This window comes from Mastigoproctus giganteus, chromosome 12, assembly GCF_048544385.1.
Source record: "Mastigoproctus giganteus isolate SK-2022 chromosome 12, ASM4854438v1, whole genome shotgun sequence".
NCBI classification, from domain to species: domain Eukaryota; kingdom Metazoa; phylum Arthropoda; class Arachnida; order Uropygi; family Thelyphonidae; genus Mastigoproctus; species Mastigoproctus giganteus.
In genome coordinates, this window is record NC_143586.1 from 106,795,169 (window position 1) to 107,810,414 (window position 1,015,246).

At 37.8% G+C, this 1,015,246-nt stretch overlaps 1 protein-coding gene across 3 annotated transcripts; it reads right to left on the bottom strand.

The window, feature by feature from the left end:
- Positions 1 to 151,516: 151,516 nt before the first annotated feature.
- Positions 151,517 to 972,898, bottom strand: Cpsf6 (cleavage and polyadenylation specificity factor subunit 6). Of its 3 annotated transcripts, XR_016547729.1 has the most exons (19): positions 972,792 to 972,898; positions 972,422 to 972,559; positions 823,695 to 823,781; positions 798,688 to 798,822; positions 786,666 to 786,769; positions 763,861 to 763,926; positions 729,185 to 729,276; positions 694,073 to 694,231; positions 661,739 to 661,816; positions 591,033 to 591,205; positions 565,285 to 565,390; positions 551,787 to 551,867; positions 545,791 to 545,992; positions 509,632 to 509,744; positions 489,880 to 490,027; positions 463,406 to 463,618; positions 207,378 to 207,455; positions 191,501 to 191,613; positions 151,517 to 152,027 (listed from the first exon to the last, which is right to left on the bottom strand). XR_016547729.1 is itself a non-coding variant. In XM_090386823.1 (17 exons), exons 2-16 carry the CDS (start codon positions 972,476 to 972,478, stop codon positions 463,408 to 463,410), a joined length of 1,812 nt encoding a protein of 603 aa, XP_090242949.1. In that variant the 5' UTR covers positions 972,479 to 972,559; positions 972,792 to 972,898; the 3' UTR covers positions 367,941 to 368,363; positions 463,406 to 463,407. The 3 variants fall into 3 exon arrangements, 2 of the variants coding, with proteins under 2 accessions (XP_090242949.1, XP_090242950.1); XM_090386823.1 differs by lacking the exons at positions 151,517 to 152,027; positions 191,501 to 191,613; positions 207,378 to 207,455 and adding an exon at positions 367,941 to 368,363; XM_090386824.1 differs by lacking the exons at positions 151,517 to 152,027; positions 191,501 to 191,613; positions 207,378 to 207,455; positions 661,739 to 661,816 and adding an exon at positions 367,942 to 368,363.
- Positions 972,899 to 1,015,246: the final 42,348 nt, after the last annotated feature.

Sequence of the window (1,015,246 nt, forward strand, 5' to 3'; positions counted from 1 at the left end):
GCTAGGAGTTTAGTAAATAAATTTGATGAATTTGAGGTATTGCTCAAAACATCAAAGGCAGATATTGTGGGGATTTCAGAGACGTGGTGTCACACAGATATAAGAAATGCAGAACTGGAATTTGGGGAGTACAATGTCTACAGAAAGGATAGACAGGATAGGAAGGGAGGAGGGGTTATGCTATTAGTTAAAAAACACATAAAATCCAAGGAAGTGAAGCCAGTCGACATCGCTGGACAGTGCAGTGTCGAGTCAGTTTGGTGTGACATAAGCATTGGGAGATCAAAATTGAGAGTAGGAGTGTGCTATAGGCCTAATGACTCTGATGAGTATAATAAGAAACTGTTCGGAGAAATAGAGTGGGCCAGTAAATCGGAGAGTCTTATAATGGGGGATTTTAATTTCCCAGATATTGACTGGAATTTGGGGGCTGGTCACTTACACAGTAGCAAGGCTTTTGTGGATTTATTGGATGATTGTTTTCTACATCAGCATGTTCGGGAGGCAACTAGAGGGAGTAATACTCTTGATTTGATTATCAGTAGTGATTCTTCATGCATTAAGAATCTGCAGATAAATGAACCACTTGGTGGCAGTGATCACAGTGTGCTGAAGTGGGAGTTACTCAAAGAGGTAACTACCATTAGGGGTAAAGGGAAGGGGTATTGCTTTCGTAAAGGCGACTACAATGGACTGAGACAGTATTTAAATTCTATACAGTGGGATCAACTGATGATATTGCCAACAGCAAATTCAAAATGGGAAGCATTCAAAGAACTTATCGTGGAAGCTACTAGGCTTTACATACCAACTAAGAAATATTGTTCAAGGTTTAGGCCTAAATGGTTGTCAGATGAACTAATGAGGCATATGGCAGAGAAGAAAAATGCATGGGATACATACAAATTAACACGTGACACGGACGCCTATGATAGATACAAGTTGATCTGTAACCAAGTTACAAAGGAGGTTAGGCAGGCGAAGGCAGATTACGAGAGATCCTTGGCAAGGGATGCGAAGAAAAACAGCAAAGAGTTCTTTACTTATGTAAACTCTAGAAGGAAGGGGATGAATCAGATTGGTCCACTTGAGATCGATGGGTCAACTGTTGATGACCCTGCTCGGGTAGCTAACAAACTAAATGAATATTTTGCATCGACATTCACACATGAGGAGTTATTCAGCGAGGGGAATGCCAGAGGTGTATTCAACTCTAGCAGTAAGCTAGAGAATCTTGTAATAACTGAGAGCAAAGTGGAGGAGAAATTGTTGAAGATAAACACAAGAAAGGCACCTGGGGTGGATGGGATCTATCCAGTTATATTAAAGGAGGCAGCAAAGGAGGTAAGCAAACCCTTAGCCATAATTATGAGAGCTTCCTTGGACTCAGGGGAGGTACCCATTGACTGGAGATGTGCAAATGTGACCCCAATTCACAAAGGGGGATCAAAGGCTGACACAAGTAATTATAGACCTGTGAGTTTAACTTCTGTTCCCGGAAAATTAATGGAGGCACTGGTGAAAGAAGCACTGCAGGATCATCTAGACAAGACTTCAGTTATAGCTAGGACACAGCATGGTTTTGTTAAGGGGAAGTCTTGCCTGACCAATTTGATTGGATACTATGATGCAGTCACAAAAGAACTGGATGCAGGGAATAACTTTGATATTATATACTTGGATCTTAGAAAGGCTTTTGATACTGTTGCACATGGAAGACTGCTGCACAAATTGGAGCAGTGTGGCATTGGAGGCAAGTTGCTGCTATGGATAAAGGGGTGGTTGAGGGGGAGAAGACAGAGAGTGGTAATCAATGGACACTGCTCATCGTGGACTAATGTTATTAGTGGAGTCCCTCAGGGTTCAGTATTGGGGCCTTTATTGTTTTCTGTATTTATAAATGATATTGATGATGGTATATCAGGCTTAATGTCCAAGTTTGCAGACGATACGAAGGTTGGCAGGGTTGTCAAGGACACTACTGACACTATGCTGCTGCAACAGGATTTGGAAAGGTTGAGCAGATGGGCTTCGAGGTGGCAAATGAAGTTTAACATTGACAAATGTAAAGTACTACATATGGGAAACAGCAACCCCAGAGCAACGTATCAACTCTGTGGTACTACACTGACAGTGGTAGAGAATGAAAGGGACCTGGGGGTGGTGGTGCAGGCAGATATGAAGTTCTCTGAGCAGTGCAGACGAGCTGCAAGAGTAGCTCATGGTGTATTGTCAATGATATATAGGAATTTTTCTAGCAGGGATAAGGAGGTGATTATTCCCTTGTATAAGGCAATGGTCAGGCCACACCTAGAGTACTGTATACAGGCCTGGAGGCCTCATTTCAGGAAGGATGTAGAGCTGCTGGAACGAGTACAGAGAAGGGCAACTAGATTGGTGAATGGGACAAAGGGGTTCTCTTACGAAGAAAGGCTTAAGTTTTGCAAATTACAGTGTCTGGAAACTAGGCACCAGCGGGGTGATCTGATAGAGGTGTACAAAGCCTTGAATGGTTTGAGCATGCTCAATGCTGATGGGATTCTTCCTCTAGCTCAGAAAAATCACCTGAGAGGGCATAAATTCAAATTGAGGAAAGACAGATGTAGGATAGATGTGCGGAAATTTGCCTTTAGCCAGCGGGTGGTTGGTGGGTGGAACAGACTTCCATCCCTTGTCGTGGAAGTTGATAGCCTAAATAAGTTTAAGGCTCAGCTGGACAGGTATTTCGAACGAACAGAGGGGTGAAGTGGAAGTGGTTATTTTTATTTATTTATGTTACTTTTTTTTTTTTTTTGGCTGATGCTGCATAAGCTTGCTTTCTTGCATCAAATGCCTCTACTAATGCTAATGCTAATGCTAATGCTAACACAAGCAGCTAGTAGAGCAGTTCATCCGAATGATAAAGCAACAAGTTTCTTACTCAAGGAATCACATTACTCAAGGCAAAGGATCAAGAAACCAGGAGAAATACAGGCTGATCACCTGCCTCCCAGGGGTACCTTAACCAGCTACATGATCTACAAGATATCAGACCACTTGGAGAGCCAGAACATCATGGCCGACCATATCATGTTCAATGCGCAATGTTAAACATACCACCAGGTCAATAAGCCCATATGTACTAAAATCTCTAACAATTTAAATAGAAATTTTATATTTATTCAATATATAAATAAATATGACCTTTATTGTAAGGTGAAAATATATTCAACAATATAACAATAACAATATATAAACTTTAATTTTAAAACATTTAAACTTTAAAATCAATTTGTGGTCTTATCATGAATATGGCTTCATAAAACCTAGTACAATCAATAACTATAAAATTTTAAAATTTGACAGGCATTTAGTGCTGTACCTTCGATTAACATCCGTAGCTGCTCGGAGCATGTTTCCACATCTAGCCTTTCGCAAATTATGTTTCTCCTGCATTTAAAAACTTTATCTACATAAATGGAAAATAAAATAAAATTCTCATTGAATGAAACAAGAAAGGTAGGTTATCTACATTGAACAAAAGCGTTCCTCTCTCTGGCTTAGCTCTCAAATCAACATAGTTGACACAGTTATGCGTGACGTGGGCACTCATCTCTATCTTCGCGTAAGAGCAAACACCAGAGGGACCCAAACCCGACTGACTCAGCCTGGACATTAAGCTGTTGTATCCTGTTAGCAAGAAACACGCATTAAGATTGAATTGCAGCCACAGACAGAAATAGAGGGCAGGAATCTATACTTCTCTCTGCCTTTCTCAGAGCTATGCCAATTTGTTTGCCATATGTATCAGCTCATCATCGATTCTTCTTCTCTATACTGCCAACTGCTGGCCCAGAATCCCCCCCCCCTCTCCGCCCACCGGGTATGACGGAACACTCAAAACATCGGTAACAATATCTCTCCTCATAAAATATATTAGCCCAATGTGGGAAACCACTAAATCTGCTAGCCTTTTTTCTGATAAAACCTGAAATGCAACAGTAGATGTAGTGTGACAAGCCATGGTTACACCCAGAGGAGTGAACCTCTGGGCTGACAAAAGATGTTTCTTCACAACCACATTCAACAGCCTCTTACACTTAATCCAAGCAGCATAAGTGATTATGGGAACAAAAGCGAATTCGTATAGTATGTTCAAGGAACGAACTTTTATCCCCATTTCACTCTAAGCACACACCGGAGCTGGCACAGAGTAACTTAATCTTTTGTTTTAAGTATTTTACGCATTCAGTAAAAAAACATTCGCTCGTCTAGGTAGACCAGGGGTACTCGTTGCACATGGAATATCTAAGTGAGACATCCCCCCCCCCACCTGACAAACGGTAGACTCGTCAAGCTGAGCTTCCCTTTCAACAACATGATTCCCGTCTTATCCTTGGACTTTGCAGTTAATTATTTGACCTTCAAGGCAACAGTTTCTCAAGTACACAAATAGTCCTTTTTTCCAAATGCTTTCAGGAATCTTCTGGAACTATCAATACCAAGTCATCAGCATAGGCTCATGTCATGCTCTAAAAATTCATCTAATACAACACTCCACATGAAACGTCCAGGTTGAGTCCAGGGGAAAACCATGTCCCACTTTTCTATTCATCACCTCCCATCTAACCTAATAATTACCTTGTGATCCAATAATTAATCCCCTAGGACAATATATATATATTTGCAGAACAGAGGGCAGTTCTATCCCTGCAGAGGATACTACCCCGCCACAGGGCATCTAACGTCTCTAAAGTCAATGAACATTCCGAGTACGTATCGCCGAAGTTCTTCCTAAACTATGTCCACGAAGTTTTAAACGTCATCCTTAGTGGAGAAGCCCTTTTTAAAACTGCATTGCTTATTAGAATCAAGTCCAGCAGAACCATATCTAAGACAAAATCTTCCTATAATAAGCCACTCATAGATTTTTTGCAAAATGGAGGGCAAAGCAATCGTACGATACGAATTCGGTTCGTCGAAAGACTTATCCCGGCCTTTGAGAAACATTCCCTAAACTGCAGTCTTCCAGAAAATATACCTTCTCATAAACAACAATTGTAAATATCCAGAAGATAGTCATAATACATTGAGTGGAAACGTTTAATAATTTTAGCTTCCATGAAGTAAATACCTGGAACCTTCCCGTTCTTTGCAAGCATAATAACAGAGCACAATTCCACCAGAGAGAGAAAAGGGCGCTTCACTCTTAACAGATGTATACTCACTATTTAGTTTTAAAACCTCATTTTGCCGAACAGAGTCCTCCTCGTGAGAATCAGTTACAAATAAATCAGCCAAGACCTGCTGGATAGATAGGAGTCCACGTTCTATACATAAATCTTATGTATAGAACCTCAAGGATCCCTATTCCCAGCAGTCTCCACAAAGGATTGCCAGGCCATACATTTATGTTCCTTTGTCGTGCTAGAATACTCTTTTTTTTAAATTAATATACCTCTGCTTCAATTTATCAATTAATACACCATCAGTAGACCTTCGGAACGCTGGAAGGCTTTCTTTGAGGCCCTTGTCCTTCTCCTTAGATCAGACAGAACTGGGCTCCACCAGAGAATATTATGAATGGGTCCCCATTTGTTTTTCACACACCAATTACTAGCCTCTTAGTACTAGCAAACTGTAACCGGCTAGTACTAACTGACAGATTCCTGCCAAAGCAAATGCTGCCCTCACTGCAAGCCATCGACGGGGACCTCCAAGAAGTGGTCAATAATAAAAAATACAGGAAGGGTATCCTCGTCGAACTGAAAATGTAAAACTGTGCTTTGTTAATAATCTGATTTATCTTTTTTTCTCATGTGTATCTCTTTTGTAAATATGTTTTGTTAACCCCTGCCACCACCATGTGCCGTGACGGGACTAATTGTATGTCTATCATTGCTGCAATTAAAGATTCTATTCTATTCTATTCTATACTCTTCTACCATTCGTGTAGTGGAAAAAGATCCCCAACTACTAATGGAATCTCTTACATATCTTTCAAACACTGTCCAGTTTATAGATTTAACTGCATACCTGTCTGTTTCAATCTTAGCGCAGGATTGACCAGCAGCACGGTAATCGTATGAGCTGCCCATGATCAGAAAAAACCAAAAGCTCTGTGTACCTTGAAATTAGTCAGCTTATGAATGGCAGCATCTGAGTAGAAAGTAACATTGATGTAAGATTCACTGTAGACAGAGAAGAATGTCAGCAGCTGTGGATCATTGCCCTTGCCTGTGAAAGAAAGGAACGTCTCAACATCATGGCCTCTATCATTGGAGAACCTAGGCCCCCAGAGCATAGAGACAGCATTTGTACTTTTTTTTTTTTTTATGTGAACCCCAAACACGAGAGGTATTGGAACCTATAGTACTTAGTACCGTGCTTGGGTTGGAGGTTGAGAAGACGAAAGAAGATATTTGTTGACATTGGACGTGAACTTCTGTAGATTGTAATTTTCAGGAAATACGTATGAAGGAAGGTTGTTCCAGAAAACGGCAGTTGAATGAATAAATGAGGAAGATGAAAAGTTGGTTCTGTGAGTTTGAAGTTGGACAGTAAATGGATGTTGGCGGCACGTGTTCAGACTGTTTTGAAAGAGAGAGCGGGAATTATAGAAGCCAATTCAGAGGAACAGTGCCCATATCAGTATCTGTAGAAGAGGCATGCAGCAGAAACAGTACGTCTATGAGAAAGCGAGTGGAGAGACTCTGTTAGAGATGAATCATAAATTAACCTAACTGCCCTCTTCGGAATGGAATCAGGAATCTTGAGAGAGGTTTTGGGGGCACCACCTCAGATGTGGGAACAATATTCCATGGCAGGGGGGATTTGTTATTTATACAGAGTGAGCAGCTGTTTGGAAGAAAAGTAACGCCGAGAGCGAAAGAGAAAACCAAGTTTTTTAGATGCAGAGTGAGCAATATTTGTAATGTGCTTGACCCAAGAGAGATTAGAAGTCAGGGTAATCCCCAAAAGAGATATATCATTTTTCCTAGAAATCGGAGTGTCACTAAAGATAAGCATAGGAGAAGAAGAATCCTTTTTGCGAGATATAAGACAAGATTGAGTTTTAGAAGGGTTGAAATCAACTAAGTTGTCTTTGCCCCACTGGAGAATTACCTGAAGATCGGCATTTAAGGAATTGGCAGCAGATTTTCGAGAACTTGAAGCTGATTGAGCTGGACAAGGTTTCTCAAAATGGAAAGTTGAATGCCATGTGCTATCATCGGCAAAACTATGGATAGAATTTCCAGTCAATGGAAGAAGGTCATTGATATACAAGAGGAAAAGAGTGGGGAAAAGAACTGAACCTTGGGGGACACCGGAATTAGGGGAGAAGTTAGAAGACAGAGAGCCATCTACCATCACCCTCAGTGAGCGATCAGAGAGAAAACTGGATAACCAATTACTAAAAACAGTTGGCAAACCATAAGATGTAAGCTTGTTTAGAAGACCTTTATACCAAACATGATCAAAAGCCTTTGAGATGTCAAGCGCAACTAGTTGTGTTTCACCGAACCTTTCCATTGAATTAGTCCATAAATGGGTAAGATAAGCCAGAATATCACCACTGGATCGACACTGACGGAATCCATATTGGTGATCGTTGATCAGACGGAAGGTTTCTAGGTAGTTTAAGAGTTGACGGTTAATTGATTTCTCCATTACTTTAGAAAGAGTAGAAGTAATTGCAATGGGACGATAATTGGATGGGAGGGATTTGTCACCCTTTTTAGGAACTGGCTGGATATGAGCAAATTTCCAAGCAGAAGGAAAAACACCTTTGGAATAAGAAAGTGAAAAAAGGCGGCAAGAATAGGAGTAAGTTCAGGAGCACAGGTTTTGAGAACAAGTGGAGAAATACCATAAGGACTTGGAGCTTTCTTAGCATCAAGATTCATCAAAATCCTTCTGATATCCTTTTGACGGAAGACCACAGGAGGCATTGAATGGAGCATGTTGGGAATGGTGGGAGGTGTTTTATCAAGATCATTAATACATGAGCTGGAAGAAAAATGGGATGCTAGCAGGTCAGCTTTATCCTTGGCTGTAGTGACAACAGAACCATCTGGTTTGGACAGAGGTGGGAGCAGAGATGGGCAAAAGTTGCAGCCAATAGCTTTGGTAAGAGACCCGAATGCTCGGCTACCATTAGGGCAAGAAGCAAGTTTTCTACTCTTAGCCTGTTCAAACTCTAGTTTGGACTGATTAATAACTGCTTTACAATTGTTGCGAGCTTTGGTGTAGGCAGAAAATGAAACTGAAGAATTAGAAACAAGCCAATTACGATATGCAACATTCTTCTCTTGGACAGCCTTAGCACTTTATTGGAAAACCAAGGTTTAGATAAAGGACGAGATTTTAAAGTGGAGTGTGGGATAAAGGATTCCATTCCTGCAAGAATAATTTCACTGACACGATCTGAGCAAACGTTGACATCAGACGTTTTGAAACAGTAATCCGACCAAGGAAAAGAAGAAAAGAAATCTCGCGGGTCATCCCATTTTGCATTCTTGTAATGCCAAACAACACGAGGTTGGGAATAGCTATGAGATAAAGGTTCCACTGGAGAAGAGACAATCACCAAGTTGTGATCTGAAGTGCCTAAAGGACCTCTCATTTCGACATTGTGTACTTAAAAGGGTTGTTTGTGAGAAAAAGATCAAGCATATTGGCTGTACGATTAGGATTGTCCGGTATTCTTGTAGGTAAATGAACAATCTGTGCTAGGTCATTAGTAATTGCAAAAGCCTCAGCATCTCAAGCCTCAGATAAATGAACCACTTGGTGGCAGTGATCACAGTGTGCTGAAGTGGGAGTTACTCAAAGAGGTAACTACCATTAGGGGTAAAGGGAAGGGGTATTGCTTTCGTAAAGGCGACTACAATGGACTGAGACAGTATTTAAATTCTATACAGTGGGATCAACTGATGATATTGCCAACAGCAAATTCAAAATGGGAAGCATTCAAAGAACTTATTGTGGAAGCTACTAGGCTTTACATACCAACTAAGAAATATTGTTCAAGGTTTAGGCCTAAATGGTTGTCAGATGAACTAATAAGGCATATGGCAGAGAAGAAAAATGCATGGGATACATACAAATTAACACGTGACACGGACGCCTATGATAGATACAAGTTGATCTGTAACCAAGTTACAAAGGAGGTTAGGCAGGCGAAGGCAGATTACGAGAGATCCTTGGCAAGGGATGCGAAGAAAAACAGCAAAGAGTTCTTTACTTATGTAAACTCTAGAAGGAAGGGGATGAATCAGATTGGTCCACTTGAGATCGATGGGTCAACTGTTGATGACCCTGCTCGGGTAGCTAACAAACTAAATGAATATTTTGCATCGACATTCACACATGAGGAGTTATTCAGCGAGGGGAATGCCAGAGGTGTATTCAACTCTAGCAGTAAGCTTGAGAATCTTGTAATAACTGAGAGCAAAGTGGAGGAGAAATTGTTGAAGATAAACACAAGAAAGGCACCTGGGGTGGATGGGATCTATCCAGTTATATTAAAGGAGGCAGCAAAGGAGGTAAGCAAACCCTTAGCCATAATTATGAGAGCTTCCTTGGACTCAGGGGAGGTACCCATTGACTGGAGATGTGCAAATGTGACCCCAATTCACAAAGGGGGATCAAAGGCTGACACAAGTAATTATAGACCTGTGAGTTTAACTTCTGTTCCCGGAAAATTAATGGAGGCACTGGTGAAAGAAGCACTGCAGGATCATCTAGACAAGACTTCAGTTATAGCTAGGACACAGCATGGTTTTGTTAAGGGGAAGTCTTGCCTGACCAATTTGATTGGATACTATGATGCAGTCACAAAAGAACTGGATGCAGGGAATAACTTTGATATTATATACTTGGATCTTAGAAAGGCTTTTGATACTGTTGCACATGGAAGACTGCTGCACAAATTGGAGCAGTGTGGCATTGGAGGCAAGTTGCTGCTATGGATAAAGGGGTGGTTGAGGGGGAGAAGACAGAGAGTGGTAATCAATGGACACTGCTCATCGTGGACTAATGTTATTAGTGGAGTCCCTCAGGGTTCAGTATTGGGGCCTTTATTGTTTTCTGTATTTATAAATGATATTGATGATGGTATATCAGGCTTAATGTCCAAGTTTGCAGACGATACGAAGGTTGGCAGGGTTGTCAAGGACACTACTGACACTATGCTGCTGCAACAGGATTTGGAAAGGTTGAGCAGATGGGCTTCGAGGTGGCAAATGAAGTTTAACATTGACAAATGTAAAGTACTACATATGGGAAACAGCAACCCCAGAGCAACGTATCAACTCTGTGGTACTACACTGACAGTGGTAGAGAATGAAAGGGACCTGGGGGTGGTGGTGCAGGCAGATATGAAGTTCTCTGAGCAGTGCAGACGAGCTGCAAGAGTAGCTCATGGTGTATTGTCAATGATATATAGGAATTTTTCTAGCAGGGATAAGGAGGTGATTATTCCCTTGTATAAGGCAATGGTCAGGCCACACCTAGAGTACTGTATACAGGCCTGGAGGCCTCATTTCAGGAAGGATGTAGAGCTGCTGGAACGAGTACAGAGAAGGGCAACTAGATTGGTGAATGGGACAAAGGGGTTCTCTTACGAAGAAAGGCTTAAGTTTTGCAAATTACAGTGTCTGGAAACTAGGTACCAGCGGGGTGATCTGATAGAGGTGTACAAAGCCTTGAATGGTTTGAGCATGCTCAATGCTGATGGGATTCTTCCTCTAGCTCAGAAAAATAACCTGAGAGGGCATAAATTCAAATTGAGGAAAGACAGATGTAGGATAGATGTGCGGAAATTTGCCTTTAGCCAGCGGGTGGTTGGTGGGTGGAACAGACTTCCATCCCTTGTCGTGGAAGTTGATAGCCTAAATAAGTTTAAGGCTCAGCTGGACAGGTATTTCGAACGAACAGAGGGGTGAAGTGGAAGTGGTTATTTTTATTTATTTATGTTACTTTTTTTTTTTTTTTTTTTTTTTTGGCTGATGCTGCATAAGCTTGCTTTCTTGCATCAAATGCCTCTACTAATGCTAATGCTAATGCTAATGCTAATCTCGACCTGCTGGGTCGGTGTGACTAGAAAACGGAAGCCAGCTGGGGTTGTGAACATTAAAATCACGAAGGAAAATTACCTCACTGTTAGGAAAGTTGGACTGGAGAAGTCAAGTTGCAAAGAGAGGACGTCAAAGAGCTGCAAGTGATTAGTGGAGTTCGGAGAAAGGTAGTGGAGTTCGGAGACAACAGATGAATTTGACACAATGCGATAGAGAGATTTTAAGCCAGAGAAGATCAACGAGAGGAGATTCCAAATTGCCAAGGCTCTGACAGGGAATATCAGAACGGACATATGTACAAGTACCACCTTTGAGGCGAAAGGAATCATACAGTGAATAATTTGGGCATCTGAGATGAGCAGTAGTTGAATCAACCGATAACTGAGATTCTGTCAGAAAACGTACATGGGGTTTGGCAGACTGCAAGTGGAAATGGAAATCATTGAGATTAGAATTGAGACCACGTATATTTGTGAAATGAATTAGAAAGTACTTGGGAGATTTAGATCTTTTCGCAGATAAGCTTGCTCTATTAGTTTGACAATTCATGATGTATTCAATAGTAAGAAAAAAGTGGGTGGGACATGCTGTATGAAGTAATGAAATTTTTGGATATGGTGTACATGTGGTAAGAATATACCCAGACCCTTGACATAACCTGGCCTCGACAATGCACCCCGCATACACACTACTCGAACTCCCTCCAGTCGCTATCTGGCAGAGTAGAGGTAGCAAGATTATAAACTAGCTGATCCGGAAGCCTCCTAGAGAGTTACCAGTAGGTTCGGTCCGGTGTACTAACTAGCGGCCGGCCTGCGAACACCGTTTTAGAGCTGTACCCTCGAAATGTAAGGAATATTGGATTTCGCCACGACGTTCATGATAACCTGTGTACAATGTGTACAGAAAGGATAGACAGGACAGAAAGGGAGGGGGTGTTATGCTGTTAATTAAGAAAAAAATAAAATCAAAGGAAGTGCACCCAGTTAATATAGATGAACAGTGCTCTGTTGAGTCAGTTTGGTGTGAGATAAGCACTGCGAAAGGAAAAATAAGAGTAGGAGTGTGTTATAGGCCTAATGACTTGAATGAGTACAATGAACAATTGTACAGAGAAATAGAGTGGGCCAGTAAATCACAATGTCTTATAATGGGGGATTTTAACTTCCCAGATATTGACTGGAACTTGTGGGTTGGTCACTCACACACCAGTCAGACTTTTGTGGATTTATTGGATGATTGTTTTCTGCAGCAGCATGTTCGAGAGGCAACCAGAGAAAGTAACACTCTTGATCTGGTTATCAGCAGTGATCATTCGTGTATTAAGAATTTGCAGATAAAGGAACTACTAGGTGGCAGTGATCACAGTGTGCTGAAGTGGGATTTACTCAAAGAGGTAACTACCGTCAGGGGTAAAGGAAAGGGTTTTTGCTTCCGTAAAGGGGAGTACAGTGGTCTCAGACAGTTTTTAAATTCTGTACAGTGGGATCAACTGACGATGTTACAAACAGTAAATTCTAAGTGGGAAGCATTCAAAGAATTAATCGTGGAAGCTACTAGACTTTATATACCGATTAAGAAAATATCGTTCAAGGTTTAGGCCTAAATGGTTATCAAATGAACTAATGAGACTCGTGACAGAGAAGAAAAATGCATGGGATACATATAAATTATCAGGTGACGCAGAAGCCTGTGGCAGATATAAGCTAGTCTGTAATCAGGTCACAAAGGAGGTTCGGCAGGCGAAGGCGGATTACGAGAAATCTTTGGCAAAAGATGCTAAGAAAAACAGCAAGGATTTCTTTACTTATATAAACTCTAAAAGGAAGGGGATAAATATGATTGGTCCACTTGACATCGATGGTTCGACTGTTGATGATCCTGCTCAGATAGCAAACAAACTGAATGAGTATTTTGCATCTACATTCACACATGAGGAATTATTACAATTTGAAAATGGAAGAAGGTTATCAAATTGTAGCAGTGTGCTTAATGATTTTGTAATACCTGAGAGCAATGTGGAGGAGAAATTGTTGAAGTTAAACATAAGAAAGGCACCTGGGGTGGATGGGATCTATCCAGGTCTATTAAAGGAGGCGGCAAAGCAACTAAGCAAACCCTTAGCCATGATTATGAGAGCATCCTTGGACTCAGGGGAGGTTCCCACGGACAGGAGATGTGCAAATGTGTCCCCAATTCACAAAGGTGGATCGAAGGGTGACACGAGTAATTACAGACCAGTTAGTTTAACTTCTGTTCCGGGTAAAATAATGGAGTCGCTGGTTAAAGATGCATTGCAGGATCATCTAGACAAGACTGCAGCAATAATTCAAACACAGCATGGGTTTGTTAAGGGAAAATCTTGTCTGACAAATTTGATTGGTTATTATGATGTGGTCACAAAGGAACTGGATGCAAAAAATAATTTTGATATCATATATTTGGATTTCAGGAAAGCTTTTGACACTGTTGCGCATGGAAGACTACTGTACAAATTGGAGCAGAATGGTATTAAGGGTAAGTTGCTACAATGGATAAAAGGATGGTTAAGTGGGAGAAGACAGAGGGTGGTAATCAATGGGTGCTGCTCTTCGTAGACTAATGTTATTAGTGGAGTCCCACAGGGTTCGGTGTTGGGTCCAGTGTTGTTTTGTGTATTTATCAATGATATTGATGAAGGCATATCAGGCTTAATGTCGAAGTTTGCAGATGACACAAAGGTTGGCAGGGTTGTTAATGACAGTAATGGCAGTGTGCTACTGCAACAGGATCTAGATAATTTGGGCAGATGGGCTAAGAAGTGGCAACTGAAGTTCAACCTTGACAAATGCAAAGTACTGCATATGGGTAGAAGTAACCCCAGAGAAACGTACCAACTGTGTGGTACTACACTTAAGGTGGTAGAAAATGAAAAAGACCTGGGAGTAATTGTGCAGTCAGATATGAAGTTTTCTGAGCAGTGCAGACAGGCTGCCAGGGCAGGTCATGGGGTTTTGTCAATGATATATAGGAATTTTGCTAGCAGGGAAAAGGAGGTGATTGTCCCTCTGTATAAGGCAATGGTCAGGCCACGCCTTGAGTACTGCGTACAGGTCTGGAGGCCTCATTTTAGGAAGGATGTAGATTTGCTTGAGCGTGTACAGAGAAGAGCAACACGATTGGTGAGGGGAATGAAGGGATTCTCTTACCAAGAGAGGCTTAAGTTCTGCAAATTGCAGTGGCTGGAGACTAGGCACCTGCGCGGTGATCTGATTGAGGTCTATAAGGCCTTGAATGGGTTGAGCACGCTGAATTCTGATGGGATCCTTCCACTTGTTCAGATTACCAACCTACGGGGACATAAGTTCAAATTAAGAAAGGACAGATGTAGAATAGATGTGCGGAAATTTGCCTTTAGCCAGCGGGTGTTTAATTGCTGGAACAAACTTCCATCTGTCGTTATGGAAGTTGATAGGTTAAATAAATTTAAGGAGGAACTGGACAGGCATTTGGAGGGAATGGTGTGATTTTTTTTTTTTTTTTTTTTGGCTGATGCTGCATAAGCTCCTACACTTGCTTTCTTGCATCATGTGCCACTACTACTACTACTACTACTACCTCAAAAGTCATCAATCATACTGCGTGATGTAAGAGATAGGGAAGGGTTGACTGGAAGTTAGCTCTAGAGACTAAACATGGGTTCCACCACTTCAAGCCTCCAATAAGCAAAGTGGTGGTATTTCACTGGTTGATGAGAGTCATCTACCAACTAGTACTGCCTGGTAACACAAAGGGGGGGCATTCCTCCATGTGGTGTGGGCACCACATCTGAACCCCTGCTTATGTTGGTTCACACCTGGGTGGTCACCCACTATGTGCTTGTGCATGGAGGTTATACCCAGGATTACTAACAGTCCCACCAACGTGAAGGTGCAAGCAGAGGATTTGGCTGTCACAGACCGTCCGGACTTCGCCGAAATTGGGTCCACTTGACTTGAGTGTCACGCGAATATCAGTTCCATCAGCGTTTTAGACTCCCAGGTAGCAAGTACAGCTTGTCTGGCATATCTGAGAGAATGTCTGTGACAACCTTAAGGACCAACTATTATCGGTATCCCTTTTAGAAGAATCTCCATTTTTTTCAAGTATTCAATATAAAGGTGAACAATATCGTTATATATAAAATATAGGGATACCAGGTACAACGATCGAGTGCGAGTCATCTCCTTGCAACCCTGTTTTATCCAAACGAGGAGGTGATCATTGTTATCATTGTTTCTATTCACTACAACTATGGGTGCCATGGAATTCTCTCCACAGTAGACAACGCAGTATGTACCCTGGTACTCGGCACCTTCCCCAAGAATGAATACAGTTCCTGAATGAGCATCACATCATAGTGCTTCCAGTCTGCCACTTTACTAAATTGAAACGAGATCTTTAGCCCACTGTACATCTTTAGCCACCTAAACCCCTGGTGCCGTCAGACAACTAACGCAGCACTTCAACTGTATGACATTTTGGCCTGCAGCCAAAATACTGTAGAAATGGCACCTCCTGTGGGCACTGTTTTGTGAGAGGCCATTCCTACTTTGAGGATGGAGGCGAGCAGATGCATCAACTGCTGGAGGAAGAATATCACTGCTGTCAATTACTCCTGCCCTGAATATATCAATGGGTTTTAGAGAACAGCGGCAAGTGGGGTATAAACACCCTAACTTAAATTTATCCCTCACTTTCCTCTGTTTTAAAGAGCGGCAAGTGGGGGCTAAACACCCAAGTCAATCGAATTCATGCGTAAAACTCTTTTCGTAATCTATTGATTCAAGCGTTTTTCGCTTGAATCCATCCCATTAGCGACGTAAACTAACATAACCTTCTTTAAGTAGTTCGAAATGAAAATCTATTTAAAAAAAACTATATTTCTTTTGCTTGAATAATCCAGTGCCAAGAGGGAAAAAAGTGTGTTTTCTAAATCTATGTTCATCGATGAGCCAAAACATTATGACCAGCGAGTCGTTAAGAAAAATCAAAGCAACTACAGGTGAACTACGGTGCGTCGGTCGGGACACGGTATGAAAAACACCTGATAGTTAGCTCCATTAATCAGTATTGCTCTTGTTCTTCAGATAGGGAAGGCAGCGAACTTAAGCAAGTTTGACAAAGGCCAAATTGTAGCAGACAGACAACTGGGTCAGAGCATATCCAAAAAAACCAAACTATTATATTTAGGCCACCCGAATAATTAAATTCAACTGCTGTGCTGTGTGTCTTATGTCTGTAAATTGCACGTGTTCTCTGGTCGATTTGCCTGTTTTGTGGGATGAAAAAAACCTCAGTTTCTGGGGGGAAGGTACCTTGCTATCTACGCCTGAGACCGACTAACTCAGCCATGGAGTGAAAAAAGCCCATTAAAGTTCCTCGCGTCGTCAACGGGATTCGAACTTGGGTCTTTTCCACAAAGTGTGTGGGGTGGGGGGACGGTAACGATACCACTGTGCTAAGCGCACAGACGGTCAGAGAATATCTGAAATGACATTGCTGGTGGGATGCTCACGATCAGCCATGGTCAGTTCCTACCAAAAGTGGTCCGAGGAGGGAAAACCCACAAACCGCCGGCGAGGTGTTGGACGATCACGACCACGGCTCATCGATACTCGAGGTGAGCCAAGGCTCTCCTGGATGGTATGTGGCAACAGAAGGGCGACTGAGGTGCAACTTACTGGTAATTGGAATGCTGGTGATGGGAGTAATGTGTCACGACACAGTACATCGAATCCTGCTGAAAATGGGGCTGCGTAGCTGCAGGCCGCTCCGACTGCCCATGCTAACCACGGTTAACTGGGGCCAGCGCCTAAACTCGAAGGTGGCCAAATGTGGAATCCTTTATGAACTGTCCAAAGGGAAAACTTGTACCTTCATGGGATTCAATGTGGACCCTACCACTGGTCGTCTGAACGAAAAGAAGAGACTTACCACCCATCTCACACAAATCTGGCAATTCAAATGGGACAGCTCCCCCCAAAGGTGAAATTACAAAAAAATTCCTGTCAAACATGTACAAGACATACCCGAAAATGCCACCATTGTTCTCATCGGGACTACATAAACCTTCTTGGTCACCGGGCATGGAGCCTTCCAAGCCAAACTCACTGCCCTCGACATCATAGATGACCCTACCCACTGTTGTGGAGATTTGGAGAGCTGGCACCACCTTATGCATGAATGCTGGCTCTATGATGACCTCCACTGTCAGCTTATTACCAGGATCATCTTTCTGCCTAGAGACTGAGAAAATCATCTCCTTGACAGCCAGCAAGGATACATAACCTTCTCAGAAAAAACCTCTACAAGTGAGGTGCATCCTGGTGACACAACAACTCAATCAACCACAACTGCCATAAGAAACAAACAGAAGCCACTGGAAGACAGACAAAATCTTACCCAAGATGATAGTTGAAGAACTTAGTTCCGGCACTGGAACTATTACTGAGGCTTTAGCCTCCCACCTATTGGCGATCTAAGCTTAGCACCCTAGTTGGCTCACTTTCTTTTTCATCCCCTAGTGGGAGGAGGGGACGACTCGTCGCCCCCGCCCGCCAACAACTTACTCTCCTGGTGGGGCCACCCATTGCTCACCCTGAGGATGCCTCCCTCTTGTTTCCATACTTCTACCTATTACTCCCCACTCTTCAGTCTCCCTACCCACTCTTTCTTGGCACCATGTACGTCTTGCCCACAGTCTGAACTTAATTGAGTTCAAAATGTAATCAATTTTAAACCTCTCGGTCTAGTTCTCCTCAAGCTAAAATCACCCAATTTTTTTTTTTTTTTTTTTTTTTTTTTAGGTCCTAGCCACTGATATCCCCGGTAATTAGGTGGCAAGCCTTGCCAGAGTGCTGGTATAAATCTACTGGGTACCTCGCCTGCCTCCATGGGAAGAGTGCGGAAAATGGAGGATCCCACTAGGGTCCAAACGGGTCTGCGCGGTAGCACAGTGGTATCGTCACCGTCCTCCACACACCGGGTGGAAAAGTCCCGGGTTCAAATAACACAGCACAGCAGATGAATTTAATTATTCGGTGGCTTAAATATAATAGTTAGGTTTAGTTTGGTTTTAGGAGCCCAACGGCTAAATGGTCAGAGATACATTGACTTGGCGCATTGTGGCCTTAGCTGCCAATGTACCATTAAAAACCAAATCAATCAATCAGTCAGAGATACAACATACCAAGACATTACACAACAGGACACTGCCCATATACTTTTTGTAAATCTCTGGCTTTCAGAGACTTCTGTGTTACACCTACAATGCATACATGGAGATGGGGGAACCCCCTGGTGCCATTAGACATCAAATACTTTACACTTTACCTAAACATCACTGCTGACCAGGTACACCCTTTCATGGCAACAGTCTTTTCCTCTGGCGGTGCCATCTTTCACTAGGATAATGCGCCAGGCGACACCACCCGGATTGTTCGAGACTGGTTCGCGGAACATGAGGAAGACTTACAGGTATTGCCCTGGCCTCCAAATTCCCCAGACATCAATCCCATCGAGCATCTGTGGTTTGTGTTGGAACAGCAACTCAGATCTGCGGCACCTCAACGACGGACCTTACAGAAGTTAAAGGATCTGCTGGTTACGTGTTGGTACCAGATACCACAAGACCAGATACCAGAAGTAGGCCTCCGTAACTGAGTGGGCAGGAGCGGGAGTGCAGTAGCACACGCTCTTTGAGTAGACCGGGGTTCAAGCCCCTGACTGCTGAATACGGTCGATCTGCCAACCCGCACTGGACCAGCGTGGCAGATTATGGTCCATTTCCCTCAGCATGAATTGTTGAGGAGGCTTCCATCCTGCAGTGGGTTGATAATGGCTGCACTTTACTTTTACTTTTACCACAAGATACATTTAGAAATCTTGTAGCGTCCTTGCCTCGCCGGGTACGAGCTGTTTTGGATGCACGTGGAGGACCAACATCATATTAGGTAGGTGGTCATAATGTTTTGGCTCATCAGTGTATAAGTGACACGATATGCTAAACCTAGATTTGCAAGAATGACGTCAGGCGCACTGATATACTCCGTACAATAAAAGTATGCCAAAATGTTTACAAATTACTAAGCTATTTGTACAAATATACAATATTCATTAATACACAAAAAACGTTAGAATGGAACATCAAATGTTAGATAGCGAAGCACATGCACGAGGTTGGTGAACGTTATGTTCACAGTTGTCAATAATTAATTGCATTTGTAGTGATGAAATGCCTCGCTCTCTTCTCCCATTGGCTGGAATAAATATACTAGAAGGAAAACTTTTTTAATGTATAAAGAGATATATAGAGAAAAGAGCCTTAAAAGATGTACAGGAGGAGAGTAATGAATAGAACACGGTAATGTTTAGAAACGTAAAACTACAGAGTTTATTAAATATTCTATAAAGTTATAATCTTAATAATTAATTGATAAGGAGATAGTTATACAATGTATTTGCTTTTCACGTTTAGGAATCATATAAAAAGAAGAAAAAAAATTATTTAAATTAAAAAAAAAAAAAACCAAACGCACCTAAAATGTAACGCACTGCGTACATTAACTTTTTTTTTTTTTCATAAACAGGCGAGGGTTGCATGGTTTTATATCCGGTAAACTCGTTTTGTTGTTCATCGAACAGGTAACCAGGCAGAAAAATATACTGATGCTTCGTAGCCTTAGCTGCTTTGGCGCCCAATGTATACATCAATATTATTACAGAACGTAACATTATTTACATATTTTTAATGACAAAATCTGTTGCAAAAACATTCGTGAAACCGGCTTCACCACTTCCCCAAACACCCTCTGTAGCAGAGTAGCAGCCCTAACATAGCCGAGTGATTAGTGCGGGAGTAGTAATACACACACATTAGTTGACCGTGGTTCGAGCCCACATGCTAAATTATGGTAATATTCTCATGTTCTCTATTTTGCGAACTCCTCTCCCATATGTGGCCGTCCAGGGGTTATAACCAGAAAATCATTTTTCTTATTTGATCAGTTTCTTTCAATCACCCCTCCTTCTTGTTTTACGTGATTTGTGAATAACTTATACCATGCTATTACTAGTATTGAAGAATAAATATAATTAAAAATGAAAAAAAAAAAAAAAAACTCTACTCCGTGTTTATCAATAAAAAGTCTGTATAATAATTTGTATTTCATCAAACAAGTTCAGAATAAAGACATAATATCAGTACTTGCTTATTCTATGAGTACTAAATGTGAAATGTATTTTAAAATTCATATTGTTTTAATTTTATTTATTTTTATATGGAAACGATCCTTAAATGAGTAGAACTATTCCAGTTATCACTAGGCCGGGTGGGTAAAGTGCTTGCCTAACAACCCGAAGGTCGCGGGTTCGATTCCCGCCTCGGGCTTGGATCAAAGTACTGCAAAAAACTTTGGGAGGTGCATTATGGCCACAGAAGCCTATGTGCCAACAACTACCATGTTGTTGTTGGCGCATGTTGTTTTACTAAATGAGACCAAAAAATAAGTTATCGCTACAGTAGATTTTCGATACTATAACTAAATATAGTTTAGGTAAATTCAGCAAACATTTATTTAAAGAGGCGAACAATTTAAATAAAATAGAAACGGATAATTAATTGTTTAAGAAGGTGCGTAAAAGCGAGGAAAGAGACTTTGACCCAGAGAAGGTCAAGTCAGATTTCCTCGAAAAGGCCGAACCAGGGGAATTATACGGCGAAACGGACAGAAAGAGTTTTAGATCGTGAAGGGCGAAAGGATTAATCAAGGATAAGACAAAAATAGGGGGAGGAGAAATGAGAGCATAATTTGGTATATGAGGTATTGAGTGGAGGGAAAATTAGTTGGTCTTTTCGGTAAAGCTTTGGTGGTGTCTAGAGGTTGTGTACCGGGAAATATACCGAAAAGGGTTTTGGATCAGTGAAAATTAGCTGAGTATGAGCAGAGTAGGCTAAAAGGGTTTTGAGTGATTTTCGACTAGCCGTAGTGCGAAATGCCAAAGGTTATAAAAACCAGATGGTTCACTAGCACCTGAGTTCGATCTGATAGTCCTAAAAGGGAGGAAGAAGAATAAGAAAGGGATCCACCGAATTGCAAGCTCCAGAATGGAAAAATCGTCCCTTGATAACGGAACTGGCCAAATCTGTAGATGGGAAAAAGTACTGTAAGTACACTTTATTCGTACTATGTCTAGTTTTTGTCCTGAAAAGAGGAACCTTAATGTAAGAACTAAAGGAAAAGGCACTCTGTGTTCCTGCTAAGAAAACACTTAATTAACTAGTGTAATAAAAAAGGGGAAAATTTATCTGATTTCTAGATAACTGACTGAGAACTGGTATTATTCCTTGCTGAGAACTGAAATTATTATAAAGCTTAGAATTTGTGCATACGAAAAGGGTGTATTTGTCATAGACAACTTGTTCGTGAAATTAATCTTTATTATCTATAGCAATAATGTATAAGCCCATGTCTGAAACCTTTATATTAAAAATGTTGAAATTATATTTGTGTCTATGTCAGTTATTTCACTTTAATCTAGTTTAACTTATGATCCTTGGACACCTATACGCAGTCAGTGGACCAAGGTAACATAATGTTAACCTAAATAAATAACAGTAGGTGAACAAAATGTATATATAGAAATAAATAATAATATATATATAATATAGTACAAGGGAATGCCTACAATTTGTATGAATTGGAATTTCTTTAATTTTTGTCAACTTATGTAGGCATTGCAAGTAAGAATGTAGTTCTCTAAAGTTAAATTCAAAGCAGTTCGAAGGAGGTATCTATGTCATTATGATATGTGCGTTCATTTCTTGGATGTCGTTTTTAAAATATCATAATGACGACTAACACATTGAAGAAACAGACAGTGTTTACCGTTCTACTTCACGAAACTTATGTAGGAGGTTGCACTGCCTCAGGAGTATTTCTAGGGCAACGACACCCTCGAGTGCCCTTTAACCTTTTCTTTTACACAGATGACGCTGTTTATCAGACTGTTGTCCATCCCGTTGTCTTCGGGTTCCCTGTTTTAAACCTGTTGTGTGAAGATGCAAGTCTAGAATAAGAGGATGCTTTAAAGGAAAACGGCAGTATTGAGAATAGGGCTCTCGAGCAAGCTACTGTAGGTAAGTACAACGCTAACTAAAACACGCTGATTGCCAAATTATTATTATTTATAATGATTAAACAGTTAGTAAATAAATAGATACGAAAATATTATAAATTTCGGTAGCTTTTTAATTTGTTCGCTTACGTAAAAGGAAAATTAAAATAATAAATTGACATAATGCTAATCGAGTGAATGAAAAAAACGTCGCTAGATTAATTTATAGAACTACAGGATTAAAATGAAAGAGAAGCAGAAAGTAGTAGTATTGCTGCCCGTTTCTATGAAAGAGATTAATTTAATCATTAATCGTAAATTGTCCACAGAATGCAATTATAGGGAGGTCTAGGGAAGAGAAAGCGGACAGTTGCCTAGGGATCAGGTGTTGGGGGTGGAGTATTTAGTATGAAGAAATACTAAATTACTACTCGATATTTATTTCACTTAAAATGGCAATTATGCGCTTTTTTTTTTTTTAACAAAAACAAATGAATAAAATAAAAGTAAATATAGTACAGTATATCATAGCATGATGGTATGGTAAAATATAATATACATATATCTCTATGTATATTTTAATAGAGCAAAAATCAGCCGCTATTACACTTGTGAACAGAATGCAAAATAATGATTATCTTTTGCACAGTTTATTTACTCTAATTTGTAGGAGATCTGCTTATATACGTACACACTTTTAAAGAATAAATAATTTTTAATTAATAAATGGTTTATTGTACTGTATAAGGCAGAGTGAGTTAAGTAAAAATTAATGAAATAATATCAGATTAAATGAATTACAACTAATGGTATAAAAAAACACAGAAAGAATATATCAAATAATTAAATAATCATAAATCAGGGTACTTATCTTATCAATAAGTCACCCCAAGAAGCCAAGATAACATGTACCCTGGTTTATGATTATTTATTTTTATATTCTTTCTACCTTTTCTGTGCCATTACTTGTAATTCATTTAAACCTCATATTATTACATTAATTTTTACTTAACTTAATGCATCTTATAGAAAAACAACAACAAGAAAAAAAAATTATTAATTAAAAACCATTTATTCTCTAGAAGTGTATTTTTTTTTTTTTTTTTTTTACGACGCTCTTTAGGCTATAGCTGCTTAATGCTGGTCGAGCGCGCTCCCATACGTTTTTACGTATTCGTCATATTTTCCAAATCGTTCCGCTTGTTATCTGCTCCTTTGTTTTCGTAGAAAGCCCTCCTAGGCCTCTGTCCACCTCACCCCACGGTTTATTATTATTATTATTATTATTATTAGCTATATGGTGCAAGGAAGCCTGAGGCTTATGCTGTACCGGCCAAAAAAAAATTCCCGAGTTACCCTGAGAGAGAGAGTCAAAAGTAGAAGGGAATCACAGAGAAAGAGAAGAATGATGATATCCAGCTCAGGACCCTGGGTGTGCCAAGCCCAAACTCCCCAGATGTGAGCCCCTGGGGTTGTACACAGTGTTTGGGGAGGGGGGACGCCCGATAGTTCCCTCGAATGTGTCATACTTACTCTTGTAAAGTATAAATTATTCTGTAAAACCCAGAAAAAAGTATTGTGTGTGGTATGTGAGTAGTATTATGTTGGATTATGAGTAGTATTATGTTGGATTCTGTTATTGCGTGTGGTATGTGAGTAGTATTATGTTGGATTCTGTTATTGTGTTCTAGCTTTTGGCTGCAGGGCCCCGGATGCCCATACTCAGGCAACGAGGTAAGCCAGGGTCGCCTCAGCCCATTGTTCTCTGGCTGGTCTCCGCCAGGGTCGCCTCAGCTTCCTGGACAAAGACCAAGTTAAAAAAAAAAAAGAAGAGAGAGAAGAGGACGGAGGAGAAAGTGTAAGAGTGAGGGGTTGTAGATGAAGGCATCCTCCTAATCGATGGAGCATTGGCTCCACCAGGCGAAAGGGGGGGGGGTATACCCAGGGAGAGAGAAGAAAAGCCACACAGCCAGGGTGCTCGCCTGTTGGCATTGGAGTAGTGGGTTAGCAGTATCCTACCCAGGATATACCCGGGTTAGTGAGTCAGGTGAAATCCTATCTAGCCATGTGGCTGGGTTAGCCAGGGAATCCTACCCTGGATTCCCTGGCTCTCACTCAAAGAATGTCACCAAATTTTGGCTCAGATAAGTACTGTTTTCACTTTGATTTCTTTCGCTGCACGTATTAATGTAAATGATTGATTGAAATATAATTATTAATACATTAAAATTTTACGGCATTTATTTCTTTAAATGCTTTATAATCGGCGAAATAAGTTTAACCAATGAAACTGAAACTCTTGATAGTGTTTCGATTTCGTTGGTTAAACTTGATTTTAGTACTGCAGATCCTCTCTCTCTCTCAATGGTTTTTATAAGTTGTAGAAACAAGAGGTTGCGTACCTTTGCATTTATTTCCAACTTAAAGATAAGGATCAAGAAGAGTGGAGAGTCAAATTATTTTTTGGCATGTATAGTGCCGAAAATAATTCGACAACTACACCCTAATAATTTTATTGCATCTGCGTGAAAAAAGTCTGAAGAGCACTGATATACACACTTGTAGCAGCATCGTCATCTGAACGCTTCATTCTATCGTCGAAGAAATATTAAATCGATTCAGGGGCACATCCAGGTGGGAGACTGCCAGGTTTCAGCCCTGACTCGATTAAAGCGAAAAAAAAAAAAAAAAAATAATTGAATAATTTTCTCTAGGTGAAAGCAGCGGCTCTGATCCTCACCTTTTCCCAAGAAAAATCTGGATGAGCTAGTGAATCGATTAAGGGAAAAATTCAGTTTAGTGGCAGTGCAACTGTACTTCGTCGCATTAAGTGATCAGCTGAGTCTGATTAGTTAAAATTAGACAATATTGAATATCGACAACTCAAGAGATCGCATGTTATTATCGTTGTGGCTCAACGACAATAACAAATAAAATATAGTGTAGAGGTACACGAAATTTTGTGTACCTCTTTGGGAGTCATTTTAATTGGAATCTTCAATGGAATTATTAATTAATGGAAAAAAGGAGGGATGTAAGAAAGCCATCTCAAGAGGCCTAAATTATTGGTGGCAATGTCAATGAGAAATATGTAATTGATGCTTTGAGTGCATCACTTTGGAAATGTTTGGTTTCCAGTCTTAAAAATGCCACCCTTAGCATATCTCGCAGATAAGGGTTCACTTATTATGTTTCTCGGCCAATATTTGTTCAGTTTCGTTACGGAGGAGACCTGTTTCACAAAGCAAACGAACTAGTCAAATTTTGCACTTGGCGAAGACGCAGAAATGACCCCTGTCAAAGCCGTAGAGACAGATCACTGAATTTTTTCTTCAGTTGATCATATTTCAACTCGAAGACTGACATTTACATTTTTCGAGGTGCTTTGCTCGCATCACCATTGAAAAGAGATCTGGATAACTAATTTCTTCTTCATGTTCGGAAAACACCCGAAATTGCTCTTGGACTTCAGCACAAAAATCGTGGATAATTCTAGAAAATATCTCGACGTTGAAATTTTCCTTCTACATTGTTATTAACATGGAAAGTGGGTGAAGTCGCTTTTCTTCAGCTATTCTCAAAGCAACAGTTTGATTTTCAAAGTTTATCAGAATAATAGATAAGCAAATAATAAATAGACAATAAAATGATAAATAGATAATCAAAACAGTATCTAATTCAGATTGGTATGAAGTAAAAATCAACACAATAGACTGATGCGTTTCGGTTGTTAAAAAAAAGTATTCACAAAATAAATCCCTAATTTCCCTATTCCTACCATTAGATCTTCCATCATAAGGAACTGGTTTAGTGTTTCGTGCGCGTTTTCAGTGAGTTGCAGCTCTATATTACAGTAGCCGAGTGGTCAGGAACGAGAGTGCAGTAGCACGCGCTCTTTGAGTAGAGTGGGGTTCAAGCCCCTGACTGCTAAATACGGTCGATCTACCAACCCACACTGGACGAGCGTGGCAGATTATGGTCCATTTTCCTCAGCATGAATTGTTGAGGAGGCTTCCATCCTGCAGTGGGTTGATAATGGCTGCAGTTTACCTTTTTTTTTTTTTTTTTTTTTTTAATTTCAGTAATCCAAATCGCTGTTTCCATCCTTATTTCTTATAACAGTGTGTTCTCAAGCAGTGTTGATTCCGGGGGGGGGGGGTGACCTGGGGTGATTTCACCGGGGGGGGGGGTGGAATAAATCCCCCGGTGAAAAATAGTAATTTTTATTTTATGAAACACGAATTCAATAAATTTATGTCAAATAAACCACTAAAATTCAAAAGACACGAAATGGGCAATATTTTTGGCTACACAAACAAATTGTAACTATAAGGCCACTATTTCAGCTGTCCGCATTTTCGTTTTATGGCTTTCAGGTTCCCTTTATTTTCACACGAACCATCTCTTGATAGTGTTTCACACAAACAGTTTACTTGCGACTGATTCTTTGTTTGTACTGTATATCGGAAACAAGATTTCAGGCTGCGAATAGGTTCGCCTGAATTGGTTCCTGACAGATACTGTTGTAATTATAGTGTATCGCGGCTGTTAGAGGAGTCTACTGTAGCCACTATCGTCAGCAGTTTCGCTTCATGGTTTTCACATTCCCTTTATTTTTATTATTATTTTTTTTTTCACAACAAGGGTCTACTTGTGGCTAATTCTTCCTTTGTATACCGCAAACAAGGCGGTTTGGTCACAGCCTATAAACAATACATTTTATATCATTTTATTATACTGTATATGCATTCGTACTGTAATATTGAAAGATTGCATGAAGATAAGCTTAGAGGGGACCCAAAATGAGTTATCGGAAAAATTAATAAATGAAGTGATTGATACACATGCAAAGAAGAATAAGATTATTACAATACAGTACTTGCATGTTTGATTATAATTTGTATGTATATATATATATATATATATATATATATATTTTTTTTTTTTGCAAATTTTAATCGGCGATTTTCATATTAAACTCTGATTATTGTTAGTAATGTGGTTTTTGAGAACTGACTTATCAGTATTTAGATGTTAAATACACTGTATACAGTTTATGCATAAATATAAATATACAATTTATGCAATTTATGAATGTTATAATAAGAGAATATGAGAAAACTAAAGGAAATATTTATTACTGTATTATGAAATTATTTTTACTTATTATTTTTAGGGTGCTTCGTTAGACTACGAACCCTAAAAATAATAAGTGAAAATAAATGTCACTCGGTTGTCCGTCTGTCACATCATTGTATCTCCCGAACCACTCAATCTATTGACTTGAAATTTTGTATGGGTTTGTACATCATGTGAGCCAACATACGCCATATTGATCGTTGTTGACAAAAATTTGTTTAAGAAATGGGGGGGGGGGTAAATTTATTTTGACAACCTATAGCTTATTATACACCGTTGGAAAGAGCTCAACGAGTAGGTTTAAAATATTTTTAAAATTAAAAATGGCGGCGCCAGACAGTAAAATGTAATTTTCCCCCCCCTCTATTTCCGTCGCTAATGGAGCTAAAAATTTAAAAATCACATTAGCTATGCGTTATTCGATGCTTATCAAGGGAAAACTATTGCGATTGAAATCTATCATTTACTTTTTGTGTTAAAATTAAAAAAAACAATTTTTTTATTGCACTTCAATAGTGCACTTCTTTGTACTAAGTAACTTTCCTTTTGGTGACGAAAAGATTGCTAAATACTTATTTAATATTTCTATAAAGGTCATTTATAAATTTTGCGACGAGAACTATTTTTTAACGATTTCCAAAGTTTGAGTTGTCCCGACAAGGAGGTACTCAGAGAGCCAGTGTTCAGGCGGCGATAGTGGGGAGGAACCTGCGTGTAGTCTTGCATTGCCCTCACCTGCTAGTTGCCTCCCCCCCAAGACTTTAATCGCTTCTCCAGGAAGAAGTCGGAGTCGCTTCTCCCATGACGAAATTCTCCATAAACCGCTATGGCTTGGTTTACTGGGTGGACTCTACGTTTTGTAGAGTCCACCTCTGATTTTCCGTCCAACATTTGTAACGAAAATACGAATAATCCCAGAAAAACTGCATAACTCTAGTGGGTTTGACAACACCATATCTAAAACTGAATGTTGATAAATCGTGCTCTCACTCGCTTAGCAATGTGAAATACTTATCGTTTGAAAATGCTTGATCGCTTGCCAATTTGGCGATACCTTTAGTAGTTTTTGTAATTAAATTCACACCTAACTGGGGTGTCTTTTTTTTTTTTAAGTTAAAAGTCGGCAAAAACATTTTAATGTTAGATGTTATTACTTCTTTTGAAATGTACTTTTGAAAATATATTTATTTGACTAATTAATTTTAATTACTTATAATGTTTTTTTTTTTTTTTTTTTTTCCAGATAAGAAAAACATGTGGTCAATGCTACCCATCATTACAATTCTAGTTTCGGTAAGGTTTTAATATCACTAACATACTACAGCCTCACGAAATGGCCAGTTTATTAGGTATATCTCCATCATCAAATCGACGTCTTTGTCAAAATACAGTGGAATGTATCCATTCCAAGGTATGTAAAGCAAGCAGACGAGTATCGAGGGGTTGTGGAATTGTGTGTGTGTGAGAATGTGCCAACGAATGTGAACGAGAGAATGTACCAGCTGCACGACCTAAGTGACTGAACATGGTATTATAGTAGGAGCTACACTGCTTGTCCAAAAATGACTCTAAGAGTATATCTATAGTAATCCGACAAAGAGAGCATATCCAACCATGTGGCAGGAGACAGCTTGCTGATGTGAGAAGGTGAAAAGATTCGTGCGGTCTAATAAGCGGACCATAATCGGTCAAATATATATTTTCTGTTTATACTCCGACATGACGACCGGACCTGACCACTGGGCTACGTCCGCTCCTGACCACTGGGCTACGTCAGGCCTTAAATGACAGCCCATTATGACGATGGTGTGCAAAGGGATATTAGAATGCACAGTTGCCGACCTCTCAGCAGCAGCAGACGAATTCACTGGGTTCTAGCTTTCAATCAGAAACAAGCAGCCACACTGTAGCGCAGTGGTTTTCAACCGAGGTGCCGCAACAACATTTCAGGGGTGCCACGTAATTTGGATTTAAGTTACTTGAACCTAATTTTAAGTATTTATTTCATTATAAAGAGGTACATCCTTATCATTATTATGTTATTTATAATAACTATCATATATATATATATATATATATATAATTTTATTTTATTATTTAAGATGTTAGTTTTAGTGGTAGAGTCTAATGGTGTATTTATAATCAAAATTTAGCAGGTTATAGTGTATACCGAGAAAGTTGGTTTATTTATTTATTAAATTAAATTTGGTATATTTATTATATTTAGTTTATTGACTATGCATTTTACATACTTTGGATATATATATATATATATATATGATTATAATTATATTATTACAATTATATTATTATAATAACTATCATATATATATATATATATATATATATATATATATATATATATATATATATATACAGTGGTTTTTTTGTGAAAGAATAGGTGCCGGTACTCATTCTTTGCTATCAGGAAAAATTGAAAATTAAAAGGATATGAAAAGTACTCTGAAAATAATTTTTACCCTGACATTGCTACTTTAGTAGTAATGTTTTTAGAATAAGAACAACAAATTAAGTGTATTAACGCACAGTTTATTAAGCATAAATTTTTTATTCAAGTATATAAAAAATAAGTAAAATGTGAGTAAAACTAGTAAAAAATAATAACATAAAAAACGGAACAAACATCCAATTAGGTACAAATTAATGTGACTTTTGCTGATGAACTTCTTGAGCAAGTGTCTCTCAACATCATGCGAGTATGTCTTAATTAAACATGCTCTCATTGTTCAGACGACGGTTTCTTGATTTATTTTTAATATAGTTCATGTTCAAAAATATTTGCTCGCAGAAATACGTCGAACCAAAAACTGAGAGAAGTCCAAACGCAAATATTTTCAAATTTATATATGGGTCCAGTAAGCTACACCACGCATCGAACACAATTTGGTCTGCATTTTAAACTCATCTATCGCCGTCCATTTGTGTAGATTTGCAAGGGGAGCCTTTTGCCTCTCCAAATCCACAATTTCAGTTTTAAGGCATTTTAGTCTTGCAACTCCACATGTCCGTGATTTTTAAGTCCTCTAACTCCATTTCAAATTGTGCTTCATGTGAGCTGTAAAGTTAAAGAGCCGCAGTTACATGTTAAAAGAGCTGCATGCTGCTCGCGAGCCGCAGGTTGCCGACCCCTGTCCTATGCCGACTTCTTTTCTTCCACTTTGTGTGTCGGTTGCTGAATGACGTCTGCAAAGCAGCCACGAATCGACATATTTTACTGGATTGAAGCGATCGTGGGCCTACAATATTAAGAAACAGTAGTGAAGAAACTGTTCTTGTCATCAACGAAGCGCTGATTGGGCTGGCGATCAGATTCATTTGTGAAAATCCTCATTAACATTCACTTGATGAAATTGGTAACGTACTCAGAGCGTTCATCAAATGTTTCAATTCTTCTCAAACCTTCTTATCAATTAGGTATCCCTGAAATCCACGAATTGCATCTCTTTCATTTAACCGTAACCTAATTGTCAAATTTCTAACTTCACTTTCACCAAATGCCAACAATTCATTTTTAGAAGGATTAATACCATCGTTGTCCTCGTTTTCCTTCTCTCGTCATCGGTATTGTCACTAGTTCTTAAATTTGAATTTTTTCTTTTCTTTTTTTTTTTTAAACTGTCCAAAATGCCGGTGTCATTCGGATATTCAGGTACTGTGACCATGTAAACAGAGATAGGGAAAATTTACGGAAAAATATGGATAAAATGCACTTCCGCGAAACAACAGATGATTATTTGTTGGAGTAAAAGAAAATCACTTTTCTAATTCTCGAAAGGGGCGCTTACGGTTGATTCACCTTTGTGAATCAACCGTAAATTTTTTTGTAAATTCACAAAGGTGAATTTACAAAAAAATCAACCATAAAATCAACCATAAAACTTTTCCTCGCGGACCATAGGTCCACGAGGAAAGTGAACTAAAACAGCATTTTAAATTTTGTTAATTATCAAAAAAATTTTTTCATTAAATGTTTTGTTCGGTAAATTTAATTGTGTGTTTTTTTTTTTTTTTTTTTTATGAGAACCACAAACACGAGCGGTATTAGAACCTATAGTACTTAGTACCGTGCTTGGGTGGGAGGTTGAGAAGACGAAAGAAGATATTTGTTGACATTGGACTTGAACTTCTGTAGATTGTAATTTTCAGGAAATACGTATGAAGGAAGGTTGTTCCAGAAAACGGCAGTTGAATGAATAAATGAGGAAGATGAAAAGTTGGTTCTGTGAGTTTGAAGTTGGACAGTAAATGGATGTTGGCGGCACGTGTTCAGACTGTTTTGAAAGAGAGAGCGGGAATTATAGAAGCCAATTCAGAAGAACAGTGCCCATATCAGTATCTGTAGAAGAGGCATGCAGCAGAAACAGTACGTCTATGAGAAAGCGAGTGGATAGACTCTGTTAGAGATGAATCATTAATTAACGTAACTGCCCTCTTCTGAATGGAATCAAGAAGCCTGAGAGAGGTTATGGGGGCACCGCCCCAGTTGTGGGAACAATATTCCATGGCAGAGCAGATTTGCAATTTATACAGAGTGAGCAGCTGTTTGGAAGAAAAGTAACGACGAGAGCGAAAGAGAAAACCAAGTTTTTTAGATGCAGAGGAAGCAATATTTGTAATGTGCTTGTGCCAAGAGAGTTTAGAAGTAAGGGTAATCCAGAAAAGTGATATATCATTTTGCCTAGAAATCGGAGTGTCACTACAGATAAGCACAGGAGAAGAAGAATCCTTTTTGCGAGATATAAGACAAGACTGAGTTTTAGAAGGGTTGAAATCAACTAAGTTGTCTTTGCCCCACTGGAGAATTACCTGAAGATCGGCATTTAAGGAATTGGTAGCAGATTTTCGAGAAGTTGAAGCTGATTGAGCAGGAAGATGTTTCTCAAAATGGAAAGTGGAATGCAATGTGCTATCATCGGCAAAACTATGGATAGAATTTCCAGTCAATGGAAGAAGGTCATTAATATACAAGAGGAAAAGAATGGGGGAAAGAACTGAACCTTGGGGCACACCGGAATTAGTGGAGAAGTTAGAAGACAGAGAGCCAAATACCATCACCCTCAGTGAGCGATCAGAGAGAAAACTGGATAACCAATTACTAAAAACAGTTGGCAAACCATAAGATGGAAGCTTGTTTAGAAGACCTTTATGCCAAACACGATCAAAAGCCTTTGAGATGTCAAGAGCAACTACTTGTGTTTCACCGAACCTTTCCATTGAATTAGTCCATAAATGGGTAACATAAGCCAGAATATCACCAGTGGATCGACACTGACGGAATCCATACTGGCGATCGTTGATCAGACGGAAGGCTTCTAGGTAGTTTAAGAGTTGGCGGTTAATTGATTTCTCCATTACTTTAGAAAGAGTAGAAGTAATCGCAATGGGACGATAATTGGATGGGAGGGATTTGTCACCCTTTTTAGGAACTGGCTGGATATGAGCAAATTTCCAAGCAGAAGGAAAAACACCTTTGGAATAAGAAAGTGAAAAAAGATGGCAAAGAATAGGAGTAAGTTCAGGAGCACAGGTTTTGAGAACAAGTGGAGAAATACCATAAGGACTTGGAGCTTTCTTAGCATCAAGATTCATCAAAATCCTTCTGATATCCTTATGACGGAAGACCACAGGAGGCATTGAATGGAGCGTGTTGGGAATAGTGGGAGGTGTTTTACCAAGATCATTAATACATGAGCTGGAAGAAAAATGGGATGCTAGCAGGTCAACTTTATCCTTGGCTGAAGTGACAACAGAACCATCTGGTTTGGACAGAGGTGAGAGCAGAGATGGGCAAAAGTTGCGGCCAATAGCTTTGGTAAGAGACCAGAATGCTCGGCTACGATTAGGACAAGAAGCAAGTTTTCTACTCTTAGCCTGATCAAACTCTAGTTTGGACTGATTAATAACTGCTTTACAATTGTTGCGAGCTTTGGTGTAGGCAGAAAATGAAACTGAAGAATTAGAAACAAGCCAATTACGATATGCAACATTCTTCTCTTGAACAGCCTTAGCACATTTATTGGAAAACCAAGGTTTAGATAAAGGACGAGATTTTAAAGTGGAGTGTGGGATAAAGGATTCCATTCCTGCAAATATAATTTCACTGACACGATCTGAGCAAACGTTGACATCAGACGTTTTGAAACAGTAATCCGACCAAGGAAAAGAAGAAAAGAAGTCTCGCAGGTCATCCCATTTTGCATTCTTGTAATGCCAAACAACAGGAGGTTGGGAATAGCCATGGGATAAAGTTCCAGTGTAGAAGAGACAATCACCAAGTTGTGATCTGAAGTGCCTAAAAGACCTCTCACTTCGACGGTGTACTTAAAAGGGTTGTTTGTGAGAAAAAGATCAAGCGTATTGGCTGTATGATTAGGATTGTCCGGTATTCTTGTAGGTAAATGAACAATCTGTGCTAGGTCATTAGCATTAGCATTAGCATTAGTAGAGGCATATGATGCAAGAAAGCAAGCTTATTCAGCATCAGCCAAAAAAAAAAAAAAAAAAAACCCTCTCCCATTTTACCCCTCCGTTCGTTCGAAATACCTGACCAGTTGAGCTTTAAATTTGTTTAGGCTATCAACTTCAACAACAAGTGATGGAAGTCGGTTCCACCAACCAACCACCCGCTGGCCAAAGGCAAATTTCCGCACATCTATCCGACATCCGTCCTTCCTCAATTTGAATTTATGCCCTCTGAGGTGATTATTCTGAGAAAGATGAAGAATCCCATTGGCATTGAGCATGCTCAAACCATTCAAAGCCTTATACACCTCTATCAGATCACCTCGCCGGTGCCTAGTCTCCAGACTCTGTAATTTGCAAAACTTAAGCCTTTCTTCGTAAGAGCAACCCTTTGTTCCATTTACTAATCTTGTTGCCCTTCTCTGTACCCGTTCCAGCAGCTCTACATCCTTCTTGAAATGAGGCCTCCAGACCTGTATACAGTACTCAAGATGTGGCCTAACCATTGCCTTATACAAGGGAATAATCACCTCCTTATCCCTGCTAGAAAAATTCCTGTATATCATTGACAAGACACCATGAGCTACTCTTGCAGCTCGTCTGCACTGCTCAGAGAACTTCATATATGCCTGCACAATTACCCCCAGGTCCTTTTCATTCTCCACCACTGTCAGTGTAGTACCGCAGAGTTGATACATTGCTCTGGGGTTACTGTTACCCATATGTAGTACTTTACATTTGTCAATGTTAAACTTCATTTGCCACCTCTCAGCCCATCTGTTCAACCTTTCCAGATCCTGTTGCAGCAGCATAGCGTCAGTAGTGTCCTTAACGACCCTGCCAACCATTGTATCATCTGAAAACTTAGACATTAAACTTGATATCCCATCATCAATATCATTCATAAACACCGAAAACAACAATGGACCCAACACTGAACCTTGAGGAACTCCACTAATAACATTAGTCCACGTTGAGCAGCGTCCATTGATTACCACTCTCTGTCTTCTGCCACTCAACCATCCCCTTATCCATAGCAGCAATTTGCCTCCAATGCCACACTGCTCCAATTTGTGCAGCAGTCTTCCATGTGCAACAGTATCAAAAGCCTTTCTAAGATCCAAATATATAATATCAAAGTTATTCCCTGCATCCAGTTCTTTTGTGACTACATCATAGTATCCAATCAAATTGGTCAGGCAAGACCTGCCCTTAACAAAACCATGCTGCGTCTGAGCTATAACTGAATTCTTGTCTAGATGATCCTGCAGTGCTTCTTTAACCAGTGCCTCCATTAATTTACCTGGAACAGAAGTTAAGCTCACAGGTCTATAATTACTTGTGTCAGCCTTTGATCCTCCTTTGTGAATTGGGGTTACATTTGCACATCTCCAGTCTATGGGTACCTCCCCTGAGTCCAAAGAAGCTCTCATAATTATGGCTAGGGGTTTGCATACTTCCTTTGCTGCCTCCTTTAATATAACTGGATAGATCCCATCCACCCCAGTGCCTTTTTTATGTTTATCCTCAACAATCTCTCCTCCACTTTCCTCTCAGTTATTACAAAATCATCCAGCTCACTGCCAATGTTTACTTTACCTACATCATTCTCCTTCCTGAATAACTCCTCATGCGTGAATGTAGATGCAAAATACTCGTTTAGATTGTTAGCCACCTGAGCAGGATCCTCAACTGTTGAACCATCAATATCCAGTGGACCAATCTGATTCATCCCTTTCCTTCTCGAGTTCAAGTATGTAAAGAACTCCTTTCTGTTTTTCTTTGCATCCTTTGCCAAGGATTTTTCGTAGTCTGCCTTTGCCTGCCTAATCTCCTTTGTGACTTGGTTACAGACCAACTTATATCTATCATAGGCTTAAACCTCAGCATCTCGACCTGCTGGGTCGGTGTGACTAGAAAACGGAAGCCAGCTGGAGTTGTGAACATTAAAATCACCAAGGAAAATTACCTCACTGTTAGGAAAGTTGGACTGGAGAAAGTCAAGTTGCAAAGAGAGGAAGTCAAAGAGCTCCAAGTGATTAGTGGAGTTGGGGGAACGTTAGAGACAACAGATGAATTTGACACAATATGGTAGAGAGATTTTAAGCCAGAGAAGATCAAAGAGAGGAGATTCCAAATTGCCAAGTCTCTGACAGAGAATATCAGAACGGACATATGCACAAGTATCACCTTTGAGGCGAAAGGAATCATACAGCGAATAATTTGGGCATCTGAGATGAGCAGTAGTTGAATCCACCGATAGCTGAGATTCTGTCAGAAAAAATACATGGGGTTTGGCAGACTGCAAGTGGAAATGGACATTGCTGAGATTAGAATTGAGACCACGTATATTTGTGAAATGAATTAGGAAGGTGCTTAGGAGGTTTAGATCTTTTCGCAGATAAGCTTGTTCTATTAGTTTGACAATTCATAGTATATTCAGTAGTAAGAAAAAGTGGGCGGGACATGCTGTATGAAGTAATGAGATTTTTGGATATGCCGTACACGTGGTAAGAATATACCCAGATCCTTGACATAACGTGGCCTCGACAATGCTCCCCGCATACACACTACTCGGACTCCCTCCAGTTACTATCTGGCAGAGTAGAGGTAGCAAGATTATACACTAGCTGATCCGGAACCCTCCTAAAGAGTTACCAATAGGTTCGGTCCGGTGTACTAACTAGTGGCCGTCCTGCGAACACCGTTTTAGAGCTGTACCCTCGAAATGTAACGAACATTGGATCTCGCCACGATGTTCATCATAACCTCAAAATTGATCAATCATACTGCATGATGGAAGAGATGGGGGAGGGTTGACCGGAACTTAGCTCTAGAGACTAAACATGGGCTCCACCACTTAGTCTCCAATAAGCAAAGTGGTGGTATTTCACCGGTTGATGAGAGTCATCTACCACCTAGTAAGTACTTGTATTGTAGTTAATAAAATTTTCGAATATTGTCAATTTTACTTTTACATGCTACAAGATATGGAAAATGTAACACACTAAAGAAATCTAACTTTGAATTTTTTTTTTTTTTTTAATGTGGCCCCTGTACGGGAAAAGGTTGGACACCTCTGCAGTAGAAGGTGGGCCAGAGTCCATTGGGAATACACACACCTTGATCTGGCCACCCTTGACTAGCGCGACTCCTCCGTATGTGGGACAGGTAGTGGGATAGCTTTTACCAGGTACCACTAAGTTGTAGAATGCTTTAGCTCTCTTAATTCGGGAACAGGACTAATTGCCTAAATTGCTTGAAGGCCAGAAATGCGAACAGTGCGTACCGAGTTAATTCTCTCCTAATCCGTTCACTGTATGAAAATTTTCTTTGCTCAACGGAAACTATTTTAATTGTAACTTCCAAGGGGAATTCAAAATAATTTTTGCTATAAAAGAACTTCGTTAAACAGAGGTCCGACTGAGTAATTTAGAATTATAAAAATGGTTATACAATTGGTTATACCATTAAATGGTTATAATGGTTATACAGAAAATATCTTAAAAATAAACAGTAAAAAATGCAAATTTGGTCAAATAATTTTAAGCTTATTTGAATAGTAGGCAAACATGTGAAAAAAATTTACGGAATATTATACATTTCGAAGTGCGCTGCATCCAATTGTCACAGGTCACTGTTAATAAAGATGCTGGTACGCCGTACCGTTGTGTACCGTCCCAAAAAAAGCACTATATATATATCATCATCATCATCATCAGCCATTTTCAATCCACTGCAGGATGAAGGCCTCTCCAGCAACTTTCCAGTTCCTTCTGTTTTGAGCACTGAACAACCATTTACTACCCAAAAACTCACGAACTTCATCTATCCATCTCCGCCTTTGTCTTCCAGGTTTTCTTCTAGCTCCTCTTGGATACCATTCTGTTATTTTCTTAGTCCATCTGTCATCATGTCTTCGAGCTATGTGTCCTGCCCAAGACCATTTTAGTTCTTTAGTTTTGATAAGAATGTCCTTTACTTGAGTTTGCTGCCTAATCCATGCAGTAGCGGATTAAGGTCGATTGAGGCCCCAGGCGCAGAAGAAAATATTGGGCCCCTTAAAAAAAAGAGAGAGACAGGGAAAATAAATATACATGTTAACCATTTTTTAAAATAAATAAAAAATATTGTGTACTATTAATGTTTTATTTCCAATAAAATTTGAATATAATATATGTATAATATAATTAATAATAGCATAATAATAATCACAAAGTTTTGAACTAATAGTTGAACATATTAATTCAACAATTTTTTGTGTGGGGTTTTGCGTGGGCCCTTCAGAAGTCGGGGCCCAGGGCGCTCGCCATGTGCGCCCGCCGTTAAATCCGCCTCTGAATCCACGTGTTTCTCTTCTTATATAGCAGTCTGATTCCCAATATAATTCGTTCCATTCTTCGCTGTGCAGTTCTCAGCTTCTCTTCCATTATTTTGGTGAGTGCCCAAGTTTCACTTCCATAAGTCATGGTGGGGAGTATACATTGGTTTATTATTTTACGTTTCAGACAAACTGGGATATTGATCTTCAGTATGTGACTATATTTCCTGAATGCTATCCATCCAAAATTTATTCTTCTCTTGACTTCCAGCCATTTATCATTATTACAGCTAATAACTTGTCAAAAATAAGTATATGACTCCACCTTTTCAATTACTGCTCCTTCAATCATTATTTCCCTTTCTGTGGCATACTTGTTAATCGTTACTTTTGTTTTAGCCATATTCATCTTTAGCCCAAAATCCTTATTAACTGTGCATAACTGATTAAGATTTTCCTCTAATTCTTTGGGATCGTAGCTTATGACCACAATGTCATCGGCAAATCGTAACTGGTTTAGGTATTCTCCGTTCACATTGACTCCTTTCTGCGACCAGTCTAATCTTCTGAAAGCTTCCTCAAGGGGCAGTAAACAGCTTCGGAGATATTGTGTCTATTTGTCGAACTTCTTTCTCGATTTTAAATTTCCTACTGTCTTTGTCTAGTCTAATAAAGGAGGTAGCACTCTCATATATTTTCTTCAAAATCATAATATATGGGGTATCTATGCCTTGTCTTTCCAGTGCCCGAAACATTGCCTTATGCTGTATGAAGTCAAATGCCTTTTCACAATCCACAAATGCCAGGCATAATATATTTTTATATTCATTTGCTTTCTCCATTAGCTGTGATATTACGTGAAGGTGATCCATAATTAGAATCCTATCCTAAAGCTAGCTTGCTCTTTCAGTTGATTCTTATCAAGTATTATTTCTAATCTGTTAGTAATGACCCTTTTGAACAACTAGTAGATGTGGGATAACAAGCTAATTGGTCTATATTTGCCAATTTCTGATTTATCTCCTTTCTTATGCAGCAAAACTATGATTGCATTATTCCACTGCTTAGGCGTCACACCTTTTCTAATGCACTTTGTGAAGAGCCTTGCCAGTTTTTGTGTTATGTCTCTTCCTCCCAATTTTAACAACTCTACAGTAACTTCATCTTCCCCCGGGGCTTTCCGATTCTTCATTTTCTTCAATGCATGTTCTACCTCATCAGGAAGAATATCGGGTATGCCGTATGTGTTGCTACTTTGCAATCCATCTTCCCCACTACTGGCATCATTCCCTCGCTCCTTGTATAACTCTCTATAGTAGTCTTCTGCTATTTGAATTATGCCTTCTCTGCTGTTTATAAGTACACCATCGCTATTCTTCAGTTTCAGTATCATTTGTCTTTCTGTATTACTGCTCATGGCTGCTGATTTAAATCCTCTGTTTTCCCTTAATGTTTTTTCTACTTTTCTTGTGTTAAATCTTCTTATGTCCTCTCTGAGTCTCTTTCTAATGGCTTTGCATAACTCAGTATACTCAATTTTCTCCCTGTCAGTGTTTTTCCTTGCTCTTCATTTGTCGTCTTCGGTTCATCATGACAAGTGTTTCTTGACTATTTTTTCTTCTTTGGATTTCTTTTTCCCTATAGGTTTCTTGGGCTTTATCACTTTCAGAAAGTTGTAATATTCCTCGTCGATATCTTGGTCTTGAGCAGTCTGCAGAAGCTCAATCTTGTTCTTAAGTTCCAGTACATACCGCTTTTTCTCCTCCTCTGTTATCTCAAAGACCTTTGTATTATTTACTCGAGTCAGTTTTTTCCTTTCCTTTCCTACTTTATATCAAGTGTACATCTTACCATTCTGTGATCACTTCCAACATTTACTTTATTCAGGACGGTAACATCATTCAGAATATATCTTCTGTTAGTGAGGATGAAGTCGATTTCATTAGTTGTTAATCCATTTGGACTTTTCCATGTCCACTTGCTGTTCACCCTTTTCTTGAAAAAAGTTTTCATTACTGACAGTCTTTGAGATTCTGCAAATTCCACAAGTCTTTCACCTCTTTTATTTCTTTCACCAATCCCAAAATTTCCTATAGTTCCTCTTTCTGCACTGTTTTGCCTTTTTCCAACCTTAGCATTGAAGTCCCCGCATAATAATAGTGTAGTGGGTTTTCTGCTCATCTAGAAGACTCTCAATTTCGGTGTACATTTCTTCAACCTCTTCATCATCATGGCTCGATGTTGGCGCATAAATCATTATAATCTGTAGCTTGTACCTCTTAGGAATCTTGAGTACCTCTTAGAAGTCTTGACACCCTTGGTGATGTACTTTCGAATTCCAAAATGTTGTTTTTAAAATCTTTATGGACCAGAAACCCAACTCCACCTTCACTCCTTTCACTGTTTCCATTGGTGTACAGCAGATTTCCACTTGATAAACTTATAAGTGATTCATTTCTGTTAGTGAGGATGCAGTCGATTTCATTAATTGTTAATCCATTTGGACTCTTCCATATCCACTTTCTGTTCACCCTTTTCTTGAAAAATTATTATCATATATATATATGATAGTTATATTACAATAATATAATTATAATCATATATGATAGTTATTATAATAGTATAATTATAATCATATATATATATGATAGTTATATTACAATAATATAATTATAATCATATATGATAGTTTTTATAATAGTATAATTATAATCATATATATATATGATAGTTATATTACAATAATATAATTATAATCATATATGATAGTTATTATAATAGTATAATTATAATCATATATATATATGATAGTTATTATAATAGTATAATTATAATCATATATATATATGATTTAATATATATGATATATGATATATCATATATATGATATATATAAAGAGAGAGAGAGAGAGAGAGAGAGAGAGAGAGAGAGAGAGAGAGAGAGAGAGAGAGAGAGAATCGGATCTAACAGGCAATAAATTGAGTAGGGGTAGCGCAAAATAAAATAAATTACTTAAGGGTGCCATTATGAAAAAAATGTCGAAAACCACTGAGCTACAGGTACAGTGGATACAGGAACCGAAACTGGACGTATCAGGAATGGAAAATAGTCCCTTAGTCCGACGAATCTCGGGTACAGTTGTTTCGTGCTGAGAGTACGACCAACGTATGGCGATAATAGAATGAATCGAATGAACCCATTATGCCAAGTGTGAATGTTGTAGGCTGGTGGGTTGTGAGGGGAACGTTTTCGCGGTAAACTTTACATTCCCTGATTACGATGGGCCGACGTTTATATGCCACAGCCTAGTTGAGCATTATGCCGATCAGGTGCATTCCTTCATGCTTACAGTTTGTCCGTCTGGTAATGGTTATTTCCAGCAAGATAATGCATAATATCACAAGGTACAGGTCGTTATGGAATGGTTCTTCAAGCATGAGGGTGGCTTTACCATACTTCATTGCGCTGCTCAGTCTGAACCGGACTGAACATTTGTGGAATGAGGTAGAAAGAACTGTTCACCCGTTGCCGTTCAATCTGAGACAGCTGGGGTTACGATCCAGTCATGGGTTATCTCTGTCGGACACTTTCTGTACTTCGTGGAGACCATCCCCCGGAGACGAGCGGCCGCTTTGAAGGCTAAAGGAGAACTGCTAGGTATTGGGTTGGTGTACCTAAAAAACTGGCCACTCATACATATAATTCTCAAATGTCCGTCTGTCTGTTTTTCTGTCTACTAAACGGTTTATTGGAGAAAAAGTACTGGATACATTAGAATTTATTGGAGAAAAAGTAAAGGGAACGTGCTTTTTCTCCAATAAAAGACTAGAAAGTCTTTTCCCACTTTTAAAAATTAATAACCCGAACTATAAATCGCATTGAAAAACAAATGTTTTTGCATTGTAAACAGCAGTACTTTTTTTATATATAAAAAAATTATAATAAAGTGAATAAATTAAATTATAATAAAGTGAACAAATAAATAAATAATTAGGCATTCATTAGAGGCAGCGACATGCAATTCCTCCATATGGAGCTGAAATACATCCAATATTATAAATTAAATAAAATAAAACATAAGCCAGCAGTATGGCAAAAACTGTAGAGCGAAAATTAACATAAAAATAACCCAAATAAACAAACGAACGAAAAAAAGAATAGACATAATAGTAGCCCGATAACCCTTGTATAATTTCGAGTTTTAAATCCGATTAATAAAAACTATACAAATTTTAGGATAATGCCAATTATATAATAATTTAGCGGTACTCCCCCCCCCCCCCCCCCAGAGAGGTACCAGTTCCGAAAGACGTGAAATATCACCAAAAGAGGGTTAAAGGAACTACCAAACGATAACAAAATCAAAATAAATTATTATTTTTTTTTTGATTTTGTTATCAAAATAAATTATTATTATTTTTTTATTTTGTTATCAAAATAAATTATTATTTTTTTCATTTTGTTATCGTTTGGTAGTTCCTTTAACCTTCTTTTGGTGATATTTCACGTCTTTCGGAACTGGTACCTCTCGGGGGTACTACCGCTAAATTATTATATAATTGGCATTATCCTAAAATTTGTATAGTTTTTATTAATCGGATTTAAAACTCTAAATTATACAAGGGTTATCGGGCTACTATTATGTCTATTCTTTTTTTCGTTCGTTTGTTTATTTGGGTTATTTTTATGTTAATTTTCGCTCTACAGTTTTTGCCATTCTACTGGCTTATGTTTTATTTTATTTAATTTATAATATTGGATATATATATATATATATATATATATATATATATATAGGTGCCGGTGTTCATTCTTTGCTATCAGGAAAAATTGAAAATTAAACAGATATGAAAAGTACTCAAAAATTTTTTTCTGATATTGTTACTTTAGTAGTAATGTTTTTAGAATAAGAACAACAAATTAAGTATATTAACACAGTTTATTAAGCATAAATTTATTATTCAAGTATATAAAAAAAGTAAAATAAGTAAAAAATAATAACATAATTAAAAATAATTTCATAATAAAGTTTTTGTAGAATATTCCAAATTTTTATTAAATTCTCATCCGACACCCTATGTCAGGGGTCGGCAACCTTTTTTGAGTGAAGAGCCATTTTGATCTAATTTAAAAAAAACAAAAGAGAGAATCCGAAGAGCCGCACCTCAGCTCAAGCTGGGAGGAGGGGGGGGTGGAGGCGAGAGTTTTTTAAGAAATGGAATAGAGTGAGAAGTTGTTTCTTAAAAAAAAATATATATTTTGAAATATTATTTATTAATACTGAAAAAACGTAACAAACATCCAATTAGGTACAAATTAATGTTAATTTTGCTGATAAACTTCTTCAGCGAGTCTCTCAACATCGTGGCGCCTCAGTAGCTAGGTGGGAAGGAGCAGCAGTGCGTAGCACACGCTTCTTGATTAGACCGGGGTTCGAGCCCGTCACCACCGAATGCGGAAAGGTCAGGGAATGACCACCGCATATCCCGGAGCAATATGGCCTTAGTTGCTAATGCTCCTAAAAAAAAAAAACCAAACCAAAATCTCAACATCATGTGAGTATGTCGTAATTAAGCTTGGCCATGCTAGATAAATCTCGTGCACGCGCTGTTTATCTAACATGACCACTATGGAACTGGATGCAAAGAATAATTTTGATATCATCTACTTGGATCTTAGGAAAGCTTTTGATACCGTTGCATATCATATACTTGAATCTTAGGAAGGCTTTTGATACCGTTGCATATCATATCATTGGATCTTAGGAAAGGCTTTTGATACTGTTGCACACGTTACTGGCTGCTGTACAAATTAAAGCAATGTAGCATTGGGGGAAAATTGCTGCTATGGATAAAGGGATGGTTGAGTGGGAGAAGACAGAGAGTGATAATCAATGGACACTGCTCTCCGTGGACTAATGTTATTAGTGAGTCCCCCACAGTTCATATTGTTATGGGGGTTTCATGGCACATAAGCTACTTGGCTATAATGCGCCTATTCGTTTATTATAAAAAGGAAATCGGAAAGTCTCGTACAGTCAGGAAGGTCCTTAATCAGAAAAGATTAAAAATTCTAGTTTGCTTGAGGAAGCAGAAAATTTCAGAAATATTGGCTTTGTCAGCAATCAAATTCTCTAGTTATTGATTGATGAAGGTTAACCAGTGACTGCAGAGTTGAAATTCTGTCTTGTTTATAATAAGGGCAGTCAAGGAGAATGTGTTTAACAGTCATATTTATATAACAATGTGGACACTGTGGTGGATCATCTCCTGTGAGTAAATGAAGGTGGGTTAGGTGAGTATGACCTATTCTTGCTCTTGAAAGGATTACTTTTTCTCATCTTGATGCACGGACCCTAGAGTGCCAGATTTTCGGATCCTGTTTAACCTGAAAAAGTTTATTATTAGTTTCAGAATGCCATAGTGCTGCAGCATGAATCATTAGTGCATAGTCTGATTCTGGAACAGGAATATTGATTAAATCTAAGGTAGTTTGGGTTTTTTGCAGCATCATCGGCTAGTTTATTGCTCAAAATACCCAGAATGTGCCGTTTTCCAACAGAAGGTAACTAGTTGGTGGCGTTCTTCAATCTGCAGTAATAATCTTCTAATTTCATTATAATAGGGCGAGCTTTATCTGAGGAATTATTCAATGCCTGCCTTGATTGAGCTGAGGGAATCAGTGTAAATTACAGATTTTAAAGACTGGTCAGAAGAGAGATTTTGTAAAGCTAGTTTAATTGCGAATAATTCAGATGAAAAGATACTGAATTTAGATGGAATGGATGCTGATACAATTGTATTCGGAAACACTGCAGCTGTTCCAACATTTGAATTGGATTTAGAGCCATCTGTTTATATTGGTAAAAAACAATATATCTTTGAGTATGAACTGCATGAAGTTGTCTGATATTTGATGCTTGCAAAATATTCTTTCCCGCATTAAGAGAGGTAAGTGTTATAGGTCGGTATAAGAGATGGAACCCATGGTGGTTGAGTACAAATTGCTACTTGTTGTATGGAATGGATGGAAACATTCCAGACCTGCATTAGTTCAAGAAGGCGAAGACCAGCTGGTTTTACTATGCTAGGTTTATTTCTGTACAGATTTTCTAATGGTGGATTGAAAAGGTATGACTGAATGGGATGTGAGGCACAACTTTTTATCTTGACAGAGTACTTCAGCAATAGCGATTTCCTACATAAAGATAGTGGGGGCTCATGAGCATCAATGTAAAGGCAGTGTGCTGGCGATGTTCTGAAAGCACCAAGTGCAATCCTCAGTGAACTGTGTTGAACTGGATCAAGCCAGCGTAATACACTCTTTCTGGCAGAATCATAAATGGGAGCACCATAATCAAGACGGGATCTGATTAATGCCCTGTATAATCGAAGTAGGGAGGTATGATCTGCATCCCAGGTCAGGGCAGATAGTGCTCTAAGTATGTTTATCTTTTTTTAGACATGCTGTACGTAATTTTTTAATGTGCTTTAAGAAATTTAGCTTGTTGACCATGATTAATCCTAGAAATCTGATGTTATTAGCTACTGGGATGGAGATATTAGAGATGTGAAGTTCAGGATCCGGATGAAACTTGCGTTGTCTACAAAAATAGATAGCAACTGTATTCTGCTGTGAAAGTCTATAGCCGTTGATGCTGGCCCATTGCTGTATTTTATTAGTGATATCTGAAGCTATCGTTCAATAGATCTCTTGTTTTGGGAATGACAGGAGATGGAAAGGTCCTCTGCATAAAGATAAGTCTCTACGGTATTTGGAAGTTGTTCAGTGATAGAATCTATTCTAAAAGCGAAAAGAGTGACACTCAGTACTGATCCCTGTGGAACGCCTTCTTCCTGAATGAACGTTGCAAAAAGGGCATGCTGGTATCGAACTTGAAACGATCTAGTAAGTAGAAAATTCTTCATAAATATAGGAAGGTTGTCCCGCAGACCAAGAGAGTAAAGATCTTTTAGTATTCCATGCCGCCAGGTGGTGTCAAAGGCCTTCTCTATATCTATGCAAACCATTACTAGATGTTTATGTTTAACAAAGACATTACGAATGGCAAATTCAATCTTAACCATAAGGTCCAAGCATGACCTGTTTTGACAAAGGCCATATTGACTATTGCTCATTAACCGTTCTGACTCAATGATCCAGACAAGTCTACTGCGGACAATTTTTTCTAGAGATTTGTTGGAGCGGATTGAGAGGGACATTGGTCTATAGCTATGGGGACTGGTTGGTTCTTTTTCAGGCTTTAGGAACGCCAAAACAGTAGAATGATGCCAAGAAGCTAGATAAAAAATTTCTAGAAAAATACGGTTGTAAAAAACCAGGAGCAGGCGCAAAGCTTTGTCATCAAGATTAGCATTAACATTAGTAGAGGCATATGATGCAAGAAAGCAAGCTTATGCAGCATCAGCCAAAAAAAAAAAAAAAAAACCCACTTCCACTTCACCCCTCCGTTCGTTCGAAATACCTGTCCAGCTGAGCCTTAAATTTATTTGGTCTATCAACTTCCACGACAAGGGATGGAAGTCTGTTCTACCAACCAACCACCCGCTGGCTAAAGGCAAACTTCCGCACGTCCATCCTACATGTCTTTTCTCAATTTGAATTTATGCCCTCTCAGGTGATTATTCTGAGCAAGAGGCAGAATCCCATCAGCATTGAGCATGCTGAAACCATTCAAGGCTTTATATACCTCTACCAAATCACCTCGCTGGTGCCTAGTCTCCAGACACTGTAATTTGCAAGACTTCAGCCTTTCTTCGTAAGAGTACCCCTTTGTTCCATTCACTAATCTTGTTGCCCTTCTCTGTACTCTTTCCAGCAGCTCTACATCCTTCTTGAAATGAGGCCTCCAGACCTGTATACAGTACTCAAGGTGTGGCCTGACCATTTCCTTATACAAGGGAATAATCACCTCCTTATCCCTGCTAGAAAAATTTCTGTATATCAATATTCCCCTCTATTTCCCTGTACAGTTTCTTATTATACTCATCAGAGTCATTAGGCCTATAGCACGCGCCTACTCTCAATTTTGATCTCCCAATGTTTATGTCACACCAAACTGACTCGACACTGCACTCTCCAGCGATGTCGACTGGCTTCACTTCCTTGGATGTTATGTGTTTCTTAACTAATAGCATAACTCATCCTCCCTTCCTATCCTGTCTATCCTTTCTGTAGACGTTGTACTCCCGAAATTCCAGTTCTGCATTCCTTATATCTGTATGACACCACGTCTCTGATATCCCAACAATATCCGCCATTGATGCTTTGAGCAATAACTCAAATTTATTTGCCAAACTCCTAGCATTGGTGTACACGCAAGTATACATGCACCTGTTTCTACCCTAACACAACCCATGTGTTTCCTTGTACCGCAATGACTCCCAGCAATCTCTGAAATATCCTGCATCTTGTTTTTCAGGCTTCTGCTCATTCCAATAGAAGCAGTGCAAGAATCACTTTCATCTCTGCCAGTGGCTACTGTTAATCTATTAGTCTTTGTATCCCCCCAAGCTAGCAGTTTTCCGACCTACCTAACACTGCCTCGATAGCATCAGCAAATATTCTTGCACCCTTTCTATTTAAGTGTATCCCATCCCTGGAGAAGCAGTCTCTTCTGTTAACATGCCATATTGATGTTGTAACATGTCATAATACATCCCATCTGGTCCAACAGCACCATTGTGGGCTGTTCCGATGGCATGCAAGAGTTCGAAATATTATAGAGGTTTGTCATATGGCAGAAGGAGGAGGACAGTTTGGAAGTTAATAGAATGCTGTTCTGCAGTATTTTAAATTCTTTGAAATATTGGAGTATAAGCTGATGTCGCTGAGATTTCAGCAAATGTGTTGCCCAAAGCATTTGCGATATCCAAAGGACTAGATAGATCTCGCCCATTACATGACAGGATTGGAAAGGTACGGTAGGAAACTTACCAGTAAGCTGTCTAATTTTTTTTCCAAATTATTTTGGTGTCAGTGTTTGTTGTTTGTTGATGCAAAACGGGTCTAGGATTCTTTCTTGGCTTGCCTTTGTATGAAACGTGCTGTTGCCTTTAATATCTTATAATTAATGATATTGGGTTTGGTCGGATATTGCCGGAATAAATTCCAGGTTTTATTTTAGACTTCCTTTGCTTTGGTGCAATCCTCATTCCACCAGTAGTTATAATGCTTTCGGCCCGGCGGATTAGATAGTGGTATTGTGTATTTAGCCACATTTAGAAGGTGCGACGTGATATAATTTGTCACATTATCAATAGGCTGGAAGGGGATTTTTTCTTCATCAAGAGCAATTAATGACTGAAATTTTGCCCAATTTGCATGAACAAATTTCAATTTTATGCACGGTTGAGTTGAAGGAGTCTGTGCTATCAAAAAGTTGCATACTATTGGAAAGTGGTTACTGCCAATAGGATTATTTAATACGTACCACTCTATGGTCGGGACCAGTATTGGAAAACAAATTGAGACTCTATTGCTGAGGTGTGTCCAGTTGGGAGCTGTACATGCGTGGGTGCACCGCTATTAAGTATGGTGAGATTTAGTGCCTCTGGAACGCTTTTAATTAATCGACCCCGTCTATCTAATTTATTAGCGCCCCGTAAGGGGTGATGACCATTAAAGTCCCCTAATATACAGAGAGGTGGAGGTGTCTGTATGAAGAGGTCTTCAAGCTCTTTTAAAGAGTATGTATGATTTTGCGGCAGGTAGATTGAGAGAAGTGTTATTGCAATGTGGAGAGTTATACGAACAGCAACAGCTTCTATTTCCGTTTGAAGTGGTACATGTTTAGTTGGAATCTTTGAATTAACTAGGATTGCCACACCACTATGGGCAGCATTAGCTGTATTTCGATCTCTTCGATAAAGGCAATAGTTCTTTATCGAAGGAGAAATTTGCAAGGTCAGGTTCGTTTCCTGAAGACAAAGGGCAACTGGCGAATAACGATTAATTAGATCTTGGATATCGTCTATATTGCAACAAAAGCCTCTGCAGTTCCATCGTAAACTACAAGGCATTATTTGCGTTTAGTTGATGGAGCTGATTCTGACTGCTTTTTGAAGGTGACTGGTTTATGATGTTCCAATTTTCGTTTGTCTTTTTTTTAGGAAAACTGGCCGACCAGTGTCCATTTCTTCTTCAGCGTGGATTTCTAAAATAGGATCTTCCTGTATAGATGTGCCATCTGTGTCCATGGTTGTGTCCTGCATATTTTTCACAGGATCTGAGTTTATAATATGAGATGTGGTAACACTGGTATTGTCAGAGGAGTATTATTTGCTTGGTCTGTGGTCTTGGACTGTTGCTTGCGTACAGTTCGTTGGAGCTCAGAGAGGATATTTCTAGCCCAATCAGAAATTGATTTATTAGTAGGACCTGTGACATCAGTTTGAACGGAGACTGCTTGATATATTTCAGCATTTGCACAGGTAATATTTTGGTTTATAGTTGGTGCAACTAGTTTTCTCCCTTCTTGGTAACTAACTTTGTTCTCAACCTTGTATTTTACTATTTTTTCTCGGTTTTCCACTTTTCACATGTCTTGGAATATGCAGGATGCACCTTTGCAATTCGGACAAGTCATTTTTGTAACTATGCAGTCATTTTGTATGTGGTCTGAGGATCCACAGTTGGGGCAGACAGAACTTCCTCTACATACAGTTTGAGAATGGCCATACTTCTGGCGTTTATGGCATCTTAAAGGGTTGGGAATGCAGGGGAGGATGCGACAAAATAAATAACCTGCTTTTACAGCGGAGGGTAAGTTGGGCATATTGAATGTAAGAATAATATTTCTGGTAGGTGCCAGTTGATTATCTTTTTTAATCATCATTCTTTTTGCTTCAATTACATTCTGTCCCTGCAGTTCTTGGGTTATTTCCTCCTTGGTGACATTTAATAAATCCCAACTAGATATAACACCCTTACATTAATTTAGGGTTACATGAGGAGATATTTTAACAGGAATGCCAGCAAAGCTTGTTAGTTGTAAAAGCTTTTCAGAATGTCTTTGATTCGTGGTTTCTATAAGTAAGTTTCCTGATTGCAGTCTCTTCACCGTCTTGGGAGATCCTGCAATACCCTCCAAATGTTTCTGTATAACAAAGGGAGACAATTAACTCATAGGCTGGTTATTAAGAGAGTGGAAGATTAAGAAAGAGGTTGGGCAGGGTTGCTCCATCCGATCGGTCTTCTGTCTCTTTGGGTTGTCATTTTCCATGTGGTCTGTATTTGCCCATGTTTGCTCATTTTCGTCCTTCGCAAGAGGACTTTTTTTGCAAGGTTTCCGGCCCCACCACGGGGAGGCAGGAGCAGTGTCGCAAGGAGGCCAAGCGGTTAGAAGGGTTAGTTCGTTACTAGAGTATGTAATATAAAAAACAAAAAAGAAAGGTGAGTTTCCTTTCTCTGTTCTTACTTGAGATTGATTTTCCAAGTGTAGAAGAACTGATATATAAATGAAAATGTTGATAGAAAACGATATAACTTAAGAGGAACTTTCATCTCTGAGAAAGATGGCTATTTAAGTCGCAATAGTAACGCTTGACCTCGAATTCGCTTGGCACCCCCCCCAAGGGTTCAGCGTTGACCCATTGTTGTTGTTGTTTTCTGTATTTTTTAATGATACTGATGAAGGTATATCAGGCTTAATGTCTAAGTTTCCAGACGATACTAAGGTTAGCAGGGTTGTTAATGGGAGTACGCTACTCCAACAGGATCTAGAAAAGTTGGGCGGATGGGCTGAGAGGTAGCAACTGAAGTTTAACATTGACAAATGTCAAGTACGTATTACATATGGGTGGCAGTAACTCCAGAGTAAAGTATCAACTGTGTGGTACTACACTCATGGTGGTACAGAATGAAAAAGATCTAGGGGTAATTGTGCAGTCAGATATGAGGTTTTGTGAGCAGTGCAGATGGTCTGCAAGAGTAGCTCATAGTGTTTTGTCAATGATATACAAGACTTTTTCTAGCAGGGATAAGAAGGTGATTATCCCCTTGCATAAGGAAATGGTCAGACCACACCTTGAGTACTGTATACAGGTCTGGAGGCCTCATTTTAGGAAGAATGTAGAGCTGCTGCAACGAGTACAGAGAAGGGCAGCAAGAATAGTGAATGGAACGAAGGATTGCTCTTTGAAGAAAGGCTTAAGTTATGCAAATTACAGTGTGGGGAGACTAGGCACCTGCGAGGCGATTGAGGTGTATAAGGCCTTGAATGGTTTGAGCAAACTCAATACTGATGGGATTCTTCCTCTTGCACAGATAATCACCTGCAGGACATAAATTCAAAAATTTAGGAAAGACAGTTGTAGAACAGATGTGCGGAAATTTGCCTTTAGCCAGCAGGTGGTTGATTTCTGGAACAAACTTCCATCTGTTGTAGAAGGGGACCAAAAAAATATATTAGGATCCCCTGTAAATGATCACCTATCTACCCATATTTATTGTGTCTGTAAATTGCGTGTTCTCTGGTCGATTTTCCTGTTTTGCTGGACGAAAAAACCTTGCTATCTACGCCTGAGACTGACTAACTCAGCCACGGAGTGAAAAAAGCCCATTAAAGTTCCTCGCGTCATCGACGGGATTCGAACCCAGGCCTTTTCAACCCGGTGACGAAATGAAAGTTTTTTCCTTAAATAATCTTGCGAAATTTCAATATCATTAATTACATATTTTTTCAACTTCGCTGACATAATTTCCGATTGCCACAAAAGGTTATTTTGCATCGATATTCTGTAAATATTGATGAAAAATAACTGTTGAGTTCATCTGCAACGGCAGCTGGTATATTTAATACTGTCGCCTTTCCCTTACGTAAAGTTCCGATCTGGTTTGTCCTGCTCTTCTTAGCATTTATATATGCGAAGAATTCCTTATCCCCTCCCCCTCCCCCCGCCTCTTTGCTAGCGATTTCTCATAAACTGCCTTTGCCTGTCGAACCTTTTCTGTGGCTCTATTACAGATCATCTTGTAGCTGTTATAGGCTTCAATACTTATTGCTCTGTAACTTTTCGATGTAACTTTTTTCTGCTTAAAGACAACGCGGCAACTTCACTATTCATCCAACTTGGAACCCTCCTTGTGGAGTATTCTTCATGCATTCAAGGCGTCTGTGATTAATGTTTTAAAAGCATACCACAGTTCAATTGTATTCGTTCTCTGTGCGATATCTACCCAGTTAATAGAGACCATGTAGCACCTTAAGGCATCGTAATTTCCTTTTCTGAAATTATAACCCATTCCTCTGCCTTTTACTACTGCTACCTCTCTCTTCATCATCCACAGTAGAACTCCGTGATCACTTCCTGCTACTGGTTCCTCTACTGTCAGCCCTGTTATGTCATCTGATTCATGGGTGATGATGAGGTCTAGGATATTCTTTTCTCTAGTACTTTCCATGACATTTTGATACAAATAACAGTCATCTAGTTGATTTAAAAATTTTGTTCTCCATGTCGAGTTTCCTTCCCATTTTCTCCAATCAATAAGAGGCAAATTGAAATCACCCATAATAAGACATTGACGCTTACTTGCCCATTCCATTTACCTGTAGAGGCTTTCGTCATAATCTTCACAATTACCTGGTCTGTAGATTACTTCTAATCGCATTATACCTTTGTTTCCAACTATCTCACACCATACAGATTCTATACTAGCACGTGAAACGTCTGAATCCGGGAAAGCTATCGTCGCACACAGGCTGCTTCTGATCAGAAACATTACTCCACCACCCCTTCTATCTACCCTATCCTTCCTAAATAGATTATACAAGCCGTACTGAAACTCATCATTCTCTGTTTCCTGGCGGCACCACGTTTCCGTAAGCCCTATTATGTCCGCGTTACTTGTTTTAACCAGCAGTTCGAATTCGCTCATTTTATTGACGACACTTCTAACATTACTATATAGATAATTAAGACTTACTGTTCTTGTATATTTAACAACCTTAACACAACCCTTGAAGTTTTTTAGGCTCTCTTCCCTAGCATTAGCTACCCGCTCACTTGAAAAGTTTCTGCCCACAGAACATCTAGATAATATGTCCAGTTGGGGACATTACTATATAGATAATCCAACATTACTATATAGATAATTAAGACTTACTGTTCTTGTATATTTAACAACCTTAACACAACCCTTGAAGTTTTTTAGGCTCTCTTTCCTAGCATTAGCTACCCGCTCACTTGAAAAGTTTCTGCCCACAGAACGTCTAGATAATATGTCCAGTTGGGGAAACAGATAAGAACTCTTGAGGTATGTGCAAGAGTTACTTTGATCAATATTATCAGATAAACGCGTGTCAGTATTACCCACATCCCCCCCCTAACTAGCAGTTTCCCGGAACCTTTAAGGTATCCTCAATAATACTGGCAAAAAACTTTTGCATCAGGTGTTTAAGTGTATCCCGTCTCTACAAAACAAATTCCTTCTATCTAGAAGTGTGGGCCAAGCTGATAGAAATTTCCCCCCAAAAGCCTTGCACAGTCCTTGAGTTAATCCACAAGGCTTTTAACATATAATCCCTCCTATCGTGTCTGGGCAGAATTCTAGACACATTGTGTCCTAGCTCGCGGCATTTCCTCAGCATGGTCCTGTATTTTTCCAACAAATCGTCAGATCGTGTACGGTTAATGTCATTAGTCCCCACATGAATAATAATATTCTCTTTACCCCCCCCCCCCTTAAAATTGACATTCTATTGGTGACATCGTTAATAGTTGCTCCCGGCAGACATACCCTGGTTCTACTCCACATATCCTTATTACAAAAAATATTCCCCGTTTCCCTGACAATAGAGTCTCCTAATAAAACAAAATCCTTTTGAACCAGAGTAGTTTGCACATGGTTTTTCTGTTTCGAGGCCATCAGGAGTGCATCACTTGGTAGATTGCTGGAGTCTTCAGTCCCTGACGAGCTCCCAGATGCATTATTCTCGAGGGCAAACACCCGTTTTTTCAGTAACTCAAATTGTTCCATTAGTGCACCAAATTGTAATTTAAGATCGGTGCACTCGTTACATCGATCACAAAGAAACGAATCCCCAGGTGAGCTATGATTAGTCACCAGATTGAGCTTGGAAAACATTCCACAGGTTCCGCAAATGATTAAATCATGACTCACACGTAAATCGCCATCGGCTATTTACGTGTGGGTCACGATACCCTGTGACGTGTTTAAGGTAGATCTCGTAATTACCATTATAAAATTAGCTAAATATCAATGAAAATTAACTTTAAAAAAATCATATCTATAATATTATAAAAATCAAACTGTTACAGGAAAACCTATAACAAAATAATCCAACAATATACTAAATAAATCAAAAATATTTAAAAGCAATAATCAACAGTAATCCAATCCACTAAACTGAAGAGCCCTGACGAAGCGTGTCCGCTCACCTCGAATGAACTAGGAAGTATATACTAGAAACACTTCCTAGTTCATTTCACAAATATATGTTGTCTCAGTTCTAATCTCAACGATGTCCATTTCCACTTGCAGTCTGCCAAACCCCACGTACTTTTTCTGATAGAATCTCAGTTATTGGTTGATTCAACCACTGCTCATTTCAGTTGCCGAAATTATTCGCTGTCTGTTCTGATATTCTCTATCAGAGACTTAGTAATTTGGAATCTCCTCTTTTTGACCTTCTCGGGCTTAAAATCTCTCTACCTCATTCTGTCAAATTCATCTGTTGTCTCTACCGTTCTCCCAACTCCAATAATCACTTGGAGCTCTTCGATTTCCTCTCTTTGCTGTAATTTTGGAGGCTACTAGGCTTTCCATTCCAACTAAGAAATATTGTTCAAGGTTTAGGCCTAAGTGGATGTCAGATGAATTAATGAGGCTCGTGACAGAGAAGTAGAATGTATGGGATGCATATAAATTATCAGGTGACACAGAGCCTATGGCAGGTATAAACTAGTCTGTAATCAAGTCACAAAAGGAAGTAAGGCAGGCGAAGACAGATTACGAGAAATCTTTGACAAAGGATACAAAGAAAAACAGCAAAGGGTTCTTTACTTATGTAAACTCTAGAAAGGGATGAAACATATTGGACCACTTTACATAGATGGGTTGACTGTTGACGATCATGCTCAGGTAGCTGATAAACTGAATGAGTATTATGCATCTATATTCACACATGAGGAGATATTCAATGAGGGGAGTGCCAGAAGTTTATCAAACGCTAACATGGAACTAAGCGATTTTGTAATAACAGAGAAAAGTAGAGGAAAAATTGTTGAAGTTAAACATAAGGAAGGCACTAGGGGTGGGCCAGATCTTTCCAGTTATACTAAAGGAGACAGCAAAGGAAGTAAGCAAACTCTTAGCCATAATTATGAGAGCTTCATTGGACTCAGGGGAGGTCCCCATGGACAGGAGGTGTGCAAATGTATCACCAATTCACAAAGGGGGTTCAAAAGGTGACCCAAGTAACCACAGACCTGTTAGTTTAACTTGTGTTCAGGGGAAAATAATGGAATCACTGGTTAAAGAAGCATTGCAAGATCATCGGGACTGCAGTAATAGTTAAGACACATCATGGGGTTGTTAAAGGGAGGTCTTGTCTGACCAATTTGATTGGATACTATGATGTGGTCACAAAGGAACTGAATGGCAAAAATAATTTTGATATCATATCTCCGTAGCCGAGTGGTCAGGAGCGGGAGTGCAGTAGCGCACGCTCTTTGAGTAGACCGGGGTTCAAGCCCCTAACTGCTGAATACAGTCGATCTGCCAACCCGCACTGGACCAGCGTGGCAGATTATGGTCCATTTCCCTCAGCATGAATTTTTGAGGAGGCTTCCATCCTGCAGTGGATTGATAATGGCTGTACTTTACCTTTTTTACTTGGATTTCAGGAAAGCATTTGATACTGTTGCACATGAAAGACTGCTGTACAAATTGGAGAGATATGGCATTAACGATAAGTTGCTACAAGGGATAAAGGGATGGTTGAGTGGGAGACGACAGTCTCCCACTCAACCCTTTATCCATTGTAGCAACTTACCAGAGAGTGGTAATCAATGGACACTGCTCTTCTTGAACAAATGTTATTATTGGAGTTCCCCAGGGTTTGGTGTTAGGCCCATTATATTGATGAAGGTATATCAGGTTTAATATCTAAGTTTGCAGAGTTGTTAACGACAGTAAAGACAGTATGCAACTCCAACTAGATCTAAATAAGTTGGGAAAATGAGCTGAGAAGTGCCAACTGAAGTTTAACATTGACAAATGCAAAGCGATGCATATGGGTAGAAATAACAGAAGAGAAACGTACCCACTGTGGGGTACTACACTCAAGGAAGTGGAAAGTGAAAAAGACCTGGGGGTAACTGTGCAGTCAAATTTGAAGTTCGCTGAGAAGTGTAGACGGGCTGCCAGGGCAGGTCATGGAGTCTTGTAAATGATATATAGGAATTTTGCTAGCAGTGAAAGGGAGGTGATTATCCCGTTAAACAAGGGAATGGTCAGACCACACACAGAGTACTGTGTACAGGTCTGTAGGCCTCATTTTAGGAAGGATGTAGAGTTGCTAGAACGAGTACAAAGAAGGGCAACAAATTTGGTGAGGGGAACAAAGGGGCGCTCTTACCAAGAAAGGCTTATGTTCTGGAAATTGCAGCGCCTGAAGAGTAGGCACCTGCGAGGTGATCTGATTGAGATGTATAAGGTTGAATAGGTTCAGCAAGCTTAACGCTGATGGGATTCTTTCTCTTGCTCAGACTAAGAACATGAAGGGGCACAGTTTCAAATTAAGGAAAGATAGCTGTAGAATACATGTGCGGAAATTTGCCTTTAGCCAGCGGGCAATTGATTGGTGGAACAGGATTCCATCCTTTATTGTGGAAGCTAATAGCCTAAATAAATTTAAAGCTGAGCTGGATAGGCATTTGGAACGAATGGAAGGATGTAATGGTAAGGTTTTTTTTTCGCTGATGCTGCCTAAGCTCGCATCGTATGCTTCGCATGGATAGTAATGAGCATGGATACTAATGAGCGTGTATATCCTTATAACGCCATATTTATAGAAACGGCTGATGCAATACTTTGCAATTACTGTCCGATGCAATAGAAAACGACGCAATACCTTTGCTTTGCGACAAACAAAATAACTGTAATCAAACTATATCTTATACGTTTCACTACAAATATTACTTTAGGTAATGCAGTTTTTTGTCCTCCACTGTATATCTCATAGATGATTGCTGTAGAATGATATCACCACTAAACAAGAATGGTGAAGACTGAATAATCTTGATTAAACTATTTACATAATCAGAAAGATTGCGTATGTTACGGCGGGTACATCTAGTTTAATATATTACATATATAGTAAGCTATGAACATATTTTCAGTACATTTTTTCATTTATTTTTTATTTTTTAAAGGTTTTGTGAATTGTTCATACAAAAACTTAATAAAACAAATTACTACGATAGTATGTTCCAAGTTACTGTGAGTGCTGTCTAAAATAATACACCTCAGGACTCTCGCTTGGGTTGTCAGTTGGTTTACCCACAAAATAACTGGCAGTCACAAGAACCTTGAGAAGGCTAAAACCCTTAATAGCCATAAACTCTTTACTGTCCTACTTAGATTGCGTATAACTAACGAAAAAAAAAAAAAAAAAAATTCTGACTGCGTATCAGAAGAAACTTTCAAGTGTAAGTTTTGTAAGAATTGAAGAAACCTTTAATTGCTCCTAACTAAATAACAGCCATGGGATAATAAACAATACACCTCAAGTAAAAGCAACATCTCAAGCTTGAATATTATTATAATTTAATATTACACATGAAGGATATTGACTGCTTGAAATTTCTATGTACAATGGGCTAATTACACATGAGTGCTCTATTAGCTAAATAACAGTTCTCCATTCATAAACAATTTACCGGTACTCAAATTTCACTCACACTTAACATCAAAACAACTTAACACACTCTCTAGCCCACACAGCCTACTTATTAACAATAAATGTTAATTCCTATAATTGAGTTAGTTGTAAGGCTACTTGCAAGTTTTGCTTATCTCGTCACCTCCATTATTTATTTATTTTTTTTATGAAAACCCCAAACACAAGAGGTATTAGAACCTATAGTATTTAGTACCATAGTGTGTGCATAGTATTAGGGTCAGGCGCCACCTGTGGTTTCCCACATCTGCGCCATATGTTCGCTGTGAAGGAATACAGTACTACTGTAAATGCCAAAAAAGTGTTGTGTGCTGTATATGACATATTGCGTTAGGTTCTGTTGTGTGTCCTGGCATTTGGCCGCAGGACCCCTGGTGGGACTCCACGTTGCCCGCACACACCACTAGGAGGTAGCCAGTCTGCCCATTATTCTCTGGCTTGTCTCCCCCAGGGTCGCCAGAGCTTCCTGGATAGAGACAAAAAAAAAAAAAAAAAAGGTAGAGTCGGGGAAGTACAGAGTGTACGCAAGAAAGGAGGGTATAGCTAGAAATATGGAGGATGTAGGCGAAGGCATCCACCATGTTATCAATGGAGCAATAAACGCATCAGTTGAAAGGGGAACCCAGGAAGGACGATAAATAAGACAGCAAGAGAGCCTTGTGCAAGTTGCCACTGAGGAATGAGGTGGTCCATACGCCAGTTGATCCTATCCAGGTTAAGATCGGTTGGCCAGTTAGGTTAGGATCAGATGTTGGGGTTGTTCCTATTTTGTGTTGGCAATAGGGTGCTGCGTCTTGTGCAAACTTGGTAAACTCATAGTAGTAGTTTTCTTCTGTGATGAATAAGTGTTCATTTCCTTGAGGGTTATCTTGTATACGAGTAAACAGGATGCTGCGGAGGTCCTCATAGTGTTGACAGGTATATACTAGATGGTTCCAGTCTTCTATTTCACCACATGCACAGTAGGGGTTGTCAATGATTCCCATGGATGTTAATTTATGGTTTATTGATCCGTGTCCAGTAATGAGGTAGGTGGTATAAAGACCAGGAGAAAACCAATTTGGAGATTTAGGAAATATGGCATTCACCTAAGGTATAAATTTCTTGGTGATTGGGCCCTTGTCGGTAGCAGTCCATCTGTCCTGCCAGGTCTGAAGTAGTAGGATGGCAATTTTTTTCTTTTCCTGCCTGATTTCATTTAGGTTATTGATGGAGTGTCCAAGGATAATTGCTGTTATACCCCTGGACAGACAGTAGTGGAAGCCCCTTCGAATAACCTCCAGATCAAGCGGAAGGACGCCCGCAAGAACCTGAAGGGCTGGGTTGCTAACTGTGCAGCATGCCATTGTAATAGTAAGAAGGATGGTGCGCTGGATGGTTCCCAGTTTACGTTTGTTGTTGTAAAGAGTTGCCCTGCGAAACCAGACCCCTGATCCATACGTTATGAAGGGAAGGAAGATTGATTTGTACAGAATCTTATGGGTGCGTCGGTTCAATCCCCAATCACGACGACTCACCCGTGCAATGAGAGCAGTGTAGTTTCTCACTTTTGCGTGGAGGATGCAAGATGCGGAGAGAAAGTGAGCTTAGGGTCAAGTACTATTCCCAGTAGTTTAACGTAGAAACTAGCTTGACGGTTTGGCCTTGAAGTTTGATAGTGGGGTTTCTAGTAGGCTGCAGTGATCCCTTCAGGAGAATGGATTGTGTCTTTTGGGGTGAGAGTCTTAGTTTGTGTAGAGCTGCCCAGTTCTGAAGGATTTGAAGTGCCTGGTTTCCTCTGGCTTCCAGAGAAGCTCTGCTGTCAGCCTCAATCGAGATGGTCACATCATCAGCAAAGGCTTGTATAGCTACAGGACTTAGGTCCAGTCCAAGGAGCTCATCCAGGACAATGTATTAGTATTAGTATTAGTAACGGCCGCATGGTGCAAGAAAGCCTATGGCTTATGCTGCACCAGCCAAAAAAAAAAAAAAAAAAAAATCCGAACAAAACAATGATAAAAACAAAAAATAAATAAATAAATAGATAAATAACTAATTAATAATAATTAATAAATAAAAAAAATAAAATAAAAAATAAATAAAAAGGAAATTAGACCTATCATCCTATGCGCTTCCCTTACCCGAAAGTACCGTCCAGATGACCTTTGAATTTCCCCAAACTGTCGGCCTCTACCACCCATGAAGGCAACTTATTCCAGTAATTTATAACTCGCTGGCTAAAATAAAACTTCCTGCAGTCCAATCTAAACATTTCCCCCCGTAACTTGAATTTATGTCCCCTAGTTCTAGCATCATTTATAAACTTGAAAATTTTGTCCTCATTCATTTTACTGATGCCTCTCAGAGCCTTAAACACCTCAATCAAATCTCCTCTAAGGTGTCTAGTTTCCAAACTCTGCAACCCACATATTCGAAGTCTTTCATCATAAGGACGCCCTTTTGCCGATCTCACCAGGCGAGTTACCCTTCTTTGCACCCTTTCAAGAAGCTCGATGTCTTTCTTTAGGTGCGGTCTCCATACTTGAACACAGTATTCCAAGTGTGGTCTAACATAAGCCTTATATAACGGGATTATCACGTCCCTATCTCTACTTGCAAAAGTTCGATAGATCATCGTTAGGACACCATGAGCCTTCCTTGCAACCTGTTTACAATGATCAGAAAATTTCATGTCTGACCGTATCTTAACCCCCAAGTCCCTTTCCTCCAGTACTGGGTTTAGTTGGACTCCACCAAGTGAATAAGTTTTTTTGGGATTACTGTTTCCCAGGTGTAATACCTTACACTTTGTTGGATTAAAGCACAGCTGCCATTTTTCTGACCATTCTTGAAGTCTATCTAGGTCTCTCTGAAGAAGCTCAGCTCGACAGTGATCATTAACTACTTTACCAATTTTAACATCATCTGCAAATTTAGACATCACGCCCTCTATCCCTTCATCAATGTCGTTTATGAAAATTAAAAACAACAGTGGTCCTAATACTGATCCTTGGGGAACCCCACCTTCTTACATCAACCCAATCTGAGGAATAGCCATTTATCACAACCCTCTACCTCCTGCTCTGAAGCCATCCTTCTATCCATCTAAGGATTTTCCCAGTGATTCCAACCTGTTCCAGCTTATAAAGCAACCGCTCATGTGGGACTGAGTCAAAAGCTTTGCTGAAATCTAAATAAACAATGTCGAAATTATTCCCTAAATTCAGCTCGTGAGTGACCCTTTCAAAATAGCGAACCAAATTTGTTAAATATGATTTTCCCTTTACAAAACCATGCTGAGTATCCTTGAGAATTTCAATTCGATCCAAATGATCCTGAATTCCACTCTTGATCATTGCCTCCATGATTTTCCCTACTACTGAAGTCAGACTGACAGGTCAATAATTTCCAACTTCACTTTTAGAGCCACCCTTATGTATGGGAGATACATTTGCACTTTTCCAATCCAAGGGAATCTCGCCAGAGTCTAGTGATGCTCGCATAAATAGCCTCAATGGTTCAATGCACTCACTTGCCGCCTCTCTTAAGATTATAGGGTATATTCCATCAACTCCAGGAGCCTTACTGGTATGTAGGCTCGAAAGTTTTTTCATTAAATAATCTTGCGAAATTTCAATATCATTAATTACATATTTTTTAACTTCGCTCCCACAATTTCCCATTGCAACAAAAGGCTTTTCATTTGTAAATATCGATGCAAAATAACTGTTGAGTTCATCTGCAACGGCAGCTGGTGTATTTATTACTATTCCATTTCCCTTACGTAAAGGTCCGATCTGGTTTGTCCTGCTCTTCTTGGCATTTATATATGTGAAGAATTCTTTATCCCCCTTCTATGCTCTGTTTGCTAGTGATTTCTCATAAACTGCCTTTGCTTGTCGAACCTTTTCTGTGGCTCTATTACACATCACCTTGTAGCTGTTATAGGCTTCAGTACTTTTTATTGCTCTGTAACCTTTCCATGCCACCTTTTTCTGCTCAAGTAATGCGGCAACTTCACTATTCATCCAACTTGGAACCCTTCTCGTGGAGTATTTTTTTAATGGTATATACGCATTCAAGGCATCTGTGATTAATGTTTTAAAAGCGTACCACAGTTCAATTGTATTCATTCTCTGCGCGATATCTACCCAGTTAATAGAGGCCATGTAGTACCTTAAGGCATCGTAATTTCCTTTTCTGAAATTAAAACCCATTCCTTTGCCTTTAACTACTGCTACCTCTCTCGTCATCATCCACCGTAGAACTCCGTGATCACTTCCTGCTACTGGTTCCTCTACTGTCAGCCCTGTTATGTTATCCGATTCATGTGTGATGATGAGGTCTAGGATAGGATATTCTTTTCTCTAGTACTTTCCCTGACATGTTGATACAAATAACAGTCATCTAGTTGATTTAAAAATCTTGTTCCCCATGTCGAGTTTCCTTCCCATTTACTCCAATCAATTAGAGGCAAATTGAAATCACCCATAATAAGACATTGACGCTTACTTTCCCATTCCATTTGCATGTAGAGGCTTTTAGTCATAATCTTCACAATCACCTGGTCTGTAGATTACTCCTACTCGCATTATACCTTTGTTTCCAACTATCTCACACCATACAGACTCTATACTAGCATGTGAAATGTCTGAATCCGGGAAAGCTATCGTCGCACTCAGGCTGCTTCTGATAAGAAGCATTACTCCACCACCCCTTCCATCTACCCTATTCTTCGTAAATACATTATACAAGCCGTACTTAAACTCATCATCCCCAATTTCCGGGTGGCACCACGTCTCTGTAAGCCCTATTATGTCCGCGTTACTTGTTTTAACCAGCAGTTCGAATTCGCTCATTTTATTGACGACACTTCTAACGTTACTGTATAAACAATTAAGATTTACTGCTCTTGTATATTTAACAACCCTAACACAACCCTTGAAGTTTTTTAGGCTCTCTTCCCTGATGTTAGCTACCCGCTCACGTGAAACGTCTTTGCCCCCAGAACATCTAGATAATACGTCCAGTTGGGGTAACAGATAAGAACTCTTAAGGTATGTGCAAGAGTTACATTAACCAATATAATCAGATAAACGCGTGTCAGTATTACCCACATCCTCCCCTAACTAGCAGTTTCCCTGAACCTTTAAGGTATCTTCAATAATACTGGCAAAAACTTTTGCACCACCTTTGTTTAAGTGTATCCCGTCTCTACAAAACAAATTCCTTCTACCTACAAGTGTGGGCCATGCTGATAGAAATTTACCTCCTAAAGCCTTGCAGATTCCTTCAAGTCTTGAGTTAATCCACAAGGCTCTTATCATATAATCCCTCCAACATATAACCCCTCTTAACATATGTTCCACAAAAAAGGACCAAGGACTGAACCCTGGGGGGCAACCTCTGTAGATTGACCTGGTAATTCTTAGGTACGTTGAGGAGATTGTAATTTTCCTATTTGATACGTAGTTTTCGATGCATTTGTATAAATTTAATGGAATATTTGCTTGCCTAAGTCTGCGAAGGACACTTGCCCACCAGAGCCTGTCAAATGCTCCTGCGAAATCTATTGCTATTAGTAGGTAGTATTTGGAGGTAGAAGTTGAGACTGCAGAGATGATCCTTTGCAGTGCGTCTTCTGTGCAACGCCCAGGTCGAAATCCAAACTGGAAGTGGGACTGGAGCCCAGCTTTGTTGTAATGGTCTTGGAGCCGTACTAGGAGTAGTCGTTCAAACAGTTACTGACCATGGATAAAAGGGCAATTGGTCGATATGACTCTGGTTGTTGGAGCGGTTTAGACGGATTTTTTATGATCAGTTTTACATTGGCGTTTTTCCATTCTTCTGGGAAATCCATGGGACAAGCACTTATTGAAGAGGTCGACTAGAAACTGGATGTTGATTTGGGCGGTCTTTTTAAGGACTTCGGGTTCAATGAGGTCTGGTCCGGGACATTTCCTCTCCTTCATTTTGGTAAGAGCCTGCTGCAGTTCATCGGTGGTAAATTGATCTTCTACTGCATTGTTGAAGTAGGTGTTGTTTGCCTGGCATATTTCTTGCTGTTGTACTGTCAGAGGATAAGTATCTGTGCCAAAAAGTGTGTCCAGAATATTGGCCATAGACTGCTCCCACGATGTAGTCATAGTGCCCTTTGGGTGAGAGTGGATTGGATAACTTCGCCCGTCGGGAGCTTGTTGGTGGTGATGGGGTACACCACCCCACAGGGTTCAGTATTGCCAGTCGTTTTCACGAGTCGTTCCCAAGATGATTTTTTATGCTGCCTTATAAGAGAGGTGTAGTCGTTTCTGACTCTTCGATATTCTTCACGGAGGGTGTTGACCTCATTTGAGGGCCAAGAGGTAAGAGCTCTCTGAAAGACTTTTCTTTTGGAGTGTACAATTTGGCGAAGGTGCTCCAGCTCCGGGGACCACCATGGGATGGCATTAGGCATTGGTCTTTTCTTTCTAATTGATTGATTGCAGGCCTGGATGATGATTTCTGTTGTGAGCTTTTGATGTTGGTCGGGGTCCAGTGCTGGAAGATCAGAAGAGTTGTGGTTTTGGATCATGGTCTGCAGTGTGGAGCAAAAGATTTCCCAATTGGCTTTGTTAATGGCATAGCGATTAATATTGTAGTGAGGCGGTGGAGTTGGATCAATGGATCTTGTGAGTTGAAATGTAATAGCTCTGTGATCTGAGGTGGTCCAGGCCTCATTGACCTGACACCCAGAAATTTTGCTGGAAATGGATCGTGTAGCTATGGAGATATCTATTGTGGATTCCCACAGGGTGCTGGAATAGGTAGGCAGGTTATTGGGCTTGTTCAGAACCAGGAAGGGAGAAGTGGCCAGGAAATCTTCAAGAAGCTGCCCATTGTGGCACCCAGAGCGATTAGTGGTCAGGCTGTACCAGGTAGGAGAGCGGCAATTTACATCTACCCCAAGGATAATCTTGCTGTTGGGAAGTGTAGCAAGGACTGTACGTAGATAATTTATTGTTGGAGTGATATCTTGGCCAGGTCTGCAGTAGAGGGAGATGAGGTAAAAGGCTCCCAACGGGCAAATTACATGGGTACACGCCACCAATGCAGTGCATAGGGAGGAAATCCTTGTAACCATGATGTTAGGGTTACGGACAGCTATGGCAGTCCAGGGCGTGTTTTCATCGGTATGTATGATTTTGAAAGTCAGGGGGTATCCCCTGACTAGCTTTGAATGGGTATATGGCTCCTGTAGAATTAATATGTCAGCATTTTCCTCTTCGGCCCTGATTCTAATCTGGGCACTTACTGCACGGGCTCGCTGGGCATTTAGTTGGATAAACTTTATTATATTGCTGTTGAATGATTTAGGGCGTGCTGCCATAATCGGCCTTTATTTGTTGGTTCCTCTTAGCTTTTAGATAAACAGGGCACTTACTGTCCCTGAGAGAATGTGCTGCATCGAGCTTTGCTGCTTTGCAGTTTGCACAAACTGCATCTGTGGATCTGTTTGGGCAAGAATTATAGTCATGCTCTTTTTGGGCAGAGTGCCCACAGGTAGACATGGTCTGCATGCATGTGTGGGTGGTGTGCCCAAAACGGCAGCATCGGAAGCACTTTGGAACAGGCATGTGCTCCTTGAAGCGGTGACTGCTCCAACCCTTAAAGACTCTGTCCTGTAGTTTGAGGATGTTCCATGCCTGTGGAGAATGCTCCACCATCCAATTGTATAACTGGCGAGACTTGGAGCTAGTGTGATATTTTGGTTTGACGTGTTCCTTGGCATTACTTATGTCAGTTAATTCTTGGAAGTTTCTGTTGAAGAGTTCATCTGTGATGTTCTCTGAAGTGATATCCTTGCCCACATCAAATATACGTATGGATGGGACTCTTTTTTTAGGGATTTCTGCTGTAAGACCTAGGGTACTGACTGTTGGATTGGTGATGATAGAGTGAGCCTCTTGCTTGGTTGTTGTTTCAATGATTACTCCAACATTTGTTTTCCGGATGGACTTTATTCTTGTGGTTTTAAAGACCTTGGCCAGTTTTTGGACAACGGTAGTTTTTACTGCTTCGCTACTGTCTATAGTCGAGTTTTCCACTGGCTTTATTATGACCAGATGTGGTGTGCTGAGTAGTGTTTTCTTCTTTGTTGATGGTGGTTTGATGCTTGTAGTTGTATCTGGAGTTGCCCTCAGCGCTTGGGCGTAGGATAGGGGGCGCTGTGGCATTTCTTTCCCCCTTCCTTCAAGGTAAGCTTCTAGCTTAGCCTTCGTTCTCTCATGTTCTACATTAAGATTTACCAGAACATGCTCCATTCGTGACCATACTTCTATGATTTCTCCTCTGACAATGGTAGTGATTTGATTGCTCTGTTCTGCCATTATTGCCTCCATGTTTAGGCGCAGTGAATGAATTTGTTCTGTTATAGATCCATCTAGTGACTGTACGGTGTTAGCATCTGTATTCAGTGATGTAGTCTTTGGGGTCGTCATTCTGCTCTGGCAGCATGTTAGCTTCTGTGGCTGCCCTTGGGGCAGGTTTGCATTGGCATCGGGCACAAACATAACGCTCTTTAGTTACCTTTGTCATTTTAGAAATTAGTGACCGTCCTGAGCAATTTCCGCATAGGGATCGGCTGCAGTCGCCATTGCAGATTATTACGTGTTTTACCTTCTTCAGACAGGCCTGACAGGTGTGTAAAAAACTTCTGACGACATATTGCTCATAGAGTGGTCCGACCAATGAGAGGTGCTGCTGATGATCACGTGACCGAAACAATGCCCTTTGATTTGACTGGGGAAGAAGTTATGGCCGCCGCCGATGTACGTAATTATTTCACGAAATCTTCATGAGTATCTATTTCATTAATGACAAATACAATCTTTCTAAAAATTAAATATAACTAAACCGTAATGAAGCAGCTTCAATCCTGCATAATGTCAAACATCTATATAGACAATAAAGTTACAAACGCCTTAAAAAAAAAAAAAAAAAAACCCTATGTTGAATAACGGCCGGACCTATATAGCGTCGCCAAGCTGTGTGCAGTTGTACATAGTAATCACACGCTACAAGTCAAAATGTTGAAATAGTCATAACTTCTCATTACCTTTGCCGATCTTGACTCTGAGACCATCTACCGATAGATCTTGACGAATAGTATTTTCTGAACACAAAATAAGTCCACTTTAATCACTTTGAATAACTAATTCAGTATTTAGTACCGTGCTTGGGTTGGAAGTTGAAAAGATATTTGTTGACATCAGTGTTGCCAATTTAGAGGTTTCACGCTAGTTTTAGCGGAATTGCTCCAGATTTGGCGGATTAAAATATGTAATAGCGGATAGCGGATTTTTTTAGCGGAAAGAGTATAAAATATGTTTAGCATTTTATATATTTTTACAATGTAACATTTAAATTAAGAAATATTTATTTAACAATATAAATATTTCATAATTGAAATGTTTTATTGATATACATATAAAGCGACATGACCGTTCAGGGATTCCCCTGAGGGGAACCCAACAATTTCAATAGGTAGTTACACTCGCGGACAAACGACATGACCGTTGGGTCATAGCTTTAAATTGTTGAATCAAATCGAAAAATGGGGGCTCAAAAGAGTTGAAAAGTGTTGTAAAAATTGTTTTACCTAAAGAACTTGCTTCGCAAAATAGGCACACAAGACGCATATGATGAGGAGGTATTGAATTTCGACTCTAATTTAGATTTTTAGATATTTATTTTATATTAAAAACAGAAAATAAATAACTATATATATATAATATATATTTTTTAAATCCCTACAAAAAATGAAGGCTAAACCCTATTAATGGGTGCCATAAAAAATATATGCTTAAAAAAGTTAGAAAAAATTTTTAACAAATAAAAAATTATCAAAAATTCAATTGAAACTTTCAAAATACAAAAAAATTTTACCTTTCTAATTTATTTATTTCTAAAATAAGGTAATTAAAGAATTTTTCTTTAGAAAATTTTCTAAATAGAAACTCATATAGATAACCTTCTAGTAGACTGTCTTGTGTTCCAAATTGGTATTTTAATTTTCTTTTGGCATGTAACCAAGTGTTTTTCAATATTTTGAGTAAGTGTTTTTCAATATTTTCAATATTTTGATCTTGAATCATCTGGAGAAACAAAATTATAGCGATAAATAACCTCATCATGGGTATAATTAATGTCTCAGTAGAGATCTTTATATGCAGGCCATCCATCACTGATGATTCTTGTACCTGGCAATATTCTCTCTGTCTTATAATTGATAACAGTTGTTTTATCTCTATTTATTACCGGAACTAAAAAAACATCCTTTGGTAATTCTTTCGAATGCACAAAAACCCATTGTGTTCCTATTAATCGTCCTCTGTTATATTCTCTTTTGAAAAATGCTGATTCATCAATTTCAACTTCGATAGATATTCCATTTTCTGATACCCCCCCTAGTTAACTAACTGAATCAATTATTGATATCATTCAGATCTCCCTCAGATCTTTGCATTTTTCAATAACAGTATTTTTATTGTGAGATTAATTATGAAAGCATCTTTCGATTGGAGAATTGCCAATGTATCGCCAATACATAAAAGCGTTTCTAAGAGTGAAGTTGGTAAATATAGACCGGTTATTCAGACTTCAGTAGTAGAAAAAATATAGAAGCAATGGTTAAGATTAAAAGTGCAATCCAGGGACATTTAGATAGGAATGGAATTCTAAAGGGCACACAATGCGGTTTAGTTAAGGGAAAATCATGTTTAACAAACTTAGTATGCTATTTAGTATAGCAAACTTAGTATGTTATGAGCTGGTTATAGGGAACAATTTTGACATAGTTTATTTTGATTTAGCAAACTGTTTGACTCAATCCCTAATGAGATGTTGCTGATAAGCTTAAACAAGTTGAGATTACTGGTAGGATTCTAAGATTGATTTCTGGGTGGCTGTAGGGCAGAGGATTTGAATTAATGGATATTCTTCAGAATGGTCTAACGTCAGGAGTCGGGTCCCTCGAGGATCGGTTCTTGGACCACTAGCGTTTCTCATTTTCATAAATGACATCGATGGAGGGATAGAAGGCGTGATGTTAAATTCGCAGATGACGTAAAGATTGGCAGAGTTCTTAATGATCAGTGGCAAGCAGCACTCCTTCAGGATGACATGAACAGACTTCAAAAGATGGTCAGAGAAGTGGCATCTATGTTTTAATTCAGCTAAATGAAGGTTTTATACTTGGGGAATAGCAAACCACAAATAAATTATACACTTGGTGTCGTAGAATTAAAAACAGGAGGAAAGGGATTTGGGAGTTAGAATACAGGCAGATATGAAGTTTTCTGAACAGTGTAAACATGCAGCCAGGAAAGCCCATGGTGTCCTATCAATGATTTATCGGACATTATATACTGTAGAGATAGGGAGGTGATAATTTTATTGTATAAGGCAATTGTAAGACCACATTTGGAACACTGTGTTCAAGTATGGAGACCTCATCTGAAAAAAAAAAAAAAAAGACATCGAGATTCTTGAAAGGGTCCAAAATCGGGTAACTCGAATGGCGAGATCGGCAGGATGACCGTATGAGGAACGACTCAGATTATGTGGGTTACAGAGCTTGGCAACCATGTACCACAGAGGTGACCTGATTGAGGTTTATAAAGTTCTGAGTGGGATTAGTAAAGTGAATGAAGGTGGAATTTTCACTGTTGTAAACAATTCTGGAACTAGGGGGTCATAAATTCGAATTATAGGGCTTAAGATATGAAGGTTTAGAATTTTGAAAATATTAAGGTTTAGATTAGATTGTAGGAAGTTTTCTTTTAGCGAGTGAGCCTTTGATAGTTGGAACAATTTTCCCTCCCAGTGAGGCTGACAGTTTGAATAAATTCAGAGGTCTACTGGATACTTAACTGTGTGAGGAGGGAAGTAAATAATTAGTGTTTTCTTATTTACTTTTTTTTTTTTTTTGTTTTTTTTTTTTGCCAGTGCAGCAAAAAAGCCTGTGGCTTACTTGCACTATATAGCGAATACTATTAATATTGCTTAAATACAGTTTATTAAGCTGGAAAAAAAAGGGGTGAAAAGCCAATAGTACATGATATGTTACGATTGGCACTATGATACTTATACATTGCCGAGTGGTCATGTAAGGGGTAATTAAGTACACGTACATTAAATGACCGTTGTTCATGACTGCATGACTACTAAACACGGTGCTGTTTCTTGCGTTCTCTGTATCTTGGGAACTCTTTTGATGGTTTGTGTGCATGTGGTTGTCCTGAAGTATAAACAGATTATTTATTTATATCATGGCAGGGGTACAACCGTCGGGCGGCTGCCAGATTTCATCCCCCCCACTTCCTCTACCGAAAGAAACCCAATCAAAACGAAACAACAAAAAACAATAATTTTTTTCACGTTTAAAGTAGCGACTTTGATCCCCCTCCAAGAATACGAATGACCCCTTTTTAGTGCACGTTCGGGTGTAGAACATGCCCAATATAAAAGTATAAAAGCGAACACATACTTATTTTATTTATTTATTATTATTTTTTTTGTAAAATATAGGTTAAGTAGAAAAAATATGTAACTTAAAAAACTTATATAATATAACCTTTATTGCATAATATTCATATCCATAAAATTGTTCGCTACTTATATTCTAAATTACCCCTTGTTGTGGTTCTGTAAGATCCGATCGTTGATCACGGGGCGGAGTGCAAAATGAATACAATGTTGTGCTGGTGATTAGTGTTCAAAAGATGTTTTTATATATTTATAAAATATTAAAATAAAAATAATAACGAAATTTAAATGATTACAGAAATAATTGAAGTGCGGAAATTTGCCTTTAGCCAGCGGGTGGTTATTTGCAGGAACAAATTTTCATCTGTCGTTGTGGAAATTGATAGCTTAAATAAATTCAAGGAGAAACTGGACAAACTTTTAGAGGGGAACGGATGGATGTGTGAAATTGTTTTTTTTTTTTTTTTTTTTTTTGGCTGATGCTACATAAGCTCATACGCTTGCTTTGTTGTATCGCATGCCTCCATTACTATTACTATACATGTGCTATTGGGTACAAACACGATATTTTCTTAACAGTTTAAAATACAGTTTTCAGAGCCGTGCATTAATCTAGAAATAGGATTGGTGCAATTATAACCAATGAAAGTATATTATTATTATTATTAATAGCCATATGATGCAAGGAAGCCTGAGGCTTATGCTGCACTAGCCAAAAAAAAAAAAAAAAAATCCCGAGTTATCCTGAGAGAGAAGAGAGTCAGAAGTAGAAAGGAATAACCAAGAAAGAGAAGAATGATGATATACAGCTCAGGGTCTTGGGTTTGCCAAGCCCATACTCACCAGAAGTGAGTCCATTGGGTTAAATTTTCATGGGTTGGCTCTCTTGTATTTTAAAATTCTAGATTTTTTTGGCGGGGGGGGGGAAGGAAAGCCGCCTACACTTCTCTGAAATCCGCAAACTCTCCTACCCTGTCGTCGCACCTTTTTTTTTTTTTAAACGTGCATCATTTCTTTAAAATCGTCTCACCTCTGATTTGGTTCCTGGAGAAAATATTTCTTCTGGTTTTCATGCTTTCACTTTGCTTTCTACATAGTGAAGAAATGCATCATAAAACTCATCTTGCTACTCAGGAAACCTTGTTTCTCGAAGACATTTAAGGGGAAATTGCCCTCATTTATCTTTTGACGTACTGTGCACAAGACTTTCTTATTAATTAATATGGCAATGACCGAAGTAGGAGAGATTCTGACCTTCAGGTCGATAGTTACGTGCTATATTTTCCCGACCTGAATTTACAGCCACTTTTCTAATTGTTCTAATTTTGACATGTGCGATTAATTCAGACTAACACAATTCTTTGGGGTGGACAGCTTTCGGTGAAATCAGTTCAGTTAGCAAGAATTTTTACACAGAATGTATGATTTCAATGAAAGCATTTTTTAAAATTTTCTTTTGTGAACTACTTTTGATAAATACCTGACGGCAACAAGGAAGAGGGAAAATTGACCAGTAGTTCCATAAATAAGTTAAGGAAGTATAGTTCAAATGCCGAAAACAACTGATACCAATTTCTAAGGTATATAATTTCTTTCAAACCTCTGGTCAATGATCTGTTAAAATGGTGCGTTTAAAGAAGAAAAAATAACTATTAACAGAAGAATTGTTGGAATCCATGCAAAATCGGCAACGTTCTATTTAGTTCTCGGCGAGGTAGTGCATCCGATTACATTACGTAATAGATTTTCGAAAAAAAGAAAAAAAAAAAAAAGGTCTGTCTTTCTTCATTTATTAATGTTCCTTATGAATGTACACTGATTTCAATGGGTTTCAAAAATTGATTTCAAATAGCATCAATGGTTTTTCCAAAAATGAAAGCAAAGTAAATATGCCAAATATACTATATTGGATTAAAAATATGCACTTTAGTCAAGGCTTAAATAAAACCGGCACTCACCTCATGATCCGTTTAGTTGCATGAATTATATTAAAAAAGGGAGTATGGGAAGAACTCAGATAAAAGACTAAAATCATAAGTTAAAAATCTTGGGTTAAAATTAAAGTTGAGTTCAGAGGAGGAAGAGGTGCACCGCGTCATCCTCTAGTTGTCAGTTTAAAAATGTAAAACTGTAAAGTTGTGATTAAATGAGAATAAGGCCAATAGTCGTGAACGATGGACTTTCGTTAAATATATCTTCAGTTGGCACTAAGGAAATGAAGAGATTTCCTTAGTTTTTTTTTTTTTTTTCTATGTGAACCCCAAACACGACAGGTATTAGAACCTATAGTACTTAGTACCGTGCTTGGGTTGGAGGTTGAGAAGACGAAAGAAGATATTTGTTGACATTGGACTTAAACTTCTGTAGATTGTAATTTTCAGGAAATACGTATGAAGGAAGGTTGTTCCAGAAAACGGCAGTTGAATGAATAAATGAGGAAGATGAAAAGTTGGTTCTGTGAGTTTGAAGTTGGACAGTAAATGGATGTTGGCGGCACGTGTTCAGACTGTTTTGAAAGAGAGAGAGCGGGAATTATAGAAGCCAATTCAGAAGAACACTGCTCATGGAAGTAGCTGTAGAAGAGGCATGCAGCAGAAACAGTACGTCTATGAGAAAGCGAGTGGATAGACTCTGTTAGAGATGCATCATAAATTAACCTAACTGCCCTCTTCTGAATGGAATCAAGAATCCTGAAAGAGGTTTTGGGGGGCACCACCTCAGATGTGGGAACAATATTCCATGGCAGGGGGGATTTGTGATTTATACAGAGTGAGCAGCTGTTTGGAAGAAAAGTAACGCCGAGAGCGAAAGAGAAAACCAAGTTTTTTAGATGCAGAGTAAGCAATATTTGTAATGTGCTTGACCCAAGAGAGATTAGAAGTCAGGGTAAATCCCCAAAAGAGATATATCATTTTGCCTAGAAATCGGAGTGTCACTAATGATAAGCATAGGAGCAGAAGAATCCTTTTTGCGAGTTATAAGACAAGACTGAGTTTTTGAAGGGTTGAAATCAACTAAGTTGTCTTTGCCCACTGGAGAATTACCTGAAGATCGGAATTTAAGGAATTGGTAGCAGATTTTCGAGAAGTTGAAGCTGATTGAGCAGGACAAGGTTTCTCAAAATGGAAAGTGGAATGCAATGTGCTATCATCGGCAAAACTATGGATAGGATTCCTGGAAGAAGGTCATTAATATACAAGACGAAAAGAGTGGGGGAAAGAACTGAACCTTGGGGGCCACCGGCATTAATGGAGAAGTTAGAAGACAGAGAGCCATTTACCATCACCCTCAGTGAGCGATCAGAGAGAAAACTGGATAACCAATTACTAAAAACAGTTGGAAGTTTGTTTAGAAGACCTTTATGCCAAACACGATCAAAAGCCTTTAAGATGTCAAGAGCAACTACTTGTGTTTCACCGAACCTTTCCATTGAATTAGTCCATAAATGGGTAACATAAGCCAGAATATCACCAGTGGATCGACATTGACGGAATCCATACTGGTGACCGTTGATCAGATGGAAGGTGTCTAGGTAGTTTAAGAGATGGCGGTTAAGTGATTTCTCCATCACTTGAGAAAGAGTAGAAGTAATTGCAATGGGACGATACTTGGATGGGAGGGATTTGTCACTCTTTTTAGGAACTGGCTGGATATGAGCAAATTTCCAAGCAGAAGGAAAAACACCTTTGGAATAAGAAAGTGAGAAAAGTCGGCAAAGAATAGGAGTAAGTTCAGGAGCACAGGTTTTGAGAACAAGTGGAGAAATACCATCAGGACCTGGAGCTTTCTTAGCATCAAGATTCGTCAAAATCCTTCTGACATCCTTTTGACGGAAGACCTCAGGAGGCATTGAATGGAGCGTGTTGGGAATAGTGGGAGGTGTTTTACGAAGATCATTAATACACGAGCTGGAAGAAAAATGGGATGCTAGCAGGTCAGCTTTTTTCTTGGCTGAAGTGACAACAGAACCATCTGGTTTGGACAGAGGTGAGAGCAGAGATCGGCAAAAGTTGCAGCCAATAGCTTTGGCAAGAGACCAGAATGCTCGGCTACCATTAGGGCAAGAAACAAGTTTTCTACTCTTAGGCTGTTCAAACTCCAGTTTGGACTGATTAATAACTGCTTTACAATTGTCGTGAGCTTTGGTGTAGGCAGAAAATGAAACTGAAGAATTAGAAACAAGCCAATTACGATATGCAACATTCTTCTCTTGAACAGCCTTAGCACATTTATTGGAAAACCAAGGTTTAGATAAAGGACGAGATTTTAAAGTGGAGTGTGGGATAAAGGAATCCATTCCTACAAGAATAATTTCATTGACACGATCTGAGCAAACGTTGACATCAGAAGTTTTGAAACAGTAATCCGACCAAGGAAAAGAAGAAAAGAAGTCTTGCAGGTCATCCCATTTTGCATTCTTGTAATGCCAAACAACACAAGGTTGGGAATAGCCATGAGATAAAGGTTCCATTGGAGAAGAGACAATCACCAAGTTGTGATCTGAAGTGCCTAAAGGACCTTTCATTTAGACCGTGTACTTAAAAGGGTTGTTTGTGAGAAAAAGATCAAGCGTATTGGCTGTATGATTAGGATTGTCCCGGTATTCTTGTAGATAAATGAACAATCTGTGCTAGGTCATTAGTAATTGCAAAAGCCTCAGCAACTCGACCTGCTGGGTCGGTGTGACTAGAAAATGGAAGCCAGCTGGAGTTGTGGACATTAAAATCACCAAGGAAAATTACCTCACTGTTAGGAAAGTTGGACTGGAGAAAGTCAAGTTGCAAAGAGAGGAAGTCAAAGAGCTCCAAGTGATAAGTGGAGTTGGGAGAAGGGTGGAGACAACAGATGAATTTGACACAATGAGGTAGAAGATCTTAAGCCAGAGAAGATAAAAGAGCGGAGATTCCAAATTGCCAAGTCACTGACAGGGAATATCAGAACGGACAAAGGCACAAGTACCACCTTTGAGGCGAAAGGAATCATACAGCAAATAATTTGGGCATCTGAGATGAGCAGTAGTTGAATGAACCGATAACTGAGATTCTATCAGAAAAAGTAGATGGGGTTTGGCAGACTGCAAGTGGAAATGGACATCGTTGAGATTAGAATTGAGACCACGTATATTTCTGAATTGAATTAGGAAGTGCTTGGGAGGTTTAGATCTTTTCGCAGATAAGCTTGCTCTATTAGTTTGACAATTCATGGTGTATTCAATAGTAAGAAAAAGTGGGTGGGTGGGACATGCTGTATGAAGTAATGAAATTTTTGGATATGGCGTACACATGGTAAGAATATACCCAGATCCTTGACATAACCTGGCCTGGACAATGATCCCCGCATACACACTACTCGGACTCCCTCCAGTTACTACCTGGTAGAGTAGAATAAGCAAGATTATACACTAGCTGATCTGGAAGCCTTCTAAAGAGTTAACAACAGGTTCGGTCCGGTGTACTAACTAGCGGCCGGCCTGCGAACACCGTTTTAGAGCTGTACCCTTGAAATGTAAGGAATATTGGATCTCACCACGATGTTCATCATAACCTCAAAAGTCATCAATCAATGTTGAGTGCGGGTATCTCTCCTACTTCTGCTGCCGCAGTGATTTCTTTGTCTTAGTTTTATTTTTCTGTGTTTATTCCCAGTTCAACCCCAATGGAGCGAATCAGTGCTAGAATGTTGGGTCATTTGGAAAATGAATTGATAGCGTGTGAGTATAAATGTTTCCTGTGTGGAGCTGGGCCAAGCACAAGGATCGTTCAGATGGTTTCGAGTGGGTGTATAGAATGAGAAGGGCCAATGCTCATTATATTAAAAGGTCAGTGCGCAAGGGGTCGTGGTTCTCCGAGAGCACGCTCAGTATCATCGAGGTGCTCCTAACTTATTGGGTTCTGAAGGTGACAGATGATCTTATCATGAATGAGTTTGGTGTCGAATCCGCGACCGTGAGAGAATGGAGTTTTTGCTGAGAGGTATGCGTGAAAGTCAGAGAGAAAGAGGTATGATTTGTGGAGGGAATGTTACTTTGAGACTAATGAAATAAGTTTCAGAAGCAAAAGTACAATTGTGGTAACAGAGTGAATGGGAAATGGGTGTTTGGTGGGTTGAACAGAAAGGTGATTTTTCCTGGTCGTTGAAAATAGTTTCCTAAACATCATTAAGACTTCCATTTTACCCGGCACAACCATAGCATTAGACTGTTGGAAGACTGCATAGGAGACGAAGGTTTTAAGCATCTGGCTGTAAACCACTCAATTCATTTCAGCAATCTGGAAAGTGGCACAAACATGAACAGCATCGAGGGGAATGGAGCACTATTAAACGGCAGCTGTCATTGAGCAAAGTCAACGATCAATTCGACTCCTACTTTGCAGAGTATATGTGGCAAAGGAACCATCACGGCAATAGCAACCTAAAGATGGAATTCATGAAAGCTATTTCCGAAGTATACAAGCCTACCACTCAGGACTGAATGAGGACTTTCTACTGTCGGTCAATTGTATATCCTTTCTACTTGTCGATAAGTTTGGCCATGGAAAGACTGTGCAAGGCTCAATGGGTAGAATTTTTTTCAGCCAGGTCTGTACTTGTTAACAAAAGAGACTGCTTCTACAGGGATGGGATACACTTAAATAGAAAGGGTGCAAGAATATTTGCTGATGCTATTGAGGCAGTGTTAGGTGGGTCGGAAAACTGCTAGCTTGGGAGAAATCAAGGACTAATAGATTAGCAGTAGCCACTAGCAGAGGTGAAAGTGATTCTTGCACTGCTTCTATTGGAATGAGCAGTAGCCTGGAAAGCAAGATGCAGGGTATTTCAGAGACTGCTGGAGTCATTACCGTACATTGCGGTAAGAATAGGAACAGGTGCATGTATACTTGCGTGTACATCAATGCTAGGAGTTTGGTAAATAAATTTGATGAATTTGATGTATTGCTCAAAACATCAAAGGCAGATATTGTTGGGATATCAGAGACGTTGTGTCACACAGATATAAGGAATGCAGAAGTGAAACTTGGGGAGTAGAATATGTACAGAAAGGATAGGAAGGGAGGAGGGGTTATGCTATTAGTGAAGAAACACACAAAATCCAAGGAAGTGAAGCCAGTCGACATCGCTGGACAGTCCAGTGTCGAGTCAGTTTGGTATGACCCAAGCATTGGGAGATCAAAATTGAGAGTAGGAGTGTGCTATAGGCCTAATGACTCTGATGAGTATAATAAGAAACTGTACAGGGAAACAGAGTGGGCCAGTAAATCAGAGTCTTATAATGGGGGATTTTATTTTCCCAGATATTGACTGTAATTTTTGGGTTGGTCACTCACACACTAGCAAGGCTTTTGTGCATTTATTGGATGATTGTTTTCTCCATCAGCACGTTCGGGAGGCAACTAGAGGGAGTAATACACTTGATATGATTATCAGTAGTGATTCTTCATGCATTAAAGAATCTGCGGATAAAGGAACCACTAGGTGGCAGTCATCACAGTGTGCTGAAGTGGGATTTACTCAAAGAAGTAACTACCATTAGGGGTTAAGGGAAGGGTTTTTGCTTTTATAAAGGCGACTACGATGGTCTGAGACAGTATTTAAATTCTATACAGTGGGACCAACTGATGATGTTACCAACAGGAAATTCAAAATGGGAAGCATTCAAAGAATTTATCTTGGAAGTTACTAGTCTTTACATACCAACTAAGAAATATTGTTCAAGGTTCAGGCCTAAATGGATGTCAGATGAACTATTGAGACATATGACAGAGAAGAAAAATACATGGGATATATATAATTTATCACATGACACAGAAACCTATGGCAGATATAAGCTAGTCTGTAATCAAGTCACAAAGGAGATCAGGTAGCTTACGAGAAATCTTTAGCAAAGGATGCTAAGAAAAACAGCAAGGATTACTTTACTTATATAAACTATAAAAGGAAGGGAATGAATCAGATTGGTCCACTGGATATTGATGATTCAACTGTTCATGATCCTGCTCAGGTGGCTAACAAACTAAACGAGTATTTTGCATCTACATTCACACATGAGGAGTTATTCAGGAAGGGGAATGCCAGAGGTGAATCAGTGAGCAGTCTGGCAGTGAGCTAGATGATTTTGTAATAACTGAGAGGAAAGTGGATGAGAAATTGTTGAGGATAAACATAAAAAAGGCACCCAGGTGGATGGGATCTATCCAATTAAATTAAAGGAGGCTGCAAAGGAAGTAAGCAAACCCTTAGCCATAATTATGAGAGCTTCTTTGGATTCAGGGGAGGTACCCATAGACTGGAGATGTGCAAATGTAAAACCAATTCACAAAGGAGGATCAAAGGCCGACACAAGTAATTATATACCTCTTAGTTTAATTTCTGTTCCAGGAAAATTAATGGAGGCACTTGAGTACCATCTAGACAAGACTTCAGTTATAGCTCGGACACAGCATGGTTTTGTAAGGGAAAGTCTTGCCTGACCAATTTGATTGGATACTATGATTCAGTCACAAAAGAACTGATGCAAGGAACAACTGTGATATTATATATTTGGATCTTAGAAAGGCTTTTGATACTGTTGCACATGGAAGACTGCTGCACAAATTGGAGTAGTGTGGCATTGGAGGCAAATTGCTGCTATGGATAAAGGGATGGTTGAGTGGCAGAAGACAGAGAGTGGTAATCAATGGACCCTGCTCATCGTGGACTAATGTTATTAGTGGAGTCTCTCAGGGTTCAGTGTTGGGTCCACTGTTGTTTACTGTATTTATAAATAATATTGATGATGGTATATCAAGTTTAATTTCCAAGTTGGTAAACGATACAAAGGTTGGCAGGGTTGTTAAGGACACTACTGGCACTATGCTGCTGCTGCAACAGGATTTGGAAAGGTTATGCAGATGGGCTGAGAGGTGGCAAATGAAGTTTAACATTGACAAATGTAAAGTACTACATATGGGAAACAGTAACCCCAGAGTAACGTATCAACTCTGTGGTACTACACTGACAGTGGTAGAGAATGAAAAGGACCAGGGGGTAATTGTGCAGGCAGATATGAAGTTTTCTGAGCAGTGCAGACGGGCTGCAAGAGTAGCTCATGGTGTCTTGTGAATGATATACAGAATTTTTTTCTAGCAGGGATAAGGAGGTGATTATTCCCTTGTATAAGGCAATATTCAGGCCACACCTTGAGTACTGTATACAGGTCTGGAGGCTTCATTTCAAGAAGGATGTACAGCTACTGGAACGAGTACAGAGAAGGGCAACAAGATTATTGAATGGAACAAAAGGTACTAAGAAAGGCTTAAGTTTTGCAGTGTCTGGATACAGAGCACCGGCGAGGTGATCTGATAGAGGTGTATAAAGCCTTGAATGGTTTGAGCATGCTCAATGCTGATGGGATTCTTCCACTTGCTCAGAATAATCACCTGAAAGGGCATAAATTCAAATTGAGGAAAGACAGATGTAGGATAGATGAGTGGAAATCTGCCTTTAGCCAGCGGGTAGTCGGGGAGAAGTATTTCGAACGAACGGAGTTGTGAAATGGGAGTTTTTTTTTTTTTTTCTTGGGCTGATGCTGCATAAGTTTGCATCGTATGCCTCTACTAATGCTACTGTTCAGATGAGCGGTTTTCACTGTCTTTTTAGTATTTCTGATGACGTGCATCGCCAAATTTTCGCCGTCATGGTCGTGAAATCTTCTAGCTATCAGCTGTTGTACATTTTTATTTTTGTTACTTGTATTTGTTCTGTCTTGTTTTTGTGTTTAGCTCATGAAATAGTCTAGTAATGTATGGCCGAGAAGCAGCACTGGTTGCACATGTGAATTTTTTTTTTTAATAAATATCCGTTTTTGCCCTTTCTTCAGATCCGATTTTGTGAAAAAAAAAAAAAAAAAAAACCAGCAGGGGTTAGGTGATGGCAGCCCCCACTAAAAAGAAGTACATGTATTTGTGTTGTTCACGTGCACCAGTGATTCTTGTTGTTAGTGCTGGCGAGATCGTCTAACGTAAGGGCGAGAAAAAAACAGTGGTTGCACGTTGTGTGAATTTTTGTTTTTTACTGCTGTGTTGCCACCTTTTTCTCCATTGCAGCTCTGATTTTGTTATGTCACGTGACATTTTGAGATCCCCAAATAACTAATTTTTTTAGTCCTATATTTTAAAAAATTCGATTTTCCCGTTAGTTTTTCTTTATTTTCAGCTCCGCTGTATTATGTCACGTGACATCTGCCCTCTTCTAGGCACAGTGGACTCACGATGATTACACGTGTGCAAAAGCAGAGACATTTATAACATTTGGGGACAGATATGTGCTCTCTAAATCTGTGGCTGGCCCATACTATAAAGATATAGTTTTGTGGCTCTACGATTTGCCATCCTCTTGTTGAGAGTTGTATCATCCAATTAATATTTGAGTATTACATCTTCTTCCTCAGAAGTCTATTGCAAGTAAACACTTAGGTTTTTATGATAAATTTCTGCCTTAAGTTCATCAGGTGTGACACTCTGGTCAACATCAAATATTACAACTGGCCCTTTTTTCTTTGGGGCCTCGTCCCTCAATCTAAACTTGTGTTAGTCTCATTTAGGACATTTTGTACCTCCTCCCAGGTATCATTTTCAATAACCACCCCTAGGTGTTTAGGTTTCCCGTACGATTTTTATCTTGACTGTTTTCATTTGATCTTTTTACTTTGTTTTCAGAGTTTCTTTTTCATCTCCACTGGTTTCTAGTTGCACATCCATTGGTTTGACAAAGATAATGTGTGATTCTGGCTGGCATGTAGTCTGCTTGGTTTGTTTCTCCTGTTTGGTTAGGCACTTGGTTTATTCCATTCTTCAGCTCATCTGCAAAGGAAGGGGTGTGCTGTTGCATTTGATTGCCCCTCTCATCTAGATAGGCTTTGAGTTTCATGGCAGCCTTTTCTTTTTTGCAGGTTGGCTTTCACAAAGAGGTGCCCCGTTTTCGCGCAAATGGTAACTATCTCACTTCCCTGAGTGCTGCTGTAATTGTACTGCTGGATTTTGCCATCAGAGTTTCTAGGCTGGTCCTAAGCATCAATATCTGGTTCAATAGTGGTCCCTCAGGGAGGGTAGGATGCAGGAGGGCCATCCTGTAGTTTTGCATTGTCTTCAGTTGTTCACTTTGCATACTAGTTGAGTTTTGTGGTTCCTTGGGCTTGCAGTTGCTGCGAGTTTCCTGGTACATCTTAGGGGCTGCTTTTTGACTTTCTTTTTACATGTAGAGCCAGAACTTGGGTTATCCACCTCTTCTTTTTCCATTTGAGTTATGTCAACATCAGTTTTAAGAAGACTGAATGTAGGATTTTCAGCTCTAATAAATTCATTGTCCGACATTTTGAGAAATTTTCAGATGAACAGAATAATCGAGAAGGCAGGTGCTGGAATGCGTGGAGGAGCACAGATGCTTGTTTGACACCAATGCTTTTGAATCAACTTGGAACTGAACACTGAAGAGGGGAACACAATGATGCGCACAGATCAGCACATTCTAATTGCGGAAAAACTGTCCATACTATTGACAGCAAAGCCAAACCGGCAGTCCACGTGACCTGTCGGTCCGAGCAAAGGCCTTAGTTCTTCAGATGAAGAGGAAGCAATAGCTGCCGAACACCAACATGATTAATCGTTTTAAACATGGAGAATAAAAAGTTTGTGTACTGCACACTCAAGGTTACAGTGGGGGAAAGTCCTCAACCCAGTTAAATTTACAATGCACGTGGCAGTCTGCAGGCCACTCTCTGCAATGCCGTCAATGGAAGCTTGGTGATCTAGCCATCGACAATAGCACCGAATAAAATAATGCAGCAGTTCTTGCAAGAGCCCAAGATAAACAAAAACAATATTACCTAGAGAATCCTCTTCTACTTGACACCAAACTTTAGCAATGGACTGCACTTAAACCAAATAAAATTTTCGATATTTTAAGCGCATAAACGAACATGGTCAACACAAATAATAGCAGTCCCCCATCCTTTTTGTACAATATATTTCACATTTCCCTGACAATTGAGTCAACGAAAATAACTAGCTCCTGTGAGACCAGCACATTCTGCCCTGAAGATTGCCGCTGTGGCCTGATGCACAAGAGTAAACTCTGGCATTGCATTTGGCAGCTGAGGGCTTGATGAGTCTCCCATTTTAATTCCTTCGAGGTCACCTACCCTACTCAAACTCTTATACATGCCCATCAGTTTACAGGTCTGGAGGCATCATTTTAGGAAGGATCTAGAGTTGCTAGAATGAGTACAGAGAAGGGCAACAAGATTGATGAGAGGAACAACGGGGGTGCGCTTACGAAGAGAGACTTAAGTTCTGCACATTGCAGCATCTGGAGACTAGACACCTGCGAGGTGATCTGATCGAGGTGTATAAGGCCTTGAATGATTTGAGCAAGCTCAATGCTGACGGGATACTTCCACTTGCTCAGATTAAGAACCCGAGGAGCCATTGATTCAAATTGAGGAGACAGTTGTAGAATAGATGTGCAGAAGTTTGCCTTTAGCCAGCGGGTAGTTGATTGCTAGAACAGATGTCCACCTGTTGTTGTGGAAGTTGATAGCCTAAATAAATTTAAGGCTGAGCTGGACAGGCATTTGGAATGAATGGAGGAGTGAAGTGGGAGGTTTTTTTTTTTTTTTTTTGGCTGATGCTGCATAAGCTTGCTTTCTTGCATCATATGCCACTGCTAATGCTATTTTTGAAACCTAATCCCAACTTGTTAAACCTAACTCTGACAAAAAATTATTATTATCCATGTTTTGAAGATGATGAACAACCTCTTTATACAGATTCACTATCTGACCTATTTGCTAGCAGGGACAGGGAGGTGATTATTCTGTTGTACAAGGCAATGGTCAGGCTGCACCTGGAGTACTGTGTAAGAGTCTGGAGGCCTCAATTTAGGAAGGATGTAGTGTTGCTAGAATAAGCACAAAGAGGTGCTCTTACCAAGAAAGGCTTAAGTTCTGCAAATTGCAGCACCTGAAGAGTAGGCACCTGCAAGGTGATCTGATTGAGGTGTATAAGGCATTGAATGGGTTTAGCAAGCTGAATGTTGATGGGATTCTTCCTTTTGCTCAGATTAAGAACCTGAGGGGACCAAGAAAGGCTTAAGTTCTGCAAATTGCAGCACCTGAAGAGTAGGCACCTGCAAGGTGATCTGATTGAGGTGTATAAGGCATTGAATGGGTTTAGCAAGCTGAATGTTGATGGGATTCTTCCTTTTGCTCAGATTAAGAACCTGAGGGGACATAGATTCAAACTGAGGAAAGACAGTTGTAGAATAGATGTGCGGAAATTTGCCTTTAGCCAGAGGGTGGTTGATTGATGGTAGACTTCCATCTTTTGTTGTGGAAGTTGATAGCCTAAATAAATTTAAGGCTGAGCTGGACAGGCATTTGGAATGAATGGAGGGGTGAAATGGGAGGGGTTTTTTTGGTTGATGCTGTAAAAGCTTGCTTTCTTGCATCATACGCCTCTACTAATGCTAATGCTCACTTTTGAGATATGTGTTCGGTAACTTGTTTTCTTCTTTTTGACTGTAGAATATGATCTGATATGTGTTCCTTGCGATTTTGAAACATCTTGTATATCACAATATTGGTAATCACTTATGTAATATGTATGAATGTAGAAACAAAAAACATAAAGCTCAACTGCTGCCAAAATATGGGAAAGGGCAAGTTACCACTATGGATAAAGAGATGGTTGAGTAGAAGCCGGAGAGGTGATTATTAATTGATGCTGCCAGTGGCAGACTGGTTCTAAAAATATTGGTTGCCAGGAGACAAAGGGGGCCCACCCACAACTATTATATTTTCAAGCTACTAAAGGTCATTAATATTTTTAACATATTGCAGGGGGGCACACTTGCCATCGGGCAAGCTGACACCCTGACCAGTCCGCCATTGGATGCTGCTGTTTATTGACTAATGTTATCTTGACTCTTGATTTTTAAGGAGTCCTTATGTGCTGTAATGTAATAACTAGATCGTATGTATAGCTTAGCTTAATTTTCAGCACTCACCTCATAGTAATCCGCTTAGCTGGTGGAGAGTTTTACCACATACATAGTGGTTATAGGATTCTAATAACTTACAGGGATTATGGGTTTAAAATCTAAGTTATGGGCTATAAAAATTTTTCTAAGAAAGGAAAGTGCATCTTCCATTCTATGGTTGCCTAATTAAATTAAATAAAGAAAAATAGAAGCTAATAGCTGTGCATGAGTGACTTTCGAAATCATTTCGAAAGTCGCTCGTGCACGGCTATTAGCTTCTATTTTTCTTTATTTAATTTAATTTAATTTAATTTAATTAGGCAACCATAGAATGGAAGGTGCACTTTCCTTTCTTAGAAAAATTTTTATAGCCCATAACTTAGTTTTTAAACCCATAATCCCTGTAAGTTATTAGAATCCTATAACGATTATGTATGTGGTAAAACTCTCCACCAGCTAAGCAGATTACTATGAGGTGAGTGCTGAAAATTAAGCTAAGCTATACATACAATCTAGTGACTAATGTTATTAGTGGGATACTCCAAGGTTCAGTGTTGACCTTTTGTTGTTTTCTATATTTATTAATATTGATGGAGGTATATCAGGCTGAATGTTAGGTTTGTAGATGACAGAAAGGTTGGCAGGGTGGTTAAAGATAGTCATGATGTATACAGTAATATGCTACTGCAAAAATATAGAAAAATTAGGCAGATGGGCTATGAAATGGCAGTAAAGGTCAGAATTGACAAATGCAAGTTGCTCATATGGGTAGTACTAATCCCAAATTTTTGTACCAACTGTATGGTATTAAACTCAAGGTAGTGGAAAATGAAAAAGATCTCGGGGGTAATTCTGCAGTCAGATATGAAGTTCTCTGAGCAGTGAAGAAGACTGCCAGGCCAGCTCATGTAGGGGTTTTGTCAATCATATACAGGAACTCTGCTAGTAAGAAGGTGATTATCTCATTGTAAAGTCAATGGTTTGTCTGCCCCATCTGGAAGCATCATTTTAGGAAGGATGTAAATCTGCTGGGTGCAGAGAAGGGCGACAGGAATGAAAGGGTAGTCTTACCAAGAAATGCTCCATTTCTGCAAACTGCAGCATCCGAAGATAAGGCACCTGTGAGGTGATCTGATTGAAGTGTTCAAGGCTTTAAATGGATTGAGTAAACTGAATGTTAATGGCATTCTTCCTCTTACTCACACTATACACATGATTGGGCATAAATTCAAATGCAGACAGAATGGTTACAGGATAGATGTGTGGTTACAGCCAGTGGATAGTTGATTGTTGGAAGAAACTTCCATCTGTTATTGTTGAAGTGGGTAGTAGCAGTAGTAGAGGCATGTGACGCAAGAAAGCAAGCTTATGTAGCATCAGCCAAAAAAAAAAAAAAAACATTTTACACATCCATTCTCTCTAAAAGTTTGTCCAGTTCCTCCTTGAATTTATTTAAGTTATCAACTTCCACAATGACAGTGAAGTTTGTTCCTGCAATCAAACACCTGCTGGCTAAAGGCAAATTTCCACACATCAATTCTACAACTGTCTTTCCTTAATTTGAATTTATGTCCCCTAGCCAATTAATCTGAGCAAGAGGAAGAATCCCATCAGCATTGAGCCTGCTCAAATCATTAAAGCCCTTATACATCTCAATCAGATCATCTCACAGGTGCCTAGTTTCCAGGGTAGTTTGAATAAATCAAGTAAATCAAGAAAGAACTAAACAAATGAGCTGATGGGCAGGTTATGAGGAAAGTTGTTTTTTTTTTTTGGTTGGCACTTTATTAGCTTGCTTTCTTGCATCATACATTACTACAAATACTGTTACAAATGACACTACTAATATTAATGCCATTGACACTACAAAAAACAAAACAAAACAATGAAACTGTTGGATTCAGCACACAAAATACATATAAAAAAGTAGTTAAGTATAAACAGATAGATTTTTTGTAACATAATGCATGTTGCTTAATTTTATAAGCTTATCATCGTGTATAAAAAAAGTTAGCTTTCTTATGTAACCGAAACATAGTATCGAGTTTAGCAGGTCTGTTCAATGTGAGTGGATAGCTTAAACTAATATAAATGAACAAATAAATAATTAATCTTTATCACTAGAATTATGGTTACAATACAGGCCTAGTTTGTACATTACAGTGAATTGGGCCTGGAGCATTACGATATTGATTAAGAAACTGAAATAGCATTATGTACAAATTTTGCAGAACATCACAGTAAAGAATTACAATACTGATGATTAATTAGGTATTTACAGCTAAACTCATATTATGTAAATTTCTGGAAATTCATCACAAAATAAAATTTTGTTGTAAGTAGCTAGTCCTTAGAAAACAGCAGTTGTTAGAAAATAGCTGTTGCAAGTTTATTGCATTTCATTGGGCGAAATCTTAGTTCAGATGATTTCATTGGAGCAGTTTATCTTCATATATGATTCTTAACGGACACTGGTGATTCACATACGCTTCACAGCATGCTTTATTGCTCCGAAGATAACATGCGAAGTGCAAATTAGACTACAGATTAGAGAGTTACAGATATTCAACTTCCACATGGACTGAGTTGTCAGTCTCAGGGGTGGATAGAAAGGTCTCCTCTCCTCCGAAATCGTGGATTTTCTTCCAGAAAAACAGGAAAATAGACAAGAGAACACGCATTTCCCGGACGATTTCTTTACATGTTCTAATATCTGCATGCTTCCTATCATAGGCAGAAAGACGGTGGGTAGAGCACTGAAAACATTAGTAGAGGCATATGATGCAAGAAAGGAAGCTTATGCAGCATCAGCCAAAAAGAAAAAAAAAACTTCCACTTCACCTCCGTTTGTTCGAAATACCTGTCCATCTGAGCCCTAAATTTTTTAGGCTATCAACTTTCACAACAAGGGATGGAAGTCTGTTCCACCAACCAACCACCCGCTGGCTAAAGGCAAATTTCCGCACATCTATCCTACATCTGTCTTTTCTCAATTCGAATTTATGCCCTCTCAGGTGATTATTCTGAGCAAGAGGCAGAATCCCGTCAGCACTGAGCATGCTCAAACCATTCAAGGCTTTATACACCTCTATCAGATCACCTCTTACAGTGTCTGTAGGCTTTATACACCTCTATCAGATCACCTCTTACAGTGTCTGTAGGCTTTATACACCTCTTACAGTGTCTGGAGACTAGGCACCGGCAAGGTGCCTAGTCTCCAGACACTGTAATTTGCAAAACTTAAGCCTTTCTTCGTAAGAGCAACCCTTTGTTCCATTCACTAATCTTGTCGCCCTTCTCTGTACTCCTTCCAGCAGCTCTACATCTTTCTTGAAATGAGGCCTCCAGACCTGTATACAGTACTCAAGGTGTGGCCTGACCATTGCCTTATACAAGGGAATAATCACCTCCTTATCCCTGCTAGAAAACTTCCTGTATATCATTGACAAGACACCATGAGCTACTCTTGCAGCCCATCTGCACTGCTCAGAGAACTTCATATCTGCCTGCACAATTACCCCCAGGTCCTTTTCATTCTCTACCACTGTCAGAGAGTACCACAGAGTAGATATGTTGCTCTGGGGTTGCTGTTTCCCATTTGTCAATGTTTAACATTTGTTAATGTTAAACTTCATTTGCCACCTCTCAGCCCATTTGCTCAACCTTTCCAGATTCTGTTGCAGCAGCATAGCGTCAGTAGTGTCCTTAACAACCCTGCCAACCTTTGTATCATCTGCAAACTTGGATATTAAGCTTGATATACCATCATCAATATTATTTATAAATACAGAAAACAATAATGGACCCAACACTGAAACCTGGGGGACTCCACTAATAACATTAGTCCACGATGAGCAGTATCCATTGATTACCACTCTGTCTTCTCCCTCTCAACCACCCCTTTATCCATAGCAGCAAGTTGCCTCCATTCCACACTGATCCAATTTGTGAAGCAGTCTTCCATGTAAAACAGTATCAAAAGCCTTTCTAAGATCCAAGTATATAATACCAAAGTTATTCCCTGCATCCAGCTCTTTTGTGACTGCATCATAGTATCCAATCAAATTGGTCAGGCAAGACTTCACCTTAACAAAACCATGCTGTGTCCGAGCTATAACTGAAGTCTTGTCTAGATGATCCTGCAGTGCTTCTTTAACCAGTGCTTCCATTAATTTTCCAGGAAGAGAAGTTAAACTCACAGGTCTATAATTACTTGTGTCAGCCTCTGATCCTCCTTTGTGAATTGGGGTCAAATTTGCACATCTCCAGTCTATGGGTACCTCCCCTGAGTCCAAGGAAGCTCTCATAATTATGGCTAAGGGTTTGCTTACTTCCTTTGCTGCCTCCTTTAATATACCTGGATAGATCCCATCCACCTCAGCTGCCTTTCTTGTGTTTATCTTCAACAATTTCTCCTCCACTTTACCCTCAGTTATTACAAGATTATCTAGCTTACTGCCAGAATTGAATACACCTCTGGCATTCCCCTCACTGAATAACTCATGTGTGAATGTCGATGCAAAATATTCATTAATTTTGTTAGCTACCTGAGCAGGATCATCAACAGTTGAACTATCGATATCAAGTGGACCAATCTGATTCATCCCCCTTCCTTCTAGCGTTTACATAAGTAAAGAACTCTTTGCATCCCTTGCCCAAGTTTTCTCGTAATCTGCCTTCGCCTGCTTAACTCATTTGCAACCTCATCTTCTGTTCCAGGAAAATTAATGGAGGCACTGGTTAAAGAAGCACTGCAGGATCATTTAGACAAGACTTCAGTTATAGCTCAGACACAGCATGGTTTTGTTAAGGGGAAGTCTTGCCTGACCAACTTGATTGGATACTATGATGCAGTCACAAAAGAACTGGATGCAGGGAATAACTTTGATATTATATACTTGGATCTTAGAAAGGCTTTTGATACTGTTGCACATGGAAGACTGCTACACAAATTGGAGCAGTGTGACATTGGAGGCAAATTGCTGCTATGGATAAAGGGGTGGTTGAGGGGGAGAAGACAGAGAGTGGTAATCAATGTACACTGCTCATCGTGGACTAATGTTATTAGTGGAGTCCCTCAGGGCTCAGTGTTGGGTCCATTATTGTTTTCTGTATTTATAAATTGACAGTAGCCACTGGCAGAGGTGAAAGAGATTCTTGCACTGCTTCTATTAGAATGAGCAGAAGCCTGAAAAACAAGATTCATGGTATTTCAGAGACTGCTGGGAGCCATTGTGGTACAAGTAAACACATGGGTTGTGTTAGGGTAGCTAAGAATAGAAACAGGTGCAGGTATACTTGCGTGTACACCAATGCTAGGAGTTTAGTAAATAAATTTGATGAATTTGAGGTATTGCTCAAAACATCGAAGGCAGATATTGTTGGGATATCAGAGACGTGGTGTCACACAGATATAAGGGATGCGGAACTGCAATTTGGGGAGTACAACGTCTACAGAAAGGATAGACAGGATAGGAAGGGGGGAGGTGTTATGCTATTAGTTAAGAAACACATAAAAACCAAGGAAGTGAAGCCAGTCGACATTGCTGGACAGTGCAGTGTGGAGTCAGTTTGGTGTGACATAAACATTGGGAGATCAAAATTGAGAGTAGGAGTGTGCTATAGGCCTAATGACTCTGATGAGTATAATAAGGAACTGTACAGGGAAATAGAGTGGGCCAGTAAATCAGAGTGTCTTATAATGGGAGATTTTAATTTCCCAGATATTGACTGGAATTTGGGGGCTGGATACTCACACACTAGCAGGGCTTTTGTGGATTTATTGGATGATTGTTTTCTACATCAGCATGTTCGGGAGGCAACTAGAGGGAGTAATACTCTTGATTTGATTATCAGCAGTGATTCTTCATGCATTAAGAATCTGCAGATAAATGAACCACTAGGTGGCAGTGATCACAGTGTGCTGAAGTGGGATTTACTCAAAGAGGTAACTACCATTAGGGGTAAAGGGAAGGGTTATTGCTTCCGTAAAGGCGACTACGATGGACTGAGACAGTATTTAAATTCTATACAGTGGGACCAACTGATGATGTTACCAACAGCAAATTCAAAATGGGAAGCATTCAAAGAACTTATCTTGGAAGCTACTAGGCTTTACATACCAACTAAGAAATATTGTTCAAGGTTTAGGCCAAAATGGATGTCAGATGAACTAATGAGGCATATGGCAGAGAAGAAAAATGCATGGGATACTTACAAATTAACACATGACACAGAAGCCTATGATAGATACAAGTTGATATGCAACCAAGTTACAAAGGAGGTTAGGCAGGCGAAGGCAGATTACGAGAAATCCTTGGCAAGGGATGCAAAGAAAAACAGCAAAGAGTTCTTTACTTATGTAAACTCTAGAAGGAAAGGGATGAATCAGATTGGTCCACTTGATATTGATGGGTCAAGTGTTGATGATCCTGCTCAGGTGGCTAACAAACTAAATGAATATTTTGCATCGACATTCACACATGAGGAGTTATTCAGCGAGGGGAATGCCAGAGGTGTATTCAACTCTAGCAGTAAGTTACAGAATCTTGAAATAACTGGGAGTAAAGTGGAGGAGAAACTGTTGAAGATAAACACAAGAAAGGCACCCGGGGTGGATGGGATCTATCCAGTTATATTAAAGGAGGCAGCAAAGGAAGTAAGCAAACCCTTAGCCATAATTATGAGAGCTTCCTTGGACTCAGGGGAGGTACCCATAGACTGGAAATGTGCAAATGTGACCCCAATTCACAAAGGAGGATCAAAGGCTGACACAAGTAATTATAGACCTGTGAGCTTAACTTCTGTTCCAGGAAAATTAATGGAGGCACTGGTTAAAGACGCACTGCAGGATCATTTAGACAAGACTTCAGTTATAGCTCAGACACAGCATGGTTTTGTTAAGGGGAAGTCTTGCCTGACCAACTTGATTGGATACTATGATGCAGTCACAAAAGAACTGGATGCAGGGAATAACTTTGATATTATATACTTGGATCTTAGAAAGGCTTTTGATACTGTTGCACATGGAAGACTGCTACACAAATTGGAGCAGTGTGACATTGGAGGCAAATTGCTGCTATGGATAAAGGGGTGGTTGAGGGGGAGAAGACAGAGAGTGGTAATCAATGGACACTGCTCATCGTGGACTGATGTTATGAGTGGAGTCCCTCAGGGCTCAGTGTTGGGTCCATTATTGTTTTCTGTATTTATAAATGATATTGATGATGGTATATCGGGATTAATGTCCAAGTTTGCAGACGATACAAAGGTTGGCAGGGTTGTCAAGGACACTACTGACACTATGCTGCTGCAACAGGATCTGGAAAGGTTGAGCAGATGGGCTGAGAGGTGGCAAATGAAGTTTAACATTGACAAATGTAAAGTACTACACATGGGAAACAGCAACCCCAGAGCAATGTATCAACTCTGTGGTACAACACTGACAGTGGTAGAGAATGAAAGGGACTTGGGGGTGGTTGTGCAGGCAGATATGAAGTTCTCTGAGCAGTGCAGACGGGCTGCAAGAGTAGCTCAAGGAGTATTGTCAATGATATACAGGAATTTTTCCAGCAGGGATAAGGAGGTGATTATTCCATTGTATAAGGCGATGGTCAGGCCACACCTAGAGTACTGTATACAGGTCTGGAGGCCTCATTTCAAGAAGGATGTAGAGCTGCTGGAACGAGTACAGAGAAGGGCAACAAGATCAGTGAATGGAACAAAGGGGTGCTCTTACGAAGAAAGGCTTAAGTTTTGCAAATTACAGTGTCTGGAGACTAGGCACCAGCGAGGTGATCTGATAGAGGTGTATAAAGCCTTGAATGGTTTAAGCATGCTCAATGCTGATGGGATTCTTTCTCTAGCTCAGAATAATCACCTGAGAGGGCATAAATTCAAATTGAGGAAAGACAGATGTAGGATAGACGTGCGGAAATTTGTCTTTAGCCAGCGGGTGGTTGGTTGGTGGAACAGACTTCCATCCCTTGTGGTGGAAGTTGATAGCCTAAATAAGTTTAAGGCTCAGCTGGACAGGTATTTTGAACGAACAGAGGGGTGAAGTGGAAGTGGGTGTTTTTTTTTTTTTTTTTTTTGGCTGATGCTGCATAAGCTTGCTTTCTTGCATCAAATGCCTCTACTAATGCTAATGCTAACTTTGTTACAGATCAACGTATATCAACGTATATCTATCATAGGCTTCTGTGTCACGTGTTAATTTATATGCATCCCATGCATTTTTCTTCTCTGCCATAAGTCTCATTAGTTCATCTGACATCCATTTAGGCCTAAACCTTGGACAACATTTCTTAGTTGGTATGTAAAGCCTAGTAGCTTCCAAGATAAGTTCTTTGAATGCTTCCCATTTTGAATTTGCTGTTTTTAACATCATTTGTTGGTCCCACTGCATTGAGTTTAAATACTGTCTCGGACCATCGTAGTCACCTTTATGAAAGCAATAACCCTTCCCTTTACTCCTGATGGTAGTTACCTCTTTGAGTAAATCCCACTTCAGCACACTGTGATCACTGCCACCTAGTGGTTCATTTATCTGCAGATTCTTAATGCATGAAGAATTACTACTGATAATCAAATCAAGAGTATTACTACCTCTAGTTGCCTCCCGAACATGCTGATGTAGAAAACAATCATCCAATAAATCCACAAAAGCCTTGCTAGTGTGTGAGTGACCAATCCACAAATTCCAGTCAATATCTGAGAAATTAAAATCCCCCATTATAAGACTCTCAGATTTACTGGCCCACTCTATTTCCCTGTACAGTTTCTTATTACACTCATTGGAGTCATTAAGCCTATAGCACACTTTTACTCTCAATTTTGATCTTCTAATGCTTATGTCACACCAAACTGACTTGACACTGCATTGTCCAGCGATGTCGACTGGCTTCACTTCCTTGGATTTTATGTGTATCTTCACTAATAGCATAACCCCTCCTCCCTGTCTATCCTTTCTGTAGACGTTGTACTCCCTAAATTCCAGTTCTGCATTCCTTATATCTGTGTGACACCACGCTGCTGATATCCCAACAATATCCACCTTTGATGCTTTGGGCAATACCCCAAATTCATCAAATTTATTTACCAAACTCCTAGAATTGATGTACACGCAAGTATACATGCACCTGTTCTTTTTCTTAGCTACCCTAACACAACCCATGTGTTTACTTGTACTGCAATGACTCCCAGCAGTCTCTGAAATATCCAGTATCTTGTTTTCTAGGCTTCTGCTCATTCCAATAGAAGCAGTGCAAGAATCACTTTCACCTCTACCAGTGGCCACTGTTAATCTATTAGTCCTTATATCCCCCCAAGCTAGCAGTCTTCCGACCCACCTAACACTGCCTCGATAGCATCAGCAAATATTCTTGCACACTTTCTATTTAAGTGTATCCCATCCCTGTAGAAGCAATCTCTCCTGCTAAAAAGTACAGACCAGGCTAAAAAAAATTCTACCCCTTGAGCCTTGCACAGTCTTTCCAGGGCCGAATTGATCGACAAGGCTCTCATCATATACTCCCTCCTATCACGTCTGGGCAGAATTGCTGACACTTTCAAATTAAACCCTAATTCACAGCTTTTTTTCAACAGTGACCTGTACTTGTTAAGTAATTCTGCTGGTCTCCTACTCTTAAAATGAATAGTGCCAACGTGTACAACTATATCACCTTTTGTGCCCTTAAAAGATGATATCCGCTCTACGTCATCAACCTTTGCCCCTGGCAGACATACCCTGGTCCTGTTCCACCTATCCTTTTTACAAAGCATGTTTCCCTGACAAAGAGTCACTAACAAATACTAGTTTCTGTGGGACCAGCACATTCTGCCTTGGGGATTGCTGATGTGTTGCGTGATGAAAAAGTGCAAGCTCTGGCGTTGATGTGGGCAGCTGAGAGCTTGATGGGCTCTCACTTTAGATCCTTCGAGGGCATCCACCCTGTTCTTCAAGCCCTCATATAGGCCCATAACGAAGCTGAGTTGTCGCCTGATTTTGTTACACTCCTTGCATCTTTTTTTTTTTTTTTTTTTTTTGATTTGGTAGTTGTTGGCGCATCGGCTTCTGTGGCCATATTGCACCTCCCAAGGTTTTTGCAGTACTTTGATCCAAGCCCGAGGCGGGAATCGAACCCGCGACCTTTGGGTTGCCAGGCAGGTACTTTACCCACTCGGCTAGCCCGGTCGGCCTCCTTGCATCGCGCACACACAAAGACATCCCCCATGGCAATATCATGTCCCGTACCCGATTGATCCCCAAACATCATGCAATCAGTGCATTTAAAAGGCTGTGGTTCAGAGGGAAACTGCCCCCCCCCCCCAGTTCTCCTCTGAGCCACAGCACTCCCATTAGCTTGAGCCTTTTGCTTTGCTGCTTTGGTCAGTCATGACTTCGATTTAATTTCAATAAAATTTTAATTTCAGTACAAAATTATAACTCGAAACTTGTATCCCAACACAGTTATAACGGTATATATATTTTTTAGTATCAAGTATTAATTATCTACAAGTTCCCTTTATATAACTTCCGTATCAAGTTATGTATTAATTAATTATGTTACATTTGTAATCTAAGTCGTTATATATATTTAGTTAAAAGTACAATTTAATTGCAACGAAGTTTAACAAGTTTAATATATTTTACTGATTAATTGACAATATTATGCTATAATAACGCTTTCTAGTTCGGAATATAATGTATCGTATAACAAAGATGGCAAGTTACCAACGGTAAATCTACGGACACCAAAGTATAAATTAACTTCCAAATCTTGCTGTCTCAATTCAGAATAAACTAACGATCCTAACTAGGTTTATAAGCTACTTATAGAAAATAATTTGATGTAAAAAATGGTCAATAAAGCGGCTTAATATGGCTAAAAAACTTCTTGTTCAGCAGAGCTGCAACTTGTAACACATGGATTTGATACCCTTACCAATATTTTCATGCAATTACAAGGCTGAATAAAGAATAAATATGCCAGATTAATCAGAAAATCACAAAATAATGCTATACTACTAAATTTAAATCAAAAGTTTTAGAAAAACAATAATTTCAAATCAATAAATAAGAAAAATCCACTTAGCGGCTTTGAACACATCTGGCTCCCACTAGCCTCATCAGCATGTGCAATTTAGAAACCTTCCATCTGATCAATACTTGACAGTATGGATTTTATCAGTCTTGATCCACTTTCCATATACTGTCTCTAAGTCAGTACCACACCAAACTATGAGGCAGAAACATGGCTTATGAACAAAACAAGACTGGTTCGACTGGTGGGAGAACAAAAGTTTAAGAAAATAATAGAAAATAACACAGAGAAAACACAATAATAATAAGAAGAAATAAGACAGAGTACAAAGCTACTGTATTACTATTATTAATAACAGTAGTTGCATATGATACAAGAAAGCAAGCGTCAAAGGACCAATTCAGTGGAAAAGTTTCTGAAACTTAAGCAGTTGCTCGTGACATTTCAAATGGTTTTTATCATGTTTGGCAGAAAGGTCTTCTAAATAAACTTCCATCCCCATTTTTTGTAATTGGTTTTCCAGTTTTCTCTCTGACCGCCTATTTATTGTAATGGTAGATGGCTATCTTTGTTCTAACTTCTCCACTAATGAAAGAACTGAACCCCAAGGTTCAGTTCTTTCTCCCACTCTTTTCCTGTTATATATTAATGAACCTCTTCCACTGACTGGAAATCCTATTTTTAGTTTTGCTGATGATAGCACATTGCATTCCACTTTGCAGTTTGAGAAAACTTGCCATGCACAAACAGCTTTAAATTCTCAAATATCCACTACCAATTCCTTAAATGCTGATCTGCAGATAATTCTCCAATAGGGCAAAGAGAACTTATTTAATTTCAATCCTTCTTTTGAAAATCGGTCATGTCTTATATCTAGCAAAAAGGATCCTTCTACTCCTATGCTTCTCTTCAATGACACTTAGATTTCCAGATGAAGTTGAAGAATTTTGAACTCATGGGAACAATGCATTTTTTAGATAATTTTGGCTTTCTTTTTAACTTAATTAACATATTAAATTGTCATCAATAAATGGTTTAATAGTCTTAGTCACATTCTTTAGCTTATTTTTAAGTTTATGTAGAGATTTTGTGAGTTATAAATTAATATATGTAGAACGTTTATATCGGCGATTTGGCACGAATATCCTACCTCTAAATTTTACCATACTGATGGTAGGTCAATTCTAGTGTTTTAACTGTGGCAAAGCAGTACCTTGATAGTTGAAGTCACATAAGTTGGCATTAGTTAGATAATTTTATCATCTGTTATAATAAACTGATAATTTTACAAACTTAACAGTAAAGCATAGTACATACGGTGTAAACTCGATAGGTTATTGCTGCATGACTGATGGATTGGAGTAGTTTTATTATTACATTTAAGTATATTAGTTTAGTGTTGTATACTCAATTATATTGAATTTAAATGAAAATCATGCCCCAGACTAGAGCAACAAAGCAGTGGGCTCAAATCAGCAGGAGTGCTGTGGCTTGGGTTGTACTTGAAGGGGGTGGTTTTCCTATGAATCATTCCTATGTTTGATCCCCAAACATCATGCAATCAGTGCATTTAAAAGGCTGTGATTCAGAGGGCAACTGCCCCCCCCCCAGTTCTCCTCTGAGCCACAGCACTCCCATTAGCTTGAGCCTTTTGCTTTGCTGCTTTGGTCAGTCATGACTTCGATTTAATTTCAATAAAATTTTAATTTCAATTTTAATTTGTCTGAAATGTGCTGTTTGTGCAACTTTGCAGACCTTTCTGGAACAAGGCTGATATAGGCAGGGGAGCAGTGTCTTTGTGTGTGCTCGGTGCAGAGAGAGAGAGAGAGAGAGAGAGAGAGAGAGAGAGAGAGAGAGAGAGAGAGAGAGAGTGTGACAAAATGAGGCACCAACTCAAGTTCTGATGGACTTTTATGAGAGCTTGAAGAGTAGGATGAATGCCCTCAAAGGTATCAAAATGGGAGCCCATCAAGCTCTCAGCTACCCAACTCAATGCCAGAGTTCACACTTCAGCATCAGGTAGCATATCCACAACCCTAGAACAGAATGTGCTGGTCCCACATTAGGTAGCTGTTGTTGGTAATTCTCTTGTCAGGGAATTGTAAAATATATTATGCAATAAGAATAGTTGGAATAGGACCGGGGTGTGTCTACCAGGGATAGAAAGCTGAAGATGTTGTAGAGCAGATGTCATCTTTTAAGGCCACAAAGGGTAATATTTTTGTACACGTTGGCACTGATGACATTAAGAGTAGGAGATCTGCTGACCTACTTAACAATTAGGGCCATGTTGAGGAAAAGTTGAAAGTGTCTGCAATTCTCCCCAGCCATGATTGGAGGGTGTATATGATGAGAGCCTTTTCAATAAATTAACCGCCAAAGAGATTGCGCAAGGTTCATAGGTTAGAATTTTTCTCTGCATGGTCTATGCTTGTTAACAGGAGAGACTACTACAGGGATGGGATACAGTTGGGTTGGGTCAGAAACTGCTAAGGGGGGGGGTGCACATGGAATAATAGAATAAATTCTGTAAACTGCAGAAATAGTGTAAGTTTTAATGTTCGTCTGTTGTTCCCCTGGCATTTAGTCAAAAGCTAGTGGGACCCTACATTGCCCATCCACCATCCTGAAGAGGCAGCCATAGGAGTTAGATATAGTCTCTGGAAGGGGTGAATCCTGGTCTGCACCAGAGTTTGCCAGGGAAGACCCAGAACAAAAAAAGAAAAACAAAAAAAAAAAACCTGGAAGTTAGGAGAGAACAGATGAAGATAAAGAAGGTGGATGATAGGAAGACTCTTGACCTGGAACAGTTCTTATCATTACCTAGTATAGTTAGAGGGGTAGGGCATTGTCCCTGTAGGAGTCCATCCTCCATGCAAAGGTGCCTCCGTAGCCAGGTGGGCAGGAGCAGAAGTGCGTAGCACATGCTTCTTGATTAGACCGGGGTTCGAGCCCGTGACCACCAAATACGGACGATGCAGAAAGGTCAGGGAATGACCACTGCATATCCCCGGAGTAACATAGCCTTAGTTGCTAATGCTCCTGAAAACCCAAACAACAATGAAACCTCCATGCAGGAGGGAACTTTCAAGAACAGTAAAAGTTTTGTGGCAGTTGAGTCCACCAAGTTCAATGTTTGGGTGGGGAGGTGGGAGAAGGGATTGGTTTGGAGTAAAGTCATAGGGCCAGGGTTCCTATATTGGGTGGAAAACGCATTTTGGATGCACAGTGGCTCTCTGTATGAGATCCCACACTGGCCAAACCAACACTGGAACTGCTGATACTGGCTAGAACCGGTATCAGCAGTTCCAGTGCCATGTCTCAAGGAGGGAAGAGGCATGATGTCAGCTTGTTGGGATCTCCTAATAGGTTGTCCCCCACTGCAGTCTGATTTGGGGGCCTGTCAACACACACATCCCACATATATTCAGCCCATCTATACAACTGTCACATATACATGTATACAAGTACACACTTTTGTGTTTTTTATATATTAACTTATTTAGGGGCAGACTGAATAGTAGGACATAGGACAACCCTCTCACATGCATTTGGTATTCTTCATTCAGCCAGACAAGATACAGGTACCACCTATACACGGCAACTGTCAGAAATCTCTTTTTTTATTCTTATCAATATGGAATAATAACAATTATTTAGTCTTACATATATATATGCATAATCACACATACCAGCAAACATTGTCTTCCAAATGTATACTTTTGCACATACATATATAATCACATATAGACAATCACCTGTGCATAAAATACATGTATACTTAGACTATCACAGATATTACTTTGTTTACACAGTTCATTTTCACATATAATCCACAATGTTCGCTTTTACAATATGCATTTGTTTCTAAACAGTGGGGAGGGAGGAATATATTTTGGCAAGTGCAACAACGCAGACTTTACTGAGAGTTGCAAGCAAGCACACACTGCCTTACACATTTTCACCTGCTACTCATACATACTCCAGATACTATTAGAAGATGAAATGCACAAGGCATAATTTCTTATGGGTTTAGGTAATTAACTATATAATATCGGTGTAGATACACCTTAGTTTACCCATAAATTGACCTACGCATGTGGTGTAAAAGACATCATTTTAATTGTATCTCATATTGCGGGTGCCTTCACAGCGAGATAGCTGGTCTGGTATTGCACTAATTCAAATAAATAATGCTTCTCTAGTAGAGAAGACTACTGTTATTTATTTTCAGTGGATACCACCACCCAGACGATTGTTTCAAAGCTAGTTGTGAATTTAATGTGAAAAAAACCATTGGACCAGATCAATCAAACCAAAAATGAATTATAAAATTCAAACCTATATCATGGAAAATCTTAATTCAGACTTTGAACAGAACAGTTTTGATGAGAATGTGAGAGCCTACGAAATCAGATTTTTATCAAGAAAACTGAATTTTGTAATAAATGAAAAAAAACCAGGTGAAAAGAGCTTTTGCTTAGTCTGAAGTTATGCCTGCCATCATAGAATTTGCATATGATGACAAGCATAGAATTTCCATATGAGTTGGAAGCAAAGGAACAACAAAAGTGGGAGAAGTATACAGACCAGAAGATTGTGAAGAATATGACGAGACTTTACTACAGATAGAATGTGCAAGTAAGTGTGGATGTCTTATTATGGGTGACATTAACCTGCCCCAGATTGATTGGAATAAGTGGGAGGAAACTCACCATGGGGAAAAACATTTTTAAATAAAATAGATGATTATTATTTGTACCAGTACGTTAGAGAAAGTACTAGAGGTGAGAATATTCTTGAGCTTATCATTACTAAAGAATCATATGATGTCACAGGGATTAAAGTACAGAAACCATTGTCAGAAAGTGACAATGAATCATCATTAGCATTAGCATTAGTAGAGGCATTTGATGCAAGAAAGCAAGCTTATGCAGCATCAGCCAAAAAAAAAAAAAAAAAAAACACCCACTTCCACTTCACCCCTCTGTTCGTTCAAAATACCTGTCCAGCTGAGCCTTAAACTTATTTAGGCTATCAACCTCCACCACAAGGGATGGAAGTCTGTTCCACCAACCTACCACCCGCTGGCTAAAGGCAAATTTCCGCACGTCTATCCTACATCTGTCTTTCCTCAATTTGAATTTATGCCCTCTCAGGTGATTTTTCTGAGCTAGAGGAAGAATCCGATCAGCATGGAGCATGCTTAAACCATTCAAGGCTTTATACACCTCTATCAGATCACCTCGCTGGTGCCTAGTCTCCAGACACTGTAATTTGCAGAACTTAAGCCTTTCTTCGTAAGAGAACCCCTTTGTTCCATTCACTAATCTTGTTGCCCTTCTCTGTACTCGTTCCAGCAGCTCTACATCCTTCTTGAAATGAGGCCTCCAGACCTGTATACAGTACTCTAGGTGTGGCCTGACCATTGCCTTATACAATGGAATAATCACCTCCTTATCCCTGCTGGAAAAATTCCTGTATATCATTGACAATACTCCATGAGCTACACTTGCAGTCCGTCTGCACTGCTCAGAGAACTTCATATCTGCCTGCACAACCACCTCCAAGTCCCTTTCATTCTCTACCACTGTCAGTGTAGTACCACAGAGTTGATACGTTGCTCTGGGGTGCCTAGTCTCCAGACACTGTAATTTGCAGAACTTAAGCCTTTCTTCGTAAGAGCACCCCTTTGTTCCATTCACTAATCTTGTTGCCCTTCTCTGTACTCGTTCCAGCAGCTCTACATCCTTCTTGAAATGAGGCCTCCAGACCTGTATACAGTACTCTAGGTGTGGCCTGACCATTGCCTTATACAATGGAATAATCACCTCCTTATCCCTGCTGGAAAAATTCCTGTATATCATTGACAATACTCCATGAGCTACTCTTGCAGTCCGTCTGCACTGCTCAGAGAACTTCATATCTGCCTGCACAACCACCTCCAAGTCCCTTTCATTCTCTACCACTGTCAGTGTAGTACCACAGAGTTGATACGTTGCTCTGGGGTTGCTGTTTCCCATGTGTAGTACTTTACATTTGTCAATGTTAAACTTCATTTGCCACCTCTCAGCCCATCTGCTCAACCTTTCCAGATCCTGTTGCAGCAGCATAGTGTCAGTAGTGTCCTTGACAACCCTGCCAACCTTTGTATCGTCTGCAAACTTGGACATTAAGCCCGATATACCATCATCAATATCATTTATAAATACAGAAAACAATAATGGACCCAACACTGAGCCCTGAGGGACTCCACTAATAACATCAGTCCACAATGAGCAGTGTCCATTGATTACCACTCTCTGTCTTCTCCCCCTCAACCACCCCTTTATCCATAGCAGCAATTTGCCTCCAATGTCACACTGCTCCAATTTGTGTAGCAGTCTTCCATGTGCAACAGTATCAAAAGCCTTTCTAAGATCCCAGTATATAATATCAAAGTTATTCCCTGCATCCAGTTCTTTTGTGACTGCACCATAGTATCCAATCAAGTTGGTCAGGCAAGACTTCTCCTTAACAAAACCATGCTGTGTCTGAGCTATAACTGAAGTCTTGTCTAAATGATCCTGCAGTGCTTCTTTAACCAGTGCCTCCATTAATTTTCCTGGAACAGAAGTTAAGCTCACAGGTCTATAATTACTTGTGTCAGCCTTTGATCCTCCTTTGTGAATTGGGGTCACATTTGCACATTTCCAGTCTATGGGTACCTCCCCTGAGTCCAAGGAAGCTCTCATAATTATGGCTAAGGGTTTGCTTACTTCCTTTAATATAACTGGATAGATCCCATCCACCCCGGGTGCCTTTCTTGTGTTTATCTTCAACAGTTTCTCCTCCACTTTACTCCCAGTTATTTCAAGATTCTGTAGCTTACTGCTAGAGTTGAATACACCTCTGGCATTCCCCTCGCTGAATAACTCCTCATGTGTGAATGTTGATGCAAAATATTCATTTAGTTTGTTAGTTACCTGAGCAGGATCATCAACACTGGACCCATCAATATCAAGTGGACCAATCTGATTCATCCCCTTCCTTCTAGAGTTTACATAAGTAAAGAACTCTTTGCTGTTTTTCTTTGCATCCCTTGCCAAGGATTTCTCGTAATCTACCTTCGCCTGCCTAACCTCCTTTTAACTTGGTTGCATATCAACTTGTATCTATCATAGGCTTCTGTGTCATGTGTTAATTTGTATGTATCCCATGCATTTTTCTTCTCTGCCATATGCCTCATTAGTTCATCCGACATCCATTTTGGCCTAAACCTTGAACAATATTTCTTAGTTGGTATGTAAAGCCTAGTAGCTTCCAAGATAAGTTCTTTGAATGCTTCCCATTTTGAATTTGCTGTTGGTAACATCATCAGTTGGTCCCACTGTATAGAATTTAAATACTGTCTCAGTCCATCGTAGTCGCCTTTACGGAAGCAATAACCCTTCCCTTTACCCCTAATGGTAGTTACCTCTTTGAGTAAATCCCACTTCAGCACACTGTGATCACTGCCACCTAGTGGTTCATTTATCTGCAGATTCTTAATGCATGAAGAATCACTGCTGATAATCAAATCAAGAGTATTACTCCCTCTAGTTGCCTCCCGAACATGCTGATGTAGAAAACAATCATCCAATAAATCCACAAAAGCCCTGCTAGTGTGTGAGTAACCAGCCCCCAAATTCCAGTCAATATCTGGGAAATTAAAATCTCCCATTATAAGACACTCTGATTTACTGGCCCACTCTATTTCCCTGTACAGTTCCTTATTATACCCATCAGAGTCATTAGGCCTATAGCACACTCCTACTCTCAATTTTGATCTCCCAATGTTTATGTCACACCAAACTGACTCCACACTGCACTGTCCAGCGATGTCGACTGGCTCACTTCCTTGGTTTTTATGTGTTTCTTAACTAATAGCATAACCCCTCCCCCCCTTCCTATCCTGTCTATCCTTTCTGTAGACGTTGTACTCCCCAAATTGCAGTTCTGCATCCCTTATATCTGTGTGACACCACGTCTCTGATATCCCAACAATATCTGCCTTCGATGTTTTGAGCAATACCTCAAATTCATCAAATTTATTTACTAAACTCCTAGCATTGGTGTACACGCAAGTATACCTGCACCTGTTTCTATTCTTAGCTACCCTAACACAACCCATGTGTTTACTTGTAGTGCAATGGCTCCCAGCAGTCTCTGAAATACCATGCATCTTGTTTTTCAGGCTTCTGCTCATTCTAATAGAAGCAGTGCAAGAATCTCTTTCACCTTTCACCTCTGCCAGTGGCTACTGTCAATCTATTGGTCTTTGTCTCCCCCCAAGCTAGCAGTTTTCCGACCCACCTAACACTGCCTCGATAGCATCAGCAAATATTCTTGCACCCTTTCTATTTAAGTGTATCCCATCCCTGTAGAAGCAATCTCTCCTGTTAACAAGTACAGTCCAGGCTGAAAAAAATTCTACCCCTTGAGCCTTGCACAATCTTTCCAGGGCCGAATTGATCGTCAAGGCTCTCATCATATACTCCCTCCTATCGTGTCTGGTCAGAATTGCAGACACTTTAAAATTCAACCCTAAAAATTTGGAAGATGATGAAAGATACCGCAGTAGTTAAAGGTAAAAGCACAGATTTTATCATCAGAAGAGGAGACGAGACTTTGACATTTTAATGGGCTATATGGCATCTCTGAATTCAGAAGATTGTGGAGGGATGTCGAATACATTCGAATTATGGAATACTTTTTAAAGCAAAAATCACAAAAGCTATGACTGTATACATTCCTTTAACAAAATATTGCAGGAGGAGGATGCCTAAATGGATGACTGCAGAACTGGCTGGTCAAACACAGAAAATGATAGCATGGGACAGTTACAGACCAGTGAAAAGTACTGAAGCCTACAACAGGTACAAATTGATCTGTAATAGTAATGCAAATAAGTCTAGGAAGGCCAAGGTTGCGTATGAGAAAGGATTGGCTAAGAGAGCAAAAAATGGGGACAAGGAAATTTTCATGTATGTCATGACAACAAAGAAGAAAGCTAATCAGATTGAGCACTTGTGCATTGTATGCAGGAAAGTCTTAGATAACCCAGCTGATGTTGCGGATGAATTGAATAGGTACTTTGCATCGGTCTTTACTGACAAAAGACCCATCCTGCTGAGAATAGGCTGTGTGTGTGTGTGTGGTTTAGCTCTATGAAATTAGTGATGTCGTAAGTACAGGTGATTGTTTATTAGATGAACTTGAGCATAAAGGCAAGTAAGGCTCCCAGAGTACCATGTACCCTGTAGTTTTGAGGGAGAACACAAGGGAGAGTATTACCAATACATAAAAATGGTTCTGAGAGTGAAGTTGCTAACTACAGAACAGTTAGTCTGATTTCAGTGGTAAGTAAAATATTAGAGAAGATTTAGAGTGCAATCCAAGGACATTTAGATAGATCTAGTATTCTGAAGGACACAGTATGGCTTTGTTAAAGGAAAACCATTCTTATTTAACTTAGTAGACTATTTTGACACAATTACTGATAAGCTTGATTTAAACAACAATTTCAGCATAGTTTATTTGTATTTTAGCAAAGCATTTGTCTCAGTCCCTCATGAGAAGTTACTGTATAGGCTTTGAACAGGTTGGATTACTGTAATGATTCTAAGATTATGCTGGTTAGTGGCAGGGTAGAAGGCGGAGAGTTGTGATTAACTGATCCTTCATGGATCAGTTCTTGGACCAGACTGGCTACCTCCTAGTGGTGTGTGCGGGTAACGTGGAGTCCCACTAGGGGCCCTGCGGCCAAATGCCAGGACACACAACAGAACCTAACACAATATGTCATATACAACACACAACACTTTTCTGGCATTTACAGTAGTACTGTATTCCTTCACAGCGAACATATGGCGCAGATGTGGGAAACCACAGGTGGCGCCTGACACTAAAACTATGCACACTATGCTGTTTTATATTTTCATAAATGACATCAATGAAGGGATAGAAGGCATGATGCCAATTTGCAGACAACATAACGATTGGCAGAGTCGTTAATGATCAGAGCCAATCAGCACTCCTTCAGGATGACTTGAGCAGACTTCAAAGATGGTTGGAGAAGTGGCAGCTATGTTTTTAATGTAGCTAAATACAAGGTTTTATACTTGGGAATAGCAACCCACAAATAAATTATACACTTGTTTATGAAGTTTTCTTGACAGTGTAAACAGGCAGCCAGGAAAGCCCATGGTGTCCTATCTATGATTTATTGAGCATTTTCCTGTAGGGATAGGGAGGTCATAATCGTACTGTAAAAGGCAATTGTAAGACCACATTTGGAATACTGTGTTCAAGTATGGACACCTCATCTGAAAAAAAAACATAGAGCTTCGTGAAAGGGGCCAAAGACAGGCAGCTCAAGATAGGCAAAGGTTGACCTTATAAGGAAAGGCTCCGATCATGTGGACTAAAAAGCTTGGCAACCAGGCATCTCACAGGTGACATCATTGGGTTTATAAGGCTCTGAGAGGGATTATTAAAATGAATGAAGTAAGATTTTTCACTGTTATAAATAATTCCACAAGTAGGGATCATAAATTCAAATTAGCATTAGCAAAGGCACCTGATGCAAGAAAGCAAGCTTATATAGCATCAGCCAAAAAAAAACCACCCTTATTTCGCCCATCCACTCGCTCCCGATGTTTGTCAAGTTCTTCCTTGAATCTATTTAAGCTATCAACTTCTACAACGACAGATGGAAGTTTGTTCCAGCAATCAACCACCCGCTGGCTAAAGGCAAACTTCTGCACATCTATCCTACAACCGTCTTTCTTGACAGTGTAAACAGGCAGCCAGGAAAGCCCATGGTGTCCTATCTATGATTTATTGAGCATTTTCCTGTAGGGATAGGGAGGTCATAATCGTACTGTAAAAGGCAATTGTAAGACCACATTTGGAATACTGTGTTCAAGTATGGACACCTCATCTAAAAAAAAAACATAGAGCTTCGTGAAAGGGGCCAAAGACAGGCAGCTCAAGATAGGCAAAGGTTGACCTTATAAGGAAAGGCTCCGATCATGTGGACTAAAAAGCTTGGCAACCAGGCATCTCACAGGTGACATCATTGGGTTTATAAGGCTCTGAGAGGGATTATTAAAATGAATGAAGTAAGATTTTTCACTGTTATAAATAATTCCACAAGTAGGGATCATAAATTCAAATTAGCATTAGCAAAGGCACCTGATGCAAGAAAGCAAGCTTATATAGCATCAGCCAAAAAAAAACCACCCTTATTTCGCCCATCCACTCGCTCCAGATGTTTGTCAAGTTCTTCCTTGAATCTATTTAAGCTATCAACTTCTACAACGACAGATGGAAGTTTGTTCCAGCAATCAACCACCCGCTGGCTAAAGGCAAACTTCTGCACATCTATCCTACAACCGTCTTTCCTCAATTTGAATTTATGCCCTATCAGGCGATTATTCTGAGCAAGAGGAAGAATCCCATCTGCATTGAGCATGCTCAAACCATACAAGACTTTGCAGGTGCCTAGTCTCCAGACATTGTAATTTGCAAAACTTAAGCCTTTCTTCGTAAGACCAACCCTTTCTTCCATTCACTAATCTTGTTGCCCTTCTCTGTACTTGCTCTACATCCTCTTAAAATGAGACCTCCAGACCTGTATACAGTATTCAAGGTGTGGCCTGACCACTGCCTTATACAAGGGGATAATCACCTCATTATCCCTGTCCTGCTAGAAAAATTCCTGTATAACATTGAAAAGACACCATGAACTACTCTTGCAGACTGTCTGCACTGCTCATAAAACTTCATATCTGCCTGCACAATTACCCCCAGGTCCTTCTCATTCTCTACCACTGTTCATGTGGTACCACAGAGTTGATACCTTATTCTGGGATTACTGCTTTCCATATCTAGTACTTTACATTTGTCAATGTTAAACTTCATTTGCCACCTCTCAGCCCATCTGCTCAACCTTTCTAGATCCTATTGCAGCAGTGTAATGTCAATAACAACCATGCCAACCTTCGTACTGTCTGCAAACTTGGACATTAAGCCTGATGTACCATCATCAATATCATTTATAAATACAGAAAACAACAATGGGCCGAATATTGAACCCGGAGGGACTCCACTAATAACATTAATCCATGAAGAGCAGTGTCCATTGATTACCACTCTCTGTCTTCTCCCACTCAACCATCCCTTTATCCATAGCGCCAATTTGCCTCCAATGGCACAGTGCTCCAATGTGTATAGCAGTCTTGCATGTGCAACAGTATCAAAAGTCTTTGTAAGCTCCAAATATATGATATCAAAATTATTCTTTGCATCCAGCTCCTTTGTGGTCACATCATAGTATCCAATCAAATTGGTCAGACAAGACTTCCCCTTAACAAACCCATCCTCTGTCCGAGCGAGCTATAACTGAAATCTTGTCTAGATGATCCTGCAATGCTTCTTTAACCAGTGCCTCCATTAATTTCCCTGGAACAAAGTTAAACTAACAGGTCTGTAATTACCCATGTCTCCCTTTGATCCTCCCTTGTGGATTGGGGTCACATTTGCACATCTCCAGTCCATGGGTATCTCCCCTGTGTCCAGGGAAGCTCTCATAATTATGGACAAGGGTTTGCTTACTTCCTTTGCTGCCTCCTTTAATATAACTGGATAGATCCCATCCACCCCAGGTGCTTTCTTGTACATTCGGTCCTCGTATAACACGTGTTTGCATTACACGAATTCGATCATACACGATTTATAAATAGGGGAACGTTATCTTATATAACACGAACCGAATTCGCTTATACATGATTCGCCTTTGTGTTTACAAGAAATGGCAGTCGAACGCGGAATCACCCCAACTGAACGCAACACGATAGGAATGAAGGAGATTCTGAAAATGTATTTATGTGTTTTATATCAGTGAAGGGGAAACACATTTCACCATAATAACGTAAAAACCAACACAATTCCAGCTATCGATATAATCGCAAATGCAATTAGATCGAGTTTACTACCAGTTTATAACAGATTCCACTAGTAGAAACGCAACTGGAAATTGTTTTTATTGTTTTATGGTAGTAACCCTCAGAAATGTGCTTTAGTAAAATGTGAGGTGTTAATAGTGTATCTCGGCCTTTACAGTGTTGTTTATTCAGTTGCTACACGCGCGCAGCTTTGTTTATGTGTATCAAGCGTGCCTCCTCGTTTTGTAATTGTGCTTTATTCCCTAAAAATTAGTAAAATACTTAAAAGGTGTGAAAAGGAAGCGTCCTGGCGAAGACACTGCAGATTCAGAGAGAGAAAAAAAAGCAATACAGTATGGATAAAGAGGCGGACTGGCTCAAAAATTCTTACCCGGGAAAATTTATGGTGGCCTCATACTATGGTTTATGGCCAAAATCACACCGGCCTCCGGCTCACTGTGGTTTACCCCGTAAGGCTTATGGCCATTCCACTTCTGTCGATAGAGAAAAAATATGAAATTGTGAAATGCTTTGATTGAAATGAAAGACCATGTGATATTGCACGTGCTACAGACCTAAATGAGGCAATGCCGAGAATTACAAAGAATGCAGAGAAAATAAAAACAACTTTCATAGCGGGAACAACTCAAACTGTAATTAAAATCCATTAGATTACGACACAAGAATTGGAAGAGATGGAACGGCTGTCATCTGTTTGGATAGAAAATCAAACAAAAAGCAAGTTTGCTTACGATAGAAGCAAAAGCATTAGCAATATTTTATTACGTATTACGTATTATAAAATACGTAAGTATTTTATTACGACTATTTTATTTAATATAATAAATTTTTTACGAATAAAATACGTATTTTATTTGTATAAAATACTTTTTTAGTATTAAAAATACTAAAAATACTTTATTATAATATAATATTATTTTTATTACGTATTTTAATCGTTATAAAATACGTAAGTATTTTATAACGATTAAAATTACCCGATTATTTATTGTGTTTGGTAATGTTTTGGTTCCAAATGTGTGTTCAATCTTGGGTGGTCGGCACCTAACCCTACTTTTCCCATAGGGCCTGTTGTTTATATTGCACGATTTTGCATTGCACGAGGGTTTCTAGGAACGCAACTATCGTGCTATACGAGGACAGTCTGTATTTATCTTCAACAATTTCTCCTCCACTTTACTCTCAGTTATTACAAGATTATCTAGCTTACTGCCAGAGTTGAATACACCTCTGGCATTCCCCTCCCTGGATAACTCCTCATGTGTGAATGTCGATGCAAAATATCTATCTGCAGATTCTTAATGCATGAAGAATTACTACTGATAATCAAATCAAGAGTTTAACTCCCCCTAGTTGCCTCCCGAACATGCTGATGTAGAAAACAATCATCCAATAAATCCACAAAAGCCTTACTAGTGTGTGAGTGGCCACACTAGCAAGGCCATATTCCAGTAAATATCTGGGAAACTAAAACCCCCATTATAAGACTCTCTGATTTACTGGCCAACTCTATTTCCCTGCCACTGTCAGTGTAGAACCACAGAGTTGATATGTTGCTCTGGGGTTGCTGTTTCCCATATGTAGTACTTTACATTTGTCAATGTTAAGCTTCATTTGCCACCTCTCAGCCCATCTGCTCAACCTTTCCAGATCCTCCTGCAGCAGCATAGTGTCAGTAGTATCCTTGGCAACCCTGCCAACCTTCGTATCATCTGCAAACTTGGACATTAATCTTGACATACCATCATCAATATCATTTATAAATACAGAAAACAATAATGGACCCAACACTGAACACTGAACCCTGAGAGACTCCACTAATAACATTAGTCCACGATGAGCAGTGTCCATTGATTACCACTCTCTGTCTTCTCCCTCTCAACCAACCCTTTATCCATAGCAGCAATTTCCCTCCAATGCCACACTGCTTCAATTTGTGCAGCAGTCTTCCTTGTGCAACAGTATCAAAAGCCTTTCGAAGATCCAAGTATATAATATCAAAGTTATTCCCTGCATCCAGTTCTTTTGTGACTGCATCATAGTATCCAATCAAATTGGTCAGGCAAGAATTCCCCTTAACAAAACCATGCTGTGTGCGGGCTATAACTGAAGTCATGTCTAGATGATCCGGCAGTGTTTCTTTAACCAGTGCCTCCATTAATTTTCCTGGAACAGAAGTTAAACTCACAGGTCTATAATTGCTTGTGTCAGCCTTTGATCCTCCTTTGTGAATTGGGGTCACATTTGCACATCTCCAGTCTGTGGGTACCTCCCCTGAGTCCAAGGAAGCTTTCATAATTATGGCTAAGGGTTTGCTTACTTCTTCTGCTGCCTCCTTTAATAAAACTGGATAGATCTCATCCACCCCAGGTGCCTTTCTTGTGTTTATCTTCAACAATTTCTCTTCCACTTTACTCTCAGTTATTACAATATTCTCTAGCTTACTGCCAGAGTTGAATACGCCTCTGGCATTCCCCTCGCTGAATAACTCCTCATGTGTGAATGTCGATGCAAAATATTCATTTAGTTTGTTAGCTACCTGAGCAGGATCATCAACAGTTGACCCATCAATATCAAGTGGACCAATCTGATTCATCCCCTTCCTTCTAGAGTTTACATTAGTAAAGAACTCTTTGCTGTTTATCTTTGCATCCCTTGCCAAAGATTTCTCGTAATCTGCCTTCGCCTGCTTAACCTCATTTGTAACTTTGTTACAGATCAACTTATATCTATCACAGGCTTCTGTGTCACGTGTTAATTTATATGCATCCCATGCATTTTTCTTCTCTGCCATAAGTCTTATTAGTTCATCTGACATCCATTTAGGCCTAAACCTTGAACAATATTTCTTAGTTGGTATGTTAATCCTTGTAGCTTCCAAGATAAGTTCTTTGAATGCTTGCCATTTTGAATTTGCTGTTGGTAACATCATCAGTTGGTCCCACTGTATAGAATTTAAATACTGTCTCAGTCCATTGTAGTCGCCTTTACGAAAGCAATAACCCTTCCCTTTACCCCCAGTGGTAGTTACCTCTTTGAGTAAATCCCACTTCAGCACACTGTGATCACTGCCACATAGTGGTTCATTAATCTGCAGATTATTAATGCATGAAGAATCACTACTGATAATGAAATCAAGAGTATTACTATCTCTAGTTGCCTCCCGAACATGCTGATGTAGAAAACAATCATCCAATAAATCCACAAAAGCCATGATAGTGTGTGAGTGGCCAGGCCCCAAATTCCAGTGAATATCTGGGAAAATAAAATCCCCCATTATAAGACGCTCTGATTTACTGGCCCGCTCTATTTCCCTGTACAGCTTCTTATTATACTCATCAGAGTCATTAGGCCTATAGCACACTCCTACTCTCAATTTTGATCTCCCAATGCTTATGTCACACCAAACTGACTGGACACTGCACTGTCCAGCGAGTCGACTGGCTTCCCTTCCTTGGATTTTATTTGTTTCTTAAGGAGGTGATTATTCCATTGTATAAGGCGATGGTCAGGCCACACCTAGAGTACTGTATACAGGTCTGGAGGCCTCATTTCAAGAAGGATGTAGAGCTGCTGGAACGAGTACAGAGAAGGGCAACAAGATTAGTGAATGGAACAAAGGGGTGCTCTTACGAAGAAAGGCTTAAGTTTTGCAAATTACAGTGTCTGGAGACTAGGCACCAGCGAGGTGATATGATAGAGGTGTATAAAGCCTTGAATGGTTTAAGCATGCTCAATGCTGATGGGATTCTTCCTCTAGCTCAGAAAAATCACCTGAGAGGGCATAAATTCAAATTGAGGAAAGACAGATGTAGGATAGACGTGCGGAAATTTGCCTTTAGCCAGCGGGTGGTTGGTTGGTGGAACAGACTTCCATCCCTTGTGGTGGAGGTTGATAGCCTAAATAAGTTTAAGGCTCAGCTGGACAGGTATTTTGAACGAACAGAGGGGTGAAGTGGAAGTGGTTTTTTTTTTTTTTTTTGGCTGATGCTGCATAAGCTTGCTTTCTTGCATCAAATGCCTTTACTAATGCTAATGCTAATGCTAATTAACTAATAGCATAATCCATCCTCCCTGCCTATCCTTTCTGTAGACGTTGTACTCCCCAAATTCCAATTTTGCATTCCTTATATGTGTGTGACACCATGTCTCTGATATCCCAACAATATCCGCCTTTGATGCTTTTAGCAATACCTCAAATTCATCAAATTTATTTACCAAACTCCTAGCATTGGTGTACACGCAAGTATACATGCACCTGTTCTTTTTCTTAGCTACCCTAACACAACCCATGTGTTTACTTGTACTGCAATGACTCCCAGCAGTCTCTGAAATATCCTGCATCTTGTTTTCTAGGCTTCTGCTCATTCCAATAGAAGCAGTGCAAGAATCACTTTCACCTCTACCAGTGGCTACTGTGAATCTAATAGTCCTTGTATCCCCCCAAGCTAGAAGTTTTCCGACCCACCTAACACTGCCTCAATAGCATCAGCAAATATTCTTGCACCCTTTCTATTTAAGTGTATCCCATCCCTGTAGAAGCAGTCTCTTTTGTTAACAAGTACAGACCAGGCTGAAAAAAATTCTATCCCTTGAGCCTTGCACAATCTTTCCAGGGCCGAATTGATCGACAAGGCTCTCATCATATACCCCCTCCTATCATGTCTGGGCAGAATTGCAGACACTTTCAAATCCAACCCTAATTCACGGCTTTTTTTTCAACAGTGACTTGTACATGTTAAGTAATTCTGCTGGTCTCCTACTCTTAATATCATTAGTGCCAGCGTGTACAACAATATCACCTTTTGTGCTCTTAAAAGATGATATCCGCTCTACAACGTCATCAACCTTTGCCCCTGGCAGACATACCCTGGTCTTGTTCCACCTATCCTTTTTACAAAGCATGTTCCCCGTTTCCCTGACAATAGAGTCACCAACAACTACTAGTTTCTGTGGGACCAGCACATTCTGCCTTGGGGATTGCTGCTGTGTTGCGTGATGACCAAGTTGTTGTTGTTGTTGTTGTGGTTTTTTGGTGCAAGGGCTACTTAGGCCATATTGCACCTATCACCGTTATGAATGTTACATATGCATGGTGATTTTGATGGTATTACTCAAAAATGATCATATAATTTGATCTTTTTTATAAAGTGAAAGAACTCCAGCAGATTAGCGTCGTTACCTATGATGTGGCAGAGTGTCAAAGGTTCTTTAAGGTTTGGCAGAAAGCTAAAAGAGACTTGGCGGGCAGTGGTGTATAAAGTACACTCAATAAGAATATGCTTCATTGTGAGTGGACAGTTGCACTGTGTGCATTGTGGAGGATCATTACCTGTGAGGAGATAAAGGTGAGTAAGATGACTGTGGCCAATTCGCGCTCTGGTTAAGATTACTTCCTCTCTCCTGTTTATACGGAAACTGGAGGTCCACGGTTGCGGTTCAGGTTTTATTTGGCGGAGTTTATTGTGCGTTTGGGCTTGCCATTGAATTCTCCATTGTTCTTTACACATTCTTCGAATATTACTTTTGTAGTCAAGATATGGGACGTAATGCTGTGATAATTCTCTGTCGGATGGATGTTTGGCGGCATAGTCTGCACATTCGTTTCCTGGTATCCCAGCATGGCCTGGGATCCAGCAGAAAATGGCCACTCGTTGGAGTTCTTGAAGATGCATCAGTTTGGATTTTATGAGCTTTATTATAGGATGTGTTTGAGAAGAATTGTTCTGTAAAGCTATAATCGCACTCTGGGAGTCCGTATATATCATGCTTTTATGGATGGCCAGATGGAGGATATTTTCTACTGCAAGTTTGATGGCATATAATTCAGCTGTATAACTGCTGCATCCATTGGGAAGTGATACGGAGAAGGTTTTATGAGGGAAAACGGCTGATGCACCCACTCCACTCTCAGATTTTGATCCGTCAGTATATATTTTTGAAAAATGCAGATAATTTTGTGTGTGGGCAATATGGAGTTGTTGTAAATTAACATTTGCAAGAGAGTGTTTTCCCCAGTTTAGAAAATAACTGTCACAGAGTGGTTTAATAGACGTCCATGGGGGATCCGTACTATTTAAATCTTGAAGAACTTTATCAGGATATATATTCCAAGTTTGCGATAATGCTTGAGCTCTGAGAGCAAAAGGCTGAATTGCTCTAGGTTTATTTCTATAGAATGTTGTGAACTGTGGGTCATTAAGTATCGGCCTAATGGGATGGGTAGGTAGACTTTGGATTTTAGTTGTATAGTTAAGAAGTAACATCTTTCTCCTGAGGCTTAGAGGGAGTTCATGAGCATCAATATAAAGACTTTGAACTGGTGAAGTTCTATAAGCGCCTATAGAAATCCTCAGGGCAGAGTGTTGAATTGGTGCAAGTCGCGCTAGCACGCTCTCCCTAGCAGAACCATACACCGGGGCACCGTAATCAAGGCGAGATCTGATTAGGGCTCTATACAAATGAAGTAACGTGTACCGATCTGCACCCCATGATGTAGAAGAAATGACTCTCAGTATGTTCATTTTTTTCTGGCAAGACGTCTTTAGATGTTTAACGTGCTCTATGAAGTTCAACTTACTATCAAAAGTCAGACCGAGCAGACGAATTCTGCTCACAACTGAGATAGGCTGATTTGTTAAGTGTACCTCTGGATCTGGATGCATCTTCCGTTTGTTACAAAAGTGAACTACTTTAGATTTTGAACAAGAGAGTCGATACCCATTCTGTGCCATCCATAACTGAATATTATTAATTGACATTTGGAGCTGTCGCTCAATGAAGGTCATGTTTTGAGAACTGCAAGAAAAAGTGAGATCATCGGCATAGAGGTATGAATTCACAGTGCTGGGCATACATTTAGTCATATGGTTTATTCTTATTGCGAATAAGGTGGCACTGAGCACAGAGCCTTGTGGGACCCCTTCTTCTTGTATATATGTTTGAGAGAGTACTTGTCGGTATCGAACTTGAAAGGATCTGTGCTGAAGGAAATTCAATATGAAGTACGGTAAGTGGCCTCTCAGGTCAAGGGAATGCAGATCTCTCAGGATACCAAAACGCCATGTGGTGTCAAAGGCTTTTTCTACATCAAGGCATACCATGACGAGATGCTCATTTCGAATGAATGCATTCCTGATGTTTGTTTCCGCTTTGACCATGAGATCCAGGGTTGATCGATTTTTCCTGAAACCAAATTGATTGTCAGAAATTAGATTTTTAGAGTCGAGAAACCAGGTGAGTCGACGGTGAATTATTTTTTCCAGGGTTTTACTTAAGCAGCTGGTGAGAGAAATAGGTCTATAGTTTTCAGGAATGGAATGATCTTTTCCTGGTTTGGGAATTGCTATTATATAGGAGTGATGCCAGGAACTCGGGAAACAATGTTCAAGAAAGATGCGATTGAAAAACGTGAGCAGTGAAGAGACCGATTCTTTATCTAAGTGTTGGAGCATAATGTAGTATATTCCGTCGGGGCCTGCAGCACTATGTTTTGAGGTAGATATGGCTTCTTGAAGTTCGAGCATTGTAAGCGGTTGATTATAGGGTAAAGCACATTTACTCGTAGGTCTGAAGTTTAGTTTGGACTTTTCAGCTAATACTTTGATCTTCTGGAATGTTAGATCATATGCTGTTGAGGCAGATAACTGTGAAAAAACAGTCCCTAGGGCATTCGCTATATCTATAGGAGAAGAAAGATCCTGCCCATTCCAGTTGAGAATTGGGGAGGATAATAGGGGAACTTTGGCACTTAGTTGTTTTATTTTCCGCCATATTATTCTTGAATCAGTATTTTTATTAATCGAGTTCGCAAATCGAATCCAAGATTCTCTTTTAGCTTTCTTCCTAATGTAACGGGCCTTGCCTCTGAGTCTCTTGTAGTTTATAAGATTGGCAGTGGTGGGGTGTTTTCGAAATAGATTCCATGCTCGGTTTTTTTCTTTTTTTGCACCTTTGCACTCTTCATTCCACCAATAGTTTATGGTTCTATGGGTTGTTGACTGTGATTGTGGAATCGCAGTGCATGCAGCAGCCAGTATTTGTCTCGTGATGTGATCAGTAGCTGTGTCAATAGGACAGGTTTTGATGATATGTTCATCAAAGGACATTCGGGAAGTGAATTTTGCCCAATCTGCTCTGTGAAATTTCCATTTTACGTAGTTTTGGGAAATTATGGAATGTCCTGTTTGTATCTTACATATTAGCGGAAAGTGGTCACTATTTAGCGGGTTGTCGAGGGCTGTCCACTCAATACTAGGGAAGAGGATCGGAGAGCATATGGAAAGGTCTATTGCAGAAGTTCTACCGGTAGAAAGATGGATGTAAGTTGGCAAGCCAGTATTTAGTATTGTCAGATTTTGTCTGTCAGCAACTGCTGAATAAGATCTTCCAGTTCATGGATGGTATAGGAGTGATTGGGCGAAAGGTAGATGGAAACAATTGTCAAAGTAATACCAATCACAATACGTGTTGCAACAGCTTCGATGGAGGTTTGTAAAGGAATTAATCTGCAAGGTACTCGTGAGTCTATGAGTATGGCTACCCCTCCGTGAGCATTATTTGTAGCAGTTCTATCTTTTCTGAAGAGTGCATAATTCTTAACTGAGAGTGATACATGACGTGTTAAATTTGTCTCTTGTAGGCAGATGCCTACGGGATGGTAACGATCAATTAACTCGTGGATATCATCAATGTTACTGCGAATTCCTCTACAGTTCCACTGTATGATTTGGTGCATTATTTGGTTTTGTTACTTGAGGTAGATTCTGAGTCTTTTTTATTCCCAAGCTGTTTGTGGCGATCGAGTTTCATTTTCTCTTTTCTTGGAAAGGTTGGGCGTCCGGTATCCAAGACATCTTCTGCATGAAGATCTAGGATAGGTTCATTTGGGTCAGTATTGTTATCAGTGTCCATATTTTCTGAAGTAATATTGTTTGTCTTCCTATTTGTAACTGAGTCGGTTTTTGACTTTGAATTATCTGATGGTCTATGTGGGGTTGCTGGTGGGACTGTGACAGGGGTGTTGTTGGCTCTGTCTACTACCTTTTGCTCTTTTTTGCTCATCATTGTTGGTGACAGTATAGATCGGGCCCAATCTGCAATCGACATGGTTGGGGGAACTGATACTTCAGTTTGTGTTGCTGTTGTTTGGTATTTTTGCATTGCTGCTGCATATGTGTTCTTAGGTGCGTTAAGCATAATTTGCTTTCTTGCCTCTTGGTATGTGACTTTTCGTTCTACCCTGTACTTTTGGATTTTTTTTTCAGTTTTCCATAGATCGCATGACTTGGAGTAGGCTGGATGCACACCTTTGCAATTCAGACAGTGTGGTGTTTTGGCGTCACAGTCTGCTTGCGAATGTTCTTTCGACCCACAGTTTGGGCAGACTGGATCTCCTCGACAAGCCATTTGTGCGTGACCAAATTTTTGGCACTTGTAGCATCTTATAGGATTCGGGATAAAGGGTCGTACTCGGCAGTTGAGATAGCCGGCTTTGACACTGGATGGCAAGATAGGTGTTCCGAATGTCAGGATGATGTTGCGGGTGGGAACAAGTTCTCCATCTTTCCTGATCATGATGCGTTTGGCTTGTATCACTTTCTGATGTTTGAGTTCTTGGGCCAGTTCATCTTCTGTTACATTTATCAGATCCCACTCTGCAATTACTCCCTTGGAAGTATTTAGTGTTGCATGAGGGGTAACTTGAATGGGTAGTCCACCAAATACTGTTAGTTTCAACAGTCTCTCAGAATGTGCGCGACTCACTGTTTCTACCAAGAGGTCTCCAGATCTTAGTCTTCTCACCATTTTGGGAGAGCCCGCCACATTTTCCAAACATTTTTGTATAAGAAATGGTGAGAGAGTGCTCATAGATTTGTCCGACAGACTATGTAAGATAAGGAATGATGGGCATTCCTGTTGGTCTGTGTCTGTACGCAGTCGTTTAGACTTTGTTACATCGTGAGAAATTTCATGATCAGCATTGTTGATGGTACTGGATGAGCGCCTAGGCTGCTCAAGCTCTGGGTAGTTGTCGTAGTCCATGTTAGGCTCCTTTTTGCCCTGGGAGGTTGACTTTCCCTCCCAAGTTTCCGGCCCCGCCACGGGGAGGCAGGAGCAGTGCCGCAAGGAGGCCAAGCGGTTAGATAAGTTAGTTGGTTAGTAAAATAGAGTAAATATATGTATTGAAAAAGAAAGGTGAGTTTCCTTCCTGGTTCTTACTTGTGATTTTTCAAGTATAGAACTAAATTATAAATGAACTTCCAGTAAAGAACGATATAACTTAAAATGAATTTTTATCACTGGGAAAGATCGCTATATATTCGCACTTTGAACGCTTGACCTCGAATTCGCTTGGCACCCGGGGCCGATGACCAAGTGCAAGCTCTGGTGTTGATGTGGGCAGCTGAGAGCTTGATGGGCCCCTCACTTTAGATCCTTCGAGGGCATCCACCTTGTTCTTCAAGCTCCATATAGGCCTATAACAATGCTGAGTTGTCACCTGATTTCGTTACACTCCTTGCTTCGCGCACACACAAAGACATCCCCCATGGCAATATCATGTCCTGTACCCGATTGATCCACAAACATCATGCAATCAGTGCATTTTAAAAGGCCGTGATTCAGAGGGCAACTGCCCCCTCTCAGTTCTCCTCTGAGCCACAGCACTCCCATTAGCTTGAGCCTTTTGCTTTGCTTCTTTGGTCTGAGTCATGATTTCGATTTAATTTCAATAAAATTTCAATTTCAGTACAAAATTATAACCCTAAAGTTGTATCCCAACACAGTTATAATGCTATATATATTTTTCAGTATGAAATATTATGTACAAGTTCTGAGTTCCGTTTATATAACTTCCGTATCAAGTTATGTATTAATTAATTATGTTACATTTGTAATCTAAGTCGTTATATGTATTTAGTTAAAAGTACAATTTAAGTGACAACGAAGTTTAACAAAATTAATAGATTTTGCTGATTAATTGACAATATTATATTATATACTATTCTATACTAACGCTATCTAGTTCGGGATATAACGTTGTATCGTATAACAACGGCGCAAGTTACGAATGGTAAATCTACGGATACTTAAGTATTAATTAACTTCCAAATCTCGCTGTCTCAATTCAGAATAAACTAACGATCCTGACTAGGTCTATAAGCTACTTATAGAAAATAATTTGATGTATCAATTGGTCAATAAAGCGGCTAAATATGGCTAAAAAACTTCTTGTTCAGTAGTGCTGCAACTTGTAACACGTGGATATGATACCCTTACCGATACTTTTGTGCAATTACAAGGCTGAGTAAAGAATAAATACACCAGATTAATCAGAAAATCACAAAATAATGCTATACTACTAAATTTAAATCAAAACTTTTAGAAAAACAATAATTTCAAAACAATAAATAAGAAAATCCACTTAGCAGCTTTGAACATGTCTGGCTTCCACTTTAAATGTGCTTAAATATACTTTATTACAAATTTACTAGAGAACCCGGAATTCTGATAATTTCTAGAGAATTATTAAAACAACAGAATTTCTTTGAACAAATAATGTCTAAAAAATTTAACGTACTTATTTTACAATGCAACATATACAATAAAATCTTGTTAAAACAAACTTCTTGGGGTTGCATGAATTATTTCGTTATACCGAAATTGCATTGTAACGTAAATACGTTAAATTTTTTAAGGGCATTATTTGTTCAAAGAAATTCTGTTGTTTTAATAATTCTCTAGAAATTATCAGAATTGCAGGTTCTCTAGTAAATTTGTAATAGATTTATGCCCATTTAAAAATGGTTTGCACAAATGATTTTAACATATCCTTGTTGTACACTGTGATATTAATGCAACTTGGGAACATTTTTTCTCTATTACATTACATATTATTATTTACATTAAAACTGACATGATGAAAGAGGACCAACCATTGTCTATCAGCAGAATGAGAATCCAAAAATAAAATGATGGATAGGAGCTAGTGAACCATAACAACAAGATAAGTCAAAGGTCGATGAATGGGTTAAAACTATTCATATCATCTTCATCAACATTCTGTCATCTCACCCGATGTGGTTAGCACTTAAGGGATTGTTTATGAGTATATTCAAAATTTTTTTTTTTGCTCTCTCTTTCACAAATGAATGAATGGAGCCTCAGAAATATAACACTGCATTGTGTAACAACTGCCATGTAAATAGTTATGTACATTTACATATCAGTTTTTAAGTCACAGAAAAGTTTCCTTACCTGCTTGTTATTAAAGCACCCAGTAAACTGTCAAGTCCAAATATAGCGAACAGTGAAGTTTTTATTTTGTTTAGATGTTTTACACTGAGTGGCCATTTTATTCGGTAAACCTACCCCTAAATGGAACGGAGCATTGCTTCAGTAGTAGCATTCATATAATTGTATCATGCAATATAAAAGAGATGAGCAAATACGGAGATACTGTATGTGTATAACTCAGGGCAAGACAAATGATTAAAGTGACTTTGAACATCTTATGGTAGTTGGCAACCCTGATGACATTTTCAATGTGTCTTGGTTGTACAGAAATTCATCTAATATCTAAATAGCATCAGTCAGCAGCAATAATGTGTTCTGAAACAGTCCACTGATGCCAGACAGACTAAGGGAGACTGAGCAGGCTTTTGCAGGATAACAGAAAGTCTACAATCAGTCAAATATTAATCCAGTAGAAGTGTGATAACCAAAGAGGCATTTCAGAACACACAACTTGTACCTTTTCAGAGATGGGGTGTTGCAGCTGACAACCGAACTGATTTACCCTCATGTCATCAAAAGCAAGAAGATATGGGTACAGCGGGTTTCAGGAACATCAACAATGGACAGTGGAGGATTGGAAAAACATTGCCTGATCTGATGAATTCTGATCCCTGTTGTTTCAAGTTGATGGGAAAAACAGAATATGGGGAAAATAACATGGCCCCTGGACCATCTTGCTAGGTGTCAACAGTTGTGGCAGCAGTATAATAGTGTGGGTGGTGTTTTTGTGGCACACTATAGGCTTCTTTATACCAGTGTTACAGCATTTGCCACAGTATTTCCTGATAATGCAACAGCTAATCTGGATTTTTTTTCCCAACCAGGTGCATCCTTTCTTGGCTTCATTGTATCTACCTGTGAATGAGTGCTTCCAAAAAGCTAATGCACCATGTCACGTCCAAAATTACACAGAGTTGGTTATAAGAGAATGAACACGAATTCAAGGTAATGTTGTCACCTCTTTAATCACCAGATCTCAATCTAATCGAGTGCTTGTGGGATGAGATGGAACATGCTCTTCACAGCAGAGATCTGCAACCTTCTAATTTGCAACTGTGGAAAGCAATTGAGATGGACCAGCATCCCTGTGACATGATTTCGACACTACATTGAATGCAACCACGAATGCAGGCTGTTCTGAGGGCTTAAGGGGACCTACTTGCTATTAAGTAGGTGTACCTAATAAAGTGACCACTGTGGATATTATGCCAAAAAGTATTTATTTCATGTTTTTCTTTATGTTATTTTCAGGTTTTCTGTAACCTTGTTGAAGTGCAGAGCGGCATGCATGAATCAAATATCCAAACTATGAATGTACATTGTGATAAAAGTGGGATGAACGTTTATGTGAATTTTGCTAGTCCTTTTACTGGAGTGATATTTTCAAAGGGCTACTACAGTAACGAAATTTGTAGGTTAGTATATATTATACATTTGTAAGTTAGTATATATTAATTATATATTATAATTATTATTGAAGAAAAAAATCAGAAGGAAAAAAGGACAATGACTGTTTTTCAATATTCCTGACTAGCAAACATTAAGCTGCCATTATAAAAGCACAACAGTTTGCCAAGTAACTGACAGAAGTTTGTAGTGAAATACTGTATTTAAGTATATTATGGTCGTGGGGGCGGGGGGAGAGAGAGAGAGCCCTCGAAACCAACCCAGTTGCATTGCGTCATGGCTGCAGTGAATCTATCTACAAGTCAATGGATACAGTGCAGCCAAGAAGGAGTGGTCAGATGGTAAAGTACACTCCCACCTGAAAGTTTTGAATCACATTGTATGACAGTTTTTGCTAATTTTTTAAAAACTATCTATATGATAACATATTAAGAGTAGGAGACCGGCGGAGTTACTTAACAAGTACAGGTCACTGTTGAAAAAAAGCCGTGAATTAGGGTTGAATTTGAAAGTGTCTGCAATTCTGCCCAGACACGATAGGAGGGAGCATATGATGAGAGCCCTGTCGATCAATTTGGCCCTGGAAGGATTGTGCAAGGCTCAAGGGGTAGAATTTTTTTCAGCCTGGTCTGTACTTGTTAACAGGAGAGACTGCTTCTACAGGGATGGGATACACTTAAATAGAAAGGGTGCAAGAACGTTTGCTGATGCTATCGAGGCAGTGTTAGGTGGGTCGGAAAACTGCTAGATTGAGGGGATACATGGACTAATAGATTAACAGTGGCCACTGGCAGAGGTGAAAGTGATTCTTGCACTGCTTCTATTGGAATGAGCAGCAGCCTGGAAAATAAGATGTAGGATATTTTAGAGACTGCTGCGAATCATTGTGGTACAAGTAAACACATGGGTTGTGTTAGGGTAGCTAAGAAAAAGAACAGGTGCATGTATACTTGCGTGTACACCAATGCTAGTAGTTTAGTAAATAAATTTGATGAATTTGAGGTATTGCTCAAAACATCAAAGGCAGATATCGTTGGGATTTCAGAGATGTGGTGTCACACAGATATAAGGAATGCAGAACTGGAATTTGGGGGGGGGATGTCTACAGAAAGGATAGACAGGATAGGAAGGGAGGACCGGTTATGCTATTAGTTAAGAAACACATAAAATCCAAGGAAGTGAAGCCAGTCGACATGGCTGGACAGTGCAGTGTCGAGTCAGTTTGGTGTGACATAAGCATTGGGAGATCAAAATTGAGAGTAGGAGTGTGCTATGGGCCTAATGACTCTGATGAGTATAATAAGAAACTGTACAGGGAAATAGAGTGGGCCAGTAAATCAGAGAGTCTTATAATGGGGGATTTTAATTTCCCAGATACTGACTGGAATTTGGGGGATGGTCACTCACACACTAGAAAGGCTTTTGCGGATTTTTTGGATGATTGTTTTCTACATCAGCATGTTCGGGAGGCAACTAGAGGGAGTAATACTCTTGATTTGTTTATGAGTAGTGATTCTTCATGCATCAAGAATCTGCAGATAAATGAAACACTAGGTGGAAGTGATCACAGTGTGCTGAAGTGGGATTAATTCAAAGAGGTAACTACCACTAGGGGTAAAGGGAAGGGTTATTGCTTACGTAAAGGTGACTACAATGGACTGAGACAGTATTTAAATTCTATACAGTGGTACCAACTGATGATGTTACCAACAGCAAATTCAAAATGGGAAGCATTCAAAGAACTTATCTTGGAAGCTACTAGGCTTTACATACCAACTAAGAAATACTGTTCAAGGTTTAGGCCTAAATGTTTGTTATTTGTTATTTGGTTTTTAGGAGCATTAGCAACTAAGGCCATATTGCTCCAGGGATATGCGGTGGTCATTTCCTGACCTTTCCGCATCCTCCGTATTTGGTGGTCACGGGCTCAAACCCCGGTCTAATCAAGAAGCGTGTGCTACGCACTGCTGCTCCTGCTCACCTGGCTACGGAGACGCCGCCTAAATGGATGTCAGATGAACTAATGATGACATATGGCAGAGAAGAAAAATGCATGGGATACATGTAAATTAATGGGTGACATGGAAGCCTATGATACTTATAAGCTGGTCTGTAACCAAGTCACAAAGGAGATTAGGCAGGCTAAGGCAGATTACGAGAAATCTTTGGAAAGGGATGCAAAGAAAAATAGCAAAGATTTCTTTACTTATGTAAACTCTAGAAGGAAGGGGATGAATCAGATTGGTCCACTTGATATCGATGGGTCAACTGTTGATGATCCTGCTCAGGTAGCTAACAAACTAAATGAATATTTTGCATCGACATTCACACATGAAGAGTTATTCAGCAAGGGGAATGCCAGAGGTGTATTCAACTCTGGCAGTAAGCTAGAGAATCTTGTAATAACTGAGAGCAAAGTGGAGGAGAAATTGTTGAAGATAAACACAAGAAAGGCACCTGGGGTGGATGGGATCTATCCAGTTATATTAAAGGAGGCAGCAAAGGAAGTAAGCAAACCCTTAGCCATAATTATGAGAGCTTCCTTGGACTCAGGGGAGGTACCCACAGACTGGAGATGTGCAAATGTGACCTCAATTCACAAAAGAGGATCAAAGGCTGACACAAGTAATTATAGACCTGTGGAAAATTAATGGAGGCACTGCAGAATCATCGAGACAAGACTTCAGTTATAGCTTGGACACAGCATGGTTTTGTTAAGGGGAAGTCTTGCCTTACCAATTTGATTGGATACTATGATGCAGTCACAAAAGAACTGGATGCAGGTTATAACTTTGATATTATATACTTGGATCTTAGAAAGGCTTTTGATACTATTGCACAAAGAAGACTGCTGCACAAATTGGAGCAGTGTGGCATTGGAGGGAAATTGATGCTATGGATAAAGGGGTGGTTGAGGGGGTGAAGACAGAGAGTGGTAATCAATGGACACTGCCATTGTGGACTAATGTTATCAGTGGAGTCCCTCAGGGTTCAGTGTTGGGTCCATTATTGTTTTCTGTATTTATATATGATATTGATGATGGTATATCAAGCCTAATGTCCAAGTTTGCAGACGATACGAAGATTGGCAGGGTTGTCAAGGGCACTACTGACACTATGCTGCTGCAAGAGGATCTGGAAAGATTGAGCAGATGGGCTGAGAGGTAGCAAATGAAGTTTAACATTGACAAATGTAAAGTACTATATATGGGAAATAGCAACCCCAGAGCAATGTATCAACTCTGTGGTACTACACTGACAGTGGTAGAGAATGAACGGGACCTGGGGGTGGTTGTGCAGGCAGATATGATGTTCTCTGAGCAGTGCAGACGGGCTGCAAGAGTAGCTCATGGAGTATTGTCAATGATATACAGGAATTTTTCCAGCAGGGATAAGGAGGTGATTATTCCATTGTATAAGGCAATGGTCAGGCCACACCTAGAGTACTGTATACAGGTCTGGAGGCCTCATTTCAAGAAGGATGCAGTGTTGCTGGAACGAGTACAGAGAAGGGCAACAAGATTAGTGAATGGAAGAAAGGGGTGCTCTTACGAAGAAAGGCTTAAGTTTTGCAAATTAAAGTGTCTGGAGACTAGGCACCGGTGAGGCGATCTGATAGAGGTGTATAAAGCCTTGAATGATTTGAGCATTCTCAGTGCTGATGGAATTCTTCCTCTTGCTCAGAATAATCACCTGAGAGGACATAAATCCAAATTGAGGAAAGACAGATGTAGGACAGATGTGTGGAAATTTGCCTTTAGCCAGCAGGTGGTTGGTTGGTGGAACAGACTTCCATCTCTTGTTGTGGAATATCCTGAAAAAGGCCTCTGAGGTTGGGAAAATTCATATTTTAGTATTAAATCAGCTCACACCAACCATAAGAATAAGCATTTACTGTAACTAGAAAAATTATTTACATATTAAAATAAAATAAATATTTACAAAAAACTGCTATTATATTAAATATACATGTAAAAACATTAAAACTGTGATAAAATCCTTGAGATAAAATACACTAAAATAAACCGGATTAAAAGCGATAAAAACGATAAAAATCTCTGGAGCTTTCGGAAGCTTGCGCTCCCTTCCTCAGCAGTAACAAAACTTCCTGCAGCACGTCCATATATAACAGGCTCACGGTACCTATACACGTGGTGCAGTCGGCGCATGGTCTGAACTGGAAGCGGAAATAGCTCGGGAACGTGTTAAGCAAAACCGTTCATCCGTACTTAGGATAATAGTTTCAAACAGAGGATGCATACGCATACCTCTGTCCCTATTCATAATATTGTGGTCGGATGAACAGATTCGTAGGCTCTCGAGCCATTTACGGTTCCAGAACCCATGCGCTCGATCCATGATAACCGCATCCTCTGGGGAAATTTGATGCTGCTTCTCCCAAAAATGTTCGGCCACAGCAGATTTATTGTAATCAGCGGTTTTTATAGCATTTGCATGCTCCCCCAGACGATCCTTGAGCCGTCGTTTTGTCTCGCCCACATAACATTCCCCACAATCCGGGCATTCTATCCTGTATACTACTCCACTACTCAGGTCCTTTGCTATTGGGTCTTTTACCTGAGACAACACTGTGTGCAACCTCCGCCCGGGAAGCTGCACACAGCGTGTTTTATAGCCCCGCAAAATTCTAGCGAGATGCTCAGTAACGCCCGGATAGTAAGGAATGTATGCGGTAGCGACAGGAACAAACGGTTCCTGACGGTTAGACTCTATTCCTCTACTAAATCTGTCTATGATCCTCTGGGGGTATCCGCATTTTCTAAGGTCTGCTGTGACCCGTCTAATTTCACATTCTTTGTCCTCAGAGGTGGTGCAGTGTGACCCTGCTCTATCTAGTAGAGCTTTCACTACACTATTCTTATGCTGCCCAGCTTGTGCTGAACTATAATGGGTGTACTGGCCTCTGCACATAGGTTTTTTAAACACAGAAGTTTTTAGCCTAGGGCCTACCCTAGAGACCAGTACATCCAAGAAAGGAAGGGTACCTCCTGTTTCCACCTCTGAGGTAAATTGTATAAATTGGGAGAAGCTATTAAGCCAATGGAGTGCATCATCCTCTCTCCCCTTCTGGACCACGGTAAAGGTATCATCAACATACCTTTTCCATTTCTTTATGGGAAACTGACATCCACTAAAAACCCTCTCCTCTAACTCCTCCATGGCCAGATTGGCCACGATGGCGCTAATAGGAGATCCCATGGCTGTACCGTGAACCTGTTTGTACATAACACCTTGGTACACCATAGTGGTGCTGGCCAGACAAAGTTCCACACCCGAACAAATATCCTCTACGTTTAAAAGCGATCTACTACCCAAAGAGACATCATTACTCAAAGATCTTCTAACACAATATATTCCATGTTTAATTGGAATGCATGTGAATAGTGACACCACATCAAAAGAAATCATGCTCTCGTTTTCATTTACAGTCAAATCTTTCACAAAATTCACAAATTCTTTACTGTCTTTTATGACATAGTTGGACTGGCCCACTATAGGCGAAATCAATTTAGCCAAATACCCTGACAAAGCATATGTGGGGCTTCCTATAAATGATACAATAGGTCTGAGTGGGACTTCTGTCTTATGAGTTTTTGGAAGTCCATAAAACCTCGGGAGTTGACATCCAGTAGCATGTAAGAACCAAAGGGTCTCCCTGGAAATCTTCTCTGCCTTTAACCAATCCTGTACCAGTTTATTAACTCGCCGCTCTAGGCCAACCAACGGGTTTCTCTGAGTAACTTTATACGTATTATTGTTCTGTAAAAGGTCCATTGCTTTTTTGTGATAGTCTTCTTTGTTTAGGACAACCGTCGATCTGCCCTTGTCCGCAGGTAAAACCACAATTCCATCGTCTCTTCTCAGTTCATTCAAACGACGGCTCAAGGATCGTCTGGGGGAGCATGCAAATGCTATAAAAACCGCTGATTACAATAAATCTGCTGTGGCCGAACATTTTTGGGAGAAGCAGCATCAAATTTCCCCAGAGGATGCGGTTATCATGGATCGAGCGCATGGGTTCTGGAACCGTAAATGGCTCGAGAGCCTACGAATCTGTTCATCCGACCACAATATTATGAATAGGGACAGAGGTATGCGTATGCATCCTCTGTTTGAAACTATTATCCTAAGTACGGATGAACGGTTTTGCTTAACACGTTCCCGAGCTATTTCCGCTTCCAGTTCAGACCATGCGCCGACTGCACCACGTGTATAGGTACCGTGAGCCTGTTATATATGGACGTGCTGCAGGAAGTTTTGTTACTGCTGAGGAAGGGAGCGCAAGCTTCCGAAAGCTCCAGAGATTTTTATCGTTTTTATCGCTTTTAATCCGGTTTATTTTAGTGTATTTTATCTCAAGGATTTTATCACAGTTTTAATGTTTTTACATGTATATTTAATATAATAGCAGTTTTTTGTAAATATTTATTTTATTTTAATATGTAAATAAATATTCTAGTTACAGTAAATGCTTATTCTTATGGTTGGTGTGAGCTGATTTAATACTAAAATATGAATTTTCCCAACCTCAGAGGCCTTTTTCAGGATATTGTTAGCAGCTATGGCCAATTTGTAGTGCAACACGTCCGACAATATCAAAAGTATTGTATAAAAGAGGCCAGACAGAAGCAGCATCTAAGGTTTGCGCATCGATGCAAAACGCATGGACTTATACCATATGGCTTTAGAGTCAAAACACCATTTCAGGATGACCGACTAAAGTGGGTTACTTTGTGTTATCAAAAGAAGATCATGAATATTTGGATCCGTAAGTTACATGAGGAGTTAAGAGATACTAGGAGGCAAATAGGTATGTACTTGGATGTTATTAGTAGTAGTGTATCTTCTAGACATTTGGCTCTCGTTAGAAGATTAGTTTTGGATAAAGTTATTAGGATAGCAGACACCTATAGACAGAGGCAGATTATGAAGTTTAATAGGTTGTTGGGAGAAGGTACAGTACAACGTACAGATAGAAGTACTAATTTTGTTTACAACTTGAGTAATAGGCAACTTACGGAAGAGCAAGAGGGAGTTTTAAATTTAGGTCCTAAGTTTACGCTTGTACCTCCCAAACCTCCCATTGCGGAGATAGCAATGGGTATTGAACGGGCCATCAGCAAGCTACCGGAGGCCCTAGCTAATGAGATCCGGGTTAAATCTGCCGTTATTTTGAGCCAGGTAAAGAAAGTATCTCCGAATCTTAACTTTAGTCAAAGAAAGGCCTTGAATGAACTGAGAAGAGACGATGGAATTGTGGTTTTACCTGCGGACAAGGGCAGATCGACGGTTGTCCTAAACAAAGAAGACTATCACAAAAAAGCAATGGACCTTTTACACAACAATAATACGTATAAAGTTACTCAGAGAAACCCGTTGGTTGGCCTAGAGCGGCGAGTTAATAAACTGGTACAGGATTGGTTAAAGGCAGAGAAGATTTCCAGGGAGACCTTTTGGTTCTTACATGCTACTGGATGTCAACTCCCGAGGTTTTATGGACTTCCAAAAACTCATAAGACAGAAGTCCCACTCAGACCTATTGTATCATTTATAGGAAGCCCCACATATGCTTTGTCAGGGTATTTGGCTAAATTGATTTCGCCTATAGTGGGCCAGTCCAACTATGTCATAAAAGACAGTAAAGAATTTGTGAATTTTGTGAAAGATTTGACTGTAAATGAAAACGAGAGCATGATTTCTTTTGATGTGGTGTCACTATTCACATGCATTCCAATTAAACATGGAATATATTGTGTTAGAAGATCTTTGAGTAATGATGTCTCTTTGGGTAGTAGATCGCTTTTAAACGTAGAGGATATTTGTTCGGGTGTGGAACTTTGTCTGGCCAGCACCACTATGGTGTACCAAGGTGTTATGTACAAACAGGTTCACGGTACAGCCATGGGATCTCCTATTAGCGCCATCGTGGCCAATCTGGCCATGGAGGAGTTAGAGGAGAGGGTTTTTAGTGGATGTCAGTTTCCCATAAAGAAATGGAAAAGGTATGTTGATGATACCTTTACCGTGGTCCAGAAGGGGAGAGAGGATGATGCACTCCATTGGCTTAATAGCTTCTCCCAATTTATACAATTTACCTCAGAGGTGGAAACAGGAGGTACCCTTCCTTTCTTGGATGTACTGGTCTCTAGGGTAGGCCCTAGGCTAAAAACTTCTGTGTTTAAAAAACCTATGTGCAGAGGCCAGTACACCCATTATAGTTCAGCACAAGCTGGGCAGCATAAGAATAGTGTAGTGAAAGCTCTACTAGATAGAGCAGGGTCACACTGCACCACCTCTGAGGACAAAGAATGTGAAATTAGACGGGTCACAGCAGACCTTAGAAAATGCGGATACCCCCAGAGGATCATAGACAGATTTAGTAGAGGAATAGAGTCTAACCGTCAGGAACCGTTTGTTCCTGTCGCTACCGCATACATTCCTTACTATCCGGGCGTTACTGAGCATCTCGCTAGAATTTTGCGGGGCTATAAAACACGCTGTGTGCAGCTTCCCGGGCGGAGGTTGCACACAGTGTTGTCTCAGGTAAAAGACCCAATAGCAAAGGACCTGAGTAGTGGAGTAGTATACAGGATAGAATGCCCGGATTGTGGGGAATGTTATGTGGGCGAGACAAAACGACGGCTCAAGGATCGTCTGGGGGAGCATGCAAATGCTATAAAAACCGCTGATTACAATAAATCTGCTGTGGCCGAACATTTTTGGGAGAAGCAGCATCAAATTTCCCCAGAGGATGCGGTTATCATGGATCGAGCGCATGGGTTCTGGAACCGTAAATGGCTCGAGAGCCTACGAATCTGTTCATCCGACCACAATATTATGAATAGGGACAGAGGTATGCGTATGCATCCTCTGTTTGAAACTATTATCCTAAGTACGGATGAACGGTTTTGCTTAACACGTTCCCGAGCTATTTCCGCTTCCAGTTCAGACCATGCGCCGACTGCACCACGTGTATAGGTACCGTGAGCCTGTTATATATGGACGTGCTGCAGGAAGTTTTGTTACTGCTGAGGAAGGGAGCGCAAGCTTCCGAAAGCTCCAGAGATTTTTATCGTTTTTATCGCTTTTAATCCGGTTTATTTTAGTGTATTTTATCTCAAGGATTTTATCACAGTTTTAATGTTTTTACATGTATATTTAATATAATAGCAGTTTTTTGTAAATATTTATTTTATTTTAATATGTAAATAAATATTCTAGTTACAGTAAATGCTTATTCTTATGGTTGGTGTGAGCTGATTTAATACTAAAATATGAATTTTCCCAACCTCAGAGGCCTTTTTCAGGATATTGTTAGCAGCTATGGCCAATTTGTAGTGCAACACGTCCGACAATATCAAAAGTATTGTATAAAAGAGGCCAGACAGAAGCAGCATCTAAGGTTTGCGCATCGATGCAAAACGCATGGACTTATACCATATGGCTTTAGAGTCAAAACACCATTTCAGGATGACCGACTAAAGTGGGTTACTTTGTGTTATCAAAAGAAGATCATGAATATTTGGATCCGTAAGTTACATGAGGAGTTAAGAGATACTAGGAGGCAAATAGGTATGTACTTGGATGTTATTAGTAGTAGTGTATCTTCTAGACATTTGGCTCTCGTTAGAAGATTAGTTTTGGATAAAGTTATTAGGATAGCAGACACCTATAGACAGAGGCAGATTATGAAGTTTAATAGGTTGTTGGGAGAAGGTACAGTACAACGTACAGATAGAAGTACTAATTTTGTTTACAACTTGAGTAATAGGCAACTTACGGAAGAGCAAGAGGGAGTTTTAAATTTAGGTCCTAAGTTTACGCTTGTACCTCCCAAACCTCCCATTGCGGAGATAGCAATGGGTATTGAACGGGCCATCAGCAAGCTACCGGAGGCCCTAGCTAATGAGATCCGGGTTAAATCTGCCGTTATTTTGAGCCAGGTAAAGAAAGTATCTCCGAATCTTAACTTTAGTCAAAGAAAGGCCTTGAATGAACTGAGAAGAGACGATGGAATTGTGGTTTTACCTGCGGACAAGGGCAGATCGACGGTTGTCCTAAACAAAGAAGACTATCACAAAAAAGCAATGGACCTTTTACACAACAATAATACGTATAAAGTTACTCAGAGAAACCCGTTGGTTGGCCTAGAGCGGCGAGTTAATAAACTGGTACAGGATTGGTTAAAGGCAGAGAAGATTTCCAGGGAGACCTTTTGGTTCTTACATGCTACTGGATGTCAACTCCCGAGGTTTTATGGACTTCCAAAAACTCATAAGACAGAAGTCCCACTCAGACCTATTGTATCATTTATAGGAAGCCCCACATATGCTTTGTCAGGGTATTTGGCTAAATTGATTTCGCCTATAGTGGGCCAGTCCAACTATGTCATAAAAGACAGTAAAGAATTTGTGAATTTTGTGAAAGATTTGACTGTAAATGAAAACGAGAGCATGATTTCTTTTGATGTGGTGTCACTATTCACATGCATTCCAATTAAACATGGAATATATTGTGTTAGAAGATCTTTGAGTAATGATGTCTCTTTGGGTAGTAGATCGCTTTTAAACGTAGAGGATATTTGTTCGGGTGTGGAACTTTGTCTGGCCAGCACCACTATGGTGTACCAAGGTGTTATGTACAAACAGGTTCACGGTACAGCCATGGGATCTCCTATTAGCGCCATCGTGGCCAATCTGGCCATGGAGGAGTTAGAGGAGAGGGTTTTTAGTGGATGTCAGTTTCCCATAAAGAAATGGAAAAGGTATGTTGATGATACCTTTACCGTGGTCCAGAAGGGGAGAGAGGATGATGCACTCCATTGGCTTAATAGCTTCTCCCAATTTATACAATTTACCTCAGAGGTGGAAACAGGAGGTACCCTTCCTTTCTTGGATGTACTGGTCTCTAGGGTAGGCCCTAGGCTAAAAACTTCTGTGTTTAAAAAACCTATGTGCAGAGGCCAGTACACCCATTATAGTTCAGCACAAGCTGGGCAGCATAAGAATAGTGTAGTGAAAGCTCTACTAGATAGAGCAGGGTCACACTGCACCACCTCTGAGGACAAAGAATGTGAAATTAGACGGGTCACAGCAGACCTTAGAAAATGCGGATACCCCCAGAGGATCATAGACAGATTTAGTAGAGGAATAGAGTCTAACCGTCAGGAACCGTTTGTTCCTGTCGCTACCGCATACATTCCTTACTATCCGGGCGTTACTGAGCATCTCGCTAGAATTTTGCGGGGCTATAAAACACGCTGTGTGCAGCTTCCCGGGCGGAGGTTGCACACAGTGTTGTCTCAGGTAAAAGACCCAATAGCAAAGGACCTGAGTAGTGGAGTAGTATACAGGATAGAATGCCCGGATTGTGGGGAATGTTATGTGGGCGAGACAAAACGACGGCTCAAGGATCGTCTGGGGGAGCATGCAAATGCTATAAAAACCGCTGATTACAATAAATCTGCTGTGGCCGAACATTTTTGGGAGAAGCAGCATCAAATTTCCCCAGAGGATGCGGTTATCATGGATCGAGCGCATGGGTTCTGGAACCGTAAATGGCTCGAGAGCCTACGAATCTGTTCATCCGACCACAATATTATGAATAGGGACAGAGGTATGCGTATGCATCCTCTGTTTGAAACTATTATCCTAAGTACGGATGAACGGTTTTGCTTAACACGTTCCCGAGCTATTTCCGCTTCCAGTTCAGACCATGCGCCGACTGCACCACGTGTATAGGTACCGTGAGCCTGTTATATATGGACGTGCTGCAGGAAGTTTTGTTACTGCTGAGGAAGGGAGCGCAAGCTTCCGAAAGCTCCAGAGATTTTTATCGTTTTTATCGCTTTTAATCCGGTTTATTTTAGTGTATTTTATCTCAAGGATTTTATCACAGTTTTAATGTTTTTACATGTATATTTAATATAATAGCAGTTTTTTGTAAATATTTATTTTATTTTAATATGTAAATAAATATTCTAGTTACAGTAAATGCTTATTCTTATGGTTGGTGTGAGCTGATTTAATACTAAAATCTTGTTGTGGAAGTTGATAGCCTAAATAAGTTTAAGGCTCAGTTGGACAGGTATTTCGAACAAACAGAGGGGTGAAGCGGCAGTGGTTTTTTTTTTTTTTTTTTTTGGCTGATGCCGCATAAGCTTGCTTTCTTGCATCAAATGCCTCTACTAATGCTAATGCCCCAGTCAGCAATGGCGATCCTAGCTATCATTCCAGCATGGTTTCTGACGTTTTTGCTAAGTGAACCAGATGTGGGTGGAAAGTTAGCATGTTATCAAAAATTATGCTAAGATTTTCATTTCATTTACAAAGGCTATTGTTTTTCCTTCAATTTTAATTTGTGGCAGCCTGTTGATATTTAAGTCATCTTTTAACAGAATTGGTTTTGTTTTATTACTGGATAAGGTTAATTTTGGGGTTAAAGAGGAACAGGCATTCTGTATGTTATCTGCCACTGAGTCTAAAACACAGATGGATCCAATGTCTTTCTATTTCAGAAGATTTAGGAATAGCCTGGTTTGCCTGCCTCCCTAAAATCCATTCATGCACACCTTCTCGATGGTAAGCCCTGTTACATCACTTTGATGGCAACGAATGTGTAGAGTGGTTCTCTTCAAGATGCCTGGTCACTATGAAGATGAAAAGACCAAACCCTCCAGCACATGATGACACGACAAAAGAAATGGCCCTCAGTCCCCAGCGGCACTCCCCCTCTTATGGCAGCAAGAGGATCAGAGTGGAAGCAGAGTTTGCTAAGAATCTCAGGGTACAACCAGGCTGCCAGGCACGGAAACTGAACTTGGCCTGTTACAACATAAGATCTCTCATCAGTGAAGATAGGATATCAGAGCTTGAAAATGAATTAGAAAATGTGAATCACTTATAAGTTTATAAAGTGGAAATTTGCTGTGCACCAAGGGAAACAGTGAAAAGAACAAAGATGGATTTGGCTTTCTGGTCCATAAAGACATAAAAAACAACATTTTGGAATTTAAAAGCACATCACCAAGGGTGTCAAGACTGCTTCTCAGGATTTCTAAGAGGTACAAACTAAAGGTTATAATGATATATGCACCAACATCGAGCCATGATGATGAAGAGGTTGAAGAAATGTACACCGAAATTGAGAGATTTCTAGATGAACAGAAAACTCACTACTTCATTATTATGGGGGACTTCAATAATAAGGTCGGAAACAGACAAAACAGTGCAGAAAGGGAAACTATAGAAAACTTGTGAAAGAAATGAGAGAAGTGGACTTGTGGAATTTGCAGAATCTCCAGTAATGTCAATAATGAACACTTTTATTCAAGAAAAGGGTGGATAGAAAGTGGATATGGAAGAGCCCAAATAGATTCACAACTAATGAAACTGACTTCATCCTCACTAACAGAAGATACAACAAGGTAAATGTTGGAAGCGATCACAGAATGGTAAGATGTGCACTTGATATAGATGTAAGAAAAGAAAGGAAAAAACTGACTTGAGTAAATAATACGAAAGTCTTTGAGATAATAGAAGTGGAGAAAAAGCAGTATGAACTCGAACTTAGAACAAGTTTGAGTTTCTGCATACCTTTCAGGACCAAGATATTGACGAGAATACAACTTTCTGAAATTGATAAAGCCCAAGAAACCTAAAGGTAAAAAGAATTCCAAAGAAGAAAAATGAAGAGCAAGATAAACACTGACAAGGACAAAATTGAGTATACTGAGTTATGCAAAGCCATTAGAAAGAGACTCAGTGTGGAAATAAGAAAATTTAACACAAGAGAAGTAGAACAAGCATTAAAGGAAAACAAAGGGCTTAAATCAATGGCCATGAGCAGTAATACAGAAAGACAAATGATACTGAAACTAAAAAATAGCGATGGCGTACTTATAAATAGCAGAGAAGGCTTAATTCATACAGCAGAAGACTAGTATAAAGAATTATATAAGGAGCGAGGGAATGATGCCAGCAGTGGGGAAAATGGATCAAAAATTAGCGACACAACGACATACCCAATATCCTTAATGATGAGGTAGAACATGCATTGAAGAAAATGAAGAAGCAGAAAGCCCCGGATGAAGATGAAGTTACTGCAGAGTTGTTAAAATTGGGAGGAAGAGACATGACACAGAAACTAATAAGACTCTTCACAAAATATGATAGGAAAGGCACAATGCCTAAGGAGTGGAATAATGCAATCATAATTTTGCTGTATAAGAAAGGAGTTAAATTAGATATTGGAAATAATAGACCAAATAGCTTGTTGTCCCACATCTACAAATTGTTCCCTAGTGTCATTACTAACAGATTAGAAAGAATACTTAATGAGAATCAACCAAACGAGCAAGCTGGCTTTAGGACAGGATTCTTAACTATGGATCACCTTCACGGAATATCGCAGCTAATAGAGAAAGCAAATGAATATAAAGCACCATTATGTCTGGCATTTGACTCCATGTAGCATAAGACAATGTTTCGGGCAATGGAAAGACAAGGCATAGATATCCCATATATTATGATTCTGAAGAAAATATAAGAGAAAGCTACCTCTTTTATTAGACTAGACATAAACAGTAGCATATTTAAAATTGAGAAAGGAGTTTGATAAGGAGAAACAGTATCTGTCATTCCTTATATCTGTCACACAGATATAAGGAATGCCGAACTGGAATTTGGGGAGTACAATGTGTATAGAAAGGATAGACAGGATAGGAAGGGAGGAGGTGTTATGTTGTTAATAAAGAAAAACATAAAATCAAAAGAAGTGCATCCAGTTGATATAGATGAACAGTGCACTGTTGAGTCAGTTTGGTGTGACATAAGTACTGCGAAAGCAAAAATAAGAGTAGGAGTGTGTTATAGGCCTAATGACTTGAATGAGTACAATGAACAATTGTACAGAGAAATAGAGGGGACTAGTAAATCGGAATGTCTTATAATGGGGGATTTTAACTTCCCAGATATTGACTGGAACTTGTGGGTTGGGCACTCACACACTAGTCAGACTTTTGTGGATTTATTGGATGACTGTTTTCTGCAGCAGCATTATCGAGAGGCAACCAGAGAAAGTAATACTCTTGATCTGGTTATCAGTAGTGATCATTCATGTATTAGGAATTTGCAGATAAAAGAACCACTAGGTGGCAGTGATCACAGTGTACTGACGTGGGATTTACTTAAAGATTTAATTACCATCAGGGGTAAAGGAAAGGGTTTTTGCTTCCGTAAAGGCGAGTACAGTGGTCTCCGACAGTTTTTAAATTTTGTACAGCGGGATCAACTGACGATGTTACCAACAGTAAATTCTAAGTGGGAAGCATTCAAGGAATTAATCGTGGAAGCTACTAAAAGGTTCATACCTATTAAGAAATATTGTTCAAGGTTTAGGCCTAAATGGTTGTCAAATGAACTAATGAGACTCGTAACAGAGAAGAAAAATGCATGGGATGCATATAAATTATCAAGCGACTCAGAAGTCTATGGCAGATATAAGTTAATCTGTAATCAGGTCACAAAGGAGGTTCGGCAGGCGAAGGCAGATTACGAGAAATCCTTGGCAAAAGATGCTAAGAAAAACAGCAAGGATTTCTTTACTTATATAAACTCTAAAAGGAAGGGGATGAATCTGATTGGTCCACTTGACATCGATGATTCGACTGTTGATGATCCTGCTGAGATAGCAAACAAACTGAATGAGTATTTTGCATCTACATTCACACGTGAGGAATTATTAAGGTTTGAAAATGGCAGAAGGTTATCAAATTGTAGCAAGATACTTAATGATTTTGTAATAACTGAGAGCAAAGTGGAAGTGAAATTGTTGAAGTTAAACGTAAGAAAAGCACCTGGGGTGGATGGGATCTATCCAGTTATATTAAAGGAGGCGGCAAAGCAACTAAGCAAACCCTTAGACATAATTATGAGAGCATCCTTGGACTCAGGGGAGGTTCCCACGGACTGGAGATGTGCAAATGTATCCCCAATTCACAAAGGGGGATCGAAGGGTGACACGAGTAATTACAGACCAGTTAGTTTAACTTCTGTTCCGGGTAAAATAATGGAGTCACTGGTTAAAGATGCATTGCAGGATCATATAGACAAGACTGCAGCAATAATTCAGACACAGCATGGGTTTGTTAAGGGAAAGTCTTGTCTGACAAATTTGATAGGATATTATGATGTGGTTACAAAGGAACTGGATGCGAAAAATAATTTTGATATCATATATTTGGATTTCAGGAAAGCTTTTGACCCTGTTGCGCATGGAAGACTATTGTACAAATTGGAGCAGAATGGTATTAAGGGTAAGTTGCTACAATGGATAAAAGGATGGTTAAGTGCTGGAAGACAGAGGGTGGTAATCAATGGGTGCTGCTCTTCTTGGACTAATGTTATTAGTGGAGTCCCACAGGGTTCGGTGTTGGGTCCACTGTTGTTTTGAATATTTATCAATGATATTGATGAAGGTATATCAGGCTTAATGTCGAAGTTTGCAGATGATACAAAGGTTGGCAGGGTTGTTAATGACAGTAATGGCAGTGTGCTACTGCAACAGGATCTAGATAATTTGGGCAGATGGGCTAAGAAGTGGCAACTGAAGTTTAACCTTGACAAATGCAAAGTACTACATATGGGTAGAAGTAACCCCAGAGAAACGTACCAACTGTGTGGTACTACACTTAAGGTGGTAGAAAATGAAAAAGACCTGGGAGTAATTGTGCAGGCAGATACGAAGTTTTCTGAGCAATGCAGACAAGCTGCCAGGGCAGGTCATGGGGTTTTGTCAATGATATATAGGAATTTTGCTAGCAGGGAAAAAGAGGTGATTATCCCTCTGTATAAGGCAATGGTCTGGCTACGGCTTGAGTACTGCGTACAGGTCTGGAGGCCTCATTTTAGGAAGGATGTAGATTTACGTGTACAGAGAAGTAGAGCTTGTACAGAGAAGGGCAACAAGATTGGTGAGGGGAATGAAGGGATTCTCTTACCAAGAGAGGCTTAAGTTCTGCAAATTGCAGTGGCTGGAGACTAGGCACTTGCGCGGTGATCTGATTGAGGTATATAAGGCCTTGAATAGGTTGAGTATGCTGAATTCTGATGGGATCGTTCCACTTGTTCAGATTACAAATCTAAGGGGGCATAAATTCAAATTAAGAAAAGACAGATGTAGAATAGATGTGTGGAAATTTTGCTTTAGCCAGCGGGTGGTTAATTGCTGGAACAAACTTCCATCTGTTGTTGTGGAAGTTGATAGGTTGAATAAATTTAAGGAGGAACTGGAGAGGTATTTGGAGGGAATGGTGTGATTTTTTTTTTTTTTTTTTTTGGCTGATGCTGCATAAGCTCATACATTTGCTTTCTTGCATCACATGCCACTACTACTACTACTATCTCTGAAGTTGTTTACTGCTGCCCTTGGGAAAGATTTCAGAAGATTAGATTGGTCACAGAAAGGAGTCAATGTGAATGGAAAGTATCTAAATCATTTACGATTTGCAGATGACATTATGATCATAAGCCATAATCCCAAAGAATTAGAGGAAAATCTTAATCAGTTATGCAGAGTTAGTAAGCATTTTGAACTAAAGATGATTATGACTTAAACAAAAGTAATGATGAATAAGTATGCCACAGAAAGGGATATATAAGCATTGAAGGAGCAGTAATTGAAAGGGTAGATTTATATGCTTCTCTGAGAAAAGTCACTAGCTATAATAACGGCTGGAAGTCAAGAGAAGGATAAATTTTGGATGGATAGCATTCACAAAATATAGTCACATGCTGAGGAGCAATATCCCAATTTGTCTGAAACGTAAAATAAGGAACCAATGTATATTCCCCTCCATGACTTATGGAAGTGAAACTTGGGCACTCACAAAAAGAATGGAAGAGAAGATAAAACTACACAGCGAAGAACGGAATGAATTATATAATAGGAACCAGACTGTTAGATAAAAAGAGAAACACAAGGATTAGGCAGCAAACACAAATAAAGGACATTTTTATCAAAACTAAGGAATTGAAATGGGCTTGGGCAGGACACGTATCTTAAAGACATGATGGCAGATGGACTAAGAAAATAACAGAATGGTACCCAAGAGAAGCTAAAAGAAAACCTGGAAGACAACAATGGAGAGGGACAGATGAAATTCACGAGTTCTTTGTAGTAAATGGACGGCAATTGCACAGAACAGAAGAAACTGGAAAATTGCTGGAGAGGCCTTCATCCTGCATTGGATTGAAAATGGCTGATGATGATGATGAAGGTTAATTTGTGAGTGTTTGCCCATACTGGAGGGTATTTATAGCTAGGTTGGCTGTTTGAAAACAGCCCAGATGTTGGCCTTGAATATCAGGACAAGGTCATCAGCAAAGATGACCCTGTCAGTCGGGCCAATATCCATCCCCAGAAATTCATCCAGTACCAGGTTCCAAAAACAGGAACCCAGCACTGAATCCTGGAGACATTCTTTTGTCACACTTCCATGTAGTTGCCTACTATTTGGTTTTGACTCAGACCTGTCTATTCCTGAGGTAACCTTGTATTATTAATTTATACAGGTTCTTTGCAGACTGTAATTTATACAGTCTGCAAAGAATGTTGGGTCATCACAATGCATCAAATGCTCCAATCTATAGATAATATGGCATGTCATCAGGCCCGCACTATGCACAGGTGGTGTGAGGAACAGTGAATATATCACCCATATGGATTGCCTTCCAGTTTGACTGACCTCAATCCAATTGAATACCCTTGGGATGTTTTGGAATGGGAAGTAAGGTGCATAGACAGGGGAACTGTCATCTATTCCAGCACTGTGGAAAGCCTTGTAGACAGTATGGCTGCAGATTGCAATGTCTTCAGACATCTATGGTAGAGTCAATGTCTAGGCGAATAGCGGCTGTTAACTGTGCAAACAATAACCCAACATAATATTAGGTAAGTGTGGTCATAATTCAGTAATCACTTAATGTATCTGTATAGGTAATAATTGTGTTCCCTTAAAGAAAATACAGGTCAGTGCAACCAAGATTTATGAAGGCAGTTGCTCTAGGGTCCCAAGTGGGGGAGAGCTCCAGAACAATGGAATTATTGTTAGTCCAGAACCCCGACTTTATATTTAGGATCTCTCAATAGGCATCAAACACGCACACAGTCACTAGTTAATTTTTTGCTGCCCTTTCTCCAATTTTATTCGAATTACACACACTGGCCAAGAAAATATGAACCTTTATATTAAGACAGTCACAGATAGAAGAAATGCAAATAGATGTAAAGAAAACTGTGATGTGGGTTGAGGATATGTTGCCTCATTGAGTATAAAGACTGCAGAGGTTGTTCGACTGCAGTAATCTGATGCCAGAATTGGGAAAAGGTCTTGTCATGTTAACCCTACCAATGTGAAGGGAATTGACTGTCTATCCGAAAGCCACTTGTTTCAGTGAAAAACAAAAAAATTCACTTGCAGTGGTGCCAAGAATGTCACAATTGGACAATGGGAAAAAGTCATGTGGTCAGACAAATCGTGACACATTTTGTTTTGCACTGATGACAGGCAGAGAGTGTGACGAGCATCTGGGAGTAGTATCATGATATGGGGACTATTTTGTTGGCACGGACTGGGTCTGTCAGTACCAGGAGAAGATCGAATGTTATCCAGGAGTACCTGAATTTTGTATAAGATGGCCACTTTATGGATGACAATGCAACAGCGCATCCTGCCAGAATTGTGCAAAAATGGTTCAGAGAACATGACAGATTTTCACCATCTTCCCTTGACCCCACATTCATCTGATCTCAATCCCACTGAAAATATGTGGGATATGCTGGAGAGAGTTATTCATCAACAAAGTCCTTTTCCTTCAACTTCATTGCAGCTATGTGAATTTTGCTGGAAAACATCACACTAAAAAACCTTAGAGAATCCATGCCACACTGTTATTCAAAATAAAGGTGGTTTGATTCCATACTGAATAAAGGTTTGTAATTTTTCTGTCCAGTGCATGGATAAATTTATGACCCACTTCAGTAAACCAAGAATCTCTACAGTTAAATACAGGAATCATCAATAGATTTTTTTTTTTTTTTTTTGGTTTGGTTTTTTTTAGGAGCATTAGCAACTAAGGCCATATTGCTCCGGGATATGTGATGGTCATTCCCTGACCTTTCCGCATCCTCTGTATTTGGTGATGGGCTCGAACCCCGGTCTAATCAAGAAGTGTGTGCTATGCACTGCTGCTCCTTCTCACCTGGCTACGGAGGTGCCCATCAAAAGATAATATGATGTGTGTGTGTGTGTGACTTTCAACACCGGTGGCTAACACAATTTACTTCATTTTTCTGTTTGAAAAACAATCAAATGCTGCAAATACAACAATTATTCACACTTAAATAGAAGGGGTGTAAGAATATTTGCTGATGCTATTGAGACAGTGTTAGGACATTCAGAAAACTGCAAGTTTTCTGACCCTCCAATATAGACTAATATATTAACAGCAGCCGAAGGCAGAGGTGTAAATGATTCTTGCATTGCTTCTATTGGAAGGTGCAACAGCCTGGACAAATTTGTTGGAGTTGAAGTACTGGCAAAGTCATCAGATGCAGACATTTTAATGATAGTGGAGACATGGTGCCACTCAGAAAGGACAAAATAAAATAAAAAAATAATAAAAAAAGTCATATTAGGATTACCGAAGAACAAACTCATACATCCATAAATTGCATGAGTTCTCGTGTCAATTGCTTGGTGAAAAACCCAAATTTCCAGGAGAAAAAAAATTGCTTTCCTCAGCTGAGACTGTTTTATTCTGGCATGAAGTGAAAATAAAAAACGAAAAAGGCCATAAAAGGTGTTGTGTCAGTGACAGAATTAGAACTCAGGCTGGTTCCACCCAGTGTGTGGAGAATGATGATTACAGGCACTATGCTATCCCCAAGGACTACAGAATGGATGAAAAAAAAAAAAAAACTAAACTAACAAACAAAAAAAAGGCTCATATTAGAGTTATTTGATAACAACTTCATCCAGCCATGTGTATTATGTCCAGAAATTGGTGCTTTTGTCTGGTTCATTTGCTTGTTTGGCTGGATGAAAGCCAGAGTTTCCATGAAAAATAAAGGTTGCCTGAGACTGAATATCTGTCACAAAATGATAAAAGTTCTTTGCATCATTGAGGTAGGTGGATGGGGGGGGAAATTAAACTCTTGGTTAAGAACTTAGAATCTAAGGCAGTGCACCCAATGATGTGGGTTGCCAGGGCAGTGTAGAATCAATTTAGTATGATATAAAAACTATTTATTAGGGTCACCAGGAAAGTTATTTCATCTACCCATGTGTATTGTGTCTGTAAATGGCGTGTGTTCTCTGATCAATTTGCTTGCTTTCTGGATGAAAAATCCCAGGTTCTGGGGAATTAGTGTGATATAAGCACTAGTAAAACAAATGACTATGGCGAGTACAACAAACAGCTAAAATAGGGTGTGCCAGTAAATCAGAATGTCTTATAACAGGGAATTTTAACTTTCCAGATACTGACTAGAACTTGTAAGTGGATTACACTGTAGCAAACTTCTTTTGCTATAGTGTAATCAAGAATATTCCAGATATTCTGGATTACACTGTATATTCCAGTGTAATCCAGAATATTCCGAAATAATAAGAAACGAATGTGCAGATCAGGAAGCAAAACATCCTGTAACTTCAAATGTGATTGAAATAGTCTGCGTTCAAGATTTCAGTACCATCATACGAAAGCTTTCTATTCCCTATGGCAAAATATATGACAAGAACATCCAAACAAAAAACTTATGAAAATTAAATGTTGCCATCCTTCTGGACATCCTAAAAGAAGAAGAAGAAGAAAAAATAAATCTATCATTTGAGGGGTTACCTTGAGAACAACTAATAATAGAATAGCAATTGCTTAAAAAACGGTACTCACCTTGAATAAATCTGCAGTGGTATATTGAGAAGAGGTGGTTAGTATTTAGGTTGAATTGTTAGCTAAGAAACTGAGGGGGGAAAATGAAGAAAAACGGAATTTAAAATAAGCACAAGGAGGTAGAAGTGTACACATTCGATCCTTGGTTGTCATTGAAGAGGGAAGAAGTATTTTGAAAGCTTGAATAAAATAACATTATACACCGCACATCCATTATGATCATACGAGAAGAACTTAAGAAGAGATTCAACAAAAAATATAATCTTCTAAACAGCAGACACGGACAGATGGGCCGGGGTTCGAGCCCATCACCAATTAAGATTCCACCTTAAAAAAGATCCAATTAAGATTCCAATTCCATCACCAATTAAGATTCCACCTTAAAAAATAAATTAATTACAATAATACATGTATCAATGCTACCACCAAAAGCATAGAACAGAGACACATCAAAAAATGGAACACCCTCACATCAAGAACTGCCTCAAAAATATCTACCGTCAACCTTTCTTCCAAATCCTTTACACCCATTAAAGATCAACGTTATCCAATTAAAGACTATATAGTAGAACTCCAATCCAAACTCGATCAACATCCTGATAAATGGCGCCTTATACACTAAACTAATAGCATCTTAAACTCCAAACTTACATCCCACTCTAATATAAAAAAACAGCAACTTTTGGACATACACAAACTCAGTAAGACTTCTAACGTCATCATTCAAAAGGCTGACAAAGGAGATACAGTCGTCATTCTGGACAAAGACACCTGCACAGAAAAAATGGAATCAATTTTAGCCGATCAGGACACACATATATAAATGACAGTAACTACAATATCACAAAACTCAAAAACAAACTGGACACAATCCTAAGGAAACTCAGACAAAACAAGGAAATTAATCTTTTTACATTACAACAAATAGGAATTCGCAATAACATCCTTCCCCACATGTTCGGGATTACCAAGTTACATAAACCCGGCTACCCATTAAGACCTATTATTTCTTTCAGCAGATCAGCCTTTGCCAATTTATCCACCTTTCTTGTCAAAATTATATCACATCTCACCAGATTCTCTACATTCAAAATTAATAACACCAATCAAGCTTTCCAAAAAATAGACAATACAGTAATATCTGACGGAGACATATTAACATCCTTTCACGTCATATCCCTTTATACTAATGTACACATCCCTTTTACTCTCGGCGTCTCCGTAGCCAGGTGGGATGGAGCAGCAGTGTGTAGCACACGCTTCTTGATTAGACCGGGGTTTGAGCCCGTCACCACCAAATACGGAGGATGCGAAAAGGTCAGGGAATGACCACCGTATATCCTGGAGCAATATGGCCTTAGTTGCTAATGCTCCTAAAAACCAAATAACAATAACAACAACCTTTTACTCTGCAAGCTTTACGGGAATTCTTAACTGCAGATGATACTTTAGCCAAATGCACTTCCCTTTCTGTCGACCATATTCTTGAACTCACCACACTTTTATTAGATGCCAGGTATTTTAGATTTAACAATAAAATTTTCCAGCAAACATTCAGGTTACCAATGGGCCTGGGCATTTCTGCCCCCCTGTCCGAAATTTACCTAGCCACTATCGAGAAACAAATTTTACAACCCTTTCCCTCTGAAATAAAATTATACTTATGCTATGCCGATGACATCCTAATTATAGGCAATAGACCCATCATTAACAATCTCTTTTCAAAATTTAATTCGGTACATGACAGGCTAAAACTCACCCTTGAATTCAGAATGAACAACCAGATCAATTTTCTCTATCTCACCCTCTATATAACAGGTATGAAACTATGCACAAAGATCTTCAGAAAAAGCATGCACACTGGCAAGTACTTACATTTCTCTTCACACCACCTCCTCAGCACTAAAAAAGCCGTCTTACACAACCAAATTCACAACGCCTTAAAATTTAGCTCCTCACAAGATGACCTACATAATGAACTTCAATACCTTACCGAAAAATTTCTAGCCAGAGGTTACCCCCCAACTCATCCTAAATACAATTTCCACAGCCAAAAATAAAATTATTAATCCAACAGGACACAATAACAAAACCAACACTCGTATAGTCCTCCCCTACCATAGTGAACTTGCAGGACAATTCCGCCGTATTTTTAATTACACAGACATTTCTCTCGTCTTTTCTGCTTACAATAAACTAGGATCTTTTTTTAATTCCTATAAAGATACACACACTTATTCCACCAGCGATCTTAATAATATAATATACCTCATAAAATGTCAGCCAAATTGTGATGCCTGTTACATTGGCAGTACTACCACCAAATTCGGTTCTTCCAAATCTTCCAACACCTGCGCATATTACCATTTCAGCAGTTTTAGAACAAGTCAAGCCAGTACAGAACTCACAATTCATGCCCAAACTCACAATCACACCCCTCTCGCCGACTCTGCTATTTCCATTATTAAACTCAAATCTAATTATAGAATTCTTCAATATGAAGCACTCGTAATTGAATGGTGTCAACATCATTCTAATCTTAAAATTATTAATGCCAAACTCCCCTTCAACCTTTCACCAGCTTGGAACCTTTAGCAGTTAAATTTCCCATGTGTCAAAAAGTACATCACGAGAGTATAAACTTAAACCTATAAAACAATACGCGTTCTCTGCCCATTCAATTGCCAACTGAAGACGTTATTATTTAATGAAAGTCCTTCATAATGACTATTGGCTTCATTGTATTATTTTATTCAAGCTTTCAAAATACTTCTTCCCTCTTCAATGACAACCAAGGATCGGATGTGTACACTTCTACCTCCTTGCGCTTATTTTAAATTCAGTTTTTCTTCATTTCCCCCCCTCAGTTTCTTAGCTAACAATTCAACCTAAATACTAACCACCTCTTCTCAATATACCACTGCAGATTTATTCAAGGTGAGTACCGTTTCTTAAGCAATTGCTATTCTATTATTAGTCCACCATTACAGTATTATAAGATTTCTAAACTTTTATATTCTCGAGAACAACTTAATTCACTTGTGTATTATGTCCGGCCGACCAGGCTAGCCGGGTGGGAAACATGCCTGCCTGGCAACCCAAAGGTCGCGAGTTCGATTCCCGCCTCGGGCTTGGATCAAAGTACTGCAAAAACCTTGGGAGGTGCATTATTGCCACAGAAGCCTATGCGCCAACAACTGGCAAAAAAAAAAAAAAAAAGAAAGAAAGAAAAAAAAAAAAGTATTATGTCCATAAATTGCATGTATTCTCTGGTTGGTTTACCTGTTTTGCTGAATGAAAAACCCTTAGTTTCTCAGGTGGGGAGGATGGTGATTATAACCACTGTGTTACCCACAAGGACAGACTTCTGGCACAGGATAGTTGCACCCTGGTCTTTGGTAGAGTGTACATTGAACACACTCGTATATAACTCATCTTTATTCATCCTGTGCAGTGCCTTCAAAGGAAGACACTCCATAGCCTGCTGTAGCTGAATGGTCAGGAGTGAGGGTGCAACTAACTTTGAGTGACCTAGGCTTAAGCCCATAACTGCTAAATACAGTTCTGTTTCTTGAATTCTCTGTTTTGTGAACTCCTCTGACTGTGTGGTCATCCTGGAGTAGAAACTGGAAATTTATTTTTTTATTCAATCAACTCACTGCCATTCTGTTCTCATAGTAAAATATTTTACAGGAGTTCTGTAATCATCATCAGAAGACAAGAATTATATTTCTTATAAAATCTATAGAAACTTGCAATGTATTTGGGAAAAGAACTCTTCACTTTTCTAAAGAATATTTAAAAATTCAGCTATAAACAATAAATGATAGGTACAATATAGCCATTGTAGCTCTTGTGACGACAAATTAGATAGAACAGATTCCTTACTAATCTGTGCTTTCTGCCTAAGCTTTCAACGACTTTTAATTTCACTCACTGCCTAGGTTGTTTCGAATTTTTTTTTTAATTTCATTTACTGTTTTCTGTTATGCATTTGTCTGTACAATGTAGCACTACTTACTGACCATTTTCTAAACGTATGGTTTTACTGGTGTTTGGATATTATGCTGTTACAATGTAACATCAACTTAAAAGAAATCGGCACTTGATTACTCCACACATGGCATTGCATCATGGCCCAAAAATAAGTCATTCTATCTTGCTGTACTGAGAAAAATAATTCTGAGACACCTCAAAATATGTCATTATAGTCGACATTTGTGACATATATTGTAAGCTATGTTATACTGATGCCATGTCACTTTCACATGATGGTGTCAGTTATACTGATACCATCGTAGGAAAGTGACCTACTGTCAATATAAACAATGTAAATAGCAGATTACATGTAATTCTAAATATTTTAAAATTCAATTTGTAAATATCAATCTTTTAGAATATTCTTGCTTACTGAAATGTTGCTTTATTTTTCCTAACAGATTTGTGAGTGGCAATGGTAGATCTACCACTTATACTTTTGTTATTCCTCTAACTGGTTGTGGTACAAGAATTCATGAGGGCGAAGATGGAAGCATTGCATTCAAGAATACTGTTGTCATTCAGAACAATGAAGTAGTACAGGAAATTTCAGACATAGCAAAAACTGTGACATGTACTTGGACAGTTCGTTTTGATAAGTTTATCACATTTCGTCCTCTGGAAGTGGAAATGTTGGATGTGCAGGAGATTTCTTTCTCGGGAAATAATGTTGAATGTTGGATGGAAATACAAACTGGTAAAGGACCATTTGCATTGCCAGTTGCCAATATAGTGAAACTCGGAGAAATACTTACTATTGTAATTTATGTAAGAGATAAAGAAACTGCATTTGATATGCGTGTGAAAGACTGTTATGCTTTTGATGGCCCAAATTTTGATTCTCCAGACACACGTAATCTTCAGCTGACAGATGAATATGGATGTTCACTTAAAGAAAAACTCTTACCGCGTTTCTATAGTACACGTGATACTGGAACAACAGGAGCAACAGCTCTTGCATATGCTCATGTAAATGCATTTAAATTTCCAGACAGGGTAGAAGTATATCTAGCCTGTAATGTAGAAATATGTAGGGGAAGATGCCCCAAACAGTGTCAGCCAGATGTAACGGAGGAAAGTCAAGAGATTACTGATGCTATTCTTCCTTCAATCAGGCAGTCATTACCTAAGTTTACAGGAGCCCAGAAATCAGGTGATAAAAGTTTAGCTTTAAATTTGGAAAAAGGATCATTTATCCCACTTGTGTCTACTCCCAGTTCACTTCATCGGCAATCCACCCTAAGCAATTCAACATCTACAGTCAGAGAAAAATCTTCAGCTTCTGGACTCTCTAAAGTCAATATTCTCCCAACAAACTTTCCCATAATTCGTTCCCCTGATACTTCCTACCTCCACCTGTTTACTAGAGAACAATCAGCCTTACGTCATCCACTGGTATCACCACCTCACCAATTTAATTTGCAAAATGTTACCAATGAGGCAATTTACCAAAAAAAAGCTCCTATATATGGTGCTTCCCACCGAAGGGAACAAAGAGCAGCTAATACCCATTCCCATCTTAGGGAACACTGGCATAACAATAAGACAGTTCAGATGTATCGTAGGCTCTCCGTTATTGACCCTGATGATTTGCATAACTTTGAACATCATTCCACTGATATGTACACAAACTGTGTGCAGTTGCCTACTGTAATTATGATAGGTGCTGTTGCTTTTGGTATTATTTGCATGATAGCTTTATTATCAGTGCTGGTGTTGCAAAGCAAAAACAATTTACTCAAAACAAAAACCCACAGATTATCCACCAGCTAGAGATCGCAAAAGTCTATGAAACAAGTAGCTGTTGGACTGAATGATTTTAGATGGGTGAATAATCACTAACTGAATGACTGTCAAACATATGTTCATTAATTTTTGAAGTCATCACAACAATACTGTTTCTTTTTTTTAATTTTTTTATTTTGTTAAATAAAGTGCTGAACAATAGATGGAGTGTCAAATACACTGATATACTATCATTACAATGTACAGTATGGAAAATAAACTAGAATTATCAAGTTTCTTGGCTGATTAATCTAAGATGAATGTTTTCACACAAAAACCTAAACAAATACAACTGCACAATCTTATCCATTCTTATAATGTGCAAATATTATTGCACTGACCTTCCATACTTGTTTAGCATGGAGAAAAAGCTTTCCATGCACATTAAAAAATTCTTTGCATCCTGGATGGTTCAAAAAAAGAAAAGAGCAGAAAGCTTTCTAGATTACATATATAGTAGCTGCCCAGGATAGCCCTTTACAACTTGTTTTATATAATAAAACATTTCAGCAATTTCAATTTGTAACCACTGAGAAACAGGACCACATTTATAAATTTGCATGTCCTAGACAAAATATCCATAATGGGCGTCCCCACAGGAGAAAATTTTATATAATGAAGCCTAAAATACTAATTTGGAGCTATTTTTTATTTTTAAATAATGGTTTATGTAGAATTAAGCATGTTCTAGACAGCTGTTAGAAAAGGTAAGTTTATTGCAAGTATATTTTTAAAAATAAATAAAAAGTCTATAAAATAGCAACTAGAATGAATAAACTTAAATTCCAAGTAAATCTATATAATTCATAAAATATTTTTTAAAAATTACTTCTTTCTTGTATCAAAATCTCCAATTAACTCATTACAATTAGGAGATTCCATAATACCTAAATTTCTGGCATAGGTAGGAAATATATAATTTGCTTTAATCTGTAGCGCTCTGCAGTTATTTTTTATGCGATTTTCTGGGGAATGATATTTTTAAACAAAAAAAAAGATTGTTCTTCAGAAGCATTATTAATGAGAATAGTAAGGTACTGAAAAGAATTTCTACATAGGGAAATGCAGAAATAATACATTGTTTATTATAAAATTTAACATTTTATACAGTGAATTCAAATAATTTCTTCCTGATATTGTTTTAAAGATTTGTATTTTTATTAAATCCTCAATATCAGCTCCCAGTTCATTCATATTGGAGAGTTCTTCTGATTCTACTTCTAAAAAGGAAATCTTAAATATTTTATTCGGCAAAGAATATATTGTTTTTTTGTTAGAGTTTCTTGTATTAATGTATTACATATTATCTATATATCATATTACACTATAGTGTAATATGTGATACAAATTTATGTAAAAAATATTATAAAAACATATAAGATATAAATATATTTATATAAAAAATTTTTGCCACTGCATTCCAATCAAAGCAATCGCTATACCTAAACAAAATCTGATATCCTAGGTTACTGCAGTATACTTGCTTAGACTAAGAAGTTGTGTGAACCTGCCCTTGGGCATCTCATCTTCTCTCACAACCAGTGCCTCCATCTTACTGAACAATCATTGGTGCTTGGGTTCTAGCCTCTGTCCAATATCATACTTACACTGGATTTCTACACTTCCAAACATGACTTCTTCACTCAATTGGCTATGCCAAGAAAGTTTCTGACACAGGGGTGTCTTTGTCTTCCCTTTGGGTGGAATCATTTGCTGATGCTGTAGAATTGTTTGCATGGACTGGGATGGTGACTCTTTGTTGGAATTAGGGGGGGCCTCTTTTTCTCAAGGATTCCCTATATGACTTTGTTTACAAATGCAAAAGTGAATAAATCCTTTATGAGGAACACTGGACTGGCTGTAGCCCTAGGTTAACCTATATGCTGCCTGAAAAAAATTTACACAGTGTGAGATTGAGCCAATACACTGCCACAAAGAGTGCATGTTACACTGTTAACTAATGCACTGATAAATTTGCTACAATAAACAAAAACAATTACAATGAAGTTGTAATCTCTTCAGGACTTAGCCATTCCAAGGATAAAAGGAAATTCAGTAAGGCTAGCCATGTCTAGCAGTCAGCACGCATGGCCATAAGTGAGAATGTTGTGAGTTTGAGCCAGTACACTGACATGAAAATTGCACAGCTGGACCATAGTATACAGTAATAACGTAAACAGCTCACTGTTAATTGTTGCACTGGTAAATTGACTGCAATAAGAGTTACAATAAACTAAATTCTTCTGTCCTTGCTATACACACACAAACTAATAAATTAAACAGAGCTTCAGGCAGAGGTGAAGGTCATTCGCACACTACTACTGGAAAATGCAGCAGCCAGGAAAGCAAAGTGTCAAAGATTTCAAGCCTTGCTGTGAGTCATCATGGAAGCGAATACATGGGCTGTTTAAGGGTAACTAAGGAAGTAAGAACACGTCACATATACATTAATTCCAGAAGCATTGTTAATAAACTTGATGAATTTGAAGTACTGATTAAGTCATCAAATGCAGACACTGTAGGGATAGCAGAGACATGGTATTGTATTCAGATATAACCCCAGGGGTTCACATCTGGTGAGCATGGGCTTGGCATACCCAGGGTCCCAAGCTAGATATCATCATTATTCTTTTTTTTTGTGATTCCCTCCTACCTCTCTTTTTTGGTGATTTCCTCCTACTTCTACCTCTTGGTGCAGCATAAGCCTCAGGCTTCCTTGCACCATATGGCTAATAATAATAATAATAAGTGATGCTAAATATACATATTTGGAGTACACTGTATACAGGAAGGACAGGATGTGTGGAGGGCTTATGCTCTTAGCTAAGAAACATATTAAACCTAAGGCAGTACATTCAGTTGACTTGGGTGACCAGTTGAGTCAGTTTGGTGTGATATAAGAACTGGGAAAACAAAACTGAGAGTAGGGGATGTGTTATAGGCCTAATGACTGTGGTGAGTATACCAAACAGCTACAGAGAAATGGAGTGAGCCACTAAATCAAAATGTCTCATAATGGGGTTATTAACTTTCCAGGTGTTGACTGGAATTTATGGGTTGGTCATACACACTAGCAAGGCTTTTATAGATTTTTCAGATGACTGTTTTCTATAGTAGCATGTTAGATCTGGTTATCAGCAGTGATTCTACATGCATTAAGTGACTGTAAGGTAAAAGAAACCACTGGGTGGCAGTGATCACAGTGTAATAATTGGAATTAAATTCTATGCAGTGGGACCAACAGCAAAATCTAAATGGGAAGCATTCAGGGAAGTAAGCTTAGAAGCTACTAGGCTTAATAAAACAGGCCTACGTGCTCTGGATTCATAATGCGAAAATTTATTTTTATTTTGTTACACAGAGCATTAATAAAACTACAATAAATAAATTAGCTTTCGGCTGGGTGGCAGCCTTCATCGGATTAAAATACTTGAATGGCAGTTGGAATAGAGATGCACTGCCAGGATGTTGCGTGAGGCACGTGGTTAATTGTTTGTTGATGTTTGTGGCTGTGACGTATGGTGGTGACGTGGCCAGCGTTTGTCTATGGATAGAATTACTGACTCCGTGATGGGGTTAACTTGACAACCACTGTTCCTGTTCAAAGCGGTGTCCGAGCATTTTATATTTAGCGATTCCAACCAGGTACGCCTCAGGTAATGGTGGGACCCACACCGCGATGTCGTGGTTGTGGACAGGTCGTGGTCAACAAACAATTAACCACGTGCCTCACGCAACATCCTGGCAGTGCATCTCTATTCCAACTGCCATTCAAGTATTTTAATCCGATGAAGGCTGCCACCCAGCCGAAAGCTAATTTATTTATTGTAGTTTTATTAATGCTCTGTGTAACAAAATAAAAATAAATTTTCGCATTAAGCTACTAGGCTTTTAATACCAATGAAGAAATAGTGTTCAAGGCTTAGACTTAGACATAAATGGATGTCAGATGAACTATTGAGACAAGTGGCAAAGTGCATGGGATGCATATAAATTATCAGGTGATTTGGAAGATATAAATCGGGCTATAATCAAGTCACAAAGGATATTAGGCAAGCAGCAAAACTTCTATGCTTATATTAACAGTAGAGGGAAGGGATTGAATCAAATTGGTTCACTTGATGTCAATGGGTTAACTGTTGGTGATTCTGCTCAGGTTGCTGACAAATTGAATAAGTATTTTTAATCTACATTCACACATGACGAATTCTTTAGGGGAGGGAATGCCGGAAGTTTATCAAGCTCCAATGGGGAGCTAAATGACTTAGTGATAACCAAAAAAAAAAAGTGCAACAGAGATTGTTGAAATTAAACATAAAAGAGGTATCTGAAAAGAGGTATCTGGGGTGCATGGGATCTAGCATTAGCATTAGATGAGGCATATGATGCAAAAAAGCAAACTTATACAGCATCAGCCAGAAAAAAAAAAAAAAAAAAAAAAAAACCCTTCCCATTTCATCCATCCGGTCACTCTAAATGTTTGACTAGTTCAGCCTTAAATTTATTTAAGCTATCAACTTCCACAACAACAGATTGAAATCTGTTCCAGCAATCAAATACCTGCTGGCTAAAGGCAAATTCTGCACATATATTCTACAACTGTCTTATCCTCAGTTTCAATCTATTCCCCCTCAGGTTCTTAATCTGAGCATGCAGAAGTATCCTGTCAGCATTATGCCTGCTCAAACCATTCGAGGCCTTAAACACCTCAAATCAGATCACCTCACAGGTGCCTGGTCTCCAGATGCTGCAACTTTCAGAATTTAAGCCTTTCTTAGTAAGTGCACTCCTTTATTCCTCTAAACAAACTTGCTGCCCTTCTCTGTACTCATTCTAGCAACTCTACATCCATCCTAAAATGAGGCCTCCAGACCAGTATGCAGTACTCAAGGTATGGCCTGACCACTGCCTTATACAAAGTGATAATCACCTCCTTGTCTCTGCTAGCAAAATTCCTAAATATCATTGACAAAACTCCATGACCTGCTCTGGCAGCCCATCTGCACTGCTCAGAGAACTTCATATCTGACTACACAATTATCCCCAGGTCTTTTTCATTCTCCACTTCCCTGAGTGTAATACCACACAGTTGGTACATTTCTCTTGGGTTACTCCTACCCATATCTAGTATTTTGCATTTGTCAATGTTAAACTTCAGTTGCCACTTCTTAGAACATCTGCTAACTTTTCTAGATCCTGTTGCAGTAGTATGTCTTTAGTGTCATTAACAACCCTGTAATTAGTGTAATTAGTCCACATAAGTGGACTAATTACATAAGTGGAGTAAATGGATGGCCAGTGCTCAAAACAGAAGGAACTGGAAAGTTGCTGGAGAGGCCTTCATCCTGCAGTGGATTGAAAATGGCTGATGATGATGATGAGTCCACATACAGAAGTGTCCATTTATTATCACTCTCTGCCATCTCCCACTCAACCATCCCTTCATCCATTGCAGCAACTTTCTCTTAATGTCATAACACTCCAATTTGTACAGCAGTCTTCCATGTGCAACAATATCAAAAGCTTTCCTGAAATCCAAGTACTGTACATGATATCAAAATTATTTTTTGCATCCAGTTCCTTTGTGATCAACATTGTAGTATCATATCAAATTGGTCAGACAAGACTTCTCCTTAACAAACCCATGCTGTGTCTGAACTATTACTGCAGTCTTCTCTAGGTGATTCTATGTCACCTCTTTAATCAGTGACTCCACTATTTTACTCGGAACAGAAGTTAAACTAACAAGTCTATAATTATGTGTGTCACCCCTTTGCACATCTCCAGTCAATGAGGATCTCCCCTAACTGTAAGGATGCTCCCATAATTATGGTCAAGGGTTTGCTTACTTCCTTTGCTGCCTTCTTCAGTATAATTGGATAGATTCCATCTGCCCCAGGTGTCTTTTTTATGTTTAACTTCAACAATTTCTCCTCCACTTTGCTCTCAGTTATTACAAAATAATCACTTAGCTCCCTTTTAGAGTTTGATAAACTTCTGGTATTCCCCTCCTTGAATAACTCCTCATGTGCGAATGTAGATGCAAAATGCTCACTCAGTTTATCAGCTACTTGAGCAGGATCATCAATAGTCAAACCATATATGTTAAGTGGACTAATCTGGTTCATCCCCTTCTAGAGTTTACATAAGTAAAGAACTCTTTGCTGTTTTTCTTTGTATCCTTTGCCAAACATTTCTCGTAATCTGCCATTGCTTACCTATCCTACTTTGTTACTTGATTACAGACTATCTTACATCTACCATAGGCATCTGTATCTCCTGATAATTTTTATGCATCCCATGCATTTTTCTTCTCTGCCACAAGTCTCATTAGTTCACCTGACATCCATTTAGGCCTAAAAGTTGAACAATATTTCTTAGTTGGTATGAAGAGCCTAGTAGCTTACAATATTAATTCCATGAATGCTTCCCATTTAGAATTTGCTCTTGGTAACATCATCAGTTGGTCCCACTGTATAGAATTTAAAAAAAACTGTCTGAGACCACCGTAGTCACCTTTACGAAAGGAAACCCTTCCCTTTACCTCCGATGGTAGTTACATTTTTGAATAAATTCCACATTAGTACACTGTGATCACTGCCAATCAGTGCTGTACCCAGACTTCTGTCGGCCCGGGCAAAATATTCATCTCGGGGCCTCCCCCAAAAATTAAAAGCTAAATTTGTAAAATTGAAAAATAATCATAATTATTTATTTAATACTTAACAACTAGTAAATTATTTATATAAATTTGTGTATAGCTTGTGATATTTTTATATCTTTTAGTACATCAACTTGTTCTAATGACATAATAGCCAATCCATTAATTCTTTCTTGGCCAGTTGCTGCCTGTGAATATGTTTTAATCGTTTTGAGCCTTGAAAACCTGCCCTCTCCAAATGCAAGCATAATTGGCAATGTTAATAATGTCCAAAAAAAAATGATGTTGGGGTTTAATTCAACTAAGTTTTTTTTGAATAAATGTCAATAATCTTTTTCCTTTTAAAACATGTTGCAAAGATTGGATTTCTTGACGTTAAATCGTTGCCACTGATGTCCCTGCTTCCATCTTCATTAGTGAGAATTGCTTCAAGGTGTTGCAGTTTCAAATAAATTCATGAAGTTTTCTGATTTTACAATAGAATGAAAAGCCGAGGATTCATTTCAATTCTGCAACTTATCCTTTGGCCTGTTCTTTGATTTAATTTAATGCAAATATAATATCAGTTAAGGGATATCGTAGTGCTTCAATAGCTTTTATCTTTCTTTCCCATGTTGTTTCTGGTAGAGATTTCAGTAATTTTTACGTGCTTTTTTAAAATCTTGGAGAAGAAGCAGAAATTGAGTATAATATTTGAATCGTAGAATCTTTTATTATCTCTGGTCAGTCACTTGGATAATTTAAATTGTAAATTATATCTTCATTTTTGATCTTCGACTTTGCAACCACTGATTCAATTATTATTATTATTATTATTATTAGCCATATGGTGCAAGGAAGCCTGAGGCTTATGTTGCACCAGAGAAAAAAAATAAAATTCCTGAGTTACCCTGAGAGAGAGAGAGAGAAGTAGAAAGGAATCAACAAGAAAGAGAAGAATGATAATATCCAGCTCAGGGTGTGCTGGATGTGCAAAAAACTGAAGTTAACTTCTGTGGCACATTCTTGTGCTTCCAGAACAGATACCCTATTTTTGTTCGTCATTACATCACTAGATTGTTTTCCTTTCCATCATGGCTTGTTGTAAGCACAGGTACACCACTGTTATTCACTTGTGATAAAAATTTATTGATAGAAAGAAAGTTTTTTAGCATTTTCTTTGTGAGCTTTCTTTAATTTTCTTTTTTTTACACTGGACAGTTCTTTTTTGTTTGTTCATTATTATTTACTATAGCCTACACCCTCATGAGTAGCACAGTTGGTAGGAGCACCATCCTCCCCACACTGGGCAGAAAAGAGCTGGGTTTGAGCTCAGTCGATGATGAGAAGAATTCTTATGAGCATTTTTTCACAATGTCACTGAATTAGTCAGTCTCAGGCAAGGGTAGCATGGCTTTTTCTCATGAAAAGTTGGGTTTTTCATCCAGCAAACCGATCACAGAACACACAATAAATAGACAATATACACGGAACAATATGGCCTTAGTCGCCGATGCTCCTAAAACCCTACTACAAACAAACAAACTATAAGCCCACAATCTATTATTCCTTATTTTCTGATAAAAACAAAAAATTTTGAAATTAAATAATAATATAAACTTTATTTAATATAACTGTAATCTGTGACTTACATTACAGGTAAACACTCAAACTGATTTGATTTGTATGAGAAAAATTTATACAGTAATCTGCTTTACTGTCTGTTTGCGACTGGAATATACTTGACGAAGTGGCTACTTAAGCACATTCTCTGGAATAGTGGTTAAAAAGTAAAGAGAGCATGCATCTGGTCAAATGAATAACACGTTTTAGTAGTTATTTATTTTTATAGCTATACTGTAATACTCAGAAATAATTAATATTTAATAAATATTAATAATGCAATTAAAACCTTACATTCTCTTGATCTGTTTTTGTTGCTGTTTCAATTTTGCTATCACTTTCTTTTGTACTAAACACTAAAGAAACAACAATTTTTTTTATATTTAGAAAAATTAAAATATCATCGGATTTTGGGCCCCCCTACATTTTTGGGCTGCGGGCGGCCACCCTGACCGCCTGTACCTAAGCACGGCACTGCTGCTGATAATCAGATTAAGAGTATCCCTCCCTCTGGTTGCCTCTCAAACATGCTGCTGTAGAAAACAATCATCCAATAAATCCACAAAAGTCTGCTAGTGTGTGAGTGACCAACTAACAAGTTCAATTTATATCTGGGAAGTTAAAATCCCCCATTATAAAACAATCTGATTTACTGGCCCACTCTATTTCTCTGTAGAATTGTTTGTTGTACTCATCATTCATTAGGCCTATAACACACTCCTACTCTCAACTTTGCTTTTCCAGTGCTTAAGTCACACCAAACTGACTCAACACTGCACTGTCCACCCATGTCAACCGGATGCACTTCCTTAGATTTTATGTGTTTCTAAATAACAGCATAACCCCTCCTCCCTTCCTATCCTGTTTATCCTTTCTGTACACATTGTACTCCCTAAATTCTAATTCTGCATTCCTTATCTCTGTGTGACACCACGTCTCCGATATCTCAACAATATCCACCTTTGATGTCTTCACCAGCACCTCAAATTCATAAAATTCATTTACTATACTCCTAGCATTGGTGTACATGCAAGTATACATGCACCTATTCTTACTCTTAGTTACCCTAACACAACCCATGTATAAGCTTGCTTTCTTGCATCATTTGCCACTACTACTACTACTATTAACCAGAATATAAAAGGAAATTTAATATGCTTGGCCATGGCCCATTGGTTAGTGTGCATATCCAGAAAATTGCCTGCAATAAAACAGTTACAATGAAGTTGTAAACACTTCTAGCATTTGTTGTCCAGAGTTCAAAAGGAAATTTATCAGGGTTTTGGCCAGCAGTGTTGAATCCAGGGGGGTGACTGAGGTAATCCCCCCCTAGTGAAAAATAGTAATTTTTATTTTATAAAACATGAATTCAATAAATTTATGTAAAATAAACATAAATTTCTCATCACATCACATCAACTAATGTGGTACTTGTTAGGTGGTACATGGCAAAAATAAATCACTAAAATTCAAAATACACGAAATTTTCAAAATAATTAAATGGGCAATATTTCTGGCTGCACAAATTGTAACTAAAAGCCACTATTTCAAGTGTCCACATTTTCATTTTATGGTTTTCAGGTTTCCTTTATTTTCACACGCACCATCTCTTAATAGTGCATAATAATGAGCAGCAGCCTGGAAAACAAGATGCAGGGGATTTCAGAGACTGCTGGGAGTCATTGTGGTACAAGAAAACACGTGGGTTGTGTTAAGGTAGCTAAGAATAGGAACAGGTGCATGTATACTTGCGTGTACACCAATGCTAGGAGGTTGGTAAATAAATTTGATGAATTTGAGGTATTGGTCAAAACATCAAAGTACTGTATATGAGTAATGGTAACACTAGAGTAACATACTTACTGTGTGGTACTACACTCAGGGTAGTGGAGAAAAAAAAGAACTGGGGGTAATTGGGCAGTCAGACAGGCTGCCAGAGCTACAATGAGTACAGAGAAGAGCAACAAGACTGGTGAGGGGAACAAAGGGGTGCACTTATGAAGAAAGGCTTAAGTTCTGCAAATTGCAGCATCTGGAGACTAGGCACCTGTGAGGTGTATAAGGTCTTGAATGGTATGGGCAGGCTCAATAGTGATCAGATTCTTCCTCTTACTCAGATTACAAACCTGAGGGGGTATAAAGGGAAGTGGAGGCCAGAAGATTATCAAATTCTAACAGGGAGCTAACTAATTTTGTAATAACTGAGAGCAAAGTGGAGAAGAAATCGCTGAATTTAAACATAGGAAAGACACCTGGGGTGGATGGGATCTATCCAGTAATATTATATCCTTGGATTCAGGGGAGGTCCCCCCAAGGACTGGAAATGTGCAAATGTATCTCCAATTCACAAAGGGGGAATCAAAGGTGGTATGAATAATTACACACCTGTGCATTTTACTGCTCTTCTGAGGAAAATAATGAAGTGACTGGTTAAAGAAGCACTGCAGGATCATCTAGACAAAACTGCAGTTCTAGTTCAGACACAGTATGGGTTTGTTAAGGGGAAATCTTGTCTGACGAATTTGATTGGATACTACAATGTGGTCACAAAGGAACTGAATGCAAAAAATAATTTTGACATCATATACTTGGATTTCAGGAATGCTTTTGATACTGTTGCACATGGAAGATTTCCGTACAATTTGGAGCAGTATGGTATTAAGGGAAGTTGCTGCAATGCATAAAGGGATGGTTGAGTGGGAGAAGACAGAGAATGTTAATCAAAGAACATTGCTCTTTGTAGATTAATATTATTAGTGGAATCCTCCAGGGTTTGGTGTTATGCCCATTTTTTTTTTTCTATATTTATCCACAATATTGATGAAGGTATATCAGACTTAATGTCCAAGTTTGCAGATGATGCTAAATTTCGCAGGCTGTAAATGACAGTAATGACAGTACATTACTGCAACAGGTTATATAAAAGTTGGGCAGATGGGTGCAAGTGAAGTTTAATACTGGCAAATACAAAGTACTGCATACAGGTAGCAGTAATCCTAGAGTAACATACCAACTGTGTGATACTACACTCAGTGTAGTGGAGAATGATAAATATCTGGGGTAATTATACAGTCAGATATGAAGTTCTCTGAGACAGGCTGCAAGGCCAGCTCATGGGGTTTTGTCAATGATATACAGGAAGTTTGCTAGCAAGGATAAGTAGACAACTATGTCTCTGCATAAGGCAATGGTCAGGTAACACCTTGAGTACTGCATACAGATTTAGAGGCCTAATCTTAGGACGGGCTAGAGCTGCTGGAATGAGTGCAGAGAAGATTAGTGCTTTTACCCAGAAAGGCTTTAGTTCTGTAATTGCAGCATCTGGAGACTAGGTGCCTCCAAGGTGATCTGATTAAAGGCTTTGAATGGTTTGAGCAAGTGCAATGCTGATGAGATTCTTTCTCTTGCTTCAATTACACACTTGAGGGGGACGCAAATTCAAATTGAGGAAAGACAGTTGCAGAATAGATGTGCAGAAATTTGCCTTTAGCCAGCAGGTGGTTTATTGCTGGAACAAACTTCCACCATTTGTTGTTGTGGAAGTTGATAGCTCAAATAAATTCAAGGAAGAACTGGACAAATTTCTGTAGGGAATGGATAGATGAAATGGGAAGTGTTTTTTTTTTTTTTTTTGGTTGATGCTGTATAAGCTTGCTTTCTTGCATAATATGCCACTACTAATTAGATTACTTTACATTGGTAGCCTGCTCGTTTCCTGGGATTCCAACAAAATATTATGAGCTGTCCATGAAGTTCTAATAACTGGGTCCAAATTTTCTGTAGCAGAGGATGACTAGGGGAAGATTTACACTATAGAGCATTATGTAAATTCTAGAAGGAAGGGGAATCAGATTGGTCCACTTGATATCGACGGTTCAACTGTTGATGATCCTGCTCAGGTAGCTAACAAACTAAATGAATATTTTGCATTGATATTCACACATGAGGAGTTATTCAGCGAGGGGAATGCCAGAGGTGTATTCAACTCTGGCAGTAAGCTAGATAATCTTGTAATAACTGAGAGTAAAGTGGAGGAGAAATTGTTGAAGATAAACACAAGAAAGGCACCTGGGGTGGATGGGATCTATCCAGTTATATTAAAGGATGCAGCAAAGGAAGTAAGCAAACCCTTAGCCATAATTATGAGAGCTTCCTTGGACTCAGGGGAGGTACCCACAGACTGGAGATGTGCAAATGTGACCCCAATTCACACAGGAGGATCAAAGGCTGACACAAGTAATTATAGAACTGTGAGTTTAACTTCTGTTCCAGGAAAATTAATGGAGGCACTGGTTAAAGAAGCACTGCAGGATCATCGAGACAAGACTTCAGTTATAGCTTGGACACAGCATGGTTTTGTTAAGGGGAAGTCTTGCCTGACCAATTTGATTGGATACTATGATGCAGTCACAAAAGAACTGGATGCAGGGAATAACTTTGATATTATATACTTGGATCTTAGAAAGGCTTTTGATACTGTCGCACATGGAAGACTGCTGCAAAAACTGGAGCAGTGTGGCATTTGAGGCAAATTGCTGCTACGGATAAAGGGGTGGTTGAGGGGGAGAAGACAGAGAGTGGTAATCAATGGAAACTGCTCATCGTGGACTAATGTTATTAGTGGAGTCCCTCAGGGTTCAGTGTTGGATCCATTACTGTTTTCTGCATTTATAAATAATATTGATGATGGTATATGAAGCTTAATGTCCAAGTTTGCAGACGATACAATGGTTGACAGGGTTGTTAAGGACACTACTGATGCTATGCTGCTGCAACAGGATCTGGAAAGGCTGAGCAGATGGGCTGAGAGGTGGCAAATAAAGTTTAACATTGACAAATGTAAAGTACTACATATGGGAAAGAGCAACCCCAGAGCAACGTATCAACTCTGTGGTACTACACTGACAGTGGTAGAGAATGAAAAGGAACTGGGGATAATTGTGCAGACAGATATGAAGTTCTCTGAGCAGTGCAGACGGGCTGCAAGAGTAGCTCATGGTGTCTTGTCAATGATATACAGGAATTTTTCCAGCAGGGATAAGGAGGTGATTATTCCCTTGTATAAGGCAATGGTCAAGCCACACCTTGAGTACTGTATACAGGTCTGGAGGCCTCATTTCAAGAAGGATGTAGAGCTGCTGTAACGAGTACAGAGAAGGGCAACAAGATTAGTGAATGGAAAAAAGGGTTACTCTTAGGAAGAAAGGCTTAAGTTTTTCAAATTACAGTGTCTGGAGACTAGGCACTGGCGAGGTGATCTGATAGAGGTGTATAAAGCCTCAAATGGTTTGAGCATGCTCAATGCTGATGGGATTTTTCCTCTTGCTCAGAATAATCATCTGAGAGGGCATAAATTCAAATTGAGGAAAGACAGATGTAGGATAGATTTGCGGAAATTTGCCTTTAGCCAGCGGGTAGTTGGTTGGTGGAACAGACTTCCATCCCTTGTTGTGGAAGTTGATAGCCTAAATAAATTTAAGGCTCAGCTGGACAGGTATTTCGAATGAACGGAGGGATGAAGTGGAAGTTTTTTTTTGGCTGATGCTGCATAAGCTTGCTTTCTTCCATCATATGCCTCTACTAATGCTAATGCTAATTAACAGCACATAACGAGTCTATATATATGAGGCTTCTTTTATATTCCCTAGGGCTAGTAGAATACCATATAACTCTAAGGTATAATACTGCATTCTGAGGGGAGCTGTTTGGAGATGATAGCATTTGGAAGTACTATAGCTAGGGATTGCAATACTGGTCAAAATCTTAATACTGGATTTCGGTATTCCAAAAACAAACGTTTTTCTCAATACATTTTGATGACAGTTAATAAAGTAAGGAAAAAACAAGTACTGTAATAACTTGAATTCAAGTTTTAAATAAACATTTATTGCAATAATAAATATTCTGAAAAAAATCATTAAAAATACAGTTATTCTAAAAACAAAAAATACAAATTGTTACTGCAAAGTTTAGTTATGTTTAAGCATCCACACTACCTGTCCAAATTAAGTGAGCTCTTAAGTAACATAAGCAATCAATAGTATGATAGTTTGAAATGGATCTAATTTTGCTATATATTTGATTAACGGCAGAAAACGCCCTTTCGGATTGTATTCTGTACTATTGTACTGAGATAACTGTAGATAACTGAGATAACGATCTCAGTCCATATTTTCTAGGCTTTGAACTTTTTTAGCAAAAATAGTTAAAAGTATTTAATTAATTTCTGACTCAAGTTCATCTTCTAAAATCTCATTGGAGTCAGGCAATTTCTTATTTTGGAAAGAATTTGCGGAACACTGATGTTCTGTTCCATGTTGGTCTTCCAAAGTTGAATTATGTCCATCATTTTCTGAAGGAGAAAGATGTTTTATTCAGCAAAGTATAATTTTCAATATAGTATCTTTACTGAGTCTTTACTGTGTATTGGGAGAGAGCAAAGAGCGGGGATAAGGAATAAAGGGTGCAGTTAAGGAACTTCACGTATATAAATGCAAAGAAGAGAAGGACAAATCAGATCGAATGCATATGTAATTGCACGAGACAGTATTAGATACCCCAACTGATGTTGCAGATGAACTCGACGGTTACTTTGCATCGATATTTATAGAAGAAAAACCCTTCACGTCAATGAGAAATTATGGCAGTGAAGTTAAAAAAATGTAATTAATGATGTTGAAATTTCACATGTTGATATAATGAGAACTTTTGCACAAGAGTAACCACAAGAGTAAGGCTCTTGTGGTTGATGGCATATACCCTATAATCTTAAAGGAGGCGGTAAGTGAGTGCATTGAACCATTAAGGCTAGTTATGAGAGCATCACTGGACTCAGGAGAGATTCCGTTGGATTGGAACATAAAGGCGGTTCTAGGAGTGTAACGGGAAATTACCGACCAGCCAGTCTAACTTCAGTAATAGGGAAATTATCATGGAGGCAATGATCAAGGGTGGAAATCAGGATCATTTAGATGGAAATGGAATTCTGTAGGATACACAGCATGGTTTTGTAAAGGGAAAATAATGTTTAACAAATCTGGTTAGCTGATAGTGAAATTATAGTAGTCTTATAATACCGTAACAAACTGACTAAAAAAATTGAATGGCAAATGCCTAAAAAACGGTACTCACCTTGTATAAATCTGCAATAAATTTATTGATAAATGGTGGCCGAATTTAGTTTGGAAGAAGCATTAAAAAGAATGGGGTAAAAATATTTTTAAACAAATTTGAAAATGAGCGCAAGGAAGTAGAAGTGCAGATCTCCAATCCTTGGTTGTCATTAAAGGTTGAAGGACGCGAATGAAAGAATGAAATAAAAGAGAAGACCGGTGGTGCCAATAGTCGTTGCGAGAGACTTTCGTTAAATGAACCGTCATCAGTTGGCAAATGGAAGAGAAGTGAGCGCGTGTTGTATTTAAAGTTGGTCTATACTCTCGTGATGCTCTTTTTGACACGTGGGAACTTTAGCTGCGAAAGGTTCCAAGCCGGTGAGAGGTTGAAGGGAAGTTTTGCGTTAATAATATTGAGATCGGAATGGTGTCGGTACCATTCGATGGTGAGGGCTTCATATTGAAGAATTCTGTAGCTCGATCTAAGTTTAATAATAGTGATGGCAGAGTCAATAAGCGGGGGTGTGGTTGTGGTTTTGGGCATGGGTTGTTAACTCAGTGCAGGATTGGCCTGTCCTGAAACTGTTGAAGTGGTAGTATGCGCGGGTATTGGAAGTTGTGGAGGAACCGAATTTGGTGGTAGTGCTGCCGATGTAACAGGTGTCGCAGTTTGGTTGGCATTTTATGAGATATATTATATTATTGAGATCATTGATGGGATACTTGTAAGTTTCTTTATAAGAATTAAATAGGGAACCTAATTTATTATAAGTAGAGAAAGTGAGGGAGATGTTGGTATTTTTGAATGTACGTCGGAATTGTGCTGCGAGTTCACTATGGTAAGGGAGAACTATGCGAGTATTTGTCTTGTTACTGTGTCTGATGGGGTTATTAATGTTGTTTTTAACGGTGGATATTGTGTGTTGAATGAGTTGAGGGGGATAGCTCCTGCCTATGAATTTATCAGTAAGATATTGAAGTTCATTGTGTAGATCGTTATGTGAAGAGCTGAATACAATGCTATCAAATTCAGCTCTTCACATAACGATCTACACAATGAACTTCAATATCTTACTGATAAATTCATAGCCAGGAGCTATCCCCCTCAACTCATTCAACACACACACAATATCCACCGTTAAAAACAACATTAATAACCCCATCAGACACAGTAACAAGACAAATACTCGCATAGTTCTCCCTTACCATAGTGAACTCGCAGCACAATTCCGACGTACATTCAAAAATACCGACATCTCCCTCACTTTCTCTACTTATAATAAACTAGGTTTCCTATTTAATTCTTATAAAGAAACTTACAAGTATCCCATCAATGATCTCAATAATATAATATATCTCATAAAATGCCAACCAAACTGCGACACCTGTTACATCGGCAGCACTACCACCAAATTCGGTTCCTCCACAACTTCCAATACCCGCGCATACTACCACTTCAACAGTTTCAGGACAGGCCAATCCTGCACTGAGTTAACAACCCATGCCCAAAACCACAACCACACCCCCCTTATTGACTCTGCCATCACTATTATTAAACTTAGATCGAGCTACAGAATTCTTCAATATGAAGCCCTCACCATCGAATGGTACTGACACCATTCCGATCTCAATATTATTAACGCAAAACTTCCCTTCAACCTCTCACCGGCTTGGAACCTTTCGCAGCTAAAGTTCCCACGTGTCAAAAAGAGCATCATGAGAGTATAGACCAACTTTAAATACAACACGCGCTCACTTCTCTTCCATTTGCCAACTGATGACGGTTCATTTAACGAAAGTCTCTCGCAACGACTATTGGCACCACTGGTCTTCTCTTTTATTTTCATTCTTTCATTCGCGTCCTTCAACCTTTAATGACAACCAAGGATTGGAGATCTGCACTTCTACTTCCTTGCGCTCATTTTAAAATTTGTTTAAAAATATTTTTACCCCATTCTTTTTAATGCTTCTTCCAAACTAAATTCAGCCACCATTTATAAATAAATTTATTGCAGATTTATACAAGGTGAGTACCGTTTTTTAGGCATTTGCCATTCAATTTTTTTTTTAGTCAAATCTGGTTAGCCATTTTGACAGGTCACTCTTGAGCTGGATTTAGAGAATAATTTCGACATTGTTTATTTAGATATCAGCAAAGCATTTGACTCAGTCCCACACGAGCGGTTACTTTATAAGTTGGAGCAGGCTGGAATCATAGGGAAAATCCTTAGATGGATAGCACAATGGCCTGAGAGCACCATGCAGGGGGTTGTGATAAATGGTTATTCCTGAGTTGGGTTAATGTAAGAAGTGGGGTTCCCAAAGGATCAGTATTGGGACCACTGCTGTTTTTGATTTTTTTTTTTATTATTATTATTTTTTAAATTATTATTTTAGGGTTGCCCGTAATTGAATACATTAACCCGTATTTTGTGTCTGTAAATAGCGTGTGTGTGTGTTCTATGGTCGATTTGCCTGTTTTGCTGGACTAAAAACTCCAGTTTCTGTGGAGAAAACCTTGCTATTTATGCCTGTGACTGACTAACTTAGCCAAAAAAGCACATTAAAGTTCCTTGCGTCATCGACGGGATTTGTTTTTGATTATCTTAAATGACATCTATGAAGGAATGGAGGGCGTGAGGTCTAAACTTGCAGATGATGTAAAGATCAGTAGAGTAGTTAATGATCGCCGCTAAGCAGAGCTTCTTCAGAGTGACCTAGATAAACTTCTGGGATGGTCAGAAAAGTGGCAGCTATGCTTTAATTCAGCAAAATACAAGGGCTTACACCTGGGAACAGCAACCCCAAAATAACTTATACACTTGGTGGAGTTGAACTAAAGTCAGTAGTGGAGGAATGGGACTTGGGAGTTACGATACGGTCAGACACGAAGTTGTCCGAGAATTGTGGACAGGTTGCAATGTTGCATGGTGTCCTATCAATGATTTATCGAACATTTGCTAGTAGAGATAAGGACATCATAATCACATAAAGGTGATTTTATAACCTTTATGTGATTAAATTATAAACTATATATATATTTTTTAAATTGGTACCAAAAAACTGGTATTTGAATACCGGAAAAAAATGACTGGTATCCCGGTATTGTAAGCCCTAACTACAGCTGTGCCAACTGTACTACCAGTCTTGGATCCATCTGTATATATAGAAACTTCTAAACTCAGTGTAGTGGGCCATATGTACTTGCCTAATTTTGAATTTTGGAAAATTATTCTTTCTCCATTGTTGAAAATGTATGTCAATATGTATTGGAGGCATTTGCCTTGGCTGGGTTTCCATACTAATATCCTGAAGTGTGCTAGTGAAGTTCATGCCCCAGCTCGTGATTAGAACTTGAAGCCTAATAATAGATGGTTTATTGAGCAGTGATTCAGTTTGATAGAGGTCTCTCCAGATACTGCATAAGGGATGATGTGGGAGGCTTCTGATTTCAGCTGCATATTTTAATAGCAGAACTTGTAACTGAAGGTGTAGTAGCAGTTTGTAGGCTTCCATGTAGAGACTTAAAATTGATGTGTGAAAAGTCCCACTGCCAATTGTAGTGCCACTAGTGAGCGGTATAGATACAGCAACATGTAATAATCTGCACCCCATGACAGAAGAAATTACTCTGAGAAGATTTAGCTTTCTAAGACAACTTAGAAAGCTAAATAGAACTTGACAAACATTTTGAGCGAGTGGATGGGTGAAACAAGGGTTTTTTTTTTTTTTTTTTTTTGGCTGATGCTATATAAGCTTGCTTTCTTGCATCACGTGCCTTTGCTAATGCTAACATGTACAAATATGCTCTAGGAAGTTTAATTTTTTATCAAGTATTAAACTAAGAAATTTAATACTATGCTGGAAAGTAATACAATGAGAATCTAACTGAAGGTCTGGAGCAGGATGTAAAGTATGTTTGTGACAGAAGTGTATGGCAGCATTTTTGGTTTAGAAAGTTGAAATCCATTGTTTTTGGCCCAAGAGACTATTTTGTTAATGGTGCCTTGTAATTTTCTTTCAATTAGTTGCATATTTTGAGAATGATATGAGATGGCAAGCTTTTCATTGTAACAAGTATACATTGTACAAGTATGCATTGATTATAACCAGGTATACATGTGGTTATAGTAAATCCTAATGGCAAAGAGTGTGGCACTTGACACTGTGCATTGAAAAGAGTGTACAAGAAGAGGGAGTTCCCTGCGGAACTCCCTCTTTTTGTACATATGCTAGATACAATGAGGAATGGAATCACACCTGAAAGGATCTATTGCCTAGAAATAGATCCTTTCAGGTCTGTCTGAATAAATTTCGGGAGATGACCTCAAAGTCCAGATTTATGTAGGTCACGAAGAATCTCATATCGCCAAGTTGCATCAAAGACATTTTCAATGTCAACATATATCACGACTGAGTGCTCATTTATTAGGAAAGCATTCCAGATATTTTCTTCGGCTTTGATAATGAGATCAAGCATAGATCTACTTTTCTGAAAACCATAGTGACTTGGACTCAGAATGTTTTGAGTCTCTAAAACCATATCAGTTCCGTTTTCACCACACAACTGGTTAGAGAAATAGGATGGAAATTTGTTGGATTTGTGTAGTCTTTCCCTGGTTTCGGGAACAGGCGAAGTTTTTACAAGCTCCAGCAAATAGAGAAGCTTTGCTTTTTTATTGACTTAAACTGGCATATTAATTTATTTTTTAGAGTTGCTTTATATTCCTAGTAATAATACTTTAGTTTAATTTGAATTTAGATAGAGATTTTGTAGGTTATTACTTAGTATCAGTAAGGGTATCAAATTCACGTGTTGAACAGGTTTTGCAGCTCCCGCGAACGCAAAGTTTTTAATTATGCTTAGCCACTTTATTGACTTAATTGTTAGATTAAATTTTTTCTATAAGTAGCTTATAGACCTAGTCAAGCTCCGTGGTTTATTTTGAATTTAGATAGTGCGATTTGGAAAGAAAATAATACCTCATGTCTGTAGATTAACCATTCGTAACTTGCCACCATTGTTATACGATACAACATGTGCACCTAACTAGATAGTGTAAGGTCTAACAGAAAACTAGAGAGTGTAAGGTTTAATGGAAAACTAGATAGCAAGTATAGTATTAGCATTAGCATTAGTAGAGGCATATGATGCAAGAAAGCAAGCTTATTCAGCATCAGCCAAAAAAAAAAAAAAAAAACCACTACTCCCATTTCACCCCTCAATTCGTTCGAAATACCTGTCCAGCTGAGCCTTAAATTTGTTTAGGCTATCAACTTCAACAACAAGCGATGGAAGTCTATTCCACAAACCAACTGCCCGCTGGCTAAAGGCGAATTTCCGCACATCTATCCGACATCCGTCCTTCTTCAATTTGAATTTATGCCCTCTCAGGTGATTATTCTGAGCAAGAGGAAGAATCCCATCGGCATTGAGCATGCTCAAGCCATTCAAAGCCTTGTACACCTCTATCAGATCACCTCGGCGATGCCTAGTCTCCAGGCTCTGTAATTTGCAAAACTTAAGCCTTTCTTCGTAAGAGCAACCCTTTGTTCCATTCACTAATCTTGTTGCCCTTCTCTGTACTCGTTCCAGCAGCTCTACATCCTTCTTGAAATGAGGCCTCCAGACCTGTATACAGTACTCAAGGTGTGGCCTGACCAATGCCTTATACAAGGGAATAATCACATCCCTGTCCCTGCTAGAAAAATTCCTGTATATCATTGACAAGACACCATGAGCTACTCTTGCAGCTCGTCTGCACTGCTCAGAGAACTTCATATCTGCCTGCACAATTACCCCCAGGTCCTTTTCATTCTCTACCACTGTCAGCGTAGTACCACAGAGTTGATACGTTGATCTGGGGTTACTGTTTCCCATATGTAGTACTTTACATTTGTCAATGTTAAACTTCATTTGCCGCCTCTCAGCCCATCTGCTCAACCTTTCCAGATCCTGTTGCAGCAGCATAGTATCAGTAGTGTCCTTAACAACCCTGCCAACCTTTGTATCGTCTGCAAACTTGGACATTAAGCCTGATACACCATCATCAATATCATTTATAAATACAGAAAACAACAATGGACCCAACACTGAACCCTGAGGAACTCCACTAATAACATTAGTCCACGTTGAGCAGTGTCCATTGATTACCACTCTCTGTCTTCTGCCACTCAACTATCCCTTTATCCATAGCAGCAATTTGCCTCGAATGCCACACTTCTCCAATTTGTGCAGCAGTCTTCCATGCGCAACAGTATCAATCAATAGTAGTATCAATCAATCAGTAAAATGTATAATCTTATTAAATTTCATTGTCAATTGAATTGTACTTTAACTAAATAAATATAGCAACCCAGTTTTTACAAACGTAACATCGTAAATTAATACATATAAGTTGACAGGGGATAAAAAAGATTCGGTATCGAATGTTAACTCCGAGTTACAATATATATATATGTACAAAGGGTACTAGGAAAGTTTTGCAATATGACGCAACAATGAATCACAGGGAGCTGCTTGTTGCTGCATGTTGAGACATGTTCATACGTGCATACCGCCGCGCCAAGTCGATGGGCTCAGTTATTCATTAGTAGTGAGAGTGTAAAGTGCTTGCGATGGCATCGTGGTCACGAAATGAGATAAGGACAGTTTTGCGGTATAATTTCGTGCGTGGTTTAACCATAGACCAGTGCTTAGAAGAAATGACTCTTGCACTAGATGATGATTGTCCACATCGTACAACGATATTCAGGTGGTATAGAGAATTCCAAAGGGGAAATTTCACTCTGGAGGATTCTGAGAGGCCGGGAAGGCCACGAACGTCAGTTACGGAGGAAAACGTTACTGCTGTGAGGAAAATGCTTGACGAAAACAGGCGAGTGACCTAACAGATAGAGGATACTTTGGGCCTAAATGCACCAGCAATTCGTTCGATTCTGCAAGATCATTTGCACGTGAAGAAACTTTGTTCTCTCTGGGTGCCGCATCAACTGACTGAAGAGCAGATGACACGACATGTGACTTGGTGCCGGGAGATGTTAAAAAAGTTTGATAAGGGACAATCTCGGTATGTGAACAACATCGTGACAGGTGACGAGACTTGGCTGTACTATTACGATCTGCCGACCAAGGCTCAAAACAAAGTTTGGGTCTTTGATGATGACGACACACCCGTAATTGTCAGAAAATCCCGATCTGTAAAGAAGAAAATGATAGCTGTATTTTTCGAATCGAGTGGAATTGTGGAACGTGTCGTTTTGGACACGCAGAAGACAGTCACAGCTAAGTGGTATACTGAACAATGCCTGCCTAAAGTCATTGGATCTATGAAGAACCTGCGGCCAAAGTCAAGAATGGACACCTGGTACCTCCATCACGATAATGCTAAAGCTCACCGCGCCAAAGCCTGCACCGAATATTTGACCACGACAGGACTGAAACTTCTCGAACACTCTGCCTACAGTCCAGACCTTGCTCCCTGCGACTTTGCACTGTTCCCGGATGTGAAAATGAAGCTAAAAGGGAGGCGGTTTTCCAGTGATGAGGACCTTCTATGGGCTTGGGACAACGAGTGTGCTTTACTCCCTAGTGAAACTTGGCAGAACTGGTTTAAAGATTGGTTTCGGAGGATGGAGAGGTGTATTGAATGTAGAGGAAATTACTTTGAAAAAATTAAATAAACAAAGCTGTATTGCAAAACTTTCCTAGTACCCTTTGTATATAGTGTACAAAGTATATATGTATTTCGATACCGAAATACATATATATATAGTGTTATAACTGAATTGCGATATAAATTTAGGGTTATATTTTGTATTGGAATTTTATTGAACTTGAATAGAAATCATGATTTAGACCAGAGCAGCAAAGCAAAAGGCTCAAACTAATAGAAGTGCTGTGGCTCAGGGGAGAACTGAGGGGGGGGGGGAATTGTCCTCTGAATCACAGTCTATTGAAATGCACTGTTTCTTTGATATTTGTGGAACAATCAGTAACAGGACATGATATTGCCAAGGGGAATGACTTTGTGTGTGTGCAATGTAAGGAGTGCGAGGAAATCAGGTGCCAACTCAGCATTGTTATGGGCTTATATGAAAGCTTGAAGGACAGGGTGGATGCCCTCGAAGGATTTAAATTGAGGGCCCATCAAGCTCTCAGCTCTGCCCACATCAATGCCAGAGCTTGCTACGCACTTTATATTGTACTTTAATTGTTTGTTGTTCTTTAGAACATTAGCAACTAAGGCCATATTGCTCCGGGGATATGCGGTGGTCCGGGGATATTAAACCTAACCTTTCCGCATCCTCCGTATTTGGTGGGCACGGGCTCGAACCCCTGTCTAATCAAGAAGCGTGTGCTATGCACTGCTGCTTCTGCCCACCTGGCTACGGAGGCGGCGTGCCAGAGCTTGCACTTGAACATCAAGCAACACAGCGGCAAACCCCAAGGCAGAATGCGCTGGTCCCAAAGGAACTAGTTGTTGTAGGTGACTCTATTGTCAGGGAAATTGGGAACATATTGTGCAAAAAGGATAGATGGAACAGGATCAGGGTATGTCTGCCAGGGGCAAAGGTTGATGACTTTGTAAAGCAGATATCATCTTTTAAGGGCACAAAGGGTGGTATTGTTGTACACGTTGGCACTAATGATATTAAGAGTAGGAGACCGGCAGAATCACTTAACAAGTACAAGTCAATGCTGAAAAAAAAATGTGAGTTAGAGTTGAATTTGAATGTGTCTACAATTCTGCCCAGACACGATAGGAGGGAGTATATGATGAGAACCTTGTCGACCAATTCGGCCCTGGAGAGATTGTGCAAGGCTCAAAGGGGTAGAATTTTTCTCAGCCTAATTGTGCTTGTTAACAGGAGAGACTGCTTCTACAGGGATGGGATACACTTAAATAGAAAGGGTGCAAGAATATTTCCTCATGCTATTAAGGCAGAGTTAGGTGGGTCAGAAAACTGCTAGCTTGGGGGGAATACACAGACTAATAGATTAACAGTAGCCACTGGCAGAGGTTAAAGTGATTCTTGCTACTTCTATTGAAATGCAATTGAGCAGTGGCCTGGAAAGCAAGACAATGTGTATTTCCAGGACTGCTGGGAGTCACAGTGGAATGGGCTGTGTTAAGGTAACTAAGAGTAGAAACAGGTGCACGTATACTTGCATGTACACCAATGGTAGGAGTATAGTTAATAAATTCAATGAGCTTGAAGTGCTAGTCAAGAAATCAAAGGCAGATATTGTTGGGATATCAGAGCCATTGAATTTGGGGAGTACAATGTGTACAGAAAGGATAGACAGGACAGAATGGGAGGAGGGGTTATGCTGTTAGTTAAGAAACACATAAAATCTAAGGAAGTGCATCCAATTGATGTTGGCGGACAATGCAATGTTGAGTCTGTTTTGTGTGACATAAGCACGGAGAAAGGAAAAATAAGAGTAGGTGTGTATGTGTTATAGGCCAAATGAATCTGATGAGTATAATGAGCAACTGTGCAGAGAAATAGAGTGAGCCAGTAAATCAGAGTGTCTTATAATGGGGAATTTTAATTTCCCAGAGATTGACTGGAATTTCTGGGTTGGTCACTCGCACACTAGCAAGGCTTTTGTGGATTTATTGGATGATTGTTTTCTACAGCAGCATGTTCGGGAGGCTAGAGGGAATAATACTCTTGATCTGATTATCAGTAGTGATTCTTCATGCATCTTCTGCAAATAAAGGAACCACTAGGTGACAGTGATCACAGTGTGGTGAAGTGGGATTTACTCAAAGAGGTAACTACCATCAAGGGTAAAGGGAAGAGTTTTTGCTTTCATAAAGATGACTATGGTGGTTTGAGACAGTATTTAAATTTTATACCATGGGACCAACTGATGATGTTACCAACAGCAAATTCAAAATGGGAAGCATCCAAAGAATTAATCTTAGAAGCTACTAGGATTCTCATACCAACAAAGAAATATTGTTCATGATTTAGGCCTAAATGGATGTCAGATGAACTAATTAGACATGTGACAGAGAAGAAAAATGCATGGAATACATAAAAATTAACATGTGACACAAAAATTAACATGTGACTATGATAGATATAAGCTGGTCTGTAACCAAGTTACAGAGGAGGTTAGGCAGGCGAAGGCAGATGATGAGAAATCTTTGGCAAAGGATGCAAAGAAAAACAGCAAAGAGTTCTTTACTTATGTAAACTCTAGAAGGAAGGGGTTGAATCAGATTGGTCCACTTGATATTGATGGTTCAACTGTTGATGATCCTGCACAGGTAGCTAACAAACTAAATGAATATTCTGCATCTACATCTACACGTGAGGAGTTATTCAGGGAGGGGAATGCCCGAGGTGTATTCTACTCTGGCAGTAAACTAGATAATCTTGTAATAACTGAGAGTAAAGTGGAGGAGAAATTGTTGAAGATAAACATAAGGCACCTGGGGTGGATGGAATCTATCCAGTTATATTAAAGGAGGTGGTAAAGGAAGTGAGCAAACCCTTAGCCATAATTATGAGAGCTTCCCTGGACTCAAGGGAGGTACCCATGGACTGGAGATATGCAAATGTGACTCCAATACGCAAATGAGGATCAAAGGGAGACACAATTAATTACAGACCTGTTAGTTTAACTTCTGTTCCAGGGAAATTAATGAAGGCACTGGTTAAAGAAGCATTGCAGGATCATCTAGACAAGACTTCAGTTACAGCTCGGACACAGCATGGATTTGTTAAGGGGAAGTCTTGTCTAACTAATTTGATTGGATACTGTGATGTAGTCACAAAGGAACTGGATGCAAAGAATAACTTTGATATCATATATTTGGATCTTAGAAAGGCTTTTGATACTGTTGCACATGGAAGACTGCTGCACAAATTGGAGCACTGTGGCATTGGAAGCAAATTGCTGCTATGGATAAAGGGATGGTTGAGTGGGAGAAGACAGAGAGTGGTAATAAATGGACACTGCTCTTCATGGACTAATGTTATTAGTGGAGTCCCGCAGGGTTCAGTGTTGGGTCCATTGTTGTTTTCTGTATTCATCAATGATATTGATGATGATGATATATCAGGCTTAACGTCCAAGTTTGCAGACGATATGAAGGTCGGCAGGGTTGGTAATGACACTAATGACAGTATGCTGCTGCAACAAGATCTAGAAAAGTTGAGCAGATGGGCTGAGAGGTGGCAACTGAAGTTTAACATTGAGAAATGTGAAGTACTGCATATGGGAAGAAGTAACCCCAGAATAACGTATCAACTGTGTGGTACTACACTGACAGTGGTAGAGAGTGAAAAGGACCTGGGGGTAATTGTGCAGGCAGATATGAAGTTTTCTGAACAGCGCAGACAGTCTGCAAGAGTAGCTCATGGTGTCTTGTCAATGACATACAGGAATTTTTCTAGCAGGGATAAGGAGGTGATTATCCCCCTTGTATAAGGCAATGGTCAAGCCACACCTTGAGTACTGTATACAGGTCTGGAAGCCTCATTTTAAGAAGGATGTAGAGCTGTTGGAACAAGTACAGAGATGGGCAACAAGATTATTGGACAGAACAAAGGGTTGTTCTTACGAAGAAAGGATTAAGTTTTGCAAATTACAGTGTCTGGAGACTAGGCATCTGCGAGGTGATCTGATTGAGGTGTATAAAGCCTTGAATGGTTTGAGCATGCTCAATGCTGATGGGATTCTTCCTCTTGCTCAGAATATTCACCTAAGAGGGCATAAATTCAAATTGAGGAAAGACGGTTGTAGGATAGATGTTCAGAAGTTTGCCTTTAGCCAGCGGGTGGTTGATTGCTGGAACAAACTTCCATCTGTCATTGTAGAAGTTGATAGCTTAAATAGATTCAAGGCAGAACTTGACAAATATTTGGAACGAGTGGATTTGTGAAATAAGGGTGTTTTTTTGTTTTTTTTTTGGCTGATGCTATATAAGCTTACTTTCTTGCATCATGTGCCCTTGCTAATGCTAAGGCCAACACAAAGAATGGCACCAGCTATTAGGGAAATATTCCTATGGAAATTCTGTTGTACAGTTGTAAGAGAGTAATTAATGATTATTCACTTAAATGATATATCATGGTGTAATAAATTCCATCTGGGTCAGGAGCACTGTTCTTCACTCATGCAAGCACATTGCACAGTTTAACCATGGTCAGTGGTAGATTGTATGAATGTAGGAGGGCAGTATTAAAATTCAGTTTGTATTTTCCTGTCTGGAATTTTAATAACTGAAATTCTGGTTCATATGTGGCAACAGCTGAAAGTTTTTCAAATGAAGTGCTTAAGGCACTGGTAATTTCTACAGGTTCAGAAATTTCCTTCCCTTTCACAAGTAGAATCGGAGAAATTGTCTGCAAGTGTTTACTATTAATTCATTTAATTTTTTTCCAGACTATAGCAGTATCTGCAGATCTGTTTATGGTGGCAGCATAATGTGCCCATGCTTCTTTTTTACTTGCTCATCTTATATGATAAGTTTTAGTTCTGGCTCTCTTAAAAATGTAGGAGGTTGGCTGTGGTTGGATGTTTAAGAAACAGATTCCATATTCATTCCTTTCTTTTTTAGCATGGTTGCATGCTTCATTCCACCACATTTTTGGATGAAGCCGGATTTTGGATGATGATTTCAGGATAGCAGACTTGACTGCTTTCATTATTTCTTGTGTAATTAGCTCACTGCAGAATCAACTGTGTGGGTTTCAATGACGGAAGTATCTAATTGAGCTATTTTTTGGTATTTAGTATGTTTAGCCTTGTCAGCTTTCCAAGTTGTCCTAATGTTACTCTGGGTATGAGAACTTGTGCAATTGCTTCCACAAGGATTGTCAATAACAGTCCAGTCTATGAGAGGAAATATCATTGGAGAACATATGAAAGATCGATTGCATAGCCTGAGCCAGATGGTAAATGCATGTATGATCACCAATGTTTAAAATAGTTAGGTTATGCTTATCTAAAAATTTTTCAATTATCTGCCCTCTGCAGTCAATATGTTGAGAACCCCATAAGGGGTGATGGCCATTCCAGTCATAATACAAAGGGGAGCAGGTATTTGCCTTACTATATCATCTAAATTGGCAAGGGCGTATGTATGATTTGGTGATAGATAAAACGAAACTAATGTTATTGTTATACCAAGGGTGAGATGGAATGCAGGTGTCTAAAGATGTTTGCAGGAGGATATGAGTGATACTCCTCCATGAGCTAAATTAGAGAAGTTTCAATCTTTTATATATACATATGTATAGTGTAATGTTTAATTGTCATAGATACTGTATTTGTCAGATTTGTTTCTTGTATGCATACTGCAACAGGCTTATATTCACTTAGGAGATTGTATAAGTTATCTAAGTAAGCACACAATCCACAACAATTCCATGAATAACTGCATCCATTGTTTGGTTTTAATTGGTGCCTGCTAACTTCTGTGATTTAGTTTTTTTATGCCAGTCTATTTTTGCCTTTTCCATGTTTGGGAAAACTGGCCTTTCTGAGTCAATATCATATTCTGGACAAATCTCAAGAACTGTATCATCTTCTTTGTCTGCTTTTTCATTGATGTCCATGGTATCAGTACTAAATCTATATGTGTTACTTCTTTCAGATCACTCAGTTTTCTCAGCTGCTCATTACGATTCTTATCTAGAGGTATTGTTACTAGTGTACTTACTTCTTGAGTTGCATACTTAATGTTCCTTTGACGAAGAAAGTACTGATTTACCGTAAGAGTACAGGTCTCAGACAGTTTTTAAATTGTATACAGTGGGACTAACTGATGATGTTACCAACACCAATTTCTAAATGAAATTCTAAAAAAAATCAAAGAAGCTACTAGGCTTTTCATGCCAACAAAGAAATACTGTTCAAGGATTAGACTTAAATGGATGTCAGATGAACTACTGAGAGAAGTAGCAGAGAAGAAAAGTGCTTGGGATGCATATAAATTATTGGGCAACACAGAAGCCTATGTTAGATATAAATTAGTCTATAATCAAGTCACAAAGACTTGATTACAGACTAATTTTGATTATGAGAAGTCTCTGGCAAAGAAAAAGAGCAAAGACTTCTATGCTCATATTAACAGTAGAAGGGATTGAATCCCATTGGATCACTTTATGTCAATGGTTCAACTGTTGATCCAGCTCAGGTAGCTGACAAATGGAATAGGTATTTTGCATTTACATTAACACATGAGGAATTCTTTAGGGAAAGGGATGCCAGAAGTTTATCAAACTCTGACAAGCAGTTAAATGACTTTGTGATAACTGAAAGCAAAGTGGAGGAGAAATTGTTGAAGATGGACATAAAAAAGGCACATGTGGTGGATGGAATCTATCCAATTATATTAAGGGAGGCAAAGGTGGTGAGCAAACCCTTAGCATAATTATGAGAGAATTCTTGGATTCATGGGAGGTGCCTATGGACTGGAGATGTGAGAATGTATCTCTAACCACAGGGGCTCACATCTGGTGAGTATGGGCTTGGCACACCCAGGGTCCTGAGCTGGATATCACCATTCTTCTCTTTCTTGGTGATTCCCTTCTACTTTTGACTCCCCCCCCTCTCTCTCTCTCTCTCAGGGTAACTCGGGAATGTTTTTTTGGCTCCTGCAGCATAAGCTTCAGGCTTCCTTGCGCCATATAGCTAATAATAATAATAACAAAAGGAGGGTCAAAAAGACATGAGTAATTACCTGCCAGAGTAAATAACTATAATAGTGGTGTACTTGGTCTGCCTCCACGAGGCAGAGTGTGGACAACGTTGGGTCCGATTAGGGACCCAGCGGCTAAATGACCAGAGGACCAACGGTACACGACACTATACATGTACAAAATCCATACACTTTTAAACCTCTGGTATTGACAGTGTTCTGTTTCACACCCACAATGTATAGCACGCGGAGATGGGGGGGGGAACCCCTGGTGCCGTCTGACACCGTCTAAACACACTCTACATATCTGTTACCTTAACATCTGTTCTAGGGAAAATGATGGAATCACTGGTTAAAGTGGTAATGCAGGATCATTTGGACAGGCAAAAGGCATTTGGACAGGTAATCACAGCATGGATTTATCAAGGGCAGTCTGTCTTGTCTAACTATTCTGATAGGTTACTATGATGCAGTGACCAAGGAACTGGATGCAGAAAATAATTTTGACATCATATACTTGAATTTCAGGATGGCTTTTGATACTGTTGCACCTAAAAGACAGCTGTACAAACTTGAGATTTGGCATTGAGGGAAAGTTACTGCTATGGATAAAGGAATTGTTAAGTGGAAGAAGACAGTGGTTATCTATTTAGTCAATGAAGGGCAATGCTCTTCATTGACTAATGTCATTAGTGGAATTCCCCAAAGTTCGGTGTTGGATCCATTGTTGTTTTCAATATTTATAAATGATATTGATGAAGGTATATCAGGCTTAATCTAAGTTTGCTGTTGATGCAAAGGTTGGAAGGGTGGTTAACGACCGTCATCAGGGTGAGCTACTGCAACAAGATTTAGGAAAATTGGGTCGATGGGCTGAGAAACGTGAGTTTGAAATTCAATATTGACAAACGCGAGGTACTGCACATGAGTAGCAGTAACCCAGAGTAATTTATAAACTGTGTGGGACTACACTCAGGGTAGTGGAAAATGAAAAAGATGTGGGGGTAACTGTGCAGTCAGACATGAAGTTCTCAGAGCAGTGCAGACATGCTGCCAGGCCTGCTCATGGTGTTTTGTCAATGATATACAGAAACTTTGCTAGTAGGAATAAAGAGATGATTATCTCTTTGTTGTACTCAAGATGTAGCCATGGTTAGGTCACATCTTAATACTGTATACAGGGCTGGAGGCCCACTTTAGGAATGATGTAGATCTACTGGAATGGATGCAGAGAAGGGCAACCAGATTGGTGATGCCTTGAGACAAGGCACCTGAGGGGAGATCTGATTGAAGTGTTTAAAGCCTTGAATGGATTAAGTAAGTTGAATGTTAATGGTATTCTTCCACTTGCTGAGACTACACTCATGAGGGGACATAAATTCAAGTTCGGGAAGGATGGTTGCAGGATAAATATGTGGAAGTTTGCCATCAGCCAGTGGATGGTTGATTGTTGGAACAAGCTTCGATCTGTTGTTTTGGAAGTGGATGGGATGAATAAATTCAAGGGAGAACTGGACAAATTTAAGGAGGGTATCAATGGGCGAACTGTTTTTTTTTTTTTTAGGCTGATGTTATATAAGCTTGGTTTCTTGTATTATTTGCCATTACTACTACTACTATTTTACCTAACCAGATATTGAAAAATTTGGAGGGCTGAGCAGTCGGTCTGAGTTGATACTGAGCATAGCTGTTGAGTATCTGACACGTACATAAATGATTTAGTAGGAATTGCAAAGTGTTTCTTTGCCTCTTGATATGATACTTTGTGCTCTACCTGATATTTCTGAATGTTGTTCTCTTGTTTTCATGAAACCAAAACATTTCCAAAATTCTTTAGAGAAGACAGAATGATTACCATGACAGTTAGGACAGTTCTCGGTTTCACTGTTAAAGGTTCTTTGTTATGTTCTTTTGATTTACAAGAAGCAAAAGTGACTACGCTTCTGCACACAGTTTGCAAATCACTTTAGGACTTAAAGCACCAGACTGGATTCGGAATATATGGTTGAACATGGTATCTGGGGTATCCAGCTTTTATAGGTGTGGGGAGATTTGGTGTTTTGGCGGCTAGAAGGATGTACAAAACTGCGAGAATTACAATTATTTACAATATTTACACAAGTGCGTATATTTACAATATTTACACAAGTGCATATATTTACAATACTGTTTACAAAATACAATTATTGACAAAAGGTTATAGATGAAGTAAGCTGTGCACTTCACAGAGGCTCTTCACTCTGTACTGCTTGCTTTTGGAGTATTTCACAGGGTATGCCAATGAATGGTATGCCATTGCCAATGAATTGAAAAAGATTGACCGCAATGTTTGGGAAGAAATTCTTCTGACAGCACAGGTTGGACAGCATAGAATGTAATGGTAGGTAGGGGTTGTCATTATACCGTGTCCAGCATGTGGAGTAGAGATAAGTCCTCGAAGACTGGGGGCATCAATCACACCGGTAAGCATCTGAGAAAGAAGAATAATATTCCTGGATGCTATGTGAACTCTCCAGAAGTGATATTTAAGTTGGTATATAAATCAGCCCTGGAGATGGTGAATGCATTGCCCATGATCCTGTTCATCCATCACATTACCCAGTACTCGACTGAAGACCAGATTGGTGATGCATATAGTGCGATAGGTGTAGGCACTGCTGGACATATTCTCCAACTACATCGACTTTGAGTAACCCCGTCAGCTCTTGTTGAATTGCTCACGTCGCTGAGAAAGTCTTCGTTTTCATTGTCGAAAAATGGTTCTGAAAAGTGAGGCCCTCATTCCAAGTCATGCCGAGGTCGTTGTGAGACTTCACTTTCCTTATCTGCAATCCGTTGTGATAGGCTGTGATGTAATTTTTGATTATCTTTTTTGTAAAGGTAATTTGAGCTGATTTTGATATGTTTAGTTCCAGACCTATTTGTAGTAGATAGGCCATAAGGCTGTTGATCAGGACGGAGACTCACTGATTTATCAGGTGAGTTTGTTCAGTACCTTTAGATGTTATCTATAATTTAATGTCATCTGCATATGATGAGAAATCAGTGTACCTTGCGAGGAAAGGTTCAAGGGCAGCGGCGAACAGTAGACCAGACAGGACACCTCCCTGCAGTACTCCTCTTGTTATAATGCACTCCTGTTGGAAGGATTTATAGCTGGTGATGAGTTATCTTGGTGTAAGGATGAGGCTGATGGTTTTTAGCAGGCTTCCTGTAACACCAATGTACTTTTCTAGAATGTAGATGAGAGTGGGAATTGGGAGTTTATCATAAGCAGTATGATATCAATGTTAGTATGACTGTCTGAGTAGGGGCAGGCTCTCCATCTTTTTAAATTCTTTTGGCATGGAATACATTTGGTTGCTTAATTTGCAGACAAGTTCATCCTCTGATACAGTTAGATTCCATTATGATATTACCCCTTTAGAGGAGTTCAAGGTAGCATGTGGGGATAAACTTTGTGGGAATTCCAACAAAGGTAGATATTTTCAAGAGTCATTCGACATGTCTGTGTTCATTCATCTCCACTAATAAATCTCGAGATCTTAGTTGCTGAACCATTTTTGGTGGGTCAGCTGTTTTTGAGAAATTTCTGAATCAAAAATTGGGAGAAGAATTTACTCAGTGGTTGGTCTGTGGAGGAATGCAATATCAAAAAAGAGAGGAGCAGAATTATTGGTCCCTTCTTTTTTTGTCTCTTGGCATGGTATGTATTTAAGTCATCATGATCTGGGTCATATCTGTCTAGATCTGGATCAAAAGATCCATAGGGGGACTGTTTTGTGTTGTTCATTGTTGCTCCTTTTAGCCCTCAGAGAGTGGCATTCTTCTTCCTGGTTCCCATGCCCACCACACGGAGGCAAGAGTGGTGCCACCAGTGAAGTGATATGGGAAGGTTAGTTTAGTGCATTAGTAAGTTAGTCCTATATATAAGAAGAAAAGTTTTCTTTACTTCAGAAGAGCAAAATTAGAAAAACAATATTATACTATAATCAGCCATTCTTTTAAGAAAATCACTTTGATATTGCTGAGGAATCGCTATAGTTACTTGGTACTTGGGGCCAGGAAAAAAGAGGATGAGGGGGAGGAAGGAGGAGTAAGAGAAATAGAAGATGTTAATCAGCAGACTCCATATTACTGTGGTAATGTCTAGCAGCTCTATTGTTAACTTTCCATCTCCCATCGTGGTGTTGGTATAAAACAGTGGCCTCCATAATAGAATGAATGCCCAGCATTACAATTAACTTTTGGACCCACTGTTGCTATATGGAAGGATTCTACCATGGGAGATGGCATGTATCATGTGCATAATCCAGAATTTCAATGTTAGACTGGGGAGGGGGTTATAGTGGAAGTGCTGCTCACTCCAGTAGTGCTCAGCAACAGCTGAGATAAATCAGCTTGTCATATAGCCCTCCCTCATGCTCAGAAATCTAATCAACTAACAAACGTTTAGATTCCCCAATATAACAGACCCCAAAATCCAGACAAGTAATATCACTCTTGAATGATGTAGCATGGGTACAATCAATTTCACACTGGGTAACATCGATTGTAACTTCCTGCCAGGGGGCTATACACAACCAATACGGTAATGTCGCAGCACCCTGGCAAGATGTGCAGATATGCCAGGATAGTTGGGAATATAAGCCATAGCAATTGGAAAATCAACCCGATCTCGACAAGGACTATTATCTTGCAATTAGAACCTATCCAAAAGATGAGGCAGATAATCAAAATTAGATACTCTGATCTGATTCTGGCAAACTCAGTCTCCCTATCAATAATAGAAACACAATGTGAGCGTACAGGGCTAAACAATGCTCTAGCTGTGCTGTGTAGATGTCCAGGGCATATGCAGAATTATAATTTGTAATTTGGCTATGGCACATGGGTATTTTTATAAACCAAAGTTACTAAATGACAACCATCATATTGAACTAAAACATTCAAAAATGGCAGAGCATTGTCCACCTCCCTCTCCATAGTAAAATCAATATACAGAGATGAGGGAATGCTATGAAATTGGAATTTCAAATTAGAACCATCCCAGAGGCCACAGAATATACAAGGAAAATCTGGTAGCAATCCACTTTTTTCTTGTCAATTAATGTGAAAACATTCTTTCATTTATTCAAATTTGTGGGGGGGGGGCGGACGAGGGCCGTGAAATCATAACTGAACTTGAAATGGTTAGTCTTCAGTATAAAATTCTTATCCATGGATCTTTGTGATAATCAGTGACAGGCAGGTCCAGCTCTTCCCACTTCTTCACAGTGACTGGCTGTTAATCGCCATGATTTTCGGTTACGGTGAATGCCATTTTGCTATCTATTCCTTTGCAAAATTTTCCTGATAATCCCCTTTTGGTTCTGGTTTAAAATTAGGAAACAATTTTCTTCCCAGGACTAGATCTTCCAATCACTGCAAAGAAATGGGCAGGGCTAGACCTGCCTATCACTCATTATTGCAAAGATCCATGAGTAAGAACCTTGTACTGAAAACTAGCCACTGAAATTTTCCCAAGGACCAACAAAACATAGGTTGAAAATTTAGTCTCCATCTAACTTTTGCTTCTGGAGTAATATGTGAAATATACTTTCATTTATATGAATACATTTCTGGGGCCCACTGAGGCTGTGGGAGGCTACACAGTGATCATAAAAAAGCTTTCCAGGGACTAAAAAAACATGCTGAAAATGTGATATCAATTGAACTTTTTCTTATTAAGTAATATCTAATGTCTAAATGTTCGATAACATACTTCCATTACAAGTTAGGTAATCGTAGTGCATTACATTTCAAGTGCATTCTATTTTTTAAAATTAATTGAATTTTTTTTCTGTAATTAATGGGAGTGAATAGTAGGCCTGATGTAGCTGAATGGTCAGGAGTGAGAGTGCAGTAGTACACACTCTTGGAGTGGACCATGGTTCAAGCCCATGACCACTAAAAATGATTAATGATTGTATTCAAGATTTATTCTAAACTCCTCTGAAACTTGTGGTCATGCCGGAGTATAAACAAGACCATTTAAATATAGTTATCTTCTTATCAATTAATTACTATGATTATAATTTTATAGAGAATTTAATAAAACTGAACAGTTTTAAGTTCTTGAAACTTAGCTGTTCGGTTTAATTACAACTGTATATTTATTACTCTTGTCTAGTTATACTTTTTTAAGTTTATTTTCTCTTTCTATATATGTATCTCTTCATAAGTGACACCATCTTCATGGGTTTTTACATGACAGTACATGCAAAGTGCACACAGGCTGTCTAAAGCTAAAAATACTGCATTAAAGCTACATTTAATCTATGAATTTCTTTCTTCCATACAACTTGTATGGAAAAAAAGAAATAATAATTGCAAGATTTCTATTTGTCCGATTATATTTGTCAAATCAAATATAAAATTTCATGAAAATTCGTCCACTGGGAGTAGAGTTGTTATATGCGGATGAAACAGACAGGTGGGTGGATGGATGGACATGGTGAAGACAATAGCTGCTTATATATATAATGCACCTAAAAATGTTTTTAAAACTTGGTAGAAATGGAGTAAACAGAAAGATGGCATGTCAAATTACATATTAGCAATACTGGTTTAGTGTTGGTAAATTACACAGTAATTTTTAGGCATGTCCATTAGGGATGATGCACAAACACAGGATAAATGCTAGAAATAACTGCATTAAATTAAATGTTATTTCTGGCATTTATCATATCTCTGCGCATCATCTCCTTAAAGTACTGTGACATCAGTACTTTGTATGCAGCAGCAGCATGCATACAAATATGCACATTGTTTCAATAGTATTGTGTAATTCATAAGCAACTGGCTGGGCTTTTCTTCATCTTTCAACTGGTTTTATGCTTTAATGCCTTTAATGAACACATAAGACAGAGTAAACAGAATGGCAACAGTGATTTATACGATAAAATGTGTGTTTTAAAAATTATTCTTTGTTGAAAAAGTCATTTTAAAAAATAATGATGGTGCAGACATTACTTACTTGAACCAAATACACAATATGGCTACATTTTATCCATAAAAATAATACATTTTTAGAAATAAAGATTATAAGAAAATATAACAGCATTTTTTTCACACTTTTTTTTAAGTATTTGAAAGTAGAAGAATTCTGAAAGTTCAAAAAAGTTTTTCAGATTTCTAAGTTCCACCTTTGAGGAGTTTAAATTTAGTATGCCTAACAAGCATGAAAATGAAGTAAAGCCATAGATTAAACAAAAAAAGAGGTGATAGGTAATGACTTATCCTCTTAAAGTGTAGAGCTAATAAAATGAAAAAGATCTTAATAATTTTTTTCATTTTATTAGTTTTTATTGCTGGGGTATATCATAGAAAATCATAAACTCATCAAGATATTGGATGCAGAAGTGACATACTATGAGCATTAGCATTAGTAGAGGCATATGATGCAAGAAAGCAAGCTAATGCAGCATCAGCCAAAAAAAAACAAAAAAAACTTCCACTTCACCCCTCCGTTCGTTCGAAATACCTGTCCAGCCGAGCCTTAAATTTATTTAGGCTATCAACTTCCACAACAAGGGATGGAAGTCTGTTCCACCAACCAACTACCCGCTGGCTAAAGGCAAATTTCCGCACGTCTATCCTACATCTGTCTTTCCTCAATTTGAAGTTATGCCCTCTCAGGTGATTTTTCTGAGCTAGAGAAAGAATCCCATCAGCATTAAGCATGCTTAAACCATTCAAGGCTTTATACACCTCTATCAGATCACCTCGCTGGTGCCTAGTCTCCAGACACTGTAATTTGCAAAACTTAATCCTTACTTCGTAAGAGCAATCCTTTATTCCATTCACTAATCTTGTTGCCCTTCTCTGTACTCGTTCCAGCAGCTCTACATCCTTCTTGAAATGAGGCCTCCAGACCTGTATACAGTACTCAAGGTGTGGCCTAACCATTGCCTTATACAAGGGAATAATCACCTCCTTATCCCTGCTAGAAAAATTCCTGTATATCATTGACAAGACACCATGAGCTACTCTTGCAGCCCGTCTGCACTGCTCAGAGAACTTCATATCTGCCTGCACAATTACCCCCAGGTCCTTTTCATTCTTTACCACTGTCAGTGTAGTACCACACAGTAGATATGTTGCTCTGGGGTTGCTGTTTCCCATTTGTCAATGTTTAACATTTGTTAATGTTAAACTTCATTTGCCACCTCTCAGCCCATTTGCTCAACCTTTCCAGATTCTGTTGCAGCAGCATAGCGTCAGTAGTGTCCTTAACAACCCTGCCAACCTTTGTATCGTTTACCAACTTGGACATTAAACTTGATATACCATCATCAATATTATTTATAAATACAGTAAACAATAATGGACCCAACACTGAACCCTGAGGGACTCCACTAATAACATTAGTCCACGATGAGCAGTGTCCATTGATTACCACTCTCTGTCTTCTCCCCCTCAACCACCCCTTTATCCATAGCAGCAATTTGCCTCCAATGCTGCTCCATTGGTGGAGCAGTCTTCCATGTGAAACAGTATCCAAAGCCTTTCTAAGATCCAAGTATATAATATCAAAGTTATTCCCTGCATCCAGCTCTTTTGTGACTGCATCAAGTATCCAATCAAATTGGTCAGCCAAGACTTCCCCTTAACAAAACTATGCTATGTCCGAGCTATAACTGAAGTCTTGTCTACATGATCCTGCAGTGCTTCTTTAACCAGTGCCTCCATTAATTTTCCTGGAACAGAAGTTAAACTCACAGGTCTATAATTACTTGTGTCAGCCTTTGATCCTCCTTTGTGAATTGGGGTCACATTTGCACACCTCCAGTCTATGAGTACCTCCCCTGAGTCCAAGGAAGCTCTCATAATTATGGCTAAGGGTTTGCTTACTTCCTTTGCTGCCTCCTTTAATATAACTGGATAGATCCCATCCACCCCAGGTGCCTTTCTTGTGTTTATCTTCAACAATTTCTCCTCCACTTTACTCTCAGTTATTACAAGATTATCTAGCTTACTGCCAGAGTTGAATACACCTCTGGCATTCCACCCGCTGAATAACTCCTCATGTATGAATGTCGATGCAAAATATTCATTTAGTTTGTTAGCTACCTGAGTAGGATCATCAACAGTTGAACCATCGATATCAAGTGGACCAATATGATTCATCCCCTTCCTTCTAGAGTTTACATAAGTAAAGAACTCTTTGTTGTTTTTCTTTGCATCCCTTGCCAAAGATTTCTCATAATCTGTCTTTGCCTGCCTAACCTCCTTTGTGACTTGGTTACAGACCACCTTATATCTATCATAGACGTCTGTGTCACGTGTTAATTTATACGTATCCCATGCATTTTTCTTCTCTGCCATATGTCTAATTAGTTCATCTGACATTCATTTAGGCCAAAACCTTGAACAATATTTCTTAGTTGGTATGTAAAGCCTAGTAGCTTCCAAGATAAGTTCTTTGAATGCTTCCCATTTTGAATTTGCTGTTGGTAACATCATCAGTTGGTCCTACTGTATAGAATTTAAATACTGTCTCAAACCATCATAGTCGCCTTTACGAAAGCAATAACTCTTCCCTTTACCCCTGATGGTAGTTACCTCTTTGAGTAAATCCCAATTCAGCACACTGTGATCACTGCCACCTAGTGATTCCTTTATCTGCAGATTCTTAATGCACGAAGAATCACTACTGATAATCGGATCAAGAGTATTACTCCCTCTAGTTGCCTCCCGAACATGCTGATGTAGAAAACAATCATCCAATAAATCCACAAAAGCCTTGCTTGTGTGAGTGACCAACCCACAAATTCCAGTCAATACCTGGGATATTAAAATCCCCAATTATAAGACTCTCTGATTTACTGGCCCACTCTATTTTCCTGTACAGTTTCTTATTATACTCGTCAGAGACATTAGACCCATAGCACACTCCTATTCTCAATTTTGATCTCCCAATGCTTATATCACACCAAACTGACTCGACACTGCACTGTCCAGCGATGTCGACTGGCTTCACTTCCTTGGATTTTATGTGTTTCTTAACTAATAGCATAATCCCCTCCTCCCTTCCTATCCTGTCTATCCTTTCTGAAGACGTTGTACTCCCCAAATTCCAGTTCTGCATTCCTGATATCTGTGTGACACCACATCTCTGATATCCCAACAATATCTGCTTTTGATGTTTTGAGCAATACCTCAAATTCATCAAATTTATTTATTAACTCCTAGCATTGGTGTACACGCAAGTATACATGCACCTGTTCTTTTTCTTAGCTACCCTAACACAACCCATGTGTTTACTTGTACCCCCAATAACTCCCAGCAGTCTCTGAAATATCCTGCATCTTGTTTTCCAGGCTTCTGCTCATTCCAATAGAAGCAGTGCAAGAATCACTTTCACTTCTGCCAGTGGCTACTGTTAATCTATTAGTCCTTCTTTCCTCTCAAGCTAGCAGTTTTCCGACCCACCTAACACTGCCTCGACAGCATCAGCAAATATTCTTGCACCCTTTCTGTTTAAGTGTATCCCATCCCTGTAGAAGCAGTCTCTCCTCTTAACAAGTACAAAACAGGCTGAAAAAAATTCTATGCCTTGAGCCTTGCACAATGTTTCCAGGGCCAAATTGATCGACAATGCTCTCATCATATACTCCCTCCTATCGTGTCTGGGCAGAATTGCAGACACTTTCAAATTCAAAAAGCAGTACCATTTCCTTATAGTACGTCTGATGTATTGTGAACAAATGGTAGTGCTCACAGTACATCACTTCTGAGGATTACATTCACCAAGTCTAACAGCTTTTCTCTCATTAAATCTTCTTAATTTGGTTATTAACTAAGTAAATTTACTTTTCTGTTTATAGGTGTGCTTCTCACTACATCAGTTGACCATTCATTGTGGTCCAGTTGCATTAAAAAGCTGGGGTTAGTGATTGGGTATCTCTATCCATCTCAATTTTTATGGGAACTGGGATGTGAGAAAGCAGAGAAGAGTATTTTTTTTTAGAAGATAATGCTTAATAATTTAGTTGCTACTCTAAGGTGGCTAAATGCAATAGATAGCAGTCAGTATTTTTCAAAAATAGTACTAAGTCATTATAATGAAGAAGTTCTCTTGTAAGTAGAATCACTTTTAATTCTTGGAAATTTAGTGCATGTAAAGCCATTTAATTTGTATAACTGACATACTATTCAATATGTCAGTAGTTTACGTGACATACTGAATGGTACGTCAATAGTTCTGATGTAGTGATATTTGTCAATTATGGAAATTTGTCACTTTAGAGGCTTAAAAAAATTAATTCCTACCTTTTTTGTAAGTGTTCAGCTAACACATGCAGCAGGGCCATGGCACGACTTTTAACTGCTGCTAGGATGTAAACAAGTAAATGCCGCTCTCCACCACATGAAGTGGTCCAGGTCTAATTTGTGAATTAAAAATTAAATATTAAATGAAAGTGCATCAAATTTTAGCTCTGCAATCTTAACTGATTATATACAAGTTAAAAAGGTAAGACAAAAATTAAACATAATAATTACATAAAAAATATTATTACTAACTAAAAAGAGCATAGGGCATGTGAATGGTCATACATATGCTGTTTCTAGCACAGTGGGTCCACTGCAAATTGTACTGCAGATTGGCAGATCCTACACTATGCTTAGAGCTTAGACAGTTAGACAGGTAGAGCACTTAGTAATAAAAGTTTTGCAGACTGCTTTTTTTCAGTAAAACGTTTTCACTGGTTTTATTCAGGCCTTCTGAAAGTGTAATATGGGATGGAATTCCAAAATAACTATTTATAATTTCACTATTTTTCTGATAACATGCAACCACATTTTGTATGTTAGCAGAATAAATGGTGGTTCAATAATTAAAAAAAATAAAATAAAAAATTGAACCACCAAATAACACAAGAACCCAATTAAAACAAGACGATTTGGAGTTTGTATGTTCTATTTGATATTCCAACCGTTTGACGGTGCTTTTATCTGTATAACTCCTAAAGGACTCAGAAGTTACACAGAATAAGAATTCTTCACAAGAATTTTCCACCCTACTGTTAACTTTACTCAGCTCTGAGATACTATTCGAAAAAATATTCTTATATTTATGTAAATATTTTGTATTTTATATTTAAATTATTTAAAAATAAAAATTTAAGAAATATTAAAGAATTAATATGAAGTAGAATGACACCAAGGCATATGAGTGGTGACTAATAATTTAGTTAATAAATTGACTAAATAACGTGAGTTGTTATAAAGTGAATGTTATTTTGTGGTGAAATGGTTAAATTTTTACCAACTGAAAGCTAAAACTACCACACAATACAAAGAAAATGATTAGTCTTCTAATTATTTCCTTTGTATAAAGAAAAGAAGGGAAAATAAAGTTGGTAAAAAAAATAAAAAATACATAAAAAATTCTCATTCAAATATGAATGAGAATTTTTTATAAAATTTAATTGGTGACAAGTAAAAAATACAAGCATTGCTGCTTCTCAAGATAGTCTCCTTCTTCTAAGCACTTCTTGCCATCTTTCTGCTAACTTTATAAGTCTTTTTTGAAGAATCTTTGTGTTGTGAGAACCAAACAGAATTGCATGGCTTTGATAACTTCCTTATTATTTTAAAATATTTTTCTGCCCTAGAACTTTTGATTGTTAAAACAAATCATAATCAGAAGAAAAGTCTCAATTATAAGGGGAATACAGGACTTCCCAGATCAGAATTGCATTGCACAATATTTATTCGTTAGCAAAATTACAAATTCGGAGTTCCCACGAGATTTGCCAATGCCCCCCCCCCACCGTGCACTTTACCAGCCCAAACCAACCATCTGGACTCTCCCAACCCTTTGTGTCCATATGGTTGGAAGACTTGGCAGTATGGTAGTTTTCCCACTATATTCATTGTTACTATGACTGTGTGAGGTTTGGCATTATCTTAGTGGAAACAGTGGCCTTTGGGCTGTTGGCTGCTCTGTTTCGAAGATTACTACTACTGGATTTACCTTATCCTTCAATAACTTACAATATTAATCCATATTAAGATACTTCTACTCCACAAGAAAAAATCAATGAAGATGAAACCTTCTGCATTTTGGACACTAAACATGACTTTCATCATTTGGCACATTTTCAAAACTTTTACTGAAGCTTTGCACAACTTATAGATTGTGATAAACATTCATTGCTATATTCAGCTTTAAGTCTGGTAAAAATTTCATGCTGTTCATGTTTTAGTTGAAAAAACCTTATAAAAGCACCATGTAATGGAACACCCATTTCAGACATGACATTGAATACTAATTAAACTAGGATTGCTGTGTTTACTATACATGATGGTTATCACTCCACCAGATAAGGTCATCATAGTTCTTTTGCATCCTTATGTTTTTTTTAATAATCCAGTAATAATAAAACTAATTTCAGATTCAAACTGCATTCATATAGACATTCACAGAAAAAAGTATAGTGTTGCAAATATGAGTACCAGCAATAGCTGTTAATCAATAAAATAAAAACTATAAATTACATGATATATTGATATGACATATTAATATACAGAGGTGTAACTTTATCTAAATTAGTTGTTATAAAAGTTTCATCTCACAAATAATAATTAATTAATAATTAATAACTAATTAATTTTTATAATTTAATAATAAATTATAATGTAATTATTTTATGAAAACAAAAGTACAATTCTGACATCTGGTTACAGGTGTCAAAATTCCTAGCATTAGCACAGGCATATGATGCAAGAAAGCAAGCTTATAGAGCATCAGACAAAAAAAAAAAAAAAAAAAAATCCCATTTTACCCATCCATTCCCTCCAAAAGTTTGTCTAGTTCTGCCTTGAATTTATTTAAGCTGTCGACTTCTAAAACGATAAATGGAAGTTTGTTCCAGCAATCAACCACCTGTTGGCTATAAGCATTTCTGCACATCTATTCTACAATTGTCTTTCCTCAATTTGAATTTTTATGTCCCCTCAGGTAATTAATCTGGACAAGAGGAAGTTTTCCATCAGCATTGAGCTTGCTCAAACCATTCAAGGCCTTAAACACCTCAATCAGATCACCTCAGAAGTGCCTAGTCTCCAGACACTGTAATTTGCAAATATTAAGACTTTCTTCGTAAGAGTAACCCTTTGTTCCATTCACTAATCTTGTTGCCCTTCTCTGTACTTGTTCCAGCAGCTCTACGTCCTTTCTAAATGAGGCCTCCAGACCCGTGTACAGTACTCAAGGTGCAGCCTAAACATTGTCTTATACAGGAGGATAATTACCTCTTTAACTCTGCTAGAAAAATTCTTGTATATCATTGACAAGACACCATGAGTGACTCTTGCAGATTGTCTGCACCACTCAGAAAACTTCATATCTGACAGCACAATTATCCCCAGGTCCTTTTCATTCTTTACCACCCTGAGTATAGTACCACACAGTTGATATGTTATGTTACTCTGCAGTTACTGCTACCAATATGTAGTACTATGTTACAACACCTTGCACAATAATTGTTAAACAATAATTGATTAAACAATTATTGTTTAATCTAATTTTATTTACTGACAATTTGACAAAAGACTGGAAAAGTGGAATAATAGTACCTATACACAAAAAAGGAGATAAAGAAAATTGATTATTTTCCTTTTAGAGAATTATAGACCTTTTACCCTTTTAAACCACATATATAAAATATTTATAAGGATCTTACAAAATAGGATACTTAAAACATATGAAGAAACAATAGAAGAAGAACAAGCAGGATTTAGAAAAGACAGATCAACAAAAGACCAAATATTCACACTAATCATCATTGCAGAAAAATATTGGAATAAGAAGAAACCTCTTTATCTGTGCCTCATTGATTTCAAGCAGGCATTTGACTCTGTAATCAGATAAAATTTAATGAAGCAACTACAAAAAATTCCACTTGATAATGAAATAATCATGTTTATAAACAATTTCTACAAAAATACAGGGGCAATAGTAAAATTCAACAAACTTAAAACAGAGAAATTTGAAATAGATGAACTAATGAAATCAACTGAAACAAAAAGAGGCACAATAATAAATGGAAAAAATATAAACCACATAAAATATGCTGATGATATTGTGATTTTAACAGAAACCAAAGGACAACTAAAATAAAAATATAAAAAAAACATCGATAAAGCAAGCAACAATTATGGAATTAATATTAATACAAATAAAACCAAAGTAATGCAAATCAGAAAAAACATAGAAGACATAAACATCCAAAATCAACAAATAGAACAAGTACAAAAATTTGTATACTTGGGCTCTCTAATAACTGGAAACCTAAGTAATATTCACCAAATTAATCACAGACTGAACATTGGATGGACAAACCTGAACAAACTCAAAAACATACGGAAGAGCAATAAAATCTCAAATAGTCTAAAAATTAAACTATATGAAACTGTCATCATAACCACAGCAACTTTGGGATCAGAGAATTGGGGAATAAATAAGAAAGAAAGGCAAAAAATAATTTCATTTGAAATGAGATGTCTAAGGAAAATCAATAAAACAAATTAGACAGAACATAAAACTAATGAACAAGTAAGGAGAAGTCTAAATTTTGAATGCAGAATAATAGAGCAGATCTACAAAAAACAACTTCAGTGGTTTGGACATGTGAGCTGGATGAAACAACACAGGCTGCCTAACATAGTACTGGCAGGAGGAATTGGAGATAAGAGACCAGCAGGAAGACCCAAAAGAGAATGGCTTCAATGCCTAAAGAAAAACACAGGCTTTCAGAGTTATCAACAAATGATGCAAGATTCAAGAGATCGACAACAATGAAGGACGATATCTAAATAGGGACTCAACCCATGCCAAATGGAAGAGTAGAATGATGATATGTAGTACTTTACATTTGTCAATGTTAAACTTCAGTAGCCACCTCTCAGCCCTTCTGCTCAACTTTTATAGATCGTGTTGCAGTAGCGTACTGTCATTAGTGTCATTAACAACCCTGCCAACCTTCGTATCATCTGCAAACTTAGACATATGTACCTTCATCAATATCATTAATAAATACAGAAAACAACAATGCACCAACACTGAACCCTGGGGGTTTCCAATAATAATATTAGTCCACAAAGAGCAGTGTCCATTGATTACCGTAAAACCTATGCAGTCACATACCGAGAAGTCGTGGAGGTCAATATGCTTTCCATAGCCAGTCAGAGGATTAAGACGCAGATTATAGCCTCTGGTCAACCTGTGTTGTGGTTTACTCCGACAAACGGGCATATGTTTTTCGGAGAAGTGAGTGATCCACGCCTTCCAGTTAATTTTTCTTGTCTATGTTTACATGGTCAGAGTAGCTGAATATCTGTGTGATTCCAACATTTCACACTGTATTCAAAGAACTAGTGAGAGCAGCAACATAGAGGGGGGGGGGGAGATTAAGGGAACTAAGATATTATATAAACTTTACGAAGATGAAATGTTGGCAGATTTTGAAACTTTGTCGAGCCTTTCACTGTGTAGAAAATGTTCTAAAATATAACTGCATACAGGCAATAATAATAATAATAATAAAAAAAAACCTGTATGCATTATATCACCAATCTCCAAAAAGCTAGCGCAAATTAAGGATGAATGCTAAAGAACTTGATGTGGAAACTATAAAGATTGGTCATGTGTTCAGGCCACGATAAGCAGCTTGTAGCCTGCGAACGGGAACTGTGGGTTGGAGAGAGATTAACCCGCTTTGTGCAAACATTTTGAATCAGAAGTTAAATATTTGGGATTATTAAATCGACTTTTAAATCTGGAATTTCTTAACGATTTAGCACTGATGATCAACATTCTGCAGGAGCTCTCTTACCTTTCAGAAGCTTTACAGATTCACTATGGTAAAAGCAGTTAACTTAATTATTCGAACTATCAGTGCTATTGCTAATTTGAAAAATTCTGAAGGAAATTATGAAGGTAAAATTGAGAGCATGTTGAAGTGGAAAGAATTTTAAGGAATCAAAATCGAAAGTAAAAAAATTACTCACGACAAGTTATTAAATGCATTGTTTTATCCTTAAAGGATAAGTTATTAGTGAAACGGGGTGATTTTAAATTAAATAAAGAAAATAACAATATCATTGAAAAAAATTTTAAACATATGCTACCCGAAATCGTGGAATGTGAAAGAACTTTTGTCTCGATGGCAAGATGGTGAAAACTGAATAAGAAATTTAAGTTTTCTGATAAAATATGAAAACATTTAATGATTTTAGAGATTTTGTTGAAGACAGTTTATCTTTAAAATTGAATGAAATTACCTTTTCAATTAAGAAAGCCAGAAAATATCTTTGAAACCACTGCGATTAGCAGTGCTGAAGCTAAGTTCAGTTTCAGCGTAATGAATAATATTGTGACAATTAAGCACATTGCAGATTATGATGACCATATATCTACATGGAAAACCATTGCTTCAATTTTATCCAGATCGTTACGTCAAATCATTCCTCTGTAATCATCGCTCAGTTATTGAGCAAAGCTGAAGATCCCAACAAATATTAATAAAGAAGTAAATTCTATATGGCAATTTTTAGAATAAATTTTTCTTGAATATTTGTGTAATAATTTTTTTTCATCTAATCTGTGATTTTTTGCGTACTTTTTCTAGAAAGCTTGTTTTTTATGTAATATTTGTTTTTATATTGTGGAATGCTTTTTGATAGTTTTTATGTTATTTATGATATGGGAAATATTTCATGTTATTTTTTATTCGCAATATTAAAATTTTACCATGAAAAAAATGTATCCATTATATTTCCCTAGTTGTCAAAAAAAAAAAAGATGAATAAAAAAGTTGCACATGTGCCGAGCATGTGCGGTAGATGGTTTATGCGAAACATCCTTCGTGTTCTTTTAGGTATTTTGATTTGTATATATCGATTACGAAATAAAAGTTTTTTATTGTAAATATTTTATTGATTATTCACAGATTTTCATAATTTCTGGAAGACAAGATACAATGGATTTATGATAACTAAAGTAAGAGATGTATACTTGTGATTGCAACGTATCTAAATGTCTCTGTAAAACCGATTGATGTACCGATTTTGTAGTTGAAGCGACATACGCAGCTGTTAGGGGCACCTAACAATGGAATGTAACAAAAATGCAGGAGGACGAAAAAAGAAATTGTTGACAAATATTTGTACTGTTGCAATCATATTTACTGCAGTGGAAGTAAGGTGGAAGACATACTATTCAATAATTCTAAAAAGTTAGAACTCCAGACACCGTCGTATCCAGTTATCATCGTAAGGCAAGGCATGACGACCAGGTTATTAAGTTTTTTTTTTTTTAGATAGACCTAGAAACGTTTTACACATTCACTTATATGCATGGTTAAGGGGGGTAATAAGCATCTGTCCACCCCCCTAAATCCGCCCCTGACCCGAGATATCATACTGGTCACGAAAAATGTGTCACGCTCTCTAATTACACTACTAGTAGTTTGTTTGTTATTTGGTTTTTAGGAGCATTAGCAACTAAAGCCATATTGCTCTGGGGATACGCGGTGGTCATTCCCTGACCTTTCCACATCTTCCGTATTTGGTGGCCACGTGCTCGAACCCCAGTCTAATCAAGAAGTGTGTGCTACACACTACTGCTCCTGCCCGCCTGACTACGGAGGTGCCTACACCACTAGTAGTGTGAGCGTGGGAAGCCCCTCTGGTGGAAGCCGTGGATGCGTCACTTCCGTGACCGATCAAATTTACTCGGTACAAAGTCAGATAAAACTGCAAGCCCATTGTTAAAATATTCACAGCTCACCGCTGGGTATAAGTGGTTCAAAGATGGATGTAAGGATGTTCACAATGACCCCAGAAGTGTGCGTCCGCCAAACTCGCAATGTGGATAGAGTTGCAAATGTTTGGAAATTGTGGAAACAGACTGTTGTTTGTTGCTCAGAATGATGGCTGATGAGTTGGACATGAATAAAGAGGCAGATTCGTCAAATTCTTCATGAAGATTTAGGAAAAAGGAAGGTCTGTTTAAAATTTGAGCCACACGGCCTCACAGATAAGCAAGTGCAATGAAGAGTGTTATCATGTAAAGACTTCATCCAGACTTGTCAAGACAATCCTAATTTCCTTGACTGTATTGTCAGTGAAGATGAGTGTTGGGTGTTTCAATATGGCATAGAGGTGAAGTGTCAGAGCATGCAGTGGACTTCAAAATCACCACCAAGGCCCAAAAGGTTTTGGTTACAAGAAGTCTAGAATCAATACAATGCTCATCATGCTTTTTGACAAACAGAGTGTGATTTACAAGGAATTTGTACGCAAAGGGGGAGAGTCAATGCTCTGTCTACTTTCAGGTGCTTCAAAGAGTACTGAAGTGCATTTCTCCACATGAGGCTGCAAATTAGAGAGAAAGGTAACTGGTTCTTGTTACACAAAAATGCACCTACCCATTCCACATTTGCTGTCAAAGCATCTCTGATGAAACATGACCTTGTGCAAATCAACCATCTATCCTGCTCTTTCGATCTAGCACCAACGGCCACCTCTATCTTTGCAAAGGAGGAAACTGCCCTCAAAGGAAAGAGATTCAGAATGTTGAGGGCATAAAGAAAAATGTAACTGCTGAACTGGACATCTATGGATGACTTTACTGATTCATTTTGGAAACTTTTAGGATGGTGTAATAGGACATTATTGCATCGGTCCAGGAACTTTATTGCCACACCATATCAATAGAAAAGGTATGTAACAGAAACAGAATGTCTATGAGACAGATAATGGAGAGATTTCGTAGGAGAGATGCCATTAATTAACCTAACCTAACCACCCTCTTTTGAATGGCATCTAGAAGCCTGAGGGCGGGTATAAGGGCACCACCTCCGATGTGGGAACAATATTTGTGGTACGGTGGATTTGATATTTGTACAGAGTGAGTAACTGTTTAGAAGAACAGTAAAACTGAGAGCAAAAGAGAAAAACAAGTTTTTTAGATGCAGAGGAATCAATATTTGGGATGTGCTGATGCTAAGAGAGATTAGAAGTCAGGGTAATCTGTAACAGAGATATGTGATCATGTCTGGATATCTAAGGGTCACTGAAGATAAGCATAGGAGCAAAAGGATCCTTTTTGCAAGACATAAGACACTATATTTGCTGATGCTAAGGCAGTGTTAGGTGGGTCAGAAGATTGAAATACAGAAAATACAGGGGCATAATACGTTGGCATTCGAGGTGAGCGGACGCGCTTAGACAGGGCTCCTCAGTTAAGTGGTTTACTTTTGGATATTGCTTTTAAATATTTGATTTATTTAGATATTGTTGGATTATTTTGTTATAGGTTTTCCTGTAACTGTTTGATTTTAATAATATTATAGATATAATTTTTTAAAATTACTTTCACTGATATTTATTTAATTTTATAATGGTAGTTACGAGATCTGCCTTAAACACGTCACAGGGTATCGTGACTCACACGGAAATAGCAGATGGCGATTTACAGGTGAGTCATGATTTAATCCGTTGTGGAACCTGTGGTATGTTTTCCAAGGTCGACCTGGTGACTAATCCTACCTCACCTGGGGATTCTTTTCTTTGTGATTGATGTAAGGAGTGCACCGATCTTAAATTACAATTTGGTGCACTGATGGAACAATTTGAGTCCCTGAAAAAATGAGTGCTTGCCCTCGAAAATAATGCATCTGGGAGCTCGTCAGGGACTCAAAACTCCAGCAATCTACCAAGTGATGCACACCCGATTCGAGTCTCAAAACAGAAAAACTAAGTGCAAACTACTCTGGTTAAAAAGGACATTGTTTTATTAGGAGACTCCATTGTCAGGGAAACGGGTAATATTTTTTGTAATAAAGATAGGTGGAGCAGAACCAGAGTATGTCTGCCGGGAGCAACTATTGATGATGTCACCAACAGATTGTCAGATTTTAAAGGGGGTAAAGAAAATATTATTATTCATGTGGGGACAAATGATATTAAACGTACACGATCTGACGATTTGTTGGAAAAATACAGGACCATGCTGAGGAAATGTCGCGAGCTAGGCCATAATGTCTATGTGTCTGCAATTCTACCCAGACACGATAGGAGGGATTATATGTTAAGAGCCTTGTGGATTAACTCAAGACATGAAGGAATCTGCAAGGCTTTAGGGGGTAAATTTCTATCAGCATGGCCCACACTTGTAGGTAGAAGGAATTTGTTTTGTAGAGACGGGATACACTTAAACAAATGTGGTGCAAACGTTTTTGCCAGTATTATTTAGGATACCTTAAAGGTTCAGGGAAACTGCTAGTTAGGGGGGATGTGGGTAATACTGACACGCGTTTATCTGATAATATTGGTCAATGTAACTCTTGCACATACCTTAAGAGTTCTTATCTGTTACCCCAACTGGACGTATTATCTAGATGTTCTGGGGGCAAAGACGTTTCACATGAGCGGGTAGCTAATATCAGGGAAGAGAGCCTAAAAAACTTCAAGGGTTGTGTTCGGGTTGTTAAATATACAAGAGCAGTAAATCTTAATTGTTTATACAGTAACGTTAGAAGTGTCGTCAATAAAATGAGTGAATTCGAACTGCTGGTTAAAACAAGTAACATGGACATAATAAGGCTTAGAGACGTGGTGCCACCCGGAAATTGGGGATGATGAGTTTCAGTACGGCTTGTATAATGTATTTAGGAAGGATAGGTTAGATAGAAGGGGTGGTGGGGTAATGCTTCTTATCAGAAGCAGCCTGAGTGCGACGATAGCTTTCCCGGATTCAGACATTTCACATGCTAGTATAGAGTCTGTATGGTGTGAGATAGTTGGAAACAAAGGTATAATGTGAGTAGGAGTAATCTACAGACCGGGTGATTGTGAAGATTATGACTAAAAGCCTCTACATGCAAATGGAATGGGCAAGTAAGCGTCAATGCCTTATTATGGGTGATTTCAATTTGCCTCTAATTGATTGGAGTAAATGGGAAGGAAACTCGACATGGGGAACAAAATTTTTAAATCAACTAGATGACTGTTATTTGTATCAACATGTCAGGGAAAGTACTAGAGAAAAGAATATCCTAGACCTCATCATCACACATGAATCAGATGACATAACAGGGCTGACAGTAGAGGAACCAGTAGCAGGAAGTGATCACGGAGTTCTACGGTGGAATGATGACGAGAGAGGTAGCAGAAGTAAAAGGCAAAGGAATGGGTTTTAATTTCAGAAAAGGAAATTACGATGCCTTAAGGTACTACATGGCCTCTATTAACTGGGTAGATATCGCGCAGAGAATGAATACAATTGAACTGTGGTACGCTTTTAAAACATTAATCACAGATGCCTTGAATGCGTATATACCATTAAAAAAATACTCCATGAGAAGGGTTCCAAGTTGGATGAATAGTGAAGTTGCTGCATTACTTGAGCGAAAAAGGTGGTGTGGAAAGGTTACAGAGCAATAAAAAGTACTGAAGCCTATAACAGCTACAAAGTGATGTGTAATAGAGCCACAGAAAAGGTTCGACAGGCAAAGGCAGTTTATGAGAAATCACTAGCAAACAGAGCAAAGAGGGGGGATAAAGAATTCTTCACATATATAAATGCCAAGAAGAGCAGGAAAAACCAGATCGGACCTTTATGTAAGGGAAAGGGGATAGTGATAAATACACCAGCTGCCTTTGCAGATGAACTCAACAGTTATTTTGCATCGATATTTACAAATGAAAAATGTTTTGTGGCAATGGGAAATTGTGGGAGCGAAGTTAAAAAATATGTAATTAATGATATTGAAATTTCGCAAGATTATTTAATGAAAACCTTTTTATTTTTGTTGCTCAGAGCAAAACTGTAAATACAACTAATGAGCTTTCGGCTGGGAGGCAGCCTTCTTCAGATTGAATACATGAATGGCAGTTGGAATAGAGATGTGCACTGCCAGGATGGTGCGTGAGGCGCGTGGTTAATTATTTGATGCTTGTGGCTGTGACATATCGTGGTGACGTGGCCAGCGTTTGTCTATGGATAGAATTACTGCCTCTGTGATGGGGTTAACTTGGCAACCACTGTTCCTGTTTAAGGAGGCATCCGAGCATTTTATATTTAACGATTCCAACCAGGTGCGCTTTAGGTCCCACCATTACCTAAAGCGCACCTGGTTGGAATCGTTAAATATAAAATGCTCGGATGCCTCCTTAAACAGGAACAGTGGTTGCCAAGTTAACCCCATCACAGAGGCAGTAATTCTATCCATAGACAAACGCTGGCCACGTCACCACGATATGTCACAGCCACAAGCATCAAATAATTAACCACGCGCCTCACGCACCATCCTGGCAGTGCACATCTCTATTCCAACTGCCATTCATGTATTCAATCTGAAGAAGGCTGCCTCCCAGCCGAAAGCTCAAAAATAAAAAAGTTTTCGTAATGAATCCAGAGCACGTAGGCCTTTTTTACTACTTATTTAATGAAAAAACTTTCGAGCCTACAGACCACTAAGGCTCCTGGAGTTGATGGAATATACCCTATAATCTTAAGAGAGGCGGCAAGCGAGTGCATTGAACTATTGAGGCTAATTATGTGAGCATCACTAGACTCTGGGGAGATTCCCTTGGATTGGAAAAGTGCAAATGTATCTCCCATAGATAAGGGTGGCTCTAAAAGTGAAGTTGGAAATTATCGACGTGTCAGTCTGACTTCAGTAGTAGGGAAAATCATGGAGGCAATGATCAAGGGTGGAATTCAGGATCATTTGGATCGAATTGAAATTCTCAAGGATACTCAGCATGGTTTTGTAAAGGGAAAATCATGTTTAACAAATCTGGTTCGCTATTTCGAAAGGGTCACTCACGAGCTGGATTTAGGGAATAATTTCGACATTGTTTATTTAGATTTCAGCAAAGCTTTTGACTCAGTCCCACATGAGCGGTTGCTTTATAAGCTGGAACAGGTTGGAATCACTGGGAAAATCCTTAGATGGATAGAAGGATGGCTTCAGGGCAGGAGGCAGAGGGTTGTGATAAATGACTATTCCTCAGATTGGGTTGATGTAATTGGTAGAGTAGTTAATGATCACTGTTAAGCTGAGCTTCTTCAGAGAGACCTAGATAGACTTCAGGAATGGTCAGAAAAATTGCAGCTTTAATCCAACAAAGTGTAAGGTATTACACCTGGGAAACAGTAATCCCAAAATAACTTATTCACTTGGTGGAGTTCAACTAAACCCAGTGCTGGATTAAAGGGACTTGGGTGTTATGATACGGTCAGACATGAAATTCTCTGAGCATTGTAAACAGGTTGCAAGGTAGGCCCATGGTGTCCTATCGATGATCTATCGAACTTTTGCAAGTAGAGATAGGGACGTGATAATCCCATTATATAAGGCTTATGTTAGACCACACTTGGAATACTGTGTTCAAGTATGGAGACCGCACCTAAAGAAAGACATCGAGCTCCTTGAAAGGGTGCAAAGAAGAATAACTCACCTGGTGAGATCGGCAAAAGGGTGTCCTTATGAAGAAAGAATTCGAATATGTGGGTTGCAGAGTTTGGAAACTAGACACCTTAGAGGAGATTTGATTGAGGTGTTTAAGTCTCTGAGAGGCATCAGTAAAATGAATGAGGACAAAATTTTCAAGATTATAAATGATGCTAGAACTAGGGGACATAAATTCAAGTTACGGGGGGAAATGTTTAGATTGGACTGCAGGAAGTTTTATTTTAGTCCAACGAGTTATAAATTACTGGAATAAGTTGCCTTCATGGGTGGTAGAGGCCGACAGTCTGGGGAAATTCAAAGGTCATCTGGATAGTACTTTCGGGTAAGGGAAGCGCCTAGGATGATAGGTTTAATATCCTTTTTTTTTTTTTTTTTTTTATTAATTATTATTATTTATTTATTTATTTTATTTTTTGTTTTTATCATTGTTTTGTTCGGATTTTTTTTTTTTTTGGCTGGTGCAGCATAAGCCATAGGCTTTTTTGCACCATGTGGCCGTTACTAATACTAACTTACAAGTTGCCACATTAGTGACACATTGTTGCCTAACAACAACGTGTCCCTAATATGCCAATATATTAGACAGTATCTCACACCCATCCCTCTTTATGCTTCAGGATCATTTCCACCAAACTAGAAACAAAACACATGCATCATTTTTGGCAATCCTGCAATAACTAACAAGTTGCCAAAATGTGTCCCTAATATGCCAATATATTACAAGATATCTCACACCCATCTTTCTTGATGCTTCAGAGATCTGGTCCTCTGCACTGGCATGCCAAAAAGATATTCAGCATTGAATATTGGATTTTAAGATGTTTAAACTGTATATGAGAGATGCTGTTCAGTATATCCTGGATGATATTACATGCTAACCTCAACATGATGTCTTGGAAGTTCCTTATCCTAGAAAAAATATATTGTCACTCTATCGAAGTTATTAGTTATCGAACGTTTATTGACCAGAAGAGTTGACATTCCCAACATATATGAAATTTAAAAATATATTCTTGGCTAAATGCTAAGAGTATGAAGGAGATGGTTAATTCACAATATGAGATATAATTAAATGATGCATTCATACTATCTGGGCAGTAGAAATGATGTATGTGCAGTACCCATGCATAAACCGTCTCCTTCACACGCGAAATTGTTACAGGTCCCAGATCCCATGACAGAAGCAGACTGAATTCCCAGTTTCTCTTAAGAATAAAACTCCACAACCTTTCTTGTCTGAACAATATGTTTCTAGCAAATGCCTCAAAATATTTTAATGAACGTGAAATTGACCAGTTCAAAGTAATTGAAAATAAGACATACAAAAAAGCAATCTTGGAGAACTTTTATTGCTAACTTGAGTGAGACATGCCTAAACTCCATGGGGATGTCTAGTAAGAAAGAACCAATAACCAATTGTATATTTTCAATTGATCTGAGGAACTAGTGAATTCTCCTAACTAAAGTCTACCCCAGGAGCTCACATCTCGTGAGCCCCTGGGGTAGACTTTAGTCAGGAGAATCCTGAGCTGGATATCATCATTCTTTAGTTAGGAGATATCCTGAGCTGGATATCATCATTCTTCTCTTTCTTGGTGATTTCCTTCTACTTCTCTCTCTCTCTCTCTCTCTCTCTCTCTCTCTCTCTCTCTCTCTCTCTCTCTCTCTCAGGGTAACTCAAATTTTTTTGGGCTGGTGCTGCATAAGCCTCAGGCTTCCTTGCACCATATGGTTAATAATAATAATAACAACAATAATAAGTCCAGTTTACACAATTCCTTATATTTATGTAAATACCAAATAGCAACTGTAAATATTTCTATAGATCAGTACCATCATTGTATATATTATTATAATTATTTTTTTGTAAGTGTGCAAAAAAGTACTCTTTTTGCACCCTTTTAGCTTGCATGCTGTTCAGGGGTGATTGCAAAAACCAATAAACTTAAAAAAAATAATTAAAAAAATAAAAAAATATATATTATTTCATGTTTTTTTTTTTTAAATTCCTTTCTTTATAAATGTAATATTTGCAAGTTTCCTTGTTAAGCATTTTTAATTTGGCATACAAAAGCTTTCACTAGTAGGGGATAGGGTGAAATTGTGATTTCAGTGAAACACTTTTATTCTCTTGTTTTTCTTTTCTCTTTCTGTGTTTTTTAATTTTTACTTTCTTATTCTTGCTATTTCTGCTTCCTGAGCTAATTTACTATTTGAGGGCAAGGAGGCATTCTCACTATTCTTGCTTTTTTCTTCACCTTTAACACAATTTTACTTTTATTAATTCTTCCCCTTTTCAATTTTAATTTCTGTTGGTTTTGCCCAGCACAATATAACATGAATGCTAATTAGGAATATTTCAAACAAATGCCTGGCTTCTCAATAATATGAAAACTTAAAGTTTCTTTTGGATGTTAGTGGGTCTTGAATAATTATGTATTTGAGATAACATAATTAAGATACACACAACTAATAAATTCTTAACAATAAATTAAGAATTTATAAAAATTAATAATAAGCAGAATAAATTCTTAATAATCATCAAGTCTTCATTGTGAAGATACTGAATACTTTAAAACAGCTATTAAAAAAATATATTATTCAGTAAATTCTCAAATGTTTTGAATTTCAAAGGTTATGAAGAAAGTGGTACTAACCTGTGGCATGCCTGGGTTTTAAATTTTGCTTTTCCAACAAGGATTAATATAAACTTGGTCTCAAACTAGTATTTAATACTAAAATAAAAGAAAAACACTGCATATTTCAGTCTAATTTCAGGTAAAGCTATATATTTGTGAAAAAAAGTAGCAAAAAAAGAAATTTCATCATATTTCCATAAGAACAATTATGTATTTTAGCATAAAACATGAAATGTTAATTCTGTAATACATACAATGGATAAAACAAAACAAAAGAGAAATGCCATATTTTGTAGATGGTTTAAAAATATACTTAATAAAATCCACTATTCATAAGCCATCTAAAAAGTAAAACTAACACAATAACTAGTATAACCAATTATATGATGCTAAAACCTCTTCCCACATAAATAATCCAAAGAACACAAGGTTATTTGTCTATAATCATCGTTAAAGTTCTACAGTGTGAAGGTTGATCACCATGTGTTCACCACCAAATTATGTTCTGACCTTTTCACTCAATATTGTGATTATTTTTTCCCTTTCCACTGCACTTTAATATCATCAATCTATTTCACTCTAGGCTTCTCTTGTTACTGTCTGATTACTAGGTTTTCTAGGGTTAACAAAGTTGCAACTCCTGTATGCTCCATTTATTTTTGTGAAGGCTTTTAATTAATTATAAATCCCCTCTTCTTCTTCCCAAATCATATTTCTCACTTTTTTATTGCACAAATTTGCTAAAATCAAAGATTGGGAACTGCTCATTTCTTTTATAAAGTTAGATTATACATGTACAGCCTGCCACACAAGGATCATGCTAGAAGGCATGAGGAGAAATGAGATTTATCCAGTTATATTAAACGGAGTTGCAAAACAAGTCAACATTTGTCAACATCTGTTATAATGAGGAATCCTAAGATCAATATAGACTAAGGAGAGATCTATACAGATCAGAGATGTGCAAATGCTTCAATTTACAAATGTGGTTCTATGGTAAAATGAGTAATTACAAGCCTATTATGGGCTTGTAATGAGGACATATGAGGGATCATCTGGAAGGAATGGTATGTGGGAAACTACAGCATGGTTCATTAAAGGGGAAAGTGTGTTATAATTTAATAAGCTACTAAGAGAATATCTCACTACAGAAATGTATGCAGAGAATAAATTTGATATAGTACATTTAGATTTTAACAAGGTTTTTCATACAGTGCTATGCAAATGATGGCTTTATAACATTTGGAGTACTAGGCTAATACTGGTTATTATAAATACAAGGGACATGTGAAAAGTTCATGTCCTGTATATGAAAGGTTTATCTGAGGGTCTGGTAACATGTTACTTTTCAGCACAGTTCCCTTTGAAATTAATACACTTTTGTCACTGATGCTGCTATATGTTGATTCCAGCTGTGAAGAGAGTTTTCTTTTGGGCCTCCAGGAATGCATCCAACTGCAGTAATGACATCACTGTCAGTTGGCAAATGGATGTCATGCCAGGTATTTTTTCATATCAGGAAATAGGTGAAGGTCCAATGTTGGTATATCTGATGAATATGGACTCTTTTTCTGTTTTCCTCAGATTTTCTTTGATTTTCATGCAGATGTGAGGTCTGCGTAATATGCCATTGTGACTGTCTGGCCTTTCTGAAGGTAATCCACTAGCAATATTCTATCTGCACCCCCAAAAAATCCGATGCTATCACCTTTTCAGCAGAAGGAATTGACTTTCTTTCTTTGGAGGGATGGATGCAAGTGAATATCAGCTGGAACTCTTCAAAACGATGCAGATATTCACTTGGCTTATCAAGTCTTATGTGTTTTTTATCTGTTGTCAACAATTTTGGGACTTATCATGCTGATACCTTTTTCATAGTGAGAACCTCTATTATTATGTGGTATACACATTCAGACAAGATGTTGACAATATACCAAACTGACACTTTTCGATAACTCATCACCAGATCATGCACACCGAACAATTTCCAAAGTGATGGGCAATGCAGGTCTTCCACAGCTTGGGTCATTTTCCTCAATGTTGTAATCATATCCTTATTAACAGCCTTTGGCATGAGTCCCTTTTTTCTCCAAATTTTGGATGACTTCATGGCGACTGATTTTGTCCATCTTTCCTTATTCACACAACTTTGTTGACTTCAGGACCTGTAATTAAAAAAACAAAAAAAAGATGTTATTGAAACTGCATGAAACTTGGTGAGTTACTATTTAAAATGTTATACATTAAGTATAGAAATTTTTAACACAGTACCATTACCCTTTCATATTCAGGCCACAAATTTTTCAAATGCTCCTTGTAGCTGTTACTCTGAATGTACCAAAGTCATGGGTGGGTCTCATAATGTTCAGTACTCAGTCCTTCATTGTTTTTGATATTCATTAACATTGATGAATGTGTAATAAGTTTGATTTCAAAGTTTTTTGCAGAAAAGATAGGAGGGATTAACAATTGTAACCAGGGTATGATGCTCTAAAACAATCCTGATAAATTCACTAAAATGGTTTTAAAAGTGGCAGTTAAAATACCATGCTGGTAAATGTATGGTATTTTAACTCAGTAGTGCAGAAAGGTCAAAAAAGCCTTGGAAAACCCCATTTCATGAAGACTTTCTTACCAATGTATTGAATAAATATTCTGCCTGTGCTATGACAATCAGTAGGATGCAGAAGATTCTGGCATGATGGAGGATTATATTTTGGAAAAATGTTGAGTTTCAGGTTACTGGAGTCTACTGAAATTCAACACCAGATTAGTTGTGTGAATTGCCATTAGACCCTCAGGCAATTTCAAGACTGTTGGATCAATAAGTATTGGATGGTTAGTAAAGATGTGTGATATATTAAATGTGTTGTGTTATCATATTGTAGTTTTCAGAATGCCATTATGAAAGAACACACAAACATCTTTTATTTAAAAGTGAGCAGGAGAAAAAGAATAGATTCTGAATCAAATAAACAACAAAAGTATGCAACCCAAAACATTTATTATATTTTTGCCCTGTAAAAATGATTTGGTTTTTTTTTTTTTTTTTATGTAAACCCTAAACATAGGAGGTATTAGAACCTATAGTACTTAGTACCATGCTTGGGTTGGAGGTTGAGAAGGCGAAAGAAGATATTTGTTGACAATGGACTTGAACTTCTGTAGACTGTAATTTTCAGGAAATACGTAAGAAGGAAGGTTGTTCCAGAAAATGGCAGTTGAATGAATAAACGAGGAACATGAAAAGTTGGTCCAGTGAGTTTGAAGTTGGACAGTAAATGGATGTTGGCGGCACGTGTTCGGACTGTTTTGAAAGAGAGAGTGGGAATTATAGAAGCCAATTCAGAAGTACAGTGCCCATGGAAGTATCTGTAGAAGAGGCCTGCAGCAAAAACAGTACGTCTATGAGACAGAGAGTGGAGAGACTCTGTTAGAGATGAATCATTAATTAACCTAACTGCCCTCTACTGAATGGAATCAAGAAGCCTGAGAGAGGTTTTGGGGCACCACCCCAGATGTGGGAACAATATTCCATGGCAGGGCGGATTTGTGATTTATACAGAGTGAGCAGCTGTTTGGAAGAAAGGTAATGCCAAGAGCGAAAGAGAAAACCAAGTTTTTTAGATGCAGAGGAAGCAATATTCATAATGTGCTTGTGCCAAGAGAGATTAGAAGTCAGGGTAATCCTCAAAAGAGATATATCATTTTGCCTAGAAATCAGAGTGTCACTAATGATAAGCATAGGAGCAGAAGAATCCTTTTTGCCAGATATAAGACAAGACTGAGTTTTAGAAGGGTTGAAATCAACTAAGTTGTCTTTGCCCCACTGGAGAATTACCTGAAGATCGGCATTTAAGGAATTGGTAGTAGATTTTCGAGAAATTGAAGCTGATTGAACAGGGCAAGGGTTCTCAAAATGGAAAGTGGAATGCAATGTGCTATCATCGGCAAAACTATGGATAGGATTTCCAGTCAATGGAAAGAGGTCATTAATATACAAGAGGAAAAGAGTGGGGGAAAGAACTGAACCTTGGGGGACACTAGCATTAGTGGAGAAGTTAGAAGACAGAGAGCCATTTACCCTTACCCTCAGTGAGCAATCAGAGAGAAAACTGGATAACCAATTACTAAAAACAGTTGGCAAACCATAAGATGGAAGCTTGTTTAGAAAACCTTTATGCCAAACACGATCGAAAGCCTTTGAGATGTAAAGAGCAACTACTTGTATTTCACTGAACTTTTCCATTGAATTAGTCCATAAATGGATAATATAAGCCAGAACATCACCAGTGGATCGACACTGACGGAATCCATACTGGCGATCGTTGATCAGACAGAAGATTTCTAGGTAGTTTGAGGGTTGGCGGTTAATTGATTTCTCCATTACCTTAGAAAGAGTAGAAGTAATTGCAATGGGACGATAATTGGATGGGAGGGATTTGTCACCCTTTTTAGGAACTGGCTGGATATGAGCAAATTAACAAGCAGAACGAAAAACACCTTTGGAATAAGAAGTGAAAAAAGGCGGCAAAGAATAGGAGTAAGTTCAGGAGCACAGGTTTTGAGAACAAGTGGAGAAATACCATTGGGACCTGGAGCTTTCTTAGCATCAAGGTTGGTCAAAATCCTACTGACAGCCTTTTGATGGAAGACCACAGGAGGCATTGAATGGAGCGTGTTGGGAATGGTGGGAGGTGTTTTACCAAGATCATTAATAGATGAGGTGGAAGAAAAATGGGATGCTAGCAGGTCAGCTTTATCCTTGGCTGAAGTGACAACAGAACCATCTGGTTTGGAGAGAGGTGGGAGCAGAAATGGGCAAAAGTTGCGGCCAATAGCTTTCGCAAGGGACCAGAATGCTCGGCTACCATTAGGGCAAGAAGCAAGTTTTCTACTCTTAGCCTGTTCAAACTCTAGTTTGGACTGATTAATAACTGCTTTACAATTGTTGCGAGCTTTGGTTTAGGCAGAAAATGAAACTGAAGAATTAGAAACAAGCCAATTACAATATGCAACATTCTTCTCTTGAACAGCCTTAGCACATTTATTGGAAAACCAAGGTTTAAATAAAGGACGAGATTTTAAAGTGGAGTGTGGGATAAAGGATTCCATTCCTGCAAGAATAATTTCATTGACACGATATGAGCAAATGTTGACATCAGAAGTTTTGAAACAGTAATCCGACCAAGGAAAAGAAGAAAAGAAATCTTGCAGGTCATCCCATTTTGCATTCTTGTAATGCCAAACAACACGAGGTTGGGAATAGCCATGAGAAAAAGGCTCCATTTGAGAAGAGACAATCACCAAGTTGTGAACTGAAGTGCCTAAAGGACCTCTCACTTCGACCGTGTACTTAGAATGGTTGTTTGTAAAAAAAAGATCAAGCGTGTTGGCTGTATGATTAAGATTGTCCAGTATTCTTGTAGGTAAATGAACAATCTATGCAAGGTCATTAGTAATTGCAAAAGCCTCAGCATCTCGACCAGCTGGGTCGGTGTGACTAGAAAACGGAAGCCAGCTGGAGTTGTGAACATTAAAATCACCAAGGAAAATTACCTCACTGTTAGGAAAGTTGGACTGAAGAAAGTCAAGTTGGAAAGAGAGGAAGTCAAAAATCTCCAAGTAATTAGTGGAGTTGGGAGAACGGTAGAGACAACAGAGGGACAACGGTAGGGAGAACAGTAGAGACAACAATTTTACACAATGAGGTAGTGAGATTTTAAGCCAGAGAAGATCAAAGAGAGTAGATTCCAAATTGCCAAGTCTCTGACAGAGAATATCAGAACGGACATATGCACAAGTACAACCTTTGAGGCGAAAGGAATCATACAGTGAATAATTTGGGCATCTAAGATGAGCAGTAGTTGAATCAACCGATAACTGAGATTCTGTCAGAAAAAGTACATGGAATTTTGGCAGACTGCAAGTGGAAATGGACATCGTTAAGATTTGAATTGAGACCATGTATATTTGTGAAATGAATTAGGAAGTGCTTGGGAGGTTTAGATCTTTTTGCAGATAAGCTTGCTCTATTAGTTTGACAATTCATAATTCATGGTGTATTCAATAGTAAGAAAGTGGGTGGGACATGCTGTATGAAGTAATGAAATTTTTGGATATGGCGTACACATGGTAAGAATATACCCAGATTCTTGACATAACGTGGCCTTGACAATGCTCCCTGCCCACCCACTACTCGGACTCCCTCCACTCACTATCTGGCAGAGTAGAGGTAGCAAGATTATACACTAGTTGATCTGGAATCCTCCTAGAGAGTTACCAATAGGTTCGGTCTGGTGTACTAACTAGCGGCCGTCCTGTGAACACCGTTTCAGAGCTGTACCCTCGAAATGTAAGGAATATTGGATCTCGCCACGATGTTCATCATAACCTCAAAAGTCATCAATCATACTGCATGATGGAAGAGATAGGGAAGGGTTGACCGGAACTTAGCTCTAGAGACTGAACATGGGTTCCACCACTTCAAGCCCCCAATAAGCAAAGTGGTGGTATTGCACCGGTTGATGAGAGTCATCTACCACCTAGTACTGCCAGGTAACATAGAGGGGCGGCATTCCTCCATTAAGCAGGGGCCGAGCCACACCTCGACCCCTGCTTACGTTGGTTCACACCTGGGTGGTCACCCACCATGTACTTGTGCATGGAGGTTATACCCAGGATTACTAACAGTCCCACCATCGTGAAGGTGCAAGCAGAAGATTTGGCTGTCACAGACCATCCGGACTTCGCCGAAATTGGGTCCACTTGACTTGAGTGTCACCCGAATATCAGTTCCATTAGTGTTTTAGTCTCCCAGGTAGCAAGTGCAGCTTGTCTGGCATAACTGAGAGAATGTCTGTGGCAACCTCTCAAGGACCTAAGGACCAAGGTTGCTCTACGCTTTGAAATTTCTAAAAGTACACTTTGCTTTGTAAACCATTTAGTGGTGGATATTATTAGAAAAGTCTTACTCAACTGTGCACTACATTTATTCAAACGTTTTTGATAATAGGCACAATACTGAAATGCAGTTAAGAATTAAGTATAAGTTGAAGTACCATGAAAGAGAAAATACTAAAAATAAGTGACAGCATAAGGTCAGTTAAAAAACTATATTTGTTCTCTGGAGTGTTTTTTTTTTTTGAATGTCTGATGAAAGTACAGGTGTTAAATTATCAGTTTGTATAGGGATTACTGCTGGTTGTAAAGTGGTGAATTTTTTTGCAATTATTCACACTAATTTCCTTATCTACAAATATTAGAAGGGAAAATAGTCACAACTGTCTTGCAGTTGTAAGTGAATTTAATACTGAACAATTAGATATTATGAAAGTGACATCCATTATTGCAGAGGGAGTTAAAGAAAACCCATGTTTTATTTATTTTTTTTTTTATAAATTCTTTGTCCATCTGCTCTGACTGATTTCCACTAAAATGCAAATCAGGAGTGTGTGTGAAATCAGGTTTAATGGCTATTGAAGAAATACTTAATGTAGTAACAAAAAGCAGCCATAGACACAGTTAAGTCTACGGCAAAAGCCTGGGGCTTCCTTACACTTCCTTACCTTGGCTAATACTAATCTATATAATGTCATTGTGCACATCGGGCACTGCTCCTTTCAGTATACTGTTGTGAGCAAACTGTGTTTGCTGCTTAGTGTATCAAAATCATATTGTGGATGCATCAAAATCATATTGTGGTTGCCCACATCAACGCCAGAGTTTGCACTTGGGCATCGCGTGACACAGAGACAACCCCCAAGGCAGAATGCGCTGGTCCCGAAGGAACTAGTAGTTGTTGGTGACTCTATTGTCAGGGAAACGGGGAACATGCTTTGTAAAAAAGATAGGTGGAACAGGACCAGGGTATGTCTGCCGGGGGCAAAGGTTGATGACGTTGTAGAGCGAATATCATCTTTTAAGGGCACAAAAGGTGATATAGTTGTACACGTTGGCACTAATAATATTAAGAGTAGGAGACTGGCAGAATTACTTAACAAGTACAGGTCACTGTTGAACAAAAGCCGAGAATTAGGGTTGAATTTGAAAGTGTCTGCAATTCTGCCCAGACACGATAGGAGGGAGTATATGATGAGAGCCTTGTCGATCAATTCGGCCCTGGAAAGATTGTGCAAGGCTCAAGGGGTAGAATTTTTTTCAGCTTGGACTGTACTTGTTAACAGGAGAGATTGCTTCTACAGGGATGGGATACACTTAAATAGAAAGGGTGCAAGAATATTTGCTGATGCTATCGAGGCAGTGTTAGGTGGGTCGGAAAACTGCTAGCTTGGGGGGGATACAAAGACGAATAGATTAACAGTAGCCACTGGCAGAGGTGAAAGAGAATCTTGCACTGCTTCTATTGGAATGAGCAGAAGCCTGAAAAACAAGATTCAGGATATTTCAGAGACTGCTGGGAGTCATTGCGGTACAAATAAACACATGGGTTGTGTTAGGGTAGCCAAGAATAGAAACAGGTGCAGGTATACTTGCGTGTACACCAATGCTAGGAGTTTAGTAAATAAATTTGATGAATTTGAGGTATTGCTCAAAACATCAAAGGCAGATATTGTTGGGATATCAGAGACGTGGTGTCACACAGATATAAGGGATGCAGAACTGCAATTTGCGGAGTACAACGTCTACAGAAAGGATAGACAGGATAGGAAGGGGGGGAGGAGTTATGCTATTAGTTAAGAAACACATAAAAACCAAGGAAGTGAAGCCAGTCGACATCGCTGGACAGTGCAGTGTTGAGTCAGTTTGGTGTGACATAAGCATTGGGAGATCAAAATTGAGAGTAGGAGTGTGCTATAGGCCTAATGACTCTGATGAGTATAATAAGGAACTGTACAGGGAAATAGAGTGGGCCAGTAAATCAGAGAGTCTTATAATGGGAGATTTTAATTTCCCAGATATTGACTGGAATTTGGGGGCTGGTTACTCACACACTAGCAGGGCTTTTGTGGATTTATTGGATGATTGTTTTCTACATCAGCATGTTCGGGAGGCAACTAGAGGGAGTAATACTCTTGATTTGATTATCAGCAGTGATTCTTCATGCATTAAGAATCTGCAGATAAATGAACCACTAGGTGGCAGTGATCACAGTGTGCTGAAGTGGGGGTTACTGAAAGAGGTAACTACCATTAGGGGTAAAGGGAAGGGTTATTGCTTCCGTAAAGGCGACTACGATGGACTGAGACAGTATTTAAATTCTATACAGTGGGACCAACTGATGATGTTACCAACAGCAAACTCAAAATGGGAAGCATTCAAAGAACTTATCTTGGAAGCTACTAGGCTTTACATACCGACTAAGAAATATTGTTCAAGGTTTAGGCCAAAATGGATGTCAGATGAACTAATGAGGCATATGGCAGAGAAGAAAAATGCATGGGATACTTACAAATTAACACATGACACAGAAGCCTATGATAGATACAAGTTGATATGCAACCAAGTTACAAAGGAGGTTAGGCAGGCGAAGGCAGATTACGAGAAATCCTTGGCAAGGGATGCAAAGAAAAACTGCAAAGAGTTCTTTACTTATGTAAACTCTAGAAGGAAGGGGATGAATCAGATTGGTCCACTTGATATTGATGGGTCAACTGTTGATGATCCTGCTCAGGTAGCTAACAAACTAAATGAATATTTTGCATCGACATTCACACATGAGGAGTTATTCAGCAAGGGGAATGCCAGAGGTGTATTCAACTCTAGCAGTCAGCTACAGAATCTTGAAATAACTGGGAGTAAAGTGGAGGAGAAACTGTTGAAGATAAACACAAGAAAGGCAACCGGGGTGGATGGGATCTATCCAGTTATATTAAAGGAGGCAGCAAAGGAGGTAAGCAAACCCTTAGCCATAATTATGAGAGCTTCCTTGGACTCAGGGGAGGTACCCATAGACTGGAAATGTGCAAATGTGACCCCAATTCACAAAGGAGGATCAAAGGCTGACACAAGTAATTATAGACCTGTGAGCTTAACTTCTGTTCCAGGAAAATTAATGGAGGCACTGGTTAAAGAAGCACTGCAGGATCATTTAGACAAGACTTCAGTTATAGCTCAGACACAGCATGGTTTTGTTAAGGGGAAGTCTTGCCTGACCAACTTGATTGGATACTATGATGCAGTCACAAAAGAACTGGATGCAGGGAATAACTTTGATATTATATACTTGGATCTTAGAAAGGCTTTTGATACTGTTGCACATGCAAGACTGCTACACAAATTGGAGCAGTGTGACATTGGAGGCAAATTGCTGCTATGGATAAAGGGGTGGTTGAGGGGGAGAAGACAGAGAGTGGTAATCAATGGACACTGCTCATCGTGGACTAATGTTATTAGTGGAGTCCCTCAGGGCTCAGTGTTGGGTCCATTATTGTTTTCTGTATTTATAAATGATATTGATGATGGTATATCAAGCTTAATGTCCAAGTTTGCAGATGATACATACAAAGGTTGGCAGGGTTGTCAAGGACACTACTGACACTATGCTGCTGCAACAGGATCTGGAAAGGTTGAGCAGATGGGCTGAGAGGTGGCAAATGAAGTTTAACATTGACAAATGTAAAGTACTACACATGGGAAACAGCAACCCCAGAGCAACGTATCAACTCTGTGGTGCTGCACTGACAGTGGTGGAGAATGAAAGGGACTTGGGGGTGATTGTGCAGGCAGATATGAAGTTCTCTGAGCAGTGCAGACGGGCTGCAAGAGTAGCTCATGGAGTATTGTCAATGATATACAGGAATTTTTCCAGCAGGGATAAGGAGGTGATTATTCCATTGTACAAGGCAATGGTCAGGCCACACCTAGAGTACTGTATACTGGTCTGGAGGCCTCATTTCAAGAAGGATGTAGAGCTGCTGGAACGAGTACAGAGAAGGGCAACAAGATTAGTGAATGGAACAAAGGGGTGCTCTTACGAAGAAAGGCTTAAGTTTTGCAAATTACAGTGTCTGGAGACTAGGCACCAGCGAGGTGATCTGATAGAGGTGTATAAAGCCTTGAATGGTTTAAGCATGCTCAATGCTGATGGGATTCTTCCTCTAGCTCAGAAAAATCACCTGAGAGGGCATAAATTCAAATTGAGGAAAGACAGAAGTAGGAGAGACGTGCGGAAATTTGCCTTTAGCCAGCGGGTCGTTGGTTGGTGGAACAGACTGCCATCCCTTGTGGTGGAGGTTGATAGCCTAAATAAGTTTAAGGCTCAGCTGGACAGGGTATTTTGAACGAACAGAGGGGTGAAGTGGAAGTGGGGTTTTTTTTTTTTTTTTTTGGCTGATGCTGCATAAGCTTGCTTTCTTGCATCAAATGCCTCTACTAATGCTAATGCTAAAAATGCTAATATTATACTGAACAACAAATTTTGGGGCATATCTGGTTACGGGCAGAAAGAAAGTTTACTTTATAGATTTTGGGGTTGTAAACACAGAAATAGTGAAAAAAAGTAGTTTTTTATATTTATAGAAGTATTTTTTTATTTATATGGCAGTAAGATGCAGCTACAAACATACCTGTATCAAACATGAGACCTTTTCATCTTTCACTTCAGCTTCAGGAGCATCCCTTTTCACCCTCCAACAATGATTGGCTAACATACCTGCACTCCATTTGCTTTTATATCTTTGTTCCACCGTTGCAATGTCTTGATGGAAGTGACTGCCATGTTCGTTGCTTCTCACCACAGTTTGGTGGGAAGAAATCCAGGTGTGAGTGCAAGAAATGCATCTTCAATGACATTGTTTTTGCACCCCATTAAGTAATGAGAACTTCCACAAGCTGCCTGTAGTTGCCGACTTTAACATTTCCTAGGAAACCAATTGAAACATTTCGAAAGGCTTTCCATGCTAATTTTTCACTATCACTAAGGTCACATTTGAACTGTTCGTCTTTGAAAAGTTGCCTTATTTGTGGACCAATGAAAATGCCTGCTTTAATCTTCTCTGTACTAAGTCTTGGGAATTTCTCTTGCAAGTATGAGAATGCAGGACCGTTTGCTTCCAAAGCCTTCACGAAATTTTTCATGAGCCCCAGTTTGATGTGGAGTGGTGGATGCAAAACTTTATCTTGATCTACCAGTGGTTCGAATGCTACGTTCTTCATTCTGGGTGTTAAATGATTTTTGTCGAGGCCAACTCCTCTTCTCGTAGTGCATATCCTTGGCACGATTATTCCGCTCACAGAGAAAGCAACAATACTTAGTGTAACCCTTTTGTAGTCCTAATAAAATGGTGATTATATTTAAATCACCACATATCTGCCACTAATACCTCTGATAGTGTACACCTAAGAGGATGTTCTCCATGGTTGCGTATGTTTCTTTTTTGTGGATGGTATAGGCAAGAAGTATCAAAGGCAGTATACTTCCATTGTGTAATCACACAGTCTTAAGGCTAACCTTATAAGTATCTATAAATAGTCGCCATTCTTCGGGAATGTGCCTCATGTTCATTGCTGCCATTTGACCATCAACGTCCTTACAGACAGTGAGTTCACCTTCTGTTTAATAGATTTTATCATAGTCTTTATTTCGAGTATGAAATGTTGTCACTTTCACAGAATAATCTAGGAGATCCCACTGTTGTAGCCTCATGCTTTATTCTTCGGCATTTCAAGGTCCCTGATGAGGTCATTAAGCTCATTTTCTGTGATCTTATGTGGTTCAGAAGGATAAAGGTTTGGACAAAATGGTGAATTTCTTGACTTAGACGGGTGCTGTACTTCTTCGTGTATCTCATGCTGATGTTCATCAGTGTCTTCATCTTCATCAGAGTGTGTGTGGAGAAAACAGTCGGGTGGTTCAGGAATAGGTAGTACTTCACCATGAGGCATGGGATGAATTGCAGATGGTATATTTGGGTACATCACTGCCCACTTTTTCTTCATTAACATCCCTTTTCTAATAAGAGGCACCATACAGAAGTAACAGTCTTTGATGTTTATATCATGGGCACTGTGAAAGGCATAAAACATCCCTTTCGATTCACCCATGCATTGAGTTTTGATGAACAGGGGGTGCAGAATATGTATGGAGCCCAGTTCTTGTCCTGGCCACCTACTTTACATCCAAAGTACAAGAAGTAGGCACCTCCGTAGCCAGGTGGGAAGGGGCAGCAGTGCGTAGCACACGCTTCTTGATTAGACCAGGGTTCGAGCCCGTCACCACCAAATACGGAGGATGCGGAAAGGTCAAGGAATGACCACCGCACATCCCGGAGCAACATGGCCTTAGTTCCTAATGCTCCTAAAAACCAAATAATAACATAACATAACATAACAAGAAGTAGGCCTTTTTTATGGCTCGAATTAAGGGATGATTTCTTGAAGCTAATGTGACTTCTCCATATACGTAACAGAAGTCATCTGGACTATTCACACAATTATGGGGCATATTAATCTTACACGACACAAATACTGCACAAAAAGCAGGAATCTAACGGAGAACAACTGTTAACTGAGTACAAATCACCCATACCTAGTCTTATTCGAAGATTATTGCAACAGAGTTGAAGTTGAATTTGAGGCAACAACTTATCTTGTCATGCAGAGCGAGGCTTTGTTAGTTTGTTTGTTATTTGGTTTTTAGGAGCATTAGCAACTAATACCATATTGCTCCGGGGATATGTGGTAGTCATTCCCTGACCTCTCCACATCCTCCGTATTTGGTGGTGCAGAGCGAGGCAACAGTTGCTGACCACGTGATAAGAGAGTGGTGGTACTGAAACTGCAGTTTTGGCATTCTTTTTCCAAGAGCCATAGATGATAATGTAGGGTAACTTGCTAATATCAGACCCCAACTGTAATTCGAAAACACGAGTGAATCGACACATTTTAACGTGATTTTCGTTTTCATAAAATTTTACATGTTGACGAGTGTTATTATTATATATTGCACTACTCTAAATAAAAGGTACTGCTTCAATGGAGAAGTTATTCTTTTTTATTTAATATTAGTACTAATATTAATAGTGGCAAATGATGCAGTAAAGCAAGTTTATACAGCACCAGCCAAAAAAAAAAAAAACCTCTCCTTTCTCTAGTTCTGCTGTTTTCTACAGCAGCAGGTTGGAGAAGCAAACAAGAGAGAGAGAAAGAGAGAGAGAGAACAATATTCTTGATCTGATTGTCAAGAGTGATTCTTCTTCCCACTTAGTAGATTCTTCTTTAAGAATCTACAGATAAAAGAACTACTAAGTGGCATGAAGATACAGATAAAAGAACCATTAAGTGGCATGAAGATACAGAAAAAAGAACCATTAAGTGGCATGAAGAATCAATCTTGACAATCAGATCAAGAATATTGCACTCTCTCTCTCTCTTGTTTGCCTCTCTAACCTGCTGCTGTAGAAAACACATCCAATAAATCAACAAAAGGCTTCCTAGTGTGTGTGAGTAACCACCCACAATTTCCAGTCAATATCTGGAAAGTTTAAAATATCCCATTATAAGACATTCTGATTTACTGGCTCACTCTATTTCTCTGTACAGCTATTCATTGTACTAATTACAGTCATTCATTTGGCATATAACACACTCCTGCTCTCATTTATGTTTTCCCAGTGTTTATGTCACACCAAACTGACTTTGGTGTGACATAAACACTGCACTGGCCATCTATGTCAACTTGATGCTTGGTCTTAGATTTTTGTACTTCTTAACCGACAGCATAACCCCTCCCTGCTGTCCAGTCACCATGTCCCCTGTATTTGATAACTTGATCAGAACTTCAAATTAGCATCACCCTTTATTTACTATTATTTACTATGTTCCTAGCATTGGTGTACATGCAAGTATACATGCACCTGTTGTTACTCTTAGTTATTCAACACTGCCCATGTACTGCTTTGTTCCATGATGACCCACACCACATCCCTGGTACCTTGCTTTCTGGGCTGCCTCATTCCAATAGAAGTAGTGCAAATATCAGTTACACTTCTGTGTGCAGCTATTGTTAATCTATTAGTCTGTGTATCCCCCCGCCAAACTAGCAGTTTTCCAAACCACTTAGCACTGCCTCAATAGCAGCAGCAAATATTCTTTCTCCCTTTGTATTTAAGTGTATCCAATCCCTGTAGAAGCTGTCTCTCGTGTTAACAAGCACAGATTACACTGAGAAAAATTTTAACCCATGAGCCTTGCACAACTCCAGGGCTGAATTGATTGAGAATGCTCTCATTACTGCCTCCTACTGTTTGTGCAGAATTGCAGACACTTTCAAATTTAAACCTAACTTGCAACTTTTTCTCAACATTAAGAGTAGGAATCCTCACATCTCCTATTCTTAATGTTATTAGTGTCAAAGTGTACAACTATATTATCACTTGTGCCATTAAAAGATATCTGCTCTACAATGTCATCAACTTTTGTTCCTGGCATATACGCCCTGGTCCTATTTCATCTATCCTTTTTGCACAGTATATTTTCCTGTCTCTCTGATAATAGTCACCAACAATAGCTACCTCACTACCCAGACCTGGATTTCGACTCTTCCTGGAGTCTCATTGGTGCTGCCCACTGATAAGACTCGATTGTGAACACTTGAACAATACAGTGATATGATACAACCAAATGTGCAAAATGCAAGCTGGTACAGTAAGTGGAGTAGACATTGTTTAGTCTAGGGTAGGGGTGTCCAACCCATGATCCACTCCTCCACACTGTGCGTCCCATGGCCATGTAGGCAGTTCAATGTGGTATGCATATCTGAGTTTAAACAAGCACCATAAAATATAGTTAATATGAACAATATACATAAGAAATATTCATTTCATTTTCATGAATGTTACATGAAATCATAGGTGTGCTGTACCCAGTTTGCAAAAAAATCAGAAAATTCTGAAATATGGGTCCCTGAGCGATAAGTGGTGTGACATAAGCACTGGGAAAGCAAAATGAGGGTAGAAGTTTGTTATAGGTCTAGCGGCTCTGATGAGTACAATGAACAATTATACAGAGAAAGAGTGGGCCAGTAAATCAGAATGGCTTATAATGGGGGATTTTAACTTCCTAGATATAGACTGGAACTTGTGGGTTGGTCACTTGCACACTAGCAAGGCTTTGTGGATTTATTGGATGATTGTTTTCTACAGCAGCATGTTAGAGAGGCAACAAGAGTGAGTAACACTCTTGATCTGATTATTAACCCCAGGGGCTCACGTCTGGTGACAATGGGCTTGGCACACCCAGGGTCCTGAGCCGGATATCATCATTCTTCTCTTTCTTGGTGATTCCCTTCTACTTTTCTCTCTCTCTCTCTCTCTCTCTCTCTCTCTCTCTCTCAGGGTAACTCGGGAATTTTTTTTTTTTTTTTTTTTGGCTGGTGCAGTATAAGCCTCAGGCTTCCTTGCACCATATAGCTAATAATAATAATAATAATAATAATAATAATCAGCAGTGATTATTCATGCATTAAGAATTTACAGATAGAGGAACCACTAGGTGGCAATGATCACAGTATACCGATGTAACTACCATCAGAGGTAACGGGAAGAGTTTTTGCTTTTGTAAAGGCGACTAGAGTGGTCTCAGAGATTTTTTAGGTTCTATACAGTGGGATCAACTGATGATGTTACCAACAGCAAATTCTAAATGGGAAGCATACAAGGAAGTAATTTTGGAAGCTACTAGGCTATTTGTTCCTACTAAGAAATACTGCTTTAGGTTTAGGCCCAAATGGATGTCAGATGAACTAATGAGACTCACAGCAGAGAAGAAAAATGCATGGGATGCACATAAATTGTCAGGCCACACAGAAGCCTATGGTAGACACCACCTGCCCAGCTCAGAGCTACTCCAACAATCTGCCCTCTTCACTCTTGCCACCACTTATCACATTGCTTTCTACCGTACCATGACATCGATGCCAACCTTAAGAAATTTGCTGTCAACTGGTGTTACAGATGTGAGATTCTGGGTTACTCACATTCTATGGCCCCAATCACTCATCACATATTGTGGGCTTCATCGCAACCATAATATTTAATGTCTTATAGACACCTCTGTATGATGTCTAAATCCCTGGCTTTTTGGCAGTGAAGGGACATTGCAACACTATCCGACCCTGTAAATGCTTACAATTGAACTCTCCCCCTCCCCCTCCCCCTCCTCCCTAAACAATTTTCCCTGCCATGAAGGAAAGCAGTCAACCAAACTGGGCCATTATATTTTTCTGTATCGTTGTTCATTATAGTCATCAGGCCTATAATATACAACTACTCTTATTTTTTATTTCCAAGTGCTTATGTCACACCAAACTAACTCACCATTACACTTGCCTCACTTCAATTGGCAAATGTCTCAGATTCTATATGCTTCTTAAACAATGGCATAATTCCTCTCTACCTTTTCTGTATTTATTGCACTCATATTCAAATTCTACATCTCCTATATCTGAGTGGCATCATGTTTCTGATATCTCTACAGTGTCTGTTTTTGATGACTTAAACAATACTAAACATTCAAATTTATTAACTGTATTCCTATCTTTTGTGTATAAGTATGTACATATTCACCTGCTTTTGCTCTTAGTAAACATAGCATGACCGATGTAAACATAAAAAAGGCACCTTGGGTGGAAGGAATCTATCCAGTTATATTGAAGGAGTCAGTGAGGAAAGTAAGCAAACCCTTAGCCATAATTATGAGAGCATCTTTAGATTCAGGAGAGGTCCCCATGGACTGGAGATGTGCAAAGTATCCCCAATTCACAAAGGGGGTTCAAAGGATGACACAAATAATTATAGACCTGTTAGTTTAACTTCTGTTCCGGGGAAAATAAAGGAGTCACTGGTTAAAGAAGCACTGCACGATCATCTAGACAAGACAGCAGTAATAGTTCAGACACAGCATTGTTTTGTGAAGGAGGAGGTCTTGTCTGGCCAATTTGATAGGATGCTACGATGTGGTCACAAAGGAACTGGATGCAAAAAATATTTTTGATATCATATAATTGGATTTCAGGAAAGCTTTTAATGCCGTTCCACATGGAAGACTGCTGTACAAATTGGAGTGTTATGGATTAAGGGCAGGTTTCTGCAATTGATAAAGGGATGGTTGAGTGGGAGACGGCAGAGATTGATAATAAATGGACACTGCTCTACGTGAAATAATGTTACTAGTGGAGTAACCGGCCCCCCAGGGCTCAGTGTTGGGTCTACTGTTGTTTTGTGTATTTATCAATGATATCGATGAAGGTATATCAGACTTAATTTCCAAGTTTGCAGATGATACAAAGGCTGGCAGAGTTGTTAATCACAGTAAAGACAGTATGCTACTGCAACAGGATCTAGAAAAGTTAGGCAGATGGGCTGAGAAGTGGCAACTGAAGTTTAACATTGACAAATGCAAAGTACTGCGTATGGGTAGCAGTAACCCAAGAGAAACATACTGTGTGATACTACACTGAGGGAAGTGGAGAATGAAAAAGACCTAGAGGTAATTGTGCAGTCAGATATGGAGTTCTCATAGTAGAGCAGATGGGCTGCCAGAGCAGGCCATGGAGTTTTGTCAATGATATACAGGAATTTTGCTAGCAGAGACAAGGAGGTGATTATCCCCTTGTATAAGGCAATGGTCAGGCCACACCTTGAGTACTGCATACAGGTCTGGAGGTCTCATTTTAGGAAGTATAGAATTCAAACATAGAATTGCTAGAATGAGTTCAAAGAAGGGTAACAAAAATGGTGAAAGGAACAAAGGAGTGCTCTTACCAAGAAAGGCTTAAGTTCTGAAAGTTGCAGCATCTGGAGACTTAGGCACCTGTGAGGTGATCTGATTGAGGAGTATAAGGCCTTGAATGGTTTGAACAGGCTCAATGCTGATGGGATTCTTCCGTTTGTTCAGATTACAAACCTGAGGGGGTATAGATTCAAACTGAGGAAAGACAGTTACAGAATAGATGTGCAGAAGTTTGTCAGGTCCTGTCAACCTAGTCTAACCTCACAATTTGATCTAACTGATACTGAAAATGACATTCAAAACAAAAAAAAAAGAGACATGCCAGGCAGCTAGCTGAGTCCTGGACCAAACTATTTCAATAAGGCAACAACTGAAAAAACTAATGGCAGAGCACGCAGGATGAATCACTGCCCCGGTGGGAAGAAAGATAAAAACATGAATAAAACTGGAGAGGACAATCACAAACTTACATATTGAAAAAGAGGTCTTAAAAGTTAAACTAGAGAAAAAAGGAAAAAAGAATATGATGCCCAAAAACCAAGTATCATGTCGTATGTATAGGTACTAAAAGGAATCCAACATTAACAGAGTATCAAGCAAATAAAACCCCAACTGGTGCCAACCCAACAGAAAAGGAAGACAGTGTTGTAATTATCAGACCTGCAGAGAACAGCCCACTAGATTTCGGTGAGGCTGTTAAATAACGTATTACAAAGAATACAGAAGACCAATTAAAGCCTGTCAAAATCAGAGGCCCCAGAAAAACACAGAAACTGCCATACAGGAAGATGCATAGTCAATCAGAAATAACCCCACATTGACAAACACAGGGCTAAAAACAGAGAGAGATAAAAAACAAGAGGCCCAAGTGTTCTGGTCTTTGACATACACAAAAGCAGGACAAGAGATGAAATTAAGTCAGACATATGAAAAGAATTTCTCTGAGCTGGTATCCAGAGATCAATTTAATACAGAATTCAATCTCAAATATTCCATCAAGTCCATATCCATGCGATCGTGCAATTGGATCATGGAACTATCACCAAAAATGTGGAAACTAGAAAACAAGCAAGGAAGAATATATATTGAATGGGACAGCCACAGGTATAGGGAACATTTCCCTACACCAAAATGCTACCATTGCCTAAAATTCAGGCACTCAAAAGGCGATCACCTGTGGTCACTGTGCAACTCAGAGGCCATGACTATAACCAATGAAAAAGAATGAGGAAACCAAATGAACAAATGGCAAAACAACAGGATTGGCCTATAATCATTCTATCAGGGTAACAAGTGTCCCTTATATGTTAAGACAAGGAATCAATTCAAACAAAAAATAGAATATGCTAACAAATCATAATTCTGACACTTACCAAACTTTATAAAGTTCCTGCAACTTAATGTCCAGATAGCCAGTGCACTTGCTGTTCAACTAATAATGGAAAAAAAAACAGACTGATAATGCCTGTGTCCAGGAGCCCTACAGGATAATAGAATCCTCCACAGATAAAACATGAGCAGCTATCATAGTAAGAAATATTAAAATAACATTAACCAAATTAAATAACCTCTCATTCCCTCCACATAGCATGTCCATACATTGCCTCCTCTCTGGGTTTTTCATGCCATTTGTTGTTGTTGTTGTTGTTGTTGTTTTGGTTTTTAGAAGTATTAGCAACTAAAGCCATATTGCTCCAGGATATGCAGTGGTCATTCCCTGACCTTTCCACATCTTCCGTATTTGGTGGTGATGGGCTCGAACCCCGGTCTAATCAAGAAGCATGTGATACCCACTACTGCTCCTTCCCACCTGGCTACGGAGGCGCCCTTTTCATGCCAAATCACTGTTCTGTAGACCAACAGAAGCATTGGTCTCAGTATACAGTATTTGCAAAATGGCTTCAGCTTCTTACCTAGCAATAAAATAATAGTATCAATGGAATCAAAATGCAGGTCACCATTATGGCATAGCCATACAATAGATAGATAGAGCAGGCTCTAACAATGGGAAAGAGATGGAGCACTTCATAGCAACATCACCATTTACAGTTATCAACCAGCCACACAATCTTGCAACGTTGAGTAACATGTTGCTTGAAAGCGGGATTGATATTACTATGGCTACTCAAGCCATAGCTGCCAAATTTACCAATTTGAAAGTGCAGGAGGCCTCACTCACTACCATGCCATCACCTTTCAGCAGATCCACTAACTGGATCCAATCCTACCCAAGCCCATGATATTATCAGATTTAACATAAAAAAAAAAGGCAAACTGGAGAAAATTCATGGCAATCTTAAATTCCATACTTCATGGAACCCTTCCCACAGGATAATAATCATCATAATATTGATATACAGGTCAGTCAACTAACTGAAAGTATCAGGAGACCCACAGATGTCGCTACGAAAAAGAAGCAACCAAGAACAAATGCTGTCCTCTGGTGGTGCTCTGAACTGGAAAATCTCTGGCAAAGGGTCAACTGGGGCAGAAAAGACTTTCAGAGATCTTGAGCCAGTTGGTCACCAAGTAAATGCCTGGAGGGAGTCATACCACTTTCTGAGAAATAGCTACAAAAGCTTAATACTGCAAAAGACTTCCAGAGATCTTGAGCCAGTTGGTCACCAGCTGAGGTAAATGCCAGGAGGAAGTCATACCACTTTCTGAGAAATAGCTACACAAGCTTAATACGGCAAAAGAAAAAGGAATACAGGCAGACCCTTGTTGGTACTTCTGGTAATACTGACCCCTGGAGTGTGGTCCACTGTATAGTTACAAATAAACTGCCAAATGGAAATGAAGTAAACACCTCCGACATTTTAAATGGCACTCTAATTCTAACCAACCCATACCTGGGAAGAGACAGTGAATAACATCTTAAATGTTCTGTTTTCTAAGGATACTCATTCTCTTATTGCTTATCTTATTCCCTGTCTTTGGACCCAAGAACAGACTGAAATATGCACTGAAAATGACACACAATTACAACCACAGAACCACCATTTACCTCTGAGGAATTATCTGCTGCTGCAATTAACAGAACTAAAGTTAATAAAAGGTAATGATTTAATAAAAATTTAAATGATAAAGAAATTTACGATTAGCTTCCCAGACCATCGATTACAGCTTTAAAAAAACTGCTTACATAATGGCATATTCCCAACAGTATGGAAACAGGAAATTTTTGCCCTATATTAAAGAACCCAGAAAAACAACCATATAATCTAGTAATACAGCTTGTTGCTCTGTTACTAGTACTATGCAAGGTACTGGAAAGACATACTCTGCGGACTAGATACTCATTACTCCAGTGAAACCTTGAATAAGATAAGCAATTTGGCTTTAAACACAGATGCTCAAGGGAAGATTTCAATGAACTACCTCATTAAGCTTCACAAAATGTTCAAAAAAATACCTGTTGGCAATATCGATTCACTTTTCTGGAGAATTTGACACATTTTGGTTGCTCAGCAAACTCAGGAGAATATGCCAAACCAGAAACCCTCGAAATCTATAATAAAGGTATTTAATAACAGGCAGATTAAGTTAAAACCCAACCCACTACCAGAGTATTACCTGTATACCCAAAGGATGCTCTCCAGGGTTTAGTTTTGGAGCCCACATTTTAGTAATAGTACTTGGCATATAGTGCAAGGAAGCCACAGCCTTTTGCTGCGCCAGAAAAAAAAAAAAAAAAACCCACAAATTGACTTACTGGCTAAAAGAAAACTTCTACAATCTAATTGAAATTTCAACTCATGTAATTTAACATGTGAAACAGAAGTCTATGATAGATATAAGCTGGTCTGTAACCAAATTACAAAGGAGGTTAGGCAGGCGAAGGCAGATTACGAGAAATCTTTTGCAAAGGATGCAAAGAAAAACAGCAAAGAGTTCTCTTATGTAAACTCTAGCAGGAAGGGGATGAATCAGATTGGTCCACTTGATATCGATGGTTCAACTGTTGATGATCCTGCTCAGGTAGCTAACAAACTAAATGAATATTTTGCATCGACATTCACACATGAGGAGTTATCCAGGGAGAGGAATGCCAGAGGTGTATTCAACTCTGGCAGTAAGCTAGATAATCTTGTAATAACTGAGAGTAAAGTGGAGGAGAAATTGTTGAAGATAAACACAAGAAAGGCACCTGGGGTGGATGGAATCTATCCAGTTATATTAAAGGAAGCAGCAAAGGACGTAAGCAAACCCTTAGCCATAATTATGAGAGCTTCCCTGGACACAGGGGAGGTACCCATGGACTGGAGATGTGCAAATGTGACCCCAATCCACAAGGGAGGATCAAAGGGAGACACGGGTAAATACAGACCTGTTAGTTTAACTTCTGTTCCAGGGAAATTAATGGAGGCACTGGTTAAAGAAGCATTGTAGGATCATCTAGAGAAGACTTCAGTTATAGCTCGCTCGGAGAGAGGATGGGTTTGTTAAGGGGAAGTCTTGTCTGACCAATTTGATTGGATACTATGATGTGACCACAAAGGAGCTGGATGCAAAGAATAATTCTGATATCATATATTTGGAGCTTAGAAAGACTTTTGATACTGTTACACATGGAAGACTGCTACACACATTGGAGTAGTGTGCCATTGGAGGCAAATTGCTGCTATGGATAAAGGGATGGTTGAGTGGGAGAAGACAGAGAGTGGTAATCAATGGACACTGCTCTTCGTGGATTAATGTTATTAGTGGAGTCCCTCAGGGTTCAGTGTTGGGTCCATTGTTGTTTTCTGTATTTATAAATGATATTGATGATGGTACATCAGGCTTAATGTCCAAGTTTGCAGACGATACGAAGGTTGGCATGGTTGTTAATGACAGTACACTACTGCAATAGGATCTAGAAAGGTTGAGCAGATGGGCTGAGAGGTGGCAAATGAAGTTTAACATTGACAAATGTAAAGTACTACATATGGGAAGCAGTAATCCCAGAATAAGGTATCAACTCTGTGGTACCACACGAACAGTGGTAGAGAATGAGAAGGACCTGGGGGTAATTGTGTAGGCAGATGTGTAGTTTTCTGAGCAGTGCAGGCAGTCTGCAAGAGTAGCTCATGGTGTCTTGTCAATGTTATACAGGAATTTTTCTAGCAGGGCAAGGATAAGGAGGTGATTATTCCCATGTATAAGGCAATGGTCAGGCCACACCTTGAGTACTGTATACAGGTCTGGAGGCCTCATTTTAAGGGGATGTAGAGCTGTTGGAACAAGTACAGAAAAGGGCAACAAGATTAGTGAATGGAAGAAAGGGTTGCTCTCACGAAGAAAGGCTTAAGTTTTGCAAATTACAATGTCTGGAGACTAGGCACCTGCGAGGTGATCTGATTGAGTTGTACAAAGTCTTGAATGGTTTGAGCATGCTCAATGCAGATAGGATTCTTCCTCTTGCTCAGAATAATTGCCTGACAGGGCATAAATTCAAATTGAGGAAAGACGGTTGTAGGATAGATGTGCAGAAGTTTGACTTTAGCCAGCGGGTGGTTGATTGCTGGAACAAACTTCCATCTGTTGTTGTAGAAGATGATAGCTTAAACAGATTCAAGCTGATGCTATATAAGCTTGCTTTCTTGCATCATGTGCCTTTGCTAATGCTAATTTGAATTTATGACACCCTGGTTGTAGAATTATTTATAACAGTGAAAAATCTTCCTTCATTCATTTTAATAATCCCTCGCAGAGCCTTATAAACCCAATGATATCACCTCTGAGATGCCTGATTGCCAAGCTTTTTAACCCACATAATCGGAGCCTTTCCTTATAAAGTCAACCTTTGCCTATCTTGAGCTGCCTGTCTTTGGACCCTTTCAAGAAGCTCTATGTTTTTTTTCAGATGAGGTCTCCATACTTGAACACAGTATTCCAAATGTGGTCTTACAATTGCCTTTTACAGTGGGATTATGACCTCCCTATCCCGACAGGAAAACACTCGAGATATCATAGATAGGACACCATGGGCTTTCCTAGCTGCCTGTTTACACTGTCAAGAAAACTTCATAAACAAGTGTATAATTTATTTGTGGGTTGCTATTCCCAAGTATAAAACCTTGTATTTAGCTACATTAAAAACATAGCTGCCACTTCTCCAACCATCTTTGAAATCTGCTCAAGTCATCCTGAAGGAGTGCTGACTGGCTCCGATCATTAACGACTCTGCCAATCGTTATGTTGTCTTCAAATTGGCATCATGCCTTCTATCCCTTCATTGATGTCATTTATGAAAATATAAAACAGCAGTGGTCCAAGAACTGATCCTTGAAGGACCCACTCCTGAAGAATCCATTAATCACAACCCTCCACCTTCTACCCTGCCACTAACCAGCATAATCTTAGAATCATTACAGTAATCCAACCTGTTCAAAGCCTATACAGTAACTTCTCATGAGGGACCGAGTCAAATGCTTTGCTCAAATACAAATAAACTATGCTGAAATTGTTCTCTAAATCAAGCTTATGAGTAATTGTGTCAAAATAGTCTAGTAAGTAAGTTAAGAATGGTTTTCCTTTAACAAAGCCATATTGTGTCCTTCAGAATGCTAGATCTATCTAAATGTCCTTGGATTGCATTCTAAATCTTCTCTAATATTTTACCTACCACTGAAGTCAGACTAACTGTTCTTTAGTTAGCAACTTCACTCTCAGAACCATTTTTATGTATTGGTAATACTCTCCCTTGTGTTCTCCCTCAAAACTACAGGGTACATGGTACACTGGGAGCCTTACTTGCCTTTATGCTCAAGTTCATCTAATAAAGAATCATCTGTATTTACGACATCACTAATTTCATAGAGCTAAACCACACACACACACACACACACACACACACACACACACACACACACACACACACACACACACACACACACACACACACACAGCCTATTCTCAGCAGGATGGCTCTTTTGTCAGTAAAGACCGATGCAAAGTACCTATTCAATTCATTCGCAAAATCAGCTGGGTTATCTAAGACTTTTCCACATGCAGTGCACAAGTGCTCAATCTGATTAACTTTCTTCTTTGTTGTTATGACATACATGAAAATTTCCTTGTCCCCATTTTTTGCTCTCTTAGCCAATCCTTTCTCATACGCAACCTTGGCCTTCCTAGACTTATTTGCGTTACTATTTCAGATCAATTTGTACTTGTTGTAGGCTTCAGTACTTTTCACTGGTCTGTAACTGTCCCATGCTATCTTTTTCTGTGTTTGACCAGCCAATTCTGCAGTCATCCATTTAAGCATCCTCCTCCTGCAATATTTTCTTAAAGGAATGTATACAGTCATAGCTTCTGTGATTTTTGCTTTAAAAGTATTCCATAATTCGAATGTATTCGACATCCCTCCACAATCTTCTCAATTCAGAGATGCCATATAGCTCATTAAAGTGTCAAAGTCTCGTCTCCTCTTCTGATGATAAAATCTGTGCTTTTAACTGATGATAAAACCTTTATCACCTTCTTCTGATGACAAAACCTTTAACTACTGCAGTATCTTTCATCATCTTCCAAATGATGATTCATGGTCACTTTCTGACAATGGTTTCTGTACTTTAATCCCTGTGACATCATATGATTCGCTAGTAATGATGAGCTCAAGAATATTCTCACCTCTAGTACTTTCTCTAATGTACTGGTACAAATAATAATCATCTATTTTATTTAAAAATGTTTTTCCCCATGGTGAGTTTCCTCCCACTTATTCCAATCAATCTAGGGCAGGTTAATGTCACCCATAATACGACATCCACTCTTACTTGCACATTCTATCTGTAGTAAAGTCTCGTCATATTCTTCACAATCTTCTGGTCTGTATACTTCTCCCACTTTTGTTGTTCCTTTGATTCCAACTCATATGGAAATTCTATGCTTGCCATCATATGCAAATTCTATGATGGCAGGCATAACTTCAGACTAAGCAAAAGCTCTTTTCACCTGTTTTTTTTTCGTTTATTACAAAATTCAGTTTTCTTGATAAAAATCTGATCGCGTAGGCTCTCACATTCTCATCAAAACAGTTCTGTTCAAAGTCTGAATTAAGATTTTCCATGATATAGGTTTGAATTTTATAATTCATTTGTTTGGTTTGATTGATCTGGTCCAATGGTTTTTTTCACATTAAATTCACAACTAGCTTCGAAAAGATCATCTGGGTGGTGGTATCCACTGAAAATAAATAACAGTAGTCTTCTCTACTAGAGAAGCGTTATTTATTTGAATTAGTGCAATACCATCTATCTCTCTGTGAAGGCACCCGCAATATGAGATACAATTAAAATGATGTCTTTTACACCACATGCGTAGTTCAAATTTATGGGTAAACTATGGTGTATCTACATCGATATTATATAATTAATTACCTAAACCCATAAGAAATTATGCCTTGTGCATTTCGTCTTCTAATAGTATCTGGAGTATATATGAGTAGCAGGTGAAAATGTGTAAGGCAGTGTGTGCTTGCTTGCAACTCTCAGTAAAGTCTGCGTTGTTGCACTTGCCAAAATATATTCCTCCCTCCCCAATGTTTAGAAACAAATGCATATTGTAAAAGCGAACATTGTGGATTATATGTGAAAATGAACTGTGTAAACAAAGTAATATCTGTGATAGTCTAAGTATACATGTATTTTATGCACAGGTGATTGTCTATATGTGATTATATATGTATGTGCAAAAGTATATATTTGGGAGACAATGTTTGCTGGTATGTGTGATTGTGCATATATGTATGTAAGACTAAGTAATTGTTATTATTGCATATTGAACAGAATAAAAAAAAGAGATTGTTTGACAGTTGCCATGTATAGGTGGCACCTGTATCTTGTCTGGCTGAATGCAGAATACCAAATGCATGTGAGAGGGTTGTCGTATGTCCTACTATTCAGTCTGTCTCTAAATAAGTTAATATATAAAAAACACAAAAGTGTGTACTTGTGTACATGTATATGTGACAGTTGTATAGATGGGCTGAATATATGTGGAATGTAGTAGTAGTAGTAGTAGTAGTGGCATGCGATGCAAGAAAGCAACTGTATGAGCTTATGCGGCATCAGCCAAAAAAAAAAAAAATTATAATAATAAAATAAAAAAATAAATAAATAAATACATAAATAAATAAATAAATAAATAAAATTAAAAAATAAATAAATAAATAAAATAAAAAATAAATAAAATAAAATAAAATAAAAAAATCACACCATTCCCTCCAAACGCCTGTCCAGTTCCTCCTTAAATTTATTTTAACCTGTCAACTTCCACAACGACAGATGGAAGTTTGTTCCAGCAATTAACCACATGCTGGCTAAAGGCAAATTTCCGCACATCTATTCTACATCTGTCTTTTCTTAATTTGAATTTATGCCCCCTTAGGTTGATAATCTGAACAAGGGGAAGGATCCCATCAGAATTCAGCGTGCTCAACCCATTCAAGGCCTTATATACCTCAATCAGATCACCGCGCAGGTGCCTATTCTCCAGCCACTGCAATTTGCAGAACTTAAGCCTCTCTTGGTAAGAGGATCCCTTCATTCCCCTCACCAATCTTGTTGCCCATCTCTGTACACGCTCAAGTAAATCTACATCCTTCCTAAAATGAGACCTCCAGACCTGTATGCCGTATGACTTTACTCCAAACCAATCCCTTCTCCCACCTCCCCACCCAAACATTGAACTTGGTGGTGGACTCAACTGCCACAAAACTTTTACTGTTCTTGAAAGTTCCCTCCTGCATGGAGGTTTCATTGTTGTTTGGGTTTTCAGGAGCATTAGCAACTAAGGCCATGTTACTCCGGGGATATGCGGTTGTCATTCCCTGACCTTTACGCATCCTCCGTATTTGGTGGTCATGGGCTCGAACCCCGGTCTAATCAAGAAGCGTATGCTACGCACTGCCGCTCCTGCCTACGGAGGCACCTTTGCATGGAGGATGGACTCCTACAGGGACAATGCCCTACCCCTCTAACTATACTAGGGAATGATAAGAACTGTTCCAGGTCAAGAGTCTTCCTATCATCCACCTTCTTTATCTTCATCTGTTCTCTCCTAACTTCCAGGTTTTTTTTTTTTGTTTTTCTTTTTTTGTTCTGGGTCTTCCCTGGCAAACTCTGGTGCAGACCAGGATTCACCCCTTCCAGAGACTATATCTAACTCCTATGGCTGCCTCTTCAGGATGGTGGATGGGCAATGTAGGGTCCCACTAGCTTTTGACTAAATGCCAGGGGAACAACAGATGAACATTAAAACTTACACTATTTCTGCAGTTTACAGAATTTATTCTATTATTCCATGTGCACCCCCTCTTTAGCAGTTTCTGACCCAACCCAACTGTATCCCATCCCTGTAGTAGTCTCTCCTGTTAACAAGCACAGACCATGCAGAGAAAAATTCTAACCTATGAACCTTGCGCAATCTCTTTGGCGGTTAATTTATTGAAAAGGCTCTCATCATATACGCCCTCCAATCATGGCTGGGGAGAATTGCAGACACTTTCAACTTTTCCTCAACATGGCCCTAATTGTTAAGTAGGTCAGCAGATCTCCTAACCTTAATGTCATCAGTGCCAACGTGTACAACAATATCACACTTTGTGCCCTTAAAAGATGACATCTGCTCTACAACATCTTCAGCTTTCTATCCCTGGAAGACACACCCCGGTCCCATTCCAACTATTCTTATTGCATAATATATTTTACAATTCCCTGACAACAGAATTACAAACAACAGCTACCTAATGTGGGACCAGCACATTCTGTTCTGGGGTTGTGGATATGCTACCTGATGCTGAAGTGTGAACTCTGGCATTGAGATGGGTGGCTGAGAGCTTGATGGGCTCCCATTTTGATATCTTTGAGGGCATTCATCCTACTCTTCAAGCTCTCATAAAAGTCCATCAGAACTTGAGTTGGTGCCTCATTTTGTCACACACACTCTCTCTCTCTCTCTCTCTGCACCGAGCACACACAAAGACACTGCTCCCCTGCCTATATCAGCCTTGTTCCAGAAAGGTCTGCAAAGTTGCACAAACAGCACATTTCAGACAATGATTCATAGGAAAACCACGCCCTTCAAGTACAACCCAAGCCACAGCACTCCTGCTGATTTGAGCCCACTGCTTTGTTGCTCTAGTCTGAGGCATGATTTTCATTTAAATTCAATATAATTGAGTATACAACACTAAAGTAATATACTTAAATGTAATAATAAAACTACTCTACTTCATCAGTCATGCAGCAATAACCTATCAAGTTTACACCGTATGTACTATGCTTCTCCACTAATGAAAGAACTGAGCCTTGGGGTTCAGTTCTTTCATTAGTGGAGAAGTTAGAATAAAGAGAGCTGTCTACCATTACATGGAGTAGGCGGTCGGAGAGAAAACTGGAAAACCAATTACAAAAAATGAGGATGGAAGTTTATTTAGAAGACCTTTCTGCCAAACATGATAAAAACCATTTGAAATGTCACGAGCAACTGATTGAGTTTCAGAAACTTTTCCACTGAATCGGTCCTTAGAAGCTTGCTTTCTTGTATCATATGCAATTACTGTTATTAATTATAATAATACAGTAGCTTTGTACTCTGTCTTATTTCTTCTTATTATTATTGTGTTTTCTCTGTATTATTTTCTATTATTTTCTTAAACTTTTGTTCTCCCACCAGTCGAACCAGTCTTGTTTTGTTCATAAGCCATGTTTCTGCCTCATAGGTAGGCGTGGCACTGACTTAGAGACAGTATATGACCAGTGGATCAAGACTGATAAAATCCATACTGTCACGTATTGATCAGATGGAAGGTTTCTAAATTCACATGCTGACGAGGCTAGTGAGAGCCAGACGTGTTTAAAGCCGCTAAGTGGATTTTTCTTATTTATTGAATTGAAATTATTGTTTTTCTAAAACTTTTGATTTAAATTTAGTAGTATAGCATTATTTTATGATTTTCTGATTAATTTGGCGTATTTATTCTTTATTCAGCCTTGTAATTGCATAAAAGTATCGGTAAGGATATCAAATCTATGTGTTACAAGTTGCAGCTCCGCAGAACGAGAAGTTTTTTAGCCATATTAAGCCGCTTTACTGACCATTTTTTACATCAAATTATTTTCTATAAGTAGCTTAGAGACCTAGTCAGGATCGTTAGTTTATTCTGAATTGAGACAGCGAGATTTGGAAGTTAATTAATACTTAAGTGTCCGAAGATTTACCGTTCGTAACTTGCCATCTTTGTTATACGATGCGTTATATTCCGAACTAGATAGCATTACTATAGCAGAATATTGTCAATTAATCAGTAAAATCTATTAAACTTGTTAAACTTCGTTGCAATTAAATTGTACTTTTAACTAAATATATATAACGAGTTAGATTACAAACGTAACATAATTAATTAATACATAACTTGATACGGAAGTTATATAAAGGGAACTTGTAGATAATTAATACTTGATACTGAAAAATATATATACCGTTATAACTGTGTTGGGATACAAGTTTAGGGTTATAATTTTGTACTGAAATTGAAATTTTATTGAAATTAAATCAAAATCATGACTCCGACCAGAGCAGCAAAGTAAAAGGCTCAAGCTAATGGGAATGCTGTGGCTCAGAGGAGAACTGAGGGGGGGGGGGGCGTTGCCCTCTGAATCACAGCCTTTTAAAGTGCACTGATTGCATGATGTTTGTGGATCAATCGGTTACAGGACAAGATATTGTCATGGGGGATGTCTTTGTGTGTGCACGATGCAAGGAGTGTAACGAAATCAGGCGACAACTCAGCGTTGTTATGGGCCTATATGAGAGCTTGAAGAACAGGGTGGATGCCCTCGAAGGATCTAAAGTGAGGGGTCCATCAAGCTCTCAGCTGCCCACATCAATGCCAGAACTTACACTTGTTCATCACGCAACACAGCGGCGAACCCAAGGCCGAATGCGCAGGTCTCACAGGAACTAGTAGTAGTTGGTGACTCTATTGTCAGGGAAACGGGGAACATGCTTTGTAAAAAGGATAGATGGAACAGGACCAGGGTATGTCTGCAAGGGGCAAAGGTTGATGACGTTGTAAAGCAGATACATCTTTCAAGGGCACAAAAGGTGATATAGTTGTACATGTTGACACTAATGATATCAAGAGTAGGAGACCAGCAGAATTACTTAACAAGTACAGGTCACTGTTGAAAAAAAGCTATGAATTCGGGTTGAATTTGAAAGCGTCTGCGATTCTGCCCAGACATGATAGGAGGGAGTATATGCTGAGAGCCTTGTCGATCAATTCGGCCCTGGAAAGATTGTGCAAGGCTCAAGGGGTAGAATTTTTTCAGCCTGGACTGTACTTGTTAACAGGAGAAAGTGCTTCTACAGGGATGGGATATACTGAAATACAAAGGGTGCAAGAATATTTGCTGATCTTATCGAGGCAGTGTTAGGTGGGTATCAAAACTGCTAGCTTGGGGGGGGATACAAAGACTAATAGATTAACAGTGGCAGAGGTGAAAGTGATTCTTGCACTGCTTCTAATGGAATAAGCAGAAGCCTGAAAAACAAGATGCAGCATATTTCAGAGACTGCTGGGAGTCATTGCAGTACAAGTAAACATATGGGTTGTGTTAGGGTAGCTAGGAATAGAAACAGGTGCATGTATACTTGCTGTTGTTGTTATTCTGGAGGCTTAATGGCACATAAGCTGCTAAGGCTATAATGTGCCTATTCACTTATTATATTAAAACATGAGTTTTCCCTAAATCAAAAGAAATTCTGAAATCAGAAATAATTGAAAAGCCCAGTGTATGTATGTATACTTGCGTGTACAAAAATGCTAGGATTTTGGTAAATAAATTTGATGAATTATGGTATTGCTCAAAGCATCAAAGGCGGATATTGTTGGGATATCAGAGAAGTGGTGTCACACAGATATAAGGAATGCAGAACTGGAATTTGGGGAGTACAACGTCTACAGAAAGGATAGATTCGATAGGAAGGAAGGATGGGTTATGCTATAAGTTAAGAAACACATAAGATCCAAGGAAGTGAAGCCAGTAAACATAGATGGACGGTGTAGTGTCGAGTGAGTTTGGTGTGACATAAGTATTGGGAGATCAAAATTGAGAGTAGGAGTGTGCTTTAGGCCTAATGACTCTGAGGAGTATAATAAGAACCTGTACAGGGAAATAGAGTGGGCCAGTACATCGGAGAGTCTTATAATTCGGGATTTTAATTTCCCAGATATTGACTGGAATTTGTGGGTTGGTTACTCACACACTAACAAGGCTTTTGTGGATTTATTGGATGATTGTTTGCTACATCAGCATGTTTGGGAGGCAACTAGAGGGAGTAATACTCTTGATTTGATTATCAGTAGTGATTCTTCATGCATTAAGAATCTGCAGATAAAGGAACCACTATGTGGCAGTGATCACAGAGTGCTGAAGTGGGATTTACTCAAAGAGGTAACTACCATCAGGGTAAAGGGAAGGTGTTATTGCTTTCGTAAAGGCGACTACGAGGGTCTGAGAAAGTATTTACATTCTATACAGAGGGCCAACTGAAGATGTTACCAACAGCAAATTCAAAATGGGAAGCATTCAAAGAACTTATCTTGGAAGCTACTAGGCTTTACATACCAACTAAGAAATACTGTTCAAGGTTTAGGCCTAAATGGATGTCAGATGAACTAATGAGACATATGACAGAGAAGAAAAATACATGGGATGCATATAAATTATGAGAGCTTGATATACAGGAATTTTTCTAGCAGGGATAAGGAGGTGATTATTCCCTTGTATAAGGCAATGGTCAGACCACACCTAGAGTACTATATACAGGTCTGGAGCCCTCATTTCAAGAAGGATGTAGAGCTGCTGGAACGAGTACAGAGAAAGGCAACAAGATTAGTGAATGGAACAAAGGGGTGCTCTTACGAAGAAAGGCTGAAGTCTTGCAAATTACAGTGTCTCGAGACTAGGCACCAGCGAGGTGATTTGGTAGAGGTATATAAAGCCTTGAATGGTTTGAGCATGCTCAATGCTGATGGGATACTTCCTCTTGCTCAGAATAATCACCTGAGAGGGCATAAATTAAAATTGAGGAAAGACAGATGTAGGATGGACATGTGTACGTTTGCATTTAGCTAGTGGGTGGTTGGTTGGTGGAACAGACATCGATCCCTTGTCCTGGAAGTTGATAGCCTAAATAAATTTAAGGCTCAGCTGGACAGGTATTTCGAAAGAACAGGGGGTGAAGTGAAAGTGGGTTTTTTTTTTTTTTTGGCTGTTGCTGCATAAGCTTGCTTTCTTGCATCAAATGCCTCTATTAATGCTAATGGTAAAATGTTGCGAGATAGGCCACAATGTCTGTGTCTGCAATTCTGCCCAGACATAATAGGAGGGATTATATGTTAAAAGCCTTGTGGATTAACTCAAGATTTGAAGGAATTTGTTTTGTAGAGACGGGATACACTTAAACAAAGGTGGTGCAAACGTTTTTGCCAATATTACTGAGGTTACCTCAAAGGTTCAGAGGGGGGATATGGGTTCAGTATTTCAGCAAAGCTTTTGACTCAGTCCCACATGAGTAGTTGCTTTATAAGCTTGGAATCACTGGGAAAATCCTTAGATTTTCATCAGGATGGCTTCAAGGCATCCTGATAAGAACAGATAAGAACTCTTGAGGTACGTGCAAGAGTTACTTTGACCAATATTATCAGATAATAATAATGGTCAAAGTTCTTATTATCAGATAAGAAATTCCAGTTCTAACAGATAAGAACTCTTGCACGTACCTCAAGAGTTCTCATCTGTTACCCCAACTGGACATATTATCTAGATGTTCTGGGGGCAGAAATGTTTCAAGTGAGTGGGTAGCTAATGCAAGGGAAGAGAACCTAAAAAACTTCAAGGGTTGTTAAATATAAGAGAACAGTAAGTCTTAATTGTTTATATAGTAATGTTAGAAGTGTCGTCAATAAAATGAGCAAATTCGAAATGCTGGTTAAAACAAGTAACACGGACATAATAGGGCTTATGGAAACATGGTGCCACCTGGAAATAGGGGATCACGAGTTTCAGTACGGCTTGTATAATGTATTTAGGAAGGATAGGGTAGATAGATGGGGTGGTGGGATAATGCTTCTTTTCAGAAGCAGCCCGCGTGCGACGATAGCTTTCCCGGATTCAGACGTTTCACGTGCTAGTACAGAATCTGTATGGTGAAATAGTGGGAAACAAAGGTATAATGCAAGTAGGAGTAATCTACAGGTGACTGTGAAGATTATGACGAAAGCCTCTACATGCAAAGGGAATGGGCAAGTAACCATCAATGTCTTATTATGAGTGATTTCAATTTGCCTCTAATTGATTGGAGAAAATGGGAAGGAAACTCGACATGGGGAACAAAATTTTTAAATCAAATAGATGACTGTCATTTGTATCAACATGTGAGGAAAAGTACCAGAGAAAAGAATATCCTAGACCTCATCATCACCCTTGAATCAGATGACATAACAGGGCTGACAATAGAGGAACCGGTAGCAGGAAGTGATCGCAGAGTTCTACGGTGGATGATGAAGAGAGAGAGGTAGCAGTAGTAAAAGGCAATGGAATGGGTTATAATTTCAGAAAAGGAAATTACGATGCCTTAGGTGCTACATATCCTCTATTAACTGGGTAGATATTGCAGAGAGAACGAATACAATTGAACTGTGGTATGCCAAAATCCAAGGAAGTGAAGCCAGTCGACATCGCTGGACAGTGCAGTGTCGAGTCAGTTTGGTGTGACATAAGCATTGGGAGATCAAAATTGAGAGTAGGAGTGTGCTATAGGCCTAATGACTCTGATGAGTATAATAAGAAACTGTTCGGAGAAATAGAGTGGGCCAGTAAATCAGAGAGTCTTATAATGGGGGATTTTAATTTCCCAGATATTGACTGGAATTTGGGGGCTGGTCACTCACACAGTAGCAAGGCTTTTGTGGATTTATTGGATGATTGTTTTCTACATCAGCATGTTCGGGAGGCAAATAGAGGGAGTAATACTCTTGATTTGATTATCAGTAGTGATTCTTCATGCATTAAGAATCTGCAGATAAATGAACCACTAGGTGGCAGTTTCACAGTGTGCTGAAGTGGGAGTTACTCAAAAGAGGTAACTACAATTAGGGGTAAAGGGAAGGGGTATTGCTTTCGTAAAGGCGACTACAATGGACTGAGACAGTATTTAAATTCTATACAGTGGGATCAACTGATGATATTGCCAACAGCAAATTCAAAATGGGAAGCATTCAAAGAACTTATCTTGGAAGCTACTAGGCTTTACATACCAACTAAGAAATATTGTTCAAGGTTTAGGCCTAAATGGATGTCAGATGAATTAATGAGGCATATGGCAGAGAAGGCATATGGCAGAAAAGTTATTAGCTGTAATAATGATAAATGGCTGGAAGTCAAGAGAAGAATAAATTTTGGATGGACAGCATTCAGGAAATATAGTCACATACTGAAGAGCAATATCCCAGTTTGTCTGAAACGTAAAATAATGAATCAATGTATACTCCCCACCATGACTTATGGAAGTGAAACTTGGGCACTCACCAAAAGAATGGAAGAGAAGCTAAGAACTACACAGCGAAGAATGGAACGAATAAGAAACTGTTCGGAGAAATAGAGTGGGCCAGTAAATCAGAGAGTCTTATAATGGGGGATTTTAATTTCCCAGATATTGACTGGAATTTGGGGGCTGGTCACTCACACAGTAGCAAGGCTTTTGTGGATTTATTGGATGATTGTTTTCTACATCAGCATGTAGAAAACAATCATATTGGGAATCAGACTGTTAGATAAGAAGAAAAACACATGGATTAGGCAGCAAACTCAAGTAAAGGACATTCTTATCAAAACTAAAGAACTAAAATGGTCTTGGGCAGGACACATAGCTCGAAGACATGATGACAGATGGACTAAGAAAATAACAGAATGGTATCCAAGAGGAGCTAGAAGAAAACCTGGAAGACAAAGGCGGAGATGGATAGATGAAATTCATGAGTTTTTGAGTAGTAAATGGATGGCCAGTGCTCAAAACAGAAGGAACTGGAAAGTTGCTGGAGAGGCCTTCATCCTGCAGTGGATTGAAAATGGCTGATGATGATGATGATGGCAGAGAAGAAAAATGCATGGGATACATACAAATTAACACGTGACACAGACGCCTATGATAGATACAAGTTGATCTGTAACCAAGTTACAAAGGAGGTTAGGCAGGCGAAGGCAGATTACGAGAGATCCTTGGCAAGGGATGCGAAGAAAAACAGCAAAGAGTTCTTTACTTATGTAAACTCTAGAAGGAAGGGGATGAATCAGATTGGTCCACTTGAGATCGATGTGTCAACTATTGATGACCCTGCTCAGGTAGCTAACAAACTAAATGAATATTTTGCATCGACATTCACACATGAGGAGTTATTCAGCGCGGGGAATGCCAGGGGTGTATTCAACTCTAGCAGTAAGCTAGAGAATCTTGTAATAACTGAGAGCAAAGTGGAGGAGAAATTGTTGAAGATAAACACAAGAAAGGCACCTGGGGTGGATGGGATCTATCCAGTTCTATTAAAGGAGGCAGCAAAGGAAGTAAGCAAACCCTTAGCCATAATTATGAGAGCTTCCTTGGACTCAGGGGAGGTACCCATGGACTGGAGATGTGCAAATGTGACCCCAATTCACAAAGGGGGATCAAAGGCTGACACAAGTAATCATAGACCTGTGAGTTTAAGTTCTGTTCCCGGAAAATGAATGGAGGCACTGGTTAAAGAAGCACTACAGGATCATCTAGACAAGACTTCAGTTATAGCTAGGACACAGCATGGTTTTGTTAAGGGGAAGTCTTGCCTGACCAATTTGATTGGATACTATGATGCAGTCACAAAAGAACTGGATGCAGGGAATAACTTTGATATTATATACTTGGATCTTAGAAAGGCTTTTGATACTGTTTGCACATGGAAGACTGCTGCACAAATTGGAGCGGTGTGGCATTGGAGGCAAATTGCTGCTATGGATAAAGGGGTGGTGAGGGGGAGAAGACAGAGAGTGGTAATCAATGGACACTGCTCATCGTGGACTAATGTTATTGGCGGAGTCCCTCAGGGTTCAGTATTGGGTCCTTTATTGTTTTCTGTATTTATAAATGATATTGATGATGGTATATCAAGCTTAATGTCCAAGTTTGCAGACGATACGAAGGTTGGCCGGGTTGTCAAGGACACTACTGACACTATGCTGCTGCAACAGGATTTGGAAAGGTTGAGCAGATGGGCTTCGAGGTGGCAAATGAAGTTTAACATTGACAAATGTAAAGTACTACATATGGGAAACAGCAACACCAGAGCAATGTATCAACTCTCTGGTACTACACTGACAGTGGTAGAGAATGAAAGGGACCTGGGGGTGCTTGTGCAGGCAGATATGAAGTTCTCTGAGCAGTGCAGATGGGCTGCAAGAGTAGCTCATGGTGTATTGTCAATGATATATAGGAATTTTTCTAGCAGGGATAAGGAGGTGATTATTCCCTTGTATAAGGCAATGGTCAGGCCACACCTAGAGTACTGTATACAGGCCTGGAGGCCTAATTTCAAGAAGGATGTAAAGCTGCTGGAACGAGTACAGAGAAGGGCAACAAGATTGGTGAATGGGACAAAGGGGTACTCTTACGAAGAAAGGCTTAAGTTTTGCGAATTACAGTGTCTGGAAACTAGGCACCAGCGAGGTGATCTGATAGAGGTGTACAAAGCCTTGAATGGTTTGAGCATGCTCAATGCTGATGGGATTCTTCCTCTTGCTCTGAATAATCGCCTGAGAGGGCATAAATTCAAATTGAGGAAAGACAGATGTAGGATAGATGTGCGGAAATTTGCCTTTAGCCAGCGGGTGGTTGGTAGGTGGAACAGACTTCCATCCCTTGTCGGGGAAGTTGATAGTCTAAATAAGTTTAAGGCTCAGCTGGACAGGTATTTCGAAAGAACAGAGGGGTGAAGTATAAGTGGTTATTTTTATTTATTTATGTTACTTTTTTTTTTTTTTTTTTTTTTTTTTGGCTGATGCTGCATAAGCTTGCTTTCTTGCATCAAATGCCTCTACTAATGCTAATGCCTTTAAAACATTAATCATAGACTCCTTGAATGCGTATTTACCATTAAAAAAATACTCCACGAGGAGGGTTCCAAGTTTGATGAATAGTGAAGTTGCCACATTACTTGAGCAGAAAAAGGTGGCATGGAAAAGTTACAGAGCAATAAAAAGTACTGAAGCCTATAACAACTACAAGATGATCTGTAATAGAGCCACAGAAAAGGTTCGACAGGCAAAGGGGGGGGGAGTAGGAATTCTTCACATATATAAATGCTAAGAAGAGCAGGACAAACCAGATCGGCCCTTTACGTAAGGGAAAGGGGATAGTATTAAATGCACCAGCTGCCGTTGCCGATGAACTCAACAGTTATTTTGCATCGATATTTACAGAAGAAAAACCTTTTGTGGCAATGCAAAATTGTGGGAGCGAAGTTAAAAAATATGTAATTAATGATATTGAAATTTCACAAGATTATTTATTTAATGAAAAACCTTCGAGCCTACAGGGCAGTAAGGCTCCTGGAGTTGATGGAATATACCCTATAATCTTAAGGGAGCTGGCAAGTGAGTGCATTGAACAAATTGAGGCAAATTATGCGAGCATCGGGGCTTAGAGGGGAACAGGTATCCTGTGTGTTATCAGACACTCAGCCTAAAACACTGATGGATCCAATATCTCTCTATTACAGAAGATTTAGGAGAAGTCCGGTTGGCCTGCCTCCCTAAAATCCACTCATGCACACCTTCTCGATGGTAAGCCCTGTTACGTCACCTAGGTGGCAACGAACGTGTAGAGTGGTTCTCTTCAAGATGCCTGGTCAGCGTGAAGAGGAAAAGACCAAACCCTCCAGCAATGAGAGCACAACAATACAAATGGCCCTCAGTCCCCAGCAGCTTTCACTCTCCCTCTCACGGCAGCGAGAGGATCAGAGTGGAAGCAGAGGGTGCTAAGAATCTCTGGGTACGACCAGGCTGCCATGCACGGAAATTGAACTTGGCCTGTTATAACGTACGATCACTCATCGGTGAAGACAGGATATTAGAGCTGGAAAAGGAATTAGAAAATGTGAATTGGAATATCATCGGTTTGGCTGAAACAACAAGAAGAAATGAATCACTTATAAGTTTATCAAGTGGAAATCTGCTGTACACCAATGGAAACAGTGAAAGGAGTGAAGGTGGAGTTGGGTTTCTGGTCCATAAAGATTTTAAAAACAACATTTTGGAATTCAAAAGTACATCACCAAGGGTGTCAAGACTAATACTCAAGATTTCTAAGAGGTACAAGCTAAAGATTATAATGATTTATGCACCAACATCGAGCCATGATGATGAAGAGGTTGAAGAAATGTACACTGAAATTGAGAGTCTTCTAGATGAGCAGAAAACCCACTACACTATTATTATGGGGGACTTCAATGCTAAGGTTGGAAAAAGGCAAAACAACGCAGAAAGAGAAACTATAGGAAATTTTGGAATTGGTGAAAGAAATAAAAGAGGTGAAAGACTTGTGGAATTTGCAGAATCTCAAGGAATGTCAGTAATGAACACTTTTTTCAAGAAAAGGGTGAACAGAAAGTGGACATGGAAGAGTCCAAATGGATTAACAACTAATGAAATCGATTTCATCCTCACTAACAGAAGATATATTGTGAATGATATTACCGTCCTGAATAAGGTAAATGTTGGAAGTGATCACAGAATGGTAAGATGTACACTTGATATAGATGTAGGAAAGGAAAGGAAAAAACTGACTCGAGTAAATAATACAAAGGTCTTTGAAATAACAGAGGAGGAGAAAAAGCAGTATGTACTGGAACTTAAGAACAAGTTTGAGCTTCTGCAGACTGCTCAGGACCAAGATATCGACGAGGAATATTACAACTTTCTGAAAGTAATAAAGCCCAAGAAACTTATAGGGAAACAGAAATACAAAGAAGAAAAAATTAGTCAAGAAACACTTGTCATGATGAACCAAAGACGACAAATGAAGAGCAAGAAAAACACTGACAGGGAGAAAATTGAGTATACTGAGTTATGCAAAGCCATTAGAAAGAGACTCAGAGAGGACATAAGAAGATTTAACACAAGAAAAGTAGAACAAGCATTAAGGGAAAACAAAGGATTTAAATCAGCAGCCATGAACAGTAATACAGAAAGACAAATGATACTGAAACTGAAGAATAGCGATGGTGTACTTATAAACAGCAGAGAAGGCATAATTCAAATAGCAGAAGACTACTATAGAGAATTATACAAGGAGCGAGGGAATGATACCAGCAGTGGGTTAGATGGATTGCAAAGTAGCAACACATACAACATACCCGATATTCTTCCTGATGAGGTAGAACATGCATTGAAGAAAATGAAGAATCGGAAAGCCCCGGGGGAAGATGAAGTTACTGTAGAGTTGTTAAAATTGGGAGGAAGAGACATAACACAAAAACTGGCAAGGCTCTTCACAAAGTGCATTAGAAAAGGTGTGATGCCTAAGCAGTGGAATAATGCAATCATAGTTTTGCTGCATAAGAAAGGAGATAAATCAGAAATTGGAAATTATAGACCAATTAGCTTGTTATCCCATATCTACAAGTTGTTCACAAGGGTCATTACTAACAGATTAGAAAGAATACTTGATGAGAATCAACCGAAAGAGCAAGCTGGCTTTAGGACAGGATTCTCAACTATGGATCACCTTCACGTAATATCACAGCTAATGGAGAAAGCAAATGAATATAAAACCCCATTATGCCTGGCATTTGTGGATTATGAAAAGGCATTTGACTCCATACAGCATAAGGCAATGTTTCGGGCACTGGAAAGACAAGGCATAGATACTCCATATATTATGATTTTGAAGAAAGTATATGAGAGTGCTACATCCTTTATTAGACTAGACAAAGACAGTAGCAAATTTAAAATCGAGAAAGGAGTTCGACAAGGAGACACAATATCTCCGAAGCTGTTTACTGCTGCCCTTGAGGAAGCTTTCAGAAGATTAGACTGGTCGCAGAAAGGAGTCAATGTGAACGGAGAGTACCTAAACCATTTACGATTCGCAGATGACATTGTGGTCATAAGCCATGATCCCAAAGAATTAGAGGAAAATCTTAATCAGTTATGCACAGTTAGTAAGGATTTTGGATTTTGGGTTTTTGAGTAGTAAACGGATGGCCAGTGCTCAAAACAGAAGGAACTGGAAAGTTGCTGGAGAGGCCTTCATCCTGCAGTGGATTGAAAATGGCTGATGATGATGATGCGAGCATCACTAGACTGGGGAGATTCTGTTGGATTGGAAAAGTGCCAATGTATCCCCCATACACAAGGGTGGTTCTATGAGTGAAGGGGGAAATTATCGACCTGTCAGTCTGACTTCAGTGGTAGGGAAAATCATGGAGGCAATGATCAAGATGGAATTCAGGATCATTTGGATAGAACTGAAATTCTCAAGGATACACACCATGGTGTGTATCCTTGTAAAGAAAAAATCATGTTTAACAAATCTGGTTCGCTTTTTTGAAAGGTTCACTCATGAGATGGATTTAGGGAATAATTTTGACATTGTTTATTTAGATTTCAGCAAAGCTTTTGACTCAGTCCCACATGAGTGGTTGCTTTATAAGCTTGGAATCACTGGGAAAATCCTTAGATTTTCATCAGGATGGCTTCAAGGCAGGAGGCAGAGGGTTTTGATAAATGGCTATTCCTCAGATTGGGTTGATGTAAGAAGTGGAGTTCACCAAGGATCAGTATTAGGACCACTGTTGTTTTTAATTTTCATAAACAACATCGATGAAGGGATAGAGGGCGTGATGTCTAAATTTGCAGTTGATGTTATAGTTGGTAGAGTAGTTAATGATCACTGTCAAGCTGAGCTTCTTCAGAGAGACCTAGATAGACTTCAGGAATGGTCAGAAAAATGGCAGCTATGCTTTAATCCAACAAAGTGTAAGGTATTACACCTGGGAAACAGTAATCCCAAAATAACTTATTCAATTGGTGGAATTCAACTAAACCCAGTACTGGAGGAAAGGGACTTTGGTGTTACGATACAATCAGACATGAAATTCTCTGAGCATTGTAAACAGGTAGCAAGGAAGGCCCATGGTGTCCTATCGATGATCTATCTAACTTTTGCAAGTAGAGATAGGGAAGGGATAATCCCATTATATAAGGCTTGTGTTAGACCACACTTGGAATACTGTGTTCAAGTATGGAGACTGCACTTAAAGAAAGACATTGAGCTTCTTGCTAGGGTGCAAAGAGGGGTAACTTACCTGGTGAGATCGGCAAAAGGGCGTCCTTATGAAGAAAGACTTCGAATATGTGGGTTGCAGAGTTTAGAAACTAGACACCTTAGAGGAGAGTTGATTGATGTGTTTAAGGCTCTAAAAGAGGTTGTTTGTTATTAGGAGCATTAGCAACTTAGGCTATATTGCTCCGGGGATATGCGGTGGTCATTCCCTGACTTTTCCGCATCCTCCGTATTTGGTGGTCACGGGCTCGAACCCCGTCTAATCAAGGAGCGTGTGCTACGCACTGCTGCTCTGCCCACCTGGCTACGGAGGCGCCTATCTCTAAAAGAGGCATCAGTAAAATGAATGAGGATGAAATTTTCAAGATTATAAATGATGCTAGAACTAAGGGTCATAAATTCAAGTTATGGGAGATGTTTAGATTGGACAGCAGGAAGTTTTATTTTAGGCAGTGAGTTATAAATTACTGGAATAAGTTGCCTACATGGACAGTTTCGGAAAATTCAAAGGTCATCTGGATAGTAACTTTGGGTAAAGGAAACACATAGGATGATAGGTTTAATTTCCTTTTCTTTTATTAATTATTAGTTAGTTTTTTTTATCATTGTTTTATTTGTTTTTTTTTTTTTTTTTCTGGCTGGTGCAGCATAAGCTATAGGCTTTCTTGCACCATGCGGCCATTACTAATACTTACAGAGTCTGCTCCAATTTTCCAATTCAGTTAGAATTTTTCGGATCTTTTCTCTAATACAGAACAAGAATTAACAAATACTAAAATTGCTAAATCAGCATATGCAATCTTTCTTTCTTCTGAAGTAAGAACTCATCAAGGACTATGTTCCATGCAAAGGGATCGATAACTGAGCCCTGAGGACAACCTCTTTTTACCACTTTCTCAACTTTAGTATAATACATAGTTTGTACATTCACTTTCCTATCATTAAAATAGTGTCTAAATACTTTATATAACATAACAGAGCACTCTGTTGCAATTATACGAGCAAGGATGCCATCCAAAAACAACCTGTGGAAGGCACCCTTGAAATCGATAAAAATTCCTAGCACATACCAATCCCCATAGCCCTCCTCTGCCTGAATCAAGCTATTTACGGCATCCTCTGTCCCATAACCTTTTTTGAAACCAACTGGTTTTCAGAGGACATAGCCTTTGTATTATAACTAATCATTAAGCGATTGATACATGTTCATAATTCTTTCCCAGTACAGATAGCAAAGCAGTGGGGTGATATGAACCAGTTTCATTTAAAAGTTTGTCAACTCCTTTCAGAATCAACTTCACCTGTGCCTCCTTCCAAGTCTGGGGGAAGACACCCTCCTCCAAACACTTGTTATACATATCTAAATATATTCTTGGCATAAGTTTATAAGAATTCTTAAGGCCATTAACTTCAATTTTATCAGGGCCCGGTGACCGGCCTGTCTTTGCACAGTCTACAGCCCCCGGTAACTTCTTCCAAAGTAAATATTTCTTCTCTGTTTATCATATTATATATAGCATTTTCTTACTTCATAACAAGTTGTTTCAGTGTGTCCATAGTATTTATATTCTGGAAAGAGATCATTTAAGATCATACTCAGGGAATCAGCCCAATTTAAGATAGCATTATTTTCATTACCTATATAGTACAAGAAAGATTGGCTAACTACTTCCTGTTAGTCAAAATTTTAAACGCGGAACTCCATGGATCTTGAGATCCTTGCTCCTCAACAAAATTTTCCAACTACTTATCTTAGCATTACTAATGGCACTAACATATAACTTCCTGTGCTACATGTTCTAAATCACCTAACCTCCTGCTTATAGTCTCTTTACGCATTCAAGTTAATTCTTCATTCCACTAGGAAACAAGTCTTGTTACAAAACACTTTTTCTTCATGGACACTTTACATGATTTTATCTATATATCAGTTAAAATCTTTACATATTCACATGAGTACAATTTAAGCCAGTCAGCACAAGATATCAAGTCTAAGTATTTTACTCCACATAGCATTTTTAACAAGAAATCTACTTATATCATGCATGTCTCGAATTCCATCTTGTGCACGTATTTTGAAGGAGATGCTGTGATGGTTGCTGGTTGTACATCCCTCTAGCACTTTCCAATTCCTAATATTATTCTTAACTGCACCAATACCTACAGTGAAGTCTATATATGACTGCCCATGCACAGTCGAAAAAGTGGGTGGATGTCTTTCTTCATTAATCACTTCCATTGTGAAAGCAGCAAGAAAATCCTCCAGTAACATTCCTCTGTCATCAGATACCTCGCTGCCCCAAAATGGAGATTTAGCATTAGAGTCTAAAGCAACCACCCACACACAAGAACCAAATGCCTGCTGCAGCCTCTCCAAGATATTCCACATAAGGATCCATTTCTTCAGAATATTGATAATACATTGTCATGAGATATACTCTGCCAAAGCTAAAAATAATTTCACAACATATAATGTTCTTGCTACAAAAAGGTCATCACCTTTGTAACAACTAAATCTTGAGAGCGTACAATAATGGCAGCCATTGGCTTATCTCCTGATCTTTTCTTATATCCTCGTGGATGTCCTCTCCATTAAGTAATTTAGTTGAGATGCAACATTTTTCAGGCGCCTCCATAGCCAGGTGGGAAGGAGCAGCAGTGCGTATCAGATGCTTCTTGATTAGACCGGGGTTCGAGCCCGTAACCACCAAATACGGAGGATGCGGAAAGGTCAGGGAACGACCACCGCATATCCCCGGACCAATATGGCCTTAGTTGCTAATGCTCCTAAAAAAAAAACCCAATAACAATAACAATAGCAACATTTTTCACATATTGAGCACTCAACTGCAAAACTCTAAGCTCACTAGCCATAATTAATTTTTTTCTTATAGATCACCAATGCTTTCTATATTTAGGACATATCTTATCAACTGGTGCATGAGCAGCCTCAACTTTATTCCTCTTACAATCACAGTATACTGGTTGATGATTACGATTTGGGCATTCTTTATAGGAATGCCCTTCTTTGACACAGTAGCCACACAGCCTCTCCCTCTTATGAAATTTTACTAAGTGTCCAAATGATAAACATTGTAACATTGAGTTACAGAATATACATGCTGATCAGCCTATAAACAATCTTGAGATGTTCTTTATCTTCAACCACAATACTGGAGCCAACTGTACGACCCAATTTTCTGTCTGTGAGTTCTTGGTCTTATAAAGGGGCTCACATCAGGTGGGTATGGGCTTGACACACCCAGGGTCCTGAGCTGGATATCATCATTCTTCTCATCCTTGGTGATTCCCTTCTATTTCTGACTTTTGTTCTCTCTCTCTCTCTCTCTCTCTCTCTCTCGGTAACTCAGAAATATTTTTTTGGCTGATGCAGCAAAAGCCTCTGGCTTCCTTGCACCGTATGGCTAATGATAATAATAATAGCCATCGAATATGTTCCGCAGCTCTTCTTAAACCTGTTCAACCACTGTCTACAAGAAAGCTGCTTCCCGCTCGACTGGCAAACAGTGAGTGTCTGGCTAATCCTAAAAAATCCGTCTAAAAGACAAGACTTACCAGAATCTTACCGTCTAATTGCCTTACTATCAGTCACATTCAAATACATGTTGAAACAAAGAATTGAGAAGTATTACTCTGCAGCAAACCTATTCTCTGACAATCAATATGGCTTAAGGAAAAGCAGATCTACTATTGATGCCTTGGAACAAATTATAAATGCGGCCAACGCCTGTGAACAAAAATATTTCCTTGTCATCTCTGTTGACTTTGCCGGGGCGTTTGACACCCTTTGGTGGCCGAGTGTACTGGCAGGGCTCAGAAGGGCAAATCTCCTTACAAATATCTTTAATTGCATTGCACAGTATCTCTTGCACAGAAAAATCACTGTGAAAGCCCCATACGCTCAAGTCACATGGCAGGTGCACAGAGGCTGTCCACAGGGCTCAATTCTCGGTCCTACGTTATGGAACATGGTACTCGATGAGCTTCTGCAAAAAGACCTAGGAAACGTTACATTTTGGCTTATGCCGATGACATAAGCCAGTTGTGTCCTGTTGCCTACAGCAAGCATCAAAGCCGATGGCTTTGATGCTTGCTGTAGGCAACAGGACACAACTGGAAGCTTCAGGAAATAGAGCCCTCGAAATCCTACAGGAATGGGCAACTGAACACAATCTATAAATCTCTGTGGCTAAAACCTGCTCAGTCTTACTAAAGGGACATCTGCACCCAAACAGACGACCACAGATAAAGATTCAAAATAAAAGTTTGAATGGATACCCAGCTTAAATACCCGGGTCTCCTGCTGGATAATAACCTTACTTTTAAACTGCACCTCAAGTACCTGCAGAGGAAAATTAAAAACTATGCTTCACTGTTTGCCAGGATTACCAGGAAAGACTAGGGGCTCCAAAGGAGAACCCTCAGTCTATTCTACAAGATGGTCTTTCTGCCCGCTATTACATATGCTGCTCCAATAATCTGGTACAACAAAACCACAATGGTCTCCGATCAACAGAAGCTAGAAACTATCCAGAGGACAATATTACTGACAACTTCTTGAGCCTGCTGCACGGTCAGCACCCAATGCCCTGCAGGCCCTAGGGGGGGCTCTCCCCCTGGACCTGGAGGTAGTGTGGTCTGGCATCCTAACCAACCTGACCAGAAGAAAGGCTACCATCTTCCGAGACTTCACCTCAAACAACCACAAAATGGAAAACCAATGTTTGACTGAATACTTACATGGCCTCTGGCAGCAACGGTGGAATGACAGCCCAAAGTGCACCATTACCAAAAAATTCATTCCAGACCTCAGAAAAACTCATCCAGAAATGCGGGTCTGGCTTTCCCCAGGCCTACTGTCCTCATACCTACTCACTGGGCATGGGACCATCAGAGGAAAGTTAATAACAATGGGATTAACAGACAACCCCCCAATGCTTCTGCAGGCTCCCAGAGACCTGGGAACACCTAACGTATACTTGCCCAATCTATGAAGACCTAAGATGTGTATTAATTACCAAACTACACTTTAATCCAAAGGACCAAGAGCATTACCTCTTGGAATCCAGCGAGACCTATAATACCTTTACCAACTTCGCACAGGAACTCTTTTACAGACGAAGGACCCTCCCACGGCCATAATCTTGGCTTATATTACCACTGTACATCAGAACTGAGGACAGAGCACAATCCTAACAGCGAATACTAACAAAAAGGACTCTCCGTATATGAGAACCCTAACATGGGACCCCTGATCCCATGAACGTCACATCGGAACAGACAAACATCTACTGATGTCTGATGTCAAGCATGTAGGGATGGGCTCCCTCTGGTCCCTCCCCAAAGGACTAAAAAGTAAACCACTTTAAAAATCACAACATGAAACCAAAGATGGGACTTTGTTCCAAAGGAAGGCACAGACAGGACGTCTCCACTCCTGAAGGAACAAATGGCCCACTCCACCAATGGACCCAAGTACAGAATCTTGTTTTTCCCATGGAATACTGGACTATCTCTGAAACTAACCTCACTACTATTGACTCACAGACAGAACTCCCCAGTCCCTCCCAAATGGACAAGACCTGGACATGGATCACTATGGGGGCCCTGATATAGAGATGGCCTATTGGCGACTCTTAATCCGCTCTCCCTTGAGCTGACCTCTCCTTCCAATGTGGGAGGAGAGGGTTCCCACTTCTCGCCTCCCCAAATTTTCACTCTGTTGGGGCATGGGCATGCCCTACTGGGAAAAAAAAAAAAAAAATGGAAGTCACGTTCACTATCGACCCCCTCCCTACTTCACCCCCCAAGTCTTCAGTCTCCCCTCCCAATATGTTCTCTTAAACAGCGTTGGTCCCACATGTCCAAACTTAAATTACAACAAAATTTTGCCTGACCTTTTAGGCTCCTAGAACTTGTACTTTCAGCATACAACCCCACACAGTGCTCTTTAACGAAATCTTACCTAAATCAACCATGCTCACTTCAACCCTTTTTTTTTTTTTTTCTCTTAGGTCCTTGCCACTGAAATCCCAGGAAAGTAGGTGGCAGGACCTGCCAGAGTATCACTTACTGGTAACACCTGGCTAGCCTCCACGTGGCGAGGTATGGGCAATGTCGGTTCCCAGTAGCCAATAAGCCAAAGGATCAATGGGCACGACATGTTACACAACCCATGACCCACATACTTTTAAATCTCTGGATTGACAGTGTTCTGTTTCCGATACAAAGTGTATACGCGGAGATGGGAGAAACCCCAGGTGCCGTTTGACATGAATATACCCTATACCTTATACTTCTTCTCAATCACATTAACGTCCTTAAAATTCTTCGACCACAGTTGTTTTAAAAAGTCATCTTTTGTTATCCCCTTCTCTACATCAAATATCACCACTTTAGGCATAATAGGCTTAGGCACAGTATATCTTAATCCATACTCTGTATTTTCGAACATCCATTTAGTTTTGCATTGTTGTCGTCAGTCTCAGCCTCCACAATCATACCACAGTCTCTTATAGGCTGAATATTTCTTACACGCCTGATGACAACGTAGGCCTCACTTCCTTAAGCATATCAGCCTTGATCTCCTCACTAGATTTTATATTGATCAGTCGTTGCCTTTATTATCATCACCTTTGGAACCATTACACCAGATTCAAGTTCTTTTCGAGCTACTGCCGCATAAGTTTCTTGACACATTTTTTCTGACCTTTTCTTCACCTTTTCTTTTAACATTAGGTTCTCCACTTGTACATCTTGCACTTTGGTTTCCAACTTGTTCCAAAAATCAAGAAATTCGTATAGCTGCAGTTGGACATTATTGTATGGGACATTAACTTTATTGTTAATGACCCATATAAAAACTTCTTAAACAACTTTTTGCTTCTCTTATATATTCAAAATCTTCAATTTTATCTGTAACACTATCATCTTTTCAGATTCTTTTCTTTCTTGCCTTGAACATTTGAATCAGAATTCACTTCTTTGGCTGATATCTTAGCTTCTTTCTTTTTGGAGCCTTTCTCCTGTGTGCCTTGAGGAGGATCTGAAAGTGTCGACGACCTGCCCTTAACAGGAGTTCTTGGTATACCTTTACCAGAAAATACTTCTAATTCAGTCAGTTCTTGGACCTGACTTAAAATTTCCATATGTTCATCCTCAGTTACTTCACTGGTAGCCACCATCAATTCTTCATCACACAGAAAGTCAACCTCACTAGAGGAAGACATATTTGTATAAATAAAATTAGTATACAGTAAACCCCCGCTATTCGCAGGGGTTACGTTCCTGAGAAATTCGCGAATACAGAAAACGCGAATACTGAGTTATGGCTCCAATAGTAATAAAGGGGTTCCGTTCCAAAGTATGAAATATATAAGAAAAACTAGTCTAAAATTTTGTCTATGTATGTATTATATGTACCTTCATAATATGACATGTACATAGACAGTACATAGTGAAATGCAAGCATATAGCATCGAAATGAAAATAAGAAACAATTTAATATTAAATGTAATATTTATTAGAAATTTAAAACCAGCGCCTTTGCTAGCAAAAAAAAACATCCCGCCAGTGCTATCAGCAGTTTCGCTAAAGTGTTGATAGAGGAGTTTTGCCTTTTCGCGAATGATGAGTGAACTTAACGGAATTTTATTTCGAGTTCGGTCTTCTACCCACAGATTTAAAGCCTTTTCCATTTTTTCTAATTTAACATCACGAGTTACAGAGCAAATTTTTGAAGCAATTAGCGCGTTTTCACGGACACTACGGCGGATTTTTTCTTCCGATTTCTTGATTGATCGTACCGTTGACTCATTGATTTTATAATGTTTTGCCACTGAGGAGACACTTTCACCATTAGAAATTTTGTCTAATAACTCAATTTTATTCGCTAATGTTATCACCTTCTTTGATATTTTCACATTTCTCTTTTTATTCGTAGCCATATTTTTGTAGGGGTTAGAAAGAACTTGTCCACAATAAAGTCACTTTCTTCCGTTAACGCACTCGAAAAAGTCTGTTTTACACTGCAAAACGGTAGATTTATCATTTTTGTAAGCATATCAATTTATAAATTGATAAATTTATTCAGTTTATAAGCATATAAATTAAAAGCAAACGACGAAACCTTCCATGACTAACACATACTGAACAAGGATTACCGAGAAACATCCATGCTCGCGATTTTTTCACCCCTCCCCCCACCTACTGAGCGCTGTTTTGACCGGGAAAGATAATTTTAGCCACGCCCATGTTTTTTATGGCGGAAAATATTCACGGCGCTTTAAAATTCACATTTTTTCAGGTTTCATTTTATATTAAATCGGCGATCGCGAATACGCGAAACCGCGAATACAGATACCGCGAATAGAGGGGGTTTGCTGTATATACAATTAAAAACCCAAGGATCAATAACGTTGATAACTGGTTAAATGTATACAAAATGTTAAGGAGCAAGGAGCTCTCAATCTCAAGTTCATTCTTAAATAGAATAATTAAAATAACCACAATCGAGAGTATTGGCTATGTGGTTAGCACTGTCTGCTACTGTGTGTGAGTAGTTAAATGAACAATCTGAACAAGTTCATTAGCAGGAATCTCCCGCCCATTCACCCCAGACTACGTGGAAGTAGGGCCAGCTACTTTCAGGCGATATAACTCTGTACAATAAGAGAAAAAATATAAATCTGGCTAAGCAACTTGTCTCACGCTTATTGCATAAACTATCAGCCCTAGATAGCCCCTAGGGCTACTTTAAAGGGTAGTTAACAAGAAAAATATCGAGAGTATTGGCTAGTGGTTATCATTGTCTGGTATTCTGTGTGAGTAGTTAGATGAACAATTTGAGCAAGTTCATTAGTAATTGTCTCAGCATGTTGATGTCCGTCCTGGTTCCGTGTGATTAGAAAAAAAAGCAAGGATAGTCACTTTTTGGAAAGTTAGACTAGAGAAAGTTAATTTTCAAAGGAAGTAAGTCAAAGAGTTCCATGTGATTAGTGGAGTTGGGAGAAAAACAGAGGAAACAGATGAATTTGACAGAATGGGATATAGAGATTTTAAGCAAGGGATGATCAAAAGAAGGAGATTCCAAATTACTAAGACCCTGACAGGGAATATCAGAGCAGACATAAACATAACCACAAATAACACCTTTGCAAAAAAAGGAATTGTAATTAGGAAAACTGAGATGAACAGTGGTTGAATCAACCTAAACAGATGTCACATGAACTGATGATACTTGTGTCAGAAAAAAAAAATGCATAGGATGCACAAAAATTATGAGGTGACACAGAAGTTAATGCTAGATATACAGTGGAACTTCTCTATTACGAACTTCTATTTAACGAATTTCTCTATATTAGGAATTTTTTCGCAAAACATTGCATCTTGAAACAAAATTACATGTAAAATTAACCCCATATAACAAAGTGTTAGTCTCTCTATAATGAATTTTTAAAAAAATTGGTAAAAACATTTTTGAAGATTTTCAAGCATTTACTGCTAAACAGCCGCTCAAATATACTGCCTCCTTCCCTCAGAAATTTTGCATTAGCATCTGGAATTAAATAATCTTCATTTTAGTGATCATCCTTTAGATAATCATCCTTGTGGCCGTTGACGCCTGTAGGAGGGTCTTTATTTCATTTTTGTTACAGTTATTAAAACAAATGGGTTTTCTTAAAAGTGGTCGTAAACTTTACAATGAATAGGATAGATTTGTAAATTGATGTTGGCTCAGGGGAAAACAAAATTCGGTGCGGTAAGCTTGAGCATGATGCGGCGGCAATACATAGAATGCTACCAAGTCGGTTTTTAGTAATGCCTACTGAGTGACATTCGCTTCTCACTTCAACTGTACCACGTGATCTTCCTGTCAATCATTATATGACATGTCCGTTCTCCTCTAACTGGACACCCAGTAGATGATTTCATGAATTATTTTTTATTTTTTTTTATTTCATTCGTCATCAATCACATAGGTTATATGCTCTTGTATTTTTTTTTTCCTCAAAAGTAACATACAGCATATGTTAATCATAAATTTTCTTTCGTGTAATATGAATGAAAGCAGAATAAAAGAAATTCACAAAGTCATATATTTCTTCAAAGTGAGTGATACTGTTGAATTGGCAAGCGAATGTCATTGAGTAGGCAGTACTAACAATTCACTATATGGCCAGAGCAGCGAAGTTTCCGGTGTATGTATCGTCAAGAGCTGCAGTCCAGTAATTTTTACAATTGTGAAAACAATGTCGAAGAGAAAGTGTTTAGGTATTAATGATAAAGCAAAGATTGTTATGATATTGACCAGGGTTTTAAGAAAAAAGATGTTGCGGAGAAATATGGCATACCTGCAAGCAGTTTATCTACGATTTTAAAAAAATCGAGAATCAATTTTAAATGCAATTGAGGGAGGAGCAAGAAGCGAATTAAGTTGTGTATATACGATGTTGATAAAGCTGTTCTAAAATGGGTGCAAATGATAGGTGAAAAGAATATCCCAATATCGGGCCTAATAATTAAGCAACAAGCTCTGCAATCTGCAGGTCCTTTGGACATACAGAATTTAATGCGAGCACTGGGTGGCTAGATAAATTTAAGAAGCGCCACAGAATTGTGGAAAAGGTTATTTGTGGAGAAAGTGTTAATGTAAGCAAAGAAGATTGCAACAGTTGGAGGAACGATACCTTAAAGAAGATTTTGGAAGAATATGAGCGTAAGGATGTTTCTAATGCTGACGAAATAGGTTTATTCTTTAAATGTTTACCGAATAGAACACTTGCTTTTAAAGATGATAAATGTTTTGGCAGAAAACAAAGCAAAGAAAGAATCACTGTGCTAGTTGGAGCAAATATGACAGGAAGTTAAAAATTAAGACTTTTAGTCATCGGAATATCAAAAAACCCAAGATGTTTTAGAGGCACAAAATCTTTGGAAGTTGACTACACCTTTTAATAAAAAAGCATGGATGACAAGTGATATTTTTGCAGAATGGATATTAAAACTAGACAAGTGTATAACAAAAGAAAAAAGGAAAATCGTGTTGGTAACTGACAACTATCCGGCACATCCTGCCAAACTTAAAAGTGCAAAGTTGTTTTTACCACCAAACGCAATGTCAAAACTCCAGCCAATGGACCAAGGCATTATTAAAAATTTTAAATTTCATTATCGAAAGAGAATAATAATGAAGATTGTCAATGCATTATCAGAAAATAGAAACTTACGAGGTTACAATTAACCTTAGAGATTGCATCTCTGAACTGGCAAAAGTTTGGACAAACGATGTCACTAAATACACTATTCAAAATTGTTTTTCGAAAGCGGAATTTGCATTGAATACAGAAGTCGAACAACGACTGGACGAACAAGATGAACTGCCCCTTTCACAACCGAAAAACTTTTGGACATTATTAGTATCGTCTGGAAACATCGAAAATGAAATAACAATGGATAGTTATGTTTATGTAGATCACAGCAGAACATCCAAATGAAGATGAAATACTGCTGAACAGTGTTAGATGCGACGATGATCACGAAGAAATTAACGATGACGCTGAAGACGCATCAGAACAACCCATAGAAAAGCCAACTCGCAAAGAAATGATTAACGCTATTAAAACGGTTTGTATGGGTCTACAGTTTTGTGAAAATGTTCCTGATAATGTTTTTAATGCTCTGAACAAATGTTGAGGTTTTCTTTGATAATCAGACATTTTTTAATTGTACTGTGCAAACGAAAATTACAGATTTTTTTAATTTGTGATATTTACTGGCGAAAATTGTGTAAACGTAATTTAAATAAATATATTTTTGAAATAAAATACATTAAAAATAAATGTAGATTCGTTTTCATTTTCTAATTAGATAACAATTTCTAATAAAAAAGATATTCTCTGTATAACGAAATTTCTCTATAACGATTTTTTCCGCCGGATTTATCGAATTCGTTATAGGGAAGTTCAACTGTATATATATAAAAAAGGTAAACTGCAGCCATCATCAACCCACTGCAGGATGGAAGCCTCCTCAACAAATCATGTCGAGGGAATGGACCATAATCTACCATGCTGGTCCAGTGGGTTGGAAGAACTGTATTTAATAGCCAGGGGTTTGAACCCCAGTCTACTCAAAGAGCATGCACTACTGCACTCCAGCTCCTGACCTGTTGTGAAGGTAGCCACAATATGAGATAAAATTAAACGATGCCATTACACTACTTATGTAGTTAAATTTATGGGTAAACTATGGTGTATTTACACTGATATTATATAGTTAATTTCACCCATAATATATTATGCCTTGTGCATTTAGTCTTCAAAATATTGTCATTATCTTCACCCTCTGGCATCTCTCATATTGTGGAATTAACTTTGCAACCATGATGGCATGTCTGCAGGTACCCATGAGTGTCTGCTCACTCGTGGGTACCTGCACGACCACCTATGAATGAGCCAACAAGCTATAAAATGCATCGGGGTGGTGCCCATTGAGAATAAATAACAGTAGTCTCCTCTACTAGAGAAGATTTATTTATTCGAAGTAGTGCAATACCTGTATTTTGTTGTGAAGGTAGCCACAATATGAGATAAAATCATACGATGTAGTTACACTACTAATATAGTGAAATTTATGGGTAAACTATGGAGTATTTACACCAATATTATATATAAAACTATTAATAGTCTTCTTCTACATGCTCCTCATTAGTATTAGCTATATAGTGCAAGGAAACCACAGGCATTTGCTGCATTGTCCCCACAAATAAATTTAAAAAATATATATATATACATATATTTAAATTAAATAAAAAATAAATAAAATAAAATACGAAAACATAAAAATAACAGAGAGGTAACTGTCCAGTTAATCTGAATTTTTTTCAAACACTTAGCCTCAATTACCCATGGAGGTAACTTGTTTCACTAATAATAAGCAACAGACTAAATCTCTACCCCCATAATTTGAATTTATGGTTCCTACTTCTGGAATCGTTTATAATAGTGAAAATTTCACCTTTGTTTTACTATTCCCTCTCAGAGCCTTGTACACCTTAATTAGGTCTCCTCTAGGATGCCTAACACTCGCCCACACAATCAAAACCTTCCTTGTACCATAGTACTTTTGCAGATCTCACCATATGGGCTGCCCATCCTTGGAGACTTTCAGGAAGCTCAATGTCTTTTTTTAGATGATGTCTCCATACTTGTACACAGTATTCAAAGTGTGGTCTTACAATTACTTTATACAATGGGATTGTGACTTCAGGTTGTTGTGTGATAAATCATCAATAGGCCTGTGCTTTTCTTGCTGCCTGTTTACACTGCTCAGAGAAATTCATATACTCCCATATCATAACTTCTAGATCTCTTTCTTCCTTTTTTCTTTTTAATTCACCACCACTAAGTATATAAGTTATTTCAGGGTTGCTATTCCCCAAATGTAAGACCTTACATTTTGAATTTAAACATATCTGCCACTTTTGAGATCATCCTTGAAGTCTATAAAAGTCATTTAAACATAGCTGCCACTTTTGAGACCATCCTTGAAGTCTATAAAAGTGCTCCTTCAGGAGCACTGCTTGGCATTAATTAGCATTAGCATTAGCATTAGCAGAGGCATATGATGCAAGAAAGCAAGCTTATTCAGCATCAGCCAAAAAAAAAAAAAAAAAACCACTCCCATTTCACCCCTCCGTTCGTTCGAAATACCTGTCCAGTTGAGCTTTAAATTTGTTTAGGCTATCAACTTCAACAACAACTGATGGAAGTCGGTTCCACCAACCAACCACCCGCTGGCCAAAGGCAAATTTCCGCACATCTATCCGACATCCGTCCTTCCTCAATTTGAATTTATGCCCTCTGAGGTGATTATTCTGAGAAAGATGAAGAATCCCATTGGCATTGAGCATGCTCAAACCATTCAAAGCCTTATACACCTCTATCAGATCACCTCGCCGGTGCCTAGTCTCCAAACTCTGTAATTTGCAAAACTTAAGCCTTTCTTCGTAAGAGCAACCCTTTGTTCCATTTACTAATCTTGTTGCCCTTCTCTGTACCCGTTCCAGCAGCTCTACATCCTTCTTGAAATGAGGCCTCCAGACCTGTATACAGTACTCAAGATGTGGCCTTACCATTGCATTATACAAGGGAATAATCACCTCCTTATCCCTGCTAGAAAAATTCCTGTATATCATTGACAAGACACCATGAGCTACTCTTGCAGCTCGTCTGCACTGCTCAGAGAACTTCATATCTGCCTGCACAATTACCCCCAGGTCCTTTTCATTCTCCACCACTGTCAGTGTAGTACCGCAGAGTTGATACGTTGCTCTGGGGTTACTGTTTCCCATATGCAGCACTTTACATTTGTCGATGTTAAACCTCATTTGCCACCTCTCAGCCCATCTGTTCAACCTTTCCAGATCCTGTTGCAGCAGCATAGCGTCAGTATTGTCCTTAACGACCCTGCCAACCTTTGTATCATCTGCAAACGTGGACATTAAACTTGATATCCCATCATCAATATCATTCATAAACACCGAAAACAACAACGGACCCAACACTGAACCTTGAGGAACTCCACTAATAACATTAGTCCACGTTGAGCAGTGTCCATTGATTACCACTCTCTGTCTTCTGCCACTCAACCATCCCCTTATCCATAGCAGCAATTTGCCTCCAATGCCACACTGCTCCAATTTGTGCAGCAGTCTTCCATGTGCAACAGTATCAAAAGCCTTTCTAAGATCCAAATATATAATATCAAAGTTATTCCCTGCATCCAGTTCTTTTGTGACTACATCATAGTATCCAATCAAATTGGTCAGGCAAGACCTGCCCTTAACAAAACCATGCTGCGTCTGAGCTATAACTGAATTCTTGTCTAGATGATCCTGCAGTGCTTCTTTAACCAGTGCTCCATTAATTTACCTGGAACAGAAGTTAAACTAACAGGTCTATAATTACTTGTGTCAGCCTTTGATCCTCCTTTGTGAATTGGGGTTACATTTGCACATCTCCAGTCTATGGGCACCTCCCCTGAGTCCAAAGAAGCTCTCATAATTATGGCTAGGGGTTTGCATACTTCCTTTGCTGCCTCCTTTAATATAACTGGATAGATCCCATCCACCCCAGGTGCCTTTTTTATGTTTATCCTCAACAATCTCTCCTCCACTTTCCTCTCAGTTATTACAAAATCATCCAGCTCACTGCCAATGTTTACTTTACCTACATCATTCTCCTTCCTGAATAACTCCTCATGCGTGAATGTAGATGAAAAATACTCGTTTAGATTGTTAGCCACCTGAGCAGGATCCTCAACTGTTGAACCATCAATATCCAGTGGACCAATCTGATTCATCCCTTTCCTTTTCGAGTTCAAGTATGTAAAGAACTCTTTTCTGTTTTTCTTTGCATCCTTTGCCAAGGATTTTTCATAGTCTGCCTTTGCCTGCCTAATCTCCTTTGTGACTTGGTTACAGACCAACTTATATCTATCATAGGCTTCCATGTCACCCATTAATTTGTATGTATCCCATGCATTTTTCTTCTCTGCCACATGTCTCATTAGTTCATCTGACAACCATTTAGGCCTAAACCTTGAACAATATTTCTTAGTTGGTATGTAAAGCCTGGTAGCCTCCAAGATTAGTTCCTTGAATGCTTCCCATTTTGAGTTTGCTGTTGGTAACATCATCAGTTGGTCCCACTGTATAGAATTTAAATACTGTCTCAGACCATCATAGTCGCCTTTACGAAAACAAAAACCCTTCCCTTTACCTCTGATGGTAGTTACCTCCTTGAGTAAATCCCACTTCAACACACTGTGATCACTGCCACCTAGTGGTTCATTTATCTGCAGGTTCTTAATGCATGAAGAATCACTACTGATAAACAGATCAAGAGTATTGCTCCCTCTTGTTGCCTCACGAACATGCTGATATAGAAAACAATCATCCAATAAATCCACAAAAGCCTTGCTAGTGTGCGAGTGACCAACCCACAAATTCCAGTCAATATCTGGGAAATTAAAGTCCCCCATTATAAGACTCTCTGATTTACTGGCCCACTCTATTTCCCTGTACAATATCTTATTATACTCATCAGAGTCATTAGGCCTATAGCACACTCCTACTCTCAATTTTGATTTCCCTATGCTTATGTCACACCAAACTGACTCGACACTGCCCTGTCCATCGATGTAGACTGGCTTCACTTCCTTGGACTTTATGTGTTTCTTAATTAATAGCATAACCCCTCCTCCCCTCCTGTCCTGTCTATCCTTTCTATACACATTGTATTCCCCAAATTCCAGTTCCGCATTACTTATATCTGTGTGACACCATGTCTCTGATATCCCAACAATATCTGCCTTTGATGTTTTGAGCAATACCTCAAATTCATCAAATTTATTTACCAAACTCCTAGCATTGGTGTACACGCAGGTATACATGCACCTGTTTCTATTCTTAGCTACCCTAACACAACCCATGTGTTTACTTGTACCGCAATGACTACCAGCAGTCTCTGAAATATCCTGCATCTTGTTTTTCAGACAACTATTATTAACAATTCTCACAATCTTTACATTGCCTGCAAATTTTGACATCATGCCCTCCATCAGCTTGTCAATGCCATTTATGAAAATCAGAAACAAGAGTGGTCCAAGAACTGATCCTTGGGAGGAATAGCACTTCTGATGTTGTACCAATATGAAGAATATCCGTTAATCATAGCCCTCTGCCTCATGCCTTGCAACCACACTGAGATCCATCTCAGACACTTTCCCATAATTATAATGCGTTCGAACTTATACAGTAACCTCTCATGAGGGGCTGCTACATCCAGCTCATGAGTGTGTCAAAACCTAAACAGTTAGTTAAAAATGATTTTCTCTTAAAAAAACCACGTTGTTTATCCTTTCAAATGCTATTTCTATCTAAATGTCCCTGGATTGCACTCTTAATCATTCTTCAGAGAAAATCTTAATCAGATTTTCTCTACCACTGAAGCCAGAATAACCAGTCTATAGTTATTGACTTTGCTCTTAGAATCGCCTTTATGTATTGGCACTTCTCCAATCCAAAGAAATTGCTCCCAAGTACAACAATGCCATTATGATTAACCCCAATGGTTCAATTCATCCTCTGCCCATCTCCCTCAAAATTAGCATTAGCATTATTAGAGGCATATGATGCAAGAAAGCAAGCTTATGCAGCATCAGCCAGAAAAAAAAAAAAAAAACCTTCTACTTCACCCCTCCATTCATTCGAAATACCTGTCCAGCTGAGCCTTAAATTTATTTAGGCTATCAACTTCCACAACAAGGGATGGAAGTCTGTTCCACCAACCAACCACCTGCTGGCTAAACGCAAATTTCTGGACCTCTATCCTACATCTGTCTTTCCTTAATTTGAATTTATGCCCTCTCAGGTGATTATTCTGAGCAAGAGGCAGAATCCCATCAACATTGAGCATGCTCAAACCATTCAAGGCTTTATACACCTCGATCAGATCACCTCGCCGGTGCCTAGCCTCCAGACACTGTAATTTGCAAGGCTTAAGCCTTTCTTCATAAGAGCAACCCTCTGTTCCATTCACCAACCTTGTTGCCCTTCTCTGTACTCGTTCCAGCAGCTCTACATCCTTCTTGAAATGAGGCCCCCAGACCTGTATACAGTACTCAAGGTGTGGCCTAACCATTACCTTATACAAGGGAATAATCACCTCCTTATCCCTGCTAGAAAAATTCCTGTATATCATTGATAAGACACCATGAGCTACTCTGGCATCCTGTTTGCACTGCTCAGAGAACTTCATATCTGCCTGCACAATTACCCCCAGGAAAATTACTGGGTACATGCCATTAACTTCAGGAGCCTTACTTGCCTTTAGGCTAAAAATTTTTCTAACAAACATGAAATTAGTCAACTCTAATTTCATGTTACAGCTGTTCTAATACAGCCTTTCCTCAGCAACACCAGGTGGATTTTCTAAGACTTTCCTACATCCGCTACACAAGGATCCGATCAGATTCATTTTCTTCTTTGTATTCACCCATAAACGGATCCTTGTCCCCATTTCTCTCTTAGCCAGTGTTTTCTCATACTCATCCTTTGCTGCCCTAACATTTTCAGTGGTACTAATTCAGTGATCAAATTGCAACTGTTCTAGGCTTCATTGTTCTGTAACTTTCCTATGCCACCTTTTTCTGCTCTACTTGAATGGCCAGCTCCATATTCATCCATCTTGGCATGTTCCTCATGCTATATTTTCATGGTATTTCTGTGATTATTGTTTTAAAGGTATTTCCCCCCCCCCCATACAATCTGCTCATTTGATGTATGTCATGTAGTGTTCTCTTAAAATTGGCAAAGAAATTTCCTGAAATTAAAATATATGCCATTACCTTTAACAACTGCAACATCTTTCGTCATCTTCCAACTAACAACTAGGTCTAGAATATTTCTACCCTAGTATTTTCCTTAACATGCTATTGCCAATAATAATCATCTAGTTTATTTAAATGTTTTGTCTTCCATGACGAGTTTCTCTACTACTTACTCCAATCAGTTATGGGGAAGACTGAAATCTCCCATAATAAGACACTCACAGTTGCTTGCCTATTCCATCTGCATGTAGAAACTTATGTCATACTTTTCAACATATTCCAGAAAGTAGATTACTCTCTCTCATTATTTCTTTTCTTCTAGCTAACTCACACCACACAGATTCTATGTGGTAGGTGTAACTTCTAAATCTGTGAAAGTTTTTTTCTCACTCAGACTGCTTTTGATAAGAAACAAGAACCCCACAACCCCTTCTATTTTCCATCATCATCATCATCAGCCATTTTTAATCAACTGCAGAATGACGGCCTCTCCAGCAACTTTCCAGTTCGTTCTGTTTTGTGCAATAGCCACCCATTTACTACCCACAAACTCTTGAATTTCATCTCTCTATCTCTGTTGTTGTCTCCCAGGTTTTCTTTTAGCTCCTCTTGGGTACCATTCTGTTATTTTCTTAGTCTATCAGTCATCAAGTCTTCAAGCTGTGTCCTGCCAAAGTACATTTCAGTTCTTTATATAAGAATGTCCTTTATTTGTGTTTGCTGCCTAATCCATGTTTCTCTTCTTATCTAGCAGTCTGATTCCTAATATAATCCGTGCCATTCTTCACTGTGTAGTTTTCAGCTTCTCATCAATTCTTTCGGTAAGTGCCCAAGTTTCACTTCCATAAGTTATGGTGGGGAGTACACATTTCAGAAAATTGGGATATTGCTCCTCAGCATGTGACTATATTTTGCAAATGATATCCATCCGAAATTTATTCTTCTCTTGACTTCCAGCCATTTATCATTATCAAGCTAATGACTTGTCCCAGGTAAGTATATGAATCCATCTTTTCAATCACTGTACCTTCAATGATTATATCCCTTTCTGTAGCATATTTGTTCATCATTACTTTTGTTTTAGCCATATTCATCTTTAGTTCATCTTTAGTTCAAAATCTTTACTAAATCTGCATAACTGATTAAGATTTCTTCTAATTCTTTGCAATCAGAGCTTATGATCACAATGTAGTAGTAGTGGCATGTGATGCAAGAAAGCAAATGTATGAGCTTATGCAGCATCAGCCAAAAAAAAAAAAAAAAAAAAATCACACCATTCCCTCCAAATGCCTGTCCAGTTCCTCCTTAAATTTATTTAACCTATCAACTTCCACAACGACAGATGTCATCTGCAAGTCGTAAATGGTTTAGGTGCTCTCCATTCACATTGACCAGTCTTCATCCAATCTTCTGAAAGCTTCCTCAAAGGCAGCAGTAAATAAATTCAGAGATATTGTGTCTCCATGTCGAACTCCTTTTTCAATTTTAAATTTGCTACTGTCTTTGCCTTGTCTAATAAAGGAGGTAGCATTCTCATATATTTTTTTCAAAATCATAATATATGGAGTACCTACGCTTTGTCTTTCCAGTGCCCGAAACGTTGCCTTATGCTGTATGGTGTCAAATGCCTTTTCATAATCCACAAATAAATACAAAACACCATTATGGTGTTTTATATTCATTTGTTTTCTCCAATGTTTGAGATATTACGTGAAAGTGATCCATACTTGAGAATCCTGTCCTAGAGCCAGCTTGCCCTTTTGGTTGATTCTTGGCAAGTATTCCTTCTAATCTGTTAGTAATGACCCATGTGAACAACTAGTAGATATGGGAACGACAAGCTAATTGGTCTATAATATCCAATTTCTGATTTATCTCCTTTCTTATGCATCAAAATTATGATTACATCATTCCACTGCTTAGGCATCACACATTTCCAAAGGCATTTTGTGAAGAGCCTTGCCAGTGTTCATGTCATGTCTCTTCCTCCCAATTTTAACAACTCTTACAGTAATTTCATCTTCACCCGGGGCTTTCTGATTCTTCATTTTCTTCAATGTATGTTCTACCTCATCAGGGAGGATATCGGGTACGTTGTATGTATTGCTAATTTGTGATCCATCTTCCCCACTGCTGGCATCATTCCTGTCCTCCTTATAATTCTTTATAGTAGTCCAACTATTTGAATTATGCCTTCTCTGCTATTTATAAGTACATCATCACTATTCTTCAGTTTCAGTATCATTTGTCTTTCTGCATTACTGCTGATTTAAATCCTTTGTTTTCCCTTAAGGCTTATTCTACTTTTCTTGCGTTAAATCTTCTTATGTCCTCTCTGAATCACTTTCTAATAGCTTTGCATAGCGCAGTATACTCAATTTTGTCCTTTTCAGTGTTTATCTTGCTCAACATTTGTCATCTTCGGTTCATCATGACAAATGTTTCTTCACTAATTTTTTTTTCTTCGGAATTCTTTTTACCTTTAGGTTACTTGAGCTTTATCACTTTCAGAAAGTTATATTCCTGATCAATATCTTGGTCCTGAAAGGTCTGCAGAAGCTCAGACTTGTTCGTAAGTTCCAGTTCATACTACTTTTTCTCCTCTTCTGTTATCTCGAAGACTTTCGTATTATTTACTCAAGTCAGTTTTTTCCTTTCTTTTCTTACATCTATATAAAGTGTGCATCTTACCATTCTGCGATCACGTCCAACGTTTTCCTTGTTCAAGACAGTAACAGCATTCATAATATCTTCTCTTAGTAAGGATGAAGTCAATTTCATTAGTTGTTAATCCATTTGGGCTCTTCCACGTCCACTTTCTATTCATCCTTTTTTGAAAAAAGTGTTCATTACCGACATTCCTCAAGATTCTGCAAATTCCACAAGTCTTTCACCAATTCCAAAATTTCCTATAATTCCTCTTTCTGCGCTGTTTTGCCTTTTTCCAACCTTAGCATTGAAGTCCCCCATAATAATAGTGTAGTGGGTTTTCTGTTCATCTATAAGACTCTCAATTTTGGTATACATTTCTTCAACCTCTTCATCATCATGGCTCGATGTTGGTTGTACCTCTTAGAAATCCCGAGTAGTAGCCTTGACACCCTTGATGTATTTTTGAATTCCAAAATGTTGTTTCTTATATATTTATGGACCAGAAAGGCAACTCCATCTTTGCTCTTTTCACTGTTTCCCTTAGTGCACAGCAGATTTCCACTTGATAAACTTATAAGTGATTCAATTTCTTCTTCTTGTTTCAGCCAAGCCGATGATATTCCAATTCACATTTTCTAATTCCTTTTCTAGCTCTAATATCCTACCTTGACTGATGAGTGATCTTACTTTGTAACAGGCCAAGTTCAGTTTCCGTGCATTGCAGCCTGGTTGTATCCAGAGATTCTTAGCACCGTTTGCTTCCGCTCTGATCCCCTCGCTACCATAAAACCGCTGGGGAGTGAGGGCCATTTGTTTTGTCATGTTGTCATGTGCTGGAGGGTTTGGTCTTTTCATCTTCACGCTGGGCAGTCATCTTGAAGAGAACTACTCCACACGTTCATTGCCACCAAAGTGGCATAACAGGGCTTACCACTGAGGTGTGCACGAGTGTATTTTAAGGTGGCAGGCCAATGGACTTCTCCTAAATCTTCTAAAATAGAAAGATATTGGAGCCATCAGTGTTTTAGACTGAGTGTCTGATAACACAGAGAATGTCTGTTACCCTCTAAGCCCTATTTTCTATATCCTTCCTAAATCATCTTGAATTTCTGGGTGGCACCAAGTTTCTGTTAGCCCTATTATGTCAGTGTTTGTTGTCCCAACCAGGAATTCCAATTCACTCACTTTTAACAACATTGCCGACATTGCTATAGACACAATCAAGATTAAGTGTTCTTCTGCAGTTTACTATCTTGACATATCCCTTGAAGATATTTAAGCTGCTTGATTCTCTAGCCTCAGCTTCACTCATTTGAATGGTTGTTACCCTCAGAAAATCTTCAAGTATTGGCTGTTGCAGCCACAAGCAAGACTCCTGAGATGTGTGCAAGCATTACTCGTACCCATATCATCATATAAACATGTATCTATTATCCTTGTACTCCTAACTAGCAGTATCCCTGAACCTTTGTTATCTCTGGATGATAGTGGTAAAAACCTTGCACCACCTTTATTCGATTCCATCTCTGCAAAATATATCCCTTATGTCTACAGGAGCAGGCCATGCTGATAAAAAATTTTCCAGCCTTGCAGAAACTCTTAAGTCTTGAATCACTCCACAAAGCTTTCAGCATATAATCCCTCCTGTTACGTCTGGACAGAATTGCAGACACATACACATTCTAACCTAAACTGTGGCTCTTTTTCAGCATGGTCCTATATTCCATAGTCCCCACATGAATAATAAAGCTCTTTTTACTCCCTTAAAATCTGACAAACCGTTAGTAACATTTTCAAGTGTTGCTCGTGGCAAAGGCACCCTAGTTCTAGTCCACTTATTTTTATTAAACAAATGTTACCAGTATCTCCAACAATAGTCTCCCAATAAAACTGAATTTTATTTTTATTAGCCATATGGTACAAGGAAGCTCGAGGCTCATGCTGTACCAGACAAAAAAAAAACTTTCTGAGTTATCCAGAGAGAGAGAGAGAGAAGGGAATCATCAAAAAAGAGAAGAATGATGATATCCAGCTCGGGACCCTGGGTGTGCCAAGCCTATACTCACCAGATATGAGCCTCTGGGGATCTTGAACCAGAACAGTCTCCAACTGCCTATTCTGTTCTGGTTCCCGAATAAGGGGTACAACACTTGACAGATCAGAAGATAATTAAGTTGCTCATGAATTCTCAGTTTTATTTTTGCTAGGGCAACACTCGTTTATTCAGTGACTCACGTTCTTCATCCAGTAATGCATCAAAATTTAATTTGAGATTGGTATGCTCCTTACATCTGGAACAAAGAAAACAATTGTCAGTTAAGCTTAGACTGACCTTAGACTACTTGTATAGGTTATACAAGTAGTAAATTTGCTTCCAGCCAGTAGGTGGTCAAATTCCCACCTGGTGTTTTTTCTTGTTAGTTGTTGGTGCATCGGCTTCTGTGGCCATAATGAACCTCCCAAAGGTTTTTGCATTTACTCTGATCCAAGCCCAAGGCGGGATTCGAACCCGCGATCTTTGGATTGCCAGGCAGGCACTTTACTCACCCGGTCGGCGCCACCTGGTGTTGTAGGTTGTAGGCTAGCCCGGTCGGCCCCACCTGGTGATGTAGAGGACTGCAGTTTCAATAAATTCAATCAAGAGCAATACAAATTGTTAGAAGGAAAACATGCAATATCAGAATTGTTGGCTTTCTTTTGGCTGATTAGTATTAGTAGTGGAAAATCATGCAAGACAGCAAGCTTATAAAACCTCAGTCAAATAATAATAAAATCACATCCTTTCCACATCACCTATTCATCCCCTTCAAAACTATCCACTTCCACAACAACAACAACAGATGGAAGTTTGTTCCAACAGTTGACATCCGCCGGCTGAAGGTGAACTTCCACATGTCTATCAGGCGACCATCTTCCCTCAATTTGAATTTATGCCCCCACATGTGTGCAGTCTGAGAAAGAGGAAGAATGTCATTAGCACTGAATGCATTTGATCCATTAAAAGTCTTAAACACTTCAGTCAAATCACCCCACAGGTGCCTAGTACCCATATGCTGCAATTTTCAGAATGAAGCCTTTCTTGGTAAGATCACCTGTTTGCTGCCTTCACTAATCTTGTTACCCTTCTCTGCACATTTTCTTCCTAAAATGAGGCCTCCAGATCTGTATGCAGTACCCAACATGCAGCCTAACAATTGCCTTGACAATGGGATAATCACCTCCTTATCCCTGCTAGCAAAGTTCCTATATATCACTGACAAAACCCCATGAGCTTGCCTAGCAGTGTGTCTGCACTGCTCAGAGAACTTCATATATGACTTCACTATTACCACCAGGTCCATTTCATTTTCTATTACCCTGAGTGAGTATCACACAGCTGGTTCATTAACCTGGGATTACTGCTAGCCATATGCAGTACCTTGCTTTTGTCAAGGTTAGACTTCAACTGGAATTTCTCAGTCCGTCTGCCTATTTTTTATAGATCTTGTTGCAGTAACTTACCCTGATTACTGTCATCAATCATCATGCCAACCTTTGTATCATCTGCAAACTTAGACATTAATCTGGATATACCTTTATCAATATCATTAAGAAATACAGAAGACAATAATGGGCCAAGAACCGAACCCTGGAGTACTACACTAATAACATTAATCTATGAAGAGCAGTGCCCACGGTAAGCATTCTTTGTCTTCTCCCAGTCAACTATTCCTTTATCAAGAGTAATAACTTGCCCTTAATAGCATACTGCACAAACTTGTATATATGCAACGGTATCAAAAATATTTTTTTCATCCAGTTCTTTTTTTTTATTAGCATTAGCAGAGGCATATGATGCAAGAAAGCAAGCTTATACAGCATCAGCCAAAAAAAAAAAAAAAAAAAAAAAAAAACTTCCCGTTTAACCCATCACATTCACTCCAAATGTTTGTCTAGTTCTGCCTTGAATTTATTTAAGCTGTCCACTTCAACAATGACAGATGGAAGTTTGTTCCAGTAATCAATCACCCACTGGCTAAAGGGCAAATTTTTGCACATCTATTTTACAAATGTCTTTTGTTAATTTGAATTTATGTTCCCTCAGGCAATTAATCTGAGCAAGGGGAAGAATCCTATCAGCATTGAGCCTGCTCAAACCATTCAAGGCTTTATACACCTCAATCAGATTATTTTGCAGGTGCAGGTCTCCAGATGCTGCGATCTGTAGAACTTAAAGAATTTCTTCATAAGAACAACCCTTTGTTCCCCTGACCAATCTCGTCACCCTTCTCTGTACTCGTTCTAGCAGGTCTTTTTCATTCTCCACTATACTGAGTGTAGTTCCCCACAGTTGATATGTTACTCTAGAGCAGTGGTTTTCAACCTTTTTTTAATAACGGCACTCCTAAGTAATTTATTTTATTTTACAGCACCCCTACCATACTGTACACCATTTAATAATGAAATAAACATATAAATTTTAAAAAATAATAAGTTTAAGTAACTTAAACCCAAATTACGTGACACCCCTGGAAAGTTGTTGCGGCACCCAGGTTGAAAACCACTGCTCAAGGGTTACTGCTGCCCACATTCAGAACTTTACATTTGTCAATGTTAAGCTTCAATTACCACCTCTCAGCCCATCTGCTCAATTTCTCTAGATCCTGTTGCAGTAGCATACTGTCATTCATGTCATTAACAACCCTCCCAACCTTTGTACTATCTGCAAACTTGGACATTAAGCCTGATATACCTTCATCAATATCATTAATAAATACAGAAAAACAACAATGGACCCAACACTGAACCCTTGGGGACTCCACTAATAACATTAGTCCACAAAGAGCAGTGTCCATTTATTTCCACTCCTACTCAACGATTCCTTTATTCATAGCAGCAACTTGCCCTTAATGCCATACTGCTCCAACTTGTACAGTAGTTTTCCATGCACAACAGATCCAAAGGCTTTCCTGAAATCCAAGTATATGATATCAAAATTATTTTTTGCATCCAGTTCCTTTGTGACCACATCGTAGTATCCAATCAAAAAAGGTCAGACAAGACTTCCTATCAACAAACCCATGCTGTGTCTGAATTATTACTGCAGCCTTGTCTAGATGATCCTGCAATGCTTCGTTAACCAGTGACTCCTTTATTTTCCATGGAACAGAAGTCAAACTAACAGGTCTGTAATTACTCGTATCATCCTTTGTGAATTGGAAATACATTTGCACATGTCCAGTCCATGGGCACCTCCCCTGAGTTCAAGTAAGCTCTCATAATTATGGTTTAGAGTTTGCTTACTTCCTTTATTATTATTATTATCATTAGCCATATGGTGCAAGGAAGCCTGAGGGTTATGCTGCACTGGCCAAAAAAAAAAATTCTAAATTATCCAGAGAGAGAGAGAGAGAAGTAGAAAGGAATCACCAAGAAAGAGAAGAATGATGATATCCAGCTCAGGACCCTGGGTGTGTGCTTAGCACACATAATGGGTATTCCTCCTGAATTTAGAGAAATGAAAGAATTATTTTAATTTAAATAGTAGAAATAAAAAATTATTTGAAGAAGTTACTGATTACTTCATCAACTGATAATTAAGAAATACTGTATACAAAAACTATGCTTACTTGTAAATAAATATGACAATATAACATGATAGATCCTATCTACCCCCAGGTGCTTTTCTTATGTTTAACTTCAACAATTTCTCCTTCATTTAACTCTCAGTTATTACAAAGTCATTTAGCTCCCTACCAGAGTACGATAAACTTCTGGTATTCTCCCTCTCTGAATATATCCTCATGTGTGAATGTAGATGCAAAATACTCATTCAGTCTGTCAACTACCTGAGCAGGATCATCAATGGTCGAACCATCAATGTCACCTGGACCAATCTGATTCCCCTTCCTTCTAGAGTTTACATAAGTAAAGAATTCTTTGCTGTTTTTCTTTGCATGTTTTTCCACGGATTTCTCGAAATGCAATCAACCAGTTTATATGATAGATCAGATTACAGAACAGCTCATTACATCATAGTATCTAATCAGATTAGTCAGGCAAGATCATCCCTTAACAAATATATGTCATGTCATGATGGCAATATAAATGCAATCATGTCTAGATGGTCCTTCATTACTTTAACCAAGACTCCATTAACAACTCATGTCACCTTTTGATCCCCCTGGGGATAAACTTCAATATCTCCAGTCTATGGGGACCTTCCCTGAATCACCAAAGGGGATCAAAGGTGACATGAATTACAGGGAGCTAAATTTTTGATGAGCTTCTAGCATCTCCCTCTCTAAAGAACTCCTCACACATGAATGAGATGCAAAATTCCTATTCAGTTTATCAGCAACATAAGCAGAATCATCAACAATTAAACATTGACATTAAGTGCAACAATATGATTCTACCCCTCTTCTACTATTAAATAAAGGAGTTCAACAAGTAAGGAAGTCTTTGCTGCCTTCCTTTGCCCGAGACTTCTTGCCTACACATTAGTTTATACTTCCCACAGCGTTCTGTATCACCTGATAATTTATATGCATCACATGCACTTTTCTTCTTTGCCACAAGTCTCATCAGTTTATCTGACGACCTAAATGGATGTCTTGAATGGTATTTCTTATTTGGTAATTTCATCAGATGATCCCACTGTATAGAATTTCAAAACTTAGCTTGCCTAATCTCCTTTGTGACTTGATTACACATTAATTTTTATCTCCCACAGCCTTCTGTACCACCTTATAATTTTTATGCATCCCATGTATTTTTTTCTTCTCTGCCCCGAGTCTTATCAGTTTATCTGACATCCATTTAGGTCTAAGCCTTAAAAGGTATTTCTTAATTGGTATGAAAAGCCTAGTAGCTTCTACAATTACTTCACTGAATGCTTCTCATTTAGAATTTTCTGCTGCTAACATCATCAGTCGGTACCACTGTATAAAAAACTGCTTGAGTGCACTGTAGTTACCCTTATGAAAGCAAAATTCCTTCCCTCTGCCCTTGACAGTAGTTACATCTTAAAAGTAATCCCACATCAGAACACTGCCACCCAGTGGGTCTTTTACCTGCAGATTCTTAATGTATGAAGAATCACTGCTAATAGTAAGATCATTGCCTCTCTGACATATTGCTGTAGAAAAGTCATCTTATAAATCCCCAAAAGTCTTGTATGTGCATGACCAACCCACAGTTTACAGTCAATATCTGGAAAGTTAAAATCCCCATTATAACACATTCTGACTTACTGGCCCACTTTATTCCTCTGTATTGTTTGTTTTACTGATCACAGTCATTAGGCCTATAACACATTTCTACTCTTATTTTTGTTTTCCCTGTGGTTTTGTCACAACAAATTGAATCAACATTGCACTGGCCACCCATATCTTGCGGACGCACTGATGCTGTATAGGCTTGCTTTCTTGCATAATTTGCCACCACGAATACTAACTCATGAATAACATTGGAATCGCTTGCAGCCATTCCCATCTGACTTGTGATATCCTCAGATGAAGTATTGAAAGTGGATCTTCTGAGAATCATTATTTTAAGTAAGATTTGAATGTAAGAAAGATTACAGAATTTAAATTACTGGGCAGTGGTCGTTCAAACCTTATAACACAACACTTTGACTTTTTTTTCTTTTTTTTAATTTCTATAAAAAACCTTTGGGCATTTTTGAATTGACCATGGATTATAGAAATATTTCAGCTTTTTTTAAAAAAGATTGCAATATTTATTGTATGGATCTTTAAATTTTTAATTAAAAAATTATTTTGTTTAAAAATGTGGTATTTTTTTATATTTTTATCACTTGCTATTTTCAAAAAACCAGAAAAAAATGTTAATTCATCTTAAAATTAAAAAAAACATATAAGTAAAAAATATGGACTCAATTCTATTATTCTGATCCATTTTTCAGTTAATAGATGACTAACTGTATGAAATTTTAAATGTGCTCATATATGTATGAAAACTTATAAAAATTTAAAAAAAATCTGTATATTGAATTAGTTATATTTCTATTATTTAATTTTCATGTTTTTTCAAAATTCCATTTCAAATTCAGCATGCTCCCCATATGTAAATGAGATACCAGCTTTTGTTGCTTTCAGTAGAGTAGCATCCATCTTGAATGAATATTGTACATTCCTTTATTTTTACTATGTGAAAACAATAACAAAATCTTTCAAAAACAACTCTTGCATGACCATATATATTTACTTAACTTGTGTGAACGGACAGGCAATTAATCTTGAATGCTAAACTAACACATTTTGAAACTTCATAGCAATGTTATTTCCCATAGTACTTTTCGAACAAATAAAAAAATGTATCACAAGCAGTGGTCTGGCAGTTAGATGCTTACATTTAATTAGTCTGCAAAAAATGTAAGAAAAAATTCGGGCATGAATGCAGTTATATATAGGATGCTATAAATAATTTCAGGTTTTTAATAATTAATAAAAGTGTAATGTGGGAGTGCTATTTTTGAAGGGCACCTGTCAGGTGCCACACCACCACTGCCAGGTTAACAAAATATTACAATTAAACTTTTGCTAAAATTTTATCACTACTGAAGTCACTGGAAAGTAAGTAACTTAGCAGAAATATCTTTAGAAAAGTTAAGAATTAATTAATCACAAAATTCCCATCAGTTAATACACTAGAGCCAAATTAAAACACATCAGTTTTCCGAGACTGCCTACTAGTATATATAATTTCTCATTATTTCAGTTTTATTTGTATTTGTCTGAAGACCCACTTTCTATACATTTTCTTTTATTTGACTAACTTCTATTTGCAAGTCTTCTGTCAACGCTGCTTCATGGGTATAATGTTGGCATATTCTACATCTCCTAATTTTTTATTTTCTGTGCAAATGAATCCTATAGTTTTGCATTTGCTTTTCTTATAACCTAATCTAATATTACATTAAACCTGACAGGAGAGAGTGCTTATGATTATGATTTTTATGCAGCAAAAACATCGAAGGTTATAATTTGCCAGGAAGAGGAGAGAGTGCATAGCCTTTTTTGACCCTTGTTGAGAATGTAAACCATTCTAGATTTCTATCTTCCAATCTAACTGCTGCTAATGTGAGGTCTTGATATTAGAGTATAGTTATTATTATTTTTTCGGGTATATCACATTGTTTTAAATTATTCCACATTACATCTCTATTTATGCTGTCGAAAGCATTTTGGAATCAATAAATATTAGCTGAACAGGTGATTGCCATTCTTTGCATTGTTCCATTGCAGGCCCATCTAGACAGGAGTGCAATTATAATGCTCTCACAGCATGGATTTATTAAGGGATAATTTTGTTTGAACAATTTTAATGGATATCATGATACAGTAACAAAAAATAATTTTGATATCACATACTTAGATTTCAGGAAAGCTTTTCCTGAATTTTCACATAACAGACTGCAGCATTAAGGGCAATTAGCACTATAGATAAAGAGGAAGTTGAGTGAGAGAAGACAGTGTAGTTATCAATGGACATTGCTCTTTGTGGACTACTGTTGTTAGTGAAGTTCCCCAGGGTTCAGTGCTAGGACTCATCATTGTTTTTTGTATTTATTAATGATATTGATGAAGGTATATCAGGCTTAACATTCAAGTTTGCAGATGATACAAAGGTTGGCTGAGTGGTTAATGATAGTATACTACTGCAACAGGTTCTAAAAATATTAGGCGGATAGGCTGAGAAATCGCAATCAAAGTTTAACATTAAGAAATGAAAAATACTGCATATAGGTAGCAGAATCCCAGATTAATGTACCAACTGTGTGGTACTAAACTGTGGGTAGTTATTCGCTCGTTATTTGTTTTTTTTTAGGAGCATTAGCAACTAAGGCCATATTGCTCCAGGATATGCGGTGGTCATTCGCTGACCTTTCCGCATCTTCCGTATTTGGTGGTCACAGGCTCGAGCCCCAGTCTAATTAAGGAGCTTGTGCTATGCACTGCTGCTTCCTGCCCACCTGGCTACGGAGGCGCCACTCTGGGTAGTGGAAAACGAATAAGACCTGGGGGTAATCATGCAGTCAGATGTGAAATTCTCGGAGCAGTGCAGACAGGCTGTCAGAACAACTCTTTTTTTTTTTTTGTCAATGATACACAGGAATTTTACTAGCAGGGATAAGGTGATTATCCCATTATACAGGGTGTCTCAAAAATATTGGTACAAACGTTTATGGGAGGTAGGTAACATCTAAAGGAAAGTGAATCGCATAGGAACCTATAACCGGAAACGTCACCGTAAGTCGGTAGATGGCGTGGTCGCTGCACGAAGAGCATGCATCTATATACGAACTGTGAACTGGCAGACATGCACCTAGCGTATGGATTAGCAGAGGGCAATGGATGAGCCGCTCAACGAATTTATGGAGAAAGCTTCCCAGACAGACATGTACTGGACCACAGTTTGTTTGCGCACGTGCATCAAAATTTGTAAGATTATGGATCATTTAGAGGTAACAGGAGTAGTGCGGGCAGACCACATTCGACGCAAACTCCCACCATGGAAGAAAGTGTGTTGAATGGCGTTCAGAATAATTCTACTACCAGCACACGTGCCGTTGCCTCTGCCTTAGGAGTGTCTCGTTGCAGTGTACAGCCTGTCTGGCACGACAATTCCTTACACCCCTTTCATCTCCAAAGGGTTCAGTTACTGCTTCCCCAAGATCATCCTGCACGTGTGGCTTCTGCGCAGTGGTTTCTCCAAGAAAGTGTTAAAGACTTGAATTTTCCAGCCTATGTTTTGTTCACAGATGAGGCTTATTCAATCGGCACAATGCTCATGTGTGGGCTCATGACAACCCCATGTGGTACAACATCGCTTCGCAATAAATGTGTGGGAAGGTATGGTCGGTGACTGCTTAGTCGGCCCATATCTGTTACCATCCTGCATGAACTCTGCTAAATATCGGATCTTTCTTGAACAAGTTCTAACAGGGTTACTAGACGATGTTCCAGCAAATGTGAGACGCAATATTTGGTTTTAACAAGACGGGGCGCCTGCCCATTATGGAAGGTGTGTTCGTGACCATTTGAACAGGCATTTTGGGCGTCGATGGATTGGCCGTGGTGGACCCGTTGGCTGGCCCCATGCTCACCTGATTTATCGAGCCTTGATTTCTCTCTGTGGGGGCCCTCAAATCTATTGTGTATGAATCGCCTGTGGAGACAGAAATGGATCTCGTGGCGAGACTCGTCTGCGCTGCTGCTACTGTCAAAGAAACTCCAGGTGTGTTCGACTGTGTCCGCCAATCCATGCTGTGTCGGTGTCACGCATGCATAGCATCTCATGGTGGAACCTTTGAGCATCTGTTGTAACATCATGAAATGCATCCATATCGTACTCCATTGTTAATATTATGTCAAATAAATGTTTGCCACTAATTACTGTCTTGTGCCTCTGCTACTACTTTCCCGTGACGTTTCTGGTTATGGGTTCCTATGCGATTCACATTCCTTTAGATGTTACCTACCTCCCCTAAACGTTTGTACCAATATTTTTGAGACACCCTGTATAAGGCAATTGTTAGGCCACATCTTAAGTTCAGGTCTGGAGGCCTCATTTTAGGAAGGAGGTGATCTTTTGAAACAAGTGCAGCAGAGAAGGGCAATTATATTGGTGAGGGAAACAAAAGAGTGCTCTTATCAAGAAAAGCTGCAGGTTTGCAAACTAGGCATGGGTGTTAATCTGACTGAAGTGTTTAAGGCTTTGAATGGACTGATCAAGCTCAATGCTGATGGCATTCTTCCTCTTGCTCAGATTACACATTAGGTGGCATAAATTCAAATTGAGGAAAGATGGTTGCAGGACAGATGTGAAACTTTACCTTTAGTTAGCAAGTAGTTAGTTTTCAGATTAATTTCCATGTTGTTGTGAAAGTGGGTAGTTTGATTAAATTCAAGGAAGAACTTGACAAATTATTGGAGGAAATGGACAAGTGATGTGGGAAGTTTGAAAGTTTTTTTTTTTTTGGCTGATGCTATATAAGCTTGCTTTTTTGCACTATTTACCTATTTGGCACTACTAACTAATTTCTTAAAATATAAGTTTGTGCATGAAATTCCTTTTTTGAAAACCTGTTTGTTGTTTACACTGTACATTTTTATTCTTTATTTGAATTCTGTTTAATATTAATATAGGTAATACTTTCTGTGCTACTGATAGGATCATCAGTCCTCTTAATTTATTGCTCTGAGTGTGATCTCCCTTGTTATACAATTTTGCATTTCATCTGTTATGTTATCAAATCTGAGGCTTTCTACTTTTTAATTTCTTAATTGCTTTAACAATTTATCTTTGCCTAAAGATCCCTGTTTGTATTTTTATTTCCTATTCTAATTGACTGTGAACTGCATTTCTAGCCAGTTCAACATTCAGTAGGCTTTTCATGCTGGATATTCTATTTTGCATACAACAATTACTGTTAAACTACTGACACGATAGGAGGGAGTATATGATGAGAGCCTTGTCGATCAATTCGGCCCTGGAAAGATTGTGCAAGGCTCAAGGGGTAGAATTTTTTTCAGCCTGGACTGTACTTGTTAACAGGAGAGATTGCTTCTACAGGGATGGGATACACTTAAATAGAAAGGGTGCAAGAATATTTGCTGATGCTATCGAGGCAATGTTAGGTGGGTCGGAAAACTGCTAGCTTGGGGGGGAGACAAAGACCAATAGATTGACAGTAGCCACTGGCAGAGGTGAAAGAGATTCTTGCACTGCTTCTATTAGAATGAGCAGAAGCCTGAAAAACAAGATGCATGGTATTTCAGAGATTGCTGGGAGCCATTGCAGTACAAGTAAACACATGGGTTGTGTTAGGGTAGCTAAGAATAGAAACAGGTGCAGGTATACTTGCGTGTACACCAATGCTAGGAGTTTAGTAAATAAATTTGATGAATTTGAGGTATTGCTCAAAACATCAAAGGCAGATATTGTTGGGATATCAGAGACGTGGTGTCACACAGATATAAGGGATGCAGAACTGCAATTTGGGGAGTACAACGTCTACAGAAAGGATAGACAGGATAGGAAGGGGGGAGGGGTTATGCTATTAGTTAAGAAACACATAAAAACCAAGGAAGTGAAGCCAGTCGACATCGCTGGACAGTGCAGTGTTGAGTCAGTTTGGTGTGACATAAGCATTGGGAGATCAAAATTGAGAGTAGGAGTGTGCTATAGGCCTAATGACTCTGATGAGTATAATAAGGAACTGTACAGGGAAATAGAGTGGGCCAGTAAATCAGAGAGTCTTATAATGGGAGATTTTAATTTCCCAGATATTGACTGGAATTTGGGGGCTGGTTACTCACACACTAGCAGGGCTTTTGTGGATTTATTGGATGATTGTTTTCTACATCAGCATGTTCGGGAGGCAACTAGAGGGAGTAATACTCTTGATTTCATTATCAGCAGTGATTCTTCATGCATTAAGAATCTGCAGATAAATGAACCACTAGGTGGCAGTGATCACAGTGTGCTGAAGTGGGATTTACTCAGAGGTAACTACCATTAGGGGTAAAGGGAAGGGTTATTGCTTCCGTAAAGGCGACTACGATGGACTGAGACAGTATTTAAATTCTATACAGTGGGACCAACTGATGATGTTACCAACAGCAAATGCAAAATGGGAAGCATTCAAAGAACTTCTCTTGGAAGCTACTAGGCTTTACATACCAACTAAGAAATATTGTTCAAGGTTTAGGCCAAAATGGATGTCAGATGAACTAATGAGGCATATGGCAGAGAAGAAAAATGCATGGGATACTTACAAATTAACACATGACACAGAAGCCTATGATAGATACAAGTTGATATGCAACCAAGTTACAAAGGAGGTTAGGCAGGCGAAGGCAGATTACGAGAAATCCTTGGCAAGGGATGCAAAGAAAAACAGCAAAGAGTTCTTTACTTATGTAAACTCTAGAAGGAAGGGGATGAATCAGATTGGTCCACTTGATATTGATGGGTCAACTGTTGATGATCCTGCTCAGGTAGCTAACAAACTAAATGAATATTTTGCATCGACATTCACACATGAGGAGTTATTCAGCAAGGGGAATGCCAGAGGTGTATTGAACTCTAGCAGTCAGCTACAGAATCTTGAAATAACTGGAAGTAAAGTGGAGGAGAAACTGTTGAAGATAAACACAAGAAAGGCACCCGGGGTGGATGGGATCTATCCAGTTATATTAAAGGAGGCAGCAAAGGAAGTAAGCAAACCCTTAGCCATAATTATGAGAGCTTCCTTGGACTCAGGGGAGGTACCCATAGACTGGAAATGTGCAAATGTGACCCCAATTCACAAAGGAGGATCAAAGGCTGACACAAGTAATTACAGACCTGTGAGCTTAACTTCTGTTCCAGGAAAATTAATGGAGGCACTGGTTAAAGAAGCACTGCAGGATCATTTAGACAAGACTTCAGTTATAGCTCAGACACAGCATGGTTTTGTTAAGGGGAAGTCTTGCCTGACCAACTTGATTGGATACTATGATGCAGTCACAAAAGAACTGGATGCAGGGAATAACTTTGATATTATATACTTGGATCTTAGAAAGACTTTTGATACTGTTGCACATGGAAGACTGCTACACAAATTGGAGCAGTGTGACATTGGAGGCAAATTGCTGCTATGGATAAAGGGGTGGTTGAGGGGGAGAAGACAGAGAGTGGTAATCAATGGACACTGCTCATCGTGGACTAATGTTATTAGTGGAGTCCCTCAGGGCTCAGTGTTGGGTCCATTATTGTTTTCTGTATTTATAAATGATATTGATGATGGTATATCAAGCTTAATGTCCAAGTTTGCAGATGATACAAAGGTTGGCAGGGTTGTCAAGGACACTACTGACACTATGCTGCTGCAACAGGATCTGGAAAAAGTTGAGCAGATGGGCTGAGAGGTGGCAAATGAAGTTTAACATTGACAAATGTAAAGTACTACACATGGGAAACAGCAACCCCAGAGCAACATATCAACTCTGTGCTACTACACTGACAGTGGTAGAGAATGAAAGGGACTTGGGGGTGATTGTGCAGGCAGATATGAAGTTCTCTGAGCAGTGCAGACGGGCTGCAAGAGTAGCTCATGGTGTATTGTCAATGATATACAGGAATTTTTCCAGCAGGGATAAGGAGGTGATTATTCCATTGTATAAGGCAATGGTCAGGCCACACCTAGAGTACTGTATACAGGTCTGGAGGCCTCATTTCAAGAAGGATGTAGAGCTGCTGGAACGAGTACAGAGAAGGGCAACAAGATTAGTGAATGGAACAAAGGGGTGCTCTTACGAAGAAAGGCTTAAGTTTTGGAAATTACAGTGTCTGGAGACTAGGCACCAGCGAGGTGATCTGATAGAGGTGTATAAAGCCTTGAATGGTTTAAGCATGCTCAATGCTGATGGGATTCTTCCTCTAGCTCAGAAAAATCACCTGAGAGGGCATAAATTCAAATTGAGGAAAGACAGATGTAGGATAGACGTGCGGAAATTTGCCTTTAGCCAGCGGGTGGTTGGTTGGTGGAACAGACTGCCATCCCTTGTGGTGGAGGTTGATAGCCTAAATAAGTTTAAGGCTCAGCTGGACAGGTATTTTGAACGAACAGAGGGGTGAAGTGGGTTTTTTTTTTTTTTTTTTTGGCTGATGCTGCATAAGCTTGCTTTCTTGCATCAAATGCCTCTACTAATGCTAATGCTAATGCTAAAATATTCCTACCATTTTTTTTCCCCTTTTCTGTAATTAACCTGAAGGGATCACCTGACGTGTCCCTTTTCCCACATTAACTGCTAATCAATGATTAAAAATGTAATGTTTTCTACATCATTTCTAAATATAGTTAAACGTTTACTGCATTAGTTTCTGAAGTGGCATTTTATGTCTTTCTGCATACAAAAATTGTGCATGAGTAACTGTCAGGTGACCTGCCACCATCTTTGTAATTATTTCAGTTTTTGCTTAAAGAGTAGCACAGTGCTGGACAAGTGATGGCACTGTTTGTTTATAGTTTGTAGTTACTTGTTTTTCTTTTCCCACTAGTTCAATATATATCTAGTCTTACCCCAGTTGATTATTTTATTTATTTATTATTCTTTTTCACATAGTAAAGACAAGAACACAAAGCTCAATGTGTAGCATCCATCTTTCAAGATGGATGCTACTCTGTGGAAGCACATATTTAGTTTCAGATTTCTTATACTTTGAAGTGTGCAAAATATGAAATAAACCTGTAAATAAAATTAACTAACAGTATAAAATATACATAATGTGCTGAATATTTCAAAGAGGCACGTATGTACCTATTTGAAATTTTTTATACTTTTCGGTCCTTTAAACTGGAAAACATTATGAGACTGATGTTTCTATTTTATGTCTAAAATGTTTTTTTTTTTAAACGATTCTCTGCAGAATTAATATTTGCTGTTTTTTTGAAAATAAAAGGTGCAAAATACATTAAAATACATGTTTTAAAATTTTATATTAAAACTGAAAAGTTACACAAAATGAGCACTGCAATCCATTAAGAAAAGATGAAATATGACATTTTTAAAGCAGAATTACATTATAAAAAATCCAAAACATTTTCCAGAAATTAACCTGTCAGGTGACCCCCCCCCCCTTTTTGTTACACTTTTTTATTTCTATTCCTTCATTCTTCATTTCTATAAGTCCTGTTTCAGTATTAGTAGTGCAAATGATACAAGAAAACATGAACTTATACGGCATTAGCCAAAAAAAAAAAAAAAAAAAACCCAACACACACATCATCTGCACATCCCCTCTAATAATTTATCTAATTCTTCTTCCTTAAGTTTATTCGAATTGCTCACTTCCATGTCACAAGGTGGTTTGTTCCAACAATCACTTTTTGGCTCTAAGCAAATTTTCGCAAATCTATCCTGCAACCATCCTTTTTAATTTAAATTTATATATCTTTATATGTCTTTCCAGGAGGACTAATGATGCCATCGGCATTTAGTTTCAATTTAAAGGCTTATACACTTCAATCATGTCTTGCACGATCTTTTTCCAGACACTGCAATTTTCAAAACTGAAATCTTTCTTGATAAGAGTACTTTTTTGTGTCCCTGACTACTCTTGTTGTGTTTCTCTGCAAGTATTCCAACAGATTAGCAGCTTTTCTAATTTGAGGTTTCCAGACCGGTATATAGTAATCAAGATGCAGTTGAACTAGTGCCTCATACAATGGAATGATCCCCTCCTAGTCCCTGCTGGATGGAAAAATTCTTCTGTATCATTGACATAACCCCATGAGCTGTCCTAGCAGCCTGTCTGCATTGCTCAAACAATTTCATGATGGACTGTATAATTAGTACTTGAGATTGTCACAGACATTCTCTCAGATATGTCAAGCTGAGCTTGCTACCTCTGAGTCTAAAACACTGATGTAACTAATATTCAGGTGACACTCAAATCAAGTGGACCGAATTTCAGTGGAGTCCAGTTGTTCTGTGATAGCCAAATCCCCTGTTTGCACCTTCACAATGGTGGGACTGTTAGTAAACCTGGGTATAACTATCCAGGTGCAAACAAATATAAGCAGGGGTCGAGATATTGCACCCAGATCACATGGAGGAATGCTGCTCCTGTGTTACCAGAATATACTAGATGACGCTCATCAACTGATGCAATTTTGCTTATTGGAGGCTTGAAATGGTGTAACCTGCGTTTAGTCTACAGAGCGAAGCTGTTCTATCACGCAGTATGAATGTTGTCTTTTGAGGTTATGATGGACATCATGGCAAGATCCAGTCTTCCTTACATTTTGAGGGTACAGCTCTAAAACAGTGTTCACTGGCTGCTAGATAGTCCACTGGACATAACTTGTTGGGGACTCTCAGGAGGCTTCTGGATCAGTTAGTGTATAATCATGCCACCTCTATTCTGCCATAGAGTGACTTGGAATAGTGTGTATGTGGGGATCATTGTCAGGGCCACACTGCATCAAAGATCTGGGTATATTTTTTCCGTGTATATGCCATATTCAAAAATTTAATTATGTTATATATGTGTCCCCCAATCTTTTCATACTACTGAGAAAACCATGAATAGTCAAAACTAATTGAACAAATTTATCTGCAAAAAGATCTAAAACTCCCAAACACTTCCTAGTTCTTTTCACAGATATTTGTGGTCTCAGCTTCAATCTTGATATCCATTTCCACTTAGTCTGCCAAACCACACATGCCTTTTCTGACAGAATCATCCCAATTATCAGCTGATTCAACCACTGCTCATCTCAGTTGTACAATTTATTTGCTGTATAATTCCTTTTGCCTCAAAGGCAGTATATTTGTGCATATGTCCATTCTGATATTCCTTGTCAGACTTAGTAATTTGAAATCTCCACTTTTTGAACTTCTCTGGCTTAAAATCTGTCTGCGACATTCAGTTAGATTCATCTGTACCTTCTAACATTCTCATAACTCCACTAATCACTTGGAAATCTTAGACTTCCTCTAGTCTAAATTTCCTAACAGTGAGCTAATTTTCCTTGGTGATTTTAATGTTCACAGGGGCAAAGGTTGATGACGTTGTACAGCGGATATCATCTTTTAAGGGCACAAAAGGTGATATAGTTGTACACGTTGGCACTAATGATATTAAGAGTAGGAGACCGGCGGAATTAATTAGCAAGTACAGGTCAATGTTGAAAAAAAGCCGTGAATTAGGGTTGAATTTGAAAGTGTCTGCAATTCTGCCCAGACACGATAGGAGGGAGTATATGATGAGAGCCTTGTCAATCAATTCGGCCCTGGAGGGATTGTGCAAGGCTCAAGGGGTAGAATTTTTTTCAGCCTAGACTGTACTTGTTAACAGGAGAGATTGCTTCTACAGGGATGGGATACACTTAAATAGAAAGGGTGCAAGAATTTTTGCTGATGCTGTCGAGGCAGTGTTAGGTGGGTCGGAAAACTGCTAGTTGGGGGGGATACAAGGACTAATAGATTAACAGTAGCCACTGGCAGAGGTGGAAGTGATTCTTGCACTGCTTCTATTGAAATGAGCAGAAGCCTGAAAAACAAGATGCAGGATATTTCAGAGACTGCTGGGAGTCATTGCGGTACAAGTAAACACATGGGTTGTGTTAGGGTAGCTAAGAATAGAAACAGGTGCATGTATACCTGCGTGTACACCAATGCTAGGAGTTTGGTAAATAAACTTGATGAATTTGAGGTATTGCTCAAAACATCAAAGGCAGATATTGTTGGGATATCAGAGACGTGGTGTCACACAGATATAAGTAATGCGGAACTGGAATTTGGGGAATACAATGTGTATAGAAAGGATAGACAGGACAGGAGGGGAGGAGGGGTTATGCTATTAATTAAGAAACACATAAGGTCCAAGGAAGTGAAGCCAGTTGACATCGATGGACATGGCAGTGTCGAGTCAGTTTGGTGTGACATAAGCATAGGGAAATCAAAATTGAGAGTAGGAGTGTGCTATAGGCCTAATGACTCTGATGAGTATAATAAGAAACTGTACAGGGAAATAGAGTGGGCCAGTAAATCAGAGAGTCTTATAATGGGGGATTTTAATTTCCCAGATATTGACTGGAATTTGTGGGTTGGTCACTTGCACACTAGCAAGGCTTTTGTGGATTTATTGGATGATTGTTTTCTACATCAGCATGTTCGTGAGGCAACAAGAGGGAGCAATACTCTTGATCTGATTATCAGTAGTGATTCTTCATGCATTAAGAATCTGCAGATAAAGGAACCACTATGTGGCAGTGATCACAGAGTGCTGAAGTGGGATTTACTCAAGGAGGTAACTACCATCAGAGGTAAAGGGAAGGGTTTTTGTTTTCGTAAAGGCGACTATGATGGTCTGAGACAGTATTTAAATTCTTATACAGTGGGACCAACTGATGATGTTACCAACAGCGAACTCAAAATGGGAAGCATTCAAGGAACTAATCTTGGAGGCTACCAGGCTTTACATACCAACTAAGAAATATTGTTCAAGGTTTAGGCCTAAATGGTTGTCAGATGAACTAATGAGGCATGTGGCAGAGAAGAAAAATGCATGGGATACATACAAATTAATGGGTGACATGGAAGCCTATGATAGATATAAGTTGGTCTGTAACCAAGTCACAAAGGAGATTAGGCAGGCAAAGGCAGACTACGAAAAATCCTTGGCAAAGGATGCAAAGAAAAACAGAAAAGAGTTCTTTACATATTTAAACTCGAGAAGGAAAGGGATGAATCAGATTGGTCCACTGGATATTGATGGTTCAACAGTTGAGGATCCTCCCCAGGTGGCTAACAATCTAAACGAGTATTTTGCATCTACATTCACGCATGAGGAGTTATCCAGGAAGGAGAATGATGTAGGTAAAGTAAACATTGGCAGTGAGCTGGATGATTTTGTAATAACTGAGAGGAAAGTGGAGGAGAGATTGTTGAGGATAAACATAAAAAAGGCACCTGGGGTGGATGGGATCTATCCAGTTATATTAAAGGAGGCAGCAAAGGAAGTAAGCAAACCCCTAGCCATAATTATGAGAGCTTCTTTGGACTCAGGGGAGGTACCCATAGACTGGAGATGTGCAAATGTAACCCCAATTCACAAAGGAGGATCAAAGTCTGACACAAGTAATTATAGACCTGTTAGTTTAACTTCTGTTCCATGTAAATTAATGGAGGCACTGGTTAAAGAAGCACTGTAGGATCATCTAGACAAGAATTCAGTTATAGCTCAGATGCAGCATGGTTTTGTTAAGGGCAGGTCTTGCCTGACCAATTTGATTGGATACTATGATGTAGTCACAAAAGAACTGGATGCAGGGAATAACTTTGATATTATATATTTGGATCTTAGAAAGGCTTTTGATACTGTTGCACATGGAAGACTGCTGCACAAATTGGAGCAGTGTGGCATTGGAGGCAAATTGCTGCTATGGATAAGGGGATGGTTGAGTGGCAGAAGACAGAGAGTGGTAATCAATGGACACTGCTCAACGTGGACTAATGTTATTAGTGGAGTTCCTCAGGGTTCTGTGTTGGGTCCGTTGTTTTTTTCGGTGTTTATGAATGATATTGATGATGGGATATGAAGTTTAATGTCCAAGTTTGCAGATGATACAAAGGTTGGCAGGGTTGTTAAGGACACTACTGATGCTATGCTGCTGCAACAGGATCTGGAAAGGTTGAACAGATCGGCTGAGAGGGGGCAAATGAAGTTTAACATTGACAAATGTAAAGTACTACATATGGGAAACAGTAACCCCAGAGCAACGTATCAACTCTGCGGTACTACACTGACAGTGGTGGAGAATGAAAAGGACCTGGGGGTAATTGTGCAGGCAGATATGAAGTTCTCTGAGCAGTGCAGACGAGCTGCAAGAGTAGCTCATGGTGTCTTGTCAATGATATACAGGAATTTTTCTAGCAGGGATAAGGAGGTGATTATTCCCTTGTATAAGGCAATGGTTAGGCCACATCTTGAGTACTGTATACAGGTCTGGAGGCCTCATTTCAAGAAGGATGTAGAGCTGCTGGAACGGGTACAGAGAAGGGCAACAAGATTAGTGAATGGAACAAAGGGTTGCTCTTACGAAGAAAGGCTTAAGTTTTGCAAATTACAGAGTCTGGAGACTAGGCACCGGCGAGGTGATCTGAAAGAGGTGTATAAGGCTTTGAATGGTTTGAGCATGCTCAATGCCAATGGGATTCTTCATCTTGCTCAGAATAATCACCTCAGAGGGCATAAATTCAAATTGAGGAAGGACGGATGTCGGATAGATGTGCGGAAATTTGCCTTTGGCCAGCGGGTGGTTGGTTGGTGGAACCGACTTCCATCACTTGTTGTTGAAGTTGATAGCCTAAACAAATTTAAGGCTCAACTGGACAGGTATTTCGAACGAACGGAAGAGTGAAATGGGAGTGGGGGTTTTTTTTTTTTTTTTTTGGCTGATGCTGAATAAGCTTGCTTTCTTGCATCATATGTCTCTATTAATGCTAATGCTAATGCTAACTCCAGCTGACTTCAGTTTCGTAGTCATGTGGCACCAGCTGATAGAGATACTGAGGGTTTTAAAATTACTAATGACCTTGCACAGACTGTTCATTTACCTAGCAGAATACCAGACAATCCTAACCACACAGCTAATATGATCAATATTTAATTCACAAACAACCATTCTAAGTACAAGTCTAGGTGGAATAGGCCAAGGGTATGTCTTCCAGGGGCAAAAGATGATGTTCTAGAGCAGATAGTATCTTTTAAGGACACAAAGGTGATAATGTTGTACATTATCACCCTTTGCATTTTATTAAGATCTGCAGATTTACTTAGCAAGTACATGTCAATGTTGAAAAAAGTCGAGAGTTAGGGTTAAATTTGAAATCGTCTGCAATTCGGCCTAGACATGATAGGAGGGACTATATGATGAGAGCTTTATCAATCAATTTGGACCTTGAGAGTTGTGCAAGTCTCATGGGATAGAATTTTTTTCAGCATGGTCTGTGCTTGTTAATGGGAAAGGCTGCTTCTACAGGGATGGGATACACTTAAACAGAAAGGGTGCAAGGATATTTGCTGATGCTATTGTGGCAGTGTTAGGTAGGTCAGAAAACTGCTAGCTTGGGGGGGGGGGGATTCACAGACTAACAGTAGCAGAGGTGAAAGTGATTGATTCTTGCATTGCTTCTACTGGATTGAGCAGCAGCCTGGAAAGTAAGGTGCTGGGGTTATTTAAAGGACTGCTGGTGTCATCATGTAACAAATAAATACATGGGTTGTATTAGGCATCTGGTGAGTATGGGCTTGGCACACCCAGGGTCCTGAGCTGGATATCATTATCATTCTCTTTCTTTGTGATTCCCTTCGACTTTTAACTCTATCTCTCTCTCTCTCTCTCTCTCTCTCTCTCTCTCTCTCAAGGTAACTTGGGATTTTTTTTTTTTTTTTTTTTGTTGGTGCAGAATAAGCCTCAGGCTTCCTTGCACCATGTAGCTAATAATAATAACAACAATAATAATAATGTACACCAATGCTAGGAGTATAGTAAATAAAATATTAGCAAACAGGTCTTTGGATCCTGTTAAACGTGTGTTCCATAAATATACAGGATGATTCAGGAGGAATAGTAAATATTTTGGGAGGTTATAGTATCAATTATTCTGAGTAAAAAAATTCATATAAACGTGTCCAATTCTCAATGGATACGGAGATACAGCTGTTTGAAACTGGTGCACACAGCTCATTGAATCAGATGTGACCAAGCAGCAGTTATAACCTGATACTGTGTTAGAAGTGTTGTTAAGAACATCTTCACACATGCTCAATATGTCGATATGGTGTTTGTCTACAGTTTTTGTGGTGGAAGTGCTACTACCGCTTGTAGAGAATACTGTCGATGGTTTCCTAACCGCAGAATACCGGATTCAAGAGCTTTTACCCCAAACTGTGCAAGACTGGTACAGTTCCCAGCACTCATATTTCTTCTGAACGTGCAAATGAACATAGTCCTACTATTAGCACATGAAGAATTTCTATGCGTATCAGTGTTCCACAGACAAGAGTATGGCGAACATTACGTGAGCACGGCTTGTATCCATTTCACATACAGTGGGTTGCAACACCTTCAACCAGGAGACGGTGCCCAATGATTGGAATTTTGTTGGTGGGTAAATGCTAATTGCCGATTAATTCCATTAATACTATTCAGTGTTGTCTGCGCAGATAGCACAGTGATACTGTCACTGTTCTCCCCACACCGGGTAGAAAAGGCCCGGGTTCGAATCCTGTTGATGACATGAGGAACTTTAATGGGCTTTTTTTCACTCTGTGGCTGAGTTAGTCAGTCTCAGGCATAGATAACAAGGTTTTTCCCACAGAAACTGGGGTTTTTTCGTCTAGCAAAACATGCAAATCAACCAGAGAACACATGCAATTTAAAGACATAATACATATATGAGTATATGTATTAGGGGTAGCCATAATATAATAATTTGAATTTGAATACTGTTCAGCGATGAAGCTACTTTCACCAGTGACAGTATCAACAACACCCCTAACTCTCAGAGGTTGTTAGTCAAAAATCCACATGCCACCGCAGAAACAAATTTTCAACATCACTTCTCTGTAAACATGTGGTGCAGTATTATGGACATCAGTTGATCGGACCCATTGTGTTACAAAATATTCTTACAGGGCCCATTTACCTAGAATTCCTGCAAAACAAACTTCCACTATTATTGGAGGGTGTTCCCTTGGCTACAAGGATTGGTATGTACTTTTGGCATGACAGAGCTCCTGCACATTATAACCGTCTAGTGATACAATATATAAATCGAACTTTCCCTGAACGATGGATTGGCTGTGGTGGTCCCGTTTATTGGCCACCAAGGTCTCCAAGACCTCACTCCGTTAGATTTTTGTTTGTGGGGGATGGATGAAAAATGCAGTATACAAAAAATAAAGAAAAAGAAAAAAAGGCGAATACAAGAGACGAATCGTTTGCTTGCATTTTGGATACTGCTGCCCTCATAAAGAAACGCCAAGATGACCCCAGAAAAACAACATGTCATATTACCACAAGAGTTGCAAAGTGCACTGAGGTTGGTGGTGGGATTTTCGAACATTTATTGTGAACTGTAAAAAATTTGTGTTAATTATTTGTGTTTTGTATCATTCAAAAATCAATAAATACAAACAATAAGCCATTTATGTTCTTTAATACCTTCATAATGCATAATGGCTTTGTGTGTGCCAGTTTCAAATAGCTGTATCACTGTATCCATTGAGAATTGGACACATGTTTATACGAACTTCTTTACTCAGAATAATCGATACTATAACCTCCCAAAATATTTACCATTCCTCCCGAATCATCCTGTATAAGTGTTACGCATATATATTGTGAGATCAAAAGTGTTCCGTGACTAAAAAAGTTCGGGAAACGCTGATCTAGACAAGATCTCAGTTATAGTTCAGACAGAGCATGGGTTTGTTACGGGGAAGTCCTGTCTGACCAATCTGATTGGATACTATGATGTAGTCATAAAGGAACTGGATGCAAAAAATAATTTTGATATCATATACTTGGATTTTAGGAAAACCTTTGATACTGTTGTGCACGGAAGACTATTGTACAAATTGGAGCAGTATGGAATTAATTGCAAGTTGCTGCTATGGATAAAGAGATGGTTGAGGAGATGACAGTAATCAATGGACACTGAAATTCGTGGACTAATGTTATTAGTGGAGTGCTCGTTGGGCTCGTTGTTGTTTTCTGTATTCTGTATGTTTTCTTCACAAAGGTTGGCAGGGTTGTTAATAACAGTATGCTCCTGCAACAGGATCTGGAAAAGTTAGGCAGATGGGCAGAGAAGTGGCAACTGAAATTTATCACTGATAAATGCAAAGTGCTGCATATGGGTAGCAGTAACCCCAGAGAAATCTACAAACCGGGTGATGTTACACTCAGGGTAGTGGAGAATGAAAGAGACCTGGGGGTAATTGTGCAGTCAGATATGAAGTTCTCTGAACAGTGCAGACAGGGTGCCAGAATAGGTCATGGGGTCTTGTCAGTGATATATAGGAATTTTTCTAGCAGGGTGATTATCCCCTTGCACAAGGCTATGTACAAGGTGTTGTCAGGCAACACCTTGAGTACTGTGTACAGATCTGGAAGCCTCATTTTAGGAATGATGCAGAGTTGCTAGAACGAGTACAGAGAAGGGCAACAAGACAGGTGAGGGGAACAAAGGGGGTGCTCTTACAAAGAAAGGCTTAAGTTCTGCAAATAGCAGCATCTGGAGACTAGGCATCCGCAAGGTGATTTGATTCAAACTAGATTTTGAATAGGCTAAGAGTCGAAAACTTGCTTCCTATTCAAATGGTAGTCCAGCATTCTGGTCTTTTGCCAAAGGTAATGCCACAACATTTTTCCAATCTCTATTCAGAACTCTGCTACTTCAGCCAAAGATAAAGCTGACATGCTAGAATCTACTTTTATCTAACTCTTATATTGAGGATCATGGTACAGGAGTTAGAAGTACATAATTTTTCTAAGTACATTTCCATTCAATGCTTCCTGTGGTCTTCTATCAAAAGAATTTTGAACAATCAGTAGCACATATTTTCAGAACGATTGTCCTGAAAACATGTGCTACTGAGCTTACTCCCATTCCGTCATCTTTTTTTCACTTCTTATTCCATGTGTTTTCCCTTCTGCTTGCAAATTTGCTCAAATCCATCCAGTTCCTAAAAAGAATGACAAATCCCTCACATCCAAAAACCGTCTTGCAGCACTTCTATTCTTACTAAAGTAATGGAGAAATTTATTAACCAGTAATGATTAAACTATCCATAAACTTTCCATCTGATCAATGAACACCAGCATGGTTTCGGTCAGTGTTGATCCACTGGTGATATACTGGTTTATATTACCCATCTGCAGACAAGTTCAATGGAAAGGTCTGTTGAAAATCAAGCAGCTGCTCTTGACATTTCAAAGGCTTTTGATTATGTTTGATATAAAGGTCTTCTAAATAAGCTTCTATTTTATGGTTTGCCAACTGTTTTTTGTAATTTGGTATCCAGTTTTCTCTCTGATTGCTCACTGCATGTGATGGTAGATGGCTCTCTGTTTTCTGTCTTCTGCAGTAATTCAAGTGTTCCCATCATTTAACACCAAGGTTCAGTTCTTTCTTCCACTTTGTTTCTCTTGTATATTAGTGACCTTCTTCCATTGACTGGAAATCCTATCTATCGTTTTCCTGATGACAGCATATTGCATTCCACCTTTCAGTTTAAGAAACCTTGCTTTGAACCAATAACTGCAGCTTTTCGAATATCCACTACCAATTCCTTAAATGCTGATCTCCAGGTAATTCTTCAATGGGGAAAAGGTAAATTACAGGCAGTTCCTGCTTTGCAAGTTCCCGGGTTTACGAGTTTTCTCCCCCCCCACAAGTATGAAGTATCAACAAAATTGAAAATATGAACATTAATTGCAAAAAAAAAAAAAAAAGTTTTTTTTTGCAATTTTGGATAAATACCGCATTTCAAACCATGCACGTAGCTATACAATACAGTGAACCCCACTTTACGTTATTAAACCATTCCAGAGACACCATCATACTGTGAAAATACCATAATGTGAACCCAATAACGCATTGTTTTTTTCTTTTCTTTTTTTTTTTTTTTTGGTAATTCTTTCCAAGACCTTGGAAGTTGAACTTTTGCTATATAACTAAGACATTCATCTCTCTAAAAGGTCATCTTTATAATGTAAATTTTATTAGTTACCAATTCAAATCATTAAAACGCACTACATTTTCATCGTTATCATAATATGTTCCGTTATAAGAATCAATTTTGAGTGCCATTGTGATATTTTTCTAAAACACATTTCTGGAGGTCACTACCATAAAAAAATAAAAACAATTTTCACTTTCCAGTTTATTGGGCTTTTCTGTTAGTGGAATCTATTATAAATGGGTAGTAAACTCGATCTTACTGCATTTGCGAAAATACCGATAGCTGGAATTGTGTGGGTTTTCATGTTATTATAATGAAATGTGTTTCCTCTTTGCTGCAATCTTCAATCTTTATAAAAAACATAAATAAATTTTCAGAATCTTCTCTTCCTTCCTTTTTTTTTTTTAAAGCTTTGTAAACTTGTTACTCCGTGCGAATCATGTTAGTTGCAATCTCACTTGCACATATCATGTTAGTTAGTTGCAATTTGAGCATGCCATTAAAAAATGCTTATGCATGCTATCATGAAATTTATAAAGAAAAGAGAAGCGATTATCTTGAAAACAAACCCCCTCTTGAAGCATTTCGATAGAAGGCAACACCTTGTGCAACAAACCAACAACGAGTGTGCGTTTAGTCGATGATAGTAGTAGTAGTGGCATGTGATGCAAGAAAGCACGTGTATGAGATTATGCAGCATCAGCCAAAAAAAAAAAAAAAATCACACCATTCCCTCCAAATGCTTGTCCAGTTCCTCCTTAAATTTATTCAACCTATCAACTTCCACAACGACAGATGGAAGTTTGTTCCAGCAATTAACCACCCGCTGGCTAAAGGCAAATTTCCGCACATCTAATCTACATCTGTCTTTTCTTAATTTGAATTTATGCCCCCTTATGTTTGTAATCTGAACAAGTGGAAGGATCCCATCAGAATTCAGCGTGCTGAACCCATTCAAGGCCTTACACACCTCAATCAGATCACCGCGCAGGTGCCTAGTCTCCAGCCACTGCAATTTGCAGAACTTAAGCCTCTCTTGATAAGAGGATCCCTTCATTCCCCTCACCAATCTTGTTGCCCTTCTCTGTACACGCTCAAGTAAATCTACATCCTTCCTAAAATGAGGCCTCCAGACCTGTACGCAGTACTCAAGGCGTGGCCTGAGCATTGCCTTATACAGAGGGATAATCACCTTCTTTTCCCTGCTAGCAAAATTACTATATATCATTGATAAAACCCCATGACCTGCCCTGGCAGCCTGTCTGCATTGCTCAGAAAACTTCATATCTGCCTGCACAATTACTCCCAGGTCTTTTTAATTTTCTACCACCCTAACTGTAGTACCACATAGTTGGTGAGTTCCTCTGGGGCTACCCATATGCAGTACAATAAACCCCCGCTATTCGCGGGGGTTACGTTCCTGAGAAATTTCGCGAATACTGAGTTATGGCTCCCATAGTAATAAAGGGGTTCCGTTCCAAAGTATGAAATATATAAGAAAAACTAGTCTAAAATTTTGTCTATGTATGTATTATCTGTACCTTCATAATATGACTATGTACATAGACAATACATAGTGAAATGCAAGCATATGGCATCGAAATGAAAATAAGAAACAATTTAATATTAAATGTAATATTTATTAGAAATTTCAAACAAATCTTTCAAACCAGCGCCTTTGCTTGCTAGCAAAAAAAAACATCACGCCAGTGCTATCACCAGTTTCGCTAAAGTGTTGATAAAGGAGTTTTGCCTTTTCGCGAATGATGAGTGAACTTAACGGAATTTTATTTTGAGTTCAGTCTTCTATCCACAGATTTAAAGCTTTTTCCATTTTTTATAATTTAACATCACGAGTTACAGAGCAAATTTTTTTAAGCAATTAGCGCGTTTTCACGGACACTACGGCGGATTTTTTCTTCCGATTTCTTGATTGATCGTACCGTTGACTCATTGATTTTTAATGTTTTGCCACTGAGGAGACAATTTCACCATTAGAAATTTTATCTAATAACTCAATTTTATTCGCTAATGTCATCACCTTTGATATTTTCACATTTCTCTTTTTATTCATAGCCATATTTTTGTACGGGTTAGAAAGAACTTGTCCACAATAAAGTCACTTTCTTTCGTTAATACACTCGAAAAAGTCTGTTTTACACTGCAAAACGGTACATTTATCACTTTTGTAAGCATATCAATTTATAAATTGATAAATTTATTCAGTTTATAAACATATAAATTAAAAGCAAACGACGAAACCTTCCATGACAAACGCATAACACATACTGAACAAGGATTAGGGAGAAACATCCACGCTCGCGTTTTTGTTACCCCTCTCCCCCCACCCACTGAGCGCTGTTTTGACCGGGAAAGATAATTTTAGCCACTCCCATGTTTTTTAAGGCGGAAAATATTCACGGCGCTTTAAAATTCATATTTTTTTAGGTTTCATTTTATATTAAATCGGCGATCGCGAATACAGATACCGCGAATAGCGGGGGTTTACTGTACTTTACATTTGTCAATCTTCAGTCACCACTTCTTAGCCCATCTGCCCAAATTTCTAGATCCTGTTGCAGTAGCACACTGCCATTACTGTCATTAACAACCCTGCCAACCTTTGTATCATCTGCAAACTTCGACATTAAGCCTGATATACCTTCATCAATATCATTGATAAATATACAAAACAACAGTGGACCCAACGCCGAACCCTGTGGGACTCCACTAATAACATTAGTCCACGAAGAGCAGTACCCATTGATTACCACCCTCTGTCTTCTCCCACTTAACCATCCTTTTACCCATTGTAGCAACTTACCCTTAATACCATTCTGCTCCAATCTGTACAATAGTCTTTCATGCGCAACAGTGTCAAAAGCTTTCCTGAAATCCAAATATATGATATCAAAATTATTTTTTGCATCCAGTTCCTTTGTAACCACATCATAATATCCTATCAAATTTGTCAGACAAGACTTTCCCTTAACAAACCCATGTTGTGTCTGAATTATTGCTGCAGTCTTGTCTAGATGATCCTGCAATGCATCTTTAACCAGTGACTCCATTATTTTTTCCCGGAACAGAAGTTAAACTAACTGATCTGTAATTACTCGTGTCACCCTTCGATCCCCCCTTTGTGAATTGGGGATACATTTGCACATCTCCAATCCGTGGGAATCCCCCCCCTGAGTCCAAGGATGCTCTCAAAATTATGGCTAAGGGTTTGCTTAGTTGCTTTGCCGTCTCCTTTAATATAACTGGATAGATCCCATCCACCCCAGGTGCTTTTCTTATGTTTGACTTCCACAATTTCTCCTCCATTTTGCTCTCAGTTATTACAAAATCATTAAGTATCCTGCTACAATTTGATAACCTTCTGCCATTTTCTAACCTTAATAATTCCTCATGTGTGAATGTAGATGCAAAATACTCATTCAGTTTGTTTGCTATCTGAGCAGGATCATCAACAGTTGAACCAACGATGTCAAGTGGGCCAATCAGATTCATCCCCTTCCTTTTAGAGTTTATATAAGTAAAGAAATCTTTACTTTACTTGTTTCCTTGCTGTTTTTCTTAGCATCTTTTGCCAAGGATTTCTCATAATCTGCCTTCGCCTGCCTAACCTCCTTTGTGACCTGATTACAGACTAGCTTATATCTGCCATAGGCTTTTGAGTCGCTTGATAATTTATATGCATCCCATGCATTTTTCTTCCCTGTTACGAGTCTCATTAGTTCATTAGATAACCATTTAGGCCTAAACCTTGAACAATATTTCTTAATAGGTATGAAGCTTTTAGTAGCTTCCACGATTAATCCCTTGAATGCTTCCCACTTAGAATTTACTGTTGGTAACATCGTCAGTTTATCCCACTGTACAGAATTTAAAAACTTTCTGATACCACTTTGATGATGATGAATTAACATTTGTAAGTCATAAATAATTTCTTTAAATTATAATTTGCTTGATTTTACAGGCTATGTCTTCATTTATTTGGCTAAATCAATCATTGTTTAAAACATAAAGCACCAGGAGCTCACACTTGGTGAGTGTGGGTTGGGCACACCCAGGGTCCTGAGCTGGATGTTGCCATTGTTCTCTTTCTTGGTGATTCCTTTCTACTGCTCTCTCTTTCTCTCTCTCTGGGTAACAAAAAAAAAATTTTTTTTGCAGGTGCAGCATAAGCGTCGGGCTTCCTTGCACCATATGGCTAATAATAAATAATAATAAAAATAATAAACTAATTAGGTAACTAATTTCATTGTTGAGAACGTAACCCTTGTTTTTAACATTATGTCTATGGGAAATAAAATGCCGCTTTACGAGCATGCGCTAGGAACGAATTAACTTGTGAAGTCACAACTACCTGTACTTAATTTTGATCCTTCTAAAACTCAGTCCTGTCTTATATCTTGCAAAAACGATTCTGCTCCTGTGCTTATTCTTTGACGGCATTCTGATTTTTAGACAAGATCACATATCTCTATTGGGGATTACTCTGATTTCTAACCTCTCTCTCTCTCTCTCTTGGCATAAGAACATTACAAATACTACTTTCTCTTTCACTCTTGGTGCTTACTTCCAAACTGCTGTTCACTTGTAAAAACTGCAAATTCATCCTACCATGGAATACTATTCCCACAAAACCTCTCTCAGACTTCTAGATTCCATTCAAAAGAGGGCAGTTAGGTTAATTAATGATTCATCTCTAACAAAGTCTCTTCACGCTCTGTCTCATAGATGTTCTGTTTTTGCTGCATGCCTTTTCTATAGATATTTCCATGGGCCCCGTTCTTCTGAATTGGTTTCTATAATTCTGCTATCTTTTCCAAACCAATCTTGACTTGTGCCACAACCAGTCAGCATCCTTATACTTTCTAACTTCAAACTTTTCTTCTTCCTCATTTATTCCTTTAACTTCAACTTCTGCTTTCTGGAACAAAACCTCCCTTTATACATATTTCCCGACAATTACAATCTACAGAAATTTAAGTCTAATGTTCACAAGTATCTTGTTTTATTTTATCAACCTTCAACTCATGCATGTCACTAAGTACTATAGGTTCTAGTACATCTCCTGCTTGGAGTTCTAATAAAAAAAAAAATAATAAATAAATAAAAATCCACCTTTTTTGTTCTCCACATCATTGAAGTAAGTATCACAACCAGTATGTTATTTTGGGATTACTGCTACTCAAATGCAGTATATTGCACTTAAAAGTGTTAAACCTGAATTTCAGCTTATCTGCCTGATTTGTTGTGGTAGCATAATCTGATTTTTGTGTTTAACCTCTCTACCAGTCAACTTAGACATTGAACATGATATGCCTTTATTAGTATTGTTAATAAATATTGGAAATGGCAAGAGTCCACCACTGAACTCTTGTCACTCCAGGTATTTTGATTGTTTGGCAAATAGGGCTTTCATTTAATGCTTTACCCTTCTGCTTTTTTGCAATTGATTCTGATTCAGTCAGTTTTGCTTGCACTGACTGCTGGTAATGGTAGATACTCTCTGTATTATAAATTCTCCACTAATATTTGTGTTGTCCAAGGTTCAATTCTTTCTTGTACTCTTTTCTTTCTGTATGTTAATGACTTTCTTCCACCGACTGGAAGTCCTATCCATATTTCTTATATTTTCTTACCATGCGATGCAGAGCGGAAAATAAAAATAAAATAAGTTGCAGTTTTACTATTATTATTAGGCATAAGGTGCAAAAAAAAAAAACTGTTACCCAGAGAGAGAGAGAGAGAGAGAGAGAGAGAGAGAGAGAGAGAGAGAGAGAGAGAGAGAGAGAGAGAGAGAGAGAGAGAGAGAAGGGAATAACCAAGAAAGCAAGAAAGAAGAATGATGATATCCAGCTCAGGACCCTGGGGTAAAATTAAAACAGGTTTAGTGTTAAAATATGTAAAGTAAACTAATACAAAAAGAGCTTTCAACCAGTATGTTGCCCTTCATCACTTTTTTAACCATTAATGTAAAAGTCTAGGAATACAAAACCTATGTGCGTGCGATGGCAGTCATGTATGATGAACTGCGTGATGCAACAATTAGCTGCTTGAAGGTAAAGCTTGTGGCTGTGACGTATGGGAACATTGTGAATGCCAACATTTGACAGCTTTCAGCCATAGGATGTGTCCATCCTTACTGAAGCAACCATCCTTATGGCTGACAAACATTGGCATTCATGTTCCCATATGGCACAGCCACAAGCAGCTAATTGTTGCATCACACAGTTCACATACATGACTGCCATCACACGCACATAGGTTCTGTATTCCTAGCCTTTTACATTAATGGTTAAAAAACTGATAAAGGGCAATGAAAGCTCTTTTTGTATTACTGTTTACTGTACGTATTTTAACATTAAACCTGTTTTAACTGCAACTTATTTTATTTTCAGTTCCGCTCTGCATTGCATAGTAAGAAAATAGAAGAATAATGAATCCAGAGTGCTTTTCAAATATATCCTATCCATAGTTTTTCCAATAATAGCACACTACATTCCGCTTTGAGAAACCTCGCGTTACACAAAAAGCTTCAAATTCTCGAATCTGTATTGCCAATTTCTTAAATGATGATTTCCAGTTAATTTTTCAGTGGTGCAAAGAAACTGCAGTTGGTGTATGAAAACAGTTAGCTTTCTAGAAAAGATCACAAATCTTTAATGGGGATTACCTTGACTTCTAATTTTCACTGGCTAGGACACATCACATATATTGCTTCCTTTGCATCAAAAAAAGATAGGTTTCTTTTTTTATACTCAGTGTTATTTTTCTTCTAAACACAGTTACCGAATGTCTGCAAATCTAGAATGTGCCCTACCATAGAATATTCCCACATGTGGGATGGTGTCCCCAAGAATTCTGTCAAGCTCTTAGACTCTACCCAGAAGGTGGCAGTTACAACAATTAATGACCTGTTTAATACAAATTCTCTCCACTCATTCACAGAGAAATTCAGTTTTCAGTGCATGCCTTTTCTACAAATATTCACCAGGAATGTTCTTTTGAATTGGCATCTGTAATTCAATTGATCTCTTCCAAACATGCCCGAACTAGTTGACATCCATTCACTATCCAATTCCAAAGTCACAGTACTATTTTTCTTTCTCATTTATCCGTTCTAATTCTGTTCTTTAGCAGACTTGGTGCATCATAGCCTTAGTCATTCATGCGAAATAAAAACCAAAAATCAATCAATCAACCAACTGATCAGTTTTTTAGGACCATCTTCCCCTTTAAAAAAATGACGAAAAAATTTCTTAAAAATGACAATTTAAAGAAATTTAAGTTTAATGTCAATACATATCTTCTGCCTTCTCAGCTTTTAACCCAGACATGATGTTAAAGTACTATAGGCTTTTATGCCTATCATGTTTGGAGTTATCATAAAAAAAAAAAAAAAAAACCCACTCCACTCCACTACAAGCAACAAATGCAAGTGGGTGATGCTGAAACTTGACTGGCAATTGCTCTCAACTTCTTGACACAAATTGATGTAGACAGCAATGGCCAAGGAACATCCCTCAAGGAATACCAGGCTCATTTACACTTAAATGAAACTGTAAACACCCAGAACTGCTGCATTTGGGCCATAGACCCACCCCATAGGTCCCATTACATGCACCTAAGGTAAATGTATGGTTTGCTTGGAAATTACCTTCAATTATCAGTTTATACTTTTTTTTAAAAAAATTAAAAATCAATGTTTCAAAAACTCATTGCTATTTTTTACTAGTATTTTTAAGTGATTTTTATCGGAAACTGAACTTTCTACCTGCCAAGGTCAATGAACTTTACTTGAAGATTAATTTGAAAATTAAGTTTTTTTCAAAATTGGTTTTACCGATTTGGATGAAATTTTATATTCGCTTCTTCCTTAAATAGTTGAGTTAATTGTAAAAATTGACTGGCTTGTATGTAACCGACACCGTTGGCACCCTTATGCTTAAGGCAGTACAGTAGCAGGGAGAAGGTAGCCACGATCTTGTCAACCAATCCTGAGTGAATGTCCATGAATGAACATGGTGAGCTAAAATTCAGCTCTCTGTGTTCTTCTGTCACTCAATATTTAATGTTGATTGGGCCCCCAAATTCCATTTTGCCTTGCGCCCCAAGAAGGTATAATGAACCACTGATGTTAGCAACTGTTGTAAACTTGTAAACTCACAACTGCGATGGTTTTTATCCAAAATGGAGCACCTCCACATATGAGATGATCTGTTATATTATTATCAACATTATTTTTTCTAGAAGTAGTGATAATCAGCCACTCATTTCCACTTATCTATATAAGACATTTTTATTGTACAGCAATAGCACCACCCTTCATGACCAGTACTTATCCCAGTAGGCCTAAGAGAATACAAAGTGCAGTAATATCCTAAACCTAAGGGTTGTTTGGGCCCTTAGTGAGAATAGATGGGGGCTCACATCTGGGAAGTATCCAGCTCAGGACCCTTGGCACACAAAGGGTCCTGAGCTGGATATCATCACTATTCTCTTTCTTGACGATTTCCTTCTACTTCTGACTCTTGTTGTTCTCTCTCTCTCTCTCGGGATAACTCAGAAATTTTTTTTTGGCTGGTGCAGCAAAAGTCTCAGGCTTCCTTGCACCATATGGCTAATAATAATAATAAAAAAGGGGCACGATGACCCAGTGCTTACGACACTGGACTACCAGCCTAATGGACCTGGCTCCAAGTCCTGCTTTGGTGGAAGTGAACGTGTCTCCATCATGCTGGGAAACTGGTATAATAATAATAGTAATAAATTAGAATAATAATAATAATAAAATAAACATCACGAAAGTTCCTCCAGCGGACCTACTTTCTCCAAGGTTGGAGTGACAGCTAAGGAGACAGTGGCACCATCTGGTGTCACTCCCAAGAACCACCCCCTACCACTGGATGTAAGCCAAAGCTAAACAGGTCCACCTCCATAGATGGATGATGTCAAAGAAAAATAATAATGATACTGCATCGAGTGTGGTGCAGGATAAAGTCACTTGTGTTCAGGCCTTAGGCAGAGGGATCGGTTTGAGAAGTTGGAATCTCCAGAGGAAAGCAGTGGAGTAAGTGGTGCTGCCCCTCGTATGGCTACCACACGAGAAGGGTAAGACCATCCAGCACCTCTAACTGGAAGTGTTTCCTGTACAACTGCACCAGTGACCACCCAGGAAGGAAGAAAATGTCAATATGTTTTCTCTCCAAGTGGAACATCAAAATGAATACATTCATCATACGAACATACTATGATGAATAGTATGTTCATCATAATATCATAGTTCATCATCTGACAAGCTAGAGACTGATATGACAATGTACAGGTCGAGACCTCATATCAAGTAGTCAGAACATTCTGGTCACCGAACAGCAAATAGTGGACCAGAGAAGGTCCACCGTCACAAAGAACCTGATAGTTCCTGCAATGCAATCTTGGAAAAAATCAAGTATGTGAGTGATAAAGAACAAAGAATATGGACAAACAGAACCAGAGGAGCAAGAGCAAAAAGAAATACAATCCACAGCAGATGAAGTGGAAAGAGACGAAGTCGTGATATCCAGAATAGAAGACAAATGGAAAAGGCCTTAACAGAATTCGAAGGAATGGACCCCACAAAGACCCATGCAATACTGAAGCAGAGACAGGATAGAATCCTGTGGAGACTCGCAGACCACCTCAATTGGCAAATAATACCACATTACCTAGCCAACTATGGTGCAGCACTGGAGGCCATCCACAGCCGTATACTGTACTGCCATTGCAGCCACTAGGATTAATCGAAGAGAAAGGAGAGACCAGCAGCAGAAGAGCCAAAAAAAGAAGGAACCACCAGCATCGGAAAGAAGACATCAGCAGAAGAATTAAGAGTCAGATAGGCCAATTGACCCAGTACAGACGGGGTAATAGGAGTAAGAAATTGATTGGAAAAGTGAAGAGCATCCTCAAGAGAGAGTGTCCACAGTAAAGGCGTGACCAAAAATTAGAGAATAGGAGAATATTTGGACACACTGACGCAGAACCTCCTTGCACTCAGCAAGAGACTATGCCAATACAAAGAGAACTCTCAGAGGGGAAAAAAAAAAAAAAAAAACTAAACCTTTGATGAGGGCCAAAGAACCTTCTACGGAAGTCTTGGAGAAGATGGGAAAGATGGAAATGGAACAGCCGAGTAGAAGATGATTGAGGGGTTCGGAGGCCATATGGAACAGTGAGGCAAGACCTCTGGATAGAACTAGAATGGAAGAAAACCAAGGACGTACAAGAGATGAGAAAGTGGGAGATTCACCAGTTGTGGGAGTTCCTGAATTCGATTAGGAACTCCCACAACTGCCGAACTCCAGGAATAGATAACATCCACAACTACCAGTACAAGAAGCTCACTTGCACACACACACACACACACAAGCACCAAGCAGAGCAGTTCACCCGAAGGAACCCAGAGACAAACCCAAAGTTTCTCACTCAAGGAATCACATATCTGAAGCCTAAAGGTCAAGATACAAGTAACCCGGTGAAACACAGGCCAATCACCTGTTTCCCAGCTATGTATAAGATACTGACTAGCTGCATAACCAAGAAGAGAACAAGATCATAAGAAGAGAATAAGATACTGACTAGCTGCACAACCAAGAAGAGAACAAGATCATTCAGAGAACCAGAACACAATGGCTGAACACTAGAAAGGATACAAGCGAATGAAGAAAGGATGCAAGGAGCAATTAACCATACATGCCTCAGTTATAGAGCAAGCCTACGAGAAGCACCATAACTTGTGATTACCACAAGGCCGTTGACTCTGTTCCTCATAGCTGGCTAATAGAGATGCTGAAGATCTACAAAGTCAATCCGACAGTGACAAACTTCCTAGAAGCAACAATGGCAAAATAGAGTACCACCATTAAGGTTGAGAACATCACAACCAGACATATCATGATCAGGAGAGGAATCTTTCAGGAAGATGCCCTGAGTCCACTGTGGTTCTATTTAGAACTCAACCTACTATCCATCATGCTCAACAGTAGCAAGTATGGATATAACCTCAAAGGAAGGAAAAACCTGTACACCCTCATTCATCTGATGTACATGGATGACATCAAGTTCTACATGACAAATGACAGGCAACTCCAGCAACTACTCTAGATCACTGAAGAATTCAGCAAAGATATCAGAATGGAATTTGGTCTAGACAAATGCCACAGATTGCATCAGGGTAAATTAGTCGGCTGAAACTACCAGCTGCAGACCGGTAGAAGTCATGACAAAGGGAAAGACCTACAAATACCTAGGGATGATGCAGGCTCAGCAGTTATAGCAAAAGGAAATCAAGGCCTGCCTTACCAAAAATTACCATCAGAGATCCAGAAGACTGTTGAAAGGAAGAATGGACGGAACATTGTTAAAGCTATAAATACTTATGCAGTCCAAGTGCTAATATACTCCTTTGGGATCAGAGATTGGACTAACACTGAGTTGGAGGATATCACGAGAAAGACAAGGACAATGTTCATCATCCAAAGTCAGTCATGGGGGAGATTGACAATAGCTTGGAAAGAGGGAGGAAGGGGCCTGATAGACCTCATCAAACAAGGGAAAACAGCAATAGCTAACTTGAAGGGTTCTTTCAGAAAAAATGAAGCCGCAATCTACCAGGCTATAAGGAAGACAGACAAGCGACATACCCCACTCAACCTAAGCAAGGAGTCCCCTCCTGCCCAGATAGCACAAACAAAGCTAGAAAGATGGGCAAAGACGACACTCCATGGTAGACCTCCATCAAGATCACATAGATAAAATGGTTTGCAATGCATGGCTTATGAGCGAGACACTCATCCCAGAGACTGAGGGATTCATGCTTGCCATCCAAGACCAGGTAATCAACAGCAGAAACTATAAAAATTACATTGCCAAGGGGCCCGGAGTGTCCGATGACACATGTTGACGATGCCACCCGGCCTCAGAAACAATCCAACACATCATTGCAGGATGCAATGTGATCACCCAGACTGAGTACACACGTAGACATGACCAGGTAGCCAGGATAATACATCAGAAGTTATGAAGAAAATACCAGCTAATCAATGAAAGTGTACTGTACTACAGGTACAAATCTGTCATTACTAGAGACCCCTACCCACAAGCTGTACTGGGGCTGCACCATAAAAATGGACAAGACAATACTGCACAAACAGGCTGGACATAATCCTTGTCAACAAGAAGGAAAATATTACGCAGTGGCCAACAGTGGCAACCTCCAGAATACCCGTGAGGAAAAAATCAGGAAGTACATGAACCTAAGACAAAGATGATCAAAGAGATGTGGCATATGCAACAAGTAATGACCATCCCGATCATCATGTCAACCACTGGTATGGTGCCAAAGACCCTACATAATAGCCTAGCAGCAATAGGTCTCCTAGAGAACACCTACAAGGAACTCCAAAAAGTCACAATCATCAATATCTGTAGGGTAGTCAGAGGGTGCCTCGACCAATGGTAACACAAGAGATAACAACCTCGTGTACTTGGTAGCAATACCCATCACAGTGTGGAATCTCCCAAGCAGTGCTCCATGACAAGCCATCTGCAATTGTTTGGGGTTTGGGATGTATGGCCTGACACTGAAATTTATGTACAGAGCTTTTATCCAGTTCAGAGATGCTGGAGAATTAAATATAAGGATGATGTTTCCAGTTGGTAGTACTAACTTCCCATCCCTACATGCAGAAATTCTTTTAATAGCTATCACTCCCTGTGGCTTTAGCTCAGAGCAGCTTTCCTCCTAAGTGAACTCAAGGAGGTCCCAATCTGAGATGACACCTCTTGATGAATTTAATGATCTGTGCGGTGTCACAGTAATTTTTTTATTATTTATTGTACTACGTGGTCCCAGCCAGCTTTCCTGGCATCCCCGCCACTATTTGCAATACCATACAGATAATTACAGACTTACAGCACTAATTCCCACCCCATTACAAGACACTGAAGTCTTACAGTTCATGTAATATGAATTTGGAGTCCCTGCCACGAAAAGTAGCTAATGAGAAATTGCTGTCAGTGCACAGAATCTCAATGTAATGCCCAGTCTTGGAAAAAGTCTTTTTAATAAATAAAATATAATCCAGAAAACTGAATTCCACACTGTGAAAGTATTCTCACCAGTAAACTGCAGACAGACCTGGAAGTATTCGTTATTATTTTATTATTATTATTATCATTAGCCATGTGATGCAAGGAAGCCTGCACTGGACAAAAAAAAAAAAAAAAAAAAAAAAAAATTCTGAATTACCCTGAAAGAGAGAAGTAGAAGAGAATCACCAAGAAAGAGAAGAACGATGATATCCAGTTCAGGACACCCAGGGTCCTGAGCTGGATATCATCGTTCTTTGCAGACAGATGCAGAATTATTTTCATCAGTAAATTGCAGTCAGAAGATGAACACAGATCTGTTGCAAGTGCATCATAATCATTGAAATATATCTTCATAATCGTTAAAATATGCTTAGTTAGATGGTGATATTTCCAATGGTCTTGTAGAGAACACCGACTTAAAAGACCAATCAGTGATAAAATGCACACCCCATAGCACCTATCCTTGTTGAGTACATGGACTTGAAAGCCCAATCAGTGAAGCACCTCTCCTTCTTGAATATTCTGACTTGAAATGGCCTAGCCCGCTTGAATCATTAGTGATTGTCTACCAGCCGTTGTGCCTACGGTACCAGGAACCACATTGCACAGCTGTCATCTGCAGTACAAAGAAACACTTTGCAGATATCTAAAGATCACGAAATGAAGCAGATCAACTTAGGATATCATGTTGTAGGAACTGGCCACTCCTTGTAATTTTAATATCAATATGATGTAGCCAGAAGATCAACTCATTCAGTAAGGATCATTCAAGAATCTGTTGTAGGAGATTTTCAATGCATGGTGGAAATTGTTTTCAATATCATGTTGCATGGTTCATGTTTTTAAGAATAAATAGTCACCTCCTACTCAAAAGGATGTTAGCTTTCACCTTCACAAGGATATAGCAAAGTAGTTGCTTCCTACTGAAAAAGATGTGAGTTTTACAGGGGTGTCACTTGTGGTTAAATCACTTCTTCCGTTTTGCTTGCTACAGCTGAAAGAAACATTCTACATGTATCCACCTCAGTCACAAAAAACTGGAATGTGCTAAGAAAATATCTAGTGCAGCACACAGAAATGTTATTTTTGGTTTCAATTAAGAGATCCCCAGAACAAAGCCTCTTAAGTGATTTCAGGGAACCTGCTAACTACTCTAAAACCTTCTGCATGGAATAGGGCGACATTTTCCCAATAAGTTTCTCAGTTACAGTGCATGATTAAGAATCTTGGTAAGAGATCTGATGGTGCTTCATTTTGGGGTCTCTTTGCTGCATTGACATTGTCTAGATCTTCGTTTCTATTTTCAGATAAGAGCCATGTTGGGCTCCTGAAGAAATAACTTCATCAGGATTCATTGAGCTTTTGATGTGAAAACATCCTTAGCGGCACCTAACAATGGAATGTAATGGAAATAATGTAACGGAGCATAAGGAAATATTTGACCACAACAATACACACTGCAATCATACTTCCTGCAGTTACTACTGCAGGAATCACAAAACAACCATAATAATGATACTTTAGCAGCACATTATACTATTCTACAAATGGAATTTTGCTAACCTTTTCCAAGCAAAGGATGTTTTCACATGAAACATCTTTTGTGCATACAGGGACACATGCAATTTTGTTTAGCTATGGTTCAGTACCCAGGCTCTTAACCCACCATGGAGCCCATTTGGGATGCCCACTACTCAGCAAGCAATAAATGCGATTGGGAGTGGGATGCCAGGGCTATCCAGTCACATACTCGCACTGCCACCAGCCTGAATCCTGTCCCTCAGACACAAGGGTAGGGGCATGGTTGACCCTTGCAGGCAAACCCACTAGCCGATTGATTCTGGCCAAGACATGCAGGACCACCTGTTTTGTTTAAACTGGACCCCTCAACTAGCAGGATTCCACCAGGAGCCACATACAGGTGCCCACAGTGAGAGGATGAGTTTTTGTAAACACCCATTTCACTGGTACTACTTACACAAAGATCCAGAACATTCATCTGCATCTCGACTGGCATGGTTATAGATGAATGCTCCAGGTTTGTCTATTTGGTTTTCAGGAGCATTAGCAACTAAGGCCACATTGCTCCGAGATATGCGGTGGTCATTCCCTGACCTTTCTGCATCCTCCGTATTTGGAATGTTCCAGGAAGATAATGCCAATCCTCACAGGTATGCCTGTATTGTCAAGCAATGGTTCAGAGATCATGGGAATGAAGTCATCCATATATAATGGCCTTCCTAATCATATGATACAAATCTACTGTAACTCTGTACGAGTTTCTGGAGTGGTGTCTGTGACAGAGGTTTCCACTACCATTCTATCTGGGTGAATTAGTAACATTCCTTGTTGATAAATGATGCCAGATGCTTGTGGCATTGTTCCAGAGACATGGATTCAGTGTTGCACCACATCAGTCCTGCCCCTGGGTGCAGGACTGATGGGCCAACTGATGGGATACAGTGGGCCAACACTGTGAAATAACACCAATCAAAATTACGCAACCAACATAAAGATGTGCTAACTGATAATGACAAATTTGGGGCATTGGCATTAACTGCAACAAAAAGTTTTTAACAAAACAAATATCTCAAATTGACTTAATGGAAGTCAGATGAAGCACAGGTGGAATGCTAGGAATTTTCTGGAAATAGCAAATGGAAATGCAATTCTAAATTCAAAATTAATACTATGAATGAAGTTACAATTTTCAAACACGAAAAGCCAGAAGTGTGATTATAAAATCCTGAGCTAAACATATTTTTAAACATAGTGACATTTCTTTTAAAATCAGAAGCCATTGGACTACATAAATATTTATAAATTATTTTTTAGTGCCTTAAAAATGACACAAAGGTGTAATGATACATTTTTAGATATGGAGGATATATTATTAAAGTAAGATGATAACACTTAGCTAATTTATAGAGCTTCTTAGTGTATCGTTATGTAATCAACTTAATAATAAAAATAGCAATAAGAGCTTAATTGACGGTACTCACCTCAACTGATCTGCTTAGTTACATGGTATTGAAGTGGAATGAAGTTTAAAATAAGTTAAAATAAATAAAGATGGAATTGTTAAAAACCTGTAATTAAAATTTGCTTAAGGAAGAAGAACAAGTGCACTACCTCGCACCTGGTTGTCATTTACAAAATATTAATATTTTATAAATGACCCTGTTCTCACATTACAAAATATTAATATTTTATAAATGACCTTGTTCTTATATTAATATTTTATAAATGACAACCATGGATGAGGTAGTGCCCTTCTTCTTCCTTGAGCAAATTTTAATTACAGGTTTTTAACAATTTCGTCTTTATTTATTTTAACCTATTTTAAACTTCATTCCACTTCAATACCATGTAACTAAGCAGATCAAAGTAACACCAGGGGCTCACATCTGGTGAGTATGGGCTTGGCACACCCAGGGTCCTGAACTGGATATCATCTTTCTTCTCTTTCTTGGTGATTCCCTTCTACATTTGACTCTCTCTCTCTCTCTCTCAGGGAATTTTATTTTTTTGGCTGGTGCAGAATAAGCCTCAGGCTTCCTTGCACTATGATTGAGGTGAGTACCGTCAATCAAGCTCTTATTGCTATTTTTATTATTAAGTAAGATGATAAATAACAGAATTGAAAAGAATAAAAATATTCTAAAACACAGGTCATCACAAAAATAAACAATGTTTTTTAGGTGTGTTCTCTCTCTCTCTCTCTCTCTCCCCCACACACACACACACACACACACACACACACACACCCCCCTGCCTATTGTCTTCCCCATCCATCCAGAGAAGCTCCCAAATAGATGGATTTTCATTAAATTTTGTATTTGTTCTTGATAAAAATATTTGTTGAGCAAACAAATTTCATTAAAATGAGCATTTCATTAAAGAAACATTATTTATAAACTTTAACTCTACATTTTTGTATCCTCAAAAAAGGGATATGTTACCAGAGTGAAATTATGCTACAAGCAAATTCAACATGGCGTAAGCCCAAAAACCAAAACAGCTAATAAGTAATTAGTTCGTAATCAAGAATTTATGTTCTACAGATACATTACTGGCAGAAAGACAAGGTAAGCTATTGTTTAACAAATAAGGTGAAAAGTCTAAGCAAGTATCTTAACAACATTAATATAGAGTTTGGCTAATGTTATTCTGTTATGTCATGGCACCATTAGAAACTATTTTATTTAATGTCACAAGGCTTTTTATTACAACAGACTAACAGGCCACAGAACAGTTTATGGGTCATGAAAGGCTAGGGGTTGAAGACCCCTAGCCTTTCATGACCCATGAAATGACTCATAAATGGTAGCAGTTTATGTGAAAATATTTCAATTTGGACTGTATTTTACAAATTAAAAATATTCATTGTCTGTGGTTATAAATACATTTGTCAGTTATTTTGAATTATTCATGATATATTATATACAGTTTCACAGTTATTAATAAATAAAATCACAGCTTTCTAAAGGGAAAATCTCAGATTATTACAAAAAACCAAAGCCATCCCAAATAAAAGAAACTTACATATGCTAATATAAAATTTCTGTTCAAAAGCTTTTTTTTCCCTATTAAATTAATTTGCTAAAATCAGTCCAGATGCTGATATTCTGTACAAAACAGCTGCACAAAATTAAATGAATAAAAATAACAATAACAGCAGACATTACTTTTTTAAATTAGGTTGACATTTACAGATTGTTAATTTTAACAAAACATCCCCTTAACATTGATTATATATATATAAAACCCTAAAATGGGAACCAGATGATAATTTGTAAACGGTGATGTTCATTTCTGCAGACTGCTTACTTAAAAAAAGCATGCCTGTGATATTGAAAATAGGAGGGAAAAAATCTACATAAGTTATAACTAAATTAAATTTGTCAATGTGCTTTTTATACCATTAAATTGGAAATGTGACTCATCCACTATTAGCATTAGTAGAGGCATATGACACAAGAAACCAAGCTTATAGGGCATCAGGCAAAAAAAAATCTTCCGATTTCACATTTCCAGCTGCTCCAAAAGTTTTCCACTTCTTCCTTGAATTTATTTAAACTATCAGCTTCCACAACTGGCAAATTTCCTCACATCCTATTCTACAACTGTCTTTCCTCAATTTGAATTTATGCCCCCCCCCAGGTGCGTAATCCGAGTAAGGGAAGAACCCCCATCAGCATTAAGGTTGCTTGCACCATTCAAAAGCTTTATACACCTCAAGCAGATCACTTCGCAGGTGCTTCCCAGATGCAGCAATTTACAGAACTTAAAAAAAAAAAAAAAAACATATCTTGGTAAAAGCACTCCTTTGTCCTTCTCTGTACTTGTTCCACCAGCACTACATCCTTCCTAAAAACCTCCCTGTTCCACAACAATGAATCTGTTTGCGATTCTATCCCAATTCTTTATTTCAAATTCATACAATAACAGTCATTAAAAAGGTAAGTTAACACATCCTACATCATTCTTCACTTTGTTGGTAATTCCCTTCTACTTCTGACCGTTATTTTCTCTCTCTCTCTCTTCACCCACAGGGTAATTCAGAATTTTTTTTTTTTTTTTTTTTGGCTGTTGCAGCATAAGCATAATGTTACTGAAACCTACATGTTACAGTTCACCGCTTCTTGATGCATGCAGAGCCTCACTGTTAGTCCTCGTTATAGTCTATCTTTCCAGATGTTGTAGTTTCACTATGAGTTGCATTCACTGAAGTGGATAAAACCCATGTTATTATCATGCTACTATACTCATAGGTACTGATGTTGATTATAAGTGTTCAGTTGTTATCATGCTACTATACTCATAGGTACTGATGTTGATTATAAGTGGGGAGGGGGAGGTAGTCTGAAAAATATATTTAGATCCCACATGGGCCTGAAGTGATCTTTATTATTAACACATTCACAGACATTCTCTCAGATACGCCAGACAAGCTGTACTTGCTAACTTGGGAGTCTAAAACGCTGATGGAACTGATATCTGGGTGATACTCAAGTCAAGTGAATCCAATTTCGGCGAAGTCCGGACGGTCTGTGACAGCAAAATCCTCTACTTGCACCTTCATGATGGTGGGACTGTTAGTAATCCTGGGCATAACCTCCATGCACAAGTACATGGTGGGTGACCACCCAGGTGTGAACCAACATAAGCAGGGTCAAGTTGTGGTGCCCACACCCCATGGAGGAATGCCGTCCCTCTATGTTACCAGGCAGTACTAGGTGGTAGATGACTCTCATCAAGCGGTGCAATACCACCAATTTGCTTATTGGAGGCTTGAAGGGGTGGAACCCATGTTTAGTCTCTAGAGCTAAGTTCCGGTCAACCCTTTCCCATCTCTTCCATCATGCAGTATGATTGATGACTTTTGATGTAATGATGAACATCGTGGCAAGATCCAATATTTCTTACATTTCGAGAGTACAGCTCAAAAACTGTGTTCGCAGGCTGGCCGCTAGTTAGTACACCGGACCGAACCTATTGGTAACTCTTCCAGATCAGCTAGTGTATAATCTTGCTACCTCTACTCTGCCAGATAGGGACTGGAGGGAGTCTAAGTAGAGTGTATGTGGGGGACATTGTCAAGGCCACTTTATGTCAAGAATCTGGGTATATTCTTACCATGTGTACGCCATATCCAAAAATTTCATTACTTCATACAGCATGTCCCACCCACTTTTTCTTACTATTCAATACACCATGAATAGTCAGACTAATAGAGCACGCTTATCTGCAAAAAGATCTAAACCTCCCAAATACTTCCTAATTAATTTTACAAATATATGTGGTCTCAATTTTAATCTCAACGATGTCCATTTCCACTTGCACTCTGCCAAACCCCATGTACTTTTTCTGATAGAATCTCAGTTATCGATGCCCAAATTATTTGCTGTATGATTCCTTTCGCCTCAAAGGTGGTACTTGTGCATATGTCCATTCTGATATTCCCTTTGAGACTTGGTAATTTGGAATCTCCTCTCTTCGATGTTCTCTGGCTTAAAATCTCTCTACCCCATTGGGTCAAATTCATCTGTTGCCTCTACCGTTCTCCCAACTCCACTAATCACTTGGAGCTCTTTGACTTCCTCTCTTTGCAACTTGACTTTTTCCAGTCCAACTTTCCTAACAGTGAGGTAATTTTCTTTGGTGATTTTAAGGTTCACAACTCCAGCTGGCTTCCGTTTTCCAGTCACACCGACCCAGCTGGTCGAGATGCTGAGGCTTTTGCAATTACTAATGACCTTGCACAGATTGTTCATTTATCTACAAGAATACCGCCAACACGCTTGATCTTTTTCTCACAAACAACCCTTCTAAGTACACAGTTGAAGTGAGAGGTCCTTTAGGCACTTCAGATCACAACTTGGTGATTGTCTCTTCTCCAATAAAGCCTTTATCTCATGGTTATTCCCAACCTCGTGTTTTTTGACATTACAAGAATGCAAAATGGGATGACCTGTGAGATTTCTTTTCTTCTTTTCCTTGGTCGGATTACTGTCAAAACTTCTGATGTCAATGTTTGCTCAGATCGTGTCAGTGAAATTATTCTTGCAGGAATGGAATCCTTTATCCCACACTCCATTTTAAAATCTCGTCCTTTATCTAAGCCTTGGTTTTCCAATAAATGTGCTAAGGCTGTCCAAGAGAAGAACGTTGCATATCGTAATTGGCTTGTTTCTAATTCTTCAGTTTCATTTTCTGCCTACACCAAAGCTCGCAACAATTGTAAAGCAGTTATTAATCAGTCCAAAGTAGAGTTTGAACAGGCTAAGAGTAGAAAACTTGCTTCTTGCCCTGATGGTAGCCGAGCATTCTGGTCTCTTGCCAAAGGTATTGGCCACAACCTTTTCCCATCTCTGCTCCCACCTCTGTCCAAACCAGATGGTTCTGTTGTCATTTCAGCCAAGGATAAAGCTGACCTGCTAGCATCTTATTTTTCTTCCAGCTCATGTGTTAATGATCTTGGTAAAACACCTCCCACCATTCCCAGTACGCTCCATTCAATGCCTCCTGTGGTCTTCCGTCAAAAGGATGTCAGAAGGATTTTGACGAATCTTGATGCTAAGAAAGCTCCAGGTCCCGATGGTATTTCCGCACCTGTTCTCAAAACCCGTGCTCCTGAACTTACTCCTATTCTTTGCCGCCTTTTTGTACTTTCTTATTCCAAAGGTGTTTTTCCTTCTGCTTGGAAATTTGCTCATATCTAGCCAGTTCCTAAAAAGGGTGACAAATCCCTCCCATCCAATTATTGTCCCATTGCAATTACTTCTACCCTTTCTATAGTAATACTGAAATAAATTAATTGCCAACTCTCAAACTACCCAGAAACCTTCCGTCCGATCAACGATCACCAGTATGGATTCCGTCAGTGTTGATCCACTGGTGATATTCTAGCTTATGTTACCCATTTATGGACTAATTCAATGGAAAGGTTCGGTGAAACACAAGCAGTTGCTCTTTACATCTCAAAGGCTTTCGATCGTGTTTGGCATAAAGGTCTTCTAAACAAACCTCCATCTTATGGTTTGCCAACTGTTTTTTGTAATTGGTTATCCAGTTTTCTCTCTGATTGCTCACTGAGGGTGGTGGTAGATGGCTGTCTGTCTTCTAACTTCTCCACTAATGCCGGTGTCCCCCAAGGTTCAGTTCTTTCCCCCACTCTTTTCCTCTAGTATAATAATGACCTTCTTCCATTGACTGGAAATTCTAGCCATAGTTTTGCCGATGATAGCACATTGCATTCCACTTTCCATTTTGAGAAACCTTGCCCTGCTCAATCAGGTTCAACTTCTCGAAAATCTGCTACCAATTCCTTAAACAATGATCTTCAGGTAATTCTCCAGTGGAGCAAAGACAATTTAGTTGATTTCAATCCTTCTAAAACTCAGTCTTGTCTTATATCTCGCAACAAGGATTCTTCTGCTCCTATGCTTATCTTTGTTGACACTCCGATTTCTAGGCAAAATGATATATCTCTTTTGGGGATTACCCTGACTTCTAATCTCTCTTGGCACAAGCACATTACAAATATTGCTTCCTTTGCATCTAAAAAACTTGGTTTTCTCTTTCGCTCTTGGCGTTACTTTTCTTCCAAACAGCTGCTCATGCTGTATAAAACGCAATTACATCCTACCATGGAATATTGTTCTCATATTTGGGGTCGTGTCCCCAAAACCTCTCTCAGGCTTCTTGATTCCATTCAGAAGAGGGCAGTTAGGTTAATTAATGATTCATCTCTAACAGTCTCTCCAATCGCTGTCTCACAGACGTACTGTTTCTGTTGCATGCCTCTTCTACAGATATTTCCCTGGGCACTGCTCTTCTGAATTGGCTTCTATAATTCCCGCTCTCTCCTTCAAAACAGTCCGAACACGTGCAGCCACCAGCCAACATCCATTTAATGTCCAACTTCAAACTCACAGAACCAACTTTTCATCTTCCTCGTTTATTCCTTCAACTGCCGTTTTCGGGAACAACCTTCCTTCATACATATTTCCTGAAAATTACAGTCTACAGAAGTTCAAGTCCAATATCTTCTTTTGTCTTGTCAACCTCCAACCCAAGCACGGTACCAAGTACTACAGGTTCTAATACCTCTCGTGTGTGGGGTTTACATAAAAAAAAAAATAAATAAATAAATAAAAATAATTATTCTTGCTACAGGACTAAACAGAACAAACCTACATGTTACAGTACACCACTTCTTGATGCATGCCAAGCCTCACTGTTATTCTTTGTTATGGCCTATCTTTCCACTAGATGCTGTAGTTTCATCATTTTACTTATCTGTCTGAATTCAACCAATGAAATACCAAACAAAAAAACTGATTACATGATTCATTGCTACATCAATATTATCACCTGATCTTGGCTCTTTTATAGATCTGGATGGAAAACTTACTAATTGTTCAACTCTGCAATCAGCATGTCCACTTGTCACTAATGCTTATTACTTACATGCTTGCATTTGCATGTTCACACCTCTCCCAAATAGAACCGTTTGTGAGAGATGTGAATATTAGTACAATATCAAAACTATGCAGAATAACAGAATGGTAGTAATTGTTTTTATATGTGACTTACTTTTTGAATGACTTCTATAGCCAGAAAATTTTCTCTGACACTATATCAAATGGTAATATCAACCCAACTGCAAAGTGCTAATTGGAGAGTAGTATATTTTTAATTTTTCTGACATTTCAGAATTGTAAATATTCTACTCATCAGCAGAAAATAAAAAAGATATAAACATCTGATATCTGTCTGTTCATCTTAACCAAAACACTTTGACATCTAAAAAGTCAAATTATGATTCTTGTGGTTGAGATTATACATATTCTTCTAAGTAAATAATTGCAGTTACATTTTGTTAAAATACAAGGGGTGAACATTTAATTTGTGGACTGGTGCAAGATTTTATGTTTACCACACAAACTTTCTGACTGCCGCTAGAGGCGCTCTCCTTGATTTCTATTGAGCAGATTGTGTGTGTGCATGCCAGTAATTGTCGAGCTAGTGTTGCAGGAAGAGGGTTTTTTTTTTTTTTTTATCTGTGTTACTGAGAATTGTTTTGAAGCAAGTACCATGTCAGACTTACTGATTGAACAGCGATATGTGATTCGTTACTGTGTCAGACAGAGCGTAAATGCATTGGAAACAATGAAAGAGATGAATGAAGTGTATGGCAGTGGTCTTGGTAGGATGGTCATATTTCGGTGTGACAACTTTCCGGTGTGAAGTGGTTTCTCCATTAAGACAATGCCATGCCCCATATGGCTAATATTGTGCAGGCAGTGATCACTGCCATAGATTCTGAGGTTCTACTACATCCCCCTTATTCAACGAACTTAGCCCTGTGTGATTTCATCCTGTTTCCACATCCGAAGAAAGCTCTGAAAGGCATGTATTTTGCATTTGACACAATGATGCTCACAAAGCTGCAATGGAAGCACTTCATGCATGAGTATGATAGTAGCGAGAATGTGTAAAGTTCAAGGGAGAGTATTTCGAGAAGGAGAAATCCACAGAAGATTCATATGATGACAATTAAGATAAGATCTTGCATCAGTCCACAAATTAAATGATCACCCCTCATAGTATCCACATACGAATAACCTCATATATGCTCATTTATCCAAAGTTGATATATTCTTCTACATACAGGGTGCTTCACTACCAATGCAACAAACTTCCAGGTGAGGGGGCACAAAGACGAATCGGAATCACATAGCATTGCAGGGTAGTAGTAGTGGCATGTGATGCAAGAAAGCAAATGTATGAGCTTATGCAGCATCAGCCAAAAAAAAAAAAAAAAAAAAATCACACCATTCCCTCCAAATGCCTGTCCAGTTCCTCCTTAAATTTATTCAACCTATCAACTTCCACAAGGACAAATGGAAGTTTGTTCCAGCAATTAACCACCCGCTGGCTAAAGGAAAATTTCCGCACATCTATTCTACATCTGTCCTTTCGTAATTTGAATTTATGCCCCCTTAGGTTTGTAATCTGAACAAGTGGAAGGATCCCATCAGAATTCAGCGTGCTGAACCCATTCAAGGCCCTATACACCTCAATCAGATCACCGCGCAGGTGCCTAGTCTCCAGCCACTGCAATTTGCAGAACATAAGCCTCTCTTGATAAGAGGATCCCTTCATTCCCCTCACCAATCTTGTTGCCCTTCTCTGTACACACTCAAGTAAATCTACATCCTTCCTAAAATGAGGCCTCCAGACCTGTACGCAGTACTCAAGGCGTGGCCTGAGCATTGCCTTATACAGAGGGATAATCACCTCCTTTTCCCTGCTAGCAAAATTCCTATATGTCACTGACAAAACCCCATGACCTGCCCTGGCAGCCTGTCTGCATTGCTCAGAAAACTTCATATCTGCCTGCACAATTACTCCCAGGTCTTTTTAATTTTCTACCACCCTAACTGTAGTACCACATAGTTGGTGTGTTCCTCTGGGGTTACTTCTACCCATATGCAGTACTTTACATTTGTCAATCTTCAGTCGCCACTTCTTAGCCCATCTGCCCAAATTTCTAGATCCTGTTGCAGTAGCACACTGCCATTACTGTCATTAACAACCCTGCCAACCTTTGTATCATCTGCAAACTTCGACATTAAGCCTGATATACCTTCATCAATATCATTGATAAATATACAAACCAACAGTGGACCCAACGCCGAACCCTGTGGGACTCCACTAATAACATTAGTCCATGAAGAGTAGCACCCATTGATTACCACCCTCTGTCTTCTCCCACTTCTTCTTCTTCTTCTTTGGTCCTTAGCTGGCAGCTGGGGGAGGCGGTTGGCCACGCAACCAGTATGCTGCTGTAGGTGCCGCAGGGTTTCGGACTTGCTCTGTGATGTTCTTCCATACCTTACGATCCATGGCTTCAGTCCTGGCCTGGTTAAGGTCGAGACGTCGGCTCTTCAAGTCATCTTCCACTTGCTTGGCCCACGTTTTCCTAGGCGCAGTCCGTTGGATGCTCCATTGGGTGGGTCGTTGTCTCCAAAGGAGTGTGGATGGTATTCTGTTCGTGCCCATTCTACATACGTGGCCAAACCATCTGAGCCTTCGCTTCTGGATTTGGTCAGCAATGGTTGGTTGCTGTTGGCATCTGGCACGGATGGTATCATTAGTGATGCGGTCGCGAAGAGAGATGCCCAAGATCTGCCGCAGGCATCGCATTTGGAATACCTCAAGTTTGTTCAAATCTAATTTGAGACAAATCCATGTTTCCGATCCGTAAAGAAGAATGGGCAGAATCAAAGTCCGGAAGAGTCGGATTTTAGTCTTTGTGGAAATGTTGGTCCTCTTCCACAGACACCATTTGAGCGAGGCGAACGCAGTGGCCGCCTGTCCAATTCTGCTGTGGATTTCCATGGTGGATGCAACTTTCTTCTCCTGGACCAGCGACCCAAGGTATTTAAAGTCCTGCACTTGCTCGATCTGGACGCCTTCGAGATAGATGGTGGCTTGCGACCCATCTGTTGTCAGGGCCTTTGTCTTACCAGCATTGATCTTCAAACCGTATGGCCAGGCAATGCGGGCAATGTCGTAGAGGATGTCCGTGGCTTCAGCGTCGTTACCGGCAAGGATAGCACTATCATCAGCAAACATCAGGTCAGTCACATAGTGATCCTTGTCATATTGTATGCCCTGTCTGTTTCTGAATGCTTGCCTCATAATGGCGTCGACCACGATGTTGAAAAGCAACGGGGAGGCTACATCCCCTTGGCGGACTCCAGTTTGGATGGTAAATTCCTCAGATAAATCGTTCTGGATGCGCACCTGGCTGGTTAAACCGTTGTATGCAGTTTGGAGGAGTGTGATGACTTTTCGAGGTACATGTTCAACCTCTAGTAGTTTCCATAAGGCAGGCCGGTGGACACAGTCGAAAGCAGACTTAAAGTCAATGAAAACAATGACGGTTCGCTGTCCACACCGGATCCTCTCCTCCATCAGCTGACGAATGGCAAAGATTTGATCACAGCATCCTCGCCCAGGTCTAAATCCTGCCTGTTCTTCTCGACTGGTTTGCTCGCGATGTTTTTGCAGTCATGACTGGATGATCTTCATAAAGACCTTTCCGATGATGGAAAGGAGGCTGATGCCACGGTAGTTCTTGCAGTCCCGGTTATCACCTTTCTTGTGGATCGGTACGATAATGGCACTCAACTCCCACTTAACCATCCTTTTATCCATTGTAGCAACTTACCCATAATACCATTCTGCTCCAATTTGTACAATAGTCTTCCATGCGCAACAGTGTCAAAAGCTTTCCTGAAATCCAAATATATGATATCAAAATTATTTTTTGCATCCAGTTCCTTTGTAACCACATCATAATATCCCATCAAATTTGTCAGACAAGACTTTCCTTTAACAAACCCATGCTGTGTCTGAATTATTGCTGCAGTCATGTCTAGATGATCCTGCAATGCATCTTTAACCAGCGACTCCATTATTTTACCCGGAACGAAGTTAAACTAACTGGTTTGTAATTACTCGTGTCACCCTTCGATCCCCCTTTGTGAATTGGGGATACATTTGCACATCTCCAGTCCGTGGGAACCTCCCCTGAGTCCAAGGATGCTCTCATAATTATGGCTAAGGGTTTGCTTAGTTGCTTTGCCGCCTACTTTAATATAACTGGATAGATCCCATCCACCCCAGGTGCTTTTCTTACGTTTAACTTCAACAATTTCTCTTCCACTTTGCTCTCAGTTATTACAAATTCATTAAGTATCCTGCTACAATTTGATAACCTTCTGCCATTTTCAAACCTTAATAATTCCTCATGTGTGAATGTAGATGCAAAATACTCATTCAGTTTGTTTGCTATCTGAGCAGGATTATCAACAGTCGAACCATCGATGTCAAGTGGACCAATCAGATTCATCCCCTTCCTTTTAGAGTTTATATAAGTAAAGAAATCCTTGCTGTTTTTCTTAGCATCTTTTGCTAAGAAAAACAGCAAGGATTTCTTTACTTATATGAACTCCGAAATGCCTTCGTCACGCGGTAGAGGACGTTGAACGGGAGGTCGTGAACAGCGATCCCGATGGAAGTCAGCATTTGCAAACTGTTTCTGTTGAAGAAACGAAGTAGCAAAAGTCTTCCGGAGTGGATAATCCGCAGGCTCCAATGATTGGACGCATTGCAGATGGTAAGAACTCATTTGGTTTGTTGACAGTATCCTCTATACAGTGGATTGGGAAATACCCAATCGTTGGCCTATTGCTCGAGTACTGGTACTCGGATTGCCTTCTGCAAGGCGTAGGACATTCTCCTCATTGTCTGGCGTTCTCGTCGTTCGCTCTCGATTCATGGTACCTCTCGTGAAACAACTAATCTCACGTAACCTTCTGTGCACACGTGTAAAAATCGTATGATGAGGAGCATGCCTGTGCAGGAAACGTTCCTGGTACAAGCGCAGAGCGCCGCGCCCATTACAGTCCGCAGCTCCATATGCAAGGTGCATGTTGGCCAGTTCAACATTTGAATACTCGTCCATCGCACTGCCTCGGGAACCGGTTCGCAAATGCTGACTTCCAGCGGGATTGCTGTTCACGCGACCTCCCGTTCAACGTCCTCTACGGCATGACGAAGGCATTTCGGACCCTGCAATGCTATGTGATTCCGATTCGTCTTTGTGCCCCCTACACCTCCTGCAAGTTTGTCGCACTGGTAGTGAATCAACCTGTATAGTAAACTTCATGTGGATAAATTAGTAATTTTCTTTTAAATAACAAAATAATGTCTAGTACTTGTTTAAACCATATACAAAATCCACGTGAATATAATTTTCCATGCCATACTTACAACTCTTACCCAAACAATTATGAACTTAAGCTTTTAGACATTTTTGTCTTTTGTAAATCTATGAAGATTGTATTATACAGTATGAATCAGAGCTGTAATACTCAATACGTTCTACGTTGATAATAATATTTGTAAAATAATAAGAGGAGTTTACCTCAATATAGTACGTAGAACACTTCCGTATGATACCCTCCAGAAATTAAAACGGAAAAATCGACAACTTACCAGTACATTTGAGTAAAATGTAAATAATTAAAAAACCAATTTAACACAATTCAAATCAATTTAAAACAATTAAAAATCGAATTAACGCAATTAAAAGAATCTAACGAAAATATTCAAAACCTTATAAGGAAGGAAAATCGAAGGAAAAAAGAATCTAACGAAAATATTCAAAACCTTATAAGGAAGGAAAATCGCTTTGAATATTTTCGTTAGATTCTTTTAATTGCATTAATTTGATTTTTAATTGTTTTAAATTGATTTGAATCGTGTTAAATTGTTTTTTTAATTATTTAATTATTTACATTTTACTCTAATGTACTGGTAAGTTGTCGATTTTTTCGTTTTAATTTCTGGAGGGTATCATACGGAAGTGTTCTACGTACTATATTGAGATAAACTCCTCTTATTATTTTACGAAGATTGTATTATGTACATGATGGACAATTTATTGGGGACCTCACCCAAGTATTGTGAGAGATTCCATTCACTGTGGTATATTCATCAGCCATGCCTGATGTTCCCTCAGATCTCATTCCACAAATGTTCTATTAGTCTGAAGTTTGGAAACTAAGTAGTCTACAGAAGTAAGGAGAAGACATCATGATGCTCTTAGAACCATTCTTATATAATGCAGGCTTGTAAGGAATGTTGTAAACAAAATGAGTGAACTTTGGCTTTTTTTGTCAGAACAACTCAACTTTAAGTGTCAAACAATGTTAACTACAAAATTGCATTTTTGTTTTTAGACTACTTTAGTTTTACTTTATACAAATAATAATGCATATCATGTCATAGAACTGTACCTCTCTAGTACTTTACAAGTTAGCTTGGGCTATAAGCACATTTCCAGTAAACCAAGAAAGTGTCAAATGGCTTTTTCTTGGTTAATTACAAAAACATTTTACCACAAAATGATTTTGTAGTTAACGTCGTTTGATACTAAACCCTCGAACTAATGCTGAATATCACTACGGCTTGTACAATGTGTTCAGAAGAGATAGGGAAAGTGAAGGAGTAGGAGAATTTACCCTGCTTATTAAAAGTTGCTGAAAGCAAAAAGACAGAGTCTGATCAAGTCCAGCCAGATGATAGGTGTCAAAAGAAGTAGTTAATCTAGATCAAAGACATGTCCCTCATGGGCTTCTGTACTGAGGAATTAATTTTTGCATAATTTAATTTACAAATATTGCCTGTGTAAATATGAGTGAGATCTTATTTGTTAATTTATTGGATTATTTTATTCTAATGTAATATTGATATACAGTAAACTCACTCACTCACTCTGCAGTTTCCTAAAGGTTAACAAAAACTGATCTAGATGACTGCTATATATTTCAACACAGAGAAATCACAAGCAAGTCATATATCTATGACCCACTTGTTACCAAGGATCCAACCACTATTAAAAACCTGACAGTTCAGAACAGATAGGCAGTGATCGTAATGCCATTAAAGGCCAGTATCCAAAGAAATTTCAGTGGTCAAAAGAAGAGGTCAAGGCTTTAGTTATAGGAGTATGGTGGATTTATGTAATTATTGAACTCTATTAACTGGAGCAATTACTATATATTTAATACTAATGCATTGTAGGAAGTGCTGAAGGAAGGTCAGAAGCATTCAAGCAAATTATGAAGTACTATAAAACAAAGATGCTGAAGTGGATGAAAAGTGAGCTGAAAGATTTAATTGAGCAAAATAAAAGGCATGGGATAGTTACAAGTTGTCAACTGACATTGCTTCATATAATAACTACAAGCAAATATGTAATAAAATCACCAATAGAGTAAGACTTTCAAAAAGAGAAGTAAGAACAGGGAGAATTCAATTGATAAATGAATGCAAGAAAGAGAGAGTAAATTCAACAGACCCCTTGCAAGATTACAAAGGTGGTATAATTAACACTTCAGTCCAATGATCTTTCCTAGTGAAACTACATTGGTACCATAGGCTAACAGAGCTGTTCAGGTGACCTGGTGGAAAATAAGTGACAATGATATTGGAGGAGCACCTATTTGAAAAGCTACTAAGTCTGAGCAAAAAGGCTCTGAGGCAGATGGTATACATCCAGCTTTACTGAGAAAAGCTGTGAATGCATCCAACCATTAGTAAGGGAGTAGAAATTAAATTGCTGCGTCATAATGCTGTCAACCAAAAATACTGAATTAGTACAAATACCAATATATGGAAATACCAAATAAGGTAAAAATCGTACACCTGAAAACACCACAACATTTGAAATACTGATACCATTGTTTTTTTAGGAGCATTAGCAACTAACGCCATATCGCTCCAGGGATATGCGGTGGTCATTCCCTGACCTTTCCGCATCCTCTGTATTTGGTGGTCACGGGCTCGAACCCCGGTCTAATCAAAAAGTGCGTGCTACGTACTGCTGCTCCTGCCCACCTGGCTATGGAGGTGCCATACTGATACCAAATCTATCATATATTCAAAACACTGATACCTAAAATGTAAAAATATTGAAATGCTTAAACTTCAAAATGCAAACATAGTCAAAACACCAACTGGGTAGAAATACACAGGAAGTGGCAATCTATAACACATTTAGAATCAGGAGAAAGGGTGAAGGAGTAAAAAAAAAAATAATAATAATAATAAGAAAGTTACAGAACTCTTTCTTTAATGAATAAAGAAAAAACTCTAAGTATTTTAAATTCAAGTATGAAGCATACTTGAATTATTTAAAAGTAGCAGGAATTGGCTCGGGGGAGAACTTCTGAAGGCAGTTCTGTTCAGAATCTGTTTATAATGACCCTCTTTTTAACATCTCAACACATAAACATCTGTGAGGTTGGTCCTGGCAATTTATCATTAACTTAATGCTATTTCACATTCAGAATAACATTGAAAATAAAAAGATTTCTCTATAACCAACCATAAATTTTTCCTTTTTTTATTACAATATTCTCATTTAAAAATGACAGAAAGCTTCAAATATATTAGGGTAATTGACAAGATTTCAGCCTGACCGTGAGAAATCATTTGTTCAGATTTCCCACACTTTTTCCTCGCAGTGTGGTAAATGAACATTGGTTAGAAGTTAATTTAATTACATAGTGTATGTTTGAAACAGTTGGCAATCACCTTTTCTTCAACTTCATCCCATGCTGAAACACACTGCCTACAGGATGTTGATTTTGCATTGAATTTTGCTTTCAAGAAAGCAGATAGCTTTGAAAATCGCAAATAAATGTGTGCATTCTAAGACTGATATCGCCACCCTAGGGGGGGGGGGGCTCACATCTGGTGAGTATGGGCTTGGCACACCCAGAGTCCTGAGCTGGATATCGTCATTCTTCTCTTTCTTGGTGATTCCTTTCTACTTCTGACTCTTACTCTCTCTCTCTTTGGGTAACTTGGGAATTTTTTTTGGCTGGTGCAGCATAAGCCTCATGCTTCCTTGCACCATATGGCTAATAATAATAATAATAATAACAGTTTCGCATTCCTAAAAGTACTCTGTTCACTATTCTGAAAGATGATGCATGAAAAAACTATTCCTGTAGATGGTAATCTTTTAAAAGTTCAGATAGATGGTTCCAGAAATTTAAGACTCGTCATGGCTTTCAAAAAAAATGTGGCGAAAGTGCAGAGTCGATGGTGATGCTAAAAAGGAATGGAAGGAAAATTGTTTAGAAAATGTTTTGCTGACATGCGACCACAATGACATCTTTAATGCTGATGAAACTGGGTTCTTTTTTAAATTGATACCGGATAAAATGCTTACATTTAAAAGTGAGAAATGTAGTGGTGGCAAAAGGCAAAATAACAGATTACTGTTCTCCTAGCAGCAAACATGCCTGTCACAGAGAAGCTTCCTCTTTTAATCACTGGGAAAGCTCAGAAGTCTCAATGCTTTAAATGTTTGAAGACATTCTGACTGTACATCGAGCAAACCAAAAAACATGGATGACACTACAAATATACAAAGAAAGGATCAGAGACAGACTGCAGAACGAGTGAGAAGAATAGAAAAATTTTGCTGTTTGTGGATAACTGTACACCTCTTTGACAAGTGAATGACCTATGTGCAATCACTGTTGAGTATTTACCACCAAATATGACATCAGTTCTTCAGCCACTTGATCAAGGCATAATCCAGTGTTTTAGGGAAAACTACCAAAGAATGCTATTAAACAAAATTGTGCTGTGTCTTGAAAGCAAAATTCAATGCAAAATCAACATCCTGCAGGCAGTGTGTTTCAGCATGGGATGAAGTTGATGAAAAGGTGATTGCCAACTGTTTCAAACATGCTGGATTTACTGCCTTGAATGGTGCAATGTGTAGAGTTTCGCATGCCTCTTCCTCTATTAATTGTGAAGAACAGTATAATAATAGGGAAGAAATATTTGAGCATGTGCATCATCACCTTAACTTACAGGAAAATTAAAGCTTCAAAGATTATGCAGAGGTAGATGAGGAAATTGTTTCACGATATGCATGAATGAAGAGGAACTCATTGCAAATGTAATGGAATCTTCTGAAATTTGAAGTGATGAAGGTGAGGAACCTACAGTGGTTGAACAAGAAGTGTCAGTGAAAGATGTCCATCAAGGATTAACTTGTATATCAAATTTTTTCAAGCGAAGCCTACGAAAGTGAAATAACTGTTATCATGCATCTTCATAATTCTCTTTTAAAACATGTTCTACCATTGAAACAGTGCGTTTTGATAGATTATTTTAAAGTATGAAACAATTCTCTTGTTAGGTCTTGATAGGTACATAGCCTATGTAGTGAAATTTAGAATTTAATTGTAACTTTACTGCACTCAACGATCAATTCAAAATTTACAATCATAATCTTCTTGTTTAATACTATGGTACATGTTATAAATAAGATTATACTATACTGTATTAGTAGAATTCCAGTAAATGTTCAAGCTTTTACTTGTTTTGTTTCTGATTTTATGAAAGATTGATACAGTCTTTCCAATATAACAACCGTTTTTCTCATTCACCTGAGGGATCTTTAATAGAGCTTCGCCTGTATATGCATTACTTGTTCCCTGTTTGCGACAATGCCTTTAGCAGGACATGATACACAAATTGGGGGTATGCCTTTGTGTGTGTACGTTGCAAAGAGCACAAATCAGCATTCTGATGGGGTTATGTGAGGGCTAGAAAATTAGGATTGATGCCCTTGAAAGATTAAAAGAATGGGACCTATCAAGCACTCTGCTAGAGCCCATGATTCAACATCAAACAGCACAATTGCATCCTCCACAGCCGAGATACTTGGTATCATAGGAAGTAGCTATAGTTGGTGACGCCTTAGAGCAGCATTTCCTAAACTTTTTTAGTCACGAAACACTTATGAAACACAAGTTTAGCGGGAGCCAAAGAACTGTTGCTAATATTTTATTACATGCACTGTGCATCAGGAGCATTGTTATTTCCAACACAGGTAAAACCGAAATTCAAATAACTGTCATGATACTTTCGTTTTGGTCATTTATTAGTTGGTTCCTGTTTTTTTACTTCATACTTTTGGGGAACAAAAGACTGCAATTGTTCATCCTCACTTTGAAGTGTGACAATATTGCATTCGTTTTCAATGACCACAGTTGCACTACTAGAAGTACTTTGCTTCTCATTTAAAGTTACTTTTTTCAACCACAAATCTATGGTCACATATTTTAATAATAATATATTGAAATACTAATAATTATCAAAAAAAAATTTATACAAGGAAGTGAGTTTAGTTATGTTATCGGTTCGCTTCCACCTCAACTTCAACCCGTGTACTCCAGGCAAAATCACATACGAATGGCATACCAGATCACCACATTGCTACTTTTTCGTAGGTGTTATTACCTCTACACATAATTCTCTATGCAAAGCCCGCAAAATAAAGTGTTCAGCGGTCTACTTGATTATTATTCTATGCCAGTATATTAATAATAATAAAAAAAAAATTATGTTAAATATTATAATGATACAAAAGTACAGGTGCCGCTGTAGCCAGGTGGCCAGGAGCAGCAGTGCGTAGCACATGCTTCCTGATTAGACCGGGGTTCGAGCCTGTGACAACCAAGTATGGAGGATGCAGAAGGTCAGGGAATGACCACCGCATATCCCCAGCTCGGATAAAGGGTGAGGGTTGGTGTCAGGAAGCGCATCCGGCCGTAAAAATTTCATGCCAAAACAGTAAAAATGCTGACCTCATATATATATAATGGGGAAAAAGGCAGGAGAAAAAAAAAATTATAATGATACAAAAGTGATGTATGCTACAAATATGAAAAATTTATTTATTTTATTTTTTTAATTATTAATTATGATTTTTTGGGAACACTTGTTCATATATCATGGAACACAGTTCAAGAAACACTGCTTTAGAGAAATGGGAAATATACTCTACAAAAATATCAGGTGAAAAAGACCAGAATGTGTCTAACAGAAGCTATTGCTGATGATGTTGTAGAGCAACTGACATCTTTTAAGGACAGAAAAGGTCATATTGTTGAACATGTTGGTACTAATGACATTAAGAGTAAGAAATTAGAAGATTTAATTAACAAATACAGGGCAACATTGAGAAAAAAAGGCACGAGTTAGAACTGAAATTGAATATGTTTATAATCGAGCCCAGACATGATCAGGGGATATATGATGAGAACCTGCTCATGTGGCTCTGCATTCAGCACTGAAGAAACTGTGCAAGGCTCATGCAGCCAGAAGTTTTCACAGCATGGTCTGCACTTCATAACAGAAGAGAGCATTTTTATAGGGAAGGATACATTTAAATAGAAAGGGTGCAAGAATATTTGCAGATTCTCTCAAGGCAGTGTTAAGTGGATGAGCAGTCTGCTAGATAGGGGATAGACTAACAGATTAGAGGGAGAAGTGTAAGTCATTCTTGCACTGCTTCTACTGGTGCATACAGAAGTCCATCAAGTTCCTTATTCATTTCACAAATATGAAGTCCCAGTTCCAAACTCGATGATACCCACTTCCACTTACAGTCTGCCAAAGCTGATGTGCTATCTGACAGAATCCCAATTATCGGTTGATTAAACTACTGGTCATCTCTGTTATACTAATTATTTGCTGTATGATTCCTTTCGCTTGAAAGATGGAACTTGTGCATTTGTCTCTGGTCTGATATTCCATGTCAGAGACTTAGTAATTTGGAATCTCCTGTTTTGATTTTCTCTGTCTTAAAATCTCTCTATCATATTCTGCCAAATTCATCTGTTGCCTCTATTGTTCTCCCAACTCCACTAATTACTTGGAACTCTTTGACTTCCTCTTTTTTGAAAATTGACTTTCTCCAGTTCAACTTTCCTAACAGTGAGCTAATTTTCCTTGGTAACTTTAATGTTCACAACTCCAGCTGAATTTCGTTCTCTATTCACATGGACCCAGCTGGTCGAGACACTGAGGTTTTTGCAATTACTAATGACTTCACACAGATTGTTCATTTATCTACCAGAATACCAGACAAACTGAACACGCACAGTCAATACTCTTGATCTTTTTCTCACAAACTACACTTCCAAGAACATGGTGGAGGTGAGTTGTCCTCTAGGCACCTCAGATCACAACTTAGCAATGGTCTCTTCTCCAATGGAGCCTTTCTCTTGTAGTCATTCTCAACCTTTTGTTATTTGTCATTACAAGAATGCAAAATGGGATGACCTGCGAGAACTCTTTTCTATGGTCACATTACTGATTCAAACCTTCCAATGTCATTGTTTGCTCAGATCGTGTCACTGAAATTATTTTTGTAGACATGAAATCTTTTATTCCACACTCCACCTTAAAATCTTGTCATTTATCTAAACCATGGCTTTCACAGCGGAGGCGCCAGGCTCCGTAGCCTGTTCAAGGGAAGAATGTTGCATACTGCAATTGGCTTGTATCCAAATCTCCAGGTTCATTTTGTACCTACAAAGATATTTCGCAATTGTAAAGCAGTTATTAATCAGTCAAAACTAAATTTTGAAGAGGATTAAAAAAAATTGCTGCTTGTCCAAATGTTAGTTGAACATTCTACTCTCTTGCCAAAGCTACTGGGTGCAACTTTTGTCCATCTCTGTCAAAACCAGACAGTTCTATTGCCAATTCAGCCAAAGATAAAGCTGACCTACTAGTATCCTATTTTTATTCAGCTTGTAAATTGTGGTAAACCACCTCCTATATTTTCCCGCTACACTTCATTCAATGCCTTTCGTGGTCATCCATCAAAAGGATGTCAGAAGAATTTTGAATAGTCTTATTGCCAAGAAAGCACTAGATCCTGATGGTATTTCTCCACTTTTTTTGGAAAGCTGTGTTCATGAAATTGTTCCTGTTGTGTGTCGCTTTTTTTTCCCTACTTTATTTCATAGATATTTTCCCTTTCTGCTTGGAAATTTGCTCACATCCAGCCAGTTCCTAAAAAGGGTGACATATCACTTCCAAACAATTATCATCCCATTGCACTTACTTCTACTCTTTTTCAAATAATGGAGAAATCCATTACTTTAGATATATTGCATACATGATCAAAGGCCTTTGAATCTCAAGCCTCTTTATGCCATACATGATCAAAAGCAACTGCTTTTGATCATGTATGGCATAAAGGTCTTCTAAATAAATAAGATTCCACCTAATGGTTTGCCAACTGTTTTTTGTCATTGGGTATCCAGTTTTCTCTCTGACTGCTCACCGTGGGTGACAGCAAATGGCTCTCTGTCTTCTACTAAGTTGTCCACTAATGCAGGTTTCCCACAAGGTTCAGTTCTTTCTCATTTCCTCTCACTCCCACTCTTTTCCTCTTGTATATTAATTGACTGGAAATCCTATTCGTAGTTTTGCTGATGACAGCATATTGCATTCCACCTTCATTTGAGAAACCTTGCTCTGCACAAGCAATTCAACTTCTCAAATATCCACTACCAATTCCTAAATGCTGATCTGCAGGTAATTCTACAGTGGGGCAAAGATAACTTAGTTGATTTCAATCCTTATAAAACTTAGTCCTGTCTTATTTCTCGCAAAAAGGATTCTTCTGATCCTATACTTTGATGACGCATTGATTTCTAGGCAAGATCACACATCCCTACTCTGACTTCTAATCTCTCTTGGCACATCACAAATATTGTTTCCTTTGCATCTAAAAAAAGGGGTTTTTTCTCCCCCAAAAACCTCTGTCAGGCTTCTAGATTCCATTCAAAAGAGGGCAGTTAGGTTAATTAATAACTCATCTCTAACAAAGTCTCTCCACCTCACAGACATTTTGTTTCTGCTCCATGCCTTTTCTATAGATACTTTCATGGGTACTGTTGTTGTTGTTTGTTTGATTTATTGGTGCAAGGGCTACTAGGGCCATAATGCAACTATTAGTCTTAGTTGGTACATGTTTGGGGAAAGTAAAAAGATCATTAATATCTTGTCAGTTTCTCAAGTATACAGTAAACCCCCGCTATTCGCGGGGGTTACGTTCCTGAGAAATTTCGTGAATACCAAAAACGCGAATACTGAGTTTTGGCTTCCATAGTAATAAATGGGTTCCATTCCAAAGTATGAAATAAATAAGAAAAACTAGTCTAAAATTTTGTCTATGTATGTATTATATGTACCTTCATAATATGACTATGTACATAGACAGTACATAGTGAAATGCAAGCATATGGCATCGAAATGAAAATAAGAAGCAATTTAATATTAAATGTAATATTTATTAGAAATTTCAAACCAGTCCCTTTGCTAGCAAAAAAAAACTTATCCCGCCAGTGCTATCACCAGTTTCGCTAAAGTGTTGATAAAGGAGTTTTGCCTTTTCACGAATGATGAGTGAACTTAACGGAATTTTATTTTGAGTTCGGTCTTCTATCTACAGATTTAAAGCCTTTTCCATTTTTTCTAATTTAACATCACGAGTTACAGAGCAAATTTTTGAAGCAATTAGCGCGTTTTCACGGACACTACGGCGGATTTTTTCTTCCGATTTCTTGATTGATCGTACCGTTGACTCATTGATTTTATAATGTTTTGCCACTGAGGAGACACTTTCACCATTAGAAATTTTGTCTAATAACTCAATTTTATTCGCTAATGTCATCACCTTCTTTCACATTTCTCTTGTTATTCGTAGCCATATTTTTGTACGGGTTAGAAAGAACTTATTGTCCACAATAAAATCACTCTCTTCCGTTAACACACTCGAAAAAGTCTGTTTACACTAACACACTGCAAAACGGTAGATTTATCACTTTTGTAAGCATATCAATTTAAAAATTGATAAATTTATTCAATTTATAAGCGTATATAAATTAAAAGCAAACGACGAAACCTTCCATGACAAGCGCATAACACATACTGAATAAGGATTAGCGAGAAACATCCACGCTGGCGATTTTGTCACCCCTCTCCCCCCCCTCACTGAACACTGTTTTGACCGAGAAAGATAATTTTAGCCATGCCCATGTTTTTTTTATGGCGGAAAATGTTCACGGCACTTTAAAATTCACATTTTTTTAGGTTTCATTTTATATTAAATCGGCGACCGCGAATAGCGGGGGTTTACTGTAATGGGCATTCAGTGATCATGATTATTCTTTGAGAGTTTGACAGTTGCTATATAGTGGAGGATCTAGTGTGATAGGTAACTATGGATTAGGTGGGTATGTCCAATCTGCAATCATACTTTCTTCCTTCCTTCCTATTCTCTCTTAGCCTTGATAGCCACTACTTGTGATCAATTTTAATCTGGAACAGTTTATTGCCTTTGTTCTCCTGCCAAATGGATAGCCATTTTTTTTCTATCAATATATTGTATGATGTGTTTGTAATCAGTTAAGGTATCTGGATGTCTGATGGTATAAGACTGGCATTCTTGGCAGCAAAATCTGCTTGTTCATTTCCTGTGATTCCAGAATGTTCAGGTATCCAACAGAAGATTATTTTTTGCTTGTTTGCAAAAAGTTACTGCAAATGTTAGCATACAGTTCTGCACTCCAAAGGGAGCTGCTGAGATATTGTAATGTTTAATAGAACTACAGTTGCACCAACTGAACTCTCTGTCTTGGAACCATCGGTATAAATTTGAGTGAAACTAGAGAATTGAAAAGAGTGAGGCACATGGATTTGCTTAATACTGAAATGTATAGGGGCATTCTTATCAACGTGTGCCAATGGTATTTGCCATGGTAATGAGGCTGTGCTAACATCTGGAATTATACTACTCATATTTAGTTCAGAGCATGTGTTTATGGTTTATTCTGCAAAGGTTTATTTTGATACAAAATTATGCCATTTTGGTGTGAACAGATATTGTCATATAGGATGATGTGGGAAATTTCTGATTTTAGTTGAATAGCTTAATAGCAGAGCATGCTGACAAAGGAACAGAGGAGTTTGATATACTGGTGCAATGGCTACTAAGGCCATAATGAGTAATATAATGTGACTCCGAATAGAGATTCAAAACTGGCATTATACAAAATGCACCTGGTGCAATTCAGAGAGCATTGTGATGTATGGCCATCAAGCCATTTTAACATATTTTCTCTGGCTGAGGCTAGATCTAATTAACTACTGGTTTAGGTGTACCAGCATGTACTGATCTACACCAAGATCTATATGGCAGAAATTACCTTAAGTAGATTCAGCTTCTTTACACAGGTTGTACAAATATGCTTAATATGCCCCAAAAAACTCAGTTATTTAATCCAGAATTAGTCCAAGAAATCTAATACTCTGTTGAAAATAACTGAATGAGAGTAAAGTTGGACGTCTGTATCAGGATGTAAATTCCATTTATGGCAAAAATGGATTGCTGCTGTTTTTTTTGCTTTGAAAGTCTATATCCATTATTTTTTGCTCACTGAACAAGCTTGTTAATAGTGCCTTGAAGCTGTCTTTCAATTAGACATATTTTGAGAGTGGCATGAGATTGCCAGATCGTCAGAGTACAGATATGTTTCAACTGTGCCAGGAATGCATTTGGTAATTGAATTTATCCTGATGGAGAAGAGTATGGCACTAAGCAAGGACCCTGGGAACTCCTTCTTTTTCAAATGTTTGGGAAAGAGCAGAGTGAAAATGGACCTGAACGGATCTATTGCTTAAAAAGTTCAGGAAAAATTTTGGAAGATGACCTCGAAGACTGGATTCATAGAAATTGTGAAGAATCCCATATCGCCAGGTTGTGTTGAAAGCTTTTTCCATGTCAGTACATATCATCACTAAGTGTTTGTTCCTAAGAAGTGCATTTCGAATGTTTTCTTCGGCTTTGACCGAAGGAAATGACATTGATTTAGTTCTTCGAAATCCATATTGATTTCGACTTAGAATGTTTTCAGTCTCCAGGAACCATATCAACCTGGCATTAATTATTTTTTCTAATGTTTTTTCTAAGCAGCTAGTTAAAGCAATATGTCAGTAATTTGTTGGATCAGAATGATCTTTTTTGGTTTTGGGAAAGCTAACATAATGGAATGACATTGACTAGTAGGATAGTAATCCTCATCAGAGATTCTATTACAGTGGAATCTCATTAATACAAAGTTTAAGGGACCTACATTTCACGTTTTTTTTTTTTTTTTTTTGGTACATACTGTATATCTAAGAATAAAATAAAAAAATAATAATATCAAAAATAAATTAATAAAATTAAATAATGAAAATAAAATAAAATAAAAACAAAAGCCTTGTCTAACAATACAGTAATAGGAATAACATATTTTTTAAAGATTTTATTTTATTTGTAAGATAAACTAAGAGAAAAGCAATATTAATGGAAATGAAAATACTGTACAGTATACATTTTGATATATACGATATTTTAGTATCACAGGTAAAAAGAATTACAATCTTAATATAAAAGGAGACATACAAACCATTAACTTTTTAATAAATTAATCTAATTTAAAGAAAGAATCCAATGTTGTTTGCACAGTTTCTGTCCTATACGCATTTTTAACTACAGCACAGACATTATCAAATGCAATGGTTGTTTCTTTATCAACGTTACTGCAGGGCAACACATTCTCTAATGTTCAATGCATTTTGGGCATCTTTTTTAGATGGCAGTGTGCACACTTCTTCACTGTCGCTGGTAACAAAAACATAGTTTTGTTTGGTGCCCAGCAGCTTTTCTGGTGTTGGCATTGCAGTGGTAGCATCTTCATCATCCACCTTCACAAAGGTTCGTCAACTCTTCAAATTTGCCAACAAAATCCATATGCTCATTTAAATTCCACCATTCCTCACTGCTTCTATCACATTTGTCTGCTGGACCATGTTTTTCGATGATGTTCTCTCCAAAGCCACTCTTTCTGAAGCAGTTGATTATTACACTTGATGTAATACTTTCCCAAGCAATAACATGATTACGGATAGCATCCAAGACATTCCAATTTGGCTGCAAATTGCTGCCTCCTTCTATGTTGCGAATCAAGTACCTTATCAAGCAGGCTCTATATGCTCTCTTGAGGTTATAAATAATGCATTGATCCAGTAGTTGCATAAAACTAGTGGTATTCAGAGGTAAAAACAACAGCCGTATATTTGTCAACTTAAGTGTCTCGGCAGAATGTGTTGTACAACGGTCTAGGTTCATCAAAATGTTCCTTTTTTCTTAAGCCATTCTTCTGTCCAATTTTGGTAACCAAGACTGAAAAATTTTGACTGTAAGCCAAGCACTTCTATTGGCCTCATAATCACAGGGAAGTTGGTTAACTGCTTTAAAACATCTTGGCTTGGAAAACTTACCAATCACAAGTGGGCGTAGTTTTGTACTGCCATATGAATTGCAGCATAACAGAACAGCAAGTCTTTGTTTACTTAATTTTCCACCATGACAAGACTCTCCTCGAACAGCAAATTATAAAATAAACTTGTCTTGTCAAGATTAAAAATATCCTTTGCCTCATATTTTTCAAGGACGGACTGTATAGAACACAACCAGTCTGTAGCCTTTTCTTTGTTGACTAATCCAGACTCACCGCAAACATTCCACAAAACCTAGTTATTCCTGTCTTTAAATCTTTGGAGCTAGCCACGGTAGTGTTTGAAGTTGCTAATCCCATGTTGCTGAGCTAGATAATTTGCCTTTTCTTGAAAAATCGGACGTGATTATTGGCAAATTAGATGCACGCATTTGTTGGTACAATTCGAAAAGTTTTGTTTCAAGCTCCTCATGTTTTGCACCACGAATTCATTTCCTATTTTTCATCACTGCTCCAGTGTCAACAACATACTTCTTCAAGTCTTTTTCGGTTTTTCAGTATTGTAGATAAAATAGGTAAAGGGACGTTGTATGCCTTTGCAATGTCCATTTTGCTTCTTTCCATCCTATCAGCCTCTTGCATAATTTTTAGTTTAATTCTGTCCGTCTACATTTTGTTGTCATAACACTGCTTGATAAGATTTAATATAAACTAATTTTTAATTAATCTAAAGACAAATTCCAAAAAAAGACATCAGCTCAGATAAAATGGCAGAAGAAATAGATTGCTCTATACGATAGCAAAATTCTCTTTGAACTGGGGTAACAATTGCAACTGATCTTATTCCTGTGGAGAGTGAGGGAGTGCATATAAACAACTTAGAAAAACTTTTTATTCTTTTAATTTAACAACTCATCCTTCAGAAAGATGTTTTTCAGAGTGCACTTGACGTTGTAGCTACCATAAACTGCTTTTGTTTACACAAAACTAATTTCTAACAAGTCAGTGAAATCCTTTGAGAAGTAGAGAGCCAAGTGGCCAGGGGCAATAATTGGATTGCTCTGACAAGATTTGTATTAAACATACAAAATGACAATATTTATTTCTCAGAGGGTGAAAAAGAACTTTGTAATACATATTAACCAAATTTTGTAATAAACAAATATATTTACATAGAAAAGCCTATCCTTTCGCAGGGGAATGGTACATGCTTCATATAAATGAGTATTTTGTATAAACCGAGTCTGTATTAACGAGATTTTAGTGTACAGTTTTAGAAGAGCAGATGGGACCCTTCACTCAAATGATATATCATGGAATAATATTATTCTACCTAGCCAACAGCATTATTCTTTGATTGTGCAAGTGCACTCCGTAACTCTCTCATGGTAAGGGGAACATTATATGGAAGCCAGCGTGTAGTGTTGAAATTCAGATTATAGTTTTCTGCATGTACTTTATGTGACTGAAAGGTGGGCTTATATGCAGTTACAGCTGAGTGTTTCAAACGTTTTCACCTAATGAATTGGCAATTTCAAGAAGATTAAAGATTTCTTTCTCTTTTAGAAGTAGTAACAGAGTGGTTATTCTAATTAATTCTTCTGACTTCATTCCAAACTATTGTAATGTCAGTGGTTCTATTTACAGTGGAGGCATATCGGGATCATGCCTCTTTTTTTTAATCATCTCTTGTACATGATGAGCTTTAGCCCCTGCTTTCTTAACCTGTATCAGATTCGTTGCACATGACAAGATTAGCCCTTGCTTTCTTAAACTGTCACAGATTCGCAGTGGTTGGGTGTTTGTGAAATAAATTCCGGTATTCATACTTCTCTTTTTTTTTTGGTATTGCTACAGGCTTTCTCCCACCATATTTTCGGGTGGGAAAGCATTTTCATAGATGATTTGGGTATGAAAATGCTAACTGGATGAAATATCATTCAGACCATTGAGTCTCTCTTCATTATTTGCTGAGTGATGTAGTTTACTGCAGAATCAATGATGAGAGACTCAATGGTCTGAATATCTAAATGAGCCAGTTTTTGATATTTCATCCAGTTAGCTTTGTCCAACTTCCAAAATAATTTTACAGGAACTCCCTGACTTATGTAATACTTGACTTTACGTGAGTTTTTGCCGGCCAATGCAAACTTAAAAATATCATGGAAATGTATTTTGCATCCTGTAGGGATAAATGCAGGTATTATGAAAATATCATAATGTGAACCCAATAACACATTGTTTTTTTTTGTAATTTGTTCCCAGTCTTTGGAAGTTGAAATTTTCGCTATATAACTAAGCTATTTATCTCTCTAAAAGGCCACATTTATAATGGAAATTGCATTATCCTTTCATTGTTATCATATGTTCCCGTTATAAGAATCAATTTTGAACGCTTTGTGATATTTTTCTAAAGCATGTTTCTGGAGGTCACGACCAAAAAACAATAAAAACAATTTGCACTTTCTGATTTATTGGGCCTTTCTCTTAGTGGATCTAATTATAAACGGGTAGTAAAGTCAATCTTATTGCATTTGTGATATTACCACTAACTCCAATTGTGTGGGTTTTTTATGCGAAAAGCAAAATTTCAGAAACTTCTCTTCATTCCTATTTACATATTACAATGATGAAGAGAAAGCAACCAATGAAAAGTGTAAGTGGTGGTAGTGTAAGATGAAAAATAAGATTCAACAGTGATCACAAAACAGCATTCAGGTGCTATATCGAATATGGACTAGCTGTTAATAATATGGATGGAAAATCAGATTCAGAAGCGAGTGCCCCTGAATCTAATGAACATTCAAGCAAAAGCAACGAATATTTATAAAGATATTAAGGATAAGTATGGCAAACCCGAACCGAAGTTCGTGGCAAGCAACGGGTGGTTTAATAGGTTCAAGCATCGCACTACTTCCCAAAACGTTAAAGTATGCGGAAAGTCACCAGTGTTGATTCTGCAGCTGCAGAGAATTGTTGTGATGTGTTGGAAAAAAATTATTGATGAAGGCAGCTATTCGATGCAGCAAATTTTTAATGTTGACGAGACTGCTCTGTATTGGAAAAAAATGCCGGATTGAATATGCATTGCCAAAGAGGAAAATACAATGCCAGGTTTCAAGGCATCAAAAGATAGGGCCATGCACTTGCTTGGGGATAATGCAGTGGGAGATTATGGATTAAAACCACTTCTTGTGTACCATTCTGGAAATCCTCGTGCATCAACAAAGCCACCATACCTGTGCATTTCCAATCGAAACAGAGAGCGTGGATAACAATATCTCTCTTTGAGGATTGGTTTAAATGCTTCTTCATTCCGGAGGTTGAAAATATTGTAAAGACAACAACGTTCCTTTCAAGATTTTGCTTCTATTAGATAATGCTCCTGAATATCCTATGCATCTAGATGATTTCAATTTGAACGTGAGAGTCATATTTCTACCGCCAAACACAACTTCAGTCATCCAACCTGTGGATCAGGGTGCTATTTCGAATTAAGAAGCAAACTATTTATGCACAACATCTGCTCAGGCTTTGTCTGCAGTAGATGAGGAGAAACATTTTACGTTAAGAGACTCTTGGAAATCTTACAATATTTACCACACCATCTTTTAGTAATTTCCTGGGCAGAAATTACTAAAGGTTGTTTAAATGGCGCATGGAAGAAAATATGCCCACTGCATGTAAAAGGCTTAGAAAAAGACGAATCATATGAAGAGGTTGCAGATAAGATTGTAAAGGCTGCAGAGCTACTTCAGTTGGAGGTTGATGCTAAAGATGTGGAGGAGTTAATAGAGGAAGAGAAGGAATAATCTAATGAAGAACTTAATTGACTTGCTGGCAGCAATAGTGAAAGAAGAAAAGGCTGACTAAACTCAAGATGAACCAAACGAGGAGCCAAGATGCTTCATCACCAGAGAGAGAGAGAGAGATGGCAATGGTATTTCGGGAAATTGTATAGGCAATGGCAAGATTTGAGAAGATGGATCCTGACAGTGAGCGATTCTTAAAAGTTAACAGAAGGGTGAATGATATGCTTGCTTGCTACAAATAAATCTATGATGAAAAGAAAAAAAGCCACCACCCAGTCATCCATTAATATGTTCTTTCATAAGGTTGAGCCGCAGACCCCTTCTAAATCTCCACAGTGGCATACTTATCAGCTGAAGATGTCGATTCTGGCAACAATGCTTGAGAGGTAAAACTTAGTGACATTATGCCCATCTCCTTTTTTTCTTTGTAATTTTATAATTTTGAATTTTTTTTAAATTGCACACTTTAGTAATTTTTCCTGCACGAGATAAAAAATAAAATATATAATTTTAGTTAGATGTTCATCAAACATTTATTTTTTGAATCAATCAATTCAGTAATTCAGTGAGAGTGCTGCACAAGCATGGGGACTTATGTAGCGTTTCGTGGAACGCAACCCTTACGTAAGTCGGGGAGTTCCCGTATTTCAGTTTGAGGAGGAGAGTTAGTCAAAAGTGTGAATACTACTGAAAAGCGGTCACTGTTACAAGGGTTGTTAGTAATAGTCCAATTGATAAATGGAAACAAGTTGGGAGAGCATACAGAAAAGTCAAAAGTCACACATACATGCATTTCTCCTTGAGGAGAGATGCATGTATATGTGACTACCATTGTTTAACAATGTTAAATTGTCCTTTCAAGAAATTTTTCAATTAATTGACCTCTCTTATCAAGATGAAAGGAACCCCACAGGGGTTGGTGCCCATTCCAATCACCCAAAATACAAAAAGGGATCAGCAGCTGAGTGACTAAGTCATCCAAATCGGTAGTAGTGTATAAATGATTAGGCAAAAGATATAAAGAAACAACTGTTATTGCTATCTCTATCATAAATCAAGCAGCAACTGCTTCTAAAGGTGTTTGCAGAGGTATTGGTCTAAAGGGTGTCCTGGAGCGAGTGCTTTTCTACTCTTCCATGAGCTACATTACAGTCGTTCCTTTACATTATATGATGATTTACACTCATAAATATTTGAAATGCCAAGTTTGTTTCCCATAGACAAAGAACGGCAGGCTCATATTGGTTACTGAGATCTCTCTTATCAAGACGTTTAGGGGAGGTAGGTAACATCTAAAGGAATGTGAATCGCATAGGAACCCATAACCGGAAACGTCACGGCAAAGTAGTAGCAGAGGCACAAGACAGTAGTTAGTGGCAAACATTTATTTGACATAATATTAACAATGGAGTACGAGATGGATGCATTTCATGATGTTACAACAGATGCTTGAAGGTTCCACCATGAGACGCGATGCATGTGTGACCGACGCAGCATGGATTGGCGGACACGGTCAAACACACCTGGAGTTTCTTTGACAGTAGCAGCAGCACAGACAAGTCTCGCCACAAGATCCATTTCTGTCTCCACAGGTGATTCATACACGATAGATTAGAGGGCCTCCCACAGAAAGGAATCAAGGCTCGATAAATCAGGTGAATGTGGTGGCCAGGCAACGGGTCCACTTGTTGGACCCGTTGCCTGGTCCAACATTTTTTTTTTGCTCACTGAACACATGGGTCAATCCACGGACGCCAAAAACGCCTGTTCAAATGGTCACGAACACACCTTCCATAATGGGCAGGCGCCCCCATCATGTTGAAACCAAATGTTGCATCTCACATTTGCTGGAACATCGTCAAGTAACCCTGGTAGAACTTGTTCAAGAAAGATACAGTATTTAGCGGAGTTCATTCGGGATGGTAACAGGCATGGGCCGACTAAGCAGTCACCGACCATACCTGCCCACACATTTATTGCAAAGCGATGTTGTGCCGCATGGGGGCACACATTGTGTGTGTGTGTGTTGTCGTGAGCCCACACATGAGCATTGTGCTGATTGAATAAGCCTTCCCGAGTGAAATAAGCCTCATCCGTGACCAAAACATAGGCTGGAAAATTAAAGTCTTGAACACTTTCTTGGAGAAACCACTGCGCAAAAGCCACACGTGCAGGATGATCTTGGGGGTGCAGTAACCGAACCCTTTGGAGATGAAAGGGATGTAAGGAATCGTCGTGCCAGACATGCTGTACACTGCAACGAGACACTCCTAAAGCAGAGGCAACAGCACGTGTGCTGTTAGTAGGATTATTCTGGACGGCATTCAACACACCTTCTTCCATGGCGGGAGTTCGCATCGAACGTGATCTGCCCATATTACTCCTGTTACCTCTAAATGACCCATAATCGCACAAATTTTGATGCACACCTGCAAACAAACTGTGGTCTGGTATATGTCTGTCTGGAAAGCATTCTCCATAAATTCTTTGAGCGGCTCATCCATTGCCCTCTGCTAATCCATATACTAGGTGCATGTCTGCCAGCTCACAGTTCGTATATCGATGCATGCTCTTCATGCAGCGACTACTGCTTGAATGAGTAAACCAGAAATTTTCCCTCTTGCGAACTGATGAACAGCGCCGTGTACCGACTTATGGTGACATTTCCGGTTATGGGTTCCTATGCGATTCACATTCCTTTAGATGTTACCTACCTCCCCTAAATGTTTGTACCAATATTTTTGAGATACCCTGTATATCGTCTAAGTTATCTCAGAGTCCACAAGAATTCCACTGAATTAGTGTGCACATTATTGGGGATTATCAGGTGTGCATAATTGCTTAAGAGATGTTGGTTGTTTGCACATTCTATTCTTGTCTTTTCCCTTTTTGGAAAAATTAATTTGCTGATGTCCACGACCTCCTCTTCTGCATAAATTTCAAAAAGTGGTTCATCTTTTTGTGATTTTCCATTTATGTCCATGGTATCAGTACTGGATTTTTGATTATCTCTTTTATAGCTTAATTGCTTTATTGGCTGCTGTACAGTGTTTTTATCTAGTGGTATTGTCAGTGGTGTATTTACTGAATAAGTTGAATGCTGTTTGTTAGATTGTTCTTATAGTGTAGAGAGGACTGATTTTGCCCAATCAGATATTGAGATGCTTTGTGGAACTGAACAGTCAGTTTGTACTGTTATGGGGCATTGCTTTTGTACAACTGAAGCATAAGAGAGCGATTTATTAGAAATGTCTTTTTCTTCTTAGTATAGCACCTTGCGTTCGACTTTATACGTCTTAATATTCTTTTCTCTCTGCCACTGAATGCACTCCTTTGAATATGCTGAATGATTTCCTTTACAGTTTGGGCAGCATTGCATTTCAGTGGTGCAGTTGGTGTGAATATGTTCTTTTGAACCATAGGAAAAACAGGCGGTTACACCCCTGCAGACTGCTTGTGATTGTCCAAAATTTTGGCATTTAAAACAGTGGACTGGGTTTGGAATGCAAGGTTGAATTTAGCACTGTAAGCTTTAACAGTTGATGGTAGAATCGGTGTTTTAAATGTAAGAATGACTGTCTGAGTAAGAATTCCGTCTTTCTTAATGACCTTTTAGAATTTATTAAGTTTTGATCACTTATTTCCAAAATTGATCTCTTCCTCAGACACATTAAGGATATCCCACTCTGCTATTAACCCTTTATAAGAGTTCAGGGTGGCACATGACGAAACATAATGGTAGAATATATACAAGGAAAGAAAGGTCAATTCCCTTTCTGGATTCCTACCAGGAACCGTTTAAGTAAAGAATCACTTGAGAAAAAGACGAAGAAAAGACACTGGAAAATAAATATAACTAATCTGCTGAAAGAGAGTACTTAAAAATCACAAAAAAGGTCGCTTGGGCACTATTTCTAGGCACTTGGGGCATCCATGGGCACTGTTCTGAATTGGCTTCTATAATTTCTGCTCTCTATTCCAAATTGAAAGAGGGCGCTGACTCTCTTTAAAAATTACAGCTGTGAGTTACAGGCTCCAAAAAACTGATGTGTTTGCCTTTTTATTTACATAATTGTTATTTTATATTGTACTTAATATGTAGTCTTATAGTTATAGTTACGCTGGTTATTTTTATTTTAATTTACATAAAGAGTTTTTGTGGATTACTACTTAATTTACATAAAACCGTTATTTTCGTTCGAATCTTGCAGCCACTGTTTTCGTATATAGTGATAGGGAATTCAAATTTTTCATTGAGATAGCCAGGTAGCTCTAACGCATAATTATATAGATTAATACGCTTCACTGTTTCTATTAGATAGCGTAGTATTGACATTTAATTAATTTAATTTTTTAATCTTATTAATTTAAAATAGCATGCCCCAAACTAGAGCAGCAAAGAAACGGGAACAAAGTGGTAGGAGTGCTGTGACACGGGGAAGAACTGAGGGGGGCGATTCTCCAACGCATCACAGCCTAAAAAAATGTGCAACTTGTAAAATGTTTGCCGAACTCTCTGGAACGGAACATGATATTGCCATGGGGGATGTCTTTGTGTGTGCGCGATGTAAGGAAATCAGGCGACAACTCAGCGTTGTTATGGGCCTATATGAGAGTTTGAAGGACAGGGTAGATGCCTTCGAAAGATCTAAATTGAGGGGCCCATCAAGCTCTCAGCTGCACAAATCAACGCCACAGCTTGCACTTGGTCATCACGCAACACAGCGGCAACCCCCAAGGCAGAATGCGCTGGTCCCACAGGAACTAGTAGTAGTTGGTGACTATTGTCAGGGAAATGGGTAACATGCTTTGTAAAAAGGATAGGTGGAACAGGACCAGGGAATGTCTGCCAGGGGCAAAGGTTGATGACGTTGTAGAGCGGATTTCATCTTTTAAGGGCACAAAAGGTGATACAGTTGACCACGTTGGCACTAATGATATTAAGAGTAGGAGACTGGAAGAATTACTTAACAAGTACAGGTCACTTTGAACAAAAGCCGAGAATTAGGGTTGAATTTGAAAGTGTCTGCAATTCTGCCCAGACACGATAGGAGGGAGTATATGATGAGAGCCTTGTCGATCAATTCAGCCCTGGAAAAATTGTGCAAGGCTCAAGGGATAGAATTTTTTTCAGCCTGGACTGTACTTGTTAACAGGAGAGACTGCTTCTACAGGGATGGGATACATTTAATTAGAAAGGGTGCAAGAATATTTGCTGATACTATCGAGGCAGTGTTAGGTGGGTTGGAAAACTGATAGCTTGGGGGGGAAGGGAGGGGGAATACAAGGACTAATAGTTTAACAGTAGCCATAGGCAGAGGTGAAGGTGATTCTTGCACAACTTCTATTAGAATAAGTAGAGACCTGGAGTGAGGGGTGTTGGGGGTTTCAGGAACGGATGACGGTCATCCTGAAATAGGTGGGTAAATGGGATGTGTTACGGTAACTAGGAATACGAGCATGTATACCAATGCTAGAAGTATAGTAAATAAATCTGATGAATTTGAAGTGTTGGTCAAGACATCAAAGGCGGATATTGTTGGGATAGCAGAGACGTGGTGTCACACAGATATAAGAAATGCAGAACTGGAATTTGGGGAGTACAATGTGTACAGAAAGGATAGACAGGATAGAAAGGGAGGAGGTGCTATGCTGTTAATTAAGAAAAACATAAAATCAAAAGATGTGCACCCAGTTCATACAGATGAACAGTGCACTGTTGAGTCAGTGTGGTGTGACATAAGCACTGCGAAAGCAAAAATAAGAGTAGGAGTGTGTTATAGGCCTAATGACTCGAATGAATACAATGAACAATTATACAGAGAACTAGAGTGGGCCAGTAAATCAATGTAGAACAAATGTAGAACTAGAGTGGGCCAGTAAATCACAATGTCTTATAATGGGGGATTTTAACTTCTCAGATATTGACTGGAACTTGTAGGTTGGTCACTCACACACTAGTCAGACTTTTGTGGATTTATTGGATGATTGTTTTCTGCAGCAGCATGTTCGAGAGGCAACCAGAGAAGGTAATACTCTTGATCTGGTTATCAGCAGTGATCATTCGTGTATTAAGAATTTGAACCACTAGGTGTCAGTGATCACAGTGTACTGATGTGGGATTTACTTAAAGATATAATTACCATCAGGGGTAAAGGAAAGGATTTTTGCTTCCGTAAAGGTGAGTACAGTGGTCTCAGAAAGTTTTTAAATTCTGTACAGTGGAATAAACTGACAATGTTACCAACAGTAAATTCTAAGTGGGAAGCATTCAAGGAATTAATCGTGGAAGCTACTAAAAGTTTCATACCTATTAAGAAATATTGTTCAAGGTTTAGGCCAAAACGGTTATCAAATGAACTAATGAGACTCGTGACAGAGAAAAAAAATGCATGGGATGCATATAAATTATCAAGCGACTCAGAAGCCTATGGCAGATATAAGCTAGTCTGTAATCAGGTCACAAAGGAGGTTAGGTAGGCGAAGGCAGATTACAAGAAATCCTTGGCAAAAGATGCTAAGAAAAACAGCAAGGATTTCTTTACTTATGTAAACTCTAAAAGGAAGGGGATGAATTTGATTGGCCCATTTGACATCGTTGGTTCAACTGTTCATGATTTTGCTCAGATAGCAAACAAACTGAATGAGTATTTTGCATCTACATTCACACATGAGGAATTATTAAGGTTAGAACATGGCAGAAGGTTATCAAATTGTAGCAGGATACTTCATGATTTTGTAATAACTGAGAGCAAAGTGGAGGAGAAATTGTTGAAGTTAAACATAAGAAAAGCACCTGGGTTGGATGGGATATATCCAGTTATATTAAAGGAGGCGGCAAAGCAACTAAGCAAACCCTTGGCCATAATTATGAGAGCATCCTTAGACTCAGGGGAGGTTCCCACGGACTGGTTATGTGCAAATGTATCCCCAATTCACAAAGGGGGATGAAAGGGTGACACGAGTAATTGCAGACCAGTTAGTTTAACGTCTAAATAATGGCGTCACTGGTTAAAGATGCATTGCAGGATCATCTAGACAAGACTGCAGCAATAATTCAGACACAGCATGGGTCTGTTAAGGGAAAGTCTTGTCTGACAAATATGATAGGATATTATGATGTGGTTACAAAGGAACTGGATGCAAAAAATAATTTTGATATCATCTATTTGGATTTCAGGAAAGCTTTTGACACTGTTGCGCATGAAAGACTATTGTACAAATTGGAGCAGAATGGATAAGTGGGAGATTTTGTTATTTTGTTATTTGGTTTTTTAGGAGCATTAGCAACTAAGGCCATATTGCTCCGGGAATATGCGGTGGTCATTCCCTGACCTTTCCGTGTCCTCCGTATTTGGTGGTGACGGGCTGGAACCCCCGGTCTATTCAAGAAGTGTGTGCTACGCAATGCTGCTTCTTCCCACCAGGCTACGGAGGCGCCCGGTTAAGTGGGAGAAGACAGAGGGTGGTAATCAATGGGTGCTGCTCCTCGTGGACTAATGTTATTAGTGGAGTCCCACAGGGTTTCAGGAAAGCTTTTGACACTGTTGCGCATGGAAGACTATTGTACAAATTGGAGCAGAATGGTATTAAGGGTAAGTTGCTACAATGGATAAAAGGATGGTTAAGTGCTAGAAGACAGAGGGTGGTAATCAATGGGTGCTGCTCTTCTTGGACTAATGTTATTAGTGGAGTCCCACAGGGTTCGGTGTTGGGTCCACTGTTGTTTTGTATATTTATCAATGATATTGATGAAGGTATATCAGGCTTAATGTCGAAGTTTGCAGATGATACAAAGGTTGGCAGGGTTGTTAATGACAGTAATGGCAGTGTGCTACTGCAACAGGATCTAGATAATTTGGGCAGATGGGCTAAGAAGTGGCAACTGAAGTTTAACCTTGACAAATGCAAAGTACTACATATGGGTAGAAGTAACCCCAGAGAAACGTACCAACTGTGTGGTACTACACTTAAGGTGGTAGAAAACGAAAAAGACCTGGGAGTAATTGTGCAGGCAGATACGAAGTTTTCTGAGCAATGCAGACACGCTGCCAGGGCAGGTCATGGGGTTTTGTCAATGATATATAGGAATTTTGCTAGCAGGGAAAAAGAGGTAATTATCCCTCTGTATAAGGCAATGGTCAGGCTACGGCTTGAGTACTGCGTACAGGTCTGGAGGCCTCATTTTAGGAAGGATGTAGATTTACTTGAGCGTGTACAGAGAAGGGCAACAAGATTGGTGAGGGGGAATGAAGGGATCCTCTTACCAAGAGAGGCTTAAGTTCTGCAAATTGCAGTGGCTGGAGTCTAGGCACCTGCACGGTGATCTGATTGAGGTATATAAGGCCTTGAATGGATTGAGCACGCTGAATTCTAATGGGATCCTTCCACCTTGTTCAGATTACGAACCTAAGGGGGAAAAGAAAAGACAAATGTAGAATAGATATGCGGAAATTTGCCTTTAGCCAGCGGTTGGTTAATTGCGGGAACAAACTTCCATCTGTCGTGGAAGTTGATAGGTTGAATAAATTTAAGGAGGAACTGGACAGGCATTTGTAGGGAATGGTGTGATTTTTTTTTTTGGCTGATGCTGCATAAGCTCATACATTTGCTTTCTTGCATCACATGCCACTACTACTACTACTACAATCTTGACACATGCTGCAACTGGTCAGCATTCTTTTACTGCCCAACTTCAAAAGTTTCCAGATTATTCGAGCAGAAAAAGGCAGCATGGATGGAAAAGTTATAGGGCAATAAAAAATACTGAAGCCCATAACAGCTTCAAATCGATCTGTAAAAATAGTGCCACAGAAAAGGTTAGATTGGCAAAGGGAGTAGTGTGGGGATAAGGAATTCTTCAGATGTATAAATGCAAAGATGAAAAAGACAAATGAGATCAGACCCTTATGTAATGGACATGGGATAGTATTAGATACCCCAGCTGATGTTGCAGATAAACTCAACAGTTACTTTGCATCAATATTTACAGAATAAAAACCTTTTATGTCATTGGAAATTATGGGAGTGAAGCTGAAAAATATGTAATTGATATTGAAATTTCACATAATTGTTTAATGAAAAAACCTTTGAGCCTACAGGCATGTATGACTCCTGGGGTTGAAGCCATATACTCTAATTTTAAGGGAGGTGGCAAGTGAGTGCACTGAACCATTAAGGCTAATTATGAGAGCATCACTGGACTTGGGAGAGATTCTGTTGAACTGGAAAGTGCCAATGTATTACTAATACATAAAGGTGATTCTAAGAGTGTAGTGGGAAATTACCGACTGGTCAGTCTAACTTCAGTAGTAGGCAAAATCATGGAGGCAATGATCAAGGGTGGAAGTGGAATTCAGGATCATTTAGATAGAAATCCAATTCTGAAGGATACACAGCATGGTTTTGTAAAGGAAAAATCAGGTTTAACAAATCTGGTTAGCTATTTTGACAGGGTCACTCAAGAGCTCGACTTAGGGAATAATTTCGACATTGTTTATTTGGTTTTCAGCAAAGCATTTAACGCAGTTCCACATGACTGGCTACTTTATAAGTTGGAACAGGTTGGAATCACAGGGAATATCCTTAGATGGATAGCATCAGGGCAGGAGGCAGAGGGTTGTGATAAATGATTATTCTTCAGATTGGGTTAATGTAAGAAGTGGGGTTCCCCAAGGATCAGTATTGGGACCACTGTTGCTTTTGATTTTTTTAAATGACATTGACAAAGGGATAGAAGGTGTGATGTGTAAATTTGCAGTGATGTACAGATCAATAGAGTAGTTAATGATCACCATCAAGCAGAGCTTCTGTAATCCATGACTTCCTAAACTTTTTCTTTTCTTTAATGCATTTATTTGCTGAATCCTAAACAATGCCTTTTGCATTTTCTCACATTTCCTCAGGCAGCATTTCTTCATCCAGTTCTAACAGAGCTTGAAAATGATTGCTTGTTTCATTTATATAATCATTGGCAATATTTTCTACATCCAGTCATCTAGAGAAAATGGTATTCATGATCTTTTTCAGCTTGAGATTGATGTGAAGTAGTTGATGATCACTGCCACAATCAACTGAACCAGGAAATGTCTTTGCTATGATTACATTGGAACATCATCTTTGCTGAATAAGGATGTAATCAATTTGATTCCTTGTTATGATTGAGAGATTTCCATGTGGAGAGTCTTCTTGGGTGTTGCTGAAAGCAGATGTTACATATGACAAGACTGTTTAGACAACAAAATTCAATTACTATTTCTCCCTGTTCATTTCTAGTGCCAAGACCAAATCTTCCACATTCCGGACTTGAAGAAACTGCCTTGCCTACTTTTGCATTGAAATCACGAGTATCAAAACATTTTTTTTTGGGACCAGGTCAAGAGTTGCTTGGAGGTTTTCATAACAACACATCCATATTGTCATCTGTTGCTGTTGGTGCATAGGCAAATAAAATTGTGAGATTTACTGGTTAGCTCTAAAGTCTATCCATCGCCATTCTACTATTAATAGGATTGTATGCAAGAAGAGACCTTGAACATTCCTTATTCAATATAACAGCAAAACTAGGATCTTTTACTTGGTCACTTTCAGAAAAAAACAACCAAAGACCCATTTCTAGCGTTGAAATGACCCTGTCCTGTCCACATGACTTCAGCTGCTCCTAAAATGTAAATTTTTTACGTGCCCATTTCATTGATGACTATTTCCATCTTGCTTTCTTTTAAACTTTACATTCTATGTGGCCATGTTTACCACCTTCTTTCTTAAATTTTATTTTGCAGGGCACATTCGGGATCTGGTTTACAGCAGTCTTGGGAGTTGTTTTTGTTGTGGTCACTGCAGAAAGAGATAATGTGGTGGTATGTCATTGGCTTCCATATGGCCAATTTTAAAAAGGGGCTAGCTGTAATCATGGGAAGAGCAACATATAATCACAGGAAGAGTTTTGCATTAATATTCATATATGAATACTAATGCAAAAAAAATTATTTAGCTCATCAGTTAACTGTTGAATTATCAGTGATGTTATCAAAGCTATCCTGCAGTGGGAAAAATATGGCAAAGTCTCTTTTCTAGTGTTCACATATGCATAAACTTTTTTAATATTACCCTTGGCTCTCGTCGACAATGTCTTATAATTTGTCTCATTCCATGAGCATTCTTATTACATGTAATTTATACCTGTGAGAGTGTTCAATGTCTTATATTCGTTTCACGCAACGTTCTTTCTACAATTGGCTTCATCCATTCTGGTTTAGGTCTTGAACAGTAATTCTTTAAAAGTACAAAAAAGATGACTAGCTTCTAAAAATTATTTATTTAAACATTTCCCATTTAACAGTGGTAATTGTTAGATTCATCAACTGATTCCACTGAACACAACTCAAATAATGCCTAAGTCCATCAAAATTTCCTCTGCAAAAATTAAAACCCTTCCCTTTACTTTGGTGACAGATATCTTTTTTAAATATGTCCTGCATTAATACATAATAACCACTACCTACTAATGGTTCATTTGTGTTGAAATTTTCAATTTTCATTGATTCTCAGTAAATATAAATCGAACTTCATTCCAGTCCGGCCGAACTTTACTAATGTCTATGCAGTCAAGGTACTTCAACACATCTTGACATGACATCCAGAAAAGTCGTTTTCACCTAATGAAACAGAGTGGTTATAGGAGGATATTCTCCATTAATTCTTCTGACTTCATTCCAAACTGTTGTGATGTCTGTGGTTCTGTTTATAGTAGAGGCATATCGGGATCATGCCCCTTTTTTAATCATCTGTTGCACATTATTATTACTCTTATACTATTTCTCCCTCATTGGGGGTTCCACCTTGTGATGGGTATTGCTACCAAGTACACACACAGGGTGGTTGTTGCTATGTCTGGTGTTACTGTTGGTCGAGGAACTCTCTGACTATCCTACAGGTGTTCAGGATTGCAACTTTCTGGAGTTTTCTGGGAGACCTATTGCTGCTAGGCTGTTATATAGGATCTTTGGCACCATACCTGTGGTTGACACGATGATTGGGATGGTCGTTACTTGTTGCATACGCCACATATCTTTGATCTCCTGTCTTAGGTTCGTGTACTTCCTAATTTTTCCCCACGAGTTTTCTGCAGGTTGCCAGTGTTGGGTACCGCTATGTCAATCAGATAAGAAGCCTTTTCCTTCTTTTCCACAAGGGTCATGTCCGGTCTGTTGTGCAGGATTGTCCTATCCGTTATTATGGCGCGGTCCCAGTACAGCTTGTCGGTTGGGGTCTCTAGTACTGCCTGGGTTCATACTTGTAGTATGGTACACTTTTTTGATCAACTGGTATTTCCTTGCTAGCTTCTGATGTATTATCCTGGCTGCCTGGTTGTGTCTATGAGTGTATTCAGTCTGGGTGATCACCTTGCACCCCGCGGTGATGTGTTGGATCATTTCTGAGGCCAGGCGCCATCGTCGACATGTGTCATCGGACACTCCGGGCTCCTTGACGATGTATCTTCTATAGTTTCTGGTGGTGATTACCTGATCTTGGATGGCAAGCATGAATCTTTCAGTCTCGGGGAAGAGCATCCCGCTCGTGAGCCATGCATTGGAAGCAATTTATCTATGTGATCTTGATGGAGATCATTGTAGTGTCTTGGTGATTATCTTCCCTTGATGGAGTGTCTTCTCTGCCCATCTTTCTAGCTTCGTTTGTACCTCCTGGTTGTGGGGGGATACTTTGCTTAGGTTCAGTGGAGTATACCGCTTGTCTATCTTCCTTATGGCCTGGTGGAGTGCTGCTGTGTGTTTCTGGAAGTAATCCTTCAGGTTTACTATTGCTGTCTTCTGTTGCTCAATGAGGTCTATCAGGCCCTTTCCTCCTCCTTCCTGGGCAATTGTCAGTCTCTCCATGGCAGATTTTGGGTGGTGTTTGCAGCCCTTGTTCATCATTGTCCTTCTCATGATATCCTCCAGCTCAGTGTTAGTCCAATCTATGACCCTGAAGGAGTATGGGACTGCATAGGCATTTATGGCTTTAACTATGTTCCCTCTGATCAGCTTTGCTTTCAGCAGACTTTTGAGTCTCTGATGGTATTTTTCGGTGAGGCAGGCCTTAATTTCCTTGTGCTGTAACTGTTGAGCCTGCAACATCCCCAAGTATTTGTAGGCCTTCCCCTCTGCCATGGCTTCGATCTCTTTACCAGTCTGCAGCTGGTAGTTTCTGTTGACTAATTTCCCCTGGTGCAAGATTGCACCAGGGAAAGTCTTGCATTATTATTTATTATTATCCATAATAATAATAATGCAAGCAAGGAAGCCTGAGACTTATGCTGCACCAGCCAAGAAAAAAAAAAATTCTGAATTACCCTGAGAGAGAGAGAGTCATAAGTAGAAGGGAAGGTAATCACCAAGAAAGAAAAGAATGATGATATCCAGCTCAGGACCCCGGGTGTGCCAAGCCCATACTCGCCAGATGTGAGCCCCTTGGTTTTGATGAGCTTTAGCCCCTGCTTTCTTAACATGTATCAGATTCGTTGCACATGACAAGCTTTAGCCCTTGCTTTCTTAACCTGTCACAGATCAGCAGTGGTTGGGTGTTTGTGAAATAAATTCCAGTATTTATACTTCTCTTTTTTGATATTGCTACAGGATTTGTCCCACCATATTTTCAGGTTGGAGTGCATTTTCATAGATGATTTGGGTATGCCAGATTCTGCTGCTGCCATTATTTGCTAAGTGATGTAGTTTACTGCCGAATCAATGATGAGAGACTCAGTGGTCTGAATATCTAAATGAGACAGTTTTTGATATTTCATCCAGTTAGCTTTGTCCAACTTCCAAAATAATTTTACAGGAACTCCCCAATTTAGAACGCAAACGAGTTCTTCCAGCACATGACGAGTCTCTATGGACATCATAGCTGGTGCCATATGGAGCTGATGAGGGAGTTTTCTGGATGTCATCTCAACATGAGTTGAAGTATTTTGACCACATGAACATTTGTAAAGTTGAGCCAGACTGGAATGAAGTTAGATAAAACAAGTTCTTGAAGCGCATGCAGATAAAGGTTGTCTTGCAGTAACTGTCCTGACAGTATTTGATATAACAGAAGTTGAATTCAGTTTATTTCAAGAGAGTCAGAGATTAATATGACTTAGGAATCCATGAGGTCATTTTCTTGGCATGGAGATTGGTCAGAAGAGTCTCCACTATGGACACTACACTTTCGAGAACAGCTGATGAGGGACTGTTTGTTTGTTATTTGGTTTTTAGGAACATTAGCAACTAAGGCCATATTGCTCCAGGATATGCGGTGGTCATTCCCTGACCTTTCCGCATCCTCCGTATTTGGTGGTGATGAGCTCGAACCTGGTCTAATCAAGAAGCGTGTGCTACGCACTGCTGCTCCTTCCCACCTGGCTACGGAGGCACCTACGAGGGACTGTTCTGAATGTCATTTCAAGATGTGTTGAAGTACTTTGACTGTATAGACATTTGTGGAGTTCGGCCAGACTGAAATTAAAGTTAGATTGTAAGGATTTCTTTCAGCATATGCAGACAAAGATTGTCTTGACAGTATATGTAAATCCTTTAACTTGCCAATTTGCATATTCCCCTGCTTCTTCTATGCTCTTCTAAATGATGCAAATGTGCAAAAAAGTTATCTGATTTGGAGCATTAAAAATTTAAAACATTGTTATGTTTTATGTTAAATTTTCCAATTCCCGAAAAGTATTTAAATCATACATTACTTAATGCATTAGAACCGTGATTTTAGCACCGTGATTTGATTTTTCTTGGGAAATATTTAATCTGAAACTTCACTGTATTTCCCCTCCTATCGAATTATAGTTGGGGGAATACACTGGAATACAGTTTATGGCTGAGTAATGGAAAGTAAGTTACTGCTACTATATGTAATTTGCACTCTTAACAATGCAGAGCCATGGATAACTGAGAGCTTTTGTATTAGTTGCCATCATAATTGAATTTGTAAAAATCCCCTTTAACTGGGGTCTGTTGGAAAGTATAAAAAGAAAATACAGTAGACTTGCGATATTGGGGGGGTGACTGGAATATACATTTCCCCCAGAAAATGAAAATCTGCAAAAAAAAAAAAAAAAAGCAAGCAGCAAATGTCACAAAGCAAATTTATTTACATATTTATGTTTATATTACTATCATGTAGCATGGGAAGTTCAAGTGTACTATAGCATGGAAAAATTTGTTATAAAATTTAATACATATATATTATTTTTTAAAAAAGGAAAACACCGAAGTTTGCTGCTTTTCCTTTCAGTTGGCATTCTTGTTTTATGTTTATAGATAAGTTCAAGTTTTTGCTCAACAAAATAGATAACCTACTGTATTTTTTTTATAACTAATTTTCTAAGGCGAACAGTAATGTTCTGACAATGAAGCATGACCAAAAAACAATGTTGTTTTCAAAACGATACTAAAATTGAGTATACAAAATATACAGAATGAGAATCAAATTTAATTACAGAAAAAGCTATGATATTTTAGAAGTAACAGAAGTGTTGGTTGATTGGTTCTAGTTCTCAATAAAGTCAGCATAAAAGCTGATTAAAAGACTTGTACAAAGGGAAAATGAGGTGAGCTATTTACTATTTCATAATGTGCTTTTTCTTCTAATAGTTGACCCAAGACTTCTTGTCATTATACACTACACTAGTCAAACAAGGAAAAAATTCCAGTAACATATATGACACTGGAAAATTTCAGTGGTCCAAACCAACTGTGAATAGATGGTGCAATGATATGAACAATATCCTTGAAAGTGAAGAGACCTGTATTAATTTGAATTAAATATCTTGTATGCAATTAAACAATTTTGCAGTGTTGCAATATTTTAAAATAAAATGCTAAGGTAATTTAATACAGAGATAGCATTTCCTAACACACCCATATTCATTTTATAAAATCCATAAAATGAATATCAACAAACTTCGGCATTAAATATTAATAATAATTCTGTGAAAAATCACTGTTATGATATTTCATTTGAATTTTTTCAGAATGACATTCTTATTTTAATTTCTAATTTTAATATAATATTCAGTTAACTACACTAATTTGTATTTATTTTTTATAAATTAGTCCACTCTTTAGTCTAAGAAAAAACATAAAACAGTTGAAGGCTGAAACCAGTACACAGTTCTTATTCTGGAATACAGAATTTAGTGAAGGAGAAAGGAATACGATTTTAAAAAACAATTAACAATTGAAAACCTTGGACTGTATTACACTGGTTTAACAATAAAAATTCACATTCTAACTAGTTACTGATTAAAAATCATGATGAATATAAGCACCTAATAACTGCTTTCTTTTTAGTTTGGTAATGAATGTTAAAAGGTATAATCACTTTTTATATTTTCAACTAGTAAAAAGGCAACTCAAAGTTTTCACAGAGCATTTTAAAATGATAAAGCATACTTCAATATAAATTCTACGTTTTCATATTTTTGATCAGGATAAACAGTTATTTAATAGCACTAAGACATTCTTTGTTTATATTATGCAAGTTTATGATTCACTTTAATGGTTTATGTATTGGTTTCAATTCTGGACTTGAAATTTTAAAAATGCATTTCATTGTACATTGGCAGTTATTAAAATAAGAAGTACTGAATCCTAAGTAGACTACTTTTAAAGCAATTTGATGTAAGTTATGCTCAAAAGTTATCACTGCAATACCAAAAACAAACATGTTAAATATATACAAGATGGCATGTAAAGTCCATACCTAGAGGAAAATCTCAGGACCCTGTTTTGATACATATGTAGGAGTGGCGAGTGTATATAGGAAAAAGTATGGTGAGTTGTTCATTAAACTATACTGCAGTGTTCCCTGGTAGCATCTCATAGTGCATAGCAGCGTCAACTTGGTAACTATATTATACAGTACTGAAAACACCATGGCAAAATGCTCAATTGGAGAGCATTAATGGTTTAGTAGAAATATATAATTGTTATGGCTGCAAGAGGAGTTTCACAGTTTTTATCCTGCATGAAATTTACTGATACAATATACTGATGCCTCACAGCTTTAACTTCCTTGGCAAAAAAAATAAATAAAATAAATACACTAAAAAACCCAAAATGCAGCTGTGAATGGAAATAAGACCACTCATAACTACTGGTATATAAGCAAACCCAAATCTAGAAGAGTTGTGATGGCTGCTTTGATCATCACTGAAATTGGTGCCTTTGCCCCTGCCATCACAGCAGTCGTTACATGAAATCCAGGGTGCACATTATACCCTAGTGTAGCCACCATGCTGTCTGCTATATGTTGTATGGCCCAAGCCTGCACGTGATTTGATTTGGTAGTTGTTGGCGCATCGGCTTCTGTGGCCATATTGCACCTCCCAAGGTTTTTGCAGTACTTTGATCCAAGCCCGAGGCGGGAATCGAACCCGCGACCTTTGGGTTGCCGGGCAGGTACTTTACCCACTCGGCTAGCCCGGTCGGCCCCAAGCCTGCACTATGACACAACAGTGGCCATTTTGAGTTCTGTCCTATCAGTTATGTATACCTTTTATTTGGCTATTTGGAATAAATGGTATTCTGAGCACAGCTGACAGAAGCAAGCACAACTCCCCAGTGTCTGTTTGTGGGCATCTTTTAAGTGATGACAGGTAAGATTTTGGAAGTCTAAAATGCTGAAGGAGTTTATATTCAGCAACACGTATGAGTCAACTGTGGCAAATTTTGGCAAAGTCTGAGTGATGTGCAGCAGTAAAATCCTCTGCTTCCACTTTTGAACTGGTGGGACTATTAACAATCCCAGATATAAGATCCAAAAAATGATTACAAATGCTGCTACTTGACATAAACAAATATAAGCAGAGTTTTGAGGTGTGGCAACTATACCCAAGCCTCTGTATTGGCTTGGGTATGGTACATAATATCACTACTTTATTTAACAGCAGTTCAAAGTGACCATATTCATGTTTCACATGCAGATCAAAGCTCCTGCTGCTTGCCATCTTATTAAGCTGATAGTAGGCATCATGTCTTTTGTGGCTGTGAGGGGTTTATTATGAGTTAAAGGAGACAGGGATGGTAATAAATCGGTATTTTTCCGGGTGGACTAGTGTAACAACAGACTCCAAAGACTCACTGTTGGGGGGTGGGGTCCATCTTATTTCTGACCTTCCCTAATTATATTGATAAAGGTGTACTGAGAAAGCTGTCAGACTTTTACTGATAACTCAAAGATAAATAGGATGGTAAAGAAACTGCACTATGCTGCATCAGAATGACTCAGATCAGTTATAGGCTGAAAGATGGCAATACTAACTGTACTTAAAGTCTGCACTTGGGAAAAAGAAATCAACAAGTGACTTATAGAGTAGGGAGAAAGGAATTAAAGATGGTTCAGCATGAGAAAGTTTTATGTATATGGTTAGCGGTTATTACAGAAACAGACATGAAGTTTTCCTTGCACCAGCTCAGTGTACTATCAGTGATTTATAGGACCTTTGGCAGCAGTGAGGAAGATGTTATTGTTCCTCTTTATAAAATAATGGTAAGCCCGCATTTGGAACATTCTATTCAGGTCTGTAAGCCTCACGTAAAAAAAAACAGAGAGAGAACTTAACTGAGAGTTGGTCACACAGGATCTGTGAGTTCCTGAACAATTTCAGTTTTGTGCTTTTTTTGCCCATTCAGTCCACACAGCTGAAATTCCCAGTACCACTTAACAAAAGTGTTTTCCTTGATTCTTAATTTAAACTTTCAAAAATCTCTGTTAGTTATCAAAAAAAAAAAAAAAAAAAAAAAGAACAAGATTAAAGAATCGAAGTAAGCCTATACTTGACAATTATATGCACATGCTGAAAAACAAGAATTTAAAACTAGTGGCATCTCTTGAATACAGTGATTGAAACATATGCTCTTTATGTTTTATGGCAGCACATCAAATTGTTATGCTCTCTAACTTCACATCATGAAAGATGTCTGGCAGATGTACAAATGTTGAAGCATATCAGTTTTTTGGTTGGTATTTTGCTACTTGTTAGTCAACACAATAACAGAGATAATAATTAAAACTCCCAAATAAGAAAGGTGATGAAAAATGCCTTTAATAAAAAAAATGGATTTTTCATGGTTGTGTTCATTGAAAATACAGGTCATATCAAAAAGTGAACAATTTTGAATTTGCTACTGTTAGTTAGGAGGAGTAACTGTCCTTTTTAATATACGATTTTTAAAATGCACTGGTTATGTGAGCTTTCCAGATGGATGTCAGACAGCTGTGCCTTTATTGTACTGCATATTCTGGCATATAGGTTATTTTTTGGAAATTCATACTTAATCATATATTCATGGTAATACACATTTTTTACAGTTGTCTTTCACATCTTGCATAGTGCACGTACTGCAGTAAAACAGTGGTCCCCTATGTGGCACCATGGTGCCCACCAAGGCTTTTTTGTATGCCTGCAGGAAGAAGTCAATGAATAACAAAGGCGATAAGTTCAAAAGACACATCAATGCTATTCATGCTAAATCTTCACTTGTAGAACAGTGGATATAATAACCATCCCCCCATACCAGGTGGGAAAGGACTGTGTTTGAATCTCATCAACGATACAAGGGACGTTTTAAGGCTTTTTTCATTCCATGGCTGAACCAGTCTCAGGTGAGGATAGCAAAGTTAACCTCCTGGAAACTTAAGTTTTTCTTACAGCAAAAGACAAATTGATGACAGAACACCACATGCAAATTAAATACATATAGGTAGATGAGGAAATTCTTGGGTGGCCCTAATATAACAGTCTGCTGTTATTCGTGGAAATAGCAGCATCACTAGTCACGATGCTGATATTTTCTCTCACACTTTGTGGTTTATTAGACTTGATGTTCTCTGCACTAATTGGGCTATTTATGCCCAAAATGAGTGGTTGATTCCCATCACTCTTTCTAAAACTTTCAAATGTGTGTATAGGCACAAAAGATATTGGAGATCACTGCAGTAAAATATGAATTAAGACCCACTGTCTACTTTTTCTTTCACTTATTGTTCCATCTTTTCAAAGTTTACATGATCACATTTTATTACACTGTGCAGTACACAGTAAAGAAAACAGTAAGCGTGCGCACACGCACATAGAGCAATATGGCCTTAGTTGCTAATGCTCCTAAAAACCAAATAACACACACAGACAGACAGACGGAGAGCAATATGGCCTTAGTTGCTAATGCTCCTAAAAACAAAATAACAAACAAACAACACACACACACACACACACACATATATATATATATATATAATAATATAATATATAAAAATATACATATATATATATAGTACACCCTTACATTGATCATGGAACCAAAATTGAAGGTATAGGTGATGATGATGCACATCACTGTTATTGATGCTCTGTGTGTATTTTATTACTTGTTGCTTGTTAGTACTGAAATTCAAATGGTTTCTCTAATGCCTCAATATAAAGGTGTTGCTATAATAAATGGACAATCTTGAAAACATCAGAAAAGTAAACCCGAAAAAAAAAAAAAAAATCCTGGTGAATTCCATAAATTATTTTCTTCTGATGGAGAAGAACAAATTCTTGGATTTTAGATGGTGAACAAAGATGTATATTTGTATTATTAATTGTTATTAATAATAATTAATAACAAAATAATGCTCAACATTAGTTGAGCTTTGACCATGTTTTAGTGCAAGGTCAACTTATATGCTGGAATATATGGTAGTTCCTTATATTTCAAAGGTAGAGTTTTAAAACAGTTTTTGAAGGTGAGCAGCTAAAAAAGTCCACCAGTTGAACCTATTGTGATGCTCTAAACCAGTACTTCTCAAACTATATGTGGTGAAGGACCAATTTCTTTTATTTCCAATCCACTGCAGACTAATACTTCTGTAGCATACTGTGATGGTCCTCCTGAGCATGACCAGTATGCAGCTTGTGCACATGAGACTCACCATGCAAGTTTGACAACACCTGAACTGGTCTATACCCTGTATAACATGATTAGTCCTCTGATCACGTGTGTGGATGTGGCGGCAATGTCAATTTACTGCAAAAGTTTCTAAACACTTACTTTCAATTTCTGTACTTATCTTGTCCTGGTAACAAACAGTTTGCTCCAGAATGCATCTATGTCTGCTAGTGAAAAATCCTGCTGCCTCTATTCTGCCAGCTGTGTGGGAATCTGAGAAGTGTAGTGAAGGCCATGCATGAGGACATGTTAAGGAGCTGAGTATACTTCAGTGTGTGTACTGTATATTTAAACACTTCATTTCATACTACACCCTTCACCCTTCAACTTTTATCTTGTCTGCACTGTACAATGTTCTTCTATTTTGTATGCTAACGTGCCACAACTGCTTTCCACATCTCTGATCTTTCAGCAATATATTTCCTGAATTTTTTGGTTTATGTGCATAGTTGATAGTCATATTGAAATTGTTTAGATGTTGTATCGAGGCATTAGTATATCAAAATAGGCATGTGGAATGAAAAACCAGTTTCTGGGATGAGAAATCCCTTCCCCCAAACCACATTTCTACCTAAACCAATGATGCTCTTGAACTTAAGAAGTGACTTGTTCAATCAATAGCATGCATAATTCTATACACGCACTTGACTTCTCAGCCATGGTTGTACCTTTCCATTATATTTATGGAGCTAGTGCTTTTAACTTCCAATAGAAAATCACCAGGGGCTGCAATCTACCTTATTGAACAATTTATGGGCCTTTTTCTCTTAACATCATGGGCAGGAACTTTAGTTACCATTCTTTATATGCACATTATAATGTTTCTTAGTAATATAACTATGTCTTGGTTTTGCACAATGCAAATCTACAAATTTAGAAACAGCTATGATAAAATTCCTAGGCCTAATTTTGACATGGCAGTTCAAATTTGTGAAATTGAATAGTAATAACTGCAGGACTGGGTAGGTCCTTTGGAGTGTAATTTTTTTTTCCTGATAACTTATTATATATATATAAAATACTTGAATAATGTTAATATAGTTTTAAGTATTAATTAATAATAGTTTTATGCTACAAAAGTTTTTTTTCAGCACAGTTCAACAATAAACAATAGTTATGGAATTTCAGTCTGTCACGTAATTTTCTTCTCCAGATTTTGTGAGAGCAAAATCTAAACTTAACAGTAATATATTAAATGTGTACTTAGTATCTGATGTCTGTTTTTACAAAATCATTTTACACATTGATATGGAGAGTGAATTGGTTATATCACATTAGAATGCTAAATTTCACGTAAAAAAAAAAAAAAAAAAGAAAGAAGAAAAGAAGAAAGAGAGAACAATCCAGTACAACAAAAAATTTGTAGATTATTAATTAACACCTGAGCTATTTTCATTACTTTTTTAAAAAAAATTTTATATTATGACAATTCTAGGGTATTTTTAGTTACAATCGCTATATAATGTTCTTAATTTAATTAAACGATCTAGACAAATGATGACTAACTTTTTATGAGACAATGAACAGGATGACTGCAACAGAAAAATAATTTATATGGCTGATACATAAACACAGTTCACTCTAATTTTAATTAAAGTCAACATTGAGAGAGAGAGAGAGAGAGAGAGAGAGAGAGATTAAAAAATATATAAAAAAATTCCAATAAAATTTATTTTACCAATACATAAATTATTTTTTATGCATGTTTAGTTCTTTTTAATTATAAAGTCAGACATGGAGTATATTTTCAAGCAATTTTATGTCATTCATATATTGGAAGGTATATCTTAAGATAAATATATACAATTTTTACAGTATAAGAAGAGCAGTCATTACTTTGTTTTTGAAAATGTTCATAAAAAAATATACAACAACATTTCTGACTGTAACTATTTTAATGATGCTAAGCAACCATCACATTACATTCTAGGATATAGGAACATAAAAGTAAATAACCAGAAGTCACACTAAATATCATTTAAAAAAAGTGTAAGAGAAAAAAAAAAATTGCAGCTGTCCTTAATGCTTCACTTGAGTTCCTACTTCTAAGCTATATTTTGTATTCTTCTGTTTTGTGTAGAACAAATCCTGCATTCTTGCAATGAATCCATGGATAACTTGAGATGATACTTGAAATAACGGTGTCTTCTTTAAATTTCTTTTCCAAAATTTTACTTTGATCCTTCTTAACAGTAAGTTGTTCTGAGGATGACTAACTTCTCAATTTTAATAAACACTATGGTGACACCTAATAGTTATGATGCACTAATGCAGAACAAAATATGCTGGAGATCCAGGTATGTGCAGACACAAGTGACTTACAATACACGATGCCCTTGACAACAGTAAAGGGTGAATAGGGAGTGTTGCAATGGATAACCATGGTCACTCTTTTTTTATATAATGGCAGCTTCACTCCTATGAACATAAAGAAATGCTCAAAGAAAGGGAAATAACAAGAGCAGACATATAAAATTACATTATTGAAGAATGTAAAATATCAATGAGCTTACTATAGTCATGCTTATTATAAGCACACACAATTTGATACGCATTATTCTTTATTGCCTCTTATGTAACATGCAGAAAAGGCAGATTCAAATATGCAACTTTCTAGATGTCTGATTAAATCCCATCTTCCAATACCAGTGCCAAGTATTATAATCTTTTAAGGTAAGGTTAATAATTACCACTGCCTTAATTACAATTACTATATATTATCAATATCATAATTCATTCTTCAAGACAATATAAAGTGAAATGAATGACAAAGGATTAAGAATGTCACTCACAAGCATCTGTACTGTAAACAAGACATTACATTAGTGCACATGTATATGTGTATATATATATATATATATATATTTCAATTGTTTATTATGTTTTTATTTTAAAAATAAAATCTAATCCAAACAAATGTTCTCCAGAGATGATGCACGTCAATTGTGTAACAATCATGGAACTTGGTTGTTAAATATAGTTTCCACCTTATCATATATGTAAATAAGCCTATTATCTTTATTTAAATGTGGTGTATGTTTCATGGTGCACTCCTCCAATATTATTCCAATTAATATGAACTGTCCACAAATATAAATGCATTATCATGATGTATATGATAAAACTAATTAATTATTATTAATATCTTACAGTAAGATGAGGAAAAATATGTATACAAGTACAAAGATCATTCAGGTGCAATTATAAATCTGAATTTCTTCACTGTTCTTCTCCCAAATGTGTTCATAATATGGAAAATATGGAAGAAAAATATGTAAGTACAAAGACCATTCGGGTACAACTGAAAAAAAAAAAAAAAAAAACCCCTTCCCTTTTCACCCATCCATTCATTCCAAAAGTTTGTCGAGTTCTTCTTTGAATTTATTTGAGCTATCACCTTCCACAATGACAGACGGAAGTTCGCTCCAGCAATCAATCCCACCCTTGTTTTCCATACTGGTTTTGAACAAAAGAAAATTATTTTTCGGAAAATTATGAATGGAACTCAGTATGAAGTCCAAATTGTAAATATGATTGTGGGTGTTGGAAGTTTTAAAAATCAAGACAAAAGAATTCAATATTACACTTCCCACATTTTTGAATGAATCACATGCTCCCTGAGCCCACAGCATGCAGACATTTCAGAACAAAAAAATAATAATAAAAAAATAAAAATAAAATGGTACATGTAACTATTCCCCCACAACACCCTCTTTATTTTAGCATTAGCAGAGGCATTTGATGCAAGAAAGCAAGCTTATGCAGCATCAGGCAAAAAAAAAAATAAAATAAAAAAAAAATAAAAATAACCACTTCCACTTCACTCCTCTGTTCGTTCGAAATACCTGTCCAGCTGAGCCTTAAACTTATTGAGGCTATCAACCTCCATGACAAGGGATGGAAGTCTGTTCCACCAACCAACAACCCGCTGGCTAAAGGCAAATTTCCTCAGGTCTATCCTACATTTGTCTTTCCTCAATTTGAATCTATGCCCTCTCAGGTGATTATTCTGAGCAAGAGGAAGAATCCCATCAGCATTGAGCATGCTCAAACCATTCAAGGCTTTATACACCTCTATCAAATCACCTCTCTGGTGCCTGGTCTCCAGACACTGTAATTTGCAAAACTTAAGCCTTTCTTCATAAGAGCACTCCTTTGTTCCATTCACCAATCTTGTTGCCTTTCTCTGTACTCGTTCCAGCATCTCTACATCCTTCTTGAAATGAGGCCTCCAGACCTGTATACAGTACTCTAGGTGTGGCCTGACCATTGCCTTATACAAGGCAATAATCACCTCCTTATCCCTGCAAGAAAAATTCCTATATATCATCGACAATACACCATGAGCTACTCTGGCAGCCCGTCTGCACAGCTCAGAAAACTTCATATCTGCCTGCACAACCACCCCCAGGTCCCTTTCATTCTTTCCACTGTACATTTACATTTTACATTTGTCAATGTTAAACTTCATTTGCCACCTCTCAGCCCATCTGCTCAACCTTTCCAGATCCTGTTGCAGTAGCATAGTGTCAGTAGTGTCCTTGACAACCTTGCCAACCTTCGCATCGTCTGCAAACTTTGACATTAAGCTTGATATACCATCATCAATATCATTTATAAATACAGAAAACAATAATGGACCCAATACTGAACCCCGAGGGACTCCACTAATAACATTAGTCCACAATGAGCAGTGTCCATTGATTACCACTCTCTTTCTTTTCCCCCTCAACCACCCCTTTATCCATAGCAGCAATTTGCCTCCAATGCCACACTGCTCCAATTTGTGCAGCAGTCTTCCATGTGCAACAGTATCAAAAGCCTTTCTGAGATCCAAGTATATAATATCAAAGTTATTCCCTGCATCCAGTTCTTTTGTGACTGCATCATAGTATCCAATCAAATTGGTCAGGCAAGACTTCCCCTTAACAAAACCATGCTGTGTCTGAGCTATAACTGAAGTCTTGTCTAGATGATCCTGCAGTGCTTCTTTAACTAGTGCCTCCATTATTTTTACGGAAACAGAAGTTAAACTAACAGGTCTATAATTACTTGTGTCACCCTTTGATCCTCCTTTGTGAATTGGGATCACATTTGCACATCTCTAGTCAATGGGTACTTCCCCTGAGTCCAAGGAAGCTTTCATTATTATGGCTAAGGGTTTGCTTACTTCCTTTGCTGCCTCCTTTAATATAACTGGATAGATCCCATCCACCCCAGGTGCCTTTCTTGTCTTTCTTGTATTTATCTTCAACGATTTCTCCTCCACTTTACTCTCAGTTATTACAAGATTCTCTAGCTTACTGCCAGAGTTGAATACACCTCTGGCATTCCCCTCGCTGAATAACTCCTCATGTGTGAATGTCGATGCAAAATATTCATTTAGTTTGTTAGCTACCTGAGCAGGATCATCAACAGTTGACCCATCGATATCAAGTGGACCAATCTGATTCATCCCCTTCCTTTTAGAGTTTACATAAGTAAAGAACTCTTTGCTGTTTTTCTTTGCATCCCTTGCCAAAGATTTCTCGTAATCTGACTTCGCCTGCCTAACCTCCTTTGTAACTTGGTTACAGATCAACTTGTATCTATCATAGGCTTCTGTGTCACGTGTTAATTTGTATGTATCCCATGCATTTTTCTTCTCTGCCATATGTCTCATTAGTTCATCTGACATCCACTTAGGCCTAAACCTTGAACAATATTTCTTAGTTGGTATGTAAAGCCTAGTAGCTTCCAAGAGTTCTTTGAATGCTTCCCATTTTGAATTTGCTGTTGGTAACATCATCAGTTGGTCCCACTGTATAGAATTTATATACTGTCTCAGTCCATCGTAGTCGCCTTTACGAAAGCAATAACCCTTCCCTTTACCCCTAATGGTAGTTACCTCTTTGAGTAAATCCCACTTCAGCACACTGTGGTCACTGCCACCTAGTCGTTCATTTACCTGCAGAATCACTACTGATAATCAAATCAAGAGTATTACTCCCTCTAGTTGCCTCCCGAACATGCTGATGTAGAAAACAATCATCCAATAAATCCACAAAAGCCTTGCTAGTGTGTGAGTGACCAGCCCCCAAATTCCAGTCAATATCTGGGGAATTAAAATCCCCCATTATAAGACTCTCTGATTTACTGGTCCACTCTATTTCCCTGTACAATTTTGTAGAGTAAATTTTTAAAAAGGCTCAAATCAGAATTCAATATTACATTTCCCACATTTTTGAATGAATCACATGCTTCCCTGAGCCCATAGCATGCAGCCATTTCGCAACAAAAAAAAAAAAAAATAATAAAATGGTATATGTAATTATTCTCCCCCTTTATTTTGTAGAGTAAATTTTTTAAAAAGGCTCAAATCAAAGAAAACATACATACATACAAAAAGCAAAACTGAGGCAGTAGAGTGAAACAAGCCTCACGTTTTCATGATTTAACCTCTTCCTCTTACATTCATGTAATCAATTCACTAGATCAGCAGAAAGAGTATCACAGTTGATGCAAGATGAATCCACATATTTTCAGTTGCAGTAAAGTAGAATTCCTATATTAATGTAGTGCAATAAGTTGTATCTCTCATGTGCTGCATTTCTGAATGTGTATTATATCTTATTAATAAAATAAGCTTTCAATGATACAATTCGATACACTTTGAACAAAATATTTTTTACCGTTACCTTGGTAGTACATGTGTTTAGTCATTTTATTTTATTTATTATTGATTTTAAAATTAATAGTTAAGTAAAATAAAGCAGAAACAACTACTTCTATATATTATTAAAGTGCAGCAGAATTTATTTAAACAAATAACAGTTCTTTTTAAAATAATTTTCAGCAATATTCATTAGAACAAAATGATTTATGCAGCCCTATGCAGTTTGTTGTAACAGGATTTTATTGTATTTCAATTCTGCCTTTTAAATAATAATAGGATCTTATTCAATGATGTTGCTTGCATTTTTGCAATGCCCTAAAATCATTACAAAAAACTTTTTTTTCTTATTCTACAAATTAAGCCAGAAAGCTAACTTACGTTGGTATAGTTAAGTTTTTCAGTTTAAAATATTATAGAATATAAAAATAATGTTAAATCTAAATATGTGATTTTTTCCCTATACTAGTTAATATAATTCAACAAACTATTTTTTAATAGGTTCTCCAGTCAAACATTTGAATATGTAATCTTTTTTAGGCGTCATCTGTGATAGTAATTTAAATTTTAAGTTGCACTCAATATCATCTTAAAAAAGTATAACTTGTTATTCTAGTTTATTAAATTAAGTTAGTGCATCATCAAGTAATAATTAAATATTTTAATTCCTAATGTTTTTTTCTCTAATTAATACATAAGGTAATACAATTTTACATTCATTCTATATTTCCTCCTGGATGTTAAATGTCCAGCTGGCTCATGGTATATTTGACATATCAAACACAGTAAAACTTACAACTGAAATATCTATTAGAATCACACAAGTGTGGATTTAATAATCCAGACCCAGTTCCCTGATATAGAATACAATCCTTTAATGTTATTAGAATGCTTATTTGCATTCCAATAACATTACATAACATTATCTGGGAATTTTTCAACTGCTGCTCAGCATAATGAAATTCTCAGTTATGTAGATCAGTGGTTTTCAACCGGGGTGCCACGGCACTTTACGGTACCGCAACAACATTCCAGGGGAGCCACGTAATTTGGGTTTAAGTTACTTAAACTTTTTTTTTTTTTTTAAATTTATGTTTTTTTTTCATTATAAAAAAGGTGTATGGTATCCATTGTACAGTATATTTTTAATTTTGTGGTGATCTATAATTGATTTTATTTAGCACCTCTATATAAAGAATAAAATTATTATATAAGTATATATAATTTGTATTATGAATTGTAATTATATTATTATAATAACTGTCATATAACATATTTTTTTAAATATTATAAATATTTATTTGTTTAATAGCTTACTTCCCCATCACATGGTTACGGTTCACTTTGAAAACTTCACACTCTTTCTTCCCCATCTGGTGTTGCTTCAACTGACATAAATACACCATACAGTGAACTTTCTATTTTCTTATTTTCCCTTCTTTTGAATTTCATTAATTTTTTTTTTTTTTTTTTTACAGGATTCTATCGGCATTATTTTAGCTTTACTTTTTTTATTTTTATTATTTTTTATATTAAGAATGTCAGTCACAAGGATTCAAAGCTCTCGGGTATGTATTTCCTATCACAGTTTGCTGTAATATACGTAAACCACCGTTTATTTAAAATTAAGTACTTATATAAAAATAAGTACATTTACTCTATAAGAATACTCTTATAATTCCAAATTATCCACCAAGTAATTAACCCAGCAAAACTGGTATAGAGATTACAGAAACGGGTATGTATAATACACTCCTCTAGTATGGCTATATGTCTGCTCAAAGCCCTGAGGAGTAGCAGAGTTATGGCTATGAGGAAGAAAGTTAATTTTCATTTATTTTCACTAACTTTTGCCAATTTCTCCAGCTTTCTTTAAAATTTCATTAATTTTGTTGTTTTTATGTATCTTATATTTTCTATGTAAAGCTATCCATACCAGGGCTACGTTTAAATATAACTAGCGGTTGGTTGGGTCACTACAAACCTGATGCTCCCAAGTAGTACAACAAATTAAAAACATAAATGTATAAATAAGTTAAGTACGTATACAAACCATGCACGTGTAATGTCTAATTGTCCACAGACAATAGCATTAATGCTGAAGCCAATATTTACAATATTTACACCATTTAATATTTAAACCTAAATGTGTTTTAACACAATTCCAATATATAATATAAAAGAACTATGTTTTTTATTTTTAACAATATAGTCTAAGATATGTGTGTATCTTAGCACAAGGCCCCTAATAGTCATTTATAGTGGTGACTAGTATGTATATATATTTAATATAGTCTAAGTTAAGTTGTTAGTAATGGAGGCTAAAGTTGTAGAATAGAGAATTTACTTTGAGGTATAGTTATTGCAGGATATGGTGCAGACCATGAACGACCTATGCGACGCAACAATCTGGGAAACATAAACAATTCCAATATATATATATATATATATATAGAGAGAGAGAGAGAGAGAGAGAGAGAAAATTGGACCTAACAGGCAAGAAATTGAGTAGGGGTGACACAAAATAAAATAAATTATTTAAGTGTACCATTATTAAAAAAACAGAAAAAGAAAAAAAAAAAAAAAAAAAAATTGGAAACCACTGATGTAGACGGTATTTAGAGCTGTATGTTAATTTATTTGTTAAAACTAATACTATTTGTTATATTATTATATATATGGAGTAACAGTTATTTATAACTAATGTCACTCCATATAACAAGAGCAAAGAAATTTCAAGACCTCTTGCTCTTGAAATCAATTTAAATATAATCAAGATTGCATACAGTGCTTGTGTCAGTTCTCAAAGACATTTCGTTTTAATATTCCCTGTATGAACTGAAATTCTGAAAATTTGTGAAAATGCTGCCATTTTGATTTAAAATTGCAGGTTTACAGAATGGATAACAACATCCTTATGGGAATTGAACGTTAGGTTGGTTGGTTGTTGGGTTTTATTGCCGCATTAGCAACTAAGGCTATAATGCACCAAAACCAGGTGATATATAAAAATTTAAACTTTCACTGACCTAATTACTTAGGTCACCATGTCAAGATATAAAATAACAAAGGTATAAAATGTAGAAAAAATAAATCAATAAAGAAATAACAATAACATGTCAATTTTAAATACAAGTAAAAACCTTTACTGATTTAAAATAGCTAAAAACAGCAGACACATTGTTTGTCGGATAAAATCTGACTGAGTGTATACGGCTCAGTCAGATGATTAAAAGTGATAAAATGGTTATTGTCAATTAAAATGTGTCTGATTGATAAAATTGTGTCGCAGGACTCACACATAGGAGGATCATCAGGCCTCAGCAAAAACGAATGTGTCAAATGACTATATCCTATGTGGGTCCGGGCAAGAACAACTTCCTCCTTATGATTCCTGCGCAGACTAGACTGCCACGGTTCAATTACAGGCTTTATACGATATAATTTATTCGTAGTCTGTCTATCCGTGAGGCAACAAGAGGGAGCAATACTCTTGATCTGATTATCAGTAGTGATTCTTCATGCATTAAGAATCTGCAGATAAATGAACCACTAGGTGGCAGTGATCACAGTGTGTTGAAGTGGGATTTACTCAAGGAGGTAACTACCATCAGAGGTAAAGGGAAGGGTTTTTGTTTTCGTAAAGGCGACTATGATGGTCTGAGACAGTATTTAAATTCTATACAGTGGGACCAACTGATGATGTTACCAACAGCAAACTCAAAATGGGAAGCATTCAAGGAACTAATCTTGGAGGCTACCAGGCTTTACATACCAACTAAGAAATATTGTTCAAGGTTTAGGCCTAAATGGTTGTCAGATGAACTAATGAGACATGTGGCAGAGAAGAAAAATGCATGCGATACATACAAATTAATGGGTGACATGGAAGCCTATGATAGATATAAGTTGGTCTGTAACCAAGTCACAAAGGAGATTAGGCAGGCAAAGGCAGACTACGAAAAATCCTTGGCAAAGGATGCAAAGAAAAACAGAAAAGAGTTCTTTACATATTTAAACTCAAGAAGGAAAGGGATGAATCAGATTGGTCCACTGGATATTGATGGTTCAACAGTTGAGGATCCTGCTCAGGTGGCTAACAATCTAAACGAGTATTTTGCATCTACATTCACGCATGAGGAGTTATTCAGGAAGGAGAATGATGTAGGTAAAGTAAACATTGGCAGTGAGCTGGATGATTTTGTAACAACTGAGAGGAAAGTGGAGGAGAGATTGTTGAGGATAAACATAAAAAAGGCACCTGGGGTGGATGGGATCTATCCAGTTATATTAAAGGAGGCAACAAAGGAAGTAAGCAAACCCCTAGCCATAATTATGAGAGCTTCTTTGGACTCAGGGGAGGTACCCATAGACTGGAGAAGTGCAAATGTAACCCCAATTCACAAAGGAGGAGGATCAAAGGCTGACACAAGTAATTATAGACCTGTTAGTTTAACTTCTGTTCCAGGTAAATTAATGGAGGCACTGGTTAAAGATGCACTGCAGGATCATCTAGACATTCAGTTATAGCTCAGACGCAGCATGGGTTTGTTAAGGGCAGGTCTTGCCTGACCAATTTGATTGGATACTATGATGTAGTCACAAAAGAACTGGATGCAGGGAATAACTTTGATATTATATATTTGGATCTTAGAAAGGCTTTTGATACTGTTACACATGGAAGACTGCTGCACAAATTGGAGACAAATTGTTGGAGACATTGGAGACAAATTGTTGCTATGGATAAGGGGATGGTTGAGTAATCAATGGACACTGCTCAACATGGACTAATGTTATTAGTGGAGTTCCTTTGGGTTCAGTGTTGGGTCGTTGCTGTTTTCGGTGTTTATGAATGATATTGATGATGGGATATCAAGTTTAATGTCCAAGTTTGCAGATGATACAAAGGTTGGCAGGGTTGTTAAGGACACTACTGACGCTATGCTGCTGCAACAGGATCTGGAAAGGTTGAACAGATGGGCTGAGAGATGGCAAATGAAGTTTAACATTGACAAATGTAAAGTACTACATATGGGAAACAGTAACCCCAGAGCAACGTATCAACTCTGTGGTACTACACTGACAGTGGTGGAGAATGAAAAGGACCTGGGGGTAATTGTGCAGGCAGATATGAAGTTCTCTGAGCAGTGCAGACGAGCTGCAAGAGTAGCTCATGGTGTCTTGTCAATGATATACAGGAATTTTTCTAGCGGGGATAAGGAGGTGATTATTCCCTTGTATAAGGCAATGGTTAGGCCACATCTTGAGTACTGTATACAGGTCTGGAGGCCTCATTTCAAGAAGGATGTAGAGCTGCTGGAAAGGGTACAGAGAAGGGCAACAAGATTAGTGAATGGAACAAAGGGTTGCTCTTACAAAGAAAGGCTTAAGTTTTGCAAATTACAGTCTGGAGACTAGGCACCGGCAAGGTGATCTGATAGATTGTATAAGGCTTTGAATGGTTTGAGCATGCTCAATGCCAATGGGATTCTTCATCTTGCTCAGAATAATCACCTCAGAGGGCATAAATTCAAATTGAGGAAGGACGGATGTCGGATAGATGTGCGGAAATTTGCCTTTGGCCAGCGGGTGGTTGGTTGGTGGAACCGACTTCCATCACTTGTTGTTGAAGTTGATAGCCTAAACAAATTTAAAGCTCAACTGGACAGGTATTTCGAACGAACGGAGGGGTGAAATGGGAGTGTTGTGTGTGTGTGTTTTTTTTTTTTTTTTTTGGCTGATGCTGAATAAGCTTGCTTTCTTGCATCATATGCCTCTACTAATGATAATGCTAATGCTAATGCTATTCCACGAATCCTGCCATTCGGAGTGTATCTTCTGGTGTATTATTTGCCTGTAGTCTGTATAGGGGACTGACAGGCAGCGATTATTAGATTATTATTGGAATTTGCTGATTTGGCTGCGGTTTCAGCCAAATCATTTCCCTAATCCCAATGTGGCTGGGAATCCAGCAGAAGCGGATATCATATTCAAGTTCATGGAGAAAGTGAAACTTCTGCTGAATGCAAGACACAACTGGATGAGAATTATATATCTCACAGTTATTAAAGCCTGTAACACGCTGAGAGAATCAGAATATAAAATGAACCGTTGGTATTGGCATTTACTAATGTGATCCAAGGCTAACTCTATAGAATGCAGCTCTGCAGTAAATATGCTGCATTCAGAGAGAATCTGCTCCGAGGTAGTGGTGTCTGTAAAGACAGCAGCAGATCCCACATATGATTCCGACTGCGAGCCGTCTGTGTAAACTGGTGCGAAGTCAGAATGTTCAGATCGGTGTGCTGAATAAAGCTGCAGGTAGACAGATGATGGAGTGCCCAACTTTCCCCAATTTCTAAGGGACAAGTCACATGCTGGAACATGGGCATACCAGGGTGGAAGGGGTTGCTTTGGTGTTTGGGCAATCTTGTCTACCTTGATCTTAAGTTCTTTGAGTAGCTCTTGGAGACGAATACCAAAAGGACGATTGGCAGTCTTACGGGTGTTGTACAAATTTTCCCATCGTGGCTCAAAAACAAATGGCCACGTAGGATGGTCTGGCAGGGATTTCAGTTTTAAAGCGTACTTTAGAGACAACTGCTTACGTCGAAGCGATAACGGTGGTTTGTTTGCTTCGACGTATAAGCTCTGGACAGGAGATGTTCGATATGCTATAATAGTGATACGCAGAGCCTGATGATGGACAGGATCCAGCCATCGAAGTACACTGTCTCTGGCCGAATTGTATACCAGAGATCCGTAATCTAGTCTCAATCGTACAAATGCACAGTAGATGCATAGTAGGGTGCATCGATCCACACCCCAAGATGTAGAGGAAAGAGAGCGCAGAATATTCAGGCCTCTTGTGCACTTTGTGCGGAGTTGACGGATGTGATCCAGAAAGGCCAGCTTTTTATCAAATACAAGTCCCAAGAATTTTGTGTCCGTTGCTACTGGAATAGCATTTTGTCCGAGCCTTAATTCAGGTTCAGGATGGAGATTATGCTTATAACAAAAGTGTAGGCAAACGGTCTTCTGCAGCGAGAACCTGAATCCATTAGACAGTGCCCATGAATTTAGGCGAACAATGGCTTTTTGCAGTTGTATTTCAATAACAGTCATGTTGCACAACTGACAAAATATGCTAAAGTCATCAACATAGAGGGCACTGTTTACAGTTGGAGGAAGTTGTTCTGTGATGGAATTTACTTTGATTTTGATGGCAAAAAGCGTGACACTTAAAACTGATCCTTGTGGTACTCCCTCCTCTTGACTAAAGGAACGAGAGAGTGAGGATCCCATACGAACTTGGAAAGATCGATTGGCTAAAAAGTTTTTAATAAAAATGGGGAGATGCCCTCTAAGACCAAGGCTATGCAAATCTTTTAAGATGCCAAATCTCCAAGTTGTGTCATATGCTTTCTCCATGTCAAAGAACACAGGCACCAAATGTTCACGTTTTAGGAAAGCATCCTGGATGGATGTTTCCAGTCTAATAAGATGGTCCAGAGTGGACCGGTTCCTTCAGAAGCCACACTGGAGGTTGGAGAGAAGGTCATTTGATTCTAAATACCATATTAAACGAAAATTAACCATTCTCTCTCTCTCCAGGATTTTGCACAGACAGCTAGTCAGAGCAATAGGGCGATAATTAGTAGTGACTTCTGGATTTTTCCTGGCTTAGCAAAGGCAAGAATGATTGCTTTGCGGCAGGAATCCGGAAACTGCCCTTCAATAAAGATTCTGTTATATAGAAGGAGCAGATGATCCATAGATTTTGGTGAAAGATGCTTACATAATGGATGCATCTGGTCCAACAGCACTTTCTTTGGAAAGAATGAGAGCTCTTTTCAGTTCCTGTATAGTGAATGACCCGTTGTAGGGATAAACGCTCTTAGACTTAAAATTAAGTGCCTGTTTTTTGATTTTATGTTTCAGGACCAGGAACTCTGGGGAATACGAAGATGTTGCAGAGATGTTAGAAAATGTTTCCCCAAGAGAATTGTCTATTGCAGTTGGATCTGCAATAGTGCATCCATTATAATCTAGGACTGAAGAAGTGTGGGATGTATATTTTCCCTTCATTTTCCAGATTTTATCCCAGACCAACTTAGTACTACTGGACTGAGTAATTAATGAAGTAAAACGGAGCCACGATTCCTTTTGACTCTGACGGGGGATGTAGCGTGCTTTGGCTCGTGCGTGTTTAAAGGCTATAAGGTTGGTCGTGGTAGGATATCGGCGGAATATTCCCCACGCTTTGTTTTGAGCCCTTTTTGCTGTTGTGCATTGTGAATTCCACCATGGTTTGGGAAATGGTGGAAACCAGGCAGATGTTTTTTGGATGGCATTCACAGCTGCTTGGACGACATTTTCTGTGATGTACATTACTGCATCATTGATAGGCTCCTGACTGACGGTACTGAGGTTGAAACCTGATCAGTCTTCCACCATGGTAAGCTGAAAGGAAGACACGGTTTCCCACTGTGTAATGAGGTTATCACAGGGAAGTGATCACTTCCGTATGAGTTCTCTTCCACTTCCCAAGTGAGTGAAGGGAGTAGAGAAGGGGAGCAGATAGAGAGATCAATGGCAGAAAACATACAGGTAGACATGTGGAAGATGCCTACCTGTACCAAGCAGCTGTGGATGGCATTCACAGCTGCTTGGACGATATTTTCTGTGATGTACATTACTGCATCATTGATAGGCTCCTGACTGACGGTACTGAGGTTGAAACCTGATCAGTCTTCCACCGTGGTAACCTGAAAGGAAGACACGGTCTCCCACTGTGTAATGAGGTTATCACAGGGAAGTGATCACTTCCGTATGAGTTCTCTTCCACTTCCCAAGTGAGTGAAGGGAGTAGAGAAGGGGAGCAGATAGAGGGATCAATGGCAGAAAACGTACAGGTAGGCATGTGGAAGAAGGTTTGTTCCAATATTTAGAAGGGAAAGGTCATTGTCATTTAGCATGTGCTCTATGACTCGTCCCCTTCTATTGATGTTATGTCTGTTAAAATCCCCGAGAAGTAAGAAAGGGGGAGGCAACTGCATTACAAGATCATCAAGGTCTTCCTGGGAGATGTCAGTCCCAGGCGGCAAATAAATAGAGCAGACGGTTAATAAAAATTCCACTGTAAGGCGAATTGCAACAGCCTCTATGCTGGTTGTAAGTAGCAAGTACTGAACTGGGGTCTGGTTGCCCACAAGGATAGCCACTCCTCCATGAGCAGGACCATCCACAATTCTATCCTTACAAAAAATTTTGATGTTATGCATGGTGGGATCATCATTTGCCTTTAGATATGTCTCCTGCAAGCAAAAGCAAACCTGCTCTTGCTTTTGCAGGAGGGCCTTGATGTCATCAGTATTTCCCGGAATCCACGACAATTCCACTGTAGGAATTTAGCCATTATTTTAGCTTGGTGGGTCCGTCAGGCGGCTTCCGAGGTGCTGAGGGCTTACTTTTGTCAGTCTTGGATTTATCTTTTTTTGGGGAAGAATGGATGCTGTCCAGTGTACATTTCTTCCTCCACAAAGAGTTCCAAGACTGATTCATACGGTACCTCCTTGTCCTCAACATCCATTGTTTCTGTTATTACTGGTGGCTCTTTCCCACTTAGTTTTGGTAGTGGTGGAGCACTAGGAGGTACGGATATAGGAGTGGCAATAGTGGAGGAAGTTATGTGACTGCGTTTTTTTGGTGGGCTTTTGTGAACTCAATAAATAGCGAGAAATCAGAGTGAATGACTCTCGGTGGTACAGTGTCATCTCAGTTTGCGTACCGATAGTGCACTTCGCAGAAACCTTCTGGGCATATGAAGGCTTCCCGCTATTTATTGGTTCTATGTGTTTTCTAGCCTCTGGGTAGGAGATATTCAGCTGTTTTCAATTTTTGGATCTCTTTTTCATCCTTCCACCGCTGGCATGCTCTGGAGTAGGCAGGATGCTCTCCTTAGCAATTTATACAGATCGGTTTGGAAGCTAACATTCCATGCTCTCGTGATCTTTCGCACCACATCGAGCACAGGCAGGGTTACCACTACAAGCCGTTTGTGAGTGGCCGTATTTTTGGCATTTAAAACACCTCAGTGGGTTTGGAATATAAATCCTCACTGGGCAATTTAAATACCCTGCCTTGATGGAACTTGGAAGCCGTGGGGTGTTAAATGTTAGGATGAGAACTTGGGTAGGGACGAGATTCCCATCCTTCCACACTGATATTGTCTTGACAGCCGTCACTCCTTGGTCTTTTACTTCAGAGCAGATTTCTTCTTCAGAGACATGAAGAAGATCTCATTCTGAAATGACACCTCGTGAAGAGTTCAAAGTTTTGTGGGTGTTACGCTGATCAGTATTCCTCCTATGGATGTCGCGTTCAGGATTCTTTTTGCTTGTTTTGTGCTTGAAGCTTCGACTAAAAGATCGCCAGAACGCAGCTGTTTTACAGATTTTGGTGATCCTGCCAATCATTCTAATCCTTTCTGGATGAAGAAGGGTGACATTTTCCCAATTGACTGCTCTCCAGTAGAATGTAGAATGAGGAAAAGCGGTGTTATAGATGGTGTTTTATCCTCAGTTCTGGCTCTTTTGGCAGAATTCGTGTCATTCTCATCCGATCGATTAATTAGATAGGGGCCCAGAAGAAATTGGATTTAAATTACTCATATGAGTAAAATAAAAATTTCAGATGCCCTAAGTACCTCACCCACCACGGAGCCCTATGAGGGGACGCCCACTCGTGAACTAGCAGGTACTGCGTACATGAGTGAGACGCCAAGTTAGCTTAGTAGCACCATACCCACGTTTCCAATAAGCCTTGATCCCGTCCCAGGACCAAAGGGAGGGAGATTTATTGGAACGCAGTTGACCCTAGCAGTAAGAACCACCCGCCGATTGATCCCAGTTGGGCCGGTCCAGGACCACCTGTCTTGTCGAAGCAGGGGTCAAAGTGGTGTATTAATGCTGGGCCCCTCAACCACCAGGATCCCTCTTTCTGAATTCCACGAGTCGCGGCGCACGGCTGCACACGCCAGATTCCAAAGATGTAACCCTGGAACCAAGGTATGGGCGTTAGATCCCAGTGATGCTAATTGGGAAGCCCAGCAGCATCACTGGGAGGTCCCCTCACCACGTACAGGTGCCCACGTCGAGGGGTTGAGCTTTAGCATTAGTTGAGGCATATGATGCAAGAAAGCAAGCTTATACAGTATCAGAAAAAAAAAAAAAAAAAAAAAAAAACACCCCTTCCCATTTCACCCATCAGAAAAAAAAAAAAAAAAAAAAAAAAACACCCCTTCCCATTTCACCCATCTGGCCACTTAAAATGTTTGCCCAGTTCAGCCTTAAATTTATTTAAGCTATCAACTTCCACAACAACAGATGGAAGTCTGTTCCAGCAATCAACTACACGCTGGCTAAAGACAAACTTCTACACATCTATTCTACAACTGTCTTTCCCCAGTTTGAATCTGCCCCCTCAGGTTCTTAGTCTGAGCAAGCGGAAGTATTGGCACCACCAGCACTGAGCCTGCTCAAACCATTCAAGGCATTATACAGCTAAATCAGATCACCTTGCAGGTGTCTAGTCTCCAGATGCTGCAACTAGCAGAACTCAAGCCTTTCTTCATAACTGTACCCCTCTGTTCCTCTCACCAATCTTGTTGCCCTTCTCCATACTCATTCTAGCAAATCTACATCCTTCCTAAAATGAGGCTTCCAGGCTTGTATACAGTAGTCAAGGTTTGGCCTGACAAGTGCCTTATACAAAGGGATAATCACCTCCTTGTCTCTTCTAACAAAATACCTATATATCATTGACAAACCTCCATGACCTGCTCTGGCAGCCCATCTGAACTGCTCAGAGAACTTCACATCTGACTGCACAATTACCCCCAGGCCCTTATCATTCTCCGCATCCTTGAGTGTAGCACCACATGCTTGTACATTTCTCTACCCATACGCAGTACATCTGCCTAACTATTCTAGATCCTGTTGCAGTAGCATACTGTCTTTAGTGTCATCAACAATACTGCCAACATTTGTATCATCTGAAAACTGAAAACTTGGACATTAAGCCTGATATACCTTCATCACAATTCATTGTTAAATGCACAAAAGAACAACAGGCCCAGCACCGAACCCTGGGGGACTCCGATAATAACATTAGGCCACGCAGAGCATTGTCCATTTATTACCACTCACTGCTATCTCCCACTCATCCATCCCCTTATCCATTGCAGTAACTTGCCCTTAATGCTACACCACTCCAGTCATTCATGTGCAACTTATATATTGCATTTGATACTTCGATAACAGTATCAAAAGCTTTCCTGAAATTCAAGTATATGATAATAAAATTATTTTTTGCCTCCAGTTCCTTTATGACCATATCGTAGTATCCAATAAAATTGGTCAGACAAGACTTCAACTTAAAAAACCCATGCTCTGTCTCAACTACATCTGCTGTCTTGTCTAGGTGATCCTGTATCACCCCTTTAACCAGTGACTCCATTATTTTCAGGTCTATAATTATTTGTACCACCCTTTGAACCCCTTTTATTAATTTGGGACACATTTGCACATCTCCAGTCCATGGGAACCTCACCTGACAATTTCTCCCCAACTTTGCTCTCAGTTATCACAGAATCATTTACCTCCCTGTTACAGTTTGATAAACGTCTTGACACTCCCCTCATTGAACAACTCCTCATGTGAATGTAGATGAAAAATACTCCTTCAATTTCTCCGCTATGTGAGCAGGATCATCAGTAGTCGAACTACTATGTTAAATGGACCAACTGATTCATCCCCTTTCTTTTAGAGTTTACATAAGTAAGGAACACCTTGCTGTTTTTCTTTGTGTCCTTTGCCAAAGATTTCTAGCAGTCTGCCTTTGCCTGCCTAACCCCCTTTGTGACTTGATTACAGACTAGCTTATATCTGTCATAGGCTTCTGTGTTGCCTGATAATTTATATGCATCCAATGCATTTTTCTTCTCTGCCACGAGCGTCATTAATTAATTCGACATCCATTTTGGCCTGAACCTTGAACAGTATTTCTTAGTTGGTATGAAATGCCTAGTAACTTCCAAGATGAAGTCCCTGAAGGCTTCCCATTTAGAACTCAACTGTGGTAACATATTCAGTTGATCCCACTCTATAGAATTTAAAAACTGTCTGAGACCTCTGTAGTCACCTTTACAAAAACTCTTCCCTTTACCCATGATTGTAGTTACATTTTGAAGTAAATCCCATATCAGTACACTGTGTTCGCTGTCACGTAGTGATTCCTTTATTTGCAAATTCTTAATGCATGTATAATCACTGCTGATAATCAGATCAAGGGTATTACTCCCTCTGGTTGCCCCTTGAACATGTTGCTGTAGAAAACAATCCACCAATAAATCCACAAAAGTCTTGCTAACGTGTGAGTGACTAACCCACAAGTTCAAGTCAATATCTGGAAAGTTAAAATCCCATATTACAAGACATTCTGATTTACTGGCCAATTCTTAATTCTCTGCACAACTGTTCATTATACTCATCAGCCTCATTAGGCCTATAACATACTCCTACTCTCATTTTCCCTTTCCCAGTGTTTATGTCACACCAAACAGACTCAACATTGTATTGTCCACCAGTGTCAACTGGATAGACTTCTTTAGATTTTATGTGTTTCTTAACTAACAGCATAACCCCTCCTTTCTTCCTACCCTATCTGTCCTTTGTGTACACATTGTAATCCCCAAATTCCAATTCTGCACTGCTTATATCTGTGTGACACCATATTTCTGATCCCAACAATATCTGCCTTTCATGTCTTGATCAGCACTTCAAATTCATCAATTTAGCATTAGAATCTTAGTCTTAGTTACCCTAACACAGCCCATGTATTTAATTGTTCCATGATGACTTCTAGCAGCTCTTGAAATCGCAAGCAACTTGCTCTCTAGGCTGCTACTCATTACAATAGAAGCAGTGCAAGAATCACTTTCGCTTCTGCCTGGGGTTACAGATAATCTTTTATTATTATCATTAGCCATATGGTGCAAGGAAGCATGAGGCTTTTGCTGCACCAGCCAAAAAAAAACTTGAGTTGTCCCTGAGAGAGAAAGAACAAGTCAGAAATACAAGGGAATCACCAAGGAAGAGAAGAATGATATCCAGCTCAGGACTCTGGGTGTGCCAAGCCCATACTCACCAGATGTGAGGATGAATCCCTCCAAACTAGCAGTTTTCTAACTCACCTACCACTACTTCGATAGCATCATCAAATATTCTTGCACCCTTTCTATTTAAGTGTATCCCATCCCTCTAGAAGCATTCTCTCCTGTTAGCAAGCACAGACCAAGCTAAAAAAAATTCTACCCCGTGAGTCTTGCACAATCTGTCCATGGCTAAATTGATTGATAAGGCTCTCATCATATACTTCCTCCTATCATGTCTGGGCAGAATTGCAGACACTTTCAAATTTAACCCTAACTCAAGACTTTTTTCAGCATTGACCTGTACTTGTTAAATAAATCTGCAGATTTCTTACTCCTAAGACAACAATATCACCTTTTGTGCCCTTAAAAGATGATATCTGCTCTAGAACGTCATCAACTTTTGCCCCTGGCAGACATACCCTGGTTCTGTTCCACCTATCCTTTTTGCATAATATATTCCCCATTTCCCTGACAACAGAGTCACCATGAATAACTTGCTCCTGTGGGACCAGCGCATTCTACCTTGGATATTGCCATTGCGTTGCTTGATGCACATGAGTTCTGGTATTGAGTTGGGCAGATGAGAGCTTGATGGACCCCTAATATTAATTTCTTCGAGAGCATTTACCCTGTACCTGAAACTCTCATAGATGCCCATCATAACGCTCACTTGGTGCCTAATTTTTTCACAGTCTCTGCACCTAGCACACAAAAAGACATCCTCCTAGGTAGATCTTCTGTTCTTGACAGGTCAGCAAACATTTCACACATTGTTTTAGACTGTGAATCTAAAATCAAACCATTTGGCTCTCTCGCTATGCTGTGAACGCTGCTTTGCTGCTCTAGTCTGGGTAATTATGCTAGGAGTTTAGGAGGAAGGTAACCAATGGTAGGAGATTAGTAAATAAATTTGATGAATTTCAAGTAATGCTCAAAACATCAAAGGCAGATATTTTTGGGATTTCAGAGACATGGTGTCACACAGATATAAGGAATGCAGAACTGGAATTTGGGGAGTACAATGTCTACAGAAAGGCAGGAGGGGTTATGCTATTAGTTAAGAAATACATAAAATCCAAGGACGTGAAGCCAGTCGACATTACTGGACAGTGCAGTGTCGAGTCAGTTTGGTGTGACATAAGCATTGGGAGATCAAAATTGAGAGTAGGAGGGTGCTATAGGCCTAATGACTCTGATGAGTATAATAAGAAACTGTACAGGGAACTAGAGTGGGCCAGTAAATCAGAGAGTCTTATAATGGGGGATTTTAATTTCCCAGATATTGACTGGAATTTGGGGGCTGGTCACTCACACACTAGCAAGGCTTTTGTGGATTTATTGGATGATTGTTTTCTACATCAGCATGTTCGGGAGGCAACTAGAGGGAGTAATACTCTTGATTTGATTATCAGTAGTGATTCTTCATGCATTAAGAATCTGCAGATAAATGAACCACTAGGTGGAAGTGATCACAGTGTGCTGAAGTGGGATTTACTCAAAGAGGTAACTACCATTAGGGGTAAAGGGAAGGGTTATTGCTTTCGTAAAGGCGACTACTTATCTTGGAAGCTACTAGGCTTTACATACCAACTAAGAAATATTGTTCAAGGTTTAGGCCTAAATGGATGTCAGATGAACTAATGAGACATATGGCAGAGAAGAAAAATGCATGGGATACATACAAATTAACACGTGACACAGAAGCCTATGACAGATATAAGTTGATCTGTAACCAAGTAACAAAGGAGGTTAGGCAGGCAAAGATAGATTACGAGAAATCTTTGCAAGGGATGCAAAGAAAAACAACAGAGTTCTTTACTTATGTAAACTCTAGAAGGAAGGGGATGAATCAGATTGGTATACTTGATATCGATGGGTCAACTGTTGATGATCCTGCTCAGGTAGCTAACAAGCTAAATGAATATTTTGCATCAATGTTCACACATGGAGAGTTATTCAGCAAGGGGAATGCCAGAGGTGTATTCAACTCTGGCAGTAAGCTAGAGAATCTTGTAATAACTGAGAGGAAATTGTTGAAGATAAACACAAGAAAGGCACCTGGGGTGGATGGGATCTATCCAGTTATATTAAAGGAGACAGCAAAGGAAGTAAGCAAACCCTTAGCCATAATTATGAGAGCTTCCTTGGACTCAGGGGAAGTACCCATGGACTGGATATATGCAAATGTGACCCTAATTCACAAAGGAGGATCAAAGGCTGACACAAGTAATTATAGACCTATGAGTTTAACTTCTGTTCCCGGAAAATTAATGGAGGCACTGGTTAAAGAAGCACTGCAGGATCATCTAGACAAGACTTCAGTTATAGCTCAGAGACAGCATGGTTTTGTTAAGGGGAAGTCTTGCCTGACCAATTTGATTGGATACTATGATGCAGTCACAAAAGAACTGAATGCAGGGAACAACTTTGATATTATATACTTGGATCACTGCTGCACAAATTGGAGCAGTGTGGCATTGGAGGCAAATTGCTGCTATGGATAAAGGGGTGGTTGAGGGGGAGAAGGCACAGAGTTGTAATCAATGGACACTGCTCATTGTGGACTAATGTTATTAGTGGAGTCCCTCAGGGTTCAGTATTGGGTCCATTATTGTTTTCTGTATTTATAAATGATATTGATGATGGTATATCAAGCTTAATGTCCAAGTTTGCAGATGATATGAAGGTTGGCAGGGTTGTCAAGGACACTACTGACATTATGCTACTGCAACAGGATCTGGAAAGGTTGAGCAGATGGGCTGAGAGGTGGCAAATGAAATTTAACCTTGACAAATGTAAAGTACTACATATAGGAAACAGCAACCCCAGAGCAACATATCAACTCTGTGGTACTACACTGACAGTGGTAGAGAATGAAAGGGAACTGGAGGTGGTTGTGCAGGCAGATATGAAGTTCTCTGAGGAGTGCAGACCGGCTGCAAGAGTAGATTATGGTGTATTGTCAATGATATATAGGAATTTTTCTTGCAGGGATAAGGAGGTGATTATTCCCTTGTATAAGGAAATGGTCAGGCCACACCTAGAGTACTGTATACAGGTCTGGAGGCCTCATTTCAAGAAGGATGTAGAGCTGCTGGAATGAGTACAGAGAAGGGCAACAAGATTAGTGAATGGAACAAAGGGGTGCTCTTATGAAGAAAGGCTTAAGTTTTGCAAATTACAGTGTCTGGAGACTAGGCACCAGAGAGGTGATCTGATAGAGGCGTATAAAGCCTTGAATGGTTTGAGCATGCTCAATGCTGATGGGATTCTTCCTCTTGCTCAGAATAATTACCTGAGAGGGCATAAATTCAAATTGAGGAAAGACAGATGTAGGATAGACGTGAGGAAATTTGCCTTTAGCCAGCGGGTGGTTGGTTGGTGGAACAGACTCCCATCCCTTGTCGTGGAGGTTGATAGCCTAAATTAGTTTAAGGCTCAGCTGGACAGGCATTTCGAACGAACAGAGGGGTGAAGTGGAAGTGGTTATTTTTTATTTATTTATTTTTTTTTTTTCGCTGATGCTGCATAAGCTTGCTTTCTTGCATCAAATGCCTCTACTAATGCTAATTATTTTGTTTAAGTATAATTTAATTAACAATGAAATTTAATAAGTTTAATAAATTTTATTGATAATAATATACTAATCTAACAGATTTCTGATACAGTGCTACATATCTTGATATCTAGTTTTATGCTAAACCTCACAGTGTTCCGTATCGTATAACAATGGCGGCCAGTTACAAATGTAAAATCTACAGACACTCACTAAGTATTAACTTTCAAAATTGCTATCTAAATTCAAAACAAACCATTGAGCTTGGCTAGAACTATAAAGCTACCTATAGAAAATAATTTAGTATAACAATCAAGTCAATAAAACAACCAGATATAAATGAAAACTTGGCATTTGCTGGAGCTCCAAAAATCTTGACCACTGTGGTAGTAACCAGTACCCAAAAGCCCTGTTTAAATTTAAATTCATTTAAATATAATCAAGATTGCATAGTGTACTTGTGTGTGTCAGTTCTCAAAGATATTTCATTTTAGTATTTGCTGTATGAACTGAAAATTTGTGAAATTGCTGCCATTTTGATTTAAAATTGCAGCTTACAGTATGGACATCCTTATGGAAAGCGAACTTTATACAGATGTAGTTCTATAATTCTCAATAAATTAAAGTGTGCGTGCGTGTGGGATGCAAATGTTTTCAGTATTAAACCATGAGAGGCTTAAGTTCTACAAGTTGCAGCATCTGGAGACTAGGCACCTGCGAGGTGATCTGATTGAGGTGTACAACGCCTTGAATAGTTTGAGCAGGCTCAATGCTGATGAGATTCTTCCGTTTGCTCAGATTAAGTGAGGGGGAATAGATTCAAATTGAGGAAAGATAGTTGTAGAATAGATGTGTGGAACTTTGCCTTTATCCTGTGGGTAGTTGATTGCTGGAACAGATTTCCAGCTGTTGTGGAAGTTGATAGCTTAAATAAATTTAAGGTTGAATTAGACAAACATTTGAAGTGATATTTTACCAGATGGGAAAATTTTTTTTTTTTTTTTTTTTTTTGGCTGATGCTGTATAAGCTTGCTTCCTTGCATCATATGCCTCAACTAATGCTAATTACAGCATATAGTTGAATACCAGTTTTGTGTTCCCACCTATATTATCTCTTAACCTGGTCATAAAAAAGAAAGTGCAGCAATGCTGCTGATGTTTCTTTCAGTAATAAAAATACAAAAAAAGCCTCTTGCTCTTGAAATTAAATTAAATATAATCAAGATTGCATACAATGGTGGTATCAGTTCTCACAGATAAGGCTAGAATTTTGGAGAGGGTTAAAGGCTCATCCTAATTAAGCAAGCAAAAATAATTAGAATCTGAGATAGATTCACTGCAGCAGTTGAAAACTTCTCGTAATTTGAATAGCGGATGAAACCTGGCATTGTGTTCTTGTTAGTCTAGTTGTAATCCAGGTAAAAGTAATAAGGCTTTGTGAGGGCACCTTTGAGCTCATTGATGTACAACAGCTACCGAAAATGGAGAGGTTTGTGGGAATTAAAAAAAAAAAAAAAAAGTGTGAATGCCTAAAATAATCCACAAGTATATTATTGGCCCCAAATCTGCACCATTAATTTTTTTTTTAATTGGAGAAGCACAAGCATAAAAATGTATTTACGGCGCTGCGTTGGAATAAAAAGGACATCAGCAATTTTTTTTGAAAAACAAGGCCCTGACCTTCAGGTTCCATAATCACTATGTATTTCTGTCACAACCGATGAATTGATTAAATAACTTTTATACGTTACATGGAATAAAATAAAATAAAATAAAGAAGAGTCACTGGGCAAGATCATATGTCTCGTGCCGGTAATGGAAAACCACGAACACGAGATGAATGCCAGCATTCATAGCACTGTAAAATGGCAGATTCCATAATCGGGTGTACATGTACTCCCTTATTACAGTTCAATTGTAAGCCTCTTGAACTGTAATAAGGAAGTGCACATACACCCAATTATGGAATCTGCCATTTTACAGTGCGATGAGCGCTGGTGTTTATGGTTTTGTATTACTGGCACCAGACATCTGTTCTTGCCCAGTGACTCTTCTTTCATTTTATTTTATTCCATGTAATGTATATACTACCACTCACTATTCAGCCGAAGAAGGGCCACATCGCCACGAAAGCTACTGTTTTGCTTTTATTCACATCAGTTTTATGTACCTTTTATTTTATTTGTTTTTAATAAAGTTATTTAATCAGTTTATTGGTCGTAACAGAAATACATAGTGGTTTCCTGATCTTATTAGGTCAAATAGGTACAGAATTAAGAAAAAAATTTTTAAATTACCCATTTAAATTATTTCTTGCTACTTAACTTAAAAAACTTGATCAGTGAATTGGGTACACCAATATAGCAAGAGTTCTAACACTCCTAGCTCTGGCTATGTATATATTAAGTGCAATAGCATCATTAATACACAGCCATTTCTGAATAAACAGAATATTTATAAGGCGGCATCGTTTTAAGTTATATCTCATATTGTGAATTACCTTCACAACGAGTTGCCATGATATTGCACTACTTCGAATAAGTACCGCTTCACCTAAGGAGAAGACTAATGTTACTTATTCTCCTTTTTTCGAATTGCACAGTAAACTTAAACCAGCAGTGTGGCAGAAGGAAGAGGCAAATAAAATTCCAAAAAAATTCTTTCATTAGGAATTGTCACATTTGGATATGCTGAAGCTATCAGCAAAAGCTGCATTGATCTTTCTGTGGTAAGATATATAGCTATCTATAATGTACTATTACCCAACTTGCTAAAATCAAATAAATTGCACATTTTCCATTCACATTAACTTAAATGCAGTTTTATTATACAGATCCTGATTGTTGTTTAATTCATTCTTTTACCACAGAAATTGTTTACCACTTATGTTTAGCAGTTTGTGGCACCAAATGGCTTGTTTTCAAATAAGTTTTCCCCCCTCGCATAGATTATATTTATGTTAATGGAGTTCATGTTAATATTTTATTATATTATTTGGTTTAATAAAGATATAATAACTACATGTGCACTAGATACAAAATTTTATTAATATAATTATTAAATCGCACTGGTAAAGAAAACATGGGATAACACACATGAGCTTAACCAGTTATCACAAAAGCTGCACTAATTTTTTTCTGTGATAAAATATATAACTATATAATGTAAATGCAAAAACCAAATGGTATCATCAATAAATATAGATTTTTTTTTAAAGAAAAGCAGCTATTTACAAAAATAACAGAAGAATATATATTCTTATACATAAATTGAAAACACTGTATAATATTAAGTATAAAGCTATAGAAATCTCTACACAATTTAATTTTGTCCATATTAATTAAAAAAAAAAACAAACAAAAAACAGTGTTATCAAACAAAACTGTTTAATTGCAGTTATTTAAACCATGGTAATTTAGAAAACAGTTACATATCTTCTCCGTAAAAATTCTATCTAAACAATAAGAAAAGAGGAGAATTCCGATATCAGGATTTTAATAATTTGCGATCTTATTTTACAATATCTAATTATACAGATCAATGTAAAAAACAATGCACTTTGTTTAAACTACATGAGCACATATAAGTATGTTTATGATACCTATGTGTGTGTGTGTGTGTGTGTGGTAATTCATTAGAGACCTCCATCATTAGAGATAATGAATGGAGGTCTCTAATTCATTTATTGTAGTATTTCATTAGAGACCTTCATCCTTTGGAGAGGAAGAGCATATAATTGTTTGAGGAAGAGCATATAAGTGAGCTACAATTGTCACAGAATTTAGGTAGAGAAATTACGGGATAAAGCAGTGATAAAAAAGTAAAAGGATCTTTCCCATTCTTAAACAAACTTCCCAAACCATTGTTTTTTAAATATTAAAAAATATTTAATATTAAAAAAAATTTAAATATTAAAAAATAACATTAGCTATAGCTGACTTCATGGCTGTAATTTATTACTAAAATTTGTTACAGAATATATGAGGTACTACCCAAAACTTCCCGAAATATATTTATAAAATTACCCACCCTGGGTATTATTCGCCACCACCATCACCTTCAAAGTAGTCCCCTTGAGAACGTAAACACTGATTCCAGCACTTCTCCCATGATTTGAATGCATCCTGAAAGTCCTTCGTCCTATTGTTCAGCACTGCCTGCGATTCGGTTTGGATATCCTCTATGCTTCAAATCTTCGACCTTCACCTTTATTTTCATTCTTGGGAAGAGAAAGAAGTTGCAGGGGGCTGTCTGGAAAATAAGGGGATGGGGACATTGTCGTGTTGTTGGATGCCAAAAACTGCACCACAATGAGATGTGTTGGCTGGCACGTTGTCATGATGAAGGACCCAGTTCTTTGTGAGCCACTTCTTCGGATGTTTTCTCCTGATGGCTTCTCTTAACCCGCCTCAGGATGTCACAGTAGAACTTTGCATTGATGATCTGGTCAGGAGGGACGAATTCCTTATGGATAATCCTTTCATGTCCAAAAAACAGATAAGCATGGACTTCACATTGCTCCTCACTTGTCGGGGTTTCTTCGGCTGGGGCTAAGATAGGGTCTTCTGCTGAGATGATTCTTGCTTGGTTTTTGGGTCATACCCATATACTCAACTCTTGTCACCAGTAATGCCTCCCATTTTTTTTACCTCAGAACATTTAATTCCTATAACTACGCCTTTTACATCAATTAATTCTCAATCATTAATGAACACAGTTATTTTTCCATAAAGTTACCATCATTTTCTATGCACTTCTGCCACACCTGAGTCAGATGCTGTATTCCAATCATGTAAAAGTCCTTACTCTTGCTGTGGAGGGTTTCACAAACACTGTGCTTGAGCTGGTTGTCATCTGCAAAATGTGTTCCATGGAGTGTATTCGTCAGCGGGCTGAAGAGGTGATAGTTGGAAGGTGCAAGATCCAGCTATAAGAGGGGTGAGGAAGTACAATGCACTGTCACAGAGAAGAAGAACTGCATTAAGATTTTTGTCCAGTGGAACTCTACGGATGCGGGCTTTCAACTTTTTCAACATTTCCACTTATCGATCTGAGCTGATTGTGGTTCAATTGAAAGCACAAATCTTTTGTGTTTATCCATCATTTTCGCGATTTCTAAACAAAAAAATATATATATATATATTTACTAAAAAAAAATTTTTGACATCCCTGACATAAACAACGAAACAGAACGACGCAATGCACTAAAACAAACTAAACATTTCTTTTTTTTGAGCAGCAGGTGTGAAAAGACAGCGGGGGTTGCAAGATAATAGGTACATTAATCTCCCAATGATTACTTATAATGATGCTTATTTACGACTTGGAAAACTTCTGTTTATACTGATTCTACTTAATACCTAAATTTTATGATTTCTAGTTGATTTTTTTTTTTTTTTTTTTAATTTTGAAGTCTTGAAGTATCCTGTTTCCCGCTTCCCAGTTAATCCAATTCTGGTAAATCGAGTCTGCTGTACATAAATAAAAATGAGAATAAAAGTTTTTCTTCAAGGATTTAAGGGGGGGGGGGGTATTTTTATAATTGCTTGTGAACAGTTGACACTTGAAATTTCTGTTGTCGATTCCAGTTTTTAGTTTCTCATCTTCATAGTGCCAACTGTAAAGTTCACAAGCCATTTTCAAAATACTCCCTCTTTTAATCCTAAAATTTTTTTTTATTTTGCTCAGAAAATTTTATTCTCATTTTTATATATGTTTATGCTTTTTACCCTTTGGCTTGTGGTTTAGATCAGAAATGAAGACACATATGTTGCTATTTTGCTTGCAATCCTGGCCATTGCACCTGCCGAGTTTTGTAAGTTGTGTGGCAACATCCATATTTTGCAAATTTTGTAATTACTTCATCATTTTTGCAATTGCTTATCTATTATACTTTCTATCCCTCTCTAGCTCCCTCACTCTTTTTTTTCACTTTATATATATATATATATATATTTATATATATCTTGACACCTCCCTGTTGATAGTAAGTCACATCCTACCCATCAACCACAGGTCACAAATATAAATATGCTCATAGGACGTCTTGACGTCCTATGAGCATATTTATAAAGTAGTACAATTGTGAATGCAAGATGCCACAATCGATGGAGTTAAGACTTTTCAGTGTGGCAATAGCACTAAATATCTCTAGTTCGATAACTGGTGATGTGATCTGCAAACAGAAGTGGACTGGTGCTAAAACTGGCACAAATTAATTATGAAAATCTCCAAAGATGATAGAATGTGATAGGAGAGCGCTGCAAAGAATCGTCCACTTGGAATGTAGTTGACGTTGTTGTTGTAGCACACATACATTCCCTCAATGACAAGATTAGGACATGTATCAGCACCAGCACAGCATGCAAGATGCTACACAATTTGGATTATCATGGTCATGTAGTTGTCCGTAAGCCATTATTAATCATTCCAACTAATTCCACACTGTCATCTTGCTTGGTGTAAGGTCTGCCATTTTTTGAACTTTAAACCAATGGAAAGCTGTGTTTTGGAGTGACAAGTCATGGCACACGGTATACCAGCCCGACAGTTATGCCTGAGTGTGGCAGATGCCTGGAAGTTACCAGCTGGCTGGCAAGGTGATGATTTGGGGCTGTTTTTCGTGTTTTAGCCCTGGCACTATTATTTGTTTTGGACAAAGCCATGAATGCTGACAACATCTATACAGATGCCCTGAACAATTACCTATGTAGTGGCAGCACATTGGGGAAACCTATCTGTATCAGTATGTATGGGCTTCCCTGGAAGCTCCATATCATACTGCTCGCGTTGTGATGGACTGGTTTGGGGATATGGGCATCGAAAAGTTGGACCAGCCAGCCTGCTAGGATAAACTGAATTGTCAGCTGTGTGTGAGGAGAAACTGCTGTAAAACAGAGCCAGAATGATCATCACTTTGAAGGCCAAATGGTGGAAAATATCAGAGGATATCTACAAGAAACTGGTAAAGAGTATTCCACAGAGACTAGAGGCTATCGCAAAGACTAAAGGTTTCAGTATATGCTATTAGTTTTCCTGTAAATAAAGGTTATTTGCAGATATCTGGATATTAATGACAATGTATATATGTTTTATAAATATTAAAGCCATCTAGCTAGCTATTGCCAATGTATTTTAGTTTTAACATGCACCATTCCTTGGCCTTTTTCATTATGCAATTATTTCAAGGATCAAAGCATAAAAGGAGGGCAAGCTGAGCCATATTTTCAAATTCAGCATTTAGATATTTTATCTATCTTTAATTCACTTGGTGTTATTTCCATTTTTTATTTTATTTGTTAGACTCCTTTAACTTTTTAATTACCAGATATGATTTTTCCTTTTACTACTATAATTATTTCTAAGTTTAAATACTAATGCCCTCTATATGGAATGCTACTGAAATTTTACAGATCTAACAATGTCCTTCTACTATGATTTTCTTGCTATTCAGTGATCATATAGCACTTCAACATGGTATATCAAACATATTTACAAGGGCTCATTTAGCTTTAACAAAAGATAAGCTTTTAAAAAGATTTCTTGCTGCTTTATAAAACTGTGTTTTGTGAACCTAATTAGCATTGACCATTCTGAACAATGAACACAAAGATTAACAAAAAAGAAATAGCAAAAAATATACACAATAAAACTCAACAATTCTCTTCTATTTTTTTATAGTTTTTCTTGTTATAGATGGCTTCTAATTATCAGCAGCCAGTTCATATATACAAATTAACCCAAAGTATTCATTTTGTTATGTTTATTATTAATAATCAAAAGTTGATTACTATCTCAACTTAGAATAGCATATCAACCAGGGCTGGCACTAGCATTTGTAGCACCAGAGGCAAAAATCTTGTAAATGCGCCTAATTCATATCATATCTTAACATGCATATATAAATGGTAGCACGTCTAGCAGTGCCTCACTAGCACACTCCTAGAGCCGGCCCTGATATCAACAGCGATTATATAATTTAATATATCAATATACATTATGCAAATGAATATGCATATTTTAACAGATATAAATATGCTTATATAATTTAAATAACACAAAACCTTTAGCATTTCAGTGTTAAAAAATTACTTTTTCAAAAATCATATCATATTTATTTAAAAGAAGAATTTAAAAACTATGAAATTAATAAAATACATTTATTGGTATAAGTTATTATATATTTTCAGATCTTATAATATAAAACTCCTTACCTCTTGACAATCATATTACCTTATAATATATACTGTTTCAACACGCACGCATGCACGTCTTCCTTGCACCATATGGCTAATAATAATATATCCACAGCAACTCATTCAATAACTAAAATTATATTTCTTATACATATATAAGAAATATATACATTATGTATAAGAAATATAATTATATAAGAAATAATCTATTCTTATACATAATGTATGTATGTATGTATCTATATGAAGACACACACACACACACACACACACACACACTAGTCCTCTACATGCAGTTATTTAGTGAAAATGTGTTATTACCACATGATTTGTAATTTTTTGAAATGAGCAATTTAAAATAATAACAGTTTGCAATATTTCATTTGATGCTTGGTAAAACAGCTTTGGAAACATAAGTTAAAACACTCATTGAAAAGTTGAGGCTTGTCAAAAATATAAATGTTTCAGTAGTTCCATGATTTCAAGTTTCTTTGCGGTTTCTGAAAAAAAAAAAAAAAAAAGTCTCCCTCCCCAACTATTACTCTGTGACTCAGCCTGCTGTAACTCCTTGTTTCCAAAGATAAAAATATGAATCATGCTTATTTTACCCTGCACCAAAGTCTCCTCTCTGAAACTGGTGTTTTTGAAGGCCACAAGATCTGTGAAATAAAAAATAATAATAATAAAAAAAAAAAAAAACAAAAAAAAGGTAAAAAAAAAAAAAAAATTAATGAAAAATTATATGAAGAAGGATTTTGTCCACCAAAGCTCCACTTCACCAGGAATCATAAGCATATATGAAAAAACTAAGGTCAGAGCATATAAAAATCCATCTTTATATAAGTTGTATTCTAATTTTTATTCTTTTGTATTATATCTTATTTCACAAATCCCTTACTTTCAGGAGCACTAGAAGCAGAGGAGACTAAACTGCCTAAAGTTTTGTAGTAATTTTTTTCAGCGCTTTCTAAAATTTATTTCAAATCTCAATGCAGTGCAGTACAGTGCAGCGTAAAATAAACGCATTTGTAATTCCTATATATTTTATCCTCCATATAGATATTTTATATGAAAGTGAAGTTCAAAGGAAATTTCATGTTTTTGAGATTCAGCAAAAAATCAATTGCTCGCGATGACAGACAGCAGAATCACCGAACTTGGTTTATTAATTTCAAAAGAGGCAGCATAATATGAAGGCCATAATAGAAATTTATTTATATTAATTTTTTTAAAAATATATGCATATATTACGAAACAGGTTGGTTGGTACACATACATTTTAGATGCATTCAAGATTTTTTTCATAAATTAAATTAAATGAATATTGTTTTTTATTTTTCTGTGATTAATAGCAGAGAAAAAGTAAATACAGTATAGTTATCTCCTTATCAATTAATTACTAAAATTATAACACTTTATACAACACTTAATAAAACTATAGTTTTATGTTCTTTAAACTTAGTCATTTATTAGAATTAGCAATGGTAGAAGCATATGATGCAAGAAAGCAAGCAAAGCAGCATCAGCCAAAAAACCCTTCCCATTTCATCCTCCAAAAGTTTGTCTAGTTCTACCCTGAATTTATTTAAGCTATCAACTTCCACAACAAAGGTGGCTATTCAACTGCAGAGCATTTATTGCTCTTCTCCCATATACTCCTCCCTCTTTTTTCTCTCCATATATAGCATTTAAACTAAATTTAATTTATGAATACCCCCCCCCCCCTTTTTAACCCATACAATTCGTATGGAAAAAAGAAATATTAATTGTTGGATTTCAATGAAATTTGAATGGCTGGACGAATATTTTTAGAAGGCCCAAACATAAATTTCACGAAAACCTGTATACTGGGAGTCCTCTCCCCCCCCCTCACATACAGACGGATGGATGGAAGTTGTGAAGGCAATAGGTGCATATACATGTATCTTCACACACACACACACACACACACACACACACACACACACACACACACACACACACACACACACACACACACACACACACACACACACCATTGAATTGTGACCACCCCCAACCTTAATGGACTATGCCACATAGTCTACAGCATAAAACCGAACAGCTTTGTATGCTAGACCAGCGGTTATTTGCATCTGGTCATGCAAGTCAAAGTAGCAGTAATGGGATGTAGTAAAGATATCATAGAATTTCAAAAGGACATGATTTTGTGCTTGAGCTTGAGGTGCTTCCATATTGGAAATGGCATGTCTTGTCCCAATGCTCATAGCCCACTGTACTTAAGGTGTACAAAGAATGATGTTCAATGAGTCAAACCACCTCCTGCAGACAGAACTGTAAAGGATTATTCAAGGTGGATGTTTGTGGAGACAAAGGGTGCAGCATGGTGTATTGGCTCAACAACAGATCACTGTGCGACAGTTGATATTGCAATACAATTTGGGGAATGCAAAAATAATATCCCAAATGACGATATGCCGCACACTCAGACATATGGGAGTTCCACAGCAGGCGACCAGAGACACCCCCTCTTCTCACCACTGATCATTGTTGATGGCAAATGCTGTGGTGTTAACAACATGCTGGTTGGCCATTGGAGGATTAGAAACGAGTGTGTTGGTTGGATGAGTACAAATACCTGGTGCAACGTGCCCACTATCCAAGTAGGTGATGCTGATTGCTTAATTTAGGGCATGTTTTGCTGGCAAGAACTAAGGCCCTGGTGCATATGGACCATTGTTTCGCTAATGAGGTCTACTGGCAGCTCCTAGGAGACTGTGTGTCCCCTGCTATGTTTTTCCCAAGACAGAAATGGGATCTTCCAAGACAATAATGCACTGTATCATCACACCGGCACTTCACAAGTAGTTTGAGGAACACAATGAAGATATCATCCATCTTTATTGGCATCCGGTTTTGCCTGACTTCAACACTGATCATTGTTGATGACAAATGCTGTCTCGACACAACTGATCACTCGTGGCATGTTCTGGAACAGAAAGTGAAGGGCATGGACATGCAACCATTATCTGTTCCGACACTGTAGAAAGCCTTGCAGGCAGCATGGCTGCAGATTATTATTATTATTATTATTAAAAAAACCATTAATCCTTTATGGGGTTTTTCCTGGCTTTTATGGTGGATACTGGTACCAAGTGCATGGGGTGTTTGGTTGTCCGGTTACTATTATTATTGTTGGTCGAGAAACTCTTAATATCCTAAAGATAGTAAGAGAGAGTTCAGGATCACAGTTTTCTGGAGTTCCATGTAAGTGTTCTCTGGGAGGTTTATGGTTGGTAGATTCTATGGAGGCTCTTTGGCACTGAATCGGTGGTTGAAGAAAGCAATTAAGATATCATCCACAAGTAATAACCATTCTGATCACGTGGTGATCAGGATGGATGTTACTAGTTCCACATAACTGTCACTTCCTGTCTTAGATCTAAATACTTTCTGATCTTTTCCTCTTATGTTTTCTGGAGGTTCCTGGTGGTGGGCACTGCTATGTCAATCGGGTAGGTAGCCATGGACTTCTTGTCGATGAGGGTTATATCTGGTCTGTTACGCAGGATTGTTCTGTCCATTATTACAGCTCAGTTCCAGTATAGTCAGTGAGTAGAAGTCTCTAGTATGGCCTGAGGCTCACACTTGTAACATGGTTACCTTTCTTTGATCAGCTGGCATTTTTGCACTAGCTTCTGATGTATTTCCTGGAGGCGATTACCTGATTTTGGATAGCGAGCATGAATCATTTCAGTCTTGGGGGAAGCCTTTCTTTCATGACATCTTATCTATGTAGTCTTGATGGAGGTCACTGCAGTGTCTGCCATGGAATGTCTTCTTTGCCCATCTTTCTGTCTTTGTTTCTTCTATCTGTGCGAGTGTGATCTCTTTGTTGAGGTTGAGTGTTGTGTGCCATTTATCTATCTTTCTTATGGCTTCACCGATTGGTGCTGTGTTTTCCTGGAAGTACAATCAGTCCTCGTATAACACGTGTTTACACTACATGAATTTGATCATACATGATCTATAAATAGGGGAACGATGACATGTATAACACAAACCAAATTTGCTTATGCCCCACTCGGCTTTACATTTAAAAGAAATGGCAGTCAAGCGCTGCAGAATCACAACAGCTGAATGCAACACTTACTGCATTGTTTATTCAGTTGCTACAGGTGCACTGCTTTGTTTGTGTGTATCAAACATGCCTCTTCATTTCTGTACTTTTTATACTGCAATTGTGCTTTATTCCTTAAAAATGAGTAAAATACTTGAAAACGGTGTGAAAAGGAAGCATGCTGGTGAAGATACTGCAGGTTCAGAGAGAAAAAGAAAAGTGGCTAAAGTAAAGAAAGCCAACACGAGTACCATGGCAAACTGGTTTGCTGCTACCACATTTCTGCCGGCATTCTTGGCAAACAGACAGTGTGTGTGTGTGTGTGTGTGTGTGTGTGTGTGTGTGTGTGTGTGTGTGTGTGTGTGTGTGTGTGTGTGTGTTACTGTTGTTGTTTGTTATTTTGGTTTTTAGGAGCATTAGCAACTAAGGCCATATTGCTCCGGGATATGTGGTGGTCATTCCCTGACCTTTCCGCATCCTCCGTATTTGGTGGTGACGGGCTCGAACCCCAATCTAATCAAGAAGCGTGTGCTGCGGACTGCTGCTCCTTCCCACCTGGCTATGGAGATGCCGCGTGTGTTACTGGTTATGGGAGTAAAAGCAGAGAACGATATACTGACTGACATGTCAGCATAACAGATGAAGTTAGGAAGCCTTATTTCCTAACTTAATCTTTAAAGTTAGGTTTGAAAACAGCATAACCTAACTGTTGAGAACAATTAGAAAGAATGCAGAGAAAATAAAAGCAACTTTTATAGCAAGAACAACTCAAAGTGCAACAAAAGGCATTAGATCAAGATATAAAGAACTGGAAGAGATGGAACGTCTGTTATTTGTTTGGACAGAAGATTACTTAACAAGTACAGGTCACTGATGAAAAAAAGCCGTGAATTAGGGTTGAATTTGAAAGTGTCTGCAATTCTGCCCAGACACGATAGGGGGGAGTATATGATGAGAGCCCTGTCGATCAATTCGGCCCTGGAAAGATTGTGCAGGGCTCAAGGGGTAGAATTTTTTTCAGCCTGGTCTGTACTTGTTAACAGGAGAGACTGCTTCTACAGGGATGGGATACACTTAAATAGAAAGCGTGCAAGAATGTTTGCTGATGCTATCGAGGCAGTGTTAGGTGGGTTGGAAAACTGCTAGATTGGGGGGATACAAGGACTAATAGATTAACAGTAGCAACTGGCAGAGGAGAAAGTGATTCTTGCACTGCTTCTACTGGAATGAGCAGCAGCCTGGAAAATAAGATGCAGGATATTTCAGAGACTGCTGGGAATCATTGGGGTACAAGTAAACACATGGGTTATGTTAGGGTGGCTAAAAGGAAGAGCAGGTGCATGTATACTTGCGTGTACACCAATGCTAGGAGTTTAGTAAATAAATTTGATGAATTTGAGGTATTGCTCAAAACATCAAAGACAGATATTGCTGGGATTTCAGAGACGTGGTGTCACACAGATATAAGGAATGCAGAACTGGAATTTGGGGAGTACAATGTCTACAGAAAGGATAGACAGGATAGGAAGGGAGGAGGGGTTATGCTATTAGTTAAGAAACACATAAAATCCAAGGAAGTGAAGCCAGTCGACATCGCTGGACAGTGCAGTGTCGAGTCAGTTTGGTGTGACATTGGGAGATCAAAATTGAGAGTAGGAGTGTGCTATAAGACCTAATGACTCTGATGAGTATAATAAGAAACTGTACAGAGAAATAGAGTGGGCCAGTAAATCAGAGAGTCTTATAATGGGGGATTTTAATTTCCCAGATATTGACTGGAATTTGGGGGCTGGTCACTCACACACTAGCAAGGCTTTTGTGGATTTATTGGATGATTGTTTTCTACATCAGCATGTTTGGGAGGCAACTAGAGGGAATAATACTCTTGATTTGATTATCAGTAGTGATTCTTCATGCATTAAGAATCTGCAGATAAATGAACCACTACGAGGCAGTGTTCTAAAGTGGGATTTACTCAAAGAGGTAACTACCATTAGGGGTAAAGGGAAGGGGTATTGCTTTCGTAAAGGCGACTACGATGAACTGAGACAGTATTTAAATTCTATACAGTGGGATCAACTGATGATGTTAACAACAGCAAATTCAAAATGTGAAGCATTCAAAGAACTTATCTTGGAAGCTACTAGGCTTTACATACCAAATAAGAAATATTGTTCAAGGTTTAGGCCTAAATGGAAGTCAGATGAACTAATGAGGCATATGGCAGAGAAGAAAAATGCATGGGATACATACAAATTAACACGTGACACAGAAGCCTATGATAGATACAAGTTGATCTGTAACCAAGTTACAAAGGAGGTTGGGCAGGCGAAGGCAGATAATGAGAAATCCTTGGAAAGGGATGCGAAGAAAAACAGCAAAGCGTTCTTTACTTATGAAAACTCTAGAAGGAAGGGGATGAATCAGATTGGTCCACTTGATATCGATGGGTCAACTGTTGATGATCCTGCTCAGGTAGCTAACAAACTAAATGAATATTTTGCATCGACATTCACACATGAGGAGTTATTCAGCGAGGGGAATGCCAGAGGTGTATTCAACTCTGGCAGTAAGCTAGAGAATCTTGTAATAACTGAGAGTAAAGTGGAGGAGAAATTGTTGAAAATAAACACAAGAAAGGCACCTGGGGTGAATGGGATCTATCCAGTTATATTAAAGGAGGCAGCAAAGGAAGTAAGCAAACCCTTGGCCATAATTATGAGAGCTTCCTTGGACTCAGGGGAGGTACCCATGGACTGGAGATGTGCAAATGTGACCCCAATTCACAAAGGAGGATCAAAGGCTGACACAAGTAATTATAGACCTGTGAGTTTAACTTCTGTTTCCGGAAAATTAATGGAGGCACTGGTTAAAGAAGCACTGCAGGATCATCTAGACAAGACTTCAGTTATAGCTTGGACACCGCATGGTTTTGTTAAGGGGAAGTCTTGCCTTACCAATTTGATTGGATACTTTTATGATGCAGTCACAAAAGAGCTGGATGCAGGGAATAACTTTGATATTTTATACTTGGATCTTAGAAAGGCTTTTGATACTGTTGCACATGGAAGACTGCTGCTATGGATACAGGTGGTTGAGGGGGAGAAGACAGAGAGTGTGGTAATCAATGGACACTGCTCATCGTGGACTAATGTTATTAGTGGAGTCCCTCAGGGTTCAGTATTGGGTCCTTTATTGTTTTCTGTATTTATAAATGATATTGATGATGGTACATCAAGCTTAATGTCCAAGTTTGCAGACGATATGAAGGTTGGCAGGGTTGTCAAGGACACTACTGACACTATGCTGCTGCATAGTGTCAGTAGTGTCCTTTCCAACCTTTCTCAGCCCATCTGCTCAACCTTTCCAGATCCTGCAACAGGATCTGGAAAGGTTGAGCAGATGGGCTGAGAGGTGGCAAAATGAAGTTTAACATTGACAAATGTAAAGTACTACATATGGGGAAACAGCAACCCCAGAGCAACGTATCAACTCTGTGGTACTACACTGACAGTGGTAGAGAATGAAAGGGACCCGGGGGTGGTTGTTCAGGCAGATATGAAGTTCTCTAAGCAGTGCAGACGGGCTGCAAGAGTAGCTCATGGTGTATTGTCGATGATATATAGGAATTTTTCTAGCAGGGATAAGGAGGTGATAATTCCCTTGTATAAGGCAATGGTCAGGCCACACCTAGAGTACTGTATACAGGTCTGGAGGCCTCATTTCAAGAAGGATGTAGAGCTGCTGGAACGAGTACAGAGAAGGGCAACAAGATTAGTGAATGGAACAAAGGGGTGCTCTTACGAAGAAAGGCTTAAGTTTTGCGAATTACAGTGTCTGGAGACTAGGCACCAGCGAGGTGATCTGATAGACGTGTACAAAGCCTTGAATGGTTTGAGCATGCTCAATGCTGATGGGATTCTTCCTCTTGCTCAGAATAATCACCTGAGAGGGCATAAATTCAAATTGAGGAAAGACAGATGTAGGATAGATGTGCAGAAATTTGCCTTTAGCCAGCGGGTGGTTGGTAGGTGGAACAGACTTCCATCCCTTGTCGTGGAAGTTGATAGCCTAAATAAGTTTAAGGCTCAGCTGGACAGGTATTTCGAATGAACAGAGGGGTGAAGTGGAAGTGGTTATTTTTTATTTATTTTTTTTACTTTTTTTACTTTTTTTTTTTTTTTGGCTGATGCTGCATAAGCTTGCTTTCTTGCATCAAATGCCTCTACTAATGCTAATGCTAATTCTAGCATATGTGTTCTTGCATATATACATGCACCTGTTCTTAGTATTAGTTACCTTAACACAACCCATGTATTTACCTGTTCCATGATGACTTCCAGCAGTCTTTGAAATTCCCAGCACTTTGCCTTTCAGTGCTGCTCATTGTAATGAAAACAGTGCAAGAATCATTTTCACCTCTGCCTGCAGCTACTGTTAATCTATTTGTCTGTGAATTCACCTCCCCCCAAGCTAGCAGTTCTCTAGGCCAAACTGCACCCTGATATCAGTGTTGAACTCTTTCATACTCTGGACTAGCTGTTGGTGTTGACTCTCAGTTGCAGCACAGAGTTTAATTTCATCCATGTACATCAGGTGACAGAGTGTGCAGTTTCTTCATCCCATCTTTTAGGGTCTATCCGTAATTGTTGTTATTGAACGTGGCGGATAGTGATTGAGTGCTTGATGGAACCACAGTGTGCTCAGTGCATCTTCCTGGAAGATTACTCTTCTGATGGGTATTGGTCTGGTCATAATGTTCTCGACCTAGTTGGTGGCCCTCCATTTTGCCATGGTTGCTTCTAGGCAGTGTGTCACTGTCGAGTTGATTTTGTAGATTTTCGGTGTCTCTATCAGCAAGCTATGGGGTACAGAGTCGAAGGACTTGTGGTAACCAATAAAAATGTTGTACAGGTTGCAGTGCTTCTTGTAGGCTTGCTCCATATCTGCAATGTCAACGGTTAATTGCCCTTTGCGTTGTTCGCTTGTCTGCTTACATCCCTTTTGCCATAGCCACAATGTTCTGGCTCTCGAAATGGTTTCATATCTTCTTAGCAATGCAGATGGTAAGAATGTTGTACATTGTTGGGAGACAGATGATTGGTCTGTACTTTGCTGGGTTTGTAGTGTCTTTGGCCTTCAGGTAGGTGATTTCATCATTCAGAGACTCTGGGATTGTGCCAGGATGCCTTATTATCTGGGTGAACTGCTCTGCTATATGCCTGTGTGTGCAACTGAACTGATTGTGCCAGTAGTCATGGATGTTATCTATTTTTAGGGTACGCCAGTTTGCCTTCCTGATTGACTGTTGCACTTCCTCCTGAATCTCCCGTCCCTTGTATGTTCTTGGTTTTCTTCTTTTCTAAATCTATTCAGGGGACATGGCTGTTATGGCTAACTTCGCTGCTACACAGGTTACCCCAGAACTTCTCGGGTGCCTTCTGGTTTATATTCATTGCCTTCCTTCTCCTCTTGTCCAATTTTCCTGTAAAAGACTCTAGTTTTCATCAAATATCCTGTTGTCTGATTTACTCTGGGCAGTGAGGAAAGGCAGTCTTTCTGAGTTCCAGGAGTTTCTGCTTGAGGGTGTCAAGGTATTCTTTCATTAGAGGTATGATGTTTGCTGTCTTTCTTTAGGACAGCTGTCAATTTCCTAATCCCCTTCTTACTTCTGTTACTCCATTGGTACTGGGTCAGTTGGCGTACCTTCACTCTTATCTCTTCTGCTGTAGGCTTCTTTCCTAGGCTGGGGGTTCCTTGTCTTTGAGTTTTGTGTTATATTGTTTTCTGGTTTCCCCTTCCATTCACCCTGGTGGCTGTTACAGCGGCACTGTAAATGGATGTGCAGATGGTGTCTAGTGTTACTTTGTTTTTGTTGTGATAATCCGGTATTATTCACCTATTGAGTTGGTCTTTGTGGGGTCCATTCCCTTGAATTCTACTAGAGATTTCTTCCCCTCTTCTATTCTAGGCCTTGCTGTTCCTCCTCCAGTTCTGGTTCCATTGTGTCCATATATGTTATTGTTTGTAGTTGGTTGCTCACATCTTTCTTGATATCTTCCAAGATTGCAGGAGATATCAGGTTCTTCTTGACAATGGTCCATCTCTGGTCTGCCCGAACCGCTCCAATCACTTGGTGTGTAGTTTCATCCTGTACATTGTCATGCCATTCTCTAGCTTCATTACTTCGTAGCATGCTTACACGATGAATGTATTCATTTCGATGCTCCACTTCATGTGTTGGCTTCTTCGTTTCTTGGTGGTCAATAGTGCAGGAAGTACTTCCAAATAGTTGGGATGGGTAGTCTTGGTCTTCAGTTATGGTAACCACAGTGGAGACAGCACCACTTGTCCACTGTTGTCTGCACGTCTGCCTCTGATGTTTCGAACTGATCCCTCTGCCCAAGGCCTGAAAGTGAGTGACTTTATCCCACACCACACTTCATGCAGTAGGTTCAGTATTTCTATTTTTCATCTTCATTCAGCTATGGAGGTGGAGCCATTTTAGTTTTTGGCTTTTACATCCAGTGGTGGATGGAGGTTACGGGAGCAACATCAGATTACACCATTCTCTGCCTCAGCCAACACTTGGACCTTAGGGACGGTAGGTCTGATGAAGCAACTTCTGTGATTTTTCGGCCTGCAACCCCCCCTCCCTCCGGAGATGAGTAATGGACCCAAGTCCATGATACTGGCAGTCCAGCGTTATAACCACTGGGCTAATTGCATCTTTATTATTATTATTAGTGCCATATGATGCAAGGAAACAAACAAGCAAACAAAAAAAAAACTTCACTTGTATAGTTCTCTAACAATTTGTCTGGTTCTGTCCTGAAATTCGTTGTTCTCCAATTTGAATTTATGTCCCCTCATGTGTGTGTAGTCTGAGCAACACAAAAGATGGTATCAGCATTGAGCTTGCTCAGTCTATTTAAAAACCTCAGTCAGATCACCTCACATGTGCCTAGTCTCAAGGTGCTGCAATTTGCAGAACCAAAGCCTCTTGGCAAGACCACCATTTGTTCCCTTCACCAATCTTGTTGCCCTTCACTACATCCATTCTGGTAGATCCACATCCTTCCTAAAATGAGGCTCCAGATCTGTATTTAGTAGCATGTAGGTCTGGAGGTGGGGAACAAGCCTTGCAGGTAGCATGGCTATAGATCCCTAAGAAATTCTTTAGACATCTAGTGGAGTCACTGCCTAGGTGAATAGTGATAGTTATCCATTTGAATGTTGGTTCAACACGGTATTAATAGTGGTAGTAGTGATGACACTCCGATTTCTAGGCAAGATCATATATCTCTATTGGGGATTACCCTGACTTCTAATCTCTCTTGGCATAAGCACATTACAAATATTGCTTCATCTGCATCTAAAAACTGGGCTTTACTTTCAAAACAACAGCTTGCAAATCTGCCCTACCATGGAATATTGTTCCTACATCTGGGGAAGTGCCCACAAAACCTCTCTCAGGCTTCTAGATTCCATTCAAAAGAGGGCAATTAGTTTCGTTAATGACTCATCTCTAACAGAGTCTGTGTCTCACGGATGTTCTGTTTCTGTTGTATTTTGTTTGTTCTGTATTCTGTTTGTGCCTTTTCTATAGATACTGTTCTTCTGGATTGTTTTTTGTATATCCTGCTCTTCTTCCAAAGCAATCTGATTTGGAAGAAGAGCAGGACTAGTCAACGTGCCGCAACTAGTCAACATCCTTTTACTGTCCAACTTCTCTTCATTCTCATTCATTTATTCAACTTCTATTCTCTGGAACAACCTTTCTTCATACCTTTCCTGCAAATTACAATCTACAGAAGTTCAAGTCTAATATTAACAGATATCTTCTTTCATCTTCTCAGCCTTCAACCCATACATGGTACTATGTGCTATAGGTTCCAATTCATCCGTTTGGGGTTTACTTTAAAAATAAATAAATAAACTACCCATCTCTACAATTTTGAGCATCATGTTGTACAACCTATTTTTTTATAAGAACACAAATTTTAGTTTTTGGTAGTATCTGTTGAGAGCAGCATAGATGTTACTACTATTTTGATAAAGAGTTTATCAAAATATAGATAAACTCTTTTATCAAAATAAAGATAGGTTCTTCAACACAAGTTCCAAGTGATTTTTGTCAATTCTATTTGCAATCTCATTTTAATAATTCTTCCATATGACTGCAGCATAACTTGTATACGTTTTCTATATAGTACCATTTCCCCTGCTGCTATTTCACAATGATTTTTTTGTATGATTCCTTTCTGAATTTCGACATGTACTAGGTCTCTTTCAGCTCTGTGTAGTTAGAGATTTCTGGCTTTGAGCCTTCAAAATGATGCAACTTAATTATAACTGTTCTTTATACATACACATGTGTATATGAATTTAAAATAAATATATCATATAGAAGAGTGCAATCACGTGAAATTTGCACGGTACCAGCTAAAGGTTTACAATCACAGTTTACCTCATAAAAACATAACAACGGTCTAAGTGAGAGGTCCCTTAGACTCTTCAGATCACAACTTGGTGATTGTCTCTTCTCCAATGGAACCTTTATCTCATGGCTATTCCCAACCTCGTGTTGTTGGGCATAACAAGAATGCAAAATGGGATGACCTGAGAGACTTCATTTCTTCTTTTCCTTGGTCGGATTACTGTTTCAAAACTTCTGATGTCAATGTTTGCTCAGGTCGTGTCAGTGAAATTATTCTTGCAGGAATGGAATCCTTTATCCCACACTCCACTTTAAAATCTCGTCCTTTATCTAAACCTTGGTTTTCCAATAAATGTGCTAAGGCTGTCCAAGAGAAGAATGTTGCATATCGTAATTGGCTTGTTTCTAATTCTTCAGTTTCATTTTCTGCCTACACCAAAGCTCGCAACAATTGTAAAGCAGTTATTAATCAGTCCAAACTAGAGTTTGAACAGGCTAAGAGTAGAAAACTTGCTTCTTACCCTAATGGCAGCCGAGCATTCTAGTCTCTTGCCAAAGCTATTGGCCACAACTTTTGCCCATCTCTGCTCCCACCTCTGTCCAAACCAGATGGTTCTGTTGTCACTTCAGCCAAGGATAAAGCTGACCTGCTAGTATCCCATTTTTCTTCCAGCTCATGTATTAACGATCTTGGTAAGACACCTCCCACCATTCCCAACACGCTCCATTCAATGCCTCCTGTAGTCTTCCGTCAAAAGGATATCAGAAGGATTTTGATGAATCTTGATGCTAAGAAAGCTCCAGGTCCTCATGGTATTTCTCCACTTGTTCTCAAAACCTGTGCTCCTGAACTTACTACTATTCTTTGCCGCCTTTTTTCACTTTCTTATTCCAAAGGTGTTTTTCCTTGTGCTTGGAAATTTGCTCATATCCAGCCAGTTCCTAAAAAGGGTGACAAATCCCTCCCATCCAATTATCATCCCATTGCAATTACTTCTACTCTTTCTAAAGTAATGGAGAAATCAATTAACCGCCAACTCTTAAACTACCTAGAAACCTTCCGTCTGATCAACGATCACCAGTATGGATTCCGTCAGTGTCGATCCGCTGGTGATATTCTGGCTTATGTTACCCATTTATGGACTAATTCAATGGAAAGGTTCGGTGAAACACAAGTAGTTGCTCTTGACATCTCAAAGGCTTTTGATCGTGTTTGGCATAAAGGTCTTCTAAACAAGCTTCGATCTTATGGTTTGCCAACTGTTTTTAGTAATTGGTTATCCAGGTTTCTCTCTGATCGCTCACTGAGGGTGATGGTTGATGGCTCTCTCTTCTAACTTCTCCACTAATGCCGGTGTCCCCCAAGGTTCAGTTCTTTCCCCCAGTCTTTTCCTCTTATATATCAATGACTTTCTTCCATTGACTGGAAATCCTATCCGTAGTTTTGCCAATGATAGCACATTGCATTCAACTTTCCATTTTGAGAAATCTTATCCTGCTCAATCAGCTTCAACTTCTCGAAAATCTGCTACCAATTCCTTAAATGCCTATCTTCAGGTAATTCTCAAGTGGGTCAAAGACAACTTGGTTGATTTCAACCCTTCTAAAACTCAGTCTTGTCTTATATATCGCAAAAAGGATTCTTCTGCTCCTATGCTTATATTTAGTGACACTCCGATTTCTAGGCAAAATGATATATCTCTTTTGGATATTACCTTGACTTCTAATCTCTCTTGGCACAAGCACATTACAAATATTGCTTCCTCTGCATCTAAAAAACTTGGTTTTCTCTTTCGCTCTCGGCGTTACTTTTCTTCCAAACAGCTGCTCACTCTGTATAAATCGCAAATCCGCCCTGCCATGGAATGTTGTTCCCACATCTGGGGTGGTGCCCCAAAACCTCTCTCAGGCTTCTTGATTCCATTCAGAAGAGGGCAGTTAGGTTAATTAATGATTCATCTCTAACAGAGTCTATCCACTCGCTTTCTCATAGACGTACTGTTTCTGCTGCATGCCTCTTCTACAGATACTGACATGGGCACTGTTCTTCTGAATTGGCTTCTATAATTCCCGCTATCTCTTTCAAAACAGTCCGAACACGTGCCGTCACCAGCCAGCATCCATTTACTGTCCAACGTCAAACCCACAGAACCAACTTTTCATCTTCCTCATTTATTCATTCAACTGCCGTTTTCTGGAACAACCTTCCTTCATACGTATTTCCTGAAAATTACAATCTACAGAAGTTCAAGTCCAATGTCAACAAATATCTTCTTTCGTCTTCTCAACTTCCAACCCAAGCACGGTGCTAAGTACTATAGGTTCTAATACCTCTCTTGTTTGGGGTTCACATAAAAAAAAAAAAAAAATACTGGCAAACAATAATATAAATTCTAAGTGTTTCTAAAACTGTAAAATTCTGGGGCATTGGCTTACATTAAAGTATGTGCTCAAGTGGGTAGTTAGGAACGTGTGGGACAAACATGTTTATTTATTTTTGGCTTGGTATGTAAATACAAGTAGCTGTCATTTTGCACCTATTTGCAATAGTGCCTGTCACTAACCACAAGGCCATTTTTATTCATTTATTTTTGCAATTTTTTTGCAATATTTTTAAAATGAAAGTTTAAAATTGTCAGACAAACTTTATTGGCACTGTATTGTAATATGCACTGTTCACGTGATCAAGAACAATCTGAGCTAAACAGCGATTAGTGAGCTTGTATTATAGTCAATCAGAGACTAGAAAGTTTCCCGCCTTCAACATGGACCTTTGCCACTTGTAAAGGTCCTTGCAGTGAAGCATTCAGTTGGTTGTTGTGTATGCCATTCACACGTGTTGGAAATTTATTACGATAACATTTTTCAATAAATTGTGCTATTAATAAATTAAATAATAATTAATAATAGTGATAGCTGTGTGCAGTTTATGACAATCGTGTTACAAAATTTTTAATTTAATACAATAAAGAGATGCCATGTCCGGTAAAAGAAGTTCAATGAATCCTAGTGCAAATGAAAGCATGAAAAAGGCATGTCAATCTATCACATTGAAAAATAAGATGGAGGTTATTCAGAGGATAGAAGCTGGGGAAAGCTTTCTAATGTGTGCAGGGCAATGAATAGCATTAGCATTAGTTTAGGCATATGATGCAAGAAAGCAAGCTTATACAGAATCAGCCAAAATAAAAACTCTTCCCATTTCACCCATCTGGTCACTTCAAATGTTTGTCTAGTTCAGCCTTAAATTTATTTAAGCTATCAACTTCCACAACAACAACAGATGGAAGTCTGTTCCAGCAATCAACCACCTGCCAGCTCAAGGTAAACTTCCGCACATCTTTTCTACAACTGTCTTTCCTCAATGTGAATCTATACCCGCCTCAGGTTCTTAATCTGAGCAAGTGGAAGTATCCTATCAGCATATCGCCTGCTAAAACCTTTCAAGGCCTAGTACACCACAATCAGATCACTTCGCAGGTGCCTAGACTCCAGATGCAGCAACTTACAGAATTTAAGCCTCTCCTGGTAAGAGACGCTTAAATTCTGTAAGAACAAAGAGGAACCCCTTTGTTCCTTTCACCAATCTTGTTGCCCTTCTCTGTACTCGTTCTAGCAACTCTACATCCTTCCTAAAATGAGGCCTCCAGACCTGTACGCAGTACTATGGTGTGGCCTGACCATTGCTTTTATACAAAGGTATAATCACCTCCTTGTCTCTGCTAGCAAAATTCCTATATATCATTGACAAAACTCCATGACCTGCTCTGCAGCCTGTCTGCTCTGCTCAGAGAACTTCATATCTGACTGCACAATTACCCCCAGGTCTTTTTCATTCTCCACATCCCTGAGTGTAGTACCACACAGTTGGTACATTTCTCGTGGGTTACTGCAACCATATGTAGTACTCTGAACTTGTCAATATTAAATTTCAGTTGCCACTTCTCAGCCCATCTACTTAACTTTTCTGGATCCTGTTGCAGGAGCATACTGTCTTTAACAACACTGCCAACTTTTGTATTATCTGAAAACTTGGGCATTAAGCCTGATATACCTTTATCGATATCATTAATAAAGCCACAAAACAACAATGGGTACATCACCGAGCCCTGTGGGACTCCACTAATAATTAGTCCACGTAGAGCAGTGTCCATTTATTACCACTCTCTGCCATCTCCCATTCAACCATCCCTTTATCCATTGTAGCAACTTGCCCTTAATGCCATACCACTCCAATTTGTACAGAAGTCTTCCATGTGCAACAGTATGAAAAGCTTTCCTGAAATCCAAGTACAGCAGGCCCCCGTTATAACGCGGTTCGCTTTACGCTGATTTGCTATAACGCTGTTCTTTTATTATAACCCGTATCTGACTATAATGCTGTTATAGATCACTATAACGCTCTTTTACAGATTGCATTTTTGGCATATTTAACGAAATCGTTTCATTTGATAGAGTCGATAGCTTGAAAATGAATATAAAAATACGGTTAAAACATTTACCATGCCGACCTGAGAAATATTCCCACGCTCAGTGAAATTCTCTCGCACGCTAATTTAATTGCAGTACAGTGACTTGTTATATAGTTTGGAGATCAACATTTTAATAAATGATCACGTATATTGCTTGTAATATTTGCTTTATATGCATTTATCCGAAGTCTAGTGATCACTCAGTACAACGGACAGTTTACTTGCACATTGTATCATAATTAATGCAACCAACGCAGTTACATTTTCGAAAAGTTAATAATGGCCGATAAGAATGAAAAAGCAACATCTGAGTGCAATACGAAGACTATAAATGTAAGGAAAAAGACTGAATTTGAAAATCAAATTAGACGTTTTGAAGTGGAATCGATCCGGTCAAAGACAAGCGCATGTGTGCCAAAATTTAGGACTTGCAAGTTTAACTGTAAGAACAATTATAAAAAAAAAATAATAATAAAGAATTACTTTTAGCAGCGGGAAAGATAGCTGTTTCAATGCAAGCAACTCGGGCTAGGGCCGGCTATTAGGATTGAAATGGAAAGACTAACTAATTTTATTGAAGATAATATCCAATGCAGAATTCAGTGAAGTTAAATATTATAAATAATAAAAAAGAGAGAGAGAGATTAACCTATATGATGATCTAAAGAAAACTCACCTAAAAAAAAAAAAAAATTGGAACCATTTAAAACTAGTAAGGGCTGGTTGAATAGATTTAAAATCCAGGGAGAAGCCGCAAGTGCAGATCAAAGAGCCGAAACTTTCAAAAAAGAACTTGTTAAAATTATTGAAGAGGGGTATTGTGTGTTATACTTCTCAACAAGTTTATAACATAGATGAAGCAGAACTTTTGTGGAAATGCCTAAAAGAAGTTTCATATTGAAAGAAGAAAAAAAAACATGCCAGGTTTCAAAGCGGCGAAGGATCGGTTGACTTTATTGTTGAGTGGTAATTAAACTGCGGGGGATTTAAAATTAATACCCCTTTTAGTTTATTTGGAAGAGGGCCAAAGTTCAACCCAAAATCGACACATTTTTCATAATTAAATTCATCAATTAAATTAAATCAATTTAGATCAATTCAATTCATGATTTTAATTGGAATTTTAGGTTTAATTTTGATACGTAAGTAGTTACCACATAATTATATACGTATGTAATGCGGAATATTTTATATGTACAAATATTTGAATATTAAATATTTTGACTGACATTTGTGCATCTTTTCACTACCACTTATTATTGATTAGGAAATATCGTATGGCACCGACCGCAACTCACAAATACATATGTTACTTTATGGGAATGCGGCGCTTGCTTAGCGCTCTGTTTTTCCGGAACGCATTATCAGCGTTAACCGAGGGTCACCTGTAAAGTAGACTCTCGATTTTCCAGGATAGATGGTAAAACAGAAATCCCTGTTAATCCAAAAATACAAAAGTCCCCAACATACGTTCCAGACTTCTTACTTCGTCGAGTTTTACATAACTCGGGAATGACTAATAACATATTTATTGCTACTATATTATTATTGACAAATCTGAATTCCGCACGATACTTGTTAAAGTTTGGCCATTTTCATACACCCTTATTATTTTAATTTTCTGATCCAAATCGATGGCTTTCTTTTTGTTGGTAGATTTACTAGTAGCGCTGTCACTTATTCTCTTAGTTGGCACCATGATAACGGGCAAAATGAAATTTTCTGAAAAGGACTTTACAGGGTTAAGGGGAAAAGACACTATTATCATCTCACGCGAACTCACATTTTAATAATGCACATTTTCTGGAGGTCACTGCCATTAAACAATTTGCACCATCTGGGTTACTGGGCTTCTCTGTTTATGCAATTCATTATAAACGGGTAGTAAACTCGATCTTATTATATTTGCTATAATACCGATAGCTGGAAACGTGCGGATTTTACGTTATTATGGTGAAGCGGTGTCTCCTTCACTGAAATCTTCAATCATATATAAAAAAAAAAACCATAAATAAATTCGTTACTCCGTATCTTACTTGTGCAATTTGTGTGTGTCGTGATCGTTGTTATTCATTACTTATTTTATTTATTTATTATTTTTGTTTGTTTTAAATTTACAATCCTAAAAAAAAAAAAAAAAAATTGAGTGAAAAAAAATTTACGTAAATCCGTAGTTGCGTAAGTCAAGGACTTACTGTATTGAAAAATGTTCAGCAACCTACGTACAAAATATGGCAATAGATAAAAAAACTTATCACGTACTACTCGTGTCCAATACGATGCTTCCCTTTATTTTTTGCGATGTCGATTTTAAGTCTATTAGCAACCCTTTATTTTTACGATGTTGCATATGGTTTGGTGACCAACATTACATTATAATGATTCCTTACAGATTTAGCAGATGCACCGTTTTCAAACTTTTGAATAATTCAAGTTTTTGCTTTGTTTAACTGAAAACGCAACTCTTTTGTGTTTACCCACCATTTTTGCGATTTATAAACAAAAAAAAATTGACATCTATGACATAAATAACGAAACAAAATTTGTCCTTTTGCACTGCAACGGAACACAACAATCGATGCGATGCACTAAAACAAACTAAACATTTGGTTTCTTTCTTTTCTTTTCTTTTTTTTTTTTTTTGAGTGGCTGGTGTGAAGACAGCGGGGATTGCAAGATAATAGGTACACTAGTCTCCCAATGACGACTTATAATGCCGCTTGTTGCTTATTTATGACTTGCAAAACAGCGTTTATAGCTCTTATTACTTGAATTTTTGATTTCTGGTTGATTTATTTTTGTTTATTGGAGTTTTGAAGTGTCCCGTCCCGGTTAATCGAGAGTCTGCTGTATATATTAAAATAATTTTTTTTGCATCCAGTTCCTCTGTGAACACTTCATAGTATCCAATCAAATTGGTCAGACGAGATTTTCCCTTAACAAACCCACGTTGTGTCTGAACTATTACTGCAGTCTTGTCTACGTGATTCTGCATCACTTCTTTAACGAGGGACTCCATTATTTTCCCCGGAACAGAAGTTAAACTAACAGGTCTATAATTATTTGCGCCACCCTTTGAACTTCCTTTGTGAATTGGGGATACATTTGGACATCTCCAGTCCATGGTGACCACCCCTGACTCTAAGGATGCTCTCATAATTATGGCTAAGGGTTTGTTTACTTCCCCTGCTGCCTCCTTCATTATAACTGGATAGATTTCATCTGCCCCTGATGCCCTTTTCATGTTTAACTTCAACAATTTCTCCTCCACTTTTCTCTCCGCTATTACAAAATCATTTAGCTCCCTGTTAGAGTTTAGTAAACTTCTATCCTCCCCTTCCTTACAGAATTCCTAATTTGTGAGGAATGCCTCCATTGACTATTACCACTATTCAGTAGTGAGCTGTGAATATTTTAACAATGGGCTCGCAGTTTTTCTGACTTTCTACCGAGTAAATTTGATCGGTCACGGAAGTGACGTCATCCGCGACTTCCACTAGAGGCGCTTCCCATGCTCGCACTACTAGTACTGTGATTATAGCGTGTGACGCATTTTTTTGTGACCGGTATGGTATCTCAAGTCAGGGGCGAATTTGGGGGGGGGGGGCAGATATGGCTTATTACCCTCCTTAACCATGTGTATAACTGAATGTGTAAAATGTTCCTTGGTCTATCTAAAAAAAAAAAAAAAAAAAAAAAAAACACAATAACCTGGTCGTCATTCCTCACCTTACGATAAAAACTGGATACAACAGTGTCTGGAGTTTTAACTTTTTATAATTTTTGAATAGTATGACGTCACAATCATGCTTCCTGAAGTTACTACTGCAGTAAGCATGATTTCAACAATACAAATATTTGTCAACAATTTCTTTTTTCATCTCGCCTTTTTGATACATTCCATTGTTAGGTGCCCCCAACAGCGGCGTATATCGCTTCAACTGAAAGATCGGTACGTCAATCGGTGCTATTTTACAGAGATATTTAGATACGTTACAGTAGCAAGTATACATCTCTTACTTTAATTACTTTAATGAGAGCACAACAGTACAAATGGCCCTCAGTCCCCAGCAGCTTTCACTCTCCCTCTTACGGCAGCGAGAGGATCAGAGTGGAAGCAGAGGGTGCTAAGAATCTCTGAGTACGACCAGGCTGCCATGCACGGAAATTGAACTTGGCCTGTTATAACGTACGATCACTCATCGGTGAAGACAGGATATTAGAGCTGGAAAAGGAATTAGAAAATGTGAATTGGAATATCATCGGTTTGGCTGAAACAAGAAGAAGAAATGAATCACTTATAAGTTTATCAAGTGGAAATCTGCTGTACACCAATTGAAACAGTGAAAGGAGTGAAGGTGGAGTTGGGTTTCTGGTCCATAAAGATTTTAAAAACAACATTTTGGAATTCAAAAGTACCTCACCAAGGGTGTCAAGACTAATATTCAAGATTTCTAAGAGGTACAAGCTAAAGATTATAATGATTTATGCACCAACATCGAGCCATGATGATGAAGAGGTTGAAGTAATGTACACTGAAATTGAGAGTCTTCTAGATGGGCAGAAACCCCACTACACTATTATTATGGGGGACTTCAATGCTAAGGTTGGAAAAAGGCAAAACAGCGCAGAAAGAGGAACTATAGGAAATTTTGGAATTGGTGAAAGAAATAAAAGAGGTGAAAGACTTGTGGAATTTGCAGAATCTCAAGGACTGTCAGTAATGAACACTTTTTTCAAGAAAAGGGTGAACAGAAAGTGGACATGGAAGAGTCCAAATGGATTAACAACTAATGAAATCGACTTCATCCTCACTAACAGAAGATATATTGTGAATGATGTTACCGTCCTGAATAAGGTAAATGTTGGAAGTGATCACAGAATGGTAAGATGTACACTTGATATAGATGTAGGAAAGGAAAGGAAAAAACTGACTCGAGTAAATAATAAAAAGGTCTTTGAAATAACAGAGGAGGAGAAAAAGCAGTATGTACTGGAACTTAAGAACAAGTTTGAGCTTCTGCAGACTGCTCAGGACCAAGATATCGAAGAGGAATATTACAACTTGCTGAAAGTGATAAAGCCCAAGAAACCTATAGGGAAACAGAAATCCAAAGAAGAAAAAAATTAGTCAAGAAACACTTGTCATGATGAACCAAAGACGACAAATGAAGAGCAAGAAAAACACTGACAGGGAGAAAATTGAGTATACTGAGTTATGTAAAGCCATTAGAAAGAGACTCAGAGAGGATATAAGAAGATTTAACACACGAAAAGTAGAACAAGCATTAAGGGAAAACAAAGGATTTAAATCAGCAGCCGTGAGCAGTAATACAGAAAGACAAATGATACTGAAACTGAAGAATAGTGATGGTGTACTTATAAACAGCAGAGAAGGCATAATTCAAATAGCAGAAGACTACTATAGAGAATTATACAAGGAGCGAGGGAATGATACCAGCAGTGGGTAAGATGGATTGCAAAGCAGCAACGCATACGACATACCCGATATTATTCCTGATGAGGTAGAATGTGCATTGAAGAAAATGAAGAATCGGAAAGCCCCGGGGGAAGATGAAGTTACTGTAGAGTTGTCAAAATTGGGAGGAAGAGACATAACACAAAAACTGGCAAGGCTCTTCACAAAGTGCATTAGAAAAGGTGTGATGCCTAAGCAGTGGAATAATGCAATCATAGTTTTCCTGCATAAGAAACGAGATAAATCAGAAATTGGAAATTATAGACCAATTAGCTTGTTATCCCATATCTACAAGTTGTTCACAAGGGTCATTACTAACAGATTAGAAAGAATACTTGATGAGAATCAACCGAAAGAGCAAGCTGGCTTTAGGACAGGATTCTCAACTATGGACAACCTTCACGTAATATCACAGCTAATGGAGAAAGCAAATGAATATAAAACACCATTATGCCTGGCATTTGTGGATTATGAAAAGGCATTTGACTCCATACAGCATAAGGCAATGTTTCGGGCACTGGAAAGACAAGGCATAGATACTCCATATATTATGATTTTGAAGAAAATATATGAGAGTGCTACATCCTTTATTAGACTAGACAAAGACAGTAGCAAATTTAAAACCGAGAAAGGAGTTCGACAAGGAGACACAATATCTCCGAAGCTGTTTACTGCTGCCCTTGAGGAAGCTTTCAGAAGATTAGACTGGTCGCAGAAAGGAGTCAATGTGAACGGAGAGTACCTAAACCATTTACGATTTGCAGATGACATTGTGGTCATAAGCCACGATCCCAAAGAATTAGAGGAAAATCTTAATCAGTTATGAACAGTTAGTACGGATTTTGGACTACAGATGAATATGGCTAAAACAAAAGTAATGATGAACAAGTATGCCACGGAAAGGGAAATAATGATTGAAGGAGCAGTAATTGAAAAGGTGGAGTCATATACTTATCTAGGACAAGTTATTAGCTGTAATAATGATAAATGGCTGCAAGTCAAGAGAATAATAAATTTTGGATGGATAGCATTCAGGAAATATAGTCACATACTGAAGAGCAATATCCCAGTTTGTCTGAAACGTAAAATAATGAACCAATGTATACTCCCCACCATGACTTATGGAAGTGAAACTTGGGCACTCACCAAAAGAACTACACAGCGAAGAATGGAACGAATTATATTGGGAATCAGACTGTTAGATAAGAAGAGAAACACATGGATTAGGCAGCAAACTTAAGTAAAGGACATTCTTATCAAAACTAAAGAACTAAAATGGGCTTGGGCAGGACACATAGCTCGAAGACATGATGACAGATGGACTAAGAAAATAACGTAATGGTACCCAAGAGGAGCTAGAAGAAAACCTGGAAGACAAAGGCGAGATGGATAGATGAAATTCATGAGTTTTTGAGTAGTAAATGGATGGCCAGTGCTCAAAACAGAAGGAACTGGAAAGTTGCTGGAGAGGCCTTCATCCTGCAGTGGATTGAAAATGGCTGATGATGATGATGACTTTAATTATCATAAATCCACTGTATCTTGTCTTCCAGAAATTATGAAAATGTGCGAATGATCAATAAAATATTTACAATAAAAAAGTTTTTTTTATTTCGTAATCGATATATACAAATCAAAATGCCTAAAAGAAACGCGAAGGACGTTTTGCATAAACCATCTACCGCACATGCTCGGCATACATGCAACTTTTTTATTCGACTTTTTTTTAATAACTAGGGAAATATAATGGATACATTTTTTTCATGATAAAATTTTAATATTACGAATAAAAAATAACACGAAATATTTCCTATATCACAAATAACATAAAAACTATCACAAAGCATTCCACAATATTAAAACAAATATTACATAAAAAAACAAACTTCCTAGAAAAAGTACACAAAAAATCACAGATTACATGAAAAAAAATTATTTCATAACTATTCAAGAAAAATTTATTCTAAAAATTGCCATATACAATTTACTTCTTTATTAATATTTGTTGTCGATCTGCTTTGCTCAATAGCTGAGCAATGATTACAGAGGAATGATTTGACGTAACGATCTGGATCAAATTGAAGCAATGGTTTTCCATTTAGATGTATGCTCATCATGATCTGCAATGTGTTTAATTGTCAACATTATTCATTCATTCACTCAATAGTATTCATTATGCTGTAAGCTCGTTCAGCTTCAGCACTGCTAATGGCAAGGGTTTCAAAGATATTTTATGGCTTTACACTGTTTCACTAATAACTTATCCTTTAAGGATAAAACAATGCATTTAATAACTTGTCGTCAGTATTTTTTTTACTTTCAATTTTGATTCCTTCAAATTCTTTCCACTTCAACATGCTCTCAATTTTACCTTCATAATTTCCTTCAGAATTTTTCAAATTAGCAATAGCATTGATAGTTCGAATAATTAATTTATATGCTTTTTACTATTGTGATTCTGTAAAGCTTCTGAAAGGTAAGAGAGCTCTTGCAGGATATCGACCATTAGCGCTAAATGGTTAAGAAATTCCAAATTTAAAAGTCCATTTAATAATCCGGAATATTTAACTTCTGATTCAAAATATTTGCACAGTGCAGGATAATTCCCTTAACACACAATTACCATCTGCAAGCTACAAGCTGCTAATCGTGGCCTGAACACACGACGGACCTTTATAGTTTCCACATCAAGTTCTTTAGCATTCATCCTTAATTCACGCTAGTTTTTTGGAGATTGGTGATACAGTTTTTTTTTTTATTATTATTATTGCCTGTATGTCATTATATTTTTAAACATTTTCTACACAGTGAAAGGCTCAACAAAATTTCAAAATCTGCCAACATTTCATCTTCGTAAAGTTTATATATCTTAGTTGCTTCAACCCCCCCCCCCTCTATGTTGCTACTTTCACTAGTTCTTTGAATACTGTGCAAAATGTCTAAATCACACGGATATTCTACTACTGCGACCATGTAAACACAGACAGGAGAAATTTACTGGAAAGAGTGGATCACTCACTTCTCCGAAAAACATATGTTCCTTTGTCATAGTAAAGGGGAAACCACAACACTAATTGACCAGAGACTATAATCTGTGTCGAGTCTTCTTAATCCTCTGACTGGCTATGGAAAGCGTATTGACTAGCGCGACTTCTCGGTATGTGACTGCATAAGTTTGACGGACACCACTACCATTGTGAAACGGTAATCCATTTCACCCTTAATTCGCACTTTCTAATTACCTAAATTGCTTAAAGGCCAGAGGTGGGAACAATGCATACACAGTTGTCTCTCCTAATCCGTTCGTTACATGGAAATTTTCTTTGCTCAACGGAAACTATTTTAAATGTAATTACCAAGGGGACTTAAAAAAATTCCCTATAAAGAAGTTCGTTAAACAGAGGTCTAACTGTAAATGAATCAAAAATTAAGCAAATTTAAAATACATAACCGATTGATTGCGCCATTAAAATACTGGGAACGGGGCCCCGCTCGCCCCACCATAGTTTCGGTTCTGGATACTCAATAATTGCTTTCAGGATTTAATTTGTAAAATAAATCTCAACAATGGGCTCGCAAATTTAAAAAAAAAAATAAATAACAATGGGCTCTCGCGAGCCCACTATAGCTCACCGAAAAATGAAATCTTACGAAAAATTCTGATAAAATAAAACAATCATTTTAAAGTACTGCCAAAGTAAGTGCTACTCAAGTTAGTTACAGCAGAAGTAAACTTTTAGAAAAAATGGAGCAATTGCTGACACTTTGGATAGATGATTTGAACAAAAAAAAAAAAAAAAAAAAAAACCACATTCTCTTGACCCAAACTGTTATAATAAAAAGGCAAGGCTAAGTCAATTTTTGAAGACTTTAAAGAAGAAAGAAGGGGGTCACAAGTACAATGAAATATTTTTGGCGGGCAAGGGCTGGCTGGTTCATGGGATTTAAAGCAAGAACCAAATGCAGAAGTGCGAAAATTTTATTGGCGAGGCAGCAAGTGCAGATGCTAAGGTTGATTTGATTTGATTTGGATTTTATTGGCGCATTAGCAGCAGATGCTAAGGTGGCTGCCGCATTCCATGCAGAGTTTCAGGCCATAGTAAAAGAGGGTGAACATCCTTCAGATCTCATCTTCTATGTTGATGAAACGGGCCTTTATTAGAAAAAGGTGCCCCCCCCCAAGCAGTGACATGTCCAGGTGTCATTGTGGGGGGGGGGGGGCACGGCGATCAGGGTTTTGAGTTTTTTTTAAGACCGCCTCCCGCTTTCTTTTTTCTTTAATTTCAAATTTTTGGTTAAGGGGGGCATATGCCCCTTCTGTCACCCCTGAATATGCTCCTGCCGTCAAGAAACTTCATTACCAATGAAGAAAAGCTGGCTCCTGGGTTTAAAGCATCAAAAGACAGGCTGGCACTTTTGTTGGGAGCAAATGTGTCAGGCAATTTTGAAGCCAATATTGGTGCACCAATCAGAAATACCACGTGTTCTGAAAGGCTTATGATATTAAGAGTAGGAGACCGGAAGAATTACTTAACAAGTACAAGACAATGCTGAAAAAAAAGCCATGAGTTAGGTTGAATTTGAAAGTGTCTGCAATTCTGCCCAGACAAGATAGAAGGGAGTATATGACAAGAGCCTTGTTGATCAATTTGGCCCTGGAGAGATTGTGCAAGGCTCAAGGGGTAGAATTTTTCTCAGCCTGGTCTGTGCTTGTTAACAGGAGAGACTGCTTCTACAGGGATGGGATACACCTAAATAAAAAGGGTGCAAGAATATTTGCTGATGCTATCGAGGTGGGTCGGAAAACTGCTAGCTTGGGGGGGGGGGATACACGGACTGATAGATTAACAGTAGCCGCTGGCAGAGGTAAAAGTGATTCTTGTACTACTTCTATTGAAATGCAATTGAGCAGCAGCCTGGAAAGCAAGGCAATGGGAATTTCCAGTACTGCTGGGAGACATAGTGGAACAAGTAAATACATGGGCTGTGTTAGGGTAACTAAGAGTAAAAACAGGTGCATGTATACTTACATATACACCAATGCTAGGAGTATAGTTAATAAATTCGATGAGCTTGAAGTGCTAGTCAAGGCATCAAAGGCACATATTGTTGGGATATCAGAGACATGGTGTCACACAGACATAAGCAGTCCATAACTGAAATTTGGGGAGTACAATATGTACAGAAAGGATAGACAGGACTGGGAGGAGGGGGGGGGGTTATGCTGTTAGTTAAGAAACAAAATCTAAGGAAGTGCATCCAATTGATGTTGGTGGACGATGCAACGTTGAGTCTGTTTGGTGTGATAATAGCACTGGGAAAGGAAAAATGAGAGTAGGTGTGTGTTATAGGCCTAATGAATCTGATGTGTATAATGAACAATTTTGCAGAGAAATAGAGAGAGCCAGTAAATTAGAATGTCTTATAATGGGGGCTTTTAATTTCCCTTATAATGACTAGAATTTGTGGGTTGGTCACTCACACACTAGCAAGGCTTTTGTGGATTTATTGGATGATTGTTTTCTACAGCAGCATGTTTGGGGGGGGGGGCAACTAGAGGGAGTAATACTCTTGATCTGATTATCGTAATGATTCTTCATGCATGAAAAATCTGCAGATAAAGGAACCATTAGGTGGCAGTGATCACAGTGTGCTGAACTGGGATTTACTGAAAGAGGTAACTACCATCAAGGATAAAGGAAAGGTTTTTGCTTTCGTAAAGGTGACTACGGTGGTCTGAGACAGTATTTAAATTCTATACAGTGGAACCAACTGATGACGTTACCAAAAGCAAATTCAAAGAATTAATCTTGGAAGATACTAGGCTTTTTATACCAAAAAATAAATATTGTTCAAGATTTCGGCCTAAATGGATGTCAGATGAACTAATTAGACATTTGATAGAGAAGAAAAATGCATGGGATACATAAAAATTAACATGTGACACAGAAGCCTATGATAGATATAAGCTGGTCTGTAAGAAAGTTACAAAGGAGATTAGGCAGGCAAAGGCAGACTACGAGAAATATTTGGCAAAGGATGTAAAGAAAAACAGCAAAGAGTTCTTTATTTATGTAAACTCTAGAAGGAAAGGGATGAATCAGATTGGTCCACTTGATATCGATGGTTCAACCGTTGATGATCCTGCTCAGGTAGCTAACAAACTAAATGAATATTTTGCATCTACATTTACAAATGAGGAGTTATTCAGGGAGGGGAATGCCAGAGGTGTATTCAATCTGGCAGTAAGCTAGAGAATCTTGTAATAACTGAGAGTAAAGTGGAGGAGAAATTGTTGAAGATAAACCCAAGAAAGGCACCTGGGGTGGATGGACCAGTTATGTTAAAGGAGGCGGCAAAGGAAGTAAGCAAACCCTTAGCCATATTTATGATAGCTTCCCTGGACTCAGAGGAGGTACCAATGGACTGGAGATGTGTAAATGTGAACCCAATCCACAAAAGAGGACCAAAGGGAGATACAGGTAATTACAGACCTGTTAGTTTAACTTCTGTTTCAGGGAAATTAATGGAGGCACTGCATGATCATCTAGACAAGGCTTCAGTTATAGCTTGGACACAGCAGGGGTTTGTTAAGGGGAAGTCTTGTCTGACTAATTTGATTGGATACTGTGATGTAGTCAAAAAGGAACTGGATGCAAAGAATAAGTTTGATATCATATACTTGGATCTTAGAAAAGCCTTTGACACTGTTGCACATGGAAGACTGCTGCACAAACTGAAGCAGTGTGGCATTGGAGGCTGTTGTTGTTGTTGTTTGGTTTTTAGGAGTATTAGCAACTAAGGCCATATTGCTCCAGGATATGCGGTGGTCATTCCTTAACCTTTCCGCATCCTCCGTATTTGGTGGTGACGGGCTCGAACCCCGGTCTAATCAACAAGCGTGTGCTACGCACTGCTGCTCCTTCCCACCTGGCTACGGAGGCAAATTGCTCCTATGCATAAAGGGATGGTTGAGTGGGAGAAGACAGAGTGGTAATCAAAAAACTGCTCTTCATGGACTAATGTTATCAGTGGATTCCCTCAGGGTTCATTGTTGTTTTCTGTATTTATAAGTGATATTGATGATGGTATATCAGGCTTAATGTCGAAGTTTGTAGACGATACGTAGGTTGGCAGAGTTGTTAATGACACTAATGACAGTACACTGCTGCAACAGGATCTAGAAAAGTTGAGCAGATGGGCTGAGAGGTGGCAAATGAAGTTTAACATTGAGAAATGTAACGTACTACATATGGGAAGCAGTTATCCCAGAGTAACGTATCAACTCTGTGGTACCACACTGACAGTGGTAGAGAATGAAAAGGACCTGGGGGTAATTGTACAAGCAGATATGAAGTTTTCTGAGCAGTGCAGATGGTCTGCAAGAGTAGCTCATGGTGTCTTGTCAATGGTATACAGGAATTTTTCTAGCAGGGATAAGGAGGGTATTGTCCCTTTGTATAAGGCAATGGTCAGACCACGCCTTGAGTACTGTATACAGGTCTGGAGGCCTCATTTCAAGAAAGATGTAGAGCTGCTGGAACGAGTACAGAGAAGGGCAACAAGATTAGTGAGTAGAACAAAGGGTTGCTCTTACGAAGAAAGGCTTAAGTTTTGAAAATTATTGTGTCTGGAGACTAGGCACCTGTGAGGTGATCTGATTGAGGTGTACAAAGCCTTGAATGGTTTGAGCATGCTCAATGCTGATGGGATTCTTCCTCTTGCTCAGAATAATCGCCTGAGAGAGCATAAATTCAAATTGAGGAAAGATGGTTGTAGGCTAGATGTGCGGAAGTTTGCCTTTAGCCAGCGGGTAGTTGATTGCTGGAACAAACTTCCATCTGGCATTGCAGAAGTTGATAGCTTAAATAGATTCAAAGCAGAACTTGACAGACATTTGGGGTGGGTGGATGGGCAAAATAAGGTGGGGTTTTTTTTTTTTTTTTTTTTTTTTTGGCTGATGCTATATAAGCTTGCTTTCTAGCATCATGTGCCTTTGCTAATGCCATATTGCCTGTGTAGTGGAAGTCAAAAAAGCAGGCTTGGATGACACAGGATGTCTTCTTGGATTGGGACAACAACTATTTTTGCCCTACTGTTCTCAAATTCTGAAATGACAAAAATTTACCAACCAATTTTGCAAGTGTAGGCTTCCTATTCTTTTGGGCAATACCCCTGGATATCCTAGAAATCTGTGTGAAGTCAGAACACCTTTTAAAGTTAATGTTGTCTGTTTGTTTGTTATTTGCTTTTTAGGAGCATTAGCAACTAAGGCCATATTGCTCCGGGATATACGGTGGTCATTCCCTGACCTTTCCGCATCCTCCGTATTTGGTGGTGACGGGCTCGAACCCCGGTCTAATCAAGAAGCGTGTGCTACGAACTGCTGCTCCTTCCCACCTGGCTACGGAGGCGCCGTTAATGTTGTCTACATGCCCCCTAATACAATACCAGTTTTGCAATGCATGGACCATGGGATAATAGCCACCTTTAAAGCTTATTATGTATGGCAAACAAACTTTGAACATGTCCAACATTACCATCGGAGAATATTGGGGGTCGTTTGATATTTCACATTAATAACACAGCCTGGCAAGAGAGAAGTGGCTGTGAATTGTCTAAATGGAGTGTGGCATAAATTTCTCCCAGATTTCATGAATGACTTCAGAGGATTCAAGCCAAAACAGAATGTTGTAGAAGACATCAGAAGGCTGGCACAAGAGGTAGGGTTAAAAGAAGTTACAGCTGAAGATGTAACTTAGCACTTGAAAAGTAATGTAGAGAGTTTTTCAAATGAAGACCGTGAAGAGTTAGTTGCAGAACTTAGCCAAAAGCAGGATAAAGAGAAATAAGACTCTCCGCTAAAAATTATGAAAATAGTGATATACAACGTATTTTTGCAAGTGTAGGGTTCCTCACTAATGAGCACTGTGACATTGAGCATGACTGGGAGAGGAGTGCCACAGTTAAAAGGGATGTCATACCAACCCTGAGCACTTATTTTGAAATTCTTAAAGAAAGGAAGAAGAAATCCAGGCATCAACACTTCATCCTTTTCTCAAAAAAAGCAATCTTCTCAACCAGAGCCTTCAGCAGAAGATCCTCAACCAGGACCTTCAAAAGCCAACTAAAACTTTGCCATTATGCCACTGTCAAAATGATTTATGTATGTATTAATTTATTTTTTTATTTACATGTACATACAATTATATATTTACATTAAAAATAAAACACTTTTTTTAAATTCAAAAAGTTTATTTCTGAGTTTGAAAAGGCTGAAACATCAAAGAAAGTTTTGGGAAGGCCATGGCAAGGGGCAGGAATGTAAAACAGAGCTTAATGTAGCAAAACATACAGTCGATTCTGGTTATTTGGGACACACCGGGACTAGTGCATTTGGCCCGATTAAGTGGCTGCTCCAATTATTTGAAGTTTCACGTAAACAGTTAAAAATAGAATGGACCCTGCTTTACAATTGGTTCACTGTACAATCAAATCACGTTCCAATGGACTCACCATAGTAAAGTACCATTCACTATATGATGTGTAGTAAGTGCCAGTCATTGTGATCACATTTGTGAATTGAATTTTAATTCTATTAAACAGCGATTCTAATTAGCGAAAATAGGAGGAATATTATCCACGGGCTATAAAAGTAAAGATATATTAAGCACAAATTTATCTTTTATTACCTTACCAATTAAAAAATTAAATGATATGTGAAAATCGGAATAGTTAATACATACTGTAATATGTACATAATAACTAATTGACATTTCTGTTCACTGACATTTGTGGGTGGGGGTTAAAACAGTAAAAAGATAAGCAATCAATAACAAAGAACACGGCAGACACAAATTGCAGGTAACACGATACGTGCAAGTGAGAACGGAGTAACAAGTTACGAAGCTTTAAAAATAGGAATGAAGAGAAGATTCTGAAAATTAATTTTTTATAAGACTGAAGATTTCATGGAAGTGTAAGCACATTTCACCATAATAACCCACAGAATTCCAGCTGTCGGTATTATTGCAAATTCAATAAGATCGAGTTTACTATCCGTTTATGATAGATTGCACTAACAGAAAAGCCCAATAAACAGGTGACTACTAATTGTTTTATGGTTGTGACCTCCAGAACTCCGACTGAACCACGTGGTATGGAAGGAGACAATCATAGGGTAATCTCCAGTGCTGCAGTCTCCTGCCCCGATTAAATGGCATATTGTCCTAATTAAGCGAAGTAAACCCTGTATATTTTCTCAATTGGGTTCTGTTTTTTAAGATTTGCCCCAAAAAAAACGGCTGCCCCGATTAACCGGTGGCCCAAATAACCGGAATCCACTGTATTAAGAAGAGATAGAGCGAATCTGGAGAGTGATTAAAGCATCTTGAAGTGTGGCATGTAGTGTGCATCGTCAACAGCAGAGCAAGTGTTGCAATAAGGTAAGAGCCAGAAATGGCGAGCTATTATTTTCAATGACAAATGGAAGGAAAGAGAAAGAATAAACAAGAATACTAATGTATGATTTGGACAAATGTTTCATATGTAATTGGACAAACTTTTGGAGAAAAGAAAGGATGGGTGAAATTGAAGGTTCTTCTTTTTTTTTTTTTTTTTCTAAAAAAAAAAAAAAAAAACATAACCCCATGCTAAATTGTTTTCTTGTATCATATGCCTCTACTAATGTGCTACTGTAGAAAGATTTGCAAATTTGTCATGAGGTAAATAAGACCACCAGGAGATGTTTCCTGCCGTAGGCCACATTATTTTGAAATGAATCATGTGCTCATCACACGGCAACATGGCACCTCCGTAGCCAGGTGAGCAAGAGCAGCAGTGCATAGCACATGCTTCTTGATTAGACCGGGGTTCGAGCCTGTGACCACCAAACACGGAGGATGCAGAAAGGTCAGGGAATGACCACCGCATATCCCCGGAGCAATATGGCCTTAGTTGCTAATGCTCCTAAAAACCAAATAAACAAACAAACAAACATGGCAACATAAGTTTTTCATTACAGGTAAAACTTATGCTGGTATATGATGAGCACAGAATTAAGATGCTTACTAGAAAAGACTCTTGATTTATGATAGTTCACATTGGAAGTGAAGGTTTTATCAACAATGCACCTTTAATGTTTAAATCAAATACATCGATTGGGGATTATCTTAATTTTAAAGATTTCAGCAGATGGGAAGAGCGGTAATCTATGTTGAATTTACCATATAATTCTGTCACAGTAATGGGCAACACATGTTATTATAGTGTAGAAAATATAATAGAAAATAAAATTTGGTGCTAACATGAACCAAACTGTCAATATAAGTAAAGCTTTTGGATTACACACAATTACAGGTCATGGGTATTACATTTTATGGATTTCACCATATCATGCTGACTTAATTCCTACCGAATTAGTGTGGGGTTATGTTTGCACAGCAGTAGTGGCAGAAAACCTGACAGGTGACTAAATTTCTTTAAAATTTTTGGAAAACATTTTGCCATTGATACAGGCAAAGTATCTGTATTTTGATACTTTGTCAGTATAAATATTTCATCCTATCCTGATGTACTGCAATACTTATTGTATATTACTTTTTATTTTTAATAAAAAAATTATTTAAAAAATGTTGAGAAAAAATACCTTTTATTTTCAAAAAAAAAAAAAAACCAAGAACTTCCATTTCTTGCAGGGTTTGGATAATGGTGGTTGTGCAGTGAGCAAATCACAAATAATCGGAAAATAGTCACTGCCCATGGGATCGCCCATAACAGACCATTCCATGATGGGAAACAGAATCGGGAAGCATATAGAAAGATCGATTGCAGAAGTTTGTCCAGTTGGTAATTGTATGTGAGTAGGTGCACCGGTATAAAGAATGGTAAGGTTTTGCTTAACTGCAAAGGTTTCAATCAGTCGGCCATGCCCATCCAATTTAGTAGCTCCCTCCATAAGGGGTGGTGGTCACTGAAATCTCCCAAGAGAAAGACAGGGGAAGGTATTAGCAGGTTTTCAAGATCTTGGTAAGAGAAGGTATGACTTGGTGGGAGATAAATTGATACTAATGTTAACTCAATCTAGGTTATCAAACATACAGCAGCCTCTGATTGAGGTGTATAAGGCATTGAATGGGTTGTGCAAGCTGAATGCTGATGGGATTCTTCCTCTTGCTCAGACTAAGAACCTGAGGGGGCACAGTTTCAAAATGAGGAAAGATAATTGTAGAATAGATGTGCGGAAATTTGCCTTTAGCCAGCAGGTAGTTGATTGGTGGAACAGGCTTCCATCTTTTGTTGTGGAAGCTAAAGCCTAAACAAATTTAAGGCTGAGCTGGACAGGCATTTGGAATGAATGGGGGGGGGGTGAAATGGGAGGTTTTTTTTTTTTTTTTTTTTGGCTGATGCTGCATAAGCTTGCTTTCTTGCATCGTATGCCTCTACTAATGCTAATGCTAAAAACTTCAATTTCAGTTTTCAAAACAATTTGCTTGGTTGGGATCTTTGAGCTGACCAACAAGATGGCCACACCCCCACGGACGGAAGTTGAAGTATTATGATCATGTCAATAGATAGAACAGTTCTTTATGCTGGCAGAAAATTGAGAAGTTCGATAGGTTTCCTGTATACAGAAACCAACTGGAGAGTAGTGGTTATATACTATAATTAAGTTTTGAATATTATTCAAGTTGCTATGAAATCCTCTACAATTCCACTGTAGAATATAAGGCATTACTGGTGTTTAGTAAAAGATGCTGTATCTGACTGTTTTTTTGATGTGACTAGTTTATGGCATTAAGGCTTCGGTTTGTCTTTTTTTGGAGAAGAATGGCCAACCGATGTCCATATCTTCTTCCACATATATTTCTAAGACTAGGTCTTCCTGTCTGGATGAGTCAATTATATCCATGGATGTCCAGATTTTTATTTTTTATGTTTATTATTATTATTATTATATTATTATTATTATTATTATTATTAATATCCATATGATGCAAGGAAGCCTGAGGCTTATGCTGCACCAGGAAAAAAAAAAAAAAAAAAACAGTTCCCGAGTAACCCTGAGAGAGAGAGAGAGAGAGAGAGAGAGAGAGAGAGAGAGAGAGAGAGAGAGAGAGAGAGAGAGAGAGAGAGAGAGTGTGTGTGAGTGTCAAAATTAGAAGGGAATCACCAAGAAAGAGAAGAATGATGATATCCAGCGCTCAGGACCCTGGGTGTGCCAAGCCCATACTCACCAGATGTGAGCCCCCGGGGTTAAAAAACCTAGATTATTTGATGCAGCAGCAATCATTGGAGGAGGAGGAGATTTCACTGGTACTGTAAGAGCAGTATTGCTTGCCTGGTTCAACTGTTTAGGGATATTGGACTGTTGTTGGGAGAGAACAGTTCGTGCCCAGTCAGAGATTGAGGTGTTTGAAGGGACTGTAACATCAGTTTGGGTGGCCACTGATTGATATTTTTGGGCAACACTGGCATATGTACGTTTTGTAATACTGGGAGCAAGTAATTTCCTCGCTTCTTGAAAGGTTACTTTATTTTCAATTTTATACTTCATCATTTTCTTTTCAGTTTTTTACCGGTCACATGTCCTAGAATAAGCAGGATGGTTGCCTTTACAGTTAGGGCAGATCATTTCTGTTGCTGAACAATCGTTTTGAGTGTGATCGGAGGACCCACATTTGGGACAAACTAGTTTCCTCTACATGCCGTTTGAGAGTGGCCATACTTTTGGTACTGATAACATCTCAAGGGATTAGGAATGTATGGTCGAATGCGGCAAAGAAGATAACCTGCTTTTATGGACAAAGGTAGGTTTGAGGTATTAAAAGTGAGTATAATATTCCTTGTAGGTGTGAGTGTATTGTCCTTTTTAATCATGATTCTTTTCACTACAATTACATTTTGCTCCTGAAGCTCTTGACTTATCTCCTCCTCTGGGACATTCAATAGATCCCAGCTGGATATAATTCCCTTAGATGTGTTTAGGGTTCAATGGGGAGAAATGTTTAGTGGAATTCCAGCAAAATTTGAAATTTTCAGTAGATGCTCTGAATGTTTCCAGCTATCTGTTTCTACTAGTAGGAGAATCTGAAAGAGAGTGCATTATGAGAAATGCAGGAAAATCTGTCGCTGAAAAAAAGAGTTGGTTTTAAACCCCTTGGGTTGCAACATGTCATGTTTGGTTTCTAAGTCTGGCCGAGAGCTTGTCAGCTCTAGAAATTAAGTCAGCATCACTTAATTTCTATGTGGAGAAAACACATATGTTCCATAATTGCTCCTTTTGGCCCTATGCAGATTAACTGTTCTGCCAAGCTTTCCGGCCGCGCCACGGGGAGGCAGGAGTGGTGCCCGGTGTGAACAAGCGTAAAGTATTAAGTGTTAGTAATAAAAATATGAAAAATAAAGAAAGGTAGCTTTCCTTTCTTGCTCTGTTCAAGTACTTTTGTAACAGTAGCTGATATTAAATAAATACATTTCTTAAGGACAAGAACTTAAAAGAATTATAAGTCACTTTTATACAATCGCTTGGTACCCGGGGCCTATTTTGAAAGCATGAATAAGTTTTGTATCTTTTAGTCACAGTACACTTATATTAAAAAAATTGGGTCACTCTCAATGTGTACTTGTACTCCCAGTCACTGTGCATTCATATTAAAAAATAAATTATGGAAATTTTAGCAACTTATAATGCAAGTTAATGTTTACTCTCCCACCCACTTTATACCAAGGTTTGTATTACATCCTTTTATAAAATTTCATCATGGAAAGTTATTTTATGCTCACCCATGTAATTTGTAAAGTGCTGAACAGATAATCAGCACCCCCATTTATTTCTTTGAGCTTTATATAAGTTATAAATTTCCATTTATATTCTGTGGCCAGGCCCCTAGAGACTGGTATTGATCAAAAGGTTATATTATGAGTGCTAAGATTTTAAGGTGAGAGATAACCTTGACAATTTTATTTAGCGAACTGTGTACCTAAATAAGTGAAAGGGACATCAGATAATAATATCATCTGCCAGTGATGTAAGTGATATACAATAATAATAGGAGGGGGTATAAAAAAGTTCATACCCTGACCCAGATAAAACATCATTAGGAAGATGGCATTTTTAATATAAGTTGTCTACATATTAAATAACTTACATGTGGTGAAATTTCATTCGTATAGGTGATCGTACACCAGAGGTGGAGCCCGGAATCTGAGGAAGGACGCTTTAGTTGGCATAGTGGAGCATCGAGCAGTGATCAAGTTTCTGCATTTGCATAGCAAGAATGCTCAAGAAATTGATGAAGAAATGAAAGCTGTGTATGGGCAGAATTGTCCTATGACACTGTAAAGAAGTGGAAAGGGGAGTTTCAGTTTGGTCATGCAAGTGTCTCTGATGAGCCAAGAGAAGGAAGGCAATCGTCCACAGACAGTGAGACGGTTGCAAAGGCTGAGCAGCTGGTGCTGAGTGACAGATGCGTGACAATTCATTTCATTGCAAATGTAGTGGGAATTAGTTATGTGTCTGCCCACAGCATTTTACATGACTATCTGCACATGTCTAAAGTCTCCGCACGATGGGTTCCAAGATTGCTAATGCCTTTGCAGAAGCAATGTCGAATACAATGTTCTTGCCAACTGTTGAATTTGTGCTACTACAGCACCTATCCTATTCTTCTGACCTAGCACTGTCAGAAGACTTCTTGTTTTGAGAAATGAAGAAACCAATGCATGGATGCAGCTTTGATTTGTCTCAGGAAATCATAAATGAAGCGGAATTGCAGTTTCAGGCAAAAACGTGCGGACTTCTATGATCAAGGCATTAAACAACTGATCCATAGATGGAAGAAATGTGTTACTATACATGGAGAGAAGATAGAAAAGGATTTTCTAAAGTTCCTGTACAGTTTCACCTTTCTACAGCTATTATTTGTAGGTAAGGGTGTGAACTTTTTGATACCCCCCCCATAGCTGGTATAAGGGCCCATTAGCCCCACAGACTGCTGTCAACCAACAAATCAAAATTAACTAACCAAACAGTAAGCTTTTAGAAAAATTAATATTAACTAAACTTAATAAAAACTATTGAAGTAACATATACAAAATGAATGGCTTAACCCATCAGTAACAAAAAGAGAGGAACACAGTACGCCACTATAAATTTGGCACCACTCAGGAGGGGGGGAAAAAAAAAAAAAAACCTTTTATGTGCAAAGTGAGAATATTTTATTTCTGTGAATATGCCACATTTCCCATTTATTCCTCAAATCAGTGCATGGAAACATAATATCTAGTACTTCAGCTTTAATATAAGGTATATGGATAGGCTATGTGATATGTATGAAAAAAATAATAATTACAGGATATATATATATATATTGGTCCATTTTTAATGAAATTTGGGATAGCTCAACAAGTTTTTTTAAAAGGACATAATGAAAATCCATCCACTAGGAGCTCAGTTATTACATGCATATGGACAAATGGACATGGTGATTACAAGAGGCGTATTATGCTTATATGCTAATGTACCTAAAAATAATCATGCCAATGGCTATAAGTGTATGGTGCTTTGCTTCACTATTACATACTTACAAACTAACAATTTACAGATAACCCTAAAAGACTTAAATCTAAATCTGATTAAATCAGTACTCTCCTCCCCAACAAAGTGAATCCAAACTCAACATACTCATTTATATAAGTCGAATATTCCTTTAATATTCCTAAAAGCCAGATGGCCGTTTTAGTAAACATTGTGGATGGGCGTATGGGATCTAAAATGGTATATCTAGTGATATACCTTGATATATCTAGTAGAAAATTCTTTCTGTTCTAATTTGTTTTTTTAAGAAATTTTTTAAATTTACTTACCACATCTGGCTCAAAGCTGCATTGTGTTTTTATTATGTTGCCATGGATCCTTTTGGAAATGTCTGAGCATCATTTAGTTAAACGTATAGATTTTAGTTGAAGGCATTCTGCTTATCATATAACAGTTACGCAGTCACCATAAATACTAACCATTCAGTTGCGGCATAAGAAAGTATTCAGCATTGCACAAAGTATTTAACTGGTCATGGTCTTTGCTTACATTTTCTATGTTCATTTACTTTATGACCTTTCTTTCTCCTTTCATTACTTTGCATTCTTCTTGCCAATTTAACTCTACATATAGTGCCTGTATCTATCCTTGTACTATTATGTATGCACTAACTTAAGGTATCTCTTGGTTACAAATTCTTGGCTGGTACAAATCAATTTCACATGCTCTGAGGTTTCTATATAATAAATTCACAAATTAATAAGGTATAATTATAATATAATGATTTAGAGGTGTTTGCTCTGTTTTACTTTTCTTTATTCTACTTCTTACTATGTGGGCATACATGCACACATACAGAATGAATTTGCCCAATTACAGTATTTAAATTACCCTGAAAACTTTAAAATTGAATCCCTTTTATCAGTTACCTGGCTTCAATCAGCAACAATGCTTCAAAAATAACAATGTGCAAAATTCGCAAAAACTGATTTAACTAAGCACCAGTATAGATATTTCTATGAAAAAATATCTGTATCTGGTTTGCAATATTGCAAATGAATTTTCATTTGTAAAATATGAATGGATCCATAAACTTCACAAGACAATTGTTACATAAAATTTACACTAACTATAACTTAGTTACAAAATTATCACCTAGCAATTTAGAAATTTCCCTTGATCTCTTGAAAATAAAGTGGAAATCACAACCATTATAACTGCAATGCATAACAATCTCGATTTGTTAAGTCACCACATAGCAAAAATAAGAGACAATATCTGAAAGGATCACAGCCAATTTACAATGTTCTACTTTCTATATGAATAATATAGCAATTAGTTTAGAATGCTACAAACAGGTTGGTAGATCAGATAATATACAGCTTCAAAGCTCTCGACAACCATGTTACTCAAATATGTTTTTATATCATACTAAAAAATACTGTCAAAAAGTTTCCACTTCTCAATTTTGTATAAAAATTTTGCCTATTACATTCACAGATGTACTGAAACGTATAATGGACAGGACTGCAATCCCAAAATAACCAGTTATTAATTTGCATTGCATATAAAATTTTTTTCAACACCTTTTTCAATTAACAGAACCCTACAAATTGTGAATATATCTAGTAAAATTAAACAGTGGAGAGAGGGTTAAATTTTTAATGGAAACAGTTAGTCACAACTAATCATCCCTCATAATACGACAATTTTTTGTTTCATTTTAATTCTTATTATGAGATGTTTTTATTTTCTCCTATAACAAAATAATAAAGTTGTTCTGTTTTGCTTTCTCTTCTTGCAATGGATAAGAATTCAGATCATGAAGGAATTTGAGTTCATAAGCTTTACAAGCAAGCATGTCATTGAAAACAGTTTTTCATAAGTAAATTTCAAAGCATTACAGTGATAAATTTAATGCAAAATTTAACATTTTTTTTTCAAAAATGAATGTCAATAGCAACCTACACAACTTTATAAATTCAACTTATACAATTATAAAAAGTCAATACAGTGATTTATCTAACAGCATTATCATCAGTATCATTCAATACTTTAAAGAGCATGTGCATTTGAATTTAGCAAAATTGTATTCTCAAAATATACACTACTTTCCATCTCTCAAAAGAAAAGATAAATTCCCATTGCTAAACATCATCAATTAGAACATAACACCTTTAAGAATAACATGAATATTACTCTGTAAAGATGCAAATTAAGCAGCAAACTGCCCTTTTTGGAAAGCCCCCCTCCCATCACCCGACCTACTTTGCAAGAAAGCCAAACCATATGTGCACTTTAAAAAAAAATAATAATAAAATAAATAAATAATGTTTTTCACTATAACACTGCCAATATTATCAATCCACTCAACCTGAACCAATATCCACTTTGCATTGATCATACAACTATCAGAATTATGTTACTGCCCAACTTTAATTATTATGTCTTCCTTCTACAATGATTTGGTATTATTTGAGAGCCAATAATTTAAATGCTTATAATTTAAATTGTGTGGAGAAAACAAAATATTGATTTAGAGAATTGTATAGGTGTTCCTTGTCCTAGCACACAGCCGGAAGAACTGAAGTTGGCATCTATGGATAGGCTTGTCTTCCAATTCATTCTACAGTGGCTCTTTTGGATGCTGTGTATGTGTGTATGTGAATGGGGGGGGGGGGGGGGTGACAGGCTTTTACACACACACACACGCATTTTTTTTTTTTTTTTTTGAGCCATAATGGTCAGTTATTATGCTTGAGATGGGGCACAATGGTCAGTCTATTTTATTTTTATTCTGTTGGTGATGTGAGGTAGTTTGTTTTCGTTACTGCTCTTAGTGATATTTCACATAATTTGGACTTGGTCCTATCTTCCGGTGCCACTAAATTTGAAGCAATTGCCATTTTATAAATTTATGTTATTTCTAATTTTATTAATTGCCTTTTTCTACATTATCATAGGGGCATTCCATCTGCAATACCCTTTACCTTGACCCCCATCCTTTTATTATATTATGTAGTAGTTTATTTTTTGCTGTACTGGTTTGCCATGCTACTGGCACCTGTTACATTTACAGTACTTTTATTTTTATTTAAAATATGGTAAGCAACATATGGTGGATAATGTATTGCATCTACCGATGTTTGCTATACTAATTGATATTCTAATTTTTTCTATTTTATAATACATAATCTATTCTATGTTACATGGTTGATATGCTAATGCAGCTGAGTCGATATGCTAATGCAATACTCATACTGCCATCTGAGCCTAACACTTGCTGGTTATCCTTTTTTATCCTTTACCTGTGACTTTGTCAGTGGTTTGGTGCTGCCATGTGAGTGCTTGGATCTGTTCTATTATAATTTTTCACTGCATAAGGGCAACCATTATTATTGCAGCGATTTCCTGACAATTATTGGCATTGTGGTCAATAATGATCAGAAATATGGTCCTTCAACAAGGTGGGGCATAATGGCCATTCTGTTTTTATTTATTGATTTATTTATTTTGTTAGTCATGTGTTGTAGTTGGTTTGATCTCATTCATAGTGATATTACATGTAATTTGAAGTAATTGGCATTTTATAAATTTATGTTATTTGCCATTTTACTACTAATAAGCTTTTTCGAAATAATCTAGGAGCATTCCTTCTGCAATACTCTTTGTCTTGATTGCTCCCCCCACATATTTTATGATGTATTGGTTTATTTTTCACTCTACTGATTTGCTATGCTACTGGCACCCATTTCATTTACTTTTATTTTAAATATGATAAGCAACATGTAGTGGATAAAGAACTGCAGCCCCTGATGTTTCCTACACAAATTTCTATTCTATTTTTTTTTTTTTTCTTGCATATTTAGTTAAAGTTTATTTTGTGTTACATAGTCTATTATATATATATATATATATATATATATATATATAATGCATCACAGTTGGCAGAATGGTGTCATTAACAATATTAATATTGCTCCTAGTGCAAAGTATCATCTACAGAAACCAGCAAGCCCAAATAGCCACACTACCATAACCATGATTCACAGATAGGAGGGTAAAGTACTTTAAAATGTTCTTGAGGTTGGCTCCAAATGATGAAAACATCACATATCAAGATTCACTGCTTCAGTCTGTCACTATGCATTAATTTTTGCAATGAGAAGTTTGCGAGCTAATATGTGTACTGATAACACCGGTATGTTTGGATATCTCTTGCTGAAATGTGTGCCCTCTCCTCAACCAATATCCAACCTTAACAACATGACAGACTTCCACTTGCACTATTTCATATAAAGGTCATTGAAATGTCAAGAAGCTCCAAAATCTGTTGTGTATCAGGTCCTGCTCAATAGAATCCTACCACTTGCCTATTATATTATATGCCAACTCATTTCCATGTAATACAATGATCATTATTATTATAGCTGCATCATTTATACCTCTCTGCTACTGCATCCTCCTCAAAAATGTATTTAACACTGAATAACTTGCATAAAATGTGAATATTCACCAGTGTCTCAATACTTTTGTGACCAATAGCCTATATAGTCCTTGAAATGGTTAGTTGTGTAGGTATGATTCATCTTTTTTCTTTTCTTTTTTTTTCTATATTAATGTGCTGGTTCTTAACAAGAACAAGGAATTCTCTTTTGACTTTCCTTCCCTTATGTAGTTATAATGTTATTAATTGTGAACCATGTTCACATATTTTATTTTAAAAAATGCATTTTTAACAAAGAATATGATTTTTCCCTTCTTTTGTATGGTAATAACATGCACGAAAGGTACCAGAACTATCTAATACAGTACACAAGGCAAAGTTAGTCCTGAGAGTTTGGAATCGAAAAATGATGTTGACCAGTTGAGACATGTATCTAGACTTTTGGAGAGAGAGAAATATGCAAAATCAGAAAACCAGAGCCCAGGTAAATTTCAACAGAAACCGAACATCTGCATATTAGGTTGAAGAGAGAGAGAGAGAGAGAGAGAGAGAGGAGCGAACTCATAACTCAACTGCCCCCTTTTTTTTTTTGGAAATAAAGTTTGAAAGTTTGAATTTTTTTTAGGTGCTATTTCAGACATGGAACAATATTCCATGGAAAGATGGATTTGAGTTTATATACCAGTCAGTTGTTTAGAAGAAATGAAATGTTAAAAGGAAAAAAATATATAATAAATATACATACAGTCAGACCTCTATATAACAAAATTGATTGCTCACTTGAAAAAATTTGTTAAACAGAAATTTCGTTATAATATGATCTTTTCAACAATGAGAATTACTGTAATTCAACATTCAGAAATAGAGTAAAGGAAGGGAAATAAATCAGAAATAAGTGGGAATGAATAAATTTTCTACCATTTTAAAACAATTGGTTTATTAACACATACATATTAAGAAATTACTACTTTACTTAAATGACTAATATTTAATAATTATTTTGCAAAATATTTGGTTATTTTTTGTTGTACACTGAATTTTACTGTACATCATTCATAAAAATGTTGCATTTAAGTAAACACCTAAATATATTTTCTCGCACATTTTCTTCACACTGAAGGCCTTGACGCAAAGTTTCAACTGCTGTCAACATTTCATGTTTGGAAGGTTTAATATTGCTCTCGTTTTCAACCAACTCATTGTCGATATTGTCACTAGTTCTTTGAATACTCTTCAAAATGTTGGAGTCACTCAGCTACAATGACATCATTATCAACTCCTAAAAATTGGCCGAGAAAAATTTCTCAACTCATCAAACCTCACCCTTGAATTCTTCTCAAGATTGCTCAATATCTTGTACTAGTTCATCTCTCTCTCATCGCTGTTAATTAGCATTTTAGCAATTCTTAATCGTTTCTGTATAATTTTTTTTCAGTATGTACCCTCTGTAGTGCATTTTTAAATTCTTGCGAATGCCGTTGTCAATTGACTATAGTTTAGACAAGGCATTTGGAAGGAAGAAAACAAGTTTCACACTTATAAGTTTCAAAATTACCGAGTGAAGGTGAGCAAGGCAATTGTCGACAATCAATGCAACGTGATTTTTCTGTTTTCTTTTGTCATCTTTCTATCGAAATTTAAAATCTTCTGTTCAAAAATTTCACTTGTCATCCAAGATTTTTTTTGTTGTAGTCAAATCTAACCGACTTTATTCCTTTGAAACATCAGGGTTGTTTACTTTTGTCTAACACCAAAAGCTTCAGTTTTTCATTACCAGCCATATTTGCACCAACAAAAACTAATTCCATCCTTACTATTTTTACCACCTAAACATTTATCACCTTTAAAAATCAGTGTCCTGTTCTAAAAACATTTTAGAAATAAAACCGTTTCATCAACATTGTATATCTTTGGGCTCATAGTCCTCCATATATATTTTTTAAAACTGTTTCTTTCCAATGGGCACAGCCTTCTTTGATTACAATTCCACTTTCATCAGAAATAACTTTTTGAGTAAGCCATGGCACTTTTTAAATTTGCCCTGCCAACAAGAATTGACTTGGAATGTTTTATGCCCAAGAAAGGGTGCATATTCCATAGCCTTTTCTTTTATTAATGGCTCCGATATTGGCATGTTTTGGTCTTGAATCAATTTCACCCACTTCAAAACAGCTTCATCTAATTTCATACAGGCATAATTTCGCACGCTTCTGACTGGATCCCACTTCCTCAAACAGTTTGAGGATCAAAACATGGTTTTTCAGAATGGTTGACACACTACTGGCATGGATACCAAACTTTAAAACGATTACTTTTTTTTTTTTTTTTTTAATGCACCAATCAACACTATTAAGCACTTCCACCACACTCAAAGGTTTCCTCTTAGACACTGTAACGTTATTTGCACAGCAGCTAAAACAAAACTGATTTAGGGACCACTTGTGAACCAAGTGAACAGAGACAGGTGAAATTCAGTGAGTGTGGATGAATCATTTCTGCAAAACAATTTCAGGGATAAAGGAAAATCAGTCTCTCCTAATTCTCTAATAGGGTGCTTACAGCAGAAAACAGGTTGACCAGAGCCAATGTCCACATCAGGAATATGCCTTAAACTTTGTCAATGGCTGTGGATACATAGATAGCAGTTGACAAGCACGATGACTTCTCTGTACAGTAGAGGCGGTTGTATACGCTTTACGGGGAATTAAATTGTGGAATGTTTTAGCTCTTAATTCGTGCTTTTTACATTAGCTCTATTGCCTAAAGGCCAGAGGTGCAAACAATGTGTACCCAGGTCTCTCAAAATTAGTTCATTATATGAAAATTTTATTTGTTATACGGAAACTATTTTCAATGTAATGCAACAAGGGGAAATAAAAAAATTGCTAAATAGAAACATTCGCTATATGGAAGTTCGTTTAAGAGAGGTCCAACATATTTTTTTAAGATACAGAGGAAGCAATATTCATGATATGCTTATGCCAAAAGAACCATGGTTGTTCCAATAAAGATATGTGGTCTTAATCAGAATTCTGAGCAAAGTATGTGTATGGGAGTAGCACACTGTTTTCATGAGAAATAAGACATAAATCTGAAGTTTCTTTCACTCCATTGCAGAATAATCTAGATCACTGCATTTAAGTAATTGGTAGTGCTTATTTGAGATGTTCAAGTTATATGTGCAGACCAGAATATCTCAAATTGGAAGTTTGAGATATTCTGGGATCACCGGCAAAACTACAAATAGCCTTGGAGAACACAATCATTATAGAAGTTAGAAAGACTTCAATTCTGCAAATTGCAGTGTTTGGAAATGAGGCACCAGCAAGGAGACTTGAGTGAAGTGTTTAAGGCCTTTTGAAATGGATGAGTGAACCCAATGATGACTGCATCCTTACTCTTTCTTGGACAACACACAAAAGTAGACATAAATTTAAATTAAGAAAAAAAAAAAAAAAGATGGTGCAACAGGATAGATGTGAGAAAATTTGCTTTCAACCAGAGAGCAACTGATTGTTAGAATATACTACCATCAGGTGTTGAAGAAATTTAGGGAAGAATTAAACAAATTATCAGATGAAATGATCAGATGAGGCTTTGAGGTACAGGAGTTGGCAGCTAATGGATTTTTCCACTGCTTTGGAAAGAGTTAACTTAAGTATGACACAATAATAATTGAAAGGGTGGATTGTCACACCATTTTAGGAACTGGCTGAATATCTTCAGTGGACTGCAGAGTGTAAAATGGTGACACCAAATAGGAGCACAGATTTTAGTAGTAGTACTAGTAGCAAATAATGCAAGAAACCAAGCTTATATAGCATCAGCCAAATAAGAAAAAAAAAAAAAAAAAAAACACTAATACCTCACCATCCATATCCCCCAAAAAACTCATCTCGTTTTTCCTTGAATTTATTCAAACCATTTTGAGAACCTGCCAAAATGCCATCAGGTCTAGAATGTTCAGGATTCTTCTGTCTTTCTGCCGTAAAACCAGAGGAAGGCAATGAGTAGAATGTGCGTGGTATGGCAGGACGTGATTTATGAAGATCATCAATTTAAGGGTAGAAGAAAAGTAGGGCACCAATAAGTCAGTTTTATATTTAAATGACAATGCAGTAGAACCATCAGAATGCAACAGGTGTGGAAGCATGGATGGACAGAAGTTGCAAATAATAGCTTTGATCAGAGAACTGAAGGCTCAACTGTTTAGTCAAGAAGAAAATTTCCTATTTATAATCTATTCAAAATTGAGCTGATGACTTTTATACAATTCTGTTGTGAAATTTAACAGAAAAATTTCACAGGCACAATCATAGCAAACATTTAGATCAAAAGATTTAAAACAGTAGTTCAACCAAGGAAAAGAGAAAGATAAACTATTATGTAATGCCAAATGACAGGGGCTGAGAATAGCTGAGAGAGAGAGAGCCCATTGGAGAAGAGACCATCATTAATTTCTGATCTGCGATACTTACAAGACCACTAACATTACCAGTGTACTTTAAAGTCTTTATCTCTGAAGAAGAGACAGTGTTAGGTGTGTGTGAGTGAGATTATCTGATATTCTAGTAGGTAAACAAACAAGTGGTATAAGACCCTTAGTAACAGCAAAAGCATCAGTATTTCTACTAACATGCTTGTGCAACTAGAAAACTGAAGCAGGTGAAATTACCATGGAAATTACTTGTTTGATTATATTAAGGATGAGATACAAATTAACAGAAAAATAATAAAATTGCATTGTGGGTTACTCCACCACAGTGAAACTTAACCGTTGTCTGAAAGTGGGTAGGTTTAACCATTGTCTGAAAGTGGGTAGGTGTAGGTTAACTATACAAGTAATCTACTAATCATGCAACAGTCGCCTGATGCCACAATTTGTGCAACTAGAAAACTGAAGCAGATGAAATTACCATGGAAATTACTTGTCCGATTATATTAAGGATGAGATACAAATTAATAGAAAAATAATGAAATTGCATTGTGGGTTATTCCACAATGGAACTGGCTGTTGTCTGACTGTTGTCTGAAAGTGGGTAGGTGTAGGTTAACTATACGAGTACTCTACTGATCATGCAACAGTCACCTGATGCCACAGTTTTGGTTCTAGTCCCAGTCTTGATTTCCAAAGAATTCCTTCAGTCGTGGCTATAGTTAGTTGATCTCAATAGAGAATGTAGAGTTTTTAAAATCACACACAAATATATACTTTTACAGCAGTAACATAGTGATGCAACTGGTGTGAATTTGCTGATGTGCTTAAAATCCAACGACAGCAGTTTTTTTTTTTTTTTTTTTTATGTTCTAGAAATATTGCACATATCCAATGCACTTTCATATAGCTTGTTTTCCATTCAGAAAATTAATTAAAGTTCTAGTGGTGGCTTAACAATGCAATTCGTACATATGCAAATTGCATCGCTTGAACTTGCATAACTTGGGGGAAACCTGATATGATTTTTGAATGGTTGAAAAGCCAGGAAGGGCAGATTAAAAAGAGAAAGAATTTCAAAGAAAGTCAAAAAGTTCTATATGATTTGCAGAATTAGAAGAAGAATGATGCAAAAGAAGAATTTGATAGAATGAAGTAAAGAGATTTTAAGCAAGAGGAGATTCCAGAATAGGAAGTCTCTGGCAAGGAATAACAGGCATATGCACAATTACCACCTTTGAAGTGTGGTACTTGTGCATAAGAGGAGTGGGAGTGGTTGAAGCCCTGACATGGGTATCTGAGGAGATAACTATGTAATTAATGTTACCATACTAGGATTGAGAGCCACAAAAAAAGACTGAGACCAAAGCCCTTAAAAAAATCTTAACATCATTGTGGTTGTCACTTCGAGGATAATGTCAGTTGTTTATGATGAATGATATCTGTTAAAGTATTCTCGACACGTGGAAAAGGCACTGTTCTACAGGAAGAGATTTATTTCTATTTATTTGAAAAGTATGTTATTAATCAGTGGGAAATAGCATCTTGTACATAATAGGCATGGGCAAACTAAGTTTGCTAAGAAATGCTTTTATTGCAGACACATCATCACAAATTGCCTTAGTATTGCACTTCAGATAACACTGTTAACAGTAATATACCTCTTTCTCTATGGAGTGGTGCTTTTTATTTGAAGTGCTGAAATAATTTTTAATAATAGCAATTATATGTTTGCCAATAGTAAAATTAGATACATTATCCTTGTCTGGCCCTTCATATAATGAACGTATCATGTCCAGACATAGTGTTGTATATCATATGGTATCTTTGGATTGTGGAATCAATGGTGAACAAAGTGTATCCTAACTGACAGAATCACGAATCATAAAATTTTCATAAAAATACAGGCAACTCTGGCACTTTAGAGCTCACCTATGCCATTGGTCTCTGCCATTCCTTTCTGTTTGACATAAATTTCATTATTAGATTATCAACCCAATTATTGCAATTTGTTAATTTCACAAATGTCATTATGAGAATACATAAAAGCTCTATTAATGTCCACTGCCCATTCATCACATCAAATTCATGGAACTACATGTGCATGTGCGAAAATAACATTCCAATTATATCTTAACAAATAAAAGGTGTCGCCACGAATGGATAAATGTGCACCGTTTAAAAATTACAATTATCAGTTTTACATCCTTCCCCTTGACAACGATGTGTTTGAAAAGTTTCAGTCGTTAAACAAATGTGTTTTAGATAGCAGGAATTTGCTATAGTGAGTTTAACTTATTTTTATGATTTGTTATCTGCAATACTGCAGTGCATTTCTCAAAGAATTGTAATTAGTAACTGGAAAATAACTGCTTATTTTGGCTGTTAAGAAGTCACAAAGAATATGTATAGTAATAAAGGGAGTGGGGTCTTTTTAAGTAAATGGTTAATTCTGAGTTGGAGAAAGTAACATACAATAATCCTTAATTGTAAAGTAACTAATAATACTATGGTAAACAAAATTAATTGTTAATTGTTAGCCTCCGTAGCCGAGTGGTCAGGAGCGGGAGTGCAGTAGCACAAGCTCTTTGAATAGACCGGGGTTCAAGCCCCTGACTGCTAAATACGGTCAATCTGCCAACCCGCACTGGACCAGTGTGGCAGATCCAGTGCGGGTTGGCAGATCATGGTCCATTTTGCTCAGCATGAATTGTTGAGGAGGCTTCCATCGTGCAGTGGGTTGATAATGGCTGCAGTTTAACTTTTTTTTTTTTTTTTGTTAACTAACATGCATTACTTGAAGTGTATAGTACAATAATGAGATAACCCATGAAAGATTCCAATACAATATGACTCCAATGCATTCCACAGTAAATCCGGTTTGCTCAGTTATATATCTATTGCACAAGTGGCAAAATAAAATAAAATAAAATAAAAATAATAAATAAATAAATATAATAAAAATAAAAATTTGAAAAAAAAAAAAAAAAAAACATAATATGACATTCATTGTATGATGAAAGTCCTTTACCATTCTTAGTAGCATTAATTCCATCTGAAATTGGAGCAGAGTTTGCTTACATCTATGTAAACACTAATGCATTTAGCTTAACTTGTTCAGTTTTAGCTTAACCTGTCTCCATCTGACAATGACTATATTTATATATATAAAAAAAGAACACATTTAAGTGGTCTTTTTTCTTTTTTAAAAATGTTTATCCAAAAGGTATGGAACAAAAAAATTAGAAAAGTAAGCTAGAGAAATAAGTGTAAAGAAAAAAAGAAAAATATGTTCATTCTGTTGCTTTTATAAAAGAGATATCTCAATTATGTAAATTATAAAAATTTATTGAATTTCAATAACAGATACATTTCAAATTTTCATCAGTTAATTTTTCTTGTTTGTCTTAAAATAATGCCACTGCAGCACTACACATTCTACATGGGCTCACAAATGCAGCCCTATATTGTACCCCAAAATAAAGATTTCATAATTGGAGGATGTTCTTTGGCAAGCAGTGCCAGAGACAGGCAATTTGGAGTGGCCCACATATTCTTAGAATCACTTTTCTGATATTCACTACATGCACAAACTCATAGAGTATTTTAATACAGACAAGAGTATATAAAACACATTACAATAAAAAAAGGAGCGACAATTACATTAATTATTTTTTCGTGTCTTTTTTGAAAAAGGCCCCTGCTGCACTAAAAACAGATTACATGAATTGCATTTAAAAGGTATAAAATCCACATAATTTCTTAAATAGTTAGTGAGCTCCATATTTTCAATGTCAAGACCTGTTTCAAAATTAAAAAAAAAAAAAAAAAAATCATCTTCATCTTTGATTTTCTGGAAAAAAAGTTTTTTAGATTTCCTGCCAAATGACATTATATAGTTCAAAATAGTTTTAGTTAATGAAATATATTTTTTAAAACATAAGGCATTTCAATTTTAAAATTTTCCTGTAATTGTCACTTCCAAGTAGCACTTTGATCAAATTTTTCTTATGTGACCAACAATCACTTATTTTCATAAAATAAAATATAGGAAAATCCAATAATTTCAAACAGAAATGCTGCCCCTAACTGTCTTAACTCCACTGCAAATGCAAATAATCACTGATTATTGCTGCTGAAAATTTCAGGAATTGATACCACAACTCTTCGGAAAATCTGAGTTAATTCTGTGATAAGGTGGTTTTTGTTTTATTTTGTATTTGGAATTCTTTTTAAGAAAAAAAATTAAAAACATTAGTTCTCAACTAAATTAACCAACTCATTATATTACTAAGTTACTCAGAAGAAAAAAAATAATAACTTAGTATTAGCAGAGGCATATGATGAAAGAAAGCAAGCTTATATATCATCAGCTAAAAAAAAAAAAAAAAAAAAAACCCTTCTCATATCACCCATTCATTCACTCCAAATGTTTGTCTAGTTCTGCCTTGATTTTATTTAAGCTGTCAACATTTACAACGACAATTGGAAGTTTGTTCCAGCAATCAACCACCTGCTGGCAAATGGCAAACTTCCGCACATCTATTCTACAAATCTATCCCCTCAGGCAATTAATATCGGCAAGAGGAAGAATCCCATTAGCATTGATCATGCTCAAATCATTTAAGGCCTTATACACTTAAATCAAGTGCCTAGTCTCCAGACACTGTAATTTGCCCTTTGTTCCATTCACTAATCTTGTGCCCTCCTCTGTACTTGTTGCAGCAGCTCTACATCCTTCCTAAAATGAAGCCTCCAGACCTGTATACAGTTCTCATGGTGTGGCCTGACTATTGCCTTATACAAAGGTATAATCACCTCCTTGTCTCTGCTCTGGTAGCCCATCTGCACTGCTCAGAGAACTTCATATCTGACTGCACAATTAGCCCCAGGTCCTTTCCATTCTCTAACACCCTCAGTATAGTACCATAAAGTTGATACATTACACAGGGGTTACTGCTACCCATATGCAGTACTTTACATTTGTCAATGTTAAACTTAAGTTGCCACCTCTCAGCCCATCTGCTCAACTTTTCTATAACCTGTTGCAGTAGTGTACTGTTGCAGTAGTGTACTGTTATTAGTGTCACTGACAACCCTGCTAGCCTTTGTATCACATTTGTCAATGTTAAACTTAAGTTGCCACCTCTCAGCCCATCTGCTCAACTTTTCTATAACCTGTTGCAGTAGTGTACTGTTATCAGTGTCACTGACAACCCTGCTAACCTTTGTATCATCTGCAAAGCTAGACATTAAGACTGAAATACCATCATCAATACCATTAATAAATACAGAAAACAACAATGTACCCAACACTGAACCCTGGGAGACTCTATCAATAACATTACTCCACGAACAGCAGTGTCTACTGATTACCACTCACTGTCTTCTCCCACTCAACCATCCCTTTATCCATAGCAGCAATTTGTCTCCAATGCCACACTGCTCCAATTTGTGCAGCAGTTCTCCATGTGCAACAGTATCAAAAGCCTTTCTAAGATCCAAGTATATGATATCAATATTATTCTTTGCGTTCAGTTCCTTTGTAACCACATTATAGAATACAATCAAATTGGTCAGACAAGACTTCCCCTTAAAAAACCCATGCTGTGTCAAAACTAACTGAGGTTATGTCTAGATGATCCTGCAGGGGCACGCCTCCATAGTCAGGTGGGCAGGAGCAGCAGTGCATAGTACAAGCTTCTTGATTAGACCGGGGTTCGAGCCCGTGACCACCAAATACGGAGGATGCGAAAAGGTCAGGGAATGACCACTGCATATCCCCGGAACAATATGGCCTTAGTTGCTAATGCTCCTAAAAACCAAATAACAAACGATCCTGCAGTGCTTCTTTAACCAGTGCCTCCATTACTTTCCCCGGAACAGAAGTTAAAATAACAGGTCTCTAATTACTTGTGTCACCCTTTGATCCTCCTTTATGAATTGGGGTCACATTTGCACATCTCCATTTCTTGGGTACCTCCCCCTGAGTCCAAGGAAGCTCTCATAATAATGGCTAAGGGTTTACTTACTTCCTTTGCTGACTCCTCTAATATAACTGGATAGATCCCATCCACCCCAGGTGTCTTCCTAATGTTTATCATCAACAATTTCTCCTCTGCTTTGCTCTGAGTTATTACAAAATCATTTAGCTGACTGCCAGAGTTTATTACACCTCTGGCATTCCCCCTCCCTGAATAATTCTTAATATGTAAATATAGATGCAAATTACTCATTCAGTTTGTTAGCTACTTGAGCAGGATCATCAACAATTGAACCATCGATATCAAGTGGACCAATCTGCTTCATCCCCTTCCTCTAGAGTTTACATAAGTAAAGAACTCTTTGCATCCTTTGCTAAAGATTTCTCGTAATCTCGAATAACTCCTCATGTGTGAATGTAGATGCAAAATATTCCTTCAGTTTATCATCTAAGTGAGCAGGATCATCAATAGTCGAAATGTCTATGTTAAGTGGACCAATCTGATTCATCCCCTTTCTTCTAGAGTTTACATAAGTAAAGAACACTTTGCTGTTTTTCTTTGTGCCCTTTGCAAAGATTTCTCGTAATCTGCCTTTGCCTGCCTAACCTCCTTTGTGACTTGATTACAGACCAGCTTATATCCCATGGACTTCTGGGTCACCTATTAATTTATATGTATCTCATGCATTTTTCTTCTCTGCCACATGTCTCATTAGTTCATCTGACATTGATTTAGGCCTAAATCCTGAACTATATTTCTTGGTATGAAAAGCCTAGTAGCTGGAAGATTAATTCTTTGAATGCTTCCCATTTAGAATTTGCTGTTGGTAACGTAATCTCTCTCAGACCACCGTAGTCACCTTTACAAAAGCAAAAACCCTTCCTCTGATGGCAGTTACCTCTTTGAGTAAATCCCACATCAGTGCACCATGATCACTGCCACCTAGTGGTTCCTTAATCTGCAGATTCTTAATGTATGAAGAATTGCTACTGATAACCAGATCAAGAGTATTACTCTCTTTAGTTGTCTCCTGAATATGCTGCTAAAAAAAACAATCATTCAATAAATCCACAAAGAGCTTTGCTAGTGTGTGAGTGATCAACCCACAAGTCCGAGTCAATATCTGGGAAATTAAAATCCTCCATTATACGACAATCTGATTTACTAACATACTCTATTTCTCTGTACAGTTGCTCATTATACTCATCAGAGTCATTAGGCCTATAACACACTACTACTCTCAATTTTGCTTTCCCAATGCTTATGTCACACCGAACTGACTCGACACTGTACTGTCCTACCAAGTCAACTGGCTGCACTTCCTGAGATTTTATGTGTTTCTTAACTAATAGCACAACCCCCCCTTCCTATCCTGTCTATCTTTCCTGTACACCCTGTACTTACCAAACTCCAATTCTGTATTCCTTATAACTGTGTGACACCACCTCTCTGATATTCAAACAATATCTGCCTTTGATGTTTTGACCAACACCTCAAATTCATCAAATTTATTTACCAAACTCCTAGCATTGGTGTATGCACAAGTATAAATGCACCTGTTCCTATTCTTAGCTACCCTAACACAACCCACATATTTATTTGTTCCGCGATGACACCCAGCAGTCTCTTTCCTGTACATCCCAAACTCCAACTCTGCATTCTTTATAACTGTGTGACACCACCTCTCTGATATTCAAACAATATCTGCTTTTGATATTTTGACCAACACCTCTAATTCACCAAATTTATTTACCAAACTCCTAGCATTGGTGTATGCACCAGTATAAATGCACCTGTTCTTATTCTTAGCTACCCTAACACAACTCATGTATTTATTTGTTCCGCGATGATAACCACCAGTCTTTGAAATCCCCCACACCTTGTTTCCCAGTAGAAGCAGTGCAAGAATTACTTTCACCTCTGCCAGCGGCTAATGTTAACCTATTAGTCCGTGTATCCTCCCCAAGCTAACAGTTTTCAGACCCACCTAACCTGCCTTGATAGCATCAGCAAATATTCTCGTACCTTTTCTATTTTCTATGGGATACTTTTCTATAAATGTATCCCATCCATGTAGGAGCAGTCTGTCTCTCCTGTTAACCAGCACGAGACTTCTATGAGAGAACAGTAGTCTTGAAACAGCTGACACTATAATGATAGTTGTTTCAAGACTACTGTTCTATTTTTTTAAAACAAATGGTGAATAATCTTTTTACCAAGTTTCCTCTTTGATTAAAGGACGTTAGCAGTATAAGTTGAATAGTGGATAATGGTCTCCCCCCCCCCACTCTCTCTAAGGATAATATAAGGTCAGGTTTTGAAGAGTGACAATTACAAAACCAAGGCACCCCTAAAGAACAGAAACTGAATGCTGATATGTGCACAATTTTCAAGTTTCAATGCATGAATTAAAACGACATCCCACAAATTTTATTACTGAGCGTGTCTCTATTTTGCAAGGAAAAACTCAGATTTTATAGTGGAAATCTCTAGTCAGTGATGGAATTCAACCTCTAGACCTTTCTACTCAGTAGGAGATCAAGTTTAAAACCAGACATGTAAAAAAAGTTGAGGTATTGATGACAAAAGTTTGCTAATAGCAACTAAGGCCATATTGCTCCAGGGATATGTGGTGATCATTCCCTGACCTTTCCGCATCCTCCATATTTGGTGGTCACGGGCTCGAACCCCGGTCTAATCAAGAAGCGTGTGCTATGCACTGCTACTGCTCCTGCCCACCTGGCTACTGAGGTGCTTTTGGATGAGTTCTATGTGGCTTCCCTGTATTGTCGCCCAGGAGTTACCTGCACAATCTCAGCATGGAGCTCTGTGGAGCAAAGGTTTTGATAGAATCTCACGTATAAATTGTCGCTCCCCCATCTGGCTCAGCGAAACATTCAAATGTAGAGGAGCCTGAAATGGACACAGACTCGAGGAGTTCCTAGCCAACAGCAACCTCACAGTCCTTAACAGACCTATTAATCTTCCCACCTTTTCGAGTACACTCTGAGAGACAACGATTGCCTTTAGCCAGCGGGTGGTTAATCGCTGGAACAAACTTTCATCTGTCATTATGGAAGTTGATAGGTTAAATAAATTTAAGGAGGAACTGGACAAGCATTTAGAGGGAATTGTTTTGTAATTTTTTTTTTTTTTTGGCTGATGCTGCATAAGCTCATATACTTGCCACTACTACTATTGACGTTATCCTCGCCATCAGATCCTTCTGCCACAAACTGAACTGTTTGTAATGGATGGACAACTTCTGACCACTGCGCCATCAAGTTTGACATGGACAGAACCTTACATCGTATCTCTTCCAGGCAGATACTTCACTGTTACTCAGTGCAAAAGGTGGATTGGCCGCTATTCAAGGACACACTATGTGATTATTCCAGAGCCCTCCAAACTGTCACTGATAAATTCTGAGTTGGACCCCCACTAGCATAAAAATCCGGTACACGGTACTCTGCCGTGGTGTCGGGAACTGCAGATCCTTAGAAAAGAGGGCAACCAAAAGAGGCGTATCTTCCAGAGAGCCAGGAGGTCCTGGCCTGCAGCAGAAGTAGAATACCTGAGGAACCAATACAGGGAGATAAGGAATTCCTATACTGCAATGATCAGGCAGAGGAAAAAACTGTGCTGGGAGCATCTTGTCTCCACTGTGGGCACTCGGACTCATGTTGGATTGTCTATAGGATAACAGCTAAAAAACTCCATAGGGGAGAGGTCATTTTCTCCACAAAGACACCTCAATGACAGATGACAATGACGTGGCAGGATTCCATCCATAATATCTTGGATGTCACCATTATTCAACTATACCCGGATTGCACCCTGGAACAACCTCAACTGGAGAGGGAAAATGTCCAAGATCACACCACAGTGGTAGAACCTATCACTATTCAGAAGCTCACTGCTGCAGCCCACAAAATCAGGAATAAGAAATCTCCCAGAAAAGACCGAATAGAGCTAGAACTTGCCAAAAAAGTCAATGAGTATGAACCCGATCCAAGAAAATCAATCGTTGATGGACTGAGAAATATTATAGCCACAGCCACAAACTGCAACGATAAATATTTCTTGGCAATTTCTGTGGACTTCACTAGGGCATTCGACGCCTTGTGGTGGCTGAGTGTCCTGGGTTGACTCAGACAAGCCAAGGTTCCGGAGAACCTATATATAACTGCATCAATAGCTATCTTTCAGATAGAAACATCATGGTCACGACCCCCCCCACTACAGTCACGTTTCAAGACATATATATATATATACCGAGGCTGCCCGCAGGGTTCCATTCTAGGGCCCTGCTCTGGAACTATGTCCTGGAAGACTTCTTGAACATCGACCTTGGAGAAGTCCAATCACAAGTGTATGCGGATGACCTGATCTTGATGCTGGGGGTTCCAGCGCTCTCTTGGAGACCTATGCAAACCATGCACTGACAGTGCTGCAAGAATGGGCTACTCACAACCAACTGAACATTTCACCTGCTAAGACCTGCTCTGTCTTACTGAGGGGCACGCTAGCACCAACTACACTGCCCCAGATAAAGATCCATGGCACTACCATAAAACTGCAGCCCAAATGAAATACCCTGGAGTAGTCATCGACAAAAATCTATCTTTCCTACTGCATCTTGTCAACCTACACTGCTCTAGTGGCCAGGGTAACCTGGGGCCTCAAAAAGCGCACCCTGATGCTGTTATATAAGGCAGTTTCATCCCTGCCATCACTTATGCCTCCAGGGTGTGGTTCGCAAAGACACAGACTATCATCAATCGCCGAAAGCTAGAAACCATCCAGTGCTCCATTCTCCTAACAATAAGAGCTTGCCGCACAGTCAAAACCCATGCCCTGCAAGTACTAGCAAATGTGCTTCCTTTAGACGTAGAAATTGTCTGCGCTGGTCTACTCTATCAACTCTCTAAAGGAAAATTGGACACAATTATATAATTATGTACCAGGTACACAATGAGTTGCTGTTGCTCTACTCTGAGACTGATAGTGTCACTGATAAAGTCACAGCGGCAGCTGTTAAAAACGTCTTCATTGCAGGAACTCATGATGAAACTAAAATTATGTGTAAAGTTACCATTTCGCATATATGTTCATGAAGACATGTTGTATTATGATTCCGATACCGAATTGTTTTTGGAAATTGTCTTTTCACCCATCCCCATTTCTTTTCCGATAATGAGCAGTAAATTGTGCAAGAGATATATCTTTTATGTTTTGCTCCATTTTTCATATTTAACAAAAACACTACCTTTCCATATATCTAAAGACTCACTATCAACTTGTTGTTACTCCAATTCAGCTTTGGATTTACGTAATTTCTGATGCTCATGTGGCCATACTATTGGCATGTATTCAATCGCTCTTGAAGATACAGACACACTGGGTATCGTAATAAATACCAAGCTGCCTCTTGAGAACTCATCTCCACAGAATTCAATACATCTACACTTAATGCTCGTGTTAGATCAGCTATATCCATATCAGGATATTCTTCTGGTAGCTCTACAGTTTTCCTTTGCCAGTTGCTTATTCCTCTGTTAGTTTTATTCACATATTCAACTACATATGCTGCACACGAATATTCTTCTATGATAAATTGTAAATCTGAATTAGACTTGAGCACTCCTAAATTCCAAGGATTGTAATTATTCATAAATTTCTCTTCTACCTTGCATTTAAGAAATACACGTGGTCGTTTGATACCAGCCCTCAAAATATTTAGATATTCTTCTTCTGATTGGCATTGATTTGATTTAAGGAATTCTTCAAAATTAACATGATTTTCCAATTATAATGAGTCGTGCATTTTACGATAAGCTAATTTTCGATTGTCATCTGTGGCCATCGGTATATAATATATGAATTTGCGAAATTGACCGAAAAGGTGCTTCAAATCAACATTCACGTTGGTTTGCATGATTATTTTTATAACAGGTAAAAATATGTTTGTGTTGCTGTAAATTTGAATAATCTGAAGTTTTCTCTATAGAACACAATGCATCTATCATTTTGATTGCTTCTTCTATCCCACCTTCTTTTTCTTCTAATGGTGCAGAGGGTGCATTTTTCATTCATAATAATATATGTGCACGTGGACTTCCTTATGTTGAAATTCAATGCATTTAAAGAAAATCACAAAATAATAATTCCCAAAAGGACTATAGATTTTTGATTTTAAAATTTTGAGTATACTCTCAACAATTTTATTAAAGTATATGGCACACATTACGGGGTCTTCATTTATTAATGTCGCTCTTTCCACGTAAGGTAGATTCATATGTTTGTTAGTTGTAATTTCTTGTTTATATCTGAATCTGCATAGTAATACATAGTAATAGTAACATAGTAATACGGGCCATGTTGGTTCACATGCACTCAACATCAAGAACATTGTAGGTTTTCCTAATTGACGAATCATGGCAAACACATCTCATTTACGTTGTCTCCAATAATATGCTGAATTGGGAATTGATTTTAGAAATGCCAAGTTAGACTCTAATGACTTGTTTATAAATTCTTTTGATTCCAATATACAACGAGTAATGTTAGCTGTTATTCTTACTGATTTAAATGCAATTCGCAAATTTTCTGCGGTACACATTCGCATACTTTTCATTGTCATATATAGCAAATGTTGGGGAGTTACTGCACGACAATTAGATCTACGAATTTCACTCAATGCCATCATAAAGGGAGTAATTTTCAATCCATGTCTCAAATATATAGCTGGAAAAGAAAGTTCTTCTGCATGTATATCAAATATGAAACTTGTTGGAGAAGATTTCTGACCTGGTGCTACAGATAAATATTTATTTTCAGACCATAATAATGTTTGTTATTGAATTATCAATAGTTCATCATCATTGTTGACAGGTACTACAATTTCATCTGAATGTTCCTGTTCACTATCATTTGTCCCCAAGAAATCGTCACTCACTTTTATGCTGTAGAATTTATACAAAGGTGAATTTATCAAATACCGTAACCATATTTTCACTATTTTCTTCTGCACACATCCTTGTAGATATGATGATTTATTATTATTATTATTATTATTATTAGCCATATGGTGCAAGGAAGCCTGAGGCTTATGCTGCACCAGCCAAAAAAAAAAACAAAAAAAACCAACAATAGAGAGAGAGAGAGAGAGAGAGAGAGAGAGAGAGAGAGAGAGAGAGAGAGAGAGAGAGAGATTTGATTTGATTTGATTTTGTTTTTTTGTGGCGCAAAAAAAGCAGGGTTATAGTGCGCCAGGAAAAAGTTAAAATATAAAAAGGTAAGACTGGTAATTTGTAAAAAAGTTATTTCGTCTAAAGGTGCATACAGTCATAAAATCAGTTCAATGACAAAAGCAAATTGTATATTTCATATGAGTGTATACAAATTGATCGACTTTAAAAATTTAAAAACTGCTGACACATTGTCGTTGTCATTTAAAATCTGACTGAGTGTATACGGCTCAGTCAGATGGGTAAAAGCAGTAAAACGAGCATTTATAAAACTGGAACAATCACATAAAATGTGTTCGACGGTTAAAACGGTGTCGCATTGCTCACACATAGGAGGGTCATCAGCCCTCAGAGAGAGAGAGAGAGAGAGAGAGAGAGAGAAGTAGAGAATGATATCCAGCTCAGGACCCTGGGTGTGCCAAGCCCATACTCACCAGATGTGAACCCCCCGGGGATAATTATGTATGAATCTTCATTTTATATGTTCATTAATGGCATAATTGTCATCTAATTCTCTAGGTAATTGATGAACCATCGTATTTCAAATCTAATTAAAACCATAACGATCCCAGACATTACAACTAAATCCAAATAGGTTTTTGTACACTAGGTTTTCAAACTCTCTGTCAGCTCGTGTGGACAACATATTGTTCTTGTTGTTGTTATTTGGTTTTTAGGAGCATTAGCAACTATGGCCATAATGCTCCGGGAATATGCGGTGGTCATTCCCTGACAACATATAGGATATAAACAGGAATCTCATTGTTAGCCATTTCTAATTTCGCTTTTTTTCGTGCAGGATATTTCTTGATTCATTCTGCTGGAGTTTCAGATTCCTGATAAGTATCAGGCATAGTAGAACTCTGTGGTTAAATTTCATTATGATTCGGAATAGTTTGAATTTCTAATTTCCTTTTCTTCCATTCACAATACTGAATTCTGATGGGATCCTTCCACTTGTTCAGATTACAAACCTAAGGGGGCATAAATTGAAATTAAGAAAAGACAGATGTAGAATAGATGTGCGGAAATTTGCCTTTAGCCAGCGGGTGGTTAATTGCTAGAACAAACCTCCATCTGTCGTTGTGGAAGTTGATAGGTTAAATAAATTTAAGGAGGACCTGGACAGGCATTTGGAGGGAATAGTGTGATTTTTCTTTTCTTTTTTTTTTTTTTTTTTTTGGCTGATGCTGCAAATAAGCTCATACACTTGCTTTCTTGCATCACCTGCCACTACTACTACTCCATTATTTCAGCTTGAGTTTTTTTTTTTTTTTTCGGTGCAGTTTGAGAACTCCCAGGCATAACAAAACACTCGTGTTGAATTTCATCTGGATTCAGATTTCTGTTCAACTATGCTTTGTTTCTTTCATGATATTTCTTCGAATGTTGGGCTGTAGATTTTGGCACAGTCACTCGTGTATTAATCATTATGGTGATATAATGTAGCGCGTTACTGCTCAATTGTACTTGTTGTGTTACTGCACTTGTTGCGTCACTGCATGCGCTTCATGTTGCGTGACGATTTCTAGGTAATGTAATGTTTTTTTTTTTCAAATAACGCTTCAAACGTTTTTAATGTCAATATTAGATTTCACCTCTGATTCACTCAACAACAGGACTGATGTCAAAGAAAGAAAGTAAGAGACTTATCACGCATTTAACACAGGTCTGGCAGACTAGGTGGATGGAGTCTACAACCTAAAAATTTCTTCCAGAAGTCCAAACAGTTTATCCCAAATGCCCGATTTATCGTTCTTCCCAGGCCCATAGACCACCTTCCTTCCTTCTCACAGGGCATGGTTCAATTCATGCAAAACTGACTTCCTTCTGTATAACAGACAATCCTCTGTGTAACTGTGAATCCCAGGAAACTTGGGACCACCTTATGTACCACTGCCACTGGTGAACTTTGAAAAGGCGCAGTAGTGTTGCTCCCAACATATTCTCATTACTTTTCACAGGATCAATAAAATCATCTTCAGGAACACGAGCAACACTACTGCACCTTTTCAAAGTTCACCAGCCCAAGACCTTTTTGCCAGGCAACAAACTTTACCTCAACCGTAAACCTCCGCGGAAATAGTGCCATACAATTCTTTCATTGATTCATCCCAGGAGTGACACAACCACCAGCACAGCTCAGTTGCCATTAGGCCTTCCTAGTCATGCTCCCTTGTGTTGTCCTTTGCCTCCAGTTCCTGGACGGGAGGGAGAAGTGACCCCTGGTCTCCTCCCCCGCTCACTGCTCCTCTTTTCTTTCTGGTGGGGCTTGGGCCTGCTCCACTGATTTGCGGGTCATCTCTATGGACCCCATATCTCTGTCTTTTCCACCCAGCCTTCAGTCTCCCCACCCCTCTCTAACTTACAACTACTAGTGTCGTTGAAATCGTAAATAATCTTATAAATTGCTTGAGCCCTACACCCAAAAACTTAATAACATCAAATCGCATAACTAGTACTCCTTTTAGCTGACTCCTCTCTATAGCATGTGCATGTGTGTGTGAGTGTTTTTTTTAGGTTCTAGCCACTAAAATCTCAGGAAATTAGGTGGCAGGACCTACCCGAGTAAATAACTATAATACTGGCGTACCTGGTCTGCGGTGTGTGGGCAACACCGGGTCCTAGCGGCTAATTAGCCAGAGGAACAACGGTACACAACATTACATATATACAAAATCCATACAGCTTCAAACCTCTGATATTGACAGTGTTTTATTTCTCGCCCACAATGTATACTACCTGGAGATGGGAGGAACCCCTGGTGCCGTTTGACACACTACACTCTGTCTTATTTATGGATCAGTCATTAATTAACATACATAAAGAATGGCATATATTTCGAATATCAAATTTTTTAAAGTTTAAAATGTGTCAATTTTAAAACATGAAGAATTAATAGATTATCCTTCTGATATATTCTTTTTTAAATAATGTGTCCCAACAATATAACTGTAGAATATTTCTCTATTGAAACGAGTCACTGACAAAACAAAGTAATGAACAAAGGTATAACTGATAGCATAAACCTTTACATAGTTAAATTGACGTGCTAATTAAAAAAAAAAAAAAAAATTTAAATTAGCTAAGTCATTATCATGAACAAGGATAATTGTGAAATCATTATACAGTAATGCCAATTCATTTTGATAGCTTCCTTGGTGGTGTTAACAATTCAACTTTGATCTTAAGGTCTTTCCTCATTTTGTACATCAAACTTCTTGAAATGCCAATAAAATCAGCTGTTAATTCAACAATTTCACAAACTCACTTCTCAGGATAATGATATACTAATTTTCCATAAACATTCATTACAATTTTTATCATTGATTACTTAGCTAACTCAATCGTATGATTTTCTTTCAGTAAGAGGACACCAATGCACTGTAACTTCTTTTCTGAACTAAAAATAACACTATTGATCAAAGCATTAGACACTAGGTTTTACAATTATGTCAAGAATATGATGTTCCCCTCAATGGTGCTGCAACCAAAGAACACAAGCTATTTCTGAGTGTATTTGTTCAGGGAAGGGAAGGGAAGGAGCACAATTCTACTTTGTTTAAAAATAGTAGAGCTGTGCTAGGGCAAATTTTTATGTATAAAAATCTATAAAAGTCTATAATATCTATAAAAGACAACAACAACAACAAGAGAGAGTAATAACTATAAAAAAAATAGGAACTCAGTCAACCTTACCCTTAATGGCGACTACTACGGTGATCTCTGTCTCTGTCTCTATCCCTGTCTTTATCCCGATAACGATCTTCGTGATAACGATCCCGCTCTCGGCTACGTTCACGATAATCCCTATCCCTACTTCTTGAGCGATCACGGCGACTGGACTTTTCTCTTCGAGATGATCTTTCACGAGAACGTTCCCTTTCACGTGACCTCGGGCGATCCTTGCTTCTAAAACACATAGACAGCTTTTAGCTTGTGGATTACTTTATTTAAAAAATAAATAATTTTATACATAAAAACGTTTGTCTTTCTTTCATGCATTTTGATTCCCTCAGCTGCCAATACATCCAAGCTTTGATTGGCCCCCTTCCGAGAGAATTTAAAATGGCAAGTATCCTGAGTATCTCCTATTCTAAATCACAATAGTTTGAAGAGGTCATCAAAACAATCAGAATGATTTACAAATCAATCTGCCTCTGGGTTATCAAGATATTACCAGTATGCCTCCAAGCTACAAAGGTATTTTCAATGGTAATTTACAAATTCTATTGCTGGACCACATGCCAACAGGTTGAGATGTTTTAGAATAAAAGATAAGTAGGCAATGGTCATGAGATGGGTAAACTGCCTATACTCTATAGCTTATTGCCCTGTTTGCAGAATGAAAACCTAGTTTCTTCCTATGGGCAGCAAATGTAGCTACTTGCCACCCAACAAATGCACACTACGGTAGGCAATAAGTAATATCTTTACATTAAGTTCGCATCAAAAGCAAGTTTCCAAAAAAATCATAAAAATATTTTACCAAGGATCAGGTGAGAAATGAAAATACCTTACCCATACTTTATGAGTAATATTATGAATTTAAAAAGCATAAATATCTAGTAGAATAATACATTCTTTGCACACAGATTGAGCAGAAAAATAACAAGCAGGTTAAATATTTAAATGCAAGAATAAAAATAAAAATAGAACAACAGAAATGTTTCATTATGTGCAATTAATATATATTTATAAAATTTGGAATACTAAACAATATCAAACAGAGACTTTTGATATAACCATACAATTTCTTCTTCAAGATCTCTGAGTGCTGAGAAGACAGAAAAGCGGTAAGCTATCTCAGCAGCTTATCAGTTTTCTGTACTGAACAGCTGGGGGGAAAAAGATGGGGGGTGTCAGGAAAAGAGTGAAAAGGCAATGTTAATATTGCACAGATACCAAAACAGGATATATATGGCTCAAGCCAAGAACAAATATAATAATTTCAAGAAACAACTAGATAACCCCGTATAACACGTAGTTAGGTTCCTATAAAATGCTGTGTTGTGCAAAACTGTGTTATGTGGGACTAAGAAAAAGTACAATGGGGGGGTACGTTCCAAAAGCTAACAAAAATATACACTATTTCGTTAACAAAATTAACAAAAATGCACCATTCTAGTTTTCGTGTATCTTCTGCTCTCTTTAAAAAATTAGTAATCTGGGTTTGTTTGCTTTTTCTTGATAAATCTTTGTGATCTCCTTTTATTCAAAGAGCTGAATTAAAAAATAAGATTCTAATTGCTCAGCTAACTTTATGCCTTCCTGTATGCTTTTTATTGTAAAATTTGGAAGTTTAGAATTTTCATCTTCCCTATCATCCTCTGAATTGATTTGGTTTTACCTCTGATGCCATTTCCACCAAATACACTTTGCCAGCTTCTTTTTCTACCAGCAATTGTTGAACGTCTTAATCATATATTTTTTTAAGAATCATAGGCAACTAAGGTCATGTTACCATCTGTATATTGTCTATAAATTGCGCGTGTCCTGAGGTCAATGTTCTGTTTTGCTGGAAGAAAAACCATGCTAACTTCGCTTGACTCACCCAGCCACATTTTGAAAAATCCCCATAAAAATTCTCTGCCGCTTTGACCATATTTCCTGAATGATCTGACTCTGTCCATACATTTTTCCACACACATTTAACGTTGACCGCTTTACCTCTTTCAGCGATAAAGCTATGATTTTGATACAGTCCACAACTGAGAAATGTTTCCATGCCTCCATTACTTCAATAGATTGGAATCATTTTTATCCAAAATCCATTGCAACGATTTTCTGATGTAATGCGTTTTAAAGGTGGATATAATGCCTTGATCTAATGGCTGAATGAAAGAAGTTGTATCCAACAGTAATAAAGCTATCCAATAGTAATAAAACCTTGAAATCTATATTTTTCCACAAGTTCAATAGCACAGAATGTAACACACGGATTTCTAAACAAAATAAAATAAACATAGGGATTTCTCGATATTTTTTTTTGACTAGCGAGTCAACAGCAGGGATTCAAAAAGAGTGGAAATGTTAAAAAATTCATACAACACAATAGCAGCATTTTCCCCGCACAAAAGCTTAAAAATACCGTTATGCGGGGTTTACCAAAATTCTCTAACCGTCTTAGAGCAAAACTATGTCATATATAAGTACCATGTTGTGTGAGGATTTCCACAATTTATCAATCATGTTAAAGAAACTGTGTTGTAGAAGTACCGTGTTGTACGGGAGGTTGCCTGTATTTCAATCTTGCAAAGATTAAGTAAATCATGTTGCTTATATCAGCAGGGATCAGTAAGTGCAATATGAATAGCTATCTCCAGCATGAAGCTACCTCCTAAAATAACCATTCCCTTCATACAGGGAGTAATTATTTTAGGAGATACTACTATCTGGGAAACAGAATATTTTATGCAATAAAGATAGGTGGAACAGAATCAGTGTATGTCTGCTGAGGCAAAAATTGGTGACACTGTAGAACAATTAACATCTTTTAACCCTAAGTAGGCACACTACATTGATAAGACCCTAGACCCTATTTCAGAAATTCGTGCTCTTCCCAAAAATAGCTATTAGTTGAAATTACTAATAGCTATTTTTGAAAATGCATTCTTTCATTTCTCTATAGAAAATTCCATAAATTAAATTAAACCTAATTATATGCACATGTTGAATGGCACCTGTCACATACATTTATTTATAGTTAGTTAGTTTTACTGATGGGTAATTTCCTCCAAATGGTAATACTTTCTGCCTTCATAAAATTGAACATTGTATGGAGTCAAACTGTTGATGTACATGCTTTACATTTTATGCAGCATCACTCTTATTAACAGGCTGGTATCCAACTTCATGCATTTGTTGAGGTGTGTGTGCCTTCGATTTGCATTGCACTTGTCCAAGTCTAAAGGGTATTTTAATTTCAAAAATTAATTAAAAATCTTTTTAATATAAAGGTGGATTTTTCATGGTTTTGGTCAAAAATGATCAAAAATAAAAGTTGCATAAAAAACAACAATTTTGAACTTATTCCCCTCAATTTTTCAAATGTACATAGGTAGTCAAAGTGGACCCCCAGCACACAGACAATCAATCCTTTGTGTGATTAGTGATGGATCAAGGGCTTAGGACGTTATACATGTTAGTACATACTAATGAGGATAAGTATAGGCAATCTACTTACTCAACAAGTATAAGGTGATGTTGAGAAAAAGTCAGGAGTTTGGGCTATATTTGAAAGTATCTAGAATTTTGAAAGACATAATATGAGGGAATTTAAGATGAGAGCCTTGTCACTCAATTTAGTCCTAGAGAGACTGTGCAATGCATATGGGAGTAGACATATAATTTAATGACATCCAGACATGGAATTCATTCTTCAGTTACCTCTATTCTGACATGGAATCAAAAAAACTAAATGTGTACCCTATATGCACAAAAGATGTTTTTTGTAAAAACATCTTTTGACAAAAATCAGAACCGTTTTAAAACCGAACAGCTAGAGCCAAAGTTAGCGTCACACTTCAGTCCGAAATATTTAGTATGAATGAGGTAGTGTTTTATGCACATACCCGCTACTTAGTCTAAGGAATTAATGTCTGGAAGAGATTAGCAAAATCGAAGCCAGTATCCTAATTACCCATTTGATTGTAGCTATTTGTTGAATAGTATGATTGCAACAATACAAGTACTTGTATTGTTGCAATCCACATTTTCATTATTTCCACTGTTAGGTGCCGCTATAGATGTTTTAAAAACCAATAACTTTCTGAGCAGTGAAAGGGACTGAATACCACACTGCTATAGCCTTTGTGTTCAATGATGCCAAAGTCAAATGCAGAGCACCGTCGAGAGTATTGAGCAAGCCAACCTACCAAAATAAAGATGGTGGTAGCAATAAGCAAGCAAAAACGACAAAGTCTATCGAGACTGCATAAAAGACAAACAGAAAATCAAGTGTTGAATTTAGCAGTGCCTTCAACTAGCAATGCTGCTGCCCCAGCTAACAATAATGTACTGAAGTGAGTATTAATTATGTACAACGGAACACTCCTTCAATTGCGAAGCAGATGATTTTAAATGATCAAGCTCCTTTTCCTTAAACAGACTACTATTTACATAAGAACGCGCATCAAGGGTTTGAAAGAATGTTTATGAATGATTTCTGTTCTGCATACTACATTTGTGATCGTCTATGGTTCAAAAACGACACAAAGAAACCAGCCACTAAAGATGCACCTACACACTGCATTTCCCAATGTTGACAACGATGGGATCCTTGTGTGTAATAGCTGCAGAGGATCACTTAAGAACAGCACCATTCCGGCACTATCTAAGTTGAACAGCTTTGTCTACCCAGAAATTCCATTGCATTTACTGAAATTGGATATAGTGACAGAGAGGCTTATTTCTCCTCGCTTACCATTCATGCAAATAAAACGCTTGAGACACGCATAAGAACAATACGGCATTCTGAGTCAAGTGATTAATGTTCCTGTTTCGGTGAACACGACGGTCCATCACTTGCCAAGGGAGATTTACTGAAACAGGCACATTGATCACTTGGCCCAGAATGCCTTATTGTCCATATGCATGTCTCAGGTGCCTTGTTTATGCATATAAAATGCAAGAAAATACAAAAGTCCAGCTATTTGATCTGGTTAGTAAGAAAGCGAGTGGTTAAAGCATAGCTTCAATATTTGGTCGACATGCCTCTCTATAGATTTTATCAAATCACGATAGATCAGTAATTCTTTGATGATAGTCACATGCTGTTTGACAAGCATGCAAAGGAACTTTCCTTTTCCAGCAATTATATCGGACAATTCAGAATGTTCACAGAGAATTTACATGTGACTCCATTCATGATGGCAAAGAGTGATCTCAGACGATCTGCCTCCATATCATCTCCTTTACATAGCAATGGAGGTAATGAGAGTGAAAAAATCGTGACAAATTGGTTTTACTTCAGTTCAAGATTTCTCTGTGGTACATTATTTTTTCATGGGGCAATTCTATGATATTTATCATCACTTCACAATGTTTGCTGTTGGGTGATGAGACCTTTCCTCGATCGGAACCATTTTGCTTATGTAGTCTTTAGCCAAATTAGTAGGTACCAAAGATGTTTTCACATCAAAGCAGGAATGGGCATTACAAGGCCTGATGGAGGGTCATATTAGACTAGAAATTATATGGGTTGATTGAGAGTTACTAGAAACAGGGACATATTTATTTGCTTATACACCAATGCTAGGAGTATAGTAACTAAATTTGATAAGCAAAGTGTTGGTTCTTGTCACATGATAACATTGTAGGTATAACAGACACATGTTGTAACTCTGAAATTGGGGATGCAGAATTTGAATATGGCAATTATAATGTTGGTTGGCTTGGGTTTTAGCATCAGCAACACAGGCTATAATGTCAAAACTTGGTGCTATGTAAGAGAGATTACAAATTTAGGTCACTAGGTTAAAAGGTAAAGGATATAGGTAAAAATGAGTGACTACAGGTAAAAATGATCTTAAAGGTATATTTAATGAGACACAGCAAGTTTACCGATTGTCAATAACTAAAAGTGGCTGACCATGGTCGTTGTCAGATAAAATCTTACCGAGTGCATAATGTTCAGTCAGATGACTAAAACCGGAAAAATATAAAAATAAAATGTAATAAAAAGGCATGAGACAAAGTATGACAGACAGACGGATGGATCGACAGACAGATAGATATATATATTTTTTTTTATTAAAACGTGAACAGTAGATACATTTTCAACAACAACTATTTACATTCTATGTACAAAGCAAAAAAGGAAAGATAAAGAAAACTTTTTAGAATGAAATACAAACGTTTCAACATTTGAATTTCAGGAATTAAGAAAACAGTTTCTTGGCGTTGGATCATTCTCATATTAAGTGTCACACGAAGGTGATGGACTGTTCAGTGATGGTGAAGAGGTGACCGCCACTGTTCCATTCGCTGTTAAGATGATCCACAGTTTCTGGTCTTTTGCTGTGGAATTCAAGTAGAAGTCTGCTCTGCAACTTCCTCTGTAGGCTCCACTTCAGATGTTGAGCCGATGTGTCGGCAGGAGGCACGTCGTCACTGCTTCTTGTGTGCTTCAAGTAGAAGTTGTAAATGACGGCCTTGGCCGCAATGAATAGGAAGTTGCAGGTGGTGTGTGCTGTCTGCTCAGAGTGAAGTAGGTACCAGTAGTCCTCCGGAGTGTGGGCGTGGTTGCAGGCAAGCTTTGCTGCATCCAAAGCGTATTTGACGAGTTCCTTGTTCACAGGGCATGCCAGGTATATGTGTTCCAGGGTACCTGGGGTGGCGCAGAAGAGGCAGTAGTTTGAGGAGCGTAACCCGAAGATTTGTAGCTTGACTGGGGTGGGAAGGATGTTGTGCCACAGTCTCCACTGGATGTCTGCATTCGATTTGGAACATTTCGTCCTGTACGGAAGGTTCCACTGAAAGTTTGATGGTGGCTTGTGGCGAGAGGAGTGTAGGGACAGCTTGGCAGGTAGATGACGGGAAAATCGTGGTTGTATGGCGAGACATGATTAGCTGATAGACTTTTTTGGAGGGTGCAGGAGACAGAGGTACCGTGTCTTCTGGTAATGTGATGACGAAGGTTGGTGTAGGCGAGGATCCAGTGACATTTCCAATCCCTTTAGTTGTAGTGATGTCTGGAAGAGCTTGTGTGATCGCTGATTTTAGATGTCTGTGTTGTTGCTTTGCATTTATGGTTTTAATGGGCAAATCTTCTGATCCTTTCCATTCAAGGCTTGGCGTCAGGAGGTCGCCTATGGTTCTTATTCCTGCCCAGTTCCATGTAGGAAAGAAGAGAATATCATCATTTGCAGGGTCTATTATTCTTTTATTGTAGCAGAGCGGTTCTGAAAGTATTCCGGGAAGGGATGTTCTCTCAAGATTATGGTGAAGGTTTAGCTTTTTCCAGCGGTATAGTGCGTCTTTATAAAACGGCGGTAGTCTGAGTGGTGCTGGTGCCATATCCATTCTCAATATTGTTGAAAGAGATAGTCCTCTAGTGGCTGTTGCTAGTAGTTTATCCGTAGTGTTGGAATGTGGGTATTTTGTTTGCAGCTTCTTAAGAAGAAAGGTGATCCAGAATGCTGTGATTTTGTCATCAAGAGAGACCAACCCTTGATCCCCATGAGTAAGTGGCTGGCTAAGTTTGGAGCAGGACATCCAGTTGGTTTTGTTTCAAAGGAAGCTTCAGACAGATGCCTGGATTTGGTGGAGGAAGTCAACAGGTGGAGTGAGAATTTTGAAGGTGTGCCAGAGAACGCTTGCCGCCATATGACTGACCACAAGCACTCTCCCCTCTCAGCGAAGATGTGGCGCACACGCTTCTCCATTTCCTGAGTACTTTGTTGAAACGACTCAGCAATTCGGGCCAATTCTTCTGGGAGAAAAGGAGGGTATTGCTGAGGTACACACCTAGGTATTTCTGTCCCTCGCTGGACCATGTGCATTGGATGGGGGAGTCGGTTCTAGTTTTCCAGCTGCCAGCCCACAGGCCGCTGGTCTTACAATGGTTGAGTTTTGTGCCTGATGCTTGAGAATGGAGATCACGAGCCTTTTGAATGACTTCAAATCCACTCTCGTGGCGTATTGCAATTGTGATGTCATCTGCGTATGCTGAGTAGGTTATATTTAGGTGGGGTTCTGGTAGCAGCGTTCGTCGGGATTGTATACTGGTGGCAATTTTATTAAGGAATGGTTCTTTGGCAATTGCGTAGAGTTGTCCGGAAGAGTGGGCAGCCTTGTTTTATCCCTCTGGAATACGGAATGTGGCAGGTGAGCTGGTTGTTGAGTTTCAGGCAGAATTTGGCTTCCTTGTATAGCAGATGGATTGTTCCGAAGATGTAAGGTCCATATCCAAAGGCTTTCAAGGTTTGAAATAGGTAGCTGTGTTCAACGCTGTCAAATGCCTTTTTTCTGGTCAAGGCTAATTAGTGCTAGGAATTCTCTTTGGCTGTTTGCAGTGGAGAGGAGGTCTCGGATCAGATGTAGATTGTCGTGAATCGATCTTCCAGGTACAGTTGTTTGTTTGTTGGTGATCGATGATATCAGGGAGAGTGGCTTTTAATCTATTGGCGATGGCTTTGGAAATAATTTTACAGTCCGTATTCATTAAGGAAATGAGGCGCCAGTTTTGTAAATTGGTGCGATCCCCTTTCTTGGGAATCAGTCGAGCGACAGAGGTGGTGACCGAAGCTGGTAGTCCATGGGACTGAGCTTCTTCAAGCATTCGAAAGAGTAGCACTCCGAGTTGATCTCAAAAACGTTTGGAAGAATTCAGAAGTCAGTCCGTCCAGACCTGGTGATTTATTTTTGGAAAGGGTTTTGCATGCTGCTGCTGTTAGTTCTTGTAGAGTGATTTGTTTCTCCTTACTGCATTGGGCTGTATGGGAGATTTTTTTAAGTCCTGAAAGGATTTCCTCCATTGCCTTTGTAGAGGTTTCTTGAGAACTGTAAATTTCTCTATAAAATCTTGTTACTTCAGAGAAGATTTCCTCTGGGTCTTCAGTGATGTTTCCATTTTGCAGCTGAATGGCAGTGATGGTGGTTGATTTCTGATGTCTGCTTTCTAATGAGAAAAAGTATTTGGTCGGGGCATCACATAGATTTATGTGGGTGTATCTCGATCTGAGTAGGGTGCCTTTTGCAGAGTGTTCTAAGTGGGTTTGTATGGCTTGTAGTGTTGACTGATGGGCCTGACTATCAGATGGGAGATTTTTCAGTCTTTGCTCAAGTTGATAGAGGTTATTACACTTTTGCTGACTTTTCTGATGGCTGTAGGTTTGCGAGAATGATTTCAGTTGACTTTTAAATCTAGGCCACCATGTGTTCACGGGCTCCAATCTGTCTTTGGATTGGGCAAGATTGGACATCAGATCTTGTAGCTTAGAGATGTATTCCCTGTTCTGAAGAAGGCTATTGTTGAACATCCAATAAGCAGCTCCACTTTTGAAGTGATTGGGTGAGAAGTAGAGCTGTAATTTGATAAAGGAGTGATCTGAGATATAACATGGCAAATGTGCGATGCTTATGACCAGGGATGTAGTATCTGTCCAGTCGGGCTTAGTAAGGTAGTCTTCCAGATGCTGTATTTGCTGATATCCAGGTGTAGGACTTTTCTTCTGGGGGTGCTGGTGCCTAAATACGTTGACCAGTTCATTGTTGTTTATCAAGGCCTGCAGATTGTTGATTAGCATTTTGCGGTGCTCAGTGCATCAGGGTCTGTCCATTTCTGGGTCAAGGGTGCAGTTGAAGTCACCAGCAAGAATGATGTGTTCCTGATCTATAGTAGAGAGATGGCTTTGTATGAAGTTGGTTATTTGAATAGCAAGTGTCCTGTGACATGTACATGTTAAAAAGGTGCAGGGTTTCCTTCTGGGGTGTATCCAGGAGGGTGTAAATTGGGTAGCCAGCCATCTCTGCTATCACATTGAGCTTACAGGCAGACTTGTGATGAAGGGCCGATACTCACTCCTGCACCATGATGTCGTTGTGTTGGAGAATGATGGAATACATATGGCCAATCTGCCCATTTCAAGGATGGCCTCGTGTCTGCTTTAATGTTTGTTTCTTGTAGGAAGAGTAGGTCGGCATGATGTCATTGGACCTGGTGAAGGGGCAGCTTATTGTGCAATGCAGAGGCGAATCCTCTTGCATTAAGTGATAGCATGCTAAGTGTCAGCATTATCTGCAGAAATAAAGGTAAGGGTTTTGCATGTATTGGGGTGGTTAGCATCCTGACCAATGGTATTGCTGTTCGAGCCAATTAATCCAGTAGTACAGGCGCTTGGATCTATTCACACCTGCCCTGTCCTTTTTTCCCTCTTAGTTTAAAACGCAAGTCCTTAAGTTTTGTGAGACAAACTCTGGTATGTTAGTGGTGAACTTCAGAGCTGTATCCAGCTTCTGTCGGGAGGCACATATTTCCCGTAGAAAGGAGTGTAATTTTTCCACACTTAGAGGTGCCTTTAGTGTAGGGAAAATTGCCTTCCCACTCCTCGTCCGCTGAAGCAACTGAAGCATGGGAATCACGGTTGCTCTCTTCTCCGGCCCCCAGAGATTCAAGTTCTTCTTCATTTTAGTCGTTGGTGGTTTCTACATGCTTATTTATTTCCATACTTGATGGTATGAATGGCTTATTTGGGATCTGATTGTTTGACTTCTGTGGTAGTCTGTATTTATTTTCATCCTTCTTGTTGTTTTGGTTAGCGATTGACTGTTTTCCTACCAGGGTATCTGTTGTCTTCTTCTGTTTTGTGACTTTGGATATGGACTGCCTTGGGAGTTGATTCCAAGAAAACCCTCTTGTTTCGGTTGGTGGGTCTTCTGAAAGGAGTATTTACTGGTTCTCTGTGATCTTTGAATTTTCTTTTTCTGACGTGCATGGTGTGGGAAGCATCTCAGACTGTTTGATGGTTTCTTCTGTATCCCCCATTCTTTCCAACCATCAGCTCGCTTTGTGGATCTGGTCTGACCCTGGTTGGTGCCACCTGAATTTCGGTTTAACTTTCAGAGGAGGTAGATATATGCAGGCAGTTTTTCCTGGTGTGGACCTCTTCATTGCAGAAGAAACATTGAGAGGAAATGGAGGTATAAATGGTGTAAATGATTCTTAAATCAGCATTGAGTTTTGGGATGTTTGTTGCATCATTGTTGGTGAAGTGCATAACTTCTTGCCTGAGGAAGCTTTATATACACGAAAATTACGGTTTCATGGTTGCTGCTGAGTGTGCATATTTTTCCAGTAACAGATCTGTATTTGGATAAAATTACTCTCAGAAATTGATGAGGAATTTCAGGTGGGATTTTTGATATCATAACTTTTGTTGCTGCTAAGGCAATTGGTGCTGCTTCCAGGTGATGAAGACCGATGTCTATTCCGTTTTGCAGATAGTTTGTGCCCACGAGGGATGGCTGAAATACACCTGCACAGTTAATGCCACACGGGACATGTGAGTAATATTTTTCGGTGGTACTTTCTCCGGGACTGCTGTAAGGTACTGCTCTAAAGAAGTGTTTTCCTTCGTAGCAAAGATTACTATTCCATTTTCCCAGGTAGTAAGAGCAGTTGCTTCATTTGTTGGAGCGTTGTTTGACAGCACATATACTATTGTTGGTCGCGAGAGAGAGAGGTTTTCATTGGTGGCAAGAATAATCCATTAGATACTGCATTAGCATAAGTATTAACAGTTACTGACCTTTCGGACCTTGGGGTATTCCTCTCGTGTTGCAGGGTGTGGCTTCCAGTGTAAGGGTCACTGCTGGCAGTAGCTGTGGTTGTATGACCTTCACTGTCCATAGCCAGAGGTAATTGATGGGGGTGGGTGGAATAAGCGTTACTGGAATATCCAGCCTTCCGTGACTAAAGTTGAAAAATTAAAATCTAACCTACTCAAACTCTGCTAAATCTACACAAACAAAATTATTACTACTCGAAAGCTCTTCCAAAGAGGAATCGAACAATATATGTCTTGACTGGGGTTCTCGTAGACAAACACCGAAAAGGGGCAAAAAGGCAGGAGCTCAAAAGCACGTGTCCGATGCATAGATAGATAGAATGGTAGTGCAGTCCTCATTAGCCTTCACCATAAAAAGGAAAGCGTGAGAGGGACACATCCTATGTGGAGGCAAGCAAGAACAAATTCCTCCTTATAGTTCCTGTGCAGACTAGACTGATAAAGCACGATCAGAGGCATTATCAGACAGACCTTGTTTGTGACCTGTCACTACCATAATTGTTGCCATGGGATTCCAAACTGATATACAGTTAGTCCCCGACTTACATAATATCAGACTTACGTAAATGTTTTTGATCAAATCGTAAAGATACTTTCTGTATAATTTTTAAGAGTGAAGTCGAATGAAGGAACAATAAGTAAAAGTTTTTATTTTTGTTCCCATAGAAACTAGGTTGGATAATAACCTGTATCGTAACTAGAATCTAGGTAAAATAACTAGAGTTAACATTTCATTTTCAGCTTTAAAAATTCTGAAGAAATATTAAACGTGTTTGAGATAGTTGAACTAGGTCGAAGCACTTCAGAGAAACCCCCACAGCATCTAAGCCATGTGGGCTATGTCCCATCGGCTATTTCTTTGAAGAATTGCCCTATCCCTTCGTCTCTACATCCTTTCCTTCCTTCCTTTCATCCTGGATTGTAGAGTCAGTTCAGTTTTGTTTCAGAGGGAAGTGGGAGCTTTTGTTATCCAGGTATTCAAAGCTTATTACATATGGACAACATTTTCTGAGGCTGTAAATGCAACATTTCAAGAGCCTGGAATGATGTGACAACAAATTGTATGAGCAAAGCTTGGAAAAAACTTCTAAAACATTCCGAGCTTAACAACGATGGCTACAACAAAGACGAGCTGATGTCTTTTGTTACCAAAGAAATAGTAAATTAAGCCCAGGAGTTGCAGCTGGTCCTGGAGGATGAAGATGTAGACAAGACTGTGGATAAACAAGGTGAAGATTTAACAACAGAAGACCTAGCCCGGTTGAATGTGCAAAGAGTTGAAGAGCAAGGGAGAGCCGAATCCGCTGAGAAATTGGAGCAACTCAAGTAGTTCAAATTAAAGGAAAGGGCAGAAATGTTTCATAAAATTCAGGAAGGTCTCTATATTTAATGCAATGGATGAAAACACGGAATGTTTCTTGAAAATAGAAAGTGAAGCTCAATATTGATTTTTTTTAATGAAAACCCCAAACACGAGAGGTAATAGAACCTATAGTACTTAGTACCGTGCTTGGGTTGGAGGTTGAGAAGATGAAATAAGATATTTGTTGACATTAGACTTGAACTTCTGTAGACTGTAATTTTCAGGAAATACGTATTAGGGAAGGTCGTTCCAGAAAACGGCAGTTGAATGAATAATGAGGAAGATGAAAAGTTGGTTCTGTGAGTTTGAAGTTCGACAGTAAATGGATTTTGCCGGCACACGTTCAGACTGTTTTGAAGGAGAGAGTGGGAATTATAGAAGCCAATTCAGAAGAACAGTGCCAATGGAAGTATCTGCAGAAAAGGCATGCAGCAGAAACAGTACATCTATGAGAAAGCGAGTAGAGAGACTCTGTTACAGAGGAGTCATTAATTAATTAACCTAACTGCCCTCTTCTGAATGGAATCTAGAAGCCTGAGAGAGGTTTCGGGAGCACCACTCCCGATGTGAGAACAATATTCCATGGTAGGGCGTATTTGCGATTTATACAGAGTAGGGATTACCCAATCTGAAGAAAAGTAATGCCGAGAGCGAAAGAGAAAACCAAGTTTTTTAGATGCAGAGGAAGCAATATCAGTAATGTACTTGTGCCAAGAGAGATTAGAAGTCAGGGTAATCCCCAAAGATAAGCATCGGAGCAGAAGAATCCTTTTTGTGAGATATAAGACAAGACTAAGTTTTAGAAGGATTGAAATAAACTAAGTTGTCTTTGCCCACTGGAGAATTATCTGGAGATCGGCATTTAAGGAATTGGTAGTGGATATTCAGGAAGTTAAAGCTGATTGAGCAGGGCAAGGTTTCTCAAAATGGAAAGGCAAAACTATGGATAGCATTTACAGTCAAAGGAAGAAGGTCATTAATATACAAGAGGAAAAGAGTGGGGGAAAGAACTGAACCTTGGGGGGCACCGGCATTAGTGAAGAAGTTAGAAGACAGAAAGCCATCTACCAACACCCTCAGTGAGCGATCAGAGAGAAAACTGGATAACTAATTACAAAAAACAGTTGGCAAACCATTAGATGGAAGCTTGTTTAGAAGACCTTTATGCCAAACATGATCGAAAACCTTTGAGATGTCAAGAGCAACTGCTTGTGTTTCACCGAACTGTTCCATTGAATTTGTCCAGAAATGAGTAACAGAAGCCAGAATATCACCAGTGGATCGACACTGATGGAATCCATACTGGCGATCGTTGATCAGACTGAAGGTTTCTAGGTAGTTTAAGAGTTGGCAGTTAATTGATTTCTCCATTACTTTAGAAAGAGTAGAATTAATTGCAATGGGACGATAATTGGATGGAAGGGATTTTGTCACCTTTTCAGAAACTGGCTGGATATGAGCAAATTTTCAAGCAGAAGGAAAAACACCTTTGGAATAAGAAAGTGAAAGAAGGCGGCAAAGAACAGGAGTAAGTTCAGGAGCACAGATTTTGAGAACAAGTGGAGAAATACCATGAGGACCCGGAGCTTTCTTAGCATCAAGATTTGTCAAAATCCTTCTGACATCCTTTTGACGGAAGACCACAGGAGGCATTGAATGGTGGTAGCTGTTTTACCAAAATCATTAATACATGAGTTGGAAGAAAAATGGGATGCTAGGTCAGCTTTATCCTTGGCTGAAATGACAACAGAACCATCTGGTTTTGACAGATGTGGGAGCAGAGATGTGCAAAACTTGCGGCCAATAGCTTTGCCAAGTGACCAGAATGCTCGTCTACCACTAGGACAAGAAGCAAGTTTTCTACTCTTAGCCTGTTCAAACTCTAGTTTGGACTGATTAATAACTGCTTTACAATTGTTGCGAGCTTTGGTGTAGGCAGAAAATGAAACTGAAGAATTGAAAACAAGCCAATTACGATATGCAACATTCTTCTCTTGAACAGTCTTAGCACATTTATTGGAAAACCAAGGTTTAGATAAAGGATGATATTTTAAAGTGGGGTGTGGGATAAAGGATTCCATTTTTACAAGAATAATTTCACTGACACGATCTGAGCAAACGTTGACATCAGAAGTTTTGAAACAGTAATCCGATCAAGGAAAAGAAGAAAAGAGTTCTCGCAGGTCATCCCATTTTGCATTCTTGTAACGCCAAACCAGAAATAGATTTTTGGAGACACTCAGCAGGAACTTCTAGAAGAGACCGAAAACGGAATGAAGACATAAGGGAAAAAATGGAAGTGAAAAAGACTATTATTGACACCATCAAAGAAAAGTGTCTAACATGGTATGGACATGTAAAATGGATGCAAAAAAACAGATATCCAAAAGCTATCCTGGAATGGATACCTCCTGGAAGAAGGAGAAGAGGAAGACCTAGGAGGATATGAATGGAGTAAGGGAACGCATGACAGCCCGAGGCTTAACCGATCAAGACACCCAGAACCGCACTTTATGGCGGGAAAAAATTCCTAACAAGAAATAACTTGAAGGCTGAGGAAACCCATTGTAAGTGGAAACACTCCTCTAGAAGAAGTAATGCCAAACAACATGAGGTTGGGAATAGCCATGAGATAAAGGCCACATTGGAGAAGAGAAAATCACCAAGTTGTGATCTGAGGTGCCTAAAGGACCCCTCACTTTGACCATGTACTTAGACCGTGTACAAACAGCCCATTTGTGAGAAAAAGATCAAGCGTGTTGGTTGTATGGTTAAGGTTGTCTGGTATTCTTGTAGGTAAATGAACAATCTGTGCAAGGTCATTAGTAATTGCAAAAGCCTCAGCATCTCAACTAGCTGGACCAGTATGACTAGAAAACGGAAGCCAGCTGGAATTGTGAACATTAAAATCACCAAGGAAAATTACCTCTCTCTTAGGAAACTTGGACTGGAGAAAGGTAAGTTGCAAAGAGAGGAAGTCAAAGAGCTCCAAGTGATTAGCAGAGTTGGGAAAACGGTAGAGACAACAGATGAATTTGACAGAATGAGGTCGAGAGATTTTAAGCCAGAGAAGATCGAAAAGAGGAGATTCCAAATTACCAAGTCTCTGACAGAGAATATTGGAATGGACATATGTACAAGTACCACCCTCGAGGCGAAAGGAATCATACAGCGAATAGTTTGGGCAACTGAGATGAGCAGCAGTAGTTGAATCAACCAATAACTGAGATTCTGTCAGAAAAAGTACATGGGGTTTGGCAGACTGCAAGTGGAAATGGACATCGTTGAGATCAGAATTGAGACCACGTATATTTGTGAAATGAACTAGGAAGTGTTTAGGAGGTTCAGATCTTTTTGCAGATAAGCTTACTCTATTAGTTTGACAATTCATGGTGTATTCAATAGTAAGAAAAAGTGGGGGGGGGGGAGACATGCTGTATAAAGTAATGAAATTTCTGGATATGGCATACACATGGTAAGAATATACCCAGATCCTTGACATAACGTGGCCTTGACAATGCCCCCTGCATACAAACTACTTGGACTCCCTCCAGTCACTATCTGGCAGAGTAGAGATAGCAAGATTATACACTAGCTGATCCAGAAGCCTCCTAAAGAGTTACCAATAGGTTCGGTCCGGTGTACTAACTAGCGGCCGGGCTACAAATACAGTTTTAGAGCTGTACTCTCGAAATGTAAGGAAGACTGGTTCTTGCCATGATGTTCATCATAACTTCAAAAGTCATCAGTCATACTGCATGATGGAAGAGATGGGGAAAGGTTGACTGAAATTTCGCTCTGGAGACTAAACATAGGTTCCACCACTTCATGCCTCCAATAAGCAAAGTGGTGGTATTGCATCAGTTGATGAGTCACCTACCACCTAGTGGCTTATCGTGAAATTTATGTAGAGAGAGAAAAAAAAACAAAAAAAAAAAAAAAAAAAACAGCATACGAAACAGATGGAGATCGAAGAGTTCATATCACGTACTACCTCCCTGACTTCTACTCAGCCCACAACGTCCTGTGATTAATGTGTCTTATTAATGCTTCAGGTTCGTTTTAAGTTACCTTCAGACCATCACCTAAACTGTATACACTTTGCTTCATTGTTTGGCTTAGACCAATTTTCTCAAGTATGTACACCTTCTTTCGATTCCTTTAGTAGTCCTTATAAAGCCTACATGGCGTACAAAATAAAAAAACAGTTTTTACAGTACAATAACATGCACTTTTTCTTCTTTTTATATATTCTTTCCTTATCTGCTATTTCACCACTGTCCCAAGATAAAGTTTTTAAGTGTTATGATATATAATTATTTTTCTTCATCTTTCTTAGGATAAGATATTAAGTATTTTTGTAATCTTGGCATATCAGGGATATAGTAACAAGCTTCTAGACTTACGTAAGAGAATATATCTCTTACATATGTCGGGGATCAACTGTATATTACTTGCCTGTTGTCTGTATAGGGGTATAGTACACAGTGGTTATTCTTGGATTGTGCTAATCTAGTGGCAGAATCTTCCAGATAATTATCAGTGATCCCAAATGTGGCCTTGGATCCAGCAGAAGTGGATATCAAATAAACACGCGAATAAAACCTTCATTTCATTTAAGTGTTTAGTTACTGATAAGGACTGTAATGCACTTAAGGAATCTGTATAAAGAATACACTTTTTATAACTGTGAATTTCAATGTCCAGGGCTGACTCAATAGCATATAACTTTGCAGTCATGGGGAACCTTGGATATATTTCCACTATGGAAATGACCATAGTGGAAACCAGGAAAGATTCTGGCTTTGAGCCATTAGTGAAGAAAGGGAAGACTTCCAAGTGTCATCTCGATGTGCCAAACAGTTGCAAGTAGACAAATGGTGGTGTGTTAGCCGTTCCCCAATTACTAATGGAGAAACCTCAAGAAGGAAGATGAGCATGCCAGGGTAGAAGGGGATGTCATTGTGACTGGGCAACACTGTCTGTTATTATGTTAAGTTCTCAAAGTACCTTGTGAGAAATACCAAAGAGCCATTTGGCAGTGTCAGGTGTTATAAAAATTCTTCCAGTGAGGCTTCAAAATGAGTTTCATGTGAGATAGTCTAGCAGAGATTTCAGTATAAAGATATACTAAAAATATACTAGATATGTAGCAAAAATTGCTTTTGCTGAAGTGAAAGGTGGTTCAGTAGATTTGTGTATAAACTCTAGATACAAGGCCTGGCTTGTTCACAGGCGTGACCAGCTAAAGCTTTCCACCTGGAATCTAAAATGCTGATGACACAGATATTCAGGTGATACCAGCAATCAAGTGATCTGTATCTTGGCAAAGTTCAGTCTTTCTGTGAGAACCAAATATTTCATTTGCACCTTTATGATGGTGGTGGGTTGACAGTAACCCTGGTATAACTGGGAAATTCCTGAAATACTGCATGTGATATACTGGAGGTAACTACCAACGTAAGCAGGAGGAATGATAATCCCCCCCCCCCTTCTGTGCTACAGGCAATAACAAGTGGTACATGGCCCTCATCAACAGTAAACTAAATACCACATTTAGTCTCCAGAGCAAAGCTCTGGCAAACCATGTCTTTTCCATCATGCAGTATGACTGACGTCATCTGAAGTTATGATGGGCATCATAGTGAGATCCAATCTCCCTTATATTTTGAGTGTACAGCTCAAACAATTTACGCAGACTGGCCACTAGATAGTCTGTTCTAAGAGGTATCTGGACCAACTAGAGTAATTATTATTTTTTTTTTTTTTTGTTAGTTGTTGGCGCATCGGCTTCTGTGGCCATAATGCACCTCCCAAAGTTTTTGCATTATACTGTGATCCAAGCCTGAGGCTAGATTCGAACCTGCGACCTTTGGGTTATCAGGCAGGCACTTTACCCACCTGGCTAGCCCAGTTGGCAGCTAGAGTAATCTTGCTGCTGCTGCTGCTAATCTGCAAGACAGTGACTAGGAATCAGAGTAGTGTATATGCAGGAACATTGTCAAGACCACACTACACCAAGAATTTGGACATATTCTTGCTGTGTGTATACCACATTCAAAAATTTCATTAATTCTTACATGTCTCATCATACATGTTAATCCGGTGAAGATTAACCAATGGAACAAATTTATTTGCAAAAAATATCTAAAATTTCCAAACATTTCCTTGATAATTTTATAAATATATGTGATCTCCATTACAATCTGAATGATGTCCATTTCCAATAGCAGTCTTTCAAGCCCCACTTACCTTTTCTGCCAGAATCCCCATTATTGGATCTCCCAATTCTGCCAATCACTTGGAACTCTTTGTCTTCCTTTCTTTGAAAGGACGACAAAATTCCCAATTACTTCCTAGCAGTGAGGTAATTTTCCTTGGTGATTTTAATGTTCACAACTCCAGCTGGCTTTAGTTCTCTAGTCACATGGACCCAGCTGGTCGAGAGGCTGAGGAGGTTTCCCAATTACTAATGGCCTCGAACAGATTTCATTTAATATCAAATTATCAGGCAATCCTACAACACACCCAACATTCATGATTTATTTCTTAAGAACAACTTTTCAACGTACACAGTTAAGGTGAGTGGTCCTCTAGGCACTTCAGATCAGAACTGGCAGTGGTTCCTTCTCTTCTCCAACAGAACCTTTTTCTCACAACCATTCTCAGCCTCATGTTATCTGGAATTAGAAAATCCAAAATGGGATTGTCTGTGTGCTTTCTATTCTTCTTTTCCTTGGTTGCATTACTGTTTTAAATCTTCTGATGTCAATGTTTCCCAAGATCATGTCAGCAAAATTATTCTTCTAGGGATGAAATCCTTTATTCCACAGCCATAAAATCTCATGCTTTATCTAATCCTTGGTTTTCCAATAAATATGTTAAAGTTTATCGAGAGAAGCATGCTGCATATCTTATTTGCTCTCCTGCTCTTTGGCACCATATCAAGTACGGGAAGGAGAGCCACGAAAGGCTGCTTGCATTCAAATGAAAAGCTTCATTTTTTGCCTACACTAAAGATGTCAATAACTGTAAAGCAGTTATTAATCAGTCCAAACTACTCTTAGCCTAGTCAAAATTGATGATTCTGAATAAGCTAGGAATAGAAAACTTGCTTATTGTCCAAATGGTAGTTGAACATTCTGGTCTCTTTGGCTACATCTTTTGTTCATGTATACTTCCCAGTGGGTCTTTTACATGCAGATTTTTAATGAAAGACGAATTACTGCTAATAACCAGATCAAGAGTATTGCTTTCTCTTGTTGCTTTTCTAACATGCTGCTGTAGAAAACAATCATCCTCGTCCACGAAAGTTTTGCTAGTGTGTAAGTGAAAAAAATCCACAAATTCCAGTCAACATCTGGAAAGTTAAAATCCCCCATTATGAGACATTCAAATTTTCTGGACCACTCTTACTCTCATTGTTTTCCCACTGTTTTTATCACATCAAACTGACTCAACATTGCACTTGACACCAATGTCAACTGCATGCACTCCTTAGATTTAATATGCTTCATAACCAAGGGTATAACCCCTTCATCTCTCCTGTCGTGTCTGTCCTTCTTGTATACATTGTACTCCCCATATTCAAATTCAGCCTCACTTCATTTCTGAGTGACACCATGTTTCCACTATTCCTACAATGTTTGCATTTGAGGACTTGATCAGTACTTCAAATTCATCAACAATGCTTCCAGCTTTAGTGTACATGCAAGTATACATGCACCTGTTTTTATTCTTAGTTACCGTAACACAGCTGATGTATTTATTTGTTCCATGATGACCCACAGTGGGGGTCTAAAGTCCCAGACATCTTGCTTTCCAGGCTACTGCATGTACCAATAGTAGCAGTGAAAGAATCACTTTCGCCTCTGCCTACAGCTCTAGTTAAGCTATTTGTCCATGTGGCCCCCAAACTAGCAGTTTCTCAACCCAAGTATCACTTTCTCAATGGCATCAGGAAATATTCTTGCACCCTTTCTATTCAAGTGTATCTTATTTCTGAGAAAACAGTCTCCTGTTAACAAGCACAGACTACGCTCTGAAAAATTCTCCACGAGCCTTGCACAATCTCTCCAGGGCTGACTTGATTGACAACGATCTCAACATATATTCCCGTCTATCACATCTGGGCAGAATTGCAGACACTTCCAAATTGAATCCTAACTTGTGACTCTTTCTCAACATTGGCATGTATACTGAGTGGACAGAAATCATGGAATACCTACCTAGTAACGGGTAGGCCCACCTTTCGCCTGGATAAGGGCAGTCATACACCGAAAGACATTGAGTCCACTAGTTCACGAAAGCGTTCCACAAGTATTTCAATCCATGATTGCTGCACTGCTGTCCATAATTCTGTCTCATTCCTGGGTGGAGGATCCAAATCTCGAATGGACCTTTCCACAGCATCCCAAAGATGCTCACAGGGTTCAAGTCTGACAAACAGGGAGGCCATTCCATGGTGGTAAAATCTGCTGAATACTCTTCAAACCATGTTCTAGTCACTAAGGCTCTGTATTGGATTGTAGAGTCCCCGTGGGTGCACAATGACCATGAAGGGAATCAGATAGTCTGCAAGGATGGACACGTAACCTGGACCATTCACAGATGCATTTAGACGCCCCAGACAATTACTTCTAAAAGGTGCATAGCTTCGTGCAGTTTCCACCAGATATGCACCCTTCTGTCTGTTCAAAATAACTGCAACTTAACTCACCAGACCAAGAGACCCATCTCCAATCATCCAAAGTACAGTGCTGATGTTCTTTTGCCCAGTTGAGGCGTAGATTCCTGTGTCCTGGTGTTAGCAATGGGACTCTGGTGGGTTGGCGGCTCTCATAACCTACTGCAGCTAATGATCGCCTGACGGTCTTAGTGGAGACATTTCTGGCAACTTCCTTGTTGAAGTCGGTAATGATTTGTGGCACTGTCGCTCTCCAGTTGGCTGAAACAACGTGAGACAGACTTCAACAGCCGTGTTCATCCACCACCTTTCTCTGCCCACAGCGCTGTCCACGATGAGATGTTATTCCAGAAATGGCGTATTCCAGTAATTTCTGTGCCACCTCCATGATAGAGTGACTCATGTGCCGGACACCCCAATATCATTCCTCTTTCAAAGTCAGTTAACTCACGATGTTTAGCTATACTGACATCGAATTACCATCTACAGGCCAGGTGATTGTGAAGATTATGATGAGAGCCTCTACATGCAAATGGATGGTCAAGTAAGTGTGAATGTCTTATTATGGGCGATTTTTTAATTTGCCTCTAATTACTTGGAGCAAATGGGAAGGAAACTCGACATGGGGAACAGAATTTTTAAATCAAACAGATGACAGTTATTTGTATCAACATGCCAGAGAAAGTACTATGGAAAAGAATACTCTAGACCTGATCTCAACCCATGATCCAGATGACATAATAGGGTTGCCAGTATAGGAAGCAGTAGCAGGAAGTGATCACGGAGTTCTATGATGCAGAAGAAGCCAAAATGCATAAAAATAATGAATTCTCTGTTATAAATTGGGAGAACTGGCAGCTATATCTATAAAATACAATACCTGGGGCAATGAAGATAGAGGCAGCAGTAGTTAAAGGAATGGGTTATAATTTCAGGAAAGGAAATTAAAACAGCTTAAGATGCTACATGGCCTCTACTAACTGGGTAGATATCTCACAGATACAATACAATTGAATTATGGTATACCTTTAAAACATTAATCACAGAGCCCAGAATGCATATATACCATTACAAAAATACTCCATGAGGCGGATTCCAAGTTGGATGGGTATGAAGTTGCCAGATAAATTGAGCAGAAAAATACAGCATGGAAAAGTTACAGAGAAATAAAAAGTACTGAAGCCTATAACAGCTACAAATTGACCTGTAATAGCGCCACAAAAAAAGGTTAGGCTGGCAAAGGTAGATTATGAGAAATCGCTGGCAAAGAGTGGGGATAAGGAATCCTTAACATATATAAATGCAAAGAGAAGGACAAACCAGATTGGACATGGGATACCCTAGCCGATGAACTCAACAGTTACTTTGCAACGATATTTACAGAAGAAAAACCCTTTATACCAATGAAAAATTATGTAAGTGAAACTGAAAAATATGTAATTAATGATATTGTAATTCACATGATTATTTAATGAAAAAACTTTCGAGATTACAGGTGAATAAGGCTCCTAGGTTGATGCCATATACCCTATAATTTTAATGGAAGCTGCAAGTGAACCATTGAACCACTGAGGCTAATTATGAGAGCATCGCTGGACTCAGGAGAGATTCCGTTGGGTTGAAAAAGTGCCAAGGTATCTCTAATACATAAGGGTTGTTCTAAGAGTGTATTGGGAAATTACTAACCAGTCAGTCTAACCTCAGTAATAAGGAAAACCATGGAGGTAATGATTAAGGGTGGGATTCAGGATCATTTAGACAGAAATGGAATTATGAAAGGTACACGGCATGGTTTTGTAAAGGGAACATCATGTTTTGCTATTCTGATAGGATCACTCATGAGCTGGATGTAGGGAAAATTTTCGACATTATTGATTTAAATTTCAGCAAAGAATTTGACTCAGACTCACATGATCAGTTACTTTATAATAGAATCACAGGGAAAATACTTAGATGGATAGCAGGATGGCTTTAGGGCAGGAGGCAGAGGTTTGTGATAAATGGTTGTTCCTCAGATTGGGTTAATGTAAGAAGTGGGGTTCCCTGGGAATTAATATTGGGACCACTGTTAAACTCCTTTGACCTGGTGTCCATGGACACCAGGTCAGAGGAGTTTACAATAAATCATAAATACAATTGTTAAGTATATATAGCAGTCGGAGGCTTGAACCAGAATCCACTTAAAGAGCACGTGCTACTGCACTCTCGCTCCCAACTACACGGCTACATCGTGCTGTTTTTGATTTTCTTAAATGACATCGATGAAGGGATGGAGGACGATGTCTAAATTTGCAGATGATGAAAAGATTGGTAGAATAGTTAATGATCACCACCAAACACAGGTTCTTCAGAGTGACCTAGAGAGACTTTGGGGATGGTCGGAAAAGTGGCAGCTTTGCTTTAATCCAGCAAAGTGCAAGGGGTTACACCTGGGGAACAGTAAATCCAAAATTACTTATACACTTGGTGAAGTTGAACTAAAGTCAGTACTGGAAGAAATGGAGTTGCGAGTTATGATACTATCAGACATGAAGTTCTCCGAGCATGATTTATTGAACTTTTGCTAGTAGAGATAAGGATGTCATGATCCCATTATACACTATAAGTCTATTGTTAGACCAAACTTGGAATTCTGTGTTCAATTATGGAGACTGCACCTAAAAAACGACATCGAGCTTCTTAAAAGGGTCCAAAGGTGGGTAATTTGCCTGGTGAGATCAACAAAAGGGTGTCCATATGAGGAAAGAATTCAAATGTGGGTTTCACAGCTTGGAACCTAGGCACCCTAGAGGAGATTTGACTGAGGTGTTTAAGGCTCTGAGAAGCAACAGGAAACGAATGAGGAAAACATTTTCACATTTATAAATGATTCTAGAACTAGGAGCCATAAATTCAAATTATGGGGGGGGGGGGTCTTAATGAAGTTTTATTTTAGCCAGCAAGTTATAAATTGCTGGAATAAGTTACTGTAGAATCCCATGTCCCTTGCTAATTTATAATCATCCTATGCATTTTTATTCTCTGGTACTAGTTTTATCAGTTCATCTAACAGCCATTTAGATCTGAACCTTGAATACATGTTCTTGTTTATACTCTGGCATGGCACCAGGTCAGAGGAGTTTACAATAAATCATAAATACAATTGTTAAGTGTATATAGCAGGCAAAGGCTTGAACCAGGGTCCACTCAAAGAGCACATGCTACTGCACTCTTACTCCCAACTACCCGGCTACATCATGCTTTAACAGATTATATGGAGTTAAGAGGAGTCCTATAAACTCAAAAAGAATACATTAATTTAAGATCATTGCATTATCTGTGCATGTAAATCATGCTGGCTGCAAAAATAGATTAAAGGACAAGATATTCATGCAAAAATATTGTAAATAAATAAAGAAATATCACTCTATCTTGTGGAGATTCTTTAATACAAATATGATCATTGATATGAGTGCTCAATTACTTTCTTAATATTTCAGGACTGTAAAATGTTGATTTTTTTTTTTTTTTAACTTTTGATTATTTCAATTTAAGTGAGGGCTTTGATACAAATCAAATGTACAATTGTGTATAATCTGGAGCAAAGTGGCACTAGAGGTAAGTTACTACTATGGATAAAAGTAATAGGAGACAAAAGAGTGGTTATAAATAGCTATAAATAAATATCTTAATGGATTAATGTGATGGCTAGGTACCATAATGGTCAATGATGAGATCCCTTTCTCTATTAATATTAATTAATGATACTAATTTAGGTATTTAAAATTTGATGTCTAAGTTTTCTGATGATACAAAGGTGGGCAAAGTGGTTAATGAGAGTAATCAAGGTATGCAATTTCAAGGTCTAGATAAACTAAAATAACATGGGCAAATAAGTAGGAACTGATGTTTAACATTATTGATAATTGCAAGTCTTAATGATTAATTACTCTCTTTCTTAGAGAAAATTTTCACATCTATCCTGCACAATCCTTTTTCAATTAAATGTATGTTCTTATGTGCATCATCCAAGAATGAGTAAGTTATCACCAGTATTCAGTGTACTCAGGTCTCTTGAAGATGCACAGTTTTTAAGTGTTGGAAAGTGTTCACCTTGCATGTGCACAGTTTTAAAGTGTTCCCCTTGTATAAGGCAATGGTCAGGCCACACCTTGAGTACCACATACAGGTCTGGAAACCTTATTTTAGAAACGGCAACACGATTGGTGAAAGGAACAAAGCAGTGCTCCTACTAAGAGAGGCTCAAATTCTGCAAGTTGCAGCATCTGGAGACTAGGTATTTGCGAGGTGATCTGATCGAGGTATACACCTCGATCAGATTTACACCAGTAAACTTAAGTAAGTTCAAGGCAGAACTAGAGAAACATTTAGAGTGAATGTGTGGGCGAAAATTTTTTTTTTTTTTTTTGGCTGATGCTATATAAACTTGCTTTCTTACCTCATATGCCTCTACTAATGCTAATGTTAAGGTGGTCATATGACCACCATAACAAATTAAAACTTCTATTAAATGGTATTAAATGATATTCTGCCTATTCCAGTAAATATTAGCAAATGGTGTTTCAGGAAATTCCAGTAAAATGTTTATAAAAATTGGAGATTTTTTTTTTGTAAATGTCCACATTCTACTTATTAAAAAAGGAAAAAAAAAAAAAAAAAAATCGTTAGAGTGCACATGTCATTTATATAAATCCTACAGAGAATGCAGTAACCAAAACTGGGGGTGGGATAATCAATTGCATTGGTATAGAAGCTATGAAAATGCAAAAATTATTATTACTATAATTTTGAAACTGGTCTAATTAGGAAGGAAAAGAAGAAGAAAAATTCTTACCGTGATCCATAGGATTTTGATTCAATACCATGTAGTGTATCTTGCAAAGAACTAATAAGAATCTTGCAACGTTCATCATTAGCAACTTTGGACTGTTTAATTAAGGAAATTGCTGTGACTAGGGTTTCTATTGCACTTGCATAATCTCCTAATTAAAATATAATTTTGTTAAAAAATACTTCAATATTTCTTCCATAAAAATAAAAACATCATTTATACAGGATGTTCCTAATGGGTGGTCTTTTTATCACAACCTCTAATATGAACAAAATGCAAAATGATTCACTACCTAGAAAACCACACATGCGGACCAACATGCTTTCCATTCAATTAGTATAATCAAATGGAAAGTATATTAAAGTTGAATGCAATTATAGTCACTATCCATTTGGTGTTTGTGTACTGGCATTTTCTTTTCATTTTGCTTAACTTATTTTAAAAATGATACTGAAAAGGTCTCATACAAGCTTTGCACTTTCTGAATACACTGATGCACATTTTGCTCACTGATGCTCATAAAGCCAAGATATCAGAGCTTTCATGTAATTCACTTCAAAAACCATATCACAAAGAGACAAACAAATTTTGAGAATCATATCCTTGTATTATCTGGGAAGGAAAAAAATGAGGATAACCGCGATTATACTTTCAAAGTCATCTTTAAAGTACATAAGGTAAGCAAAACAAATTTAGAAAAAGTAGAGGCACATGACAAGCTACTACATGTAAAGTACTGCACCTCGGAAGACAAACACAACACCACATATGTATACATATATTTTGAGCATTCGGTTCATCAGTTAATTTGGGACAATAACACAGAGCTGCGTTTCCCAAACTTTTTTTTTAGTCACAGAACACTTTTCATCTCATAATATATTTACGGAACACAAGTTTAGCAGGATCCAAAGAACCGTTTGCTAATATATTATTACACATGATGCACTGTGCATCAGGAGCATCTTTATTTACAAAACATGTAAAGCCGTAATTCAAATAGCTGTCATCATACTTTTGTTTTGGTCTTTTATAAGTTGGTTGGTGCCTCCGTAGCTAGGTGGGAAGGAGCAGCAGTGCATAGCACACGCTTCTTGATTAGACCGGGGTTTGAGCCCGTCACCACCAAATACGGAGGATGCGGAAAGGTCAGGGAATGACCACTGCATATCTCGCAGCAATATGGCCTTAGTTGCTAATGCTCCAAAAAAATAACAAAAGGCTGCGATTGTTCATCCTCACTTTGAAGTGTGACAATATTGGGTTTGTTTTCATCAACCACAGTTGCAATACTAGAAGTACTTGATTCTCGTTTTAAATTACCTTTTTTCAACCACAAAACCATGCTCATTTATTTTAATAATAATATTTCAAAATACTGATAATTATAAAAAAAAAAAATTTATAAAACAAAGAGTTTAGTTATGATATCGGTTAACTCCCCCCCCCCTCGCCTTCAACCTGTGTACTAAAGGCTACATCCCATACAAAAGGCATATTAGATCAGTACATTGCTACTTTTTCGTAGATGTCATTTTTTTATGCATACTTCTCTGTGCAAAAGCCTATCAAAATAAAGTATTCCACGGTCTATTTCATTATTAGTCTATGCCAGTATGCCGAAAAAAAAAATAATGTTAAATATTAGTGATACAAAAGTGGTGTACACTACAAATATGTAAAATTTATTTATTTTTTTTTAATGATTAATTATGATTTTTCATGGAACACTTGTTGACATCTCATGGAATACTAGTGTTCCACGGAACACAGTTTGAGAAACGCTTAAAGAGAGCAAAAGGAGCTTACAACTACAATGATTTAATTTTTTTTTTGACTTGGCACATATATTAAAACATGAGTGTCTGACCAATACAGTCTCACCAATCAGGCCTAGGAAGCACATATTGCCTTAATCATAGCTGAATGATTAATTTCCTATTAAAGAAAGTCTGAAAAACCCTTCAGATTTTTAAAAAGTCAGTTACTCATGGCTTAAGTGTTTGTGCAAAGAAACAACTCTAAATATGATGGCAAAGATATATTTTCTCAACTTTATAATGATTTCACACATATTTGCAATGGTGGACACTGGACATAACACTGGGCTGAATCATGGGAGAGCCTCCCTGCATATCCTTATTTTACAGACCAACCCCACTGGTAGATCTTAGTGTTTTCATTATTTACTTATTTAATTCCATGTATTTGCTTTAAAACTATTTTGTTCAAGAATAAACAAACATTTTCCCAACAACAAAATTAGAGCAGCGATAGATGAATTGGGAAGTGCTTATTTTTGGCTGATGCTGTATAAACTTGCTCCCTTGTATTATTTGCCACTACTAATACTATTTTACCATGACCACTTCCATATCACAAGGCAAACTCTCAGCTCCTGACTGTACTGAATTATGCAGGGATGCCTTTTATGAAGCTTTATTTGGTAGATCTAATTTGAGATTGAAATGCAATTTTTACAAATAGAGGTGATTAAAACTGCTGGCTAAACCATTACATTTAAAATTTCAGCAAACTGGAACATTTATGCATTCTAAAAAATTTTTTGGAACACCAGGACAAAAAATTGAAAACTGGCTGTCTGGTCAGGCTATTTAGTATCATTTGACAATGCCATTTCTTCGACTTTTTTCTTTTTAATTTGTGGAGCTTGATAGTACTAAAGACTGCTTAGTGTTACTTTCACAGTAACAGTGAATTGTCTAATATTCCTGGACAGGAAGTTAACCAAGAACAGTTAATCTAGGTTAAACAAGAATATTTAACCTAGGCCCTCATAAAACTGGAAATTATTATTAAGGGTAATCAGTATAAATAAACACAAAGCTTACTGTAAATCACATTTGCTGTGGGTGCAGTGGTATTGCTTCTTTCAAAGTTCAGTTTAATTTCACAGCAAAAACTTCAAGAAACCCAGGCATGCCTTGATTTCAAACTGCTAAAATTTATGCAAGCAGTAGTTCAGCAGAGTCTGTACACTGTGGGCCACCAGTGGATGATAAACAAGAAAAAAAAAAGAAATTTTTGATAGTACTAAAGTACTGATGAAGTGACACATTCAATTAGTTGAGCACTGGACAAAGCAAGCAACCAATCTTCAAATCACACTGCAACAAACTCTAGTGTTTATTTCTCATTATGTTTGCAGACAGCTGAATTCCAAATGAAGAATGATAAGTTAGCATATTCTATCACTTATAGGATTGGTCTTTTCTTTCAAGATCAGTCGCATAAACAATTGAAGAACTGTAATTTTCTGTTTCATTTCCGTTTCTATGCTTGGGGTTATCCGTCGTTTTGTATCATTGATCCCATAGATATAAAAAATATTTTTTCTATATTTTCTAAAAAAAGAAAAGATTGATCCTATAGATAGAAAAGTAACATATTTTCTTAAAAAACAAAAGTAAGTCATATTTTTATAATTTTAATAAAATATAAAAAAATTAATTCACTGACATAGATTTGTTGCACATAAAAGTGTTGGGAATTTACATTTTTTATATATAACCTGAAAATAAAAAATGGTAGCACAAAAACAGAAACTTCTTTTTACTTGTAACAAGATAAGGAAAATGTAACACAGTTTTTTTTATTGAATCACTCAGTGCAGCCCACAAAACAAATCTAACTTTGAATATGGTCCCTATATGGAAAAAGGTTGGACATCACTGATGTAGGCGGTAATTCGATGTCGGTAAAGATAAACGTCATAAGTTAACCAACTTCGAAAGAGGGATGATAGTGGGTGCCCGACGAATGGGTCACTCTATCATGGAGGTAGTACATAAATTGCACTATCCCCGTTCGACAGAATCAAGAGTGCATCGGGAATGTGCCATTTCCGAAATAACATCTCATCATGGAGAGTGATTTGGGTGGATGAACATGGCCACCGGAGTCTGTCTCGCATTGTTTCCACTAACTGAAGAGCAACAGTGGCACAAATCACTGCCGACTTCAACGAGGGAGGTGCCAGAAATGTCTCCACCAAGACCATCAGGCGATCATTAGCTGCAATAGGCTATGGGGGCTGTCAACCCACCAGAGTCCTATTTCTCGGCACTGGACCCTGGATGATTAGAGATGGGTCTCCCAGTCTGACAAGTCCTGTTTCCAGTTATTTCAATTGGATGGGAGGGTGCATACCTGGCGGAAACCACATGAAGCTGTGCACCCCATCATGTCAATGAGGAACTGTCCAGGCAAATGGATGGTCGGTAATGGTCAGGGGCATGTTCAACTGGCACACATGTTCTAGTCACAAAGGCTCTGTGGGGAGGTGCATTGTCCTGTTCGAAAAGTTCATTGCCCCGTGGGTGCACGATGGCCATGAAGGGATGCAAATGGTCTGCTAGGATGGACACATAACCTGGACCATTCAGAGATGCATTTAGACGTACCAGAGGTTCCAATCCAAGGATTGGAGGGGGGGACTCTTTTTTTTTTTTTTTTTTTTGTCTATTTTTACAAAATACAATAATGGACAAATCTTCCCTTTGAAATGTTAAATTTATTTTTCCACTTCTTTCATTTTCTGCACATTGTTCTTATGTTTATTTGTTTATGTAGATAACAATAAATATCAGCGAGAAGGATTATAACCATTTTACATATATATGAAAGAATGAAATGCAACTGAAAAATATCACATCTACAAATAACAAACAAAGTTAACACATTACCTTTTCCAGATTTTATAATATTTTTTAAAAGTAATGCCTTCTTAAACACTATACCATATTTCTTTGACAACGCACAGAAGGACAATGTTAGATAATCATATTTAACTATGCACCACACACACACACACACACACACACACACAAAAAAAAAAAAAAAAAAAATTAACACTATTACATCTAACACAGTGTAACACTTTGTTTCAAATGGTCATCTCACTTTATGCAGCAGACTGGTACATCAGATAGGCAATTCATTAATTAGAGGTGAATAATAAAATTCCCGTAGTTTTATTGCCTTTTCTGAAACATATAAAGAAAGTGGTGGAACAGCGAGCAGGAGAATGGATTAAAAAAAAAAAAAAAACGGTCTGTCATATTTCTGAGTTGGCAGCAAGGTGTCACAGAATCAGAATTCTTGTAGTATATCACACTTAACAGATTGATCAGACAAAGGCAATATGTTCATTAACTGAAGATGAAACAGCTGGACAAGAGCTTTGAAATAGTCTCCTTTAGTGTCACTCTGTGCAACAGGGCATCCCTTCTGGTGATATTTTAAATATAGTTTTGAGTCCATAAAAAATCCATAACCCATACGTAGAAGATTACTGTATAAAGCTTATTCCCTGTGTTCAATAGGTTCCTGTAATTTTTTTTCATTTGGCATTCCAGTACATTTTGGAGGATAGTGTGTTGTATAAATATATACACTGTTGATGTGTATAAATATATACAGTGAACCCTCACTTTACAATATTAATCTGTTGAAGAGACACAACTGTATCATGAAAATATTGTAATGGGAACCTAATAATACACTGTTTTTTGCTAATTCATTCAAGGACCTTGGAAGTTGCAATTTTCGAAAAATAAGTTATCTCTATATGTAGAATTTCCATTATAAAATGATTTTTATAATGGAAATTGTACATATTGATTAAAATGGAAGGAAGGATGTAGAGTTGCTAGAATGAATACAGAGAAGGGCAACAAGATTGGTGAGAGGAACAAAGGGGTGCACTTAAGAAGAAAGGCTTAAGATCTGCAAGTTGCAGCATTTGGAGACTAGGCACCTGCGAGGAGATCTGATTGAAGTGTATAAGACCTTGAATGGTTTGAACAGGCTCAATGCTGATGGGATACTTCCACTTGCTCAGACTAAGAACCTGAGGAGGCATAGATTCAAATTGAGGAAAGACAGTTGTAGGATAGATATGCAGAAGTTTGCCTTTAGCCAACAGGTAGTTAATTGCTGGAACAGACTTCCATCTGTTATTGTGGAAGTTGATAGCTTAAATAAATTTAAGGCTGAACTAGACAAACATTGGAGTGACTGGATAGGAGAAATGGGAAGGTTTTTTTTTTTTTTTTTTTCCGAGCTGATGCTGTATAAGCTTGCTTCATATGCCTCAACTAATGCTAATGCTAAAAAAAAATATTAAAGCTAATATATTGACTAAAGCACAACACAAAAAATCACAACTGGAAACAATCGTAAGCCCATTCCATCGTAAAGTGAAATAAGTAGTCACTGGTTAGTGGAATCAGCCGCTATAATTTCAAAATACCAATTCAAATCATTAAAATGCACTACACTTTCATCGTTATCATATGTTCGGTTATAACAGGGATCGGCAACCTGCGGCTCTTTGAGCATGTAATTGCAGCTCTTTAACTTTTAGTTCACATGAAACACAATTTGAAATGGAGTTAGAGGACTTAAAAATCAAGGACACGTGGAGTACAAGATATTTTAAAATGCCTTAAAACTGAAATTGAGGATTTGGAGAGGCAAATGGCTGCCCTTGCAATTCTACACAAATAGATGAGTTGATAAAGCAAGACCAAATTGTGTTCGATGCATGGAGTAGCTTGCCAGACACGTATATAAATTTGAAACTACAGTGGCACATCTCTATTACGAACTTCTATTTAACAAATTTCTCTATATTACGAATTTTTTCGCAAAACATTGCACCTTGAAACAAAATTACATGCAAAATTAACCAAATATAACAAAGTGTTAGTCTCTCTATAACGAATTTTTAAAAAAAATTAGTAAAAGAAGTTTTGAAGATTTTCAAGCATTTATTGCTAAACAGCTGCTCAAATATACTGCCTCCTTCCTTCCGAAATTACGCATTAGCATCTGGAATTAAATAATCATCCTTTTAGTGAACACTTGTGGCCATTGACACCCGTAGGAGGGTCTTTGTTTCATTTTTGTTACAGTTATTAAACCAAATGGGTTTTCTTAAAAGTGGTCTTAAACTTTACAATAAATAGGGTAGATTTGTAAATTGATGTTGGCTCAGGGGAAAACGAAATTCGCTGCGGAAAACCTTTAGTATGCTGCGGTGGCAATACATAGAATGCTACCATAGTCGGTTTTTAGTAACGCCTACTGAGTGATAGTCGCTTCACACCTCAACTGTACCACGTGACCTTCCTGTCAATCATTATATGGTATGTCCGTTCTCGTCTAATGGGACTCCCAGTAGATGGTTTTCATGAATTTTTTTTTTTTTTTATTTCGTTCGTCATCAATCACATAGACTATATGCTCTTGTATTTTTTTTTCTGAAAAGTAACATACAGCATACGTTAATCATAAATTTTCTTTCATGTATATATGAATGAAAGCAGAATAAAAGAAATTCACAAAGTCGTATATTTCTTCAAAGTGAGTGATACTGTTGAATTGGCAAGCGAATTGAGTAGGCGGTACTAACAATTCACTACATGGCCAGCGCAGCGAAGTTTGCGGTGTATGTATTGGCAAGAACTTCAGTAGAGTAATTTTTATTATTGCAGAAATAATGTCGAAGAGAAAGTGTTTAGGTATTAATGATAAAGCAAAGATTGTTATGATATTGATCAGGGTTTTAAGAAAATAGATGTTGCGGAGAAATATGGCATACCTGCAAGCAGCTGATCTATGATTTAAAAAAAATCGAGGATCAATTTTAAATGAAATTGAAGGAGGAGCAGACAAGAAGCGAATTAAGTTGTGTATATACAAAGATGTTGATAAAGCTGTTCTAAAATGGGTGCAAAATGATACATGAAAAGAATATCCCAATATCGGGCCTAATAATTAAGCAATAAGCTCTGAAATTTGCACAGTCCCTTGGACATACTGAATTTAATGCGAGCGCTGGGTAGCTAGATAACTTTAAGAAGCGCCACAGAATTGTGGAAAAGGTTATTTGTGGAGAAAGTGTTAATGTAAGCAAAGAAGAGCGTAACAGTTGGAGGAACAATACCTTAAAGAAGATTTTGGAAGAATATGAGCGTAAGGATGTTTTTAATGCTCACGAAATGGGTTTATTCTTTAAATGTTTACCGAATAGAACACTTGCTTTTAAGGATGATAAATGTTTTGGCGGAAAACAAAGCAAAGAAAGAATCACTGTGCTAGTTGGAGCAAATATGACAGGAAGTGAAAAATTAAGACTTTTAGTCATCGGAATATCAAAAAACTCAAGATGTTTTAGAGGCACAAAATCTTTGGAAGTTGACTACACCTATTAATAAAAAAGCATGGATGACAAGTGATATTTTTGAAGAATGGATATTAAAACTAGACAAGTGTATAACAAAAGAAAAAAGGAAAATCGTGTTGGTAACTTACAACTGTCCTGCACATCCTGCCAAACTTAAAAGTGGGAAGTTGTTTTTATCACCGAACGTAATGTCAAAACTCCAGCCAATGGACCAAGGCATTATTAAAAATTTAAAATTTCATTATCAAAAGAGAACAATAATGAAGATTGTCAATGCGTTATTAGAAAATAGAAACTTGGAGGTTACAATTAACCTTAGAGATTGCATCTCTGAACTGGCAAAAGTTTGGACAAACGATGTCACTGAATACACTATTCAAAATTGTTTTTCAAAAGCGGCATTAACATTGAATACAGAAGTTGAACAACGACTGGACGAACAAGATGAACTGCCCCTTTCACAACTGAAAAACTTTTGGACATTATTAGAATCGTCTGGAAACATCGAAAATGAAATAACACTGGATAGTTATGTTTATGTAGATCACAGCAGAACATCCAAGTGAAGATGAAATACTGCTGAACAGTGTTAGACGCGACCATGATCACGAGGAAATTAACGATGATGCTGAAGACGCATCAGAACAACCCATAGAAAAGCCAACTTGTGAAGAAATGATTAACGCTTTTAAAACGGTGCATATGGGTCTACAGTTTTGTGAAAATGTTCCTGATAATGTTTTCAATGCTCTGAACAAATGTGAGGTTTTCTTTGAAAATCAGACAATTTTTTAATTGTACTGTGCAAACGAAAATTACAGATTTTTTTAATTTGTGATATTTACCGGCGAAAATTGATTGTGTAAACGTAATTTAAATAAGTGTTTTTGAAATAAAATACATTAAAAATAAATGTAGATTCGTTTTCATTTTCTAATTAGATAACAATTTCTAATAAAAAAGATATTCTCTGTATAACGAATTTTTTCGCCGGATTTATCAAATTCGTTATAGGGAAGTTCGACTGTATTTTCATTTGGACTTCTCTCAGTTTTTGGTTTCTGCTGGCAAATATTTTCGAACATGAACTATACTAAAAATAAGCCAAGAAATCACCTGAACAATGCTAGTCTCTCAGCATGTTTAAAGATTATAATTACGGCATATTTGCCTGATGTCGAGAGACTCTCTCAAGAAGTGCAGCAGCAAATGTCACATTAATTCCTACCTAATTGGATATTTGCTACGTTTTTTCAGTATTAATAAATAATATTTCAAAATATATATTTTTTAAAAAACACCTTCCCACTCTAAACTATTTCTTAAAAAACTATACCCCCCCCCACTCCCAGATCAAGCTGAGGTGCAGCTCTTCAGATTGTCTTTTTTTTTTTTTTTTTTTTTTTTATTAGATAAAAAATGGCTCTTCACTCAAAAAATGTTGCCGACCCCTGGGTTATAAGAATCCGTTTTGAATGCCTTTGTGATATTTTTCTAAAGCACATTTCTGGAGGTCACTACCTGAAAACAATAAAAATAATTTGCAGTTTCTGTTTTATTGGTCTTTTCTGTTAGTGCAAGTTATTATAAATGGGTAGTAAACTCAATCTAACTGCATTTGTGATAATATCGATAGCTGTAATTCTGTGCGTTTTTACATAATTATGGTGAAATGTGTTTCACCTTCTATGAAATCTTCAATCATAAAAAACAAATTTTCAGAACCTTCTCTTCATTTTTTTTTTTTTTTTTTTTTTTGTTAGTTGTTGGTGCATCGGCTTCTGTGGCCATATATTGCACTTCCCAAGGTTTTCTCATTTCTATTCTGATCCAAGCCCGAGGCGGGATTCGAACCCACAACCTTTGGGTTTCCAGGCAGGAACTTTACCCACCCGGCTAGCCTGGTCGGTCTTCTCTTCATTCTAAATTTTTAAGCTTCATAAACTTGTTACTCCGAATTTCACTTGCGCATATCGTGTTAGTTGCAATTTGTGCATGCCATGTTCTTTGTTATTGATTGCTTATCTTTTTCATTGTTTTAAATTTTACAACCCCCTATCCCAAATGTAAGTGAAGAGAAATATCAACTACTTAGTATGGAAAATATTCTTCTGATTTTTATGTATCATTTAATTTTGTTAATTGGTAATGTAATGAAGTGTAAATTTGTGATCATTATTTTTATAGCCTGTGGATAATCCTCCTATTTTCGCTTATTAGAATTGCTGTTTAATAGAATTAAAATTCAATTCACAAACGTAATCACAATGATCGGCGCTTACCACATATCGTATAGTGAACGGTTAGTTAGTTATTTGGTTTTTAGGAGCATTAGCAACTAAGGCCATATTGCTCCGGGATATGCGGTGGTCATTCCCTCACCTTTCCGCATCCTCCATATTTGGTGGTGACAGGCTCGAACCAAGTCTAATCAAGAAGCGTGTGCTACGCACTGCTGCTCCTTCCCACCTGGCTACGGAGGCGCATAGTGAACGGTATTTTATTAAGGAGAGTCCATCGTAAAGTGATTTGATCGTATAGTGAATGAATCCTAAACAGCAAGGGGGTCCCCCATGTACATGGAGGGCGATCAGCACATACAACTACCCTCCATGTTTTAGCGATTAGCTGTTCCCTCCTGCGTGGTGGCACATGTTTCCTCGTGAAAACTGGTAAATGTGATACTGCCGGTTTGTGTCCATTCAAAGTACTTGATAGATATGGATAGGGTATATAATCTGAGAGACTTTGAAAAAGGGATGACTGTCTGGTACTCATTGAACGATGGCAGTATTAGGGAAAATGTGAACCATCTGGGCTGTACACGGACTGCTGTAGTTAAGGTTTTCCAAGAGTGGATAGAGCAACAGTTGCCGGGCCAATGGTGGATGCTCACACCTCAATAATGGCCATGTGCAAGCCAATAGATGGTAGATGGTGGAACAGCTGACCGTGGACTTTAATCAGGGTATGACTACTAGTGTTTCCAAGACTATGATCCTATGAGCTCTCCTCTGTATGGGCTGTTAGCATAGGCACCCAGTCAAGGTCATTGACCACCCACTGCCAATGAAGTCTAAAGTTTGCATTTGAATGGTGTCAATGGACCATCGATGACTGGATAAAAGTTGTCTTTTCCCTGAATCATGTTTCCTGCTATGCTATGTGAATGGTAGATAGAGGGTACAGTGAAAAACTGTGGAACCACTCAGATTTCCTAATACAACAGGTAGGTGGTGGCAGTGTTCTAGTTTGGTTGGATATTTTCTTGGGAATCTCTTGGGCCCTCAAATCTCTACACTGTGCTCTGAATGCTAAATACTACCTATCTATTATGGCCAATCAGGCACACCCCTTCATTGTAACTATCTATCAGCATAGGTGTATTGCAGCATGAAAATGTGTCCAGCCACATTGCTGGTACTGTTTGAGAGTAGTTCACTGAACACCAAAATGACTTTCAATGCTACTTTGACCACCAAATTCACCAGATATAAACCTCATGAAGATCTCTAGGATTATGTAGATCGACAGTCTGGCATTTGGATCTTCCAAAGTGGACTATCACAGATATATGATATGGGATGCAATCTAGGCAACATGACATAGTAGACTTCTTGCAATGTCCAGAGGCCATATAGAGGCCAGTGCCACTGCTACACAGAGGCCATGCCTCACTGTGTAGCAGTGGCACTGGCAGTAAGAGGAAGACATACCTATTAATAGGTAGGTGGTCATAATGTTCTGCCTGGAGACAGTGTGCGTATATATATATATATATATGTGTGTGTTTGAAAGAATGAAACAGGAACTTCCAACTTATGTAAAGGATGCGTTCTGCGGAACGCTCAGCAATTCGGATTTTACGTAAGTTGGAATTTCCCCCATGCTTGTACAGCACTTGCAATTGTGCTCACTGAAATGATTGAATCAAAAAAGAAATGTTTGATGAACATGTAAATAGAATTATTTATTATTTTATTTATTCAATGTTTTATCTCATGAGCAGGAAAAATTAGAAGAGTGCAATTTAAAAAAATTTCAAAATAATGAAATTACAAAAAAAGAGGAGATAGGCATAACGTCAGTAAGTTTTACCTCTCGAGCATCATTGTCAGAATCTACGTCTTCAGCTGATAAGTACCCTGCTGCAGTAGTTAAAGTACTGTGGAGATTTAAAAGGGGTCGGCCGCTCAACTTTACGAAGGAACATATTAATGAATGACTGGACGGTTGCTTTTCCTTTTCATCGAAGATTTCTTCGTAGCAAGCAAGCATATTATTCACCTCTCTGTTAACTTTTAAGAACCATGCATCATTCGCTGTCAAAGCTTGCCATTACCACCTCTCTGGTGATGAAGCATCTCAGCTTCTCATTCGGTTAATCTTGAGCTTTGTCAGCATTTTCTTCTTTCACTATCGCTGCCTGAAAGTCAATAAGTTCTTCATTAGATAATTCCTTCTCTTCTTCCTCTATTAACTCCTCCACGTCTTTGGCATCAACCTCCAACTAATTGTAAAGGTCGCTCTGCAACCTTTACAATCTTATCTGTAACCTCCTCTTCATATGATTATCTTTTTCATATCCTTCGAAGGCTTTTACACGTCATGGGCATATTTACTTCCATGCACCATTTAAACAACTTTTAGTAATTTCCATCCAGACTTTTTTAATGCTTAAGATGGTGTGGTAAATGTTGTACAATTTCGAAAAGTCTCTTAACGTAAAATTTTTCTCATCGACTACTGCAGACAGTGCCTGAGGAAATGTCATGCGTAAATAGTATGCTTTTAAATTCGAAATAACACCCTGATCCATAAGTTGGATGAATGAAGTCGTGTTTGGCAGTAAAAATATGGCTCTTACGTTCGAATCGAAATCATCTAGTGCATAGGATGTCCAGAAGCATTATCTAATTTTTTAAATTTTTTAATGTTTTACCGCAAACACGAGATGTATTAGAACCTATAGTACTTAGGAGAGATTGAGAAGACAAAAGGAGATATTCGTTGACATTAGACTTGAATTTCTGTAGACTGTCATTTTCAGGAAATACATACGAAGGAAGGTTACTTCAGAAAACAAGTTGAATGAATAAATGAGATAGAAGAAAAGTTGATTCCTCTGCGAGTTTGAAGTTGGACAGTAAATGGATGTTGGCTGGTAGCGGCACGTGTTCAGACTGTTTTGAAAGAGAGAGTGGTATAATTATAGAAGCCAATTCAGAAGAACAGTGCCAATGGAAGTATCCGCAGTAAAGGCATGCAGCAGGAACAGTACGTCTATGAGACAGTGAGTGGAGAGACTCTGTTAGAGAGGAGTCATTAATTAACCTAACTACTTTCTTCTAAATGGAATCTAGAAGCCTGAGAGAGAGATTTTGGGGGCACCACACCAGATATGGAAACAATATACCATGGTAGGGTGTATTTGTTATTTGTACAGAGTGAACAGCTGTTTGGAAGAAAAGTAACACCGAGAGCAAAAGAGAAAACCAAGTTTTTTAGATTCAGAGGAAGCAATATTTCTAATGTGCATGTGCCAAGAGAGATTAGAAGTCAGGGTAATCCCCAAAAGAGATATATCATTTTGCCTAGAAATCAAAGTGTCACAAAAAGCAAGCATAGGAGCAGAAGAAGATATATGCTAGATATAAGACAAGACTGAGTTTTAGGATTGAAATCAACTAAGTTGTCTTTGTCCCACTGGAGAACTATCTGGAGATCAGCATTTAAGGAATTGGTAGCGGATTTTAGAGAAGTTGAAGCTGATTGAGCAGAGCAAGGTTTCTCAAAATGGAAAGTGGAATGCAATGTGCTATCATTGGCAAAACTATGGATAGCATTTACAGTCAATGGAAGAAAGTCATTAATATACAAGAGGAAAAGAGTAGGGGAAAGAACTAAACCTTGGGGGGGCACCAGCATTAGTGGAGAAGCTAGAAGAGAGAGAGAGAGCCATCTACCATCACCCTCAGTGAGCGATGAGAGGAAAACTGGATAACCAATTACAAAAAAAACAGTACGCGCCTCCGTAGCCAAGTGGACAGGAGCAGCAGTGCGTAGCACACGCTTCTTGATTACATCGAGGTTCGAGCCCATGACCACCGCATATCTCCGGAGCAATATGGCCTTAGTTGCTAATGCTCCTAAAAACCAAATAATAATAATAACATAACAAAAAACAGTTGGTTGGCAAACCATAAGATGCAAGCTTGTTTAGAAGACCTTTATTCCAAACACGATCGAAAGAGAAGTCAACAGCAACTGCTTGTGTTTCACCGAATTTTTCCATTGAATTTGTCCATAAATGCATAATATAAGCCAGAATATCACTAGTGCATCAACATTGATGGAATCCATACTGGCAATCATGGATTAGATGGAAGGTTTCTAGATAGTTTAAGAGTTGACGGTTAATTGATTTCTCCATTACTTTAGAAAGAATAGAAGTACGGCAATACCCCGCATAGCACTGATAATTGGTACCAAAACTATTTCGTGTTATGTGAAACTGTGCTGTTTGAGGTACAATTAATTGAATGCGTACCAGAGAAAGTCTATAAACAATTTGCACTTGATAGCCAATTAAATGGATTTGAAAAAAAAAAAAAAAAATACTGAGAAATTTTAATTAATGAAAAGGTAACAGCATGAGAGATGAGAAAAAAGCGTTATTGTTTATTTAGGTATTTCAATAAAGTATGGTGGAGTCGTCTCTTCTTTTTCTCGGCATACAAGTCTTTGGAGCATCGAATCCCACCTTGTAAAATTTGGCATATCTTTATACTATGTTCAACGTTCAGTTCTCCATTCATAATCGCCTCGCAGGCCATGTAAATCTTCCGAAAATCTTTCTCCAATTCTTCTGTTGAAAATTCTTTGGCAGTTGTTTAAACTTGCGATTGAAAACCAGTGGGATCATTTGCCAAATGGGCCAAAACATGTTGCCAAATTGTTGTTGACATGTTGTTGACAGTGATTTCTATCCAAGATGCAGATATATTTTCGTTTGTATTTAAAGGAGTAAAAAATAAATTGTGAAATGAAAAGTTTGAAAAGCAATCACGTCTCATCATAATGGATTAAGTATACCGAACACTGTTGCATGGTGCCGCCGACTGCCTGAGGGGAGCAAGTTGGCACTGCAGCATATATGTACGTTTAACTAGGCTGAGACTGTTATTGCTGTTATTTGGTTTTTAGGAGCATTAGCAACTAAGGCCATATTGCTCCGGTGCGGTGGTCATTCCCTGACCTTCCCGCATGCTCCGTATTTGGTGGTGACGGGCTCGAACCCCGGTCTAATCAAGAAGCTTGTGCTACGCACTGGTGCTCGTTCCCACCTGGCTACGGAGGCGCCAACTAGGCTGAGACAACACAGCATATATGTAGAGTACGTGTCTAAGCAATTGAACGAGTTTTAATGTGTATAGTAAATTTTCAACTTAAACTTAATTGAAAACCGTGCTGTTTGAAGCAGTGCTAAGTGAGGTATTGCTGTAATTGCAATGGGACGATAATTGGATGGGAGGGATTTGTCACCCTTTTTAGGAATGGGCTGGATATGAGCAAATTTCTAAGCGGAAGGAAAAACACCTTTGGAATAGGAAAGTGAAAAAAGGCGGCAAAGAACAGGAGTAAGTTCAGGAACACAGGTTTTGAGAACAAGTGGAGAAATATCATCAGGACCTGGAGCCTTGTTAGCATCAAGATCCGTCAAAATCCTTCTGATGTCCTTTTGACAGAAGACCACAGGAGGCATTGAATGGAGCGTATTGGGAATGATTGGAGATGTTTTACCAAGATCATTAATACATGAATTGGAAGAAAAATGGGATGCTAGCAGGTCAGCTTTATCTTTGGCTGAAGTGACAACAGAACCATCTGGTTTTGACAGAGATAAGAGCAGAGACGGGCAAAAGTTGCAGTCAACAGCTTTAGCAAGAGACCAGAATGCTCGGCTACTATTAGTGCAAGAAGCAAGTTTTCTACTCTTAGCCTATTCAAAATCTAGTTTGGACTGATTAATAACTGCTTTACAATTGTTGCGAGCTTTGGTGTAGGCAGAAAATGAAACCGAAGATTTGGAAACAATCCAATTACAATATGCAACGTTCTTCTCTTGAACAGCCTTAGCACATTTATTGGAAAACCAAGGTTTAGATAAAGGATGAGATTTTAAAGGGGAGTGTGGAATAAACAATTCAATTCCTACAAGAATAATTTCGCTGACAGGATCTTAGCAAACATTTACATCAGAAGTTTTGAAACAGTAATTCGACCAAGGAAAAGAAATCTCACAGGTCATCCCATTTTGCATTCTTGTAATGCCAAATAATACGAGGTTGGGAATAGCCATGAGATAAGAGCTCCATTGGAGAAGAGACAATCACGAAGTTGTGATCTGAGGTGCCTAAAGGACCACTCACTTCGACAGTGTACTTAGAAGGGCTGTTTGTGAGAAAAAGATCAAGTGTGTTGGCTGTATGATTAGGATTGTCCGGTATTCTTGTCAGTAAATGAACAACCTGTGCAAGGTCATTAGTAAGTCATTAATAGAAGCAAAATCTTGAAAGGAACGTCTTTGTGTTTACAATATTTTTCAACCTTGGGAATGAAGCAGCATTTAAACCAATCCTCAAAGAGTGATATTGTTATCCATGCTCTCTGGTTCGATCAGAAATGCACGGATACACTGCCTTTACTGATGTCCTTAAATGCACGAGGATTTCCAGAATGGTACACAAGCAATGGTTTTAATCTCTAATCTCCTGCTGCATTAGCCCCAGGAAAGAGCGTGGCCCTATCTTTTGAAGCCTTGAAACCTGGCATTGTATTGTCCTCTTTGGCAATGTATGTTCGATCTGGCATTTTTTTCCAATACAGAGCAGTCTCGTCAAAGTTAAAAATTTGCTGTGTTGAATAGCCACCTTCATCAATAATTTTTTCCAACACATCAAAAAATTTCTCTGCAGCTGCAGAATCAGCACTGGCAACTTCACTGCATATTTTTAACGTTGTGGAAACCAGCACAATGCTTGAACCTACTAAACCATCCATTCTTGCCACGAACTTGGGTTGGGGTTTGCGGTTCTTATCCTTAATATCTTTAGAAATACTTGTTTCTTTTGCTTGAATGACTCAGGGGCAGTTGGTTCTGAATCTGATTTTCCATTTGCATTATTATCAGCTGTTTCATCTTCGATATAGCACCTGAATGCTGTTTCGTGATCACTGCTGAACTTAAGTGCATTGATCCTTTGACATGTTCTTTTATATGTGCACTGCCCTTTAAAACAGTATTCACTGTTCAAGTGGCGAGATCTAATTCCCTTGCAATAGAGGGCACACTTTGTCTTGCTTCGTATCTCTTAATCATTTTCATTTGTCAATCAATTTTGTTTCGTTTCCTGGCAATACCACCACTTGTACTTTTTGTTGGTCACTTTCCCTTCATCATTGTAATATGTAAATAGGAATGAAAGGAAGTTTCTGAAAATTTATTTTTTATATGATTGAAGATTTCAGTGAAGGGGAACACATTTCACCATAATAGCATAAAAACTCACATAATTGCAATTATCGGTATTATTGCAAATGCAATAAGATCGTGTTTACTATCCTTTTTTATAATTAGATGCACTAACAGAAAAGTCCAATAAACTGGAAAGTGCAAATTGTTTTTATTTTTTTATGGTTGTGACCTGCAGAAACATGCTTTAGAAAATTACAACAAAGGTGTTCAAAATTGATTCCTATAACGGCAACGTATGATAACGGTAAAAGGGTAGTGCAATTTCCATTATAAATATGACCTTTTAGAGAGATAAATAGCTTAGTAATACAGCGAAATTTTCAGCTGACAAGGACTTGGAACGAATTAAAAATATATATATAAAAAAAAAAACAATGTTTTATTTGGTTCACATTACGATATTTTCAAGATACCTTTATTTATTCCTACGGGATGCAATATATGTTTCCATATTTATTTTAAGTCTGCACCGGCTGGCAAAAGTCGAATTTCTGCAAGTCAAGTATTACATAAGTTTGTGAGTTCCTCTAAGTACAGTCGGTCCTCGTATAACACGTGTTTACATTACACGAATTCTATCATACATGATTTATAAATAGGGGAACGTTATCTTATATAACACGAACCGAATTCGCTTATGCACGATTCGCCTTTGTGTTTACAAGAAATGGCAGTCGAATGCGGAATCACCCCAACCGAACGCAACACGATAGGAATGAAGAAGATTCTGAAAATGTATTTATGTGTTTTATATCAGTGAAGGGGAAACACATTTCACCATAATAACGTAAAAACCAACACAATTCCAGCTATCGGTATAATCGCAAATGCAATTAGATGGAGTTTACTACCAGTTTATAACAGATTCCACTAGCAGAAACGAAACTGGAAATTGTTTTTATTGTTTTACGGTAGTAACCCCCAGAAATGTGCTTTAGTAAAATGTGGGGTGTTAATAGTGTATCTCGGCCTTTACAGTGTTGTTTATTCAGTTGCTATACGCCCGCAGTTTTGTTTATGTGTATTAAGCATGCCTCCTTGTTTTGTAATTGTGCTTTATTCCCTAAAAATGAGTAAAATATTTAAAAAGTGTGAAAAGGAAGCGTCCTGGCGAAGACACTGCAGATTAAGAGAGAGAGAAAAAAAAAAGCAATATCGATAAACAGAGGCGGACTGAGTAAAAAATTCTTACCCGGGAAAATTTATAGTGGCCTCATACTACAGTTTATGGCCAAAATCACACTGGCCTCCGGCCCACCGGGATTTCCCGGGTAAGGCTTATGGCCAGTCCGCCTCTGTCGATAGAGAAAAATTTTGAAATTGGGAAACGCTTTGAGCGAAATGAAAGACCATGTGATATTCCACGTGCTACAGACCTAAATGAGGCAACGCCGAGAATTGCAAAGAATACGGAGAAAATAAAAACAACTTTCATAGCGGGAACACCTCAAAGTGTAATTAAAATCCATTAGATTAAGAAACAAAAATTGGAAGAGATGGAACGGCTGTCATCTGTTTGGATAGAAAATCAAACAAAAAACAAGTTTGCTTACGATAGAAGCAAAAGCATTAGCAATATTTTATTACGTAATAGTCGTAATAAAATACGTAAGCATTTTATTACGACTTACGTATTATAATTTATACTTTTTTAGTATTAAAAAACACTAAAAATACTTTATTATAATATAATAAATAATAAAAAATATTTATTTTTATTATTTATTATATTATAATAAAAAAATATATTTTTTATTACGTATTTTAATCGCTATAAAATACTTACGTATTTTATAACGATTAAAATTACCCGACTATTTATTGTGTTTTGGTTACAAATGTGTGTTCAATCTTGGGTGGTTGGCACCTAACCCCACTTTTCCCACAGGGCCTGTTGTTTATATTGCACGATTTTGCATTGCACGAGGGTTTCTAGGAACACAACTATCGTGCTATACGAGGACAGACTGTACAAAAAAAAGCAGTAAAATAATATGCAAATTACCTGCACTAGCATCTGCAACAGCTCTAGCAATAGCACTACTTGAAACAGTACGATTTCGTCCCATAATTTCTTCAAATTCTGCATCATTGATTGAAGGATTTGGAGGTTCTGCCCTATAAAATAAAAATATTTTTTCTTCAAATAATAATTTTAATGCTGTTTCCTAACATATTAATATGTGCATAGTTATGAAAATAACTGTTTTAAATTCTTAGATTTTGATATGTTAGATGATGAGCTGCAAACAAATTATATGGTTTGGTTCAAAAAGTTCCTGGACTTGCACATTAAACAAAACTAAACCTGGATGCAGACTATCAAATAACAGCCACTCCCCTAATTATGTAAGGGTTGGATTCCGTGAAACTCTACGTAAGTCGGAATTTCCCGAAAGGCTTATGCAGCACTCACAACTATGCTTGCTGAATTTGAATAGAATATATAGAATTTGAATAGAATATCTGAATAAATAAATAGAATTATTCATTAAATTTTTTTATCTCATGCACAGGAAAAATGACAAAAGTGTAAAAAATTACAAAAAGAGAGAGAAAACAGGCATAGCGCCAGCAAGTTTTACCTTTCGAGCATCATTGTCAGAATGAACTCTCCAGCTGATAAGCATGCAGCTGCAGGAAGTTGAGGTCTGTGGAGATTTCAAATGGGATTTTTCCAACACATCACAAAATTTCACCACATACTTTAATGTTTTGGAAAACAGTGCAATGCTTTAATCTAGTAAACCACCGTTTCTTGGTACGAACTTGGCTTGTGGTTTGCCATAATTATCCTAAATAACTTCATAAATACTTCTTGCTTTGCTTGAATTTGGACTCAGGGGCACTTGCTTCTGAACCTGATTCTCCATCAATATTATTAATAGGTTTTCCATGTTCGATATAACACCTGAACACTGCTTTGTGATCCCTGTTGATCTTAAGTGTGTTGATCCTTAAAGATGTGTTTTATACGCGCACTATCCTTTAAAATAGTATTCACTGTTGAAGCAGCGAGACCTAATTCCCTTGCAATAGATGACAAACTTTTTCCTGCTTCATACTTCTTAATCATTTTATTATTATTATTAGCTATATGGTGCAAGGAAGCTTGAGGCTTATGCTGCACCAGCCAAAAAAAATAAATAAATAAATTCCCAAGTTACTCAGAGAGAGAGAGAGAGAGAGAGAGAGAGAGAGAGAGGAGAGAAAGAGAAGTAGAAGGAAATCACCTAGAAAGAGAAGAATGATGATATCCAGCTCAGGACCTTGGGTGTGCCAAACCCACACTCACAAGATGTGAGCCCCTGGGGTTGCATCTTCATTTCTAAATCAATTTTGTTTCATTCCCTGGCACTACCACCACTTGTACATTTTGTTGGTCACTTTCCCATCATTATAATACCTTAATAGGAATGAAGAGAAGATTCCGAAAATTTATTTACGTTGTTATATGACTGAAGAGTTGAGTGAAGGGGAATTCATTTCACCATAATACATGCAATTCCTGTGTTGTGGGTTTTTTTTTTTTTCAAGCAACATGTATCAACAAAATCAAAAATATGAACATTAATTGCAAAAAAATGAATGTTAAACATTCATAAATACCGCATTTAAAACCACACGTGTAGCTATACAATACAGTGTTCCCCACTTTACGATATTAATCCGTTCCAGAGACACCATTGTATGGTGAAAATATCATAATGCGAACTGAATAACACATTGTTTTTTGGTAATTCGTTCCACGACCTCAGAAGTTGAAATTTCCGCTCTCTAAAAGGTCGCTTTTATAGTGTAAATTGTATTAGTTACCAACTCAAAATATTAAAATGCACTACACTTTCAACCTTATCATATGTTCCGTTATAAGAAACAATTTTGAACGGCTTTGTGATATTTTTCTAAACCACATTTCTGGAGGTCCCTACCATAAAACAATAAAAATAATTTGCACTTTCCTGTTTATTGGGCTTTTCTGTTAGTGCAAGCAATTATAAACGGGGAGTAAACTCCATGTTATTGCATTTGCAAAAATATCGATAGCTGGAATTGTGTGGTTTTTTATGTTATTTTAGTAAAATGACATTTCCCCTTTACTGAAATCTTCAATCGTATAAAAAACATAAATAAATTTTCAGAATCTTCTGTTCATTCTTTTTTTTAAATCTCTGTAAACTTGTTACTTCACGCAAATCATATTAGTTGCAATTTGTGCGTTCCATTAAAAAATGCTTATGCATGCTACTGGAATTTATAAATAAAAGAGATTATCTTGGAAATAAATGCCTTTTGAAGCATTTCTGAAGACTCCTCCTCCTTGTGCAACAAACCAACGAGTGCCGAGTCAATAAATAATGAGTGATAACGAGTGTGCATTTAGTCGATAATGACGAAGAATAAACATTCTTTAACATTCGTAAGTAGTAAATAATTTCTTTATTATTAAAATTTGCTTAATTTTACAGGCTATGAATAAATCAATCATTGTTTAAACATAGACTAATTTAGCTAACTAATTTCATTGTTGAGAACATAACCCCTATTTTTAACATTATGTCTAGGGGAAATGAATTCCTGCTTTATGAGTTTTCGCTTTACGAGCACGCAATAAGAACGAATTAACTCGTAAAGTCGGGAACTACCTGCAGTGTAATGTAAAAACCCCCAGAATTCCAGTTATCAGTATTATTGCAAATGCAATAAGATCGAGTTTACTACCCATTTATAATACATTGCGCTAAAAGAAAAGCCCAATAACAAAGAAAGTGCAAATTGTTTTTATTGTTTTATGGTAATGACCTCCAGAAATGCACTTTAGAAAAATATCACAAAGTTGATTCTTATAACCGACATATGATAACAACGAAAGTGTAGTGCAATTTCCATTATGAAAATTACCTTTTAAAGAGATAAATAGTGAAAATTTCAACTTCTGAGGTCATTTACGTAAGCCAGGGAGGGCCTGTACTTCCTTTGGGAGTAAATGCACTTTTGTATCACTGTTACAATTGCCAATAGCAGTTCTGGAACTGTTCTGGCTGGATAGCATGGAGAGTATTTCAAGTTGCATCATTAACCTCTTATTTGCTCTGGAAGGAAAAGCCTCATAAAATTGTTTAATTTTTGGAAAAATGAAAAAGACTGCAAAGCGAGAAGTCAGGCGAGTTAAGTGGACATCGTAAAACATATTTTATTTAGCATGCTTTTGAAATGAGAAATGAGCAGTGTGCAAGTTACTGGGATACAACTTCACTTTTTCACTGTCAAGTGTTCTGTACACCTCTGTTGAATAGCCTTTCACAGTGGCACCTTGAGGAATGTATTAACAGTGCATACCACGATGGTCAAAAAATAACCCTTCTAACATCACTTTTCCTTTCAACCTATGTTTTGCAAAACTTTTCTGATTATAGCAAATTAGATGATTTCCAAGTTGACGATTTATGTCTTGTTACTGGATTATAGGAAAAATTCCAAGTTTCATACTCAGTGATAACAGAACCTAGGAGCAACTGATCATCATAAATTGCTATTCTCATATGGCCATAAATTGCGACTCACTTGTTACACAGATTATCAGTAACCTTCCGAGCCAACGCATGAGGAACAAACTGATACATGTTCAAATCATTGCTTAAAATTCATAACAGGTTCATGTGAAATCTTTAAAGCTTCTTCAAGTTTATCAACAGTCACACAGCTGTTCTTAAGCACAAGTTGTCCGACTGTTTTAATTTTTTTGTATTTGAGCATTTAAATGTTCATCCAGCAAAGTCATCTTCTGCTAGACTTTTGTTCCTCTGCTAGTATCTATAATACCATTGAAACATAGTACAACATGAAAAATACTCTCTGTAAACCCAACATTTCATTTCCAACATTCGGGAGCATGATTTTTCTTAAGTTGGTAGATGGTGGAACAGACGACCATGGACATTAATCAGGGTATGACTACTAGTGTTTCAAAGACTGATGTTCAAAATTTGACATTTTTTAAACTCAGAATAAAATAAAATAAACCCATACAGCAATGAAGCATACTATATGTTGATGTAAATGCAGGTTGAAACTTGAAATTTGACAACAGCAAATCAAGCTAAATTTGTAGACTGCAGGGCTGAGTGGTCAGTCTGGGAACTTGTTGATTGTAATATGTAAATGTAAGTTTGTTTATCTAAACAGCCCTACATTTAAATACATTCATAAAAAAATTTAAATGAGCAGTAAGATATTTGCACTACAAAAAATCAAGAAAATCATTGTCCAATTATCCAATCTATGGCAAGCAAAACAAACTTAGGTTGCTATAGAAAGAACAGAAGGGAGTTCGCTACATAGATGTTGAATGCAGAAAATAGCCATGGTAGGATTAACATTCTTACCTTACAGCCCAGATATAAAAAGAAGAAGAAGGAGGAGGAGACATTTTTATTATTTGAAAGGCTTCATACAATATTACCCATTATGGAAAGTAGATGCTAGGGTTTCACAGTAAAGAAAATACAGCAGACTCTCGATTTACTGGGACAGTTCAAAACTCCAAATTATTTTTAAAAAAAAAAATCAACAAGACGTAAAATTCAAGTAATAACAAGAAGCGGCGTTATAAGTCGTCATTGGGAGATTAGTGTACCTATTTTCTTGCAACCCCCACGGTCTTCACAAACACCATTCAAAAAAAAAAAAGAGAGACAATCGTTTAGTTTGTTTTAGTGTTGATTGTTGTGTTCAGTCAGCACAAAATAAGGCAAATTTTGTTACGTTATTTATGTCAGGGCTATCAGTATTTTTATTATTATTATTTATTTTGTTGAGAAATCGCAAAAATGATGGGCAACTGCAAGAGTTGTTCTTTCAATTAAACAAAAACTTGAAATTATTCAAAAGTTTGAAAACAGTACATCCGTTAAATCTCTAAAGAACCATTATAACGTTGGTGACCAAACCGTACACAACACTGAAAAAAATAAAGGGAAGCATCGTATTGGACACGCAAGTAGTGCGTGGTATGTTTTTTCGCTTCTTTATCTATTGCCATACTTTTTACGTAGGTTGCTGAACATTTTTCTATACAGTAAGTCCCAGACTTACGTAGCTTCAGACTTACGTTACATTATTTATATATTTTTTATATGACTGAAGATGTCAGTGAAGTGGACACATTTCACTATAATACTGTAAATTAAAAACACACAGTATTCCAGCTATCCGTATTATCGCAAATGCAATACGATTGAGTTTACTACCAATGAATTGCAGTAACAGAAAAGCCGAGTAATCTGTAAAGTGAAAATTGTTTTATGGCAGTGATGACGTCCAGAAATGTGCTTTAGTAAAATGTGAGCTCGCATGGGGTGATAATAGTGAGCTTTCGTCTCAACCCTGTGTAGTTCTTTTCAGAAAATGTAATTTTGACTGTTATCATGGTGCCGACTAAGAGAATGAGTGACAGCGGTACTAGTAAATCTATCAAGAAAAGGAAAGCAATCGAGTTGGATCAGAAAATCAAAATAATAAGGATGTATGAAAATGAAAAAACATTAATTAATAAGTATCACGTCGAATTCAGATGTCAGTGGCAACGGTGAACATGATAATAAAGGAGAAAGACAGAATATGAAAAGCGGTGAAGGGATCGCCATCAATGAAGTCAACTACAATAACCAAGGCTACGAAACACATATCAGTTTTTATAGTACTAACGTGTTTTTTCTTCCTTTTATGTTTCGTTTTCTTACGTGCCACTCCGGCTACTTCACCGCTGTCCCCAGTTAAAGTTTTTAATTGAACTAATTAAAAATATATAACTATTTTGCTTCATTCTTCTGAGGATATTATGTGGGTTTTTTTTAATTTTGACATTACAGGGATATAGTAGCAATATTTTATTAGTCATTCACGAGTTATGTAAAACTCGTCTTACGCAAGTAGTCCTGGAACGCATCACTTACATATGTTGGGGACTTGCTGTATTTTTGGATTAACCGGGAAATTGATTACCTGGGAATTTTTTTTTTTTTTTTTTTTTTTTTTTTTTACTATCTTTCCTGGAAAATTGAGTCTACTGTAACATTAGCCTGCATATGGAAAAAACAACATGAGGCACACTTCACTTATATTGGCTTCTGGGTTCACGAATTACTGGTAGGAAAGAGGTTGGCAAAGTGGATTTGGTGGAAATGGCATCAGAGGTACACCAAATCAATATACACAGATAGCACAGACGAAAATTCTGAAGTTCCAAATTTTATGCTGAAACGCATACAGGAAGGCATAAACTTAGCCGAGCAATTAGAATCTTATTTTTTTAATGCAAATCCTTTGACTAAAAGGGGCACAAAATTCAAAATGGAGCTTCAAAAATGCTTAGTTCGATCCCATGAGATTTACAAAGATCTATAACAAAAAGCAAACAAACCCAGATTACTGATTTTCTAAAGAGAGCAGAAGATACACGAAATCCAGATACTGCAGAAGAAAGTTCAGAAGCGGTGAATATATTCTGCAACCGAGAAAATATTCTCGTTTGATTGTGCTTAGCAGCATTGAAGAGGAAGAAATTTAAATATACGTACATTAACTGACATATTATGTATCACAGTTTGTATGATGTTTGTTCAGTTATTACTATTTTTAATAAAAATTGAGTTTCCAATAGTTAAAAATAAATTATGCATTTTTGTTAACTTTTGGAATGCAACCCCCTTGTTATATTGGTTCTTAGTCCTGTATAACACAGTTTCACACTACACGAGATTTTATAGGAACCCAACTACCGTGTTATACGAGGTTTTTTTTTTTTTTTTTTATGAAAACCCCAAACATGAAAGGTATCGAAACCTATAGTACTTAGTACCGTGCATGGGTTGAAGGAGAAGTATGGGGAGAGGGAGATGCCGGAAACTTTGCTCTAGAGACTAAACATGGGTTTCACCACTTCAAGCCTCCAATAAGCAAAGTGGTGGTATTTCACCGGTTGATGAAAGTAATCTACCACCTTGTAGTTGGCTGATTCTCACTGCTGATATTCAGCTTTTATTGTAAATGGTATTTTAAGTTTTTATATTATATATTGTGATGGAAGAAAACTCTGATAGTAAAAAACCTCCGGAAACAATCAGTGAGAAGGAACTAGAAGAGGTGACATCGGCAGTCACCAACGTTGAAAGAGAAGAAATTAGTCAGAAGACCTTATCAAAGGTGAAAGATCTGGCTGAGATTGAAGCTTTTTTTTGGGAGAGCTATTCCAAGAACTCTGCCTCAAAGTCCCGCGTCAGAAACTCTCTTGGGCCTGCCACGGGGCTCCCATCAAAAAGTCAAACTAAGACGAGGAACAGAAAATCAAGAGCAGGAAATAGTGCGAAAAAGGACAAAACTGATAAAGAAAGAGGAGGGACATGTAAAAGAAGAGAAAATGATCATAGTAATGAAAGGCCTAAATTTATTTTGAGAATTTGGGGGTTGTTCTTTTGTTAATTGGCAAATCGGCTTCTGTAGTCATAATGCCTCCCAAGGTTTTGCACTACTCTGATCCAAGCCCAAGGTGGGATTTGAACCTACGACCATTGGGTTACCAGGCAGGCTTTACCCACCTGGTTAGCCTGGTCAGCTTTGAGTATGTGAAGAATATAAGAATATCCTGAAGGATATGTTGTTGTTGTTATTTGGTTTTTAGGAGCATTAGCAACTAAGGCCATATTGCTCTGGGGATATGCGATGGTCATTTCCTGACCTTTCCGCGTCCTCCGTATTTGTTGGTCATGGGCTCGAACACCCCAGTTTTCTCAAGAAGTGTGTGTGTTATGCACTGCTGCTCCTGCCCACCTGGCTACAGAGGCGCCCTGAAGGATATAGGAGAGTGGGTGCAAGAGTACACGTGGACAGGCAAAGTTTTTACAGCTCCAGCTAATAGAGACGTTTTGCTTTTTTATTGAATTAAATTGGAATATTAATTTATTTTTTAGAGTTGCTTTGTATTCCTAGTAACAATACTAATTTGAATTTAGATAGAGATTTTGTAGGTTATTACTTAGTATCGTTAAGGGTATCAAATCCACGTGTTGGACAAGTTTTGCAGCTCCTGTGAACGAAGAGGTTTTTAACTGTATTTAGCTGTTTTATTGAATTAATTGTTAGATTAAATTATTTTCTATAAGCACCTTATAGACCTAGTCAAGCTCCGTGGTTTATTTTGAATTTAGATAGCGCAATATGGAAAGTAAATAATACCTCGTGTCCATAGATTAACGATTCCTAACTTTCCGCCATTGTTATACAGTACAATGTGTGCACCGAACTAGATAGCGTAAGGTTTAACAGAAAACTAGACAGCGAGTATAGTGGTATCAATTAATCAGTAAAATTTATAAATCTTATTAAATTTCATTGTCAATTGAATTGTACTTTTTTAACTAAATATATATAGTGACCTAGTTTTTACAAACGTAACATCATAAATTAATACATATAAGTTGACATGGGATAAGAAAGTCATAACATAACTCAGAGATAATATTAGAAACTGAAATTCATATATATAGTGTTATAACGGCATTGAGATATAAGTTTAGGGTTATATTTTGTATTGTAATTTTTTAAACTTGAATGGAAATCATGAGACCGGCAAAGCAAAAGTCTCAAAGTAATGGAAGTGCTGTGGCTCAGGGAGAACTGTGGGGGGGGGGGGGGGGGGGGTTTCCTCTGAATCACAGTCTATTGAAATGCACTGCTTGTCTGATGTTTGTGGATCAATCAGGAAATTGTTGACATGATGTTGCCAAGGAGAATGACTGTGTGTGCGCGTGCGATGTAAGTTGTGAGGAAATCAGGCACCAAATCATCATTGTTATGGGCTTATATGAGAGCTTGAAAGACAGGGTGGTATGCCCTTGAAAGATTTATATCGAGGGGCCCATCAAGCTCTCAGCTGCCCACATCAATGCCACAGCTTGCACTTCAACATCACACAACAAAGCAGCAATCCCCAAGGCAGAATGCGCTGGTCCCAAAGGAAGTAGTTGTTGTTGTAGGTGACTCTATTGTCAGGGAAATGGGGAACATATTGTGCAAAAAGGCTAGATGGAACAGGACTAGGGTATGTCTGCCAGGTGCAAAGGTTGATGACATTGTAGAGAAGATATCATCCTTTAAGGGCACAAAGGGTGATATTGCTGAATACAATGGCACAAATGATATTAAGAGTAGGAGACCGGCGGAATTACTTAACAAGTATAAGTTAATGCTGAAAACAGGTCATGAGTTAGGGTTAAATTTGAAAGTGTCTGCAATTCTACTCAGACACAATAGGAAGCAATATATGATGAGAGCCTTGTCAATCAATTCGGCCCTGGAGAGATTGGGCAAGGCTCAAGGGGAAGAATTTTTCTCAGCCTGGTCTGTGATTGTTAACAGGAGAGACTGTATTTACAGGGATGGCATACACTTAAATAGAAAAGGTGCAAGAATATTTGCTGATGTTATCGAGGCAGTGATAGGTGGGTCGGAAAACTACTAGCTTGGGGGATACACAGACTAATAGATTAACAGTAGCCGCAGGCAGAATTGAAAGTGATTCTTGCACTGCTTCTATTGAAATGCAATTGAGCAGCAGCCTGGAAAGCAAGGCAATGGGGATTTCCAGGACTGCTGGTAGTCGTATTGGAACAAGTAAATAAATGGGCTGTGTTAGGGTAACTAAGAGTAGAAACAGGTGCATTTATACTTGCATGTACACCAATGCTAGGAGTATAATTAATAAATTCAATGAGCTTGAAGTGCTAGTCAAGACATCAAAGGCAGATATTGTTGGGATATCAGATACATGGTGGCACACAGACATAAGCAGTGCAGAATTGGAATTTGGGGAGTACAATGTGTACAGAAAGGATGGATAGGTCAGGAAGGGAGGAAGGGTTATGTTGTTAGTTAAGAAACACAAAATCTAAGGAAGAGCATCCAACTGATGTTGGTGGACAATGCAATGTTGAGTCTGTTTAGTGTGACATAAGCACTGGGAAAGGAAAAATGACAGTAGCTGTGTGTTTTAGGCCTAATGAATCTGATAAGTATAATGAGCAATTGTGCAGAGAAATAGAGTGGGACAGTAAATCAGAGTGTCTTATGATGGAGATTTTAATTTCCGAGAGATAGACTAGAATTTGTGGGTTGGTCACTCACACACTAGCAAGGCTTTTGTGGATTTATTGGATGATCGTTTTCTACAGCAGGCATGTTCAGGAGGCAACTAGAGGAAGTAATAATCTTGATCTGATTATCAGTAGTGATTCTTCATGCATTAAGAATCTGCAGATAACGAAACCACTAGGTGGCAGTGATCACAGTGTGCTGAAGTGGGATTTACTCAGAGGTAACTACCATTAATGGTAAAGAGAAAGGTTTTTGCTTTCGTAAAGGAGACTATGGAGGTCTGAGACAGTATTTAATTTCTATATGGTGGTCTCCGCAGCCAAGTGGTCAGGAGCGGGAGTGTAGTAGCACACGCTCTTTGAGTAGACCGGGGTTCAAGCCCCTGACTGCTGAATACAGTCGATCTGCCAACCCGCACTGGACCAGCGTGGAAGATTATGGTCCATTTCCCTCAGCAGGAATTGTTGGGGAGGCTTCCATCCTGCAGTGAGTTGATAATGGCTGCACTTTACCTTTATGGTGGTACCAACTGATGATGATACCAACAGCAAATTCAAAATGGGAAGCATTCAAAGAAATAATCTTGGAAGCTACTACGCTTTTCATACCAACTAAGAAATATTGTTCAAGATTTAGGCCCTAACTGGATGTCAGATGAACTAATGAGACATGTGACAGAGAAGAAAAATGCATGGGATACATATAAAATAACAGGTGACACAGAAGCCTATGATATATAAGCTTGTCTGTAACCAAGTCACAAAGGAGGTTTGGCAGGCGAAGGCAGATTACGAGAAATCTTTGGAAAAGGATGCAAAGAAAAACAGCAACGAGTTCTTTACTTATTTAAACTCTAGAAGGAAGGGGATGAATCAGACTGGTCCACTTCATATCGATGGTTCAACTGTTGATGATACTGCTCAGGTAGCTAACAAACTAAATGAATATTTTGCATCGACATTCACACATGAGGAGTTATTCAGGGAGGGGAATGCCAGAGGTGTATTAAACTCTGGCAGTAAGCTAGATAATCTTGTAATAACTGAGAGTAAAGTGGAGGAGGAATTGTTGAAGATAATATAAGAAATGCACCTTGGGTGGATGGAATTTATCCAGTTATATTAAAGGAGGTGGCAAAGGAAGTAAGCAAATCCTTAACCATAATTATGAGAGATTCGTTTGACTCAGGGGAGGTACCCATGTACTGAAAATGTGCAAATGTAACACCAATCCACAAAGGAGGATCAAAGAGAGGCACAGGTAATTACAAACCTGTTAGATTAACTTCTGTTTCGAGGAAATTAATGGAGGCACTGGTTAAAGAAGCACTGCAGGATCAGACAAGACTTCAGTTATAGCTTGGACACAGCATGGGTTTGTTAAGGGAAAGTCTTGCCTGACTAACTATGGCCAACCATATTTGCTCTTCCACTCATTCCTATTCACTCTCTCTCTCTCTCTCTTTCCCTCATGCCAATCCACTCTTTCTTTCACCAAAACTGCCATTTATTCCGTTTTACCATAATTCCCAATTCACTCAGTGCCCAACCTATTCATTCTGGCTTTCATTCTACATTGCATCTCTTTCTTTTTCTTTTTTTTTTTTTTGTTAGTTGTTGCCGCATCGGCTTCTGTGGCTATAATGCACCTCCCAAGGTTTTTGCACTACTCTGACTCTGATCGAAGCCCGAGGCGAGATTCGAACCCACGACCTTTGGCTTGCCAGGCAGGCAGGCACTCTACCCACCCGGCTAGCCCGGTCGGCCTATATTGCATTCCCTTGCTACCAGCTTATTGATATTTTTCAGCTAATCTGCTTCCCTGGCTGCATGTACATCTCCCTCCCCTACATGGTTCCTACACATGGCAGGGTAGTCCTGGGGAGTTTTGTCATATCAGGTTTCTGTTAGGGTGCAGAATACTGCTATCCTGACAGTTTTTATGTCATTGTCTGGACATGGTGAGAAACTTGGACAATTTTAACTATTGATTATTGTTTAATTGCTGGAGGGCTGAATTGCCACTCTTTGGATTGTTCTGTGCATTTCGATACTTTTTGTGTGAAAGATGTAAAGGCTTTATAATTTTCCTCTTCTACGATGAACAGATGTTCTCCCCTGGGAAGGGGGCCATTCTGTGCTATTTGTTCTGATCCGAGGATGTCGTATATTATACATTCATATAGAATGTGTGCACAGTTTTACTGTCGCCACAGGTGCAGTTTGGGTCATCAGTCAGCCCAAAGGAGGTTAGTTTCGCCTTCAGGAGCCAAGACCTGTCAATATAAATGTTGTAAAAAGTCCAGTGGCATACCACTTAGGTGGCTTTGGGCTAACCATTGACACCCGTGGCAGAAACCATTTGGTAACCAGACCTCTGGTTTCCTGCTCCCACTTTGTTTGCCTTAGCTCATGGAGCTTTGTAGCTATTCTTTTTCTTTCAGCATTGAAGATGTTGGTTATATAAAGGACTATTACTAGAAATTCTGTGGGTATGCCCTTTTTAAATCTATAATATAAGCCTCTTTTGGCTACTTCTAGGAAAGTGGGAGAGCTCCGGCCAGCAACTGTAGCGCAGGTGTGCTTACTGTGTGACATGCTCTGGTAACAATGGGGAGTGTTGTTCTTTGTATCCATTCTAATTTGTTCCTATTTCTTACTATGCCCGAGTGGGTGAACTACGTACTGGTGCCATAGGTGATAACAGGTAGGAACATTGCATGGTATATGATTGCCAGGGTCTTTCTTTTGAGTCCCCAGTCTCCTCGGCTGATCCTGGCAATCATACCTGCATAATTTCTCACTTTCTTTGCCAAGTAGATCAAATGGGAGTAAAAAGTTAATTTTGAATCAAAGCCCACTCCAAGATATTTTAGTTCTGTTACCATTTTTATAGTGGTTGTGTTGATTTTGATTTGTGGACGTCTTCTTATGTCCAAATTGCCTTTTAGAAGTATTTGTTTGGTTTTTTCAGGCAATATTTTGAGCATGTGCATTTGTGCTCACTCCTGCAGTTGCGAGAGGGCAGCATTTGATCTTTGCTCTACAACTACTAGCATGTTACCAAGGAAAATCATGTCATCCGCAAAGGCCAGGCTTTCCACGGGGGCCCGGATCCAAGGCCAGAAATTCATCCAGAACAATGTTCCAGAAGAAAGGGCCAAGGATTGAACTCTGCAGGCAGCCTTTATTCACAGGGAGTGTCAATTCCTGGAACCTTGTGCGTACTGAGACACTTCTGTCTGTAAGGTAGCTGTTTATTACCTTATAGAGGTTTTGTGGGGCATTTGCCTGGCGGAGTCTCCTAAGGATGCTAGGGCACCAGAGTGAGTCAATGGAGATTGCTAGCATATATTTCTCCTCTGTGTTTTTAACTGTTGTCAGTAGGTGGTGCATGGCATCCTCCGTAGAATTGCCCTGCTTAAAACCATACTGATTGTTGGAATGTAAATCTGCTTCTGTGTAATATTGAGCTGTAATAATCTGGGTTATAATCTGCTATATATTAGTCTTTCATATATTTTCCCCAGTACAGGAGTAGGGCTACTGGTCTATATGATTTGGGATCAGTAGGGAGTTTTTCAGGGTTTTTGAGAATTAATCTTACTGCTTTTTTTCAATTTTTTGGGAATATACCTTCTGTCATACAGTTATTATATAGTGCTATTAATTTGTTTGGTGCTATTTCCGCTAATTTTTTTGATAATCTCAACCTCTAAGAGATCAAAACCTGTACCCTACTTCTGCGAAGTCAGTTCGGGTGCACCACCAGGGAACTGCCTGCTTCCTCGGTTTTTTCCGTGGGATAGACAGGGTGTTGTTGTTTTTGTTAAAATGTTTGTCATAGTCAGTGCTTGCTCGTCCGGGCTACAGTTGCCTGATCTAGACCACTCATTTTCCTGTTTTTGAACTTAGATGCTATATGTTCTGAAAAAATCTGCCAGTTTGCCTTTTTTAGGGTTCAGAGACACCCAAGAGGCTATAAAATGATAGAATACACCTCAGGTGTCCCTTCTACAGCAATAGTAGTTAAAAATACTTCAAGCAGTTTGAAGTATAATATATTAAAAATTTTTGGACTTTTAAGATGTACTCAAATCAGTAGCTATGCCAGTGGGTTCACTACCGCTGGTGTTGTAGCGATTGCGCTGCACAAAAACACCCTCAAAAGAGCAAAAATAGGCAAATACAATCAAAAACTATTCTTACTAGATTTAATTTACTTACCTTCATCTGTGATACTCTTCAAACCTGAAAAATCCATGTTGTAATACTTGAATAAAGCAAAGATCGCGTAATATAGTCTTTTATCGCCACCGCCGTTTACATCAAGTGGAGCTTCTTGCAGATGCATCTGTACACTTCCGCAACCACAGCGCCGTCCCATACTACACTGACAGTGGTAGAGAGTGAAAAGGCCCTGGGGGTAATTGTACAGGCAGATACGAAGTTTCCTGCACAGTGCAGATGGTCTGCAAGAGTAGCTCATGGTGTCTTGTCAATGTTATACAGGAATTTTTCTAGCAGGGATAAGGAGGTGATTATCCCCTTGTATAAGGCAATGGTCAGGTCACACCTTGAGTACTGTATACAGGTCTGGAGGCCTCATTTTAAGATGGATGTAGAGCTGTTGAAACAAGTACAGAGAAGGGCAACAAGATTAGTGAATGGAACAAAGGGTTGCTCTTACGAAGAAAGGCTTAAGTTTTGCAGATTACAGTGTCTAGAGACTAGGCACCTACGAGGTGATCTGATTGAGGTGTATAAAGCCTTGAATGGGCGAGCATGCTCAATGCTGATGAGATTCTTCCTCTTGCTCAGAATAATCACCTGAGAGGGCATAAATTCAAATTGAGGAAAGACAGATGTAGGATTGATATGTGGAAGTTTGCCGTTAGCCAGCGGGTGGTTGATTGCTGAAAGTTGATAGCTTAAAGAGATTCAAGGCAGAACTAGACAAACATTTAGAGCGAGTGAATGGGTGAAATGACAAAGGGGTGTTTTTTTTTTTTTTTTTTTTTTTTTTTGGCTGATGCTATATAAGCTTGCTTTCTTGCATCATGTGCCCTTGCTAATGTTCGCAGGGAGAAAGTCACTTGTCATTATTGCTTGGCACTCGGGACCAGAAAAAAGAGAGGGAAGAAAGAAATTTGGGAAAAAGAATAATTTGGAAAGAATATGTACATAAAAATTTTGAATATTTTAAATAAAAGACGAATGTACAACCAAACATTTAAAAGCGAATTAAGAACAAATTTAGACAGGTACTCTCATGATAATGCCAAGGCTAAATACTGGGGAACATCCCAATAACGATACTGTAAACTATCCAGAACAAAACAAATAAATGGGGAAAACAAAAATAGAGAACCTTATCGTATATTAGCAGTGCCAAATGCTGCAATAAAGCAAGCTTATACAGCATCAGGGGGCAAAAAAAAAAAAATCCATTTAAAGCCATTTCTCCTAATCATTCCTTCCAATAGTTTGTCTAGTTATTTTTTGAATTCATTTAAGCTATCAACTTCTACAACAGCAGGTGGAAAACTGTCCAACAATTATCCACCCATTGCTTAAAGGAAAACTTGTGAACATCTATTTTGCAATCATTCTTCCTCAATTTGAATTTGGGCCCTCTCATGTGTGTGTGTGTGGTCTGAGCAAGAGGAGGAATCTCATCAGCATTGAGCTTGCTCAATCCATTAAAAACCTTAAACACCTCAATCAGTTCATCTAACAGGTGACTAGTCTCCAGATCTGCTGTTTGCTGAACCAAACCCTTTCTTCCTAAGAGCATCTTTCCCCCCGCCCACTCACCAATTTCGTTGCCTTTCTTTGTACTCATCCCAGCAACTCTACATCTTTACTAAAATGAAGCCTCGAGATATCTATGTGGTACTTAAGATGTGGCCTGACCACTGTCTTATACAATGAGATAATTATCTCCTATCCCTGCTAGGAAAGTCCCTGCATATCACTGACAAAAGCCCATGAGCTTCCCCGGCAGCCTGTCTACAATGTTCAGAGAACTTCATATCTGACTCTACAATTACCTCAGGTCTTTTTAATTTTCCACTATACTTAGTGTAGTAACATACAGTTGGTACATTACACTGGCGTTACTTCTAGCCATAAGCAGCACTTTGCATTTATCAAGGTTAAACTTCATTTGCTATTTCTCAGTCCACCCATAACTTTTCTAGATCCTGTTGCATACAACAGGTTGTAGAAACGTACTGTCATAGTGTCATTTACTACCCTGCCAACCTTTGTATCACCTGCAAACTTGGACATTAAGCCTGATATTGAATCTGTATGGTCTAGGCAAAATTTTGTTGGATAGGCTAACACTGCCTCTTATTGTTTGCCATTCTCTCTTTATTTTACTTTAATGTAATTTAAATTATGATTGAGGCAACAATTTGTTGGAAATGCTAATACTGCTTCTTATATTTGCCATCGGCAAACATAAGAAGCAGGAAATGCAAATACCTAGGTCACATCGCTAGGAACCAACAAAAATATCACCTACTACCACTCATCCTGGAGGGAAAGATCGAAGGCAAGAAACGCCCAGGCAGACCGAAAATGGCATGGCTAGATAACATCAACACCTGGCTTCACATGACAACAGCACAAATTCTACACGCAGCGCTAGACAGAGAACAATATCAAAACGAAGTCGCAAACGCCATTCGGCAGCATTAAAGAAGAAGAAGATGTTTGCCATTCTCTCTTTATTTTATCTTTCTTTATTTACTTTGCCCCTTTTTTATTTTTCTTCATAATTTATTAATATTTATTTAACATGGCTGTTAAATAAACATTATAAACATAAATAAGCATTAGTTTCCTATTTAGACTTTATTTCAATCTCTTTTTGGTGATTTGGACTGGCTTTGTGCAAGTGCTTAAATTTTTGCATATTAAATTCATTAATAGTAATAGCCATATAGTGCAAGAAAGCCACAGACTTTTGCTGCACTGGTGAAGGTTAAAAAAAAAAAAAAAAAAAAAACACTGACTAGATAAGAAAATAAAAATTATTTTCTTCCCCCTCACATCGATAAGTATCCAGTTGACCTTTGAATTTATTCAAACTGGGCAATGAAGGCAACCTGTTGTAGCAATCAACAACTTGCTAGATAAAAAAACAAGAGAGAAAAACTGCCTACAATCTAGTCTAAACTTCTCCCCATGTAATTTGAATTTATACATCTCAATCAGGTTGTTGACTGCCAAGCTCTGCAGCACACATATACAGTCTTTTCTTATATGGTCGTCCTTTTGCCGATCTCACCATGCAAGTTGCCCGTCTTTGGATCCTTTCAAGAAGCTAAATGCCTCTTTTCAGATGATGTCTCCATATTCGAACATAATATTCCAAATGTGGTCTTACAATTGCCTTATACAGTGGGACTATGGCCTCCTTCTCTCCACAGGATAAATCATTGACAGGACACAACGGGCTTTCCTGGCTGCCTATTTACACTGTTCAGAAAACTTCATATCTGCCCACATTATAACTCCCAGATCCCTTTCTTCCTCCACTGTGTTTAATTCTAATGGACCAAGTGTATAATTTATTTTGGGGTTGCTGTTTCTGAAGCGTAAGAGTTTGCATTAAAACACAACTGCCACTATCTTGGCCATTCCTCACACCATTAACTACTCTACCAATCTTTAAGTTGTCTGCAAATTTTGCCATTAAGCCCTCCATCCCATTGTCAATGTCATTCATTAAAATCAGAAACAGCACGGATCCAAGAACCAATTCATAGGGAACCTCAATTTTGACTTTACACCAATCTGAAGAATATCAATTACTCACAATCCTCTGCCTTCTGCCCTGAAGCCACACAGCATTCCATGTTTAGAATTTTTCCAGTAATTCCAATATGTTCCAGCTTACACATGAGATACTCAGTCCGATGCCTTGTCATCGCACTGAGTTCTCAGAGAGTTCAGTTTTCTACATCCAGCTCATGAGTAATCAAAATAGCTTACTATTTTGTAATAGTTTAAGTTAGTTAAACATGATTTTCCATTAACAAAATGATGCCGTGTGTTATTTAGAATGTCATATCTATCTAATCGTCCCTGGATTGCACATTTAAGCATTGTTCCTACCACTGATGTCAGGCTAACCGGTCCGTAGTTACAAACTTCTCTCTTAGAACTGCCTTTATGTATTGGTGATGTGCTGGCACTTTTCCAATCCAAAAGGAATCTCCCCAGAGTCTAAAGATGGCCTCATAATTAATTTCAGTGGTTCTATACACACTCTCTGGTGGCCTCCCTCAAAATTATTGGATTAACAAAATATATATATTGCGTACATACCCAAAAGTTTTTCTAATAAACAGATGTCTGTAATTTTTAAATCACTAATTTCATATGAATCTGCTTCACTTGCACAGCCTCTTCTCAGCATGAAGGGATTTTCTTCAGCAAAGACAGATGCAATATACCTGTTCAATTCATCTGCAACATCAGCTGGATTGGCTAAGGCTTTCTCACAACCAGTGCACAGGTGTCCAATCTGATTTACTTTTTTTCTTCCCAGTATTCACATACATATATAAAAAATTCCTTCTTCCCATTATTTGCGCTCTCTTAGCCAGTGCGTTCTCATATGCAGCCTTGGCTTCTCTTACATTATCTTTGGTATTATTTCAATCAAATTGTTGTAGTTTTAAATGAAACGTACTAAAGCCTGTTGTAGGCTTTGATACTTTTCATTGCTCTGTAACTATTCCATGCTATCTTTTTCTGCTCTATTTGACCAGCCAACTCCACATTCGTCCATTTTAGCAACCTCCTCCTGCGATGCTATGTATGCATTCACGCTTCTGTGATTTTCGCTTTTGAGGTATTCCACAATTCAAGTAATTTCGCCCTCACTCTGCGGTCTGCCCAATTAATAGATGACATATAGTGCCTTAAATCAAGATCTTAAATCCTCTTCAAGACGCCTGGTCAGCGTGAAGAGGAAAAGACCAAACCCTCCAGCACATGACAGCACAACAACACAAATGGCCCTCAGTCCCCAATGGCTTTCATTCCCCCTCTTACGGCAGCGAGAGGATCAGAGTGGAAGCAGAGGGTGCTAAGAATCTCTGGGTACGACCAGGCTGCCATGCATGGAAACTGAACTTGGCCTGTTACAACGTAAGATCGCTCATTGGTGAAGAACAGGATATTAGAGCTGGAAAAGGAATTAGAAAATGTGAATTGGAATATCATCGGTTTGGCTGAAACATGAAGAAGAAATTAATCATTATAAGTTTATCAAGTGGAAATCTGCTGTACACCAATGGAAACAGTGAAAGAAAGGAAGGTGGAGATGGCTTTCTGGTTCATAAAGATATATGAACAACATTTTAGAATTCAAAAGTACATCGCCTAGGGTGTCAAGACTACTACTCAGCATTTAATGATTATCAGGATTTAAAGGTTATATGATTTAGGCACCAACATCGAGCCATGATGATTAAGGGTTGAAGAAATGTACACAGAAATTGAGAGTCTTCTAGATGAGCAGAAAACCCACTACACTATCATTATGGGGGACTTAAATGCTAAGGTTGGAAAGAGACAAAACAGCACAGAAAGAGGAACTATAGGAAATTTTGGAATTGTTGAAAGAAATGAAAGAGGTGGAAGACTTGTGGAATTTGCAGAATCTTGAGGATTGTCAGTAATGAACACTTTTTCAAGAAAAGGGTGAACAGAAAGTGGACACACACGGAAGAGCCGAAATGGATTAACAACTAATGAAATCGACTTCATCTCACTAACAGAAGATATATCGTGAATGATGTTAATGTCCACAACAAGGTAAATGTTGGAAGTGATCACAGAATGGTAAGATGCACACTTGATATAGATGTAAGAATAGAAAGGAAAAAACTGACTCGAGTAAATAATATCAAGGTCTTTGAGATAACAGAATAGGAGAAAAAGCAGTATGTACTGGAACTTAAGAACAAGTTTCTGCAGACAGCTCAGGACCAAGATATCAAAGAGGAATATTACAACTTTCTGAAAGTGATAAGGCCCAAGAAACCTATACTTAAAAAAGAAATAATAAATAAATAAATAAATAGGCAAGAAACACTTGTTGTGATGGACCGAAGACGACAAATGAAGTGCAAGATAAACACTGACAAGGAGAAAATTGAGTAAACTGAGTTATGCAAAGCCATTAGAAAGAGACTCAGAAAGGACATGAGAAGATTTAACACAAGAAAAGTAGAACAAGCATTAAGGGAAAACAAAAGACTTAAATTAGCAGCCATGAGCAGTAATACAGTAAGACAAATGATACTGAAACTGAAGAATAGCAATAGTGTATTTATAAATAGCAGAGAAAGCATAATTCAAATAGCAGAAGACTACTAGAGAATTATACAAGGAGCGAGGGAATGATGCCAGCAGTGGGGAATGACACAAAAACTGGCAAGATTCTTCACAAAATGCATTAGAAAAGGTGTGATGCCTAAGGATGAAATAATGCAACCATAGTTTTCCTGCATAAGAAAGGAGATAAATCAGAAACTGGAAATTATAGACCAATTAACTTGTTATCACATATCTACAAGTTGTTCACAAGGGTCATTACTAACAGATTAGAAAGAATACTTGATGAGAATCAACCAAAAGAGCAAGCTGGCTTCAGGACAGGATTTTCAACTATGGATCACCTTCACATAATATCACAGGTAATGGAGAAAGCAAATGAATATAAAACACCATTATGCCTGGCATTTATGGATTATGAAAAGGCATTTGACTCCATACAGCATAAGGCAATGTTTCGGGCACTGAAAAGACAAGGCATAGATACCCCATATATTATGATTCTGAAGAAAATATAGGAGAACGCTACCCCATTTATTAGACTAGACAAAGACAGTAGCAAATTTAAAATTGAGAAAGGAGTTCGACAAGGAGACACAATATCTCCGAAGCTGTTTACTGCTGCCCTTCAGGGAGCTTTCAGAAGATTAGACTGATCGCAGAAAGGGGTCAATGTGAATGGAGAGTACCTACCTAAACCATTTATGATTTGCAAATGACACTGTGGTCATAAGCACGATCCCAAAGAATTAGAGGAAAATCTTAATCAGTTATGAAGAGTTCGTAAGGATTTTGGCCTAAAGATGAATATGGCTAAAACAAAAGTAATGATGAACAAGTATGCTATAGAAAGGGATATAATGAATGAAGGAGCAGTAATTGAAAAGGTTGAGTCATATACACTTATCTCGGACAAGTCATCAGCTGTAACAATGATAAATGGCTGGAAGTCAAGAGATGAATAAATTTTGGATGGATAGCACTCAGGAAATATAGTCACATATTCAGGAGCAATATCCCAATTTTTCTGAAACGTAAAATTATGAACCAATATATACTACCCACCATGACTTATGGAAGTGAAACCTGGGCTCTCACCAAAAGAATGGAAGAGAAGCTGAGAACTACACAGTGAAGAATAGAATGAATTATATTGAGAATCAGACCATTAGATAAGATGAGAAACACGCAGCAAACTCAAGTAAATGACATTCTTATCAAAACTAAAGAACTAAAATGGTCTTGGGCAGGACACATAGCTCGAAGATATGATGACAGATGGACTAAGAGAATAACAGAATGGTACCCAAGAGGAGACAGAAGTAAACCTGGAAGACAACGACGGAGATGGGCAGATGAAATTCATGAGTTTGTGGGTATTAAATGGATGGTCATTGCAAAAAACAGAAGCAACTGGAACGTTGCTGGAGAGGCCTTCATCCTGTAGTGGATTGATAACACTAGTTTACAGTGTATCTGGTGTGAGTAAAAGTATGTGGCAGTTATTTGTGCATGTATACTGATTACTAAACCGAAGTCCGTTTGTTTCTATCGCGTAAAGATTTTTCACAATTCATTAACAAAATATTACCTACGTTTTGTACCCCTATACTCGTAATCAGTATCAAATATTTGCATCAAATACAACAGATTGTGCATGTTTAACTCATAACTACACACACTGCAAGGCAGCCGACCTTGACCCAGGAAGGTAGGTGGCCCACCACCGCGCTCTTCCAGCCCATCTGTGATTCCCAGAATTTTATTTGCTGAGTGGAGTCTGGGTGACTCCTGTGTGCAGTTACAGGTTAAACTTGTCTGAGCATGCACTCACTGGTTTGCACAGTCCATTCAACCACAGGGTCTATATATGTGGCACATCCCTTATGCAGTACTCTTGTAAAAACTGTTGTGAGCTCTCATTGTGTGTTAGTTTTCTTTTAATATGGCAACCAGAAAGTGTATAAACAGTCCCGACAAACGTGGTTGTTTTGTTCCCGTAAAACAGAGGCAAAATATTACCGATTTTGTAAAAAAATCGTATTATGCATTCTTTGACATAAAACTAGGCAATCAGGATAAATCGTGGGCACTGCATAAAGTATGCCATACATGTGTCGAACATCTTAGAAAATGGAGTCAAGGAAAAAAGGTGTGCTTGCCATTTGCTATTCCTATGGTGTGGCATGAGCCATTAAGTCATGCTGAATGTTACTTTTGTGTATGTTACATTAAAGGGTACAATTAAAAAAATGAAAAGGACATCAAATATCCAGATCTACCGTCAGCCATAAGACTGGTTCTGCATGGACCTGATCTGCCTGTAAAACCTCCACCAGAAACTTTGGAATCCACATCTTCTTCCACCAAAGCAGAAGCTAAAGAGGTTAGTGAAGAGGAATGTTATCAATCAGAAAATATTTTAACGCCACAGCAATTGACACAAGTCGAACTGAACGATTTAGTAAGGGACTTAGGTCTTCCAAATTATGCTGCTGAAATTCTGGGATCCAGACTTCAAGCGAAGAACTTACTTGCTCCAGGTACATCATTTTCCTGGTACAGAAATCGTGAAAGGGAGTTTATACAGTATTTTTCACAAGAAGGCCCTCTCGTATATTGCAGTGATATCACTGGTTTAATAAATGCCTTAGGAGCTCCATCATATGTTCCTAGTGAATGGAGACTATGGAGACTCTTCTAAGACTAGTTTTAAAGGTGTTCTCTTGTATAATGGAGATAATTACACATCTGTGCCAGTTGGTCATTCAGTCTACTTAAAAGAAACTTATGACAATCTAAAGTTGCTTCTAGTGAAATTAAATATCAAGATCACGAATGGCAACTATGTGGAGACTTAAAAGTGTTATGTATTTTGTTGGGGCAACAGGGTGGGTACACTAAAATGCCATGCTTTATTTGTGAATGGGATAGCAAAGCTAATGTGCTGCATTGGACAAAGAAGTACTGGCCTCAGAGGCACAATCTTATACTGGGGTCAAAAAATATTGTGCACGAAAGTTTGGCTAAGCCAGATTTTACCTCGACTGCATATCAAGTTAGGCATAATGAAGCTATTTGTGAAAGCATTAAATAAGGATGGCAACTGGTTTAAGTACCTTTGCAGTAAATTTCCTGGTTTATCTGATGCAAAACTTAAGGAGGATATCTTCATTGGTCCCAAATTAGAAAATTGGTTTTAGACGGTTAGTTTGAAACTACTATGACTGACGTTGAAAGGGATGCCTGGATCGGTTTTAAAAGTGTAATGGAAAACTTTCTAGGAAATCATAAATCACAGGATTATGAGAAAATTGTTCAAAACATGCTCGAAAAGCTTCGCAATTTAGGTTGCAATATGAGCATCAAAATTCGCCTTTTGCATGCCCATCTTGATTTCCCCCCCCCAAAAATCTTGCACAGAAGAGCAAAGAACAAGGGTGCAATTCCATTAGGACATAAAGGAAATGGAGCAGGGGTACCAGGGAAGGTGTAATACAAGCATGATGGCCGACTACTGCTGGTGTTTAAAAAGAGAGAAACCTGGCACTGTACATAAAAGAAAAATGATTAAACGTTCTTTTCAAACAAAGAGACGAAGGTCTGATTAATGAAAGTTGAAGAATTTTGATTAATACTTGTTAGTATTTACGTATTTTTGGATATATGAAAATGTAATCCTATCAATTTGTCAATACTAAATACAATAAAGTTATATACTTTCGTAAAAAACAATACTTTTTTTATTTCTTAAATTGTGATGTATCTGGATGTGATAGAAAAAAATCTAAGTCATATTTGAAATCACAGCAACATATTTCGGCGGTAGGACCTATTGAAATTCAAACCCCAGTGAGCAAACTTAAATTTAAACTATTGTAATGGCTGACGACGACGACGATGATGATGATGAGTGCCTTATATTGTAAAACTCCCCTCTTCTGAAATAAAAACATGTGCCTTTACCTACCACTGTAAAATCTTTCTTCATCTTCCAACTGTGTTGTGTTGGCAGAATATCAAAACAACAGAACTTCAGAACAGTGGCCCTATTTACCCCCACTGTCTCACATCTCGTGAGTATGGATTTAGCACACCCAGGGTCCTGAGCTGGATATCATCATTCTTCTCTTTCTTGGTGATTCCCTTCTACTTCTCTCTCTCTCTCTCTCTCTCTCTCTCTCTCTCTCTGGGTAATTCAGAAATTTATTTTTTTGCCTGGTGCAGCATAAGCCTCAGGCTTCTTTGCACCATATGGCTAATAATAATAATAATAAATTAGTCGGTCAAAACTACCAGCTGCTGACTGGTAAAGAGATTGAAGCTATGACAGAAGGAGAGACATACAAATACCTAGGGATGATGCAGGCTCAGTAGTTAGAGCACAAGGAATTCAAGAAGTGCCTGACCGAAAAATATTATCAGAGACTCAGAAGCCTGCTGAAAGCAAAACTGAACGGAGGGAACACAGTTAAAGCAATAAACACCTATGCAGCTCCAGTACTAATATACACCTTCGGGGTCATAGATTGGACTAACACCGATCTAGAGGATATCATGCGAAAGACAAGGAAAATGATGACCAAGAGGCGTCAACACCACCTGAAGTCAGCAGTGGAGAGACTAACAATAGCTCAGAAAGAGGGAGGAAGGGACCTGATAGAGCAACAGAAAACAGCAATAGTTCAACTCGAAGGATTACTTCAAGAACAACACAGCATCACTCCAACAGGCCATAAGGAAGATAGATTAGTATACCCCACTCAACCTACGCGAGGAACACCCTCCCACCCAGACAGCACAAGAAACGAAGCTAGAAAGATGGGCAAAGATGACACTCCATGGCAGACACTACAATGACCTCCATCAAGATCACATCGATAACATATCTTCCAATGTTATCAATGTGATCGATAGCATTGGCTCACAAGCGGGACGCTCTTCCTCGAGACTGAAGGATTCATGCTGGCCATCCAAGACCAGGTAATCAACACCAGACACTAGAGAAAATATATCGCAAAGCAGCCAGGAATGTCAAATGACACATGTCGACGATGCCGCCTGGCCTCAGAAATGATCCACCACATCACCACGGGGTGCAAGGTGATCACCCAGACTGAGTACACTCACAGACATGACCAGGTAGCCAGGATAATACATCAGAAGCTACTGAGGAAATAACAGTTGACCAAAGAAAGTGTACAATACTACAAGTACGAATCCCAGGCAGTACTAGAGACCCGAACCCACAAGCTGTACTGAGACCGTGCCATAATAACGGATAAGACCATCCCACACAACAGATCGGACATAACCCTTGTGGACAAGATGGAAAAGGCTACCAACCTGATTGACATAGCAGTGCCCAACACTCACGGTGCCCATGAGGAAAAAATCAGAAAGTACACAAACCTAAGACAGGAGGTCAAATAGATGTGGCACATGCAAGAAGTAATGACCATTCCGATCATCGTATCAACCACAGGTACGGTGCCAAAACCCTACATAGCAGCCTAACAGCAATAGGTCTCCCAGAGAACACCTACAAGGAACTCCTGAAAGTCGCAATCCTGAACACTTGTAGGATAGTGAGAGTTCCTTGACCAACAGTAACACCAGACTTTACAACCACCCTCTGTGCTTGGTAGTAGTAGTACCCATCACAGAGTGGAATCCCCCAATCAGGGAGAAATAATATAAGAGCAACAACAATAATAAGAATAATAATATTGCAGGAGTTTGTCGGTTGCTCTTCACTACATGGTTGTGTATAACTTTTGAAATGCAATAATTTCCACAACCATTGTTGCCTTGTGGCATTCTTACGATAAGGGACTCAATGGTTGAATGTTCTGTATTTTTAGTTTTTCATTTATTTAATTTTTGCTGTGAATAATTTATGGTTTCTTATCACGATATTTCACATTATTTGTGTGTTGCTTTATCACAAGGGCACAAGTCTAAATCTGTTCTTTGTTGGCCTTTAAATTTACGGTATATTTACCTTTTATTTTAAATATTCAAAATATTTAGATATGCATTCTTTCCATTATTCTTTTTCTCAATTTTTTTTCTCTCCTCTCACTCACGTCTGTTTTTTCTAATATGTTTTAGGTGTAGTCGCTTTTTGCAGTGCTTTTCCTTCTTACCATCCTACTTTAATTTAACTTACGTTATGTTCTAGGCAACATTCTGTTGGATATGCTAACACTACCTCTTATGTTTGCCATTCTTTCTTTATTTCACTTTTTTGTGTTTATTTTATTTTTTATATTTTTGTGTACACATTGTGTTTTGTGGTAACAGGCAATTGTATAGCGATTTAGCTAACAGGAGATGAAACTAGTAAGTAATTAGGATTTAAATTGACACTCATGCCCTCGTATTACACTAATAGCCCAAAGCGTGGAAAAATTTAGTTGTAGGAAAGTGAACAGTATATGACTGTAGAACAAAGAACACAAATACAGAAAACATATACTGAAACTCCATTCCATAAATAACACACACACACACACATATATATTTTAATAATGACAAAAGTGAAAATAAAATAAATAAATAAATATTGAGCTTTCATTAGAGGCAGCGACATGCAAATCCTCCATATGAAGCCAAGATATATCCAATATTTTAAAATTAAATAAAAAAATAAAACATAAGCCAGTAGTATGGCAAAAACTGTAGAGCGAAAATTAACATAAAAATAACCAAAAATAAAACAAACAAGCGAAAAATGGAGAGTAAAGGTAAGACATAAACAGTAGCCGAGAAACCCTTATATAATTTCGCACTTTAAATCCAATTAATAAGACCGATATAAATTTAAAACAATGCCAATTACATAATAATTTAGTGGTGCCCCCCCCCCAGAGGTACCAGTTCCGAAAGACGTGAAATACCACCAGAAAGGGTTAAAGGAACTACTAAAAGATAATAAAATCAAAATAAAATAGACTGACCATTATGCCCCATATTGACAGAGGACCACGAGGCCAATAATGGTCATGGAATTGCTGCATTTCAATCGCTATACAAATGGTCGCAAAGGCGAAAAGATCGAAGTGGCTTATGTTTTATTTTTTTATTTAATTTTAAAATATTGGATATATCTTGGCTTCATATGGAGGATTTGGTGGGGTCACTGCCTCTAATGAAAGCTCAATATTTATATATTTATTTTATTTTAACTTTTGTCATTATTCAAATATAATTCAATGGTAGTAATGGGTTGATATACTAATTAAGCAGCGCCTGTGCTGCCATCTATTTTCCTTTCTCTTCTACATAAGCTGGTTCAGCTTACATTATGCCAGTGGTGTGGCTCTGGTTTAGAGTGCTGTCTGTTCTATAATTTATTTTTCGCTGCATAAGGACCACTGCCGTGCAAATCCTCTGCATTGGTGGATCGATCGGAGGGGAAAGGGTGGATTGGTACTTCGATCTTTTCGCCTTTGTGACGATTTGTATAGCGATTGAAATGCAGCGATTCCATGACCATTACTGGCCTCGTGGTTCTCTGTCGATATGGGGCATTTAGTTCCTTTAACCCTTTCTCGTGATATTTCACGTCTTTCGGAACTGGGACCTCTCGGGGAGGTACTGCTAAATTATTATGTAACTGGCATTATTTTAAATTTATATCGGTCTTATTAATTGGATTTAAAGTGCGAAATTATATAAGGGTTTCTCGGCTACTGTTTATGTCTTACCATTACTCTCCTTTTTGTGTTTGTTTGTTTTATTTTGGGTTATTTTTATGTTAATTTTCGCTCTACAGTTTTTGCCATACTACTGGCTTATGTTTTATTTTTTTATTTAATTTTAAAATATTGGATATATATATATATATATATATATAACTTTGTATTAATATATTGGATAAAGTATGCATAAATGGATGTGACAATTACACAGAGATCCAGAAACTAGAAGGGTGAGGATAGTAGAAAAGCAAGTGCAGTAGATATGTGAAATGTGAAAGAATGTTAATATCCTGGGCTGAATTGCATAACCAATAGAAGGTGTTTGAACTGTAAAGTAAAATTAGTATAGTAAAATACAAATAAAATAAAAAGTGGTACAGCTGTCATCAGTTGTGGAGGAAAACATATTTGGATAATGGTCAAATATAGGTAAGGCAAATGTGCAGAATCTGATGTCAGCTGAAGCAAATATTGTTACCTGATCAGGTAATTTCATCAGGGTACTAAACCTGACCATGTATCAGGAACTGCATTTCTATACTTGTCGATAGTAGTAGTAGAAGAAAGATGAAAGGCCAAAAAGCAACAAAAATGTAATTAGCACTTTCTAATATAGTATTAACAAGGTAGTCCCAACGCAGTGTCATTTATTAATGTAAAAACAAGGATCAAGTTAGAATAAGATATGGTTAATATAAATATGTAGTGTTTTGTGTAGGATTTAAAATTTGTAATTTTGTGGAGTTTGGAATTCAATAATATGATAATTCAATAATTTGGAACAAGCACATGGTATAGGGTAAGGTGTTAAATTGAGTATCGACAGGATAGAAAAAAGGAGTATTTAAATAAATAAAGACAAAAAATAGCAATAGAAGTAGGATAGCAGGAACATTCGTGATCCTCGTATACACTGATAGTTTTACGAATGGGAAGAATGGTAGAAATAGAAAGCAGAAATATAAAAAGCAAAGGAAAAGTTATTAAATAACACTAAGTTAGCTGGGGTTGTGAAGCCCTACCTTATAGTAAGGGCTCACGCTTTGTAAGTGTTAGTATAAAAGGGAGCTTATACCAAATTCTTGTATTGGAAAGAAAAGACAGGTGTAAAAATTTGTAAACTGAAACATGTCAAGAAATGAACTGAAAAAGAAATCAAAAGTATAATACGAAAGTGAATGATACCTGCAGTTTTCAAGTAATGTGTAGCACAAATAAGCTGGCAGGAAAGATATATGTAGCTGAAGGAAAAAGGCGGGAAAATTAAGCCCACATATCTAGTAGAGTAGATAAATGGACGTAAACCTTAATCACATTAGTAATGTATCTACATGATGAAGCAATTTACAGCAGTGTAATGGACTTAATAGTGAGCTGTGAAGAAATGTAATATCCTGGTGGATGTTACATTTCTAATGGACCACAAGGGAAAGTAATAGAAAAGTAGTGACCTCTATTGTTGGAAAAAGAAATGCGGATGGAATAGTAGGACTTTACCGTAATAAAGTCATACAGATTACAAAAATATTTTTGTAATTTTGTAATACAGATTTTTGTAATAACAGTCAGAAGACGCCGCTTCAAAAATGGACTTGTAGTCCATCATACTAAGAAGCCCCCTCCTCACACAAAAAATATAAAAGGCCCGATTAATTTGGTGTAAGGAGCATGTCAAATGGACCCCAGAGCAGTGGAAGTCAGTTCTTTCTCGAATGAGAAGAAATTCATCCTGCATGGCTCTGATGGGAGACAAATGATTCATCGCAGACGTGACGAAGAACACCATCCAGACTGTATGGTGTCTACAGTGAAATTCCCTACCAGCAAAATGATATGGGGGTGCATTTCATATCACGGAGTAGGTCACATGCAGTTTATAAAAAAAGGTGAAAAAATGGTTGGAAGAGCAGTCCATTACAACTCTTAGCTGGCCAGGAAACAGCCCGGACCTGAATCCTATAGAGAACTGTTGGCATCATGTGGAATCTGCAGTTGCCAGAAAGAAGCCAAAGACCCTTCGTGAACTTCAGGAAGCCATAATTCATGTTTGGAACCATCCCTTTATCCATTGTACCCTTAATGGCATACCTCTCCAATTTGTACAGTAGTCTTCCATGTGCAACATTATCAAAAGCTTTCCTGAAATCCAAGTACATGATATCAAAATTATTTTTGGCATTCAGTTCCTTTGTGACCACATCATAGTATCCAATCAAATTGGTCAGACAAGACCTCCCTTTAACAAACCCATGCTGTGTCTTAACTATTACTGCAGTCTTATCTAGATGATCCTGCAATGCTTCTTTAACACTTCTATAAATTACAGATCGGTTAGTTTAACACAAGTTAAACTAACAGAATCTGTAGTTTCTTGTGTCACCTTTTGAACCCCTTTGTGAATGGGTGATACATTTGCACACTTCCAGTCCATGGGGACCTCCCCTGAATCCAAGGAAGCTCTCATAATTATGGCTAAGGGTTTGCTTACTTAATTTGCTGCCTCCTTTAATATAACTGGATGGATCCCGTCCACCCAAGGTTCCTTATGTTCAACTTCAACAATTTTTCCTCCACTTTGCTCTCAATTATTACAAAATCACTTAGCTCCCTATTAGCATTTGACAAACTTCTTGCACTCCCCTCACTGAATAACTCCTCGTGTGTGAATATAGAGGCAAAATACTCTTTCAGTTTATCAGCTAACTGAGCATGATCATCAATCCAATCTGATTCATCCCTTTCCTTCTAGAGTTTACATAAGTAAAGAACTCTTTGCTGTTTTTCTTTGAATCGTTTGCCAAAGATTTCTCGCAATCTGCCTTCGCCTGCCTAACCTCCTTTGTGACTTGATTACAGACTAGTTTATACCTGCCATAGGCAGGTATAAACTAGTGCAAATGCTCATTTTGGAATATTTTGAGAGCATCTGTCAAATATTATTTAGCTTTGCCTTAACTATTAATAAATATCTTTTGTTTATATTTCTATTTGTGATGCTAGTCATTAATGTAACATACCTTTGCAAAAAAAGGATTACAAATGTGAAATTCCTAGGTGATGCACTTTCTTTGAACACCACTTATGAGCCAAAACATTATGATCGCCTACCTAATATTTTGGTCCTCCACGTGCAGCCAAAACAGCTTGGACATGGACGAGTAAGGCATGGACACTTCAAGATTTCTAAATGTATCTGGTACCAACATGTAACCAGCATATCCTTTAACTCCTGTAAGATCCGTGGTTGAGACACTGGAGATTGGAGTTGGTGTGCCAACACAAACCACAAAAACTCAACGGAATTGATGTCTGGGGAATTTGGAGGCCAGGGTAATAACTGGAAGTCTTCCTCATGTTCCGTGAACCAGTCTCGCACAATCTGGGCAGTGTGGCATGGTGTATTATCCTGCTGAAAGACAGCACCACCAGAGGGGAAGGCCGTTGCCATGAAAGGGTGTACCTGGTCGGCAATGATGTTTAGGTAGGTGGTAGACGTCAGAGTGCCCCGCACATGAATATCCAAAGATATCCTAGCAGAACATCACCCAAAGCATGACACCACCACCACCACCACCACCACCACCACCACCAGCTTGTTTTTGTCCCACAGTGCATCCAGGTGCCATCACTTCCCCAGGTAAATGTCGCACACGTACCCAGCCATCCACATGTTGCAAAAGGAAACATTATTCACTGGACCAGACGACCTTCTTACAATTACTCAAGGTACAGTTTTGATGCTGCATGCCCATTGTAGGTGCTGTTGCCAGTGAACAGTGGTTAGCATGGGCACTTGGAGCAGCCTGCGGCTACGCAGCCCCATTTTCAGAAGGGTTCGATGTATTGTGTGTTGTGACATTTACTGTCATCACAATCATTCCAATTACTGGTGAGTTGCACCACAGTTGCCCTTCTCTTGCCACGTACCACCTGGGAGAGCTTTTGCTCACCTCAAGCAACGATGGGCCGTGGTTCTCCAATATATCGCTCGCAGTTCATGGGCTTCCCCTCCTTGGACCACTTTCAGTAGGTATTAACCACGGCTGACTGTGAACACCCCCACCAGCTGTGCTGTTTCGGATACACTCTGACCTAGTCGCCTAGCCATTACAATTTGGCCTTTGTCAAAATCGCTTAAGTCCGCTGCCTCTCCCATCTGAAGAACAAGAGTAATACTGATTAACGAAGCTTAGTATCAGGTGTTTTTTATACTGTGTCCCGACCTGAGCACGCACCGTAGTTCACCTGCAGTTGCTTTGATTTGCATAACGACTTGCTGGTCACAATATATATATATATATATATATATGTGCAAATAGATGATAAGTGTATGTATAGGAGTGCTGACCTGAGAGTGTAGTTACAATGGAAAAAAACTAAAAGTACCCGAAAAATAAAAGCAAATTACTTGAAAATTATATAAATAAAATTAAATAAAAATATATAAATGGTACTTAATGTTGTAGGTCCTAAGATTTTAGCTTCATAATCAAGGGCCGGCTGCCAAAACCAAAGGAATCACAGCAATAAGCAAGGCCTCTGTTTCTGTTATGATGTATACATGGTGGGCAGAAAAAACAAGCAAATGTATACATCATAGCCGACCCGACAGAGACCAAAAAGAAACAGAAAGCAAAACCAAATTAAAACTAAAGCAAATAACAAGTAGAAAGTAAAATTAAGCTAAAGTTAAAACCAATTGATTCCAGTTAAAGAAAAAATAATAATAATGAATAGCAAAGTGCAGTACCTGAATTTTAACAAAGAAAACCCAATGATGGAGGAAAATAGTCAGGATATGACAACTTCCTGTCGAACCAAGTGAAGAGAACATAGCAGGGCTGTAACAGAGACCAAAGAAGTAGGCTGATAGTTCCCAGCGAATTTATAACAGATAAAGTGACTCCAAGTATAGGGGGGGGAAACAGGTGTGAATTAGTCCAAGTGAACTGTACCCGTGTGACTGGAGAGTAAGTAATTAAACAGATGAGGCAACTAAACAGCAAAGGGGAGAAAATTAGACTAATAAAGTAGCGTTTAAAATCTCTAAACTTTGTCTTAGAAGAATAAAGAAGTGATAGCAGAAAAATAGTATCCCAAAATTGCTTTTGGCCAGCCTAATTGACACAAGATATAAGATGTAGGGTATAAGAACAGCAAAATGCAATTGGAAGAAGGGGAGTGTAATGGTGCTCGGGCAGTCTGGAATTGCACAACCCGTACCTAAAGTAGATCCCTGGACATGGGACACATGAGGCCATGTGCCTCATGTGTTTAAGTCAGTAACGGTATTGTTTTTACAAATATGAGACTAGCAATGTCTAAAAAGAACAATAAGAATAAAAATAATGACAAAGTAGTTAGCAAAATAAAACAGAACATAATACCTCTGTATTTAGCCAATCCCTGGGCACAGAGTTTATATCTATACTATATGTACAAGCCTGAATGTAAAAGGCAAATATATCCAACAGCAATTACGTTATTAATATCAATAATGTTATCAATAAGTTTTTTTAAAATTTCATGATATTCGTTGCTTTCCTAAAATGATGGTAAAGGAAGGTGAAGGGAAACTATTACTGAGCAGTTTATTATGGTGTAATTTTAAATTTTATATTGCCTAAAAAGAGAATGTTGTTGTTACAAATAGTGGCAATTCTGATGCATTGGGAGAGTATTATATTTGCATGCACTTTTTTTGAAATGTAGGAGTGCCAATGTGTGAAACTGACAACTGAAGCTAAAAGCATCTCTTATTATATATGTTAATTGCCGTATGAGGGTTAGGTCTAAGAAATAGCTCAATAGCCATTGTTATTAGTTTTCTCCAGAGTAAGTTCCGGAGGATAAATACCAGCAAAGTCCTGTATAAATGTAGAGTAGTTGATCCCTAACAAGTCATCTATATATCTGTAAATCTGTATGTCTGAGGGCAGGGAAGTCTCAGACCAGTATAGGTTAGCTAAGACACAGCTAGTAGGGCACCTACGTAGCCAGGAGCAGCAGTGCATAGCACATGCTTCTTGATTAGACTGGGGTTCGAGCCCATGCCCACTAAATACGGAGGATGCAGAAAGGTCAGGGAATGATCACCACATATCCCAGGAGCAATATGGCCTTAGTTGCTAATGCTCCTAAAAACCAAATAACAAACAAACAACAAACAGGTAGTAGGGCTACCCATGGGGGGTACCTTTGATTTGCAGGTTTTGCCATAAAATATATAATTATCAGAAATGCATGGGTTTATGAGTTTGTTCCAATATACAGAATTACAACCAATAATGTGTTTGTAGTGATTGTAAATTTCATTCATGACTGATTTTATGATGGTTTGGTTTATGCTGATGATTAGGCTGTTGAAGTCAAATGTTTGAACACGAGTGATGTTGTCATTACTTAGAGCATCAATAACAGGTATATTATTACTAATTATTCTGCTATCAGGAAGGATGTCCATTATAGGTTTAAGTAACAGTTCTAAAGTTTTGCCAGGTTTATGAGTGTAACTATACTTACAAGAAGTGATGAACCTGAAACATACCAGGTTTTTGTGGAACTCAGGTATGAAGTAAATAAAAGGAAATTTGTAATTATTAATGCTAATTTTTAATTTCTTGCTGAAAACAATTAATTTCTTTGTGATTATACTGCTGTTATTTGAAATAGCCTTGTAGGTGGCACTGGAATTTAGTTCTGCACTTAATAAATATTTGGAAATAAAGGGCCTTACAGGTAATGGCATAGTTGCAGGAGGCTTTATCCACAGGAGTGATGACAAAATGTTTGTGCAAATCTGCCAATTGTTGTTGTAGTTTAGAAAATTGGAATTTTAAACTAGTAGATAGATGCCCATGTGGCATTGTCTTATATTGATGTAGCATCTCAGCTAGTGCAGAATTAATCTATAATTGAAAAGTTTCAATGGGGATGTTATGATGGTAAGAAAGCTTAAAACAGAAGTTGAGCAAATCATGACATAACTGTTTTTTGAACAGTGTGAAGCTGGTTTTAGAATATAATCTGTATTTGAAGCCATAAGACATGATGGTTCTTAGTTCCTGGTTTGGAATAATATATTTAGGTTGCCTGTTATATGACCAAAATGTGCATCTACGAAAGGCTGTAAGTTTGGCTGATTGCAAATACATCCATGGGAAATAGGCTCAAGAGAAAATTTATCCACAATTGGTGGCTAGATGTTTATAATTACAGGCTGAGTCTGAATGGTTTTGAATATCTGAATCTGGATATATAATGTTCAAATTCTGGCAGCCACCAGGAAGTAGGTCAGTCAAATTATGAAGGCAGCTGTTAATGTTGAAGTTGTCCAGGCATGTATTGTATTTAAACATGATGGTAGTATTATCTTGACTATTCAGCTTGATGCTGGATTTTAATTTAAATTGAAAAATTAATGGTGACTGTTACCTGTCACACTTCACCTTCAAGAGCTTCAATGCAGATAACGGGATGAAATCTAATATGAACAAATGTGGTCTTTCTGTGCATGTCTCAAATTTAAGACACACACACATTCATCTTTGGAGACATTATGACACATTGACACTTGCTTCCTCCTCATTACATTTTCATTACACGCAGAAACAATTTCATAGTGAATTACTGAGACACTGCATTTGCATTGCAAACATACAAATGATGCATCTCACAAGAATGTTTGTTTTTATCTTTGCTATCATATCTCTAATAATGTGAAATGCATATGAAGATATGTGAGGCACTTTGCTGGCTCTTACTGCACATACCATTATTATTATCCTGTCATATCACAAAATAAAACATTACGTTTTGTGCATTTGTTTCCCTGAGATGTCCATTTGCATTCTATTTTCTACACATCAGCTATACATAAATATGATAACTAGATTTATTTTTAAAGATGTCGCTTTATCGAATGAACAAACTTCTTCAATAACTCACCTCTCTGGTGGCAATCCCCTATAATCTGTGAACTGAATAGGTGGCGGTCTGCTATACATATCTCCAGGTTGAGATGTTGGTGGAGGACCAGGTGGTGCACCTTGTGAATGTGGAGGGAAAAATGCTGGATTGATATGTGGAGCAGGAGGATGTGCAGTTGGAGGAGGTATGTTAGGAGGCATTCCAGGGCCTGGACCTGGTACTAAAATTACAAAAATTTATTAGAATAATGAGAGTAACATAATAAATGAGGAAAAGCTACATTAATTCCACAAATCAAATAATCAAGACAATATTTTGATAATTACATTGCAATTTCCAAAATTTAAGAAAATCAGACTTGCCATTTTGATTTCTTCTCTCTAATAAGTTCAGTTAATGAGGGGAAATTATATGTGGCATTTAAGTGTAGATATCATTAAAGGTCATATTCTCAGCCATGGTAAACCAAAAAATCTAACATTAACAATATTTAAAAACCAATTAACTGTATTTAGATAAAAGGTGCACAGCAAGTAGCCATGATATTAGGTACACATACCTATTACCAAGTAGGTTTCCTTTTAGTCCTCAGTACAGCCTGAATTCATTGTGACATGGACCCAATAAGATGTTGAAAGTGTGCCACAACGATGCTGACTCGATTACTTAGGACAGCGGTTGAAAATTTTATAGTTGTGGGTACTACACCAATGAGGCGGATCCACTTTATACCACAGGTGTTCATCTGGATTGCATTCTAGTGACTGGAGAGGCCATTTCCATAGACTGAATTCACTCTCATGTTCCCAGAATATTCTGCATAATGATGAGTTCTTACATCATGTCATGCAGGATCATCTAGAAAAGGCAGCAACGTGGATTTCTTATTTAACCAATTTGATTGGATACTATTAGCACTAGTAGAGGCATATGACACAAGAAAGCAAGCTTATATAACATCAACAAAAAAAAAAAAAAAAAACGCTTCCTATTTCACTCATCCATTCACTCCAAATATTTGTCTACTTCTGCCTTGAACTTATTTCAGTTGCTGACCTCCACTACAACAGATGTAAGTCTGATCCAATTCTATCAACCACCCACTGACTAAAGGAAAATTTCTGCACATCTATTCTACAATTGTCTTTCCCCAATTTGAATTTATGTCCCCTCAGGGGAGTAATCTGAGCAAGAGGAAGAATCCCATTAGAACTGAGTTTGCTCAAACCATTCAAGCCCTTATACACCTCAATTAGATGACCTCGAAGGTGCCTAGTCTCCATAAGCTGCAATTTGCAGTACTAAACACTTTCTTGGCAACACCAACCTTTGTTCCACTCACCAATCTTGCTGCCCTTCTCTGTACTCGTTCCAGCAGCTCTACATCTTTTCTAAAATGATGCCTCCAGCATGCAGTACTTAAAGTGTGGCCAGACCACTGCGTTATACAAGGGGTCAACACCTCCTTTATTAATTTTTCAAATAAACTCATTTAAAAACTTTCCACTCAGTTAAAGTAATGATTATATAATTTCGATTAATAATGTTTCATTTATTGAGAAAAAATTAAGTTAACAAGATACTGACATATCTCATTAACTTCATGAGATTTCAATCCAAATACCACCACTTTGCTTATTAGAGGCTTGAAGTGGTGAAACCCATGTTTAGTCTCTAGAGCAAAGTCTTCTGCATCTCCCCCCCACTTCTCCTTTAACCCGGTACTAAGTACTATAGGTTTTGATACCTTTCATGTTTGTGGGTTTTATTAAAAAAAAAAATAAATAAATAAAAAAAAAAAAAAAAATATATATATATATATATATATATATATATTATGTGGTTATTATGTTTGGATTTATATATTCTTTAAGATTTGTGTGTTCTTCTGTGCAGCGTTAATGCCATTGTTATTTTGCCTTTAGGCCAATTGTACATTATACGCGCCAGTATAAATTCGTTTAATTGTAGATTTTTATCTATTAATGGTATTTTACATATAAGTATTATTGTTCATACAATTTTGTAATCAAGTTAGCCTATATTAGGTTATCTTCCTTTCATGTGGCCTATACATTTTAAGTATAATGCTAAACGATAATGATTTTTCATAGCATTTTGCTAATGAAAACATTTTTATCTGTAGCGAGATAAATCCTAAATTCTATATAAATTTAAATGATAATACTACATCTTAAAGACTGTACCAATATATAAAATGATATAACGTATTGTGATTACATCTCGTGGTCGTCAATCCCCTACTTCATCGGGAGCTTTGAGTGGATTGAGAGCCCTTTTCGATGTAATGCGTCATACTTACTCGTTTCTGTCTGTACCTATACCAGTTTTGCTATTTTAGTTTATATATTCAGGTTCATTTTCTTAATATTATTTTATATTAATTTTTTTTTAAATTAATACTTGATTTTTATTTATTTAAATATTACTAGTTTATTTTTTTATCGATCTCTTCAGCAAACTGTGATAGCAAACTGTACACAAAGCCCAACGAGTAAGTATTCTATATTGTAATGCTACTACTACTTACTTAGTGTTGTACTTCGGTGGAGGCCGTTGAGTAAAAAGGGGGTTTCCCGCCTTCTATTTTGCTTTTATGGGTGAATACTTACTCGTTGGGTATTCAGCAAACTATCACAGTTTGCTGAAGAGATCGATAAAAAAATAAACTAGTAATATTTAAATAAATAAAAATCAAGTATTAATTAAAAAAAAAAATTAATATAAAATAATATTAAGAAAATGAACCTGAATATATAAACTAAAATAGCAAAAGTGGTATAGGTACAGACAGAAACGAGTAAGTATGACGCATTACATCGAAAAGGGCTGTCAATCCACTAAAATCCGCTGATGAAGTAGGGGATTGACGGCCACGTGATGTAATCGCAATACGTTATATCATTTTATATATTGGTATAGTCTTTAAGATGTAGTATTATCATTTAAATTTATATAGAATTTAGGATTTATCTCGCTACAGATAAAAATGTTTTCATTAGCAAAATGCTATGAAAAATCATTATCATTTAGCGTTATACTTAAAATGTATAGGCCACGTGAAATGAAGATAACCTAATATAGGCTAACTTGATTACAAAATTGTATGAACAATAATACTTATATGTAAAATACCATTAATCGATAACAATCTACAATTAAACGTATATATATATATATATATGTTTAATTGTAGTAATTTAATTTATATATAACCATATAAATTAGAATAAGGATTAAAATAAAAATAAAATAAAGCAATGCCAGCAGTACGGCAAGACAAGAGTGAAAAGGCGAAGTTAAAACTAAATTCAAATCAAGCAGGGAGGGAAGAGACGGGTAACAAGAGTAAAAATATTGCAGCAGAAACTCTAAATTAATTTAGAAAATCTAAATATACGAATAATAATTCTTTGAAATTTAAAAGTCAATTAAATAGAAATTTAACGGTGCCCCCTCTGACAGGCACCAGGTCCAAATTATGTGAAATATCACCAAACAGAGATTTAAACCACTACAATAAAACAAAACAAAAATTGACTGACCATTATGCCCAATCTCGACAGAGGACCACAAGGTCAATAATGGTCAGGGAATCGCTGCATTTTGAACGCTAAACAAATCGCTGCAAAGGAGAATCGATCGTAAGATCATTCCGCCACACCGATCCCCGGATCGAATTGCCCATGCAGGGAATTGAACAGCAGTGGTCCTTATGCAGTGAAAATCAAAAATAGAACAGACATGAGCACTCTAGTGCAAAGCCACACTACTGACAAAGTAAACTTAACCCGTTTATATAAATGAATAATGAACTATAGATGGTAGTACAGGCGTAACGTTAGCAATTCACCCAATACTATCATGTGACATAATTATACATTAACTTAAATAATGTTGAAATAGTTGGAAAACGGAATATTTCATAATAAAAAATAAAAAGGAGGGTTAGTGGTTTAAATCTCTGTTTGGTGATATTTCACATAATTTGGACCTGGTGCCCGTCATAGGGGGCACCGTTAAATTTCTATTTAATTGGCTTTCAAATTTCAAAGAATTATTATGCGTATATTTAGATTTTCTAAATTAATTTAGAGTTTCTGCTGCAATATTTTTACTCTTGTTACCAGTCTCTTCCCTCCCTGCTTGATTTGAATTTAGTTTTAATTTTGCCTTTTCGCTCTTGTCTTGCCATACTGCTGTAGAGGAATATGCTTTTTGCTGCCTCTGATGTATGCTGTACCCTCCTTTTTATTTTTTATTATGAAATATTCCGTTTTCCAACTGTTTCAACATTATTTAAATAATATATATATATATAACAGTGGTCGTAAAAACAATTTTTTTTTTTTTTTTTTTTGCTCCTTGTTAAAATTCATGTATATTTGATGTTGTTGAATTCAAATATGGCAACCATATTGCTGTGACACCCAACAATTTTAAAGGAGAAGGGGTTAAAGTCAAAAAGTGTCTAGTAAAAACGTCTTTTAAGAAAATGTTACATACAGTACTAAACATTGAACAATGGGTCTATTTAGCTTATTTACAAAAATGTTTATCTGATAACAAAACACTTATTTTGTCATGTTTTGTCTTTTATAATCATCCATTGGTGTCTCCCATATGAGATTCTAACAGTAGTCTGCCAACATATTCGGACTCCATTTTTCCTGGTATTTTTTTTCCCATTTGAGAAATATCTTGGTGAAACCTTTAACCATGTTCATCGGAGACTGCTCTCAAGTTTCCAGGAAAAAATTCTAAATGGGAATGGAGAAAATGAAGCTTTGATAACAGGTTTTGGTATTCAGTCATTAACCAATGGCATTTAAAAACAGAGGGTGATGAGAACTTTTTAAGCACATATCTGAGTTTCTGAACATATTTTCTACAACAATCTGACAAAATTATTTGAGGGAGGAAACTGATGCCAACAAGTGTAATTAGAAATTTTAATAACTCCAGAAAGAATCAAAAATTAATTGAAATAAAAAAAAAAATGGTTTCCTTAACATGCATGCAAAGATAGACAGACACATAAGTTCTTTTATTATTATTATTATTACAAGTGATATATCACTTGTAATAATAATATATCACTTGTAATAATGCTTATAAGAATAACATTAGTTGCACTAGTAAGGTTAAAAATGTTTGAAAATTATGATATAAAATAAAACACTGAAATATATATATATATATAAGTTAAGTTCATATATGGCACATATTCCAGCCTGCATTCATATATCATCGGAGACTGCTCTCAAGTTTCCAGGAAAAAATTCTAAATGGGAATGGAGAAAATGAAGCTTTGATAACAGATTTTGGTTTTCAGTCATTAACCAATGGCATTTAAAAACAGAGGGTGATGAGAACTTTTTAAGCACATATCTGAGTTTCTGAACATATTTTCTACAACAATCTGACAAAATTATTTGAGGGAGGAAACTGATGCCAACAAGTGTAATTAGAAATTTTAATAACTCCAGAAAGAATCAAAAATTAATTGAAATAAAAAAAAAAAATGGTTTCCTTAACATGCATGCAAATATAGACAGACACATAAGTTCTTTTATTATTATTATTATTACAAGTGATATATCACTTTTAATAATAATATATCACTTGTAATAATGCTTATAAGAATAACATTAGTTGCACTAGTACAGTTAAAAATGTTTGAAAATTATGATATAGAATAAAACACTGAAATATATATATATATATAAGTTAAGTTTATATATGGCACATATTCCAGCCTGCATTCATATATCACTGCAACTAACATAAGCCAAAAACAGATATTTCTTTCAGAATAAAAGAAAAGGGAGAAGATTCAATCTAGTAATATGGATTACTATGTACATTCCTTAATTAAAAGCATTGGATTCTATTATTATTTTTTTTTTTTAATAGCCACTGCTTCCATGATTTGGGTGTGCATGTTTAAAGAGAACACTTTAAAATATTACAATATGGTTTAGATAACTCACCTGGTGGTGGTGGTGGTCTATTGGGTGGTGCACCAGGCTGTCCAGGGGGAGGTCCTACTGGTTGGGGTGGTGGATGGGAAACTATACAAAATGAGAAGTAAATCTTTTATTATACAAACACATTCCTCTACCAAAAATAAAAACTAGCCCACATTAAATCATTAAAAGAAAAGGGAAAACAAAAAAAAAAAAAAAATATATATATATATATTTTTTATATATATATATATATATATATATATAAAAAAAATATATTTATCACTTTCAACCTAAGATGCATACAAAAAAAAAAATACCGTATTTCCCCATGTATAAGACGCACCTTAATTTTGGGGCTCGAAATTTGAAAAAAAATGTATTACATAAAGTTATTGAACTCAAGTTTTATTCACCATAAAATTCATACAACTCATTACTGTCAAAACTCCTATCCATTAGCTTGTCCTCATCTGTGTCTGATGACGAATCACTGTCTTTATATATTGCCTCGTCCTCAGTTCCATCTATGGCATCTGAAATGGCACACTTCTTAAATGACTGACAACGATCTCACTCTTAATATTATCCCAGGATCTTTTCACCCAGGTACAAACTTCTCCTATAGTTGGCTTCTTCACTCTTCCTGCTGGTGTCCAATTGTCCCCAGAAGACTTCATCCATTGGTTCCATTCATCTCTCATGTCAGCTTTGAAGGGTTCGTTAATGCTGACATCAAGTGGTTGGAGCTGGGATGTCAAGGTATGACTGCAAGTTTTGTTTTCTGCTCTGCAGCAATCTTCTTTGTATTTTCTGTTATGTGTGCCCTGAACTGATCAAGCACCAATTGAACCCACCTGGTCTCCTGCTCCAAAATTTCTCAAACCAGATCTTCATCCCATCCTGATCCATCCAACCCTTGTCATGAACGTGGACAATCATTCCTCGAGGAATGTCTTCTTTTGGCATTGATTTGTGTTTGAAAATCAGCATAGAAGGCAGCTTGGTTCCGTCGGCACAACAAGCTAGAACAACTGTATAATGGCTTTTTTCATGTCCACTTGTCTTCACAGTTACAGTTTTCACCCCCTTCTTATCAACAGTTCTGATGGTGGTGGTGTAACTTGGGACATCAAATTGAAGGGGGACTTTGTCCATATTTGCAATCTGTCCCAACTCAAACTGACGTGTCTTTCGACATTGCATGACAAAACAATGAAATTCAAGGACCTTCTGCTCATAGGTTTCAGGCATCTCTTGGGCAAGTCTGGTGCGTATACGCATGCTTAGTCCATTCCATTTCATGAACCTGAAGCACCAATTGTGTCCTCCTTTGAAATCAGTAATTTCTTTTTCATCAGCAATTCTTCTTGCCTCATGCTGAACCATCTTTGTGGACCCAGGAATTCCAATTGGCCTTTGCTCCTCAATCTATATCTTTAATTCCCTCTCTAAATTAGGCCATTTTGCTGACTTGCCTCTCATGGCCTTCTTCTGCCGTGGCGTTTTCAGTAGGGTTTCTTCTTCCCGTAGCCAGTCTCGGATTGTTTTCTCAGTTGGAGGAGGACCAAACTTACGTTCAGCAGCACGATTTCCATTCACTTTTGCAAACTGGATCACGTTTAACTTGAATTCAGCACTGTACGAAAATCTTTTCTGAGCCATTTCTGGGCAGAACGTGGCAGAACGTAACTTAATATACTGGTAACAAGTACGAAACAATGAGTGCAAAGACAACAAGCGCGAAAAAAGCAGGAAATGTAAGTAAAAAAAATCTACAACCACTGTATAAGATGCACCCAGTTTTTAGACCTCAAATTTTTCGAAAAAAGATGCATCTTATACATGGGGAAATACGGTAACTTTCATTGAGCAAATTTTAAAGAAATTATTTGAATGTGGACAATGAATAGTTATTCACAGCAAATTACATTAATAAAAACACTAATAGAACACATACAAATGTTACATAAGTTTATTGAAACAGTTATAAGGAAATAAAATAATCATTAAATAACCATCAAAACTAGTACTTAACATCAAGGCAATGTTTTAAAATGCAACTGAGTAAAGTCATCACACCTACTTAGGCATTTAGCATTAGCAGTGGCATATGATGCAAGAAAGCAAACTTATAGAGCAGCAGCCACAAAAAAAAAAAACTTCCCATAAACCTACTCATTTGCTCCAAAGGTTTTTCCTTAATTTGAATTTATGCCCCACCACCCAAGTGATAATCTGATCAAGCAGAAGAATCCCATCAGCACTGAGCTTGCTCAAACCATTCAAGGCCTTATACACCTCAATCAGATCACCTCGCAGGTGTCTAGTCTCCAGATGCTGCAATCTGCAGAACATAAGCCTTTCTTAGTAAGAGCGAACCTTTGTTCCTGTCACCAATCTCACTGCCCTTATCTGTACTCACTTCACCAGCTCTACATCCATACTAAAACGAGGCCTCCAGACCTGTAGGCAGTATCCAAGGTGTGGTCTGAGTGCTTAACAGCACTGGACTGTTGCTGAGAGAGGACAGCCTGAGCCCAGTCAGAGATGGAGGTGTTTGAAGGAACGGTAACATCGGTTTGTGTGGCAATGGTTTGATATTTTTTTGCAATATTGGCATAGGTACGGTTAGGTATAATGGGTGCAATTAATTTTCTTGCCTCTTGGTAACTAACTCTGTTTTCAACTTTATATTTCACAATTTTTTTCTCTGTTTTCCACCTCTCACATGTCTTAGAGTAGGCAGGATGGTTACCTTTGCAGTTGGGACATATCATTTCTTTCGCCAAACAATCACTTTGAATGTGATTGGATGATCCACAGTTGGGACAAACTGGGTTCCCTCTGCATGTCGTTTGAGAGTGGCCACATTTTTGGAATTTATAACATCTCAACGGATTTTGTATGAAAGGACAAGTGCGGCAAAGTAGATATCCAGCTTTTACTGATGAGGGTAGGCTTGGACTATTAAAGGTAAGAATGATATTTCTGGTAGGTGTGAGAATATTGTCTTTTTTTATCATAATTCTTTTTACAGCAATTACGTTTTGTTCCTGAAGCTCTTTAATTTCTTCCTCTGTCACATTCATCAGGTCCCAACTAGATATTACACCCTTTGATGTATTTAGGTTGCATGTGGAGTTACTTTCAATGGAATACTAGCAAAAGTTGTCTTTTTTAGTAACTTCTCAGAGTGCCTGCTATTTAGAGTTTCAATAAGTAAGTCCTCTGATTGCAGTCTCTTAACCGTCTTGGGAGACCCTGCAATACCTTCCAGGTGTTTTTGAATTAAAAAGGGGGATATCTTACTGAGAGGCTGTTCAGAGAGTGAGTGCATTATCAAGAATGCAGGTAAGTCTGTCGCCGAGGGATTGGTTTTCAACCTCTTTGCTTGCGGCGAATCATGGTCATTTTCTGTGTTTGGCCGACAGCTTGACGGCTCTAAAGTTGGAAACATATTTTGTTCCATGTTGGCTCCTCTCAGACCCTGACAGATGAACTTCTTTGCCAAGGTTACCGGCCCCGCCATGGGGAGGCAGGAGCAGTGTCTGGTGTGACCAAGCGAAATTAACAGGAGTTAGTCTATTAAATATGAAAAAAAGAAAGGTGCCTTTCCTTTCTTGCTCTGTACAAGTGTTTTTGTAACAAGAGCTGTTTTTAAATGAATAAATTTATTAATGTCAAGAACGTAAAATAACTAGAAATCACTTTTGAGAAATCGCAGTAATAGCACAGAGTACAGGTATCTCTGACAATGTTAATTTGTACATGATTTTTTATTCTTCCATTCACTACTAACATGTTACTGCTGAAGCTGCACTTAATAGTTTGAAATGTATAGGAATTACTACTGACAGGACTGATGCAATGTGAGGCAGATACAATGGACTGACTGCACGTGTTAAATCTTGTATATCCTCATTGTGGGCGATGGGGATGCACCCCATGATGAGTCAGCCGAATAGCATAAGCTCACCAGGATGAATGAAAAAAATCTAGACTAATACAATGATTAAAGAAGAAGGTAATGAAATCCAAAAGTTAATCACAAAGTTAGGAATTAAATTAAAGCTCACTGTGGTAGTCAAATATAATTTATTTATCAAATTCTTAATTTCATCCCTTAAGAAGGGAGATGTTGAATACAGGTGCCTGAAATTATAGGTTTTTAGGCTGTGTACTGAACAGCAATTCCAGAGTAAAGGTCCTCGAGGTTGTCACAGACATTCTCTCAGATATGCCACACAAGCTGTACTTGCTACCTGGGAGTCTAAAACACTGATGGAACTGATATTCGGATGATATTCCAGTCAAGTGGACCCAATTTCGGCAAACTCTGGACGGTCTGTGACAGCCAAATCCTCTGCTTTGCACCTTCACGATGGTGGGACTGTCAGTAATCCTGGGTATAACCTCCATGCACAAGTACATGGTGGGTGACCGCCTAGGTGTGAACCAACGTGAGCAGGGGTCGAGGTATGGTGCCCACACCACATGAATGAATGCCGCCCCTCTATGTTACCAGGAAGTCCTAGATGGTAGATGACTCTCATCAAGCAGTGCAATACAACCACTTTGCTTATTGGAGGCTTGAAGTGGTGGAACCCATGTTTAGTCTCCAGAGCTAAGTTCCGGTCAACCCTTCCCCATCTCTTCCATCATTCAGTATAACTGATGTCATTTGAGGTTATGATGAACACCATTGCGAGATCCAAATTTCCTTACATTTTGACGGTACAGCTCTAAAACGGTTTTTGCAGGGCGGCCGCTAGTTAGTACACTGGACCGAACCTATTGGTAACTCTCTAGAAGGTTCCTGGATCAGTTAGTATATAATCTTGTTACCTCTACTCTGCCAGATAGTGACTAGAGGGAGTCCGAGTAGTATGTGCGTGCGGGGGGGCATTGTCGAGGCCACGTTATGTCAAGGATCTGGGTATAGTCGTACCATATGTACGCCATATCCAAAAATTTCATTACTTCATACAGCATGTCCCACGCACTTTTTCTTACTATTGAATACACCATGAATTGTCAAACTAATAGAGCAAGTTTATCTGCGAAAAGATCTAAATCTCCCAAACACTTCCTGATACATTTCACAAATATACGTGGTCTCAATTCTAATCTCAATGATGTAGAATTCTACTTGCAGTCTACAAAAACCCATGTACTTTTTCTGACAGAATCTCAGTTATCGGTTGATTCAATTACTGCTCATTTCAGTTCTCTGGCTTAAAATCTCTCTACTTCATTGAGTCAAATTCATCTGTTGTCTCTACCATTCTCTCAACTCCACTAATCACTTGGAGCTCTTCACTTGACTTCCTCTCTTTGCAACTTGACTCTGTCGAGTCCAAATTTCCTAACAGTGAGGTAATTTTCTTTGGTGATTTTAATGTTCACAATTCCAGCTGGCTTCCGTTTTCTAGTCACACCGACCCAGCTGGTCGAGATTCTGAGGCTTTTGCAATTACTAATGACCTTGCACAGATTGTTCATTTACCTACAAGAACACGGGACAATCGTAATCATACAGCCAACAAATCTTGATCCTTTTCTCACAAACAACCCTTCTAAGTACATGGTCAAAGTGAGAGGTCCTTTAGGCACTTCATATCACAACATGTTGATTGTCTCTTCTCCAATGGAGCCATTATCTCATGGCTGTTCACCAAACCTCATGTTGTTTAGCATTACAAGAAAGCAAAATGGGATGACTTGCGACATTTCATTTCTTCTTTTCCTTGGTCAGATTCTTCTTTCATCCTCTCAATATGCTGCCCATGCATGCTATAGTACTACACTTACCAACTGTATGATACTAGACTTAGGGGGAGTTTTCTGAGCAATGCAGATAAGCTGCCAGAGCAGGTCATGGGGTATTGCCAATGATATACGGGAATTATGTTAGTAGAGAAAAGAAGGTGATTAGCCCTTTGTATAAGGCAATGGTCAGGCCACAACTTCAGTACTGCGTACTGGTCTGGAGGCCCCATTTTAGGAAGGATGTAGAGTTGCATGAGCGTGTAGAGAGAAAGACAAGATTGAGGAGGGAAACGAAGGGGTCCTCTTACTAAGAAAGGCTTAAGTTTTGCAAATTGCAATGACTGAACACTAGGAACCTGCGAGGTGATCTGATTGAGATGTATAAGGCCTTTAATTTGTTGAGCATGCTGAATTCTGATGGCATTCTTATGCTTGGTCAGATTACAAATCTGATGGGGCATAAACTGAAATTGAGGAAAGATAGTTGTAGAATAAATGTGCAGAAATCTGCCTTTAGCAAGAGTAGATGATTGCTAGAACAAATTTAGCATTAGCATTAGTAGAGGCATATGATGCAAGAAAGCAAGCTTATTCAGCATCAGCCAAAAAAAAAAAAAAAAAACCCTCTCCCATTTCACCCCTCCGTTCGTTCGAAATACCTGTCCAGTTGAGCTTTAAATTTGTTTAGGCTATCAACTTCAACAACAAGTGATGGAAGTCGGTTCCACCAACCAACCACCCGCTGGCCAAAGGCAAATTTCCGCACATCTATCCGACATCCGTCCTTCCTCAATTTGAATTTATGCCCTCTGAGGTGATTATTCTGAGAAAGATGAAGAATCCCATTGGCATTGAGCATGCTCAAACCATTCAAAGCCTTATACACCTCTATCAGATCACCTCGCCGGTGCCTAGTCTCCAGACTCTGTAATTTGCAAAACTTTAGCCTTTCTTCGTAAGAGCAACCCTTTGTTCCATTTACTAATCTTGTTGCCCTTCTCTGTACCCGTTCCAGCAGCTCTACATCCTTCTAGAAATGAGGCCTCCAGACCTGTATACAGTACTCAAGATGTGGCCTAACCATTGCCTTATACAAGGGAATAATCACCTCCTTATCCCTGCTAGAAAAATTCCTGTATATCATTGACAAGACACCATGAGCTACTCTTGCAGCTCGTCTGCACTGCTCAGAGAACTTCATATCTGCCTGCACAATTACCCCCAGGTCCTTTTCATTCTCCACCACTGTCAGTGTAGTACCGCAGAGTTGATACATTGCTCTGGGGTTACTGTTACCCATATGTAGTACTTTACATTTGTCAATGTTAAACTTCATTTGCCACCTCTCAGCCCATCTGTTCAACCTTTCCAGATCCTGTTGCAGCAGCATAGCGTCAGTAGTGTCCTTAACGACCCTGCCAACCTTTGTATCATCTGCAAACTTAGACATTAAACTTGATATCCCATCATCAATATCATTCATAAACACCGAAAACAACAATGGACCCAACACTGAACCTTGAGGAACTCCACTAATAACATTAGTCCACGTTGAGCAGTGTCCATTGATTACCACTCTCTGTCTTCTGCCACTCAACCATCCCCTTATCCATAGCAGCAATTTGCCTCCAATACCACACTGCTCCAATTTGTGCAGCAGTCTTCCATGTGCAACAGTATCAAAAGCCTTTCTAAGATCCAAATATATAATATCAAAGTTATTCCCTGCATCCAGTTCTTTTGTGACTACATCATAGTATCCAATCAAATTGGTCAGGCAAGACCTGCCCTTAACAAAACCATGCTGCGTCTGAGCTATAACTGAATTCTTGTCTAGATGATCCTGCAGTGCTTCTTTAACCAGTGCCTCCATTAATTTACCTGGAACAGAAGTTAAACTAACAGGTCTATAATTACTTGTGTCAGCCTTTGATCCTCCTTTGTGAATTGGGGTTACATTTGCACATCTCCAGTCTATGGGTACCTCCCCTGAGTCCAAAGAAGCTCTCATAATTATGGCTAGGGGTTTGCATACTTCCTTTGCTGCCTCCTTTAATATAACTGGATAGATCCCATCCACCCCAGGTGCCTTTTTTATGTTTATCCTCAACAATCTCTCCTCCACTTTCCTCTCAGTTATTACAAAATCATCCAGCTCACTGCCAATGTTTACTTTACCTACATCATTCTCCTTCCTGAATAACTCCTCATGCGTGAATGTAGATGCAAAATACTCGTTTAGATTGTTAGCCACCTGAGCAGGATCCTCAACTGTTGAACCATCAATATCCAGTGGACCAATCTGATTCATCCCTTTCCTTCTCGAGTTCAAGTATGTAAAGAACTCCTTTCTGTTTTTCTTTGCATCCTTTGCCAAGGATTTTTCGTAGTCTGCCTTTGCCTGCCTAATCTCCTTTGTGACTTGGTTACAGACCAACTTATATCTATCATAGGCTTCCATGTCACCCATTAATTTGTATGTATCCCATGCATTTTTCTTCTCTGCCACATGTCTCATTAGTCCATCTGACAACCATTTAGGCCTAAACCTTGAACAATATTTCTTAGTTGGTATGTAAAGCCTGGTAGCCACCAAGATTAGTTCCTTGAATGCTTCCCATTTTGAGTTTGCTGTTGGTAACATCATCAGTTGGTCCCACTGTATAGAATTTAAATACTGTCTCAGACCATCATAGTCGCCTTTACGAAAACAAAAACCCTTCCCTTTACCTCTGATGGTAGTTACCTCCTTGAGTAAATCCCACTTCAACACACTGTGATCACTGCCACCTAGTGGTTCATTTATCTGTAGGTTCTTAATGCATGAAGAATCACTACTGATAATCAGATCAAGAGGATTGCTCCCTCTTGTTGCCTCACGAACATGCTGATGTAGAAAACAATCATCCAATAAATCCACAAAAGCCTTGCTAGTGTGCGAGTGACCAACCCACAAATTCCAGTCAATATCTGGGAAATTAAAGTCCCCCATTATAAGACTCTCTGATTTACTGGCCCACTCTATTTCCCTGTACAATATATTATTATACTCATCAGAGTCATTAGGCCTATAGCACACTCCTACTCTCAATTTTGATTTCCCTATGCTTATGTCACACCAAACTGACTCGACACTGCCCTGTCCATCGATGTCAACTGGCTTCACTTCCTTTGACTTTATGTGTTTCTTAATTAATAGCATAACCCCTCCTCCCCTCCTGTCCTGTCTATCCTTTCTATATACATTGTATTCCCCAAATTCCAGTTCCGCATTACTTATATCTGTGTGACACCACGTCTCTGATATCCCAACAATATCTGCCTTTGATGTTTTGAGCAATACCTCAAATTCAAGAGTAAATCCCACTTCAGCACACTGTGATCACTGCCACCTAGTGGTTCATTTATCTGCAGATTCTTAATGCATGACCGAATTGATCGACAATGCTCTCATCATATACTCCCTCCTATCGTGTCTGGGCAGAATTGCAGACACTTTCAAGTTCAACCCTAATTCACGGCTTTTTTTCAACAGTGACCTGTACTTGCTAAGTAATTCCGCCGGTCTCCTACTCTTAATATCATTAGTGCCAACGTGTACAACTATATCACCCTTTGTGCCCTTAAAAGATGATATCCGCTCTACAACGTCATCAACCTTTGCCCCTGGCAGACATACCCTGGTCCTATTCCACCTATCCTTTTTACAAAGTATGTTCCCCGTTTCCCTGACAATAGAGTCACCAACAACTACTAGTTCCTGTGGGACCAGCGCATTCTGCCTAGGGGGCTGCCCCTGTGTTGCCTGATGACCAAGTGCAAGCTCTGGCGTTGATGTGGGCAGCTGAGAGCTTGATGGGCCCCTCAATTTATTTCCTTTGAGGGCATCCACCCTGTCCTTCAAGGTCTCATAAAGGCCCATAACAACGCTGAGTTGTCGCCTGATTTCCTTGCACTCCTTACATCGTGCACACACAAAGACATCGCCCTTGGCAGTATCATGTCCCGTACCCGACTGCTCCGCAAACATCAAGCGAACAGTGCATTTTAATAGACTGTGATTCAGAGGGCAACTGCCCCCCTCAGTTCTCCCCTGAACCACAGCACTCCCATTAGCTCGAGCCTTTTGCTTTGCTGCTCTGGTCAGAGTCATGATTCCAATTTAATTCAATAAAATTTAAAACAAAAATTAAATCCTTAAGTTATATCCCAAAACAGTTATGTTATATATATATATATATATATATATTTTTTTTTTTTCGGTATCTAGTGTTCCCTTTATACAACTTCCGTATCACGTGTACCACTATAGTTATGTATTAATTATTTGTTACGATTAAGTCGTTATATATATTTATAGAGTTAAAAATACAATTTAATTGACAATAAAGTTTATCAAGATTAATAGATTTACTGATTAATTGACAATATTATATTATGCAGTATACTACACTAAGCTTATGCTATTGTGTAAAAATGGCGGGAATTCACGAACGGTATTTCTACGGACTCGTAAGTATTGATTAGCTTCGAAATCTCGCTATCTCAATTTAGACTAAACTAAGGATTCCTGCCTAGGTCTATAATCTACTTATAGAAGATAAGACATTGTGGAATTTGACAGCTGAAATAAATTCAAGCTGAACTAGACAAACTTTTGGAATGAATGGATGTGTGAATTTTTTTTTTTTTTGGCTGATACTACATAAGCTCATATATTTGCTTTCTTGCATCACATGCCTCTACTATTATTATTACTACCACCAAGTACCAAAGGTCACATGTTAAAATTTCAAACATTATTTGTGGATCCCCTCGAATATCACTATGATCCTGCAGGTGACAAGACATTTCGAGAAATGCTGTTCTAGAGTTTCCTTGACTGCAAATTATTATTTTATGTATATATATTTTTCTTTTTCTGGTTTACAAGGTGGTACATAAGCTAGCATAGCATTAGCAGAGGCATACGATGCTAGAGAGCAAGCATACGCATCAGCCAAAAAAAAATTAAAAAAATGCTCCGATTTCACCCCTCCGTTCATTCCAAATCCAGCACAGCCTTACAATTATTTAGGCTATCAACTTCCACAAGAAAAAGTGGAAGTCTGTTCCACCAATCAACTACCTGCTGGCTAAAGGTAAACTTCCACACATCAATCCTACAACTGTCTTTCCTCAATTTGAATTTATGCCCTCTCAGGTGATTATTCTGAGCAAGAGGAAGAATCCCATCAGCATTGGGCATGCTCAAACCATTCAAGACTTTATACATCTCAATCAGATCACCTCGCAAGTGCCTAGTCCCGAAACACTGTAATCTGCAAAACTTAAGCCTTTCTTCGTAACAGCAACCCTTTGTTCCATTCACTAATCTTGTTGCCCTTCTCGGTACTTGTTCCAACAGCTCTACATCCATCTTAAAATGAGGCCTCCATACCTGTATACAGTACTCAAAGTGTGACCTGACCCTTATACAAGGGGATAATCACCTCCTTATCCTTGCTAGAAAAATTCCTGTATATCATTGACAAAACACCATGAGCTAATCTTGCAGACCGTTTGCATTGTTCAGAAAACTTCATATCTGCCTGCACAACTATCCCCAGTCCTTTTCATTCTCTACCACTGTCAGTGTAGTATCACAGAGTTGATACGTTACTCTGCAGTTACTGCTTCCCATCTGTAGTACTTTACATTTGTTAATGTTAAACTTCATTTGCACCTCTCAGCCCATCTGCTCAACTTTTCTAAATGACAGAAATGCATACTGTCATTACACTAATGACAGTATGCAGCAGCATACTGTCATCAGTGTCATTAACAAATCTTTCTTACTGTCCAACATTTAAGCCTGATATACCATCATCAATATCATTTATAAATACAGAAAACAACAATGGACCCAACACTGAACCCTGAGGGACTCCCCTAATAACATTAGTCCCGAAGAGCAGTGTCATTGATTACCACTCTGTCTTCTCCCACTCAACCTACCCTTTATCCATAGCAACAATTTGCCTCCAATGCCACACTGCTCCAATTTGTGCAGCAGTCTTCCATGTACAACTGTATCAAAAGCCTTTCTAAGATCCAAATATATGATATCAAAGTTATTCCCTGCATCCAGTTGCTTTGTGACCACATCATAATATCCAATTAAATTGGTCAGACCAGACTTCCCCTTATCATTCCTATGCTGTGTCCAAGCTATAACTGAAGTCTTGTGTAGATGACCCTGCAGTGCTTCTTTAGCCAGTGCCGCCATTAATTTTTATGGAACTGAAGTTAAACTTACAAGTCTATAATTACTTGTGTCGCCCTTTGATTCTCCTTTGTGAATTGGGATCACATTTGCACTTCTACAGTCCTGGGTACCTCCTCTGAGCCCAAAGAAGCTCTCGTGATTATGGGTAAGGGTTTGCTTACCTCCTTTGCTGTCACCTTTAATATAACTGGATAGTCCCATCCACACCAGGCGCCTTTCTTATGTTTATCTTCAACAATTTCTCCTCCACTTTCCTCTCAGTTATTACAAAACCATCTAGCTCACTGCCAGAGTTTAGTTCATCTTTGGCATTCTAATCCCTGAATAATCCCTCATGTGTGAATGTAGATGCAAAATACTCATTTAGTTTGCTAGCCACCTGAGCAGGATCATCAACAGTTGAACCATCGATACCTAGTGGACCAATCTGATTCAACCCCTTCCTTCTAGAGTTTACACAGGTAACGAACTCTTTGCTGTTTTTCTTTGCATCCTTTTCCCAAGGTTTCTCATAATGGTCCCACTGTATAGAATTTAATCAGCCTTAAACTAACCTCCTTTGTGACTTGGTTACAGACTAGCTTATATCTATCATAGGCTTCTGTGTCACGTGTTAATTTATATGTATCCCATGCATTTTTCTTTTCTGCCATGTGTCTCAGTAGTTCATCTGACATCCATTTAGGCCTAAATCTTGAACAACATTTCTTAGTTGGTATGTAAAGCCTAGTAGCTTCCAAGATAAGTTCTTTGAATGCTTCCCATTTTGAATTTGCTGTTGGTAACATCATCAGTTGTTCCCACTGTATAGAATTTAAATACTGTCTCAGATCATCGTAGTCACCTTTACGAAAGCAATAACCCTTCCCTTTTCCCCTGATGGCAGTTACCTCTGTGAGTAAATCCCACTTCAGCACACTGTGATCACTGCCACCCAGTGGTTCCTTTATCTGCAGATTCTTAATGCATGAAGAATCACTACTGATAATCAGATCAAGAGTATTACTCCCTGTAGTTGCCTCCCGAACATGCTGATGTAGAAAACAATCATACAATAAATCCACAAAAGCCTTGCTAGTGTGCAAGTGACCAACCCACAAATTCCAGTCAATATCCAGGAAATTAAAATCCTCCATTATAAGACTCTCTGATTTACTGGCCCTCTCTATTTCCCTGTACAGTTTTTTAGCTGTAACACTAATAACCATTATTGGCCTATAAAATTATTGTGTCAAATAAATGCTAATCTCCTCCCTCTTATAACTTCTCTCTCACTATTCTTCAGTAATATCTTTCTTTTTTTTTTCATCTTAAAATTAAATGCAACTGCTGGTTGTGGTTAATTTTTTTGAATATGATGATTGGATGCAATGGCAGAACCTTCCAAATCATCAGTATGTGTATAAAAGATAGATTCATATGTACATTTCAAACAGTATTTCAAATTTATTAAAATCAAAATGTCTAAAAGTATCAAGTTACCTGGTGGTCGGTCCCATTCATGATGCGGTGGTGGAGGAGGACCCCGTGGATCCGGTGGAAGAGGACCTCTTGGACCCATTGGAGGTAGCGGCCCTCGTGGTGGAGGCTAAAGTAAAATATCATTACAATCTAAGGCATTTCTCATGTATAATCTACATATGCAATCACTGTATAATGTAATCTACATTACATCATACAGTGATTTTTATAATCTCACATATAATCATCAGTACAGAACAATTGCCGACCGGGCTAACCAGGTGGGTAAAGTGCCTGCGTGGCAACCCAAAGGTTGCGGGTTCAAATGCCGCCTCGGGCTTGGATCAAAGTACTACAAAAAAAAAAAAAAAAAAAAAAACTTTGGGAGGTGCATTATGGCCACAGAAGCCGATGCGCCAACAACTATTAAAAAAAAAAAAAAAAACAGAAGAAACATTTTTTTGAACGTTCTGTTTGGACAATCAAAAAATTGAACAAAAATTCAAAATGGTTAAAACTTGTTTAGAAAAATTCTTTCCTTTCATTATGAATTTCACCATAAATCTCAAATTACTTTTACAAATTAACACTTTATGTGTAAACCACAGGAGGTTATTGTTTAATGACAGAAAGCAGGCTGTGGTCATAAACAGGTATTCTCCACATGAAACCAATGCAAGGTTTCTCAAACTGTGTGTGTGTGTGTGTTATTAGGAGCATTGGCAACTAACGCCATATTGCTCCGGATATGCAGTGGTCATTCCCTGACCTTTCCGCATCCTCCGTATTTGGTGGTGACGGGCTCGAACCCCGGTGTAATCAAGAAACATGTGCTACACACTGCTGCTCCTTCCCACCTGGCTACGGAGGCGCTCTGTGTGTGTGTGTGTGTGTGTGTGTGTGTGTGTGTGTGTGTGTGTAATCATCCCAAAATTGGAAAAGGCACCAAAAACTTAGATCGTCCTCACAAAATTTTTAAAAGTTTTGTTGTCTCAGGTATTAAATTTTTGTTTATTTCCAATGAAACTGAAAAGTTATATGGTTCTATCATTGTTTTATTTGATATATAGATTAATAATTTTGCGATGCAAACTTTGCAAAGGTTGAGAATGCCTGGATTGATGTACTAGTAGTACTAGTGGCATGTGATGCAACAAAAGCAAATGTATGAGCTTATGCGGTATCAGCCAAAAAAAAAAAAAAAAATCACACCATTCCCTCCAAATGCCTGTTCATTTCCTCCTTAAATTTATTTAACCTATCAACTTCCACAACGACAGATGGAAGTTTGTTCCAGCAATTAACCACCTGCTGGCTAAAGGCAAATTTCCGCACATCTATTCTACATCTGTCTTTTCTTAATTTGAATTTATGCCACCTTAGGTTCGTAATCTGAACAAGTGGAAGGATCCCATCAGAATTCAGCGTGCACAATCCATTCAAGGCCTTATACACCTCAATCAAATCACAGCGCAGGTGCCTAGTCTCCAGCCACTGCAATTTGCAGAACTTAAGCCTCTCTTCATTCCCCTCACCAATCTTGTTGCCTTTCTCTGTACACGCTCAAGCAAATCTACATCCTTCCTAAAATGAGGCCTCCAGACCTGTACACAGTACTCAAGGTGTGGCCTCACCATTGCCTTATACAGAGGGACAATCACCTCCTTTTCCCTGCTAGCAAAATTCCTATATATCATTGACAAAACCCCATGACCTGCCCTGGCAGCCTGTCTACATTGCTCAGAAAACTTCATATATGACTGCACAATTACTCCCAGGTCTTTATCGTTTTCTACCACCTTAAGTGTAGTACCACACAGTTGGTACGCTGGGGGTTACTTCTACCCACATGCACTATTTTGTATTTTTCAAGGTTAAACTTCAGTTGCCACTTCTTAGCCCATCTACCCAAATTATCTAGATCCTGTTGCAGTAGCACCCTGCCATTACTGTCATTAACAACCCTGCCAACCTTTTGTATCATCTACAAACTTCGACACTACGCCTGATATACCTTCATCAATATCATTGATAAATATACACAACACCGAACCCTGTGGGACTCCACTAATAACACTAGTCCATGAAGAGCAGCACCCATTAATTACCACCCTCTGTATTCTCCCACTCAACCATCCTTTTATCCACTCTGCTCCAATTTGTACAATAGTCTTCCATGCGCAAGATTGTCAAAAGCTTTCCTGAAATCCAAATATATGATATCAAAATTATTTTTAACATCCAGTTCCTTTGTAACCACATCATAATAACCAATCAAATTTGTCAGACAAGACTTTCCCTTAACAAACCCATTCTGTGTCTGAATTATTGCTGCAGTCTTGTCTAGATATATCAAGCAGAATCCCCCATGGATCAGTTCTGAGAACCGTCAAGTTTCTAAGTCTAATTAACAAAACTGATGAGAGAGTACAGAGGAAGCTGCTAATGTTTTCCGAAAAGTTGAACAATACAATCAAACATGAACTGTACCATACAATGATTTGTCATAATAGCTGCTTCCAATAATTCTATTGATTTTCAAGTGGCTAGAAGTGGTTATCTCCACCTTCAGCCAGTTGAAATCTACTTTTGTTGTTTGTTGCTGTAGAGCAGCGTGTCACAACCTGAGTGCTGCGGCATACTGGTGTGCTACAAGTATGCTTCAAGTGTGCCATGGAAAATGCAACTAAAAAAATTAATATTAGTAAAATAATAAGAGGAGTTTACCTCAATATAGTGCGTAGAACACTTCCGTATGATACCCTCCAGAAATTAAAACAGAAAAAACGAAAAAATCGACAACTTACCGGTACATTAGAGTAAAATATAAATAATTAAATAATCAATTTAACACAATTCAAATCAATTTAAAACAATTCTATTAATAAATTAATAGAATCATGACTCAGACCAGAGCAGCAAAGCAAAAGGCTCAAGCTAATGGAAGTGCTGTGGCTCAGAGCAGAACTGAGGGGGGCAGTTGTCCTCTGACTGACAGCCTTATAAAATGCACTGTTTGCTTGATGTTTGCAGAGCAATCGGGTACGGGACAAGATACTGCCAAGGGGATGTCTTTGTGTGTGCGCGATGCAAGGAGTGTATCGATATCAGGCAACAACTCGGCGTTCTTGTGGGCCTATATGAGAGCTTGAAGGACAGGGTGGATGCCCTCGAAGAAACTAAATTGAGGGGCCCATCAAGCTCTCAGCTGCCCACATCAACGCCAGAGCTTGCACTTGGGCATCGCGTGACACAGAGACAACCCCTAAGGCAGAATGCGCTGGTCCCGAAGGAACTAGTAGTTGTTGGTGACTCTATTGTCAGGAAAACGGGGAACATGCTTTGTAAAAAAGATAGGTGGAACAGGACCAGGGTATGTCTGCCAGGGGCAAAGGTTGATGATGTTGTAGAGCGAATATCATCTTTTAAGGGCACAAAAGGTGATATAGTTGTACACGTTGGCACTAATAATATTAAGAGTAGGAGACCGGCAGAATTACTTAACAAGTACAGGTCACTGTTGAACAAAAGCCGAGAATTAGGGTTGAATTTGAAAGTGTCTGCAATTCTGCCCAGACACGATAGGAGGGAGTATATGATGAGAGCATTGTCGATCAATTCGGTCATGCATTAAGAATCTGCAGATAAATGAACCACTAGGTGGCAGTGATCACAGTGTGCTGAAGTGGGATTTACTCAAAGAGGTAACAACCATTAGGGGTAAAGGGAAGGGTTATTGCTTCCGTAAAGGCGACTACGATGGACTGAGACAGTATTTAAATTCTATACAGTGGGACCAACTGATGATGTTACCAACAGCAAATTCAAAATGGGAAGCATTCAAAGAACTTATCTTGGAAGCTACTAGGCTTTACATACCAACTAAGAAATATTGTTCAAGGTTTAGGCCAAAATGGATGTCACATGAACTAATGAGGCATATGGCAGAGAAGAAAAATGCATGGGATACATACAAATTAACACATGACACAGAAGCCTATGATAGATACAAGTTGATTTGCAACCAAGTTACAAAGGAGGTTAGGCAGGCGAAGGCAGATTACGAGAAATCCTTGGCAAGGGATGCAAAGAAAAACAGCAAAGAGTTCTTTACTTATGTAAACTCTAGAAGGAAGGGGATGAATCAGATTGGTCCACTTGATATTGATGGGTCAAGTGTTGATGATCCTGCTCAGGTAGCTAACAAACTAAATGAATATTTTGCATCGACATTCACACATGAGGAGTTATTCAGCGAGGGGAATGCCAGAGGTGTATTCAACTCTAGCAGTAAGCTACAGAATCTTGAAATAACTGGGAGTAAAGTGGAGGAGAAACTGTTGAAGATAAACACAAGAAAGGCACCCGGGGTGGATGGGATCTATCCAGTTATATTAAAGGAGGCAGCAAAGGAAGTAAGCAAACCCTTAGCCATAATTATGAGAGCTTCCTTGGACTCAGGGGAGGTACCCATAGACTGGAAATGTGCAAATGTGACCCCAATTCACAAAGGAGGATCAAAGGCTGACACAAGTAATTATAGACCTGTGAGCTTAACTTCTGTTCCAGGAAAATTAATGGAGGCACTGGTTAAAGAAGCACTGCAGGATCATTTAGACAAGACTTCAGTTATAGCTCAGACACAGCATGGTTTTGTTAAGGGGAAGTCTTGCCTGACCAACTTGATTGGATACTATGATGCAGTCACAAAAGAACTGGATGCAGGGAATAACTTTGATATTATATACTTGGATCTTAGAAAGGCTTTTGATACTGTTGCACATGGAAGACTGCTACACAAATTGGAGCAGTGTGACATTGGAGGCAAATTGCTGCTATGGATAAAGGGGTGGTTGAGGGGCAGAAGACAGAGAGTGGTAATCAATGGACACTGCTCATCGTGGACTGATGTTATTAGTGGAGTCCCTCAGGGCTCAGTGTTGGGTCCATTATTGTTTTCTGTATTTATAAATGATATTGATGATGGTATATCGGGCTTAATGTCCAAGTTTGCAGACGATACAAAGGTTGGCAGGGTTGTCAAGGACACTACTGACACTATGCTGCTGCAACAGGATCTGGAAAGGTTGAGCAGATGGGCTGAGAGGTGGCAAATGAAGTTTAACATTGACAAATGTAAAGTACTACACATGGGAAACAGCAACCCCAGAGCAACGTATCAACTCTGTGGTACTACACTGACAGTGGTAGAGAATGAAAGGGACCTGGGGGTGGTTGTGCAGGCAGATATGAAGTTCTCTGAGCAGTGCAGACGGGCTGCAAGAGTAGCTCATGGAGTATTGTCAATGATATACAGGAATTTTTCCAGCAGGGATAAGGAGGTGATTATTCCATTGTATAAGGCGATGGTCAGGCCACACCTAGAGTACTGTATACAGGTCTGGAGGCCTCATTTCAAGAAGGATGTTGAGCTGCTGGAACGAGTACAGAGAAGGGCAACAAGATTAGTGAATGGAACAAAGGGGTGCTCTTACGAAGAAAGGCTTAAGTTTTGCAGATTACAGTGTTTCGGGACTAGGCACTTGCGAGGTGATCTGATTGAGATGTATAAAGTCTTGAATGGTTTGAGCATGCCCAATGCTGATGGGATTCTTCCTCTAGCTCAGAATAATCACCTGAGAGGGCATAAATTCAAATTGAGGAAAGACAGATGTAGGATAGACGTGCGGAAATTTGCCTTTAGCCAGTGGGTGGTTGGTTGGTGGAACAGACTTCCATCCCTTGCGGTGGAGGTTGATAGCCTAAATAAGTTTAAGGCTCAGCTGGACAGGTATTTTGAACGAACAGAGGGGTGAATGGAAGTGGTTTTTTTTTTTTTTTTTTGGCTGATGCTGTATAAGCTTGCTTTCTTGCATCAAATGCCTCTACTAATGCTATACTAATGCTAATTAAAAATCAAATTAACGCAATTAAAAGAATCTAACGAAAATATTCAAAACGATTTTCCTTCTGAAGCTGACAACGCTTTTCGCTTTTCGACCGTATGTTGTGATCACAGGAATGAAAATTACCGAATCGGGTTAAACCTGATACTTACATAGAGATTATTTGTCTTCGCGCATGCACGTAAAGGTCCACGCATCGGAGATCAAATATGGCTGCCGAACATTAACCGAATTCTCGTGTAATTTAATTTCAACGGTTTCTGCAATTAATAGTCGCGTATAATTACGTTGAACGTTAAGTATTTTGGCTTTGTTATATAAAACAGTATGTTTTTCGTTAAGGGCATGAAATGCTAATTCTGACGCTGCTGAACGAGAAGCACGAACTGAGGCTTCATGTTGATTTACACGAATATTAAGATAAAATCGGGTTCAACCCTGATAAGACGAGTTGCAATCACCGCAAGAAATGTTGTATACCAGATCATTAATTTGTGTTGCGAACGCTGAAAGAACCAAGCGATTGTTCAGTATAGTGTGTAACTTCCGTATTGGCCTAGCTACAATTTTAAATTCAGTATCTTTAAAGAATCTGTTAAGCTGTTTGTGCCACTGTTCAACATATGGGACAGAAATAAAGTATTTTTTGATATTACTATTGTTGATTGGTGTAGTATTTTGTATTCTATCCTTAGCTTGTACCCTAATTCGGTTTATTGTGGTAATGGAATAACCCCTGTTTAAGAATCTGCTAGTTAATATTTGTATTTCTGAGTCTAAAGCAGATTCCGTCGTTGAATATTTATAGGCATTAAGAAATTGATTACAGATAATCGATCTTTTGTAGGTGAACGGGTGATAGCTATTATAATGTAGAAGCATACCGGTGTTTGTAGGTTTTTGATAGATGCTAAATTGTATTTTGTTCGAGTCCCTGGTGAGTGTGAAATTTAGAAAGTTTAATGACTTAGTATCCCTATCCTCCCTTTCAAATGTAAATTTGAGTCTAGAATGAATATTATTAAACGAATGTAAAATGTCGTGGATAGTATTACTATCAGTAATAACTAGAACATCATCTAAATACCTCCCATAGTATGTGATATGTGTTCGAAAAGGTGTCAAATGTATCTGCTCAATCGTTGAGAGATAGATCTCTGACATTAAGCCACTCAGGCTCAAACCCATTGGTAATCCAAAAATTTGTTTGTATACCTTGTCTCGAAAGGTGATGTAGTTAGCCTCAACTAACAGTTTAATTAAGTGAAAAATTTCCTTAATAGGTAGCTTCGTATAATTAATCGGTGTCAAGTTTTTATTTAATATATCCCAAATAATATCTAATGTGTACTCAACGTTTACATTCGTATATAATGAGGTAACATCTAGTGAGAATAAATTGTCATTGTCGCTGAGTCTACAGTCTTTAAGCTTATTAAATAATGTATCGTAGTTCTTAATCCCAAATTGTATTACCTGTCTAAAGGGTTTTATAATGTTATATACATGTGTGGCTAAGGATGAAAATGCCAAGTTCCTGTAGGAAACAATAGGTCGAATAGGAAACCCAGTCTTGTGTAATTTTACCTGACCGAAAAGTGCAGGAATATTGTATGTTCTGGACTTCAATTCCTTTAACTGAACCATAGTAATGTAGTCGTTTTTTCGATACGTGGTTAACGTTTTATTGTATTGATTGACCAAACTGGTAAACAGTGCCGGGTCTACTTCACGATAAGTGGAGGTATCTGAAACAACTGAATCTAACTTATTAATATAATCATGTTTATCTAGTATTACCACTGTATCTCCTTTATCTCTGTATAATAATGTCCTTATTTTCCCGAAGTTCTCGTAAAGCTGAACTGTCATGTGTATTCAATTTAGGAAGTCACATTTCTTTTATGTTATTCACTACTTGGTTAATTGTTGAATAAATACATCTTTTTGTGGAACATTACGAAGTCCAAATTCAATATCAATTACGCATTGTTTTTTAGGCAGTTTTCGAGGTGGTAAATTATAATTTAGTCCTTTGGATAAAAGCAAAATCTGGTCCTGTGATAGTGTACACGAGGAAAGATTTGTAACCTGTTGATATGTCGGTTCGTTGGATAATTGGTGAGGGGGTGTTCGTGAACTAGCTGTCATATTCTGTGGTAACACGTTGTGTCTGTGGGGGGGGATGTCACCCAACTCGTATGAACTTGGTCGCAAGCCCGCGACAGTGTGTTAGAATTCGCATGAACGTGTCTTGACCTATCCGATAATGTTTGCAACTTATTAACGTGTCTGTTTTTTATTTCTGAGGCCTGTGCTTCCCGTCGCAAATCTATGGAGGTATTCAATACAGACCAATCGTTCGGATGTAGATAATTTTTTAATTTATCGCGAAGCTTCCTAACCCGAGAAAGGTATTTTTGTTTATTCGAATATTGAGATTTTAAGGCAAGCTTAACAATATTACGCGATGTCGTTAGTGTTAGTTGTTTTATGCCTGAAATTTTTTGATTTAAATTCACCCTGACAAACTTCGGAACGATGTTGTTTTGAAGGCAATATTTTAGAAAAGAAATATGGTAACTTTGGGCCGAGTACCTTAGTGTAGATTTAATGTAATTTTGTACCAAGCCATTCAAAAAATTTTCGTTAGATTCTTTTAATTGCGTTAATTTGATTTTTAATTGTTTTAAATTGATTTGAATTGTGTTAAATTGATTATTTAATTATTTATATTTTACTCTAATGTACCGGTAAGTTGTTGATTTTTTCGTTTTTTCCGTTTTAATTTCTGGAGGGTATTATACGGAAGTGTTCTACGCACTATATTGAGGTAAACTCCTCTTATTATTTTACTAATATTATTAGCAACGTAGAACATATTGAGCAGTACAGGTCTGATTCATACTATCTAAAAAAATTAATAAATCCAAGTTTTATAATAAAAATTAATTTAAATAAAAAATTTGTCTATTTCTGCTGTGCCGATCAGAGTTCCTTCCAGCAGTCAATGTTATGTCACGTTTAATTCCTAGTACATACTGCAATTGTTCACCTTTATTTGGCTATTCTTATCACTTGAATCTCTCCCAGGCACCCCACAGTCTATTTTGCAGCTGTATATGTGTGTAAAAATAGGACTACGGATTAAGTGTAACTTGTAAGCAGTATAGTAAGGAATTTCTGTTGTTTTAAAAGTACTTTTGGTGTCTTTATCTCTAAAACGCCATTCAGTTAATTCATATAGAACAGGTATTTTCAATTTAACTGTATTAGTTTCTAGAAGTAACTGCAATTTTTTTTAGAAATTAATGGAGATGGATAAATATTTAGTGAAAGAAAATCAGAAGAGGCAAGTTGATAACAACGAGTTTGTAGAAAATGACAAAAACAAAAACGGGCAACCAAAGAAAAGTAGGTACAGAATTTTATACTTTGGCTAAAAATATAATAATGCGTAAGAAGCCAACTATTCATTAGCCAAACTGATGGCAAAAAAGAAATCTCATCTGATTGTAGAAGGTCTGATTTTACCAGCATGTTGGGTAATTGTGAAAAGTATTTTGGGGGATTAAGTTGGGAGGGAAGAAAAAAATAATAATAATGACTGTACCACCTTAAACAGCAAAATGAGCAGGCATATAAAAGAAATGTCTGATGATATTGAAGAACAAGTTGTTTAACATATTAATAATTTTGGGTGACTGTTTTAATTGCAAATAGATAATTCTACAGATATTAGCGGGAAAGCCCCAATTAATAGCATTTGTCAGGTTTGTCGAAAACGACACAATTATTATTATTATTATTATTATTTTATTTATTTATTTTTTTGTTGTTGTTGTTGTAAAGAACTCAGTGAGAGAACAACCGAGCAAGATATTTTCAAATATCTAATTTTAATTAGAAATTTTCAATAATTTACAAAAGTGTATATTATGGAAGTCGTGTGTGGGCATTTGTACTGACAGTGCTCCCGCGATAACAGGAGCACTAAAAAGATTTTGTAAACTTATTAAAACGACACAATTCAAATATTATTATAACACACTTAAAACTTGTACTTGATCAAGTGTTCAAAATGGTCAGTTAAATCAAAACGAGACCACAGAAAATATGTATTTTTGGAAAATTATGTGAGGAACTGGAGTCTGATCTTTTCTTTAAAAATGCATACTGAGGTTTGGTGGCTATAGAAAGAAAATGTACTTATGAGTATGTACGAGTTGCATGAGGAAATGCTCATATTTTTTTTTACTGGAGCAATCAGAATTTTGTGATTAAGTGATGAAATTTGGTGTTGTAAATTAGCTTTTCTAGCAAATTTATTTGCGCAGCTTAATAAAATTAATATCAGTATGCACGGTCCATAGGAAAATTTACTCACTTCTACTGACAGACTGTTCGCCTTTAAAGAAAAGTTGAGTATATGGAAAAAATATGTAAATGAAAAAATTTAGAAAAGTTTCCCTTGATGGCCAAAATGAATTATACTAAAATAATTAATATAATAAGTGAAACATTGGAGCTGTTAAAGACAAAAATTGAGCATTACTTCCCATTTGTTGATACCAAAAATATATTTGTGGGTAAGAGACCCATTTTCAACAAGAAACCTTCCTGACTTTAGAACTTTGAAATCTGCAAGAGGAAGAAGAATTGGCTGAGATCCGTAGTGACCAGTCACTGGATATTCACTTTAATAACACTAATATTAGCAAATTTTGAATCAAAATTAATATCCACGAATTTCCAAAAAAAGGGAATTAGAATTTTATTGCCATTTGCCACTTCTTCCTTGTGTGAAACAGGATTTTCCACTTCATGTATATTCTTTTAAATAACTTTTTAAAATTATTTTAAATTTCAGGCAATTCATGTATGTTCAAAAAAGAGACATTAAAAGCATGGAAAGGAAATATTATTAAATATACCCAACAGAAATAACTTCCAGTTTGCGAATATATATATATATAATCAAGAATAATGATATAGAGAATTACAATAACATAACTTATGGATCATATATATATATATATATATATATATATATGATCCCTATCACCCAATCTCTATATATACATACACATAAATATTATAATATACAATATATATTATTTATAATTGCTTTATTTATAATATATACTAGGGAGCTTCACCTCCTTCGCAGCACTCGCTTCTTTTGATTAAATAAAATACTTACAGAAGCTTTCAACACTGTGTGCCTCTTCCTCAGCTATGAATACATAAATACGTTACAATATCTATATAATATTGGTGTAGATACACCATAGAACAGTGGCACACAAACTTATTTCGCTTACGACCCCCCTTTATTAAATCTTGTCATTCTTTCGAATAACAAGATGTTTAGAGATGAAAAGTGGCATTTTATAAATCATGTATTAGAAAATTTTGAGTCCCGAGAAATGAATAAAAAAACTGTTTCCTTTTTTAATTTACACATTAAAATAATTGTTTAATGTTTTAATTGAACACAGCAAAAATAACAAATCAAAATCAAATTCTTATTCTTCAATTAAGATTACAAAACAATAACAAATGAACATTTAAAAAAAAAAAAAAAAAAAAAGGATGAGCTTGGATAACCGATAATATTTGGCCGCAATGTCATCTTTTGGATCAGGTCTGGATGCTGTTTTGTTTTGACTACTGCTAATTTTATGACATAAATATGTGGATCCGAAAGGCAGCTATCTTTTACGGCATTTTCAATAATTCTGGATACTCAACTCGACGAGAAAACCAACATTTTTCACAAGAAGTGTTGAAACAAGCACGTAATGCTTCGTCAGATGACAGGTCAATAAGATCTTCCTTTTGCTCAATGGTAATTTCGGGACATGAAGAAATTTTAAAAGCAACAGGATCACAAATCCAATACAACTTTTTATTTGGAGATACATTAAGTTGTTTGGAAAAATTTCTAATTAACATTGTTAAGTGGGAAGCAATAATATCCCTAAATTGTAAAATGTCAATATTATTGCTATTAACAAAATCAGAAAACACATAAGCTTTACACATTATTATGTTCAAATTCAGTTTTCCAAAGGTTAAGTTTGTTTTTGAAAGCTTCTGGGTATTAATATATTTGTTCCCTATCTTTGAAGACTTAAATTTAAATCATTAAGTTTTTCAAATAAATCAACAAGGCAGCTAGGTTTTCCAAGCCATTTTTTAATTGTAAACAATTCGGCAAGGTTCTGATCTATATCTGATAAAAACAATAAAACTTCATGTTTGAGGTCAAAAAGATATCCCAACATTTTACCACTGGACAACCACCTCACTTTCATAGATGAAGGAAGTGTTTCATAAGCAGATCCCATTTAATTAAATAGTGAAAAGTCTGTTATTTAAGCTTCTACTTTCAATGAAGTTGATCACACTTAATGCATCTTTCAAAACTTCTTGCAAATCGGTTTGCATTTCCTTCGCTACTAATGCTTCCCTATGTATAATGCAAAGATAAAAACTGTATTTGGAGCAATTTCCTTTACTTTGCCCTTTATATCTTTATTTATTCAGCCATCAGTACAAATCGCAACACAAGTTGTTCCACGTTAGATTATTTGTTTGTAATAATATATTTATAACATCAAAAATCTTCTCGCCTATCTTTGTACTTTTAATAAAGCTTTGAAAAACAGAAAATCCTCCAAAATATACCCCTCATAGCACTATCCGACATATACAATAAGTTTAGCAAGGTTTGAAATATCTGTGGATTCATCTAATCGTATTTAAAAAATTGGACTTTCAATCAATTTAATTAATTAAATTTTATGTTGTTTGCGATAACTGTAATATGATTAAAGACTGCCTCTGGACAGAGGAATGGTTTTTAAATCTTTGCTGTACTTTTCTCCAAGCGTAATTGAAATAATTTTTATTGCAGCAAGGAGAATGCACTGAATTATGAAGCAGAATTAAGCTTGAGTGCTATATATACACATCTGCTATGTATATTTACTGCTACTGCACATTCGAACCTCTGGCCTTTAGTCAATAATAAGTACAGGCAAGTTGAGAATTTGTGCTGTAGGAAGCATGAATTAAGAGCTAAAGGGACTACTCAATTAATCCCATAAGGGATTAATTGAATAGTACTTCTCAGCACGAGCAGTACTGAGAATTTGCACTAGTCAGCTGCTTTTTGTGTGTCCATAGCCAGTGAGTAAATTAAGGCGTATTCCCGACATGGTAGGCAGTAGGGTTCATTCTTATCTCAGACTTAGTAATACAAAAGTTTTTCCTAGATGTCATTACCTCTACGCATACTTTTATATGCAAAGGCTTTCAAAATAAAGCGTTCCTCAGGCTATTTGATTATTAGTCTATGCCAGTATATTAATAACCGAAAAAAATTATGTTAAAAATTATAATAATACAAAATGGTGTACGCTACAAATATCCAAAATTTATTTATTTTATTTTTCTTTTTTTAATTATTGATTATGATTTTTAACAGAATACAAGTTCACATCGCACAGAACACAGTTTTGGAAACGCTGCACTGGGCTATTCTAGTTCTTGTGTGTAAACGTAACCCATTTCTTTTCATGAATTGATAACACCAAGGTTCAGTTCCATTAAAGTGTCATCCATCCCAATATCAGCTGTTCATTTCTGTGCTTCTATTATCATTTTAGTACTCACACCTTCAAGCTCCATTATCTAACTACACAAGTTTTCTTCCAAATTTGGCCATTTAGGTAGAATTTTTTGAAGGCTGTGCTTTGTTTTATCAGCTTCTTGTAATAAAACTTCCTGCTTCCTCCACTGATGAATAATCTCAGCACAGGATGGTCCGAAATTTCATTCTGCTACTCTGTTCCCTTGCTCTGTTTGTAGTAGTAGTGGTGGCATGTGATGCAAGAAAGAAAGTGTATGAGCTTATGCAGCATCAGACAAAAAAAAAAAAAAAAAAAATCACACCATTCCCTCCAAATGCCTGTCCAGTTCCTTCTTAAATTTATTCAACCTACCAACTTCCACAGCAGCAGATGGAAGTTTGTTCCAGCAATTAACCACCCGCAGGCTAAAGGCAAATTTCCACACATCTATTCTACATCTGTCCTTTCTTAATTTGAATTTATGCCCCCTTAGGTTCGTAATCTGAACAAGTGGAAGGATCCCATCAGAATTCAGCGGGCTCAAACCCATTCAAGGCCTTATACACCTCAATCAGATCACCGTACAGGTGCTTAGTCTCCAGCCACTGCAATTTGCAGAACTTAAGTCTCTCTTGGTATGAGGATCCTTTCATTTCCCTCACCAATCTTGTTGCCCTTCTCTGTACACGCTCAAGTAAATCTACATCCTTTTTAAAATGAGGCCTCCAGACCTGAACGCAGTAATCAAGGCGTGGCCTGACCATTGCCTTATACAGAGGGATAATCACCTCCTTTTCCCTACTAGCAAAATTCCTATATATCATTGACAAAATCCCATGACCTGCCCTGGCAGCCTGTCTGTATTGCTCAGAAAACTTCATATATGACTGCACAATTACTCCCAGGTCTTTTTCATTTTCTACCACCTTAAGTGTAGTACCACACAGTTGGTACGTTTCTCTGGGGATACTTCTACCCATATGCAGTACTTTGCATTTGTCAAGGTTAAACTTCAGTTGCCACTTCTTAGCCCATCTGCCCAAATTATCTAGATCCTGTTGCAGTAGCACACTGCCATTACTGTCATTAACAATCCAGCCAACCTTTGTATCATCTGCAACTTTGTATCATCTGTAACCTCCTTTGTGACCTGATTACAGACTAGCTTATATCTACCATTGGCTTCTGAGTCGCTTTATAATTTATATGCATCCCATGCATTTTACTTCCCTGTTACGAGTCTCATTAGTTCATTATTTAACCATTTAGGCCTAAACCTTGAACAATATTTCTTAATAGGTATGAAACCTTTAGTAGCATCCACGATTAATTCCTCGAATGCTTCCCACTTTAGAATTTACAGTTGGTAACGTCGTCAGTTGATCCCACTGTACAGAATTTAAAAACTTTCTGAGACCACTGTACTCACCTTTACAGAAGCAAAAACCCTTTCCTTTACCCCTAATGGTAATTAAATCTTTAAGTAAATCCCACACAAGTACAATGTGATCACTGCCACCTAGTGGTTCCTTTATCTGCAAATTCTTAATACACGAATGATCACTGCTGATAACCAGTTCAAGAGTATTATTCTCTCTGGTTGCCTCTCGAACATGCTGCTGCAGAAAACAATCATCCAATAAATCCAAAAAATCTGACTAGTGTGTGAGTGACCAGCCCACAAGTTCCAGTCAATATCTGGGAAGTTAAAATCTCCCATTATAAGACATTCTAATTTACTAGCCAACTCTATTTCTCTGTACAATTGTTCATTGTACTCATCCGAGTCATTAGGCCTATAACACACTCCTACTCTTATTTTTGCTTTCTTAGTGCTTATGTTACACCAAACTGACTCAATAGTGCACTGTTCATCTATATCAACTGGGTGCACTTCTTTTGATTTGTTTTTCTCAATTAACAGCATAACATCTTTTTATGTTTTTCTCAATTAACAGCATAACATATCCTGTCTATCCTTTCTGTACACATTTAATTACCCAAATTCCAGTTCTGCATTCCTTATATCTGTGTGACACCACGTCTCTGCTATCCCAACAATATCCGCCTTTGATGTCTTGACCAACACTCCAAATTCATCAAATTTATTTACTATACTTCTAGCATTGCTATACATGCAAGCATACATGCTCCTATTCCTATTCACTCTAACACATCCCATATACCCATGTATTTCAGGATGACTGCCATCCGTCCCTGAAACCCCCAACACCCATCGCTCCAGGTCGCTACTTATTCTAATAGAAGTTGTTGTAGTAGTAGTGGCATGTGATGCAAGAAAGCAAGTGTATCAGCTTATGCAGCATCAGCCAAAAAAAAAAAATAAAAATCAAACCATTCCCTCCAAATGCCTATTCAGTTCCTCCTTAAATTTATTCAACCTATCAACTTCCACAACGACAGATGGAAGTTTGTTCCAGCAATTAACCACCACGTTGGCTAAAGGCAAATTTCAGCACATCTATTCTACATCTGTCCTTTCTTAATTTGAATTTGTGCCCCCTTAGATTCGTAATCTGAACAAGTGGAAGGTTCCCATCAGAATTCAGCGTGCTCAACCCATTCAAGGCCTTATACACCTCTAGAATCACCTTCACCTCTGCCTACGGCTACTGTTAAAGTATTAGTCCTTGTATACCCCCAAAGCTTTCAGTTTTCCGAACCACCTAACACTGCCTCGATAGCATCAGCAAATATTCTTGCACCGTTTCTATTTATGTGTATCCCATCCCTGTAGAAGCAGTCTCTCCTGTTAACAAGTACAGACCAGGCTGAAAAAAATTCTATCCCTTGAGCCTTGCACAATCTTTCCAGGGCCGAATTGATCGACAAGGCTCTCATCATATACTCCCTCCTATCGTGTGTGGGCAGAATTGCAGAAACTTTCAAATTCAACCCTAATTCTCTGCTTTTGTTCAACAGTGACCTGTACTTGTTATGTAATTCTGCCGGTCTCCTACTCTTAATATCATTAGTGCCAACGTGTACAACTATATCACCTTTTGTGCCCTTAAAAGATGAGATCCACTCTACAACGTCATCAACCTTTGCCCCTGGCAGACATACCCTGGTACTGTTCCACCTTTCTTTTTTACAAAGCATGTTCCCTGTTTCCCTGACAATAGAGTCACCAACAACTACTAGTTCCTGTGGGACAAGTGCATTCTGTCTTGGGGATTACCACTGTTTGTGTTTGTTTGTTTGTTTATGGCCTTACTGAGCAAGAGCAGCAAGACCATAATGCGTTACCCTTGTTCTTTGGCATATTGTACTACTTTTAGATTAAATCCAATTGTATAAATTTGCCTTCTTGATGCATCTGCCATTGATTAGGGCTTATACGTATAAGTGGAATTCACTTTTTACTCCAACAACAGCCTGTTAATTGCTAAAAAGTCTACTAGTGAATAGTAGTTAACTATCCGTTGACTACTATACACTACGGACTAAGTGTCCGTAGATTTACCGTTCGTAATTTGCCACCTCTGTTATACGACACGTTATATCCTGAACTAGATAGCGTTAGTATAGTATAGAATATAATATAATATAATATTGTCAATTAATCAGCAAAATCTATTAATTTTGTTAAACTTCGTTGTCAATTAAATTGTACTTTTAACTAAATACATATAACGACTTAGATTACAAACGGAACATAATTAATTACTACATAACTTGAGAGAAAGTTATATAAAGGAAATCGTAGATAATACTTGATACTGAAAAATATATATAGTATTATAACGGTGTTGGGATACAAGTTTATGGTTATAATTTTGTACTGAAATTGAAATTTTATTGAAATTAAATCGAAATCATGATTTAGGCCAGAGCAGCAAAGCAAATGGCTCAAGCTAATGGGAGTGCTGTGGCCCAGAGGAGAACTGAGGGGGGGGGGGGGGCAGTTGCCCTCGGAATCACAGCCTTTTAAAATGCACTGCTTGCGTGATGTTTGTGGAGCAATTGGATACAGGACATGATATTGCCATAGGGGATGTCTTTGTGTATGCACGATGCAAGGAGTATAATGAAATCAGGCGACAACTCAACGTTGTTATGGGCCTATATGAGAGCTTGAAGGACAGGGTGGATGCCCTCGAAGGATCAAAATTGTGGGGCCCCTCAAACTCTCAGCTGCCAACATCAACGCCAGAGCTTGCACTTCATCATCACGCAACACAGTGGCAACCCCCAAGGCAGAATGCGCTGGCCCACAGGAACTAGTAGTTGTTGGTGACTCTGTTGTCAGGGAAATGGGGAACATGCTTTGTAAAAATAGTTGGAATAGGACCAGCGTATGTCTGCCAGGGGCAAAGGTTGATGATCTTGTAGAGCGGATATCATTTGATATTATGATATTAAGAGTAGGACACCGGCAGAATTAATTAACAAGTACAGGTCGCTGTTGAAAAAAAACCGTGAATTAGGGTTGAATTTGAAAGTGTCTGCAATTCTTCCCAGACACAATAGGAGGGAGTATATGATAAGAGCATTTTCGATCAATTCAGCCCTGAAAAGATTGTGCAAGGCTCAAGGGGTAGAATTTTTTTTCAGCTTGGTCCGTACTTGTTAACAGGAGAGATTGCTTCTACGGGGATGGGATACACTTAAATAGAAAGGGTGCAAGAATATTTGCTGATGCTATCGAGGCAGTGTTAGGTGGGTCGGAAAACTGCTAGCTTGGGGGGAAACAAGGACTAATAGATTAACAGTAGCACTGGCAGAGGTGAAAGTGGTCCTTGCAGTGCTTCCATTGGAATGAGCAGCAGCCGGGAAAACAAGATGCAGAATATTTCAGAGACTGCTGGGGGTCATTGCGGTACAAGTAAACACATGGGTTGTGTTAGGGTAGCTAAGAATAGGAACAGGTGCATGTATACTTGCATGTACACCAATTCAAGGAGTTTGGTAAATAAATTTGATGAATTTGGGGTATTGCTCAAAGCATCAAAGGCGGATATTGTTGGGATATCAGAGACGTGGTGTCATACAGATATAAGGAATGCAAAATTGGAATTTAAGGAGTACAACGTCTACAGAAAGGATAGACAGGATAGGAAAAGAGGAGGGGTTATGCTATTAGTTAAGAAACACATAAAATCCAAGGAAGTGAAGCCAGTCGACATCGCTGGACAGTGCAGTGTCAAGTCAGTTTGTTGTGACATAAGCATTGGGAGATCAAAATTGAGAGTAGGAGTGTGCTATAGGCCTAATGACTCTGATGAGTATAATAAGATATTGTACAGGGAAATAGAGTGGGCCAGTAAATCAGAGAGTCTTATAATGGGAGATTTTAATTTCCCAGATATTGACTGGAATTTGGAGCCTGGTCACTCACACACTAGCAAGGCTTTTGTGGATTTATTGGATGATTGTTTTCTACATCAGCCTGTTCGGGAGACAACTAGAGGGAGTAATACTCTTGATTTGATTATCAGTAGTGATTTTTCATACATTAAGAATCTGCAGATAAAGGAACCACTAGGTGGCAATGATAACAGTGTGCTGAAGTGGGATTTACTCACAGAGGTAACTACCATCAGGGGAAAAGGGAAGAGTTATTGCTTTCGTAAAGGCGACTACGATGATCTGAGAGAGTATTTAAATTCTATACAGTGGGACCAACTGATGATGTTACCAACAGCAAATTCAAAATGGGAAGCATTCAAAGAACTTATCTTGGAAGCTACTAGGCTTTACATACCAATTAAGAAATGTTGTTCAAGATTTAGGCCTAAATGGATGTCAGATGAACTACTGAGACACATGGCAGAAAAGAAAAATGCATGGGATACATATAAATTAACATGTGACACAGAAGCCTATGACAGATATAAGCTGGTCTGTAACCGAGTCACAAAGGAGGTTAGTCTAAGGCAGATTATGAGAAACCTTTGGAAAAGGATGCAAAGAAAAACAGCAAAGAGTTCTTTACTTATGTAAACTCTAGAAGGAAGGGGATGAATCAGATTGGCCCACTTGATATCGAGGGTTCAACTGTTGATGATCCTGCTCAGGTAGCTAACAAACTAAATGAATATTTTGCATCGACATTCACACATGAGGAGTTATTCAGCGAGAGGAATGCCAGGTGTATTCAACTCTGGCAGTAAGCTAGATATTCTTATAATAACGGAGTAAAACGTAGGAGAAATTGCTGAAGATAAACACAAGAAAGGCACCTGGGGTGGATGGTATCTATTCAGTTATATTAAAGGAGGCAGCAAAAGAAGTACGCAAACCCTTAGCCATAATTATGAGAGCTTCCTTGGAATCAGGGGAGGTACCCATAGAAATGTGACCCCAATTCACAAAGGAGGATCAAAGGCTGACACAAGAAATTACAGAACTGTGAGTTTAACTTCTGTTCCAGAAAAATTAATGGAGGCACTGGTTAAAGAAGCACTGCAGGACCATCGAGACAAGACTTCAGTTATAGCTCAGACACAGCGTGGTTTTGTTAAGGGGAAGTCTTGCCTGACCAATTTGACTGGATACTATGATGCAGTCACAAAAGAGCTGGATGCAGGGAATAACTTTGAAATTATACACTTGGATCTGAGAAAGGCTTTTGATATTGTTGCACATGGAAGACTGCTGCACAAATTGGAGCAGTGTGGTATTCGAGGCAAATTGCTGCTATGGATAAAGAGGTGGTTGAGGGGGGTTGTTGTTGCTGTTTTGGTTTTTAGGAGCATTAGCAGCTAAGGCCATATTGCTCTGGGATATGCGGTGGTTATTCCCTGACCTTTCCGCATCTTCCGTATTTGGTAGTGACAGGCTCAAACCCCAGTCTAATCAAGAAGCATGTGATACGCACTACTGCTCCTTCCCAACTGGCTACGGAGGCGCGGTACGGTTGAGGGGGGGAAAAGAGAAAGAGTGGTAATCAATGGACAGTGCTCATTGTGGACTAATGTTATTAGTGGAGTCCCTCAGGGTTGAGTGTTGTGTCCATTGTTATTTTCTGTATTTATAAATAATATTGATGATGGTATATCAAGCTTAATGTCCAAATTTGCAGACGATACAAAGGTTGGCAGTGTTGTTAAGGACACTACTGATGCTATGCTGCTGCAACAGGATCTGGAAAGGTTGAGCAGATGGGCTGAGAGGTGGCAAATGAAGTACTTTACATTGACAAATGTAAAGTACTACATATGGGAAACAGCCACCCCAGATCAACGTATCAACTCTGTGGTACTACACTGACAGTGGTAGAGAATGAATAGGACCTGAGGATAATTGTGCCGGCAGATATGAAGTTCCCTGAGCAGTGCAAATGGGCTGCAGGAGTAGCTCATGGTGTCTTGTCAATGATATACAGGAATTTTTCTAGCAGGCATAAGGAGGTGATTATTCCCTTGTATAAGGCAATGGTCAGGCCACACTTTGAGTACTGTATACAGGTCTGGAGGCCTCATTTCAAGAAGGATGTAGAGCTGCTGGAACGAGTACAGAGAAGGGCAACAAGATTAGTGAATGGAACAAAGGGTTGCTCTTACGAAGAAAAGCTTAAGTTTTGCAAATTACAGTGTCTGGAGTCTAGGCACCGGTGAGGTGATCTGATAGAGGTGTATAAAGACCTGAATGGTTTGAGTATACTCAATGCTGATGGGATTCTTCCTCTTACTCAGAATAATCACCTGAGAGGGCATAAATTCAAATTGAGGAAAGATAGATGTAGGATAGATGTGTGGAAATTTGCCTTTAGCCAGCGGGTAGTTGGTGGGTGGAAAGACTTCCATCCCTTGTTGTGGAAGTTGATAGCCTAAATAAATTTAAGGCTCTGCTGGACAGGTATTTAGAACGAAAGGAGGGGTGAAGTGGAAGTGGGTTTTTTTTTTTTTTTTTTTGGCTGATGCTGTATAAGCTTGCTTTCTTGCATCATATGCCTCTATTAATGCTAATGCTAAATAGACAGCAATAGTCATGGACTGGGACACATCATCGGCCCTCATGAGTGAGCGAGGAAAAATTTACAACCGAGAACATTTACTGCTTTTGCAGCATAATCAACTTGTGCAGTGCGTAATCTATTTCACACAAAATATTCACTAGAAGACATGGTTGAAACCAGATGGGATCATAAATAATGAAATCAGCTACATCTGCATCAATAAATGCTGGCATTCAGCATTACAAGACGTGAGAACATATAGAGAAGCTGATGCACAAGTTGATTATTGTGCCACTAAGGCTCTGGTTAAAAAAAAAAAAAAAAAAAAAATGGCAATCAACTTGCCCATACGTGGTTGAGAAACTGAGTGACCATTTCACTGCCAGGAAGTATCAACCTACTTTCTCTGTGCAGTGTAGTGCAGACATGCTGCGAGAACTGCTCATGGAGTTTTTTTCAATGATATATAGAAACTTTGATAGCAGGGATAAAGAGGTGAATATCCCTTTGTATAAGTCCAGGGTTAAGTCACATGTTGAGTACTGTATACATATCTGGAAGCCTCACTTTAGAAGAAAGGATGAAAGATCTGCTATAACGGGGTGAAGGGCAACCAGCTTGGTGAAGGGGTGCTCTTACCTAGAAAGGCTTCAGTTCTGCAAATTGTAGTGTCTTAAGACCAGGCACTGGCAGGGAGATCTGATTGAGGTGTTTAAAACCTTGGCTGGATTGAGTAAGTTGAATGTTAAAGTGGTATTCTTCCACTTGCTGAGAAGCGGGGCACAAATTCAAGTTGAGGAAGGATGGCTGCAAGATGGATGTGCGGAAGTTTGCCTTCAGTCAGTGGATGGTTGATTATTGGAGGAGGCTTTCATCCGTTGCTATGGAAGCGGATGGGTTGAATAAATTCAAGGGAGAACTAGAGGGTACAGATTGGTGAACCTGTTTTTTTTTTTTTTTTCGTGCCCTTTGGCTGATGCTATACAAGCTTGCTTTCTTGCATCACTTGCCATTACTACTGCTGCTACCTAGACTACCGGTTTCAAATGCAGTCGAAGAACAGTGGATGCAGAAGAGAACTCAAAGTGAGCACTGTAGACAGGACAGAACCTGGTAACTGACTGATGAACAGAAAGTGGAAAACCATCAGCGAGATCAGGCAAAACCATCAGAAGAAGAACAAGCATAAGCTTCAGTCAGGTACCAAGGGCTAGACCACAGAGTAAAGAGAAGTTGTTCAAGCTGACAAGAAAGATTGGCTGGAATGGTGAAATGAGAAAAACAAGGAGTGAAAAACAGCAATGACACAAATATGCTATATTGAGTCCAGGAATTAAAGGGAACAAGAAGCAACACCGCATCAAAAATAAAGCCAGAAAGATCCTGCTCACCAAAGAAGAACAAGATGCATGCTGGATAGAGCACTTTAAGGAGACGTTATACCAGCTGCAACCTTTGATTTCAGTACTTCTGCCCTTCCAGATGCACTAGATGTGAACTTGGGTAAGATCACGGCTGCAGAGACCAGCAAAGTTATAAAGATATTGAAGAATGATAAGGCTGCCGGATTAGATCAAATCTCGGCAGAACTATTGAAAATATGGCAAACTCACTGAAATACAAATGCTAACAAGCCTGTTGAATGAGTGCTCGAAAACAGAGTGTGTTCCATATGATTGGAGAGGGGCCATCATCAAACTACCAAGGAAGGCCGATATCGGCAATTGTACCAGCTGGAGAGGCAACACACTCCTTTCAGTTTGTGGAATGGTCTAGTGGAATTTAAACGGCTACAAACCGGGAGTAATGAAACCCTACGAGAAGAGCAAGCCGGTTTTCACCACAGGCAATCATGCAGTGAACAAATCTTCACTGTGCAATATCGTTGAACAGAGTATGGAATTCCAACGGCCGCCATGAATTCACTTTATAGATTACATAAAAGCATTAGACAGCGTTCACAGAATCATTGTAGAGCATCATTGGAATATATGGCATCCTTCAGCACTACATCAGTATTTTCCAGAACCTCTACCTGAACTCCAGTTGCTGTGCGAAGACCAACATCAGCACCACCAACTTCTTCAATAAACGCTGGCGATGACTGCATTCGTTCATTCTTTTTGTTCCTTCTGACAGTGGACTTTGTTGTGTGGAAAGCACTAACTGGGCCAAATCTGGGTATCTTACGAAATTTCCAGTCTCACCTCATGAGTCTGGACTTTGCAGACAACATTGCATGGTTAGCAGAAACAAGGAAATGGCTACAAGACATGATCACTAAACTGGAGACTGGCTGGTAAAACTGGACTGAGGATAAGTGATGATAAACAAAGACCATGCAGGTTGGTAATGCTAAAATGATCACAAATTTTTGTTGGACCAACCTGCTGAGGAAGTACACCAGTTTCCTACCTTGGCAGCATATTTTCCAGCAACACAAGGTGCCAATTGCAAAATTGGTAAAGCGTAAGCAATGTTCCAACAACTGTGCTCAATCTGGTTGACTACAGAGATTAATATCTGACTCTACAGCACTGTTGTTTTGCCAACTGTGATCTTATCGCAGCAAAACATAGAAGATCATGGCACAAGTAGTGCAGAAATTCAATGTGTTCCATCAGTGATGCTTACAAAGAATACTTAGCATTACTTACCACGACTGCATTACCATTAATGTGATCCTAGGAAGAAGAGGCTTGCACACAGTCTGCAAGACATTGTAAGAGAATGCAAGATGCACCTTGATAACACATTCTGTGCCTACCAGACCAGTGGCACACAAAGACGGCAATGTGATGGATACCACCAGAGAGATGGACGGAGAGGGGGGGGGGGGAAGCAGGCTGCCCAAGACTCGGCACATGACATTCCAAGAAAACTTGCACAAGCATTGGAAGAAACAAGAGCCACCGCAGCCGATCAAGCCTGGTGGCGCACACCGGCCCAATGTCCCCAACTGCACACAGTCTGCAAGACATTGTAAGAGAATGCAAGATGCACCTTGATAACACATTCTGTGCCTACCAGACCAGTGGCACACAAAGACGGCAATGTGATGGATACCACCAGAGAGATGGACGGAGAGGGGGGGGGGGGGAAGCAGGCTGCCCAAGACTCGGCACATGACATTCCAAGAAAACTTGCACAAGCATTGGAAGAAACAAGAGCCACCGCAGCCGATCAAGCCTGGTGGCGCACACCGGCCCAATGTCCCCAACTGCACAGCAGGACGTAAGTCCAAGTAAGTAAAAGTCAAATGTTCATTATTAATGCAAGGGGAGGAGTTAAGCATGAAAAACAAAATTTACATATTAATACGTGAAAAGTGACAATAAATTGTATCTACTGTACTCTGTTTCTGAATGAAATTTCTGAAATATCATAAAATGTGCTTATTACACTTTCTGATAATATTTTTACTTTGGTAGAAATACATTTTTCACTTTATTTATTCATTTTTGATTTTAAAATTGATATTTATATAACATTAAACAGAAATTACAAATTATATATATTAGAAAAGCAGAGCAAATTTATTTCTGCAAATAATGATTTTTTTTTTGATATAATTTTCAGTGATATTCATTAAAACAAAATTTCAGTGAATGGAAATGATTCAAGAACCTGAGAGAAGATGTTATATTGGGATTTTACTATATTAAATTTGAAGGTAGAGGAAATCAGATATTGCGATTTCATATGTATGAAATGTTTTCAATCCTAAATTCAGTGCAACGATTCCCCTTGAAAGGAAACCTAGTGTATCAATAGCCATAATCAAACACAAGGTACAACAAACATGCTTACCTACAGAGGTTTAATCTTGATCTAAAGTAAGAAGTTTTGTAACAATTTCTGTGTCATAGCCACCCTGTAGAAACTGCTGGGTGTCAATTTAAAAATTAGGAACTTCAACCATGTGAACTATTTAATCACATGGAGTGATGAACAAATTATACTGATTTCATGGGTAACAAAAAATTATACAATAAATAACCTTATTTAGCAAAATTAAATAATAAAATAATCAATACTATTGAAATACACTTTAATCTTATATTCAAGCAGCAACCTTTCTGACTGATTTTTCCTCCTATCCACAATACCCATGAATCATATTTATTATCTGTAGTACTGAAACCTCCTTCCCAAAGTCACTATTGCCATATATAGATAAAATAACTACTTAATTAACTATTAAAATAAAATAACAAATTTTTCTTTAACAAAAACAAAAGCAATTTTAAAAATTTTCTGCATAATGAACAAAACCCAATTCAAGGTTGAAAAGTCTACCATTCGCATTCCAGATGGTGGTGGTGGTGCACCTGGACGTGGAGGGGGTGGGCCCTGCATTCCTGGTGGAGGTGGTGGTGCTCCTGGACCAAGTGGTGGGGGTCCTGGGCGGGATGGAGGTGGTGGGGGTCCCTGATGCATGGGAGGGGGACCTGATGTCCATGGGGGAGGTCCTAATTGAAATAATTCGACATAGCTATGAAAAATATTTTTAATAAAGTAAGATAATAGAAAAGAAATATATACACAAAACTCACATTATAACATTTCCACTTCTAATGTTATCCCATTTTTAGTGCTCTTTTCGTTTCTCTTGGTTCCACAATCAATCTTATGAAATGGCATTCAGTTTTTAACATCTATAATGCCCCCATATGAAAGGAATTTCTGCTTTTATATATATATATATATATTTCTTTTTATTTTTTTTAAAGGATTCAAGAAGGAATAAATCTAGATATAACCCTCCTTCCTCTTTAGTTTTGGTTTTGGGAAATGAATCATAGTGGTCTCAGAAAGTTTTTAAATTCTGTACAGTGGGAAAAACTGACGATGTTACCAACAGTAAATTCTAAGTGGGAAGCATTCAAGGAATTAATCGTGCATGCTACTAAAAGTTTCATACCTATTAAGAAATATTGTTCAAGGTTTAGGCCTAAATGGTTATCTAATGAACTAATGAGACTCGTAACAGAGAAGAAAAATGCATGGGATGCATATAAATTATCAAGCGACTCAGAAGCCTATGGCAGATATAAGCTAGTCTGTAATCAGGTCACAAAGGAGGTTAGGCAGGCGAATGCAGATTACAAGAAATCCTTGGCAAAAGATGCTAAGAAAAACAGCAAGGAGTTCTTTACTTATATAAACTCTAGAAGGAAGGGGATGAATCTGATTGGTCCACTTGACATCGATGGTTCGACTGTTGATGGTCCTGCTCAGATAGCAAACAAACTGAATGAGTATTTTGCATCTACATTCTCACATGAGGAATTATTAAGGTTTGAAAATGGCAGAAGGTTATCAAATTGTAGCAGGATACTTAATGATTTTGTAATAACTGAGAGAAAAGTGAAGGAGAAATCGTTGAAGTTAAACATAAGAAAAGCACCTGGGGTGGATGGGATCTATCCAGTTATATTAAAGGAGATGGCAAAGCAGGTAAGCAAACCCTTAGCCATAATTATGAGAGCATCCTTGGACTCAGAGGAGTTCCCACGGACTGGAGAAGTGCAAATATATCCCCAATTCACAAAGAGGGATCGAAGGGTGACAGGAGTAATTACAGACCAGTTAGTTTAACTTCTCTTCCGGGTAAAATACAGGCATACCCCGAATAACAAATAGGATGCGTTCCACGAAATTACTTCATTAAGCGAAACTTCGTTTTCAGAGGTAAAAATACTATGGCCAGAATAGGGATACGTTCCTACGTAAAGAAAATGAAAAGCTTTTTTTTTCGAACAAAGAAAAGTTTTATTAAATAAACAGTCAACTTACATACAAAGTGAAATCACATTTTAAAATATGAGTCTAAAGTTGATTGTTTATGCTCTTTTTCTCTTTCATTTAACAATTGCCTATATGGAGTTATTGCATTTAACACTGATCACTTAACAATAACACTTCTTCCTAAATCAAGATCATTTTCACTAAAAAAATTTAAAACGTTTTCAATGCCATTTAAGCACCTTTTTTAAATCTTTGGTTGTTAACACTTTTTCGGCAGGAACTTCTTTAACTCCGTCTTTATTATCTTTGTCTTCGTTGCTAACAAGGTTTTCTAAATCTTCCACTGAAAAACCATCATCTTCTGCATTCAATAAATTTCTAACCTCCTCTTCATCGACATTTTCGAAACATATTGATTGAGCCATCTGGATAACTTCATTTCTAATTTCTTGGATGTTATTTTCTTCTTCTAGTACAACTTCTGGCCATATTTTGCACCAAACTCCATTTAAGCTTTTCTTAGTGACTTCTTTCCAAGAACTATCAATGTTTTCAATTGCGTTTTTAATGGTGTAGTTTTTCCAAAAAGTTTTATCTGTCATTTCCTCTTTATCCTCTAGTTCAGTTAAACTGCTTAATGTTCGACGCAGATAATAAACTTTAAATGATGCTATTACTCCCTGATCCAATGGTTGAATCAGGAAGTTGTGTTTGCTGGAAGAAACACAACTTTGACAGGAATGCATGTGTCCAAAGATCAGTGGATGTCCCAGATCAGTAGTGTTAAGATCAGTAGGATGTCCCAGAGCATTGTCTAACAACAAAAGAGCTTTTTCTTCAAAGTTGTTTTTTTTGACAATACCGTTTTACTTCAGGACAAAAGAGGTTAACAAACCAATCAATAAATAACTCCTTGGTAACCCACGCTTTTCTATTTGCTTTCCATATTACAGGTAAATTCATTTTTATGTTACCTTTTAACGCCCTCGGATTTTCTGAATGGTAAACTAATAACAATTTTAATTTATAATCGCCAGAGGCATTTGATCCAAAGAGTAACGTTAAACGGTCTTTGGCTGCTTTGAACCCAGCAGCTGATTTTTCTTCAATAGAAATGAAGCTTTTTGTTGGTAGCCGTTTCCAGAACAAACCGCTTTCGTCAAAATTGAACACCAAATTTGGAAAATTTTCACGTTCAATTCTTTCCTTTAGTTTTTCTGGAAATTTATTTGCAGCTTCTTCTGTTAAGTTTACACTATGAATCCTGGCCCGTTTTTTAAATTTCTCGAACCAACCATGAGAAGCCCCAAAGGTTTCCGTAATTTCTTCAGTTTGTTTAGATTTCAGGTGATTAAACTGGAATATATTTTTTTTTATGTTAAATGAGGCTTGAAATTGCTGACTTCGTTATATCGAAGCTTCGTTGTCAGAGGTAACGTTAACCGAGGTATGCCTGTAATGGAGTCACTGGTTAAAGATGCATTGCGGGATCATCTAGACAAGACTGCAGCAATAATTCAGACACAGCATGGGTTTGTTAAGGGAAAGTCTTGTCTGACAAATTTGATAGGATATTATGATGTGGTTACAAAGGAACTGGATGCAAAAAATAATTTTGATATCATATATTTGGATTTCAGGAAAGCATTTGACACTGTTGCACATGAAAGACTATTGTAAAAATTGGAGCAGAATGGTATTAAGGGTAAGTTGCTGCAATGGATAAAAGGATGGTTAAGTGGGAGAAGACAGAGGATTGTAATCAATGGGTGCTGCTCTGCGTGGACTAATGTTATTAGTGGAGTCGCACAGAGTTCGGTGTTGGGTCCACTGTTGTTTTGTTTATTTATCAATGATATTGATGAAGGTATATCAGGCTTAATGTCGAGGTTTGCAGATGATACAAAGGTTAGCAGGGTTGTTAATGACAGTAATGGCAGTGTGCTACTGCAACAGGATCTAGATAATTTGGGCAGATGGGCTAAGAAGTGGCAACTGAAGTTTAACCTTGACAAATGCAAAGTACTGCATATAGGTAGAAGTAACCCCAGAGAAACGTACCAACTGTGTGGTACTACACTTAAGGTGTTAGAAAATGAAAAAGACCTGGGAGTAATTGTGCAGGCAGATAAGAAGTTTTCTGAGCAATGCAGACAGGCTGCCAGGGCAGGTCATGGGGTTTTGTCAATGATATATAGGAATTTTGCTAGCAGGGAAAAAGAGGTGATTATCCCTCTGTATAAGGCAATGGTCAGCCCACGCCTTGAGTATGCGTACAGGTCTGGAGGCCTCATTTTAGGAAGGATGTAGATTTACTTAGATAGATGTACAGAGAAGGGAAACAAGATTGGTGAGGGGAATGAAGGGATCCTCTTACCAAGAGAGGCTTAAGTTCTGCAAATTGCAGTGGCTGGAGAATAGGCACCTGCGCGGTGATCTGATTGAGGTGTATAAGGCCTTGAATGGGTTCAGCACGCTGAATTCTGATGGGAACCTTCCACTTGTTCAGATTACGAACCTAAGGGGGCATAAATCCAAATTAAGAAAAGACAGATGTAGAATAGATGTGCGGAAATTTGCCTTTAGCCAGCAGGTGGTTAATTGCTGGAACAAACTTTCATCTGTCGTTGTGGAAGTCGATAGGTTGAATAAATTTAAGGAGGAACTGGAGAGGCATTTGGAGGGAATGGTGTGATTTTTTTTTTTTTTTTTTTTTTGGCTGATGCTGCATAAGCTCATACGCCACTACTACTACTAAAGTCTAGGAGTCATTTATGGGGCACAGTTGTTTACTTCATGGAAACCGTTTACAGTGCTGGTGACATCTGTTTCATATTTAACTCAAAGCTTTGAAGGTAAGATGGCAACTGTTTACAATTCAGGTCTTTCCATTTATCAACTACAGTAATAAGTATCATGTGTGTGCAACATTGTATCAGTAAATTTCATTAATGACAGAATGATTACAGTTTACATTTGTACAGTAGTTCAAGGAATGTTTAGTTTAATTGAACAAAATCTTTTTAAATTTTTTTATTGTTTTTACAGTATGCAAAGCACGATTAAAGTGTTCAAAAAAAAAAAATTCATTACCAGTAAAAATATATGTCACCATGTGAAAGGTTCAAATTCATGGGTTTAGTGAAACAGTGATACTACTAAATCATTTTGTAGCTAACATTTTTGTTGTTAACCAATAAAAAGTCATTTTACATTTTCTTGGTTCACTGGAAATGTACTTACTGCCCAAATTAACTTGTAAAGTACTAGAGAAATACAATAATGACATGATATGCATTTTTATTTGTAAAAAGTAAAACTAAGGTTATCTAAAAAAAAAAAAAAAAAAAAAAAAAAAAAATGCAATTTCGTAGTTAACATTGTTCGACACTAAACCCTCAAATTTTCAGCAAAATAAATTCATTTAAGTAAATCAAGGGCAAAGCCTCATGCTAGGACAGCTATAGAACATTATTGTAAAGGAAGGAATAGCCAGCTTTATTTGTTTCTAGCACATGGGGCACTAAGAGAAGAGGGGCAAACAAGTCAACTGTGTCAGCCCCAGAAATCATATGAGGTTCGCAATGATGCTGTATTGCTCAGAGGGCTTTATTGACTCTCGACTATTTTATTAATTAATTCACGATCTCAGATTTTGGCAGCAATTCATAAGAAAAGAAATACATAAAATCACATAAAGTTGAGAAACACAAAATCTAAGGAAGTGCATCCAGTTGACATGGGTGAATAATGACTCTGATGAGTACAATGATCAACTGTACTGGGAAGTAGATGCGCCAGTAGATCATTTTGTCTAATAATGGGGGATTTTAACTTCCCAGATATTGACTGGAAACTGTGGGTTTAGTCACTCGCAAACCAGCAAATCTTTTGTGGATTTATTCGATGATTGTTTTCTGCACCAGTATGTTCAAGAGAAATCGAGAGGTAGTAATACTCTTGATCTGATTATCAGCAGTGATTTTTCATGCATTAAGAATCTGCAGATAAAGGAACCACTAGGTGGCAGTGATCACAGTGTACTGATGTGGGATTTACTTAAAGATGTAATTACCATGAGGAGTAAGGGGAAGCGGTTTTGCTTTCGTAAAGGTGACTACAGTGGTCTCAGGGAGTTTTTAAATTCTATACAGTGGGACCAACTGATTATTATTATTATTATTAGCTATATGGTGCAAGGCTTGTGCTGCACCAGCCAAAAAAAAAAAAATTCCAAGTTACCCTGAGAGAGAGAGAGAGAGAGAGAGAGAAGTAGAAGGGAATCACCAAGAAAGAGAAGAATGATGATATCCAGCTCAGGACCCTGGGTGTGCCAAAGCCCATACTCACCAGATGTGAGCCCCTGGGGTTGATGATGTTAATAACAACAAATTCTAAATGGGAAGCATTCAAGGAATTAATCTTGGAAGCTACTAGGCGTTTCATACCAACTTAAGAAATATTGTTCAAGGTTTAGGCCTAAATCTATGTCTGATGACCTAATGAGACTAGTGGCAGGGAAGAAATATGCATGGGAAGCATATAAATTATCAGGAGATACAGATGCCTATGGTAGATACACCAATGAGGCAAAACATTATGACCAGCGAGTCATTATGCAAATCGAAGCAACTACTGCGTGTGCATGGGTCGGGACATGGTATAAAAAACACCTGATACTGAGCTCCGTTAATCAGTGTTACGCTTATTCTTCAGATGGGAAAGGCAGTGGACTTAAGCGAGTTTGACAATGGCCAAATTGTAATGGCCAGACGACTGGGTCAGAGCATATCCGAAATGGCACGGCTGGTGGGGTGCTCATGGGCAGCCATGGTTAGTACCTACAGAAAGTGGTCCGAGGACATGGAACCGACGAATCGCCGGCGAGGTGTTGGGCAACCACGGCTCATCGATGCTCGAAGTGAGTGAAGGCTTTCCCGGATGGTGTGGGGCAACAGAAGGGCAACTGTGGTGCAACTCACCGGTAATTGGAATGCTGGTGATGGGAATAATGTGTCAACACACAGTACATCGAACCATGGTGAAAATGGGGCTGCATAGCCGCAGGCCACTCTGAGTGCCCATGCTAACCATGGTTCACTAGTGACAGCACGTACAATGGGCATGCAAGCATCAAAACTGGACCCTGAGTGATTGGAAAAAGGTTGTCTGGTCCGATGAATCACATTTCCTGTTGCACCATGTGGACAGCCGGGTAAGTGTGCATCATTTACGTGGGGAAGTGATGGCACCTGGATGCACTGTAGTGGTGGTGTCATGCATTGGGCAATGTTCTGCTGGGATTCCCTGGGTCCAGTCATCCATGTGCCAGGCACTCTGACATCTACCACCTACCTTAAACATCATTGCTGACAGGTACACCCTTTCATGGCAACAGTCTTCCCCTCTGGCAGTGCCATCTTTCAGCAGGATAAAGTGCCATGCCACACTTCCCGGATCGTTCGAGACTATTTTGCAGACATGAGGAAGACTTTGGCCTCCAAATTCCCCAAACATAAATCCCATCGAGAATCTGTGGTTTATGTCGGAACAGCAACTCCAATCTGTGGCGTCTCAACCATGGACTTTACAGGAGTTAATGAATCTGCTGGTTATGTGTTGGTACCAGATAACACAAGACACATTTAGAAATCTTGTAGCATCTATGCCTCGCCGGGTACGAGTTGTTTTGGCTGCACATAGAGGACCAACATCATATTAGGTAGGTGGTTATAATGTTTTATCTCGTCGGTGTATAAGATAGTATGTAATAGTCACAAAGGACAATAGGCAAGCAGAGACATATTAAAAGAAATCTGGCAAACAATGCAAAGAAAAACAGTAAAGACTTCTTTACTTATGTAAACTCTAGAAGGGGATGAATCAGATTGGTTCACTTCACATCAACGGTTCAACTGAAGATGAACCTGCTCAAATAGCTGACAAACTGAATGAGTATTTTACATTGAGGCCAGAAGCTTATCAAACTGTGGCAAGGAGCTAAATGATTTTGTAATAACTGAGAGCAAAGTGGAGGAAGAAGATGTTGAAAGTGAATATAAGAAAGGCACCTCGGGTGCATGGGATCTATCCAGTTATATTAAAGGAAGATTTTTTTTTTTTTTTGGTTTTTTTTTTTTTTTTAAGGAGCATTAGCAACTAAGGCCATATTGCTCCGGGTTATGCGGTGGTCATTCCCTGACCTTTCCGCATCCTCCGTATTTGGTGGTGACGGGCTCGAACCCCGGTTTTAATCAAGAAGCGTGTGCTACGCACTGCAGCTCCTTCCCACCTGGCTACGGAGGCGCCTATTAAAGGAAGAAGCAAAGGAAGTAAGCAAACACTTAGCCATAATTATGAAAGCTTCCTTGGACTCAGGGGAGATCCTCATGAACTGGAAATATGCAAATGTGTTCCCAATTCACAAGGGGGGGGATCAAAGGGTGACACGAGTAATTACAGACCTGTTAGTCTAACTTCTGTTCCGGGAAAACTAATTGAGTCACTGGTTAAAGAAGCGATGCAGGATCATCTAGACAAGACTGCAGTTATAGTTTAGACACAGCATGGGTTTGTTTGGATACTATAATACACATCATAGTATCCAATCAAATTTGTCTTTTCTGACAAATTTGATTGGCTACTACGATGTGGTCACAAAGGAACTGGATGCAAAAAATAATTTGATATCATATACTTGGATTTTAGGAAAGCTTTTGATACTGTTGCACATGGAAGACTGCTGTACAAATTGGAGCAGTATGGCATTAAGGGCAAGTTGCAACATTGGATAAAAGGATGGTTAAGCGGGAGAAGACAGAGAGTGGTTATCAGTATCTCTATGTTATTAGTGGGGTCCCCCAAGGTTCGGTGTTGATCCCATTGTTGTTTTTGGTATTTATAAATGATATTGATGAAGGTGTATCAGGGTTAATGTCTAAGTTTGCAGATGATAAGTTGGTTGGTAGGGTTGTTAATGACAGTAACGATTGTATGCTACTGCTACAATATCTGGAAAAGTTGAGCAGATGAGCTGAGAGGTGGCAACTGAAGTTTAACATTGACAAATGTAAAGTACTGCTTATGAGTAGCAGTAACCCTAGAGTAATGACCAACTGTGTAGTGTTACACTCAGGGTAGTGGAGAATGAAAAGGGCCTGGGGATAATGTGTAGTCAGATATGAAGTTTTCTGAACAGTGCAGACAGGCTGCAAGAGTAGCTCAATGTGTCTTGTCAATGATATATAGGAATTGTGCTTAAAAGGATAAGGGAGTGATTTCCCCCTTTATAAAGTGCTCGAACGAGTACAGAGAAGGGCAACAAGATTGGTAGGGGAACAAACGGTTGGTATGAGGATAAATGGGCCTGTTGTGATATGAAATAATGAAAACGTATATATCCAGTAAAAACATCTTTAATTATAAATTGTGTCCGTTAAAATAAGTTTCCGTTCTATTTGTTGATAAAGAGGCACATTCAGTCTTGAAAGCTCCAAAGTATTTATTTGTAATTAAAGATATTGTTACTGGATATATACATTATCATTATTTCATATAAAAGGGTTGGTGTTACAAGAAAGGCTTCAATTATGCAAATTGCACCTTCTGGAAACTACTCACCTGCAAGGTGACCTAACTGACGTGTATAACGCCTTGAATAGATTGAGCAAGCACAATGCTAATGGGATTCTTACTCTTGCTCACCTGAGAGAACATAAATTCAAATTGAGGAAGGTCAGTTGTACAATTGATGTGCAGAAATTTGCCTTTAGCCAGCGGGTGGTTGATAGTTGGAACAAACTTTGGTCTATTGTAGTGGAGGGCAGCAACTTAAATAAGTTCAAGGCAGAACGAGACAAACACTTGGAAATAGATGACTGAAATGGGAAGGGTTTTTTTTTTTTTGGCTGATTCTATATAAGCTTGCTTTCTTGCTGTACTAATGCTAATTCACCAAATATTGCTTTTGATATCATAATGCTCTATATAAAAAGCAATGGTACAAGGGAAAAGTATACAGTGGACCCCCGGTTTATGTCATTAATCCGTTCCAGAAGACACTATCGTATCGTTAAAATATCATAATGTGAACACAATAACATATTATTTTTTGGTAATTCGTTCCAAGACCTCAGAATTTCAAGTTTTCACTATATAACTAAGTTATTTATTTCTCTAAAAGGTGATTTTTGTAATAAAAATTGTACATATTGATAAAAAAAATTTAATAAAACTAATATATTGATTTAAGCACAACAAAAAAAAATCACTTCAACTCAAGGATACAAAATCATAACATGCGACCAACACATTTACAATTGGCTGAGAGGAAGAACCACATGGTCTGGTCAGAGGCAATTGTATGCCCATCCCATCCCATCCCATCCCATTGTAAAGTGAAATAAGTAGGCGCCGGTTAACATAATCACTCGATAGTGGAATCAGCTGCTTTAATTTCAAAAAACCAATTCAAATCATTAAAATGCACTACACTTTCATCATTATCATATGTTTGATTATATGAATCAATTTCGAACCCCTTTGTGATATTTTTCTAAAGCACATTTCTGGGTCACAACCATAAAGCAATAAAAACAATTTGCACTTTACAGGTTATTTGGGCTTTTCTGTTAGTGCAATCTATTATAAACAGGTGGTAAACTCAATCTTTTTGCATTTGTGAGAATACCAATCGCTGGAATTCTGCGGGTTTTAAAGTTATTACGTTTAAGTGTTTCCCCTTACTGAAATCTTCAATCATACAAAAAACATAAATAAATTTTCAGAATCTTCTCTTCATTCCTATTTTTTAAGCTTCATAAACTTGTTACTCTGTATCTCACTTACATGTATCATGTTAATTGCAATTTGAGTGTGCTGGGTTCTTTGTTATTGATTGCTTATCTTTTTTTAATGTTTTAAATTTTACAATTCCCCCAAAAAAATGTCAGTGAACAAAAATATCAACTAGTTAGTAGGTACATATTACAGTATGTATTAATTAATTATGTATTAATTCAATACGTATTAATTAAAAAATTAAGGTGGAGTGGGGAATAAAGTATTTCATACCTACAAGTATAATTTCACCGATACAATCCGAGCAAAGTTTGCCATCAGCAGATTTAAAACAGAAATCCAACTAAGGAAAACAAGTATAGAAATCTTGCAGAGATCATCCCATTTTACATTTTTGTAATGACACACAACCTGAGGTTGAGATTGGCCAAAAGAGAAAGACTCCAATGTAGAAGAGACCATCACCAAATTGTGATCTGAGAAGCCTAGAGGACCACTCACCTCAACTATGACCTTGGAAGGGTTGGTTTTGAGAAAAAAGATCAAGAGTTTTTGGCTGTGTGGTTAGGATTATCTGATATTCTAGTAGTTAAATGAACAATCTGTGCAACTTCATTAGTAATTGCAAAAGTCTTCTCAGCAACTCGACCAACTGGGTCTGTATGATTAGAAAACAGAAACCACCTAGAGTTGTGAACAGTAAAATCACCAAGGAAAATTAATTCACTGTTAGGAAATCTGAGTTTCAAAGCAAGGTAGTCAGAGAGTTGCAAGTGATTTGAGGAGATGGGAGAATGAGAGATGCAACAGATGAATTTGACAGAATGATTTTAATCTGGAAAAGATCAAAAAGTTAAGATTCTAAATTACTAAGTCTCTGGCAGGGATAATCAGATCAGACATATGCACAAGCGAAAGGAATCTGACAGGAAACAATTAGGGCAACTGAAATGAGCTGTGGTTGAATAAACTAATAATTTGGATTCAGTCAGAAAAGAGCTTGTTTGTTTGTTTGTTATTTGGATTTTAGGAGCATTAGCAACTAAGGCCATATTGCTCTGGGAATATGCAGTGGTCATTCCCTGACCTTTCGCATCCTCCGTATTTGGTGGTGACGGGCTCGAATCCCGGTCTAATCAAGAAGCGTGTGCTATGCACTGCTGCTCCTTCCCACCTGGCTACGGAGGTGCCGGTCAGAAAAGAGTGGGGTTTGGCAGACTGTTAGTGGTAATGTATATCATTGGGATTGGAACAGAGAATGTATATTTGTGAAATTAATGAGGAAGTGTTTGGATGATTTAGATCTTTTTGCAGGTAAGTTTGTTCTATTAGGTGACTGTTCATGATGTCTTCAGTAGTAAGAAAAGGTGGGGAAGACATGTATAAAATAATGATATTTTTGGATGTGGCATACATACAGCAAGAAAATACCAGCTTCTTGACATAACACAGCCTCAATAATGCTTCCTGCATGCACACTAAATTGGACTCTATCCATTCACTATCCAGCAGAGTAGAGGCAGATATATTATACACTAGCTGATTAAGATGCCTCCTAGAGAGCTACCAACAGATTCAGTCCAGTGAACTATCTAACAGCTGGCCCGTGAACACTGTATAGACCTGTAACCTCAAAATGTAAGGAAGATTGGATCTTGCTATGATATCCATCATAATTTGAAGAGATCCATCATAATATAATATATTAAAAGAAGAGATGGGGTAGCTGGAGCTATGCTCTGGAGACAAAACAGGTTTCGCCACATTAGTCCAGCAATAAGCAAAGTGGTGGTATTACACCGGTTGATGAGAGTCATCTACCACCTAGTATTACTTCTCACACAAGGGATGGGGGGCAGCATTCCTCTGTGAGGTGTAGACACCACCCTCTCAATCCCTGCTTACGTTGGCTCACACCTCCAATATACTAGATGCTATTTCAGGACTTGCACACGTGAAGTTACACCCAAGGTTACTAACAGTCCCACCACCATCAAGGTGCTAGCACAGGATTTGACTGTCACAGAACAACCAGACTTCACCAAATTTCAGTCCACTTAACTATCACCCGAATATCAGTTCCATTAGCATTTTAGACTCCCAGGTAAGAAGCCCAGCCTGTCATACCTAAGAGAATGTCTGTGACAGTTTCAAGGAACCAAGAAGTCAGATGTCAACAGAATATCAAAAACTGGATTCATTCAACTTCCTTCATCAAGAAAGGAATTCTAACTTGAATACTTTTCATTGCTGCCCAACATTCATTTAGGCCATATAATTTTAAACCCTTGCTGTATAACCTGCCAGTCTCCACCACCATGACATTGAGGGATGCAGCATCAACTGGAGACACTTGTCACCAGGACAATGGAAGATGCTTCTATGTCTGATTTTAATGTAATGTTTCCCAAAAACTCCTTTACACTTCTTTACACAGAATAACGAGTCCTGAAGAACACACTGAAATAAACAATGCTCTAACAAAAAACAGTTATTCTTACTTATCCTATTTACAATCCCAATTTTAATAAACTGAAATCACAACAAAAAGACTGGAAACCCAAAATATTGGAACTTACCTTATTTTATGTTTCCAATATTTTTATAGTCAGAGGTTACTTCCAACATTACAGGTTTCTGATCTTTTTTTACTGTCAGAGGTAACTTCCGACATTATAGGTTTCTGACCTTTTCATTGTCATTTCACCTCGGAACGAAAGGATTATCCATAACAGTAATATAGTCTAAACTGAAATCATTATATTTGAAATATTGTAATAATATAGAGGCATTAAAGTTTAAAATTTATACATCTCTATATGCAAACTGATAACTGCAATTATTATTATTCAATCTGTGATACCAACCGATGGCTAGCATTTCTGTATACAACCTCTGATGCATCCAAGGCATAATAAATCCAATATTACCAATACCAACCCCCAGAAAATAAGTAGGAACAAAAAAAAAAAAAAAAATCAATCAATATCAAGTCAAAATAATCAATACCAAATCAACATATCATCACTAACCATTCATCTTACCATTAATTAATTCTAGACTTTCAGTAATCCCATTCAAGATATTATAGGCATAATGTCTAGGAATGTATACCACTGAACCAGATTAATAAAAGAATGCTTATAATTTTATATAACTGACTCTTAGCAAACAAAATGAGTTGAGATCTTGTCAACAAATTGGAGAAGTCTAACAAGGTCAGTAGTCTAACATTTTTGACCCTTAGAGTATGCACTTTGTTATAATAAAAATTTATTATCACCAGACATTGAAGTTGATCTTCTCTGAGTCCCTTTGGTTACTTTGATTCTTTCTTTCTTTCTAAACAGTGAACAATATCTTGTTTTTCAGCCCCAAAAACTGCCTTTTAATAGGCATATACCAATATGATTAGTTTCTTAAAATAACACCTCCGTGACACTAACTTTTGTCCAAACAAAAATGCAACAGAACAATTTACAATTAAGAAAAACAGCAAACTTAAGAGTATTTTACAGTTTCATAAACTTTTAAAAGAAAGGAAAGGAAAAAAAAAAAAAAAAATATATATATATATATATATATATATATATATATATATATATATATATATATATATTGCTAATTAAGAGATTTCAACATTAATATATATGTTGAAATCTCTCAATTAGCATTAACAACAATATAACATTATTATAGAGAGTAACTGTCAGTGTAACAAAAATATGAATATTTTGTAAATATGTATCAAGACTACATATACAGTAAGTGCCGGTTATAGTGATCACTGGTTATTAGAATCAGCCGTTTTATAGAATCAAATATCGAAGAATCAATTCAAATCAAAATGCACTACACTTTCATCATTTATTAGAATCATATTTTTGGTTATAACAATCAATTTTGAATGCCTCTGTGATATTTTTCTAAAGTACATTTCTGGAGGTCACAACCATAAAACAATAAAACCAATTTGCAGTTTCGGGCTTATTGGGTTTTCTGTTAATGCAATTCTGTTAGGGCATTAAACAGGTAGTAAACTCAATCTTATTGCATTTTCAATAATACGATTGCTGGAATTCGGTGTTTTCACGTTATTATGGTGAAATGTGTTTCCTATTCACTGAAATCTGCTTGTCATTCTATATCTAAACTTCGTCTCAGTTGCATGTGTTGGGTTAGTTCCAATTTGTGTGTGTGTGTATGATGTGCTTTGTTATTAATTGATGCTTATCTTTTTTTTTTACTGTGTTTTAAACTTTACTAACAAAAAAAAAAAAGTCAGTGAACAGAAAGAGAGTGAATTTGAGTGTAAAGATAAGATACAAATTATAGATATGTACAATAAATTAACCTTCGACAATGTCTCAAAGGGAAGCGGCAGTAAAATTAGGAGCACCTCAGTCATATTTATCAAAATTATTAAAATCACATCACACGAAAAACACTAATGTGATTATTGAAACCAGAAAAAGGAAGTGTGAAGGGAAATGCCAAACAGTAGATGAAGCTCTGTTCATTTGGCTCAAACAGGCCAGCTTATTTAATGCACCAATCAATTGTAGCATTCTTCTTCAAAAAACTAATGATTTTGCTGAAAAACTACAAGAATTTAAGGCGACAGATGGATGGTTGATTCAAAAAACTTCAGGGAGAAAAACAGGATTCCGATTGTTCTGCAGCTGACACCTGGTTGAAAACCTCTTGGAAAACTGTGTTAAGCACTTATAATCCCGAAGACATTTTTAATACAGATGAAACAGGGTTGTTGTTGTTATTTGGTTTTTAGGAGCATTAGCAACTAAGGCCATATTGCTCCAGGGATATGCGGTCATCATTCCCTGACCTTTCCGCATCCTCCGTATTTGGTGGTCACGGGCTCGAACCCCGGTCTAATCAAGAAGCGTGTGCTACGCACTGCTGCTCCTGCCCACCTGGCTACAGAGGCGCCGAAACAGGGTTGTACTACCGGGCTACCATATGACAATGAGTGCCTGGAATGAAGTTTCCGAAACCTGTATTAGCAACCGTTTCAAAAAATGTGGATTAATTATTCATGACGGACAACTTAGTCGGGATACTGATGTGGGTGAACAGAATTTTAATGATTGGGTGGACATAGATGGTGATCTACAAGTTACTACAGCTATAACATAACAGATGAAGAAATTGCCCAGTCTGTTACTGATAATTTTGCCAAAGAGGAAGAGGAAAGTGAAAATGAACCAGAACCAATTACAAAACAACAAACTCCTGAGGAGAGTGTTGGAAGAAACTGGCGCAAGTGATCATGAATATAGACTGTTATACAATATTGAAAAATCTATAGACTTCGTAGTGATAATTTAAAACAATCTAAAATAAGTGACTATTTTAAATTATAATCATATTACAAAGTGTTATGTTTAATTAATATGTATATTAATTAAGCTTTGTACCCAAGTATAAATTTATTTTTATTTTGCTAATCTGTGGATAATATTTTTCCGATTTTCACGTATCATTTAATTTGTAATAAATCTTTAGTAATAAAGTGTAAATTTGTGCTTTATATCTTTATTTTTATAGTCTCTGGATAATATCTGTCAATTTTTGCTTATTAGAATCACCGTTTATTAGAATCAAAATTCAATTTGCAAATGTGATCACTATAACTGGCACTTACTGTACTTTTAAAAAACATATCATAACATAATCTTCATTAGATACATTTTTCATATCAATTGCAATTATTATTGCTATATAGAACTCAGAAAACATTTAAACTACTCAAATACATGTGAAATCCCATTACAATGAATGACATTAGAAGGGCATGTCTGAAATCCTCACTCCCTGCTCACATTTTGCATTTTGAATTTTCATAAGCTTTTCCCAAACAGATTCCTAAACTTTCAGAGTGCAAGTATTAAGGGAATGGGGTGTGGGGGGATGTCTGATATGATGAATTACTTTTATAGGCTAAAGACAACTGATGAACATACATTATCACAATATCAAATCAAAAAGAGCTTTTTCTGCCCCATTTGTCTATATACATATAAAGACAGATGGACCATATCTGTATATAAATAAAGTAGCAGTAGTAAGACTAAGATGCATTTATGCTATTGCACTTAATATATACATAGTAGTAGTAGTAATTCAAGGTATTCTTGAATGTAAAGGCTGTAATCAGGGTTTCCCCTATACATGTCGAGTCATCTAACTGAAAAGTGCCAAGTCTGGCTTAAAAAAAAAAAAAAAAAAAAAAATCTAATGAAATGTTTGTATCTTTATGTGTATATTAATGTGTTTTGTTGTATGTTGCAAGCCAGCACCTGGCATTTAGCAGTCGGGGGGCAGGAGAACAAAGGCTCCTCCACCCTCCAACTATCCTAAGCCTTGAGGAAGCAGCCAGGTTCTACTATCATGAGACACGTACTGATGTTGTCACAAGGAAAACCTCAGTAGTAGTAGTGGTGGTAATGGCAAATGATGCAATAAAGCAAGCTTATATAGCATTCTTTCAGATGGTAGATGACTTTCATCAACCGGTGAAATACCACCACTTTGCTTATTGGAGGCTTGAAGTGGTGAAACCCATGTTTAGTCTCTAGAGCAAAGTTTCCGGCATCCCCTCTCTCTCCATACTTCTCCTTCAACCCATGCACGGTACTAAGTACTATAGGTTTTGATGCCTTTCGTGTCTGGGGTTTTCATAAAAAAAAAATAATAATAATAATAACCAATAAAAAAAAAAAAAAAAACCCTACGGATTTAATCCATACATAGAATCTGCCAAGTTTTTCTTTTGCATTTATTCAACCCATCCACTTCCACAACAATAGATGAAAGCCTGTTCCGAAAATCAACCACCTGCACATCTATTCTGCAACCATCCTTCCTCAACCTGAATTTATGCCACTTCATTTAGGTAGTCTCAGTAAGTGGAAGAACACCATTAACATTCAGCTCAGTGAATCAATTCAATGCTTTAAACACCCCAATCAGATCTCTCTGGAGATGGCTAGTCTCAGAACAGAAGCCTTTCTAGGTAGAACACCCTTTTGTACCCTTCACCAGCCTAGTTGCCCTTCTTTGCACCCATTCCAGCAGATCGACATTCTTCCTAAAGCGAGGCCTCCAGACCTGTAAACAGTAATCAAGATCCAGCCTATCATGGCCTTATACAAAAGGATAATCACCTCTTTATCCCTGAAAGCAGAGTTTCTGTATATGATTGAAAAAACCCAATGGGCTCTCTTAGAAAAAAGGTCTGCACTGTTCAGAGAATTTCATGTCTGACTGCACAATTACCCCAGGTCATTTTCATTCTTCACTACCCTGAGTGTAATATCACACAGTTGATAAGTTGCTGGGCAGTTACTACAGCCAAATTTTCCTAGATCTGGTTGCAGTAACTCACACTGAAGACTGTCATATTAATCACCGTGCCAACATTTGCATAATCTGCAAACTTAGACATTAAGCCAGATATACCATCATCATCAATATCATTCATAAATATTGAAAACGACAATGGGCACAGCACTGAACCCTGGGGAACTCCAATAATAGCATCAGTCCATGAAGTGTGCTGCTACTGATAACCACTCTCTGTCTCTTTTTCCACTTAATCATCCTTTTATTATTCGTAGCAGCAACCTCATCATGATGTCACATTGCTTCAGTTTGTACAGCAGTCTTTTATGTGCAACAGTATCAAAGTCTTCCTGAAATCCAAGTGTGTGATGTCAAAATTATTTTTTTACATCCAGTTCCATGGTCACTGCATCATTGTAACCTATCAGATAGGTTAGGCAAGACCACCACTTAACAAACCCATGCTGTGATTGCAGTATAATCAGTGGTGAGGTATAGTGGGCTCGCGAGAGCCCACTGTTATTTTTTTTTTTTTTGAAAATTTGCGAGCCCATTGTTGAAACGATCATTTATTTTACAAATGAAATCCTGAATGCAATTATTGAGTACCCAGAGCCGAAACTATGGTCGGGCAAGTGGAACCCCATCCCCAGCATTTTAATGGTGCAATCAATCAGTTATGTATTTTAAAATTGCTTCATTTTTGATTTAATTACAGTCGGACCTCTGTTTAACCAACTTCTTTAGAGCGAATTTTTTTAAAATTCCTTTGGTAATTACATTTAAAATGGTTTCTGTTGAACGAAGAAAATTTCCGTGTAACGAACGGATTAAGAGAGACAACGTTGTAAGCATTGTTCTCACCTTTAGGCAATTTATGTAAATAGAAAGTGTGATGCAGTCACGTACCGAGAAGTTGCGCTAGTCAATATGCTTTCTATAGCCAGTCAGTAGATTAAGAAGATTCCGACACAGATAATAGCCCCTGGTCAACCTGTTGTGGTTCCCCTTTACTCTGACAAACGAGCATACGTTTTTCGGAGAAGCGAGTAATCCACGCCTTCCAGTAAATTTCTCCATCTATGTTTACATGGTCACAAAAGCTGAATATCCGAGTGATTCCGACATTTTGCACAGTATTCAAAGAACTAGTGAAAGTAGCAACGTAGGTGGGTAGGTGGAGGGAGGGATTGCGGCAACTAAGATTTTATATAAACTTTACGAAGATGAAATGTTGGCAGATTTTGAAACTTCGTCAAGGCTTTCACTGTAGAAAATGTTCCAAACTTTAATGGCATACAGGCAATAATTAAAAAAAAAAAAAAAAACCTGTATGCATATCATCAATCTCCAAAAAAAACAGTGCAAATTAAGGACGACTGCTAAAGAACTCGATGTGGAAACTATAAAGATCGGTCGTGTGTTCGGGCCACGATTTAGCTTGCGGATGGCAATTGTGGGTTGGAGGAATTATCACGCTTTGTGCAAACATTTTGAATCAGAAGTTAAATATTCAGGATTATTAAATTGACTTTTAATCTGAAATTTAGTAACCATTTAGTACTAATGATCGACATCCTGCAGGAGGTCTCTTACCTTTCAGAAGCTTTACAGATTCACTATGGTAAAAGTAGATAAATTAATTATTCGAACTATCAATGCCATTGCTAATTTGAAAAATTATGAAGCTAAAATTGAGAGTATGTTGAAGTGGAAAGAATTTGAAGGGATCAAGCTCGAAAGTAAAAAAAAAAAAAAAAAAATCCTCGTGACAAGTTATTAAATGCATTGTTTTATCCTTAAAGGTTAAGTAATTAATGCAACAGAGCGATTTTAAATTAAATAATGAAAATAATGATTCCATTGACGACAAGGAATTGAAAGAAATTTTAAACATATGCTATTCGGAATCATGGAATATGAAAGAACTTTCGTCTCGGTGGCCAGATGGTGAAAACCGAATAAGAAATTTTTCAGTTTTCAAAGAAATTTTAATGTTTTCTGATGAAATATGGTTTTAGAGGTTTTGTCAAAGATAGTTTATCTTTAAAATCGAGTGAAATTCCCTTTTCAATTAAGAAAACCAGAAATATCTTTGAAACCACTGCAATTAGCAGTGATGAAGCTGAGCGAGCTTTCAGCGTAATGAATAATATTGGGTGAATGAATGAATAATGTCGCCAATTAAACACATTGCGGATTATTATGATCTAAATGGAAAACCACTGCTTCAATTTGATCCAGATCGTTACTTCAAATCATCGCTCAGCTATTGAGCAAAGCAGGTCGACAACAAATATTAATAAAGAAGTAAATTGTATGTGGCAATTTTTAGAATAAATTTTTCTTGAATATTTTTGTAATCATTTCTTTTTGTGTAATATTTGTTTTTATAATGTGGAATGCTTTGTGATAGTTTTTGTTATTTGTGATATGGAAAATATTTCGTGTTGTTTTTTATTCACAATATTAGCATTTTATCATAAAGAAAATGTATCCATTATATTTTCCTAGTTGTTAAAAAAAAGACAGATAAAAAAGTTGCGTATGTGACGAGCACGCACGGTAGATGGTTTATGTGAAACAACCTTCGCATTTCTTTTGGGTATTTTGATTTGTTTATTGATTACGAAATAAAAGAGCTTTTGTATTGTAAATATTTTATTGAACATTCGCAAATTTTCATAATTTCTGGAAGACAAGATAGAATGGATTTATGATAACTAAAGTAAGAGATGTATACTTGCGAGTGCAAGCATACATCTGAATGTCTCTAGAAAACAGCATCAATTGAAGTATCAATCTTGTAGTTGAAACGACATATGCAGCTGTTAGGGTTATTGTTATTATGGAGGCTTAATGGCACATAAGCTGCTAAGGCTATAATGTGCCTATTCACTTATTATATTAAAACATGAGTTTTCCATAAATCAGAAGAAAATCTGAAATCAGAAATAATTAAAAAGCCCAGTTTGCCTGAGAAAGTCAAAAAATTCAGAAATATTTGCCTTATCACCAATCAGATTTTCAAGAGTTATTGGTTTATGAAGATTAACCAGTGAGATCAAGGATGAAGTTCTTTATGAAGATTAACCAGTGAGATCAAGGATGAAGTTCTTTATGAAGATTAACCAGTGAGATCAAGGATGAAGTTCTGTCTTGTTTATAATAAGGGCAGCCAATAAGAATATGTTTGACAGTCAAATTGTTAGAACAATGTGTACATTGTGGTGGATCATCTCGAGTGAGTAAATGAAGGTGGGTCAGATGGGTATGACCTATTCTTGCCCTTTAAAGGACTACTTTTTCTCGTCTTGATGTACGGACACTGGAGCGCCAAATTTTCGGGTCTTGTTTAAACTGAAAGAGTTTATTATTAGTCTGAGAGTGCCAGAGTGCTGTCCATTGTGAGAGGCAAGCAGCATGAACGGTTAGTGCATAATGTGATGCTGGAACAAGGATGTTGGTTAAATCTAAAGTAGTTGGATTTTTTGCAGCTTTATCAGCCAGTTCATTGCCTAAAATACCGGAATGTGCTGGAATCCAGCAAAAAGTGACCTGTTGATTGCGTTCTTTAATTTGCAGTAATAAGCTTCTGATTTCATCTAGAACAGGGTGAACTTTATCTGAGGAATTACATAACGACATGACTGAGCTGAGGGAATCAGTGTAAATAAGATTTTAAGGAACAGTCAGAATAGAGATTTTCTGAAGCTAGTTTGATTGCGTATAATTCAGCAGAAAATATACTAAATTCTGATGGAAGGGAAGCTGATACAATTGTATTCGGAAACACTGCAGCTGCTCCAACATTTGAATTAGATTTAGAGCCATCTGTATAAATTGGGGAGAAATCAGTATACCTTTGAGTGTGAACTGCATGAATTTGGTTGACATTTGATGTTTGCAAAGAATTCTTTCTCCATTGACAGAGGTAAGTGTCACAGATTGGAAGAGGAGGAGGAGTCCATGGTGGTTGAGTATAAGTTGCTACCTGTTTTACGGAATGGATGGAAATATTCCAAACTTGCACCAGTTCAAGAAGGCGAAGACCAGCTGGTTTTACTATACTAGGCTTGTTTCTGTATAGGATTTCTAACGGTGGGTTAAAAAGGTATGACTGAACGGGATGAGAGGCACAACTTTGTATCTTGACAGCATATTTCAGTAACAGTGTTTTCCTGCATAAAGTTAGTGGGGGTTCATGAGCATCAATGTAGAGACTATGTACTGGTGACGTTATGAACGCACCAATTGCAATTCTCAAAGCACTGTGTTGAATAGGATCAAGCCAGCGTAATGCACTCTTTCTGGCAGAATCATAGATTGGAGCACCATAATCAAGACGGGATCTCATTAATGCCCTGTATAACCGAAGAAGGGAGGTACGATCTGCACCCCATGTTTGGGCAGATAAAGGTCTGAGCATGTTTAACTTTTTTAGACATGAAGTCCGTACATTTTTAATATGATATAGGAAATTTAACTTATTGTCAAGGGTTAATCCTAGAAATCGGATGTTGCTAGTGACCGGGACAAAGACGTTAGAAATTTGAAGTTCAGGATCTGGATGAAGTTTGCGTTGTCTACAGAAATGGATAGCAACTGTTTTATGCTGCGAGAGCCGACAGCCGTTGAGGCTCGCCCATTGTTGAATTTTATTAAGTGATATCTGAAGTTGTCTTTCAATAGACCTCATGTTTTGAGAATGACAGGAGATGGAAAGGTCATCTGCATAAAGGTAAGTCTCAACTGTATTTGGAAGCTGCTTAGTGATAGAATCCATTCTCAGAGCAAAAAGAGTGGCACTCAGTACTGATCCCTGTGGAACACCTTCTTCCTGGATGAAAGTTGCGGAAAGGGCATGTTGGTATCGAACTTGAAATGATCTAGTATATAGAAAGTTCTGAACAAATATAGGAAGGTTTCCTCGTAGTCCGAGAAGGTAAAGATCACTAAATATACCATACCGCCAGGTGGTATCAAAAGCCTTCTCTATGTATATTGAAACCATTAACCCCAGGGGCTCACATCTGGTGAGTATGGGCTTGGCACATCGAGGGTCCTCAGCTGGACATCATCATTCTTCTCTTTCTTGGTGATTCCCTTCTACCTCTCTCTCTCTCTCAGGGTAACTCGGGAATTTTTTTTTTTTTTTTTTTTTTTTTTTTGGCTGGTGCAGCATAAGCCTCAGGCTTCCTTGCAACCATGTAGCTAATACTAATAATAATTACTAGATGTTCATGTTTGACAAAAGCATTATGGATGGCAAATTCGGCCTTGACTATAAGATCTAAGCATGACCTGTTTTGACAAAAGCCATATTGACTATGGCTCATTAGCTGTTCCGACTCAATGATCCAGACGAGTCTTCTGTGGATAATTTTCTCAAGGATTTTACTGAGGAAACTTGAGAGAGATATGGGTCTATAGCTATTCGGATTGGATGGATCTCTTCCAGGCTTCAGGAATGCCAAAATTGTAGAGTGATGCCAAGACGCTGGAAAAACATTTTCTAAAAATATGCGATTGTAAAAGACCAGGAGGCGATGCAAAGCTTTGTCATCAAGATGTTGTACCATGACATAATAAATCCCATCTGGCCCAGCAGCACCACTGCAAGCTGTTCTAATGACATGTAAAAGTTCAGAATATTGCAGAGGTTTGTTATATGGGAGAAGACGTGCAGTTTGAAAATGAATAGCATGTGCTTTTCTTTAGTGTTTTTAATTCTTTGGAATGAGGTAGTATAGGCTGATGTTGCTGAGTTTTCTGCAAAAGTATTGCCTAAGGCATTAGCTATATCAACAAGATTAGAGAGATCTTTCCCATTCCAGGAGAGGATTGGAGAGGGTATGGTAGGAAACTTACCAGACAGCTGTCTAATTTTTTTCCATATTATTTTGGGATCAGTATTTCTGTGAAAACTGGATGCAAAATGGGTCCAGGATTCTTTCTTTGCTTACTTTTGTATGAAGCGTGCTTTTGCCCTTAATTTCTTATAATTAATGACTGTGCTCGGACATTGCCGAAACAAATTCCAGGCTTTATTTTTTGCTCTCTTTGCTGTGGTGCATTTGTCATTCCACCAGTAATTATAATGTTTTCGGTCCGGGGGATTTGATAGTGGTATTGTGTCTTTAGCCACATTTAGAAGATGCGACGTGATGTAATCTGTCACATCATCAATATGCTGGAGGCGGATTTTTTCCTCATCAAGATCGATTGATGATTGAAATTTTGCCCAGTCTGCTCAGACAAATTTCCACTTTCTGCAGGGTTGAATTGAAGGAGTCTTTGCTTTCAGAAAGTTGCATACTATTGGAAAGTGGTCACTGCCCATGGGATCGTTTATTACATACCACTCTATGGCTGGGACTAGTACTGGTGAACAAATTGAGAGATCTATTGCTGAGGTGTGTCCTGTTGGGAGCTGTACGTGTGTCGGTGCAACTGTGTTGAGTTTAGTGAGATTTAGTGCCTCCAAAAAACTTTCAATTAGTCGGCCTCGTCTATCCAATTTAGGAGAGCCCCATAATGGGTGGTGCCCGTTAAAGTCCCCGAATATACAGAGAGGTGGAGGTATCTGTATAAAGAGGTCTTCAAGATCTTTTAAAGAGGTACTACAGTTTGGTGGTAGGTACAATGAGACCAGTGTTATTGCACTATGGAGAATTATACGAACAGCAACAGCTTCTATTTTAGTTTGGAGTGGGATATGTTTAGTTGGGATCTTTGAATTTACTAGGATTGCCACGCCACCATGGGCAGCATTAGTGGTATTTCGATCTCTTCGATAAATGCAATAGTTCTTTATCGAAGGAGAAATTTGTGTGGTTAGGTAAGTTTCCTGTAAACAAAAGGCAACCGGAGAATATTGGTTAATTAGGTATTGAATATCGTCTGTGTTGGAATGAAAGCCTCTGCAATTCCATTGTAAGATGCTGTGGTTCATTTTGGTTCAGTTGAGGATGATTCATCTGACTGTTTTTTGTTTGAGGAGGATTTTTTTCGGTCTTTTTTCGGGAAGGTAGGGCGTCCAGTATCCATAGTATCGTTTGTGTGAAGTTCTAGTAATGGTTCTCCATGATCTGGGTTTACATCTACTTCCATACTACTGGTGGATGATTCAGGTTTATTGTTGTTTTTATTAGTTTTTAGTTTTTCTTTCTCATGTGGGACTGTCCGAGTCTCAATTGGGATACTAATTGGAGTGTTGGTCGACTCATTGATTTTAATTTGATGTGTGTCTTTTGCAGAGTTTGATTTTAACCCAGTTAGCTAGAGATATGCTGGGAGGTATTGATACATCTGTTTGAGCTGCTGTTGAATTAAAGCTTCGAGTGTGAGATATCATCTGTGCATGGGCATGGTCAACATAACCTGTCTGCGTGCCTCGGGGTACGTAACTTTGTGCTCTATTTTATATTTTTGGATTTTCTTTCCTCTTTTCCACATTTCACAAGATTTGGAAAAAGCTGGGTGACTTTCTTTGCAGTTGGGGCAAATGGGATTTGAGGCTGAACAGTCTGTTTGTGTATGCTCCTTGGAACCACAAATTGGACAAATGGCATCACCTCTACATGCTTGTTGCGAGTGTCCATATTTTTGGCATTTAAAGCAACATAGGGGATTAGGTATATAAGGCCATATTCGGCAGTTTAAATAGCCAGCTTTTACTGAGGATGGTAAATCTGGGGTGCTGAATGTTAAAATTATGGATTGGGTTGGAACAAGATTTCCATCTTTTTTGGTCTTTATACGTTTTGCACTAATTACTTTTTGATTGCCCAGTTCCTGCACTAATTCCTCTTCAGATACTGTAATCAGGTCCCACTCTGTGATGACACCTTTTGACGAGTTTAACGTATTGTGGGGAGTGATAGATACCGGTAGCCCAGCAAAAGTTGTTGTTTTAAGCAGCCATTCTGAATGTTTTGAGGAGGCTGTTTCGATTAGGAGGTCTCCGGATTGCAGTCGTTTAACCATTTTCGGTGTTCCAGCAATGAATTCCAAAAATCTTTGGATGACAAATGGTAATAATTTGCCGACAGGCTGGTTGGAGAGCGAATGTATTACAAGGAAGTTTGGCATCTCATTGCACTGCACTTCTCTTCGGAGCCTTTTTGGTTGGTTCAGGTCATCATCATTTGATTTGTCTGGCCTTGAATTTGAAGGCTCTAGTGGTGGATAGTCATTTGTATCCATCGTTACTCCTTTTCGCCCTGGAGGATAACTTTTCCCCCAGGTTACCGGCCCCGCCACGGGGAGGCAGGAGCAATGCCGCTCGGAGGCCAAGCGGTTGAAGTGTTAGTTAATTAGTAAAAATGTAAAGAAAGGTGTATTTCCTTTCTGTGTTCTACTTGTTACTTTTCAAGTATAGAACTGTTTTTAAAGTAAGACTGTTGAAAGAAATGTGAATGTAAAATATAATTTCAGTCGCTTATCAAGAGCACTTAATGAATCGCAAGAATATAGCTTGGCCTCGAAATATGCTTGGCACCCGGGGCCAGCTGTTAGGGGCACCTAACAATGGAATGTAACGAAAATGTGAGATGAAAAAAAGAAATTCATGACAAATATTTGTATTGTTAGTCATATGATAAACACTTGTATTCTTGCAGTCATATGACAAATACTTGTATTGTTGTAATCATACTTTTTTTTTTTTTTTTTTTTATGAAAACCCCAAACACGAAAGGTATCAAAATCTACAGTACTTAGTACTGTGCATGGGTTGAAGGAGAAGTGGGGGGGAAACTTTTGCTCTAGAGACTAAACATGGGTTTCACCACTTCAAGCCTCCAATAAGCAAAGTGGTGGTATTTCACCGGTTGATGAAAGTCATATACCACCTTACTGCAGTAGTAACTTCAGAAAGTATGATTGTCATGTCATACTATTCAAAAATTCTAAAAAGAACTCCAGATTCTATTGTATCTAGGTATCATCAAAAGGGCAGGCATGACGACCAGCCTTTTATGTTTTTTTTTTTTTTTTTTTTTTTTCCCTGATAGATCTTATACACATACACTTATACACATGGTTAAGGGAGTAACGAGCCTAATTCACAAAGGGGAATCTAAGGATGACACCAGTAATTACAGACCAGTTAGTTTAACTTCCGTTTCAGATAAAATAATGGAGTCACTGGTTAAAGATGCAATGCAAGGTCATCGAGACAAGACTGCAGTAATAATTCAAACACAGCATGGGTTTGTTAAGGGAAAATATTGTCGACAAATTTGATTGGATACTATGAAGTGGTTATAAAAGGAACTAGATGCAAAATATAATTTTGATATATACTTCGATTTCACGAACGCTTTTGACACTGTTGTGCATGGAAGACTACTGTCGAAATTGGAGTAGTATGGTATTAAGGGTAAGTTGCTACAATGGATAAAAGGGTGGTTGAGTGGGAGGAGATGGAGAGTTGTAATCAATGGATGCTGCTCTTAGATGCAGGGCTTTCATCTAAGTTACTGCACACACGATAGCAGTGTTTGTGCAGTAATTCGGAAAAAAGTTTGGGTGATTTTGGTTGATTCAGCTTCCAAAATGTGTAAAAACACAGGAATAAATAAAGATATTTGTATGGGAAATGCAATACTTAAATTATTGGGAAAACTGAAAAATGAAGTAAATCTGGAGAGAGAGGAAGAAAATGAAATATAATGATATAAAATATCCATTAAGTCAAATAATAAAATAAATTGATTGATTAATTAATTAAAGAATTAAGTCAATATGGCAAAATTTATTAAATAATAAATGATAAAATAAAAACCTTAAAACAAATTAATGATACTAAAAGTAACACGAATAAATATGAAAAAGGAATAGGTATGTTTTCATTTTTTTTAAGGAAGGAATTATATTTAGTGCAAAATTTAAAACCTATCCTTGGCATATCCCTGATTTTTAGAATGCTTCTCTGGAGAGGTGCTGGAAGAGCTGAAATCCTCATATATTTGAGACTAAGAGAGTGGAGTGGTGTGATGCTGTGCGATTGTGTGTAATTGTGCTCCCGGAATATAAGCATTTAATCAGCGATTACAAAGTTGATAATAATGACAATGTCATATAAGAAGATTCCTTAAGATGAGTACTATCGATTGATACTAAATGCATGCTTATCTGTCATCAGATAAAATATATATATATATATATAATGATAAAGATGAATGAAATTACTGTATGTCTTAGTAAACAGGAAAGAGAAATTAAAATTTTAAAAATGTAAAAAATATATATAAAATATATATGAGACTGTGTTATGGATCTGGGGTACTACGGTAAACGTAGAAAAAACTGGCAACCATAATGAAAAATAGACAAAAAGGTAATTATTTTTGTATTTGGTAAATGTTGATAGCAGTATGAGGGCTGTCGATATTTATGTCTAGGTCTAGGTATTTGGCTGATGGGTCATTACTATTTATTTTACCCAGGGTCAGTCAGTTCTGCGGAGTAAAAACTAGCAAAGTACTGTGTAAAAGTTGAGTAGTTGAAAATTACCAAGTCATCAATCTATCTATAAAGCTGTATGTCTGAGGGTAGAGCTGTCTCGGACCACTATAGGTAGTGTATAAGTTAGGTATAAGTTAGCGAAGATGCAGCTAGCAGGGCTACCCATGGGGATACCTATGGTTTGTAATTAGATAGATTTACCATCAGAAATGTAATTGTCGGAAACAAAGATTAACAAGATTGTTCCAAAAAACGGACTTACAACCAATAATATCTATGTAGTTGTAAATTCTATTTAGCACGGATTTTAAGTTAGCTTGGTTTATGTTGGTGAATAAACTATTGAAATCAAAGGATTGCACATGAGAGATGTTATGTTTTTAGAATATTTATAACTGGAAGATTGTTATTAATAATTCTGAATTATTAATAATAATAATATGTATATGTTATTAATAAATAACATATACAACAAAAGAGATGCTTTTAGCTTCAATGTAGTCAGTCTTACCCATTGGCACTCTTAACATTTCTAAAAAAGTTCATGCAAACATAATTCTTTCCCAATGTTTAAGAATTGCAACAATATGCAACAGCATCAGTCTATTTTCAGACAATATTAAAATACTCTACAATAAATTACTTCAAAATAAATTCCTAGCTGCTTTCCTCTACCATCAATTCAAAAAAATCATTTAACATATTAAATTTAAAAACATTACAACCAACGACTTAGTTCTAAACATCATGTAAGTCGACTAACTTCCTTTACAATTTGTATAGTTTTGCACCTCCATGATCCTGTCTTGTCTCACAGTATGGAAAGCTCGTGCCCACGGATTGTCTATATATGGGGGTATAATATCATTTGTCTTGTCCTGCATTCGTTATTGTTTGTTTATTTTTAATCTTAAAAATATTATTTAGATTTCTTTAACATTGCCATTATTGACTTAAACACATGAGGCAATTGTCCAGTCATCCGTCCATGGACCAACACAATACTTTGTTAGCTTTTGTTTCTCCCTCTGCTGGCCTTCTGCCTCATCTGTTTAATTGCTCACTTCCCCTCACACAGCTGCAGTTCCTGTTTACGAATTCATACCTTTCACCACCCCTCGGGGCTACTCCAACTGACATATATACACCGCACGTGAACACTGTGCTCTCTCCTTCAGTCACCATTGACTTTCAACGTCTTCCAGTCCATACAGACAGTAAGTCTTCTTGTTTTGCCCCATCTCTTAGATTTCTTTGATTTTATATTTCGTTCTTCTTTTTTTCCACAGGATTCTATTGGCATGAACTTATATATTTTATTATTTTATTTTTTTTTAAAGTTTATTTATTCTTTTATTCTTCTTTCTGGTCTCTGTCGGGTCTGAGACCAGAAGATGATGTATACATATACCATTTACGTGTGCATCATAACAGAAACAGAGACCTGGCTTATTGCAGGGGCTCCTATGATTTTTGCTGCCGAACCCCCAGACAAAGTAAGTCCTAGGACCCACAGCTTTAGGTACTTACAATAATTACATTAACTGCATTTCATTTCATGTAATTTGTTTTTTAGCATACAGGTTCTCTCAATTCTTCCATGGTTATTACACCTGATATATTAACTCCCCTACCAAACACATAAATACACTGATAATTACCTTACTGTCTATATATATATATATATATATATATATATATATTTGTAAAATAATAAGAAGTTTACCTCAATATAGTACATAGAACACTTCTGCATGATACTCTCAAGAAATTTTTCCTTTCATCAGAAAGGAAAGGGCCTGGTAGACTTCATAGAGCAATAGAAAACAGAGCTAACCTGAAGGATTACTTCAAGAAAAACATAGCAGCACTCTACCAGGCCATAAAGAAAACAGGCAAATGGCATATCCTACTCGACCTAAGAGAGGAGTCCCCTCCCGCCCAGATGGCAAAAGCGCAGATACAGAAATGGGAAAGGAGGCTCTGCATAGTACACACGACAATGACCTCCATCAGGATCACATAGATAAAACTGCTTCCAATGCATGGCTCATGATTGGGTCATTCTTCCCAGAGACTGAAGGATTCATGCTTGCTATTCAAGACCAGGTAATCAACACCAGAAACTATAGAAAATATATCATCAAGGAGTGTGCGTGCTATGGGGGTTTAAGGGTACATAAGCTGCCAGGGCTATAGTGTGCCTGGTCACCAAGGAGTGTCAGTTCACACAGGTCAATGATGCCACTTGGCCTCAGAAATGATCAAACACATCACCACAGGTTGCACGGTGATCACATAGACAGAGTACATGCATAGACACAACCAGGTAGCCAGGATAATACCAGTTGATCAAAGAAAATGTACTGCAATCCCAGGTTGCAGTACATTTACAAATATGAACCCCAGGCAGTACTAGAGATCCCCAACCCACAAGTTGTACTGGAACCACACCATAATAATGGACAAGACAATCCTGCACAACAGATCGGACATAATCCTTTTCGACAAGAAGGAAAAGGCTACCCATCTGACTGACATAACAGAGCGCAACACTGGCCACCTCCAGAAAACCTATGAGGAAAAGGTAAGGAAGCACAGGAACCTAAGACTGGAGATCAAAGAGATGTGGCTTATGGTTGCATAAGCCACATCTCTTTTATCAGAGATTAATGATCATTCTGATCAATGGTATGTTCCAAAGACACTACATAACAGCTTAGCAGCAGTAGGTCTCCCAGAGAACACATACAAGGAACTCCAGAAAGACCCAATCTTGAACACCTGTAGGATAGTCAGAGTTCCTCAACCAACAGTAACACCAGACATAGCAGCCACCATCTGTACTTGTATGCAGTACCCATCACAGGAAGGAACCCCAATCAGATAGAAATAATATAAGATCAACAAAATAATAATAATAATGATGGTGATCAAGACAAAAAATAAATTCCGTACAATAAATACACATAAAGTATCTAATTTCTGCAGAGGTGCATCAGCCAAGTCAGCCAACATGCTGGTTTTGGCAACATATAGTTTAAACCCCACTGAATTCAAAACTAACACTGATCTGTTAATAGATAGCTATATGAAATGTAACCGATTCCTTGCACATATAATTCCAAGTAATGGTTCAACTGAAAAAAACTGACCATGTTTGACTATGTTTAGGACGGCACTAAAAGTTTTGGCCATTAGGACTGAACTAACAATTAATGCACAACAGTTATTTTGGTTGGAGCTGCTTGTCAGATGCCATGCAGGTCATCTCATCATTGTAGTAATCACACATGTGTTTCTAATATAAATTGGCAATCTCTGATAAATTGATACTTATGGTTATGATACAAACCATGAAGTATGCATACCATATATTTGTAAATATTATTAGTCTGTATTCACAGCAACTAAAGGGAACAAAAATAAAGTGATGATTAAAAAATAAATAAATAAATAAGAAATTATAAAAATAGAAACAAATAATAATAAAGGCTTACCTAAGTTATAATAAACAAACACTATAATATCACAATTTGAAACTATAATACTTTTAGCTGTTTTATAACTGACAACATCTGATAATGATAATTATTGCCAACTGCAATTTTGGACTAGGTTTGAGTAAGTGCATTTGGTATGAAACATAGCAAATACATTTACTTTAACCATAACTTGATAACTTTGAATTTAATTATTAATCAGTTTATCTCAAGTCGAAGTACATAACTATGAATTATAATATGATAAAGGAATTGTGGTTCGAGTGTATAAAATTTAATGAGTAACATGCACACAGATGCTGCAGGCAATAAGCAATTTCAGAATTATTCTCACATATTGCCAATTGTCTTCCCACAAATTTTGCCATCCAAAATGCAATAAAACTACTTCAATTCTGGGCTGCACATAACCAGTAATGGATTCTCTGATAAATTCACACTTCTGATATAAATCAATGTCTGATAATATGGTTAGGGATGGACATTACATGGTTTCTATCTATTTAAATTATAATACAGTAAACCCTCATTAAGCCGGACTAATAGGGGCTGAGTGGAGTTTTAATATATTTTTATTTAGGTGTTACCTAAACTAATATACAATGATGACGTTTCAGGTATCTTGCCGATACCCATTATCAGACCTTGCTGCTGAACGATACTTCCTGCCGGACGCTCAGACCTAACAAACCTTAAATTATAATATATCTAAATTACCACTCTTATACCATGTGGAGTTTTAATATATTTTATTTAGATGCTACCTAAACTAATATACAATGAGAACATTTCAGGTATCTTGCCAATACCAATCATCAGACCTTGTTTCTGACCAATACCTCCTGCTGTATGCTCAGACCTAAATGGGCCCCATTTAGGTCTGATGATGGGTATCAGCAAGATATCTGAAATGTTACTAACACCTAAATAAATTATATTAAAACTCCACGTGGTATAAGAGTGGTAATTTAAATGTCTCATAAATTCACACTTCTGATAAAAATCTATGTCTGATAAATTGATACTTATGGTTGTGATACAAACCAAGAAGTATGCATGAAACATATTTATGAATATTTATTATTAGTCTGTTTTCACAGCAACTAAAGGGGAAAAAATAAAGTGATGATGCAAAAATAAATAAATAAGAAATCATAAAAAACAAATAATAATAAAAGCTTGTCTAAGTTATAATAAACAAACACTATCATATTACAATTTGATACTATAATAATTTTAGCTGTTTTATAACTGACAACAACATCTGAAATGATAATTACTGCAAACTACAATTTTGGGCTAGACATGAGTGATTAAAAATAAATAGCAAATGAATTTACTTTAACAATACTTGATAACTTTGAATTTAATTATTAGTCAGTTTATCTCAAGTTGAAGTACATAACTATGAATAATAAATGATAAACAAATTGTGGTTCGAGAGTATAAAATTTAGTGAGCAACGTGCACACAGCTAAACTGATAGTTGCTGCAGACAATAAGCAAATTCAGAATTATTCTCACAATGTTTGCCAATTGTTTTCCCACAATTTTTTTCCATCCAAAATGTAATCAAACTATCTAAATCCTGGGTTGCACATAGCCTGTAATGGATGTCAAAGTAACACAACTTGTTTAATTCCTGATAGTCAGGTTAAAATAATCTAAATATCCACAATTAATTTGTTTTAGTTTTCCCACCTGCAAAAACTAACACCTCCTCAGAATAACTATTACCACAAAGAGGGGGGAAGTCTGGTGGGATGGAGGGGAAATGAGGTTGGGAGAGACCTTATCTTATTATCTGTAATTCATATCAAAATCGCCATACTGTAAAAAAATTTGTTTTTATCACAGAAATATCAGAAAAAGTATGTGAGAATGTGCTATTAGAAAGAGAGGAATGTTCAGTCTGTCAATTCTACATAGGGTAAATCAGTGTACATGACAATTTGATGTGTGTGAGTTTCACTGAAATCTAATTATATGAAGAATTATATTTAGAAAACAGTTCCTTAATTACTGCAAAACTATTACCATAACAGCTAATCACATTGGTCAGATAAGATCTCCCCTTTCCGTGATAAAGAAATAAACATCCCCGAAATAAAGCCCAACCAGTTCCTTAGTTACTGCATGACAACAACTAATTATATTGGCCAGACACATACACTTAACATTCCTTGGAATAAAAGCATAGGTTTGTAATTAATCCTTAACCTCTTGAGTCCCCCTCTACAAAAAGGAAAAGTTCTCACATCTCCAATCTGTAGGGTCCTCACCTTAATCAAAAGATGTTCTCAAAATTATTGTCAAATGTTTCCTTGCCTCTTCTGCTGCTTCTTTACTTTTAAAGCAGCAGCAAAAAAAAGGCAAGAAAACATCCCCCCCCCCCAGTTTCCTCTAGCAGTGTTCTCAACCTTTTTTTGGCCCATGCACCCCTTCCACCATATGTCAGAATGTCACCCCCCCCCTTTCCAAGACTGATTTCATTCCACCCTCTCCAGAGATTGTCTAATTCAAAAGGTGCATTCCAAAAAAGATCAGGTGAAATATGTAACTTTATTTTTAATTTAATATGTGACAACCAATAAAGTCTGATGTCCTGTAGATTATGTACGTGTATAATTGTAGTTTGTGGCAAGATCAATATTCCAACAGTTTGAGTCTGTCAATCTCTGGTCCCAATTCCCCCCCCCCCCCAAATCCTAAAATTCCTCCCCGGTTGAGAACCCCTGCTCTAACTCATCTAATCTTTGTGAAAGGACTAATTATACCACTCAAATGCCTATTAAACCAACCTACATAAATATAATCATTATTTATTTATTATTATTGTTGTTTATACATTCATTTACTAGGAGGCATATATTTACTAGGTGGTATATGACTCTCATGAACCAGTGCAACACCACCAGTTTCCACAACTTTGCTTATTGGAGACTTGAAGTGGTGGACCCCATGTTTACTCTCCAGAGCTACGTTCCGGTCAACCCTTACCATTCCTTTCATCAAGTAGTATGACTGATGTCTTTTGAGGTTATGATGAACAACATGGCGAGATCATGTTGTTCATTTTGAGGGTACAGCTCCAAAACAGTGTTCCCAGGCCGGCCACTAGTTAGTACACCAGACCAAACCTATTGGTAACTCTCTAGAAGGCTTCCGGATCGCTAGTGTATAATCTTGCTACCTCTACTCTGCCAGATAGTAACTGGATGCAGTCCAAGTAGTGTGTATGTGGGGGGTGGGGCATTGTCGAGGCCACGTTATGTCAAGGATCTGGGTGTATTCTTACCATGTGTATGCCATATCCAAAAATTTCATTACTTCATACAGAATGCCCCCCCCCACCTTTTCTTACTATTGAATACACCATGAATTGTCAAACTAATAGAGCAAACCTAGCTGCGAAAAGATCTAAACCTCCCAAACACTTCCTAGTTTATTTCACAAATATACTTGGTCTCAGTTCTAATCTCAATGATGTCCATTTTCACTTAAAGTCTGCCAAACCCCATATACTTTTTCTGACAGAATCTCAGTTATCAGTTGATTCAACCACTGCTCATCTCAGTTGCCCAAATTATTCATTGACTTAAACACCATTTCTGGCTTAAAATCTCTCTACCTCATTCTGCCAAATTCATCTGTTACCTCTATTATTCTCCCAACGCCACTACTCACTTGGAGCTCTTTGACTTCCTCTCTTTGCAACTTGACTTTCTCCAGTCCAACTTTAGTAACAGTGAGGTAATTTTCCGATCTCAAAAAGGTCTGCCCATCTTTTCTTCGGTCTTCCTCTATCTCTTTTTCCTTTTGCTCTATATGTGTAAGCTAATTTAGAGACTCTATTATCTTCCACACATGTTCATTCCATCTTTGTCTATATTCTATAATTTTGTACATCTTTTAACATATCTTAAAAATTTCATTTCTGCAGCTTGTATTCTATTAATATCTCTTTGTTTCGGTATCCATGTTTCAGAACCGTAAATAAGTGTTGATATTGCCATTGCTTTGCCATTGCCAACACAAGAAAAGTAGAACAAGCATTAAGGGAAAACAAAGGATTTAAATCAGCAGCCATGAGCAGTAATACAGAAAGACAAATGATACTGAAACTGAAGAATAGCGATGGTGTACTTATAAACAGAAGAGAAGCACATATAAAGAACCACTGCAGGATCATCTAGACAAGACTTCAGTTATAGCTAGGACACAGCATGGTTTTGTTAAGGGGAAGTCTTGCCTGACCAATTTGATTGGATACTATGATGCAGTCACAAAAGAACTGGATGCAGGGAATAACTTTGATATTATATACTTGGATCTTAGAAAGGCTTTTGATACTGTTGCACATGGAAGACTGCTGTACAAATTGGAGCAGTGTGGCATTGGAGGCAAATTGCTGCTATGGATAAAGGGGTGGTTGAGGGGGAGAAGACAGAGAGTGGTAATCAATGGACACTGCTCATCGTGGACTAATGTTATTAGTGGAGTCCCTCAAAGTTCAGTATTGGGTCCTTCATTGTTTTCTGTATTTATAAATGATATTGATGATGGTATATCAAGCTTAATGTCCAAGTTTGCAGACGATACGAAGGTTGGCCGGGTTGTCAAGGACACTACTGACACTATGCTGCTGCAACAGGATTTGGAAAGGTTGAGCAGATGGGCTTCGAGGTGGCAAATGAAGTTTAACATTGACAAATGTAAAGTACTACATATGGGAAACAGCAACACCAGAGCAACGTATCAACTCTGTGGTACTACACTGACAGTGGTAGAGAATTAAAGGGACCTGGGGGTGGTTGTGCAGGCAGATATGAAGTTCTCTGAGCAGTGTAGACAGGCGGCAAGAGTAGCTCATGGTGTATTGTCAATGATATATAGGAATTTTTCTAGCAGGGATAAGGAGGTGATTATTCCCTTGTATAAAGCAATGGTCAGGCCACACCTAGAGTACTGTATACAGGCCTGGAGGCCTCATTTCAAGAAGGATGTAGAGCTGCTGGAACGAGTAGAGAGAAGGGCAACTAGATTGGTGAATGGGACAAAGGGGTGCTCTTACGAAGAAAGGCTTAAGTTTTGCGAATTACAGTGTCTGGAAACTAGGCACCAGCGAGGTGATCTGATAGAGGTGTACAAAGCCTTGAATGGTTTGAGCATGTTCAATGCTGATGGGATTTTTCCTCTTGCTCAGAATAATCATCTGAGAGGGCATAAATTCAAATTGAGGAAAGACAGATGTAGGATAGATGTGCGGAAATTTGCCTTTAGCCAGCTGGTGGTTGGTAGGTGGAACAGACTTCCATCCCTTGTCGTGGAAGTTGATAGCCTAAATAAGTTTAAGGCTCAGCTGGACAGGTATTTCGAACGAACAGAGGGGTGAAGTGGAAGTGGTTATTTTTATTTATTTATGTTACTTTTTTTTTTTTTTTTTTTTGGCTGATGCTGCATAAGCTTGCTTTCTTGCATCAAATGCCTCTACTAATGCTAATGCTAATGCTAACAGCAGAGAAGGCATAATTCAAATAGCAGAAGACTACTATAGAGAATTATACAAGGAGCGAGGGAATGCTACCAGCAGTGGGGAACATGGATTGCAAAGTAGCAACACATACGACATACCCGATATTCTTCCTGATGAGGTAGAACATGCATTGAAGAAAATGAAGAATCGGAAAGCCCCGGGGGAAGATGAAGTTACTGTAGAGTTGTTAAAATTGGGAGGAAGAGACATAACACAAAAACTGGCAAGGCTCTTCACAAAGTGCATTAGAAAAGGTGTGATGCCTAAGCAGTGGAATAATGCAATCATAGTTTTGCTGCATAAGAAACGAGATAAATCAGAAATTGGAAATTATAGACCAATTAGCTTGTTATCCCATATCTACAAGTTGTTCACAAGGGTCATTACTAACAGATTAGAAAGAATACTTGATGAGAATCAACCAAAAGAGCAAGCTGGCTTTAGGACAGGATTCTCAACTATGGATCACCTTCACGTAATATCACAGCTAATGGAGAAAGCGAATGAATATAAAACACCATTATGCCTGGCATTTGTGGATTATGAAAAGGCATTTGACTCCATACAGCATAAGGCAATGTTTCGGGCACTGGAAAGACAAGGCATAGATAATCTTATTATGATATTATGATTTTGAAGAAAATATATGAGAGTGCTACATCCTTTATTAGACTAGACAAAGACAGTAGCAAATTTAAAATCGAGAAAGGAGTTCGACAAGGAGACACAATATCTCCGAAGCTGTTTACTGCTGCCCTTGAGGAAGCTTTCAGAAGATTAGACTGGTCGCAGAAAGGAGTCAATGTGAACGGAGAGTACCTAAACCATTTACGATTTGCAGATGACATTGTGGTCATAAGCCACGATCCCAAAGAATTAGAGGAAAATCTTAATCAGTTATGCATAGTTAGTAAGGATTTTGGACTAAAGATGAATATGGCTAAAACAAAAGTTATGATGAACAAGTATGCCACGGAAAGGGAAATAATGATTGAAGGAGCAGTAATTGAAAAGGTGGAGTCATATACTTATCTGGGACAAGTTATTAGCTGTAATAATGATAAATGGCTGGAAGTCAAGAGAAGCATAAATTTTGGATGGATAGCATTCAGGAAATATAGTCACATACTGAAGAGCAATATCCCAGTTTGTCTGAAACGTAAAATAATGAAACAATGTATACTCCCCACCATGACTTATGGAAGTGAAACTTGGGCACTCACCAAAAGAATGCAAGAGAAGCTAAGAACTACACAGCGAAGAATGGAACGAATTATATTGGGAATCAGACTGTTAGATAAGAAGAGAAACACATGGATTAGGCAGCAAACTCAAGTAAAGGACATTCTTATCAAAACTAAAGAACTAAAATGGTCTTGGGCAGGACACATAGCTCGAAGACATGATGACAGATGGACTAAGAAAATAACAGAATGGTACCCAAGAGGAGCTAGAAGAAAACCTGGAAGACAAAGGCGGAGGTGGATAGATGAAATTCATGAGTTTTTGAGTAGTAAATGGATGGCCAGTGCTCAAAACAGAAGGAACTGGAAAGTTGCTGTAGAGGCTTTCATCCTGCAGTGGATTGAAAATGATGATGATGATTGCCATTACTTTGTAAAATTTCAATTGTGTTTCTTTCCTTGTTTTCTTAGCCAGAGTTCTTTTTATAGTTCCACATATAATTTGAAATTTCACCAATTTCTGGTTCATATCTTCTTTGACATCATATGTTATATCACATCCTAGATATTTAAAATGTTTTACTTGTTCTAATATTTTATTGTCTATAACTATTTTTGTATTTTGGTTCTCACCGTATTTTTCCCGTTAAAAGCCATTATTCTAGTTTTCATTGTTGATATTTTAACTTTATATTCTTCTATTACTTGGTTTAATTTAAATACTGCTCTTTGTAAATTATCTTCACTATCTTGAATAATTATTTGGTCATCTACAAATAACAGTGTATTAATTCTATTCTTTGTAATTAAATAAATCCCTGTATTAATTTCCTCGTTCCATTTACATATCATATCTTCGATATATAATAACATTGGTGACAAGCTACATCCCTGTCTATCTCCCTGATTTACTATCTTTCTTCCTTGATATACTTTCTTCTGTTAATTTATTACCTGTATCTATTACTATTTTTGTTCCTGAATATAAACTCTGTATTATTTTTGTAAGATGCTTTGGGTATCCTTTATTACTCAATATGTCCCATAGTTTTCGTCTGTTTACTCGATCAAATGCTTTTTCATAATCTATAAATGCTAAATGTGTTTCTAAATTAAATTCTTCATTTTTCTATTATTTGGTTTAATACAAATATATTATCTGTACATGATCTTCCTTTTCTGAATCTGCCTGTTCTTCTATTAATATTTCATCAGAGATAATTTTAATTCTATTATTTTGCTATACATTTTATATACAGTACTGTATTTAATATGCTAATCCCTCTATAATTCTTTTTATCATTCCTATTTCCTTTTTAAAATATTGAAATAAATTAAAATTCAATTTTTGAAATAAATTGAAATAATATAAAATCCTTTGGTATTTTATATTGTTCCCATTTATTAAATAAATTTAGTATCCTATCTTTTAAAATAACTTCCTCCATGCTTGATCAGTTCTGCATTTATACCACCCATTCCCTCTGCTTTCCTATTTTTTGTAGCTTTCAATGCCTTTTCCAATGCCTTTGTTATTGGAACTATGTCACTAACTGGGTCTAACTGTATCTCTTCTATTTGATATGTTGGGTCGTTCCGCAATTCTTCATAATGTTTTTTCCATTGTTCTTCCTCTATTATATTTATTCTTGAAGTGTCTTTCTCTGTGCTATTCAAGTGTTTCATCATTTTATATGGCAAATTTTGTATTCCATGAACATCATGTTCTATTGTACTTATAAATCTATCCCATGACTCTGCTTTAGCCTTTCTTATTATATCTTTAGTTTTATTACGTTCTTATTATTATTATTATTAATATTAATAGCCATATGGTACAAGGAAGCCTGAGGCTTATGCTGCACCAACCAACCAACCAAAAAAAAAAAAAAAAAATTCCCCGAGTTACCCTGAGAGAGAAAGAGAGAGAAGTAGAAAGGAATCACCAAGAAAGAGAAGAATGGTGATATCCAGCTCAGGACCCTGGGTTTGCCAAGCCCATACTCTTCTTGTTTATATATTTCTTCATTCTCCCTTGTCCTGTTTTGTATATATTTAAGATATTTATCTTGTACTGCTTTAGCTATTTCTTCATTCCATAACCTTTATCCCCCTCTTCTTATAGTTTTTCCTGAATTGTCCTAATGTCTCTTTTGAATTATATTTCGTATATTATTCCATTCTTCTTCTATTTGTTATCTCTCCGATGTTTTACTTATTTTTAAGTAAAACTTATCTTTTCTTTAAGATAAGTTTTACTTAAAACTTATACAAAGGGTACTAGGAAAGTTTTGCAATACAGCTTTGTTTATTTAATTTTTTCAAAGTAATTTCCTCTACATTCAATACACCTCTCCATCCTCCGAAACCAATCTTTAAACCAGTTCTGCCAAGTTTCACTAGGGAGTAAAGCACACTCGTTGTCCCAAGCCCGTAGAAGGTCCTCATCACTGGAAAACCGCCTCCCTTTTAGCTTCATTTTCACATGCGGGAACAGTGCAAAGTCGCAGGGAGCAAGGTCTGATCTGTAGGGAGGGTGCTCGAGAAGTTTCAGTCCTGTCGTGGTCAGATATTCGGTGCAGGCTTTGGCGCGGTGAGCTGTAGCATTATCGTGATGGAGGTACCAGGTGTCCATTCTTGACTTTGGCCGCAGGTTCTTCATAGATCCAATGACTTTAGGCAGGCATTGTTCAGTATACCACTTAGCTGTGACTGTCTTCTGCGTGTCCAAAACGACACGTTCCACAATTCCACTCGATTTGAAAAATACAGCTATCATTTTCTTCTTTACAGATCGGGATTTTCTGACAATTACGGGTGTGTCGTCATCATCAAAGACCCAAACTTTGTTTTGAGCCTTGGTCGGCAGATCGTAATAGTACAGCCAAGTCTCGTCACCTGTCACGATGTTGTTCACATACCGAGATTGTCCCTTATCAAACTTTTTTAACATCTCCCGGTACCAAGTCACACGTCGTATCATCTGCTCTTCAGTCAGTTTATGCGGCACCCAGAGAGAACAAAGTTTCTTCACGTGCAAATGATCTTGCAGAATCGAACGAATTGCTGGTGCATTTAGGCCCAAAGTATCCTCTATCTGTTGGTAGGTCACTCGCCTGTTTTCGTCAAGCATTTTCCTCACAGCAGTAACGTTTTCCTCCGTAACTGACGTTCGTGGCCTTCCCGGCCTCTCAGAATCCTCCAGAGTGAAATTTCCCCTTTGGAATTCTCTATACCACCTGAATATCGTTGTACGATGTGGACAATCATCATCTAGTGCAAGAGTCATTTCTTCTAAGCACTGGTCTATGGTTAAACCACGCACGAAATTATACCGCAAAACTGTCCTTATCTCATTTCGTGACCACGATGCCATCGCAAGCACTTTACACTCTCACTACTAATGAATAACTGAGCCCATCGACTTGGCGCGGCGGCTACTATGCACGTATGAACATGTCTCAACATGCAGCAACAAGCAGCTTACTGTGATTCATTGTTGCGTCATATTGCAAAACTTTCCTAGTACCCTTTGTATTTTACTTATCTTTAAGTCTTTTTTTTTCATATAAATTTTGTATACTTTCTTCTTGAAGTAGATATACTTTGTAACCTAACTCCTCCTTCCTCTGTTTAATATCTTTTCTCTTCTTCCATTTAGCCCATAACTCAATTTTTGAAGCCACTAAAAAATGATCTGAATAAATATCATATCCTCTAAGCACCTTAGTATCTCGACATTGTTTTGCTAATTTTTGATTTACTATTACACAGTCTATTATTGATTGTATACCTCTTGCCGATGATGTATATTTATGTATATCAAGTTTTCTAAAAAAATGTATTTGTTATTTTTAAATTAGACTATGTGTATTTTAGTGCAATTGCATCATTTATAGACAGCTAAATATAATTAGCAAATTTGCAATAGCGGCATCGTATAAGTTACATCTCATATTGTGAATACCTTCACGACGAGTTGCCTTGACATTGCACTACTTCGAATAAGTAACGCTTCACCTGAAGGAGAAGACTTGTTACTTATTCTCAGTGGATACCACCACCCAGATGGCACCGTTTCAGGGCTATTTGGCCCTTCTTCGGTGGGTGGGTGGGTAGGTACCCAAGTGATGTAATGATGGCAAAACAGTTGAAGTATATCTTTACAATATGAGAGATGATTGATGGTGTATGTTATAAGTTAAGGCTCTAATGTATTAGGGCTTAAAGCCTCAAGCTGCAAAAGAGATTAGACTATGTGTATTTTAGTGCCATTGCATCATTTATACACAGCTAAATATAGATTAGCAAATTTGCAATAGCGGCATCGTTTAAGTTACATCTCATATTGTGAATACTTTCACAAGTTGCAATCACATTGCACTACTTCGAATAAGTAACACTTCACACGAAGGAGAAGACTGTTGTTACTTATTCTCAGTGGATACTACCACCCAGATGGCACCGTTTCAGTGTTATTTAGCCCTTCTTCGGTGGGTACATTCACAATATGAGATGTAACTTGAATGATGCCGCTATTGCAAATTTGCTAATCGATATTTAGCTGTGTATAGATGATGCAATTGCACTAAAATACACAGTCTAATCTCTTTCGCAGCTTGAGGCTTTAAGCCCTAATGCATTAGAGTCTTAACTTTGAGCAATCACATTGCACTACTTCGAATAAGTAACGCTTCACCCAAAGGAGAAGACTGTTGTTACTTATTCTCAGTGGATGCTACCACCCAGACGGCACCGTTTCAGTGCTATTTAGCCCTTCTTCGGTGGGTACATTCACAATATGAGATGTTTTTCACAATATGTAACTTGAACGATGCCACTATTGCACTAAAATACACATAGTCTAATCTCTTTCGAAGCTTGAGGCTTTCAGCCCTAATGCATTAGTCTTAACTTATATCATACACCATCAGGCATCTCTCATATTGTGAAGATATACTTCACAACTGTCTTGCCATCATTACATCACTTGGGTACCTAGCCACCCACCGAAGAAGGGCCAAATAGCCCTGAAACAGCATCAGAGGGTGCCTGATGTCCGGAGTTTCCAACAATAACAACAACAACCTTCCCCACTGGGAAAATGTTGCCTATTCGAGAAGTTTGAGTTTTTGAGTGGTGTGAGTTGAAGGAGTTACTGTCCCTTTCATTCTTCTACACCGTTTCTTTTCCTCTTCCACTCCTACCATTACTTTCCTCTCTCTTTTTGCTTTTCTAAGTCAAATAGAGACGTTTGGACAGTTGAGTTATTATCCCACACAAATACAAAATAGCCCTGAAACGGTGCATTTGGGTGGCGGTATCCACTGAGAATAAGTAACAGCAGTTGTCTCCTTCAGGTGAAGCGTTACTTATTCGAAGTAGTGCAATGTCATGGCAATACTCGTCGTGAAGGTATTCACAATATGAGATGTAACTTAAACGATGCTGCTATTGCAAATTTGTTAATCTATATTTAGCTGTGTATAAATGATGCAATTGCACTAAAATACACATAGTCTAATCTCTTTCGCAGCTTGAGGCTTTAAGCCCAAATGCATTAGAGCATCTTTAAATTATTAAATGTTGCAAAATCTCTTAATTTATATCCATTTCCATTTACTTTATTTTCTCCATAACATTCCCATAATATTTATTGGCTTATTCCCTACTTGAGCATTATAATCTCCCAAAATAATGACATAGTCCTTTTTTACAGTCTTATCTAGTTCTTTTTGTAACTCGAAATAAAATTCATCTGTTTCTTCCTCTTTTCCATCTTGTGGAGCATAAATTCCAATTATACATAAATAACATCTGTCTAATTTAAATTTTACTGTTATTGTTCTATTATTTATAAATGTGTAGCTCTGTATTTTGGTTTTCCATTTCCGATCTATTAATATTGCTATCCCTCCACTGGCTCTTTCCTTTTGATCTAGTCCACTGTATATCATTGGATAAGAATCAATCTTTCGTACCTTTTAATTTTATCTTTGTTTCTGTTTCGACTGATATTTTTATTTTCTTCTGTTTTAAGTGTTTAAGTAGTTCAACTTCTTTATATCCTAATCCTCCTCTTATGTTCCATGTTACAATATTTAAAATGTCTGTTATTCCTTTTCATTTCCTTTTCCTAGTCCAAGGTGATTTTAATGTTCACAACTCAAGCTGGCTTCCGTTTTCGAGTCACACCAACCCAGCTGGTCAAGATGCTGAGGCTTTTGCAATTACTAATGATCTTGCACAGATGGTTCATTTACCTACAAGAATACGGTACAATCCTAACCATACAGCCAACATACTTGATCTTTTTCTCACAAACACCCCTTCTAGGTACACAGTCGAAGTGAGCGGTCCTTTAGGCACCTCATATCACAACTTGGTGGTTGTCTCTTCTCCAATGGAGCCTTTATCTCATGGCTATTCCCAACCTCGTGTTGTTTGGCATTATAAGAATGTAAAAATCGGATGACCTGCATAATTTGTTTTCTTCTTTTCTTTTTACGGATTACTGTTTCAAAACTTCTGATGTCAATGTTTGCTCAGATCGTGTTAGTGAAATTCTTCTCGTAGGAATCCTTTATTCCTTTATTCCACCTTCAAATCTCATCCTTTATATAAACCTTTGTTTTCCAATAAATGTGCTAAGACTGTTCAAGAGAAGAATATTCAATATCATAATTGGCTTGTTAACAGCTCTTCAGTTTCATTTTCTGCCTACACCAAAGTTCACAATAATTGTAAAGCAGTTATTAATCAATCCAAACTAGATTTTGAACAGGCTAAGAATAGAAAACTTGCTTCTTTCCCTAATGGTAGCTGAGCATTTTGGCCTCTTGCCAAAGCTATTAGCAGCAACTTTTGTCTACCTCTGCTTCCAATTCTGCCAAAACCAGTTGGTTCTATTGTCATTTCAGCCAAGGATCAAGCTGACCTGCTAGCCTCCCAATTTTCTTCCAACTCATGTATTAATGATCTTCGTAAAACACATCCCACCATTCCCAACACACTCCAATCACTACCTCCTGTGGTCTTCCATCAAAACAAGGTCAAAGGATTTAGACGAATCTTGATGCTAAGAAAGCTCCAGGTCCTGATGGTATTTCTCCACTTGTTCTCAAAACCTGTGCTCCTGAACTTACTCCTATTGTTTGCCTCCTTTTTTTCACTTTCTTATTCCAAAGGTGTTTTTACTTCTGCTTGGAAATTTTCTCATATCCAGCCAGTTCCTAAAAAGGGTGACAAATCCCCCCCCCCATCCAATTATCGTCCCATTGCAATTACTTCTACTCTTTCTAGAGTAATGGAGAAATCAATCACTCAATGATTGCCAGTATGTATTTCGTCAGTATTGATCGACTGGTGATATTCTGGCTTATGTTACCCATTTATGGGCAAATTCAATGGAATAGTTTGGTGAAACATAAGCAGCTGCTGTTGACATCTCAAAGGCTTTTGATCATGTTTGGCTTAAAGGTCTTTTAAACAAGCTTTCATCTTATGGTTTGCCAACTGTTTTTTGAAACAGTTGGCAAAATGGTTATCCAGTTTTCTCTCTGATCGCTCACTGAAGGTGATGGTAGATGGCTCTTTGTCTTCTAACTTCTCCATTAATGCTGGTGTCCCCCAAGGTTCAGTTCTTAACCCCACTCTTTTCCCCTTGTATATTAATGACCTTCTTCCATTGACTGGAAATTTTATCAATAGTTTTGCTGATGACAGCATATTGCATTCCACTTTTCGAATATCCACTACCAATTCCTTAAATGCTGATCTCCAGTGGGGTAAAGACAACTTAGTTGATTTCAATCCTTCTAAAACTCAGTCTTGTCTTATATCTCACAAAAAGGATTCTTCTGCTCCTATGCATATCTTTGGTGACACCGACTTCTAAGCAAGATGATATAACTCTTTTGAGGATTACCCTGACTTCTAATCTCTCTATTGGCACACGCACATTACAAATATTGCTTCTTCTGCATCTAAAAAACTTGGTTTTCTCTTTCACTTTCGGCGTTATTTTACTTCCAAACAGCTGTTCACTCTGTACAAATCACAAATCCGCCTACCTCAGAATATTGTTCCCACATCTCAGGTGGTGCTCCCAAAACCTCTTTCAGGCTTCTAGACTCCATTCAGAAGAGGGCAGTTAGATTAATTAATGACTCATCTCTAACAGAGTCTCTTGTTGTTGTTTGGTTTTTAGCAGCATTAACAACTAAGGCCATATTGCTCCGGGATATGCAGTGGTCATTCCCTGACCTTTCCGCATCCTCCGTATTTGGTGGTTGTTGGCTTGAACCGTGGTCTAATCAAGAAGCATGTGCTGCGCACCGCTGTTCCTTCCCACCTGGCTACGGAGGCGCTTCCACAGAGTCGCTCCACTCTCTGTCTCATTCATGTATTATTTTTGCTGCATGCCTTTTCTACAGATACTTCCATGGGCACTGTTCTTCTGAACTGGCTTCTATAATTCCTGCTCTCTCTTTCAAAACAGCCCGAACACGTGCAGCCACCAGCCAAGATCCATTTATTGTCCATCATCAAACTTACAGAACCGACTTTCCAACTTCTTTGTTTTCATTTATTCATTCAACAGCCGTTTTCTGGAACAACGTGCCTTCACACATATTTTCTGAAAATTACAGTCTACAGAAGTTCAAGTCTAATGTCCTCAAATATCTTCTTTGATCTTCTCAACCTCCAACCCGTGCATGATACTAAGTACTATAGGTTCTAATACCTCGTGTTTGAGGGTTTCATTAAAAAAAAAAAAAAAAAAAAAAAACCACCACCCAAGCTTAAGCTTATATGTGGTTTATGACAATTAAATTTTGAACCTAGCCATGTAATTTAAAACTCACAAAATTAAATTTTAATAATTGAGTTAATACAACTCAAAAGAATGCTTAACTTCTAAAAATAGAGAGCACTTATTACCACTTAGCCCTAGCCAAGGACTAAGTGGTGTTCATTAAAAAAAAAAAAAAAAAAAAAAAAAATTCATATTTATTTTACTGTTAATTACATGTATACTTTTTTTTTTCACAATTTAATTGTTTGTTTCTATATTGTTTCAGTTAAGATCTAGTGAATTCTTGAAACATTCAGTATCATGTCTCTAAAGTATAAAATCATCCCAACAAATTCTGCTATTTGTACAGCTTTTTACTAACTAAATCCCAATAGCATATAATCCCAATGCAGGTTTTGAAAATTTGCCAGTTACACCTTGTTAGGTTAATGTTTCTCAACTTGTGATTCATGGACCACTTTTGGTAGACATAATGTACAAAAGTGGTCCACAAGACTTGAGAGAGAAAAAAAAAAAAAAAAAAAAGATTTTTTTTTTTTTGGTAAACAATAATCCCATTAAAACTGATGGGAGATACAGGTATGCTTATATCAAACTAGCATATACCACATACATTAAGTGCGAGTACATATTTTCTGTATATAGTTATTAATATAATTGCACGCAGAGTTTAACATTTTTTTGTGGTCCTTGGCCTTTTTACAAAATATAAAAGTGTTCCAGGTTTCCACCTCGATTATAGAAGGGGTCCATATCTGAAAGAAGGTTGGGAAACACTGCTCTAAGTGATCAGAATAAGGCATCATGTTATTTGCAAAAAAAAAAAAAAAAAAAAAACCTGTGTGTGTTATTATTCTGGGCACTGTATTAGTAGTGGTAATGTTATTGACAAATGATGCAAGAAAGCTTATACAGCATTAGACAAAAAAAAAAAAAACAACACACAGACATCGCCCATCCTTATTCCCTAAGGTTTTGTCTAGTTCTCCCTTGAATTTGTTCAAACCATCTATTTCCACAACAACAGATGGAAGAGCCTATTCTAACAATCAACCACTTGCGGCCCACCAAGTTAGCATCCTATCTCGAAAATTGACATCAGTTTTACCATCTGTGCTGCTATCTGAAAGCAGTAACACCTCTATCCTTCACCGACAAAAATCCACACGAACTTATTCAAAAAAATCCAGACAGCCATCACTTACCTGTCACGAATAAACCATCTTGGGCTGAAACAATCTTGGGCAACCTGCTCAAATTACAAGTCACCCTGCCAATATCAAGGAAAAGTGTTAGATTAGGATTGGTACCTCCACGTTCTCTATTCTGAGACCAATGAACAAACCCCCCACCACAGAAGCCTTTTTATTTCCCGACTGGGGCCACTTACAATTGCTGAGCATATTGAGGCGGCAATGAGTAAAGAACTGCATATCAAAGTTTCAGCATATTTACTCAAGAAAACACCAAATTACTCGTCCTTTAAAGTAGTTTGCAGAAGTTGGGCCTTCAGATCTACTGCATCCACATCAGTGTGACCAGATTTTCATAAAAAGGCCTGACTGGAACCCTAATCAGGCCTTTTTATGAAAGATCCAAAGCCAACCACTTCAACTTCACCTTGTGAGCAAAACCAAAGGATAACACTGCTCCCCCCCCCATCATGACTAACAAATTGTGAAACTGCACTAATTGTCACCACATGCCCAGCTCCAATCACTTTCTTGCCCCAGCTACTGTTTATAATCGTGCTTTTCAATCACTATCAATTCACAGTATAATTTCCACTAGGCCTAATCGGTTGAGGTATCCAAAAGCATCAACAAATAGATCAGCACTTCTTAAAATTCCCTTTCAACACACCCTTACAGTTTTCTACCACAATGTCCAGCACCTCCGAAATAAGCTTGGAACCTTCAAATAACTCTTGTTGTCCAACAACGTGGATGTAATTTGTCTACCAGAAACATGGCTTGAATCCTGACCAGGAGTTGACAGCCTGTGCTCCGGCCATTGGATATTCATCATTCTTCACTTCAAGATCTCAATCCAGAGGCGGTGGTGTTGCCATCTTCATCAAAGATTCCAATGTGAAATTTTTGCACATCTCATCTAGCAACACCTTATTTTATGAAGCAATAGTCGTGACTGTTTAAATTTATTGCCTGTTTAATCGATTTAGCGGCAATCTACACCCCCCAGTTCCAGATATTGCAACAATTGACGATGCTACGGGCTGGATAATGAGTAAGTTACACCCCTCTGCTACTCACATTCTCTGTGGCGATTTTAACCTTCCATTGCATCCGAGCTCTCTCCTTCAACAGCTATTGAACAATCTGTCCATTAAAGTTTACAATTATCAATGAGGAGCCAACGAGAGGCACAAATCATCTCGACCTAATTCTATGTTCTGGCATTTACAGAGTCGAAATTCCACCAGAAATGTCCTTCGAATCAGATCACGACCCAATTGCATTACTTTTTGTACTGCCTATGCCCAGCTTCAATTGCCATGATACCGTGGAAAAGAAAATCATATTTTCTCTGACTTTTCTTGATCCCAAATCTGTGCCTCGAGGTAGCAAAAGTGTATTCCATGGGCAGATGCTTAATGGATGTAACCCAATCCTCGCAGTTGACCTAATCACAAGATGGATAGCCAACCGGGCTAGTTGGGTGGGTAAAGTGCCTGCCTGGCAACCCAAAGGTCGCGGGTTTGAATCCCGCCTCGGGCTTGGATCAAAGTACTGCAAAAACCTTGGGAGGTGCATTATGGCCACAGAAGCTGATGCACCAACAACTACCAAAAAAAAAACCAAGATGGATAAATACAGTAACCCTCTATTGTCAGCCAAAACAGTACCAATTTCTCTAAGGACTAGAACTTGGTGGATCAAAGATTGAGTGCGCAGTTTCCACAATCTTTTGGAAATTTTAGATTTCCAAAAGATTGTGGAAATCTAAAATTAGGAAATCTAAAATCAGGCAAGGGAAAATTTCTGGCAAAACGCAGAAAATTTTCTCCTACTTGACCTCTCCATCAAGACAGCAACTGATAAATGCTATAAACTCCCTGTGTTCATCCAGTACAGCAGGCCGAGATAAAACACCTCATTTCATAATTGTGCCTTAGCCCCTACATCCTAGATGCATTGCTCTCAATCTACAACCTGGTTCTTTCTACACAAGTTTTCCCTGTTCAATGGAATGAATTCTCAGAGAGTCCACTGCCTAAGGTTCAAGCGCCAAGAAGCCTAAAAGATTTCAGACCAATCTCAACTTCTTCCACCCTCCTCAAACTCCATGGAAAGGTACTCCTCCCAGCATTGAACATACAGCTGATGCCACAGGATCCGAAACAGTTCCACTTCACACTCCCAAATAGATCCACCACAACAAACCTCATGGCGGCACAGACATCAATTCTTCAGGCCTTCGAAAGTAAATCCGAAGTAGCTATTGTGTACGCCAATACTGAAGCTGCTTTTGACAGCTTAGACGTCACAGCCCTTCTCAGCCTTCTGCAATTCTTCTTCAGAATAAAGGGAGATCTAGTTTTCTTCACCGCTTTATTGAGGAATAGAAGTGTCCACCTCACAATGAATAAGACCCACTTTACAAAGAAAATCAATGTAGGAGTCCCAGAAGACAGCCTGCCTGGCCTCCTTTTCTCAGTCATTCTAATTCCATTCATATGTCCCCGTGATGATGCTCTAATATACACTGATGATATAAAGTTCCTTACCTTAATCCCACTGTCTGCAAACCCAAAAGTAATAATGACTTCAATCACTGAGAAGTTGACCACTGTTTCAACTTATTTGAAGATGTTTGGGTTAAAGCTTAACCCTTCAAAATCTGCAATAATGATTTACTCATTGAAAAAGCAACCAAAAGTAATTCAACCATCAGTTTCTCTCATCACTCTTATCCCAGTGGTTGCATGCTACAAGGACCTCGGTGTCAATTTTGATCTGAAGCTGATATTCGATGCACACACAGAATACCTCTGGAAGCAATTTAACACCCTAAGCTGGAGAGCGAAGCAACACTTACTTCATTCCATCAATGCCGCACCCACTACCAGATACCTTCAAACCACTGTTTATCCAATTATTTTATATGCTGCTGAAATTTTGGCATCTTTGTCACCCTTACTTCAAAAACTGGTGTCCGCATGTGAATACTGGATCCTGAATTGGGCCACAAATGAGCATTGCCAACCCCCCCGTCAATTGAGAACAACTGACATGGTTGAGCAGCTAAATGTAAGGGGGCTCCCTCAGTTGATTGACAGCAGGCATTTAATGACTAAAGTAAAAATGTACACAGGAGTCATAAACGCCCCAAACATCTGGGATTTCTGTCAGTGGCACAATCCTCTGCCATCCTTGAGGTCAGAGCCTACACTAATCGTGAAATACAACCGGCTGAAACTGTGTAATTGATTCCTATGTGCCCAAGCACTCCCCAAAATTCAGGCACTGTTCTATCTTGGAATTAGCCTGCAGAAAATGGTTACCCACTGCAAATACCATCGCATTCTCCTCAAGTGGATCGAATCTGTTGAACTGCGATAAATTCTTCCAAATTGTGTTACAATGTTCAGTTCTGTTTCTGTTATATTTTCACATTTATTATAATTTCAATTTACATGTTTTTATTTTGTGTAACTTATAATATCCCATGTAACTATTAATTTTACCAATTTAATCACATGTATCATTCCTTAATGTAAAACTACTGGCCATGCATGTCGCTGTGATGAGAACTATTGTTTCTAGTACTTGTACCATACTTAGCAGCAATAAAGAAGTTTATTATTGCTGGCTTAAGAAAACTTCTGCAAACCTATCCTGCAACCTTCCTTCTGTAACTTAAATTTATACCTCTTCATGTGTTTAGTCTCAACAAAGAGGAAAAATGCCATTCACTCAATTCGTTGAAGGGTTTAAACACCTTAGTCAGATTATCCCTCAGATGCCTAGTCTCCAAACACTGCAATCTGCAGAACTGAAAAACCATTTTCTTTGCTTCACCAATCTGATTACTCTTCTCTGCAATAGTTCCAGCAGATCTACATCCTTCCTAAAGTGAGTCTTCCAAAATTGCATATAATACTCCAGATGCAGCCTAACCATGGCTTTGTACAAAGGGATAATCACCTCCTTCTACTTACTAGCAAAGTTTCTTTATATCAATGATAAAATAACTATCCCGAGGCCTTTTTTCACTATATACTACCCTGAGTGTAGCTCCACACACTTGATAAGTTACTATGAGATTACTGATACTCATATGCAATACTTCTCAGCCGATTGGACTAATTTTTCGAAATTTTGTTACAGTAGCATAACGTCATTGCTGTTTAACCACCCCACCAACATCTGTATCGTCTGCAAACTTTGACATTAAGCCTGATATACCTTTATCAATGTCATTAAGAAATATTGAAAACGAGCCAAGCACTGAACCCTGGGAAACTCCACTGATAACATTAGTCCACAAAGGGAAGTGCCCATTCATAACCACAGTTTTCTTCCACTTAATCATCCCTTTATCCATAGCAGTAACTTGCCCTTGATGCCCCATTGCTCCAGTTTATACAGCAGCCTTTATGTGTACCAGTATTACAAGCCTTCCTGAAATCCAAGCATACAATATCAAAATTATTTTTTTGCATCTAATTCCTTAGTCACTGCATCATAGTAAACTATCAGATTGGTTAGTCAAGAGTGCCCCTTAACAAATCCATATGTGACTGCAGTATAATTGCATTTCTCTCCAGATGGTCCTGCATTACTTCTTTAACCAGTGATTCCATTATTTTCCCTGGAAGATATGTTAAGCTGACAGATCTGGTCACCTTTTGATCCTCCCTTTATGAATTAGAGATACATTCTCACATCTCCAGCCCATAGACACCTCCCATGAATCCAAGAATTCTCTCATAATTATGCTAAGGGCTTGCTCACTTCATTTGCTGCCTCCCTTAATATGGTTGGATAAGTCTCATCCACCCCAGATACTTTTTAATGTCCATCTTCAATAATTTCTCCTCCACTTTTCTTTCAGCTATCACAAAGTCATTTACATCCTTGTTAGAGTTTGATAAACTTCTGTCATTCCCTTTCCTAAAGAATTCCTTATGAGTGAATGTAGATGCAGAATACCTATTCAATTTGTCTGCAACCTGGGCAGAGTAATCAGAGTTAACCCACTGATATCAAATGGCCCAATGTGATTCAACCCATTCTTTCTACTGTTAATACTGTTCCAGCATATAAGTAGTTGCTGTTTTTCTGTGTATTCTTTGCCAGAGACTTCTCATAATCTGCCTTAGTTTGCCTGACCTCCACTGTGACTTGATAATAGACTAATTTATATTTACAATGGCTTCTAAATCACCTGAAAATTTATATGCATTACATGCACTTTTCTTCTTTGCCAATTATCTCAACAGTTCACCTGACATCCATTTAGGTATATGCCTTGAACAGTATTGCTTCATTGGTATGAAGCTCCAAACCACGTAAATCCGTATGCAGTATATTCTTCCTTGAATTGTCTTTATTTATTATTTCCACTTTATTTCAGTTATCACAAAGTCATTTAGCTTCTCATTGGAGTTTGATAAACTTTCGTCCCCTTCCCTAAAGAATTCCTCATGCGTGAATGTAGATGCAAAATACCTACTCAATTAGTCAACTACCTGAGCAGGTTCATCACTGATTCACCAATGGGATTCAACCCTTTTCTTCTACTGTTAGTATAAGCATAGATGTGTTTCCAGTTTTCCTTTGCAATCTATGGAAGAGACTTCTCATAATCTACCTTAGCTTTCTTAGGCTCCATTGACTTGATTACAGACTAATTTATCTATCACGGGCTTCTGTATCACCTGATAATTTATATGCATTTGCTGCTCTTTTCTTCTCTGCCACGTGTTTCAATAGTTCATCTCTGATATCCATTTAAGTCTAAGCCTTGAACAGTATTTCTTTGTTGGTATAAAAAGCCTAGTAGCTTCCTCGATTACTTCCCTGAATGCTTCCCATTTAGAATTTTGTGTTGGTAACATCATCAGTGGGCAACTGCATAGAATTTAAAAACTGCCTGAGACCACTGTAGTCGCACTTATGAAAGCAAATGCCTTTCCCTTAACAGTAATTGTCTTTAATTAAATTCCACACTAGTACACTATGATTGCTGCCATCCAATGGATCTTTTACCTGCAGATTCTTAATGCATGAAGAATCATCAAGCGAGGGTTATGACAGTGAAAAAGCTGAATGTTATTCAAAAAAAAAATCCACATAATGATGTATTTAGGAGATGGGGGAACTCTCTCTCACTTATAGTTATATATTTTTGGTGGCACACGAGTTTTGTCTGAATACATCACGATGTATGAAAGATGGCAAATGAGTGAGTGATTAGTGTATTTTGTTATCTTTCAGTGTATCTAAGCACATGTATTAAAAAAAAGGAAGAAAAAAGTGTGTACTGTGTAATAACGACAGGTGTACAAATGAATGGTGTACATGCCCATTCTTCTTCCCTGTGGCATGAAGTGGGAATGCCGACTTCGGTTTCAGTTAGTCTGGTCAGTGTGGGAAAAAAAGGAGGAGAGAAAGAAGAAAAAGGGGAGAAAAGAGAAAAAAGGGGAGAAAAGAGAAAAAAGAACGAAGAAGGAAAAGAATAGTAACAGAACAAAGAAGGAAAAGATAGAAAAAGAGAAAAGGAGAGGGAAAAGAAAGAAAACAGGGAGCCACTGGCCACAGTGTGACTCCCCCCCCATATGACATCGTCCTCCATACTGTCACTCTCCTTGCCTCCCATTCCAAATTTTTTTTTGTCTGGAAGACCCTACTTCAGAATGCCGTCGGAATCCTTGAGTGTAGTGGAAAAAGTGGAAGTGCTTAATAGTGTAGATCGGGGCATTTAAAAAAAAGAAATCGCTTTAAAATTCGGTATCCTTGCCAGTAGTGTGCCGACCATTCTGAAAAACCGTGTTGCAATTCTCGAACTGTTTGAGGAAATGGCACCTAGTTGGAAATGTGCGAAATTATGCCTGTATGAAGATGTGGATGAAGCAATTTTTAAGTGGGCGAAGTTGATTCGACCCCAAAACATGCTGATATCAGGGCCATTAATAAAAGAAAAGGCTATGGAGTACGCATCTTTTCTGGGGCATAAAACTTTCCAAGCCAGTTCTGGTTGGCCGGACAAATTTAAAAAGCGCCATGGCTTACTCAAAAATGTTACTTCTGGTGAAAGTGGGGTTGTAAATGAAATACTGCACCCACTGGAAAGAAACAGATTTGAAAAAAATTGTGGAGGACTATGAGCCCAAAGACATATTCAATATTGATGAAACAGGTCTATATTTTAAATGTTTGCCGAAGAGGACAAGGACACTGATTTTTAAAGGTGACAAATGTGTAGGTGGTAAAAATAGTAAGGAAAGAATTACAGTCTTAGTTGGTGCAAATATGGCTGGTAATGAAAAATTGAAACTTTTGGAAATAGGCAAAAGTAAACAACCCTGATATTTCAAAAGTGTAAAGTCGTTAAACTACAAAAAAAAAAAGCTTGGATGACAAGTGAAATTTTTGAACAGTGGATTTTAAATTTCGATAGAAAGATGATGAAAGAAAACAGAAAAATCGCTTTGGATGTCGACAACTGCCCTGCCCACCTTCACTTGGTAATTTTGAAATTACAAGTATGAAGCTTGTTTTCTTCCCTCCGAATACCTCATCTAAACTGCAGCCAATGAATGGACCAAGGCATTATAAAGAATTTGAAAATGAACTACCAAAGACACAAATTGAAAAAAATTATACCAAGAATAAAAGCCAACCAACCTATAGATTCTGTTATAGATTTCAGTTATGCATATCAGAGTTGGCAAAAGTGTGAAGTCAAGATGTGACGGAAACAACGATTAAGAATTGTTTTGCAAAAGAAGGTTTTGCCAAAACGCCAATTAACAGTGATGAGAGGGATGAAATGCTACAAGACATTGAGCAATCTTGGAACAAACTCCAAGCAAGAGGTTTGATCAGTGCAGAAATTGTTCATGAAGAATTTTTAGGAGTTGATAACGATGTAATAGTAGTTGAATATCGGAGTGACTCCAACATTTTGGAGTGTATTCAAAGAACTAGTGAGAATATCAATGATGAGATGAGTGAAATTGAGGGCAACCAAGGCAACATTAAACCTTCCAAACATGAAATGTTGGCAGAATTTTAAACTTTGTGTTGAGACCTTCAGTGTGAAGAAAATGTGCCAGAAAATATATTTGAGAAAACATATTTAAGAACGATGTACAGTAAAATCCAGTGTACAACAAAAGATAACCAAATATTTTATGACATAACTCTTAAAAGTGTACTAATATACTGTGCGCATCATGTAAGTAGTCATTTCTTAATATGTGTGTATTAATAAATTAAATGTTTTAAAATGTTAGAAAATTTATTTATTCCCATTATTTCTGATTTATTTCCCATATTTTACTGTATTTCTGAGTTGAATTACAGTATTTTTCATTGTTGAAAAGGTCGTATTTCTTTATAACTAAATTTCTGTATAACGAATTTTTTCAAGCAAATGATTGATTTCATTATATGGAGCTCCAACTGTATATATATATATATATTTTTTTTTTTTTTAATTTAATCCAACAAGTGGATCATATTAAAAAAAAAAAAAAAAAAAAAACAAGTTAGGTAATGTATGAAGTGATTACATTTCAGGTGCATTTTGATTTATTCAATTAATTAAATTTTTATTTTTCTGTTATTAATAGAAGTGAAAAAGTAAATTACTAATTGTTTTCTTATTAATTAATTACTAATAAGATGTATGTATTTATGTGCAAATATACCTAAAAAAGTGGAATCTTTCTGGAATTCCAAGAGCCAATGTTTATTGTGGACTCGAAATAGCTCAGATTTATTCTGTTGAGAACTGTTAGTACAACATATAAAAAAAAAAAAAAAAAACCCCTTCAATAACAGTTAAATTGCGAGTAGCACCATGTGTCTCGTATTGTCAGCCGAGAACTGATTACATGAAGAAACAGATCCTCACCATTCCAGAAAGCTGTAGGGCAATAATCAAGGAATGATTATGTCCCTACAGTCCTGATTACCCATAAATTATCATTTTTTTTTAATCAATACCTAGATCTGTGTTTCTCAAACTTTATCTATACTTTTTGTGCATGGGGTTTTCATAAAAAAAAAAATAATAATAAAATAAAATAAATAAAAAATAAAATAATAATAAAAAATGAATAGCTGCAGACCAGTATTTCATTACCTTTTTTGTAGTTTAAAAATATAAATGGATATAAAAAGCAACAAAAAAAAAAAGAATGAATTTTCACTGTTTATTTAATCTTATCATAATATGCCATTTATGATTATGTAAATAATTTATAGCTGTAAATAATTCAGAAGATAATCAATGTGAATGATGATATTATTTGATATCACACAGCAACTTTATTATATCAGGAGAAAAAGAAGATCAATTTTATCATTAAATCTGGTTCAAACAGTTTATTTTTATATTCACTTTTGAAGACAACAAAAGAGAGAAACTAGTTTCATACTTATGTCATGACTTGTAATGTTCAGGAATTATAATGGTTTATTTTTTTATATTTTCAAAAACAAAAATTTTTGCACCTATTAAATAAAGGAGTCTGTGCACAAATTTTGCATTAACTTTGTATTTATGAATGCCTGATGATTGTAACTATCATATTTTTACCTTACATCTTAATTTAGAATGGTTATTTAAAAATTATATCCCTGGAGTAAGTTTCTGATGAGGTGTACTCTGAGAAGAGTTTCTTCACAAAATTTTGCAAAATGAAAATTTTGTATATAAATGGAAGAAGTTATATAACATGGAACACTGTTATACTATGTGGGGTTTTTTGTCAAAGTTGATTTAGACAAGTTTTGGCAGTATATATTGTCTATATATATATATAAGGTTGCCGAAGCTTAGTGGACAGGTGCACGGGTGCATAAGTACACATGCCTTGAGTGACCGGGGTTCAAGCCCGTGACTGCTGAATACGGTGGTGTTCTCCTTTTTTGTGTATCTTGTAAAACTCTTCTGACTGTTTGGTCTTCCCACAGTATAAACAGAAAATTTATTCATTTATTTAAATTGGATTATTAATAAATACTAAAATTGAACACTAAAGTTTCAAAATTCTTTTTGAATTCTATCCTCGGACCAAAACTGGGCTGTAATCAGCATTAGCAAGGGCACATGATGCAAGAAAGCAAGTTTATATAGCATCAGCCAAAAAAAAAAAAAAAAAAAACACCCCCCCCCCCATCTCCGGGGGCTCACATCTGGTGAGTATGGGCTTGGCACACCCAGGGTCCTGAGCTGGATATCATCATTCTTCTCTTTCTGGTGATTCCCTTCTAATTTTGACACACACACACACACACACACCCTCTCTCTCTCTCTCTCTCTCTCTCTCTCTCTCTCTCTCTCTCTCTCTCTCTCTCTCTCTCTCTCTCTCTCTCTCTCTCTCTCTCAGGGTTACTCGGGAACTGTTTTTTTTTTTTTTTTTTTTTCCTGGTGCAGCATAAGCCTCAGGCTTCCTTGCATCATATGGATATTAATAATAATAATAATAATAATAATAATCTTCTCATTTCACCCATCCACTCGCTCCAAATGTCTGTCTAGTTCTGCCTTGAATCTGTTTAAGCTATAAACTTTTACAATGACATATGGAAGTTTCTTCCAGCAATCAACCACCTGCTGGCAATAGACAAACTTCTGCACATCTATCCTACAACTGTCGTTCCTCAATTCGAATTTGTGCCCTCTCAGGTGATTATTATGAGCAAGAGGAATAATCCCATCAGTGTTGAGCACGCTCAAACCATTCAAGAATTTATACACCTCAAACAGATCACCTCACAGGTGACTAGCCTCCAGATACTGTAATTTGCAAAATTTGTCTTTCCTCATAACAGCAACCTTTTGTTCCAATCACTAATCTTGTTGTCCTTCCCTGTACTCAATCCAACAGCTCTACATCCTTCTTAAAATAAGCCCTGAAGACATGTATACAGTACTCAAGGTGTGACCTGACCACTGCCTCATACAAGGGAATAATGAACTCCTTATCCCTGCAAAAAAATTGCAGTATATCATTAACAAGAATCCATGAGCTACTCTTGCAGCCCATCTGCACTGCTCAGAAAACTTCATATCTGCCTGCACAATAACCACCAAGTCCTTTTCAGTCTCTACCACTGTCAGTGTAGTACCACACAGTTAATACGTTACAATTAGAATAATTCTATTGGAATGAGCAGAAGCCTGGAAAGCAAGATGCAGGGGATTTCAGAGACTGCTGGGAGTCATTGCATGGGTTGTGTTAGGGACGCTAAGAATAGGAACAGGTGCATGTATAAATGCGTCTACACCAATGTTAGGAGTTTGGTAAATAAATTTGATGAATTTTAAGGTGTTGGTCAAAACATCAAAGGCAAATATAGTTGGGATATCAGAGATGTGATGTCACAGAGATATAAGGAATACAAAACTGGAAATTAGGAAGTACAATGTAGACAGGATAGGAAGGGAGGAGGGGTTATGGTATTAGTTAAGAAACACATAAAATCCAAGGAAGTGCAGCCAGTCGACATGACAGTCAGTTTGGTGTGACATCAGCACTGGGAAACCAAAATTGGGAGTAAGAGTGTGTTATAAGCCTAATGACTGATGAGTATAATAAAAAACTGTACAGGGAAATAGAGTGTGCGAATAAATCAGAGTCTTATAATGGGTGATGTTAATTTCCCGGATATTGACTGGAATTTGTGCGTTGGTCACGCACACACTTAAGGCTTTTGTGGATTTATTGGATGATTGCTTTCTACATCAGCATGTTTGAAAGGCAACTAGAGGGAGTAATACTCTTGATATGATTATCAGTAGTGATTCTTCATGCATTAAGAATCTGAAGATAAAGGAACCACTACGTGGCAGTGATCACAGTGTGCCGAAGTGGGATTTATTAAAAGAGGCAACTACAATCAAGGGAAAAGGGAGGGGTTTTTGCTTTCGTAAAGGCGACTATGGAGGTCTGAGACAGTATTTAATTTCTATACGGTGGGACCAACTAATGATGTTACCACACAAATTCAAAATGGGAAGAATTCAAAGAATTAATCTTGGAAGCTACTAGGCTTTACATACCAACTAAGAAATATTGTTCAAGGTTTAGGCCTAAACGCATGTCAGATGAACTAATGAGCCCTGTGGCAGAGAAGAAAAATGCATGGGATACATAGCAAAGGATGCAAAGAGTTTAGTTCACCTCTGGCAATGACCTAGATGATTTTGTAAAAACTGAGAGGAAAGTGGAGGAGAAAAAAATTTTGAGGAAAAACATAAGAAAGGCACGTGGGGTGGATTGGATCTATCCAGTTATATTAAAGGAGGCAGCAAAGGAAGTAGGCAAACCCTTAGCCATAATCATGAGAGTTTCCTTGGACTTAGGGGAAGTACCCATGGACTGAAGATGTGCAAATGTGACTTCAATTCACAAAGGGTGACACAAGTAATTATAGACCTGTTAGTTTAACTTCTGTTCCAGGGAAATTAATGGAGGCACTGGTTAAAGAAGCACTGCAGGATCATCTAGACAAGACTTTAGTTATAGCTTGGACACAGCATGGGTTTGTTAAGGGGAAGTCTTGTCTGACCAATTTTATTGGATACCATAATGTAGTCACAAAACAACTGGATGCAGGGAATAACTTTGATATTATATATTTGGATCTTAGAAAGGCTTTTGATACTGTTGCACATGGAAGAATGCTGCACAAATTGGAGCAGTGCGGCATTGGAGGCAAATTGTTGCTATGGATAAAAGGATGGTTGAGTGGGAGAAGACAGAGAGTGGCAATCAATGGACACTGCTCTTCATAAAGTCCCTCACAGTTCAGTGTTCGGTCCATTGTTGTTTTCTGTGTTTATAAATGATATTTATGATGGTATATCAGGCTTGATGTCCAAGTTTGCAGATGACACGAAGGTTGGCAGGATTGTTAATGACACTAATAACAGTATGCTGCTGCAACAGGATCTAGAAAATTTGAGCAGATGGGCTGAGAGGTGGCAAATGAAGGTGGCATATTGACAAATATAAAGTACTATATATGGGAGGCAGTTACCCCAGAGTAACGTATCAACTCTGTGGTACTACACTGACAGTGGTAAAGAATGAAAAGGACTTGGGGGTAATTGTGCAAGATATGAAGTTTTCTGAGCAGTGCAGGCGGTCTACAAGAGTAGCTCATGGTGTCTTGTCAATGATGTACAGGAATTTTTCTAGCAGGGATGAGGAGGTGATTATCCTCTTGTATAAGGTGATGGTCAGGCCACACCTTGACATTGTATATAGGTCTGGAGGCCTCATTTTAAGAAGGATGTAGAACTGTTGGAATGAGTACAGAGAAGGGCAACAAGATTAGTGAATGGAACAAAGGGTTGCAAAGAAAGGCTTAAGTTTTGCTTATTACAGTGTTTGGAGACTGGGCACCTGCGAGGTGATCTGATTGAGGTGTATAAAGCCTTGAATGGTTTGCTGCCATTCAATGCCCAATGCTGATGGGACTCTTCCTCTTGCTCACAATAATCATCAGAGAGGGCATAAATTCAAATTGTGGAAAGACAGTTGTAGGATAGATGTGCGGAAGTTTGCCTTTAGCCATCGGATAGTTTATTGGTGGAACAGACTTCCATCTTTTGTTGTGGAAGTTGATAGCCTAAATAAATTTAAGGCTGAGCTTGACAAGTATTAGTAATGAACGAAGGGGGGGGGGGGGGGAAATCGGAGCGATTTTTTTTTTTTTGGCTGATGTGGCATAAGCTTGCTTTCTTGCATCATATGCCTCTACTAATGCTAATGCTACTGTAGGGCAATGATATACAGTAGCTAAATGCTACTGTATATCATTGCTTCCCATATGCAGTACTTTACATTTGTCAATGTTAAACTTCAGTTGCCACCTCTCAGCCCATCTGCTCAATTTTATTAGCATTAGCATTAGTAGAGGCATATGATGCAAGAAAGCAAGCTTATTCAGCATCAGCCAAAAAAAAAAAAAAACACACACCACTCCCATTTCACCCCTCCGTTCGTTCGAAATACCTGTCCAGTTGAGCTTTAAATTTGTTTAGGCTATCAACTTCAACAACAAGTGATGGAAGTCGGTTCCACCAACCAATCACCCGCTGGCCAAAGGCAAATTTCCGCACATCTATCCGACATCCGTCCTTCCTCAATTTGAATTTATGCCCTCTGAGGTGATTTTTCTGAGCAAGATGAAGAATCCCATTGGCAGTGAGCATGCTCAAACCGTTCAAAGCCTTATACACCTCTATCAGATCACCTCGCCGGTGCCTAGTCTCCAGACTCTGTAATTTGCAAAACTTAAGCCTTTCTTCGTAAGAGCAACCCTTTGTTCCATTCACTAATCTTGTTGCCCTTCTCTGTACCCGTTCCAGCAGCTCTACATCCTTCTTGAAATGAGGCCTCCAGACCTGTATACAGTACTCAAGATGTGGCCTAACCATTGCCTTATACAAAGGAATAATCACCTCCTTATCCCTGCTAGAAAAATTCCTGTATATCATTGACAAGACACCATGAGCTACTCTTGCAGCTCGTCTGCACTGCTCAGAGAACTTCATATCTGCCTGCACAATTACCCCCAGGTCCTTTTCATTCTCCACCACTGTCAGTGTAGTACCGCAGAGTTGATACGTTGCTCTGGGGTTACTGTTTCCCATATGTAGTACTTTACATTTGACAATGTTAAACTTCATTTGCCACCTCTCAGCCCATCTGTTCAACCTTTCCAGATCCGTTCCAGATCCTCATAAACACCGAAAACAACAACGGACCCAACACTGAACCCTGAGGAACTCCACTAATAACATTAGTCCACGTTGAGCAGTGTCCATTGATTACCACTCTCTGTCTTCTGCCACTCAACCATCCCCTTATCCATAGCAGCAATTTGCCTCCAATGCCACACTGCTCCAATTTGTGCAGCAGTCTTTTGTGCAACAGTATCAAAAGCCTTTCTAAGATCCAAATATATAATATCAAAGTTATTCCCTGCATCCAGTTCTTTTGTGACTACATCATAGTATCCAATCAAATTGGTCAGGCAAGACCTGCCCTTAACAAAACCATGCTGCGTCTGAGCTATAACTGAATTCTTATCTAGATGATCCTGCAGTGCTTCTTTAACCAGTGCCTCCATTAATTTACCTCGAACAGAAGTTAAACTATCAGGTCTAAAATTACTTGTGTCAGCCTTTGATCCTCCTTTGTGAATTGGGTTACATTTGCACATCTCCAGTCTATGGGTACCTCCCCTGAGTCCAAAGAAGCTCTCATAATTATGGCTAGGGGTTTGCTTACTTCCTTTGCTGCCTCCTTTAATATAACTGGATAGATCCCATCCACCCCAGGTGCCTTTTTTATGTTTATCCTCAACAATCTCTCCTCCAGCTGACTGCCAATGTTTACTTTACCTACATCATTCTCCTTCCTGAATAACTCCTCATGCGTGAATGTAGATGCAAAATACACGTTTAGATTGTTAGCCACCTGAGCAGGATCCTCAACCATTGAACCATCAATATCCAGTGGACCAATCTGATTCATCCCTTTATTTCTTGAGTTTAAATATGTAAAGAACTCTTTTCTGTTTTTCTTTGCATCCTTTGCCAAGGATTTTTCGTAGTCTGCCTTTGCCTGCCTAATCTCCTTTGTGACTTGGTTACAGACCAACTTATATCTATCATAGGCTTCCATGTCACCCATTAATTTGTATGTATCCCATGCATTTTTCTTCTCTGCCACATGTCTCATTAGTTCATCTGACAACCATTTAGGCCTAAACCTTGAACAATATTTCTTAGTTGGTATGTAAAGCCTGGTAGCCTCCTCCAAGATTAGTTCCTTGAATGCTTCCCATTTTCAGTTTGCTGTTGGTAACATCATCAGTTGGTCCCACTGTATAGAATTTAAATACTGTCTCAGACCATCATAGTCACCTTTACGAAAACAAAATCCCTTCCCTTTACCTCTGATGGTAGTTACCTCCTTGAGTAAATCCCACGTCAACACACTGTGATCACTGCCACCTAGTGGTTCATTTATCTGCAGGTTCTTAATGCATGAAGAATCACTACTGATAATCAGATCAAGAGTATTGCTCCCTCTTGTTGCCTCACGAACATGCTGATGTAGAAAACAATCATCCAATAAATCCACAAAAGCCTTGCTAGTGTGCGAGTGACCAACCCACAAATTCCAGTCAATATCTGGGAAATTAAAGTCCCCCATTATAAGACTCTCTGATTTACTGGCCCACTCTATTTCCCTGTACAATATCTTATTGTACTCATCAGAGTCATTAGGCCTATAGCACACTCCTACTCTCAATTTTGATTTCCCTATGCTTATGTCACACCAAACTGACTCGACGCTGCCCTGTCCATCGATGTCGACTGGCTTCACTTCCTTGGACTTTATGTGTTTCTTAATTAATAGCATAACCCCTCCTCCCCTCCTGTCCTGTCTATCCTTTCTATACACATTGTATTCCCCAAATTCCAGTTCCGCATTACTTATATCTGTGTGACACCACGTCTCTGATATCCCAACAATATCTGCCTTTGATGTTTTGAGCAATACCTCAAATTCATCAAATTTATTTACCAAACTCCTAGCATTGGTGTACACGCAGATATACATGCACCTGTTTCTATTCTTAGCTACCCTAACACAACCCATGTGTTTATTTGTACCGCAATGACTCCCAGCAGTCTCTGAAATATCCTGCATCTTGTTTTTCAGGCTTCTGCTCATTTCAATAGAAGCAGTGCAAGAATCACTTCCACCTCTGCCAGTGGCTACTGTTAATCTATTAGTCCTTGTATCCCCCGCAACTAGCAGTTTTCCGACCCACCTAACACGGCCTCGACAGCATCAGCAAAAATTCTTGCACCCTTTCTATTTAAGTGTATCCCATCCCTGTAGAAGCAATCTCTCCTGTTAACAAGTACAGTCCAGGCTGAAAAAAATTCTACCCCTTGAGCCTTGCACAATCCCTCCAGGGCCGAATTGATCGACAAGGCTCTCATCATTTACTCCCTCCTATCGTGTCTGGGCAGAATTGCAGACACTTTCAAATTCAACCCTAATTCACGGCTTTTTTTCAACAGTGACCTGTACTTGCTAAGTAATTATAGATTATAAATTATAGACCTGTTGCAGCAGCGTACCATCATTTGTGTCATTAACAACCTTGCCTTCTGCAACTTGTATCTTCTGTAAACTTGTACATTAAGCTGATATACCATCATCCATATCATTAATGAGTACAGAAAACAACAATGGACCCAAACCTGAACCCTGGCTGACTCCACTAATAACATTAGTCCACGAAGAGCAGTGTCCATTGATTACCACTCTCTGTCTTCTCCAACTTAACCATCCATTTATTCATAGCAGCAATTTGCCTCCAGTTCCACACTGCTCCAATTTTTGCAGCAGTCTTCCATGTGCAACAGCATCAAAAGCCTTAAGATCCAAATATATGATATCAAAATTATTCTTCGCATCCAGTTCCTTTGTGACCACATGATAGTATCCAATCAAATTGATCAGACAAGACTTCCCCTTAACAAACCCATTCTGTGTCCAAGCTATAACTGAAGTCTTGTCTAGATGATCCTGCAATGCTACTTTAACCAGTGCCTCCATTAATTTCCCTGGAATAAAAGTTAAACTAACAGGTCTGTAATTACCTGTCTCCCCCTTTGATCCTCCTTTGTGGATTGGGGTCACATTTGCACATTTCCAGTCCATGGGTACCTCCCCGAGTCCAGTGAAGCTCTCATAATTATGGCTAAGGGTTTGCTTACTTCCTTTGCTGCCTCCTTTAATATAACTGGATAGATCTCATCCACCCCAGGTGCCTTTCTTATGTTTATCCTCAACAATTTCTCCTCCATTTTACTCTCAGTTATTACAAGATTATCTAGCTTCCTGCCAGAGTTTAATACTCCTCTACTATTCTCTTCCCTGAATAACTCCTTATTTTACCAGTCCAAGAAATTTACTGCCACGCCTTGTATGTAGGTGAATCTTATGGGTTACCAAAAACAAGCTGGCCGGTTCAGCAGAGCAGAAAAATTGGATCCCATCCTACAACATCCTTCCAATGTGGGAATTCTAAATTTAAAGAAACCTCAGCACTATTCACAAACAATATGGAAGGAGAGCCTTTAAGAAATGCCTTCACACGATTTGATGGATTATATGGCATTATCACAAAATGCAAAATATTCATTTAGTTTGTTACCTGAGCAGGATCATCAACAGTTGAACCATCGACATCAAGTGGACCAATCTGATTCATCCCCTTCCTCCTAGAGTTTACATAAGTAAAGAACTCTTTGGTGTTTTTCTTTGTATCCTTTGCCAAAGATGACTCAAACTGCCTTTGCTCGCCTAACCTGCTTTGTGACTTGGTTACAGACCAGTTTATATCTATCATGGGCGTCTGTGTCAACTGTTAATTTATGTGTATCCCATGCATTTTTCTTCTCTGTCACAAGTCTAATTAGCTTATCTGACATCCATTTAGGAACTAAATGGATGTCAAATAAACTAATTAATAAAGTAAACTAATGGGAATCACAATATAGCCAGCCATATTTACCTTTGTTACCGAAAATCCTTGCTACTGAAGACATGATGAATCTCATAAATCTTAATAGTGGGGGGGGTACCTTAATGAAAAATTTTAGACAACTGGAATCAGTATGGGAAATTTTCTCTCACCTTTCCTTGTAGAAATTTTTGTGTCATCAATGATAATTACTTCTAAACCCAAATGACAATGACTCTCCCGTTCTACACTTGTTAAGATTTCTGATGGAACATGGCATTAGATCAATCATCTACTCTACTTTGCTGATCTAGCACAAGTGGACTTCATCCTCTTGCCCAAGGTGAAAACTACCCTCAAAAGAAAGAGATTTCAGGATGTTAAGGATACAGAAAAAAATATAGCTACCGAATTGAACATCATCTCTTTGGATACCCACCACTGATTCCTTTTGAAACTTTTAGGACGGTGCAATAAATGGATTCAATCAGGTGATTACTTATTACAAAAAAAAAAAAAAAAAAAAAAATTGAGCTTCTTCAATTTGTGTTCTTTTTACCAGTCCAGGAACTTTACTGCCATACCTCGTATGTAGGTGAATCTTATGGGTTACCAAAAACAGCAAGATGACCAGTTCAGTAGAGCAGAAAAATTGGATCCCACCCAACAACATCCTTCCAATGTGGGAATTCTCAATTTAAAGAAACCTCAGTACTAATCACATGACACACCAACCTATCTGGATTAGGACTTCATTAGGCTTTCAATTTACAGAACTGAAGTCCTTCTTAGTAAAACTGCACTTATTTTCACCATTTTCAATATGTACTATCCTTCCTAAAACAAAGTTTCTAAATCTGAATGCCTTATTCAAGATGTAATTTATACACTAAGTTAATGACTCTGCCCCTCCTGGCAAAGATTGCGTTATCACTGAATTTCTAGCAACCTGTTTGCACTACTCAGAAGTTATGTTATGACAGACCTGGGTCTGTTGACCACTTTTGAGTTTGACTACCCTAATGGTATGTTACCTTGGGATTATTGCTACCCAAATTTATTGCAAATTGGCTTCTCTAACACAACAATGTTCCTGGTCACTTTGTTTTTACTGTACAGGAATGGAATTTCTGGCCAACACTACATTACTGTTATTCTAGCCTTCCATACGCTTGGGATCAAGAATTGTGCAACACCCCCCCCCCCCCAACTTCAAAACTGAAGTATCACCACAATTCAAGAACAATTATAGACTACATCTGCAGAATTCACATACACAGATAATATTGCTTTAATAATGGCAGAATCAGTAAACCACTCAGGGTATCAAGTCACAAGGGAACTAATATGATAAGTACAAAGTGAGGTTTGGTGTAGGAACATTTTGCTCACACAGCACAGAGCACCAAATGATATTTCCTCTTTAAAGGACATTAGACTAAAGCCCTACTTTAATCAAGAGAAATTTCTTCTCTTTGGTACCCAATAGGTAAGAACACTAGCAAAATTTTAAAGGGTGTGGGAACTCCGGCAAGATTTCATGCATTATTTTATTTTATTTTATTTTTTATATAAAAACCCCAAACACGAGAGGTATTAGAACTTATAGTACTTAGTACTGTACATGGATTGGAGGTTGAGAAGATCAAAGAAGATATTTGAGGACATTAGACTTGAACTTCTGTAGACTGTAATTTTCAGGAAATACGTATGAAGGAAGGTTGTTCCAGAAAACGGCAGTTGAATGAATAAACGAGGAAGATGAAAAGTTGGTTATGTGAGTTTGAAGTTGGACAGTAAGTGGATGCTGGCTGGTGGCGGCACGTGTTCGGACTGTTTTGAAAGAGAGAGCGGAAACTATAGAAGCCAATTCAGAAGAACAGTACCCATGGAAGTATCTGTAGAAAAGGCATGCAGCAGAAACAGTAAGTCTATGAGATAGCGAGTAGGGAGACTCTGTTAGAGATGAATCATTAATTAACTCAACTGTCCTCTACTGAATGAAATTTAGAAGCCTGAGAGAGGTTTTGGGGGCACTGCCCCAAATGTGGTAACAATATTCCATGGTACGGCGGATTTGCGATTTGTAGATTGGACAGCTGTTTGGAAGAAAAATAATGCCGAGAGCGAAAGAGAAAGCCAAGTTTTTTTAGATGCAGAGGAAGCAATATTTGTAATGTGCTTGTGCCAAGAGACATTAGAAAACAGAGTAATCTCCAAAAGAGTTATATCATCTTACCTAGAAATCGGTGTCACCAAAGATAAGAGCAGAAGAATCCTTTTTGTGAGATATAAGATAAGACTGAGTTTTAGAAGGATTGAAATCAACTAAGTTCTCTTTGCCCCACTAGAGAATTACCTGGAGATCGGCATTTAAGGAATTGGTAACAGATATTTGAGAAGTTGAAGCTGATTGAGCAGTGCAAGGTTTCTCAAAATAGAAGGAATGCAATGTGCCTATCATCGGCAAAACTATGGACAGGGTTTCCAGTCAATGGAAGAAGGTCATTAATATACAAGAGGAAAAGAGTGGGGGAAAGAACTGAACCTTGGGGGACACCGGCATTAGTGGAGAAGTTAGAAGCCAGAGAGCCATCTACCATCATCCTCAGTGAGCGATTAGAGAGAAAACTGGATAACCAATTACAAAAAACAGTAGCAAACCATAAGATGGAAGCTTGTTTAGAAGATCTTTATGCCAAACATGATCGAAAGCCTTTGAGATGTCAAGGCAACTGCTTGTGTTTCATCAAACTTTTCCATTCAATTTGTCCGTAAATGAGTAACATAAGCCAGAATGTCACCAGCAGATCAACACTGATGGGATCCATACTGGCGATTGTTGATCAGACAGGTTTCTAGGTAGTTTAAGAGTTGGCAGTTAACTGCATTACTTTTTACAAAATAAGGTATGCTATAGCTAATTTGACATTAGCTATGTTCAGTTATTCTCAATTATAGAATAGGATGGACCTAACTACAGACCTAAATGAACCTAAATACCCTTCCTAAAAAATATTAATTATTCAATTTAGAAAATAATCTATGGAATGAGATTATATATAATACAGTGAGTCATTTATACCCCCTTCACCAAGGTAAAGATAATTAATTATATTAAAGAAATCAAGAAATGAACAACAATTATTTATCAACTGATTAATCCTTCCTCTATGTGAATAACACCTGGTTAGCTCAAAATTAGTAGTCAAATTATTAGTAGCCAAACAAATTATAAATATAAATTTCCTTTAAAAAATATTAGTTTTTATTCTTATGAATAAAATAAAACTCACAGCATTTCATTAAACTTATGAATGAAAACCAGAAAATACTGCATAACTTAAAGGAAGCTTTCCCCTATATATATATCTATATATATATATATGGATCAACGGGGTAGAGAGTGATCTAGGTTCAACCCTCCCTCTTATAAACAATGTTAGCTAAATGTATCCACACTTCCCATTCACTACTGGTATACACTTATAATTTAAACAATCACTGACCAATCCAAGTTATTTACAATTTGATAGCAAGGACATACCTGAACTGTTAGCTTGGCAAGTAATAAAGGACACATTTTCTGGACAACACGTTAATATTTAGTTTACAATCATACCATACATTAAGTAATAAAATCTCATCAAACATGTACAATATTTCTGATACAAGAACTAATCTGATCAGTTCCACATTCACTGTAACAGAATTTCACTGTATTTTTATTCTAAATGTTCCTTTCATAGACATAAAATAACAAAGCACATTAGAGACAAATGTGACACAACAAACGAATTTCACACATACCAGAAATTGGCAGGTCTGTATGAGGCCCAGGAGTGGAAAATTCTGCTTCATACTTTCGTTTCATACAGTTCACATTATCTTTAAGTAAATATAAAGAAATTAGCTCTTTAATAAAAAGTTTAAATTTCTAGGCCCTATGATCGTGCTTTTATGAAATTGCCCATTATTATATATATATTTACACAGTAGGACCTTGTCAATCATGGTGATGCAGTCTAAGAACTCTATAAATGGTAAGCTTAAAGACTTGTGGCAAAATTCCTCATTAGATAAACTATTGTATTCAATCTTTTTAGTGCATTATACAAATTAAGTGGAGAAACAATGAGCATCATCAGACTTTAGAGTTTGTGTGGATAATTTATAAAGATTTTATTTTTAATATTATTATTGAGGGTTTAGTGAAATTCTTATTTTATGGATTTTTATATATCAGATGATTATTTGTATTAATACTGATTATAGCTACTTATAATCATACCAATTATTAACTGATAACTTTTAATTTATTTATTATTCATCCTATGCATTCCTAATAATTGGGTGCATATTATGTCATCATATACATCCAATTATTAGGAATGCAACTTCTATGATATATGCAGTTTAAAAATAACCAAATGAACTAAATAAATCAAAACATTAATTATCGGAATTGCAGTGTTAAAAAAAAAAAAAAAAAAAACATTTATAATACACAGAAAAGAATAAATTTTTACAATAAAGGGGAGGCACACATGCTTTTTATGATAAATTTCACATCCATCTGTGAATTTGAACTATTTAATTTTCTATTACTAAGTCTTGCAAATAATACAATGTCTCGTTCACATGGGTGAGACATGCTAGAAAAAAACATTTTTTGGTGAATAAATAAATCTGCAAATTATAAACCACAACTGGTAAGGTCCTACTGTATTTATTTATTTTTTTATTTATTTATACATACATACACAGATACATACATATATATATATATATATATATATATATATACACACACACACACACACACGCGCACACACATACTTATATATACATACATACATACATACACACACATATACTCGTACAAAGTGATTTTTTATTCATTTTCTAAAAACAAATGTTCTTAGAAGGACACAATTATATTTTATTCTAATTTCAATTTCAGTTTTGGTTAGTAAAGGTTTGGAATTACCAAACAACCGTAGAAATGGCTGCCACCTTGTACATACAATTGTAGAAGACAGCTAAACAATGTTGGGAAAGAGAGCAGAGGTGATACTATCAGCAATATTTTTGATGAAATCACCTAAAAGGCAGCAGTGTGGAATTTCTAAGATGTTACTGAACTGAATTCAACAACTATAACCTTTTAGAAATTAAGCAAGCAAAAAAAATCAGTTTTGAATTTATGACCATCTTCTTGATGTCTAATAAATACTTATTATCACACAGCTGAGACCATTTCTGGTTCATATCTTCTTTGAGTCCATGCATATCAAGAGGCATGGACCCAAATGAGCATTATCATGCTTTTAGATTTTCAAGCAGAAGGAAGCCAATTCAAAAAATAGCTGATGGCAAATCATATAGATATCTTTAGAAAGTGAAAGAGTATCATGAATAACAGTGAAAAATCTTCTGTTCGTTTTTATTATTCTGTAAAGGCATATAAATCAGGAACATCAAAGTATACCTTTCTCACAGCATTAAATCATGCGGTATTTTATACAAGTGTGACACGTGACCCAATACTTTCAGTTTTAATTACTGTGTGATTGAACCACATTACTTAGACCATTATATTTTGTATGGATTGATATTTAACACATATAATAAGATTTCACACTGACTGTATTATAAATTAAATGAATTTAACTTACTACATTAAATGTTTTCAAAGATTTTTTTTTTTTAATTGGGGTTTACAAATAAAAAAAATTATCCTGTACGGTCCAGACATGCAAGCAAACACTGCCCTGTAACTTATTACGAATATTGTTTTAGCATCTGTGAGAAAGAAACAATTCATCAATAATAAAAATGTGTAATCTATTTTGATTTCTCTTTTTTCAAGGTGGCTGTTAATTACCATGTTTCCTCTTTTTATAACTGATTTTCTGCATATTCTGCTTATTATACCAAATTGTAGAATTTTTGATTCTAAATGCTACTAAATTAGATTTGATTCCCCCCCTACATTGCTTTACTTATTCATTTTATTCATTATTTTGTTCGTGCTAAACCGATACAGATATACAAATATCAACACAACTCTTGAAATCCAATTCAGATCTCTTCAATCCTGTAGATAACTGCTGACACACTGACACATCACATGGCATGATCATAGTATTTTTATCCCAATCATATATGATGATATATTCTTGGGTTTGTCACTAGTGAGATGCCAGTGTCAATAATTATATAGTTACCTATATATGTATGTGTGCTGAAAATACTTTATTTAGTGCGCATGCACTCTATTACAGACTCATGTACCAGAAAACTTAAATGTCAAACATTATTATGACGGAGACACAAAGGTCAAATTATTTCATATGGATATATAACTTTCAGGCTATGTGCGATATATCCTAAATGGCTATACAGCCACTCCCCAACTTACGGAAAGGTCAGGGAATGACCACTGCATATCCCCGGAGCAATATGGCCTTAGTTGCTAATGCTCCTAAAAACCAAATAACAACAACAACATACTTCTTAGTCATTTTCATCTTCATTTCTAAATCAATTTTGTTTCGTTTCCTAGCCAGCACTTTTTGTTGCCAGCACTTTCCGTTGGTCCCTTTCCCTTCACCATTGTAATAATTAAATAGGAATGAAGAGAAGATTCTGAAAATTTATTTATGTTTTTAATATGATTGAAGATTTCAGCGAAGGTGAACTCATTTCACCATAATACCATAACGTAAAAACCCAAAGAATTCCAGTTATCAGTATTATCGCAAATGCAACAAGATAAAGTTTACTATGCGTTTATAATAGATTATGCTAACAGAAAAGCCGAATAAACCAGAAAGTGCAAATTGTTTTTATTGTTTTATGGCAGTAACCTCCAGAAATATGTTTTAGAAAAATATCAACAAAACCATTCAAAATTGATTCTTATAACAGAACATATGATAACGATGAAAGTGTAGTGCAATTTCCATTATAAAAATGACCTTTTAGAGAGATAAATAGCTTAGTTATATAGCAAAAATTTCAACTTCTGAGGTCTTGGAACGAATTATCAAAAAACAATGTGTTATTGGGTTCACATTATGCAATATTTTCACGATACCTCCATTTATTCCAACGGGATGCAAAATACATTTCCACAATTTTAAGTTTGCACCAGCCGGCAAAAACTTACGTAAAGTCAAAGTTCCGTAAGTCAAGTATTATGTAAGCCGGGGAGTTTCTGTATAAGAATTCGTAAAAACATGGCATCATAATTATTTGCTATATTCTGCATGTTAATCACCCACACATACTACTGGACTGGTGTGAAAAACCTCAGATTAAAGTGACACCAGATAAGTAGGGAAAAAAAACAGCAGATCTTTTTCTCCTGTCCTCTAAGTTACATGTATGTGCTAAACCACCCGTTCAGCTATTCCAGTTTAAATCTCTATAAATGTGTAGGTCATACAATATGCTAATCCATTCAAAATGGATTTCTAAAAATTTCGTATTGGCTAATCCATTCATTAAATAAAGCAGCATGGCTCAGCACAAACATGAACATCCCTTTTCACAATGGAAAATCTATTTAATGTTGCTTCACAGGATGACAAAATAACAAAGAAACAAACAAATATGTCTAAAGCAAAATGGAAAATCACTTTGACTATCACAAGCAACCATTTCAAGAGAACAGCAAGCATAAGTAAATGATGGAAACTCCAGTTCCAAAAGGAGTAACTGTGGCAATACCTCCCCCCCCCATTACTCAATTTGCTATTAGCCACCTTTATGGATTGGTGATAGTTGGCTCTTCTCAGATCCAAAGGAACATCCCTTGTGTACAATGATACATTGTACACAATGTATCATTGTACATAAACATGGATCAAACACTGAATTCACTGAAACATGTTAATTTTTTTGTATAATTAACTTCTAATCTCTTTGTATATATTAAAGAACCAAAAAATCCAGATCCAAAGATAGATTTCAACACAGAAATCTATGGATCAAACACTGAATTCAAACATGGATCAAACACTGAATTCATTGAAACATGTTATTTTTTTTTTTTGTATAATTAATGTTTGATCTCTTTGTATGTATTAAAGAACCAAAAAATCCAGATCCAAGGATAGATTTCAACACAGAAGTCTGAAATGTAACCAATTTATTTAGTTGCTGGAGCTTCTTGGGTCTATTGTAATAATTGTCCTCTTGTTACAACAAACTAATTAAATATTTCACATGATAAAGTGCTTTACTAAAGCTACTTAGTAAAGTAAAAAAAAAAATATATATATATGTATATAGAAACAAAAGAATTGATCTTTAGAGCGGGGGATTCTTAAACTGGTCCTTTAAAAAATAAATTTTGCTTGTGCCCAATCCTAAAATGGGTGCTCGCAAGCACTTTCGCTTAAGTAAAAAAATTTATAAATAAATCTTAGTATTTAAAAAAGGTGCTTTCTATTTCTCAAATTTCTGCAATATTCTACAAAAATTCATGCCAATCTTCGTTAGAAAATCCTTTCTTTTGTTAGTGATTGGAGGAAATATATATTTCGCGATGTTTTAATCTCAAAAACAGTCCAGGTTTGACATTTTGATGGTATTTTTAAAATTTTTTCTTATTAATTATTGTTAATTTGACATTTATTTAGTAAGAAAAATGTTTACAGAATACTTTGTTGAGAGTACAATCATTATTGCCGTTGTTTCACTACAGACCGAGGACACTACCTCATGCAATTTACTTAAATGTTTTGATTTTGTGTGCAAATGTTAAAATGTATTTTCTAACAGATTTAACTAAAGTTACTAAACCCTTTCAAAATGGATGTTTTTAAAAAGAAACCGAAATTAACATGATGAGGGAAAAAATTATGCATTAACACTACTACCATCTGATTTAGGCCTACACATTTCAAATGCAAAGAAACAAAAAATTAAAATGTATGCATTTCAGTCCTCTTGGGAATATGATTATTTGGTAATAGATAATACTAGAGGAACTGTTGTAATTTGCTTATTATGTCAGGCATATTTGGCTGGCTATCAAGAGTCAAATTGTGAAAACATTACCAAACATGCCATAGAAATTTTCGTGAAGCTTTTCCCAAATTTAGTGATATTAGAGAAACTAAAATTCAAGAAGGAAAAAAGAAACTTGAAAGACAGAAAACTATTTTAAATTTAGGTCAAGTTAATAGTAGTAAAGTTTTAGCGAATGAAGTTTAATTTATTTTATCAAATATAATTGCAAGGAATTCATTGCCTTACACTAGTGGTGAAATAATAAAGAATTGTGCAGTGTCATCATTAGAAGTGCTTGCTAGCGTCTTACTAGAAAAACAGAAAGCTACCTTGATTAGCTCTGCCAAAAATATTCCTTTGAATAATGATACAGTTTCAAATTGAGTTCATAAAATGGCAGATGTAGTATTCAATGAATTATTAGGTAGAATCGAAAGTTGTAAATTTTTTTCACTGGCACTTGATGAGTTGACTGATGTTTCGGGCATATCACAACTCATGTGCTTTGTTCATTTGATTCAACATAATGGCAGCTGTGAAGAAGATTTTTTGGCTATTTTGCTGTTTACTGGTCATACAACTGGAAAAGATATATATGACGCACTTATAAAATTCCTCACAGTGCACAAAACTGATCTGAATAAACTTGTATCAATTGTTTCCGATGGTATGCCTTCCATGATTGGTAAAAACAAAGCCCTTATTGCTCATCTTAATAGAGAGGAAAGTCAAAATGACAAAATACCTAATTTTGTGCATTATCACTATTTTATTCATATTGAGGCCTTGTGTTCACAAAAGAAAGCTCAAAAAGAAGTTATAATATTTTAAGATCTTCAAGCACCGCATTCTAATCTTATTACCCATACAGAGGTTTGTTGGCTCAGGCGTGAAAAGGATCTCTCCAGAATTTGGGAGGCGTTGAAGAACCCTTTGAAAACCTTTGTAATGAAATTTTTATTGAAGATGTCAAAGTTCCACTTTCATTCATGGTTGAAATCTTCAGCCATTTAAATGAGTTAAATTTGAGGCTACAGGGAAAAGATAAATTTGTGGTAGTTTTATACGAGGAGATTATTGCATTTGAGAAAAATGCTTGAAGTGTTTCAGAATCAAGTTTTAAAAGGAAATTTGCTTCATTTTCCTACTCTTAAAAATGTCTGTACTGCTGGGGGTGCTCATCAGGTGTAATGAATGTAATCAAAGACATAAAGAACACAAATGATCTGAATAATTCTTAAGCTCATTCTCAATGAGAGATTCATTGATTTCAGCTAACCCTTGCATACCACGAAATTGTTTTCTCATTAAATTGCTTTCCAAGAAAGATTTGAATACTTGAAAGAGCACCTTACAAAATTTGAATTAATGATAAATTACAGAAATTTTGAAATCAGTAACTTGGAAAATTTTTTTAATTTTGGAACAGGCGAAGTTTTTACGGCTCCAGCAAATAGAGAACTTTTTGCTTTTTTATTGACTTAAATTGGCATATTAATTTATTTTTTAGAGTTGCTTTATATTCCTAGTTACAATACTTTAGTTTAAATTTAATTTAGATAGAGATTTTGTAGGTTATTACTTAGTATCGGAAAGGGTATCAAATCTACGTGTGGACAGGTTTTGCAGCTCCCGTGAACGAAAAGTTTTTAATTATACTTAGCCGCTTTATTGACTTAATTGTTAGATTAAATTATTTTCTATAAGTAGCTTATAGACTTAGTCAAGTTCCGTGGTTTATTTTAAATTCAGATAGTGTGATCTGGAAAGTAAATAATACACCGTGACTGTAGATTAACCATTCGTAACTTGTCGCCATAGTTATACGATAAGTGTGCTAGCGGACAACTATATAGCGAGTATAGTACTGTCAATTAATCAGTAAAATTTATTAATCTTATTAAATTTTATTGTCAACTGAATTGTACTTTTTAACTAAATAAATATAGCAACCTAGTTATTACAAACGTAACATCAAAAATTAATACATATAAGTTGACAGGGGATAAGAAAGTCATACAACGTAACTCGGAGATAATATTCAATACTGAAATACATATTAGCATTAGCATTAGTAGAGGCATTTGATGCAAGAAAGCAAGCTTATGCAGCATCAGCCAAAAAAAAAAAAAAAAAAACCCACTTCCACTTCACCCCTCTGTTCGTTCAAAATACCTGTCCAGCAGAGCCTTAAACTTATTTAGGCTATCAACCTCCACCACAAGGGATGGCAGTCTGTTCCACCAACCAACCACCAGCTGGCTAAAGGCAAATTTCCGCACGTATATCCTACATCTGTCTTTCCTCAATTTGAATTTATGCCCTCTCAGGTGATTTTTCTGAGCTAGAGGAAGAATCCCATCAGCATTGAGCATGCTTAAACCATTCAAGGCTTTATACACCTCTATCAGATCACCTCGCTGGTGCCTAGTCTCCAGACACTGTAATTTGCAAAACTTAAGCCTTTCTTCGTAAGAGCACCCCTTTGTTCCATTCACTAATCTTGTTGCCCTTCTCTGTACTCGTTCCAGCAGCTCTACATCCTTCTTGAAATGAGGCCTCCAGACCTGTATACAGTACTCTAGGTGTGGCCTGACCATTGCCTTATACAATAGAATAATCACCTCCTTATCCCTGCTGGAAAAATTCCTGTATATCATTGACAATACTCCATGAGCTACTCTTGCAGCCCGTCTGCACTGCTCAGAGAACTTCATATCTGCCTGCACAATCACCCCCAAGTCCCTTTCATTCTCCACCACTGTCAGTGCAGCACCACAGAGTTGATACGTTGCTCTGGGGTTGCTGTTTCCCATGTGTAGTACTTTACATTTGTCAATGTTAAACTTCATTTGCCACCTCTCAGCCCATCTGCTCAACCTTTCCAGATCCTGTTGCAGCAGCATAGTGTCAGTAGTGTCCTTGACAACCCTGCCAACCTTTGTATCATCTGCAAACTTGGACATTAAGCTTGATATACCATCATCAATATCATTTATAAATACAGAAAACAATAATGGACCCAACACTGAGCCCTGAGGGACTCCACTAATAACATTAGTCCACGATGAGCAGTGTCCATTGATTACCACTCTCTGTCTTCTCCCCCTCAATCACCCCTTTATCCATAGCAGCAATTTGCCTCCAATGTCACACTGCTCCAATTTGTGTAGCAGTCTTCCATGTGCAACAGTATCAAAAGCCTTTCTAAGATCCAAGTATATAATATCAAAGTTATTCCCTGCATCCAGTTCTTTTGTGACTGCATCATAGTATCCAATCAAGTTGGTCAGGCAAGACTTCCCCTTAACAAAACCATGCTGTGTCTGAGCTATAACTGAAGTCTTGTCTAAATGATCCTGCAGTGCTTCTTTAACCAGTGCCTCCATTAATTTTCCTGGAACAGAAGTTAAGCTCACAGGTCTATAATTACTTGTGTCAGCCTTTGATCCTCCTTTGTGAATTGGGGTCACATTTGCACATTTCCAGTCTATGGGTACCTCCCCTGAGTCCAAGGAAGCTCTCATAATTATGGCTAAGGGTTTGCTTACTTCCTTTGCTGCCTCCTTTAATATAACTGGATAGATCCCATCCACCGCGGGTGCCTTTCTTGTGTTTATCTTCAACAGTTTCTCCTCCACTTTACTCCCAGTTATTTCAAGATTCTGTAGCTGACTGCTAGAGTTGAATACACCTCTGGCATTCCCCTTGCTGAATAACTCCTCATGTGTGAATGTCGATGCAAAATATTCATTTAGTTTGTTAGCTACCTGAGCAGGATCATCAACAGTTGACCCATCAATATCAAGTGGACCAATCTGATTCATCCCCTTCCTTCTAGAGTTTACATAAGTAAAGAACTCTTTGCTGTTTTTCTTTGCATCCCTTACCAAGGATTTCTCGTAATCTGCCTTCGCCTGCCTAACCTCCTTTGTAACTTGGTTGCATATCAACTTGTATCTATCATAGGCTTCTGTGTCATGTGTTAATTTGTAAGTATCCCATGCATTTTTCTTCTCTGCCATATGCCTCATTAGTTCATCTGACATCCATTTTGGCCTAAACCTTGAACAATATTTCTTAGTCGGTATGTAAAGCCTAGTAGCTTCCAAGATAAGTTCTTTGAATGCTTCCCATTTTGAGTTTGCTGTTGGTAACATCATCAGTTGGTCCCACTGTATAGAATTTAAATACTGTCTCAGTCCATCGTAGTCGCCTTTACGGAAGCAATAACCCTTCCCTTTACCCCTAATGGTAGTTACCTCTTTCAGTAACTCCCACTTCAGCACACTGTGATCACTGCCACCTAGTGGTTCATTTATCTGCAGATTCTTAATGCATGAAGAATCACTGCTGATAATCAAATCAAGAGTATTACTCCCTCTAGTTGCCTCCCGAACATGCTGATGTAGAAAACAATCATCCAATAAATCCACAAAAGCCCTGCTAGTGTGTGAGTAACCAGCCCCCAAATTCCAGTCAATATCTGGGAAATTAAAATCTCCCATTATAAGACTCTCTGATTTACTGGCCCACTCTATTTCCCTGTACAGTTCCTTATTATACTCATCAGAGTCATTAGGCCTATAGCACACTCCTACTCTCAATTTTGATCTCCCAATGCTTATGTCACACCAAACTGACTCAACACTGCACTGTCCAGCGATGTCGACTGGCTTCACTTCCTTGGTTTTTATGTGTTTCTTAACTAATAGCATAACCCCTCCCCCCTTCCTATCCTGTCTATCCTTTCTGTAGACGTTGTACTCCCCAAATTGCAGTTCTGCATCCCTTATATCTGTGTGACACCACGTCTCTGATATCCCAACAATATCTGCCTTTGATGTTTTGAGCAATACCTCAAATTCATCAAATTTATTTACTAAACTCCTAGCATTGGTGTACACGCAAGTATACCTGCACCTGTTTCTATTCTTAGCTACCCTAACACAACCCATGTGTTTATTTGTACCGCAATGACTCCCAGCAGTCTCTGATATATCCTGAATCTTGTTTTTCAGGCTTCTGCTCATTCCAATAGAAGCAGTGCAAGAATCTGTTTCACCTCTGCCAGTGGCTACTGTTAATCTATTCGTCTTTGTATCCCCCCAAGCTAGCAGTATATATATATAGGTTTAGGGTTATATTTTGTATTGGAATTTTATTGAACTTGAATAGAAATCATGACTCAGACCAGAGCAGCAAAGCAAAAGGCTCAAACTAGTGGAAGTGCTGTGGCTCAGGGTAGAAATGGGGGGGGGGCATTGTCCTCTGAATCATAGTCTATTGAAATGCACTGCTTGTTTGATGTTTGGAGCAATCAGGAATGGGACATGATATTGCAAAGGGGAATGTCTTTGTGTGTGCGTGCGCGATGTAAAGAGTGCAAGGAAATCAGGTGGCAACTCGGCATTGTTACGGGTTTATATGAGAGCTTGAAGGACAGGATGGATGCCCTCAAATGATATAAATTGAGGGGCCTATCAAGCTCTCAGCTGACCACATCAATGCCAGAGCTAACACTTGAACATCACGCAACACAGTGGCAACCCCCAAGGCAGAATGCACTGGTTCCAAAGGAACTAGTTGCTGTAGGCGACTCTATTGTCGGGAAACGGGGAACATATTGTGTAAAAATTATATATGGCAGATCACTGCCAGGGGAAAAGGTTGATGATGTTCTAGGGATATCATCCTTTAAGGCCACAAAAGGTGATACTGTTGTACACATTGACACTAATGATATTAACAGTAGGAGACTGGCAGAATTACTTAATGAGTACAAGACAATGCTGAAAAAAAAAACCGCCGTGAGTTAGAGTTGAATTTGGAAGTGTCTGCAATTCTACCCAGACACGATAGGAGGGAGCCTTGTAGATCAATTATGCCCTGGAGAGACTGTGCAAGGCTCAAGGGGTAGAATTTTTCTCAGCCTGGTCTGTGCTTGTTAACAGGAGAGACTGCAAGAATATTTGCTGATGCTATCGAGGCAGAGTTGGGTGGGTCGGAAAACTGCTAGCTTGGGGGATACACAGACTAATAGATTAACAGTAGCTGCTGCCAGAGGTGATTCTTGCACTACTTTTATTGAAATACAATTGAGCAGCAGCCTGGAAAGCAAGGCAATGGCAATTTCCAGGACTGATGGGAGTCATAGTGGATCAAGTAAATACATGGACTGTGTTAGGGTAACTAAGAGTAGAAACAGGTGCATGTATACTTGCATGTACACCAATGCTAGGAGTATAGTTAATAAATTCGATGAGCTTGAAGTGCTAGTCAAGACATCAAAGGCAGATATTGTTGGGATCAGAAACATGGTGTCACACAGACATAAGCAGTGCAGAACTGGAATTTGGGGAGTACAATGTGTACAGAAAGGATAGACAGGACAGGAAGGGAGGAGGGGTAATGCTGTTAGTTAAAAAACACATAAAATCTAAGGAAGTGAATCCAATTGATGTGGGTGGACAATGCAATGTTGAGTCTGTTTGGTGTGACATAAGAACAGGGAAAGGAAAAAATGAGAATAGGTGTGTGTTATAAGCCTAATGAATCTAATGAGTATAACAAGCAATTGTGCAGAGAAATATAGAGTGGGCCAGAAAATTAGTGTATTATAATGGGGGATTTTAATTTCCCAGATTTGGAATGGAATTTGTGGGTTGGTCACTCACACACTAGCAAGGCTTTTGTGGATTTAGTAGATGATTGTTTTCTACAGCAGCATGTTCGCTGCTGTAGAAAACAATCAGTGATCATGTTCGCAGCATAATCACTGCCACTTAGTGGTTCCTTGATCTGATTATCAGTAGTGATTCTTCATGCATAAAAAATCTGCAGATAAAGGAACCACTAGGTGGCAGTGATCACAGTGTGCTGACTCAAAGAGATAACTACCATCAAGGATAAAGGGAATGGTTTTTGCTTTTGTAAAGGTGACTATGGTCGTCTGAGACAGTATTTAAATTCTATACGGTGGGACCAACTGATGATGTTACCAACAGCAAATTCAACATGGGAAGCATTCAAAGAATTAATCTTGCAAGCTACTAGGCTCTTCCTACCAACAAAGAAATATTGTTCAAGATTTAGGGCTAAATGGATGTCAGATGAACTATTAGACATGTGACAGAGAAGAAAAATGCACGGGATACATATAAATTAATATGTGACCCAGAAGCCTATGATAGATATAAGCTGGTCTGTAACCAAGTTAGAAAGGAGATTAGATAAGCAAAGGCAGATTATGAGAAATCTTTGACAAAGGATGCAAAGAAAAACAGCAAAGAGTTCTTTACTTGTGTTAACTCTAGAAGGAAGAGGATGAATCAGATTGGTCCACTTGATATCGATGGTTCAACTGTTGATGATCCTGCTCAGGCAGCTAACAAACTAAATGAATATTTTGCATTGAGGTAGATAATCTTGTAATAACTGAGAGTAAAGTGGAGGAGAAATTGTTGAAGATAAACACAAGAAAAGGCACATGGAGTGGATGGAATCTATCCAGTTATATTAAAGGAGGTGCCAAAGGAAGTAAACAAAACCTTAGCCATAATTATGAGAGCTTTGCTGGACTCAGGGGAGGTAGCCATGGACTGGAGATGTTCAAATGTGACCCCAATCCACAAAGGAGGATCAAAGGGAGACACAGTTAATTACAGACCTGTCAGTTTAACTTCTGTTCCAGGGAAATTAATGGACGCACTGGTTAAAGAAGCACTGCAGGATCATCTAGACAAGACTTCAGTTATAGCTCGGACACAGCATGGGTTTATTAAGGGGAAGTCTTGTCTGACTAATTTGATTGGATACTATGATATAGTCACAATGGAACTGGATGCAAAGAACAATTTTTATATCATATATTTGTATCTTAGAAAAGCCTTTGATATTGTTGCACACGGAAGAGTGCTGCACAAATTGGAGCAGTGTGGCATTGGAGGCAAATTGCTGCTATGGATAAAGGGATGGTTGAGTGGGAGAAGACAGAGAATGGTAATCAATGGACACTGCTCTTCGTAGAATGTTATTAGTGGAGTCCCTCAGAGTTCAGTGTTGGGTAGGGTTACTATCCGTCCTCTTTTAACCGGATTTGTCCGGATTTTTTGTCTAAAATTTTTGTCCAGGTGGATTTTTACAAATTTGTCTAAATGTCCGGATTTTTATATTATACGCCATTTTTTATGCAAGCTGGACGAAAACTACCGAGTTACATTATACAGAATCTTTTTCAGAATAGGAGACGATTTTTCAATTCGAATTTCCGTGTTGACAATTAGGCGGAAGACCCCGACGACGCTCAGTTTAGTGCATTGAGATTGCTACCAACCCACGCCTGCTTCAGAATTTACGCACATGTAAATTTTATATAGTCTAGCAATACAATATTTTGGTTTAGAGAGTAGATAACGCATGAAGATCAGATGGTGTGCTAGAAACAGATATAGAAATTACAGGAATTCCAGCATGTCAAATAAATATTGACAGTTAGAGGGACTGTTTTCGATAGAAATTGATTGCAGCATATGAAAACGTGGATATGAGCTGTGTGCACACCAAATTGATCGAAAGTTGTGTACTTTTGACTAAATTTGGTATACTTATCAACGATCCAATCAAGATGCAGACACTAGTTTATTTAATACCAAAGTTTGCCTTTTTTTAAAATATTGTTTTTCACTTGAATTACAAAAATATTTATTATCCATCTTTATACCTGTAGGTACTTTTCTGCAATTAGATTAGTTTAGTTGTGAATGTAAAACATAACCTAACCTTAATAAAATTTAAGCTTCACTACTTACAATAAAAAATATTTATTATTATTTCAATTATAAAAATTAATCTTATAAAGACTATACTTCCTCTAAAATGCCTAAAAGGAAGTGCATGTTTACAGAATAGATGAAAAACAAATTTCCATGTTTTGTATCTGGCCGAGAGGAATGGTAAGCTGAACGTAAAGTTTGCAGAATGGGGACATATGTTTCAGAAGCCAATAAAGGGGTTGGTGATTTGAAGCATCACATTGAAATTGAGAAGAACAAGAAAGCAGTTCAAGGTGAGGCCTCTTTGGGAAAGGTTACAGATTTTTTTGTCAAAGCTGTCGGTAAAATAGAATATGATCTGGTTGCAGAAGTTACCTTTGCTTTTCACACTGTTAAACATCATAGTAGTTACAAATCAACGGATTGCACAACTGTCATATTAAAAAATGTATTTTTTGATTCTGAGATAGCAAAAAGATTTTCCTGCGCTAGAACCAAGACAGTAGCCATTGTAAACTTTGCATTTGCAAATCATTCCCTTAATGTTACTGTAAAAACTTTAAAATAAAATAAAATTGCATACTGTGGGGTCTCAACTGATGGAAGTAATCATGGTTCTGAAAAAATCTTCCCATTAATTATTCAGTATTTTCATGTAAATGAAGGAGAGTTACAAACAAAATTAATTGAATTAGAGAAGATGCCTAACGAGACTGCAGATACCATTTCTACGTATGTTAAAGAAACTCTTGAAAAAAATGGTTTGTGAGAAAAATGTATTGCATTCACTGGGGACAATTGCAATACAATGTTTGGAGGACTGAGACGAAATGAAGAAGGGAATAATGTCTTTGCAAAATTAAAGAAATTGTTGCATAACAATACTTTGATGGGAGTGGGCTGCCCTGCACATATTTTGAACAATTGTCTTCAGAATGGCACAGAACTTTGGGAAGTTGATGTAGAGAACACTGTTTATAAAATTTACCAGTATTTTCATAATTATACAGTCCAGACTGAAGAGCTTAAGGAATACTGTAAGTTTGTTAAGATTGAATATAGACAGCTCCTTTCTCACAGCAAGACGAGATGGTTTTCATTATTTCCAAGCATCACAAGGCTCATAGATATGTTTCCAGCATTACAGGCTTATTTTCTGTCCCAAGAAAAACCTCCCATTGTGATTAAAAGGTTCCTTGAAAATGGATTTAGTGAGATTCATCTTTGGTTCATGCAATCACTTATGAGTGTATTCCATCACACATACAACGAATTGAAAGGGAAAGTAACTCAGCTGCAGAAGTGCTAGATGTCTTAGTCTCAGCGAAAGAAATTATCTCGAAATGGATGGATCACAACTTCATTCCATTAAGAGTAAAGGAAATGCTATACAAAAAACATGATGAAGGCCTTGTACTTGAATGTGAAAAATTTTCTAGTGATACAAAAAATCTCTTTGAAATGGCATGGAATATTTAGATAAGTGGCTTCACCATATGGAATCCATTTCCTGTTTTATATGGATGAAAATGGATGCAATACCAAGCTGGAATGATGTAGAATGTTCTATTTCCTACTTGATTGACAAAAGGGTAACAATTGATGGTGTTGAGTGTTTTGACCAATTTAACAATTTGAAGAAATTTTTTGAGGATCAAATGAATAATAAAGACTTTAAAAACATGCTTATACATCAAAAGTGGGCCAAATATTTTATTAATTCAAAAAATATTGAATTACATTCAGAATTGTTGAAAATTGCCCAGTTTTTCTTTGCAATTCCTCCTCACAATGCAAATGTCGAGAGAGAGAGAGAGAGAGAGAGAGAGAGAGAGAGAGAGAGAGAGAGAGAGAGAGAGAGAGAGAGTATTCTCTGTAATGCAAAGTCAGTGGACGAAAGAAAGGAATAGGTTAAATGTCAATTCTGTAAAGGCTATTTTGTTTTTGCAGTACAATTTCAAACATATGTCATGCGTTGATTTTTACACAATTTGAGAGACAATCCAGAACTATTGAAAGAAATTTCTCAAGACAAATATGAATGTACTAATCCAAAACATCAGTAAATGTGGTTTACATTGTCTTTATTTTATTATTTGCATATTATATTTGTCCTCTTTTCTGTCCTCTTTTTTAATCCAAGATAAACTTTTTGCCCTCTTTTATTTGCCTCAAAACATGTCAATGTCCTCTTTTTATGAGTGCAGAAGATGGTAACCCTAGTGTTGGGTCCATTGTTGTTTTCTGTATTTATAAATGATATTGATGGTGGTATATCAGTCTTAATGTCCAAGATTGTAGATGATACGAAGGTTGGCAGGGTTGTTAATGACACTAATGACAGTACACTGCTGCAACAGGATCTAGAAAAGTTGAGCAGATGGGCTGAGGGGAGGCAAATGTAAAGTACTACATATGGGAAGCAGTAATCCCAGAGTAACGTATCAACTCTGTGGTACCACACTGATAGTGGTAGAGAATGAAAAGGAACTGGGAGTAATTGTGCAGGCAGATATAAAGTTCTCTGAGCAGTGCAGACGGCTGCAAGAGTAACTCATGGTGTCTTGTCAATGATACACAGGAATTTTTCTAGCAGGGATAAGGAGGTCATTATCCCCTCGTATAAGGCAATGGTCAGGCCACACCTTGAATACAGGTGGTGGTGGTGGTGGTGGTGGTGGTGGTGGTGGTGGTGGTGGTAGTAGTAGTAGCAGCAGCAGCATATGATGGACGAAAGCAAGTGTATGAGCTCATGCAGCATCAGCCAAAAAATATATATATATATCACACCATTCCCTTCAAATGCCTGTCCGATTCCTCCTTAAATTTATTCAACCTATCAATTTCCACAATGACAGATGGAAGTTTGTTCCAGCAATTAACCACCCGCTGGCTAAAGACAAATTTCCGCACATCTATTCTACATCTGCCCTTTCTTAATTTGAATTTATGCCCCCTTAGGTTCGTAATCTGAACAAGTGGAAGGATCCCATCAGAATTCAGCGTGCTCAACCCATTCAAGGCCTTATACACCTCAATCAGATCACCGTGCGGGTGCCTAGTCTACAGCCACTGCAATTTGCAGAACTTAAGCCTCTCTCTCAGGGTAAGAGGATGTCCCTTCATTCCCCTCACCAATCTTGTTGACCTTCTCTGTACACGCTCAAGTAAATCTACATCCTTCCTAAAATGAGGCCTCCAGACCTGTACGCAGTACTCAAGGCGTGGCCTGACCATTGCCTTATACAGAGGGACAATCATCTCCTTTTCCCTGCTAGCAAAATTCCTATATATCATTGACAAAACCCCATGACCTGCCCTGGCAGCCTGTCTGCATTGCTCAGAAAACTTCATATCTGACTGCACAATTACTCCCAGGTCTTTTTCATTTTCTACCACCTTAAGTGTAGTACCACACAGTTGGTACGTTTCTCTGGGGTTACTTCTACCCATATGCAGTACTTTGCATTTGTCACGGTTAAAATTCAGTTGCCACTTTTTAGCCCGCCCAAATTTTCTAGATGCTGTTGAAGTAGCACACTGCCATTACTGTCATTAACAACCATGCCAACCTTTGTATCATCTGCAAACTTCGACACTAAGCCTGATATACCTTCATCAATATCATTGATAAATATAAAAAACAACAGTGGACTCAACACCGAACCCTGTGGGACTCCAATAATAACATTAGTCCACGAAGAGCAGCACCCATTGATTATTACCCCCCTGCGTTTTCCCACTCAACCAACCTTTTATCCATTGTAGCAACATACCCTTAATACCATTCGGCTCCAATTTGTACAATAGTCTTCCATGCGCAACAGGTCAAAAGTTTCCTGAAATCCAAATATATGATATCAAAATTATTTTTTGCATCCAGTTCCTTTGTAACCACATCATAATATCCTATCAAATTTGTCAGACAAGACTTTCCCTTAACAAACCCATGCTCGGTCTGAATTATTGCTGCAGTCTTGTCTAGATGATCCTGCAATGCATCTTTAACCAGTGACTCCATTATTTTACCCGGAAGAGAAGTTAAACTAACTGATGTGTAATTACTCATGTCACCCTTTGTGAATTGGGGATACTTAAAATGAGGTCTGGAGGCTTCATTTTAAGAAGGATGTAGAGCTGTTGAAATAAGTACAGAGCAGGGCAACAAGATTAGTGAATGGAACAAAGGGCTGCTCTTATGAAGAAAGGATTCAGTTTTGCAAATTACAGTGTCTGGAGACTAGGCACCTGCGAGGTGATCTGATTGAGGTGTATAAAGCCTTGAATGGTTTGAGCATGCTCAATCTGGATGGGATTCTTCCTTTGCTTAGAATAATCACCTGAGAGGGCATAAATTCAAATTGAGTAAAGACGGTTTAGGATAGATGTGTGAAAGTGTGCCTTCAGCCAGTGGGTGGTTGACTGGTGGAACAAACTTCCATCTGTTGTTGTAGAAGTTGATAGCTCAAATAGATTCAAAGCAGAACTTGACAAACATTTGGAGCGAGTGGATGGGTGAAATAAGGGTTTTTTTTTTTGGCTGATGCTATATTTCTTGCTTGCTTTCTTGCATCATGTGCCTTTGCTAATGATAATCAAAATGAAACAGCAGCTGCGGAGTTAGAACTTGTTGATATGCAGTCGTCTTTAACTCTGAAATATCTTTTCCAACACAAAAGTATTTTAAAATTCTGGGATTCTTCTGACTGCAAAAAATCTCCTTTATTACAAAGAGAATCACTCAAAGTACTTTCCATGTTTCGATCAACATGCACGTGTGAAAGTGCTTTTTCATTAATGAACAATATCAAAAACAAAAAAAAGACAAGATTGTTAACATCAAATTTGGAAGAAAATTTACAATTATCTCATTATAATAGAGAAATTAATTTCAAAGGTTTGGCATCATCTCTTAAAAAGTCAAGGTTCACACTGATAATGTAATAAATATTAGTGCCCAAAAATTTTAATTGAGAAATATAATTCTTGTATTAATACGGCTAAAAAAATAATTTAAAAAATGCATTTTTAATCTTTAAGCAAAAAATTTTATATTTTAATAATGGTGCTCGCATGTATTGTAAGCTGCAAAATCTTTCTCACTTAAAGCAAAAGGTTAAGAATGCCTGCTTTAGAGGATAACAAGAACTGGAAGACTGATAATATAAAAATTTAATGATCACAAGTATGAAAACTAACTTTATTCAAAGTAACTTCTCCCACAACCACACAGTGCATGCAATGATCACAAAGAGAGTAGAACAACTGGTGGAAGGCCATGACTGGTATACTGTTCAACATTCTCATCACAGTTCTTTGAATAGTGTAGATGGCATCAAAATAACAGCCTTTCAGTGGTGCCTTGAGCTTCACGAACAAAACGTTGTACAGGGCTAAGTCTGGTGATACAGTGGGTGCGCAGCAGTACACAAACATCTTTGCTAGCCAAAAAAACTCCTGAACGGTGAAAGCCTTTTGGCTAACTGCATTATCGTGCAAGAGGGACCAATGGCCATCTCGTCTATACTGAAGTTGCACATGGAAGATTCTCTGCAACAAATGTTTCAAAATGTCCAGGTTGTATGCAGCAGTAACAGCTTGGCCATTAAGCATGAACTCTTTGTGTACAATACCTTGTACACAAAGAATACCTTCTGCACAACAAACTTTATTAGCTTTGGAAGAGTTTGTCGACTTCAACTCCGAATTTTTTATTTCATTGTGGGGTTATACTGAAAATGCTACATCTTGCACCATTAACAATCAAATTCAGGAAGTTGGGTTTGCTTTCAGCAGTCTCAATGAGTTCTCTGCAGTGTTCAACTTACACCTGTTGTTGATCATCTGTTAATGAATGTGGACAAACTGTACACAGACCTTTATTTTCTTCAAATCATTGGATTATTATTATTATAAGCCAACAAGGGAAACTTTTACCGGTCAAAAGAATTTCCTGGTAGCGCCGCTTCTTGCTGCCTTCTCAGTAAACAGATGGTGCGTGTTTCACTAGTGGCAGTAGAAATCTATAACAACAAGGAAGTCTTGAGGGTGTACCCGTAAGTAAATTTCAGCCGCGAAGGCATTACACTCATGAACTACAATAATCTGCTTTTAATAAAGAGAAAAATCTAATCAATACATCATTATCGACTTCTACTGCCATTACCGATAACACGCACCATCTGTTTACCAAGAATGCAGGGAGAAGCTGTGGTACCAGGAAACAAGTTTAACCGCTAAAAGTTATCACTGGTGCTTCTGCTGGCTTCTTTAGTTTTGCCTAGTTTCCTTATTAACACACACAGTTCTACTGAAATCATTTGCAGCATTGCACATCGGTCATTGGTAAAGATTTCCCACACCTTTTCAATCAACTCTAGCATTCAAACCATTTTTGCCAGACATCAAATACACAGACATCTGTGTATTTGAGTGCACCAATACACGTGCACAAAACAGACAGACTGTTCTCTCCACACACTTGCTTCGTTATTTGAAATGTATTCTATTGAATACACCATGAACTGTCAAACTAATAGAGTAAGCTTATCTGTGAAAAGATTTAAACCTCCCAAACACTTCTTAGTTCATTTCACAAATATACATGGTCTCAATTCTAATCTCAATGATATCCATTTCCACTTGCAGTCTGCCAAACCTCATGACTTTTACTGACAGAATCTTAGTTATCGGTTGATTCAAATACTGCTCATCTCAGTTGCCCAAATTATTTGCTGTATGATTCCTTTCGTCTGAAAAGTGGTACTTGTGCATATGCCCATTCCGATATTCCCTGTCAGAGATTGGTAATTTGGAATCTACCTCACTGTGTCAAATTCATCTGTTGTCGCTACCATTCTCCCAACTCCAGTAATCACTTGGAGCTCTTTGCAACTTGACTTTCTCCAGCCCAACTTTTTCCTAACAATGAGGTAATTTTCCTTGGTGATTTTAATGTTCATAACTCCAGCTGGCTTCCATTTTCTAGTCACACCGACCCAGCTGGTCGAGATGCTGAGGCTTTTGCAATTACTAATTACCTTGCATAGAGCATTCATTTACCTACAAGAATACCGGACAATCATAACCATACAGCCAACACTTAGACCATGTACTTAAAGAGGTTAACAAACCCCTTTAAGTACATGGTCGAAGTGAGTGGTCCTTTAGGCACCTCAGATCACAAATTGGTGATTGTCTCTTCTCCAATGGAACCTTTATCTCATAGCTATTCCCAACCTCATATTGTTTGGCATTACAAGAATGCAAAATGGGATGACCTGCGAGATTTTGTTTCTTCTTTTCCTTGGTCGTATCACTGTTTCGAAACTTGTGATGTCAACATTTGCTCAGATCATATCAGTGAAATTATTCTTGTCGTAATAGAATCCTTTATTCCACACTCCACTTTAAAATCTCATCTGTAATCTAAACCTTGGTTTTCCAATAAATGTGTTAAGGCTATTCAAGAGAACGTTGCATATCATAAATGGCTTGTTACCAATTCTTCAGTTTCATTTTCTGCCTACACCAAAGCTCACAACAATTGTAAAGCAGTTATTAATCAGTCCAAACTTGATTTTGAACAGGTTAAAAGTAGAAAACTTGCTTCTTGACGTAATGGTAGCCAAGCATTCTGTTCTCTTGCCAACGCTTTTGGCCGCAACTTTTGCCCATCTCTATCAAAACTAGATGGTTCTGTTGTCACTTCAGCCAAGGATAAAGCTGATCTGTTAGCATCCCGTTTTTCTTCCAACACATGTATTAATGATCTTGGTGAAATACCTCCCACCATTCTCAACACGCTTCATTCAATGCCTCCTGTGGTCTCCAGGTTCTGATGGTATTTCTCCACTTGTTCTCAAAACCTGTGCTCCTGAACTTACTCCTGTTCTTTGCTGCCTTTTTTTTCATTTTTTTATTCCAAAGGTGTTTTTTTCTTCTGCTTGAAAATTTGCTCATATCCAGCCAGTTCCTAAAAAGGGTGACAAATCCCCCCCATCCAATTATCGTCCCATTGCAATTACTTCTAATCTTTCTAAAGTAATGAAGAAATCAATTAAATGCCAACTCTTAAACTACCTAGAAACCTTCCGTCTGATCAATGATCGCCAGTATGGATTCCATCAGTGTCGATCCACTGGGGATATTCTGGCTTATGTTACCCATTTAAGGACAAATTCAATTGAAAAGTTCGGTGAAACAGAAGTAGTTGCTCTTGACATCTCAAAGGCTTTCGATAGTGTTTGACATAAAGGTTTTCTAAACAAGCTTTCATCTTATGGTTTTCAACTGTTTTTTTGGAATCGGTTATCCAGTTTTCTTCTAATCGCTCACTGAGGGTGTTGGTAGATGGCTCTTTGTCTTCTAACTTCTCCACTAATGCTGGTGTCCCCCGAGGTTCAGTTCTTTCCCCACTCTTTTCCTCTTGTATATTACTGACCTTCTTCCATTGAATGGAAATCCTATCCATAGTTTTGCCGATGACAGCACAATCCATTCCACTTTCCATTTTGAGAAATCTTGCCCTGCTCAATCAGCTTAAACTTCTCGAATATCCACTACCAATTCCTTAAATGCCGATCTACAGGTAATTCTCTCTGGGGCAAAGATAACTTAGTTGATTTCAATCCTTCTAAAACTCAGTCTTGTCTTATATCTCACAAAAAGATTCTTCTGCTCCTATGCATATCTTTGGTGACACTCCAATTTCTAGGCAAATGATATATCTCTTTCGGGGATTACCTGACTTCTAATCTCTCTTGGCAGAAACACATTACAAATATTGCTTCCTCTGCATCTAAAAAACTTGGTTTTCTCTTTCGTTCCCAGTGTTACTTTTGTTCTAAACAGCTGTTCACTCTGTACAAAGTGCAAATCCGCCCTACTATGGAATATTGTTCCCGTATCTTTTTTTTTTTTTAATGAAAACCCCAAACATGAGAGGTATTAGAACCTATAATACTTAGTACCATGGTTGGTTTGGGGGTTGTGAAGATGAGAGAAGATATTTGTTGACATTATACTTGAACTTCTATAGATTGTAATTTTCAGGAAAGACAAATGAAAGAAGGTTGTTCTAGAAAATGGCAGGTGAATGAATAAAAAGGAAGATGAAAATTTGGTTCTGTGAGTTTGAAGTTGAAGAGTAAATGGATGTTGACTGGTGGCAGCTTGTGTTCGGACTGTTTTAAAAAAGAGAGTTTGAATTATAGAAGCCAATTCAGAAGAGCAGTGCCCATGGAAGTATCTGTAGTGCCCATGGAAAGCATGCAGCAGAAACAGTACATCTGTGAGACAGTGAGTGGAAAGACTCAGTTAGAGATGAGTCATTAATTAACCTAACTGCCCTCTTTTGAATGGAATCTAGAAGCCTGAGAGAGGTTTTGGAGCACAGTCTGAGATGTGGGAACAATATTCCATGGTAGGGTGGACTTTTGATTTGTACAGAATAAACAGCTGTTTGGAAGAAAAGTAATGCCGAGAGGGAAAGAGAAAACCAGTTTTTTTTGGATGCAGAGGAAGCAATATTTGTAATGTGCTTGTGCCAAGAGAGATTAGAAGTCAGGCTAAATCCCAAAAGAGATATATTAACTTGCCTAGAAATCGGTCTGTCACCAAAGATAAGTATAGCAGCGGAAGAATTCTTTTTGCAAGGTATAAGACAAGACTGAGTTTTAGAAGGATTGAAATCAACTAAGTTGTATTTGCCCCACTGGAGAATTACCTGGAGATCGGCATTTAAGGAATTGGTAGTGGATATTCTAGCAGGGCAAGGTTTCTCAAAATGGAAAGTGGAATGAAATGTGCTATCTTCGGCAAAATTATGGATAGGATTTCCAGTCAATGAAGAAGGTCATTAATATACAAGAGGAAAAGAGTTGGGAAAGAACTGAACCAATGGGGGACACCAGCATTAGTGGAGAAGTTAAAAGACAGAGGGCCATCACCCTCGGTGAGCGATCAGAGAGAGAGAAAACTGGATAACCAATTACAAAAAACAGTTGGCAAACCATAAGATGAAAGCTTATATCGAACGATCGAAACTGAAGCTTGTTCAGTTTTGATCATTTTATGCCAAACATGATCGAAAGCCTTTGAGATGTCAAGAGCAACTGCTTGTGTTTCACCGAACTTTCCCATTGAATTTGTCCATAAATGGTTAACATAAGCCAGAATATCACCAGTGGATCGACACTAATGGAATCCATACTGGTGATCATTGATCAGATGGAAGGTTTCTAGGTAGTTCAAGAGTTGGCAGTTAATTGATTTCTCCATTACTTTAGAAAGAGTAGAAGTAATTGATCTGGGGCGGTGTCCCCAAAACCTCTCTCAGGCTTCTAGATTCCATTCAGAAGAGGGCGGTTAGGTTAATTAATGACACCTCTCTAACAGAGTCTCTCCCCTCGCTGTCTCATACATGTACTGTTTCTGCTGCATGCCTTTTTTTACAAATACTTCCATGGGCACTGTTCTTCTGAATTAGCTTCAATAATTCCCGCTCTTGCTCTCTCTCTCTCTCTCTCTCTCTCTCTCTCTCTCTCTCTCTCTCTCTCTCTTTCAAAACAGTCCCAACACATGCCGCCACCAGCCAACATCCATTTACAGAACTTCAAACTTCCAACTTCAAATTTACAGAACCAACTTTTCATCTTCCTCGTTTATTCAGTCAACTGCCGTTTTCTGCAACAACCTCCCTTCATACATATTTCCTGAAAATTTATCTACAGAATTTCAAGTCTAATGTCAACAAATATCTTATTTCGTCTCCAACTTCAAACCTGAGCACAGTACTATGTACTATAGGTTCTAATACCTCTTGTGTTTGGGGTTTTCATAAAAAAAATGTTTCCATATCACTTTTGCTCAGCTAAACATTTCAGACTAAGTTCTGAAATGGCGACAATTTCCAGTGACCTTGACTGCGGTGCTCGGGGCTTTCATTTCATGTTTACTTCTAGTAGATGGCAGCAACAGCACTGATCTAATAACATCAGTCTCGTTTAACAATTGCTGCATTTGGTATTGCCAGTCTTTCAATGACTATGTCATCCCAAAAATGTTTTAAAACAGACCCTAGATCAATCATGTGCATTTTTTTTTCCCCACAACAAATATTTAATTACTTCTTCAATTTCCTTAAACATTAAGGATGTCAGTGGTATTTTGTAATGTTCATCTATGGTGTGCATGTGCAGAATTTTATAATATCAGAGTAAATACTCCTGAAGAAGTTTTCTGGTGTCTCGAATGTGGTTACTTCTTTTTCATAAGCAGCATAGCTAGTTTATTTAGACTAAGGCAGCTGCTTCTCTTCTGAGTTTCATGAAAAAATGAAGTAAAGATCCATTCTGTGAGAAAGAGCTATAATTGCAGTTAGAAGTTGAATGTGATTTTCTATTTCTGTAAGTGAAAAAAAAGTGGGAAATTCAAAAAATTTTATTGGCTTCTTCTGCAGTGCCTAAAACTGTGAAGGTAGCCATCCAAGAGAAATAAAACTCAAACTGCAACATCTGTTTCAAAAAACCCCTGCACTTTACACAAGTCCTGTTTGTTTGTTTGTTTGTTTGTTTGTTTGTCGTACTACTGTTTGACAATCTCGGATGGCTACCTTCTTCAAAAAAAAAATTAACCAGTGGATTATCGTTTTAAAAAAGTTTTTAATATATCCCTTACACATTACCCATTGAGTAGAACGTAATGGTCAGAATTTCACAGTCTCTTTAAATTGAAGTCTGGGAAGTTTAAACAATGAGCAGAACAATGAACAAATTTGCAGATGGCTGCCCTTCTTTTTACCCACAATTGAACACCTTCAAACCTAGCAGCAATATTATTGGGCCCATCATAACAGTGGCCATGGCAATTTTCAAATGGCAAACCAAACTTCTTCAGTGCATTTGCTTCCACTAGTACCACTGGTTTGATAGGACCCAAAAGTGATTCACAAACATCAAGCCTATCAGCATCCATGATAAAAAAAAAAATATTTTCTCTGTTTAACATTATCAACAACTTTGCTCAACACTTCAAGTGCCATTAATTCCACTTATACTTCTCTAAGCATTTCAGCTAATTTAACAACTGTGACTCCTTAGCAATTTGTTTTATTTTCATCATGTCCACTTGTTGCTTATCCATGATGTGTGATATACTGAAGGCTTGCGAAAATTATTCATAATGATCTCTACACAATCATTTTTCTTTTGATCTGAAAGGAAATATTCACTCCGCTTTCAACAGAGTTTAGTTTTTCTATTGTTTCAATGATAATGATCTGATCTTTCATAGTCTTTTTAATGCATTTTTTCATTAATTAAATCATTGAATTCCATACTGGAGACAGGTTTTTTTTTAACACATTCTTCATTATGTTCAAAACATACATACACCTAATTCTGTTTTTACACGATAGATACGTTCCTGAAAAATACGTGTAAAAAAAATTCGTGTAAAAAAATACATCGTATTTATGGAAGAAAAGAAGATTGGTTCCGGATCTAAAAAATCAGTAAAAATAATTTAAAAAAAAACACATAAAAATCTTCTTTTTAAGCTTATTATTTTATTTCAACAAAATACACATGTAATAATATGTAATGAAAATGTATTAAAGTAAATTTGTATGCATATGAAATGAATTCTTCATGAACAAAAAAAATCTGTTTTACACATAACAAAATTTTATTCATTTTCACTTTCTGATAATAAACGGCGCATACGTTTGCGTACGACTGGAATATCACTGCTATCACTATAAATGTTGGGGACATCGTCTTCTTCCTCTATTAATGAAATTCTTTCTGTGATCTCTTGAGCAAAATCAGCACGAGTCTCCTCTGGTGCTGATGTTTCACCTGTTTTACGAACGAATTCAGTTATTAATCGTTGTGTTCGTGTTTTGGTTAGGCTGTTAAATAATTCTCTGTAAGAGGCTGTCAACAATTTCAGTTCAAGTTGAAACTTCTCAGCACGTTCCTCATTAGGGTCATGTTTGACAAAATGATTACCTAATTTTCTGGCCAGTTCCAGACCTTCTTTTATTCAATCTGCATTTAGAACAGGATCATTTTCTTCATTATCACTACGTTCTGTGGGATAAGGAGTCCCAAGGACAATCTCTAATATTTCATCTTCGCTTAGGGCTTGATCGGTTAACAATTCATCAATATCTTCAAACGATAGATCATCGAATCCTTCTCCACCAATTTTGTGTGTCATTGTAATGATGTTGGGAAATGCGGTCCTATTAAGGATGATGGGATTTTTGATTTTTACACATTGTGGCCAAACCGCTTTCCAACACGCATTTAAAGTTGCTGGTTTTAATTCAGTTAACGCTAATCCAACTTGATTGATACAATCCATAATTGAGAATTTCTTCCACACATCAATGACTGTTAGTGTTTCATCATTCAGTTTGTCCAAAACGTGTTGGAATGTTCGTTTTACGTAGTATGTTTTAATTGTCGCAATTATACCTTGGTCTACCGGTTGTATCAAAGATGTAGTATTAGGTGGCAGAAATAAAATTTGTACGTTTGGGTGTTCCAAGACAGGATGGCTGGGTGCATTATCAAGAATCAGAAGAACTTTAAATTCGAGACCTTTCAAATTCATATAACGTCTGACTTCTGGGACGAAACATTTGTTGAACCATTCTATAAAGATAGCAGTAGTCACCCAGGCCTTCTTGTTTGCCATCCAGTGAACAGGTAGTTTATTGATATCTACACCTTTCATTGAACGTGGGTTTAGGGCTCGATTTACCAGCAGTGGTTTCAACATACGATCTCCTGAAGCGTTAGAGGAAAATAATAAGGTCACACGATCCTTAGCTACCTTAAAACCACCAGCAGTTTTCTGCGATTTGGCTACATACGTTCTGTTCGACATTCGTTTCCAGAAGAAACCAGTTTCATCTGCATTCCACACTTGATCAGGAGTGTATCCTCCATCTTCAATAATTTTTGCAAGTTCCTGCGGGAATACTTTAGCAGCCGATTCACCTTTAAGTTTTATATTATGAAGAGTATTCCTTTTAAGAAACCCTGTCATCCAACCTGTACACGCAGAAAATTCATACATTCTGTTTAATTGAGATGAAGTGCTTGGCTCCTTTTCTTTAATCTGTCTGTAAATTCTTAGTGCTGTTTGCTTGATGGCATTTCCATCTACTGGTACTTTTTTTTGTGACTGGTCTTCTATCCATATTACCAGAGCCTTTTCCATTTTTTCCTTGACAATATCTCTTGTATATGATGATGAATTAACACTTACTTTTGTTTCAGAACATACCGACTTCCTAATTGCAGCTTCATTTTTCTTAATAGTTCTTACGGTAGCTTCATGTACACCAAAATGCTTTCCTACAGACGTAGCCCCTTGTCCAGTTGCAAGACGATCCAAAACCTGAATTTTAAGTTCCAAAGAAATCGCTTTCCTTTTCATTTTGGTAATAGGCGAATTATTCGACATTAATAAGGGCTACCGAAAAATATCTCAGTTATAATTAATAAAAAAAGGTATGAAAAATTTGTAAACTTACAATTTATTGACTATCGGCAAAATTAATAAATTTTTACGTGCACAAATTTCACTAAAGATTCTTTCACTTTGAAATAGAGCGTACTACTAAATGTCTTCCGAAGATACAATGCACAAATACCGTAGATGTGCACCAAATTCAATAAAAACGTTGACGATTCATAGATATCTAGACGTACACATTGGTAAACAAAAGCACGCGTTTCAAAACGTACACATTGGTAAACAAAAGCACACGTTTCAAAACGCACACACTAGCTGTTATCCAATCTATTGGTGCATGTAAAATAGAAATGACACTAATATGCCACAAATTAAAAAAAAAATTTTCTTAGAATTGAGGCAAAAAAAATTAATTGAAATCGTGTTAAATCAAAATGACTCGCGTAAAAAGAGAATGAAATTTTTATTTTGAATTCGTGTTAAATCAAATTCGTGTAAAAAAAGTTCGTGCAAAAACAGAATTAGGTGTATACTGTGTTAAATACAGAACAGGTGACCCCCGCTTAACGCTGATAATGCGTTCTGGAAAAACAGAGCGCTAAGTGAATCCATGCTAAGCGAGCGCCGCATTTCCATAAGGTAACATATGTATTTGTAAGTTGTGGTCGGTGCCATAGGATATTTCCTAATCAATAATAAACGGTACTGAAAAGATGCACAAATATCGGTCAAAATATTTATGTGGTAACTACTTTCGTATCATTATGTGGTAACTACTTTCGTATCATTATGTGGTAACTACTTTCGTATCAAAATTAAACTTAAAATTCCAATTAAAATCATGAATTTAATTGATTTAATTTAATTGATGAATTTAATTATGAAAAATGTGTCGATTTTGGGTTGAACTCTGGCCCTCTTCCAAATAAACTAAAAGGGGTATTAATTTTAAATCCCCCACAGTTTAATTACCACCCAACAATAAAGTCAACTGATCCTTCACTGCTTTGAAACCTGGCACTGTTTTTCTTCTTTCAATATGAAACTTCTTTTAGGCATTCGTTTCCACAAAAGTCATCTATGTTATAAACTTATTGAGAAGTATAACACACAATACCCCTCTTCAATAATTTTAACAAGTTCTTTTTTGAAGGTTTCGGCTCCTTGATCTGCACTTGCGGCTTCTCCCTGGATTTTAAATCTATTCAACCAGCCCTTACTAGTTTTAAATGGTTCCAATTTTTTTTTTTTTTTTTTTAGGTGAGTTTTCTTCTGATCATCATATAGGCTAATCTCTCTCTCTTTTTTCTCTTTTTTAAGTTAAATATTTATAATATTTAACTTAACTGAATTCTGCATTGGATATTATCTTCAATAAAATTAGTTAGTCTTTCCATTTCAATCCTAATAGCTGGCCTAGTCCTAGTTGCTTGCAGTGGAACAGCTATCTTTCCCGCTGCTAACGTTGTTGCTTTTTCATTCTTATTGGCCATTATTAACTCTTCGAAAATGTAACTGCTTTGGTTGCATTAATTATGATACAATGTTCAAGTAAACTGTCCATTACGCACGATGTCTAATACTGTACTGAGTGATGACTAGACTTCGGAGAAATGTATATAATACAAATATTACAAGCAATATATGTGATCATTTTTTAAAATGTTGATTTCGGAACTACGTAACAAGTCACTGTACTGCAATTAAATTAGCGTGCAAGGGAATTTCACTGAGTGTGGGAATATTTCTCAAGTCGGCGTGGGAAACGTTTTAATATTTTTATATTCATTTCAAGCTATCGACTCCATCAAATGAAACGATTTCGTTAAATATGCCAAAAATGCAATCTGTAAAAGAGTGTTATAGTGATCTGTGACGGCGTTATAGTCAGATATGGGTTATAATATAAGAACAGCGTTATAGCGAATCAGCTTGAAGCGAACCACGTTATAACGGGGGCCTGCTGTAGTTTAAGATTTTTTTAAAATGGGAATATATTGTCCAGTAGCAATATCAATAACAAGAATTTTTGAAAACAAAAAATCTAGAACCTAACCAGTAATATAACCTGACTATCCTTGTTAAATGTTGAGGATATTATTTCTAAACTTAAAAGCATGTGCTACAGTTGATTTTCCTTTTCCTTATGCAATAATAAATAGGAGGCCTTGATCACATGGTATTCAATTCAACCATAGGAAATAAGGTGACATGAACTTTGGTGCAAAATTCAATACCACCCCATTAAAAAGGAAATTTGAAGGGTGAGGAGGTAACAGAATTAAAAGATGGACAAAGCTGGTTAGCCTGCTTTGCTGCACGTATTTAAGAAATACCATTTTCATAAACTGTCAAAAATTCTGTAATTCTGTCAGCTTTACAACAGCAAAAATTTATATACTAATTTTTGAACAGAGAATGGAATTCAAAAATTCTAAAGATCCTTTCAAAAATATTGGGAAGGCCTGAGCCACTTGGGCCTCAAAACTCAATGCCTATGACTTTTGCTTCTTCAGTGCAAGTGAACCACCCCCAAGTCTAATGAAGCCCTTGGTATAATGCATTCCCTCACTGTTTCCTTTAAAAAAACTGGAAGCATATAATTTACTACACAGCCATTACCATTTAGTGACAAAAAATTTTCTAGCACACAGTATTCTATGACTTATATATTTGTGGATTTTACAGAGCTCAGGTTCAATAGCACAGTTTTTCCTCACCATAAAGCAATTTTCAACTGCAAACTGATCAACTGATTAATAAAATAATAGATATCAGTTTAAAATGTAGACTTCCAGTTTTATTAAATTTTTTTTTTTTAAGTTTATTAAAAAAAAGAGAAAAGTTTATTCGAATAAAAAATAAACTTTGGTGGTGTATTTATTAAAATTTCAAAATCGTGCAAAAATTCTCTTGATATTAGTAAACATAAGTGAAAATTAATACATAAATTAAATTGAAGGAAACAACTGAGCTACCACATTTCATGTTGATGATTAAGTTTATTTGGTATAAGTCCTTACACCTAGTAAATCTAATCACTACTGACCATTCCTGTGCAAATAGTCAGTCTTGGGCTTTATGGAATTAGACCAAATTGAAGGACAGGGCGTATGTGCAGGGAGAATGAGTTCTTACCTGTATAAACAGTAGTCACCGCTCCTATCTTCTTTTTTTTGTAACAGGTTTCCACAGAGAATTCAAAAAATCGTTATGTTTAGTGATATGATGTACTAAGCATAATGGCTTTGCATCTTGATGATACAATAAATAATTTTACCTGCCATCATTAAATAGGGTATCAAGTGTCTCCTTTAATTTAACATTATTAATACTGTTTGATATTGTCTCACAACATCAAACAATATCACAAAGTTTGATATTGTCTAACATCCTTCTCACAACTTAAAAAATGTGCAAATGCATGGTAATACATGATACAACTACATCTCCTATAATAAAATAACTCTTAACTAAAACTGGCTAATTTTCTGCTGATTATTTGATATTCAAACAAATTAAATTGCTGATGGAAATATAGTTTAAAGTATTTACATGAGAGTGCAATATCATGTAATACCGTAAAATGGAATATTAAATATTATGGAAATTCAGGAATTTCACATTTAAATATTTATTAAATGTTATAGTAAATGTTCAATTACTTGATGATAAGTAATTATTCATGTTTAAATAAGGCTGTACCATAAAAACAGTTTCTTTTCTCAATCACAGTGATTAAATATCTAACGTTATTACTGATATATGATACCTAAAAATCACAAGTGAGAACAGATTTTTTATAATATGTAATATTATTGAATTAATATTAAAATACATTCATAATACTGACCAGGTGGATATTGTGGAGGAGGTCCTTGAGGAGGTGGAGGTCCCATTGGTGGACCTGACGACCGCTGCTGTGACTGAAATGGACCTTGATTTGATCTATTTCTTGACATTCCTCCAGAAGACATTCCCCTTTGGCCAGAACTACTCCGACCTGGACCACCTATATTTAAATAAAAGTTATCTAAAAAAGTATGTTCTACAAGTTTTACAAAACATGGCAATGATTTGCACACCTTTTAGTTACAAAACAAATAAATAAATAAAATAAGCAAGAAAAACACTATATGAGAAATGCACTTAACTAGACTTTTACTGCTTTAGCTCTCCTCCATTTCTTCAATCAAGTAGTATGACGCATGTGTTTTGAGGTTATGCCAGGCATCACAGCAAGACCCAAAATTTCTTTATTTTTTTTTATTTAAAAATAATAATAAAACAAAATAAAAAGGCTTTCATAGGCCAGGTGGACTAGGTAGTCCACCAGATTGAATGTTTCAGTAGTACTCCAGGAGGCATCCGGATCACCTAATGTGACTCTTGTTGCCTCTAGTCAGTCTGTCACTGGAGAAAGTCTAATCTAATGAGTATAAAGGGACCACTCACTGCCATGATCAAACTTTGTTGATCCAGCAGTAGTGCTACGAACCACTGAGATTCCTTCCAAAAAAAGCAATCCTGCATTAATTATTGTTGAAGATTAAATTAATTTTTTTCTGCCTTCCTAAATATAGACAAACTTTTAAATCACTAGTTTATGTTTGATTTTTTTATGGATGTGCAGTAACTGTGCTTAAGAAGCTGTCAGGCACTATGCAACTTTTATTAGGGAAAAAAGTTGCAAAAATTTCCCCCTGAAGAGATGTGGGGACTCACAGGTCCCACACCACAGAATTGCCATTCCAATTCAATGCTTGGAATTAGGAATAGGATTACCCTTATTATCACAGCTACTAATATGTATCAAGAGTGCATACAGCATGTAATTCAAAACATTCTGTAATACAAAAGTGCATACAGCCATAACTTTCTATAAATGTAATGTTAGTGTTTTGATTATCATTTATGCAGAAATAAAGTTAATCCTGCATATTTTTTAACATGAAGGAATCAAACCGCTGTGGTTGGAATAACTAGTATGAGAGTATCAATTTAACAATATTGTTCAGTGTAGTCTTTCTCAAACTTTAGTACACTATGAAGCACCATAAAGTAATTTGGGTAATTTTTACCCAAATTGGGTAATTTTTACCCAATAATAAAGTAATTTTTCCCTAATTTGGGCAGAAAACCAGAATGAATTTGGGTTGAACATATCATTTGGGTAGTGTCAAACTGAAATTAGTGGAGTACGAAAAAGATCTAAGGGTAACTATACAGTCTGGTATGAAATTCTCTGAGCAGTGCAAACAAGCTGCTAGAACATCTCTTGGGGTTCAATCAATGATACACAGGAACTTTTCCTGCAGGGCAAGGAGAACGTTATCCCACTGTATAACAAAATGGTTAGGACACATCTAGAGATTACATATGGGTTTGGAAACCTCATTTTAAGAACAACATAAATATACTGGAAGGGTGCAGCGACAGGCAACAAGATTAGTTTGGGGCACAAAAGGATATCCTCATGAAGAAAGACTAGCTTCCATGAATTGCAGTCTCTGGAAACCAGGCATCCGTGGGGTGACTTAATTGAAATGTGCAAGGCTCTAAAAGGGCCAAGGAAACTTAACATTGATGTCATCTATACTGTGTCTGAGAGAAACAAAATAGGATAAAAATTTAACTGGAAAAGGATGGCTGCACAATACTGCATAGAAATTTGCATTCAGCCAAAGAGTAATCAACTGCTGGGACTAAACCTCCACCCAGTATTTTGGAGATGGGTAGTTTCAATAAATTCAAGGAAGGTTTCGATAAACTACTGGAAAGAATGGTATTTTTTTTTTTTTTTTTTTTTTTTTTTGTGCTGGTGCTACTGTATATACTGTGCTCCCTTGCATCACATTGCTAATACAAATACTAAATTAAGTGCCAAGGCTAGGTTTCAGATTGCGTATTTATTTGTTTACAGTTCAAAGTTACTTGCTTTTACTCTCCCACTAGTTCCATAATTTCCTACTATATCTACTTTATATATATATATATATATGTATATATATATATATAACATATTTAGGAAAGATAGGGAACACAGAAGGGGGTGGGGGGTCATACTTGTTAACAAAAGAAGCCTGAGCATGAAAAGAGCTTTAACCAAGTCAAAAGTTACGTTTGCAGCACAGAATCTGAGTGGTGTGAGTTAGCTGGAAGCAAAGATATAATGAGAGTCTCTGCATGCAGATGGAGTGGACAAGGACAATTTTGAATGTCTTATTATGGGTAACTTCAAATATGGCCCCTAATTACCTAGAATAAATGGGAGGGAAACTCACCATGAGGAACAAAATTTTAAAATAAACTAGATGATTATTATTTGTACCAGCACACTAGAGAAAATAACAAGAATATTATAGATCTCATCATTACTCACAAATCAGATGACATTATAGGACTTACAGTACAGAAACTACTGGCAGGTAGTAATCTGTCAATAGTTTCTGTATTGTAAATTGTTTTAAAGGTATTCCATAAATAAAATGCAGTCATTAGTTGGAGAATGAAGAAAGATGTTGCAGTAATTAAAGATAAAGGCAATGTGTTTTAATTTCAGAAAAGGGGGCTATGCCAATTTAAGGCACTACATAGCATTTATCAATTGAGTGGATTGGGGGGTGCAAATGCATTAGAATTATGGAATACCTTAAAAACAATAATGCCAGAAGCCACAAGTGCATATACACCATTAAGAATAGCATGGTACAAGGAGGCCAAGATGGATGAAAACAGAGCTGCCAGTCTAAAAGAGCAGAAAAGGATATCACGGGAAAGTTCCAAGACAATGAATAGCATTGATGCCTACAAAAGCTACAAGTTAATCTGTAATAATATAGTGGCTAAGATTATGGAGGACAAGACTGAGTATGAGAAAATACTTACTAAAAGAACAAAGAATGGGAACAAAAAGTTGTTTTTATATAAGGATACAAAAAAGAAGAAAACAAACCAGACTGGATGCTTGTATACTGGGTTTTGGAAAGTTTTAGATAACTCAGCTGATGTTGCTGATGAATTGATAAGTATTTCGTATTGGTCTATACTGACGAAAGACTCTTCAATGATCAAGAGAGGCTATGCAAGTGAGGCTGAGATGCATAAAATATGTCTTTTCAAAATTAGAGATGACTTTATTAAAAAATCTTATGAGCTTAATAAGTTTTTCTAATAAAAATTACTTTGTCCAGCAAGGCTCCTGGAGTTGATGGCACATATCCAGTAATTTTGAGTGAGGTAGCCAAAGGATGTATAGAACTATTGAGGTTTAGCTAACCTGGTAAGCTATTCTGACACAGGTATTCATGAACTGGATGTACAGGACAATTTCAGGGGAGGTACCTCTGGATTGGAGACGTGCCAATGTAACACCAATACATAAAAGCAGTTCTACAAGTTGGTAACTACAGACCAATTATTCTGACTTCAGTGGTAGGAAAAATCTTAGAGGCAATAATTAAGAATGCAATCCAGGGACATTTAGAGAGATATGGCATTTGGAAGAACACACAATATGGCTTTAAGGTTAAATCATGCTTAACTAACTTAGTAGACTATTTTGACACAGTTACTCATGAGATGGATTCAGGCAATAATTCTGACATAGTTTATTTGGATTTTAGCAAAACATCTGACTCAATCTGTCATGAGGTTACTGTATAAGCTTGAACTGGGATTGTAAAGATTGGGAGAGTCATTAATGATCAGTGCCAAGCTCCACTCCTTCAATATGACTTTAACGGGATTCTAGGATAGTCAGAAAAGTGGCGCTATGTTTTAATGCAACAAAATGCAAGGTCTTACACTTGGGGAATAGCAATCTCAAAATAACTTATACACTTGGTGGGGTGAATTAAAAACAGGATCTGGATGTTACGGTAGGGCAGATATAAAGTTCTCTGAGCATTGTAAACAATTGGCTAGGAAAGCCCATGGTGTCCTATCAATGATTCATTGAACATTATCCTGTAATGATAGGGAGGTTAATCCCTATATAAGGCAGTTGTAAGGCCACATTTGGAATACTGTCTTTAAGTACGAAGAGTTCATCTGAAAAAAGACCGAAAAAAGACTGAGCTGCTTGAAATAGCCAAAGATGAGTAACTCGCATGGCAAGGTTGGCAAAAGGGAAACCATACCAGGAAAGACTGATTCTGTGGGTTACAGAGCTTGGCAACAAAGCACCTTAGACCTCATTGAGGTTTATAAGGTTAACAAAATGAATGAAGGTAGAATATGTACTGTTATAAAGAATTCCAGGTGATAAATTCCAATTACAGAGGAAGAGATTTGAACTAAATTGTAAGGTTCTTTTTAGTCATTAAGTTGTTAATCACTGGAACAGATTGTCTCTGCAGGTCACCGAAGCTGACAGTTTGAAGAAATTTAAAATTTAAAGGTCAACTGGATAGCTGCTATGTGAGGAGGGAAGGGCATTATTTAATACAATTAATGTTTATATCTTCAATACGTTGATACTTGATACTTGGGAGAGAAAAAAAAAAAAAAAAAACCATAATCCCAGGAAGTTGTAAAGCGAGGACTGCCCGTATACTTATAGTAATATACTAGTGTAATAAAATGAGTGCTACTGATGATGATGATAAACTTGATATTGTGTTTCTTTCTAGTTCAACTTAGTTATAGAGCCCTCCCAAATGATCTGCAGGTTTTAATAGTCATAAATAAAATATTGAAAAATTTGTTATTATTTTCGAATAGCAAACAAAAAACTATGAAAGACAATATTCATTTCGATAGGGGGGGGGTTATCAACATACATAATGTCCAAATTTCTATTACAATTGTGACCAATTCTGGGTTAAATAATTGGGTATATTTTGCTATATGCATGGCATCTATGAATTGTAAAGTTAAAATTGAAACTGTCATTGAAATTGACATCAGTATTTGAGGGAATGGTTCATTAAAAAAAATATAAGAAAAGTCTACACTAAGTTTGAAGTATGAGCAACAGCATTAAACAGATTAGTGTTGTCATTTCCGTTTCCCTAGTTTCTGGGTGTAGATTTTTCTTCTTAAAAGTGCAAAAGATATATATATATATATATATATATACACACACATATAAATATATATACATACACACATATATATACGTTTCTGCTTGTTTTAGTTTAATCGTAGATTGTTACTGATTATTGGTGTTTTCATATAAGTATTAGTGTTCATACAATTTGTGTAATCAAGCTAGCCTAGTTTAGGTTATCTTCATTCCGTATGGCCTATACATTTTAAGTTAAGAAGTGTAAGGCTAAACGATAATGATTTTTCATAACATTTTACTGATGAAAACATTTTTATCTGTGGCAAGATAATTATTAAATCTTAATATCTGTACTAATTTATATAATAATACTAAATCTTAAAAACTGTACAAATTTATATAATAATACTATTTTAAATAATCTAACGTATTGCATTACAACACGTGGCCGTCAATCCCCTACTTCATCAGGGGCTTTGAGTGGGTTGACAGCCACATAAATCTAAAAGAATACATACATCTAAACATAATAACAATATAAATGCTAATAATTATATATATATATATATATATATATATACACACACACACAACACTGGTGTTCAAAGAAAGTGCATCACCTAGGAATTTCACATTTCTAACACTTTTTCACAATGGTATGTAACATTAATGACTAGCATCATAAATAGAAATATAAACAAAAGATATTTATTAATAATTAAGGCAAAGCTAAGTAATATTTAACAGGTGCTCTCAAAATATTCCAAAATGAGCATTTGCAACCTTTATACAACAGTTTTGGTAAACACAACAATTATGGCTGAAATATTTGCTTCAGTTTATCATTTTAAATGGAAAACAAAATGAAAAGTTAACCAGATGCAAACCAATATTCAGTTATTGATTTATTAATTTTTTATTAATATTATTAGCCATATGGTGCAAGGAAGCCTGAGGCTTATGCTGCACCAGCCAAAAAAAATTCCTAAGTTACCCTGAGAGAGAGAGAGAGAGAGAGAGAGAGAGAGAGAGAAGTAGAAAGAAATCACTAAGAAAGAGAAGAATGATGATATCCAGCTCAGAACCCTAGGTGTGCCAAGCCCATACTCACCAGATGTGAGCCCCTGGGGTGAAATAATATATATATAATTAATGTTAGAAAGTTAATGCACAATATGGAATTAATATATATATGATAATAAAGTTAAAATAAAAAAAAAATAAAAAATTTAAAAAAATAAATATTGCAGAGTTGGAACGAGAGCATTCTTCCTTATGGAAGTTTCATTAAAATTTTATACTTGAAAGAACACAAAATAATCACCACGGCCCATGTGAATCGTATTGCACTCTTCTCAGTCCTGTGTGGGAGGGGGGAGGAATTATATAAATTTTAGCAACTGCTGTCTTCATTGATCCAATTACGCTATGTAACTTAATGATATCTTGCAAACAAAAGTAGTAATACAGTAATTAAAACTAAAGTTAAAGTTAGCATGAAATTACTCATTTCATGCTTTATTTTCTCTTTGAGAAAAGTAATTATGTAAGTATCTAAATGCATTAAAACCATTTTTGCAATTTATTTGCAAATGTGAATAATTACCAGTACTGTAAAATGGCATACCGCATATAAACGTGGGAAGAAGGCGAAGATAAAGAAGAAGAAGAATTATGAACAATTAAAGTAACTAAATGCAATAAAACCGTTAAAATGATTTTTACAATTTGTGAATTAATGATAACTAGGGGGCTTCGTCCCCTGCTCGCTGCGCTCGCTTCTTTTGATAAAATAAAATAAAATACTTACAGAAGCTTTCAGCACTGTGTGTGTCGAAACAGAAGCATGTTATACCACAGTAAAACAAACTTCTGTTATGTATTACCAAGTAACTCGCATCTCTCTTCTCCCATTGGCTGAATAAATATCACTTGGGGAAATTTATTTTAATGTATAGAGAAAATATAATAACCAGTATTATTCAGGTTTATGTAAAATGGCATAACTATTTTTATGTTTTAAAAATTACTCATTTCATGCTTTATTTTCTCTTCAGGAAAATAATTATGTACGATTAACGTAGCTGGATTCAATAAAATCATTTTTACAATATTTTTGTAAATGTGAATAATAACCAGTACTGTAAAATGGGTGAAGTGGCATAACTATTTTCGCTTCTCTTTGTTACGTGTATGAAAATGTGTACAGCATACAAATCGATTTAATTTTATATCGATTTAATTTAATTTTATATTTTATAGTTGAACTGCCTCTGGTCCTGATGACAGCAGCACACCTTCAAGGCATTGACAAGATCAATTTCTGAAAATAATCAACTGATAGTTCGTGGTTCCAAACATGAATTATGGCTTCCTGAAGTTCACGAAGGGTCTTTGTTTTCTTTCTGGCAACTAGATTCCACAGGATATCAACAAGTTCTCTACAGGATTCAGGTTTGGGATGTTTCCTGGCCTGCTAAGAGTTGTAATAGACCATTCTTCTAACCATTTTTTCACCTGTAACAAATGTAAACACATTAAGGTCAAACCTCTAATGCGGAAATTAAGCTAAAGTAACTACAGACCTGCCTACTTACACTTTTCGCCCGATGACAAGGAGCAGAGTCATCCTGAAAGATGCAGTTACTCGGCAGGTTGAAATGGTCTCTAATGGTTGGTAACAATTTGCCTTCCAATATAGTCAGGTATCCATTGGCATTTACGAACCATTTATAAAACTGCAGATGACCTACTCCACGAAACAAAATGCACCCCATGTCATTTGGCTGCTAGGGAATTTCACTGTACACACCATACAGTCTTGATGGTATTCTTCTCCACGCTACAGCGAATCATTTAACATTAGCATTAGTAGAGGCATTTGATGCAAGAAAGCAAGCTTATGCAGCATCAGCCAAAAAAAAAAAAAACCACTTCCACTTCACCCCTCTGTTCATTCGAAATACCTGTCCAGCTGAGCCTTAAACTTATTTAAGCTATCAACTTCCACGACAAGGGATAGTAATAGTAGTAATGGTATGTGATGCAAGAAAGCAAGTGTATGAGCTTATGCAGCATCAGTCAAAAAAAAAAAAAAATCACAATATTCCCTCCAAATGCCTGTCCAGTTCCTCCTTAAATTTATTAAACCTATCAATTTCCACAATGACAGATGGAAGTTTGTTCCAGCAATTAACCACCCGCTGGCTAAAGGCAAATTTCCGCATATCTATTCTACATCTGTCCTTTCTTAATTTGAATTTATGCCCCCTTAGGTTCATAATCTGAACAAGTTGAAGGATCCCATCAGAATTCAGTGTGCTCAAACCATCCAAGGCCTTATACACCTCAATCAGATCACCGCGCAGGTGCCTAGTCTCCAGCCACCGCAATTTGCAGAACTTAAGCCTCTCTTGGAAAGAGGATCCCTTCATTCCCCTCACCAATCTTGTTGCCCTTCTCTGTACACGCTCAAGTAAATCTACATCCTTCCTAAAGTGAGGCCTCCAGACCTGTATGCAGTACTCAAGGCGTGCTTGACCATTGCCTTATACAGAGGGACAATCACCTCCTTCTCCTGCTAGCAAAATTCCTATATATCATTGACAAAACCCCATTACCTGCCCTGGCAGCCTGTCTGCATTGCTCAGAAAACTTCATATCTGACTGCACAATTAGTCCCAGGTGTTTTTCATTTTCTACCACCTTAAGTGTAGTACCACACAGTTGGTATGTTTCTCTGGGGTTACTTCTACCCATATGCAGTACTTTGCATTTGTCAAGGTTAAACTTCAGTTGCCACTTCTTAGCCCATCTGCCCAAATTATCTAGATCCTGTTGCAGTAGTACCATTACTGTCATTAAAAACCTTGCCAACCTTTGTATCATCTGCAAACTTCGACATTACGCCAGATATACCTTCATCAATATCATTGATAAATATACAAAACAACAGTGGACCCAACGCCGAACCCTGTGGAACTCCACTAATAACATTAGTCCACGAAGAGCAGCACCCATTGATTACCACCCTCTGTCTTCTCCCACTTAACCATCCTTTTATCCATTGTAGCAACTTACCCTTAATACCATTCTGCTCCAATTTTGACAATAGTCTTCGATGCGCAACAGTGTCAAAAGCTATCCTGAAATCCAAATGTATGATATCAAAATTATTTTTTGCATCCAGTTCCTTTGTAACCACATCATAATAGCCTATCAAATTTGTCAGACAAGACTTTCCCTTAACAAACCCATGCTGTGTCCGAATTATTGCTGCAGTCTTGTCTAGATGATCCTGCAATGCATCTTTAACCAGTGACTCCATTATTTTACCCGGAACAGAAGTTAAACTAACTGGTCTGTAATTACTCGTGTCACCCTTCGATCGCTCTTTGTGAATTGGGGATACATTTGCACATCTCCAGTCTGTGGGAACCTCCCCTGAGTCCAATGATGCTCTCATAATTATGGCAAAGGCTTAGTTGCTTTGCCGTCTCCTTTAATATAACTGGATAGATCCCATCCACCCTAGGTGCTTTTCTTAAGTTTAACTTCAACAATTTCTCCTCCACTTTGCTCTCAGTTATTACAAAATCATTAAGTGTCCTGCTACAATTTGATAACCTTCTGCCATTTTCAAACCTTAATAATTTCTCAAGATTTCTTAATAACTTCAAGAAATCCTTGGTGTTTTTCTTAGCATCTTTTGCCAAGGATTTCTTGTAATCTGCCTTCGCCAGCCTAACCTCATTTGTGACCTGATTACAGACTAGTTTATATCCGCCATGGGCTTCTGAGTTGCTTGATAATTTATATGGATCCCATGCATTTTTCTTCTCTGTCACGAGTCTCATTAGTTCATTTGATAACCATTTGGGCCTAAACCTTGAACAATATTTCTTAATAGGTATGAAACTTTTAGTAGCTTCCACGATTAATTCCTTGAATGCTTCCCACTTAGAATTTACTGTTGGTAACATCGTCAGTCGATCCCACTACGCAGAATTTAAAAACTGTCGGAGACCACTATATTCACCCTTACGGAAACAAAAACCCTTTCCTTTACCCCTGATGGTAATTAAATCTTTAAGTAAATTCCACATCAGTACACTGTGATCAATGCCACCTAGTGGTTCCTTTATCTGCAAATTTTTAATACACGAATGATCACTGCTGATAACCAGATCAAGAGTATTACTTTCTCTGGTTGCCTCTCAAACATGCTGCTGCAGAAAATAATCATTCAATGAATCCACAAAAGTCTGACTAGTGTGTGAGTGACCAACCCACAAGTTCCATCAATATCTGGGAAGTTAAAATCCCCCATTATAAGACATTCCGATTTACTAGTCCACTCCGATTTACTAGTTAGATTTCTTTAGTATGTTACTTTTTCCATATCTTGTTGCTTGTAAAAGTAAAATTGAAAATATTTTAAACTTTTATTGAGTACAATACACAATAACATTTACTGAACAAAACATTTAATGAGAAAATTTTTTTAATAATTAACAAAATTTAAAATGCTGTTTTAGTTCACTTTCCTTGCGGCCGTAGGTACCTCTGTGAATCAACTGTAAGCGGCCCATTCGAGAACGAAAAGTGTTTTTCTTTTACCCCGACAAATAATCATCTGTTGTTTCGCGGAAGTGCATTATTCACTTTTCTGTAAATTTTCCCTATCTCTGTTTACACAGGCACAGTACCTGAACATTCGAATGACATTGACATTTTGGACACTTTCAAAAAAAAAAGAGAAAAGAAAAGAAAAATATCAAATTTAAGAACTAGTAACAATACCGATGACGAGAGAAGGTATTAAACCTTCTAAACAAGAATTGTTGGCATTTGGTGAAAATAAAATTAGAAAATTACAGTTAAATGAAAGAGATACAATTCGTGGATTTTGGGAATACCTAATTGAAAAGATGGTTTCGGAAGAATTTGATGGATGCTCTGAGTACGATACCAATTTCATCGAGTAAATGTGAACGAGGATTTTCACAAATGAATCTGATCAACAGCCCAACCAGCGATTCATTGATGACAAAAAGTTTCTTCACTACTGTTTCTTAAAATTGTGGGAACACCACTGACCCACTTCGATCCAGCAAAATATGTCAATTTGTGGCTGCTTCGGAAATGTCCTTCAGCAAGAGACACACAAAGAGGAAGAAAATAAGTTGGCATAGGGTGTCGGATGAAAACTTACTAAAAGTTTGGAATATTCTAAAAAAACTTTATTATAATGTCACTAGGTTGTCTGTCTGTCTGTCCGTCCGTCTGTCACAGCATTCTATCTCTGGAACCATTCAACCTACTGACTTCAAATTTTGCATGGGTTTGTACAACATAACGCCATGTTGATCATTGTTGACAAAAATTTGTCTGAGAAATGGAGGTAAAATGTGGGGGGACATAAAATGTCGACAACATATAGCTTATTATACGCCATTGGAAAGAGCTCAACTACTAGGTTTAAAATATTTTTAAAATTAAAAATGGCTGCGCTAGACAGGAAAATTTAAGTAATTTTTGTGAATCCCCCTATTTCCATCGCTGATGGAGCTAAAAATTTTAAAATTACATCAGCTATGCGTATTCAATGCTTATCAAGGGAAAACTATTCCGATTGAAATCTATCATTTACTTTTTCTGTTAAAATTAAAAAACCAATTTTTTATTGCACTTCAAAAGAGCATTTCTTTGCACTAGGTAACTCTCCTTTTGGTGACAAAAAGGTTGCTACATAGTTAATAATTCTATAAAGGTCATTTATAAAATTTGCGACGCGAAATATTTTTTAACAATTTTCAAAGCTGGAGTTGTCCCGGCAAGGAGGTACTCAGAGAGCCAGTGTTGAGGTGGTGGTGAGGCACCTGTGCTTCTCCCACCCTTGCCAATTCACAACAACTGGAAAGACTCAAATAGACAACGTTTTCATTAGTTCCTCAGTTTTAGGCCAAGCTGGGGTACTAGAAACTTTTCTCGGTTACCATAAAGATCTCTATTTGAGATACTACACTAACGACTATTCGTGCTTATGGACCCTTCATCCTGAATGCCCGGCACTTAGTAGTTGTGGGAAGGAGCAGCAGCAGCAGCAGCAGTGCGTAGCACACGCTTCTTGATTAGACCGGGATTCAAGCCCATCACCACCAAATACAAAGGATGCGGAAAGGTCAGGGAATGACCACCGCATATCCCTGGAGCAATATGGCCTTAGTTGCTAATGCTCCAAATAACGAAGCATGAAGCTCAGTAGTTGATTGATTTATTTAATTATATTTTTATATACTTGAATAATAAATTTATGCTTAATAAACTGTGTTAATATATTATATTTGTTGTTCTTATTCCAAAAAAACCTTACTACTAAAGTAACAATATCAGGAAAAAAAAAAAATTTAGAGTACTTTTCATATTCTTTCAATTTTTCCTGATAGCAAAGAATGAGTACTGGCACCTATTTTGTTTACTATCATATATATCATATAATATTTATATAACATTAATAACTATTATATAACATTTTTTTAATATTACACACACATACACACAGAGAGAGAGAGAGAGAGAGAGAGAGAGAGAGAGCAAACGAGACAGAGTCCTCATATAACACGTGTTTACATTACACAAATTCGATCATATGCGATTTATAAATAGGGAAACAATATCGTATATAACACGACCGAATTCGTATATGCATGATTCGTCTTTGTGTTTACAAGAAATGGCAGTCGAACTCGGAATCACTCCAACTGAACACAACACGATAGCAATGAAGAAAAGATTCTGAAAATGTTTTTTATATCAGTAAATGGGAAACACATTTCACCATAATAACGTAAAAACCCACACAATTCCAGCTATCGGTATTATTGCAAATGCAATAAGATCGAGTTTACTACAAGTAACAGATTCCACTAGCAGAAATGCAACTGGAAATTGTTTTTATTGTTTTATGGTAGTAACCCCAAGAAATGTGCTTTAGTAAAATGTGAGCTAGTGAGGTGTTAATAGTGTGTCTGCCTTTATGGTGTTGTTTATTCAGTAGTTACACATGCGGAGCTTTGTTTATGTGTATCAAGTGTGCCTCCTCATTTGTAATTGTGCTTTATTCCCTTACTGTGAGTAAAAGTGAGTAAAATACTTAAAAGATGTGAAAAGGAAGCGTCCTGGTGAAGACACCACAGATTCAGAGAGAAAAAGAAAAGCAATATGGATAAGCAGAGCGGACTGGATCAAAAATTCTTACCCAGGAAAATTTGTAGCAGCCTCATACTAGCGTTCATAGCCAAAATTACACTGCCCTCCATCGTCTTCTGGCCTCTGGCCCACCAGGGTTTCCCCGGTAATGCTTTTTTGGCCAGTCCGCCTCTGTCAATAGAGACAAAATATGAAATTGTGAAACATTTTGAGCGAAATGAAGACCATGTGATATTGCACGTGCTACAAGCCTAAATGAGGCAACACCAAGAATCAGAAAGAATGCAGAGAAAATAAAAACTTTCACAGCAGGAACAACTCAAAGTGTAATAAATCCATTAGATCAAGACAAAAAGAATTGGAAGGGATGGAACATCTGTTTGGATAGAAGATCAAACAAAAAACAAGTTTGCTTATGATAGAATCAAAAGCATTAGCAATATTTTATTACATAATAGTAGTAATAAAATATGTAAGTATTTTATTACGATTATTTATTGTGTTTGGTAATGATTTGGTTACAAATGTGTGTTCAATCTTGGGTGGTCGGCACCTAACCCTATTTTTCCCACAGGGCCTGTTATTAATATTGCATGATTTTGCATTGCACAAGGAACACAACTATCGTGCTACACAAGGACTGGCTGTGTGTGTGTGTGTGTGTGTGTGTATATATATATATATATATATACAGCCACTCCCTGGCTAATGTAATACTCGACTTAAGGAAATTCGACTTTATGTAAATTTTTTACAGCCAGTGCAAACTTATAAAAAAATCTTGGAAACATATAGGCATCCCGTAGGAATAAATGGAGGTATTGTGAAAATATCATAATGTGAACCCGATAACACATTTTTTTTATTGGTAATTCATTCCAAGATCTCGGGAGTTGAAATTTTTGCTATATAACTAAGCTATTTATTTATCTCTCCAAAAAGTCATTTTTATAATGGAAATTGCAGTGCACTTTCATTGTTATCATATGTTCTGTTATAAGAATCAATTTTGAATGCCTTTGTGACTTTTTGTGATATTTTTTCTAAAACACATATTTTTCTAAAAACAATTTGTACTTTCCGGTTTACTGGGCTTTTCTGTTGGTGCAATCTATTATAAACAAGTGGTAAACTTGACATTATTGCATTTGCGATAATATACTGATAACTGGAATTGTGTGGGTTTTTACATTATGGTATTAAGATGAAATGAGTACCCCTTCGCTGAAATCTTCAATCACATAAAAAACAAATTTTCAGAATCTTCTCTTCATTCCTATTTACTTATTACAATGGTGAAGGGAAAGAGACCAATGGAAATTGCAAGCACTGGCAGGGCTAGGAAACAAAACAAAACAAAATTGATTTAGAAAGATGATTAATTAAGAATTACGAAGCAGGACAAAGATTTTCATCTATTGCACAGGAATTAGATCTCGCTGCTTCAACAGTGAATACTATTTTAAGGGACAGTCACATATAAAAAAAGCTATATTGAAGATGGAAAAGCTATTAACAATATTGATGAAAAATCAGATTCAGAAGAAAGTGCCCCTGAGTCCAATGGCCATTCAAGCAAAAGCAAGAAGTATTTATGAAGATATTAGGGATAAGTACGGCGAACCCCAACCCAAGTTCGTGGCAAGCGACGGGTGATTTAATAGGTTCAAGCATCGTGCTGGTTACTACAATTTTAAAGTATGCTGTGAAGTCACCAGTGCTGATTTTGCAGCTGCAGAGAAATTTTGTGATGTCTTGGAAAATCCCCTTCTAAATCTCCACAGCCCTCAACTTCTGCAGCATCGTGCTTATCAGCTGGAGAGTTAATTCTGGCAACGATGGTCGAAAGGTAAAACTTGCTGACGTTATGCCTGTCTCCTCTCTCTTTTTATAATTTTGAAAAATTTTAAATTTTGTACACTTGTCATTTTTCCTGCGCATGAGATAAAAAAAATGTAATAAATAATTCTATTTACATGTTCGTCAAACATTTTTTTTTGATTTAATCAAATTTGTGAGTGCTGCATAACCATTTAGGGAAATTCCAACTTACGTAGTTCCACGGAATGCAGCCCTTATGTATGTCGGGAAGTGGCTGTATATACAGTATATATTTAGATATTTATTTAAAACATTTTCATCTGTTATGCAAATAATAAGTGGATATATATATATATATATGTGCATGTGCACCTTTTTTAAATTTCATGCATTTAGCAGGTTTTGAAATTGGAAAATGAAACAGGTAGTACAGTAAAATGCTGATTAATTCGAGGATGCTAGATCCCGGATAATTGAAAAACATGGTAAATAAAAATTATGTTTTTATTTGTTTAAATAACTTCCAAAACACATAAAAACAAAAGAGATTACATGTATATAACAACAATACTTTGCAAGCTGGCTGTTATTCCTCAACAGGTCCTGCCGCAGGTTCTTGCACACTTTGGATTAAGTCATCGTCAGTCATTTCATAGTCATTTTTTTCATAGCCGGGTTCATTTTTGTCTACATTTAACCAATGATTAACACTTGCCTCTTAAAAAATCTTCACATCCTTCAATATTTTGAATTGAGTTTAAAATATCAGGAACGATTTCTACAGCGTTATTTGAGTTTTCCACTTCCAAGTTATTTTCAGCGATTACAAAGTCATCAGGCAATATTTTTTAAATGATTTTATAATTGTTCCTCTTTTACCTTCCACCCATGCAGTAGAAATGTTATAGATAGCATCTTTAAGTGTTAGTGACTTCCAAAATAAAATAAAAGAGGATTCTTTTCTTCCGTGATAAAGTCCATCATCACCAAGGTCTTTCTATACAATCGTTTCGCGCATAGTCCATAGGTTGTACCAGTGGTGTTACGTTGGGTGGAAGATAAATGACAACAATATCGCCTTTTTCTGCAGATAGTTTTTCCAATGTAGAATGGGTTGCAGTGTTATCAAATAAAATAATCAAATAACAAAACTGATTTGTGGGAGAGGCCTTTATAAGACAATTTTTTTTAAAATGAGGAATGAATTTTTTATCTCTCCACCACTTTTCGAATATATCCCTAGTCATGCATGCAGATCAGTGATTATAATAATCTGTTGGAATATTAGTCGTGTCCTTTAAACTTATAGATTTTGATTTTCCCACTACAGTTAATTTAAATTTCTCATCCCCTAAAGCATTTGCGCAGCATAACATTATTATCCTGTCATTGTTAATTTTGTATCCTGGTGCATTTCTTTCATTCTTGGACAGACACCCAACGTGCGATGGGATATGGCTCACGAATAAAGTCCCATCTTGTCTGCATTGTAAATTTGCGATGGAACAAGACCCTTTTCTTTAATAACCGTAGCTAATTCATCGCAGAATAAAGTTGCTCCCACATTATCTGCAATGAGCTTTTCACCCTGTATCTCTAATTTTCTTATACCCTGCCTGTCTTTAAATCATTTCAACCAACCAGATGAAAATGTAAGTATTCCAGGCATTTCTAATTTGCCAAAAAAATATTTTGCCTTGCTTAAAATCATTGGTCCAGATATCGGAGTTCCTTCATCTCTTTGTTGTAAAACCACTTTATCATTACACTTTCAGTTGTTCATTTGTAGCACCTTTGAGCAATTTTTTTTGTGAAGCACAAGCAAATGTGTCATATTTGGAAACAAATTTATCTATACAGTCAGTCCTCGTATAACATGTGTTTACACTACACGAATTCGATCATACACGATTTATAAATAGGGGAATGATATCTTATACAACACGAACCGAATTCGCTTATTCACGATTCGCTGTTGTTGTTGTTATTAGGAGCATTAGCAACTAAGGCCATATTGCTCCAGTGCGGTGGTCATTCCCTGACCTTTCCGCATCCTCCGTATTTGGTGGTGACGGGCTCGAACCCGGTCTAATCAAGAAGCATGTGCTACGCACTGCTGCTCTTTTCCACCTGGCTACGGAGGCGCCTGCACGATTCACCTTTGTGTTTACAAGAAATGGCAGTCGAATGCAGAATCACACCAACCAAACGCAACACGATAGAAATGAAGAGAAGATTCTGAAAACATATTTGTTTTTTATATCAGTGAAGGGGAAACACATTTCACCATAATAACGTAAAATTCCAGCTATCGGTATTATCGCAAATGCAATTAGATCGAGTTTACTACCAGTTTATAACAGATTCTACTAGCAGAAACGCAATTGGAAATTGTTTTTATTGTTTTACCCCTAGAAATGTGCTTTAGTAAAATGTGAGGTGTTAATAGTGTATCTCTTCCTTTACGATGTTGTTTATTCAGTTGCCACACGCGCGCAGCTTTGTTTATGTGTATCAAGCATGCCTCCTTGTTTTGTAATTGTGCTTTATTCCCTAAAAATGAGTAAAATATTTAGAAAGTGTGAAAAGGAAGCGTCCTGGTGAAGACACTGCAGATTCAGAGAGAAAAAGGAAAGCATTATCAATAAACAGAGGCGGACTGGGTCAAAAATTCTTACCCGGGAAAATTTATACTGGCTTCATACCATGGTTTATGGCTAAAATCACACCGGCCTCTAGTCCACCAGGGTTTCCCCGGTAAGGGGAAATCAACAGAGGCCAGTCAGCCTCTTTGATAGAGAAAAAATATGAAATTATGAAACGCTTTGAGCTAAATGAAAGACCATGTGATATTGCACGTGCTACAGACCTAAATGAGGCAACACCAAGAATTACAAAGAATGCAGAGAAAATAAAAACAACTTTCATAGCAGGAACAACTCAAAGTGTAATTAAAATCCATCAGATTAAGACACAAAGAATTGGAAGAGATGGAACGGCTGTCACCTGTTTGGATAGAAAATCAAACAAAAAACAAGTTTGCTTACGATAGAAGCAAAGGCATTAGCAATATTTTATTACGTAATAAAATGCGTAAGTATTTTATTACAATTATTTATTGTGTTTGGTAATGTTTTGGTTACAAATGTGTATTCAATCTTGGGTGGTCGGCAACTAACCCTATTTTTCCCACAGGGCCTGTTGTTTATATTGCACGATTTTGCATTGCACGAGAGTATCTAGGAACACAACCATCGTGCTATACAAGGACTGACTGTATTTGGTTGGTTTTTAATGATGTCCCATACAGTTTGCTGGTGAATTCTAAATTAGTGAGCAAGCTTTGAAAACTTTCACCTTTTTTACATCTTTTAATAATTAGCTAGATAACCTTGTAATAACTGAGAGTAAAGTGGAGGAGAAATTGTTGAAGATAAACACAAAAAAGGCACCTGGGGTGGATGGAATCTATCCAGTTATATTAAAGGAGGCAGCAAAGGAAGTAAGCAAACCCTTAGCCATAATTATGAGAGCTTCCCTGGACACAGGGGAGGTACCCATGGACTGGAGATGTGCAAATGTGACCCTAATCCACAAAGGATGATCAAAGGGGGAAACAGGTAATTACAGACCTGTTAGTTTAACTTCTGTTCCAGGGAAATCAATGGAGGGACTGGATAAAGAAGCATTGCAGGCTCATCTAGACAAGACTTCAGTTAGAGCTCGGAGACAGCATGGGTTTGTTAAGTGGAAGTTATTTGTTATTTGGTTTTTTTTTTTTTTTTTAGGACCATTAGCAACTACGATCATATTGCTCCGGGATATGCGGTGGTCATTCCCTGACCATTCCGCATCCTCCGTATTTGGTTGTCACAGGCTCGAACCTCGGTCTAATCATGAAGCATGTGCTACACACTGCTGCTCCTGCCCACCTGGCTACTGAGGCACCTTAAGGGAAAGTCTTGTCTGATTAATTTGATTGGATACTATGATGTAGTCACAAAGGAACTGGATGCAAAGAATAACTCTGATATATAATTGGATCTTAGAAAAGCCTTTGATACCGTTGCACATGGTAGATTGCTGCACAAATTGGAGCAGTGTGGCATTGGAGGCAAATTGTTGCTATGGATAAAGCGATGGTTGAGTGGCAGAAAACAAAGAGTGGTAATCAATGGACACTGCTCTTCATGGACTAATGTTATTAGTGGAGTCCCTCGGGGTTCAGTGTTGGGTGCATTGTTGTTTCTGTATTTATAATTGATATTGATGAAGATATATTAGGCTTAATTTCCAAGTTTGCAGACAATGCGAAGGTTGGCAGGGTTGTTAATGACACTAATGACAGTATACTGCTGCAACAGGATCTAGAAAAGTTGAGCGGATGGGCTGAGAGGTGGCAAATGAAGTTTAACATTGAGAAATGTAAAGTACTACATATGGGAAGCTGTAATCCCAGAGTAACGTATCAACTCTGTGGTACCACACTGACAGTGGTAGAGAATGAAAAGGACCTGGGGATAATTGTGCAGGCAGATATGAAGTTCTCTGAGCAGAGCAGACGGCTGCAAGAGTAACTCATGGTGTCTCTCAATGATATACAGGAATTTTTCTAGAAAGGATAAGGAGGTGATTATCCCCTTGTATAAGGCAATGGTCAGGCCACACCTTGAGTACTGTATACAGGTCTGCAGGCCTCATTTTAAGAAGGATGTAGAGCTGTTGGAACGAGTACAGAGAAAGGCAACAAGATTAGTGAATGGAACAAAGGGTTGCTCTTACGAAGAAAGGCTTCAGTTTTGCAAATTAGTGTCTGGAGAATAGGCACCTGCGAGGTGATCAGATTGAGGTGTATAAAGTCTTGAATGGTTTGAGCATGCTCAATCTGGATGGGATTTTTCCTCTTGTTCAGAATAATCGCCTGAGAGGGCATAAATTCAAATTGAGGAAAGACAGTTGTAGGTTAGATGTGCGGAAGTTTGCCTTTAGCCAGCGGGTGGTTGATTGCTGGAACAAACTTCCATCTGTCGTTGTAGAAGTTGATAGCTTAAATAGATTCAAGGCAGAACTTGACAAACATTTGGAGCGAGTGGATGGGTGAAATAAGGGTGTTTATTTTTGGCTGATGCTATATAAACTTGCTTTCTTGCATCATGTGCCTTTGCTAATGCTAATTTCCAGTTTCTTTTACCTGTTAAAATAGCTCATTTTCATTTACCTAACATTTTTAAGGGTTGAAATGTGAGGTAAATATGATGTAGAGCACGGTAAGCAGAGGAACAAGCTTTCGTGATGTTTAGCAGACAAATGTGGATAGGTTACATTTATATGTTATTTGGCATTAGAAATGCAGCAGGTGTTTCAAAATACTTGACTTCTAGGAACACAACCATCGTGCAACTAACCCTAAAAGGGTAAAAACGTAAAAACATCTGACGTCATTTACCAGGTGGCAAAATGAAAGACACAATAGTGATTTCCTGTATGTACTTTACGAATACACTCGCACAGATAAATAATATTCTTTAAGTGTTTGTTAAAAATAAAACTACATATGTATAGAGGACCATGGTTAATCCAACTGTACAGATAATTAAGCCCCGAATAACTGACGTTATATTACTGTTGTTGTTGTTTGTTATTTAGCAGCATTAGCAACTAAGGCCATATTGCTCCAGGGATATGCAGCGGTCATTCCCTGACCTTTCCACATCCTCCGTATTTGGTGGTCATGGGCTCAAACCCTGGTCTAATCAAGAAGTGTGTGCTACACACTGCTGCTCCTGCCCACCTGGCTACGGAGGTGCCTATATTACTGTAGCTTCATTTTTATGTTTATAATGTTTTTTTCCCAGCACAATTAATAACTTTTTTTGAAAATAAAAGGTATAAAAAACAGCATTTTTAAATATATTTTATTAAATTTTCTTTTATTAAAAACTAAGAATTACATATAATAAATATTGCAACCTATGTATATGAGTAAATATTGGTATACTCCAAGTGGAATTCACACAACACAAAAACTTTTTTCAGAAGTTAAAAGGAAAGTTTTACGCCTGTCTAGGATGTAGCCTCTTCTTCATTGTCACAAATGGGACACCACTTCAGGGTTAATGGAATAAGCATTCCATAAAGAAGACAATGGTATCATCCAAAGAGAATTTTAAATAAAAAACTAAACATTTTTATAAAATTAAAAAGAAAATTGGCACCTGTTAGGTGCCTGCTATATACTTTGCTAAACTTTGGAGCACTATCAGTACTGGGTTAAAAAATAAAGTTTTCACCTGCCACTGTTTCTATCACAATTTTGTGGTTTCACCACTGCTAAGTTAAGGAGTTGGGTATATCTTGCCATATGCATGACATGTCTATGAATTCTTCTTTAACGGTCAAACTAAGTTATAGAAAAACAAGCAAAAAAAAATTTCTAATTCATTTCACAAATAGATGCAGTCACAGCTCTAATCTCAGCAATCCATTTCCATCTAACAGCATTTCCCAAACTTATTTAGTCACGGAACACTTTTCATCCCGACATATATTTACAAAACACTTACAGAACACATAAGTTTAATGGAAGCCAAAGAACTGTTTGTTAATATTTTATTACATACGATGCAGTGTGCATCAGGAACATCTTTATTTCTAACACATGTAAAGCTGAACTTCAGATAACTGTCATCATACTTGCTGGCCATAAGCATGTTCGACCGGTTCTGTCAAACAGGGCCTAAGTGTCTAAATGGTTTAAATAATAATATCATCTGCATCTTTTCCGCATTTCTATCAATGAGCCAACCGCCATCTTAATGATAGCAGTTACCCATATTATCATGACTCCAAGAGTTGTAAAATTTGAAAAAATAAAAAAATCACTATTACAAAAATTCCCTGTATAAGTTTTGCATAGGACCCCAAGGCCCCGCAAGTAATTCTTGAACAGAGCCCCAAAAATTTTGGGGCTGGCCCTGTCAAAAGTCAATGGAATTTCATCCATATTCCCGATTTTGCTAAATTCATAGTTGCTTTGTTTTCTTGCATTAAGGACAAATTTATGGAAATCTAATATTTTCTGTTTGTACTCAGCAGGCATTCTCTGGGCCAGCACTTCCCAAACTGTTTTAGTCATGGAACACTTTTCATCTCACAATATATTTATGGAACTCATATATTTACGGAATGCTTACGAAACACAAGTCTAGCAGGAGCCAAAGAACTGTTTGTTAATGTTTTATTGCATACCATGCACTGTGTATCAGGAGTATCTTTATTTCCAATGCATGTAAAGCCGAAATTCAAATAGCTGGCATCATACTTTTGTTTTGGTCATTTATTTGTTGGTTCCTGTTTCTTAACTTTGGATTGCTGCAATTGTTCATCCTCACTTTGAAGTGTGACAATATTAGAATAGAATAGAATAGATTCTATTCTATTCTATTATGTTCATTTTCATCGATCACAGCTGCATTACTTAAATATCCTTTTTAAATCCGTTTTAAAGATCCTTTTTTCAACCACAAATCCATGGTCATTTATTTTAATAATAATATTTCAAAATACTGATAATTATCAAAAAAATATTTATACAAAAAAGTAACTTTAGTCATGCATTATGCTTACTAGTTTTCCACACTGCTACAGAAAAAATCTCGCAATTGCAAAGACAGTCCACAATACCAGCACTGTGTAAACATGCAAGCATGTGTTAGTGGAAGGCTACTTTGTTTCATCCACCTGAATGAGGCATAATATCGGTTCGCTTCCCCTTCTCCCTCAACCCGTGTACTCCAGGCTAAATTGCATACGAATGGCATATTAGATCACTACATTGCTACTTTTTCGTAGATGTCATTACCTCTATGCATACTTCTCTACGCAAAGTCCGCTAAAATAAAGTGTTCTGTGGTCTATTTGATTATTAGTCGTTGCCAGTACAGTATATTAATAACCGGAAAAAAAAAAAAAAAAAGTTAAAATTTAGAATGATACAAAAGTTATCTATGATACAAATGTGCAAAATTTATTTATTTATTATTATTTTTTTAAATTCTTAATTAGGATTTTTTACGGAACACAGTTTGGGAAATGCTGATCTATAGGATGCAACAGATAACTTGTTATTCCCTCAAACCCATGAAAATGAAATGCAAGTGGGGAAGGTTAAATATTTATTCATATATATAATATTAGATAAAATAATCAACAGAATAGGTGCTACAGGTCAAGCTGATTTGTATTAGTAGTAGTGGCAAAGTGGCAAATGAAGCAAGTTTATCAGCCAAAAAAAAAAAAAAAAAAAAACTTTCCCACACCACCTGTTCATTCCCTCTAATAATTTGTGTAATTCTTCCTTAAATGTATTCAAATGACTTACTTGCAGAACAACAGATGGAAGTTCACTCCAACAATCAACTACCCTCTGCCATGAAAGCAAATTTTTACACATCTATCCTGTCCATATTTCTAAAAGTGCTTTTCACATATTTCACAACTTATCCATGGCACCATAACTTTGTTTGGTGAACTCTTTAATACCAATATCATAGTGTTGGTAAATGAACTGATCCTCCTGCTATCCATCAATCTGAAAACATTTTATTACAGAATTCACAAACATAAATAACAGAGTGGACTGGAGCACCACCTTGCTGAAACCAAATCTGCCCAATTAACTTTAATTGAAGTTGGCAGATCAATCAATACATCCAAGCATAATTAATAGAAGTTGTCGTGTATTTTGGGTCCTCCTCATTTCTTTAATCACGCAAGCTGGATGTCACATCTTTTGAGTTTATGACTGGCATCATGATGAGATCAGACGTTCCTTACATTTCCAAGGCCAGTTCAACAGTTTTTCAAACAAAGATGGACCATATAAAAATTCATTTGAAAAATGATTTTGCTCTGCGCTGGTAGTAAAAATGTGTCAAAAAACTCGATGCAAGCTGTAGTTCTTTTCTGCATATCTGTTATCAAATTCCTTAAGCTAAATATGTTTCAATGCTTTCATCATTAGATCCAATTTTATATGCTTGTGCAAATTATTAATGGAACATGAAATGCAACCAATCTTTTATAAAGCAGTTCTCTAGTAATTGTTGAATTGATGCAGCCACCTGTGAATTCCATTTCCCTTCCAACTCTGAGGGGTTTGTATAAAATACTTTTCACTACAAACAGAGTATGGTTTGGGCACAGGATGCTCATTTTGGTTGGAGCTGACCCTTTCATATACCCTTGTGCTAAAAACAACCTGTTTATCAGTGATGCATGAACTATCATCAGCAATCTAAAACAAAATAAAAAAAATTAAAAAAATAGGTATTTTAGAAAAGGTTTGGATTAAAGGGGAGTTTACAGGATATCTGGAACACCCTAAACAATCTACATTCTCATTAAGTTTTGAAAGCATCTCAGTTGCTGGCTTACTTGACCACTATTCACTCAATTTTTGTCAAGATTATTTTCTGTATGACTCGTGCATTTGTCCATTCCGAAAGACACTTCTGAACTAAGCAAATTCCACAAATTTCTTGATTTTCTTTTTTTAAAACGCAGTTTTCTTCAATCTAACTTTCCTAATAATGAAGTCATTTTAATATTCATAAACCAAAAAACCCAATTTTCAAGTTGTATGGACTCAAACGAAAATGATGTTGAAGCTTTTGCTATTATTATCATACACAACTTGTTCATTTACTTGCTAGAATACAGATGATCTTAATCAAACCTAACACTCGTTAGGTTTGATTAGGATCATTTTCACAAACACCCAACCTTCAAATTACATAGTTACTACTTTGTGTAGGCATTCTCAGCTTTATGTTTTTTGGCATTACAAGACTGCAAAATGAGACAATCTGTATGGTTTATATTCCTCTTTTCCTTGGTTAGACTACACATTTTAAATTTCCTAATCTGTATACAAATTTGCTTAGATCAAATTATTTTAAAGGTGAAATCCTTTATTCTTTGTTGCACCCTAAACATTTTTACTTTATATACCATGGTTGTTCAAAAAAATTTACTAAAGCTGTTTAGACTAAGAATAAATCATAACTTGATTGGCTTGTATCCAAATTTCCAGCTTCATGTTCTGCCTAATCTAAAACTTGCAAAAGTTGTAAACAAGTAATACAAATTACAAGTTGTAAACAAGTTATTGATAAATCAAAAGTCAATTTTGAGAGGATCACGAGTTTCAACTGACAAAATGACTTAAAAATTAATGCCCAAAAAGGGTTTATTCAGATTCCTGAAAAGGAAATAAGCACTGAAAGCCAAATTTGAACTATAAAGTGGATGAAACTCCTGGAATCTACAATCTCTCAGAAAAAAAACCAACTGCTTTATGGGACTTCTGTATAGGAGCATTATTGTGAAGAAGCAGGGCAATTTGTGTCAATTTCTCTCTTCTCTGTTCCTTTATGGCCATCTTTAAATTTTTGAAAACAGTTACATAGCTAAATAATTTTCTTATGTGACATGTAGTCAATCAAAGAATTCCTTCCATATCCCAAAAAATTGGGCATGATCTACCCAACAGTCAGGTCCTCAATTTTTTTTTGAGGGGTGGTGACCATGGTGTTTCCATTGCATGGAATCTTGTTTTGTTTCTCGACCAACTAAATCACCTGTTACAATTCTAGAAAGAAACCATTGCGGATTTGCATGATGCATCTGTAAATTTTCCTCAATTCAGCCCTGCAGTTTTTCTTACGAGTACGAGGTGTGAGAATTCTTAGCACCAAGGCCAGAGAGCTTAAATTTGACAAGGCTAACTGTTCATAGTTAGTACTGACCCCTCTGAAATATTGCATTTTTTGGCAACCATTTTAATATATCTATTCTACATAACCAGGTCATCAATTTTTTGGCACATTCCGCTAGTTGCTTTCTATGGAATCTCAACCCCCATTAAAACTGCTTAAACCAAAATTTTATCTGCTATTCAGAGGAAGCAGCACTATATACAGCTTTTATGCATTCATGGAAAAAAAAAAAAAAGACTTTCGGTCCACTCCCTTCTTTTCTCAAAAATCAGATTATGATCCAATTCTCCAATGTTGTGATATTCATGTTTTCCTTTGGCTTGGCATCCTTAAATTGGTTCTGTTCACCAGAACTCTGCTGTATTAGGTGGGCCTGTGCAAATAAGACAGACATTATATGAGTATGATGAACCTAGGCTTTTTTTTTTTTTTAATGTATCAAGGCTTCATATTACCTTGGTAATATTTATAGTCAAAGTATATAAGTTGAATGTCCCCTCATATTAAAACTGTTTCACCAGTGCACAAGTCATCTGACAGGCATTTTGTTTTGTCTCATACGTTTTTCTTATCGATTTTCAGTTTTCCCAAGCTTCTAAAGAATTTTATTAGTCTGGTAATTAAAGAAAAATTAATAATTTAATTTGTCTCTATTATTTTAATGGATTCATTTTTTGCCTGTATCTATAATAGCATATAGAAAAATGCTACATGTTACACAGAAGCAAAGGTATCCTTAGGTCTTGGAATTAATTGCTTTTTCAAAAATAAACCATCCCTGATGATCTATACACCATTTAGAGCAGCTCAATAATGTTTCAAAGATGTAATGCAGGACATTTTCTGGGTGCATTTTTAGGCTGAGGTATTTCTCACTTTTTTTCGGCTTATATATGTTTGCTCCTGTGAATGTTTTTATTAAAGTTCAGAAAAGCCCAAAACACAAGGAGTGAGGCCTGGTAAACAAAGCGAATGATCTAAAACTGTTCTGGAAATGCTCATTATTGGCAAAACTCTATTAAAAGTGTTAACATAATACGATTGCAACATGTTAGCAAAGTAAGAACCATTTACAGTTCAAATTTTCTTGGACAAACTGCTGAAAAATTATTCCTTTGGAATAAAAAAAAAAAAAAAAAAAAAATTATTTATTCAGACATAATTTGTTCTGTACTGCTCAGTCTACCAAATTTTTGGCAGATTGAGCAGTACTCAATGAATTTTGACCTAGCCTCTAGATCATAATGCCATGGCTAAGAATTCTAAAGAAATGAATCATGGACAAATTTCAACTTGCTTTTGCTTATCTGTTAAAGGCATGCAGAATCCAGCACAAACAGGAGATATGTATTGACACAGCCAATAATGAAACACCTTTTAAAGGAAACATTCAATTCTGCTGCTACTTCTTACAATGATAATGTTTTGTCTTCCTTTAACAACTGTCCTGCTGTTGCAACATTTACATCTGTTAAAGAAGTACATCTGTTCAGTCACCTGCTTCTTCGCTGATTCTCACCATTTTTAAAATGTTTCCACCATTTAAACAAATTGGTCCCATAATACCCCTTGAATCATTCACCAGTTTAACACTCAATTACAATTCATTGCAAACAATAGCATACTGCTTGATTATACTGTGAAACCACTGAATCAATCACAATGCAGCAATGGAAGAGTGTTGCAGGTTCACAATTTTTTTGTTTATCCAGACTTTACTGTTTCTGTTATTCTCCCCGGCTGTGCTTAGTTCCCATCTTAATCTCCTTCTTGTAATTATGGCCACGACTACTTAGGTACCTTCCCACATTCCTCTCTTCTTGTAAGCTGTTTGATCTATTGGCGCAAGGGCTACTATGGTCATAATGCACCTATTGCAATCTCAGTTCATACAAAAAAAAAAAAAAAAAAAAAAGGATTACAGACAATAATAATGGAATTATTACAATCATAGTACACCTAATTCTGTTTTTACACGATAGATACATTCCTGAAAAATACGTGTAAAAAAAGACATTGTATTTATGAAAGAAAAGAAGATTGGTTCCGGATCTAAAAAAATCAGTAAAAATAATTAACAAAAACACATAAAAATATTCGTTTTAAGCTTATTATTTCATTCCAACAAAATACATATGTAATAATATGTAATGAAAATGTATTAAAGTAAATTTGTATGCATATGAAATGAAAAAAATTCTTCATGAACAAAAAAAATCTGTTTTACACATAACAAGATTTTATTCATTTTCACTTTCTGATAATAAACGGCGCATATGTTTGCGTACGACTGGAATATCACTGCCATCACTAGAAATGTTGTAGACATCGTCTTCTTCCTCTATTAATGAAATTCTTTGTGATCTCTTCGGCAAAATCAGCACGAGTCTCCTCTGGTGCTGATGTTTCACCGGTTTTACGAACGAATTCAGTTATTAATCGTTGTGTTTGTGTATTGGTTAGGCCGTTATATAATTCTCTGTAAGAGGCTGTCAACAACTTCAATTCACGTTGAAACTTCCCAGTGCGTTCCTCATTAGGGTCATGTTTGACAAAATGATTACCTAATTTTCTGGCCAGTTCCAGACCTTCATTTAGAACAGGATCATTTTCTTCATTATCACTACGTTCTGTGGGATAAGGAGTCCCAAGGACAAGCTCTAATATTTCATCTTCGCTTAGGGCTTTGTCGGTTAACAATTCATCAATATCTTCAAACGATAGAGTCAGCTCTCTTCTTCAACAGTTGAAGAAGACTGTTGAAGAAGAGAGCTGACGCTCTCGAAAGCTCCAAGTTTTTAGCGCTTTTAATTTTATATTTTAGCTTATTTTATTTTAAACGATCTTTTATTACAGTTTTTAGTATTCCATAATGTACAGTCATTAGTTTATTGTAAATAATTTGTTTTATATTATATTTTTATACTATTTGTAAAAAATTTTAGGTACAGTAAATTTTGTTCAATGGTCGGTGTATGAGTTTATTTCCTAGATATGAGTTTTCCCGACCTCAAAGGGCTCTTTCAGGAAACCACCAGCAGTTTTCTGTGATTTGGCTACATACGTTCTGTTCGGCATTCGTTTCCAGAAGAAACCAGTTTCACCTGCATTCCACACTTCATCAGGAGTGTATCCTCCATCTTCAACAATTTTTGCAAGTTCCTGCGGGAATACTTTAGCAGCCGATTCATCTGCAGATGCAGTTTCACCTTTAATTTTTATATTATGAAGAGCATTCCTTTTAAGAAACTCTGTCATCTAACCTGTACTCGCAGACAATTCATACTTTCTGTTTAACTGAGATGAAGTGCTTGGCTCATTTTCTTTAATCTGTCTGTAAATTCTTAGTGCTGTTTGCTTGATGGCATTTCCATCTACTGGTACTCTTTGTTGTGACTGATCTTCTATCCATATTACCAGAGCCTTTTCCATTTTTTCCTTGACAATATCTCTTGTATATGATGATGAATTAATACTTACTTTTGTTCCAGAACATAGTGACTTCCTAATTGCAGCTTCATTTTTCTTAATAGTTCTTACGGTAGCTTCATGTACATCAAAATGCTTTCCTACAGACGTAGCCCCTTGTCCAGTTGCAAGACGATCTAAAATTTGAATTTTAAGTTCCAAAGAAATCGCTTTCCTTTTCATTTTGGTAATAGGCGAATTATTCGACATTATATAAGGGCTACAGAAAAATTAATTAATAAAAAAAAGGTATGAAAAATTTGTAAACTTACAATTTATTGACTATCGGCAAAATTAATAAATTTATATGTGCACAAATTTCACTAAAGATTTTTCACTTTGAAATAGAGCTTACTACTAAATGTCTTCCGAAGATACAATGCACGAATACCGTAGATGTGCACCAAATTCAATAAAAACGTTGACGATTCATAGATACCTAGACGTACACATTGGTAAACAAAAGCATGCGTTTCAAAATGCACACACTAGCTGTTATCCAATCTATTGGTGCGTGTAAAAAAAAAAGAAATGATACTAATATGCCACAAATAAAAAATTTTTTTTTTAGAATTTAGGCAAAAAAAAATTCATAGAAATCGTGTTAAATCAAAATGACTCGCGTAAAAAGAGAATGAAATATTTATTTTGAATTCGTGTTAAATCAAATTCGTGTAAAAAAAGTTCGTGCAAAAACAGAATTAGGTGTATTAGGCATCAAACATTAAATAGATACAAGCACATTACTTCCATAAACGATATATGTACAAGAGCAATGCGACTGTTAGAGCATATTAATCTACAAGAAACAAAAATAGACAGCATACTAGCAAAACATGGAAATATATGCTGAGTGATCACTGAATGCAGTACATTGCATTTGTCAATGTTAAACTTCAGTTGTCACTTCTCAGGTCATCTGCCCAAATGTTCTAGATCCTGTTGCAGTAGCAAACTGCCATTAACAACCCTGCCAACCTTTGTAACATCTGCAAACTTTGACATTAATCCCGATACACCTTCATCAATATCATCGATAAATAAACAAAAGAACACTGGGCCCAACGCCGAACCCTGAGGAACTCCACTGATAACATTAGTTCACGAAGAGCAGCATCATTGATTATCACCCTCTGTCTTCTCCCACACAACCACCCTTATATCCATTGCAGCAACTTACCCATAATACCATACTGCTCCAATTTATACAGTAGTTTTTCATGCACAACAGTGTCAAAAGCTTTCCTGAAATCCAAGTATACAATATCAAAATAGTTTTTTTACATCTAGTTCCTTTGTAACTGCATCACAGTATTGAATCAAATTTGTCAAACAAGACTTTCCCTTAACAAACCCATGCTGTGTCTGAATTATTACTACAGTCTTATCTAGATGATCCTGCAAATGCATCTTTAACTAGTGACTCCATTATTTTCCACGGAACAGAATTTAAACTAACAGATCTGTAATTACTCGTGTCACCCTTAGATTCCCCGTTGTGAATTGGGGATACTTTTGCGCATCTCCAATCCATGGGGACTTCCCACGAGCATCATAATTATGGCTACGGGTTTGCTTACTTCCTTTGCCACCTTCTTTAATGGATAGATCCTATCCACCCCAGGTGCCTTTCTTAGGTTCAACAATTTCTCCTCCACTTTGCTCTCAGTTATTACAAAATCATTAAGCACCCTGTTACAGTTTGATAAACTTCGGGCATTGCCCTCTCTTAATAACGCCTCATGTGTGAATGCAGATACAAAATACTCCTTTAGATTATCAGCTACTTGAGCAGGATCATCAACAGTTGAATCATCTATAAGAAATGGACTAATCTGATTCATCCTCTTCTTTCTAGAGTTTATATAACTAAAGAAGTCCTTACTGTTTTTCTTAGCATCTGTTGCCAGAGATTTCACGTGTAATCTGCCTTTGCTGAAAAATTATTCAGCAAAATTATTGTGTTACCTGATAATTTTTATCCATCCCAAGCATTTTTCTTCTCTACCACAAGTCTCATTAGTTCATCTCACATTCATTTAGGCGTAAACCTTGAACAGTATTCCTTAATCATACTGATTAAGCCTAGTAGCTTCATGATTACTTCCCTGAATTTGCTGCCGGTAACATCATCAGTTGGTCCCACTGATGATGTTACTGTCTGAGACCACTGTAGTCACCTTTAAGGAAGCAAAAACTCTTCCCTTTACCCCTGATGGTAGTAATATCTTTAAGTAAATCCGACATCGCACACTGTGATCACTGCGACCCAGCCGTTCCTTTCTCTGCAAAATCTTAATGCACAAATAATCACTGCTGATAGCCAGATCAAGAGTACTCGCTCTGGTTGCCTCTCTAACATGTTGCTGTAGTAAACAATCATACAATAAATCCACAAAAGTCTAACTAGTGCACGAGTGACCAATCCACAAGGTCCAGTCTATTGGGAAGTTAAAATCCTCCATTATTAGACAATCTGACTTACTCGTCCACTATTTCCCTGTACAGCGTTCGTTGTACTCATCAGAGTGATTAGGCCTATAATACACTATTCTCATTTTTGCTTTCCCAGTGCTTATGTCACACCAAACTGACTCCATATTGCACTGTCCAGCTATGTCAACTGAATGCACTTCCTTAGATTTTAAGTGTTTCTTAACTAATAACATAACCCATCCTCCCTTCCTACCCTGTCTGTCCTTTCTGTACACATTGTACTTTCCAAATTCCAATTCTGCACTGCTTATATCTGTGTGACACCATGTCTCTGATATCCCAACGATATCTGCCTTTGATGTCTTGACCAGCACTTCAAATTCATCAAATTTATTTACTATATTTCTAGCATTGCTATACATGCAAGTATACATGCAACTATTCTTATTCTTAGTTACTCTAACACAGTACATGTATTTATTTGTTCCATGATGACTCCTACTGGCCCCTGAAAACCCCAGCACCCCACCCTCCAACCTAATAGAATCAGTGCAAGAATCACTTGCACCTCTGCCTGGGGCCACTGTTAATCTTTTAGTCTATGAATTCCCCAAAGTTAGCAGTTTTCCAACCCATTTAACACTGCCTCGATAGCATCAGCAAATATTCTTGCACCTTTTCTATTTAAATGTATCCCATCCCTGTAGAAGCACAATCAAGAAGTAGAAGTAAATCAATTCAGGGCAGAATTGATTTACAAGGCTCCCTTCATATATTCCCTCCTATTGTGTCACTTGCAGAACTGCAGACACAACTTTCAAATTTAACACTAACTCACAAATTTTTTTCACCACTGACTTATACTTGTTAAGCCTGCAGATCTCCTACTCTTAATGCCATTAGTGCCAACGTGTACAACAATATCACCCTTTTTGCCCTTAGAAGATGATATCTGCTCTACAACATCATTAACTTTTGTCCCTGGCAGACATTGCCATTGCACCCATCTCCCTGACAATGGAGTCACTGACAATAACTATCTCCTGAGGAACCAGCACATTCTACCTTGGAGATTAACGCTGTGTAGCCTGATGCACAAGAGAAAGAGTTCTGGCATAGAGTTGGGCAGCTGAGAGGTTGATGGATTCCCCAATTTAATACCTTCGAGAGCATCTAACACTCTTCAAAGTCTCATAAGCACCTATCAGAACGCAGAGTTTGCACTTAATTTCCTGACACTCTCTGTACCTAGCAAATGTAAAGACATCATCCTTGGCAAGATCATGTCCTGTTCTAGATTGATCTGCAAACATTTTTTGTTTGCAGATCATTGCATCTTGTTTTCATCACAGCCTCAAAAAATGTTTGAGGCTGTGATGAAAAATTAATAAGATCTTCTTTATCTTTGTCTTCTTCCCACATTTATATGGAGCTGGAATTTCCATCCTTAATTCTTTTCCTCCATTCCTCCCTATGGAGGAGAGTCTTCCTCTCTCCTCCATCCTCTCTCTTTTAAATCCTCTGCCACCTTGTCTTCCATCTCAGCTTAGGTTTCCCCCTCTTCCTCTTCCCTATCACCTCCAACTTTTCACACCTCTTCCCCACATACTACTCATTTCTTCTTTCCACATTTCCAAGTAACCTCAACCTACATTCCTGTATTCCTCTGATGTAGGCATTTCTTATCCTGTCTTTCCTCATCACACCACACATCTATCTTAGCATCCTCATCTTCGCCATTTCCATCTTCTTCTCCTGGTCCCTTGTAATCGCTCATGTCTTAGCACCCTAACAGGTGCTGAGACATAGGCGTACATCAATGCAAGTATAACCACAGTTTTATATAATCTTCCCTTCATTCTGCAATTTACTTTCTTATCACACAGCACTCCACTCATCTTTCTCCAGTTCAACCATTCACATTGCACTCTATGCTGTATTTCAGCACACAATCGTCAATCCCTCTCGACGTTCGATCCCAGATACTTAAATTTTGAAACTGATGGTAGCTTTTCCTCCTGCAGTTTTATAGAACTCTCATCTTCTTCTCCATTCAATGTTATATATTCTGTCTTTGTTCTACTTATCCTCATGCCTCTCTCTTCCAACGCTTTCCTCCATTCCTCCAATTTCTCCTCTACCTTTCCTTGGGATGGTTAGCACAGTATGATATCATCCACAAACAGCATACTCCAGTGCTCTACTCTTCACATCTTTCACCAACACATCCATTACCAAATCAAACAGATATGGGCTGAGAGCTGATCCCTGGTGCAGTCCAACTAATACAGAGAGCCCCTCAGTAATACCTACACTACTCTTAACCTGAGTCACCGCAAGCACATTTCCTTCGCAAGCCTTACGTACTTTTCTGATGCACCCTTCTCCCTCATGCATATCCATACCTCTTGTCTGGGCACTCTATCATATGCTTTTTCCAGGTCTATGAACACCATGTCCTGTACCTTTCCATCACCTGCCGTAAAGCAAAGATCACATCTGTTGTTCCTCTTCCTGGCACGAAACCGAACTGTTCATCTCCTATTTCCGTCTTCTGCCTTATCTTTCCTTCCACAATTCTTTCCCAGATCTTCATCGAATGAGACATTAACTTTATTCCCCTGTAGTTCCCACATTCCTGCATATCACCCTTTCCTAATGAAAAATTAAAAAGATAATCAATTTAATTAATCAATCATCAATACAACACTATCTAATAGATTTCTAAATGCAGTGATACATAGTATGCTATCTAGTTTTACGTTAGCTACCTATTTACCACAGTTAAAAATTTGTCAGCAAGATTTGAATGAAAAAACAGTTTTACATATATTAAATAGTAACCTATGAAATCTCTATCTAAATTTAAAATAAAAATAGCAAGCATAACTAGGTCTATAAAGCTACTTATAAAGTACGATATAATGACAATAAAATAAATAAAAATGCCAAAAAACGGTTATTTTCTTGGAGCTCAAATTTCACTGCATCCACTTGCAATTACACTGAGCACCCTCTTTATCCATATAATTTAAACTGATTTCAATATTCTTAGAAACTTAAAATTATTTCAGTTTTAAATAATTAAAATTCTAATCAATGCTTAAATACATTATGACTGCATTCTTGCATACAGCTGCAAAAATGTAATGACTACAGCAAAATATTCTCGCAGAAATACTTTGGAATGTGCTAAGTTGTACATGTAGACAGTAATAATAAAATAAAGCAATATACATACCTCCTTGACCACCCTTTCGAGACTGCATTTCAAAATGGTTAAGATTCTGCCGATTACAGGGTGTTACAAGAGGATTCTGCCCATGAAGTTCTCTGAAGAGAGAAAAATAAGAGAAAGAAAAATACTAAATAAAGAGCAAATTAATCTTAAGCTAGTACAGAGTACTTCAAAAATAATGCTTCATTTTAAATTGCCAATATTTACTCCAATACAGGATATAAATAATTTTATGACACAATATAAAGAAGATTGGGAGATTAAGTCAAGAAGGCATTTCCAGTAATATGAATCATCAGTCATGTTGTTGTTGTTGTTGTTTGGTTTTTGGAGCATTAGCAACTAAGGCCACATTGCTCCAGGGATCGGTGGTCATTCCCTGACCTTTCTGCATCCTCCATATTTGGTGGTCACAGGCTTGAACCCCAGTCTAATCAAGAAGTGTGTGCTAGGCACTGCTGCTCCTGCCCACTTGGCTACGGAGGCACCCATAATTCATGTGTAGATTAATTTGTAATCATTAGTTGAAAATGATCTGTTACTTGTCAGAATTTCTTGAATGATTGGAATGAACTGACATGGAATACTGGAATGGGTGACATCATTCGACCAATGAACTTAATAGCTTTAGTCCATAAACCGAATGTAGATTCCTGTAAAAATTCTCCCTAAGATATCTTACAATAACTTCACACAGATCTAATCAGAAAAATATCATATTATCCCCCCATCCCATCAATGCTGAAGACAATAATTTGGGAAAACATAATTATTAAAGTGCTTCTTATGAAATCTTCTATATAAAAACAAGAAATATGTTCACAAATAGACTATACTATTTGAAGATGAAGATGAATATTTTCACTTAGTGTAAGATCATGCATCTTATTGTCAACAGACTGTTCAGAACAACATGTAGAATTATTAGCTGTGGCTCTCAGTTAATAATCAGTATTAGTATTAGCACATGATGCAAGAATACACAGCATCAGTGAAAAATAAACTCTCCATCTCTCCATATTACCTGTCCATCCCAACACAACACCATATTGAAGTTTGTCCCAACAATCAACTACCCACTGGCTGAAGGTAAATTTCTATAATGCAACCATCCTTCCTCAATTTGAATTTATATCCCCCATGTGCATAGTTTGAACAAGAGGAAGGATGTCATCAGCATTGAGCTTAATTCATTCCAAGCCTTCATTCCAGGTGCTTGGTCTCCACACACTGCAATTCGCATAAATGAAACCTTTCTTGGTAAGTGCACCCTTTGATTCCCCCAATAATGCTGCATTACTCTGCGCCCATTGCAACAGATCCATATCCATCCACACGAGCACCACCTCATCGATGGGCCAATATGACTTGTAAACTTGGAAAAGGATCATATTTCAGTCATTCAGATCATATCCCTATATGATCTGAACACAGAGAAAAAATAATAAACTAAACTCAAAGTGATAAAAGTATGCCCTGGCCACTGCTCCCAAATAAGCAAATGAAACATACAAAATACAAATCTGAATGTTAATCCAGCTAATTGACAGGTCTAACCCAAACACAAATATGCAAATTACCAGAGAAACTAAATAATAATAAATCCTATTATCATAAATAAATATAATCTAGTATTTAAAAAAATCAAATAAAAGAATAAATTAAAACATAATGAAAAAAGATATATTTGTGATATTTAGTGATATATTTAGTATTCCTTTTTCTATAACAGTGTCAGACACATAACCACATTATGTTTTTGTAGTAAGGTAACTTTCCACTTCCTCATTTACCCCTTCTGTTCCCTAGAATAACCTCCCTTCACGTGTAGTTCCCTAAAATTACAATCTACAAGTCTAGTATCAACAAGTATCCTCTGTCTTCTCAACTTTTAACTTATGCCTACTGCTAAGTACTACAGGTTCTAATATGTTTCATGATTAAAATTTTTTTTTTTTTCATTAAAATAAAAAAAGAAAAAAAAAAAGTCACTGTTTATATAATTAGTATTAGTACATGATGCAAGAATACACAGCATCAGTGAAAAATAAACTCTCCATCTCTCCATCTTACCTGTCCATCCCAACACAACACCATATTGAAGCATATTGGCAGTTGAAATTACATTATGCAAGGCAATTATGAGAATACACTTGGAATATTGTGAACTGGTATCGTGGATACAGAGAAAACAGCAAGTTCCCTTTCAAAAACCTGCCTTTTGGTTGGCTACCAGAGCTGGGGGGGGGATAGATTATACACTATCATGCAACCCACAAAGTAGTTTCATCCTTGGAAAGTTTTCTTTCATATCATGCCACATCAACACCAAGAAGGTTAGCCTACCTACTGACTACTATATTATTGACATTAAGCCACTAAATGTCAGTTAATGTTCTCTAGCAGCAATGTCACAGCACTTCATGTGCATATAAATTCTACATGTTCCCATCAGCAAGCAAAATGGCAGAAAAGCTATAACTCACAGTTGAGAAGGCTAAAGTTGTGCTTTAGCCTTTTCCTTGATTGTGAGACACTGAAATACCAGAAATCTCTGCTATGCACAGATTTAAGTTCTTTTGAAACTCATTGGGTACACTAACACAATGCTTTGTTTATCCAAGCAATTTGAGGAGGAAAGCTGCACATGAACTTGGAATATCTTGGCATGCTGTTCCATTTGATTTGAAAACATTCCCATAAAAGCTTACAATGTTGCATAAACATTCTAAAAATTAAATATTAAGAGTTAATACTTTGCCTAATTTGTTATGGAAATAACATATCCCCTATTTTATGGGATAAGTTTTTCACATCAATGTCATTACTGATAATGGTTGAATCAATGGGAATGAAATCTTACTGAGAATGAAATTTCATTTACAGTTATTGTTTTTTTGTCTTTCCCAGAACCATGGTGTTTTGCAACTTCTGATTAAAAATATTATCCTGACTAAGGGGGCTAAGCATGATCTGCTACAATTATAGAAAATCCATGATCTATCAAAAATGATAGTATAGTGATAACTCTGCTTGTAAAACATCAAATCAGCATTTCCAGTTTTAACAAAAACTGCATTTATTGTTGTTTTCTTTACACTTTAATTGTAAACAAGTCTTGCGCACTTTGTATGGTTAGTAATATCACTTTTATCAGCATACAATATATTAATTTCATATAAACACAAATTACATAAATGCAAACCTGTTTTCACTCTGAAATGAAAATAGCATGTGTCCCTAAAGTCTTGAAATAATACACCTTCTTATATAGGAAATAATTTTTCTTTTTATAGGAAGTAATGAAATGTTGTTATTGTTAATTTTCATTATAATTCACAGCACCACTGTGAATTATATCTGTAAAGTATGTAAACTGTAAATACCAATCTGCATGTTTTATAGACAAAAAAACCTACAATAACTACTCATGGGGAACTGCTCCCTCAACTTGAGAATGAACAACTGCAGCCCTGATTGAAGAGACCTTTAGAAATTCTGCCAGTCTGACACAATTTAAACCCAGTATGGCAACGTCAAACTCCTCCAAACAAGTGACAGGTGGTGAAATCACCTCCCTTTTTGACAATTACAAAATGGAAGAATTTCTTTTTTTCACAGTATGTGTATAACACTCATCAAATTAAGTTGCATGTTAAATGCTTACTTTGGAATAATTAAGAAAATTAATCTAAAACATCTCAGAAAATTCAGTCAGGTGTTCAGGGGGCACAAACTGCAAAAAAAATGGTGATGCAGCTGCAATGGATTAAAAACAAAAACATAACATATGCTGTAATCTGTACCAAAGAAACAGAGGCACATAGCATGTCTGAAACCCATATAAATAAATTCAATTGAAGTACCTGATATGAAAGCACCACTAATGTAAAGTTTAGAATCTATGCAGTTGTACGATCTGTTGCTTCTGTTATTACTAACAGAAGCCACAAATCACACAACTGCATGTTCAGAAAAAAAAAGATAACCTGTGCAACATGCTGTTTAAACATTATATTTCAACATAGTTGGGGAAATTGCTATCCATATGATAAATTATATACTATATATAGTATTTGTAAAATAATAAGAGGAGTTTAACTCAATATAGTACGTAGAACACTTCCGTATGATACTCTCCAGAAATTAAAAACCAATTAAACTATTTAAATTGGTTTTTAATTATTACACAATCAATTTAACACAATTAAAAATCAAGTTAATGCAACTAAAAATTAAAAAGAGTCTACCGAAAATATTCAAAACAATTTTCCTTCCTGAAGCTGACAATGCTTTTCGACCGTATGTCATGATCACAGGAATGAAAATTACCGAATACGGTGAACGAGAAGCACGAACTGAGGCTTCATGTTGATTTACATGAATATTAAGAGAAAATTGCGCTAACCTTGGTAAGATGAGTCGCAATCACCGCAAGAAATGTTGTATACCACATCATTAATTTTTGTTGCGAACGCAGAAAGAACCGAGCGATTGTTCAACATAGTGCGTAATTTCCGTATTGGCCTGGCCACAATTTTAAATTCGGTATCTTTAAAGAATCTATTAAGCAGTTTGTGCCACTTTTCAACATATGGAACAGAAATAAAGTATTTTTTGATATTACTATTGTTGGTTGGTGTAGTCTTTTGTATCCTATCCTTAGCCTGTACCCTAATTCGGTTTATTGTGGCAAGGGGATAACCCCTGTTTAAGGACCTGCTAGTTAATATTTGTATTTCTGAGCACAAAGCAGATTCTGTCGTTGAAATAGGCATTTAGAAATTGATTAAAGATAATCGATCTTTTGTAGGTGAACGGGTGATAGCTATTATAATGTAGAAGCATACCGGTGTTTGTAGGTTTTCGATAGATGCTAAATTGGATCATATTCGAGTCCCAAGTAAGCGTGAAATTTAGAAAGTTTAATGACTGTTTGATGTAAATGAAAGTTTAATGTATCCGTATCCTCCCTTTCCAATGTAAATTTGAGTCTAGAATGAATATTATTAAACAAATGTAAAGTGTCGTGGATAGTACTTCTATCAGTAATAACTAGAACATTGTCTAAATACCTCCCATAGTATGTGATACGGGGTCGAAAAGGTATCAAATGTATATGCTCAATCATTGAGAGATAGATCTCTGACATTAAGCCGCTCAGGCTCAAACCCACTGACAATCCAAAAATTTGTTTCTACACCTTGTCTCGAAATGTGATATAGTTGGCCTCAACTAACAGTTTAATTAAATGAAAAATTTCCTTAATAGGTAGCTTCATATAATTAATCAGTATCGAGTTATTATTTAACATATCCCAAATAATATCTAATGTGTATTTAATGTTTACATTCGTATATAACAAGTAACATCTAGTGAGAATAAATTGTCATTGTTGCCAAGTCTACAGTCTTTAAGATTATTAAATAATGTATCGTAGTTCTTAATCCCAAATTGTATTACCTGTCTAAAGGGTTTTATAATGCTATATACATGTGTGGCTAAGGAAGAAAATGCCGAGTTCCTGTAGAAAACAATAGGTCGAATAGGAAATCCAGTCTTGTGTAATTTTACCTGACCGAAAAGTCCAGGAATATTGTATGTTCTGGCCTTCAATTCCTTTAACTGGGCCATAGTAATGTAGTCGTTTTTTTCAATACGGGGTTAACGTTTTATTGTACTGATTGACCAAATTGGTAAACAGTGACGGGTCTAATGCTATATACATGTGTGGCTAAGGAAGAAAATGCCGAGTTCCTGTAGAAAACAATAGGTCGAATAGGAAATCCAGTCCTGTGTAATTTTACCTGACCGAAAAGTCCAGGAATATTGTATGTTCTGGCCTTCAATTCCTTTAACTGGGCCATAGTAATGTCGTTTTTTTCGATACGGGGTTAACGTTTTATTGTACTGATTGACCAAATTGGTAAACAGACGGGTCTACTTCAAGATAAGTGGAGGTATCTGAAACGACTGAATCTAACTTATTAATATAATCAGATTTATCTACTATTACCACTGTATCTACTTTATCTGCCCTCTATAATAATGTCCTTATTTCCCCTAAGTTCTCGTAAAGCTGAACTGTCATGTGTATTCAATTTAGGAAGTTGCGTTTCTTTTATGTTATTCGCTACCTGGTTAACTTGTTGAATAAATAAATCTTTTTGTGGAACATTACAAAGTCCAAATTCAATATCAATTAAGCATTGTTTTTTTAGGTATTTTTCGAGGTGGTAAATTATAATTTAGTCCTTTGGATAAAAGTGAAATCTGGTCCTGCGATAGCGTACACGAGGAAAGATTTGTAACCTGTTGATATGTTTGCTCGTTGAATACTGGGTGAGGGGGTGTTTGTGAACTAGCTGACGAATTCTGTGGTAGTACGTTGTGTGTCTGTCTGTGTGTGTGGGGGGGGGGGGGGGGGGTTCATCCAACTTGTATGTACTTGGTCGCAAACCCGCGACAATGCACGAAGACAAATAATCACTATTTAAGTTTCAGGTTCAACCCTATTCGGTGATTTTCATTCCTGTGATCACGACATACGGTTGAAAAGCATTGTCAGCTTCAGGAAGGAAAATCGTCGTGAATATTTTCGTTAGATTCTTTTTAATTTTAATTGCGTTAAATTGATTTTGAATTGTGTTAAATTGGTGTTTAATTATTTATTTTTTACTCTAATGTAAGTTTTTGATTTTTTCGTTTTAATTTCTGGAGAGTAGCACTTTTCGGTCAGGTAAAATTACACAAGACTGGATTTCCTATTCGAACTATTGTTTCTTACAGGAACTCAGCATTTTCATCCTTAGCCACACATGTATATAGCATTATAAAATCCTTTAGACAGGTAATACAATTTGGGATTAAGAACGACGATACATTATTTAATAATCTTAAAGACTGTAGAACTGGCAAAAATGACAATTTATTCTCACTAGATGTTACCTCGTGATATACGAATGTAAAGGTTGAATACACATTAGATATTATTTGGGATATGTTAAATAAAAATTCGATACCGATTAATTATGCGAAGCTACCTATCAAGGAAATTTTTCACTTAATTAAACTGTTAGTTGAGGCCAACTATATCACCTTTCGAGACAAGGTGTACAAACAAATTTTTGGATTGCCAATGGGTTTGAGTCTGAGCAGCTTAATGTCAGAGATCTATCTCTCATATACATATAGCATATACATTTGACACCTTTTCGACCCCGTATCACATACTATGGGAGATATTTAGACGATGTTCTAGTTATTACCGATAGTAGTACTATCCAAGACATTTTACATTCATTTAATAATATTCATTCTAGACTCAAATTTACATTGGAAAGGGAAGACATGGATACAAAGTCATTAAACTTTCTAAATTTCATGCTTACTCGGGACTCGAATAAAATCCAATTTAGCACCTATCGAAAACATAAAAACACCAGTATGCTTCTACATTATAATAGCTATCACCCGTTCACCTACAAATGATTGAGTATCTTTAATCAATTTCTAAATGCCTATAAATATTCAATGACGGAATCTGCTTTGGGCTCAGAAATACAAATGTTAACTAGCAGGTTCTTAAACAGGGGTTAAGAAACCGAATTAAGGTACAGGCTAAGGATAGGATACAAAATACTACACCAACCAACAATAGTAATATCAAAAAATACTTTATTTCTGTATCATATATGTTGAACAGTGGCACAAACAGCTTAGTAGATTCTTTAAAGATACCGAATTTAAAATTGTGGCCAGGCCAATACAGAAATTACACACTATAATGAACAATCACTCGGTTCTTTCCGCGTTCGCAACAAAAATTAATGATCTGGTATACAACATTTCTTGCGGTGATTGCGACTCGTCTTACCAAGGTTCAACACGACTTTCTCTGAATATTCGTGTAAATCAACATGAAGCCTCAGTTCGTGCTTCTCGTTCAGCAGTGATAGAATTAGCCTTTCATGCCATTAACGAAAAAATACTTTTTTATTTATCAAGGCCAAAATACTTTAGCATTAGTAGAGGCATTTGATGCAAGAAAGCAAGCTTATGCAGCATCAGCCAAAAAAAAAAAAAAAAAAAGTAACATAAATAAATAAAAATAACCACTTCCACTTCACCCCTCTGTTCGTTCGAAATACCTGTCCAGCTGAGCCTTAAACTTATTTAGGCTATCAACTTCCACGACAAGTTCACTTAATGTTCAATGTAATTATACATGACTATTAATTGCAGAAACCGTAGAAATTAAATTACACAAGAATTCTGTTAATGTTCGGTAGCCATATTTGATCTCCGATGCGTGGACCTTTACGTGCATGCGTGAAGACAAATAATCACTATTTAAGTTTCAGGTTGAACCGTATTCGGTAATTTTCATTCCTGTGATCACGACATACGGTCGAAAAGCGTTGTCGGCTTCAGGAAGGAAAATCGTTTTGAATATTTTCATTAGATTCTTTTTAATTTTTAATTGCATTAACTTTATTTGAATTGTGTTAAATTGGTTTTTAATTATTTATATTTTACTCTAATGTAAGTTTTTGATTTTTTTCGTTTTAATTTCTGGAGAGTATCATACGGAAGTGTTCTATGTACTATATTGAGGTAAACTCCTCTTATTATTTTACAAATATTAATATCAATGTAGAACATATTGAGTATTACAGCTCTGATTCATACTAACTATATATAATAATATACAGGGTTGAAATCAACACTGATATTTATTGAGGGATGGTTCATTAAAATACAAGAAGTCTGCATTCAGTGTGAAGTAGGAGCAATGGATTTTGAGTTAAAGTGCTAGTGACGTTAGATTGGTGATGTCATTTTCAGTTCTAGCATTTTGTGTGTAATAGTAAATGTATAAAAAAGCTTACTTTTATTAGAAATGTTTTATTTATGTAAAACATTTTTATTTTAATTGTGTAAGCATCTGAATACAGTAAGACCCCCATATCCACGGGGGATACATGAGTCTGAGTGGCACGTATCATAAGTCGTGGATGGCTGAAACCACGGATGTAAGCAAACACCTGCTGACCACATATATAACATGATTTTCTTGTACATACAATAAAGTTTAATTGATAAATTAAAAACACAGTAGGAGACTACCAACATTAAATATGGTAATAATAAAGTACAGCAGCCTCTCAATTTACCAGGATTGGATTAACTGGCACACTTCGAGACTCCAAATAAAAAAATAAAAAAAATCAACCAGAAATCATAAAATTCAAGTAATAACTAGAATAGGTATAAACAGATATTTTGCAAGTAGTAAATAAGCGACAAGAATCTGAGTTAAGTCGTCATTGGGAGATTAGTGTACCTATTATCTTGCAACCCCTGCTGTCTTCACACCTACTGCTCAAAGCAAAAAAAAAAAGCGAGACCAAATGTTTAGTTTGATTTAGCTTGTCGCATCAACTGTTGTGTTCAGTCACACTGCAAAAGGACAAATTTTGTTTTGTTATTTATGTCAGGGATGTCGGAATTATTTTTTTTTATAGCAACTATTTTTTATTAATTTATTTTATTTTATTTTTTGTTATTGTTTAGAAATTGCGAAAATGACAGGCAAACAAACGCAAGAGTTGTGCTTCAAATTAAACAAAAACTTGAAATTATTCAAAAGTTTAAAAATGGTGTATCCGTTACATCTCTAAAAGAACCATTATAATGTTGGTGACAAAACCATATGCAACATTGTAAAAAATAAAGAGAAGCTATTCTATTTAAAATTGACATCGTAAAAAATAAAGGGAAGCATTGTATTGGACACGCAAGTAGCACATCTTAAATTTTTTCATTTTTTTTCCATGATTAACCGCAGGTAACTGAATCAGAAGATACAGGGGCACAACTGTACTGTTAATTGTAATGTACATGGTTATCAATAAATCCAGAACGATAAATGTTCATTGATTAAAATTTAGCTCACTTGAAGAGCACTCAGAAACTCAATAACTTTGTAGAGCAGGAATAAATGAATTTTATTAGTACTACAATCAAACTGACACATGATCAAAAGAAATATCACAAAAGACATTTGAAATGAGTGCCATGTGACAAGCTTCAACATGGCGTGAGGAATCCCATACATGTGCAACTAGCACTGTATTGTTTTTAATAGCAGTGGCAGCTTTGTGGATGCAATTCAACAAGTCATCTCGGTTGTTAATCTCTGTGGTGTAAACAATTTGTTTCATATTACCACACACACAAAAATCCAATGGATTAAGGTGAGGAGAGCATGGTAGCCAAGAAATGGGACCTCTGCAACTATTCCAATGGTATTTAGTGGTACAGCTCTAGCATTTACTTCATATACACCATACATATTCTACAAATGTTAATGCTCTTCTACTCTTCTTAAATGATCATTCAGTAAAGATCATTTAAGAATGTGGAGGCACTCCGTCATGCTGAAACCACATATTGGTACATACACTTAAAGGAACACCTTCCAGAAGTGATGGCAATATTCTCTGCAAAAGCTGTAAGTAATGATCAGCATTTAAGTGGGCAGGGAACTTGTGATGAATAAAGTTATCGGCTACCATGCCGGCCCACACACTGACACTAAACCCTACTTGGAAACAGGATTGCCGAATGGTGTGAGGATTACCCATTCAATATGCACAATTTCTCTCCATTGATCACGGGGAGAAATTGTGCATGTTGAATACCTCATCTCATGTAAATGTTGCCTCATTGGGCTACAGGATGTTGACAAGAAAGTCAGGGCTGTTGTTGATACAATTAAGTATCCAGAAACAAAATTTCTCACATGCAAGCAAATCTCCTGCTTGCAATGCCAGAAATCTCTGCATATGGTATGGTTACAGCCCATGTTCATGCAGTATGTGTTAAACAAAGGTTTTGGGAGGATCCGTTCTTACAGCAAATCTATGTGCTGGTGGAGGGATCTAATGTCACAATATCCAGTACAGTCTCGTATAACATGATAATTGTGTTCCTACAAACCCCCATGCAATGCAAAATCATGCATGGTAAATAACAGGGCATATGGGAAAAATAGGTATATGTGCCAACCACCCAAGACTGAACACACATCTGCAACAAAAACATTACCAAACACAATAAATAATCATATTAAAATATCTTACACAGTTGAAAATATTAAATTCATAATTTAATAATTTAAATTTAGTTTTAATTTAATTTAAAAAATTTAATCATTTAAATTTAGTTTTAATTTAATTTTTTAAATTTAATCATTTAAATTTCTTACATTAAAGGGATAGCATGGACATAAGACTGTTCCATAAGATCTGGGAATGAAAGACAGGTTCCAAAGGACTGGAAAGAAGGTTTGATCATCCTGTTGTTCAAGAAGGGGAACAGGAAAAAGTGTTCCAATTATAGAAGCATCACACTGACATCACATCTCAGTAAGCTGTATAAGAGTGTGTTAGAACGAAAGATAAGAGGAACGATTGAAAATAGGATGGCCGAGGAACAGTATGGCTTTAGGCCTGGCAGATCGACAGTGGATCTAATTTTCTGAATCAGGCAACTGATGAAAAAGTGTCATGAACAGAATAAAGAATTATGGATGGTATTTTTGCATATAAAGAAAACATTTGATGCCATAAGGAGAGAGTGAGAGAAACTGTGGGAGGTTTTGAGAAAATTGGGGATAGAGAAACATCTTGTGGAAAGAATTGAGAATATGTGCACCAATACAGTGAGCATAATAAGAATAGTGATGGGATTGATGGAGAGCTTTGAAATAACATCAGGTTTGAGGCAAGGAGGCGTCCTGTCACCACTACTATTCATAGCGTCGTGAATAATGTGCAATGTAGAGTGGTGGAACAAGTTAAAAAGTCATGCTCTTTGTAGATGACCTCTGCATATGGGGAGAGAGCAGGGAACAAGTGCAACGGTAAGTTGATATATGGGCAAGAATGGACAATGAATTTGGACTGGTTTTCAGTCAGGAGAAGAGTGAAGTAATGGTTCTAAAGAGGAGTGACGAACTTGACGGATACATTACAATGAAAGGGAAAAGGCTAAAAATGGTTAAAATCTTCAAGTACAGGAACTTCCAGACTTATGTAAGGGTTGCGTTCAGCGGAACGCTGCATAAGTTGGAATTTCCCCCGTGCTTGTGCAGCACTCACAACTGTGCTCGTTGAATTGATTTAATCAAAAAAAGAAATGTTCGACGAAACATGTAAATAGAATTACTTATTGTATTTATTCAATTTTTTTATCTCATGCGGAGGAAAAATTACAAAAGCATGCAATTGAAAATAATTTCAAAATTATAAATTACAAAAAAAGAGAGGTGGCAGGCATAAAATCAGTATCTTCAGCATCTTCTAGAATCAGTATCTTCAGCTGATACTTACGCCGCTGTGGAGGCTGAGGGCTGTGGAGATTTAGAAGGGGTCGGCCACTCAACCTTACGAAAGAACATATTAATGGATGACGGTGGCTTTTTCTTTTCTTCGTAGATTTCTCTGTAGCAGGCAAGCATATCATTCACGTCTCTGTTAACCTTTAAGAATCGTTTGCTGTTAGGATCATCTTCTCAAACCTCGCCATTGCCAATGCAATTTCAAAAAATGCCATTGCCATCTCTCTGGTAATGAAGCATCTCGGCTCCTCATTATGGTTCATCTTGAGCTTCGTCAAGATTTTCTTCTTTCACTATCGCCCTCCAACTGAAGTAGCTCTGCAACCTTTACAATCTTATCTGTAACCTCTTCATATGATTCATCTTTTTCAAATCCTTTACAGTCTTTTATGTGCCGTGGGCACATTTTCGGGCAAAATAACACCCTGATCCACAGGTTGGATGAGTGAAGTTGTGTTTGGCAGTAGAAATGTGACTTCACCACATAATTTAACGTTTTGGAAACCAGTGCTATGCTTGAACCTATTAAATCACCCGTCGCTTGCCACGAACTTGGGTTCGGTTTGCTGTACTTATCCTTAATATCTTTATAAATACTTGTTGCTTTTGCTTTAATGGTCATTAGACCCAGGTGCACTTGCTTCTGAATCTGATTTTCCATCCATATTATTAACAGCTGTTTCATCATCGATATAGCACCTGCATGCTGTTTTGTGATCACTGTTGATCTTAAGTGAGTTGATCCTTTGACATGTTCTTTTATACGTGTACTGTCCTTTAAAATAATATTCTCTGTTGAAGCAGTGAGACCTAATTCCCTTGAAATAGATGACAAACTTTTTCCTGTTTCACTTCATTTTCATTTCTAGATCAATTCTGTTTCGTTTCCTGGCACTACCAACACTTGCAGTTTTTATTGGTCGCTTTCCATTCATCATTGTAATAGGTAAACAGGAATGAAGAGAAGTTTCTGATAATTTGTTTTTTATATAATTGAAGATTTCAGTAAAGGGGAACACATTTCACCATAATAGCATAAAAACCCACACAACTGCAGTTATTGGTATTATCACAAATGCAATAGGATCGAGTTTACTGCCCGTTTATAATTAGATGTAACAGAAAAGCCAAATAAACCATAAAGTGCAAATTTCTTTTATTGTTTTATGGTCGTGACCTCCAGAAACGTGCTTCAGCAATATATCACAAAGGCGTTCGAAAATTGATTGTTATAACGGAGATGCGGGAATTTCTATTGACAGACAAGAGATCTGATCTTGAACAGGAATATTCCACTAAAGCGTAAGAAGACTATATATCAGGCCTATTACATACCAATTCTGATGTATGCATCTGAAACTTGGAGTATGAGGAAAAAGGATGAGAGCAGAATTCAGAGAGCAGAAATGAGATTTGTGAGGAGAACAGCCGGAAAGACAAGATGCAACAAAATCAGGAATGATGTGATTAGGGAGAGAATTCAGGTTGAAAAACTCCAGAATAGGATTGAAAGGTCCCGTTTAAAATGGTTTGGACATGTCAAGAGAATGAAAGAGAGGCATTCGCCAAGAATATTTGATTTACAATTAAGGGACAAAAGACCAAGGGGGAGACCAAAAATGAGATGGCAAGACATGATAAGGATCAATATCATTAAGAGAGGAGGAAACTGGGGTGAAATCAATGATGGAGAGAAGTACACGGACAGGGCATGGTGGAGAGGCTTCATACGTCGACCCATGGAATAGTGAAACGGTGATAGATGATCTTACATTAAATATAAATGAAGACAGATTGAGGGAAAGGGCGTGAAAAAGATTTTAAGCAGCAGAATTATGGAGAAAGTGATAGTAGGTTGTCATCATTATCGGAACTTGGATGTGGAGGAGATGTAGGTGAGAGGTTTGGACAAAATGTGGTCACACCAGAACTACAGGTCTGTGGCTCATTTACTATTTCTTGGGTGTTTTCATAAAAAAGACATCTAGTGTCTGTTGTTTTGCCATCTTCCTTCTTTCACAAAGCAACTGCTTATATGGCTCCAAAGCAGATCGAATTGTACGAGGTTAATTCAAAAAACAAGTTACGCTTGACCATTGTAGCCTAAGAGACATTTATTGAGGTATGTAACATTATGCAATAGAAAGCACATACCTTGCACTACTTTTCCACATAGCCACAGAATTGGTGTAAACACTTCTCGGAGCGTGTGACTAAACATTCGATTCCCTGATGATAGAAATCCTTGGTCATTCAGTCACAGATGAACTGCTGTTTGCATCTGCTCATCGTTTGCAAATCGTTGTCCCCCAAGATGTTCTTTCAGCTTGCCGAAGATGAGATAGTCACATGGCAAAAGATTGGGACTGTACAGCGGATGTTGCCATACCTCCCATCCAAAACTTTGGAGCAAGTGTCATGTTATGTGTGCACTGTGTGGCATGGCATTGTCCTGAATGAGAACAACACCTTTGCTTAACTTTCCAGGCTTCTTGTTTGTCATGGCTGTTTGCATAAAGACCAAAATGTTTGGCAGTATGAGGCAACATTAATTGTTGTGCCTTTTGCCAAAAATTTCGTGTAAACAACTCCTTAACAGTCAAAAAACACAGTGTCCATGACCTTTCCAGCTGATGGTGCAAATTTGAATTTCTTCCGTATAGGTGATGTGTGCGACTCTATTCCATAGTTGCTCTCTTAGTTTCTGGGGTGAAAGGGTGCACCCATGTTTCATCGCCAGTGATGATGCATCATAAGAAGTCATGGCCTTCCACAGAATGGTGTTGAAGGAAGGCTAGAGAAGATAGAAAACATTGACCTTTGTGTTCATCTGTCAGTGAACGAGGAACCCATCGTGCACACAATTTGCAATAGTAAAGATGTTAATAGATGATGGAATGAACACTGCCTATCGAAATAACCAACTCCTTTGGCATTTCTGCAACTGTCAGTCTTTGATTATTGTGAATTATTTCATCAACCTGCATCACGTTGTCTGCAATGGTAGATGCTGATGGCCTTCCTTTTCAATCAACATCATCCGTCAATTCTGTGCAACCACTTTCAAGCTGCTTTCACCACTTCCCCATGGCTGGATGCAACATTCCATTTTCCCCATACACCACCGGTACTTCACGATGAACCTCGGAATAATTCAGACATTTTGCCCACAAAAATTGACTGTTCCACATACCTGGAACTTGGAGGGACATTCTAGCTGACGTGCCACTACGAATGCGCGCTCCTATACAACTGTTACTGCTACGACAACGAAACACACCTACCCAGGGGCACACGATATGAAATCCATTCCATGCAGGAGCCACATTTGTTCCACAATTATACCAAGAGATGGCAAAAGCAGGTGTAACTTATTTTTTGAATGCCCCTCGTGCAAAGTGCTATTCTGCCTCTTTCTGCATTGCAATCATTATATTCTAGCCATCTCAAATGAATTCAAAACTGAAGATAACTCTGAAGTAGAGAGCTGTTTTATGGTGGCTTGCAGGGATTCATCTTTGTCATCTTTCCAACCTTCCAACTACCCTTCAGCAACAAACAAGTTGTTGCAGTTCTTCAGTTGAAAGTTCTTCTTCATGGGACTGAAGCAACTCCGCAGTCTCCTTCCTCGAATTCCTCAAAGCCAACCTGCATTGTGAGGGCAACACAATTGTCCTTTTAATTTCGGAAGCTCCTTTACATGATCAAAGCCTTTAAAATCGCATATAAAGCCTGGTAGAAGAGGCTACCAAGCACCATGCAAGCAGTCTTTTGTCATTTCGTTCCACACCTCCACAATTATGTCAGTTGCATTCTTTATGTTGAATTGCTTACAGAAGTCCATATGGTCCTTGAGGTTGTCACAGACATTCTTTCAGATATGCCAGACAAGCTGTACTTGCTACTTGGGAGTCTAAAACGCTGATGGAACTGATATTCGGGTGACACTCAAGTCAAGTGGACCAAAATTTCGGCGAAGTCTGGACGATCTGTGACAGCCAAATCCTCTGCTTGCACCTTCACGATGGTGGGACTGTTAGTAATCCTGGGTATAACCTCCATGCACAAGTACATGGTGGGTGACCACCCAGTCGTGAACCAACGTAAACAGGGGTCGAGGTGTGGCACCCAGACCATATGGAAGAACGCCGCCCCTCTATGTTACCAGGAAGAACTAGGTGGTAGATGACTCTCATCAACTGGGGAAATACCACCACTTTGCTTATTGGAGACTTGAAGTGGTGGAATCCATGATTAGTCTCCAGAGCTAAGTTCCGGTCAACCCTACCCTATCTCTTCCATCATGCAGTATGATTGATAACTTTTGAGGTTATGATGAACGTCATGGCGGGATCCAATATTCCTTACATTTCGAGGGTACAGCTCTAAAACGGTGTTCGCAGGCCGGCCGCTAGCTAGTACACAGTACCGTACCTATTGGTAATTCTCTAGGAGGCTTCCGGATCAGCTAGTGTATAATCTTGCTACCTCTACTCTGCCAAATAGTGACTGGAGGGAGTCCGAGTAGTGTGTATGAGGGGAGCATTGTCAAGGCCACGTTATGTCAAGGATCTGGATATATTCTTACCACGTGTACGCTATATTGAAAAATTTCATTACTTCATACAGCATGTCCCACCCACTTTTTCTTACTATTGAATATACCATGAATTGTCAAACTAATAGAGCAAGCTTATCTGCGAAAAGATCTAAACCCCCCAAGGACTTCCTAATTCATTTCACAAATATACGTGGTCTCAATTCTAATCTCAACGATGTCCATTTCCACTTGCAGTCTGCCAAACCCCATGTACTTTTTCTGACAGAATCTCAGTTATCAGTTGATTCAAATACTGCTCATCTCAGATGCCCAAATTATTCGCTGTATGATTCCTTTCGCCTCAAAGGTGGTACTTGTGCATATGTCCGTTCTGATATTCCCTGTCAGAGACTTGGCAATTTGGAATCTCCTCTCTTTGATCTTCTCTGGCTTAAAATCTCTCTACCTCATTGTATAAAATTCATCTGTTGTCTCTACCGTTCTCCCAACTCCACTAATCACTTGGAGCTCTTTGACTTCCTCTCTTTGCAACTTGACTTTCTCCAGTCCAACTTTCCTAACAGTGAGGTAATTTTCCTTGGTGATTTTAATGTTCACAACTCCAGCCGGCTTCCGTTTTCTATTCACACCGACCCAGCAGGTCGAGATGCTGAGACTTTTGCAATTACTAATGACCTAGCACAGATTGTTCATTTACCTACAAGAATACCGGACAATCCTAATCATCCAGTCAATACGCTTGATCTTTTTCTCACAAACAACCCTTCTAAGTACACGGTCGAAGGGAGAGGTCCTTTAGGTACTTCAGATCACAACTTGGTGATTGTCTCTTCTCCAATGGAACCTATATCTCATGGCTATTCCCAACCTCGTGTTGTTTGGCATTACAAGAATGCAAAATGGGATGACCTGCGAGACTTCTTTTCTTCTTTTCCATGGTGGGATTACTGTTTCAAAATTTCTGATGTCAACGTTTGCTCAGATCGTGTCAGTGAAATTATTCTTGCAGGAATGGAATGCTTTATCCCACACCCCACTTTAAAATCTCGTCCTTTATCTAAACCTTGATTTTCCAATAAATGTGCTAAGGCTGTTCAAGAGAAGAATGTTGCATATCGTAATTGGCTTGTTTCTAATTCTTCAGTTTCATTTTCTGCCTACACCAAAGCTCGCAACAATTGTAAAGCAGATATTAATCAGTCCAAACTAGAGTTTGAACAGGCTAAGAGTAGAAAACATGCTTCTTGTCCTAATGATAGCCGAGAATTCTGGTCTCTTGCCAAAGCTATTGGCAGCAACTTTTGCCCATCTCTGCTCCCACCTCTGTCCAAAGCAGATGGTTCTGTTGTCACTTCAGCCAAGGATAAAGCTGACCTGCTAGCATCCCATTATTCTTCCAGATCATGTATTAATGATCTTGGTAAAACACCTCCCACCATTCCCAACACGCTCCATTCAATGCCTCTTGTGGTCTTCCGTCAAAAGGATATCAGAAGGATTTTGATGAATCTTGATGCTAAGAAAGCTCCAGGTCCTGATGGTATTTCTCCACTTGTACTCAAAACCTGTGCTCCTGAACTTACTCCTATTCTTTGCCGCCTTTTTTCACTTTCTTATTCCAAAGGTGTTTTTCCTTCTGCTTGGAAATTTGCTCATATCCAGCCAGTTCCTAAAAAGGGTGACAAATCCCTCCCATCCAATTATCGTCCCATTGCAATTACTTCTACTCTTTCTAAAGTAATGGAGAAATCAATTAATCGCCAACTCTTAAACTACCTAGAAACCTTCCGTCTCATCAACGATCGCCAGTATGGATTCCGTCAGTGTCGATCCACTGGTGATATTCTGGCTTATGTTACACATTTATGGACTAATTCAATGGAAAGGTTCAGTGAAACACAAGTAGTTGCTCTTGACATCTCAAAGGCTTTTGATTGTGTTTGGCATAAAGTTCTTCTAAACAAGCTTCCATCTTATGGTTTGCCAACTGTTTTTAGTAATTGGTTATCCAGTTTTCTCTGTGATCGTTCACTGAGGGTGATGGTAGATGGCTCTCTGTCTTCTAACTTCTCCACTAATGCCGGTGTCCCCCAAGGTTCAGTTCCTACTCCCATTCTTTTCCTCTTGTATATTAATGACCTTCTTCCATTGACTGGAAATCCTATCCATAGTTTTGCCGATGATAGCACATTGCATTTTTCTTTCTATTTTGAGAAACCTTTCCTGCTTAATCAGCTTCAACTTCTTGAAAATCTGCTAGCAATTCCTTAAATGCTGATCTTCAGGTAATTCTCCAGTGGGGCAAAGAAAACTTAGTTGATTTCAACCCTTCTAAAACTCAGTCTTGTCCTTTATCCAGTTATATAAAAGGAGGTGGCAAAGGAAGTAAGCAAACTCTTAGCCATAATTATGAGAACTTCTCTGGACTCAGGGGAGGTACCCATGGACTGGAGATATGCAAATGTGACCCCAATCCACAAAGGAGGATCAAAGGGAGACACAAGTAATTACAGACCTGTCAGTTTAACTTCTGTTTCAGGGAAATTAATGGAGGCACTGGTTAAAGAAGCACTGCAGGATCATCTAGACAAGACTTCAGTTATAACTTGGACACAGCATGGGTTTGTTAAAGGAAAGTCTTGCCTGACCAATTTGATTGGATATTATGATGCAGTCACAAAGGAATGGGATGCAAAGAATAACTTTATTATATATTTGCATCTTAGAAAAGCCTTTGATACTGTTTCAAATGGAAGACTGGTGCACAAATTGGAGAAGTGTGTGGCATTAGAAGCAAATTGCTGCTATGGATAAAGGGATGGTTGAATGGGAGAAGAGAGCGAGTGGTAATCACTGGACACTGCTCTTCGTGGACTAATGTTAGTGGAGTCCCTCAGGGTTCAGTGTTGGGTCCATTGTTTTCTGTATTTATAAATGATATTGATGATGGTATATCAGGCTTAATGTCCAAGTTTGCAGATGATACAAAGATTGGCAGGGTTGTTAATGACACTAATGACAGTACACTGCTGCAACAGGATCTAGAAAAGTTGAGCAGATGGCTGAGAGGTGGAAAATGAAGTTTAACATTAACAAATATAAAGTACTACATATGGGAAGCAGTAATCCCAGAGTAACGTATCAAATCTGTGGTACCACACTGACAGTGGTAGAGAATGAAAAGAACCTGGGGGTAATTGTGCAGGCAGATATGAAGTTTTCTGAGCAGTGTACACGGTCTGGAAGAGTAGCTCATGGTGTCTTGTCAATGATATACTGGAATTTTTCTAGCAGGGACAAGGAGGTGATTATCCCCTTGTAGGAGGCAATGGTCCGACCACATCTTGAGTACTGTATACAGGTCTGGAGACCTCATTTTAAGAAGGACGTAGAGCTGTTGGAACAAGTACAGAGAAGGACAACAAGATTAGTGAATCGAACAAAGGGTTGCTCTTACGAAGAAAGGCCTAAGTTTTGCAAATTAGTGTCTGGAGACTAGGCACCTGCGAGGTGATCTGATCAAGGTGTATAAAGCCTTGAATGGTTTGAGCATACCCAATGCTGATGAAATTCTTCCTCTTGCTCAGAATAATCGCCTGAGAGGGCGATTATTCTGAGCAAGAGGATGAGGGCGATTATTCTGAGGAAGATTGAAATTGAGGAAAGACGGTTGTAGGATAGATGTGTGGAAGTCTGCCGTTAGCCAGCGGGTGGTTGATTTGTGGAACAAACTTCCATCTGTCATTGTAGAAGTTGATAGCTTAAATAGATTCAAGGCAGAACTTGACTAACATTTGGAGCGAGTGGGTGGGTGAAATAAGGGTTTTTTTTTTTTTTTTTTTCTGGCTGATGCCATATAAGCTTGCTTTCTTGCATCATGTGCCTTTGCTAATGCTAACTATCCAGAAGGTTGATAGTAATGCTAAATGCTATCTCGCAAAAAGGATTCTTCTGCTCCTATGCTTATCTTTAGTGACACTCCGATTTCTAGGCAAAATGATATATCTCTTTTGGGGATTACAATGATTTCTAATTTCTCTTGGCACAAGCACATTACAAATATTGCTTCCTCTACATCTAAAAAACTTGGTTTTCTCTTTCGCTCTCGGCATTACTTTTCTTCCAAACAGCTGCTCACTCTGTATAAATCACAAATCCGCCCTACCATGGAATATTGTTCCCACATCTGGGGTGGTGCCCCCAAAACTTCTCTCAGGCTTCTTGATTCCATTCAGAAGAGGGCAGTTAGGTTAATTAAAGATTCATCTCTTAACAGTCTCTCTCCACTCACTTTCTCATAGACACATTGTTTCTGCTGCATGCCTCTTCTGCAGATACTTCCATGGGCACTGTTCTTCTGAATTAGCTTCTATAAGTCCTGCCCTCTCTTTCAAAACAGTCCGAACACGTGCCGCCACTAGTCAACATCCATTTACTGTCCAACTTCAAACCCACAGAACCAACTTTTCATCTTCCTCATTTATTCATTCAACTGCCGTTTTCTGGAACAACCTTCCTTTATACGTATTTCCTGAAAATTACAATCTACAGAAGTTCAAGTCCAATGTCAAAATCTTCTTTCGTCTTCTCAACCTCCAACCCAAGCACGGTACTAAGTATTATAGGTTCTAATACCTCTCGTGTTTGGGGTTCACATAAAAAAAATATAAATAAATAACTATTGGTGCATTTTTGCCGTCTATTGCTGTCAACCCTTAAATGTGCATCTTGTATAATAGTGCTTAAAAGCAGCAATTACTACTTGGTCAAGTGGCTGGATAAGAGATGTTGTGCCAGGGCAGTGGTTTTCAACCATTTTTTAATAACAGCAACCCTAAGTAATTTATTTTATCTTGTGGCACCACTACTCAATTTTCTGCCTCTTAGATCGGATTCTCTCTCTCTCTCTCAGTGTGTGTGTGTGTTCTTATTGAAGATTATGATAATGATATCTGGTCAAGTTTACAGTATTAGGTATTTGTCAGTTGTGCAACGTTAATGCTATTGTACATAGGGCAATTAGACATTATATGTGCATGAAATTATATTGGTCAATTTTCTTTAATTAAATGGTATTTATCTGTAAGGAATTAGGTGTATATGGACCAGGCTACCAAGTTAGCAAATGTAAACCTGGGAGGCTTATTATATATATATATATATATATATATACACACACACACATTTACGTAAAATTACATATTTTACCTAAGTTTTTGCTGGCCAATGCAAACTTAAAAAATCGTAGAAACGTATTTTGCATCCCGTAGGAATTAATGGAAGTATCGTGAAAATATTGTAATATGAACCCAATAACACACTGTTTTTTTGGTAATTCATTCCAAAACCTTGGAAGTTATATAGTGAAATTTTCACTATATAACTAAGCTATTTATTTCTCTAAAAGGTCATTTTTATAATGGAAATTGCACTACACTTTCATCATTATCATACGTTTCGTTATAAGAATTTATTTTGAATGCCTCTGTGATATTTTTCTAAAACACTTTTCTGGAACTCACTACCATAAAACAATAAAAACAATTTGCACTTTCCGGTTTATTAAACTTTTCCATTAAGCAATCTATTAAAAATGTAATAGAAAATCAAAAATTAGCAAAACAATGTTGAGATACTAGGGTGTTTAGAGGATATGATATTAATTCTGATCATTTTTTAGTGGCTTCAAAAGTAGAGTTATGGGCTTAATGGAAGAAGAGAAAAGCTACTAAACAGGGGAACGAGGAGTTGGGTTATAAAGTATATCTACTTCAAGAAGAAAGTATACAAAATTTATATGAAAAAAGGATTAAAGACAAAATAAGCAAAACATCGAGGACAGAACAAATAGAAGAAGAATGGAATAATATACGAAATATAATTCAAAAGATAACAAAAGAGACACTAGGACAATTCAGGAAAAACTATAAGAAGAGGGGGGTAAAGATATGGAATGAACAAATAGCTAAAGCAGTACAAGATAAATATCTTAAATATATACAAAACAGGACAAGTGAGAATGAAGAAATATATAAACAAGAATGCAATAAAACTAAAGATATAATAAGGAAAGCTAAAGCAGAGTCATGGGATAGATTTATAAGCACAAAAGAACATGGTGTTTGTGGAACACAAAATTTGGCATATAAAATGATGAAACGCTTGAATAGCACAGGAAAGACACTTCAAGAATAAATATAATAAAGGAAGAACAATGGAAAACACATTATGAAGAACTGTGGAAAGACCCAACGTATCAAATAGAAGAGATACAGTTAGACCCAGTTAGTGACATAGATCCGATAATGAAGGAAGAATTGGAAAAGGCATTGAACGTTACAAAAAATAGGTAAGCAGTAGGAATGGATGGTATAAATGCAGAACTGATCAAGTATGGATGAAGTTTTTTAAAAGTCAGGATACTAAATTTATTTAATAAATGTTGGGAACAATATAAAATACCAGAACAATGGAAGATAGCAAAAATCATTTCAATATTTAAAAAAGGAAATAGAAATGATACAAAGAATTATAGAGGGATTAGTACACTAAATACAGCATATATAAAATGTATAGCAAAATAATAAATAATAGAATTAAAATTATCTCTGATGAAATATTAATAGAAGAACAGGCAGGATTCAGAAAAGGAAGATCATGTACAGATAATATATTTATATTAAAACAAGTAATAGAAAAACTAAAAGAATTTAATTTAGAAATGCATTTAGCATTAATAAATTATGAAAAAGCATTTGATCGAGTAAACAAATGGAAACTATGGGACATATTGAGTAATAAAGGATACCCCAAAGAATTTTACAAAAATATAGTTTATATCAAGGAACAAAAATAGTAATAGATACAGGTAATAAATTAACAGAAGAAAGTATAATAAATCAAGGAGTTAGACAGGGATGTAGCTTGTCACCAATGTTGTTTAACATATATATCGAGGATATGATATGTAAATGGAAAGAAGAAATTAATACAGGGATATATTTAAATACAAAGAATAGGATTAATACCCTGTTATTTGCATATGATCAAGTAATTATTCAAGATAGTGAAGATAATTTACAAAGAGATGTATTTAAATTAAACCAAATAACAGAAGAATAAAAAGTTAAAATATCAACAATGAAAAGTAGAACAATGGCTTTTAAGGGGAAAAATACAGTAAGAACAAAAAGTTATAGACAATAAAATATTAGAATAAGTAAAACATTTTAAATATCTAGGATGTGATATAACATATGATGTCAAAGAAGATATGAACCAGAAATTGGCGAAATTTCAAAATATATGTGGAACAATAAAAGAACTGTGGCTAAGAAACAAGGAAAGAAACACAATTGTAATTTTACAAAGTAATGGCAATAGCAACACTTCTTTATGGTTCTGAAACATAGATACCGAAACAAAGAGACATTAATAGAATACAAGCTGCAGAAATGAAATTTTTAAGATATGTTAAAGGACGTACAAAATTAAATAAAATACCAAATGTAAATATTAGAAAGGAATTAAAGATTTACTCAATTAATGAAAAAATTATAGAATATAGACAAAGATGGAAAGAAGATGTAGAAAGAATGGAAGATAATAGTCTCTAAATTAGCACACACATATAGAGCAAAAGGAAGACTGAAGAAAACACGGGCAGACCGCTTTGAGATCGGAACAGGCGGATCGCCTAATCCGTGAAGGAAGATAAGATAAGATTATAAATGGGTAGTAAACTCGATCTTATTGCATCTGCAATAATTCCAATAACTGGTGTTCTGTGGTTTTTACATTACAGTATTACGGTGAAATGAGTTCCCCTTCACTGAAATCTTCAATCATATAATAAATTTTCAGAATCTTCTCTTCATTCCTATTTACTTATTACAATGGTGAAGGGAAATGGAGCAACGGAAAGTACAAGTGCTGGCAGTGCTAGGAAACAAAACAAAATTGATTTAGAAATGAAGATGATTAATTAAGAATTACGAAGCAGGACAAAGTTTGTCATCTATTGCATTGAATTAAGTCTCGCTGCTTCAACAGAGTACTATTTTCAGGGACAGTGTGCATATAAAAGAACATGTTAATGGATCAATCATTTAAGATCAACAGTGATCACAAAACAGCATTCAGGTGCTATATCGAAGATGGAAAAGCTATTATTAATATGGATGGAAAATCAGATTCAGAAGCAAGTGCCCCTGAGTCCAATGGCCATTCAAACAAAAGCAACAAGTATTTAAAGATATTAAGGATAAGTATGGTAAACCCAAGCCAAGTTCATGGCAAGCAAAGGGTGGTTTAATAGGTTCAGGGATCACGCTGGTTTCCGAAACATTAAAGTATGCAACGAAGTTGCCAGTGCCGATTCTGCAGCTGCAGAGAAATTTTGTGATGTGTTGGAAAAAACCCCTTCTAAATCTCCACAGCCCTCAACTTCCACAGCAGTGTGCTTATCAGCTGGGGGGTTAATTCCGGAAATTATGCTCAAAAGGTAAAACTTGCTGACGTTATACCTGTCTCCTCTGTCTTTTTGTAATTTTATAATTTTGTACACTTTTGTAATTTTTCCTGCGCATGAGATAAAAAAAATTTAATAAATAATTTTATTTACATGTTCATTGAACGTTTCCTTTTTGCTTCAATCAAATTCATTCAAATTTACAAGTGCTGCACAAGCATTTAGGAAAATTCAGACTTATGTAGAATTCTGCAGAATGCAACCTTACATAAGTTGGGGAGCGGCTTATATATATATATATAATATTTTAAAAAGTTATGTAATAGTTATCATAATAATATAACTATAAACATAATTACAATTCATAATACAAATTATATGTACTTACATAATAATTTTATTCTTTATATAGAGGTACTAAATAAACAACAATTATAATCACCACAAAATGAAAAAGATACTGTACACCTTTTATAATGAAATAAACATATAAGTATAAAAAAATAATAAAATAAGTTTAAGTAACTTAAACCCAAATTACGTGGTACCCCTGGAATATTGCTGCAGCACTCTAAGGTGCTGTGGCACCCCGGTTGAAAACCACTGTGTTAGGGGGTTAAAAACAGGATTTTTACATTTCGTGACAGTTCAAGCAAGGGTTGGAGGGCGATTCGGTGCATCATCCAAAAACAATTAAAATCTTAAAATCAAATTTTTTCTTTTGCAGTAGCTTTAAAACACATCTAGTAAAAGATCAGTGAAGATCTGCCGTCATCCACTCTCTTCTGCTACTCCTAAAGTAAACACCTAGGGTAGACCTTAAGATCTATTTTAATACTTGTGGATTGCTACACGATAAACAACAACAGGCTTCAGTTTCAAGTCACCACTTGCATTTGCTCCTAACATAAGTCAATCTATCCTAAGCAGCCATGAACCCTGGAGCTCGTGCTTCCTTTCTTGAGATATATGTTCGTGATGGCATTTTTTTTTCAATACAGTCCTGTTTCATCAAAGTTGAAAATTCCTCAACTAGTTTTTTCAGTATTGGCATTTCTGCCGATACTGAAACTATTTTGTCTTGTGATAATGAAAAATATTCTGTACAAAGGATCATTTTGAAATTAATTTTTATGTACAGTTAATGTAGAAATAATTACAAAATAACAATTGCACTAATTAAAGAACCAACATTTCCATTGAAATTAGATGAATGTTTACAGATTTGAGTAGGATTAAATGAATTCATTTATCTTTAATGTTAATAACAACTTCCTCATCTATTAATATAGATATTTGTAAAAGAATAAGAAGTTTACCTCAATATGATACATAGAACACTTCCATATGATACTCTCCAGAAATTAAAACGAAAACAATTTTAAAATATTAATCTTACATTACAGTAAAAAATAATTAACACTAATTGAACACAATTAAAAATTAAGTAAAAAATTAATCAAATAAATTTAACGAAAAAATTGTAAAACAGTTTTCCTTCCTGAAGCTGACAACACTTTTCAACAATATGTCATGATCACAGGAATGAAAATTACTGAATAGGGGTAAGTATGAAAATTAAATAGGCATTATTAATCTTCATGCATGCTTTTAAAAGAAGATGAATTGGAGATTAGATTTACCCAGCAAACATTAAAAGAATTCTCATGTAATTGAATTCTGGTGGTTTCTGCAATTAATAGTCTCATATAATTACATTGGACACTTCAGTATTTTGGCCTCGTTAAATAAAAAAGTATGTTTTTCGTTAACATCATGAAAGGCTAATTCTGATGCTGCTGAACGAGAAGCACGAACTGGTGCCTGCGTATTGATTAACACAAAAATTCAGAGGAAAACGTGTAGAACCTTGATAAGACGTGTGCCAATAACCACAAGAAATGTATACCAGGTCATTAATTTGTGTTGCAAATGAGAAAAGTACTGAGCGATTGTTCAGTATAGTGTGTAATTTCCATATTGGCTTCGCCACAATTTTAAATTTGATATCTTTAAAGAATCTGTTAAGCTGTTTGTGCCACTGTTCAACATATGGGACAGAAATAAAGTATTTTTTGATATTACTATTGTTGGTTGGTGTAATTTTTTGCATCCAATCTTAGCTTGCACCCTAATTTGGCAATTTGCACCCTAATTATAAGCCCTGTTTAAGAATCTGCTAGTTAATATTTGTATTTCTGAGCCGAAAGCAGATTCCGTCGTTGAATATTTATAGGCATTGAGAAATTGATTAAAGATAATAGATCTTTTGTAGGTGAACGGGTGATAGCTGTTATAATGCAGAAGCATACTGGTGTTTGTAGGTTTACAATAGATATTAAATTGGATTTTATTTGAGTTCTGAGTAAGCGCAAAATTTAGAAAATATAATGACTTAGTATTCATATTCTCCTTTTCCAATGTAAATTTGAGTCTAGAATGAATATTATTGAATGAATGTAAAATGTCCTGGATAGTGCTACTATCAAAAACAACTAGAACATCATCTAACCCCAGGGGCTCACATCTAGTGAGTATGAGCTTGGCACACCAAGGGTCCTGAGCTGGATATCATCATTCTTCTCTTTCTTTGTGATTCCCTTCTACTTCTGACTCTCTCTCTCTCTCTCTCTCTCTCTCTCTCTCTCTCTCTCTCAGAGTAACACAGAAATTTTATTTTTAGCTGGTGCAGCATAAGCCCCCTATAATGCAAGGCTTCCTTGCACTATATGGCTAGCAATAATAATAATAATAATAATAAATACCTCCCATAGTATGTGATACGGGGTAGAAAAGGCATCAAATGTATGCACTCAATTGTTGAGAGATAGACCTTAATATTATGCTGCTCAGGCTTAATCCCATTGGCAAACCAAAAATTATTTGTTTGTATGCTTTGTCTCAAAGGTGAGTTTAATTAAGTGAAAAATTTCTGCAACCTGTTGATATGTTGGTTCGTTGAATGTTGAGCAAGTTGGTGTAAGGGAACTAGCTGAAATATTCTGGGGTTGTAAGTTGTAAGTATGCGAGGGGGGGGGGGGGGTTCACCCAACTCATTTGCACTTGGTCCCAAGCTCGCAACAATGTTGAACTCATATGAACCTGTCTTGACACTCCCAATAATGTATTCAATTTGTTAAAGTGTCTGTTTGTTTATTTCTTAGGCCTGTGCTTCACTTCGCAAATCTATGGAGGTCTTCAATACGGACTAATTGTTAGGATTTAGGTAATTTTTAATTTGTTGCGAAGTTTCCTAATCTGGGAAAAGTTTTTTTGTTTATTAGATTACCAAGATCTTAAGGCAAGTTTAACTATATTTTGCGATGTGGCAATTGCTTGTTTCTTTATGCCCAAAATTGACCTTGGCAAACTTCGGAGCGATGTTGTTTTGAAGGCAATATTTTAGAAAAGAAATATGGTAACTTTGGGCCAAGTATCTTAGTGTTAATCTAATGTAATTTTCCACCAAGCTGTTCAAAAAATCCCCCTTAATTGCGTGTATCGATAGGTTATACCTGGACAGAAAAGAAGTGAGTTAAATAGTCAATAAGAGTTTAAAAAAGGAATTGAAGGCCAGAAAGTACAATATTCCTAAACAGGTAAAATTACATGAGAGACCAGATTTCCTATTCAGCCCATTGTTTCCTACGGAAACTCAGTATTTTCATCCTTGGCCACACGTGTATATATCATTATAAAACCCCTTAGACAGAACGAAACAGGCCTACGCGCTCTGGATTCATTGAGGAATTTACTGTAGCTTAAACACAGAGCGTACAGATAAAGCAGAAATATATGAGCTTTCGGCTATATGGTAGCCTTCATCAGAATTAAAATACATGAATGGCAGTTGGAATGAAGATGTGCACTGCCAGGTGCGTGAGACGCGAGGTTTAATTGTTTGTTGACGTCTGTGGCTGTGACGCACGATGACGTGGCCAGCGCTTGTCCAATGACAGAACTACTGACTCTGTGATCGGGTTGACTTGGCAACCACTGTTCCTGTTTAAGGATTTATCCGAAGACTTTATATTTAACGATTCCAACCAGGTACGCTTTAGGTAATGGTGGGATCTGTCTACCACCACGACATCGCGGTGTGGGTCGATGTCGTGGTGGGTTGTCCAGACATGTTCGGCGATAGCTGAGTGTTCTATATCCGCTAAACGGATCGCTCTTTTGTGCTCCGAGAGACGTTTCTCGAGTCGACGTCCAGTCTCTCCGAAGTAGCAGCTAGTGCAGTCACGGCAAGAGATGCGGTAGACTAAACCGCTCTGCAGAAGGGTGGGGACAGGTGTCTTCACGTTGGAAATGAAAGAACGCAGTTTCCTGCCTGGGAGCTGGATGCACTTTATTCCGTGCGTTCTCAGGCGTTCCGTGGTTCCCTTAGACAGGCGATACAATTTCGGATTAAGAAATACGATATATTATTTAATAACTTTAAGTGTACTTGGCAATAATAATAATTTATTCTCTCTAGATGTGACCTCATTATATATGAATGTAAACGTTGAATACACATTAGATATTCTTTGGGATATGTTAAATAATAATTCCATGCTGATTAATTATGTGAAGCTTCCTATTAAAGAAATTTTTCACTTAATTAAACTCTTAGTTGAAGCCAACTATATCACCTTTCGATACAAAGACAACTTTTTGGCTTGCCAATGGGATTGAGCCTGAGCGGCTTAATATCGGAAGTCTATCTCTCAACGATTGAGTGTATATATTTGACACCTTTTCTACCCCGTATCACATATGGGAGGTATTTACATTCATTTAATAATATTCATTCTAGACTCAAATTTACATTGGAAAGGAAGAATATGGATACTAAGTTATTAAATTTTCTAAATTTTATGCTTACTTTGGACTCGAATAAAATCCAATTTAACATCTATCGTAAACTTAAAAACACTAGTATGCTTCTGCATTATAACAGCTATCACCTGTTCACCTACAAAAGATCTATTATCTTTAATCAATTTCTCAATGCCTATAAATATTCAACAATGGAATCTGCTTGAGGCTCAGAAATACAAATATTAACCAGCAGATTCTTAAACAGGGATTACACTACTGCAACAGTATCTAGCAGAAGTTGAGCAGATGAGCTGAGACAGTGGTGTCGAACCTGCGAATAACTTTTATACGGCCCACTCGGAAAGTGAACTAAAACAGCATTTTAGAGAGTTGGCACTGCGTGTGCAAGCATCAAGCTCAACTGTATCAAACATGTATATGTTGTCCAGTCAAGTCATATGTAGGCTAAATACAGTTATGTACACATCAATCTTTTCATATTGTGAAATTCTACTATTTTGATATAACTTATTCATTTTATTGAATTATTATTAATTTGTATTGAAAAAGAGGAACGTCAATTTTGATTGTCGTGTTTTTAATCAAAGGTGGACTAAAAGCTATTTCATTGAGTACAATGAAAAAGCAGTATGCTTGTTGAGTAAGGATACTGTATCACTTTTTAAAGAACATACTGTAGTTTGTCAACAAACAATTATGCGAAGAGTAGAAGATATTGGAATTAAGAAAATAACAAAACACTGAAAACATATCGATCGAGAAATTATCAGCTCTAAGTGCTAGTTATCAAGTTGCACATTTGTTCATTTTTGAAAGTGAACCGTTCAGTGATGGTGAATTTGTTAATCATTTTTAAAAGCTATGGTAGAAATTTGTCCAGAGAAGCGAGCAATGATACAAGACATTAGTTTCTCTCAACAAACAATTATGCAAAGAGAATTATTACGCGGAATTAATGATAATTCTGTACCAGTTGAAGATTTAGCTGATCTACAAAGTATGCATGGAACAACTACAAGAGAAAATCATTCTTAAAAATGTTGCCACTCTATTGAAAATTTAGGATTAAATATTAAAAACCTGGTAGGAGTCACGACTGACGGTAAAAAAAAAAAACATGATTGGTAAAAACACTGGGCTTATGGGTAGAATAACCAAGAAAATAATATCGGAGCTAAACCTCAGATTGGAATTCATTTCATTGTGCATCAAGAAGTTCTGTGTGGGAATGTATTGGATCTCCAACATGTTATGAATGTGGTTATTTCAACTGTAAATTTTATAAGATTACCTAGCCATAATCACTGAATGTTTCAACAGTTAGAAATTGAAGCTAAATATGAAGATGTAATTTTACACAGTGCAGTGAGATGGCTTAGTGGTGGCAAAGTACCACATTGTTTCTTCAAACTGCATCACGAAATTGATAATTTTATGATAGAAAAAGGAAAACCAATAAAACAACTATCAAATATGGAGTGGCTGTTTCATCTTGTAATTCTTACACACCTTTAAATGCTCTTAATTTAAACTACAAGGGAAAGGAAATTGGTCTCTGATTTGTATGGTGACATCAAATCGTTTCAGAATACGTGTGCTACTGCAACAGGATCTAGAAAATTTGAACAGATGGACTGAGAAGTGGCAACTGAAGTTTAACCTTGACAAATGCAAAGTACTGCATATGGGTAGAAGTAACTCCAGAGAAAGTTACCAACCTAGATCTTGAGGCCTCTTCATGACCTTACACAAAGCTTGTCCATTTACCCCAGAGAAACATACCAATGGTGTGGTACTACACTTAAGGTGATAGAAAATAAAAAAGATATGGGAGTAATTGTGCACTCAGATATGAAGTTTTCCGAGCAATGCAGATAGGCTGCTAGGGCAGGTCATGGCGTTTTGTCAATGATATACAGGAATTTTGCTAGCATGAAAAAGGACGTGATTGTGCCTCTGTATAAGGCAATGGTCAGGCCACACCTTGAGTACTGTGTACAGGTCTGGAAGCCTCATTTTAGGAAGGATACAGATTTGCTTGAGTGTGTACAGAGAAGGGTAACGAGATTGATGAAGAGAATGAAGGGATCGTCTTACCAAGAGAGGCTTAAGTTCTGCAAATTGCAGTGGTTGGAGACTAGGCACCTGCACGGTGATCTGATTGAGGTGTATAAGGCCTTGAATGGGTTGAGCACGCTGAATTCTGATGGGATTCTTCCACTTGTTCAGATTATGAACCTAAATTCAAATTAAGGAAAGACAGAGGTAGAATAGATGTGTGGAAATTTGCCTTTAGCCAGCGTATGGTTGATTGCTGGAACAAACTTCCATCTGTCGTTGTGGAAGTTGATAGGTTAAATAAATTTAAGGAGGAACTGGACAAACATTTACAAACAATCTTGTGATGCAAACAATCTTGTGATGCAAGAAAGCAAGAGCATAAGCTCTTGCTTTCTTGCATCACATGCCACTACTACTAAGATGTTATTATTTAAATCCCAAATTGAGCAAGGCAATTTAGTTCACTTCGAATGTTGTGCCGAGCTAACAGAAATATAAATATGTATTTATATTTCCAAAGAATCGTTGCCTCTCGCTATTACAATTAGTTTTTGATGAGTTTGAAAGTCGATTTGTTGATATAAGATCCCATGACATAAGCTTGTTTAAGAATCCAGTTAATTCTATGGCTGAAAACTACACTCCCAGCCTAGAATTTGAACTTACTGATCTTCAAGCCAAAACATGGTTCAAAAATAAGTAGATGGACTCCAAAAATAAGCTACTTGAATTCTACAAGGCTCTCCCATCTGAAGATTTTCCTCTAATGAAAGAAAATGCCATGAAAAGGCTACTTTGTTTGGATCAAATGTATGTTTGCGAGCAAATTGTTTTAAGCATGAAATCAAATAATTATTTAAAAAGAAAGAGAATAGCAGATGAGCATCTTCATTCTATATTGAGAATTGGCATCACAAATTTTCAAACAAATTTTATTCAGAAAATGTTGTGCATTCTATGTAATAAAATTTTTGAATATTTTACATTTTAGGGGTATCATTATATTTATTTATTCACCTTAATATTTAAAAGCAGTGATCTTTTCAGGCTGTAATTTTTTTTCTGTGAACATTTAAAAGCAAAAGTAAGGTATTAAAATTTTTTTTTTTTTAAAGTATAGTATTTTTTTTTTTTTTAAATACAAAAGTAAAGTATTTAAACAACAACAATAAGTCATAAATTTTAATAAAATCTAAAAAATAAATCACTGACAGATTGTTGCACATAAGTGTTGAGAATTTCCATTTTTTATGTATAGCCCGAAAATAAAAACAGTAACATGTAAACAGAAACTTTCTTTTACATGTAACAGGATAGGGAAAATGTAACACATTAATTTTTCTCGAATCACTCAGTGCGGCCCACGAAACAAATCTAACTTTTAATATGGCCCTTGTACTGGAAAAGGTTGGACACCACTGGGCTGAGAGGTGACAACTGAAGTTGTTACAATAAACCGAATTATGGTACAAGCTAAGGATAGGATAGAAAAAACTCCACCAACCAACAACAGTAATATCAAAAAATACTTTATTTCTGTCGCATATGTTGAACAGTGGCACAAACAGCTTAACAATGTTCAAAGATACCGAATTTAAAATTGTGGCCAGGTCAATATGGAAATTACACACTATACTGAATAATCGCTGAGTCCTTTCCTCATTTGCAACACAAATTAATGACCTGGTATACATTTCTTAGGGTGATTGGTTCTATGCGGTTCCCTCTAAATTTTCGTGTTAATCAACACATGGCCTCAGTTCGTGCTTCTCGTTCAGCAGTGTCAGAATTAGCCTTTCATGTCATTAACGCAAAACATACTTTTTTATTTAACGAGGCCAAAATACATAGTACAAACTCTACAGCGTAATTATACGAGACTACTAATTGCAGAAACTGTCAAAATTAAATTACATGAGAATTCTGTTAATGTTTGCCGGCCATATCTAATCTCCGATTCACGGTCTTTTATGTGCATGCGCAAAGACAAATAATCCCTATCTAAGTTTCATACTCTCCTCTATTCGGTATTTTCATTCCTGTGATCATGACATACAGACGAAAAAGTTGTTAACTTCAGGAAGGAAAATCGTTCTGCAATTTTTTCGTTAAATTCTTTTAATTAATTTTTTACTTAATTTTTAATTATTTTTTACTGCAATGTAAATTTTTTATTTTTTTAAAATTGTTTTCGTTTTAATTTCTGGAGAGTATTATACGGAAGTGTTCTACATATCATATTTTCTATCTAATATAGATAGAAAAAATTTTCAGTTACTATTTTTAAGAATCTATGTAATATGTCTTTCTTAAACACTATGATTTTACAGGTTTATTTTAATTAAATTACTTACTTTTTAGGAAGTTTATCCATCACCAGGCGAAAAGAATTGTCAGAACCCAAAGCTACGACACAAAACCTATAGAAATAAGTTAAAATAAAACCAGCATCAAACTGACTGAAACTGAATAAAATTACTGAAGTTATAAAGATATGTGTTCATCCTTTTTTTTTTTTTTTTTTGGGTTGTAAAAGTCATATAAACAATTTCAAATTTTTTACATGGAAATTAACCAGCTTTTATGACTACTTTAAATTTAAAAAAATAATAATAAATAAATAAAAAAAAACCCACCTTCATGTTCTTAAACCTTCTCAGCTGCCATTCAAAAAAAAAAAAACTCTTGGAAAACCACCAAGTGAATAGGAATTAATATGGCCAAAAATATACACAGACACACAATCATGGTGGTGGGTGGATATCAGCATAATCCTACCCAAAAGTTTTTGGACACCCCTCTGTCTGCAGGATACTATGTGCAACTATGAAATAAGCAAATATTTTAGGCTAAAAAGGTGACATGGTCATTAGCCTGAAATTCATTTAAAACTTAAAAGGTATGTCAAATGGTGAGCACAGAGAAAAAGGGTAGAGTTTCAGAGGGGAGTAACAGTTGGATGTCATGTGGGGAAAATACACAAACCCAAGTTAATAATTGGTAACATGCTAAAGAAATGGAAGTCCAGAGGTGAGTGAGCCTAAGAAATGACCATGTAGCCAAAAAAATACTTAGTAGCAGTGGCTGATGAAAGCTGAAATGGCTAGTTACCTATCTTGCAATCAGAACCCAAGAGAAGCCAAGTTTGGAGACATGAACAGCCATGAACAAACATGTAAATGTTTCAATGACATGCAAAGAGCTACAACCCAGAAACCTTTAATAGCAAAAACAACTGCAAGCTATCGAATGGAATAGTGCAAGGCACATAAAACCTAGGCTAAAGATTAATGGCAATGGAAGTCAGTGTTGTGAAGCAACGATTCATACTTCACACCCTTCCAATCCAATTAACATGTTTGGATATAAAGGCTGCCTGGAGAATACTTAAGTTCCAAGGCAGAACTGAGTATGCACTCAACTGTAAAGTTGAGAGGACAAAATGAGGAGATATCATGATATGGGGTGCACGTTCTACTGGACAATTCTGTGTCCTACTTTATGCAATTCTGCAGAAGTGGCCTGAACACCTTCCAACACTATAATACTCCATGCCACACAGCAAAGACTCTGAACTGGCGGTTTAACGGGAATACCATAAGAACATTGTAGCAACCAGCACAGAGCCCTATGCACTACTATTTTTTGGAATGAATTGGAATGCAGATAGGGCAAGGCCAAGACAGCTCACTTCTTTTTAGGGGAAAGGGGAAGTATGTCATTACCAAAAAGTTGGTGGTGCCACTAAAAATTAATATCTTGCACAACGTACCAAAAAGCATTTGTTATGATCAAATGCTATTAATTTTTTTAAAATAAATATGCTTTGTTCGTAAATACAAGTGTCCAATTACTTTTTGGAATGAGATTGTGCGTGAATGTGTGTGTAAGTGCATATACACACAATGCTATACAAATTAATAGAAATATTTCTGTTTCAGCCCATTTTTTTTACTACAAATACATTTATAAACATGAATTTAAAAAATGCAGTTAAATATGGATGTGAATTCAAACAATAAAATATAAAAATATGAATTTAAACAATACATTTAAATATAGATGTGAATTCAGAATAAAATATGAATATCAACAATAAACAATTTAAATTATTATTTAAATTCATATTCTTAGGGTAATAGCAACTAAAAAAATACAGAATATGGGTCAGCAAAAAAAAAAAAAATTGCTTAACAGCAACAGTTGTTTTTAACTATACATACACTACTGTATTACTATACATACACTATAATGCCATTAATATCTAGATGTCCCTCCACTGAAATTTCTCCAAGCACCATGTGCCAGACAACTATAAATATGCTTGTAGGCCTTTGAGGAGTCTTAATATGATTGTAAATGCACGATGCTGCAACAGATGAAGTGAACAGACCAACGGAGAATGATAATAATTTGCCACATAAGCAGTCAGTTTGTATGTGACATTTCAAAGGCACTGAAGTCCCTAGGTCAATGTTTGGTGATGTGATCTGCAAATGGAAGTGGACTGCTGTGTCATAAAACGACCAAGAAAACCTCCAAAGTTGATGGAACATGATAGAAAAGCCCTACAAGAATCTTCTTGGGATGCAGGTTGATGTCACAGCACACACACACACACACACACACACACACACACACACACACACACACACACACACACACACACACACACACACACACACACACACACACACACACACACAGGCCCTCAATGAAATAATTGGAATGCTTGTCAACAACACTTCAGTGTGCAGAATGCTGCATAATATGAGCCATGGCCATGCAACAATCCACTAATCATCTCAATTAATGACAGATGCTGTCTAGCTTGGAGTAAGGCCTGTTGTTCTTTCATCACAGACTTATGGAAAGTTTTATAGCTTTGAAAGTGATGAGTCATGGTACATGGTCTATCAGTCATGCATGGGTGTGGTGGTTGCCTGAAGTAAGCTATCTGCCAGACTGCATCATCCTGACAATGAAGTTTGGTAGAGACAACATTCAAGTCTGGAACTATTTTTCAGAGTTTAGCATGGGATCAGTGTAGCTTTGGACAAAATCATTAATGCTGAGGTCTATCTAGACATTCTGGACAATGATGCATTACCTACGTTGTGGTAGCAGATCAGGGAAGGCCCATACATATATCAGCAGGACAGTGCTCTATATCATACTGCTCACTGTGACAAACTAGTTTGAGGACATGAACATCAAAAAGATGATTGAAAGCTCTGGGCTGGCTAGCGCAGAGCTCTCACCTCAATCTACAGAGAACCTCTGGGATGAATTGGGTGCATGTTGGGCGCATGTGAGGAGAGACTGCCCAAAAAACAGAGTTAAACTGGTTGCTGCTTTGAAAGCTGAATGGCAGAAATTATAGGAGGAGCATTTACAAAAACCGGTGGAGAGTGTTCCACAGAGACTAGAGGCTATGATAAAGGATAAAGGTTTCAAGCACATATTATCAGGTTTCCTGTAGGTAAAAGTTATTTGTATATACACTGATGTCCATATATAAATGATTGGATAAGTGTAGGTGGTCGAAAGTAACTGTATGCACTGAAAGGTGAGGTATGAGAGTCATCATAGGAGGCATTCGTGTTTCCAAAAATGATCATGCAATTTTGCTGTTGTAGGTGATTTAGCTATTTGAAAGCAGTAAACATTGAAAAAAAAAAAAAAAAATATATATAAATATTACTATTAGGAAGGGTCTCAAATTAAGACACTAAAATTAAAAACAAACACTGAATTTACTACACTTTGCACCAGTTCTTTCTTTCCAATGTGTGGAAAGAAATAACCGGAACAGAAAGAACTGGTACAACTGTAAGGAAAAGGATCTCAAACCATGCTGTACAACTAAGAACCAATGCTCACCAAATAACAGCAGCAACATTTGGTTTTTGGTTTGGTTTTTTTTTTAGGAGCATTAGCAACTGAGGCCATATTGCTCCGGGGATATGGGGTGGTCATTCCCTGACCTTTCCATATCCTCAATATTTGGTGGTCACAAGCTCAAGAAGTGTGTGCTATGCACTGCTGCTCCTGCCCACCTGGCTACGGAGGCGCCCACAGCAGCAACAAGTACAGATTACATGGGCTAAAAGTATCAACACTGGCCTAAAAAGATTGGCAAAAACTTGTGTTTAGTAATCAAACAATTATTAATGTCAGCAACTGCTGTTCTTTTTCACAGTTTGAGTAAATCCCAACATGCTGCATGTACAATCAGGACCATGAAATTTAACCCTCAGTACAATGGATCATTTTCAGCTAATGATATTGTAAAACTGAAGTCCTTTGTATATTCACAAATACAAAAGTATATTTTCATTTCAAGTGATAACCTCAACAGAAGAGCTGTTCAATAACAGAGAAGTTGTTCTTCAAGACGGCTCTGTTCCATGTCACTGCGCAACTAAGAATGTTAAGAAACTACTGACTTCCAGAAATGTTGAAACATTATCACAACATGAGAATTCAGATTTAAACCTCGTAAAAAATGCACAGATACAATTTTTAAAAAAATGGGAGGTTAAAAATCTCCCATACAAAATGTAACTTCAGGGAGACAATAATTATTATTATTAGAGTATGGTATCAAGAATTACTGTGAGAAACATGAAACAGACAACAAAGGACACTAAATTAAGTATGTAACAAGAAAAGCAAAAAAAAAATATTTTAAATGTAAAAATCCAACTGAAATCAGCAAGCAAACAAGTGTTCAAATGTACAATTGAATACCCCACTGTGTTATCAGGCAACACTATGTGATAGATAACTCTCATCAACCATTGCAATACTGCCATTTTGCTCAAGGGAGGTGCAAAGAGGTGAAACTTAAGTTTAGTTTCCAGAGTAAAGTGCTGGAAATTTCTCCCATCTCTTTCATCATGCTTTGTGATTGATGCCTTTTGACATTATGATGGGCATCATGGCTAGATACAATCTTCCTTACATTTCACGGGTACAGCTCTAAAACTTTTTGCAGCCTGGGCACTAGATAGTCCACTGAAACAAACATATTAGTAACTCTCTAGAAGGCATCCAGATCAGCTAGTGAATAATCTCACTGTCTGTACGCTGCCAGACGGCGACTGCAGTGAGTGAGAGTAGTGCATATGCGGGAGCATTGCTAAGGTACTGTTACGTCAAGGAGCTGAGTATATTCTTGCTGTTTGCAAGGCATATCTAAAAATTTCATTACCCCTTCCTTTACTCTACACTACTAAATAAACGAGTATGAATAATCAAACTAATAACAAAAACTTAATTGTGAAAAGATCTAAACCTCCCAAAAACTTCCTCGTTCATTTCAAAAATATTCACAGTCTCATTTCTAACCTCAGTGATGTCCATCCATTTCCACTTACACAGTTGCCGAAATCCAAATTATCAGCGGATCCAGTCACTGCTCATATCAGTCATTCTAATTTGCTGTATGGCTCCTTTCGATTAAAATGAGATACTTGTGCATATATGTCCACTCTGATATTCCTTCCCTCCTGAAGGCTTAGTAATTTGGAATCTACTCTTTTTGATTTTTTCTGGCTTAAAATCTCTCTACCTCATTCTGTAAAATTCATCTGTTTCCTCTATTGATCTCCCAATTCTACTAATCACTTGGGACTCTTTAACTTCATCTATCTGAAACTCGACTTTCTACAGTGAAACTTTCCTAATAGTGAGGTAAATTACATTAGCAATTTTATTTTTCACAACTCCAGCTGGTTTCAGTTTTCTAGTAACATGGTCCCAGCTGGTTGAGATGCCAAGACTTTTGCAAATACTAATGATCTCCCACAGATTTTCCATTTACCTACCAGAATAACTGACAATCCTCATCACAAATCCAACATTGATCTTCTTCTCATGACCAACTGTTCCAAGTAGTATGTGGTAAAGGTGTTCCTCTAGGCACCACAGATCACAACTTGGCAATGGTCTCTTCTCCACTGGAACCTTTTTCTCATGGCCATTCTCAGACTCGTGTTGTTTGGCATTACAAAATGGGATTTCTATTCTTCTTTTCCTTGGTTGATTTATTCTTTTAAATCTTCTGATGACAATGTTTGTTCACATCATGTCAGTGAAATTATTCTTGTAAAGATGAAATCCTTTATTCCACACTCCACCTTAAAATCTCATCCTTTATCTAAACCTTGGTTTTCCTATAAATATACTAAGGCTGATCAAGACAAGAATGCTGCATATCGCAAATGGCTCGCATCCAAATCTCCAGGTTAATTTTCTTCCTACACTAAAGCATGGAACAATTGTAAAGCAGTTATTAATCAGTCCTAAATTTTGAACAGGATAAGAATAGAAAATTTGTTTCTTGTCCACATGATAAGTGAGAATTTTGGTCTATTGCCAAAGCAAAATTTGCAGCCATGGCTGCAAATTTTGCCCATCTATACTCTCGCCTCGGTTAAAACCTGATGGTTGCATTGCCTCCTCAGGTAAAGATCAAGCCACTTACTAGGATTCTTGCTTTTCTTCTATCTCTTGTATTGATGATCATAGTAAACCACCTCCTGCCATTCTTAGTAAACTCTACTCACTGCCTTTTGTGGTCTTCCATCAAAGAGGATCTCAGAAGAATTTTGTAGAATCTTGATGCCAAGAAAGCTCCAGGCTGATATACAGCCACTCTCTAAAAAGAGTCACAGATCTTAACCATCCAATTATTACCCTATTTCACTTATCTCTTTCCAAAGTAATGGAGAAATCTGTCAACTACCACCTCAAACTATCTTGAAATTTTCATCTTAACAATGATTACTATTAAACAGTAGATTCCATCAGTATAAATCTGCTGGTGATATTTTGTCTTGTATTACTCATCTAGGGATAAATTCAATGAAAAAATTTGGTGATACACAATCAGTTGCCCTTGACATTTCTAAGCCTTTTGATCATGTCTGGCACAAATGTATTCTTAACAAGCTTCCATCATACTGATTCTCGTATATTAATAACCGTCTTCCTCTGACTGGAAATCCTATCCATAGTTTTGCATGAGATAGCACTTTGCATTCCACCTTCCAATTTGAGAAAGCTTGCTCTACATAATTAGCTTCAACTTCTCAAATATCAGCCACCAATGCCTTAAATTCTGATGTCCAGCTAATTCTCCATTGAGGCAAAGGTAATTTAGTTAATTTCAATCCTTCTAAAACGCAGTCCTATTTTATATCCCACAAAAAAAGTCTGCCGCTTCCATCCTTATCTTCGATGAGACTCAGAATTCTAGACAAGATAGAAGCACATCACAAATATTGCTTCTTCTGCATCTAAAGAACTGGCTTTTCTCTTCTGCTCTCAACATTACTTTACATCTAAACAACTGCTTAATCTCAAATCTACCCTACCACGGAACATTGTTCCCATATCTTGGGTCATGCCCCCATAACTTGTCTCAGGCTTCTAGACTCCACTCAAAAGAGAGGAGTCATGTTAATTAATGACCTGCTCATTACAGTCTCTCCACCCTCTATCACACAGATGTCCTGTTTATGTACGTCATTTCTAAAGATTTCATGGACACTTCTTCTGAATTGGCTTCTGCAATCCCCCCCCCCCCAACTAGTCCAGGCATGTGCCGCAACCAATCAACATCCATTTACTGTCCAACTTCAAACTCACGGAACCAACTTTTCTTCTTTCTCATTTATCCCTTCAACTTTTACTTTCTGGAACAAGCTTCCTTCACGTTTTCCTAAAAATTACAACTTACAAAAATTCAAGTCTAATATCAAGTATCTTCTTTTGTGTTCCCACGCTTCAACCCACATAGAGTACTAAATACTACAGGATTAATATCTTTCGTTTTTGTAGTTTTCATAACAAAAAAAAAACTAGTTACTAATTCATCCTTATAGCAAACCAATGTACACACATATATGGATAGCAATTACCATGTTCAGAAAGACAATAATAATATGTGATATAATCATTAGCCAGTTGCAACAGGAGATAATAGCTATTTCTCCTGTTCCAGCTGGACATCAATTTTTATTTAGTGTGCATATTTACTTTTTTCCCTTCCTACTGCTGCTAGTCTTTGAGTCAAATAAATCATTTACTTACCTTCATCATTTGCTTTTATTTTTTTGGTAGCAGCAAAAGAACTGCTGTACACAACAGTTCTTTTGCTGCAAAGATGTACATAGATTTACATATTCACAAGGATTACACAGATTCCTTTACTGGAACTTTAGCAACATCTAACTACATACCAGCATGACTGTTAGATCAAACGTTCAAAAGGCCAAAACAGAAGATCAAAAAGCTTGTTAACACAAAAAAGAAAAAAGTTTTCAACTGAAACCAAATTAATGTGGCTGATGGTCTGAAGAATGTTAAGTTAGTAGTAGTTGGGTAAGTGGTCAAACAATAGTGGTGGGCTAAAGTTAAAATTGTTAAAATTTGTGTAATGTTTGGGTTCTTGGGTGCATATATTCAATGCCTAATTGTTTGAACAATGCTAATGTTAACAGAACATATTGCTCATACCTACAGCAATCAAATTAAAAATAAAAAATAAACAAGTTAGTTACTTGTGTGCAGTGCATTACATTTCAGGTGCAATTGAATTTTTTCTTAAATGAAGTTTTTTCTTTTTCTGTGATTAATAGAAGTAAATATACTTATCTCCTTACAATTAATTACTGAGATTATAAATTTACAGAAGAACTTAATAAAACTAGTTTTATATTCTGTAAGTTTAGTCATTCAGTTTAATTACAACTGTATAATACTTATTACTCTCCTCCATATACTTTTTTAAAGTCTCTTTTCTCTCTCTCTCTCTCTCTCTATATATATATATATATATATATATATATATATATATATCTTCACAAACAACACCATATTCACAAGCTTTACATAACAATTACACACAAGGCTTGCATGGACTGTCTAAAGCTTAAAATATTGCATTAAAACTATATTTAATCTATGAATATCTTTTTTCTAGACAAGTTGCATGGTAAAAAAGAAATAATCATTGTCTTACTTCTATTTGTCCAATTTTAAAGAAATATGGATTGGCAGGGCAAATATTTTTGAAGAATTTCATGAAAATCTGTCAAGTGAGTTGAGCTGTTATATGCAGAAGGATGGAAAAAGTGAACACAATATGCGCCAATCACCTAAAAACATTGAAGTTAACACTTCTGTTCGGCTATCAATATATAGTACTCGGTAGCATCCAAAGGCCACATGTAGAAGCTTTCTAGGGCAAACAAAGTGATACAAGCTTGCTGGTTTGCAAATTTTTAATTTTCTGCAGCACAGAAATATAACAGCATGTCACTACAATTCTTTAGTGATTAACGTATCATTTGGAAATGGATGGTCCATTTCAAGCTGAGAGATGCGATACAAAAATAACTCATAAAAAAAAATCACATGCAGCCACCTTTCCAATTCTCACTCACAAGTGATTATCCTGCTCTATAAGATATTGGCCAGGCCACATCTTGTGTACTGTGTATTGTCTAGAAGCCTCATTTTAGGAAGCGTGTGAATCTGTGGAATGGGTGCACAGAAGAACAAGATTAGTCATGGGGCACAAAATGGTACTCTTACTACAATAAAGACTACAATTCTATAAACTGCATCATATGAAAACCAGTCAGCTGTAAGGAGCCCTGACAGAAGTGCTGTTTCAGACTACAGTAAAATGTCATTAATACAAACTCTGTTTATACAAAGTACTCATTTATATGGAGCACATACCATTCCCCTGTGAAAGGATAGAATTTTCTATGTAAATATATTCGTTTATTACAAAATTCGGCTAATATGTATTACAAAGTTCTTTTCCACCCAGTGAGAAATAAATATTGTCATTCTGTATGTTTAATACAAATATTGGCAGAGTGATCCGATTATCCCCCCCCCCACCACCTGGCTCCCTACTTCCCAAAGGATGGCACTGACTTGTGTGGTATGGTTGTTTGTTGGCGCATTAGCTGCTATGGCTATAGCAGAAAAGTTTGTTAATAGAAAATAGAAAAGTTTGTTAACATTTGCGTCTCTCCAACGACATGGTATAATGCCAATGGTTCGCAACGATTAGCTAGATTCTGAAAAATTCCAGCTCAATGTTGTTGATACTGTGGACAGTCAATCAGAATGTGTTTCACTGTTAGATGTTCTAAGCAGTGTGGACACTGAAGAGGATCATCGCCCATTAGTAGATGGAGGTGAGTCAGATGGGTGTGTCCTATTCTCATTCGTGTGAGTACCACTTATTCCCGCCGCACTGTCTGATTGCTGGAGTGCCAGAACTTTGGGTATTGTTTCAGCTGGAAAAGTTTGTTATTCCTTTGGTTATGCCATAATTCTGTCCACTGTGTAATGCATGCTGCTTGAATTAAGATATTATAATCAGGCGCTGGAATAGGGACAGAAGTTAGGTCTGAACTTGGACTTTTGGCAGATGTATCAGCCACTTCATTCCCTTTTATGCCTAAATGTGCTGGAATCCAGCAAATCTTCACCAGTTGTTGACGGTGATAAATCTGCAATAACAAACTCCTGATTTTCATTAAAATATGGTGATTCTTTTGTGATGTATTCTGCATTGCTTTAATTGAGCTGAGAGAGTCAGTATAAACTATATATTTTGCAGATGGATGTAGAGTCAAATTTTCTAGAGCTAACTGTATTGCATACAGTTCTGCTGAAAAGTTGCTATACCCAGGTGGAAGAGAAGCTGATATGATAGCAGAGGGAAACACTGCTGCTGCTCCAACTGTTGACAGAGATTTGGAACCATCCATATATATCGGCAAGAAGTCAGCATAGGTTTGAATATGGCTAGCATGGAGTTGTTGCATAGTCACAGCCAGTAGACAATTCTTTCCCCATTGAAGAAAATAGGTATCACAGTTCAGTTGAGGAAAGGTAGTCCATGGTGGATGAGAGTAATTCTTTATCTGTTCCCTATTGTGGAGAGGAACATTCCAGTTCTGTGATATTTCAAGGAGCCGTAGGCCAGCTGGTTGGATTTTACTTGGTTTATTTCTGTAGAGATTAACCAGTGGTTGATTAAAAAGGTATGGCTGAATAGGATGCGAATAGCAAGTTTGTATTTTGGCTGCATATTTAAGTAATAACATTTTTCTACGAAGATGCAAAGGGGGCTCATGAGCTTCAATGTATAGGCTCTGAGTTGGAGATATCCTGTATGCACCAATTGCAATCCGCAGTGCATTATGTTGAATAGGATCCAGCCAGCGTAGCACACTCCTTCGGGCAGAGTCATAAACTGGAGCACCATAATCTAAACAGGATCTAATCAGTGCTCTATATAGGAGCAGCAAAGTTGTACGATCTGCTCCCCAAGAGAGGGCAGATAAAGCTCTTAGTTATGTTGATCTTTTTAAGACAGGCAGTACGTATTGATTTAACATGCTCAAAGAAATTGAGCTTACTGTCCAGGATTAGTCCCAAAAATTTCATATTGCTGGCAATCGGAATGGTGGAATTTGAAATCCGAAGTTCAGGATCTGCATGCAATTTGCGTTGACAGCAAAAGTGGATCGCAACTGTTTTCTGTTGGGAAAGACGATATCCATTGAGCTCAGCCCACTTTTGAACTTTATTGAAGGACATCTGCAATTGCCTTTCGATAGATCTCATGTTCTGAGAATGGCAAGAAATAGCAAGATCATCAGCGTACAGGTAAGCCTCTACAGTATTTGGGAGTATTTTTGTAATGGAATCAATTCTAAGGGCAAACAATGTTGCACTCAAAACTGATCCTTGCGGTACTCCTTCTTCCTGCGAGAATGTAGCAGAAAGGGAATTTTGATATCTCACCTGGAAAGATCGGCTCTTGAGGAAGTTCCTAATAAATATGGGTAGGTTGCCTCGTAGACCAAGATTATATAGGTCACTGAGAATGCCATAGCGCCGGGTAGTATCAAATGCCTTCTCTATATCAATGGAGACCATGACAAGGTGTTCGTTTTTCACAAAGGCATTGAGAATTTCAGATTCCGCCTTGATCATCAGATCTAGGGATGATCTGTTTTTGCGAAAGCCATGTTGACAATTACTCAGTAGTTGTTGAGTTTCAATGATCCAAGTGAGTCGACTATGGATCATTTTTTCCAGAATTTTACAAAGGCAACTTGACAGAGATATTGGTCTGTAACTATTAGAATTGGAGGGATCTTTTCCAGGTTTCAAAAACACCAAAACTGTAGCATGGTGCCAAGAGGTTGGATAAATATATTCCAGGAAGATCTGGTTAAAAAAGATTAGAAGCAGTTGTAAGTTTTTGTCATCGAGATGCTGCAGCATGACATAATATATGCCATCTGGCCCAGGGGCACTGTTTCGTGTTGTTCTGATGGCCTGTAAAAGTTCACAATATTGCAGAGGCTGATTATAGGGAAGTGATAGTGAGGTTCGAAAGTTGATAGGTCTCTGTTCGGTGGCGGTCTTAATTTTCTGGAATTTTGGAGTGTAATTTGATGCAGCCGATATTTGAGCAAAAGTTTTGCCCCAGGCATTGGCTATATCTAGAGGAGCAGAGAGTTCTTGCCCAATTGCAGGAGAGAATTGGAGAAGGAACAGTTGGAAACTTACCAGACAGCTGCCTAATTTTTTTCCATATTAGTCTGGAGTCCGTGTTTCTATTGATAGATGATGCGAACCTAGTCCAAGAATCTTTCTTGGCCTGCTTTTGAATGTAACGCGCCTTTGCCCTTAGTTTCTTGTAGCTAATTAGATTAGCTGTGGTTGGAGATCGACGGAATAAATTAAATGCTTTATTTTTTTCCTTCTTTGCTTTTGTGCACTCTTCGTTCCACCAGTAGTTGAAATGCCGTCGGGACGGGGGATTTGATAATGGAGTTGAGTACTTAGCTGCAACTAAAAGACGGGATGTAATATAATCAGTAACTTCATCTATGGGCTGTAATTGAATAGTTTTTTTGTCAAGAGTGATTGCTGATTGAAATTTGGCCCAATTGGCTTTAGAGAATTTCCATTTCCTGCAGGGTTCATCTAATGGTGGTTGTGTAGTCAACAGATTACAAACAATTGGAAAATGGTCACTGCCCATGGGATCATCCAGAGTGGACCACTGCATAGCTGAAAATAGTATCGGGGAGCAAATCGATAGGTCAATGGCAGAGGTCTGTCCATTAGGTAACTGTATATGGGTGTGCGAGCCACTGTTAAGAAGAGTGAGGTTTTCTTTTTCCAGTAAAGTTTCAATCAATCTGCCGCGTCTGTCTAATTTAGATGAACCCCATAAAGAGTGGTGGCCGTTGAAATCCCCTAGCAGGCAGATAGGGGAGGGTAGCTGCAATAAAAGTTCTTTAAGATCATTATAAGAGTAAGCATGATTTGGTGGGAGATAAACTGAGACTAGAGTTAATGCAGTCTGAGTAATCAGACGCACAGCGACAGCTTCGATTTGGGTTTGGAGAGTAATTTGCTTAGCTGGAATCCTTGTACTAATTAAAATAGCTACACCACCTCGAGCAGAATCGGATGTATTCCGATCTCGTCTATAGACCGAGTAGTTTTTGATGGAAATGGAAATTTGAGGAGCTAAATAGGTTTCTTGCAGGCAGAAACCAACTGGAGTGTAGCGATTAATTAAATAACGGATGTCGTCAATGTTTCCACGAAAGCCTCTGCAATTCCATTGCAAGATGTTAGACATTATTTGAATTTAGAGGAAGAAGCTGTACCTGACGTGGCTGTCTTATGGCGTTCTAGCTTTGGTTTGTCTCTTTTCGGAAAGGAAGGGCGACCAGTGTCCATCTCTTCTTCAGCAAATATTTCCAGAATTGGATCTTCCTGTTTGGATGGATACTCTGCCTCCATCGATTTGTCCTGGATAATCTTTTTCGAAGTCGAATTATCATTATTTGTAGTGGCATTCACTGGCGGAGATTGAGATTTTGCTGGTATTGTGAGAGGCGTATTATTTGCTTGGTCTGTGTGCTTAACGGCACTGGACTGTTGCTGAGAGAGGACAGCCCGAGCCCAGTCAGAGATGGAAGTGTTTGAAGGAACGGTAACATCGGTTTGTGTGGCAATGGTTTGGTATTTTTTTGTAATATTGGTATAGGTACGGTTAGGTATACTCGGTGCTATTAATTTTCTAGCCTCCTGATAACTAACTCTGTTTTCAACTTTATATTTCACAATTTTTTTCTCTGTTTTCCACCTCTCACATGTCTTAGAGTAGGCCGGATGGTTGCCTTTGCAGTTGGGACAGATCATTTCTTTCACCAAACAATCACTTTGAATGTGATCGGACGAACCACAGTTGGGACAAACTGGGTTGCTTCTGCATGTTGTTTGAGAGTGGCCATACTTCTGGCATTTATAACATCTCAACGGATTGGGTATGAAAGGACGAGTGCGGCAAAGTAGATATCCAGCTTTTACTGATGAGGGTAGGCTTGGACTGTTGAATGTAAGAATGATATTTGTGGTAGGTGTGAGAATATTGTCTTTTTTTATCATAATTCTTTTTACAGCAATTACATTTTGTTCCTGAAGCTCTTCTTTAATTTCTTCCTCCGTCACATTCATCAGGTCCCAACTAGATATTACACCCTTTGATGTATTTAGGGTTGCATGTGGAAAAAGACATCAGCAAGATAAAAAAGATATTTTTTATCTTGACGAGACAGGTTTATTTTATAATATGATGCCAAACAAAACATTTGCTGTTTGAGGAGAGTCTTGTCATGGTGGAAAATTAAATAAACAAAGACTAGCTGTTCTATTATGCTGCAATTCAGATGGCGGTACCAGCGAAAGTTGTCTTTTTCAGTAATTTTTCAGAGTGTCTGCCATTTATAGTTTCAATAAGCAAGTCCCCTGATTGCAGTCTCTTAACCATCTTGGGAGACCCTGCAATACTTTCCAGGTGTTTTTGGATTAAAAAAGGGGATAGCTTACTGAGAGGCTGGTCAGATAGTGAGTGCATAATTAAGAATGCAGGTATGTCTGTCGCCGAGGGATTGGTTTTCAACCTCTTTGCTTGCGATGAATCATGGTCATTTTCTGTGTTTGGCCGACAGCTCGACGGCTCTAAAGCTGGAAACATACTTTGTTCCATGTTGGCTCCTCTTAGCCCCTGGCAGATGAACTTTTCTGCCAAGGTTACCGGCCCCGCCACGGGGAGGCAGGAGCAGTGCCTGGTGTGACCAAGCGAAAAGTAGTAAGTGGTTAGTAGTAAACTAGAAGAAATAAAGAAAGGTGCCTTTCCTTTCTTGCTCTGTACAAGTGTTTTTGTAACAAGAGCTGTTTTTAAATGAATAGATTTATTAACGTGAAGAACGCAAAATAACTATAAATCACTTTTGAGAAATCGCAGTAATAGCACAGAGAAATTGCGCAGTCACAATCGCTTGGCACCCGGGGCCACACTGACTTGTTAAAAATTAGTTTTGTGTAACAAAAGCAGTTTATGGCAGCTACAATGTCAAGGGCACTCTGAAAAAAAACTTTCTGAAGGATAAGTTGTTAAATTAACAAAAAGTTTTTCTAAGTTGTTTACATTCACACTCCCTCGCTCTCCACAAAAATAAGGTCAGTTGCAATTGTTAATCCAGTTCAAAGAGTCTTTTGCTATCATATACAGCAATCTATTTTTTGTGCCATTTTATCTGAGCTGATGTCTTTTTCCGAACTTGTGTTTTTAAATTAATTTAAAATTTACTGATATCAAATGTTATCTAGCTGTGTTATGGTGACAAACCGTAGGTGGACAGAATTAAGCCTGGAAATTAAACGAAAAATTATACAAGAGGTTGATAGGTTGGAAAGAAGCAAAACGGATATTGCAAAGGAATACATCCCTTTACTTACTTTATTTACAATATGATAAACCCAAAAAGACTTGAAGAAGTGCATGACACTGGAACAGTGATGAAAAACAGGAAACGAATTCATGGTGCAAAACACAAGGAGCTTAAAACAAAACTTTTCGAGTGGCACCAACAAATGCGTGCATCTAATTTGCCAATGTCAGGTCTGATTTTGCAAGAAAAGGCAAATTCTTTAGCTCAGCAACATGGGATTAGCAACTTCAAATGCAGAAGCAGCTGGCTCCAAAGATTTAAAGACAGGAATAACTTGGTTTCACGAAATGTTTGCAGTGAGTCTGGATTAGTCGACAAAGAAAAGGCTACAGACCTGTTGTGATCTGTATGGTCCATCATTGAAAAATATGAGGCAAAGGATATTTTTTATCTTGACGAGACAGGTTTATTTTATAATATGATGCCAAACAAAACATTTGCTGTTTGAGGAGAGTCTTGTCATGGTGGAAAATTAAATAAACAAAGACTAGCTGTTCTATTATGCTGCAATTCAGATGGCGGTACAAAACTATGCCCACTTGTGATTGGTAAAGTTTTCCAAGCCAAGATGTTTTAAAGCAGTTGACAACTTCCCTGTGATTATGAGGCCAATAGAAGTTTTTTTTTTTTTTTTTTTTATGTAAACCCCAAACACAAGAGGTATTAGAACCTATAGTACTTAGTACCGTGCTTGGGTTGGAGGTTGAGAAGACAAAAGAAGATATTTGTTGACACTGGACTTGAATTGATGTAGACTGTAATTTTCAGGAAATACGTACAAAGGAAGGTTGTTCCAGAAAACGGCAGTTGAATGAATAAACGAGGAAGATGAAAAGTTGGTTCTGGGAGTGTGAAGTTGGACAGTAAATGGATGTTGGCTGGTGGTGGCACGTGTTTGGACTGTTTTGAAAGAGAAAGAGCGGGAATTATAGAAGCCAATTCAGAAGAACAGTGCCCATGGAAGTATCTGTAGAACAGGCATGCAGCAGAAACAGTATGTCTATGAGACAGCGAGTGGAGAGACTCTGTTAGAGATGAATCATTAATTAACCTAACTGCCCTCTTCTGAATGGAATCAAGAAGCCTGAGAGAGGTTTTGGGGGCACCACCCCAGATGTGGGACCAATATTCCATGACAGGGCGGATTTGCGATTTATACAGAGTGAGCAGCTGTTTGGAAGAAAAGTAACGCCGAGAGTGAAAGAGAAAACCAAGTTTTTTTTAGATGCAGAGGAAGCAATATTTCTAATATGCTTGTGCCAAGAGACATTAGAAGTCAGGGTAATCCCCAAAAGAGATATATCATTTTGCCTAGAAATCGGAGTGTCACTAAAGATAAGCATAGGAGCAGAAGAATCCTTTTTTTGCGAGATATAAGACAAGGCTGAGTTTTAGAAGGGTTGAAATCATCTAAGTTAACTTTGCCCCATTGGAGAATTACCTGAAGATCGGAATTTAAGGAATTGGTAGCAGATTTTCGAGAAGTTAAAGCTGATTGAGCAGGGCAAGGTTTCTCAAAATGGAAAGTGGAATGCAATGTGCTATCATCGGCAAAACTATGGATAGGATTTCCAGTCAATGGAAGGAGGTCATTAATATACAGGAGGAAAAGAGTGGGGTAATGAACTGAACCTTGGGGGACACCGGCATTAGTGGAGAAGTCAGACGACAGAGAGCCATCAACCATCACCCTCAGTGAGCGATCAGAGAGAAAACTGGATAACTAATTACTAAAAACAGTTGGCAAACCATAAGATGGAAGCTTGTTTAGAAGACCTTTATGCCAAAGATGATTGAAAGTCTTTGAGATGTCAAGAGCAACTACTTGTGTTTCACCGAACCTTTCCATTGAATTAGTCCATAAATGGGTAACATAAGCCAGAACATCACCAGTGGATGACACTGATGGAATCCATACTGCGATTGTTGATCAGACGCAAGGTTTCTAGTTAATTTAAAAGTTGGCAGTTAATTGATTTCTCCATTACTTTAGAAAGAGTAGAAGTAATTGCAATGGGACGATAATTGAATGGGAGGGATTTGTCACCCTTTTTAGGAACTGGCTGGATATGAGCAAATTTCCAAGCAGAAGGAAAAACACCTTTGGAATAAGAAAGTACAAAAAAGCGGCAAAGAATAGGAGTAAGTTCAGGAGCACAGGTTTTGAGAACAAGGGGAGAAATACAATCAGGACCTGGAGCTTTCTTAGCATCAAAATTCGTCAAAATCCTTCTGACATCCTTTTGACGGAAGACCACAGGAGGCATTAAATGGAGCACATTGGGAATGGTGGGAGGTGTTTTACCAAGATCATTAATACACGAGTTGGAAGAAAAATGGGATGCTAGAAGGTCAGCTTTATCCTTGGATGAAGTGACAACAGAACTATCTGGTTTGGACAGAGGTGGGAGTAGAGATTGGCAAACGTTGCGGCCAATAGCTTTGACAAGAGACCAGAATGCTCGGCTACCATTAGGGAAAAAAGCAAGTTTTCTACTCTTAGCCTGTTCAAACTCTAGTTTGGACTGATTAATAATTGCTTTACAATTGTTGAGAGCTTTGATGTAGGCAGAAAATGAAACTGAAGAATTAGAAACAAGCCAATTACGATATGCAACATTCTTCTCTTGAACAGCCTTAGCACATTTATTGGAAAACCATGGTTTAGATAAAGGACGAGATTTTAAAGTGGGGTGTTGGATAAAGCATTCCATTCCTGCAAGAATAATTTCACTGACACGATCTGAGCAAACACTGATATCAGAAATTTTGAAACAGTAATCCAACCAAGGAAAAGAAGCCTCGCAGATCATCCCATTTTGCATTCTTGTAATGCCAAACAACAAGAGGTTAGGAATAGCCATGAGATACAGGTTCCATTGGAGAAGAGACAATCACCAAGTTGTGATCTGAAGTACCTAAAGGACCTCTCACTTCGATCGTGTACTTAGAAGGGTTGTTTGTGAGAAAAAGATCAAGCGTATTGGCTGGATGATTAGGATTGTCCGGTATTCTTGTAGGTAAATGAACAATCTGTGCTAGGTCATTAGTAATTGCAAAAGTCTCAGCATCTCGACCTGCTGGGTCGGTGTGAATAGAAAACGGAAGCCGGCTGGAGTTGTGAACATTAAAATCACCAAGGAAAATTACCTCACTGTTAGGAAAGTTGGACTGGAGAAAGTCAAGTTGCAAAAAGAGGAAGTCAAAGAGCTCCAAGTGATTAGTGGAGTTGGGAGAACGGTAGAGACAACAGATGAATTTGACACAATGAGGTAGAGAGATTTTAAGCCAGAGAAGATCAAAGAGAGGAGATTCCAAATTGCCAAGTCTCTGACAGGGAATATCAGAACGGACATATGCACAAGTACCACCTTTGAGGCAAAAGGAATCATACAGCGAATAATTTGGGCATCTGAGATGAGCAGTATTTGAATCAACCGATAACTGAGATTCTGTCAGAAAAAGTACATGGGGTTTGGCAGACTGCAAGTGGAAATGGACATCGTTGAGATTAGAATTGAGACCACGTATATTTGTGAAATGAATTAAGAAGTCCTTGGGAGGTTTAGATCTTTTCGCAGATAAGCTTGCCTATTAGTTTGACAATTCATGGTGTATTCAATAGTAAGAAAAAGTGGGTGGGACATGCTGTATGAAGTAATGAAATTTTTGGATATGGCGTACACATGGTAAGAATATACCCATATCCTTGACATAACGTGGCCTTGGCAATACTCCCCGCATACACACTACTCGGACTCCCTCCAGTCACTATCTGGCAGAGTAGAGGTAGGAAGATTATACACTAGCTGATCCGGAAGCCTCCTAGAGAGTTACCAATAGGTTAGGTCCAGTGTACTAACTAGCGGCCGGCCTGCGAACACCGTTTTAGAGCTGTACCCTCAAAATGTAAGGAATATTCGATCTCGCCACGACGTTCATCATAACCTCAAAAGTCATCAATCATACTGCATGATGGAAGAGATAGGGAAGGGTTGACCGGAACTTACCTCTAGAGACTAAACATGGGTTCCACCACTTCAAGTCTCCAATAAGCAAAGTGGTGGTATTGCACCGTTTGATGAGAGTCATCTACCACCTAGAAACATACAGTCTTGATTTAGGGTCAAAATTTTTCAATCTTGATTATCAAAGTTGGACAGAAGATTGGCTTCAGAAAAAAGGATCATTTTGATGATTCTACACCGTTGTACAGCACATTCTGCCAAATCACTTAAGATGACAAATATACGGCTGTTGATTTTAGCCCCCAACTCCACCAGTTTAATGCAACCATTGGATCAAGGCATTATTTATAACCTCAAGGGAACATATAGAGCCCGCCTGATAAAAGTACTTGATCCGTAACATAGAAGGAGGGAACAATTTACAGCCAAATTGGAATGTCTTGGATGCTATCCATAATCTTGTTATTGCTTGGGAAAGTGTTACATCAAGTGTAATAATCAACTGCTTCAGAAAGAATGGCTTTGGAGAGAACATCATCAAAAAACATGGTCCAGCAGACAAATGTGATAGCAACAGTGAGGAATGGAGGAATTTGAAGGAGCATATGGATTTTGAAGAGTTTGTGAAGGTGGATGATGAAGTTGCTACCGCCAACACCATACGAGCTGCTGGGTACCAAACAAAAAGATGATGTTTTTGTTACTAGCGACAGCAAAAATGAAGAAGCGCACACACACACACACACACACACTGCCATCTAAAAGAGATGCCAAAAATGCATTGAACATAATAGAGAATGTGTGGGCCTGCAGTAATGTTGATAAAGAAACAACTATTGCCTTTGATAACGTCTGTGCTGTAGTTAAAAATGCATATAGACAAAAACTGTGCACACAACATTAATTTAAATTAAATTAATTTATTAAAAAGTTAATGTTTTGTACTTCTCCTTTTATATTAAGATTGTATCTTAATATAATGTAATCTTAATTAATATAATATAATATACAGTAAATCCCCGCTATTCGTGGGGGTTATGTTCCTGAGAAATGCTACGAATACTGAGTTATGGCTCCCATAGTAATAAAGGGGTTCCATTCCAAAACATGAAATATATAAGAAAAAACTAGTCTAAAATTTTGTCTATGTATGTATTATATGTACATAGACAGTACATAGTGAAATGCAAGCATAAGGCATCAAAATGAAAATAAGAAACAAGTTAATATTAAATGTAATATTTATTAGAAATTTCAAACAAATCATTCAATCCAGCGCCTTTGCTAGCTAAAAAACCTATCCCGCCAGTACTAGACCAGTTTCGCTAAAGTGTTGATAAAGGAGTTTTGCCTTTTCATGAATGATGAGTGAACTTAATGGAATTTTATTTTGAGTTCGGTCTTCTGTTGTTTGTTGTTTGTTATTTGGTTTTTAGGAACATTAGCAACTAAGGCCATATTGCTCCGGGAATATGCGGTGGTCATTCCCTGACCTTTCCGCATTCTCCGTATTTGGTGGTGACGCGCTCGAACCCCAGTCTAATCAAGAAGCGTGTGCTGCTCCTTCCCACCTGGCTACAGAGGCGCCCGTTCGGTCTTCTATCCACAGATTTAAAGCTTTTTCCATTTTTTCTAATTTAACATCACGAGTTACAGAGCAAATTTTTGAAGCAATTAGCACGTTTTCAGGGACACCAGGCGGATTTTTTCTTCCGATTTCTTGATTGATCGTACCGTTGACTCGTTGATTTTATAATGTTTTGCCACTGAGGAGACACTTTCACCATTAGAAATTTTGTCTAATAACTCAATTTTATTCGCTAATTTCATCACCTTCTTTGATCTTTTCACATTTCCCTTGTTATTCGTAGCCATATTTTTGTACGGGTTAGAAAGAATTTGTCCACAATAAAGGCACTTTCTTCCGTTAACACACTCAAAAAAGTCTGTTTTACACTGCAAAACAGTAGATTTATCACTTTTGTAAGCATATCAATTTATAAATTGATAAATTTATTCAATTTATAAGCATATAAATTAAAAGCAAACGACGAAACCTTCCATGACAAGCGCATAACACATACTGAACAAGGATTAGCGAGAAACATCCACGCTCACGATTTTGTCACCCCTCTCCCCCCACCGAGCGCTGTTTTGACTGGGAAAGATAATTTTAGCCACGCCCATGTTTTTTTATGGCGGAAAATGTTCACGGCGCTTTAAAATTCACATTTTTTTAGGTTTCATTTTATATTAAATCAGCGACCGCAAATACGCGAAACCGCAAATACAGACACCGCGAATAGCGCGGGTTTACTGTAATATAATATAATCTTAATTGATATATTTTATATATTAATTAAGATTTACTGTGATATTAAAATATTGTATATATCAAAATATATACTGTACAATATTTTTATTTCCATTAATATTGCTTTTCTCTTAGTTTATCTTACAAATAAAATAAAATAAAATCTTTTAAAAAATGTTATTCCTATTACTATATTGTTAGACAAGGCTTTTGTTTTTATTTTATTGTATTAATTTATTTTTGGTATTATTATTAATCTTAGATATACAGTATGTACCCAAAAAAAAAAAAAAAACCAGTAAAATTTTGACACTTTTGGGGGACCTCATTACTACAAATCTCGTTAACACAAAACATGAAAATTTAGGTCCCTTGAACTTTGTATTAACAAGATTCCACTGTAAATGGATAGAGTAAGCTAAATGCTGATGGCATCCTTACTCTTTCTTAGACAATGCATATAAGAAGACAAATTTAAACTGAAAAAGGATTACTATTATTATCTCTAAAATATCTGTAATGCAGGACAAATGAGCGAAAGCTGCCTTAACCCAGAGAGTAACTGATTATAGGAATAAGCTTCCATCTGGTGTTGTGGAAGTGGGTAGTCTGAACTAATAAATTAAATAAATTATTAGAGGGACTGAAAATGATGTGGGCTGCATTTTTTTTTTTGTTAAGGTTGTATAAGCTTGCTTCCTTGCAAGCTTATAATACTAATAAGACTGCAATTTGACATTCCAGGGCCCGGTGAGAAGTAAACATTTTGTGCAGCAGCTCCATTCATATTTCGAAGCTTCACTACTTAACATACACTGAGTGTACCATAATATTCTGTATACTATATATTTGATTTACCAAGAATAAGCAAAATGATAAAAAAATCTATATTAGAGGTCAAAATTATCAATAAAACTGACAAGTCGGTGATTTCTGTTAAGAGAGTACTCTTAAGTATATAAACTCAACTAAAATTTACTGTTAATATAATTAAAAATAACATTTCTTACCCTTTTGATTGCCCGTTAGCTCTATTTTCATAGAACTTTATTTCTAAAATATCTGTAATGCCTATGCTGTTAATGGCATCAGTAACATCTTGATCAGTGGTCCACTAAAAAATTTTTTGAGTAAATATCTTAATGTTCATAAAATATATATTTTTAATCAAATTAAACTTATTTAATAAACACACTCAAGAAAGTCTTATTCATGTATCTTTAAGGCACAGAACTGCAAAACACACTAAATTTAACTATTAAAAGCACAGTCAGACTCAACTTATACCTTGGTTAGTGTCAGTATTCTATTTTGAACATTAATCTACTGACATGTATACTTCTTATGGGGATCCCAAACATGAAAAGTAAATGCCAGTTAATAAAATCACTGGTTATTGTTTTTCAGCTGCTTATTATAATCAAAAATGAAAATCCAAAACTGTTTATATTATAATGTATGTAAATTCTGCCACTTTAAATACGGTGCTGTTTCTCGTATTCTGTACCTTGTGAACTCCTCTGACCATATGGTCGTCCTGCAGTATAAACAGAAAATTTAGTGTTATCATTTTTCATTTCAATTAGGAGAAATATGACTTCCAGAACACCTAAAACTGTGTATCAGAAATTTGTTGATTATTTACAACCCTGAGCATGCCAAATAATGCTTATGACCTCACGTGAAGGCAGTGAATAGCTTTCAACTTCTAAGCCGTGCCATATGTCTGTAGTCATCAGGAAAAGCAAATAAACAAAGAAAGTGATGTTTTTGCAATCAGGCTATGCAGGTGCACAAAGCAGCAATCATGGTCCATGCTCACAAGAGGTAAAGTCTACTTCTTGTGAGCATGGACCATCCCGAAATAACTTTGTCCCTTATTAAGAAGTTCAGTCTAAATTATTTTAGTAAATTTGACAATTGTCTTCAATTTCCTGTCCATGGGTGGTTTAGTTTGTGGTGAGTTGATGTGCATCGATTTCGCTTTGCTCTTCTTTTTGGTAGTGAGTAGATTATGGAAATTGAATACAGGATTATTTTTAAGAAACCTGTATATATTAACAATTTTAAATCATAATATCGTGTCATAAATTTAGTCTCATATAATGTATTAATTGGATTAATATGATGAGAGTGTCAGGCCGAAGAACTTCCTATAAAAAATTATTCAATTTATATACAGTTACCCTGCTATAGCTTGGCTCACTCGGTGAACCAAGAGCTGTACAGCAGGCCCCATGTTATAACGCGGTTCGCTTTATGCTGATCGCTATTCTTATATTATAACCTGTATCTGACTATAACACTGTTACAGATCATTATAACGCTCTTTTACAGATTGCATTTTTGGCATATTTAACGAAATCGTTTCATTTGATGGAGTCGATAGCTTGAAAATGAATAGCAAAGCAGAATTAAAACGTTTCCCACGCCAACTTGAGAAATTTTCCCACACTCAGTGAAATTTTCTCGCACGCTAATTTAATTGCAGTACAGTGACTTGTTACGTAGTTCCAAGATCAATATTTTAAAAAATGATCAAGTATATTGCTTGTAATATTTGCGTTATATGCATTTATCCGAAGTCGTCATCACTCAGTACCGTATTAGACATTGCGCGAAACGGACAGTTTACTTGAACATTGTATCATAATTAATGCAATCAACGCAGTTACATTTTCGAAGAATTAATAATGGCCAATAAGAATGAAAAAGCAACAACGTCTGAGCGCAGTACAAAGACTATAAATGTAAGAAAAAGACTGAATTTGAAAATTAAATTAGATGTTTTGAAGCGAATCGATTCAGGTCAAAGACAAGCAGTGTGTGCCATAATTTAGGACTTGCAAGTTTAACTGTAAGAACAATTATAAAAAAAATAAAGAATTAATTTTAGCAATGGGAAAGATAGCTGTTCCACTGCAAGCAACTAGGGCTAGGCCGGCTGTTAGGATTGAAATGGAAAGACTTTTAACTAATTTTATTGAAGATAATATCCAATGCAGAATTCAGTTAAGTTAAATATTATTAAAAAAAAAAAGGAGAGAGAGAGAGAGATTAGCCAATATGATGATCTGAAGAAAACTCACCTTAAAAAAAAAAAAATGTGGAACCATTCAAAGCTAGTAAGGGCTGGTTGAATAGATTTAAAATCCAGGGAGAAGCTGCAAGTGCAGAAGAAGCCGAAACTTTCAAAAAAGAACTTGTTAAAATTATTGAAGAGGGATATTATGTGTTATACTTCTCAACAAGTTTTTAACACAGATGAAGCAGGACTTTTGTGGAAACGAATGCCTAAAAAAAGTTTCATGTTGAAAGAAAAAAAAAAGTGCCAGGTTTCAAAGCGGCGAAGAATCAGTAATGCTGTGGGGGATTTAAAATTAATACCCCTTTTAGTTTATTTGGAAGAGGGCCAAAGTTCAACCCAAAATCGACACATTTTTCATGATTAAATTCATTAATTAAATTAAATCAATTTAGATCAATTAAATTCATGATTTTAATTGGAATTTTAAGTTTAATTTTGATACGTAAGTAGTTACCCCATAATTATATACGTATGTAATGCCGAATATTTTATATGTACAAATATTTCAATATTAAATATTTTGAGCAACATTTGTTCATTTATTATTGCACTACCGTTTATTATTGATTAGGAAATATCCTATGGCACCGACTGCAACTCACAAAAACATATGTTACCGTATGGGAATGCAGCGCTCGCTTAGTGCGGATTCACTTAGAGCTCTGTTTTTACGGAACGAATTATCAGCATTAAGCAGGGGTCACCTGTACTCTGTTCTCCCGAAATAGTGCTATTCGTTCCACATGCCTTGAGAAGAAATGTCGATTAGAAAGTCTTTGGGTGCAGATAGCCACAGTCAAAAAAAATTTTAATGCTCTTCCATCTAATTTTCCGACCAACTGTGATTCAAAAGTGCATACCTTCAAAGGTGTGTTCTTTAACTGATTCTGAAATTAATATCAAAATGTCTGATTCGGCAGCCAAACTGGAAATGCTGAAGATCATTTTCAATTTACTAAAAGGAGAAATTTTGAATGTCATGTTTATTGTCTAAAAAAATTTTTTTGCTTATACTCCAGCACGACCACCAGGTCAGTAGAGTTTACAATAAATCAATCAATACATATTATTAATCGTATTTAGCAGTTAAGGGCTCGAACCCCGGACCACTCAAAAGGCGTGTGCTACTGCACTTGTACTCCTGAACATTTGGCTACATCACGGCTAAAGTTATTTTTCTTGTCCAAGAGTAAAACCCAATAGTAAAAGCATAATTTAGATCTGTGTTAATTTTCTGTAGCTGTTTGTACTGGCAAAAATTTCATGTGCTCACGGGCATAACATGTTCAGTCATGTGCACTATTCCATGTGTATTACAAAAATATGCACTTTTATATGTACTCCCACCCTGCAGTGGGGAAAGGGATCACCAACTCAAGTTTACTGAGTTGTTGTTTATAAAACTTCTCTTTGGGAACTGTTATTTTGAGGGTTGGTCTTAGTTACACATGGCTCACTACACCACTCAGCAAAGCTGTTTTCAGTTTAATTATTTTTTTTTCTTTCTAGGAAGTTCTGTTTCACATATTGTTAATGCACATTTTGTGTCTGAGTGATTGATTTTAGTTTCCTGATTGGTGGCTTACCATTTATGCCTAAAGTCAGAATTTTTTATGAATTTTACAATTATGTGATAAATAAGTTCAAATAAAACTTAATGGCACAAGAAATGCAATTTTATTCATCAAAATATGATTTACAATGAAAATACAAGGTGTCCTATATAGATATACACTGAGTCACTGAATTATGACCATCTACCTAATACTTCGTAGGTCCTCCTTTTGCCCTGAGTACAACAGCTATCCGATGTGGCATTGATTCAACAAGATGTCGGAAGCATTCGGGAGGTATGGCCAACCAAGCTGTGTGTAATGCAGTCAGCAATGCAGGTACGGAGGTGATTGGTCTACCCAGACGCCTGATATGCCTTTCCATAGTGCCCCACAAGTATTCTATGGGATTGATATCGGGAGAGTTCAGAGGTCAATTGATTATGCAGGAAGTCAGAACTGGGTTCCTCAAACCATTCCTGCACAACAAGTGCCCGATGGCCCGGAGTGCTGTCATCTTGGAAGACACCATCGCCATTTGGGAAAAAGTGTAAACATAGCGGGGTGTACACAGTCAGCAAGCAGCTGATGATAGCGGAGACCACTGATATGTTGTTCCATATGCACCAGGGATCCAAGCTCCTGCCAGTGAAACATGCCCCACACCATCCCACCACCTCCACCGGGCTGCACTTTTGATACTATGTATGATGGATCAAGAGCCTCATGTTGTTGATGCCAAATCCGTACACGACCATCCACGGTGTAAAGTAAATAACGTGATTCAGCCGAGCAGCAAACCTTCTTCCAGTCTTCTAACATCCAACTTGCATGCTCTTTGCACCAGGCGAGTCTTTATTGCTGATGAACCTTGGTTAGGAAGGGATGTCGTAGGGGTATAGCCCATGTACACCTTAACTACAATGGCTCTTGAACACTCCACCAGTTCAGCCATTTGGGAAATTGAGGCACCAGCTCGTCTGCTGGTATAGCCCATACATGCGACGCATGGTCATGCCAGACATTGTTCCGGATTGGCCCAAGTTGTATTGGGTAGTGAACTCTTCAAAAGTGCTGCGCCTGTTCACCTGTGCGAGTCGCCGGACCCGGAGCTCACCTCTAACATCAACCTTTCGCTGACCTTTTCAGTTTTGCCGTCGGGTCATTGTTTGATCATTCTGATGCCAGTCCTGGTACAGTTTAACTATGGTGGCTCTTCAACACCCCACCAGCTCAGCCGTTTGGGAAATAAATCGAGGCCCCCAGCTCATCGAGCACCCACAATCTGTCTTTTATCAAATTCCAATAAATCCTTCCTTTTACCTATTATGCTTGGAATTTTACTACCTACTGAACTATGTAGGTCAACTAACTCCGCACTCTCGTACCTCACACGGTCAGTGGGTCGCATTCAGTTTTCACAGGGGTGATCATAATTCAGTGATCACTCAGTGTATAGGATGCTAGAAAAATACCTTACAAACACAAATTATGTTATTTAAGTGTTACTGAATATGGTGAGCCTTGAAGTATTTTACATGTAACCCTCGATTACATTTCTAGCATTTTGTTGTTTTCATGTGACAACACACACACATCGTGTTTGATTTTCTTGGGGAACAACCCAATGTGAAAGCAGGTCAAATTGACTTTCATTCAAGTTTTGTTGTGGTCTTCCTCACTGGCCATGTTGTGGTGTATTGCAATATCGCTCTAAATAAAATCTAACTATAGTTCTACAAAAACCTAATACGTCCATTGCATCTTTGCCTTCGCATATTCAAGGTAGCTGCCAGGCGTTATTCACAGTTACATCAATCATGTATGTAATAAAGCTAGAATACCATTTTTTTTCTCGAATACCAGTTCTGTATTTTTAGATACTCATGAATAGCGTGAAGCCTGCATGATCGGTTTAACCCTCACTGCATTTGCACAAAGGCTCACAACATTATTATCATTTCACCTACACACCAATACTTCATCAATTGCATCTGTTCTAAAATCAAATGAGTCCTTCCTTTTTTTTTCAAATCATTATTCTTTTCCACTGGGCAATTTGAGTCTGTTATCACAAATGGTTTCTGCAGCTTTGACTGACATCTCTTTTAACTTTGCCATTAGAATTTTACTAGTAAAAAAGTTGTCAAACCTTAAATGAAAAGGTTTTGAATTGCATTTCAACAGAATTTCTGAAAATTCGAGTCTGTTATCACAAATGGTTTCTGCAGCTTTAACTGACATCTCTTTTAACTTTGCCATTAGAATTTTACTAGTAAAAAAGTTGTCACACCTTAAATGAAAAGGTTTTGAATTGCATTTCAATAGAATTTCAAAGAATTTCTGAAAATTTGACAAGATCTTCTTCTATCATCATCATTTATCATCAGCCATTTTCAATCCACTGCAGGATGAAGGCCTCTCCACAACATTCCAGTTCCTTCTGTTTTGTGCAATGGACATCCATTTACTATCCACAAACTCATGAATTTCATCCGTCCATCTCCGTTGTTGTCTTCCAGATTTTCTTCTAGCTCCTCTTGGGTACCATTCTGTTATTTTCTTAGTCCATCTGTTATCATGTCTTCAAGCTATGTGTCCTGCCCAAGACAATTTTAGTTCTTTAGTTTTGATAAGAATGTCCTTTACTTGAGTTTGCTGCCTAATCCATGTGTTTCTCTTCTTATCTAACAGTCCGATTCCCAATATAATTCGTTCCATTCTTCACTGTGTAGTTCTCAGCTTCTCTTCCATTCTTTTGGTTCATAACATTGGTTCATTATTTTACGTTTCAGACAAATTGGGACATTGCTCCTCAGTGTGTGACTATTTCCTGAATGCTATCCGCCCAAAATTTATTCTTCTCTCGACTTCCAGCCATTTATCATTATTACAGCTAATGACTTGTCCCAGATAAGTATATGACTCCACCTTTCCAATTACTGCTCCTTCAATCATTATTTCCCTTTCTGTGGCATACTTGTTCATCATTACTTTTGTTTTAGCCATATTCATCTTTAGTCCAAAATCCTTACTAACTGTGCATAACTGATTAAGATTTTCCTCTAATTCTTTGGGACCGTGGCTTATGACCACAATATCATCTGCAAATCATAAATGGTTTAGGAACTCTCCGTTCACAATGACTCCTTTCTACGACCAGTCTAATCTTCTGAAAGCTTCCTCAAGGGCAGCAGTAAACAACTTCAGAGAAATTATGTCTCCTTGTCGAACTCCTTTCTCAATTTTAAATTTACTACTGTCTTTGTCTAGTCTAATAAAGGAGGTAGCATTCTCATATATTTTCTTCAAAATTATAATATACAGTATGGGTATATATGCCTTGTCTTTCCAGTGCCTGAAATATTGCCTTATGCTGTATGGAGTCAAATGCCTTTTCATAATCCACAAATGCCAGGCATAGTGGTGTTTTATATTCATTTGCTTTCTCCATTAGCTGTGATATTATGTGAAGGTGACCATAGTTGAGAATCCTGTCCTAAGCCAGCTGGCTCTTTCGGTTGACCTTTGTGAACAACTTGTAGATGTGGGATAACAAGCTAATTGGTCTATAATTTCCAATTTATGATTTATCTCCTTATTTATGCAGCAAAACTATAATTGCATTATTCCACTCCTTAGGCATCACACCTTTACTAATGCATTTTGTGAAGAGTCTTGCCAGTTTTTGTGTCATGTGTCTTCCTTCCAATTTTAACAACTCTACAGTAATTTTATCTTCCCCCAGGGCTGTCTGATTCTTCAATTTCTTCAATGCATGTTCTACCTCATCAGGAAGGATATCAGGTATGTTGTATGTGTTGCTAATTTGCGATCCATTTCCCCACTGCTGGCTTCGTTCCCTCACTCCTTGTATAACTCTTTATAGCAGTCTTCTGCTATTTGAATTATGCCTTCTCTTCTATTTATAAGTACACCATTGCTATTCTTCAGTTTCAGTATCATTTGTCTTTCTGTACTACTGCTCATGGCTGCTAATTTAAATACTTTGTTTTCCCTTAATGCATGGTTCTACTTTTCTTGTGTTAAATTTTCTTGTGTTAAATTTTCTTATGTCCTCTCTGAGTCTCTTTCTAATGGCTTTGCATAACTCAGTATACTCAATTTTGTCTTTGTCAGTGTTTATCTTGCTCTTCATTTGTCGTCTTCGGTTCATCATGACAAGTGTTTCTTGACTAATTTTTTCTTATTTGGATTTCTTTTTACTTATAAGTTTATTGGGCTTTATCACTTTCAGAAAGTTGTAATATTCCTCGTCAATATCTTGGTCCTGTGCAGTCTGCAGAAGCTCAAACTTGTCCTTAAGTTCCGGTACATACTGCATTTTCTCCTCTTCTGTTATGTTGAAGACCTTTGTATTCGAGTGTTTTTTCCTTTCTTTTCTTATATCTATATAAAGTATGCATCTTACCAATCTGTGATCACTTCCAACATTTACCTTGTTCAGGACAGGAACATCATTCACGATATATCTTCTGTTAGTGAGGATGAAGTCGATTTCATTGGGCTCTTCCATGTCCATTTTCTGTTCACCGTTTTCTTTAAAAAAGTGTTCATTACTGACATTCCTCGAGATTCTGCAAATTCCACAAGTCCAAAATTTCCTATAGTTCCCCTTTCTGCACTGTTTTGTATTTTTCCAACCTTAGCATTGAAGTCCCTCATAATGATAGTGTAGTGAGTTTTCTGTTCATCTAGAAGACTCAATTATTTCGGTATACATTTCTTCAACCTCTTCATCCGCATGGCTCAACGTTGGTGTATAAATCATTATAACCTTTAGCTTATACCTCTTAGAAATCCTGAGTAATAATCTTGACACCCTTGGTGATGTACTTTTATATTCCAAAATGTTTTTAATATCTTTATGGACCAGAAAGCCAACTCCACCTTCACTCCTGTCACTGTTTCTATTGGTGTACAGCAGATTTCCACTTGATAAACTTATAAGTGATTCATTTCTTCTTCTTGTTTCAACCAAACCAATGATATTCCAATTCACATTTTCTAATTCCTTTTCCAGATCTAATATCCTGTCTTCACCGATGAGTGATCTTACGTTGTAACAGGCCAAGTTCAGTTTCCGTACATGGCAGCCTGGTCGTAACCAGAGATTCTTAGCACCCTCTGCTTCCACTCTGATCCTCTCGCTGCCGTAAGAGGGGGGGGGGGGAGTGAAAGCCACTGGGGACTGAGGGCCATTGTTTCGTCTTACTGTCATGTGCTGGAGGGTTTGGTCTTTTCCTCTTCATACTGACCAGTTGTCTTGAAGAGAACCACTCTACACGTTTGTTGCCACCTAAGTGATGTAACAGGGCTTACCATCGAGAAGGTGTGCATGAGTGGATTTTGAGGAGGTAGGCCAACCGGACGTCTTCTAAATCTTCTGAAATAGAAAGATATTGGGTCCAACAGTGTTTTAGACAGTGTCTGATAACACACAGAATGCCTGTTCCCCTCTAATCCCCTAATCTTCTCCTAACCCAAAGCTAATTTTTTTTCCTGCTCCAGTTGTGGGAGTTCTTCCTTGATGTGGTTCAAACCACACCAAATACCCAAGTGTTGTAGTGCCACACCAAATCTTGTAACTAAAACGAATTGGTATTTCACAAATAAACTGTTTACATCCATGTGTTTCAAAGTATTCACACATTGACTTGTCAAAGCTATAAAATTCTTCCAATGAAGAAACTTTTCATTCAGATGATTCATCAGAGGTCTGAGTTTAGGAAATTTATCAGAATCATCTAATTTAGTGTTTTTTTTTTTTTTTTTGGTAGTTGTTGGTGCATCGGCTTCTGTGGCCATAATGCACCTCCCAAGGTTTTTGCAGTACTTTGATCCAAGCCCGAGGCGGGATTCGAACCCGCAACCTTTGGGTTGCCAGGCAGGCACTTTTACACACCCGGCTAGCCCGGTCGGCTAATTTAGTGTTGTAAGCAAAGTGTAAATTTGAAAAGACACTGTCAAATCTATCACATCTCATTGCATTGGCAACAAGAGAATGAGTATCAGCTGCACTGTTCTGAAACACTCTTCTTCTTGATGATGAATAATAGCCAATGAACTGCATTATTCCTAAGAAGCACTTCATTTCTTCATTAGTTACCTGCAAGTTTTTTAAATTTTTTGAAAAACATGCCTATTCGTGTCTGTGGCAATTACACTTATTATATCATCATCAAAGAACAATTTGAAATATTGCGATGGTGACAGATTTTGGTTTTTGAGTTGTTCCATGTGAACGGCTTCTGCTGACTAAGCTGCAGTTTTAGGCTGAATGTTTCTCTTTTCCCATTTGTGCTTATGTAGATATTTCTTCCTTTCTTTTTTCTTTAGAGTGGATTTAGATTTCTCATCTTCGATTGAAGAATCATCCAAAGCAGCTTGAGCATTAATCATGTTTCCAGGCAAAAATTATTTATCATTCCTGGATTCATCAGTAATATTACCGGTTGCATTCTTGGATGGTAATATAGTAAGAAAAAATTCTCTTTTTTTTTTTATCCTTCATGGGTAGACAACCATCTTCAGCTGAATCCAAAATGTCATTTAGTTTTGAGGAAATATTGGATTTGCTGTAGAACTGTTTAAGGTCCACTCTGCTGGGGGAAAAAAAAAAAAAAAATGTAAGTATGTATGTGTGAATATATGCATAAGTATGTACATATCTATTTATGTATATAGGTAAGAATGAATATATCTTGCATTGCATTGTGTAAACTGAATCGTATGGTTATAATATCCTTGCAACAGACATTTTTCTTGGCGCCTCCGTAGCCAGGTGGGAAGGAGCAGCAGTGCATAGCACACGCTTCTTGATTAGACCGGGGTTCGAGCCCGTCACCACCAAATACGGAGGATGCGGAAAGGTCAGGGAATGACTACCGCATATCCCGGAGCAATATGGCCTTAGTTGCTAATGCTCCTAAAAAAAAAAAAAAACAAAACAAAACAACATTTTTCTATGCAAATGCCTTGCTTCCTAAATATAGTTGACACTGATTTGTAAATGCATATATAACTCAAGCACATTTCAGTTAGAAAAGTTAAAACTTGTACTGGTTAAAATTTACTTTTTGATTAAAATAAACATAAAAAAATGAAACACTTACCTGTGTGAATAGGGTATGTGTGAAAATTGAAACTCAAAAATTTAGCTTATTTGAAAAGCACCAACAACAAACCTATCCCTTAAAAGTTGTGAACAAAACTGGGTATATTTTCTCCAAAGACTCCTGGAACACATGGACATAAAGGACGCTAGGCATAAATGGGTTAAAGATTCTTTTTTTAGATGGCCCTAAAGAGAGTTAAATAATGCTAATAATGTGAAGGCGGTATAGGAAGGTGGAAAAGCTATTGGAAAAACTTACCAGTGGTAACTGAATTCGACATTCTAAAAGGGCAAAATTCAGGAAAGCATTAGATTTATACTTAGTCATTTTGAGCAATCTGAAAATTAACAATATTGCAAGCTGTCACTGTATAATTTAAATACAGTGTGTGTGTGTGTGTATATATATATATATATACTGTATTTAAATTATACACTGTATAATTAACTGTATATAATTAAAACACTGTATATAATTTAAATACACACACTGTATTTAAATTATACAGATTATAAGATTCTGTAATGTTAAAGTAAGTTTTCTTGCATTTTCTTGACCATATAGTGTATTTATGCTTTATTGAATAATTTATATTTAAAGGTTTAAATGTTTCTGCTCCACTTATTGTTGCTACAGGGAGAGAGATGGTGCCTCGAAATGAGCCAGGAAAAAAAATCAATCTTTTTTTTTTCTTTTCTGGCTTAAAATTATTTGCTACCCACCACTTAAAATTATTTGCTATGGATACAATTCTCTCTCCACTTAATGCAGATGCACTTAGTGCCCTTTTTTACCAGCCTACTTAAAAGCACTACGCAGGGGACACTTGTATTTTTATCATGGAAGAAGGAGGGAAAAATCTTCAAAATATATGGCCGTTTAATGTATCATTAAATTTCTTAATCTAAATTATGAAAAAGGAACACAGTTAGTGTTATTTATAATACTGTGCATGTAAGAACATTTAGTGCTATGATTTAATTTGAATGTTTCATACTACATCTCTTCAGTTTTATTGATTTCTACTGATATGCACTCTTAATTTTTAAGATTACAGTATGCACACACACACACACATGCATGTGTGAAGAGGTTGGCACCGCAGACTAATAATTCTTACTAATTCTGAAAACTTCTTTATAATTTTTACAGCAAACATATAATTTTTTCTCTACTTATATTACATTAAGAAGGCTATCATGCTTCATGCACACTAACTAAAAATAATAAAAAATATAAAAATAGGACTCACCCACGTCAGATTGCCAACATAAACAGCTACTCGTTTACCATGATGATGGTGATGGTGACGATGATGGCGAGGAGATCCACTGCCAGTTGATGAGGGGCGTCCCTGAGAAGGAGTTTCATCAGAAGACATGCCAAACTGTTAAATTGAGATAAAACAGAAGATACAATTGTGCTACAAAATAACTACACATTTTGCTCAGCCAAATTTAAAACTATGGAAGTAAATTGAACTTAATTTACATATAAATATGAGATATAAGTTGTAGTTAATTTATATAATGAAATAACACTGCAACTCATGCAGGCATTGTGCAAACATCTAAATTTATAACTTGTTACAAGGTTACCAGTAATATGATATTACTGGTAACTTCTGATCACCTGCAATAAATTGTTACTGGAACTAGGTGCAAATATTTAGAAAGCATAAATTATATTTATAAACCATCTAAGGCATCTATATTTATAATGCTTTTTTGAGACTAAATGCACAAGGCATAATATGTTGTGGGTGAAATTAACTATATAATATTGGTGTAAACACACTATAGTTTACCCATAAATTTAACTACATGAGTAGTGTAACATCATCATTTAATTTTATCTCATATTGTAGCTACCTTCACAACGAGATACCAGGTATTGTACTACTTCGAATAAATAATGCTTCTCTAGTAGAGGAGACTACTGTTATTTATTTTCAGAGGATACTACCACCCAGACGTGTTTCGGAGCTTGTTGGCTCACTCGTCGGTGGGCGGGCAGGTACCCTGATAATCCAGACATGGCATCACGGTTGCGAAGTTAATTCCACAATATACTGTATTTCCCCATGTATAAGACACACCCTTTTTCGAAAAATTTGGGGTCTAAAAACTGGGTGCGTCTTATACAGTGGTTGTAGATTTTTTTACTTGCATTTCCCGCTTTTTCGCGCTTGTTGTCTTTTCGCTCATTGTTTCGCACTTGTTACCGGTATATTAGGTTACATTTTGCCACGTTCTGCCCAGAAATGGCTCAGAAAAGATTTTCTGAGCCATTGCAAACTGTGCTGAATTCAAGTTAAAAGTGATCCAGTTTGCAAAAGTGAATGGAAATCGTGCTGCTGAATGTAAGTTTGGTGCTCCTCCAACTGAGAAAACAATTCGAGACTGGCTACGGGAAGAAGAAACCCTACTGAAAACACCACGGCAGAAGAAGGCCATGACAGGCAAGTCAGCAAAATGGCCTGATTTAGAAAGGGAATTGAAGATATGGATTGAGGAGCAAAGGTCAATTGGAATTCCTGTGTCCACAAAGATGGTTCAGCATGAGGCAAGAAGAATTGTTCTGAAAAAGAAGTTACTGATTTCAAAGGTGGACACAATTGGTGCTTCAGGTTCATGAAACAGAATGGACTAAGCATGTGTACACGCATGAGACTTGCCCGAAAGATGCCTGAAAGCTATGAGCAGAAGGTCCTTGAATTTCATTGTTTAGTCATTCAATGTCAGAAGACACTTCAGTTTGAGTTGGGACAGATTGCAAATATGGATGAAGTCCCCTTCAATTTGATGTCCCAAGTAACAGAACTGTTGATAAGAAGGGGGTGAAAACTGTAACTGTGAAGACAAGTGGACATGAAAAGAGTCATTATACAGTTGTTCTAGCTTGTTGTGCCAACGGAACCAAGCTGCCTCCTATGCTGATTTTCAAACGCAAAACAATGCCAAAAGAAGACATTCCTCGAGGAGTGATTGTCCACGTTCATGACAAGGGTTGGATGGATCAGGATGGGATGAAGATCTGGTTTGAGAAAGTTTGGAGCAGGAGACCAGGTGGGCTTTACACAAACCTGCCCTATTGGTGCTTGATCAGTTCAGGGCACACATAACAAAAAACACAAAGAAGATTGCTGCAAAGCAAAAAAACAAAACTTGCTGTCATACCTGGAGGCTTGACATCCCAGCTCCAACCACTTGATGTCAGCATTAACAAACCCTTCAAAGCTGCCATGAGAGACGAATGGAACCAATGGATGGATTAAGCCTTCTGGGGACAATTTGACACCAGCAGGAAGAGTGAAGAAACCAACTATAGGAGAAGTTTGTGCCTGGGTGAAAAGATCCTGGGATAATATCAAGATTGAGATCGTTGTCAAGTCATTTAAGAAGTGTGGCATTTCAAATGCCATAGATGGAACTGAGGACGAGGCAATATATGAAGACAGTGATTCGTCATCAGGCACAGATGAGGACAAGCTAATGGATGGGAGTTTTGACAGTGATGAGTTGTATGAATTTTATGATGAATAAAACTTGAGTTCAATAACTTTATGTAATACATTTTTTTTTTCAAATTTCGGGACCAATATTTAAGGTGCATCTTATACATGGGGAAATACGGTAATAATATTGTGGAATTCCACAATACTGAGAATAAATAACAGTAGTCTCCTCTACTAGAGAAGTGTTATTTATTCGAAGTAGTTGTTGTTGTTTGGTTTTTAGGAGCATTAGCAACTAAGGCCATATTGCTCCGGGGATATGCAGTGGTCATTCCCTGACCTTTCCGCATCCTCCATATTTGGTGGTCACGGGCTCGGACCCTGGTCTAATCAAGAAGTGTGTGCTACGCACTGCTGCTCCTGCCCACCTGGCTATGGAGGTACCATTCGAAGTAGTGCAATACCTGCAATACAATATGAGATAAAATCAAACGATGTTGTCACACTACTTATGTAGTTAAATTTATGGGTAAACTATGGTGTATTTACACCGATATTATATATTTATAAAGTATAAACCAAACAAGGTATATTCAAAATATAATATCATGAGTTAAATGATGGAAATATATTTTAATAGTTAAAAGATGCTAGACGGATCCAGAATTATGTGGAGGTAACAAAGAGTAACTAAAGAGAACAGTGAAGTGTTACTTTACAGCAAATTTATAAAAATTCATATTCATATGAATCAAAGGCCATGACTGTATTTTCTGTGGTCAACTGAAGCACTAACAAATTTTCGATTTTCTTTACTATGTGCATTTTGTATAATTTTCTGTGTCCAGTATTTTCAGATGGACAGGTTGACCATCACTAATCCGGCCACTGGTAATCCAGTTCCACTGATAATTCGGGCATGATTTCCATGAACGTAATTTCGAATTTAGCGGCAGGTCAGTGCACCGACCTGCCGCTACTGTTTTGGTGGCATTGGTTGCAGCATCAGCTGTTGGCACAAACTCGTAAACACTGGCAAGCCATTCCCACCTGTATTTATTATTATAACCTGCTCACATTTAGCCCCAGCCATGGGTCCACTGCATAAAGGAAGTGTCTCTCGTGGTGTAAAGCACAAACACCGTACACTGTCCATAACAAATAAAGTTGAACTTCTGAAAAAACTCAACAGCGGTGTATCTGTGAGAAGTTTAACTCTGCTTAACTGTAAATTCCAGAAATTTCTCTCAGTTCTTCTTATTTTAGTAATTTTCTTTTACCCATTCCTTTTTAGCTTTTTTTTTCAACACACTTGTACAAACTTGTGGAAAAACACAACACACAACACAATATGATGGATAATACAGCATGCTAATGAACTTGTTTTCACAAAATCTCTAACAATACTGACACAAACTTATTGTGATGTTTGAGAGTTTATTTTATCACGATTAGTTTTATTGCAGCGCTTGCAATAAACTAATCACAAGCGACCTTCATATGTATGACGTAATAGCATCACACGTAATGTGGCCAACACGGCCACATATATGCAACATATAAAAAAAAAAAAAAAAAAAACGGCTTTTTTTTTTTTTTTTTTTTTGATATTTTAAGCAAAAAAACAACAACACTGACATTACAATATTTATATTAGAATTACTAATCAAATTATTTGCTAAATATTTTTGGCCCCTGGGGAATTTTTTTCTTAAACTAGCTTGGCAGTCAACGTATTAAAGGTAGGCTGAGGTGGTTAGCTGTTGGGTAAACTGTATGTGCTAAAATAACCACCGGTGATCCGGCAAACTCACTAATCTGGTACCCCACAGCTCCCAATGCTGCTGGATTAGTGATGGTCGACCTGTATTTGCATTTTGGAGGGTAAAGGCTGCTGAGAAGTTTAATTTTTCTGATTGTGCAATGTTATCTGACTTACTTGGGGAATCAGCCATACTACAGGATGATTGCTTATTCATCATACAGTCATACAGCCATACTACAGGATGATTGCTTATTCATCATACAGTCATACAGCCATACTACAGGATGATTGCTTATTCAGTTGAAGAATATAAGATATTGTTTAGAAACAGAAATTAACAGTTGAACTATATTTATTAGTGTTGTGAAATTCAAGCCACATGTTCAATGTGTCCACCACATTAGCATTAGCATTAGTAGTGGCATATGATGCAAGAAAGCAGGCTTACAGAGCATCAGTCAAAAAAAAAAAAAAAAAAAAAAGGAAGAAAGAAAAAGAAAACCCCTTCCCATTCACCTATCCACTTGGTCCAAAAGTTTGTCCAGTTCTTCCTAAATTTATTTAAGCTATCAACTTCCACAACAACAGATGGAAGTTTGTTCCAGCAAACAACCACTTGCTAGCTAAAGGCAAATTTCCACACAACTATTCTGCAACTGTGTTTCCTCAATTTAAATTTATACCCCATCAAGCGCATAATCTGAGCAAGAGGAAGAATTCCATCAACATTAAGCCTGCTTTACATTTATCAATAATGTGTCATAGTTGACATTGTGAAGAACATGCTCCAACCTTTCCTCTGACAGAAAAAATTTAATCTTCAGTCACTTTCTTCAATGCAGGAATGGTTTGTGGATTCTTTTGAAACACTATGTCTTTGAGATAACCCAACAAACCTCAGGGTAGCAATTAGAAACCACCTTGTCTAAAATTTCATTCAGGAACCCTAGGACTATTCCCAAAGTATAGGGCCTCACACCATCCTGTTAAAATCAGCTGCCATCCACATCAACACAAAAAAAAAAAAAAAAAAACCAGAAAACTGTCCCTAATAACATTGAAGTAGACACTTGTATTATTTCCATCAACACTGGAAATTGACCCAACTGGACCAAAAATGCCTGGTGCAGACAGTGACAGTAATCTTTATGAATATAATCAATTGGCAGCATTAACATTGGGATTCTCCTGGGGCAAAACCTTGCATTCTGCTTATGCACATATTTCCTTGATTATATATTATCACTGGAAACAATATTGGATGTTTCAGTATACCCCAGAAACAAAGCATTAAAGCATGCAGTGGACTTCAAAATCATCACCAAGGCCCAAAATGTTTCATTTACAGAAATCCACGATCAAGACAATGCTGATCATGTTTTTTTATGATAAACAGATGTGATTCACAAGGAATTTTATCTGAAGGAAGACAGTCAATGCTGTGTTCTATGTACTATTCAAAGACTACTGAAGCACATTTCCTGGGTGATGCCTCAATTTCAAGAGAAAGGCAGCTGGTGCTTGTTGCACAACAATGCCCCTTCCATTCTGCACTCGTGAAACATTTCTGATAAAACGTGGCATTGTACAGATCAACCATCTACCCTATCCTACTCTCCCAAACTGCTCTCAAAGGAAGAGGCTTCAGGATGTTGAGGACAGGAAGAACAACATAACCGTTAAAATGGACATCGCCTCTTTGGACACCTTCACTGACACTTTTCAGAAACTTTTAGACCAGTGTAATAACAAGTGAATTTAATCAGATGATGATTACTTTGAATAAAAATAAAACTATTATTACAAAGATTACAGCCAAACGTTGTAGGAACTTATTACCTGGTGCACCTAAGGTAGAATAAAATTATAAAATTCTGCCTTGTATATTTTGGATGGATATACAGACTAATAATTTAATGACAGAAATATACAGAGTGAAACTGATTCTTGCATTGCTTCTATTTTGACCTGCAGTAACCTGAAAATGGGAAATGGGTACATGTGGAGAATTACAGCCCATACAATTGCAAATCACATAAAGACTCCCACATGTAACATAGTGAGGTCCACATAGGACTAGAAATTACGTTGTCTATGTAAGCATTATTAAAATGCACAAAAGCACATATTTACTTGCTTACAAAGTAAAGCAAGGAGTAAAGTAAATAAATTTTATGAGACTCAAGTACAGCCAGTTCCCACTTTATGAGTTCCCAGGTTTACGAGTCCCCCCCCCCACACTACAGGCAGTTGCTGCTTTACAAGTTCCCAGTTTTACGAGTTTTTTCTCCTAAGTATCAACAAAATCGAAAATATGAAGATTAATTGCAAAAAATGAATGTTAAACATTCATAAATCCCACATTTCAAATCGAGCGCATAACTATACAATACAGTGCACCCCGCTTTACGATATTAATCCGTTCCAGAGGGGCCATCGTATCATAAAAATATCGTAATTTGAACATAATAATACATTGTTCTTTAGTTATTTGTTCCAATACCTCGTAAGTTAAAATTTTTGCTGTATAAAATATTTATCTCTCTAAAGGGTCATTTTATAATGTAAATTGTATTAGTTACCAATTCAAATCATTACATGCACTACACTTTCATTGTTATCATATGTTCTGTTAAAAGAACCAATTTTGAACGGCTTTATGATATTTTTCTAAAGCATATTTTCTCTTAGTTTTTTTTTTTTTTAAATGAAAACCCCAAACGAGAGGTATTAGAACCTATAGTACTTAGTACCGTGCTTGGTTGGAGGTGGTAGTAGTAGTAGTAGTGGCATGTGATGCAAAAAAGCAAATGTATGAGCTTATGCAGCATCAGTCAAAAAAAAAAAATCACACCATTCCATCCAAATGCCTGTCCAGTTCCTCCTTAAATTTATTCAACCTATCAACTTCCACAATGACAGATGGAAGTTTGTTCCAGCAATTAACCACCCACTGGCTAAAGGCAAATTTCCGCACATCTAATCTACATCTGTCTTTTCTTAATTTGAATTTATGCCCCCTTAGGTTTGTAATCTGAACAAGTGGAAGGATCCCATCAGAATTCAGCATGCTGAACCCATTCAAGGCCTTATACACCTCAATCAGATCACCGCACAGGTGCCTAGTCTCCAGCCACTGCAATTTGCAGAACTTAAGCCTCTCTTGATAAGAGGATCCCTTCATTCCCCTCATCAATCTTGTTGCCCTTCTCTGTACATGCTCAAGTAAATCTACATTCTTCCTAAAATGAGGCCTCCAGACCTGTACGCACTCAAGGCGTGGCCTGACCATTGCCTTATACAGAGGGATAATCACCTCCTTTTCCCTACTAGCAAAATTCCTATATATCATTGACAAACCCCATGACCTGCCCTGGCAGCCTGTCTGCATTGCTCAGAAAACTTCATATCTGACTGCACAATTACTCCCAGGTCTTTTTCATTTTCTACCACCTTAAGTGAAGTACCACACATTTGGTACGTTCTCTGGGGTTACTTCTACCCATATGCAGTACAGTAATACCCCGACTTACGCGAACTCGGAGTTACGCGGTTCTTGATTTTTTCGTTTGGCAACGCTGCCGCCCACTATCTTCAAGGTCGTTTTTCATATGTTATCGATATACGGTGAGACGGCGGACAATGAGAGCGAAAGATGAACAAAATTCAACTTTGCTGCTTTTATGTTTTTTATATCAGTGAAGGGGAAACACGTTTCACCATAATAACGTAAAAACCAACACAATTCCAGCTATCGGTATAATCGCAAATGCAATTAGATCGAGTTTACTACCAGTTTATAACAGATTTCACTAGCAGAAACGCAACTGGATTTTTATTGTTTTATGGTAGTAACCCCTAGAAATGTGAGGTGTTAATAGTGTATCTCTGCCTTTATGGTGTTGTTTATTCAGTTGCTACATGCGCGCAGCTTTGTTTATGCATATCAAGCGTGCCTCCTCGTTTTGTAATTGTGCTTTATTCCCTAAAAATGAGTAAAATACTTAATTAAAAGGTGTGAAAAGGAAGCATCCTGGTGAAGACACTGCAGATTCAGAGAGAAAAAGAAAAGCAATTATCGATAAACAGAGGCGGACTGGATCAAAAATTCTTACCCGGAAAAATTTATAGTGACCTCATACTATGGTTTATAGCCAAAATCACACTGGCCCACCGGGGTTTCCCCGGTAAGGCTTATGGCCAGTCCGCCTCTGTCGATAGAGAAAAAATATAAAATTGTGAAACGCTTTGAGCGAAATGAAAGACCATGTGATATTGCACGTGCTACAGGCCTAAACGAAGCAACGGCGAAAAGCACATGACAATTGCAAACTTGACAGGTTGAAAATTGAAAAGGGCTCAATTGTAAAGGGCTTAAAAATTTTAGAAAACATAGACTCCAACGAAGAATGCGTTATAGCTACAAAGCAAGGAATAAAAAAATTATTAGCTTGCTACGAAGAAATTCTGCGTGAAAAAAAGAACGCGCTGTGTCGTCAGACGATTTTGTTAGATTTTATGAAGCCATCGACATCGAAATAACTTTTTACCGTAAGTCATTTGTTTTTTAATACATATTTTGTATTAATATGTATAAAGAACTGCAATTTTATTAATATTTTTCTTCTAAACTAGTGTTTTTGTTAGTCCTTGGTCCCAATTAAGCAAAATTTATATGTATTTATATGCAAAGTTGTACCCCGACTTACGCGAATTCGACTTACGCGATTTTCGTCGGACCCACCTATCGCGTAACTTCGCGGTATTACTGTACTTTGCATTTGTCAAGGTTAAACTTCAGTTGCCACTTCTTAGCCCATCTGCCCAAATTATCTAGATCCTGTTGAAGTAGCACACTGCCATTACTGTCATTAACAACCCTGCCAACCTTTGTATCATTTGCAAACTTGGACACTAAGCCTGATATACCTTCATCAATATCATTGATAAATATACAAAACAACAGTGGACCCAACACCGAACCCTGTGGGACTCCACTAATAACATTAGTCCAAGAAGAGCAGCACCCATTGATTACCACCCTCTGTCTTCTCCCACTTAACCATCCTTTTATCCATTGTAGCAACTTACCCTTAATACCATTCTGCTCCAATTTGTACAATAGTCTTCCATGCGCAAGAGTGTCAAAAGCTTTCCTGAAATCCAAATATATGATATCAAAATTATTTTTTGCATCCAGTTCCTTTGTAACCACATCATAATATCCTATCAAATTTGTCAGACAAGACTTTCCCTTAACAAACCCATGCTATGTCTGAATTATTGATGCAGTCTTGTCTGTAGACTGTAATTTTCAAGAAATATATATGAAGGGAGGTTGTTCCAGAAAATGGCAGTTGAATGAATAAACGAGGAAGATGAAAAGTTGGTTCTGTGAGTTTGAAGTTGGACAGTAAATGGATGTTGGCTAGTGGCAGCACGTCTTCGGACTGTTTTGAAAGAGAGCAGGAATTATAGAAGCCAAATCAGAAGAACAGTGCCGATGGAAATATCTGTAGAAAAGGCATGCTGCAGAAACAGTACCTCTATGAACAGCGAGTGGCGAGACTCTGTTGGAGATCAGTCATTAATAAACGTAATTGCCCTCTTCTGAATGGAATCTAGAAGCCTGAGAGAAGTTTTTGGGGCACACCACCCCAGATGTGGGAACAATATTCCATGGTAGGACAGATTTGTGATTTGTACAGAGTGAACAGCTGTTTGGAAGAAAAGTAATGCCGAGAGCAAAAGACAAAACCAGGTTTTTTTTCTTAGATGCAGAGGAAGCAATATTTGTAATGTGCTTGTGGGAAGAGACATTAGAAGTCAGGATAATCCCCAAAAGAGATGTATCATTTTGCCTAGAAATTGGAGTGTCACGAAGATAAGCATAGGAGCAGAAGGATCCTTTTTGTGAGATATAAAACAAGAGTGAGTTTTACAAGGATTGAAATCAACTAAGTTGTCTTTGTCCCACTGGAGGATTCCTGGAGATCGGCATTTAAGGAAATGATAGCGGATATTCGAGAAGTTGAAGCTGATTGAGCAGGGCAAGGTTTCTCAAAATGGAAAGTGGAATGCAATGTGCTATCATCGGCATGTGCTATCATTAGGCAGGTCAGGATAATCCCCAAAAGAGATGTCTCATTTTGCGTAGAAATTGGAGTGTCACGAAAGATGAGCATAGGAGCAGAAGAATCCTTTTTGCGAGATATAAGACAAGACTGAGTTTTACAAGGATTGAAATCAACTAAGTTGTCTTTGTCCCATTGAAGGATTCCTGGAGATGGGCATATAAGGAAATGGTAGCGGATAATAGAGAAGTTGAACCTGATTGATCAGGGCAAGGTTTCTCAAAATGGAAAGTGGAATGCAATGTGCTATCACCGGCAAAATTATGGATAGGATTTCTGTCAATGGAAGAAGGTCATTAATATACAAAACAAAAAGAGTGGGGGAAAGAACTAAACCTTGGAAAACACCAGCATTAGTGGAGAAGCTAGAAGACAGAGAGCCATCTACCATCACCCTCAGTGAGTGATCAGAGAGAAAACTGGATAACCAATTACAAAAAACAGTTGGCAATCCATAAGATGGAAGCTTGTTTAGAAGAGTTTTATGCCAAACACGATCGAAAGCCTTTGAGATGTCAAGGGCAACTGCTTGTGTTTCATCAAACTTTTCCATTTAATTTGTCCATAAATGGGTAACATAAGCCAGAATATCACCATTGGATCGACACTGACGGAATCCATACTGTTGTTCATCGATCAGATGGAAGGTTTCTAGGTAGTTTAAGAGTTGGCAGTTAATTGATTTCAGCATTACTTTAGAAAGAGTACAAGTAATTGCAATGGGACGATAACTGGATGGGAGGGATTTGTCACCCTTTTTAGGAACTGGCTAGATATGAGCAAATTTCCAAGCAGAAGGAAAACACCTTTGGAATAAGAAAGTGAGAAATGGTGGCAAAGAATAGGAGTAAGTTCAGGAGCACAGGTTTTGAGAACAAGTGGAGAAATACCATCAGGACCTGGAGCTTTCTTAGCATCAAGATTCATCAAAATCCTTCTGATATCCTTTTGACGGAAGACCACAAGAGGCATTGAATGGAGCGTGTTGGGAATGGTGGGAGGTGTTTTACCAAGATCATTAATACATGAGCTGGAAGAAAAATGGGATGCTAGCAGGTCAGCTTTATCCTTGGCTGAAGTAACAACAGAACCATCTGGTTTGGACAGAGGTGGGAGCAGAGATGGGCAAAATTTGTGGCCAAAAGCTTTGCCAAGAGATCAGAATGCTTGGCTACCATTAGGCATGAAGCAAGTTTTCTATTGTTAGTCTCTTCAAAACTATGTTTGATCTGATTAATAACTTCTTTACAATTGTTGCAAGCTTTGGGAAATACTACCCACCTGGCTACGGAGGTGCCCCCTCTGTTTTTAATTCAACCCCACCAAGTGTATAAGTTATCTTGGGGTCACTATTCCCCAAGTGTATAAGTTATCTTGGGGTCACTATTCCCCAAGTGTAAAACCCTTGCATTTTACTGCATTAAAATATAGCTACCACTTTTCTGACCCTCCTAGAAGCCTGTTCAAGACATCCTGAAGGAGCACAGCTTGGAACTGATCATTAACAACTCTCCCAATCTTTACACTGTGGTACCATTAGGGTAGCAGAGAATGAAAAAGATGATGCAAACTGTGCAGTTAGACATAGAATGAATTCTCTGAGCAGTGCAGACATGATGGCAGGGCAGCTCATGGGGTTTTATCAATAATATACAGAAACTTTGCTAGCAGGGATAACGAGGTGATCTTATTATCCCTTTGTATAAGGCCATGGGTTGGCTGCATCTTGAATATTGTATACAGGTCTGAAGGCCTCACTTTAGGAAGTGATGTAGATCTGCTGGAATGGGTGCAGAGAAGGGCAACCAAATTGGTGGAGGGAACAAAAGGGTGCTCTTACCTAGAGAGAGAGAGAGAGAGAGAGAGAGAGAGAGAGAGAGAGAGAGAGAGAGAGAGAGAGAGAGAGAGAGAGAGCTGATTGATGTATTTAAAGCCTTGATGGGATTGAGTAAGCTGAATGTTAATGGTATTCTTCCACTTGCTGACAATACACACATGAGGGAGCATAAATTCAAGTTGAGGAAGGATGGTTGCAGGATAGGTGCACAGCCCTAAAACCTTTTTAGTCTATACACTGTTGCACACCATCTGGCATCTCTCACATAGTGGAGTTATATATGATAACTGGGTTTTTCACTCATTGTAACACCAGAGTACCTACCTGCCCACCAATGAGTGTCAAAGAACCTTGAAAACGTTCTGTCTGGGTGGTGGTATCTGCCGAGAACATCAGTCTTCTCTACTAGTGAAGCATTGCATATTAGATGTAGTACAATATCAGGGCAGCTCGTTGTGAAGGCATTTGCAATATGAGATATAACAAAAACGATGCCATTTCACCTACTTTGGTGATTTACTGTGAACTAACATAATGCAATGCACTAACTTGTTCAATTAATGAATTTTCCATAGGCTTTTAGCACTAAAACCTTTTTAGTCCTTACTGCTAACGGTTAAATGACAACTGGCTTTTTTACTGCCCTTCTAAAAAGGCTGCAGCAGAATGCATAAGCATTCTGCAGCTATAGCTGCTATTATATTTAATTAATTCAAATCTTATTTTGTGTAATAATGGGGCAAGCACTGAAAAGCTTAGTTATGAAACTAAACCAAACAATAAAGCAAATTTGGTGTCAGAGATATGCAACTTGCTAAAAAGAAACCGATTAAGAGGGTAGAGACAGAATACTACTGTAATAATTAATAAGGCAAGTTATAATAATAAGGCAAAAAGTTCAGAGATTTCTTAAAAATCATAACATACAAAAAATTTTTAAAAGATTCCACAGGTAAAAGTAAAGTAACTGATTAAGTTGCTATTAGAACAATGAATTAATTTGTTTACAATAATAATAAACAATTTCTTTTTAGGTAGCTTTATTTTGCAAAATGTGTATGTAATGAATACAAGAGGTGTGGTGACGGGAGAGTGAAATATAAATTAATTACCAATGTAAAATTAATCTCATCACAGCAAACTAATGGTGAGGATTCATTACACTTAAACTTATAATTAGTAGCTCTTGTAATTCTTACTTGGTATACATCACACTGTCAGCACTGTACTATACCTGTACTATACAACAAGTATGTGAACAATGGACTGAAAAAATCCTGTAATGTGATAGCTGTGACATAAACATTGGGAGATCAAAATTGAGAGTAGGAGTGTGCTATAGGCCTAATGACTCTGATGAGTATAATAAGGAACTGTACAGGGAAATAGAGTGGGCCAGTAAATCAGAGTGTCTTATAATGGGAGATTTTAATTTCCCAGATATTGACTGGAATTTGGGGGCTGGTTACTCACACACTAGCAGGGCTTTTGTGGATTTATTGGATGATTGTTTTCTACATCAGCATGTTCGGGAGGCAACTAGAGGGAGTAATACTCTTGATTTGATTATCAGCAGTGATTCTTCATGCATTAAGAATCTGCAGAAAAATGAACCACTAGGTGGCAGTGATCACAGTGTGCTGAAGTGGGATTTACTCAAAGAGGTAACTACCATTAGGGGTAAAGGGAAGGGTTATTGCTTCTGTAAAGGCGACTATGATGGACTGAGACAGTATTTAAATTCTATACAGTGGGACCAACTGATGATGTTACCAACAGCAAATTCAAAATGGGAAGCATTCAAAGAACTTATCTTGGAAGCTACTAGGCTTTACATACCAACTAAGAAATATTGTTCAAGGTTTAGGCCAAAATGGATGTCAGATGAACTAATGAGGCATATGGCAGAGAAGAAAAATGCACGGGATACATACAAATTAACACATGACACAGAAGCCTATGATAGATACAAGTTGATATGCAACCAAGTTACAAAGGAGGTTAGGAAGGCGGAGGTAGATTACGAGAAATCCTTGGCAAGGGATGCAAAGAAAAACAGCAAAGAGTTCTTTACTTATGTAAACTCTAGAAGGAAGGGGATGAATCAGATTGGTCCACTTGATATTGATGGGTCAAGTGTTGATGATCCTGCTCAGGTAGCCAACAAACTAAATGAATATTTTGCATCGACATTCACACATGAGGAGTTATTCAGCGAGGGGAATGCCAGGTGTATTCAACTCTAGCAGTAAGCTACAGAATCTTGAAATAACTGGGAGTAAAGTGGAGGAGAAACTGTTGAAGATAAACACAAGAAAGGCACCCGGGGTGGATGGGATCTATCCAGTTATATTAAAGGAGGCAGCAAAGGAAGTAAGCAAACCCTTAGCCATAATTATGAGAGCTTCCTTGGACTCAGGTGAGGTACCCATAGACTGGAAATGTGCAAATGTGACCCCAATTCACAAAGGAGGATCAAAGGCTGACACAAGTAATTATAGACCTGTGAGCTTAACTTCTGTTCCAGGAAAATTAATGGAGGCACTGGTTAAAGAAGCACTGCAGGATCATTTAGACAAGACTTCAGTTATAGCTCAGACACAGCATGGTTTTGTTAAGGGGAAGTCTTGCCTGACCAACTTGATTGGATACTATGATGCAGTCACAAAAGAACTGGATGCAGGGAATAACTTTGATATTATATACTTGGATCTTAGAAAGGCTTTTGATACTGTTGCACATGGAAGACTGCTACACAAATTGGAGCAGTGTGACATTGGAGGCAAATTGCTGCTATGGATAAAGGGGTGGTTGAGGGGGAGAAGACAGAGAGTGGTAATCAATGGACACTGCTCATCGTGGACTGATGTTATCAGTGGAGTCCCTCAGGGCTCAGTGTTGGGTCCATTATTGTTTTCTGTATTTATAAATGATATTGATGATGGTATATCAAGCTTAATGTCCAAGTTTGCAGACGATACAAAGGTTGGCAGGGATGTCAAGGACACTACTGACACTATGCTGCTGCAACAGGATCTGGAAAGGTTGAGCAGATGGGCTGAGAGGTGGCAAATGAAGTTTAACATTGACAAATGTAAAGTACTACACATGGGAAACAGCAACCCCAGAGCAACGTATCAACTCTGTGGTACTACACTGACAGTGGTAGAGAATGAAAGGGACTTGGGGGTGGTTGTGCAGGCAGATATGAAGTTCTCTGAGCAGTGCAGACGGGCTGCAAGAGTAGCTCATGGAGTATTGTCAATGATATACAGGAATTTTTCCAGCAGGGATAAGGAGGTGATTATTCCATTGTATAAGGCGATGGTCAGGCCACACCTAAGAGTACTGTATACAGGTCTGGAGGCCTCATTTCAAGAAGGATGTAGAGCTGCTGGAACGAGTACAGAGAAGGGCAACAAGATTAGTGAATGGAACAAAGGGGTGCTCTTACGAAGAAAGGCTTAAGTTTTGCAAATTACAGTGTCTGGAGACCACATCAGGCAACACAGAAGCAGCCCCCTAGGCAGAATGCGCTGGTCCCACGGGAACTAGTAGTTGTTGGTGACTCTATTGTCAGGGAAACGGGGAACATCCTTTGTAAAAAGGATAGGTGGAATAGGACCAGGGTATGTCTGCCAGGGGCAAAGGTTGATGACGTTGTAGAGCGGATATCATCTTTTAAGGGCACAAAAGGTGATATAGTTGTACACGTTGGCACTAATGATATTAAGAGTAGGAGACCGGCGGAATTACTTAGCAAGTACAGGTCACTGTTGAAAAAAAGCCGTGAATTAGGGTTTAACTTGAAAGTGTCTGCAATTCTGCCCAGACACGATAGGAGGGAGTATATAAATGAGAGCCTTGTCGATCAATTCGGCCCTGGAGGGATTGTGCAAGGCTCAAGGGGTAGAATTTTTTTCAGCCTGGACTGTACTTGTTAACAGGAGAGATTGCTTCTACAGGGATGGGATACACTTAAATAGAAAGGGTGCAAGAATTTTTGCTGATGCTGTCGAGGCAGTGTTAGGTGGATCGGAAAACTGCTAGTTGGGGGGGATACAAGGACTAATAGATTAACAGTAGCCAGTGGCAGAGGTGGAAGTGATTCTTGCACTGCTTCTATTGAAATGAGCAGAAGTCTGAAAAACAAGATGCAGGATATTTCAGAGACTGCTGGTAGTCATTGCGGTACAAGTAAACACATGGGTTGTGTTAGGGTAGCCAAGAATAGAAACAGGTGCATGTATACCTGCGTGTACACCAATGCTAGGAGTTTGGTAAATAAATTTGATGAATTTGAGGTATTGCTCAAAACATCAAAGGCAGATATTGTTGGGATATCAGAGACGTGGTGTCACACAGATATAAGTAATGCGGAACTGGAATTTGGGGAATACAATGTGTATAGAAAGGATAGACAGGACAGGAGGGGAGGAGGGGTTATGCTATTAATTAAGAAACACATAAAGTCCAAGGAAGTGAAGCCAGTCGACATCGATGGACAGGGCAGCGTCGAGTCAGTTTGGTGTGACATAAGCATAGGGAAATCAAAATTGAGAGTAGGAGTGTGCTATAGGCCTAATGACTCTGATGAGTACAATAAGATATTGTACAGGGAAATAGAGTGGGCCAGTAAATCAGAGAGTCTTATAATGGGGGACTTTAATTTCCCAGATATTGACTGGAATTTGTGGGTTGGTCACTCGCACACTAGCAAGGCTTTTGTGGATTTATTGGATGATTGTTTTCTACATCAGCATGTTCGTGAGGCAACAAGAGGGAGCAATACTCTTGATCTGATTATCAGTAGTGATTCTTCATGCATTAAGAACCTGCAGATAAATGAACCACTAGGTGGCAGTGATCACAGTGTGTTGACGTGGGATTTACTCAAGGAGGTAACTACCATCAGAGGTAAAGGGAAGGGTTTTTGTTTTCGTAAAGGCGACTATGATGGTCTGAGACAGTATTTAAATTCTATACAGTGGGACCAACTGATGATGTTACCAACAGCAAACTCAAAATGGGAAGCATTCAAGGAACTAATCTTGGAGGCTACCAGGCTTTACATACCAACTAAGAAATATTGTTCAAGCTTTAGGCCTAAATGGTTGTCAGATGAACTAATGAGACATGTGGCAGAGAAGAAAAATGCATGGGATACATACAAAGTAATGGGTGACATGGAAGCCTATGATAGATATAAGTTGGTCTGTAACCAAGTCACAAAGGAGATTAGGCAGGCAAAGGCAGACTATGAAAAATCCTTGGCAAAGGATGCAAAGAAAAACAGAAAAGAGTTCTTTACATACTTGAACTCGAAAAGGAAAGGGATGAATCAGATTGGTCCACAGGATATTGATGGTTCAACAGTTGAGGATCCTGCTCAGGTGGCTAACAATCTAAACGAGTATTTTGCATCTACATTCACGCATGAGGAGTTATTCAGGAAGGAGAATGATGTAGGTAAAGTAAACATTGGCAGTGAGCTGGATGATTTTGTAATAACTGAGAGGAAAGTGGAGGAGAGATTGTTGAGGATAAACATAAAAAAGGCACCTGGGGTGGATGGGATCTATCCAGTTATATTAAAGGAGGCAGCAAAGGAAGTAAGCAAACCCTTAGCCATAATTATGAGAGCTTCCTTGGACTCAGGGGAGGTACCTATGGACTGGAGATGTGCAAATGTGACCCCAATTCACAAAGGAGGTTCAAAGGCTGACACAAGTAATTATAGACCTGTTAGTTTAACTTCTGTTCCAGGTAAATTAATGGAGGCACTGGTTAAAGAAGCACTGCAGGATCATCTAGACAAGAATTCAGTTATAGCTCAGACGCAGCATGGTTTTGTTAAGGGCAGGTCTTGCCTGACCAATTTGACTGGATACTATGATGTAGTCACAAAAGAACTGGATGCAGGGAATAACTTTGATATTATATATTTGGATCTTAGAAAGGCTTTTGATACTGTTGCACATGGAAGACTGCTGCACAAATTGAAGCAGTGTGGCATTGGAGGCAAATTGCTGCTATGGATAAGGGGATGGTTGAGTGGCAGAAGACAGAGAGTGGTAATCAATGGACACTGCTCAACGTGGACTAATGTTATTAGTGGAGTTCCTCAGGGTTCAGTGTTGGGTCCGTTGTTGTTTTCGGTGTTTATGAATGATATTGATGATGGGATATCAAGTTTAATGTCCAAGTTTGCAGATGATACAAAGGTTGGCAGGGTCGTTAAGGACAATACTGACGCTATGCTGCTGCAACAGGATCTGGAAAGGTTGAACAGATGGGCTGAGAGGTGGCAAATGAGGTTTAACATCGACAAATGTAAAGTGCTGCATATGGGAAACAGTAACCCCAGAGCAACGTATCAACTCTGCGGTACTACACTGACAGTGGTGGAGAATGAAAAGGACCTGGGGGTAATTGTGCAGGCAGATATAAAGTTCTCTGAGCAGTGCAGACGAGCTGCAAGAGTAGCTCATGGTGTCTTGTCAATGATATACAGGAATTTTTCTAGCAGGGATAAGGAGGTGATTATTCCCTTGTATAAGGCAATGGTAAGGCCACATCTTGAGTACTGTATACAGGTCTGGAGGCCTCATTTCAAGAAGGATGTAGAGCTGCTGGAACGGGTACAGAGAAGGGCAACAAGATTAGTAAATGGAACAAAGGGTTGCTCTTACGAAGAAAGGCTTAAGTTTTGCAAATTACAGAGTCTGGAGACTAGGCACCGGCGAGGTGATCTGATAGAGGTGTATAAGGCTTTGAATGGTTTGAGCATGCTCAATGCCAATGGGATTCTTCATCTTTCTCAGAATAATCACCTCAGAGGGCATAAATTCAAATTGAGGAAGGACGGATGTGGGATAGATGTGCGGAAATTTGCCTTTGGCCAGCGGGTGGTTGGTTGGTGGAACCGATTTCCATCACTTGTTGTTGAAGTTGATAGCCTAAACAAATTTAAAGCTCAACTGGACAGGTATTTCGAACGAACGGAGGGGTGAAATGGGAGTGGTTTTTTTTTTTTTTTTTTTTTTGGCTGATGCTGAATAAGCTTGCTTTCTTGCATCATATGCCTCTGCTAATGCTAATGCTATACCAGCGAGGTGATCTGATAGAGGTGTATAAAGCCTTGAATGGTTTAAGCATGCTCAATGCTGATGGGATTCTTCCTCTAGCTCAGAAAAATCACCTGAGAGGGCATAAATTCAAATTGAGGAAAGACAGATGTAGGATAGACGTGCGGAAATTTGCCTTTAGCCAGCGGGTGGTTGGTTGGTGGAACAGACTTCCATCCCTTGTGGTGGAGGTTGATAGCCTAAATAAGTTTAAGGCTCGGCTGGACAGGTATTTTGAATGAACAGAGGGGTGAAGTGGAAGTGGGTTTTTTTTTTTTTTTTTTTTGGCTGATGCTGCATAAGCTTGCTTTCTTCTTGCATCAAATGCCTCTACTAATGCTAATAGCTGTTTCTTGATAATAATAGGCAGAATAAACTGTCTGTGTTACCACTGTGTATACCACACATTATACTTACATTAGAATCAAGAAATATTACAGTATTTCCAGACTTTAATGTAGTTATAATATGGGTTTATGGCAGATTGTTAGATTTATATTTATTATTATTATTATTAGTTATATTTATTATTATTAACAGCTATAAACCTTATTATACTTTAGTTTATATATTTTCTACTTTGATTAATAGGAAATTTTAAAATAAAAAGAAAAGAGAAGAAAATAAAAGAAAAGAGAAGAAAATAAAAGAAAAAGGAGAAGAAAAGAGAAAAAAAAATCCCATTAGTTTCAGTGGAATTTCTATTGATTTTAAAAGATTGATTTTTTTTTAAAGAAAATTGTGCACTCTTTATAGCTTTTATTTATATAGACTTGGTTTATATAAGCACTATTGAATCCTGGATTGAGGCGAAACTTTTAATTTGGCCTTGACACCTGCTCAATTTCCAACCTCTCTCTCTCCAGACCATGGCTTCTTCGGGAGATTAACTTTGTGGTAAAACTAATGACAAGGCAAATTAGACCATGTTCACATATGGGATTTCATGGGAATTACAGTTTCACCAGTCTGTCTCTAGAACTTACCTAAGCTAACCTTCAACTTGAATAGACAAGTAAAATTTTATCACCACTCGCCAAACTCAGCGGTACAGTTAACAAAACCCCATGGCCACAAAAGAAAGAATACAGAGAGTTTCATTTGAGAAAAATTTCAACAGTACAGTTAACAAAAACCCATGGTCACAAAACAAAGAATACAGAGAAAATTTGAGAAGAATGTGCATGTAAAAATATGAATTCTGCTTTTTTGTAAACTTAATAATTAATTGCTTAAACTTCTAATGACAGCCTAAATTTCCTCATATATAAAGGATCTGCTAGTCTTTGTTCTAGGGTCTCCCAATTAATCTTATATACTTAACTTTGGATATCATTATTAAAACCTTTTCCCTTTTATGGGAATTTTTCCCGACCTGAGCACTGGTACCAAGTGCATGTTGCTGTTGGTCAAGGAACTTTCTTACTATCCTACAGGTGTTCAGGATCGTGGCTTTCTGGCATTCCATGTAAGTGTTCTCTGGGAGGCCTATTGCTGCTAAGTCCTTATGGAGTCTCTTTGACACCATGTAGGTGGTTGACATGGTGATCGGCAGATGGTCATCACTCATTCCATATGCCACATTTCTTTGACTTTCTGCCTTAGATCTGAGTACGTCCTGAGCTTTTCCTCGTATGTTTTCTGGAGGTTGCTGGTGTTGAGCACTGCTATGGTGATCAATCAGTAGTCATTTCCTTATTGTTAATGATTTTTAATCGTCTGGTCTGTCATGCGGTGCGGGACTCTCTTGTCCATTATTATAGAATGGTCCCAGTACAGTCTGGGTCTCTAGTACAGGGCTTGTACTTGTAATACAGCAAACTTTCTTTAATTGGCTGGTATTTTTGTGCTAGCTTCTGAAGTATCCAGGCCACCTAGTCGTGTCTGCGAGTGTAATCCTGCAGTGGTGTGCTGGATTGTTTAGGGAACCAGGTGGCATAATCGATATATGTGTCACCTGTAACTCTGGGGTCCTAGGCAATATATTTCATGTAGTTCCTGGTGCTGATTACCTGATCTTGAATGGCAAGCATGAATCCTTCAGTCTCGGGGGAAGAGCCTTCCATTCATAAGCCAAGCGTTGGAAACCATCTTAATAATGCAGTCTTGATGGAGGTCATTGTTGTGTCTGCCATGGAGTGTCTTCTTTGCCCATCTTTTTGTCTTTGTTTGTTCAGTCTGTGTAAGTGTGGTCTCCTTGTTGAGGTTAAGTGTTACATGTCATTTGTCTATCATTCTTATGGCTTGGTAGATTAGTGCTGTATATTCCTGGAAGTAATCCCACAGATTCTTAATCTTCCTTCTTCTCTTGTTTAATGAGGTCAGTCAGTCCCCTTCCCACCTTCTTTCTAGGCTATGGTCAATCTCTCAATGGCCAACTTCGGGCAGTGTTGGCTGCATTTCATCATTATCCTGGTCAATCTCCTAATCTCCTCCAGCTGGGTGTTGATCCAATCTATGGTCTCAAAGGAATATGTTAGTACTGGGAATGCATAAGTGGTTATGGACATTTAGGACATTCATGTCATTCAGCTTTGATTTTAGCAGGCTTCTCAGTCTCTGATAGTATTTCTCAATCAAGCGGGTCTTGATCTCCTTGTGTTCTAACTGGTAAGCCTGCAAATTCCCATATATTTGCAGGTTTATCTCTCTGCCATGGCTTTAATCTCTTGATTGGTCTTCAACTAGTAGTTTCGTTCTACTAGATGTCCTTGGTGCAATCCATGGAACTTGTATTTATCTAGGCCAAATTGCATTCTGATGTCAGTGCTAAACTCTTCGGTGATCCGGACTAGCTGTAGGACATGACTCTTCGTTGCCAACATAGAGTTTGACGTCATCCACGTACATCAGGTGAGAGTGGGTGTACAAGTGCTTCCTCTCTTCTTTTAGGGTATATCCATACTTGCTACTATTGAGCATAGTGGACAGTGGGCTCAAGGCCTGAAAAATTCCTCTTGTGATGGGAAGTCTGGTTGTGGTGTTCTCGACCTTGAGAGTGGTTCTCCATTTTGCCATGGTTGCTTCTAGGAAGTATGTCAGTGTCGGGTTGACTCTATGGATCTTCAACGTCTCTATCAGTGAGCAATGAGGGCACAGAATCAAAAGCTTGTGGTAGTCCATGTACAGGTTGTGGTGTTCCTTGTAGGCTTGCTCCATAATTACAGCATCATTAGTCAATTGCTCCTTGCATCCTTTGCTCATCTGCTTACATTCCTTCTGCTGCTCAGCCATGATGTTCTAGCTCTCCAAATGGTCTGGTATCCTCTTAGTTATGCAACTAGTCAGGATCTTGTACATTGCTAGGAGATGCGACTAATCTGTATTTTGCTGTGTTTGTGATGTCTTTGCCCTTACCTTCAAGTAGGTGATTCCTTGAGTCGGAGACTCTGGGATTATGTCAGAGAAAGTTATTATTTGGGTGAACTTTTTCACTATGTGCCTGTGCGAATACAGCTGAACTTCTTGTACCAGTAGTTGTGTATATCTATTCCTGGAGTTTACCAGTTGTGGGACTTCCTGATCGACTGTTGTACTTCTTCATCCCGAATCTGACATTGTCATCTCATTCATGGTTTTTCCCCTTTCTAAATCTTCCAATGGTCACAGCCATTCTGGTTGGGGGGAGTGGGTGCATCACCCTCCATCTCCTCTTGTCTTGTTTTCCTGTAGAAGGCTTGCTGGTTTTCATCAAATATCCTGTTGTCTGTTTTCCTCTCAGCGCTCTCCCTGTAATAGCAAAGTCTCTGTTAAGTGTCAGGAGTTTCTGATCATCTTCTTCTTCTTACTTCTGTTACACCATTGGTACTGGGTCAGTTCACCTACCTTCACCTTTACCTTTTCTATCTTCCGATGTAGCCTTCTTTCCCAGGCTGGTGGTTCCTTGTCTTTGCATTTTGTGTTACATTGTTCTCTGGTTTCCCTTCCATTCATCCTGGTGGCTGCTACAGTGGCACAGTAAATAGCTGTGTGGAGGGTGACTAGTGTAACTTCATTGCTGTTGACATAATCTGGCATTATTCACTTATTGTGGTGTGACTTGCCACAAGTTTCTGTTGAGTCTTCTGCTTTGGTATGGTGTGAGTCTTTGTGGGATCCATTCCCTCAAATTCTGCTAAGGCTTTCTTCCACTCTTCTTCTATTGTGGATATTGCAACCTTATCTGTTTCGACTTCAGATGCTCCAATTGTAGTTCTTGCACTTGCTTTTCCTCCTCCAGTTCTGGTTCCATTGTGTCCATATTCATCATTCTTCACAGTTGGCCACTTATATCCTGCTTGATTTTTTTTCCAAGATTGCAGAAGCTATTAGGTTGTAATGATGGTCCATATCTGGTCTACTATTCGCTCTTCAGTGGCCTGAACAGTCGGAAACTGGTAAACCATTTGGTGTATAGTTTTGTCCTGTAAATTGTCATGTCTATCTCTAGCTTCTTTACTTCACAGTATGTTCGCATGATGAACATATTCATCTCAATGCTCCAGTTCATATGTTGTCTTCTTCTTCCTTCCTGCATAGTCACTAATGCAGCTGCGCAGAAAGCACTTTCAGTTGGCTGGGCTAGGTGGCCTTGTCCTTCAACTGTGGTAGTCATAATGGAGACAGCACCACTCACTCCACTGTTGTCCACAGTAGACTGCCTCCTACTTGTCAAGCTCACTCATCTGCCTAACGCCTGAACATAAACACCACACTCAAATGCAGTATTTTCAATATTTCTACTTCTCATCTTCATCCAGCTATGGAGGTGGGCCTGTTTATCTTTGGCTTTTGCATCCAGTAGTGTGTAGCAGTTATTGGAGCAACACCATATGGCACCACTCTGTCTCAGCCATCACTTTGACCTTGGTGAGGGAGATGGGGATCTGATGAAGCAACTTTCACAATTTTTTTCATACCCACAGGCTCTTTTTCCCTCCTTCATGGCCTGTTTTTTTCTTTTTCCCTCTGCAGGTCCATGATATTGGTGGTCAGGCATCATAACCACTGGGCTAATTGTGCCCCTTATCATTATTATTATTTACATCACACAGAAATAGACAGCTGTCTTGCCATAGGAAAATACCACAAATTTCCAGAAACAATAACTGTGCCAATGACTCATGATTTTGTTTGTTTTAGAGTTTTATGGCGCATTAGCATCTAAGGCTATAATGCACCAAATAACTCATGAGGAGATTAAGCTATTGGAAAAGGCATATTTTTTACTCACCTCCCCCTCCCCACCACAAAAAACATGTTATCCTATTTTTTAAACAGACCTATTTTAAGGAGCTAGAACTCTTAATGACGCTTTTATATGAAAATGAGCATAAAAATTAACTTTTTCCCCCTTTTTTTTCATTTGCATTATTCTCATTTTACAACGGATTATACGATAGTCTGTTCATAATATGCTACTTTATTTTTTAATGAGAATGTTAAATGTAATTAAAATAAGCTATTAATCTTGATTTTGAAATGGCTTTATCTGAAAAGTAAATGTTTATTGCATAAATTTTCACGTAAATTTTATTTACGTGAAGTCCCTTATGCACTTCAAAGTCTCTCAGGCCTTCACAAATTACCTTGTGCAGCTACTATGTTGTGAAACTCTCAAGATTATAAATTTGGCCACTCCTGCTGATCTAGATCTTCACTCATGTAGCGGTCACAAAGCAGGTTCATTTATTTGATTTTGTTTCCCTTACAGGAATATAACTGCATAAAATAACAAGTAGCTAATTAGCATCAAATGTAGATATCAATGATATCAATATATAATCAATATTTAAATAACTATCACAAATATTACTTATATACAAAGAAAAGTATTTTGAATATCTGTATTTTGAACCTCTCGTAACAAGTCTAGGAAAGAAGGAAAATATGAACGAAGTATAAAATTAAGCCTATGTTAAATATGATGATATCATTTAGCAATTTTTTGAAAACATTACCTCATCATCAGGGGGATCATCTCCAGAAGGTGCTGTGATTACATCATCATATAAATCAACATTTCCATCATGATTATAATCCCCATCCTTCAAAAAAATAAATAATAAAAATAATAATATAAGGATAAATTCACTGCAAGACACTGAATGTAATTAAAAATATACATAGGGTTGAACACAAACTGTGCATAAAAACTGAACTATAATAAAAAAATATATATTATAATTACTTAGAATAGTAATAAAGTTTCAGTTTTAAGATTTAAAAAAAAAAAACATTATTTTCATATATATTGTTATTACATTAAATATTTTTATTATGATACAAAAAAAGGAATAATGTACTGCTTGGTTACTGGAAACAGCGACTATACAAGTGCAGGACAACTTCAAGACAATTTGGAGACTAACCTGTTCCTTCAAGTAGAGATATCTTCAAACAGCAACTCATGGCTACAGTAAGCATCAAATAGTTACTGCTTCCAGTAAAGTTTCAGACAATGATACTATCTATCTTCATAAAGCTTTCAAGATAAAGCCTTCAAAAATCCACATAATGTGTATATTGTGACTTGCAAATTCTGAAACCTTTTGCAAAAAAATCTTGTACAAAAGGTTGAAACTGTGAACACTGTGAAAATTATTCAAGCTCTGGTAATAAGATAAACCTACTCATTTTAATTTCACAGTAAACATCCTGGAATCAACTTTAGATGATCCACATTCTTTCTCTCTCACTATATGTTTTCATATGAAGCAACCTTTAATAGTTCTGGAAAGGTTACAGAAATGAAATAAATAAACAAATAAGTGGCTTCAAAAATTCTAATATCATTCAGGAGTGAAAAACAACCATAAAGGAAACCTAAGCTAACCATGCAGCCTAATACACATCAGAAGGACAGGACAGGACTTCCTATTTTTTGGCTTGTGCTGTTTTTTTGAATACGAAGCAAGATGTGGTGAGGAAGACACTAACACCAACTTCCAAAGAAGTTTTATAGTAAAACACATATACCAAGCCATGTAGTGTCCATTTATCCAATGAACAAAATAAGCAAAACATGTAGCACAAATATCGATTACAAAAGGTCAAACAAAAAAATTTAGAAAAACCAATAATTATAATAAAAGGGAGGGGGCTCAATGGCCCAGTGGCTATGACACTAGACTGCCTGCCTGCCTGATGAACCCGGGTTTGAGTCCTGCCCCAGCAGGAGCAAACACATATCTATCATGCTAGGAGACTAGCATAATAATAATAATTTTTTAAAAAAAATTACAAAAAGTTGCTTCATCAGCCTTACCCCCGTCCCCAAGGTCAAAATGATAGATAGTCACTTTGCCTGGCGACATTTGGCATTCTACCAAGAACTAACACCCACCACTGGATGAAAGCCGAAGTTCAACAGGTCACCTTCACAGATGGGTGATGATGAAGAGAAATAATGAACATATTCCACTGAGTGTGGCACAGGAAAAAAAAAAAAAAAAAAAAAATCGCTCGCATTCAGGCATTAGGCTAAGAGATCGGTTCGAAAAGTCGGAGACAGTCTTCCAAGGAAGAGAACGGAGCACTGTCCCACATATTGCTATCACAAGAGAAGGGCAAGACCTTCCAGCCCATCAACTGGAATGCTTCCTATACAACCGTGCTAGCAACCACCCATAAAGGAAGAAACACCAAAGCATTAAATGGAGCGTCGAAATGAACAGGTTCATTATGAGAATATACAATGAAAAGCAGGCTAGAGACTGATATGACAATGTACAGGATGAGACTACATACCAAGTGGTTGAAATGATTCCCAATTGTTCACCGAACAGCGAATAGCTGACCAGAGAAGGACCATCGTCACAAAGAACCTGGCAGCTCCTACCATCTTTGAAAAAACAGATCAACTACAAAGAACAAGGAATACACCAATATCGAACCACAGGAGAAAGAGCAAGAAGAAATACAACCCAAGCAGCTGAAGTGGTAACAGACAAGGTCATATCCAGAGTAGAAGAAGGGTGGAAGAAGGCCCTAACAGAATTCAATCAAATGGATCCACAAACACTTACACAAGCAGTTTGAAGCAGAGACCCAAATGTGGCAAGTCATCACAGACAACCTCAATTGGCAAATAATGTCACATTCCTCAAAAACAATGACCAATGCTGGAGGCCATCCACACAGTCGTATATGGAGCTGTCGTAACAGCCACAAGGATCAGAGGAAGAGAAATGAGAGCCCAGCAGTAAACGAAATTAAAAATCAAGGAACCACCAGCTTGAGAAAGAAGGCTCCAGCAAAAGATAGACCAACTGAACCAGTACCATTGGGGTAACAGGAGGTGACTGAAAAGTGAAGAGCAACCAAAAGAAAACCAACATCCACAGCAAACATGAGGCAGAAACTCAGAAAATAGTATAATTCTATAATTATACACTCTGAAGTAGAACCTAATTGCACTTGGCAAGAAAGTAACTATGGCAAAACAAATAGAGCACACACGGGGAATCAAACCGAATCCTCGATGAAAACCATAGGGCCTTCTACAGGAGTACTGTACATGAGAAGAAAGATGATAACAGACCACCCAAACAGAAGACAATCTAAGAGTTCTGGAGCAAAATAGAAAGCAGTGAAGGCCAAGATCTTGGATAAAACTAGAATGGGATAAAACGAAAGACATACAAGAGATGACAGAATGGGAGCTTCATGAGAAAGAAATACAATAAGTGATCAGGAAGTCTCAGGAATAGATCATGTCCATTACTAGTACAAGAAGTTCAGCTGCACATGGGCACATTGCACAGCAGTTCATCCAAGCGATAAGACACAGTGACACAATCCCAGAGTCTCTGACTCAAGGAATCATTTACCTGAAAGCTAAGGACAAAGACAATAAACCCGGCAAAGTATAGACTGATCACCTGTCTTTCAACAATGTACACGATACTGACTAGCTGCATAACCAAGAAGATCACTTGGAGAGCCAGATTATGGCCAAGCAGCAAAAATGATGCAAGCAGATGCAAGGAGCAATTAACCATTGATGCCAGTTATAGAGCAAGCACAAAAGAAGAGCCACAACCTTTATACCACAATAACATGGAAACTGGAACCAGCAGCAGAAGAAATGAAAAAACAAGGAACCACCAGCAACTACTGCAAGGGCTTCAATTCCATGCCTCACAGCTTTCTAACAGACACTTAAGAACTACAAAGTCAACTGAACAATGACAAACTTCCCAGAAGGAACCATGAGAAAATGAAGTACCACCCTTAAGATCGAGAATTATAACCAGACTGATCTACATCAGGCGAGAATTCGTTCAGGAAACTGCCATAAGGCTACTGTGGTTCAGTCTAGCACACAAACCGCTATCCACCATACTCAACAAGAGCAAGTATGGATATACTCTCAAAGAAGGAAAAAGAAATCTGTACACCCTCTCCCAACTGATGTACATGAATGACATCTAGCTCTATGTGACAATCGAGAAGCAAGTCCAACAGCTACTCTAGATCACCAAAGAATTCAGCAATGACACTAAGATGAAATTTGATCTAGACATATGCAAAGACCCAACTCAAGGACTGCATCAGGGAAAATTAATCAGCTAAAACTACTAGTTGCAGACTGGTAAAAAGATTGAAGCTATGAATAGGAGGAAGAGACCTACAAATACCTGGAGGTGATGCAGGCTCAGAAGTTAGAGCACAAGGAGATCAAGCCCTGCCTGACCAAAAAAAAATCAGAAACTCAAGAGCATACTTATAACACAGCTGACTGAAGGGAACACAGTTAAAGCCATAAACAAATATGCAGACCATATATACTCCTTCAGGATCACAGCATAGACTAAAACCGAGCTAAATGAGATCATGAGAAAGACAAGGACAATGATTACCAAGAGCCGCCAACAACAACCAAAATCAGCCGTGGAGAGACTGACTATAGCATTAATAAATGAACGTGATGCAAGCTTATATAGCATCAGCCAAAAAAAAAAAAAAAAACCCTTCTCGTTTCAACCATCCACTTGTTCCTAATGTTTATCTAGTTCTGCCTTGAATCTATTTAAGCTATCAACTTCTACAACGATAGATGGAAGTTTGTTCCAGCAATCAACCACCCACTGGCTAAAGACAAACTTCCGCACATCAATCCTACAAATGTCTTTCCTCAATTTGAATTTATGCCCTCTCAAGCGATTATTCTGAGCAAGAGGAAGAGTCCCATCGGCATTGAGCATGCTCAAAACCATTCAAGGCTTTACAACCCTCAATCAGATTACCTCGCAGGTGCCTAGTCTCCGGACATTGTAATTTGCAAAACTTAAGCCTTTCTTTCTAAGAGCAACCCTTTGTTCCATTCATTAATCTTGTTGCCCTTCTCTGTACTCGTTCCAGCAGCTCTAAATCCTTGCTAAAATGAGGCCTCCAGACCTGTATACAGTACTCAAGGGGATAATCACCTCCTTATCCTTGCAAGAAAAAATCCTGTATATCATTGACAAGACACCAACTACTCTTGCAGACCAGCTGCACTGCTCAGAAAACTTCTTATCTGCTTGCACAATTACCCCCAGGTCCTTTTCATTCTCTACCACTGTCAGTGTAGTACCACACAGTTGATATGTTATTCTGGAGTTACTGCTTCCCATATGCAGTACTTTACATTTACCAATGTTAAATTTCAGTTGCCACCTCTCAGTCCATCTGCTCAACTTTTCTAGATCCTGTTGCAGCAGTGTACTGTCATTAACAACCCTGCCAACCTTCAAATCATCTGAAAACTTGGACATTAAGCCTGATATACCATCATCAATATCATTTATAAATACAGGAAACAACAACGGACCCAATACTGAACCCTGAGGGACTCCACTAATAACATTAGTCCACGATGAGCAGTGTCTATTGATTACCACTCTCTGTCTTCTCCCACTCAACCATCCCTTTATCCATAGCAGCAATTTGCCTCCAATTTGTGCAGCAGTCTTCCATGTGCAACATGTGTGCCTTTCTAAGATCAAAATATATGATATCAAAATTATTCTTTGCATCCAATTCCTTTGTGACCACATCATAGTATCCAATCAAATTGGTCTAGCCCTTTCCTCCTTCTCTTCCGCTTGGAGCAGGAGGAAAGGGCTTGACAGAGCTCATCAAGTAACAGAAGAAAGCGATTGGGAACCTGAAGGATTACTTCCAAAAAACACAGCACCACTCTACAAGGCATAAGGAAGATAGACAAGCAGCATACCCCACTCAATCTAAGAAAGGAGATACCACCCACCCAGATGAAAGAAATGAAAGGTGGGCAAAGACACTAACAATGACCTCAACCAAAACAGCACAGATAAAATGACATTGAAGTTATTTGCATGGCTCGTGAGTGGGACCCTCTTCCGCAAGACTGAAGGATTCATGCCTGCCATCCAAGACCAGTTAATCAACACCAAGAATGATAGAAAATACATCACCGAGGTATCCAGAGTGATAGATGACTTATGTCAACGATGCCAACTGACCCCAGAAACAATCCTGCACATCACTACAAGATGATTACCCAGATGAAGAAAACTCACAGACACAACCAGGTCACCAGAATAATACATCAGAAGCTAGCACAAAAAAATACCAGCTAATCAAAGAAAGTTGACTGCATTACAAGTAGGAGCCTAGGGCCCTACCAGAGACTATACAGAACTGGGCTGTAATAATGGACAAAACGATCCTGCACAACAGACCAGACATAACCATCATTGACAAGAAGGAAATGGCTACCAACCTGATCAACATAATAGTGTCCAACACCAGCAACCTTCAGAAAAGATAAGGAAGATCACAGATCTAAAACAGTAAGTCAAAGAAATGTGGGATATGAAACAAGTAAATACCATCTCAATCACTGTATCAATCACTGGCAAAGCACAAAATCCCTACGCAAGAGCCTAACAGTAATAGACCCACCAGAGAACACCTACAAGGAACTCCAGAAAGTTGCAATCCTAAACATCTTTTTTTTTTTTTTTTTTATATGAAAACCCCAAACACAAAAGGTATCAAAACCTATAGTACTTAGTACCGTGCATGGGTTGAAGGAGAAGTATTGGGGGGGGGGGGAGAGAATGCCGGAAACTTTGCTCTGTAGGATACTTAAAAGAGTTCATTGAACAATAGTAACAAGACAAAAATCACCCAACACACTTGGTACTGGAACCAACCACTTTTCAAGACTCTAATCTATAGGGCATAATTAGACAGCTCTTAGTTGCATCTCAAAGACTTTCAATGGGAATGAGTGCAGCTTAGATGAATCATAGATATTTCTGCTTATTTGGCATCCGTTAAATACCAAAAATATAAAAATAATTAATTTTTCATAGTATATAAATGAAAACAGAAAATACTGTATTATAGAGAATACTGCTGGATAAAAGTACATAGAAGATTTGATTTCATTTACAAATTCAAAACAAGTTAGTATTACATTTGAGGTGTGTTCAAATTTTTTCTTAAATTAATTTTTTCCCCCCTTTTTCTTTGATTAATAGAAAAAGGAAATTTGCTTCAGTTTATCATTTTAAATGGAAAACAAAATGAAAAGTTCACCAGGTGCAAACTAATATTTACTTGAACCACCTCTGGCCCCGATGACAGTAGCACACTGTGCTCTTTTTCCATTATGCTCTTTTCCTTTTCTTTTTTTGTCTCTTTCTGTCTCTCTGAATATACATATATAGGCGCCTTCGTAGCCAGGTGGGCAGGAGCAGCAGTGCGTAGCCCACGCTTCTTGATTAGACCAGGGTTCGAGACCGTGCCCACCAAATATGGAGGATGCAGAAAGGTCAGGGAACGACCACCGCATATCTCTCTAGCAATATGGCCTTAGTTGCTAATGCTCCTAAAAACCAAATAACACGCACACACACACTGGTGTTCAAAAAAAGTGCATCACCCTTTAAAATTCTAATTGTCGTCCAAAAAACATAAGTATATGTCAATATTTCTTAGAGATTGCATCAGATAAGATTGACACGTGTAGGTGATGACATAATATTGCATCAGCTGTTACTTTCAGCTATATAAGCATGCTCTGCAAGAGTTGCAGTGATTTCTTGCTTGTGTCAGGATGGCGAGTTATGTACAGTTGACACAACAAAGGTAGAGTGCTATTGTTGCTTTAAGTGAGGAAGGATGTTCCCATCATATTGCTTATACTGTCTTTTAATCAGTCGAGCGAGTAGATATTCTTTCCAAACTCAAGAATACTGGTTCTGCTGATAGGAAAAAAGGAATCGGACGCAAACAAGTCTCTATGCCAAAACAGGACCGCATTTTGAAGTGCTTATGCCTTAAAAACCATAAAGCTTCTTCGTCTGAGCTGAAAAGAGAATGGGAAGGACATACAGGGGTGGTAGCAAGTGCAGTACAGTCAGAAGATTCCTCTTCAAAAAATGGACTTGTAGCCTGTCGTCCTAAGAAGAAGCCCCTCCTCACACAAAAATGAAAACGGCCCAATTCATTTGGAATAAGGAGCATGTCAAAAAAATACAAGGGAAGTCAGTTATTTTTTCGGATGAGAAGAAATTCAACCTGCATGGCTCTGATGGGAGACAAACGATTCGTCGTAGACGTGGTGAAGAATGCCATTCAGACTGTATGGTGGCTACAGTGAAATTCCCTACCAGCCAAATGATCAGCATTGCATTAGCATTGGTAGAGGCACATGCTGCAAGAAAGAAAGCTTATGCACCATCAGCCAAAAACAAAAAAAAACTTGACGCTCCCAATTTCACCCCTCCATTCATTCCAAGTACCTGTCCAGCTCAACCTTAAATTTATTTAGGCTATCAACTTCCACACCAAAGAATGGAAGTCTGTTCCGCCAATCAACCACCCGCTGACTAAAGGCAAACTTCCGCACATTTATCCTACATCTGTCTTTCCTCAATTTGAATTTATGCCCTCTCAAATGATTATTCTGAGCAAGAGGAAGAATTCCATCAGCATGCCCAAACCATTGAAGGATTTATACACCTCAATCAGTTCACCTCGCAGGTGCCTAGTCTCCAGACACTGTAATTTGCAAAATTTAAGCCTTTCTTCGAAAGCGCAACCCTTTGTTCCGTTCACTAATCTTGTTGCCCTTCTCTGTACTCATTCCAACAGCTCTATATCCTTCTTAAAATGAGGCCTCCAGACCTGTATACAGTACTCAAGGAGTGGTCTGACCATTGCCTTATATAAGGGGATAATCACCTCCTTATCCCTGATAGAAAAATTGCTGTATATCATTGACAAGACACCAACTACTCTTGCAGACCGTCTCCACTACTCAGAAAACTTCATATCTGCATGCAGAATTACCTCCAGGTCCTTTTCATTCTCTACCACTCTCAGTGTAGTATCAGAGGGTTGATACGTCACTCTGGGGTTGCTGTTTCCCATATGTAGTACTTTACATTTGTCAATGTTAAACTTCGTTTGCTACCTCTCAGCCCATCTACCCAACTTTTCTAGATCCTGTTGCAGCAGCATACTGTCATTACTGTCCTTAACAAGCTTGCCAAACTTCGTATAGTCTTAATGTGCAAGCAGATATGAAGTTCTCTGAGCAGTGCAGATGGGCGGGAAGAGTAGCTCATGGTGTATTGTCAGTGATATATAAGAATTTTTCTAGCAGGGATAAGGAGGTGATTATTCCCTTGTAAGGTGTGGTATACAGTTCTCTAGGTGTGGTGGTCAAGCCACACCTAGAGTACTGTATACAGGTCTGGAGGCCTCATTTCAAGAAGGATATAGAGCTGCTGGAACGAGTACAGAGAAGGACAACAAGATTAGTGAATGGAACGAAGGGTTGCTCTTACGAAGAAAGGCTTAAGTTTTGCAAATTACAGTGTCTGGAGACTAGGCACCCGCGAGGTGATCTGATAGCGGTGTATAAAGCCTTGAATGGTTTGAGCATGCTCAATGCTGATGGGATTCTTCCTCTTGCTCGGAATAATCACCTGAGAGGGCATAAATTCAAATTGAGGAAAGACAGATGTAGGATAGACATATGGAAATTTGCCTTTAGCCAGCGGGTGGTTTGTTGGTGGAACAGACTTCCATCCCTTGTCTTGGAAGTTTATAGCCTAAAGAAGTTTAAGGCTCAGCTGGACAGGTATTTCAAACGAACAGAGGGGTGAAGTGGAAGTGGGGTTTTTTTTTTTTTTTTTGGTTGATGCTGCATAAGCTTGCTTTCTTGCATCAAATGCCACTACTAATGCTAATGCCGATGGGATTCTTCCTCTTGCTCAGAATAATTACCTGAGAGGGCATAAATTCGAATTGGGGAAAGACAGATGTAGGATAGATGTGCAGAAATTTGCCTTTAGCAAGCAGGTAGTTGGGTAGTGCAGCAGACTTCCATCCTTGTTGTGGAAGTTGATAACCTAAATAAATTTAAGGCTCAGCTGGACAGCTATTTCGAACGAATGGGGGTGTGAAATGGGAGTGTTTTTGTTTTTTTTTTTCCTGGCTGATGCTGCATAAGCTTGCTTTCTTGCATCATATGCTTCTACTAATTCTAATGCTAATACCATCATCAATATCATTTATAAATACAGAAAACAGCAATGCACCCAATACTGAACCCTGAGGGACTCCACTAATAACATTAGCACACGATGACCAGTGTCCATTGATTACCACTCTCTGTCTTCTCCCACTGAAGTATCCATTTATCCATAGCAGCAATGCCACACTGCTCCAATTTGTGCAGAAGTCTTCCATGTGCAACAGTATCAAAAGATTTTCTAAGGTACAAATATATGATATCAAAGTTATTCCCTGCATCCAGTTCCTTTGTGACCACATCACAGAATCCAATCAAACTGGTCAGGCAAGGCCTTCCCTTAACAAAACCAAGCTGTGTCCGAGCTATAACTGAAGTCTTGTCTAGATGATCCTACAGTGCTTCTTTAACCAGTGCCTTCATTAATTTTCCTGGAAAAGAAGTTAAACTAACAGGTCTATAATTACTTGTGTTGCCCTTTGATCCTCCTATGTGAATTGTGGTCAAATATGCACATCTGCAGCCATGGGTACCTCTCCTGAGTCCAGGGAAGCTCATAATTATGGCTAAGGGTTTGCTTGCTTCCTAGATAGATCTAGGAAGTGAGCAAACTGGATAGATCCCGTCCACCCCGGGAGCCTTTTTTATGGTTATCTTCAACAATTTCTCCTCCACTTTCCTCTCAGTTATTAGAAAATCATCCAGCTCACTGCCAGAGTTTAACTCAACTCTGGCATTCCCCTCCCTGAATAACTCCTCATGGGTGAATATAGAGGCAAAATACCCATTTAGTTTATTAGCCGCCTGAGCAGGATCATCAGCAGTTGAACGATCAATATCCAGTGGACCAATCTGATTCATCCGTTTCCTTCTATAGTTTACATAGGTAAAGAACTCTTTGTTGTTTTTCTTTGCATCCTTTGCCAAGGATTTCTCATAATCTGCCTTCGTCTGCCTAATCTCCTTTGTGACTTGGTTACAGACCAGCTTATATCTATCATAGGCTTCCATGTCACCCATTTTTATATGTATCCCATGCATTTTTCTTCTCTGCCACATGACTCATTAGTTCATCTGACATCCATTTAGGCCTAAACCTTGAACAATATTTCTTAGTTGGTATGTAAAGCCTAGTAGCTTCCAAGATAAATTCTTTGAATGCTTCCCATTTTGAATTTAATGTTAGTAGCATCATCAGTTGGTCGCACTGTATAGAATTTAAATACTGTCTCAGACCACCAGTCACCTTTACGAAAGCAAAAATCCTTCCCTTTACACCTGATGGTAGTTACCTCTTTGAGTAAATTCCACTTCAACACACTGTGATCACTGCCACCGCTAGTGGCTCCTTTATCTGCAGATTCTTAATGCATGAAGAATCACTACTGAAAATCAGATCAAAAGTATTACTCCCTCTAGTTGCCTCCTGAACATGCTGATGTAGAAAACAATCATCCAATAAATCCACAAAAGCCTTGCTAGTGTGTGAGTGACCAACCCACAAATTCCAGTCAATATCTGTGAAATTGAAATCTCCCAAAATGATATGGGAGTGCATTTCGTATCACGGAGTAGGTCACCTGTAGTTTTATAGAAGGTTCCGTAAATGCCAATGGATACCTGGCTATATTGGAAGGCAAATTGTTACCAACCATTAGAGACCATTTCAACCTGCCAAGTAACTGCATCTTTCGGGACGACTCTGCTCTTTGTCATCGGGAAAACTGTAAGTCGGCACTTCTGTAGTTACTTTAGCTTCATTTTTGCATTAGAGGTTTTACATTAATGTGCTTACATTTGTTACAGGTGAAAAAATGGTTGGAAGAACAGTCCACTACACTGTTAGCTGGTCAGGAACAGCCTGGAACTGAATCTTATAGAACTGTTGGAATCGTAAGGACCCTGCAACTGCCAGAAAGAAACCTTCAAGAACTTCAGGAAGCCATAATTCATGTTTGGAATCACGGTCAGTTGATTATCTTCAGAAATTGATCTTGTCAATGCCTCTACAGCGTGCTGCTGTCATCAGGGCCAGAAGCGGTTCAACTAAATATTAGGTTGCACTTGGTGAACTTTTCATTTTGTTTTTCATTTAAAACAATAAACTGAAGCAAATTGAGGGCTTCTGATAACATTTCAGCTATAATTGTCATATTTACCAAACGTGTTGTATAAAGGTTGTCAATGCTCATTTTGGAATATTTTTAGAACACCCGTCAAATATTACTTGGCTTTGCCTTAACTATTAATAAATATCTTTTGTTTATGATGCTAGTCATTAATGTAACATACCATCACGAAAAAGGGTTAGAAATGTGAAATTCCTAAGTGATGTGCTTTCTTTGAACACCAGTGTGTGTGAGTAGATGCATATATATAGAAATAGTATGTATAATGTTAAACATGTTTGATATTTTCTTAGTATTACATATATTTAATGCTAATCTAGTTAGATTTTAACATATTTCTTTTATGAGATCATTACTGCAACATTAACGCCATTGTGTATGAGCCAATTGGACGTAATACGTGCTTGTAATTATAAATATCTAAATGTATAATTAATTGTGAATGTTTTTGATAAATGGTGTTTGCCTATAGGTATTAGCGTGCTTACGGTTCAGGTGATCAGGTTAGCCCATAAAGGCTAACCTGATCACCTGAAATCCCCTACTTCGTCGGGGGCTTTGAGCCCCCGACGAAATATGTGATTGATGACCACGTGATGGAATGTATTAAATTAAAGTGCATAATAATATTAAATTTGGATTGTAATTTAGAATAAGAATAGTTATAAGCATAACCATTAATTTTGATTAGTTGTTAGCTACAGGTAATGAAAAATCATCAGCCAATTGTAATGAAATTTTCCTTACCATTAGGTTAAAAGCTACATAAATATATGTTTATAGGCCCTACAGAATTAAGATCACCTGAACCATAAGCACACTAATACCTATAGGCAAACACCATTTACCGAAAACATTCCACAATTAATTGTACATTTATATATTTATATATAAATATCTAAATAACATATGCATCTCTTTGCAAGTGACACCACAATTACAAGTCTTACATAATAATACATGTGAAGCATGCACAAACTGTCTAAAGCTAACAATAAATGGTCTAACTTGCCATTTCTCAGGTCATGTATCTAATTTTTGTATATCATGTTGCAGTTGTTATTTTGGTTTTTTTTTTTAGGAGCATTAGCAACTAAGGCCATATTGCTCCGGGATATGCAGTGGTCATTTCCTGACCTTTCCGCATCCTCCGTATTTGGTGGTGACGGGCTCGAACCCGGGTCTAATCAAGAAGCGTGTGCTGCGCACTGCTGCTCCTTCCCACCTGGCTACGGAGACGCCTTCATGTTGCAGTAGCATACCTTGATTATTGTCACTAACTAGCTTGCAAACATGTTTATAATCTGTAAACGTACATACATTAAGCCTGATATCCCTTCGGCAATAACTTTAATAAATACAGAACACAACATTGCGCATAGGACTAAATACTGGGGGCTGCACTAATAACATTAGTCCACCAATAACAGTTTCCAATGAGAACCACTCGGTTTTCTTCCACTTAACCATAGCTTTATTCAGCGCAGTTAACTTTGCATATGCCACACTGCTCCAATTATTATTTTTAGCCATATGGTGCAAGAAAGCCTGTGGCTTATGCTGCACCAGATAAATAAATAAAAAATTTCTGAATTGCCGAGAGAGAGAGAGAGAGAGAGAGAGAGAGAGTGTGTCAGAAATAGAAGGGAATCAGCAAGAAAGAGAAGAATGATATCCAGCTCAGGACCCTGGGTGTGCCATGCCCATACTCAAATGAAGTGAGCGGGGTTGAATTTTGTACAGAAATATTTTATGTACAACAGTATAAAAAGCTTTTCTGAAATCTAGGGATATAATACCAAAATTAGTTTTTACATCCAGTTCCTTTGTGACTGCAACATATATCCAATCAAATTAGACAAGATTTCCCATTAACAAACCCATGCTGTGACGAAGTATAACTGCATTCCTCTCTACATAGTCCTTCATCACTTCTTTAACAAGCAAAGCTAACAAGTCTGTAATTATTCATGTCACCTTTCATGAATCAATCAAACGTTCACACATCTCCATTCCTCAATGATCCACACTGAATCCAAGGATATTCTCATAATTATAGGTTTGCTTACCTCCTTCGCTGCCTCCCGTAATTAGAGGCAAATTGCTGCTATGGATAAAGGGATGGTTGAGGGGGAGAAGACAGAGAGTGATAATCAATGGACACTGCTCATCGTGGACTAATGTTATGAGTGGAGTCCCTCAGGGTTCAGTGTTGGATCCATTATTGTTTTCTGTATTTATAAATCATATTGATGATGGTATATCAAGCTTAATGTTCAAGTTGTAGACGATACAAAGGTTGGCAGGGTTGTTAAGGACACTACTGACACTATGCTGCTGCAACAGGATCTGGAAAGGTTGAGTAGATGGGCTGAGAGATGGCAAATTAAGTTTAACATTGACAAATGTAAAGTACTACATATGGGAAACAGCAACCCCAGAGCAACGTATCAACTCTGTGGTACTACACTGCCAGTGGTAGAGAATGAAAGACCTGGGGGTAATTGTGCAGGCAGATATGAAGTTCTTTGAGCAGTGCAGACGGGCTGCAAGAGTAGCTCATGGTGTCTTGTCAATGATATACAGGAATTTTTCTAGCAGGGATAAGGAGGTGATTATTCCCTTGTATAAGGCAATGCTCAGGCCACACCATGAGTACTGTACACAGGTCTGGAGGCCTCATTTCAAGAAGGATTAGAGCTGCTGGAACGAGTACAGAGAAGGGCAACAAGATTAGTGAATGGAACAAAGGGTTGCTCTTAAGAAGAAAGTCTTAAGTTTTCCAAATTACAATCTGGAGACTAGGCACCGGCGAGGTGATCTGATACAGGTGTATAAAGCCTTGAATGGTTTGAGCATGCTCAATGCCGATGGGATTCTTCCTCTTGCTCAGAATAATCACCTGAGAGGGAATAAATTCAGCTTGAAAAAAGACAGATGTAGGATAGATGTGCGGAAATTTGCCTTTAGCCAGCGGGTAGTTGGTTGGTGGAACAGACTTCCATCTCTTGTTGTGGAAGTTGATAGCCTAAATAAATTTAAGGCTCAGCTGGACAGGATTTCGAACAAACGGAGGGGTGAAATGGAAGTTTTTTTTTTTTTTTTTTTTGACTGATGCTGAATAAGCTTCCTTTCTTGCATCATATGCCTCTACTAATGCTAATATAACTGGATAGATCCTGTCCAACCCACTCCCATCCCTTGTTTTATGCTGAACATCGGCATTTTCTCTCAGTTATCATTTAGCTTCCTTAGAATTTAGCTTCCACAAAATCATTTAGCTTCCTTAGAATCTGATAAACTTCTGGCATCCCCATCCCTAAAAAATACCTCATGTGCAAATGCAAAATACCTATTCGTTTAGGGCATAAGCATCAAGCTATGGGAGAGTCTAGACTATGTATAAATATAGTGCAAGCGCATCAGAAATACATATAATTTATCTGAATAAATCAGAATATTAGTAAAACGGCATCGTTTTAAGTTATATCTCATATTGTGAATACCTTCACAATGAGTTGCCATGATACTGCACTACTTCGAATGAGTAACGCTTCACCTAAGGAGAAGACTAATGTTACTTATTCTCAGATGGATACCACCACCACCCAGACGGCACCGTTTCAGGACTATTTGGCCCTTCTTTGGTGGGTGGGTACGTACCCGACTTATGCAATGATGGCAAAACAGTTATGAAGTATAACTCCACAATATGAGAGATGCCTGATGGTGTATCATCTATTTAGACTCTAAAGCGTTTAGGGCATAAGCCGTTCTGAAGGTATTCACAATATGAGATATAACTTAAAACGATGCTGTTTTACTAATATTCTGATTTATTCAGATATAGCTATGTATTTCTGATGTGCTTGCACTATATTTATGTAGTCTAAACTCTCCCACCGCTTGAGGCTCATGCCCTAAATGCTTTAGAGTCTAAATACATGATACACAATCAGGCATCTCTCAAATTGTGGAGTTATACTTCATAACTGTTTTGCCATCATTGCATCAGTCAGGTACCTATCCACCCACCAAAGAAGGACCAAATAGCCCTGAAACGGTGCCTTCTGGGTGGTGGTATCCATCTGAGAATAAGTAACGTTAGTCTTCTCCTTAGGTGAAGCGTTACTTATTCGAAGTAGTGCAATATCATGGCAACTCGTTGTGAAGGTATTCACAATATGAAATATAATTTAAAACGATGCCGTTTTACTAATATTCTGATATAGCTATGTATTTCTGATGCGCTTGCACTATATATATATATATATATATATATATATATATATAGTGAAAAAAAAAAAAAAAAAAAAATATATATATATATATATATATATATAAATATATATATATATATTTTTCATACATATATATATATACAAAGGGTACTAGGAAAGTTTTGCAATACAGCTTTGTTTATTTAATTTTTTCAAAGTAATTTCCTCTACATTCAATACACCTCTCCATCCTCCGAAACCAATCTTTAAACCAGTTCTGCCAAGTTTCACTAGGAAGTAAAGCACACTCGTTGTCCCAAGCCCATAGAAGGTCCTCATCACTGGAAAACCGCCTCCCTTTTAGCTTCATTTTCACATGCGGGAACAGTGCAAAGTCGCAGGGAGCAAGGTCTGGACTGTAGGGAGGGTGCTCGAGAAGTTTCAGTCCTGTCGTGGTCAAATATTCGGTGCAGGCTTTGGCGCGGTGAGCTGGAGCATTATCGGGATGGAGGTACCAGGTGTCCATTCTTGACTTTGGCCGCAGGTTCTTCATAGATCCAATGACTTTAGGCAGGCATTGTTCAGTATACCACTTAGCTGTGACTGTCTTCTGCATGTCCAAAACGACACGTTCCACAATTCCACTCGATTTGAAAAATACAGCTATCATTTTCTTCTTTACAGATCGGGATTTTCTGACAATTACGGGTGTGTCGTCATCATCAAAGACCCAAACTTTGTTTTGAGCCTTGGTCGGCAGATTGTAATAGTACAGCCAAGTCTCGTCACCTGTCACGATGTTGTTCACATACCGAGATTGTCCCTTATCAAACTTTTTTAACATCTCCCGGCACCAAGTCACACGTCGTGTCATCTGCTCTTCAGTCAGTTGATGCGGCACCCAGAGAGAACAAAGTTTCTTCACGTGCAAATGATCTTGCAGAATCGAACGAATTGCTGGTGCATTTAGGCCCAAAGTATCCTCTATCTGTTGGTAGGTCACTCGCCTGTTTTCGTCAAGCATTTTCCTCACAGCAGTAACGTTTTCCTCCGTAACTGACGTTCGTGGCCTTCCCGGCCTCTCAGAATCCTCCAGAGTGAAATTTCCCCTTTGGAATTCTCTATACCACCTGAATATCATTGTACGATGTGGACAATCATCATCTAGTGCAAGAGTCATTTCTTCTAAGCACTAGTCTATGGTTAAACCACGCACAAAATTATACCGCAAAACTGTCCTTATCTCATTTCGTGACCACGATGCCATCGCAAGCACTTTACACTCTCACTACTAATGAATAACTGAGCCCATCGACTTGGCGCGGCGGCTACTATGCACGTATGAACATGTCTCAACATGCAGCAACAAGCAGCTTCCTGTGATTCATTGTTGCGTCATATTGCAAAACTTTCCTAGTACCCTTTGTATATATATATATATATATATATATATATGTATGAAAAACCAAACACAAAAGTATTTGAATCTCTAACAGCACTTTGCATGGGTTGACAGGCACATGTCGTACAAAGGTTTTGAACAAAAGGCTTTGGGAGCGGTAGAGCCGACTTGGGGGTGGTATCTCCTTTAGTTATATATAGTCTTTGTACGTCTTGTGTCTAGCTGTGACCAAGCGAAACCTTTTGAAGTTGAGTTATCTTCTGCTTTAGCGTTCTAAATCTGAACACAGACTTGGGAGCGACACCTGCGTTAACTATATGAGGTTATATAACCTTTGTAAGACATACCCCATACCTGTTACTGATACGTCACGAGTTTATGAGCCAGTAAAGGCTAAGAATATAAAAGATGCTGCTTGGCATTACACTTTAATTTCTGTGGATTGTAATTTTTGTGAAAAAAACATTATGTGGAAGGGATAAATCAGTAAGAGAAAAAGTTGAGTCTGTGAGTTTGGAGTTGGACAGTGAATGAACATTTACAGCTGCCAACATGTATTTGACCTGTTTGGATGTCAGTGGGGGAGTTACAGATGATAATTCAGAAAAAGTGTGCATGGAAGCATCTATGGAAAAGGCATACAGCAGAAACTGAATATCAAAAAAACAGAGTGGAGACATTTCTAATAGGTGTGTTATTAATTTTTTTATTTTTATTTTTTTTTTTATGAAAACCCCAAACACGAGAGGTATTAGAACCTATAGTACTTAGTACCGTGCTTGGGTTGGAGGTTCAGCAGACTTGAACTTCTGAAGACTAATTTTCAGGAAATACGTATGAAGGAAGGTTGTTCCAGAAAACGGCAGTTGAATGAATAAACGAGGAAAATGAAAAGTTGGTTCTGTGAGTTTGGAGTTGGACAGTAAATGGATGTTGGTGGCAAGTGTTCGGACTGTTTTGGAAGAGAGAGTGGGAATTACAGAAGTCAATTCAGAAGAACAGTGCCCACAGAAATATCTGTAGAAAAGGCATGCAGCAGAAACACAATATTTATGAGATAGCAAGTGGAGAGGCTCTGTGAGAGAGGAGTCATTAATTAACCTAACTGCCCTCTTCTGAATGGAATCTAGAAGTCTGAGAGATTTGGGGGCACCGCCCTAGATGTGGGAACAATATTGCATGGTAGGGCAGATTTGCGATTTGCACAGAGTGTTTGGAAGAAAAGTAATGCCAAGAGTGAAAAAGAAAACCAAGTTTTTTAGATGCAGAGGAAGAGCAATATTTGTGATGTGCTTGTGCTAAGAGAGATTAGAAGTCAGGGTAATCCCCAAAATAGATATATTATTTTGCCTAAAAATCGAAGTGTCACCAAAGATAAGAATAGGAGCAGAAGAATCCTTTTTGCAAGATATAAGACAAGACTGAGTTTTAGAAGGATTGAAATCAACTACGTTGTCTTTGCCCCCACTGGAGAATTACCTGGAGATCGGCATTTAAGGAATTGGTATCAGATTTTCGAGAAGTTGAAGTTGATTGAGCAGGGCAAGGTTTCTCAAAATGGAAAGTGGAATGCAATGTGCTATCATCGGCAAAACAACGGATAGGATTTCCAGTCAATGGAAGAAGGTAATTAATATACAAGAGGAAAAGAGTGGGGAAAAGAACTGAACCTTGGGAGACACCAGCATTAGTGAAGAAGTTAGAACACAGAGAGCCATCTACCATCACACTCAGTGAGCAGTCAGAGAGAAAACTGGATAACCAATTACAAAAAACAGTTGGCAAACCATAAGATGGAAGCTTGTTTAGAAGACCTTTATGCCAAACAAAATTGAAAGCCTTTGAGATGTCAAGAGCAACTGCTTGTGTTTCACCGAACTTTTCCACTGAATTTGTCCATAAATGAGTAACATAAGCCAGAACTTCACCAGTGGATTGACACTGACTGAATCCATACTGGCGATCATTGATCGGACGGAAGGTTTCTAGTAGTTTAAGAGTTGGCGGTTAATTGATTTCTCCATTACTTTAGAAAGAGTAGAAGTAATTGCAACAGGACAATAATTGGATGGGAGGGATTTGTCAGCCTTTTTAGGAACTGGCTGGATATGAGAAAATTTCCAAGCAGAAGGAAAAACACCTTTTGAATAAGAAAGTGAAAAAAGGCAGCAAAGAACAGGAGTAAGTTCAGCAGCACAGGTTTTAAGAACAAGCGGAGAAATACCATCAAGACCTGGAGCTTTCTTAGGGTCAAGATTCGTCAAAATCCTTCTGACATCCTTTTAACGGAAGACCACAGGAGGCATTGAATGGAGCGTGTTGGGAATGGTGGGAGCTGTTTTACCAAGATCATTAATATATGAATTAAAAGAAAAATGGGGTGCTATCAGGTGAGCTTTATCTTTGGCTGAAATGACAACAGAGCCATCTGATTTTGACAGAGGTGGAAGCAGAGATGGGCACAAGTTGCGCCCAATAGCTTTGGCAAGAGACCAGAATGATCGGCTACCATTAAGGCAAGAAGAAAGTTTTCTATTCTTTGTCTTTTCAAAATCTAGTTTGGACTGATTAATAACTGCTTTACAATTGTTGAAAGCATTGGTGTAGGCAGAAAATGAAATTGAAGAATTGGAAACATGCCAATTATGATATGCAACGTTCTTCTCTTGAACAGCCTTAGCACATTTAATGGAAAACCAACGTTTAGATAAAGGATGCAATTTTAAAGTGGAGTGTGGAATAAAGGATTCCATTCCTACAAGGATAATTTCACTGACACGATCTGAGCAAATGTTGACATCAGAAGTTTTGAAACTGTAATGTGACCAAGGAAAAGAAGACAAGAAATCTCACAGGTCACCCATTTTGCATTCTTGTAATGACAAACAATACAAGGTTCGGAATAGCAATGAGATAAAGGCTCCATTGGAGAAGGGTCAATCACCAAGTTGTGATCTCATGTGCCTAAAGAACCACTCACTTCGACTGTGTACTTAGAAGGGTTGTTTGTGAGAAAAAGATCAAGCGTATTGGCTGTATGGTTAGGATTGTCCGGTATTCTTGTAAATTAACAATCTGTCCAAGGTCATTAGTAATTGCAAAAGCCTCAGCATTTTCGACCAGCCGGGTCGGTGTGACTAGAAAACAAAAGCCAGCTGGAGTTGTGAACATTAATATCACCAAGGAAAACTACCTCACTGTTAAGAAAGTTTGACTGGAGAAAGTCATGTTGTAAAGAGGGGAAGTCAAAGAGCTCCAAGTGATTAATGGACTTGGGAGAAAGGTAAAGGCAACAGATGAATTTGACACAATGAGGTAGAGAGATTTTAAGCCAGAAAAGATCGAAAAGAGGCGATTCCAAATTGCCAAGTCTCTGGCAGGGAATATCGAACAGCCATATGCACAAGTACCACCTCTGAGGCGAAACAAATAATACAGCGAGTAATTTGGGCAACCGAGATGAGCAGTAGTTGAATCAACCGATAACTGAGATTCTGTCAGAAAAAGTACATGGGGTTTGGCAGACTGCAAGGAGAAATGGATGTCGCTGAGATTAGAATTGAGACCACATATATTTGTGAAATGAACTAGAAGTGTTTGGGAGGTATAGATCTTTTTGCAGATAAGCTTGCTCTGTTAGTTTGACAATTCATGGTGTATTCGTATAGTAAGAAAATGCTGTATGAAGTAATGAATTTTTGGATATGGCCTACACATGGTAAGAATATACCCTGATCCTTGACATAAATGTGGCCTCCACAATGCCCTCCCGTAATCACACTACTAGAACTTCCTCCAATCACTATCTGGCAGGGTAGAGGTAGCAAGATTATACACTAGCTGATCCGGAAGCCTTCTAAAGCATTACCAATAGGTTCAGTCCGGTGTACTAACTAGCGGCCGGCCTGCGAACATCGTTTTAGAGCTGTACCCTCGAAATGTAAGGAAGACTGGATCTCGCCATGATGTTCATCATAACCTCAAAAGTCATCAGTCATACTGCATGACGGAAGAGGTGGGGAAGGGTTGACCGGAACTTAGCTCTGGAGACTAAACATGGGTTCCACAACTTCAAGCCGCCCATAAGCAGAGTGGTGGTATTGCACGGTTGATGAGAGTCATCTACCACCTAGTACTGCATGGTAAAACAGAGGGTAGACATTCCTCCATGTGGTGTAGGCACCACACCTTGACCCCTGCTTATGTTGGTTCACGCCTGGGTGGTCACCCAGTGTGCTTGTTCATGGAGGTTATACCCAGGATTACTAACAGTCCCACCATCATGAAGATGCAAGCAGAGGATTTGGCTGTCACAGACCTTCCGGACTTCACCGAAATTGAGTCCACTTGACTTGAATGTCACCCATATATCAGTTTCAACAGTGTTATTAGACTCCCAGGCAGCAAGTACAGCTTGTCTGACATATCTGAGAGAATGTCTGTGACAACCTCAAGGGCCAATTAACCTGATTTCTCTTTTGGATGGAGTTAAGAAGCTTTAGAAATGTTTTGGAGGCACGACAGAAGTGGGGAACAATATTCTATGGTAGGGTGGAATTGAAATTTCTACACAGTGAATAGCTCAGGGTTTTTTTTTTTTTTTTTTTTTAAAGCAGGGGAAGCAATATTTGATATGCTTATGCCCAAGAGGCACGATATGATGTTATTTAGAAATATGAGTGTTGTCAAGCATGAGCATAGTAGACCCCTATTTTTTCAAAAAAGAACTGAGTTTTTTGGGGATTAAAGTTAACTAAGTTTTCTTTGCTCTACTGGAGAATTATCTGGGATCAGCAGTTAATGAATATGCGGGGAATATTCAAAAAGTTGAAGCTGTTCTGATAGAGCAAGGTTTCTCAAGTTGGAATGCATCATCATCAAAACTAGGAATAAGATTACCAGTCAGTGGAAGGTCATTAATATACAAAAGTGGAAGAGTGCTAGAAAGAACTGAACTTTGGGGAATCACCATTAGTGCAGAAATTGCAAATTTCAATTGCAAAAAAATAGTTGATAGGCCATAAGATGGAATATTATTTAGAAGGCCTTTAAGCCAAATATATGTCAAAAACTGAAATATCACCAAATCTTTCTATCAAATTTGACCAAAGATGAATAACAAGCCAATATATCACCACTGGATTGACACTGGCGATATACCAACCATTAATCAGAAAGTTCAATTCATTCCAAAGTAATTGAAGGATTTCAATTACTTTGGAATGAACGGATTTGTCATCAATTTTAGAAAATGGCTAGATATGACTAAAGTTCCAAGAAGAAAATATACCTGTGGAACAAGAAAGTGTAAAAATATCAAAGAGAACAGGTTCAAACTCAGGAGCACAGGTTTTGGGAATTCTTCTAACACCCTTCTGTGTTTTTTTTTTTTTTTTTTTATGGTAGTTGTTGGCGCATAGGCTTCTGTGGCCATAATGCACCTCCCAAGGTTTTTGCAGTACTTTGATCCAAGCCCGAGGCGGGAATCAAACCCGTGACCTTTTAGTTGCCAGGCAGGCACTTTACTCACCCGGCTAGCCCGGTCAGCACACCCTTCTTCACTCAGTGCATCCCATAGAAGGCCATGGGATGCACTGAGTGAAGTGGAGTGTGTGTGTTGGGTATGACATTATCATCAATACAAGAGTTAGAAGAAAAACAGTGGTAAGTGGTGAAGGTGGATCTGTTGATACTGGGGTTGTAACAGAGTGGACCGTCAAATTGGAAGATTTATGTCGTGATTTTGAAGCTAAGGATATTTATATCTGTGACGAAACAGGGTTGTTTTTTAAAGCTCTTCCTGAAAAAACAATGAGTCTAAAAAACGAAAAGTGCCAGGGCGGAAAAATTTCTAAGGAATGCTTGAATGTACTATTGTGTACAAATATGCTGGGAGACTTTGAACAACCTCTTGTTATAGGAAAAGCACAAAATCCTCGTTGTTTCAAAGTCATAAAGTTTTGAGTGTTGACTGGAAGTCTAATAAAAAAGTGTGGATGACACACGATATCATGAGCGAATGGATAAGTCACTTTAACCAAAACATGATTCGTCAAAACAGAAAAATTATTCTTTTCATGGATAATGCTGCATCTCACCCGCACATTGAATTATATCATTCAAATCGTTTTTCTGCCACCAAACACATCTGCAGTGTCAGCCCTTGGATCAATGGATAATAAAAAATTTTAAACTTCACTACAGAAAACGTGTTTTAAGATATCTCGTTGCAATCATGAACGATGTAACATGTGCGAGTGACACTGCAAAGAAACTCAGCATCCTAGATGCGATTCAATGGATTTCCTCTTCAGTAAACGCAATTAGAAAACAAACTGTCGTGAACTGTTTTGTAGAGTCTGGCTTCTCAAAAGCAAAAATTTAAGTTGTGAATAGCAATGTGGAGCACCAAGAAGAACAAGAACTTCAACATCTATTGATAATGTACGATACTTCCGCTACAAGTGACCCTGGTTACAAAGATATAGACTCCAACCTCACTACAGATTGTGCTCTAGATATCAACGACATTATCATCGATATTTTTCAAGAAGTTCCTCATGAGGATGAAGAAATGGAACGTCATTCTATCGAAGAACATATTAACGACGAACCACCGATGAAAATAGAAGAAGCGCTCATACAAATCTATCGTTTAAAAATGTTTTTCGCTGCTGAAGAAGATACTGAAGGACTTTTGATGGTTTCTTCACTCCAAACAAATGTTGAAAACAAAATTATAAGCCGGAAGACGGTGCAGAAGAAAATAAGTGATTACTGTATGTATTTTTCTTATGCATAGTACAATTGTATGTATATTATTTACAAAAATAGTGCAAAATCTGTATATAATTTAATTTAATTTTACATTAAATGTTCAACGATTTTTCTTTATCTCTTGTGTATGTAATTGTATATTATTTACAAAGGCATTTGACTCCATACAGCATAAGGCAATGTTTCAGGCACTGGAAAGACAAGGCATAGATACTCCATATATTATGATTTTGAAGAAAATATATGAGAGTTCTAAATCCTTTATTAGACTAGACAAAGACAGTAGCAAATTTAAAATCGAGAAAGGAGTTCAACAAGGAGACACAATATCTCCGAAGCTGTTTACTGCTGCCCTTGAGGAAGCTTTCAGAAGATTAGACTGGTCGCAAAAAGGAGTCAATGCGAACGGAGAGTACCTAACCCATTTACGATTTGCAGATGACATTGTGGTCATAAGCCACGACCCCAAAGAATTAGAGGAAAATCTTAATCAGTTATGCACAGTTCGTAAGGATTTTGGACTAAAGATGAATATGGCTAAAACAAAAGTAATGATGAACAAGTATGCCACGGAAAGGGAAATAATGATTGAAGGAGCAGTAATTGAAAAGGTGGAGTCATATACTTATCTGGGACGACAAGTTATTAGCTGTAATAATGATAAATGGCTGGAAGTCAAGAGAACAATAAATTTTGGATGGATAGCATTCAGGAAATATAGTCACATACTGAAGAGCAATATCCCAGTTTGTCTGAAATGTAAAATAATGAATCAATGTATACTCCCCACCATGACTTATGGAAGTGAAACTTGGGCACTCACCAAAAGAATGGAAGAGAAGCTGAGAACTACACAGTGAAGAATGGAACAAATTATATTAGGAATCACACTGTTAGATAAGAAGAGAAACACATGGATTAGGCAGCAAACTCAAGTAAAGGACATTCTTATCAAAACTAAAGAACTAAAATGGTCTTGGGCAGGACACATAGCTCGAAGACATGATGACAGATGGACTAAGAAAATAACAGAATGGTACCCAAGAGAGCTAGAAGAAAACCTGGAAGACAAAGGCGGAGATGGATAGATGAAATTCATGAGTTTTTGGGTAGTAAATGGATGGCCAGTGCTCAAAACAGAAGGAACTGGAAAGTTGCTGGAGAGGCCTTCATCCTGCAGTGGATTAAAAATGGCTGATGATGATGAAGATTATTTACAAAAGTATTGTTCAAAATCTGTATATATTTTAATTTAATTTTACATTAAACGTTTAACGATTTTTCTTTCTTTCTTTCTTTTTTTTTTCTCCCTCAGACTTCTTGTTAGCGGATACTTCTCTCTAACGGACACATTCTCGTTCCCCATGGCTGTCTGTTAAAGGGAAGTTTCACAGTATATATATATATATATATATATATTTTTTTTTTTTTTTTTTTGTTTTGTTTTACTGGGTAATTAAGCACGACCACATGTCAACTGCTGCATGACATTCTTTTTAACTATTAGTAATGTTGGAATCAACACTAAAATGAAAACGTTTCGAAACTATTTGCTTATAGGTCAAGGCTACTTGCCTTTTCTCTTGTGCTGTTAAGTAAACACCTACGGCTTACACAAGTTGTTTGTGAACTATTGCTTTTGCTTTTGTCTAAAATCACATCAACAGAAATCACACAGATCAAGGGAAGGAAGCAAGATATATATTTTTCAAATTTTGCATGCTATGAAGAGCACCAAAATTGAAATAAATTTTAAAAAATTTCAAAATTGAAGCGAATAATACTATCTAATGTATACATTACAGGGTGGTCCACATGTAAGGAAACTACAGTATTTTGTATGAATTGAAATTGTAAAGTAGTATGCAAAATATGACGACGTTGCAGAAGTTGCATGACAGTTTCGGAAATTTTTGTACATAAAGTTTGATGAAGTAGGAACAGTGCACAACCTACCAAAACTGGTAGTATTGGTATCTCAAAGAGATCTGCTAATTTGGAAGTTTTAGGAGAAGATGTTAGCGGACACTTCTCTCTAACGGACACATTCTCGTTCCCCACGACTGTCCGTTAAAGGGAAGTTTCACTGCATGTTTTACTGGGTAATCAAAGGCAGATATTGTTGGGATATCAGAGACTTGGTGTCACACAGATATAAGTAATGCAGAACTGGAATTTGGGTAGTACGTCTACAAAAAAGATAGGAAGGGAGGAGGGATTATGCTATTAGTTAAGAAACACATAAAATCCAAGGAAGTGAAGCCAGTCAACATAGCTGGACAGTGCAGTGACGAGTCAGTTTGGTGTGACATAAGCATTGGGAGATCAAAATTGAGAGTAGGAGTGTGCTACAGGCCTAATGACTCTGATGAGTATAATAAGAAACTGTACAGGGAAATAGAGTGGGCCAGTAAATCAGAGAGTCTTATAATGGGGGATTTTAATTTCCCAGATACTGACTGGAATTTGTGTGTTGGTCATTCACACACTAGCAAGGCTTTTGTGGATTTATTGGATGATTGTTTTCTAAATCAGCATGTTCAGGAGGCAACTAGAGGGAGCAATACTCTTGATTTGATTATCAGTAGTGATTCTTCATGCATTAAGAATCTGCAGATACAGGAACCACTAGGTGGCAGTGATCACAGTGTGCTGAAGTGGGATTTACTCAAGGAGGTAAGTACCATCAGGGGTAAAGGGAAGGGTTATTGCTTTCGTAAAGGCAATTACGATGGTCTGAGACAGTATTTAAATTCTATACAGTGGGACCAACTGATGATGATGTTACCAACAGCAAACTCAAAATGGGAAGCATTCAAAGAACTTATCTAGGACGCTACTAAGCTTTGCATACCAACTAAGAAATATTGTTCAAGGTTCAGGCCTAAATGGATGTCAGATGAACTAATGAGACATATGGCAGAGAAGAAAAATGCATGGGATACATATAAATTAACATGTGACACAGAAGCCTATGATAGATATAAGTTGATCTGTAACCAAGTTACAAAGGAGGTTAGGTAGGCGAAGGCAGATTACGAAACATCTTTGGCAAGGGATGCAAAGAAAAACAGCAAAGAGTTCTTTACTTATGTAAACTCTAGAAGGAAGGGGGATGAATCAGATTGGTCCACTTGATATCGATGGTTCAACTGTTCATGATCCTGCCCAGGTAGCTAACAAACTAATCAATATTTTGTATTTACATTCACACATGAGGTGTTATTCAGGAAGGGGAATGTCATAGATGAAGTAAACACTGGCAGTGAGCTAGATGATCTTGTAATAATTGAGAGTAAAGTGAAGGAGAAATTGTTGAAGATAAATACAAGAAAGGCACCTTTCTTGTATTTGGGTTGATGAGATCTATCCAGTTATATTAAAGGAGGCAGCAAAGGAAGTAAGCAATCCGTTAGCCATAATTATGAGAGCTTCCTTGAACTCAAGGGAGGTACCCACAGACTGGAGATGTGCAATTGTAACCCCAATTCACAAAGGAGGATCAAAGGCTGACACAAGTAATTATAGACCTGTTAGTTTAACTTCTGTTCCAGGTAAATTAATGGAAGCACTGGTTAAAGCAGCACTGCAGGATCGCCTTGACAAGAATTCAGTTATAGCTCAGACACAGCATGGTTTTGTTAAGGGAAGGTCTTGCCTGACCAATTTGATTGGATACTATAATGTAGTCACAAAAGAACTGGATGCAGGGAATAACTTTGATATTATATATTTGGACCTTAGAAAGGCTTTTGATACTGTTGCACATAGAAGACTGCTGCACAAATTGGTGCAGTGTGGCATTGGTGGCAAATTGTTGCTATGGATAAAGGGATGGTTGAGCTGCAGAAGACAGAGAGTGGTAATTAATGGACACTGCTCGTCGTGGACTAATGTTATTAGTGGAGTCCCTCAGGGTTCAGTGTTGTTTTCTGTATTAAATAAATAATACTGATGATGGTATATCAAGCTTAATGTCCAAGTTTGCAGACGATACAAAGGTTGGCAGGGTTGTTAAGGACGCTACTGACGCTATGCTGCTGCAACAGGATCTGGAAAGGTTGAACAGATGGGCTGAGAGGTGGCAAATGAAGTTTAACATTGACAATGTAAAGTACTACATATGGGAAACAGCAACCCCAGAGCAATGTATCAACTCTGTGGTACTACACTGACAGTGGTAGAGAATGAAAATGACCTGGGGGTAATTGTGCAGGCAGATATGAAGTTTTCTGACAGTGCAGACGGACTGCAAGAGTAACTCATGGTGTCTTATCAATGATATACAGGAATCTTTCTAGCAGGGATAGGGAGGTGATTATTCCCTTGTATAAGGCAATGGTCAGGCCGCACCTTGAGTACTGTATACAGGTTTGGAGGCCTCATTTCAAGAAGGATGTAGAGCTGCTGGAACGAGTACAGAGAAGGGCAACAATATTAGTGAATGGAACGAAGGGTTGCTCTTACGAAGAAAGGCTTAAGTTTTGCAAATTACAGTGTCTGGAGACTAGGCACCCGCGAGGTGATCTGATAGCGGTGTATAAAGCCTTGAATGGTTTGAGCATGCTCAATGCTGATGGGATTCTTCCTCTTGCTCGGAATAATCACCTGAGAGGGCATAAATTCAAATTGAGGAAAGACAGATGTAGGATAGATGTGCAGAAATTTGCCTTTAGCCAGCGGGTAGTTGGTTGGTGGAACAGACTTCCATCCCTTGTTGTGGAAGTTGATAGCCTAAATAAATTTTAGGCTCAGCTGGACAGGTATTTCGAACGAACAGAAGGGTGAAGTGGAAGGGTTTTTTTTTTTTTTTTTGGCTGATTCTGCATAAGCTTGCTTTCTTGCATCATATGCCTCTACTAATGCTAATGCTAAAATATCAAGTGAATTCTGAAAAAATCTCAAAGACGGCTAAGTTTGAACCTTAAAATACCTAAAACAAGCTCAGATAGAACCACAGAGGAAACTGAACACAAGATTTATCATCTCATGTTGCTACAAAGTTTGAATAGGGTTAACCCTCATAAATGATTGGAATTAGGCAAACATGTTTTTGGTCATGAGTGTTACAACAAACCCAAATATTGTTGGCAATGTTTTCTTTACTGATAATGCAACATTGAAACTAAATGGAACTGATAATTATTTAACAACCCCCATTAGTGTGTATATTAACAACCACACTATACACACATATACACACTATGTGTTAATATAGTGTGTATTATATACACACTATATTAACACATTAATATAGTGTGAATATAATGTTAATATATACACACTATATTAACATTAGTGTGTATATTAATTATTTAACAACCCCTAATAGTGTGTATTACTCTCATAACAACCCCCATTTATTCTTTAACAAGAATTTAAACATTCTAGGCTTTAAAGTCTGGGCTGGAATTTGCATGGGCTCTGTCCTCGGAGCTTGTCTTGAGGAATCACAAGAGGACAAAGCTACCAGAGACTACTGAATGAGAACATCATTCCATTAATACAGTCAAAAATCAATTTTCAGTACCGTTTTTTTATGAAGGATAGAGCAGCATCTTACTATGCAAAAATTGTCCTCTTAATTCTAAAGCCACATCCACACTTGTAACAGGACTTCATAACATAACTACATCATGTACAGGGCTAGTGGAGGGGGTGATAACTGTACCAGGTTATTATCCCCCCTCCATTCCAGTTAACCAAACCTTGTACCGTCGTGAACATTGAACCATTCCATTTTTCATCAGTTGTCTTTTGATAGCAGTGGAATAGAGATATGGGGTGTATGGGTAATAACAAACTACAAGTAGCTGCCAAAGCATACATTTATATTTTTGTTATAACAACAGTGCTGTAACAAGAAAAATATAAATGTATGCTGCTTTTCCATTGATACAGTTCAATTAACTACAGAGTACTCTCCTTGGTCCACTCCACTACATTGCACTGCACTGAGCTGAGCTGAGCTGAGCTGACTGAACTGACAAAACACAACATGCAGTGTTGTGTTTTGTTGATGCTGTGCACATCCAGACAATGCAAATAACGTTATCCTATAATATCCTTTGATGTAAGGCGAAATACCAGTAGTAGTGGGATGCTGCAAACTGATACGTGTAACATCCACGTTACACTCTGATGTTTGCATCAAAGTCACAGGATCCTATCCACACCTTAGCATTGTTACATGATGCAGTTATATTAGTTATATTACAAGGTGCAGTTATATTATGAGGTTGTGTTAGAAGTGTGGACACGGCTTTAGATGAAAACTTCCGATGTTGATGGATTGGGCAGCAGAGTTCCACTGAATGGCTACCGTGCTCCCCAGATTTAGATTTAAAATCCCTTGATTACTTTTTGTGGGGGATTCATAAAGGACAAAGTATTCAGTAATAAGTACAGATCACCTCTGGAGCTTCAGCAGTAAATAGCTAGAGAACATTTCTGAGGAATTGTGCTTTGCTGTGCCACACTGTGCCGAAAAGACAACAATTTTGTTAAAAGCAATATGACAGCCATATTGAACAGATCTTAAATTTCTTTTTTTTTTTTTTTAAATTTACATATGCACTTTCTATTATGCTAGAATTAATTAAAATATTGTTATTAATTACAATCAAATACTTTTCCTTACTTATGGGAAAAAATTAATTTTAATTTTTTTAGAAGTATTGTACACATAATAAATAGAAATATATGTGCATGTTTAATACTCTCTGAATGGGAAAGCGACTATTAGTTTCATGTTTATATTTTGTATTTTTCATTTTCAGCAGAATAATTTTATTCTTTTAAATATAACATGTGTAAAGATACACACCATTTTTTAATATTTAATTTTCTTTTTAAACTTAAACAATTACATACCCCAGTCCATTAAGAAAAGTACCAAAACAAGTACCACAGTCCATTAAGAAAAGCTAGCTGAATAAAAAATAATAAAATAAAAATACTTTTTCCAGAAATGAAAAACAAAGTTGGGTACTTGTGTTTGTAAAAAAACTGGAGAGCAGTAGTAGCTGATGGGTTAATCAGCTACCGTGCCCCAAACATAAACTGTTTCACAATTGCTGTGTAAGCAGCAATGAAGCCAAAGATTCCAATACAAGCCGGCAATATACTATATTCTTATCTTGAACAGCCTTAGCATACATAATGGAAAAAACCAAGGTTAGATAAATCACAAGAATTTTGAGTGGAATTAGCATTAGCATTAGTAGAGGCATTTGATGCAAGAAAGCAAGCTTATGCAGCATCAGCCAAAAAATAAATAAATAAAAAATAACCACTTCCACTTCACCTCTCTGTTCGTTCGAAATGAGCTGAGCGTCCAGCTGAGCCTTAAACTTATTTAGGCTATCAACTTCCACGACAAGGGATGGAAGCCTGTTCCACCAACCAACCACCCAACCAATTTGAATTTATGCCCTCTTGGGTGATTATTCTGAGCAAGAGGAAGAATCCCATCAGCATTGAGCATGCTCAAACCATTCAAGGCTTTATACACCTCTATCAGATCACCTCGCTGGTGCCTAGTCTCCAGACACTGTAATTTGCAAAGTTTAAGCCTTTCTTTGTAAGAGCACCCCTTTGTTGCATTCACCAATCTTGTTGCCCTTCTCTGTACTCGTTACAGCATCTCTACATCCTTCTTGAAATGAGGCCTCCAGACCTGTATACAGTACGCTAGGGGTGGCCTGACCATTGCCTTATACAAGGGAATAATCACCTTCTTATCCCTGCTAGAAAAATTCCTATATATCATCGACAATACACCATGAGCTACTCTTGCAGCCCATCTGCACTGCTCAGAGAACTTCATATCTGCCTGCACAACCACCCCAAGGTCCCTTTCATTCTCTGCCACTGTCAGTGTAGTACCACAGAGTTGATACGTTGCTCTGGGGTTGCTGGTTCCCATATGTATTTGGGAATTTTGTCATTTGTCACTTTACATTTGGAACTTTACATTTGTCAAAGTTAAACTTCATTTGCCACCTCTCAGCCCATCTGCTCAACCTTTCCAGATCCTGTTGCAGTAGCATAGTGTCAGTAGTGTCCTTGACACCTCTGCCAACCTTCGTATCATCTGCAAACTTGGACATTAAGCTTGATATACCATCATCAATATCATTTAGTATTAGTATTAGTAACGGCTGCATGGTGCAAGAACGCCTATGGCTTATGCTGCACCAGCCAAAAAAAAAAAAAATATATCCAAACAAAACAATGATAAAAAAAAAAATAAATAAATAAAATAAAATAAATAAAGAAAATTAAACCTATCATCCTATGCCGCTTCCCTTACCCGAAAGTACTATCCAGATGACCTTTGAATTTCCCCAAACTGTCGGCCTCTACCACCCATGAAGGCAACTTATTCCAGTAATTTATAACTCGCTGGCTAAAATAAAACTTCCTGCAGTCCAATCTAAACATTTCCCCCCCCATCAAAACTTGAATTTATGTCCCCTAGTTCTAGCATCATTTATAATCTTGAAAATTTCGTCCTCATTCAATTTACTGATGCCTCTCGGAGCCTTAAACACCTCAATCAAATCTCCTCTAAGGTGTCTAGTTTCCAAACTCTGCAACCCACATATTTGAAGTCTTTCTTCATAAGGACGGCCTTTTGCCAATCTCACCAGGCGAGTTACCCATCTTTGCACCCTTTCAAGAAGCTCGATGTCTTTCTTTAGGTGCAGTCTCCATACTTGAACGCAGTATTCCAAGTGTAGTCTAACATAAGCCTTATATAATGGGATTATCGAGTCCCTATCTCTACTTGCAAAAGTTCAATAGATCATCGATAGGACACCATGGGCCTTCCTTGCAACCTGTTTACAATGCTCAGAGAATTTCATGTCTGACCGTATCGTAACACCCAAGTTCCTTTCCTCCAGTACTGGGTTTAGTTGAACTCCACCAAGTGAATAAGTTATTTTGGGATTACTGTTTCCCAGGTCTAATACCTTACACTTTGTCGGATTAAAGCACAGCTGCCATTTTTTTTTACCATTCCTGAAGTCTACTAGGTCTCTCTGAAGAAGCTCCGCTTGACAGTGATCATTAACTACTCTACCAATTTTAACATAAACTGCAAATTTAGACATCACTCCCTCTATCCTTTCATCAATGTCGTATATGAAAATTAAAAACAACAGTAGTCCTAATACTGATCCTTGGGGAACCCCACTTCTTACAACAACCCAATCTGGGGAATAGCCATTTATCACAACCCTCTGCCTCCTGCCCTGAAACCATCCTTCTATCCATATAAGGATTTCCCCAGTGATTCCAACCTGTTCCAGCTTATAAAGCAACCGCTCATGTGGGACTGAGTCAAAAGCTTTGCTGAAATCTAAATAAACAATGTTGAAATTATTCCCTAAATCCAGCTCGTGAGTGACCCTTTCGAAATAGCGAACCAGATTTGTTAAACATGATTTTCCTCCTTACAAAAGAATGCTGAGTATCCTTGAGAATTTCAATTCGATCCATATGATCCTTGATCATTGCCTCCATGATTTTCCCTACTACTGAAGTCAGACTGACAGGTCGATAATTTCCAATTTCACTTTTAGAGCCACCCTTATGTATGGGAGATACATTTGCACTTTTCCAATCCAAGGGAATCTCCCCTGAGTCTAGTGATGCTTGCATAATTAGCCTCAATAGTTCAATGCACTCACTTGCGGCTCCCTTAAGATTATAGGGTATATTCCATCAACTCCAGGAGCCTTACTGGTCTGTAGGCTCGAAAGTTTTTTCCTTTAAATAATCTTGCGAAATTTCAATATCATTAATTACATATTTTTTAACATCGCTCCCACAATTTCCCATTGCCACAAAAGGCTTTTCATTTGTAAATATCGATGCAAAATAAATGTTGAGTTCATCTGCAACGGCAGCTGGTGTATTTAATACTATCCCCTTTGCCTTACGTAAAGGTCCGATCTGGTTTGTCCTGCTCTTCTTGGCATTTATATATGTGAAGAATTCTTTATTCCCCCCCCCCATGCTCTGTTTACTAGTGATTTCTCATAAACTGCCTTTGCCTGTCGAACCTTTTCTGTGGCTCTTTTACACATCACCTTGTAGCTATTATAAGCTTCAGTACTTTTTATTGCTCTGTAACTTTCCATGCCACCTTTTTCTGCTCAAGTAATGTGGAAACTTCACTATTCATCCAACTTGGAACCCTTCTCGTGGAGTATTTTTTTAATGGTATATATGCATTCAAGGCATCTGTGATTAATGTTTTAAAAGCATACCACAGTTCAATTGTATTCATTCTCTGCACGATATCTACCCAGTTAATAGAGGCCATGTAGTACCTTATGGCATCGTAATTTCCTTTTCTGAAATTAAAACCCATTCCTTTGCCTTTTACTTCTGCTACCTCTCTCATCATCCACCGTAGAACTCCGTGATCACTTCCTGCTACTGGTTCCTCTACTGTCAGCCCTGTTATGTCATCTGATTCATGTGTGATGATGAGGTCTAGGATATTCTTTTCTCTAGTACTTTCCCTGACATGTTGATACAAATAACAGTCCTGTAGTTGATTTAAAAATTTTGTTCCCCATGTCGAGTTTCCTTCCCATTTACTCCAATCAATTAGAGGCAAATTGAAATCACCCATAATAAGGCATTGACGCTTACTTGCCCATTCCATTTGCATGTAGAGGCTTTTGTCATAATCTTCACAATCACCTGGTCTGTAGATTACTCCTACTCGCATTATACCTTTGTTTCCAACTATCTCACACCATACAGACTATACTGGCATGTGACATGTCTGAATCCGGGAAAGCTATCGTCGCACTCAGACTGCTTCTGATAAGAAGCATTACCCCACCACCCCTTCTATCTACCCTATCCTTCCTAAATACATTACACAAGCCGTACTTAAACTCATCATCCCCAATTTACAGGTGGCACCACGTCTCTGTAAGCCCTTTTATGTCCGTTACTTGTTTTAACCAGCAGTTCGAATTCGCTCATTTTATTGACGACACTTCTAACGTTACTGTATAAACAATTAAGATTTACTGTTCTTGTATATTTAACAACCCTAACACAACCCTTGAAGTTTTTTAGGCTCTCTTCCCTGGCATTAGCTGCCTGCTCACTTGAAACGTTTCTGCCCCCAGAACATCTAGATAATACGTATAAGTAACAGATAAGAACTCTTAAGGTACGTGCAAGAGCTACTTTGACCAATATTATCAGATAAACGCGTGTCAGTATTACCCACATCCCCCCTAACTAGCAGTTTATCTGAACCTTTAAGGTATCCTCAATAATACTGGCAAAAACGTTTGCACCACCTTTGTTTAAGTGTATCCCGTCTCTACAAAACGAATTCCTTCTACCTACAAGTGTGGGCCATGCTGATAGAAATTTACCCCCTAAAGCCTTGCAGATTCCTTCAAGTCTTGAGTTAATCCACAAGGCCCTTAACATATAATCCCTCCTATCGTGTCTGGGCAGAATTGCAGTCACACAGACATTATGGCCTAGCTCGCGACATTTCCTCGGCATGGTCCTGTATTTTTCCAACAAATCGTCAGATCGTGTACGTTTAATATCATTTGTCCCCACATGAATAATAATATTTTCTTTACCCCCTTTAAAATCTGACAATCTGTTGGTGACATCATCAATAGTTGCTCCCGGCAGACATACCCTGGTTCTGCTCCACCTATCCTTATTACAAGAAATATTCCCCATTTCCCTAACAATGGAGTCTCCTAATAAAACAATGTCCTTTTTAACCAGAGTAGTTTGCCCTGAGGGACTCCACTAATAACATTAGTCCACGATGAGCAGTGTCCATTGATTACCACTCTCTGTCTTCTCCCCCTCAACCATCCCTTTATCAATGAAAGTAACTTTAAAAAATTATATCTATAATATTATTAAAATCAAACAGTTACAGGAAAACCTATAACAAAATAATCCAACAATATCTAAATAAATCAAATATTTAAAAGCACTGTCAAAAAGTAAACCACTTAACTGAGGAGCCCTGTTGGAACAATAATGGAACCAATACTGAACCCTGAGGGACTCCAATAATAACATTAGTCCACGATGAGCAGTGTCCATTGATTACCACTCTCTGTTTTCTCCCCCTCAACCACCCCTTTATCCACAGCAGCAATTTGCCTCCAATGCCACACTGCTCCAATTTGTGCAGCAGTCTTCCATGTGCAACAGTATCAAAAGCCTTTCTAAGATCCAAGTATATAATATCAAAGTTATTCCCTGCATCCAGTTCTTTTGTGACTGCATCATAGTATCCAATCAAATTGGTCAGGTCTGTAACTGAAGTCTTGTCTAGATGATCCTGCAGTGCTTCTTTAACCAGTGCCTCCATTAATTTTCCGGGAACAGAAGTTAAACTAACAGGTCTATAATTACTTGTGTCGCCCTTTGATCCTCCTTTGTGAATTGGGGTCACATTTTCACATCTCCAGTCCATGGGTACTTCCCCTGAGTCCAAGGAAGCTCTCATAATTATGGCTAAGGGATTGCTTACTTCCTTTGCTGCCTAATTTAATATAACTGGATAGATCCCAGCCAGCCCAGGTGCCTTTCTTGTATTTATCTTCAACAATTTCTGCTCCACTTCACTCTCAGTTATTACAAGATTCTCTAGCTTACTGCCAGAGTTGAATACACCTCTGGCATTCCCCTCGCTGAATAACTCCTCATGTGTGAATGTCGATGCAAAATATTCATTTAGTTTGTTAGCTACCTGAGCAGGATCATCAACAGTTGACCCATCGATATCAAGTGGACCAATCTGATTCATCCCCTTCCTTCTAGAGTTTACATAAGTAAAGAACTCTTTGCTGTTTTTCTTTGCATCCTTTGCCAAAGATTTCTCGTAATCTGCCTTCGCCTGCCTAACCTCCTTTGTAACTTGGTTACAGATCAACTTGTATCTATCATAGGCTTCTGTGTCACGTGTTAATTTGTATGTATTTGCATGCATTTTTCTTCTCTGCCATATGTCTCATTAGTTCATCTGACATGCACTTAGGCCTAAACCTTAAACAATATTTCTTAGTTGGTATGTAAAGCCTAGTAGCTCCCAAGATAAATTCTTTGAATGCTTCCCATTTTGAATTTGCTGTTGATAACATCATCAGTTGGTCCCACTGTACAGAATTTAAATACTGTCTCAGTCCATCGTAGTTGCCTTTACGAAAGCAATAACCCTTCCCTTTAACCCTAATGGTAGTTACCTCTTTGAGTAAATCCCACTTCAGCACACTGTGATCACTGGCACCTAGTGGTTCATTTACCTGCAGATTCTTAATGCATGAAGAATCACTACTGATAATCAAATCAAGAGTATTACTCCCTCTAAGTTGCCTCTCGAACATGCTCTTGTAGAAAACAATCATCCAATAAATCCACAAAAGCCTTGCTAGTGTGTGAGTGACCAGCCCCCAAATTAAAATCCCCCATTATAAGACTCTCTGATTTACTGGCCCACTCTATTTCCCTGTACAATTTCTTATTATACTCATCAGAGTCATTAGGCCTATAGCACACTCCTACTCTCAATTTTGATCTCCCATGTAAAAATAAAGGATTTCATCCCTACAAGAATAATCTCAATGACACATTCTGAACAAACATTATAGTCAGAAGATTTAAAACAGCAATCCAACCAAGAAAAAAGAATAAAAATTGCAAAGATTATCCTATTTAGCATTCCTGTACTGCCAAACAATTAGAGGCCAAGTATGGCTATAAGAGAGAGATGCTCTAATGCAGTGCTTCTCAAAGTGGGCGATATCACCCCCTGGGGGCATTTGAATTATCCATGGGAGCATTAGGCATGAAAGGGGGCGATTTTTAGAGACATGGAAATTCCACTTACAAATGTACTTGCTTGTGCAACGGATGGAGCACCATCAATGATTGGCCATTACAAGGGTTTTATGGCTTATTTAAAAAATGCTGTGCCAAATATTATTACTGTTCATTGTGTCATTCACCGTCAGCATTTAGTTGCGAAAAAACTTGGTGATCAACTGCACAATTCTCTACAAACTGTTATTACTGCTATAAACAAAATTAAAGCACATTCTTTGAATGATCATATATTTTGAAAGCTTTGTGATCAAAACAGTGAAGATTTTGAATGATTGCTACTTCGCTCCGAGGTTCGGTGGCTGTCAAAAGGCAACTGTCTCAACAGATTTTATGAACTCTTTGATACTGTTGTCGAGTTTTTTGAAGATAAGAACAACGACCTTGGTAATGACCTCAAGAAAATGAAAACTGATATTGCTTATCTTGCAGATTTATTTACTAGATTCAACTCAATGAACTTACATTTATAAGGACAAGATGTAACTCTTATTAAGGCGAAAACTCAAATTTCAGCATTTATTTCAAAATTAAAGCTTTTTATGCACAACGTAGGACGACGTTAATTGTATCAATTTCCAAATCTGTTGGAAATTTCCAAAAAAGGAGATCTTCAAACCTTTCCTGCACATCTCTGTTGCACAGAGATGTGCAGGAAAGGCTTGAAGATCTCCTTATTTTGAAAATTCCAGATTGGGTTATAAATCCTTCTTTAAATAATGAGGATGGTGAATGTTTTGTAGAAGAAGAATTGATTGAGTTACAAAATGAAATTGAATTGAAGCCAAAATTTCAAAATTCATATCAGGAATTTTGGTTACAAAAGAAAATCCTTGACCATTATCCTGCATTGTGGGGAATTGTAAAAAAATTACTTATTTCTTTTCCATCATATCTAGTCGAAACCGGTTTCAGTGCTTTATCTGAATTGCTGACAAAACAAAGAAATTGTCTGGATGTTGTTAAATGTGGCGATTTACGACTTCTACTTACAGATATTAAACCTAATATTGATAAGCTAATAAATCTCCACCAAGCTCATCCATCACATTAAATATTAAAATATAATTAACTATTTCCATTAATACATGACTTATTTATGTAATTAACTTTAATTTTCATGACTTAATTTAAGTGACTATAACTGACTTTATTTATGTAGTTGTAATTTTTTACGAAGAAGGAATAAAGTGCAGTAAATTGTTTTCTTTATAATTCACATACATAGATGCAGGGCTGCATTTACGTTTTTGGAGGCAAACAGACAAATATTCATTTCAGTTATTTAGCTTCACTTTATATTGGTTGGCTTAAAAAAAGCACTGGTGAGGGCCTTTTTTTGGGGGGGGGGGGTTTGATCCAACCGTGGGGGTGATCCAAAAAAGTTTGAGAAGCACTGCTCTAATGGAAAGAGATTATCAACAAGTTGTGACTGAAGTGCCTATATGACCACTAACATTGACTGTAAACTTTAAAGGATTTTCGGTGAGAAAACAATCAAGGCTGTTGGGTGTATGGTTAGGATTCTCAAGTATTCTGGCAGGTGAATGAACAAGCTGTGCGAGTTCATTAGTAATAACAAAAAACTCAATATCTCCAACAGCCCGGTCTGTGTACTATGCAGCTGTTCGAGACGAGTCTGTATAACTACAAAACTAAGTGAAAAGAACTTAGTGATTTTAATGATCACAACTGGAGTTGTGAACATTAAAATCACTAATAAAATTCACATCAGACTTGTTTAAAAGTTTAAAAAAAAGCAAGTCCAAGTTCTGAGTGATTGGTGGAGTTAGGAGACACAACAGATGAATTTGAGAGAATGGAGCAGGGAGATTTTAAGCTAGAGGAGAATCAAAAGGGGGAGATTCCAAATTACCATCTCTTGATGGAAATATCGGAGCAGACATATGCACAAGTACCACCTTTGAAGCAAAAAAGGAATCACTGAGCACACAGCTGGGATATCACAGATTGGTAGTGGTTGAGGCAACTGATAATTGAGACTGATAGAAAAAAGCTAGTGGGGCATTGGCTGAATTGTAGGTGGAAATGGACATCACTGAAAATGGAACTGAGACTCCCATATATTTGCAAAATGGAGGGGGGGCATATGAATTAATGAAATTTTTAGGTATGGTGTAATTTTTAGACCATAAAATGTAAATTAAATTTTTAGGCACGGCAAGAGTATGCCCAGCTCTTGTACATATTTTTTTTTCTTATGAAAATCCCAAACAAGAAGTATTAGAACTTATATTACTTAGTACCATGCATGGGTTGGAAGTTGAGAAGATATTTGTTGACATTTGACTTGAACTTCTATAGATTGTAACGTTCAGGAAATACATATAAAGGAAGGCTGTTCCAGAAAACACAAGTTGAGTGAATAAAGTGGTTGTAGCACATGTTCGGTCTGCTTTGAAAGAGAGGAATTATAGAAGCCAATTCAGAAGAACAGTGCGCATGGAAGTATCTACAGAAAAGGCATGCAGCAGAAACAGTCTCTTCACTCTTTGTCTATGAGACAGAGAGTGGAGAAACTCTGTTAGGGATGAGTCATTAATTAATCTAACTACCCTCTTTTGAATGGAATCTAGAAGCATGAGAGAGATTTTGGAGGCACTGCCCCAGATGTGGGAACAATATTCCACGGTACGGCAGATTTGCGGTTTGTACAGAGTGAACAGCTGTTTGGAAGAAAAATAATGCTAACAGCAAAAGAGAAAACACGGTCTTTTAGATAAAGAGGAAGCAATATTTGTAATGTGCTTATGCCAAGAGAGATTAGAAGTGAGAATAATCCCCAATAGAGATAAATGATCTTGCCTAGAAATTAGAGTGTCATCGAAAATAAGTATAGGAGTAGAAGAATCCTTTATGCGCGATATAACACAGGACTGGGTTTTATAATGATTGACATCAACTAAGTTATCATTTCCCTACTGGAGAATTACCTGGAGATCAGCATTTAAGGAATTGGCAGTGGATATTTGAAGCTGTTTGAGCAGGGCAAGGTTTCTCAAACTGGAAGGCAGAATGCAATGTGCTATCATCAGCAAAACTCTGGATAGGATTTCTGATCATGGAAGGTCATTAAAACACAACAGGAAAGGAGTGAGAGGAAAGAACTGAACCATGGGGAACACCTGCATTAGTGGAGAAGTTAGAAGACAGAGAGTTATCTACCATTACCCTCAGTGAGCGATCAGAGAGAAAACTGGATAACCAATTACTAAAAACAGTTGGCAAACCATAAGATGGAAGCTTGTTTGGAAGACCTTTATGCCAAACACGATCAAAAGCCTTTGAGATGTCAAGAGCAACTACTTGTGTTTCACCGAACCTTTCCATTGAATTAGTCCATAAATGGGTAACGTAAGCCAGAATATCACCAGTGGATCGACACTGACGGAATCCATACTGGCGATCGTTGATCAGATGGAAGGTTTCTAGGTAGTTTAAGAGTTGGCGGTTAATTGATTTCTCCATTACTTTAGAAAAAGTAGAAGTAATTGCAATGGGACAATAATTGGATGGGAGGGATTTGTCACCCTTTTTAGGAACTGGCTGGATGTAAGCAAATTTTCAAGCAGAAGGAAAAACACCTTTGGAATAAGAAAGGGAAAAAAGGTGACACAGAACAGGAGTAAGTTCAAGAGCACAGGTTTCGAGAACAAGTGGAGAAATACCATCAGGACCTGGAGTTTTCTTAGCATCAAGATTCGTCAAAATCCTTCTGACATTATTTTGAGGGAAGAGCACAGGAGGCATTGAATGGAGCATACTAGGAATGGTGGGAAGTGGTTTACCAAGTTCATTAATGGACAGGTTGGAAGAGAAATAGAATGCTAGAAGGTTTTCTTTATCCTTGGCTGAAGTGGCAATAGAACCATTCAGTTTTGACAGAGGACAAAAGTTGCGGCCAATAGCTTTGGCAAGAGACCAGAATGCTCAGCTACCATTTGAATAAGAAGACAGTTTTCTACTCTTAGCATGCACTACTCTAATCTGCTCCAGTCACTAGCTGACAGAGCACAGTTATTAAGATTGTACACTATCTGACCTTCCTAGAGTTATGAATAGTCCAGTCCAATGGATTATCTAGTGGTCAGCAGTGAACACCATTTCAGAGCTGTACCACTAAAATGTAAAGAATATTGAATCTTGCCAAAATACTCATCACAACCTGAGAATACACCACTCATACAGCATGCTGGAAGAGTTGATGTATTCCAGAGTTTGCTCTAAGTCTAAACATGGGCTTCACACTTCATGCCTCCAATAAGCAAACTGATAGTGTTGCAATGAATGATGAGACATATAACAATAATAATGCTTTATATAAGCAGATACAAGCAGAGAGCAATGAGGGATACCCTGTTAGCATCAATGTTTCCAATTTAGTCATGGAATAATTTGAAACAGGTACTATGATTAATCTCACATCTCTGAATGTGGGGACATTTCATTGATGATACATTTGCCATTATTGAGATCATGATTCTCAACAATATACACATATCCATTTATCCACTTGGCTAATCAGAAAAATAAATCCCTGCCTTTCGTATTTGTATAGAGAGTAAATAGCATATAGTTACATCTGTTTACAGAACACTGACATGGGTCTATTCATTTTCATTTTTTTCAGTGCACAGTTTCATTTTTCAGGAGATAGATGGGAGATTAGATTCAAAGAGCAGGTATGGCTGGTGCAATAGACTTTTGTTGCACCAGCCAAAAAAATAAATAAATAATAACACAGAATAATAATAAAAACTGTTTCACTGCTGAAATAGTTACCAATCTAACTAAACTGTGAATTTCTCTTAAGATGTCAATCACCAATACCTGAGAGGTCTCTCACTGGCTAAAGGAGAACTTCCTATCCAGTCCACACCTCTTTCCCCATAATTTAAATTTATGGCATGGCTTCTGGTTACTTATAGCAATGAATATTTAACTTTCATTAGACCACACCTCTTTCCCCATAATTTAAATTTATGGCATGGCTTCTGGTTACTTATAGCAATGAATATTTAACTTTCATAAGGCCAGAAGGATCTGAGCTGCTGTTTCTCACCCAATTTGATGCTGTTCAGAGGAGGGAGGAGCAAAGAGAGTCCATTTTACCTGGGCCTGTCAGGTGCTATCTCCAGAGTGCTGTTCATTTACCATATACAGTGTGTGTAGTGACCTATTAGAAATTTAAAATCCATTTATATCCATGTTAAATTTATATTCTGTTCTCAATCTTATGAGCACTGTAATTTATGAAATAGATTGTGAAGCAAAAAAAGAAGTGCACAAGACTATTCAAATAATCATACCAATACTATACAGAAAGAAGGCTTTCCAAAACTGGAAGTGGAAGTCCGTTACTGGTAGAGGAGTCACAAAACTGATCCTCGGAATTATCAAATTATCAATAATTCAGATAACTTTCACTGTCATTGCTAGCTTGAGATACTTCACAATCCATCCTATCTTTGAATTTGCAAATGATATTAACTGGCATAGTGATGGAAAGAGTGAAGAGAAAAGCTTGATTACCACGGTCTTTTCTTCAACAGCTACCTGTGAGTATGTCCTCTAAGTCTACCTGGATTTGGGTGGCCTTCAACACCTATTTATGGAGGTATAGCCTTATGGTAATAGTCAAAATTCACCAGTTTTTTATTCACAGATTTAACTATACATATAGTTAAGTTACATATTTTTGTTGTTTAATCACTTTTGTTTATATTTTACTGTATATTTTATATTTTATTTATTTTAGTGTAAATAGTTTTAATCATTATTTAACTTTGGTTGGTGCATTTGAGATTCCTTTTATGTTTTCTGTTCCCAGCCTCCAATTGCTTTTTTGTCATATAATTCTATCTATTGAACTTTTAATAATTAACAGTTATTGTGAATATTTTAGTGAAGCTTGACAGACATTTTTATAATTGGTGGCCACCTTATGTGTGTTTCAACAAAATAAAAAAATTATTTTAAAAAAATGTGTGTGCACGTTAAATAAACAATTCTGGATACCTTGCACTTTTTGGTTACACATGCTTCTACCACTAATTCAGACAATATCTATATCAAATCTATTTCTTTGCATACAGCTACTCTGTGACTACTACATATCATTACCCCATTGGTCAGAAAAATGGCTTGCCTTACCAAATCCATGTTGTGACTCTGTTATAACTAGACATCACATTACATGCACAAGAAAACCGGTCACATATGCACTAAAATGCTAATATATGCACTGCAGTTTTAAATTGGTTTATTACAATTAACTTAACCACTTTACTTAACTCTTTGTATTCAACATGTTAAAGTAATCAAATTTATGAAAAGTTTAAACAGCTTTTTTAAAAGTTGTCCCTTTCAAACTCACACCTGGAATAATTTTTTAAATACACAATAATATATTTTTAAAAATTGTATACTATAAATTTGTGGCATTATCAGATCATTTTATATGTAAATATAAAGCCTTTCTACCTCTATAGAAGTGACTGTGCTATATTTAAAAATGTAAGCTTTTGAAGCCTCTATCTGAAATGTAAATGCATTTGCTTTCTTATTTATAAATTCATCCCATTTTCCTTAAAGTGTGAAATCCTGAGTTCTTTTCAAAAACATTGTATTTTATTCTTATTTCTTCTCCTATGCCTCCAGACAGCTGAAATTTGCAATTCAACTTTTTCCATCTCTCCAATTGTGCTGCTCAAAGAAAGTCCCAACATTTCAAGTTTGGTTATACAACTAGGTAACCAGCTGAAATGGGTTTTGATGAACAATAAATGTTTTCTAGCTAAAGAATCAGAAAACATAGACTTAGCACTACCAAAAGCTGCTGAATGCACACTATCCAAGGAATCAACAAATTCTTTAATTTTCAAAATTTGTATAGAATAGTAGCATTTCCAAAAAGTGGGCATAAAAGAATGCCACTTGTCACCATCTTGTGAGAAGAGGATCAGGTGGGAGAGGAAGAGTAGGTAGCATATTTCTGTAAGCTGCTATTCTCAAAGGCACTTTTGACAAAATCTTTTTTATACTAGAAACAACAAGTTTAATTTCACCAAAATTTTTCCAAATTGCCTCTGCCAACCAATGTGAGCCATGGACTAAGCAAGCATTAGCATTAGCATTAGTAGAGGCATATGATGCAAGAAAGCAAGCTTATTCAGCATCAGCCAAAAAAAAAAAAAAAAAAAAAAACCCTCTCCCATTTCACCCCTCCGTTCGTTCGAAATACCTGTCCAGTTGAGCTTTAAATTTGTTTAGGCTATCAACTTCAACAACAAGTGATGGAAGTCGGTTCCACCAACCAACCACCCGCTGGCCAAAGGCAAATTTCCGCACATCTATCCGACATCCGTCCTTCCTCAATGCAACAGGATCTTCCTCAGATCCTGTTGCAGCAGCATAGCGTCAGTAGTGTCCTTAACGACCCTGCCAACCTTTGTATCATCTGCAAACTTAGACATTAAACTTGATATCCCATCATCAATATCATTCATAAACACCGAAAACAACAATGGACCCAACACTGAACCTTGAGGAACTCCACTAATAACATTAGTCCAAGTTGAGCAGTGTCCATTGATTACCACTCTCTGTCTTCTGCCACTCAACCATCCCCTTATCCATAGCAGCAATTTGCCTCCAATGCCACACTGCTCCAATTTGTGCAGCAGTCTTCCATGTGCAACAGTATCAAAAGCCTTTCTAAGATCCAAATATATAATATCAAAGTTATTCCCTGCATCCAGTTCTTTTGTGACTACATCATAGTATCCAATCAAATTGGTCAGGCAAGACCTGCCCTTAACAAAACCATGCTGCGTCTGAGCTATAACTGAATTCTTGTCTAGATGATCCTGCAGTGCTTCTTTAACCAGTGCCTCCATTAATTTACCTGGAACAGAAGTTAAACTAACAGGTCTATAATTACTTGTGTCAGCCTTTGATCCTCCTTTGTGAACTGGGGTTACATTTGCACATCTCCAGTCTATGGGTACCTCCCCTGAGTCCAAAGAAGCTCTCATAATTATGGCTAGGAGTTTGCATACTTCCTTTGCTGCCTCCTTTAATATAACTGGATAGATCCCATCCACCCCAGGTGCCTTTTTTATGTTTATCCTCAACAATCTCTCCTCCACTTTCCTCTCAGTTATTACAAAATCATCCAGCTCACTGCCAATGTTTACTTTACCTACATCATTCTCCTTCCTGAATAACTCCTCATGCGTGAATGTAGATGCAAAATACTCGTTTAGATCGTTAGCCACCTGAGCAGGATCCTCAACTGTTGAACCATCAATATCCAGTGGACCAATCTGATTCATCCCTTTCCTTCTCGAGTTCAAGTATGTAAAGAACTCCTTTCTGTTTTTCTTTGCATCCTTTGCCAAGGATTTTTCGTAGTCTGCCTTTGCCTGCCTAATCTCCTTTGTGACTTGGTTACAGACCAACTTATATCTATCATAGGCTTCCATGTCACCCATTAATTTGTTGAATGCTTCCCATTTTGAGTTTGCTGTTGGTAACAAATAAAAATTTGAGAACCACTTTTCTAGAAGATTAGAAATGTGTAAATATCATTTCTGAACACCAAGGGGTATGGGGGAGTTCTAAGACTGATATGAGTAACTTATAGGTCTGACTTTTGTAGCAGGAAAAGAGTTAGGGAATCAGTGATTAAGGATATAGTTTCAAGTTAATCTTATTATGTTATCTAGACTCCGATTATATGTAAATGCATTATTGTGGCCATTGTAGTCATTACTGCATATAAATTCATATAACACAAATATTGCAAGCAGTACTACGTATTCCTTAACTTGATCAAATGTTGATCTCAGAACTACATAACAAGTCATTCTATTGCAATTAAATTAGCATGGGAAAATGTCTCGTATCGGCATGGGAAACGTTTTAATGATATTTTGATATTTGTTTTCATGCTATCAACTACATCAGATGAAACATGCCAAAAATTAAATCTGTTACAAAACTTCATATGGAATAGTGGATTATCAATTATTTGTGAAAAGAAGAAAAAATTACAGATCAACCAAAATGTGAAAATGGTATCACACGTTATGGACAAATGAAGGAAAAGCAAGGAAAAATTTCCAGAGCAGTCACTTTTCACCAAGCCATGTACTTCAAAAGAAGAGAAGAGTGATTGTGTCTCATCCAGGTAAGCAGTGATATCCCTTTCAATAAGTTAAAACAGTCGAGTCTTCAAGCAATTTTTGAAGAAATATTGTATAAATCAAAATATTCCAGATGAACTACCGATCTGGATAGAAAACTTGTAATGCAGAAGTGACTTTTACTATAGGCAAAACAGTGTCACTAACAAAAATGAAGTCTTTCACTAAGGGCCAATTCTGGCCAAATTAATAATTGCAAAAAATCGTTACAAAATCTTGCTATTGTTCGACATATAAAATATGCATAAAGTGGCAAAAAATGTGATTTCATCAACAGACATCCAAATGCAGTTTTTTCTAATATCTTGAAAATTTCATGAATAATGTCATCATAAATGGCATTAAGGTAGTTCATTCTCAAGGTAGATTCATCTGGAATATTTTGATTTATACAATATTTCTTCAAAAATTGCTTGAAGACTCGACTGTTTTAACTTATTGAAAGGGATATCACTGCTTACCTGGATGAGACACAATCACTTTTCTCTTCTTTTGAAGTACATGGCTTGGTGAAAAGTGACTGCTCTGGAAATTTTTCCTTGCTTTTCCTTCATTTGTCCATAACGTGTGATACCATTTTCACATTTTGGTTGATCTGTAATTTTTTCTTCTTTTCACAAATAATTGATAATCCACTATTCCATATGAAGTTTTGTAACAGATTTAATTTTTGGCATGTTTCATCTGATGTAGTTGATAGCATGAAAACAAATATCAAAATATCATTAAAACGTTTCCCATGCCGATACGAGACATTTTCCCATGCTAATTTAATTGCAATAGAATGACTTGTTATGTAGTTCTGAGATCAACATTTGATCAAGTTAAGGAATACGTAGTACTGCTTGCAATATTTGTGTTATATGAATTTATATGCAGTAATGACTACAATGGCCACAATAATGCATTTACATATAATCGGAGTCTAGATAACATAATAAGATTAACTTGAAACTATATCCTTAATCACTGATTCCCTAACTCTTTTCCTGCTACAAAAGTCAGACCTATAAGTTACTCATATCAGTCTTAGAACTCCCCCATACCCCTTGGTGTTCAGAAATGATATTTACACATTTCTAATCTTCTAGAAAAGTGGTTCTCAAATTTTTATCTCCACATAGGTATACAAGACATTCTTAAAAGGGAAAGTAGGCGCAATCATAAAAACATATGAACTTTAATATTTTTATAATTTAATTAAAAGTAACAATAACTTTTTTTTTATTTCTGTACTAATTAGTTAAAAATGGAGGCTACACTAAATAGATTATGCTCACAAACTGCCTGTGCATACATCCACAATTTTTCCAAACTAGAGCTGTGAAGTTTCAGACAATTCAAAATACATCAACAGGTACCAGTCTGATAACCAGTGTTCCAGAGCTTTACCTGAATCTAAAGATGCTCCATTAATATTAACAAAGGCTGGGTGACCATCTTTATAACTGGATACATACCATTAATATTATGTACTTCTTTGCTTTTAAATCTGGAAATTTTTCTTCTAGAGCTTTTTCACTTATTACAAATTCATTTAATGCAAATAATATTAATAATAGTTTACAAATAATTATAAGCTAAAGTCTTCTCCCTTTTAAATATGTTACTGTGTAAATATGATGTGAAGAAACTTTTGAATTCATCCAACTCCTGCTTGGTTTCAACTAACATCTATAACTAATTATGCTACAATAGTAAAAATTAAAACTGCAACCTTTGTAGGTGAAAGAAGAACTCAGTTTCTTCTTGGTTTAAAGAAACCATGTTTACAAATAAATTTATGGTAGATTATAATAATAATCCTCCTCCTTTCAGGTACTCTGTACTTGAGTAACATTACAAAACTGTAACATAACCAGTTGCTGTTTGAGTCTCATAAAGCATGACAAATAGAAAGCCATGCAGTCTCCCTAGCTGGAACAACAGTACGGCAAATGAAGTGCCTGCCTTAAGCATTAAGGTTGGAAAGGTTGCAAAAACAAATTAATGGCATAAATTCATATGATATAATTAGTTGGTAATGCAGACTCAGTTCTGAATACTTGTCTCGAGCACAGAAATACCTTATCCAATCTTCAAGGCCATGAACTGAGAAGTTGCAATGAACTGAGCTCCAGAAATCTGATGGTCATGGGAAACTAACTATCAATTGCTGGCAGTTATATGTTTAGCTTCACCTACCCAAAATTTTTAAAAATTAATAACAAAAAAGTTTGCACTCCAGCTTTCAACAGTAAAACTGAAAAGAAACTTATTGCAATAAAGTTTTAATCACTTCAGAAAATGGAAGGAGCTGATTTAAAGTCATCCAATCCGAGTTTGCTCTCAAAGCCAATTTCAGCTTTCATCCAACAATATCAACATCTAATAATGTTATAGAACCAACAATTATGACCACCACTTGACAGCATTCAAATTGTTACATTCTTCTATCTGTCAGGATTTTCTGACACAGCGTATTCCAAAAAAATGTTCTGGTTTGCATTGTGCTGCAATAGGGTATATGGAGGGTGATGGTCAATATTCAAGATCCATTAGGGTATATGGTCCTATGTTCAATGGTCGCCAAGTGTATGTGTGCACGAGTGTGTGTGCAGATGTCTAGGCAAATGATGTCATCAGATCCACATAAACACTGCAGTCTGGTTTGGTCACAGAATGCTTACAACTCAGCACTTCTGTGAATCCTTTGTCAACGTTTACTGTGTGCCATTTTATAGACAAACTAAATACAGAATTATGTGATTATAGCAGCTTTATAAATATAATTTTATTTCTAAATTTGAAAATATTACCTATAATTAAAAAGGACAAATTTTCTGTTGGCTAAGGTATCAAAATACAAGTTGTAATCACCATATCTTATTCCATGAGCTTCCACTGGTGTGTTCAGACCAATTTACATATTTTGTAGGCTGAAAATCTAGAAAAATTCACAGAAATACCCCATTCCCTCTACCCAAGAGTTGCATTATTTTTTTAAAAACTTAGATGATAGATTATCACAGTAGAGCTTTAATCATCTATCTATCTATCTATCTACACATTCAACATATGCTTTTAAAATTATAAATGCCGAAATAAAAAAAAAAAAAAAAAAAAAGAAAAAGAAACCATAGCTGAATATTATTGTTTGACAAAGATGACAAATATATAGTCACTTTACTGTTAAAATGAATAGAATTTATCATTTCACTTAAAATAAATTAAAGGAAAAACTTCACATTCTGAGGTTTTAAAGCTCTTGCACTTAGTACAGCAAAATCCCATTATGATACCATTTGATCAAAAATTTCACTACATTTAAAAAAATATATTCCCAGGTACCTAACAACTTTCCTCATGCTTTGCAAGTTTTGCTTTAACAGAATAGTTTTACCCAAAAATTCAGTAAAACAAATTATTTTCAAAGTCCACCCATGCATAAAATATACTAATTTACAAAGAAAGAAAGGTGGAAAAAAATGTATGCAAAAATCCGACAGCTAGTACAAACACTAGTTTGGCTTTGTCCATAAAGAGTAGGCACTGTACATTGTAAATGTAGCTATGAGAGAAATACCAACAGCATTTGTTTAAAAATGAAAGTTTTAAAAGACGCAAGGTAAAAAAAATTGGAATTATCCCTCTAATTCAGGCTTTCCCAAACTTTTTCAAGCATGGACTGGTGTTTGCTTTTTTTTTTTTTTTTTTTTGCGGCCCACATATACATATAAATTAATGTATTTTCAATAATTATATTCTTGAAAAAGTTTGGGAAAGGAGGATGTGGTAGGTCAGGGAATGACCACCGCATATTCCCAGCCCGGATAAAGGGTGAGGGTTGGCGTCAGGAAGGGCATCTGGCCGTAAAAAAAAAATTGCATGCCAAAACATTAAAAACGCTGACCCCATATAATAATGGGAAAAGGCGAGGACAAAAAAAATAAAATAAATAAATAAATAACTATTCACAGGTTCAGGGAAAAAAATGACACTAGCATTAGGTCATTTAACATACCAGTAATAATGCAATTAGGAATTCATTAATATCAGTAAATATAAATAAAACATAGGTAATTCATTTCTTTGTTTATTATCAAAAGTTTACATAAAACTGACATATTTTAGGAAAGGAAATTTTCTTACAGTTTTATGTAGATATATTTCAAATAAGGTGTTTGCGGACAGGTATTTTCTTTTTTCAGACCAGTACCAGGCCACGGACCACACCCTGCTCTAATTAATGTTTGACCTTTTTAAATAACTATGCTCAAATCTATTTTTGTGTCATGAAAAATGGAGAGAGGGGGAGTAGAGCAGTGAGTCAGATGACAAATTTGCATATCAGCAGTTCCTTTTTTCTCCAAAAGAATTTTAAAAATGCTCAAATTGAAGAAACACATGAAAACCAGATATAAAAAAAGGACTCAAGCTTTCATGATTTCAAGTCTTTCACTCTAAGCAATTCCAATAGGTGATCACTTTTTAATTTTTAACTGCACCAAAGTTGATATTTTGTATTAATGTAAAAAAAAAAAAAAAAAAAAAAAATTAAATGTTATAATCAAAAACTGATGTATTAATATACAAAAAAGTAAAGGTACATCTAGTTTAATACTATTCCACTTTACATTTCACTACAGAGGATTAATTAACTACAAATGTACTAAAATGAACTGATAGCTGTAGCTGCTATCAGTTCCGCAATTTACGTTATTCTTGACTCAAGCTGAAACAGGAAGATAAGGGGCTTCTTCTAGCGGTTTGGCTGAAAGAAGAAGAAGAAATGAATCACTTATAAGTTTATCAAGTGAAAATCTGCTGTACACCAATGGAAACAGTGAAAGGATAGAAGGTGGAGTTAACTTTCTGGTCCTTAAAGAACATTTTGGAGTTCAAGAGTACATCACCAAGGGTGTCAAGACTACTACTCAGGATTTCTAAGAGGTACAAGCTAAAGGTTATAATGATTTATGCACCAACATCGAGCCATGATGATGAAGAGGTTGAAGAAATGTACACCGAAATTGAGTTTTCTAGATGAGCAGAAAACCCACTACACTATCATTATGGGGGACTTCAATGCTAAGGTTGGAAAGAGACAAAACAGTGCAGAAAGGAGCACTATAGGAAATTTTGGAATTGGTGAAAGAAATGGAAGAGGTGAAAGACTTGTGAAATTTGGAGAATCTTGAGGAATGTCAGTAATGAAGACTTTTTTCAAGAAAAGGGCAAACAGAAAATGGAAATGGTAGAGCCCAAATGGATTAACAACGAATGATATCGACTTCATCCTCACTAACAGAAGATATATTGTGAATGATGTTACCATCCTGGACAAGGTAAATGTTATTATCATTAGCCATATGGTGCAAGGAAGCCTGATGTGAGTCCCTGGTCACAGAATGGTAAGATGCACACTTGATATAGATGTAAGAAAAGAAAGGAAAAAACTGATTCGAGTAAATAATACGGTCTTTGAGATAACAGAAGAGGAGAAAAGGCAGTATGTACTGGAACTTAAGAACACGTTTGAGCTTCTGCAGACTGTTCAGGACCAAGATATTGACCAGGAATTACAACTTTCTGAAAGTGATAAAGCACAAGCAACCTATAGGAAAAAATTAGTCCAGAAACACTTGTCATGATGAACTGAAGACGACAAATTAAGAGAAAGATAAACACTGACAAGGATTAAATTGAGTATACTGAGTTATGCAAAGCCATTAGAAAGAGACTCAGAGAGGACATAAAAAGAATTACCACAAGAAAAGTAGAACAAGCATTAAGGGAAAACAAAGGACTTAAATCAGCAGCCATGAGCATTAAAACAGAAAGACAAATGATACTGAAACTGAAGAATAGAATGAGCAGAAGCCTGAAAAAATCTTCTATAAGAATGAGCAGAAGCCTGAAAAACAAGATGCATGGTATTTCAGAGACTGCTGGGAGCCATTGCGGTACAAGTAAACACATGGGTTGTGTTAGGGTAGCTAAGAATAGAAACAGGTGCAGGTATACTTGCGTGTACACCAATGCTAGGAGTTTAGTAAATAAATTTGATGAATTTGAGGTATTGCTCAAAACATCGAAGGCAGATATTGTTGGAATATCAGAGACATGGTGTCACACAGATATAAGGGATGCAGAACTGCAATTTGGGGAGTACAACGTCTACAGAAAGGATAGACAGGATAGGAAGGGAGGAGGGGTTATGTTATTAGTTAAGAAACACATAAAAACCAAGGAAGTGAAGCCAGTCGACATCGCTGGACAGTGCAGTGTGGAGTCAGTTTGGTGTGACATAAACATTGGGAGATCAAAATTGAGAGTAGGAGTGTGCTATAGGCCTAATGACTCTGATGAGTATAATAAGGAACTGTACAGGGAAATAGAGTGGGCCAGTAAATCAGAGTGTCTTATAATGGGAGATTTTAATTTCCCAGATATTGACTGGAATTTGGGGGCTGGTTACTCACACACTAGCAGGACTTTTGTGGATTTATTGGATGATTGTTTTCTACATCAGCATGTTCGGGAGGCAACTAGAGGGAGTAATACCCTTGATTTGATTATCAGCAGTGATTCTTCATGCATTAAGAATCTGCAGATAAATGAACCACTAGGTGGCAGTGATCACAGTGTGCTGAAGTGGGATTTACTCAAAGAGGTAACTACCATTAGGGATAAAGGGAAGGGTTATTGCTTCCGTAAAGGCGACTACGATGGACTGAGACAGTATTTAAATTCTATACAGTGGGACCAACTGATGATGTTACCAACAGCAAATTCAAAATGGGAAGCATTCAAAGAACTTATCTTGGAAGCTACTAGGCTTTACATACCAACTAAGAAATATTGTTCAAGGTTTAGGCCAAAATGGATGTCGGATGAACTAATGAGGCATATGGCAGAGAAGAAAAATGCATGGGATACACACAAATTAACACGACACAGAAGCCTATGATAGATACAAGTTGATATGCAACCAAGTTACAAAGGAGGTTAGGCAGGCGAAGGCAGATTACGAGAAATCCTTGGCAAGGGATGCAAAGAAAAACAGCAAAGAGTTCTTTACTTATGTAAACTCTAGAAGGAAGGGGGTGAATCAGATTGGTCCACTTGATATTGATGGGTCAAGTGTTGATGATCCTGCTCAGGTAGCTAACAAACTAAATGAATATTTTGCATCGACATTCACACATGAGGAGTTATTCAGCGAGGGGAATGTCAGAGGTGTATTCAACTCTAGCAGTAAGCTACAGAATCTTGAAATAACTGGGAGTAAAGTGGAGGAGAAACTGTTGAAGATAAACACAAGAAAGGCACCCGGGGTGGATGGGATCTATCCAGTTATATTAAAGGAGGCAGCAAAGGAAGTAAGCAAACCCTTAGCCATAATTATGAGAGCTTCCTTGGACTCAGGGGAGGTACCCATAGACTGGAAATGTTCAAATGTGACCCCAATTCACAAAGGAGGATCAAAGGCTGACACAAGTAATTATAGACCTGTGAGCTTAACTTCTGTTCCAGGAAAATTAATGGAGGCACTGGTTAAAGAAGCACTGCAGGATCATTTAGACAAGACTTCAGTTATAGCTCAGACACAGCATGGTTTTGTTAAGGGGAAGTCTTGCCTGACCAACTTGATTGGATACTATGATGCAGTCACAAAAGAACTGGATGCAGGGAATAACTCTGATATTATATACTTGGATCTTAGAAAGGCTTTTGATACTGTTGCACATGGAAGACTGCTACACAAATTGGAGCATTGTGACATTGGAGGCAAATTGCTGCTATGGATAAAGGGGTGGTTGAGGGGGAGAAGACAGAGAGTGGTAATCAATGGACACTGCTCATCGTGGACTGATGTTATTAGTGGAGTCCCTCAGGGCTCAGTGTTGGGTCCATTATTGTTTTCTGTATTTATAAATGATATTGATGATGGTATATCGGGCTTAATGTCCAAGTTTGCAGACGATACAAAGGTTGGCAGGGTTGTCAAGGACACTACTGACACTATGCTGCTGCAACAGGATCTGGAAAGGTTGAGCAGATGGGCTGAGAGGTGGCAAATGAAGTTTAACATTGATAAATGTAAAGTACTACACATGGGAAACAGCAACCCCAGAGCAACGTATCAACTCTGTGGTACTACACTGACAGTGGTAGAGAATGAAAGGGACTTGGGGGTGGTTGTGCAGGCAGATATGAAGTTCTCTGAGCAGTGCAGAAGGGCTGCAAGAGTAGCTCATGGAGTATTGTCAATGATATACAGGAATTTTTCCAGCAGGGATAAGGAGGTGATTATTCCATTGTATAAGGCGATGGTCAGGCCACACCTAGAGTACTGTATACAGGTCTGGAGGCCTCATTTCAAAAAGGATGTAGAGCTGCTGGAACGAGTACAGAGAAGGGCAACAAGATTAGTGAATGGAACAAAGGGGTGCTCTTACGAAGAAAGGCTTAAGTTTTGCAAATTACAGTGTCTGGAGACTAGGCACCAGCGAGGTGATCTGATAGAGGTGTATAAAGCCTTGAATGGTTTAAGCATGCTCAATGCTGATGGGATTCTTCCTCTAGCTCAGAAAAATCACCTGAGAGGGCATAAATTCAAATTGAGGAAAGACAGATGTAGGATAGACGTGCGGAAATTTGCCTTTAGCCAGCGGGTGGTTGGTTGGTGGAACAGACTTCCATCCCTTGTGGTGGAGGTTGATAGCCTAAATAAGTTTAAGGCTCAGCTGGACAGGTATTTTGAACGAACAGAGGGGTGAAGTGGAAGTGGGTTTTTTTTTTTTTTTTTTTGGCTGATGCTGCATAAGCTTGCTTTCTTGCATCAAATGCCTCTACTAATGCTAATGCTAATAGCGATGATGTACTTATAAATAGCAGAGAAGGCATCATTCAAATAGCAGAAGACTACTATAGAGAATTACACGAGGAGCAAGGGAATGATGTCAGCAGTGGGAAGATGGATCACTAATTAGTTGCACATACAACATACCTGATATCCTTCCTGATGAGGTAGGACGTGATTTGAAGAAGAATCAGAAAGCCCAAGAGGAAGATGAAGTTACTGCAGAGTTGTTAAAATTGGGAGGAAGAGACATGACACAGAAACTGCAAGATTCTTCACAAAATGCATTCGAAAAGGAGTAATCTAAGTAAAAAATACTAAGTTCTTTAAGTGTTCAAAAAATTTTTACGCAATATATTTACTTCATAAATAAGGATTCCAGTAATATCCAACACGTAATTATTCCATTCAGCCAATCGCACTTTTCTACCCTCTTGCGTCAGTCTACTAATTTCAATGGCAGTTTTGCAGAGGTAAACAGACCCACGCTGATATGTTCGAAAAAAGAAAACACGTGCATTATTTTTGTTGTGAATAGATTTATAATGCAAACTGAGAAGGCAGGGCTTCAAGAGTATGAAATCAAGACCAAGGAGTGTCCTGTTAAGGACGAAAGACAAGACGGAGGGAAGAAAGGGCATAAGCCAGGAAGGAAGAAAGGGCATAAGCCAGGAAGGAAGTCAGCTGCTAAAGTGCACGGGAATGCAGAGCTCGAAAGAAACTTCATTATCAGTACCTTGAAGAATTGGTTGCTCATCGAGAGAAAGCTGTTCTCATGTTAAGAAAGGAACTGGAAATGTACAAACAATGGAGCAAAGATCTTGATAATGGTCATATTCCAGAGGAGGCCCAAAAGATGATTGAAGAGGGGAAAAAAAAGTCGGTTAAAGAAAATAGTAATCACATTTTCATCAAACAGAGTTACTGCACATATTTCTGTATCATGTAAATTCTTTTGCAATGTTAAAATATTGTGTATTGATTTGCTATAAATGTAACAAATTCAGTGCTTTTACTATTCCACTTCACATTTCACTACAATGACACTTGATTCAGTTTGTAACGTACCTCACCACATTATATCAGCAACTTAAAAATAATTTCTATAAATTTTAAGAAACATGCTACCAAATAGCAGTCTTCTAAGCTGATTAAAAACATGGTTACAATATTTACCACTAAACTGAAGTGTCATTCAGTATGTAAAAGGTTTTGTGCTTATATGATTCATACATTGGTTTCTATTGGATAGTTCCTTTATAAAACGGACTACTGAAAAGAAACCAATGGATGAATGGACAAAATAGTCCAGAAAAAAAAATTGGCCCCAAAACACTTCAATTCTGTTTTTCTGCAAAGAAAAAAGCAGCATAGAAGGAAGTCAAAACACCATTACTAAAGCTTGGAGAAAACTATGGGCCTGGTTGTACTCAAAATTTTCTTTTGACTGGGAGAGAGCCAGCACAAGATATACAAAGATATACAGTGGAGACTGCAAAAAAGGGCTGGCTTGAATAATGTTAGGGAGGCTAACATAAATTATATATTGCGCATGGAAGACTATTGTACAAATTGGAGCAGAATGGTATTAAGGGTAAGTTGCTACAATGGATAAAAGGATGGTTGAGTGGGAGAAGACAGAGGGTGGTAATCAATGGGTGCTGCTCTTCGTGGACTAATGTTATAAGCAGAGTTCCACAGGGTTGGGTGTTGGGTCCACTGTTTTGTATATTTATCAATGATATTGATGAAGGTATATCAGGCTTAGTATCGAAGTTTGCAGATGATACAAAGGTTAGCAGGGTTGTTGTTGTTGTTATGGAATTTCTGGCGCAAGGGCTACATAGGCCATATTGCGCCTATCAAAGTAGTTAAGTATACATGTGATAACTGCTCTGGGAGCAATTAGAGTTGGTCATACATTTTAATTTTTTTCACAAGTAGGTGAAAAATTCGGAGTTTTGCGTCATTACCTATGAGGCTGTTGAGTGGCAAGGGGTTTGAGATGGAGCTGAAAGTAGACTGTCGGGCAGTGTCGAATAAGCTACATTCGATCAGAATGTGCTTCACTGATAACGGCTGCAAACAGTGCGAGCACTGAGGAGGATCATTTCCTGTGAGCAGAAACAGATGAGTAAGGTGAGTGTGGCCAATTCGGGTTCTGGCTAGAAGTACTTCTTCCTTTCTGATTTTACGGAGGCTAGAGGTCCATAATTGTGGTTCAGGTTTCAACTGAAACAGTTTATTATGTGTTTGCTTTTTCCACAAAAGAGTCCATTGTTCCATACATATTTCCTGTATTTTATGTTTATAATCAGGATATGGAACAAGATCATTTGATAAGGCTACATTGGAGGGATGCTTTGCGGCATGATCAGCGCACTCATTTCCAGGAACACCGCTGTGGCCCGGGATCCAGGAGAAGACAACAGTGCAATGTTGCTCATGGAGATGTATCAGTTCTTGTCTTATTAGCTTTAACAAAGGATTGCAAGGTGAGGTGTTTGTGAGAGCTAAGAGAGCACTCTTGGAATCAGTGTATACTATACTTTTATTCGTTGACAGGAGGGAAATATTTTCCAGGGCAGGTTTAATTGCATAGAGTTCAGCAGTATGGCTGCTGCATTCAGCTGGAAGTGGAATAGAAACAGTTGTACAGTAATACCCCGAAGTTACGCGATAGGTGGGTCCGACGAAAATCGCGTAAGTCGAATTCGCGTAAGTCGGGGTACAACTTTGCATATAAATACATATAAATTTTGCTTAATTGGGACCAAGGACTAACAAAAACACTAGTTTAGAAGAAAAATATTAATAAAATTGCAGTTCTTTATACATATTAATACAAAATATGTATTAAAAAAAACAAATGACTTACGTAAAAAAAGTTATTTCGATGTCGATGGCTTCATAAATTCTAACAAATTCGTCTGACGACACAGCGCGTTCTTTTTTTCACGCAGAATTTCTTCGTAGCAAGCTAATAATTTTTTTATTCCTTGCTTTGTAGCTATAACGCGTTCTTCGTTGGAGTCTATGTTTTCTAAAATTTTTAAGCCCTTTACAATTGAGCCCTTTTCAATTTTCAACCTGTCAAGTTTGCAATTGTCATGTGCTTTTCGCCGTTGCTTCATTTAGGCCTGTAGCACGTGCAATATCACATGGTCTTTCATTTCGCTCAAAGCTTTTCACAATTTCATATTTTTTCTCTATCGACAGAGGTGGACTGGCCATAAGCCTTACCGGGGAACCCCGGTGGGCCAGTGTGATTTTGGCCATAAACCATAGTATGAGGCCACTATAAATTTTCCCGGGTAAGAATTTTTGACCCAGTCCGCCTCTGTTTATCGATAATTGCTTTTCTTTTTCTCTCTGAATCTGCAGTGTCTTCACCAGGACGCTTCCTTTTCACACCTTTTAATTAAGTATTTTACTCATTTTTAGGGAATAAAGCACAATTACAAAACGAGGAGGCACGCTTGATACGCATAAACAAAGCTGCGCGCATGTAGCAACTGAATAAACAACACCATAAAGGCAGAGATACACTATTAACACCTCACATTTCTAGGGGTTACTACCATAAAACAATAAAAATCCAGTTGCGTTTCTGCTAGTGAAATCTGTTATAAACTGGTAGTAAACTCGATCTAATTGCATTTGCGATTATACTGATAGCTGGAATTGTGTTGGATTTTACGTTATTATGGTGAAATGTGTTTCCCCTTCACTGATATAAAAAACATAAAAGCAGCAAAGTTGAATTTTGTTCATCTTTCGCTCTCATTCTCCGCCGTCGCACCGTATATCGATAACATATGAAAAACGACCTTGAAGATAGTGGGCGGCAGCGTTGCCAAATGAAAAAATCAAGAACCGCGTAACTCCGAGTTCGCGTAAGTCGGGGTATTACTGTATTAGGGAAGACAGCAGCTGCACCCACTTTATTGCCCGATTTTGAACCGTCAGTGTAGATCTTAGAAAAGTGGGAATAATTTTCTTCATGGACAAGATGCAATTGTCTGATGTTAACATCTGCTACAGCACCTTTTCTCCATTTTTCAAAGTAATCATCATATGAAGGAGTTAAGGTAATCCATGGGGGATCCAGGTCTTTTAAATCTCTGATGATATTATGAAAGGAAATATTCCAGCATTCTAATAGGTTATGTAATCTGATACCGGGAGGTCGGATTGTTCTGGGTTTGTTTCCATAGTGTGTTCTCCACTGCGGATCATACAGTAGTGGCCAAATAGGATGAGTGGGGAAGCTTTTAATTTTAGCCGAGTAGTTTAACAGTAACATCTTTCTTCTAATACTGAGTGGAGGTTCGTGAGTCTCAACATACAGACTTTGAACAGGTGATGTTCTGTATGCACCCAGGGCAATCCTAAGGGCAGCGTGTTGGATTGGAGCAAGACGAGCCAGAGTACTCTCTCTAGCAGAGTCATAGAAGGCGCTCCATAATCTAGGCGAGATCTAATTAGAGACCTATACATGTGGAGCAGAGTATAACAGTCTGCACCCCAGGATGTACTAGAGACGACCCGAAGTATGTTAATTTTCTTAAGGCAGGTGGTTCATAGGTGTTTAACATGCTCCTGAAAATTTAGATTCTTATCAAAAATTAGCCCTAGGAGACAAATACTGTTAACGATTGGAAGAGGATGATTGGCCAAGTGTAACTCAGGTTCTGGATGCATTTTCCACTTGTTGCAGAAGTGCATGGCCATAGATTTGTGTTTTGATAGTCAATATCCATTTTGTGTCATCCATAGTTCAATATTATTTATTGATATTTGTAATTGCCTCTCAATATAATTTATAGTCTGAGAATGGCAGGACAAGGTAAGATCATCAGCATAAATATATGAGTCAACAGTGTTTGGAATGCTGTTTGTGATATTGTTAATTCGTATAGCAAATAGAGTGGCACTGAGGACAGAGCCTTGAAGGACATCTTCTTCTTGTCTGTATGTGTGAGACAGAGCCTGCCGATATCGAACTTGGAATGTCCTGTGGCAAAGGAAGTTTTGGATAAAATATGGTAAATGCCCTTTCATATCTATAGAATGGAGATCCTTTAGGATTCCATAACGCCATGTGGTATCGAAAGCTTTTTCTATATCGAGACACACCATGACGAGATGTTGATTCCTGATAAAAGCGTTTCTTATATTTGATTCAGCCTTTATCATGACATCTAAGGATGATCTCTTCTTCCGAAAGCCGAACTGATTGTTGCTGATTATGTTTCTAGACTCAAGGTACCACGTCAATCGACGGTGCACAATTTTTTCTAAAGTTTTACTTAAGCAGCTGGTTAGAGAGATAGGTCTGTAGTTGTTAGGGATCGAATGATCTTTTCCTGGTTTAGGGATAGCAATTACATATGAATGTTGCCAGGAGCTAGGAAAGTGTGTTCATAAAATATCCGATTGTAAAATTTTAGTAGAGAGGATAACGATTGCTGATCTAGATTTTTAAGCATTTCATAGTAAATTCCATCAGGGCCAGGGGCACTGTTGTGGGAAATATTTATAGATTCTTTCAATTCTGATAGTGTGAGCGGTTGATTATAGGGTAAACGGCGGGTAGTTTTGAAATTTATTTTGAATTTCTCAGCATCGGCTTTAATTTTTTGGAATGATGGATGATACGCGATGGAGGCGGACAATTCAGAGAACACAGTTCCTAAGGCATTTGCAATATCTTCTGGATTAGAGATCACCTTCCCATTCCAATTAAAAATAGGTGCAGGTAATGTAGGGTATTTACCATTTAGCTCCCTTATTTTTTTCCATATTATTCTGGCTTCAGTGTCTTTATTGATTGATGAAGCAAATTTTATCCAAGAGTTCTTTTTAGCCTTTCGCCTGATGTACCGTGCTTTGGCTTTAAGTTTCTTATAATTGATAAGGTTGGCAGTGGTAGGGCATTTTCGGAATAAGTTCCATGCTGCATTCTTTTCTCTTTTCACCTTATTACAATCATCGTTCCACCAGTGATTGGTATGTCTACGATTTCTTAATTTAGACTGGGATGGCAACCTTTGAAACTGATAGTATCTGCATTGTGATATGTTTTGTGACAGTATTGATAGAGGAAGACTCAATGATGTGATCATCAAAAGAGATATGACTTTTATATTTTGTCCAGTCTGCTTTAGAAAATTTCCATTTCATTTGTGGATCAGTTGTTTTGGAATTCGTGGTTTGAATTCTGCATATTACTGGATAGTGATCACTGTTGAGAGGATTGTCAAGTGTTGTCTATTCGACACTTGGGAAGAGGATCGGAGAGCAGATTGAGAGGTCTATTGCAGATGATGCTCCAGTAGGAAAATGAATGTAAGTGGGTAAACCTGTGTTCAGTAATGTTAAATTCTGTCTGTCTAGTAGTGTCTCAATGAGTTCTCCGCATCTGTCTGAGACGGGGAATCCCCACAGTGGATGGTGTCCATTAAAGTCTCCTAATAGGCAAACTGGTGACGGTAATTGCAAAACAAGGTTTTCTAGTTCATGAATCGTACATTGCTGATTGGGAGGGAGATATATTGAAACGATCGTTAAAGAAATGCCAATCATTACACGAGCTGCAACAGCTTCTAAGGCAGTTTGAAGAGGAATTTGTTTACAAGAACCCTTGAGTCTATGAGTATGGCCACTCCACCATGAGCACTGTTTGCCCTGTCTTGTCGAAAAAGAGTGTAATATTTAACTGACACGGACACTTGTGGTGTTAGATTTGTTTCTTGTAGGCATATGCTCACAGGATGATAACGATCAATTAGTTCATATATGTCGTCTATGTTGCTACGAAAGCCTCTGCAATTCCATTGAACTATGTTGTTCATTGTGTTGGTTTTGAATTAGAAGTTGAATTTGTCTGTTTTTTCATGTTGCTCTGCTTGTGACGGTCAATTTTTATTTTGTCCTTTTTTGAAAAGAATGGACGTGTGTCTATGTCGTCTTCTGCATAAAGATCTAGAATGGGTTCATTACAAGTATTGTTTTCTGCAATATCCATAGCTGTGTTATCAGATAATTTCTTTCTAACATGAACCGAATTTTCCTTCTGATCTGCAGTAACTGGATCTAATTTAGCAGTAGATGGTATCGAGATCGGGGTATTGTTTGTCCTATCTACTGTTTGGTGTTTTGTTGACTGTGATGCAGGTGATAGCAGTGATCGAGCCCAATCAGAAATTGACACTTTTGGTGGGACTGTTATATCTGTTTGCGCTGAAACTGTTTTTCTTTCGGATGCTTCAGCATATGTACGCTTAGGCATGTTTTGTAGTAGGTTCTTTCTAGCTTCAGGGTATGTGACTTTGTTCTCCACTTTGTATTTTTGGATTTTTTTCTCCAGCTTCCATTGCTCACAGGATCTAGAAAAAGCTGAATGGTTGCCTTTGCAGTTTGGACACCGTGATGATTCAGCATTACAATAAGTATGGACACGTTCTTTTGATCCGCAGTTTGAGCAAACTGAATCTCCTCGGCAGACAGTTTGGGAATGTCCAAACTTCTGACACTTGTAGCATCGAATAGGATTGGGTATATAAGGACGGATGCGACAGTTTAAGTATCCTGCTTTTACTGATGAAGGAAGGTTTGGTGTAGAAAAAGTGAGAATGATGCTACGAGTAGGAACAAATTCTCCATCTTTCTTCACCATTATTCGTCTTGCTTCAGTAACTTTCTGGTCTTGGAGTTCTTGAACAATTTCCTCCTCTTTGACGTTCAACAGATCCCATTCGGAAATTACTCCTTTGGAGCTATTCAGGGTAGCATGAGGAGATACTTTAGCAGGAACTCCATCAAACGATGTAATTTTCAGAAGGGACTCAGAATGTTTACGATTGGTGGTTTCGACTAATAGGTCGCCAGACTTCAGTCTTCTTACCATTTTTTGGTGATCCGGCTACACTTTCTAGACATTTTTGTATATAAAAAGGAGACAAAGTACCCAAAGACTGATTCGTTAGGGAATGCAGTATTAGGAAAGATGGATATTCCTTTTGAGGTACATCTGTTTTCATCCTCTTCCGTGTTTGATAATCAGAGGCAGTTTGTTGCAAATCCAAAGAAGCAGGATTTACAGTCTTGAGAGGTGGAAAATTTTCTGTTTCCATAATTGCTCCTTTTGTCCCCGGAAGGATAACTTTTCCTTCCAGGTTTTTGGCCCCGCCACGGGGAGGCAGGAGCAGTGCCACGAGGTGACCAGGCGGCTGTTAGTTGTGTTAGTGAGATAAGAAAAAGAAACAGAAAGGTGACTTTCCTTTCTGGGCCTTTGCCTAATACCTGTAGTGCGAAAGAGCTACTCTAATAGAAAATGAGTAAAACGGTATTTAGAACGAAAAATAATCTATATCTGGCAAAAGCTCTTTAGGAGGATCGCTTTAACGAACGCACTGAAATCGCTTGGCCACGGAACGCTTGGCACTCGGGGCCGCAGGGTTGTTAATGACAGTAATGGCAGTGTGCTACTGCAACAGGATCTAGAAAATTTGGGCAGATGGGCTAAGAAGTGGCAACTGAAGTTTAACCTTGACGAATGCAAAGTACTGCATATGGGTAGAGTAACCCCAGAGAAACGTACCAACTTTGTGGTATGTTTCTCTTAAAGTGGTAGAAAATGAAAAAGACCTGGGAGTAATTGTACAGTCAGATATGAAGTTTTCTGAGCAACGCAGACAGGCTGCCAGGGCAGGTCATGGGGTTTTGTCAATGATATATAGGAATTTTGCTAGTAGGGAAAAGGAGGTGATTGTCCCTCTGTATAAGGCAATGGTCAGGCCACGTTTTGAGTATTGCGTACAGGTCTGGAGGCCTCATTTTAGGAAGGATGTAGGTTTGCTTGAGCGTGTACAGAGAGGGGCAACAAGATTAGTGAGGGGAATGAAGGGATCCTCTTACCAAGAGAGGCTTAAGTTCTGCAAATTGCAGTGGCTGGAGACTAGGCACCTGCGCGGTGATCTGATTGAGGTGTATAAGGCCTTGAATGGGTTGAGCACGCTGAATTCTGATGGGATCCTTCCGCTTGTTCAGATTACGAACCTAAGGGGGCATAAATTCAAATTAAGAAAAGACAGAGGTAGAATAGATGTGCAGAAATTTGCCTTTAGCCAGCGGGTGGTTAATTGCTGGAACAAACTTCCATCTGTCATTGTGGAAGTTGATAGGTTAACTAAATTTAAGGAGGAACTGGACAAACATTTAGAGGGGATTGTTTTGTAATTTTTTTTTTTTTTTTTTTTTTTTGGCTGATGCTGCATCAGCTCATACACCACTACTACTACTTCTATAAATTGTTTATTACTGTTTAATTTATATAATAATAACCATTTTCTATAGAAACTCTAAAGTAGTTGTGCCAAACTGCACAACTACTGCAGTGCTATAATGATTTTTTTTTTTTTTTCTAACCAAAAACGTTCTTGTGTATTCATATACTTCATTTAACCATTTATGTATCCCTCATATGTAATCCACACTTATACTGTATACTGCAATAAAGTTATTATTTTAAAATCTTATTTTTAAAAGAAAAAACTTTCATATTACGTTGTTAGGATATATATCTTGCATAAATCATAAACTGCATGTTTATCTCAGTTGTGACATTTTGGGAGTGAACATTTTATTTTTTGGAAGACCTCCTCTCATGATACCATTATATCTATGGGAAAATAACTGATTTACAAACTCTTCTGGAATACATGGTGTTTGTGAACTGGGTGATTACTGTAATAAAACAGAAAAATGAGATATGGAGAGGGCATTTCACTAATAAAAACAGGAAACACTAAGAAAAGACAACATCCCAGCAGAATTACTACAATCTTCTAAAAGATAAGTTCAACAAAATTAATGGAATAAATCGAGATCTGCAAAATAGTAGCATTGCTTAATACATCATGACAAAAATTCCAAAATATCAAAAGCTACTAAGTGTGTACCAAGTTTAGTATTAATATTAGTGGTGGCATGTGATGCAATAAAGCAAGCTTATAAAGCATCAGCAAAAAAAATACACACTTCACCAATCTATACCCACCAAGAAGTTGTCTAGTTCCTTGATTTTATTCAACCCAGCCACTTCCACAACAACAAATGGAGGTTTGAGTCAACCACTCACTTGGTGAAGGCAAACTTCCACACATTATCTTGCAACCATCCTTCCTCAACTTCAATTTATGCTCCCCCCACCTTCATGTGCATGTAATCTCAGCAAGGGGAAGAATGCCATCAACATTTAGCTTATTCAATCCATCCATTCAAGGCCTTAAACACGTCAATCAAATCTCTCCACAGGTGTCTCCAGACACTGCAATTTGCAGAAGTGAAACCGCTCTTCATAAGAGCACCCTTTTGTTCCCTTCACCAATCTGGTTGCTGTTCTCTGCACTGGTTCCAGCAGATTTACATCCTTCCTAAAGTTAAGGCCAAACCATTGCCTTGTACTAAGGGATAATCATCTCCTTATCCCTGCTAGCAGAGTTTCTGTATATCACTGACAATACCTCACATGCTGTCCTGGCAGGCTGCCAGCACTGCTCAGAGAATGTCATATCTGACATATCTTAACTGCACAATTACTCCCAGGTCTTTTTCATATTCCACTACCCTGAACATTGTACCACACAGTTGGTGCATTAATGGGGGATTATTACTACCCATATGCAATAGTAACAGCAAATGTTGCAAGAAAACAAGCTTATAGAGGATCAGCCAAACAAAAAGCAAGCATACTTCACTTGAATTTATGTTCCCTCATGTGGGTAGTCTCAGCAAGTGGAAAAATAATTTTAACATTCAGCTTACTGAGTCAAAGGGATAATTACTTCCTTATCCTTGCCTAGCAAAGTTTCTGTATATCATTGTAAAAATCCCATGAGCTGTTCTTGTGGGATGTCTGCACTGTTCAGAAAATTTCGTGTCTGACTTTTTTTTTTTTTTTTTTATGAAAACCCCAAACACGAAAGGTATCAAAACCTATAGTACTTAGTACCGTGCATGGGTTGAAGGAGAAGTATGGGGGGGGGGGGAATTTGCTCTGGAGACTAAGCATGGGTTTCGCCACTTCAAGCCTCCAATAAGCAAAGTGATGGTATTTCACCGGCTGATGAAAGTCATCTACCACCTACTAATATATACAAAGGAGGGAATGGCAGCCAGCGAGGGGTAGCTATACTTCACAACAAAAATACACAGAAAAGCCTCAAGAAAGTGATGCAAGTTAGTGACAGGATGAACCAATAGATTTATTGATTATGCACGTCTATTTACCAACAAGCAGCACACTGAGGACGAAGTAGACGAGGTATATGAACAGATAGAGGAAATAATGGAATAACAATTAGGGAGTGACAGATGCATGGTCATTGTGATGGGAGATTGGAATGCTGTCCTCAGTGAAGGAAGGGAAGGAGATGAGGTTGAGGACTTTGGACTTGGGACAAGGACTGAGAGGGGCAAGAAGATGATAGAATTTTGCAAAAGAAGAGAGACGTTTGCATCACACATGGTTTAGACAGGAGAAAAGAAGAAGATACACTTAGAGAAGACCAGGGGACGCTGACATTTTAGTCAGCATCCCCTGGTCTACATTTTAGTAAACAAAAGGTACAGGAATGCTGTGAATAATTCGCAAAGCTATCCGGGTGCAGATGCTGATTGGGCCCACAATTTGGTAGCGATAAAAATGAAGATTACGCTCAAGAGAATAAGGGGTTCAAGAAAAAGAAGGAAGTGGAAATTAAATGTACTGAAAACTGCACTAGCTGGAGATTTCAGAGAAGCAAATGACAGGGAGATAGTGAATGGAGAGGTTGTTGTTGTTATTTGGTTTTTAGGAGCATTAGCAACTAAAGCCATATTGCTCCGGGGATATGCGGTGGTCATTCCCTGACCTTTTTCGCATCCTCCATATTTGGTGGTCACGGGCTCGAACCCCGGTCTAATCAAGAAGCGTGTGCTACGCACTGCCGCCGCTCCTGCCCACGGAGACGCCGGATGGAGAGGAAATAGAAGACGTGGAGATGAGATGGGAAAGGTTTAAAAAGATTGTTGTAGGAGTAGCAGAAAGTAAATTAGGTATAGTATATCAGAAAACGATACGGAGATCATGGATCACAGAAGAAATTATAGACAAAATGGAGAAGAAAAGAAAATGGAAGCATCAAAGTTCAGAAGAGGAAAGGATTAAATATGGGTGTTTGAATAATGAACTTAGAAGGCCAACAGATGAAGCAAGAGAAAAGTGGTGGTAAGGAGAAGGTGGAAGGAATTTATAGAAGAGCTATATGATAAAATAAATAAACCCAAGGTTGGGTCTGTGACAGCAGAAGATGAAGAGACCTTAGGGCCAAAACTAAGAGAAGAATTTGGAAAGGCAGTGGCTTCATTAAAAAGAGGGAAGGCAGCTGGACTGGATGATATACCATATAAAAGGACTGGAGAAGAAGCTAAAAAAGAACTGATCGGGATTTGCGGGAAAATTATGAATGTGGAAGCTGGCCCAAAGACTTCTTAAAATCCATAATCATCCCATTAGAAAAGAAGAATGCAACAAATTATACCGACTATAGGACAATCAGTTTAATTTCCCACTCCTCAAAAATATTACTAAAAAATCCTCTCAGAACGAATTAAAGTAAAAGCAAGGGATTGTGAATTCATAGAAGATCAGTTTGGTTTCAGATAAGGCTGTGGGACCAAAGAGGCAATAGGAATATTCAGAACACTAGCAGAAAGACGCATGAAAATAGGAAAAGATCTAGCAATCTGTTTTGTGGATCTCTAAGAGGCTCTTGACAGATGAACTGGGTTAAGCTGATGGAAGTCCTAGGAAAGATAGGCCTAGATAAAAGAGATCTTAAACTAATTTGGGAACTTTATATGGGACAGATAGCTGTGGTTCGGATTGATGGAAAGGAATCAGAAGAAGTAGACATTGGTAGGGGTGTAAGGCAAAGATATTCCATGTCCCCTTTACAATTTAATTTATATGCAGAAGCACTGATGAAAGAACACAAAGAAGAAGAGCAAAAAGGAGGTGTAAAAGTAGGAGGGGAGAAGAAAAAGACAATAAGATTTGCAGATGACCAGGTACTGATTGCTAATAATGAGGAAGAATTACAAAGCTCATTGGATATCTTGAACAACAAAGTAAAGGAGTACAATATGAAGATTAACAGCAAGAAAACCAAGATGATGTTAATTTCAAAGTGGCCAGGAAGAAGGATCAATGTAACATTAGATGGAATAATATTGGAACGGGTGGACAGATACAGATAATTGGGAAGCATAATGACAGAAAGTGGAAAAAGCCTTGAGGAAATAAAAACAAGAATTGCAATGAGTAAAGAAGCAATAGAAAAGAATTTTATTAATTTCATTTAGTAATAGAAAAGAACTATTGAGAAGAAATTTCAAGAAGGAATTAAGAAAGAAAATGGTGAAAATATTAATATAGACTGTTGTACTATATGGCTCAAAAACATGAACACTGGGAAGAGAGAAGATTAGACGGCTAGAAGCATTCGAAATGTAGGTGTGGAGAAGGTTGGAAAGGGTGAAACTGGTGGACAGGGTGAGTAATAAGGAAGGTGTTGAGGAAAGCAGGTGAACAGAGAACGTTAGTAAAAGAACTAAGAAGAAGACAAAAGAACTTTATAGGACATGTATTGAAAAGAGAAAGCACGTTAAGGAAAGTGATTGAGGGAAAGATATGTGGGAAGAGAGCAGTTGGGGGAAGGAAAATTGGAATGATGGACTGAATGGGAAGAGGAAATTATGTAGAACTTAAAAGGAAAGCACAAGATAGAGAAGCATGGCGTCAGTGGAACCCTGAACCTGCCTAAGGGAAGAGAACTAGAAGAAGGTCACGTAACACAATTTTCTGTTAATTTGTCCTTCTAAAAGATGTAAACCATATGCTTAGATGTTTTAGACTTCTACATTTAACCAACTTCTTAATTAAATTTTAAAAGTACAATTTTATTATTAGTAACCTGACAGGTTCTATATATTATGTGAAACTCCTGGCCAAACAAGCCGTGAAGGGCATGCAAACTATTCAGATCTCTGCAATAAAGAATATTTATTTAATTTTCTAGGAATAGAACCTACGGCAAGTCCGATGGGTGCTTGTAGTATTAACTGCGTACAACAAAATGTTTTAAAACAAAAAAAAAATCAGCAAAATGCACCTTACTACAACATTCATCAGCTAAGGTCAGTAGTGCAGAAGGGTGGGATATAATTACTCCCATGCTCCCCGAGATTATTCTAATGTAGTTGTTGTTATTGGGTTTTACAAGCATTAGCGACTGTCATATTGCTTCGTATATACTATCTGTAAATTGCATGTGTTATGGATCAGTTTTCTGTTTGATGGATGAAAAACCCAAGTTTCCGGGAGAAAAAAAAAAAAAAGCATGCTACCCTCTTCTGAGACCGACTAACTGAGCCACGTAGTGAAAAAGGGCGACTGCACAATTTCCCCCAGGTCTTTTTCATTCTCCACTATCCTAACTGTAGAACCACACAGTTGATGTTACTGTGTGGTTCTACAGTTAGGATAGAACCACACAGTTGATGTTACTGTGTGGTTCTACAGTTAGGATAGAACCACACAGTTGATGTTACTCTGGGGTTACTGCTACTTATATACAGTACCTTGAATTTGTCAATATTAAACTGACATTTCTCAACTGACCCAATTTTCTTAGACCTTGTTGCAGCTCATTCTGATGATTGTCATTAGCCACCCTGCACTATACCTAATATACCATCATCAACATCACTGATAAATATTTAAAATGACAATGGACCCAGGCTTATATTCCCCACCCAGACCCCCACTGAACCGTGAGAGTCTTTTATGTTCAACAGTATAAAAAGCCTTCCTGAAATCTAAGTATATAATGCCAAAATTATTTTTTTGCATCCAGTTCCTTGGTCAATTCCATCATAGTAACATATCAGATTGGTTCGAGAAGACTGGCTCTTGACAATTTCATGCTGTGATTGCAGTACAATTGTATGCCTGTCCAAATGGATCTGCATTACTTCTTTAATCAGTGATTCCATTATTTTCCACTGAACAGACGTTAAACTAACACGTCTGTAATTACTCATGTCTCCATTCTCTCCCTCTTTATGAATTGAGGATATACAGTAGAGTGTTGATAATATAAACTAATTAGGGACCGGGGTAGTCTGAACTTCTGATTTGTTCGGATTTTCCAACTTATCAAAAATACTTTTCCTGAGACAAAAAAAAAAAAAAGTTTAGTAACCTTAGAAATAAAAACACTAAAAAAAAAAGTTATGTATTTTTATTCCTTGGTAACAAAACAAGTGAAACTTTCAGCCACAATAACACATGTATAGGCCTTTAACAAAAATAATTACTTATTTTTTTGCTGCACCATTTTCAAACTTCGTTTCTTTGTTACCAGATCTCTCAATCTTTTCAGCAAGAGCAGTTTAGTTGGAAAATGGACAGCACAGTTTGTTGATTGTTTGTTGATTCAGCATTCATTTTGTTTGTCAATTTTCAGGCATAATTTATTTCTGTTAATTGGTAAAATAATAAAAATGTAAATTTGTGCTTTATATCTTCATTTTAATAGCCTATGGATAATATTCCTCAGATTTTTGCTTATTAGAATTGCCATTTAATAGAATCAAAATTGAATTTGGAAACGTGATCGCAATAACCGGCACTTACTGTAATTATTTTATAGCACCAGCATAAAAAAAAAAAAATAATTGTTGGCTCATTCAGATTTTTAACACTCTACTCTATTCACACTTCTCTGGTCCATAGGTACCTCCCCCTGAATCCTAGGACACTCGCATAATTATGGCTAAGGGTTTGCTTACCTCCTTTGCTACCTCTCTTAATATAACTGGATAGATTCCATCTGCCCCAGGTGCTTTTTTATGTCCATCCTCAACAATTTCACCTCCACTTTTAGTTATCATACAGTCATTCAGCTCCTCGTTAGGGTTTGATAAACTTCTGCCATCTGCTTCCCTAAAGAATTCCTCATGGGTGAAGAGAGATGCAAAATGCCTTTTCAATTTGTCTGCAATCTGAGCAGTCATCAACAGTTAACCCATAGACATTACGTGGCCCAATATGATTCAACCCCTTCCTCCTTCTTCTGTTAATATAAGCATAGAAGTCTTTTTCTGTTTTCCTTTACATTCTTTGCCAGAGACTTCTCATAATCTGCCTTAGTTTTTCTAGCCTCCTTTGTGACTTAATTACAGATTAATTTATATCTACCGTAGGCTTCTGTATCACATCATAATTTATATGCATCCCATGCACTTTTCTTCTCTGCTATGTGTCTCAATATTTCATCTGACATCGATGAAAGCCTTGAATAGTGTTTCTTTGTTGGTATGAGAAGCCTAGTAGCTTCTTTTATTACTTCCCCGAATACTTCCCAATAAGAATATTCTGTTCAGTTGGTCCCACTGCATACAATTTAAAAACTGTCTGAGACCTCTGTAGCCAACCCTACAAAAGCAAAATCCTTTCCCTTTACCTTTGATAGTAGTTATGTCTTTAATTAAACTCCATATTAGTGATTGCTGCCACCAAGGTCTTTTACCTACAGATTAATCAGATCAAGAGTACAGCTTGCTCTTATTGCCTTACTAACATGCTGCTGTAGAAAACTCATGCAAGAAATCCACAAAAATCTTGCTAGTGTGTGAGTGACCAACCCACAAATCCCAGTCAACATCTGGAAATTTAAAATCCCCCATTATGAGACAATCTGATTTGCTGGCCCACTCTATTTCCCTGTATAGCTAGCTGTTTGGTATACTTGTTTCATTAGGCCTATACTATAACACATTCCTACACTCAATTTTGTTTTCTCAGTGCTTATATCACACCCAACTGACGCAACATTGCACTCGTCACTCAAATCAACTAGATGCACTGCCTTAGATTTAATATTTTTCTTAATTAAGAACATAACCCCTCCACCTCTCTTGTCCTGTCAGTCCTTCCTATATACATTGTACTCCACATATTCATTTTCAGCATCACTTATGTCTGAGTGACAGCACATCTCTGCTATTCCTACTGTCTGCATTCGATGACTTAATCAGTACTTCAAATTCATCAAATTGATTTACAATGCTCCCAGCATTAGTGTACATACAAATATACATGCACATGTTCTTACTCTTAGTTACCCTAACACAGCTCATGTATTCATTTGTTCCATGATTACCCACAACAGGGCCTGAAATCCCAGACACCTTGCTTTCCAGGCTGCTGCATGTACCAACAGTAGCAGTGCAAGAATCACTTTTGCCTCTGCCTGTCGCTCCAGTTAAGCTATTAGTCTATCTATCACCAAGGCTAGCAGTTTTCCAGTTCACCTATCAATGCCTCAATAGTATCAGCAAATATTTTTGCACCCCCTTGTAATCAAGTGTATCCCATCCCTGCAAAAACAGTCTCTCGTTAACAAGAGGAGACCATGTAGAGAAAAATTCTATCCCGAGGGCTTGCACATTCTCTCCAGGGCTGAACTGACTGACAAGGGTCTCAACATATACTTCCTCCTATCATGTCTAGTTGGAATTGGACACACTTTTAAATTCAATCCTAACTCACAACTTTTTGAAAACATTGCCCAGTACCTTGCATTTGTCAATATTAAACTTCAACTGCCACTTCTCAAGCCTATCAACCTAATTTTCATAGACCTTGTGCAGTAGCTCACCTGATTACTGTCATTAACTACCCTGCCAACCTCTGTATATACCTTCACCAATATCATTAATAAATATTGAATTTACAACTATAAGCTTAATAAATTATACCTCAAAAAACTGAATGATATCATCGTGAAGGGAATGAAAACCTTTTCCAGATACTGGTGATCAAATCACACACAGTAGCACGACTTTGGATAACTGTTTTCTATATCAATGAAGTGAAGAATAACTGGACTTCCACCCCAATAGAGGAACAAAAGGAGCAATAACATAAATAAGAACCTTGGTATAGGGAGCCATCAGAGAAAAACAAGATTCTATGTCAGCTTCAATGATTCAAAATAAATCCTTTGGTAAAATCAAACATGAAAACTAAGGAATTCTGAAAAGACAAGCATTGATAATCATAAACTAAGAATAATTAAGAAACCTATATACTAACCATGAGACAGCCTTTAATATAAACAATGAGCTAACAGACCGGATCAAAATAGGAAAAGGTTTCAGGCAGGGATGCCTGAAGTGTCCAGCATTTTCTACCATCTACAGTAAAAAATTCATTGCAGAAACACTTGGAGAAATAAGTGAGAAAAAAATAGGCAAACAAAAACACATGATAATACTGACAATATAATAATAATTAAAAGAAAAAGAAGAGACAAAGCAGTTGAGGAAACTAAATTACATGGTATTATAAGCTATGGGTTAAAAGTTAACTTAATGAAAAACAAAATAATTATTTTCAAATAAAAGGTAAAACAAAGTAATGCCACCAACAAAAACCAGAAAATCTAAGTGAGTCCTTCAAATGCCTCAGAGACAATGTCAAATGATGGAAAAAGCATAAAAGAAATAAGCAATGAAAAGCAAACAATCATTCTGAAATGCAAATAATTCCTCAGAATAGAGCTCAACTCAGAACTGTAAACAAATTTATTAAAGAGCTACTATGTATGGCTAGTAATGGCTGTAAAACTTAACATGATACAGAAATGGAAATGAATCCTTCTGATATTACATGGTGATATTATATTATATTATATTATAATCCTTCTGATATATTGTGCTATACATGTATCTTAAAATGAAATGGAGCATCAAAACAAAGAATGGGTACTATGAAAAAGAAGTGGTTCCACCTATAAAGTTCTAAGGGCAACGTTCTTGCCATCAGAGGAAGGAGAAAAGAGGAAGACCATGAAAAAACTAAATTTACTACCTTAAAAGTAGCGATGGGCACAACCAAAATGAATAAACATCAAGATTTCAATAATCAAAATAATCAAAAGATTAGCATAGTCATACCACCACAAGCATGAAATAAGAAAAAGACAGTGTATTATAGACCAAAATTGAATTAGAATCAATTCTACAAGGTGTCTCAAAAATATTGGTACAAACATTTAGGGGAGGTAGGTAACATCTAAAGGAATCGCATAGGAACCAATAACCGGAAACATCACCGTAAGTCGGTACACGGTACTGTTTCAGTTCGCGAGAGGGAAAATTTCTGGTTTGCTCAATCAAGCAGTAGTCGCCGCATGAAGAGCATGCATCGACGTACGAACTGTGAGCTGGCAGACATGCACCTAGTGTATGGATTAGCAAAGGGCAATGGATGAGCCGCTCAACGAATTTAGGGAGAACACTTCCCACACAGACATGCACCAGACCACCAGACCACCGTTTGTTTGCACGTGTGCATCAAAATTTGTGCGATTATGGGTTATTTAGAGGTAAGAGTAGTGTGGGCAGACCATGTTCGACGTGAACTCCTGCCATGGAAAAAGGTGTGTTGAATGCCATCCAGAATAATCCTACTATCAGCACACTACCAGCTTGTCTGGCATGACAATTCCTTACACCCCCTTTCATCTCCAAAGGGTTCAGTTACTGCTCCCCCAAGATCATCCTGCATGTGTAGCTTTTGAGCAGTGGTTTCCCCAAGAAAGTGTTCAAGACTTGAATTTTCCAGCCTATTTTTGGTCACGGATGAGGCTTATTTCACTCAGGAAGGCTTATTCAATCAGCACAATGCTCATGTGTGGGCTCACAACAACCCACACGGTGTGCCCCATGCAGCACAACATCAATTCACAATAAATGTGTGGGCAGGTATGGTCGGTGACTGCTTAGTCGGCCCATACCTGTTACCATCCTGCATGAACTCTGCTAAATATCGGATCTTTCTTGAACAAGTTCTACCAGGGTTACTTGACAATGTTCCAGCAAATGTGAGACACAACATTTGGTTTCAACGTGACGGGGCGCCTGCCCATTATGGAAGGTGTGTTCGTGACCATTTGAACATGCGTTTTGGGCATCAATGGATTGGCCGTGGTGGACCCGTTGCCTGGTCCCCACGCTCAACTGATTTATCGAGCCTTAATTTCTTTCAGTGGGGGGGGGCCTCAAATCTATCGTGTATGAATCACATATGGAGACGGAAATGGATCTCGGCGAGACTCGTCTGCGCTGCTGCTACTATCAAAGAAACTCCAGGTGTGTTCGACCGTGTCCACTAATCCATGCTGCGTCGATGTCACACATGCATCGCCTCTCATGGTGGAACCTTCCAGCATCTGTTGTAACATCATGAAATGCATCCATCTCGTACTCCATTGTTAATATTATGTCAATTCTGCTTCTTGTGCCTCTGCTACTACTTTCCCGTGACGTTTCCGGTTATGGGTTCCTATGCGATTCACATTCCTTTAGATTTTACCTACCTCCCCTAAACGTTTGTACCAATATTTTTGAGACACCCTGTATAGAAGATTTTGTTATACATTTATACGATTATTTTTAATTTTAAACAAACGTAATCTAAAAATCAAAGTTTTCTAAATAATAGAAGGATTGGTTGGTTGGTTATTGGAAGTTTAATGGCGCATCAGAATCTAAGGCTATCGTGCGCCAAAATAGTAAAAGGAAGGAAGAGAATGAATCAAATTGGTCCACTTGATATCGATGGGATTATCCTGCTCAGGCTGCTGAAAAACTGAATGAGTATTTTGCATCTACATTCACACATCAGGGATTCTTTAGGAAAGGGGATGCCAGAAGTTTATCAAACTCTAACAGACAGCTAAATGATTTTATAATGACTGAGAGAAAATTGAAAGATAAATTGTAGAAGTTAAACATAAGAAAAGTACCTAGGGTGGATGGAATCTATCCAAGATGCTTTTCTTATATTAAGGTAATCAGCAAAGTAAGTAAGCAAATCCATAGCCATAATTATGAGAGTGTCGTTGGATTCGTCCTCAAAGACTCAAGATGAGTAACCCAATTCACAAACAGGGATCAAAAGGTAACAAGAGCAATTACAGATCTATTAGTTTAACTTCTGTTCCAGGAAAAATAATGGAATCACAGATAAATGATGTAATGAGGATCATCTAGATAAGATCACAATTAATGTTATACACAGCATGGGTTTGTTAGGGGAAAATCTTGTCTGATCAGTTTGATTGGATACTACAATGTGGTCACAAATAAACTGGATGCAAAAAAATAATTTTCATATCATATATAGTAGAATGTCAGTTATCCGGAATAATTTCAAAGGCTGATTTTTCTTCTTTTGTTTTTTTTTTTTTTTTATTAATGGCATAATAAACCTCATAGCATAATAAAGATTTGAGACAAATGTTTATTATGCTATGAGGGTATTTCTGTGTTTTTTACATAATATATCTGGTTAAATGTTGGATTAGGACTAATGGGTTTTCTTGGAAACTACGAGTGATAGAGTTTAGTCATTCGTTTTCGTGAACCCAATTTTCCATTAAATATTTTCTCTTCGTTTCATATTACCATATTTCTCCATGTATAAGACGCACCCTTTTTCAAAAAATTTGTGGTCTAAAGACCGGGTGCATCTTATACAGTGGTTGTAGATTTTTTTACTTACATTTCCCGCTTTTTCGCACTTGTTGTCTTTGTGCTCATTGTTTCGCACTTGTTACCGGTATATTAGGTTACGCTTTGCCACGTTCTGCTCAGAAATGGCTCAGAAAAGATTTCCATACAGTGCTGAATTCAAGTTAGAAATGATCCAGTTTGCAAAAGTGAATGGAAATCGTGCTGCTGAACGTAAATTTGGTCCTCCTCCAACAGAGAAAACAATCCAAGACTGGCTACGGGAAGAAGAAACCTTACTGAAAACGCCATGGCAGAAGAAGGCCATGAGAGGCAAGTCGGCAAAATGGCCTGATTTAGAGAGGGAATTGAAGAGCAAAGGGCAATTGGAATTCCTGTGTCCACAAAGATGGTTCAGCATTAGGCAAGAAGAACTGCTGATGAAAAAGAAATTACTGATTTCAAAGGAGGACACAATTGGTGCTTCAGGTTCATGAAACGGAATGGACTAAGCTTGCATACAGGCACCAGACTTGCCCAAAAGATGCCTGAAAGCTATGAGCAGAAGGACCTTGAATTTCATCATTTTGTCATTCAATGTCAGAAGACACATCAGTTTAAATTGGGACAGATTGCAAATATGGACGAAGTCCCCCTTCAATTTGATGTCCCAAGTAACAGAACTGTTGATAAGGGAGTGAAAACTGTAACTATGAAGACAAGTGGACATGAAAAGAGCCATTATACATTTGTTCTACCTTGTTGTGCCGATGGAACTAAGCTGCCTCATATGCTGATTTTCAAACGCAAAACAATGCCAAAAGACATTCCTCAAGAAGTGAATGTCCACGTTCATAACAAGGGTTGGATAGATCAGGATGGGGTGAAGATCTGGTTTGAGAAAGTTTGGAGCAGGAGACCAGGTGGGCTTTACACAAACCTGCCCTATTGGTGCTTGATCAGTTCAGGGCACACATAACAAAAAACACAAAGAAGATTGCTGCGGAGCAAAAAACAAAATCTTGCTGTCATACCTGGAGGCTTGACATCCCAGCTCCAACCACTTGATGTCAGCATTAACAAACCCTTCAAAGCTGCCATGAGAGATGAATGGAACCAATGGATGAAGTCTTCTGGGGACAATCTGACACCAGCAGGAAGAGTGAAGAAACCAACTATAGGAGAAGTTTGTACCTGGGTGAAAAGATCCTGGGATAATATCAAGATTGAGATCGTTGTCAAGTCATTTAAGAAGTGTGGCATTTCAAATGCCATAAATAGAACTGAGGACGAGGCAAAATATGAAGACAGTGATTCATTATCAGATACAGATGAGGACAAGCTAATGGATGGTAGTTTTGGCAGTGATGAGTTGTATGAATTTTATGATGAATAAAACTTAAGTTCAATAACTTTATGTAATACATTTTTTTTCAAATTTTGGGCCCCAAAATTAAGGTGCGTCTTATACATGGGGAAATATGGCATGTTTAGTTAAGCTCCACATTCGGTAAGAATAATATCAGCCTGAAACTGTGTGATTTTATTTTTCAGTTTTTTTTTTTTTTTTTTTTTTACGGTAAAATCTGAACGAAAAGAAACAGCACTGAAATAGGCAGAAAACAAGGACGAATGCAATATAATCAAACTGATATTATTAAGGAACTTGAGAGATTTTGCAGCAAAAAAAAAAAAAATTCACAACAAAACAAAAAAAAAAAAAATCAAACATTTTAAAAAATTACTTTAAATTTTTTTTTTAAATAAAAGTTGCAGTCAAATACCTATCCGAATATATATACATATGTAAATGTGCAAATTAAGTTATTATTATTTTTTTTTAATTAAATAAATGTTTAATGCTTTTTCATGCTATTTAAAGTTTTATAACAGAATTTACTTAATTTTACCTTATGTTTGATTACGCAGAAAATTGTGCTATCCAGAAGAGGTCTGCCAAATTATTTCAGATAACTAATGCTCTACTGTACTTGGATTTCAGGAAAGCTTTTGATAATGTTACCTGGTTTGGTTTTTTTTTTAGGAGCATTAGCAACTAAGGCCATATTGCTCCGGGGATATGCAGTGGTCATTCCCTGACCTTTCCGCATCCTCCGTATTTGGGGGTCACGGGCTCGAACTCCAGTCTAATCAAGGAGCGTGTGCTACGCACTGCTGCTCCTGTCCACCTGGCTACGGAGGCGCCCCCAATAATGTTACACATAAAAGACTGCTGTAGAAATTGGAGCAGTGTGGCATTAAGGGCAAGTTGCTGCTATTGATAAAGGGATGGTTGAGTGGGAAAAGACAGAGTGGTAATCAATGGACTAATGTTATTAGTGGAGTCCTCGAGAGTTCTGTTGGGTCCATTGTTGTTTTCTATATTTATCAATGATATTGACGAAGGCATATCAAGCTTAATGTACAAATTTGCAGGAAATACAAAGGCTAGCAGGGTGGTTAATAACAGGAATGATGGTACACTACTGCAACAGTATCTAGAAAAGTTACGCAGATGGACTGAGAAATGGCAATTGAAGTTTAACATTGACAAATGCAAAGCATTGCACATGGGTAGCAGTAGCTACAGAGTAACATGCCAACTGTGTGGTACTACACTCAGGGTAGAAGAAAATTATATTGGCATGAGAAAAGGCAGTAACCACTATGGAATAATTAATGTACCAACTGTGTGGTACTACAATATAGTAGTAGAAAATGAAAAAGACCTTGGGTAATTGTTCAATCGGACATGAAGTTCTGTGTTCAATATACAGGAGTTTTGCTAGCAGGAATAAGGAGGTTATTATCCCATTGTATAAGGCAATTGTCTGGAGGTCTCATTTTAGAAAGGATGTACAGCTGCTAGAACGAGTAGAGAGACGGGAGACAAGATTGGTGAGTGGAAGAAAGGGTTGCTCTTACCAAGAAAGGCTTCAGTTCTGCAAAATGCAGCATCTGGAGACTAGGCACCTGCAAGGTGATCTGATTGTGGTGTTTAAGGCTTTGAATGGATTGGGCAAACTCAATGCTCATGGGATTCTTGCTCAGATTACCCATGAGGTAGCACATATTCAAACTGAGGAAGGACAGTTGGAGAATAGATGTGCAGAAGTTTGCCTTTAGCCAAGGGGTAACTGATTTCTGGAACAAACTTCCATTTGTTGTGGAAGTTGATAGCTTAAATAAATTGAAGGAAGAACTAGACAAACTATTGGAGGGAACAAATAGGTGAAATGGGGAGTGTCTTTTTGCGAATGCTGTATAAGCTGCTTTCTTGCATCATTTGCTACTGCTAATGCACCACCACTTTACTCCTAAAACAGAGAGGTCTGGTGACCTCTCTGTTTTAGGTGGTATGACTATAGTTACTACTAGTCCCGGGGGCTAACATCTGGTGAGTACGGGCTTGGCACACCCAGGGTCCTGAGCTGGATATCATCATTCTTCTCTTTCTTGGCGATTCCCTTCTACTTTCTCTCTCTCTCTCTCTCTCTCTCTCTCTCTCTCTCTCTCTCTCTCTCTCTCTCTCTCTCTCTCTCTCTCTCTCTCTCTCTCTCTCAGGGTAACTCGGGAACTTTTTATTTATTTTTTTATTTTTTGGCTGGTGCAGCACAAGCCTCAGGCTTCCTTGCACCATATAGCTAATAATAATAATAATAATCATTGGATTGTATCGTTGCAACACAGAGGCAGCCCCCAAGGCAGAATGCGCTGGTCCCACAGGAACTAGTAGTTGTTGGTGACTCTATTGTCAGGGAAACGGGGAACATGCTTTGTAAAAAGGATAGGTGGAACAGGACCAGGGTATGTCTGCCAGGGGCAAAGGTTGATGACGTGGTAGAGCAGATATCATCTTTTAAGGGCACTAAAGGTGATATAGTTGTACACGTTGGCACTAATGATATTAAGAGTAGGAGACCAGCGGAATTACTTAAAAAGTACAGGTCACTGTTGAAAAAAAGCCGTGAAGTAGGGTTGAATTTGAAAGTGTCTGCAATTCTGCCCAGACACGATAGGAGGGAGTATATGATGAGAGCCTTGTCGATCAATTCGGCCCTGGAAAGATTGTGCAAGGCTCAAGGGGTAGAATTTTTTTCAGCCTGGAATGTACTTGTTAACAGGAGAGATTGCTTCTACAGGGATGGGATACACTTAAACAGAAAGGGTGCAAGAATATTTGCTGATGCTATCGAGGCAGTGTTAGGTGGGTCGGAAAACTGCTAGCTTGGGGGGAGACAAAGACTAATGGATTAACAGTAGCCACTGGCAGAGGTGAAAGAGATTCTTGCACTGCTTCTATTGGAATGAGCAGAAGCCTGAAAAACAAGATGCAGGATATTTCAGAGACTGCTGGAAGTCATTGTGATACAAGTAAACACATGGGTTGTGTTAGGGTAGCTAAGAATAGAAAAAGGTGCATGTATACTTGTGTGTACACCAATGCTAGGAGTTTAGTAAATAAATTTGGTGAATTTGAGGTATTGCTCAAAACATCAAAGGCAGATATTGTTGGGATATCAGAGACGTGGTGTCACACAGATATAAGGAATGCAGAACTGGAATTTGGGGAGTACAATGTGTATAGAAAGGATAGAAAGGACAGGAGGGGAGGAGGGGTTATGCTATTAGTTAAAAAACACATAAAATCCAAGGAAGTGAAGCCAGTCGACATTGATGGACAGGGCAGTGTCGAGTCAGTTTGGTGTGACATAAGCATAGGTAAATCAAAATTGAGAGTAGGAGTGTGCTATAGGCCTAATGACTCTGATGAGTATAATAAGATACTGTACAGGGAAATAGAATGGGCCAGTAAATCAGAGAGTCTTATAATGGGAGATTTTAATTTCCCAGATATTGACTGGAATTTGTGGGTTGGTCACTCACACACCAGCAGGGCTTTTGTGGATTTATTGGATGATTGTTTTCTACACCAGCATGTTCGGGAGGCAACTAGAGGGAGTAATACTCTTGATCTGATTATCAGTAGTGATTCTTCATGCATTAGGAATCTGCAGATAAAGGAACCACTGGGTGGCAGTGATCACAGTGTGCTGAAGCGGGATTACCTCAAGGAGGTAACTACCATCAGAGGTAAAGGGAAGGGTTTTTGCTTTCGTAAAGGCGACTATGATGGTCTGAGACAGTATTTAAATTCTATACAGTGGGACCAACTGATGATGTTACCAACAGCAAATTCAAAATGGGAAGCATTCAAGGAACTAATCTTGGAAGCTACCAGGCTTTACATACCAACCAAGAAATATTGTTCAAGGTTCAGGCCTAAATGGTTGTCAGATGAACTAATAAGACATATGGCAGAGAAGAAAAATGCATGGGATACATACAAATTAATGGGTGACATGGAAGCCTATGATAGATATAAGTTGGTCTGTAACCAAGTCACAAAGGAGATTAGGCAGGCAAAGGCAGACTACGAAAAATCCTTGGCAAAGGATGCAAAGAAAAACAGAAAAGAGTTCTTTACCTATTTAAACTCAAGAAGGAAAGGGATGAATCAGATTGGTCCACTGGATGTTGATGGTTCAACAGTTGAGGATCCAGCTCAGGTGGCAAACAATCTAAACGAGTATTTTGCATCTACATTCACACATGAGGAGTTATTCAGGAAGGGGAATGTCGTAGGTGAAGTAAACATTGGCAGTGGGCTAGATTATTTTCTAATAACTGAGAGGAAAGTGGAGGAGAAATTGTTGAGGATAAACATAAAAAAGGCACCCGGGGTGGATGGGATCTATCCAGTTATATTAAAGGTGGCAGCAAAGGAAGTAAGCAAACCCCTAGCCATAATTATGAGAGCTTCTTTGGACTCGGGGAGGTACCCATGGACTGGAGATGTGCAAATGTAACCCCAATTCACAAAGGAGGATCAAAGGCTGACACAAGTAATTATAGACCTGTTAGTTTAACTTCGGTTCCAGGAAAATTAATGGAGGCACTGGTTAAAGAAGCACTGCAGGATCATCTGGACAAGAATTCAGTTATAGTTCAGACACAGCATGGTTTTGTTAAAGACAGGTCGTGTCTGACCAATTTGATTGGATACTATGATGTAGTCACAAAAGAACTGGATGCAGGGAATAACTTTGATATTATATATTTGGATCTTAGAAAGGCTTTTGATACTGTTGCGCATGGAAGACTGCTGCACAAATTGGAGAAGTGCGGCATTGGAGGCAAATTGCTGCTATGGATAAAGGGATGGTTGAGTGGCAGAAGACAGAGAGTGGTAATCAATGGACACTGCTCAACGTGGACTAATGTTATTAGTGTAGTTCCTCAGGGTTCAGCGTTGGGTCCATTGTTGTTTTCTGTATTTATAAATTCTATTGATGATGGTGTATCAGGCTTAATGTCCAAGTTTGCAGATGATACCAAGGTTGGCAGGGTTGTTAAGGACACTACTGATACTATGCTGCTGCAACAGGATCTGGAAAGGTTGAGCAGATGGGCTGAGAGGTGGCAAATGAAGTTTAACATTGACAAATGTAAAGTACTACATATGGGAAACAGTAAACCCAGATCAACGTATCAACTCTGTGGTACTACGCTGACAGTGGTAGAGAATGAAAAGGACCTGGGGGTAATTGTGCAGGCAGATATGAAGTTCTCTGAGCAGTGCAGACGAGCTGCAAGAGTAGCTCATGGTGTCTTGTCAATGATATACAAGAATTTTTCCAGCAGGGATAAGGAGGTGATTATTCCATTGTATAAGGCGATGGTCAGGCCACACCTTGAGTACTGTATACAGGTCTGGAGGCCTCATTTCAGGAAGGATGTAGAGCTGCTGGAACGAGTACAGAGAAGGGCAACAAGATTGGTGAATGGAACAAAGGGTTGCTCTTACGAAGAAAGGCTTAAGTTTTGCAAATTACAGAGCCTGGAGACTAGGCATTGGCGAGGTGATCTGATAGAGGTGTATAAGGCTTTGAATGGCTTGAGCATGCTCAATGCCGATGGGATTCTTCCTCTTGCTCAGAATAATCACCTGAGAGGGCATAAATTCAAATTGAGGAAGGACGGATGTCGGATAGATGTGCGGAAATTTGCCTTTAGCCCGAGGGCAGTTGGTTTGTGGAATAGACTCCCATCGTTTGTTGTTGAAGTTGATAGCCTAAATAAATTTAAGGCTCAGCTAGACAGGTATTTCGAACGAACGGAGGGGTGAAATGGGAGTAGTGGTTGTTTTCTTTTTTTTTTTTTTTTTTTTTTTTTGGCTGATGCTGAATAAGCTTGCTTTCTTGCATCATATGCCTCTGCTAATGCTAATTGCTGGAACAAACTTCCATCTGCCGTTGTGGAAGTTGATAGGTTAAATAAATTTAAGGAGAAACTGGACAGGCATTGGATAAGCTCATACAGTTTCTTTCTTGCATCACATGCCACTACTACTATTACTATACCAAAATTATTTTTTGCATCCAGTTCCTTTGTAACCACATCATAATATCCTATCAAATTTGTCAGACAAGACTTTCCCCTTAACAAACCCATGCTGTGTCTGAATTATTGCTGCAGTCTTGTCTAGATGATTCTGCCATGCATCTTTAATCAGTGACTCCATTATTTTACCCGTAACAGAAGTTAAACTAACTGGTCTGTAATTACTCATGTCACCCTTCGATCCCCCTTTGTGAATTGGAGATACATTTGCACTTCTCCAGTCCGTGGAGCTCTCCCGAGTCCACGGATGCTCTCATAATTATGGATAAGGGTTTGCTTGGCTGCTTTGCCACCTCCTTTAATATAACTGGATAGATTCCATCCACCCCAGGTGCCTTTCTTATGTTTAACTTCAACAATTTCTCCTCCACTTTGCTCTCAGTTATTACAAAATCATTAAGTATCCTGCTACAATCTGATAACCTTCTGCCATTTTCAAACCTTAATAATTCCTCATGTGTGAATGTAGATGCAAAATACTCATTCAGTTTGTTTGCTATCTGAGCAGGATAATCAACAGTCGAACCATCGATATCAAGTGGACCAATCAGATTCATTCCCTTCCTTTTAAAGTTTACATAAGTAAAGAAATCCTTGCTGTTTTTCTTAGCATCTTTTGCCAAAGATTTCTCGTAATCTGCCTTCGCCTGCCTAACCTCCTTTGTGACCTGATTACAGATTACAGCTAAGCTTCTGAGTTGCTTGATAATTTATATGTATCCCATGCATATAAATGGTCAGTTGATCCCACTGTAGAGAATTTAAAAACTGTCTGAGATCAATGTACTCACCTTTACGGAAACAAAAACCCTTTCCTTTACCCCTGATGGTAATTATATCTTTAAGTAAATCCCACATAAGTACACTGTGATCACTGCCACCTAGTGGTTCCTTTATCTGCAAATTCTTAATACACGAATGATCACTTCTGATAACCAGATCAAGAGTATTACCCTCTCTGGTTGCCTCTCGAACATACTGCTGCAGAAAACCAATCAACCAATAAATCCAAAAAAGTCTTACTAGTGTGTGAGTGACCAACCCACAAGTTCCAGTCAATATCTGGGAAGTTAAAATCCCCCATTATAAGACATTCTGATTTACTGGCCCACTCTATTTCTCTGTACAATTGTTCATTGTACTCATTCGAGTCATTAGGCCTATAACACACTCCTACTCTTATTTTTGCTTTCGCAGTGCTTATGTCACACCAAACTCACTGAACAGTGCACTGTTCATCTATATCAACTGGATACACTTCTTTTGATTTTATGTTTTTCTTAATTAACAGCATGACACCTCGTCCTCCCTTCCTATCCTGTCTATCCTTTCTGTACACATTGTACTTCCCAAATTCCAATTCTGCATTCCTTATATCTGTGTGACACCATGTCTCTGCTATCCCAACAATATCTGCCTTTGATGTCTTGACCAACACTTCAAATTCATCAAATTTATTTACTATACTTCTAGCATTGTTATACATGCAAGCATACATGCACCTATTTCCTATTTCTAGTTACCCTGACACATCCCATATACCCACCTGTTTCACGATGACTGCCATCAGTCCCTGAACCCTCTAGCACCCCTCACCTCAGGTCACTAAAAAAAAAAAAGTAAAGTGCAGCCATTATCAACCCACTGCACAATGGAAGCCTCCTCAACAATTCATGGTGAGGGAAATGGACCATAATCTGCCACGCTGGTCCAGTGCGGGTTGGCAGATCGACCGTATTCAGCAGTCAGGGGCTTGAACCCCGGTCTACTTAAAGAGCGTGTGCTACTGCACTCCCGCTCCTGCTCACTTGGCTATGGAGGCCTTCAGGTCACTACTTATTCTAATAGAAGTTGTGCAAGAATCACCTTCACCTCTGCCTGCGGCTACTTTTAATTTTTAGTCTGTGAATCCCCCCCCCCAAGCTAGCAGTTTTCTGACCCACCTAACACTGCCTCGATAGCATCAGCAAATATTCTTGCACCCTTTCTATTTAAGTGTATCCCATCCCTGTAGAAGCAGTCTCTCCTGTTAACAACCACAGATCACGCTGAAAAAAATTCTACCCCTTGAGCCTTGCACATTCCCTCCAGGGACGAATTGATTGACAAGGTTCTCATCATGTACTCCCTCCTATTGTGTCTGGGCAAAATTGCAGAATTGGTCAATGGGCACTGCTCTTCTTGGACTAAAGTTATTAGTGGAGCGTCCCAGAATTCAGTGAAGGCATATCAGGCTTAATGTCTAATGTTTGCATATGACAGAAAGGTTGGAAGGGTGAGTGATGAGTGATCATGGTATGCTACTGCAAGCAAGGTCTACAAAAATTAGACTGATGGGCTGAGAAATGGCAACTGAAGTTAACATTTACAAATGCAAGGTACTGCTTATGGATAGCATTAAGCCACCCAGAATAATACCAAATGTGTGGTAGCACACTCAAAAAGCAGAGAACAAAAAAGCCCTTGAGGGTGATTGTGCAGTCAGAGCTAAAGTTCTCTCAGCAGTGAAGATAGACTGCTAGGACACCTCATGCAGTTTTGACAGTTATATATAGGAATAATGAGGTGATTACCCCTTTGCATAAGGCAATATTTAATGCACATCTTGACCACTGCATAGTCTCATTTTGGGAAGGATGTGGATCTGATGGAAAATGGGACATAGAACAACATGATTAGTGAATGGAACAAAAGAGTATTGTTACCAAGAAAGACTCAGTTCTGCAAATTGCAACATCTGAATAATGCATCCATGAAGAGTTTTTTGTTTGTTATTTGGTTTTTAGGAGCATTAGCAACTAAGGCCATATTGCTTCATCCATGAAGAGATTCACAATTAAGGTGTTTAAGTCTTCAAATGGACTGAATAAGCTAAATGCTGGTGGCATCCTTACTCTTGCTCAGATAACACAATCAATGGGTACTACTCTATGTGGACTAATGTTATTAGCGGTGTCCCTCAGGGTTCGGTGTTGGGCCCATTAAAGTACTGCACATGGATAGCAGTAACCACCAGAGAAATGTACCAACTATGGAGTGTTACACTCAGGGCAGTGGAGAATGAAAGATATCTGGGGTAATTGTGCAGTCATATAACACACTCCTACTCTTATTAACAACCACAGACCATGCTGAAAAAAATTCTACCCCTTGAGCCTTGCACATTCCCTCCAGGGCCGAATTGATTGATATGTTGATAAGAGTAGGTCATGGGGGTCTTGTCAGTGATATACAGGAATTTTGCTAGCAGGGATAAGGAGGTGATTATCCCCTTCTATAAGGCAATGGTCAGGCCACAACTTGAATAGTTGAAATCAGGCCACTACAACCTTCCTCATTTAGGAAGGATGTAGAGTTGCTAGAATGAGTACAAAGAAGGGCAGCAAAGGGAACAAAAGGGTGCTCTTATGAAGAAAGGCTTAATTTCTGCAAATTGCAGCTTCTGGAGACTAGGCACCTGTGAGGCAATCTAATTGAGGTGTATAAGGCCTTGAATGGATTGAGCAGGCTCAATGCTGATAGGATTACAAACCTGAGGGGGGGGGCATAGATTCAAATTGAAGAAAGACCGTTATAGAATAGATGTGCGGAAGTTTGCCTTTAGCCAGCGGGTAGTTGATTGCTGGAACAAACTTCCATCTGTTGTTGTGGAAGTTGAGAGCTTAAATAAATTCAAGGCAGAACTAGACAAACATTTGGAATGAATGGATCAGTGAAATGGGAAGGGTTTTTTTTTTTTTTTTTTTTTTTGACTGATGCTGTATAAGCTTGCTTTCTTGCATCACGTGCCTGTACTAATGCTAACACACACACACACACACACACACACACACACACACACACACACACACACACACACACACACACACACACACGGGGGGGGGGATTAATTAAAACTGAGCAAAGATGGTCATCTGTCCTGTGATAAATGTGCAAGGATTTTTCACATATATCCTGTTAATGACAAATGTGCAAAACTTTTTCTTTCAGACATCGGGCAGTTTACTGTTGGAACAAACTTCAATCTAGTGTTATGGAATATTTTGAATAACCTTAAGGAAGATCTAGAAAAATTGGAGAGGATGGCCAGATGATACGGGAAGTAGGACAAACCTGAGGGGGCATAGATTCAAACTGAAAAAAGACAGTTATAGAACAGATGTGCGGAAGTCGCCTTGAATTTATTTAAGTCACAGAAAAGGTTGGAGCGGCCAAAGTGAATATGATAAAGCACTGCCTAAGAAAGCAATGAATGGAGACAAGAAGTATGATGTATGTGAATACAAAGAAGAAAGCAAATGAAACTGAACTTGAAGATTGAAGCTTGTTTCCTTGCATCAAGACTGGCTGTAGTCCATGGGGTAATGTACTTTACATTGCTAGACTGAGACTGTATGCTGCCACAAAAAGTTAGCTGCTGCAGCAGCAATAGTAGTTAACAATGCTGTTGTGCTGACCACAACAAAAACGATTAAAATAAACTTGCAAACTTTGGCCTAAGCAATCCAGAGTATAAACAGACATTTAATTAATCCTTTGCAACTACTAACATGGAATGGGATTTTGTTGGGGTTTTTTTTTTTTTTTTTATATTTTATTTTTGACCAGAGTTTAAAAAAATGAGAAAGAGAAGTTCCCAAATCATGCAACGTGGAAACATTATCCTTGAATATTGGTGTTGTTATAGGCACAGATAATTGGGGGGGGAGACAAAATATTCTGCATAACTTACAACTGAAATCAAGACGACATCCATCAAAATACACTATTATCTTCTCTATAAGGGACAATTCGGTATCTGCCTTGTCAAATGTTGATATTATGCCATTATATATATATATCATGCAGTCAATTTGATATATGTAGTAATGTAAGAGAATGATATATCATTCTTTTACATCACAGCATACTTTATATTTATCTAATATCTCATATTTATTTCAATATAATGTCTTAGCCAGTAAGTTCAATATAATCTCATATTTATTTCAATATAATGTCTTAGCTAAGGCTTGTAAACAGTACAACTTCTAGTACTGCATACAACCTGAACTTTACAGTTTTTCCTTTAGATTATTTATTTACATTATTCAAGGAAAAAAAAAAAAAAAAAAAAAACACTATATATATATATACATTACAGTTTTCTCACTCCAAAGTGGTTGGAGTATGGCAAAAACTTTTGTTCCTCAGATAAAATATTCACCCTTCAAAATTAGTTCTGACATACTTCTAGGATAAATGGCTAACCCAAGAATTAAACTTGATGATTCTCAGACAGTTTGTTACCCATTTCCTAAAAACAGCCAGAACATCAATTGCTAGATCTGGGAAATTAAACTGCATAAGGTTGGAAAAACTAAAGTATAAAACTACTCCACATGGTCAATTTTGTTATGAAAGTTAACTTAAAAAAAAAAAAAAAAAAATATATATATATATATAGGGGGGGGGGAAGAAATATCCATAAACTGCTCTTACATCTTGTCTAAAATGTCCCTATTCTTTTTAGACTAGGGAAGGGTCTATTCGTTACCATTATTGCCATTCTAATAAACAGTTTTCATTTAATATGATCTGTTAAAAGACAGACATACAATGAGCATTTGAAAAGTTCATGACCTGAGTATGAAGGGTAGTGGCACAATGTTAAAAATGTATGTAATTAATATGAATTTCATATACAGTAGTAACCTACCAAATTTCATGCAGTTTTAATAACATCTTTATTTAATTACAGGCACTAAAATCAACACAAACCAATTTGCATGGATGAGGAAAGACAGAAAAAAATCACTCATATGCAGTCATCCAGTATTTGGGAAAAACAGAACGAACGCTAATCATAAGGATGCGGTTACAACACTGGGGAAGAATATGATGCCCTTTCATATTCTATAGTTAAGAAGTGGGCAGCAGAATTTACATGAAAAGAGAGAGCCCGGAAGACTTCTGGAGTGATGTAGGCCTTCCACAGTGTGGAAGGCCTGCATCACTCCAGAAGTTAGACAGTGGGCATGATCTGGTGATGAGTAATCTACACATGACAGTTCGATACATAATCAGTGTCTTGGGCATATCATCTCAACATACATAGTACATTATAGCAGAGGTTCTCACTGTGAAAAATGTCAGCATGATGGGTCCCAAAGTCACTGGCAGCAGATCAAAATTACACAAGTTGTCAAATCAAATGAACATTTGCATTGTCTCCAAGCAGATCCAGCAAATTTCTTTGCAAAATTTGTCACCATGGATGAGATGTGGGTCCATTACTTTCAGCCAGAAACAAAGGAGCAGTTCAAACAACAGAAACACAGCAGTTTTTCTTGCCTCTACAAAGAGAAAGTCAAGTCATTTCTTCTGCTGGTAAGATGTCTTTTTTTTTTTCAGGAGTAACAAAATATATTTGTTACTCCTTATTCCTGTTATTATATTGTACATGCAAACACCAAAAAACAATTTTATTATATTGCACTGTCTAATTTAAATTTTAAATTTTTATCTTTTGTTTTAGGTAATATGAATCTGTAAGCCTGTTAAAGTTAATTTTGAGATAAACTACTTAATTTAATTAGTCTAAAATGGAACAAATGGAAGAAAGCAGGAGTATTTGAATGTAAAAAAAAAAAAAAAAAAAAAAAAAAGCATTGAATACTTTGAATTATCTCAAGAAAAAAATGTCTTCATATGTCAATTGATGAATGGAGATAAGCCATGAAATTCAGAAATCAGCGCAGGGAAAGGAAAAGGAGGCTATGCACCCACCAGGTCATCCAATTTAAAATGCCAATTAGAGCACTTGCATCCAAAACAATTCAAGCTTATGGAGGAAAAGGAAAGCAACAAAAAGTCATCAAGTTCTAGCACAGGTTGTAAAGTAGAAGGAAAAAAATATTCTAACCAAGTACTTTGAGACCCAAAAAATTACTATAGCAATGACGGCTGCTAAATTCAAAGGGTGTATTACTGAACCTGTTGTAAAGAATGGACTACCACTTAGTGTATTCTCTTCTCCAGGTTTTATTGGATTGAGTGGTGAAATAGCAGCCAAACTGAGAGTATCTTTGGAACGACATAATATTAGGAAAATAATATTAGAGGAAGCTAACAATCAAAAAAATTTGTTGAAGGAGATGCTAAAGGGAAAGTATATTCATCTGAAGATGGATGCATGCACCCATCAATGGGTAAATTATTTTGGAATAAATGTCCAGTTTGTGAATGAAAATAAAGAAACAATAATACGTACTTTAGCACTTAAAGATACCAAAGCGCAACATACAAGTGAACAGGTTTGCAAATTGATTGAAAATGTGCTCAAAGATTTTGGAATTAAGAAGGAAAATATCTTGACAATAGCTACAGACAATACATCGAACATGATAAAAACTGTTGAGAAACTTAATGAGGAAAAGACAGATTTTGAATCAGGAGAAAGATGTGTGTACAGTGATTTAGATGAAGATGAATACTTAGACAAGACTTTGGATGCTATTGCAAACAATTTCATTGGTTTCACTTTCCCCAACGTATACAACGTATGAGGTGTGGTGTGGTGTGCATACCTTTCAGCTTGCAATCCGTGATGGTCTGAAAGGAGCTCATGCAGCTAATCTCATAAGTAAGTTGTGCCAGGTTTGCTGTAGCTGCTCGATCCCCCAAGATTGATGCTATTCTGAAGAGGTGCTGCGGAAAAGGAGTTCTAATTGATCAAGCTACTAGATGGGGCAGTGTTTATTTAATGATCAAATGTCTTTTGGAATTAAAGCCTCTATTTATTGATATGGCAAATCCTGAAATAACTTTATCTGATCAAGAATGGGAAGAAGTTGAGCAGGCTTGAAAGATTACTTCGCCACCCATATAATGCGACTTTAAAGTTCCAAGAGTCTGACTTAACACCTGGATCATTCTACAAAGAATGAAAAAGTCTAATCTCCAAGTTTTCCCAAATTGGTGGTCTCATTGCTGATGGAATCAAACAATCTATGGAGCGCAGAGAAACTAATTTAATAGAAAATGATATCTTATTAGCAGCAATTTATGTTGATCCAAATTACAGAATTTTACTATCAGAGGATCAGGTAGCCAGAGGAAAAGCTGCACTACTTGATTGAAGTGAAAAAATAACAGGATTAAAGCAAGAAGATTATGTGGTCTCCCCTGAGCTTTACACATCGCCTTCTTCTTCTAGTTCAGAATTTGATGAATGTGATTTTGAAAAACAGCTTGATCACCAAGAAAAAATAAAGAAGAGACGCATTCAAGCTAGTAATACAAATACCAACAAAGGAGAAGCTGCAGCGCTGGAAGCAACCAGTTACGAGAAGTTCCGCTTTGATTTCTATCGAGCTTTAACTTTAGTGGAGAAAGTAGGTCGTACATCAAAGTTACAGGTGATAGATGCAATAAAAACATATCCACTAATAGTTCAAGATGCAGCCTTTTGCGTTACTGTTCTACCACCTACCCAAGTCAGTGTTGAAAGGCTGTTTTCGGCACTCAAAATAATAAAATCTGATTTACGTGCTTCGATGAAAGAAGATTTGATTGAGTCCATACTGTTTTTGAGAACTAACTCAATCTAAAAGAGACAATGTATAGTTTAGTTTTAGTTTTTACTAGTTTTTTGCTCTTTTTATATTAAATAAAATTAAAACTTAGCATTTTAGTGCATTGTACTGAATAAATAATGTTTGTATCAAATATATATTGTGTAATTTCAAATTTGCATTAAATAAAATATATATAGCTACAGCCATTTGAATTCTGAATAGTGATTACCATATAATCATAATGTAATCAGAATTCCAAAAAGTAGCCTGATGAGTCATGCGGCAATGACGAAATATTTTTTTATTGAGGAGTATAATAGGAGTAGGAGTAACATTAAGAAAAAATATCTTACTCCGGAGTAGGGCAAGGAGTAACCCCAAAATCACCACTACTCCCCAGCCCTGGATTATCTCTATCTGGGCATATTACACTAACTTTGTAAGGCATTTACATGAAAAATCAAATATAAACACCAAGGGAAAACTCAGTAAAGGACAACGGGCCTTCTCATAATTCTGCACTACATGGTGTGACTTTGAAATCTTGGACCATCCCCCATATTCACTAGATCTAGCACTATTGGACTTTCACCTATTTACTAATTTGAAAAAATACCTGGCTGGCATACGTTTTCCACCAACAGTGATGTCACTGCTGCAGTGAATTCTTTCCTGGAGGCCCAAAAGAAAATTTTCTTTGCAGCTGGAATCAACACATGGGACTATGCTGAAAGGTAACATCTTGCTAAACTCCTCAAAATAAACTCTTCATACTCAGGCCACAAACTGTTAAAATGCCCCTCGTATGAGGTTTAATTTCGTAACAAATGGGCCTGGGGTCCATGGTTAAGAAAAGTATATACATACAATGATAACCCAGTTTAATATAATATAATAAAATATATAATAAGTAGCAGTAGCTTTCAAGACTAACGTTAGTTTCGAAAGCTACTGCTACTTATTATATATTATATTAAACTGGGTTATCATTGTATGTATATATTTTTCTTAAGGTTTAATTTCTTAAATTGGTTAGGTTAATATAACTTAAACAGCAAATGCTTCTAATATTTAGACAAAACTTTCCTCCAGTAACACTCGGTTTAATGCATTAAATATGAAGTGGGAGAAAAGAATTAAAATACACCAGACAAACCAATTTCCTCTGAAGTTCACCTTTAGATGGAGCATTGTAATTTCCTTAGAATGCCATTTCATTTATTTGTACAAAGTCAGGAACTATAATGAGGAGCTTTTGAGTCTTAATTTTTATGCTGACTGTGAAGTAAAGCTTAGAAGAGAGTACGGCACCCACAAATTAATATACTTAAAAATCTGGAATCGAAACACGTTAATTTCAACTATAAAATTGGATTCTCTGGTCTATTTATGGCCATTACTCTCTTCTAAGCTATACTTCACAGTCAGTCAGTATAACAGTAGATAGACAAAAACAGCATGAAGATGAAAAATCAAGTTTCTTGTTACAGCTGCTGACTGTGCTAATAAATGAAATGGCCTTCTAAGGAGATGAGTCCCCCATCTAAACCACCGAAACCCGTCTTGCTCCTTCCAGAGGAATGGATTTTGGTCTAGTGTATTTCAATCCTCTTCCACTCGTTTGATATATTAAATCAAGCAGAAATGGAAGTCAGTTTGTCTAAATATTAGAAACACTAGCTATTTATATCAGTCAAGTCCCAAAACTTTAGGCAAATAGACAAAAAAAAATTCCATATAGTTTAGGTTAATGAAACTGAATGTTCCCAAAAAAATACACTGTTACAACGTACTCTTACACTTGTCCTGAAGAAACAGGATTTTCCAGATATGCAAAACCATATATATATATGAGATATTCCAGTTCCTTAATGACACATAAAAGTAAATTTTATGTATGGTTTAAATGTCACAAAAAATGGAGCATAGTCTTTGAAACATTGATAAATATGTGCTTATTTTACTTAGTTTGAACGATTTGCTTTAATCAACCAGTGAACTTCATTAACTATTAAGAATATTTTTACATGAATTTGCATTTATTCTTTTCCAATGAAAGAATGTGAAATTAAATCATTATTTATATATTAATGGGATTTACAAACTATCAATTAATCCCTTGACAATGTTTGAGATTAATATGAAACATGTTACACTTCATACATGTCAACTAAAACACAATCCCTTAAAAATACAAAAACATAAATTGAAAATTTATGTTTTTGTATTCTGTTTATTATGTTTTTGAATATTATGTTTTTGTACCAAATTTATGTATTTTGATTAGAAGTTCAACAATTCAAAGCCAATTTACATGCCTAGTACAAAATTATAGGAATGATACATGATACGTTAAATCCTTCTTGCCCCTTCCTATAGCAGTGTGGTATTATCCATATATGTAATAAACAAGACATCGTGCGCGCATGTGTGTGCGCGCATGCATGTGAGAGAGAAATTTCTGAAGGACATATTCCCAATGACTACCATTTCAAAATAACAAAAATGTGACAGGTGTTATCATGTAATTATTAGCCATCATGGATGTTTTTCACAAACTGCAGCAATAACTTAGTTTGACAACTGTGTGGCAATTCCAATGTTAATCAAACCAAGTGCACAAGATGCATTACTTTTTTTATTACTTCTTATATAAGAACATTAAGTCCTTAAACTATTATTATACATTTTTAATTATTATTCATAATGTAATGTGCATGTGTGTGTGTCTACTAGTGCCACTTAAAAATTATACTATCAGTATGGTTTAATCAAAAGTATTACAATAAAATGATTATCACACTGGCTTGCTTGACTAAATACAAAATGAATTAAGAAACAATATCACTATTTTCTTTTATTTATGCTAATCAAAGTAAGGAGGATGAATTTCTCAGAATACTTTAATTCTTCATAAACTCAAGCATTATTTTCCTAAATAAGTGGCATTCGATATTTAACAGAAGAGGTAGAACTGGTAATAAGAACTATGTACTGTGCATGACAATAAATTATTAAAATAAAAATATACAGGCCAGATTAAAATTTACTATACAGCTGCATATTTGTACAATATATTTTACTTCTCCAATACACTAAAAATAATACATAACTGATTCACAAAAAAGGTGAAATGTATACTAAATATGAGATACAGAACCATTCAACAACAAAACTCTACCACACTTAAACTTGCTATAATCTCAAAAATAATTCATTTCGTGTGCATTATTAAGGGTAGCAATACTGCAACTGACCACATTTCTTATCTCTTCAGCAGTACATTTCCTTCATGCTCAATTGTGCATAAATAGTATATCAACATATGAATTAATTGCTTTCCTTCCACAACTATTTTTATCAACGAATGATATTACAGTACAGAAACACTTGCTATGTTTCAAATGAACAGCCCTCGGCTGTCCTACTAAAATATTCTGAAATTCAGTCCTCTTACTTGAACAATTTATAATTAAAAATTATGACTTACAAGTAAAAAAACTTTCTACAGCATAATGACAGCCGATCTATTAATACGTTCATGAAATAATGACTGGTCCAGTAAATTTAGTAAAACTGATATACCATCTAATGATCATATAACAGTAGATAGACAACTTAAATTTTCCTAATATTATGACAAATATACTTAAAATTCTGCAACATCACACTAGCTGATCTAGTATTGATAATGTAGTACCAGAAGCTTTAATAAACCAATAAAAACTATTGTACCGTGTAACTGTCATATAAACAATTCAGAGGATGTGGAAAAAGTACAGATAAAACAGCCTATATCCCATGATGTGCCATAAATAACAATGATGGTTATATTTTTATACAGTTGAACCTTGTATATCCATGCTAATAGAAGGGGAGCAGGTTTCTGTTTTAATTAAAAAATATATATATATATATTTACTGGAAATTCACACCTTGTATATAATACAGGTATCAATTAAAGGGCACCACTGTCTAATTTTCATGTTTTTATTATTCATCATCTGGCCCTTTTTTAGCTATAACTAAAAAAGGGCCAGATGATGAATAATAATGACAAATGATGCAAGTTTAAACAGCATCAACAAAAAAAAAAAAAAAAAAAAAAACCACGCCATATCACCTGTTCAATCCTCACTAATAAATTGTCCAATTCTTCCTCCTCAAATTTATTTAAGCTATCCACTTTCGCAACATTGGGCAGAAGTTTGGTCCGACAATCATGACTACCCTCTGGCTGAAAGCAAATTTCCACACTATCCTGCCCCAATTTAAATCTGTGCCTCCTTTTGCATACTCTCTAAACTAGAGTAAGGACACCAACATTTAGCTTACTCAATCCATTCAGAGCCTTAAACACCTAAATCAACTTACAGGTATCTAGTTTCCAACACTGTAAATGAACTAAGTCTGAAATTTCTTAATTTCTCTCTCGCCAAGAAGGAACTGAAGCCTTTAGTACTGAAGTATAGGTACCATTTTCTTCCCTTAACTAATCTTGTTGCTCTTTTATGCACCTGTTCCAAGATCCAAATCCTTCCTAAAATTAGGCTTCCAGACCTATATGCAATGCTAAAGGTGTGGCTTACCACTGCCCTATACAGCAGAATAATTAACTCCTTATCCCTGGTAGCAAAACTCGTTTATATCATTGGCAAACTCCCTAGCAACCTATCTACAATACTCAGGAAACTTTGTGTGTGTGCGTGCATGCGCAATTACCACAAAGTTTTTGTTTTCTTCTACCTTCAGTGTGGTACCATACATTTGGTGTGTTAATTTGTGTTACTGCTACCATTATGCTGAGGGCAGATGGCTGTCTTCTAACTTCTTCACTAACGCTGCCAAGGTTCAGTTCTTTCTTCCATGCTTTTCCTCTTGTATATTTTCCTCTTCCATTAACGGAAAATCCTATCCATAGTTTTTCTGATGACAGCACATTGCATTCCACCTTCCAGTTTGAGAAATATTGCCCTGCACAAACAGTTTCAAGTTCTCAAATATCCATTACCAATTCCTTGAATGCTGATCCAGGTAATTCTCCAATGGGGCAAAGACAACTTAGTTAATTTTAATCCTTCTAAAAAACTGTCTAAAAACAGTCCTGTCTCACAAAAAGGATCCTTCTGCTCCCATGCTTATCTTCAATGACTCAGATTTCTACACAAGATCACATCTCTATTAAGGATTACTCTGATATCTAACCTCTGTTGGCATAAGCACAACACAAATATTGCTTCCTCTGCATCTAAAAAAAAAACTTTTTCTCTTTCACTCTCACTGTTACTTTTTCATTTGTACAGAGCTCTCACTCTGTAAAAATTCAAATCTGCCCTACCATGGATTATTTTCCCCAGATCTTGGGCAGTGCCCCCATAAGATTCTAGACTCCATTTAAAAGAGGGCAGTTAGGTTAACTAATGATCCATCTCTTACAATCTCTCCATTCTTTGTCTCATAGATGTTTTGTTTCTGTTGCATGACTTTTCTATAGATACTTTCATGGGCACTGTTCTAGATTGGTTTCTATAATTTCCCTCCCTCCCCTCTCTATCTCTTCCAAACCACTCTGAACATGTGCCACAACTAGTTAGCATCTTTTTACTGTCCAACTTCAAACTCATAGAATCAATTTTTCTTCTTCCTCATTTATTCCTTCAACTCCCATTTTCTGGAAAACCTCCCTTTGCATGTTTCCTGAAAATTACACTCTACAGAAATTAGAGTCTAATGTCAACAAGTACCTTCTTTCAACTTCTCAACCTCCAATCCATGAACAGTATTAAGTACAACAGGTTCTAATACCTTTCATGTTTGCAGTTTTATATAAAAAGAAAAATTATGTGGTACCATGGATTTGTCAATGCTAAACTTGAACTACTACTTCTCAGCCAATATATCTAATTTTTTCAGATCCTCTTGCACTAGTAAACCCTGATTTCTGTTATTAACCATCCTGACAATCTTTGTATTATCTCAAAACAAACTTAAATATTAAGCTTTAGATATTATGCCTTCATTAATACAATTAAAAAATAGCAAAAGCAACAATGGGTTCAGCACTGAACTATGATAACATTAGTGCAAGAAGAGAAGTGCCCATTAAATAACCACTGTCTTCTCCCACTGAACAATCCCTTTATCCATAACACTAACTTGCCCCTAATACCACACTGTTCCCATTTGTACAGCAGTATTTCATAAGGCTGAAAATGGCTGATGATGATTTCATAAGGAACAGTATCGACAGCTTTTCTCACATAAGATTTCAAAATTATTTTTATTTTTTTTTCATCGGTGCTTTGTTACATGGGAAGTGGAACAAGCAGTAGACCAGGCAAAGGATGGCAGATCGCCGGGCCTTGACAAGGTGGAAGTCTCTGTAATGAAAAGAACATATAAATTAGTGCCTGGATTGTATCTTGGATTATATAATAAATGTCTGGAAGAGGGTGCTTTCCAGGCTGAGTGGAAGAGAGCACGTATATCACTGTTAGTTAAAGGAACTGATCGTATGTTGAATGAGGCAAGTTCATATCGCCCTATTGCGCTTCTTTCTGTATTAGGGAAAACATTTGAAAGAATTTGCATCAATCGTCTTATGAGGAAGACAAAATTTAATGAGAAAACTTCTAAGTGCCAATATGGTTACAAGAAAGGAGTTTCAACAGAAGACGCAATTTATAAGATGATGCAAACGGTTGAAGAAAGCAATGAAAGATATGTACTTGCAATATATGTGGATTTCAAAGGTGCTTTTGACCATCTTGCTGGGGGAGTGTCCTGTCCAGAATAAAAGAAATAAATAATACTAGTTTAAATTTTGTGTTTGAAGACTACTTCTCCAATAGGGAGGTGGTGGTAAAAACAAGGTACAATCAGGTAGTTAAAAGGATAACAAGGGGTTGTCCACAAGGCTCGGTTATCGGCCCCTATGCCTGGAATATTGTTTTTGACGAATATTTAAATATGGATTCTGGTACTATAAAAATAGCATATGCCGATGATTTGGCTATATTAATAAAGGGTAATGCTCGATCGGTAATAGAGAGCAGAGCTAATGAGGCATTAAAAATTTTGGAGGACTGGACACTAAAACATAGGCTGCAGATCTCAAAGGATAAAACTGTTCAGATGCTCTTGAAAGGAAAATTAAGTAAGAACAGATTTCCGACTGTAAAGCTGATGGGGAGCTCTGTTCGATATGCCAGAGTAACCAAATATTTAGGCTTAACTTTAGAAGAAAGGTTATTTTATACAGAGCATATTAAATATTTAAAAAATAAGATTTGTACATTGTATGCCAAGCTCCAGAGAATAATTAGGAAAGAATGGGGTATTAAGGGTCGAGCTTTAAATTTGTTATACGAATGTTTGTTCGTACCGATAATAAGTTATGGTGCTGGAGCTTGGGCTCATAGATTAGAAAATGTAACTATCCAAAAATATTTATTGCAAGCACAAAGATTTGCTTTGCTTGGAATTACAAGGGCATGTCGGACAGTGTCCTCAGATGCTTTGCAAGTGGTTGCTGGTAAGATGCCTGCACAATATGTAGTACTTATTGCAGGACTGTCATACTTAACTAAAAGGAATATCAGGAAGAAGATACTTGGTATAAGCACATGTCCGGATAATAATAAGGAGTATACAAAGGCAGACCTGAAATTAGAAAAGAAAAGATTTATAGAAGAGATTAAGATTAAATGGCAATCACATTGGGAAATGTGATTTCCCAATGTGATTTTGCCAAGGATAGATATAGTTGATTATAAAAAGAAGAGTTGGTTGCAATTTGGTTTGCAATCAACGTTTGTAGTAACAGGTCATGGATTAGCCTCAAGACTACATCAACTTGGTTTGCATAATACCGGCTTGTGCTTTTGTGGAGAATTCGAGACTTCTGAACATATCATGATGGACTGCAGTATATATGCTGATTTGAGAAATATTTTAAGACTTTCTATCGGTATTCTGGAGAAAGAGATCCTTTACATTATGTTTAATGACAGGCGATTATTCTCCTATTTTAATACATATGTAAATGAAGTTTTTAAAAGGAGAAAATGGTTATTAATAGATAGTAGTGGCACGCCTCCTCGGGGCGGGGATGGAAACTCGGGCCATCAAAATTGATATAGATAAATAAGATCTTGATGTCAATCTTCCTTGCACGAGGCTAAGTGCCAAGCGTTAATTTCAAAATTTGTTTAATTTGTTAGTGTTTTAATATTAACCAAAATTGAATTGCAGTTTAGAAACAATTCCCATTTATGATCCAGCCACGGATAGGCTTCGGCCTTGGGAGTGGATTACAAATGGAGGCCAAAATGGAATGGTGCTTTGTTGCTGCATTACAGTATCCAATCAGATAACATAAAACCCTTAACAAATCCATGCTGTTATTGCTATAAAACTGCATTTCTGTCCGGAAAATAATGGAGTCACTGGTAAAGAAGTAATGCAGATGGTCCTGCATTACTTCTTTACCAGTGACTCCATTATTTTCCTTGGAACAAAAGCTAAGCTAACAGGCCTGTAACAACTCATACAAACTTTTGATCCCCATTTGTGAATAGGAGAGACATTAGTACAACTTCAATCTGTAGGCACCTACATGGAAGCCAAGGATGCTCTTTATTATGGCTAAGATTTGCTCACCACTTTTTACTGCTCCCTTTAATAATTGGATAGATATAATCACCCCCAAATGCCTTTTACTCTCAGCTTGAGCAATTTCTCAGTTATCATATCATTTAGCTCCCAGTTAAAATTCAGTGCATTTCTGGTATTCCTATCTACAAAATTTTCAGTTTTTGTGGATAGGAATTAGATGCAAAATATTTATTCAGTTTGTCAGAAATTCAAACAGGATCATCTATAGTTATGCCATATCTAGTGGGCCAATGTGGTCCATCCCTTTCTTTCTACTGTTACTTTGCTAATTTTCTTTTCATTCTTAGCAAAAAGGCTTCTCATAATCGGTCTTAGCTTGCCTAATCCCCCTTAGTGACTTGGTTGTTTAAATTTATACTTGTAGGTTTCTGTGTACCGTGATAACTTGTAATCATTCCATGTAATTACTTCTGTTACTAGTCTTATTACTTCATCTGACATCCATTTAGATCTAAACCTGAAACAATATCTCTTAGTATAAAAAGTTTAGCAGCTTCTATGATTACTTCCCTAAATGATTTCAAATTATTATTTTCAGCTGATAAAATTATCAGCTGGTACTACTGAAGGGAACTCAAAAATTGTGTCAACAACCACTATAGTTGCCTTTACCAAAACAAAATCTGTTGACAGTAGTTATATGTTTAAGTAGCTCTCATATCAATATATTATGATCACCGCCACCTAGTATTTCCTTTACTTGGATATTCTTAATAAATATTAATAAATAAAGAATCACTGGTGATAATCATATGAAGATTATTGCTAGTGATTATCACCAGTGAAGAATCACTGGTGATAATCAGATGCCTCTAACATGCTTGCGTAGAAAACAGTCATCCAACAAATCCACAAGTCTTGCTATTATGTTAATGACCAATTCAAGTTCCATTTGATATCTGCAAAGTTAAAATTTCCCATTCTAATATATTCTGTTTCACTGAATGTCTATATATTGTTTATTATACTTACAATTATAAGATCTAAAACACACTCCTAGTCTCATCTTTGCACACTCCTAGTCTCATCAGTGCCTACATCACACCAAACGATTCAACATTGCACTGGTCACCCATATCAACTGAGAGCACTGCCTTAAACTAAATGCTTCTTAGAGCATGAACTCCTTGAAGCATAAAGTGCTTCAAGGGCATAACCCCACCTCCTGCTGCTACTGCTGCTTCTTTCTGTACACATTGTACGTAGCTTATATAAATTCTGCATCTTCCATTATGTCTGAGTGATACATGTCTCCAATAACTATACAATGTCCACATCTGATGACCTAACTAATACTTCATCAAATTACTTTACTATGATATTGCATGAACACTAATGCTCCTAGGATTAGTGTATATGCAAGTACCGGGTGGTTATAAAATAAGTTTCCCTATTCAGGAGACCCTAGTGTCAAAACAGTTAGAGATAGCACTGTGAAAATCAGTGGGTATGTCATTTAGGGTATGGGGAGGCGATTTATATAAGAAAAAAAAATTAGTTCAAATTTGCACCACTAAGGGAGAAGCTGACACTGTAAACATGAGATGGAATACTTAACTTAGGATTAGATTTCAATATCAGAACTTAGAAATCTACAGATATTGTTCTACATGCTTTCCTTCACTTGTGATGACATTCTGAAAACGGAAGACTGCGTGTGACACAGTTTCGCGTAACATCTCATTGGGGATGTTGGCTACATGCTGTTTAATGCTTGCTTTCAAATCGACTAGCATCTGTATGCTGCCACGGTAAACTCTGTCTTTCAGGTATACTTAGCCAGAAATCACAGGGATTGAGATCTGCTGATTGGGCTGGCCAGAACTCCGGAAAGTCTCTAGAAATGATGCAATCATTTCCATTGAACAGAGCAGTTCCTTCTCTTGTCAACCAATGTGGGGGAAGGGCACCATCTTGCATGAACACTACAGTCTCCAAGCATTGCCTTTCTTGCAGAGCAGGAATAATGTGCTCTCTCAGAGGAGCGCAGTACCATGCACTAGTTACCGTACAACTTACAGGGCCACAGGGTGTACTCTTCAAATAAAAATGGTCCAATTATAAATTCTGCTGTGAATCCACACCATACTATAATGTATGGACTTTGTAGTAATCTTTCATGCACAGCAGATGGTACTAATCTTTCATGCACACCAGATGCACAGCAGATGGGATGTAAATGCACAAAATTGCCATATTCGGCAATTTTGTGCATTTACACCCCCCATGAAGAGTGAAATGTGCTTCATCAGACCACAAGGTCATTCGAGCCCATGTATCATCAAGTTCTATACGAGCCAGAAATTGTAAAGCAAAATCTATTCATTGCTGCTGATCACAAGACTTTAGTTCTTGCACTATGTGAATCTTGTATGGGAACCAGCGTAAAATTATTCAAAGCACTTTACGTACCGTAGACCAAGGAAGGTTCAAGTCTCTTAACACACCTCTGGCACTACTAACTGGTAGTGTTTCGCATTCTGACCTGGAGGCCATTGCAACTGCCACTTCATCCACTACCTCTGTTCCAATACGTGGTTGTCCCCTGCCTGGAATTGCACCTAAGTCCCCTAACTTCAAATTTCTTTATTAGTTTTTGAAGCCCCACTGGCATCAAGGGTCCTTTACAAACCTTTGAAGTTTCCGATATTTACGTAGTGCTGCACTAGCATTACTATTATTCTGGTAGAACAGAATTACTAAAAGAGCACGTTCTTTTTTGTAAGAGTCATAATAGTTATTGACGGTCGCATTGGCCCTTCTGCTTTTATCTAATGGGATGTCATTTGCATAAGCAGCGTGCTTGAAGTAAACGACAACTTTTACATATGTGTAGCACCATTTTCCCCTGGTGGCAGAAATTTGAACTCATTTGTTTCCTTCTATAAATCACTTCCTCATACCCTAAATGGCATACCCACCAATTTTCACAGCTCTAACTCTAACCGTTTTGACACCAGGGACTCTTGAATAGGGAAACTTATTTTATAATCACCCAGTATATACAGGGTGGTCATAATTAAAGTATCCCTATATAGAGCTCTCTGAAGCTGTAAATAATAAGTGGAATGCTACCAAAATTAGTAAGTAAACTATTCAAGGCATGGGAAGAAGGATACCGTGAAAAAAAAATTAGTTCCAAAATCTGTCGATAGGGGATAATATGGCACTGCACAAGAGGAAAGACATGACAAACCTTAATGAAATTACAAATTTTTATTTGCGCTAGTTTCTGTTTGCAAAAAAACAGAAACTGAACTAAACTGCCAGAGGAAATGGTTTCACAGCTCCAAACTCACTCAGTTTACTCCTGATAGTCGATAATATCGCTGATGTTGGAGTTAGTTTTCAATGTGATTACCATTGTTCTGGACCAGAAATTGCATTTGATGCACAGTGTGCTCGACTGCAGAATGCAACATCTCTGGAGTAATGTTCCACACATGATGCATTACGTTGTCCTTCAAGACAGCCAGGTTAGGGACACTACCTCGATAGACATTGGCCTTGAGGTGACACAGCCAAAAATCACACAGTGTAAGGTCAGGCGAACATGGTAGCCATCCAATGGGAAATAAACGACTAATGACTCTTTCTGAAGTAAAGTGATGCCGAAGGAGGACTGGTCATGCGATATGGGAGTAGTCCCATCTTGCATAAAAACTGTCTCATCCAGGCATCCTCTTTGCTGCAGTTGAGGAATAATGAAACTGCTCAGCATGTAATGATATCTTTGTGCCGTAATGGAACAGGTGGCTGCTCCTGCTGGGTGCAATTCCTTGAAAAAGTATGGCCCTAAGATGAAATTTGAAGTCACACCACACCAGACTGTGATTTTGGGCAAGTACAATGGGATTTGCTGAATAGCATGTGGTGCTTCTGAAGCCCATATTCGGCAGTTTTGAGTGTTGACGGTCCCAACAAGATAAAAATGGGTCTCATCTCCCCAAAGAATGTTCCATGGCCAGGCATTGTCCACTTCCATTATGGGCAAAAACGTTAGAGCAAATGCCATTTATTTTTCAGGATCATCTCTTTGCAGTTGCTGTTGGCAACTGAACTTGTAGTGGATTAGTTTCCGAAAAATTTTCCACACAGTGGAACATCAATTGGACATCCAATTGCCTCGATACTCCCCGTGCGCTGCTACTAGTTCCAGCAGCTGTATCCACGGATCAGTCGACGACAGCAGTTGCAACTTCCTCTGCTACCTGAGGTGAAACAGGCTTCCTTCCTCTTCCAGGCTTAACAATAAAGGACCCAGTTTCCTCAAATTTGTTAATCCCTCTAACTGCCGCAGCTGATAAAGGACCTTGATGTAAGTTCTTACAGTGTCTAAATTCACACAGAGCAGCTGCTGCATTGCATCCATTAACGTAGAAGAACTTCGCAATTAAGGCACAATCAGGCAGAGTGAGACGCATTGTTAACAGTAAACTCAAGAATATGCTTTCAATGTTCGCATTGTGCCTTTATAGCTCTCTGCTGCTGGGAAAATTAAATTAACTCAGATTTATGCAAATTTTCTGCTCTCTTAGGTGTCCTATTTTTTAGTTTGGATTGAAAACTTGAGTGCAATTCAGTTTCTTTTTTTTTGAAAAGAGCACAAATAAAAATTTGTAATTTCATTAAGGTTTGTCTATTTATTTTTTGAACTTTGTCATGTCTTTCCTCTTGTACAATGCCATATTATCCCCTATTGGCAGATTTTGGAACTATTTTTTTTCATGGGATCCTTCCCCAGTGCCTTGATAGTTTACTAACTAATTTTGGTGACATTCCGCTTATTACTTAGCGCTACAGAGAGCTCTGAATAGGATACTTTAATTATGGCCACCCTGTACACACCTGTGTATATACTTTCACCTGCACCTGCTGTTAATCTGAATATCCCTCTCCCAAGCTAACAGTTTTCCGACACTTAACCCTGCTTCAATAGCACCAGCAAAATTCTTGAACCTTTTCTATTCTAGTATATATAATATCAGTGTAGATACACCATAGTTTACCCATAAATTTAACTACATACATAGTGTAAAGGCATCGTTTAATTTTTATTGTATCATTCTGTACACCATCTGGCATCTCTCATATTGTGGAACGACTTCGGAACAGTGGTGGCATGTTTCATTATCAGGGTACCTGCCCGCCCATCCACCAATGATGAAGCCAACTAGCTTCGAAACGGCCATCTGAGTGGTGGCAGCTGAGTCTCCTCTACTAGAGGAGCATTATTTATTCAAAGCAGTGCAATACCTGGTATCTCTTTGTAAAGGCAGCCACAATATGAGATAAAATTAAAAAATGTCTTTACACAACGTATGTAGTTAAATTTATGGGTAAACTTGGTGTATCAACACTGATATTACATAGTTAATTTAAAACTGTATCATATGTCTTGCGCATTTAATCTTCAAATTTCTATTCTAATGTATCTCATCCCTGTAAACAGAGCCTCTCCTTTTTTGTCAAACTGGAGCTGAAATTTTTGAATTTGATGTTAAAAATTGGACTGTGTTACTCTTTTGATTTTATGATTTCTAAATTATTATTTTGCATAACAAACAGCTTTTTTCTCTCCTCAGATCAGCCTAAAAGCATCATCTGTATACTTAAACATAAACCGATATATATTTTTTGAAGGGTGGAAAAAATCATAATAGCTGCACCACGAGTAGAGGTGACCCAAACTGTACTCACATAGCAGCAGTTCTACACAGCTAAACAATTACTGAAGAGCAATGACACACAGCCGTTGTGTCTGCTACATTTTTCCCTTCAAATAAAACCAGTTTATGTTTGTTTGAGAAGCAAAAAATTATGTTTTTAGGCTAAATCAGGAGTGGGTAACAACTATCCCACTAAGATAAAAAGCAGTCCATTAGGCAAAGTTTAATTTAGAAATAATAAAATCTCAACAGCAATACTCACTCAGTACAATTTTAACCTCAAATTCTAAAATTTCACCTCAAACATAACAAAAAAAAAGTCCAGATGACAATTTGCCTAAACATAATAAGGAGCAAGATACCTTTGATACTTTTAATTGAAACACCCTATATATAATACAATATGCAGTAATACCCCGACTTAAGCGAACTCGGAGTTACGCGGTTCTCGATTTTTTCGTTTGGCAACACTGCCGCCCACTATCTTCAAGATCGTTTTTCATATGCTATTGATATACGGTGCGACAGCAGAGAGTGAGAGCGAAAGATGAACAAAATTCAACTTTGCTGCCGCATGAGCTGCACACATATACAAGAATTTGCATTCTTGTATATGTGTGCTGTCATATTTATATGTGTGCATTCGAATTCGTGCTCAACTTTTGTCGGAAATTACATCGTTTTCACAAATAAAAAAACTTTCCAGGTTTCCAAAGACCGATTGACAATAATGGTCGGTGGGAATGCAGCTGGTGACTGCAAGTTAAAACCTCTCTTAATATATCGCTCCGAAAACCCAAGAGTTTTAAAAAATATATCTAAAATTAGCTTACCAGTGATTTGGAAGTCAAATCATAAAGTTTGGGTGACAGCTCCCGTTTTTGAGGACTGGTTTGGTCATACCCGAAATCGAACGTTATTGCAAGTCTAAACAGATTCCATTTAAATTGATCCTTCTTATTAACAATGCACCCGAACACCCTCCTGCCACCCTAATTAATTTCGACCGACGTGTGAAAGTTGTGTTTTTGCCTCCAAACACAACCAGCTTGCTTCAACCGACTGACCAGGGAGTCATCAAAACATTCAAGGCCTACTACACGAGGCATTCATTTGCACGTCTGAATGAAGCTATGAGACAAAATAGTGAGATATCTGTTAAAGACTTTTGGAAACAATTCAATGTTTTAGATGCCATAAGAATCATTGAAGAATCTTGGGATGAAATTCACAAAAAAAACATTGAATGGTGTCTGGATGAAACTTTGTCCATTTTTTTTCAAACACGAGACAAAAACAATGCCAAAAACTGATCATGTCGCTCATATGATAGAAGAAGTTGTTAATCTTGCCAGGCAATTAGATTTGGAAGTCAATGGTGATGATATCAACGAGCTGTTGGATTCACATAGTGAGGAGCTGACAATGAATGAGCTCATAGAGATGCGTAAGCAAAACGTCACTGAATTATCAGACACTTCAGACCCAGTTCCACCAGAAAAGCACATGACAATTGCAAAGCTTGACAGAAGGTCTCAGCTCAATTTTTTCTTTTTTTTTTTTTTGTAGTTGTTGGCGCATAGGCTTCTGTGGCCATAATGCACCTCCCAAGGTTTTTGCAGTACTTTGATCCAAGCCCGAGGCGGGAATCGAACCCGCGACCTTTGGGTTGCCAGGCAGGCACTTTACCCACCCGGCTAGCCCGGTCGGCCTCAGCTCAATTGAAAAGGGCTTAAAAATTTTAGAAAACAGACCCCCAACGAAGAACGCGTTATAGCTACAAAGCAAGGAATAAAAAATTATTAGCTTGCTACAAAGAAATTCTGCTTGGAAAAAAGAAGGCGCTGTGTCGTCAGACGAATTTGTTAGATTTTATGAAGCCATCAACATCGAAATAACTTTTTTACATAACTCATTTATTTTTTAATACATAATTTGTATTAATATGTATAAATAACTGCAATTTTATTAAATATTTTTCTTTTAAACTAGTGTTTTTGTTAGTCCTTGGTCCCAATTAAACAAAATTTATATGTATTTATATGCAAAGTTGTACCCCGACTTACACGAATTCAACTTAAGCAATTTTCGTCGGACCCGCCTATCGCGTAACTTTGGGGTATTACTGTATATAATTACAGAAGAAATAGTTATTCAAGGTTCCATTAATTTATGGGTTGAGTCAAATGAAAATGAGTATTTTTTAATCAATAACTGATAGTTTATGTTTCAAAAAATTTACCACCACGGTTCACACACTTATCAGATTTGGATAGTCTTTATAGGTCAATTTTAGATGCATTTGCAAGTGCATACAATGCCTACTGTTTTCACCATGGCTATCCCCATCATATGAAACTCACAGAGGACAGATTTTCATTAAAATTTTATGTTTGGATCTTTTAAATAAATTTGGTTTGGCTCAAACTTTTTTCCTCTACATACACAAGCTATCCATATATACTGCAGCTGAAGTGCTGGACATTGTTTGTGGTGGTGAAATGAATGGAACTACACATATTAGATCCTTTGAGGTATTTGTGCTGTTATTAATTTACTAAATACATAAATAATTATGTCTGTTTATTTTATTAATCACAGAAGTTCTATGAAATACATACTGAATTTCAAATTTTATTAAAATCCAGGAGAAAATAACTGCAGTACATTAAAAAAAGTTAATTACATCATGTGTGTGAGTAGCAAAGTGAAAAGAATTGTTTATACAGTATATTATTATTTTTGGACATCCAACTTTTGAATGTCCAAAAATTATTCACTGGTGCAATTCTTAGACTTTCAATTCGTGTATACCTAATGGGATATTACATATCATATATTCTAATGTACAAGTTGTGTATGCCAGAATACAGTATTTTTGAAGATCCAAAAAATAAATAATTTTTTTTGAAAGTCTACATTTTTACACAAATTACAGTATTTATCGCCTTTTAAAACCCAAGAATACATGAAGAGTTATGTTTCCAGGAGTACCCCAAGGATCCCATTCTGCATCGATATTAGACAATCTTTAACAGTATCACCGTCTCTTTACCAAGTCATCTTCCAATCCCATTTAAAGAACTTTATATTGCACATTTTTGTCTCCTTACTGGTTGCTTCCGAGCTTTAATAAATTACTTTAAAAGTAAGTAAGTTTAAAAAAGTAATTTATACTTATTTATATAATTAAAAGTAAGTAAGTTTAAAAAAGTAATTTATAGTAATTACTTTAAATTATTTAAATAACTTTAATAAATTAATAAACTCATACTGAACTCCTAGTGAAGCAAGATTCACACTTCATCTTTCACATACGTTTTTGCTCCTTCAATCATCTACTTCATTAAACAGCTTATTAATTCATATGGATGACCAGATGTGTTATCCAGCATAAGAAAAGTTATGTCTAAGTTTTGCTGAAATATAAAGGTCATCAAATCCTGCAATTAATTCATTATTTATCCAGGATTCCCTAACCTCTTCAATCCACAGTTAAGCAGACTCTCCATACAGTTTTGCATAGCTATGAACTTTTGACTTTCAAAAAAACTAGAGACTGGATCTGTAAGCAGGAGATTGACAAAACAGGAGCTTTTTTTCCAAAAAAAGTGAGAAGTTTTTTTTAAAAAATTCAGACTCGAATTGAAATTAAATTTCACTAAAAATATATGCATTTTAATTAAAATTCAGCCATATATTTACCAGTTTGTTTGTTTGTGATTTGGTTTTTAGGAGCATTAGCAACTAAGGCCATATTGCTCCGGGGATATGCGGTGGTCATTCCCTGACCTTTCCACATCCTCCATATTTGGTGATCATAGGCTCGAACCCCGGTCTAATAAAGAAGCGTGTGCTATGCACTGCTGCTCCTGCCCACCTGGCTATGGAGGCGCCATATTTACCAGTACAGTATGCTTTCAAACATTAGCATACCTAGGATTTTTCTGTCTGATTTCTTCAGATTGTTAAATATCAACTGATTATGATTGTTTCAAGAAAGATACTGTTGAAGACTTTATCCTCTTCGGAAATGCTGAGTCAAAATTTTTGTTTATACCCACAACCCTGCTATCTAGGACTTGAATGTCAAGTGCATTTCCACAGCTTTACCAAAAAAAAAAAAAAAAAGTTTTTCTTCATCTGGTGAAGTTGTGAAACTGTTCTTGACAGCCAAGTCTAAACAGCAAGGCTGTGGTTTCTTTGAAAGTTTAATGTTGTTGCTTTTTCCCCCTCCCACATCATGTAATTCATATACATACATCAGAACTCTCAAAAGGATTGCTAAATTATAAATTGGTAAAAGTTAAACTATTGTAAAACTGTATATATTGAAAACTACCTGTGTACTACCTTTTTTTTTTTTTTTTAAATCCTATTACAATATGCTTTGATTTAATTAATGTCGGTTTTAAACAGGCACTTCAGCTTATCTCTATAATAGCAATTTTGTCACATTACATTTGAATACTCATGATCACAGTATGTAAAAAAGGTGACACACATGCAACCATAAGAGGTAATGTGAAGGGCAAGAAGTAAAAAATAAGAGAAAATAGTTATATTGCAATTGTGAAAGGATCACATTCTATGAAAACACATAGCATTCAATTTTGAGTAAAGGATTTACAGATCAAAAAGGAAATTTACTATATGTGTTCAAGTTGTTATAGTTTTATGTATCCCCTCTGTCTGTATATATCAGGTACTTTGTCAATAGTGAAACTGAATGCAGTTAAATGTTCTGTCTGTTCAAACAAAGGATTTGTTATCATGCACCAACAGATATGGTAGGAAAAGCAATACAATGAAATCTGTTCTCACAAGGTAAAGAAATCTTCCTTTTAAGCAAAGCACAAGTTTTTTTTCAAACTATTGTGAGGATAAACCAAGTATGAGAAATAGAGTTATTACTTTCTAAGAAAATTGAGATCTAAAACCATTAGGAATCATTAAAAAGAACAGGGGTGGCCAATAAAGAAATTATAAATAAAGAGGAACTTTCAGAAATTAGCCTTTCTCCATCTTGACAAATCTGAATACTAGAATTTTAATGTTTAACACTGGATTTCGAATGCACTATTTGTTATAAGTTAGTTGTTAAATTAGATATTATATGGTGGTCACCAATCTAAAGCAGTACTTAACTTTAAGACTTTCTTTTAAACGCCAATTATTTTATTGTCACATGGAATTAAAATGTTTTGTAATCAAGTTCTTTATATCTTTTGTTAAGAGCTGTCTTTGTCTACAAAAACTCGTTTTCATATTCAGAATCTTTTCAGTGGTTACCACAGAACTTCAACCTGTGTGAAACAGATAAAACCTTAGTTGGAAAAACAATTTGTATATTTGGAGATACCCTTTCTTTTAAAGTTAAAGAGCCCCCAGAAATGGAGAAAGAAAACTGTCCTATGTACCTTGTTAGTTGTTTGTTTTGTCACAATTATTTACATTTAACCATACAAGACAGGTGAACAGCATAACAAATTTAAATATTGTCTCACACTCAGCATGACTTGGGATAATGTGCTATATTTCAACCTTCCTTGTGCACTTGTCAGTTCTCCAGCAGAACCACCGTACATCAATTCTTTTTCATTCATAAGTGCCTTGTAGGTTCTCATAAATACTAGAAATTGACAGTACTGGTACCACTAAACATATACTGATTCACCTTTGTTTTTATGTACAATGATAAGAAAATATTGATAAAGATAATGGAAACCTGTCAACAAAAAATTTCACATTTGAAAACTGATAAGAACATTTATTTTCTAAAGAGAACTTGTGCACATGTATTCATATTCAATAATAAAGCATTTCCTCACTGAAAAAAAAAAAAAAAACCAGAATCATCTACCCTTGTTTTAGACTCTCCTCCACTTCAGCAGCAGAAATGTCCAAGTCAGAATCACCCTTCTGATTCTGTCTAGTTTAGTATTCTACTTCCAAAACAGAGGCAGATTTAAAAACTGTTGATATGACAAATGTAAACATAGCATTCTTCAACATATCTAGAGTACTTTTTTTTTTTGGTAATTGTCGGAGCATCTGCTTCTGTGGCCATAATGCACCTCCCAAGGTTTTTGCAGTACTTTGATCCAAGCCCGAGGCAGGATTCGAACCTGCGACCTTTGGGTTGCCAGGCAGGTACTTGACCCACCCGGCTAGCCCGGTCGGCCATCTAGAGTACTGCCTCAATAAATGGATGTGAGGTACAATGGATTGAAAGGCTATGTTCAGGTTTTCAACCACTGACATAACATTTAAAAGAAACAAGCAAATTTCCCCCAGGATATATTCTCCCATATTTTGAATCAAGAAAAAGAAAGCAGGATTGCATTTGGCTAGTGTGACATTAATATATTGCATGATGGGGTGACATCACCCACTTGTTTATAAACTTTTAATAGAGATTTAAATTATCTTTTTTTTGTAGTATTGTAGCTGTGTTTTTTAAAAGAAAGTTGACTACTTTAAACATGCAGGTATTTTGTTTTTTTTGAAGAGAAATGTCCTGTTAAAGAAGGTAGTCTCTGAATTTATTGAGTGATGTGACTGTGCTGTGGTAGTTCATTCATTGTCCTTATGACAGTATAGTAGTTTTGCACCTTTTCACTTGTTTGGAGAGAGAGAGAGAGATCTGGGTTCAAATGACCATTTTTCAGATGCCGAGCTACTTGCAGGATTTGAAGTGATATGGATACCATTTATATATTGTTATTACCATAACATAAAACAAACTAAAAGAGAATTAGCATATGACTACTTCACATGTGCTGCTATGTAGCTCAACAAATGAAAAACTGTTTCATAGGGAAAAATAACTGGCATGTATTTCAATGTTTTTGTAATGCTGTTAGTAATAATCTGTAGCTCACAATGAAAACTCAGATTATATTATTGATGTAGCAAAATAACATAAATAGGACTGCCAGTATATGCAAACTTCCAACTTCAACAATCTCAACAAACTACACAATTTTTTTTTTATCTTGCTCTTCACATAGACAAAAGATTAACAAAGAAAAAGTAATTGAATGGAATAAGTGGAAAAAATATAAATTAATAATAAAAAAATTATAACCTAAATAAGAAAGCATTAAAATAATAAAATAAGGACTTCCTAAAAGAACTAAATTTCCATAAATCTAATGATATGTTGAAAAAAAAAAAAAAACGGAAAGGACTTTCAGTACATATAAATTCCACCATTCAATTATTTGTATAACTTATTTTGAAAAGAAATTTAATCATCTTTGATCCATTTGAATATTCAAAATGGAATCCTTACCTTTCAGAATGGTAAATCTGGAGCCAAATTTGTTGTCTTGGAATATGGTGTTTAATACCAAGCCATCATATAGTATAATATAAAAAACTACGTTAAATTATTTTTGTCACACAAAATGTTAAAAGATTCAGATGCTCTTCTACAAGTTTTTTTAGCATAAATGCTCAAAATAAAAGCATCGTAAAATAATAAGAATAAACTTTATATATAAATCACACATACCACAATATTTTAAGCCTCTAATTTAGTGAACAGCAGGATACTAAATGATTATGCCAATTTTAACACTAAACTACTTAAATCTACATCCACTGTAGGATTTCAAATACATGTATATTTTTCTTGTGGTGGAGGAAATGACTGTCCCAATTTATACATCCACCCTTTAATTTACATATAAAATGGTAACAAGCATCAAAAGTTAATGCATAAAAGTAGTTTTCTTTTATATCAACTTTTAAGTTACTACTAAAACCAATATATATGTATATGTGTACCACATATATATATACACACACACACACACACACACACATATATATATATATATATATATTTTTTTTTTTTTTTGATTCAATCAAAAGCAAGGAACCTCTACACCAGCTCTCAACTATGAACACCTTTTTAAAAGTTACATTGAAAGCAATAACAAATTTCATTGTACTAATGATCAATGACACAAGAGTGATTCACTAAACACAATGTATACTAATTGCTAAATTAAACTGAAAACAGATTTCATTTACCGGTGAAAATTTACAGGAGAAAAAAGCAATACCAGCATCATATATTTGGGTTCACATAGCTATAATCATAATAATACAAAAAACTATTAGTGGTTCACTAAAAAAAAATTTTCTTCTATGCACAAATAGAAAATAAATTTCCTATTTGTGCATAGAAGAAAATTAAGCACAGAAACAGGTTAAACTGTGATTTCTTTGGAAAATTGATATAATTTAAACAGATGTTTCTTTATAAATGAGACTTATTATTACTAATTTCACAAGTACCTACATCAGTAGCATTAATACTTTTAGAATCTTCTCTGAGCCAGTTAAGCATATCCCCCAGCTTCCATCAAAAATAAAAACTTAATTAATTATAATCTTTTTTTTTTTTTTTTCATATACATAAAATAACTGTTCAAATGTGTTCCTCTACCAGGGCAAGATTCAAATCTGCATTTACATATCATTTACTGCACTCAGCATACTTCCAAACACAAGTTATCAAAATAAGAATGTGCAATACCACCATCAACTGCAGGAATTTGAAATTATCCTTTTTAAGTAATCACAGAATTTATCATAAACTGCAGTTCATGTTTACAAACTAACTAAGTAGTATTTTTCTTGTGGTGGGGCAAGTGACATGTCATAATTCATACATTTTTTCAAATTCGTCTAACTTCATTTCAAATGTAAAACATTTTAAAAAGTTGGTCCACTGTAATAAGTTAAACAAGTATTAATGGAGCATAACAACAAGCAAGAATGTTACAAACACTCAGGAAAGAAAGGTACATTTTCGCAAATGAAATACAAGTTCACAATTTAAGTACAATAATTAAAATTAAACAGGAACCACAAGTTTATAATAAATTATGAAGTTTTTAATCAATATAAATTAAAAATACATGATACCTATAATAATAAATGAAAACACAATAAATTCAAAATTCTGTCTGGCATGAAAGAATCTGCCACGAAATGAATATCCATTTATTTAATATTAATTAAAGAAAACTGGTGACAGCCGTTCCCTGTAAGCATTCACTGCAATTGCTGCTCAAAATGAATGCAATATAATTATCTGATTTCAGCCAAATTTTATATTTAGGAGTGGTAAAAATCACACTAATATTTTAAGTTTCATTTGCACTTTTCAATAATTTACATCTCCTATCCTGTGTCAAATTTTATCGAAATTAAAAAATTGTAATTTTCTAAGAAATATGTAGACAGAACAAAAAAAATCAAACTAAACGAAATATCTTTGCCCTTGAAAAAGGTCTGGTTTTGCAAGCTTCAAATGAAATCAAAACAATTAGCATAAGTAATGGCATATGATGTAAGAAAGCAAGTTTATACAAGCGTGGGACAAAAAAAAAAAAAACTCCCATTTCAACTAACCATTCACTCCTTCCTTGAATCTATTTAACCAATCAACTTCCACAATGACAGATGGCAGTTTGTTCCAGCAAACTACCATTCGTAGACTAAAGCCAAATTTCCACTCCGTTCTGCAACTGTCTTTTCTCAATTTGAATTAATGAACCACTGAGTGCGTAATCTAACCAAGAGGAAGAATCCCATCAGTATAGATCTTACTCAAACTATTCAAAGCCTTATACACCTCAAACAGATCACCTTACAGGTGCCTAGTCTCCAGACATTGCAATTTGCAGAAACGTGAGCCTTTCTTGGTAAGAGCACCCCTTTGTTCCCCCCTCACCAATCTCGTCTTTCTCTGTACATGTTCTAGCAGCTCTACATTCTTCCTAAAATGAGGCCTCCTGATCTATATGCAGTACTCAGAGGTGGCCTAACCATTGCCTTATACAAAGTGATAATCACCTCCTGATCACTGCTCGCAAAATTCCTGTATATCAGGGGTGGCCAAATTAATTTGTGATGTGATCTACTTTTTTTTCTTCAAAATGTGCTGCGATCTACCATCTTAAGAATTTCATAGCACATGGTTAAAAAAGTTAATCAACACATTGAAAAATGTTGTTTATAAATTAAAATTAAATACAATTCAGAATTCTTATTTTAAATTCATAAATATTTAAATTTTTAATTTATGTGAAGTTTGTGTATCTTCATGTCATCTGCCAAGCTTTCAAAATCGGGGATATACTGTGATAAGGCTAAAGAATCTTCTGTATGCAAGTCCGTAAGAGTAGAGTGATTCTACGGCTTTGTTTGTTTCAAATACGAAAAGGCCGATTCACATAGATATGTGGAACCAAAATAAATTTAAAAGTTCACTGCATTTTTTTACGTTTGGGTACTTTTCTCAGCAAACATATTTCCAAAAGTCTTTTTCTGGTGACCTAGCTTTTAGGAAGATATCATTTCGCAATGTAATAATTTCATTTTCAAGTAATATTTTCTCCATGTGAACAATCTCAGAGATTTTTCTGCAATTTGTTTTGTATCTAAGTCAACATTAAATGGATAAGAAATATATTGAATATCTTCAGTTGCTTTAAAATCACTGAATCTGATTTCTAAATCATCCACAACTTTCTCATATTTTCAACTTTCAACATATTTCTCACTATTACGTTCTAAAACAGGATATTTTTGCAAATAATCTTGCATATTTGCAAAATGATCGAATTGTTTTTCTTTGAGATCCTTAGCCATTGTCAAAAATTGAAATTTATATGCAGAAATACTACTAATCATGTCACCCACATTTTTATTTTTTTCCTTGTAATTCCAAATTCAGATGACTTAAATTACTGGTAAAATCTGCCAAAAAAGCAAGATCACAAAACCACTCCGTATCTTGTAGCTGCTGATAATCATCTCCCCTTTGATCAACAATTTTTTTTAAAATTTCATTCAGCAAATTCCAAAATCTCTGTAGAAACCTACTCTGACTCAGCCACCTCACATGTGTGTAATATCAGATTTGATTCATTTTCATCGAGTTTCATTCTGAAAAGTCTTCTTTGAAGAGATTGTCCTCTGATGGAATTCACGATTTTGAAAGCTATGTCCATAACACTTAGTATTTAATCTTTTGCTAACCAACCAACAAGTGTTTCCAACAAGTATTTTGGCTAACACTTGTTGGTGGCTGATACAGTAGTAACTCAAGAAATATGGGAATTCATCATCCTTTTGGCACAATGCGATGAATCCATTAAGATGCCCCATCATTGCTTAGCTCCATCTGATACAAGCTTAAATACTGATAATTTAATTTTTTCAATAAAATTTTTGAATGCGTTAAATATATATCAAGTCCTCCAGTTCTTTTCTTTTAACAAAACCAAACCCATCAGTTCTCTAGTGGCAGAATCATCAAAAACAATATGAATAAAAATGAGCAATTGAGCTGAATCACTGACGTCTGTAGATTCATCCAGTTGTAAAGAAAAGGACACACAATTAGCAATATGAGCACACAATTGTTCATTCACATTTTTACTCATTTTTTTGCTGCATCGCACACACAGTATTTCAAGATAATTGCAGATCTTGAAGAGCACTTTTAATTTCATTTTTGTTCTTAAAATTTTCAAAAAGAGAACCTGTTATCTCTAAAAATACGTTTCTTTGTTTGTTATTTGGTTTTTAGGAGCATTAGCAACTAAGGCCATATTGCTCCAGGATATGCGGTGGTCATTCCCTGACCTTTCCGCATCCTCCGTATTTGGTGGTGATGGGCTCGAACCCCGGTCTAATCAAGAAGCATGTGCTACGCACTGCTGCTCCTTCCCACCTGGCTACGGAGGCGCCTAAAAATACGTCTTTGATGAATTAACCATCAGAAAATGGTTTGCATTTTTTTTTGCAAGAAGACAACTCACTTTAAATGATGCTACAGTTACTGCTTTAGATTTTAAATTAGGTGTCATGAACAAATTTTGTTGTGCGAATAATCTTGATTTAAACTCTTTTAATTAATTTTTCTAAGGTCACTATTAGGCAGAAAATTCAATTGGTATTTACCACAGAGTGCACTGAAGTGCCTTTCTAAATTTCATTTTTTGGATATAGCCACGGAAGAACAAATCAAACAAGATTTTTCTTTTATCTTTACAAAAAAAGGATTCTAGTTCCCACTCTTGATGAAAATGATATATTTTACTCTTTTTCATAGTATTCATTTTAAATCAAAGAGTATTAAAGTAACTTTAATACTCTTCAATGCACTCTGGTAAATACCAATTGAATTTTCTGCCTGATAGTGACCTTAGAAAAATTAATTAAAAGAGTTTAAATCAATATTATTCGCACAACAAAATTTGTTCATGACACCTAATTTAAAATCTAAAGTTATTAATATTAAGTGATCTAAATAAGAATTCGACACATACATTATGCTCTCCACAACGTAACTGCGTGAATTTTCACTAGACAAGCGTAGCAGCTGCGTGGCAACTAGAGTAGTCACATGATTCAATGGATTTGTAATAAGCATATGCAGTGGGGTGCATAATAATAATAATAACATTTAGATTTTGAATAATCTATTTTTTATATATATTTAAAATTCGCAGTGATCAACCAAAATTAAAGCTGTCAACTTGTTGGCCACCCCTGCTGTATATATCATTGACAAGCCCCAATGAACTGCTCTGGCAGCCTCTCTGTCTCTGAAGACTTCTTATCTGACTGCACAATTATCCCTAGGTCTTTTTCATTCTCCACTACCCTGAATGTAGTACCACAGCTGGTATGTTATTCTTGTGCACTAGGATAGCAGCAACTTGCCCTTAATGCCATAATGCTCCAATCTGTAGAGTAGTCTTTTATGTGCAACAGTATCAAAAGCTTTCCTGAAATCCAACTATATGATATCAAAATTATTTTTTACATTCAGTTCCTTTGTGACCACATCATTGTATCCAATCAAATTGGTCAGGCAAGATTTGAACCTTAACAAACCCATGCTGTGTCCGAACCACAGCTGCAGTCTCATCTATATGATCCTGCATTGCTTCTTTAATCAGCGAGTCCATTATTTTCCCCAGAAGAGAAGTTAAACCAATAGATCTGTAATTACTTGTGTCACCCTCTGATTCCCCTTTGTGAATTGGTGATACATTTGTACATCCTCTGAATCCAAGGATGCTCTCATAATTATGACTAAGGGTTTGCTTACTTCCTTTTCAGTCTACGAGTTCCGGGGTTTATGAGTTATTTTTTTCAAATATCAAGTTTCAACAGAATCGAAAATATGAACATTAATTGCAATTAATAAATGCTAAACATTCATAAATACAACATTCCAAACCAGGAACGTTGTATTTATTTACTGACGTAGCTATACAATACATTACTACTGTGCATGTGTTTATTTGTTCAGGCAGAGATAAGGAGGGAGGTCCAACTCTTAAAAGAATTTTGGAAAGTATTTCATATTTTAGATGCAATCAAAATAATAAAATGAGCCTGGGACAAAATTACAGAGAAGAACATGAAGAATGTTTGGAATAAACTCTGTCAACAATTTATTGATAATTCTGAAGAATTTCAAGAACCAGCAGAGATCGTACAAAATGAAAAAGAAGAGGTTGTTAATACTGCTAACCAATTGCAGCTTGAGGTTTCTACAACTGGCGTCACTGATCCCCTTCAAAGACACAATGGAGAGCTCACAAATGAAAACCTCCTTGAAATGGCAAAATGTGAAGCAGCTGAGGAAGAAGATTTAACAGCTGAAACTCCTGTTTGTTCCTCTAAAGGGGTTTGAAGAAGCTTTAACACAGAAAAAGCAATTGAGATTTGAGTAAAAGATTCAAATTTCGAGTGCACTAGAAAAGTTGTTACAGATTTTAAAAAAATGTTTATGCATGCTATCGTGAAATTTCTAAAAGAGAAGTCTGTCTTGGAAGCACGTGACTCTTGAAGCATTTCCGAAGAAAAAGACTCCTCGTGATTCAAACAAACCAACGAGTGCAGAGTCAACAATGAGTGAAGAACCATCAAGTGTGCATTTAGTTGATGATGATGAAGAATACACATTCTTTAACATTTGTATGATTATTAATGTATTAATTTCTTTATTATTATAATTTTATTTATTTTAAAGGCTAACATTTCATTTCTTTGGATAAATGAATCATTGTAAGCATAAACTATTGTTTTGTTGACCCTTATTTAACATTACTATGGTCAAATTTCATTGTTGAGAATGCAACCCCTGTTTTTAACATTACGGCTATAGGAAAAAAATTCACGCTTTACGAGTTCGCACTAGGAAAGAATTAACTTGTAAAGTCTGAAACTGCCTATATTTCAACGATTCGTGATTTATTGTGTTCCTACATATCTCAACTTGAATCATACTAATTTTGATCCCACTATGTTGTTACACACTCCAATTTCATCAAATTATAGATTTGATGAAATTGGAGCATCATTCAGTCATCAAGTTTCTCACCAAAGAAGAAAATGGGCCAAAGGCCATTCATGAAAGAATGGTGACTGTGTACGGCAACACCTTCAAAGTACCAGGTGAAATTCTGGTCAAAACAATTCAAGTGGGTTAGAGTCCATCGAAGATGATTCAAGTCCAGGAAGGCCTGTGACAGCGACCACTCCAGAAATGTGCCAAGCTGTGAAAACCCTTATACCGAATGGCAGACCTTTAAAGGTGTCCCAAATCGCTAGGGAACATGACATATCTGAGGGAACAGTTATAACCATTCTCTATAAACATTTGAGGATGACTAAGGTCAGTGCAAGTTGTGTCCCCAGATTTCTGACTCCTGTGTAGAAGCAATTCAGAGTACAGAGTTGGGAGGAAAATTTAAAGCTCTATGGAAGGGATCCTGAAACTTTCATCTCTAGAGCCGGGTGGGTAAAGCACCTGCCTGGCAACCCAAAGGTCGCGGGTTCGAATCCAAGTACTGCAAAAAACCTTGGGAGGTGCATTATGGCCACAAAAGCCGATGTGCCAATAACTACCAAAAAAAAAAAAAAATTCATCTCTAGAATTGTTACGGGCAATGAAACGTGGGTTCATCACTGGGATCCTGAGACCAAGCAACAATCAATGCAATGGAAGCACAAAGGTTCTCCCCACCCAAAACATTTTGGACAACATTCAGCTGCAAGATTATGGCCACCATTTTTTGGGATGCTGAAGGAATTCTGTACACCCACTATTTGGAAACAAGCAGATAGTCACTTTTTTTTTTTAGTTGTTGGCGCATCGGCTTCTGTGGCCATAATGCACCTCCCAAGGTTTTTTTGCAGTACTGTGATCCAAGCCCGAGGCAGGATTCGAACCCGCGACCTTTGGATTGCCAGGCAGGCACTTTACCCACCCGGCAGACAGTTACTGGGCAGTCTTATGCATCCCTACTGTACAACCAAGGAACGTCATAAAGGTCATGGTGACCAGTGCACAGGTCACATGCTGTTGCTGCTGCTTTGAGAGACTGTGACTTTACAGAACTTACCAATCTACCTTACAATCAGGATCTGGCCCCCAGTGACTATTTCCTGTTTCAACACCTCAAGAAAAAAGGAACGTGGACATTGCTTTGCCGACGAGATTAAACTGAAGTCTGCTGTTTCTGCATTCTTTAATGGACAACATCATCATTACTAACCTACACTGCTTGTACAATGCATTACCTGAGCAACAGCTCATCCGCGCTTAAATCTTTAATTCATCTTGAATGGATCTTTTGCCACAAAATTTTATAATTCTTTCATATTTTTCTGTAAGCTCTCATAAAACTTTAAACTCAACAATTGTTAATATAAATAAAAACTCATCAGTGCAAAAATAACTGTGATATATTCTTTGATGGACAGGACAAACAATTTTATTTCCTCATTGACAACAAAATGGAACAAGTTCAGTGTTAGTCCCAAAAAATTTTGCCAGCTGGGGTGGCATTATGAAGTAGCCGGGTGGGAAAGTGTAATATTTTGCAATATCATAAAATTTTCTGTTATTTATAAATGTGACTTAAGCGATCCAGAGCAAAAATTAATTGCATAATTTAACATTATATGCTACTGTCGCATTGACTTCGATCGCATACTATATTCAAATTAATATTGATCAAGATCAGTGAGCAGTTTGAGAGGCAACTAGAGTGAATAATACCTTTAATTTGATCATTAGCAGTGATTATTCATGCATTAAGAATCTGCAGAATAAGGAACCAATGGGTGACAGTGATCCACAAGCTTAAATTTTAGCTGGGCAGTCAGTTAAATTCACCGGGTGGTGCACCCATTTGATAGGTCCTGAGGAGAACACTAAAGTGTATTGAAGGTCAGATGAGTTACATTAAAAAATAAAAAAAAAAGATTTCTCTATCTCATTTCCTTCATAGGTAGGTAATTTACTGAACACCTCTCATAACATCATCAGTTGGTCGCACTGTATAGAATTTAAGAACTGTCTGAAACCACCACATTCACCTTTACGAAAGTAAAAACCTTTCCCTTTACACCTGATGGTAGTTACATCTTTAAGTAAATCCCACATCAGTACACTGTGATCACTGTCACCCATTGGTTCCTTTATCTGCAGATTCTTAATGCATGAATAATCACTGCTAATGATCAAATCAAAGGTATTATTCACTCTAGTTGTCTCTCAAACATGCTGCTATAGAAAACAGTCATTCAATAAATCCACAGTTCTTGCTAGGGTGTGAGTGATCAACCCAGAAGTTCCAGAAAACATCTGGAATGTTAAAAATCTCCCATTATAAGACATTCTGATTTACAGAATTAAAGTTCTGCATCCCTTATATCCCAACAACATCTATCTTTGATGTCTTGACTACTGTATTTCCCCATATATAAAATGCACCTTTTTTCGAAAAATTTGGGGTCTAAAAACTGGGTGCATCTTGTAGATTTTTTTTTTACTTGCATTTCCCGCTTTTTCGCCCTTGTTGTCTTTGCGCTCATTGTTTCGCACTTGTTACCGGTATATTAGGTTACATTTTGCCACGTTCTGCCCAGAAATGATTTTTGTACAGTGCTGAATTCAAGTTAAAAGTGATCCAGTTTGCAAAAGTGAATGGAAACTGTGCTGCTGAACATGTTTGGTCCTCCTCCAACTGAGAAAACAATCCGAGAAGAAGAAATGGGAAGAAGAAACCCTACTGCAAACGCCACGGCAGAAGAAGGCCATTAGAGGCAAGTCAGCAAAATGGCCTGATTTAGAAAGGGAATTGAAGATATGGATAGAAGAGCAAAGGGCAATTGGAATTCCTGTGTCCACAAAGATTCCTGTGTCCGCAAAGGGCAATTGGAATTCCTGTGTCCACATGAGGCAAGAAGAAAAAGAAGTTACTGATTTCAAAGGAGGACACAATTGGTGCTTCAGGTTCATGAAACAGAATGGACTAAGCATGCGTATATGCACCAGACTTTCCCAAAAGATGCCTGAAAGCTATGAGCAGAAGGTCCTTGAATTTCATCGTTTTGTCATTCAATGTCGGAGGACATCAGTTTGAGTTGGGACAGATTGCAAATATGGACAAAGTCCCCCTTCAATTTGATGTCCCAAGTAACAGAACTGTTGATAAAAAGGGGATGAAAACTGTAACTGTGAAGACAAGTGGACATGAAAAGAGCCATTATACAGTTGTTCTAGCTTGTTGTGCCGACGGAACCAAGCTGCCTCCTATGCTGATTTTCAAGCGCAAAACAATGCCAAAAGACATTCCTTGAGGAGTGATTGTTCACGTTCATGATAAGGGTTGAATGGATCAGGATGGAATGAAGATCTGGTTTGAGAAAGTTTGGAGCAGGAGACCAGGTGGGCTCTTACGCAAACCTGCCCTATTGGTGCTTGATCAGTTCAGGGCACACATAACAAAAAACACAAAGAAGATTGCTGCAGAGCAAAAAACAAAACTTGCCATCATACTTGAAAGCTTGACATCCCAACTCCAACCACTTGATGTCAGCATTAAAAAACCCTTCAAAGCTGCCATGAGAGACGAATGGAACCAATGGATGAAGTCTTCTGGGGACAATCTGACACCAGCAGGAAGAGTGAAGAAACCAACTATAGGAGAAGTTTGTACCTGGGTGAAAAGATCCTGGGATAATATCCAGATTGAGATTGTTGTCAAGTCATTTAAGAAGTGTGGAATTTCAAATGCCATAGAGGGAACTGAGGACGAGGCAATATATGAAGACAGTGATTCGTCATCACACACAGATGAGGACAAGCTAATGGATGGAAGGTTTGACAGTGATGAGTTGTATGAATTTCACGATGAATAAAACTTGAGTTCAATAATTTTTTTTCAAATTTCAGGCCCCAAAATTAAGGTGCGTCTTATTCATGGGGAAATACGGTAATACTTCAAATTCATCAATTTATTTACTATACTTCTGGCATTGGTGTATATACAAGTTCATACCTCTGGCATTCGTGTACGCACATGTTCTTATTCATAATTACCCAAATACAGCCTATGTATTTACTTGTTCCATCTTAACCTCCAGCAGTTCTTGAAATGTCCAGTAGTGCTGCTCATTCCAATAGAAGCAGTGCAAGAATCACTTTCGCCTCTGCCTGCAGCTATTGTTAATCTTTTAGCCTGTGTATCACCCAAGCTAGCAGTATTCTGACTCACCTAACACTGCTCAATAGCATCAGCAAATATTCTTGCACTCTTTCTATTTAAGTGTATCCCATCCCAGTAGAAGCAGTCTCTCTTGTTAACAAGCACAGACCACACTGAGAAATATTTTACCCATGAGCCTTGCAAAATCTCTCCAGGACCGAATTGATTGACAATGCTCCTATCGTATACTCCCTCCTATTGTGTCCGGGAAGAATTGCAGACACTTTCAAATATAATCCAAACTCGCGACTTTTTTTCCAACTGCAGACTTACTTGTTAAGGTCCACAGATCTCCTACTCTTAATGTCATTAGAGCTAACATGTACAACCACCTTTTGTGTCATTAAAAAATGATATCTGCTCTACAATGTCATCGACTTTTGCCCCTGACAATCGTACCTTGTTCCTAATCCACCTATCCTTTTTGCACAATATATTTCCCATTCCCCTAACAGTATAAATTTACCGACAACTAGCTCCTGGGGGACCAGCTAATTCTGCCTCAGGATTGCCGCTGTGTTACCTGATGATCAGGTGTGCCCTCTGGCATTGATGTGTGCAGCTAGGAGCTTGATGGCCCCCAAATTAAATTCTTCAAGGGCGTCTAACCATATCCTCAAGCTCTCATAAAGATCCATAACAACACTGAGTTGGCACCTAACATTCTCATACTCTTTACATCGAGCCTTTCTCTCATGGCCATTCTCAAACCTAGTGTTGTTTGGCATTACAAGAATGCACGATGGAATGAGCTATGAGACTTCTTTTCCTTGGTCAGATTACTGTTTCAAACCTTCTGATGTCAACATTTGCCCAGATTATGTTGGTGAAATTATTCTTATCGGGCTGACATATTTTATGCCACAGTCCACCTTTGTAACCTACAATGTCTAAAATTTTTTTTTTAAAGTGGCATTTCAATTGCACATATGCAAATATTTATTTTTATCTATCGTTGATGGCAAATAATTTTGTATCCCCATGTTTTAGAATACAGGTAATTCTCAACTTTACGAGTTATTTCATTCCTCATGCGCACTCATAAAGCGGGAATTTATTTCCTATAGACATAAGGTTAAAAATAGGGATTACGTTCTCAACAATGAAATTAGTTAGCTAATTAGTTTATGTTTAAAACAATGACTGATTTATCCAAAGAAATGAAAACGTAACCTGTAAAATCAAGCAAATTATAATAATAGAGAAATTATTTACGACTTACAAATGTCAAAGAATGTTTATTCTTCATCATCATCGAATAAATGCACACTCGTTGATCACTCATTATTGGCTCGGCACTCATTGGTTTGTTTCCAAGATAATCTCTTTTAATTATAAATTTCACGATTGCATGCATAAGCATTTTCGGCACACACAAATTGCAACTAACACGATTCGCATGGAGTAACAAGTTTATGAAGCTTAAAATAAAAGGAATGAAGAGAAGTTTCTGAAAATTTATGTTTTTTATACGATTGAATATTTCAGTGAAGGGGAAACACATTTCACCATAATAATGTAAAAAACCACACAATTCCAGCTATCGGTATTTTCGCAAATGCAAGAAGATCGAGTTTACTACCCATTTATAATTTCTTGCAGTAACAGAAAAGCCCAATAAACCGAAAAGTGCAAATTGTTTTTATTGTTTTATGGTCGTGACCTCCAAGAAATGTGCTTTAGAAAAATATCACAAAGCCGTTTAAAATTGATTCTTATAATGGGAACATATAATAACGTAGTTATCATATGTATGAAACATAGGGTTAGTTAGTTAGTTATTTTGGTTTTTAGGAGCATTAGCAACTAAGGCCATATTGCTCCGGAATATGCGGTGGTCATTCCTGACCTTTCCGCATCGTCTGTATTTGGTGGTGACGGGCTCGAACCCCGGTCTAATCAAGAAGCATGTGCTACGCACTGCTGCTCCTTCCCACCTGGCTACGGAGGCGCCTATGAAACATAGGGAACATATGAAAGTGTAGTACAGTTCAACGATTTCAATTAGTAACTAATACAATTTACAAACCACGCTCACAACCTTTTTATATGGCCTTAAGATCACACTCGTTACCTTAAAAATGACATTTTAGAGAGATAAATAGCTTAGTTATATAGCAAAAATTTCAACTTCTGAGATCTTGAAACAAATTACCAGAAAAGAATGTGTTATTGGGTTCACATTACGATATTTTAACGATACGATGGTGTCTCTGAAACTGATTAATATCGTAAAGCAGGGTACACCTGTATTGTACAGCTATGTACATGGCTTGGAATGTGGTATTTATGAATGTTTAATATTCATTTTTTGAAATTAATGTTCATCTTTTCGATTTTGTTGATACTTGGGGAAAAAAACTTGTAAACCCGTGAACTTGTAAAGCAAAAACTCGTAAAGCGAGAGCTGCCTATATTGCATTTAGAATAAATTATCAATAAAATTTTGCTATTTGATAAAGAAGTTGATCTCTGAAGGCTACAGTGATTGCTGATGCTTTGGTGAAAAAGCATTATCAGGATGATGGTAGGCTGATGTTGTTGTTGTTATTTGGTTTTTAGGAGCATTAGCAACTAAGGCCATATTGCTCAGGGGAGATGTGGTGGTCATTCCCTGACCTTTCTGCATCCTCCACATTTGGTGGTCACGGGCTCAAACCCCGGTCTAATCAATAAGCATGTGCTACGCACTGCTGCTCCTACCCACCTGGCTACGGAGGTGCCTGGTAGGCTGAAATCTATTTTATGGGGTCACCTTGTCACCACGTTGCAGGCATGGCCAAAGAACGGAGTGATCATCTTGTCAAGTTCTGTGATTGGCTGATTACTGTGAATGCATAATTTGCCTTTCCAATTGTTTAATAGGATGCAAATTCACTTCTGATTGTAGCAGTAAATGCGAAATTATCATTAGCATTGTTTTGTGTGTTGTGTTGTGCTCAGTTATTGTTCAATCATCGTCAGTTGTTTGTTATTTGATTTTTAGGACCATTAGCAACTAAGGCCATATTGCACCAGGGATATGCGGTGGTCATTGCCTGACCTTTCCGCAACCTCCGTATTTGGTGGTCACGGGCTCGAACGCCGGTCTAATCAAGAAGCATGTGCTATGCACTGCTGCTCCTGCCCACCTGGCTACGGAGGCACCAGGTCATTGCCATCATGCTGCTATCAGATATTTTTGTCTGCTGCCATCACTTTTTCTTTTCCTTTTTATAGTTTTTATTTGTTTTTAGTGTTTATTTATGGCTTTCCTGAACAGAGTTCGCAAAATATACCAGCTGGTATGTCAGGACTGATGAGGTGCGTTCTTTGCATTCAAGTAGTTTTTTTGACGATGTGATTGTTTCCAATTATTCTATTAGGCATTAATGTAAGATTATTTTGCCAAAGCAGGTCTAGGGGTGGCAGCCCTAGAAAAAAAAAATATATTTTTGTTCACGTGCATTCTCATTGTTAATGCACGGGGAATCGTCTAGTAAAGAGCAATTTCATTCTAAATGCATGTGGAATTGTCTAGTAACATACTATCACAAAGGTTGGGGTTTTGGAGTGGCAGCCCTTAAAAATTTTTAAAAAATTAGCATTTTTGTAGACATTTTGTGTATTAACAAAGATCAATTTCATTGTTAATGCACGTGGAATTGTATACCTAAAAACTTTAAAAAATTAGCATTTTTGTTGACATTTGTGCAGTAACAAAGAGAAATTCTCACTGTTAATGCAGTCAAAACTGTCTTATTATACAGGCAAGAAGTATTAGTGGTTGTGCCTGGCATTCATTGTTGCTACTCGTTTTAAAAAAAAAAAAACTGCATTTATATTCACCTATTTTTTGCTCTCTTTATCTTCATTTCAGGTCCGACATATTGCAATATTACATGAAACCCACATGATATTGCAATGTGTACATGCAAACCCACCTGTAACGTACGGGCAAGGAGGTGGAGAGGGGGAAAGCAGTGAGTCAGAGGTGTCTTCACCAGCCAATCACGGCCTTCCTTTCTTTCTCGCTGAAGTATGGAGGTGCTCCCATAAACTGGAAATTTACATCAAGATATACATGAATGGTACAAGTGATTCAAAGATGGACCTAATATCACTGAGGATGATGGAAGGTGGGAAACCTCATGAATCAATAATGAAGTTGTCTCCTGCATTAAGAGCATTATTTGGGACAACCATTAAATAAGAATTGAAAACAGCCTCTCAAGTTACAATATCATGATATCTGTGGTTGTCATATTATGAGAGTTGCATAACATATTGTGATATCATATGATGATATCATATTATGATAGTTGCAAGCAATCTTATTTGATATTCTAAACAGGAAGAGATTCTCCAACTTATTTGTTCCCAAGGTTTCAACAATGAATCATATGGAAATAGGAAACAAAACATGGTGTCATCTTTATGACTCAAAGACATTGTGAGACATTGTGACTCATGACTCCATTACAAAAATTAATTAAAAACGTTTTAAATATAAAAAAATGAATATTTCATAATTGCCTTCAGAAAAGATTGAAAATACAGGTTAAAAGAGTGAACAATTCCAAATTATTTTTTGCCAATTTTTCAAATATAGGCACATGGGGGGGGTCTAAGAGACCATGTTGGAAATTTGCCTTTAGCCAGTGGGTGGTTGGTTGGTGGAACAGACTTCCATCCCTTGTCGATAGCCTGAATAAGTTTAAGACTCAGCTGGACAGGTATTTTGAACGAACAGAGGGGTGAAGTGGAAGTAGTTATTTTTTATTTTTTTATTTTTTTTTTGGCTGATGCTGCATAAGCTTGCTTTCTTGCATCAAATGCCTCTACTAATGCTAATGTGCAATTAGAGGAAGAACAATCCTCCTCAAACCTGTTGACAGGTAAGTATTAATATCAGTAGTGGCAAATGATACAAGGAAGCAAGCTTATACAGCATCGGACAAAAGAAAACCCTTCCAATTTCACCTTTCCATTCTCTCCAATAGCTTGTCTAGTTCTATCTTGAAATTAGATAAGCTATCCACTTCACACCAACAAGAGGAAGAATCCTATCAGTATTGAGCTTTCTCAATCCATTCTAAGCCTTAAACACCTCAATCAGATCACTTCGGGTGCCTAGTCTCCAGACACTGCAATTTGACTTTCGTGATAAGAGCACACATTTGGTCCCCTCACAAATCTTGTTGCCCTTCTCTGTACTCATTCCAGCAGCTCTACATCCTTCCTAAAATGAAGCCTCCAGACCTATATGCAGTATTTCAGATGTGGCCTGACCATTGCCTTATACAATGAGATAATCACCTCCTTCTTTCTGTGTGACAAAAATCTGTGTCTGCACTGCTCAGAGAAATTCATGACTGTACAATTACCTGTAGGTATTTTTCATTATCCTGAATGTAGTGCCACAATGGGTATGTTACTCTGAGATTACTGTTACCCATATGTACAGTACTTTGTACTTGTTAAAACTTCAATTGCCATTTCTCAGCCCATCTACCTAGTTTTTCTAGATCCTGTTGCAGTAGTATACCATCATTACTGTCATTAATCACCCTGCCAACCTCAATATCATCTGCAAACATGGACATTAAGACTGATATGCCTTCAATATCATTAATAAATATTGAAAACAACAATGGGCCAGCACCGAACACCGAAGACTCCACCAATAACAATAGTTCATGAAGAGCAGTGTCCACTGATAACCACTCTGCCTTCTCTCACTCAACAATTCTTATATACATAGCTGTAACTTGCCCATAATGTTGCACTACTCTAATTTGTACAAGTCTTATGTGCAACAGTATCAAAAGCTTTCCTGAAATCCAATTTGACCAATCAAACTGATCACACAAGATTTCCCCTTAAAAAAAAAACCTAGGCTGTGTTCTCTAAAGTATAACTACAGTCCTGTCTAGATGGTCCTACATTATTTTTTTTAATGAGCAACTCTATTATTTTCCCTGGAACAGAAGTTAACGGGTCTGTAATCACTCATATTACCGATCGGGCCCCTCTTTGTGAATTGAGGATATATTCACATATCTCCAGTCCACGGGGCTTCTCCTGAATCCAAAAATGCTCTCATAATTATGGCTAAAGGGTTTTTCTTACCTCCTTTGCTCCCTCCCTTACAATGGTGCTGAAAAAAATTGCCTCATTTGCAAAATGAGGCAATTTTGCAAATGAGTTTCGCTGAATTTTTGTGAAATTTGAAAATACATTATATGTTTTGTAATAGCATTATCTATTTCTTAGATGTTGATGTCATATACCATACATGATTGCATCACCCTAGCAGCAGTATAAATAGCACATATGCCATGAGCCCAGTATTCTGTGCTATTGCAATGGCTAAGTTTTCACAATTAACATCATGTAGGGAAAGCTGCTACAGAGCAGCTTTTCTTACATGATGAATGTAGGAAATGAATGCAGAGTGACATCCTACGTATGAAACAGCTAAAAGGATTCACTGTAATCAGTGAATAGTGGCACATTTATTATGAAAATCATTATAAGCTGGCAGTCTAAACAGAAAGAAAGGAAATAGACATCTATAAATATCTTCTGCAGCACCAAATAGATTTCTGTCTGTTCTGTCAGAGGTCTATCTGAGTGTCCAAAACAGAAGATCACATCGATAAATCTCAAAACAGAGTATGGGAGGAGGAGGACACAGGAGCAAAAACAAGTGCTGCTATAGCACATAAGACAGCTTTCCTCATCAGGATTAGCAGCACAAGAAAACTTTCCCTTTTGATGCAAAAAATGAAAGCCCAGCATCTAAAGCATGCTAGTTGGTCTGAGAATCAGTGGAAATGTGTTATCTTTTCCAATGAAACAAAATTCAACTTGAATGGTTTAGGCATCCTGCCTGTATAATCTCCACATTGAAACATTCTGCATTTCAAATGAAATGAGGGCTGCATTTGACATAAGAGGATTTAGCCATCTTGAATTTGTGAAGGGTACAGTGAATGCTGAGGTGTACAAGGACATTCTTGAGAGAAAATTACTTTCAGCCATTAGAGGTCACTAAGGAGATATTGTTAATTGCATCCTCAGGAAAACTCCGCTCCATTTTAGAGAGCCAAAACCATAAGTACCACTTCTTAAAATTAGTAAAAGTTAAGTTTGTGAAATGTTGTTGTCTTGCTTAAATAAACAAAAATTTTTTCGGTGCCTTTACTGGCCACAGGTGCAAAAATGGTTGAAGGATAAATTAATTGACAAAATAATATGGCCTGGGAAGCATCTAGACCTTAATTCAATTGAAAATTGTTGAAATAAAATGGGTGTAATGCAAAAGAAACCAAAAATACTTAGTTGCAGGAGACAATCTGTTTGATACCATGAGATTTCCCAGGATTATATTCAGAACGTTATCCAGGTGATAACACAACTAAGTGCAGCAGTCATCAAAGTAAGGGGGCGTCTCCGTAGCCAGGTGGGAAGGAGCAGCAGTGCGTAGCACACGCTTCTTGATTAGACCGGGGTTCGAGCCCGTCACCACCAAATACGGAGGATTCGGAAAGGTCAAGGGAATGACCACCGCATATTCCCGGAGCAACATGGCCTTAGTTGCTAATGCTCCTAAAAACCAAATAACTAACTAACTAACTAACTAAAGCAAGGGGCGGGCCAACAAAATATCAGTGTGCATTTTGTTTTTTTGGTTATATAGCTGCCCATTGTACAAAGGGTACTAGGAAAGTTTTGCAATACAGCTTTGTTTATTTAATTTTTTCTGAGTAATTTCCTCTACATTCAATACACCTCTCCATCCTCCGAAACCAATCTTTAAACCACTTCTGCCAAGTTTCACTAGGGAGTAAAGCACACTCGTTGTCCCAAGCCCGTAGAAGGTCCTCATCACTGGAAAACCGCCTCCCTTTTAGCTTCATTTTCACATGCGGGAACAGTGCAAAGTCACAGGGAGCAAGGTCTGATCTGTAGGGAGGGTGCTCGAGAAGTTTCAGTCCTGTCGTGGTCAAATATTTGGTGCAGGCTTTGGCGCGGTGAGCTGGAGCATTTTCGTGATGGAGGTACCAGGTGTCCATTCTTGACTTTGGTCGCAGGTTCTTCATAGATCCAATGACTTTAGGCAGGCATTGTTCAGTATACCACTTAGCTGTGACTGTCTTCTGCGTGTCCAAAACGACACGTTCCACAATTCCACTCGATTTGAAAAATACAGCTATCATTTTCTTCTTTACAGATCGGGATTTTCTGACAATTACGGGTGTAGCGTCATCATCAAAGACCCAAACTTTGTTTTGAGCCCTGATCGGCAGATCGTAATAGTACAGCCAAGTCTCGTCACCTGTCACGATGTTGTTCACATACCGAGATTGTCCCTTATCAAACTTTTTTAACATCTCCCGGCACCAAGTCACACGTCGTGTCATCTGCTCTTCAGTCAGTTGATGCGGCACCCAGAGAGAACAAAGTTTCTTCATGTGCAAATGATCTTGCAGAATCGAACGAATTGCTGGTGCATTTAGGCCCAAAGTATCCTCTATCTGTTGGTAGGTCACTCGCCTGTTTTCGTCAAGCATTTTCCTCACAGCAGTAACGTTTTCCTCCGTAACTGACGTTCGTGGCCTTCCCGGCCTCTCAGAATCCTCCAGAGTGAAATTTCCCCTTTGGAATTCTCTATACCACCTGAATATCGTTGTACGATGTGGACAATCATCATCTAGTGCAAGAGTCATTTCTTCTAAGCACTGGTCTATGGTTAAACCACGCACGAAAGTATACCGCAAAACTGTCCTTATCTCATTTCGTGACCACGATGCCATCGCAAGCACTTTACACTCTCACTACTAATGAATAACTGAGCCCATCGACTTGGCGCGGCGGCTACTATGCACGTATGAACATGTCTCAACATGCAGCAACAAGCAGCTTCCTGTGATTCATTGTTGCGTCATATTGCAAAACTTTCCTAGTACCCTTTGTACTAGTATCAGCAAAATAATGAAAAAAAAAAAAAAATTCATTGCTTTCATAAAATTTTTGTTATTATACGAAACATAACATGCTGTTATTTTGGAGAAAAGTACTTATTTTCACTGTACTCGTATTATTTCATTTACTTGTAAGGCAAAAAAGTAAATTTTTCTTTAATTAACAGTTACATGTGTGTATTATTATTATTTATGTTCTTTCGGCTATTTCTAATGTCAGTATAAGGACAAACAACTGAGGTAACAAATCAGGTGATGCATTTTTTTTTTTTTTTTTTTTTGAGCAACAATGCAAGTGGATAGATGCCATTCACCACAGATGCCTTTCTTATATTTAACTTCAACAATTTCTCTTCCAATTTCCTCTGAATTATTACAAAATCATTTGTAAGCCTATTAGATTTTTGATAAACTTCTGGCACCCACTTTCCCAAAGAATTCATCATGTGCAAGTATAAAAGCAAAATACTTATTCACTCTGTCGCTAACCTGAGCAACTTGAACTAGAGACTAGGCACCCGCAGGGAGATCTGCTTGAGGTTTTTAAATCTTGAATGGACTGAGTGAGCTGAATGTTAATGGTATTCTCCCACTTGCTGAGACTACACACGAGGGGGGCATAAATTCAAGTTGAGGAAGGATGGTTTCATGATAGATGTGTGGAAGTTTACAGCCAGCGAGTGGTTGATTGCTGGAACAAGCTTCCATCTGTTGTTTGGAAGGGATGGGTTGAGGAAAAACTAGACAAATTCTTGGAGGATATAGATGGATGAACTGTGCAGGGGAATTTTTTTTTTTTTTGAGCTGATGCTATATAAGCCAGCTCCTTGCATCACTTGCCATTACTACTCCCACTGAAAATGCTGTCATATACATCTAGCCAAACAACAATAAATGGCGAGTAGTTGTCAATTCACTTAACAAATGCAGGCAAACATCAAAAGCATATTCGGCATTACTGCAGAAAAAATGAAATTCTATACAATGTGTGTATTCAAGTGGCCGAATGAATCAATGGACCAATTGTGAGCGATCAAAATTTTCTATTTGGTTCAAGATTTATAAAAAAAAAATTGGTTCAAGATTTATAAAAAATATTTGGTTCAAGATTTATAAAAAAAAAAAAAAAAAAAATTAGTCATGGGGAAACCTAAATCTTTCTGCAAAATATTAGTTAATTCTTGGACAAAAAGAATCTCTATTATCTGCAACAAGTAGTGCTCTATTAATAAGTGGTATTAAAGCTTTTGTTATTATTATTTTTTTTTTTTTTGTAAAAACAGCACAACCTCGATATGATGTGGTTGTCAGGTGACAACTTTAATAGTAGCCTTATAAGCCAATTGTGTTAAAGCTGAAAAAATTTTTACCATTTTCCCCCCAGTGTTTTTAAACATAAATACATTTTACTAAGTAAATAAATACTTTATTTACTAATGTTTTAAGAGATTCTTAATTAATGAAAAGTATTATAGGTTATATCATTCCCTTTAAATTCTACTAATACACAATGCCGTTGTGAACTTAATTTTATGCAACCGCTTTAAAATAACATGTAATTTGGTTTGACAGAACTGATGACAGTGTTTTGTCAGTACATAATTTTTAATAGTGGTCAGATGAAATAAATAAAGACGTTCACTACTGCTCTGGCATTCTAACCATGCCATCACCTCATTAATGTTTCCAAGTACTTTGTTCATTTCTGGTGCTTTTTCCATGAGTCATCCACATTATCTTCTGAGTCACTCTCTATGTCACTGGCCTTCTGTTTGTCAATTGTCTTCAGACTGTTCACAGAGGCTGCGATTTGTTCCTCATTCAGGTAATGCACAACTGGAGCTTCTGCATCCACCTCAACCCAAGCAGTCAGGTTATTTGCTCCAAGACTATTTTCAGGTTATTTGTCACCAAGTATGTTACAAACAACCTTTGCTTCTTGTGAAAATGCTTCTAATTCAAGGTTATTAGTGATCTTGTCTTTTCCAATACATTTTTTCCAGCAGCAGTTGAAAATTGCTCAATGGCAATTTTTAATTGCCATTGAGCTTACTTTTTCCTATACTAGTCCAATATTATATGCGACATCTTTCAGTGTTAATGTTTTCAAAAATTCTAGAACTTGAATTTCTGAGTTCACAACACCAACAAGTCATCATCAGCCATTTTCCATCCACAGCAGGATGAAGGCCTCTCGGCAACTTTCCAGTTTCTTCTGTTTTGTGCAATGGCCCATCCACTTACCGCATACGAACTCTTCAATTTCATCTGTCCATCTTCGTTGTTGTCTTCCAGGTTTTATTTTAGCTCCTCTTGTGTACCATTCTGTTATTTTTTTTAGTCCAACTGTCATCATGTCTTCGAGCTGGATAATGCCCAAATCCATTTCAGTTCTTTAATTTTGATAAGAATGTCCTTTATTTGTGTCTGCTGCCCAATCCGTAAGTCACGATGGGGAGCATACACTGATTCATTACTTTACATTTCAGACAAATTGGGATATTGCTCTTCAGTATGTGACTATATTTCCTGAATGCTATCTATCCGAAATGTATTCTTCTCTTGCCTTCCAACCATTTATCATTATTGCAGCTAATGATTTGTCCAAGATAAGTATAATTGAATCCTTTTCAATTTCTGTTCCTTCAATGATTATATCTCTTCCTGTGGGATACTTGTTCATCATTACTTGTTTTTACCATATTCATCTTTAGTCCGAAATCCTTACTAACGCTGCATAACCAATTAAGATTTTCCTCTAATTGTTCAGGATCGTGGCTTAAGATCACAATGTCTTCTACAAATCGAAAACAGTTTATGTACTCTCCATTCACATTAACTCCTTTCTGCGCCCAGTCTAATCTTCTGAAAGTTTCTTCAAGGGCAGGGCAGCAGTAAACAACTTTGGAGATATCGTGTCTCCTTGTCTAACTCCTTTCTTAATTTTAAATTTGCTACTGTCTTTGTCTAGCCCAGCAGTTCCCAACCAGTGGTTCGCGAACCCCCAGGGGTTCGCACTAAAAATTCTGTAATGGAGTCAGATTAGATTTACATAGGTATATTATTGTAAACTAAAAAATATTACTAATAATAACCAATAAACTAAAATAAAATTAAATAAAAAAAGTAAAGAATTGCCAAAGAAAGAAAGAAACCACATCTCCCACAATTCCATATAATTACTTGAGTATCTTACAGTATAAAATGTTAAATATGTTTTCCATACTAATTTATTTTTTCATTCTCAATGATCACTGTTATGTACAAGTACTTTTTTTTTAGTATCGTGGGTTGAAGGTTGAAAAGGTGAAAGAAGATGCTTGTTGACTTGAACTTCTGCAATTATAATTTTCAGGAAATAAGTATGAAGGAAGGTTGTTCAAGAAAACAGAAGTTGAATGAATAAATGAGGAAGAAGTAAAGTTGGTTCTGTGGGATTGAAATTGGACAGTAAAAGGATGTTGACTGGCTGTGGCATGTGTTCGGATTGCTTTGAAAGAGAGAGAGAAAGCGGGAATTATAGAAGCCAATTCAGAAGAACAATGCCCATGAAAGTATCTACAGAAAAGGCATGCAACAGAAACAGAAAGTCTATGAGACAGAGAGTGGAGAGACTGTTTCAGATGAGACATTAATTAACCTAACTGCCCTCTTCTGAATGGAATCTAAAATCTAGAGAGGTTTTTGGGGCACCACCCAAGATCTGAGAACAATATTCCATTGTATGCCAGATCTGTGATTTGTACAGACTCAACAACTGTTTGGAAGAGAAGTAATGCCGAGAGTGAAAGAGAAAACCCAGTTTTTTAGATGCAGAGGAAGCAATATTTGTAATGTGCTTTATACCAAGAGAGATTATAAGTCAGGGTAATCCCCAAGATCTTGCCTAGAAATTGGAGTGCAGTCGAAGATAAGCATAGGAGCAGAAGAATCCTTTTTGCAAGATATAAGACAGGACTGAGTTTTAGAAGGATTGAAATTAAGTTATCTTTGCCCCACTGGATATCAGCATTTAAGGATTTAGCAGTGAATACTCGGGCCTCTGTAGCCAAGTGGTCAGGAGTGTGAGTGCAGTAGCACACGCGCTTTGAGTAGACCGAGTTCAAGCCCTTGACTGCTGAATACGGTCGATCTGCCAACCCGCACTGGACCAGTGGCAGATTATGGTCCATTTCCCTCAGCATGAATTGTTGAGGAGGGTTCCATCCTGCAGTGGGTTGATAATGGCTGCACTTTTAGTTTTTTTTTACTTGAGAAATTGAAGCTGTTTGAGTAGCATAAGGTTTCTCAAACTGGAAAGTCAATGTAATGTGCTATCATCAGCAAAATTTTTGGATAGGACTTCCAGTCAATGGAAGAGGGTCATTAATATACAAGAGGAAAAGAGTGGGAGAAAGAACTGAACCTTGGGGAACACTAGCATTGGTGCAGAAGTTAGAAGACAGAGAGCCGTCTACAATCACCTGCAGTAAGGGGTCAGAGAGAAAACTGGATACCCAATTACAAAAATAGCTGGCAAATCATAAGATGGAAGCTTATATAGAAGACCTTTAGGCCAAACATGATCGAAAGCCTTTGAAATGTCAGGCGCAATGGCTTGAGTTTCACCAAACTTTTCCATTGAATTTGTCCACAGATGGGTAATATAAGCCAGAATATCAACAGTGGAATGACATTGACGAAATCCATACTGGCGATTGATGATCAGATGAAAGATTTCCAAACAGTTTAAGAGTTGGTTAATTGATTTTAACATTACTTTAGAAAGAGTAATGGTAAGTGCAATGGGACAATTATTCAATGGGAGGGATTTGTCACCCTTTTTTAGGAACTGGTTGGATATGAGCAAATTTCCAAGAAGAAGGGGAAAACACCTTTGAAATAAAAAGTGAAAAAATTCGACACAAAACAAGAGTAAGTTCAGTTTTTGAGAACAAGTGGAAAAATATCATCAGGACCTGGAGCTTTCTTACATCAGATTCATTATTTTTTTTTACCAAGATCATCAATGCATGAGTGGGAAGAAAAATAGGATGTTAGCAGGTCAGTTTTATCTCTGGCTGATGTGGCAACAGAACCATTTGGTTTTAACAGAAGTGAGAACGAGATAGGTAAAAATTGCGACCAATAGCTTTGGCAAAAAGACCAGAATTCTAAGCAACCATTTGGACAAGAAGCAAGTTCTACTCTTAGGCTGTTCGAAATGTAGTTTGGACTGGTCAATAGACTTTACAAAGTATGAAAAATATATTTTATTTGAATTAAAATATTTTATTATATTTTTAATATAATAATTTTAAATTTAATTTAAGACCATTTTAATTTTTTAATTTAATTTAATGTCATGGTTTAATTCTCATCTATTTGTCATACATGGTTTTATATTACCCCATAACCTTGTCAAGCCCCTGGCGGGCATGCACTGTATCTTTATTGTACAATAAAGATTTCTTCTTCTTAATAATAATTTTTATTATTATACAAAGTTGCTTATAAAAATGTAGTACTGGTAACATTGTATAATAAAAATTCAGTAATATTATATGATAACCCCAGGTGCTCACATCTGGTGAGTATGGGCTTGGCACAGGGTCCTGAGTTGGATATCATCATTCTTCTCTTTCTCGATGATTCCTTTTTACTTCTCTCTCTCGATGATTCCTTTTTACTTCTCTCTCTCTCTCTCTCTCTCTCTCTCAGGATTTTTTTTTTTTTTTTTTTTGGCTGGTGCAGCATAAGTCTCAGGCTTCCTTGCACCATATGGCTAATAATAATAATATTAATAATAATTTCAGAGAATATAGGCTTAGTGGTTCGCATTAAAAATATTGTGTTGAAAGGGTTTTGTGATAAAAAATATAATATTGAAAGGGGTTCACGAGTCAAGAAAGGTTGGGAACTGATGGTCTAGTTTAATAAAGGCGGTATCGTTCTCATATATTTTCTTCGAAATCATAATGTACGGGATGTCTATGGTTTGCCTTTCCAGTGCCTGAAACATTACCTTATGCTGTATGGCAGGGTTTCCCAAAGTGTGATCACTGCCACCACTAGGTGGCAGTGATCACAGTGTACTGATGTGGGATTTACTTAATGATTTAATTACCATCAGGGTTAAAGGAAAGGGTTTTTGCTTCCGTAAAGGTGAGTACAGTGGTCTCAGACAGTTTTTAAATTTTGAACAGTGGGATCACCTGACGATGTTACCAACAGTAAATTCTAAGTGGGAAGCATACAAGGAATTAATCGTGGATGCTACTAAAAGTTTCATACCTATTAAGAAATATTGTTCAAGGTTTAGGCCTAAATGGTTATCTAATGAACTAATGAGACTCATAACAGAGAAGAAAAATGCATGGGATGCATATAAATTATCAAGCGACTCAGAAGCCCATGGCAGATATAAACTAGTCTGTAATCAGGTCACAAATGAGGTTAGGCAGGCGAAGGCAGATTACGAGAAATCTTTGGCAAAAGATGCTAAGAAAAACAACAAGGATTTCTTTACTTATATAAACTTTAAAAGGAAGGGGATGAATCTGATTGGGCCACTTGACATTGATGGTTCGACTGTTGATGATCCTGCTCAGATAGCAAACAAACAATGAGTATTTTGCATTTACATTCACACATGAGGAATTATTAAGGTTTGAAAATGGCAGAAGGTTATCAAATTGTAGCAGAATACTTAATGATTTTGTAATAACTGAGAGCAAAGTGGAGGAGAAATTGTTGAAGTTAAACATTAGAAAAGCACCTGGGGTGGATCTGATCTATCCAGTTATATTAGAGGAGGCGGGAAAGCAACTAAGCAAACCCTTAGCCATAATTATGAGAGCATCCTTGGACTCAGGGGCGGTTCCAAGGACTGGAGATGTGCAAATGTATCCCCAATTCACAAAGTGGGGTCGAAGGGTGAGACGAGTAATTACAGACCAGTTAGTTTAACTTCTGTTCCGGGTAAAATAATGGAGTCACTGGTTAAAGATGAATTGCAGGATCATCTAGACAAGACTGCAGCAATAATTCAGACACAGCATGGGTTTGTTAAGGGAAAGTCTTGTCTGACAAATTTGATAGGATATTATGATGTGGTTACAAAGGAACTGGATGCAAAAAATAATTTTGATATCATATATTTGGATTTCAGGAAAGCTTTTGACACTGTTGCACATGGAAGACTATTGTACAAATTGGAGCAGAATGGTATTAAGGGTAAGTTGCTACAATGGATAAAAGGATGGTTAAGTGGGAGAAGACAGAGGGTGGTAATCGATGTGCTGCTCTTCGTGGACTAATGTTATTAGTGGAGTCCCACAGGGTTCAGTGTTGGGTCCACTGCTGTTTTGTATATTTATCAATTATATTGATGAAGGTATATCAGGCTTAATGTCGAAGTTTGCAGATGATACAAAGGTTGGCAGGGTTGTTAATGACATAATGGCAGTGTGCTACTGCAACAGGATCTAGATAATTTGGGCACATGGGCTAAGAAGTGGTAACTGAAGTTTAACCTTGACAAATGCAAAGTACTGCATATGGGTAGAAGTAACCCCAGAAAAACGTAGCATCTGTGTGGTACTACACTTAAGGTGGTAGAAAATGAAAAAGACCTGGGAGTAATTGTGCAGTCATATATGAAATTTTCTGAGGAATGCAGACAGGCTGCAAGGCAGGTCATGGGGTTTTGTCAATGATATATAAGAATTTTGCTAGCAGAGAAAAGGAAGTGATTGTCCATCTGTATAAGGCAATGGTCAGGCCACGCCTTGAGTACTGCATACAGGTCTGGAGGCCTCATTTTAGGAAGGGTGTAGATTTACTTGAGCGTGTACAGAAGGGCAACAAGATTGGTGAGGGGAATGAAGGGATCCTCTTACCAAGAGAGGCTTAAGTTCTGCAAATTGCAGTGGCTGGAGACTAGGCACCTGCACGGTGATCTGATTGAGGTGTATAAGGTCTTGAATGGGTTGAGCATGCTGAATTCTGATGGGATTCTTCCACTTGTTCAGATTAAGAACCTAAGGGGGCATAAATTCAAATTAAGAAAGGACAGATGGTAGAATACGTTTCCCCTCAACTTGTTCATCTTCAGTCCAGATTGCTAAATAACCTTCACCCATTAGGAATCCATCTGATTAATAATCTCCCGACCAGAGTGATCACCATCTTGATCTTGTGCTATCATCAAGCAATTGTGAACTTGATTCTACAACAGAAATAGCTTTTCAATCTGATCACATGCCAATTTTAATTAACTTATATTTTCCGACTCCAAATTACAACGTCTCGACTCAGGTCCACACCAAGATAATAACAAGCCCAAAATTACTCAACATTACTAAATGTCTAGAAGCAGCCACTGCAATTCCTTGGAATGCACTTTAGCAATGTGATAATCAACTTGCCTTAGACCTTTTAACTCGCTGGCTCATCACAATTTCTAATTATGCAGCCTCAAAGAAAATAAGGATCTCTGAACGTACGAGAGGATGGTGGACTCCTGAGTTGAGCAACAGTTTTAAGCTTAAACAGGAACTGTACAAACAGTGGAAAATGACAGGACTAGCTCCGGACCGAATTGCGTACTCCAAAGGACGAGCAAGCTTCAACCGCCTCAAGTCTCAAGCCATAAAACATCACATTGAAACCACACTTCATAAGGGCTGTCCATCATACCGACAGAAATACTATAAACTCCCTCCACAGTTTGATCCTGAAAGGTGGATGGACTTTATTGCACGAGTTCAGGAAAACCAACATGAGCCCAGTGATATTCCCATGTCTGATGATGATGTGCCCAGAGATGCACTTGAAACCATTCAATTAACAAGACAAGACCTTTTATCTGCGATTAATAAGTTGCCTGCAACTGGTACAGCGGGAATCGACAAAGTACCACAATTTATCATTAAATGTTTGAGCCCATTTCTAAGTGATCCCCTCCTAATAATTTTCAATAGCATATTAAAAGGAGAATTTTTCCCTCCAATATGGAATTTATATTCTGTTAGGCCACTCCCAAAAGTTTCCCAGCCAACTGAAGCCAAGCACTTTAGACCCATCTCTCGTTCCTCATGTCTATTGAAATTACTTGAAAAAACAGTACTGAAAACACTTACCACGCACATTCTCCCGCACAGGCCCCAGCAAATTCATTATTCGTTGCAAAACAGATCAACAGTTAGTAACCTGATTATGACTACTAATGCAATCCTTGGATCATTTGAGGAGAAAGAAGAAATGGCAATCACATATCTTGATTTACAAGCTGCGTTCGATAGTGTTCACATCCCAGCCTTGCTCAAACTCCTTCGAAATTACTATCACATTACAGGCCCAGTATTGAAGTTTCTGACATCCCTTCTTCAGAATAGAATCATCCAAATGTACATAGGAAATCAAAGGTATACTAGACAAATACAAGCAGGCGTTCCACAAGGAGGAGTCCTGTCCGGAATTCTTTTCACTGCTATCATCTACCCACTAATACACAATAGAACAGATATGATATCATATGCAGATGATTTAAAGATCTTCACAAAAATAAATTTGACCGATGAAGCCAAAAACGCCACAGTAACCATCAACAAGACCTTATCAGAAGTACAGCAGTACCTCAAGAATTTTGACCTGCAAGTGAACCCTGAGAAATCTGCCATCATGATATTCTCTCTTAAATCCATACCAACCATAATTCAGCCTGCGATTGACGGAGTCCCGATCCCCTGCGTTGAAAAGCAAAGAGATCTGGGTGTAATCTTCGACAGAAAATTACGATTCCATCACCATATAGAAGAACTCTGTGCTAAATTCAACAAGAAACGGTGGGTTGCCAAGCAGCACTTGCTACACATTCACAACAGAAACCTGATAAAAATGTATATCAGGATGATGATTTTTGGAAGTGTACTGTATGGAGTAGAGTTGTGGGGGCTCAGCTGCAGACACCACAATTAAACCATTAAAAGCCGCTGAATACTGGCTCCTGAAGTGGGCAACCTGGAAGTGTCATCTCCCACCACAGCAGCGCACAACACCGATGGCCAACGCACTGAATTTAACCAGGTTTTCAGCATTAATGCACGAGAAAAGACTCATCTTCACCGTAAAAATGATTGCCGGGAGAGTCTCAGCACCCAACGTTTGGGACACCATGTGCTGGCGGATTCCCCAACCAGGTCTCCGCTCCACTCCCAAGCTTCTTGCTCTTCCTTCGAGACTACATTTGAAAGATCGGTTCCTCCCTTATCAGAAGCTCCACCTGGTTCAATCCCTGGATGCTGACTTATTTAAAATCATAGATGATAAAAAGTATAGACGGATCATCCTAGATCTGCATGTGGTCTCCAGAACTACCAACTGATCTCAGATCGTTATGGCGGGGCAAGAGACTCTCAGAAAACTGGACTTGAGGAAAAGCTTTTGTTATCACAATTTGTTATTTTTGTTATTTTGTATTATTTTCCTTTCAAGTCAATGTTATCTGCTATGAGTACTTTTTTTTTTTTTTTTTAATTATATAATTTGCTTATAATTAATCTTTACAATTCCTTTATTATCTCTGCCGTTTGTTAACCCCTGGCATGGTGCCGTGAAGGGTATTGTATGGTCGTGGTACCTGCGTGTACCGGTGAACTGTACAATAAAGATCTTATTTATTTAAAATAGATGTGCGGAAATTTGCCTTTAGCCAGCGGGTGGTTAATTGCTGGAACAAACTTCCATCTGTCGTTGTGGAAGTTGATAGGTTGAATAAATTTAAGGAGGAACTGGACAGGTATTTGGAGGGAATGGTGTGATTTTTTTTTTTTTTTTTTTGGCTGATGCTGCATAAGCTCATACACTTGCTTTCTTGCATCACGTGCCACTACTACTACTATTAGTGATTTCGAAATTACAGATGACTCTTTATTAGAAAAACTTTTCAGCATAAAGGCAAGTAAGACTCCTGGAGTTGAGGCATATAGCCAGTAACTTTGAGGGAGGCTGCCAGGGAGCATACTGAACCATTGAAGTTAATTATGAGGACATCTTTGGACTTGGAAGAGATTGCTTTAGAATCTCTCCCAAAAAGTGCCAACGTATCACCAATACATAAAGGCTATTCTAAGAGCAAAGTTGTATTCAAATGCAACTACAGATCAGTTAGTCAGACTTCAGTGACTGGGAAAATCTTAGCGTCAATGACTAAGAGTGCAATCCACTGACATTTAGATTGATGTGGCATTCTAAATAACACATATGATTTTGTTAAGCAAAAATCATATTTAACTAACTTAGCAGGCTATTTTAATATAACTAATCATGAGCTGAATGTAGGGAACAATTTCAACATAGTTTATTTGGATTTTAACAAGGCATTTGACTCAGTCCCTCATGAGAGGTTACTGTATAAGCTGGAACATGTTGGAATTAATAGAAAAATTCTAAGATAGATTTCTGGGTGACTGCAGGGCAGAAGGCAGAGGATTGTGATTAATCCTTCAGATTGGTGTAGAGTCAGAAGTTGGGTCTCCCGAAGGATCAGTTCTTGGACCACTGTTTTTCTGATTTTTATAAACGACACCAGCAATGGGATACAAGGCTTAATGTCAAAATTTGCAGACAATGTAAAGGTTGGTAGAATAGTTAATGATCGGTGCCAAGCAGAGCTCCTTCGGGATGATCTGAACAGGCTGCATGAATGGTAAGAAGAGTGGCAGTTTTGCTTTAATGCAGCAAAAGCAAGGTTTTATATGTGTGGAATAGTAATCTCAAAATAAATTATACACTTAATGGGGTTGAATTAAAAACAGTAGAGAAAGAAAGGGATCGGGAGTTATAATACGAGCAGATATGAAATTTTCTAACAATGTAAAGCCAGGAAAGCACATGGTGCCCTTTCAATGATTTATCGATCATTATCCTGTAGAGATAGGGATGTCATAATCCCACTGTATACAGGAATTGTAAGACTACCTCATTTGAAAAGACATTGAGCTTCTTGAAAAAGCCCAAAGATGGACAACTCATATAGAGAGATCAACAAAATGGCGACCATATGAGAAAAGACTCCAATTATGTGGGCCACAGAGCTTGGAAACAAGGCACCTCAGAGGTGACCTGACTGAGGTTTATAAGGCTCTGAGGGGTTAGTAAAATGAATGAAGGCAGAATGTTCACTGTTATTGTGAATTTCAAAACTTAGGGGCATAAATTCAAGTTGCAGGGTTTAAACTAGATTTAATTTATTTAATTTAGCCAGTGAATCAACTGCTGGAACAGGTTGCCTTCACAGATATTTCATCTTTCAGTAATACAAATCAAGTATGAATAATGTTTGGCTCTTTCAGATAACCACCAAAATATGCAACACAAATCCCATTTGTCATCAAGTATTTCAAACAATAGTACTCTTCAAGTAACTGAAATTAACAAACAATAATAATAATGGCTAATAAACTATTATCCATTGCAAATATTGAAAAGGCTACTTAAAAATGTACTGACACTACCGGAACCATACTATGAAAACCAAAAAAAATCATTACAAAAATAGACCATATAAACATCACAATCCTTTCATGCAAATGAGAAGTGGCTGCATGATAATTTTATTTGTTAAGATAAAGTTATAATTATTGCATGAACAAACATTGCATATTTATTCAAAGTAATTTTAAATATAATCCAAATATTAATTTCATGCCAGACAAAAATCAATGATGGTCAATGTAAAATTACACTTACAAGGGGTCAGAAAACAATGTTCATTCTTATTTCAAAAACAATTAAAGGGCAAGCTCTTAATATAACCAAGTTGCATTTTTCTGCTGTAATGAATCATAATTGTGAACGTTACTTCAATCTTCACAAAGTATAACCAAAAGAAATTATAAATTAATTGTATAAATTAAATATTCCACAATTATGTATAGGTTTAATACAACTTTTTTTTTCTTTTGCAACAAGTCATGTTTTCATACAGAACATAAAACATTACATTAAAGCCACTACTATAACACTAAACTATCACAATGTGTGAGAGAGAGTTCAAGAAAACTACAATCTCCGTTGTCACTTCGTGGATATAACTTCAAATTTACCTGATTAAACTCTGGTTCTAAATCATCGGCATACAGGTCTATATCACCATCCGCCATTTTCTTTATCCAAAGGGATGAAGCAACTGCGTTAAATATTAATGGTCAATTCTCATGTGTATCTCTTTTTTTAAAAAAAACCTGCAAATAGACGTAAAATACTATCAGAAAACATACATCTTATCTATCTTATTTTAAACCTTGAGTTAACACATGAGAAGTTACCTCATCATAAGACAAAATAACAAATAAATTATACATCACCAACGCGGACGTACAGTAGCCTAACACGAAGTTAGACAAATACACGAGTTTTATAATGGTCAAAACTGGAAAGTGGCCATTTACTAAGTCTGTATACACATATACTTACCAAAATTCACTCTAACCAACGAAAAACTTTATTGGTAGAAGATAACTGCAAACGATGACTCAGTTAATAACAATCAACAAAGCAATTTACTTTAAACAGCGTACGGCATATCCATAAAAATATAGTGTCATCGAAATAACACCTAAATGATATAGATGGAGCTAAAAGCAGTAAAGGGCGCTCAACTAGGGTGGTCTGGTTCTCAGTGCGCATGACCACATTCTGTAACACGGAGTATCTTACTTCTCTGTGTTCTGTAATACTGTATATGATGGCAGAAGCAAAGATTACGAGATGACAATTGACAGCCGGGGGTTTAAAAATCGAAAAGGGTTGTTACATTGATTTTATAATATTCTTTATCGCCGTTTATAAAACCATTGAATGGTAGAATTTTATATTTTATATAAAACTTTTCAAGCAATAATTTATTCATAATCGAACTATATTCTTTTTTTTGTTGTGTTCATCCGTTCAGTCACAACCAACTTTAGGAGACTTAATGGGCGAGCTTCCTCCATGCTGGCCGGTCTTCAACACTTCTATTATTTATTATTATTTATTATTATTAGCCATATGGTGCAAGGAAGCCTGAGGCTTATGCTGCGCCAGCAAAAAAAAAAAAAAAAAAATCCCCAGTTACCCTCAGAGTGAGAAAGAGACAGACAGAAGGAGAAAGGAATCACCAAGAAAGAGAAGAATGATGATATCCAGCTTGGGACCCTGGGTGTGCCAAGCCCATATTCACCAGATGTGAGCCCCTGGGGTTAAACTTTCAAGTCATTCATGTTCATGCTTGTGTCGCTGCTGATGGTGCTGAGACAGAGTGTTCTTTGCTCTCTGAACACTGCTGAGACAGAGTGTTCGACCTCTTCTCCTTCTTTCCCTGATCTTTCCCAGCATTACTCAATCACTAACCTTTCCTATCATTTCTGGCATTCACGGTCTCAAAAAAGGTGTGAAAAGTGAAATGTTCGCTGAACTTTCTAAAACTGGACATGATCTAGCCAAAGAGGATGTCTTTGTGTGTGTGTGTGTGTGTGTGTGTGTGTGTGTGTGTGTGTGTGTGTGTGTGTGTTAGATGCCTAGAGTGTCAAAAAATTAGGTGGCAACTCAGGGTTTTGATGAGCGTTTATGAAAGTTTGAGAAATTGGGTAAGTGCCCTCGAAGAAATTAATATGAGAGGGGCCCATCAAGCTCTAAGCTACCCAGCTCAAAAGCAGAGCTGACTCCTGTGCATCGGGCAATACAGACAAGACCAAGGAAGAATGCGCTGGTCCCAAAGGAACGAGTCATTGGTGGTGACTGTATTGTCAGGAAGACGGGAATACAGACAAGACCAAGACCATCGGGCAACACAGACAAGACCAAGGAAGAATGCGCTGGTCCCAAAGGAACCAGTCATTGGTCGTGACTGTATTGTCAGGAAGACGGGAATATACTGAGCAAGAACGATAGGTAGAGCAGGACCAGGGTATGTCTGCCAGCGGAAAAAGTTGATGACGTTCTAGAGCAAATCTCATCTTTTAAGGGCACAAAAGATGATATTGCTGTACGGGTTGAAACTTATGACATTAAGGGTAAGAGATCTGCAGATTTACTCAATAAGTACAGGTCAATGTTGAAAAAAAGTAGCGAGTTAGGGTTAAATTTGCAAGTGTCTCCCATTCTACCGAGACACGATAGGAAGTAGTATATGATAAGAGCCTTGTCGATGAATTCGACCTGAAATTTTTTTCAGCCTGGCCTGTGCTTGTTGACAGGAGAGATTGCTCCTACAGGGATGGGGTATTTAAATACATAGGGTGCAAGAATATTTGCTTATGCCATCCAGTCAGTGTTAGGTGGGTCGGAAAACTGCTAGCTTGGGTGTTACACAGACTGCAAGGTTAACAGTGGCCCAAGCAGAGGCAACAGTGATTCTTGCAATGCTTCTATTGGAATGACCAGCAGCATGGAAAGAAAGGCATTGGAGAATTCGAGCAGTCATAGAGGAACAAATAAACACATGGGCTGTGTTAGGATAACTAAAAGTAGAAACAGATGCATGAATATTTGCATGTACACCAATGCTAGGAGTATAGTTAATAAATTTATGAGCTTGAAGTGCTAGTCAAGATATGAAAGGCAGATATTGCTGGGATATCAGACACATGTGGTCACAGAGATATAAGCAGTGCAGAATTGGAATTTCGGGAATGCAATGTGTACAGAAACGATAGACAGTACAGGAAGGGAGGAAGAGTTATGCTGTTAGTTAAGAAACACATAAAATCTATGGAAGAGCATCCAATTGATGTTGGTAGGTAATGCAATGTTGAGTGTGTTTAGTGGGACATAAGCACTGGGAAAGGAAAAATGAGAGTAGCTGTATGTTGTAGGTCTAAGAAATCTGATGAGTACAATGAACAGTTGTGCAGAGAAATAGAATGGACCAAAAAATCAAAATGTCTTATAATAGGGGATTTTAACTTTCCAGATATTGACTGGAACATGTGTGTTGGTCATTTCCACACTAGCAAGACTTTTATGGATTTATTGGATGACTGTTTTCTACAGCAGCATGTTCGAGAGGAAACCATAGGGAGAAATACTCTTGATCTAATAATCAGCAGTGATTATTCATGCATTAAGAATTCGCAGATAAAAGAACCACTGGATGACCCTGATCACAATGTACAGATATGGGAATTCCTTAAAGCTGTAACTACCACCAAGGCTAAAGGGAAGGGGTTTTGCTTTCGTAAAGGTGACTACAGGGATATCAGACAGTTTTTAAATTTTGTACAGTGGGATCACCTGATGATTTTACCAACGTCGAATTCTAAAGGGGAACCTTCAAGGACTTAATCTTTGAGGGTACTAGGCTTTTCATTCCAACTAGGAAATATTGTTCAAGGTTCAGGCCTAAACGGATGACAGATGAATTAATGAGGCTCGTGGCAGAGAAGAAAAATGTATGGGATGCATATAAATTGTCACATGACACAGAAGAATAGGCAGATATAAGTCCATCCAATAAATCCACAAAAGCCCTGCTAGTGTGTGAGTAACCAGCCCCCAAATTCCAGTCAATATCTGGGAAATTAAAATCTCCCATTATAAGACTCTCTGATTTACTGGCCCACTCTATTTCCCTGTACAGTTCCTTATTATACTCATCAGAGTCATTAGGCCTATAGCACACTCCTACTCTCAATTTTGATCTCCCAATGCTTATGTCACACCAAACTGACTCAACACTGCACTGTCCAGCGATGTCGACTGGCTTCACTTCCTTGGTTTTTATGTGTTTCTTAACTAATAGCATAACTCCTCCCCCCTTCCTATCCTGTCTATCCTTTCTGTAGACATTGTACTCCCCAAATTGCAGTTCTGCATCCCTTATATCTGTGTGACACCACGTCTCTGATATCCCAACAATATCTGCCTTCGATGTTTTGAGCAATACCTCAAATTCATCAAATTTATTTACTAAACTCCTAGCATTGGTGTACACGCAAGTATACCTGCACCTGTTTCTATTCTTAGCTACCCTAACACAACCCATGTGTTTACTTGTAGCACAATGGCTCCCAGCAGTCTCTGAAATACCATGCATCTTGTTTTTCAGGCTTCTGCTCATTCTAATAGAAGCAGTGCAAGAATCTCTTTCACCTCTGCCAGTGGCTACTGTAAATCTATTGGTCTTTGTCTTCCCCCAAGCTAGCAGTTTTCCGACCCACCTAACACTGCCTCGATAGCATCAGCAAATATTCTTGCACCCTTTCTATTTAAGTGTATCCCATCCCTGCAGAAGCAATCTCTCCTGTTAACAAGTACAGTCCAGGCTGAAAAAAATTCTACCCCTTGAGCCTTGCACAATCTTTCCAGGGCCGAATTGATCGACAAGGTTCTCATCATATACTCCCTCCTATCGTGTCTGGGCAGAATCGCAGACACTTTCAAATTCAACCCTAATTCTCGGCTTAGGCGTCATTAGGCGTCTCCCCAGAACGACCAAAATGTATTCAATGGGATTTAGATCGGTGCAACGGGCAGGCCAATCCATACGAATAATCACCTCACTTTACAAAAGGATTTCAACAGCTGCGGTGCGATGGGGGTGTGACGTTATCATCCATAAACAGGAATTCGAGGCCAATGTGTCCTCAGAACAGACGACCTCAGTACACTAGCCTCAGAAACTGGTGCACACAACTGTACTAAGGAAAACCTCAGTACAGCAGCGTGCACCAGTTACAGTATCTGGAGCTGTACATTCAAGGTAACGCCTCTCCATACGAGAACACCGAGACCGCCATATCGATCCCTTTCACTGATGTACGCAACTTGGCACCGTGTGCCAACTTCTCGCTAGATTAGCTGAGACCAGAATCGCTGTTGACACTGAATCTACTCTCATCAGTAAAGAGTACTTTAAGTAAAGATTTTGAGATTGTAACCTTTAGAAATAGTGCTGGCCCTTAAGTTTTGCAACCAGTGTAGTTAAGACGCAGCTGGGATTTGTTAAGGGGAGGTCTTGTCTGACCAATTTGATTATGGTTTCATCACAAAGGGACTGAGTGCCAAAAATAATTTTGATATCATATACTTGGATTTCAGAGAAGCTTTTGATACTGTTGGACTTGGTAGATTGCTGTACAAATTGGAGATTAATGGCATTAAGGGTAAATTGCTACAAAGGATAGAGGGATGGTTGAGTGGAGGACAACAGAGAGTGGTAATCAATAGACACTGGTCTTCGTGGATAAATGTTATTAGTGGAATTCCTCGGGGTTCGATGATGGGTCAATTGTTGTTTTGTGTATTCATCAATGGTATTGATGAAGGTATATCAGGATTAATGTCCAAGTTTCCAGATGATACAAAGGTTGGCAGGGTTGTTAATGACAGTATGTTAGCGTTAGCATTAGCATTAGAATTAGTAGAGGCATTTGATGCAAGAAAGCAAGCTTATGCAGCATCAGCCAAAAAAAAAAAAAAAACCACTCCCACTTCACCCCTCTGTTCGTTCAAAATACCTGTCCAGCTGAGCCTTAAACTTATTTAGGCTATCAACTTCCACGACAAGGGATGGAAGTCTGTTTCACCAACCAACCAACCATTCTATGGCTAAAGGCAAATTTCCGCACGTCTATCCTACATCTGTCTTTCCTCAATTTCAATTTATGCCCTCTTAGGTGATTATTCTGAGCGAGAGAAAGAATCCCATCAGCATTGAGCATGCTGAAACCATTCAATGCTTTATACACCTCTATCAGATCACCTCGCTGGTGCCTAGTCTCCAGACACTGTAATTTGCAAATCTTAAGCCTTTCTTCGTAAGAGCACCCCTTTGTTCCATTCACTAATCTTGTTGCCCTTCTCTGTACTCGTTCCAGCAGCTCAACATCCTTCTTGAAATGAGGCTTCCAGGCCTGTATACAGTACTCTAGGTGTGGCCTGACCATTGCCTTATACAAGGGAATAATCACCTCCTTATCCCTGCTAGAAAAATTCCTATATATCATTGACAATACACCATGAGCTACTCTTGCAGCCCGTCTGCACTGCTCAGAGAACTTCATATCTGCCTGCACAACCACCCCCAGGTCCCTTTCATTCTCTACCGCTGTCAGTGTAATACCACAGAGTTGATACGTTGCTCTGGGGTTGCTGTTTCCCATGTGTAGTACTTTACATTTGTCAATGTTAAACTTCATTTGCCACCTCTCAGCCCATCTGCTCAACCTTTCCAGATCCTGTTGCAGCAGCATAGTGTCAGTAGTGTCCTTGACAACCCTACCTACCTTTGTATCGTCTGCAAACTTCGACATTAAGCTTGATATACCATCATCCATCAATATTATTTATAAATACAGAAACGAATAATGGACCCAACACTGAACCCTGAGGGACTCCACTAATAACATTAGTCCACGACGAGCAGTGTCCATTGATAACCACTCTCTGCCTTCTCCCCCTCAGCCACCCCTTTACCCACAACAGCAATTTGCCTCCAATGTTACACTGCTCCAATTTGTGCAGCAGTCTTCCATGTGCAACAGTATCAAAAGCCTTTCTAAGATCCAAGTATATAATATCAAAGTTATTCCCTACTTCCAGTTCCTTTGTGACTGCATCATAGTATCCAATCAAATTGGTCAGGCAAGACTTCCCCTTAACAAAACCATGCTGTGTCCGAGCTATAACTGAAGTCTTGTCTAAATGATCCTGCAGTGCTTCTTTAACTAGTGCCTCCATTAATTTTCCTGGAACAGAAGTTAAACTCACAGGTCTATAATTGCTTGTGTCAGCTTTTGATCCTCCTTTGTGAATTGGGGTCACATTTGCACATCTCCAGTCTATGGGTACCTCCCCTGAGTCCAAGGAAGCTCTCATAATTATGGCTAAGGGTTTGCTTACTTCCTTTGCTGCCTCCTTTAATATAACTGGATAGATCCCATCCACCCCAGGTGCCTTTCTTGTGTTTATCTTCAACAATTTCTCCTCCACTTTACTCTCATTTATTACAAGATTCTCTAGCTTACTGCTAGAGTTGAATACACCTCTGGCTTTCCCCTCGCTAAATAATCCTCATGTGTGAATGTCGATGCAAAATATTCATTTAGTTTGTTAGCTACCTGAGCAGGATCATCAACAGTTGACCCATCGATATCAATTTTCCTCCAACTGCATCTAGACAAGTTGGGAAAATGGGCAGAGAGGTGGCAACCGAAGTTTAATATTGACAAATGCATATGGGTGGCAATAACCCAAAAGAAACGTACCAAATGTGTGGTCCTACACTCGGGAAAGTGGAAAGTGAAAAATACCTGGGGTTAATTGTGCACTCAAATATTAGCATTAGCATTAGGAGAGGCATATCATGCAAGAAAGCAAGCTTATGCAGCATCAGCCGAAAAAAAAAAGAACCACTTCCACTTCACCCCTCTGTTCGTTTGAAATACCTCTCCAGCTAAGCCTTAAATTTATTTAGCCTATCAACTTCCGCAACAAGGGATGGAAGTCTGTTCCACCAACCAAATACCCGCTGGCTACAGGCAAGTTTTCGCATATCTATCCTATATCTGTCTTTCCTCAATTTGAAATTATGCTCTCTCAGGTGATAATTCTGAGCAAGAGGCAGAATCCCATCAGCATAGAGCATGCTCAAACCATTCAAGGCTTTATACACCTCAAACATTAGCATTAGCATTAGTAGAGGCATTTGATGCAAGAAAGCAAGCTTATGCAGCATCAGCCAAAAAAAAAAAAAAAAACCCACTTCCACTTCACCCCTCTGTTCGTTCAAAATAACTGTCCAGCTGAGCTTTAAACTTATTTAGGCTATCAACCTCCACCACAAGGATGGCAGTCTGTTCCACCAACCAACCACCCGCTGGCTAAAGGCAAATTTCCGCACGTCTATCCTGCATCTGTCTTTCCTCAATTTGAATTTATGCCCTCTCAGGTGATTTTTCTGAGCTAGAGGAAGAATCCCATCAGCATTGAGCATGCTTAAACCATTCAAGGCTTTATACACCTCTATCAGATCACCTCGCTGGTGCCTAGTCTCCAGACACTGTAATTTGCAAAACTTAAGCCTTTCTTCGTAAGAGCACCCCTTTGTTCCATTCACTAATCTTGTTGCCCTTCTCTGTACTCGTTCCAGCAGCTCTACATCCTTCTTGAAATGAGGCCTCCAGACCTGTATACAGTACTCTAGGTGTGGCCTGACCATTGCCTTATACAATGGAATAATCACCTCCTTATCCCTGCTGGAAAAATTCCTGTATATCATTGACAATACTCCATGAGCTACTCTTGCAGCCCGTCTGCACTGCTCAGAGAACTTCATATCTGCCTGCACAATCACCCCCAAGTCCCTTTCATTCTCCACCACTGTCAGTGTAGTACCACAGAGTTGATACGTTGCTCTGGGTTTGCTGTTTCCCATGTGTAGTACTTTACATTTGTCAATGTTAAACTTCATTTGCCACCTCTCAGCCCATCTGCTCAACCTTTCCAGATCCTGTTGGAGCAGCATAGTGTCAGTAGTGTCCTTGACAACCCTGCCAACCTTTGTATCATCTGCAAACTTGGACATTAAGCTTGATATACCATCATCAATATCATTTATAAATACAGAAAACAATAATGGACCCAACACTGAGCCCTGAGGGACTCCACTAATAACATTAGTCCACGATGAGCAGTGTCCATTGATTACCACTCTCTGTCTTCTTCCCCTCAACCACCCCTTTATCCATAGCAGCAATTTGCCTCCAATGTCACACTGCTCCAATTTGAGTAGCAGTCTTCCATGTGCAACAGTATCAAAAGCCTTTCTAAGATCCAAGTATATAATATCAAAGTTATTCCCTGCATCCAGTTCTTTTGTGACTGCATCATAGTATCCAATCAAGTTTGTCAGGCAAGACTTCCCCTTAACAAAACCATGCTGTGTCTGAGCTATAACTGAAGTCTTGTCTAAATGATCCTGCAGTGCTTCTTTGACCAGTGCCTCCATTAATTTTCCTGGAACAGAAGTTAAGCTCACAGGTCTATAATTACTTGTGTCAGCCTTTGATCCTCCTTTGTGAATTGGGGTCACATTTGCACATTTCCAGTCTATGGGTACCTCCCCTGAGTCCAAGGAAGCTCTCATAATTATGGCTAAGGGTCTGCTTACTCCTTTGCTGCCTCCTTTAATATAACTGGATAGATCCCATCCACCCCGGGTGCCTTTCTTGTGTTTATCTTCAACAGTTTCTCCTCCACTTTACTACCAGTTATTTCAGGATTCTGTAGCTTACTGCTAGAGTTGAATACACCTCTGGCATTCCCCTTGCTGAATAACTCCTCATGTGTGAATGTCGATGCAAAATATTCATTTAGTTTGTTAGCTACCTGAGCAGGATCATCAACAGTTGACCCATCAATATCAAGTGGACCAATCTGATTCATCCCCTTCCTTCTAGAGTTTACATAAGTAAAGAACTCTTTGCTGTTTTTCTTTGCATCCCTTGCCAAGGATTTCTCGTAATCTGCCTTCGCCTGCCTAACCTCCTTTGTAACTTGGTTGCATATCAACTTGTATCTACCATAGGCTTCTGTGTCATGTGTTAATTTGTAAGTATCCCATGCATTTTTCTTCTCTGCCATATGCCTCATTAGTTCATCTGACATCCATTTTGGCCTAAATCTTGAACAATATTTCTTAGTTGGTATGTAAAGCCTAGTAGCTTCCAAGATAAGTTCTTTGAATGGTTTCCATTTTGAATTTGCTGTTGGTAACATCATCAGTTGGTCCCACTCTATAGAATTTAAATACTGTCTCAGTCCATCGTAGTCGCCTTTACGGAAGCACTAACCCTTCCCTTTACCCCTAATGGTAATTACCTCTTTGAGTAAATCCCACTTCAGCACACTGTGATCACTGCCACCTAGTGGTTCGATTATCTGCAGATTCTTAATGCATGAAGAATCACTGCTGATAATCAAATCAAGAGTATTACTCCCTCTAGTTGCCTCCCGAACATGCTGATGTAGAAAACAGTCATCCAATAAATCCACAAAAGCACTGCTAGTGTGTGAGTAACCAGCCCCCAAATTCCAGTCAATATCTGGGAAATTAAAATCTCCCATTATAAGACTCTCTGCTTTACTGGCCCACTCTATTTCCCTGTACAGTTCCTTATTATACTCATCAGACTCATTAGGCCTATAGCACACTCCTACTCTCAATTTTGATCTCCCAATGCTTATGTCACACCAAACTGACTCAACACTGCACTGTCCGGCGATGTCGACTGGCTTCTCTTCCTTGGTTTTTATGTGTTTCTTAACTAACAGCATAACCCCCCCCCTTCCTATCCTGTCTATCCTTTCTGTAGAAGTTGTACTCCCCAAATTGCAGTTCTGCATCCCTTATATCTGTGTGATACCACGTCTCTGATATCCCAACAATATCTGCCTTTGATGTTTTGAGCAATACCTCAAATTCATCAAATTTATTTACTAAACTCCTAGCATTGGTGTACACGCAAGTATACCTGCACCTGTTTCTATTCTTAGCTACCCTAACACAACCCATGTGTTTACTTGTACCGCAATGGCTCCCAGCAGTCTATGAAATACCATACATCTTGTTTTCCAGGCTTCTGCTCATTCGAATAGAAGCAGTGCAAGAATCTCTTTCACCTCTGCCAGTGGCTACTGTCAATCTATTGGTCTTTGTCTCCCCCCAAGCTAGCAGTTTTCCGACCCACCTAACACTGCCTCGATAGCATCAGCAAATATTCTTGCACCCTTTCTATTTAAGTGTATCCCATCCCTGTAGAAGCAATCCCTCCTGTTAACAAGTACAGTCCAGGCTAAAAAAAATTCTACCCCTTGAGCCTTGCACAATCTTTCCAGGGCCGAATTGATCGACAAGGCTCTCATCATATACTCCCTCCTATCGTGTCTGGGCAGAATTGCAGACACTTTCAAATTCAACCCTAATTCTCGGCTTTTGTTCAACAGTGACCTGTACTTGTTAAGTAATTCTGCCGGTCTCCTACTCTTAATATTATTAGTGCCAACGTGTACAACTATATCACCTTTTATGCCCTTAAAAGATGATATTCGCTCTACAACGTCATCAACCTTTGCCCCTGGCAGACATACCCTGGTCCTGTTCTACCTATCTTTTTTACAAAGCATGTTCCCCGTTTCCCTGACAATAGAGTCACCAACAACTACTACAAGGCAGAATGCGCTGGTTCCTTCGGGACCAGCGCATTCTGCCTTGGGGGTTGTCTCTGTGTCACGCGATGCCCAAGTGCAAGCTCTGGCGTTGATGTGGGCAGCTGAGAGCTTGATGGGCCCCTCAATTTAGTTTCTTCGAGGGCATCCACCCTGTCCTTCAAGCTCTCATATAGGCCCACAAGAACGCCGAGTTGTTGCTTGATATCGATACGCTCCTTGCATCGCGCACACACAAAGACATCCCCCTTGGCAGTATCATGTCCCGTACCCGATTGCTCTGGAAACATCAAGCAAACAGTGCATTTTATAAGGCTGTGAGTCAGAGGACAACTGCTCCCCTCAGTTCTGCTCTGAGCCACAGCACTTCCATTAGCTTGAGCCTTTTGCTTTGCCGCTCTGGTCTGAGTCATGATTCTATTAATTTATTAATTAATTATAATTAATTATGTTACGTTTGTAATCTAAGTCGTTATATGTATTTATTTAAACGTCAATTTAACTGCTAACGAAGTTCAACTAACGCTATCTAGTACGGTATATAACTATCGTATCACAAAGGCGGGAAAACGACCGTCTCTAGTGGCCTCGTATCATACTTTTGACTTTTTTTTCTGACATAATCTCAGTTATCGGTTGATTCAACTACTGCTCATCTCAGTTGCCCAAACTAATTGTTGTATGATTCCTTTCACCTCAAGGGTGGTACTTGGGCTTATGCCCGTTTCGATATTCCCTGTCAGAGACTTGGTAATTTGGAATCTCCTCTTTTCGACCTTCTCTGGCTTAAAATCTGTCTATCTCATTCATCTGTTATCTCTACCGTTCTGCCAACTCTGCCAGTCACTTGGAGCTCTTTGACTTCCTCTCTTTGCAACTTGATTTTCTCCAGTCCGATTTTCCTAACAGTCAGGTAATTTACTTTGATTTTAATGTTCACAGCTCCAGCTGGCTTCCGTTTTCTAGTCACATCGACCCAGCCAGTCGACATGCTCAGGCTTTTGCAATTACTAATGAACTTGCAGATTATTCATTTTCCAAGAAGAATACAGAACAATCCTAACCATACAGCCAACATGCTTGAAAATTTTCTCACAAACATCCCTTCTAAGTTTACCGTCGAAGTGCGTGGTCTGTTAGGCACTTCAGATCACAACTTGGTGGTTGTCTCTTCTCCAATGGAGCCGTTATCAAATGGCTATTTCCAACCTCGTGTCGTTTGGCATTACAAGAATGCAAAATGACTTGCTAGATTTTTGACGTGAATAGATCTTTAAATTCCATTTGTTGCGCTTATATCTCGTTAACTATAAATGATAATCTAATCATTTAAATTTTGTTGGATAGAGGGTTTATGTCCGTATCCATAATGGTGGGTAGTGGGGGTGTGCTGCGGTGAGGGGTAGCTAGTTACTTAGGTTTTTAGGAGCATTATCAACTAAGGCCATATTGCTCCGGGATATGCGGTGGTCATTCCCTGACCTTTCCGCATCCTCCGTATTTGGTGGTGACGGGCTCGAACCCCGGTCTAATCAAGAAGCGTGTGCTACGCACTGCTGCTCCTTCCCACTTGGCTACGGGGGTGGCTGAGGGGTAGCACTTGAACACTGAAAATGGCGACGCAGCGAGGCGTTTGGGCAGTGTAATTTTGGATTGTGACATTGAAATTGGTTTCGATTTGTAGAGAATAACAGGATCTACAATATTATTTAGTAATAATAAACGATAAAATAAAATTGGTAAAGTTATAAGCCGATATAATGGTCAACTTACCCAAGTGGGGTAAGTTGACCATTTTCATAATGTTCAAAAAATTGCAAAGGAAATATGATGATTAGTAATAACAATGAACAGAAATGTAACTAACGTATATCACTGGAAAGAAAAATTCAATAGTTCAACATGAGTTCAACTTTCAGTGCATGTCTACATCGCCCACTACTCTGGGCAACATTTGTATAGCTTTAACCTTTGTAAGAAACATCGAAGTAAAGACTATGCCATATATATCTTACTTCTCCTACCATCGGCCTTTGACAAATAAAATTACACCTCACTTATAACCACAAATAAGTTATTCATTTACATCTTTCCATTAGTCTAATAACACAAAGACGGATCAGGCTTTAACCCCAGGGGCTCATATCTAGTGAGTATGGGCTTGGCACACCCAGCGTCCTGAGCTGGATATTATATTCTTCTCTTTCTTGGTGGTTCCCTTCTACTTTTGACTGTCTGTCTCTCAATGTAACAAGGGGATTTTTTTTTTTTTTTGGCTGGTGCAGCATAAGCCTCAGGATTTCCTGCACCATATAGCTGATAATAATAATAAACGATTGTGGTTATGTCCCCGTACACAATCCACCCCAATTTTTTTCCTTCCTTCCCTGGGTCGAATTACTGTTTCAAAACGTCTGTTAACGTTTGCTCAGGTCGTGTCAATGAAATTATTCTTGTAGGAATGGAATCCTTTATCCCACACTCCACTTTAAAATCTCATACTTTATCCAAACCTTGGTTTACCAATAAATGTGCAAAAGCTGTTCAAGAGAACGCTGCATATCGTAATTGGCTTGCTTCAATTTTTCAATTTCATTTTCTGCCTACACCAAAGCTCGCTACAATTGCAAAGCAATTATTAATCAGTACAAACTAGATTTTGAACTGGCTAAGAATAGAAAACTAGCTACTTTCCCTAATGGTAGCCGAGCATTCTGGTCTCTTGCCAAAGCTATTGGCCACAACTTTTGCCTATCTCTGTTCTTACCTCTGTCAAAACCAGATGGTTCTGTTGTCACTTTAGCCAAGGATAAAGCTGACCTGCTAGCATCACATTTTTCTTCCAACTCGGGCATTAATAATCTTGGTAAAACAGCTCCCACCATTCCGAACACGCTCCATTCAGCCTCCTGTGGTCTTCCGTCAAAACGATGTCAGGATTTTGACGAATCTTGACACTAAGAAAGATCCAGGTCCTGATGGTATTTCTCCACTTGTTTTCAAAACCTGTGCTCCTGAACTTACTCCTGTTCTTTGCCGCTTTTTTTTCACTTTCTTATTCCAAAAGTGTTTTTCCTTCTACTTGGAAATTTGTTGATATCCAGCCAATTTCTAAAAAGGGTGACATATCCCTCCCATCTAATTATCGTCCCATTGTATTACTTCTACTCTTTCTAAGTAATGGAGAAATCGATTAACCGCCAACTTTTAAACCACCTAGAAAACCTTCCGTCCGATCAATGATCGCCAGTATGGATTCCGTCAATGTCGATCCACTGGTGATATTCTGGCTTATGTAACCCATTTATGGACTAATTCAATGGAAAAGTTCGGTGAAAAACAAGCAGTTGCTCTTGACATCTCAAAAGCTTTCGATCGTGTTTGGCTTAAAGGTCTTCTAAACAAGCTTCCATCTTATGATTTGCCAACTGTTTTTTGTAACTGGTTATCCTGTTTTCTCTCTGATCGCTCACTGAGCATGATGGTAGTTGGGTCTCTAACTTCTAACTTTTCCACTAATGCTGGTGTCCAGAGTGAGAAGCATCCAGTTCTACCCAATCTTCTTCTGAAACTAAGAAAAACGAAAATACGACAGCTATTTGCCATTTGGAAATTAACAGTCCTGAAGTGCAATGCCTACTTTTCAATAAATTATTGCGATCGTGTTAAATTACGTTGTCCTTTTTAGCGAAACCACTTGGAGTACAAAGATAAAGACATTGCCTCTTTTAAGCAAAAGTGTGAGGAATATGACAAAGCTAAACGATTCATGACAAAAAAATTTAAAACTGAAAACGAAAACTCCACAGAGGCTTCTTACAGAATGAGTTATTGCATAGCATTCACCGGGAAGCACACACAATTGGGGAATCGTTAATAAAACCATGTGCAAAAGATGACTTTAGAGATTTAACGGTTGCACCGTTTTCAAACTTTTGAATAATTTCAAGTCTTTGTTTAACTGAAAACGCAACTGTTTTGCGTTTACCCATTATTTTCACGTTTTCTAAAAAAAAAAACATTCCTGACACAAATAATGAAACAAAGTTTGCCTTTTTCAGGTGCAACGGAATGCAACAATCAACACAGCGATGCACTAAAACAAACTAAACATTCTGGTGTTTTTTTTTTTTTTTTTTTTTTGAGGGGCGTGTGTGAAGACAGCAGGGGTTGCAACATAATAGCATTAGTAGAGGCATACGGTGCAAGAAAGCGAGCTTATGCAGCATCAGCCATAAAAAAACGACTTCCATTTCACCCGTCCGTTCGTTTGAAATACCTGCCCAGCTGAGCCTTAAATTTATTCAGGCTATCAACTTCCACACCAAAGAATGGAAGTCTGTTCCACCAACCAACTACCCACTGGCTAAAGGCAAATTTCCACACACCTATCCTACATCTGTCTTCCTCAATCTGAATTTAAGCCTTCTCAGGTGATTATTCTGAGCAAGAGGAAGAATCCCATTGGCACTGAGCATGCTCAAGCCATTCAAGGCTTTATACACTTCTATCAGATCACCTCGCCGGTGCCAAGTCTGCAGACACTGTAATTTACAAAACTTACGCCTTTCTTCGTAAGAGCAACCCTTTGTTCCATTTGCACTAATCGTGTTGCCCTTTTGTGTACTCGTTCCAACAGCTCTACATCCTTGAAATGGGCCTCCAGACCTGTATACAGTACTCAAGGTGTGGCCTAATCATTGTCTTATACAAGGTAATAATCACCTCCTTATTCCTGCTAGAAAAATTCCTGTATATCATTGAAAAGACACCATGAGCTACTCTTGTAGCCTGTCTGCACTGTCAGAGAACTTCATATCTGCCTGCACAATTACCCCGAGGTCCTTTTTATTCTCCACTGCTGTTAGTGTAGTACCACAGAGTTGATACGTTGCTGTTTCCCATATGTAGAACTTTACATTTATCACCTATCAGCCCATCTGCTCAACCTTTCCAAATTCTGTTGCAGCAGCATAGTCAGTAGTGTCCTTAACAACCCCGATAATTATTATTATTATCAGCCATATGGTGCAAGAAAACTTGAGGCTTATGCTGCACCAGACAAAAAAAAAAAAAAAAAATTCCCGAGAAGTAGAGAGAGGAGTCACCAAGAAAGAGAAGAATGATGACATCGAGCTCAGAACCCTGAGTGTGCTAAACTGTATCGTCTGCAAACTTAGACATTAAGCTTGATATACCATCATCAATATCATTTATAAAACTGTTAATGTTACTAATAACATTAGTCCGCAATGAGCAGTTTCCACTGATTACCACTCTGTCTTCTCCCCCTCAACCATCCCTTTATCCACAGCAGCAGTTTGCCTCCAATGCCACACTGCTCCAATTTGTGCAGCAGTCGTCCACGTGCAACAGTATCAAAAGCCTTTCTAAGATCCAAATATATAATATCAAAGTTATTCCTTGCATCCAGTTCTTTTGTGACTGCATCATAGTAGCCAATCAATTTGGTCAGGCAAGACTTTCCCTTAACAAAACCATGCTGTGTCCGAGCTATAACTGAAGTCTTGTCTAGATGATCCTGCAGTGCTTCTTTAACCAGTGCCTCCCTTAATTTTACTGAAACAGAAGTTACTTGCGTACTTGTTTCCCGGAACTATAATTACTTGTGTCAGCCTTTGATCCTCCTTTGTGAATTGGGGTCACATTTGCACATCTCCAGTCTATGGGTATCTCCCCCGAGTCCAAGGAAGTTTTCATAATTATGGCTAAGGGTTTGCTTACTTCCTTTGCTGCCTCTTAATTTAACTGGATAGATACCATCCACCCCAGGTGCCTTTCTTGTGTTTATCGTCAACAATTTCTCCTCCACTTTACTCTCAATTATTACAAGATTATCTAGCTTACTGACAGAGTTGAATTCACCTCTGCCATTCCCCTCACTGAATAACTCCTCATGCTCGAATGTCGATGCAAAATATTCATTTAGTTTGTTAGGTACCTGAGCAGGATCATCAACAGTTGAACCATCGATATCAACTGGACCAATCTGATTCATCCCCTTCCTTCTAGAGTTTACATAAGTAAAGAACTCTTTGCACCCTTTGCCAAAGATTTCTCATAATCTGCCTAACGTCGACTTGGTTACAGACCAGCTTATATCTATCATAGGCTTGTCACGTGTTAATTTATGTATCCCATGCATTTTTCTTCTCTGCCACGTGTCTGATTAGTTCATCTGACATCCATTTAGGCCTAAACCATGAACAATAGTTCTTAGTTGGTATGTAAAGCCTAGTAGCTTCCAAGAAAAAAGTTCTTTGAATTCTTCCCATTTTGAATTTACTGATGGTAACATGATGAGTTGGTCCTCCCCACTGTATAGAAGTTAAATACCGTCTGATACCGTCGTAGTCGCCTTTACGAAAGCAATAACCCTTCCTTTTACTCCTGATAGTAGTTACCTCTTTGAGTAAATCCCACTTCAGCACACTGTGATCACTGCCACCTAGTGGTTCCTTTATCTGCACATTCTTAATGCACGAAGGATCACTACTGATAATTAAATCAAGTATGTTACTCGCTCTAGAACATGCTGATGTAGAAAACAACCATCCAATAAATCCAGAAAAGCCTTGCTACTGTGTGTAACCAACCCACAAATTCCAGTCAATATCTGGGAAATTAAAACCCCCCATTATAAGACACTCTGATTTACTGGCATACTCTATTTCCCTGTAGTTTCTTATTATACTCATCAGAGTCATTAGGCCTATAGCACCCTCCTACTCTCAATTTTGATCTCCCAATGCTTATGTCACACCAAACTGACCCGATATTGCACTGCCCAGCGATGTCGACTGACTTCACTTCCTTGGATTTAATGTGTCTTAACTAATGGTATAACCTCCTGATCCCTTCCTATCCTTTCTGTAGACGTTGTATTCCCGAAATTGCAGTTCTACGTTCCTTTTAGCTGTGTAATACTATGTCTCCGATATCCCAACAATATCCACCTTTGATGCTTTGAGCAGTACCTCAAATTCATCAATTTTACCAAAATCCTAGCATTGGTGCACACGCAAGTATACATGCACCTGTTTTCTCTTAGCTACCCTAACACAACCCATGTGTTTACTTGTACCGCAATCACTTCCAGCAGTCTCTGAAACATCCTGCATCTTGTTTTCCAGGCTTCTGCTCATTCCAATAGAAGCAGTGCAAGAATCACTTTCACCTCTGCCAGTGGCTACTGTTAATCTATTAATCCTTGATTCTCCCCCCCCCCCCAGCTAGCAGTTTTCCAACCCACCTAACACTGCCTCGATAGCATCAGTAAATATTCTTGCACCCTTTCTATTTAAGTGTATCGCATTCCTGTGGAAGCAGTCTCTGCTGTTAACAAGTACAGACTAGGCAGAAAATAATTCTACCCCTTGAGCCCTGCACAATCTTTCCAGGGCCGAATTGATCGACAAGGCTCTCATCATATACTCGCTCCTATCGTGTCTGGGCAGAATTGTAAACACGTTTAAATTCAACCCTAATTCACGACTTTTTTTTCCACCTGTACTTGAAGTAATTCTGCCGGTCTCCTATTCTTAATATCATTAGTGCCAACGTGTACAACTATATCACCTTTTGTGCCCTTAAAAGATATCCGCTCTATGTCATCAACCTTTGCCCTTGGCAGACATACCCTGGTCCTGTCCCACTTATCCTTTTTTACAAATCATGTTCCCCGTTTCCCTGACAATAGTCACCAACTACTAACTCTTCTGGGACCAGTGGATTCTGCCTTGCAGGTTGCCGCTGTGTTGCGTGATGACCAAGTGCAAGCTCTGCTGTTGATGTGGGCAGCTGAGAACTTGATGGGCACCTGAATTTACATCCTTCGAGGGCATCCACCGCCCTTCAAGCTCTCATATAGGCCCATAACAACGCTGAGTTGTCGCCTGATTTTGTTACACTCCTTGCATTCCACACACACAAAGACAAACCCCATGGCAATATTATGTTCCGTACCCGACTGCTCCACAAACATCATGCAAGCAGTGCATCTTAAAAGGCTGTAATTCTGAGATAAACTGACCCCACTCAGTTCACCTCTGAGCCACAGCACTCCCATTAGCTTGAGTGTTTTGCTTTGCTTCTCTGGTCTGAGTCATGATTTGGATTTAATTTTTAATAAAATTTCAATTTCAGTACCAAAGTATAACCCTAAACTTGTATCCCAACAGTTGTAAAGGATATATATATTTTAGTATCAAGTATTTTCTACGAGTTCCGTTTATATAACTTCCGTATGAAGTTATGTATTAATTAATTATGTTTCGTTTGTAATCTAAGTCATTATATGTATTTAGTTAAAAGTAGTTTAATTGACAACGAAGTTTAACAAAATTAATAGATTTTACTGATTAATTGAAATTTATTTTATTATATACTATACTTACTAAAACTATCTAGTTCGGGATATAACGTATCCTATAACAAAGGCAGCAAGTTACGAACGGTAAATCTACGGACACTTAAGTATTAATTAACTTCCAAATCTCGCTGTCTCAATTCAGAATAAACTAACGATCCTGACTAGGTCTATAAGTTACTTATAGAAAATAATTTGATGTAACAATTGATCAATAAAGCGGCTAAATATGGTTAAAAAACTTCTCGTTCAGCGGAGCTGCAACTAGTAGTAACACGTGGATTTGATACCCTCACCGATACTTTTATGCAATTAGAAGGCCGAGTAAAGAATAAATACACCACATTAATCAGAAAATAATGCTATACTACAAAATTTAAATCAAAAGCTTTAGAAAAACAATAATTTCAAATCAATAAATAAGAAAATCCACTTAGCGGCTTTGAACACGTCTGGCTCCCACTAGCCTCGTCAGTAAACTGTATAAGTTGGGACAAATGTGTTGATGTGGGCAGTGATGGCGCCAAAGCAATGGTCGGATATGTGGCAGGTGCTGTGACACGAATAAAAAACGTAGCAAAAAACTGCACCAATAGTCACTGAATAGTTCTTCACAGACATTCACTGGTAGCTAATCACTTAAAACTGTTTTAGACAAAGCAGTCAAGAATATTTTTTTATTAAAATTCGACCATTAGAGTCACGATTATTTAAAATTACAGGTGACGATATGGGCAATCACCACTTGGCCTTGCTTTTGCATTCAGAAGTCCGGTGGCTATCACTAGGTAAAGTCCTCGTTTGAATTGCAGCAAGAGTTGTTGGCACATTTTCTGGATCATAAATTTCGATTATCTGATCGATTAACAAACATTTCGTGGTTATCCAAATTTGCATATCCTGCCGACATATTCACAAAGTTAAATGAAGTATGTTTATCACTCCAAGGAAAAAACGTACATTTTTAATGCAAGAGATAAAATATTTTCACTGTCTCGTAAGTTATAATTTTAGATTTCAGCTGTGGAGCAAAATAATTTTCCAACTCTTAAGGATTTTCTTGAAGAATCGAAACTTGAACTTGAAGAATTGATGCGGCTCCAGACATGTAAATACAACTGTCAACAATTAAACTGGATATAAGAATTTGTCCAAAAAAAGAAAAAAATTCCACCCTGCTCATTAAAATGTATGTTGACGTTTTTTGTATACTAATAATAATAAACAAAGAATATGACACCATAATTATCATAATTAAGAGTAAAATCTTATAAATTTTTTCTCTGATAGGCACATATACAGGGTGGCTGCATTTATTTATGGGGCATGGAAGAGGACAAAACGTGTAGTTGCCTTCCCCCTAGAAAAAATGTGACTTTCAATTTAAAAGTATTTGACTTTGATCCAAGAAAAAAAAATTTTTTTTTATGTGCAATGCTAAAAATATTTAAGGGGTTCTGTTATGTTGTACAAAATATAAAAGGGTTCCGTGATTAAATGTAATTGGGAAAAGCTGCTATACAGTAATATACTAGTACTCTTATTTTTTTTTTTTTTCCCAGCGTTTATGCCACCCAGCTCTGGATCAGATACAAGCTAAATTATAATTGTTCCTAAGATGTCAAGAGTAAAATACAATAAATATTCTTGTGAACACTGGCCGGACAGGAATTATAGCAGAAAAATTTTACAACAGTAAAATAAAGTCCACCCATGCAGAAAAATATTAACGAGAAAAGAAGTAAAAGGAAAGTACATCTTTCCTGTCTTGTAGATGTTCACAAGAATATTTATCACACATCAATTATGTACATTACCTTATATTTTGTGTTCTTAACGAAGAACAGAACTTGTTCCTTTTCTGTCCTTTACATCTCAAGTCTTTCTGTTTTTCAATGTCACCACTGTGAATCTGAAATTCTCAACCTGTTCTCCTCTAGAGGACTTAAATAACTGAGAAATGGTACATGGATTAAATTTTGTTCCACCATGTAACAAGATTTTTTTCACCTGAAATTCATTCTACACTTGCCTTTTCTGCTACTGAACTTGCACTGTTCAAAATTTTCTTCCCTTAGCAGCACTTGCACTTCGTTTGATGTTAAAAACTATAAATTCTAAATGTGTGAAGTAACTACCAACATAAGAACTGGCCACTTCCAGAAGCTGATAAGTTACAATAAATAAATAAATATTCTGTTTATACTCTGGGACGACCACACAGACAGGAGTTCACAAGGTAGAGAGAATACAAGAAATAGCACGGTATTCAGCAGTCATGGGCTTGAACCCGGATCACTCATTATTATGGATGATTTCAAATTGCCTCTAATTGACTGGAGTAAATGAGAAGGAAACTCGACATGGGGAACAAAATTTTTAAATCAACTAGATGACTGTTATTTGTATCATGTCAGGGAAAGTACTAGAGAAAAGAATATCCTAGACTTCATCATCACACATGAATCAGATGACATAACAGGGCTGACAGTAGAGGAACCAGTAGCAGGAAGTGATCACGGCGTTCTACGGTGGATGATGACGAGAGAGGTAGCAGAAATAAAAGGCAAAGGAATGGGTTTTAATTTCAGAAAAGGAAATTACGATGCCTTAAGGTACTACATGGCCTCTATTAACTGGGTAGATATCGCGCTGAGAATGAATACAATTGAACTGTGGTACGCTTTTAAAACATTAATCACAGATGCCTTGAATGCGTATATACCATTAAAAAAATACTCCACGAGAAGGGTTCCAAGTTGGATGAATAGTGAAGTTTCCACATTAGCATTAGCATTAGTAGAGGCATTTGATGCAAGAAAGCAAGCTTATGCAGCATCAGCCAAAAAAAAAAAAAAAAAAAAAAAACCACTTCCACTTCACCCCTCTGTTCGTTCAAAATACCTGTCCAGCTGAGCCTTAAACTTATTTAGGCTATCAACCTCCACCACAAGGGATGGAAGTCTGTTCCACCAACCAACCACTCGCTGGCTAAAGGCAAATTTCCGCACGTCTATCCTCCATCTGTCTTTCCTCAATTTGAATTTATGCCCTCTCAGGTGATTATTCTGAGCTAGAGGAAGAATCCCATCAGCATTGAGCATGCTTAAACCATTCAAGGCTTTATACACCTCTATCAGATCACCTCGCTGGTGCCTAGTCTCCAGACACTGTAATTTGCAAAACTTAAGCCTTTCTTCGTAAGAGCACCCCTTTGTTCCATTCACTAATCTTGTTGCCCTTCTCTGTACTCGTTCCAGCAGCTCTACATCCTTCTTGAAATGAGGCCTCCAGACCTGTATACAGTACTCTAGGTGTGGCCTGACCATCGCCTTATACAATGGAATAATCACCTCCTTATCCCTGCTGGAAAAATTCCTGTATATCATTGACAATACTCCATGAGCTACTCTTGCAGCCCGTCTGCACTGCTCAGGGAACTTCATATCTGCCTGCACAACCACCCCCAAGTCCCTTTCATTCTCTACCACTGTCAGTGTTGTACCATAGAGTTGATACGTTGCTCTGGGGTTGCTGTTTCCCATGTGTAGTACTTTACATTTGTCAATGTTAAACTTCATTTGCCACCTCTCAGCCCATCTGCTCAACCTTTCCAGATCCTGTTGCAGAAGCATAGTGTCAGTAGTGTCCTTGACAACCCTGCCAACCTTTGTATCGTCTGCAAACTTGGACATTAATCCCGATATACCATCATCAATATCATTTATAAATACAGAAAACAATAATGGACCCAACACTGAGCCCTGAGGGACTCCACTAATAACATCAGTCCACGATGAGCAGTGTCCATTGATTACCACTCTCTGTCTTCTCCCCCTCAACCACCCCTTTATCCATAGCAGCAATTTGCCTCCAATGTCACACTGCTCCAATTTGTGTAGCAGTCTTCCATGTGCAACAGTATCAAAAGCCTTTCTAAGATCCAAGTATATAATATCAAAGTTATTCCCTGCATCCAGTTCTTTTGTGACTGCATCATAGTATCCAATCAAGTTGGTCAGGCAAGACTTCCCCTTAACAAAACCATGCTGTGTCTGAGCTATAACTGAAGTCTTGTCTAAATGATCCTGCAGTGCGTCTTTAACCAGTGCCTCCATTAATTTTCCTGGAACAGAAGTCAAGCTCACAGGTCTATAATTACTTGTGTCAGCCTTTGATCCTCCTTTGTGAATTGGGGTCACATTTGCACATTTCCAGTCTATGGGTACCTCCCCTGAGTCCAAGGAAGCTCTCATAATTATGGCTAAGGGTTTGCTTACTTCCTTTGCTGCCTCCTTTAATATAACTGGATAGATCCCATCCACCCCGGGTGCCTTTCTTGTGTTTATCTTCAACAGTTTCTCCTCCACTTTACTCCCAGTTATTTCAAGATTCTGTAACTTACTGCTAGAGTTGAATACACCTCTGGCATTCCCCTCGCTGAATAACTCCTCATGTGTGAATGTCGATGCAAAATATTCATTTAGTTTGTTAGCCACCTGAGCAGGATCATCAACACTTGACCCATCAATATCAAGTGGACCAATCTGATTCATCCCTTTCCTTCTAGAGTTTACATAAGTAAAGAACTCTTTGCTGTTTTTCTTTGCATTACTTGAGCAGAAAAAGGTGGCATGGAAAGGTTACAGAGCAATAAAAAGTACTGAAGCCTATAATACAGGAATTTTTATACTTTTATATTTTTATACTTTTATACAGGAATTTTTCCAGCAGGGATAAGGAGGTGATTATTCCATTGTATAAGGCGATGGTCAGGCCACACCTAGAGTACTGTATACAGGTCTGGAGGCCTCATTTCAAGAAGGATGTAGAGCTGCTGGAACGAGTACAGAGAAGGGCAACAAGATTAGTGAATGGAACAAAGGGGTGCTCTTACGAAGAAAGGCTTAAGTTTTGCAAATTACAGTGTCTGGAGACTAGGCATCAGCGAGGTGATCTGATAGAGGTGTATAAAGCCTTGAATGGTTTAAGCATGCTCAATGCTGATGGGATTCTTCCTCTAGCTCAGAAAAATCACCTGAGAGGGCATAAATTCAAATTGAGGAAAGACAGATGTAGGATAGACGTGCGGAAATTTGCCTTTAGCCAGCGGGTGGTTGGTTGGTGGAACAGACTTCCATCCCTTGTGGCGGAGGTTGATAGCCTAAATAAGTTTAAGGCTCAGCTGGACAGGTATTTTGAACGAACAGAGGGGTGAAGTGGAAGTGGGTTTTTTTTTTTTTTTTTTTGGCTGATGCTGCATAAGCTTGCTTTCTTGCATCAAATGCCTCTACTAATGCTAATGCCAGCTACAAGGTGATCTGTAATAGAGCCACAGAAAAGGTTCGACAGGCAAAGGCAGTTTATGAGAAATCACTAGCAAACAGAGCAAAGAGGGGGGGGGATAAAGAATTCTTCACATATATAAATGCCAAGAAGAGCAGGACAAACCAGATCGGACCTTTACGTAAGGGAAAGGGGATAGTAATAAATACACCAGCTGCCGTTGCAGATGAACTCAACAGTTATTTTGCATCGATATTTACAAATGAAAAGCCTTTTGTGGCAATGGGAAATTGTGGGAGAGAAGTTAAAAAATATGTAATTAATGATATTGAAATTTCGCAAGATTATTTAATGAAAAAACTTTCGAGCCTACAGACCAGTAAGGCTCCTGGAGTTGATGGAATATACCCTATAATCTTAAGAGAGGCGGCAGGCAAGTGCATTGAACCATTGAGGCTAATTATGCGAGCATGACTAGACTCTGGGGAGATTCCCTTGGATTGGAAAAGTGCAAATGTATCTCCCATACATAAGGGTGGCTCTAAAAGTGAAGTTGGAAATTATCGACCTGTCAGTCTGACTTCAGTAGTAGGGAAAATCATGGAGGCAATGATCAAGGGTGGAATTCAGGATCATTTGGATCGAATTGAAATTCTCAAGGATACTCAGCATGGTTTTGTAAAGGGAAAATCATGTTTAACAAATCTGGTTCGCTATTTCGAAAGGGTCACTCACGAGCTGGATTTAGGGAATAATTTCGACATTGTTTATTTAGATTTCAGCAAAGCTTTTGACTCAGTCCCACAAAAGCGGTTGCTTTATAAGCTGGAACAGGTTGGAATCACTGGGAAAATCCTTAGATGGATAGAAGGATGGCTTCAGGGCAGGAGGCAGAGGGTTGTGATAAATGGCTATTCCTCAGATTGGGTTGATGTAAGAAGTGGGGTTCCCCAAGGATCAGTATTAGGATCACTGTTGTTTTTAATTTTCATAAACGACATTGATGAAGGGATAGAGGGTGTGATGTCTAAATTTGCAAATGATGTTAAAATTGGTAGAGTAGTTAATGATCACTGTCAAGCTGAGCTTCTTCAGAGAGACCTAGATAGACTTCAAGAATGGTCAGAAAAATGGCAGCTGTGCTTTAATCCAACAAAGTGTAAGGTATTACACCTGGGAAACAGTAATCCCAAAAAAACTTATTCACTTGGAGGAGTTCAACTAAACCCAGTACTGGAGGAAAGGGACTTGGGTGTTACGATACGGTCAGACATGAAATTCTCTGAGCATTGTAAACAGGTTGCAAGGAAGGCCCATGGTGTCCTATCGATGATCTATCGAACTTTTGCAAGTAGAGATAGGGACTCGATAATCCCATTATATAAGGCTTATGTTAGACCACACTTGGAATACTGTGTTCAAGTATGGAGACCGCACCTAAAGAAAGACATCGACCTTCTTGAAAGGGTGCAAAGAAGGGTAACTCGCCTGGTGAGATCGGCAAAAGGGCGTCCTTATGAAGAAAGAATTTGAATATGTGGGTTGCAGAGTTTGGAAACTAGACACCTTAGAGGAGATTTGATTGAGGTCTTTAAGGCTGTGAGAGGCATCAGTAAAATGAATGAGGACAAAATTTTCAAGATTATAAATGATGCTAGAACTAGGGGACATAAATTCAAGTTTTGATGGGGGGAAATGTTTAGATTGGACTGCAGGAAGTTTTATTTTAGCCAGTGAGTTATAAATTACTGGAATAAGTTGCCTTCGTGGGTAGCGGAGGCTGATAGTTTGGGAAAATTCAAAGGTCATCTGGATAGTACTTTCGGGTAAGGGAAGCGCATAGGATGATAGGTTTAATTTCCTTTTTATTTATATTTAATTTTATTTTATTTATTAATTATAATTATTTAGTTATTTATTTTATTTATTTATTTATTTTTATCATTGTTTTGTTCGGATTTTTTTTTTTTTTTTTTGGCTGGTGCAGCATAAGCCATAGGCTTTCTTGCACCATGCGGCCGTTACTAATACTAATACACTCAAGTTACATGTACTTATACACCTGTGCGTGCAACCACTTGGCTACGATGACATATCATGATCCACTTAAACATATGTAAATGAAATTGCACAATAAACACTTCATTCTTTGTAACAGTCCTCTGAATGTTGGAAATGCAATTCTGTGCGGATTTTGTACACAATAAGCCAAGATAAATTAATTCCTTCAGATATTTATAGCAGTTGTCACAAATAATACAGAAATGTCCAACCGGTTGCGATGTGGTCAATGTTATAACTTGATAGGCTTTTGCTGAGCAATGATCAAACACAAACCCATTTGCAATTAGAGTTCTACTTACCTACCTAATGAGGATACTGAAGCATATGCATTAGAAGAGCTGAAATTGAAGGTCTCAAAAATCAGAATTTAAAATTTCCACCTTTAAAACTTGCTTGAAAATGTCTTTATTATTAAATACTATGAAATCAAAACTCATATATTGATAATGCTTTTTTAACAATGTTTATGGGATGACTGTTTCCAGTTTCTTGTAAAATGTTTCCTTTTCAAAACTATAAAGAAACCAGGTAAACTAGCCACTCCTCCTAAATTCATAGCCCAATTTTGCTGTTAGCAAAACTTAGATAGTATGACTGCTTCAGAATAATAAATTTGTTTGAAATGAATAATTGATTTTCTCCTAGACAATATGAATTCAAGCTGGAAAATCTTGTGATGATCCGTCATCTTAATTCCTGTTAGAAGACTCAGACAACAAATTTTTCCAACAGTATGATGCATAGCCTCATTTTCAATGCTAAGTCCACTGTTATCTCAATGAAATTCTACCACAACACTGTGCTGGACTCGATGCCACTACTAATCTGTCCTTCCACAATTGGCTTCCCAGATCTCCAGACTTCACCTCATCCAACTTTTCTCTGGGGATATGTGGACATTGTCTGTAGACCATGCTGCAACATCTTCAGGAATTATGATGGATCGTCACAGTGGTAGCAGCCATAAACATGGACATGTGTGCAGGAGAAACACAGCAGGAATTTTATTATTGACTTGATGTGCCATGTGACACAAGGTGACCATACTGAAAGTTTAGAAATTCAAGAGTTTTCGAAAGATTGGTGCATATCACAAGATTGTAGGCCCAACTGTTACTTCACTTGACTTGATGTGTCATGTGGCAAGAGGTGGCCATACTGAAAGTTTATAACTTTGAGAGTTTCCTAAAGATTGGGGCATATTACAAGATTGTAGGCTTGTAACTTCACAATAAACATATGAGTACAGTTCTTTTTGAATTTCGCTGTATTCGTAACTTCAAAAACAGCCTTTTTTTGCATAAAGAGGCCAGAATCATATTATTACTATAATATTACATTATTACAGTTTAGTATATTATAGTTAGAGTGGTAAGAAAAGCTAATTTTGTAGTGGATAAAAAAAAAAATTAAAGTAACATTTGTTGCAGCATTCAAATTTTCAATATTTAAAGGATCTATTGTATTTAGTTGAAGACTAAATGCACAGGGCATAATATGTTATGGGTAGAAATTAATATATAATATCGGTGTAAGAGAAGTTTACCTCAATATGATACATAGAACACTTCCATATGATACTCTCCAGAAATTAAAACGAAACAATTAAAAAATCGAAAATCTTACATTACCGTAAAAAATAATTAACAATAATTAAAAATCAAATGAACACAATTAAAAATCAATTTAATTCAATAAAAATTAAGAATTTTAATTCTTAATTTTTAATTTTAATTAAAAGAATTTTAATTCTTTAAAAAATTAATTTAACGAAAAAAAATTCAAAATGATTTTTTTGTTAAATTAATTTTTTACTTAATTTTTATTGCGTTAAATTGATTTTTAATTACTGTTAATTATTTCTTACTGTAAGATTTTCAATTTTTTAATTGTTTTCATTTTAATTTCTGGAGAGTATAACCCCAGGGGCTCACATTTGGTGAGTATGGGGGCTTGGCACACCCAGGGTCCTGGGCTGGATATTATCATTCTTCTCTTTCTTGGTGATTCCCTTCTACTTATGACTGTCTCTCTCTCTCTCTCTCTCTCTCTCTCTCTCTCTCTCTCTCTCTCTCTCTCTCTCTCTCTCTCTCTCTCAGGGTATTTCAGAAATTTTTTTTTGGCTGGTGCAGCTTAAGCCTCAGGCTTCCTTGCACCATATAGCTAATAATAATAATGTGTTCTATGCATCATATTATTATTACAATCAGTGTATGGTGCAAGGAAGCCTGAGGCTTTTGCTGACCACACAAAAAAAAAAAAAAAAATTTCTGAGTTCAGTGAATGAGAGAGAGAGAGAGAGAGAGAGAGAGAGAGAGAGAGAGAGAGAGAGAGAGAGAGAGAGAGAGCAGGGAATCACCAAGAAAGATCATATCCAGCTCAGGACCCTGGATGTGCCAAGCCCATACTCACCAGATGTAAACTTCTCTTATTCTTTAAAAAATATTGATATCAACGTAGAACATATTGAGCATTATAGCTCTGGTTCATACTATCAAGTATCGGTGTAAATACACCATAGTTTCCCATAAGTTTAACTACATACGTAGTGTAATGGCATCGTTTAGATTTTATCTCATATTGTGGCTACCTTCAACAACAAGATACCAGGTATTGCACTACTTCAAATAAATAATGTTTCTCTAGTAGAGGAGACTATTATTATTTATTCTCAGTGGGCAAAACCACCCAAGACATATTTCAGAGCTTGTTGGCTTACTCATCAGTGGGCGGGCAGGTACCCCTGATAATGCAGACATGCCAGCACGGTTGTAAAGTTAATTCCACAATATGAAAGATGCTAAATGGTGAAGATAATGAAAATATCTTGAAGACTAAATGCACAAGGCATATGTTATGGGTAGAAATTAACTATATAATATTGTTGTAAATACAACATACATAACAGTAATCTCCTCTACTAGAGATAAAATCAAAACGATGCCATTACACTATGTATGTAGTTAAACTTATGGGTAAACTATGGTGTAACCGCTGTACTACCTTCACTAAAACTGCACTAAACACAATTATATAATATCGGTGTAAATACACCATAGTTTACCCATAAGTTTAACTACATATGTAGTGTAACTGCATCGTTTAGATTTTATCTCATATTGTGGCTACCTTCAACAACAAGATACCAGGTATTGCACTACTTCAAATAAATAATGTTTCTCTAGTAGAGGAGAGTATTGTTATTTATTCTCAGTGGGCAAAACCGCCCAAGACATATTTCAGAGCTTGTTGGCTTACTCATCAGTGGGCGGGCAGGTACCCTGATAATGCAGACATGCCAGCACGGTTGTAAAGTTAATTCCACAATATGAAAGATGCTAAATGGTGAAGATAATGAAAATATCTTGAAGACTAAATGCACAAGGCATATGTTATGGGTAGAAATTAACTATATAATATTGTTGTAAATACAACATACATAACAGTAATCTCCTCTACTAGAGATAAAATCAAAACGATGCCATTACACTATGTATGTAGTTAAACTTATGGGTAAACTATGGTGTAACCGCTGTACTACCTTCACTAAAACTGCACTAAACACAATTATATAATATCGGTGTAAATACACCATAGTTTACCCATAAGTTTAACTACATATGTAGTGTAACTGCATCGTTTAGATTTTATCTCATATTGTGGCTACCTTCAACAACAAGATACCAGGTATTGCACTACTTCAAATAAATAATGTTTCTCTAGTAGAGGAGAGTATTGTTATTTATTCTCAGTGGGCAAAACCACCCAAGACATATTTCAGAGCTTGTTGGCTTACTCATCAGTGGGCGGGCAGATACCCTGATAATGCAGACATGCCAGCACGGTTGTAAAGTTAATTCCACAATATGAAAGATGCTAAATGGTGAAGATAATGAAAATATCTTGAAGACTAAATGCACAAGGCATATGTTATGGGTAGAAATTAACTATATAATATTGTTGTAAATACAACATACATAACAGTAATCTCCTCTACTAGAGATAAAATCAAAACGATGCCATTACACTATGTATGTAGTTAAACTTATGGGTAAACTATGGTGTAACCGCTGTACTACCTTCACTAAAACTGCACTAAACACAATTATATAATATCGGTGTAAATACACCATAGTTTACCCATAGGTTTAACTACATATGTAGTGTAACTGCATCGTTTAGATTTTATCTCATATTGTGGCTACCTTTTTGAATTACCCTGTATTCATAACGGCAAAATTGGCATTTTTCTGCATAAATAGGCCAGAATCGTATTATCACTATAATATTACGTTACTACAATTTTAGTCTATTATAGTTACAGAGCTAAGAACAGCTTCCAACACCAAGTGGAAAAGGCCCTGTGTGAATCCCATGACACAAGGAACTTCCCCCCACCACTTTGTGACTGAATTAGCTGGTCTCGGGCAAGGACAAGGTTTCCCTCACTAGAAATGTTTTTTTTTTTTTTTCCTGCAGCAAAACAGACCAGACAACACATGCAACTCAGGGACATAATATATATGGATAGATGAGGTTGTTCTTGGATGTGCTTAATATGGCAGTTATTGTAAAACATTAAACATGTGATGCAATTTTCTGCTTTAAAAAAAAAAAAAATTCTCACTGATTAAATTTCATTATTATAATTCTTTATCCTTATGTAAAAATGTGGGAAATTTCTTTAATACACAATCATGTAATGCTTCATAAAATGATTTTTTTTTGCATGAGACACATTTGACATACTGTTGAATCATGAGACACACTCTTCCTCGGTAAAATTCAAAATTACAGAGTCCACAGTGAGATATTTGATCCCACATAGTTCTCATATTGTTGTTATACAGTTTTTAGATGCATTGGCCACTTATCAGTATTAGCCATACAGTTCAATGAACTGTCTAGCAAAAAAAAAGAGACCATATTGTGCCATATATGTTATGTTTGCAAATTGCGTGTGTTCTGTGCAATTTGCCTGTATGCTCAAAAAAAAAAATTCAAGGTTCCGGAGAAAATCCATGCTGCCATCTTCTAGGGCTAAACTAGTACAGTATTAGTATTTGCAATGGCCACATGTTGCAAGTTTATGCTGCACTAGCCAAAAAAAAAAAAAAATAAAATAAAAATAAAATAAAAAGTAATAAGAAGAAAAAAATTTAAAAAAATAATAATTAATAATAAGAAAATTTAAAAAAATAATAATTAATAATAAGAAAATTTAAAAAAATAATAATTAATAAGAGAAAAGCAAATAGATAATCTATACGTTTCCCTCCTCCTGTAGGTAATTATCCAGCTTACCATTGAATTTTGCCAAACTGTCAGCCTCTACCACAAATGTAGGTAACTTATTCCAAGTAATTTATTTATAACTCACTGGCTAAAATAAAACTTCTTGCATTCCAGTGAAAACATCACCCCCTGTAAACTTGAAATCAATGGTCGCTAGTTTTAGAATAATTTATAACTGTGAAAATTTCGTCCTCATTCATTTTACTTATGCCTATCAGAGTCTTAAACACCTCAATCAAGTCTACTCTAAGGTGCTAGTTTCCAAGCTCTTCAACCCACATATTCAAAGCCTTTTCTCATGTGAACACCCTTTTGCCAATCTAATCAGGTGCGGTCTCCATATTTGAACACAGTATTCCAAGTGTGGTCTAGCCTTATATAATGGGATTATGACATCCTTATCTCTACTAGCAATTGTTCAATAAAGCATTGATAGGACATCGTGGACACCTTGCAACCATACAATGCTTGGAGAACTTCATATCTGACCATATCGTAACACCCAAGTCCATTTCCTCCACTACTGGCTTTAGTTCAACTCCACCAAGTGTATAAGTTATTTTGGGGTTACTGTTCCACAGGTGCAATACCTTACACTTTGCTGGATTAAAGCATAGCTGCCATTTTTCTGACCATTCCTAAAGTCTATCTAGATCACTCTGAAGAAGCTCTGCTTGATGGTAGTCATTAAGTACTCTACTGATCTTTACATCATCTGCAAATTTAGACATGTCCTCTATTCCTACATCGATGTCATTTATGAAAATCAAAAATAAGAGTGGTCCTAATACTGATCCTTGGGGAATCCCACTTCTTACATCAACCCAATCTGAGGAATAACCATTCATCAGGGCAGGAGGCAATTCATCTTCTGCCTCCTGCTCTGAAGCCATCGAGCTATCCATCTAAGGATTTTCCCTGTGATTCCAACCTGTTCCAATTTATAAAGTAACTACTCATGTGGAACTGAGTCAAATGCTTTGCTGAAATCCAAATAAACAATGTAGAAATTATTCCCTAAGTCCAGCTATTGAGTGACCCGTCAAAATATCTGACAAGATTAGTTAAGCATCATGATTTTTCCTTTACAAAACCATGCTGAGAATCATTCAGAATTCAATCTCTATATAAATGATCCTGAATTCCAGCCTTGATCAGTCTCCATGATTTTTGCTACTACTGAAGTTAGACTGACCGGCTGTGGTAATTTCCCACTTCACTCTTACAACTGCCTTTATGTATTGGAGATACACTAGCACTTTTCCAGTACAACAGAATCACTCCAGAGTCCAGTGATGCTCTCATAATTAGCCTCAATGGTTCAATACTTGTGACATAGAAGAAAAATGCTGTTTGTTTGTTATTTGGTTTTCAGGAGCATTAGCAACTAAGGCCATATTGCTCCGGGGATATGCGGTGGTCATTCCCTGACCTTTCCACATCCTCTGTATTTGGTGGTGACAGGCTTGAACCCCGGTCTAATCAAGAAGCGTGTGCTACGCACTGCTGCTCCTTCCCACCTGGCTACGGAGGCGCCAGAAGAAAAATGCATGGGATGCATATAAATTATCGAGTGACTCAGAAGCCCATGGCAGATATAAGCTAGTCTGTAATCAGGTCACAAAGGAGGTTAGGCAGGCGAAGGCAGATTACGAGAAATCTTTGGCAAAAGATGCTAAGAAAAACAGCAAGGACTTCTTTACTTATATAAACTTTAAAAGGAAAGGGATGAATCTGATTGGTCCACTTGACATCAATGGTTCAACTGTTGATGATCCTGCTCAGATAGCAAACAAACTGAATGAGTATTTTACATCTACATTCACACATGAGTTATTAAGGTTTGAAAATGGAAGGTTATCAAATTGTAGCAGGGTGCTTAATGATTTTGTAATAACTGAGAGCAAAGTGGAGGAGAAATTGTTGAAGTAAAACACAACAAAGGCACCTGAGGTGGATGGGATCTCTCCAGTTATATTAAAGGAGGCAGCAAAGCAACTAAGCAAACCCTTAGCCATAATTATGAGAGCATCCTTGGACTCAGGGGAGGTCCCCACGGACTGGAGATGTGCAAATGTATCCCCAATTCACAAAGGGGGATCGAAGGGTAACACGAATAATTACAGACCAGTTGGTTAAAGATGCATTGCAGGGTCATTTAGACAAGACTGCAGCAATAATTCAGACATGGCATGGGTTTGTTAAAGGAAAGTCTTGTCTGACAAATTTTATAGGATATTATGATGTGGTTACAAAGGAACTGGATGCAACAAATAATTTTGATATCATATATTTGGATTTCAGGAAAGCTTTTGACTGTTGCGCATGGAAGACTATTGCACAAATTGGAGCAGAATGGTATTAAGGGTAAGTTGCTACAATGGATAAAAGGATGGTTGAGTGGGGGAAAACAGAGGATGGTAATTAATGGGTGCTGCTCTTCGTGGACTAATGTTATTAGTGGAGTCCCAATGGGTTCAGTGTTGGGTCCTCTGTTGTTTTGTATATTTATCAATGATATTGATGAAGGTATATCACGCTTAGTGTCGAAGTTTACAGATGATACAAAGGTTGGCAAGGTTGTTAATGACAGTAATGGCAGTGTGCTACTGCAACAGGATCTAGATAATTTGGGCAGATGGGCTAAGAAGTGCCAACTGAAGGTTAACTTTGACAAATGCAAAGTACTGCATATGGGTAGAAGGAACCCCGGAGAAACGTACCAACTGTGTGATACTACACTTAAGGTGGTAGAAAATGAAAAAAGATCTAGGAGTAATTGTGCAGTCAGATATGAAGTTTTCTGAGCAATGCAGACAGGCTGCCAGGGCAGGTCATGGGGTTTTGTCAATGATATATAGGAATTTTGCTAGCAGGGAAAAGGAGGTGACTGTCCATCTGTATAAGGCAATGGTCAGGTCACGTCTTGAGTACTGCATACAGGTCTGAAGGTTTCATTTTAGGAAGGACGTTGATTTGCTTGAACGTGTACAGAGAAGGGCAACAAGATTGGTGAGGGGAAATGAAGGGATCCTCTTACCAAGAGAGGCTTAAGTTCTGCAAATTGCAGTGGCTGAAGACTGGGCACCTGTGCGGTGATCTGATTGAGGTGTATAAGGCTTTGAATGGATTGAGCACGCTGAATTCTGATGGGATCCTTCCACTTGTTCAGATTACGAACCTAAGGGGGCATAAATTCAAATTAAGAAAAGACAGATGTAGAATAGATGTGTGGAAATTTGCCTTTAGCCAGCGGGTGGTTAATTGCTGGAACAAACTTCCATCTGTCGTTGTGGAAGTTGATAGGTTGAATAAATTTAAGGAGGAACTGGACAGGTATTTGGAGGTAATGGTGTGATTTTTTTTGGCTGATGCTGCATAAGCTCATACACTTGCTTTTTTGCATCACATGCGACTACTACTGCGACAATCACCAGCCACCTCCCTTAAGATTATAGGGTATATGCTATCAACCCCAAGAGCCTTACTGGCCTGTACGCTCGAAAGTTTTTTCATTAAATAAACATGTGAAATTTCAACATCATTAATTACATATTTTTCAACTTTATTCCCATAATTCAGCATGAGGGATATTTATAACAAGTGTTTATGGGATAACATACTATTTAATCAGCCATTTATGGGATAACACGAGGGATATTTTTCACATTGTCAAAAAGTCGCACAATATCCCTCATGTCATTGATGGGATTTTAACTTTGGTATTTTCCACCTAGCATGAGGAAGACAGCCATATGAACTGTGCAACCCGCGAGGACTTGATTTTCATGGCTATCAAAAATATGGTAATATCCTATTGTCTCTGCATCAAACTCCTATATTTATATAGGAGTTCAATCCATAGAACACACCAAATATTTATTTAAATTTTCAATTGAGCTAAGTCAGATGGATTAAAATTTCATCAATAAATATTGATTGACAGGCAAGTTCTGTACAGTAGGTTTTTGTAACTGTGAACTGGCTGAACAGTCACAGGTTGAAGCTGATGTGCAAGGAATTCTGGGAATTTACAATGCCGAAGTAAAGGATTCCCAACGATCAACTAGAGTAGCCTGCTTTAAGTGATGTGAGGTTGGTTTTATGGTGCACTGGCAGCTTAGGCTGTAATGTGCCAAATCAGGTAAGGGCACTGAGATCTTTCTTGTACTGTCGTGGTAGGTAATGGAAGCTGACCATTTGTACTTAACCAATCTATGGTTCTATCTTACTTGTACAGACTGTTTTAAACAAAATCAAAATTTCATCTTCTAAAACAAAACAGTATTTATGGGAAAGTTATAAAGGCATTCAACCAAATACATTAAACCCTCACTAATCAGCCTATTTAATCAGCCATTTATGGGATAACATGAAGGATATTTTTCACATTATCAAAAAGTTCCACAATATCCCTCATGTCACTGATAGGATTTGAACTTTGGTATTTTCCATACAGCATGAGGAAGACAGTCATACGAACTATGTAACCCGTGATGACTTGTACACTAATTACAGCATGTACACTAATACTAGAAGTATAGTAAATAAAATTGATGAATTTGAAGTGCTGATCAAGACATCAAAGGCAGATATTGTTGGGATATCAGAGACATGGTGTCACACAAATATAAGCAGTGCAGAATTGGAATTTGGAGAGTACAATGTGTACAGAAAGGAGAGACAGGACAGGAAGGGAGGAGGGGTTCTGCTGTTAGTTAAGAAATTCATAAAATCTAAGGAAATGCATCAAGTTGACACAGGTGGACAGTGCAATGGTGAGTCTGTTTGGTGTGACATAAACACTGGGAAAGGGAAAATGATAGTAGGAGTATGTTATAGGCCTAATGACTCAGATGAGTACAATGAACAGTTGTGCAGCCGACCGGGCTAGCCGGGTGGGTAAAGTGCCTGCCTGGCAACCCAAAGGTAACGGGTTCGATTCCTGCCTCGGGCTTGGATCAAAGTACTGCAAAAAACCTTGGGAGGTGCATTATGGCAACAGAAGCCTATGCACCAACAACTACAAAAAAAAAAAAAAAAAAACAGTTGTGCAGAGAAATAGAATGGGCCAGCAAATCAGATCATCTTGTAATTGGGGATTTTAACTTTCCAGATATTGACTAGAACTTGTGGGTTGGTCACTTGCAAACTAGCAAGACTTTTGTGGATTTATTGGAGGATTGTTTTCTGCAGCAACATGTTCAATGGGCAACCAGAGGGAGTAATACCCTTGATCTGATTATCAGCGGTGATTATTAACAAGAATTTGCAGATAAAGGAGTCACTAAAGTGATAGTAATCACAGTGTACTGATGTGGGATTTACTTAAAGATGTAACTACCATCAAGGGTAAAGGGAAGGTTTTTGGTTTCGTAAAGGTGACTACAGTGGTCTCTGACAGTTTTTAAATTCTATACAGTGGGATCAACTGATGATGTTACCAACAGTGAATTCTAAATGGGAAGCCTTCAGGGACTTAATCTTGGAGGCTATTAGGCTTTTCATACCAACTAAGAAATACTGTTCAAGCCTAAATGTATGTTGGATGAATTAATGAGGCTTGTGGCAGAGAAGAAAAATGCATGGAATGCATATGAATTATCAGGCAACACTGAAGCCTATTGCAGATATAAACTAGTTTGTATTCAAATTACAAAGGAGGTTAGGCAGATTACGAGAAATCTTTGGCAAAGGACGCAAAGAATTCTTTACTTATGTAAACTCTAGAAGGAAGGGGATGAATCAAATTGGTCCACTTAACATAGATGAGTCGACATATTGACATATTGATGATCTTGCTCAAGTATCTGATAAACTGAATGAGTATTTTGCATCTACATTCACAAATGAGGAGTTATTCAAGGAGGGGAATGCCAGAAGTTTATCAAACTCTAACAGGGAGCTAAGTGATTTTGTAATGACAGAGCAAAGTGAAGGAGAAATTTTGAGGTTAAACATAAAAAAGGCACGTGGGGCAGATGGAATCTATCCAGTGATAACAAAGGCAGCAGCAAGGAAAGTAAGCAAACCCTTAGCCATAATTATGAGAGCATCCTTAGTCATGGGAGGTCCCCTTGGACTGGAGATGTGTGCAATGTATCCCCAATTCACAAAGGGGGTTCAAAGGGGGACACAAATAATTATAGACCTGTTAGTTTAACTTCTGTTCCAGAGAAAATAATGGATCACTGGTTAAAGAGGTGATACAGGATCACCTAGACAAGACAGCAGTAACAGTTCAGACACAGCATGGGTTTGCTAAGGGGAAGTCTTGTCTGACCAATTTGATTGGATACTACGATATGGTCACAAGGAACTGGATGCAAAAAACAATTTTGATATCATATACTTGGATTTCAGGAAAGCTTTTGATACTTTTGACTGTGCAATTACTCCCAGGTCTTTTTCACTCTACCTCCCCGAGTGTAGTACCACACAGTTGGAGTATTTTGCATTTGTCAATGTTAAACTTTAGTTCCCACTTCTCAGCCCATCTGCCTAACTTTTCTAGGTCCAGTTGCAGTAGGATACTGTCTTTACTGTCATTAAAAACACTGCCAACCTTTGTATCATCTGCAAACTTGGACATTAAGCCTGATATACCTTCATCGATATCACTGATAAATACACAAAACAACAATGGGTCCAACACCGAACCCGGGGGGGGGACTCCACTAATAACATTATTCCACGTAAAGCAATGTCCATTTATTACCACTCTCTGCCGTCTCCCACTCTATCCATTGTAGCAACTTACCCTTAATGCCATATCTCTCCAATTTGTACAGCAGTCTTCCATGTGCAACAGTATCAAAAGCTTTCCTGAAATCCAAGTATATGATATCAAAATTATTTTTGGCATTCAGTTCCTTTGTGATCACATTATAGTATCCAATCAAACTGGTCAGACAAGACCTCCCTTTAACAAAACCATGCTGTGTCTTTAACTATTACTGCAGTCTTGTCTAGATGATCCTGCAATGCTTCTTTACCAGAGATTCCAATATATTCCCTGGAACACAAGTTACACTAACAGATCTATAGTTACTTGTGTCACCTTTTGAACCCCCATTGTGAATTGGTGATACATTTGAACACCAGTCCATGATGACCCCCCCCCCCCCCGAGTCCAAGGAAGCTCTCATAATTATGGCTAAGGGTTTGCTTATTTCCTTTGCTGCCTCGTTTAATATAACTGGATAGATCGTGTCCACCCCAGGTGCCTTCCTTATGTTTAACTTCAACAGTTTCTCCTCCACTTTGCTCTCAGTTATTACAAAATCACTTAGCTCCCTGTTAGAGTTTGATAAACTTCTGGCACTCCCCTCATTGAATAACTCCTCATTTGTGAATGTAGAGGCAAAATACTCATTCAGTTTATCAGCTACCCGAGCAAGATCATCAATAGTCGAACCATCTATGTTAATTGGTCCAGTCTGATTCATCCCTTTCCTTCTAGAGTTTACATAAGTAAAGAACTCTTTGCATCCTTTGCCAAAGATTTCTCGTAATCTGCCTACGTTTGCCTAACCTCCTTTGTGACTTGATTACAGACTAGCTTATATCTGTCATAGGTTTCTGCGTAACCTTAGACTTTATATGCATTCCATTCAATTTTTTTTCTCTGCCACGAGCCTCATTAATTCATCTGACCTCCATTTAGGCCTAAACCCTGAACAGTATTTCTTAGTTGGAATGAAAAGCCTAGTAGCCCTCAAGATTAAGTCTCTGAAGGCTTCCCATTTAGAATTCAACGTCGGTAACATCATCAGTTGATCCCACTGTACGGAATTTAAAAACTGTCTGAGACCTGTGTACTCACCTTTACGAAAGCAAAAGCCCTTCCCTTTAGCTTTGATGGTAGTTACATCTTTAAGTAATTCCCATATCAGTACATTGTGATCAGTCTTCCAGTGGTTCCTTTATCTGCAAATTCTTAATGCATGAATAATTACTGCTGATAATCAGATCAAGAGTATTACTCCCTCTGGTTGCCTCTCGAACATGTTGCTGTAGAAAACATGTCATCCAATAAATCCACAAAAGTCTTGCTAGTGTGCGAGTGACCAACCCACAAGTTCCAGTCAATATCTGGAAAGTTAAAATCCCCCATTATAAGACATTCTGATTTACTGGCCCACTCTATTTCTCTGCACAATTGCGCATTATGCTCATCAGATTCATTAGGCTTATAACACACACCTCTCATTTTTCCTTTCCCAGTGTTTATGTCACACCAAAAAGACTTAACATTGCACTATCTACCTGTGTCAACTGGATGCATTTCCTTAGATTTTGTGTTTCTTAACTGACAGCATAACCCCTCCTCTCTTCCTACCCTGTCTGTCCTTTCTGTACTCCCCAAATCCCAATTCTGCACTGCTTATATCTGTGTGACACTACATCTCTGATATCCCAACAATATCTGCCTTTGATGTCTTGGCTTGACTAGCACTGAAGCTTATCAAATTTATTAACTACACTTCTAGCATTGGTGTACCTGCAAGTATATATGCACATGTTTCTACTCTTAGTCACCCTAACACAGCCCATGTATTTACTTGTTCCACTCTGACTATTAGCAGTCCCGGAAATCTCCATTGCCTTGCTGGTACTATTGAATTGGGGGGCTCCGATTGCTATAGGATTCACTCCCATTCACTAGTTTGGTACTATTTCCAATAGATGTAGGATTGTTATCTTACAAGCCAATCTCACAGTATGCTGAAAAAGAAATAGACTGCCTCTTTGTGACTAAGGAAGGAGGCCCTAGGAAACAGCTTTCCAAGTTATCACTACTTCCTGGTAGTTAAGCAACACTACTTGGCATACTATGCAGATACTCACCAACTGTGTATTTCTGGTCTTTTTACAGTGCTTTGTGTCACCAGAGTTCACCCAATCTTCAATAGCTGTCCTATCTGAGATACATTTTTTTGTACACATTGTAATTACGCCTTAAATTCCACATCTCCTATATCTGAGTGGTACCATATACCCCTACAAAGTCCACGCTGTTGTTTGTTTGTTATTTGGTTTTTAGGAGCATTAGCAACTAAGGCCATATTGCTCCAGGAATAAGCGGTGGTTATTCCCTTGACCTTTCCGCATCCTCCGCATTTGGTGGTGACGGGCTCGAACCCCGGTCTAATCAAGAAGCGTGTGCTACGCACTACTGCTCCTTCCCACCTGGCTACGGAGGCGCCTACAAAGTCGACGCACTAGATTGCTTAATCAAATTTATTTACTGTGCTACTAGCATTATGTGCTTTTTTTGCCCTTGGTAACTCTAACACAGCCCATGTATTTACATTTCAGGATTACATTAAGTTCTGCAAATTACTTTTGAGGTGCTAGTTTAATGTTTTCAAGCTACAATCCTTTCAGTCCATCAGTCTCTTTGAGTTAGCTTTGATTTTTCTGCCACAATTTGTACTGTCAGATTTTGTTTTTCCCATACTCAATGAATGCAACATTACTTTCAATATGGTTGCTCTAGATAAATTAAACAAATCAGCAGTTTTAATCACTGATGCCACTGCTAAGCATGCATTAACAAACTGACCACTAAATAAACATCACCTTTTATCATCTTTCCTTCACAATACTATACAAAATCTACTACTTTCATATCAGGCATTTCTATTATCCTCCCCCCTCACCTCCCTATCCGGCTGAATTTCCATGCAGTCAGTCATAACCACCCACAGATGCAACTTATTCCAGTAATTAACAACTCACTGTGATACAGTCTTAAACCTCTTTTCCATAATTTGAATATATAGTCCCCCTATTATCCTTTATAACTGTGAAAATTTCACTTTCATTCCTTTTATTATCCTTTCTCACAGCCTTATAACTACCAAGCTCTGTGGCCCACATATTCAGACTTTCCTCATATGGATGCCCTTTGCTGACCTAAGGTATGTTGCCTGCATTTGGATTTGGATTTGGACCAATTCATGAAGCTGTTTTTTTTTTTTTTTTTTAGGTGCAGTCTCCATAATTAATACAGAATTCCAAGACTTAACTTCCTCATATAGTGGGATTATGAACACGCCAACTCTATAAGCAAATAGTTGACAAATTAATGATAGAACACTGTAGCTCTCCTTGACTTGGCTACACTGCCTGCACGGACAACTTCCTTTCTTCACATACTTTTTTTTTTTTGGTAGTTGTTGGCGCATAGGCTTCTGTGGCCATAGTGCACCTCCCAAGGTTTTTGCAGTACTTTGATCCAAGCTCAAGGTGGGAATCGAATCCACGACCTTTCGGTTGCCAGGCAGGCACTTTACCCACCAGGCTAGCCTGGTCGGCTTCATATACTTTAACTCTACGCATAATTTATGCATAAATTATGCTAATCCCCCATAATGATAGTGTTTTCTGCTCATCTAGAAGACTCTCAATTTAGGTGTAGATGTCTTCAACCTGTGTGGATGCTATTCTCCAAGTGTAATGGCTTGCTGCACTAAAATATAACTGCCACTTTGCTAACCATTTCCTTTTGGCCTATGTAAGTCTTGCAGCAGCACTGCTTGGCTCTAATAACTAACTGCTCTCCTGATCTTGACATCTGCAAATTTTGAAAGTGCACTCTGTATTCTTTAGTTGATGTTGTATAAGAAAATCAGAAATAATTAGCCCAATCTGGAGAGCAAACATTAGTTGCAACCTTCTG

Bases quoted from the DNA above. Each gene is read 5' to 3' on its own strand.
- Cpsf6 (XM_090386823.1), bottom strand. From the start codon at position 972,478: ATGGCGGATGGTGATATAGACCTGTATGCCGATGATTTAGAACCAGAG. The intron at 823,782-972,421 runs GTAAATTTGAAG...ATTTTTTTGAAG, and splicing joins TAGAACCAGAGTTTAATCAG to GATGGGGATTATAATCATGA. The intron at 661,817-694,072 runs GTCAGTATTATG...ATTTACTTAAAG, and splicing joins TCCTCCACAATATCCACCTG to ATAATGTGAACTGTATGAAA.